Source organism: Larus michahellis, chromosome 1, assembly GCF_964199755.1.
Source record: "Larus michahellis chromosome 1, bLarMic1.1, whole genome shotgun sequence".
Taxonomy (NCBI): domain Eukaryota; kingdom Metazoa; phylum Chordata; class Aves; order Charadriiformes; family Laridae; genus Larus; species Larus michahellis.
In genome coordinates this window covers 132696759-133850191 of record NC_133896.1, presented here as the reverse complement: position 1 = coordinate 133850191, position 1153433 = coordinate 132696759, and the positions used below count along the sequence as shown (strand labels likewise).

The 1153433-nt window shown below is 37.1% G+C and overlaps 1 protein-coding gene across 1 annotated transcript; it reads left to right on the top strand.

The window, feature by feature from the left end:
* The first annotated feature begins 319860 nt into the window (after positions 1 to 319860).
* IL1RAPL1 (interleukin 1 receptor accessory protein like 1) lies at positions 319861 to 1089195 on the top strand. Its single transcript, XM_074604365.1, has 11 exons — positions 319861 to 321113; positions 410518 to 410623; positions 732675 to 732954; positions 796806 to 796992; positions 798605 to 798758; positions 911593 to 911667; positions 1050572 to 1050704; positions 1052036 to 1052181; positions 1063050 to 1063193; positions 1076421 to 1076591; positions 1077886 to 1089195. Exons 2-11 carry the CDS (start codon positions 410542 to 410544, stop codon positions 1078602 to 1078604), a joined length of 2091 nt encoding a protein of 696 aa, XP_074460466.1. The 5' UTR covers positions 319861 to 321113; positions 410518 to 410541; the 3' UTR covers positions 1078605 to 1089195.
* The last annotated feature ends 64238 nt before the right edge of the window (positions 1089196 to 1153433 follow it).

Sequence of the window (1153433 nt, the reverse complement as noted above, 5' to 3'; positions counted from 1 at the left end):
TTCTCTTTAAGTAGGCTAGTAGTACGACTAGCTAAGAAGCTAGTAGTTACTGCAACATATTTCATATGACTGAAAATAAACTGAAGGACATTTTAAGGGTGTCTAGCAACACTGGCCAATTGACAGCTGACAAATTACCTTGAAGTCCCCCGTGCCAGGCTGTATTTGGTTGCACTTACTAGCAAGTTTCAAGTTTCAGCATACAATGAGAAGAAAACGTTTTTTAAACAGCTCCACTATCAATTATTTCTTTATGAAAAAAAAAAAAAAACAAACCCAAGTCAAAGGTTTGTTTTTTGTTTATTTTTGTTTTTCAGTACACAGGTCAGCTGTTAGGTCTTAAAAGCTATTGCTGTTATCAGGACCATAGTTCAAGTTATTTAATTTTCAGTATGCATGTAAAAATAAGTACCTGTGTACTTGCAAAGTGAGGTCATAAGTCAAGGAGCTAAGGCCTAGGAGTGATCTAAGTAATGCTGTTTCAAAATCCTGATTAACTAAGGAGAGAGCACTGCATTTCTTTTTACTGGTTCATTGGGAGAGTGATGGATTTTGTTTGCTCTAATAACTCATGGGGCGATTTCTAATCAGACTCCTGTGGTGTCTTTATGCAGTGTGAGGTAACCTAGTAACACGGGATGTTGAACTGGAGTGTATGGTACAAACCATTTCTGGTAAAGAATTATGTAGAGGAATACAACACCTCTAAGATTTTAAATAATTATCAGAACTCCAATGGTGATCTCTCATGCACAAAAACCATGGCCATTTATGGTTGGTTACCCAATAGAATAGAGATTAAAATTAAAATAGATTTCAAAATGTGAATACAGTATATCACCACTATAAATTTGTTATTTTCTCTTTCTTTTTCTCTTCCCTGTACTTGTGAGTCAACAGATGTGTGTCTGAAGGGAAATAAGAGCATGACTACCTAATAACTGTTCTGAAACACAAATGGGACCTGAAGATTTTTATTTTTACCAAGACAAAGAAAGAAAATATATCAAGTATACTGCACATGCAATCTCCACTGAAATGTACTTATAATGGTTCCTAACTATAAACTCTGAGTATGTCTAATAGAGGCAATAGTTTGAATCTTAAATAATAAAACAGGAGTTCTTCACTTCTCTTTAATCCCCTCTGGGAAACCCATTTAATTAAAGCTGTTTATTACAACTTGATCAAAAAGCCTAAATTCTGTGTGTCCTACATCTAGCTACTACAATATTCTCTGTCATTGAACCCTCACGAGGCCCTGAAGACTTTGACTTGGTAATGCAGCCATCAAAGCGATAGACTAACTCACTCTTTAGTCAAAGCTGTTTGTTTCAAGGTGCAGCGCAAAACATGCTCTAGGCTTTCCAAGGCTGCAGTCTATTTCCTCCTTAACTTTAATCCAAAAACCTCCTTGCCATACTTAATTTAGCATTTGAATCAAATTAATTATTTTGTAACAAGACTGGTGTGGAGGATGTAAATTTCTTATTTAGCATGGAACATTAATTGGTGCAGTGGAATGCTCTCTTTGAGCACCTGTTGTTATCATTTATATGTTCCAAATAGGTAAATAAATGTAGTTCACACAGCCACACACATACGCACACATACACTCATAAAACACCAAGACGAAGAAGTGAATGGAGGAGAACTCACAAGTCAAATAGAAAAGGAAAAAATAGTATTTACAGCTGCATTTCTGTCTTTATTATGAGGAGAAAAAAATTGCACTAAGACAGCTTCACTATCTCTACCTTATTCAAAGAGAAGTGTGATTGCTGATGAATGTTTTCTTACCTGTACTTGCTAAGTATTAACCTAAAGCACAACCATTAGGATCTTAAGCTAAAAAAAAAAAAAAAAATCTCATTTGCCTAGATTTTCTTTGGCTCAGCTGACAGCTCACACTGGAAACAGTACTGATACAAATCTAAGGATACAAAAGAAAATAAAGTCACTAATCTGTGAGCAATTTAGAAACTTTTTTCTACAAGTTCTCTACACTGTAAGAAAATCCCCTATTGAATAACAAACTGGGACAGAGAGCACCCAGAAATGATAATCCAGAGAAGAAGAATTAATCTTACCCTGTGTTCAACTCCCTTTTATCTCACAAAACACAATAAAAAAATATAAAATATCTAACCCCTGAGCAACTCCTCTCTTGCAATTCAAGCCAAGAGAATACGTGCATTTCTTATACCAGACCCTTTTTAGTTTTGGACAGCTGAAAGAAATGTTTTCATTCAACATAAGATCCTTGTAGCTTCTGCCTGTTTCATACAGGGTATTGTACCAGACAGTTTTAAATGTCAATTGCTGCCATTTTACATTAAAGATAAAGCTTGCAAATGAAGTCTTATTGCCTTTTTTGTTGACAGCCACTGAAAAAAACCAGATGATTTAAACTACATGAATATACCTCCCATAGTAACTTCCCTTTGCAAAAGGTAAGTGGATTTAATTTCCCCATTTTCACAAAAGCCTAAACAGCCCTTGTGACACAGAAAGTCCTGTATACATGTTGAAGGCTCTGTCACTTTTTTTTTTTTTTTAATGAAATTCCTCCAAAAGACAAACAAGTAACTGCTCCTGGAAATATGGTATAAGTGCATGGAAACACGTGCAAACATCCTGAATTTAAAAATAAAAATAACCCCTGAATTCAAGAAGGACAGACACTGGAATAGTTGTTTCATGCTCCTACACAAGAGGTCTGCTTTCTCCCTAACGACAACGTGACCCAAGACCTCCACCAAAAAGCTTAATGTGCTGTAGGTGCGCAGTAAAAGCCATCAGCCCTGATTCACACCTTACTGTAAGCTTTCTGCCACCTGACCAGAAGTGTGTCAACACCAGGGACACAGTCCTGCTTGTCCTCATTCTCTCACTGTACTGTTTTGAAACTTCCACTGTACAATTTGACAAGCAATGCGTATCCATCTGCATTTGTCACTCGGAGAGCACTATGCAAAGGGCTCAATAATATGCCAGGAGTTCCCAAAAGAATCCCCTACGCTTCTGCTTCACTAGAATTAATGTTACGCCTCTGAGGCTTTTTATGTCATCCTGGTCATGTCCTCGCTTTGCCCGCTTCACCCAAGAACACCTGAGGCTCCCTCCGTGCAGCTGTTGTGCTTCCTTTGGAAATAAGGTGGCGTTCAATTTTCTCCACAATTTGATATTATCACTTTGTAACTGCTCATGGCAGGCTGAGGAGAATAGGAGTCATTCACTTCCTCCCTGGAGCTCAGCCTCTTGTTTCAACAGACAAGGAAACTGGTATTCGTGGACCAAAACCAACAGATCCGCATTTTAGGGCAAGCAGATAGAAAGGATGGGTTTATATTCTCTTTTTTCTTTAATTTCACTTTTCAGGTGTGTTTTTCACATTAGCAACAGATTTTTCTTGGCATATATTTGTAATATGACCTTTTAAGGCAAATCTCATAACTTTGCTATGGTTGCAGTGAGTTTTTCTATGTTTAAAGTTATTTTTTTGCCCCCTCATTTTAGCCATATTTAAATACACAGTGGTAGACTATTTAGTGAATTCATATAATCCCTAGGAGATCTTAAATGTCTTGTTCTGTCCCTGGAGGACATCCAGTAGATATACTGATTTGCTAATATGTCCCCTGACAGCAGGACATTTTAGTTTCAGAGCTGTCTTTGTAACCGAATACTACTTTTTCAATTTCATTCCCTTGACATTGTGTACATGCTTCAGTTAAACAACAGAGCTTTAATTTGTATCAAAATACTTTATCACAGGAAAAAAAGCATGAACGTCAGAGAACCTACACATTAAATTACAGTGAACACAGTGAAGAATGTTACAATGCATGATTCTACCTTTATTAAAATACACATCGGGCTAGGTCAATCAGCAAATATTTTCAGAATTGCCATCCCAACATATGACATTCATGCCAGAATGACAGAGGATAGATAAGAAAGTGAGGATCATCCCCAAAGCCAGAAAGAAATAAATCCTTTTCAGTAGTTAGTCTTGAAAAGCTGTGGATGTGGATGATCCATGAATCCATTTTCGCACTGATCTAGAAAAAAGCATTGTAATTTGTGCTGCATGCAGAGGGTAGAAATTTGTCTTTTTAATTCAAAGTAATGAATTATTCATAATTCAAGGAAATTAGTTATTCCTTCTCAATGAAGATTGTTATTTTGTTTTTGGTAAAAGTTGGAGCAGCAGAACATAAAGTGAAAAAACTTTGATGTTAGAATGAAATTGGACTTCAGGAAAAGAAAGTACTCAGAATGGCACTTCTGGTTTTCTGTTTTTGAGTTCAAGTATGCTTTCTCAGAATTCTTAATGTAACCAAAGGTAAGGGATAAAATTCCATCTGCAGTTGTCAATGACTGGAACACTTCAGAAAAACTTATCAAAATAGATTATCTCTGATCCCCTCTCTTCTTTTCTCTCCCTACTCTTCCCTTTTCCTTTGCCCCACCTGTGTCTTTGTTTTACCTTTCTCCACCATCTGTTGTTTGCAGATAGGAGCTTATGATAAATGTAGCTAATTCTTTTCTGCTCTATGACAGGGTAAGAAAAGAACACTCTAATCTCTTCTAAAACAGACACAACGTAGTAATCTGTTCGGACAATTATTTGTCTCCAGTTCTGTAAAACTTTGCCATAGAACCTAATAGCTACAGTAATAGCAATAGTGCTGTTATTTCGTATTTATCCTACAAAAACTGTATTAGGCATAGTGCAGATATTTGCCAAAACCTCAGGAGTTGAAGGGATAACTTACAATTCCAATATGAAGGGAAAGGCAACAATTGGTTATAGCAAATGAATAAAATGATGGCAAAGTAGAGTAAATGAAATTGTCAGAGAAGGGTCTTATGATATACTCTGTGATTGTAAGCATCGAACAGTCTATATACCATAGCAAGAGAGAGAATTGAGAGACAATATAAGAGAAGTCCATGAAGTCATTCTCCAAGTATTTACAAGGAAAATATCACTTGTAGGGAGACACAAAGAAGACACTAATATACTTGTCTGAACATCTGAAAAGAAAGAAACAAAGGCTGGGCACTGATTGACTGGCTAGTAATTGGTATATTGGTCTAGATACAATTAAATTTTTTCAGGCCACAGCAGAGAGAGTAGAAATTGAAATGTGAGATAACAAAGGTCTGAAAACGCAAGAGAGATGGCAAAGAAAAGACACATGTTATTAATGATATGCAGAAAAATGGCAGTCTCTATAAATCGAAGAAATCATGCATAACATCTAAGCAGCAAGCTTGGATTGACAAGATGTTGTTGATGTTCATAGTATCTCCGAAATGAGGGAGAAGAGGTGTCTTAGAATGAAGTTTAGGAATTTTGACTTGACCGTGCATAGAAATTTTATCTCAGACACAGGGAGTCAGACGCAGAGAAAGACAGGAACTGGATGAATTTGTACAAGTGAAAATGAAGATGGAGAGGAATCTTGGCGATCTACTGAGAAATTTTTGGGGTATCTGGAATAAAATTTGAAGAGGTACTTGAAATGGTAGCAGAATTAGGATATGACTGAAAAATGGAAGTTAAGAGAAAGACAAAATTAACAATAAAATATTAGCTTGTGGGCTCAAGGTCGTCTAATAGACTAAGAAAAGCAAGGATAGAATATTGATTCTGAACTTTGCCCAAGAGAAAGTTAAGAAAGACATTGAAAACAGACAAAGGTTTTGTAATAGGATAGGTTAGTCTATGAGATTTTTTTCCCTGACATGAGAGAAAAAAATCAGAGCTTAAGAGCTTTCAAATTTACCCACAGGCAGCCAGAAAGTATGATTTAAGTCAAAGAAAGAAGGAAACAAGATGAGAAAAAAATAATGCCATTATATATAATTTAATTCCACTGGAATAAAATTTCTACCTGTTGTCCCTCCTGTTCCTAACCTTATCTTGCTATAAATGTCATTCCACAGACACACTCTATGCTCTATCGTTTGCTGAACATTTTCATGTCTTATGCAGGAGATTCTTCTTATAAAACAACTAGACCAGTTTATAAATTCTGAATCTCAAAAAATTTAGATTTTGGAGTAAAAGGCATTTTATTTCAATGAGACTGAAATCTAACATTAAGATTTTGTGTCCAAAAACACTCTTGGAAGCTGAACTTTTATTCATCTTCAAAGAGGAAGCTGTGAGCTTTTGTTTGTAAAACAGGATGGAAAATCTGGATGACTTCATCTTCCAGGTTATTCAGTATCTTAAAATCTAGGTGGGAGGAAATAGTTTTATTGGTGCTTCTGAGTGACTTGCTTGCCGAGATCCTACCATGACTGTCACTGATGAATACCTGGTCATTTAATATTTCTGTTCTTGTGCAAAATGTTTCTATTCCCTGACTATTTTTGTTTAATTATCAAGGTGTAAATGACCTGCAAGTGCTCCAGCCCTGTCAACCCTTGTGGACTCCACAGAAATCACTCTGGTTTATCAATGCCTTTCTTGTACTGGGGGACCTAAACCAGATGCAGTACCCAAATGTGGTGTCAAGAGTGCTGAGTAGTGGGGCACTATCAGTTTGATCTGCTGGCTGCACTGCTGTTATTGCAGTTGGTCATCTTAGCTTCCAGGGCCCTGCTGGTCCAGGGCCTTTTCTTCAGATTGGGTTCCCAGCACCTTAGTGCACAAACATGCAGCACTGTCAGGCAGTGTCTGCATTTATGCTTATTGAATTGCATAATGTTCCCTTTGGACCATTCCCTTGTCCTGTTTAGGTATGTCGTAATGGCAGCTCTGCCTTCCAAGTATATCAATTGGTCCTTCCAGTTTGGTGTTGTCTGCAAAACTGATGAACAAGGATTCATTGCCTCCAAGTCCTTGTTAAAATAGTTTGAAACACAACAGGCCTCAGGATAGAGCATGTGGTACTCCACATGCTACTCACCTCCAGAGAGAGTTCAGGTCATTAACCTCTGTACTCTAAGTCGGATTATTCAAAGAGTTTCCACCACTGAGGAGCATTTATGCCTTTTTTCTGATTTAAAGGCAATGGTTCAAGAGCATTTGTGTCATCTGCATTACACCTGTTGGCACTTCTTTTGTCCTCACCTGTGTTTTTCTCCAGTTCCTTTTCCTTAGAGATGCACCGATGAACCTAGCTATTTTCTTTCTTTGCAATCTTTTGTCTTCCCTTCTATTTCCACAGCATGTCTTTTTCACTCTCGGAACACTACATGTTTCTGTGTCCATTTCTGTGTCCTTTGAACAACTTCCCAAATATGCAGTGCTAGGTACAAGCTTTCAAGTATCTGTGGCCATTAAAAAAACCTGGGTCTTATAGGAGCATGACTACCTCACTCTTTCCCTACTCTTGAACCATATTTGATGCTAAGCCTTTTCTGTTTCAGTTCCAGCCAAACTCTATGAATGTCTTTAAGCTTGTAGAAGTTTCCAGAAATTTTTTATTGAACAGGGAGAATTCACAGTGATGTGAAAGTAACTCTACACACAGTTTCCACACCTAGTACAAAATGGCCATAAGCAATGCTTGAACACTGCTCTCCTGTCTGCTCTGCTCCAGCACAGTCCTAACAGCACTGACATTTGACTCTTGCCTGGCTCCAGCTCCCAGCTCAAGTGACACCTTACTGGGCCTGCTGGTACCAATCTGGTCTGGATTCCAGACCATATCTTAGGCATAAGTCTGGTACCCAATCTTTTTTTAAGTACACCACTAACACACTGACATTTCCCTAAAGTTATCAGCCTTCCCTCTTTGATGTCCAGATTCAGGATTTCCTTACACAGCAATTCTAATTCTGTATTGTAAGCAAGGAGTATTAAAAATGCTCTCATGCTCCATGCCATTGAGTTAAAAAGGCAGTCCTTTATCAACCTGATTATTATCTACTTCCCTGTACTCTGAAGTATAATACAAGCAATGAAAAGGGGCAGGGAAAAGGAGAGAGAGAAGTGGGGAGAGGAGGGAGTGAAGGAGACAAAAAATTTGATATTTTTACAGCATGCTATGAAAATACACCCTGGCAATTTTAACTAAATGAAAATCAGAAACACCAAGACCCACTTTGGTTGAGGTTTGCATCTTCACAGTGTTGTAAATGGAGTCTATTCCAGCTAAAAGATTGTTCTTTTGTAAATCCCACTATTCGCAAAATTTTAAACATTTCATATTCAGAGACACATTTTCTATAAAGGGAAATCAATGTATTTTTAAGCAACTGTACTTTGAAGACTGAGAGTGTTTTGCAGGGCATATGAGGAAGAGAAATTGCAGCACTAGCAGCAGCTCATGAGAATCACAACAGGCAGTAATACGAGGATTGTTAGAGCTCTGTCTTGTTGCTAGGTAAAGACTGACCATCTTTGTGAAATTATAAGGAACACTGCTTTTAGTTTATGTTATTCTGGACTGCATTTTCCTACAGGCAATTATATTTTAAGAGGAGAAAATGTCCTAAAAGTAGTTTGCTACAAAATTGCTGTAGTAAATCATTTACATAACATTCAATGTTATATCCAACAGAGAAAGGATGGTAAACATAAAAAAACACTGATATATCATCTACTCCAAATATTTAGTTAGACATCATAGTTTCATTTAAAGTGTGCATGGCACACAGGATATGCGTTTGTAGTTTTAAAAATATTATTTCTATCAGCCTCATATACAGGGTAAATGAGGACTGGAAAGCTAACCAATTTTAAGACAGCAACATGAAAGTCTTAAAACATTATTCATTGCATAGAAACAATGTACGACCAGTCTGTAGTATATTTACCTCTTTTTATTTCAGGTCTTTGTGATTGAAAAGCTAATCAAACCAATCAATGCATTTTCCTTTATAAACTGGTCAGAGCTCAGTATAATTTGAGCAGTGCTATGTTTGCATGGAAAACAAGGAACATGCATAGGAGAAGACACTGCCTGTTTTGATTAGATTGCCTTTTGTGTAATTATTTTTACGTAAGAAAATAACTTTTCTGACAGAAATGCATACATGTGGCTGTAGGTGGCATAGCAGTATAATTCGCTGCTTTACCTCATGTTACATATTTTGACATATATCGTCTTTTCTTTAGAGACAATAGGTGCAACATTTCAAAATGCAAGAGAAATAGGTCCTAGTCACAGCTAGGAAAGAACTGGGGGTTTTGTACCTAAGGCAGTAGTGGCAGCACATTATACAGTGTGATCATTCCCATTACATAAGGTGAATCTCTACATATTTACTTGCAAAAATTGCACTCAATGAAAGGAGCAACAATTTAATAAGCTGCCTGGAAGGAACAATTTTAATCTATATCTACAATTTTAATATATATCTACATATAAAGCAATATCTTTTTTATATATATATATATAATATTTATATAATATCACCAACCATGCTGCTTTTTGTGAGGGCATTTGAATTTAAAAAAACAGAAACTCCATTCAGAGAGGAAAATAGATAAACAATACTTTTAATTGAAGAATAAATAGAATAATTTTTAAAATTATATTGATACGCAGATAAAAGTCAATAGTAACAAGATCATTGTGCCTCTCCTTCTTCATGGCATGAGCCTAGGGGAAAAAATGGCGTTTGGAGTGTGTATTTGGTATAGATGTCAAGGTGTTGGCAACATGGAGCTGCAGGGGTGAGAAAAGTGTGTGAGAAAAGGCCATGGGCTGCCCTTTGCTGGACACAGATGGTTCCACCTGGCTTCAAAATGGACCCATCACAGGACACAGCTGAGTCCATCAGCCAAGCTGGTGCTGTCTCTGTGAAAGCATATTTAAGGACAGAAATTACTACAGGGAGAGAAGGGAACACAAAAGAGTGAAAAACAGCAGAGGGAACACAAAGGTCAGAGGGGGAGGAAGAGGAGGAGGTGCTCCATGGTGAAGCAGGTATTCCTTGCAGTTTGTGGAGGTCTTGCGCCAGAGCAGATGGATATTCCTGGAAGAACTGCTACCTAAGGAAGGCCCTTGCCAGAGCAAAGGAAAAGTGTGAAGAGTGGAAGAGAGAGACCGCTATGTACCTCCTGTCCTGTCCTGTCCTGTCCTGTCCTGTCCTGTTCCTTGCCTCACCGAAAGGACTGAGTATAACCTGCCATGATAACAAGGGGAAAGAAGAGTCTGGAGTGAAGAAGTGAAGTTGAACTTGGGAAGGGGGGAGGAAAAGTGTTTTCCCTATATTTTAATGTTTGTATCTTTTTTCCCCCCATACACAAACAAGTAATTAATTTTTTATATTAATTATCAATAAATTTGATTAATTTAAAAAAAATAGGTAATTGATCTCCTGTTTTTTATCTTCACACCTGAGCTTCTTGCTCTCACTCTTTCTGTTTTCTCCCCCAAACCTTCTGAGAGCAACCAGTGAGCAAGTGGCTGGATGGGAGTTTGGCAGCCAGTTGGGGCCAACCCACCACAGAGGAGAAGGCAGGCTGGTGCAAAGCCTGAGCTATGGCAACTCCAGAGACATCAACAAGTGCATAGGAAACTGATAGCTTCTTGCAGTTGATGCTAAGGGATTTCATAGCTATCATATTTTTTGGCATGCTGCACTGTGTCAGCGATGGTAAACTTTCATTATAGACATCCTTTTTCCTTAGAAAGGATATAGCCCTTAGCACTTATATCTCTTCTGTAATTAACTATTGATGACCTAGCAGCCTATTGTGGCTTGGAGAACTTTTGTTCCAGTTGTCAATTTTAACTCAGCCTTTTAGGTACACTTTGGACTCCCAGACTGTGATTTTCAGCACCTGGACAGAGGCATATCAAAAATCACACTTTGGAAGTATAAATTTTTGTAGCAGTAAGTATGAAACCGAGTAAAATACATACAGAGGCCTTGCCAATAGTCTTTGTTGTATCAGATGGACCTGATACTCTGCATGCATGGACTACTAATAATAGTATCTGACAACACTACTAGTAGTGGAAACTGACTAACAACTGTCAGGTACATGGAGGGAAACCACATCCTTTATGAAAAACTGGAATTCATTGTCAGTTTATCAAAATTATTTTGATCGAGTATTTAGTAGTTAAGGACATTTTAAACTAGAAGTAATATTCATTTATATTTATTTTTAAATAATTTTCTAAACTATGGTTATACAGAGACAGGAAAAATAAACCCAAACTAAAATACAAAACCAAAAAATACCGCCACCTACAAGTAAATACAAGCCAAATTATTTTAGTGAGCAGATTTGTTAATTCAAGAAGAAATTTCGAGGAAACAAAAGATGTTACCAGAAAAGCAACTGAGAGCAATCAGCATGAATATTCTTGCAGAAAACAGTAATATAGTCATAGGTAAGACAGGGAATGGAAACCAGCTGTCTGATGCAGTTATTCTAGAACATCTACAGAAAATCCCTTATTTGAACATGTTATAGCAAAATATATAGAGTGAGATCTGAAAATGTGTTCTTCAAATGATATAAACTCTCAGCAACCCATAACCATTTGTATCTGTCATAACAGCTGAAAGTAGAATCAGCCAGAAAGGCAAGACAAGACCCAGATGCCACTGCTAGAAAAAAATTAAAGCATATCATCTGTGTCTTGTGCCTGCCAAGCTCAACTCTTTAGTGGTGACCAGCTCAGTCTTGGAATACAAAGAGGACTATAGAGATTAGAGAGCCTTATAATGTTCTTTCTTATAGGTAACTACATAAAGAGATGGCCCAAAGCATTTAATATTGTTTGCTGATATTGAAAAAGGGCAGTGCATCTAGAAAATTCCTTCCTTTTTACTTTTACTCGCACTGTGTGCGTGCATGTCAGGTAGGATTCGGGTACAGATTTAGAGTTTCATATGTGATATATGATCATGGTCACCGAAAAATGTTCGGTGCTGTTACTTTCTCTAACCCAAGAAGTTTTCTATTGCAAAATATGAACAAAACTAAAGAGAAATGCAGATGCATATTTTGCAATCTGTTCTCATTTATGAGGAGCAAGTTAATTTTTTTCTGACTCATGAATTCCATGTGATTCCCTATGCAAGGTCAGCAGCAACATCTGTAGTTAAGGTTGCATACATGTTCTCATTCCAATAATCATTCTTCAGCGGCTTCTAATCTTATGCAATTTTTACCTTTTCTTTTAAAATATACCAAGCTTCTGCTCTGTTTGAAAGGAAATTGCCTCATGGGTGTTGGAGAAGTAGTTCAGCCATTTTTTAGAATGAAGGATCATTTTCATGTTAAAATAAGAGGTTTTTAAAAAAATTTCTGCAGATATTTGAGTTTTGAGAAAAATGTTTACATTTAATAATATACCTCCGTAAGGTTGCATTATGTTGAAGAATATAGTGAAAAAATGAATGTTCATTGACTGAATTTTTATGACACTATGAAAATAACATTTGCTAGATAAAAAACGAATTGTAATAAACAAAGTTTATAAGTTCTGTTATTGTGTCTATCTCAGCTGTATTGTGGAAAATATACTGAAGATATATATACTGAAGAACGGGTGGAGGTAAAAGTCATATTTTTAAACCTATGCATTTTTCAGCTTTCAGCTCTCAAAAGATGCAGCTCTCAAAAGATGTAGTAACTTACTCATATTCAACCACAGCTATCATCCATATGAGGGATTCTGCAGCTAGGGAGACATAATACTATTCCCTAGTTTCTGTAACAACAAAGGTACACACACTCACGAAGAGATCTAGGCCGAGGAAGACAGAAAGAGCTGTAAGGCAAAAAAAAATCCAACTTTCAAAGGGACTTAGAAACCTTATTTAAGTGTGCCATTACTTTTGCTAGAAAGACACTCAATTGACAGTGATAGTAGTCTTTGCCGCTCAGCCAGTGTGAGAAAACACACAATATTCAGAAGACCACTTAAGAAGATAAATGCCAGTTATAGACAATTTTGCTCTTTAATTACCATTTTTATCTACACATGGTGTAGGAGCTCTCTACTTCATAAAAAAATGCACATTTAGAGATTTCTGTTCAGCAAAGTCAACTGCAGTAAATCTAAGTACAGGAATGCATTTGTCCAACCCAAAGTCAACTGAAAACACGTGTGCAGAAAAAGAAAGGGTGGAACCACTGAGGTTCACCTGATCTGAGGTGGAGACACAGTACCAGCTGTGATGGGAACGGGCCTGCCAGATCATAAAGCCCCTTTGTGCCTAGCACATAAGCAGTCACCCTTCCACTGGCTACTAAAACCACACACCATTTGTTTTTGTCACTTCAAGAATTGAGATCAAATGCTTCTGTTTAAGAAAATAAAAAACCCTCCCTGCCCAAACCAAACAACCTCTCTTGGCTTTTTCAGAAATTATTTTTTCTAGATTTTGGACAGCATACCTATCACAAAATATAAATACAAAGAGGGTTTTCATACGCACAGAACCAGGAGTACAAGAAATAGATTACTGATAATGAAGACCATAGTATTCAGAGGATTTTTCAAACACCATTTGATTATATTAGCGCTATTTAAAATAATGTTCAGGTTCTTTAAATAGACTTGAAGCCTTACTCAAAATATGTCTGTATCAATATATCTCTACCACATTCATTTCCTAAACTGCTTTGCTATATGCCTGTACATTCTTAAAAGAGGATTTTCTCCCAGAAATTTAATATTGATACCACTATTTAGTTAACCCTATGATATATTTCTATATATGATATACACTTGTCAGAAGACAAATAGAGCCAAAGTATTTCAGTAACTTGTCGAAGGCCTAAGAAAGATTCCATGCCTGCCATGATGACAGAAGCATCATCTTTGTTTTTTGTCTAGATTGTGCATAAACAAATAGCATGCGAAGAAAATAAACTCCAGGACACCAGTATTTTAGAGATGCATATATACTTCTTCCAACAACTGGGGGGTTGGGATCGGGCTACTTTTTAAATACTCAATAGCCACAGCTCTACTTGTTTGCTGGTGTAAAATGTGTTCTGAATGAATCAGGGCTCAGGAAAGACAAAGAACAGCAAGCAGCATATCCGTTTTCATGCTATATATTCAGAACAGTGATCCACAGACACTGTCTTGACACAGTGTCTTGACACGTTGTCTTGACACAGACAATGACTTTCTCTCCTGGTGGTCTGTTTGTCCTTGAACTCCAGAAGTGCAGTTTGCAGAACTCTAAAGATTCTCAGACTCTGTTTTGAAGATACACAAATCAACAGTATATATGAAATTTACTACCACTTTTCACAGTCAACTTGGACCCTAATTCTTCACTTTCTTCTCGGACTGTAAAAAAAACAAGTTCAGCATCCAAATTTTTGTGGTGGTGTCATCAAATTATTAATTTTTAAGCGGTGCCTTTTAAATTATTTCAGTGGAAAATCAAGAATGCAGACAGTGCAATCCCTTGTGTGTTATTTATTTAGCAGTGAAGTTTAACTTCTTTTTCGCTGTTCACATATTTTCAACTCTTTCAGCGAAATGTTTTCACAGTGGAAGTTAGCCTGATGTTTTCCCAGTGAATAGTATATTCATTAAAAAATGTCTCATAGCAAAAGTATTGTGAATTTGAAACACTAATGTATGAAGGACTGTGGCATTTTATTTTTAGCCTTTCTCAGTAGAGGCAGCCCTAGTCTGGAGGTTACATACAAAGTTCACTCTGTCTCTTTGTCCTGAGGGACTTGCATAAGAGCTGGTGTTATAGCACAAGAGTCATTTTGGAGCAAGGTGTTTCCATTTGGCCTGTGCACTACTGTGGAATAATTACTAAATTGGCCAAGAATACAAAAATACTGCATTGTTCACACATTAAGGAAAGTCATAAAATCAAGAGGCTTCTGAGGCAGAATACAGCCGCAGCTAGCACACGAAGAATGCGACATCTGTGATTCCCTGTACAAGGTTGTTTGCGAAACTACACGAGGGATGGAACGGAACGCGCTTGTTCTGTGACCTTCCCTTGTGACAAATAGCAGATATGGGGACGAGATGGTACTACGGAACTGATAAGCGGCCTACACGCTACCCAAGCCAACATTTCATCAAATGTTGATGAAATGCTGTCCTTTGTGCGAACTTTGCTCACCACAATGTACCAAAACACACCTCCATCCCGGAGGCTATCCGCCCCCGAGGTGTGAACACTCCTCCTTGAGTACACCAATCATAATAAAAGTATTTATGACTAAAGTCACTCAAACTCCACTTTGAAGATAAAAAAATACTATAAAAATAGCCCAAGAGAGAGGGGATGTCAGGGAAGACACCATCGCAAAGAATTCCACCGCTGATTTCCGGGATCAGTTGACGGGCTGAGCCTTTCTTCCCCCCCATAGGGACGCCTTTGGGTAAGACTTCGATTACACCAAGCGCTTTCTCGGGGACTTAGAAATTTCTCTAGAGAATCTCTACCCTACATTTATAGCCAGGCTGTATGTATCGTTTATAATTTTGTTGCGCGTTTGTATACTTAACAATATCCTTATTTGCACGTGCTTTGCCGACAGTGTATTTATCACCGGCAATCCTAAAGAACCTGTATATCTGTTGTTTAAATAAACTGCACTGTTTAAGTAGCTAGTCATTTCTCTTTCTCACTGAACACGACCAAAACTTGAGAGAGGCCGTGCTAGTTCAGGAGCACGACTAGACTGAAGGTGCAGCCCACTATTAGTGTATCCAAATCGTAATAGTTTAATACATATTAAACGCGATTGGACTGATAGTGCTGAATTGGGCATCACTCAGAATTTAAACCTAGCTGCACCTAGCCTCCCACCTTGGTGAGGAGTGTTAGAACGCAAGGGGGTTTATCTTCTGACAAAACCGCTTGGCTCCGTTTCATGCAACAACTACAGACCATGCAGCATGATTCTGAGGACCTTGAGATGTTGCTTAGTCATGGCTGATCTGTTATCAGAAGCAATATAACCATGTCAGCTGTGCCAGACTTTTTTAAATGTTTCAGAAAATGCTGCAAGTGTTCATTTAATTTCCTTTCACACAACACCTTAAAAACAGTGTCTAATTGCAAAGCAAGCATATAGCTGCCTGTATAAACAAATAACAGTGAGAATAAATGAATACAGAATAGGAATAAGAAAAATTTACTAATTATTTGCAACAAAAGTGTTGCACGCTTGCTTTGTGGAACATGCCTGAACATCAGGCATCTTGCAACCTGAGTCACTTGTTACTTCTAAAACCCCTAGCCTGTATTTCTGTGTTGTAACGAAGAGATCTGCTTTTTTGTTTGGTTTGGGGTGGTTTTTTTTTTTCCAGATGGACAAGTAGATTTATCAATGTAAATTGTAACTGTAGCTAGACTTGACTGCTATCAATAAAGCCAAGGGAGGTGTAAGCTTCCAGCATTTATCTTAGTGGCCTGGTAAGTTTGTAGTTTAAGAACCATGACCTTTTTCCTCACAAACGCAATGCATGTCCCAGTAGTACTCCAGTGTTTTTCTGAAATGATGTCTAAATTCACGTTAGGCCCTGCAGGAACTAAAATAAAATTAAGTTAATAATAAAAAATACCAGAGTTCTTGGTGCTTCTTTATTGATTTGTCTCTCCATTCTTCACATTCTCTGTCCCCAGTGCTGATGTATCCTGACCCCATTTATTTATTAGATATGCCTGATTGTCATAACTGAAATAATACCTGCCTGAATTTACCCACCGCTCCCTGAAGTACTGACATTCATGCTCTACTTCCTCTACATGAATTCCTTAAATGGGAGATAAAGATTCCATTTTAAGCATCAGTATCTATTACCGTTCTGCCCTTGGCACTGTAAGTCACTAAGTCTTACTTAGGTTTTGTGAAAAATTATATGAATTTCTGCACACAGTGCTTCTGTGTATATAAAACTGCATTGTAGGTGAATGGGTAACCTAGCTTTCACTGAATTTGCCAAGTTAACATCTCCTAAACCCCTGACTGAAGGAGGTCTATCCACTGACTTGGTTTCAAGCAAGGACCTGATGCCAATTTTCCTCCAACTTGAAGGGGAGTCAAGTAACAGTGGTGACATGGTTGAACCTGGAGTCCTAGGGGATGCAGCTCTTAGAGCAGAAAGGAAAAGATATAACTTCACCCTTTCAGTATGCCCAGTTGCCTAGCATTAATATCAAATAAACCATTCAGACAAGTATGACAGAAATAGCTCATTTTCTCATTAATTTTCTTAGCCTCTTTAATTTCCTGTCTCACTTCATGTTTACCATTCACAGTCTTAATATATTTTTAAGGTAGTGCTTAGGTAATATTGAAGAAGTGGCTAATTCATCCATTTTTAATTTTTTTGACTTTTACAATAATTTTTATATAGAAGACTGTGAAGGACTGAAAATCTTTGCAAAGCTTTTCAAGAGCTGAACGTGACAGCCTTTTGCCTTTTCACACAGAGAAATGGGAAAACCATGCCTTTCACTTTGCCTTCTAATTACAGCACTATTTGAAGGAAATATGTAGGTTCATGGATCTCCTACCAGCTTTAGAGACAGGATTTTAACACTATTTTCTGCCTTTAGTAGCCTGCTTCTACTGGATTGTAAAGGGTTTTTTTCTCAGACCCTCCAGTGGGAATTGTTTAATTTAGATATGGGACTGTCGTGGTTTAGCCTCAGATGGCAACAAAGAACCACGTGCCGCTCGCACGTGCCTTCCTAATACAGGAAGGATCGTAAGAAAAGGCAAGACTCTTGGGTTGGGACAAAGGCAGTTTAACAGGACAGCAAAGGGAACAGGCAAACAACAACAACACGGACAGGGGAATATACAAACGCGATTACAGAACCGCCGCTCCCCGCCGCTCGCCGACCGGCCGGACCCGGGCCGCCCCAGCCCGCTTTTAAGCAGCAACTTCCTGCCCCCTCCCCCGGCAGCTCAGGGTGGGCGTGGCTCACATGGCATGGAATACCAGGAAAAGTTAACCCTATCCCCACCGGAACCAGGACAGGGACTAATATCTATTAAGACAGAAGAAATAAAAAAAAAAGGGTGTGTTTGAGGGGGGAAAGGAATTCTACTCTCTGGTGTAGGGCAATTTTCTTGTAATATAGTAGAGAGAGTTTCCAGTGCTTACTGTGATGATATATGATTACTTTGTGTTAGATATAAATTGCTCGAACAGGAAAGATGGAGGTTACAGTTTCATCGTTAACTCTATCATGAAACTGAAAGGGACCCACAATTCAGAAGAACAATAATTTAGTGGTTAAAATATTCTCTTGGTCACCGGTAATTAAACCCTGCTCTAAACAACATAGAGGATGATCTCTGACTTTTCATTTCTATTTCTGACTGTGGGGTTTTGTCCTAACCAGACAGATGTTTTCTACTGAGCTATGTAGAAAAACATCTAATTTACAAACCTGCCTGAGAATAATTATAAGACAGCTGCTAAAGGATTGGATGCAATATATACACCTTATATAAGTTTGTTGTGTTTTTCTTAGTTACACTCCTTCACTGAAGTCAGCTACATATAATTTAAATTAGATGAGTGAAACAAATTAATACAATGTCAAGTATTTCTGTACTAACAGGAAATATTTATAAAGATGAGATGTTATTATGATATGTCACCTTTAACATTAAATAATTCACTAACCATGTATGAAACAATCACTAAAGGGAGTAAACTCTTTGCCACTTCTGCTGTCGGTATGACACAAAATACTGGTTGTAACTACCCCAGAAGGTTGTAAAGCTAAAATAACATTTCAAAGACCCTGTAATGGCAGAGAAATTAAATGGTTCAGCTAGTAGGGACCATTCAGGCAAAATTTTAACCACACAATAAACATTACACTTCTTGAAAACAGAAATAATACATTTATAAATAATTCTGTATCTATTAATCTGCTTTGTTTATATATCCCAAACAAACATCCTTATTATTCAAGTCATTATAACTATTTCACAGGGAATGCAGAGAAAAAATATTCTTCAGGAGAGAAAAGAACAAAACATTACAGTATACAAATCTTCTTGTTTACCTGAGTTGTCTAAATAAGGTGAAGTACGAAGGCATGCGTAGATTTTCTCATCTCCTAGCCATTAAGGGAGTTATCACCAAAACCACTGAAGCTAAGTCTGAAGCAGTGAAAAAGACAGCTGGGACTGATCATCATATATGTTCCATCTATAATATTTAGGTATAGGTCTAGGGCCTAGGTTTAGTACAAAGAGTTGTTAAGATACAGTATGCTCTTGTCCTATGCTGATGTAGTCCTGAAATTGCTGCAGCACTTCCTCATCTGAGTAAGGATGTCTGAAAGTAACACTGTTTGTTAGTTTTAGATCCTTTTTGTCCAGCGGTGACAAATCAGAGTTGCTGGGATAGCAAAGCCCTAGAACAATAAGCCCCAGGGAGATGTCTGTTACCTGTGATTGGAAGATACTCCAATACGAGAGCGAAGAGGATGACTCTTCAAGGACTTCCATGATTAGAAATAATTGAGTAAGCTGTGATACTATCTTACTTTCCACAATTCTACGTGTTTCACACTGATGTTGCACAGATTTATAATCCAGCTGGCCCATGGTCCTTCATGACTGCTCCAGCACATGCATCATTCATTGCTATTGATTATCTGAATTAAACGTAAAACACCTCCTAAATACCCCTTAACTATCTAGAAAAGGTGTGACCTTTACTGCATCTTCAGGAAGATTTTTTTATTGGTTTATTACATAGGTCTTATTTATGTACAATGACCGGGACAGTATCCAGGAATGTCCAGATTCTCCACCCAGGCTGATAATCAATGCATTTAAGCATACAAACTGGCCCATGAACAGCAGGAAGCTGCCTTGGGTGATTCTTTAGAGCTCTTCAAAATTCCCGGCTGCATGGCTTCTTGAAACAATCAGTCAAATACCTCGTTTTGTATGTGGCTTGGAGTTCAGTCACCCAGTTCCAGATGTCTGCTATTTCAAACCAGTCCATTGTCACATCTGTGTGTAGGCTTATTGGGACATTCCTGGACCACCCAGGTGTCGACGCGGAAGGCTCGGACAATAGCACAATGACCAATATGATCAGGTTAATGTCAGTTTATTGCACAGATAGCTCAGTTATTATAGACGTTCTGATTCCGCATCACGCGCTGACAATTTGCTGATTGGTTGCATGAGCAGTGCATGCGGTAAGCAACATATTATAATTGGCTTAAAGCATCTGTCCACGCGGACAATCACCCGTCCTATATCCTAGGTGAAGTTCTGCATTTCGCACGCTGAGTTCAGCACACTTTCTCATATCTTATTTGTCTCAGCATTTCTAACATCGCTACAATGTTTTCACATAACCTTCAAACTAACAAAGCCTACATAGTTGTTAGCAATTCTTCGGTGCTTGGAGTGTTCGCAGGATGACCCCTTTGTACTAAAAATCCTCCAACACCCAGGGAATTAATGACTTGACACATTGAGTGTGCATATAGGCACAGCCCTGATATTAAGCTACAGTACAGTTCTAACTATAGAACAAACTTGATTTTCATACTTAAATTTCTTATAAAACAAGTCCCATAGCTTTTGCTACACTGAACTTGCTGGCTTTTGAAATGGAGCAATAATCCTCTGTCATGGAGTTGATTTAAGGCAAAAAGGCAGCCAGTTACATTCCCAAACATAATATTTCATCACTTGTCCTTCAAAACACCTCTCAGAGGCATTTGACTCTGTATTGCTTATAAATACAATCAGCACTAGCTGTGGTTTTAGTTACCTTTAAACTGGCTACTGAAAATGTCACTGACAGTTTTTTATATCTTTGGCAGGACTCAATGACATCCTTTTTATAGTAGTTCTGTCAACAAATAGCTTCCTTTTTATCACCATGATGTGTTCTTTTAGGTGTTAATCACCGATAGTTCTGCACTCATCTGCTTGGACACTTTTGAATGGAATAATCGTGTGCACCTTTTTCTCAGTAATGTGTACTTCTTCAGAGATGCAGTTTATTTCCTTTCACAGTTCTTTGCTCTACCAGGGATGATAGGACCTCAAAAAGGATGTCTGTCTTGTTTCTCTTGTTCTTGTTTTGTTCTTGTTTTGTTCTTGTTCAGTGAAATGAACAAATAATATGATTATCCTAAGGCATTGAGAAATATGCAGTATTCAGACTGCAGAATAAAATCAGTTCGAGAACACCACAATTCAACTAATAATGCTGCTGAAATAGAGTTACATGCTGTATCTAAAGAATTCAGTAGATAGTATTTAAAAGTCTTAATCTCCTCCAATGCATATATCCATCAATAGTTTATGCAGCTGGCTTCCTTTGTAAGGCAGTCTGAATACTGCTTCTGAAATCTCAATTGAGTAGCCCTCACTAAGTGAAACCTGGATTTTTATTTTCTCACATATTGGAAAGTATCATATCCATCCCTCCCCCCACCCCAAAAAAACACCAGACAAAACACCTTGATTTCAGATTTTTAATAGCTTTGTTAACAGACTTCTTTTTTTGCTATATCACTCTTTATATAGATTTTCTTCTTATATAAACCAATACAAAACAGTACTCGGCTGTTTTGATATTCTTCTCCTTCTTCTTCCTTCCTTTATCTGATTTCTTCTTGCTTTTTATTATATATTCTGGTCTTCTTTCTATTTCTTTCTCCTTTTAGTACCACCATGTCCATCCCTCTTCACTTTTCCTTCCTATCTTCTAGTTTGTCAATATCTGCAGTTATTTCATTTAAACTACCACAGCCACATATGCAACAATGCTAATTCTATTTGAGATATTCTAGCCTGACCTATACTTACAGAAACTTTTTAAAAAAATATCTATGGTTCAACACTGTCATGATTGCTTTTCTAATCTGTTTACAGCAAGAACTTTACTGACTCTGTCCCCCAAATGTGTATTTAACATCTTAAGAAAACTCAACTGAAAGACACTTCTTAGAATCCAAAGCCTCTTAGCACAGATAACTTATGTACTGTCTTTCTCATATAGCCATTTTCAGTTTGTTGATATTCAGTTTCATTGGTTGTTTCTTCATTACTTCCTATTAGGAAAAGAAAAAGAACCCACAGGTAGTACCTGTTCTTTATTTTCATTAAGTTTCTTCGTACAGCAAGAAGTCCCAAAGCCTTTGGGATTTTAGGGTGTAAAAAACCCACAGAAAATTACCACCTGCTTTTGAGTATATTTTCACCTTTAAATATTTTTGTTTGCCTGTTTAATGGATATATCCAGCAGAAATTTTAATTTCTACAAGGTACACATCTATTAGGTTTTGCCTAGTGCTAATTTTATGAGAACATTATAGTCCACCTATTGTTGTTGACTTTCACTATACAAATACTGATTTTAACTCTTTATTTTCTTTTGCTTCCCATCTTAATTTCATTCTGATGATCCCTATTAACACAGCAATTTCCACTGATAAGACATTCCCCAATATATACTAGACAAGTGTGTAAAACATGAAATTATTGTAGTTATTAAGTTTTTTGCCACATTGGGCATTGTATTCCAATGAAAATTACTTCACTACCTCAGTCACCTTTTTGAACCCATTCTTAATTTTCTTAAAGTTTGTATTAGTGATTTTTTTATCATATTATTTTCCCATGTTTATTGCTTATACATTTTACTTTGAAACAGCTTTAAGTAAGCCTCTTCATTTCACTCTTTAATTAGTGGAATGATATATAACAGTTTATTGCTAAAAATAGTCTCATTTGCAACACACTCAAGGGTTTTTTTTCTTCGCAAAGCCTAAGGGGATTTTCTTTTAAGCATTTGGTTCAAAATGTTTCTGAGGCCATAGAAATTTAATAACTAGTTCATTATGGAAAAGATATATCCATCTACTATCTCTCTGAGTCATGTCTTTTTTTGCAGACTGAGAATTAAAACCAAGTAGATCGGTGGAGTTAGAGAACCAGATTTCTTGGAGGCGATACAAATGAACAGTTGGACTGCAAAGTTGTATTTTCAAATACATAATTCACTTAACTAAGATGAAAGGGCATTTTGGCGTTTAAGAATTGGAATTACAAGGAGTTCTGTTACTTATTGAGAGACAGCAGTCAATTTTTAGTGATGTGTTTGAAAATATGGTAAAATATTCACACTACATCAAATAATGCATACTGGAAAATGTACTACTGTAAAAGACAGAAAAGAAAATATGTTTCATGAATATGTTGTTTACAAGTTGGTTTATGGGCTTATTTAGGGAGTAAGTTGGAAACTTAACTGAAATTTCAGAAATTACATGAAAAGATCTTTGTACCTAAATCTACCTGGTTGCTTCCTTTTGTTCAAGGTTACAAAGCTTAAAAATCACTTTGAAGAGCCTTTTTTGTCTTTTATACTTTGCTGCTGTAGCAGTTAAAAAAACTGAGTTCCCTATTTAGTTACAACATAAACTTACATAATGCCTTGGATTTTATTGTATATTGTTGTCTTTGAAGCTCAACTTTTCATTGCTGTTCTCAAGAAAAGGGGTGTTTTCTTCAAGAAAGAAGGGAAACAGAGGGTAAAATCAGAACTGGAAAAGAGATGGAAAGTTAGCTAACTTCCCCTATAAATCCACTATTTAAATGACTTAAGGAAGCCAGGTTGAAAGCTGTAAGAGGCAGAAGAGTGGTGTAAGCAGAAGTATCCTGTAGAAGAGGAGCCTGGAGGACTATAAAAACTAGAAATAGGGAAGATGCTGGAAAAGTGAATAAGAATGTCAGATCAAGTTTGTATTATTCTTCCTGAAGAGTAGTTATATGATGTGAACCAAATTAATGACAGTTTAACTCTGCAGCATGAAATACAGATTTCTGATGGCAATGAAGGAAAAGAGTACAATGCTATTATTTCTTGAGTTGTCGCACAGAAATGTGAGACACTGTAAGACAGATTTAAAACTTCAGAGACTAATTAGATCTTCAGTAGAACATCTGATGTTGTGCTTATTTTTGCTGTATCAGTGTTTTACATCTAAGGAATAAAGCAGCACTATCTCTTTTTTGTTTGAGCTAGGTACATGTATAGCTTTAAACCATGTGGGAAGCAGAAGCACTTGCAGCTAAGGTTTCATTGATTCTGTGTTTAACCCATCTTAACTGTTTTCTAGTTTTACTACCAGTAAGAACATTAAGATTGCAAAGTCAAGCACTCAAATTTAGGAAATGCCAGAACTAAGACTGCCCATGCAAAGTTCATTTGTTAACCCTTGTGAGCATACATTATGATACAATCTTTCATTTTTATGATACCATCTTCAGTTTTTCCACAGGCCACCTGCCTCACTCAGAGCACATGAAGTGAATACTTATACCTTAGTCAGTTTTTCAGTACTTCTGTTTTCTCTTATCATTCAATATGTGGCCTTAGAGTTTATTTACCACAAGCTATCTGAACTCTGCACTGAAAACATGATTATTTACATCTTTCTTGAATTTTTATGGGTTTCATTACCAAAATAGCTGGTACTTATCAAACGTTAGTCAATTTGTCTTCACAACAGTCTTTTTATAGACTTTCCAGGGTGCATCCACCTCATTTTTGTCCCTTACCTTCTTGTCCTCCCCAACCATCTCTGCCCTGCCTTTTCTCTTTTCCCAGCCTTTTTTCTCTGATTGTCCGCCAAACTTTCTGCTCTGGCTTTCTCCTCTCCCTCCTTGCCCATGGGACACTCTCTTCTAGGTGTCCTCCAGTCCTTACTCCCTGAGTGATGACTTTTTTCTTCTTCCTTTCTAGGCTGCATAGCTCTCCTTGGTTCATCACTCTCTTCTTCCACATTCCACAGATACAGTGATCAATGACAACACGGTAGATCTCCTGATTGTCTTTACAAATGTTAAATTCTATCATGGTATGTGAAAGCCAGATTCCTATTTGGAAGCAAAGTCTTTGGCCAAATTCTGCAATGTAAAGCAGACACCATTTTCAGAGAATTTCATTGGCAAACTTTAACAGACATCTACAGTTATTTGAAACATGCATAAAGCAATTTTAGGAAGTGAGAAACTCAGGAAAAATTGAGGACAGCAAAAGACAATCTGCTGGATGATGACAAGTATACCCCAGTTAGCATTAGTACAAACATACTCTGCATAGCCCCATGTCTCAAGATGGAATTGTAGCTAGACACCTTACGCAGCCCTTACTCCTTCCAGTCTTGGACTGCTTCCAGATATGGCTCCAGTCTCTGCCAAATTTAAAGCCATTGCCACAAGGCAGGAAAACTAGAATTTGTCAGCTAAGCAGCAAAACTTTGAAAACAATTTATCAAATCTTCAATCTCTTTTCTGATGGATGCATTTCCAACAACTAAATATAGAACATTTCAGGCAATGTGGGTAAATTTTGGTGAGTTTATGGCAAATATAAAATAAAGTTTAACAAGGAAAGTGTTGTATAACATTAAACATAGATGTTATTTCCAAGTCAGCATCTCATGCAAGTTAGAATATGATTTCATGTGTAGAGTTATATTAGTTATGTAAACCCTTTATAATATATTCTTGTCAACCATGAATTCTAAGTGGTTTATGTGGTGGTTTTCTATAGTAAGAACTGTGACAGAAATTGAATATAATTGAGATACCAGGATTAGAGAGAAAGTAGGGGAGAAAAAAGAGAAAGAGCGAAAGGAAAAGAAGTATTTAGAAATACAACTGAAATGTACTGGTTTGTTAGAATATCTGATCTTCCTCTGTTCTTATGCTGTTCCCTAAGCATCTGTGTTTGACCGCTGACAGGGACAGTGTACAGAACAAGATCAATTTCAAGTCTGACCCAGTCTCAGATCTTTTGGTCTTATGCTGAGAGGGGAACAGCATATCACTATTCAGATTCACCAGGGAGTGTTTTCTTGAATAAAAGTCTAGAAGTAGCTAGAATTAAGCTTTGCAAACAGCCTAGAATAAATTAAACAGGGACCACGCCAGGAGCAGGAGTTTTCTCTTTTGTCAGAATCCTCCTTAGCCCTTGCCAGTCTTAACTACAGCTGGACAGATGTTTTCTACAAGACTAAACTACTTCCTGTCTCAACTTGCTTATATGGAAGCAGATTGCCATCTGACACCTTGCAATGGCAATATCAAAGCTTTAGACTGCAGTTCAATCCACGTACCGGCTGATGAATATCTAAGACATGTTGGAGACACGACACTGAAGTGTACGGCCAACTGCTTTTAAAAGCTTGGGTCCCTAAGGCAGAGCTCACATTTTCACACTCACCATTCCCACGGTTTCCATTTCAGTCTTCTGCAAAAGCAGCCATAAAGTCACAAATTTTGTCATTAACATTCCTGTAAGTCCTCTTAAGTCAACAGAATTTACAAAGAAAATTGAGCTCTAAATGGGCAAGACCAACTTTAAATAATACAATTAAATGGATCTGTTCTCTTTCAATTGAATGCATAGAGTTAATCAATGCTCCACTTAATGAAGCCCTTAATTTGAAAACCTGACAGAGAATTAGTCCTACAATACACTAGGGATGTTCAGTTTAAGGAGTGTCTACTGTGTTTGCCAGCCCTTCCAGATAATTATAATACCCTTTAAGTCAACAGGGTTTGAAAAGAGAATTTGGCCCCAAAAGGTGAAGAGCAATAAATCAGTACCGTGTTTCAGATCATCAGACACTCTCTACTGTATTTTAAAGCTAAGAACTCAGTAAAAAATTTAGAAAGTGGGAGAGAATAAGAAGCTGGGTTTTCTTCTCTTTTAACAAGACCTTGTGAAGCATACTTTTCTGCAGTAAAATTGCTAACTCCTGGATCCATGCTTAAGATGTTTAAACAGTAAGAAAGTTTCTGAAATTTTCAATTTAAATGAAAGATTCTCTTATATGAATTTTGTAACTTTACTACACAACATATTAAGGATTAAGAGTTAAAAATTTATTACAAGACCACTTCAGATCACATTTAAATAATACACTGAAACAAATCTTCTCTTTATCAGTTGAACATACAGTTAATCAATGTTCTACTTAATGAAACCTTTTATTTTGAAAACCTAATGAAGAAATAGATTTACTGTACACTAATACTGTGCAATTTAGGAGGTCTCCACTGTATTTGCTAACCCTTCAGCGTAACTCTAATAAAAACTTCTATGCATTGCCCTGTTCCAATCTTCTGGTAATTAACTCTGAACAGAGCAACTGACACAGAGATCAGAAGAGAATATTAAACTACAAAGTAATCAACTCTTATAACTTTGTAGTGCCTTATGTAACATGAATGCCATTTCAACCAAGTCAGACCTATCAAAGTCAACTTGCACAGGCTGAGCAGCAGAAATAAAATATGAACTTCCAACCTTTAAAGAAAAAGTATCATTGTAAAATAACATCCTCCAAGTAAGTTTTAATATTCATATACTTTCTGATACAGGTGGAATATTTTTAAGGCCGCCTTTAAAAATACAGAGGAATATGCATAGATACTTCTCAAAGTCTTTAAACTTCCCTACCTTTGCCAATTGCTTCTTCATAAAATCCGACTTAGATTCCTCCCACAGTCTTATGCTAGAACAAAGTCATGTTAGCCAGGGGCAAAACGCTTTTCTTGGTCCAAAGTTAGACTGACCCAGAAGGCTCTTAAATCCTAAATCCACAAGTTTGGGGAAATAAATTTTTATTTTCTTTGCTAAATCTCAACAGCCAATTTAACTATGTAACATTTCTAGAAATATTGGCATTGTTCTCCTCTTATTTGTTATGAAGTTTACTGTGGTGTTCATTAAGTTAGACCAGTGAAATAAAACCAGATGGCAATGTAATAAGTAACATTCTTTATTGCCAAATGGGCATTAAACATCTCTGTACTTCACTCCTGTGATTTAGATATTCCTTATCTTGCTGCCCTTTCTCATGACAGCTATAAGACTTGTTGTCAAGAATGTTTCAGTAATTCCCAATGAATGATTCTTTTTCTTTCTTTTCCCTCTGTCTTTTGAATGCTTGAACTGCTACAACATTCTCATAGAAGGCAGTATAAAAAGAGCAACTTTTTCACCACCAGAACTAATCATAATAAATAAGCTCAGTTTATGAATATAAAATGCAGATTTTCTTTTTTTCGTTCGTCTTTTATTTTTTCCCCAATTATCAGTCTTATAAACCCTAGAGTCAAATAGACAATTTCCTTTCCTCAGTCCTTCATTCTATGTTTTTATCACTATTAAAAAAGAGTTTCTGGAAGCTAAGTTAGACCATAAATTGCACGTCTATTTTGGAAGACAACCAAAAATGGATATTGCTTTCAATAAGACATAATGTTGGCTTTATTTTGGTTTTAGGATACAAACAAATAGGGTATAAGTTCCCATTTTTAAAGTAGAATGCATTTGAGGATTTTAGGATTACATTTTAACACATTGTAGTACATTAAAATTATTTGTCCAACTTTGTTAGATAAACTTACTGCATGAACCCAATAAAATCTCCTTTCAGTAATTTGTTCATCAAGAATTATCAATTTTAGCAGAAAGTTTGAAACATCTATATAAATATTTTACTCCGATTATGTGTTTCTTTAACCTCTTCTTGTTTTAAAACTAGTATTAATTTTTTAATTGCTTTGCTATTAGTATTCTAATCTCATGGTATACGGTGTTTAAACTCTAAGGTGCTTTCATTCCTGTGAAAGAGTCTGTTCATCAAGTCTATTGTATAATTACGATGCAGAGTAGGTGTGCTTGTGAAACAATCTGGGGTAGACATATTCCATCTTTGGACAACTGGAGGGAAAAGAGGTTGCCCACAGTATACACATTGAAAACATGATATATGAAAGGTATTTCACCAGCGCAGCATGACTCTATTCAACATAAGAACCTTGCCTTTTATTTTCTTTTCTTTAATGTATCAGTATCAATATAATGTACCTGAAGAACATGCATCACTCTTTTTTCCCTGTTATGATCAATATGGTATCACATACTAGTTGCTGTTGACATAAACAGTGTGTCAAGCACAATACAAGCACAGAAAGAAAAGGCAGACCTTTCCACAAAAGTTTACGCTCATGGTATAAAACAGGAGACAACCTGTGGAATACTGCTACAAAATACTTTATCTAGAATTGGAAAATACTTTTTTCTCTCCCACTAAATAATGAAATAAATTGTTAATAATTGAGCCTCTTTTATTACTGTTATTGTTATTATCATCATTATGATTGATTACTACCACTACTACTACTACTACTATTTAAGCCTATAAACAGCTCACTAAAATATTGAAATTTACAGGCAAGCAAGCAAGCCAATATTGCACATTTATTGCAATACATTAGCAATAGTTTGTGTCCACCCAATCTACAAAAGAAAATGGATTTCTTATCTTTGTCTATTCTGCTGTTGATAAGAGAAGCCAGGAGTCTACGTTCTTCAGAAGTAGCAGTATGTCATGTATTGATCAGTATGTCATGTATTGACCAAGGTTTAAATGTTTTGAAGGCTTAAGTTCACATTCCTGCTTCTAGTGGACAGTTTTGGTAGGCTTAACAAGGTGGTTGCATATTTGTACTTATAACAGATAGATTGGCATTTATGGAGATATCTCAAACTAAAACTGCAACATACAGTTGCATACACATAGCAATAACTACTGTGGCCAGTTACATTTTAAGTGTACTCTACTCCCTCTGGGTCAGACAGATTAATTATTCGGCTGCTAACTTTTCTAACAGATGCAAACAGACTTAAAAGTCCATTGTTAGTCAATCCAGTGGTGTCTCTCCAGATACACAGCGACATTTTTTTCTCTTTTCTTGTTCTATTCTTACAGACTTGGGGTTGTGAACTGAACGTCACCAAAATGATTCCCAGAAACAGAAAGACTTGTCCTTATGCCATTATCTAACAAAAGCATTAATTTAACCTACACAGTATTCCTGCTTTCAGCTAGTTTAAATTAGCAAGATTACCTGATTGCGTTATGTGATTTGTTCATTCTTTTTGTCTGATCTTCACTAGAGTAAGCTACAGGGAACATTAATTCCTGCTTAAACAAAATACAGCTTTTGCTTTCACCCATCTTTCAAACTTGGCATCTTCTGGAAGCTCCAGAGAGTTTGTGCAGCTCTGTTTATTGAATTCAACTGCTGATGACAGAAACAGAGCTATTCCTCAATTTGTTGTAAAAATTACCTAGATGCTTGTGTGCCTACTGAGGAAATCCTAAGGAACGCTGCTTAAAGAAGTAAATAGAGACCTTGGAGCTGCTGCTGTTTTTTCTGGACTGATCCTTTGCAAGCTTTCCACCTCCTGAAGGAACAGGTTGGAGAAAAAGATTAGGATCTCGAAGGGGACACTGTTGCAGTCAGAGGAAAGATTATGGATTAATCTTTTCTCTTACAGAAAAACATCTAAACTTCTCACAAAGATATTTCAAAGGATAAACAGGAACACAGGGAGCAGTAATGTTTAAAACAGTAACTTTGAAAATGGTGGTGAAAGTGCTGTAAGCTTCTTCCAGATCACACCAAAGGGCAAAAAGTGAAGTAGAAGCAGATCTTTCAAGATCTACATCTAGCACAATGAGGGCAGCCTCGCCATCAGGAACAGGGAATGATTAAAAGGTAGGCAAACCCACATGATCTAATCAGATCTTTAGTTCTAGTACATATATTCCTCTTCAGTCTTCCAGGATCAACCTCATGGCAGACAGCCAGGAAGGAACTAGGAGGGCAGGAGGAGCAGATGTGATTTCAGGGCAGGCAAGAGTTTAATGACTTCACAGGTTTGGGCATGACAGAAATGCGTGGTGGCCCCCATAGTGATGGGACGATCTTTGAGAAAGAAATGTAGGGTGAAACATGAAAAGAAAAGAGTGAATGATAGATAAAAGCCTGAGTAAGCACACTAATTTCTGCACAAGAGATGTTGATTTGAACAATAACCACAGTTGCCAGCTTTGTGACTATCTGAATAATACTTTCAGAAATTAATTCCTGTGTTAGATATAAAAATGACTGCTTGTATTAGGGAGGGCAGTATTACCATGACAAACAAAGTACTTGATTTGGGGCTGGAAGTGTTTTGGGGGAAGAAAACAGCAACAGAACACAAAGAGGACAAAAATGTCTGAAAACAATCTGAAACAGAAAAAGTATTAGGACTTCCAACAGCAATATGCAAATAACCAAAAGGTTAATTTACTTCATTCATAAATCTTGGAAGATGATGAACTTGTTTAGAATGTCTCAGTAATTTCTGTGGGACCAGTTCTGACTTCCTTATTTGAAGTGAACAATGCTTTACTCTTTGAAGAGTCCTGGTAAGGCCAGGTCCTTCACAGTTCTGTTTTATCATAATTTTATTTTATTCTAGATGAAGTAATGTATCTGTACCTCAGAAAGTTTGCATACAATATTGCTTTGAACGTGGTTTTAAAATTAATTGAAATTCACATACACCAAAGTAGTCTTGCATAGATTGAAAAGTGAAGGAAAGACTGCTATTAATAAAAAGAAGAAAAAATACTAAACCAACATAGATACGTGGTACAATATGCCAGAGAAAAAGATTGATCACAGATTATATTAATGATGCGTAAGACGATATTCAGTAACACCAGCTACTCCCTGAAGTCTCCACCAATATAACTAGGATTGAGAAGAAATTGCAATCTGAAGGGAAACACAAGTGTTTTTTTCTATTCCTGTTGAACACCGGTGTTAAGTCATATCATGAACATGGACATGGACAATGGCGTTGAGTGCACCCTCAGCAAGTTCGCCAACAACACCAAGCTGTGTGGCACAGTCAACATGCTGGAGGGAAGGGATGCCATCCATAAGGACCTTGAGAGGTGGGCCCATGCCAGCTTCATGATGTTCAACCAGGCCAAGTGCAATATCTGGCGTGTGGGTCAGGGGAATGCCAAGCACAAATACAGGATGGGCAGAGAATGGATTGAGAACAGCCCTGAAGAAACGACTTGAGGGTGTTTGTTGATGAGAAGCTCAACATGGGCCAGCAATGTACATTTGAAGCCCAGAAAGCCAACCACATCCTGGGCTGCATCAAAAGAAGTGTGGGCAGCAGGTAGAGCGAGGTGACTCTCCCCATCTATTCCTCTCTAGTGAGACCCCACCTGGAGTACTGCGTCCAGCTCAGGAGTCCTCAGCACAAGAAAGACAGGGACCTGTTGGAGCGGGTCCAGTGGAGGGCCATGAAGATGATCAGAGGACTGGAACACCTATGTTCTGAGGACAGGCTGAGAGAGTTGGGGTTGTTCAGCCTGGAGAAGAGAAGAACTCCGGGGAGACCTTATAGCAACCTTCCAGTACCTAAAGGGGGCCTAGAGGAAAGACGGAGAGGGACTTCTTACAAGGACATGTAGTGATAGGATGAGGGGTAGTGGCTTCAAACTGAAAGAGGGTAGATTCAGATTAGATATCAGGAAGAAATTTTTCACTCTGAGAGTGGTGAGGCACTGGAACAGGTTGCCCAGCGAAGTTGTGGATGCCCCTTCCCTGGAAGTGTTCAAGGCCAGGCTGGATGGGGCTTTGAGCAGCCTGGTCAAGTGGGAGGTGTTCCTGCCCATGGCAAGGGGGTTGGAACTTGAAGATCTTTAATGTCCCTTTCAACCTAAACCATTCTATGATTCTTTGAAGAATAAAATCCTCCAAAAACCAGGAATAGCAGAAACTTTAGAATACAGTAAAACCTTAAAATAATTTAAATCAAGTGAAATAATTCACACTGGTAGGCTGAAGAAAGCGAGATAGAACACAAAGTGTATAATTGAAATCCACAACCTTACTTCCTTAAAATGCAAAGGTTTGGCTGGTAGTGCTGCTGTGATAAGTACTTCTTCTATGCTGACTCTGGAGCTGGTTTTCTGTGGAGTCTTGGGCACAAAAGGGGCAGGGAGGTCAAGGGGAGCAATCAGGCCATGAATGAAGGCTGCAGAGTTTGAGCCTTTTTTTCTTCCCCCTTGAGGCATCTATTTTTATTTCTCATTTACTTGTCTAGTGCCTCAGAGAAAGTGCAGACAGCTTGTTTAGTATATCAAAGCACGATCTGTCTGTGTTTTAATAATTACACTGTCTCTTGCAAAATAACTTTACAGACAATTCTCTGACACAACTGGTACGAAAATCTGCCTTCAGACGTGCCTGTTGCAACTTTGGTGAGCTCCTCCACGCAGAGCCTGCACAGGGAGGTGTGAATGGCTCCATACTGCAGGGAACCTCAGAGGTCAAACCTGTAATACTTTCTCAGTCTGCATTACATGTGAAATCCTAAATAAGTCATCGATCCTGACTTCAAAGAGGGTTTTGCAGACTGAAGGCCAAATCTCACCTACTCTTCTGGAAGTACTGTGTTCCCTGACAGCATCAGATCTCACAAGACATGATGTACAGTGACCGGGGGCAAGGGATCTTCGCAGTCAAACATAAAGGGCTGGTGCTCCTGTGTGCTGGCACAATGCCTTTTTAGGAACAAATTCCACAGATCTGAATTTACAATGAGAATTTGACTGTCATTAGGACATTATTTCATTGCTTTGAATGTGTAAGCTTGTCTACACTATCATTTTGCTACCTAGGTAAGGAAAATCAAGGAACTTAGTCATCTAATTATGTCAGCAAAGATCGGCTCCCAGAGCACTACTCCATAAATGCCAAACAAATTCATTCTGCAATAGAAGAAAAAAAAATATCTTTTGTTTTAAAGTATTATCTTTGATGTTGCAGTATTTCAGGAATATAGTTGCAGGGAAAGATTTTCATACTGCATTTTTTGTCAATTTGCAATCAAAGTATTTAGGGAAAAGCAGGATTTATGCATCATGTGCTTGTAAATGTGAAAATTCTAATGCATTTACATTCTTCGAACTACAAAAAAAAATTGTAGGTAACATTTCTGCAGGGCTAGATCATTTCATTGACATATGCAGTGCAAGAAGCAGTTTATATTACTCACAGAACTGAACAGCACTGCAAGCACTGTACAGATTTAAGCAACACCAGAAACATCAATCAGTATAATTTCTTTTAAATCTGTTCATAAGAAAAAATGAACTAAAATATGTTGCTTTAGTACTAACAGCAGATGTTATGAGGCAACGAGGCACATTAAAAACACTTAAAAAAAAAAAAGAAAGCAGATAAAAAACCACCAACCAACCCCTAACCAAACCCACAAAACCATTAAGTGTTTCTCCACCGATTACAGAATGAAAAGACATTTTTACAATGGAAAGATCAGAACACTATCTTTATACACTTAATCAGGATAAAACTTGGCCTTCTTAGAAGCATATAAAGCCATTTTCTTCTTTCTTGTATACTTTTGATTGGGACAATATCAATTGTATTACTGCAATCAGAAAGAAGGTAGTTGCATGTGGAACTACCGTTAAAGGTACAGCATGTTGCATTTTCCCACACAAAATACTCCCCTGTCACTTGTACCTCATAGAGGAATGATGCTTTTCCTTGTCTTCTCTTTAGTGTCACCATAAAATGATGACAAAGTAGCAATAATAACTAATAGTAGTGTTTTGAACTGACATCTGTCACACTTGCCACAGTTTTCTGTAAGGACTGGATTTGACCAAGCTTTTTATTTTCTTTAAAATATTCTTAAGATTACTTAGATTCCTATATTTGAATTTATATTTTATAGATGCAGGGAAAATGTAAGTATGAATACTAAATGGAAAAAGAGATTTATTAGGATAGGGACAGTGGGTATAACATCACTAAAAACACAGATCCTCAAAAATATCTGTTCTGTTAAGAAGACAGCAGCACAGGAGTCTTGCTGTTCATTCGGTATTTATAGCATGTTATTCACAAAGTATCTTACCAGGACCCCTTAGCTTGTCTTTTTCAAAACTCAGCCACTCAGCCACTTTCCTGGCAAGCACTAGACAGGCCTGTGAGTCTTCAGTTTCCGAACTATATGACAGCCAGTGCACACACCCAGCAAGGTTTTAGGCAGCTACACATAATACTGGCCAATATATCTAAAAATATGATTTCTGTATCAGTGAAAGATACTAGTTCTTGAACTGATCCTGAAATATTTTGTTGTCCCTTTAAATTTAATTGTCTTACCCTTATTTTGGGGGGGGTGGTGGTGGTGGTGTAGAGGTCTACTCTGGACAAAATTGCTGTTAACTTACACAGGCACGTTGCTGTCTTTTTGTATTTGAGAAAAATCAGCAGAAACATCGTTGTCAGTCAGCTGCTTGCTTTCTCTGTTTTCAGTTTTTCTTCTGTTACAGCTCAGGTAATTTATCAGGAAAAGAGAATTTCTTTCAATTTTAAAAATTGGATTATAATTTTAATTCATTTCAGTGAAAGTAACTATATAGACACTTTTCCTTATGTCAAAAAACATTATTAAAAATTTTGTATATGAGAAAAAACTTAGAAAAACCAAAGCCAACAATAAAGGGAAGCAAAATCCAGCCTTTACTTTAGGCTTGCAGAAAAACTGTTGAGTGTTCCATCCCAGAGAAAAATAGAGGCACATAAAAAATAAAATAAAAACATGTCCATTTTCCCTAATAATGCTGCAGGCGTGCAGCTTGCCTTAAACAAGACTTTAGCAGATTTCATTTGTCTAAATCTGACATTGCTGTTCAAAAACAATACTAAATACAAAAGACATCTAAATTCTTCCGGCACGGTCCAGAAAACATTGGGCCACAGACTGTGTTCTGAACCCCTAACTCTAGTGCCCTTACCAAAGCATCTAAATTAAGAGGTTATTATCTCTAGGCTCCATTACAGCCTAGAGAGACAGGGATAGACTTTTCTGGGACAAACTACACTGTAGGCAGATGATAGTTTTCTACAGTAGACTGTCTGTATCAGTGAATTTTGGAGGAGTTTCAGATGTACCACCTGTTAGATCTTACTAGGCAGGTGGATGCGGATGCTACTGTTGCTTGCTGCTTCTTATTCAGGTCTCCAACACAACTGCTTATCAATGCTATTGGAGGGGTCTACCCTACAGAGGAGGCAGCAACTTGCATAAATATAGGATTAAGTACTAAGGCTTCCTAGTGGCTAGCTTCAGTGATATTTTTCTTTCACCTTTCTGAGGCCCCTAATATTTCTTACAATCTGAAGAGCCCATGAGCTTATCTTTAATATCCCCTGGAGGCCAGGCCCAGGAGTGGGATATTGCAGCACCTCATTTCTTGGTGTCCTTATTTGCAATCAACATCAGTGCTCATATGTCAGGATGCATGATAAAGAAAGTCTAACCACCAGAATTATTTTTATTTATTTCTGTTGAGATTAACATATTTTAGTGAGAGAATGGAAAACAAGTGTGATTATTTATGGGAATAGTTTGGTATTCAGTATGGTAACACGCCAGTCAGTCAGTCTTCTCTTGCTGGAAGTGAATGTCCTTGGACGTTTTTGGTTTGAATTGCTTGTTACTTTGTTTGGGTTTTTTAAATATAATTTTACATAAATGTTTTCTAGCATTTCACATGAACAGGCATTTCACCAGTAGTAACAATACAATCTTGTTAGCCAAATACACATATTTCCTGAGGAGAGGGGAACAGAGAGATAAAGCAAAGCAAGGGCCTTCTATTTCAGTGTTTGAGCTACATGACTCTTCCTCATGTTCTGTTACATGTCCATGTCTCTGTACAGCAAGCTGGGTAGAAACTGAGCGTCTTTAAAATGCAATATCACAGCATTCCTTTCTAAGCATTATACCTCCACTTCCAGAAATTAAGTATCAATGCTTATATACTCAACTCTCATAACTTTGAAGTGTTTTTTGTGTTGGATGCAATTTTCTTGGAGAAGAAACATCCATCACATATAGCATATATCCATCACATATAACATAGCAGACAGCTGGGGTGACCGATTTGCCAGGTTAAAAGTTCCCTCCTGAAGGATCTGCTCACAATGAAAAGAAATATGAGTAGAAATTTGCAAAAAGTCATGGGTATAGTGGATGGTTGGACCTGATTATGTGTGGTTTGCTGTTGTGTTTTTTTTTTAAATGAATTACTGTATTTAACGCTATTAAGAATCTGTCATGTAAGTAGAAATTCTGAATTCCTCCTGGTGAAGTACTCCAGAGAACCTGAAATGACATTATTTCTAATACATCTAAACTAATGGGTATCAAGATATTTCCTGATTCATCTGTATTCAGGGGGATGCAATACGCTCCTCCCCTCCTCTGTCTGTATTCCATTTATAAGTGCTGTTATTAACTCCTCCATTTTTTTCTGTTTCCCAAAAAGAAAAAGGATAGGGGAGTTTCCTTCCTTCCTTCCTTCCTTCCTTCCTTCCTTCCTTCCTTCCTTCCTTCCTTCCTTCCTTCCTTCCTTCCTTCCTTCCTTCCTTCCTTCCTTCCTCTCTTTCTCTCTTTCTCTTTCTTTCTTTCTTTTTCTTTCTTTCTTTCTTTCTTTCTTTCTTTCTTTCTTTCTTTCTTTCTTTCTTTCTTTCTTTCTTTCTTTCTTTCTTTCTTTCTTTCTTTCTTTCTTTCTTTCTTTCTTTCTTTCTTTCTTTTCCTTCCTTCCTTCTCTTTCTCTTTCTCTTTCTCTTTCTCTTTCTCTTTCTCTTTCTCTTTCTCTTTCTCTTTCTCTTTCTCTTTCTCTCTCTTTCTCTTTCTCTTTCTCTTTCTCTCCTTTCTTTCTTTCCTTGTCTCTTTCTTTCCTTTTTTCCTTCTTTCTTTCTTTCCTTTTTTCCTTCTTTCTATCTTTCTTTCTTTCATCAATAAATTATGAATTAACTAGTCTCCTCTTAAAGGTTCTGATGCAGTCAGGTAGATTTCTCATATGAAAACACAATGTTGTCTCAAAGTCTTGACACAGAGTCTGCAAAACCCTGAGCGAGGAGAGCTGGCCTCATTACCCAGAACTTAAACAGATTAAAAGAAAGTCATAGAGGTTTCAAACCCTGGGTGTCAACATAACGTTAAATGTGAGCAAACCTTCAGGCATTATCCCACTGTAAATCCCAGGCCAGCAGCTAAGCATGAACACTGACTAAACATCTGCATATGTTGCTCCTCTACAGCCAGCTGAGGAAGGCCATCGTTAGGACAACTGATATTGATGAGTCACATTTCTGTCAAACAAGATGATATACTTCATGTCCTGCTTTCTTGCAGCTGTCAGTGTGTTTGACACAGTTTGAGAAGTAAACTAAAATTATTAAGTTAAACCAATATATTCCAAAACAAGATATAACACGCCAGAATTACCAGGTATCAAATTTCAACAGTCTTGACCATGTTATAAATAATTTGTTAATTATAATTATATCATTAGCTATACTTACCTGACACTGCTATTGACTTTTAAAAATCTACAACCTTCCTGTCAATGATTATGTATTTATCATTAGTTTCTCCCTTCTTAATAGATATTGTTTATGAATCAACAATACAACCTACAATATTACCCTGAAAACATCTCATTTTTTAAGTTATACAATTCCTGATTGGTAAGCATTAAAGGACAATATTATTCCTTATAATTAAAATAGGAAAAAAAAAGACATCGATCCTAGTTCAGATAATGTAATTCTCACCTGATTTTAGTGGGTTTATTTTAATGCATAAATAAAATTGAATTTGTTCCCAATTGTTTATAAAAATGTATCTGTGTTTTATTCAGGAGGGCAGCAATGATCAAACAAAAGAGGGAGAAAATAGCAACTTATCAAATACTTCACTGAATAGGTGGTCCTTTAATATGTTGCCTAATAATAAGTTGAGAAACAAAAATAATATGACATACTAACCTGTAAATCAATCAATTTTATGGGGAAAAAAATGAACAAGAGGTATTGTTTTTAGAAACCTGATTGAAATCAACCTTTTCGTGTGTTGTGAGAAGAATTATTAAACAACTTTCTCTCTTCCATAATGGAATTCATCTATATGCAAGTTATCAAGAACTGATTGGCTTCAATTATTCCTTCGGATATCTAAGAAAGACAAACCATAGACATAAAAAGCTCCTGATATTTTCCATATTCATAATACCTCAGTGAATCACCAGGAATGATAATACTGCTATCTGAATGCTAATATAGAGCCAACAGATGAGTTGAAGGGTAAAGTAACGTAGAAATAAGCCAGATTTTCTCACTTGAATTCACCACTTGTTTGGGAACACTTTTTGTATTTTTCTTTTCCGACTGTTACCACTTCCTCTCTTATTGTATTTCATTAAAAAAAAAAAAAAAAAAAAAAAGTCTTAATCTTCAACAGACACGTATGATAACACGTACCTAATTTTCTGGGTTTTTTACATCAAGGTCAGTACAATAGATATGATTTTTTTAAGAGAAAAACAAGGATATTCAATGAGTAGAGGCTGATGCTTATGTCTTAAGGATTAGTAGGTATGCAGAATAACATAATGCAACATCCCTTTTTACCCAGTGTAGCAAAGAATGCATGTTCACAGCAGGATCTCTACTTATCAGAGTAGCAGGTATCTTTTTTTCCAAAATATTACCTTTAAAAGACATATATCTAAAATATTTCTCAGAATCAATTTCTACTCTGCTATAAAATTAATTGGCCTTTTAGTTTTGCTGAATATATCTCATCATTTAATATGATTAATGCGAAAAATACATTTAAAACTACTATAGATCAACAAGTTTACACACAGCTGAAAAAAAACCCAACCAACCCAAAAACCCAGCTCTTTAAAAAGTTTGATATTCTCTTTTATTTATGTTTGACTACAGCTGTCATTTCAGTGATGTTAGTGAGGAATGCACATGTAACTTCAGGTTCATACTGTTTGCAATTCATTCCCTCAGATAGCTTTGCAAATTATTAAGGCATGTTTGGAAGATTTCTTTCGAAAGGTACTGAGTATCTCAGAAGAACATATGTGATGAGTGATGTCATTGTTATGCTGGGCAGTAATTGGGCCATTACAATACAAGAATTAGCTGTCTCAGCTCCTATCTAGACATGACAACCCCAGTCATCACCTTTTTTGCATAGAAAACATATTTAATACATAACTCAGGATAGAAAGCTGTTAGCTGAAAAAGCTTGTGTTGATGAGCAGCTGCTAAGAGCTTTGTAGTTTAATGGAGAAGAGCTTCAATGTCAGTTAGATGAGTTGACAGTGAGGTGGACTGAGAACTGACTGAATGGCAGAGCTCAGAGGGTTATGACCAAAGGCGCAGAGTCTAGTTGGAAGCCTGTAACTAGTGGTGTTCCCCAGGGGTCAGTACTGGGTGCAGGCTTATTCAACATATCCACCAATGACCGGGATGAGGGGACAGAGTGTACCATCAGCAAGTCTGCTGATGATACAAAACTGAGAGGAGTGGCTGACACACCAGAAGGCTGTGCCACCACACAGAGAGACCTGGACAGGCTGGAGAGTTGGGTAGAGAAGAACCTAATGAAGTTCAACAAGGGCAAGTGTAGGGTCCTGCACCTGGGGAGGAATAACCTCATGCACCGGTACAGGTTAGGGGTTGACCTGCTGGAGAGCAGCTCTGCAGAGAGGGACCTGGGAGTCCTGGTGGACAACAAGTTGAGCATGAGCCAGCAATGTGCCTTTGTGGCCAAGAAGGCCATTGGTATCCTGGAGGTTATCCTCCCCCTCTACTCTGTCCTATTGAGGCCCCATCTGGAATACTGTGTCCCTTTCTGGGCTCCCCAGTTCAAGAAAGACAGAGAACTATTGGAGAGAGTCCAGCAGAGGCTACAAAGATCATCAGCGGACTGCAGTATCTCTCTTATGAGGAAAGGTTGAGAAACCTGGGTCTGTTTAGCCTGGAGAAGAGAAGACTGGGAGGGGATCTCATCAATGCTTATAAATATCTAAAGGGTGGATGTCAAGAGGATGGGGTCAGATTTTGTCCAGTGGTGCCTGATGACAAGACAAGGGGCAACGGGCACAAACTGGAACACAGGAAGTTCCATCTCAACATGAGGAAAAAATTCTTTACTTTGAGGGTGGTGGACCACTGGAACAGGCTGCGCAGAGAGGTTGTTGGGTCTCCTTCTCTGGAGACATTCAAAACCCCCCTGGACACAATCCTGTGCAACCTGCTCTAGGTGAACCTGCTTTGGCAGGGGGGTTGGAGTAGATGATCTCCAGAGGTCCCATGCAACCCCTACCATTCTGTGATTCTGTGATGAGTGTGTAAGGTTTCATCTGCCAGCTGTGGAGCAGAAGACTCTTCAAAACACACCAAAAAGTCCAATGGGTTTGATGATGAAGCCCTTGCAAGTCCAGATCCCCGCATTCTCCTTCCCCCAGTGGCATTATAAAAATTAATAACCCGCACTCGTATCACACCAAATTGTGGAATGGTCTATCCAGACGAGTTACTGAAGTGATTAACATGATTCTTTGAGGTGTTCAGAGTTTCCTTAGAAATTTCATCAGTACTGCTGTCAGACAGAACTGAATGAATTTGTTCTGGTGTTTTGTGTCCTGAGGCTCAGTCATCTTAAGCTGCTCCTTAGAGTAGCTCATCTTACAGCTACTCAGAAATGGACTGGTCTTCACCTTGAATTATGCTTCTTTCTTGGACTTAGAGGAAATTTTTTTCATCCTTTCTTCATATCTGCCCATCAGGAGTGAAACGATCAGAGCAGTTTGTAAGAGTAATGTAAGTACAGTATGTCTGTAAGAAGATAAGAAATGCCCCACCAGGCTGGACCAGCTGAATTCTCGAAGCCTCTGGCAATGGCAGAAGAAGATGGGAAAGAAGAGCGCATGTTCCTGTCTGTGTCTGCAGTCCATTTCTCATTGCATTACCCAGCGTCTAGAGAAGTTTTAGGGTTTTTAGAGGATAGATCCCTGCCTAGTCCCTTTAACTTCTGTTTATTGCCCTGTTTTCCAATTAATTTATCTAATCCCTTTTGAAACTGGTGATAGTGTTTGCCTTTGCAAGAGCCTACAGCACTAAATAACAGAGGTCCACTACATACTATGACTTTTGCATGTAATAACCTGAATTTCCACCAGTTTCAGTGAGTGCCTTCAGTTCAAGTACTGTGAGATTTGATGAACGAATAGTCCAGCACAAGCTTATAAACCTCCATCACGTTGCTCCTCGGTTTTCTCCTGCACAAGCTGAACTCTCCCATCCCTACTGGCTCACTTTTTAAGGCAGCTGCTCCATACATGTGGCATTTTAGTTGCCATTTTCTGTACTTGATTTAGTTTGGATTTGATTGGTACTTCACTGCAAGCAGTAGTTCTATCACAGTATCATTGTTTGTAAACTAAGGCAGTGCTTGGGAATCCCCAATCATGCTTTCAGTTTTGTTTAGCTTTATCTATTTGCAAATTCCAAAGTAGCTTTACGGTTTCTACTACTTAAAGAATACTTGTTTCAGCTTCCTGTTGGACAAAACGTCAGCTTGGAACAAATCAAACTTTGTCTGTGACTGTGCATTACAACTGTGCCAGCTATGAAAGGGAACTCACTCCCCAGCTTTTTTCGTATGCTGGGAAGGTACAAACCATTCTGTGTGGGATTCACTGCAGCTAACTTTAGACATCTATAGTTTAGTCGTCTAGATCTGAATTAGTCACTTTGGATTCCCTTTATAGTCACCAGAGAGAAAAGGCCCTTTTAGAGCATGATTCATCTGACCTATTTAGATATCTACTTAAGAATAAGATGAATCATGTCCTATAACTTTTTTCCTCTCCCTTGACTACCAAAAGAACTAAAATATTGACTTCTGCAAGTAGATTTCATTGCACAGATTCCTCTCTTGGTTATTTTGACACCATTTTCCAGCAAAAAGTTAGACTGGGTATCACTGGATGACTCACTTGTCATAGCAAACTTTTCATCTGAATTCCTGATAAACTGCAAGCCACTGCTAAAGTTACTGTGGCAGGTATGATATGCCTAGTGAAAAAAAACCTGATAGGCATCACTAAATGTGTAGCTGTTGGTAGTCGAAGTCCAACTAGAATATATTTTTCCAACCAGTGTTAATAGCTATCCTTTGCTCCGAAAGAACCCAAATTGTTTATGCTGTCAATGAGAGTTCTGTCACAATTACTTGTCTCCACAGTCACTGGCCTCAGCAGATTTGACAGAGAAGCTGATCTTCAGAAGTACATATAAAGTATTGCTTGTCTTTGTCTTAGATTTTTCACTCCCTCATGGGAAGTCATGGCGTATCTTTGAAAATACTAGCAAAACTCTTATTATTCTTCCAAGTTGTTCACTCATTCATCTATTTACTTCACATAGGTTCTTAGTGAAGGTAATTCACCACAGTAAACTTATGATTATATGCAAATATTGTTTCCTAATTCTCCTTTCAGCATGAGTATCTTTGTCTGTAGCATTACATTGGTCTACATAGCTTTGTCCATCTTAAAATTAAGTTCTAAGTTGTGTGGACTACATTGCAGGACATAAACAACCCAGTAGGTGCCTGGAGTGCATTGATGACAACTTCTTCCTTCAAGTGATAGAGAAGCTGATGAAGAGATGCGTTCTGCTCGTCCTCATACTCACCAAGAACAAGGGGTTCATTGGGAATATGAAGGTCAGAGGCAGCTTTGGTTGCAGTGACCATGAGATGGTGGACTTCAGGATCTTGATGGCAGGGAGGAGGGGAAAAAGCAAGATCACAACCCTGAACTTCAGGAGAGCAAACTTTAGTGTCTTCAAATATCTGCTCAGAAGACTGCTGTGGGATAGGACCCTAGAGGGAAGAGGGTTCCAAAAAATCTGGTAAATATTCAAGGGTCACCTCTTCCAAGCTCAAGAAAAACTTAGGGGGGAGGGGGAACCTCATTCCATCCCACTCTTACCAGTATAATACCAGTACCAGTAATAGATGCCCAGAGCCTGCATAAGGGTTGCAGGTCAACAGGAGACCACCTGGAGTGCAGCAAAAAGGAATACTAGCCACTCCAGCCAGTAAGTCAGCTTCATCTGGGGCCCAACTTAAATGCCTCTATGCAAACGCACTTTGCATGGGGAATAAATAAGAGGAGTTAGAGACGTGTGCACACCTGTAGGGCTATGATCATATTGGCGTCACAGAGTCGTGGTGGGATGGCTCCTATGACTGGAGTGTTGGAATGGAAGGATACAGGCTCTTCAGGAAGGACAGGCAGGGCAGATGAGAAGGGGTGTTGCCCTCTATGTCAAGGACCAGCTGGAGTGCATGGAGCTCTGGCTGGGGATGGATGAGGAGTCAACAAAGAGCTTATGGGTCAGGATTAAAGGGAGGGCAGGGACAGGTGACTTTACAGTGGGGAGTCTGCTATGGGCCACCTGACAAGGAAGACTGAGTGGATGAGGCCCTCTATAGAAAGACAGAAGCAATCTCATGTTCAAAAGTCCTGGTCCTCATGGGGGACTTCAATCACCACAATATCTGTTGGAGGGACAAAACAGCAGGGCACAAGCAAACCAGGACGTTCCTGGAATGTGTCAATGATAACTTCCTTCTCCAAGTGATAGAAGAGACAAAGAGGAGAGGTGCTATGCTGGACCTTGTTCTCACCAGCAAGGAAGGACTAGTGAGGAACATGAAGCTCAAGGGCAGCCTTGGCTGCAGTGACCATGAGATGGTGGACTTGGAGATCCTTAGGGCAGCGAGGACAGCACACAGCAAGCTCACTACCCTGGACTTCAGGAGAGCAGACTTTGGCCTCTTCAGGGATCTGCTTGGTAGAATACTATAGGATAAAGGCCTGGAGGGAAGAGGTGTCCAAGAAAGCTGGTTAATATTCAATTACCACCTCCTCCAAGCTCAGGAGCTTACTAAGAGTAAGTCAGGCAAAAACACCAGGAGGCCTGCATGGATGAACAAGGAGATCCTGGACAAACTCAAACAGAAAAAGGAAGCCTACAGAGGGTGGAAACAAGGACAGGTAGCCTGGGAAGAATACAGAAAAATTATCCAAGCAGCCAGGAATCAGGTTAGGAAAGCTAAAGCCCTGGTAGAATTAAATCCAGCCAGGGACATCAAGGGCAACAAGAAAAGCTTCCATAGGTACGTAGGTGATAAAGGGAAGACTAGGGAAAATGTGGTCCCTCTCCAGAAGGAAATGTGAGGCCTGGTCACCCAGGATAAGGAGAAGGCTGAGGTACTCAATTACTTTTTTGCCTTAGTCTTCACCAACAAGTGCTTTAGCCACACCCCCAAGTGGCAGAAGGCAAAAGCAGGGGCTAGGAGAATGAGGAACTGCTGACTAAAGGAGAAGATCAGGTTTGAGATCATCTAAGGAACCTGAAGGTGCACAAGTCCATGGGACCAGATGAGGTACATCCACAGGTCTTGAGGGAACCAGTGGATGAAGTTACCAAGCCACTATTCATTATATTTGAGAAGTTGTGGTAGCCTGGTGAAGTTCCCACTGACTGGAAAAGGGGAAACATAACCTCCGTTTTTAAAAAGGGAAAAAAGGAATACCCAGGGAACTAGGGCTGGACAATCTCATGTCTGTGCTCAGCAGGATCATGGAGCAGATCCTCCTGGAAACTGTGCTAAGGCACATGGAAAATAAGGAGGTGATCAATGACAGCCAACATGGCTTCACTAAGGGCAAATCGTGACTGACAAATCTGATGGCCTTCTACGATGACATTACAGCATTGGTGAATAACAGAGTAGCAACTAATATCATCTACCTGGACTTCTGCAAAGCATTTGACACCGTGCCCCACGACACCCTTGTCTCTAAATTAGAGAGGCATGGTTTTGACAGATGGACCACTTGGTGGATAAGGAACTGTCTGGATGGTCACATTAAGAGAGTTGCAGTCAACAGCTTGGTGTCCAGGCAGTGACTAGTGATGAGTAGCCTTCCTCAGGGGTTAGTACTAGGACAAGTGCTGTTTAATATCTTTGTTGGAAACATGGAGAGTGGGGTTGAATGCACTCTCAGCAAGTCTGCTGACAACACCAAACTGAACACCAAGCTGCGCGGAGCGGTTGACACGCTGGAGGGAAGGGATGCCATCCATAAGGACCTTGACAGGCTTGAGAGGTGGGCCCTTGTGAACATCATCAAGTTCAACAAGGCCAAGTGCAAAGTCCTGCACCTGGGTCATGGCAAACCCAAGCACAAATACAGGATGGGCAGAGAATGGATTGAGAACAGCCCTGAAGAAACGACTTGAGGGTGTTTGTTGATGAGAAGCTCAACATGAGCTGGCAATGTATATTCGCAGCCCAGAAAGACAACCACATCCTGGGCTGCATCAAAAGAAGTGTGGGCAGCAGGTCGAGGGAGGTGACTCTCCCCATCTACTCCTCTCTAGTGAGACCCCACCTGGAGTACTGCGTCCAGCTCAGGAGTCCTCAGCACAAGACAGACATGGACCTGTTGGAGCGGGTCCAGTGGAGGGCCATGAAGATGATCAGAGGAGGACAGGCTGAGAGAGTTGGGGTTGTTCAGCCTGGAGAAGAGAAGGCTCTGAGGAGACCTTATAGCGGCCTTTCAGTACCTAAAGGGGACCTACAGGAAAGATGGGGATGGGCTTTTTATCAGGGAGTGCAGTGATAGGACAAGGGCTAATGGTTTTAAATTGAAAGAGGGTAGATTTAGATTAGGTATTAGGAAGAAATTCTTTATTGTGAGAGTGGTGAGACACTGGAACAGGTTGCCCAGGGAAGTTGTGGATGCACTACCCCTGGAAGTGTTCAAGGCCAGGCTGGATGAGGCTTTGAGTAACCTGGTCTAGTGGGAGGTGTTCCTGCCCATGGCAGGGGGATTAGACCTAGAAGATCTTTAAGGTCCCTTCCAGCTCTAAGCATTCTACAATTCTATGATAAGTCAGGTAAAAATGCCAGAAGGTCTTCATGGATGAACAAAGAGTTCCTGGACAAATTAATACATAGAAAGAAAGTATACAGAGGGGGGAAGCAAGGGTGTGTAACCTGCAAGGAATATAGAGATATTGTTCAAGCATCCAGGATGAAGTTAGGAAAGCTAAACCAAAATGGAATTAAGTCTGGTCTGCAGTGTAAAAGACAAGAAGGAGGGCTTCTATAAGTACATAGGCGACAAAAGGTAGGCTATGAAAAATGTGGACTCTTTGCTCAACAAGACTGGTTTCACAGGACATGGCTGTTGTACTGAATTCCTTCTTCACCACAGTCTTCAGAATAGAATAGAATAGAACAGAACAGAACAGAACAGAACAGAGCAGAACGGAAGAGTGGAGTTGGAATGCTCTACAATGATCATCTAGTCCAACTGCCTGACCATTTCAAGCATGTTATTAAGGGCATTATCCAAATGCCTCTGACAGGCTTGGGGCACTGACCATGTTATTAGGAAGCCTGTTCCAGTTGTTTGAACACCCACTCTGTAAAGAAATGCTTCCTAATGTCCAGTATAAACCTCCCCTGACTGATGCAGGGAAGGGGAAGTGTGAAGTCCTGCACCTGGAGAAGAACAACCCCGCACCAGTATATGCTAGGGGCTATCCAAATGGAAAGCTGCTTGATGCAAAAGGACCTGGTGGAAAGCAAGTTGAACATGAGTCAGAAATGTGCCCTTGAGGCAAAGAAGGCTAATGGTATCCTGGGCTGCATTAGGCAAATGTTTATCACCATGTCAAGGAAGGTGATATTTGCTCTCTACTCAGCACTGATGAGTCCACACCCAGAGTATCGCATCCAGTGTTGGGGCCGTCAGAACAAGAGAGACATGGACAGTCCAACGAAGGGCCACAAAGATGACAAAGGGACTGGAGCATCTATCCTATGAGAGAGCTGTGAGTGTTCAGCTTGGAGAAGACTCAGAGGGGTATCTCTTCAGTGTTTAGAAATGTCTGTAAGAAGGGTGCAAAGAGGACAGAGTCAGGCTCTTTTCGGTGGAGCCCAGTGACAGGACAAGAAGCAATGGGCTCAAAATGAAACACTGTAGGTTCCTTCTGAACATCAGGAAACACTTTTTTAGTGTGAGGGTGAATGAGCACTGGAACAGGTTGCCTAGGGATGTTATGGAGTCTTCATCAGTGGAAGTATTGAAAAGCCTTTTGGACATGGTCCTGAAAAACTGTCTCTAGACGGCCCTGCTTGAGCAGGCAGGGTTAGATCAGATGACCTTCAGAGTTCCCTTCCAACCTCAACCATTCTGTAATTCTGTGAATCTGTGAAGTAGAAACAGAAATAAAAGTGTTTTTTTTTCCTTCAGACTGAGAATCAGTTAATATCCAACTGTGATGAGTTTCAACAAGTTTTATGAAGAATCTTCAGAGCCAGTGGTGATATTGTAATCTGTTATTACTGATGTCTACAAAGTGATTTGGTGCAGTATAATTCTTGCATTTTTTTTCCAAACACCAGATTTTCTCTTCACTCTTGTTACTCGGTGTAACACGTGCAATAGTGCATTGTGTTGTTTTTGTGTACTACAGGACAGGTCCTGACATAACTTTCTATTCAAGGCATCTTTTTTTAATGCATTTTAGACTCGTCACCCTGGCAAGACAATCTAAGCACTGCCCATCCTTATCACACTCCAATGTGCTGTGTCTTTGCTTGTCAAATTCTGTTGTTTGTTAAATGTTAAATCTCAATTTCTTCATAATTTGTGGGACCAATTTTAATCATTATCTCACTCACAATCGATCTCTTATGTCCAAAACTTGAAGGACTTAGATCAATCATAAGCCTTTCTGGTTCTTTCACTTTCTGTAAGATGTATTTTTTAAACATATGCTTCATATTTTCACATTGGTGCTGTACTTCACATTTCTGTAAAGGGAGTTTCATGGCTAGACTCCTCTGCCTGACTTAACTGAAAGCTGTTTAAAAAACATCAAGGGCTTCAGAGCTAGCTATTGTCAGGATTAAAGCTTACTTCTGACTACTTTATCCTTTACTTTCATGCATTACTTGCAGTTACTGAATGAAGAACTGTTTGAATCTTCTGTACTTGTCTTCACATTTCCAGAATTATAGAGCTGGTGAGAATTCCATTCTTCTTTTCAGAAGAAGTTTCTTAGCAGTTTGCTTTATTCCTCATTATTATTGTTAAGAAATTCAATCATACTTAGAATTTTCATTCCCATAATTTCTGCCCAAAGGCTCCCCCTTTTAGGATAGCCTTTGTTTCTGTACTGTGACCCATAGACTCCCTGGTAGCCTATTACCTGTTTATCTTTGTGTTACCTTTAACAATCAGTTATATCCTCTCTTCTTTCTCTGCTAGTTCATGCTTTTTCTATTTCTCTCTTCTTCAGGAATAAAGGCTGCAGAATCTGGCCCTAAATCTCTACTGGGGATTCCTCTCCCTTTCTCTCTCATTGAAACCAGTAATCTGAACAGAGTCTCTATTTATTAAGTAGTCTCATAATATACTTTTTCCCTTATTTTCTCTTGTTTAAGATTTTCTCCTTTCATTCCTTCCTATTATATCTTTAAAAGTTATTTTGTATTACTTTAATGCTTAATTACTTCTTATTTTGTAATGAACTAAAGACCTTCCACTCTTCTCTCAGCTTTCCCATAAAGGGACATCTTTTAAATTTATATGTATAGCACCTAGCACAGTGATTTCCTGCTCCATGCCAAAATGTCTTAAATGCAAAAGAAATAACAATGTAACAATTCTTTTATATTTGAAAACTATTAATATTGCAAATTTCCATATTACCTTAGTATTACATTACTAGTAATTAACAGCAATATTAATGTGTTATTACAGATGTTACAGTCTTTTCTGTAATATATTGTTCCTTAAAAATTGTTTTGATAATCAGCTTGGAAATGACTATGACAGACTAGCTACTAATGTACAGCCAGATTTATGGCATATGAAACTAAACAGACTTTTTTCCCTACCTTCACAGGACCTGGGTCAGTTATTAAGTAGAAATAATTAATACTAAATGGTTCACATCATTGCTTATGGAATCACTGTACAAATTAAGTGTAAACAAAGATACAAACTGCCCCTTATCAGAGATATTAAATGTATCTAATGTGTCAGCATACTCATATACAAGTATATGAGAGTTCCCAATCATGAAATACTGTTCCTCAGTAAGTGATATTGTATTTCACTGAACTGTCATTAGCAGGCATATTCAAATCACTGCTAACATTTCTCCTTTATCTTTTATCATGGTTTAATGAAATATGACACTCATCTCTCTGTGCCTTCTTCAGAAATTTTTGCAGGTTTATTCTCATGCCAATATTCTGACTTTCACATTCTAGGATGGATGAATTCAAGGTAATGCAATGAAACACAATGGGGTCAGGCAGAAATTACGGTTTCAGTGAAGTGTTTCTTAGTGCATAGTAAGATTTAACTTGGATTAGACTGAAGTGTCATCTCTTTACAGCCAAAAGTGGCCTCCTTCAATTCTTTGACCAAGCTTTGAAAGACTAAACACTGTTTTACTCGGCTTCCGCGTCTTTGCCAGTCAGCCAGGGCACTCAGTTATAAATAAATAGAATAAATTCTGGTGGGGAACACCTGTCCCCAGCAATTGGAAGTTATCAGGAAAGTATAAACTGAATAGCAGCTCTGCTTACTTCACCAGTTTGTCTAGCATTTCAGCAGCTTTTAGAGTTTGAAATCTGCTAACAGTCAGGGGAATCTCGGCAAAGACACCAGGTCTAACAATAGCCCTGCTGTCAGTGCTCCTTTCTTCCTGTAATCTTATTGGAAACCTGTCTTACTAAAACTAGTTTAAGTTGGGCTGTTTTAATTTATAGAAAGACCACATCACTAGTAACCTCACTTAAAAGACAACATTATAATATGCTAGGAGTTTGGCTAGGTGTTTGAGAGGCTACTTTGATGTCTTATCGCTCTGCCAGTTCCAAATGTGCTTGCAATATTACTACAGAGAAATTCAACTGAGTAACAGTATCCGTGTAATCCTATGTGTTACTCCTGTGTGCGATGGTACTTTCTGATGTTCGCATTGACAAGATTTTCAGGTTTTATCGGACCTCTAGCTGAAAAGAGCCCTTTTTGGTTTCTAGTCATTAACAGTGTGAAAGTACTGTCATGATTCTCTTAAAAAGTAGATGAAGTTCCAGGGCTTTATCTTCAGAATGGATTTTTTTTTTCTTTCCACTGTAACCATGATAAAACACTTAATCCCCAAAAGAAAGCATGGGTTATAGGGCAAGAACAACAAGAAAACATGAGTTGACACCAGCTTGCACAAACTTGCTAAACTCTAGCTCAGGTGCTGGGTGTAGACACTTTCTCTGACTCTGGGCTTCTGGGAACATATTAAGGAGGCAAAGCCTTTTGCTAGAAGCCTTAGATAGGACCCCCACATCCCATATCCTAGTCCTAACTTGATTGTCTATTTTTCCAAGTGTTTTCTAATTTATTTATTTTTTTTCATACTCCCATATTAAAAATCTGGACCCTTCCTCTTCCTTCATCTTTCCTTCCCTCTTGTCTTCTCATAACAGTGGAGCTAAAACAGCCACTTTCTAAAAGAGATGACTTTCAGGACTATCACTTTATTAACAGGTAGAAAACAAAGTTGATCAGTATGTCCCTGGGAATAAAAATCTCTCAGGATTTTATCAGGCCTTTCAGAACTCTTCTGATTCCCTTGCAGCCATGCTGGTAATGCCACATGCACTTTCCTATGTTAATTCCATATGAGAGGGCTTACTTTGCAAATTTCTGGTTCCTAAAGTTCCCTCCACCAACCCACTTAGAGGTGAATTTTCATACTGACTTCAGGCTCTTTAAGAAGTCTCACTGCTTACATATAAGTCCTTCTGTGAGAAAGGTCTGTTGGGATTTTTAGCTCCTAGCTAGTTGTGACAGCATACTTCTGTTTGAATTAGACATCCTCCAGGCTAATAAATTTTGATTGGTCTGCATTGTTAGACATCTGCTCCCATCCCTTGGGTTCCCAGTCCAAGATGGAGGTTAAAAGACAACAAACTGAAACCCCCAACAGGTATAGTGCTGTATAGTTTGTACTCAAAATACGTAGAGAAGCAGCTGGTGCATAGTATTTGACTAAGACATTCATGGACATGCACTTGGTTTTCCACATGGTCTGCTGACATGTTGAGTGACAGGGTAGCTATAATTAAAGTTTTCTAGCACTTCTTATTATAATACACTGTTTACAGTTGTTTATGTATTTACTAAAGTTTAACCAGTGGAAAAAAAGCAAGGAATGGATCTTAAAAATGCGAAGAGGGAGACATAGGGTAACCTGAACCATAAAAGCAAAAGTCTTTAGGACTCACATATCTATATATACATATTCACATACACACACATATATATATATGGCCACCAATCTTAATGATCTATATTCCACTGCTGTCAACAAATAAATTGGTCTGAGGGGCAAAATAAATACATTTCTCTCTAAAACTTAAGTAGAATCATCCACATATACTGCTGTTAGTCATCCTTTTAATTGAAATAATAAAGACTGTCATGTGATGAAGCTACCAATCTGAACTTTATTAATGACTTAAGTAGGTAACATATAATTTGTTGGTGTCTTTTTTTTTTTCCTTGATAAATTCACACATTCAAAATTTTCTGAGCAGTCAACATAAGACATGCTGGATGAGATTTGTAAAATTTACTGTTTCAGTGAAAGTCAGATAGAACTCCGTTTTCAGAATGACTTAGTGCTGAAAAGAGGTAAAAGAGGAGACTAATATCTATTTTTTAAACTCAGTGTATTTTTAAATGGTAAGTGATAAATAAGACCTTAGGCTATTACACTGGTAAAAGCAAATAATTAAAAACTGTTTATTTGCCAAATGAGATATAGCTCTTTGGAAAACTTAGGATGTTTCATGCTGTACACAGAAAAGAATGTATTAAATCTACAGAGGCAACCAAGAACTTGGCCTTCCTTAAAATCTCGGTAATTGATTTTGTAACCTCAACATTCACATGATAGAGAACTGTGTATGTAATGTACTACAAGCTTGCCATAAACATCTGTTTTAATGTGATAGTTTGGCAACATAATTCTGTAGTGCTATTTTCTAGATAAAGCAATTTGTTTCTTTTATATCATTTGGTAAGAATCTATAAACTCTTATAGGAGCTCTTTTTTCCTTGAATTGGAGGGATATTCAGCCTCAGAGTTGGCTGAACTTGCTCCTTATAGGTTGATTTCTTCATCCCCATGTAATGCCTTCGGGAATACCTGTTGCGTGCCTTCTTGAGGTTCCTAGTTTGACAGTTATTCATAAAATTAATGTCTCATATTTAGGTAGGACTACCCCCAGTAAATTTTTCCAGACTCCCATATGGAACTGGAATCACTCAATTCTACACGGAGCAGGTCTGTTAGTTGAACTGGTCAAAAATGTTTTATCAAGAAAATAAATGAGCTAACAATTTGATGACAAAATTAATGTTTTGATGAAAAAGAAACTCTCAAAAATTATGTTTCTATTTTACGATAAGCACTAAAAATAACAAAATAAATATAAATTTTATAGAAAAACATTTTCTGGTACTGTCCCTCCACTCCCTCAAAATATGGTGGAATAAAAGTGAAAAATACAGCCAGGTGAAGAAAAACCTAACACATAATATTTAAGCAAAAAGCTTTTTCTTTGTTTTTCAGAAGATGCTCCTTAGCAACTGTATTTTCTTGAATTTACTTTCCTTTCCAATGACTTTTCTTTATGGATGTTTGTTTACATTCATCAATCAGACCAGGAATTAGTTTATCTTACCTGCTATATATTTGCTCATAAATGAGACGTACAAACTTTGGGAGAATTTTTTCATGAGTGTCAAAAAATCCCCAGAAGCCACCATCTTTTATAAGGAGTACTTTTGTTATGGTTTTAGAGTACTCTCTTATGTAAAGGAAGAAAGATGTATTTCAAAGAAATTAAAAAACCATTATATGGGTTTTATTGCTTAATTATCTAATGTATGCCTTACCTATTTTTCTCAGATTATCCTGGATAAAATGAAAAAGGTTGAATAACAGAAGACCATGTTTCCATTTGAAGCAGCACTGTATTTTACTAGTGTGTGTGTGCGTAACAACAGAGTACAAGGGTCTGATATCAGATAATACACTACTAGCTAAATAAACACCAAAAAATAAAAGCAGCAATGATCTATCATCTTTTTATCATCTTCATGTTCAAGAACATACAGTTTCTGACAGGGTCTATCACTAGTGCCTGTCCTGCCATCAGCACAAAAGCCTATTCCATATAGCAGTGTAGTAGGAGTCAGCATTTCAGAAATATCTGGAATTTGGGAAGACTGTCTGTATGATAATTATTTGATGACCTAGGTCAAGGACTAGTATATATAGAATAAGTTAAAAAAAAAATCCTTAGTAATAAAGACAGAATTTTCCACAGGTTTCACATCAATAGAAAAATCAGCATTTAAAACCTGCTTTGTTTTTTTGAGGCAACAGTAGCAATTTTAAGAAGAATTCAGATATGAGTTTTAACAAGCAAAGGATTGCAGCCAAGGACTTAATAGCAAGCCAAAAAAAAAAAGTTATTTAGATTAATTGATCAAATAGAAAGAAACAATTTACTTCACAATCAGATCAAAATCTGTATTTGGACATTTTGCTGGGCTATCACATGTGACAGAAGTGTGCAAGAAGAGAGAGCTCTCACAAATACTACTTCTCTCCCATGTTGTGTTTTTACAAAAAAACTGCAAACAAAACAAGAAGAAGAGTATCGTGTAATATTTTTCATATGGTATGGAAAAGTTGAGGAAGCTTATAAATTGTTCCTGTGTGCTTTTGTCAAGAGAAAACCATTCCTTTACCCAAAAAGTCAACTTGATGAGGATCATTCACTGTACAGAGCAAAGAGGTGACACAATGCCAGCATTAATGTGTGGTTGACTATATTTTCTGAGACTTCCTACATGTTTGCACCCCATAGTTTCTGATATTTGACACAACATTTTTAAATTATGAACCAGTGAAAAATTAAATCTTTAGAGGAGAGACTAAAATTTTCCAAATTCACATGTAGGAAGTTCCAAATTTGTATTGTCTTACAGTGGAAAACAGATTCTTGGTTTCTTTTTGTGTTTTGAATCACTTCTACTGTAAAGGAAAGAAAGCAAAAAAATAAGAGAAAACTAGTGAAAGGCTAGTTAAATAGTTGCTAGAGATAGTATATGTCTGGTTCACGTTTGATTTACACTGGTGAAGTGAGCTAATCCAAAATGTAGGCAACATCCCTGTTTAAAACAAAACAGATTTAATTACATTACATCACAGCAGATTTTACTCAGCTTCTATGTGTATACCCAAAGAATGGGAAAGGAGATGACCTTTCCCTAGGACTCACATTGAACTTTGATCTATGACCCTAATTGAAAGTGTTAACTAACACTCCTGAAATGCTTTTTACTTGCCTCAAACATCCAGAAGATCTCTAGCACACCTTAACTGTGGCATGGTAGATAAAAGGAGTGACGTTTCTTCTGTGGTCAAAATTTGGTACGGCTGTGAGACAAAACAGGGTCAAAAAATGGTAGGTATTAAAAAAGAAAGGAAAAGGAGGAAGAGAAGAGGAAACTCTGAACTTGTAGCCCACTCTGTAAATGAGGAATTTCATGTCCCATCCAACTATTCATCTCAAAAGTGTTGAAATAATAATTAAATATCAACCTCAAATAATTAAAAAAAAAAAAAAGTAAAGCCATTTACGAAATTTGAATATCCTTATAGAGGATACTTAGCACACTGAGCATTACAGTAGGCTCCTATCCCAGCCACAAAGTGATTTTGAATAAAGTGTTACACTGTGGACATAAACATGCAAATGCACTACGAAAAGCTAATGTGAGTTTTTCTACATCTGCAGGCAAATTATCCCACAGAGTCTGAAAAAGGCTGTGTTAGAAAGCTTCAGGTGCAGGAGTGAGACTGAGCTATACTTCGAACTGTGGACTTCTGCTGAATTAAAAAACAAAGACTAAATTTCATTTGAAACAAGGAAAACATGTCCTCATGCATGGCCCAAATATACGTGAGCTTTCTTTATATTGTACTGCTGAAGAGGATGTGCTGGTCCCAGAACAGATGGTTACACTGATCACATCCTGTGAAGAGATCAGCGCCCTCATGTCCATTTAAAAAGCCGTTTAGGCGATCAGACCTCTGCTGGAGACAGACCCCTGGGTTACAAATGACTGTTTCCACTCACTGTTTCAGATAAAATAATGGGACGGGGTCATGAGCATATTCCCTTCTGGCACTGACCTGTGGAACTGAAATGACAGACAATGGGCTTTCAGAAAGAAGAAATGGCATCCTCTTTTTTCTCCCTCTTCTCAGGAAGTGCCATAAAAAGAAACAGACCCAGAGACTTCATAAGGTCTCCAAGGAAAATTTGTTGTTGCCATTTACTTTCTCATGAAAATCTTCATATATATTGGTTGTAGATGACAGCAGAACAGCTCAGGACAGAATGACTGATAGATAGCTGCTCTAAAACCTCTGACTGAGTCAGCAAGACTACTTCACTGACATTTGGAGATGTGAAATTTTTCCACATGACATTTTTGTGGATGCTACCCAAAAAATAGTCTCATTTTAAAGAATTTGGGAATCTCTCATTATATATTTTATCCTGTGTTTCAAAAGATGACAGAGATACTGGCTGCACTGTAAGGAAAAGAACATAGTATTTTTGGTATGGTCTTTTTCTAACACTAATGTTTTTATCACATATATTATTGATTCTATATATTCCTAAAATGGTTCCTTAGTTTAAGAAACATGTTATGCTTTCATTTACTATTCATCTCCTGTGTCACTTTACATGATTTTCTGCTTATTCTGCCTTGATAACATATGTACTGTCAAACCTAGTTAGACTGCTCTTTGCTCCCCTGATGTCTGGATAACCTATATTATAAATACTTGTAAGTTCTATGCCATTTGCATTTTAGTTTGATATTTTTTGTGAGTTGAGAAAATGACTTTTACTGAACTGAAGGTTATTGATGTTTAAAGTTTCAGAGAATTAGACAACTGAAATGGTTCCATAATATCCACAGATTTATCATAAAACTTTTCAGTGAAGAGGTCCACCATCTTTTTATATTAACTGTCTGTATTCAGAAATGTTGTGTCAAAGTGAGATCTACTGATATAAGTCAATCTACTCAGATGTGATGGTTTTGAATAACAGTAAATGGAAGTTCAGGAGTTGTTTGTGCATTGGCCAAACAATTCATACAGGATAAGTAAAATGGGTAATATCTGTATAATTATCACAGTTATCTTTCAAAATCAAGAGTCCAAGTAAAGCAAAATGGCAGTCAAAGTATCCAGGTATAGATGAACACAGTTTTCCAAACAAGTTGGAAGAATGCTCTTAGGATCATAATGAACAGACACTAGCTGGACGTAAATGTTTGGGTTCCATCACACCTTGTCCAAAACAGCAGACACAAATTCAGATAGAGAATTTGAAAAGCTTGGAAAAAAATCTTGAAAAACATGATGTCATAGAATCATAGAATGGTTTGGGTTGGAAGGGACCTTTAAAGATCAATTAGTCCAACCCTGCTGCTGTGGGCAGGGACATCTTTCACTAGATCAGGTTGCTCAAAGCTTTTCCCAACTTGACTTTGAACACTTCCAATGATGGGGCATCCACAGGTTCTCTGGGAAACCTATTCCAGTGTCTCACCACCCTCATTGTGAAAAATTTCTTCCTTATACCCAATACAAATCTACCCTCTGTTACTTTAAAGCCATTGTCACTTGGCCTGTCACTACAGGCCTTGGTGAAAACTTTCTTTGTCTTTCTCATAAACCTCCTTTAAGTAGGTTTATAAGACCTCAACTCTCAACGTGTCCTCATAGGAGAGGTGTTCCAGCCCTCTGATCATTTTCATGACCATCCTCTGGACTCACCCTAACAAAAGCCTGGTTTTCCTGTGCTGAGGGCTCCAGAGCTGGATAAAATAGTCAAGGTGGGGGTCTCACCAAAGGAGAGGAGAGGGGCAGAATCACCTCCCTCAATCTGCTGGCCATGCCTCTTTTGATGCAGCCCAGGATGTGGTTGGCCGTCTGGTCTGTGAGTGCTTATTGCTGGCTCGTGTCCTGTTCTTCATCCACCTGTATCCCCACATCCTTCTCTGCAGGGCTGCTCTCAATCAATTCATAACACAGTCTGTATTGATACAGGATCTTGCAAATGTTTTTCTTGATATGATATAGTGCATCTGTATAAATTAGAAAAGGTTTTATGGTTTAGTGACTCTTTAACATGATCATACTGACTTCTGTCCATGCTGACAAAAGTAAAAGTGCATGTACAACAAAGATATTTCACACCTGGAACTAAACATGGGTGGAGTTGAGTTATTTTTTAATAGAACTTCAGTTATATTACCCACATCGGTAGGCTTTTGGAAGGCCACCACACTTTGGGTCAGGAAAAAGTCTTTAGCATATTCCAACAAAATACATAAAATATACTGAGTATTTCCACATTATTTAAATATAAATTCTCTCATATTTTTTAAGTCACATTCACAGACAGGTTCAGAGGTCTAAACCATTTTTTTTCTGGAGTTAGTGTTTACTGACAATGAGCTCAGCTTCCATATTTCTTGATTACAGTGCTTTTTCAGTTATAAAAGAAGAAATCCTGCAATTACATGTTGTTAGATTTTACTTTCTTTCTATTTAGGTTTTTAAACAGCTCTAGTGCCAAAACAATTAGAAACAGAAAGTTGAAGTTTGACCTTCATTGAGAAATAACTTTGCTCCTCTGGCGGAGTTAAGAGATTCTGCAAATTGCACTTCTGAACAGTGAACAGTCCTTTGTGTACAACTTTAATACTTTTTGTCTGACATTTATTATTAAAGAAATTCGTGGCAATTATGACACGAGGCTATATAAGCTAAAAGAGCGAATGCATTTTCTTGTAGCCTTCTCTTTTTCAATCTGTGGTGTCTTTGACAGTTTTCTTCTTACGATTCTACTTTCAGATAGTCACTTCTGGTCCTTTATAGCAGCAATATAAAATAGCAGTTCCTCTCACCTTTGATGCACAGATTTCTAGTCATACAAGAAAGGTAGAATTTTAGATCTGAAATCCACCACACAAAGTTTCAGAGAGGTTTTGGGTTTCAAAGAGATTTTCAAAGAGGTGCAAAGCTATTCATATATAACTATCCCTTACATAGGAGTTCAGTGGTATTATGTACAAAATAAAAATATTATTTTACTTAAATTACATAATTAAAAAAAATTATTGTATCTTCTAACCAATTCAACTCCTTATCTCTCACAAGTATAACAACACAGACACCTCTGTGGATAAGGAAAAAAAAAAGCCTTCTGGTCTTCTTTTCTTTCATACGTGCATAATTCCTGGAATAACTGGTATGTTAATGACTGCAAAAGTGAATATAGCCCTCTCTGTGTCTAAACTGATGTTTGAATTTTTATTGGTAAATATTATATTGATATAGAGAAGGTGTTTATAGGAAACAAATACTGTATTTTCATGAGGAAAAATAAAACATGGACAGCAGAAATACAAAATTCTATACTCTGTCCTCCCACCTTGACTGTCACTAGGAGCCGGACTAGTGAAATAGCCTGAGTATTAGAAAGACCGATGTGTCTTTTATGTTACTTAAAGAAGTAAAAAAAGAGACAACTAGATGAACAGTATATTTCAAGTAAGTTTAATAAGTCCAGACTTCCCCTTTGTGCTGAGACTCTCCTTATTCAAAGATCAGTTTTGATTTCGTGAATAACTATCTATTTCAATTTCCTAGAAGCACATCAGCTTCAAGATCCTAAGCACTAAGCATGGTCAGTTTTGATCAGCAGTGATTTGGACTAGATTTAAATAGATAATCTAGAAGCGGAAGTATTCCTGCCATTCAGCTGTCTCAGACACGTCATTCAAGATGAACATAGAGTAAAAGCTTGATAATTCCAGTATGTGTAAGCTGTACTTATACTTCTGTTTTCCATATTTTTATATTTCAGTGTTCTTAGCTAATCTGCACGTATTTTCTAAAAGCAACTTCCTGAATATCTGAATTGAAGTTTTGTTTAGGCAAGCGATATTCGATTTTAATCAGCACATGAACAAAGTAGCCCCCAAAAGAGGCTGATTCATTTTTAACAAGATATCAAGTAAAAGAAAAATTCAGTAATAATACTTGCATATGACTAATACTTGTCTAAGAGATATTACTGCAGGCTGTTATTCTAAAATACCTTGAATAACACCACTGACAACACTACTCAGCACTGAGAGCTCAATCAACTGATAATGAAATAGTGGAATTCCTTTCATCTGATTAACACTTAGAGATATGTCTTCCCACTTATGTTTACACGTAACTCCCTTCTTTCTCACTGGCATGGAAATAAGCCATTAAAAAGTCAAACAGCTGGACGAAGAACATACAGGGAACCAGTGGTAGAATCCGAAACAGGATAATGAAGTGGCTCCACTTTGGATGCTCAGGCCATAGTAATTAATTGTGCCCTGTGTGGCACTTTTTTTTTTTTTTATAAAAAGCCTTTAATGCCTGTGCTGAAATTATGCATAGTTTAATATTACACAAACTTCCTAGAGCCACTTACTGCACCTGTAGAGAAGAATTCTTCACGTCTTATGCAGCTACCCCACTGAGACAACATAAGAAACAATGAATTGACTTGCCATGTTGGAAAACAAAATTTTGAAGCCTTCTTCAAGCCTGGAACAAAACAAAACAAGAAAAAAAGAAAAAAAAAAGGAAAAAAAAATAAGTGGTTTGCTTGTTGTGATGGAATGATTTAACATATTGTGAAACTAAAATGTTCTGAAAAGACCAGTTAAATTAATTTAAAACTTAATCAATTAGATGTCACAGGTACATCAGCATAAATGTATAAGTATGTGCTAGCTAATACCATTCCAGGAAGAAAAAAAAAACAACATCATAAGAATTTATGGAAACTATTAACTAAGAAAGTTTAGAAAGTTTAAAAAGTTTAAAAGTTAAAAGATGAAGACCAATGCAACAAAAATCACAGAAGAAATCTGAAACCACCATACAAGACAGAAATAGTATTTACTTTACATGAAATTATCACAAAACAACATTAGTTTTATCAAAGAAAATGCAAGTTATTATCCAGGTTTTATCCAAAAAGTGGTTTGATATTGTTGGTAGGAATTAAAAACTCAGATAACAGAGCACAAACCATAAACTGATAAAACTAATAAATATGATTTGGGAAACCAAGATTGTAATCACAAAAAGCAAAATTCTATAAAAGTACTGGATAAGAAATTAACAGATATTCTTCAGCTTCTTCCTTCTATAAATTTTAAGAACTCCTTTAAGCTTAGTAATGGAAGACACAATTTCTTAACTAAACCTGGCATAAAGCTGTGATTGTTCTCAAGTTTCTGAATCTGTCCTTCCCCTAAATGTTCTGCAAGGTGTGTATCCTTTCTCAGCAGATGACACACAGCAGCAGGAAATGAGCAATAAGGAGGGAACAATAATTTAGTATCCATGTTAATTTAGTTGCTCCATTACATCCCCAAAACATGTAATAATAAATGTGGTAGTACCCTCAAGGAACAGCTGACATCAAAACACATTTAGATATCCTCGGAATCTGACATAATTTTAATGTTTCACAAACCTATTGACAATAATCCTAAATCACTTTCCAAGTTCCACTTATAAAAAGAAAACCTTATTAAGAGCAATTTGCATTAAGTATCACAGAATTTAAAAAGATTTATTTAAGACAAACAGTTCTAAAAAGTAGTGGAGACATTCCCAAAAGCAAAAAAGATTTCTTCCATATTAAAGTCATGGTGTCCTGTTATCTTCGAATGTGGAAATAGTGTTTCCTTAGGATAGAAGCCATGTTCATTAGAAAACAGGAATCAGAATGTGAGTGAAAAAGAAAGAATACTATTTGTTGAGTTTCTGCTACAACCTTTCACAGAATTAGGGCTTCAGCGGCTACAAATCTTTGTAGCAACTTCGTTTAGACAAGTAAGGCCATTACTGAAGGCTTAAATTAGAAACAAAGAAATAAATTAAAAAAAACCCAACAAAACCAACAAAAAAACCCAACCACCCAACCCCACCCAAAAAAACGAACTACCAAAAATAGGTAAACCTAGGAAGTGTGGGTTAGGTGATTGGACAGTGAGGTGGACTGAGAACTGACTGAATGGCAGAGCTCAGAGGGTTGTGACCAAAGGCGCAGAGTCTAGTTGGAAGCCTGTAACTAGTGGTGTTCCCCAGGGGTCAGTACTGGGTGCAGGCTTATTCAACATATCCACCAATGACCGGGATGAGGGGACAGAGTGTACCATCAGCAAGTCTGCTGATGATACAAAACTGAGAGGAGTGGCTGACACACCAGAAGGCTGTGCCACCACACAGAGAGACCTGGACAGGCTGGAGAGTTGGGTAGAGAAGAACCTAATGAAGTTCAACAAGGGCAAGTGTAGGGTCCTGCACCTGGGGAGGAATAACCTCATGCACCGGTACAGGTTAGGGGTTGACCTGCTGGAGAGCAGCTCTGCAGAGAGGGACCTGGGAGTCCTGGTGGACAACAAGTTGAGCATGAGCCAGCAATGTGCCTTTGTGGCCAAGAAGGCCATTGGTATCCTGGGATGCATTAAAAAATGCATGGCCAGCCAGTCAAGGGAGGTTATCCTCCCCCTCTACTCTGTCCTATTGAGGCCCCATCTGGAATACTGTGTCCCTTTCTGGGCTCCCCAGTTCAAGAAAGACAGAGAACTATTGGAGAGAGTCCAGCAGAGGCTACAAAGATCATCAGCGGACTGCAGTATCTCTCTTATGAGGAAAGGTTGAGAAACCTGGGTCTGTTTAGCCTGGAGAAGAGAAGACTGGGAGGGGATCTCATCAATGCTTATAAATATCTAAAGGGTGGATGTCAAGAGGATGGGGTCAGATTTTGTCCAGTGGTGCCTGATGACAAGACAAGGGGCAACGGGCACAAACTGGAACACAGGAAGTTCCATCTCAACATGAGGAAAAAATTCTTTACTTTGAGGGTGGTGGACCACTGGAACTGGCTGCGCAGAGAGATTGTTGGGTCTCCTTCTCTGGAGACATTCAAAACCCCCCTGGACACAATCCTGTGCAACCTGCTCTAGGTGAACCTGCTTTGGCAGGGGGGTTGGAGTAGATGATCTCCAGAGGTCCCATCCAACCCCTGCCATTCTGTGATTATGTAATACCCAATAACAAAACAGCAGGGTAGTTATTTCATTTTTTTAAGCCTTACACAGATTTCTTCCTGTAGTATGTTAAGGCATTTATGTATCTCGAAATCAATTTGCAAACACTAGAGCAGCTCCAATGAGATTTTCCTGAGACTCATCCTTCTGATTTGTTGGAATTCAGCAAACTTTTAATTGGGAAGCTTCCACTTGGAGGCATCTCCCAGTACAAGCTGCTTGCTCTAGCAACCCTTCAGATTTCTGTATGAATAATGTAAATTCACATTGCAAATTAGTTCTAGATTCATAGAATCATAGAATGGTTCAGGTTGGAAGGGACCTTAAAGATCATCTAGTTCCAACCCCCCTGCCATGGGCAGGGACACCTCCCACTTGACCAGGTTGCTCAAAGCCCCATCCAGCCTGATCTTGAACAATTCCAGGGATGGGGCATCCACAGCTTCTCTGGGCAGCCTGTTCCAGTGCCTCACCACCCTCACAGTAAAGAATTCCTTCCTGATATCTAATCTAAATCTCCCCTCTTTCAGTTTAAAACTGTTACCCCTCAGAACAGATGCACCCTGGGCAGCTGCTTAACAGCAGCACAGAGTTGTGACTCAGAACTAATTTCAGGAAATCCATATGAGCATCCCTGCACTGATAGCTTGTGTTCCATCATTGCTCTTTCACCTTTCTCATTCTTTCAGATCTGTGTATCCCAGTCAAAAATATTGGATCCGGTCATATGCTGCACTTCCCTTCTTGAGATTTATTTTGTTTTCTATAAAATGGATGACTAAAAAGCATAATCTGTGCTTTTAGTCTCTTATAATGCAATACTTGTCTATCCTAATATAAATTTCATTGTGATGAGTTACACCAATGTAATGGACAGTAGCAGTTTGTCCAAGACATACTTCTTTTCACAAAATTGTTTTGAGTGTTTCTGTTCTTTAAAGCTATGCCTGTATTTTCTCCCTATTTCTCCCTCCCTCCCTTCTTCTCTCCTTCCCTCCCTCTCTCTCTTATTTTAGAAAAGCATCCACATTTTTAATGACCTTTCTGCAGACTTAATTACCTCTCCCCCCAGGAAATAATTCCTATTCTTATGCTCTAATGATTTATTTTAGTGTTTCTGTGGAATAATCTTGTAGACATTCATTCACGTACAGTGAAGTCAGTCATGTGTTTTTAACTGCTCTGTCCACCCCCATATCAGTGCATAATATTATTAACACCTGTATTTCTAGTTACGTACATATTTCCTCCACATCAGTTCCACTGCATTGCTCCCTTAGGATCAGTCTAATAAGGGTAGTGTAGTGTTTACAAATTCTAAGAAGCTTTTCTCATATGAGTTTCCTAGTGATAATCTAAATAATAAATGAACGCAACCTTTATACATTTGATTCCTGTCCTCCTTATTGTGTCCTGATTCCCCATGTCCCTCCACTCTGAGCTCCAGCAAGCAAAGCAAAGCCATACAATTACAAGTACAGATACTGCCTTTCTTACTGGTGCCAGGCCAATGAAGATTAGTGAGGTTGGTCCCTTAAACTATGGATTTGAATGAGCCTTTTACACTACAGTTTGAAGCTGTGATGAACAGCTTGCTAGAATAATTTTTTTTTTCCCTTGGAAGAAATTTGGAGGAAAATGAGAAGGGAGACTTGAAATTTCTATATTGAAATTTGTCACTCTAAAGAATTAATAAAAAATAAACTACAAACCATTGGCTCAGTTCTGATCTTTGCTACAAGACCAGCTCGCAGTCCCTTATTCCCCATGAAGTTTCATACATGTGTGGTGAATTAATATACGTAGTCTGACCATGCATACAGTTTTATATCTAGCTTGCTAAAAACTATAAACCATTTATAACCCACATCTATATATAAATATGGTTTTTACTTATATGATTTCTGTCTACCATATGTTTCATCTTGGCAGTCTTGTTATTTAATTTTAGAGCATGTAGTTTCATAGTTACTGACAAGAAATGATGCATATAACTCTATTTGACTATTTGTTTTCCAAACACCCGTATATATAGTAGAAGAACAAGAAAAACCATAATAATTTACATTACCTATATATAATTTCTGACAGATAAAAATTTGGGTAACTGTAGTTCAGTCATAGTATATATATATAGTACTATCACATTAGTAGAAGTCAGCATTTTGTGAGGAGTGGTGTACCTCTCAGCGAAGTGACAGATTGCAGGCTGGCTTTTTGATTTGACATGCTACACCTTAGAAGGCACATCTCAGATGAAATAAAATATTGTGCAATGCCTTCAACTTCCATCAGTAATGGGTCACAGACCAAAAATGCCTCTGCCCATAACTATATTTCACTGAAGTCAAAATCCTTTAATCTGCAACAGCCTGACACTTATTAAAATGCTACAAAATTAAACAATAATCCTTAAAATAAAATATGTTGATGAAACTAGGAAATAATAGCGGTGGCTAAAGAAAATATGAGAAAAATACAAGCGAAATTTTTGTTTGAAGACTTTTTTCCTCTTTTATATGGTATGATACAGAGCTGAAAGGGATTAGCAATAAATGAATACATAAATAAATAACTTCTCCATTATTTCATATTTTCATCCATGTTCTCCAGCTAACTCAGTTTTACGCCCTTTTATCACAAAAAACGTGGTTCTTAAAACACCCAAATCTCTAAGTTCAGGAAGATTGTCTTTACCATTAAACTTGACTCAGAAAATAAGGTGCAAAGGAGATGTCCTTAATCTCTTCAGATTTTAATTGAGTAATATTTTATAGAAAAATAGTTTCCGAAGCACTCCAGAGGCAATATTCAGAGAAATTATCTCAACTGATTCTTTCCAGGGAAGTATTCAAAATCTGACCAATCGATAGACTGAAAAATTTATGATTTTCACTGGAACTTGTTTGTTCTTAGATACACATTATGTTTTGGGGAAAAGAGAACATTTTACTTCATCTAAAAATTGAATTAATAGAATTTAACAATTAATTCACTAATTTTAATAAATCCTTAAAAGAATTGTTATTATGAAAAATAATTGTTTAGTGCAGGCACTTTTGAAACGCATACAAGGCAGAAACAAAATGTTATCACCAATCAGTGAATGGTTTAAGAGATTTGTAATGGCATAAAGATCTTTTATTTTCTTTGGATCAGATCTTTGTCCAGTATAAATCAAGGTAGGTCTACTGAGGGCAGTAGGTATATATGGATTTATAGCTGCTGCAAATCGATGCTTTTTGAGAACAGAAAAGGTCATGCATTAAAAAAGATCTGAACAGTACAAGCCATAGAACATCACTTAGTAATTATCACAGTAACCTCAACAATTTACTTGTGGGCCCTCTTTTAAGGCATCATCAGATTCTATTCTAGTCTAGTCTGGTCTAGTCTAATCTAGTCTGTTCTGTTATTTTAAGACTGCAAATGCTGAAAATACCACATCTCTGAGTAAGGGCTTTTTAACTGGAATGGTTCTGCACTACATTCCTGTTCAGTCCTGAACTGGATCAATATCATTTTCTAGTGACTACCTATTTGTAAATATTAACCTCACTGATGAGTTTTCAGTCCCATTCTTCCTGTGAAAGCACAGAAATCACAGAAACTAAAAACATCTTTGACACTCCAGGAGGTTGTTTCAATTTAAAGCTAGTGCTTTCACTGGAAATCAGACCATGGAAAAAAACAACTAACCAAACCTGTTTTCTCATTCATACTGCTATACAGCAAAAGCCTGTGTAATGCGGTCAAACCAGCAAAAAAACACTCTTGTCAGAGCTTAGGGTCTGTTGCTTAAAACAGTTAATGTAGTTATATCATATTGATCCCTTTTATCAACATGCACATCAGAACACATTCTGCTACCCTAGTGTGGCAAAAGATCTCTCTTGTAGCAAGTTTTACAAGCACTTGAATAAAGAGGAAAGCTCTTTTCACTCTAACGTATGTTGGCATAGAGGTTATGTTCTGAGAGCAATATAGAATTCATTCCCATGCCGGAAAAAAGATGTGAGTTGTAACTACAGAATAATTCTCACGGAAATAAAAACTGAATTCACAGACACATTGCTACTAGAAACCTGATTTTCAAAATGGTTATGATGTAAAAATAAAGTTAAAACAATACCAAGCAATTTTGTGCATCATTTTAGCATTTATCAATTATTCAACAACAGTAAACTATTTACAATTAATACACACAAAGTCCTCATAGAATTTTCTGGAAAATAATAGCACATTATTCAATAATACCAAATTGTTGAATATATTAGTAAAAGAGATTGCAGATCACAAGAAAGGTTTGCAGATTACAAATGCATATACAAACACATGAAATACTAGATTTTGTCTTCTATTATGAAAAAAATTACATTATATCTTTCCATCTAAGAATGAGAAAATATATTCTTTGTGATATGCCATAGGCCAGTCAATTCAAATTATATATGATCCAATTCTTGAAGAATAAAATCAGCTGTCTGTTTATGTTCATATAAACCACGTCCATTAAACGCCAACAAATATTAATTGCGGTTTTGTTTTTCCCTTAATCAATAAATGACTGGACATCTATTTAAAATTCTAGGGCACAGAATAAATATTTTAGGCCTTTAAAAATGCCAGCAATTGTTAACAGAATGACATCTTTTGAAGAAGCCTATTATTGAAAATGAAAGCCTGAATAACTGCTAAGTTTTGGTGTCTGCATTTTCTTCCTCACTTTGTTTTTTAAATCCCTCCTAAGCCAGCTATAATTAGAATAATGGGTTCTACCATCATGACATCCCAACACCTTCCTCCTGCTGCCCTATGGAGAAATCCAGATTAGGTAGGGATCACAAGAATTTCAGCAGCACATATGAAAGTTTGAGGTGTTTTCTCAGAAAGAATGTTCACACCTAATGACTACTTCTCCTTTCACCCATCTTACACATTATTGTCAATAACAACTTCAGAGCAGAGAGTGCAACACGTAACTGGTAAATTATAAAGTTAATGACCAGCCAGCAGAGGCATGTAAGTGATACATTTTAAAAAAATTATCTGCGTACAAGGGCATAATAAAATAACAGAGACATTAGGAAATGATCTAAAGAAAAGCAGAGACATTATTCAGGATGATGTTTTATCTTTAGGATGCTTCCTTCCATCACAGCTCAGCAGTGTATCATGTTATTTACGTTGAGGACCATTGGGCAAATGCCTCTATTGTATATAACAGATTAGTTCCCCATTAAGCAACCTGAGGTTGGAGGCCTGTTTTCACATCCTACAAATGTGCTCTTGAACTTGCGTTTAATTATTATTTTTGTGTCCAAAAACACAGTACAAACAACAGACATTAAATTGAAATAAGTAGATTAAGAAAAACAGCATTATCTCAAAAGCATTTATCCAAACTACTCAGTGAGCATCTATGAATAATTAACATGATTTTGAAATCAAGTCTAATTTACAGACAGTCTGCTAACCAAAACCAAAACAAAGCAGAGCAAACCAGATTGCAGTTCAAGAACATTTGGGGTGTAATCCTTCGTGACTCTGATCTGTTCCAGAGTGCTTTAAACTCTGTTACCTTCATTCCTTCCTGCTGAAGATTGATCTGATCTCTGACACCAACAGCTGCTCAAAACTTTTTGAGCTCATTATTTACCAGTTTAATCAGTAACAGCCGTGCACCGCTGAACCCTGTGCAGTCCCACATCCCATGATCTTTTCTTTGCCCCACCACAAGCCTCTCTAAATGATGCCTTCATCTGCTTTGCATAATTTTACCACAGGGCTCAACAGGTACAGAGGTCCTCACATTGGCCTCCACACCATAGACAAATGTTGTCTGGAGGATTAAAGTATTTTTCATAGCAGACAGTTAAGCATTGTCATTCTTTAACCTTCAGTCTCTTTTCATGCTTACTCTTCAACTTTTTAGAGCAGTAGGTCATAAAAAATCTTTAAGCTGAAATACTGCCTTAAACTGTTTAATTGTGGTTTTTAGTGGGACTTTGTGGTTTTAAATTTGCCATGTACAAAGACTAAAAAAGAAGAAGGTAAAAAAAAATTCTTTAAAAGAAGCTTACTTTTTCAGATGTGGATACTGTTGAAAGATCCAGCTAGGAGCAGGGTAAAGGAAGTGGCTGAGGAGAAGTGACAGACAGAAATAGTTCAACTGGCACAAAGGGCACCTCTGTGATAGAGAACACAAGTGGCTCACTCTGGGATCCTTTCCCAGGTGAAGAAGAGAGGTTGCTGCTGTCCTAAGAAAAAGAGGATCTTATTATAGTCCTATCAAGAAGTCAAGTTGCTTAAATTCTGCTAACTTGCTACTAGTCATCTTGAATAAAATACTCTCTAAAGCAAAGAAAGGTGTCCCTTGATGCTATTGCATACCTTGAGGTGTTTTTTTTTTTTTCTTATATTTCAAAGGAAGGCTTGTGAGTCACTTGCATGAAAACCACATCTTTCCAGCTTATTAAGGCTTCATATAAAGAAATTCTACTTCAGAACAATAACTCAAAATCATTATTCCAACTTGAGTTACATGATAAAAGATAGATTTATTTGCCTTTAAGTAATGAGTTCTTCTTCAAGGCTTTACACATTCATCCTAAGAAACAATATTGTTTTCATTTGCATATTTCTGGTAAAAAAAAAATCCATTTAACCAGAACATCACAATTTATTTTTTCAGCTCTAAACTATTAAATATATTTTAAAATATATTTCTGTGCATATTAATTGTTTTAATATCCTCCTCCATTCCCATTGAGGTACTTGTGTAATGACATTGCAGCAAGGAAATGATAGGAAAGAAAGAGTGAGGGTTTGTTTTTTTTTTCAGATTAATTTATCACCTGCTCCAAAGAGCAGGTGTTTGGCACGTAGCCTTGATTTCTGCAGAGCATCACTGATTTCCACATTTTTCTGTGCATACAGAAAAATATTTCATTATTCCAAACAGTTAAAAACAATCTTGTTCCCAGAAAGAGGAAGGTTTTCTTTTCAAAACCAAAAAACATTAACAGCTTTTAATCATAATAAGCTGTATTTTCATGTTCTCCATCAGTAACAATTTATCTGCATTCATCACTGTTATATTTTCTCATTCTTTAATAAAATTTGACACGAATTGCAGCAAAAAAACTTACGTTATGCTATGCGGTGGTATATCAAATTGAGGGTGGGTATAGCTCCAAGGGAGAAACTGCATTATAATCAGGAATAAAAATTTGCCTTTTTGGCATTCACAGCTGGATGGATCTTGAAAAACTTTGCACAGCTGACTGAATTTAAGGGCATCCTAACATATGCACACACACAAACACATCACTTTTTCAAAAAAAGACATTTAGTAACTAATCTTGTAGGTTTAATTACAGACAAAAACATCACATGTGTGTCAGATCTCCCTCTGCTGGACAGTCACTATGTCTGTTTGGACACTACATAATAACCCTGGTCCTCTTTTGCCTTTATTGAATGAAATAAGCTGCAGTTTTCACGAGTAGTCTCTTCTCTCTCTCTCTCTCTTCTCTCCCCCTTCTCTTCCTCTTTTCCACCTTCTCTGTCTCTCCCTTTTGTTCTCATCTGACCAAGCTTATGATGAATGTGGGTCCCACTGTACAATCTATGTTTTGTTGAACTTCTCTTGCTGATATTGTTGACCTTCTCTTGCTAATATTAAACCCCTTTGTCCTGTGGGGATTTCCTTGTCTCCAAATCTCTTCATGAAGTCAAAAGTGGTCGAATTATTTTACAGAAAAATATTGCCCGTGTGCTGTCAGAGATTGCATACTAAATGTAAAATAGATGTTCCTTTCTTTTATATGTTGATTTAAAAAACTATTGATAGGCAAACGTCCAATTAAATCAGATGTTTTCTCCAAAAGAGAGAAATAAGCAAATGTCAGCAATTTCTGTATAACCATGCTCCTAGTCCTAGATTCTACATGTATAGTACTCTCCACAAATTTCCTCTGAGCAAACACAAATATAAGCAGGTCTCCATACAAAAAAGGACAAGTCTAGGTGCCAGAAGGACAACACAGAAAATCTTGACATGCCTTCCTCTTAATACATCATCTACTCAGGAGACAGGGAAAAAAGTTTCCAATTCTTGTAAAGAGACAGAATTTTGGAAGTGATGGATGGAGATCAGTGTCTAAGGAGCTTAAAGGAACTGGCTTGTATAAAAGTAACTGTGTATAACAGATCTGCTCATGAATTTAAAAGCTTGAGGGCCCACACGTGTTCCACAAATAAGAAAAAGCAGTAGAAATGCTTCAGGACGTTACCATAACAGCAATTGCTTTGGTAAGAACTTGTGCTTTAGTATACTGAACCTAAAACAAAAGTTAAAAATTGTATGATAAACAATATGTTTCTCTCTTGCAGTTTCTTCTTGCAAACTTCCTACTTTCCACAACAAAGTCTCAGACTGTCACTTCTGATCAGGTTTGTTTTCAATACACTCAACTCACCTTGTTCTCCTGCACTCAGACTTGCCCATCTGAATGTTCACTGGCTTTATCTTGTGCCTTTTTTTTTTTTTGTTTAATTCATTCCCTGACATGTTCAACTCTCATTAAAGTGTTACCCACCAGGTCAATCCAGTTGTTCATTATAGGTCAGAACTACAAACTTGTGGATGCAAAGTTGCACTGGTGTTTTAATACTAGCAGCCACAAGTCCATTAAGAAGACCTCAACAGTTAATAATTAGGGTAAGCAAGAAAATACAAGTGTCTGAAGTAGGTATGTTGATTTTAGCAGCAGTTGATTCAGAAAAATAAACAGAAATATTTCATCCATTTTATCTTTTAAAAAATTCGTTATTCCTGTGTAAAGGGAGATCCAGCCTCCAAATGGGAATAATAGTTCATTCATCAATGTTTCTGTCATACCTGCAAGGAATTAGCCAGGTAATAATGGCTTGGTACAGAAACTGTAAGAAAATGTCCAATAGCAATATGTATATATAAAAAAAAAAAAACCCACATAAAAAAGAACATAAATAGCTCACTGATTTTATCTTCTTTTCTTGAGGCAGTGCGAAAGGAGGTTGGGATCAGGAACTGCCTTCCTTGTTGTGTGTGGACAGAGCGGACATGGCAAGAATATAAGTGTTAATAAACAATGGAAGATTCTAGCCATAGAAAGCCGCAGGGAGTGGGTGCCTGGTAGAAGGAAAGCTGTGATGATAGCTATCATACCACCATTTCCGCTTTTCCTCCTGTTCACTAGAGGAACTAAAAAAGGACCTTGAGGCAACTTTGGTCAGTCTGGTGTTTGACCAGCCTTGCCTCAGACAAGAATTGTCCTAAGAAGTTTGCTGCTGAACCTTTATAGCACTGGAGTTCAGTAGTCCTTACCATGAAACTGAGATAACTTATATCACAACAAAATACTTGTAGTGCAAAGGGGCTTTGAAAAGAATGTCATGTTAGAAATAGCGAGAATCTTAAAAAAAAATAACAACCAAACAACATCCCCTCAACTCTTAGAGCTTTCTGTATTAGCATATTTTTTGACTAATCATCCCTTTCAGCAATGAGATAAGCGCTGCAAGATCAGAATGATATTTACATAAATTCTAACTCTCTTTTCCCCCTCTAAAACATTTGTGTGTCATGGACAAATTGATCTGCTTAGTTAAAAAATATTTCACTATTACATGTAAGTTAAATATAATCATGCTTTCTGTCATTAGTGTTTACGGTGAGTGGGGATATAGTTAGAAATAAAGAAACATATATTTACATTAATATTTTCTTCACTAAATGTGGATTTATGGATATGTAGAATCCAGTTCCAGGCTTTCAGTGTATCTCTACTTTAGCAAATTATATGAAAAATGTTAGCAATTTTTATTGCCTAAATGACTACATTCTGGTAAAAGCCACTGGGAAAATGTCAGTTCATACCCATTCCAAATTGTGACATTGTTTAATTTTCTGCTAGGAAGAACAGAAAAAAAGGCTTCTGTTTGCTCTACTAGTAATCACAAAATAAATTCAATGGGGAACTTTTCTACTGATGCTGCAAGCATACTACAAACTCCTTGTCCAACAGAAAGAAAGGTAATAAAAATGAATTTTATTAGGTCAACACCTTTAGCACAAAACAGGTAAACACATTCAGTTTCTGTCTACCAGAGAGCAGTTTCTAACGGATCTTTAAAACACTGACATGTAACACATTCACATCCTTAAAACTGTTAAACACTTGGCAGCATGTTATTAGCTCTCTACATACCAAAAATATGCTTTGTTCTTTCCTTTCTGCTTTCATGCTCAGACATTCCAAACAACCTAAGCATATGTAATAATGATGCAAATGGTAAGAGTTTAACACATCGTGTTGTTGTTAGCATTCTAGCTTTTGTATATTCCTTTTACCATTTTGCATCATAAATGCTGCAAGACATGGATGTGTATTTTGAAAGAACAATGTAAAAATGATAAAGTTAAAATGAAGTTATGTTTTGCATTTGTCTTTGATGACATTTTTCTACATAAGAACCTAAAACGTCATACGACATTGTGCATGTGCCTTTATTTTTTGTTATTTTTCTCTATGTTTGTTTTCATGGATTTAAATACTGTATTTCCCCCAAACTTGGCAATACAGTTTTTAGTTAAATTTTACTTACTGATCATTAATTTTGCTCTTCTGTGATTAAGACCATGGGGAGTCACTGCTGTAGACTACCATACAAAAAAGTCACTGGAGTATCTTTGTGGGGCAATGGATTATGGGACACCTTAATGATAAAAGGACAGTAGACGTGCAGTGCTTTTCTCTAGATTCTAGATCTTCTTTACAAAGGCTCTCTTGAGATAGGAAAATCTTCTGCTAGATTATTTATTCTGCCACCTTGCAAGGTATGCTTGCAATTGTCTAATGTTTTTTCAACATTGAAAGGAAAGGCTCAAGAAACCAAGAATACTTTTTATCCACTGCATCAACTGAGATATTGTTTGATTATGCACAAATAATTATTTGGCAAGGTAGCAACTAGTAAATTTGCTTTTGTAATATGGATATTGGCAGCAAAGCACCACTGCACCTTTTATGTTTACTTTTTACTTTTATTTCATTTCTATTGCCTCTAATTATGGCAAACTGGTAACAGAGAGAAAAATTAATAATCAGTTGTAAAAACAATGCAGTAGAAAATGGATTTTAAAAGACAATCTAAATGCAGTGTTAGAAGCAGTTAACATTTGAATGCTGAATTCTCATTGCTACTGTGAGAAAAGCGTATTAGCTCATACTGTCCTCCATATTATTAGACTAACAGTTTATTAAAACATTGAACAAACAGAGCACTATTAAGGCTCTCCCATATTCTTTAAGCCATTGCACTTTAAGTGTAATTGGTCACTTGGTGATTCTTTCAGTGCTGAAGAGTTTCCTGATAGTACTGTTATTCTTTTCCATATACCTTTGTCTAAAGGGCTAAGTGTGGCTATGCTTAGGACAGAGCAGGACATCTTCATTCTTCAATATCTGATAATCACAGTTGTCAAATTCATTTTGGTATTGAACTGCTTTGCAGACCTCCTTATAGTCTCCATAGTCTCCACATGGAGTCAGTTAGTTCCACACTGCAAGTCTTCTTCTAGATATTTCACAAACAGAATTGTTAAGAAATTGTTGTAGGGAACACAGCTTTCTCATTTCACTTTTAGATGGTTTTGCCAAAAAAGTATTGGAAGTACTTGAGGACTGTGGATAAACCATCAACATTTAACAAATCAAGTCTAATATTGACTCAATATTAAGCAAGGAGTCAATATTAGAGAGAATTATCTCTACATTTATGTAAGGACCAAGTATTCTAAGATTTTAAGCAATCTATTTTTATAACTAGGAACAAGTGTACACTAATTCTCAGAAATCATAGACTTCAGTTTTAGGAAAAGGACATTCTCAGATAGCATTACCACCTCTTGGTTTGAGCTCCCCATTGACTTGCTGAAGCTTGAAATGCTTTTACCCTTAGTCAATGAGATGATGTCTGTCTAGCATCTTAAACAACTTTTGAGATTTGACTAGGAGCTATTTGGGAACAGGGATCCATGGTAATGCTGGACTTGGACAAGTTGTTGGTTTTTTTATTTTTTTTTTGGTAAAATTACCTGCTAATAAAAAAGCAAATTAATCCATCATTAATATCAAGCACAACTGTTAATTATTGGGCCGGGACAGGTTACACAAATACATTAGCAATACAAATACCCAAACTCAGGACACGTTTCTAAAATTAGATAGATGCCCAAAATAGGAAATAACTTGCATACCATACAGACAGTTTAGATGAATAGGAAGTTATCTAGAGTAGAATCTAGATATACATTCTACTATATAGAAGTATATATATTATATATATAGATAACTAGTAGAATCTATACAATGTCAAATTTAGTAATATATCTTCATAAAATAATCTCTTCTTGTGATAAGAAGCATCTTTTAGAATAACCTGCTGCATTTTATAAACAGGGGAGGTGACAAATGATCAAAGAGAGAAAAGGGTTCGATGGTGTGGTGGGTTTACCTTGGTTAGACGCCAGGTGCCCAGCAAGTTGTTATATCACTCCTCAGAAGGACAGGGAAAGGAGAAAATAAGATGGAAAAAAAACCCCTCATGGGTCAAGATAATGACAGTTTAATAAAGCAAATGCAAAGGCCATGTGTGGAAGCAAAGGAAAACAAAAGATTTATTCTCTACTCCCCATCAGCAGCCAATATCCAGCCACTTCTGTGGGACGAGGGCTTCAGGACACATAGCGGTTGCTCCAGAAGACAAACATCGTAATAACAAATGCGGTCCCCCTTCTTTTCTCTTAGCTTTTATTGCTGAGCAGTCATCATATACTATGGAATATCCCTTTCGTCAGTTTGAGTCAGCTATCCTGGCTATGTCCCCTACCAAGACCTTGCCCACCCCCAGTCTACTGGTGGAGGGGGGAAATGTTGGAGAGACAGACTTGATGGTTTGCTGCTCAGCAGTAGCCAAAACACCGGTGTGTTAACCACACTTTTCTAGCTACCAGTACAAAGCACAGCACTATGAGGGCTACTATGGGGGAAATTAAGTTGATCTCAGCTACACTCAATAGACATGGGCAATTTGCTATCTTATTTTTAGCAATTATATGTATATACATAATTAAAATATTTTGTTAAGAGAATGAAGACTCAAAGCAATGAAGTAAAATTTTGAGGTGTGATCACCTCCCAGTTTACAGCTGTGGAACATCCTAGCATGACAGTGCCCCATAACAATGTTTTCAGAACAAAGTAGAGAATTTTTAGAGAAGTAATTGAGAGAAATTGCCTCTGAATGCTTCCTCCTAAGCAGGTGTTACTTCTTCACCCTATAGAGACAGACGGAAAACAAACAAACAAGCAAAAAATAAATTAAATCCAAATACAATAGTGATTACTTAGTAGCTGTTGTTTACTCACCCTGCAGATGCTTCCATATCCAAAGTCAAAGTTATTCAGACCTCATGAGAGGACAATAATTAACATTCGTATAAGAGATTGGAAATTAAATTTAAAAATGGAACAGTAAAGTGGAAAAAAAAAAAAAAAAAGAAAAGCTGAAATGGCCAAATGGAAAAAGGGTGGTGAGGCACTGCAACAGGTTGCCCAGAGAAGTTGTGGATGCCCCATCCATGGAAGTGTTCAAGGCCAGGCTGGATGGGGCTTTGAGCAGCCTGGTCTGGTCTAGTGGGAGGTGTCCCGGCCCATGGCAGGGGGGTTGGAGCCAGATGATCTTTAAGGTCCCTTCTAATCCAAACCATTCTATGATGCTATGACAAAGCAAGCCCGAACACAAGTACAGGAGGATTAAATCCTTTGGAACTGCCCATTGCCACTGTCTATTGTTGTTGGAGTCATGAAACAAAAGACCATGACTGTTTACTTACTTTCTAATGTGACTCAAGGATTTCCCATAATAAGTGCCTTTTCCTACCATCTTATTTTCAAATTGGAGGTCGGAATATGCTTAAACTTCATGTTGGAAAAGCAGTGAAAGCACGTGAATAAAGTTTTAGTCTCTGTAAGTTACAAAACTTTCAGAAATACTCATTTTATTTTGTCTTTACTAAATAAACTAATACACAACCTAGAATGTATGTTTTACTTTTTTTTTTTACTATACACAAATGATTCAGAAATAGAGTACAATTTCTTATGTCTCTTTTTGTTATTTTTCCTTTTTCTCATTATTATTCCCTTTATAAAGCTGAGAATAATTTGTGATTAATAATAAGAATCTATTGTTCATGTTGTTTTCCTTTCATCTAACCATTTATGCATTTTTGTTCTATGCGTGAATGATAAGAAATAATGGACAAAGATTTGCAAAGATGTGCAAATACTTGAAACACTGTACTGTCAGCAGGCTCAAATACAAAAGGAATATTTCCAAAGTGTAACTGAATATATTCAATTTACAATTTTGTATCTGCATAAAACTCCACACTTTTTCTTAACAAGAGAAAAAAGGAATATTTTCTTAAAAAGATAGGTGAGGGATGAACACAAAAAATAGTATAGAGAGGGTGGACTTAATCCTTTAGGTACTCTGCATACTCAGTTGCTGATGAAATCTATATGGGTATGAAGGATGTTCAGGATTTGAAAGATCAGATGTAAAGTCAGCATGTTTAATTTTGAAGGAAATGTTTATGCTCGGGGTTTTTTTCTACTGTTTACCTTACTCTACTGAGATAAGCAAGACTATGTAGATGAAAGTGGTGCAAAGTTAATTTCATTTAAGGACACAGAAAAGAGGATGATAAAGTGTGACTATTTATCTCTTTATCAACAGCACTTACTTCTCATCTGTGATAGAAATTATAATAGAACTCTAAGGAATGAAAACAGATAATGGAAACAGATATTTCACTGACTCACTCTTGAATGTAAATGCATAAGGAAAATGAGTTTACTTATGTATTTAGAGGGCAGGAAAAATATCCCAAAGATCTGATTTATATTCCAAAATATTTTTATGGGAGCGAAATTAATGGTCATTTAATGCAAAAGAGAACGTGAACCATTCATTTTGTGTCCCTACAGACAGATTTATTCTAGAACAATTCAGCTTTAAAATGTTCTGACCCCCTATTTTTTCCCATTTGATTGGGAAATAAAAAACACAGATTTTTTCGTAGATTTGTGGATAGGTATTTCTTATCGGATTTTCAAGGAAACCGCATTTTTAATTTGTGCACACAACTGGATATGCAGAGTTAGAAGTGTCATTTCTATGTGTGCAAAAATATATTCTGACTACTCAGAACACCCCATGCAAATGGAAGACTTACATTCAGTCTTTGCATGAGGTATGTTGAATGACCTTCAAATAAGGGACAATTTAAATAAAAATACCACAGTTCCTTTTTTAAGTATCTCACCATTACCATCCTTGAGATCATGCCTCTGTACTAGGCACTGGTGAGGGCTCACCTCAAGTACTGTGTTCAGTTCTGGGCCCCTCTGGACAAGAGGGACATTGAAGTGCTGGAGCGTGTCCAGAGGAGAGCCGCCAGGCTGGTGAGGGGTCTGGAGACCAGGTCATATGAGGAGATGCTGAGGGAGCTGCGCATGTTTAGCTTGGAGAAGAGGAGGCTGAGGGGAGACCTCATTGCCCTCTACAACTACCTGAAAGGAGGTTGGAGAGACGTGGGTGTTGGCCTCTTCTCCCAGGTGTATAATGACAGGACCAGAGGAGATGGTCTGAAGTTGCAGCAGGGGAGGTTTAGATTAGATATTAGGAAGAATTACTTTCCTGAAAGAGTGGTCAGGCACTGGAACAGGCTGCCCAGGGAGGTGGTTGAGTCACCATCCCTAGAGGTATTTAAGAAACATCTAGATTTGGTACTTCAGGGCATGCTATAGTGGCAGAGATTGTAGGTTGTTTGTGGTGGTTTGTGGTTTTGGTTTGGTTTTTTTTTTGGTGTGTGTATGGTTGGACTCGATGACCTCAAAGGTCCTTTCCAACCATGAAGATTCTGTGATTCTATGATTCTATGATTATAAGATATTTCTCAGGTTACAGAATTTGTACATAGTTCTTTGTGGAAGTATCTGAGTCAGAATAGGAAAAGATATTTTATACGTGTGTACTGGTGTTGGTGGTGATGAAGTTAATTTTCTTCACAGTAGCTGGTAAGGTGTTATGTTTTACATTTATGACCAAAAAGGTGTTGATAAGACAGGGATTTTTTACCTGTTGCTGAGCAGTGCTTGCACAGCATTAAGGCATTCTCTGTTTCTCAGTAGGAACAGTAGAGTAGGTGGGGTGTGCACAAAGTTGTGAGGGGACACAGCCAGGAAAGCTCATCCCAGCTGACCAAAGGGATATCCCGCACTATATTATGTCATGCTCAGCAATAAAAGCTGGAAGAATGAGGAGGAAGAAGTGACCTTTGAAGCGATGGTGTTTGTCTTGCCAAGTAACCGTTACATGGGATGGAGCCCTGCTTTCCTGCAGATGGCAGAAAACCTGCCAGTCGATGGGAAGTAGTGAAAGAATCCCTTGTTTTGCTTTGCTTGTGTGCGCAGCTTTTGCTTTACCTATTAAACTGTCTTTATCTCAACCCACAGTTTTTCTCACTTTTACCCTTCTGGTTCTCTCCCCCATCCCACGGCAGGGGAAGTGAGCAAGCGGCTGTGTGGGCTTGAGCTACACACCGGGGTTAAACCACGACAGCGTGAAGGTGAAAATGGTCATTTTCCAGGGAAGGCCAGAAGAAAATTAGGTGTATTGTTAAATTTTAAGTAAAACTTGAAAATTACTTACTGGTATCTTTTTTTTTTACTTAGTTCTGACAGAAGGTGCAGATATCATAGAAAATGTTTTGGTCTCACCTGGTTTTTAATCTACTGTTCTTTGTTCTAAAGGAGAAGATAAATCTATCAAGCTGTTCCTTTATGCCTGATCTCTTCTGAATGTTTCTAGCTATTCACTAACATTGATTGTCCTGATTAATATTCTAGCATATTCCTTGTCAGGGTCATCAGTGCTGTGTTTTTTTGTACTGTCACCCCTTGCAGCTTTGGCTGTTTATTCTGGGCAGGTCTTCACTGGTGTGGGACTCTGAGGAGGTCCAGAAGCTGCTGAGGTGAATGTGGCCTTATCCATGAGTCAGACTTCACTTGGGAAGTGTTAGACACCACACTGACTTATAAAACAGGTGTTCAGTCACACAGGCACATCTACTGAGATGGGAGATGGAATTAATAATATGTGTCTGTCTACTTATATGGCGTTTCCAGTGTGAGAAGTTGGTCTATTTTTGTCGATATACTGGCTGTATAAGAACATGATGAAACCAAGAGCACTGAGATACACTCTTACTGTAAACCTTTACGATTATTTTAGTCAGAGCTTGCCCTGATATCACACTATTAAATTTGTAAGTACACCAAATGCACAGATGACTGAACCAGAACGAAAGAGACAAGAACAAATAGATGGGTTAATAGAAGGAAACAGAACAAGCCACAAAGCAAGCAAAAGCTAAGAGTGTTTGCTACAGGTATTAAGTTTTTTCCTGTTTTGATATATGACAGGAAGGAAGACATTTAGGAGAGACAGAGAACTTCAGGGTGAAGCAGGCAGAGGACAGCTGGGGAAAGACACATGTGTAGAGTTTTGTAGGAAGATTGATGTCTGCGGGAACAACGACCATCTGACCTTGTCTCATATTTGTCACTGAAGGCAAATGGGAAAATCAATGGCTCAGGAGGGTATACCCTTGTGTGGGGTTCTTGCCCTCCTCACACTGTGTGACTCACACAGGATCTGCGCCTCACAGGATCACAACCTTCTTGTACAGACTCACTCAGGATGACAGTTTGGCTGTGTGCAATCTACTGTACATGACATATAAAGGGAGATGCAGTGATCATGGACATGACTACCAGACTTTTTGCTGCCACTGTATTAGTATCTATAAGCAGATTCCAAGGCCAAAGTTGTGACATGAAGCTCAGAATAAATTAATCTGTTATGTCTATGTGACATGCTTATCAGTAATCTTTGAAGATTGTGTAAAATTCACAGAGATAATGGCACCAACATATTTCTCACACATGCACACTGACCTTACAGACCTTAAGGAGAACTGTATTAGTCAATTTATTTCTCAGAAGTCTTAATTTCTTTCTGTTCAGTTTACAATATCCCCTCAGAGGCTGGTCACAGTAAGGTTTATAGTCATATAATATTCCATGGAGAGAGATTACATGGGGGAGTCTCATTCCACTCTGTTCCCTTGGGAAGAAGCAGATGGAGTTTTTACTGCAACAGCAGCACCAGTTCAGGCTCCTCTGAATTTTCCAGTACAGGTCAGCTGAGAAGGATGCTATTTATTCTTATTTCCTCCATGCAATTTGTCAGCTAAACCAAATGGTACTGTTGGTACTTTCCAACTGTAACACAGAAAACTCACTGCTTCTCAGGAAGGAAGTGGCAAAATGGTCCAGCATGGGGGAAAACCACCTTCAGAAATCTGGGGGAATTTTCCTGTCCTAATTTGAGAATGATGGAAGAGTGTACTGTGAGTAACCATGTAACAAGCTCAGGTTAGAAGTCACCACCGGTCCTTCCTCAAGGAAACTAGTCAGATCTCCTTGATTTTGAATTCACTCAAAAATTTCAGCTAAATGAAAGACAGGCTCAAGCATTTAGAGTTATAGAAAGTGGAAGGAGCTAATGGCACATCAGAGGAAAGTGAAGAATAATTTTATCAGAACATTTGGATCTTGATGCCACAGTAATTTAAGTAAAATTCTTATGCCAAACATGTTTATTTATTTAAGGAAAAAAAGATGACATAACAAGATAATAGTGATAAATATATAGTAAAACAAGTTAAGAGGCAAGCAAAGATTTTTAAGTAAGTTACTGTAATGCTATCTTCAGTTAATCAGTAATAATTCAAATATGGAACTTTTTTTTTTATGATGGAAAGGGGGAAAGCTGATGTGAAATTAAAATAAATTTGCATATTTTAATTACCTGGTAAATATAGCCTAGACTAAAGTATTGCAAGAATAGTATCAGTACACAAGAACCCCAATCACATGACAATATTTTTTGTTCAAATATTCTACTTATTTCAAGAAACCAAATTCTATTTTCAGATATAACATTGTGATTTCAGTAGCTTACCCAAAATAAGAGGTTTTTTTAAAAATAAATTTCACTTCCTTCTTTATTATTATTCCTTAGATATGGCATATTAGTCACCGCATGTTGATAACTTATTTTAATTTAGTCAAATATGATTTATCAGTATTTTTATACTTTTTACCTGGGGCTCTGTATGTTCTCCTCAGTTAGAGGTTAATCTCTGCTCCCTCATCTTTATTTATATTAACTATCTGTCTTGAATTTCTCAGGCCATATAGCCGTGGTAGCTAGAATTTAATCAGATTCATGCAGAAATAAATTACTTCGTCACCATGGTCATGTTATAATGTAGATTACAAATGGCATATGATTCAAAAGTGTTGTGATGGTCTGACGTTGGCTAGCAGCCGAGATTCTACACAGCCTCTTGCCTTCTCCCTACCCCTCAGTGGGATGGAGGGAGAAAGCAGGAAGAACAAAAGTGAGAAAATGTATGGTTTGAGATAAAGAAAGATTAATATGTGAACGAAAGCGGGGGGAAAAAAAAAACAAACAAAAATACAAGTGGAACAAAGGAAATGACTCACCACCCTCTACACACAGAGCAATGCCTACCCATTTTCCAAACAATGGCCACCTTGAAAGTCAAAACAACCCACTTTTTCTTCCTTTAGCTCAGTTTGTGTTGGTGAGCATGACGTCATATGGTATGAAATATCCCTCTGGCCAACTTGGGTCAGCTGTCCCAGCTATGTCCCCTCCCAGCCTCTTACACACTCTTAGCTGACTTGATGAGCAGGGGATAGAGTGGGAAAAAAAGAAAAAGCCTTGACACTCTGTAAGCACTGTTCAGCAAGCACCGAAACGTTGGTGTGTCACCAACACTGTTTTAGCCGCAAATCCAAAACATATCATCATACAGGCTGCTGTGAGAAACTTGACTCCAGCCCAGCCAGACCCAGATCAAGTGTTTCAGATCCAAAAAATCTAATTCAAAATAAAGAATCGTCTCCATGATTTTTTTCAGCTTTAGTGCTCATTTGGCTTTGCATTTTATATATTGACTCATTTCTTTTTATGCATATACCAAATCTCTTTCTAAATAGGGCCTATGCAAAGTCATCAAACCATATGCTTTGAAGACTGCTTTTAAATAAAAGTAGTCCCACGCTAAAAAAGATATTATGCAAGATTTTGGTTTTATCACCAGTTGTTAGAAGGTACCAAGTACAATAAATTAATATCGAGCTTGCCTCTCAGTTATCTAATGGCTGTACAGGCAGAGTGTTTAATAGGTAGAATGACACCAAATAATTGCATAAAAATAACTGTGTGGGCTTAGACAAAATATTATATCAGAAACAATACTGAAAGGAATTGAAAGGAAATAGTATTCTATTCTTGCCATACATCCTGCTGTATGAGGGACAAAGAAGAGTTATTAAAAGAGTGTGGAAATAATTTTAAGGCATTATTAGCTTTTTAGTTGTGTGAGCATAGTCTTACCAACATACCCTTCTCAACCAGCAAAAGGCAAAAGACTTATGATGTTTTGTAGGTTAATGTGTAGAGAAATCATGGTAATCAACATAAGGTTGTGTTTGTTAACCATTGCTCCTGTCAGGATAATTCCTACTTTTTTTCCCTCAGAAAGCAAATTATTATCATTAATCATTTCCCACTGGAACAGACACGGTAATATGTAAGCCACACGGCTGACACAATGTCTACTCTAAGAATCTTTTTAAAATTACCTTTTCTGTAATCAAATGTAATAGCTGTGGGATTCTCTTTTGTCATGTATCACATAAATGCAAAACCCCAGAAAATGACCACATTGCAAAACCCTTTATAGGTTCAGAATAGTGCATGGCTTGATACGCAATCCTTACTTAATTTCATTTCATCTTATTCATCAGGAAGCACTGCAGGTGCATTGTATACATCCTCCTGTACTTGTGTTGTAGCATCCACAACTTCCCTGGGCAACCTGTTCCAGTGCCTCACCACCCTCACAGGAAAGAATTTCTTCCTAATATCCAATCTAAATCTACCCTCTTTCCGTTTAAAACTGTTACCCCTCGTCCTATCGTTACCCTCCCTCACAAAGAGTCCCTCCCCATCTTTCCTGTAGGCCCCCTTCAGACACTGGAAGGCTGCTATAAGGTCTCCCCAGAGCCTTCTCTTCTCCAGGATGAAGAACCCAAACTGCCTCAGTTGTCCTCATAACATAGGTGTTCCAGCCCTTCATAGCCCTCCGCTGGACCCATTCCAACAGGTCAATGTCCTTCTTGTGATGAGGACTCCAGAGCTGGACGCAGTACTCCAGGTGGGCTCTCACCAGATCAGAGCAGAGGGGTAAAATCACCTCCCTCGACCTGCTGGCCATACCTCTTTTGATGCAGCCCAGAATGTGATTGGCTTTCTGGGCTGCAAGCACGCACTGCTGGCTCATGTTGAGTTTCTTGTCCACCAGCACCCCCAAGTCCTTCTCCTCAGGGCTGCTTAAAGTGGATATAAAGTGAATGTTATTGGTAAAGAAACTCCCAACTTTGAAATAAACTATATTCTGAAAGAAAAAAAGAAAAACAAAAACAAAACAAAATAAAAAGAGGAAGGGAGGAATAGATAGCTGGAATGCAACAATTGTAACCACTTCAGTCTCAGTCTAGATTCTGCTGCTGAGTAGTACCATACAACTAAATTTTATTTTAAGCAAGGGAAGAAGAACATGATTCTATGATTCTTTAGCTAGCTACGTATAGCAGTGTGGATAGCCGCTACCACAAAAAACATCAAGGCAGACGAGAAGTTTGTTACTGTCTTACCGAGGTACTAGCTTATCTACTCTTCAAAGCTGTAACAAGCTAAATTGTCACCTTCACTGTTGATGTATGCTGATACTTCTGCTTCTACGTACAAGTGTTTCATTTAATAGGTCCCACATGAAATAGCCTTTCACCTTTCTCCAGATTTTCAAAAAACAGATTTTTAATCTCCTCTGATTTAGTGTTCAAAGGCAAACTTATCTTCCACAATATCCAAACAAACTTTCGTCATGTACAAATTGGTCAATTTTTCTTTTCTAGAGGAGATAACATCTGTTCCTAATATCCTGCAAAAACACCTGCAGAGGGTGTTTCCTGTTATTTATAAAACAAATCTCTGTCATTTAGTGAAGAAGGAAGAAGAGACAGTAGTGCTCTTTAGTGCTATTTTAGTAGTATTCTTGGCTTTTTAAATTTGGAAAGCAGCAGGATACTGCAGTGAGTACACTATTAGCAAATGGTGCCTAAAAGTAGACAGGCAAAGATGATTAGGCAATTCAGGGATGACAACTCTGATTTATATATTACTGTAAAAGCTAGAGGAGACTGGATATCTCTTTTGAAATTAGAAAAAGGAAATACTAAAAGTAGATGACATTTCAAGTCGTTATCTAAAGAAGCAATATTGTATTTCCTCTTCATTTCCTATAGTGATTATTTTTCCAAATCAGAGAGTGCAGTACAGCCTTCCTCCTGTCCCATCCTTAAAGTAGTCAGCATAAGATACTTCAAAAAGAAGGAGAACATAAATGGGAAAACTTACTTACAGATGAAGCTTCTCCTTAGCTGGAGAAAATTATTGATAAATTCTTCTGATCATAAGATTTAATGATTCTCAGATATTTTCTCCATCTAAATAGTTATAAATGTTTTAATCACACACATTCATATCCCGTTTGAATTTCTTGTAAGTTATTGGCTTCGGTACCAAACTGAGTTAAAAAACATGTAAAGTTGCATTTATTTTCATAACTTTTTTTTTTCTTATTGCTTAGATACCTGCTTATTTCAGAACAGCAGAATGAAAAAAGAGACAAAATAAAAAGTGGTTTTATAAACGATTTCACTAATATAAACATGTATTTTGAATGTTATAAATCAGTTTCGGGGTCCTCTGATACCTCCCATATTTCTAACACTTTTGATCTCATCCCCTGCAATATTAATGGATTCTTATAATTATATTCATCATTAGAATGCTGTGATTGTTAATTTCATTTTTTTCTTGTACAGTCTAACACAGGTTCTTCCTTAACCATTGATGGTCACTGCTTTACACTAATGACAGTACGGTCTTGATATTTTTCCCTAGTTGAATCAGCTAATTTAACATGGTCAATGTGTACAATTGTTTGACATCATCTCTCGTTATGTATGCTGCTGCGCTTTTGCCTCCAGTGAGTTTTGACTACTATCCCACTCATATTTGCTTACCATTAAATCCTCCAGAATACTTTGTAGCTTTCTATGACTAATATATAATTTTTTGTTATGTCATTTTGTCAAGTTTTTTTTTCCTAGATCATTAATTACATCTTCAACACCAATCCTAGCAAAATGATTATAGAGAATCCTATATAAGTCTTCTCCTAAGGTAGGCATTACTGTCTGAAGTTTGGGGCTTCCGCTTAAAGGCAGAAGAAGTATTCTCACTGTTGCTAATTCCAAGTTTCCAGGCTACATGCAAACATCCGGAGGTCCTTAAAAATCTGCTAACTCATTTGCTACTGGTCCACAACTCTGTATGAAATATTACATATTCACTAATGTCAGTAGTTCAGTGACAATATCATTCTTTACCTTTCCATTCACATGACCAGAAGTATGTCGTTCAGCATATTATATACACACATATATACAGTGCATGTGGTGCATAAATGCATGGATTATAAGACTGGCCATGGCACCTTAGTCACAACATCTTAGAAACCAACTTCATATTTTCTCTTGATGAATGCACTGAACAAGAACTTGCTCTTCTTGGGGGGGGTGGGGGGGTGGGAAAGGATTTTAATCTTGCCCAAAATTTTTACTCACAAAACCTATCAGTGTTAGTTGACAACAATCATAACTATACTTGAAGTCAGAACTGAACTGAAATGTGAGGAGGGCAAAGGGTTCCTAAAGTCTGACTATGGTTCTTGCATTTAATGAACAGTATTTGAAGAGCTACAATAAGAACCTCAATCAGTAAAAGCAAATTAATATTTTTGACTGAATATACTGTCATTTAACAGTAGTCTATTGATTTCAGGGTTACCTAAAAGGAATCATGAATGTGTTGGTGTGTGCCTGTTCAACACCCTTATCAATGTAAATGTGAATTAAGGAAAACTATGCAATTCTCATGAAAATTTGTTACTTTTTTTACACTCTCCCAAATCCATATTATCTTTATATTTCCTTCCAGATTCCTTGCTTTTGATATAATTCACTGATATATTTATTACTTGAATGCCTCTGGACAGTTATTTGTTATTAAGATACTCACTTCACTGTTTCAGGTCTCCTTCACTTTTTTTTTTTTCCTTCTCTTTTCTTCCCTGCCATCAGGATTTCTTTGGATCTATTGGTTTAAACCAGAAAACATTTCTGCTTATTTAAAATATATCAATTTAGATCAAAATCCTCTAGCTATTTTTCTTTCCCCTTGCTTCCTATCTTGTTTTTGTTTAAGGGTATGGAATTCTGTTGCAACTTAATTTTCTCTATATACATCTTTAATTAGCTGGTGTTCTAAGTCCAAGAAGTTAAATTACCTTATGTTGCACTAAGAAACTTTAATTTGTATTATTATTTTCTATTTATTATCTCCTGCTGTTTTAAATTCCCCTTTGGAAGTTTTATCTCACAAAGTTAAATTTTGGTATGCCTTGTCTCCATACAGCACTGAACTCAATACTCAAAAACAGTCTTTGACTAGATACACCAAAAACCTACATGACTTTAATGCAAAGACAATCTTTTTTTCTTTCAATTATAATAGTTCAAGAGACAGCAATATAAGGTCCTGAGAAACTTGGTCCATGAGCCCCAGTATTCTGTGTATGCCTAAAAATGCGAAGAATACTTGGGCAAAGTTAATTGGTTCTGTACATAAATTCAGTGAAAAGTATAAAAATAAAAATAAATTAGGGAAATTTTGAAAAGGAATATGAGCAATCAGAATATATATCTTCTACCCAATTGAGGAAAAACTTTTCTATCTTCACATTATTCTTATCCTTTTGTCATTGTTAATGTATATGAAATATATCAGTCACACACTGTAGGAATGTGTCTGAGAGAAAATGGTCATGTGATCCAGCCTCCCTACTATGAGAGATTAGATTAAGAGCAAAACAGGTGGTAGAAGATGGAATTAGTACATGGGAAAAACGGGGACTGAGAAGGTAGAAAACATGTTGTGCTAATGACTAAGTAATTTACTATGTGAATTCTTGTAACCAATCTGATCTGTGAATGAACTGCATGGACAGTGCGTGAACAGAGACTGTAAGCCAATCATATAGCTGCCACTAGCGCGTGCTCTTATTGCCTGTCTATATCTACTCTGTGTAAACTGGAATAAAGGGAGAACGATCATACTCATATTGAGACTCCATCGTTACTCCGGGTCCGTCTCCCACTCCAACATCTGGTAGCAGAGGATGGTTCAGCGCGACTGAGTTCTCCGAGACTGCGGTAAGCAGCTAGAGGAGGGGAGTGGGAAACTTCGGCTGGGAGACGCGCTGCTTGGGCGCATCAGCGGGAGCAGACAACGGCGTGAGGTCGCTCCTCACCTCCCAGGCGCAGCTATGGAAACAGAAGCTGCGGCCACGCTACTCGCTGGGATCCTCTCTAAGAGAGGGATTGAAACACCAGCGAAACTGTTGCTCAAACTGATTAAGCCGGGGCAGGAGATGGGGCAACAAGTAACAAAAGAAGAAGGGGCTATATTAAGACTTCTCCTGCATATCCTCTCTAAGAGAGGGGTGAAATACGATGAGCGTATGCTCCGAAGGTTGTTAACCTGGTGCAGAGAGAACGGATTTGCACCAGAGCCCCAGACAGCTTTTAAACCAGAAATATGGGAGGCTGTTGGGAATAAACTGTGGGAAGTGATAAGTAAAGGAGACAAAGAGGCATCACCGTTAGCGACGACATGGTGGTTGGTGTTATCGACCTTACAAGATATGAAGGCGGAGCGAGCCACGGCAGCCGGGGCTTTTGCAGCATTACAACCCACGGGAGGAGGATCGAACAGGCCAGGTCCGAAGGTCTGGGACGATCCCCTGCTGATCCCCTCTGCTCCACCTGAGGCCGATGGAGGAGGCAGAATGTCAGCAGAGAAGGACAGAGCCGGAGCTGTTTGCTCCTGACATTGCCTGCCCGCCTCGCCCCCTCCTCTCCCCTGTCGTCCCCCTGAGATAAAAGTGCTGTTTTTGTATGTCTGCTGTGTAAGTGTGTGTGGGCGCCAGCTTATACCTGCTGATCAGCATGTGTGCTACTGTTTGCTTTTGTTGTGTGCAGTGTCTTTAGGTGACTCCACTTGAGCAGGTGTTCTGCCCAGTGTGGTGCTGTTCTCGTATGCAACTAGGGCTGACACTCCGTCAAGTGAAGAAGTTTGTGTATACACAATGTTTAGCCGTAAGGCGAGCGCGCCCCAGGTAGATATACCAGGATGGGCTGTAGAACCGATGGAAATGCTGAAATATTGGGGGAGTTTTCATGAGCCGATATGTTTACACTCTCGGGAACGGCTCGCCCGTGCAGGGCGTATCGCTGGTTGTTTGTTGTTTGTCTATAAGGTCATGGTTGATTGGGAAAAGGAGTTGAGCCAAAATCTATACGATGCTCTGTAGGAAAATGAGAAACTTAAGGAAAAATGAGAAACTGAGCTCTTGTTGCAAAGGCAGACTTTTATGTCAGTCGTAAGTGATGAAAAAAAAAAAAAGAAAAAAAAGAAAAAAAGAGAAAAGAAAAAAAGAGAAATAATAAAAAAAAAGAGAAAAAAAAGAAAAATAATAAAAAAAAAAGAGAAAAAAAAAAAAAGAAACCAAACAGGAACAATTAGATGGGAAATGTGCCACGTTAGCACAAAAGTATGCCATAAGCATTACGAGAAAGCATCAGAAAAAGAGAAATAGGACACCTGATTCAAAGTAGTACCATAGAGATATGTTTTTGTTTTTTTCCTATATGTGTCTATGTTATTGCATGCCTTAGTAGATTGCTCTGTGTTATACCCTGCAAGACTAAAATGAACCCAGCAGAAGCGGTCTCTTGAGCAAGGGGGTGGAATATGGGAAAGCAGCGGAAAATCAGTGAGGAGGACTGTAAATACACGCAAGGGACTCGCATCTGGGTGCTGGAAAACACAGATATCACACCAATTGTTATTCAGTCTCGGGTGCTTGCAAGAAAAACATTTGGATGACATAAGCCTGTAATGGACTCACAGACACCTTATCTAGCTGCTTGAGAATCTTGGCCTGTTGTGGAAGAAGATCAAAGCACAGTACCAGCAAGAACAGGGAGTCCGCATGCTCTCTAGCTAACAAGGACTCTTTTGCTGCCAAGGATTCGTGATAACAAGGACTCTCTTGCTGCCAAGGATAAGTTTAACAATGCTACTAGTACCGCTATTTCTGAGTTATTGCTAGATGTAGATAGTATTCGATATGCGATGTTGCAAAACAGAACTGCTACTGGTTTTTTGCTTTCAGCTCACAGACATGGTTGTCAAGATTTTAAAGGACTGTATTGTATGAATCTAAGTGACCACTCCAAATCCATCCACGCCCAGCTGCAGGAACTGCACCGACTGAACCAGCAACTTGTGGAGACCACTGGGTGAAATGTCTTTGCTGGATGGACTTGGGGGTGGGGTTGGTTGAAGCAAATTATACTCATCGCCTGTGTGGAAGGAATTTGTCTGTTACGTTTAGTATGCTGTTTGCCGTGTTTAATAAGCATTATATGATCAGCTGTAAATGCCGCTTTGCATCGTACCCTTGTACGAGTTGTAGAATATGTTGCTCTAAAAACTATGTGTGTATCCATGAGAACCTGACCTTCACAGAAGAAGATAACAAGAAGGGATTACAACAATGTGGTCATGTATCAGACAGCCGCTGTTAGCAGAGCTGGATCATGAGTTTGGTGAGACTCGCTGCATACACTGGCCACGCATGCAGCAACTCTAGCCTGTACTTTTCTACTCAGTCCAGTGCAGGAGAGTCTGGTGGGACTCGCTGCATGCACTGGCCATGCATGCAGCGACTCTAGCCTGTACTTCTCCACTCAATCCAGTGCAGGATATAAGGAGGCTGTCTCGGGTCAGAGAGGGGGAGAGAGACATGAGCACACTTTGAAGACACAGGGGATGCCCGGAAGTACTGTGTCTGCCCCCACCCCCCCCCCCCATAAATTCTATGTTCATTAACCCCAACAGCTCAGAAGGCATCACAGCATGTTGAAAGATAAGATATAGTCTACTACTGCTGCAAGACGCATTGAACACCTTCCTACAAGAATTTCAACTTTATGCCCTGATAGGACAGTGGGATGATGCACTCGCAAAGAGCCTGACTGCATTAGAGTGGGTATTTTTGCCACATACCCTTTCAAAACCAGTAACTATGATGACTGAAATGTTACCACGATTGTTTTTCCAGGGTCGCTTGTGCTGTCAGCAACCGCAATGTATTTGAAATTTTACAAAAGGATTTCTCGTGGGTAAATCCAAAGAAATTGGCTTTCTGGGCTAAATTTAGGAATCTGGGTATTTATTGCCTTAGCAGGGTTCTTTTTGATTCTGTTTTTAATTGTGTTTAGTATATAACCGGCTAAGAGCGTCACAACGAGTAGAAGCACAAGCCGTGGCGACCTTGTTAATAAACGGTCTGGTGTTAAACAAAAAAGGGGGAGATGTGGCAGATCTACGAGCAGAGGCCTGCATACGGCCAAAGACACAGTGAGCAGAGCACACAGTAACCACAGAGCCAAGAGAACAGTTCATACCTTCACTCCATCCTGTGACGACCATATAACATTTTCGAATCTCGGACAAAGAATAGGGCTAAGTATTCTTCCTTCGCTAGGAACAGCAATGGCATTAAATACATTGAATAAGATAGGGTGTTGGGCAAGTAAACAGATAAACTTTACAACTGAAATCATATCTAGCTTGCTTACTGATGCTGATAGCATTCGGCATGCTATGTTGCAAAATCGAGCGGCTATTGAATTTTTGCTGTTAGCTCAGGGTCATGGATGTGAAGATTTTGAAGGTATGTGTTGTATGAACCTTTCTGACCACTAATCATCCATTCATAAGCAGTTACAGGATCTGAAGGATAACATGTCCAAATTAAAAGCTGTTAAAAACGGTTTCGATGATTGGTTAAGCTCATGGGGTATAACGGGATGGTTATCAGACTTACTAAAACAAGGGCTCATGCTATTGTTGGTTATATTATTATTGATTATGGTAGCCTCATGTGTTCTCCGCAAAGTGACTGACATGATAGAAAATGCCATGCATAAGGTCTGGCTGGCTCAAGAAGAAAAAGGGGTATTGTAGGAATGTGTCTGAGAGAAAATGGTCACGTGAGCCAGCCTCCCTACTATGAGAGATTAGATTAAGAGCAAAACAGGTGGTAGAAGATGGAATTAGTACATGGGAAAAACGGGGACTGAGAAGGTAGAAAACATGTTGTGCTAATGACTAAGTAATTTACTATGTGAATTCTTGTAACCAATCTGATCTGTGAATGAACTGCATGGACAGTGCGTGAACAGAGACTGTAAGCCAATCATATAGCTGCCGCTAGCGCGTGCTCTTATTCCCTGTCTATATCTACTCTGTGTAAACTGGAATAAAGGGAGAACGATCATACTCATAATGAGACTCCATCGTTACTCCGGGTCCGTCTCCCACTCCAACAACACACCCTTCTATGAAAAAGTTTGTCATTTCCTTATTACCTATTTTTATAACGTGAACATAATTCCTAACTACAAGATGACATTTTTTTGTTCAAGGTCCAAAGCAAAAGAATATGACTTACACACTTTCATCCCATCTACTGTAACATGAAAATAACTCACATTTTTTGTAAACTCTCTGACCTTAATAATACCTTATGAAAGTAACTAAGTTGATTATGAACTAAGTAAATCTTTCACTTTATTCAAATTATTCAAATAAAGCACTATTTGATTGCATTTGGTTTCTTTTTCTAATACTGAATGTCTATCACTGGACTTCTCTATGCTTTTCCATTTTGAAAAATACTTTCTCTTTACTTCCTTTAAGCAAATATATGCCAATAAATAATTAGTACCTATTGTAACATTATTATAGGTTTAGAGTTCCTGTCACTTGCATGAATGCTTAGAAATTGAGATTAAATCTTGTTTCACAAATAATGCATAGACTTCCATAGATTTCTGACAGAACCTGATCTGAAATCCTTTAAATTGGGATTGAAAAAGTTCAGTTACACAAATTCAAATTTTTGCCATAAAAATCCTGAGGCACTAGAAAAATATTAAAATGCACCCATTGTTTTCCCTGTGTTTTAATCTGGACTAAAAATGACCACCTTCTTCCAAAATTAAGCTATAATGTATAACCACAGAAATATTTCTGTTCATATTGAATGCATTCTGAATTTCTATGATCAGTGCCCGTTCATGTCAGGTCTTTTGCTTTTGCTTTGGTATATCTTAACTTGAGACAGAAATAAGAATACTTTAGGCAACATTAAATGAAACTTGCCCTAGCTATTAAGACTTTTTTATGACTGTTAAGCATCTATATTTCTCCTTTCAAATCCTGTTCAGAAGTTCTACCAAGATAAAAAAAAAAACTAAGCAAAAACATTATGAAGTAGCAGCACCATAAACTTACCTTCACAGTTTTGTTTTTGACCTTTTATAAATATCTCAGCATTATGTGAGCAAATGATGCTCTTATATTGTTTTTGGTTTGAAATTTTTGTTTGTTAATTTTTTTACTTTTTTAACAAATCTAAGCAAAGATCCATATTAAACAAGGCTGCAAATCCTGTTTGTTCTATTCCTCCTCACAAAGGTTGTCAACAATAGATACCATCAGCAGCTAAAATTAAAAGCATTAGCACTGATACAAACATCTCTCTATATAATATCAATATAGCAAACAGGGAATCAAAAGACAATTTTGAATAGCTACATAAGTGAACTCCCTCTTTAGCAGTAAATTTAAAGCCTAGAGTGTGTTTCTGTGTTTCGGAAGATAAACGCCAAAGGACTTCATGTTGCATTAGTAATTTTCCTGCATCCATTGGTATAAATATAAGCAGGGTAGGATTCATTAAGAGAAATGCTACATTTTTTCAATGGTTACATCTACTTTTCCTTCAGTATATACTCTTATATTGTTTTAGCAACAGTAGTTAATAAATTGCCTGTATGAACACCTGCATGGAACCCTTGAAAGAATTCTGAATGTTCAAAAGAAATGTTTAAACAGGAAATGTTTCAATATTTGATAAGAAATATGAAACATTTTTTCCCAGTATAAAAAGCTGCTATTAAACAGGTAAATTGGCCACTGGTTTTTGTTTCAGAACAACTTTATTAGCTGCCAAAATGAATCAATGACCACAGAATACCTTTATATGTGTTTTATTGATATTCTAGAATCTAAGCAGAAGTTAATAAATGAACCAGACTGTATCCAGCAACTGAATTTTATTTTATTTTATGAAGTGATAAAAGTATTATCCTTTATTATACCTCTTCTACAATCTGATGCATTTTATTCATTGAAATGGAAAAAAAAAATCAATATTGAGAAAATTTATTACTAAGTAATTTATTAATAGATTTATTCAGATTTTGCATAGCGTGATATTCTCCTCGTAGGTAGCCAATATTCCATTGAAAAAATATATCTAAAATTAAGAAGAGCTAAGCACTACTTAAGTCAGTAGATTGCCAAGGGATGCTGTGGCGTCTCAATCACTGGAGGTTTTTAAGAACATCTTCGACAAACCTGTCAGGAATGGTTTAAGTAGAATTTATCTTGCCTTAGGGCAGAAGGTAGGATGAGATGATCCCTTGAGGTTCCCTTCAGTCTTATTTTCAGTGATTCATAGCACTTTCAGCAACACTGTTTCTTACAACAGTAAGTGTATTCAAGGAAGTGGAATGACCTATACCAACCATTTCCAAGATCCCTTCCAAAGTCTTTATGAACTACTAAGATTTTATTTTCTTGGAACTCCAGAAAAAAAATTCAAAGAAGACATTATTTATATATGCACACATGCATATGTACTTATCGGCAGTTGTTGTCACTGAATATATTATTCTCTCTACATTTAATCCTCCCTTTGTCTTTCAAGTAGGGGCAGGATCCACTACAAAAGAAAACTAACTTTGCTGTAGCTTTTCTACTCTGTGGTAGCAATGGTGCTTAGACTTACACTGAAGGTAAGATGTGGCAAGATGGACTCATAAATCACAAATGGAGGAGGCAAGTGCGCATTGAGCCAATGGCCGCCCTCCTTCCCAGGATGTGCTGAGCCGCTCCTCATAAAACTTGTTCCCTAGGCTCTTCACCAGTTTTGTTGCTCTTCTTTGTACGCAATAATAGACAACAGGACATAAATTTGTTTTATTAATCAGTGATCCATAAAATGGTTGGAAAAGACCATTGCCAGGCTTCTAAAGAGATGTCCTCCAGTGTTTAAAAACCTGGCATTTGTTAATCAGGGCCAAAATGAAGCTGGATTAACAATGAGATACTCAGTGTTCTTACAGTTCTTTGAGCGAAACCACTCATTCTTCTGTCAATTACCAATCTTTGCTTCATATAACTATACTGAAGCATAGTTCCTGCAGGAAAGCATTAGGCAATACAATACGGTGTAAAATAAAAAGGACTTACAGAGAAACATCAAAAAATGTTCATGACTTCAAGATTCAAAAAGATATCTTGCAAAGAAAGAAATACATCTACTACTCAAAGCATTTCTGTTAAAAAAAAAAATCAAATTCAAACAAAACAAAACAAACGCAAAACCACCACAAAAAAACCTACCACGAAAAGCCCTACAAAAACCCCCCTCATACAATGCTGGAAGAGTGTTTATTAGGTAATTATTTGTTGCACTAAAAAAATATAAGAAACTAATAGCACTCTAAGGAGTATTAATATTTATTTAGTAGCTCTGGTTATAGAGCTTATATTAGCTATTAAATATAGAATCTCTCTACTGCTTGTTTCTTGTTCAATGAGAACAAAGGGGTGTTTCTGAAGTTAAGACAGTGGTGGCAAAAATCAAATACCAAAGAACGACAGTAATTTGGAAGGGTAATGATCAAGACAGCCCAAACCAAAAAGTGCTACAATTTTCCTGACCCTAAATTTTCAATGAAATATTTGGCAAACTTCAAATTATCAGGCATAAACTTGTTAAATTGAAATTGCAAAAGTTACGGGTTTTCTGTAATGGAAAGGGAGTTTTAAAAACTCTCTAATTCTGTTTTTATCACAGTCAAAACAGTGGAAAACAGTTCAAAATCCAATAAATATTAAAAAAACCCAACAACGTACCTCACATCTGTTATTTGTTTGTGACTGATTTTACTAGGTGTTTATTAATTCTATTCTTCCTTTAATTTCCAACTAATCTTACACAATAATGATGACTCTTTATTAAGGATTCATTTTTATTTCAATGAAAATAATATATAGCTTGCCCTATAAAAAAATTTGTGATGCCTAAGGTCAGAACTTCCTTAACAACATCGTTTCCATTGCTAATTTCTCCAGTGCCTACAGACCTCCTGCTTTGAAACATGTCTGCTCCCTGGAGCACAGTATCCTGATCTTGTTTTATGGTACCAGCAATATAAGCACTAAGACTTGTTCTTTTTGAAATTAAGTAGATGAAAAAATCCACTGATAGAGCTGCCTTCTTGCAGTGAACATATTTGTCGAAACATCTCTTTTCCCGTTGATGCTAGAGTGAATAACTACATATGTAAAAAACAATCAAACCCTAAACTCTATAATATGTAAATTGAATGGTAAATCTTAAGTATTTAAGTGTTTCTTGGAATTGTTACACTTTTTTTACATTACATTAATTACATTAAATTACATTAATTGAAGTTTAAAATTTTGCCATGGTTTATTTAATTCCTCTGCTGCCATTAGCAGCTGCTGTGATTTAACATTGGTAGGTAGCTCAGTCCCACACAGGCACTCGTTCACTCCTCTGCATTGAGACTGGGGAGAGAATCATAGAATCATAGAATGGTTTGAATTGAAAGGGATCTTAAAGATCATCTAGTTCCAACCCCCCTGCCATAGGCAAGGACTCTTCCAACTGGACCAGGTTTCTCAAAGCCCTATCCACCCTGGCCTGAACACTTCCAAGGAAGGGGCATCCACAACCTCCCTGGGCAACATCCCACATCTCTCCACCCTCACAGTAAAGAATTTCTTCCTAATATCCAATCTAAATCTACCCTCTTTCCATTTAAAACTGTTACCCCTCGTCCTATCACTCCACTCCCTGATAAAGATCCCTTCCCCATCTTTCCTGTAGGCTCCCTTTAGATACTGGAAGGCTGCTATAAGGTCTCCCCAGAGCCTTCTCTTCTCCAGGCTGAACAACCCCAATTCTCTCAGCCTATCCTCATAGGAAAACTGCTTTGGCCTTCTGATCATCTTTGTGGCCCTCTGATGGGCCTGTTCCAACAGGTCAATGTCCTTCTTGTGATGAGGACTCCAGAGCTGGACGCAGTACTCCAGGTGGGCTCTCACCAGAGCGGAGTAGACGGGCAGAATCACCTCCCTTGACCTGCTGGCCATACTTCTTTTGATGCAACCCAGGATGAGGTTGGCTTTCTGGGCTGCAAGCGTGCATTGCTGGCTCATGTTGAGCTTCTTGTCCACCAGCACCCCCAAGTTCTTCTCCTCAGGGTTGCTCTCAATCCATTCCCTGACCAACCTGTATTTTTACCTGGGATTGCCATGACCCAGTTGCAGGACCTTGCACTTGGCCTGGTTGAACTTCATGATGTTCACAAGGGCCCACCCCTCAAGCCTGTCCAGGTCCCCCAGCATGGCATCCCTTCACTCCAGCATGTCAATTGCGCCACACAGCCTGGTGTTGGCAAACTTGCTGTGGGTGCACTCAGTCCCACTGTCCATGTCACCAACAAAGATGTTGAACAGCACTGGTCCCAGTACTGCCCCCTGAGGAATATCGCTTGTCACTGGTTTCCACTTGAGCATTGAGTCATTGACCACAACCTTTTGAGTGCGGCCATCTAGCCAGTTCCTTATCCACCAAGTGGATCCACCAAGATCCACCATCCATGAAATCCATGCCTTTCCAACTTAAAGACCAGGATGTCATGAGAGACAGTGTCAAACACTTTGCATAAGTCCAGGTAGATGACGTCAGTTGCTCTCCCCTTATCTACCAGCGCTGTGGCAACATTGTAGAAAGCCACTAAATTTGTCAGGCATAACTTGCCTTTGGTGAAGCCATGTTGGCTGTCACCAATCATCACTTTATTTTCCATGTGCCTTAGCAGAGATTCCAGAATCAAAAGGGCAAAATTGAGAAAACCTGTGGGTTGAGATAAAGACAGTTTAACAGATAAAGCAAAAGCCTCATGTGCAAGCAAAATAAAACAAGGAATTAATTCACTACTTCCTATTGGCAGGTAGATTTTCAGCCATCTTCAGGAAAGCAGGGCTCCATCACTCATAACGGTTACCTGGGGAGACAAAACTCCATAACTCCGAACGTCCTCCCCTTCCTTCTTCTTCCTCCAGCTTTTATTGCTAAGCATCATGTATAGTATGGGATATCCCTTTGGTCATTTGGGGTCAGCTGTCCCAACTTCTTGTGCACCCCCAGTTCTTCTCGCTGGCTGGGCAGTGTCAGAAGCAGAAAAGGCCTACAGTTTCAAATTTCTTCTTAGGGGCCCCCTTCCCTTTTGCATCCATCTGTACTGTCTTTATTTTCTATTGCACATGCTAATCCCCAGTCCTCTGTTTTCAATTGAATGGGAGCAAAAGGCCCCCCACTTATCTTCTGCTAAAGATGGAAGTCAGTGGAGCTCTGGCAACTTGTAAAGCTTTCTATTCCGGTTTACAACTCATCTGATTAAGAAACAGAGAATCTGTAAAGAAATAGCTATTGCCATTATCATCTACAATGCCTTGCATGATACATATTTCAAATGGTGGCTGTGGATATTCCTGTTTCCCCTCCTAATTAGTGATCTAGGTATGACTGAAATGTCTAATTTCTCCATTAGCACAATATGCAGTGGTTATTATAAATAAAAATAGCATCTGACATATTTTATATAGCGTACATTTTTACTTTTCTTCGGGGTTACTGGCAATTTTTTTTTTATTGCATGCAGTTCTAATTTGTATGGTGAGATTAACAAAAATAATCTTACCTAACATCAGAAAAGAACAGAAAAAAATACAAAAACACTTCTACTGGATTTAATTCTGGATTGTTGTTTTTTTTTTTCTGCTGGTTCCCACATCCTAATTCTTCATTACAGAACATTTTGTCTAAAATAGGGCACTAGAACACAGGAAAAGTATACCCTGAGGTGGAATTTTTAACGTGCATACTTTTAAGAAAGCCAAGGTTGCTGCTGACAACTTCATCATGCTTTCTATATTGGTGAAACCTGCTTGTACTAGGAGTGTGAAATTATTTTTCATTTCATATAGCAATGTGCCAAAGCAACACAGATGTTCTGTTCAGGAGACTGAGCTTGAATTTTCTTTTCAACAAGTTCAGTGTTGTTTTCATCTTATACGATGAAGAAGAAACATCTGTCATACAAGACATTTGTTTAAAGTATATTCTGTATTTTTTAATGTATTACCTAGGCAACTTGAACTCCAAGGTTTAAAAGAATATACATAAATAAGTTATCAGGGAAGAGTAAAAATATTAATTTCTTAAAGGTGAATCTATGACTATAACTCCTTCCAAGACTTTAGATGGTTATGGAAAGTACCAATTTATTCTGTTGCTTTTTAATACATACTTATGTATTTTACTTCTTTACATATCACTACTTTAAACATATTGCTACTGTTCTAATACTGTCATATTTGAAATTTCATTCCCCACACTCAATACTAGTTCCTGATCTGATTATTAATCTATTTGTAAATGCTGAATTGCCTCTACTTGTTGAAGGCACTAGAATTACCTGTTAGTGCTGTTTTTGGAGGAGACACCTTATTGGTCGACGCTACTCAGGTGGCCTGTTATCTCTGGGTCTTAATCCCCTTTTTTTGGTAAAAGGGACTGAGTAAGTAATGGGACCATTAATGTAAAGCATCATTAGGAAGAAGTGGTGCTTGTAAAGTGCTGAGGAAGGCTGCTATTTGGAGACATGCTAGTGCATCTTAGAAAGGAAACAAATAACTTGACCTGAATGTTCTGACCAATTTACTGCCTGACAGGCCTACATCTGGGAAAGGTTTCTATTTCTGAGTAGGTCTGCTAACAAAACACTAAGAAGACAATCTCTCTGTTGGAATTATTCCAGTCTCCTTGACTTTTGTCTGTCTAGGTTGACCCAAAAAATCTTCACTGGTTATGATTTTCCTCAAAATAAACATCCAACATAAGTTAGGAGGTAATTTGATTTATCAAGCAACTTTGATGTCAATGACTGGCCCTCGGGTTCCTGTCTTTTTGGGAAGACCAGTGGCCATGTGTAGGCACATGAATTTTCCTGCACTGGAGTACTTATTGGGTAGCAAATTTAACTGTGTAAAGATTTAGATGCCCTGACAGTGGGGTCATTAGTCCATAGCAAGTTAATATTTAGTGATTTAGACTTGGTCTTTAGACCTTTTCTGCAAAAGGCAATGCAGTGTATTATTTACCTAGACAAATCCACTCTGGCACTGGTGTACCGAAACTTTGCTTCCTTTATCTGAATTATTACAATTTCAAAAAGCTCACAAGGTAGCAGTCCACTTTTTAAGAAATGTTGGTGCTTTTGGTTCCTTGATGCTGCCTCAAATATATGGAAACTCTTTTTACTCCAATTGACATATAGACAGGTCCCATCCGGTACTCTGGCATACATTTTCCTCCAGTTTGTTCAACCTTTTGTGCTAATAAAAGCAGATGGAAGTAGACATGATAAAGTGGTTTTGTGGAAAACCCATTTATCAGGAGCACGTTTTTTCCACCCCCCAAGCTCAAAACAGCTCATCCTTTCGTCAAAAGTTTTATTATGTACAAAACCATCCCTCTACAGTTCAAAATTTGAGAAACAGTAGAACAACAAAATGAAAAAAACAGTTCAGCAACTTATAAAAAAAAGTGGAAAAAAAAAAAAAAGAAGAAAATCTTCTATCAATCAAACACATTTCAGAGAATTTAATTAGTTAATCTGGCACCTTTCAGCTTTTACATACTTCCCTATATTTATTATGACTTTTAAATGCTTATTTTCTGCCAAATGATTCATAATAGTTTGAGAGAACAAGTGCTGTCATTATTTTTTATGTAAATTGTTTGGAGGGAAAGGACTGAAGAAATAGTAAGGGAATATAAAAGTATCTGCTTGCTTGGAGATTTATTTTTTAACTAATTAAAGAATCATCTTATAAATTGGCAGGTGAGCAAAGCATAAAAATATTGCAGATCCTCACTGTTCCCAGCAATTTATATTTCCAAGGTGAAAAGTTTACATTTGCTTTACTTCTTGCCCTACATTTGAATCCCACACAGCCATATTAGTAGTGACCTCAGGAGACTCTAGTCATGCTGCAGGCCAGAAGATTCTTGCTAATACCACATAATGGTTCAGCACTGTCTGTCAACTGGGACAAGCAATATCCTCCTCCCAAATGGGCAACCTTTACAAAGGGTGACACCCTTACCCAGTTTACTGAAATCTGTGAGTTCACTTCTAATTAGAGCTGACAAAAGCTTGACATAATCAACAGCAGTGGGAACTGAAATGCAGTTTCTTCAGCATAACGAAGCCTTCGGTTCCTTCCTTTTAACATCATTAAGAGCCCTGAGGATAAAAACAGAATGTGAGGGAAAGATATGATCAAAAAAGATGGAATTCTCTACCGTCTTTGTCTGTGGCATGAACCAGGTTTTAACAAAAGTAAATTTCAGGAGCTGATACAGTAACAGTAGAAATGAGTACACTTTCATAGAACAGGAAATACTAGACAGAATGTTGCAAATGCAACCTTTTATTTAAATAAGACTCATTTGCTAAATATTTTAGAAGAATAATGGAAAGGAATTAATACAAATCTGTAGTTTGGATGAAGCAAATATACAGTTTCTTTAGAATTATTTGTAAAAATATACAAAACGGTCTCAGCCAGCCACGTATTTATAGTGGGTGGAAATTGTTGGTCACGTGTTCCAATACCTTGGCTTTTCACTATATATATGCAAAGTGAAATGGTTTACTCTTCTGTAGTGTTTTAACAAAAATTTCTGTGTCAAGATGGTCCTTGTCAGCCAGCTCTAGCTGACCCTGCTTCTGCAGAAGTTTGGAGTAGATGATCTCAAAAGATGTCTTCCAACCTCAACAATTCTGTGAATAAATAAATATAAGTAGTGAAGGTGGTTCAGGGAGTTAATGTACTAACCTCTAAGATCAGGATTATGCCTCTGGATTTGATCTAAAAAGAAGATGCTTTTGATGCTCACAGGGTACTTGTACAGTTGTCCATGAAGTAAACTCAACATACTCAGTTGGATGCATGATGAGCATGCAGTATTCTGCATCTCCTCACAGAAAGAGAGTAATGGCTGTTGTGAACAGTTTAAGCTATTTTGGTGAGCACTATGTGGATCAATATAAAAGCTCTGGGAGGAGGAAGGTCGTGACATGCCATGGACTCAATGCTACCAGTATCCAAATGGACAGCTTGGTTTCTACTGGTATTGTAGTACAGATAGTCAATGCTTTCAAGATACAAGCAGTTAGCTAAAAAACATCTGAGTCAAATTGCCAGTAAGAGTAAGATGATGCAGTAGGGAAGAAATGGCTTGAAGATATTACAAAGCTCTTGACCTCAAAGGAATTTACGTCTTGACAGTGGTGTTAAGATTCAGGTAACTGAACTCAGCTTTGCTTCTAAATGCATAGATAGAAGCTTGAGATAAATCTTTTTGAGAAGTGCTATGGGGTATTTTTTCTGGAATAGAACTTATCAAAATAAAAATTCATTGCTTTAGAAAAATAATGCAATGTAAAAAGGAAATGTAATGACAAATCTTAAAGAGAAGTGGTTTGCATTCATATATGGCTGTCATGACCAAATGTCAAATATGAGACACATGCTTCCAACCACATCACATACATAGTTCAATATGGGATTAGAGCAGCAAATCAGAAGAACACCTTGAATATTAAGGCCAATTGTCTGTAATCACAAGCAGCTATAAAATATACATCAAGTTCAGAAGGGTCCGTGATACTTTATCAAATGTGGGGTTTTTTTCAAATATGTCTCTTAGTCCTCTGGATTATTCATGGACAGGGAAAATTACCTTACTATTTGGATTAATGCAGTGAAAAGTAAAGTTTTTGACATTCTCAATGAAGGACTTTTACCTCTGGAATCCTTTACTGAAAGAAAATAGAAGCTATTATCTGAATCCAGTTCAAAACATTCTTTTATTCAGCAGTCAAAAATACAGCCATTTAACAGATGGATATAGTAACCATAATAGGATTTACTCCATGGAGAAAGCAGAATGTCCTGGTCTGCGAGCCAATTAGTCTATCTCCAATTATTCTGTCTCAGAGGAAGACTGTTGATTCAGGAATCCAGTTCCCACTTGAGATTATTTAACTTCAGGCCATTTTCTAAGGTCTGACAATTCCATCAAGCTCCTTTAAACCTAACTGATATTATAGGATTATATACCATTATGGGAGACTTACTATTTCTATCTGCGCACAACTGCTTTATTCCAATTGTAAATATGCTTCATGGCAGTAAAAAAAAAAAAAACAAAAAACAAAAAAACCAACACATTTTATAATGCACGAAAAGGAATATTTTGATTCTCTGACCAGAGGAAAGGAAAGAAACCTTTACATTGTTATGTTTCTGATTCTGTGAAAACAGAGGAAACAGCTTAAGAACCAAGGTGAGAACATGAGGGAGTTTATCATAATAGAATAAAGGCACCTCACAAAAGCTCTCACCCCATGATTGCAGGGTAAATGCGCACTAACATCTATAGATCTGTGTGAGGTGAATTTGAGTCAGTGTCGCTTCCCAGTGGAGAGTGCAGGAGAGAGAGAATTCAGTCTGAATCAATATTTAGAAGTACACAATACCGAACTGAAGCAAAGCAAGTGCTCATATGCACTTAAGAATACACACACACAAGCTGTTAAAAAGTGTTCCTCATTAATTTTCTTGTCCTGATCTCCCCGTTGTGCTTCACTCTCCAACTTGGCAACTTAGCACTAGCTCTTGCCAAGCTTCTCTTTTCCTTCTCCATTTTAATCCTTTGTCTAGTAGGGCTTGCCTAGGATTTAACCTTGTAAATATCTTTGATACATGCATTTAGGTTTGACAAATCTTTGCAGAACCTCTATATTGACAACTCAGATTTTCACACTGAGAGCCTTTTTTCAGGAGTAAATACAAGACTATTTTATTTTTTTTCTTCCCTGGAAATAAACTTTTAACTTCCAAATATGCATGCAGAGCTATACATATGTTAAAAAAAAACAACCAAAACCCAACAACAACAACAACAAAAACCCTGCTCTTCTGTGCTGTGTATTTATATGCCAGAAGTGCCTGGGCATGTTGGGAGAGTAATCGGCACAGGGCTGTCTAGTACTACCACTACTGTGGATGTGAGGGAAAGCCAGGGAAGTGAACTAAGCATTGAGTTCACCCCTTAATACATCATATCTGTGTGTAAAACACATAATATATGTGTGCAAAAGTGTGAAACTATGCTACTACAGAAGGAGAGCTGGAGAAGGTCTCTTCATCCCCAAAGAAGAGGAAACATATTGGATTTTGATTGAATTACAGGCTGACTTCCTGCATTTTTAGTGAGAAATTTTGTATTGCCCTCATGGTGAAAGTTTCAGCTAATTATTAATCACTGGGAGCATGTAAAACTACTTGATACCTCTAAGCATAGTCTTGTCTTTACTACGAAATTGCATGGTGCTACTCAAACGAATGCATAATATTTTTTAAATATCCTTTAATTAGAGAATGTTTGGGACTTCTTCTGTACATTAAATATTTTGTCATTCCACAAAATTAAATTCTTCATCAGAATAAGTTATTCATTTGTTTCCAACATACAAGCTGCTAAAAAATGTAGGCATTTAGAGGATAAAAGGAGAGATTAACTATTAATGCAAAGAGTCGTCAATATTTGACACCCTACTTAGCATGACCATTATCTACTACAATCTACAAAATTTATTCTTCATGCTCCCACTGTATTGCTAGAGTGCCATATGGCCGTGCTTGTTTTTCTTCAAATAGTTTTTACATAAACAGCTGGTGAGCTGTTTTCATTGTAACATGGCACATATTTTCCAAGACAGTTAGGAAGAATTGATGTAACACTAGTATCTGCAATGCTTTTCATGTCAGGGTTGTAAGGAAACTCATATGTATTATTCAAAGACTCCAAGCTCATTCTGTGTTTTAGTTGCTTTGGGGGGAGCCTTTTTTTTTAATTGACTGCTGAGCAAAAAGATTACATTTTCCCACTTTCCACTGATATAATCTTTGAGATAAGACTTGGTGTAGATGACTGTTTAATCACACAAAGGACAGTCAAATTATAAAGTCTTCTGGAAGCTCTTTAATATTCATTTGATTAAAAGTTGGAGTTCAGCTACCCTAGAACTTGACCCCTGTCACGTTATGTAAAGGTAATTCTGAGCTGACTGGCAGCAAGGGGATTATTTCACTTACGTGGTAACCATTTTATTTAATTTAATGTTTTATCTTATGCAATTCTGAGGGAGCAGTACAGTATAAACAGTAACAAAAGCTGAGTTAGAGTTGAATTTAAAATAGTTTCTATAGCTATCAAAGATGTTTTTCCAAGGCCATGCAGCAAAGCCTGTTTCAGTGAGTGATACCAGTTTACAACAAGATTTATGTGAAAGTCAATTTTCCCAACACCTTTACCTGAAAAGTTTTGCAGTGTTCCTGCCTCTCACCTGTAAATAAAGACAAAGTATATCACAATTGTTTCCAAAAACAAAAGGAAACTCAAAACTTTAAGAGGACTAAAGCATGAGGAAGTACTTTACAGATTTACTTTTAAAGTAAGGCTTTCTGTTGTTTTCACAGGTATGAGGAGTGATAAATATTCTATCTATTTTACTATTGGCTAAAGTAAGCACTTGTGAAGAAAACATACAGTATGTGGTAGTTGACAACTGTTGAAAACAGTTTATTGAAAAGTCTGGGGAATTCTGTGCTGGTGATGTCAGCGAGTCAACTGCTGTTAGAAACATAGGGTGAGTTTCCCTCCCTTATGTCAGAATGTCACAGTGATTCACATGACACCAGAGAGATTACAGGTGGAATACAGGTGTAGGACTACTCTGAAATGGTCATTCGAGGGCAACTGAGAACATTAGTTCCTGTCAGCAAGAACTTATAGTAAATTCTTCAACTTGAGGATCTGGTACTTGATTTTTATTTTCTAAGTAGGTTTTCCTGCCTGTTTTTACAGACATAATGTGCAGATTAAAGCAGTAAATTGATGTGTAAATTTACATGCTCTTGAATTCTACAGGGAATAGCAAACTCTGCTGAAAATAAATTTAAAAACCTTACCAATAGCAGGCAGTTTTTAAAAAAGGTTGTGACTTTGTGTGAAATACTTGGGAATCCCTGGAAGGCTCATCCTTGCATTTTTTGTTCTATGGGCGAGATGCTGCTACTACTGTGAGGCAATTGCTCGTTATAAAACCATTTCAGTAATTAATAGTTAATCCTGCATAAATTTAATCATTTCTTATATGTCGTCAGTGGCTGACTAAGAAAGTTTGAGACCTGCTTAGGCTGATGTGGACAGAATTTATTCAACAGGTACCGATATTGAATGAAAGACTGAAAATTCATCAACTCCAGAGAGGAAAAGTAAAAGCCCCCACTACCTGTCTTATTCACCTTGCTCCAAACCCGGCAAGCACCCTGGTAAACCCTGCTGCACCGGGATCCATATCACCTTTTGCTTGTCAAAGAAAGTATGTGATTTGCTCTAGACTGAAGCCTGAAGCAGTCTACTTTCTCTGCTGCCAGAAACCAAGCAGCTGGTAGACAAAAAGAAGCCTGTCATCTCCTGGATATCTGTTTGTTCAAACCACCTACCATACCAAAGGAAAAATTTGTTCTGCAAATGGCCTATCTCTCCAGCTGCATGGATTCCTAAGCAAGTATAGGATCACCAAAGGGAGGAACTGAACACTGGGAATGGCAGAGAATCTTACCAGCAGGATGTGACACAGGCCCAAATGGACCTTCTGCTCAATGGGTAAGTGTTTGCAAGTTCAGAGCATAAGGGGTTTGAGGATGCCAACTGCTTATTCAACACACATGTCCCAATTTTCTCTATTGTTGCAGAACATTGTCATGACTGCTTAGTGTAATTATTTTGTCCAATAAAACTGTTGGCCTATTTTCTTCTTTTCTTTCCAAATAACTTATTATGTATTTGCTATATTTTCTTATTGAAATTGTGCAGTAATACTGACTGAAAGTGGTAATGATTATGTGATAGATCTCTTTGCATTGTTAAAACTGCCTTTTATGACTCTGTAACTGTTTCAGCCTGTTACTCATACTCTGCAGTTTAACTTGTGTTTGTACAATAAAAGTATTACTTTTTCTGTTATGCCATACCAGCTATGAACGACTTAGCACCCAAGGGATCAATATGCTGGCAGTTTATTACAGCTATGATAATAAATAAACTGAAAATATTTCTTAAGTAATGGAAAACTATTGCAATAAATGCTTGTTGAGGGAATTAGTGAATACAAGCAAGATAAAGAAATCTCTAAATATTGAGTTTTACACCAGAAGTGATTTCCATCCCTATAAAGCAACATATTTTGGAAAATAAGAAATATTTAAGCTTTGAACAGCTGCTATATCTATATAAGGTGTTATATTTTAACAATTAAGAGGTATTTTGTTTCCTTCAGCCTTTTAGTGAAATCTGAATTGTTCCTGTAAAAATTAGGAAAAAAAGGGGGCAGTGAGGGGAAACTTCAGAAACTCTTTCTCCTCAGTTTCAACCAGGAAATATATATTTTAAATGATCGTTTAAATATATTTACTCTTACGAAGCTGAAAATGTGCACCTTTTAAACAAGATGCATTCACTTGAATAAGTATTTTGACACATCAATCAGACATTGATTAAATTGGTTCTCTCTAACTCATCGTCTGAATACTCTGCTGAAACAGGGCAAAAGGATTACAGCTTCTGCACAGTAAATTCTCATTTAATTCCAATACTAAAGGGAAAAAAAAGTCTGTTATTGAGCTGTAAAACCTGAAGTCAAGGTAAAGATTAAAGTACTGATCACTGAGCTCATGTTCTCTCACCTTACACTAGTAGGCATTGGAATTGCTACTATTTAACATTGTTTGAAAAGAGCTCTGATTTTGATAAGGAACAATACATGCTTGTAAATAGTAAGAAAAAAGAGAAATAAAAGTTCCCTCAATAGACTGAGACATTGACTTGTACTTTTTGTTGTGCGATATCAGGAGAAGTGCATAAGCACACAAACACACACAAAGAGGTACAGATAAGTTCCTCTTTATCTGACCAATATTAATCACATAATTAAAAAGATCTCACTATTTTGCCTCTAAGAACTTTTTGTGGCCACAATTTATAATTATCTGGATATTCATGGAGCAGATATTTGTCATGGGTCTTTGTATATGGTCAGAGGTCAGAACACGTTTACAAAGGAACATCTGAAAACATGGCTCAATTCCCATGTCCCTGAAACATCTGAGAACACCTAAGACATCTGAATCCATCTAGGATGGCTTTTTAGACCTGATCTTCATATGAGTATTCCCCTGTCCTATAGCTTTAAAAATAAATAAATTAAATAAGAAGATGTAAATTTCTGCAGTAACAAAAACTGAGGTTGAAAATACACCTCATGATCTTAAGAAGAAGCTAAAATATTTTTATGTTCTGAAAGTGAATATCAGATTTAATCATTTAAATTCAAATTTAAATCTTTCTGATGTTCAAAAAACTGACAGAGTTAACCAATTTTGCCTCAGAAATGTTTCAATCTGTGCTTGCTTTACTTACACCATATGTTTTGTTAACTGAAAGATACTGAAGATTTAATCAATGTTATAACAGAAAATGAAGCCCTATCGGCTTATTAGGCAGTAAGAAGCTGTTTTTTTAAAATCAAAGCAAAGCAAAGTTTCAAATTGGCTCACATTAACAAGGTCATATAACACTGTTCTTGTACATTAAATACAAATTCATATGTGTGATATAGTGAAAATTGTTGGATATTCTAAGCTTTGCAGTAGTGGAGATGTGACAAGGTAATTGAAGTAAATGCACAGGAAGACGCTTGGATCAGTTGTGAAAAATGTGACACTCGTTTTTACATACTTCTTGACCAGAATATTTTTTATCCACCATGCTCTAGTGTACTACAAGAGAGCGTCATTTGCTATTGTATACACTTATAGAAAATGCTCCCCTGCTAGGTCTTAATGTGGATGGATAACTTTTGAGATAATAAAAAGCCCTGAACTAACCCAGAATTCCAGTTAAATGTAATTTATTTGATTACTTGATCTGTGTGTCTTCACTGTCTTTTCCCTCCCACCACCATCAGAATTAAGATAACAATGGTTGTACAGGGTCAGACCAAACGTTTATCTAGTAAAGTGTCTTGTGCCTCACAGTATCTAGTTACATGTGCCTAGAAGGAGTGTGCCAGACCACACAAAGCAGGCATCAGCTGGCATCTTCACCATAGGTACCTCGTGAATACCTATGGCCAACATCTTAGCTTCCAGTATTCTTCGTGTGAGCTTCTTCGTGAGTTGGAGGCAATGGCTTTGAAGGCATCTATGCACACATTGCAGTGTGGATCAGGAGTAACCTTCTGAAACAAGTCTCCCAACCATCCCCACCCACTGTGTGGGCAGCAGTCTCTGAGACCACAAATTTTCAGATGAAACCACACAGGAAAGTCTCTATGGGACCCCACCTGTTGTGCCTCAGGTGCTAATGGGATAACACCAGGCTAGAGCTTGTACACAGCACAAAACCACTGCAATGTTCCTGGTGTGAAATGCCACGTCCCAGCAGCAGTTGTTTCGTCCTGCAGAGCTCTCACCAGCGGTACCACAACTCTGCATGCACCGACTGGCTCTGTAGACTATCCTCCATTTCCCAGCCAGCCTGAGGCCAGCTCCAAGATAGCAGCTCTGCAGGCTAGGGCCTGGCAGCAAGGAAAACTGCAGCATGGTGAGGAGGAGTCTGTGGAAGCCTCATCAGGTACCTCAGGCCCAGCGGTGTTGAGGGAGGAAACAGTCTTCACCTGGGGAGCGGCCCCAAGGACAGCCACATCAACCTTGAATTCTGCTGCACCTCACCCAGCTGGGCCCTGGCTCGGCCTTGGGGCCATCCTGTCCCCAGAGCTCTGCGCAGCAGTCCCGCGTGGTCACTGTCCCCATCCTGGCTCAGATCGCTGCTTCCAGGCACAGTGGGATGGGGCTGCTGGGGGAGGTTCCTTGCCCCAGCAGCCTTCCCCGCTGCCCCGCCATTGCACCCCCAGCCTTGCTGCAGCCTGGCAATGTGTCCTTGTAGCTTGCCAAAACTGACTTTTTGTTTTTCTATCCTTACAGAGTCTTCCAGGAACATGTTTTTGTTTGAACCCACGCAAAGTTCTCCCATCCGCTGTATCTTGTAACAGCAATTTCAATAGTTTAACTCTTCAGTGTGTGAAAATATCCTTAATCTTCTTTTTCATCCACATTAGTTTTGTTTAATGCAAACGGTCTGTCTCAATGGCTTTAACTGTATATTGATTCAACTAGATTCGTCTCAGGAATCAGGCATCTGCAGATTGTCAGAGAGCTGCTCGCTCTTTCCTCCCAAATTTGAACACCAAAGGAAGAAGAAAACTGACAAAAAACACCTTAAAAATGCTTAACTGTTCTTTTTTAATAACATGTTGTAGCTGACTCTTGAAAGAGGATTTATGAGCATAGAGTATCTAAATTTTCAAAATTAATATCTCTATTACTTGTAACAGTAGGCTTCTTGCAATAAACTGAGGATCCTTGAAATATATGTGAAATGGGCAAGTAACAACTTGAGAGAGGCTTGTGAAAACCAAGAAAAGAGCATCACTCACTTTTTTTTTATTCTTAGTGAGTAGTGTTCCTTCTCAATTACCTTGTGAACATGGTATGTGGAAGGGCAGGCTTGAAGGATCAGATTAGGGTACCATTATGTGGTGACTTGAGGCAGGACTGGCCCGTCTATCCTACCATGGCTTTCACAGAAATGATTTGCAATTCATTCTAATGAAAAATTTGCTAGGATTTTTGAAAACTGTTATTTTTAATTTAATTTTTTACTATAAGTGTATAAAACAACAGGTTATGTAAACAGTCTCTGAGTTTAGGGATTTTGTGTTTGCAAGGTCACTTCACTGTATTTAACAGTCAAAACAGCTGGATAAACTTTTCTTTATGAGTATTGATTCAATTGAATTAAGCAGTCAGAGAAGCTAGAAACAGCTGCAGCAGAAACCGACAGGAACTATATGATTAGTGCTTGGTATATCCTCTAGTCCATGCTATTTTAGGCAGAAATTATTCCCTTCCCACAGACCTGCAATACCTCCAGATAGTGATTTGGGAACAATTCCATAGGGCTCACTATAGAAAAAGCAATATCAAACCACGTTTGATTTCAGTTACACAGTTTTAAATCCAAAGCAGCATACGCTTTTCAGTTAATTTAAATATGTTTAAGAATCTAGAATAACATTGTGGTTTTATATTAGACAATGAGGCCTACAGGAGAGATGGGGAGGGACTCTTTATGAGGGAGTGGAGTGATAGAATGAGGGATAACAGTTTTAAACTGAAAGAAGGGAGATTTAGATTAGATATCAGGAAGAAATTCTTTACTGTGAGGGTGGTGAGACACTGGAACAGGTTGCCCAGAGAAGCTGTGGATGCCCCATCCCTGGAAGTGTTCAAGGCCAGGCTGGATGGGGCTTTGAGCAGCCTGGTCTAGTGGGAGGTGTCCCTGCCCATGGCAGGGGGGTTGGAGCCAGATGATCTTTAAGGTCCCTTCTAACCCAAACCATTCTATGAAAGGTGTTGTTTAATAAAATCATTCAGCTCAGAATCAGTCTACCAAAACAAAAAAATCACCAGAAATTAAATGAATAAACATTAAAATGCAAGATAGTGTAAATAGTGTAAGAAGAGAAAGTGAAGGCATTTTTACTTCAATTTTATGTTCTCTCAAAGAAAAGCTTGCTTGGTCTGAGTGGAATGCGGAAGCGTTTGTAGGCCGCTGTAGCTGTGTTGTTGGGTTTTTTTGTTTGATCACCAAACCTTGCTTTTTCTCTCTACCTCGTTTTAGCATGAACAAAACCCTGCAGATCCTGTTCCATTGCCTGTATATACAAAGGGAAGGATTTAGCTTTCCTAGAAGGAGAAATAGAGTTTGCACCTGAAATGTCAAATTTTTTTTATTGTTAAGATTGGCTTCTCTTTGGTGAGTAGTGGAATTGTTTATTTGTCTCCAAATAATTATATTTTTTTCTGCTAAAAGGGTTAACTGTGTAAATAGAAACTTTTTTTAATATATGCAGGAAAATAGAGAACTGAACATGTAGTTGGTCATACAGTTTAAGAAAGTTTTTGTTTTGTACAGCATCTTTCACTTGCACTTTTCTTCAGGATACTTTGTGCAATACATTAGTGCATCAATTGAAATAATATAAATCAGAATTTATATTTGGAGTGAAATTACAAGGAAGAAGAGAGAATATTTAAAAGGTTGATTTTCAAAGGTAGTGAGGTAGGTAAGAATTTTAAAAAAGTTATTCCAGATTTTATGTTCTACATTAAAAAAAAAAAAAAAAGAAAAAGGTTTCTTGATAATGAACACTGTGAGGATTGGGAATAGGCAAAAAAGGAGAGGACATCAGATGCAGGCATTTTTAGTTAGTGTCTATAGAAGTAAACTGCACAGTTCTTGAAAGAACAATGTTAAATGAAACAAAAAAAGATCATGCAGCAGTGATCCCTTTTTCCTTAACTCTAGTGCAACTCTTCAAGGATCCATTGACTTGGGATGTTTTCTTACATAGATCTATGAAATGTGGTTGTAGATTAGTCCTTCCAAGTTTACAACAGATTGAATGAACGGAAAGTGTGAGCTCAGAGTTCATTCCTAGACAATTAAGAAAAAATAACAAAAGTTAAGCACCAATAATGCCAGGCTATAACAAAGAATGATGTTAAATACAGACATATTTTTAGGGGAATCATTCATATCGGGAATACAACAGAGACAATGTATATTAATTGATTGTCATCAAGTGTTGATTAAGTAATCAGAAATTTGATTGCTTTTCCTCTGCCCAAAGGCTTATCAATATCTGCACTTCTTGTGCAGAAAGCTGTGCAGACCAATAGATGTGGATCAAGGGAAACGGTGGTGCTGAGGACTGGTCATCCAAGCTTCCCAACAACTTTTTTATTAGAGCAGCTCGGATTTCTGCTTAGTCCCATGGACTAAATGCCTGTTTGCAGCTTGAATTAGGTGTGCTTTTGGAGCACCTTTCCTAGTCTAGTTTCGTCTGAAAGGAATCCGGTTTACGTACTCCATGCCTGCACCACAGTGCAAACAAGCGCACAGCAAGTGGAGTGATCTGGAGGCTTGATTCAAAAGCTTATTCTTATCTCCACTAAAACATCAAAGCAGGTGCAGTCATATAATACCAGATGTGTAGGAACACAATTTTTATCATGTGTCTATGGGAGCTTTCTCAAGGATAGTGAGTTGAGTACATAAAACCAGTTTTTATTTGGGCTGAAAGGGAAGCTTTATCTTCTTCCTCTTTTCTCCCTTTTTAGAAATATGACAGATGGAAAGTAATTAATATAATTGTGAATGTCTACAGAGAGATGCTCAGTTTTGAGCCAGACACCTTTTCTGTCTTAGCCATCCTTTTATAGTTGATGGAGAGACACAAGTGCTTTTACAGCACAGATCATCTGGAGTACTTTAAATATCTATTTTAGATTAAAATAATCATGCCTTATGTCTTTCCACTGCTTACAAAGGGAGCCTGAGGAGTTTCGTGTAGGTCTTAGCTCCGTTATTCAAATGAGATCAATTCAATTATATGCTAAGTGTGTGCATATGTAATTATAGCTTCATGAAGAAACTTGAAAGGAAAACACCGAGTTTTTATTTCACTTGAAAAGATTCAAACTCCTTATCTGTGTTAGTTTTGACATCGAGAAACCGCTTTTATTAACCTGAACTGTCTTCAGTTATTAATGTATATAAATGCTCTTAGACATCAAAAGAAAGCTGTAAAAACACTTTTTAAAAATATTTTTGTGTCCTGAATTTTGTTTTGGAACCGTGGATGTATTTTAGTTGTGATGAGGATTGGCACCAGCCACCCTAACAAATGGAAGAATTTATAATGAAAAAAATAGGCAATTTTTAACAATTAAAATAAAGAAAGGTATGTACATGCAGGTAAGGAGAAGAAGCTGAAGGGGAGGAAGTAATATTTGTCAAAATAGTTGGCAAGGAAAAAATTCTTAGATTTTAGTTGCCAGCAAGATGGAGATCTAGAGAGTTTTTGCAATAGATAAGTAGATTCAAAGACTTAAAATAAACAAATACACCATCTGTGTTAGCAGTCACTGTTTTGCTGACAGAAAAACATGGGAGGAGATGGAAGCAGAGTTGCATTAGAAGCGCACGCGCCAATATGAAGGACTGGCCACGAGTGATAGCAATGACCAATGTTATGCTTACGCAAGGAGGAGGCAAACCTAACAAATTTTATTTTATTGTCAGTTATTGAAACAGTAGTCAAATGGAAGCCAGTTGAGTACATGCATGCAGAACCAGTCTCAGTAGTCAGAGACTGTTACTTCTTGGGACAGTAGGAAGAGATGCCCTACTATGCAGTGGGATGCCCTACTGAGATAGCAGGAAGAGAATGTGATCCCTACTGATATCGCAGATACAGGGATGGATGTATATATGGCAGACACAAGAGGAAATAGGAAAGACCCTAGCCACCCATTTCATGTTTCTCTTTTAATGCAGCACTTCATCTCTTCCTTTTTTTCCTATCACCTTTTCCTTCTTTCATTTTTTTGTTTTTCATATGCACATAAATAAGTTTAGCTCTAGGTTAAAAGTAGAGACTGCGAACCTGTTGGAGTGCCCTGTAAATAAACAGAAGGAAATTATAGTGATAAGGTAAAAGTGCCTGCTGAAATTAGGGGATCATGATTTTGGGGTACATGCTGAAATCCCTACGGAAACAAGACAAGGAAGAAAACATCTCCATTTTGACAGCAGCTGAAGGGTCCAAGGCAAAATCTACCTAACAGTTGCACTAGAGACAAAGAATAATATTCTAACTGCAGCAGCAAGTTATGCCATAGATATGCATATCCTTTTCTGCTCCCTAAAAACAGCATCTGTGCTGCTTTCTGTCAATGTTCTGTACTGCATGCGTTTATATTACCAACACTGCCCCAGGCACCGAAGATAAAAGCTTTATTTTGTATGGATATGTCAGGGCAAGCTTACCTACACATAGCTAACCTATAATGGCATAGAGTGCATACAGCAACAAATATATATTTTTTGTGTTCTGTTTAAGATTTAGAGAGTTCTTGTTTATATTGAAAATCTGACCACTTTTCTTCATAATAAGCAGTGTATATCTGAAACATATACACATATGCACACACAGAAAGATCTCATTTTATTCAAAATTTGACACGGGTTGGATTTCCTTCTACCAAAAAGGAGAGAGTTTAAAGTTACAGCCTTCCTATGAGTGTCTTCAGACACCACAGCTTCAGAATAAGGACTTTCAAAGTTCATTTACTATCAGCTGAAGCCAGTATTGTGTCATCCCATCTTCAGAAACCAAAAAGTAACATTTTAAATAAAACTGCAGATTAAAGGAGTGTGAAATAGTATGAAAACAATAATGTGAGGGGGAAAAAATAAGTGAAATTAAGGTATCTTTGCACACAATGGATACATTGTGTGTGTATGCACATGTGTGTAAGTATGTGTGTAAAATACAATTGCATAGAAACAAAATGTATGAAGTCTAATATATTAACACGGTTACATGTCTGGCTGTTTAGTGATAAAATGAGAAAATTCAGAAAATAAGGCTATTTTATGCCCAGAATATTTAAACAATCCAAGAGAGTATGAAAAAATGTATTTATTTGCTTTGTATGTCTCATCCTTCTACATAATTAAAGCATTTATTTAATCCCTTTGTCCTGCTATAAAATTATCTTATTGCTTTGTTGTTGTTTTTTTTTGCTTTTTTTACTTACAAATCACAGAAGAAACAATTTTTACACTCAGGGGCATGTACTCAAAAGATCTACTCTTCTCTCTTTTCTGTTTTCTTGTCTCATAATGTCAATTTGACAGACTTTTAATATGATATGTGTTGGACATTTAAGACTTTCCAAGACCAAAGACTATACTATGGAATATATAGTGATTTGGGAGAATGTGGAGCATGAGTTAATTGAATACGAAAGTATAAATCAGTAGGATAGCTTCATAGGTTTTGATCCACCACCCTCAGGGTGACAGAAAATACTGTAGACTTTGTGGAAGTTAGATATGATCTATATAGAACATAGATTTCACTGTGAACCATGGAGGTTTGATTGTATGATGAAGAATTAAGTTATTCACAGTTTTCCATCAAACTGGAACACTTTATCATAATTAAAATATTAAAAGGTAGGGAAAGAAGTTTGCAGCAAAGTTTGCATGTAGGGGGGAAACTGGATGAATAGAATTTAACCACATAGGGAACAAAAGCATGAAGAAAATATCAGTGTTATAATTAAAACCAAGTGAATTGTTTTCCTCTTGGGACAATAAGTGTCTTTCTGTACAGTCGTGGGCAAGAGAGACGTTTCAGAACGGTGGTTAGCAAAGAGAGATGCTCCACAAAACTCAAGGAAATCTTGACTTAGAGAAATGAGTCTCAAAGAAAGGTTTTGGTGCTTCAAGAGGACAAAATTGCCCTTAAGAGAAAAAAAAAAAACGAGGCAGGATTTTGTGTACAATTGCTTCTTTGCCAAAGGCAGGATATTATTTTTATTGCCCAAATTGCATAGTCATTTTTGTTGTTGTTGTTGTTGTTGTTGCTTTACAACATCCTCTAAAAATCCATCTCCTTGCTTCAGGTGTTAGATCTGGGTCTGCAGAAATAAACTACAAACCATGTTTGAAACTCCAGGATTTGGCTGAAGATGCTACGGAGATGTCAGTGGTGATTTTTCCAGGTCTACTGCAGTTGGCTCACAGGGTCCCTTTGCCGTTAAGGGGAATTAAGAGACAAACTGCCTAGAAACTGTGCCAGTGAAATTACAAAAGAAGGAGACAAGCTTAGACCCAGGAAGCCTTACAGAGAGGTGGAGTGTTAGGTACCACAAAGAAATTTGGTAATGCTCCAGGAGAAAGGGCTAGGCCACAACTTAAAACAGACACCTGTGGTTAGTTCCTATTGTTTGGAGGAAAGGAGGGGGTGTGTGCATAATTAGATGTCTTTCAAAGATCCCATCTGTATTCTTTTAAAACTGTGAGAAATATTTGTGCACACAGTCAGCTTCTGATGAATTTAAAATTGAAGTATTTGTTCTTGGGAAATCCACTGTGCTCCTAACTTGGCAATTTAACTGATACGGCCTCTTTGCAATTCATCCATGTAATCATAGTATAACAGGTGAGAATTAGTGGATCAAAGTGAAATATTCAGGAATGTACAAGCTATCTTTTGAGAGAAATAAAAACAAATTGCCTCCCAGCTTAGCACCAGCAGAGATAGCTCTTCTTTATATGCTGTCTGGTGAACTACACGCACTATTTAGCAAACAAAATATATTCAAAAAAGTCTCACTCTTTGAAGCATTATTTGGCTATTATTTGTTTTTAATTTCAAGAAATAAGTAGCAATAACTAGGTTGACAAATTGCCTTACCAGCATCTGCAGATGTCTTTGTCCTGCTGGCTTAAAAAAAGAAAAGCTCTCCTGGAGTGAATTTTGCATCAAATTTGTTACACAGAAATGCACTTCCAGAAAATTAATGTCTCATAGATTTTCTATTGAGAGAAGCATTTTGTTTGTGCAAAAAAAGATGATTTTCATTAAGGACATAATAGGAAAGCAATCCCTAAAGCATTCGTTTGTTGACGAATAAGGAAAAGTAAATAATTCAACATAACGTTTAGAATTTCCAGTATATGTTCCATATTCACTACCTGGTTTCTGGTTTAAACGTTCCATGCTGTATATTAAGAGTCAATAGAAAGTTATGACAACTAACATCTTGTACATATTTTCAGAGTGTATGCAAGTAAGTAAAAGAGTATATAGATATATGTAAAAATATTTTATATTCTCTATGAATTACTTTAAAATCTAAGTATGGTATTGTAACAGACGGACTGTAAATTAAGGCCCTCCAATCTTCAATGGAACGCCTCAAACACTCGCAAGGAAATAAATAATGCAGGCCTGGCCTTCAAAGAACTGATAGGGCGCCTTCTGGCCCCTGAAAGTGTGGGAGAACTGTCTTGTGAAGACAGGATAGTTTTGCCACTCATGTGGTGAGCTTGCTAGTTCTCAGTTCTCAAGGCCATTGTGTCCGATGAGTGACCTTTGCTTCATTATCCACGAAATGCATGTGAAAGCGCACACCCCACATATGCTAATGAAGATGATAGAGATCATGCTAAACACGTATGACTATGGCACTCGTCTCTCCACCCAAATCATGCTACACGTCACCTGGGAGAAGGGAGAAACCTGAGATGAGCCCGTCCTCAGCAAGGGGGGTGGACCGTGCTAATTCAGCAAACATAAAAGGGGAAAATAAGTGCCTCTAGGGAGGAAACAAAGAAGAAACAAAAGAAGAAGATTATGCCTGGGAAGATTCCCTGAAAAAGACGCTGGAACCAGGAACAGGAACGGTGATCTCTTTATCTCTGCCTTTTTCTCTGTCTTTTCCTTAATCTATCCCTCAGTTTCTTTTTTCTCTTAGAGTTGTTAAGTAAAGGTTAGAGTTCTTAAGTAACGACCTTAAGTACGACCTTAAGTGCCGCTTGCCATAAGTTGTCCTATACCTGTTGTTAAGTAACACAATGCATAACTCACCATTTGCCATAATTTGTTATATACCTAACCAATTATCGTGGACTTGTTAAGACCTATACTGACCATTTTGGTAAGATAATAAATGTTTCTATATGGACGTTGAGATTTATCTCACCTTAGTCCACGCGGTTGGGAATTTACGAATCCGAAGTCACTTACCCCCCTCCTTCCTGAGAATGGGACGTGACAGGTATATATTTGTGGGAACAGAACTTTTAAAGTTCTTTCCTTTTAGCTTCAAAATCAGTTCTTTAATGACTGTAAGTGCCTTTTACAAACATAAGCAGTAGAAATGGATAGAAAATGCATATCTGAAGATTCTCTGGTGGAAAATATCCTGCTTGCAAAACTGAAATATTTTAAAGAAAAAGTTTGCTTTCTGGAAAACTATTATCAATTCAGAATGAAAAACTTATTATAATTATAAGACTTCTTGGAAGGGATTACATTTGTGGCCTCTTAAATAATATAATAAAAGCCTGTAATCGCACAAATGAAGCACAGAAATAAGCCTTCTGCTGCTAATGCTCTCTTTCCCCAAAAGTAGACCTCCTTGTCCTCATATTTGAAATGCCAATCAGAAAAAACAGTGCAAGCAGCAAAAACTGAAAACTGTAAACACATTTTAAATAATACTAGAATTAAGTAAGTATGTTTAGATTGAAACAAAAGTAATTGAAATAAGGGGAGGGCATTTAGGTTTTGTCTTGAACTTTGTCTCTTTCCCTATGTCTCTATTTAAATATAAGTTGCTTTGTCTATTATTTTTTTAAGCCATCAACAAGGTTTTCTCCAACCCCCTGTAAAACCCACTTTTTACGTAGCTTCAATATCTAAGTGTGTCAGCTCCTGTTTAGATTCCCTGTTCCTCCTGCTTAATATCATTATTCTCCCTGACCATGCAGCCTCATTAATACAGCTTCATCAACTGCTATTTATACTCAAGATTCTTTCATAATGCTTCTTCCTATACATCTAAATCAGAAAGATGAGTAAAAAGTTCCATGCATTCAGAAGACTTCATGGCATGAAAGTCTGATGCTGGAACCATGTTTAATTCCCTACATAAGATGGGTTCAGGAATTGTTTTTTCCTTCATACCTGGCACTGGAAGTCAAATTATCTTCTAGAAAGACACTTCCTCTCTGATTCAAACACTCAGAAGGTAAGGGTTCATTCAACTACCAGCATTCAAATATCAGATTGCTAAATTTAAGGTCAAACTCAAATTTTCACTCGCATCTCATCCTATATCTGGTGTACAAATTCCTGTTATCTTTCTACTCCTTGTGTAAGACCGTGTCAGGCCATCATCATGAGAAGTGTAAGATATTGTATAGAAGAAAAGAATTTAAAGGATGAAGTTAGCCTTTAGAGCCTTTTGAGGCTTTTTACTGCTTCCAAAATATCACTGGAAAGAAGTAATCTCATACCAGTGTCATGACTAAAAAGACCATCATCTGCAAATTCTATGTACAGCAAAATAGATTCATACTTTAGTAACCCCATCCTGCATCTCACCGGTACTTTTTCTCTAAATTTCTTCTGAAATTATCTGTTATTGCAGCTCTACAGTCCCAAAAGGTTTGGGGAGGAGGGGCATATTACCTATTTCAATGGACTGTGTGTAGGATCATACGTTATTACAATGTGTACAGTAAAGTCCCATTTTGGTAGAGCCTGTAGATGCCATTATGATAGTGTAAGGGTGCCAAATGTGTAGTTTTAATCCTAACGACTCCTTTTCTTTGTAAAGAGGAAGTATTAAACATCTGTAAAGCAATATTAGAACTTTATATGAAGAAATTAAAGTAAAAAGTCTTGATATAAATTTGCATTAATATTTACTGAAGCAATAGATTATAAAAATTCAAAAAAAATTAAGATTATTCAGTTACTTACAAAATTTAAGAACTCTTCAGAATTCTGAAAAACTTGGCAGCATCTACAGCTGGGACTTAAGAAACTACAGGACATTTAAAATCAATGAACTGCTTAAATTTTTTGTACATTCATGTGGAAATCATTACAGTGCTATTTTTGTAATGCAAGACACTGGCAATTAAGGAAAAGAATTTAAATACAGAAAGAAAATTCAACTCATGCAATTAAACAAAAAAAGAGTGTTCGAGAGAACATCCCACATTAGCACAAAATCAAAGTATGTTTGCTAATTATTTGAAATATAAAGAAGGTAGGTTGCATTTATGTCCTGTTTTATATCTAAGTTTTATCTGTGCTTCTTGGCCTGCTATACTCTACACTCAGCTAGCAATTAGTACCAGGAGTCAATACATGTGCTTGAAAACCTACTCATGTAACCTAAAAATAGAAACTGCAACTTTGCTTCTTTAGTGGTATTTAGAAGTTTCTGGTAATAATGAGTCCTAGCAGCTGGGGTAGAGAATGAAAATTCATAGGGGAAAGAAATAACTTGAGAAGAAAAGATATTCTCTAGGACACTACTCATCATCAAAGAATGCTGTAGTGATGGTGATAGTGATGGTGAGCATTTCTCTGTTTTCTCTATGTACAAAATCTAGACATATCCCTCCTGAACAACTGATAAAAATCATCAGTCTCTGATGTTAATTCCAATTAATTCTCATGCCAAAACTTTCTAACTGCCTCTCTGAAGTTACAAATCTTGGCAGAGACATTTATCTTCAGTTTTGCAGAACCAGGGATTTCACAGACACCCCTACATATACTGGCAACTAACTGCATGAAAGCTGCAATGGGTCACCTAGTCAATATGAAGTAAAATTGTTTACTTTTCACTCAGAATATATATATATATATATATAAATACTAGGTATAAAAAGACTTTTGATTTTGGTTGTGTTTTCTGTCTTCTGATATAGTCTTCCTAACAGCTGGAACTTTTGATGCCTGTATTTGACAAAACAGTTCATTCACGAAACAAAACATTCTAGAAGGACTATTTCAGACTTTAGGTTTTAGATTTCACTATTCTTGGGGAAATGAGCTTCTACCTTCCTCATTCCTGAAAATTGATCAAACTAACATGCCTTTCTTCTCAGGTAATATTCCTCCTCTCCTAATGAAGCTGAACAGATATGCAAAAAATTTCAAACAGAACAAATATAGAAAAGTCTGACTCTATCCCAGCTCTTAGCATAATTACCTATGCCTAGTTCGGCATCTATGTTAATAGCTAGACAGTGACATGTATTTTAGATAAGATTTTTTCTTAAAGAAAAAAAATCCTTTTTCCTGGGTTTGAATTTAAATATAAATAGAACTAGGTGATTCTGGAAAGTGGGGAGAAATATTTCTCAGGACTGAATAGGTTTTATGAATGTAGTTCACAATTTAGGGAAAAGCAGGATGTATCAGTCCCCACCCCACCCCATCTAGATTTCAGTAAGTGATTTGAGTTTTAATTTCTTTTTTTTTTTAGTCTCATTATCTAAAAATTAATAATCAGTTTGCTAAAAAGAAGATTAATTATTTACATATTTAAGCAATTACATAGCTTAACTTATATTTGGCTGTTTCAGTTTATATATTTTTAATGTTGACAAAAGGTGACTTAAAAATGTTATTTTAAGATTTATTTTTGTAGTGATCTTTACAAATTGTTTCTGAAAGGAAATTGTATTTTAATTAGAAATGAAAAAAAATAATCTAAAATTTGATTGCTGTTTTTTCAATAAAATTTAAGCATTCTGGATACAAAACAAATGCAAAATATATTTTGATTTTTAAATAAACTGGAGTATTTAAAAGAAAATAATAATGAATTCATCTGTTTTTGACAGAGTTGGGTTATTTTCAGTTTTCTCATTACATAATTCTACAAATCTCAGGTTTCAGCATTTCTAACCTACTTTTTACTCATGGATTGGGAAAGGGAAGAAAGCTTTCATTTTGTGTGTGTTCACAAGAAACTTTAAAGCTAAAAGGAAACAAAGATCATGCCTTTATCTGAAAATGAGCTACAGCTTTTAAAAACTGTGTTGTGGAGGCAATATTCTTAATTTATTGACTTATTTCTTTGAAACTATGGTGGCTTACATGCTTTTTTTGAATAATATTTTTGTTAAGATTCTTACCAATGACTTTAGAATAAATCTATTCCAAAATACAGCTTGTCATAATTTCTTTTTTATGTTAAAGTGTTTTGGTTTGTGTTTTTTGGATTTTTTTTGTTTTTTTTTTTTTTAAAGAAATTGTGTGTTTAATTGTATTTAAAATCCAACTGAAAGGCAGAGTTTTTATATTCCAATGCATGGTGTTTATTTCAAGCTCTTCATTAGGAATGTTCACATTGATGAACATGTAATTATTTTATGTTCTGCTATCTTCACTTTTCCACTATAAAACTATTCTGTGCAACATTTTCTATTGAATGTAAATAATAGAAAAGAAATCCAGAGAGTCAAACATGAATTTAACTACTTATGAAATAAAGAAAATACGCTGAATTTACTGAAATGCATTTACAATTGTGTCACAGCAGTGAACAACCCTATTTTCTCCAAGAATATGGCATCTGGATCAAAAAAAGTGGATGTAGGTCAAAAAAACGTTCAAAACTGTAGACACCTTGTAAACCCATATTGCATCTGAGCGCCAGCCTGAGTATAAATGTGGAGATGTGTAACTCTAGAGAACTTCAGGTTTAAGCCCTGCTGTTCACTATAAAGTCTTGCCATCTGCTCTGCAAATATTGGAATGAAGTGTGTAAGACTCTTCTTAGATGTACAGAGATGCAGCCGGCTCTGTGCAGGAGAAGCACAGAGAGATGTGGCACAACTCTATGACATGATATGTGCCAAAGCAATCCTCGCACTACTGAAAATCAAATCACAGATTTGATGGTTGGAACAACTTCAGAGCAGCATACAGGTTTTATATCCTCAGTTCTACTGTTGGAGTTTTCTAAGATTTTGAGATGCTTTGGACCACTTACATATCTTCAGCTTTTAGACAGAATGTGTATTATCTTCAGTCACTTCAGAAAAGAATTTATTTCTATGTGCTGTGAAAAAGAAGAATCAGAAGAGTACATTTCTCTGTGAAGAAACTAATTCTTTTGCCTTTACTTATCTTAGTGGTAGTACAGCTTTCTTGAGGACACTGTACAGGCTGGGATCTTGCTCATCTTCTGGCTCACCATTCATTAGGGAAAACCCCACCCTCGTTGCTCATTGACAGACCCTGGCATCAGGACTCTATGATAAACAGTATGACAGACTAAGATAAGGAGAGCTTATCAACATATGACACTCAAGAGTGGTCACCCAAACCAGCTGTGCCCTTTGTGAAGAGCTTTTGACCTTACAAAACAAGAACTTCAGCAGAGAAGGCCACAGCCTTTCAAGACTTCTTCATTAGCCGTCCCACCACAATGGACAGTTGCCTGTCCTTGTTCTCAGCTAAATGATCTAGATAGAAGGACACATCAAATTGCCTTTCAAAGTGAATTTCAGTCATACCAATGGTTTAAAAGATTTCTTGAGCCCTGTAGGCCTCTGTCTACTTACTTCCTTTATGACAATCCAACGAAAGTCATGCATTCTGGGTTTCCTCAAACCTAACCAGCTAAAGCTTGCTTTGGAGAGGTCTACAGCAAGAAGACTTTCTTAAACTTATATTTCTGGTGAATCCGCATAATTCCTGAACCCTGCTGCTTCTGGATGTGAGGAGCACAGCTGACAAATTTCTTTCCCAAACCATCTCCCTGGCATAGGCAGCAAAGGTAGCTATAAAAGATAGCTATTGTATAGTTACATATTCAGAAGTGGTAGTACATTTTCCTTGCAGTTAATAGGAAAGTATGTCAGGTCAGTTAATTCAAAGCATGGTTGTAGACACAGCTGGAACTAGGGCTGAAGAGTTTTGGAATGTGATATAATAATCATTATATCTCATATTTACCAAACAGCAAATGTCTTAAATTTTTTACACATGTGCTATGGCCGATGCTGCCCTGAGCTGTGATATGAGCATTAGGTAGTCTTGGTATTTACCTGGCAATTACTAAATCAGATGCATTGTCATAGCAGGGAACTAGGGAGAGGAAGATTAGTGAGAGGAAGGGAGGGAAAAGGTAGTTTTATCTTTGAAAACAAGAAGCAGAGGGAATGAGGAACCTGGAGCTGTTTCTCATCGCAGCTTTGTGTTGAGATGGGATGGTCCTCTGACCATAGCTGTATGCAGAGTCCCTTCCATAGAAAAGTTTCACCTAGAACAATCCTTGTGGCTAGCACACCAGCACATATGGACCTTTGGTAGTTCAATGAATGACGGATGTAGGTATCTTGGCTACGGGCAGCCTTTCCAAAGCAGGAATCTTTATGAGGATAAAGTTACGGTGTAGAAAGAAAAAAATTTTAATGCTACTACTTAATGAGACATGTATTTCTAAATGTGGAACGGCCCAGGAACGGGTATTCCAGGGGCTGTGCAGATCTCATGTGAGGGGTCAGGCATATTCAAAGACGAAGACAAACCCTTGTGGAATTTGGCTTCAAAGGTACTTACAGAATGATTTAAAATGACTGAAAATTGTGAATCCTAATTAAATTTTTATTCTTTTTAATTTGTAGAAGGGTAGATTAAATTACGGTGCATTGGTTTCGGCAATCTAATTGCAGCGATGTCTTTGGCCAGAAGGAAAATAAGGCAAAAACTTATGGTTTTGGGTTTAATTTTGGTTTTTACCTTCTATAACTCTTGTAATATCTTCTGTGGGTAAAAAAATAAAGCACAGGTAAGTACTGAATAGATTAGTCTTAATGTCTTTCATGGCTGAAATAATTTTTTCTTCTGCTACTGTAATCTGTCTATTGAAATTATAATTATAATTTCACTATCATGACCATAGTTAAGCTCTGTCGGTTATTCCATTTTATAAATATGTATATATTTACACACACACCCCTATTTTTACCAGGGTGTACAATTCAGCCAATAAAATTAACTTCAGATAGAAGCTTAAAGGGCTTTTTTTTTTCTGTCTCTTTTTGTTGTTCTTGAAAATTCTTCCTACTGAGCTTGCTCTTGGACATTCTGGCCATTTTTAACATGAAGAAACCAGCCTTTAAAATTAAAATTAAATTAAAAATTCCATCTTTTTTTTCTGTTCAAGTGATTGTGTCATTCCAACTTAGTTTTAAGCTAATTAATAGCAAGCCATTTGTAATGAAAAAGTGTTTTCTCATTCTAATTAAAAACTTGGTAACAAAAAGTAAATACAGTTCAAGCACTCAGTGCATTATTTCATTTTGAAAAGTTCATCATGATTATTAGTGAATCAGATGGATGCTTGTGGGTAGCAGTGACATTACCAGAACAGAGGTGTCATTACTGTAGCATGGATTTCTCTCCTGGAGAAACTGGCTGCTCATGGCCTGGACAGGTGCACTCTTCGCTGGGTAAAAAACTGGCTGGATGGCCGTGCCCAGAGAGTGGTGGTAAATGGAGTTAAATCCAGTTGGTGTCCGGTCACAAGTGGTGTCCCCCAGGGTTCGGTGCTGGGGCCGGTTCTCTTTAATATCTTTATCAATGATCTGGATGAAGGGATTGAATGCACCCTCAGTAAGTTCGCAGATGACACTAAACTGGGCGGGCGTGTTGATCTGCTTGAGGGTAGGTTGGCTCTGCAGAGGGATCTGGACAGGCTGGACCGATGGGCTGAGACCAATGGTATGAGGTTCAACAAGGCCAAATGCCGGGTCCTGCACTTGGGACACAACAACCCCGTGCAGCGCTACAGGATTGGGGCAGAGTGGCTTGAAAGCAGCCCGGCAGAAAAGGACCTGGGGGTGTTGGTTGACAGCCGGCTGAATATGAGCCAGCAGTGTGCCCAGGTGGCTAAGAAGGCGAACAGCATCCTAGCCTGTATCAGGAATAGTGTGGTGAGCCGGACTAGGGAAGTGATCATCCCCCTGTACTCGGCACTGGTGAGGCCCCACCTCGAGTACTGCGTTCAGTTTTGGGCCCCTCGCTACAAGAGGGACATTGAGGTGTTGGAGCGTGTCCAGAGAAGGGCTACAAAGCTGGTGAGGGGCCTGGAGGACAAACCTTATGAGGAACGACTGAGGGAGCTGGGGTTGTTTAGCCTGGAGAAGAGGAGGCTGAGGGGAGACCTTATCGCACTCTACAACTACCTGAAAGGAGGTTGTAGAGAGATGGGGGCTGACCTCTTCTCCCTGGTGACAAGTGATAGGACGAGGGGAAACGGGTTCAAGTTACGTCAGGGGAGGTTTAGATTAGATATTAGGAGACATTTTTTCACTGAAAGGGTTATTAAACATTGGAATAGGTTGCCCAGGGAGGTGGTGGATTCACCATCTCTGGAGGTGTTTAAAAAAAGAGTAGATGGGGCACTGAGGGACATGGTTTAGAAGTGGCTCTTGTCAGGGTAGGCTAAAGGTTGGACTCGATGATCTTAAAGGTCCCTTCCAACCTCAACAATTCTATGATTCTATGATTCTATGGAGTATGACAAAATCCCTTATTTGGAAGAACTTCCAAAGAGATTTTGTGGTCCATGTCACCAGAAAAAAAAAAAAAAAGAAAGGGAAAAACATTAATAAATGTAATAAATGCATGCTTGGAATCACTGTTTTTCACTAGCAATGTCGGTCATCACAGTCAGTGAATGTACAAGCCTTCTCACAATTCAGTCTGACACAATATGAAACAGCCTGGGCAAAATCTGTTGCTGAATTAGAATTAAAGGTAGCGGAGTCCACAACCTGAAAAGGGAGTTCCTTCTTAAATTTAAGGTAAAAATAAAACTGATAACAAAAATATCTTTTTTAATTATTATTTGGAAGCTGCTAAAACTCTTGCGAAAATGTTATATTCAGCACTTCTCTGACATATATTATTATGAAAGGTGACAACCTCAACAGCTGTAGGTGGAATGTAATTAGGCTTTATTATCCCCATTTTACAGATGGCAATCTGAGACATATAGCAATCAAAAGCTACACAATGCAAAGAGATTATGACACAGAGTCCTATTTTCTGGGATAAAAGAACTTCCACTGACTTTAATAAGCATTATTTGTATCACACAGTGAAAAAAAAGGGCTTTCAGTTTTCTCTGCCCTCAGCCTTACACTAAATCCTCCGGTAGTTTATACTGCCATTCAGGCAAATCTTCTTTAATTTATCAGCTACAACCAAACTAGACTGCTAAAGACACTTCAGACGTGTTTTATGTGTTACAACATAAATGAGGTGATCAACATGGGTTCCCTCTGGGGTCTGGATATCCCACAGAGCTGAATTCCTAAGGAGTGAGTAATTGCAAGTTCCTTTCTCTCTGGTGGGTCTAGGTGTGAGAAAAGGCAACTAAAGTGCTTTGTGATTCAGTTAGTGTGGGCAGATGAGTTCTGTAACCTTAATGAGCTAATTAAGGAGGCCTATGAAAAGGTAGGGGAGGGGAGTGGGGGCTGTCTAGCTGCATTTTTAAGGAAAAAGGGTGCTAGAGGGAAGATAGAAAGGCTTAAGTAGAGAACATGCTGAAGTTGTACTAGATAGCTGTATACACTAGGGTTTTGTTTTGAATAGGGTTTACTTATTTTTTAAAAAAATCTTAAATCCATTTTTAGTTTTGGAAGCTGCAGCTCTGATTATTAACCCCTAACTGTGACATTTTGAAGGGGGAAAGGGGAAACAAGGATATTTAAAAACATTAGAAGATACTCTTTCTTACCATTTCACTACTTCTGAGTTGTGCGCATCCACCCATAGCTTTCCTGCTTGTCCGAAAACATTAATGTTCTTTAGGTTCTTTACAAGAAGAAGAAGAGAAAAAATATTTCCATAATCCATAAAAGCTAAATCTGGTGTATGGAAAAGACCTACTTCTGGGAAGCTGCAGAAGACACAAAATATTTGAGAAGTTGCTCATGAGTTTATTTCTACATTCTTCTGACATTTAATCTCTCCAAGTTTTGGATGTTTTTTTGTTGCTCATTTTTGGTTTTTGAGGGAAAATTTTCCCAGTGTATTATACAATATTTTGTGGACAGTTACTCTTCTTTGCTCTGTTTCACCCAGAAATATACATTTGGGCCTGAGCTGTCATCAGAAAGTGTTGCATCCATTAAAAAACACGCTTCAAGCTCTTTAGTAAACATGTGCTTGCATAGTTCCTCTTTGAAGTTACACAGTCCCTGTAAATAGTATGTCCTATATAAACAAAGCATAATCATAGGATCTCTTGATTAACTGATGAAATGTAGCCACCCTTGGATGGAAGGAAGATACTGTTCAACAGTGCACAGCAGCACAGTTACTGTCAGCTGGAATTTGAGGTAGGCTGAATGTAAATACTAGTGTTGAAATTTGGCAGACACACAGCAGACCTACTGTGCCTTTTGTTTTGTAGGAGCCATATTATGAAGAACACCTGAAGGTGATGTTAGAGCTTCTTTCTTCTTAGTTCTACAAAATAAATGGTACTAAAGTTGTCTTATTCATGCCATAAACTGCCTAATACAAGCCAAACCATGCTTCTGGCTATAGCAGGTACTCTCTGTTCTGCTTATTTTAGCAGAGGTGTGTATCAGTTCAACAGAGTGACCCTTGTAAGACTCTATCTGACTCCCACACCTTTGCAGACTAATAAGAGCTACTTTACACCCTAGCCTCTGTCTTGTCAGATGCAAATCATAGCATCATATAAACATAGAATCATTTAGTCTGGAAAGGACCTTTAAGGTCATCAAGTCAAACATTAACCTAACACTGACAAATCCACCGTTAAACCACCTCCCTAAGCATCACATCTACATGTCTTTTAAATACCTCCAGGGATGGTGACTCCACCACTTCCCTGGGCAGCCTGTTACAATGCTTGACAACTCTTTCAGTGAAGAAATTTTTTTCTGATATCCAATCTAAATTCCCCTGGTGCAACTTGAGGCCATCTCCTCTTGTCCTATCACTTGTTACTTAGGAGAAGAGACCAACCCTCACATTCCTACAACCACCTGTCAGGTAGTTGTAGAGTGCGATACGGTCTCCCCTCAGTCTCCTTTTCTCCAAACTAAACAACCCCTCTTCCCTCAGCCGCTCCTCATAAGACTTATTCTCCAGACCCCTCACCAGCTTTGTCGCCCTTCTCTGGACACGCTCCAGCATCTCAATGTCTTTCTTGTAGTGAGGGGCCCAAAATTGAACACAGCATTTGAGGCGTGGCCTCACCAGTGCTGAGTACAGGGGAACAATTACTTCCCTAGTCCTGCTGGCCACATTATTTCTAATACAAGCCAGGATGCTGTTGGCCTTCTTGGCCACCTGGGCACACTGCTGGCTCATATTCAGCCAGCTCTTGACCAGCACCCCCAGGTCTTTTTCTGCCGGGCAGCTCTCCAACCACTCTTCCCCAAGCCTGTAATGCTGAGCGCTGCACGGGGTTGTTGTGATCCAAGTGCAGGACCCAGTACTTGGCCTTCTTGAACCTCATACAATTGGCCTCAGCCCATTGATCCAGCCTGTCCAGATCCCTCTGTAGAGCCTTCCTACCCTCAAGCAGATCAACAGTCCCGCCCAACTTGGTGTTGTCTGCAAACTTCTGAGGGGGCACACGATCCTCTCGTCTGGATCCTTGATAAAGATATTAAACAGAACTGACACCAATACTGAGTCCTGGGGAACACTGCTTATGACCGGTCACCAACTGGGTTTTACTCCATTCACCACAACTCTTTGGGCCTGGCCATCCAGCCAGTTTGTTACTCAGCAAAGCATATGCCTACCCAAGCCATAAAAAGCTAGTTTTTTCAGGAGAATGCTGTGGGAAATGGTGTCAAATGTTTTACTAAAATCTAGGTAGGCAACATCCACAGCCTTTCCCTCATCCACTAAGCAGGTCACCTTGTCATAGAAGGAGATAGGGTTTGTCAGAACCTGCCTTTCACAAACCCATATTGACTGGGCCTGATCACCTGGTTGTCCTGTATGTGCTGTGTGATGGCATTCCAAGATGATCTGCTCCATAACCTTACCAGGCACCAAGGTCAGGCTGACGGGCCTGTAGTTCCACAGATCCTCCTTCTTGTAAATGGGTGTCACATTTTCTAACCTTCAGCCAACTGGGACCTCCCCGGTTAGCCAGGACTGCTGATAGATGACTGGATGTGACTTAGTGAGCACTTCTGCCAGCTCCCTCAGTACCCTTGGATGGATCTCATCCGGCCCCATAGACTTGTGTTTGTATAAGTGCTGTAGCATTTCTCCTGGGATTGTGGGTGCTTTATTCTGCTCCCCATCCCTGATTTCCAGCTCAGGGCTTACTTCTTAAGATTCAGAGATTCCTTGCCACAGCAGGTCCTTGGTAAGTGACTAATAGCATGCTAAACTTTGAAATCTTAGCTAAGTGATATAAAGGATTGATTGATCTTATATAATCCTTTAGACACAAACCGTTGACCAAATCTGGGACTAGGATTGGATCCAGCTGCACCTAGACTCCTCTCTGAGAAGGAGATTAGAAAGCAATGGGATCCTTTCTGAACCTTGACTCATTGGGAGGGTCTCCCTGACAGTTCTGTCTGACCCTGTCCTCTATGCAGTAAATAACTAAGTGTGCCTTGCCATCTCGAATCTTGTTAAAACACTGTTGCATTTACCATTAAGCTTTATTAAATCACAAACTTTGTTATATCCATACATGTATTGCCTTTTCTCTCTATGAGTGAAGTGCATCACTCCATTTACAACACCAAGATGGCCCCCAACCACCGCATCACCCCCAAGTCCTCTGTTCATAAACAACAGGTCCAGGGGGGCATCTTCCCTCGTTGGGTCCCTCACCTGCTGCCTCAAGAAGCTACCTTCCACACACTCCAAGAACCTTATAGACAGTTTCCACTCAACTGTATTGTATTTCCGGCAGACACTTGGTAAGTTGAAGTCCCCCATGAGAACAGGAGCTAGCAATTGCAAGAATTACCTCAGCTGCTTATAGAACATTTTGTCTGCCGCCTCATCCTCGTTGGGTGGTCTATAACAGACTCACACCATGATATCTGCCTTGTTGGCCTTTCCTCTGATTCTTACCCACAAACACTCAACCCTACCAAGCTCTACATCAAGTTCACTTTACATAAGACCAAAGAAGGAAATTAGGTTTACTAAGACCAAATAAACTGAATATTTTTACCAGAATAATGTCTGTTTGCTGGCACAAACTCTTCCCAGGCACTCCAGTTCATACACTCTCCCTATTAACATGGCTTATTTTCTTTGGCTTGTGATGTTTCCCAGAGAACCCTTTTCTTCCACAGAAATTCTTGTATTAACAGCACTCAGTCACAACACTTAAGGGAAGAAATACTTTGCTACCATTTAATTACGTTTGAGAAAGTTTGAGAAGCTGAGCAGTGTTTAATATTAGTTGTCTTGTATAAGGGTTACTTAATAACAGCTGGTCGCCTTGCAGTCACACTCAAATCAGTTTAGGTCAGTCAAAAAAAAAAAAAAGAAAAAGGCTTATTTAAGAAATTCAATTAAAACCAGACTCACCCACAACATTTTCTAAAGCTATAGCAGCACTAATGAAGAAAAATGTTCAATAATCTGTTTTAAGATCACATCTAAAAATTTCCTTTCCTTCTAGATTTACATGAGCCTCTACTAGGTGTTTAATCTAAATGATATTAATTCAGCTTTCCTACACCTTGACTAGTAAGACTGCATATGCGCAGAGTCAGATTTATTCAATTTCTATCACAAAGGTTTAGGAGTGCTCCTACCATTTGGGGCTCCCCAAGCAGGAGGTGTAATCTGCTAAATCCAAGGTTTTTATTCTTTTGCTCCCAAAGTTCAGTGCTCCCTTCCTTTTTCCTAATCCATCTTCTTATCTTTCCAGTGACAGGTATACCCTTATTTAACTTACCAAATCAAATCTTTGGGGCTGACATGGCCCCTGTGGTCCAGCAAACCTATATGCCAAGTTTTCCTTCAGGCTCAACTTCCCATTCAATGATGGTGTGATGAATGTCAAAACTGAACAGGCTTTGGCTATTTTGTGTTCTCTCATGAAAATTTCAAATGATGGCAAATATATGTCCTCACTCATCCACACTGACTGTCCCTTAAATTGTCATTTTTTGTCTTAAAGACCATTGCCCTGTATGCTAAAGTAAGGAAAAAAATTCTTCTAAATCTTTCTTCTTCCCTATCCAACCTATGCCTCTGTATAATTTCTTCTTCCACCACAGAACAAAACAGTTTTGCTTATATCAGTATGTTTCTTGGTTTCTTGTAGTCATCCGTATGTGAATTATCTTGTACAGTGTTAGATTAACTTAAATTTCAAGATTGTTAGTAAATTCCAACACGGAAAGATATGTAAAAACATTTTTTCTTAGGAATGCTTATAAATATACTGTTAGTTACCTCTTTCTGTGTATGAGTATTATTGTAATATCACTGACAGCATCAATTAGAATGAGAGCTGCAGAAATCTGCTGCTCCCATGGACAGAAGATGGAAATTCTTTAAGAATTAAATATTTTATGGAAAATGTAGAGAAATAAAAAAGTTTTGGAGAGATGCTGAAGATTCCAGCAGATTTTGTGATTCATAATGGAAGTTTATATCATTTTAGTTTTAATTTTGAATTTCAAACATTTATCTTTCTGGGTTTTTTGTTGGTTTGGTTTTGGTTGGTTTTCTTTTGTTGTTTTCTTTTTTTGCTGTTTTTTTATGGATTAGTTTTAAATATATTTCAATATAGGGACATACAATTTAATTAAACATTGGTAAACACTCATGAATTAATTAGGCTAGAGAAAAAATTTACCTAATTTTTCGTTAATTATAAAAAGTATTTCTCACTCTAATGTCTTACTCAAGTTCAAGTTGATCATCCTGAAGGTTTGACTATTATATTCTTAGTCTAATCGTGCAAGCGCAATTGTCACTCCTATTGTGTCATCATTTTAGATCCACTATCTACTAGTGGTAATAAACTGATTTTCATCCTTTTATATTTATGTTCAGCTTCTGTTTTTCACTTTGTCTCTGCAGTTCCCAGCTGAGGGACCTGAAATAGATCACAATTAAACAAAATAACTTCAGAAATTACCATTGTTTACTCCGTGAATGGCCCTGAAGCAATGCGGTTAATCAAACACTTGATTAAGCTTGATTCAAAGTAACTGTGTTCTGCAGTCCCTGGATGCAGAATGCAATGTCTATCTCATATGTTCTTTGCTTTAAGGATTGCCTTTAGTTCTAGTTGAAAATCTGTTGGGTTTATGCATTTATGTTGACCACAAGAGTTACTATTAAAAATAAACATAAAGAAAATAATGAATGTTACGTTCTTGTTAAGAAATGTTGAGTTTCCAGTATAGGGGCTTCATATAAGATTTTGAGAAGTATACCAGATAGTATCCCATTACTAGATTTTGGCAACAGTATCCACAGGAAAATGTTCTACCAAAATTTCTTGCTTTCATAGGTTTGATAACTCAGTAGAATTAAAAATATTAATCAATAAAATCCAATACTTTCTTCAAGGATGTTCTTTTTTTTTTTCTTCTGAGACTTGCATAAATTAAGACTGGGAGGATATATGAATACTAAAATATATCTTTTTAAGTAGGAAAAATAATTTATATAATCATTCATATAAAAAAGATGCTAAAATACATAAAAGTCCACTATAAAGGTACTGTTGAACAAATCTGGATTTTCCTTTGTTTTTCTTGGGGTCAGGAAGACCCTTTGGAAGTTTCTTCAAATATTCTTATAAAAAGAAATTGATAAATAATGTGATTTATGAGCACTGTAATTATGTCAATGATCATGTCAATGGTTAATTGTGGTGAAGTGCCTAAGTCTATAAACGGTCTGTTAAATACATGAACCAGTGGCTAAAGATGAAGAGAAAAATATATACAGCATTTTTCACTCCTTCATAATATATTTTAAATCAAGAACACTTATTTGAGGAGCTGATTTGCCTCACCTTTCATTTGGAAAGTGGGGATTTCGATGAGGAATATCTACACTGTTCAGTCATGGAGTCCTCGAAACAGTCCTCCTAGTACTATGTTACCATACTTTGCCTTGAACAGCTTCTCCACTCCCCTTTTTCCGTGATGCCTCTTCTGTTAGGATTCTCTACACAGTTCCATCTGCTTTGAAAGCAACCTATAGCCTTCTGTCAATTTATAGCCACACATTAACAAAATGTGTTCATTGAGTGTGAACCAAGCTCTATGGACACCACTCTCCAGCAATCACGTTCATACTGCTCTGAAGTCTTTACAATGGCTGCTGTGAACTGAAAAAAAAATTGCAGCTATTTTATGACATCCAAATACATATATGTGAAAGCACATGTGTATTGCCACAACAGACATATTTAGATTAATTTCCATTACATTTTGTTACATTTACCTATTGTATCATGGTGATACAATATTCAGTAAAGATTTTTTGAACTTCAAGCTAATGAAGAATTGTCAATGAAGAGGTGCTTGTATTTAATTTGAAATGAGGCAGAAATGCAAATTACCCTGTCTAATTTTCTGGTATGCTTAGGAACTGAATATAAGGTAAATGGGCACATAGGTTTCAGTTTCTTTCAAGATTCTTATTGCTTCTTAAAACATAATGTGTGATTGAGAGGCTCCACAAAGAAATTTTCAGTCAACGATACCACTATTCACTTACAAGCATGCATTATCACTGATAAATATGCACTTTTATTTCTTAGGCTTTCCAGACACAATTTTGATTCTGAGTGTTTCTGTCTTTTTTGGTCCCCTTATAAATATATTATATGCCAATAAATTCAAATTTGATTAAGTGTTCTTGTTAATATTCAGCAACATATTTGTCATGATATTTTTCTATAAAAACTGTTCAAGGCTGCTTTAAGTCTGTACTAAATAGATACAAAGTGGTCAGTTTTACAGATCAGAGCATAGAGCTCATAAAAACTTAATAAAAACACCAGGGCACAGATGTTGAATTAAACTTTGATCTCTAAGATGTCTAAATCACCAGACTATTTCTTTCAGATTCAAGAATCAACTCACAATCCATATTAAAAAAAAAAAAAATAAAGTTGAACATGTAAAAATTCCTTGATTCCTTTACATGGGATGTATAAAATAAATGAAGCTACATTTTGAAATAAGACACTAGAAAGGAGTTTGCTCTGATATTTTGCCTCTGGGCTGCTAGCTTTATTCTAACATTCACTGGGTTCATTCATTCTCTGACTTCAGGCAAGTTGCTTTACTTCTTTCAACTTTCCTCAACTTAGCTGTAGCACTGAGTAACATGACTACAATGGAAAAACAGGTGCTGTATGTCCAATAACATTTATAGATATATAAAATAACAAAGTGTGAGTTAGAATGGGTATCTATTGTTTAAATGTGAAAGAGTTAAGCTAACAACTCACTGTATTGATATATAAGTATTAAGGACTGTGTGCTCAAATTAATGTCAGATGAGCTTGATGTCCCTAAGGACCTATAGAAATTTTTAGCTCTTGCATAAAGGAAAAGAACAGGCAGGGATACATTTTCATGAGAGTTCTGGGAATCCAATGTAAGAATTTCCAAATTATGATATTTTATACTAATGGGAAAATTAATATTGAGTATTGAGAGAAGCTTTGTCTTTTCATTGGAGCAGCTAATTAGGCAATTAGAGCTGTTAAAAATTGACATAAGACTAACCCCAGAGGAACAGCATCCCAAATCTCAGAAGGAAACAGCAGAAAACATAATGTCTTTAAGAATGATTTTTAGTTACTTCTTTTGATATCAGCAGATTGGATCTGTCTTCATACTTCCTGTATTAACTAATATTTACTGAGTACATCAATGATCCAACCAACAAACAGTCTAAAATTCTGAAATCCCACTCATGTATGCTGTCAATAGAATTTAATAAAATACATGCCACCAAGAAATAACTAATTTGCTTTATCTTATAGTTGCAAAACAACACTATGAATGCCTGCATTTTCTCCTGGTTTCTTTTTTATTATGTTGATTTTTTTTTTCTACTGCAGAGAAATTTTTCATCACTGGAAGTAAATGTCTCTATGGTTATACCTGAAGTAGAAGCTTCAGCCAGGAATGACAAGCTACAAGCTACATAATACATCTTACTTAATACATTTGCCTGCTTTTGACTCTGAAACTGGGATTTGTGTATGGATGTTGATGCTCAGGATAGCGCGTAAAATCCTATTTTTTGTTGTTGTAGATGTTCAGTCAGTCATTGTCTCATTGTGAGTGTAGTGGTTATGTAATGCATATATCAAGTGTGTAATGACTACTAACAGATGAAGATTACAATCACTTTGGCTAATCCAAAAAATTGAATGGAATGGTTATTATGTGCATTTATTTTTCCTCCAAAATGTAGGCCATTACTGTAAACAGTACTTACCACCTCTTTACCATTCCATTATCAATGTAAACTACTTAATATGTACAGATTACTAAAAATGATAAATTAAATGGAGATTTAATAACTTTAAAGAATACCCAAGTCCATTGAAAGTCCATTGAAAATCAAAACGTACACCTGATTCTTATATCCCTGAAAATTTGATGTGTTTAATAAAATCCCCAATAAGGGTGGCATGTGAGAGTCTGAGAGAAGTGTTGGACAGGTGCCAGTAAGCATACAGAGATACTCTGCTAACTAACTAAAGAATAAAAGTTTATAACCACAAGTGGAAATGTAGTTTAGTCGTCATACATTTGAGGAGAAGTTGAACCCAGATACTGCTTGGAGTACAGGGCACACTGTTAAAATATTACTGTGTTCCAGCTACAGTACTTAGAAGCATGTTTATCAGTTTAAAGCAGACACTTTTGGAGAGGACTAATGCACAGAAATTTCTGTTAGCTGGATTATTAGAGTTAAAATAAAACTAGTCAGTATTTAATGAGAAAGTATTTATTTAAAATTCATATCTTCATATCTACACGTATGATCTAGTGAATCTTAATGAATCTTATCAAACGGGTAGTTAAGCCTTACTTACTACTTACCACTTACTACTACCTTTTATGCCTAAAGTAATGCTGATAATGAAATTAAATGACTTGACATTGGGCCACCCCAGAAGAATCAGTATTGGAGCTGATGAGATTACAAATAAGGTCCCTTGGCTTTGTTCATCCTTTAGCAACATATCTGTGCTTCCCTATTTTTGTCATTGTTGCTGTTTTTACCCATGTATATCTGAAAACATGACTTTCTGTATAGCTGCTGATTGGCATGTAGTGTTCTATATCCAAATACCTCCCTGGATTAAGAGACAGCTGTAATATCTCTGCATGATAGTACTGCTACGGAGATACTGCATTTTCCTTTTGTTGTAGTCTGGGACTGAGTTCTTTAAACTTGTTCTTTCATGAGAAACTAGAAATCCCAGAAAGGTTTGTTATTCCTTAGTGGCTGATAGGTGATCGTGGCCAAAGGGAAAGAGCTTGCACAACTCTTTACTAAACTCTGGAAATGTCACATTTTCAAAAGTACACAGAATCAAAATACAGTTTCCTTGGGTAAATGCTCATTTGGTTTGGAAGGAACTTCTGTCAGAATACAGTGTAGAAGCATGTTCTGAAAAAAAAGTAAAAATCCTTTCTTTGTATTGATTTGTTTCATAAAGTCTGAGAATACAGAAGGCCTCACAAATGCCTTGATGCTGTTGACTGAAATAAATAAGTTACAATTGATGTTACAAGTACTGGCGGAACTCACAAAAATAAAATAACATTGAAGAATCATAAATATGCCATCCAGCCAAGGATGGATATTTCTGGAATCATGTTAAGTGAGGATTGCCTCATCATAAAGCAAAATGGTTCCTTTTGGAACATTGCCCAGATTAACCTAACTATATTAACTCCAAGTAGATACTGCTGCATAAACGTCAGGGCAAAATGAGCAATGGTAGTTCAGACAACCCTCTGAGACATGTAAAGTGTTTACACATCACCAGCAAAGCTGACTTAAGGGAGAAACTTAGATATTAGGATACAACAAAGAAATAGCACTAAAAATGTTTTGGGGTTTTTTTTCAGAAATAAAAGTTTTGGCAAAAGCATTATCTTCTTGGATTTATATCATAAAAAGGAGTAAGATTGTTATGCCAAGAATGGACATTTCGATGAATCTTCCAAAAGCTGCAAATGCAATTTAAAATATTAGGACTGTTTTGGAATTTGAGTATCTTATTTTAAAGTAACTTATGATACGTTATTGAAAGAGAACAAGAAGAATGTAGAGTAAATCTGGTTTACAGTTGTGATTTTTTTGTGTTAAGTCTGATTGAATATATCATTCTATTGTAAAGGTACTGAGGATAGAACTCAGTGCAAAAATGATTAATCTAACACTTTTCTTCTAATAACGGAAATCTTTTCACAGGGTTTTCCTCAGATGACCTTTAATGTAATTTCAATTATCATAAGAAAAAATGGTATTCTAACTGTGCTTTATTTGTGCTCCACTCTATATCCAGGTCTGATAGAGATACATAAAGTAAATTCCTCCTGCTTCGGATGGTGCCATTGATACAAAGCTACACTTGTTGACTCAGATGCAGGAACACAAATCTAACCTTTTCAACACATTTTATTTTAGCAGCGATTTTAACATAAATTCTCCTATTTCTCACTTGACATACAGAAAAAGCATTATTCCATAAAAAGACTGAATAATAACAGTAAACAGACAACAATTTTGCTCCATTCATCTTAACTATATTTGGGTTTTTTTTCATAATTATCTCTGAAGGTCTGAACACAACCAAAACAGTGAATAAAACCAGATGTTTCTCTTTTTACCTGAACAACTTGAATACTTAATTTTTATTCTTTTTAGATATGTGTTAAACTGTATCACAATAAACGACAGAAACTTCTTTCAACCATTATAAGCTTTATTAAAGCAGTAGATCTATTTATTTTTTTTTTAATAACACATTCCACACCTATTGCAAATATGGCAAAATCTTCACTTAAATTGATTTATTGAATATCTTATTCTGAAGTTTAGGAAGGACTGGCATGGTTACTTGTATGACTGATTTATTAATCATGTCATACATTTCCATGATACATAGACTGAACTTTTAGTACCTTAATCTAAAATAGAAAGGACACATCAAAAGAAGAGAACATACTGTATAACTATTCATGTGTGTGAAGAAAAATTATTTTTGAAAGTATTTCTTCATCAGAAAGGAGGCTGTTCCAAGGATAGAAGCAAAAGGTTTATTAGAGTATAAGCAAAGGTCTGAATCTGAAAGCTGAAAACCATCAGAAAACTCATGACAATTAGGAAAACTAAAAGATGCAGTGAAAACATAATATGCAGGGGAAGTAAATGCAAAAAGAGTGGAGGGATAGTTTTATTTATGTCCTTGATGATCAACAACATTGAAATACTCAAGGTAAGAAACAAATTTAATGAAGGACGTGGGAGTGACATATAGCAAGTCCACGTACAGCAATAATGAATGACAAAACCCCTCCAAAGGGGGAAAATGAAGTATTCATGTGGAAACTGAGAGTACAGTTGTATTCTTCTCTGTCTAGTCTCAAACAAAAGATATTCTTTGGGACGATAGCTCACGAATGCTTTAGCTTAGCTATAAGCTACAGTATTTCTGGCCAACTTATTTGGTAATCAAAAATGTATGTACAAACCACAAATAAGTAAATTTCCTGCACCGTCAAATATTGTTAATACCAGCCACTACTTACACTTTTTATTTTGCCATACACTCACAAAAACTTTACATGGCTGATGATCGTCTCATCACCAGCCATGCCAACGGCCAGGACAAACCAATGAAAGGAACTTATTTCATGTGTCAAACAATACATGCCAATGTATAATAATGTGATGCAGTGAGAAGTTACGCTGCTCAGAAAATGGTTAAATCACATCTCTGCAACTTAGGAAAGTAAAATAGAAGCAGCGCAAAAAATAAGTGGCTTGTCACTACAGAACAGGTTCACTGCCCTCAAAGCTGGGCAAGGGCCAGGCATGCTTTCAAGCAAGGCATCTGGGCCAACTGACCCTGACCCATGCAAGCCACCAGGGGGAAGTGGCGCTTGATAGTAGCAGGTGACTCCCTGCTGCAAGGCACAGGGGAACCCATCTGCCAACCTGACCTTTTGTCTAAAGAAGTTTGCTGCTTATAGGTGCCTGAATCCAAGGTTGTTATGGAAAGACTGCTGAGGTGTGTCCAATCCTCTGCCTATTACCCCAAGATGTTCTTCCTTGTGGGCAACAATGAAGCAAGCTGCAGAGTATCAATAGCGACTACAGAGCTCTGGTGGCCCAGGTGGTGTTCTCAATCCTGTCTGCTGGTGAGGCTAAAGGGTGCAAAGAGGGGGCTGATACTGTATGCCAAAAATTGTTTGCAGAGCTGATGTCAGGCACAGAGTTTAGCTTCTAAGACTCCGGACCCTATTTAAGAATCAGCATCTGCTTGGGATAGATGGAATGCACCTCACTAAGCAGGGCAAAAGTATCTCTGTCAGCAGGATGGCTGACCTGGTAGGAAGAGCTTTAAACTAGGAACCAAAAGGGAGAGAGCGCGTTACCAGCAGCCCTGTGAGGAAGTGATGTGCAGGACTGACAAGCAAAGGGCCTGGGGTGATGATGTACACAAAAGAGGATACAAAATCAACAAAACAGTGCTTAAGCATGGTAACCACAAGCATTGGCATGTAAGAAAGGAACTGCCTATAAGACAACATTATGAAAAAAAACCAACAGACCCTTTATGTGAAAACAGCTTGTTGGGGTGCCTCTCTGAAGTGCCGGTACAGTAATGCACACAGCATGGGCAATAAACTTGAGGAACTAGTGATCTATGCACAGTTGCAGGTTTATGATCTTGTTGGGATCGTGGAGACCTGTTGGGATGGCTTACATTACTGAAACACTGCAAATGAGGGACTAAAGACCTTTAGGAAGGATGGGCTGGGAAGAAGAGGAGGTAGAGTTGCCGTTTATGTGAGAGAGTACCTGGGATGCATGTAGCTCTGCCTATGGATAGGTGATGAGCCAGCTGAGAGTTTATGGATGAGGATTAAAGAGCAAAACAGTATGGGCGACATTGTAATCAGTGCCTGCTATAGACTGCCTGACCAGGAAGGATAAGCACATGAGGCCTTCCAAAGACAGATGGAAGTAGCCTCACATTCACAGGCTCTGGTACATCAGACACCTCAGTATCTGCTGGAAAGCAAAGTGGGGAATAAGCTTCTTTCCAGGATGTTCCTGGAAAGCATTGATGACAGCTTTCTGACCCAAGTGATAGAGGAACCAACAGGAAGATATGCTCTGTTGGACCACTTACTCATCAACAAGGAAGGGTTCATAGGTGATGTGAAGACCAATGGCAGCTTTGGATGCAGTGACCATTAAGATGTTAAAGTTCTGGATCATGAGAGGAGGCAGTAGGGCAGAAAGACAGATCATAACCCCACTGCTGAATGGAGCAGAGACCCCTGTGACACAGGACATGGAAAAGGCTGAACTGCCGAATTCCTTCAGCACAGCCTTCAATAGTAAGACCAGCCTTCAGGATTCCCAGGCCCCAGAGAACAAGGGGAAAGGCTAGAGGAAGCAGGAGTTACTTCAGTATCAGGTTAGAGAATACTTAATCAAACTGGACATATGTAAATCTATGACCCTGATGGGATGCACCCATGAGAGCAGGGGAAGCTGGTTGATGTCATCACAAGGTCACTCTTGATCATCTTTGATCATGGTGACTGGGTGAAGTGCCTGAAGACTGGAGGAAAACGAATGTCACTCCTATCATCAAAAGCGGCAAGAAAGAGGTCCCAAAGAATTACAGGCTCACCTCAATCCCTAGGAAAAATGATAGAGAACTAATCCTGGAAACCGTTTCATGGCACATGAAACACAAGTCATCGTGGCTTCACCAAGGGGAATTCCTGCCTGACCAACCTGAGAACCTTCAATAATGAAATGCCTGGCTTGGTAGATGTGAGGAGAGCAGTGGGTGTTGTCTACCTAGACTTCAGTAAGGCTTTTGACACTGTCTCCTACAAGATCCTCATAGACAACCTGTTAATGTATGGGCTGGACAAGGAGAAGTAAGGTGGATTGGAAATTAATGACTGGGCAATGACCAATGGGGGTAGTGTTCATTGTGACAAAGTCTAGTTGGAGGCCAGTAATTAGCAGTGCAGACTAAAAGTCAGTGCTAAATCCAATTCAGTTCAACATCTTCCTTAGTGATCTGGATAATGGGACAGAGTGGAGAACTGTGGGAAAATGTGCCAGTTATTCCACAACTCAGTGTAGATCCACAGACAAACCTTCAATTATATGTTTCCACTGTCTCTGTATGCAACCTCCCACAAAAGGTATTTTACTACATCTATGATGTTATAACTACATCAGTGGACAAGGGAAGAGCTATAGATGTCAACTCTCTGGACTTCTGTAAGGCCTTTGGTACGGTCCCTCACCACATCCTTCTTTCTGAGAACATAATAGAATCCTTACACAGAGGACGAAAAGGCTTGATGAGGCTCTGAGCAATCTGACCTAGGTAAAGATGTCCCTGCTTACTGCAGGGGATTGGACTAGATGACCTTTAAAGGTCCCTTCCAACCCAACATATTCTATGATTCTATGATTCTACGATTCTGTGAAATCATGTTCCTGAGATGCTGGGCATGGCCAGCCAGTGAGACACAAAACAAAAAACCAGAAAGTAATAGAAGTAGGAAGTACAAAGGGTAAATGTTTTGGAAAATATAAGGACCAGACAATCATTTAATCGTCACCTAAGTACTAGGAAGTGGCATGGCTCTCCCATTTCTCACCTAGGCCAAAAACTGAACCTACAGTATGTGGAAGAAGGATAGGCTGAGTACAAAGATGGTTGGAGAAATATACAAAGCCAAGTATGACTTTTCTGATGAAGTGCTCTGTAAAGCAGCTCTACCCAAGATACAAGCAAATTATTCTGGGAATGTTCCAGACATTAAGTTGGGGAGGTTTCCATCAACATGATGGACAGAAAGAAAGCCCTCTATCTGCAACGAAGAAGGGAGAAATGAAGAAACGTGTTTTGAAGGGGAAAGAGGATTTGGGAGAGGAGGTTCATGCAGAACTGTGGAATGAAATGAAGACACAAGCGGGAAAAATACAAGTGGTATGGTCTTCACAGTGTGTTTGTGAATGGTGTCAGATAGAGCCATCCCTTTGTAGGAGTCCCAGTAACACTGCAAACAACTTTATTTTGGGACTGCTCAGGGATCCTTTCTTGCACAGCTTGTGAGCAGCACGGCTTTCTGTGGTGGTCTTGCTGATATCTGTGCTGGTTATATACATTTATGTTGATGACAAAGCCGTCTCCTAGGTGTTAGGTTGTGTGAGGAAAGTCTGATCCCTGTACACACAGAGGCACACGGGCAGCTGGGGGGACCCCAGTCACATATGGGGTTATGGATCCACAGCAGCCTCACCTCTATCAGGCTACCAGATTTGGCAGCTCCTAACACTGAAAATCTGCAGCTGACTTTTATATGACCAATTATTAATTCAATTGCAGCAACTGATGATGCTCATGAACTACTTGGGGGGATAGTAAGACCAAATACAGCAAGGTGATAGGACAAAGCATTATCACCACTGATGCAAATATTTAGACATCTTCTAATCCCCGATTTTGGTGTCACTTTGTATAATATTGTCCTCAAACTTAAACACTGTGCTTTTGAAACAACTGTCGATCCCAAAGACATTTCAGCCAGCACTGGAAGGAACAAATTGCCTTTACTGACTGACAAAATCCTGGGGCCGAGTAGAGTACAACCTATAAAACCATTTAAAATAAAAATAATTACAGGCTTGCTGCTGTATATAATGTATTGATGGATTTAAAGTGGATTTATTGAGGCTAAACCATTGTTTCAACAACCTGTAAATGTCTAGTGAGTCTGGATTCCAGGAAGCATTGATGACACTTTCCAAAGCTGCAGTGAGGTACCAGAAACGAGTATGCTGCTGTTCCCAAGACAGTTCTAGCTCTGACACCTGACCTCATGTGATTTTCTATATCCTGAAATTAGTTGTATGCTGTTGCTCATCTCACCTTGGTCAAAAACAAGTAGAGGCTTTGATGCACAACCTGAATTATAAAAATATTATCAGGTCTAAGCTGGGTGACAGCAGCATGGCCAGCAACTTGGCAAAGTTACTACTAAAAAGTTGAAGAACAGCAAAGTATTATTTTGTATGATGGCAATACACCTGGTAGAAGAAGACCATGATAAGCAAGGCAAAAAAAGAGTGAGAAACTGTTATTTGCCAGATTTACTTTCAACTCTGGAGTTCCCTTTTTCCTTTTTCATATCTTCTCAACCATGTAAGGTTTTTCAAGGACACTGTTGTATGGGGCCCTTTTTGAAGGGCTGCATGTCAGAGCCAAAGGCATAAATGAAGAACAAGAGGGGGGTGCAAGACGGACTCCTTAGCGCTGACACAAACTTCTGTGAAGTAAGTCTTGAGCTCAGCAATTGCACATTTTCCACACATGGCATTTTGTTGCTGTTGTTGTTTTTAACTAGGGCAGTGGGAAAGCCTCTTGTAATGTGGACATGACTGAGTTCTTCAGCACGAGGAAGCAGTTTTGTGGAGCATATGGACGAGGTCACAAGATTTCTTAATGTCGTAGTCTGTGATATTCAGCAGTGAAGTTTGCTAAAAGTTGGCAGTTTCACAAGCTATGAATAAGAAATTCCACTTGCCCACACTGCCACAATATCTGAACAGCCTGTTCTATATATTTCTTCAGTCCTTTGTACTACCAGATGCCATACATACATTATTTTTGCAAAAAGGCATTCTTTTTATAGAGGTGTTTCCCATATTCTGGCAGAGTTAATTGCAATACAACATTCATCATTTATTTAGAACTTGGTTTTCTGTATTTGTATACCTTTCATGTGTGTTTGTTGCTGATTGTTTTAAAATGTGATAAAGTCTGGAAAATTTTTCTTTCTTCATCATGTTGGTTTTAGTACTTTTATTTCCATATGTATGTAGTTAACATGAAGCTTATCATATTTTCTTGCGTAATAATTATAACAGACAATATGTGTATCAGCAAAACTAAAATGGGTTCCAGTGAAAATATCTTCTAAAATAATAATAAGACAGTAAAATTATTTAAATGTACTGGAAATAACATATTTACCAACTTTTTAATTAAATGCTCCAAAATGGAAGATCCTGTGGCTTAATAGATGATACATTTTTTAAAACCCTCTTTTGACTTGTTTAACCAAATGTTACTCTTATAAAATGGTTTAATTTTGTCCTTTCTGTGTTGAAGTAAATATACATATTCCACCATGCTGCCTAAACTGAGTCAATAGAATTTTTATAGACTGCTTTAAGTATCATGCTTTTGCCTTTCTGCAGCTTTTCGTGTAAAGGTATTTATTTCCCCATGTACATACAGCAAAATTTGAATTAATTCTTGCCTTATAGTGCAAATGGTTTGATTACTAAAGGACTCAAGTGGAAAGTTATGTAGTTGAACTTGGGAAGACCACATTTCTTATATTTTTTTTTCTCCTGCTACAAAGCTGATCTTCATCTTTACTTCTCTATAAACTGCTTTATCTCTCACACATTAATGCCATATATGTTAATTGTAACTTCTTAGTTGATACTAATTTCTTGTCAGGAATGTAATTTAGACTAGCAACATCCAGTTTCACTTAATATCTGTGTCAGTAGTACAGAAGTAACTCAACAAAAGCTGTATGGACAATGCACAAGTGTTTGTATAAAACCATTAAATTTTAGCCCTAGCAACTGGTTAGCCCTCTTTTTTTTTTTTCCCATTTAACAAACTTCAATAAAAAACACACAAAAAAAGGTAATCTCCCTTTATAGCCCAGGTATGGAAACAATTTTTGTATTCCATTGGTTCCAAAATTATTATAATTCTTCATCTTCATTCAGTCTTTCAAGCTACAGTATTTCATACCCATTCTACACCTAGTTTGGCACCTTTCTTCTTTAGACATCATAACATAATGTGGTCAAGCTAGACCTTGAAACTTGTATTCAGTGTTCCCCAAAGTTCTTTGGCATTTCCAAACAGCCTTCAAAGTTCTTTCTTACTTGCTAATGCCCCTGACTTGGACTTTTATTGCTATTAGAATAATGTGACAGAAAAGGGAGAAACAAAGGCATAGTATCAGTTCTGATTTTAATTAAACTTATTCTTAAAGCACCGGATTTACAGCTTTTTGGAAAATGTCTATATGAAATTCATTGCCTGCCCATCTATACATTATGTAACCTGATAAACTTTGCCTGTAAAAGCATACTTCTTCAGTATTTTAGGATATGGAAATGTTTCTCTCTCAGTTTTGTTTATGATTTTGGTTTTTTTATAATTTATTTAAGTACCATGTGACAAGCCTGAGCAAGACACCCATTTGTGACCCTTATTGTCAAACTCCTAGTTCAAATAGTGCAGTTTTCTGAAACACCTGTCTGTAACTCAAACATAAAGAGGAAGTGTACAGAAGGTGGAAGCAGGGACAGGTAACCTGGAGGAATACTGAGACACTGGCCAAGAATGAAGGGAATAATTTTGGAATGTCAAAGCCCACCTGCAGTTGAATGTGGCAAGAGATGTCAAAAAAAACCCCAAAACCCCAAGAAGGGCTTTTATAAGTACTTAAGTGGCAAAAGAAAGACTAGGGAAAATGTGACCGCACTGCTGTAAGGGGTAGGGGCCCCAGTGACACAGGGCATGTAAAAGGCTGAGCTACCGAATTCCTTCTTCACCACAGTCTTCAGTAGTAAGACTGGCCTTTAGGATTCCCAGGCACTTGAGACAAGGAGGAAAGCCTGAAGTAAGTGGGACTTACTGTCCCAGCAACAGGTTGAGGGACATGATCCTATTCAGTGCTGGTGAGGCCACATCCAGAGGTCTAGGTCCAGTTCTGGGCTCCCCAGTACAAGAGAGAGATGGACATACTTGAGAGAGTCCAATGGAGGATCACAAAGATGATGAAGGGATTGGAGCACCTCTCCTGTGAAAAAAGACTGAGAGAGCTGGGACTGTTCAGCCTGGTCAAGAGAAGGGACAGGGGGATCTCGTCAAAGTTTAAAAATACCCAAAGGGAGGGTGCAAAGAGCATGGAGACAGGCTCTTTTCAGTGGTGCCCAGTGACAGAATGAGAAGAAATAGGCATAAACTGAAACACAGGAGGTTCTGTCTAAACATCAGAAAACACTTTTTGACTGTAAGAGTGACGGAGCCCTGTCACAGCTTGCCCAGAGATGTTTTAGAGTCTCCATCCTTGGAGATATTTAAAAGCTATCCAGACATAGCCCTGGGCAACCTGATCTTAGGTGATCCTGCTTGAGCTGGGGGGGTTGGACAACATGATCTTAGAGGTCCCTTCCAACATCAACCATTCTGTGTTTCTCTGGGTGTGTCCATAGAAAGCTTTTTTCAAGTGAGATGGAACATTAACTTGGATTTGGAGATCAGTGCCCTCAGTCCTGTATAATGATTTTTTAATTTTTTTTCTCCGATACTGTGTCAAATGTTTTTTTTAAGAAGAGAAACTGAATAGAAGTGAGTTGTAATGGTGTTATGTCCCAGTCGGACTACATTTGGTCCGGGAGGCGTTTGTACTGATTCCGAGTGTGAGATTAAGACATGAACGAGGTCAGATGCTGCTCACTGCAGATTTATTGTTATTCCCCAGCATTAGTCACTGAGATGAGTGATAGAGTAAAGGAGGAAGTAGAGAAAAGGTGGAAAAGAGAGAAGCAGTATTATGGAGCACAGCAAGAGTATAGTCACCACCACAGGCCCACCAGCGTCTTGATGGTCCTTGGAGTTCAACAGCATCCCATTGATCCATAGTTCTCAAGTGACAGTGGTGAGAGTCCCAATTGTGGTCCCAATTGCTAATAATGCAAACATCTTGCTGTGTTATCTTGTCTTTCTCCAAAACAGTTTAATGACCTTTTTCTATATTTCAAAAGTTAAAAGAATCATATATAAAACTACCTGTTTAGAAGAAATAAATTTCATTTGATCTATTTCTTCTATCACAAGCTGTTAACAATTTTTCAGGGCAAAAGTCACATTTTGGCTTTAATTATCTTTGAACTGTAAGTTTGGAGGGATGATTTTAAGGAGAAAAATGCACTATGAATTCTGTGGAACTCAAATGCATATCTGAAAATAAAGCACATAAATATGCAAATCTGCATTTAAACAATTGCTGTGTTGGTTTCACCCATCACAACTTTTTTTACATATTCAAAAATCTTTGAAAAGGATGAAGTTTTCCTCAACCTAAAGTTAAGAGGAGAAAGAATATGATGCAGAGTCCACTATGCTCACCAGACAATAGAATTGGAGTCCTGTACAGTCTGTGGAGCATCGTTGTACACATTTAGGCAAATCTGTTATTTTACTTTTTGTCATACTAAAAACTGGGGGGGACAGTAAACTGTAGATTGGGTTTCATATCCTCGTATGAGATGAGCAAAAGGTGATGTGAATAAAATTCACCATAAACAACAGCAAGAAAAGTAGATAAACTAAATAAAAGCCTCTGTGCACAACAGAAAACAGCAGCTTTTTTGAAGGAATGGGGGAAACAGTGTTATTAAGAAAAGTCTGTTCTAATAAAAGGGGTTGACAAAAATGCACTCTCCATCAGTGGGAAGGATGGAAAATCTCTACAAGTGAGGAAACTGATCAAGGTCCACTGTTAATGGCAAATTCTTGGGGGGGGAACCAAAAAACCAAAAAAACAACAAAAAAAGAACAGAACAGTATTTTTAGGGGACGTGCTAATCTGAAATAATTACTAACTCAATAGGTTTAAGGAAAACAAGATGTCTTGGATGCACAAGTGTTTGTTCTGTAGAGTCGAGTGAAATGACAGTGACGGAAACCTCTGATAGAATTCCGTTTTGTCTACCAACTTGAATATTAGACTATACATACAACATCCATTTACTTCCTTCAAGCCTTTTTACCATATGAGATAGGCACATCATTTGACATAAGAGCCATAACAGTATTAGATCTTTCTTTTTCTGCTTATAATTACAAGAATATGTGTTGATTTGTGTTTGAATTTTATGTAAGCTTAAATAGTTAAACATGTGAGTAGAGCTAGTGGTGTTCAAAAAAACCCAGTATGTTAGAATAATTATTTTATGTGGTCTTCTATGTGATATAAAACAGAAGAGAGCACAGCACGTTATTTTGGTTTTGTAGTGCTTACGTTAAACACTTAGCTGTTATTGTTGATTGCCCCCTTAGAAATAGCCAGGAATTGTTATCCTATGACACATTTCTGCAGTTGTTCTCATGTAAAATATACCGCTATGTTTTTACAGCTTGAATAGAGAAAACCTGTTTTCTGCCTGTTCCAATATCATTCCTCCTTCAGATTGTAATAGAACCGCAATGTGTGCCAGTACTTGCTGTTGTGATGAGCTCTGGAGCACAGTTTGTGCATGCCTTCAGGAACTGGAAGATGTAGCCATGTATAGACAAGAGCCAAAAAGTCTCTTTCTCAAAGCTCTTACATGACTGAGGCTTCCGCTGCAATAAATTACCATGTACAAGAGACCGTTGAAATGATTTCCCAACCTCTCTTTTGCTACCATTGAAGCACAGTAAATCTTCACTAAATCATTGCAAAATCCTATGGCTCTGTGTATAAGAAGAGAACATTCTCATAAATGGTAAAAAAAGAAAAGCTGTACATTCATTGAAATACAGGACTTGTGGTTGTATATTCAAATAACAAGACAGATTAGAGTGACATACACAAAAAAAGCGCAATTCTGTTTATTTGAGATGAAAAAGGGAATCTGAAGAGGAGCATCCAGTCTCTGGAAACTTCTGTGTGCTAAAGCCTTTCTTCATTCTATGATAAACTTGAACTGCCCATGAGGAAAAATGTCCCCCACAAAATAATAGGACTATAAATTCTTTATATATATGGAAGCACTACTAGTGTTATTGTTACAGAATTACCAAATAATGAAATAATAGACCCCCCTCTCCATCAATTCTTGCCTGTGATGTAGTCACTGAACTGGGTTTGAATACGGAAAACCTTTGTGCTTATGTATAAAAATATATAAACCTTTTCTTTTCCCTTTTGACTATGCCTTTCCCTCTACTCTTCCTCTCTGTCCCCCATTGCTTCATGTCTCTACAGGTATCTCTGTGGCACTAACTACTGTAGCATCTGACTATCTCACATATATTAACAGAATGCAATTAAGATTGACAGAAAATCTTCCATAAAATAATGATTTTAATAAAGTGGGTTTTGAACAAAATTATTTTTTTTGTTAAAAACATTTGGTAATAATTTTTTTTTTCTTGAAAATAAAAGCTGAAAGAGATAACGCTTTCAGTTTTCAGATTCTTGACACGTATCCTAGGAAAAAAAATCAAGAAGATTTAAAATTAGTCTTAAGAAAAAAAATAATTTCCCAACCAGGTCTAAGAGGAGACCTCAGTCTAATTCTCCTTTCCCCTTTGCACATAGACACAGAAAGAGGTCTGGTATCAGTTAAAATTGATGTCCTGGATAAGCTGAATGGAGACTTTCATTTACTACTGTGTTTTCAATTGTGAATGCTGACCTCAGCAAAAATAAGACAGCTATTCTTAGTGGTATTTTCAAGCAGTACTTTCAAGAAGTGATAGCCCTACATGCTCAACCAATGACATATGGCATATCTTATTGAAAGACTTGTTTGTTTGTTTGCTTTTTTGCAACATTTTAGCACTCTTCTTCTCTGACAGTTTATGTTGTCTTTGGTCCTGCTATGCATCGTCAGGGGAAGACAAACCATTAAAAGTAAAGATGTATTTATTCCTCAGATAAGAAGAAACAGAAAGTTAGAGAAGAAAGATGAAATGCAGAAGTTGTATTTAAAAGCTAAATATTTATCAAATACAAAATCACCTATTTTTTTGTCTTCAGACGTTTCCCATCAGATAAGGTTGAAATATTTCCTTTTATTCCCTGCCTTGGGTCATTTTTCTTTGGAGTCACTGGTAGAATCATCTAATACTGCGTAATTTACTTGCTTTGAAGAAAAAAAGACAAGCAATAAAACAAAGATATTTTACTAAAAAAGAAAAACACTCCCACCCTTATATAAATTTATTACGCTTTATTGTTTTCCCAGCCTTTTAAACTCTGTTACGCTTTATGAAAACCAGCACATTGAGACCTCATCTCTACATTTCCTTGTGGGTGATTGACTCAATTAAAATCTCTCCACTCGCCTCACTTGTGAAAGCTGTAGTATTCATTGCTAGTGATCACTTTTATGGGATAAAGAACATCAATTCAAAACCAAGAACAGAAGGACAAAGTAGCAAACTAGCAAACTCAAGTGTTGATTACTAAAGAATTTAGGCTGAAAGGTTTAGAATTTCATGGTCATTTAGAACAGTTTTGGTTCTGTCATAGAACAATTACTCTGAATTTGAAACTGTTTTTCTCTTAATATGGATCACATAACAGGTTAGTTGTGGTTTATTCTCTCTTTCTATTTCAAAGTGACATTTTGCAAAAATATTTGCATATTTTGAAAACAAATGTCATGCTCTCTCTGTGTCACTTCCTCTCTTTTTCCATCATAATAAATATTTTATAATTACACAAAATATTAGTGTATTGCTGAGTGAGTCTCTCACTGCTGGAGTAATTCTCATTTGTCTTTATAAAATCTGTTTGCAAAGCCAAAACCACTGAGATAAATTATTATTTATACTGTGTTGTCTCTACCAATTTTAGAACGAAACTGAATTTAAAAATGGATTAGGAGTCAATTATCTTGCTCAGGGTAGGATGTTACATTTGCAGTGGTTGTGTTTGAGCCAATGTGCAGAAGTTCCTTTTTCCTGCCTCGGATAACCATGTGGCTGAAGCCAGAAAGCACAACACTTATTTATGCCTCTAGAGATTCCAAAACTGATAATTCATCCATATATGTAAAAAACTGGAGAGAAGAAAAATCTGTTTTCATTTTGGGTTGGCCCAAATCAAGTGACTCCTGAGAGATCAAAATGGCACCAAGTAATATGATGGCGTTACAGATCACTAGTATGAATAATCGCATTTTTAAAATGGTATTTCTAGAAGACTACTGCTTTACAAGTTATTTCCACAGGAGATCATGTTGTCACACAGTGAAATCTAAAATCCATTATGTAAGTGGAAACGTACCAGTGATTTCAGTGAGCTGTAGGTCAGCCATCACCCTTCATGATAAACTCTCTACCAAGTAATAACTTATGTACATATACTTCTTACACGTAAAAACTGATGACTTAAGTTTCTAAAAAATAGCAGGAATCCTTTTTTCTAGTTTTGTTCCATGAAAGTAAATGTCTCCTTAGTTATAGATTAAGATTTAATTTGGAATATTATGAAAGCTCAAAACCCCCTCTTTATTGAGAAAATATTATCCTTTATTTTGTTACTCACAAAACAGATAAAACAATGTGATTGTCACTGTGGCCAACTTGCCCACAGATTGTCATCTGTGTCCCTAAAATTGCTTTAGTTTGTTGAGCAGTTCAAGGATTTCCTTTTATTTAGTTTTCTCAAGTTTTATGTTTGTAATAAAAACTCAGAACACCTGGATTCCATGGCTTGTGATCTGTTACCACTCCCATTCTTGTAATAGCAACCAAGGAAAATTATAAACCAGCATGTGTATGTATGTATGTATATATAATCAATATATACAATCACCACTAGCAAGTATATCTATGATTATCTTGATCGATATCAAGCTATTACAAATTACTCTCAGCAATTGATAATATAGTATAAACCAATACTATAGCAACAATGAATAACACCAAAACCAAGAAAGTGTATACTTAACACCAAAACCAATAAGGTATATTGCAGGTTACTACAAAATCGTATTTATTGAAGCAAACTTACCAGCAATATGACAGCATATATATTTACAATGGATTACCTATATGGATATGTAGTACTGGTATCAAGTGAATTAGACAGATTTCAGAAGGGGCCAAACCATTCCAGAGGGGAGAAGGACAAACAAAACCGACCACAAAAGTGGGCCCAAAAGGCCAGCAGGCAGAGTCTCACTTCAGAAATGATCCACATCACAGAGCCTGGAGTAAGCCAGGCATGTTTGGTGGGAGTCCAAGATCTCGTTGAAAGTTCATGCAGAGAGTTTAGCCCGTGTAGGAAAGGAAAAGTCCATGCAGCTCAGGAAGTTCTCACAGAGAGTCTTCATTTGTGTAAAAATTAAATCCTTGTTATAAAGACAGAAGAGGACATCTCTACTTCAAACAGTCAATAGATGTTATTAATTTTAATTTTTTGCCTCTAATTATGCTGTTTTCTATTCTTTCAGACTGTTTCCACTTTTTCAGATGGTAAGTTGCCATTACAGTTCCTTGATTTTGCACTTATCGATGGTATCTGAGGATGTCTCTGGTTTCTAGGTACCCAGTTGTAATTCAGAGAGGCCACCTGCACTTTTCAATGTTGTTTCTGGTTCCCAGGCCTAGTCCTGGGCTCACAGACAACATCTCTGTCTTTATTTTTCAGCAGACATTTTCTTCTGTTCAGTAATCATAGAATCATAGAATCGTTGGAAGGGCTGGAAGGTTGGAAGAGACCTTTAAGATCATTGAGTCCAACCATTAATCTAACACTGCAAAAATCATCACTAAGCCATGTCACTAAGCACCACATCTACCTGTCTTTTAAATACCTCCAAGGATGGTGATTCAACCACTTCCCTGGGCAGCCTGTTCCAATGTTTGATAACCCTTTAGGCGAAGAAATTTTTCCTAATATCCATCCTAAACTTCTCCTGGCAAAACTTGAGGTCATCTCCTCTTGTCCTATCGCTTGTTACTTGGGAGACTGACCTCCACGTTTCTATAATCACCTGTCAGGTAGTTGTAGAGAGCAATATGGTCTCCCCTCAGTCTCCTTTTCTCCAGGCTGAAAAAAAACAGTTCCCTCAGACGCTCCTCATAAGATGTATGCTCTAGACCCTTCACCGGCTTCATTGCCCTTCTCCGGACACGCTCCAGCATCTCAATGTCTGTCTTGTAGTGAGGGGCCCAAAACTGAACACAGCATTTGAGGTGTGGCCTCACCAGTGCTGAGTACAGGGGGACAATCACTTCCCTAGTCCTGCTGGCCACATTATTTCTAATACAAGCCAGGATGCTGTTGGCCTTCTTGGCCACCTGGGCACACTGCTGACTCATATTCAGCCAGCTCTTGGCCAGCACCCCTGGGTTCTTTTCTGCCAGGCAGCTCTCCAACCACTCTTCCCCAAGCCTGGAGCGTTGCATGGGGTTGTTGTGACCCAAGTGCAGGACCTGGCATTTGGCCTTGTTGAATCTCATACAATTGGCCTCGGCCCATCAGTCCAGCCTTTTTTCCCCCTCCTAACAAGGGCAACTTTATGGCTGCTTACATCAACCTCATTTTACACATTTAATTATGCCTGCATATAAGTACTTCAGTGATTTGCAGTTCAGCATTTTAATTAGTGTTTTGCACATTCATAACCTAAAGTACAACCGTACATACATTGTACACAAACCTGTTATTTGAAAATGTAGGCCCAGATTTGGGTTCTAAACACTAGGATTTATGACTAATTTTTTTCATCCTGAAATATAATTTTTCAACTAAAACATTTCAAAGCATGTTCTAACAGTTTGTAATACCTCATTGTGCAAAATAGTAGTGTGATTCATTTAGCATATTCCTTCATGGTATTTGAGGGGTAGGAGGTTGATTGCTTGTTTAATGGATCTTCAATCATTCAGCATATAAAACTTGATCTGTTTGTTGCTATATTAACTTCTTCCAAATGTATCTACTGCTTGTTCTTTGCATACCTCCTCCCCATTCCCTGCAACAAAATTCTGGGCAAGCAAGAATTGAACAGTATACTAAGTACGCAGCATAACACAAGTGAAATGTCCTGTACTGGATATCAGTAAAAGCATTCCTCAGAGTAACTGAACAATAAGTATGATTATCCTCTACATCCTGTTATGGTAGCTTATAGCTTTTGTGAAACACTGTCTCAGGCCAATAGTTGTTCTCTACTCCTCTCTCACACGTGTTCTCATGATAAGAAACATGGTGTTAAGTCCCAATGGAAAATGCTACTCTCCTATACAAAATTTGATGACAGGAAAACTAGGTTGGGACTGTAGCCACAGCCAGAAAAAATATGTGCATTTGGGAGAGGGGGAAAAAGCTATCTGGATCAGCAGCAGGCTTAGGATGAGGCAAACCTACTTTGAAAGGTCTCCAACTTGCAGTAGCTGAGGTTTTGTGAGGACCGTTTTTGCCAGCGAGTGGTAGCATGTCTCCAAACAGCAGTACTTCTTGCACTGATTTTGTTATGACCTGAGGCTTCTCAAGGAATCAGGTGGCCCAAGAGAGTATCCATGCTTGAGGGTTTTGAATTATCAAGTCATGAAAGATGCTGGAATATCTACTGATGTACCCATACCTGGCTCCCCTCAAAAGACCCTGAGGTTAGGTCAATATGAAGTCAAACAAGGACAGTAGGAAGAATACATCATGATTGGTGAAGATAAATCAGTCCAGTGATTTAGAAAGAGCAAGGACTTGAATTTAACTCTCATAAGAGGGTGATTTAACCCTTTTTAAGCTATCATCTGCCTTGGTTTTCTGTTCATCCATTACTGGTTTAGCAGAAATCCTTTTCCAGTAATGAAAAGCCTATAACAAGTGTCATCTAGACATTTTTTGTGAGCAGTTTCTATTTTGACAAACCAACACTGTTAAGGAGAAATTTTTGTTTTGAAATATCTAATCAGCTTCATGCACCTTTCCCCCAACCAATAATGAGTGCACACAATTACAGGGAATGAGTGCTCAGGATGGTGGGGTGGTTTTCTTTTCCGAAGAACTTCTTCCCCTAGTGTTCATAGAAAATGATGTGAAATGTATTTTCTCAAAAGATCTATCTGATAATTATACTGCATCCATAATAGTAGCCACAAAAGGTACTATATTATTCATACACAAAGTACATTTCTTGTCTTGCAGAATACTATCATTTGTTTAAAAATACTATTATTTCAATTATGTAACTCCTGTTGTTATGCTTTGTCCTTATTAGTCCACAGAAATAAGTCCAAGGACAGCCAGTGACAGTAACAACACAGTAATTAAAGAACCAGGAGGTTCATTTTTGATTAAATAGTATCATGCCAAACCACTACATCAATGAAAAAAAGCCACATTCTCACTAATGTCCCTGTTGAACAGAAGGAATCTTGGAACTGAGATGATCCTGCTAGAATTTGACATAAACCTTTAAGAAGACTAGACGTTTCATTCAGGGGTTTAAGATTACTAACTAATCTATTCCCTGCTGAGTCTGGCCCTAATTTTGTATTCTAGGGATGAACAGGAAGCCTGTTACTCTGCATGTCCTCTCTGGACAAGTTTGCTTACACTCTGTAGTTGCATAAGAAATTAATATATTGTGCATGGTATTTGAGCCGCTTCACTCTCCCAGAGCTGATGCAGGAGTTTAACTCTTAGTCACTTGGAACAGAATCTTATCTGAGGTAATTCAGCACATTTTAATTGCAATGAAGCAACCTTATATGAGCTGTTGCTCCTGATTGCTATAACTAGGTATCATGAAAGAGTGTTCACTGCAGAATGAACCTTCTCATGCTACATATTGGTGGCCTGAGCTAAGCAGATTTTTTTTCTCCTTTCCCATAGTCTTTTTTTACTTTCTGACATTTTCACGTGTGGACTTTACACTGAGATCCTCTTCACCTAACACATCAGTGAAGAACAATTGTGCTACCTTTGATTTCTGCCCACTTTGATGAAATCAAAAGGTCATATTTAAATTTTTATCAGTCTTTTTTTTTTAAGAAACAAAAATCTTACACATTTTCTGTCTCAGTGATACAAATGTATCTTGGAAATCTGCAGAAAAACTATTTCAAAATTATTACACTTGCAAGAAGAAAAAAAAAAGAACAAAGAAAAACTGAGTCATGGAATTAGCATGAGAGACAGAAGTTTTCTTTGATCCTTTGCCTTTTAGAGTTGCCTGAGTAAGGGCTAAGCAAAACTTTGGGATTTGGTTTCTGCAGTTATTACTTGTTTAATTAGAGTGTGAATTCCATAATGTCTGGAGTTGTGAGTGAGATCATGAGATGTGTTATTATGTGATATTTCTTAGGTATAATTACAAATTTAATTCCCTTAAATGTTGAATCTACTGTGGAACAAGATTAAGAGTGGCATATTTGTTACATCTTCCATGTGAATATGACTATAACAAATTGATTTGGTGTATAGTTGATGCTTTTAAAAGCTATTTCTACCAATTTAGGTAACATTTCTGAAACTAGATTTTTTAATAGGAGCTGAAAATTTTGAAAATGTTGATATAGACACGTCTACATTAGTGTTTTATCTTGTATCAAATGTAGTATTTGAAGCAAACCGCTTGGTTTTCCCATTCATCATATTTTAGTACACACCACAGAGTAGTCTCAGAGTGCACTGTCTGGATTTCCTTTGGATGCAAGTAATTCAGGTGTTTTCCAGCAGCACGCACCTAGAGCCATTCCACTACTCATATCCATCAAAACCAGTAGCAGTAAAAACTCTCTGAAATTCTGATAACGTGGATATCAAGCCATTAGCACTAACTGTTTTGTTCTATAGATACAGTTCTATTGGTTGGCATTAATTTCCCTCCTTGCCAGGTCAGAGGTAAAAGAGGCAAATAATTTCTTAATGGACCAGCCTAACATCAAGGGAATAATAATTGTACCTTTTATATTAATATATGAAGTTACACACAGGTTTTCATTGTGGCCATCTCCCAGTAAGCCAGTGGCATAATGCTAGTCACATATTTTCATAGAATCATTGAATTGTTAGGGTTGGAAGGGACCTTAAAGATCATCTAGTTCCCGTATTTTCTTTCCCTTTATCAGAAATTTGTATCTTTGAATAATCAGAGCAACTTTGAAATCACTCCCCAGACTCACTCTAGTTCCCTAACCACCTTTCATATTGTTAAGCAACACCGTTTTCCAGAAAAAAAAAATATACGAGAAGAGTGTTGTAATTATTACTGGAAGAAATTGTACTCTAGTCTCTATTCATTATTCAGACATGTTTGTATACTTGCAAAATTCCTAAAATGTTCCATGCTGATTGTGTATATGAGCATTTCTTATGGGGTCTTTTGTTTATTTTTGGTGGGGTGTGGGGGTGTGGGGTTGGGGTTGGTTTGTTTGTTTGTTTGGTTTTGTGATGGTTTTTTTCCCTCGATTACTGTTCTAATAGCTCCATAATTATTTTTTCTGTCCCGATTTTTATGAAAATCTACCTGAAGTCACTAGTCACTGCCAAAAACTTGGCATGTCTTTATTTTTTTAAAATACTAATGGTAAGTCCACTCCACTGGTGAGCATAAGTCATTTTATCCTTTTGTATAAACCTTGCACCATTCACACCTTTTCAGACAAAGCCTGGCCAATCCTATAATATATCTTCTAGTGCTAAATCTAACCTTCTCAAATTGTAAAATAGTTTTTACATCTTTTGTGGAATGATGCCTGCAACAGTTTGTTATCTTTAAGAAAATTAACTTTTCCAAAGTACCCATTTCGTTATTACATACAAGAAGTAGAGGTCCATTTTTCAGTTATTGAACACTATTCATATAGAACTTACAGACTTTGAAGTATTTGATAGAAAGATCGTTGTAAAAGTACTTTGGCCCACTTGACAGCTTGCAGTAATCTAGGCATTTTTTGAGGCTGTATTTAATCCAGTTACAATTCTTTTTGTGTTTGTCTGAGTGGAGAGAGAAACATAGAGAAATCTTTCTCAGGGTGCCTCGTCTCTCAGAGAACAAGGTTTTCTTCTCAGTAGAAGAGAAGCAATAGAAAATTACTAGCACAGATGGAAGAATTTTTGATTAAATGCCTTTTCATCAAAATATGCTGAGGCTAAGATATTGAGCTTTCAAAACTCATGAAACTCAGCAAAGTTTCAGATAGAAAGTGTTTGAGGCCTAAAGTAAAATCCCTGTGTTGCTTATCCAAAGACAATTGAGTGAAAATACTGACCTTCTTTCAATCTGGAGGTGTGTGCTTCAAATTTTTTCCATCTTATGAAAACATTGAAATGTGGGAGATTGAAATGTTGGGGGAAAAAAGCAGCAAAGTGCTCACTTGAGGCAGTGAAAGGAAACAAAGTTTTCATTTTCTAGCCAGTTCTAATGTATAATTTATTTAGTAATGCTCTTTGATCCATGGATGATGTTTCTATATAAGGATCATTAGATCATTAGATCACCTTGGATTGCTATAATTTTTCATTCTGTTGTCTAAAGTAATGTTTTAGGAGAAAATCAGAGCCTATAGCTGTCCAAAATAACTGGTACAGCAGAGCAAAGCTGAGTAACAGACTCAAAACACAAAGGATGCCTAAATTTCCTCTCAGACCTTCAGAATTAAATAGGCATAGGAACAGAGATAATTTCACTGTGATGATCCCATCTGTGCAGTAGACCTTTAATGTTGATGTTACAACAGTAACTCAAAAGATTTAACTCTAATATTTATATGTTTATTACTTCTTTTTAAGAAGGAAAAATGGCATTTTTTGCTAATAAATGTACATAAAAATCATCAACAGTGGAAATGGTCAGAGTAAATAGAATTAAACAGTCATTATCTTTCAATAGATGTAATAGACGAGTACATAACATGCAGTTCATTGGAGAAAATTACTTTTTCTTCATTGCCAAGTCACCTGCAAAACCACAACACGCATTATAAAACAGTTACATTTTTTTCTGTGAAGATTATGATAGCTATTTCAACACCAGCTGTTTGATACATTCTTTTCTTGCAACTTGATTGAAGCTCTCATTTTATTAAAGCCTTCATTTTCCCAAATCAACATATGTAAATGCTGAACTCCCCTCCCCAAATGGCATCTATATTTACTTACTATTGTCTTTGTGGCATCCAGAGATTGACATAAAAGTGAATATTCTACTGGGTTTGTTTTTGTAGCAATACACAAGAAAATATGTCTCCTGCTTTGAAGGGCACAGCGCAACATGTTGGTAGAGCAGAAGTGAATAGAATAACAACAGCTATAAACAAGCAATTGTATTGGCTATATAATCAAGTGCATTTGTGTTGGTTAGTTAAACACACCTTGATGGTCCCCATACCACTAGGAAATCAGCAATTATATGCACACACATACATATATATACACATGTATGTATATGTACGTATTCCACTCTTTTTCCGGCTTGCAACTATAATTAGGTATCATTCATAAGTGTCAAGCATGAACAGAATAATGAGCAGAGACCTCACAGAGAACAGGGTTTCATGCAAAATTTGTTTTGGACTGAGGACACAGGCTGACAGCATCCACCAGTGCAGCAATTGTAATAGCCGGATTTAGTGAGCCATGTAGACTAGCATTAGAAAGAAAGAAGTGACAACAAGGTAATGTAAGCTAAGTTTGGATAGCCTGGAATATGAGTACCTCGGGTTAGTACACAGAACAAGAAAAAGGAAGGTAAAGACAAGATGTGAGTAAGAGTCAATTGTTCGCATGGCTGTTATTGTTTGCTCTGAGTAAGAAAATGCAAGTATGCAGAATTACTGCCTTCAAAGAATCCAAAACTTCTGGAGGCATATGTCTGAACTACCAGAACAGGAGCCAAACAGCTGGATGATCAGGGGCAATGATATTGTCAATAATCACCAAAAATAAAGAAAAAAGTGAACGGAGAAATTTTTTTATAAATACCATCCGTGGTTTCTTTTTGGCAATGTTAAATTTAACTTCCTGAATAAGTGTCCAGGAGTAGGCATAAAAAAGTTGGTGGATGGATTAGGTAGAGGAGGGGTATATAAAACAGGAGGGTTCAGAGTTGTAGAAACAACATTAAAAAGATGATAAAGGCAGTATCAGCATTCTCACAGCATGCAGCAGCATATAGAAAGACAGGAGGAGAGGATTTGCATCAGATATGCAAATGAGACACACAAATTTATTCATGAGGGCTTTCCTTTTATTTATGACATATGGTTGCATTAAGGCAGAAACTGCTTCTAATGTGAACAAGGTGAGTTTCTCTATTGTGATATCAGAAGTAAAGGCTACCTTGCATGTGTGTCCCTGGATGCATGCAGGCACATAGGTTGTGTGCCTCCTTAGTGGCACACATAAATACTTTTCAAAGTTTTTATTCTTTAAGAAATTTTTCAAACTCAAATTTAAGAGTTAGAATGCTTGCATATGAAATTAGAGCTGACTGCTTGAAAGTTACTTAGGTAACTCTAATTCTCTAATTTTATTTCATCTAATAATACTACTGACATGACCCAGGTGTAACAAAAAAGTCCGATTGCTTTTACATCTGTAGATCTCAGGTCAAAACTGAACAAAAGAAACAATTATAATTAGTAGTTTCCTATATTACTCGGCATAAAACCCCTTAGGTAGTTGCATTGGTCAAAAGATGCTTTCAGGAGATGCCATTTATTGATAGCCAAATATTCGTGGCCTTGTAAAATATTCATGAGAGTACCGATAAAGTCAACTGCACTGTAGCACTCACATACCCACTAGGTCCCTTTTGTTCAGGGATGCACAGAGAAACTCCCCAAGCAGAATATACCTAATTTAAGAATACACAAAAATATGTAGACCTAATAAGGTAGGAAGATAAAGATTAATATGCTCCCAGTGAGATAGACAGAGAATCTTTGATAGCCAGGAAGTCACCTGTGAAAGCATTTCCCCTTGAAATGTGCTGAGACTTGATGATGCTGAATTGACAACTTTAAATTCTACATTTTTTTCCACAATAAATTTCATGCCTATGTTTTTCCTCTTGATTCCTGGAGTTCCTAATTACTCTCTCAGTAACGATACTTATCTATTTTATGCAGGGTTTCAGCTTGCACACCTCACATTGTAACAATAATTTTCTACATAAAACTGAGACAAGGTCACAGAGCTAAGTCACATCAAACTAAACCTTGGATCACAGACACCTGAATTACGGGGATGAAGATTACATCAAGGTTTTCTAGACAGCCAGAAACCAGGATTTTTCCTGCAAGCAATATTTTCTTAAAAGGGAAATCTCATTTTTTGATACTTTTCATTGTTGTTCACTCTAATTCTAACAAAAAGTCAGCAATTTCCACTCCCCACCCCCTTTAAACAGTAGCTTCTCCAGCTCTTAAAAGCTCCAAATTCTCAATAGGAAAAAAGTTTGGAGAAATTTAACAGGCACAGATATAAGAAAGTCAGTGTCTTTCTGCAGCTGTAAGTTCATTCTAACTGAAATAAAACTACTCCAAGTTCCAAACTGTTTTCTCCTCCATTTTCTAATTTTGCTGCTTTATGTACCTTCCTTAAATCCATCATGTTCTGTGTTATGAACAGATTTATGATCTCTTCCAGTCTTGAATTCTGATTGGTTCAGTTCTTAAGCAGCATATGATGAAAAACATTCAGACCTGCCTGCCTATAATCAACAATTTCTAAACAGGTTCAGGGAGCTTATTGAGGACTTCCTGTTATTTCATCATTCTTCTGGACTTTTTTGGCCCCTTCAAGCAAAGTTGCTCTGCTTTGCTTCAGTTTCTTTTGCTTTCTTTCAAATGTTCTTCCCTAAAGCTTTGTGCTCTACTTTTCTTCAAAAAAACCCAAACCATCCTACATGAAAAAAAATAAAAATCACTTTTTGTATTCCATGTTGTCTACATGGAAACATTGAGTGGTGTGCACTACTGGGGAAAACAAAACAAAACAAAACAAATAAAAAACCACTTTGATAAAGTAATTTTGGGATATATGGGTGGAAAAGTGCCCAAGTAGAAAGCGTTCTCCAGAAAGAACTGAGAAAAAAGGTATAACTGGAGGAAATATTTGTCAATTCTTTGAATCAGTAGCAGCAAGCCAGAGAACAGGAACAGGGAAAAAAGTTACTGACTGGGCTTGTGAGTTGGGCTTTCCAGGAGATATGGGTAAATGATCAGAAGGAATAGTTTGTTCTCCCTTTGTGCTTCCTCCTGTGGAGAATTACACTACCTCAGTAAATGGACAGTCACACTGACTGCTCATTCACATAGTCAAGGGAAATTTTAAGGGTGACTATGTCTTCCACAATGACCAGAATGAGAAGCAGTAGAGAGGTGAATGGGACTCCTGAAAATGACAATAGATCAACCAAATCTGATTTGTGAAAGTAGGGAAGAAAAACCAAACTGCTTTCCAACGCTTTTCTAGGAAGGCAGTTCTTTAAATTACATAGAGTGTTGTGGTCAAAGTATTTGTTCTTCGCAAGCCATTTCTTTAAATCCTATATTTTTTTATCAGTCATGGGATACCATCCTAGATCCCAAAGAGTGGTTGAAAACAAATAGAAAAGCATATAAGTCAAAGAAAAAGAAGAACCTATGTCAACTGGTTTCCCATAAGAAGCTGTTCTCCCATCAATTCTCCCATCAATTTCTGCTTCAAAACTCATCTCTTAGGATGCCTTGAGCTATGCTATTAAAATAGTGTAAATTATATCTAGTATGCAGAATACATAAACTTTAGAAGTAAAAATTACATGATACAAATGGGGCTCGTGCCAATCTGAAGACTCAAAACATTTCCAGGCTGAGGCTTTGAAGGGTAATTAGGAATCCCTCTCGTATTGATAAGTGACCACAAACTGGGACAGAGTTAATTACTTTGTGCCAGTAAATCTCACAGTGCCAAATGCCCCAGTATCTTTTGGCTATCTTACAGATAGGCATGAGTATGCATGAAAACTGTTTTGCATATACCCTGCATGTCTGCTGCCTTATTTAAACTGAATTCCATTCAACTAAATTGAATTAAACATGAATTGCTTACTTTATAGCTGCTAATTTATAAATTCGCTTAAGGATGGGATGAGATGGAAGCTTCATCTGCAAATGTCGGAGAAGGACCGGGAGGAGAATAGAAACAGGAGAGAATCAGAACATTGTATAGGATTTTTGCTTTTCAAAAATTGGCTGTTCAGAACCTTGTTTTGACCATTTTCTTATATCCTACCTGCAAGAAGAAAAGAACAGAAGTTTTATTCCAAGTATTTTATATATTGCTTTCCAATTAAAATTACTGTATGATCAGTATGCTTCCCAGACTGCTGTCAGTGAGAACGTAACTAATTCATCAAAAATATCTCATGAGAGAGCATATCCCTCTCCTCTACTTCTGTTTTAAAGTTGTATTGTATTTATTTATTTATTTATTTATTTGTATATTATTCTGGCATGGTGTGTATAGTGGAGACATATTAAAAAATACACTTCTGCTCTCTCAATTTTTTTTCTTGCACAAAATGCGTAATCAGCGCTGTGTAGAACTGACTGGCTGCATCCAGCTCTGTCAGCTATGTGGAGAACACAGGTGCTCTAACCTAACTGAAGAGTTAGCGCGTCTCTTCATCTGTGTGTTGAACTGCAGGCTGAATAATGAATATGTTGCATTTTATTGCTGTTCCAAAATGGGTTTTGTTACAGAACTACAAAGGAATTTCAGAGAAACCACATAATATAGTTACAGTACTTACTAAGTTCATTGATTACTTAAGCTTGATTATGTATATGTTGCTTAAATATTAACTATATCTTTAAACAGAACAGTGATTCAGAGACATTATACATTGTCTTTGGTGCTCTGTTTGAAAATGATTTAGAGTTTGCACATCTTGAAAAAGATAGCCAATGTTTTTGAAGTCCCCTTGGCAGAGAAGAAAACAAAAAGCCTGAACTCAACTATGTTATTTTTAGACGTTAACTGAAGAAGAACGGAATTGCATCTCCCAAAAGACTCTTATAAAGTCTGTGCCCAGGTAACCCTAGCAGAGAAGATTGCATTAAGAGAGATGTAATCATTTGGATATTGTCTTAAAGGTCATTCTTGCCGTTTACACAGTCTTATGGTGCCTCTGTGTCTTCAAAGATGCAATACTCCTTTATTAATGTAATTATCCAGCAAAGGGTACATTTTACCATTTAGGCACTGAGTTTGGAGATAAGATACATTTGTTTCAGTCTGCATTGAAAGGTGAAGTAGAAGGAGCACAGGTTATCACAGAGTTACCAGCCATTTCCAGCTATCCAGCCACTCCACATCTACCCATGATGTACTGACTGCAACCCTTATTGCACACTCACATGACCTCTTCTAAGTGCAGATCTATGCATAGTTGCAGGTAGTTTAAGGAAGCAGGTGTTCATTGTGCCAAATTTCTTTCCCTGGTTTGTCAATGGATCTCAAGAAACAAGGTACACGCATATGGCACAATTAATGGATGGAAGATATCAAATTAATTTTCAATAAGAGCTAGAGAGTTTGAGTATCTCAATTTCCAGATGCTTGACAAAAATATTTTGAAAGAAAATTAAGAGTTTTGTTTTCAGTAATATGTGGCTTTAGAAAAACAAAATTGTATTACTTATTTCAAAGCAAGCTTCCAAGACCCGAGATAAATAGCACAGAAGAATTTCCCTGTCTCTTCTTCTACTTCGTCATTTACATCAACAAGTATTTCATAGTATAAATTGCTTGATTAACTTAGTCACTTTTCATATAGTGCACAAATTTGAGAAAAGTTCTTTTTATTTATCACTCAGAGCAAAATAAATCATCATTAGGTCATTGGTACGAGACTTATTAAAGATGGCAAACATATTTTGCAGGAATTTATTACTTAGAATGTTTGGGTTGTTTATAACAATTAAGTTTCTAGTGTAAATATGCACATTTATGTTCCTAAAACAGTTGTACCTGGGTATTTCCACATGCTACTTTAAATACACTCTTTCTATGAACTTGTAAGCTTTTTTGTGAAAGCAAACATAGATGATAAACACTATCTTTGTAAAACTGGTTTGGAAAATTGATCAACATTCATGAGTGGTTTCCAATATTTCAAACTTATAAAAACAAAGCTATTTGCCAAACTGATGTATCTGACTTCTTACACCTACTTTCCAAATTACTGCTGTAGTTGAATTGGTCACATTTTCTCTTCTATGGGAAAGCGTTATGGGAGGGAAAAAAAACCATCAGGATTACAGTAACAAGGGTTTGATAACAGAGGCTTTTCCCAATACTGTGAGAACTTCCACTAGCATACTTCATTAGATTAAATTTTTTTGTAGAACACAATAATAATTTCTGTAGATCTGGTTACTTAGTACACATAATGAGCTTCATTTTTTTCTGCCCAGTCTGCAGTCAGTAAAACTTGTGGACATTTGTTGTGACTTGCTACCCTTAACAGTGTAAGGGACAGTATAAAGCTATAAGGAAGTGAAGTGCCAACATTGTTTAACATAAAGCCAGTAAATGTCAAATCCCTTTTTTTTTGCTTATTCTTAAGTGCCTTATAAACCAAATAAACAGCTGGTAGACAGTTTGACTTTGTTGAAGCTAGCTCTGGCTTATTTGTCTTACTTATTTTAGTTTGATCACGGTTAAAATGACAGCATTTGAAAATTAAGGTCTAGTATACATAAATTTATAGCTGTCTTCTAATAAATGCACAACTTGCATGCAAGATTATGTGTTCTCTAAGCTACTGAGATTCATATTCACTCAGACAAGGACTGAAAAACAACTCTCTAAATATGCCACATTAAAAGCAAATGCTGCTGACAGCAATTCCTCCTGTAGCTCAGTATGTGAAATTGTGAATAGACTGACAAGCAAATTAACTTTATGGTGAAAAAAAAATAAACAAAACTAAAACTAAAACTAAACTAAAACTAAACTAAAACTAAACTAAAACAAAACAAAACAAAACAAAACAAAACAAAACAAAATAAAATAAAATAAAATAAAATAAAATAAAATAAAATAAAATAAAATAAAATAAAATAAAATAAAGTAAAATAAAATAAAATAAAATAAATAAAGAAATCCAAGGGAACATTTTTATGAAAATCCTATGAAAACAACAGATCTCTAGTCCTTCATTTCCATAAAAGGTTTATCTATTTATATCTGAGCAATTTTGCAATCACTGAAAAAAAAGTAGTTTAGCTAATAAAACAACCACCCTTTCCAGATGGGGATTTATTCATTAATTGTTATTTAATCTGCAAATAAAGCTCCTAGTCAGTTATGATGGACATACCATATTCGGTGATATTGAATTACTTCAATAGTGATTTTTATCTCCAGATCTTTACAGATATTACAGCTCTTCCCTTTAAACCTACTTCCCAATATTAAAGCCAGAGTCTTCTGTAACTGTGATGTTGCATTTTTCAAACTGAGAGAAAGCCATCTGACTATTATTTTGTTTAACTTGTTCAGCATTCTGCTTTAGATAATGATAGATTTGTTTAAAGCTGCCCCATTTCAATATGTAATTTGAAGATGAGAAAACAACAAACTCACCATGACTTGGACTGAATAAGGCAGTGAAGGGTAGTGAATTTATTTCCGGATTATCAATCTGACATTGGATCTACTTGCATTTTATTGACATAAAGAGTCATTACATGTTTGGGGGGGTGGTGGTTTGTTTGTTTGTTTGTTTGTTTGTTTCTTGTTGTGTTTTTTTATGAGCATTGCATAGTTGGGGTTGAGGGGATTGCAAGATTTTTCTTTTACTTTCCTGATCACTGTTCAGTTCTACTGAGATTCTGCACCCTGAATTTAGGTTTCTGTACAGAAGTGTCAGTGCATGCTCCCGCATAAGATCTCCTTATTCCCAGTGGAGATCTAATCATAGTTGTCAATAGATCCTAGAGAAAACACTGAGCTACCTACAGGTGGATACCTTAGTAGCTAGTCAGACAAATGCCTCTTCTGGTAAATTGAACACCTCTTCACTAATTATAACAGAGAGATAAAGGATGTACCCACTTGTAGAAATCTACATTGATGATACCTAAATTTACCTTTCCACATCTGGAGGTGAAAGACAGAGAAAAAAGAAGTCTGTACCCAGATAAACCCTTCCTCTTCAGATTACCTTAAGATACACAAAGTTTCTGCATGACTATGTCTAGTGGTGATGCTGACGAGTATGATACTTCAGTTTTCAGTGACATTTACAAGTTTGGCGGGGAATGGCTTGAGAGAAGCACTTGGGGGTGCTGGTAGACGAGAAGCTCAACATGAGCATGCAATGTGCACTTGCAGCCCAGAAAGCCAACCACGTCCTGGGCTGCATCGAAAGAAACATGGCCAGCAGGTCAAGGGAAGTGATTCTGCTCCTCTACTCTGCTCTCGTGAGACCCCACCTGGAGTACTGCATCCAGCTCTGGAGTCCTCAGCACAAGAAGGACATTGACCTGTTGAAACAGGTCCAGCAGAGGGCCACAAAGATGGTCAAAGAGCTGGAGTACCTATACTATCAGGACAGGCTGAGAGAGTTGGGGTTGTTCAGCCTGGAGGCTCCGAGGAGGCCTTATAGCAGCCTTCCAGTACCTAAAGGGAGCCTACAGGAAGGATGGGGAGGGACTCTTTATCAGGAAGTGTTATGATAGGACATGGGGTAATGGCCTTAAACTGAACGAGGGGAGATTTAGATTGGATATCAGGAAGAAATTCTTTACTGCGAGGGTGGTGAGGCACTGGAACCGGCTGCCCAGGGAAGTTGTCAATGCTCTGCAAGTGTTCAAGGCCAGGCTGGATGACACTTTGAGCATCCTGGTCTAGTGGGAGGTGTCCCTGCCCATGGCAGGGGGGTTGGAACTAGATGATCTTTAAGGTCCCTTCCAACCCGAAACATTCTGTGATTCTGTGATTTATACCATGAAACCACACAGAAGCATTTTAAAACAAAATTTTCTTTATCGCATGGATCCTGAGCACACTATTATGCACTAATTTATTACACACAATAGAAAGTAAATTATTTTAAGCCGTTCTCAGTTTAATGCTTTAATACTAATAAGTTTTTTTACTATTTCAGAGCAAGTACTAGTGAATGTTTTTATCGTGCAACTGCATCTATTACTTTGGTAGTTTCTTTTTGTCTATCAAGGTGAAGACCTACACATAAGTAAATGTTAATGTTAATTATTAAAAATAATTTAATGACTAAAAACAATTGTAAGGATTTTAATGGAAATTGACATATCTTCACCTAGCATATTTTGATTATTCCTACTGAGGAATGGAAAACCTATCAGAAAGTCTGAAACCAAACAAAATCTTTGTCACTGATTTGTTTGATACTGACATTGGATAGGTAAATCTTTATTTTACTCTATTTAAAGAAAACCTTCAATATGAAATGAAAGCCAGACTGTTATAAAATTTCCTCAGAAGCTATTTTGAAACTTGACACCTTCTGTCTAGAAAAAAATTAATTGTGTTCATGTAGATTTCGTACTTCTGTATATACAATCCTGGAATAGAAGAACACATCATACAAGTAATTTACATTAATTTGTCTCTAATTTGATGTGTATATGAGGGAAGGAAAAACTTTCATTTCAATCATTTCTGAAAGTTATTATATGTGGGGTTTTTTCTGTATTTATAAACAGTTATATGAATAACCAAGGGTTTTCTTAAAATGCAGTTTCTGTGTGGTTTTTAAAATTAGATCTCAAAATAATCTACGGATTTTATTTCTACGAATTGCATATGTGGAGTTCTCCAGAAATCTAATGAATTTAGATTTCATACAGGATAATGCAGACCTGTGTAATTATCTGAAAACCTCATTGTTTTCCTATCACCACAATCTTTATTCATGTTAATCTTTGTAGGTCTACATCAAATCAAATTCATGGTACAACCTAAGTGGAGGACTGCAATGTTAGAGTACTCCTTGTCGGGGAAAAATCTTGCTTTGAGATCTTATATATTCAACATATGCTTCTTTTAGTAGTAACACATGTCTATCTGAATAAGTTAACAAAAAAAGTGCTCTCATTATGTGTACAAGTAGATATTTATTTTTAAACACTTGAACAAACTTTATAAGTATTATCTTTTCACCATCTTCTGAAATGCTGCTCTTGATCAACCTTCCTTAATCACACAAATGTGAAAAGTTTGGTGAAAATTTTTTGTTGTTCTTGGGTTCTTGTTTGTTTGTTTTGCTTTTGGTTTGTGCATTGAGAGATTCCATTGTTCATACAAAAGTGTTCAATTCTTATTTGCCTTATGAAAGTCATTAATGTATGTTTCCACTTTTTTCTGGCATGTTCTTGGGGCAGGAGTATATGTGGCCGTGCAAATAGCTTAATCTTATTCATTAAAAGTATTAGGATAAAAATGTAAGATTTACCTGAAATTCTGAGGAGCATTTTTTTTCTTGATTATATTAACATTCTGATTAAAAATAAATGTAAGTGCTAATAGACTAAATTTTTTTTTTAAATTAATTTTCAGTCTAGTAAATGGTAGAAAGGGCCCCTGGTTATTATTTAAAAAGAAAAGGCGTTCACCTTGAGGTATCTGTTCAGTAAATACCCAGCTGCAAGCATTTCTGTTCTAGTCCAGAAAATGATAAATTATATATATATAAAAGAAGAAATATAAATTTCTTAAATTGGTCTACTTTTAAGAAACAGAATGAATGCCATTTTTTGCTGTTGACTACTTCATGTTTGTATATGGGTGTTGCACGTTAGAAATTTCTGTATTACTTATTCATATCCTAATATAGCTTCAGATACAGGGAGATTTGATACATTGGTTTGCATCACTTCTCCCTGATGACAGGGATCTTCGGGCAATAGTTCTTTCAGCCTGAAAGATCAGTTGTGGTGCCTGACTGAAGTTATTACCTCTTCTTTAGGCATCTGATACAGTACAGACTAGATTGATTATACTTGGTTGAATGTATCCACTTTTCTTTCACCATCCTGTGTGAAGGAGAGTTTAACTTCTAAACAGTTATGGTTAATTTGTCTTGTAAAGTCCCCTTCACCATAATCCAGTTCCTAGATCAAGTGTCTCCTTCCTAACCAACAGATTATTAACATAAAGTTTCTCTGCAAACTTATTCTAAACTTTTTATGTTTCTGCTGGAGATAATGTTGACTGTGATGCTGTCTGAATATTTTTTTATAACAGTAATCCTAAATTCTAAAGATATGGATATACTGGAAATATTTTTAATCTTAAATGCCACCTGTATCTTATGTTTAAATGACACCTCTTTCTCCTTTACTAGTAAATTGCTGCAGAGATTAGCAAGCACTTTGAAAATACTCCTATTGCCTTTAGTGTCGATCACGGATATGAAAGAAAAAATTTTAAAAAACCCCAACGCTCAATTATGTAATTCTGATTTCTAGACATGTTGGGCAGATTTAGGAAATTATGAAAGTTGATGCCACTTGAGATTAGTTGCTCAAATACAATATAATATTTTGAATTATAAATGACGTGAAATATAGTCTTTAAAAAAAATGAATTACACTGTATGTTTCTTTCTAATTATGTTTTCCAACAGATAAAAATAGGACTGTAAATATTAAGTCAAGTATTTGCTCTTGGGTTGTCTTGGGTAAAACTCATAGTATTTTTGTAATATCAACAGGAAATTATTCAAATAAGTTATAATTTGTGTTTCACATGTTGTGGCTCCATAACCAATGTCAACAATAACTTACTGCTATTAATTTATATATATTTATATAAAACTCCTGCTAGCTTTACAAAGCTATAAATTTGTGTATCAGACTTACATGAAAAATCTGTACTTCCATCCAATTATACTTCTAAAATAAATGCATAGGACACTGGATTCCAATGTTATTTTTTCACACAACCCTAGCTGATATTGGAGAAGTATTTTTTATAGTCCTTGTCCAATACAGAATTCATTCGAACGTTAAGCAATGCAAGGAGTGATTGAGCTGACATTGCCATAGCAGGGTGCATCTATCTCTTGCCACATCCAGGAGCTCTGAGTTTACTTGTCTCTGTTCTAAGTGTCCTATAATGATGAGAAACAAGTTCATCTCAACTCCCTGTCATCAGGTTCTCTCCAGTCCCTTTCCTCCCAAGGATCTCCTTCTGGGAATTAGTTAATATAATTGAGGCCTCTGTGACTTACTTGGAGTTAAGAGATTTGCGTGTGATTTTGTTATTGAATCTAGGTCTCACAAGGTTCACTATAAGGTTCACCTTAATGACAAATCCATCTTCCTATCCATAATAACAGACACATTTGCTTAGCTACAACTTCCTCTTGCATCTATCAACTTATGCAGTGAGCAGAAGGCGGTGGCTTACTGCACAATATTCCACTGGCAAAAGTCAACAATGTCACAGTGAAAAAAAATGTAACTGCGGAGGGAAAGACTGCTGACACTGAGGGACAGAGAATGGCAATAAAAGGAGTATTTGTGGAGCCCTATTCTATCAATAGAAAAATCTCCTTAAAATTGTGACTGTAGTAGCAACAGCTAGCCCTCACTCTTATGAGTATGGCAATTAGGGGTCTCAGAAATTAACTTACCGCTGGCAACTCACATACGACTGGCAGCTAGAGTGTCTGTCTTTTTAAGGACAGTGGCAAGCTATGTTCTGGATAGCTTGAGCCCAAGGTCCCTTGCTGGAATGTTGCTCCAAGACACCCAGAGGAGAAAGTCAACCAGACTTACAAGTGAAAATATTATTGTGATAATCACTGTTGGAGTTTTGAAAGAATAAGATATGACAAGGTACAATTATCATGGTCTCTTCCAATGTGAATATCCTCAATCGTGGCATGTCAGCATCCTTCTCCAGTCACGTTGTCCGTATAACTCCTCAAAACAGGTTTTTCCTAAGGAAAGCCTTGTACAACATAAGATTTATTGCTCTCCTTCCTAACTTTCAGTCACATTCACATACCTAGAAACTGATAACTACATGGATGATTACAGCACCTTCCTCTGGTATTGAGTTCGGATTCTGGAACACAGAAACCCTAGACTACAACTAGTCAAAACTACAGATCTTCCAAATTATAAGGAAAAATTGATCTGCATATTAGTAAAACAAAGGTAAAACATTTCAAATTAAATGGGTTCTTTCCTTTTTCTATAGTAGCCCAAGTACTTTTCTGAGATACTAAAAGAAGAACAGCATGCATAATTTTTTTTGGTTCATTGAGCAAACTGAAAAATTATTCAGTTCAGATCAACCCAAAGACAGGGAGGTACTGCATCATCAAAACAAGACAGTAAAATAAAGAAAACAAAAATCCACAACTATTTCAGATAAGAGTGCACATAGATGTTTTTATTTCATTAATAAGCCTTCTATTATTCTTTTTTCTCATTTTTGACTAAAACCTTTTTCCATTCTTCACAGACGAGATGGGAACAGAAGACATTTTAAATTCCTTAAAAAAGAAAACTTTTCTTCTGTCTGAATTCAATTAATTTCGCCCACAAAATAAATAATTTTGTTTCTTTCAAAATGCCTTTACTTGGTGAATAGTACCAGTCCTATATCTGAAAAAAAAAAAAAAAATTATTCCACTTGCATAGCAGTACTCATGACAAAAGTTGGTGTAAATGGAGGTGAGAATGAGTAATAAAGAAGAACAGAAATAGGGGGTTTTTGGTGTGCTACAGCTATTTAGCTTTAAGAATCTGAAAGATTTCACATTTGAATTTTATAAAACCTAGCCCATATATATATATGGGCCCCTATATTATATATATGTATATATATATGTGTATATATATATGTATGTATTTATGTATTACATTGTTATTCACACAACTCATCATTAACTGGCTGACTTCTTTTGGAAACCTAAACAAAAACAGGTCTAGAGGAAAGATTGTGTTGCAGTGAAGAGGGAGGTCAACAGAAAGAGGCGCGGCAGACTGCTGAACTCAAGATAACCTTGATATCACTTGTATGCCTACTTTATCAAGTATACCACATTGTAGCAGCCAAATGAAACACAATTTTTCAAAGCAATGCCAGCTGTAAAGAAGACCTTTCTAGGCAGTGTAAGTTTCCATACACATATCTTTCAAAATATTGTGGCCTCTAAGCTCTTCACATATATTACAGATTTTTTGTTCTTGGTAAAGATTCTTAAGTGCACGGTGAAGTGTTTTCATTCCTTGATTACAGATGATACAGAAAAAAAGATAAGAAAAAAGGAAAGGGAAAAGAAGGGAAAAGAATACGTTTATAATTAACACGCATATCCTCAAGGATGTTTCGGAAAGCATGCTTAGAAACTGGAGGATTTCAATATTTTTATTTATTCAGTTCAATTCAAATAATCCTGATAGGCACATCCATCATCCTACACTGCTAGTCTGCAAATGAAGTATGTGGGAACGCTGTGTGCTACAGTTCAGGGTAGATAGGCGTACATTGTTCTAGGCCTGAAATCATATGCCTGTGTTACTCTCCACTGTCCTTTAGCATTCTGGAACTGAGTTTATATTCCAGCTGTGTTATTTAGCCGCCTGATTTTTATCTGTTACTCTGTTTCTCAATTTTTTTTTCCTGTGTAATCGTCTTTGTAAACTTCTGAGCATTCCTTTCCTGCATGACTCCAATATTTTGACAAAATTTATTTCCTCTGAGGATTTCTTGATGGTTTCAATATAGCAAGGAAAAATAAGCAGCCTATATTGCCACACCAGTAGTCTTGCAATATGCACCATAAAGCTTTCATCCCCCTGCAACAAGAATTTTACATGTAGTTAGAGAACTCAAACATGTGAAGCCCTAAGTTTTTCTTCAAAATAACCAGAGGACGCAGACATTTAGAGAAAAGAATGAGTACCAGAGACTTCATTCTTGCGGGCAGCAGGCAGTAGATTCGTCAGAATTCCTAACTAGAAAAAAAAGAAAAGGTAATAAATACAGGAATCCTTTACTGAACTGAATTTCCACTCCCCATACGGCTTTATTTGCAATAATCGCCAGTTGATCATTGTAGGGTTTTCTCCAAGGTCATTAAAATACTGAGCAAAATAGCCAGCCTGTGTGAGTATAGAGATCTCTGTGCTGGTGTATCTCATTGCTCCCACCAATACCAGATGAATGCTCTTTTTTTCGTATTAAACCACATAAACTGAAAAAGAGCTTCCAACTTATTAATTCATTAATGTTGAGTAACTTATATTCATGATTTAATGGGATAATATATCTATTGACCGACCTCTACATGCTTCTTCCTGTGGAAAGAGGGTATTTCCGTCTATATGACTACTGCTGCTAATGTCTGAGACTGTTGCAGCCTTAAAAATGCACAGTTCATTCTGCAGATGGTGATAGCTCTACTAACACTTCTATTGTTAGTTTGAAAGTCAAGTGATGATATGTGTAGGTGTATGTGTGGGAGCCTTGCAAAGAATTACAAGGATTTTCTCCCACACTAACGATCCACATGGAAAAGAGGGCCTTATGAAACAATGTTCTGTTCCTCTGGTATTTTTAATCAGTCTGATATTTTGTTAGAATAGCATTTTATTGCACAGTTTGTCATTCTTCTGTCTAAGGAGTGCCTTTTTAAATAAAAAAATCTTTTATGTTTTTTCTTCACATTTTGATATGTCATCATTTAAAAAAAAAAATTAAACTGTGTCAAAGCAGAAAACATATCTGGAAAATTAATGATTTATTCTGACACTCATGTAATTTACTCTTCTAGTTTTTTTCAGCAATTATGCATTTGTTGGACCTGCTAGTAATAGGAAGTTCCTTAAAAGACAACGCCTGTCAGTTTTGTAATCTCTGTAATTTCAGTGGTGATTGCAAAACAGGAAATGTATCACCATTTGATTGTAAATACATCGTTCATGGTACAGTCAGAGGATCAGGCAGTTGACCTGGAGAACCCAGGTAAATACTTCAGCCCCACAATGGCGTTCTGTTTGGTTTCTAGAAGTCATTCACGATATTTTAGCACTCTGTTTAGATTTTCATCAGTTACCCCTCCAAATTTCCTGTTCACTCTCAGTTACAAAAACTTCTTTTTTTTTTCCCAAGTAGGGTGTGAATTCCTTCTGCACCAATCTCTGGGGGATTTTTTTGTTTGTTTGTTTTCTTTTTATACGTACATATATAAATGCATGTGTATGAATATTTACATACATGTTTGCATGTGCATAAACAAATATTTTGTGCATAGGCAAGAATATGCATGCACAGGCACATACGTATTGATTTTTCTTAGTTTTTGGCCCTTCTTCACATATTGTATAATCTTCAGTAATAGGAAAAAGTTATTCCCTTCAAGTCTTCCCTCATCATCCTCCCCTCCTTCAGTCTTCCATAACATTTGTTCCTGGTTCCAACCATTTTTTCTTAATGCTCAGAAATAAACTGCTTATCTGTGCATTTTGAATGAGGGCTCAGAGAATTAGCCTTGGGTGATCTGTACTTTTCTAATTATTTTTTTCTTTTGATGGCAACTGTGGTTATATCCACTGAGAAATTACCAACAAAAACCTATGATCTATTAGAATTAAAAGAAACAATCCAAGCACATACCCCCATGTGACTACATCTATTTTATGTTTGTCTAGTTTTTGGTTGAAAAGTTTAGTCCAAATCCATTCCAAAAGATACTGTGAAATGAAATATGTGTTTTACAGTTTCATAAGTGAAGGTCTTTCATTTCTGATTTTTTCTGGAATTAATTTTGCATTAATGTTTCTGTTAGAAAACTTACTTTAAGAAATGTATTGTTCATTTAACTGCAGACTCCAAAAATACAGACAAGTGACAAATTTTCTTTTACTTGAATTGTCAGGAACATCGACAGAGTAGAATATCTCTACTGGAGCGCACATTGTTAAGTATCACAAAGTAACTTAGTACTTAAAAAATTATGTTACACATCTGAATGATTCACTGTATATTGCAGGTCCATCTTTTTGTAGACTTGACTGAAGCAGATGTCTGCTGGCATAATGGCACTGCTTGGCATTTTGACTGTGATCTTTCATAAGGGAATTATGTCACCTATTTCTATATACTTTTAAAGTCTTTTTAAGTCACCTACTTGTCTTGCTAATTAGCAACTCAGCGTACTTACATTTTTATAATTACTTAATTACATAATAAAATATAACTACAAGGTTCTGTATCTTTCCAACTGACAGAATAAAACACAATTTCCACTCGATCTTCCCAACTCTATATACTGACTTTGCATAGTGCTTTAAGTCATAAATTTTATTTTGCATCATTATTTATTGTACTCCTGTTGGGTTGGTGCATGGATTTGGGAGAGGTTTAGGAGGAAAGGAAAGATGGTGGCTAGGAAAGAACCATGGATAGCAGGTTTATAACACGTATATAAGAATTTTGTGTAGAGGACGTGTGGAAACATGTTAAAATGTGGTCATACCTGACTATAAAATGAAAATGATATCTTGGTGTAGGTTTCTTTTTAATTTTTTTTACTATTTAATTTTAATGAAAGAAATCTAGTAGGAAAAACAGTAGAATAAAATATAAATAAAATAATGCCTATCAGTTAAATCTGTACAAAGAAAACAAGTTCCTAAAGTAGCCCATATATCAACAATATTCTTGTCAGTAGTGTGAAACGAGCCAAATCAGCATGCTGTCTCTTTTACTGCTCAATTGCTGAATTTTTACAGATAATGTCCAGAGAGTGACAAGCATTGGGTTTTACAATAACTTTTAGAGTTTTGATTGTCTTTCTCTGTTTTCTCTTTCTCGCACTCTGAAAGTAAGGGCCTCCAGGGAAGGGGGAACAAAGGAGAATGGAGTATGATTCTGAGACATGACTCAGAAAAAATGAGATAAATTTTGTCATCTCCTCTAATCTCCTAACAGTCCACAACTAAAATGATGTAAATAAAACATTTTCATAAGTTTTGAGTTATATTTCAGTGTTTTGAGGAGAAATACAAACAAGAAAAACAAAATTAAACGAGAAACAGTTTTGCAGAAATGGGAAATTGAAGTCATTTGACAAAATAAATCAATATTCGGGAACATGATTTTCTAATAGATCAGAATCCCTTGACTATTAGCATCTTGATTTCTTATCCATTATACAATGCACTTTAGAGAGCACGTTGAGAGCCTGCCTCCTGGGACTAAGAACTACATAAATGCATAGCAACATTAGATTGAGTTCTCAATCTGAAGGTGACAGTTTAGTCCTCTAAATGCACCTATTTAGAGAGGTAAGAGACGGGAAACATGATCTTTTTCCATCACTTGCCAGCTGCATCCCAGACCAAAGTGGTAGAAAATGAAACCACTTACTGACAAGGTGGGGAAAAAAAAAAAAAAGGGAACACCAGGCAAAAACGTACATACATCCAGTGAATACCCTGACACTCTGTCTGAAGACCTAATCTACATGAGGTAATTGTCTGAGACAGATAACATGCTCCCAGCTCATAGTAACAGAGAGGAATATGCCTGTTATTAGTAAAACTGTTGCTTATCCTTCTGTCTGCCCTTATGCAAAAGCTAGAACATGACCACTGAAACATAACCCAGACAAAACTGGAAAAATGTAGTTGTCTTCTCCCATTTTCCCTACATGGAAGTGAGGCTTTGTGGGTTTACTCTAGGGACTGGGGCAAAAGAAGCCTGTGACACCTCTGAAAAAGATCAGCTACAAGACACCCAATTATTATCATGTCTGAACCTTGAAGTACTTTATATCTCCTCCAGCCTCAGCTGTTCATGATTTTGCCAACATTCACAGAACCTTGTAGATCAGCAAGAAGTGTGTAAGGTTCATCAGATGATTCCTTATGCTATCTTAGTGTGTCTGAATTCTTTCCTATTAATACAATACCATTTCTGCCAAAACTTTTATTGATATTCATTGTTGCAGTTAATAAGTAGTAGGAAATGAGCCCAGAAAAAAATGACATGTGACAAGTGGCTTAGAATCACTTACAGCAAGCATCTGGGTTTTATTTTGCTTTGCCTTGGTTTGAGATTCATATGTTATGCAGGAAAAGCAGAATTTATTTTCTTTCCCATTTTTGTGTGTTATGTTTCTTTGTATTGGTTACAGCAGTTACTTGCTGTTCCTTTGTGAAATGAAAGGGAGTTCTAATACAACAACTTATAGGTGATGAAAGTTTAAAGGTTCAGAACATCAGTTACAAAATATTGTACTTCGTCACAGTTCATTGAAGCTGACTCACTGTTTAAGAAAAAAATAATAAAAGAAATTTCACTATTGAACTCCGTGACTTTTTTCATCTGAGTAAAATCAGCTTCAGTTGGTGATTCTGTTGCTTTCATTGTTGTTTGTCTCGCAAGTTAGATTTTTTTTTTCCTAAATATTCCCATCGCAAATTAGTTTGGAAAAGAAAGTCTCATTACACCCTTCTACATTATTCAATATGATAAGAAAGACAATTTTAGTGCTTACACTACCCTTTGACTCTGTGTGTAACCTTTCCAAATCCTGCCCTTGGCTGCAATGCAGACAAGTGAACTGAGGCTATTGTTTGCATAGTTTAATAATTCTGCTGCTGGCAAATGAGTCAGCGAGAAACTTGATTATGCTGTGAGAGTTGTTTTGTTTCTACAGTTCTAACAGGAGTGGGAAGACTAAGTAACTTTTATTTTTGCTGTCAGTTACATGAAAAATTGGATCTGTTGATAATCAAAAAATGTGGTGTTTACATGATTTAGCAAGGACTGCATTTTGAGAGTTGCATCTTAGAGATAAAGGTGCAGGTGTTCTTATTTTTTTATTTGATATTTATGTCAGGTTTAGGGATTACCTGAATAGCAGAGAAAACTTTAAGTAACAAACAAATTGCACCAAATTTTGCACGTTTCTTAAAATGCGAACTGGTTTAGAAGCACAACAGACAGAAGGAGGGGGTAGGTAACGAAAATTAGATTCTTCCAGGATTTGACCTCCAGATGAATTCTGTTTTCTTTTCCAAAGAAATCCAGTCCATAGCAGTGTACTTTCAGTTCTTTACAATATTTCATTAAGTTTTGCACTGCACGTCCACGTTATTCTACTTTCAGAACTGGATGTGAACTCAATAGGTAGCTACTGTGATACAGTTTGGTTTTCTCTAAACAACTCATACCTGCTCAAGATGACCACCAATCAATGCAGAGCTTCTGTAAATGGTTCCATTGGGAAAAACTGTGAAAAGACTCTAAAAATGTCAGAGTTGTAAATCAGTCACGCATGCATTTGAGTGCCTTGTGCTAAAAGATAGAAATAATTATAGTAGGTGTTAAAAGGTAACAATGATACCAAAGATAACTCCATGGTCTTTCTCTCAAATACTGTTTACATATTCTAACAAATGTCTCTATTTTTCTCCAACCCATAGAAGAAGGTAAGTTTGAGAAGTGCCCTTGAAAGGTACTGGAAAATTGTCCATCCAGTTGAATAATCTACTGGATGCCATTGTGGCTCTTACACATTTAATCTGGTTAATTCAATGCATGCTTTTAGAAAGCAAATATTTGAAAACTATACAAATGTCCTGCTTATTGCTAATATTCTTGGACATCCAAAAAGATGTAAAGTTTGGGATTTTCTCTAAATTGAAATCTATACGAAAGTTTTCCTTGTAAGTTCCATGACCATAAAAAGTATTCAGGACATTCTAGGTAATAGGTACCTAGTAGTACCCACATTTTTCCCTGTGGTATATTAAAATGCAAATCTTTTAAATTGCAAACTGTGTCCCAAATTCATCGCTAATTAACTCTCAATGATATGTCCAAATGCCAACATCAAGGAGAAATTTTGCAAGTGAGCTGAGACTTTCAAAATATGATTTTATTTTTCTTATGTTGTTGCTTATTGTATAGATGCAATCAGTGTAATTTAGCAAAAACATGTTTTATAGACAGTGGGAGGAGAAAATAGGGTCTGAAATGCTAAGTGGAGACAGGTGAACTAACTCTTTTTGGAAATTAAAACAAAAAAACTTGAACTTTTCACTCCCACATATCCTGCATCATGCATATATCCCATTTCCTGAAGTACCTACCAAAACTTTAACTGGCCAAGAAAAATTAACCGACCCTGAAATTATTTTGAAATGAAAAAATAAAATTTAGTTTTAAATGAGTTCCAATTCTGAAGAGAACAGTAGAAGCTTTGACAAGATCCAAGGCCTGATTTCTGTCTTCTTTAGTCAAGTCAAGGATAATTCTACAGTGTTAACTGGTATGCATATAGTGTGAGAGTAAAACCAAATCCCTAATCTCCTAAAAGTTCCTGTGAGTTTATATATACAATTTTCTTTAGCCTTAGCTATTTTAATGTTGTACGTCCCAAAGTTCCACATAGTTATGTGTGGAACTGAGCGTGAGGTCTGTTTACTACCCAGTCTATAATTTTAAATAATTAGCTGCCCGGGAAAAATATTCAAAAGTAAGCTCAACTGATTTTAGTCAATCAGACAGAAAAGAAATACTAACAATATCAGAAAGAATATGAGATATTAGCAGATGATATAATCAGATCATTTTCCCCAAGCTTTGGAAATGCTTTTTGAAGTTAATTTGTATTGTAGCTACGTTTTTTTCTACTAATCCTATCTCACTGAAGTGCAACAGGCTTTTTCCTTAATGGCTGATATAAACACAGTTGTTCTGTCTGACTGGTACAAGCACTGTCTGCCTTTTGCTGCATTTAATACATGAGAACCCTGAGAAGAATACTTGCTGCATGTAATGTTTTCATACAGTTTTGCTCCACACATGCCTTATCAATACTATTCTTTTTATCCATTTATGCATTTTTTAAATCTTGGTTATTAATTTAAATTGTATGGGTACACTTTAGTGTAGTGTTCACTTTCTGGTGTAGAAAACCCCTCTTTTCAAAAAAGGCAGAGAAACTTACTTATGTGTTTCATTGGTACCACTGCATTGTTCATGCCTCAGTTAAACCTAACCAAACAAGTATAGAAGGGATAAGATGCTGTTCAGAAATACATATGACAAAGCAAATGTGTTTTACCTCCTTTTAGCAAGGCATCTTATAAGGAGATTTTAATCATTCAAGTAGTGGAATAGTCTTCTAAATACAATGGTGAGAGAAATTAATTAAATATTTTTTAGAATGTAACTTGACAAACTTATGGAACTTATGGAAACTTATGGAAAACAGCGCATATAAGTTAAAAGGAGAATGCCTGAAGATGACTTACATTTGGGATATTTCCACACTGTTGTTACACTCTGAATATTTCTTGACTAATCTGTATCACATTCACAAGCCATTAAACTTGATCTTCAAATTTTTTATAGGTTGCTTTCTGGTGATAGAAGGAATCCTCCGTTCCTTGATCCACAGTGAGGTTTCTGGGGTTTTTTTCATCAGGTACTTGCTATTGACTACATCTATATATTTGCTTCTAAAGGGGTTTAATTCTTAGTAGGCCTCTTAGGTCCAGCTCACAAACTTAAATTGGAAGCTAATACCCGATTTATAGAGTCAAAGTGTATTTTGTTCCCCTTCTCATATCCTTGTCACAGGTCATGGTTTTTCACATCCTCTGGGCATAAAGGATATCCCTCTTCCTAGATTATCTAGGTGTGGAAATATTTGGGTATTTTATCTCTTCAATTGCACTGGTGCCATTTACTGTTGTAAGCTATATATTGGGTATTTTCATCTTAGCTGCTGATTCTAGAATTAAGTAGAGTATACTTTAGATATTTTTACTGTTGAGAATATTATATCAAAAACGTACTATGAGACATATAACAGAAATAAATTAAACATTTAATTTTGAGTCTGTCACCTTCCTTCCATTTTTCCTTTTTATTCCATGTTTATGAAAAAAGCTATTTCATGAAAATTAGTGATGTAGTTGTGAATGCAAAGGTTCACAGATTGCTGAGAACGTACCAAGTTAATGCTAATAGCTATTGTACAAAAGCTTTCAATTTAATTTGAAATGGGACTGCAAAGCGGCTCATATGCTGAGATATGAAAGAAAATAATTTATTTCTCAGTAATGGTATAATGCCAACATACTAATATCCACCCAGGAAATCTTCAGCAGTTAGATGTGTTTAGGTAGGTAAAAAGATGTTAATTCAGTTGTAGGATATAAGGCCCTAGTAATTCTTCTTACATTAGGCATTTACTTCCAGTGGAGGAATTATAAAGTAGTTTTTCAGACATGAAATAAAGCCAGTGAGTGAAGAGCATTAGAAAAATTTCCATTGTATTCCTCTAGCAAAATCAGTATTTCCTCCATAATTTCTTCCATGCTTTCTTTCATCAGTAATGCCTTGAACGACTCAGCTGAACAGTATGATTTCATAACATGATGAAAATTTAGAAAGGTTTTTTTTATCCCATTGTTGTTTACTAGAAACTTTGTAATCACATACATTTAGAATAGAGTATAATAGACTATTTCAGTTGGAAGGGACCTATGAGGGTCACCTAGTCCAACTGCCTGACTACTTCAGGGCTGAACAAGAGGTAAAGCATGTTATTAAGGGCATTGTCCAAATGCCTCTTAAACACTGACAAGGTTGGGGCATCAACCACCTCTTAGAAAGCCTGTTGCAGTGTTTGAACACCCACTCTGTAAAGAAATGCTTCCTAATGTCTAGTATAAATCTCCCCTGACTGATGCAGCTTTGAACGATTCCCACAATGTCCAGTCACTGGATACCAAGGAGAAGTGCTCAGCACCTCCCTCTCCACTTCTCCTCCTCAGGAAGCCACAGAGAGCAATGAGGTCTCTCCTTAGCCTCCTTTTCTCCAAACTACACAAGCTCAAAGTTCTCAGCTGCTCCTCAACAGACATGCCTTCCAGCCCTTTCACCACCTTTTCTGTCCTCCTCTGGCTGTATTCAAGAACCTTCACATCCTTCTTAAGTGGTTGGCTCAAGAACTGCACACAGTACTCAAGGTGAAGCACCAGCGCTGAATACAGTGGGATAATCCCCTCTTTTGACCAGCTGGTTATGCTGGGTTTGATGCACCCCAGGATGCGGTTTGCCCTCGTGGCGGCCAGGGCACACTGCTGGCTCCTGTGGAGCCTGCTGCCCACCAGCAGCCCCAGACCCCTTTCTGCAGGGCTGCTCTCCAGCCGCTCCTCTCACCATTCACAATTCTGCCCGCTGTTACTCCATTCCCAGGTGCAAAATCTGGCATTAGTTCTTGTTAAATTTCATGCCACTGATGATTGCCCAGGGCTCCAATCTAACACGATCCCTTTGCAAGGCCGCTCATCAGTCAAGAGAGTCAACAGCACCTCCCACTTTAGCATTATCAGCAAACTTGCTAATGGTGCATTCAACTCCAGCATCCAGATCATTGATAAATATATTGAACAGAACTGGGCCTAGAATTGAACCTAGAGGAACATGGCTGGTGCCAGGTCACCAGCCAGATGTAGCCCCATTCATTACAATCCTTCGAGCTCATCTCTTCAAACAGTTCTTTACCCAGCACACCTTTAAGCCACTCATCCCACAGGTGGACAACTTGTCCAGAAGGACGCTGTGAGGAACATTATCACAAGCCTTACTAAAATCACATCACATTACGTGCATCACATTTTTTATAGTAATGACCTTTGTTTTCTGCAAAGAGAGTTCTCTGCAAAGTTCTTTTTGTTCTCTGCAAAGAGTTCTTCCCTCCCTTTTCATAGCATTGCAACTCTAGTCCAGGTTCTACTGGTATTTTATCAGAAAACCCATTTTTTTCAGAATAGAATAGCACACAGAATCTAATTACCTGAACTTCAGTTTTCAGTCACAATTCTGTGTTGAAGGTTTCTTTCTTTTTGTTGTTCTTGCCATTTTAAATATATATATATATATATTAAACTGTACAAAACACTTTCACATGGGCTTTTGGGAAATCTGTAATGGGAATCTCTCTACTGTTATTATGTATTGTTGAGATACAAAAGGTAGAACAGCACTAACATTTAGTTTTGTTGAGATCTTACTTTAGATACTTTTAGTTTTAGAAAGTAATCCAGTGTGCCCATTTTACAGTTCTAACACACTGTGAGTGAATTTGACCTTACATGGAGCCCAAAACTTGAGATGTACCTGCGCTTACACTGCTGCTACCTGCAACCATATGGTTGTCCAAGCTTACTAAGTGCCCAGATTTACATTAAGATGTTCCTTGATCCCACAGAAGTAGTTAGATTTTTTTCTATACACCTGACAAAGCTAGGAGCAGATGTGTTGCACACAGGAATGAGGCTTTGTGAACCAAGTAGACATCTGACTAATTATTGCTTTATACTAGTCAAGGAAACAACTAAGAGGAAAGAAGTAAATGAAAGCTTATTTGGAGAGTATTCAAGCCAAAGTCAATTGTGGTGTATTTTAGGTATGCCAGGGTGTAGCCACGGATGTACCGTGAAACAACTGTCCAAACCTGAAATCACACCATTAGTTACAAGTTCCCTTAATGTCTTTGAGATCTACTCAAGGGAGATTTCTGGTAAAGATGCCACTTGCTGTTTCTTACCTCTAGCTGGGACCTGGAGAAAAGGAACCATATATTAATGATAATTTGGGAGCTTCCGGCACATTACTTGTTTGCTCTCTCTTGAACTTATACATAACTCCTCATTCTGCAAAATCTGCTTGGCTACAGTGTTTCCACAGCCCTTGACTTACTCCCTGTGAGTTTTCCTCTTGCTGTCTCTCTTTGACAAACCACGGTGCTAGGCAGGTGAATAACTCTCTGCCTGGAGTGAGTAAAGGATGAAGAAGAAACCGTGCTGGGAAGCCAAGGAAGAGAGCTGCTGCGTTTTCAGTGGAGTCTTGGATGGGCAGCATGGTCAGATTCAACAGGCTGCTGCTTTAGATGACATCATCAGTAAGCAGATCAAGCAAAATGTGGTGTGAGGTAAAATTTGTAGCCAACAAGATTAAGCTGATGCCTGAGATTTCAGCCAGTGGCTGTGAGGAGACAGGCTATATGCTCACTCAGAAGAATAAGATTTCATGGGAAGTGTAGTTTCATGTGAGGGGCTGTAACTAACAGCATTAAATATGTGAGGGTGCAAAGCTTAAGGTGAGGTCTAAGAATCACCCAGATGCCTCTTTTATTGCCCACAGAATATAAAGGGATCTCAGGTGTATTATCTGTAATGAGCAGTATTATTTACAGAAGGTAGATATCTCAATTTAAGCAGTGTTTATGTTTGGACATGTAATTTTAGTTGTATGAATACTCCCTTAAAAAGAGTTGTTTTGTTTGACCTGGCTGAAAAATACAGGCATTGCAATTGCAGGAGGAGCAGTTACCATGCTGTGATTTGTCACCGTGCCATACAGGTATTGGAGGACAAAGCTTAGAAATCATAGCAAATGGTGCAAGGAAACAATCTGTGTTTCACAATCTGTGTGCCCCAACAATTAAACAAAGTTGCCCCAACAGGTAAATGAATCTTACTTCATTCATAGAAAAATTATAGCAAACATTATTTCAAAATGCAGTCTATATATATAAGCTTCTTTGAATAAAATCGTTTGTTATCTATCTATATCTATTTTTTTTCCTCTGAAGTCCATCAAATTGCATAAGCATTAAAGTTTATATTTATGCATAGTTCATACATGTAAATATGTCATTGCATACCAAATACATATAATACTGAATTATTTCTTTTCTGCAGGGCAACTTCTCCAATCTTTCAATGGATGACTAAAATGACTGAAACAGTTGAGGATAACTAACTTGGTCCAGAAATAAAATGGGTATATGGCAAAAGTTAGGCAACAGGAAAGCATTCTACTTATTCCAATTATGCTATTGAGTCCAACATTATGCAAGATAATTCAGAGACTGATATGAATTTATGTTAATATAATAGCTTTCAGTCTAACAAAGACTGGAAATTCTGATTGGGTCCTTGGGCTATAATATAAGCAATACATTAAAATAATAAACAAATTTTGCATTATTGCATAATAATTATTCATTAGAAGGAATAGCTTAGACAAAAAATTAATCAAACAGCAAGATATACAAAATACTGGATATATTTTAATGATGATGTATGTCAACAATTGTTTTATTTATTCATGCATATTTAGAAAGCCAAAAATACTATAGAAGATTTCATAATATTCAATAGCTCAAGAGAACGTGTCTTGATTTCAGCAGAAATTGAATGTGACTCTGTCATTGTGATATAGGTACAAAGAAAGAATTCCTGGTATTTTGGCATTTCTCAGGACCAGTTCTGAGGAACTTGTCTATGTATGTACAAGTGCCTGGTATACACATGAGCTAGATTTCTTGGTTATGGTCAGAATTGTATATGTACTTCTGTTACAAAAAAACAGAAACATAAAGTGTTTAAAGCCTGTGTTCTCTTGGTTTGCACCTGCACACCTCCACTATACATATAAGTGAATTAGTACCGTAATTCACAGGTGGAAATCCCTGGACTGTGGCTGCTGTCTCAGTTTACTATGGCAACATTCTGGGACTTTCAAATGTGTTACACAGGAACCTTTTGATTTCCTCTTTGATGAGTCAATTCAGGCTAAATTGCAAATTTTACTCAACTGTTCTTCAGTGGCTTACAAGTGATGCCTCCAGAATTCCTGCAGAAAACTCTTATTTTTAAAATACAAACCATTCAAACACAAAAAATATAAAAGGTAACTTACTAGTTTAATAAAAAAAAAAATCCACATAAGATCTAGGCAGATTTTGCGGCATACTTTGCATTAAAGAATAGTTTAGCATAATCCAGATTTGAAGTGACATAGAAAGACAGGTTACACCTTGACTACAGGTTTTTAAGTTCAGTGTTTGTCCTTTTTCACTAAGGAAACCACAGTGTATAACACCACTTGCAATTACAGGCACAAAATTCAAGGGAAACTATGAAGTAGCTAGTTCTTAACCAGTTACATGACTGCCTAATACTAACTTCACTGGGAGGATCTCAACTATAGCATATGGAAATTGGAGTAAAAAGTGTTTGAAAATTGGCCCTTATGTTTTTTTAGATTTAAAACTTGTATGGTTTTGCTTCCGTTCTTATATTCAGACCTTTAGAAATGGGAAAGAATTAAAAACTAAAGCTTTTTTAGAAGCAAAATAAGGCAGAGGGGAAAGAGGAATCTTCATCACAATTCAGTACACAATCCTTTTAGAAGCATTATGATGTAATTAGTTTATATCACACAATAAAATAATTTTTAAAGATTTTACAGCAATCATCAGCTTAGTTTTATTTATACATCGAACTAAAAAATATCTTTCTGTTACACAGGTGTTAAACTTGGAGGACCAGACAACATGAACTAAATGAAAATACTTTTTTCCAAACCAGAAAAAAATGAGGTCGTTTTATCTTCTGTAATAGGTGTGTATCTTCTTAATCTCTATGTGTAACAACTAAACCAGGGAGCTAATTCCTGTTATCTGACATTACTTTTGGTTAATAATTCAATCTGTTGTCTGGATAGAAAGTTCACATGGGGTTTACATTTAAAGTTCTGTTAGCTTTCTTCCCTTCATGTCGCTTTATAATCTACAAATTCCACAGAAGTCTTACCTGGAATTATCAGGTCTTTGTGTTTAAAAAAAAAACACCAAACCCTCACTGGAATGAGGGTAGCATATTGATGGCCTTAGGGTGAGATGGCATGTATGTGCACACAGTACCGTCAGACTGTTGTCCCAAAAGACATGGTTCTTCAGGTCAGACATACCAAACTGGGGAAGCTCAAAAAGATATAGAATTAACACCAGGATATCTTTCGAAACACTATAAAGCAGTTTGAAATCAAATGGTACCTTCATCTTTTCAGATCTTTTTATCTAGAACTGCGATACTAATTTGGACTGAAAGTTCATTTAAAACTATACTGAGCAGAAGTAGAGGGTTAGGAAAAGAATATGGAAATGTCACTGTCCTTCCTGTGTACTACTGCATATTAAACTCTGGACACTTTTTCCCTGATTTTCCTGATTTTATATACAGCTCTCTTCTGTGATAATCATTTCTTTTCTCAGCTGGAGAGCTCTTGTCTTTTTTGTCTCTTCTCATTCAAAACCCGTTTCATACTTGTTTCTCTTTTGTGTACAGTGCCTAACTCCACTACATCCTTCCTGACATAGAAGAATGAGAACTTCCTGGGGAAGAACTGTGAAAGGAATGTGCTATGTGGATTTATACAGTCATACGTACCATGATGGTTTTTGTTTCTTCCTTTCCTATGAAGTTTTGAGCATCCATTTGATATTTTGCAAATCTGAGCACAACTGCTCAAATTTTTCCTGAATGCCAACAGCTAGTGTAGATCCTATGATTTCATATTACTTTGCTTTTAATTACTTTAGGCATTTCATCCCCCACTCAATCACTATTACAATATCTTTCATAAACTTTTATACTGAATTATAGTTCCTACTTCCTTGAAAAATACCATGTCAATAAACTTGTCAAAACCATCATACCTTTTCCCAGATCACTTAGGAATATGTTGAATAACACTGATTCCCATGGATCTCTCCATAATGGTAAAAACAACCATCTTTTCCAACCACTCTTTTTCTTCTTTAACCACTTATTAAGGGTTACTGGAAGATTTCTCCCTTGTCCCATGGCATCCTGTTATACAGAGGGGCTTTCTCAAAATTATTTCACAAAACCAAGTAGATATATCAATCACTATCTTTGCCTACTTTACCGCCTTCTTTATAAAGAATTATGCTACATTTGTGAGGCAACACTACAGAACCTGTGTTGACTTCCTGCTACATCATATTTACTCATTTGTTCTTACTCATAGGTTCAACAGTTTGCAGAGTGCAGATATAGACTTTCCATTTTATATTTCTCCAAAGGCCTTTTAAAAAATTTGTATCGCCTTTGCCATTTTCAACTCCTCTGGTACAAAGGACATTTTAAGTGATAAATTACACACTATAGTTAACAGTTCACCACTTTCATATTTCATTTTTCTTAGAACTCTACGTGACTACATCTGTTTCTGGAAGTTTGCTGCTATTCATTTTATTAATTTGTTCAAAAACTGTTTTTATTGACATTTCATCTGAGACGGTTCCTGAGCACTGACTTCTGTTACAAAAAGCTTTCAGGTGTGACCTTCCCAAGCTCTTGCAGAGGGAGGTAATTAGTTCATTTTGGTTTTGTCCTATGGCCTCATTTACTTAGACACCCCTTATAGCATATTAATCTTTGGCCATATAGAATTTTGGAAAGATTCTTGGTTTTGGCATTGGAATTTGTTTGAATAAAGTATAATGGGGGTTAAATATTTTCCTAGAACAAGATGTTTCTTAAAGTCTTGTTTCAGCTGTTGCAGTACAATGCAATTTACAGTTAAGTTACAGTTAAGTTTCATTATTTGTATACAATTTCTCTTTCTTAAATAAGAGTTCTCTAATTTCTAATGCTCTCTCGCAATTTGTATTTAGCCATACCATCTTTTTGGCATCATCTATAAAAGATATATATTTTTTTTTAATAAGAAGTATACTTTTAGACTAACATTATTATATAATAGTAATATTTTCAATACAAGCATTTTATCTCACAAGAGTTTCATCCTTTTGACTGTTCATTCTATTTTCTTTATCTTTACAAGGATGTTATTTTTGACATGTTAATATATTAGATTTTTTTTCCCTACTTTTTAGTTCTTTACTCCTACACATACACTGAATGCATGATGGTAATCCTTTAGGTTAGCTTTTTATTAATTATTTCTTGATCCAGGTCTTGTACACTGATCAAGACTACCTCATCTCTTTATATTTTCCAAGTATTTGTTTTAAGGTGAGATCATTTAAGAAGAAATGCCTTAAAAATATTATTTATGCATAATGTCCATTCTGACATGAATGAATCTTCATGAGAATAACTGAGGTTTTCTGAGTATTTTCTGCACTCACAGCTTTTCTGATTTTTCTTAATATGCCACAGACTGGGTCACTATTCTGTCTAGGTAGTCTAGCTATTATGTCTCATTTTGAGTCCAAATTTTCACATAGAATCATGTTCTATCAATATTCCTTCATCATTTTTATTCACTGAATACCGCAGCAGGGGCCTCCAAGAGTATAAACATAGGTTGATATCAGAGGCCTTGAAAGTACTGGGACATCGCAGACCTCAATGCTATAAATCACACAAATCACAAATGATCAACAGCTGATCAATAATGGATTTCAGCCTAGAGAATCAGGGCAGACTTATTTCGAGGCAACTGAAAAGGAAAAAAAATAGCATATGGACTCAGTAAAAAACAAACAAATTAAAAAAACATACAGAAAACATAGAACAGACAGCAAGAGGGTAGAAAAGACAATCAAACATACAAGAATGGAAAGAAAGCAAAAATAGAAAGAGAGGAACTACTCCCACACCATACTGCCAGCACACACAGGATGCCGTGTCTCATCAATACTGCTGCTTATCCACTGCAGATCCTCCCTCTGCTGTGGCTGAAAGAGAGTACTGGTTTTTGTTTTACTATTCACCACGTTTTGTTATTGCATTTGTTTGGATACTTTTCTGTAGTTGGTCTTGGTCTGGTTATCTACTTTTATGTCATGCTTGTATGGAACTTTCACTATTTTTTGCTGTTTCCTCACAGAGTTTCATTCACCTTTAACTTGCTTTTTGGAGGCAGAGGTTGCTGACTTCATTTGTACAGAGTGTATCATTTAGCTCTTTGCATTCATGCATGCTTGTTAGGTTTTATCTTGTCTTTAGCTTAAACCTGTGGAAAAAATTTTTGGGGTTTGTATTCTTTTTATATAAGGCTTCAGCAACATAATTTTATTTTTATTTAGATATAGCATGTATTTCCAGAATAGGCTGTATTTATTTCAAAATCATTGCCCTATTCACTGCTTCTTATTCTTGCCCATATTTAGATTTTCTGTCTCTGTACGCAGCCAGTAATAAGCATTATACACATAAAATCTGGAGAGAATGTGAAATAATAATTTAACTCCAACAAAATAAACTAACATAACATAAAACATAATATAGTCGTAAGGTTAAGTATTCACATACTCAGATCTGAAATATTCCTGAACTGAGGTTGAAAGTTGTGTTAGCTTCATGCCCTAGTTCCTGTTTATAAAAAAATAAGTTAAGCATAAGAAATGCAATGTATCGCAGACCTCTGTAAATATAACACCTATGGTGATGGCGTCTTATCAGGTAATGTGGCATTTTCAAAATTAAAAATATAGAATATGAGTTTCACAGGATTTCAGTATCATTTGTATTGGTTCTTTGCTATTTAAAAACTTCAGGCATGTTATAAGTCTATGCTATCAGGTGGTAGAAAAAGCATTGAATTAAACCTATTCTTTATTTCTGTATTCCTTTAACTTTTTTCTTTTTTTTTTTCCCCCCCAAGATATTCATTTATTTGATTTACATTATTTGTACCAGAGGCTAGGGTGCTAGACAAAGTGTTTAACCATGCAGTATCATCTATTTGCATTCAGAAGTATTTGGTTTACTGGCAAGCAAAAATGACAAAGTCCAAGTCACTAGTAGTTCATCTGGCCTTTCTTTATCACCCCAGTCTTTGTGACAGTCAGACAGATTTTTCTAACACTTTTATATCAAGATATTTAAAAATATCACAATTCCAATATTGTAGTACAATACTTGAACAATACTGGAACCTCTTATCTCAAATTTACAGTCTTCTGAGCTCTTTCCACTAAAGTTTCCAAGCATGCAAGTGTCAAACTTTTCACCACCAAAGATACAAGCAAGCATCTCTTTAGTGATGCTGCAGATTTCGAGTGCCTTCAGAGACTGTTTATAAATGTCTACAGAATTTACAGTACCTTTCAATACCTTACTGTCTTTCGCTCTTTATTTGGAAACATCTATATATCTAAAACTGTAATTCCAAAGCCATCAAAATCTATATGTTCCAAAATATACTCTGCCAAAAATACATTTTCAAAAGTGAACTGCTTTATACACTTCTTTCTCTAAGGTAGACTAATCCATTTTTTTTGCAAAATGTCATCCCTTGAAGTCTTACAACTGTACTTAGGGGCAAAAAAAATGCAACATTGTTTCAAAATTCATGAATTTGAAAGAGGAAGAAAGAAGCTATTTTTAGGACAAGGAAATTAGATTGCACAGTGAAAATGTACTCTTCTGCTTGCTACCTAGTAGGGTGCCTTTGTAAATGTTGATAAAATGTATTTATTCCAAACATTACTGTTAACAGCTCATTGCCTAACTGAAAATAGTTTTCCACAATAGGTGCCATTCTGCTCAAAGTAAATTCAAGCAATTCATCTGATTAATTCAAAGATAGCAGTCAAACCATGTAATGATGAATTGTTTATCAAAGTTATAAATAGTCTGAAGATGTAATGTGCAAGCTGTAAATACTTAATAAAATTATTAGAAGCAAGGAAAGCAACTATCTTGACCTCATCACATGAAAACCTATTTACTATTTTTTTAAATATATTTACATAATTACCAGCTAATTAGGACATTCTTCTTCAATCGGAGTAGACCTTGCTGTGGCCATAGACACATCACCATAATAATTCTATGGCAGCAGTATGAATCCAAAACGGTGTATATCTTTATACTGATTATATTGCTTAATGTATGAAGGACTGTGTTCTGCAACCTAATTCCCTTCAACTAAATGTATCTAAATACGAATGAAATAGATAAAACCAACCTCATAATTTTGTTGTTTTTCTATCAGTACCATTAGGTTTTAAAATTTTATTACTTTATATTTTTTTGGAAAAAGATCTTATATTGGTTTATAATGCTGCAGGCTGTTTTTTCTAACTGAGAACTTATAGTTTATGGCATACAGTGTAAGAGTTTTGTACAAGCATCTTAACTCTGGGCTGGAAGAAAGCTCATTACCAATAAGTAGCACTCTTGATTTAAAACAAACACTGTTGAAGTGCTGCTGCTGCTGCAAGAACAAGGTTTTCTTGATTATGTGTAGCCAATACTGCCCAGGTCTTCAGCCCACTAATTCAGGGTATTTTTAATTTATTTTTTTTTTAAATTGTTATTATTACTTGTTAATCATGTCACCATTTTATAAATACATAAGAAGTTGGGAAAAACTATTAGTGCTCTTAGTAAATTCCTGCGTGCCTCCATATGTCTGAGCTCTCATTAAAGTTAATGAAGAGTTACTCAGTGAATTTATAGTTGGTAGCATGGTTCAATTTACCCTAAAGTAGACAGCTGGCTTTGGTCAGATGAATATGATAAAATAATCTGTTTACTGCATCAGTAAGATCTCCACTGAACTTAACATGACCTAGATCACATGAAGGCACTCAGGTTGTAATTTAGGTGCCTAAAGAGACCCATTTAGTGACATCTGAAATACCCTTGGGAATCCAAGCCCTTGACGTGATGCTGACAGGTGTGCAGAACCTGCAGGACACCTGTGCCCTCCTCTGGCGGTGGCCAATGCTTGGAGAGATGTATAAAATGTCACCAGGCACCTGAATCCAACGCCTGAGTGGAAACACATATAGATATCTTAATATGAGATCTGTTTCTTTCCTCGGCCTCAGCACCACCTTCCAGTACCTCCCTAGATGTCTTAGATTCTCCCCTCTTGTTTCCATATGCCACTCCAGAAACATCTGAAACATCTATTGGTCTTCTAGCTGCTCTACTAGCTCCATGCAAATGGTTTGGACACTTAAGGACTTGATTTCTGCATTCAAGCTGAATCAGATCATGGATGTCCATGTCCTATATGCACATACGCAGAGTATGGGCCAATTCCGTTTCTGCATTGCAATGGCACACTATGTTCTCCTTTTCAATAACATGGTTTAAGAGCTTTTCAAGGAATAGCTTGTTGGAGAAGCTCCTTCACAACATAGCTACAAAAAAATAATGCCTTACTTATACATCCTTCCTGTTGTCTAGGTTTGTTTTTCCAAAACTCGCCAAAACCAGAATCTAGAATGATTACGTTAACATTTCCTAATGCAAATGCTTTTCTTTTTTTCCTCAGGAGAACACACCTAGTCCTGGGGGAGGGTGGGGGGGGCGGTGGTGGAAATCAGGAAACAAATATTTTCTCAAATTTTCAGAAGAAATCCATAAATACAGTGTATAAACACTCTTCAAGTACCCTGCAAGTACATTACCTATATGCTTTTTCAAGCTTTTTCTAAACAAAATAGACTATTTCTTTCCCAGGGTGTTGACTCTCTGTGTTCCTCACTGACTGATGCATGTTCCTAGTAGCACAAGTGCAACTGACAGCCGATGACCACTTACACACAGTCTGAGCTCTAGAAACAGAAACATGAACAATATTATGGACCTATCTAGGCTTCTTTGTTCGACTGAAACTTTCATCAATTTAAAGACAAAATCATTATATTAACTAATACTATTAACAATTGTAATGCATAAGAAATGCAGATATATTTGGGAGGCACCCAGGAAAGTACAAGAGAAAAAAAGTGTACAAGACCAGGCTGGATGGGGCTTTGAGCAGCCTGGTCTAGTGGGAAGTGTCCCTGCCTGTGGCAGGGGGGTTGGAACTAGATGGTCTTTAAGGTCCCTTCCAACCTAAACCATTCTATGATTCTAAGATTTATACAGAAATATTAAAAACCTTTTTGTGAAGATCTTTGGTCCTTTCCTGTAGCAAGCAGATGAGAAATCTGTTTTGAGGAAGTCTGGAGGGGAACATACAATCCAGTATGGAGAAAATTTTGTCACCAATTCCAGTTTTTCAGGATTAAGGAAAACTGAAGTCTTGGTTCTATGACTGCTGCTGAGCAGAAAGGCTCCATACTATGCTTTCAATGACAGACAGAATTCCAGTACTTTTGAATTATATTTTTCTCTTTAACTACTTAAAAATGAAACAACTAAGCACAAATCCAAATGGCAACCACAATAAAGTACTGACTTAGTTTCAACTCTCCAGCTTTGAGGAAAATGAATTTTGGTTTATCCAAATTCATGAAGCTGCACTGCAGATATTTGGACACATCCTGCATGATGTGCTGAGGAAGTGGCTCTGCACCAGTGAAAGTTCCTGGAGTCTTTCCTATTTATTCTGCCAACATTCCTCTAGGACTAATGGGTGGGACACAGCAGAGCATGGGCTGCTAAACAGACTGAGGTATACTCTCATAAAAGAAATACGTAGACTTTTCAGGCTATGTAAAGACTAGCTCTGCTTCTAAACAATGTGTAAATTCTGTAAATAATTAAAAAGTGCTCTGAAGAACGTTACACAATGCGCTACAGGAGCTACATGTGTGTATTATATTTGAAATAATAAATCTTTCTGTCTTGTGGATTTCACAGTCTAGATAAAGAAACCAAGCAAAGTTAGGCAGAGGGGACCATGAATGTGATATGTATTGGGCAGGAATTGAAGCACCGAGAATTAAAAAGACTTGCCCAAGGTCCATGAAACACATCAAAATGTAGTACAACATAGCTAAATCTCTGCCTAAAAATTTGTTTTCTCCTGACGAGGAAAAATAGTGTCCCCCATCCTTTACATCATCAGTCCTTTTGATCCTATTAGCTTTGCTAAAAGGAACCTTTTGATTTGTTACTTTAGGGATTTTTGTCTTTTGAGAGGTTTTGGGGTTTGGTGGCTTGTTGATTTTTTTCATAGTTCCTTAAGCCTGTATTCACAGTACCTTGTATTTCTAGGTAGTGTCCTGTGTATGAGCAGTAACCAAGCACCTTAGCTTTCAGAGTAAATTTTAATGGCCAAATCAAGGGAAAACTGTTCATCTAAAGAATTGTTTTTAAGCAACATTATTTTCACTCGGTTGTAAGTTCTGTGCATGTATTGTTAATGTAGGCGACTATATTAAATATAAAGAGGCTTTTCCAGAGTATAAATTGATCTTCTTTGCAACAAACACCATTCTTTTGATCACCATTGCTATCAAAAATTTCCCTTTATATAATCCTACAGGAAGAGCAAAGGAAACCCAGATGGTATTGTACAGTACAGGTATGCCAACAATTTTGCTATGCGGTAACTTCTAATGACCAGAGCTCTTTTTAAGCTTAGAAACCTATGATCAAGTTATGATTAACACTGAAATATTTTCAAAACGCCACGTGCATGAGTTTGAGTGAATAGAATCAAGACTCCTGCTTAGAAGCTTTCAATCTCAAATTATGCTCTAGTGCAAGCTATCACAGGAAAAGAATACTTTTCTATGCATTTAATGAGATAGCTAATCCTTTATTCACTGCCCTGGATCACTAATATTTCAGCTAATCCACAAGACATCTTATACTGTCTATGTGCTTTTACTAGAGGTGAGCCATGAATGTCAGTTAGGTTTAAAACAAATCTACAAAGCTGAATAATCTTCAGCAGCTCTTTATTTTTCATAATTAATACCATTTAGGCAATGTCCTCTTGCAAGGTGGTCACTACTCAAAGAATGACTACAGCCCAGGTGCAGCACTGCATTTCTAAGAAGCCTGCAGAGGATATTGTTCCTCTGCACTATACCCTTCGTAAGTCTCATGCCATACAGCGAAACTAGGCTAGAGTCTAGGTTCAGATATGAGCATGCATTTAAGTATTTTGGTACTCCTTTATTTTGAATACCATTTTTATTCATCTCTTCAGTAACACATGATACAGAAAGGAAATAAATTATAGCTTATAAATGGTTTCAAACCTAATGACTCTGGAATTTAACAGGTACAAAATACTCAGATCCAAAAGAAAATATTTATCTGAATGTTTTATTGCATTCTTTTTCATATCCCTTGAATGTATGTGTTGTTTATGTCAGCCAAGGATCTTACCTTCATCACCTTCTTCCTGAGTATTGTTTTTCATCTCAAGTCTAGAGGAACTGATCTGTTCTTTCTGCAAAAAAAAAATAAAATAAAATAACCTCTTCTTTCTAAACTCTAATCAGTTTTAAATCTTGATTCATAGGATTAGCTTTATAAAGTGTTCCAATTTTTTGCTAAATTTTCTGATGTTTATTTAGCAGCAAAAGAAGAGTTCAGCTTAGATAGTTCATTTTTCTGGTAAGGCAAACTGTCTCTTGGAACAAAGTTTCTCCAGTTAAATAGGTACTCTTAAGAGTTTTACAAATGTTCTTCTGAAAATTCCTTTGAAGGGAGATAACCCTTCCTTCCTACTCAGTGCTGACACATCTGGAGTGCTGGCTCCAGCTCTGAGCTCCCCAGCACAAGAGAGACACAGTCTTACTTTTTTGGACAAAGTAAAGAAACAAATTTTTTAAAATTTAAAAAAAATAAGTCTGTATCAATCATTTCAGCAAAGATCACACCAGAAATATGTACATAAACCCCCCTTCAAATCCCCTTAACTGTAATTTATTTTGTAAGTAGATCTGATTTCATCTCTTGAAAGAGTAATTTTAAAGACTCATTACATGCTTACTAGGGCAAGTTATTTTGTCTTAGTCTGCAGCTATTCATTGAAAGATTTTATTGCTATAAGAAGAGTCGCTGGATAGGGTAGATCAATGGAATTGAAAGATTCCTTCCTGAAAACATGAATTAAGTTATTAATTAAGCTAACTTGCTAAATTTGGAACAATAGTGTGTCTTAAAGGAGAAATAACAAAATGTCCCTCAGCATGATCAGATTTTTCTTTTAATGTTATTTTATTTTCTTCTTTAGTTATAAGACAATCATTATGTTGCAGATAATAATGAAAACCTGCAACCCAAAGTGCTCAATTATTAAGAAATACATTGTATTTTAAATTTATGTGTTTAGCTTAAGAAAAAAACTGTGGAATATAATTTTGTTTTGTTCTATTTATTTTGTGATGCTCAGATGATCCATTATTTTGTTGTTTCTCCTCCAGCAGAGTTTCTCTTAACATAAATTTACAGCTAACAAAAGGTGGATAGAGTGGTTATCATGCCACAGAAACTTCTTTTGTAGGATATGTGCTGGAAGTCAAGATGGGTGTCTCTAGTTCACCATTGCATGTATTTTCAGTTGGCAAGCTGGCCTCCTTATTTCCTCTAATAAATGAAAACTATTCTCAAACTTGATTGAGGACACACCAACTCAAGCTGCGTGCCACCGACATTATGCATATTATGCATCTGGACTGTTGTCTCAGTACATACAGCCCCTGGGAAATGTTAATTTAAAATGCAGTCCTGAAATGGTGAAAACGTTAACTGTCCTGTGGGAAATTATTTCCATTTTTGCAGATACTGGAATGTATTTCACAAGGGAGGACATGCCAGATTAAGTAAATCAAAAGGGAATTATGGTAGCATAAAATCATGAAAATGTGTAATTGCCAAAATCCATGGGGTTTATTTTGGTTTGGTTTTGGTTTCATTCTTCTGACCAAGATGGTTGGATGTTGCTTGCTTGCGTGTTTGCTTCCTACCCTCCCCTAACATTTGAGGTGCAGGTATCTGCAAAGTATAATTTTAAAACTGTGTCTTTATGGACTACTGTATATTTTGGGTATTAAAGCTGATCCTCTTAATTTATCTTATTCAAGTGCCATTTTGTATTATATTTCACTGACATCTGTAAAATTTCTTTGATAGCTTATCTTTATTCAGAATATGTCACAGAGGAAACAATCATTTAAAAATTTCCTTTGGCCTTCTCAGGGACTGACAAGATTTGGAAATGTGTGGGATTGTCTTGAAAAGTATAGAAAGGATTTACTACTAAGAAGAAAGGAGCAAAAGAGAAGTATTCGGCTAGGTGAAGGCTCCTTTACTATTACCCAGTATGCAAAGAACAAAGGAAAGTGGTTGAGATATTTCTACAGGATGTGTAGAAGTAGATATTTAGGACTGATAATTTGAGATTTGTTTCACTTCAGTTTAATGTGCATTTGAGATTGTTGTCTTGACTACCTCTATAGTTAATGAGAGAGGAATGAACATGACTAAAGTATAATAGATAATCAGTCTAAGACAGGCAAACAACATAGATGAATCAGCCTCTCAAAGTCTCTATGGAAAGTAAAATCAACCAAATTAGTAGCTTTGATGTAGATGTCCAAATCTGGATAGACGAATACTACCTATGCTGTCCTTTGACTTGCTATATGTCCACTCCTTGCCTGACTAGCTTAACTCATCTTTGTTCATGGCAGAACGCATTTTCTCAAGACTTGTCAGTCCTTGAGTAGAACCTAGTCATAAGGTCTTTCCAGTCAAGGTGAAATAGTTAACTGTTTTGAAAGTACAGATGACCCATACTAGTGTAATATATTGAAGTGCAAATTCAGTTACCCCTTTTGTATGTTTTTCATTACTAAAACCAGATAGACTAAATAAAGAAACCAGCTACTTGAAAATTTCAAGTCTTAAGCAACTGAAGTCACATACTGGTTAACATGGTCATGGGTCCGCAGTACAAGGTAAGCCAAATACTTTCTGCCATCATAAGTATTTCAATGCATTTGCTCAAGCATATTAGACACAAGTACTTCTTTTTACACTGTAGAGGAAAATAATCTAAGGCACTTTCTGAGCTAAGAAATAAATTAGACTATTCAAATGCTCCAGAATTAGAATAAGTATGGAAATATTAGTACCCGGGGTCAATTGATTCATTGTTTTATCAGAGAAAAAGAGGGGAAAGCATTTGTTAGGAAAAAAATTAAACTGTCCATACAGTTGACAAAACTGATAGTGAGATGGATTGTTATTAAAGTGAATCCTTTTAGCCCAATGACATCTTATAAGGTATTAAATAGTTTAGAACTCCTTCTGAGACCAGTGTGATATAAAATATTCAACATCCCTCCACTTCATGCCAAAAATATTCCACTAAAATTAGAGTTAGACATCTTTAAAATAATTGGCAACATCAGCTTTGCACAGGAAAGCACAAGGGCCAGGAGATTTAATAATACTTTCATTGATCTTTGCATATGAGAGTAATCCTCTTTGGAAATTAGGTTGTTAATGCAGGAATGAGGTTTCCTTTTTTCTGGGTGTGCACAGATTAACGATCAGATGCTTCTTCACAAAGTATTTCCTGTAAAAGGGAAACCGATGCACTGTATGTGACAGAGGTAAAAAGAAGCTGATATCTGATTAAACAAAAATCAGATATATCTGACTACTCAGAGGAATGTGTCTATATTCCGTATACCTTTTGATATATGTTTTTCTTTTTTTTAATGCCTCTTTTAAGGTTTTACAAGAAAGTTAGTCTCAACAAAGCTGGAGTTGAAGAAACAGCTGAAAACTTTAAATTCTGGATGAACAGACTATTCTGGAAAAACAATTGAAATTAAATAAAAACTTAATTTAAGATAAAATGCCAGCGAATCTTTGATATGCTATTTATTCATTCATTTGATAAATATCTTGGCACTTCCTACATGAATTCTTGAAGCTGCCAGAGACTGACATAGACTTTTCAAACAACTAAGCAGACTCCTGAGATTCCAAATAGCTTTGAAAAGACATCAAACTTTTAGTATTTATTCAAGCAGTATCTCCAAACCTCAGTAAAAAGCTATATAACTATTCAAAATGTTAAATGTTTGTAAAAGTAAGTGTGATTTATAAACAAACACTTAATGCATCTTGAGCTGAGAAAGGACAGCACTTTACACACTCGCACTAAGACGACTCTGTCAGAAAACCAAACAAGCTCAGAAAACACATTGGGCTAGTGAATAAGCGTTGATTGCCATTACCTTCACATTTCCAGTTGTTACTATGTAATACTACCAGTGCTTACAATGTGCCAAAAGAAAGTTTTCATGATTGGAAACAGTCATAATAAGCACTATTCCACGACAGGCTCTATTTGCCCTTCTTTATAACTCTGGCTATCGCTGGCTGTTACTAATAATACACTAAGGCAACAGGCTGTTAGCAATAATATCAGCAACATCATAATACTAGCAATAATATTAGCAGCAGGCTGTTGCTAATAATATGGCCTGTTGCTAATAGTCTAGAGCACACACATGATGATGTTTCTAGTCCAGGTGAAACAAGTTTTTACTGCATCTACATTAAAAAACTAACTTACAACCCATATTAGCCAAACAGAGCAAGGATGCAAGAGAAGGACACAGATTTTTTTGGGACCCTATGTATATATGAGTTTACATGAATGTGAATTTCCATGTATTTACTGTATGCACATTTTTTTTGACCTATTAGCAAACACAATACAACATAACAAGATATATGTATATATATATGTTTTGGAGTGGGGTCTAAACTATGTTTTAGTCTTAACTCCTGGAGACCTATAATTTACTGTCTGTAGTTCGGCCAACGGTATTTCAATAGCCTGAATAAAGGAAAAAGTGGGAATTCTGGTGAGAAACTTTTGGCTAGCAAGGTGAGAGGTTGCAGGAAATGAAAAAACCCAACCAAACAACAAAACAAAACTACGGACAGGGGTGAAAAGACAAAAAAACCCTCACTTTGAAAAAGGCAGACCTCAGAAGGACTGTAGGGTTGTTCTAAAGCTGATCAAAGAAATAAGAAACTTCGTATTGGGGAAGGCATGCAAGAGGAGAAAACGGAACATTCTACTGAAGTGAAAGTCTTATATTGGCTATGGTCATAGGCACTCGGCATTCGTAGCTCATTACAATCATTAAAATTTAGTTTTTGAACTTTAAACACAGAGTTTTAATAAAGTTTAAAGCAACTGTTGGCAAATAGGGAGACAAAACTTAAAGAAAGAAGTGAAAGCTGAAAATAATTCAGCATTGTTCAGCAGATCCCGAAACTAGTAAAAATAAGGAAAAGGTTCCTGAGAGAGAAAAGAAAAAACAAGTGAAAGAAAACCAATACCTAATAAAGACAGAGAAAATAAGAAAGCATTTTTGGAGGGAATAAAATCAAATGGAGACTTGGCCTCGTTAGAGAACTGGCAAATTGTAGATCATAAAATTAAAAGTACTAAAGCAAAAATCTCTCATTAAATTCTGCTTTGTACTTGGATGAAAATGTGAGGACACATCCATTGTGGATAGCATTATGAATTAAATAGGAAGCTCAGACAACACATGATGGAAGTGCCCTATTTTACACTTTGGAAAGTGTCAAACATCTGTCCTCCATTCAGATTAAGACATTTGCTCTTTCCCAATTGTCCCAGTATTGCTCCAATATTTATTATAATGTTTTTTAAAAGTAAAGATGTAAAGACTGAATATTGCCAATATTTAAAATATTTAAGTTGGTAGGAATTAGTGCCAATTTAAACACAGACAAAACAATAAAGTATTAAATTTTGAAATCCAGTGACAATCTGTGGGCTTTTAAAAGCCGTATTCCACGGCTTCCAAGGCCACTCTTCGTAAAGAGTCTGATTTATAATTTGGTGAGGAGGGAGGAGTTGTAACTTCCTGTTAGAAGTCTTTTACTGTACTCTGATCACGTATCTCAAGGTTCTTTTAAAACTTGCCATATGCAGACATCAGAGGCATATGTTGGACAGTAACAGACCTGGGTGCTGCCATCTCAAAAATCTCTGTAACTCCAAAATTTATCTAATACAATGATGACAGTGATATTGAGATGTATGACATAGTTTGATTGTTTATCCAACAATATTTTTTTTTTAATTGGAGATCTGCACAATTATTTATTAAACTATATGGAAATTCTATAAAACATTCAGAGAAGATTCAAAATAATGATTGAAGGGCTAGGAAAATAAATTTTGGGATGTCAAATTTAAGACTGAATCAATTCAGACTATTTGAGAGAGGGTTTGAAGATTACTTGATCTCTGTGAAAATTATGTCTAATAATAACAAAAACTTTCAGCCTTGCTGACAAATGCATAGAAATGTCTGGACATTGAACTTAGATGAATCAGTCTTGAAAAAAAAGATTTATTATCTTCTCAGTGAGGATAATTGTGTTTACAGCTGTAAATTATTGTAGTATCTGTTAGTTATGACAGTTTAAGATTGCAAGATTTTTTTTTAATGTATCTTTCCAGTATATACATATACGCTGCAGCCCAGCAGTGGGATATTTATCTTCCATTCACCATCAGTAATAGCTTTGGCCTTAGCATATCTACTTATTTTCTTTTTTTATATATTTCTCATATGTATTTGTTTTTGAGATGCTATCTGCAGACCATGAAACACGGTGAATTAATGTTCTGAGGTAGAACAGGAAATCTTCCTTCCCACCTCTTTGACATCTTACTTCTTTTTTCAATGTAAGAATAAAACTGATGTTTGGATTAGAAGAAGAGAACAGTTTTGCTGTAGGCTATGTTGGAAGGCTTTTTCTTCATGAGCAGCACAGACACAATCTGTGCTGATCACCAACTGGAATAATCCACGCACATCTCATCTCATTGCTTCCCTCTGTGCTCTGGTGCCTTAAAAGTTTGCAACACTTCAATCTCCCCGGTGCTTCAGAACATAATATTTTTGTCTTCTCAAATGCTTTGATTTACCTATGGATAGCACTGTAAGGTTATGTGATAAAAAGTTTGTCACCACACATACAAAGGAGAGCAGAGGTACATAGGGGAACCCTGCCTCAGCGTCTCCTCTCCCCTCCCTGGGATGTCACAGGAGGTGACCAGCCCCACATCATGGGGGGGACGCCCATCGCCATGTGGCCAGGGAAAGGCTTGCAGGTACCTTTGGGATTTAGAGTGGTTGGGGAAGGAAAAAGTGTGGGGAAACAGAGGGACAAGGGGATAAAAGAGGTTAGCCATGTGTATGCAGGGGCTGGTTACCATGGTTGTCTGGCTGTGCCCTGTGCCTGATCAGCGCAGTCTGTCATTTCTTTTCATTAAACTCCGTATCTGACCATTTTCCTGGGTGAGGGGCTCTCTATCTGTGTGCACAAGGATGTGGGAATCTCTGAGTGACAGCAGCCACAGTGGGACCAGAGCTTACAGGGGCTGTGTGCCTGTGGGCTGCTGCTGTGAACGTGCATGTGTCAGTGTGTGTCACCAGTGAGTATCTGGCTGGACCTGCTGGAGAGTGGGTCAAGTAGACTGTGAGGCTGCCAAGTAAAGGCGTACATGAGACAACAGGAATAGGTGACTACCAGAGGGGCCAGAGGGTCCATGCCAGCTACTGGAGAGACCACAGGAGCTGGTGGGGTGCGTCGCCTGAGAGATCCACTTGTATGTGCATGAGGTGACGGGAGACAAGCGGCTCCAAGGGCAGCTAACAGGTGGAATATGTGCTGAAGGCCAGCTGCATCAGGATCAATGTCTTGTCTGCACATGTATGTGTGTGTTTGCATGTGTGTGTATGTGCACCACCTGTGTCACTGGGTGCAGGGGATCTGCTCCAGCAGCTGGAGTGTAGCCATGGGGACTTGTGTGCTAGGTGTCAGCAGCTGGGCAAGGCAGGGGACCAGAGCCCCTGGAGACAACAGGTGTCTGAGCCCAGCTCCCAGGGGAATCCACATTGGACATGTATAAGTATATATTCCCATCGACAGACCTTCATCCTCATGAAGGAAGACCTCCATCATTACTCAGATGGAGAGGACGGTGAGATGAGGCTGCTGGTGCTGTTTGTGATTGCGTGAGTGCTGTGTGTCCTGTGTTGTGTAGATCTTTGCAGCAGCCTATGTAGACATGTACATATGTGCTCCATACTTCAGTTTGTATGTGTGTCTACCACGAAGATGTGCCTAGCCTCATCGCTGACTGGACCTGGGGTGGGGAGCTGCAGCAGAGCTACAAGATTCAGCAACCCCTGAGAAATACAAGCGTAACAGGGATGAGCTAATGTCCCACCTCACTCAGTAGAGCATTTTCATTCATCCTTTTATTTTTTAAATGAAGTCTGTAAACTGTTAAATATTTAGCACCTCTGTAACTCTCCACATTAAGAAAACAAAACCTAGATGTCTGTGATGTAGTCATAGTGTACTCATTTATTGCACTCAAGGCCAAGTGCAAAGGGAGGCTATACATACGATGGCTTGAGGGTTACGACCCAGATAGGTGAAGCAAAGTAAATCCAGTGAATGGATTTCTCTCAGTGATTTATTTATAAGATTCCAGTTCCTGTGGGGTTAAAATTTAATTCTTCGGACAAGACAAGACTAATGATTAGGTGCAATTTTTCCATTGTAAACAAAACAAGGAAAGAAAATATATGATCCGTGTCTCCTATTATACCTTCGACATGACTGGAAAATGTAGGATTTTTTGACTATACAAGTTCACATTCCCCTGTTTTATTTTTATCTCTTTTTCTTATGGTACTTAAATGTGCATCTCACTCCTGTTGTTGTGCAGAAGAAAGAACAGGATACATTATGGTCCAATAATATTTATCCAATCTTGCATTTTATAGAAATGCTTTTAGGGATAAGTGGATTATTTTGTTGACCTATGAGTAACACCTAGTATCTAAGGTGATTCCTGAACTTGGTATTTCCCTTATCTCAGGATGCTTAGAAGCGCTGGCTGAAATTTCAGCCTGTGTACTTGTTGGTGATCCTCAGATCAAAATTTTCCTTTCTGAGGTCAGTCCTAATACTCACAGTGCCCCACAAACACCAGAAGGGTGAGCCAAGTTAATGGTCTGTTACTCCAAAGAAGCGTCCTCTGTGTAGGGAGGAGAAAATATCTATCTCACGTACATTCTAACTAGTCTCATTCTTAGACAGGAACCTTCCCCCAAAAAAATTGAGAGAACCCCTCATCAGTCATTCAGTTTGATGAAGAATAGTTGAGTGTTATGTATAGATTCAGTGTTTTACTGAATTAAGGCCTACAAAAGAAATGGTCCATGTTTAAAAAAAAATGCCCTTGATGGAAATAAGAGACAAGTATTCATATTGCCTGCATAAGTTATCAAGCATAGTACAGATGGTGAGGGACTTTGCACTGCAGATGGGAATGATTCAGAAGATGATAGAAGTGCTAAATCCAAACCCTTGCTCCATCAATATCTAGGGATAGACATTGTTAAAGGAAAGTTTACATATAAAGTTTACTTTTAGCAAATATGCATACGTGGGGGAGTGAAAGTTAAATGACAAGAAAATGCAAGCTTATCCAATGGTAATAGGAATTTTTTTTTGGTACTAAAACAATAAGCTGTTTATAGAATACAGCTAATACAGCTCTTGAGATGCTGTGAAGACCATATCAGCAAACAAAACTGCTTTGGGTAACTCTGACCTCAGCAGCTAGTAGTCTAAGGGCATTAGGATGAAACTCTACTCAGCTCACTAATATGTCAAATCTCCACAATCTATAGTACGTTGGACAAATGTTAAATACACAGGTAGAATACAGGCATTTCTATAGAAAGAGTTAGACCATATATAACAATGCTCTGAATAGCTAGCAAATTAATACCAACACTTATATTTATTGTATCAACTGATTGTTAACAATGACCGTTTATATGAAGGAAAACAATCAAGCATATTTCATGCCAGGGATTTCTTCTAAAAAGGCACGCTATTGAAAATGCAATACAACTTTACAGTTTGTCTTTTCTTTTCTTTGACTGAAAACATAATAGAATCCTTACACAGAGGACGAAAAGACTTTTTTTTTCTCAGAAGCCCTCAGGGGCCCATATTGAGACCAGTACCTTGTTAAACATCTTCATCAACGACATAGACAGTGGGATCAAGTGCCCTCTCAGCAAGTTTGCAGACGACACCAAGCTGAGTGGTGTGGTTGACATGCCTGAGGCACAGGATGCCATCCAGAGGGACCTGAACAGGCTGGAAAAGTGGGCCCGTGCAAACCTTATAAGGTTCAACAAAGCCAAGTACAAGGTCCTGCACATGGGTCAGGGTAAGGCCCAGTATCAGTACAGGCTGGAGGATGAAGGGATTGAGAGCAGCCAAGAAGGACTTAGGGGTGCTGGTGGATGAAAAGCTGGACATGAGGCAACAGTGTGCACACGCAGGCCAGAAAGCCAACTGTATCCTGGGCTGCATCAAAAGAAGCGTGGCCAGCAGGTCGAGGGAGGTGAATCTACCCCTCTACTCCACTCTTCTGAGACCCTACCTGGAGTACTGTGTCCGGCTGTGGAGTCCCCAACATAAGAAGGACATTGACCTGTTGGAGCGGTTCCAGAGTAGGGCCACAAAGATGGTCAGAGGGCTGAAAAAACTCTCCTATGAGGACAGGCTGAGAGAGTTGGGGTTGTTCTGCCTGGAGAAGAGAAGGTTCCAGGGAGACCTTATTGCAGCCTTTCAGTGCTTAAAGGGGGCCTACAGGAAAGACGGGGACAAACGTTTTAGCACAGCCTGTTGCAATAGGAGGTGGCGTAACAGCTTTAAACTAAAAGGCGGTAAATTTAGACTAGCTAGAAGGAAGAAATCTTTTACCATGAGTTTGGTGAAACACTGGAACAGGTTGCCCAGGGAGGTGGTAGATGCCCCATATCTGTAAACATTCAAGGCCAGGGTGGACGGGGCTCTGAGCAACCTGATCTGGTTGAAGATGTCCCTGCTCATTGCAGCGGGGGTTGGAACTAGATGACCTTTAAAGGTCCCTTCCAACCCAAAGTATTCTATGATTCTATGATTTTCTTGGCCAAGACATACAACTGGCCTAGGAGAACTACAAATTTGTATTTACAAAAATTGTTTCTTGTATTAATTTCCTTAACTTTTTCTAGCTATCTTGTAATATTACTGAATTTTACAAAGTTAAAAAGACCATTCTGAATAGTGAAGGTGAAAAATACACCAAATATCTAGTTCAGACAACTTGGAGATTTTAAGTTTGTTTCACGGCCCTCCAAAAAATGAAGAGGTAAGTATAGCAATTTTTTCACTGTAATATACACTGCATTGGGGTAATCACAGTAGATTTTTCAGTATTTTGCTTGAAATTGGAAGCATGAGGTTTCTTAGAATTTCTATTTTATGTAAAATTTAAAATTTTTGCAGTTGTTATTTGTTAATTTGCTATGTGCATATGGTTCTACATTTGAAAAAGTAGTATTTTTCATTTTCTAGAAATAGACATGCAACTTTCTCTTCAAATTATATTCATGCCTGGAATGGGGTTTTGCCAAGTTTTTCATGAAGCAAAACGTTCAACACCACGGGACACTTCTTAGGAAACTCCTGTGTTACTACGGATTAAACAGTTTACGTACTCGAATATATTAGCAAAGCTATCAGCGCTGATAGTAGGATGTCTCCTAGTGTTTTTTGATAAGTAGTCTTTTCTCTGTCCATTTGGTTAGAACTTCTGGTGCACAGATGTCCTTTTCTTTCTGGGAACAAGGAGAAATCTCTAAAATTTATTAGTTCTGGCTCATATAATTTATTTCATTTTGAATAATTGACAAGAGAAATCTAGGTATACCAGCAGACAATTAAGAAAACAAGTAACATTCAACTACAGCATTCCAGGGACTGACATAAAATGTTTTCTTCTGAGGAGCAAATTGTATTTTATTTATGGAGATACTTAGAAATCTCTTAACATGGGAGTTTACATAATCAAAGTGTCTACTTATGCACGCCTAAATGTACTTACCACTTACTGATATTCAAAGTGCCTTGAAACACTAAGTAAAGAGCACAGAAAACAGTCCCATGTAATAAAGACACTATTTTGGTGATATTATAGAGCTGTAAAAAAGAGGTAAGTAAGAAAGGATGGTCAGTTCATGGTCATAAAGCTAACAAAGCCTTGAAAAACCTCTGTTTGGGTATCCTGCCCATGCAAGCTCTGTGCAAAGCTCTACATAATCAATATACAGAATGAAATTCAAGATTCACATAGTTCCAGACAGTGTTCAAATACTCGCTAGTTTAGTTTTCTTGGCACTTATGGATGGGTATAGGGGGAAGCTGGAGAAGATTGTGTTAGATTCTTATTCTGTTCTTGTAACCCCATGGGCATAGTAATCAATAACTACATAATGTAAAATTCAGAATGGCCATTTTTATGATCACAGTTCTTGAACTCAGGTGCCTAAAATGTTTGCCTACCTACCTATAAACATCTTATGAGAAGACATTGAGTAGCGGAACAAATTATCTTGCACAGATCTACGACAGGCAGGTCTACAGGATTGCTGCTTGTACTAAAGCTCGCTAATCAAAGCCAACTCAGATATCTCTATAGTAGGTTATTTCTGAGACTGCACAATGAAGCCATTCCCTACAGCTTTCACTAACTCTCGCTCTAAAACTTTATGTCTCCATGAATAGAATGGGGTTGCATCACTTCTCTAATCAGGAGGGACTAGAAGATGTTGAGTGTCAGACAGCTGGTGTTGCAGACATCTTACATTTCAGATTATAAAGTGTCAGAAATGTTGGATGGACAAAATAATAAAAATATTTTACATTAGTAGAAAAAAAGCATAAATAGAACAAATCAACCAATTAATCAACCAACTTTAGTCATTATAGACTTAAATCCTAGGTAATTCAATCAAATTTGTTCCAAAGAAATTAAGTAAGTGATAAAAATAAGCAAGTAGCAGACCTTAAAATTATAAAATGTATCGCTTGAGCTGTTGTGGATTCCATTACTCAGTGCAGCTTCTAGCTAAGAGCCATATTTATATTTTCCAGTTAATATTTTCCTCTACATAAGCGTTATTATGTTGCAGTCTGTGTTAAGCTATTTTAGGCATTACTGCACTAATTTCCTGTTCTATAACTAGCAGATAACTTCTCCTAGAAAGTTCCATGTTCCTTTCAGTGATGTACTTCAGAAGAGTCGGAAGGAGGATCTAGGGAACTACAGGCCTGTCAGCATGACCTCGGTACCAGGAAAGATCATGGAGAGGATCATCTTGAGTGAGCTCTCACAGCAAGTGCAGGGCAGCCAAGGGATCAGGGCCAGCCAGCATGGGTTTAGGAAAGGGAGGTCCTGCTTAACCAACCTGATCTCTTTCTATGACCATGTGACTCGCCTTCTGGATGCGGGGAAGGCTGTGGACGTTGTCTATCTGGACTTTGGTAAGGCCTTTGACACCGTCCCACCCAGCATTCTCCTGGAGAAGCTGGCGAATCATGGCATAGACAAGTGTACTCTTTGCTGGGTTAAAAACGGGATGGATGGCCGTGCCCAGAGAGTTGTGATTAATGGGGTGATATCCTCTTGGAGGCCAGTCACCAGTGGTGTCCCTCAGGGCTCAGTTTTGGGGCCAGTTTTCTTTAATATCTTTATCGATGACCTGGATGAGGGGATTGATTGCACCCTCAGTAAGTTTGCAGATGACACCAAGCTAGGTGGGAGTGTTGATCTGCTTGAGGGTAGGAAGGCTCTACAGAGGGACCTGGACAGGCTGGATCGATGGGCCAAGGCCAACTGTATGAGGTTTAATAAGGCCAAGTGCCGGGTCCTGCGTTTCAGTCACAACACCACCAAGTAACGCTACAGGCTTGGGGAAGAGTGGCTGTAAAGCTGCCCAGCGGAAGAGGACCTGGAGGTGCTGGTGGACGGCCAGCTGAACATGAGCCAGCAGTGTGCCCAGGTGGCCAAGAAGGCCAACAGCATTCTGGCTTGTATCAGGAATAGCGTGGCCAGCAGGAGCACGGAAGTGATCGTGCCTCTGTACTCGGCACTGGTGAGGCCTCACCTCGAGTCCTGTGTTCAGTTCTGGGCCCCTCTGGACAAGAGGGACATTGAAGTGCTGGAGCGTGTCCAGAGCAGAGCTACCAGGCTGGTGAGGGGTCTGGAGACCAGGTCATATGAGGAGAGGCTGAGGGAGCTGGGCATGTTTAGCTTGGAGAAGAGGAGGCTGAGGGGAGACCTCATTGCCCTCTACAACTACCTGAAAGGAGGTTGCAGAGAGGTGGGTGTTGGCCTCTTCTCCCAGGTGTATAATGACAGGACCAGAGGAGATGGTCTGAAGTTGCGGCAGGGGAGGTTTAGATTAGATATTAGGAGGAATTACTTTACTGAAAGCGTGGTCAGGCACTGGAACAGCCTGCCCAGGGAGGTGGTTGAGTCACCATCCCTAGAGGGATTTAAGAAACATCTAGATTTGGCGCTTCAGGGCATGCTCTAGTAGCAGAGATTGTAGGGTTTTTTTGTTTGTTTGTTTAGGGTTTTTTTTTGTGTATATGATTGGACTCGATGATCTCAAAGGTCCTTTCCAACCATGATGATTCTATGATGTACTTGTCATGGGCGGAGTAAATAACTGCACTTGTAAGAGAGTAGTGAAATGTTTATTAACATAAAACAGTGATTTAACAAAGTTAGTAGTGAATACGACAGTGTTTTATGAGATTCGATGCCAGGGTACACTTTATTATTTACTGCATAGAGGCCAGAGTCAGACAAGGTCTCAGGGAGACCCTCCCGTTGAGTCACGAGGTTCAGAAAGGACGCCCTTGCTTTCTAAACTCCTTCTCAGAGAGGAGTCTAGGTGTGGCTGGATCCAGTCCTAGTCCCAGACTTGGTCAATGGTTTGTCTAAAGGATTATCTATGCGCAATCAATCCTTATATCACTTAGCTAAGATTTCAAAGTTTAGCATGCTATTAGTCACTTACCAAGAATCTGTTGCAGCAAGGAATCTCTCAACCTCGAGGAGAAGAATCTTAAGCGAGCATCCCCACTCAAGGGGACGTCCTGTCGTGCAGCTCGCTGCCGTGCAGGAGAGCTCAAAGGGCTCTTGGGCTGTCCACTATTTACGGAGTAAGATAATTGACCTATAGTCGTATTCTCATGGGAACAGTACTACAGAATTTTTGAATTAAAAAAAAAAAAAGAAAAAAGGAAAGATTTGGTAAATAAGTCAAGAATCTGCAAAGTTATGATTATTTTACCTATTAACACTCAATGTATATCATATATTGCCTTCTCAGTCAAGACATCCAGGTATCTCAACCATCTATTTTGCTCTTTCATTTTCTGTGACATACTGAAAAACCAACCTACTCTATCTCCAGTAACAGTGGTTCAGCTCCAGCCATGACATCAAGATTTAGAGCCTGGTGAAATCAGGTGAAAGCATGCTCTTGAAGATCAGAGACATGATTTTAAAATTCCTTAGGGGGCAGAGAAGACCCAGAATCCATCTTCTGTTTCTAAGATAACTACTCTAGGTGCTAAACAGTATCACAAGACTGAGGTGTTGTGAATAAGCTTTACCTTGTGGGGTTTTTTTTCATTTTTAGGCATGTAACACCAATGAAAGCCATCATCACTATCTATAACATGGACATCGATACCCCTTTGCTTTATTCAAGTGTTCGATTTCTGTGGTAGCTGATTAGCTAACCCTGAAAAGCTCAGACCACACAGGTTTCTGCACAGCATCTGCCTCCCTCCATATGTCAAGCTGGGAACCTACACGCTTCCTGGATTTCACCCTGGGTCCAGACATTTTATGCCCTTTACTGTGAAGAGAAACACAGGATCATGTATATTGTAGAGGACCTCCAGAGGCTATCTAGTCCAGTCTCCTGCTCAGAGCATGTCTGGTTAGAAAAGGTTTCTCAGGGCTTTATCAATTGAGTTTTGAGTACCTCCAAGAGATCCCAGAACCCCTTTCAGCACATGTTCTGGGTTTTTACTAACCTACAATTTACCTTGTTACTGCTGTTACCTTGTACATCTGTTCCCTCTTTTCCTGTTACTGTGCACCTCTGACAGAACTCCTGCCTTCTCTATTTGCTTCCATTAGGTAGCTGAAGACAGACATAACAACTCCCCTAAGCCCTCTCTTCTTGAGACTGAGAAAACCAAGGTATCTCAGCCTCTCCTCATACATCATGTGTTCAAGGACCAAATGATGCTGGTGGCCTCCACTGGGCTTACTCCAATACATCAAAGTCTTTCTTCTACCAAGGTATCCAAAATGTCTCATAGGTGTTAGATAAAGAACCTTCTCCCTGGAACTGCTGGCTACAATTCTTCTAGTACAGCCCAGGATGTGGTTGGCTCTCTTTGGTGCCAGGTCCCACTGTTAGCTCATGACCAGCTTTGATGTTTACCCAGTCTTTTATGGCAAAGCTGTTTCCTAGTCAGTCTGCCTTGGCTTGTACTGCTGAATGGGATTATTTGTCCCAGGTATAGAGCTTTGTATTTACCCTTGTTAATCTTCACAAGCTTTTTGTCCACTTTCTTTTTTTTTTTTTCCTTCTTGTTGAGGTCACTTTAAATAGCAGTGGACCACTTCCCCCATTTTGATATCAGCTGTGAGCTGGCTGAGGATGCACACCACTCTACCATCCAGGCTGTTGATAAACGGTATTATCCATGAGGGGTCTGCCAATTGGACACTGGACCGCTGATGACAACAAGCTTTAAGCCTGACAGTTCAGTCAATTTTGCACCCAGTTATCAGTCTGTGTTTCACTAAGTTGGCTATGTGAATACTAGTGAAGGCCATGTTGAAGGCCTAGCTAAAGTAAAGGCCCTTTTTGTTTTGAGTTTTCAAGAGCAGCAGGCAGGGCCTGTGGAGCAAGAACATGTTGGGACAATCATGATCCTGTCAGTACTTTACTGGAGTTGACCTTCATAAAACTATGCATATGTATTGTGTACTGACCAGCTTCAGTATGGAAAATAAATAGAAAATGCATATAAGGATACTTGCAATGGTAAAAAGAAATATTTTCAATATCATTAAGCGAACAAGAACATCCTGTTCACAGCTATCCCAAATTACTATCTAAGGAAGAATATATTTGTGTATACAAAGCAAAAATAGAAGCCTTATCATGCCACTTTTCTCCCAGCAATGATTCAAAGCCAGAATATGATATGTTGATTATCTGCCATTAGAAATTTCATCAGTCAAAACCGTTCTCAAAGGGTTAGACAGAACAACTTTATGGCTATTCTGCATCACTATAGCAATGAAAAGCAGAGAAGAAAAGTCCATGTTGTGATATTCATTACACTATCTTTTTCTTTACATACATTTTTTTCTATAAAAAATGCTTAAGACAGAGTTAAGTGGGTAGCCCACATCTTTTCTCTTTGATCACACTATATTTTATGTCTGTTACATGAAAAACACAGTGGTAAATGTACTAAACCTCTTTATATTCCAATTAGGTAAGTGGTCTGTTTTGCAAGCGGAAATGAGCGTTCATGCTTCGCTTACTACAAAGTAGAAAATGGCAGTAGAAAATGAAAGAGGAAATGGAACAGAAAAGAAATAAATAATACAGAGAAAAGTCATAGAGCTTAATTTGATGACAATGCTCGTGCAGGTTAACACTATCTTTATTATTGACAGCTTAATAGAAGCAAATACTATTAAATATTTGATTCTATTAAGCATTAAATATTATTTCGTTGTTCAATGTGTATAACTGAGATTGTCAATGAAACTTTCCATTTTCATTTCTAAACAAATTGAGGTCCCTCTTTGGACTGCTGCAAACACTTCGTTTTCATTTATGTAGCCTGGGTACATGGAAATAGGTCAGTTTATCTCAGTTAGGAATTTGTCTCGCATAGCTTTAGTTTGTTTTGTTCCCCAAAAAAAAAGACAACATGGTTGGACCTGAATGCAGAATAAATATGAGACAAAATCGGTAAATGGGTTATTTCAAACAACGTGATTTTTCAGCTGTTACATTAATGATTAGAGAATCTACATAAATAACACAGCTCAGCTTTGCATTGGTTCTCATTGAAAAATAAATTAATACTCAACACTAAAAAATCTAGTAAGAATCTTGACATGAATCACTCAAATAGACTGGTTCAAGACAAGAGTGATTGCAACAGCACCTGAAAGGCTGGTAAAGCCTGACATTTTATCCAAAATTGTGGGTGTGGCAGCCTAAGAAACATGAACGGTTAGAAACACTAAGAAGTCCTCCACTATATCACATCAGAATGGATAAATTCAACACAGATAAATATCCCTGATAAACAGGCCTGATAAATCTGATAAAAACACCCACAACCATCAGGTTATAGTCAGACTGAAATTTGGTTATGGTATATACCAAGTAAGACTGCACAGCATAATCTGTATGTAGGAGACAATTTAACAGTTTGCATGAAATCAAGCTTAGAAAGAAATATGGGATCTTTGACTCCGAAAATCTCTTAAGGTTTTTCTTTTCTATATAGAGAGCAATAAATGAGCTAGGAAATGCAGCAGCTGAACCATTCAAATGCATTTGTTTATGTTCCAGACTGTCACTGAGAAAACAGAATTTAAAAAGCTTGCCCAGCATCCATGTGTGTGCAATTCAAGCACTATCAGAAATTCTTCAGAAGACCTTTTCAGATCATTACATGTGGTATACAGAATGGACACAAATTAGACACCTTGTAAAAGACAGCTAGCACAAAGCGTTAGACAAAAACTAACGCAAAAAGCTTTTACAAGTTCCAAGTGAACATTGGATAAAATTAGAGTTCTGAAATGCCACTTTCTCAATGGACTGGAAACCATTTGCATTGATTCTACAATAGACTGAGAGCATCTAAAAGTTTTTAGTGTTTTGATGACTGTCAGAGAGTTTATAGAAAATTGTTTTATCACAGTGTCCAATGGATAGGTCCTTCAAATTCACGATTGCAAATATCCCGAATTGGCAAAGTCAGAACAGAGTTTATAAAAACAACCAAACTAAGGAAATGCAGAGTTCCTCTGTTGGGAACACTAGTCTAAGAGTGGTAAGAATTCCTGATCTGTTGGGTTTCCTTCTGTGTCCTTAACAAATTCACTCAGACCCAGATCCCCACAAGGATATTGGTAGAACTTAATCATCAAAAGCTTAAATTCTCAAACACTCTGCTTACTTGATGGCCAAAGACAGGGGAATTTAACATTCATAAAACACATTTAAAACATTAAAATTCTTCCCTTTTACCTCTGAAGACACCCAGAAGTGTCTCAGCCTGGAGAACATTGGAACTATTTTAGGTACTTACGTCATTTTATATCCTGCTGGAATCAAAAAATACAAAGAGTGACAATACAAACCAAAACAGGGAGCTTGTGAAGTGTTAGGAATTGGTGATAATGAGGAGATATGGGAGATATATAGACTTACATTAAACAAAGATTACTTCAGATAAAGTTCATGCACATGCAATATAAAAACATTTCACTTGTGTTACCCACTCAGTAGGCAAACAACAGAAGCCAGTATGGACTATGGCATCAAACAGAGGTAAATTAATATTTCCCTAGAAAAAAGAATGAGGTACATATGCTGAAAATTCTCACCTCTGAAGGCAATTATAAGAAAGTTCAGATATGAATGGCCTGGTGTTATCGAACTTTATGCCAACATGTCACCATAAATAACATCAAAAATTAAAAACATTTCCAAAGAAACACTGTAGAGAAGCAATAAACAAGACTTAGTCATCCAGTTTGCTTCTGTTTCAGGACCTTGAGTTCCATGAGTTTATTTCACCTTAAAAAAGGAATCTGCTGCTTCTATGTACACATTGATAGTAGCAAATTCTAAGCTTACCTATTAATCAGTGTCAGTTTCCACTGAGAAAAACTATCAATGTATATCATGAATCATCATGATCAGAAATTATTCTAATAACCCTCAGCTATTAAATGAGCTTTAAATTTATATATATATATACACACACATATATATAGATATGCATGGAATGTCAAGCAGATCAATGATAACTAATTTGTACAGTCTAGGAAATTATATCTATCTTCCTCAGGCAATCAAAGATGTTTTTAATAATTGCACTGGAACCTGTTTTTTAAGCAATTAGAACTCAGTTACCAGCAAACATCTTAGATTAAAAGAAATGGCATTTTAAAATTACACGGATGAAATTTAAATGGAAATTAAGACTACCGTTGTCTAATAAGCAATCAGAAACATAGGAAGATAGGAATTCCCAAGACTATTCAAATAAATTTCATTCTGTATTTTCCAAGTCTTTTGGAGTACTATTGAAGCGATATCATGGGACTGACCTTGTATGTACCCAGTAGCAGGAGTCCCAGTGCCTTCAGTGGGAATCCTACATACCCAGTACCTGGGAAGATGAGTCTATGGGACTGTCTGGTTCCTGTCAATTCTGAGATGTGTACAAACCAGAGAACTGACACAAAACCTTTTTTATTTTGATGTTATTTGCTGCTGCAGACTTCTCATTCCCAGTAACCCATGTTGGAAATCTATATCTGCTGCAACATATTTTAAGAATCCTTCACTGAAAATTGAACTTGAATATTATTTATGGATATTAAACTTGACAGCCAATAGTATAAGCCCAAGATATTATGTTAAATACATTGTCCCATACGATACTTTGAATATTTTCTTTAATATTTAATGTGCTGTTAGTATCAATGCTGCATATAGAAAATTAATAAAAAAATCTAATGACAATTGGGTATTTTTAGATAATTCTCCAGTGGATTTATTATCTTATAAAAGTGTTGTTCTGACGCATTTTGATGAATCAAGGGATCACCAATAAAATACACTTCCTCTCATGTCTTGGTTTCCAAACGATTCCATGCTGTTAGTGCCTGAAGTTAGCATATAATGACTATTTAAGGCCCTGAAGAATTAAGCAGTGATCTTGATCCCGTTCTGGAAGAATGCATCCTCTGAAATGTGGGGACTTACTAGGAATTGAAGAGTTAGTCTGAGCTTTAGATCAACTGTTCAGATTTGAGGACAAATGTGACTGACAAAAATTATTCAGATGCCAAGGCAATTTGTTTTTCCAGGCTTTAGTTCAGCTAGATGGTAAATGCGGTGCTGCGGGATTTTCTTATGAATGGATTCAATTTTGATAATGGATGGACTGGTGTTTATTAAACTTTCATATTTCTGTAACCTTCAGTGAAGGGTTAGAATGTGTGTTAACAAAAGGCAAATAACAGTATATGTTGTAGACACACTGAAAGTTATTTCCTGCTTTTAGAGGACCTGAAGTTTTTACATCATGCCTAACTGTGAAGTCAATAGAATCAGTCATACACTTAGAAGTTAAGCTTGTAAGAAAATATTTCCATGGGTTGTAGTGAAGTAAATAAATAATATGCAAATATTAAAAGGAGAAAAAATTCAAAGGCTGTCACAGATAAATGTATTTTCATTTTTATAACAATGACCAAGTAAGACTCCATCAGTCCTAGCTAGTGGTACTGCCCTAAGAACTGTTATCAATAATGGACCTAACGTAGAATAACGGTTGCACAGCTTTTGATTATAACTGTGTAACATGATTTGAAAGAAAGTCTTCAGACTATTATAAACATGTCTCATTTTATAAACTCAAGATATCTAGTTGTGTTTTGGGAGAATAGAATAGCAAGTGAAAGAAAGAAATGCAGGAGGAAGCATTTGAAGGGATATGAACATTAATAGAAGATAAATAATTTTCTCAATGAAAGAAGTAGAATTAAATTCTTGATCAGATTAAGTCATTAGACATTATGTCAGCAATGTCAGAGTAGCCACAAGGTTTCTTATGATGAAGCTCAATGAAGTTTGGATTTGTTTACATTTCTAGGACATGTTACTTCCCAAGAATGTGTGCCAGCTCAGGGAAAGCAAGAAGTTCTTTCAAAAGTAACATGGTAAATAACACTGAGAGCCTATTCCTTGGTCAGTCATAAATTGTCAGAAAGTAAGTTTTACTTTGTCTACTGTACTAGCAGAATGACTAGTGTCCAATACTGACATCATATCACATCTGACTCAGAATACTTTTTGCTATGAATTTTAATAAATAGCACCCTGTCCACCTTTTAAAATTTCAGCTGCAGTTTATACAAATTGTCAGCAAATCCTTAATTTTCCTATCAAATAAATTTCTGACTACATTCTGCTTTCTGATAATCTGTATAAAACTCTAGCTATATTCTGTAGATATTCTGTGCCTTGTACCTTAGAAAAAGAAGCTCATCTTTCTAATGATTTAGGTTATGAATATTGGCCTGTAAAGAGTTAATTCCAAAACACGTTCCTTGCTGGAAAAAAAATGAGCTCTTTTCAAAATGTCAGTATGACTTTTCCCAAACATGTAAAACTCTTCTGAAAGTGACTGACAATCCTGATCTCAGGGAAAGACATGCAGACAGTTATTGAGGACATTAAAAAACAAAAAGAAAACAGAAAATATAACTCACATGTTTATGAATCATCTGCAGCATGCTGTTCACCTGTTTTATTTATTTTAATTGTTAACTCTCAGGAAACAAGCTTGCCTCAATAGGTGCTAAAATTTGATCTGGTAGGCTAGCATTAACACTCCTTGGAGTAATGATGGAATAGATTTATGTCATGATAAGCTTAAATACCCAATAAAATTAAAAATTCTGCTTCAGTATGAAAGGAAATAGAGCAATTGTCTGTTGTGATTATGTGGTTTGAGAGTGATGGCTGGCTTGAAATCTGCTAGTGGATTCAAAGCAAAATATAACAACTACATAGGAATTCTGAGAGCAATTTGGAGACTGAAGACAGTCATTACTATTCTCATGCAGCAACATCATAAAAGCTGGTAAACTAGTGAAATGCATTTTTTTCAAAGGGATCATTTTTGAGACCTTTCGTCACATACTTTAATATTTGGAAAATGGAATGTATTTATATTCTGCTTAGCTTGGTGAAGAGGAGAATGGGGAGTTGACAGGGGACAAGAGAGACTGTCCTGAGATGAGCATTGTGCAAATATCCCAGCATCAGATTTGATGGTGTTTTTAATTTATTTTACATATGTTAACCAAAAGAATTAAAGGGAAAAAAACCCAAAGACACTCACAAAACTGCTGCTCAGAGATGCATTGTGGAATTGCTAATGTAACACCAAAATCAGAAAGAAGTATCTTCTCAGAAATGTATGCAATATAATATTAAATATATTTACTGTGTCAACATAATACTTTCGCTGAGACTCCAATTCCAAGTTGTCACTTCAGAACAATTAAGTTTTGTCAAAAATACTGCAACAGAAATAATGAGCTAAATCAGATCTTTAAAAATAACTTTAATTAGTAAAAGTGCAATAGCAAGTGCTGAATAGTCATATTCATAATGTTCACACTTTTTTTCTCTACAACTGCCTTATGCGTTTGAAAGATATTTATAGCCATAAAAATTAAAACCATTATACAGTGAGTTTGCTCCTAATCCTAATATTCAAAATCAAATTAAGATGGAAAATCAATATGCGTTACCCAGTACACATGCAGACTTAATGTATTGGGATTTTCTTATTCAGAAAGATATTTAAATGCACAACTAACTTTGCACAATTAGTAATTATGGTTGAGAAAACAGAATGAAATCTACTCCCTGATGTTTCCCCTTAGCAAAAGTGGTGGGTTATGGTTTTACTTCTTTCTTACTTGTCTAGATAAGCCTAATATCTGGAAATATTTCATCATTATAATATTTTTTTCCTGTTATTAAAATTAAAGTGGTTTTAAACGTTATGCATGGTTGCACAGAGCTACATTTTTGCACTATACAACTGTTATAATCCTTCATCACTAGGTGCTGTGTCTTTATGTCCTCTCATTGCAACTCCAGTGTCAGATGTGTCTCTTCATATTCTGCTGACTGGGATATATACGCTCTAGTAACCTTTGACATGAACGATTTATCTTTTTTTCAGGGCAATTACACAAAAGCAGCTGTCTTAGTAGCAAGATGTTTTCAAAGTATGGGTTAAATGAGATTATCTTTTTTTAGATTGTAGGTAACATTCTCAGGCTTACCACGCATCCAACCTGACAGTACTCTCTTAGCTTCCGTAGAAAATGACAAGTGGTTACACCATTACCTTTCTAAAAAGGAAATCACTCTCTGCTTCTCTCTGAACATGATACTGCCTTACCCGATGAGAATGGAAAGGTTAAGTGAAGAAATTGGTCCTACTTTGAGGGTTTAAAGAGGGTCTGGATACATCGTTGGTAATATATCCTCATACAGACGAGGCACACTGTCAACATCTTTCTTGATAACCTTCAGGCTCTGTTCAATCCAGGCTAGACATGGAAATGTATTTTCATCTTCTTGTTTTCAAATATAGGCACAACCATACATGTTTCCATGCTATAGGCAGGCAGCCTTATGAGTCAGATTGACATAATTCTGTTCTGCATCTTCCTTATGCTCATGATTTAATCAGCTCAGCTGCTTCCAGGTACTATGTTCACCTCTTAGAGGTTTATACCTCTAATAATTTCTACCTCTTAGTATAAATTATTTAAGCTTTTTTATTATTATTAATTTAGTATAAAATACTGATTGATTACTGACAGATCTCAGACCCCCGTCATACCTGTATACTGACTATATCTCCATACCAAGCTGAGGTAATGTTTGCATTTCTAAGTAGCCATTTCTTTATATGAATTATTGACATCCTATCTTACATTGAATCATGCTTAAGGGCATCATTTTCACCCCTTACTGCTTTCTCTATTGTTCTCTTTTTTATATGTCACTCTGTCTAGTTCTCCCTTTTTTCTTCACTTCATTAAGTTTTTTGCTACATTTTTTTGTTTCTGCTATGAAGAACTTTTAAAAAACTTGTATTTGTACATTTTCTCCTTTCCTACCATTGTTTCTTTTTTCAATAATCTAGATGGTGACAGACAAACATTGACATTACATTAATGCCTGTGCTGAAGTATCCTAATCTAGTATGCTAATCTAAAATTTGTGGAGTCAGATGTCTAGATTATTTCCCTAGAAACACAGCATTTATAGCAGGTGCTGACTAGGAGGTTAGTCTTTATTCTCCCTATTGTCAATAGCATGATACAGGAATCTCAAGGCAAATCATTTTACCAGTAGCATGAACTACTATGCATTTTTTCATTGACTAGAAATGGCCTTAATTCAATTTGTGGTCCTTAAAGAATGAAATGATCCCACTAGAAGTTCAGATGGAGTGTGCTTGCTGCCTTCATGGAAACATTGCTGCTGAATGATGCAGACAATCAGCAAGATTCCTGGACTGGCTTTTGAAAATCTGATATTAGACCTTCTTTTCCCATTTTAGTGTCCCTACTGCAAACATCTAAAACACAGCCATACAGGTAATTCGTAAAAATGTCTTCGGCTTGGTTAAAAAAAAAATGTTTTCCCCATTTTTTCCCTGTTTTCTCACTTCTGTTTTTATTTATTCTCTTGTTTCTCCTCCTCTTCCGCTTCTCCAGACAAACTTCTTTTGGTTCTTTATCTTTCTCTCTTTGTCTCCCCATCAGAACTTAAACTGATTATTTTTTTTTTGCCAATCATTACACAGAATATTGAAAGAATTAGATTTTACCATGATATATCACTGTAAACACCACAAGATCCGTTTCCGTCATCTGTCAACATCTGGATATGTCCTTTTTGCTGATTACCAAATTAAACATATTTTTATTAATTTTTGCATTAAAAAAGCCTTAAATCCATCCTTCCTTCCTTCCTTCCTTCCTTCCTTCCTTCCTTCCTTCCTTCCTTCCTTCCTTCCTTCCTTCCTTCCTTCCTTCCTTCCTTCCTTCCTTCCTTCCTTCCTTCCTTCCTCCTTCCCTCCCTCCCTCCCTCCCTTTCCTACACTTTCTCTTTCTTCCCTTTTCCTTTCCTTTTCCTTTTCCTTTTCCTTTTCCTTTTCCTTTTCCTTTTCCTTTTCCTTTTCCTTTTCCTTTTCCTTTTCCTTTTCCTTTTCCTTTTCCTTTTCCTTTTCCTTTCTCTGTCCCCTTTCCCTTCTTTTTCTTTCCCTCTTTCTTTGTCTTTTTTCCCCATCTTTCTTTCCCTCCACCTCTCCTTCCCCACTTTGTTCCATATCTAGTTCATTCAAATTTTGATGTTTTTACCCTTATGCAAAGTTTACAATGTTGTTCTATGACTGGCAGAGCTAATATACTCACTTTTTATTTGGCATTTCCTTTAACACTGTGCTAACCTTCCAGTGGGCTGGTTGTGCATCTGGTCTAAAAAGTGCTCCATACTATTGATGTCTTTCCTTTGTTGTCCTCGTGCCCTGTTTGATTTCATGGTTTCATGGGGAGAGCAGCTCTGCTTGAATCTTTGCATTTTTCTGCTAGTGATATTTTGTTAAATGTTCAATGATTTTTGGCTTTGCTTTGACTTTGATGATATTCTGAGGATCTCATTTCCTTGATATTACTTCTTTTATCAGAAAAGTTCAGTTTCTTTTTCACCTACTTCTTTTTTTACTTAAACTCATCACAAGGTTCTGTTTCACTGTACACCTTTCTTCTTTTTTTTTCCTACTTATTACTGTTGTCAAACATATTACCTAAATTGTTGAGGTTTCTGCCAGTTGACCTATGGCCAGTGGGTATATTTTTTCTTCTTCATTCACTACCTTTTACTCACTTAGCAAGCTGAGAAGCTTTTGGATAAAGTCTGAGGAGAGTTTTTTTCTGCACATTGCAACTCAGAAGTGGAAGAATGAGTGAGCAAGTTCTGAGCACTTCTAAACTGCCTAAGTCCTGGGAAATATGATAATGATAGATACAAAGACAGCTGGAAATCAAGAAGTACCCCAGTCTGAGAAACTAACAATGTCACATATACATATATGTATATGTACATGTATGTGTATGTATACTTATATACACTGTTAAATAACATATATGTCTATGCAAAAAGAACAAAATACTTGGTGAGGTTTGGAAGGTAGGGGTAGGGGGTGGAAGGCAGCTGATTGGCCCTTGTGAAACCCTTTGGAAAGAAAAGAAAAAATGAAATATAATACATGAAAGTAATGTATATAAATCATAGCTGAAAAGCATATGGACAACAATAGAATACACCAAAATGCATGGTGATGCAAAACTGAAAATATTATATTTAAAGATTTGTTTCTGTTTTTTTATTATTATTTATAATTATTTCAATTTTCCTTTGAAGAGATATAATACATATTTAAGCTTCATTCTTGGTTAATTATTTTTAAGAAAGTGCAAGACAAAACATCATTTACACTTACACATTTTGATTTAGAAGTTGTCCTAGTTCAGAAGCATTCACAATTACTTCACAGGCTTTGTATAAGAACTATTTTTGTTCTTCAAAAAGGCAGTGATGAGATGAAATATATTGCAATACCTTTCAAGAAGACACTGATTTACAGCTTCTTGTTTTTTTCTATATAATAAATTATTGGGTTTTTTATGTAAGGCAATGCTCCCATAAGGAGCTGATCATCACAACACTGTACGGATACTCAGGTACCTCATGAGTGTAGCTGTAGGAAAAAATTGAATTCCATTATTATTTACATTCCATAGATTTATTCACAAGGAAGGCTAGGGAACAGATAGTACTGGTGTTTTTCAGGATAGCAGTACTAATCATAGATGACTAAACTCTGTCTGTATCAATAGGCTTTGTTATTTTTTCTGCATTTCAGTTTTAAGTTGTGTTCACCCCATACTAACTGTGATCAAAAAATCAATTTGGGGTAGGTAAGAATTCAGAGCATCTAACGTTTTTAATGACTGATATTTTAATATACCTTCCAAAAATATTCAGTAGTTTTTTAGAGATGATATATAGATATTTGAAAGGTACCTGTGAGGAATAGATGAGAAATCTCAAGAAAAATAATATTTAAATTATTTGGTATATGGATTTATCTTCCAAGTAGGAATTAAGCAGCTTTAGCATTTTACCAGCAGCCATATTCATATAAAAGGAAACAGCAAAGTCAGAGTCACTAGCAATGGCAAAAGATCTCTGAAATTACTGACAGACTCCTGAGAAGAGGTTTTGATTCACACTGAAGTTCAAAATTACCAACCATGAAGTCTTTTTTGTAATTTTTCTGGAAAAATGAATTCAAAAGTGTCAGCTGTTATCCTCTGTAAGTTGCTGTACTCTTGTAATGAGCTGTGCTTTGACTCAATGAATTGAGCGACATTTATTCTCCATTTTTTGCAGTTTCTAAAGGATTTTGACCTTGAACCAAAAAAAAGGATTTCAAATATTGTGTTTCATTAACACAGAATTAAGAAGTAATTCGTCCTACTCTGTGTAATTTCTGTTCCAACCACTGAATTAATCTTTTATGGGATACTGGGCAAATACTTGGCCTCTTCACTAGCCCACCATAAAACTACAATCCTGACGTGCATTTTATGCGCAGACCAGTTTCACTACGCAGCTCCATCCTGTTTGCTCCCCAGGAACAGTTTCCAACATGAGCTGCATAAATTCCTGGCTTGACCAGAGCCCTGTACAAAACTGACAGGGCTCTGTCCATTTGTTCAATTCCACTATATGTTTAAAAGTAGTTTCCCTTCTTTTTACTCCATTTAAAAATGTAAAATAACTCTGCAGGCACCAGTTTCTGTGGAAATAGGTTATTTTTGTAAAATTTCTACATGCCCAAAAATGTTGTCTGCTCGTTTATTGGGAGCTGCGAGGTTACACAGCAGGTTGTAAGTTTTAGGTGCCATTACACTTCACAGAACCACTACCTTTTTTCTCATGGGTTGTACCAATAACCATTACCTATTCCAGTCTTTCAATTGTAGGTCATCATCTCTAGAGCTATCCGAAAAATCCATTTTCCCCAGGTGCCAAAAACCATAACCTCTATTTTTTAAATGGAACAATCACAGCACCGGAATTTTGCAGCTTCCTTTTACTGCCTGTGTCATTACATCAACTTTCAACAGTCACTTCTGTTTCACAGCCCTGGTGAAGATCCTACCCTCTTATCCTGCCTTGTCATGCCCTTTGCAGTACAAATTATATTAATAACCCTATGTGGCAGAGTGGAACCCAAACCATTACAGACTTCACTGGTTGTTCATTTATCTCAGGACTTAGAGAAGAAAATAGGAGGACTCACAGCTGCATAAAGAGATGCTAAAAATGTCCTCAATAGCCCACGTAAGTACTTATTTTCCAAAGTCACTATGGTTTGATTTGGAAGAGGTGTGTAAAGTATTAGGTTACACACACTGTGTATCTTCATTGTATGAGCACATGAATAATACTATTTTTTTTCTCTGTTTAGCAGAACAAAAATAAAACGATCAAATAGAAATACAACAGGTTTTTATGCACCCCTTCATGATGGCATTGGCAATCATTTGCACTTAAAAGTATTCTCTGTTCATGCTGTGTTCTACAGATAAGCACGACGACACAATCATATGTGTTGGCTGGAGATCAGATGAGATGACCAGGAGTTAGGAATGAAATGAAATACTGTGGGAGCAGTATGCAACTGAATAATCTTCAACCTCAAACTACTCAGCAGTTCTCTCAAGAATTTCTCAAGGGCTTTTGTATTCAGCCCTCTGGAAGGCAAGGTAAAAATTGTTTGTGCTCTAGAATGTTGGCAGTTAACTAAGACGAGGCACTACAGCAAGGGTACAAATCTCTCAGAAGAAAAAGGCCAAGTCAACTAAATGCTGATGTTTTATGATGTATGTGAGACTAAGTCATTCTTACAGTGCAAGTAAATGAAACAATATGCTAAACCACTTAATCTGGATCTAAACTTTTATGCAGTTGGTTATGTAAAAAGGTAAGAACCATGACAAATTTTTGTTGAAAAGTGATCCATACTAACACTTAGAAAATTTACCAGAAAAGAAGTATCCATGATGCAACTCCAGATATAAGAATATAATGGCATTGTTAATAAGAAGATTCAGGTGGAAATAATACCTTTAATGATGTGATTGAAAGGTTTCTTCTTTGACTTCACCTTTTTGGCTAATTTCTTTTATTTATTTATTAGTTTTGTACTGAATAGTATTGGGCTTTTTCATTGGTCTGTAAGTGCTAACATGGGCTGCTGCTTGGAGATGCTTCAGCAGCAAGGCTGGATAAATTTTGCTTTACGGGCAGGGAGGGAATTTATGTTGGTTAGCTGAATCATACTATATGAATAATTTTTTGGTAAAGAGCTGGCATCACAAAGAGAGCATTATAACTAAACTCAGATGTATCATTCATCTTTCACTGGCAGTGTTCTCTATTTTCTTTATAAATACTACACATTTTCCTTTTGGTAGGAGAAGCATGACATTCAATCTTTCTCACTAGGTAAAACTGACATGAGTTAAAAAGTTACATAACTGCAGCTGAGATAAACTGTAGATACCATAGCATGCTGTTCTGCCTTTGCTTTCCTTTTTTTTTTCAGTTGTTTTGTTTTGTTTCAATATTTGTTGAAGCTGATGCTAAATAGGCCTTCCAAACATTAGTGTACTGAATAAATGCTGATTGCAAGTAAAGGCCCAAGCTCACAAAAGGTTTCATTTTCTTAAGAGCTATTTATTTAAAACACTACTGGGAATGTCCTCAATTTTAAAAAGAAATCATAACTTTACATATCACATTTGAGAGATGAGATTGATTTTATTATGATACAACCACCCAGTAGGCATACAGTATGCTAGCTAGCAATCCAAAAAGAAACTGAATATTTCTATATTCTTCATTAAGGAACTATCATTGCAAAACTAGATTAGTTTATATTTTTTTTTAAGGGCGAGAAGGAGTTTTAGGGAGCAATGTTTACTTAGATGTACTTAAGTACATAATGTAAAATAGCACTGTGGAATGTTACCAGGTTTTTAAGTCAATAACATTTATTAATTGACTATTCATATTTGCACAGGCTTTTAACCTGGAGTTAATTATTTAAGGTCATAGAAAAGCTCAAGCCTCAAAAACTGTTTTTCAAGTGATAGTTGTAACAAGTATAGTAATCAACCTTTTTTTTTCCTTTTATCTTCTTTTCCTTTTTCTTTTGTCTTCTCCTTTTCTTTTCCTTTCTTTTGTTGAAAATATACATTCTATAGGTAGAAATAAATTTTTGAGACAAATGACATTTTGAAACAAGAAACAATCTACACACATCTCTCATATTTAATGCTTAATCATTTCTCAATGAAAATTTGGCAGACAGTAGTTTGAGTCTTCAAAAATGTTGTTATCTTATGTGTAGCAGAGGGTTTGAATTCTTCCTTATTGTCTTGGATTTAAAAAAATCAACCTTTTTAATAGAAACCCATTTTTTTACAGTTGGTTGAAGAGACTAAGTCAATGTTGTTTCCTTTTCTTTTTTTTTTTTGCCTACTTTTTTCATTAAAAACAATGTTTCTACTCCTGTTTTTAGAAATCTCTGAAGAGTTTGCTGAAACGTGATACATTCCTGAGTCATTCCTTCCCTTCCTGCCTCTTTTCTTAACCAAGTTTCCACTGGTTAATAATATATCTATATAGTAAATATTTCATTAGCCATTATGTTCATTGGTAAATATTCAATTTTTATTATAAAATGCCCCTAAATCTGACATTATCATCTGCCATTGCTGGAGAAAGGTCATTTTTAGGGGCTATTCTCCAAGATTAATTTGCTTGAGTTTCTTTCTTAATGATTTTTGGATTTGCTGCTTGACAACTTGTTTCTAATTTTGCTGGCAATATTAGCACCTGTAGTTTTGATTGATGATCATGCTTTGGGAAGGCATTTATAATTTATGTCATGTCCCGTAAGTGAGTACCTCATTGCCAGCACAATATTGCTGTAATTTAAGATGTATCACTTTTAATAATTACATAAGTGTTAAGTACATGTAGTAAATACTTGGATTCCTCCCTAATTACACTGTTATAAATGCTTTAAACTATGTGTTAATTTGACATTTACACTGAATATGAAGAAGCACAGATCTAGATTCGCACATGACTGCAGACTATGCTAGGAGAAAGAATATTCTCTACACTTCAAGAAAGCAGTTGTGACTTTTGATAATGGCTTTGAGAGAAAGACTGTCTTTGCATCTTGGACTTGGACAAAGGACTTGACAGAGCTCTTCAGAGGTCAAGTCAGTCCGGCTTCTATGAAATGGTGGGATTTTAACTGAAACCTTCCAGAGAGAAAAAAGAAAATAAAATGCTGTGAGGCAAAATAAGTCTTTTACAGAAGTAAAATAAGCTTCTGAACCAGTAGTATTTGATACATCACTTGAGTGTGCTCAGAAAAGGTGACAATTCACTGAAGTTTTTTTTATACTTGAAGGGAGATCGAAAGACTATATGAAGGAAAGTAAAATGTAATGCAGTACAATATGAGGTACTAGATGCAATTGTAGCAGATAGAAAACAAAGAAAAAGAATCATTTTAGCTGAGAAAAATGAAACATATCTCTCAATTCTGTAGTGGTAAAATGCGTGCATATTCTTTATGTAATTTGTCAGCAGTTTGGAAAAGTAGCTGACCAGTGACAGTCAATGAAACAAAACAAAAAGACAAACTGAACGGGTAACTAAGGGACTCATCAAAATGAAATGAATGAGTACCATCATGACATGCAAAAGTGTGTGTTTAGACACGTCAGTTAGTTCGTATTGGAAAGAATACTTTATTGTAAGTTGTAAAATAACAGAAACTAAAGAGACTTGGGCATTATGGCAATGATGTCATAATAGATAAGACAGATGTAAAAGAGAATAGAAAATAATAGTAACAATGGTACAAGTTTGTCCACTGTGAGGCATCTGCATCTGAAATAGATTGCTTGGTTCTCATTCTATTTAAGGAAAAGTGGTAGGTGAAATGAAAAAGTTTTAGGATCATGTGACAACATGAATAAAGGCTTAGAGTATTTCCAGAAACTGAGATGTTTGAAATGTTTACCACAGAAAAAGGAAGAGAGATGCTTGTGCAGCCTATGTTTGTATTAGCAGTTCGTTGAAATGTTAGTCCTGATCCAACAGGAGTAGATCAAGAGGTAAAAGTTAATGATTCTGTGGTTCCTCATGTTCCTATTGTATGTGGGTCATGGAGTTTACATCAAGTGTCTCTTTACATGTATGGTTTGATGGAAACTTATCCTGCAAACCTTTGTTTCCTTGACTGCACACACTTCCTTACACCTGCTGAGGAAATCACAGTGTCTGTTCATCTGTTTTATATAGATCACTAGCACATCAGTGCATTTGTGTGTTCCCAAAAAAATCATGGTAGTTGCTGCCCAACACAACTGTCCTCTTCTAGTTTTCCAGTGTCCAAAGAAAAGAGTCAGAGTGGAGCTTTCATCCTTTGACTGCAGCAACTAATGCAGGACACCAAGTTATTTGATGCCAGCTCTGTTATACTTCCTTTAGTTTGAAAAGCAAAACAGTAGTTTCTAGATCTGCCTTTCTAGTGATATGGTGGAGGTACCAGCCCAGTTGGTGCAGAAATGTTTGTTGGTGACAGAACAGTTGAGGTCCCCTGCCATGAACTGGTCTTTGTCACCCTCCCTTCCAATTTCCAGAGCCTAAATTTCTCTTCAAGAGGGAGGTTGCTCTCCTGGTGAATTTTGCAGCCCATGGCTCTTATCATTCAGTGGCATGCCATCTTAGAGTGGGCAACAGTATCATAGTCCAAGTGATGACCAACATCTCTGAGATGACAGGGCAACTGGACAGCAGTTCCAGGCTCATAAATGAGATAAAGGCTGAAAGACAATGAAAGTAGTACTTGCCCCACAGGAATCACTTTTGGTTTTCACAGGAGCTCAAGAGCCTTGTATTGGCATGTGCACAAAGTCTGTGTCAGAGTGCCCAGTGCCTGTGTGCCTATGACCCAGTTCACAGCCTGGTGTCCCCAACTGAGCAGTAGAGAGCATTTGGATTGTTTTTTGTGGTGAGATTCCTGTTTAGCTCTTTTCACAAAGGAATAGGTGCCATAGAGCAAAGCTTCTTTGTGAGCACACTCTGCAACGCAAATGCAGGAAATGGAGATAACTGCGGGATTCTATTCAAAACCATACTATTGCCTCATTCCAAATTGTTAATGTAGACAGGTCTATAATGCTACAGAGGTTCAGAAATCATAGGTAAATCTTAATCTAGCTCTTTTAACATTTTCATTATACAATGAAAAAAATAAATTAAGTGAAAACGGAAGGTAATACGTTGAAAACTCATTGTCTCGAGATATAATTGAGGCCAAGAGCTAAGCAAGATTCAATGAAGGATTAGACACATATGTGGATAATAAGAACATTCACAGTTATTTCACATAGAATAATTTACTTTTTTTTATGAAGGGATTTAAACCTTACAAATTCTATTAACTGATAGGGATTATGAAGAAGAAACTTCACCTCTCAGCAGATTATTTCATTACTGGCCACTACAGAGTTCATTTTTGCATATTCCTTTCATGACTTTGCCACAGATCACTGTCAGAGACAGAATACTGGGCTTGACTGGCTGTGCACACAGTGTAGTACAGGAGTTGATATTCCAGTGTGCACTTTAATATATCAAGTGTTCTACTGATACTAAAAATTTTAATTACAAACTGAAACAACCTTTGTTTACAATATATAGAGACATACAGAATAAAATGGGAACCTTGCTCTCAATATTCTGAAATAGTTATTATATGATTCTTCCCTCTTCTTCCCCAGTTCTCTAAACGTCATATAAATTACTCTTCTGGACAAATGAAAAAAGGATAAAAACAGATGCAGTTTCTAATCCTGCAGAGATTACATTAGCAGTGCATAAAATTCTACCAAATGCTTTGCTGCAGCTTTAAAAATACATTTTTTTATCTGTTATCTCTTGATTTCAATTTGAAGAGTTCTCTACCTTGAGAACTCTAGATACTTTAAAGTTAGCACCCTGAAAACTATACTGCTAGTGGTTTTATTTTCACAAATTGGTTTGATCTAAGTAAAAATTTGGAAGTTAGAATTGTTGCTAAATGGTATCCCAGAACAGCAAAACAATCTAGTTAAATATATTTAAGTCAGTGATAATTTGGGACTTTTTTTTAGAAAGGTAGATCAGACATATTCTAATTCATTCAATATTATTCTACAAGTGTGCAATCTCTTGTGTATACCATTTTTAGCTCTTGGTTCCTGAATGAAAGAGCATAATAGTATTAGAATGAAGTTTCATTATGACCTATTCAGGAAGTGAGGTATAAACAAAGGGCAGAAGGCAAGAGCTTGCTACTTAGAAAAAAAAATAAAGGAGAGGTGGGGGAGAAACTCAGTCTATCTTTTCTACTTCTTTTGCGGGAATAAGAAACAATCCACAAACATCTTTTTTGGGGGGTGGAAAGGACATAAAATCATCCAGTACTGTGTTTAAGATGGTAATCTGTAGTGAGAATCTTTCTCTCATTTCTCATCATGAAAAATCTATTTTTAGGAACGTTACATTGCTGTGAGCCTCAAAAGATCAGTCAGCACTCATAATTCTGTTTAGGAATACATAAGGGTGAAGTCTTTGCTTCACGTTACAGACTGTCTTGAGAGTGGAAAACCATTTTATGAAAGTCAAGTGAAGTTTTGGAGTTTGGAGCATGGACAGTATTTCAAGGATTTATGGCCTTTTTTATATTACTATATACTTTTCAGTGAATCTTGCTTTTTGAGAACTCAGGAATAAAATAATAAACAGATATCCCCTGAGTTTTGTTATTACACCTCTACCTGGTAAGTCACTCTGCCTCCTCAAATTATATCATCACTGCAAAGAATTTTCATACATTAAAAGTGTATACTTGAATTTAGTGCAAATTAATATACATTATTGGAAAGGAGAATGCATAGCTGTTAATTTTTCATTAGCTCTGGAATATGAAAAATTGATTGGACATTTCTGCTACTGATCTACACCAAAATGTCAAAAAGCAAAGCCATAGAATCACAGAACCATAGAACAGTTTGTGTTGGAAGGGACCTTTAAAGGTCATCTAGTCCCACCCCCGCTGCAATGAGCAGGGACATCTTCAACTAAGTCAGGTTACTCAGAGCCCCGTCCACGCTGGCCTTGAATGTTTCCAGGGATGGGGCATCTACCACCTCCCTGGACAACCTGTTCCAGTGCTTCACCACACTTATTGTAAAAAATGTCTTCCTTCTAGCTAGTCTAAATTTACCCTTCTCCTCTTGCAACAGGCCCTGCTAAAAAGTTTGTCCCCGTATTTCCTGTAGGCCCCCTTTAAGTACTGACAGTCTTCAATAAAGTCTCCCCAGAGCCTTCTCTTCTCCAGGCTGAACAACCCCAACTCTCTCAGACTGTCCTCATAGGAGAGGTGTTCCAGCCCTCTAATCATTTTTGTGGCCCTCCTCTGTACCCACTCCAACAGGTCCATGTCCTTCTTATGTTGGGGGCGCAACAGCTGGATGCAGTACTCCAGGCAGGGTATTATCTCCCCCAACCTGCTGGCCATGCTGCTTTTGATACGGTTGGCCTTCTGGGCTGCAAACGCACAATGTCAGCTCATGTCCAGCTTTTCATTCACCAGCACCCCCAAGTCCTTCTTGGCAGTGCTGCTCTCAATCACTTCATCCCTCAGCCTGTGTTGATACTGAGGGTTGCCCTGACCCAGGTGGAGGACCTTGTACTTGGTCTTGGTGAACCTTATAAGGTTTGCATCTGCCCTCTTCTCCAGCCTTTCCAGGTCCCTCTGGATGGCATTCCATCTCTCAGGCCTGTCAACCACATCACTCAGGTTGGTGTTGTCTGCAAACTTGCTGAGGGTGCACTTGATCTTACTATGTCACTGATGAAGATATTGAGCAGTACTGGTCCCAATACAGAACCCTGAGGGACAACACTGGTCACTGATCTTCATCTAGATATTGAGCCTTTGACCATTACTCTCTGGATGCGACCATCCAACCAATTCCTCGTACACCAAACAGTCCCCCCATCAAATCCATACCTCTCCAATTTAGAGAGAAGGATGTTGTGGGGGACCATGTTGAAGCACTCCAGGAGTCTCCTGGATTGCCTATAACTCACTGTGCTATTTTTCCAGCGATGTCGGGGTGGTTGAAGTCCCCCAACAGGATGAGAGCCTGCCAGTGCAATGCCTGTTGTAGCTGGAGTAAGGCTTTGTCAATAGGCTCCCCTTGATCAGGTGGCCTGTACTGGACACCAGCCACAAGCTTTCCCTTGTTGTCTTGGCCTCTAATTCTTATCCATAGGCTTTCAAACTGCTCATGGGTATTCTTCAGAGACAACTCTTCGCATTTAATCCATTTCTTGATGCAGGGGGCAACACCTCTGCCACTCCATCCTCACCTGTCCATTTTGAACAGCCTGTAGCCATCGATAGCTGCTCTCCATTCATGGGATTCATTCCACCAAGTTTCAGTAATGGCAACTAAGTTGTAGCTTTCTAGCAGCTTGGTGGCTTCCAACTCCTCCTGTTTGTTGCCCATGCTGTGTGCATTGGTGTAGAGGCACTTCAGCTGGGCTGTCAGAAGAATCACCTTCTTAGAGGAACATTCTTTAATTCCTTTTGGGTATTTCACTGGCATTTCCCTGTTGGCTCCTATTACCTCAGGAGCCCCTGTCTCACCTCTGTAAGACTTCACATGTGCTGCAGTGTAGCCAGCACGTCTCAGAGCAACAGGCTGCAGGCCCTCGCTAGCACACTGTCCCTCTAACCTTGGTGTGTCAACCTTACTATGTGATTAAAAGCAAGAACACACAGAGAACCTACTTGCATTAAACATGTGGCTACAAATATATAAGCCATTGATACTAATTTCTGAGCCTAGATAGTGAATTTTAGTAGGTATCTTAATTAAAGGCAATGTCAAAGTAAGGCTGAAAGATAAAAACCCCATAATTTTGGCTTAAAAAATACGGAGAGCAATCAGGGCCGTTTTGGTTCTGGTTTTCTTTTTTAACTAAAAACATAGGAAAATATTTACAGGTTTTATTATAAAAACCTATGTAGTTACCCACAGATATGTCAAAAGTCACACCTATCTTTAAATCTTGACATCATACAAGATGGTTTTGCCTATAATATTAAGATTATAACTTCAAGGATCTCTAAGTAAGACGTTTTAGTTTTCAGGTTAGCTTAATAAATTGTGAACATTGACCCCGGAACTCATCTGTTAATTAATCCTGGAGTGGGACTCATTTAATCCAGCTTTTTAATGGTTGTGCATCTGGTCTAAGCCTTTTAATCAGTGGAAAGAAGTGTCTTCTCAAAGGCTGATTATTTCCCTCCTAAAACTGTTTAAATGAAATACCCTCTGGGTTATCTAGGCACTCTTTTAATCCTAAAGAGCTTGACTACTACCATCCAAGAAACTATTGACATAGCAAGGATTTAAACAGATTTACCAATTCTTCAGTTTTAGACTGTCCATATATTTTTTAAGGGGGCTGTTGTGGTTTTTTTTGCAAATGCTGTTAGATGTATCTCTCTCTACTTAGATACACAGAGATCATTCTAAAACTAGTCTTAACTTAGTAAGAATTTATCCCCTTCTCTTCCCTTCTCCTATTATTCTAACAGTTTTCAGTGCTTCTGTTTCTTCATACATAGAAACTAATTAAAAGTTGTTAGGCTTTGCTTGGGGTTTGTGATTTTTTGCAGGTTTTGTTTGATTTTTTTAATTATACAAATGGCACATTTTCAGATTGGTCTGGTGCAGGACTAGCTACTGTGTTAGTCTGATATGTATGAATGTTCTTAAATGGATAGACTTCGTCATTAAGAAAAAAAAAATAATTCAAACCTATGTTTCTGATATTTATCCAACTTGAACTTCTGTCCCACAAATTATCTATCTTTCACCAACAAAAAATCAAGATTTTTGTAATAAATTCCATGTAGTAAGCAAAAAGAGCTCTGAATTATGTATTAGTACTTCTTCCATGTTTAAAGATTTATCAAAAAATTGATGAGCCATATGCAAAAAAAGGGGTAATAAATGATGAGATTTCCTGAAATTCTTCAGTATCTTATTATCTGTCATTTTCATTTGTAGTTTCAGTGCACTTTTGATACAATATTTTTAAGATAAAATTTTTCCTTGAGTTAACACAGGGGGATAATTAATATTTTATTCTTATTCTATTGCTTATTTATATAAAAAACCAGCAATATATCTGATGCTTTAGAAAGGATACATGAAATCTAAATCTCTTCCTCTAAAGCTGTATAATCTACAGAAGATTTTTATGCTGTCTGCTCTGTAAAGCTACCATTGATTTTTATGATGATCATGAGGTGCCTTTGAGAGATCCAGTAACTGCAGTTTCAAGGTATTGGATATTTTTTTAACTAAAAGCAAAGTTTAGTATGTATCATGCTTGTCTCATGACTTTTATATTAACTTATTTTCATTACTCATTTCTCTGTCTGGAAAAATTCTAATGATTAAATATCATGAGTAAGACGTTGTCAACTCTTAATATTGGAGAAGAGTTTGTGATGAGTGAAATAAAATTACAGTGTGTAAGAAAATAACATAAATAATGCTAATGGACTTAATCATAAATCTTAGTGAACAGTGTTGCCTCTTCTTAATCAAGATATTAATCTGTGAGTCTCACCATTATCACTATCAAAAGGTAGTAGTGTTTATTATTATTATTCATGTATTATGGTCAGTTCGAAAACCAGAAGTAATGTAATTGTCTCTCTGATGTAATTTCTGCCCAAACTGGGTGAGAAAAGCACAGAAACTGCTAGACAAAATAGTAGTAAGTGAGTCCGTCAACAAAATTAACAGCTTTGTTAACTGGAGTTTAGTTTCGCCAAAGAAGGGCAAAAGGAAAAGAACAAAAGAAGAGTTTACTATACCCACCTATGAGTCTTTTCCAGCCTGTTCCCGTTTCATGAAAGCTTCTCAGGATCTAACTGCCACACCGGGGACTTAGACTGCAAGTGCTTTGGGAAACTGCTTTCTATCAGTCAAGGTTCCATAACACTGTTTGTGGTAGTATAATCCATATTTAATTGCAACACTAAATGTGATGTAGGTCTCTTGGAAGAAGTGCACATCACAAAGAAAAGGAATGAGGCAGAATAGAATCAGTGTAAAGAGGAAAGTGCTCAGAGATATCAGAATATTGTCATCATATGGCCTCTAACTGAGAACTTATTTAAGAGAGAAGAGAAAGGCCAAACAGTAAATATAACCAATATTTTAGTGATGATGATGATTATGGTAATGAAGAGTATGGTAATAAATATTATCTCTGAATGCATATCTGCAAGGGACATAGAACACTTGTCAATTTGGAATAGATTTTGGAAGTTCTCTTATTTTGCTAACATAAGCATTATTACCTAGTACTATCATAGAATCATAGAATCTTCGTGGTTGGAAAGGACCTTTGAGATCATCGAGTCCAACCAAACAACCTACAATCTCTGCCACTAGAGCATGCCCTGAAGTACCAAATCTAGATGTTTCTTAAATACCTCTAGGGATGGTGACTCAACCACCTCCCTGGGCAGGCTGTTCCAGTGCCTGACCACGCTTTCAGTAAAGTAATTCCTCCTAATATCTAATCTAAACCTCCCCTGCCGCAACTTCAGACCATCTCCTCTGGTCCTGTCATTATACACCTGGGAGAAGAGGCCAACACCCACCTCTCTGCAACCTCCTTTCAGGTAGTTGTAGAGGGCAATGAGGTCTCCCCTCAGCCTCCTCTTCTCCAAGCTAAACATGCCCAGCTCCCTCAGCCTCTCCTCATATGACCTGGTCTCCAGACCCCTCACCAGCCTGGTAGCTCTCCTCTGGACACGCTCCAGCACTTCAATGTCCCTCTTGTCCAGAGGGGCCCAGAACTGAACACAGGACTCGAGGTGAGGCCTCACCAGTGCCGAGTACAGAGGCACGATCACTTCCGTGCTCCTGCTGGCCACGCTATTCCTGATACAAGCCAGAATGCTGTTGGCCTTCTTGGCCACCTGGGCACACTGCTGGCTCATGTTCAGCTGGCCGTCCACCAGCACCCCCAGGTCCTCTTCCGCTGGGCAGCTTTACAGGCACTCTTCCCCAAGCCTGTAGCGTTGCTTGGGGTTGTTGTGACTGAAATGCAGGACCCGGCACTTGGCCTTATTAAACCTCATACAGTTGGCCTTGGCCCATTGATCCAGCCTGTCCAGGTCCCTCTGTAGAGCCTTCCTACCCTCAAGCAGATCAACACTGCCACCTAGTTTGGTGTCATCTGCAAACTTACTGAGGGTGCAATCAATCCCCTCATCCAGATCATTGATAAAGATATTAAACAAAATTACTATGTATATATGTAAAAATATTTTTATGCATATGTTTATGTATATATACATACACAAAAAACTCAAAGTTTTCAGTCAAAGCTGAACTTGAATTTCTACACTGCTCCATCCAGAACAGATAATCTCACTGAATTTTGTGTCGCAACATTATGCAGAATGTTTTCTGCTTGCCAAGTAGTAATAGTGTAGATTAACAGTATATAGTCAGTAGTGTTACCTCATGAAATAACCCCCCCCCCGAAAACACATTTCAGACAATCATAACCAAATTTTATTTGTGTTTCAGCCCCATTTAGAGTATTCCCTGAAGATTACATTTCATTTTACAACTTTTAACTTTCTTCACAGGCAAGGTAAAACATGTAGTTCTACACATATTTGCATAAAGCATTCTGGATATTACTATTTTTTTTTGTTTTGGTATGTAGTCAAAGCCAGGAAGCATGTTACTGAAAAAATATCCTTTAGTTATAAATAAATGCATGGTTCCTGAAAAGTTCCTATAGTGATTGCATAAACCATTATCATCACTTAATATATAACTCTTTTATGCTGAAACATGAAAACTGGATACTAGTTTTTCCTTTCTGCACTTGTCTCTGGAAAAAAAAAAAGGAAATGTTTTCAAAATGCATTTCTAAACATGGCTTCAATAGATTCATGAAGGTCTGCATCCATTTAACATACAGAACTTCTTGTTTTGCTCTTTGGTGTAATGTTGTGACTTACAGTTGCTAGGGAATAGAAAACTCAAAACCAAAACTCAAGAATGGCACAAGCTGTTTTGCAAACACATTATTCAGATCTTAGTTTCTGATTTGTCTGTCTTTAATGATTGATGAAGACTTCCTTCAGATGTGGAATGTACTAGATCTCATACATACATTCCATTCAGTATAGAAAGTATAAAAATAAAAATGCATACATGTATTTTAATTATATAGTCAATGATATTTAACACACTGATTTGGTTTTCCTCTGTTTAGTGGCCAAAGGAGAGGAATGTGTCAAATTGTTGTCATAGGGCACCATACTAAGAGTAGTCATTTTGAGGATACTCCATTATAGTGATACTGTCATAAAGTCAAGATTAGGATTAACAGTAAAATCCAAACACTACCATGTTGGAGAATATCCAAGCAAACAAACAAACACTAAGTCTAAGATTCTACAAAATAAAGACTGAATTCCAGTTGAAATAGGCACATCTGTATTCAAATATGACTTTGCCTTTCAGCATGAGTCTTTTATTTACTTGCTATATAAGGATCATGTAAACTAAAAATAGTTGCAGGGCTGGGAAACTGCTAATCATTTAATGTGGACTACTTGCTTCAGGTTGTAAAACCGATGATCTATGAGGAAAGAAACTGTGGTTGTTTAGGCTGGAAAAGAGGAGACAAAACATGGACTGACAACAGTAGGTGCAAAGATGAAAGAAAGAAACTGCTGGCCATGAACCCTTCTGAACAGGATAAGCAGTAGCAGCCAGACTTATGCCAAGGAAGATTTTGAATATAACATAACAAAATGTTTCTAAGAGTAAGAATGGTTAAACACTTTAATATACAGTCCAAAGGAGCCCATAGAATTTCTTTTTCTCAGAAACTTCTAAGAGTAAATTAGGCAAGTGCTAGCTTCATCCAGATGTCTCAACAATTCCTTGATACAGATCTATAACGCAAATTTTTACTATATAGTTAGGCTATGTATTATAAGAGTTTCCTCTTGAACTATTTGTCCATAGATGTGTGTTGATAACAAATAAGTAGTTTCAAACTTTGGTGAATACTACTTGTGACCAATTCTGGCAAAAGCAGAAATAATTGACCGTCACAAACGTAACACGGTGACATATTTTATTCTGTTCTGAATTTCTGTTTCAGTTCCTTCTATGCAGTTTTGTTACATTTACTTAGTCTCAGTAGATAATGGCTTTCTGGAATAATATTGTACAAGATTTCCACGACTAGTAAAGAACATAAGTAAACTGAGCTTTTGTCAGTAGTAGAAGAAACATTTCCTAAGCTTCACTGACATTCTGTTCAAATTAAATAGAGGTTGTTGGAACTGACCTTTGTCCCCCTACAAAACTAAATTGTTCAAATAGATTAAAAACAGACTGCTAAATCCTAAAGGTCAAAATAAATATCTGGCATGTGTCTTCAATTTATACAATATTTGAGCCAATGTGGGATTGTAGAAGAAAAAAAAAAACCACAAAACCAAATAATAAACTACAAAAAAACTCCACAAAATCTTTCTTTTCACAGGTATATTAAAGTTAATATCAGTTTCCGTGTTAAAAAATGTATAGTAAAATATGAATAATTAATGAAATTATTAAATTGCAGTGTTTAAAAACATAGTAATTATGTTTAGATATAATATGATTTGTTTAAAGAAAAAAAATATTTTACTAAGTATTCAGATATTTCTTCACACATAGCTAGTATTAAACCATACAGAGCTAGGCTATCATTTGTATTCAATATAAGGGATAACAAAAAGAACCCTTAATAAGGAGCATTTCATTAAAAATCAAGTATGATTATGTTTAGTATTGCAATAGAAATAAGAATGATGAAATATAGTTTGCTTCTGAAACTGATGAGTAATTCAAATTGTAATGGCTTTAAATATAACTCTTCTAGGATACATCAATAAAGTATGGTAAAGACAGAAACAAGCTAGGCTGTAGCACAACTCAGTGTAAAGTCATCCTGCATGAATTACTTTGGCTAAGTTCTGGATCTAGACGGAGACGAAAGCAGCCCCCAGACAACGTTTCAGCATTTTCACAAAAACTGGGCCAAAACCTTTGACACATCAGTTAATATTTTATATAAAATATTGAGGAATAACATGAGGCAGAGAAACTGCCAGGGATAGGATCTCAGGGTACTGTGGGAAACATCAGGACCGAAAGGTGCGGGTGTGTACGTTAATTGGAAACGACAATATAGACACACAAGAGGCAGATCAGGTAAGACATACCCATGCAACAATGTGGCAGTAGTACTTTTCCATGATTTCACCCTTCTCTTTCAGGGCTAATGCTATTTACAAAGGTGGAAATGAACAAAGATCCTAAAGATGAGTACGGAGGCATAGGATGACCAGAGGATACTTGACACGTACAGTCCCATCAGAGAGAGGGGGAAATGGAGCTGTGACAGACCTGTACAGGGTTTCACGACTTGCCCAGCCGTAGGAGGGGAAGAGAGCGTGCGCCTGTGGACGGCTCTTTGATCGCCCAGAGCTGCAGCCCTCAGCAGCACGAAGGGCTGGAGGAGGGGACGCGGGGCGGTGGGAGCAGCAGGGAGCCAACGTGGAGGAGGCTTTCCCCTCCCAGCGGAGCCCGGCAGAGCCCTGGCAGGCGGGTGAGCTCACACGCTGACTCCCAGGGAGTAGCGCTGCCAGCTCCCGGGACCTGCCAGTGCCGGCCTGTCCCACCCAGCTTTCCCCCCTGACAGAGGAGCAAGAGCAGGCAGGGAACCTGAGTGTCCTGGTTCCCGCAGGGATAGGGTTAATGTTGCCAAGGAGCTGGCACAGGACACAGGTATTCCATACCATGTGTTGCCATGCCCAGACTATAGCCCCGGGCTGGCTGCAGGGAGGAAGCAGAAACTCACCCCTTGGGAGCGGGCTGGGGCGTCCCGGGTCAGGTCAGTGAGCGGTGGTACAGTAATCATGTTTGTCCTTTCCTCTATCAGTATTATTGTTTTTTCCTCTTTCCTTCGCTGTTCTGTAAAACTGCCTTTGTCTCAAGCCACAAATTATGCCCTTTTCTTCAGATTCTCCCCTCCAAACCACAGCTGGGCGGGGTGAGTGAGCAGCCCACAGTTTAGCTGAGGCTAAACCACCACGCTGAGTTACAGAGAGGGTGAAAACGGTGTCTCCGAACCTGCGTCTCCACAAAACGCCCACCTGATTCATCAGCAGCTGAGCGTGGCAGCGTCCCAGAGGGGCCCACATTCCCCAACAAACACTTGCCCAGACATACAGGGACAGAGTGTTTATTCAAACAAGCAAATGTATTGGCATCTGGCAAGAAACAGCTCCTAGCTACCTTATCTATGTCTACAAGACTATACTACAGTCCTAAATATCCATGGGTACTCATGGAAGTATTCCTCAGCCAGGTCTTCATAGGCGCTGCCCGCTCCCATGGCTGGATTCAGCCCTGTCAGAAAGTTCTTCTTGGAAAGGGCTTGGCAAACACAGCAGAGGTCCCCACCATATCCAGAGACTTCTCTTGACCCAGAGTGCCAGAAGGGTCTGGTTTCTTCTCCCAGTCATCCTCCTCCCGCTCCTCCTCCTCTGCACAGCTGGAGCTTCCAAGTTGGCTGCTGCTGTCAGGATCAGCGCTCTTCTGCCTGGGCAGCCAGTAGAGGCCAAAGAACACCAGCAGGATTTCGGCAGAGGCCCAAAGCCACCAATGCTGGCAGGCGGTGAGGAGCACACCTTCCTGGGAGAGCTCACGTGGCTCCTGGCTCCGCTGCTCCACCTCCTGCAGCAGCCAAATCATCTCCTGGTTCTGAAGCTCCTCGTGCTGCCTCAGGAGGGCTTGCGTGGCCACATTTGGCTGGTCACCAGCCCTCAGTGTGTACTGCAGGATGATGCTCGGCACTGTCAGGACATGGGTGATGCCCACAGCCATGGCCTGGAGGAGGAGGGAGAGAAGGGGCTCAGTGGGGCTGGGTTGGAGGGAGATGGCAGCTGGGGCAGGGGGGGTCAGGAGACGCAAAGGCCCAGGGACAGGTGGGAGAGGGGGCGAGGGAGCTCGGAGGCAGCAAAGGGAAGGTTGTTGAGCACTGCGGGGACGGGAGCACATCCCTGCAGCCCCCCCAGTGGCACTGGCCGTGGCTGGCAGCTCCGGGCCCCTCTGTGCCCAGTCCCGAGGGCGGCCCCTGGCCTGCCCCAGGCGCTCCCCGCAGTGGCTGTGCCCTTGCTCCAGCCTTAGAAACACCCCCGGGGGCTGGCGCCTATAGAAACTGGAGTGTTACGGTCTAGGCAAGTGGTCTGTGCAGTGGGCAGGGAACTGGCTGACAGGCCGCACCCAGGGGGTGGTGGTAAATAGCCCCTTTTCAAACTGTCAACCTGTCGCAAGTGGGGTCCCTCAGGGATCAATGTTGGGCCCAACGCTCTTTAGTATCTTCATAAGTGATGTGGATGATGGGATCAAGTGTACCCTGATGAAGTTTGGTGATGATACCCAACAGCGAGGAAGTGGACACTTCAGAAGAGAGAGACGCCCTGCAGGAAGACCTGGATAGGCTGGAAAAGTGGGCTAACTCTATGAAGTTCAACAGGGCAAGTGTAAGGTCTTGCACCTGGGAAAACATAATCCAGGAGTGCAGCACAGGCTGGGATCTACTCAGCTGGGGAGCAGCTCTACAGAAAGGGACCTGGGGCTCCTGGTGGACAACAAGCTCAATATGAGTGAGCAGCGTGCTGCTGCGGCAAAGGAAGTCAACAGGATGCTGGGTTGCATCAGCAAGGGCATCACCAGAAGAGACAAAGTCATTATCCCACTCTACTCAGCGCTTTTCAGGCTGGAATACTGTGTTCCATTTTGGTGCCCTCTATACAAAAAAAATGTGAACAGGCTGGAGAGGGTCCAGAGAAAGACGACAAAGAAGACCGGAGGTCTGGGAAGCCTGCCATATGAGGAAAGGCTGAGAGAACTAGGTTTGTTCAGCCTTGAAAAAAGAAGGCTTAGGGGAAACCTTATCACCATGTTCCAGTATTTAAAGGGTGGCTACAAAGAAGATGGAGACTCCTTTTTTACCAGGAGTCACATGGAAAAGACAAGTTGTAATGGGTATAAGTTACTCCTGGGGAAATTCCGACTGGACACAATATATATTTCACAATAAGATCAATCAGCCACTGGAATAATCTGCCCAGGGAAGCAGTGGATTCCCCATCACGGGATACTTCTATGATTCAGCTGGACAGGGTGCTGGGACATCTTGTCTAGACTGTGCTTTTGCAAATAAAGTTTGGACCAGATGATCCTTGTGGTCCCTTCCAACCTGGTATGCTATGATTCTATAAATACTTGAATTTCAAAGAATGCTGCTGTTATAGATGCATTTCTTTCATTTTAGCTTAATTGCCTTTATACAGGCAATCTTGGGGTTTGAAAAGGGAAATCGAGGTGAGTTTGGGATGCCAGTGTTTGTATAAATAATCCATCAGCATTCTAAGTGAACTTTATTATGTTGACAAAACAGCATTGCCTCCTGTGGCATCCCTCTCTGTGGTGGTGACCCAGCAGGCAGAAGGCCTGCTTGGGCATCCCCCAGAGGTAGGCATCACTGACAGAGCCAAAAGGCTTGTCTGAACAGGGAAGGACACTTGAAAAAAATCATTCTGAATTAGTTATTAAGGTGACGTCGTTAATCGGGGTTGAATCCCTGATTGGACAGTCTCATAGAAAATTGTAATGACCTTAATTTGATTTGGCTTGATTTACTTTGGAAGTGATTTAAACTGATTGAATTAAACCCTGTTTAATGTTCATTATAGCTTTCACACAGTGATTTTATGTGGTTTAACTAAACCACTTGTTATTTATGCAGTGTGTTAACTTGAATTAAGTATCTTGAATTACCCTGTATAGAGGATATGTAATTAAATTCAGGAAAAAAATATTAGAATTACTTTCTTCATTGATACTGATTTCAGTTGTATGCAGACACACCACCCCCAAACGCACACACATACGTACATCCATAGACATAAATAAATATATCTGCTTGCTTTTTGACTGACAGTTTTGCAAAAGGAATTATTTAGAATTTATTTAAAAAGTCATTAAAAAACATTTCCAAATTTGGTGAAAATATTATTTTTGTCTAATTCTGATCCAAGAATTTTTTTCTCAAGCAGGTTTGTTCTTGTTTCTACATGTGTTTAATAAGAAAGTATTAGAAACCTTGATAATTATGCTGATACTCTAGATTTGTATTACTCAGCCTAAAAGAAATGCAAGTTAAACATAAATTCAATGTTTGTATGTTTTTATTGAATTTTCTTGGTGACAATCTGAAATACGAGAAGTATCACAGTCAAAGATTATTTGCTTACTCTGAAATACTATTTTAAAGTTGAATTTTCAATTTTCTTGAGTGCTAAAAGTGTTCATACACTTCATAAAATTCATGAGGTAGTTTAAAAATTAGTGAATAAATCATTTTCTTTTCTTTTCCTTCCCTGGCCCATTAGTATCCATTCATGCATCAATCTCTTATCCTTCAATTTATCCTTTTCTGGAAGTTCTCCTGTTGTTTATTCTTTTCACAGCCAAATGTAATATTTTCTACTCCTTCCTTCCTTATTTTTCAGTCCTCATTTAGTCTATTCCCATTTTTTTCCCCAAGTCTGGCTGTTGATCCTGATTAGACAAGAGCAGTGCCTGGAATCACGCGATCCAGTACTGTCTCTGAACAATTGATGGGCAATAGGAAGGGAGCTTCCTGGCTCAAGCACCTCCAGATATTAAAGGATCCGGATGGGGAGCCATGGTGGTGCATGACCAGGTTGTTGAGGCTTTGATACTTGGCTTTCCTGAAGCTTCCAGTGGTAAGTCAGGAAAAATTTTGGCTGAAAATGAGCTCTAACACAAAAGGCAGTGCTGACTTTTTAAAATTAACCCTCACAGGAATCACTGGAATCTGGTCTTAGGTCTCAGATAGCATTTGTGTGCCTGTGTATGTGTGTCTGCTTATGCATGACTAAATCTATAAAACATTGGCAGGGCAGGGTTATTACGATGTCTCCTGGAATATTCTACTTCTATATTATGGATATACACGTCCCAGAAATCATGTTTTCTGCTCGAGTCATTATTTACATTATCAGCTCATGCTTATGCAGGAACAGCTTTAAGCCCATGTACTTATTGTCATTTGGTTGGGTTTGGTTTGCTTTTTGGGGTTTGGTTTTTGTTTTTTTTTACTTCATTTAATTAAGGCTTTTGATGATGGCAAAACTATTGGTCCAGAAATCATGCATGAGAATGCCTGAAAAGACTGCACGAAATGGCTGTTGTGAGGTGCTGCTAATCAAGCTTCTAAGCAAAGCACTATTACTGTATAATTCATGGCTATCAGTTTTATGTTTCTGTAGTTATGTGAAGTTCTGAATTTGATGCAGGAGACTTTCAAATTTATAAAGCAGGAGAGGATTTAAAGACTGCTTAGTGGAAAAATGCAAGCAAGTTGCAAAAAGCACTATCCTGCCCCTCTTGTATTTTTACTCACAGGTGCACCCTTAATAATGACCATTTTTCACATCTCTGAGGGGCTGTTTACAGCAAAGTTTTAACATTAAAAAAACAACAAATAACCATATTGTAATCTGTTGTAGTTATCCGTGCTAGTTAAAACTGGACATGACAAACACACACATTTTGGGGTTACTTTCTTTTTGGCTTCCAAAGTGTTTTTGTCAGGGCCTCAAGTTTAGTCTAACAAACAACACTTCATGATGTCAAACTCTTCCAGCTGAGCATGTCGTACCTCTGCAGCCACACTAGTGAAGGGTTGATAAAGATTTTCTGTCACTGCCACTTCCACTCATGAAGAAGGAGAGGACCTGTCATGCTTGGTCATTGTAGGAAGCCTGCAACTCCCACAGAAAAGGCATCTGTTTATACAACAAGGAACACAAGAATTAGGGATACCCCTGCCAGATAATCTGTCCCAGGGGTTAGAAACATACAAAGTAATTCAGCTGCCTACAGAAAATACAGGAATGTATAAATATCTAGAACATTTACATGGGATCAGGAAGAAGATCCTTAGCAGAAAATAAGTATAATGGAGAAAAGGAATTAAAGAACATTTTGTTGCTACCATTATTTTTTTTCTATTAGGCTATGGAAGTTAACTGGGATAAAATAACTTAACCTCTGCTTGTTTCTGAAGTGTTAATTCGTCAAAACACATTTTCCCCATTATCCTGTGATTCTGTTCAGTAGAATACAGAGGAACATCATGCTCTTCCTTTCTTTTTGACTATGGTCAGCACCCTGTTTTCAATAATGAGAAATATTTTCAGTTATAAAGAAACTGATCGTATGCACGTGGAAATTCTGTTGTGTAAAATTATTGTTTAGAGACAAAAAGTACTCCAGATACATCATACACAAAAAGTAGTAAATTGAGGTTGTATGACATTTTACGGGTCAGGAATAATTCTTAGTTTCCTTGACTATTTTATATAAGATATAGTTGTTTGGGAATGGGAGATATTTTGCCTCTACGTCAATCTCTGAGCACATTATTGTTAGAGAGAGGAAAGTCCTTCTAGCCTGGGGGACCTCACAGCTGACCCTCACACACTCAGCTATTTGGGGTCTCAGGCTGTGGGATGGATTTGGAGAAGAAAGTAGTTGTTTTTTGGCAAATAATCCTTAAGTGTTTCAGACCAAACTCTCTTAATATCTCTTCTTGCATAGAAGGATGATTTCATGTTTGTCTTTTTGACTAACTCATATTACTATTTAAACCCAAATGTGATAGTTTATTATACTATACTGTATCATATTATGTAGGAAACATTAGCAATATAGTAGTTCAACTTATGGGCAAACTGAACATAACAGTGAATTATGACCTAGAATTGTATTTTGATTTTTTATGAAAAAGTGGATGAATATCGAAACATCTCATTTATCTGAAATGAAGTATACGCTAATGTACAAAAATATTCATGAGAGCATCTGTAACAGCACATCTCTGCTAGGTATATTTTCCTTGATGACTAGCAAATGAAGATCATAAAGAGTTGAGATCAAAGAGAAAAGGTATTTCTATGATATAACATCTCCTTTCATTAAACCATTCCAAATGTAATGCTTCTAATTATATTTGCATATTATGACTAAAGAGCAAGATTCATAAACGCCGTGAGCCTGAGAAAGTTCCTCAAGTGAAGAAATTATTTTGATTTACACGAGCTAAAATTGGGCCAGAGGTGCAGTCTGCAGAAATCATTGATTACTTTCGTCCTAGCTTCTTACCTATTGCATATTTTATTGTACTAATGCTTCTTACAGTAACTACAGTATTAAATTAGAGTTTTAACATTACGATCCATAAATAGCATGAAATCTTGTGTATATAAATCAGGAAACTAAACTGAAAGTTTAACAGGAAGATTTATATACTCACATACTAAATCAGTACTCCAAAGTTTAAGATTTTTAAATAAGTTTTATATGCAGCATACATAAATCAGAGTAATATACCTGATTCTGAAAGTTAATGTGCATAAATCAAAATTCTGACAGTATACATTAATGAACCAAGGAAAATAGATTATACTTAGAAAGTGTTTTTAATGTGGCAGTTTTTAATTTTATTTCACAGAAGATAACAACTTCTGAGAGGCTTGCTTTAAGCAGTTCTTTCTCTTTTACATTTTTGATACAGCAAAAATATCCACTGTGGTCATCGTTCAATCAAAGAAACTAAGAGTAAAAAAATGTAAACACCAGACATTGATCAAATCTTTAATACACTTAGATTTTCAACTAACATAAAATCAAGGATGTACAACAATTGAAGATCAAGTACCTAGTCCAGATTAATACAGTTTAAAGTGTATATAGGCACTTTTGCTACTGTTTCCTTTTAGCTGGGTAATGTAAAGGCTTAGAAACATCCAGTTAGAAAATGAATTGACTGAGGTTCAGTCAGTGTTCAGTACTGTGTTTAGTGCTATCATTATTTGTGACACTCACAACCTTTCCCGTAGCATGAGTCAGGGAGTAAAATTATGATCATTTCTCTGTCCACTGAGAATTGACTTCAGTGCCATCTTTTTGGGTGGAATAATGACCTGCACCTAAGATAGAAGACGGCTTAATATTTATTTCAGAGATAACATCCCTTAAAACAACATATTATCGCTTTTATTATAGATTTATACTAACATACCAGACAGAACAGAACCCAGTAATGATCAGCTATGCAACCTTGTCACTCAGGTAAGCTGTTTCATCATCACCCACTCCAGGGACACTTCCCTTCCATGCATTGTACTAACTTCTTTACTCTGACCTTCATACATGCATCCTTTGACTCTTTCTCAATTTCCCCATCTCAATCCAGTCAAAACTCTCAGATTAGATCACTCCACAAACCTTGTGCTTCCTTCTACCTTTTTTAAAAAATTATGATTCACAATTAGTTGTCACACGCAATTCTTAAACCCAGTTCAGGCTCTTAAAACAGGAAGTATATCTCGTTCAATGAGCCTATGTGGGAAAGATCCTGCTCATTGTCATTTTTTTTAGATCGCTGTCCTCACGTATGATGTAGTCAACTTCACAAAAAAGTTTTCCTTTCACTGCATCCTGTGAGCATGAGGTTATAGAAAGCGTAACAAAGCTTGTTGTCAAGAAAATTCAGTCCCTATGAAAACTTTGTTCACCTTAACATTATTCAAAATAAATATTAGAACCTGAGCTTTGATTTTAAAAACATTAATTTCAGAACTACTTACACCCCATGACCATCAACACATTTTAGTTCTCATGAGTCTCACTTCTTATCAGATACATTCTTTCCCCCTTTCTGTGTCTTTTCCTCTGTATTTTCTTCTTTAATGTAAAGAAATTCAAACCCTGCAATGTTTTCACAGCAACCTCAGTAGAAATCTAAAGAGTGATCAAGTATAAACTGAAGAGATTTGGGCCAGTTATTTGTAATCTCAAAAATGATTGATTATAGTGTGAGATAGATAGTTTTGCAAATCTTGTCCTTGGTCCTCAGTGGAAAGCAGATGACACACAGTACTTTTTACAGATGGATCATACAAACTGTGTGCCTGTGAATAAGTGCCACAGAGGTATTTCAGCTTCCTTTTGCCAGCTGACAAATAGAAATCATGCGCAGATGTTTCAGCGGGAAGAGGGAGAGAGAGTGAGGGAAATCAGTTCTCAAGGAATACATGGAGCCAGCCTAACCCTCTGGTGTATGGGTTAGAAAAGCAGGCATATGCGTAACTGGGGAATTTTTCCAGACTCATTTAAAAAGATATGATGAGCTCAATATTGGCTGCAGGAAGCTGAATCCTTCTGTGTATAACGTTGGAGGTTGCAGCATCAGAGGTGAATTCACAGAGCACAGTGAATATGAACAGTTTACACAAGAGATTTTTATCATACATAATTTCTCATTTTCGCCCAACCTTCAAGATAGGAGTGTATTGTTAAAAAGCAGGGAAAAAGTGCAGCATTACATGACTTGTTTTCATTTGTTATTCTTTTGTCTTTCCACTGTATGAAATCAAATTGGGAAACAGCAAAAGAAAACCAGTAAATAGAAGGATGAATTTATAAAAGAAAAGTGATTCACATGTGTTCATCACTAGAGATGAATAAGTAGCGTGTGTGTCAATATTCCCATATACATAAAATCTGAAAAAAAAACAGTAAAACACATTAAAAGAATATATTTAGCATTGAAAATCAAGAATTTTTGGTGTCTTTTTAAAGAAGAAACAATGGAAGTTGTCTTTATGTTTCTTCCTTTCTGGAAGAGAAATAGGAAGCACCTACTAGGTCATCTAGTCCTTCATCTTACGTGTGGAAGAATCATTCTTTTTCAATTACGCTTTCATATTCGGTGCAGTAATACAATTCCTTTTGAGTGAACACAAAGGAAATGAGAGAGAGGAGGAGACAGGGAGAGACGGTGATTCACAGGGATCACATGAGACTGATGAACTAGCTGACGTTTCCTAGGACACCTTGAGTGCTTCCCTATGGCATGAAAATATTTCTCTCTTACTAAGGGGAAAAGTAGTACAAACCCATGAAGGAGCAGATGAAAGCATTAAATCCATATTCATTAATTTTCATGGTATCTGTGTGGCTGGACCTACTAAATTCCCAACACTGGCACAAGACGTGCCATGACTCTAGTCTCATACCACATTTCCAAGCTTTTCTTACCAAATGCTGTGTGATGTCTATGGAAGTTTTTGGGAAACCATGTACACCCATATATTCATCTCCCATATTTATCCCTCAGACAGTAACTGTGGAAAATCTAGGCAATGTTGAAGGATAGAGACCACCTCTACGGGCCCATTCTGAGAAAAATTTGTTCTTGATTAAGTTGAAGGCATCTACTACTAAAATTAAAGAACATCTAGGGGAAAAAATAAGATAAATTCTTAGCAACTTCTTGTCATATGAACAAATCAACAGAAGTTCCCTGTAAGCCAAGTCATCATAATATAAATTACAATCTTGCAATGGAGGAGAATAGTAGATGAAAAACATGCAATGTACAGAAGAACACAAAAAAAAGATAGCTACGGTGCTGTGGGAAATATGTCCAGGGACCCTGCAAACAGCTATCTCTTGAGACACTTTTGACTGACTTTCCTCTAAAATTCTAATTACTTAATACATATTGTCACAGCAGCTATTTATTTCTTTTCTAAAAAAGTATGTAAATCACATTTTTTTATTTTCCCCATTTGTTTTCAAGATGAGACCAAGTCAAGTGCATTAACCTCTATTATCACATAATTATTTGTATTATAACTTTCTCTGGATTATTTACTTTCTTTGATAGTGCCAACAAAGTAGCTCTTACATTTTGATTAAATGAATGTGAACAGGGTAGAAGCAATGGAACAGCAGCATATGCAACACATTATTGTTTTACCACAGGGTTTTAGTGACTGGGCTATAGCCCTCCAATTTAGAGCTCTAGTCTGGCTGGGCTAGTATGATATGAAAGTTTGCTTCTCTACATAAAACAAATTGAATTGAATGGGACTGACACGGTTGAACTTTCTTTTACATGGAAAAATAGTATTCTTCAGGGGTTTTACAGTTATTACCCACATTGAAAATCAAAAAAGAACATACAAAGATATATAGAGATGATAAAATATCTTTAGAAAATATAATAACTGTAAGGTGTATCGGGTTTCATGCATATGGATGGCAAAAAATCCTATCTATGTCTGTAAAGAAGGTGAAGCATTTTGTAAATGTAAGGGTTTTTTTCTGCAAAATTTGGTAGCCTTTTACAATTCTGCTTCTTTTCTTGAACAGTTAATTAAGTGATCAAAATTTTACTGCAAGTTTTCATGCCTTGCTTTAATTTTAACCTTTTTTTTTTTTACTTGTACTCTACCCACAGGCATTTGTTGTTTAAAAAAATGCAATATTACCTCTTCTCAGTGTGCATGGTTGACTGGGATGTACAGGCAGAAATTCTAATAAAAGGTTGTATGTTTCTTCGTAACAATGGATACAATATTAATCTATTTCAAAATTTTGCTTACATAAGTTTTCACCAGATGTTTTCGTAACAGAATATATGTCTTGTGTACAAATGACATAGAGGCATTCACTTCCATAGAATTATATTCATTTATATCAGCCAAGCTTCTTGCCTATATCTTAAACAAATGTTTTAACAACTCCTAGAACAGCTGAAGGCACCTCTGGAGATCATAAGGTCCAACCCCCTTCTCAGAGCAGGGCCAGCTAGATTAGGTTATTCAGGACCATGTCCAGTTGGGTTCTGAATAACTCCAAGGATGGAGACTCCACAATCTACACCTCTTCCAGTGTTAGAACACCCTCACAGTAAAAATTTATTTTTTCTTTTGTTTAAGTGGAATTTCCTGTGTTTGTCTGTGCCCATTGGCTCTCCTTTTATCACTGGGCACCACTGAGAAGAGCCTGGTTCTGTTGCCTTTACTCCCACCTTCAAGCATATGGATAAGTCCCTCTGAGCCTTCCCTTCCCCAGGCTGGACAGACCCAACTCTCTCAACCTTTCCTCATATGACAGGTGCTCCTAGTCCCTGAGTTATCTTTATGGCCCTTTGCTGGACTCACTCCATTATGTCCATGTCTCATACTGGGAAGACAGCACTGAATACAGATCTCCAGAAGTGTCTCACCAGGGCTGAGTAGAGGAGAAGGATCACCTCCTTCTACACGCTGGTGATGCTCTGCCAGGACACTGATGGCCTTCCTGGCCATGAGGTGAGCATGACAGCTCTGTCACCGTGACCCAGCTCCCACCCCCAGCCCTTTGATTTTGCCTCCACTATCCCACTGTCCCCATTTCCCAGGTCTCCATTAAAACAGCCAGTCCAGAGGAGTTTGTGTGTTTGTTGAAGTTATAGAAATATTGTAATGAATGAAAGTCTAATACTAAACAAAGCGTGGTGGGCAACAGAGTTCACTGCGGGATCCAGCCATGTTCAAGGAAAACCTAGGAGTGTCCTGATCCCCCCTAAGAATAAAACTAGCTACTACAGATATTTCAGACAAAATGAAAAAACAGTGTTCAACAGTATGTAAGACAATTAGCAGATGCACAAACATCAGCTGGTATTTCAGCCAGTCCTCTGTAGCTTCAGATTTGGCAGCATCGGGACAAGTCTTATTTGTACATTAGTGTTTTGTTCTTTGGGGCACTAAGTTTGATATTCTTGTGATGTTTACACTGTGGAATCATTTGTCCTTTACTGTTGTGGAGAATCGTGGCTCCTACACTTAGTCAACTTTTAGTAATGCATTTATAAACATGAAAATATTATGAGATTTAGACCTCAGGAAATGAAACATGTTTGGAATCTGTCTACCGTAATGAAAATGGATGGTTCTAGAGAATAGTTATTTATTAAAAGAAAAACAAAATAAGTAGCTCTGTATCTTTCACTTTAATCAGTACATATTATCTAATGAACTCATTCCTTTCTTCTTTAGCCACTGTACATGTAAAAGCAAATTTAGATGCACAATCAAGCTCTGTTAAAGGGACACCACTGTTTATGCCCTGCCTTCTTGGTGTGTTTCCCCCATTTCAATCTCAGGCTCCATACTTCAGCCGCCATGGCGATTAATACACAGAATCAAGACTCAAACCACCTTCTTCCTATACTTCAGTCAACTCCCTTCTACCCTGGAAAATATCAGAAGTGAAAGAGAAGAGTGTCAAAAAAGGTAAAAGACTGTAACCTTCAGACTGGACCTTGACAGGCTTGAGGAGTGGGCCCGTGCAAACCTTATAAGGTTCAACAAGGCCAATGCAAGGTCCTGCTTCTGGGTCAGACAACTCCCAGTATCAATACAGGCTGGGGAATGAAGGGATTGACAGCAGTCCTGCCAAGAAGGACTTGGGGGTACTGGTGGGTGAAAAATTGGATATGAGTCAGCAGTGTGTGCTTGCAGCCCAGAAAGCCAATTGTATCCTGGGCCGTGTCAAAAGAAGTGTGGCCAGCAGGTCAGGAGGGATGATTTGCCCCTTGTGCTCTTGTGAGAGCCCATCTGGAGTAATGCATCCATCTTTGGGTCTCCCAGTACAAGAAATTCATGAACATGTTAGAAAGAATCCAGATGAGGGCCACAAAAATGATCAGAGGACTGGGACACCTCTCCTGTGAAGAAAGGCTGAGAGACCTGGGTTGTTCAGCCTGGAGAAGAGACGGCTCCAGGGACACCTTTATGTGGCCTTTCAATATATAAAGAGGGCTTATAAGAAAGGTGGAGAGAGACATTTTACAAAGGCCTGTAGTGGCAAGACAAAGTGTAATGGTTTTAACCTGAAAGAGGGTAGATATAAAGGTATAAAAGGGTGGATATAAGGAATAAATTCTTTCCTGTGAGTGTGGTGAGACACTGAAACAGGTTTCCCAGGGAAGTTGTGGATGGCCCATCCCTGGAAGTGTTCGAGGTCAGGTTGGACAGGGCTTTGAGCAACGTGATCTAGTGAAAGATGTCCCTGCTTATGGCAGGGTGGTTGGACTACATGACCTTTAAAGGTCCCTTCCAACCCAAACCATTCTATGATTCTATGATGCTCAGTCTAGCTTTCACTTTAGAGATAGACACACCCATTATTATTAACAGGGGAGTTTCTAGAATGCAACAGAGATGGCCTTGAGAAAAATAGGCTCCTTATCATATCAAATCTATGACACCATGACACATCTTAAACTGGAATAAGGTAAGCACTGGCTCACAGGTGGGCCTGATTACAGTTAAATTAGAAAGTCCTACTGGTAAATGTGTTAGTCTTCAAGTTACACCTCCTGCATCCCCAAAAATCCAAAGAGGGAAAAGGACAATCATATTTTGGGAATAAATTAGATGGAGCAAATAGAACTAGGATTTGAGGGTGAAATACAGTGGCAAACATAAGCCAAACATGGAGAAAATAATCTTCTTAACAATAAGACCTTTGAGACAGTGGAATGTTCTCTTAGGAAAGTGATGGAAAGCCTCTCACTTCAGCAATGCGCATGGAAATGAGTTTTAAATGGTGTTTGATGTGTGTTAGAAAGAAATTGGTGAGTCATTACACTGTACTTCGAAGACCTGAAGATTTTTTTTGACAAATCTATGCCTTCCAGTCAAGTGTCAAGTCTGCTTCACTGCTCAGTTTTGATATGGAGATAACCACAAGGATTTTCAGAAGGGATTTTTATGTGATGCCAGAGTTACTACTAGGATCAGAAACAAAATAATATGGACAGATGAACAGGTTTATGTGGTTATCCTACCAGCAACCTAAAGGTCCCACTGGGCAGTATAAATGACTTTATCCTCCAGCTCCTCTCTGCAGTGAAATTGCCCTGATATGTCTGTCCTGAATGCAGAAAAAGAGCAGCAAGTCAGGTATATAACTTGAATTACTCGCATTGTTTATTTAAATAACCATAATCCACTTGGACTAGAACTATTAGGGATGAAACCAAACCAGGTTTCAATCACAGCTGAGGCATTCAGGGCTCCACGGAAGTCGTTACAGCCCCTTTGGGAGTCCGAGTTGCCCCAGTGCCCCCTCCTCATGCAACTCGTATTGGCCAGGGTGCAACAAGGTGTTGCTGCTCTTCCTGCAAGCTCTTGTTCCTGCTACATGGTAAAACTGACTGGAAAGCCAGTCACAAAATGTATTTTCACCCTATTTTCTTGAAAGTAAAGAAAATAAATATTTTCCTAGGTCTTGTGCTGAAATTTTTGGTAACCTTGGTGAAGAGAAATAGGTGGAAATAAAAAAAAGATTATTTTCCTCCTGGGAAGAAGAAAAGAGATGAAAAATCTGGTTTCAAATGAAATATTTTGAACAATTCACAAATTTAGCTACCTGACTACTTAATGCCAAATGCTACAAGTGTCCATCCTGATAAACTCAGCACAGGGTGAGAAGTCGCATGCTGTTCCCATGGTGATCAGTGCCAGCACAGCCCACCTTTGGCAAGTGACCTGTTCTGGTGAGAATGTGAGTGTGAGCAGAGAAGATGTGTATGTGCACGTGTGTGCATGTGCGTGTGTACGTACTGAATAGAGAGCGTGTTCTTTGTAACACTCACTCAAAACTGATCATGCTCAAGAAGAAAATGATTGTCAGCTGGATTAAATAGTAACAGGGAAATTATAAAGAGTTTTTTGATACAAAGAAGGAGTCACTGGGTGTAGTATAAAAAAAGCATGAAAATCCATAACCAGAGGAAGAGGCTTTGCAGTGGAAAGGACAGGAGTTAAGCCTGGTTTGGCACTGCCAGAAGTTGCCCTGTGGCATCACAGCCCTTGCCCAGACCAGAGGGAGCATCCTCCCTGCCTGATGCCGTGAGGGTCCTGCCCCTGCGAGTGGTTGCTCCCCATGGGGTAGGGACAGCAAGTGACGACCCCACTGTAGGTGTGGGCAAGCAACATCGAGGGGTCCTTTCCCATCAGTGTGTGTGTGTTAGCAGATTGTAGGGGTACGCACAGAGATGGGGCTTCCACGTCTCCCACAGGAGGGCAATGCAAGCAGGGCAGCCCCCATGCCCGGGAGGGTGAGGGATTACTGTTAACCCACCTGTCCTGGGGGAAGCAAGCTGTGAACATAAATGTGTGAGTGTGTGTGCATGTGTGATAGGAACGTTTTAGGATTAGATATAGAAGAATGTTTAGGAAACTATTTATTATTATTATTATTATTATTATTATTATTATTATTATTATTATTATTATTATTATTATTGTTTGTTATTATGTATTTTGCACGTGTCTAATATGTTTGCAAAGTCTAATATATTTGCAAGTGTCTAATGTTATCTACTATATTACTGATATCAGTCCTGAATGCATTGTTCACTGATTGCCAGTTATTTACATGTTGTTAAGAAATCAATATACTGCTTGGATCCTGATTTGATTTAGATTTTGTGAAATGAACGGGTTTTTTCCCTGTGACTATCAGAAAGCATTAAAAGAATTGCTACTGGCCAAAGGAAAACCTGCAAAATTTGAAGATTTAAAAAAGATATTCTTAATGGGACAACCAAATATTCATTTACATCATATTATTCACGCTAACAGTCTCAAAAAATGATGGCTAAACCCCAACAATATATTAGGATATATAAGACAGTTTTATATTACTTTGTCTCTAAAGGTTTTTGAGACTTTTTCATGGGAGATATTGACTTGGGAATGCAAAAAGTAACAATCCATCAGATTTTGGCAAAGATACATGTTTACCCACAGACACAATATGACGCATGTGATGTTAAAAGATACCAATATTCTATTTGATGCATTCAGATAAGTTCTTCCTCAACTCAAATGACAGAAATGGAAACTGCTTTTAAGTTCTGTGGTCACAAAAAAATTAGATATTTTCTTTCAATCTTTTTGTTATAGATTTTTGCGGAGTGAAAGTGTAAATCATAAGACTTACAAGAGGATACATGAGTTTACAAGAAGTCTCAGGACACTTTTCAGTCAATCTAAATTGTCCCCTACTAAGTGAAATCTAATATCATTTCACATCATCCTGTGAAATTTTATGCTAAGACTTGATATGATAAATTGTAACAATACAAAATCATTCATCTAAAGAATTCCACTGGGAAATTCATTTTTCCATTTTCTTTAGCTTTTTACTGTATGTAGTGATTTTAGAAGAGTCTTGTTTGCAAATGACATAAAATAGGAGATATGCTTGGAAGACATTTTCATATGAAAGAAGAGAAGAAGGAGCTCATATGTCTATAGAATTCTGTGTGACATCCTTGCATAAACTGAGAGCAGTATCACATATTCAGGTAATTGTCTTAGAAGCACCACACTTCTCTTGTAAGAATGAAATAATTTGCTTGCAAATGACTCAGTAAGGGAGGTTTCCATAAAAATCATACTCTGTTAAAAAAAAATCTTGAAATATCTAAAAAAAATTGTGAGAAGTAATCATCAAGATATCATTTCAATGCCATCTGTCTAACTTTCCAATGCCTGATGTACTCTACAGTGGAATGAGCTCAAGTGAATGGTTTATCACTCAAAAATGAGAACACTTTCTTCACACTTTGTTCAATTTAATTTTTTTAATGTATTTTCCAGCTGTGAAAAATCTATGAAATCTATGAAATCATCTTAAATGTTATCAATTTCCACCCAGCAGCTGAATTTTATCATTCACACAAACAAATAAAAACCTAAACAAACAAACGAGATTAAAAGAAAAACCACCTCTCTTCACTCAAAGATTCAGTATGTTTATTTTGGAAAGCTGGGGCTTGTTCCACTTCACTGAAAATATTTAGCTCACTGGGATATACAAATACAACTGCTTGCAAAAAGATTCAGAAGTACAAGATTTCATTTGGTGTAAACGCTTGTGCTGCAGTATAAATACTCAAAGAAGCCACTTAAAGTTTTAAGAAAATATGGTCCACAGTCAGAACCTCCAGAGGCACCAAATGTAAGGGTCTGTGCCTGTTCCAGATTATTTGTGATCATCTCACTGTGCATGATTAGTCTAACTGCAAGACAAGATTTTCAGTGGTTTTAGTAAGCACTAGGAAACTAGACGTGAAGAGAAACATTTGTTTTCTCCAGCAGCTGTTTTAATTTAAAACACAATATTGTAATGGAAAATTTTGCTCCATTTTTATTAGAATATAAAGCTTTGTTTCATTTTTTAAAGTTTAAAGCAGAAACAAATTGCTATTTCCTTTGCGGGATGGGTGTATATGTGCACATAAGTTTGTTTTAAACTCACTTCTCTTTCTCCTTTTCACATTTAATGTGGTCTCTTTATTTTGCATATCATAAAATTACAGAATAATTCAGTTGGGAAGAGACCTCAGGAGGTCTCTAGTCCAGGCTCCTGTTCAAAGCATTGTTAGGTATGAGATCAGACCAGGCTGCTCAGGGCTTTTTCATGAAAGATCTCCAAGGATGGGGACTGCACAACCTCCCTGGACCACGTACTTAACTTCTTGACCACTTGGACTAGTTCGAACCTCCTGTGATTTCTGCCCACTGTCCCTCACCCTCCTGAGAAAAGCTGGGGTCCTAGGTCTCAGCAGCCTCCCCATGGGTAGGAGCAGGTGGTTGTTGGGGCCCTGCAGGAAGCCCTGCTCCCCAGGCACCTTCTCACAAGGCTACAGCTCCCACCCTGAACATCCTGGGGTTTCCCCTGGACTTGCCTTCGTTTGTCCAAGTCTCTTCTCTACTGGGAGACCCAACTGCAGGCAGCACCCCTTGTGGGGTCTAAAGAGGGATGGCCCCTTCCCTTGATCTCCAGGCCGTGCTGTTGTTAACACAGCCTGGGGTTCTGCTGGGTGACCTTGCTGCCAGGGCACGCTGCTGGCTTATGTCCCACTTGGTGCCAGCCAGGGCCCCGGAGCCTTTTCCACAGAGCAGCTCCCCAGACCCTCAGCCCCCAGCCTGTAGCTGCCCCAGGGCCTTCCTTCCCAAGGGCAGGAGTTAACGTCTGTCATTGTTGAATTGCATAAGGTCTTTGCAGACCCATCCCTCTGATTTCCTGAGTTTTCTCTGAACATCAACCCTGCCCTTGACCATATCCAGCCTTTCTCCTGGCCCTTCCAATTTGGTGTCACCTGCAAACTTGTTAAGTGTGTACTCTATGCCACCATCCAGGTTACTGAGGTACTAAGCAGGACAGATTCCCTTTTTTCGTATTGCACTTCTTTTAAAGTTTTTTCTTCAAACATTAAAGTGAGGGAAAAAACATGAGTTTCCACACTTTCAGTGCTGATGGGTTTTTTGGCTTTTTTTGTTGTTTCTTTTTTTCTCCTTTTTTTCACTTGGAATGAAAGGTGATAAGTAGAATGGATGGTAAAAGGGAAAAACAAAACAAAGCAAAACTAAAAAGAAAACCTTGACATAGAAAACCAACGCTCGTTTCCAAAAAATTTACAATGTGAAATACAAATGGTTAGGAAAAGAGCCTTGCAAAATGAAAGAGATTTTGATATGATCTTTCAAATCAAACATTTTTTTTAATTCTTATTTCTCCCAAAAAAACATATATTGCCCTTCTGAAATTACAGAGATTTAAATTACTCAGATTTAAAAATCACTAGGTTTAGGTTTACACAGAGTTGATTAAATTGAGCAAGGAACCAGCCACATCCAGAACAACTGGGGCCTCAAACTCTCATGCAATTACTCTGGATCATTGATTGGGATAAAGACAGAAAATTATAATCCAACTAATGAAACACCCTTGATATATTTTCTGTTGGATGGAAAAATGCCTTACATACTGTACAAATTGTGGATATGGTCCTGTTGTCATTGCCAAAGAATTAGTACAGAATAAAACAAATGAGCCAGGCAAGAATGTTACTGAACCTTTTGTAACCAGGGAATGTGTAAGCAATTATTTGATCTCAATGTGACAACAGAAAATTACATTTAAACTGTGCTGCCAATAAACATAGAATCATTTTTTTCCAGGACTGGTGCCTCAGGCAAGGCCTGTGTGATTCAGACTGGAAAAGTTTCTGACCATTTAAAACAATAATTAATCCTGATTATCTGATATCTCCCCTGGTTGATTAAAGGCCTAAGAGAACTCTTCAACCCTCCTCTTCCATGCTGGAGTTTTACTTTGAGCCCCGGAATCACAGAACAGCCCAGGACTGTGGGGACCCCCTGGACAACACCTGGTCTGGTTGTTTGTTGAAAGCAGGGTCTTAGATCAGGTTATCTATGGCCCTATCAAGTCAAGTACAAATATTTCCAGTGAAGGAGATCCCACCAGTTCTCTCAGTAACTTATTTAAATGCTTAATTGTTCTCACCGTGAAGAATTATTTCATGTATCTAGACAGAATTTCTCCCTGTGCCCACAGCCTCTTGTCCAGCGCATCCTTGTGAAGGAAGTTCCTCCTTCTTTGTAGCTACTTTTCAGGTATTCGAGGGCTGTGATTAGGCCCCCCTGAGTTTTCTCTTCTCTAGACTGAATGGTACTGATTTTTTCAAACTTTCCTCATATGTCTATGTCTCCAACCATCTTGGTGGCTCTCTGTCACACCCTCTCCAATTTTTCTGTCTCTCGAACTGAGGGTGGACCAAAACTGGCACTCTATTTCATGTGTGGCCTAAGTGATCATACCTCTTCATCTGCTGGATATATTCCCACTGATACACACAGCTGACCACACAGTTTGCCTTCATTGTTGCAAGGGCACACAGGTGACTCGTGTTCACCTTTTCACCAGCCCTCCAGGTCTTTTCCAGCAGATCTACATCCCGGACATTGATCCCCCAGCTGGTACTGCTGTTGGGATTATTCTAACCCTTGTGCAGGACTTTGCATTTCTCTTTGTTAGACATCATGCATTTGTATGATTTGCAGATCTTCCAGCTTGCCAATATATCCCTGTATGGTGGCTCTTCCATCTGAAATATCCAGTTCTGCTCCTGGTTTGGTATCTACTTACCCAGTCATGGAATACAAGTCAAGCCACATCACCAGTTCCATCTACCCAATGTAGTTCAGATTTGAAAATCTAAAGAAAAAAACCAACTCATAATAAATGGTTTGCAATGGGCAAAATATGAGCAAAGGGAACAAAAAACAATTATACAGTAAATTGAAGTAACAGCATGGAAGCACCTGAAAACTATTTGAAAGCATCAGGCAGAATTTTAGACCCATGCAATGCATTCTTCCATGTAAAAGATAATAGTACATTAGTGATACAGAACACCAAATGAAGACAAGAGTTTAAACATAAAACTCCTATTTATAATCAGTTATAACATTCTTATGGCAATTAGCCTACTTCACAAAAACTGCCTTTATTAAGAAGCAGATATATGCCATTGAATTAACAGAGGAGAGAACCAAAGATGAGGTGCTGTAGTTTCCTCCGGTTGGTGGAGAAATGGCTGCATAACTGCCTCTGGTCTCGGCAATGACTGAAATGCTAATGACAGTTGATTTTATTTATTATACAGGGGTATCACCCACAGGTTTGCTGGCAGAAGAGGAAGGAATTCACACAGAGGAAAAGCCACTGTTCTTCTCTTTTGTGCACTTGCAAAAAGAGACGTTAAAGTATGAGCTGGAGAAGTTCATGGTGCCTAGCTCAATTGGATGCCAAAGCACCTGCTGTCCAATGGGTGATGCAACATGTTCTGTTTGGAATCAGGAGCTTCAGCACTGGGATGCCAGCAGCCAACACTGGCTTTTTTGGTAATTATTTGCACTTATATCTTTCAATAAATTGGCTTCTACAACATTTACAGGCCAAGATCGTTGTTCAGCTGAAATACAGGAGCTAAGAATGTAGTCCAGCATACATGAATTAGAATCTAGAATTTAGGTAACCTGTTTGTACTCCAAAAATTCTTCAGCTTTGGAAGTTGCTATCTTCTTGCTCAAATGGCTTTAACATCTGTCTTTATTTTTTCCCCCTGAAAACTAGAAAACTACAAGCTCAGAATTTTTTTTCCATATAGGGATGCTCCAGATTAAAAACAAAATAATCTTAATTGCTTCTCATGAAACTCTCAGGCATAAAAGTCTTTCAAGTTGTCAGACACTTGTGTCTCTTCACTGCTGTCTTAACTAACTTTCTGCAGGTGTGTCTGGAATTTTTTTTTAACATTTGAACATTTTCTCAAACACTTCTGGTACTGTTAAAATTATGCTGAGAAATATATTAGGAATGACGAGTGTAGGCACAGCCAAGTTGTTTATACAGTTTTGCTTCTGACTTCTCTTCATCATAGATTTCCATTCACTCACTTGGCATTTAATTTCCAGTGAGAGAAAACTTTAATAAGAGTCACTCACTTAATTGCTGAGACTATTGCTGCTTCGCTTTATCTGGCCTCTCAAACTCATTAAAGATTTTAACAAGGATTTGCTGACTACAGGATATAAGTATTGGGCAATGAGTTTACCAGTAGCACCCACAATAGCCAGAGTTTACTTCTTAAAATTGCCACATTATGACATAATAGAGTTACTACTGCCAGGTTCTCTGTTTATCCAGATAACTGAATGGCAAACAACTTTCTAGATTAATGCCAATAAATAGATGTACCATTAAATGTTGTCCTTTTCCAAGCAAGTATGTCACACTTTGGGAACTGCTTCAGCTGGACATATAGGTGGTCAAACACAATTTCTAGTTTAATAACTGTACAACAAAATTTAGCATGGAAGTGTGAGACAATCAAGAGAAATAAAGAATGCTTAAAATTACTCACCTTAATATCTTTATCCTCCTTCCTTGCCACCAAGATATTAAGAAAAAGGGAAGTCTACAACCAAGAATACATTTTGGTAAATATCCTATCTAATTGCTTTCAAGACTTCATACTACGGATGCAGTTGTTGCTGCTTTTCTTTATTCACAGTAGAGAAAACAGCACGTTATGGATAATTATTTCTGGGGAAAATGTTCTTCTATATCTGATAAATAAAGAAAACTACACCACTTCAGAAAATATTTTTTTGATAGTCATTACTAAACATTGTAAGGACCTTTTTCATAACTTTAGATTTTCTCATATTGCATGAATATAATTTTATCTTTAGAGAGATATATCAGAGGGTTGTGTTAGCACAGAATGACAGCCACCCTGGGACTTAGGAGACAAAGAGTGTGCTCAGTCAGTCCAAAAATATTATTCGCATGAAAAAATTCCCAAAGCAACAAAGACAAATCCTGGTCTGGAGAGGATGTGTAGTACAGCAACAGCACACCTTGTGATGAGATTCCTGTTCGGCAGTTCTACAGTCACAAATCATCTTTAAACTGACTTAGGTGGAATGAGATGATGGAGAAATTGATAGGTTCAAAACGTTCAACGATTTTGTAAATGAGCCCTTCTGAAAGGGCTCATTCTTTCTTTAAAGAAGTGTCCACTCGCAGTTAAGTAATGATGACAATTCATCCAAAATGAGTGATGTGATGCCAAGAAGGAGGCACTCACAAGGATGTGTCCCTGAGCCCCTGAAAGGAGTCACGTGCCGGTGCTGTATGAGCTGCTGGTGTCAGAGATGGGGAGGGACACTGAACCACGCTCACGTGTTGTCCTGAGTAAGCAAAACAATGATTTCAACAAACATGAAAGAAATAGAAACACAGGAACAGGGATGGATTTAAAAGTGCAAAGTTTCAGTATATTAACTTTGCATTTTATTAGGGAAAATGGAAGAAGGGGCCCATCCTGCCAAGACTTCTGTAGCACCTTGCGGCATTCATATCTATATTAAGCACGCAGCACAACCTGCAGAGAAAAAATTGTAATGATTTTTGTAACTTGAATGCTTTGCATAACCCACCTATTAGCAGCTTATAGAGACTTGCTGATGTTATAGATAACGCTACAGCACAGAAGATCTCAGAGAGCTGTCAGTCTTTGTGTGTTACAGGTGTGTCATTTATCTGTCAGACAAAGAATAAGGCAACATTTTTCAATAGAAACACCTTGGAGTAATGAGTCAGCTTAATCTAGGAGATGCTGTTCCCCTGGTTTCTCTAGAGGGAAAGGAAATGGCACTAGAAAATGCACAAAAGCAAAGCGAGGAAACAGATGTGTACGATAGGACATAAACCCAAGGGGCTGACAGAGTAAGACAGGAAGCTTTGGGCAAGGAAGAAGTCTACACACGTTCTTGCTGATTCACTGTGACAGTGTCTGCACTTCTGGCCTTGGATGTGTTTTTCAGTTCTTGGTTATAGGGGCATACCCTGGCTGTGTCTGCTCCCAGGGCAGGGGCAGAGTCTAGCACCTTGCCTTCTCGCTTTGCACTCTGGCTTCCACGTAAGGCAACTCCACCCTTCCTCTGGGCATACAGTGGCCATAACCTACAATCGGGGGGCACTGGGCAGCCCAGGATCCCAGGGTGAGCAGTGGCACACACACGCAGAAGCCTGAGGAGCCAACTGCCATCAAAAAGGGGGCAGCACTGAGACAGGTGACAAGCTGAGTGGTTACATTTAAAACAGGAGCAAGCTGAATGCTGTGGGGCTGATCACCCCTACATCTTAATTAGTAGCACGTTCACGGAGCACGAGTGTGGTTGAAGAAAACTGGCTCTCTGCAGGACACTGCCTGCATGTGATTCACAGAAGAGTGTGCACCAGTAGGAGCAAATGAATGGGATACCAGTTCTCACTAGGCATAGTGGACAAGTGTGCACCAGCGTTGTTCCTCTTTGCTCTGTAGTGTCTTCTAATAGTATGCCAGTATCTTAGCACATCGCTGCATGCCCTCCCTTCTGTTTCAACACTCTGCTAAGCTGAAACTTTGCCCTCCCATTATCGTAGGTACTTCAGTCTGAAAACACAACTCACAAAAATTACTTATATCTTAGGGCCATGGGGCAGCACATAGGGCGCTGTCTTAGAGTTGAATGCTGTGTTCTGTGGACGTGTACCGTCTTAGGTCGCTTAGGCTCAGAAAAGAGAAAAATGCATTTATTTAGCGATACAACTCCAGCCAATGATTTGGATGTAAAGTCTGTTACAGCTCTCTGTAAAGGTAAAGCTGGGAAAGTAATTATGTTTGAGGATTCTTTTTAGGTCATGAACTTGTTCTTCAACTATGTATCCAGAATATCCTTATGGTTGGAATCACTGAAGAAAATCTACACAAATAACATTAACTACAGTGAGCCAGGGAAAGCAAGTCAGCTTGTTCCCCAAAGGCCTGAGGAGTCAGCTCTAGAGTCTCATTTTCATAAAGGGATCAAAAAAACAAAACTCATGCCTGGGAATGGAGCCAGAGGAACTGCTTACTGATCTAGGCAAACATACAAAGATTCAGCACTTGAGGACCCGATACATCAGCTTGATGAAAATCCAACAGCTTTTACCAGGATTGCGAACTTTCAGTTCAATTCCTACTCCTGAATAACTCAGGACAGGCTTTGAGGAGAGTGGGAAGAAAGCAAAAATAAATAAATACATAAAGAAAAGAAACGGAAATCTTAGACACGCTGTTTTCAGAGAATTCTGTCCTGAGTCTGGAATCTTGGAGCTGGACATCACTGTGATATACCAGAAACGTAATTCAAGGTATTTCCAAATGAAGGGCAGTAAGGCTGCTCCACAGCTTAAGAGAGCTTCATACTCAGAAGGGCAGATGTACAAGACAACTGCCTCTTCCTCCCGGCACAATTAGCAGCAGCAGGGGAAGGTGTAGAATTTCTTTTTCCTCTCATAACCCAACATTCAGATATGATTTTCTTTAGTGTTTTGTATGCAGTGGAGGCTGAGGTATAAGGAAAAGTCTGAGAGACCATTTCCTTTAATCTACACAAAATTCTGGGGTTCCTTTTTCTTACTGGCATATGCCTCTCCAGGAAAGATAGCAACTGTGTTCATTTTCATGTTAAGCCTGGGAAAATAAGCTGATTAATTTACTTGACAAGATATACTTTTTAACTGCAGAAAAAGGAAGATCCCAAAAATATTTGGTGTGTACTTGAAATAACAGTTTGAATAATTTTAAAATATTAAAAAAAACAACATTGCACAAGCTTGACATTATACCTATGTCAGTACACTCCACCTTTCAAATCCCAATACAGAAAAAAAATCAATTACCCATGCACTGCATTCAATGTTCCGAAGCTATGAGATTCTTCTCGAAGTCAGGCATTGTACCTCTTCTGTATTCAGTTCTCAGGTGTAAAGGAAAGGGCTGTGGGGACAGCAGCAATCTGTGTTATGCAGTGTTTAAATTTTGGTCTGTGTCTCCTTTGTTGTGCTGCATTAAGTGCCACCATGAGGAAAGATGAGGTCAAGGGGAAAAAAATCGTGCAGGATGCCACAAAGCTGTAGCTTCCGTTGCAGTGTAGAAGCTCAGATTGCCTCTGTGAAAAAACTTGTTACACAAATACACAAAGGGCATTTAAAAATCATTTTAATAATAAAATATATGTCAGAACCATACTGAAAACCAGATTTCAGCTCAGTGAACTGATTTTTCATGCTTTATACAATGACAATTACCATGTAAATAGCTATGAAATAAAGTAATGTATAATTTAGGACTTCTGTGTTTCACAAAGTAAGCATCAGAAAGCACTTGATGTATTAAGTTCAAAAAACATGTTATGACCTTTAACATTCACACATACAGAAAAAGCTGGGGGACAGGAGAAGAGGCGATTCAAAGTCCATTTTGAACTATGGGGCGAAGACTGTCTTCAACTCCATGATTATCTTCAACCTCAAAAAGATTTCTGGGGTCAAAAAACACCCAAACCCTTAAGAACTACAAGGACTGAAACACACTGAAGATTTGGAGACTCCAGTAAGAACAAAGGATTAGACCTCATGTTTTTAGGGAAAAATTACTTCCGTATCTGGTTAGGTGCAATAGAGATCGTATTTTTCAGGGCAAAAGTATTTATAGTCTGATTTTATGGTATGACATAAGGACTTGACTTTTCTTCTCAAAACATCTGTATCATCACAGTTCCAGTCAGGCATACCATCTAACTGACACTGTGTGCTTTAGCTTACACCAGCAACTTGTTGTGGCAGAGGAACCCACACGTGCTGGAGGGGCTGGTTCACTACCCCTTTGGGTAGCATGGACCTGACTGAAGCAGGCCTGGCACCAGCTCTTGCACCCAAGTTTTTCTAAAGACAATTTAGTAGATCCTTTACCCTTACATATGCCTCAGTGCTGAGTATTCCCACTCTGCACCACTGCCTGTGTCTCACGACAAAGCCAAAGAGGGCAGAGGACCTGTGTCCACTAAGAGGTCTGAAGATGCCAGGAAGGGATCTCCTTTCAGATACCCCTAGTGGTATGCACCTGCCTAATGCCTTCTGCTAGGAAGGAAACCAGTTTCTCCAGTTGTGGAGATTTCTTTTTCAGTTGATTGGAAGAAACAGGAACTTATGAAATGTATTTTATAAAAACAGTAAACAATGCAACCAGAACAGTGATGTGTCCATAAAAATAATATCTGGGTACATATAGATCTTCCAGTCCTTCTCCTCCTATCTCTAAAGAGACTTCTACAGCACTTTCTTTATCTCTAAGGACAAGTCTACAGTGTTTTGTGGTTTTTTATTATCCACAGAGTTTATCTAAAAGAAGGGAGGCAGAACTAAAGGACACAACTGAATAGGAGAAAACAAAAACAAAGATATAACTCTTCTCCTTTCTTTAGGCTTATGGGTCCTTTCAGTCATTAATGGAAAAATACATTCTTGTATTTTCAGATGCCTTTTGATGCAAATGATTAGTGTCAGCATTGTAGTAAGGTAAGGGAAGTGATACGGCCGGCACTCCTGACACTTGGCAAAGACCAATGTGGCACAGATCAGTCCTGAAGAATATTGCAGCTTTGGGCTGCTATTTGGGGTGCAATAGGCACACAGTGTGTTAGGAAAAGTGTACTAGAAGTTCCTGATTGCCTGTAATTCAGGCAAAATTAAATCTCAGCTGAATAGAGTGAAGCTAGACACATCTAAAGCCACCAGGGGAACTGTAGTTTCAGAGGAATGCATGCTGAGAGAGGAGAGAAATGGATGTTCAACAGGTGCCTCGTGGAGATGAGTGGCTTTTTCAAATCTTACAGAAAAAAACTTCATAAAGACAATTAAGGCCAAGAAAGTGAGTGATACCTGAAACACTTACATAAAACAGTTCTAATACTCAGAGCAAAATGCATTTGCATAAAGAACAAAGTTCATATCTTGGAAATCTTATGGCAGATGGATCAAAAAATACTTAAAGATTGCTCAGATGCATACGTCAAAGCCAAAGTTCATGTAAAACACTATCAATTACAGGCCTGGATGATAGAAAGAATGGTGTTAGAGACATCAAGAGTTTTCAGATTTCAGTTGATAAAGATGATGTCAGAAATATTTTGGCATACAAGAAATCTAAGCGTCATCAATATGATGGTAAAAGTCATAGAATGAGGTCAGTCCTAATATAGCAATAGAATAACAAGTTATGGAGGCATCATTGGAGCCCCTGGTTCACAAGCAACGAAGAAATTAAATCCAACAGATCAAGATATTCAATAATATTAGGGGACAAATACATACTGCTGGGTATAGCTCAATTTGTAGGAAGATAATATAGTCAAAATTCTGATTTTTTGTAGGTTTAAGAGGACAAAATTAAAATAGTTTACCTTGAACATTTAATCAAATTGCTAAAGTGGTGGTAAATGTGGAAATTGTCACAAACAAAATGAGGAACTGGAAGAAAAATGACCTAAGTGTTGAAGAGTAGTCGTCTGTAGTTTTATTTGCAGAGACCACATCTCTAATTTTAATTGACATTTTCACAGTAAAGAATTATATATCTTGGCCTAAGCACAACCTGGCTCCATACCTAGTGTTGACTTCCAGCATCCGTTAAAATCTACGTTGAACTATGCCATTAACTTGTGTCACAGTTCCTGTCAAATAAAATTCTTTGTTAGGTCTTCATTACTGCATTAGATCAGTACTACATACCAATGAATATTAATGTCACACATGAATAACTATGAAATTATTTAAAGATAACAGTCTCTTAAAATGCCACATATTACTATTGTAAGCAAAGGGCAAAAGATATCTCACAGGGAAGTGGGTCGGTAAGTAACAAAGCCTGTTGTTTTGCCTTCTGATAACAAGAGATAGCTGCACAGCCTGTATTTAGAGAAAGCAAATTCCTCATCTCCTTTTTTTCTGTGAAGAAAATGAAGCAAGACAAAATTTGAGCTACTTATTTCTATATTAACAGCCAAGTTGAAACCAGAGCAGCATTTTCAGAACGCCCTGGTAGTGCCTGTTTCATTTCTGTTTAGCAGCTAAGCCATACTGCGTGAAAGTCTTCACTTCAGAAATTGAATTATGCATATGTCACTCTAGAGTGTCAGAGGAAAAGATAAACTTGCCATCTTATTTTTTATTTTTTTTGTTTCAACATTAGGACATTTGTATATTTCCATTTTGTTGCTTCTCTCTAAACAGTTACACTGCATTAAATGAGAAAGGACAGGAGAATAATTACCCAACTTTGATCTGCCCTTGAAATCACGCTGCTTTTAAGCAGAATCTGGGTGTTTCCACTCTGCCCTGAGTAGCTTTAAAAGTAAGAGTGGAAGGTGACAACATAAACTGTTACAATAACTCTCAGGAGCTGCCTTGCTACAGATGGATTTTGCTATTAATTTTTTTGTCAGACTTCTAGCACTCCTATAATCCAACAGCTAAGGACTGTCTTGGGTATGTGTCCTGAGTGTTCATCGCAGCAACTGCACAAGTGAACTGTTTCTAATCTGACCAAATGGCTGTGAATAGATTTTACTGCTTTATCAAGAGATTATGCTATTAAATAATCCAGCAAGCTTGATTTTTCTATTTTTGTTTTCATTTTCTGAAACACCACATTAATGTGAATGGCAAGTATTCATCATGTCTGAAAAATCAAGGTAATTGCAAAAGGCCAAGGCCACATCATAATCACAAATTGAAAAATTCTGTTACTACAGATTAGATGCCTGGAAATCATTTGAAGTTGAATAAGAAGCAATATCTTTTCTTCCTGCCCCCTAGGACAAAATATTGAATAAAAAACATTTAATTAAGGCTAATCTCTAGGGTACTGAATTGTTTCCATTAAATGAGCACCTCTACTGACTTCTGCTCATTTTGGGAAATTAATTGAAAGCAATTATGTCTTAGAACTGTTTTGTCTTTTGGTTTTAATCAGTCAACTCCTATGCAGGTCTCCCACCTCTTAATGATGATATTTTATCTTGTAATCAGTGTATGAGATGTTCTTTATAATGATATGTATTTCAAGCTGTGTCTATTTTTTAACTTTTTGTAAAGTTACAGAGCATTCTATTTGAATAGGGACAGGATCTACACTTAAAGTATAGAAATGTAATGTAAGTATATTTCAGAAGCATAAGCAGAGACATTATTTGGCTGCGTTTAATAGTGGCCCAATCTGGTTTTTTAAAGTGACATTGTGGATGTATGTGTGGGTCTATTTCTGTATCTGTGTATATCTATGCAGGTGGAGAGGAAGAGAATGAGGCAGCTGCAGTTAACATCTGTAGTTCAGGAAAGGACAACGCTTTACAACACTTTAGATCTGGTCCCTGAAAAATGACAGAGGTTTTATTTCTAATTTCACATAGCATTGCTTATTATTTCTAAATTGCAATCTTTTTTTTTTTTTCCTCCAAAAACTGGATAACAACTTTATCAGTGTGAAATTGTAGTATCTTTATATATTAACATATCATATCTCAGAACCAAGTCTCCTGTCACTGAAAGGTCCTTGGGGAACAGGAATATTTCCTTGAGGAAGTATTTAGTGTTACATCTTTAAGCACACACGTAATCTATATGACTTCATTGGAATCTCTGACTTGCACATACAAATTCAAAACTCCAAAGTGGTACAAAAGTAAGTATTTTTATCACGCTCATATCTGAAATCCCTGTATGCTCTCCCAAATCTTACCTTTCATTATATGATAATACTTTTTTAAGTTATAAGAACTGCAAAAAATTCCGTTTAAGATGGGTGTTACAAAATGTAAATAGGATACTAAAGTGTAGTGAGACAGGACAATAGATCTGGCAGCTGAGAACTTTCTCCGATGTTTTAACTGTAAGTGCTTAAAAATCATTCAGATGCAGATCACCATTTTTTCATATAATGAGAAGATATCATTACTGGGTGAACAGTATCCCAGATTTAACACCATAAAGGATAGGTACCCCACCTGATGATGCTTTGCTGGAGCAAGTGTCCATCCATAGTACAAATATATTCATAAACTATTATAAGAATAATATTTTCTTTGTGATTCACAAAACGAGATTCTCCTTCAATACGCATCACAGTTTAACCTTTGCTTATTTTTTGCAGCATATTTAAGTACATTGCTGAATCAGTGCCTCAATCAGAATAATTACACTGATGGCATTTGAGTTATATTAGCTGGAAGCCTGAAGGCAAGGGTATAAGAAGTTAAGTGGAATATTTAATAAAACTAATGATTGAGGTTTTCTCAGTCATCTATGCTTGGAATTTTAGTCAATTTGTTTGGTTTGGGGTTTTTTTTGTAAATAGACACATTTTGAGGTCTGAACACTAAAGCTTTGGGTCTACCTAGTCATTCAAGGTGCAGTTTGACTTTGACTTTCAAAAAAGATAAATACAAAGGTACTAGGTAATGGTGTGAATCAGAAGAAGATCAGTTGGTTCCGTTTTCCCCAACATTACCCTTGAAGTAATTGCACAGGCTCGTTACTGCTAGAAGTACCCAGACCCTGTGGAGTTCAGGATGCAGGTAATTTTTCCCATCCCCGTCTGATCGTTCATTTAAGATTCTCAAAAGAGTACAGCGCAGAGAAAAAAGTTTCCTTTCAGCAGCTTTTAGTTGGGAGATACATAGCCTCTTAAGGGTGAGCTTGGCAGCTTGCATCATTTAACTGTTATGCTGAGTTACTGAAGTCTTTGAAGCTCTTTGCTTCACGTTGAATCAAGGATGCCCAACAGAGACACACGCAGCAGACTCTCTGGTCTTGAACACGCAGTATGTCCAGTAGCTGGCCCCAGAGCCGGGTGTCTCCAGCTGCTGGCCTGGGTGCCACAGCTCATGCAGCCCCATGATTCTTTCCAGAGCTGGCACTCAGCTTAACCTCCCATGCCCCCTGCTAATCTGTCTTGGTGTCCCTCAGTGCTCGTGCACACAGACCCATGACACAGAGTCCATGTGCACTGAAAACACTTGGAAATGAGATCTAGTGAGAGAATAGGATAAACTGTGCTGAAGTGCATGGATCAGTCACACAATCAGGCTGACCAGTAACCTGTTTGCAAATCACCAGCCCCTTTTAATCTCCTTTTCCTTTTATTTTCTCATATTTGTGCCTCTCTTATCTATCTTGCTCTTTCCCCCAAACAATCCCCTTAAAACACCCCATAAAAAGTTTTACACAATGCCCAAATGCTTTTCCCTCCTGCATCCCATAGGCAATAGACCAGTTTACCTGGTACTGTAAAAAGAATTTCTTTCACTGATTCATATTGGTGGGTTACACACCAGGTTTAGTGGTCCGGTCCTTCTCCTTTGATAGTTTTAGGAGCAGCTGATTCAGTGTTCTGTAATTTTCACTGATTAGATTTTCACCGATGAGGTTACTAGAGTTCCTCTACCTATCACGGTGGTGCAGGTGGTGGTTTTCCTGATCCTTTCAGGGTCTTTGTGTCTCATCTGCATAGCCTTTCATCAGATAACCTGGCAGTTACTCTCCTTCCCTTCATAGTTTCCTTTACATTTTCTTCACCTTTGGGCTTAATGTTGAAAGCACTCTTGTACCGTAGGTAAATATTTGCACTTCCTAACTTCACCCATGTGTTTTAGTTAGGACTATAATTTCTTAGTTAGGACTATAATTTGTTAGCCATCTTATAGAGTAACTTCAGAAGATACCTCCATGCTACTTAGACATGAAGATACTGCTTCACTTAGTTGATCTTCATGCTCTGACTTTTTTGGATGGGAGCATGTTTTGGTCTGTACGCGGTATATATGAGGTGTTTCAGGAGCCTATGTAAGGCCACAGAGATAGTTGTGCACATGTACTTAGTCTCAGTCTATGCTGGTAAACTACCATCATAGAAATTTTCAGTAAAAGGTATAAGAATATGAGTAAAGCAAATAGTTGTACAATATTAGCACTTTGGTAAATTAAGAGTCACTGATCTTGCATAAAATCAGGCATTTTGTCTTCTGTCTGACATCAATTACATCTCAAAAATACTCCCAATCTGGACATACACATTGTGACCACCCCTTCTGAACTTTGGGAAGGACTGAGGTCAGAGATTAATGTACTTTTGGAAGAAAAGTTATGTTAATCCTTGCAGTGTTGTCTATTGCTAATTTAAAGAAGCCAAGGAAAAGGAATAATTTTTGCTCTAAGGAAAAAAAAGCATGTAATGACAGTATCTTTTTGTCCGCCACCACCCTACTAGGATGAAGTTGCAACTATAGCAAACCAACCAAAGTGATTCTCACTGACCTAGAATGTGAAGCCAAGCGTATTCAGAAAGGATTGCTAGTTAAGACAAAGAACAATAGGAAAAAAGCAGTAAGGTGAGGTTTCGTACTATGCTTTTGCATGTGCATGCATGTATTTAGTGCTCTTCAGCAGAGGAGAGAAAACATACCTTTATTTTTAATTTTGAGATAGCAGAATCACATTGCTACCAGTAAGAGTACACTCTGTAACAGTGGGCAATAATTGAAGATGTGTGTTGTGTGACAGGAAAGCAAAAGGACTTTTTCATTATTTAAGATAAAGCAAAGGCTTTTTAAAGCCTTCATTTTTAATTCTATAGAGAATTAAAAGTGATTCTTTTACTTTTGATTTTTTTTAAGCAATGGAGAATGTGCTGTATAGACATATAAAGGAAAAGCACTGGGTCTGCACTGGTTTTCATTTCCTCGTTTACATGGCTAAGGCCTTCTCAGCGGCCTCAGAAATGGAGAGTTGTTGGAGTGTAGCAGATAGCAGATTCACAAAAGAAAACTGTGGCTTTTAAGCACTTTTTAAATACAACCTGAAAATCACAGCCTATAGCACTAATGACATTCTATATTTCTTTGGTGCCTCTTACTGAGTACTATTTTCCTCTGTAGTTTGCTAATGCAACAGGAAGTCATTTGAGAAACTAATGCAACGGAATCATTGCTAGCTTCTATAATATAGAGAGCAGCTGAAAGCCACCAAGAAAACATCAGCAATAGCACCAACAAATACCAGAGATGAGGAACAGTTGACAGTGCAGTGTCAAGCTGTGTGATAAGTATTCTGTCATGTAATATTCCTTTGAAGTTGCTAGCATTAGAGCACCAAGCTTACCCTTATAAACTTAAAGTGTTCATCCATACAATGGCTAGGTTTTCAGCTGCTTTAACCTGCACGGTTTCATGGGCAGCACTGGAAGCAACTGGCTTGTGCTTACTGAGACCTACTTTAAGTTGTGACAAACTATCCTAGAAGGAAACTCTTTTTTGCACCAGTAAATTAGCAGGAAAAAAACATATTCTGAACATTTACTGATAATTTATCCCTTTTTCAGTAGTGTGTGTGCACGTGTACAAGTTCAGCGCACCCTCCGTTTGTTTTGATTGTTAATTTAATAAATGGTACTAGCACAGTTTCTCTGTTTTTTTTATTCTTAACGTTGCATAGTTTTTAAAAATTGCATTTACCACTGAAAGTAAATATTTTTTTTTTTAAATCTAAGCTTTAAAGAAGTGAGCAATTCCCCCACCTCATAAATCTCAATCTATGTACTTTGTAACCCAACAAGAAGCAGAGTTTAGAATTTTGCTTTTAACAATAAGTACAGGATCTCTACGGATCAATTTTTCATGGTTGGAATCATCCCTGATTTGATGTGAAGTAGAAAGCTTCAAAGACTTCAGTAATTCTCAGTGTAATAGTTAAATTCAATCATTTTACATTAGATGCAAGCTGCCAAGTTCACTCTTAAGAGGCTATGTGTCTCCCAAATAAAAACTGCTAAAAGAAACCTTTTCTCTCTGCTACTGCACTGTATTGAGAATCTTAAATGAACCAACACAAATGACAAAAGGTTGTTCTGTCGGAGTCAGCACATATAGCCCAATGCACTTGAAAGGCAGTAGATTAATTCCTAGAATTCTAGTCAGAAGTCAAAAATAGTTGAAGATGACTTCAGCTTTGAAACTCGATATGTATAAGGCATGTTCTTTCAAGCAGCTGCCCATAGTGAGGAGTGTTTTCAAGCTTCAGCCACTACCTCAGCTGATGAAAGCAAAAGGAATAATAGTTGATGTGAACTGCACTCTTTTACACAGAGCCTGCAGTGGAATGGCTGCTCTGCCATTACTAGTAAACATAACTTAAAGCACCATCAGAAGTGATCAATGGCATAAATACAGAGTGATAAAACGAAGGAAAAAAAGAGTCAGTACACCACCTCATCCATTTTACATGAATCTAACATTTCTGACTCCTAGGGATCGATTCTTCATTGTCACATGCATGAAAAAGAGTACTTGGTTCCCATTAGTAAAGTGCATGGGAGCAGTGGAGATAAATTCTAGCTAGAGTGAACTCGTTGCTCTTCAAAGAAGCTATGAACATTTACAATGCATCTGGCTCTGGTATAGTGATGAGGACTTCACTGCCTGGCACGGTACTCATGTTAAGTTTTGCAAAGTTAATACAGAGCTAAGGATAAAACACCAATAACCTTTTTTTTTTCACTTGTCTGTCATGATCCTTTTTATGTAATCACTACTAAAGATGTGTTCAAGCATCACATTGGTTTGAATTATTCAAGAATTCATGGAATCATAGAATCATAGAATGGTTTGGGTTAGAAGGGAGCTTGAAGATCATCTAGTTCCAAACCCCTGTCATGGGCAGGGACACCTTCCACTAGACCAAGATGCTCAAAGCCCCATCCAGCCTGGCCTTGAACACTTCCAGGGATGGGGCATCCACAGCTTCCCTGGGCAACCTGTTCCAGTGCCTCACCACCCTCACAGTAAAGAATTTCTTCCTAATATACAATCTAAATCTACCCTCCTTCAGTTTGAAACCATTACCTCGTATCCTATCACTACACTCCCTGATAAAGAGTCCCTCCCCAGCTTTCCTGTACCCTTTCCAGTACCCTTTAGGTACTGGAAGGCTGCCATAAGGTCTCCTCGGAGCCTTCTCTTCTCCAGGCTGAACAACCCCAACTCTCTCAGCCTGTCTTCATAGCATAGGTGCTCCAACCCTCTGATCATCTTCATGGCCATCCTCTGGACTCACTCCAGCAGGTGTCCTTCTTATGTTGGGGATTCCAGAGCTGGATGCAGTACTCCAGGTGGTGTCTGATGAGAGTGGAGTAGAGGGGCAGAATCACCTCCCTTGACCTGCTGGCCACGCTTCTTTTGATGCAGCCCAGGATGCAGTTGGCTTTCTGGGCTGCGAGCGCACATTGCCGGCTCATGTTGAGCTACTCGTCCACCAGCATCCCCAAGTCCTTCTCCTCAGGGCTGCTCTCACGCCAATTATGTATATATGCATGTATTTGTATGCATAAGAACCATGTATCTATACATATATCAACTAACCGATTTCCAGCCTTCTACTATTAAAAACAGTTAGTATGTTTCCCTGGAATCTATTAGCAAATTTGGCATCTATGGGCCAAGAAGTCTCAGCTGAAAAATTATACTGGGATTAGATTTTTGAAACTGTGGGACATAAGGTACTCTCTTCCTCTTGAATTCCCAGTTTAATTACATTATACTATGTATGCTGACAACAGAAAAAGCATCTCTTCAATAAACGCTTTTAATCTGTACAAAACAGAGTAGCGATGGCGAGCTCTGTGGTGCCATAGTCTTTTACACAGTGGTTTGAGGTTACTCCTGCTCATTAGGAAAACACACATGAATAATTAAGCAAAAATGAAAAGAGAATCTAGGCTTTCTGTATCCTAGATGAACACACTAATCCTTTTTGTTGCATGTAGTAACCATTGCCTACTGCAATGGAGATTTTAGAAATCTGAGTATGTACTTTTATCATTTGTTGAGTCAGCCAGAATAGATTTTTGGTTTTAGTTTTGACAAAAAGGAGAACTTATCAGTATCTCAGGCAACTAGACTTACTCACACAGTCTTATTTAGGTTGATTTTTCATCAGAAGATCTCACTGTGCTTTGCAAAAATAAGGAAACCAATCATCAGCTGCCAAAACTAACATGGAAAAGGGAACTTCATGGGTATTTTTCTATTTAAGTAGAGGCCAGACCAGAGTATGGTAAGTGTAGCTGATAGCATCTCTTCGGTACCAGTCAGCCAGAGCTCCTCTTGGGAAGGAAAGTGGTGAATTTAAGTGGTGAATTGACTTAATCCAATCCACTGAGGAAGAGCAGAACAACTCAATTTATTACATTAAGCACACAGCAAGTGAAACATATTGCCCAAATCAGTTCCTTTTTCTTGCAAAAGGACCAAATTTGTAAGACCATGCCAGCAGAAATCCATTGTTCTCATGGTGTAGAAGCCATTGCAAAAGCATGTATCTTCAAGTTAGGCAGGGTTTACAGATACTTTGCACTTGGAGAGTAGAAACACACCACCTGTGACACCAACAGGCATCAGCATGGCACATGAAACGTAACAGTTCATATCACAAGGGAGGAAGCGACTCTGAGCAGTCATCCTGACGCATTCAACTTTTCTACAAAATTTCCAGACACTTCAATTTCTGCTTCTGCATGAGCCCGGAAACATGATTCAGTCTTCACAGATGCTGACATATTCCAGTCTAGTTCATTCTCTATTCATTTTGGGTTTGCTAAATTAGTTTTCCCTCTGCATCCCCTCCAGAGCTCAAGGATTCTTCCACCTGCTTCTCTTACAACACCAGAAAAAGCAGGAAGTGTGCGTGCTTACCTAGCAGTTTAGTTTCATTTAATCACCTCTTTAGAGCATTATTTTATAGGTAAGCATTATGATTTGCCTGAATTTTCTCAAGTGAAAGAGGAAAGTGACTCAGGATGAGCGCTTTAACCTCTGGAGAAAAAGTAGTGATGATTTCTTCTTCTGGCTGCTGTGAAATAAGTACTTACTAGATAATAAGACTACTGAAACTGAGTGAGCCCTGCATTTTTCAATATCTGTTAGAGAAAGGAAACACTTTATTTTATATATTAATACAGGCAGAACTCCTAGTGATATGAAAGAAGCAAGGAGGATGGAAACTTTTTTCTGGAGTTTTCTATTTTTCATTTTTTTCAATTTGAATAAATCTTTAAATCCTCAGTTGAAATCTTTTTGTGCTGACAGGTGGACCTGTTTTTTCCCCAGTTCACAGCAGGTTAAATCAGGTGATAAAAATTATTATATACTGAGTGACAAGAGTGCAGATTAGAGTAAAAGGAGACTTAATCACATAATTTTTGAAGAGGTATTTCCTTTGATGTAGCATCTGTGGGGGGTTTTCCTTCCCTCTTATTTTCCCTTTTTAGGTTTCTTCAGATTTTTTCCTATAGCTTTAACATTAAGCTTTTAAAATCATAAGTAATTTGAGATTTTTTTCCTCTTCATTTGAACTTCTATTTCATTAATATCTGCTCAATAACAAAACTTTGCGTGATTTATCCTCACTGAGAACTAGCTTAGATTTTCTTAAAGCAGCAAGCACTGCTTACAGGCGTGTATATTTATCTTTGTCTAAAAGGCTTTTTTCTTTTCCAAAAAGGTGTGTGGGTTACTTCCTTGACTTACAGAGATGGAGAAAAATAAGATAAATCTATCTTGCTGTTGTGCTGAAATGAAAGTCTGCTTTGATGCAGGATACTAGAATACATATGAGAGAGCACTGTTCTTGTCATAAAAGCTTGCAGCTGAGCTTTCATTACCTAATCACAAAAAATGACATCTGGACAGAGACAAAGTCAGAAGCATAGATGAAGAGGAGGTAAAAATCACTAGATCAGAAATAAAAATTGAGGTAAAACTGTGACCAAGAGGTGACAAATGCCAAACACAAGGGGAGTAAATTTCCCCGCCAAAGGACATAACGCTGAATAACGAAGAATTCAGGTGTCTATTTTCTGTATGAGACTAATCATCAATTTATCTGTGTCAAAATGGATAAGAATGTGTGCATCCAAGTCTCTGAACTCCTACAGCTACTCAATGGAGCTCTGTAGTGCCCAGAGCTAACTTTCAGGCCAACATTGCTCCAGGCTAAAATGAAATTAGCAGCACGGGCCTGATACATCTCCTGCTGAAATAAAATGGAAGCTTTCTATTCACATTTATGAGAGCTAGATTGGGCCCGATATGTACTTCTGCGATCCTGTACACTAAAAATGCTCATTATTGCCCTTTTGATACAAATCCACTTCATACCTAAGCTTTTAATTTACAAGAGACATAACTCCAAAAGCTACCATGAGACAAGGTTTTCTACCCTTGCCTCTCCATCCAACTTCATGGGTCCCAGGTATAAATTAACTTTTAAAGTATTTCAGATACTAATGTTCTGAGTTCTTTGCATTTATGTCTGTCAAATATTGGAGAAATGCATTTTACAAAGAGGAAAGGTGCATAGTAAACAACTGAACCACAGCACCCCGTAAACTGAATCATACAACATGAATAACATGGTTTGAGATAAAATACCAGGGAGGTCGGGGATTAGAGGGAATGATTTTGGATATACAAGTCAGCGTTTTAGCATTTAACTATAAGCAACAGCCCACCCAACAGTTGTATTTATTCTGGACTTTGTTATCTAGTTACAAAAACACAGTAATGTTAACACTTTATGGAGGGAATAGGCTCCCATTCTTGCCAAATACTGCATAATTTATTAATATTTGGGAGGGGAGGTATAGCCTGTGTGTATCACCTCTATTCATATTAACTAGCATTTTACATACAAAAATAGTCTCTTAATGAACCCAAATGAATACTGTAAAGGGAACAGATTGTGAATCTTGGGTTGTACTGTATTTTAAGGACTAGCAAAATATTTCTAATTTATTTTTAATACTTATTTGTATTCTCTTCACAATCAGTGAAACAGTTCATTGCTCATGTGGAATGTACTGTTCAACCTAAAAAAAAGATGTTACTGCTTTAAACAGGTTTGGCCAAGTCAGCTACCTAAATCTTAACTGTGTTCGGCAAAAGGCTGAAAGATGGTTTATTACTGCCTGTAACAGGTACACTACTAGCCCATTTCATACCTGTTGAGCTGGCATTCAAGAATTAACTACAACAATGGAAAAAGATTCTCACTTAATTTGTAGTCCAATTAATTGTTTCATGGTTTATGACTTCAGCATTTCAAAGAAGAACAACACAGCCAAACTCTTTTCAGAAATTGACTGCTTAAAAGTAGGTATTGTAAGGGCTTCAAAATTTAGTTTTCTGATCTAGTAACTAAGATGAGATTTTAATTATAATCAGGACAATTATTTTTAAAACTCCAATGGCAGCTTCTTCTGCGTTAAAATCTTAGGGTGGAAAGAAGTTGCAAAAATAATGTTTCTGAAACATTAACAGCTAAACGTAAATCTTAGAGTGAAAATATCTGCTTTCTAAAAAGAACTAGAGACCACACGACGCCTTTCTGGGGATGGGGGAGGAAGTGTTCTTAAAACAAAATTGAGCCAGTTTCACTGATTTATTCAACTATGGTTTAGAAACGCATTCAGAGACTTCAGTGATAGTTCAAACTAGCCCCAACCCTGAATATCATGTTGTAGTATCTTTGTATATTTGTACATTTGTCAGACCTGTTGCGGTAAATCACTGTTATCCAGGTTGACTCAAATGCAGTTGTCAGGTTCAAAACATGGAATATCCTCTTGAAAAGCAGCTTTTTATTTTTCTGTTATTTTTAAATACTATCCAAACAATAATCAGGGTAGACATTTCTCTTCATTCCTTGCCCAGGAATGTAAAAGCAAATGCAGTAATAAAGCTGTCAGGAGGTACCTATGTAAGTCAGTACAGAATCAACCAGTTTATCTGCTAGAGGAAGAATGTATCAGGAATAAGTTTACACATTTCTTTGAAAATGTCTGGCTAGCAAGAGGTCATAGCACAGCAATAAGGAAAATGATGTGCACTTACTTACTTACAACTGCCAATTGTAAAAGTTGCTAGTAGTCAGGGATTCATTAAGCAAAGCTGGTGGTAAAAGGAGGAGAGACAACCTATGAGTATAACTGCAGCCTTGTGATTCAGGGGACACCCCTGGGAAAGGAAACAGTACTAAGATTTTCAGACTTTCTCCAAGATCCGAGTAAATAGGACTGTAACGGGTAAAATAGAGCTCTTAGTGAGGACTACAACACAGAGCTGCATCTCATATTCCCACCAAGTGAAAGCCTTCAAAAAGGCAATAAATACAGGGTTATTAAAACAAATACTCCAGGGAGAAAAAAACCCCAAACAATAGCAACGAACAAAAAAACAACGAAAAACCCACTAAGAATTCATCCAGAACAAGAATTATTTCTTTTCATGGAACAGAATGAATGCTTTGGAGCAGGATAACTGATCTGGAGTCATAGGTACTGGTGCTCTATTGGCAAAACTTGTCTTCATCTGCAGTTTTTGGTAACTGTTTCTTAGGTAAGAATTGTCTGAACCTTAAAATACAAGCCTGTGCATTCAATGTGGAGCAATACATTTATTTGCTGCTTTTAATATGGCTGTAGAAGCTAAACATCAAAACCATATTTCAATATTGCAAAGGTGCCTAGGTTAATGACATTTAGAATGAATATAGTTAAAACTATTTCTTAGTTTAGGAAATCAAGGCACAGATGGCTCGGTTATTTGCATATAAATTACATTAAAAATTGTATACCCAAGACTTTTGGCCCCATAGAACATTAATCAAAATTAAACCTTTTTTTTTTTTTTTACCTACAGGAAGAAATCTCTGTGGTTTTGGTTATTGTATTTGTTTCTAGATGACAACTTGGTCTTCATTAGAAGTCTGAAGTTTCAACATCAGTAAGACACTTAATGCTTGGAATCATTAATTCAGGTCTCTTGTTATTCACTTTGGATGTCTGCATCTTTCCACAAGCACCCTTTGCTGATTAAGTCGCACCAAGGTGGGTGAGAGAAACTGAAATAAAGACAGACTTCCCTATGAGAGGATAAAAAACCTGAATTTGGAGATTGCCCTTACTAAATAAAATAGTTTATTCTTATTAAATAAGCTCAATTTAGGCTTTAAAGAGCAGATCATACAAAATGAAATAAATGTGGTTCTCAAACGACATTTAACCTGGAATTTAGCCAATGGCAATGGTAACCATGTACATACCTCTGTTTACTTCTAGTGAGTGTGTAACACATTTGGTTATCATAGTTGTATGCGTAGGTATATATTTCAGCAGAGACACAGCAGTCTCTGATTCTATGAACATATCCTGACACAGTTTGAGAGGATATAATTACATCAGTGTCTTATACTCGAAATTATTTGTTTCAATCAAACTATTTGCAGTTTTGGTGACTTTAATAGCATTGATACATTGTGATAATAATACATTCAAACAGACATACTCATATTAGTAATAGCATCCTGTTACAGCTGTTATGACACGGATTAAAAAAAAGCATTTATCATCTTTACCAATATGTTTTCAATCACACAAGACTGTTTTGAAAGGATTTTCCCAAGACTGTTGAGCAGACAGTACTTTCTAACCTCACACGTGAATATTTCTTTATACAGCTCACTTCCACTTGGTTTCACATCACACTCTAATCTATTCCCAGTGAACGTGCTTTCTAAATCAGGTAATAGTCTGCATTATTCTATACCAGTATGAACTAGAGATGCAGAAGAGGGCTACAGAGAACCACATAAAAATTTTTTCCCAGAGCAGTCTTACATCCTTTATCCACAATAGATTTACAAACTAGAGTGACAAACATCTCCCAGGGTACTGGAGAGGTATTGCTCAAATCTGAGTTCTTTTTAAAACTAAAGAAATTTTCTAATGACTTCAATGATTGCAGACCTGGGGAAAAAGTGATTTCTTTAAGGGATTCAATAACTTGCATTATCTTAACTGTTTACTTCTCTGTATTAATCTCTGTAGTTCCACTGCAAAGAATTTGACACAGCTCTTTGGAATGCATTTGAAACTATATTTTATGCTGACCCCTTGCTTGCATATTATGTCATAATCTAGCAAACATTGAAGAGTGTCCTCACCTTGATTAATTGTACCTAGTGCCAAGGGAATACCTTAAGCTAAATATTGAAATGTTCGTAAAGAAATAACATCTTTCATAAGTTCAGCTAAGATAACTGGAGAGAAAGGAAAAAAAAAAAACCCACCTCTTGGGCAGAAAGCCTTTTTTTTCAGGTGTGCTGAACATGTTTGCACGTCTTTTTTAGTGTTAGAATTACTTGGCATTTCTCACTCTTCTTTTGAGAGGCTACCTTTTCCTGTATGCAGTAATCAAGTCCCTTACTGACTTAAACTCTGTCTTCAATCTTATTTGCCTCTCCCATTAAAACAGGTATTTCACATTGTTTGGTATATTGTGAACTAACCAGAGAAATTTCTTGGTTTGTTCTTCATTCATATTTCCAGTGCTTTTTCTGACTTTTTTAATATATTTTTTCACTGTCCTTCCTGTCACTTTCACAATCTTTCAATATACTATTGCAAGGGTAAATGGAATAAGTGTGGTCTTAATATTTCTTTTTTAATTACTAACCCTGTACAATTTCAGTTATGCTAAATAGCCAAAACAATAGATCCCTCCAAAAACTATATCTGTCACTAAAGAGATTAATTAGATTAAAGATATTCAAGTAGAATACGTATGATTAATAATTTTATTTTTCCACTACTACTTAGGGATTTGAAAGCTCTTGATTGGGTGTTAGGATAAAAGTTCAATGTTTTTAAAAAGTGTTGCTTTTTAAAAAAAATACACAACCGCACACACATTAAAATAAGCAGAAACTGCCACTGAGGTTCAGTGAGGATGCCAACACAATTCTTATATACAAAATGCTTACAAAATGTGGTGGCAAATGTTATAGCTAATTAAACTCATCCTAGGAGAGTTCTGTTTTGCTACCCAAACACAGTCTCAAGTGTTGTAAAACACCCAAATGTATTTATGCAAGCACTGAAATTAGCTTTTATAAGTTCTATCTTAATTATTTTTTTTTCACTAATGTTTTCAACTTTTAGTTTAGGAAAAAACGTATAAACACACTGGCTAAAACTTATGCAACCTATATAGAATGTTAAATAAAAACTTGTATCAATACCTAAATAATATGAATATGCAAATAACCAACCTTTTCATCTTTAAAGAAAAAACTTCTTATTATAAGATATTGTCTTTTAGAAGAATAATATATAGTCAAGTCATTGAGCTATATAGGAAATTTCCAATATAAATATATATACTCCAGTTAGGAGTGAAGCACTTAAGCATCTTTAATTTGCAAACAGAAAATTTGTGGTGAGAAATCTTTCACAGATGTTGATTATTCCACCTGTTTGATATCTGTGAGCCACAGTGCAGTTCTTAGTACTTCTGTGTGTGAGATTGCAGCCTTTCTTCAAAACGCATAAATAATTGTATTACATCACATTAACATTCAAATTTTAGTTTTCTCATCATCTGTGATAAAAATTAATTGGTTCATGTACATTTACATAGAGTCACAACAGGTGGTTTTATGGAAGACATTTAGGTAGAAAACTACATTATTAATTCTTAATGCTAAAAAATATGACAACACTTAAGCCCCTTACTTCCTTTAGAAAAACTTCAGTCACCTCCAGATAATGTCAAGAATACTTTCAAGAAATGTTTTAAGTATTATATTCTCCTTCACTCTCAAGGACTTTTTTCCCCACAGATAGGGGATTCTATATAAAAGCAAGATTGTTTGGACTCACTGGAAATAGATTTTCAGTTCCTGCTGAAGTCTTGAGAGTAAGAAATGGTTAAGAAAGAGTTTATTTTCTTTCATTCCTTTCACTATTGGAATAGCCTGAAAAATTTCTACAAGAACAATGCTTATTAAAAATCAGCTAGAACATCATTAAGCAAACTATAGATTCATTCATGTGTTGGGGATCTCATTAGAACTAAAGATAATTTTTTTTCTTCTTCTTCTCATATCCTTCTATCACAGTTACGCATGTTCCTGAAAATATGCATGTGCTACCGAAAAAATGTTAACCCCTAAGAAGGTGTTGAGCTAACAAGAGAGTGAAAATAACTAATTTTGCAGTCACTCTAGTATGACACAGGTGTACCTTTCTTTCTCCTCCATAAAAGACAAACAGGTTGGGAAGAGGCTATGAAAACTCAGAATTCAACAAGAAGTCTCCACTCTGCTCCTACTTTATACTCTACCACATTTATCAAAGCTCGTCATATTCACTGGTCAGCAAGCAACAACAAGGAAAGTAAAAAAAGAGAGAATAAAAAAAGGTACATTTCAACATCAAGGGAAAGCAACTTCCTGATTCAGAGCATTGCTGGGACTTCAATGGTGTTGCTTAAGACGAGGCTGCGGTGCATTTCCATAGTACTGATTTTTTGTCTTGCCTATAATAACTAATTAAATACAGAAATGTTATTGTAATTTAATGGAGAAGATTTTAATGTTTCAAAAAACATATTACTTTACATCTTCTAATTCAGGAGAAGGTATATGAAGTAAATCTGAAAGAAAGTAAATTACAAGATTTTAATTTGAAATTATTTCTTTTCTTCCCCTCTTATCATCTCAAGACAACACTTTGTGTGACTTATTTTACCTAATTTATACACCCTTGATGGTGTTATACCATGGAATAAGATTACCTAAGGATTACAGTTTTTCAGGTTAATTCAAGTAGTCCAAAAGATTTTTCAGTAGTGACATGTTCAAATTCAGTATTTGAAAATTGGTTTATTTCCATATGTTATGATTTGAATTACAGCCTACTAAATCTGACAGTGAGGTAGACTTATGCTAATAGTCTCTCTGGAGACGCATACAAAGAGATTTCAGTAACTTTATTATTCTTTTTGGATTTTGTTATTTCTATTATTTTTTTTCTTGTATGTAAATTATTAAGGTAAATTTGGTTATTTTTGCATAGTGCTGTCTATGACACGTAATAACCCCATGAGATTGCAGAGATGATTGACCTTGAAAAAATTTTAATTTACTAAAGCAGTTATTGGATTGGCAGGTTCTTTCTTGTTATTCCAGCCTATGTATTTTTATTAATTGATTACATCCTCTATGTGTTTTTATTAATTTATATTCAAGTCTCAGCATTCAATTAAGAGACAACTAGTAGCCTGTCATCCTGTGAGGATGATTGAGCACTGGAACAGGTTGCTCACAGAGGTTGCATCATCTCTGTCATTGGAGATATTCGAAAGCGTCTCCAGGTGGCCCTGCAGGGGCGGCTGGGCAAGGTGACCTCCAGGAGCCCATTCTGTGCTTAGGTTTGCTCAGGAGTTATCAACTGAGGTATTTAGCCAACTTGCTTTTTCTTAACGGTTAAAAAATTTGAAGTTTGTGTATTTGACCTGTGGAAATTAGGAATGGGTTGAATGAAACAATGAAACAAATCCAAGCTAGTGGATGGATTTCTGTACTAGTGCACTTTTTGCTCCTTCATATGCAGAAATTCTCTTACGGTGAAATCTATCCACCTGTCTTTGGAGAAAAATGGGAGAAAATGGGCACTGTAGATACAGCACATGTTATAAAACTACGAAGAAAAATGATGAAGGGAAAGCAATTTACAGAAAGAATGTTCACTGCCACAAAGAAGCACAGATAGACGCTGTGTATCCACAGTAGCATTTTTGTAATCGATCTGGAATTCCTCAGACTAGGCTGACCAATGTTACAGCTATTCTAAAATGGTATTGCTAATTCTTATGTTTAGTGACTGCATGGTAGCAATTTCCCATGGAACAAAGAAATAAAACACTACACAAAAAAAGCAGAAATGAACCTCAGTTAAAGGTTCTTAGGAACATGGGAGCCACACTGAGATTTTGGAACCGAAACCAAATACAAACAGGTGTGGAAATTTTCTTATAATTAGAAAATAAAAGAGTGGAGCAAAATAGCTAACCAAAGAGTTATCTACTTTAATTTCCAAATACCAAAGCCTGAACTAATGACCTTAGGTTGCCTTTAAAGATATAGGGAAAAGACATGTCCAGTAAATCAGACAATAAAGTATCATGTATGAGTTTCTGAATTCAGAAATAAAATTTAAGTGCACTGTTTGTGAATTGATGGTCTAGAATTAAACAAATCTAACAATGAGGCTAAAAACATGGTCTTAAAACAAACCTTATTTGTCCAAAGCAGATTTTCAGTGAATTTAGCTAATCAGAAAGATACGTGAGAGTGAAAGGGTCAGAAAAAAAGCATTAATACATTCATGAGCATACATCAAAAACATGTTCATATACTAAACAGATATAACATTTTAAGTCCCTTGTGTATTTAACAACTTTTAGTCATAACATTCTTTCCTTTTTTCCAAAAAAACCCCCCATAAATCACACTGTTCCAATAAAAACACATTAAGAAAAGCAACAGAGCTGTCTCCTTGCTAGCATGTCACAATCCACTAACTGCAAGAGTGTCTGCATTTTATCTGACAGCAATATACATTCTCCTTCCTTTATTTTCAGTTTTACTAAGTCAGTAAGAGTCTTTTTAGAATAACTAACATGGGATGAGAACTATAAACAGGAGCTGATATTAGATGCGAGGCATTGTTGGATGTTTATACAATACGACTTGCAGATCGATATACAAAAATATTTTACAGCGAGGTGGAATGTAGAAGCTGTTTCATTTTTCTGTTATATCTCCTGTTATCTTTCTGTTATTTGTCCTGTTTTTCAGGAGAAATAGTTGCTAGAAACACATTGTTGATGCTTTGCACCAGAAATCTTTGCAATGGGATATATTCTCATCTGATAAAAATTCATATAAATCAATTAAAGTTGATTAAACCAGCCAATTTCTGTTTGCTATATGTGCAGCCTACAATAATCTTTCCTAATTATCTTTTTTTTTTTTAGTTTCAAAATTAACAGCAGATGTCTTAAAGTAAAGGATTTATCAGTAGTCTGTCTTCGTTTTCTCCTTCATCTGCCACAATGGTATGGAATGACAATACTAAATATTCTTCTTTTTACCTCTATTCCTCTTACTCATCTTTTCAGTCAAGGATGGCTGAATAAGGAAATATGAAAAGTTGACTATAAATTCACAATTCTTAGGGCTGCCATGCAAAGACTTACAGAATTTTCCATCTGTCCTAACAGCTGGACACTTAGTCAGATCCCTGGCAGGAACTGTAATCTTTCCTTTCTAACTTTTTTTTTTCTTTGGTGGAAGATTGAAGAGGTCCATAATTTACCATGATTGCTTTAAGAAACGATGATTGTAATAAGACATTCTGGCATTTTGTTCTTTAAGCATGGAAGGAATAGGAAATATTGAGGACTTCCCATGATCAATGAGAAGTAGTATACAAAAACAGATCTGAAAATTGCTCCAAGACATTTTTCCGAAAAACAGAATTTTCATATTCCTCTGTTACACAGTATATAAGGAATTAACTGTATTCCCCTTCTTTTGCTCTTTCATGCCTGGGCCCAAGCAAAAAGCACAGGAATAAAATTAACTCTGAGCTGGAAGTCAAACACCTCTTTTTACGCTCTTGAGTTTCTACAAACTTCAACCTCTCTTCACAGCAAATAATGTTAGTCAATAAATAATTTTATCAATTTTATGGGAATGTTTTATAATATTCAGTCACCTGAAGGTAGCCAAATCTTGCCTTTTGTGGTTTCCTTTTAGGATAAATATTTGAAAGGCTATTTTGAACGTTAGAGATGTAAATGTTTTATGGAAATATTGGGAGAAAGGGGGGGCCAAACCAATCTTGGAGGAACAATCTGATGAAAAAAGAACAAGAGAAGTACTTCTTTTAGAATTAAACCAGCATTGTTTTAAAGTCGATAAAAGCACTGGAATGTCTAAATGATATATTGCTAGTCAAGATACTTTGTGCTACAGTACTTCTACCAAATATAGTTAAATGTACTAATTAAAAAGCCAGGTCAGTCAGGGCAAGGTTTAATTACCTTTCTGCTACAGACTATTTCTCTTATATTCATAAAATAATATCCAGGGTGTTTTTCTTACTGCAAGCTTCAAAATGTTTTTTTATCATACTCAAAAATAATGTATGGCAAATACAGGAAGGATCATACTGTATCGGTTGGGAGAAAAGACAACATGGCAGGCAAGTATTACTTTTCTTTTTTGTTTTCTCTTCTTTTCTCTTTTTTCTTTTCTTTTGTTTTTTTTCTCTCCTTTTTTTTCTCTCCTTCGTTGCTTACAAAAGGAGGGGATAAGCTTGTGCATATATACAAACCAAAGACATATATATCTATCTCTTCATCTCTATATACATAAATCCATAAGAAAACCATTTATTTTCTTTAGTACTTAAGTAATAATATTTTTAGTAAAGAATGTCTCTTAGTAACTATTTCTGAAAACCTTCCATAATTTTTTTTTTTCCTTTCTAACGTGAATGGGGAAAAGCGTATGTGTTCACGCATCAGACATCACGGACGTAGTATCTCCAGACAGATTGTAGAGAATATTCAAGGTACTCTGAAACCTAATCTGATTTAGAAAATAACTTTAAGTGTTTTCATGAAAAGACTGTGCAGAAATACAGAAATATATTTTACTGAAAAAAAAAAAGAGTGAAATATTTACCACATATGAAGAAGCTTAATGGTTTGTCCCCCAAAACAGGTTTTTTCCTCAACACTGTTTGCTCCTTCTACTAGCAAAAATAAGCATTTCTTGCAGAGGGAACCCCACTAAAACTGCTGGTGTACACCGAATCACCAGGGTCTTATGGTACTGAATCCAAAAGAGGACAACAGCCATGATGTCTGATCATGAATCAGTTCCCAACATGGCATTGTACAAGCTGTGTATGTACCTGTAATGCCAAGCAGACATTTTAATCAGCCTAATTCTAACTAATTTATCTAATCAGAAAAAATATTTCCTGCTTACTCTTTTCTGTTGCTGACAGGAAGTACAACTGACATTCAAAACTACAAATCATTGAATTTATATATAACAGCTCAAGGTCTAAAAGCACAAAAAGTAAAAGGAAAAGGCATCTAGTATTTCATCATACACGTGATTCCGACTCATTCTTTTTAGACTTTATTTCAGCTTTTTAGAATAAGTCTACATCATTTCAAGAAGCATTAGAACCGATGGAGTGGTTTTGCCCTTGGATATTGGATGTACTATAACTACAAGGAACCAATGTTTGATACTATCAAAAAATAAAAAAAACAACCCACCACCAAACAAACAAAACCACAAGCAAAAAAAGATTTAAATAATAAAGAACAACTAAGTCTACATGGCTGTGTTTTGAAAAGTTTGCTTTATCATGCATACTTCTATGAATTTGGAGGAGGATGTGTTGTCAAAGAAAAGCCCACTGAGATAACGGGTACGCAATCCACTTTTCACTGTTTCACTGTTACATAAGACTTACTTATTTAGTTACAATCTAAGATTTCATAGATCCATAGAATGGTTAGAGTTAGAAAGGAACTCAAAGACTTTCAATAGAGTCCTTCTATTTCCAACCCCCCTAATCTAGTAGAAAGTGTCAGGGACACCTCCCACTAGACCAGGTTGCTCAAAGCCCCATCCAACCTGGCCTTGAACACCTTGTGGTTGGGGCACCCACAGCTTCTCTAGGCAACATGTTCCAGTGTCTCACCACCCTCACAGTAAAGAATTTCTTCCTAATATACAATCTAAATCTACCCTCCTTCAGTTTAAAACCACTACCCCTCATCCTATCACTACACTCCCTGATAAAGAGTCCCTCCCCAGCTTTCCTGTAGGCCCCCTTTAGGTACCGGAAGGCTGCCATAAGGTCTCCTCGGAACCTTCTCTTCTCCAGGCTGAACAACCCCAACTCTCTCAGCCTGTCTTCATAGAAGAGGTGCTCCAGCCCCCTGATCATCTCTGTGGCCATCCTCTGGACTCACTCCAACAGGTCCATGTCCTTCTTATGTTGGGGGTTCCAGAGCTGGATGCAGTACTGCAGGTGGGGTCTCACCAGAGAGGAGTAGAGGGGCAGAATCACCTCCCTTGACCTGCTGGCCATACTTCTTTTGATGCAGCCCAGGATGCAGTTGGCTTTCTGGGCTGCAAGCATACCTTGCCAGCTCATGTTGAGCTTCTCATCAATCAACAACTCCAAGTCCTTCCCCTCAGGCCTGCTTTCAATCCATTCTCCTCCTAGTCTTTATTTGTGCTTGGGATTACCCCAACCCAGATGCAGGACCTTACACTTGGCCTGGTTGAACTTCATGAGGTTCACATGGACCCACCTCTCAAGCCTGTCAAGGTCCTGCTGGATGGCTTCCCTCCCCTCCAGTGTGTCAACCACACCACTCAGCTTGGTGTTGTCAGCAAACTTACTGAGGGTGCACTTCACTCCCCCATCCATGTCACCAACAAAGATGTTAAACAGCACTGGTTCCAGTACTGACCCCTGAGGAACACCACTTTTCACTGCTCGCCACTTGGATGTTGAGCTGTTGACCACAGCTCTTTGAATGCAACCATCTAGCCAGTTCCTTATCCACTGAGTGGTCCATTGGTCAAATCTATGTCTCTCCAACTTAGAGACAAGGATGTTGTGTGGAACAGTGTCAAATGCTTCGCACAAATCCAGGTAGATGATGTCAGTTGCTCTTTCCTTATCTACCAATGCTGTAATGCTGTCGTAGAAGGCCACCAAATTTGTCAGACATGGTTTTCCCTCAGTGAAGCCATGTTGGCTGTCATTGACCACCTCCTTATTTTCCATGTGCCTTAGCATAGATTCCAGGAGGATCTGCTCCATGACCTTGCTGGGCACAGAGGTGAGACTGTCCAGCCTGTAGTTCCCTGGGTCTTCTTTTCTTCCCTTTTTAAAAATGGGCCTTATGTTTCCTCTTTTCTAGTCAGTGGGATCTTCACCGGACTGCCACCACTTCTCAAATACGATGGATAGTGGCTTGGTAACTTCATCCACCAGTTCCCTCAGGACCCGCGGATGAATCTCATCAGGTCCCATGGGCTTGTGCACCTTCAGGTTCCTTACATGGTCTCGGACCTGATCTACAGTTGGCGGTTCCTCATTCTCCCAGTCCCTGCCTTTGTCTTCTGCAACTTGGGCAGCGAGGCTAGAGCACTTGCTGGTGAAGACCGAGGCAAAAACTCATTGAGTACCTCAGCCTTCTCCATATCCCAAGTGACCAGGCCTCCCATTTCCTTCTGCAGAGGGCCCACTTTTTTCCCAATCTTCCATTTGTCGCTGACATACCTATAGAACCCTTTCTTGTTGCCCTCGACGTCCCTGGCCAGATTTAATTCTGTCAGGGCTTTAACTTTCTTAACTTGATCCCTAGCTACTGGGACAATTTCTCTGTATTCCTCCCAGGCTACCTGTCCTTCCTTCCACCCTCTGTGGGCTTCCCATTTGAGTTTGAGTTTCTGCAGGACCTCCTTGTTCATCCATGCAGGCCCTCTGGCATTTTTGCCCAACTTCCTCTTTGTTGGGATGCATCACTCCTGGGCTTGGAGGAAGTGATCCTTGAATATTAGTCAGCTTTCTTGGGCCCCTCTTCCCTTAAGAGCTTTATCCCACAGTATTCTATCAAGCAGATCCCTGAAGAGGCCAAAGTCTGCTCTCCTGAAGCCCAGAGTAGCAATCTTACTGTGCTCCCCGCTCACCACCCTAAGGATCTTGAACTCCACCATCTCAATCATCATCTCAAAATTTGATGAAATTTCCCCATTAAGAACAAAATAAAAACATTAATCGTTGTATGTAGTAATGAATTAGAAGCAATCAAAGCTCTTGTCTTGAAAATTCATAAGGATAAAAGCAACATATTCACAGTTTTTAACATCTACTTAATACCTTATCCATGAAGTAAAAACTTTGATTTTCAGGCAAGATAAGTTTTTCTTTCCCCATTTACAGTCAGATAAATAATAGCAAGGGATAAATAATTCAGGAGATAAATATCTTATTGAAGATAGATAGCTGATTAAAGATATTACTTCTATTTTTATACACCATGCTCTACAGGACATTATACTTCTATATCTTTGGTAGTATAAAATCCTTTGTGAGTAGTTCAGACAAAGTCAAGTAAATTAATCAAATTAGCTTTTAGGTATATAAACTTAGCTGGCTGGCTTCATGTAAATGAGGTTACAGGCTGCTCATGTGATCCTTCTACCATCACAGCTGAAGATGATAGGCATATGGATGGTGTTAAAGACTTTAACTGAAGCAGCTGTTTGCAAAATGAGCACCTGTTGATGGCAAAAGGGTAGGTTCTCACCTTCATTATTTTGAAATGCAGAGAGAAGTGGCTAAAAATTTTCAGTGTATGATGAAAGCTAGAAATCTTTAAGCTCTACATTTGGCTCAAACTTGCAAACTATACCACAGCTTTTTGACTTCATGCACATGCTGAAGCCAATAGGTGTGATTTTAAAATAAAATGTACTCACAGTGGAATAAAAAAATTCAAAAGCAGACTGAGACATTAATTTCATCACAGACTTTATGCTTCTTTATGTATTTCTATTACAGGTAATAATGTAGGATGAGGGGAACCAAGTGCAAAAATGTCACCAACACAGTATGTCCTTCAACTATTCATTCACTAACACTATAGGGCCCAATTCATTTTTGCTGTCCTATCCTGTGATTTCCCCCTGTGATGCTTAACTCACAGTTTTCTGTCTGTGTTGTAAAGAGAAGTTCCAGGAACCTGTTTCCATCAGGTGACAATTCTCAACCTATGAAGCCTCTAGTACATTTTACAGCCCACAAGGTTCAAAAGGTCAAAGTGAACCCAAAGGAAGATCAAAGTATGATGCTGTTTGCCATGCACTCTTCTAGATGCAGACTGTGTTGCACAGCAGGATAAAAAGTGATAATGGAAGACAAATCTGTTGAAAAACTTTTTTCACAGAAACATAGGACTAGAATTTACCAGAAGGCTCAAGGTCTCCTGCCTTTTGCAGTCACAGGTAATGGTGCAGGAAAAGATTTAGTCGAATTAAAACAAAACTTCCCAGATTCCACTGATAAATTTTAGACTTAAGACACAGTTGTAAATGACAGCGTTTACAGCAAAAGACAGAAAACGAACTTTCCTTCTCAGTCTTGGATAAAACAGCTCAGTAGATACCCAGGGGTTCAAACATAAACTTAAAGTCCAAGCAGTATCAAGTTCTACTTGGATAACATCTTACAGAGGGCACTGCAGGCTTCCTTGTCATAGGGAATAACAGGTAAGGAAAGGAGAGACCTGAATATATGGGCCTGCTTCAAGTCCTGGCCTTGCTACAAACTATCTGATTGACCACGGGGATAATCTATCTTATCTCCTAAGGACTAGAAGAAGATAGGCTCATGCATTCCTTTGGCTTCAAATTATGCTATACTGGGGGAAAATTATGGCTTACAGGAATTGTTTTGCTCTCTGTGTACATATGTGTGTAGACAAAAAAGTATGTACAATTGTTTTAAACTGTTCTCTGAAATATATTCAATCCTTTTTTGGTTTTGAAATGTCTTTAGGTTTTTAGAAAGAAGATCTTTTTTGTTTGGGGGGGACTCTTGCCTGGTTATAACAATATAAATTGAACATGAAACTCATAATAGGCATATGTAACAATTGGTATTTAGGTGTTAAGTTACAGCCATGCATTTTCACGTTTCATGTACTACATGTTCATCTGTTTGTTACATGATCACCTGTGCTAGCATGCACAAGAGTTGAGGCCAAAATGGTATGTCCAGGCATAGAGGAACTTTCTAATTGAACGTGGTCAAGATACTGTGCGAAACAACCTTAGAATCATAGAATCATAGAATTGTTAGGATTGGAAGGGACCTTAAAGATCATCTAGTTCCAACCCCCCTGCCATGGGCAGGGACATCTCCCACTAGATCAGGTTGCTCCGAGCCCCGTCCAGCCTGGCCTTAAAAACTTCCAGGGATGGAGCTTCCACCACCTCTCTGGGCAACCTGTTCCAGTGTCTCACCACCCTCATGGTGAAGAACTTCTTCCTAACATCCAGTCTGAATCGTCCCATCTCTAGTTTTAATCCACTCCCTCTAGTCCTACCAGTACCCAACATCCTAAAAAGTCCCTCACCAGCTTTCTTGTAGGCCCCCTTAAGATACTTATTCTTTTCAAAATAGTTGGACATCTTTAATAACTACACATTTTAATAATCTCAGTTCTGTATCTTAGTATTTTTAAAACAATGGCTGCTCCAACACCAGGCTGCATTTTCTGACCTTCTGGTTTCGGGGCTAAGACAGAGGGAAGAGTGCCACCTAATGATCTGTAGGTAAGTGTAGGTTACAGCTGTTGTCTTCTGGTTCCGAGTTTTTTGCACCCTCCACTGCCTGTAGGCTTAATAGACATTCAGAGGTGGCTAGTTGATTTCACAGTTGTTTGTATTTACAAATACAAATACAGAATTGTTTTTATTTAAAAGCTGAATGGGGAACAGTCATCATCTTTCCATTGAGCTTTCTAACTACAAACAAGCTTGAAAGCATCTCAGCCTGCCTTTGAAGGGCTGTTGAGTGCAGCAGCTGGGCAAAGGCATCAAGGGAAAAAAATGAAATTCCTGAAGTATCATAGCTTGCTTTGCTAAATTCATGTGAGTTAGGCAATAAAATGATGACAGAAGGGTAGGGCACATGAATGAGGAAAATATTATAATCTAATAGTAGCTTCATAGAGGAAAGAGCTGCTTCTCCCATCACAAACCTGAGAATTACTTGGTGGAATGAAAAGATAAATACATTCACAGTGCATTTGGAAAACTGCATGTAAATTGCAAAGTTGTATTCAATAGGAGTTGTATTTAAATGTATTGAGACATTGCAGGGGGTGTCAGTCACATTAATACATGCCTCGGGTGGTTGAATGTTCAAGCACTCCTTGTCTCCCATTGCACCAGAGGAATGTGTTAATGAGTCCGTAGAACATAATCCTGTCATATTTTAATGTTATGTTAATTTAAATGGCTGTGGAACAAATCCTGGGGCTAGGTAGGAAGATCCATAGCATGGAGCCGAATGAAGCCATGCATTTTGTCTTGATCCCCCGGTCACTTAGGCCTGGTTCTCTTGAGTGAGAAATTTCTAAAGACACCTGGAGGGAGGGAGAGCTACTATGTAGCTGCCTTACTCTCAGCTACCTTTTCCTCAGGGACAGGTGATAATAAAGCTCCTCTACTGAGAATTATTTGGGGATGGATTGAGCATGAATTTTTGGCAACCCTGCTGCTTCACAGAAAAGTTGAAGGATGTTTTATATCTTCTCTTTGTTATGTGTTCTGAGCTAACAATTCCAAGGGAAAGATGAGGAGAAAAAGGATTAAAAGGCATTTGCTTCTCAGCGGTTCAAATGCAGCCTTTTAAAAAATGCTACAAGCCCTTTTTTTAAAATGTAGCTTATTTTAAATATTACAAAAATGAGAAGACCCAATCTGGCTTCAGCCTTCCCACTGATCTAGGGCAGGCATGACTGCTTAACTGGGCCAAGAACATCCTGAGTTACAGTGTGCTTGCTGGAGAGTGATAATGATTTGGCTGAATCTTTTTCTTGTAAACAGAGATTGCCTACTCAGCATTTAGCTGACATGGGGAATACTTGGTTCTACATTGGTGCTATCAAATTCTTTCATCCTCATGTACAAATAAGGATACTGGTGTCTTCCTCTAGCCCATCACCCGTTCAGAAGCTCTCGAAAGAGTTGTAAGTAAAGGTAGTGAACCATAAGAGGTCTCTGAACAAATTTCAGCTCAATTTTAGAGAGCTGAACGTGGCAATGAAGACATTCCCAAAGACAGTAGTAGTTGCCTCAGTCTGGACCTTTCCACTTGGATCAACATCATGTGTTCGCAGAGTAGATCTGAAACACTGATGGCACAGCCCCTCTTGGTGCTATACACACTGCACAAGCCTTTGTGGCTCCACCAGGACATCGAACAAGCATTTACGCTGTACTCGACTTTAGGTCCATACCTAGTCCCATGTCTTCCCCTAAATAGAAAGTATTTGCACATCAGTGTCTTCACAGAACTTGCTGCACATCCTTTCTGTGACAAACTGTCATTTGGGAAACTGCAAAAGGACAAACAGGGACAAGAAGCTGCAAGGATGCCTATGGGTTTGGCCATAATTCTTATCAAAGGTGAAGAAGCAGCATTGTCATAGTGTCTTCTGCTCCCTTTTCTCCAGGGTGAGAGAGGTGTTCAGGGACACCAGCCTGAACGCCAACTGCAGAGCAGCCACTCCTCAACCTTGTGATGGGCCAAGTGGCTAGCAGGCACTGTTTGTCTCCCCTCTCTTCTAAGAGACACACTTCCCACTCATCCATTCAGGTGGAGAGATGCATGACCACAGGCTGTACGCTGGACTCCCTGATGAGGACTTTCTGAGACATCTCACGCTCATAGTTTAAGCAATCTTACACTTTTTCTCTTTTCTCTGGCATTGGCTTAAGTGTGGCTTATCATTTTCCCAGAGCCTGCTTAGCCCAAAGCCTGTTGAGGGTGCCATTTCCAAAACTGAAGTCCTAAATCCTCCTTCAATATGGAGAAGAGACTGGAAAACTGTTCAGTACTTTGTAATAGATTCAATACTGTAAGAAACAGATACAATACTCACCGTGATGGTGTTAGAGCGCTGCACATCCTGCCTGCACTTCAAGTTTCTGAACAGTACACAGCATTCATGACAAAATACTAGGGCAGAATATGTGCAAATTATACTATGTGTCCTTAGGGATATGAATGGGAAATTTCAGCACTCTCAGGACTCACAAAGTGTGCTGGAAATTTAGATATCAGAGAAATCAGAAGGTTCGGCAACGTGAGAAGGGAGCAGATGCAAATATGTCTGCTCTAAATACAATTAATGGGGAATAGCAAACTACAAAATTATTGTCACTCCACTTCAGTTATCAAGTCGCTTCAGCTTTGAATAACTTAGAATAACACCTTACAAACCATTTTCTGAATTAAGGCCTCGTACTTACTTTATTCTACATGTCACCAGTTTAGCTTTCTTTTTGGCCAGGTGATATAAAGCTTAAATGCTTTGATAGACATTGCCAGCAGATAACCTATACCCTCACAATACCTCTATCTCATTGTCATGTTTCACCTGTTATTTTCTATCAGATTCTCTCACAAAGCAATGTGGAATTTCTTCTTAAGAGTGTCCTTTCTACCACTTTTCACCACTAATTGGGTGAAAAATAGAATTAGTTTAATATAAGGAGAGTGTCTGTGTCTGTGTGTCTGTGTATCTGTGTGTTCAGAGTTCAAAAAGAAAGGAGGAAGGCCTGACTTATAAAAATTTCAAACGTGAAATAGGAATTTCCTTAATTTCTTTTTCTCTTTCTAGACCTCCGCTGCTGAGCTCCTGATGATAAGCATACATTCATTTTTGCAAAGTATCTTTTTTTCTGCCTTCTCCTGTTTAATAGAAGAGTGTCTCTCTACCTTAGTCTAAACTTGTTACTTTTATAGGTAAATTTTACAATTAAACAAGCTTTAAAAAATCAGTTAATGACTGAATAGTTGTAACCACAAGAAAAAAAAGAAGTGCAGTTGTGAGAGAAGAGTGATTACAATTCAAAGATATTTTAAGCTCTTTCAACCACTTCTTGACAAAACAAATGAGTTACAACCTTAGCTTTGATGTCTTTCTTCTTCATTAAATTGGAAGTTTATTGACAGACTATATCTTAGTTAAGAATTTATTTATGCTATGTCATCTTGTCCTTTTGGTGAGGAGGGAAATTTGGGGAAAGATTTTTAATTAGGGTTTGGGTTTCTTTCTTGGCTCTTACGGACAAAGGTGACATCCCCCCTAAAAAGTGAGATCCTTTTCTCTTATAATTACCTTTCAGAGTATCCGAAAATATAGATACAGGGAAAAATTACAGTGACAAGTGTCAAAATTAATAATCTCAAGTAATAAAGATTGCTATTTTTTTCATAATGAAACAACAGCCATAGATGCCATTAGATGCCAGTATTATGTCGTGTGGAAGTATAATCTCCAGCATCATACCTTGTTTCTATGTGCCGATTCCTACCAGCTCATTACATCCAATATTGCATTATATCATCAAGCAGTGATTATCTCTGAAGCTAGACAAAAGATCTGAGCGCAAATGCAAGTTCAATCTCAAAAAGAGGGAAAAGAAAAAGTGACTCAACAAATATTCTTTATTGATGAAAATTTCCAGTTTTGTTCTCTTGTCTCATTGAAGACTGCAGCACCTTGACACTTAAAAGAGAAATTAAAATTCATTAATTAATTCAAGTAAATAAAATATACCAGCCAAAGTGACATAACCCCAATAAAAAGTAATGCCTGTTGATTATTTGACTATGTCCTAAGAAGTAGGCATTAACAAGAGATGCATGAGTCTTTCTCCAGTTCTATTTTCTATCATGTCTGATGTAGTTTAGATAAGTGTTTAGAATGACTAGTAAAAGTTAAAGCAACTTAAGTTGTAAATTTGAAGGAAATGAGTTAAAATCCCTGAGGAATAATCCCATACTTCTGTGAACCCAGAAGTATGTCATAATTAATACCTACTTTCTGATGGAAACCATCCGTACAATGTGCTTTAGCATACATATAATTTAAAATAGGTATCTTAAGCTAGTTTGTCTTAACTTTCTTGCATGCTCCATGTAAACAAGCTGTTAAGGGAGTTGCCATGAATGGAATTTCAGTACAGGAGCTGAGGGCAGAATTAATGACATTCCCTGGCCATAGCTAATTAAAAGACATCAGGGAAAGTGCATCAAACAGCTTGTTCCTGAAAAGAGAGTGACTTGAGTTGTTTTCCATTTGGAGATGGAGTAAGCACTGAAATAAGTGAAAATGCTTCCCTGAGTTTCAGTGACAGAGGACAGTAGATGTTGGAGCACACTTCAACTGTGAGACTGCTTACAAAGACTTTATAATCTTTATTTTCTTCTCCTTTTTTAAAGAAATACATAGATTTCTCCTATAAGACTTTGAGCATCATGTCAGCTGTAATCAGAAGGTATAGGAAGAGATCTATTTGTGGATAAAAAAAAAAGAAGTGCTTTTAGGTTTATTTTTAGATCTGATGGCCATTAGTCACAATTCTCAATAGAGAGAGCCCTTCAGGTGTACAGAGATTTCAGGATATTAGTATTGAGTTGGGCTTTGCAAAAGCTGTTCAAAGTCTGTATAAGGGTGCCATCATAAAGCATCATAAAAAACAATAACAAAAAATATGTTTGTCTTTTTCTGTGTTTGTACGCATAAAAGAAGGTATTTCTGCAAATAAGTAGTTTTTTAGCAACCCTTTGGAATCCAATAGAAAAATGCATTGCACACAAGGGTATAAATATGTTGGGGTTTTTTTTTTAATATAATCTCCATATATTTTACTAGTATTTCTTGCTAGCACTTTGTGTTTTGTCTCTGAGGTATGTCAGATGCGTTGCATATGAGAGAAATGGAGTAAATGAGAAAAAGTGGTGGAGTCAGTGGTCATTGCCTAAACAAATTCACATCAAAACAGTTTAAGGTCATGCCCCAGAGGCTGAGCTATAACTGCATGCATAGGTGGCAGTTGGCCATATAAAGCAGAGGCTCTATTTTGATCAGATTGTGTGTGTAAGCACTGGTTCGGGCACACAGGGCTTCAATTTCTGACTCAAAAGAGTTGATACCTTTAACGTCCTGTAAAAAACCTTTTCAAACACTACCAGGTACCAAGAACTATTGGAAAATCACTTTCTAAAATTGCAAGTTCACCTCTACTTATTTTACATCCTCTTTACAAATTAATGATGGGAATAACCTCACACAGACTTAGGTATCTGTCATACCTTCAGTTTCCAAGCTTTTCATCCGTTTTCCTGTCTACTTCAGAGAGAGAAATAGGTCCTTCAAAGGTGAGATTCACTTAAGATGTATACATTAGAATGAGCTGAATCATTTTAAAATAGCTCCTATTTCTCCCCAGTGCCAACAAAGGTAGTCTGGATGATGATCTCAGTACAATGACGACACTCCAAATGCCTAAAGTTATAGAAGATTGGTTCTGCCCTAATTACCAGAGTTGGCATCAAAAATTGTGGTGGCGGAAAATTTGTTTTCATTTGTTACAATACATTGCAAAGTTTTCTTGGTATTAATTTTGACAAATCTTTTAAAACCAATTTAAGTAACTATTCAACTTGTGATCCTCTGACAAAGAAGCTTAATATTTTCACTGTCATTAATGATAGTCGTGTCTCTACTTAAAATTGAAGACTAGCTTAAGAATGTTTCACTTTTTCTCTTAAGAAACTGCCTTTTAATTTCTTCATATATATAAATATATATACACACATATATATATACACACACACACATATATTTGGATTACACTATAAGCCTTTGTGGAAACACCTGAAACTGTTTCCATCATTGTTGATATAGCACTAAAACAGATTTTGATTTGTGGAGTTGGGTTTCGGTTTGGTTTGGGCTTTTTGTACTTTTGTTTGGTAGTTTTAATGTAAGTATTTCTGTTTTAAAAATTAATAGAGATGCGGTCAAACATAAGTCATAGATTCGGAACAACCTGGCAGTAACATCTTGGCCATTTATTTCAGTGGTTTTATTTTTAATGTAGTGTCAAACCATACAAAATAAATATGTGAGAGATAAGGTGTTATGGGGAAGAACTGCAGGGAAAAGAAACAGGAGAGAGGAAACAAATGACCTGAAAACAATTCTCAATCTATAATCCTTCAATTTATCTTTAATGCTAAATCCTTCTCTATTGTATCTCTGTGGATCAGCAAGAAGAGATCCCTACTACACAATACTTAAATGTATTGTGATACAGTGTGAACATACTGACCAAAGATAGTAAAATTATTACATATATATAAAATGTTCATTGACACATTAATTCCAAACCCCCATGTTCTGGGAAAATGCACTGCTAGTTAACTGCTTTTTGTACCAAACCCTAATACTAGGTGCAGTTATAAAAAAGATATATATTTTATCTTTCTGTGATTTATGCTTTTTTCTTTTTTTTTTTTCTTTGTAAATGGGTTATTGCTGTTAAGTGTTCTCAGCCTGGCAGAAATTATAATTATCCTTATCATAACTTGATATAGAAAACACAACAACAGCCAATTTGATGACATTCTGCCTTTTAAAACTAATATTTGAATTTGTCCTTCCACCTGACGGGTATTCAGTTCAGAATTGACCATGTGAATAGGCATTAATCCAACGAAACAGAGCTTGGTTTGTGGTTGGGTTTTTTTGCTGCATTTTCCCTGTTTTCAAAACACTGTTAAAAACAAAGATTAGAATTTCTTAATTATGCTAATAAATTCAGTGTGGCATTAAAATTAACAGCTTCTTTTGTAATTCATGCCTTTTGCTCAACACAGATGTGATCAGTTTAAGGTGTGACTTGGATAAGAGGCTGCACTAATAGTACTGTAACACGTTGGTCATAGGGTCATAGAATCATTTAGGTTTGCAAAGACCTTTAAGATCGTCAAGTCCAACTGTTAACTTAGCACCGCCAAATCCATCACATCTACATGGCTTTTAAATACCTCCAGAGATGATGATTCCACCACTTCCCTGGGCAGCCTGTTCCAATGTTTGGTAACCCTTTCTGTGAAAAATTTTTTCCTAATATCCAATCTAAACCTCCCCTGGTGCAACTTGAGGCTGTTTCCTCTTGTCCTATTGCTTGTTACTTGGGACAAGAGACCAACCCCCACCTCGCTACAACCTCCTTTCAGGTAGTTGTAGACAGCGATAAGGTCTCCCCTCAGCCTCTTTTTCTCCAGACTAAACAACCCTTCTTCCCTCAGCCGCTCCTCATGAGACTTGTGCTCTAGACCCTTCGTGAGCCTCATTGCCTTTCTTTGGATGCACTCCAGCACCTCAATGTCTGTCTTGTAGTGAGGAGCCCAAAACTGAACACAGCATTTGAGGTGTGGCCTCACCAGTGCCAAGTACAGGGGGACAATCACTCCCCTAGTCCAGCTGGCCACATTATTCATGATACAAGCCAGGATGCTACTGGCCTTCTTGGCCACCTGGGCGCAGTGCTGGCTCATGTTCAGCCAACAGTCGACCAACAGCCCCAGGTCCTTTTCCACCAGGCAGGTTTCCAGCCACTCTTCCCCACTCTTGCATGGGGTTGTTGTGACCCAAGTGCAGGACTCGGCGCTTGGCCTTGTTGAATCTCATACAACTGGCCTCAGCCCATTAATCCAGCCTGTCCAGACCCCTCCGTAAAGCCTTCCAACCCTCAAGCAGACCACCACTCCCGCCCAACTTGGTGTCATCTGCAGAATTACTGAAGGTGTACTTGATCCCCTGTTCAGATCACCGATAAAGATATTAAACAGAACTGGCCCCAGTACTGAGCCCTAGGGAACACCACTTGTGACCAGTCACCAACTGGGTTTAACTCCATTCACCACCACTCTTTGGGCCTGGCCATCCAGCTCATTTTTTACCCAGCAAAGAGTATATCCGTCCAAGTCATAAGCAGCCAGTTTCTCCAGGAGAATGCTGCGGGAGACAGTGTCAAAGGTGGACAATATCCACAGCCTTCCCTTCATCTACTAAGTGGGTCACCTTATTAGCGGTTAGGTCAGGTTAGCCAAGCATGACCTGCCTTTCATAAACCGACGCTGACTGGGCCCGATCCCCTGGTTGTCCTGTACTTGCCGCATGATGGCACTAAAGATGATCTGCTCCATAACTTCCCCGGTACTGAGGTCAGACTGACAGGCCTGTAGTTCCCCAGATTCTCCTTCTGGCCCTTCTTATAGATGGGTGTCACATTTGCTAACCTCTAGTCAGCTGGAACCTCCCCGGTTAGCCAAGACTGCTGATAAATGATGGAAAGTGGCTTCGTGAGCACTTCTGCCAGCTCCCCCAGTACCCTTGGGTGGATCCCATCTGGCCCCATAGACTTGTGTGCGTTTAAATGCTGCAGCAGGTCACTAACCATTTCCCCTTGGATTATGTTGGCTTCATTCTGCTCCCCATCCCTGTCATCCATCTCAGCAGACTGAGAAGCCAGGGAACAACTGGTCTTACTATTATAGACTGAGACAAAGAAGAAATTAAATACCTCAGCCTTTTCCTCATCCTTTGTCACTATGTTTCCCCATGCATCCAATAAAGGATGGAGATTCTCCTTATCCCTCCTTTTGTTGCTTATGTATTTATAAGAAACATTTTTATCGTCTTTTACAGCAGTAGCCAGATTAAGTTCTAGTTGGGCTTTGGCCTTTCTAATTTTCTCCCTCCATAACTTCACGACCTCCTTGTAGTCCTCCTGAGTGGCCTGCCCCTTCTTCCAAAGGTCATAAACTCTCCTTTTTTCCTAAGTTCCAGCCAAAGCTCTCTGTTCAGCCAGGCCTGTCTGCTTCCTTTCTGGCTTGTCTTTCAGCATATGGGGACAGCCTGCTCCTGTGCCTTTAAGATTTCCTTCTTGAAGAATGTCCAGCCTTTCTGGACTCCTTTGCTCTTCAGGACTGCCTCCCAAGGGACTCTGTCAGCCAGTCTCCTAAACAGGCCAACGTCTGCTCTCTGGAATTCCAAGGTGACAGTTCTGCTGACCTTACCCCTCCAAGAATCGAAAACTCTATCATTTCATGATCTCTGTGCCCATCATGACATCACCGTTCTCTGTTCACAAACAACAGGTCCAGCAGGGTGCCTTCCCTAGCTGGCTTAATCACCAGCTGTGTCAGGAAAGTGTGGTCTTAAGTGTGAAAGGAGATGGAGGTGAAGTTAGGCAGTTATAATTTCTGATAGAGAAAATTTATGCTTTTCAGTGGAATGCTTAATTTTTAATTTTTTTCCCCAAAAGTTAAGGGCTCAGACTCAAAATATTTCCACACATCCACATTACCACGTGGTCACTACCAGCAGCAAACTTGGTCTTCACAAGGCTCCAACGTGTCAAAGGAGGAAGAAAGTCTACAACCATTTTATAGTACTCAGAAGTCTGATGCTCCAGGCAACTCCCTTCCAGCAGTTTGGGATATCCTAGCTATTTTGCATCCATTGCAGTATTTTTTTTTTATTTTTTAAAACTATACATAGGCAAATTTAAACTACCTTTTTTTTAAAAAAAAATAAATAACCGTTTACACGTGAATATATATCAAGGTAACAAATCTGCTAATTAAAACCAATTTAATTGCTTTGATTCAGGCATCTCAGTATATCAGACTTTAACGCATCCAAGACCTATTGAATTTCAGGGAAACCTACCGTAACTCCCTTTGAAAAATTCTAACTAAGCTGTTCTGCCTACTCCTTACTGTTAAATATGCAACAATTATCAAATGTACTTTACCTTATGAAAAGCAACACGAGTATTAACTAACTAAACCTCATGACTCCTATATATCATGCAGGTAAATGTATAATTTAACTTTTACTCTTCACTTCTTAGTCAGGCAAATTAGCCACAAAAGTGAACATGCCTATTATGAAAGAGTGCAGGGTTTGAAATAGCACTTTGGTTTCCCTGATTTTCATGATCGATTCCAATGAAATCACAGTTTCCCTGTAGCTGTACTACAGAGGGGGGAAAACAAAAAGCTTCAGATGTACTACAAAAAGCCGTTACTCAGTAAGACAATTAAGATGGTACTACGTCAGATAGCACGTAAACTTTAGAAAATTTTTTTATCTCATTGTACAATTTTGTGGCCTGTACGTTGCGTACTTCACAATACGACAACTCATTCAGGTCCATGTTATACACAGACTGATATATGTCACTATATTTGGACTTACACTGGGAAAAAATATTTACTGGGAGAATACACACTATTCTGAGCAACAGCCACGCTCATCTGGAAGACCCTGGTTCTTTGAAATGAACCGCCATCAAAGCTGATGGCTCAACAGCTGGAAGCATTTTCCCCAGTACAGCAGCCTGTGTTGAAGCAAGAACTTCACAGTTCTCGGTATATCTAGTATAAAGGTGTTTTACATTTTTTAAAGTTTGTCAACCTTTTATTTTCAAGCATGACTTGTCTGCTTGTTCGGCTTCTTTTTTTCTTTTTTTCCCAAAACAGGATTTTCTCTGAGTACTGACATCCAACAGAGAACTATGTTATATTATCAATAAACTTAAAAAACATATAGGTAAAATACCTAATGTATTTAACTATACTGTATGTTTCCCTGGAGAGTCGATGTGAATTGTCAGTACCTCATAAACCTTCCATATTTTTAATCAGCTTGAATTACACGGAGAAGGATTCTCAAATCTTGATAAAGTCCAGTTCCATGGACTGAAGGGTCTCAAAAAGGGGGGAGAATACAAGGCAGCTGCTGAGTCCTTCCCTTAGCAAGTACCTGTCACAGGGGCTGTGCCACCACCACTGATTGTGAATCCCATTTGTTCCAGTTTTGCGATATAAAAAGAGCACAAGAGTGTGTCAACAGGACAGATTTTACACACTGGAAATGAGAGGGCGAGAGCGCGACAGAGAGAGATCTTTCATCTTGTCAATGCCTCTTCATCAACATTCGGATCACATTGCCTTCATTTCAGACCCCGCCACTCTCCTCTGCCTTTATTCTTCTTTCTTGTTCTGATTCATCTATCTCTACCGCTGAAAACAAAACTTTCATCCTTTGCACTGACAGTCGTCTCTCTTCTTCCAGGAAATGCTACACCGTCGCAGCTGCTCGCATAAGGAACAGCTTGTTGCCCCCTGTAAGAAGAAAGAACGCTGGCCTTTGAAACAAACTGGCATTTTTAAGATAAGGCAAAGCAAAACTGCACATTGAAATGGAAGTTATGTTTCTTCCAGGCGCACAGAACAAAGTTATACAGGAGTGTTCTTGTAAATCTTAGTAATTGCTGATCCTCCATTTTTCATCGTCTGCAGCTTGCTTTCTGTGCTGTCACAGATCTTCTGCAACAATCACGCTAAAAGTGTAGCATTTCTTTATGCTGTTTCTTATTTCAAGAGAATATTTAACATAAGAAATAAAGACAGAAGAAAGAAAATGTTGGATCTGGGAAAACTGAATTTCAGAACATGGATAACAAGTGTTTGCCAAAATCATTTATAGATTCACATCAGGAAAAGCTACCCCCTTATTGAGCTGTGTGAAGCCTCAAATTTGTTTATGCTGTAAAGTTGTTCTGTAGCCACAACGCATTTCAGTAACATACAATACGCTCCCACCAAGGCTCTCATGTTTCTCTACAGACTTGAGGAAACATTCAGACAGCAACAGAAAACCCCCCACAGCCATGTTTTCTTTAACTCTTTTGAGGCTGATGCCACGGAGGCCCCGCCACGCTGCCATCACCCACACGTGCACTTCTAGTCATTCCAAACCTGAGGATGTATTAGGAAGGTTTCTGTCCTACAAACAGCATTTTTAACCCTCCTGAAATACTAGAAGCTCTGCTTGTAAGGTTACAGGTTGCAGGGCAGGAACAAACTGATTAAAAAAACCAAACAAACAAACACGTAAAAGTGTAACGTGTGTCATTTTGAACTGGCTAGCGTACCTAATACGGCTCAGTATCTTTATTAACAGTGCCTGACAGACAGAACTGAAATTCAGCCTGAATTTCATGCTTTTTCAGGATCTCTTGCCCTTCTTCCTATTGCATGTTTACTTACATCTGTAAAAATGAGCATTGAATCAATACAGGAATTCTCTGTAGCAGTTTTTTACTCCTTATACTCAAAAAGCTCTAAGTAAACACCAATGGAAAATGAAATTCCTGTACAATAAACCCAGGCAAGCTACATTCCTAGTAATTTTTTTACAGATTCTGTGTTGCGTTAACTCTGCATAATGTGCATTAACTCTTTCAATAACACAAAACCTTCACTAGGAATGACTAGTAGAAGATGCCCTGGCAAAGTGTGAAAGAAACAAATGAAGCAGACTGAGAGCTCTTTCTGACATATCCTTCCACTTTGGCCGTACGTAGTTTTGGCATTTTCTGACTTGGAAGTTGTGGTCAGATTATTGTTTAATACAAAAGAGGAGCCTCTCCAACAAGAATGTACTTAATCTTTTGGAACTGATTTATACTTATGCCTTCAAAACATCCTGAGGCAATGAATGAATTATACAATTTACTTATTTTTTATGCATCTGTTTTGAACATGCCACATCATAATTTCACTGGCTGTCTTCTCATTCTTGTATAATAAAAACATTTGTCCTTACACTACTTGTAACTTTACAGATCTCACGTGTATTTCCCTTTGTGTCATCTTTTGCAAACCAAACAGACCTACTCTGTTCAGGGTTCTTCCATCTCTCAGGGTAAACGTGCTGTATTTGGCTATTCCCTTGCTAATTACTAATTACTTAATTACTTGATTAATACTAATTACTAATTACAACTTTTTTGAGACAGGGTGACCTAATCATGTGTCATATTCAAGATCAAAGTTCACTATGGATTAATACAGTGGCATGTTTTTTTCCAGTTTTGTTTTCAATTCTTACCCAATCATTCCTGACGTTTTGATTGTTTGTTGAAGACTGTTAGACATTAAGCTGACATTTTCGAGAAACTTTGATACTGATACTGATAGTTCAAACTGTGGTAGCAATAATTGTTTTAACACCCTTAGGGTTGTTTATCTCTTACATACTAGAACAATAAAAATATTATCTATAAATTTGATATTTTGCAAATTGTTACAGCTCTGTTGACTGATTTTTTTCTACTAGTTCTCATCCTACTGAATCATCTGCTGTTACCGGTGATGACAAGCTTCATCTTCTAATGAGTTTGAAAATATTTTTTCTCTATGCAGTATGCTGTTAGTGGGCTGATTCTCAACAATTTTGTCAGGGCTGAGTTGCTATAGCTTTATATCTAATTTACTACATATAATTTTCAATTATTGGGCTGTGATATACATATTTCAAACAATTCTTTTTTAATTTTTAAAAGACCCTTTATTCTTTTGCTGAATCAATCTAGCCTTTTTTCAGGATCTGATGGGTTCATTCATTGAGCATATAACATCATGTCTTAGAACAGTTTCCTTTGCACCACCTAACAGTTTTACCCTTTGGGGTGTTTTTTCTAAACTTCATTTTAACTAACATCCACATTTTTAGGTATTGCCTCTCTTTACAGTAAAGCAATACTTCAATAAGAGAAGGTGAGGTTGTTTTAATATCTTTTTGGAGAGATCTGGGGAGATTTGCTCCAGGAATTTGAATACTTCACAGTGGTTATTGTACAGTGGCATTTAAATAATTGGTTCTTGAACTGGGTCCTGTGCACTGTTCAAAACTGAAGAGCTGCTTCTCTTCTTGTGAGTTTTCTGCCTAGTCGTTCCAAAGAGCAACTGATTATTATGTCCTAAACTTTAATCACCATGTCATGTTCCACCATAACTCTTACCTAGTCTCCATACAGTAACTGAGGTTTTGTATCACTGTCATCTTTTTATTTTTTTTCCTTTATAATCTCTCTAGTCTCTCTTATGGTCATTGTCACCATCTTAGGTAGGTGGTCCATGGTATAGCTGTACTAGTACATTCTTCCCGTCCAGGTATTTTAATCAAGATCTGTCATACATGTAACAAAGACCCTGATTCTCCCCTCCCTTTTTCCATTGTGTGCATTGTCCCTGTCTTGCCCTCAGGTAAGAGGGGGACATACTTCCACATGCACAGGCCATACCTGAATGTAGACATTCAGATTTCCCCATGGCATCCAAATGGCAAAAGGAAGCAACAAAACATGTTTACTGCAGATAAATCCTAGTAATTTATATTAATAACTGGGATAAATCTTTGCAGGTGCTAAATTGGGTGCATTAGTAAGCACAAAATCAAGTGCCTCTGTATGCACACATGTGTATATGCAGGAGGGAGACAGAAAATCAGCAACACTGAATAACAAACATTTCTTAGGTAAATTATTTTTGACATGTATAGCTTTATTGTAATTGATTCATGAGCTCTGTGGGGTAGGTAATGCACACAGCTTTGATTTAGTGATCTCTTATTCTGCTTCATAACTTTCCAAAGAATAAAAATACTCAGGAACATTAAACCAGCTAAATTTTAGTCTGTTCCTGTCAAAGTGGTTTACATCTACATAGGCAGCTTCTGGATTTGATTTTGTTTTTGTCAATCACTCTTTGATATATGAAAGTTCAGTACTTAATGTACTTGAGGATGGAAGTAACTGTACTTCTTTAGGAATTCGCTCATATGGAGCTGCACCTTACACCTACTCACCTTACATTACACCTTACCACCCTACTCATGACATTCCCACCATTGCGCTGACCTACAGGACTTCATGTTTTGGTTGGTCTATCTGCACCGAGGCTGCAGAAGTCATTTTTTAGCGCTGAGTGAAGCACTTCAATGCAAGACCCAGCAGTCAAGGGAAGAAAATGAGTATTATGCACCCATTAACTACATGATGAGCACCATGATGCAAACAGTACCCATATGGCATCTCAGAGTGACGGTGGGCAGGTTTTGATAGACATCCAGCACTGCATTATAAATATTTATTAAATTGTGTATAACATCCACTACCCACACCCAGGCACTTGCGCCATTGGGCCCTGAGGGCAGCTGCAGGCCTGACTGTCCCTGCCCAGCCTCCTGGGGCCTGCACTGACCTGGGGCATGACTCCAGCCCTGGCCTTTGCCTGCTGTTCAGCAGGCAGCTGGAGGGACACAACACCGTCCTTGTCCCGGCTCTGCTCGCTGCCTCCAAACATGGTGGCATGGGGCTGATGGGGGAGGTCCCCGCCCCGCAGCCCTGGCCTGCCCCGGCCTGCTCCGTTACCACCCAGCCCAGCCTGCCCTGGCTTGCTCCCCCGCTGCCCGCCCTGGCCTGCTCGCAGGCAGGCAGAAGGCCATGAAAAAAATCCCTTTACTCCTGAGCAAATCTTGCAGTGACAGAGGGTTTTCCGTGGGCCGGGCTGGAGGAGGTGTCAGGCAGTGTCCCGGGCAGGGAAGCGGCAGAGCGGGAAGGGAGCTGCGGCCCACAGGATCTGCTCTCAAGGCACATTTTCCACCTTGTGGTAATTTTCAGAATGAAAAAAAATAATAAATTACTCAGTCGAAAGACTACGAGTCATTTTTTCACAAAGCAGTTGGATGACTCAACAAGGTTTTGCCTGCTTTCTTGCTTTTTCCTTTTTTTTTTCCTTCAATTCAGATCACATTTTTCTCTTAATTTCTAACACTTTTCACATCCGTGATTGGCATTTTCTCATGAAAAAAACAGTGAAAAACCCCTGAACTGATGGTTGTCACAAGTCGGGAGGTGTATTAGGCGAGTATTTTTGCTTTTCATCAGCCCTGTCTTTGGCTACTGCCATCATTCAGTCCTGGCCACTGCTGGGCACAGATCGCTGGCAGAGGTGGATTACCCACCTAACCTGGGTCAATCATCCTTATGCAACTTTTTTCCAAATAATGCATATATTTAAAATCTCCAGTTTATGATCTTTGATTGGGTAACAGTTGTGCAAGACCTGCTGTAACTAGGACTGAAGTAGTAGGAGCCTTTCTATTGACTTTATAGGCATTGGATGAGATTGATATTGCTGAATATTCTAAAAGTAAACAGATCCTCAAGGGAAAATAATCCCTTATTATTGCCTTCTGTGAGTTCTTGGGAAAAAAAAACCAACGCAGCAACTCTGAAATGAAATACACAAATTTTTTTTAATGCATGAATGCACCCCATCTTTTTAGTTTTCTCGTCTTATGATAGAGTACTATTTAATTAAATAGATGAGGTATATATTCTAAGTAGCTTATGGATGGATATTATCTTCATTTGAGATACCCTAATGAGAGACTAGAGGAACAGCAAGTAATCATTTATTCTACAAAATTTAAAATGTGCAAGAGATGAGCATTTAATTATCTTGACATTATCCTTTGCTAAATTAGGTTAAAGCGGTAAGTTGCAGGACAACCAACCTAGTTTTTTTACATATATCTAATTCCATCTCCTTTAAACATTCAGAATCAATGAAATGCATGTTTTGCAGGAATGGCTTTCTGAATGAAAGTATCCTCCCACTCAAGTAGTAACATGATAGATACTTGAGCTTTTATGTAATGTCACTTTTCATCTATAGGTGTCGTAGTGCTTTGTTCAGGCCACCCACAACTGATGCCTACCCGACATAGGAAGGCTTGTCTCAGCTGCCTATAGAGACAGCAAGGGCCTGGCAGAGCTGTGCATCAAATAGCCCGAGCTGTCTGACGTGCTCTGCACACAGAGGCTGGATTAGTCACACAAAAATGGCACCAACAAGAAAAACATGGTAAAAGTGGAGTATCTGAGACAACGTAGCTCAGCAGTGAGTACACAATGCTTATACTTACGGAAAGGTATATGTATTTCATGCAGAGAATAATATAATATAATATAATATAATATAATATAATATAATATAATATAATATAATATAATATAATATAATATAATATAATATAATATAATATAATATAATATAATATAATATAATATAATATAATATAATATAATATAATATAATATAACATAATCAAGAATTGTTGTGATTAAATCTCTTAGTTATGAGGTGAGTATTATTCCCTGACTAGACACGTACTCTTTAGCGTCAGGCTCCCCTGTAAAGGAAATGGCTATTGAAATTTTCACATGACATGGAATTACAGATTATTCTTTTTAAAAGATCTGATCTCTTGAACATTCTTGCCTGGACCTACTAAAAATATGTAATATGTAATGTACAATACATAAAGAACACAACATAAATAAAATGTAACTATAGATAAATTAAAAATATAAAAAATACACAAGAATTCAAGGAGATTCTGAGAACTTAACCAGATAGCAGTTTTCAGGTTTTACCTTGTTCTCTCTGACGCATTCCAGACTACTTAGTCTTGCCAAAAGTAGACCAAAAGGGAAGCTGTTTTTTAATAAGACCAATGCAATTGTGTTTGCAAAAGGGGAACAGAAAAAAATGATAGACCTTTTTGCTTTATTGAAATTGTTTAGTAATTAGATTGAGACTGCAGTTTACAGGGTTCACATGTAGATTTTTACATGAGCAGGGCTTCTGTTTGGAGTTTTTAGTGGGGGAGTGAAGGTATATTTTGGAAATTTTGATCTCATTATGTTTTTCATCCTAAAAACTATTCTTGTTTTCCATGCTGTTAGACTGATACAATGTCATGGTCCTATTGTATACGCACTCTAAGCAAGAGAATGTGTGAGTGCTGATGTTTTACTTAGCCTGTTTCTGCCATTGCATTTGTTACAAAGTGGGACATAAATACACAAACAGAAACATTATTTACAAACAGAAACATTATTTAATACCATATGTATTAAATAAGGTCCACAGGTAGGTAGCGGGAAATCACGCCCCACCAGTCTTTGAACCCTCTGGACAGACTTACCAGCAAGATGAGCACGAGGCCAGAAAGTTTCAAAGGACACCATGCAGCTAAGGGATGGCATTAGCTCTTGGGTACTACCCATTTGAGCAGATTGAATTTACTAAACAAAACCATTCTGCATGTTAGCATTCTTCAGAGCCATGTACTCTGCCAGCCCTTTCATTTTAAATATGTATTACTTTTAGAAAAGGAAGTTTACTTTGACTGCACTGTTTTGCTTTCCTTTATACACATTAAATGGGATAATCCTTTTAAAGTCACTTACTGAAGTATAGACGAGGATGCAGTTTGTGCCTCTCCCTTACTTCAAGGGACATGATGCCTCAAGATGATACACACAGTGCAGGCACAAGGTACACTATTCATATTAACTCATTCAGCATGCATTGAATGCTACGGAATTAAAACAATGTTTAGAAAACAGCTAAGATTTTGCTTCTCTCTTTGGTGAAATATCTTGAAAACACTCAAGTCATCATGAGGAGAAAGGACATCCCCGTCTATATTATACACACCATACTTATTAATAGGAGGACAAAGCCAAATAGAGATTCAGTATGTAGCTGAGAAAAAAAAAAATATCTAAATTCTCTTTTACTTGCGTCCATACAGCTGCATTGTCATTCATAGCAATTCAGTAAGTGAGAAACAAACTGAATCCAGTTTCCTTAACCCGGGAATGAATTTAACCCAAGAACACAGGCGGTTTGTATTCTTTACGTGTGAACGGTCTACAGCTTTTCTGTATTAGTCTGGTTTCAGCCATTTTAGCAATTACACTGTATTTCGTTCACATCTTTTGGCTTCCACCCTTTTTCATTTTCCCTTTCTCCTGCCAGACACTTAATCAGCCTCTCTGGGAACTTATATAGCTCCCATGACCACTGTATATGAACACCTCACAAACATTAATGCCTCTTTACCTTCACCACACGCTTGTGAATAAGAACAGTGTCAACTCACGTTATACAGAGAAGGAACAAAAGCATAGAGAGATTAAATGACTTGCTTATCAGTGGAGGAGAAATCTGTAAAACATCAGGAACTGAAGGCAAATTTGCCCAGTGCCTGGCTGACATGTTAACCCCAAGTACCTCCTTCCTACTCTCTGCCCATTGCAGAGCACAAATAGTCTCGAGCACTTGTCCTTCCGTCTGGGCGCGAAGACGACTTTTGGTGTCACGTAATGGAGGAGCCTGTGCGGGCCTGGAGTCTGGTGTTGCTCCTCAGTGGTGAGAAAGCAGCTCTCCCAAAAGGATAATGGTGAGAATCAAAGTTGGGATCCCTCCTCTCTTTCCCTCTCTCTCCCTCACTCAACCAGCTGGGACGCCTGGGCTTCTAAATCAAGCACCCAAAACCAGCGCTCTAAAGTTGATAGCATGAGTCATTTAGCTAACTTAAAATGCCCTGTACTGATCCACAAAGAGAATCCCATAAAGTTTTTCATGTCTCTTTTACCTACCCACGCATAGGGATCACTCATCATAGTAGTATCGGAATGCCTGGTTTAACCAGTCACATTAATTTCTGTCTTTTAAAATTGAATTTTGACTACTGGTTGTTGCAATCATTTCTAGTTTCTTCTATTTTTTTTATCCAACGTGAAGAATGCTGTTCTGTTATCATGAAGAGAGGTGGGGTGTGAGCGAGCTCCACAAATTCTGCAACAGCTCCCACCTCTCCCGCAGCCCACTGACTCTGCACGGCACATTATCTGCCTATCGATAATCCTTTATCATGATCCATAATAAAATCACACTTTCCCACGTGCTGCTTTTCTTTTCTTTTCTTTCTCTCTCCTCCTGTAACACGTTGGGGGTTTAGAAAACGCAGCGGTTTGGATTCTTCCCTATGGCCCTACAAAGAAGCCAGGGTGGATTTCGCGGTCACTGAATGTCGCCTCGACTCTTTGCCCCCATTTCGGAGAGCACCGTTTGCACGGACATAAACAGGTACGTGACTGTAAGCATTTAGCTCACATTGCTCAGGTATTCCTCGCTCCTCCGCCTTCCCTCCCCACGCAATGGACTCTAAGGATAGGAAATCCCTCTGACCCAACGTATGAACAGGCCACCCCGAGCACCTCTTCTTGCAAGCGTGTGCCTGCAGGGCAGGGGCTATGGAAGAGGGGGTGCCCACTCCCCCGCACCTTCATGCAGGAATGTGATCGAATTTATTGGAGGGAGTGTCAGAACTATACAGAGTTACGTTCTATAGAACATTTGTTTAGTATTATAAACATCTGCAAATGACTATTTATTTCATGAAGTAATTAACATTCCTAATTAGGTGCACCTTGCAGCTGCTGTTAATCTTAATTGGCAATAACGCAGTTACATTTTGATACATATCTTCAGAAGAGTTACAGAGGAGAAGGGGAAAAAAAAAAAGAAAAAAAAATCTGAAGGGAAGGAAATAAAACTGTTCCCACACAGTTCAGAGAGTTCGCACAAAGAAGATCCCATGGCAACAGCGAGGCCCACAGTTTGCCTTATAAAAATCCAAGAATAGATAATGTATCATCTCTCCTAAAACAACACTTCACTTCGGAAACCGGAGGGGAAAGCGTGTGTGTTGGGGAAGGGGGGGGGCGGGGGGAGGGGGGGGCGCGGGCAACAAATAAAAAATAAATAAACCACAACAGGAAAAGAGAAGCAGGCTGACCCCCGCGCATCTTCAGCCTCCCGCCCCACACTCTGCCCCTGCCCCAGCCCCATCCTCATCCCCATCCCCACCTCCAGCCCCAGCGCTGCGGGCCGAGGCGGCGCGGGGAGGCGGGCAGCGCCGGGGCGGAGGGAAGGAAGGAGGGAGGAAGGAAGGAAGGAAGGAGTGAGGGAGGGAGGGAAGGAGGGATGCCCGCTTCCCAGGAGTTTCTCCAGGATCCCTTCCGAAGGGCCCTCCCCCTCTCGCTCCCTCCCCCCGCAAAACCCACCACCCCTCCTGCGAGAGCGGCGCTGGGCGAGCGCCGGGGTGTCCATGGGGTGGCAGTCACGGTCCCTCCTTGCCGGCTGGCGGCCCGGCGGAGGGCGCGTTCCGCCGAGCGAGCCCGTCTCGTAGAAACACAGGAATCATTTATGCACTGCAGTTTCCCTCGCCTCTCTTCCCTCGCTCCCTCTCGTCCTCTGCTCCTTAGGATATTTTGGGTGGATTGTGGTTATCAATCAAGACCTCCTCTTCCTTTGCTGACCACTTGTCATTTTCACCGGGGATTAGTATCGTTCGGGGCAAGCGGACAACCGATTTTTTTCCCCTTTGGAGATTTTTTTTTTCTTCCTCCCACCCCACCTCCCCATTTTTATTTTTTTTTTATTTATTTTTTTTGGCACGGCGGTGAGGGTGCTAGGACCCGGGAAGCACCCTCCCCTCTTTTCCTCCCCCCCCCTCCACAGCCGCCCAGCACCAGGAAAATCCCCACCGGACCGCCGCTCGCCGGGATACTTGTGCGCGGCAGCCCGGATCCGGCCCCGCGGCGGCGGCGGGGCGCTGGGCGCGGAGCTGTCCGCGGGGGGCCCCCCGGGCCGGCCGCCCCCCGCCTTATCCCCTCACCCCCACCCCCCCCGCCGCACCTGGATGGTACCTCCCGCCGGCGACTCGGGCACTTTCTGAACTAGGAAGGAAGGGGCGACTCTGGAGGGGTGCGGGGGGGGGGGTTGCGGTGGGGGGACGCCGAAGTCTGTATGGAATTACCTGCGCCCGCGGCGGAGCTGGCACCGCTGGATGGATGGGCGCCGCGTCCGCGGCACCGGCGGCCAGCTCAGCCCCAGGAGTAAACACGGGGCTTCTCCGGCCGAGTGCGCAGTGTGGTGACCGGCGCTCGCCCCGCTGACCGATCGCACCGGAGGGATATTTCGGGAGGCTCCTGTGGGGTAAGGTCATTTTTCTCCCGGCGAAAGCCCGGCATTGATAAACTTGGTGGCGTGTGGTTGAAATGGGGTACTTTGGGGATTGCTGCATTACCCTCATGCGGGGGGCTCCAGCCGTTATTGGCAGTTGAGTGGCATAACTGCAGTAGGTCTTCTGGTGAGTGCTTTTTTGCGATAATTTAAAAAAAAAATAATTAAAAATCTCCTCCTCCCTCTCTATTCTTGCACCCTCTGGATTTGGCAGAGTGCTGTAAAAGCAAGGAGTCTTTAATTTTACCACTTTTTCTTTTATTTTTTTTCACCCCCGGTTGTAATATTTTTGACTGAAAAGGGTTTTTGATAGTAAAGGTCTCTGTGATGGAATCTATTTAGTGTGAGAACGAATCCCATCCGCTGGTGAAAACAAATGTTTCCAACTCTGTGCAGCATTCTGCTGCATTTCATAGCTGCAATGGAGGGAGAGAAATCCTGCTTTTCAAGTTGTTAAACTTTAAGGTGGCAATCCTTATTAATGGTGGTACAGTGCTCTGGTGCTAAGGGGGTTAAATGCCACTGGTAATTTGGGATTACAACTGTGCCTGTAAATCCTGCAAGGAAATTATAAACTGAGGGACAGTAAGAGGAAAAAAAATCTCATCTTGATAGTAGAGAAATATTGTAAATGTCACTAGCCTGAAAATCTCTCATCCACCTGCTCTTATATTTTTTTCACCCAATAACTTACCTACTGAAATCTCAGACCACGTGTATGGCAGTGGAAGATTTGCAAACAGAGATGCTATCTTCGGTATTTCATACATATATGCATCTGGCTGAGGGACTGTGTGTGAATTAATTCCTCTGTTAGTTGTGGTGTGAAGCGAGACAGGGAGAAAAAGGATAGAAAAGATCGTCGTCTTAAGAACAGAAGCGAGCAAGGGAGGCACTTCAGCCTTTAAAGATTTAAAGGGATCCAAGCAATGCACATTGGTAATCTTTCTCTGCAAAATCAATTCTGATAGAGGGAATGGGGGAAGGTGGAGGGAATCGATAGTGATGACGTTGTGCAGTGCAATGCACTGCAATGCTAAAGTTATATAGTGTGTGCGAAAATATGTACCCTTATGTACTGCTGGTGGGTTCATGCATAATGGATGGAAGAAGATATGCAGATCTATCTGTAGGAAGATGGATGTATTCGTGCAAAGACAGTGATTATGTAACTTGATTACATCAGTGGCATCAGTCGCCGATAGTGAAATAATACGCTCAAATAGCGTATCAATCACTTGGGTTAACTTTGTAGCGCTCCCGGCAGCGGGAGAAGGATGGAGACCTGGGCAGAGGAGGAGAGATCCTCGCTCAGCTCCTGACAAGGGGTTTGCCTCTTGCAGGCTGCCTTTTGCATCAGCGTGCTCCTGGTGGAGTTTCCCCGGGACGGGGAGTTCACCAAGGAGGGAGGAGGCTGCCTCCTCGCTCATTCAGCCACACCCGTGGATTGGGCTCCAGAAAAGCCCCTTGCAAGGCTGCACAATGGTCCCATTGAGCAGATCCGGCTGCCTGCTCCTCGGCAAGGTCACACGGCAACCTGGGACTTCAGTGCATGGCAACAGCTGAGCGGAGGAGGAACAGAACTGAAATTAAAATTGATCTTCCTTCCCCCCCCCTCGCTGTCGCCTACCTCCAAACGCGGCGTTCTGCTGACCCTCTTCCAGTGCTCAAGGCAGAGCTAGTGCTGTTTCACCCGGAGTGTGTGCAGCGCTTAATGTAGATAGCGTTGTCCCTCCTGGTGTGTGCAGTGACTGCCTGGCAGCTTCAGCAGGATGCTGCTTCGGTATTTCAGAGTACAGCATGACTGACTTCAGAAAAAAGTATTGTCAGATATAACAGCCTAATCTACCCGGTACATTTACAGGGAACCTAAAAGGTGGTCTGTTAACACATTTCAAGCATCTTCTGTGAGTAGGTGAAGAGCAAAGGTGTGACAGGGGTCCCATTGGTTTAACTCAGACGGACTTTTTTAGCGAATCGTTCAAAAGATAGTATTATCAGGATATACTTTACTTCAATATCCATTTTAGAATCATAAATCACTGTTCCTATCTCTTTGGGAAGAGCAGGGGGGGAAGAATACTCCTTGAAGACAGATAAGCTTGCAAAGGCACTGCTGAGGCCCCATACCTCTAATGGATGCATTTTCTGAAGAATGTAAGCCTGATGAAATCTTAACTTAGCTGAAATGAGTGATCTTATCATCATTGGCCTATGTCCTTCCCCACTTCACTCTGAATTCATTCTAGCAAAATTTCACTAAAATACTTTTCAGTTAAGAAGAGGTGAGGGCAGAGTGGGTTTTATATCTCTTGATAAACATGATCTCCACATAGATTTAATGCACTATCAAACACACAGTAATTTTACCATGGAACCAGCCTGAAAAATCACTTTTTCCTCTGCTTCCCTGAAAACATCAGTATTTTAAAGTTGGTTCACCATTCGTTCATGACTATTTTCATATTTCTTGAGGATAAGTCTGGGCAAGCACTAATAAATCCTGCTAATGTAGTTTGGAGTTTGACATTCATAGAGTATACTGAGTAAATTAGAAAAAAAAAAAGGATATGAAGTTAACTCTGTTTCCATCCTTCAGGGGTCAGAATAACACTATGGCAACTCCTATGCATTGCTACAGCTCTTAACAATTTTCAGAAATGTCCATGGCATACTCTGTTCCGCCACACACGATTACAGGCAGACTCTTTCCCTTGAATTCCTTACAGGACTTCTTGTGACATACAGGCTACATACCTGTACCACCCATCTTAAAGGACAGCACGATTGTCTACAGGAAGTGTTACAAAACTGGTGCTGTAAAAAGAGCAGGCATTGACACTGTGGGAACGTATCGCATGGTACGTGTAAACTGGCATGCAGCATGCAAAGATTTGCAAATTCAGGGTAATAGAGAGAGCAGTAAGTGAGCAAGTTTTATTTATAGATTAATTTCATTGTTGTAGTTAGCAATACCCAGACGGTAAAAATAAAAGGTTTCAGCTCCAATGCAATATCCGTTCAGTTTGCACCAAATATAGCTTCTCCGAGAGAAACTTTCCTTGCTGAAGTAAAACTGTAAATCACTCGGACAAATGAAGAGAAAATGTGAAAAGAAATATTTACATAAAACATTCCCAGGCTCCACATCTCAGACCACTGAAAGCAGTGAGAGTTTTGCCACCCACTCCTCACTAGCGCTGGGAAGCCGGCTTTTAAAGAAAACAGCAGTGCATGAAGAATAATCTCAGTGCCTGCCTCTGAAAGAGCAGGCTTCTGACTGTCGTTATCACTGAAGACAGTAGACTTGTTTCACTGCTGATAGGAAAATTTGAAACATACAGGGCAGATCTTAATGAAGCTTTTTTTGCTATTCAGTGATATTCTTGTAATGTACTCAGAATACTTTCTGTGGCTATTATGTCAAACCTATGTATTGGGAAACAAAGCAAAAAATGGATAACCGACTGAGGTTTTCATTCAGTATGTTTGCACTTACAGAGGAGTGTTTGAATATACTTCTGCGTTTCATAACAGCTATGATCTTTAGCAGCTGGGAATCTTATTTTTATAGTGCACGCTGCATGATAATATACGGCAATTGAAACATCCAAGCTCTGATTAATATGATTAAAAACTAGCAACTTATCTAGTGGTGCTCAAGTTGTAAAGTTTAATTATAGCGGCACCATTTGCACAGCTATAGATAAGGTTGTGTCAGCATTTCTGTTATAAACCTCTATCTCGTTCCCATCCGTTGTGTCAGGGGTCCATGAAATAAGAAGAATTTACAGTAGAGACTGTAACGGCTGTTTTGGATTACTGTCATGGCCTGTCAGGTCAGTAATCCATGTGTTTCTTTAAGTCTTTACATGCACATGTACAGCAGCACCAAAGCAGCCATTATGCTCTGTCAGTTCAAGTTTATGCTTGTTTTATTTTAAAATGTAATTAAATATGAGATGATGGACCACAGTGACTCAGGAGGGAGCGTTTAACCTCTCATTTTTCATGCACTTTTGTATTGTTTTCTTATTCTTAAAACATAACCAGACCAAATGCAGCAGTGAATTTTACTTGTGAGAGCTTAAAATTAATGCACATTTGGAAGAAATCTCTTTGGAGGCGGGAAGAATGAAGACGAAAGGTTGTGGTTTTTTAATGCTAATAGTCAAGCTTTGCATGTTCCTCTAAGGTAGACACACAGGGAACTCCATTCTACTGCAACAGGGGAAAATCCTGTGTTATTTGCCAAAGCTATGGAAGACCAGGGCAAAGAAATCAGGTATTGCTGGTTCTCTGTTGTAACATTGGGTACTCTGTTTTTCTAGGTTTCACTGTACCTGTGTATTATAGGTACTCCTATGTCATTTCATGGTGTTATACAGCACACTATTTATGCCTCAATAAGTAGGTCTGAACAAACCAACCAAGGACATCAGTCTTACTGCCTTCTGTACTTAGAAATTTCATGTTTTTAACAACAGCACACAGGCATACAGTAATCCTTCAATGGTTGTAGCATCAACTGCAGCAATTACCCACAAAGATTTTTTTTGATAGTGGGTGAAGGAGAAAGGGAAAAAGTGAAAACATTTAGATTTTTTGCCAATGCAATAGATATTATTTCCATTTTATTTTTAGATTGGGGCATAATTTAGGAGGTCCTCAGTGTAGCTTCTGAAAAGAAACACAGAAACCTTAATTAGGTTTGAGAAGGTCGATACAATCTATACAAATCTATATGATCAGCAGGCAGACAAGGGCTAATACTATTTGGTGACTGGATGGCTAGTGGTGTCAGAAAGTTTTCTGTTCTCTGGTCCTTCACACCTGTCCTCAATGAAGAGTGCGTTTTAAAAGAGGAAGAAGATGGAGACCAGCAGAATGGGTTAAAAAAAGGGGCAGAAAAGCATATAAATATACAGACATTGGTGCTGTAGCTCCTGTCTCTTCAGAGATGGGGTGTATTCTATATTCCTTTTGTCTTTTCTTCACTAGTGAGACCCAGATGCTTAAGGTTACTGCAGTTCCCAAGTCCCACTGCTCTAATTTTTTTTTTTGGAATTCTTAAACTCTTCAGTGCAAGGGCCATCACCTTTTTGTTTACATGCATGCTTCCTCTGCATGTTATCTGTTGAGGTAACTTGAGGTGCTTCTCCATAAAACAATAAATTAATGTCAGGAACAGGAGAGAAAGAGTGTTTCCTGTTGGCTGTTTTAGAAAATACAGATATTTTACATGAATCAAATTTTCCTCTCACAAAGCACAAATTTTTGTAATTTCCAGCAAAAATCTCACAATGCACTTACAAGACTGCCTCTTACAAAGCTGGTGCAACTGCTGCGTAAAACCTTGATATCTCAGTTCCACCTGTTAAGTTCCACTTAATAATGTGTGCTTGGACTGTTAGTAGCCATGTCTGTAAACTCAGTCACAGCCAAAAGTTTCGACTATTTCAAGGAAAATGAAGTCATAGTAATGTGCATCGTTATGATGCACAGGGAAAGGCTTCTGCAGGTGAGTTTAGGAATAAGTTTAACTGGCAGTGACCTACCTGGTTCCCAGACCAGTTGCCTGAGAATGAGAATTTCTGTGCCTGAACAGTGTAAGGGACCTGCATGTACATTCATCCCTGCCTCCATCCATTTGGCAGTGCATCTCTACCAGATTTGACTCTAAGCTCAGTCGATTGTGTGCCTCAAGGATAATTCCTACACCAAGAAGATCTGTCGGTATGATGGAACCCTTGGGATGGAGCCACTGTGTCTGCAGAGGGATGTGTTTGGCCAGGATGCTTTTGTGTGGCACTGATCCCTGGCAACAGTTTTAGCCCTGTGTCTGTCAGGTTGCTGTTCAGTGCACAGAATTTCAGGATGGCAGCAGAGCACAGCTGTTACCATATAGCACCTTGGCATTCCTGCATCCTCAACTTCTCTTCAATGCTTCCTGGCTGTCTCCTCCCAGATTTAAACTTTTTTTTTTTTTTTTTTTCAGGAAATCTTACCTTTGCTCGTTTTAGAATAACACATCTGGAAATGCATGGCATTTCCATTCCGGCAAATTGTATGCATAATGGAGATGTATGTGTATGTCTATGTATCAATTTATCAATAAGATCCGCATATATATTATACGTAGAGTTTACTTTATTCAGCATCTCCTCTTATGAAGCAGAAAAGGCCTTTTGGCTTTCTACTGTATGTTTCTTTGGGGTGTCGTGTAGCTGAAGTTGGTGTGCTTACAGCACTGTTAAATCAGGTTCACTGACTGGCAATGTCTCTCTGTACGTACATATATTTAGTTATGTACACACGCACATGCACAAAAACATATGCCTACGTATGTGTACGTATACATACGCATTTACTCAGATGCCTGTGCATTTACTCACATACATGCACAGAGGAATAAAGAGAGCAGGTCATAAATAGAAAGTACTCTAGTTATTTCTGATGCTAAATGTAGGAAACATAACACGATTCAAACAGACCATGAGATGATAGCTGGTTTTGAGGGTTGATGTAGTATTAATTTATTTTTTAATGATCTGTAAATGCAGCATATTTGAAGGCAACATAAATTTATTTTGGAATGCAAAATATTAAGCATACTTTGAAAGGACTATCAAAGATCACCAGTCAGGGCTATATGGTATCATCTGCAATTTTAGAAATACACACTTTGGAAGGTGCAATCTGAATGTTTCCCATATACCTCCCCAACAGAACACGAGATACTATTGAAAATCTCTTGTCCATTATTATGGAAAAGCTTGATCAAAGTATTTGCTCAGTTCATAGCAGAAGAAACTGTATGTATTATAAAAGGAATGCAAAACGTGGTTTAGTATTTATTGTGTAATGCTCGCTTTACCAGCTGATGACTCTCATATTCTATATGAATAATGTGTCTGCCTTTGGTCACTTCTTATCCAGAAAGCTATTAAGGAAGGAAGGACCAGAGAATGAGAGCAAAAAAAAGGAAGATTTCCACATGAAAAGATTCCCATCTGAAGAAAGAGGTGATGGTTTTGTATTATTCAGAAAAAAGAGGAATAGATGATATGGGGGTATAGGGGATGCAGTGGGAAATACTGAAGGCTATTGAAAGATACTTTGGGTTCTCATACATATCGTTTTCCTGGTGACCAACAAAATTAAAATGTGACAAATCAAAGGAAAGCACTCCTTTAAAAGTTCATTCAAATTCTTTGGCTCTTATTGGCAAAGATACAGTGAAGAAAAAGGTCTAGTACAATAGAATAGTTTAAGTCCATGAATAAAAACAAAATTTTAAAATTTTACATTGTAATACATAGATAAGAAGATTATCAGCCTGTGTAACAGATAGTTAGATAAGGCGGCAATCAACTTGTGTAGCCCAAGGACCACCTGCTATCTTCCAGTTATAGTGCAATCAATGGATGTGTGTGCCTGTGATTTCTAAAGTGCTAAAGGATGCTTCTTCCAATGGATTTTCTGCTGTCTTCCCTGTGAGGTCTACTATCCAACTAGATGGACTGTAGGTGTGTTCTTGTGACTGTTGTTCTTCGCTGCCTGTTCAGTTTACAAATCTGGCAGTTGTGGTACTGCTTCATAAAGACTTTATTAGTGCTGACTGGGCAACCTAATTTGGCTGTTTAAGTCCTCGTTACTAAAGTTCTGATCCAAAAACCACTGAAGGAAATGGAAAGACGCCCACTGCACTCAGGTTTTGCATCAATCTCCAGCATTATAATCTAATTTCTGTGGTTTTGTTAGTTTCTGTGAAAAAAAACCCATGCTGCTTCTTATCTTTAATAGGTTAACATTGATTAGAAAAAGAAAATCTTATCAACTTTGATAGAATTCAATAAAGCTTCACTATGCTATTGACAGCATAGTCAGTTCCATCAATTTCCATCATTAAGAGATATGCAACCCTCATATTTTGTTTCTTCGTAGAAAGGAATGTCTAGATTCTTGAGAGGTTGTTAGGCCATCGCTGGTCTCCAGTGGTTTCAACTGCAATGATGGGAAAATCATAAAGCCCTTTAAAAATAATTACTAAAAATATATGTAGTATAGGGTGTACATCCTGAGCTAGTTCCTTCTAAAAATTCGGCAGGTTAATCAAATTACAGATATTTTTTAATCTTTAGTTAGTTTAACATATCCTCCTTCCTATTGACTCTTTAGTGCTTTATAATATATATTCTGTTAAAGGACAATCACATGCTCAATGGACAGATACTGTACATCTATTTATGACTGTTCACATACAAGGGACCTTCCTTAATTAGTGTTTTCTCTGGTTTGTGTCCATTTGTGGTAGTACTTAATGCTTAAGACTTCCATATTAGCTAACGTAACGTATGTCTTTTATGTCTTTGACATCCTAAAATTAGTTTTGCAGATTTGGAACAAAGGTAGAGATAATTAGGGTAGGTAACAAAGGAAGATGGGTTTCCACAAAGGCTTACAAAACTTGATGCCCTCTGTGTCATTACTGAAGGGAGACGTGCTTCCAGGGGCAACTGAGAGACGGATGCCAACTTTAGGATCTGTGGTATCACTATGAACTTTTCCCCTTTCTGAATGTTCCTGAGAGGATCAAAGAAACAAGTCCTTAGCAATGAATTTTGAATACTTCAACATAAGAAAAATAAAAATGAAATTACTGATGAGTGACATTTAATCCAGTTACTGCTTTACTACACTACTTTCCCAGGATGTCAGATATTTAATAAAATTAATTTGAGGGTATTGGACCTCCAAGGCCTGAAATCAGTTCCTTTCATGAGTTCCAAATATTTTTTCTCTGTAAAGCTTTACAAAATTTACCCATGCTTCAGTTTTCTGCCTCAGAACTCTGGAAGACAAAAACACCTCCTGCCTTCTTGTCTTTTTAAGTTCATCTATATGTAATATAAACTCTTTGTTTAAGATTTCTATTTTATTATACATAGAGTAGGGCTAGAGGAAGAGTTAATGTCAATTTCTTCTCACTGCCTCAGTGGAATTGAATTTTCTGACAGCCCTTGAAAATCATGGAAAGTATTTGCTTTCTTTCAGAAAAAAAAGTAGTTTCGACGTTGGTTAGAGGGTGGGTTTTTTTCATATTTTTTTATATTTAGTACTTAGATTTCTGTAGAAAATTAATCAGGGAAGATAATTTCAGAGTACTTAATGCAAGTTCTTAGCAGAACAGAACTCTCAGCTGAGGTCTTTAGACGCTAAATAATACAAATATGAAAATAGTACCATGAATCATACTACTGGGGGTGGCTGGGTCAGCTGCTTGTTTCCTAAATACTAATCAGTCTTTTTAATTTAAGGTTACCTCACTATTCATCATCTTCTTTTTCCATGTTGTCTGAATTAATTGTATGTAAAATATTGATGCGTATAAATCAAAGGTAGCTTGCGTTCTTCCTTTTTGCCAGGGTTCAGGTGTAACCCGCCTTGCTAACAGAACAAAAATATTCATAGTAATAGGTTTTTATGGTTTAGATGCTGAATTTTGACCCTGTGTTTGCTCCTGTTCATCAATTCTTAATCCAGTGCCCGGGGAGCTGCTGAAGAGGCTTGCTGTAGGTTTCAGTCTATAGTGAATTAGATTCGGGAATCTTAAAATCTTAGCAGCAAGTTTCTCTCATTTCACGCAGTGCATTTGCCTGTCGGTGCAGGACCATCACCTGTTCTACACAGACGGGTACTGCCTTTGTGAAGAGCAGTTTTTCCAAAGGGGATGCTGAAGCAGGGCAGCTCCCATTTTGCTGGGAGATAATCCCAGAGGCGAGGGGATCTCAGGTGTCATACTCGAAACCTCTGCCCTTTGTTTTGAGCCTCGTTACTAGGAATGACAAGCCGTGCTCAGTGCCATCCTTTGGGCTAATTCCAGCTGATGGCTTTCACCCACGGCCGGACCACAGAGCTCAGCGGTGATGCCGGCAGCGTTTCCCCCGGCACAGCCGGCCACAGGAATACAGCCGGCCAGTGGGCTCCGTGCCCGGCACGACCTGTTGCCTGGAGACTTGTGGTCTCCGTAGCTTTGTTTAATACACGACATTTCTGTCTGCTCCAAAGATACTCATGTTTGCTGATGGGGAATAATATTAAGTGAAGCAAGGGTAAACCCATTTCACACAGAAACTCCTGTCAGAGCTCTGTGTTACATCAAGAATAAGCTTAGAGTAACTCCAGTGAAGCCGTTTCATTTGGCTTGCCAGACTGAGTCCAATATGAACCTTCAACATAGATATTATTGCATTAATTTTAATGAATAAAGATCACAGACACATTACTTATTTAATTAACATCGCAAAACCCATTGTCAGCAAGCAAAGAAGTTATATTGTACAGCCACTCTAATGCAATCACAAGAGTATACTTTATGGCTGTGAGAATATAATTTTCTTGTTAAAAACCTTTGATGTTTCTTTAAATATATAACACACAGGAAATGTGTAAATAAGGCTTGCCAGCCATGTCAAATGCCTCATATCAAAATTAATCTTTTAGCTTTAATCTGTGTTAATTTTGATGTATTTCGAATAATGCTGCAGTATATATATATGCATATATAGAAATATAAGCAGAGGTATAGATGTATATGCATGTCTTTTGTTATAAAATCAAAGGTGTTAATATTGAAAATGCAACCATAATGTCAGTTTTCTTATGTTACCTTTACTATTATTTTTATCTTTGTATTTACGCAAAGTTAAGGGCTGTTTAACCGTGAGAGTTTCACTTTTATTGTGCTCTCCTGCCTGCTCCAACTCACTGTTTGGCAGAAAATGCTCCTTTCATTTGTTCTTATCGAATTCAAGAACGCTGCATCGGACATTGCAATACTTGACCAAGACCCACTGCGCAAAGTCTCACCTGCAGGTCTAGTTTAGACCTACACGTGTTTTTCCATCTGGGCTCCTTCATGCATCACCACGTGAGCTGGTTCGAAGTTTCTGAAAGTCGGGGAGTCAAGAGGCCACCAGTCAGCTGAATGACAGTATCTTGACATGTGCAAGATGGGCCGCCGGCTCTGCGTTAGTCCTGAATTCATAACTCAGAGGGAGTCTGTGTGTCGTACAACAGGGGAAGCTGTGGGCAGTATATCTCAGAGATTGGCAGGAGCTGCTGGCTGTGTAGATGGGTTTAGATTACAGTGGGAGTCAAGATTTTAACACATATTTTGCTGTGCTTAATCCCACACTGACACAGACTCTGAAAACTATTGCTTGGAAGCAATATATCTAGTCAGACTGCAGTTTATCTAACAATGAAACCTGAACGCAAAAACGGAAATGTAAATAAATATAATGCAGTCCAAAGTGTATCGGTCTGTATCAGTGCCACCTAAAACACGGGAGTAAGTGAATTTAGTGTTTGTTTAGCAGGAACTGTGGTTCTACAATCCTTGCTTTTATTATTATTTTTAGTGCTGGGATTTCACCCCACAGAGTGTTCTTCACCACATTATCTTGTATTTTTTCCTACCAAAGTTGGCACAGTATTCTTAGCTTTAAAAGGAAGGTTTTTTTCTTTAGTTTTTTCTCTTATTGGAAATTTATAGTCTAAAGGTTATTGCAGGATGGAGGAAAAATAGTAGAGTAAGACTATGTTTAAATAACACTATTTTTTTACACCCACAGACTTTTGATTTTTTTTTTTAAGGATTAAGACTTAACTCCTGCCCCCCCCCCCCCCCCCGCAGAAAATAAGGGAAAGGGGCACACTAGAAAAAAGGCAATTTTTTGTAATTAAATTTAGATACACATTTCTTTAAGGCTGTAACTTGCTTTAAAGTGCAAATTGTCTTTCTGCTTATCTTGGAGGGCAGACAGTCCCTCTTACTATTTAAAGCTTATTTTTAAAATAGCTTCAGTATGAAGGGGCCCAATCTTTGCTCAGTCCTTATCAAAGAATGAAATGAAACAAAACCTGCTGTCCAGCAACACTCGCTTTCCTTTACATGTTCAGAAGTAGTTAAAATACAGAAGGGAGCTCCATCACTGATTTGAGTATCACACCAGTATAGACTTCTAGGGGATGCCATAAAATTTAGTATATGGAACTCAAAAGTTTTATTATACACAGGGTTGTTTGTGTTTGACCTACAGAATCAGTGATTTCAGCAGGAATTGTTTGTTGATGTCTGGAAATCTAGCCCACTTTTACTGTTATATGATGTGCATAATGCATAGCTTTGAAGGTGACCACAGTCTGTAATACATGGATGAAACAAGAACTATTTTATCAGTTTCCATGAGCAAATAGGGACTTCACTTTCTTTGGCCGTCCACACATCTTTTTTAAGTGAACACTAACTTTTATTTGAAGACAAAGCCATAGGGGAGTCATCCTTAAATGATCCTGTATTTTATGTGTTGTGATATACAAATACTTTAATTATCTTCAGCAATGTGGAATTTATTTAACTCTACCAGTTGAGATATTCTGGCCATCACCAGTCACTGACAGTGACTGTGACTTCCTTCTGCACTCAACGCATATAGTATAGGATAATACTGTATTTATATAGGACGTTGTTCCTGAGATTTCATAACGCAGATGGAAAATTAGCTGTATAGCTGCCAGTTAAAATAACTATGAATAATAACGGTGAAATAATTAGATCATGTGGCTGGCTTTGATAAAGTTCAGCCTCTGTCTAGAGGCAAGTGCCCTGTGCCCAGGCAATGCCAGGGAGCGCATCGGGAGCCCCAGACGGGTGGGCAGAGGGTTTGCTTGGAAAGCCGCAGGTGGTGGTCGGCAGAGCATTGCCTCCCCGTCTTGTTTGGCCCTGTCGTTACCGCATGTGCTGTGTAACAGCCAACGGGCATTGGGAAGGCTGCTCTAGGGTGGATGTTAAAGAAAGGCTGTTAATAATTACGAAACTGAGAAATCCTGAGTGTTGGTCAGTGGCCTCTGGCATGACTTTGGCTCGATAACATGATCTTTTCTGTTGCATACATCATCCCTAGGGAGATATCCCTGCCTCCTAGGCTCGATAACAAGCCGTGGCTTAACATCAGCTCCCAAGTGAAGAAGGGGGCTTAGCTGGGGGGGGCTGTCCATCCAGGGGCCAGCTGGCCAGGCACCGAGAGGGGGGGAACAGCACGCTCCAGGAGGTGACACCAAGTGGTGGAGAGCAGTTCACAGCCACACGGCCCAGTGCCCGTCCTCTCAAGCAGGTTGGCCAGGACCACAGTATTTAGCACAGTATTGGGCCTTGAGTCTCTTCTCAGCCACCACCACTTAGTTATTACTATGACTGTGACTGTTACTATTACTGTTGCTGTTACTGTTGGTCTTTTCTGTAGGTTTTGGGGGTATTTTTAGTTTCAGTTGTGTGAAGTGCAGGCTCCCCCCCCCCAGCATGATGCTTTTTTCATATACGCAACTGGTAGTAGATGTTTCATCTCCTAGACCATGAGCAGGGATAAGCTTTGGGATGGGATGGGATGGGATCAGAGGATGGTTCAATACAGACTGGATCAAGCCTGTCAGCTTGGTGTTAGAGGCGGTCTTTGGAGTGAACTGTCTTCCCTCATCTGTTGACTCCAAACAGGCACCAGCAATGAACTGGCATTATGCAGTGTAGATGGTCTGGGAGCTGTGGGAGGGGGTTCACTCAAGGACTGCATTACTTGGCAGCGCAGAGGTGTTGCCTGACTTCAGTTCCCATGAGCAGAAGGGGGTGATAGCAGTCCTCACCTCGCTGGCTCACTAGGGGAATGGGTACATTAGAGACTGTGAGATGTTAAGATATGGTAAGATACGGCATTTTGCGGTCTGAGGAGAGCACAAAAGACAGACTCCTGCCTGAGGAGACGGATGGGTTTCCTTCAGTAAAGCATTAATGCACACTGTATTCCTCCTCTGAAATGCGAGCTAATAATCACAGGCTCTGCAGTTGTTTCTGGGGATTTCGTTATGCAGATGGTATTTTCTAATTATTACATTGTAAAACTCATGCACACGTGAAAGGGAAGAGTGAAATAGAGAGCGGTAATCTAACTAAATATGAAAAGCATATTTATAAACACATTTTTTTTGCCTGTGTTGTGGTTTTGGCCAAATTGGCCAATGGCTGGCAACAGACGCTCCCCCCCGCCTCTTGTGCACGGAGAGAAGGAGAGATAAAGAGATTTACGAGTTTAGAAGAAACTAAACTACTTTAATGAAATATTAATACTAAGATAAAAAGGAAAATAATGAAATAGATATAGTAGATACAAAACCGTATTAAGCTCCCAGGATGATGTCACCGGCAGGCACTGGGGAAGTCCCAGGCTGGACTCGGTGATGGGTGGGAACCAGGTTTCAGAGTTGGAGTCAGGAACACAATGATCGGGATCAAAGGCAGATGAACAGACGGTCCTCCTCAGATGTCAGCCATTGAAGGAACAGAGCTGACCCTTTGATCCCTCGGCTTTTATACTGAGCATGGGGCAGATGGGATGGAATACCCTGTTGGTCAGTATTGGGTCACCTGTCCTGTCCGCTCCTCCCTGCAGGTGTGACCCCTCTACACTTTTCCGCTTTCAACCCTCTAACGGGGCAAATAATGAAATTAGCTGACCTTGATTGTTATAGCAATAAGTATGAGCAAGAGCCTTGCTGCATACCATTCCTTGGCACAAACTGCCTTATCACTCTGAACGAACCGTTTCAGACACAACATGCTGTTAATTTCAGAGAGTTAAAAGAGGCCTAGCTAAGAAGCAAAATTACTGAACAGAAAGTTGGTTCTGTTTTAATTCAAACCAGGACAGCCTGAGATTAAATTAGCTCACTCTTAATCTTACACTTTGGAGCTCTGTCTAGCTATGTCTGTGTTTATAAGATGCCTGTTCCTCTTTTTTTATTGCCCTTTGGAAAGCCTCAGAAAGTTGACTCCCATCCTGACACGCTGTCGAGACAGGTCCGGATGGGCAGATGGGCACCTCCTGCTCTCCGATGGCAAATCCGGGAAGGCAAAGGAGTCTCCAGTGCAGGTCCCATTTGGGGTATCCCTCTGTAACACAGCTGCTCTTTGGAAGTAAGCTATGAACCTCCTTGGTCTTGTACACTCCTTTCCACAAATCGTCCTGCCAAAAAAGAGCCAATGAAACAAAGGTTTGGTGAAACAATTCCACTGAAAAACAGAATTCGCCACAGCCATATTTCCCATTTGTAGAAGAACTGAAATGCCCTTGGCACTCCAGCACATCACGTTTGTTCAGCAGATTTCAATTAAAGGTGTTATTGCTTTTAAAGGCCAAGGTGGGCTTTTCCCACAGCAATTGTTTGGGTTTCTTTTGTTCCTCTCCATACATTACTCCCTACAATGACTTCGTACAGACACAATGTGCATCTGCCCATATCCTTAGAGAGCTTTTATGATGGACTTGTGGAAAAATTTCTTTTACCTTGCCCTGTCTCAATTGGCAATAGTGTCTGCCATGAGAAAAGGCAGACAATGTAGTTAGGGTTTGGATGGGAATAGGGATTTTAATGTTGGTGGAGGAATTATTTCCTTCCATTACAAGATTGCCCATAATCACCCAGTTTCCATTTCCCTCTGTGCTGTGCACGCTCAGAACCCATTCTGTTCATCTCAGAAAAGATAGAAATTGGATAGGAGTGGCTGGGGAGCACAAGGTAATAACAAAACCATATTGGCATACGCTATTGACAGTAGCTGTCAGCTACCACTTCCTTCTCAATTTTTCGTAGACATCACAGTAGAGAAGGGATTTCAAGGAACAGAGGTTGGAGTTCACTGTCTTTTTCGTCTGCTTGAATGATTGGGGAAGGCTATAAAAAGCCACCTCAGGCTTAATTTTGTAGCAGCCAATTCTCACAAAGGGTGAGGTCTGTCTCTAGGAAGAGCACAAAGCTTCTACGATGCCAGAACACCTGCAGATGTCACCTAAGAAAAATCAGTCAACAGCCCAGTTTTCATTTGGCTATGAAAACAACTAACTTGCTCAAAATCATGTTGATTCTGTAAGGTGGTTTTACCTATGGAAGAAGAAATTTCTGCACAAATTCCTGTGAGCCTTTCGGAACTCTGCGGCATAATCTTTCCCCCATCAGTGAAATCCTGGCATTTTAAGTTTAGAAAACAGAAAACTAAACTATCAGTGAGGAGAGGTAAGCATAATTTCCTATTACACAGTATTCAGAGTATTTAAATAAAATATTTGGGCTCTTAGTTTGAATTTGGGCGTTTGACCTCTTATTAATAAGCAAGTTTTAATCTATTTGAATTTAAAGGATATTTAATTTTTAATGCAGACTTTGTGTCATTTTACTTTCTTAATAATCAGAAGGTCACATGGTATCAGTTGAAACACCTTATGACAATCTAAATTGAGTATATCATCATTATTACCTTTATCAGTCAGAAAGAATTAATTGAATTGTGAGTATTGCTCATAGATCATGATGTCTGCTTCTGAAAAATGCATTGACCTATAAATTGTCCTCCAATAGCCATCCCCAGACTAGACAGGAATTACTAGAAGAAATTTGTATAAAGATGTCTTCTGAATGATTGGTGTTTGCACAGTAAAGCTGAGTAAGAAGGTGAGCATTTCAAAGCCCCTTTTTAGAGGCTTTTTGTTAGATCCTTAAAACAAATAATAGAGTTTTCTATTTCTACTATGAATTAACATGTCACATATGAGATATAGTTAATTAATATTCTTTTTTCTTTCTAGTTATTTCCATGGAAGACAGGACACTGGTGGAATATATACTAACCACCACATGAATTTATAGATAAATGTTCCTGGTGCCACATTAAGTTTCACCCAGAATACAGTAAAATTGTTCAGCAGATGAATGATTCCTGGAACAAGTTATCTTTGTATTTATTTTTTAAGATCTATTTTACAATGAGTCATAAACTTTAATTGTGAATTGTTTTTGTAAATTCTGTCATTTGCTACTCAGGATATACTCCAGTTCTGAACGTATGTACCCATCCTTAGGAACAGAGGACAGGGCCCTATTGTTATGCAGTCCCTACTGTCTCTTAAAACAGTTTTCTTTTGGGTTTGTCCTTCTATTTGGTTTCACTTTCAAGGCCAAAATAATTGCTGGACAGCTAAGATTTAGTGCCCTTTAATTGACATGGCTTTTCTTCTGACTGATGTCATCTGTTCCCTGGTGGTAAACAGAAAGCAGTCATAACTTCTCTGACATTTATCACAATAAACAAGCTGAAATTTTCTATTCCGGTTAGACTTCCTATTCCCTTTATGTCCTTTAGCAGCCATCTATGCACTTCTTGTGATCTGAGTTCATCTTTTGGAGAATACTGGCCAGAAGTCTCCGCATTATGCCAGAATAGGTCTCACTAGTGCCGTATGCAGTAGCTCTCCCACATACCTGTCTTAAAATACAGATACTAAGTTTGCAGCTATTCAGTGATATGTCATTCTGATTTGTCATTTAGAAGATTGTACTTGTCTCATACGCTTTTTCCGACATCCGGCGTATAGCTTTCTGAGAGTCTGTGGCTGCCCCAGACAATCTGTAACGCTTTACTTTACTCTAACTTAAGTGTGTGTTTAATGCTGAGAATCTGCCTAGAATCTGAACAGTAGCCAAAAGTATTGCTCTCTCTGCTCCTGTAAGTGTTCCTAACAGTGGTCTTTCTTCTGGCAATGTGGGAAATGGCATTAATTGTTCATAGTTTAAGCCTGCTTAAAATTCATCCTGGTACCAGAAGGATTGCAGATTTTAGTGCTGTTTCCTGTATATATTATAAAGGATGTCATGGTAGCTACTAATGTCTCAGTACATAAGATGGAAGGGGTCAGTATTACTGAGTGTGAGCACATTCACCAAATCACCAGAAATAATTATATGCGTGAGGCAGAGACCTCGTAGAATACGTCTTACCTTACCATAACAAGACACTGTATTTCTCATTGGTTCCTATAGTTATCAGATACTATTTAAAAATCCCCTCCTCTCAGCTATAAAACCGTGCCAGCAAATCTGGCGTTCCAACGCAAGTCACAAATGCAGCTAAGAAAATTTTCAACTTTTTTCTTTCAGACTTACATAAACTTTACATGGCATATGTTTAGGATAGATACATCATTATTAACTAGTCAAGAAATAGAAGAATATTACAATTGGTGTAGGAAGAGTATTAGCTTCCAGAAGAAGGGATCCTAGGAAAGTTACGAGATTGTGAAGTGTAGTATCAGCATGATTTTAAGTATAAAAAACAGGTTTGGATAAGTTTAGCTAGAAGTAATGTAAATTATCTTACATGGAGTATTTGTGGCAAACACTTTCATTAGTATCTTAACTATTTCATTAGCTGCTCCTCAGCCTCATGGCCTCATCATGTACCAAATTTTTGTTAAAAAACTCTCCATCTTACATACAATTAAGCTTTACTGAGGATGTAAAATTACAGTATAGCCAATGTGAGTTAGGATCATCAGTAACAGTGACATCTGTCAGACACAAGAATAAAACTATATTAGGAACCCCCAGCCTTGATTTCATCATCTCAAATTTGCATAACCAGTGTTAAAAAATCCAGTTATGTTAGGCACTTAGTGCTTCAAGATGGCTTTGAAGTATAGGAGTAAGACTGGGAGGGAGATCAGATAATTTTGAACTGTAGGATTAAGGTGCCAGAAACCATCTGGAGAAGTGTCCGTGCCTGTGCTGCTGAATAAAACAGAGCCATGGGCCATTCCCTGGCCCTGAAGCCAAGTGCCTAGGCCAGGCTGTATTTATGCTCAGTAACTTTATGACCCAAAGGGGCAGTCCTGTGAGGAAGGCTCCTGTTCCCTGAGATATCATTATTGGGTTTTGTGAGGGTGTTTCTTTTTTGCAGTTGAAGATGTTGGACGTGATGTGAGGGCCTTGTTGCAGCCTTTTGGACTGGTGTTTCCGTAGCGTAAATGAAAGAATTGTGCTGTGTAATGGGATGACGTGCAGGGATGTTTGCATGCGGGACCTTGCAGGGTGTTGGTCAGAGAGTCTGTAGGGCAGAGGGACTCTTGCCCTGACTGGCACCCCCCTGGTGCTACCCTTGCACCCTGCCTGCACTTCATGGAACAGAATCATAGAATCTAGGTTTAGATGGTTTAGGTTGGTTTAGGTTGGAAGGGACCTTAAAGATCATCTATTCCAACCCCCTGCCATGGGCAGGGACACCTCCCACGAGACCAGGCTGCTCAAAGCCCCATCCAGCCTGGCCTTGAACACTTCCAGGGATGGGGCATCCACAGCTTCCCTGGGCAACCTGTTCCAGTGCCTCACCACTATCATAATGAAAAATTTCTTTCTGGTATCTAATCTAAGTCTACCCTCTTCCAGTTTGAAGACATTGCCCCTCATCCTGTCACTACATGTCTTTGTAAAAGTCCCTCCCCATCTTTCCTGTAGGCCCTCTTCAGATACTGGAAGGCTGCTATAACGTCTCCCCCGCACCTTCTCTTCTCCAGGCTGAACAACCCCAACTTTGGGGCAGGGAGCCTCAGGTCCCCCAACCCAAAGCCACACCGGGGAGCGTGCCAGAAGGGAAGCAGTGGGGACGGCTGCAGATCCAGCACTTGAGTTTCCTTCCTGGCTTTATTTCATTTAGCACTGGTGCAGCCAAGGAGTCTGGTTAACCGCAAAAATATAATCCACAGTTAGTTTAAAAAGGACTAGAGAGCACCAACCCCACACCACTTGCATGTCATGAGCTCCAAGGTAATAACTCTCAACATCCTATAATTAATTAGAATAAAAAAAGCCCCAGAAATTACAATGTGCCACAGAAAGAGAGCAGGAGAAATCAAGGGCATTAGGGATGTCCTAATATATATATATGGTGCAGCGGTGAGAATACTGACGTAACATTATTAAAGTAAATGAGGAAGTTTTAAAGAAGAAATTACTAAAGATATAATATAGGAACAAGTCCCATGTTGCATAAAAATGGTATCATTTTTCTTCGTTAATGTGTAAGATGGGAAAGGACAGATAGGAAAAAGCAATCCAGAAACAATATGTTCTTACCTACATCAGACAGAGGAGAGCCAAATGAGACACATCTAGACGGGAAGCACCTTCACAGGCCCTTCCGTCTCACTACTGGGCACATAGCAAAAATTGCTTTTCTTACTAATCTCAAGTATATTTAATCAGCAAAGCAAAGGTGTATTCATCCTGGCACAAGATGTAATAATTGCCTAAGGAAGCAGCGGGGGGAGGAAGGATTGCTTTAAGGCTGCTGCTGCAGAAGTGTGGAGAAGCTAGCCAGGGGTGAAATAGTATTTCCAGAAGGGAAAGGCCAGTAATTTTTCAGGCTTATGTCTTCTCCCCCTCCCCTTGGGTAAAACGATTTTGTCACTTGCAAGTAGTCATACAGCCATGCCGAATGAATCTCCCCCGACACTACCTGAAGAAAAACGACAGGAAAAAACTAGAGAGGTGTTTGTTAAATTTTATTTTCGATTGGTTTTACTTTCCACTGCAGAAATTAATATTGTGCATTTCGCCAAGTTAATAAATGCGAGGTTATCGTATTCACGGTATTTACACATCATTTTGAATATTTTCAAGGTAAACAACATCCACATTTCCATATCACTAGAGGAAATAAACTACACAGAGAATACAGGAAATGAGTATGTTTCCCCAAGTAGTAATTTCACAATATTTCTTTTCCAGTTTGCAAAGATGAGAGAGGATTTATATTGTTCAATGAAGTAAAGTTTAAACTGCTCTTGTATAGAAGGAAAAGTGAAGTGTTATGTTGTAGATGAAGTACGATGTTTTCTCTACATAGGATTCTAAAGAGAATTAACGCACTTCTCACTCAGAGATAATTTATTCAAAGTTCATAAAACCAAAGAGCGCACTGAAGAACAACTAACAAAAAAAAACCCCGACAACAAACCAACCTGCCTGTTCTTGTGCTGGGTCGGAGTGAATGTTGCTATGGGATGAATGGCAATTAAGCTGAAGGTCACAAAGAAGTTCTCAGTTACACCTGTTGCATTGGGCTCTGTCTACCTTAGCACTTTGGTTCGAAGCAGTGGCACAATCTTGCAACAAATCCCTCGGCTGTTCCCACTTCCCGCAAGTTGTTCAGTTTCCGAGGCAGCTTTTGGAGCGTGCCAAGCAGGTTGCCTTGGAGGATGGGGCACCACTGGTGGCTCCCTCCACCTCTGCACCTTGGGCACACGCAGATCGAAACCCCTCTCTCATAAATAATAAAGTCAAGTGAGCCAAATGAAGAACCACCTTTACCTTTATGGAAGAAATTAACTTTTTAGAAAATGAAAATGAGTACTAATTAGTAAGTGCTTTTATGATTCACATAATTCCGGAAAACCATCTGTCAACAAATTAAATAAAAATTTAACAAAGTACTGCCACATGGGCTAGTCTTATTAAAGAGCTCAGCCTGAGGTTTGTTTCTAGAGCTGCCATTGCTCCTGTTAAAAAAGGAGCATCAGCTATGCGCGTGCGTGTTCCAGCCTCATCCCACTGCCCTCCTAGGTTAAAAGAGGTTTCCACTTCTTCAGCTGGTTTGTAAAATTTGACAGCCAAACTTTTTTAAGCAGAAACTGGTAACTGAATTTGAGCCAGTTTTGCAAATAGTTTTAAAACAGCTGAAATCACACTTTGGCATAGGAAGAAAAGAAAAGAAAGAAAAAAATTTCAAAAATGGAAGAGGAGATTTACACATTTCTTAGCACTGTTTTGTCAGGTTTTGTAAGGAATTCATTATATAATATGGACCGTTAATCCGTAACAGGGTTAAAAATAATTATTTTCGCATTTTCTGCTTTCCTCTGAGGCTGCTTCAGTGCATATCCCATTGTTTGTGTAGTCTTCCATTATTTAGTAAAATCCTCAGCTATTGAACAGCTGTTTGCTGGTTTTGACCTGCACCATTAGAATAACAGCATTAAAAGACAAAAGATTTCGGCAGCTGTAAACTGTGTACAGCCAAACTATGATATTTGCAATTAATATGTTACTTGCAAAATTGCATCTGCTTGTTTTCATTTCTGACTGTTTTTCAAGTAGCACCACTTACTAGAACCTACAATGACCTAAGAAATTTTGGAGATGCGTATGCAGTTATGTAATAAGTTTGCATTTATTTGCATTATACGTTTCATATCCAAATTTAAATTTGGAGTCCTAAATTGGTCTGTAGTTTAGGTTCACATGAATTTAAGAATTAGCCAATAGTCACTGCTGTCTTAATAGCAAATGATGTCTTAATCGGAAAAATACAAAGCATGTATTAAATTTTAACTTTTTTTGCTTGTTCTCAAATGGCAGTTCCCCGTTATTTTAATTGCAGTAATTGCTTTACTGAATGCCATGAGCTAAGCCCAGTTGCAGTTATGTTAATTTAATGGTATCTTATGCATAAGAATTTATCAACATAACTTCTGCTTGCAACTTAACTCTAAAATGCCATTTGTCTTAATAAGGTTAGTCGACGGTCATTCCTTTACTGAAGGGAAGCTGAGGGAAGAGATGTTAGAGTAGAAACTGGAAGACGGCGACTTGAGGAGACTTCGCCAGCTGCATAGACAAACAAGGCTTACTTTATTATTGCCTTAATAAAAGCTATTGAGCCCTGAGTACATAGTAGTTTCTTGGCACCTCGTACCCTGTGTGCATGGAACATCCGATTCTCCCGTTAAGTGGTCTGTTCAGTTACACTTGATTTCTCCGGCCCATTTTTCTTTGCGTTCCAGCCATGCTGTAGTCTCACTAAAGAAATTCCGAAGCAACTACTATAAAACTCTTCCAGACAAGAAAAATATCCAGAAGGTGGGTCCTGCTTCTGCCAGTTACAGAGCAGCCTGAATTCCCGTGCAGCCCAGCAGGAAAGGGGTGTACCCAGCACATCACGGGAACAGGCAGGAGTTTTTCTGAGCAGCCCTGGGTTTATCACTGCCTGCCCTACTGCCTCTTACTGGAAATCAAATTTGCACGTGCATGGGATAGCTCCAGGAGCTAAAAAATCTGCGAGACTGATTCTCTGTGTGTTTCTTTTTGTTTGGTTTCTAAAGATGATTTTGCGTTAGCTAAACTGTATTTACATTGGCCAAAAATAAGTAACTTTACCTGGATCATAAACTCTAGAGCATTTTTGTACTGTCTTGGTATATTGTTCAGTACTCTCAGGATCTTGGGATGTCCAGTGTGACACATTTCCAACCAGGAAACTTAACCATGACAACCATTTTAATGAGTTAAAGAATGCTAATTCATGGTAAAAAAAAAAAGTATGTTTTTAAAGAATATTTTATAGAAAAGTAAGGAAAAAAAATTGAACTATGTGAAATTCGTGCAGTATAAAAGTGAAAATGTATTTAAGCATTATACAAAATGTTCAAAATAGTTCTCACGCATAGTTTTTTTGGTCTAGTTCACAAATGAAAAGTATAGAATCTGTTCTTATCTATTTAATAGCCATTCAGAGAAAGCTATGCTATACTTGATCAATATTCTTGAAGAAAGTTGGTGAGTATTCATTATGCTCAAAAATGACTATTCGAGAAAGAGGTGATGAATAGGTCACAGTCCTGAAACAAAGACAATACTGTAGCGGCCTGAACTTATCCAGCATGTCTTGGTTAATAATTCCTAGTTAATTCTTTTTGATTTTTAACTGTAACTGAGGTTGATTGTAACTATTCAGTAGAACAGGGGATTTTGTTGTTGTTGTTCTTACATGTGAAAGAGTGATTCTATAGGTTGCCAAGTGCTCTAACTTCCATGCAACAAAGCACATGCTCAACTCATTAAATGGCTTCACTCAAGCCTTCAGGCGTTCTTTGTGGTTAGAGTTAAGCAGATGAAGAAGGTTTTGCTGGGCGGAGATATGAATAAAGTTCTCAAAGAATCATAATCCTGACATATTTCTTTGTATAGTTAGTATACTAGAATAAGGTCATTTCATTTACTTTACTGCCTTAGGATGAGCCGTTTGACAGAATCCCTATAGCTTCTTTGACTTTAATTAGTCAAGGATGGGGATACGCTTGGTGGTTCCCTGTTACTATCACAAAGCAGAGCAAGTGGTTTGCAGTATCTGATCCTGGAGAACTTTTTTTTTCTTTTTTTTTTCTGTATTCACATTGGAAATACCTTGTAAAAGACTTTCTGAAGTAGTTTTTGCATTTTATATTGAAGATGAATTTTACATTGAAGATCGTCTGTGTTTGCTGTCAAAAACTAGTCTCTTGCAGAAATTCTTTCAATATATATTATTTTACACATATTATTGGTCTTTGAATAGCTAATGAAATATACGTATAATATATGAACAGATATAATGAATAGCTAATGAAAATATGTCACCCTTGATGAAACATGCAAGAATTAGTGGAGACTTATGTTCTGCAGAACATTTCCAGACCTCAAAAGGTGACAATTTTGCGGATTTAATCTGCTATGACTTTTATTTAAGTGCATTGAAATATCTGCTATAAAGTAACATAATTGAGAAAGAAAATATAATTCAACTTAAAAAGAATTAAGATTGAAAGTAAGTTTTGAAGGCCTGAACAAAAAAAATATGAAACCATTTTTTGTAATGTGAAGAGTATGAATTTCAAGACTTACTGTTGGAGAATGGATTAAATTCATGCTTTTGCGGCTGATGGGTTCACAGGCTACAAGTTCATGTATTTGTATGTCCTGATACTTTTTTTTAATCTGCATTTGATTATGATCATTTTTTAAGTATATTACAGTCTTTTACACAGTAGTGAAGAGTAATGCTGTTTAGGGACTAGCAAACCTAGTCAGTTTTACTTCATTTGAAAGTTTCACAATTGTGTATAACCCATGTTACCTTTACAGATAGAGCAGAGGACTTTATTTTGCCTCTGGCCCCTTAAGAAAGTCTACTTTGATCTATGACCTTTAAGACATGAGCAGGATACCTTTATTTAAATAGCACTATTTTTATTTACTTAATATTGTAGGAAGTTTTGTGTATCCTGTTACTAAAATCTTTAAGGATACTCGCAATTAATTCTTCATGCTGGTTTTATCGTCTATACATTCCAACACAATTTGCCATACATGTAAGTCTTGCAATTGTATCTATATTTGCTATTGCATTTTCTCTGTAGACATATCTCTTTACAGAGAGATAGTGAGGCAGTGAAACAAGGTAACGGAAGGCAAAACGGGAGGTGAAGAAGCGAGGACCGTGCCGTGTGTGCCTCCTTCACCCCACTTGATAGCGTGACGGAGGAAGGGCTATGGGCAAAGAGAGCCGTGGTCTGAGCAGGAAGAAGACCAGGCTCACTCCTTCTCCCACCCCAGCAGGAGCATCCCCAGCAACTCCTCGGAGCTCGCACTTAGTATGGCAGATGATTTTGGAAAAAGACAGAGGTGTTTTAATTAAAACAAAAGGCAGCATCTGTTTCATGTCACCTATTTACAGATTAGGTAAATACGTTCATCCTTTCATTTGATGTCTTTGAAAAACAGCAAGGATCATTACTATTAACGTGAATATCAGCTTGGCTTTCGTGTGTTGGCTCAGAGCCAGTTTTATGAGTTTTTAATGACGTTGCCAAGTTCATCAGGTTCTCTCATGTAACTGAGGTTATTCATGCAGATAAGTGGTTATAGGGCCAAGGCCTCGTATCTTTACAAACACCTAAGTCCTTCCAAAAGAGATTTAAAGGCATGACTCACAGAGTCATGCACCTCCCCAGTATTAAGTGCTTCAGCAGCTACCTCTGTAGCTGAAGATTTTTGATAATTGATGATATTTAGTAGATGAGAAATTGCCTTTTATTTTCATGCAGTAGAGATCAGCAAGAGCACAATATTCAGGTTCTGTATTCAGTGAGCTTCTGTTTAGCTTGCGTCAATGGTAAAAGGAGAAAATAAAAAGAAGAAACAGAAAGATAGCCGTTCCTTTTTCCCAAGAATTTAGCTCGGCTGCAAACAGTGCAAAGTATGGCAGAGAGTTCTAGACGTGATTTTTTGTTGTTGTAGGCTGGGTTCCCAAAACAGCTTAACTGAAATTCACTGAAAGTTAGGTTTCTTTTGTTTAGGCCTAAATTGGTAATGCTCAGAGTGAAAGGTATCTGAGGATGAGGACAAACTCTTTGTATGCAGCTTATCATGGTGGGGAAGAACCTTATGAACTAACAATGCAAATAATAATATTTGAAGAAAGGGTGTTTTTATGTATGCTTTCATACTATTGTTTTGTTATTGGTATTTTTTTAAAATAGGAAAAGTTATCCTTCCAAAAATTAAACACCTTTAATTGAAATGCTCAAACATTCAAATATGTTCATTTAAAATTTTAAACAAGGATAAAGGATAAGGGGTCTTAACAATGATCTCTCTAACAATTATATTTTTTTTCCTACAGCGTATGTTTACAGCTGAGTTATCAATGAAAATTTATAGCAAAAAAGCAGAACAGGTCAAGATAGCTATGCTATAGCAGAGTAATTATAGTATCACACACTAAAACAGTAATGAATCATGATGCTTTATTGGTTCCAACTTTATTATACTGCTGCTTAGCAGTGTTTCCTGTCCAGGAATATGCATATTTATCCTATCTTAAATACAAGTTCATATAAAATATGACCAGTATTTAGCAACTGATATAAAACATCTACAGTGTTTCGTGGACAACATGGAGCTTCAGCCTTGCCATTCTTAAAAAGGCATGCAATCGCGTCATTTTTAAAAGGTACTGTACAAACGGTGTTAAAGTATGCTATCTCATAATCTTTTCCTAAATGTTTATTGATTTTAAGAGAAATCTCTCTGTTTTTCCCATAGTTGGCTATTTATGCTGATGCTTTCAAAGCATCCAATGTGAAATGTTACAGGCTAAGAGTCTTTCATATGTTTTGCTGTAAGCATATAGAGCAAAGCAATGATACATACCAAGGCAAAGTGTCATGAAACTGATGATGCAAAGGTCTGAAAAGAGGGAGACGTGTCTTTTGTTAATGGCCTGTGCTCTGGAGCGGTACTTTAACTGGAACATATGACATACAGTTTATCAGGACTTAAGTAATCTTCTGCTGCTCTTTGACCACCGTGTGTATTTTGAATAGGTCTCTGGGGGCAAAGAGGATCTCTCACGTCTTCCCAGAAAGTGGCAAAAGAATGTAGCTAGCATTCCCAGGTACTGACAGCTATTAATTTCATAGAAAAAATGCAAATAATAGCAGGGACTTGTTCCCCACACTAATAAGATAATACTTTCCTCCAGCATTCAGGAATTTTAGAAAGGAATGTGGATTCTCCAAGCAGCTCTGCGTTACACAGATCACATCAAAAGAAAACAAAACCATGAAGTTCCTTTTCACAGTGCTAGGCACCAGCAGTTACAGCATGATTTTCAAGAGATGCTTAGATAAGGTGGGAATTAGCCTCCCCCAAATGCAAACATTTATAGACTGATTTTCCAGGGAGTAATGCAGCTTTTATTATTTGCATAGATGTTGTGCATGTACTGCTTGGTTTTTGTTGTTTGTTTCCCTCTCTTGCCACTTCTTTAATCAGCTTGCTATTTATTTTGAGCGTTCTAATTATTTCCCTTATGAAAAATATCTACCTTTTCATACCAGAACACGTCAATTGCAAATATTGGACTATCTTCCGTAAGGTAAAACTTCCGTTACAGCATTTGTTAACATTTTCCTGTCTATCATACTATGGCTAATTTTGGTTGCAACATATTAAAATCCCCTGCTTGATATTGTTTTACACAGAGTAAACGTGATTGCTCATGTAGGTACATCAGGCTTTCAGTGCAATTTCCACAGCTTGCATTAAGGAATAAGGCTTCATAAATGTATCAGACGCGACTGTTGTGTGTGGAGAAGGGGCAGCGGACCACACACTTCTGTATAGAAAGGCAGGTCTCCAAGGACAGGATCCCCATAGCTTGGTAAACATCTTAGAGCATCCTTTTCTTCCATCACAGCTGTCATCTTCACAGCCATTAGGGGTTGAACCTATAAACATGAAATATAACAATTCTAGGCAAGAACTCCACTTTGAGAATTGGTAAGGATAACGTTTTTGAACTCTTATCGGTCAAAGAGTTTCTCTAGCAGAAAGGCTTATTTTCTTGTAGTTGTCTAAAAGTTATGGCTAGGATCCAGCAAAGTGCATGCTTAACTTTCTTTGTGTTCTGAATCAACATTAGCATATATGTGAAGGAAACTGCGGGTATAGATAGATGGTAAAATTAGAAGTATATAAAAATCAATGTATACACATAGTGTTTGCAGAGACAACATTTGGGCAAAAGGTAGGATCCTGATAAACCCCGTTGTATCATAGAATCATAGAATGGTTCGGGTTGGAAGGGATCTTAAAGATCATCTAGGTCCAACCCCCCTGCCATGGGCAGGGACACCTCCCACTAGACCAGGCTGCTCTAATCCCCATCCAGCCTGGCCTTGAACACTTCCAGGGATGGGGCATCCACAGCTTCTCTGAGCAACCTGTTCCAGTGCCTCACCACCCTCATCGTAAAAAATTTCACCCTTACATCCAATCTAAACCTACCCTCTTTTAGTTTAAATCCGTTGCCCCTTTGTGTCTTTTGTTCCAGTAGCAGCATTCGCTGTCACTGTACAGATAAGTTAGAGGATCAGAAAATAAATTAATGTGGAGGTTTTTTTGTTAGTAAGCCAGGCTTGTGCTCAGGAATGTATCAAACTGATCTTTGTTGCTTATTGACTGCTCTGGCTCTGATCTCCGGCAGTAAGGAAGGACTGCTTAGATAGAAGAGGAATTTCACTGGTGTGTAGCGTTTCAAGAAATCTTTAAGCCAAATCAGTTTGGTCTTGCTCTTAAATGTTGTATCAAACTGTTTATGTTGTGCAAGCTTAAAATCTTCTATTTAGATGCATTTACTTATGATCTGTCAGTCATCTGATACTACAAATGCCATGTTGATAATGGATTCAGACAGTAGCAATGGTATCTTTTGTTCTAGTAAGATCACTTTATTTTTTTTTCTGAAAATATTTGAGCAACCATGTTTTGCTTCTCTTTGAGAAGGAGGCATTTTTCTAGAGAAATATTTTAATCTTCCTTAGATAGATGCTGTACAAAAAGGGAATCTTCTGTAACAGGCCTGTCCTTTGTGTATATGTATGTCACCTCTGCTGACTTCGCTGAGATAATTTTGACTACTTTTTACTTCTGCTGGCACTATGGATTCAATATAGTTCAGGCAAAACCACGAGGTTCTATTCTAGGCCACTGAATTTAACTTCTGGATAAGATACTAGTACAAAACCTGCAGAAGATGGTAAGTAAGGAAAGGAAAAACATAGGTTAGGGAGATGTGGAGGAGAGGAAGTGTCTAGCTTTCAGATTTAGGGATGTATACGCAAGGCTAGCAATTCAAAAAGCCATATTTCTAGTTTAAATCCAATTGGTAAGAAATAATTGGTCAGAAAATTGCAATTGTATTGCACCATTTTAATCACTTTTCAGACTAGAGATATATTTGAATTGCAAATACAAGCAGCTGTTACCTAGTTACACTAAATTAGAAGAAGGAAGAAGATGAACTACATCTAAACTGATAAGACTGTTCTTCTAATCCCTCAGCTACAACTTTCTGTATAGAGTTCCAAGGTTTGGGGTAAAGGTGACTTATTTACTTTACGTCCTTCATTCATTTAGTTTTCCATTCATTTACTTGTTTTTAAAACAGCTTCTCAGTTTTCTATCAATAGGAATAGTTGTGAGATATCAGTTATTCCAGCTTTCAAAGTCATTTAAAACCTGAATTTCTTTTATACACGCTTGCTAGCTAGGGTTCCAGTATTTTCTCATAACATTTACCTTTTACTGAAGAAAATACGCGCTTTGAGTGGACAAATTTTCACTGCATCCCCCGGTACTTCCTTTAGTCATTTCCATTGACTGGAGTGTATGTACCTGTGAGAACAGAGATGATCAACTGCACTGAGTCAACAAGACACTCATTATACTACCAGAAGCTTTTATTTTCACATAGCAAGATGAGCGTTATGGACCATTGTTTTCTTTTTCTCCCAGAAGGATTTTCCAGTGTACTTTTATAATTCCAGAAATGGATGCTCTATTACACGTTCAAAGAAATTCCTGTCAAGACCTTAGAAATATAGGCTATGCTACACAGACACATTCTTTATGAATGTACTGAACTTTCAGTTTTAAGAGGTAATTCTGTGGAAGAACACCAAGAGCAGCAACAACCAACAAAAACAACCAGCACCCACCACTTCCCCCCTTCTTCTCCCATGATAAAAATATATTACGTGTTTATTGTTGGTTTTTCTTCATGAAAGAGATGACAAAACCACTCACCGTCTTTCGTGTCTCACTGTATGGACACAAATCACAACAGCTATCTGGATATCACCCCAGGGAGGTTATTTCTGTGCTTTCTCTGCATTTGCAAACATTGTGTGAGGTTTTTTTCCCCACACATATATTATTCGTTTTCTCTAAGTGCTTGTTACAAATTGATGGTTAATTTATTAAGTACATGTAATGGATGTTGCCTGTTTGAGATATAGTTGACCCTCTGAAGGTTTTGTTTATTCATTTGTGTCTTTGGGAAGCCCATTGCCAAAGTTTGTCAAAAGCCTTTCAGACCTGCCAATTGGTGTGGGAGTATCACCAGATTACTAATGCATTCTGCTTCTCTTGGTCTAGTGAGCAGATGAGAAATGTACACACCTCTGGTATTTTGTACTTCAGGTTGAAGCTAAACCAAGAAGCAGAGAATGAGCACATTTATAAAAGTAGACTGTGTCATGGTGATTGCTAAAAAGCAAACAAACACATGGATTGAAAAGCTATTGTTTGAATCAAGAGATAAGATTTCCCTTTTTCCATTCAAAAGGACATTTTTTGCTGTGTCACACTTTTTAAAATATTTATTCATGATTCCTACTATGTTGGATTAAATTCAGTTTTCTTAGTACAAGTCTAAGAAATTCCATCACATTAAACTAAAGGAGACGGGGAGAAAGCTAGATTTCCACATCTGTTAGAGAATTTATAGAAGTCATTAGAGCTGTAATAATGTATAATTATATAGTACTGACTGCAGTCAGAATCCAGACTAGTAAATGTTGGTACACGAAGAGCATTTCCAAAAAAAAAAGAAAAAGAAAAAAAATCCTAGCCTTTTTTTAGTTTATGCTCATCAAACAGGTCATCCAGCCATGCATGGGTGTAACAGCAGAGGAATGTGTAAAAGCTCCCTTTTTTGCAGACTGGCCAGACAATGTGTCTGTGTCACTGTTCGGCTTGTAAGCAAGCAAGTGTGTTTTTCTAGTATTTGTTAGAAATGGAACCAAATTCAAAATGCAAGCATGAAAAATACCTTTCAGAATGTTTAACCAAGAAGTAGGGAGTCACTCTGACTTCACTACCTGTAAGAAGGATCTCTTGGATTTAGGTATTTACTCTCTTCCCCCAAAAGTGAAGGGCATTTTTGTCTTACACTCCTGTGTTGCTTGGAACACTGCAGAGTGAGTTTAGACTGGCTGCTTGTGAGAGATGAGAAAATAGTTGCAGTTATTTTCTTTACATATGAGTCTTGAGGGCTCTGGCTTTTTCCTGCTTAATATTGCAGATATATACATATGAAGCGGTGCCTAGCAGCAGAGCAGTGATTGCATAGCACCACACAGAGGGCAAGTATATTTCCATTTCCTTTTCATGCATCATTTAGTGCTCGATGCAGTGATTTTGCATATCCTTTAAGTAATCAAGGTGTACAGAGAGAAAGGAAGGAAGAAAGGAAAAATAAAAGGAGACAAAGAAAGAAAAAGAAGAAGGGAAAGCAAGCAAGCAAGAAAAGGAAAAAAGCTCCAGCAAGTCAAGGAACTGTTGGAACCCTGAACAGCAATGACATTGTCACTCTCCTGCACTCATATCAAGATATCATGTATCCTCAAGTTTCAGACGGAATTTGTGTGTCTTGTAATGCAAAGGGCGCAGAATACAACAGCAGGCAATTAACATTCAGTCTTTGGTAATTCCAGCTTCTGCCAGTTTACTTGTGTGGGATAGGATTTCTGAGGCAGTGAAAAGCTAAACGGAGGAAGGATCACAATCAGGTCTGCAGCAGCCTTTCATGGCCCTAGAAGTGCCATGCCCTTTCACTGCCTGGGGAATGGCCCAAAGCGATAGTGTCCCCATTCCTTACAGCAGTCTGGCTTGAAAATTCATTTTAATCCCTGTTGTAATTTTAAGGTATTTTCTAATAGAGAAATTACTGTAGTATGACATCACTAACACTGCCTGCTGTCATCAAACACAAATCTCTTCTGGACTGAGCAGATCAGAGCAGAATATAGAGAAATATAACGGGGGCATTATTACTCTGAACATTGCAATATGTTTAATTGTCATTGTGTTTTGTGTTACATCTGAGAAAGAATCCCTGAAGGTAAAACTTCCATTTCTCTTTTCTCCCTTCAGATCTTGTATATTTCCTCATACGTACTTTGGTTGTGCAGACTGAAGTCTAATAAATATTTCTGATTTCTTTGTCATTCATTTTGGGATAAATCCACTACAAACTCTATGGGTAGCAGTCACATTAAACCTTTTAATGCAACATTACATATTTCTAAGATTTTCAAGTGATTAGCCTAGTGGAAGTAACAAAAGATCTTGAAGCTCAGGTATCTGCCATTTAAGCCCAGTGTCAAAATTCCCAGAATAGACATTCCACTTCACCTAAACTGTAAAGAAGGCAAATGTAATGGTAATGAATCACAGAATCACAGAGCACGGAGATTGGAAGGGACCTCTGGAGGTCATTGGGACCAACAACCCTGCTCAAGCAGGATGAGCTGGAGCCATGTCCAAACGGCTTTTGAATATCTCCAAAGATGGAGACTCCACAACCTCCCCGGGCCGTCTGTTCAAGGCTCAGTCACCTTCACAGTAAAAATGTGTTTCTTGATGTTCAGAGAGAACCTCCCGTGTTCTGGTTTGCTCCTGTTGCATGCCCTTAAGGAGAGCATGACTCAGACGGACACAAACATTCAGGAGAGGTAGATGATGAATTTCTTCACGTTGTGCTTGAGGCACTCACATGGAGCTAACATTTCATATTCCTTCTGCATTAGGTAAAGGAGCAAGAACTGTGGATCGAGTGGCTGAACTTGATCACTGATATCCTAAATGTTTGCCTGCATAGCAGGGTATTCTGGGTAATAATTTCTTTAGCATTATGTGTTAAATGTAGTCTCCATTGAATAAAACATTTAAGTATTTCTCGCAGCGAGAACTGGAATTCAGCTCTTCCAGATGTGTACAATGACTAAAAAATACTTACTATCTGTCAGGCCCAGTGGGTCAGATATGGAATTTTTTAAACGATATGAGAGTATTTTAGGGAAAACAGTTTGGTGGTTAAACCATTAATCTGGCAGGAGAGTGATGTAAACTCAGGCAAAAGCAGAGATAGGATCTAAGCGTGGTTCCTCCTAGGTGTTAACTGCAGCTTCCATGTTTCAACTTTAATCTCTTACTTTGGTTGTGGCCCCTAAATCCATGAGCAGGCTAAGAATACTACCTTCCCCTTACATTTTTCTACATGCAAGGCTTAGGATTCAGAAAGTATCTCCCTATAGCCTGTGAGGAACGTGTTCATTTAAGTCAGGCATGCAAACTCTGCTAGGCAGGAGGTTGCCAAACGGGAAACACTGTAAGTCTTGGTTTACAGCAACTGAGTATCTTTGCTGACTGGGATTTCTGTCTGATTTGGTTCTGCCTTTCGGTATGTCACCGTCTAAAGATTACCTTCTCTCTGAGTTTACAGTGCATAAATCCTTTTCAGATCTTAACACCTTCCAGCTCTTATCAGCCACTGTCCAGATACCAGCTCTGACCTCATGAACAAAGCATTTGCTAGGCACAATATAAAGTGTGTACCTTGCTTAGTCCCGTTTAGATGTAGAGTGTGATAAGACTGGAACAATGTTCATGAGCTGGTCATGTATATGTGTATAGAGTTTACTATAGGTTTTTTTTTCCATTTTATGTAAACTTTATGGCCTTTTGTCAGAGTTGTTGGACTTGCACGATATTGATGATATGTTGTTGTACTTACGTAGAAGTATATAGGACCTATCAATTAATGGAAACACATTCTTTTATCTACAAGTCGTTTATAGTACTGCAATGCTTAATTTTGGGGGCACCTGATATTTTAGACTTTTCAAATTAAGCAACATATGTTATTATAACAGGGAATATATAAGCTAGCTCTTTTGAAAAGGTTTAACTAAGTCTAGTGGTCTTCACGGTGACTAAGAGGTTGCCAGTCAGACCCCTTCCCTTTCCCTCCCTCCTTACTGGGCTCTCCCCCCTCCAGTATAAAAACTGTTACAAGCCAGCTAAAGAAAAGACAGTATGTATGGGATTGAACTCCAGATTTAGGTAGACTGAACACCTATGCTTCCAGTGTAGTCAGAAGAGATCCAGTTGACACAGTCAGTGCCAGCTAGAGAGCAAATTGGTACTTGGATGGAAGTGTCTGCATCTGGGTGAGCTGAACGTAGACCTGCAGATGGTCTAAACCTCAAGAATTGTCCTGTAAAAGGGAGCAATGGAAGAAAGTGACTGATAAGAAGAGAAAGCTAGCTAAGCACAGAAATGATTTTCAGAATATTCAACAGAATATGGCTGATGAAGGAATCATGAAATGATTATCTACAACTTAATGCATGCTACCTGGTCAGGAATCTGGAGAAAGTGGACCTTAATAATTGTGTTAACAGAGGTACGGTAATGTGCTTCAATTCAAAATCATTGTATTCTACAATATGTGGGTCTGTGATAAGGTAGAAACTCAAAGGATGTCTTCTTATGTAGAAAAATCACTCAAACTGAAAAACTTGCAAGTCTGTTTCTGTCAGAGTACTCGGAAATTCCTTTTTTTTCATGTTTTGAAAACTCTTTGATGGACTGGGCTTCTCTGAGGGGAAGGACTAAATAAAAAGGAAAGCTAGCCCAGCCCCTAAAGAAAGAGAAGTATAGAATATAGATATAGGATATAGATAAAGAAAATAATAGGATATATTTAGGATGTATTGGTCAGATATATTGGTCCATGAGGCAAAAGAATATCCATGAAATATTATTAGATTATTAAATCACAATTTTGGTGAAGATAGATTTCTTCATTCCATGTACATCATCCCTTTACGTAATATTACTTTCAGAGATACTAAGTCTTGCTCCTGATGAACCCTGTGGAAACGCAGGAAAGGAGCACATCACAGTATCTACATGTTGATTTGAGTGCCTCTGGGTTTCATTGACTCTGAAGGTGTAGAGTCTAGGAACAAATGATTTGGAGGGAATTCTTGGATTAACCGAAACAGTTCCTAGCTATCAGATCACATCTCTCAAGTAATACATTTGTTGTTCTACTGACATTATTGACGAGCTTCTCCACAGTATCACTGAAAGGGTAATTGCAATTTAAAGCTCTTCTCCAGTAAATGTATCCAGTAAAAATGCTTCTACACCATCACTGATTCTAGAAAGAGGGTTGCCCTCTCTGGTCTTCCATCCTTATTCATGCTCACAACAACTTTCTTTGGGCATACTGTCTACCCTTTCCTTGCCACCATTTAATATTTTGAAGAGAAAGTTTTCATAATCACAAATGTGAAAATTATTTTACCAGATCTATTTATGAGATGCAATCTCCATAGAAAAAGATGACGGCTTTTATTCTATACAAACGTTGTCTCGTGTAGCCTGTATTTAAGTAAAGGAGCTATGCATTGATGATAAGCATAAGTGCAAGGTGAAAAAAAATGTAGAAGAAAAGTAATGTTAGTCGTTCCTCAGGTATGAAACCTACTCTGTGGTCTTCTTGTTAATGTCTACAGTGCAAACTAGAGAAAGGGGAGTAGCAAAAGGGCTATTTAGTTTGTTTTGACTGAAGTCAGTGCTTTAAATTATTTAATTTGATACAAGTTGTCTAGGCACTAGTAGAAACAAATGAAAGATGATAAGAAAAGCTTCATAATGTTTCTGTTCAGATTAGAGAGTAAAAGAAACATTTACTTCTTCCTTTAAATATGGATATATCAGAGTTATAAAATATAAAGAGCCTGCGTTATAGATTTGTTGTGAAAAATCCTGCCTTTTCCCTGAAAATGTTTTTATAGAATTTAATGTGAAACAGTTTCAAGTGATTTTATAGCTTTTTGGTTATATGTTAGATAATGAATAAATTATTGTAACTCATGGAGATCTGAATATTTCAGTACATCCGCCTGAGGGCTAACAGAAAGAAAAGGCTTCCCCAACTTGGGTAGGTCAAGGCACATTCATTCAACCCAGTAACAGCCCTTCTATAACTGAATCTATAATCTTGAGAAATGAGCAGTAATCTCTAGATTGGGGGTATTATGTAACACTTTACAAGCATATAATGCATTTTGTACTTTCAGTTTTAATCTCTTTTGATAAATACTATCTATGCGATGGTGAAAGCCAATCTAGTCGGTTTTTCTTCTCATAATCTTGCTGTTGTATTTATTGCTAAGAAGCTATGATGTAACAATTCCTATTGGAACTGTGGGTGTTTTTTAAGAATGTAAGGTGAAGAATATGCCAAGCCACTATTTGAAAAATGGCCTTGGCCTAATTTTGAAAACTGAATCAAGGAAAATAAATACAGATGCTAAATGGGTTATTTTGTAAGGTAGTCTTTGAAGTTACTGGAGAAGTACTATGGTTTTGGAAGGCTTTTTTAGCTTCATGTAACTAAGAGTACATATATTTAGCACATAATGTATCTACATCCTGAAGTAGTATTTTTTAATCATGAAAGAGAAACTGATTAATAACCAAGGTCACATGTCTGATATTTAATTTTGAACTCTTTATAGAAGTTTCAATAGGATAAAAATAAATTAATTATTTCTTTTTTCTTTTAGTCGTGGCATTATCCTGCCCGATGAATAAGATTAGCAAAGAACAGGTTGGACCTTCCAGTGCTTAAAGGATGGGAAATGTTCTCAGGATTTATCGAGTAATAGGGACAGAAAGTTTCAGTAGGTGGCAGTCTTTCCTTTGAATATTTTCAGCACCAAAATCTCTTCTTAAGTTGCTTCTGAAAGCTGTTGTCTTTTAAAAGGACCTTGGAATAAAGAGGTGGCCTCAAGTGGTTATTATAGATTGTATGGGATGCTTTAGATGAATAGTGCTTGCCCTAACCAATTGTTATGTCAGAAAATTGTATTCTATTGGCTTTCATTTCCTCCGTTATTTCAATTGGGTGTCTTTCCTTTTACGAAATCTTGAGAGTTTTTGTTGTCTTTGAAACAATGGCATTATCTCTCAACATAGTTATTGCAATGAATTTAAGCAAATACACGTCCTTCCAACACAGTAGTTATGAGATTATGTATTGGCTGTTTTTAGGATCATAGAACAATGAGTGGATTACAAAAACACAGTATTTTTGTTCAGATAGGTGTTGTACGAAGTTTATTCACCTTTTCTTAGCAAAAAAGGCTGTTTTCCTCGAAGTCATCAAAGTGATCTGACATTTCAAGAGTTGAGAAACAGTTCTTCTGGTAACTAACAGAAATTCAGGCCTATTTCACAGACCCAAACACTTTGCAGACAATTTGTATTCTTTTTTAACTAAATGAGATGTAAAAGACAGTATAAGTATAAACACAAAATATTTGGGACCAGCCAAACCAAACACACAAATCTTTAGTGCCATCAGTACTAGCTGATATGTGTGTTCTTAGAAGTGTATGGACATGTGCACACATGCAGCTTTGAAATATCGTCATCCATTAAGTTTTGTTATCTTTTGTCTGTTTGCTTTTCATATATTTACCAGTGGTAAAAGAAACAAGAAACATACAGTTTTCCTGCAATGATGCACACTGGGATAAGGTGTGACCCAAGGGAGTGCTCTAGGAGGAGCGCAGAAGCAGATCAGGAGATACATGAAATGTCAGTATACAGCATAATGACGTTTCCAGCATGGCTCTTGCATACCTCTCAGTATAGGTCTCCTGGAAGTTGGCAGAGCACTCAAGGACTAAATGTGACTATGGGGCATGCTTATCCATGACAAAAGCTTTTGCAGATTTGCCATACCATTCCCTTATGGGGTTCATATTGTACCTTACCTGAATTACGACTCCTCTACTAATAGTGCTAAAGGGAGAATGAGGTTCGTCATACACTCACTCCTTTTTTACTCCTGTAGGCATTGACATAATCTGTCTGTTGAAGAGCACTTTTTCTCTAAAAGGCACGTTGTAAAGATGGCTCCCTGTTACTTTGATTTTCAGTCCTATTGTTTCATTTCAAGGAAAAATACACATTTTTGTTCATGCTAATTTTCCAGAGACAATATGGTTTGAAGTGAGATATTATTCCTTCTTTTATACAATTAGCATTATATTAACTAAGTTTTCATGCTAAGTGTCCTGGTTTGAGAGACACAGGATTAATTTCTCTTTCAGTAATTTTACTTTTCAGTAAGTTCTCTTCTAATGCTAGGGATAACTGCATTTTGAGAAGACTCTAGTGACTGAATTTGTGAAAATATTTACTTTATAGCCAGCTATGATGTGCAGGTTTCAAGGTCTCAGTGTTTTCAAGCCTTGCCCGGTGCAGGGATGAGGAGGAGCGAGACCCGGGCACTTGACCCAAGCTGGCCAACAGGATTATTTCATACTATGAACATCACATTCAATATAAATTAGAAAGTTTGCTGAGGAGTTTCTCCTCTTCCATGATGGTGGCGGTCCTGACAACTCCTTGCCCCGGTGCCAAACCCCCGAAACCCTTCCCTTCCTCCCAAAGCCGTAGCGCTCACAGTGTCCAACATTTGTTGTCCACTGCTGGGAGTGCACAGCCTCCTACTGTGCTGAGTATAGAACTGGCTGAGTATAATCCTCATATATTTTATATTGGTATCAGTATCACTATTTGTTCTTTAGTATTATTAATGTTAATTATTTATTAGTATTCTATTAAGACTGTTTATATTTCAGCCCTTGCGTTTCTTTGTTTTTTCCTGATTCCCCTTCCCCAGGTGGGGAGGGGTCATCAGGAGATAGAATAATCATCTAAATGACAACAAATTGTTGTGGGTTCTTCAAACCATAACACTAAGATCTAATTTTTTCCCCTCATATGAACATTTAGGAGAAGAAAAAGATTACATTGAATTGGATAAATGTAAGAGCTGGGTTAGTCAGTTTTTACTACTAGTAGTTGTTGTTGAGCAAGAAAGGATGCCGCTTGATCTCCTGACCACAATTTGTAAGTGTAAGAACCAGATTCTTTTCAAAATAAATGTATTAATGCACATTATATGATCTGTGAGGTATTGAGGGAAAATAGCTGCTTTCGCACTGTAACAATTCAGTTGAATATACTTGTAGCGCCTTTCTTCTTTGTACAAAGTGGTTAGATAGAATCTTGGCACTGTCTGGGAAATAGAACTAGTTGAGAATACGGAAGGCCAGTTTCTAAGATCTGTTTCACATAATGCTGTGTACCTTTCACTGACTGCCAATTGGATTTTTGACAGAGGTTAAGATGCCAATCTCAACCTACAGAACCCAATATGATTTAAGGCCTGGTTTCAGGGCTACACGTGCGGTGCAGTCACAGCTGAAATTAGTACCCCTGCTTAAGAAAGGATAAGTTGGTGGCAAGCTATCTTTTTTTTTAATCATTATTATTTGATGGTAAGGAGGAAAGGCTTGCTTTCCAAGGAATTGCCCCCTGAATCTCTTGGAGCCTGTATCTCTTGATATGTAGGACTCAGCAGTACCTTATCCTTTTTTCTCCTTTTCTTTAACATTTTGAGAGAGAAGAGGAATTTTAACACATTGTTTGATAAAGATGCTGGTCTCACTGCAACGTTATAGAGTGGTGCTTTATTATCATGGGATATATTCATTTATTTTGAGGGAACACTGTCCTTTATGTTCAGCAAGGCTTGATAGACTTGATATTCATAACATTCTTCCTCCTTTCTTAAAGTTGTCCGTTCTGTCTAGGCTCTCTTTCCCACAATAGATGGACCAGATGATCTTTTGAGGTCCCCTTTAACCTGGACTGTTCTGTGGTTCTGTGCTTCTAAGTCTGACTCAGACAAGAAATCAGACAGACAGTGCCATTACCTGAAGTTCAGCTGCAGTATTTGATAGAACCTAGTAGAGAAATGAAGCTGCCTGTGGAAGAGAAGGTAAAAGGGGGCTCTTCGATGCTAATCGTCTGACCTTTTGGATTTACCAAGGGGTTTCGTTTGCTTGAATGTTAGACCTGAAGTTAATAGTATGAATACAGACTGGGCAAGATACTGGATCAGGAGATGTTTGACCACAGAGAAGAAAGGTGGGCCCAGAAGAATCTTGATTTCAATGGGACATAGTCAAAAGAGGTGGATGGCAGGAAGAGACTGACTTAGCAATATCATTCTTAGAGAATGCATGTTTATAAGGCTGATGCTCAGTTTATCTGATGATGTGAACTGACCATCATGTGGTTGTAGGGGGCTTACTCGTATCCAGACACTGCAAGTAATTTTCACTCTCAGCAGTTATTCCCAGCACTCTGTGAAGAAGCTGGAAGATGCAGAGATGTAGCTAGATATCTTATGACTTCTGCTGTTTGGGTGCCTGCCTGCCCACTCCTTTCACAAGCGTTTCCCTGTGGCAAGCAGCTCCCTGAAAGCTGGTAAAAGGCTTTGAACTGTTTTACAAAATGCAGTTGGCAGAGGAAAAGTGCTTTCCATCAAGAAAGCTGGAGCACAGTGTTTTCCCAGCTGCTCTGCGGCGCCATATGTTTGCTGCATGGCTACTAATGCTACTCCTATTTCTTCAGGAGACACTACAGACATAAGCCTCTAGTGATACTTGTATGAGGATAAGCAAACTGCAGTATTTCACTGGGGTTAATGCCAGGGTCACCCCTGTCAAAGTAGCTGACACGAGGTGCCTTGAGGAATGTGGAGATCATGACCATCAGTATTACCAGTCTCATTTGACACTCTTAAGACCTTGTGAGCAAGACTCGCAAATCTTTCTGACTTGGTCAGCACAACAACTGAGATTCAGCTGACCAGGACACTAGAAGGATGTACTTCCAATGGCATTTTAGATGTGGTCCTTGCAATTTCTGTTAGCAATAACTGTAGAATTTTGCACGGTAAAATCGCATGGTGTATAACCAACCAAATGTGCCTCCCCTATGCTCCCAAACCTTTACTGGGATGGCTATTTGTCAAGCAGGCAAACCATTCAACCTCAGGATGAGAAGGTACACTTTTCTGCCCCAACTAGTACTCCAGACAATAAAGAGGAAATCAAAACACCGAGTGAGGAATAAGGTGCCGAGCAAATGCAGGTAGGGCTCAGAGCTCTTCCCAGGGGCTGGCAGGATGACAACCACCAGGAAGGGAAAAAGTGCCATCAAAAACAGATACACAAATTTTCTCTCTATTGGCAAGCCTTGAGACAGTCTTATGCAGTGTAACATGAAGAGATCAGATATCACATTATGGCTAGAGATTTGCGGTCAGTGGAAGGGCTAAAAACAATAGAACATTGAGAAAATATGGGAAGAGGTATCTGTGGGGAGGGAAATCGGTCAAGGTTTTAAAGTTACAAGACTCTAGTTTAACGAATGACACTGCCAGGGGAGCCCACATCCATTTCTTACCTCTGCAGATCCTCAGTAAGTGATGGCATTGATTCACAACTACTTAAGGTTATTACTCATCATTCATTGACTTGGCTGCAGATACAATCAGGAATTGGGGTCCTAGTGAAGTGCAGCGCTGAGTCTCTGTTCTGCTTTCTGCAGAAGTCAGTTACAGGTCTGGCTTTTAATCTGTTTGGATGTCAGACTTCCAGTTAGCGTCCTGGGAGAAGGGCTGGGCTCGGTGCAGGCAGAGCATTTCTGGAGGAGGAGGAAGAAAAACAGGGAAAGGAGATGACAACTTTGAGGAGTCAGCACAGAAGCAAATATGCAGGAACAGGTTTGCAATGAATACTGGATAAATACCACCTCCTTCATGATGCAAATTAAACAATTAATTTTCAAGATGGAAAGCAGTTAGGAAACTCTTTGCCAGTCACAGTACTACTGGAGCATTTGCTTGGTAGTGTCACCTCACCAAGGTAGTCTGTGCAGATTACTGACTACATCTGTTGCGCAGGGATACGCTGTCATCTCAGTGTGACCAGAGCTATGAAGGATGACAAGGAACCATGGGGTTCCTCCTGAGTCAATATAATAATGTTATCATTATAATATAATATTTTGTGCAATAAAAGCAATGGTCAGATTTTGGTGGGGTTATGGAATTTCAGGTCATGCTGGTCTCAAAATTTCTAAAGAGGAATGGGGTGCTCATAAAAGTCCATCAGTAAGCAAGTGAATTAGAGATGTTTTTTCTCCATTTGATAGCAGGGATACCTTTGTAGGAAGAACTGGATTAAAAAAAAAAAGCCCTCTTTAAACATTAAATAGTGATGTGTCCATATGGCTGGTGAGATCACAGCTGTGTCTCCCTCATGGGATGAAAGGACCAACATCAGTATTTACTGCCATGAAGTCCTATAACTGACACAGATTTTCAATGGGATGAGAAAAACTTCAGAAAGCTAACTGGTATAGAATTAAGCGGGAAAGAAAAGTTTCCTGGATTGCTCAGGATGTGTTACATTAGTGCTGTGGTCAGTGATACAGTTGAGAGAGGTTGGTACTGTGCTGGATGACAGGGATTCATCATCAGTGTGACAAACACTCAATACCAGTTGGCGAACGTGGCTGAGGACAAAAATTGTGTGCAAGGAAATACACTGTGGTTGACTGGATAAATTTAGTAATGGTGGAGTTCATCCATCAGCTAAAGATTAAGCAAAAAAAAAAGAAATCTATTTAAATTGTGTAATGACCACTTGAACTTACTAAATATAAGGAAAAAAATTAAGGTTGTCCAAGCATAGTATCAATAAGGAGGTTTTCTGTGCAGTACGCAGTGCATTTCAGCTGAATGGCAAAGGGCCAACCCTAAGAAGTAGGAGATTCAGTGGTAGGCTTATGAGCCAAGATACAGACAATAGAATAAAATGTTGGGAAATTGGGTAGTGGACTTTAAATTTTGCTCAAAGTAGAGGAGAGGAGGGAAACCTCAGGAAACAAGCAGACCAGCTTTCAGCTATGTTCATTGTCTATACTCATTCCATAAGGCACATGACTGCTTGACTACACCTATATGATTATAAAGTTGCAGACTGCAATATAGTTGCACCTTAGTTTCTGTCAATGTTTGAGTGTCTAAGTCAATGTCTGAGTAGGCTTAAATCTAGTCATATAGAAATGGAGATTTTACTCAATCACCCAACCTCTTACCAAGATGAAAGTCTTACTGTGTTCTCTATAAAATCTTTATATGCAAATTATAAGTCAGTAGTCAGTTTGGGGGAAAATAGAGTAGGAGTAGGAACTGTTATAACATTACAGTATAATAAACTTGAACGAACTCCTTCAGGCAGTAGAGGGTGTGGAATGAGTTTCAGTGAAACACTTAAAATTTCGGCTGTTCCAGACCGTGCAAACTTCACCAGCATTTTAAGCATCCTAAAACCAACAAGGCTTAAGCACATGCAAACAGAAAGTGACAGGGAAGAACCTGCTCCAAATTATTTCTGTCAGAAAACTACCAACTGCAAACTGTTCATGTAGAAATTGAGGCTCTAGCTTTCTGCAAAGATCTCTGCAAACAGGACTTTGAGCTCAAAGAAAATGATCTTTACCTTGCCTATTTAGCAAGTTGTAATATCCTTAAAAACTACAGTAAATGCTCTTGCAAGCATAGTTTTTGGGGGCCTATTTCTAAAATGAATCTCTTAAGTATGTAAGAAAAAAAGGACGTAAAAAAATATCTTTTCCTCCCTAGCTCCTCTGTAATTTATGTTCATAGCTCAGGGAATGGGGTTATCATATTTTTTCCCACTTACCTGAATGCCAGCCTGATTTAAGGCTACATTTGCTATCAGAGTGATTGTGAAGAAGCTTCTCCCTGCATTTTTCTCACCTCTTGGTCTCTACGCTAGAAGAAAATTGATTGAACATAGAAGAAGGTACGCAGTAAGCCTTAAATAGATGAAGTAAGGCTACACCTGCCCGATGAGCAGAAGAGACGTGAGTTCCACTGGACTAGCATTTCAAAGGAGAAGTACTTAAGTGATGTGACGGTGAATAACAGGCAGTGCTATTTTTACTGGTTTTCTATGGTTTGGGTTTTGGCATTTTTTTAATGGTTCGCTGGGGTTTTTTTAAGGATCTGAGTATATGTTTTAGATCTTCACTTATATTTTATTTTCATTGAAACTAATTGCTCTGCGTGATGTTGATTTTATACTGCAATTATTGAAGTGTTCTTTAGTAGCACTGGTTATATGGGCATATTAACAATCTGCAGTTTCTTTTGTCAAAATACACCTTCAACTTAATTGCCCTTGGTAAATAAACTTAAATTATCACACAGGGGTGCTTTGGTAAGATCTTTCTTCTGATCTCAGGGCATTGCATTTCAGCTGTTCTTATAATTAGAGCACTGTTGTAAATGTATTTTGAGACAACTCTAACGCATTTTGGTTTCAAACCCAGAGTTTTTACGAAAATAGTTCACGTAGCCTACTACAAACACAGAGGTATTAATCCTGTAGAATTCATAAGGTCAAGAAGTGTATCAAGAAGACGACGTGTAGAACTTAGAATTTGCTTTAGAAATGTAGGAAGGGTATCTTGAAGAGTCATAGTGACATGCTAGTGAGAATGACGAATAATAGTGTGAACCTAGTGAGATTTAGAAAAGCAAACTGTCAGTGAAGAGAGGCAGCGCTGTAAAAGCCCAGTGCAACAGCTTTCAATGTGTAGGTTCACTATGCTGACTCTCAGCAGTTAGAAGTCCTGAGGCACTGTACAGAAATTAGATGGATTGTTTCAGCAGCGGTACGTGGGTGTTTTGGGCCCTGTATTATTCTTTACATTGTGGCCCTGCTGCCCCACTGTGAAAGAACATGCAGATAAGTCATGTAATACATAACCAAAGGCCTTTATAGGTTGACATAACTTGTGATAATACGTGAAAACACAGAAATATAAAAATTCAGCCAGTAGATGAATCCCAAGGAAAAAAGTATCAAACTACTATAACTCGATTATCTCAAAATTAAGAAAAAATAAGTAAAGTTCAAGGCTTTACTTGGAAAACTTTGAATTAGATTTTTGTACATCTACTGGCATGAACATGCTTTTACTGGTTGGAGTTTTAATGCATTTAGGCAAGAAGATGAGTTTCAACTTTACGATCAGATAAAATAACATGATAGGAAGAGAAATGAAAAAAAAGATTAAAAATACAAATTTTGCTGAGATTATCTTTCAGAATGAGAAACTGAATGAAATTGTTAGGAAAAAAAAAGGCAAGTTCTTTGCGATGCAGAGCGCTCAGTTTTGAAAAGCAGGAGAGTGCTCTCTCCTGTCCCTGAGTGAAGTTCAAAGGAAATCATAAAATCATTACTGTGCAAACTCTGTTTTGTTACTTCATGCTGTCAGTGTTCTATTGAAGCTTTCTTTTTTTCAGTGTAGGGCGACCACATACTGATGTTGCCTTGTGCTGCTGGAGTCTGTGTGGCTTTTCAGCTTCTATTTGATGTATATTGTCTGATGTCTCTTTTCCCTCTTCTCACTTATGTCATTTTACTACTTTTCTCTTTAAAGAGACATTTGTATCTTGATCACCCCTTTAGGCACATGTCAGAAAAAGCTAAAAAGAGAAGGCTGTGAAAAGTGACATGCTGGATATTTGCTTAATATCACTGCCATAGAAGAGCATGCTCTCAAAGTGACCTGAATTGTAGTTTAACTATCCAAAACCCGTTGCTCCAGAAAGAAGTCAGAGACATGCAAATGCACCTGCATTTGTGCGTGCATGTTTGCAAGAAAGCAATTTAGGTTGGCAGATGCACTTGACCCACTTCAAGGCTAAAAAGCCAGTTAACAGCAGAAATAATGCATTTGACTGGTAAAGTGTTAAAGCTGCAGAAAGTCTTTTAGACGCTAATCTGGAACATAGGCTAAGGGCTAATGATTGCAGGAATATTTGGAATTGGGTCAAAAAAGGGCCATTAAGCAAATAGAAATGTCGTTATGAAGTTAATTATTGGAACAAAACATAAATCGGAAAAGGAATGAACTTTTCCCTGATAAAAAGCAAAGCACCAATAGCTCTGAGTGAAAGCAGATAGGACACTAATGCTCGCAGCGCTCCACCAGTATACAACAGCCCTGACCTGCAAATGTCTTAACATTGAACCTCTGTTGAGGAGATACTGCCAGAAGAGTCAAGCTGAGTCACATTATGTTCCAGTTTTCTGAAAGTGAGTACATGGGAAGGAAGCAGAGATAAAGTGACCTAAATTAAAAGCTGAATTTGTGTTTTCTGAAGTGAAACCACTGTGCGCTAATTTCTACATTTAACTTCCAAATCAACTGAATAAGGATACTCAAAGATTACGAGAATGAATTAGAAAGAATACTAAGCACCCATTCCTATCAAGCATCACATCTGGCATAGTTTGGCACTTCTTGCACAATATATCAAGAGCCAGAATAATTCATTCTTTCATGTAGGTATGTTGAAAATTCTGAATTTAAAGCAGGTGAGATTCTGATGTTTTAAATAATATTATGTTCCTAGAATAAGCAGCTGCAAGAAAAGGAAATCAGATAGCTCCCATGTGGATTTATTATGTCTGGGTGACTTGAAGCATGAACAACAATCTGGACAGTAGAGTGTTAGCAGTATTCTGGTTCAGATTTTCAGATTCCATCTGATAATATATTTTGCAATACTATCAGTGTTATGTCAATGTTATTTTCTCTTACCTTCTTTAAAAGGAAAGGATTCTATCTCTCTGTCCTGAAGGCAGCAGTAAATTATGTTGAGGTTTTTTTCTTTAATTCAAAAAACCCCAATAACTCAGAACTCCACAAACTGTGTGTCCCCTCCGGTCTGGTGCCAGCTCTTTGAGAGGCCATCTTAGTGACTTTCGCTGCACTGCTGATCAGCTCCTCAGTGAGCCTGGAAATCTTAGTGATGACACTGAACTTTGCCTATTCCCAATGAAATGGTTCCTTCCTTCAGTATATGTTTGACTGATGTGAAGTCATATACCTTAGAGACAGACCAAGATTTTTTTCCAGCTGGTGGCCTGACATGTTAGATATTTGACACACATATGACTTCATCTCATAATCACAGAATCACGGAATTTCAGAGTTGGAAGGGACCTCTAGAGATCATCTAGTCCAACTCCCCTGCTAAAGCAGGATTGCCTAGAGCACATCACTCAGGGCTGCATCCAGGCGAGTCTTGAAAATCTCCAGAGAAGGGAACTCCACACCCTCCTTGGGCAGCCTGTTCCAGTGCTCTGTCACCCTCACTGTAAAGAAGTTTTTCCTCATATTTGATCGGAACTTCCTGTGTTCCAGCTTGTGCCTGTTACCCCTCGTCCTGTCACTGGGAACCACCGAAAAGAGTCTGGCTCCATCCTCCTTCAACCCACCCTTTAGATACTTGTAAACATTAATAAGGTCTCCCCTCAGCCTTCTCTTCTCCAGGCTAAAGAGTCCCAGCTCTCTAGGCCTTTCCTCATAAGGGAGATGCTCCAATCCCTCAATCATCTTTGTTGCCTTACGCTGGACTCTCTCCAGTAGTTCCCTGTCTGTCTTGAACTGGGGAGCCCAGAACTGGACACAGTATTCCAGTTGTGGCCTCACCAGTGCAGAGTAGCGGGGGAGAATGACCTCCCTTGTTTTCTCAGAGTTTAACTATGTGCACCCTTGAGTGCCTGTTCAGATCAGATTCAACTAAGCACTCACTTTGGACTTCAGGAATAACACCAGAAGTTAAGCTTCTATCAAATTCAACAGAAGATAACTACTTAACATTCTTGGCACTTGTGGTACTATACAGGTAGATTGTAAAATACGAAGTGTAAAATGAATGCACAGTGAATACAAGGAAAGGGAACTTGACTATAATCGGCTTCTCTGTATCTTTTGGGGTGGCTTTAAGAAGTGTGAAATGCTTCACACACTACTTCATTCCCTTGGAATTTAATTCCAAGTGTTTTACAATTTTGAACCTTTGAAAGATTTACAGAAAAATTGAGGTAATGGTTGAGATTTTTAATTGTGACAATCAGAAGGATTTAATAATAAATCAACTATTCCTCCCGACAAACCCAAGGATAAAGTTTTGAAGGCAATGTATTGAAATCTCCTTTAAGAGCAAACACAAACAATGTTCATGATGCCTGATCTTGGTCAAGTCATACTTAACGAAAATCCTGGAGAGAAGAAATATTTTTGTCATATATTAAAAAATGGTGGGGTTAAGTAAACAGGATCAGATTTGTAATGCATTGAAAATTGGTATCTAAACATTTTATATGAATGTATTTCAACTTGGGAAGTGTGATGCTATCTCAGTTATAATTCTAGACTACTATTACTTGTAGTCTGTGTAGCCTTATATAACATCCCATATTTTTTCTGCTTGTAGAATAGAAGGTTAGGAATGCCAGCAAGAGGAGTTATTTATGAGAACAGAAAACGAAGTGTCCTCTGGTGCAAAACTTCATATGGATACTCGTTTCTTACTAGACCTTTTTTGAATTCAACACTTACTCCTATAAGAGTAAATCATCTATGGGAATATTCAGTGATTAGACAGTATCATAAATAGCACGGAAGTGAAGTCAATATTTTTTTCTAAAATAATATAAATGTCCTATCTATATTTTTGCCCATCTTTATTACATTTCAAAACTAATGATAGTTGAGTGTTAATCAACATGTCAACCTGCCCATTTTAGGTACTGATAAAGCAAGGAAGATTTGTAATGTAACCAAATGAGTCATTTCCAAATTATTGGATAAACTGTCGGGTGTATCTTTTCCTTCTCTACATACCAAGATTTTAATAAATGCTTAGTATGTATTTTACACATTCCATAGCTGTAGTTTAATTATTACAAAGTGTATTTATGGAATGGGGTATATAGAATCTTTATAATATATGCTTTACAGACTTCTAGGAAACAGAAGTGTTCCTTGGATAGAAACATTTAGAGAAAACTCTTCAATGTGTTATTCGACTCAAGAATAAGTAAGAGTATTTGAAAGTAAAGCTGCCTCAGTAGAGTGTTTCAGAGAAGTAAAGGTTAACAGATGAAGCAATTAAATGATGCTCAGTCCATAGCTGAAAGCATCAGAGCTACAACATGAAGGATAGATTGTATCAGGTGGAAAGGTGGTTTTTTATGAGTACGGAAAAAAGGTTAGACAATTAGATCCATACTGCTTGTTAGAAGTCGTACAAAGATTTCTGATGCTTTGTTCAGTGGTAAATTACTCTCAGTCTACCGACTGCTGACATCAGTTCTTTGGAACAGTGGGCTGAAATTTTTCTAATACTGGATATTTCTGTATTTGTTTGATTGCTTTTGTATGTAACTTTGCATTGCCTGACTTTGAACTGCTTTGAAACTTGATGCACAGGAAACCCTCTAACTTCTGTATGTGTCTTCTAGAGATGAAATTTAGTCACAAGAAACAATTCACAAAATAATTTAGAATTCTACAGCTGTGGTGCAATGCTGTAATGCAGAACTATTTTTCCTGGGCTAGTGTACAGGAATAATGACTTATTTTTGATCTCTGTAGGAGGGCTGGATAGGTGATTGTTCAGAGAAGATATCCATCTCTGATTCATCCTCCTTTTAGGGCAGGATGGAACTGACAGAAGTGTCTACAAGATAACAATAAGCTGTTTTATTCTATGTGATAACAAATAAAAAAAAAAGAAAAATTACTCCAACCCTTGTCACTGAGAACAGAGAACTTCATTTGCCAATTTCTGAAAGATGATGAGGGATAGACTTAAAGATAATCTGAAAAATTAGAGTGAGATAGACTAATCTGGCATTATTTGCATGAATATACCATCTTCTCAAGGTAAAACTTTGTTCGTGGAGATATGAAGAAAACATCCTTTTATGTAAAGACAGAAATAGATAACTATTTAACCAGATAATTACAGATAATGAAAAAACCAATGAGTTCTGATGGTTTCATGACAGACTGATTAGTACTGACTAGTGGTGAGTCCTTCCACCCTGAAACTTGTAGTTTCTGAGGGCTCTAATGACTAGAAGGCCAAGTCTTTATAGCAGTTAAACCAGATGTATTGGATGTACCTGGCAAGGTTTTGGTAGCAGTGAGGCTACAGAGGTTGCTTCTGTGAGAAGATGTCAGAAGCTTCCCCTTGTCTGACAGAGGCATTCCACACAGCTCCAAGGCAGACCTGCCACTGGCCAAGGCTGAGCCCGTTAGTGACGGTGGTTGCACCTCTTTGATAACACATTTAAGAGAGGGTAAAAACTGCTGTGCAACAGCATCCAGGAGAATGGAGTGAGAATATGTGAGAGCAACAACTCTGCAGACGCCAAGGTCAGTGAAGAAGGAAGGAGAGGAGGTGCTCCAGGTACCAGAGTCGAGATTCTGCTGCAGCCCATGGTGAAGACCATGGTGAGGTTAACAGTGGAGCAGATATCCATCTGCAGCCTGTGGAGGACCCCATGCTGGAGCAGGGGGATGTCCAAAAGAGGCTGTGACCATATGGAGAGCCTGCAGTGGAGCAGGCTCCTGTGAGGACCTGTGGCCCCATGGAGAGAAGAGACCATGCTGGAGCAGTATTTCTGGCAGGACTTGTGACCGGATGGGGGATTCACACTGGAGCAGTCTGTTCTGGAAGGACTGCACCCTATGCTGGAGCAGTTCATGAAGAACCGCAGTGCATGGGAAGGACCCACATTGGGGCACTTCATGAAGGACTGTCTCCCATGGGTGGGACCCCACATTGGAGCAGGGGAAGAGCTTGAGGAGGAATGATCAGCGGACCCAACGAGTGATGAAGTGACCGCAACCCCCATTCTCCATCTCCCTGCACTGCTCAGGGGAAGAACATAGAGAAGTCAGGAGTGAAACTGAGCCCAGGAAGAAAGGAGGGTTTTTTTAATTTTGCTCTTGTTTCTCATTATCCTACTCTTTTATTAATTGGTAATAAATTCACTTAATTTCTCCAAGTTGATCCTGTTTTGCTCATGATAGTAACTGGTAAGTAATCTCCCTGTCCTTATGTCAAACCTCATGCTTTTTGTTGTATTTTCTCCCCCTGTTCTGTTGAGGGGGTGGAGTGATATTGCGGCTTGGTGGGTACCCCAAGGTCAACCCACCACAGAATCATAGAATCATAGAATCGTAGAATCGTAGAATGTGTTGGGTTGGAAGGGACCTTTAAAGGTCATCTAGTCCAACCCCCCTGCAGTAAGCAAGGACATCTTCAACTAGATCAGGTTGCTCAGAGCCTCATCAAGCCTGGCCTTGAATGTCTCCAGGGATGGGGCCTCCACCACTTCTCTGGGCAGCCTGTTCCAGTGTTTCACCACCCTCATTGTAAAGAACTTCATCCTAATGTCTAATCTAAACCTACCCTGCTCTCATTTAAAACCATTGCCGCTCATCCTGTCGCTACATGCCCTTGCAAACAGCCCCTCCCCAGCTTTCCTGTAGGCCCCTGTCAGGTACTGGAAGGCTGCTACAAGGTCTCCCTGGAGCCTTCTCTTCTCCAGGCTGAACAACCCCAACTCTCTCAGCCTGTCTTCATAGGAGAGATGCTCCAGCCCTTGGATCATCTTTGTGGCCCTCCTCTGGATCTGTTCCAACAGATCCATGTCCTTCTTGTGCTGAGGGCTCCAGAGCTGGACACAGCAGAGAAGAGTAGCTTCACAGGAAGTAGGCAAACATAGGGGGTTTGGACTCCTTTTGTTAGAGATTTCAAGTAATTCACCTTTCATGGTCAGTCACAGTCAAATATATATACCGTACTAAAAAGTATTAAACACCTGTACCAAACCAGGTAGACTATTACATGAATTCCCATGACTGTCATGCAAAAGATGGAAGGGCAAATATTATTTGAAACTGCAGTTCAAAGTAGTCAGTGTTCAACATACATTTAAGCAAGCATGTTAAGAAAAAGATGTTCAACTACAATAATTGAGAACTATTTGAATTCTATAGCTTATATGATTGCGATAAGTCAGTGGGATTCCTGACGGGAATAATAAGGGGGAAAAAGCTACATGATCCAAACTGCTAGAATCTCCAGGCAGTTTTTAAAGAAGGGCCTAGTCACACTGTTAATTACATTCAATCTTGCTAAATTGTCTCTTAGTTTCAATCATTTAGTGCATTTTTCTCTTTCTAACTTGACGAAGTTAATGTATTTCCTATATTCCTCAAAACACACATCATTTAGGTACCACTGATTCAGTTAAATTCCATTCAGTCACAAAAAATGAGCCTGAAATTGATGATGTGCAAAATTATGGTTAATTTCTGATATTGTACATTGTAAAACCACTACAACATTTCAATTCTGATTTTCAATTTTCAAATTTCCTCTGAAATTTAAGAATTCTGAAGATTTTACTTCAGTTGTTATACTTGTGAATTAAATGCACATGTGGATCTTGATTCAGGAAGGCACTTAAAATTAAGCACGTGAAGCTAGTATAGCAGTTCTAGATGCAGGGTAGAAAGAAGAAGAGACAAAGCAAGTGCCTTAGGCAGATAATAGTAAAAATATTACCATGTAGGAATCATGCCATAGAGGAAAGGTCATGACTGATGCAGCGATCTTGTGTTTAAGTAATTTATTTTTGCAATAAAACTTGAGTCTTTGAGAAAAAGGAGAATGGACAGCAGATGAATAATTTTCTCTGGATGTTTCCTCCACTGGGAAAAGACATCTTGCCTATTTGTAGGTTTGTTTTAAAGATTAGGTGCTTTGGGATTCTTCTCATGTAAACATGACATCTACTTATTGGAATAAAAATAGCAAGTTATTTGCTGTGGTATTTGGAAATTTTGGTGATGAGTGACATATACTAAAAGAAGTAATACCTGTCTCAAGAAAAATATGGGGAAATAATTACAGTAATCAGGTTCATGGAAGAAAAAAGGTGATCAAGAAAATGTCTAATGACTGACAAAGACAGACGAGGCATATTCAGAATGCTAAAAATATTGCAGCAACCTTTGGGAGTTATCTATCTATAACATTTCACTGTAACTAAACAGTTTGCAGGGATACAAAGACCCTTACCTGCAGTAAAATGGAAAAAATAAAGAAATATTCAGGGATCACGGTATTCCACCCCCCACGCCCCCCCCCCCCAAGGTAGGATATAATTAAGGTGAAGAGGTACAAAATGAACAGAGGGACTCATGTTTAACAACGCTTGTGTCTCTGTGTGTGTATGTGTGTGTGTGTGCATGTGAAAAGGGAGCAAGGGCACAGAAGAGCATGGACAGAATGTACATGGACTTCAAAAAGCGCTGATACAGCGCCGCACAAAAGGCTTGTGTGCCAGGCCAGTTAAGTATCATATCAAGGATGGACTGCTATCCACCTTAATGGAGAAATATTTCATTCATGGTTATGAATGAAAACTTTGTTGGATTGCAAGGTGACTGGTGAAATGTCAAAAAAATGAATATTGTGGTCATCATTCACCTTTCAGAGAAGAGGCAAGAAAAGCTGCATCGTTCAGCAAGAACATCTTTGTACTTCAGAATAGCTAAACAAGCATGGCTGGCAACTCAAATACAGGTTAGGCTTGGTTAGATTCAAATCTTAACTCAGATTTGAAGTGCTCAGCACTGGGTTTCAGGCTTCTCCCCAGTGGGATCGCAACTAACAAAAAGAAAGGAATACAGTCTTGGTGTTATTCTTACACAGGATTAGTATGTTCCGGGATTTGAGTATAATTTAAGCTTCTTAATTATGCATGTGTCTTCAGTAGATTATGAAAACCAAACTAAATTTCCATCCCCATTATAAGCTATTAACTATAGATTGCCATTCTTCTCACGTAACGATGGGTATGAGTGAAGTCATCTCTGGAACACTTTTGTCATAGATTATTCAAAAAAGTAACATATGAAGAGGGACAAGTGGGAGGGAAAGAGATAGGTATGTTACCAGGCAGCAAAGGGGTAACAGAGATGTCTGAATTTTAGATGTTCAAGAATAATTAATACAACAAATAAGTCTGCATGGGGAGAGAAAGGGAGAGAACTGTTCTGAATAACACACATTTCTACATGAAGGTGGACTGTAGCATTTCTAAGCGTAGGAGTTAGTTTCAAGTGAAAGCAACAGTTGATAGGTTGGTTTATGTTTTCTTTTTGGTTTTGGTTTTGTGGTTTGTTTTTTTTTAAATGTAAATGAAACATTAAAGAAATGTAATCAAGATTTATAGGAAGACGTAGCTGTAGAAAACCAAAAAAAAAAAATAAGCCTGAACTCATAAATCTGCTGGTGGTGGAAAATTTAGACAAGAACTTGACAGATAGGAATAAAAAGCTACATGTAGCTCAGAAGTTGTTATAAGACAAAACCAAATATGTCTACTGCTACAACTGACTTCTTGCGATTGATTCCCTTGTATTTTGGCTTCTGCTCATAGCACTCAGCATCCTGGCAAGTCCGTGTTTATGAAGTTAGATACAACATCTTTATTAAAAGATTTTGACATTCATGTACAATCATGAAACAACACATACGAATGTGCTATTTAATGCAGAAACAGAATAATAATGGGTTTGGATTTGCAATACCCTACTTGGAGAACACCTTACTTCTCAGCCATCATTTTCCCAATCCTTATGAAGCTTTCAAGAGGTCCTGTGCATTCAGTACTAACAGTAGCTCCAGTCAAAAGACAGAAGAGCTCAGTACCTGTCAGGATTTGGCCTGGTTTATGTTTCAAAATTCACGGTTGGGCAAAGGTCTCTTTTTTAATATTTTTTTTTTCTATAGCAATAGGAAATAACGATGTAGCACTTCTGAAAGTGTAAGAAATATGAATTAATCTTTTCTGCGCCTGTGAAAACGTTCTCTACATGTGTCATATACTGATAACATTACTCAAGTCATTATCGTTGCCTTGTAGCAAGTGTTTTCAAACATTTGGTACCTTTTAATAAGGAAAGCATAGTGCATTCTGTATAAAAGAGCAGGCAAGATTCAGGTGTTATGGTTACCCAGGAAGAGAACTAGGGAAACAGGAGGAATACTGGGGATTGAAAATCAAGATAAACAAAAGGAAGACATTCCATGCATAAAAGATGACTCCTCTTGCATAGCATTATTGGTTAATAAACATCATAATGTTCTCTAGGGATATTTACCTACTCAAATGTGGGATCACTGAGGGTAGAGCATTTTAATCTATTAATTTTGTAAACTGAATGCTTCTGAAATCATCAAAGTGCTAATTAGGTGTATAAGTCTTTGGCTGATACTAAAAAAAGCATAATAGGGGACTCAGATCTTTATCACATAAGAGGAAGTACTCAAATCCACTTCCTCTGAGGCAAGATTGTTTTCCTTTTTGGATGTGTCTTTCTTGGCCAACACATTTATCTCCTCCCTCTGCCTCCTTGAAAATATTCTGAAAATATTCAAATATTGAGAGAAAGATTCCATCACCAGCTTATGACAAATGTCCTACAGCTAAGTAGGCAGTAAATTTGAATTCCGTTTCAAATACATACAGTAGTTTGATCTTTTAGAATATATTATAATTTACTGCTCCCATAGGAGAAGTTTATAATATGTTTTTTTTCCAGTAAATAAAGAATACTAAACTGATTCAAAAAGAGAATAATGTAGATGTTGTTATATAATGTATATAGAGAGTAATTGGATATGTCATTGAAATTAATGAAATGCAGACAACCCAAACTTCTCTGGCTTACCTCTGACTTGGGATAATCTATGTATTTAGCTACAGATTTTGTGACTTCGTAATTTTTAATTGAAGTGTTTAAAATAGTAACTTTAAAACCACAATTGCATAAAAGTTTTTTGGGTTTTTTTCCTCATCCTTTTAATTTCAAATAGTGCATACCTGGAAAAATGGGGGAAGGAAAAAAAAACAAAAACGAACCCACCAAAAAACATAATTCTTTCCCAGTAGCTTTCTAGCTTTCCAGTATACCTGAGCTGAGCTCTGTTAAATTAGATGACCAACACTGTATGGCCAGTTGTAAATAGCCTTGAACAGGCCAGACCTGTGAAGACTGCCTAGAACAACATAATCTGATGTGTTTGACCCTGAAACGCTGTCATAAATTCTCATTTTCTTTTATGGTCTTGCTGCGTATAGGTTACTTGGGCTGCTTAAAGCACTCAGACTTAAAATAAATAATAATAATAAAAAAATCATGTGCAGCAACTCTGTTGATAAGGTAGAACAGGAATCAACTGTCTCACAGGGGTCCTGTAAAGATTCAGAACTGAATTGTAGTTATACATTGGAGGTAACTCTAAAACATATCTCACAGAACTGTATAACATAGTTCACAGAGTGGAACATATCAATAAATTAACAAAACACCCAATTTACTGAATATATGGGTAGCACCATTTTTAACTTGTTTTCTTCACAAAAGGACTGTAACTATTTAATTATTTCATTTTCACTTTTGGCGTAATTTTAGTTTAACACTCCAGCTGAAAAAATGATTAATGAACCTGCAACTAATTCATGCAGTGGTACAAAATACTAATGTATAAAATAGTGTGAAACCACCACACTGCTTTTGCCATGTTCCACAGGTGTCACGCTTTCCTGAGAAACATTTTACAGTATATTAACTGCCTGATCATTGAGATTTAATTATGAATTAATTTGTCTTCTTTTGCCTTTTCCTAAGTCAACTAAAACAGTAGCTGTGCTGTTACAGAACTGTGATTTGGAATGATATAAAGGAGTGTAGCAGACTTCCAATTGCTCTTTTGTTTCAAAACTATAAGCTGAAATAGTTGTAATTTAATTAGGAGAAAAGAATAGTTTAGCATATCTTTCCTGTTTATAATCAGGACCACAGTGAACAACATTTTACTATCATTAACAACAAATAATGAATTTTTTCATCAGAATAAGTAATTCTGCCACTTCCGTAATGAAATCACTGACTTTTCAGTCTGGGAAGGAAAATACAGTATTGTTTTCTCACTTCTTGGCAAGGTCTGAACTTAAAGGTGAATCAGAGAAGATTTTATTCTGACACTGTTGTTACCTAAATAGCAGTGAGGTGGATAGTACCACAGCAATGTATACATTCTATTAGCTTTAGCTTTACAATTTTGCTTGAGTAGGGAAATTATTGAAGGATCGCTTTCTCCTTTTTTTGTGTATAACAGCAAATTTGAAAACCAGCCTGTCTTATGTCAGCTCTGTCACGGCAAGGAAAATCCATTCCTTCAGTATTGGTCTCAGACTGAAAACTTGCTATGCGTTTCTAGTTTTAGCAAATGCTGTGCCATGTCTCCAGCTCCACAGGGATCACACCTTCTTTCCATTGCCTCTGAAAATTTCCTGTGGATCTGCTCCCTGTTGCAGGCAGTACTTTGTTTCCCTCAAAAGTCTTGCAGTTCAAATAAGCAGCAGTATGGGTAGGACAACAGCAGTACACACATGGATTTACTTTAGCTTCTGCAGCACTGTAGTACTGCCCATACCTCCAGTACAGGCCCTCTGCTTATTGCACCTCCCAAGCAGGTTTCTCCAAAGGAAGGATGCACAGACATGATGCAAAGTTGCTCTCAGGGTGGCAAATACTTCTCTTTGGCGCTGGAGCAGAGTAAAAGGAGCAAACCAACAGCCAGCCTTTGGCTGTTCTGCTATTATGTCTTTTCCACTGGAATGAAACATACAATAGAGGTACAATGAGCTGTATGGAAGCAGCTTATTAGACCAGTTGTTGTACCATCTGATCTAGATTGCATGCCCAGTTCAATTCACTGTAGATTGCTGTTTATAAATCTGATTGATGCATCATCTCTGAATTAAACGTCCCCACTGACATCTTACAAGACGTAACACTTAAAATGCCTGTGCCACTGCACAGGTATGGCTAAGCTTTTCTAAGAGTGAGCAGGTCCAGAGGCTGCCGGCACTGCCCGTTTACCAGGCTGCACCGCGAGCTGACCATATTTTCCTCATAAACGGCTTGGAGAACGTGTGGAACTTTATTTCTTATATTACTACTGTGGTGGGTATCTAAATTGTGAGAAGGTACTTCAAAAAGTAGGGGTTCAGTGGAAACTGGGGATGCATTTGTGTGCTCTGTTCTCTGTGTATGGTGTTAAATAATAAGTTTAAAGACTTACTGGGTTCCTGCTCTTCTCTCCTTCCCAAACCTCAGAAACAAAGACAGAGCTTTTCAGACAGGTGGAAGTCACCAGGAAAGATGGTAAGGGTTTAGGCAGTGACTCAGGCCTTTCGGAGGCAGAGGAAGGAATGAAATGCAGTCCCTTATCTTTGTGAATATTTGTTGGGTGAAAAAAAACTGATGGATAATAACAAGCCCACTCATTGCTTGCCTTTAGTGCTGTTGTTGGGGTGATGTGTTACCTGTTCCAAGAACTTCATTCTCTGGCATTGTGTAAGCTTAAGCTCTCCCTCTCATAACCATTTTTTATTGAATCACAGGAATGGCTCTGGTAATGAATGAAGGCTGCACCATTCCTATTACTGTCTGCTGATCCTTGCCAGAACTCATCCTTCTGCTGAACTGACACAGTTTAAGATAAAGCTCTATTATTCTAAATCACTCAAATAAAAAGAGAGCGATACAGTACAGCAGGAAAATGCAAAGGAAGAAATTGTTTTAAACAAGCCTTACCTGTAAGAATTAAGCTTGCAAATCCATCCAGGTGTGTGCAAACGTCTATGCAAGTTATTAGAGAGTGAGAGAAGGCTTATGGGAAGCCTTATGGCTGGCCTTAGCCCCTTTTGTTAATGATGGGCATGGCAGATTGTAATAACCTTCAGGCTTAGTTACAAGAAAAAAGCATTTTTTTAGTGTAAAGAAAGCATGGAAGTAATGGCAAAGATAAGGAGACAATCTGCTTGCCCTCAGGAAAAAAAGCTGGCTAAAAAGTCATCAGTGAATCATGAGCTGATGACTGAGAAAGATGATGAGTGGTGACTGACCTGGAAAAAAAGGCATTACATTTAAATCCTCAGCCTTCCTCCATCTTCATCATCCCATCCAGCTTCCACCCGCGCAACCAAGGATAAAGAACTGGAGGAAAAGGGAAAGATGGTGTAAATGTGATTTTGGAGCACACTGAATTAGCTTCAGTTACACCTGTGACTCTTGAGATGCTGTGAGGCTTTGGAAGAGGGAGAACAGTATGGAGAGAACAGACATCCCCCTCAGAAGGACAAGATTTGTAAAGCCTAAATGGAGGACAAACTATGTTTATGAAAATCTTATAATAGCTCTTAAGCTGTAAGGAAAGAAAACGAATTGAATTCATTCATTTACTTTTCAATAAACTTATCCTTAAAACAATACCAGTCTACATGCGGATGACTTCTTATGCAGAAAACAGACAACGGATTTTACATATATAAAATGCATTTTGTATATATGTGATTTCAACTACTTCTGTCTTGATCAACCACTGCAGGTTGATGGTTTCAGGTTCCAGCTTTTGTATTTTGAGTTATAACATGAAATATGTTAAAGAAAATGCTTAGAGTACACGTGCCTCTGCAGGTACCACATAAAAATTAGTTTTGCTTCCAGGAACTGAGTGAAATCATACTACTTCATATTGCTTTGATCACTCTATTGCTGCTTATTCTCCTATTAAAGGAGAGAAAACTATGTTTTATTTTATATTAAAGGACTAAGTTTAGAAACAGGGGACAATGGAAACAATTAATGAAATATTGATATAGCTTGCATGTCATCTGTGTGTATGGCTGCTTAGTTAGTGGGACTTTTATGTCCAGTTTATGCTACGGAGTCATATCTGAGAGCCTGGATACAAGTAGTTATAAAATTACTTATATTTAGACTATTTCGATAATAAAAATCCCCTTTAGTAAGGCTATGCAATACTCAAAGTTAAAAAAAAATATTAAAAGCTGCATATAATTTTAAATGTTCTAGTACCTCTGTGCTTTGGAAAAGGAACCTGAAATTTGATAAATGTAGTTTCCTTATACATAACACGTCCTGTGAAAGTGCCTGTTATGTTTTATCAGTCTGTATATGCTACAGAGCTACACAGACTTCTGTAATTCAAAGTCTCTGAAAAATCTACTGATGCTTCACGTCAGTAAAGCGTTTTTATGTTGACCTCACATGGCTTATGACTGCAGGAGTTGAACAGTTCTTCCTTGCAGGAGGTCCTGCATTACTTGAAGATCTAGGCAAGGATATTTGTGGCTACATAGAAAAAAAAAAATAATTGTCTAGTGGCAGAAGAAAGGGAGGAAATATGAATACTATGGTAGATGGAGACAGAAATGAGATCAGTAGCAAGTGCTTCTGGGAATATTGTCAGAAGTACAGAAGACTAAGAAGTGCAGATGACACAGACTAAGCAGGAGCCATGGATGTCAGAAAAGGTTAGGAGAGAAGGAAACTGAAGAAGAGATTTCTATAAATAATAAAGCACTGATACTTGCAAGCCCTGGAAAAGTGGAGTTGTGAGTAGCTCCATTAAAGAGCTGTCAAATGTACTGGCAAAACTCTTGTTGCCACTCCAGCAGATCTCCACGAAGGAAGTTAGCAACTTTGTACTGCTACCTTTTACTGCCTTTTTGACATGAAGTCCACTGACCTGATTATTCAAGGTTAGGATGTTTCTATGTTAACAAAGTCATTGCTTCATTTTGCCTAAAACAGAGAAGAAAGAATATAAATTTTATGTCCCCTGAGTCTTTTTAAACAACATTAAGATGTCATTTTAGCACGAATAACTAAAATTGTACACTATTCTAGAATATAGCCAAGTATGCAATTTCATTTGTATCTAGTATCTATATCCATCAAGAAAAAAAAAATTCCATTACAGGTTTCCAAACAATTTTTGAATAAGTTTGTTTTACATGAAAAAAAAAAATTAAAATTCCATTGCAAGTTTCCAAATAATTTTTGGATAAGTTTGTTTTACAAGCTCCATTTACACACTTTGGGAGAGTCTAGCTGTTGAAGTAAGAAGGCCACTTTTTGTATAGTGCCTCCAATCTGCCTTACTGCTTGAGAACTTTGGAGGGAGTACTTGTAGGCATGCTGTGGTGGGAGCTTGGGGGGTACTGTAGGGAGGCCAGGTAGCTGCAAGCGGTGATGCTGAAGCAGCAAGGTCAGATAAAAATGAAATAAAGTCTAGAAATCTGTTCTCTTGTCTTCTACTTTTTGTTTTCAATATTCGTTTCAGAGCTTGTGTTGATAAATCAAAAGTAACAGTCATCTTTGATACATGTTGATAAACCCATCTGTGAATGACCTGGTAAACTGTAGGGTGTTCCAGTCCTTAGGACACAGAAAACATAACTGGGCTTAACTGAATTTCTCAGAGAGCCACAGCTCAGCTCAGCTCAGCTCAGGCAAATTTAGGGAATACTAGATTTGAAGTGCATTCCACTCACCTACACGCTCACCTGCAAGACTAAGGGACATAGCGACACTGTGGGCCTTTCTGTTTCTCAGATGCTCCAAGCTGGAACAGAAGGTGCCATGGAGGTTACAAGGCACATATCGCAAGGGGATATGAGAGAGGGAGAGGTCTGGGAAAATAATGTTTCATGCAGACATGAAATGGTAAATAAAACATGAATTTAAAACTTTTGTGGTTGTCTGGAGATAAAATTTCTCATGGATTTGTAAGAATTCACTTAGGAAATATTTTTTTTATTTGCCTTTTGTGCATGTCAGGAAGAATTGCAGTAAGTACTTTTGCCCTTTGAGATGTTCCTGGTCACAGGAAGAACAGCTGTCATTAATAGGCAACAATTTGTTTCTCTTGCCTCTGTAGAAATGTGTCATGAAACATATTTAACCCCTGAGGAGAGAATGTAAATTGTTACATCATGAGTCTTAAAAAAAAAGCCACAGGCAAACTTTATTTCTCAACAGACAAAGGTTTGTGGAAAACACTGGAAAAGATGAGAGTTCTACCCCAGTGCACACTAGCATTTAGTTCTAATTCTTCTGTCTGACTGTATCGATTCTTATTTTTCACCTTTCTGTATACTCGCCTTGTATTGCTGTTTCAAGGTGAGGAATTTACTTTCTTGAATGCTATATAGCTTTTTCCCAGTGAAGGCACTGATTTGTTCCATGCTTTAGGGACACCATATCTTTAGTCTAGTTTTCATTGAAATCTTTTGCTTTGTTATCAACACAAATCTGAAAGCTGAGTAAAATCAATGTACATAGAGAATTAAATCATTTACTCAGTGCTCGGTCAATGTTGTCACTCATAAAGATTCATAACATACAAAGCAGATATATGTCTATTTCCCTCTCCTAATTGCTTTCAAAAACTTTATTCCTGTCTCCTTGATACTTTAATTTCGTGCCTACTGAATGCAGAAAGAACATATTTTGTGCTGGTTTATATCCTCTGCTATCTCACTGAAATAGGTAGAATTCTGGAGATCGTATATCAGTACTAAATTTGTCCCAGTAACTTTTGTAACCGTAAAGCATTACAGAATATTTTTAACATGCTTGGAAAAAAAAATATCTCTGTCATACAGTTTCTAATAACATGATAATTTAATGCAAAATCTTTGGCTTTAGCACACCTTCAGTGTTGCAAAATAAAAACCTACAGTATACTTCTGCATGCAAGAGATGTGTTCCCAGTTCTATTCTAGAAATGCACGCACTTCAAAGATTATGCATACTGGGACTGATTTACCAATGCTTATTCACTTGTATAATCTTTCCTTGCACAAGCAATCCTGTTGAAGTTAAAACTCCTGGATACAATGCAATTACTCCCATGCTTTAAGGTTGCATGGATCTTGACAATTGTATTCTGCCCCCCAGCTAAAGGCTTGCTTCAGTTTCACCTGATAAAACCTTCCAGCTCAGTGCTTCCCTGCTGTGAATATATATTTTGAAAGCTGACAACTATATGGTTTAAGAAGTATAGAGCTAATTATAAACTGGCAAACAATTTTTATGAAAAAGCAAATCGAGCTTGCTTTTAATACCGTAACTCTCTTTTCAGTGTTTTAGAACGTTGCTGTTTACCTCACTTTACTGCATTTGTTCTCAAGAAAGACACAGCTGATTATAGGTTTCTTGCTGATGGTAAGAGAAAGAAGAAAGAAAATGTGAACATCGTCAATACTGGCCTTAACAATGACCTTCGTTGTTGGGGCAAGAACTGAGGTCATATTTGGCACTTAGCCCCAGACTGTTCTGCAGCAGTGCTCTGTCCCAGCGTGACTTTACCAAAGAGTTCTGCTCTTAAAACTGGAGACAGCTATTTGCAAAACACTGGGGACAAAGCTGAATTTTCTACTCTCTCAAGGACAACACGTAGGCTGGATACATTCTAGGTTATATTGTGTCATGACTTCTGGGTACCTACTGTATGTATGCATACTGAGTGTATACGCATAATGTATCTTCCTTATGATATTAACAATGATTAAACTTTAAAAGTGAATGGTGCAGAATCTGTTGCATTACACTGGCTTGGCTTTGCTAGGGTAGCTGTCATAAATTGATTTTACATGTCAATAGTGGCCATTAGCTAACTATATTATCTGGATTTTTGATGTGCTTTACCTGCAGCCTTACTTTTAGACAAAGCTACCATATGAAGAAGAAACTGAGTTTCCTTTTTTGTTTCTCCTTTCAATTACTTAACTACATACCCATATCCTCATCCTCTACTGAACGTAACGAAATGATTCTTAGAAAATTATGAAGTCAAGAAGTCTTTGGAACACAGTTATGCTTGTAAGTGAATGAGCGTGTGTGTGTGTGAGAGACAGGGAGCGGCGCTGGGAGTGGGGGTGTCGTCTTTGTTATTTGAGCAAACTGAGTTTGTGAGTGGTTTCCCACAAATATCCAACTCTGCAAGCCAAACCTACGAAGCATTTCCCCTCAGAGTATTATTGTAATAAACATTGTCTTTCGGGGACTCCAATAATCCATCCTGAATTTCTCTCCGCAGTACAGTGGGATTTTTGGCAGGAGCCAGCAAGGAGCATATGGGATCTCAGTATTAGACAGAGATGTACTGCTGATGGAGGGAAGCACTGTGCCCTTACCTTGCAAGGATGTCTTATGATGCATGGGAGTTATCTAGAGGTATCTAAACACCATTCCCGATTTGGTCAATATCCAAAGGAACGATACAGAAGTACATCAGAAAAAATGTTAGGGAAACGGATTTAATTAAGTGTTTTACTATTTATTTATACTCTGTAAAGTGAGCTTATAGAGCATCTTGTCTTTGCATGGCTGTTTGAATCAAATGTGTATTACTTCACTGTAAAATGAGCACGTACCTCGGCTCGCACTCTAGCTCACAGAAATTTCTGCTGCTCCATTCAAGTCAGCAAAATAGCACAAATTTATACCAGTAACACTATGACCCAAATATTTGTTAAGCCACTACATGTCATCTCATTACATGTACACTTTCTACTGTGGATTTTTAGTATCAGCTGGCTGCAGCATGTTTGCTGCTGTTTAGCCTATGTATTGATTTAGCAGGCTATATAATTACTGCTCTATGTGTCAAGACTGTCCTAAGGTGATAATATCTTGTTCCCCTATCCCATTTCCCCTAAATAAATAAATAAATAAATAAATAAAAGGAAGTTTTACCATTTTCTTCCTCTCTTTTTGTGTCCTCCTACCCACAAAACTTAGTTTTCTTGGTGTGATAAAGCCCATCTGAATTAAGTTGCAATGTACTGTGCTCTGTAATTCAGAAGTGTTTTATTGTTTTAAACACTTTTTTTAAAAAAGTTGACATATAAATGGAAATCTTCTAACCATTTATTTACTTCACAAAGAATTTATTATAATAGTCAGAAAATTGACTGTAACATAGGAAAGAAATACTGTATAGGGACAGTTGAATGACATTGTTTGCACACATCAGGTCTCATTCACTTGGATTCATTTATTGTTTGTTCAATACGAGTCCTTTATGTGTATTACAAATCATTTGATACAGCTTTTTCTGGCCCATCTGCACTAGACAGCTTGTAAAATGTAATTTGCAGAGTTCTGTGACCAGCAGAATTGCTTAAGCAGTCTTAGCATTTTTTTATATTGAATGCCAGCCACGTAGCTTCACCTAAATAGTACTTCTCTTTTTAATGGTTTTGTTATAGTTATCTCTGTTTGCCTTTAAAACTTCAGTAAATATCATAGACCTGCAAGAATAATTTGAGAAAGATTATTTACCCTTACCCCATTCTTCTTTCTCTCTTTTTCTTTTTCAAAGAAGATAGGTGTGGCTACTAAATAGGAATATTAAACTGCATAGAATTTAAGACAGTGGATAAAAGGTCATTGTTTCAAATCTGAACATTTGTGGGGTGGACCCTATAGCCTTTGAAGTGCAAGAGAAAAAAGTTTTTAGGAGTGTTTAATACAGGATGATTCCCCCCCGTCCCCCCTGGTACTTAAGAACATTTTTAATCTGATTTTGGGGAATTGTTTTAGGGTTTGTTGTTTTTTTTTTTTTGTATAATTGAACTAAACAGGTTTTCTGAAGTGAAATATCTTTTCTTCCAATGTAAAAAAGTCACGAAATAAAGTACATTAATAGTCTTCAACCTTTTTCTTCACAGTACCTGTTGTGGGCCAAAATCAATCTCAAATTAGGGAATTTCACTTAATTTAATTAAATTTAATTTATTACCAGTTAGCATAAACTTTTGATTACCGATTCTGGCATTACTAAACAGATAAGCAATTATACATTTAGAGAAGAATACCTCAGCTTCACTCCCGGCACCTCTCTTCCCTGTTTCCTCATCTCCAGTTCCCTCACCACGCTTTATACTCTGTCCTCACGGTGAGTCGATGGGTAGCACAAGAGGTGGGGGTCAGAGTTTTGTGTTTCCTTTGCTTTTTGCTGCTCCCTGTTTGTCACTCAACTCCTGCAGCATGGGTTCCTCCACGAACCGCAGTCTCTTCGGGGGCTGTATCAGCTCAGGTGTCTCCTGCTGTATCTCCACTTGTGCATCCCCTCAATATCTTCCTTAGGTCTACAGCTTGACCAGAGGGGTTTTCTGGTCTAAACTGTGGTGCTAAGACCTGGTGCTATGTCATACCTTACACTGTATTTGATGTTGCAGTCCTCCCTCTCAATACATAAATCAGAGAATATCGGCCTGTTCAGTGAGGAGTCAGTCAATGAAAGGCATTGCAATATTATTCAGACTGGACTGCCATGTGTACAGGAGGTTAAACAACATGTGAAAAACATGCAACGTAGTACAGGTACATGTGGCACTGGGCAAAGGGCTCAAGTAGCTTAAATACTTGATTCTGAATACTTGAAATCTGATGTAGCTTTCCTTGCTTAACCAGACAGTTAAATACAGTTTCCAAGCCACCTGCATCTATGACAATTATATCCCTTCTGACATGATCTTAGTCTTTTGGTGGACTTCCATTTCAGCACTATTTCGTGACGCAGTACAATTACTTTGCACTAACACATGGGACACACACTACCAGGGATACAGTCTGGGAATTGAAAGAATTGGGGAGAACAGGAAAAATTGTATTTTATATCAACAACTTCTAAGTAAGACAGCCAGAAGTCAGGAAGACAGCTGCTAGTTCAGGAGCTGGGAAGCAGCTCTTCATTTGCAAGAATATAATAGAAACATGTACATTTTATTCCCCCAACAGAAAATTTCTTTTTTTTTTTAAAGGAAGGCAGGGAGTTCTGACTATTTCAACATGATTTTCAATTTTTTGTCTCCTTGGGACGATACAGAGAGGGAGAGGAAACCAAATCTTTGTAGTCAAATTGCTATGTAAATGAAAGAAAAGGGAATACACTCAAGCAATTCGCCGTATGGCTTTCTGTAGAGGAATACATTGAAATTGGTACCTATCCTAGAAGAATGTATTATCCAGAGGTCATCAAGGAGGTGTTGTCCGTGGAATGTCTCAACTGCTCTACTGGACCATTATCTGACTCTGCTCTCTCACACCTACTTCGGTATATGCAGGGGTGTTTCTTACTATTGTTATGCTGCTGCAGGAGTTGAGGGCATAATGGTCTTCTTTCAAAAAAGGAATGAACAAAACCAGATTGGTCTAGAAACTATTTATTGTTTGAAATGAACAGCTATTGTTAGTGCTGCCATAGAGATTATACCTTAAAAAGACTAACATTTCCTCTCTGCATTTTTTTTTTTAATACAATCCTGTGGAAAGAAGCATTTTGGAAAGCGTTATGGAATATCGCGATTCCAGCTGATTTCTCTTGTTCCTATTATTAGATTAGATTTCTACAGTCTCATCCTTCTGCTATAGCCCTTGAAAGAGTGTACAGCTGCTAGTATAAATAAGTTAGACATTTCCTATGTTAGAAGATTATTCTCTGCTTTTATGAGAAGTTGTGTATGTTTTAAACATTAGAAGTCTGCTGCCAAGTACAGTTCACAGCATGAAGATAAATAATGCCATTAAACTACAAAACCTTTTAATGATTGCTGGCTATTCAGTGGGCTTAGCAATTTAAACTAACGCTTCCTTACGAAAATCACTGAGGTTATTCAAACTTCTAAGCCCAGCAATCATGTCAAGACAATGTAGTAGCATTCTTTTATAAAGTGTGTCATTGGTGATTTTCTGAAAGCTTATCCCAGTAATTTTTGTATTCTTTTTATTGCTATGTACAAGAAGAAATACAAAGTGTGATTTGGGTTGTTAAAATGGCATAAAATTATTTCGATTTAGCAGGGACTATCTGGGAATAGGGCATCGTATGGAAGTTATTCTTAATTCCCATGAGGACAGTTCCTGTGAGTTGACAAATATATTACTTTGCCAGCCCACCATTCTGCCCTTTGTAATCATTAAGGAGCAGATTAAAAGAACTCGGCTTCTCTGTTGCACCAAGCCAATTCTGACTACAGAGCTTTTCTGTTCACTCCAGTATCTACTATTGACTATGTCTTTTATCTCTGAGTATCAACAAAGTAGAAAGAGTAGCACTTAGATCATGTGCTTTCCTTTTTACACCTATATGGTAATGGCCAAATGTATGTACTCTGTAATTGGCCAATTATGTAAAACGGCCAAAAACCAATTATATGTAAAATATATGAATATTTTACATGAATATGAATATATTTTTATATTTATATATTATATTTATATATATTTATAAAATAGATATAATATATGAAAAAAAATATGTAAAATGGCCAAAATGTATGTACTCTGTAATTGGAGAGATGTTCAGTAGATCTTAAAGAATAAGAAAACTTTGTAAGGACACAGAGAAACATTAAGGGAAATGGTCAATTCTAAAATTAATAGCTGATGGGTGCACATGTACAATTTAACGTGAAATTAAAACTAAATCCTTCTATAATTCTAAACGTGAAACTGAGTTCACCATTTATTCATTTTCATTTGAACAAGCAGGAAAAGGGAATAAAAAGTTTGAAAAGAAACTTGCTTTTTTATTTTTGTGATTCTAAATGTAGAACACCTGTCTTAAAGTCAGGTCAGAATTGGGCGTTTTAACACGAATCTAAAAATCCTCTCCCATTTATAGAAAACATTGTGTACTCAGAACTATGCTAGGTATAAAAGTTCAGAGTGCATTCTTGCAGATGCCATGGCACAGCCTGCAGGGAATGATGCACCATAATGGAGACTCCCTGCAAGGCTCAGCACGTCCCTCCCCTTATGTCCCTGGTAGATCTGATAGATGACATCCTTTTGTTGTTTAATTTCTTTTCCTTCCACACACACTTACCGAGTTTCTAAAATCTAAGCAAGAATGGGTAATTGAATTCTTTGTTTTGTATTCATCAATTTATCAAAACACTTTTACAATCTTAAAACATATTAGTGTTTAATTAAAACTTCTGAGAATTTATTCTCTCTCTTGTCCGCTTTGCTGTAGTACTCAGGATTTATTAGGCTGGTATTAAACACCAAAATCAAGTTTACTCCAGCACACCCTAAAAAACTAGATGCATTTGTAAACAAAACATTCACTCTTCATAAATAATTGATTTTGTTGAAAGGTTAGGGATCGTTCCAAACAGCATTATAGCAGAATTATTCAGGATTTTCCAAGTTCACCCTCATAGAAGTCATATACCCAAACACTGAACCATCCGACAGCTTGTAAAGGTTTTATTACTCTGATCTTTTCTAATTTAGACTCCTAAATGACTCATTGTTTTTGGCTTAAGAATAAGTGATGCTGTTTGGCAAATGTATTTTTCTATGAAAATGGGACCTCTAAGTGGGTTCTCAGAGAATTCCGTGCCTCATTGACTTTTTGCCTGAAGTGTAAAAATCTAAAGGCACAAGACAGATCATAGGAAGAGCAGAAATCTGGCATGGTGTACATCCTCTGTGAAGGTTAATTATTAAATCTCATGAACTCCTTTCAGTCTCTCACAAGGGCTGTCATTCGGAATATATTCAAATAAGCTTTGCTTTTATTTTCCAACCTTTGAATAAGTGTGAAGCTGGCAAATAGTGCTGTTCAGGGTATTTTGTTAGGATTTTTTTTTCCCTTCTTATTCTTTTTAATTTACCATTTGTTTTAGCTATCAGAGAGCATTTCCATACTCTTTTCAAGTCTGCCCTTTGTGTTCTGGATAGAGGCTACTATTTATAATAAATAAGAGGGTGTGCAACCCTTATAGAAATTAAAAATTGACTTTTAATATTAAATCATAAATATTATGGATCTAGTTCTAGTTATTGGGAGCATTATTCAGCAGCAGAACTATGAACTAGTGGCTTGAGGGTACATCTTTGGATATATATCTGAACCATAATGAATGAAGGAAATGTCTAGATATTCAGAAAGAAATTAATAGGTACCATTGATATTTTAAAACCTTTCTTCCCTTATCAGATTCCTATTTTAAATGCAGGGTAAGAAACCTGGAAAACAGATGCATTTGAGAACATATTAGTTCCTGGGACCTGGGAGTCCTGGTGGACAAGTTGACCATGAGGCAGCAATGTGCCCTTGTGGCCAAGAAGGCCAATGGTCTCCTGGGGTGCATTTAAAAGAGTGTTGCCAGCAGGTTGGGGGAGATCATCCTCTCCCTCTACTGTGCCCTGGTGAGGCCACATCTGGAGTACTGTGTCCAGTTCTGGGCACCCCCAGTTCAAGAAAGACAGGGAACTGCTGGAGTCCAGCAGAGGGCTACAAAGATGATCAAAGGACTGGAGCACCTCTCTTATGAGGAAAGGCTGAGAGATCTGGGTCTGTTTAGCCTGGAGAAGAAAGAGAAGACTGAATGGGGATCTTATCAGTACTTATAAATACCTGAAGGGCAGGTGTCAAGAGGATGGAGCCAGACTCTTTTCAGTGGTGCCCAGTGAGAGGACAAGGGGCAATGGGCACAAACTGGAACACAGGAAATTCCATCTCAACATGAGGAAGAACACTCTTTGAGGGTGTCAAAGTACTAGAACAGGCTGCCCGGAGAGGTTGTGGGGTCTCCTTCTCTGGAGATATTCAAAACCCACCTGGATGCGTTTCTGTCCAGCCTGCTGTAGGTGAACCTGCTTTGGCAGGGAGGGTTGGAGTAGGTAATCTCTGAAGGTCCCTTCCAACCCCTACCATTCTGTGATTCTGTAATTCCAAAAGGTGATCATGACATGAAAATCAATTGTGAAGAAGTCCTTGAGATTTTATATCTATGTTCTCATATGAACTAGTTGAGTATTTTCTGGTGGAGTTTATACAGATGGTTGTCTGTATAAACTTTGCAGAGACTTTGGTGAGCATGCAGATTATAGGAATAAAACAGGAGTTCTCATCTTCTTTGAAGCAATTTGCTGTTAAAAAATGGTAAGGGGAAGCAAGAAGAGAGATCTCTTAATCCTAAAACTGGTCTCTTGTATTCTAAGAAGTGAGGTCGTTAAGGTGAGATACAATATTCTGAGTAAGAATCTCAGGGGTTTTTTAGGAGTGGTGGTGAGAGGGTGATACTTTTCAGTAATCTGGCTCCTTGTCTTGCCTGTTTTGGTAATCAGTCTGTGCTGAGAGTAGGATTACAAACTGAAGCCCTTTTGTTTTAGACAGTATTACACAAGCATCATCTGTTGTTAGGGAGACAGTCATCCAGGGAACAGTCATCAAAGGATAGCATGATGTCTCTACCAAATTCAAGCCTGTAAAGACTGTTCCGTTGAAAGCAAAATGGTCCCTTCCCATTTTATTTTAAGTGACACTAGCAGCTACTGTAATACATAAGAAAGCGAAATGATTTCACAGTAGTATTAATGAATTTAAATGAGAGCTGCAGTCTGCTTTTCTCCAGCCCAAAATTTCAACTACCTCGGATGAATAGAGACTACAATTTGAGGCAAGTCATCCTTTTTATATATAAAACTCCCATAGACAATTGGACATATTCACAAAGAAAGGAGAATTAGCCTTGTTGAGAACATTATGAAACAAAATTTTAAACTAGCAACAGTCAGAGGAAGGACTTTCTTGGCTGTAATACTGATATTTTTACAGGGGGGAGACAAAATTATTGGTAAATTGATATGAAAGATAAACCAGAGAAAATAATATATATGGACGTGTTTTTTAACTCTTGTTGCCAAAAATTAGAACTAACCTTTACTGATGACAGATTTACAGCGGCAGAAAACTCTCAGGATAAACTATTCAACCCACATTTTAGATATTCTTTAACTGGCATATTTAACTGAATGTCCTTAGCATACAAGCTGCATATGCTCAGTATACTTAACATATGCAAAGCTTCCCTTTAATGTGTGGAATTTAGAGGAAGAGATGCACAAAGCATTCCAGCTAAGGTAAACGTAACACAACAAAAAACTTGTATATTTTAATTCTAATATATATGTTTAATACTTCAGTAGTAATTATTCCAGTAAAGGAATTATTCCATTAAATTATTACAGTAAAGTTTTTGTAGTTTATTGGCATTGTAAGACTGTGCAATACTCTTAACAATGCTTCTTACAACAGCAGCAACTTTAGATAGGTTACGATTTTTTTCCTCATTTAAATACATGTTTATAGTCACAAGCAATTAATTGTTCAATGTCTTACTCAAATTTTATGTCTTATTGAAAAGTAAAAATTCAACAAAGAAATCTGACTTTGAGAAGCATTCTGATTTGATTCTGATTCATACCCCTGTAAAATTTCTTTAAGCCGCATCTATTGAAAAGTACTTTGTCTCATCTACTAACAAAGTGGAAAAACTGCAGACTAGTTGAACTAAGATTATTTAGTTTAACAATGGTCTAATTAAGCATGCCCTTAAATCCATGCTAAAGGGCTTTGCTCAGTCAGTCCAAATGCAGTCTTTTCATTTCAGAAACTGCACTTCACAAACATTTGCTGGATGTTTGGAGAGAGCCCTTTTATATGTAGGTGGTCTGGGCCTCTCAGCCAGCTGACTATGTAATTCTGTTCCAGGGTGACTGTTTTGTCTGCAACTAACTTCATGTTTGTTAACTATGCTGTCTGATATCACAGGACATTCATTATTAACAAATTAACAAATGCGTTGCACACTAACCTAACTTGCTTTGCTGATACAAAGATGTACTCAGACAGCAAGATAAAAGGATGGCATCATGAACTTTATAGGTGAATTAAGCTAGGGGTTCAGTGTCAGTCTAAGCAGACCAAAGTGCTGACAGCTGCAGTTATGCTACCTATTTCCATCTCCGCTTTCCCTCCCACATCTAACATCTAACCCTTGAAGATTCCTTGTTCATAGCAGAAGTGAATAGCATGCTTGCACAGCTTAGTGAAATGTATGCTAAGTGCTGGCACAAAGCTGGATTGGGGCAAAAATGGAAGTAGAACTGCTAAGTAGATATTTTTCAACTGTAGAATCAAATGAGGAAAAAATGAAGAGGTAAAATCAACAGAAGCTTTGGGTCCCTTCAACAATGTGCTTGAAAGACAAACGTCTAATTAAGTAAGCATAGGGATGTACCTGCACTATAATCGTGATGTTGAATCTGACTTGTTTTACTCTAACAAATCAATCTTTTAATCTACCTGTGACAATTTAAGTGAAATTTCTTTTTGTGGACACCTGTCAAACTGCTGTAGTTTCATCATATTAACTGGCATCTTGCATTGGCTTCTGCCATGCCTTCTGTCACATGCAATGCTAATTAGCCACTTCATTTGAAGTGTGATCTTGCAACCTGACTTTCCTGCCTTCCACCCTCTCTTAAGACCTCTCTGCAAAGCTTCTTAATTATCTACCACACCACCACATCGATCCCTGTCATGGTGGAGACTTGCCATGTCTTTGGGGATGCACTAGAATGCTAGCAAAGAAAATATTTTCAAGTGTTTAGAACTTCTTAACAAGCACCAAATGCAATGAGGGGAACCAGAGGCAGAGGGTGATGGAGCAGGACACCTTTTTAAGACTCCTGCTGATCTGTGCAGTGTCTGCAGCGGTGCCTCGAGCCTACATCTGTGCCTTCTCCGATTCTGCCATATTCATGCCTACATTGTTGGAGTCCTTTCTCTCAGCCTGTGCAAGTCCTGTAGCTTTTTGGGAGGGAAGGATGTCTTTTTCTTCAAAAGAGCAGTTTTAAATTCTGCTTTGGGGGAGTGCTGTCCTTTGGAGCATATTTGCAGACACAGGCTGGAGAAAATAAGTTTTCTCTGGAATGTGCTTACTACTTTTAATCTTACACTCTTCAGTATAAAAGAATTATACTTATGCTGCTGTTGGGCTAGTCCTTGATAAGGTCCTCGGTACAAGTCCTGTCTCATCTTACAGAGCATGACGGAGGACAGAGTAAAAACAGTCTTAGAAATAAGACTTAGAAATAAGACTATCGGTTCACTAAATCGAACTGAAATTTGGAAACAGATTTTCCTCAGTGTGTACATCCATCTACCTTTCACACTGGATTTTTATCCAGTAGTATCCATAAACTAATGTTTTCATGTGATTTGAACATATTAACTCTTACAGAATAGCGTAGTGGATTGTAAACCTCCATAACATTTTGATGGTGTTCTAAAAAGCTTTAAATAAGAGGCTTGACACGGATGCAACTATCCTATACACGGGCCAGCACAATGATGTGTGTCCAGATGCATGGAGGAATCCAGCAATGGACTCGGGCTCGATTCCCGGGCACTGAGCGGCCCTGCGCCCCGACAGTACTCCCAGCTGCAGCCTGGGATGGCCCCTTCCTGTTGGTGGCTGTGGGGACAGGCTCCAAGACATGCTGAGGGGAGGCCGGGGCCGATCCCTGGCCTGTGGGCGCTGCTTCCAGGTGAGGCTCCATGGTGGGACCTGGCGGGGCCTGAGCTACAGCCCCTGCTGCACCTCAGCCCTGCCTGACCGTGGGCCCTGCTGAGCCGGGGCCACCCGCAGGCCCAGGGCCCGGCCTGGCCCCAGCCCCAGGAGGTGTCCAGTGCCGGGGGCTGGGGCTGCCCCCGTGCCCCTGTCCTGGTTTGAGGTAAAACAGAACCAATTTTCCTTTCAGTAATTTTACTTTTCACTTAAGCCTCTTCTGACTCTTTGCAATTAACATCAGACAGTGTCAGCTTCTCTCAGATAAGGTCTGAAGTTAATGCGAAGGAAGGATATACATAGAGGCCCTTCCTTATAATACAGCTATAACAACCATGGTCAGATAATTTCATTATTTGCCCCATTGGAGGGTTGGAAATGGAAAAGCGTAGAGGGGTAGCACCTGTGGGGAGGAGGGGACAGGATAGGTGGCCCAAAACTGACCAACAGGGGTATTCCATCCCATCTGCCCCATGCTCAGTATAAAAGCTGAAGGATCAAAGGATCAGGCCTCTTTCTTCAATGGCAGGGGTCCGAGAAGGACTCTGTCTGTTTGTCTGCATTTAATCCTGATCTGTGTGTTCCTGAATCCAAATCCTGAGTTCAGCTCCCGTCCGTCGCTGAGTCCAATCTGTGACTTTCCCAGTGCCTGACAGTGACATGATCAGCATCCTGGGAGCTCAATACCAGGTTTTGTATATATTGTATATATTTAATTATTTTCTTATTATAATCATTTCCTTTTTATTATTTTGCTATTAATATTTCATTGAAGTAGTTTAGCTTCTTTTCAACTTATAAGCCTGTCTCCTGTTTTCTCTCTCTCCTTCTCTGAAGGGAGAGAGATTAAAGAGAGCATCTGTCGTTCATCTTAGTGGCCAGCCCAGCCCAGCCCAAACCGAAACAGCTCCCTGGCTGCCCCGCTCCTGGCCGGGGCGGTGGGACAGGCCCAGGCTGCCAGGCCCTGCCCTCATGCTCCTTGCGTGGGGAGCCCTCCTGGTCCTGGCCTGTGGGGAGCTGCAGCCCTCATGGAGCCCTGAGACATGGGTGAGTCTGCTCAGTCAAAGCAGAAGATACTGTTTTGCACAATTTGCTTAATGTTTTCAAAGAAGTACAGAAATACAGTTTAGAAAACAATTTAAAGATTATTTTGATGTTCCTTACCTCTTTACTGTCATGTACATTCCTCTAGACTTTGTGTCACCGTACCATAAAACTGAGAAAGAGAAAATGAGGATTTCTGTCTTAACGCAAGCTGGGATGCTTGCTTCATCCCTGAAACTGTAGCTTTGTCCTATGTTAGCTATACTTTAAACAGGTTCTCCTGAAAAAAGGAAGTAAAAAAAGGCCCTTTCTTCAAAATAGCAAAGGATTTTTGTGCAGGAAGCAGCCTTTTTATTTGTTGCCTGACCTGCAATAATTAAACAATTAAGAACACTTGATCATTCATAGATAATTAAATTACTGTCATGCCTCTCTGTGGGCATCAGAGTTAGTAGCAGCGCTCAACATAAGCCATCAGCACTCGGTAAGTAGGAGGCATACACTCCTCATCCACCCCTGCACTCTCAGGACAAAGTAAGTAGTATTGACAAGCCCTAAAATCAGTAGCATTGAAAGGGGATGTATTCTGCGTAGGTAATATTGAGTATGCTTAGAACTATACTTGCTTAAAACTAACTTTACAACAAAGGTTTTGTTGTCAGGATAGACAGCTTCTCTCTTTCTTTGGGAACCATCCTCTGTTCACACTAGTATGTGTTTCAGCAAAGTTTTTTGACAGTCTGTTCGTTGGACAAGTTCTCAAGAAACCTAAAACTTGTACACAGTATAAAACTAAAAGAATTACTTTGCCTGTCCGAATATATATACTTCAAAGAAAAAATTATCCTCACAGAAAATTAATGTCTTTTAAATAATATAGACTTCATGAAATATCATGAAATACTGCATGTGCTGAGAAGATTCTGTGTAAAATACAAAGTTTCAGTAACTATCTGACAGAAGATGCAGAAAATAGAGTATACCAGAGAATGCTAAACCCTTATCATGTCCCCTACTTTGAAAGCAGAAGATGAACTGATTCATATGGGACCGAAAGACATTTTATTGAATATTTGTATTAAAAGTTGAAGTTCAAGTTAGTTGATAGATACAAGATGATAGCCAAAGCTTTTACAGTATCAGTGTCTACAGCATCTAACTTCTGCAGATATCTTATATGTGAGATATGTCCTATATATTAGAGCTAAAAGCTTCTCGGTGAGTATCTTATAGTTGTTCCATTAGAGCTGTGCTAATATTCTGCACTTGTAAAACCTCTGCATACTTCAGGATTTTCTTATTACACTTGTCTCCATCGACAGTTCATTTGCACATAATTACTAACTGCATGCACGTTAAACAGAAAATAGGTTTCTGTCCTGAATGGACCAAAGTCAGTAATGATGTACTCTCCTGACTTCTTTAGCTTGGCCCCATTGTGTGTAATGATTGCAGCTATTAGGCATTACATAGTAAAGTGTGAACAACTGTGAGCAGGACATATAAGACAACGGCTAGATGTAAATACCAACAAGGAGCAAGGATGTTATACTTACACGTTTTGCTTAAAGTGGATCTAATGCAGATCTGCAAGGTACCTCACCCTGTATTTCTTCCATTCTCCCTATATTCTCTCCAGCATGGCTAAGGATGGAAGTTACTGCGGGGGCGTTTCAAGCATGATGGTCTCTTCTAGATACAATAGCCACAAATAAAAGCCTCATGGTTTGTTAATCTGTAATTTAGCAGATCTTCTGATTTTTTCACTCTCCAAATTCACATTTCCTCCATGCTACTTTTTGCTTGATTCACAGTTCCAGAGCTAAACGCCTACTTCTTCACCCACCAGTTATGCCCCTTACACTCTATAATGCCTGGACTCACAGTGACACATGTTCCTGTGCTTTACCATAAAACAATGGCACTGATGTAAAGGTCTTCCTTGAACGTCTTTTCATCTCCTCTAAGCCATTCTTTTTACATATATTTTTTTTTATTTTTTTTAAATAAGAAATCCTGTGAAGGTCACCTTCCTACCACAAAATACAAGCTAATAGTGTGGAATTGCTGAAGTGTGGTGCACTAGCTAAGCTGCGTAGTTCACAGGCTTTAATTTCGCAGATAGGCCAGGCATTGAAGACTTCCTTATTTCGACGTTCTTTGATTTCAGTATAAAGTTTCTTTGTTTTCTAAACAAAGAATTACCAGGATTCACCCTTTCCCCCTCCCCCCCCATTTTTTTTTTTTCTTTTAATGTTATCACTGTCATGAGGCATGATGCCATAACAAAGGAAACACACATGTTGCTTTTAGATCCACCTCAGAATTTCTTATCCCAAAACTGTGGGCAAACATCAGCAGTGACAGTATCTATTCTAGGAATGCTTGTCTTTGAATAATGTTGAACAGATCAGACAAAACCAGTATTTCAACCTGTGTTGGCTGCATTAGCTGTTGAAGGTCTTATAGGACCTTAGTTTCTTTCTAAATGATGCATTATTTTCAGAGGAAGTTTCATCGAATCAAAAGCATGGAATAAAACTATTCCACTGCCCAATGTCAAGGTCAGCTGTACTGAGGCAATGTGTGTAAACTTTAAACGTACTTTTTTAAAGATCTTTAGATCTTTACACATAAAGATTCCACAGGCACACTACTTTGTGCACATCCTAGGATAGCAATTAACTTTTTAAGGAAATGCAGTATGACTGGTATTCAGTTTATAATCTACTATAATTTATAGATCCTTTTCTACAGAACCAATACCTAGGCAGCTGTTCTTCATCCTTTCTGTATTTAGTTGATTACATCTGCTTAATTTGATAATTTACACTTGTTTCTCTAGAGTTTTATCTATTTTTTCATATTATTTCTGTGGTCTGTCAAATTAAATTTCAATACTGACCCTGACCTCAAATGGTTCTGCAATTCATCCCACCTTGTTTAATCTGGAAATGTAATAAACAAAGTATTTTTCCCATCATGTAAATGATCAATGGATAATAGTGAGCTAACAGCAGGCTGTGTAGAAGTCCACTTGGTATCTGGCCTTCCAAACTATTGTCCTTTGGGCATCCTGATGAAACAATTGTGAGACTCTCATGCCAGAATTCGTTTTCGGAAGCCCTAGGTCAAACTCCTTCCTCAGAATAACGTCCTTTAAATAAAAGTAAAAAGAAAAGAAAGGAAAGAAAAAGAAAGGGCTGGAACTCCATAAACTGTTCTACTTCTAGCTTACTTAAAACCTGTAGTAACTCTTATTAGTATCCTGGTATTATAAGCAGTGAAGAGTTAATAAGATTTGTGTGTATGGTATCAAGTTCATTGTCCATGATATAAATGTACCTTGCATATGCATCCACTTCTAATCCCCCAGTTAACGTGTGAGCACAACAGCCTCGAACAATCGAGAGACAGGAACAGACAGATGACTGTCACTTCTTGGGGGGGTCTCCTATTACTTCTGCAGCAACCCAGAATATTTTCTGCCTTCCGAGTTCATTGTCTGAGGCTGGGATGGCTGCTATTAGAGAGTGAGAGGTCATGGTCTTTCTTAGCATGCATGGGGGGAGTATGTGCTTGAATTCAAAATCCTGTGGAAATAATAAAAGCATCATCTGTTGATGCATATATTTTTAAAGTGTACCTAAAATCTTAGATTTTAGACATTGTTTTTTCCAAGAGATAAACCTCAGTAGTATTTTCCTGAATATAGATTTTATATATGTATTTTATTGGTATAATATTAGTCAGTCAATAGCATAGATTCATGGACAAATGCATTTATGCTCAGCTTTGAATTCTGTGGAAACTAGATCCATTTCTAGTGAGCTTTTAAAACTTCCTGGGGGCTTTCACAATAGGAGCTGATAAAGTTTTATGGAATGCTCTACTTTTATGTTCAGTGAATATGATAAGAATCATTCTACCCTGTGCAACAGGATAGAAATTAACTGAATAGTTTTGAATGAGCTACCCATAAACATTTGCTGCATTTATTTTACACGATAACATTTTACTTGGCGCAAACTACTCCTTTGAAAGCACACAATGTGTATATGTGTTATGGAGTTACAGCACATGCTCAGGAAATGGGAGCATTAGTTTGTAAGTCTTCTTGATTTGAAGGCTGATTTGAACCCACATTTCCCAAATGCCTCATCTAATTATTTTGATGGCAGCGATCTCTATAATTTCTGGGGAAAACAAGGCGCCGTGCAGCTGTTCATACTAAATTCAGGGGCCTGGAAAAAGAAGGAAAAGGAGACAAATTCTGGCTTAATAGTTATAACACTTTTGTAGGAAAGGAAGAGTCCCAGGCTTCCAGTCTCTTCTTCTGTTATGCATTGCATCCATTTTAAGACAAAAAGCTTTGAATTAGGGGGATTGGAATCCCAAGTCTATCTACCACAGCTGAGACCAAAGTGGTTCTCGGTCTTCTCCTGATACATGAGTATTTGAAATCCCAGTTCTGAAGGGGTGGATGAGTACCTGTCACGGTGGAAGACAATGTTCCTAATTTCCAGAGGAAAGTTATTTTTGAGAGTTTTTTTTTATTTTTGAACATTATTCTCAAATCAAGATTTTGAAGACTGTCACTATAATAGCTCCCTGCTATAGAAATTGCCAGAAACATGCTGAATGTACTGCAATTACAGTGCAATAGTCAGCCTGTGACCTGGTTATATGTAAATCCTTACTTGATCTATATTTTCCATTGTTATAACCTGATATTAATTTTATGAGGCTTTGGAACAGCCATTGTTATCCATCAGATTGTTGTAGCTTTAAGTTTGGATATCATATTTCATGGCCACATGTTGGTATTACATCTGAAAATGTCCTCTTTCCTTTTGTGTCAAATCATAAATCTCAGCTATTAATAAGCAGTGCTATTCAGCAGCACTTAAGAGTTGTAGTTGGTTAGACCAGTGACATCTCTTTCTAACCTTGGATCTCAGTATAGTTTTAGGTCACAGCTGAAGGTAAGCAATAGAGTCATAGGTCTGCTACTTTCTACTCAAGCAATTAAAGTTTCTTTAGCACTGGGATTATTAGGTAGCTGGTTGGCGCGAGGACAGTAAAGTAGCGAGGAGAGTTTGGCTAAGAAATTAAAAGCATGAAGAGATGCTTTTCAAAAGCTAGCCAAACAAAGCAACAACTTCAACACTAAAAATGAAGCAGGATTAAGGAATGTCATTCGAAACTGAATGATGGGCTTGGGCAGTTTCAAAGTTATCTCGTTCAGTGCAGCTAAACGCTTTCCAGTTTTAATGGGAGAAGCTTTAGCACCATTTGCAATCCTTTCTTCCTTTTACCCTTCTGCTCTTTTTTTATAATAAAATATTGGGACTTAAAAAATTGTGATGTGATTGTCAGTGTTGTACACAAGCTGGATCACAGGGATGGGGTGCAGAACAGAGAAGAAAAAGCTGCTGTGATGGTGGCTACACCCACCATTGTTGTAGGAAAATAAAACAAAATTGAAGACTCCCTCTCCTTTGAAATAATTATTGTCTCCAGCCACTGTGTTGAGTAGTCCTACGTGGCATAACAAGTTGTCATGTAGACAGGACAAATTTTAGTCATACCCAGTCTTGAAGTTTTCTCCCTAGAACTTTAATAAACTGCAAAGGTATATATTATAATTATATATCATCAATGCTTGAATGCTTTACAAACCAATTTAATGATGATAATCCTTGTAGAAATTGTTCTGCTTTTAATTATTATATACAAGATGCTGTATCTGAATGGTAAAGCTGACATCCTTTGTATGCATATTTCTCTTTAGGTCCTTGTTGTTCTTGTACAAACAGTAAATTCATCATATGGATTCTTTTGTCTTTATCAGGCAGTAGGTTGCCTTTGAAATTCCACACAGAGGCTGAATTGCTGCTACCTGAATGCTTTTATATGTGATCTTCTTTCTTATAGTGGGCTGACATCTTAAAATAATTCTATCATAGATAAAAAACCCAGTAAAATTGTGAACTTCTAAAGCTTTATATTATTATTTCTGTAAACACAAAACTACTTACAATCCCTGCATTTTCAAGGGGAAGTAGTGCCTCTTGCCAGGTTATTTATAGTACTAAAATGTGAGAAATGTTCTCCCATTGGAAACAAAACAGGTTTGAGACAGACACTTGTGAGTAGTTATTCTGGATTTCAGACCCTATTGAGGAGGAAGGTGCCAGGATACAGTGTGGACTGACTGCCCTGCTGCTGTGGGAAGCCGAGCCCCATGGGCGACACTGGCATAGCCTGTGCCCTCACCCCAGGGTGCAGTTCCATGGGGCTGGTTATGGGGTTCTGTTGACAGCCTCTGTCACAGCAAGCAAGTAGAAAAGGAGTTTGAATTCCACAAACACATATAGTGAATATACTTAGCAGAGCAAGGTTGTTATTCTACCACTATTGTAAATATTTCAGGAGCTCACTTAGTTGCCTGAAAACACAGCCAGTTAGAATTTTCCAATAAAGTTATATTTGCAGTATTAAAACTTAATTTCATCAGTTTTTCCAGGGATGGAATTTCAGCTGGATACAAGAACAAGGCTACCCATCCCCAGAAAGCAAAGATACAGAGTGGTCAAGTAACCAATGCAGGAGCAAATAATTAAGGTTAGATGTCTCACAAGCCAAAACCATGCCACAATAAGTTGACTTCTGATTACGCATGCACATGGATTTGGAAGGAAGGCTTTTTTACCTTTTGGAAGGACAGTGTTTCAAAGCCAAACTGAAGATCTTTGAATTTTTCCTCTTCACATCTAACTTTACATACTTAAGACTATGGAAAGGGGGAATTATTCTGCTAGTCTATCTCCCTTCAGAAACTAAGTAACAGTACAACCATTTTCCAACTAGGTTTCTGTAAACATAGCTGTTGAGCTAATGTTCTGAGTATTGTCTGTAACTTTGCTGCCTGATTGCTATAATTTTTTTGTTTTCTTTCCAGAAAAAGAAATTATGGTTTTAGATTTTTCCATTAACCCTTTGGCCTAATTAGCATCATGAGCACACATTTCTTATGTATTCTGCTAGATATATTGTTTCCATCGAGTATTTCAGTCCAGTTTGGTTTTGCATGTTTCGTTGCAAAACCCTTTCCTCAGTTTCGGATTCTTCTTTCTTTCTCATCATAAGTTGAGAACTATTAAGGAGGAGGCATCTACTTGTACTAACAACATTAGATTGTTTTAAACCTAGGCTGATGTGTTCCTTTATCTCATGTAAAGGCTCCTAGGAATGAACGGAGACTCCTGTCCATCCATTGTTCCCTTACCCTGAGAGTGAATAACTCACTGGCATACTATCCAAGCTTTTCTGATCCTGCCCCTTTTGTACCATCAGCCTTTCTGACTGACTGAGCTAACCCTGGTTAATTATTTGGAACCAAGAAGGATGCCCCACTGATGTGGACGCCACAAGGTGCTATGAGACCATTGGAAAGACACTGTCATCTCCCTTTTTTGTGTCTCTCCTGACATTGTACTTTCTCTTCTTAGCCACAGTAGTTCCCCAAAGTATGTGTCAGATAGGTTTTAGCTATGTAACTATTTTAATCTATGGTTCAGTGGGATGAGATGTTCAACTGTTTCTTCAGTAGAGGATTCTCAAGCATATGATATGTTACACTTCAGGTACCTGCAATCTGCTGCACTTTATTTGTCTCTTAATAGAAAAACCACAATCAAGAAAACTTACCTACCACACAGAAAAGTCACTTAATGAAATAATCAGGAACACCTTAAGCAATGTAAACAGTGTGCAAAATATGTTTGCTAGTCAATCACGTTAAGTGCAAATCCTGTTGTTTACATTACTGTTTTACACAAGTCTTGGAAAATAAATATTGAGCCAGACATCAGGATTCTTCTGGTTCTGACAAAAGGTTTGTTGCTTGTAGAATAACTTTTAACTACCTTATGCATTTAAGTGATGCATTTTTCTTAACGGAAACTTTTGGGAATGGCAGATTATATTTTTTTAGAGAGATACGCAGAACGATCTTAAATTTCTCCAGGGATATTGCCATGTGTACCTTGCGTGATGGATGGAGTCTTAAGGAGATTAAAATCTTAGCAATAAAAAGTATCTTTAAAAGAAGGCAGTAATGAGTGTCAAGTTTAATGGGAAATGTGATGATGCAGTTGCTTGGAAACCTCTCCAAAGGACTCTGCTGAGTTCCTATTCACAGCCTGCTCCACTGGACATGTGGCACTTTGGCTTTTGGTTATTGCTGCTTAAAACACTGTCGCCATTCCTTCAACCTTTGCTGCTTTTTTAATTATCTCCTTTTGTTTTTTTGTCGTAACAGTCACAACTGTCTTGAATTTAGGAATGGTGCTTAGCATGGAGGACTAGACCCAATACCTCATTGCCTTCTTGGTGCTTATGACTGATTTGCCATGAGTTCTGCAAAATTTGATTGCTGAATATTTTTGTTTTCTGGGACTCTGGAAGGGACTATTTTTTACAGACTTTAGTCTTTGAAACAGGTGTATTTTTCTCTAGCTAACATTTTAAGTATTGTTAGGGCTCTCTTTCTGTTCCAGGACAGTAATGTAGCAGATCATGACAACAAATTGACACTTGTTTTTGAAATCACGCTGATTCTGATTTTACTTTATCCTTGCAATTTAAGAATTTAAACTATTTGTTTTCAAGCTGTTTGAGTTGTGTTCTGGACGTACCAATACCAGATGTACTAATACGATAGTTCTGGACATACTAATACTATATTAATATTTTATACTGTCCTTTACATTTTGTAAGATCTAATGACATGCTGTTCTGGGGTTTGTGAAGAACTGCCACATGAAAAGAGACTGTTACTGAAAAGGTATCTTTGTTCACTTGTCTGTTTCTTCTGTATTCAGGTGATGTTTTTTTGTAATTTTGTTACTTGTTCATGATTTAGCAGGGACAGGTTTGTGCCTTATTCCACAATACTGGTACCAAGAAAGAAAATTCCAGTGCTTACCTCATTGTTACTTGTCAAGAAGGGAAACTGAAAACTGTGAGATTTTTTACTATTGCTTAAAGGCTTTTCTGCCACATGAAAATACACAGGCCTAAATGAAGAGTTACTTTTGTTTTCTTTGTAGTTTTGTTGTTGTTGTTTGGTTTTTTTTCTTTGTTTTAAAGCAGACTAATCTTTCTAGCTAACACAGCACTTCCATGACATTGACACAGAACAGTCATGAAGTATTTTTCAGGGTTCTCAGGATCCTGCAATATCTTAAATTTTGTTTTTTTTCTTTGAAGGGGATATGATGGAGTAAGATAATGAAGTAGTTTTGAATATGTATAAAAGAAAAGAACGTTCTTCAAAGTTATAAAGGCAGCACAGGAAGAAAAATGATTTTCAGATAATTAGGTAATGGAAGCTAGCTAGCATTTATAGGCTAATTTAGAATCAACCCCTTAAAGTTATTGTAAGGGACTGAGCCAATGGAAAATTTCTTACTTCAATTAGGTTTAATTCAAGTTTTGGGAAAGGCCCAAAATGAACATAAGTAAAATTAGCAAATGAGAAGTTCCTTTTCCATATTCCTGCCTTATCAGGAATTGCCTTACTATTGTTAATTTAATCTCTGCTGAGCTGGTTTGGGAAGCATGTCTGTATGTGTATGCATTTTCCTCACAGTGAGTATTTATGACAATTTAAGGAAAAAAGCATTCTTGGCATTTCCCCAAAGAATGTTAGTGTTGAGATACAGCTGTATTTCTGTTTCTGTCTCAGCTGGAAAATGAGGTACTTGGTGACGAGATACAGATACTAGAGGCTTTCTATGTCATTTTCATGTCAAGCAATGACACCTTCTAGAGAAAAGACTTCTTAAAAAATTAATAATATACCCAATTAAAATTTGTGTGGAATATATTTACCCAGGAATATTGAATGTGTTTTCAGTTTTGTGGTTCATGCAAACAAATAATCCACAACTAAAAATCTAAAGTTGTGAATGCTGCTTAAAGATGAAAAATATTTCAATTCTTGCTATCATATAAAGAAAAAGTAACCAAAAATCCCTAATTCTAAAAGACTTCGTTAGTTTACTATTCACCCATGGAGTCTAGCAGTCTTATAGCCAGAGAGTATGTAAAACATGCTAACATTGATGCAACTTGAAAGGCTGTAGTTAAGTTTATAACTCCCATATATTGTCTTAGCTTTCTGGTGGAACTGAAAACCAGAACAAAAAAAAACAAAAAAACCAGTAAAAAGGACTTTTGTAGATGTGTATGTAGGCTGTTAATCTCCTATTGCTTAAAGAAACAGAAGACTAGTTTTAATTATTAAAATCAGAATTTCTTGATATTGTTTAAAAAAGTTAAATTACAGCTCGGTGACTCTTGAAACAGTTTCTTCTGTAAAAAATTCATTGCTGAAAGTAGGCTGTTTCCAATTCATGAGATATCACACTCCATTTAGTGTTAAGAATCTGGCTTCTCATAATTATGCCTTTTATTTTGTTTTTCAATTTAAAACCTAACTCAATATGTTACAGCATCTCAACTTCAGGCCTACTCATTGCAGCAGTGAAGGCATTTTCTGTGGACAACTTGTGGGATCCTCCTTGGGATGTTCCTGTTTTATTTTCTTCTGACTTGCTTATTTTGTTTTTACAACCAATTTCACTAGGGTGACATTTTCTAGAATAGTCAATTGCTGACGCATTCACCTGGAACAGGGGACATGAGATGTTAAGGATCTGTTTTGAATCCGTCATACGAATGACGTGAAGCAGATTTTCCAACCTCCCAGGCAACTTCCAAAGCCATAAGGCACCAGCTCCTCTTTACTGATCTTTAAGTGTTTCCATTTCCTTCATTTGAGCTTTTTGATTCTTAAAATTAAGAAAAGAAAAACTTCTGCAGGAAAGGGAGTGGAAACAGAAGAAAAGGCTTGGAAAACTCTGGAGAGAGCCCCTGTAAGATCTGATTTGTTACTCATATTGCTGCAAAGAGGCAGTGGCTGGTGCTGGGAGCCACCCCTCCCTTTTTTTTTTTTCCTCCTTCTGGCAGTAAGTGCTTTCTGGTATCTCAAAGACAGTAGCAGACTTTACTTTCTGGGGATTTACCACAAACAATGTAGGCAACAGCCAGTTTTGCTTATGCCTTTAAGCTAGACCTGAATCTCTGAGAATAAATGTACATGAGAATGGCTTCCACAGTGGCATCACGTGTTTAAAATGAAAACCTTGCTATACCATTGTTACAAATATGGTTCTCTTGTTGACTTGACGACTTAAATGAGTGATATACGCATGGATCAAAAGAAGAATTTAGTTGACTAAACAGTTTCTTATTGATATTCTTGTATTTATTGAGGCTTTCTTTGGTAATTTCAAGCTTTATAGCTACTATATGGCTTATCTAAAAATATGTATTAATACATATGAATACATAAATGCATATATGCAAATGTATGTATATATTAGTATTTCTTTCACTGTAATCAGCAATATCATCTTTTGATGCATGGTCAAAAAAGATGCGTTTGGATCTGCTTTCACAGTCAGAACCTATTTAGTGAATCTGTAATTGCATAGTAAGATCCTGAGGTTCTTTGGACTGTATTTATTGGGCTCACACAGAGCAAGGAGCTGACTCTCGCTAGTACCCTGCAGGCTGAAGATATCAGCTTCAGGATTTCCTGCAGCATCAGTTCGTGCAGTGGCTGAGAAATGAGATTTTGATTTCAGAAAGCTTGACTCAGGTCTGCAGTAAAATGTGGTGTAACACTTTGTGATATCTACCCACTCTGCCCCTGGAAAATTAACCTTCATTTCTAGCTTCTAAAATTCTAAGGGTCTATATTATTTATAACTGCTAGTGGTCATGGTACTTAGTTAAATTTTAAACTTAAGTAAAAATGTTAGCATTGCACTAAATTTAACTCACAGAAATTCTGTATTTCGTATTTTAATTTCTACGTTGATAAGCAATTTATTGCCTAATTTCTCACCTAATTTCTCTGAAGTTGCTTGTGAATGTAGGTAAATGATAGTCCTTTACCCGTGATGCTAAAATACTAAAGTTTGTTCACAGCTAATGAATGAGCAAACATATTAATGCTTGTGTGTTTGTCTGTGAGTATAAATATTGTTAAAAAAAATAAGGTATCACAAAATGTTGTCAAACTGTATTCTCTCACTCCCTCATCTTTAATAAAGCCATGATCATGAGTGCAGTAGGTTTGTGCTTAGTTCTCAAATGTCTTAAAATGTAAAGCTGTAAGATCGATTCTATATGTAGTCATCACTGTTTAAGTAATTCTTCACATAATGTGCTCCTTTACACCCCCACTATTTCTTATTTCTAATCTGTTCTCTTCTAAGATGAAGGTATTTTAAGATAATGCTTTCAAAAAATGTCTTGGGTACTCAGTAACCTGACTGTCAGTGAAAGTGCAAAAGATTCATGGTCTCTCTTGAAATCAAAACTTGTACTATATGGTTCCTTTGGAGAATTCTTTCAGTTGCTGTACAGTGCTGTGATTAACAGAGGTCAATATCAAAACCACATTGGTTTCGTCTGGGTCTTTACTTATAATACTAAAGAACCGTTGATCACAGCCCTTTTTTTTACCCCATTAGATAAGAATATTTTTGCATAAAATGCTATAATGAATATAGATAGAATAGATAGATTCTGCTGTCTAGCTTGACTAGGCAGAAGATTTGGCCTCCCTTTCCCCTTTTAGCACATTGTAATGTGAGATGTCAGTCCTGTCAACCATTCCAGAACAAAGCTGATAATCATCATGACTAGATGACATCCTCGTAGTTATACGGGGAATTAACAGAATGTTTAGTCCCTGCTTTCACCAGCTGCTCATGCCACTTAATCCCTGGGGACACAAGTTATAGAAATCCAGAACTTTTATTCACATCTTGGAGGTGAAGGTTGAACCACAACCTGCGATCCACCTCTCACATCCTGATAACATTCACTTCTGATTTAGTGCAGTAAATATGTTAGTTTGAACTTGCTCATGGGACTTCAGCTCATTTAAAAGGAAGTTACAGGTGTCTCTGCTGGTTCCTGCGGTATGCTCTTACGTTTCCCTTTTCGCTGTTCCTAAGATGATGACCAGATTTGTTTTTAATTAATTGTTCATTGTGAATCTTGTTCTCAATTTGTGGAATTAATAAATGGAAGCAAAACTAGTGAAGAAGGACCTTATTTTCTTTTTCCTGTTGGTGGGGAGGAGAAATAGCTTATATGATAAAAAGAAAAAACTAGATGTTATTTTGCAGGCTTAGTGAAAAGATCACACTTTTTTCATAAAATAAATTGATTAAAGTTATTTCATTCAGGAGGAACACAATGAATTTTCAATGTGCAGGCAAAATTGAAACTAACGCTCCAGGGTTAAATGTGGTGTGTGCATGTGTTTGTTTTATGATGATTTTAGTTTATGTATTTTTTTCAGGAACAATAGATTATTTTTGTGCATTAAATTGCTCACAAATACTGTATTCAGCTTTTCTACAATGTCAGTATTATGATGAGTTACTTCAAGGTTGTTTCAGCACCAATATAGAATCATAGAAGGGACCTTTCAGATCATCTAGTCCAACCATCCACCTAACTCTGACAAAAATCATCACTAAACTATATCTCTAAGCACTATGTCTACGTGTCTTTTAAATACCTCCAGGGATGGTGCCTCAACCACTTCCCTGGGCAGCCTGTTCCAATGCTTAATGAGTGTTTCTTTCTTCTTTTTGGTACTCTAGGAAGTGACCACGGAAAGACAGAAAATGAAAGCTCCTATTCCCAACTTGATACTCTTGTATGCTACTCTAACTCAGAGCTTGAAGGTTGTGACCAAAAGGGGATCAGGTAAGTAAATATTTATCTCTGTGGTTACAATGTGGTTTGGAAAGAAGTGCAAATGTATACTAAGATATTGTTATGGTGGTTTGGATCATAGTTACGAGGATTTCAAATTCCGCAGCAGAAAAAGTTAGCAGCTTCAATATATTTGTAGACTATATTGTGTCATGTGAACTTGATGAAGAAAACAAAAATGTTAAAATCAGATATGGAATGTACAATCAATGTCACAATTCATCTGCGGAAGGAAAGTTATTCCCAGAACTACCTAACTTACTTAAAAGACTTCGTTGCAGTCAGTGTTGTTAATGTGATTACTAGATTTATCTCTTTGACTATATACTTTATGGTTAAGAATCTCTTGGAAATTAAGATCATGCAGTTTTGGCTTAGGCTACTAATTTTTGTAATACAACAAATAGATCAAGCACGTTAAATTTAATAACCATGAAGGGTGAACAGCAAAATGTATTTTTAAAAGGGCTATCTGATACATGGTTGAAGAGTTTAATTCAGCAAAGAAAATACAGGCGGTTTTTCAGAAAGTAAGCAGAGGGTGACATGTTTACCAAACATCTTTCAAACTGTTACTATAGATGAATTATCTTTATATGTAAATAAAAGGAACACCAATACTGAGACAGTTGGGTGTGTTTGGGTTCATTTTTTGTCTGTCACCCTGAAATTCTAATTTTCCCCTCTTTCACTTTTCACTGGATAATGAAAAAAATTATAGGCTACTACTTCTGCAAACCATTTTGCTCTATGGCACTAAAGGACACTAAATCCTTAATGGAAGTCTTAATCCCATGTTGATGGAGTTAGTTAATTAGATTTGTTGTTACTAGTCATTTTGCTTTTGGCATTGGAGTTTTTAGGTAGTTTTTGTTGTACTGTTTCAGAAGTCTGGCTTTGATTTCTTTTTTTATGTTTTCTTTAAATCCGTTTCCAACTGGAGTTGGTTGGTAGTTGTAACTGGTGCTTAGGGAGGACACGGGTCTGTATACATTTTGGGAAACAGCTTAAAGTATATCTTGTATTTTCGATTGATTATATTTTAACATTATGAAACCGAGTATGTCTCCAATATTTTAGTGACTGGAAATGTGGATTGAGGGAAAGCAAATAAGGAGTATCACTATAAAGTAAGGTGTTCCTCAACCAAGATTTGAGATTAAAATATTTTGGGGTTATTAAAACTGGAATATATGGACTGTGTGCAGAGCAAAGGAGTTGGCGATGGGTTGGTGTGTTTGTGATATGATGATGTTGAAGCCGAGATAGATATCATAGGTATCCTTTGAATGTGTCTGAGTGAGGTTGTTCTGTTTAATTAAGATTTAATACTTGTAAGCTTTAAGTTGATGCTCCTTAATCCAAATTTAGTATAAGCATTATTGTTCATCTTACAGTAACTTTTACAATGACATCCATTTTTAAGGAACTAAAAAAATAGTCATCAGATACCTGTTGCTTGAATGTGACAGTAACAATTTGGGTTGTCTCTGCATTTTATTTCATCATTTTTTCCTGTATCCTCTTCTTCTGATTAACCAATGCAAAGAAAACTGGTAAATATTTCTGTTTGGGAAAGTAAAATAATTGGTGTCCAGCAAAAGAAAGAGCATACAGTACTTTTAAAGATGTATAGAATATGTTCTCATTGTGATGTTGTAATAAAAAGGAAAAACTGTAGTGGAAATCTTTGGATCACACCTTACTGTAACATGGGGTTCTTGATGTTTTCACATGAGATCTACTTATCCTGTATATAGTTTCAATTAGCTGTATCACCAAGACAGCTGTTTGTCATACTGTATGTGCAAAGGAAAAATCTCTGATTTACTAAAATCTCAGATCCTACTGCCTTTGGTCATGTTGTTTAGTGACTTCAGACTTGAAGAGCTTCTGGAGAAGTAGGTGGAATGTAATAACACGTGTGATGCTGCTTGGCTTACTTTTGTTGTTGATATCCTTTGGTTTGGTTTGGTTTGGTTTTGTCCTCCCTTGGGTGCTCAGGAGGCCTATTTTACAATCCTTATTTACTTTAACAGAAGTTTTAGCAAAATAAGATTCACTTATCTGTACTGTGAAAATAGAAATGGTTTCCTAAAACTAATGCAACTTATAATTGGAAGTAGGGAAAAAAAAATCAACTTGGAAAATAGAACTTTTGTTTTACGTGAACATATTAACCAGAGGCGGAGGATGGTGAGGACATGGCTTACGTCTCTTTAGTCAGTTCTACTTGTGAGGCACTTTGTCCTTGAAGTACGAGCATTAAAGTAAAATGAATAGCAAAATAAAAATGTTGGCATATTTTTATACTTATGAGGTGTTACAATTATAAATATGGAGTAGCAGTATCCACCTTTTAGAGATTTGTTGCCTTTATGTACTTTCTTCTCTGATGTGAATTAAAGGAATGCATTAAACCAGTTGTTGAATTAGTATGCTCAATAGTTGTCTTAATTGTGACTTATTCCTTCTAATTCACTTTTGTTGAGCTTATTTCTAAGTACTCAACCTGAAACCACAAATCTTGTGTTCTTTATATGTTTAACTTCATTATTTTATGTTAAAAACATCTATCCTTGAAAATGTCTTTTCTATACTGTCAGTTGGATTTTTCCCGTTAGAGTACTTCAGCACTCTTCCTTTGTAGGTTTTTTATCAGCTGTGCTAAAAAGATAGTGATTAATAAAAGTATGAGTTTCTCTGTCTGGTAGAAATACATTTCCAACCACTTCTGTGATCTATCAAGAACATGAAAACCTACCTACAGAAAATCAGTGAGGATTCACAGCGTGCCAAAAATGTGGAGTAATTTTTAGGCTCAAATTATGATTTTATTTCAAAAAATGGGTAACAATTATGACCGTCTGTTGCCTTTCAGGACTGAAATTATATCAAATAATTAGCTATATAAGTAAACATTTAGGATCAACATAATATTCTTGTCTTTGTGTCGATTTAAAAACAGGTTAAAAAAAACATTGCAAGAGAAAGCTGAGGTTGTGCTGTGTTGGATTAAAGCTCTGATCATGAGAGCTGTCATTATGAAAAGCACTTAAATGACATTACTTAAAGGCAGTCCTTGAATCTTTGTATCACTGTGTTCTATTCATCAGTTAAATATAATAATATAGGGTATAAAGGGAAGAGTATTAATCAAATATTTATTAGATTGTCAGGAAAACATACTTTAAATTAGCTTGCTCACAGCTGTGTGAAGTACCTCTTCAACACTTTATCTTGTATGTATGATTCTATCTGACAGAAGATACAGCTTTTTTTCCAGTTAATATTTTAAATCATTTTTGTAATACAATGAACAATTTCAAATTAATTTTTAACATAGAAAGGAATTATTTTACATTTAGAGCATGTAATAACTGTGTTTGTTACATAAGAAAGGCTGGATGAGCAGTTCCAGTAACAATTCCATTAATAAATACAAATGATGCAAGAACCTTCTTCCACAAATGCAAAAATCAAGTTAGACTTAAGCACACGTAAACTTTCCTTGTCAATTATAGTTGAATGCACACCACCTACAAGTTGTAATACCTTCTCAAGCAAGAAAGAAAAGATCCTTTGCCTTAAGCTTTAGCGTTCTAACCACTGACTTCAGAATAGATGTAATCATTGTTAACTGGGTTTTTTAGGCAGTCAGTGGAGTCCCCATAAACTTTTGGAGAGGCTTCAGAGCTGGCAACAGTTAACTGCAAAGATGAACTTTGATTTGGCACATAATGGATATCAGATGTGATCCGCTAGACAGGAAACTGACTCTTACACTATTCAGCTTTTTGAAGTATCACCAAAGCATCTTGCTTCATGAAACAATTCCTCTGCTTGATCACCATGTCCTGCTTGATGCAAAGGAAGAATAAATACTTAAAGCCTATATATTTTGTTTCGTTCGGCACATGATTTTACTGGAATTGGCTTAAATCTTAAAAGCACAGGAAATAATGCCCGTTTCTTAGCATGATGCCAAAATTCATATAAATTTACAATATGCTTAAAAAGTGTGTAGATCTACTTTTTGTGCAGTCCACTGGGTGTCTGTTGCTCAATGCACACCTTGATAGTATTTTGAGAACTTTATGGTAATGCATTTCTAAATGTTTTTCTTTCAGTGATTTTTCTGGAAAATATACTTTTTCATAGTTTGAACAGAATTGGGGTTTTTTTAGCCATGTGGTTTTACATCCTTAGAAACCTAGGTTTCTTGAAGTCTGTTTTTTTTGAGTTTGAGTGGTAGTTGATCAGTTACTTGTGGTGAAGAGTTTTTGCTTATGAATTATTTAATATTCATCAAAGAGGGAGTAGGTTAGGAGAGCCTCATGCTGATCCGTACAGATTTTTTCCCTATAACATGTATGTTAAATAAAATACTTGAACACTGCATTGCCATCTGGTGGTTTTTTCCAAGGATGATGAGTAGACAAAGGAAAGAAAGGGTTTTTTTCTTAAAAAACAAATCTGTTAAAAGGGACAATGGGGGAAAAATGTATCTAAAAGATATTATTACATAAAGACTTATGACTTGATCAGTATAATTAGACAATATTAGTGTAGTGGCATATTATACACTCACATTGCCTACTAGCAATCTGGTGTTGCCTTGTCTCAAAAAAGGTGAAAGTTGCTATTACTGTCTGTAGTTCTCTGTTTTTCCACAGATTATTATACATCATGAGTCTATTAATTAATATTCTGTATTCAGTTCTGCTACTGTGAATGGAAATTTTCTGTTCTAGGCTGAATTTATTCTATGATAGAATAATTTACTGGAAGGACAACCTTTCCAATGATGGGTTATTAGGATATGTATGAGAACCTTCACATCATGATGATGAAATGACAGTCTATGGATGTATTTTGTCATGTCGCATTCGCTTTTTAATGTCTAGTATTTCTGTGCCTTAGCTATTATGAATAAATATGGCTGGTTCGAGTTCTTGTACTTGTATGGAAGATCAACGTTATGAAAAAAGGAAGTAAAGAGCCATGCAATGCTGGTGGTGTTGGTACATTGCAATGGTGGTATTTCTGAATTTTAGTTAGTTTTGTAGAAGAAAAATATGAATTTTAACTAGATAAAAATAATTCAACATTATTTTTTTTGGTTCTAGAGTGAGGGGAATTCTGAGCAACAGACTGGAAATATATACTAAAAATCTCAAGTAGTTATTCTGTTTGACAAATTCCATACTCTTTAGAGCTATAAGCAGATATTTTTTCTAACTTATATCTCTCTACAAATTTTTATGAATTATTTGTCATGTAAGATTTAGTATGTTTTAGAGAATAATATCAGATGTATAAAGGATATTTCTGCACAAACAAGACAGTTTTTCCTTTTCAAAAATGTTTCTTTTAACTGGAAAAGGACCACATGATCTGTGCAATGTAGGCCTTAACATCAACAAAGCCAAAATTTTACACCTCTTGACAATTGTCACAATGAGAACTCAACAATATATTAAAATGAAAATAATAAAAAAAATAAAATCCATGGAATGAAAATTCTTCACCTGTGCTATATGTAAAGAGTATATCTACAGAAGTCAAGACAGTTTGAGCACTCTTCAGGTAGGAAGAATTTTTGAATTTATTTTACTTGTTTGTACCTAATTAATTGAATTGTCACTATTTTACAGAAAACAATTTAATAGCTATATCTAGAATCCAGCTTTGAGGAAATTACATGCAATTAAGTGCTGAGGCTTAGCAGAGGTCTGGTAACCAGTACTTGAGTATTTGTAGGTTTTAGTTATTTATTTTTTATAACCCTTCTGGATGAGACTTAGTGTTATAAGTGTGTTACTACATAAATCATCCTGTTCTTCTTAGCGTCTTTCCTTCGGTGGTGTCATTCTCTTTTTCATGCTGTCTGTGTATTAGCTAAGTTTTTGTGGAGGTTTTTTTGGATCCTTGTCAAAAGGTAATTAGTTGATGAATGTCATATTGGATCTGATATGCACTGAATAGTAATCAGATGGTTAAAAAAAATAGACATATATCTGTTATTTTTTTTTTCTTACAAAATTTATAGGCAGAACACTCACATATACAGTACTCCAAGTACACTGAGCTTGGAGTAAAGCATTTACAGCAATTAAAGGACATGCTTCTTGCAAGCCATAGGAGTTTGTGTCAATTGATATTAATGACCCCTAGCTGTTGTTTCCACCCTGCTACAGAATGTTAGTTTTCCATTATTAATTGATGAGGCTTGTGGCTTGTTGTGTGGTTACACAGAACCTGAAATAATACTTAAGAGTCTATCTATGTCTATCTGTCTGATGTACAAGATTAACTTCTATGAGCAAGTACTTTTTAAGTTGGAACAATTAAGAGTACTGTTATTACTATGAAAGCCATTTTCTATTTCTCTTTGGTGACAAGAAGCAAAAGTATAGTGAAAGACAGTCATGAGCTAAGACATATGTATCTTTCTTACTGCACTGGGGGGACGACTATATTTTTGCATCATGACCTGGTTAAGTGAACCTTATTTCATATGAGGATTCTTTCAAAAAACTCATTTTGAATTGGCATACAAATATATAGTCGTCTTTGTGATTGTAGCTGTGGGACTGAATGGGGAAAACTGTGAAACATTTTTCTTTTTGAGGTAGAAGAGAGAGAAAGATGAGGGAAAACCTTTGCAATTAAAACCACAATGGAGATAAACAGAAAATGGTATTGTTCATTCTTAGGCAATTTTCTTATATCTTGATCTATTAAGTCATTCCATATTGATTTTATTAACGCTAATATTCTTCTACTTCTTATCCTTAGAATAAAAGATATTTTAGTTTATTTTTTGCACCTTTTTTGTTCCAATTTAAAGATGGCTGTTCCTCTCCATTTTAACGTGTAGTAGAAATCAGTAAGTTTTATTTCTAATGATAAAACCTTCCCTTCATAGTTGAAGAATGAATTAACTGGATGTGTCAACTTTCTTGGATTTTGCCTCATTACTTCACAAGTTACACAGCTTGTATAGTGCGTGTCAGTGGGGGAGGATGTTATTTGCTTTCTTACTTGCACATTTCTTTTACAAGAGAAAATCTTCAACAACAATACCCTTGAATATATAGTAATGGGGTCAACTGAGATGAATGATTGCTTGTGACTGCTTGGAGGGAGGTCTAGATGATCTAGAGATGCGAAGACTGTGTAAATACTCTGCCTCCTTCAACCCTTTCACTCTCTGTCCTGAACTTTTGTCTATCTGACAGAACTGAGAGGCCTCCTGGAATTAATATAGACCACTGAAAAAAAGAAATTGCTATTTCTACATGGTACCAAGATGTCAAAAGAGCAATTAGTGTCCTTGAGCACCTTATTTAGACAGCAAAAGTATCTATATCCCCATCACGTAGACAATTCTGGCAAAACCTTTTACACCAATTTTGATATGATTCTCAGTTTCTTTCTTCATTTATGAAGGCAGAAAACCACTTGATTATTGTTAGGAGAAAAGGCATGACCTGCTTTTTGTGAATCAAGGACTGTTGGAAGAAAGTAGGAGTTAAAAATTAACCTATTTAGTAACATTTTGCATATTCCGGAAATTAGAGGGTTCCTTTAATATATGGTTTTGAACCTGTTTTTTTGCTGATGACAACTATACATGGGAAGCGTGCATTTTTCTTTAAAAGAATAATCCTTTACAATAGTGCATGTTTCCTTAGCTACAGAATGTTGTATGAGTTTTCAACATATAGTAATTTTCAACATATAGTTCTCATTTGAAAGACCCTGAAGAATAATCTTGTTGGAAAGACTAGTTTTGTTAGTAAGCTTAAACAGATGCTTGGCCACGGGAATGGTTCAGCTCCAATTGTCTGTATTTTCTTTAAGCTAAGGATACTGTTCAAAATGTCAGATGAACAGCAATGATGCAGATTGTTTACTATACAGGGTTGGGGGCTGTACTATAAAGAAAGAAACAAACACAGTTCTGTGCCGCTAGAGGATTTGGGCAATAAGGAACAATTGCATTGCAAGCATAAATCCTTTGTGACACATAACTTGCTTTGGAGACACTGTGAAAGCAGTAACTGTTACTTGTCCTGTGAGCATTTATGAACAGGATGGCTGGCATTTTAAAAATAGTTATATGACCTTTTGTTGTTGCTAGGATCCATAGTGATACTTTTCGGAGTCCTGGGAGATGTTGAATAATACCACAGTATGTGAAAAGACTGTCCGTGCAGTAGCAAAGGGTCAATGTTTTATAGTGTGCAATACATATTAAGAAATGACTAATGATAGTAGAGGAGACAAAACAAAAACTAAAGCCAAAAGGACAGTAATAGATATTCTTACATAGTTTGGTCATTGAGTTTTAGTAGCTGTTTAGAATGATTCTCTGCTTCCACAGTCCCTGTTTTCCCTGGCGAATGGTTACCAGTTGTTTCACTGATTGGCATCTGTTGGCAAATGGCCTAGAAGATGTAAAAGAACAAGTGACCTTTGATCAGAAATAGCTGTTGCAGAAGATCTATTTATTTGAATATTACACTGTCAGTTTTATGTAGAATAATGACTGCTGAGAATAAGGAGACAAAAAAACCTCAAGGACAAGTAATGGCCATTTGATAGATTTGTCTTTTTTATTTAAGTGTACTCAGTTGTGAAATATTAAAATACAGAAATAAGAGCTGTGATAATAAGTTTTGCCCATTAGAATATGTTTTGTTACTACACTTAAAGCAAATTAAAATTGATTAAATCTGTCCTCGATTAAAATACTGACTTGTTCTTTCTGAAAGATGGAGGGAGAAAGTGCTATCAGTGCTGCATACACAGATATATGGGAAGCAACTTAGCATGAAAAGAGAAGGTCGTCCTTTAGATTGCAGTACCGAAATCTTCATCCATTCTTGCTCAGACTTGTTTTTCCTGTTATGGTCTTTATTTCAAATGCAAAATTCACAACCTCCGTTATTACTTTAAGATTATCTTTTTATCTGTTTTTCAAAACAGGTTTTTGCAATTATAAGGAAAATTATCAGACTGCAATAAATTACAACAGTTATGTTAGTTGAAAGATGAGTGCTTCTGTAATTTTCTTGCCTTGCTCTGAACGCTTAACTCATTTCAGGAAACTGTCGAGTGTACAGATGCAAAGCAGACAATTGCATTGAAGCAATCTGCAAATTCATTTGGAGTAGCCCACTTCCACAAATTACTCTTTTTCATCCTTGCAAAAAGGAGCAATTTTTATTCTCTTTTAAATCTATATTAATTCCAATTAAAATAGTTCCAATTGATAATTCCAGCTTTAATTAAAGAGTCATTTAGGTTGGAAGGGACCTCTTAAGATCATCTAGTACAACCTCCCTGGTTAAAGCAATGTCAGTAACAGTAGGTTGCTCAGGACTGTGTGCAGTTGAATTAAGCAACTTCAGGACTGTTCTTCAAACAATTTTTTTAAAGGAATTTAGGCAAACCTTTTAGAGGGTATATGTACATGCTCTAGTCCCTGACCCTCGATTTTTACAGATTAGAACTTCCCTAAACATCTCTCTTGTCATGGGTTGCCTCTTTTCCCAGTGGAAATTGTGGCATGTTTAGGATGGTAGCTCTGAATTGCTCTAATGCGGAGTTGCAACACACCAAGGAAACACCTGGACCTCTGTCATGTCAGGTTCTAAAATCTGACCTACACGGAGGCTGCGTTAGTTAAAATTACTTCGTACCTGTTCAGGATGTTCAGTTTCTTTCACAGTAAAATTGTTTATTTCTTGGGAATTACAAAGATATTCAAACTTTATTGAAACGTAAGACAATTATTGAGGCATGTGTCAAGCTATGTGGAAAAATGAGTGTACGCACTGCGTGTTTTCCCATTCCCTTGCCACCTCACTTTTAACCTTAGTTAATATCCTTGATAATACAAGAAACATAGTATTTTCTTCTGGGAAAAGTAACTGGCTAATACTAGGCATGCTACCTTCATACACTTTTATATCATTCACTATGATCTTTTTTTTAATGAGTTTTGTCATAGTAGGTATAACAAAGACAGTGACTTGGGATATGAAAAATTAAAGAGCAGGCCATAAAGTTAACTTTTCTTTTCCGAGAAAAGTAGCAACATACATGGGTTGTCCAGATAAGATGAGTGCAGCCTGAAGTAAAGCTGTTGTTAATACTATTTTTTTTCAAAAAAGTACAAGGTCAGCATGTCTGAAACTCCAAATTTTCTGCTCAGTGTCATTGGCCATATAACCCAGAGTGAATCCTGAAGGCAAAACAGAGAGACGGGCAAGGAACAATGCAAAATCTCTATATATGTATGCATAGATATCAGTGCCATGACGGAAGCCTCAATTTCTTCCTAGGGATGCTGCTAAACTGTTGCATAGGTGATTGCCTGGGTGCAGCACAGAAAAGGAGGGTGGAGAACGTGGAGCAATACTGTCATACTCTGAGCATTTTCTAATCAAACAGGCTGAGCAAAGTATGACAAGGAGTTCACCTGCCTAATGCATATCTTTTGTGTTCACAAGGGGCCTCCTGGAGGCCAGCGAATGCCCTGCTTTCATTCTGCTGACTGCGCCAGACCACTTTTACAACAAAATCACTTTTTGTATCATAGGTTTATTTTTGCCAGTGGCAGTGTTTTAAATATAATTTATATTTTTATAATTTGAGAGACAAAATCAAATTTTAAGCTTTGTATTTTTCTAGGAAATTGAATAAGGGTCAGTAACAGAACATTCTAGTTGGTTAATCAATGTTTTTGAAACAATTATTCAGCAGAATTGCAAGCTGTTTTAATTTTACAAATATGCATGCATTCATTTTATGGTATACTACTTGCTGTGAAATTTTAGCAAAACGTGACTATTAATGGATGAAGTAGGAAGCTTAAAACAGAAAGTCTGGGAAGAAATAGCAAACCATATTTGTTAGAAAATGCATCTTTGTTGGGAAAAGGAGCTGTCATGTCAAGGAGAGGAGGAACAAATTGTGAAACACTTAATCCAAAACATAATGCCCATAACATAATGCCTTCAAGCACAGAATGTTTAACTTATTTAAATTTATTTCCCTGATGGCTTCGCATTGAGATTTGTGGGTTTGTTTTTTTTCTGCTATCATTTAACACCTTTATCTACTGTCTTTCCTTCTGAGTACTTCAAATTACTATATATACACTCCTCCAGCCCTTGTTGTCCAGCCAACAGGACACTTGTATAGGACCTGCATGCAAAATCCACTTACTTGTGGATCAAAATGTAGGCATCACAAAACATTTCAGGACCTTTGAAGAAAATAAAAAAAAAATGTATCTTCTGCCTAAACTCATGTGAAAACATGTACCTCATCTGCAGTCTAGAGTCTTGATGAGTCTTGATAGCAATTAAATCAATGCATGTCTTAAAAGTACTTGACTTAGACTTTTGTGGGTGTGTGTTAGATTACTTGTAATAAATAGTATTTAGTAAGTTCAAAATAGAAGTCTTGAGGGTAATAACATTGGTAGTCCATTTCTAAATTTTTGTATTAGGCCTCAAAATGCAACGTTGGGTAGAACAGTTTTCAGAGGGTGAAAAACTTAATTATTTACAAACCCAGGAAATTCAGCATTAGAGCTCAGAAGTATAATTTTAACCAAAATAAAGAGATTTCTTTTCTTCTGATTATTAGGAATGATAGGATAGGATGGCTTATATTTTTTAATGATAACAATTTTCTGTATATATTCGAAATGTATTCCATAAAAAATACTTGAAAATAATTCATATATAAGATTTGAGATAAGGAAAACACCTATTATTTCTTTTTCTCAAATTTTCAAAGAAAACAAATCCATGACAAACATAGTTTGGTCTATTAATAAATTTTATTGATTCCCTTGAAATACCTGCTAACTGTTACTATCATCTGAACTTTCTTTTTTAGAATTCCTAGTTAAATTATCAGAGGTCTGTGCAATGACATAAAAATAATGAGATGATTTAATAAAAATAGTTTGGACAAGGTGTCATTTAATAAGGTAAAAGTTTATCAGTGTAGGAGTTTACTACAACAGTACATCAAAATGGCCCTCCGCCCTTCCCACCCCCTCCCCCGCCACCGCCCCCCCAAAAAAAAAAAAAAAAAAAAAAAGACTTAATCTGCTATAAAAAGCAGAGGATAATTTTTAGGAGGTAATGCAGTAATTGAATTCCAGTGTGATTACACTTTTACAGTGCCTAGAGAAGCTGTTAGTTCTTCTTCACAATAAGATTCCACTAAAAAGCAGCTGTCCTTGCTATCATCTGACTAGTGCAATGCCATCTGTGATTCAGGGCAAACTTAAGAGGACTGAAATTTTATTCATATTTAACCAGGTGGACTGCTTTATTCATTCATGACTGTTTCACTTTGTCACTGTTAAGTAATGCATGTGTAATAAACCTGCATTTCAAAGTAGGTCATGCTATTCTCATACATGTACAAAGTCAGCGTGTTTTGTATGTGTTTGGTATTGAAAACAGTTATGTTAAAATGCTGCTCTTGATACCAAGTTTAGAGTAGGTGCTGGACTTAGGACTCACTGTAGCTCATACCTATGAATGCTGCTGTTTTCAGTGGGGACAATCCATTCATTTCAAACCACGCTTGAACGTGACCATTCAGCAGAGTTGCTTTCTCATTATCAACATATTGTGTGTTTGAAACGTAAAATTTTCCTTTCTGGTAAATCTAGCCATAAGAACTCCTGTGCTAAGTCTCCAGAATTAATAATTTTGAGGAGAGAAGAGGCTTCATTTCGTTGGTTGGTTGATTGGTTTTAGCTGTTCTCTGTGACTCAGTCTTTCACTAAAAGGTAGGCGAGGAAGAAACACACGTTCCATGGTACTTTAAGACTTTTTCCCATTTCCTTCCTTCAGTATAGATACACAAGGTGAAAGATGTAACAAGGTATGGTAGTTGCCCATCACTGAACAGCAAATTGTTAGATGTTCCTGTGCTGAGAAACTGTAGAAAGGGTTTGAAAACTGTTTTTCTGTGCCAAGATGTTTTCATCAACTTCAAGGTAATGACAATTGTGATCAACAAAGAGAGAGGCCTGTCTCCCGCACACAATTTCCTACACAGCTCTAGACAGTGTAACAACTGTCCTCCTCAAAAACATTGCTGTTGAGGATTTTATGTCCAAGTTCTGAATTTTGTCAATAACTTTATTTAAACTTAAAATCACAGGAATCTAGTTTTCTGATAGAGACAGTTGCAACTGTTAGTAACAGGAATGCTTGGAAGTGAATTTCTGTGACACTCCCTGCCATGTAATTTTAAAAGTATCTGATTCTCTAATTGTTTGCTAACATCAAAGCTGCTTTGTTATGCTCTGAAAACTTTGCAGTTTCTTTCTTTTTCTACCTGCAATTATTAAAAGGAAATTAATTGAATTTCTGTTTTATTAGGTTGATTCCATTAACGTGTTCATTGCAAATACCTCTTTATTTTCTCTCCCATTTGGCTGATCTTAATTTCTAGGCCAAATTTAGTATGAAGGCTTTAAATCTTGTATCCCTGTTATGGGAAAGGTCAGACATCAAGTTCCATCACACTCAAGAGAGCAGAATAATGTCTTATGTATGCTTTGTTCACAGTCCTTCGCTGCTGTGATGAATTCTCAATGATAAGTCACATGTGAGAGTAATTTCTGTTTACGTTTACTTCGGTCAAAGCAAAGGTGAACTTGCTTATTTCCTTCTTTCTTAAAGACCTTTTTCTTTCTTCCTGGGCTTTAATGTGTGTTTGTGGGTTATTTTTGGTTTTGGATTTCTTTTTTATTACAGTTAGCTTTGGTATAAGTAATACAGTGCTGTATATTTTGTTCACTTTGGGGGGAAATTGTAATACCTGCTGAATAAGTCTCTGATTTACAGGAGCATAAACCATATTCTAAATACGAATGATTAAAGTTGCCTGTGTGTATGAAAAATTGGTAAGATTGTATGAATGGGTAAGATAATTTCCACTTGAGTGAGGTGAAAATGGATAAAGTACTTAATCTACCACTAATTATTTAATTTTAGCTACTTGTTATATCTGAAATTAAGTTTGTAATTTTATAACATTATTGAAGTAACGGTATGACAGGTTCTCGTGTAATGTTACATTTTCTATTTTGTTCATTTTGTACTTGTGATGGTTAGTTCCACCTTAAGGTGCATCTTCCTGTCAAAATAGATAGGAAAGCACTCAGATTATACCTATTGATAAATTATGCGCACTGTGTAGTCCTGAACCTGAAGTCATGAGTAACAAAAATTCGCACAGCAAGATTTAGGACAAAAAGATAAGATGTATGCACAGCAAATATTCTGAGAAACAGAGTTCACAAAAATATAAATATTTTTTTCAGTCATTGATGACCTTTTATTGGGTTTTTTTGCAGACAGAAGAGTAGATTATCCATTACTGGTTTTTTTGCACATCTTTGTTTATTTAGCTTTTTATTTTAATGGATGCAGACTCATTTAATTATCATTAACCATATTCCTTAGGCCTTTTTTTAGTGCAGTAAGTCTGATCTCTTTATTAAGATTAGGTAACTTTTTAAGTATAACTTAACTTCAGTAGGATTGTTTATAGTTGGTTACTTAACCTGAGCAAGAGGTCCACATTCTGACCCTGAGGATTTTTTTTTCTAATACGTGTTAGGAATTTTATATTGACACATTGTTCCCTATTCAGTGCATTCCAGTTTTCAACATAATGATGTTGAAAACATCTTTCAATATTTTGAAAAACTGTGATTATATATTAGAATAGAAAAACATGAGGTTGGTTGTTGGTAGAAAGCTGTACAGCTTTTCAAAAGGAGTTATAAATCTATATCTTCTACTGCATATATGTTATATATATATGCACAGAACTTTAATTGAAAAAATATATTAGTTTTAATTAGAAACATAGAATTATAGAAGGGTTTAGGTTGGAAGAGACCTTTAAAGGTCATCTAGTCCAGCCCCCCTGCCACGGGCAGGGCCATCTTTGACTAGATCAGGTTGCTCAAAGCCCCATCCAACTTGAACACTTCCAGGGATGGGGCAGCCACAACTTCTCTGGGCAACCTGTTCCAGTGTCTCACCACCCTCGTTGTAAAAAGATTCTTCTTTATATCCAACGTAAACCTACCTTCTTCTAGATTAAAACTGTTGCCCCTTGTCCTGTCAATTCAGGCCCTGATAAAAAGTCTTTCTTGATCTTTCTTTTATGCCCCCTTTATATATTAAAGGCTGCAACAAGGTGTCCCCAGGGCCTTCTCTTTTCCAGGCTGAACAACCCCAACTTTCTCAGCCTTTTTTCATAGAAGAGGCGCTCCAGCTCTCCGACCATTTTTGTGGACCTCCTCTGGACCCGCTCTAACAGATCCATGTCTTTCTTGTGCTGGGGACTCCAGAGCTGCACGCAGTACTCCAGGTGGGGTCTCACAAGAGCAGAGTAGAGGGGCAGAATTGCCTCCCTCGGCCTGCTGGTCACGCTTCTTTTTATTCTTTTTACATATCTTCTCAAAATGAGTCACGATGGTGGTAAAGAGAAAAGCAACCTGATTCATAAGTAAACTATTGGAATACTCTTTGAGAAACTTTTCAGAAACAAGATAATGTAATGATGCTAACTTAATAGAAATATTCCCAAATATACTAATTGTAAGTATAATATATCACATTTTGAAAACATCAGCAAGAGTTGCTTATAGAAGAGTAATTTATCCTATAGTGAAAGAAGAGGTGATTTGCTGTATTACTGTTCTGCACACTGCATCTTTATATTTTTGTCATGAGGATATGGTTAAACAGCATGATTTAAAAATAGGTCTGTTTGGAAATGCGACTAAATGTGAGATACGTAACTGCTGTAGATTTCCTGTGCTACAGTTGTTATTAGAATAATGTTGGAGGGCTTTTTGGATGGCTTTTTTGATGGCTTTTTTGACCACAATAAAAGATTTTTTTTCAAATTTAGGTGACTTTGTTGGCACAAAGATTTAGGCATGAGCTGAAGATGGCTGAGTCAAGTACTTTTGATTCTTCAGATTTCTTTTTTAGGATAATTCAGGTTGGAAGAGACCTTTGGAGGTCTCAAGTTTAAAGCAGGGTCAGCTCTGAGATCAGGCCAGGTTGCTCAGGGCTTTATCCATGTGAGTCTTTTAAAACCTTCAGGGATAGAGCTTGCACAGATTCTTTGGGCGATTGACTCAGTTACTTTTGAACTCTTGCCTTCTGCTAGTGCTCTCCTATTACGAAATATTCTCTCATAGTTCAGAATGAGCTAATGCATGAATTAAAAACTATGCCTGACATAGATCTCAAAATAAAAAAAAACAAAACATAAAAAACCAAGAAAACATGCAAGATTAGTTAGTTGATAACAGGCTTGATGGATAAAATTCATCTGCAGTAAAATACCAACAAAAATTTAAAATAAATAGAAAATTTTTCTTTAAAAAAGCTCTATGATGAAATCAAAAGAGAGAATTTAATATTCGATTACTTCAACTTTCTGCATAATTTGTTTCTGTATGTATGCTTATATCTAAGCTTTTTTTCTTTCTTTTCCTTAAGGCAATTTACTGCTTCTGTTAAAGGCTGGTGGAAATTCAGTTTCTTATGTGAATAAAAACCTGATGGACCCCTCCATTTTTTATTTTTTTGACATATAAAGGTATTTAATTTCATAGGAATCCAACAATAATGTTTTCAATAAAATATCCAGTCATAATAAGGGCCTACAGCTGTATTGACAGCATTGTTTACTGTTGTTTCAGTAAAGCTTCTGTTCATAATATTTAACAGGACAGCAATACCAGCTACCATTTTGCGAAATCCATTATAACTCTTAATTAAAATATGTAAATTTTAGTAACTTGTAGTGATAGTGTTGTAGCACTGGTTGTTTAAAGATATAGACAAGGAAAGGTTTGTTAGGAATTAGATGAATGGGTGCTTCTTTCTGACTGTGAGGTCATGTGGGGAAGCAGATCACCTAGAGGAGAGTGTATGTAACTCATGGATGTACCGAAAAGTAAAATAAATTGTTAAGGGGTTAACCCAAATTCAGTGGAGACAATAATGAAGCTGGACTTTCATGAAACTTTTCCATTTCTATTGGTCTTTATAATTCAAAAGTAACCATGGTCAAGTTTACGTTCCTTAAGAGTATGTTATTACTGTAAGGAAGACTTTCATGTCCCTAAGAAACAGAATTTTCGCATTCTTCAACATGCAAAAGCTTACTTACCTTGAATATTGTATAATTTATGTTAGTTACCCGCATCTCTTGTTTAGAGAGAGTAAATATTTCTGAATGTTATTTTTCTGCACATTATGTTTTTTAATATCTTAGTTTTTCTAATGATATCTCTACCTACATGCCTAGGATCTTTTTTTCTAATATATAACTTAAAACTATGGAATTGTGCAGACTGATGGAAATTGTGGCAGCATGGAGGGACAGAGAAGTTCCAGCGTGGTTAGGGATGTTGTCTGTTTCAGATTAGATCAATGGATAATTTTTTTCATGGTAAGCACTAAAATATTTATTGATAAATCTCCTTGGCCACGATTCACTTTTCAATAGCATTTTAATCTATAATTTAAACTTCTTAAAAAGTAAAAAGAGACCTTTTTGGGTCTTCTGAATGGGATGTTCCAGATTCTAATACCTTCTTCAGGACTCTGCTGGGTATCTATAGGATATCATGTTCAAGGATGGACCTTTGAGACAGTGGTCAGATTCTGTGGGGTTTTCTTTGTTTGTTAGTTTTGCTTTCCTTCTGAGGTTGACATCCAAATGGATTAGTGTGTCAGCTCAGAAGCTAATCACAGGTAATCAATTTGATCCATATATAGCTAAACTCAGAGTCTTAAAGAAGGGCTGAATTGCTTCCACTGGAAAAAAGAGATAAAGCTCTGGCCAGAGGTAGAAGAGGAAGTGATTTAAAAACAAAAAGACAAATCAAAATGGAAAAGAGAATTCTGAATTAATTTTGTTTTATGTAACTTTCTATTTTCTTCAAGACACAGACCTATGACTGTCTTCGGAACTGAAAGACACTTTAAAATAAAATACGAACATGATAAACAAAACAGTCCTAAAGCAGAGTAGTTTACATTATAACTGTTTGAACTGTTTTTTAGAAGTGTTCATTTACTGACTTTCTCTCAGTCTTGGCTGAATGCAGCTAGCATGGGATTATGCGGAGGTGAAGCACTCTGAGATGAAGGGGGAGCTGATTTTTTAAAACAAAATCTGGATGAGCAACTTTAAACTTGGCTTGTACTGAACTGCAAGTCCCTCACAGAGCATCAGTGGCATGAGTCTGCTTCACGTGAGACAGATCTATGTAATGAACCAGCTGAAGCTTTAGAGAGAGAGAGAGATATACAAGTGCAGCATTAGTTTGACGAGATCTCCAATACAATCATTTCGAATCTTCCAATAAGTTGTGCATATCAGCCAAGCCATCCTTATTTAAAGCCAGCTGCATTCCTTTCAGATGTTGGAAGATCCGGGAAACACTATTTATCCTGAATGAATAAAAGGTCTAATTTACATGTTGACTTGAGTATAGTTGAACGTGAAAAATGTATTCTCACATGAAATATTTTATAAAGAAAATTTTAACTTACCAAATTAGGTACTTCCATGAGGAATATGTATTAAAAAGAAAAAAAAAAAAAAGATTAACAAAAAAAAGGAGACGACGTAAAAATCTCAATCTTTAGTCTACTAAGATAATTTCTCAGATTTTAATTAAATGCATGTTAATATTCTTTACTTTTTCAAGTGTGCTCTTTCCTCCTTTCTGACTATTCATTTGTTTCTATACAACAATAGCTCTATCCAACAATCCATCTCTTTTGGCAGGTTTCCCTCTTCGCGTTTGAGTTGTTATTGAGCTTCTCAACATGACAATCTCTGTGAATAGAAAGTACTTCCTCTAGTTGCTTTTCAAGATCACTGCTCTTGACAATCAAATTCCTCAAGAATCTTTAGAATAGGTTCATAGCAGATATAAATCTTCTCCGTTTCAAGAAACTCAGTAGATTTCCAGTGAATTGTATGCCACTTTGTTCTTTTACTTCAGAAGAAACAAAATGGCAAATTATTCATCAATTATAGCCCTTAGGGATCATCCATATATTTTAAAATATCCTGAACTTTTATATATTTTCTCCCAATAAATGATTCTAGCATTGTATTGCCTTTATTAAGCGTAACAAGTGCAATAGTTGAACTGCATCATTTCATGAGATGCCCTAGAGGCATCAAAATCTGGGCACGTATCTGAGTCACAGCTCCTGTGTCATTCTTGCTCTGGGCAAGGAGGGTATAATTGCTGCTGGCCTAATTTTACCATCACAAAGTTTCCAGTTTCTCCTCTACCATCTTTTCCTGTCTTTCTAGCTTTGATACACTAGCCAGGAAATGCTCCCTGATCCACATTTTTGACAGATTTAACAAAGAATGAGGGGAAATGTTGCATTATGTTAGTCTTGAGAATGTGCCTTGTTCTGTAACAGTTGAGCCCCTCGATTCTCATTTCTTTCTAGAAGGAGAGAATGAAAAATAGAGTATGAGAAATAATGAAGTGGTGATGTTAGAGTTAAATTAATTTTGCTTGCAGTTCAACTAGATTATTAATGAATGTTCAACTTTTGCACTTTTCGTGTGTTTACTTAATGCTTTAAAGACAGTTCCTAAACCTTAGTGAGGGGCTAGGTTTCCTTCCGTGTTTGCAAAACAGCATGTACAGGTTTAAATCAGTGGAGCTGTGAACTGAGTCCACTCACTGCTTTAAAAACAAAATGTTGATATAAATGTCAAATGTTGGAAATCACTATTTGACTTCTGAAATTTGCCTTTTGACCATCAAAGAGGATTTTTCTGTTTGTTTCTCTAGGCATGGTTGTATACCTTTTAATTTATTTTACTGTCTTGCGCTGCACATCCCTGGTATGTCTTTTGAGAACTTTTCTAAAGTAATAAAACATTTCCTGTAATGTTATGGTTCTAGGAGAGACTCCATTATATGGCCTCACATTTATTTCTTCTGACTCTGTTCAGTGTAGTGTATATTTGTGCCTTATAGTATGAAATATGTTAGTAGATCAAAAATAACACAATGGGATAACCTGTTCAATTTGTGCTGGAGAGGACTGGCAGTGCTGCAGTCATGCATGTTTGGCATTTCTACAAAATCATTGTATTAAATTAATAGCCACATCATTTTCAAGCCCATAAAATTTGGCTCCACTTTTAAATTTCTGTTATGATCACAGGGAGGAGTAATTTTCTTTTCTGATGTTTGACTTTTATAAATGTACCATAATTCAAAGCTGTGACCGTGCAGCATTATGTTACTAAGGAATGATGTTAAGCAAACACCCTTCAGCTGAAGGTGGTTTCTACAAAATACTTTGAGACAAAATTTAAACATTAAATGTTATATGTTACATAGCATTTTGGAGTCAGGTGCTTCTCACATTAAATAATCTCAGATAGAACATGCCTCTCAACTATTTTTGATCCTTTTCTGGCATGGAAGCTCATATGGTAGAGATCCTGTCAATTACCAACAGCTAAAGAATTGACATAGTAATTTCTAAAAATAAAGGTGGCATTCAATTTAGACTTTGTATTCAACAGAGCAGGGAAGAAAAGACTGGAATACGGATTTGGGCATAAGCTTGCAGTTTTATAAAAAAATCGCTGTATCACAGTCCACGTAAAGCAGATACGAAACTGCAATATTAAAAGCTATCCTAAAACCAACAGACATTGTTACTGCATTGAGTTAATTAATGCACGAAGGAAAAAATCTTTTTCAGCTCCACTGAATTTTTTTACATATTTCAGAGTTCTCTTACTTCTCAGTGCGTTACTGGTATGATACTGGGATATGGACTGTTTTCGGTCTAGAGATAAATTTTATCAATCCTAATTTTACAAAGTTAAGCAGGTAGCGTTGTAGCGGATTTTCACTTCCAATGTTGTACTAAAAATAATGTGACAAAATCTACTAAAGGAGGCTTCATACACTAAGAGCGATTTTTCTCTTTTTGAGAGAAGGATTAAAGATTACTCGTCTTAAAGGCAGTGATTTTATTTTTAGGTCTGGACATGATGAAATATTTTATAATGCATGTGGCTATCACATATATGAAACTGTTTTAGGAACTTCCAAAATTTTATCCTCATTTCAACAAAGTAAGTTCAGAAATGCAGAGAAAAGTGACTGAGGTCTAAGCAATGGTGGTTTTGTGGAAGCTCTTGATTTTTGCCATCAAGAGCAAAGCCCAGTTTAGACACTAGCGTTCAAATCCACAAAGGCTAAAATGCCATGCAAGAGGCACCTTGTTCAGAGCGGAACATGACAGAACACCTCTATGGATCTTTAGCCTTGGAGGCTTCCCAACATGCCATAACAAATCTAAGCTTCATTGATGCCAGTATCGTACACTTCCATGAATGGTTTGAGGTACTTCCCTCCCTCCAATATTTAGTCAGTTGATATAACCATCTGATTGTCTGCAAAGAAGAAACGTTTCTTCCATGATGTATGTGCAAAGCAGAAAACAATGCTGTTAATTCAAACTTATTTTTCATCTTTCATCAGCAGTGTGAGCCCTACTAGCATTTTCTAAAGCATGTAACATCTGTCTCATTGCACATAAGAATTTTGAGTGGTCTAATGAAAGTGATGTTTTGCTTAGTAATATGGTGCAATACTTCATCTCAGTGCTCCAAGGAAAAAATTACTTTGTTTTTTCCCTCTGACCTCCTGACTGCGTTGCACGTTGCTTTATGTTCTTTTCCCCAGGCAGGGGACTGACTATTACATGCATCTGTCTGCCTTTCAGCTTGCCTTGTTCAGCTACAGTTCTCAGAGTTCGCTTACTATAAATATATGATATTATTTTAAAATATTTTCCTGGACTGTAATTATATAATAACTACATCCATTCCTGCTTGCTTAAATGAAGTATGCATAGAGTGAATAGAAGATCAAAATCACTGAAAATATCTCAATTTAATTTTAACTATCAGTTATTCAAACCCTCAGAAGTTGACTTTAAATTTTTAAAATCCATGCTTTCTTTAAAAGGTTGAGAAATTAAGTCAATATTTTCATCTTTTTGACTACTTAATTCATCTATCTTTGAAGTAAGCATACCTACAAAACTGTCTTTAAAAGCTGCATCTTTCTATCAATATCAGTTTTTAGATTCTGAGAAATAGAAAACAAATTACCTCCACAGAAAGTATCTTTTCTTTTTTGGAAAGTTTGATGCTCGTAGTTTTCTCTCTACTTCCAAGCACAGTAAGTAGCTTCATAGGGTGCTAATGTATATAAAATTCCAATAGGTTTACAATTCAACCAGATTTCTGTCACTTGTGTGTCCTTAGCATTATGTTGCCTAATCACGTCTATTTTGGTGTATTCTGGGAATATCTGTCCAGTCCTCTCTCACTTCTTTTGGAAGAAAGAAGACAACTGTAGTTCAGTCTTATAATGATGCAGAACAATGAACATTTTTGCCTTCCCTTCCTCCTTTCTTCCCCCTACTCCCCTTAGAAAAGAAAGCATGTGTTTAACTTTATTTTCCCAACACAAGCTTTAGTGACATCTCAAGGTAATAAAATGTGATTATGATTGTGTACTTTCCCATGTATATGAATGAAAGCAACAAGAATCTTTTCAGTAAGGATGATGCATGTTTAACCTGGGAACACAGAGAACACACTTGAACACTTACAGGTGTTTTGTGCAAGAATCTTTCCAAAGAATTTGGTAGAAGCTCAATCAAAGGCAGAAAAAAACATCTGAGCACTGCTGTAAATAAAAGAGATGAATACTTGAAGTTACAGACGGATTCATCGAAGAACCACTTGGCACATTAGTTTAGTCAGAAATAACAAATTATGATTGATTTGGTTACAACATACTCTGTCGCCTTCTCCACAGAGACCTCCCATTCAGTTATTGAATGGAGGACACCACCCATTCTAATTTCCACTAATTTCTTGTGAACTTGATTAAATTCTTTAAATTTATCTTCAGCCAATTTAGCTTCATCACAAGACCAATGCTCATCTGAATCATTCCTGTGGGGATGATTTTTTACAGTTAATTAGGCATTCATTAGCTAATAGCCAGTAGAAAGCAGGAAGTTTCTTGGTTCAACTGTTACCAGTAAATTTACCCTGTTCTTCCTAATTCATATTTTAGACACTGAAAAAATTCAGGGAAAGATCCTTTCAATCTTGGAAAAATACTTATGCTGTAAACCAAATGCTAAAGAGGACATGGTACTCATTTCTCACACTGATGTCAAAATCAGTGTAAGAAAATTCACAGAATTATGATTTCTTTAGGTTTGGTTTTTCTTTCTTGACTATATTGAAATTATGGAAATTGAGTTTTACTTTATATGATATCTGATTCTACATGCTGCTGTATTTGGTTCTATGTTCCGGAATCAGTCAGTATTAGCATACTCTTTCACTTAAGTACATTCACTGCAAATAATGGAACACTTTGTTTTTCAGTTATGCAAATTACTTCTATGTCTAAATATACTCCAGTAAGTTTCAATCATTTCTGCACTTATTTCTGGCAATTTTTTATTTCCTATGTTTTCTTTTCCTTCAACGCATGGAGATTTTTCATGTTTATTATGCTATAATGGAAGCCAGATTTAGTCTTCTGATTTCTGCTTTCCCTAGAGCTTCAGAGACTTGAAAGGAAAAATAATTGAGACTTGTTTTAAAAGACCACTCTAGTGTAGGCTGATTCTCCTAATTTGTACCAATTTAACAGGGTCTTCCTGACTCTCATGGAGTTATTATCTACTGATTACTCATGAGTCAGACCTTCAGACAAAGGTCTGATATGGCAATGCTAATAGGAAACTAAATTGTTATATTATGTATTTTAATAAGTGCTAGAGACAAGTCAATGGACATTACTGCGATACCAGTGATTTGGTTAAAAAAAAAAAAAAAGTCTAACCTTAATCTTTAGGGGTTTTAAATGAATTGGAATGGCTTGCAATCAAATAATGTTCAAGCAAGTATAATTTAATCATTTCATAGTGAATTTCAAGGGTTTTTGTCTGAAATTCAGAGGAGAAAATGATACAAGAAATAGAATCCTGAAATGGAATATGCATGTCTAAGACATGGTCTTAAAAGAAAGACAATTTTTTAATGTAGACATACATTTCTTCTTGTTATTGCTACTTTTAAAATGTATTTTAATAGAGACAATCTGAGGATTACTCAACTGTTCTATTTTGTAGTTTCACTCAGGTCTGATTTTTCTCCTTCTGGATGCTCCCATAAATCCTTTTGGAAAATGTTACCATTTCATTGTTTTGATACCCCAGTGCTTGATTGCAGGTGTTTATCTACTGCATGCCCAAAAACTTATCTTAACACTGAGGACTGATCCTGTGCCCTGAGGAAACACACTAGAAGGTGTTGAAGGTAATCAAATAAGCACAGTTCTACTACATATTATCAAGCTTTCAAAGGTACTTGAAAACATCCTGTGTTTGTGTGTTGTAGTTTGCTCTAGATGGGCCAGGCTAAAGGTAGTTATTCATAACTGTGCACAATCATTAAATCCTTACACCTTTTATGGTGTAAAGCACAGTAGCTGTAGGAAGTTTTTCTGCTACAGACACGTTTAATTATGGTTACAGGATGGCATAGGTTGGAGCTCCTTTCTCTCCATCTTTCCAACTTTTCCTTGCATAGTTCTAGCCTGTGTCTTGGCAGGAAGATCTTGAATTATTAGGCTATTTCTTTTACTTTTTTTTTTTCCTCAACGTGCATGCAGAGTATCTTAAAATCTCTATTAATCAGCAGATATAACATTTCTAGGCTACCAGTACATTTCCAGTGTTCCCTTTTTTCTTTCCATCAGTGGTGATCCTTGGATTTCTTGTAAGCATCTAAATTTAGTAGTAGTAACTACATTTAGTTTCCAAGATTTCTAGAAAAACTGGAAGATCTCTTTAAAATATCCTATTTCCTTTCTTAATCTTGAGTTAGTTAAAAGCCTCTAGTTTCCGTCTTCTGTGCTCTTTATTCCTATGATTTTCATTTTAATGTGCATAAACGCACATGCCAAAACTGGAACATAGTATTTCTTGTTTTACTTGGCTACTATTTCTTAGAGTCCTAAAATAGAATGGGTAGTTCAATGTTATTATTTACTTATGCTAGAATTATGTTTTTGTTTTATTTACTGCTTTTATGCACTGTGCAAAAAATTGTGAATTTTGCTTCTATTCCCAGATCCTTTTTTCTGTCTACCAGTATCTGTCTGTACCACAAACAATGAATTCACTTCCTTCCCCCTTTTTCCCCAGTCTCCATTAATTTCTTTATGATGATTTGTATGAGCTACTTATTTTCCTGTGCTACGTAAACCATCCTGAGTTTTACTGCCTCCTCCCTTTTCTTAGTGTGACTGCTGTTTCAGTATCATCAGCATATGTTGTCATTTACAGGATGATGCCTGGCACAACTTTGACTTGTGATGCACAGTTTCAGTCATGCTTGATCCAGTTTCTATATGGGTCCTTACCTTTCTTTATGGAGCTTCTGTTTCTCATGTATACGCTCTGTAGCACATAAAATATCAGTAATTCCTGTGCTAAACAATATAAATGGATTTTATAGAGTAGTTTTCTGAATAGAACTGCATTACTTTTTCACTAAATTCATTGGAGTACTTTATTTTTTTAAATGGATTTTGATATTAGCTTCTGTGTGTTCAGAACCATTTATAAAAACTGCGTTCCAGTGTCATTTCTGTCCACACTTTCATGATAAAATTATACTCTATGTATCTGTTTTAAGTTTCTAGGAGCTGTGGGCTCTTGCTAAATCAAACTCTGAACAACTATGTGCACACTTGTGAATAATCCTTTTAACAAGGGTAAATTTAAGACAAATAACAAACAACAAATTATTCTGTGGAATTAATTTTGAAAGGTTAGGGGGGAAAAAAAGTCTGTAAAGGATATTTTAACATAAATATTTTCTGCTATACAAGCAGAGAGATCTCTGGTAATATGACATGTGTTGTTTCCAAGAGATTTAGGTAATGCAAGCTCAGTGTATGGCTCTAGAAATTAAAAAAATTCTTAGCTCTTTGATAGTTCATGTTTTAGTGAAATAAGAGATGCTACAGTAAGTATGCATCATTACTTTTTTTTACAATAGAATGACTCTTTTTTTAAAAAAGTCTTTCAAAGCTAATAGAAATTGGAAAATGAAATGCAACACCTTTACATGTTATTAATTTAAGATGAAGATTAATTCAAATTTCAAGGAAGAATAAATCACATACTTTAATTATTTATTCATTTAATTTCTTTTCCTAAGGGTATTGTATTATAAGATTATTTATTTCAAAGTTCCTCTTATAGAAATGTGCTAAGTCACACAACAATTACTATTTCAGCCATCCGCTAGTGTGAGTGGGATTTAATTTTTTTTTCTGTGATAGTCAATAGAAATATCTTAATCTTCATAACTGTAAAAACAGTATTGCAATAAATCCAGGTTGTTCTATACACGATAACAGTCTCAGAGATCTCATTAACTGAGGACTAGAATGAAAAATGTTGTATCCTTGTCTACCTGAATGAAACAGAATAGTTTGTGGAATTTTAAAGAATCTGAGGACAAATCCAGATTCTGTTATCTCTGGTTTTCTAGTGCTTTTAAAGAGGTCATTACAGTTGAGCTTGTCACTCTTCTACTTGTATGAATGTCAAATTGTTTCACAGCAGTGTTTCCTCTCAAGGATTAAATTGAAACAGGGGTTAAGGAGAAGAGAAGACTAATGCAGTTCCTGTTTTTTTTTTTCAGCATGATTGTTTTCACAGTTAATTCTGGAAAACAAATAAAATAGTGCTGTATTTGAAAAAAGGCATATTAATAATTTGGGTGTCAAAATAATAGAATTAATTAATTGTTTTAAAGAATCAGAATTTCTTTCTTCCTTGCCTATAAATATACAGTTCTGCAATAGTGGTAGGACAATTCAGGACTTGGCTGAATAGGTTTTGATAGAAGCATGGTCTTTGCTTTTGTCAGTAACTGATGTTCATATTTCAAAGCAGAATTCAACTCTTTGTCTTGGTGAAAGAAAAAGCGTATGAGAAATCGAAGGAAACTGAAAATTATCATAAATGCGGTTAAATGTGAGTCTTATGCCTGACCTGAATGTGCCATTTTTGGAATATGAAACTAGCAGGACTTGTAGTTTCAGCTTTACCTTTTTAATAAGAAAGATCCTTTGTTACTGAGTACATTTTCAAGGTACATATTTTTCTATTATTAACAAGATCTCTGTGTTTTTTGTTAGCGTTGCAATGTGAAACTATTGACTTTCTATTTTGCTGATGGATCATAAAAATTGAAATGAGTAAAGTCGTTCTAGTATTTATTCTAACTCCAGTGATTATTTCCTGAATGTCACTAAAAGCCTTCATCAAACTCTTTGAAAACAGTTTTAAAACTTTTCTCAGCTTGATTAGAGTTTTGCTTTTTCCAATTGTCCATAAGAGAAAGAGACGAGAAGAAACTTGTCAGTTTTACCTCTAGTGCAGTGGGAAATTGAGTGGCAAAAGTTGGGAAAGTGCCCCAACCTTGAATCATTTATCTGCTAATCTGCCCTCTTAGAGTAGTTAAAACTGAGATTTTTCCCAAAGAGCAGGAATCCAGCATGAATGATGAGAGTAATTGAATAACACCCAGGAAGAGCTTAATTTCCTTTCTAGAAGGCAGTGAATGTCAGGAAACTGCCAGGAAATTAGGGGCCTAAGTACGCTGGAAGGTCTGCTGTTCTCTCGGAAAATCATCCCTTAGCATTTCATAAACTAATAGAAAGGATTCTACAAAGCTATAAATATACATATTTTTTTTTGTTCTGAATACTAGTCATGTTATTCAAGAACAACATGGAAAAATGGAATAAAATATTCTGGCTATTTTTCTCACTCCAAACTTGTGCACAGGGGTAGACTAAGACTGAATTTAGGGAGGTATGTAAATTGATTCATTTTTACCATTTTGCTTGCGGTCACTAACTGAATTGGAAGTAAAAAGAAGCTGTTTGTCATTGATGACTTTTTGAAAAGGTAGGCTCTGTATTTAGGTACTTAGGCCAAGGAAACTACTTTAGGGGAAACCGTAAGAATTCAATTTAGTTTTATTTGTCCTCCATGGGATTACAAGTGAACAAAAGATATTCTAAACACTAGTAAAAGTTTAGCACTTTTAAGGACATTAAATAAAAAGAATGAAAATAAGAGATTATTGTTATTAGAAAGTATTTCTGGAGCACTACAATAACAGAATATTGGAGCAAATAATCCAGGGATCAAACAGTTCTGGCCAAATGGATGTCAGTGCCTCTCTCAATTACTATAGCTGTATAGGACAAATTTACGCTGACCTAAACCCTGTACATGCCAACAGATGACAGTAATACACAGTATACACAAAACCTACTGCAGTCTTGTTGAGTCAGCAAAGACATGTTCGAAAGTATACAGCAAATCTAATACTATTACCTGTTTCCATTCATTCCTTTTATAATTTTCGTAACTGTGGAAAGAGACTTAGAATAGAACTTTATATATTATATATTTATAATTTGTACTTGCTCTGTCAAGATGCTTGAATTCAGTCTTTCTCTTCCTGCGTGTGTTTTTATACATGTAGGGATCTCTTGCCTTCTAGATCCTATTTTTCTCTCACTGACTTCTTATATTAAGGTAATTCCACCAGAATAACCCCCCGATATGAGTGTAATTTAAAGGTTCGACACAGAAAATAGCAAATCTTCACTGTTTTAAAACATTTTCTTTCTGAGTTTTTCTATAGAATATGTCACCTCTCCTTCTTATCTTTGGGTGAATCAGTGAATGCAGTAAATAAAAGCTATAAAGCCCATTTGCTCAGCTCAGAACTGGCTAGATGACTAGTTGGTGATTTAACTTGTCATCACAGGTGAATTTTCTTTTCATGCAGTTTAAATGGAAATAACTCACTCCAGCACTTACACATGTTCTACATTCTTCTCAGCTTCTTTTTCAGTCACAGGTCTTTGTCATTTGGGTACAACAGAAGGAGGAACATGTTTTTCTGTAGTCTTTATTATAATCTCTTTTTTCTTTTTTTTTTGCTGTTTTATACAATACTAGTGACTCCTGATTTCCTTTATTCAATATCTTAAAGAAAAACAACAGAGAGTAACAATCTTTGCTTACAACCTTTTGTAGAAGGAGAATTCAAAACTCTGTGACATAATTTGAAAGTGTGCCAAGATACTATTTTTTTCTAGACTGTATTTGTACTTTGTTATTGATAGTACCTTCTTGCGAACTTCTGAAGATATTTTTTATTCTTGTAACTTTCTGAGGGAATGCAAATCAAAAGTCACTTAAAATGGCCTTTTTCCATTTTTACACCCTGATACTATAGCTCTGGGAATGGGGCAGGAGCTTTTACTGCTGACTGTGCCTGAGCACAGAACAAAACATTTTATTTTGACATAGCTATTTGCTTCTTAACTTTAAAAGAGGCAAGAGGAAATTGCTGAATAAAGGCTTGGAGGTAAAGAAAGCATTACTCCATTGACGTGCACCACAGAAAATTGACTATGGTCTTACTCATACCACTGCTCTGTAGTGAAGAGGAGAAAATGAGGAAGATAAAGCTCTTCCTAAGTCTTACAGTATTATGTTGCCAAATATGAAAGCCTAAAATACTTACTTTTTACGTTTCAAAATAGATTTACTTCACCTTTTCCTTATAGTGTACAATTCTGTTATTTGCAGCTGCTTCAAAATTAATGGACACTACCAGTGCATCTTGTAATTTTTACTATGTTTCTTTTTTCAGTAGGGACAAAGAAAAGGAAGAAAGAAAAAAAAAAAAAAAAGAAAGATAATTCGATGTATTTGAGCCTCTGAAGGGTTTCATTTAAGGTAGAGAACATTTGATGGGCAAAAAAAAAAGTGTGACACACATTCATGAATACTGAGGGTGAAACGCCCCCACCAGACTGTATGTCTTATATCAAAGTTGTTATAAAACAGTCACTAAATTAGGATACATTAGTTATCTGGCTTTCTTCTCTTCTCTTTCAGGTTGTAGAGCAAACACTTAAAGAAGCTGTTCTTTTCTTTTTCTAGGAAGGGCTTACATGAATATCATTTTACTATAAAATTAAATTAGATCATTAATATGAATCCATGAATGCAAAGTTAATTATTTGCTTCATTTACTTGATTCATTGTTTTTTTAACATTAATTTTTGGTAGATGGAGGCGTTCTCAAGCTTAGGGTAAAATCGACTATCACAAGGAAAATCTGGAATCTGAATTCTTATTCCCAAATTCCATCCATAGTTGTCATCATTAAAACAGTTTTCAAATCTTTGATTATTATAAAAGTTATAACAGCTTTACTTATAAAATTTGCAAATCGAAACAGAATGCATTCTTCATACTTCACATAATTCCCACTCTCCTGTTCTTTCGCCTTGATCAAGGACACAGTGTGGGTACAAGCTTGGTTCTCTTGGTTGCGTCATGGCTATGTACCTGCTCTTTCCAAGAAGCTGATAAGATAACACTGTGGAAAATTAAGTGGAGAATAACTTTTTCTTTTTTTCTTTTTAAACTTCCTGTAGGACTTTTCATCGTCTTACAGTAAATTGCAGTGAAAATGCAATTCTAGCAAAGACAGACATTTGTAAAAGTATCCTCAAACTCCTAATGAGCTGCTGGAGGTGCTGCAATAAAAATGTTTACAATCTGTGTTCTTATTGGAGATGCTGTATAATTCTACGTTTTTGAGTGATTCAGGTGTATCAGTTTTTAGGACTCTAGATTTCAGAGAAAGATATAAGCACCAGTAATCAGGAAATCATTTCATGGAAAGAAGGCATGGGCTTGTTGTCAGCTTTAGGATAAGTAGGACAATCATGTGAACTCTTGCTATCAGGGAATATTTATGGATCCTAGCACCTACTATGGGAGAGAAAAAGTACAGTATAAACTACTTGTGGCAATTCTGTTTGTAGTTGCTGGAGGAGGGTAAGGGGTCTCTTTTCATTAGGATGCTGGGCCACTCCCAAATCATATGCAAGATTTTAATTGACACTGGATAGTGTAATATTCTTTAGATGATACTCAGGAAACTATATTTGTTTAACTTACAATGTTTACTCTATGGATGTTATTCATAGTATTGTTGTGTCAAATTAGTTGGTATACACTTTACTGATAATGGAAATATTTCAAATGTGTCTATTTATATACAGTGGAAATTATAAAAATAGAGAGTTGGTGTTTGGTCATGTTTTAAAATATTTTATGCTTTTATGCTTAATGAATAGCATATGAGTAATTTAAAATGTTAGGTAACTTGAAGGTAGGGGAATTAAAAAAAGTAATTCTTGTCAAAATTAAAATTCTCATCCTCTTTAGCAACATCTCAAATGATATGTAGCCAGTTTGGTGTTGCTACATGGTCCTCGTAACCTCTCCTGAGATTTAAACAATATATATTTCAGGAGTATTGCACTACAGACCCTTACTACTGTAAAAAACTCTTTGTTCTGCCAGAAAACAGACAATGCATTTTAGCTCTGTTGGAAAATTAATAGCTCAGTGAGATTTGCTCTAACGTGGCCAAGGATTGTCTAAGATTGTACCTCTCGTTCCACCAATACATTTCTGCATGGTCTGGGAATTATACCTGTGTAAGGCCTGATACCCTGAGCTAGTCTATAAATAAATTAACTTGCAGCTAATACTTGTTGAAATCCAGAATTTTAAATAGATTCAGTTCGGGAGATAAACAAATTTGTCCAGAAATACTTAAGGACTGAATCAGAGTAGCTTTGCATAAAAATTATCCTAATAAAAATTGAATCTTATATACATGATAACAGAATGCAATTTTTAACACTTAATTTGTACTCTCTTTTTGCAAGAATCAGTATCAGAATCAGGTTATATATTACTGATATTATAGAGTTCAGTTGGTAAGACTGACTTTTCAGAATTTGTCAATCTAAGTATCTTAGTTTGCCTGAGATCTACGCAGCAGTAAATTAGCCTTTCCTGTCCTTTTATTTAGACTTTGCCACTACAATACAAAATTGATCACATGTGGTTTATGATTAAAGACTGTTTACTTAGATTTTAAGAGCCCTATTTCAGGACTTAACGTAAGTAAGAATAGATTCAATATAGTGTGTAGAGAGCTTGCATGACCTAATTAGGTTATTCAATCATTTGTTAAAAACAAAGGATGTGAAGATGTCTTCATCATTTTTCATCATTTCCCTGAAATCTGCAAAAAAAAATCCCATAGCTTTACATTTACTGGCAAGGTCTTTGAAAACATTTTATATTATGCTCTTGCTATACATACAGTTAATTAAACCCTCCTGTCAGCAGTATTGAAAAGATTTATTTATTGATAAGTGCAGCTACGTTAATATTTTAGCATATCTTCTCTCTTTTTTTTTTTTTTGTAGCTTAATTAAAAGTAACTCACTTAAGCAATGTTTCTGATTAGGTAATTAAAATTTCATTAAGTAGCAATATACCCAGTAACGACCGTGGAGTTTTTTTCTTTTCACATGTAGAAAAAATGTTCTTGTGGTGTCATCTTTCCTGCCTGATTCTCCCTAATTAGGCTGCTGTCATCATGCATGATGATAAAAATACATTTATTGTTGCTTTTTTTTATCTAGTAGTGCAGAAGAAATGGATTCAGACAAACTCATTTTTTGAAGACAGAATCCTCAACTGATAGTTTGCTTTTAGTAGTAAAACTCTACATGGAAAAATGAAAAAATAACCTTGTCTAGATAACTGTATGAAATCCCAGTGGCCACTATGAGACTGGGTGAAATTTTTTAGTTAAAAGATTTGTTTTAATAAAACCTCTGAAATTAAAGCCTGAAAAGGAATAGTACATTATCTGATCTTTTATGGTGCAAACTGTAAATTTCCATGTATTCACTTCTGCAGTCAATTGCATGCTTGTGTAATGGGAGTGTATTTTCCAGGATTATAGCTACTGTTTTGTCTTCCTCTGGTTCTGAATTTTCAGAGTTCAATTTTTAAGCTCTTCTCTGTAATCACACAAGTTAGTTGTTTGGGCTTTTTTGACAAAAGAAAGGGAAAATAAGACAAAAGTAGCATGTCTTAAAATTGCTGAGCTTTGAGGATAAGAGAAACAGCGAGCTGATGACTCAAGGGACAAGGAAAGTATACTCTTTTTGTTAATCTTTTAATGCCCCACTAACAAGTTAAAAAAGAAAAAAGTAAAAAATAAAGTCGCAAAATATCAAAACAAAAAAAGAGTTTAAGTTCTGTTTATTTTGATGAGAGGGCACATCTTTAGCTTTTGGTGCAGTCGTGTCTTGTATAAATAGTAGCAGAAAGTTAAAGTGCATTACATGTGGCTTTCGGGAATATATTAGTATCTTGTCAGTCATCTTTTCAAATAGTAATCTGTTGGCTTTGCACATTTGAAAAATAAATGCATTGTGTTTTAAATTGAAATATGTCTATACATAGGTCAATGTAATGTATAGCATTCGTTGTAGGGTTTTAGCAGCCTTTGGCAACTTGGGAAGTTTTTTACACTCTCTCATGCTTGTAGTGAGTGAATGCTTCACTTATATTTTTCTCCAAATGTTTAACTTTCTCAGTCAAGTTTCTACTCAGACTGTATCACAGTCAGACTTACGCTGTCACTTGAATTATTAAACACTTGTGGTCAGTAAATGTTCATTTTTGCCTTTCCATGTGCTCTTGAAGTGCCTTGGACTACATATAGGTCTATGAGAGCTGAAGTCCACTAGATACTGAATGGAAAAGCTTATAGGCTCAAGACTGATTAAAAATCCAGGAATGTTAAGGCATAAGTATCATTTCCTTAAGCTGTAGACATATTCGAGTGCTTTGGCCATGCTGAATCATTTAATGAATGTAAATGTTTCCATAGAGCTTATGAAGTTCTATTATTTTCTCTTGGCTTTAGGAAGAAGTGTATGATGCTAACTTACTTTGAAATACTAAAATCAGTACATTTAAACTGATTTGACCTAGCTGAGGAGCTTAAATTCATTGTTTTTTCATCCCAAAAATTCGCAGGTGATTCATAAACCTTTACCTTAGGCTGTAACAAAAAGAAGGGTTTCATTTTCCTTCTTTGCAATTACTTGAGGCAGTTCCAGAAACACTATAATACACCTGTTTTGAATGTACTTTCAGAGTATGACTCTGTCAGGGTATGACTTCTTGGAGCAAAATCACATGTATACCACCAACGTAAAAGGAGTTGCTTGTAGCATTCCCAAATGTACTGAGCTTTTTGCACCAGTCACCTTTGCATCAGTTCTCATGCTCTTCAGCAAGACTAAATGATTTATTACTTTTCTTTCACTCCAGCAGAGACCATTGTTTTAGTATGTTTCATGTTGAATTCTGTATTGTTCTTTTCTCCCAGACTCATACCAAGCATATTTTGAGAGAACTGCTGAGAATAGATTGAGTATCGTTTAACGGGTCTTTTTCTACAGTGCGATTACACTTTTGGCAGTGCTTTGGAGCTGTGGGATGTCCTCCATGCTCCACTTTTGAGGCTCTTAAAACTTCTTGAATCTGCCATATGGTGATATTTTGATTTGAGTTAAATTAGATAATGTAACTGAACTTGTTTAATTTATGTCCTCTTTTTCATGAAACATGCATTTCATCACTCACAAAGATCGTAATGAATTATTTTTATTATAGCTTCTTGAAGTAAGAAGCTATCAGTATAGCTGAAGGGACCGTGAAAGGGCAAATTAAATAAACAGAGCTTTTTGTGAAATAGTACAGACTGAATTTTGTTCAGAGCTAACTTGTACAAAGAATTGTTTTGCTTGAGAATTGATGTTTGTTCTGTCCTCAGTATGTGCTGTGATAGCGGTCTCAGGTAATAATTGCTTTTTTATTGTAAAACAAACCATACCAGATTATGACATTCTTTTAATCAACCGAGAAAGCATAAGATATGCTGCCTAATTGATCTGTTTTTTTTTTTTTTTTAAAGCAAAGGAAGGCAAAATTATAAACTTCATGTTCAGCAAAAGTGGTTTTGCTCAAAAGTTGTACAAGATGAAAGGATGAAAGTTTTTGCGTTAAGAAATTATACTGAAGATGCTGTAATTCAATTTATGCATATCGTGCCTAAAAGATTTCATTGCTACATTTACTATACTCACAAAGGTGTTTCAAGGTTGCCTGGGGCAAATTAGGGTTTTATCCTTCAGAAACTTTTGGGTTTTTGTGAATGTTTTGCAGCATGTTTTGTAAAAAAATTCTATCTAGAAGGTTGCCATAAAAGAGGAATAAAATTCAAGTGTTTCAAGAAAGAGTGGGAATTTGAGAGTCTAACCCAACACCAAATGCATAAACATTGATGTTATTTGTGGAAATATAGTTATCAGTCTTTTTTTAGTTGAATTTTTCTTATGCTTAGACTCCTTGAAACTAAACTTGATTTGATACTTTTTTCTGCCTTGGAGATTATGTCAGTTAGGGCAACAAGAGATAGCTTTTTTTGAACTCAACTCAAAGACTGGAAGTATTAAAAGTATTCACAATCAGTTTGAGGATGTTTTAAGTAATCTATGTAAAATTGTAGAGCTGAAGTAATATGTGCCTCCAACAGATTTTCCTGAGCCAAAGAGAGTTGTTTATCACATGTTGTACAAAGTTTATTGCTAAGCCAAGAATATTCTTTTTGACCAAGGAAGGGTGTTTTCTCAAATTTCTTGAAAGCATAAAGCAAAGATTTATTGCTGCATTTTTATTTATGGTGGATCTCAGTTAATAAAATTACACATTTACAAAGACGGTATGATTAAGATAATCAAATGACCTGGTAAAAATTTCTTGCTTTTGAATGAGTCCTAGTAATAAACTCAATGCTTAGTTCACATACCAACTTCTTGCCTCCCTTGTATTAAATGAAGTGTCTGTATTTGAAGTACTGCTGTTTAATTTAAACAGTGGTGTAATTCAATTTTCCTTCATACTGAAAGAGCTTTAATACGGAAAGATTTTCATAAGTAAAAGTGTGTTGTGTACCAGCATAATTCCTGTTCTCACATGTGTCCATAAAGCACCATTTAATAAAAAATGAATCCTCCCTAGAAAGTGTAACTATACTGGCAAACACAAAGCAGTGCTACATTTTAGTGTACAAAGCCATAGGAGAGATGGACACACAACTATTTTTCTTCTTTCTCCTTGTGCTGATGGCATGAATTAAATGCTTTGCCAAAATACTATGCTGACTGATTTCCAGTCTCTTCTTTGCTCTCTAATTCACACTGTTAAATGGCGGTGCTAAAGCAGGCTGCACCTCCCTCGCAGGATGAGGCACTAAGATGATAGCTATAGAGTCCCCCAGGCAGGAGCCAGCAGTATTCAGGCTGGAGCTGGAGAGCTAAATAGAAGAATAGGGAGGCTGTCATCTCAGAGACAGTGAAAGACTAATGCTTCTTCTGAAACAAGCAAACAAAAAACAAATAGACAGTCATCGACTAATAAAATTAAAGGTAGTAATCCTGTAAAAACTTTGCTGGCTGAAGCAGATCAGCTACTACTGGGAATTCCAACCAAGAATCCTATACATAGTACCATCTGCTTTTCTATATATGATGACTTTTTTTTTCCCTAACATGTAACTATTTCATCTTGATTCACGAAGGTGAAATTTCTTGCTGTAGGTCGACATATTTAAAATTCTATAATTAAAATAAGCTTTTGAGCATTCTGAAGAAACATATTAAGTCCCTTGCAAGAATTTCAGGCTGAGTTTTTTGATCAGTCTAAGCAGACAGCATATACATTTAGAGATTATTTTCAGTAAAATGGGGAGCAGGAACAATCATCATTTTAAACAAAACCCGTGAATATGCTCAGCCCTGAAGCTACATCTCTTTGAAAAATAATAAATTATAGGCAGGTATTTTATAATAAATATTATCTTCACTCTTTCTTCAAAATGCATTTGTAACTTAATGTTTGCATTGCAGTTTAACAAAAAGAATGTGCAGGTCACTAAAGTGGATGTTTTAGAAATGTTGTCTTCTCTCTTCCATCAATAGTTATATACAATATAATACTTTGATACTTTAATACAAAAGCTTGTTTGTCTCTAAGTAGATTCTATCCTATGTAGACTTTTCTGCTTTTCACGATATTGTTCCTTAATAGCCCATTCCTCTTTTCATGTGTTGAGCTCTTTAGTGTCGTAAAATAATCCTGTGGGATTGGAGCTGGTTCAGGAGAACAGTGACCAATGGTGCTATGACTATGAAAAGCTTCTAGGTAAAATACAAGAGTTTCATGCCATCCAGTTTACTAACTCTTTTGTTAAACATTAGGCATTTTCTTGACCTTTCACAACCTAATGTAGAATATTATATGATAATATAACAAGATAAAAATTGGTTTGATACTCTTATAAGTGGAATACTTTAGGATAAATAAGTTTTTAAGAAAACCCTAAACTAAATAGCTTTCTTCTAGAAATGCTCGTATGAAGGTAACAACTATAAGCACATAGGTATTTGAGTTTCAGGGGCCTTTCTTCTTTTTTTTAAAAAAAAAAAAAAAAAAAAAGCATTTAGGTGTCTTGAAACTAAGAATCAGTAGGGTGCTTAAAACAGCTGCTTTCAGGTTGATTAGATAGAATCCAGGAAGCTGAACAGGAGTGTGGTGAAGGCAATTCAGAATAAGGATAGTCATTACTAGAGACTGCCAGGAAGTATGCCAAAAGGGTGAAATGTTGTAAAACTTTCTTCTGCTTTCCTAGTTTATAGCCTCTTCTCTTTTAGTGGATATGCTGTATCACCTCTTGATGTTTTCTTTTATTCAATATTCCTATTAATATGTGTGTACATTCGTAATTAGTATTAGTTGGCGTTTAAGTACATCAACTGAATGCACTACTGTAAACACTGCGTATATGGATGCATATTTGCATTTACTAATAGGGAAAATGAATAATTAAACAGTTACAATTTGGAAAAAAAGTATTTTACAAACTTCTGAAGCTGTATGTGTAACCAAAGAAATACTGAAGTAGGGAGAAAGATAAACTGAAATGCACTTAGTGAGTCATAGAAGTGTCATGGCTCCTAACCATTTTTTAACCTCCAGATTTTAAAATTGAAAAGAGTATTCTCCTTAGAAAATCCTCTTCTAAAGTAAACAACTTCATTGTCAGCCACCTACCAAAACAGAAGTTGTTAGGGATAGGTTTCCATTTCCTGATGTTCCTGGCATCACCCTTTGCTTGTTGCTAAATCATTGGCACAGCCACTGAGAATCAGCACGGGTGAGTAAGAGTGCCAATTTATTGGCATTAAATATTGTAGTGGAATGGCAACCAGCCTGGGATTTGGGGAGACTTGGAGCTGATTGCCTCCTTCTCTTAGGCTGCTTGTGTGAATTGTGGCATATCTCACTTTTTCTTTTTTTTTTCTGCAGAAAATATGGCTTGTAGATTGATTGCTTGTTTTGTTTTATAGCCAAGATGTTATAATGACCATTGTTCATACTGTGCTGAGTTAGATTCTACAAACGCCCTAGAGAATTCAATGTTTATTCTGCCTTATTCCTTTATCCCTGATGACACAGCTAAGGTTGGGGTATTTTTGTTGATCTAAGGCTACTATTGGAGGAGAAGGTTCTGCCTCACCTGCCACCTCAAGTATCAGCACTGGCAATTCATATGTTCATGCAGAGGGTCACACAGGTTGACTAATCTGACAGGAGGGGAGAACCCAAAAGATACCATGAAGGATGGGATTGGGAACAGGGAGAAGAAATAGGTAGATAATATCAAACCATTTGTAAAACTTTGTCTCATAATGTATGGGAACAAAAAAGTATCTTCTTAGGACCTTTCGTAATTCAGTAAGATGGTATTTTTACATGTTACTTCATAGATTAATATCACTGTACTTTTCCATTGTCTGAATACCAGCACATTTGGTTAAGTGATTGGAGATACAAGACTAGAGTAAGACAATCTCTTCCTGAGTGAAATAGAAATGGATCTACATATAGATAGAATATTTGGAACTCAGAGTGTATTTCCAGTAGGATTAGCTAGTAGTTTTATAGCGGAAAAGCTAATACTTTAAGGTGTAAAATTCTGACATTTTCCATTTAATAAAAAATCTTGATGCAACTAATAAAAAAGAAAAAAAAAATTTGCCTTGTCATCTTTATATTCAAGATCGAGTTTCATTATATTCATTTAAGCAACCTCTAAGTCAGACCCTAAGACTGAGACATTTTGTGGCTCCTGTGATTGTATAATACTCTTAAATCAGAACAGATTTACCAATTAACTAATTTAGTAATAATTTAAGTGTATTTCTCTAACATAATTTCCAGTAAATGTCTATGGTCTTGTCATTCACTCTAGTACTCAATTTTAGCCTTTCCAACCTTAGATATACCCCCAAAATCAAGACATCATTCAGATAGATAACATTATTCTAATCCAGTTTGTGTGTACTTTTGGTTCCCTTAGATAACTTCTCTTATATGTGAAACACAAGAAGGAAGACAATCTTTTCACCTAAGAATCATAGAATCATGTAGGTTGGGAGGACATTTGAGATCATCAAGTCCAACCATCAACATAACACTGCCAAAATCACCATTAAACCATGTCCCCAAGCATCATGTCTACCCATCTTTTAAATATCTCCAGGGATGGCAGCCACCACTTCCCTGGGCAGCCTGCTCCAATGTTTGATAACCCTTTCGGTGAAGAAATTTTTTCCTAATATCCAATCTAAACCTCCCCTGGCACAACCTGAGGCCATTTCCTCTTGTCCTATTGCTTGTTACTTGTGAGAAGAGACCGACCCCCACCGCTCTACAGCCTCCTTTCAGGTAATTGTCCAGGCTAACATCCTCCTCTTCTCCAGGCTAAACAGTCCCAGCTCCCTTAGCTGCTCCTTATAAGACGTGTGCTCTAGAACCCTCACTAGCTTCATTGCCCTTCTCTGGAGAGCTATGGTTTCTGAAGTAAAGTAATAAGGAAAGTATTACTTTTCTCTATGGATTTAAAAGTTCAAATTCAGCACTTTGGATTTAAAACAGAAATGTACAACATACAGACATTCTTAAAAGCAATGTTGTAGGAAGAATTAAAGATTTAAAGGTCTTTGAAAATATTAAGTGCTACATAAATGTACTATTGTGGAGGAGAGCAGGAAGAGGTGATAGAATAGAGAATAATCCATCACCCTCTTCTACTAGTCTCATTTCCTCCAGTTTATTAATGCTTGAACTTAGATCCTTATAAATGGATTATGTAAGTAAATTTATGCACAAGACTAGATCTATTTAACTTAGTGGAAAGAAAAATAATATTAGGTACATGAACTTCTGCAGTCTCTGGTCCCTTTCTTGCAACTTCCATTGCAAAAAGGAATCATCGGTTTTGTATGTATTAACTATGAATTTAAAACACAATTGTTACCAAAAGTTTATGTCTCCCTGTTTAAAAATTGGTAAATAGGTGATGTAGTCACATATAATTGAGCATGAATATGAAAAAATCTTCTCAGGAACAGGAATTATTTATGGGGGAAAAAAAGCTTTAAAAAACCACTTTACTGTTTAATTACAATAAAAAACTAATCCCCACTGGGTATCTTTTATGTTAGAAAGAGGCCAGTAAAAGAAAAAATTCAAGTATTAAAATACCACAAACCTTCAGCACCCTAAATATGATGCATATTTGTATAGCTTATATACTTTTATTTGGTTGGGGGAGGTTGTTCTGAGATTTTTGGTTTCCTTTTTATTTTGACTGGAAATACTAATATATACATTCAAAATTTTGATTGGAAATGTTTTCAGAGTTGAAATAGAATATTAGTTCAAAAGAAAGAAATATGGCACAGAATAGCCAATACCTTTTTTTCTGTTTAGGACGCTTATTCAGGATGCAGGAAATTTTTAATTGGCTAATTTAGAACAGGTACATGAATCTGAGTCTCCTATGTTTTATGTAAATAGTTGAGGTAGTAGGCAGTAGCCCTTTTAAAGAATGATAAATTCAAAGCAAAGCAAACCCCATAAATCTGTTTCGTGTTTTCTCTTACTAGGAATTTATAAAAAAGTCTAAAACATTGATATTTCTTATGTAACAGAATATTGATTTTCTGATCAGTACTACATCCAGGCTTTTTTTTTTTTTTAATTCATGTGTTTCTAAGTAAAGCTTGTGAGATCTAAGTTTCTGCTGAACTGTGTATCTGTACATATAAATATATACACATTTGTGTTTAAATTTTCCTCTACTAGAATATAACAGTCAAAACTTGAAAAGAATTCCTTGTGGGTGTTTAGTAGTTTATAAGATCTGTACTTCCATATTCATCATGTACGTAGTCCGTGTCTTCTACTCTGAACCAAACCATCTTCTTTGCTCAAAATGGAAAACTGTACATCTCCAGGGTTCATGAAGGGATACGACATAGATTACCTTGGAAGCATGCTATAGAAAACAGAACAGAAGAGTGGAACAGCAAATATAGAGTTGCCTGAAACTCTACAGCAATGTATAAAATTAGAAATACTAAGGGGAAAAAAAAAATAGCGTGGACATTTCTGTGTAAACTAGATACTTGTGATTAAAACAAATAATTAGAAAACTAGTGGGGAAGGGATTGGCCAATTTTTTTATTCAGAAATCTGTTTGGAAATCCCTATTCAGAGTATTTGTGACTTCCCAAGGTCAAAGAAGAAGTAGCCAGAGGACTCTGGCTGGATAGGACGCACATTATCCAAAGTAACTGCACCATATTTCTTTCACTGTGAAACAAATCCACTCTGTAACAAATGGATAAAATTGCAGTTGTAATAGAAAATAAGCACAACAGCATTTAAAAATAGAAGGCATAAATGGAATTTGTTGTTCTTCATTCCAATTAAAAAAGATGAAAATCATTCCACTATGGCAAAGCAGCCCTTCATAAATGATGTATTCATGGCCGCCACTTACCCGGCAGAGATACTGCCATTATTAAAAGGAATATTGATGAGTCAGATAAAACTCTGAATATATATGCAAACAAATGTGATTCTTTTCCTTTTTCTTTTTTGTTTTTTAATTATACATGTTATTAATGCAATTTGTGTCAGAGGCTTGTGTATTTCAAACATATTGTCTTGTTGCATATGCTGTCATATTCTTGTATTAAATTATTTTCTGTTTCCATTGGCTTTCTTATGTTGCATGCAACATGCTAGAAAATTATCAGAGAGATTTAGAGGAAGCACAACTTCTCAATAAGATGGAAAAGAGTGTTTGGAGTTGTAGTCAAAATGCGGGTATTTGAGTATTTTTGATGCTTCAAGCTTCTACGGAGAAGGACCTGTATTTTTTCCTTCCCCCCCTGACCCCTCCAAAAAATGTCTTTTTTTCAGTATCTATTGTATCGAAGTCTACTGCGATGCTTAATATTCCAGTAGGCTGCAGAGCAGACACATTTACAGTTACTCAATTCACCCTTGAGCATTTTATGAAGTTGGAGACTGTGAAGGCTTTGTAACTACTATTGTACTGTAGGATTTAAACACTAAGCGTATTTTACCTTGAGAACAAAGCTCACTGCAATTCCTGATGCAATAAAAATACTGGTTTTATACTTTACTACTGCAATAGTGAGGCTTGCTTTGCTACTGTGGTGATCTGAATTTTTTCTAGTTTGGTATAATTATTACACCAAAATTTGTGGAAAAACAATTGATAGAGGAGCAGGTGTTCTGATCTCACTTTTTAATTACAAATATCTGTGATCTAAGCTAAAAGAACACTATTTTACAGGTGACCTTTATAATATTTTCTAGGTACACTCTCACACTACAGCCTCATCTGTAAGAGCCTATGATTAGTATCTTCTTAAAACAGAAAAGAAAGGTCAGGGTACCATTGTTTTGGAAAGGCACGAGTTTCATTGTCTCAGCTGTAAGAAAATGCCGACTTTCTAATCTTGTGACTTAACTTGTACTTAGTGGTAGAAATCCACCGGGTGCTTAGTTGTCTTTCCTCTGTGACACAATTTCCTTCTGGTAATAGTGATTGCACAATAATAGCATCATCCTTGCTAAGATACGTTCCAGCTGATAGTTGAGCCCCCTCTGGCCTAGGACTGGATTTTTCTGCTGTTTCACTTGGGGCATGCAGACACTCCTCCTCCCACTGAAGGGCAGTGGGATTCACCAACATCAGGGATCTTGATGACTTTGTAATATAGTAGTTGCATGTCAGGGATTTGTGTCTTTGTCTCAAAGCACGTTAAGATATTCCAGTCCTGCTGAAGTTAATGTCTGGTTTGCAGGAGTGCCTTTAGACTGGTAAGAAATAACGTTGTGACATTTGTGTTTGACTACAGATGATGGAAACTGGTATTGAAATCCACCTGGAATACAATTCTGATTTTCATGGCCAATTATCAGAGACTTGGCTATTAGCTTTTTCCTACAACAAATATTTTTCCTGTTGCACATTGGGTGTCCATGTTACTTCTGGGAAGAAAAAAGACAGTCAGGGTCCTCAGAGCAAAATTCCTTTCTCCTGGATAAGCTTACTTACTCAAAATTTGCAGTGAATATGTCAGAGGCAAGGATGCTACTACTTTCCTCCATGGATCAGTTAGTATGGCTATGAGGTGCAGAGTGAACCCTACATCCACACTGTGATTTACCTCTGAAGGATGTGTGTAGTTAAAATCAGGATCTAGCTTCATTTCTGGGTGTGAACCGGCCGTGATGTAGCATGTAATGCTTCCCTTAGCCCAGTGCAATCATCTGCGGATCTATCTGCTGGTTTTTGTGCTGACAAATACCGGGTTTTTTGGTGGCAGTTCTTTTCACTAAAGGTCTAAGGAAGTACAGGTATTTGTTAAATATATGTTTTTCACAGAGAAGCCTCTGTAAAACCTAGTTAGCTTTCTTAGAAGGAAAATTGAAAAAGTCACAGTTGGCCTGTAACCACCATGTTTAATGGGAGCTTGAGGAAATAATGAAAAATGTAATGCAAGCATGAATCACCCCAGAGAATACCAATCTACAGTCAGTAATTTTACTGTCAAAACCTAGAGATTTCACCAAGAGGTATGCAGACACTAAAATTAGAAAAAAATATTGTGCACTTTGAAATGACATTTCAGTCCCATAGGTTACTGATGGCTGTATTATACAATATTTACTTGCAGTTTACCTCAGGGTAATAGAACTGCTGACTCGATATTGGGGTAGTGATTTATTCTTACTCAGACGTCCTTAATGTTGACTAAATATTATTTTAGTGCATGAATTCTTTTATAAATCCAACAACTAAAATAATTTATAATGATTGAAATTCAAAATTCAGTAAATTATCACTGCTGTACATATAGATAAGCTGCAGTACCCATGGATACTGACATGAAAAATGCAAGGAATAAAATTACGAGGTCTTGAAAATCTTCCTCTCAGAGTCAGGAACAGTTTGAATCGCTTTTCCTTGGTGATACACTACTCATGCTGCTCAAAGCTGTTAATTTTTCTGGATTTACAGCCTAAAAAAAAATAAAAAGAAAATAAAAATTAAAAAATAAAATACGCTTTCAACTTCTGTCATTTTTACATTCATTTTAGTTGTTGCCTTTTGATGATTTAACTGGACTTAATTTGGAATATAATAAATATTTTACTAAATTAGTGATACACATTGAAAATATTATGACATCTATTCTCTCTGGGTATTCTGTATGACATATTAATATTGCAACCTCTGCATGACTTAACCCACTTTATGCCTAAAAGCAAGCTGGGTTTTTAAAGAAAAAGTCCATCCATCAAAGCCATTGCACTATCCCCTGTGGTATCTCTGTGTTGGTTTAGGTCGGCAGGAATTAATATAAATGAAACAACAGACAGTCATGTGTTGACTACCAGGTGATAAAGATTACCTTAAGTAATGGTTATTTATGTGTACTTTTTATTCTAGCAAAGCCAGCAATTATTGAAATAAACATTATGGGAAAACTTCCTATATTACAAAATACTCGTAACTGAATAAGTTATTTGATTTGGATTAACTTATTAACCAGTAGTGATACAAACCACTAGACGAAGATTCAGTGGTATTAATAGGAGACCTGTTTGAAATGATGGTTGAAGGACTGAGACTCTAAATTTTGTAATTGGAGTGCTGTGAAAAAAACCTAAGTTTGCCTGTGTTTTTCACCTGCTAATACGCAAATAGTTTTAACAAAACTTTTTTCTTTTTTTTTTTTTTTTAAATGTATGATTTTTGAGACAGACAGCATGTTCTTAATATTAGGAGTGTGGCAATTAGAATTGATTCATTAAAAATATATATATATTTAAACTTACCTCCTTAATCTTGGTAGCTCTTACTGATCTAGATAACTTCCAGCAAATATTATGGACAATTATGGACAAATATCCTACAAATTTTCACATCCCGCACTGCTTTCATTTACAAATAACTCTAAGGACCGTGAAAAGCTAGGTATATGCCGGATTGTAGCCCTGGTGATTTTTTTGTTTTATTTTTTCCCTATTACCCATTCTTGAATCAGAGGAAACAAGGAGTAAAAGGGAGGAGTAAAAAAAACAGATTTCTTCTGAAGTGAGTAATGAGAGAGAGCTTGGAACTGGATAATTTGTGAACTAGATAGTTTTCTCTCTTTTGCTAACTTCTAATTTGCATAAAATATTTAAATCATAGACATAGTATTCAAATAAAGGAAAATTTAAAAAATGTTGGAAATAAGAGCAAGAGAGGAATTACTGTACTCTGAGTGTTTCTGAGTGGTTTTCCTATTGCTATGGAAACTAGGTAATGATTTATTTGTCTCACTTTGATTCTAAGAGGAAAGCAAATGCTGTGTGGTTTTAGAGAAAGAAGGGGGTGAAATAAAGAGCTAATGTTTGTCACAGAAATTGTAATATTTAGCTGTGTGACACAAGAATGCAGTCTTAGCTGATTTTGGTGGCATCTGTGAGTTACAAATTCTTTTTGGTTTGTCTTGGTGGAAGGGAATTCTAGATTAACATTTCCATGTAAAAACAGGAAAAGGAAGGATGCTGATGTTAAACAAACTCTGAGAATATGTTGGTTTTATTTTTTTTGCAATGGATTAATATCTGTGCACATAAAAACTCCATGATTCTTTTGAGCATGGCAGAGGGAATCATTCAAAACTATTTGGTATGCTCTTGCACCTTTTTCCATTCCTTTAGGTCACAAGAAAGCCTTCGTTATTAGGCTTGAGCTATTGTTCAGAAAATCAGGTCAAGTGGACACCTGTTTAACTTCAGCTGGGTTATCTTTTCTTAAAGGCAATAAGCTTTACGGCTGAGGACTTTGTTACATGCATTGCTAAGTTCCAACTGGGAATCTGAATAGTTTGCATACATTTTCTTTCTTACTGTTTAACTACACTAGTACTCTACCTAGTAAATATAGCTGGCAAGATCTACTAAGAAATTGCAAAGAGCTTCCACCCTTTAGTATAAGAATACAAAACCTACTTTCTGACGCTGTCTTCTGAATTAGCTTGAGCACATTTTCAAAGCTGTGTCAGTGACAAGTAGTGAAATATCCTTTTGACAATTCTGTGCTTTGGAAAGATATTATTATTATTATCATTACTATTATCCTCTAGCATTTTATAGCGGTGATTTTCTCTTGGGCACTTCAGTAGGCAGTGGCCCAAGAGGTTAAGATCCTAAAAATAGTGTACAAAAATAATTCTCACTTCAATTAAACCCTTCTACTAATTACTTGAAGTCATTATAAAGTTGTTTAATCTTCCATTGAATAGATGAATAAAACTTTCCTTTTGACTATAATGTACATTACATAAGCTACAATTTGGATGTGAAGATTTTTGTTACATTTCTAACAGAAGTCTTCTATGGCAAAAATGTAGCAAAAGCAATTTCCCTTGAGAGGAGAGTATACTAAAGTAGTGGCCATAAGGTGCCTTTTGTTTCCTCAGAGCAGTTGCAGTTCTACTTTCAGTTTTACAACTATCTTCACATCATTCTTGATTACTCTTTTTACCTTTGCTGTCATCATATTGGGAATAAAGAATCCAAGGCCATGTTCACAATGTTGAAAGAGAGAAGAGAGTATAGGCTTTTCTGTATAAAAACTTTGAAAGCATTGTCAAATATATGACTTGAGTCATAGCTTTGAAGATAGGAAAAATAAATAAAAATTCTTCGAGCCAAAATCTTAAGTAAGCATACCCTCAGATAACTGTTGCTGGCATACAGTTTTCTTTATCAAGTTTCAATAACTTATTAACTTTTGGGAGCCTTCCCCCCAACCCCCCTTCTCCCCGAGTAGAAGTTGTAAAGTTGTAAAGATGAAATGAGAAGGGTGGTAAGGTAAATTGAGCTCATTCAAAATAGAGTTTATTTGTCTCCAAATATGAGAAAGTTCTGAAGTGTCTGAAGATCTAGGTTGAGAGTGAAGCAATATTATTATATTTCTAGTTCTAATGGCAGACTGAAATATTTACTCTTATCATTTTAAAATATTTCTCTGAAAGAAATCCATTTTCCTGTATTAATAAAAACCTTTTCAAAAGAGAGGCAATTTGCTTTAAAAGCCTATTGTGTAATTAATGGTATGTGCATTTTCTTTATTTTAGTTTAGGAAAGATAATAGATGTAATGGAATTTAGCAGCATTTGTATTTGGCCAGTTGGGCTGGTCTATAGGAATACAGAAAGTACAAAGGATGCCAAAATAATATAGAAGTAGAATCCTTCCCAGAGATAAATACTAAGAATTTTAACTCAGAGAAGTGCCTAAAAAACATTTAATTTGCATTTACTAGCACTTAATAGAAATAGATATTTTAGAATTCACCTGTCATTCATTGAAAATAAGTTTGTACGTACTCAGTTCCAATGAATAGCATCTTTGTATTTAAAAAACTACATTGTTAATAGGACACTCAATAAATTGGCAACAGAGTGGTTTTTATGCTGATGACAGAATTGCTGAGCATTCTGTAAGTTCTCAGGGTAATTTCCCTGAAGAACTCTGTAATATGTGAGTAAGTTCTCCAGAAAAGAACATAAGGAGGATAATATAATTATTTGGAACAGAGCCAGTAGGTAAGAGTTAATATTCCCACTCCTGAAAAAGTTGGTGGAAATGCCATCAGTGATTATTCACAAAGCAAATAAAACTGAATAAGTTTGGGGCTGTTAATGAAATCTTCCAAAAGCAGATGTTTTCTGCTGAAGTCACTCAGAAGTTCAAACAGTATACCTGATAAAGTGTTTTGTCAACTTTCATATTTTAGAAGGTCTGAAAATTAACGTAGTTTATTCTACAAGCGTGGAAGGTAGTTATATTTGGTGTGAACATCTAATTATATTTAAGAAGAAAAGAAGCCTAGCTATCTTAACACCAACCTCTAATCAAATACCAAACTAAAGATTAGGGCAATGTTCTGTGCTTATGCACATCTGGTGTGCATATCTGAAACATTGCAAGTGTTGGACAGTCTTTCTTGTCCTGTTAAGATGAAATTTATAACGAATTTCATTCACTTTTAATGTTTTGTCCTTTAAATTCTTTATGAGAGAAGGACCATTTGGAAGTCTTGTAGCTTTGTTGGTTCTGTGTTGTCCGTCCAGTGCTGTTGTTGGCATTGGTCCTAAGTATTTCATTTAAATTTTGGTTTTAAATAGAAAATTATTTTCTAAATTTTTTTGTTTATTTTTTCTTCCTCTTGATGAAAACTGAGACCTTGAAATAATGTGGGGGAGGAACTGGGACCATGTAATTGTTACTTAAATAAAAAAATAAGCAAAACCTAACCTAAAAAAAAAAAAAAAAAGGATTTTTCAGTTAGGGTAAAATGCTGTATTATGGTGTTTGGATTACTGAAACAACATGAATATCTGGGGGAAAAAAAAAACAACCTCTAAAAAAAGTCTGAAATAGCTAAGCATTCTGTCAAGATAGTATTGCAGTTTTGCATCATATTGAAATTCTCAAATTTCTAAAGTATTGTAGTAAAAAGTGTTCTGGCAAATTTCCATTCCTTCGGGTCCTTTCAAGTAAACTGTTTTTACATTACTTCAGTTCCTCTTCTGGCTTGTATATCAAATGGTCAGGCTCTGCTGGAAACCTTACTGAAATAATCACCTGCTTTTATACACTCTGCACTGTTTTAACTTATTCATCGATATCGCTCACTTGTTTGTTTTGTACTGTTTCTTCAATTCTATTTAAATGTTGAGATTTTTCTGCCTTGCCTCTATTTCCACTTCTTGCCATTATTTTCCCTCTCATTACTTTGATTTTTGCCTCTCATTTTTCTTCTCTCTCCTTTCTTCAGTATACTGCTCGGTATTGATCCACTGGAAAATACTCCCCTTCCTTTCTTATAATACTACATAATATCTGAATATTCATGGTTCTTCACCTGAGCAAGTATTTGTAAGTACCTCTGTTACATGTAACTCCATGTAACTGGGATCCTTGCTGGAAACATTACTAGAGATTATTAAGTAATTACTTTTGCAGTCAATATGAAAAGCTCATGTGTTATAATTTCACTGCATATTCTTAGAACAAATGAAATGAATATGTCACATCATTATGAAATGGTTGAGGATCATGCAATAAAATGCAGTTCTGCTACTAATGTTATATTTCCTGAAAGAAACTAACATACTGTTAGATGTAGAATGCACTTGCTAACTCAGCCGTCAAGTAGAAGTTTATTTTGAGTAACTAGGGAAGAACTGGGAAATGTGGGAAAGGGGCAATCTCTGCATGACCCTGTCCTAAAATCCCAATCAAAGCAGTTACAAAATCACTCATTCCCGGTAAATTGAGTCTGCTGCGTTCTGTTTTTCTAGATAATCTTTCTGTAGGCAGAGTTGAGCTCTTCAGACTTCATGCATTGAGGATAAAATACTTCAATAAAAATTCTATTAAAGCTAAAGAAAGTTATCTCTAATATTCTGACACATTTGGGTGGATGAGTGAATACATGTAATCCGGTAATCCCAGCTCTAATTGCCAACAGTAGAGTTTTAGGAACCTTTGTTTTAGCCCAGATTAGTTGAATGATGTGAATTACATTTAACAGAGCACTATCATTCTTCACAGCTGTAAATAGTTGTTATCTTACATTGATTTCTGTTACTATATAAGTCTTTTCCTCAGAGCTGGTGGAAAGTTTTCTGGTGGTGTTTTACCTTTATCCCTGTTGTGGAGGTATTTTCGTGTTGATTAAAATAGTTTTATTATTTTATTATCATAGGATGATCGCTCCCTTATGATCACTTCCATATGTTCTTTCTCTCATTATATCCAACAAATTCAACAGAGTGCTCCCCCACAAAGCAGGATTACATTTAGTGCATTACTGTCTCCCTTCCTCTTTTCCCTTCCTTTTTTTTGAGAAAGGGAACAGCAGTACCCAGCCCTGTGGTCAGCTCATAAATAACCCACTAAGTTCTCCCCTTTGACCTGAAATTCTGGCACCAAAACAAGAAGAAATAAATCAATATAATAAGGTAGGCACAGCAGAATGATAACATTCATGGTAATGGTAGTGCTGACGTTTTCTTTCTGATGGATGTCATACTTCACCTTACTATAGATTATGGTAGCAATATTTTGTAAATGGAAGAAATAAAAAATACAACAATAAAAATATCAAGAAGTAAATGCAAGATTTATTTGCTGAAACAAGTACCTGAATTCTGGTGGTGCATTTTGCTGTAGCAGCATCCTGGCAGATGATTGAATACTTAACTTTTTTTAGGATGCTGCTTGTTTGAAGCAAGTAAAGCAATGATTTTTATTTTTTTTTAAGGGTAAATTACAATTACGAACTATTGCTATGTAGATTCTATGGCACAAACTGGTCAGATTGGATTTTTTTGCCCATGATGCTGTTTTACCAGATCTGAGTACATTTTAAGAAAGTTAAGAGACTGAGTAATGAAAACAAGGATGTCATATCCTTGTTTTCTGTAAAGCTGAATGAAAAGAAAAGATAGGGAAATAAATCTTGTTAATTGTGTTTAGCCAACAAAAGAATTGGAGAGGAAAACCTTAGATGACTGCAGGATACAGTTAAGAAGTATAATCCCAACTTCTTTATCATTCATAGTAATTAATTGGTGACTACTGTTCAGTTTTTGACCAATCTCAGATTGTTAGCTTTTTTTCTGAAGTTTTTTTAATGTATAGAAATTTATTTACAACTTTTAATTTATTTTTTATTAATTGCTTGCACCCTATGTGTATACATGCTTTATAGATTAGTCACAACATAGTGATCACAAGAAGTTAACACTTCATAGGAAAACACTGAGGGTTGCCACGCTGTCTGGCACTCCTGGAGTGAATGTGCTTGCAGCCAAGGTTCCCATGAAGCCAGGAAGTGAGGGATTTCTTTTACATTGATCAGTAAGGAGGCTGCTGTAATTTCCATCCTCCAATGAAAGAAATAGTGGGTGTGGGTAGCGGTAAGGAAAATAGCATTCCAAATGAATTATATCTAAGAGCATATTACATATATATAATGAGCTATCTAATGTCAGTACTGTTATGTTTAAAAGCATAATATAATAATTGAATAATCTAATGGAATATTTTATTTAAAAAAGAATTTAATAATTTAATATATATTAATAGATATATTGAAATATAAGTTTAATACATTTCCTGTACAAGCCTAATCATTAAGATTTTCCAGTTGTGTAATTACTTAGTAAGTACCTCTGTGCCTGTGTACTTTAATTCCTGAAGCAAACATGTATCATCTACATGCCGTGTGTTCAGTCTTTTACTTGTGAAAGTCAACATGACAGTATCACATTTATGTTTTGAAGAAAAATTGCTACACTTTCGCAAGAGTAGAATAAAAATGAGATTAAGGATATTCTTTGGCAAATAAGGGAGTTAAAAATGCAAACTCTATCATTTTCTGTTTCACAAATACATAGCTCTGTCATATCAAAGTACTCGAGGCATGACTGATGAACTGTTTAATTTCTATTCCTGCTTACTCCTTGGGTAGTTTGCTGAAGCTGCCAAAAAAAAGTTTCAGTTATAATCAATTTCTGGCTCTAACTTCTGTGATAGAGGCCCTTCCTTGCTCATAAATGAACAGAGATCATCTCCATGTTCTGGAGCTAAACAAGCCATTTCCTTTTAAAACTCCCTGTAAAATTCTAATCCTTAAAGGAAAAATATGACACGCTGCTTCTAGGTTTCTCTATCATTGTGTAAATATAACATTCTTCGTACCCTAAGTTTTCAAGAGGAATCCTGTATCCCCTTTGCCGGTTATAAAAGAGGTAGTCTTACCTTTGACATTATAAACAGAAATTTCAAAAGGCAAAAAATCCTCCCTCTAATATTTATATGGAACTGTGGCCTAAAGTTTTTGACTTTTGCATGAAACTGTGTAGAGAGTGGCAAACAAAGAAGACAAAGTTGCAGTACTACCCTGAGGTTCTGCAGTAGATGGGAAGATCTTAAACAGCAATGGTGCAGGAAGTTCCGTATAATCTAAGTAGCACATCTGCAGGTCTGAAAATAGAATTTTGGGTTCATTAAAATGCCAGAAATGACATTTGACTAGCATAGTTTCGTATCAAATGTGTCATCATCATACACGCCCTGGTACCTCCTGTACCTTTCAACGACAGTGCTGAACATGGAACTTTTTTATCTAGGGTAGTGTATAGTGTCAGTTTAAAGTGTTCAGAGACCCTTTCTATAACCTGATTATTTTTATCTTTTTTTTCTGCTGTTATCAGTATTTACACTCTCCAACAGTGGTATTGGAGACTGAATTCTGCTGGCTTCAGTTTCCTGATTATTTTGGTTTTTTCTTCAAAGAACTTTTCAATGCTTTCAGTGTTGGTCCAGTCTCTATATTCTCTGTATTAATCAGTTGCCACTTACACAGTTACTGTTAACCAACAGGAGTTCCCATGGAGAGGCTCGTTCTGTATCAGTTCAGTTCTTTCTATCCAAGTTAAAATGTGGGTGCCGCTAGACCGTATAGCTTTAATGGCTGCAATTTTTATTTGCTATCCAATGTAAGTGTGACTGCTACCTGTCACTAGAAGAGGGTTTTTTGTTAGATTTTATCAAATTGTATGCACTGCATGATGATTACAGCATTTCCTGATATTTCCACGTCTTGAATTTTTTAAGTCAAACGTTAAAATCAGTCCACTATAAATATTTGTTTCGGTATTCTCTGAGGTCAATAAAAAGGTATCCACAGACTTTGCTGAGTTACCTATGAAACTTAATTCCATGATAAAATGCCATTTTTTAAAGTAATGATGACAATCTTAATTTTGGACAGAATTCAGTTGAGGTTTTTAGTAAATCAAATTTGATACTAAAATAAATCTTCAACTCAAAAGTTTGTTTCATCTTAGAAGTGCTCTTTGCACATTTCTGAAAATTATGTACTTTACTAAGGTTCCTAAATACGGGTTAATATCTAACTTTAAAATGCTTGTTTCTGGGTAAAAGAAAAAAAAAAAAAAGGAGGGGTTGGGAATGAACACAAAGTTTTAAGTACTTTTATATATTTTCACATTTGTGTCTATAGGTCATTACATTCTTTCTAGTTTCAAGCACTGTTTATACAATTTCCATAGAGTTCCATACAGTTCCATACAGAAACCATACAGTTAGCACTTGCTGCTTGTTCAACATGGGCAGCAGACATCACAGTTGCTTCCTTATTGCATTTGGTCAACACAGTAATGTTAGTGCTACCCTGCATGTTGAAATGTGCAGCATAGAGGCTCTAAGAGAACTTATTAAAAGAAAAATATGTAGTTCTCCAGACCTTAAATTTTCTATTCTAAGACAAAAGCGGATCAATTAGCTTTTAAGATAATTATAGCTGTTTGAAAGTTATTGTTGAACTGTAATAGCTGTCATTTTTATCTCCATCTTTGTTGCTAAATTAATTATTTATAAGTCTTTAAGTTTTTGTTTCTATAAAGGAATATGTTGGAAATTCTGTCTCCATATAAGGTGCAAACAAACTGAGATCTTACACAGGTTCCAGTAAATTTGTATCATCTGTCTTATTATTTACTGCTTTTAAAATTTTTGAGGGGAATTTATGCTAACTCAGATAGATAAAAGAGTTCAGTTTGTCAAATTTATTCTTAAACTGGTGTTCTCTGATACCGAACATATACTTCTGTGAAGGGATTGAATGGCTATCGAGTAGGTTGAAAGCTTTGAGCTGAGAAAGGAAAGGTAATGAAAAAACAGTTTGAGAATTAAAAAACAATCAAACATGGTTGTAAGTGTGAAGGTCAGTGTAACAACGCACTCATTTTCTGAGTAAAAGTTGCCAGTTTTCTAGAGGCTAAACTCAAGTCTGTTAAAAATGAATGTAGTACACTTCAGTGGATGCTTGGTCAGGCCCTTCAAAGTCAAATATAGCATCTCAAGGTAAATATGGGAAGCAGTTTTCCCAGTGAAAAGATCTCAATGAAAATAAATTATCTATCTTTATTCTTCTTTACCGATATCTGTGAAAGAAATAACATTTTTTATTGATTTCAGTCATTGAAAATATCACCATCTAACCCATGCTAGAAAAAGGTATTATAGACCAATAAGGAAAAAAAAAATATAGCAGGCTCTGATGAGTCTGCCAGTAGTAAAAAGAGCCATCCATGTGTCTTTTTTTTTCCTTTGCAAGTTGTTTTCGGCATCCAGCTTTGATGTCGATATGGATACTAATATTGACATTGACTTAAACAAAAATAATATGTTTAAAGTGACTATTCAGTGGTAATTCAAGGTTCAGGATTACCTGCTAAATGAAGTCCTGTGGAGTGTATTCATTAAACAAGTAGGGATTTCTCTTCCTGCAGATTTTGCTTTGGGGTTTTTTTTGAAAAAAACAAGTACTTAAATTAAGCTATTTTTTCTTTGTTTTTGTCAGCTGGATATTGGCAGTTGGCAGTCACTCTGCCAAAAAGCCTTTAGGAATATGGATCCAAAAAATACTAGAGGCCTATTGGAAGATTTCTAGTGTTTAAAGAGCCTTCGAGATTTTTTTAATACTTCTGAGGCTATATTTAGGGATGACTGTCAAAATGTTTACCAGTGTCTTTACCAACGTGGATGAAAATACAGTATTTAACAAAATTAACAAAAGAACCTGATATTGCCTGGAATTTCACCACCAGGTGGTATCCATTTACATACTTTAAGATATCCCTGGTATGTGGAGCTCCTTACTTTGTTGTGTTGATGAGTGAATACAAGATTTTTGTACATCTTTATTAAGATATAATGCAACTTTGCAGCCTGGATTTGGCAAGTATATTTGCTTGTACCAAAATGATTTTTAAGAGGAAACATGTGATGTGCTTTATATTACTTTACTATATTGGGCAGATTGTGCGGAAGGGCAATGAGGTGTGTGAGAAGGTTGGAGAAAGAAAAATAGCAATACTCCTGTTTACTAAAGGGAACTCTCTTGGCAACATTAGTGAATAAATATCTTCTTGTGTTAGTCTCCGTGCTCGAACTCTGAAATGCAGTTTGTTTCATTTTATCTCTGACAGACCATTCATTTAATATCAAGAAAAATTTTAAGTATGGTTTGAGCTGTTGTTTATCACAGGTAAGTAGCTGAGAGGACACATGTAAATGATATACTGATTTTTCATACTCTGGACACGAAAAAAATACACAACATGCTGACATCAAATGTGTATGTGGCTGAAGAAAGAAACTAGAGCAAACTATTCAGTTTTTCAGTAATACACAGCACTATTTAGGTTGCTTATGTATATGATCCTAAATGTTTAAGGGACTTTTTACTCATTTTGTACTAGGAAAGATGCAATGACATCTTATGGGTAAGAATCAGGGGCAGGGCTAACAAGGCAGATATCATAGTAGAAGTCTGTTATAGACCGCCCAATCAGGATGAGGAGGCAGATGAAATATTCTATAAACGGCTGGGAGAAGTCTCAAGATCGCGAGCTCTTGTCCTCGTGGGGGACTTCAATTTGCCGGACATCTGCTGGGAATACAATACAGCAGGGAGGGAACAGTCTAGAAGGTTCCTGGAATGTGCTGGGGATAACTTCCTGACACAGCTAGTGAGAGAGCCAACTAGGGAAGGTGCCCTGCTGGATCTGTTGTTTGTAAACAGGGAAGGTCTTGTGGGGGATGTGAAGGTTGGAGGCTGTCTTGGGAACAGTGACCATGAAATATTAGCAATAAGAAGAGGACTAAGGATTATCTCTGTCCCCTAGTAGATAGGGCCGGCAACATAGTGACCAAGGATGAGGAAAAGGCTGAGGTACTTAATGAAGTCTTTGCCTCAGTCTTCAGCAGTAGGACCAGTTGTTCCCTGAGCACCCAGACCCCTGAACTAGAAGACAGGGATGGGGAGCAGAATGAAGCCCCCATAATCCAAAGGGAGACGGTGAGGGACCTGCTTCAGCACCTGGAGGTGCACAAATCTATGGGGCCGGATGGCATCCACCCAAGGGTAGTGAAAGAGCTGGCGGAGGTGCTCGCCAGGCCACTTGGTATCATTTATGAGCAGTCCTGGACAACCGGGGAGGTCCCAGCTGACTGGAGGTTAGCAAATGTGACACCCATCCACAAGAAGGGCCGGAAGGAGGATCCGGGGAACTACAGGCCAGTCAGTCTGACCTCGGTGCCTGGGAAGGTCATGGAACAGATCCTCCTCAGTGCCATTACACGGCACATGCAGGAGAACAGGGTGATCAGGCCCAGTCAGCATGGGTTTGTGAAGGGCAGGTCATGCCTTTCAAACCTAATATCCTTCTATGATAAGGTGACCCACTTAGTGGATGAGGGAAAAGCTGTGGATGTTATCTACTTGGATTTTTGCAAAGCTTTTGACACTGTTTCCCACAGCATTCTCCTGGAGAAACTGGCTGCTCATGGCCTGGACAGGTGTACTCTTTGCTGGGTAAAAAACTGGCTGGATGGCCGTGCCCAGAGAGTGGTGGTAAATGGATTTAAATCCAGTTGGTGTCCGGTCACAAGTGGTGTCCCCCAGGGCTCGGTGCTGGGGCCGGTTCTCTTTAATATCTTTATCAATGATCTGGATGAAGGGATCAAATGCACCCTCAGTAAGTTCGCAGATGACACTAAACTGGGCGGGCGTGTTGATCTGCTTGAGGGTAGGTTGGCTCTGCAGAGGGATCTGGACAGGCTGGACCGATGGGCTGAGACCAATGGTATGAGGTTCAACAAGGCCAAGTGCCGGGTCCTGCACTTGGGTCACAACAACCCCATGCAGCGCTACAGGATTGGGGCAGAGTGGCTCGAAAGCAGCCAGGCAGAAAAGGACCTGGGGGTGTTGGTTGATAGCCGGCTGAATATGAGCCAGCAGTGTGCCCAGGTGGCCAAGAAGGCCAACAGCATCCTGGCCTGTATCAGGAATAGTGTGGTGAGCCGGACTAGGGAAGTGATCATCCCCCTGTACTCGGCACTGGTGAGGCCCCACCTCGAGTACTGCGTTCAGTTTTGGGCCCCTCGCTACAAGAGGGACATTGAGGTGTTGGAGCGTGTCCAGAGAAGGGCTACAAAGCTGGTGAGGGGTCTGGAGGACAAACCTTATGAAGAACGACTGAGGGAGCTGGGGTTGTTTAGCCTGAAGAAGAGGAGGCTGAGGGGGGACCTTATCACCCTCTACAACTACCTGAAAGGAGGTTGTAGAGAGATGGGGGCTGACCTCTTCTCCCTGGTGACAAGTGATAGGACGAGGGGAAACGGGTTCAAGTTATGTCAGGAGAGGTTTAGATTAGATATTAGGAAACATTTCTTCACTGAAAGGGTTATTAAACATTGGAATAGGCTGCCCAGGGAGGTGGTGGATTCACCATCCCTGGAGGTGTTTAAAAAAAGGGTAGATGGGGCACTTAGGGACATGGTTTAGAAGTGGCTCTTGTCAGGGTAGGCTAAAGGTTGGACTCGATGATCTTAAAGGTCCCTTCTAACCTCAACAATTCTATGATTCTATGATTCTATGATTCTACATTGTATGGATATTGGAAAGATAATGAGATAATAGTGCTTGGGGTGTTTTCTTGGCCCTCGTTACATGCTGCATTTTTTGGGTATCTTATATTTTCTTCTTGATTCGTCTATGACTCACTTCTCAAACAATCCTACTGTGGCAGTAATTTACATATATTTTTTCTCACTGTCTTGGCACAAAGAAGATGTGGGAAATAGCCATGTATATTTACTTCCAAATAGCTTTGACTGTATCAGTGAAATGCATGGTATAATGCTCCTTTCAGGTTGTCTGAAAAATAATATTTAACAGTATTGTTCGTTAACTTAAATGTTATAGGTTACATATTTCACAGAAAAGTTGACCCTCAAATGTGGCTGACTTATTGATGCCTCAGAACTGACAACTGTTTACTGGCATGTATAAAATGAGTAGAGCCCACTTCCCAGCAAACAGGCATCCTAAAAACAGCCTCTGAAGGGAGTCAGGAATCTTGATCAAATGCACTGATGCACACATTCCTCCCAGATACGGCTGATAAGAATGACCTGAGGTTGTTTTGCAGACATCCTGGAAAGGCCTGAATTGAAAATAAACATTTAAAGAAAGTATTCAAATTAGAGAGGGGTCTTCTGTAGAAATATGTATATGAAATTGTGTACATTTATTTGAAACTATACCTAAATCAGCATGTCTCATGGATGTCTTGATCAGCCCATGGAAACAGATGTTTCTGAGTGGTGATACAGATCTTCCCTAATTTTGGTTTAAGCAAGTCATCCCAGCTTCCTGTTTGAAGGCTGGAGAGAGAAGATTATATCCAGAGGTGAAGACTACCCTACTTTTAGGATGAAGGGAATCATTCCTTAGTGCCTGTCTCTTTCCTTATGCTGCTTGCAGGCCAAGTTTGGTACAGATGAATACTTGGAAAATGGAGACTTTGCCAGGAAAAAAAGGAGTGCTAACAAAAGTGGAAAGAGACAGATCCTGTTAATAATTGCTAGTAGGAGATCATTCCTTATAAGATTTGCATGCATATTACTATGCCAATACAACAAACTGCAAGGAAGATTCAGCCTGAGGCTTATCAGTCTTTGCTTGGATGCCAGGTTGAAGAATATAACTGGTGGTGACAGTGGCAAACTATATTTCTGCTCATGTTGTTCATTTCATGATCGTCCAGTCCAGATCACAGCAGTCACTAATAACATTATGTATCAACGAAAACATCAATATCCAAGAAGACCTTAGGTTTGCAAAGGTTTGATCAAGAGCTTATCTATGGTTTCTGTTGTAGCACATTGCAGCATATTGCTTCATCATAGATGTGAAAACTTTTATTATGTAAACCACTTGTATGAAAAACTTTATACAGTTGTTTTATGATATTTTTTGTGAGAGTTTTGGAGCCCATTTGAAGAAATCTGTTCCATAGATCAATCTATTGCTGTTCTTGTACAGAAAGTCAGTGTGTTAGATTTCCCAGTACGAAGGGGCCATACTGACTTGCTGTTCCTCACTGTTGGATGACAAGAGAGTGTCTGGCCATCTCATAACTCTCATGGACAAACAGATCTGATGCAATGAAAAAGTATCTACCTCACGAGTGTGATTTCTTTGCATGGCCTTCTCCATACAGGAGAAGATTAGGATGAGGTCAACATTCCATACTTAGATATGAGGAAAGTCTTTTTTATTCAGCAGTGTGTCAGGTTGGTTGTTTCCATTTTGAGATAAGACTTCTTTTAAAAAAGTTACAGAGATGTTTAGTATAAAAGGCTACATAAGTATTGTCATCTAAGGATGAAGCACATCACAAACAGAGCCTTTACCAACTGCAGTATTCGTAGAGGTTATTGCTTTCCCAAACTTTTGTCTCAGCCAATTTTCTACTTTCCTTCTGTGAATTCCCAGCTTTCACACTGATTATCCCTCGACTTTGCAGCCTCTGATTTTGTCACATTTTCCATATTGTCCTCAGCTTGGCATCAAGCCTCATTGCAACTGCTTCATTACAAAGCAGTGACCTTCTTGTGTCATGGGTGAAGTTTAAAGGCATAAACTGGTATTTTTTTTCTTGGAAAAAAAATTAAGACTTACTTTTGTTTAGCTAAAAAATAAAAATTAAGGATAATATAGGGAAAATTTCTGTTTTCAGAAGAATAGATGCTTCCACTTAATTTCTCACAGCCCTTTTGTGGAAAGGCTTCTTATACCAGTGTGGGCACCTGTTAACCGTTACCAAATCTTCCAGTTCATTAAGAATGTTCTTATCCTACTAAAATTGATGTGTGATGGGAACATGAATCACCAGACTCTGAGGGAGAAGAGCCCCATCCTTTCCCTTAAGTATGAAAGCCAATAACACTGTGAAAGAGGCTAATCACCAGAAGTACATCTTCATTAGAATTCAACCTCAAAAGGCAATTTTGTCAATAGACAAATCCTAGATCTTCTGGATCTGGCAGTTTAATGCAAATGTTTGAAAAGAACCCTTCCCAATCCACTGTGTCCTTTCAGGATGGGTCCTTCTCATTCCAGTGGTTTTCAGTGGCTCATTGGTTTACAAAAATTTTGTAGCCTCCTCTGGATCCCTAGGAAAATTTCATGATCTTCATTACTTTTGAAACCTCTGGGACTGATGGCCTTCACAGGACACTTCTCACCTGTGTTGGCTCATTGATCCCATGTTTATGGTCTTTTATTCTGTGCTGTGCTTTTTTACTCAGAAGTTATTTCCCAGCTCGCTCAGTTACTCTCAAGAAGAGAACTATGCCCTTTTCTCCCAGAAGTGTCCCATTTGAGCCACAGGGCAGCAGCCAGCATAAAGCAGCTTGCCTTTCTGGTGTTTAGCCTCACCCTTAAAAAGAAAAAACAAAGTCAGTACTTACAGAATGAATGGTGAACAAACAAATAAAGCAGGTCAGTGTTCCAACTCAGTGACGTGTCAGTGAGATAAACTTCCACTCAAGTGGTGTTTCACCATTACTAAATGTGTGGGCAGTTCATCCATAACATGAAGGTTTTGCATTTTGTGTTTGAGAGTTTGATCTGTATAACTTTGTTGACTTTCTCAAAAATCAAAAACATCGATCCCTGCTGTGGGTTTGGCTTTATTTAATTTAATGAACCGAAACAATCTTACTGTGGCTTCTCTATCTTCCATTCCTTTCCTTTGCTGTTGATCAGACAGACAAGATGACTTTTATACATTTTTTATTCTCGCTATTTTATGCAAAAATTCTGTGAAGATTTCTCAATCACTGGAGTTCTGAAGCTAAAAAAGGCCTCCTAGCATTTCAGTCTAGATACTACCTAGGAAAGAAAGGGTGATTTCTTGATTATTGTGCTGTTCCTATCTTAATCAATATGTGCAAATGGGTTATAAAATACATTGCATTGTAAAATCAGAGGGCAAAACTGGGTCTTTAACCTTTGACTCATTTAATATTCAGATTTAGAACTTAAGGTTACTAACTTTTGTATTTACATTTACATTTTTACATTTTTTGGTTTACCACTACTATCTATAATTGTGTAGTTTTGGAGGTTTTTTTCAAATGCCTCAATATTAACAGTAAGAAAGAAAAAGGAATGACAGGTCTCTGATGGGTTAGTTAGTGAAAGATGTTTGGGTGAAAAAAAGGCTATCACCATCACAGATATTTTTTTTTAATGTATCAGTGTCTTCTTGATGTGTTCTCTAAAATGCCACTAAGTACAATTAGTTCCTGGTGCAATATGCATACATTCTATACAAATGGACAAAATCTTTTTTATATTTAAAAGAAAGAGAACTTACAATTTTCTCTAAAAGCTGTTTGCTCTCTGTGTACTTTTGTAAATAAGAACCTGAATGAAACAGGTTCTAAAAAACACCAAGAGATAATTTTGTTGTATAATCAGTGATGTAGATCTTGGACAAGTATGAGAAAGCCAACAAAAGTACCTATTAATCTGAGAAATCTGTACTTTTCTTTGTAGTATGAAAGTGCATCATGCATAGTAAGGAAGACAAATAACAATTCCTGTGTCTGTTCTTTGGGAAAGTTAGTAAATCAACAAAGCATAAGAAATCTGAAGAATTTTATTTGAACTAGTAGGGATAAAAGTATGTAAGAATGATGTTAGAAAAAGAGATGGGGGAAAAAGCAATACCTTCCATTTCATTTGGTTCTGGACAAGCGGAGGAATCAAAGCCAAATCTTTTCTACTGCCAAGAAAATTCAGAGTCTTGCTAATAGTCTTTCTAAGTGTTTAGTGAATTCATCTTGGTGGCAATACTTATTAACTAAGGCCCAGTTCAGCATGAGCTGAAATAGAAGAATGGGTAATTCATTGCAAATATGACTAGTTTTATGTCCATTTTTCATTGCTTCTTGACTGATGTTCAGTATTAATACTGTAAAGTAATTGGCTCTCTTCCTGTCTTCTGACTGTGGGACTTGCGGGATTTTTTTGGGGGAGTGAGGTGTGTGCGCGCTGTATTTAAAGTGTGCTCTTTGAGCTTTGTGGGAAATTACTCTTTGTCACAGCAAAAAATCCACAAAGGATCTGAATTCAAAATAAAGCAGTCAAGTTTCGAATTCAGAATATTGCGCATAGAACTTTATCAGAGATAATAGCTTGTATGGTGAAAAGTGGAGACAATAGAATGTGTGTTTAATGTGGAAAGTGTCTCACAACACCAGATGAAATAATAGAACACAGAACAGGAAAATGTAGAAGATTAACAATATGATACTGTGGTGGGTTAACCGTGGCTGGGTGCCAAGTGCCCACCAAGCTGCTCTATCACTCCCCTCCTCAACTGGACAGGAGCAGGAAATACAATAAAAAGCTCATGGGTCAAGATAAGGGCACGGAGATCACTCAGCAATTACAGTCACGGGCAAAACAGACACGACTTTAAATAATGTATTGAATTAATTGCTAATTAATAAGAGAGTAGGATAATAAGAAATAAAAATAAATCTAAAAAACACCCTACTCCCGTCCTTCCCTTCTTCCCAGAATTAATTTCACTCCTGCCTCCTCCCCTCAAAGAGCGCAGGGCAACGGGGAATGGGGAATGCGGTCAGTTCATAACATGCTGTCTCTGCTGGTCCTTCTTCCTCATACTCTTCGCCTGCTCCATGGTGGGGTCCCAGCCATAGAATCATAGAATCATTTAAGCTGGAAAAGACTCTTGGGATCATCGAGTCCAACCATCAACCCCACTCTACAAAGTTCTCCTCTACACCATATCCCCTAATACCACATCTAAACGACTCCTAAACACATCCAGGGATGGTAACTCAACCACCTCCCTGGGCAGCCTATTCCAGTGTCTGACCACTCTTTCTGTGAAGAATTTTTTCCTAATATGCAGTCTAAACCTACCCTGCTGCAGCTTAAAGCCATTCCCTCTTGTTCTATCGCTAATTACCTGTGAGAAGAGACCAGCACCAACCTCTCTACAATGTCCTTTCAAGTAGTTGTAGAGAGCGATGAGGTCTCCCCTCAGCCTCCTCTTCCTCAAACTAAACAGTCCCAGCTCCTTCAATCGCTCCTCATAAGATTTATTCTCCAGGCCCTTCCCCAGCTTCGTTGCCCTCCTCTGCACTCGCTCCAGCACCTCGATATCTCTCTCGTATTGAGGTGCCCAGAACTGGACACAATACTCAAGGTGTGGCCTCACCAGTGCTGAGTACAGGGGGACAATCACCTCCCTACTTCTGCTGGTCACACTATTTCTAACACAAGCCAGTATGCCATTGGCCCTCTTGGCCACCTGGGCACACTGCTGGCTCATGTTCAGCCGCGTGTCAATTAGAACCCCCAGGTCCTTTTCTGCCAGGCAGCTCTCCAGCCACACTTCCCCAGGCCTGTAGCGATGCATGGGGTTGTTGTGGCCCAAGTGCAGGACCCGGCACTTGGCCTTGTTGAAGCTCATTCCATTAGCATTGGCCCATCAATCCAATCTATCCAAGTCTCTCTGTAGAGCCTCCCTATTCTCACGTAGATCAACACTTCTGCTTAACTTGGTGTCATCTGTGAACTTACTGATGATACACTCTATGTCCTTATCAAGGTCATCAATAAAGACGTTAAACAGAAATGGTCCCAACACTGAGCCCTGAGGAACACCACTTGTGACTGGCCGCCAGCTGGATTTAACTCCATTGACCACCACTCTTTGGGATTGTCCAGTGAGCCAGTGCTTGATCCAGCAGATCGTATGCTCATCCAGGCCATGAGCAGCCAGTTTTTCCATGAAAATAGTATGGGGAACAGTGTCAAATGCTTTTTGAAAGTCTAGGTAGACAATATCCACAGCCTTTCCCTTGTCCAATAATCGGGTCATCTTGTCATAGAAGGAGATCAGGTTCGTGAGGCAGGACCTGCCTTTCATAAACCCATGCTGACTAGGCCTGATCCCCTGGTACCGAGGTCAGACTGACAGGTCTATCTATAGTTTCCCAGATCCTCCTTTCTGCCTTTCTTGTAGATGGGTGCTACATTTGCTACCCTCCAGTCCATTGGGACCTCCCCAGTTAGCCATGACTTCAGGTAAATAATGGAAAGTCTTGGCGAGCACATCTGCCAACTCTTTCAGCACTCTTGGATGTAACCCATCCAGTCCCATAGACTTATGCGCATCCAAGCGGTGTAGCAGGTCACTGATCACTTCCTCTTTAATTGTGATGACCTCGTTGAGCTTCCCCTCCCTGTCTTCTAGCTCATGAGGCTGGGTGCCCAGGGAACAGCTAGTTCCACTGCTAAAGACTGAGGCAAAGTAGGCGTTGAGCACCTCAGCCTTTTCCTCATCCTTTGTGACTATGTTTCCCTCTGCATCCAATAAGGGAGGGAGATTTTCCCTAATCCTCCTTTTGTTGTTAATGAATTTATAGAAACATTTTTTGTTATCCTTAACAGCTGTAGCTAGATTGAGCTCTAGATGTGCTTTGGCTCTCCTAATTGTCTCCCTGCATAGCTTCACTACATCTTTATAGTCTTCCTGAGAGACCTGCCCCCTCTTCCAAAGGTCATAGACTCTCCTTTTGTTCTGGAGGTCCAGCCAAAGGTCCTTATTTAGCCAGGCCGGTCTCCTTCCCCGCCTACTTGTTTTTCGGCACACGGGGACAGCCTCCTACTGTGCCTTTAAGACTTCTCTCCTGAAGTATGTCCGGCCTTCCTGGGCTCCTATATCCCTCAGGGCAGCCTCCCAAGGGATTTTGTCAAGCGGTCTTCTGAACAGGTCAAAGTTTGCCCTCCAGAAGTCTAAGGTGGCAGTTTTACTAACCCCTCTCCTTGTTTCTCCAAGAATCAAAAACTCCGTCATCTCATGATCACTGTGCCCTAGACGGCCACCAGCCTTTACTTCCCCCACAAGTTCTTCCCTGTTCACAAGAAGCAGGTCCAGGAGGGCACCTTCCCTGGTCGGTTCACTTACCAGCTGTGTGAGGAAGTTATCCTCCACACATTCCAGGAGCCTCCTGGATTGTTCCCTCTCTGCTGTGTTGTATTCCCAGCAGATACCCGGGAGGTTAAAGTCCCCCACAAGAACAACAGCAAGTGACTGCGAGATTTCCCCCAGCTGCTTATAGAAAGCTTCATCTGCCTTACTGCTTTGGTTGGGAGGTCTATAGCACACTCCCACAGCAATATCAGCTTTATTGGCCCTTAACCTAATCCAAACACTCTCAACCCCATCATCACTATACTTGATTTCCGAGCTCTCATAGCATTCTCTAACACCCAGGGCCACTCCACCGCCTCTCCTTTCCTGTCTGTCCCTGCTGAAGAGCTTGTAGCCATCAGTTGTGGCACTCCAGTCATGTGAGGCATCCCACCACGTTTCTGTGATAGCCACTATGTCATAGTTTTCCTGGCACATCGTGGCTTCAAGCTCCCCCTGTTTGTTGCTCATACTGCGTGCATTGGTATAGATGCACTTCAGATGAGCTAATGATTCCAACACCTTTTTGTGAGTGTGGGCCCCATTTCCTACCAGAACCTTCTCAGGTGCTTCCATGATTTCTAAGCGTCTGTCCCTTCTCTCAAATGAAATGGCAGAGCGAGAGTCCTCACTAGTCCACCATCCTTCAAGCCCTGGCATGCCTTCCTTGGGTTTATTCATGACAGGTCCAGTTATCTCCCCTTCCCCCCTCATATCTAGTTTAAAGCCCTGTCAGTGGGCCCTGCTAACTCCTGCCCCAAAATTCTTTTCCCCTTCTGGGACAGGTGCATCCCACCTGCCACCAGCAGGTCAGGTGTCTCACATAGCAGCCTATGATCAAAAAACCCATGGGAAGCAGTTCTTCATGAACTGCCCCAACGTGGATCCTCCCAAGGGCTGCAGTTCTTCACAAACTGCTCCAGCATGGATCCCCTGTCAGGTCACAAGTCCTGCCAGAAAATCTGCTCCTGTGTGGGCATCTCTCCACAGGGCCACGAGCCTGCTCCAGCATGGGATCTTCACAAGGTCACAGCTTCCTTCAGGGCACATCCACCTGCTTCAGCATGGGGCTCACCTCCATGGGCTGCAGGTGGATAGCTGATCCACTGTTAACCTGTATGGCCTGCAGGAGGACAGTCTGTCTCGCCATGGGCTACAGCAGAATCTCTGCTCCGGCACTCAGAGCACCTCCTCCCCCTCCTTCTTCACTGACCTTGACGTCTGTGTAGTTGTTTCTCTCACATATTCTCACTCCTCTCCCAGCTGCTGTTGTGCAGCAGTTTTTACCCTTATTAAATATGTTATCACAGAGGTGCTACCAATGTCATTGATGGGCTCAGCCTTGGCTAGTGGCAGGTCTGTCTTGGAGCCAGCTGGCATTGGCCCTGTCGGACATGGGGGAAGCTGCTGTCATCTTCTCACATAACCCACCCCGGTAGCCTCCCTGCTACCAAAACTTTGCCAGGTACACCCAATACATATACACTGAAAGAAAAACCTTCAGAGACAGCCCTCAGCCAAGGATACATGTTGCCCCTTTCCAGCCTGCTGTGTGAATAAAGCTGTCACCAAAGCAAAGTATGCTTTCTATATGGTGAAGCAGAGTCCTTCTAGAGGTAAAATTTTGTATTTCCTGCATTTTTTCTCTCACTCTGAAGAATGGGAGGAGGTCAGAGAAGGAGAAAGAGCTTCTAAGGTCAAACTGCTGGGTTAAGTATGAACGTGATCAGGATTCTTGGGGTTTAGGGCTTCTCTATGGTAAGATTTAAAGAAAACATTTATGAAATTAATAATACTTACAATGTACTGCTGTTATGTCATTGCAACCTAGTCTAGAAACCTTATTCTTAATGCAGCAAAAAGTTTCCCATCATTTAAACATTTAACTACGTATTTTCTATTTATTAATACTATACATTTTTCATACGAGTCGTATTTTCTCCTTTGTAAAGCAATTTATCAGAGCACATGCTTTGCAAAAACTTACGCAAGAAGTTCTATTTCCTAGGTGGTAATAGAGGATGTCTTTATGAAATGAATGCATTCAAGTGGATTCTTTTCCTTCACTTTGCAGAATGTGAAAATAGGCTTGCAGAGCACACTTAAGATACTAGCTTATTTACAAAGTATTCTTGAAGTAAGGAGAGAATAGGAAACAGAAGAAACTGGTGAAAATATGTTCCTTTGAATGTGGCTGTTTAAAAGAAAAGTTTTTACTAAAAAGTTAAATTCCTAAAATGGTACCTGTCTTTTACTACCTTATGGTTCAGCTGAAAAAGTGTATAAATATCCATCGCTATTTCTATTTTTTGTTTTCTTGTTAATTTTCGCTGTTGTTTTTTCACAGAGGAATCTGGTATATTTTCAAAGCTTTAAAACAAAGTTTACAACTAGATTATCTTAATTCCTTTATACATTACATTATAAATCAACATTTAAATAAGGTAGAATGCATCTTCAGTTGGTATAGATCTACTGTCCTTATAGGCCGCAATAAATATTGTCAATTTATATTACTAAGGGCTGGGACATCAAGCTTTTCTTCAGTTGTAAGTATAAGAAATATATAGACTGTAAATCCAATCAACACTTCCCTTTACTTGTTCAGAAAGAAATATAATCATGTATTTAAGAGTACATGGTATAACTTACACTTGAAGAACTTAATGTCCAATGTGTTGTCATAGAAGGCTCAATAATTACAGTTTATTCACTGAAGTAATTGTGAACATATAATTATTCCTTTCATTGCTAATAATTACCAACTCATTTTACTTAGACATAAAAACCAAGACAAAAAATTAAATTAAGGCAGCCTGAGAAGGAGGAAAAATTTATACTCTTTAGTTGTGAACTCTACAATAAAATATACAGACCCAATGGGCCAAAAAATTGCTTTTACTAAACAGTGACATAACCCTTGTTTCTTATTTTTACTTTCTGTAGAACACCAGTCAAATGGAAATCTGTATCTTTAGCCTTTTCCCTGGCATTCACTGTCTTGCCTAGCATTTCATTATGTTTTGCAACATAATGCGTATCTGTATAGAGTGCTGGTTTTGTCTCAATGATTTTCTTCTATGAATATTGATACCATTACCTGTGCACAGAACTGCTACTGTGAAGACGGCAATTCTAAAGGTATCTGTATTGCTGAGAGAGCAAGTCCTACCAAAAACCTTGGGCTCTGGACAGAATTATTATCAGCTTACAACTAATGCCATTACAGGGAAATGTAAAATAGTGCCATAAAAATCACTGATTAGAGTGTAGATTCTTTGGTAAAGGGACTCTCTTTTTTACTAGAAAATTGGGAAGAAAGTTAGGATTCACAGCCTGTAATTTAACTAGGTCAGAATATCATTAACTTCTCTCACCTAGGACCCATTTGAGAATAATTCACATACAACTAGAGATACATCATCACTTTTTTTCTGCCTGCATAGTGTTTGCTTTTAGACTTGATGTTACAGACTGGGTGCCTAGGTGCTCTCAGAAATAACAGAGAAAATAATTGAACACCCCAAAAGAAAATGTATGAGACTCAGTCCCTGCATATTTCTGCACACATTTCTTTCTCTTTATATTAAGGTTAAGGGTTGAGGAAGAGAGAAGTGTGTATGCTAGATTAAAATTTTTATCATCTTGTGACTCTCTTTGCTTTCTGACAAAGTTGACTTCCAAATCCTTGTTATGACAGGACTGGCAAATCCTCTGGATATATTTACTGGATCATGCCACAGGGTTGGTTACCTCAGTATAAACAGTAGCAGAACAGAGTTCCCCTCTGATCTCCCACCCCCTCTACCCAGTCCCATGACAGTGGGCCATTGAACATTATTATTTGTTTTTCATGCAGGCATACAAAATAAAAAAATATTTCATCATCTTTCCTAAAGCTTTATTTTCAGAATAACATGAGCTGAAGACAAAGTTAAATGCATGTTAGTCAGATTTTTGGATAACCTAGATCCAATCAGTAACTGCTTCAAGTTTGTTGGTGCAATGACAATTTGCAGTAAAATATTTATACCAAAAAATAGGACAAATCATAGAAAAGATTTATTTCCTCTGAAATGCATTAAAACCTATTAAGTACTAAACTGATTGTATAAACATGATAGCAGTATAGCTCTTTGGAGTAAATTAAAAACGATTATGGGAACATTTTCAAAAAGTTTACGGCAACTTTTCAGAGTCATTGCTGACTTGATAATCCATGAGTATTTATCAGTATAACTCATGCTAAACACCATGGGACAAATCAGTTGTGAGCAAGTAGGAGGACTAGTTATTGAGATATTGTCAGATTGCTCATAATCACATATTTTGCTCTCTGGATTTGTACTGCAGTTCACGTTCTTGAAGTCCATTCACAATTTAACTTAATTAAGCCTTCTCTGTTTCTATTTGGTAGGTCAATTTGATTATACTAACTATCCAGATTTTAAAATAATGTAATCCAGCACAGTCTGATAAACCTAGAACATATTCAGATCTGTTTCTGACATTCATTCTTCTCATTCTTCAAATTTCCTTAAGGCAACCTGTGAATTATTCCCATGACCCACATTTCTCTTGTTTATTCATTCTTGCCTGTGAGAGTCAAGATCCCACAGCTTCCCTGGTTCTTTGAGTAGTAACAACTGGCCCAGTGCTGTAGGTCATTTCTCTCTCTTTTTCTAGATTTCTTATCCCAAAGTTAAGGAGCAAATCCTAAATGGAACCACAGCTTTCTCCCTCCAACACACTCCTAACTTCTCGTTTGTTTTTTTTCCCCATGCCTGAGGTGCTGAAGAGGCATTTTACAAAAAACACCAGATCAGACATAGAGCACATTCAGCAATGCTAAAAATACAGGGGAAAAACAGTAAAAAAATATTTCCAGGCATCTCATCTTGCAACACATACCTTTATTATAACACATTTCTCAATCAGAAACCACTCAGACAGCATTTCTGTGGTTTATTGTTTCACTAGAGATAGCTGTTTATCAAATGTTAACTTCCGTTGGAGGAAAAGCAGAATGCAATGAGAAAATGTCCTCAGATTCCAATTTTTTATCTTTTCCTTCATGTTTTCCAGATCACTACAAGGTCTGTCAATTATGAAGCCAAATCATGCACTCTCTCTGACAAATGCACCGAGGCTTGACACCTCTTCTGGTCAGGTTTCATTTTTATGTGATGAAATTTCTTCACTTATTCAGACAAACTGAAAGCATCACTATTGATTAGTGATTTTTAAGCAGAAGGCTTTCATATTGCAGCAGTGTGTTTGTGAATTTAAGTGAGGTTTGTGTCAACTGTAACAAAATCCATGAAAGATACTCTGGCTTATATAAATTGAATGCCATGGAAATTATTTTTTACCAGATGGGAAACATAGTAATAGGAGAAATAAAATCCACATAGGTTTGTGGTTAATGATACTGTATTCAAATAATTATTTGTTATTGTATCTGTGATTAGTTCTCCCTTCATAAGTTGTCTCATGTCTCTCTTTCCTCAAACAGTACTTAATTCCTAAAGAAAACTAGGCAAACATCTTTTTATCCCATACCTCCATTTTACTTTAACATTAGAATTACCTGCAAACAGAGAGAGTGAAATCTAAATTTGTTTTTTTGGCTTAATTTTCCTTGGGGGAGAATTTTCTATGGAATTTGGTATATTCCTTTTTTGCAGAGATGACAAGAGACAGTGACCCTAATAAACAATTGCTACAATATATATTCTGGCTTCTTTGTTCCTTGTCTGTCATGATTCAATAGATTCAACAGAAATTATGCAGTTTAGAGATCTACTGGGAATCTGAAATGTATGCACAAGTCAAATAGATCCCCTTCTCATAAAAATACATTGCAACACGACAGCACTTACCTTCATTAAAGGTAATACAATTTGTATTCTGTATTTACCTTTCTAACAACATACAGAGTCCTGATAGATCTAGAATAAGAATGCCTTTAATTTGTTTATAATTTCTTATTGCTTTATGTCTTGCCTATTTGTACGATTAATGTGCTCTTGTTTCAACATTGTGCACTAACCCCATAGTATTTTAATTTGCTAATATTTTTCATTGTGCAGAAATTATCTTTGGGGTTTTTTTGGCATCTGTCCTGTCCAAATCCAGTAAGTTCCCCATTTTAGCAGCTTGGTTTAGATTGGTGTATCACAAAGGAGAAACTTTCCCTATGTACTGCTATGTGCTTGTTAAAAAAATAAACACCACAAACAAACCAACCAAAAAAACCCCACCCAAACCCCAAAGCCCCTAACTTTTAATCTGATTCACTCTAAAGAAAGGTAATCAACTGTGACTCAAAATCCCGAGCTCTTGCAATAAGCACATAGTAATCTTTAAACAGGAGTTCCTGTTGGATTGGCGATACTCTGCTATGATCTGGGACATAGGGTATGTTAATATTCAAAACATCTTATTTTATTGTTTCTCGTGCTTTGGCAGAGAATAGAGTGCCATTTGTGGGAAGCCTGATGTTTTTGTCATTAACAGAAACCCTAAATCATCAATATTTCTAAGACAACCAAAATTACTTGGTCTGACCATTCAATTCTGTATTTCATCCTTTGAACAGCTAATGGGTTGTTTATGAAACCTCTGAATAGCAATGAACAATAGCTAAGATTCTGAAATAGTGGAAATTTAATGTTAAACTTATGCAACTCAGATTTTAGAGATTTATGAAGTTCATTGGTTATTAACCACTTCAGGCGCATAGGCTGCATTAAATCTAAATTCGGTGATTATACATGGTGTTCCTAAGTACTGAAAGAGCTAAATAGTTCCTCCTGAGACACAGTCAAGTTGTTTGCTTATAAAAATCTTCCGTTAACTCCACATACTTCCATAAATGCCTGTAATTCAACAAAGAATAAAACTGTCCATTGAAAGATGTAGATGTGCAGTCAATCAAAAACATCCACAGCGGACTGTAGTAATAGAAAGGTTCTTGGAGGCTGTTGGATAAGGCTCTACTTATAGCCTGTTGTAGTAGCTTTCCTGCTCAGCGGAGATGTCCTCATCTTTGGAAATCATGACAGCAGATCCACAACCTCACTATTGTAAAAATTCGCTTCTTCGCTGTTTTGAATGTGAGAATTTTTTTGTTGTTGTTCTATTCCTTCCTCTACCGCCAATATCTAATGTCAATAAGCCTTCAGGTCACTGGAGTACATTATGGTTTGTTCTGCTGTACTGCTTGTTCTATTGACGTGCAGAACTGATTGATCCTTTTGTGGAATTATTGCCACTTCTTGTCAGTCTTTATCGTGCATAAGATTTGTATATTTTTGTATCCTAATGATTTCTGGGGTAAAAAGATAACTGATCCTTCTAAATGTTGTCACTCAGGGTGTACTCTGACTCTTCAGAGAAACTAGTTAACCTGAGCAATCTGGCATGAAATCCTGGTTTGTTCTTGTTTTAAAAACCTTTAATCAGTGAATCACTGAAACAGCTGGTAGAGGGCAGGTTTTTCCTCATTTATTTTACAACCTGATTTCTACTTCACTGACTGTGTGATGGTGAAAGATTTAGTTAAAACAAGCATGACATTGACATTTAAATCATTGTGAAGGGATGGTAATTACATATTAAAAAAAACCAAACCAAAACAAAAAACAACACAACCAAAACCTTCTATTCCACTAGCATTTAATCATTCATTTATTTTTTTTTAAAGTGACAAAGTTTGAAAAAGTATGTTGAAGTAATGAGAGAAATTTCAAGGCTGAAAATTCTCCAAAAATTAATCTCAGAGATCTGTCATCACTTTTCTATGGTTTTTAAAATAAGACTTTTAATAATCCTTATTCCTTCATTTCCATTAACAAATTGCATTTTTGCTTGTCTGCTTGTTTTGTTGTGTGTGGTTTTGGGTTTTTTTGGGGTTTTTTTTAAGTGTTTGTATGGCAGAACAGTACTTTCTTCATTAAAGTGGATGTGATCTTTGGAGTTCATTACAGCCTCAGAGGAAAGGGCAGGTGTATTGCATTTTAGTATTTCAAAGCTGACAGGCTGATAATTCTATACGTATATTTTGCAGACTTGCAAAGAAATCAGAGATTTGTTAGGCAGAAACTGAACAGTCAGGGATGGATTTTTGAGTGCTGCAGGGTGTTTATTTCTTACAGGACATTATTCCAGAATTTAATCAGTTAAACCTTCCTGATGGTAAATTTTGAGATGGCCTACACAACCTCTGTGCTATCATTTTTAACTAATAATCAGTCAATGATTTGCTTACATTACACATCTACATCATAAATCTTTATTGAAGTGTCTGCTGGCACCTAATTTTAATATTATAATAATGCTAGATTGGAACAAAGTTTTTTTTAAAACAGATATGACATCCACATTACTACAAAACAAATTTCTTCTGACTACTGTTATTGCAGTGAATACCAAATGAATTTATGAAAATTAATGCTTAAAAGCATCATTCTTTCTAATATGCCCTGACATTTATGAATACAAATACCCGTGATGTAGCAGTAAAAATCATGAATACTGAAAGTTCCAACATGGCTGAAGGTTGAAGCTGGAAAATCAGATTAGATATCAGGCAGACATTTTCATAGTATGAGTGTTTAACCTTTGGAAGAACGATTGTGGTGGATTCTCTTTTTTAATGAAGATGTCTGTGTGGGTGTCTGGCAGCGAAGTTCAACCCACTACAAGGAATTTTTTCCTCCTAAAAATATTTTCCAGTTCAAGTAGGAATTATTTCAAAAGTGTCCTATAGCTAGTTTTGTGTATATGTTGACATATTAATGGCCCTTTTCTGTTTCAGGATTTATGAATTGTTGCTAAACACAGCACAACAGCACACTTTGACAGTTTTAGGTTGTTCTCAAAGCTGAAGATGGTACTCCTCAGTATTACAAAACTACCTTTATACATTTCTTCCAGTATAATGTAGTCCCTAATACAGTTTTTAATAATATGTTAGTTTTTTAAAAGGTAGAATGAATATAGCATTGATTTGTCCACTCTGCTCAACATGCATAAAGGGTGTCAAAAGATCTAATAAAATAGTTTCTGGATTCCTGTATTTTCAGTGGAAATACTTCTAATTGTCAAAGAACATTTTTCCTTTCCCAATTCAGTCTGTTAATCTGTTGAAAAAGTATATTTATATTTAAGATGTATAATAAATACTACACTGGTGGACTCTCAGTATTTTTTTAAAGCTCTATGGTTATCTTACATACCTCTGGAAATTAAAGTTTTTATTAGAAATATCAAGATTAAAATAAATCTGCCTTTTTCTATTTATTCTATTGGATTTTTGGCTGGTTTCATTTAATCGCTCTCTCCTTTTTTCATCTTCATCCCTACATTCTCCCATATTTCCAAATGCAAGCAACTAAATGCATTGTTAGACTTGAACTATAGGCTCCTCCTCTTCCCTGCCACCCCCTTCTCCCTCTCCAACTCAGACATATTAGAGGTCTGTCATCTTTTTTCTTCCTATTCTTCTCAGGCAATTTCACTTCAAGAACTCAAGGACTGACATTCAGATAAAACCCTAGGGATTGAAGTTTGTGATATTTTCCCTTTTTGGCTTTGTTATAGTGTTGCAAAGAACAGTGGAAAGAGGTTTCAGTGCCAAATACAGGACAAGCAATCGATTTGTGTAAAACTAATAGATATTTGTGGGGAACAGTGTGAGTAACTGTGGCTGAAATTTAGCCCCAGATTTGGGTAACATCTGCAAGAATGAAGCAAAGCCTTCCTTCTCTTCCACTTTTATTTATGACTGTTGGCTTGGTAAGTGTGACAATGGATTTGTAATCACAAAGCATGTACCTTTTCTCTGAGTAAGAGGATTTAAGTGTCTGAGGAATAGGAACTTACATATATTGTATATAAACAGCCATTTGTCTATTAAGCTAAAAGAATTTTACAAAGTGCTAATCCCAAAGGTGTCTTTCATGCCTTCAAGCAACTGCTAGTGTCTTTTATTTGATGGTTGTAAATGGAAGTGTACCCATCCAGTGCTCCTGATTATTTCTTTGTCTTTGGGCAAGGACAACAAAAAAATTGCACTCCCATCTTTCCTGTATGATGAGAAAAATGAATGACTAAAAATATTAAAGTTTCTATTCAAACTTTTTCCTATGTTATAATTGACATACATTTTAAATATATATTTAAAATTCTTGTATGGGAGTAAAACCTGTTTCTGTTGACCATATTTTGCACATGAAATCCTGAAGTAATTTTGAACAGTAAGATAGTTCCTTCATTACAAGATAATAATGGCATGCCAGCAGTGTATGCTAATTGGGAGTCTTTCTATCTCAGTCACCTTTTAGCATGTGAACTTGATGGACTTTTTTTTTTTTATTGTATGAGCTCAATCTGTGTGCGTTGTTTATACACACCTTTCACAGTTTCTTTTAGTTCTCTGAGATTCGAAGTTTACTAACAACTGGGTTAACATTTCTAAAGATGCAGTGGCACTTCCTCAGATACCGAAGCAAATATAGGCCTATATTACTGTGTGTTCCCATGTAAAATTTAAAACTCAGAAGGAGAAAACCAATAAGTAATGTCTTCGGTTGCACAGCACTCTACATAATGTCAGTTTATTTTTCATTGTAAATGGCAATATGGCTTGTGAAGAACAGCTTGAGCATGCAAGAGGAGTGTGACCATCTTTGTCTCCTGTGCCAACAGTCTGCTGCATCTCGCAGAAAAAAACACCAGACTGATGGTATCTGTTACTATTTGTAGGATTAACACACGTGTAAATTCCAGCTGTTGTTCATGTGGTTGGTCTTCCTGGTAGGCAAATGAGTGCTTCCTGTGCCCAGCTAGGGTAACTGCGCGTCAGCTTGGCATTTAAAAGCTCAATTTGAATTATTCAGAGAGGTATTCTCTCTCCGAGTGCATCAGAAGTCTCTTTCCGAGGTATTTAGAAGAGCAGAATAGTATGAATAGCTTATACATAGTGGTTTGTAGGTAGATCACGTGTTGCTTACCGTGATTTCATTTTTCGCGTTAAAAGTGGTTGTTTTTCTGCTTTTCATTTGCTCATGCAGGCCAGAGTGTGTACAGTGAGACGTAAGGAGGATGCTAGCGAAAACACATTTCATTCTTTCCATTTTGCATCAGTCTGAAGGACTGATCTCATCTGGATGGCAAAGAGTCATGGTATCATCAGCACTGCTGAGCCTTTCTGAGCGCCAGAGGCAGTCTGAGTGACTCATAGCTGAGACAGTAGGGCTTTTGAGAGCTGCCTCTGGGATAGAGACACATGGAGTCTCACAATCCCTGTGCTATCAAAAGAAACAATAAAGCTTCACAATACCCGTGTGTGAAAAATCTCTGAGCGGGTTACATTCTCATACTGATAAGGGCTGTGAATGGTGCAACAGTTCAAACTCACATCTTTGGATTTATTTCCTTCATCACTGAAATCATAATAACAGATTGCAAATCTCTAATTTCACTCCCAAACCTGGCTGTTTCAGTGATTCCTTCTAGATCTCCCTGTCTTTATCACAGTTGCCTCCAGCAATAGAGGCACACCTGCCAACATGAGTCAGAAAAAGTTAGCGGGCCAATGCTAATAAGAAGCACTCTATTAATCACCATCTTGGTGACAAGCTTGTGTGTGATGTATGCGTGTGGGTTGGTAGCAAATTAGTATCTTGTATAAGTACATACATAACACACAAGCCTGGGATTTCATTAATATCTATAAAATTTCTGTTATGGTAAGGAGTCTCTTCAATACAGCTTATTATACTGGACACAGATGTCCTAAACAAAAAACAAGCTAACAAACAAAAAAAGCTCTGTTCGTCCTCATATTCTTTCAGTGTCGGGAGATTCTATGTTTTATACAAACTCTTTTTTGTTTGTATTTGAAAGCCTTTTTGCAGAACTATTGTTAGTCCTCTAAATAGATAATTCAACATTTCATGTGTTGTTTAGGCTTGTTTGTTAATGGAAATGTTTAATTCTATATATTCTGCAGAGTCTTTGCGGGTAGGGAATACCTTTTCCTTATTCTCCTCTGCCATGTTACAATGGGAGTCTATATTCACTTGAATAATGCAAAAATTAAATGTGAAAATTTTGGAGCTTCTCTTCCACGTGTTTAGTTTTCCTGAGTGATCTGATATGTCCTTAGGTCCTGCAGTTCTGTTTCTCTTTATTCTGCCTTTCCTTTCTTAGACCTTTTGGTTTTATCTCTTCTCTAATGACAGTAATTTTTTATTTCTCTGGCTAGCATTCTTTCCCAAAATTAAACTCTTACTCATTTTGTAGATGGGAAAATACCAAAAAGAAAATTCCAGAGACGTAGGGCTATGCTCAATAGCTGCTGAAATTAATTGAGTGCAGAAATCCAACCTCGGTGCATCACAACCAGAACAAACAAATCGCCTTAATCTGGAAAACAAAAGATGAACATTCCAAACCTGGAATAGCGCAGTGCAGTATTCTGCTGTATGACAAAGTATCCCAGCATGAAGAGAAAGGTCATCATTGTTCATGCAAGTTTCTCTGTGACAAGATTGTGTTTGTCTGATGGTCTTAAATATTATTTTAATTCTCTACTTATGACTCAGTTTTTACTTCAGCTTCTTTCAGTTCCTGTATTTAGCATGTAATGTATTTTTTTTTTGTAAGTGAAATACCAGGATTCTTCTAATGTAGGTGAGGAAAACAATGAGGCAGATTCAGCTGCAATAGTGACGTTTTGAAAAGGACAGTCCAGCTTTTGCTTGTCATAGCATTCAAATCTTGAAAACTGGAAATGCAACAGATGAGTAATTATGATAGTCTCTGCTTCTTAGATGTGCTTGGTGTAAGCCTAATCTATCGCTGTCCCAGTATAGATTTGTCATAGCCAAACAAAACCATTTTTTTTTCCTGCCCATATTTAATAATGATCTTTTTCAGTTTTATCATGTTGAGGGTCAAAAACACAACCAGAAAATTCACTTGGTTTTAAGATATTTTGTTTTGTGTAATTTTGGACTACAAAAGAGAACCATCTTCATACCTGTATACAAGCATCTACTGTTGCTGATAAGCACCCTAGAATAATAGAGAAAAATATTAATAGTATTTTCCTTCAGTTATTAAATATTACTGTAAATATATTCTGACTTAGAGGAAGTAATGTAGGGGAAAATAGTGTGATATTCAAACAGATAGGAAAGGTTTTTTAGGAACAAATAAAAACCTTAAATTGTAATGGATTGTACAATTTTGCTTTGATTTTGCTGCTCTCTCATGGGATAAGAAATTGGAGAAATCCTTCCTTAGTGTTATTGTGGTGCTGTCATAGTCAAGTGTAACAACTTCATTGTGCAAGGCTCTACGTATATAAAGAGAAACAAAATTATCCTATTTCTGTGTATGTGCAACTATGCTAAGAGAAATTATCTGCAGGGAAATAAATTCTATTTCAGGTCGATATTGGGAAAAAAATGGCTATGGAGGGCTACATTATGAAGAGAATGGGAATGTACAGTAGTCCCTTGATGTAGGGTTCTGTTCTCTGAAGTCAGCTAAGCCTATACAGAACAACTGATGATTTGACTCGTGATACAAGAATCAGAGCTCTAGGGATCCATCACTGCTGTTGATATTTCACCCAAAGTGACTTATATTCAGGCAGTTATGGACTCAGATATACTGGCAAAGGAATATCTAATGTAAACTATATTCTAGGGAGCATGCCTATCAAACACTAATTATCTCTTACACTGTGCTAATTCATAGTGAAAGAATGTTTCATTATAGCTGTCTTTGCTGTTTTGCACCAGGTTAGATAGTTTGACTACATCATGGTTTATTCATTAATAATGTTAGGAAAAAACAAATAATTTGAGAGCATGTTTAGAATTCTATATCCCTCCATGTTATTTATTTATAATTTTCTTCCCTTTTAAGTTGTCTGTTGTTATCAGCTGGTAAAGCAAGCAAACAAAATGTATCTCTCTTCAGTGAAGAATAAACTTAAGTTGCCGCTTGTCATTTTGCTGCTATTCATTTTGCTTCATTCACACTCAACAGAAGCCTTTCCAGAAATGTTAGTGATGAGTTACCGTCATGGTAACTGAAACATCAAAAAAGAAGAAGAATACACCAGCTTTTTTCACCATGTCATTTTTCTTTCCTCATAGATTTCTGTGTAAGCAACATAAGGCTTATCACTTTCTACGCTGTTCTTGATAAGTGTCAGCTCAGCTTCTCCAAGGACATTGACCATTTTAATCCTGATGTGTAGGTTGGTGTGGACGTCTGCTATCATAAAAGAATGTATTTGCTTGTCTTCATAATTCCCTTGACTGTATTTTCTTTGAAGAGGGGTGTAGTTCTGCTTAATATTCACTCTGCTGCTCCTTAGTCAAGAATTCTTAAAGCTACTGTTCTAACACATAGATAAAATATTGTAACTTCTTTGTTACTTACTAGAGTTGATCTCCCACATCTAGGTATTTGTGACAGAATGATGGGTATATTGAGGTAAAGTATTATAAACAGTTTTTAAATAACAACAAGCAAAAGAGGCAGAAAGTTTTATAAGTTGTTTTATAATGTTTTATAAGTTATAGTGTGTAGTAGATTACACACATGTTGACATATGAAGGGCTTGTAACTTAAATCTAGTGTTATGCTAATGGTGGTTCTAGCATTGAAGGCTGGTACGAGTCCAGGCAACCTTGGAGCACACACCAGGTACAGCTGGGACTTGGCTGTACAGAGCCATTGAGGCACTCCTCTGGCTGTGCTCTGAGGAGGGCTCTTCTTCAGAAGGTAAAGTTCCTCCCTTCTTCCTGGCCACCTTTTCTGTTGGTGTGATTTTCCTTTTTACCTTGTAGGCTCCCTTTCAAAAGCATGCATCCCACAGTTTCTTCCTAGCTTCTGTGGAAACAATTCAGTGAAGGAAGATGCCTGAAAGAAAGAAGAATTTCATACAGTCTTGAATGCTCAAGGCCGTTAAGTAAATCTACTACATAACTAGCAGTACAAAGCCATCTAGTTCTTTTAGGGATGCCTTTGAAAACTACCTCTGGCCTTTACTTTCTGTCATATAACTGCATCTTTCCTAGAGCAGATGAAATCCTTTAACAACCTGAACAGTGCTAAAGGTCTCCCTACCTGTTACGTGAAGAGTGCTAACTAGTGTAGCAAAGATGTTACTTATCTTGCTTTAACTGAAATTGTGTGTCAGAACACAGTTGTTAAGAAAAAGAAAACAAAATGCTTTTCTTTCTGATTTTAAATGTTAAAAAATTCCATTAATTAAATCAAAATGCTGAAAGTTATATGTATTTTTTTTTAAAACGCTATCTGCCTATCTTCGTGTTAATCTAATACATAAGACTATGTGTGGTAAACATTTTTATTGCATCTTCATATATATCATTAAAATTGCTTATGATACTTGAAGAAAACTTGTTCTGGTGGAATGCATTTGGAACTGAACCACAGATAAGTGTTCACAATAAAAGGCATGTTTTGACAATGCCTTATTTTTGCTGAAGAGCAATTTATTTGACTCATCTGTACACGAAACTGCTGGGATTCAAGTTCTCTTAAACTACAAACTCTATTCTACGTGTCAAGGTGTATTGGGACGTGTGGTTTCATTGCTTCTCTTGAGAATTTTTGAGTATCAGAAGTTCTGTAAACCGTTTCTGTCATTATACAATTTAAAACTTTAGATAGCTCAGAGATTTTTCTTTTATAGGCCTATGAGTGGCTGTTTAACCTCCAAACCGGAAAGCATGAGTAACACTGCAGTTAGCTATTATACCATTTAGAAGGTATAGAAAGTAATTGATCTAGCAGATCTGTTTCTGTTACAAATTGCCATGAAATAGAAACTACTGTGAATTTAAGAGTCCGGTATAGCTTTTAGAAGCAAATTTACCAGCCTGGCTAGCACCTTTTAGATGACTGATTTTTTAATTTTATTTTTTTTTTTTAATTTCCCTCTTATAGAAGGTATGTAATAAATTGTACTTCATAACTCAGAATGACTGAAAGGCTAATTTTATCTCTGAAGGGTTTTCACATCTAAATTGATCAATAAATTAGACAGATTAATTAAGTTCTGCTGCCAGGGCCAAGGAGTATCAGTGTATCATTGCTGATGTATCATTTATTAGTATCTCAAAGAACAATAACTTTTTAAAAGTGTTTGTATATCCTTTCCATTTTTAAGGCCCTGAAAAGGGCTGCCTATTTCAAAGAATAAAATTTCATCCTATTAGGGAAATGCCAAAGTCCCATCAGTAATAGAGACCAGCACTCACCTGCAAAAGATGAACAAATTCAGGAAGAATTTTATTTATTTATGACAGCTGCATAAAATAGAAAGAAGTTTCCTCGCAGAGAAGCATGATTACATTTTGTCCGTACAGCCAAAGTTTTCCCTGATCAGAATGAAATAATGGGGGTTAAAATAGTAGAATTATTGACACATGAATTCATAGCCACTGAATGAGAAGTCGTCTGTGTTCAGTGCAGCCCCTTGCAGATATTTAGCATAAAAAAGGCTTCATTCTCCTGTACAGAATTTCCATAAGGCACAATTAATTCTGAACTAAAAAATGCCAGGGAAGACCTGGGCTCTTTCCACACAGGACTAATCCTGGAATACACTAAACCACGAGAACTCTTACGAATCATATTCAGAAATGTGTATAGGTCCTAACACTCTATGATACAATATGTTTTGTCTCTCAATAATAATTGTCATCCAGATGATAAATCCATAACAAAAATGGATAAGGAACCTTTTTCGTGATGACTGAGCACAAAAGGTGGTGTCCACATTGCAATGGTATACAGGTTGATAAGTTTAGGGAAGCTATGAAATGCATAATGTGTATATTTTCATGAAAATAGATTTTATTTTCTTTAATATTTTTCAGAGCACACTGTAGTCCAAATCTTAATGTGGAACCGGTATTGTAGTTTACAGTTTAGAACAGCAGTTATATTGACCACATTTTCTCATGTAGTCATACAATCAATGCACAGCTGACACACTGGGCTTTTAACAATAATTAATATAAAAATTAAAAAATAAAAAAAAGAGAGAGGAAGAAAAACTAATAGATTACTTGAATATAGATAAAATAACACTGACTTTTTAATTATCAAGATGCTTGCTATGTTCATTCCTATAAAAAATAAATATATCTTCTAAAATGTCATGCTCTAATAACAATCACAAAGAGGGAGATGAAAGCATAGACAACTTGGGGGGAAAAAAAAAAGAAAAGCAAAACTGAAACACTTTTACTCCACAAACCATCCAGTTTCATCTCTGTAATTCCTCATCTTTAGTTGTGTCCCTTTTTAATTAGCCTGCATTTGAAACATCACCAATGTATAAAATCTAGATAGGTATTGAAATGTATCCACTTTTTTTTTTTTTTTCTGTAAAGCAGGCTTCCTAGGTATAGCTATATTAAAATAAGTAAATGAAAAAAAAATATGGCAAACCATATGAAAAATTACACAACATATATGCATTCCAGACTATAGTTTGAGGAATAAAATGAACACCGAAGCAGGAAGCCGAAACTTCTAGAACAGCAAAGGATAATTAAAGTACTCCAAACCCACTGATGACCACTGTTATAAGGAATTTTATAAAGCATACCTTTTAGACAGAAAATGTTTATATTGCAAATAGTGCTGAATAACTCGTAGCCCATTACATACTTAGAATAAATTCTAAACTAATGCATAATTTTATAATCTCACTGGCTGCCTAAGTTTATAATTTCTAATTATTTTGAAGTTATTGAACAATGTTGTGCAGTTGACCATCCTGAGACAAATTGCATTATCCATTTTTTTTTAAATACGAAAACAAAAACACTCATTTAATTGTAATGCCCGAGGCATGTTTTATATATAATGTACCATTTTACAATGGTCTTTTATGTCATCTTTTGAATCATTATATTTGCTGCTTCTTCATTTTTCCCCTAATGGTTCCATCATTTACTCCTGAATCAGTAAACAATATTTTTACAAAATGACTTTGATTTGGGCTTCTTACTGAAAATAGTTCAGGTCCTTCCTCTGCATCTTCAGTATTTCTTTCTATTAATCAAACCTATTTTAATAGGGTTAAGAAGCCTTTGTTCTACTGATCTGTAAAACCCTTTGAGTAGGTTGATTTATGATTAGTGGTCAGTCTGATAAAAGCTCTAGTTCGCATGTTTGTTTATCCGTTTTCACAGCTGATAAGGGGCATATATGTCTAGCAGGACAGTGTGGTATAATGAAACTTGACTGGTTCTTACATCCCCAGTCTTCCTCTCCTCATAAATATGGCATTACAAATATGCGTAATCTTTATTTCTTTCAATTTCCACTTATAAAAGCACCAACAGGAAATTGCTATAGGATTTATGAGGATCTGATTATCTTATGATTTCTGTAAAGCGTAACTGGCTTCAGTAAAGGTATGTGGATTTCTTTAGGGGTGTGTCTTGAACAGATGATCAAAAGTGCACATGCAGAAGCAAAAACAAATGAGCTAGTCTTTAGTAAAATGTAATGCTTACCAATTTCCTTCTTTCATTCTTTCCACTTTCATCCTACCCTCACTTCTTATGCTTTTTGATTATTAATGAATTTTTGCTCTTGAATCTCTGGTGGAGAAAGCATTTGCTCAATATGCTGAGGATTTGCAAAGCACTTCAGCTTTATTCTTAGTTTTAAGACTGGAAGAAGTAGAAAATATATGCATGATGACAAATGTTCATTTGGCCAAATCTGAGTGGTGGGTTGTGAAGTTTTCTGAATTCATGAATACCAATAGACTCCAGTGCACTCAATTCACAGAATCACACAGAATCATAGAATGGTTCGGGTTGGAAGGGACCTTAAAGATCATCTAGTTCCAACCCCCTGCCATGGGCAGGGACACCTCCCACTAGACCAGGATGCTCAAAGCCCCATCCAGCCTGGCCTTGAACACTTCCAGGGATGGGGCATCCACAGCTTCCCTGGGCAACCTGTTCCAGTGCCTCACCACCCTCACAGTAAAGAATTCCTTCCTGATATCCAATCTAAATCTACCCTCTTTCAGTTTGAGGCTGTTACCCCGTGTCCTATCATTACACTCCCTGATAAAGAGTCCCTCCCCATCCTTCCTGTAGGCCCCCTTTAGGTACTGGAAGGCTGCAATAAGGTCTCCTTGGAGCTTTCTCTTCTCCAGGCTGAACAACCCCAACTTTCTCAAAATTCAAACCAAAACCTTGCTACCTGAGATTTTTTTCACAATATTTTGTGTTTCATTTGTCCTTTTTGTCATGACAATATGATGTCAAGATCATTAATTTCAATGCAAAGTATCTATTTACATCTCAGAGCAACGTTTTCCACTTACAAGTAGTTATGGACTGTTTCTTTTCCTTTATATCAATGTTTCTTTTAATTTATATCAATTACTTCAACTTGTAGAAGGTTTATATTTGGTTTAGAACCTCACACTCAGGTAATACCTTGTCAGGGTTCAGGTTTATGTTGCCACTGCAAGATGTTAGATTTCTCCTTACTTCAAACAAAAACAAGAAAAAAGGCATAAGTAACGTGTCAGTGTCTATACTTGACACTGTGCATTTCTTCTAATACAGTGCTGCTGTCTGGTATGCTGTGGAAACGACTAGTGTAACAAAATCAAAATCTTAGGCACTTACAAATTACCAGAGGCTCACTGAATCATAGATTTGCAGGAGGTTTTAGACACCTGAAGGTTCACTTGAAAATGGGTAAAATACCATAGTCTATTAGGAAACAATTTCCTTCAGGCACTTACATGTAGGAATCTGACTTTCATACTTTCAAAAACCTAGCAATGGCTGAACTGCATCATTAAGTGCCTAAGTGTCTTTGACGATCTTGTCCTTGTTCCTCCAGGATCTATCTAATGAAAGAAATAGTTGCAGTGAAATGACTCAAGAAGGAAGTCTATGTTAATGTGTACAGAAATTACATAAAGTTACATGCATTCATTGCAGAAGTGTATGATTATTCTATCAGTTTAAGAACACAAACATGATGACATGTAAGCTGAAGTTTCCAAAGCTGCTTAGACACTCATGAGCTTATCTCTCAGATGACCTTCAGTAGTACGTTTAATGAATACATAACTAACTTCAAAAAATATTACACCGTGAAAAATCTAGTTTTCATGTTATGGTAAGTTAATTTCTCTTTTAACTTACAAAATTAAGGTGAACACTGCACAAAAGATTACAGTGACACAATAAAAACATTAATTTAGTCTTAATTATTTAAAATGTGTTTTATAATCTTTTGACTCAAAGGTGAGAATAGCTGTGAAAGTAAATATCATAGCAAGATAAACAAAGTATTGTATATTCTTGTATTTTTGAGCCTGAGTGTACTCTATAAACATAGTCCTAAACCATGCCTCCAAAATGTGTACACAAAAATCTGTTGCTGACTTCTTTGTTCTTGCACAGAAAAAGGGAGGGAGAACACAGACATTTGTTGATGACATTATTTTTTTCTATCTTTGTCTGCTGGTAGCCACACAGTAGACTGAATTTAGTCCAGGAAACAAAGATGAAGTCCAAATTCTTTCTACAGGTAACTGCTTTCCCAAGAAGTTATCTATAGATTTCTGCAGTATTTGAAGTATAGGTCATGTAGCTCAGCCCTATCAAACCCCATGAATTATGAACTCTTCCTGTCTTATTGCATCCTTGCAGTGGTTAGAATACATATCTTCCCAGTATTGCATAGTGGCATCTCACTGCTTCTGGATGCAAATGTTCTGTTTGTGTCTTCTTTTTCTTTCATGGCCATAGGAAGGAAGGAGGATCTTTCTGTAGCGTGGACCTGCTGATATTAATAGATTTATGCTTATTTGAAGTGCATGAGGATCTGGCCACGCTATCTTTGGTTCAAATTAAATTGGAAAAGAAATAGATAAAATGCAAGAAAACAGAAATGCCTTTGCTTTCTTTTTCTTCTTTCCTTGCTACATTATTGATATGCTTTCATTTTTAAAATTTTAAGTTCTAAGAACTCGCTGCAAAAATGCCCATAAATCTGATTAGTAAAATGGATTTACCAAAATGCAACCCATGCTTTTGAAAATACTAGTAACAGCAATATTGCTTCACTGGTTACCCTAGGATTATTTTGTATTATTTGCTATAAACTGAAATGTTCTATCTTTATTTAAGGTTCTAAACCAGAGTCTTGATCCCCAAGAAGCCTTGAAGTTGTTAGGTCATTAAGAGCTGCTGTATACCCAACATACACATTTCTGCCTAACCAGTGTTTTTTTGTGTTTGAAAATGTTTTTGCTTTCAAAGTAGATGAGAGCTTTTGATAAAGTTGTGAAATTAACTAAGCCACAACTGCTTTGCCAAATAAGTTTCAAGAAATTGAATTTGGTTCTGCTTTTCAAAACATTTCAACAAAATACAGTTGCAACAGTATAAATTTTATTCTCCAGTTTCAGCTGTGATGATAACCAAGTTCTTTATATGGAGGACCTCTTCATGCTTGATTTGTTGATAAGTTTGCAGTACTACTGTTCACCATTCTTTAGCTTACTGAAGCACACTTCATGGCTTCAAGCTGTTAGGTAGAAAATAATTAGATGTTCAAGTTTCATTATGAAAGAAAAACTGCAGCCCACAGGTCCTGAACTCTGAAAATGTGAAAAAAACTTCTCTCATTGATCCATGGAGACAAGTACCCTCTCTGCCAGCACCCAGCCTGACCATTTTGTTTTGGGATGAGAACTACGCCATAGCAGGCTTACTTAGTCTTTGCTGTTGAATTATATTATCTGAAAATGTTCAGTGATAATTGAAGGAGTATGAAAAAATTATTGTTACAAAGTAAAATATTTTATTTAATATTAAGTGCTGAAGTATTTGTAATTGTTAAGCAGCTTGTAAAAAATTATTTTCTTAAAAGGGAAACGCTACATCCTTAGTTACATGCAATCACTAAAGATAGATGCTTTCTTTCATTTAAAAAGTTACAAGCACAATTTTACAAAAGATTTCAGTATGAAACATTGATGCTTAAACTGTATTCTGACAAATACAATTTCCCCTTTATTGTTGACCACTTAGGTAAGAATGTTTGAATTACAGTTGCTATTCTCTCTTTTCATAGGGAACTCTTGTGCCTATTTAACATTGAAAAAAAATGTTGTGGATTTGGTTTGGTTTTTTTGTAAATCCATTTCCTTTAGTTTTTATAAGAAATTTCTGCTTTTCGGCATCAGTAGCATAACTAAAGTCCTTAGACAGTCTTGGATCAAAACATTGCTTATGAAATTACTCTTTTTTTAGTGCAGATAGATTTTGCTTAATGAGAGATTTTGATCTGCAGCTGTCATAAGTTTGAATTTTTTTTCAGTTTTCCATAAATGTAGTAAGTTCTATTTTTTCCTAATATTATCTGAAAGATTGTCACAAAACCGAATCCTCATAGATCAAGAGGGATTCTGAAAGCACTAAACCATCTTTGGGATGATTACTAAATAATAATTAATTATACTGTTGAGTCCTGCTTATTGTTTATATGCATAGTTTTATTAAGCATGCATATTTTACTGAATTTATGGGACATGGTGAGATTTCATTATACATGTGGCTCTTTCATTATGAAACTCTTTGTATTACAGAGGTCACCTTGACAGATCTCATTAATCATGTATATTCAATATAGATATGAAATGTTACTTTTTGTGTAGAAACTCTTTTTATATAGATTCCTCATGGGTGAATTCCCAGTAATTAGATTTAACAGTTAATGTTACATATGAAGGTTGTTATACTTAGACAAAGTAGAGATATTGATTTATCTTTCATTAGATCATCTGAGGTGATATTTCAATGCCCATTTTTGCAGTAAGTGAAGTAGTGAATTGCAAATTGGAATTTTGAGAATTAGTGTTTGGAGCAGGTATGTACACAGCCAGACTCATTGATTTCGTAAAGTGTTGTACAGACCTAAAGAGCTCTGCAGATCTATAATGTCATGGCATTATAAATAGCAAAAAATTAGATAGTAAATGCAGGGGAAGAGTTTGGGTCATTTCATTTAGGCAAAGTTGATTTATGCATTAAGTTTGAGAGAGAGTTTTGATTTAGAAATTAGGAAGATAATTGGAGGAGCAATGCATTGCTCCTCAGAAGAGTACAGAATCAGATCCTAAACAAATAAATACAAATTTTTAGGGCATGTCAACAAGTTTCCTGGAATAATCAATGACAACAACAACATTGAATGTCTTAAGTGCTATCTACATTGCATTGTGTTTTCTGTATTTACTATATATTTGTTCTTCTAAGAGGTGGAGAGTTGCTTGAAATACTCCTTTACAAATAACAGATTATAGAATTGATGTATCAGAGAGAGAGCAGTTCTGTTCCCTACTATATGGAAATGCTTAAAGCAATACATTATCCCAGAACTCTTTATCTCCAGTGCTTTCAGTACTACTTGCTCTGTGATTTCTTGAATTATTCATTAATTAAAGAGGTACAATGCAAGTTATTGAATTTCAGACTAAGACCAAAATAAATAAATGTGTCTTTAAAAGGGGAAGAGATACTATTATTAACACATTCCTGACTTCTTAGTTTATTTTAATTATTTGCCTAGCTGTAATTAAGCTATAGTGCACTTCATTACTGCATTAAAATTATGTAGAATAAAATTATAACTTTTTTAATAACATCAAATTAACTGTCATTAATAAGAATTTAATTACCATGTTTCATATTAGATATAATTAGCTAATGATCTATAAATCTGTATGAAACACAACTTAGCAATATAACACTCTACATAATAAAATAACTAATTTAAGCCCAAGAAGTAATTAAGAAGATGTCATATGTTCCATATGTCATTGTCCATGAGGGAAAACGATTAAAGCTCTGGTAAAATATACAAGACTAAATTTGAGTTGGCCTGCCCAAAGCCCTCTCCACCATTATGTATGCTTTTATTTTGTATTTTCTGTTTAAAAGGTATAAATAGTCTTGTATTTATAGAATCATAGAATCGTTATTACAATTGGTGGAAGGTGAGGAAATAGCATATATTGAAGGTTACTCTTTTAAACTATTGAGTAGACTTTGCTGTAAATATTGGCGTTAGTTTTCTTGTTTTGTTCTTTATATTAAGAATTTTCACCAGAGAATTTATTTTATCAAAATGAAAATTTCCTCAGAGAGAATTTCGAGATTTCCATGATGAAGCTTCTCAGATTCTCTGAGCAGAATTTCTGCGCAAAGCCAGTGAGAAAAGCAAGGTCCATTAAGTTCATTTCAAGAGTGATAGCTTAGGGTTTCAACTTCAATGTCAGTATGAGCTAAAGTACCCTGCAAGTCTGCTGGAGACCTGTCATACTTACTCTCTGTCTTTATGGTCATTTGAGAAAACAAAGACGTGCGGAGCCTAAGAAACAAAATCCCCACACTTCTTTACTCTTCCCCTTTGGAAAAATAAATACTGCTGGAAAAAAATAATATTGCTGGAATGTAATTTTTAACTTGCTCCTTCATGTTCTTGTCTTAGGTTAATGGACTTTGTGGTATTTATTACTCAGAGGAGAAGTGGGAAACGTAAAATTATCTATTCTGTGTGTTGTATTCAATATGTGAATTGACTACTTAAGTGTGCGGTGGAGTTCAGAGCCATGCACACATCTGAGTCTGAAATGTCTTACAAAATATTTGATTATAGAAAATATTTATAATAAAGCTCCCATCGTTTATTTCTTGAAGCCAACTTTGAATTTCAGTGAGAATATAGAATTTTTTCCTAATTTAAATATATATATACACATATCATAGAATCATAGAATCATAGGGTTGGAAGGGACCTCTGGAGATCATCTAGTCCAACCTCCCTGCCAGAGCAGGGTCACCTAGAGCAGGTTGCACAGGAAGGCATCCAGGCGGGTTTTGAATGTCTCCAGAGTGGGAGACTCCACCACCTCTCTGGGCAGCCTGTTCCAGTGCTCTGCCACCCTCAAAGGAAAGAATTTCCTCCTCATGCTTAGGTGGAAGTTCCTAAGCTCAAGTTTGTGCCCATTATCTCTTGTCCTGTCCCCAGGCACCACTGAAAAGAGCCTGGCCCCATCCTCCTGACACCCACCCTTTAAGTATTTATAAGTGTTGATAAGGTCCCCCCTCAGTTGTCTTTTTTCCAGACTGAAGAGACCCAAATCCCTCAGTCTTTCTTCATAAGAGAGGTGTTCAAGTCCCCTAATCATCTTGGTAGCTCTCTGCTGTGCCCTCTCCAGCAGTTCCCTGTCCTTCTGGGGCCAGGGAGCCCAGAACTGGACACAGTACTCCAGGTGCAGCCTCACCAAGGCAGAGTAGAGGGGGAGGATGACCTCCCTCGACCTGCTGGCCACACTCTTCTTGATGCAGCCCAGGATGCCATTGGCCTTCTTGGCCACAAGGGCACGTTGCTGGTTCATGGTCATGCTGTTGTCCACCAGGACTCCCAGGTCTCTTTCCACAGAGCTGCTCTCCAGCAGGTCAGCCCCCAACCTGTACCGGTGCATGGGGTTGTTCCTTCCCAGGTGCAGCACCCTACACTTGCCCTTATTGAATTTCATAAGGTTCCTCTCTGCCCAGTTCTCCAGCCTGTCTAGGTCTCTCTGTATGGCGGCACAGCCTTCTGGTGTGTCAGCCACTCCTCACCAGCTTTGTGTCATCAGCAAACTTGCTGAGGGTGCACTCTATCCCCTCACCCAGGTCATTGATGAATATATTGAAGAGGACTGGAACCAGTACTGACCCCTGGGGAACACCACTCATCACTGACCTCCAACTAGACTCTGTGCCCCTAATCACGACCCTCTGAGCTCTGTCTTTCAACCAGTTTTCTATCCACCTTACTGTCCATTCATCTAACCCACTCTTCCTAAGCTTCCCTATCGAACTATCCCTATCCCTATCCCTGTCGAACGCCTTGCTTAAGTCAAGGTAGACCACATCTACCACCCTCCCCTCATCTATCCATCCAGTCATGCCATCATAGAAGGCTATCAGATTAGTCAGACATGATTGCCCCTTGGTGAATCCATGCTGAGTACTTCTGATAGCTTTCTTTTCCTCCACATGCCTTGACATGACGCCCAGAATGAGCTGTTCCATCATCTTTCCAGGGATGGAGGTGAGGCTGACCAGCCTGTAGTTCCCCGGCTCCTCCTTCTTGCCTTTTTTGAAGACTGGAGTGACGTTGGCTTTCCTCCAGTCCTCAGGCACCTCACCTGTTCTCCAGGACCTTTCAAAGATGATGGTGAGCGGCCCAGCAATGACTTCCGCCACCTCCCTCAGCACTCTCTATATATGCTATAAATATGTGTTATATACACTATATGTGTATATAAATGATCTTAGTCATATATATATATATATATGTCATAAAAACAGGTTCCTGATCAGGGACTTTTAAATCCTTGGAATGCTGGTAGTCACATCATTCTTAACTTTGAAAATTGTCAAACACGCAGTGTTTAACATATGTTCACTGTCTGCTGTATATCCAGAAATTGTGCCAGCCATTAGTACTTTAGGTTACCTTAAATTTTAAAATTCCAGTTTCCTGTAATGTGTTTGCTAAAATCCAGTATTTGTTGTCTTGAGAAATGATATAGAGATGCTGTTGTTTAAAAAGTAGAAAGACAACTTTTCACTTTGAATTATACCTGTCTGCATCTGTAGTATTTGTACTGACTTCAGCGCAGTTATTTCTGATTAAGGAGTGTATGCATGCATGTAATAATAATGATGCAGTATAAATTTGTTGAAGAAAATATGTTCAAGACTGTAAGTAATTTTTAAATTAAGATCTTGGCACTTTAAATTTGAACTAGACCCTGTTAGAGCCAAAAGGAGTGCAGGCTATTGTGATTTGCCATGTGCTTTGGTGTTACTTTCAGATTTAACAACTGATCCTTGTGGGCAGGTTACCAAACCAAGTATCTTGTCTAATTTATGATAACTAAAGAAGCATACCTTGTATGCAAACTTAGGAATTCAATGTTATTCTAATCAAAGAATTACTGTTAGTACAAATTGCTCCAAGCAGTGCTAATTTCAATAAACTAGTTTCTTAGGGCGTGAGGATTCTCTTTACTTCAGGAACAAGGGAGATGTTGCCATTTGCAATTCATGATTTTTCTGATGTTTCGATCTTGTTTGCCTACACTCCAAAATCCCTAGATCCTTCTGGGCTGTGTGGGCAGGCAGAGCCTCAACACAGTGTGAGCTCTGCAAGTTGTTGTGTAGACAAGGTTTTATATCAATCCGGACTTGACCTGGCTGGGGTTTCTTCCTCATGTATTTGCTTCTTTGCTTTTTTCGTAAGTGGTCACCATCTTCTCGTTACTCCTTGATACATAATCTAATTTCATGTGTTCTTCTGCTGGTCGTTAACACCAAACGGGAAAACAGATTTGAATTGTTGCACACAGGAAACATGCTTGCTGCGTGCAGTTCTGCTTCAGGTCAGTGTCCTCATGCCACAGGCCTTAGGAGAAGGCAGGTGGAGGTCAAATTGCTCTAGAGCAACAAATTGCAATGAAACTAACAAATTCCAGATTGTCTTAACTAATAATGTTGTTAATTCTGAACAGTGGTACAGTGATAAACTTTCTCATATTCATTCTTTCTCTGTTGCTACGCTTACCCTTCTTTGGATCCTCTGCATCTCAAATTCAATAGCAACAGCCTTCTCCACAGAGAAGCAGAATTGCAAAGGGGCAGAGTTTCAGCAAGTAGTCTGTGTCCCCAGTCCTTGACCAGTAGAAGCGTGCTGTGGCTGTGGGGTGCTGCAGATTTGCCTGGGATCATGTTTATGCTTTTGATAACGCAGCCTGGTTGCTTGGTCTTTCTTTAGCAGTTATCCCTAAAACCATCTTTACCAAGTCTCTCAAGGTCCTTTATTAACCAGTAATTGACCATTTATGATTTGTGTCTATAGCCCTGGGGCCTCTGATCTCATTTTTTGTTTGCAGATTCAAAGCCTTTACCTGTGTCTTATGTTCATACTTTTAGGGACTACAAAAATAATGATCCATTAGAAGACACATAGAAATATATAGGTACAATAAGTTCAACAAGGAGACGTGCAAAGTCCTGCACCTGGAGAGGAATAACCCCAGGCAACAAGATATGCTGGGGGACACCCAGATGAAAAGCATCTTGGCAGAAGAGGACCTGGGGGTCCTGGTGAACACCAGCCCCCTGGTGAACATCAGCCAGCAATGTGCCCTTGCAGCAAAGAAGGGCGATGGCATCCTGGGCTGCATTAGGCAAAGTAATGCCGCACATCGATGTAAGTGATCCTTCCCCTCTACTCAGCACTGGTGAGGCCACACCTGGAGTACAGTGTCCAGTTCTGAGCTCCTGAGTACAAGAGAGTCATGGGCGTACTGGGGAGACCTCACACATGAGGAAGGGCTGAGAGAGCTGGGACCGTTCAGCCTGGAGAAGGGAAAGCTCAGGGGGGATCTCGTCAATGTAAATACCTGAAGGGAGGGTGCAAAGATTATCAAGCCAGGCTCTTTCCACTGATGCCCAGTGACAGGACAAGAGGCAACAGGTACAAATTGAAACACTGGAGGTGCTGTCTGAACATCAGTGTGACCAAGACCTGGCACAGATTGCCCAGGAAGGTTGTGCAGTCTCCGTCCTTGGACGTATTTAAAAGCCATCTGAACACCGTCCTGGGCAGTCGGCTCTTGGTGGCCCTGCTTGAGCAGGGGGTTAGATCAGATGGCCTCCAGAGATCCCTTCCAACCTAAGTCATTCTGTGATTCTGTGATTTCTTTGGTACCATCTTGTTATTAACATCTAGCAGTTACAGCCGTACCACTGGTGCACTAGCAGAATTACAGCATGGTACAAGCATGTTCTGTCAATTATCTCAGATTAGCTGCTGTGGAGTAAAGTGTTACAACAGAGAATCTTGTTTACTTTTAATAAGAAGCACCTGTCCTTGAAGCAATCCCATCAAAATATAGTAGAGTCATTTAGTAAGCATATTGAAATTCAGAGCAGAGTTTGCACTGATACTTCATTTTTCTCCTCACCTCTACCTTCTTTTATACATTGACATATCTGTCTTTGGAGGCAGAGATTGAAATTGAATCTTTCCTTTGCACATGCTTTACTATGTTTTCAACTTATATGCAGCTTACATACTTAATAAAGATTTAAAGAAGTAAAATTCATTCATTGATTCAGACAGATTAGACAGTTTTCAAAATGTGTATTGTTGTATCATATCACTCATGTCAAGCCTTGCTTAGGAAGTCTTAGTAATCAAAATCGTCAAGTCAGTTTTAAAGGAGTGCAATGATTTGCTGTTAATATGTGTGTCAGCTAAAAATCACTATGGTGTTTCTTCATTGTTGCATTGAAAGTAAAGTATCTTCAAATTCATGTAATACTTTCCCACATCATAAATATTTTCTATGTAACTCCCACATCATAGAATGTGTAGCTATATGAAACTGAAATAGTACTACTAAAATTTCACCACTTAATTGAACTGGATGCCAAAGTTATCTTTGGGTTTTCATTCATTTCACTCTGCTTTCCCACACTAAAATAATAAGTTTTTATGCTTTTATAAAGGTTGTGCTTAGATTCTTGATCACAAAATATTATATTCTTTGATTTCTGTAAGACCCTCGTCATCATCCTCAGAGATCTTTTATCACAGAGTAAAGGTACAGGAAGCAATTCATTACAGAGCATCATTAAAGTTTGCCTGGGTGCAAAAAGATTAGCACATGAGAGAGTAGTCCATTAAAAAAACCCAGACAATATAACCACTGGCTTGAGAAGTCTTTGGGCCACCGGTGGCTGGAAGCTGACAGGTTAACTGGAGATCAGCTGGAATATGACTGTTCTCGTAGTTTTTGCTGGGCACAAGCCACTAGCCAGCGATGGAGACAGGGTGCTCGGCCAGCTGAGTCCTCGCTGTCATGGCCTTACCCCCAGGGGAGAGAAGCCCAGCGCTCAGCCACCTCCTGATTGAGCCCCCTGATTGTTGGGGCTCTGTTGATTTGTATCAGCCGAGTATCTTCATTCTATATTTCTGTATTAAACTGTGAACTCAGGGATAAAGCATCTGGACTCAAAACATAGGTGTAATCAGCAATCACTTAGTGGAGTATGATGATAACCATTTACTCTCATCATGGATTTTTTCTGGATTTGCAAGGAGAGGTCAGACTTTTTTCCCCTCAAGGCATTTGAAAGATGCAATTGTATGCATTGATTAGGGTAAAGCTAGCTGATGTACTATCGAATATTTGAGAAAAACTTTGAAAATAAACATTTCTCTCATCCAGAATATTATTTTCACCTTCCAAAAATGAAAAGGGGAGAAATTACAGACACCATCATCTATTACAAATTTAATTCTATTTTTTATTGAACTAGGAACACGGATTTTATATAGCTCTTTATGAACATTTTCAGAAAATAAAATGAGATATAATTAATTTCTGGTAAAGTTTAACAGGAGTAAAAGGGAGATGTACATTTATAATTATAAGTGTGTGGAGAGCAGGGATAAGATGATGGCTGGGTGCAAAACTTTGGTCCTTTCATTTCACTGTTTATTTGAGTGGATATACTTTTTCCCTTACGTATCCCTGCCTGGGGCCTGAACTTTTAATTCATCATGGGAGTGGGAGGATGTAACGTGAGGCATGGGGATGGATTTTTCCAAACCAGAGGAGGGCCTGGAGGTTTTGCTGTGAGGTGTTGGGTTTCCAACAGGAAGAACCAGATGAGAGGAAAGGTGTGAGAATACACTTTAGTATGTGTGGGAGGACATTAGGCACTGCTGTCTGAGAAGTCAGAGACTACAGGGATATTTGGCAATATCATATTACTGTTGAGATTTTCTGCATAGCAATGTGCATACATTTGTTGGGTATTCCATAGAAGTTAAGCTACAAGATTCCAGGACATCCAGACTTATCACTTATATTCTCTACAGTTCAATTTTCCACATACTTCAAAAATGTCTGTGATTTGCTCATTTTTAGGTGCCCAATTAAAGCTACCGTGAAGCGCTCCAAACCAGCTACAGGGCTGAGCATGGGATTTCACTTCTTTACCAAATAACTTCAAACACATGCTAAAAGTTAAATCATGGCCAAATGTTTAAAAATATATACTTTAGACTAATTCTAACAGGTATTTTGGTTGCAGATATTATAAAGTCCCAGCTGCTATTGGATGAGGCATATATCTTGACATGGTGGTACGGAGGCTATCATTTCCATCTCTAGCAACTGGTAGCATCTGGTAAACACCCTTCCTTTGAAATTGGAATCATTCAAGTTATACTAGCTTGATTCTTGTCATTTCAGCAAAATCATCTTCAATTCTGTCTAAGCCAAGACTGTCCGAACAAAATACACCTTTTTCTTTTACTCATTTCCTCATTCTGGAAGGTTCAACAGAGATTAGTCAGAACTATAAATCACAGACAGGCAGTCATAAGAAAATAATTGTACTGTCTAGCCAAAACAGCCTCTCAAAGAGGCAGTGTACCGGAGATGGGTGGAGAAGGAAACTTGTCTTTTTAGTGTTCACAGTATGTGAATATTTAGTCTGGGTTTTCTTCATCATGTTTCTGAGAGTCAGAGCCCCACAAGTTAATGTATAGCCAGGTGTCTCCGCCATCCTGGGGGTTAATTTTAATATTTACCATATTTTAACAGAAATAAGTTTAAGACCGTATAAGTTAAAGGTTAACATGTCAGTCCTAATTAAAAAAAAAATAATCTCACACTGTTTTTGCTGAAGATCATAGAGTTTAGGTATTTTCTGGTCAATTTGTTTAAGTCCTGCAATGCGTTTGTTTTTGGTAACATTTTTCTGACAGGTAGTAAATCATTATACACTTTTAACTGTAATTTTGACCTCTTCTACCTTTTTTCCCTTGACATACCAGTTCTTAACCATATTTGTTTATTGCAAATTATCAAGTTTGAGTCCTGCAGTGTTCATCAGTAGATTAGGATCTGTTTGGGATAAAGACTGTCATTTTAGAGTTTTTATATTAGCTACTCTAAGGGAGCAGTTTCTGATGTGGGAAATTAAGTACTGCTATAGGACACATTTTAAGTAATCATCAGACCCATTCAGAACTGGATCTGGGGAATGTTTCCGAATCATAAAATGCAGATGCATGACTTGCATTGAAGGTTTCAGCTTAACTACTGCTTGTCTTTTTCGAAGCCTCACCTTATATTTAACAACGTTTAAATCCCTCCTCCTATCTCATGCATTTTATAAACACATTTCAAAAAGAAATCATACTTTTAGTGAAACAAAGAATTAGACATAATTTTCTCTCAGTAATATGTTCTTATTAGGTATGTTTGCAATTTGTGCAATTCCCTAATTGACACCTCTATACATGTTTAACCCTGTTACCTTTCACTGTGTCTTTTTTTCTTGGTATTAATAGCACAATACAGTAGTGATATATACACTTACACTATACAGCACCTGTAACCTGTTCCATAGTGGGATCTGTGTGGCTGGTTTACCGTATCCTCACCTTTCCTGAAGCCCTGTCTGTTCTTTCTGAGGAGAGGTCTTTAACCCAGAAACACTGTTGTCATACTCTTTACCAGTGATACACAGAATTTGCTGAAGCTTGCAATCCCTTGCAAAGCAGTTTAATCACATGCAGCCCTAGCGTGCTTTTCCAAATGCAAGAATATTTGTTTGTGTGGCTTGCCACATCAATGGCATATCCATGAGCTATGCTTTTGTGGAATACAACTGAAAACTTTATATACTTTAATTACAGAGTGTTCTTGCTGAGTTTTGAATCCTAACAAATTTACAAAGGTGTCAGAGCACAAAATGCCCTACATGAACTTTGTTCTGGAAGTGGTGACAATTTTCTCAGAAAAATCGTATATAAAACTTTATATGATTACTTACAGTTCATCCATTAATTTTTTGAGATTATTTTGTCCAAATTCAGCTATGATGCTGATCCTTCTTCAAAAAGAGTGTTGAAAACTGAAAAAAAGTCTCTATAACTTGTAAATGTTGCAGAATATTCCACATGCTACTTCTTTTTGTAAATTATGTTTCAGAATCTTTTGTTTAATTTTTATGTACAGTTGTTAAATTTTGCAGTATAATTCCAGTATCAATTTATTCAGATAGTTATTGGCAGAAACACATATATTTTATGAATATCTTTCTTCTTCTTCCCTTTCTGGATTGGTCTTTCTAGGATCTCTTTAAAGTGGACTTTTTTTTTTACAGGACTGGGCAGATGGGAAAAATACTTCTTTCCATAAATTTTGCTGTTCCATGTGCACAGTTTATCCGTGGTACATGAATGTATTAATTTTTTAAGGCAGATTTTTTTTTTTCCAGACTTCATATCCTTGATGTAATTTACATTTCAATTAATTTAGGATAAACTAGAAATAAAAGCAGAAGAAAGACCCTGAAGGAAAGCAAATTAACAAGTTAGGCATGAGGTCAAACAGAAAGTAAATGTATAGCCTATAGGCCCTTCAGAGCCATCCTAGAGAAACAAATATAAGCACGCATGGGTACTCCCGTATATTACATAGTGACAAAAATAACAAAAAGAACTCAACCTTAAGCCAGCAAGGTTAAACTTAAATGAAAGAGAGGGAACCAAGGGGGAAAATATAATAGAGTATGTTGTGCTTTTCTTAAGTTGTTAGTGTATTTGTTCATCACTAGGCAAAAAGAAATATTTGAAAAAAAAAAGCTTTTTGTAAACAAATGTACCTTTCAGGCTTTTGTTTCACTTTCAGAGCCTCTAAGAAAACCTTATTTTTTCTTTTCCTTTATAAGTATGTTCAGTGCCCATTATATATGCAGTAGATGTTAAAATTACATTAAAAAGCACTCAGTTGTGTTACCTCTAGTCAGTACATAATGGGTTTAAATAACAAATGATGTTTAATCTAGATACGTGAGGTTTTTCTAATGTTGTAAAGTTTGTCATGAAGTTTAACCTTTTGGAAACTTCATTTTAAGAAGGAAGCCTGAGTATGGCTCATTAAAAACAAAACCAAAAACAAACAAAAACCCACAAAAGACCAAAACCAACCAACCAAAACAAAACACAAAAAAACCACCAAAACACCACAGAAACAACAAAAAAAGGGCTTTAAATAGGAAATTGAGGATTAGAGTTACATGTAAGAGTCCTTTGGTATTACATACGCATTACAGTAGGGAACTTACTGAAAATTAGTACCTGATAACATCTGAGTTACTTTATAATTTGTGATTTAGCTTATATCCCCAATACTTGATCCATTGTACATTTTGAAACAAAATGAAATGAAAAATATTCTTATTTAAGCGTACTAATTTCCTGTGGAACTGTGAAGCAGGCATATTCCTCTTTCGTCTAGGGATTTACCTGTACTTTATCTGCTAGTTTTGTATAGATCTCCACTGCCCTGGTGAAACAAAGCAGCAGCAGCAACGTTTAAGAACTTATCTGCCAAGTACACTGGTAGAACTTGGTTTGGCAACCTCTGCTCATATACTGCTCATTTATTTTATGAGTGATTTTTTTATAGCATGCAAATGTCTTGGTGTTAGTAAGTAATAATCAAATGCATAAGTATAATAAAAACCTCCCTCTGAAATCAGTAATAGAACATATAGTAAGTGCAGCTATTTGAAATCCAAAAAGAATTGTAATCCACAGAGAATGAAAAAAGAATATGAATTTAAAATCATGTTAATGTTTTTTCATTCAGTTAAAATCACATTTTTTCCGTGTATAAGATTTAGAAAGCAAAGCCAAGTTCAGAAAGGCTAGCAATGTGATCTTCCATTCGCACTGATTTTGCCCTATTTCTGTTATTTTCTGTTGAATTTTTGACTGTGATTGCAATGTAGCTGGCTAAGGACACTGTTTTTGGAGGGGCCAGAGACATGTTCCTGGAACACTTATGAATGACAGTGACTCATTTGTTTCCACATTGATCTAGCCTGAAAAATGGAAGTACCAGTAAACATAACTGTAGTGAATCTCATTTTGTTGCTAAAATCACATACCATAGTGTTTAAATTTGTATAATCTCTGGCTTAGTTAAAAAGAAGGAAAAAAAACAAACCCAACATATATTTGAAAGGTCTAGAAAGACAGAACTTTACTAAAACTACAATTAGAGCTGCTTATGTATTAGAGCATCAGGTGCACTGTGAAATAAGAGAGCTATAGAAAGTAGTTACAGAAATGGACTTCTCATGATTAAAATAGAAAATTCTAAAGAAAAATCAAAACTATGTTCCCATGGTTGCTTGTAATTCAGTTTATGTATGGGGAATTCCAAGGCAGACAGGTTTTATTCGGCCAAGGCAACTGAGAGTAGCTATTGAAAGTTCCCTAAAAACTTATTCTTTTAGACTATGTCTCCTCTGGGACATAGAATAATGTATTTTTACAACAATATACAGCTTAAAAGAACTTTTAACATATGTCTGTGAATTGAACCAGAATAAGCCAAAGTCTGGTTTTGAAAAATTCAGCATGTAAATAGAAAATGGTATATCTTTGCTTCCCAGAAGGTGAGTTGCCATAATGAGATTATGACCAAATGTACGCTTTTAAAACCTTTTTTCCTTAGCTATGCATCATTTTGGGGAAAGACACTGTTTGGTTTAATAAAAGTGTTCAAATACTATGGTGATAAGCATTTCAGAAGATACTGCGTAGAAAATAATTTCACTGTAGGAACTAAATTCAGAAAGCTTGAATAGTTGAAATAATGAAATTATGGTACATAGAGTAGATTCCTGTAATTATGGAAATGGAGTAAGATCCAGGGTAAGATTTAAAAGGAATACAAACCTTAGGGCAAATCCCTGGCAATGTTTTGTTACCTAGTGTTGAATAGTGAAACGAGTTCCTCTTTCTTCCTGCTGCTGGTGGCTGGCTACTGGGCAAATTTTAAAGAAGGAGCAATATATGAAAGGAAGTGTTTTACACAGCTAAATGAGCTGCAGTATAAGCATTCCAGAATTAGTATATCTATACTTGATGCAATATGTACATCCTGCTTTATAATAAACCCTCACAGATTAAAATATTGATATTTAATAAATGCATCAAAATGTCAGCAAAGAATATAGAAAAACATATTTTATGTTAAAATTTACGTTAAACAAAACATCAACTGGCATACTTTTTGTGCCATATTTGTTGCTAACATACTGTGCTTCTTACAAAATAAATAGAATGTTCCTATATTTGAGTCCAATCTTGCTTGCAAATACTTTAAAAAAGATTTTATTCCAATTTACCATGTAGATCTCAATATAGAAATTTCAGACATTTCAGCTACTCGTATTGGAGCTAGCATTAGAGTTCTTTTATGGTCCCTACCCCAAAAAGAAAATTCAAATGGGAATAATCCATAATACCAATATAATTAACCAGCTACCAAGCACAATCTCTCCCTTCTTTCGTTCAGATGTATACTTCAAAGACTTTGTCCTGACACTGTTTAGATATTAATAATTGAAAGGCAGGTACTGAAGATTGTGGAGAGCTATGATCCAATCATGGGCTAGTCTTTAATTTGGTATGCATTTTCCTCCAGGAAATAAAAGGGCAGAATCACTGATAAGTTGTTCCTTTATTTTTAATCTTTTTCCACAGTTCCTAATCTTCATTTCTCACATCCTGTTCTTTCAGTAGAGTTGGTGAAAACTCATGCAACCCTCTACAGTTGTTATCATAACTAAACACATGGAAATTATAAATTATATATAAATCATTAAGCTGTAAACTGTTTGAGAGAGCTGTTTGAGAACTATGTATTTATTTTGCATTTATTTAAACCTTACTAAATGGTTATGATATGTTATTTGAGGTTTGAAGCAAGATTGTGAAGTAAGAATTAAGCAAGGAATTAATCAAGGAATTCTGAACTTACATTTTATCAAAGAATTTGTTTTATATAGATGTGTTTCTTTATATGATAGGATAATTTCTTGGGTCCAAGATGTAATTTTGTAACATATATGTTAAAAAGGATGTGGAGGGAGACTAAGGAATTGATTGAGAGTCACAATACCCCATAATCCTTCAGTATGGTGATTAGCAAGGTGTACTCAGGAGATGGATCACTGGTCCCTTTTTTCCCCTATTACTGTTGTTGGAATGCTAACATATTTCAAAACCTCATAATATTCATAAAATTGAGCAGTATTACACTAACCAATCAGTCACTAGTAGTAAGTAAAATATCAGGGTGTTTTTTGAGATGATACTGACTGTGGGGACAGTCCTTGTACTTTCAACAGAAAATATGGTGAGAACATCTACGCTGAGCTCTCTTTATGCCATCTCTTGAAATAGCCAGCTGAATGTTTATATTGTCAGAGGAATTCTTAAGCCAAAACAGAACTCTCTCTCCCATTGCTAGTCTATTAAATACCCCATTTTATCAAAATAGTTGGCACAGGGAGAAGTTTTTATGTTCTGTGTTATTTTCAAAATAAATTGCAAATATAAAATAATAGAAAGTTATATTAGTTTAATCTCAAGCAAATAGATTTTCTGTTTTTTTTTCAATATAGTTGGCACATATAGTAACTGCACGTTGAACAAGTAATACTAAACAATTTATTCCAAAAACTGGGAAGGAAATATCTTTCCTGAAAAACAAGATTTTTGTGACATACAGTTTTCCCCTCATAAAATGTATGCATGCTTTTTTATAAATGTATTTCTATTGATACTGGTTTAAATTGTGTGTCATGATAGTTCTTCAGATCCAGTCTTCCAAGTTTGCTGTATCTTATTTGTCTTATTCATCACCTATGAGATTAAGTATTAACAAGAAATAAGTATTTTAGCACTCTCTTATGGGGAGAATGAACGTAAACATACCTTACTGTTTGGTCTTATTAAGACCAAAATTCAGTGAAATCAGCTGAATCACCTTCATGGGTAAAGTCAATAAGCCTAGTTAAAATTATTTTAAACACTCAAGATGTGAAGTGAATCTACATAAATTTAAGCATATTAAAACATATGCAGACTATCTCATTCAGAATTAAAGTGACTTTAGAGGGCTCTAGTTTATTATTCAACAGAGCGAACAGCAGCTGGGCAGTTACTTTACATAATAAATATCTCATATTTATCAGTAGAGGTAGTGGTGCTGGTGTGGATGCACAGGGAGCTGAAGAAAGCACAACAGAGCTCTCAATCTGCTTCACGCTTCTTTCTCCAGTGTCCTGCCTGCACAGTTTAGCTGCGTGTTCCCATTCACTAAGGCCGATTGTAGTGGGACTATAACCTACTCTTTTCTGCTTCCTGGCAGATAACTATCAACCAGCTGTAAATTAACCCAAGGGTAATTTTTTAACGTTCACAAGTCTCCTTTAATACTGATTTTTTGTGCCTTAGTTGTAAGTACCCCTTTAAGATGTTCTGAAAGATTATCCAGGTGAGATGTCTTGATAGAATAAGATTGCAGAAATATTGTAAGAGGTACAACTTAAATTAAAACTTTATTTCTTGTAATCTTGAGGTATTGTGGATCTTTGCTGTTTGCCATATTATTTAAAGGTCCGAAAAGCTCAATATCTTCTCCATGGGAAAATAAGAAAATTCAATATAAAGTTGAAGATAAAATAAAAGCAGATAAATCTGCACCGTCAGGGGATTTTAGAATCATGGTTTTTTAGAACTGAGCTGCCTTTGAGGTATCATTTTGGGAAAGTTTAGGTCCAGAAAAGACAGACATGTAAAAATTGGGTTGTGTGGGTTCCCCGTAGCGCTCAAAATATAAATACTGACATCATGATAAACTAGCGTGCAGTCCATAATAGCACATTTTTTGTATGACTTTTGTTGAAACATTAGTATTATAAACAGCTAACGACGAAATAAGAGGGATTCAGGGGCCTATTTAAGTATTTAGTCTTTAAAGAGTCTTTAGAAAACTTATTCTTCTGTATTTTTTAAATAATAAAATTGAGACCAGTTTTTCTCTAGTCTACAAAATATGCCACAGTTTAATTTCATCAAAGCGCTTTCAGGTGATTTTCTGAAAAGAGTCAAGAACTGTCATTACATTTTGATAATGCATATTTTATTTTGATTTTAGTTTCTTTTTCCTTTTTCTATCTGAGTTGATTCAAGTAACAAGCAAGTATTTCTGACTTGGCTGTGGTGCCCAATTCATAAGAGATGCTGTTGTTCCCAGTGGGAGCTGTCATGGTTTGAAGGTTATTGTGCCCATAGAGGATTTACCTATTGACTTTAGAACATAAGAGAGAAGGTCTCTTGTCTGTGGTCCTGGCTGCTGAAGGAAAATAACGTCAGTTAAGTGACTACATCCATACCGTGTGTAAATACTTTTGTATGGCGCTTTTCATCTGCTTTCATTATGATATTCTTTTTTATTTTAATTTACCACAGTCCACTTTTTCTTCTGTGTGTGGTTGCTCTTTATTTCACTGTTTCAGAAATGGGGTAATTTATTTCCTTCATTTGTATTGTTACGTTGAAGATATGATCCATCGGCTGGAGTTTTCAGGTGTTGTAGACCACACTCTGTTCCTTCATCTCTTAGTTCTTCTAACACATTTTATCCTCTTTATCCTTTTTGGTTGGTATTATTTGTATTTTATCTAACTCTTCTGTAGTTGTTCTAAACTGTGCAACCAGGCATCACAAAGATTTAAACTTCATAAAATTCAGGGGAAAAAAGCCACAAACCCCAAATCTCTGCACTCAAGCTTAAAGATACTCAGCCTCACTGGGAATACAAGTCCTCAATACAAATTGATGTGTAACATGGCATTTTCAACCTTTGGTTTTTAAGCAAACTTAATCAAAATGCAATGGAAGACTTCTGAAGCAAAGTGCAATGTTTTTTCAAGTGCCTGTGCTACTCTGAGACAGAATTTTAACCAAAAATTTATGTGAGAAGAGTAGAGCAGCACTGACTATACTATGAGGTGATACCTGGGAGGTGCCTTCCCGAAGAGAAGTTATGTGCATCACCACTGGATCTGCATGTAAACTGTTGTGATAAGGGGAACACACTTTGTCATTTTTTAGGGTTTTTTCCTATTTTAATGTTGGGGATGTTAAATCACAATCCAGTAAAAAAGAAGAAAAAAAAAAGCCAATATTTACAGAGTATGCAAATACAGGCTAAACATCTCTCTTGCATGAATATATTTGGTTAGTGTTTCAGTGAGATACATTGTGTAGGGGCAACCCCCAGTATCAGTACAGGCTGGGGGATGAATGGATTGAGAGCAGCCCTGCCAATAAGTACTTGAGGGTACCAGTGGATGCAAAGCTGGACATGAGCAGACAATGTGCGCTTGCAGCCCAGAAAGCCAACTGTATCCTGGGCTGCATCAAAAGAAGCATAGCCGATGGAGGTGATTCTGCCCCTCTACTCAGCTCTCATGAGACCCCACCTGGGGTACTGCATCCAGTTCTGGGGCCCCCAACATAAGAATCACAGAATGGTTTACATTGGAAGGGACCATTGGATGACCTTTAAAGATCATCTAGTTGCAACCCCCCTGCGATGGGAGGGCATGGGCCTGTTGGAGCGAGTCCAGAGGAGGCCACAAAAATGATCAGATGGATGTAAAACGTCTTTTATGAAGACAGGTTGAGAGAGCTGGGGTTGTTCAGCCTGGAGAAGAGAAGGCTCCGGGGTGACTTTATAGCAGCCTTTCAATACTTAAAGAGGGCTTATAAGAACGATGGGGACAAAGTTTGTAGTAGGGCCTGTTGTGACAGGACAAGGGGTAATGGTTTTAAACTAAAAGACCGTAGATTTAGACTAATATAAAAAATTCTTTACAATGAGGGTGGTAAAACATTGGAGCAGGTTTCCCAGAGAGGTGGTAGATGCCCCATCCCTGGAAATATTCAAGGTCAGGTTGGACGAGGCTCTGAGCAACCTGATCTTGTTGAAGATGTCCCTTGCTTATTGCAGGGGAGTTGGACTAGATGACCTTTAAAGGTCCCTTTTTCCAACCCAAACTATTCTATGATTCTGTGATTTACAATGAAATAATGATATAGTTTAAAACCCTCGTTGGCATCACAGAATCACAGAATGATAGGGGTTGGAAGGGACCTCTGGAGACCATCTAGTCCCACCCCCTCTGCCAGAGCAGGGTCACCCAGAGCAGGTTGCACAGGAACGCGTCCAGGCGGGTTTTGAATGTTTCCAGAGACGGAGACTCCGCCACCTCTCTGGGCAGCCTGTTCCAGTGCTCTGCCACCCTCAAAGTAAAGAAGTTCCTTCTCATGTTGAGCTGGAACTTCCTATGTTCAAGTTTGTGCCTGTTACCTCTTGTCCTGTCACTGGGCACCACTGAAAAAAAACTGGCCCCATCCTCCTGATGCCCACCCTTTAAGTATTTATAAGTTATATAAGTATTTATTTATTGGGTTTATTCAAGCTTAGATATTTATTCTTATATAGGAAAATAATGCAGTCAGTTATTTAAATTAGGGGTTTTTTTTATCCACACTGTGAAATATAGAATAAACAAACATGGTTGCTATTAGGCTATAAACCATCATAAATACAAACCTCCCTGTTCTATGAAGAAAACCAATGACTGTTTAAACATGACAATGCAACTTTTTCTTACTAAGCAAAGTGTTATGTTTACATCAGGTCTTATTTTTAACAATTGGTTTGATGTAAATACCAAAAGAACATACTATTTTGATGTCATAATATGGTATTTTCTTCTATTTGTTGAAAAAGCCATGAAAGTTTCTATGAGAAAAAGAATAAAAAGCCTTTGTCTAAGGTGATTGCTTACCTCCTCAGCATTTCAAAATGTGTGCCTTCATATAAAATCTCAACACTTCTTCTAACAGCTATTTATTACAATAGGAGGTTAGGAACAGTTAATGAATATTCAGGACAGTTCACAGGTACTTGGAATTCTGTTAGTTGATTTTTGACTACATACTTATCTTGGGACTTTGTTATCTTTTTATGCTGCCTTAGGATTTAATGGAAATATGAAAACTTTATGAAAACATTTTGAGAACCAGCATAATATATCACTGGGTATGAATGAAGTACCAACAAATTCCACAAAACGTTGGTGCACTTCCTGAACTTTAGGCTATATTGTTTACAAAGTATGTTGTTCTTGTAATAATTATTAAAAGACTCTATTATAATCATGAAATATTTTCATGTGTGTTTTAGATATGCTGGAAGAAAAAAATACTACCTTTCATAGGCAGAGCACTGACTGACATAAGTTGGAAATACTCTGCTGACTTCACTGGAGATCCTAATGTTTGTGTGAGATTAAAAAGGGACATGAATTTTTAAACTTCTACCAATTTTTATCTTTATTGACAACTTTTCTTTCTTAGTATTTATAGATGAAAATATATAAAAAGATGTACATTTTGCTTGTAAATAATTTTGTCGTAAGTATTTGATAAACTAATGTGAAACACTTTTGGGGTTTAACAGTTTTGCAGCATTGTTCTCAGATTTAAATTGTACCAACTTTCCTGAAATAATGCTCAAATACTGAAATAAAACTTTTTTCCTTTATTCTACTTAACAAAACAACAAATGCCTGAGCCAGGCAAACAGTAGAGTAAAAATTAGCATAATGCAGAAGAATAAATTCACAAAATCAACAAGACTTCATCCAATAAGCTGAAACACACACATGCAGAGAGTGGAAACCCTGTCTTTTTGCTCATTGTATGTATTGAAATATAACTAGCAGCTTATGAAGACAGTCATTTAAAAAAAAAAAAAATTGGATTCATATTGAAAATTTGATATTTGACTCACAGAAAAGCCATACTGAAAATATATTTTATTGAACATATTTGGTTGTTTTTATTACATGTTTGTGTGTTTTGAATTTTGAGCTTCCATTTTTAAGTTTCATAATTCCCTTTTTCTTTTTGACCAGTCTCAACAGATTTAGATCACGCATATCAAAACTGGTAGTGGAAATAACATTAAAGACTTGTGAATTGAGAAAACAGACTGACAATGCCAAATTATATGGAGGTCCCCAAGTGCCTTTCTTATTCTGAATGATGGGGAAGATAACAAAAAAGTTAGGGATTCTGAAATTAGAATTTTGATTATTCACATTTCAGCCAGGGAGTTATAAATCGTAGAATCGCAATGATATAAATATGTAGCCACCCTTGTATTCCTCCTGAGCCCAAAACAAAGTGAGAATAAAGAGTACTGCCTTTCCTTCCACTTCATAATCTGAGATGTAGTCAAATGAGAATACAGTGCTATATAATTGGAATTGTCAGTGGAATTTGCAGAATATTAATTACTGCTTTTTGAGTTGTTAACTGTGAGTCATAGGACATGTCTACTTTAAATTATTCAATCTGCAAATACTAAATTAAAAAATATAGACTATTATCTTAAAATAATAGTGGGGCTAGAGAGAAATCTGATTATTTTTCTAAGACAACTTAGAATTTACTGACAATAATGGAAATATCTGCAAATTTCATGAGCATGTAGGGAAAGGAAAATGTCTATAGCAGGGTGATTACGAGAGGCTAAGTTAAGTTTTGTGACTGAGGAACATGTACCAAAACTATTGATATAAATCAGTGCAATGATTAAGAGAAAATATTCTTCAGAAAATAGCATGCACTCAGTAGCTGAAAAAAGGGAATGCTGTCGGAAGAATTAAAAATACTAATGCTGTGGGGACCAACACCAGTCTGCTAGACTTGCAGAGAATGTGCTTTATATTTCATTATTTTTATTTTAGCAAAGGAAGTAAAATCCATGGCATTTCTCTTATTCTGCTGAGTAATTCAAATATCCTTATAAAGAAGAAAAAAACCCCTAAGTGCAGGCCTGTGCACTCCCTAATCCTGAAACTGAGGGATCTAAGTGAAAACACAGAAACAAAACATTGTGTGTCTATGTAACACTGATGTAAAGCAAACCTCTTGAGACTCTTTAGATTACTGGTTATTGATCCAGTATGCAGCCACTACTGTTGAAATGGATTTTATAGGTGTACAGGTGTTCCGCATGGAGTAAATATCTAAGGAAAATGAAACTGACTGCGGTAAAACGGAGGATGTTCTTTCCTTGCCTTCTTACTTACTTTCCAGACTCTGTGGCACAGGGATTAGCGCTCAACTGCTAATCTGCCTCAAGGCAGTTTTGACTCATTGTGGTCCAAACTGGTGAGCAGATTTCAAGACAAAAAGCAGGGAAAAAAAGATACAGCTTTACTCGCTGAAGAATAATAGTCCTGGCAATTGTTTGTTGGAAAGGTCCAGCACACGTTACAGAGACACTTGAACCTTGTCAGGGACTTTGTAGACTGCGGCACTCTTGGCCTTCCCCAGGACTTTGCAGCCCAGATGACGAAGGCATGAGCTTTGCACAGGGTGCAGACAGTGCTGGTGCAGTTGGAACCCTGGATTGCCTGGAGTGTGGCCCACTGGGGCAGAGGGAGGCTTCCCTTGGGTCATGCATTCATATCCTCACTCTCAGTGTAGAGAATACTTATGATAATCTAGTGTATTAGATACTGACAAGATTAATAATGAAATATTATTGATTGCAGTCCTTGTGCTCTCTTGCTGTACCTGCCCAGGCCCAATCTCAGCAATTCTGTATTTTTGCTGCATGGCCTCCTTGTTTTCCAAAGCAACCCACCCCATCTCTGTAGGGTTACTCTGGAGCTATGTGAACAGGGAAAGGCTGTAGGAGAGCCTTGTCTCCTTCCCTCTCTCACAGCCACTGATATTTCTCTCTGAAGCGTGATTGGGAGAGGAGGTCTGTGAGTCTCAAGGGAGAGGCTGTGAGGAACAGCCCATCTTGAGGCACCCTAAGGTGGTGTGAGGAAATGGACAATGCTTAAAGGGATTGAAAAACTCAGGGAGCAATCTTGACCCTTTTCATGGGAGGTGGGTTGGAGCAGGGAGACATGGGAGACTTCCTTGAAATCATCCTAGAAGTCTGAGAGAGAAACTTGAGCAAGAGAAGGGAAGGAGCTTTTCGGTAGGGTGGGTCTGATGGGAAGATCCAGATGGACAAATGGACCAAAGTGACTGAGACTGATGTTAGCGAATGGGCACAGGTAATGCCTGGAAGGGCAGATGTGAGCAGGAGAGCAACTGTTGGAGGCAGTTTTGGGAAAGCAGATGCAAGAATAGGCCTGGGATCTGGGCAAATGAACATGGATCAAGGAATTTGGGACAAAAATGGGGGAATAACCATATAAAAAAATGGGAGAAACTAGGAAACAGTATGATACCTAGAAAAGTTGTGTTTGGATGAAGCATGTAAGGAAAAATGCCTGAGTCTGAGGCAAGGACTTTAGACTTGAGTGAAAGGTTGGAGAAAATGGGGTAGAAGAATCTATGTTTATTTGAAGACACTTCTATGTCCATGCTTCACTATTGCTCTGTTGTTAGAAGATAGACATATATAAAGCACAGTTCCTCACTATGTCGTTTGTAGACAGTAAGTTGCTACTGTTGCCAGTTGCTGTTTCAGAAATCTGTGAATACTTTGTATTTTTAGCCATGATTAATTTGATGTATTTTCTCTAACTTACTGATACTAAAATCATAGAAATTAAGTGTATAAAATGTACTAAAACAATAGATTTAATGCTGTTTAAATTAATATTGTAGAAATATCGGAAGTCATTAGGAAGTTCACAGCTTCAGTTCTACTGCAGTTGCATATTTATTATGAATCTTTCATAAAAACACTAACTCTGTACTGATCTGAGTGGTCAGTATGGTCCAATTCAAGCCGATCCTGCATGCAAGAGCAAGAAGAAAAATATTTGGAGGAGGCATTTTTTAAGCACATGACTTTGTTGAAGTAGGAGCATGTCAGTAAGCAATTCCTAAAATAAAAAGTCCACATTCATCTAAAAAAATATGGAGATAGCTACTGGTCTATGGGTTTGTATTGGTCATTATTACTGAAAAAGTAGTACAAGAAAAAAAAAAAAGAGGAGATGGTTAAGGAAATCAACCATTGCCCTGGAGAGCTAGATTTTTTCCATCTCTGCCAGACAGTACCTATGTGACTAGTTTCTTAGAACTGCTTTTTTTGCTGTTTATTAAGTAATGATTCCTTATTTTCAAGTTTTGAACTTCAGATCTTGAAGTCTGATTAGTAACCAGTGGCAACATATCACTGAAAATATCAAGTGCTTGTTGTAAATTTAGACACCGGAAATTAGCAGATACTTCTAATTTTCTTTCTGTGCTTCTGTTTCTCTTCTGTAGAATGGGATTGTAATGCAGTCTTGTCTTAGTGGTGCAGAAATTAATTTATTGATACCAGTGAAGAGTCAAAAACGTTGATGAGATGTTGCAGTTTGTTTTCAGGAAATGGTTTGAAGGGTCTCACAATGAGGAGGAAAGAGAGTGTTGAGTAATTTGTCATTAAACAACCACCGCCCATTATATGATGGAATGCAGTAGGAATTCCATGGAAAAAAATACTGTATTACCATGTCAATAAAACGTGCATATGCAGAGGGGTTTGAATATTCAGGCCTGAGTTAGCTTTGCAGTACTGTAAGTGTTCTTTGAGAAGAGTTGGTTTATATCTAATAGATATATCTTAGAATCACAGAATCATTTAGGTTGGAAAAGACCCTTGGGATCATCGAGTCCAACCATCAACCCCACTCTACAAAGTTCTCCCTTACACCATATCCCTTAACACTACATCTAAACGAGTCTTAAACACATCCAGGGATGGTGACTCCACCACCTCCCTGGGCAGCCTGTTCCAGTGTCTGACCACTCTTTCTGTGAAGAATTTTTTCCTAATGTCCAGTCTAAACCTACCCTGTTGCAGCTTGAACCCATTCCCTCTTGTTCTATCGCTAATTACCTGTGAGAAGAGACCAGCACCAACCTCTCTACAATGTCCTTTCAAGTAGTTGTAGAGAGTGATGAGGTCTCCCCTCAGCCTCCTCTTCCTCAAACTAAACAGTCCCAGCTCCTTCAATTGCTCCTCATAAGATTTATTCTCCAGGCCCTTCCCCAGCTTCGTTGCCCTCCTCTGCACTCACTCCAGCACCTCGATATCTCTCTCGTATTGAGGTGCCCAGAACTGGACACAATACTCAAGGTGTGGCCTCACCAGTGCTGAGTACAGGGGGACAATCACCTCCCTACTTCTGCTGGTCACACTATTCTAACACAAGCCAGGATGGCATTGGCCCTCTTGGCCACCTGGGCACACTGCTGGCTCATGTTCAGCCGCGTGTCAATTAGAACCCCCAGGTCCTTTTCTGCCAGGCAGCTCTCCAGCCACACTTCCCCAGGCCTGTAGCAATGCGTGGGGTTGTTGTGGCCCAAGTGCAGGACCCGGCACTTGGCCTTGTTGAAGCACATTCCATTAGCATTGGCCCATCAATCCAATCTATCCAAGTCTCTCTGTAGAGCCTCCCTATCCTCATGCAGATCAACACTCCCGCTTAGCTTTGTGTTATCTGCAAACTTGCTGATGATACACTCTAAATTTGCTGATGATACACTCTATCTTCACTCATAGATTGTGTTTAGAGGAAGAAAAATTAATTTCTCCTTTACACAGGCACAACTAAACAGATATATGTATCTCATATCAGAAGGGAACTGCTAATACCTCACTTAATCCAGGTTCCATTAACATCCATGTGGAACTTGAAACAAGTCACTAGTAACAGGATTTCACTCCAAGAGATTCTTTTTCTTAACTGCTTTTAGAATGTGAAAACAGAGACAGGAATTACACATTTTATATTTTAAATAAATGAGACTGCATCTTGGGGGCTATTCACATTAAAAGAACATATCTTTTTTATGTTGTTGTTTCAATTGTTAATAATTTCTAATTCCAGTAAAAAACATAGATATCTTTATAATAGAGACAGGGGGAGTTATTTTTTCCTGGATAACTTACATTATAAAACATGCAGGAAGTTAAAATCACTGGGACATATTGTGAATATTCAGCAATTTGACCTGTATGTGCATTAAAAAAAAAATAAAAATTGCATAATATACATTTCAGGCTTGATTCTGGAAGTTCTAGTATGTTCCTTTTTTTTTTTTATATATGAGTCATATACGAGCTGAGTTAAAATTTAGTATTTTCATCCTAGTATATTGTCAATAAATAAATAAAAGCTTACAGATTGACTATTTTTTTTTCCTACTTAAAGGACATTTTTGTGTGTGTGAGATTCTCATATCCACTTTCCGCAGAGTAAAATATTCCAGCAAATGTATTCTCTTGCTTAATTCTTGATTTTTCACATCTGCAATCTTATTTTTTCTAAACCAAAATCAATCTAATTCCCTCATCCCAGGGACCTGGAGACTTAATGAAATCTATCTCCACCATGTCTCCAAAGGTTAAAGACTTTTTCCACTTCTAGTAAGACTTGTGATCCTGAGAAAAAAGTATGCAGGGTGGAGATCTCAAGGCTGAGAAAACAGCCAAGAAAGAGAAACCCCTCTAATATTTTTTTTCCCCAATACAAAATTCTGTTTGCAAAATATGTAACTGGTCTGAATGTTCTTTTTCTCATCCTCACCTCATCCATTCATTTCCTTTCACTTAGAAACCAAAGGCCTGAACTAAACCCTTCCTTCCATTTACATGGTCTGACAGCTTTCAACGATGAGATGACAGGCTTGGTGAATGAGGGGAGAGCACTGGATATTATTTATCTCAACTTTAGCAAGTCTTTTGAGACTGTCTCTGAGCAGGCTGATGAAGTATGGCTTAAATGAGCGGACAGCGAGGTGGACTAAAAATTGGCTGAAGATCTGGGCCCAGAGGGTTGTGAAGGGCGGTACAAAGCTCAACAAAGTAAGTGCCAAGTTCTGCCCGTGGGGAGGAATAACCCCAGCCACCATTACAGACTGGGGTAGCTAGAAAGCAGCTCTGCAGAGAAAGACTGTGGGGCCCTACCAGACGCCAAGTTGGACATGATATTGCAATGTGCCTTTGCAGCAAATGAGGCCAACAGCCTCCTGGTTTGCATGAGCCCGACTGTTGCCAACATGTCAAGGGAGGTGATCCTTCCAGTTTACTGAGCCCTGGGTGACGCCACATCTGAAGTGCTGGGTCCAGCGCTGGGCTCCCCAGTACGAGAGAGACATTGACGTAGCCAAGTGAGTCCAGTGAAGGGCCACAAAGATGAATAAGGGAGTGGAACATCTGACATACAAGGAGAGGCTGAGAAAGCTGGGACAGCCTGGAGAAGAGAAAGCGCAGGGGGATCTTACCAGCATGTGTAAATACTTGATGGGAGGGAATACAGGGGGAACCAGACTCTTCTTGGTGGTGCCCACTAACAGGCAAGGTGCCAATGGGCACAAAACAAAACTCATCAGATTCCTTGTGAACACAAAAGACACTTTTGCGCTGTAAGGGCAAACACTGGCACAGGTTTCCTAGAGAGGCTGTGGAGTCTCCATCCCTGGAGACACTCAAAACCTGTGTGGACACAGCTCTGAGCAACCCGCTCTCACTGACACTGCTCTGAGCAGAGGATTAGACTAGGTAATCTCTGGAGGTGCCATCCTGCTTCATCCTGTCTGTGAGTCTGTGGACATGGACTTCAGACAAGGCTTATAGTACATCTCTCTGAAAGACTGATCAGAACTGAGGCAGATTCTTGTCCCTGTTAAAAATTTCTTTCTCTTCTTATCCACACTGCTTCCTTTTCAATACATTGGTCCCATCTTAAATACCTGTGTGCCTTTTGGTTGCTTGTTTTTCTTGTCATGTTCTTCTTACTACTTACAGTCAGAGATAAAATGGTCACAGATTTTCAAATGATTATAGAGGACCAAATCAAACGATCATGTTTGGATGCTGCACGTTACTTCATTACCAGTTAGTTCATCACGAAATTGTCCCCTATGTGGTGAAAACAATGGATTTAGTTTTTGTTTGCCTTTGATTTGATATATGCAGTGTGTAAGTAAAGCTTTTTGGAAAGGGGAGTAAGATAAGCTATTAATTTTCTTTATTTTTATTATGATGTCGGAAGCTCCAGGCACAGAAAAAAAATACTGTAGGGAGGAAGAAAAAGCAATCCCTACTCTGTGCATTCACAGCCATGCATTGAGTATGCATTTATGCAAGCAGTAGGACAGAAATTGAGTGTACTACGGGCAAGTATGACACTGCGTATTACTTCATTTTTAAGTAGTTTTCGTGAGATGTTTCCTACGGGTGTTTTGTATTTAAAGATGGAACAGTTAAGAGGTTTTCAGACCAGGTACTGAACAGTTAATGGAATACATTAATTAAGTCTTATTTCTAGAAAAACAAATTCAGGGAAAGTTTTGTCTCATTATCTGTCATTTACAAGTTGTCAAGCAATCATTATCCTAACCAGCAGTGAAAAAAAAAAAAGTTTAATCTTACTTTGTATTCTTCTTAAAAGGATATGAGAATATTCTAGCTTTAGATTTTTTGAAAGCATTGTATTGTGTGAATTTCAATTTTTTTTTTTTCCATTTTAACTTCTTTTCCTTACAAAGCACAGTAAATAGGAAAGGCATTACATTTACTCCTAAATCATAGGAATGTCATTTATATCTAGGCTGCAGAAGTAATAGCTCATCTATTCTGGCCTTAGTCTCACCTGTTTTTGTAGCTGCTATTAAAAAGTCAACATTTGCTATCAATTACCCCAGCATCATATTTGCAGTATTTCTAAATAGCTAAACTAAGAAATAGCAGTAGTATTTCAGATAATATAGTACTGAAATTGTTTGAAAAAGTGTACCATAGCTGATACCTACAGAATTCTGGGAAATTATAGGAGTTAGGGAGCAGTAATCATAAAAGAAAGATCAGATGAATCATTTAAAAAAGTCTCTAGCAATGTTTTCCTGAAACTTAACCTTTATCCCAAGGATGTAAAGGGAAGACAAGAGGGAAAAAAACATCCATATCTATTTGAGGTCAATCAACATTATTCCTACAATTTACTCATGACCATAATTTCTTTATTTTATGTTTAAACTGTTATATAAAGCAGAAGCAAATCTGAGCAAAACTCTGTTGTGATACACTAATATCCTAAGATACACCAGCATCTTTTTTCTTTGAGGAACTGGTGCTGTTCATATTAACGTCAGGTGAAATATTGTAAACTGACTGCAGTGGAAATAGCATGGAGGTCTGATTTTGAAAGGCCTCAAACACCTATTTTTTTTTTTTTTTTTTACTCTTTCTATAACCTGGCAGTAATTACGATAGCTCAGAGCTAAAAAAAAAAAAAAAAAAAAAAAGTGTTTCTATATTGGCATTTAATATTACAGTAGATCTTGTTTGCTTTTTTGAAAATTGTAACAAGTATCAGAGTGTTCACTACAGACTTTCCATTATGGTAGAATTGTTTTGTACCCTCCCTTGGAGGTATGTGTAGCTCTGCAAAGATAACATGAACAAACCTTTGCTGTATATTGTTTAAGCTTTATCTAGAGACTGACATAGGTTTCTGTCATTCAGTATAGAAATGCGTTCTCTATGTTCTTCAAGTAATGAGTTTGTCTTGTCCATGGCACTTCCCTAAGAAAGCCAAACACGCTGTAATTGTTCTGCATGGAAAATTGAGGGATGCATGTTTTGTAAATAATTGTCTTACTCCTTTGAGTAGTACCTTCTTCACATATGTTTGTCAGAGCCCAATACTGCCTGACCAGGTTCTTACAGGTATTCCATATGTGGAGGGATATCAAATTTACTTATACAGAGACAGTTGAGTTGATGTTACATGGAATTTCTGATTTAGCAGAATACAAATTGTATAACACAATACAAATGTAAGTTACACTTAGCAAAATATAGCAATATACACTGTTCAATCACAACAGTAATGCAATTCCCCTTGCCTGCCTCTATAACACACTCACTGTTATGATGCTAGGCAGCCCCACTCTCCAGGAAGGCATACCTGGTTGAAACCAGCTCAAGTCTATTGCTCTCTTCAAAATTCTTTTATTAGTATTTCAGTTTTTATACTCTACCTTAGGCTGAGCCACGTATTCACTCCCATTCCATGTTGGTCTGGCTAATTTAGGGAGCCATTCACACTCTTTTAATGAACTCAGGGAGAAACATTTACATCACCTGTGTAAATCAACTCAGCTGTTGATAGCTGTTCACCTAAAACAAAGGCCACTCTCTAGTCCCCCTGGTGTTGAGATAAGTCTGCTTTTTTACAACCGCTGTGGCCAGTCACACTTTGTATTATTTCCTGAGGTTCATGGGCTCATCCTCTTGCCCTTCTCTTCTGAGCCTTCTTCCATTGTAGGGGTTTGTTGGTCAGTCACAATGTTTTTAGAAAAGGGTCTTGTTAGGAAGTCTGGATGACAAGGTAGTCACATAACATTTTGCAGTTGACTTGAATGAGGACAGGATTTCAATTCAGGAACATCTACTTCTGTTTATAAAGTCCAAAACCAGACAGCCACGTTAAACAAGATTGGATTCCTCTGCTTCTTCCTATAGTACTGATGTATTTGCCAGATCAACAAGACATTTCGAGATAAGATCTAAAGTAAAAGGACTTTGATATAAGTAACCAAAAGGAAATTCTTTTGACTAAAACTCCTGCGTATGTTTGAAAATAAAGCTATAATGCTTTGTCATGTACTCTTTTGAAATGTCAGTGCTCTTCCCTGACATTTCCAAAAAAAGACTACTCATGCTCAGAAAAGTAGACTAGCTTCTGTTTATGTCAGACTTGGGGACTTATTTGCAGATCCAGATGCAGTTCTTACATGGCTGTTGCAATGTAAGTCATGATTTCCCACATCTCCTCAGAACAAGCTTCTGCAGCAGCATTCTTTCTCTTTTTCTTTCTGTCCTGGTTCCGGTGGGGATAGGGTTAACTTTTCCTGGTATTCCATGCCATGTGAGCCACGCCCACCCTGAGCTGCCGGGGGAGGGGGCAGGAAGTTGCTGCTTAAAAGCGGGCTGGGGCGTCCCGGGTCCGGCCGGTCGGCGAGCGGCGGTTCCGTCATCGCGTTTGTATATTCCCCTGTCCGTGTTGTTGTTGTTGTTTGCCTGTTCCCTTTGCTGTTCTGTTAAACTGCCTTTGTCCCAACCCAAGAGTCTTGCCTTTTCTTACGATCCTTCCTGTGTTAGGAAGGCACGTGCGAGCGGCACGTGGTTCTTTGTTGCCATCTGAGGCTAAACCACGACACTTTCTTTGTGAACAAAGACGCGCACACCCATGCAAGTACATGTATAAAAATAGATAACCCAAAATATGTCTACTGTAATTTCTACTTCAGCTTCCCTTGTGTTGTTATATGTACTTCAGCTTGACTTATGCATATTATTTCATAAGTAAAAAGATGTTTTGTAGTAGGTAAAAAAGCTTAGAAATATTTGTGAAAATTATTTAACTTTCCACGTGACTTTATAAGAAGAGTGACCTCAAGAAAAATTGGTTTCATAGCTTTAAGGCTTCCCTCTTCAGAACAATTGGCAATAGATAATGTACACTCTATGGAGATGTGCCTTTAATACTTGTGAAACAAATACTCTGTTAATACAGTTTCTTACTGCAGATAATCAGCGTGTGCATCTGTATGTGCATGTGTATGTGAGCCTTTCCCTCTTTGAGGTATTTTGCTATCCGGAAATAGTGCAAATTCTCTTTGCTTTTTTGCCAAGCAGGCTGATAGTATTGAGATATATCAGAATGTCAGTGACTGCTTCTCTTCTCATGAATATAATTGGAGCTAGGCTACATCAGATACTCTGAAGACAAAGTAGACATGCTGAAAAATACACATTCTATTTCCAGAACTTGTCTCTAATGGTGGTAATTTATAATATTTCCAAATTACAAGATGAAACACTTAGCTTATTTCCCCTCTCTCTCTCTCAGTTTTTTCCCTTCCCTTCCCTTCCCTTCCCTTCCCTTCCCTTCCCTTCCCTATCTAGCATGGTTCCCCAGACCTTCAGAAATGAGCAGAGAAAAGACAAGAATGAAACAATCAACCTTCATTCCTACTGTTGTCTTTCTCTTCCTAGTATTTTGCTGTAGGGTAACTGGAAGTTTTAAGATTAATTCGGTAACCAGGTAACTCAGGACACAGTCTTTGACAAATGATGCCACAATCAAACAATTAGCCTTTGCCAACAAATCAGAAACTTAACATAGGGAAGTTCCAAGTCAAAGTGTCAGCTTTTAGAGTTGCTTAGTTGAACCCAAGACATGATAATTCCTACGAAAATAGAGTTCTGCAATATGTATTCATCAACAGATTCTGACTTATAAATGCAAAAGAAACGATGACCAGAAAATGTGTCATGCATGCATAAGCCGTATGCTTTTTATTATCAGAACAATAAAAGCACATTTTCTGTGGTGTCATATCTTAAATCTCTTGTTATGTACTAGTACGATTAGTATTTTTGAATAAAATACTATGTTATTTTATTCTCTGTTAAACATTGGGAAGCAGAACATCCCATCACACTTGTGAATTATTCATGCTTGCGGTAACAGGAATTTTTATGTTCGTTTCCCTAACTTTGTAATTCTCAAGTAGTCCCAACAAATGTATGAGTTGTGAAACTACATTTATTCACATTATCAAAGCCAATCTCCAAGCCTCTGGCTGTAAAGGAGGGACCCTGAAGCCCTAAGCCTCCAGCTGAGTCTGTCAGTCACAGTCCTTGACCATGAGACCCCAGGTTTTACAACATTTGAATTAATTTTTTTTTTTAGGGTTCAGGGAAAATTTTGACGCCTTCTTTTGTTGGGGCTTCCCGATACTCTTGCCCCAAAGGACAGTCTGAATGTCTTGGCTTGACAGAGAGGTCCTGGAAACTCCAGGATCGGATAATTGTTTATGGATAAAGTGTAGAACCTGAGGTGTTTCCATGCAGCATTTTTTGTCAACTTAATTGACTGAGAAAAAATTGTTATTAAATTGCTGAACAGTCTTAGAGGTCATAGGTCAAGTGGACCTCAAGGTACCATTTCTATGAAACTGTAACAGATGGAAGGTATCTGTCTTGGAAGCCTGCCAAAATTATAATGATGGTGATGGGCAGGCACCTACTGTGAACAAATAGCTTGATAGCTGACTAGATTTCAAAAAATTTACAATAAACAATGCTGCTTTAGGAAAAAAGAAGATTCAGTATTTTGATGTTCAAAGAGAACCTACTGAGTTAATTCACAACATCTCTTGAAAAAAAATGTTTATTTGTACTTGTGGAAAAACAAAACAGAAAGCATTACTGTTGGCAAAGGTATCTATAACTGTATCAAACTAATTTCTACATGAATGATTCCTAAACATGTTGGATAACGCCATCATTCTTCTAGACATACACCAAAAATGCTAGCATTTTTCAGATCATTTTGGGGAAAAAAACCCATAAGGTTGAACAATTATTATCTATTTGAGGCCTCTTGAGAAGGTAATGTTACTTCTACTTTCTTTATGTATTGTGTGACCTTGATCTGACTAATGAAAAATGTAATATTTATCTTAATCGTGTAGATTTTTTAATTAAAAAATACATAATATCTCTGTGGCAATAAGGTATAAGGTGAAAAATTGAAATAATGAGCTGAATTAAGCTCAATAAAGCTTATATATCTTGATAAAATAACAGTAATGGCGAGTTTTGCTTTATAAATTCAGATTGATATCAGTGAAGCTAGGCAGTGACACAGGAATGAATTTGCATATCATTGATAAAGCTCTCAAAGGGAAATTCCTGTAAACAACATAGTAAAGTCAGAGTTTGGAATATGCTTATTATTTTCTACACTCCACCAGTCCTTTGAACAATAAACACTTCACCCCAATTAGGACACTACCCTGGGGATATGGCTGACCCTTGTAAGCGTGACAACGTGAAGATGCCATGGGTAGCAGCAGTGAACACAGTGATGACAGTACATGTAAATGTTCTTTTCCTTTTATGTGGCAATAGAATTGCAGAAAATAAGATTAATACTCCTAGCCCAAGCAAAATTTTCTGTTAGCTAATGTTTCGAGAAATTTTCTGTATAATACACATGATCCTAGCTTCTGCATAAGTCACATGATATAGTTAATCTCTATCAGTACATTAAGTAATCAGTAAAAGGGCTTTGTGTTGTTGCGTTTGGTTTTTCTTTTGTTTGTTTTCTGATGTTGTTTTTGTCCAATTCTGGTATGCTTATTAAAAGCAAATCCTTTGCTTAGACATACTAACATTCCAATTAATAAGATAATAGTAAGGACAACATAGGTTTGTGTCTTCTTAACTTGATTAATAAGAGAGAAGATTAATTACAAGAGGTTGGGGAAAGGTGTGTGATGAACAATATTTTTGAAAGACATATTACTCTCTTTTCTTGGCATTTGTCTGTAGACCGAGACAAAGCCCTGTAATGGAATCTTTTTTCCAAGTGCTTCTGTATTTTTTGGCACCCTCAGTGTAGAATTCGCACACCAAAACTTATGAAAATTGCTACTAAGCAGTGAAATCAAATACTAGCACCTTCTATTCCACCCTTTACTTTTGTGAGCATAGGCAAACTGTTAGTTGTATTGAAGGATGTTAAACCATGAATTTACTGTCCTTCTTTTAACTGTACATATTCCCCCTTTCAACTCTACATCTCCATTACTGTTTTTCTTACCTTTTCCAGTTAGAAGGAAGACAGCTCTTAGATGTTGGTAATTCAGTCTTTAAGTGTTGTAGGTTGTGGTAATCTATTTACCACTCCTGCTTCTGCTGTGAGCCACTATTGTTTTCTCTGGGATTTTTTATCACTGAAGTTCAGCCACTGGATAAGGAATCTTTAATTTTATAGTTAATTTTTTTTTTAATTATAGCCTGTTACCAAGCCCCTCAAAGTGAATGCATATTCTCTCTATTAATTTTGGTGTACAATTCATATCCTTTCATGACAAAAATACTGAAGTTAAATTCAAAACATATCAATGGTCATGCTTGCTATACAAAAGGTTAGGGTACTTCAGCACCCTACTAATGTTTCACACCTGAGTTAGGACCCAGAACATCTTGCTGTGAGTGCTGTCACACATCATCCTTCTACATATTCTTTGCCTTTTTTATCTAGTATTCATAGAATCATAGAATGGTTAGAGTTGGAAGGGATCTTAAAGATCATCGAGTTCCAACCCCCCTGCCCCGGGCAGGGACACCTCCCATTAGACCAGGCTGCTCAAAGCCCCATCCAGCCTGGCCTTGAGCGCTTCCAGGGATGGGGCATCCACAGCTTCCCTGGGCAACCTGTTCCAGTGCCTCACCACCCTCACAGGAAAGAATTTCTTCCTAACATCTAGTCTAAATCTACCCTTTTTCAGTTTCAAACCATTAGCCCTTGTCCTATCATTACACTGCCTGATAAAGAGTCCCTCCCCATCTTTCCTGTAGGCCCCCTTTAGGTACTAGAAGGTACTAGAAGGCCGCTATAAGGTCTCTCCAGAGCCTTCTCTTCTCCAGACTGAACAGCCCCAACTCTCTCAACCTGTATTCATAAGAGAGGTGCTCCATCCCTCTGATCATCTTCACACCCAACCTCTGGGCTTGCTCCAACAGGCCTTCTTATGTTGGGTGCCCCAGAGCTGGACATAGTACTCCAGGTGTGGTCTCCTGAGAGAGGAGTAGAGGGGCAGAATCACTTCCCTCTACCTGCTGGCCACGCTTCTTTTGATGCAGCCCAAGATATGGTTGGCTTTCTGGGCTGCAAACGCACATTGCCAGCTTATGTTGGGCTTCTCATCCATCAACATCCCAAAGTCGTTCTCCTTAGGGCTGCTCTCAATCCATTCTTCACCCAGCCTGTATTTGTGCTTTATTCCTTTCTTACAATGTTTTATGGGGAACTGGTTGGTTGTCTGGACAGCAATCGTACATTTGTTTCTAATACATCACAACCTTTTTTTTCACACTAAACTTAGTGTGGAAATTGGTAGGAGAAAAAAGCAAAACCAACATTCCTAAGTAGTGTCCTAAGGACATTGCTACTATATCAAAACCCACCTGACTGTTAAACTTCTAAAGAAGTGAAGTTGTCACTTTCACAGAGGAAAGAGATAAAGAAGAATATTTGTTTTTGCAATTCATAGTCATGCTTCACAGGAATGATTGAAGATACGGATATACATATAGCGGATATTCTAACTGCATAAGATGCAGGTAGGTCCTAGTATTACTTCCATGAAAAGGTAAAAAGTCAGAAGTCATCTGTGAGAAGTCATACACTTGCATGCATATTTAACGATACTCTGCAGAGACCATGGAAACTCCTCTTCACTGGACTGTGATATTATGGGGAATTCTTTAGTGAAACAAAATGCTTATCTTTTAGAATTACCCTTCACAAATATGAATACTGAATTACTCTTTAGTAATTCATAATTCGTAATTCCAAGAAATCTTTTGTAGCCATGTTAAATTCAAAAAAGCTAAGGTTCTCAGTGAAAAGAGGTGATGACAGCCTGTATTTTTCACGTTTAACTATTTTACAAAAATTATTAATTGCCTATGTCAGTTATTAAAACAAGTAAGCAAGATGCCCTCTGCACGTCTATCAGGATGACTGGCCTAATCAGGCTCAGCAAATTTGATGAGTATTTTGCTAAGCTTAATTAAAATTCAGCCCTGCATTTGAGCAAGCCGCAGTGCTTTGGCAGACCTTCAAAGAGCTATACTGCAGCACAACAATAAAAGTGATAAAGGCACACAATAACAATAAATATAATGCAAATATTCCCATTATTCACAAATCAGGTAGGAAGTTGCTCCTTGAAGTATTTTCTGCTTTCTGTGGTGATAAAATTTAAATCTGTGGATTTTTCATTTTCAATCTCTGCATATGTTATTCTTATCAACATACCATTTTATGGTTCCAATTAATTGAAATGAAATAATTCCAACACTTAAGAACAATGTTGTATGTACTTTATTTCCAAAACTGGGAGAATTGAACATCATTTCATTTGTTACTCATGGATTAAAAATTGCAAAATGGGACTTGTGCTTTGCAGTGGCAATGTTGTCAGACCCTTAGTGGGTAATACATCAGCTTGACCAGTTACTCCTTCAGGTATCCTCTTTATCTGCTGTTCTTTACTGTACAACCCCAGCTCTAGGTTTCTCCTAGCATTATGTAAATTACAGTTCTTCAACATTAGACGTGAAATGGAGCTTTCCCTGCAGGTTTTGATTTATAAACTAGAATTGTATATCTTTATAAATGCTTGTTTTCTTTTGTTACAAAATCCCCACTGTTCCCCACGTATCTTAAATATCTTTGGAATGCTTATTCATCACCCCTCATGAAAAATGTTATTTTGACCATATTATTTCGTCAGAATTAAAATTTATTATTGATGAATAATTTGGTATGGTCACTTTGAATGGCCAGGCATCTGTATCAGAAGTCATTTACAGCATACTCCTGTGTCTTGTACTTCATGATAGTCCCATTATCCTTGTACCATTAACTTTGTAACATGGTATGTGCTACTGGTATTTTAATAGTTTACTTTCTTAGCAAACAATCCACTGACAGTCAGTCTTGGATAAAGATTTATTATTTTTCTTTCCTTCAAAAAGGAAACTGTTGGAACAGTTATGCTATTCCTTATCTTCTGCAACAAAGTAAACCGACAGCTATAGTAACAGATTTTTCTAATACTATTGAGAGAGCAAACTTTGGCAACGAAAGCCATTTTTCAATGACTAGAGAAAGCAAAAGAGGAGAAAACAGCAAAAACTGAAGCAAATAGCCATCACCGTTGATCAGTATTTCTAGAATCAGATTTTTGTCATAGGCAATAAACCTTGGGATGACTTAGAACGAAAAATAGTGATTTAGAGATAAAGAGTGATAGAAATATCACAGGGGAAAGACATATTCCTAGTTTATGACATATTGTTCACTTTGATGTTTAGTATTTGCTAAAATTCATTATCTCTATAGTGCCTTGTACAATCAGAATCATAAATATTTTGCAAGATAAATCAAAATCCACATAAATATATAAGAAAGTATACCTGACAAAAAAACCAGTGTAAAAATAATTTTTCATAGGAAGATTAAAAATTCTCATGTAAATTTAAATTCTTTGACTGTATGAGATTAAAAAGGTTGTTCAGTAAAATAACTTAACGTGCTCCTAAAAATACCACTTTCACGAATAAACAGAGAATAAAGTGGAGTCCTTATTCACATGAACTCCATAAGCCTTGAACAAGTAAGCATGAAACTTCTTCGCATTCCACAGGAGTGGATGACCTATCTACCATTTTTTCATTTCTGTTTTCTGCAAATCTGATCTGGACTTTGTTAAATGAAAACCTTTGCTTTTCTTAAACAGATTTGCAGAGCGCAGATCTTTCACTAGGTAACTGTTCAACTATCAGTCACTGGCCCTTTTACCTCCCCCGCTCAGCCTTACTGTTGTACAGTCTTAGGAATGCTTCCAAAACCAGCTTGCAAGGGACGTTTAGGATATTTCCAGGTAACGGTAAGAGGAATAAAAGGGGATTGCAGAGCTTGTGTTGGTTTGTTTGTTTGGGGTTTTTTTTATTATCATTTTGTTTTGAAGTGTAGGAAAGGATCTTGTTAAATGAGAAAAATTACTAAGCCTCCAAACTGCTGAAAGATTATGAGAACTGCCTACAAATTGTAACTAAACATTTAATTTGGATTAAAAGCTATCCGTTGTCATTCAGTATTTTTTCCACAAGTCGTGACTAACGATGCAAAGTCTTGTAAATCTTTATAAACAAAGATTCTTTCTAGCTATTTTTTCCTAAATTGCCTTCTGATAGCATGTACAATTAATCACTATCAGTAAAAGGATCACTTTATTGCAAAATTTTGCTTCATAAAAGTGAAGACTCAAAGGAAGGCTTACCTCACTTCTTTCTGCCTTGACAAAGACATGAAATAAACTGTGACTTACATATTAAATATTAAAAATTGTCCATAGTAAATTAAAATATTTTCACAGTTTCTTATACCTATTTTTACACATTTATTTCAGAAAGTTTATTATAGAATTAATATAGGTCTGAAATAACCTGTAATTTCCTATGTATTTGAGCATTTAAATAATATGGGGTTAGATGCTCTGCTTGCGCAGTAACAAAATCACTTTCTATAAACTTACATTAAATGAGTTATGATAAAATTTTAAAATAATGCAGTTCAAAGAAGTTGAAAAAGATTGTTCAAATAGCTTAGCTGCGAGTTGATTTTGGCATTTCTCAGGAGTGTGGAATGTAACATTCCAGGCTAAAAATTCCTCATTCATACAAGTGACTGTCTTTCTAAGCATGAAATTCTTGAGTCTGTCTTGAAATAGGATTTTTCTTAAGTAATTACAGCATCAGGACCCTGCCTTTTAACAGCCAACAAGGAGACATTAGTGGAAGTGAGGAATGGAGTTAGATCTAGCCTTTAATACAGATGTAGTCAAACAGTCAGGTATTTACATATCTGTAACATTTAAGCTGAGAGGCAGTTGCATTTAATCAAACTTTCCTTACACAAGAATGTAGCAGCATACAAAGAACAATGCCACTGATGGAGTTTCTTGAAGATCATTCTATATCGAGCCTTTCCCTCTAGTCGAGCTACAATTTATCTTAAATTAAATGTGGTTATTGTATATTTGCATTTAATTTTAAACAACAGAGGATTGCCTGCCTGTAACAAACTGAATGTATCTAGTATTCAAACTTAATCAGTCCCTCATCTGCTGGTGGGAAGCTACATGGAAATCACAGATACAGAAACCAGAACGTTTTTCATTTTTTGCCTTTTTCTTCCTTCTTCTTCCTTCCCAACTCTTCTCTTTCCATATCTCTACTGAAAAGAAAAAATGAAAAATACTCCTGCTACTTTTTACCAATATGCGCACAGTTCTTTTTTGAAAGACTTGCGGTCCTTGAATTTTGTATTTCAACCACCTTAGTGATACTGTTCTTATAGACTTATGTGCGTACTTGTGAGATGCTAACATCGAGTTGTAACTGTGATTCAAGCAGAGATGAGTGTTTCATAGAATTATTTAGGTCTTTGCTTACAGCCACATAGTCTTGTAGAATTGTTACATATAAGTGTAAAATTGAAGAAGTGATAGAGGCACAAAATGTTACAATGAGTGAAATCTAACGTAGGAAATTGCACATTGTTTTGATCTGCCTCTGCTAAACTACTGAATGCTGTGGGGTCCAACCACTGAGTTGGTCTGATGCCTCCCTTTTGTAATTATCCTTTAATCTTGATCCTTTCTAATCTGGTTTTATGAATAACTGCAATGTAATAGGTACTGAATCAGTAATTAACATTTTGCATCTGAAGGATATGTTGCAACTTAGGCCTGCTTACGCCAGAATGTGTATAAGAATAAAACGTTCTCAATAAGTAAGATCAATGAACAGTAGAACTAATAAATAACTATACCATATATACATATATTTTTCTTGAACGTTTTTTTTTCTTGAACAACAAAAACAAGAAGCAAAAAAGGCTTTTGATGTGCTGGTAGCATTTACCAAAATGCCATCCTAACCACAGAAAACACTATTTTGATTTCCATTTCAGTGCTCACAATTGCTTTGTTCTTTCTCCTTCTATGATTGGAGCAGCTGTCATCTTGTAAAAGTTTTGGGTTTTTTACCAATCAGATGTCCAGCGTTTCCACAGTAATTACATATAACGATATATTCCAAAGCATTTTACCAGTTTGTGAAGGTTTTTCATTCTATTTGGCTGCTTTCATAAAAACATTAGAACAATTTCATAACTAGTGATGCTCTCTAACTCCTTGGGGTACATTTTTGTCTGTGATTAACACATATAACTTCTTGCTAATTATGAAGTAAAAACAGCATAGGTTTTACAGCTGAGTTTTGTTTCATTCTTAGATATCATTTTAACTTTAATTTGTCCAAAAAGACCTTATTAGAAAAACTGAATTGGAAACTAAAGAAGGAATGGAAAAGAAATGAAGATTATTTGGTACCATGTCAGGTCTCTAATGTGACTCAGTGGGCTGGTGTGCAAGTGCCCATGCCAGCACAAGGGAAGAAGTCAGATTTTACCTTTCGGTCAATGCTGTAGGTGTAGATCACCCTAAAACAATAAGGCAGCCAGCATCAGTAAGCTCTCAGAGATAACGGGCTGCAAGCAAATCATTACTCACAGCTAGGAATAGTATCACGAGTATAACATAGCCAAACCGTGAAATTTTGAATGACAGTTATTATAATTCTTGGCACCTTTAATTTCCAGTGTATTTCACAACAGCTAAGAGATAAACATTCCAGTCTCCATCACAGTGCTGGGAAATGATTAATAGAAAACTGTTGATATAGTAGTTTAATAATAGTTAATAATAGTGTAAGGTTTAAAGAAAAAGTGACAGTTGATGCACAGAAGCTGAAAGTTTTTCCTAGTTGTTCCACTAGTATTAATTTTCAGGAGTATTAATATTACTATACAGTGCAAATCTTGCATGTTTAGCTCCTCAGGCATTATGGCATCACACATCTTTAGCTGGGATCAGTCATGTATGAATGCACGTTGTACGCATAAACAGTGAAGAAAGAGGCGATCTGTAACTTTGTGGATCTCACTGTTATAGGCCACCAATTAACTCTTATGTATGAGTGTGATGAGCTGATCCTCACAGTGAGTGTTGATCTTGTTCTAAATATGCTTCTTGGTTGGGAGATGCTAAAGTACATCTTGTTAATCTAGAGAAACTGACTGTTAGTGATTTGCACGAGGCTACACGGTAAACAAGACAAAGCTAGACCTCCCGAATCTCAGTTTCTTGCTAGACTTAAAATTATAAACAATTATGAAATAATAATGCATTTTATTACATTATTAATATTGTTAAGTATAATTCTGTTTATATATTTACAAAACAGCTTCTTAAATTTTAAGTTATACCAGTCCTTCAGTTAGAGCCTCCAGATGTAACTAGCTTGCATGGAATAAAAAAAGTAGCAGGCATATAAATGTTGGATGCTTAACTATATCAAATTAACAACCTTCAGAAAGTGATTACCAGAAATTTATTTAATATTATATCTTTGCTGCAGATTAAAAAATCACATAAGCAAAAATAAATTTATATGTTGAACTTCAGTTTTTGCTAAGGGAAGTTTTAGGAAAAGCTCTTTTGTCTCTGTTTGCCTTCAAATCTTCACTTAGTATTCTGTTCATATTCAATTTTAATTGCCACTTTATAGTTTGCAAAGATGGTATGCAGCTGTAAAATACTACACTTTATTGCAGCAAGAGGAATATTTATCTGAACAGATACATTACTGTTACTGTAAAGAATGGGCCTATTTTACTTTATCAGCAACTAAGGGGAAGGTTAATGGCTATGATGTATCTTTTACGTTGTGTGTGAAACATGGAGTGCTCTGCACTGTTAAGATTTACAGTGTGGAAGACAAAGCGTGTGCTATTCCAAGCGCTCTCTTTAACAGCAGACTGTAAACTTGAGAATTAACTTCAAAACCCCTAAATATGTTAAAACAACATTAAGACTGGAAAAGAAAATAATTTCTTCTCATGAATTCATACTTCTAAGCTTATGTGCATGGGAATTTTCTGGGTATCCTAAACAAGTAAAGAATGCAAGTAATCAGGATGTTTTCAATATCTATTGTATTTCTATCTATAATGCGGCAGGAATCAGGAACGTAGTCATACAAAAATAATGTTCTTTTTTTTGAATAAGAATCAGTGCCTTCAGAAAGGATGTCATCATCCTTTAGCGTACTATTGGGAATCTGTTCAGCAAGAAGGGCCAGATCCCACCTTAGGGCTACATGAATACAGTGATGAATACCAGGCATAACGGAGATATTCAGCTGTTAAGTTTTACATCCTTTCTGTCCTGTAGCTGAAAGGTAATAGAATGGGTGACATACCATCCCACTGGGCTGAGGTATCCTGATGACTATTAACTGGGCTGCTGAGGGACCGCTGCAGTTCTGGTAGGACAGAGTGTGATGCTGTTCGATACAGGAATAATTCCAGTTAAGTCCATTAAAGATCCAGTATTCTGTATTCCTGAAAGGTAGTGATAGTATTATATATAGAGTCTAATCACTAGAAAGAAATTCAGAGTTCTTTTTTAGAGAACTGTGCCATACATTGCATGGGAATGGTTGAGCATGTTACAGTAGGATCATAAATCACCAAAAATGCTGAGAACCATCCAAAATGAGTGTGTTTATTAGAACTATCCAGTAAGACACAAATGTGTTATGTGTTTCTGTAATTCCTTTTTTCCACAGTTCAGGTAGCTCCTTGAAAGCTCCTTGGAAGCTTGAGCTTTCATCCAGGAGGCTCAGATTATATGTGATGCATTTGGGAGGGATTTCGTCCCACAACTGTGCAAAAGGTCTGCAGCTCCTTTGTGCAGCTCTCCTGTGCTGGAGAAGAAGGGAAGTTTCATTAGGCTAGGAAGAGAATATAAATGACAGTCATTTTCCCAGTAGTGTAATGGTTGGATCACTCAGATGATTAGGAGAGTTATCAGCTCTATGCCTTGCTTTCAGGGACATTGATAAATTTATACAAATTTAGTAGTTTAATTTGAAAGTAGTCCAAGAGGCTAGGAAACAGATCCCATGTGTCCCTTCTCCCAGATAAAGATATTTACCAGTAAGCAACGAAGTCACATTCCTGTTTCTCCACTATTTGTAACCCTGATCCTTGTGTTCCTTTCAGCAAGGTGACCCACCCTTAATTTCAGACAGAGGAGTGATATGTATTTCCTCTACAGGACAATACTAATTAGTAGTTATAAACGTTTCTTACAGCTTTGCTTTAAAATACAACTGTATCTGATACTACAAATTGTCATAATACCATACCACATTCCCTCAGGATTAAAAATTTAGGTTCCTGGATCCTGATCTAATTTTATTCCCAAATACCAAGGTATTTTTGAACAAGTTCAAACATAGAAGGAGCATCAGAACAAGAAGCTGCCATGAAGCTTCTCAGGTAACAGTAATGATACTAATAACTAAGTACAGTATTTCAGGGTTAGACAGAAGATAAGCTGAATATCTCAGAATCACACCTTTTGTTTTAAGATGTATCTTAAAAAAGGCACTCCAGATTATTCTCACAATATGGTTATCAGAGCACGGCTTTCTTTTTGCCAGATAATTAGCTTCCATAAAGTGGACAACCTTTGTTACCTGCAGGGGAGAATCTGGCCGTGAACTTTCAGCTACATTAGCAGTACAGCTCTTGTGTACTGTGGGCAGAGGATAGAGTTGTAAGCATCAATATCTCAGCGAATAATTTGATAGATTTTCATGTTTTTAAAGGTAAAGGTTTTTTTCTGATAATTGAAAGGAATGGTGCCACCACGTTGCTATTGATACTTATAAAAGTTTGAACATTGAACTCCGCAACTTTCTGTTTCACAGCTAAAAGAATAATTCAGATTCACATAATTCAGTCTATTATATTTTATTTATCCATCTGTAATTTACACTAAAAGGCTTGAGTACAAAACTAGGCATTTCTTGATTATATCTTCCAGTTATGATTCATTTTATTTTCTGAAAGACCCCATTTTTTTATTTTCTTTTAAGCATGAAATATCCTGTCCATTTTGGTTAGGTTACTAACATCCTTTTCATATGTCATAGTTCTCAAAATGCAAGCAAACGTTACACCTTAAGAGCTTCAGATTGAATATTTTTGTGATGGAGTATAGTTCTAGGGAATAAATAAGTGTTTATCAAGTAAATATTTTATAATTTCCTTTTTCTTTTTTGTTTGATGTTAGTACTACATCAATCAGGGAAAATTATATTATATTTCTATATATTAAAATAATTTTTCCACTAAATGATAAAGATAACTTTCTGCTTAGTAATGAAGCTTACTCGTTCCTTAGCGAAGATATCATTATTTACCTGTTTACCTTTCTTGTCATTTTATTATTTTAGATAACCTTCACAGACTTTGCAGACTTTTCAGATGGGAAAGGTGAAGGCGAAGTTCCCATCAATCAATCAATAAATCTATCAATCCATGCTTAATTTTTAAATTTTTCAAGAAAAAAATTAAGTTTAATAAGACTTCCTGGAAAAATGGCTCTTACAATGTTATCTTCATATAAAAAGTGATGACAGGTGTTAAGACCTGAGACAGGTGTAATGCCTTAACCAGGTGCCATACACAGACCCTTCACTCATCCAGCTCCAGCTGCTTGTGCTATACGTTTTTTTTCCAGTATCCATTTGGCTCGGTGGCTCTTCCCATGGTATTTTTTATTTTCTGGTAGCTAGAGATCATCCTTTTCTTCTATCTAGAAGAAAATAGAGTATTTAAAGGTTCAGTTGTTCCTCTTCGTTGCTTCTGGTGACACAAAGACTTCCTTTTCCTCTGCATATTCTAAGATATATTCTACCTCCTCTTTTTCAGGGATCATGTTGGCATGATATTTGCTTGAGAACAAAGTCACTTCCTAGAAACTGTTTGGGGTTTTGTTTGTTTGTTTCTTATTATATGCTTCTTTTATTGCTAAATTCATTCTCTGTTTGTTGAAATAGTCTCTGATTTTGCTAGATGTAATATCCATATAACTCAAACTGATGGCAGGATTTCCAAAAAGTATAACATTTAAGCACTTATTTGTGGAAACTATGTTCTTCCAACATATTCCAAGGAGTTCAGTGTCTATACATTTCTCCAGTTGCTGCAGCCAAACTGAGAACATATCCTTCCAAGATGAGTGATGATACAAGTAAATCATTTGTGACCCCTGCAGCAATGCCAATGCTGCAAAAAATCCTCTTAAGGCCATCAACAGCCATAACATCCTGGATTCATAAATCATCTGGTTCTTTTTCTAGCTGTTTTTTTTACTCCAGCCCCTAAGGAAAGAAGCTGCCACAAAGCAGAACCGTAGAAGGTTTAGGTGTGAATGCCCTAAATTCATCGCACTGCTCCCTGTTCCTGTATCTGTTCCGCCTTGTAAGGCTTTCTGCAAGCCTGCAGGTGAGAAAACGAGATGATGCAAGTGAAAAGACACATTTGTGTACTGCCAGCATAATGAAAAGATGTGATTTTTCTAAAATTTTGGAAGTAGAATTTGAAATGTAATGGTACGTATTGTATTGACTTCAGAGATTTCGGCTTAAATAATGACTCCTACAAGAAATTAAAGAACAGGATTTAAATAATGAAATCTCCCACTAGAATAGCTACAGATTTAGATAGTACAGCTGGTTTCTGGGTGCTACATAATTTTCTTCAAACTAAAGCTATCATAAGCACGTAGAACTGGAGTAAAATATTAATAGAGACCACTTTTGGCAACCCAGAACAACTCACTCTTCAGAAATTTGGATCCCAAGAATTAGTTTTGCAATCAAATTAAAAGAATCATCCTGTCATTAAAGTCAGATCCAAGCTTTGCCTCACAGTTCAGTGGTATTGAAATTTGGGAGGAGAAATACATGTCTAACATTATTTTTTTTATGTCTTGCTGCCTTTTAAAAGGCCTCATTGTATTTAGCTTTTATTTTCATCTTTTCTTTTTACAAAACCTCTCTCAGTCCAATGCTATCAGTGGGAAGAAATTCATACCATAAATATGGGATAAATAATGAAACTTGAAATTTGCAGGTCATGTTCATTTTTTATTTTTTCTTGTGAACACACATTCCACAGAAGTCATATCCACTAACCTCTGGCTACTGTATGTAAATGGAATATACCAGTGGTTATTACTGGTTAGAGCTACACGTGCTACTTAGGTTTTTGGTTCGTTGATTGCTTGGTTGGGGTTTTTTTGTTGGGAGGGTGTGGGTGTGTGGGGGGGTCAGTGTGTGTGTGTCAGTTGGGCTTGAGAAAAGGAGTTTGGATTCATGCTGTTGTTTCTTGTATTTCAGTCTCAAGTGTACGTTGAGCATTATCATAACCTGCAGCATGGGTGCTGATGGCCAAGAAGAAGACAGAAAATTCATAGCAAATAAAATTTTTCTAGGCGAGTTTACCCTTCCTGTTTGCTAGAACAAATAGTCATGAGATATTTTAATTGAAACTTTTAAAACTAATATAGTAAATATTAGTGTAAAAGAAAGAGATTATGAGCTCTGCCCTAAGACAGTGTCTAGTGTCTTAGATGCCCTAGGTTATCCCATCAGGATTCTGGTTTCTTTTCCAGAGCAGTGCCAGTCTCTCACAGATTCTTATCTGCCAAACACAGATGCCTTGCAAATTCTAGGACACAGAAAACAGCACTTAATGCCACCTTCTATTGAATTAATCCTGTAAAAGGCCTCAGAATCCATCAATACCACAGAATTTCTGCAGAATTCATGCCTGATGCTGGTTAACAGAGTACCCTTTTCACAATTTACTTTAAGTCTAATAAGTGATTTCTGGATTGAGTTGATTTCTGTCCCCACTGTGATAGTTTGGGAATGCAACCTGAACATTTCAACTCTCTCAGAATCCTATAGTCTCTCAACTCAGCAGGTTTTTATTAATCTACTTATTGTAAACATAATGTAAAGAGATGAAATTGCATGCCCAAGGCTATACAGAAGTCAAAACTAAGAACAGAAGCCTGTGGTCTTGATTCTTATTATCTTGCACAAATACACTTTCCGTGTTGCTGCTATGAGTGCCACATAACGTCTGGTGCACTTACCCTTGAAGATCTAAATAAATTACTTCCAGAAACTCAGATATGAAACTAAGTAGGTATTTCCATCTGTCACTGTTTGAACTGTTTGAGGTCAAGACCTCTTTGTCTTGCAGAAGAAACAAAGAAGAGGAAAGCTTTACATGAGCCTGTACATATTATTTGTGCCTTCAAAGGCAAGAAGCTTTGATCAATATTTTTAAGGAGCTACACATTATCTTTTGGTAAATATATTACTGTGCGCTTTAGAAAAATAGGCTTTCATATAAGAGAAATTTTATTTAATTAACTCTGCCACAACAATAATAAGCATTTTATTAATCATTTTTTTTTTTCCTAGCACTAGCTTCTGAAAGATCAGAAGTATTTACTGCCACCTCTAAGTTATGAATGCTGACTAATTAATAGTGAAGTAACAGAGCTTTCTTTTGTACAAGTGCAAACTCTGTTTCAGTCATCACAGTATTTGCCAATCCAAGTATCATGGCTTGGATACTTACATATTTTGAACTGGACCAAAACTACTGCCATATTTCACAAAAATACTGAGGCACAAATCAGCAGATTTTGACCTGTATACTTTTATACACATACTTTTACTAATAGCTTTGTGGTTACTGAACTGTTAAGAGATTGAATGAATTGTGCCTGACATAAACCAGCATTGTGGAAAGTTTTGGTTATCATTTATTGATCATTAATTTGATTGTTTGTAGATCAACTGTTGGTCATCCCTAGCTGTACCCAGGTACAGCTGGGCAACAAGTTGTTATGGAATAGAAAACTTTCTCTCTAAACCAAAATATAATTAAGAAGAAGGGTAATCTATTTGTAAAATATAATGTACTTACTTCAGTATTTCTTACACATTTGTGAACCAAAAAATGTATTTCACAGAGCAGGTATGGTAGATCTGATAGATCCTCAGATCATGATGTGTTGGCTGATGATGTTGGAATAAATATTCCTAAATTTTTTGCATTCCAAAGTGTACTGACCAAAACCATAAGATTGTCTTTTCTCTAGTGTTAAACTTTTATAATGTCACCAGTCTCATTATTTGACCTGAAATTATAATCTATGGAAATTTAGATTTGTAACTCAGTTTTTCAGATTAATCTAATTCATGTAAATAAGATAAAAGTAACATCTCTCCTGAATAAAAAAGTAGCTTTTTGTCCTTTGTCTGCTATCATAGATGTATGTGGCATTTTTTAAGTTTTCTGTTTCAGCTATGGATTTAAATAATCTAATATTAAAAAGAAATAACGGACATACAGCATGGAAACATTCCCCAATGCACAATACAGATGGTTATATTGGTATCCACGACAAGAGAAAAACAAAGACATAATATATTGGTAGGCAGACCCTATTAAAAACATGTAATTGAGGTCAAGTTATTTTGAAAGACAGATTACTGAGATAAGGGGACATTTTCCATGTGTTAAGCTTTGCTTCTTCCATTCTACCTTCTTCCCTCCCCTCTTCCTAATTTGTATTTGCAAGATAAGAAGAACCAAATAAGATTATCACCATCACCATCGCTATCACTGTCACTATTACTTCAGCTTTTCTTTATTGTCAAGTCTGAGGACCTAGAATGTAATGTAAAAGTACCATACATGGACATTTTTGTTTGTTTTTAAAAGTAATTTGTAATATTATTCAATTCTGTTTTACTACAATCCCACAGTAGTATCCATCCTCTCTTGTCAAATACTGTTGTGAACTTGTTCTTTGAGACATTTTCATTCTAGAAGTTATTCCTTATGTAATCCACAAGCATTGCCAAAATTCAACCTTCCTAACTATGGGAAGGGTGAAGTAGTCTTCCTACATCACTTACATTCAAAATTTATCTGCTTAAAAGCAGAAGAACTTATCTCACTCTAAAGGCCCACATCGATAGTGCTTCTCTTCAAAAATATGTTGGGAGACCATTTAAAACTCAATCTCTATACTTAAGTCAGACATATCAATTTTGTATACTGGAGGCATGGAGAAGCTGTTTCAGTAATAAGTTAATAGAAATGTGTACAGTATGTTCCCCGCAAAAGACAAATTAAGAAAAGAAATGACAAAGATGACTCAACATTCATCTTTTTTCATGTTTGGTTTGTTTTCAGGCTCTGGGGGAGGAGGGGGGAGGGGTGGGTTGGGGGTGTGTGTGCATGTGTGTGTAGAGTTGCTCTTTCCTCCTTTAACCATAAGGTGCTACCTCTTCTTTCCCTACAGTTGCATAGCTGTTGTACAGACTAGAAAACCACACAACAAAATTTAATTAGGTTCTGCTTAGGGAATTGTAAGATTTTAAGGATTTACTTTTCCAACACGCTCAATGTGTCTCTTGATGTCACCCTAAACCTCTAGTGGTTTTTATTATATGGAGATGGAGAAATATATGGGGAGAAAAAGTCTGAAGTTGGTATGAATCTCCTTCCAAAGGAGTCATCAAGTTCAGTTTGCTACAGCTGTATGTATTTTCTCCTAAACTTATCAAACTCCATTGAAAATCAAATTAGATTTTTTTATGCCACTACTAGAATATGCATAGTAGACTACCATGTGTCATGCAATTTTCCTGGGTTTAAATAATTGTGATTATGTAAGAGCAATGATCTAGTGATAATACATCTATTAAATATTGTATTTTTAATCAAACATTGTCTGATTGTTACAGATTTCAAAAATATAAAGCTAAGAGGAGAAAAAAATTAATTGGTTGTAGTGTTCATAGATTGGTTAGTGTGGATAGTCTCCAAAATTAGAGAATTACTTTGATGTTTTAGTTACCAGAGATGATAATTCAACTTAATTATTACAGAAACAAGGTCTATTGAAAGGATTGGAAAAGTGATACTAAATATTTGCATTCCCAGTCAAGCATCCCTTCTATAGGTTTATGAAAACCGATCATGTTTTTAGTATGTAGTTTAGATACAGAAATGTGGAAAATAGCAGGAAAGCACGCCTGAGAACATTTTATTTTATAAGGCTGAAGTTCTGTAGTGCAGAAAGGTGGGGTTTGGTTTTTTGTTGTAGCATTTTTTAAACAAAGATAAATACCCCTTAGGTGAGTCTCTTGTTGAGGAAGGAGGCTTGCTTAACTTACTCATATACCTAGAAATCAATGGTTACCTTTTAGACCGGCAATCATACATAATATGAGGATAAATGAAAGGATGTATTTCAAGTCTATGTTCTCTAAGAAAAAAATCAGCATTTTCTCTTCTAGCTGAAGTAGTTAATTTTTTTTTTTCTTTCTTTTAGTATTGTTTTTATAGGATCTATTCAGATAAAGGTATTTAACCTTTTCTTCTCCCCGCATGTGGAATCTAGAATTGAATTTCTCAAGATTTATTGCATGAATTTAAACTGTATTTTCTGATTCATATAAGCAAATAATCAGAACTGTAAATGCATCATTGATGTTCAAATGAATAAACAGAGACTGTTCTCATACTGGGACAAATATTCTTCTGATCTACGTTTTTGTTAGTTATAAGAGATCTGCACCGTATCAGATCTGCTGCCCCCATCAGATCTTAGAAGTCTGGGTTTTTTATGGAGGAAGATTCCAAAACTGTTTAGCGTGCTTGGGCATAAAGAAGGAATTGTAATTTTAGCTAGGGCTTGAGTCCAGGATGCTCATAGCAACTTACTATATGAAAAGGGGATTTGCAGGAATGTGAGTTCTTAATTGTACAGTCTGAAATACATAGGCAGGAGTCAGAAAACTTTGAAGTTCAAGCCAATTCCGTACTTAACGTTTGCTGAGCTTTTTATCTCCATGCAACAGAGATCTAAGGATGTTTGTACTAATATCGGCTTTTGATCCAACCAGTGACATTATTTTGAAATGTCGTTGCTGCTTGATGTGCTTATTTAGACATGCGTTCTGGCAAGGTGAACATTCCAGTATGCAAAAATTTTCTAAAATGCAAAAGTTTTTCAGAGGTGTTCAGTACTTACCGATTAAAACCATTTCACTGGAAACATTATTCATATTCCAAGGCTGGAAGAAAAATTTTGGTTTTCAGATTAACCAGTGGCATCCAACATCTAGATAGTTTAATCAATTCACGAAGGTAATTTTCCAGAGTTGCAATGTAGCACTATGTAAGGAATTTCCATGGATTATAGATGATGTAAGCTTGCAGTTTACTTTATCTGAGAATAAGAGACAACTGACAGTATACTATCTGGCTCTGTAATGATTTTGTCAAAATTAATTCCGTCCTTGTTAATATAAAAAGGTAAACATTGACATCAATCTGCTATGAAATGAACAATTCTGTGTCCAAGTGCTCAGCTACTAAATGAAAAGACGCATTATAACTTCTTTATTTTATTTCTTATGATACTTTTATTATGCAAATAATAAAATTATGCATTGTATTTCTATAAAGTATACTAACATTTAAAGGGAGGATTTTCCTTTTCTTCCTTTGCGGTTACAAAATCTGTTAGGGTGCGTTTACTAGTAGGCACTCTGTAAAAGCATCATGTTCCGCTGAGCCAGCAGAGATTAGACTAAATGAGAACACACTAGCTATAAATTTAGCAGGGTTCATTTTCTAAAGTGACTGCTTTATGCATCTGCAAATGGAAAGAAATAGAGCATCAAGCTCTTAATTTTTTCTACACAAATAAAAACTGAAGTACCGAATGTCTTCATATAACATCTTCAAAGCAATATTATTTTTATTAGGTACTAGACCAGAGTACAATGCACAAAAAAAGGGTAGATGATGTAGGATTTTTGTATTATGCACCTTCAGTAAAAAAGAACTGTTTGTTTCTTTGATGCTCCATGACATTTTTCTACATATTTTAGCACAAATCACTGGATTGTAATGTTCTGTAAACTTCTGTATTAGTGACTGTGTGGGTGTAGGACGTTATATAAGTTTCAATGGTGCGTGTAAAATCTGTTTCTACAGCATGTTTATTCGCGATTCAATCCTTTTTCCAGTTCAAGTCACTAATAACAATTCTACCAACTGGAATGTAACAGGATCACTAGATTGCACATCAGTTGCTGTTAGCACATAAGGTGACTGAATTTAAAGGCAGGAATAGACTTTCTAGCAATTACCTGTTTCAAAACTGTCCCAAATAGGCAGTTACTTTAAAGACAAGTACCGTCTCGCAAAAAAAAGAACAAATTCTCTTCCCATGTAATTCCTGTTTATGAGTTAGCTTCTGGGGATATTTAACAGAGTAATGCAAAATGTAGTGTGTGGTCATTAATACTTATTGTACACTTAATTTTTCACAGTTCATTGTGTTAAAAAATATTTGCCATGAGTTTGGGGCTTTTAAGTTGTATCATACAAATTCAAAGAAACTGCAGTTATCATGTAATAACATGTAGAAGAAAATATAACAAAAGTCAGGCTACTCTAAAAAAAAGTTGCATGTCGATATAGGTCTCGTAAGAAAGTGAAAAGAATGAAACAGCAGGAGACTAAAGAGGCTATTTAATGCATCCAAAGTTACACAAGATAGCTACCTTGCACAAGGAGGGTAAGCACTCAAATGAAAGAGAGTTGTCTGAGAGTAATAATACTTCAAATAGCAATAAAATAATATCTAATTATGAGAACTGCTATTACTGCATTGTCAGGCCAGATAAAACACTTTTTTCTTTCCTTTTTTTCCTGGTAATAGAAATTAAATACTTGGATAGTTAAACTTGAGATGGCACTAGATTATTTTTTATATATTTCTCAGAAACTTTCTGAATGGTATGTTACATTTAAAATAAAAATTTTAAACAGAAAATCAGAAAAGATTGTCACAATGGTATCTTCATAAAATCTTCCAAATCTATGCATGCCTTTCATGGTAAAATTCCATATGTCTTTTCTCTGTATTCAAATCACAGTCTAATATAGAGGTAGAATACGTAATGTAGACTGTCTAATATAGAATATAGGTAATAGCCAGAACAAATAATGATTCAGCACTGTATGAAAATAAAATTTCAGTTTGGTAGTTTTTTACATTTTATTGTGACATTAATATATGATAATTTCCCCCTAGTTATAATCTGTCTATCAAATAGAGTTATATTTAGGACTTTTTACTCATTAACAATGAGTCAAATATAGAAGTCTTCTGTCAGGAAGATTGGTTGAATAAATAGAAACCAATATTATTGTAAGATGTATGTGTGTGTGTGAATTGCATATTTATATTCTGGAAGAAATTGTTGTTGCAGATTTATATTACTAGGAACTGGAACATGTAACTTTCAATGAAAATGTAGCTACTAGTTCTTTATGGATGTTTTACTGTGTGCACTACCTTTATACTGTTTATGTATTTATTACATTTTATATGGATTGAATAATACTATTAGTACTTCCACCTGGAAAACAGAAAAGAACAAACTAGATGCTTTCGTATGGCAGTCCTAATATATTGTACTCCAAAGTTGAAGGCAGCAAGATTTACACGATCTGTACTATTTTATAAGAAAGAAAAAAAAAAAAAGGGGTATTTTAGTTAATTGTGCACAAGTAGTGTCATGCTACCTTTTTTACTTTGCTTCAATATTCTGACTGAGCATCCTCTTTCTGAAAGGGGAAATTGGTTATGAAAATAGCCAATTGTACTTTTTTGCCACAGCCAAAGTGGAATCACCGCAGGGTATCAGCTGTATTGTAAGTCTAAAATGCCAAAAGAACCTTTATGGCAAGGCTTCCCAAGGTCTGGAGGCACTAGAAATGCTTTCAAGGCTTTTAATATTTTGGCTTGAGTGTCATAGATTCTTGGGCTGGGGGGAAGGGGGGAAGACCTTCCCAGCTCATAGCATGGAGTTTGGAAGTCCACTATGGCTGCACTTCAGGGTGTGTCAAAATATTCACATTCCGGAGGCTTGGCTGAGCACATGGCTCCCTTGCAGACGTCCTAAAAATCCTATATCAGGCTTCCTAAATCACTGAAGCCTCTGTAGCTCCCAGGCTCTGGGTTTAGTGAAATCTATTTGCATTTAAAAGTCTCCTATCAGTCCACATTTTCACGGCATAATGAAAATTACTCTAGTCAATAACTTTTTTCCTATATCAGTTACCCCAAATGGTATCCTGACCTGTAAACAATTGAAATGTTTCACAGTCAGATAAAGATAACTGATCTCAGTTCTCCATCCCTCCAACTGACATCTAATTGCATGCCATTCAAAGTTTCCTGCACATGGAGAAGAATCAGGACCCTACTACTACCTGTGAAAAAAGGCTTGTGTCTCTCAATGCTACCAACAGGTATTGTCTGTTCAGCAGAGTGTTATCAAGTAGGAAAGAACTTCTGGTTTTCTCCCCTTACCCAAACAAACTCACACATATTTGATTATATGATTTTGTGCTAAAACGGCTTAAATGATCATATTCAGTCTTAGATATGACTTGGGATGCAGATAATGATGACTCATTTCACTAAATGGTTGGACATTAATTTGCTTCTGTCCTGCTGAACTGGACATTTGTATGATTTTATTTGGCCTTAGTAGACCTTTTGCTTAGTACAAGAATATTGCGAGGTTGGATCTTTTTTGGCACTGGAATAAAAAAAAGGAACATCAAATTACTCTTTCCAATTGTAAGGGTGTATGGGCATCATTAGGGGTCCACATGGCTTAACTGACAGCAAGGGTGCCCCTTGGGAGGATGGTGGATCATGGGAATATGCTCTAGGCCTTGGGTCATATGCTTGACTAGGAGACTATTCCAGAAAATTTAGTGATATTTTCAGAAGATGAGCATTTCAACTTTTTATACATAGATTTGAAAATAGATAATTGGTTTCAGCAATTGGTCTAAGAAATTTAAAACTTCCTTTTCTTAACCTGTGAATGAAAACTTAGTCTTTTCATATACTGTCTTCATTTAGAGTCACGTTTAACTGATTGGTGCTTAAAGGCAGAATTACAAATAAAATGCAGCATATTTTTTTCAAAATAGTTCGCAATTTTTTCTGTACAAATTGGCAAGTCTTCAGACACTCCAGATTTACAGCGTATGGATCTTATTTATTCTTAAAGTAGATGATGTTTACTCAGGTATTGTGACTTTTAGCCTTTGCTCTGATAATTTAAGTGTCACGGTCAAAGCGGTGTAAATAGACAAGAGCTGTTTAATCAAATGCTGTAAACTGTAATTGGTTAGAATAATTCCCCTTTCATTAAAAGCAAACCAAAAATAATAACTTAGTGAGGACATTTCATTTTACAGTAGTACTAAAGCAGCAATAAATATAGGAGTTGTTACGTTAATTAGTCTGTGTCTACCTTAGTGTTTTAGTCCAAGGTAGGAGGGATCTTTTTAAGTGAATGTCCTTATTTTCCCTACTCACTGTACTTTGATACATATCTTTGGACAGCCTTGAAATGAACAGTTGGGCTTCTTTTTGCGTAAAACTAAACCAAAATCTTCAGTCATGATTGTGTGTTCAGCCTGTGGAGCTAGACTAGAACCAGTCTAAACTGAAACGTGCAAAAAAGCTTGTATTATAGACATCACGTGCGCAACACATAATATGCTATTGTCCGCAAATTTCTATTTGACATGTACATGCATACTAAATGCTGTGTTTATTTGTTGTAGCATTAGGAAACCAGGGGTTTGTGATTTCAAGAGTGTTTGGCCTACATTTTGTTTTATTTTTTTCTTTAATGAATGAAACTAGTAATTTGCTAAAAGCTGTATATTTTTGCTTTTACAATTAAATCTGTTCCTGCACACACAAACAGTAAAGAAATAAATGCAATTATTGCATTATGTAGATATTATTAAGGAAACTCTCTGATGTATTATTGACAGTCTACAAGGTCTTTGGAATCATTCGTCAACAATCCTGGTCAACAGGGCTGGTGCCAGATGACTGGAGGGTGGCTAATGTGACGCCCATCTACAAGAAGGGTCGGAAGGAGGATCTAGGGAACTACAGGCCTGTCAGCCTGACCTTGGTACCAGGAAAGATCATGGAGAGGATAATCTTGAGTGAGCTCTCACAGTAAGTGCAGGGTAGCCAGGGGATCAGGGCCAGCCAGCATAGGTTTAGGAAAGGGAGGTCCTGCTTAACCAACCTGATCTCTATCTGTGACCATGTGACCCGCCTTCTGGATGCAGGGAAGGCTGTGGACATTGTCTGTCTGGACTTTGGTAAGGCCTTTGATACTGTCCCCCACAGCATTCTCCTGGAGAAGCTGGCGAATCATGGCATAGACAAGTGTACTCTTCTCTGGGTTAAAAACGGGATGGATGGCCGTGCCCAGAGAGTTGTGATTAATGGGGTGAAATCCTCTTGGCGGCTGGTCACCAGTGGTGTCCCTCAGGGCTCAGTTTTGGGGCCAGTTTTCTTTAATATCTTTATCGATGACCTGGATGAGGGGATTGAGTGTACCCTCAGTAAGTTTGCAGATGACACCAAGCTAGGTGGCAGTGTTGATCTGCTTGAGGGTAGGAAGGCTCTACAGAGGGACCTGGACAGGCTGGATCAATGGGCCAAGGCCAACTGTATGAGGTTTAATAAGGCCAAATGCCGGGTCCTGCATTTTGGTAACAACAACCCCAAGCAATGCTACAGGCTTGGGGAAGAGTGGCTGGAAAGCTGCCCAGCACAAAAGGACCTGGGGGTGTTGGTAAACGAGCAGCTTAACATGATCCAGCAGTGTGCCCAGGTGGCCAAGAAGGCCAACAGCATTCTGGCTTGTATCAGGAATAGCGTGGCCAGCAGGAGCAGGGAAGTAATCGTGCCTCTGTACTCGGCACTGGTGAGGCCTCACCTCGAGTCCTGTGTTCAGTTCTGGGCCCCTCTGGACAAGAGGGACATTGAAGTGCTGGAGCGTGTCCAGAGGAGAGCTACCAGGCTGGTGAGGGGTCTGGAGACCAGGTCATATGAGGAGAGGCTGAGGGAGCTGGGCACGTTTAGCTTGGAGAAGAGGAGGCTGAGGGGAGACCTCATTGCCCTCTACAACTACCTGAAAGGAGGTTGGAGAGAGGTGGGTGTTGACCTCTTCTCCCAGGTGAATAATGACAGGACCAGAGGAAATGGTCTGAAGTTGTGGCAGGGGAGGGTTAGATTAGATATTAGGAGGAATTACTTTACTGAAAGCGTGGTCAGGCACTGGAACAGCCTGCCCAGGGAGGTGGTTGAGTCACCATCCCTAGAGGGATTTAAGAAACATCTAGATTTGGCACTTCAGGGCATGCTCTAGTAGCAGAGATTGTAGGGGTTTTTTTGTGTGTGTGTATGGTTGGACTCAATGATCTCAAAGGTCCTTTCCAACCATGAAGATTCTATGATTCTATGGAACTTATGAATTCTTAAATTAGTTTTAGTTATTAGACGAGGTGATGAAGCAAGCATTCCATAATATATGTATAGTCTTTGGAGAGCTTAGGTTGGAAACACTGAAGTAACTGTTTCATCAGATAACTTTTTGGGGTATGCCTGAACATAAGTATCACATAGATTTTTATATTTCTGTAGTCATGCCTTCTTTTATATATATATATGTATATATTAATCTTATATACATAAAAGTAAATTTACAGTTCAGAGTCATACCTTCCATTTTAGAGTACTGTAGACACTAAATCTCTCCTTCCTATTTTTTTCATGGCTATTGTCTTCTGTAAACATGTATATGTACAATTAGGCATGATTATTGAGTGCCCAGAAACATTAATGCATTTGTTGTGGTTTAACCCAGCAGGCAGATAAACACCACACAGCTGTTCACTCACTCCCCCTTAGTGGGACGGAGGAGAGAATCAGAAAAATGGTAGAAATCGTGGGTTGACGTAAAGACAGTTTAATAGGACAGAAAAGGAAGGGAAAATAATAATAATAAATTATATAAAGAATAAAAGAATATACAAAACAAGTTATGGACAATGTAATTGCTCACCACCCGCTGACAGTTGCCCAGCCAGTCCCCGAGCAGCAGCTGCCACCTCCCAGCTGTCTCCCCACGGTTTTATTTTTCAGCATAACATCACATGGTATGGAATATCCCTTTGGCCAGTGGGGTCAGCTGTCCCTGCTGTGTCTCCTCCCAGCTTCTTGTGCACCCCCAGCCCACTCACTGGTGGGGTGGTGTGAGGAGCAGAAAAGGCCTTGACGCTGTGTAAGAACTGCTCAGCAGTAACTAGAACATCAGCGTATTATCAACTTTATTCTCATCCTAAATCCAAAACACATTACTATACCGGCTACTAGGAAGAATAATAATGGTATCCCAGCCAAAACCAGGATAGGGATGCAAGATGCGCAGAACTTTACATGGCCTATTTGGCATCATCATGGTTGTTTAAGCAGGTTTCAGTGTGTCACATATTCACACTCTTGGTAATGGAATTATGAGTCTAATGTCATTTCAGTCTTTCTATAGACAATGGAAAAATAAAATCACTTCCATGATGGAGGTGATGGAAGTGGATGATTTAGTTTAGCTTCTTAATTCAGACACCTAGTTTAGTGTGATAATAAGCTGTCGTTCCTCCCCCTTCCTCCCGCTCGCCATGCTACAAATGTGAAACATTCATCTAGCACCTGGAAGAAAAAGTATCAAGATTGCCGAAGTTGCACAGAGAGACAGGAGCTGTTAGAGAGCTAATAAAGGCGATATTTTCATTTTCAATTCCACTTACTGTTGCTGTTCACAAATAATTTCCATTTCAAATTTTTAAACAACTCTGTTGCTGAGAAAGTAGAGGTGCATATCAAGGTAAATTCTTGCCACTAATGGTTTTCACTCTGAACAGACAATGGTTTCAGAGTGAAACACAAATGGTTTTCACTCTGAAGAGACAAGGGCATGTAAAAGCAGCAGCTGATTTTTCTATGCAAAATACAGGTTCCAGTGTCTCTAACGGCTTGATCTCATTTTTGTAACAGCAGCAGCTTTAACAAAAAAGAGAAAAAAATGTAGGACTATGAGGAGAATCAATAGTCCAGGATTTTATGATCTGACAAAACTTTGAATATAGTGTAACTGAAAACATTTTTGAGTAGTGGTAAGCATTTCAGAAAATGGCTTAACTCTCTGAATGGCAATAGACCAGTACTTGAAAATACCAGTTTCATAGCTGAAAATACAGTGTAGGATTAGGTTTGCATCCTAGTATTCACTGGAATACCAGGAGGAGGATCAACGGCCTAACCATATGCCACAGTTTCCAGTGATTTGATTTAAGTCCATTCTAAACTATATCAGCAAGAGTACTGTATTACGTTAAAAGTTCACCTGAATGAACACACAGCGCCTGGAAAGCCACAAGGGTCTTCACAGTTAGCACTCCACCAGCACCAGGGTTCTCCTCCCTTCAGTGCTGTGGCTCCTCCCCCAGGATTTTTACAGATAAATGAAAACCTGCAGACACAACACTGCTCCGACATACAAACTCAAGAAACAGCTTTTGTCCTTTCCCTTTACAAGAGGCAATGTTGTTCTTGTCATCTGTTAGTGCTCAATTCCAGTTTGGTGTTAAAGGAGGCCAACAATTGCTTTGTGACAGTGAATAGTTAAGTGGCTTCATATACTCAGCCTAGACATTTCTTCTTTTCTCATGAAATCTGAACCAAAGGTTTCCTTGCAGAAGAGCAGAACTGGAGGCTCGAAGAGTGCTGGCACATACCATTCTCCGGTGCCTTTTTTCTTATTTAGGTATCTGCTATTGGGAAGGAGTATCACTGTGGGAAGGAGACTGGGCTTGACGGGCTTTTGATCTGACTCAACACAGCCATTTCTGTGTTCTTCTGTGCCTTCGGAAAATGTGTTAAGTACAGTAAGAACAGATCTTTCATGAGTGTCTTTCGTGAGGCAAAAGAAAATCCTGAAATATATAATGAAGTTCTGCAACAAAAATATAATTAATTTCTCCTCACTTTCTGCTTCTTCATGAATCTTTTGCCTATTCAAAATGCAAAATACTTTACCATTCTGGAGCTCAACAACACGTGCAGCACAGTGGCTGTTAGTGGCAATATTTGTAAGTTGTATTTCTCCTATAGATTAATGTTTAAAACATCTAAAATGATCTGGAGTTATCTGTGTTTCAAGGGCCCATTTGACTAGTATTACTGAAAATAGGAAAAAGTTAAATGTCTATAAACTGTACTATAATGTTAATTGTAAATTTAACTAAAAAAATACATAGTTTAGCATCTTGAAATTATACTTGTTACTTCTTCATTGTTTGAGAATCACTGCAAATCTTCATGTATTTTCACTGCAGAGATATTAAATGATATAAAATTGATTTTACCAACACAAAGATATATTTTTAAGTATAAATTTTAATCGCTGTAAGTCCATAGATTTGTGGCCCATCTAAATGCTAGAAAATTTTAATCATTAAAGCAACATACATTTCATAATACTTATCTCCTAAGAGAAAATCCTGTAGTTGCTGTGAGGCAAGTATTTTTCTCGATTTGTTGGGCTTTACAAATCCTACACAGTGTCCAATAGAAGCCAAGCAATGCCAAGTTGGCAGTGGCTGCAGTATTAGCTACAAGAAGGCTTAAGAAAGAGACTGTCAACATTTCCTCCTACAGACCCTAAATAGCTATGGGACATGAACAGAGCTTTGTATAAAAATGTGCTCTTGTCCAGCAAGTGAAGAAAATAAATTCTGAATTCATGCTATGGTGTATCATGACAGTGCCTCTACTCCTCTTCACTAGGTTTTTCCTCTGTGGAGTTGCAGCAGAATATAGTCTCAGTCTGCCTTTTTTAATGTTCATAATTTCAGTTGACTAAAATGGTTTCAAAGGCAAAGATCAACTTTTTAAAGAATATCTTCTCTCCTCTCCTCTCTCTGTCCCATCTCAAAAATAGAGAGACAGATATACTAGAGCAATTCCGGAGAAAAGGCAGGTATTTTGGGACAATGAGGTACTTCAGGCTTTGAGAGTACTGGATCATGATTCCACTTCATCATTTCATTTTAGGAATAACTCAAATTCGAAGTCTGTGACTTGAGCAAAACCAATGATGCTTCTGGACCAGTGCACATAAATCCATGTATCAGTGGTGCTTTTCCTTTGTCTCTTTAAGCAATCAGATCTCTTTGTGATGAATGCCTTTGTTTTCCTCCACCTGTCCAGTAGATGGGCTGTTATATATTGCCATGGAACATCATCTCATTTTAAATGGAATTCAAGATATTCATCTTTGAAAATAAGCCAGTATAATGTCACTGTGCAAGATCACACATTCAATCTTTTTCTATGACAACTCCCAGTCAAATATTAAAAATTACACACAGTGACAAAACTTATGCAGAAAGTGGAGTACTCCACAGCCCACAGGCAATACTTGTCATAACAAATGTGTTTTTGCTTCTTATGCACTGAATGACATTTAACAGGTCATAAGGAAATTAGAGATTATGCACGATGTGGTAAAATAGAGATTCACAAGGCATTATTTAGTTAATGTTTTATATTCTGTAAAATAGAACAGCTATCTGAGAGACAACAGAGATTTTACGAGATGAAACTTCAAATATTATTGTGGTAGTTACTGAACTATAATACAAATCATAGAGGACAGGTAAATTGGGGCAGATTTTTTTTTCTAGCTGTGTGTAAGTATACATTTTTGATCAATACAAAGCTCTTTCTGCTGAGGTATTTCAACTGCTGGGTAAGTACAAATATTTAATTTCTAGTAGAAAACATTTCATAACATTTTTATTTTTCTTAGCACTACAGAGGGAGAGCTCTTATAAGTTTTATCTCAATATGGAGATGCTTGTTTTAGGTGGTGGTATGTTCTCACCAAATGATATGTTTTGGGTCAAAAACCTGAAGAAGTTTAGCTGGGAATCCACCATTTGGATTTTATCAAATAACCTTTATGCATAGTTTATGTGCTTCTACTCCTTAGAAGAAAGAATTTTTCCTTCTTTTGAAGACAGTTATTTTGAGAAGTGTTAGTGATATATTGCAGCAAGAAGACTTTTCTGAAATTAAGCTTCTCTAATGAACTTCTGATGTGATATTTCAAAATTACTTTGTCTTTTAGACTTAAAATGGTAAATACAACTTTTGTCTTCTTCATGAGGAAGAAAAAGGCACTGGGAATCTACTTTGACCTTTCAAACTCTAAATACTTACACTTTGTATGACTTCTGAAGATAAATAGAAGAAAATAACACTTCTTTTTCTGCTTCTCAAAAGAGTAATTTTCCCCAGCTCCTTCACAATTCAACATTTCATAATTGCATTGATAATTTTCAACAGATTTTTCTTCCATAGCCTGGAAACCATTCATTCTTGGAGTTTTTTATTTTCTGTTCATTTCACTTAGACTTTCATACTCATCCTTGGTGCTATTAGAGATTACAATTTATATAATTTCACTTTTCTTTTTGACATCTCTTTGCAAACATTTCATTAATCTTCACTGTATTTAAGATTCATTGGCTGGTATGGGTCTTTATTTTGGGGCTTCTAGGTAGGCTACTGAGACACTGGATGTCTGAGGCAGGAATACAATTCAAGAATAAGATACCTGTCTTCAGGTGTCTACATGAGTAGCTACAGCTCTGCCATGTGTTCAAAATTTCATTATCACAAATGGAGACCTGGTACATGAAATCATTGTCTTTAAAGAGTAATTCCTCACCTTCTGAAGTGGTCACATGGAGTAGTAAAGTGAATCTCTGCCTCAGTCCACTGCCTGTATTGGTTAGGGGTAGAATTTGCATGTAGACATCTATTGCCATTCGAGGTGTGCTGGGATATCTGAGGCACCCTGGTACTGGTGTGTCTGACACAGCCTGCGGAGACTTGCTCCTCTCTGGAAGCAACAGGTGATGTCAGGGAGGGATACCTCTCATCTCGCAGTAGATGCATATACTTATGTGGTTGAATCAGATTACTGTTTAGGGGTTCCTTACTACCAATGCAATGCTTGATCCACTGGTTAATATTGCTACCTAATACTATCTGTTTAAAGGTATATGGCTGTTTTGTGGTAGAAGCTTCTGTCATTCCAGTTAGGCAAGATTATTCATCTCCAAGTGAAAGCGGGTTGTGACTTTAGAATGAGTTGTGTGTTCTTATTAGAAGCACGTACTGCAGCGTCTGTAAATGTTGATTTCTTGTGTTTGCATGATTTTATATTCCTGACTTCATGTTAAAACTGACGGACTGACTTTACAACCTACCTGGGTTTCCTTTCCGTACAGCTGCTGAGTTAATTGACTAGATTCAGAATATTTTTACTTTGATTTTGCTTTCTGTTTCAAAAAGGTAAGATGAGAATTGCTAATGAAGCCAAGTAAAAAAAAACCAAACAGATGGAAACTTTTCTAATGGATAGAGAAAGAAACGTCTGATATTATTACAGTCAGCATTCAGTCAGGCTATATTGCTGGGGCTTATGTACTGATAATAAGAACTCTTGTAAATGTTGCTTCAAAAGAAGTTTAGGATTTACAATGTTATCAGCTAAAGTCACTTGTTCCTAGCATGTGCATCATCTTGAATTGCTGGATTAGCAATTTATCTATTGCGTTGCCAGAAATTGCTAAAATATTATTTTATGAGCAGAGATTGTTTGTTTCAGATGCATTCGCTTTCAGTTAATAAGGCCATATTATGTGTGGGTTTGTGTCTGTGTGGGTTTGTCCCTGCATGAGATTGTAAATGAAGAATGACAGAGGAAAAAAGCCCTTTAGTTATATCATTTGAAACCAAAATAAAGCTGTTTGATGAATGACAATAAGATATCACACAACTGCTAGTGTTACTAATTAATAGGCTTTACAGGTTTTGATATATTCAGCAGTACGACTTGTGTTTGTGGCTAAAAATGAATGCTAATGATCTGTGTGGTGTTACAATACAGATAGCACATTGTCAAAAACTGTTATAAATGTAAAGCCTCATTTGTGCAAAATCTGCAAGGACAAATAAATACAGCTGTAATTCTCAAATAAGTGATTATCCTCTCACTTATGTGTGCAGAAACCTAGTTCCAAATCAAAGTGTGGCTATTTTCATGTTACTTTTCATGAGTTTCTTGATGAGGTTTAGAGGATTTTGTATGTTGATTTTGCTTTCTGTTTCAAAAGAGGGTGAATTCCTAATGAAGCCAAGTAAATAAAACAGATGGAAACAATTGGACATTTAACTTCAGTGTTCTTTGAGAATCCTCTATATGATCTTGTATTTACTAGTTTATCAGACTTAGATCCATCTCTACTCCTACCGAAATTAATATCAGTTTCCTCATTTATTTTGCTGGTTATGAATTTCACATTCCTTTCTTCTGTTAATGATAACTCTCTTGAAAATTAATCAATAACTTCTGTTTTCTACAGAAGCATAGGGAAGACATAATTACAATATTTTTTTTTAAACACTGAACTCAGACATCTTTTTAACTGCACATAATAATAATACATAAAGTACATATATAAAACTGTGTATCATAACAGTACATTCTTTCCTTAGACAGAGATAATGCAGTTCAGTTTGTGGTGTAATTTGTCAGCTTTCCAATTTTCTGAAACCTGAGTGAGTCATGGATGACAAGCATATGTTAACTCAAAGGTGCAATCATATATCTGACATTTAACCATTCACAAATAAAAACTCTACTTAACAGGAAAATATAAGGGTTTAGGAGAAAGACTGATTAGGAAGCTTTGAAATAGAAGTAGAGAGGAAAAAGAGGCTCTAACACAAGTTTAGACTTCCCTGAGAATTTACATATTTACATAGGCAACAAATAAAGGAGAATCAATGATTCAGAAATGTTAGCCATATTCAATTGTCCTTCAAACAGTCAATATCCTAGCACATTTTAAATATATCCACTGGGATTTTTAGCATCAAAATATTCTCAAGTTTTGAGATATTGATACATATCTGAGAATTATATTCATCATATGTTAGGACGTAAAAAAGAATAATATTTAATTGAAAGCACTATTGTAAACTTCTGTAAGTAGAGATTTGTTTATCTTTAAACTTCATAAAACCTTGGAGGAGAATGATCCAAAGCCTAGTCATTATGGAAAGAGGAAGAGTTGACAAGAACTTACGTTTTGTCTGTGTTGATTTGGGAAAGTAAATTATATTTGAGAGACAGGGATGGATAAAGTCTGAAGGAACTGAAAGTCTGCCTGAAGACAGGAACCTTGCTAAGGAACTTTTTTAACATTTAGAGGGCAACGAGGACAGGTCAAGATAGCAAACCTACAGGAATTTTGGAAAAAAAGCTGTATTGCAAAACTGGAAATCTTGGACATAGGAAATCAATCCAATGCAAGCTATAGGAGCTTGTATAAGCAGCTGAAAATTAAGAGGAGGTAAAAAGGAACTGTCTTAGGAAGGGATTAGACTTTAGATAGGGTCACAGATGTAATTTCTACCTGTCAATGAATTTGATTCAGGTTCCTAAAAACTCATTGGTTTATGACAACCTATTACAGACATATTACTCTAAAAGCAATAAGGACTTTTAAAATTAAATTTAGATATCTGAGAGTTAGACTGTCTATCTTTCCTTCTGTTTGCAGAATTCTGCAATGGGGCTTTTTTTTTTAAAAAAAAACATTACTTCAAAAATTACATACAATTTACTAGTTGACATTTAAATTCGTTTTAGTGAAAGGACACGACAAGGGTCCCATGGTCATGAGACAGTTCCAGCAGTTGCTGTTAGGATGTGAAGCATTTCTTTTTGCTCTCTGCTCAGGTGAAGATAGCATATGAGTGTGTGCGCAGTGAGGGCACAACTAGCAATTGCATATCTCTGAATAAATCAGTCTCTTTAAAGGAATGAGGTGGAGAAAAATTATAACATAAACCTTTTTGTAGTCTCATCCATAAATATATGGTTGGCCAAATACAGGATTATTGCAACTGTCATGGATATTTTTCATCAGATTTTAAAGGTTCAAAAGACAGGCAAGCTATTGACTTCCCTTTCAGAAGGTAATAAGTGTTAAATTATATATAATTGCTTGAAGCATACAGTAAAAGTATTGCAAGGAAAAATTGAAGCCTTTGCTTGTTGCCCAAAAAGCCTTTGCTGCTTTTGATTGCAAAGATGTCTTGGTGTCAGTCGGATTGCTATGCGGTTAAAATATTTATGAAATAAAATTCATTTTGGATATGGTAAAGCCTGCTTATACAAGAAAGGACTTAACTGAAATAATTTTATGGAGTCCTATAGTTACCAGTCCTGACAGTACTGATCCTGAGAATTGTTGAGTTTCGATTACTTCAGTGGGAGGTAAATACATTCAGAATTTTAAAAGCAGTACGTTTGCCAAATATAAATATATAAAAGAGATCTGCTGTATCTGGAAGCACTAGTTTTTATTGACAATCGTTTTACCAGGTGGACTATTTCGACAGAAAATGTGTTCATCCATACAGGAAACTCCCTGAAGACAGCAGAAAATTCTGATATAGTGACTGGGAAATATCTTCCCTGAATTGAGCTATTTAGAAGTTAGTTGTCTGTTCTAAGTTAGCTGTGTAGGTATCTTTTAAAATCAAGGAGAGAGACTAGAACTTCCAAAAGGAAAATTTATATCTCTCATTTTAGCTATCTCAACTCTGTTTTCTGTGCCTTCTTGGTCCTTATTAAACAGCTGGAATACTTCAAAAAACAATTTAGACTAAATGCTTAACAAAATAGTTAGAGTTAGGTGAAGTGAACTAAGCTAAGTTAGCAGCCTGAATGTTATCATAGAATCACACAATCACAGAATGGTAGGGGTTGGAAGGGACCTCTGGAGACCGTCTAGTCCAACCCCCCTGCCAGGGCAGGGTCACCTGGAGCAGGTTGCACAGGAATGCGTCCAGGCGGGTTTGGAATGTCTCCAGAGTTGGAGACTCCTCCACCTCTCTGGGCAGCCCGTTCCAGTGCTCTGCCATCCTCAGGTAAAGAAGTTCCTCCTCATGTTTAGGTGGAACTTCCTATGCTCAAATTTGTGCCCATTACCTCTTGTCCTGTCGCTGAAGTAATTGACTATTTTAATTTGAAACTTAATGAGCAGTATACTAGAATGATCTAATAGGAGTTAAGACTCATTTGACTGGCAGATTTCTTATAAGTTTTCTGAAATTTGCACACATGTTTTTCTGTCTGTTATAGATTATATTTACTGTTGGGAATTCACTTTAATTATTTACACTGAAACATCCATTACTCTGCATTTTTATTGAGAAGACATTCTTTGAAAATTCCATAATTACCAGTACATATTTGTAGTTATGTGCTTGTCATATTTTATGGCTCAGTGCATATGCATGATCTAATGCATATGAATAAAGTCTGGGTATTATTATTTTTTTTATTTTTGAGAAGCTTGTTTCCATATCATATTGCAAAATCAAGGATCAGAACTTAGATAAAGGCAACAGAGAAACAGAACGTTTTTTGCGTGTCACAGTAGGGAGTCTTGTCATGAAATCCTAATAATGCTTGATTAACTTCTACAGGTATCCATGTTATTTTTTTCCTGCCTGGAATATAACAGATAGTTTTCACCTTAACTAAATATAGTACTTTTAATTTTCAGATTTTTTGGCATCCTAGCGTTCATACAGACACATTCCTTGCAATGCTTTTCCAGTTTCATAGTAGTTTCTAAATGTCTTTTCTTCACCTATAGCCTGCTATTGCTAGCAGAGCAGCAGGTGTATCATCAAGGTGGCACTTTCTGAGGGTCTGAGGATGCACAGAACATTGTCTGCTTGGATCCAGACCCACCTGTTGGCCTCAGACCTGAAGACACAGGAGAATACTTCTTATACTTGATACTTGAGATTTTATTTAGTCATTTACTTGAACTAATACAATTTGCTTTATAGTTAGATTAAGGTCTTGCAGTTTATAACTATGTTAAATAATACTTGAAACTAAAAAATAGTGTTTTCTGAATATGACTTTTCCAAATACTGTTTTAAATATAATCCTATCCAGTCAGATGAACACCTAATAAGAAAAAATTATCATTTCCTTACATAGGATAATAAATACAAGACGTGGCGATAACAAAAAAGGCAGCATGAAAGGCAGTCAGAACTGTTTTAGAAGACATGACATTTTCACACAAAAATAATGTTTTCAGTTTACGTATGTGTGGAACAGAGGGCTCCTGAGTTCACCAAATCTTAATGAAAATAATATGTCAGTAATACATTTCTCAGCTCTTCTCTTAGTCTCTAATGAACTTCTGAAACTGCAACTGCTATCGCTCATCCTACTGTCTATTTAACAAAGACAAAAAGTAGCATGACTGATCATACCTATGTACAGTTGATTCATTAAGAGGAAATCTTGCCTTCTGTCTTCAGAATCCTGCTTTAATTACTCAAAAAGAAAAGGAGGGTTCCCTCAACAGCAATGGCAAAGTTCCAATGGCTTTAATATAGTTACTCTTTGATGGTATTATTCAGTGCAAGCAAGTTTACCAGAATCTGGCCTTTAACACAAGATTCAATGACTACATCCTACTTTTGTATCCTTTTAAAAATAAATTACTATATCACACCTTTTTCCAACATGTAAGTAACGTAACAGTTCTGACTACCACAAAAGGATAAAATAATAGTGTAAAAAATCAGATATGCACGGCAGGAAGATGGAATTACTGTAATCCAGATGTTGTGGTTAGTACTGGATCAGCGATTCATTTTTACTTTATATCTTCTATATTTTGTATTAGGGAAAATGATTCATTGCTAATATAATGTTAAGTGATTTCAACATCTACCCTAGAGGTATTACAGGTGTTTCAGCCTGTCCCGTTTATTAGAGCATTTTGTATTTATCTCTCGAGTGTCTTCCTACAAAAGGGATATCTGCTGCATTTCTGCATCATATCCAGCATCAATCACTTTGATTAGGGTCTCACTCCACAAACCAAACAGCTTTTCTTCCACGGCAGCTCCATATGTTTGCTGCAGCTGTTACAGTTTCCAGGGAGAATGTGACTGTAGTCTGTTCAGAGTTTGCGTCCCTCTCAAAGAGGCAGGAAATTATGCCTCTGTGCTTTGATTTGCCTTGAAATGAAGTGGCTTGAAATCTGTCCTATGGTTAGACTATAGCTGCCTACAAAAACATACATGAAATTGCATCTATATTATATTTTCATAATTCCAACTCTGGAAAGTGCACACTACCAAGGTTCATTCCCACAGCACTGTTTGAATACCACTTCAAAGGAGTTTTATTGCTAGAAAGGTTACTCCAGGGAGATTTTTAATATGGACCTAATGATAGAAGTCTTCTGTCAGTTGCAGACTAGTTTCTTAATAGCTACGTGCATGAAATATACGGAGTTTTATTTTTTTATTTTTATTTTTATTATTTTTATTTTATTTATACTGAGTATATTCTGGCTTGGGACAGTATATCTGGTTTGTTGATTAATGTTTTGTTATCTTGCACTAAGGCAGTATGTAGAACTACATAGTATGGTACATTGTACTACAGTACAGTAGTACAACGACTGCAGTACACTGAACGCAGTGCAAAGAATGTACCAGCTAGGAGATTCATCTCTATGTGCAGAAATACTAAATATTTCCATGAAGAACATCTTAAAAATCACCAACTCACTACGTTCTTGTTACATCTAAGAAATACAGAAAACTCAAGTTAATAAAACATATATGTATGCGAATAAAGCTCCACACCAGTAAGGAGAGCTGAATTTTTTTATTTCTGATCACTAGCTAAGTCTGACTGTAGTCAGTATTGTAAGAAGTTTATCAATCTTAAAAACACGTGTTTGTTCACCAACGAGGCATTGCTGTGTCGCTTTTCATTGCATTTGATTAGCTGGCTGCTTAGATAAATATGCAATGGACCATTAAATTTTGGTGACCAAGAACTGTATTTGGCATGTCTTAAATATGCTTTTAATGAAATTTGTAACAGTGCACGTGTTCACGTGACAAATATTTTTAAAAGCCATGTAAGCCCTGAAACGCAGGTTGACAATTAAGGTCTGCCACAGATGAATGAATGTAATGTTTTCACTATACTAGAGGTGTGAAAAATTACTTCAATATCAGAATATCTTACTGTTTGCTGATCTTCTGCCTCTGTGATTCCACATTACGACTCTGGTTTTAGCAACCGAGTTGCTGGAGAGGCAAGTCACTGCCAAATACACTGTTTCTCTGTGTGCGACTTCAGGATGACTGTAAGTAGTTGAGCTGTCACAGCACAGAAGCTTCCTCTTTCCCACCAAGAAAGAAAAGCAGAAAGCACGTGCAGACTCTCAAACACATGCACCATGGTAGCAATACAATGACTCTTACAGGAGCTAAGACTGTTGACATAATAAAACTAGCTCAATGAAAAATTCTTCTCAAAGCCGCTATCTACAATTTCTAATTGATTGCAGTAGGTCTTTGTCAGATAATTTCTTCCCTCCTTCCCATGAAATGTAAATTTTGGCTGAAAATAAAAAAAAAAAAAAAATCTTTAAAACATTTTCCTTTGTTCTAAGGTACAGAAAACAGGCACCTCAAAGGAGAAGAAAACAGTATTTGGGGTTTGGTTTTCAGTTAGCCTTTTCACTGAAGGCAGAAATTTTCTATCCTATTTCTAAGTCAAAATAGCTTTTGTTGTTGCAGTAAAAAGGCTTTCTAAAAAAATTTTCTTAGTTCTTCCAAAAAGAAAGTTCCTGAGCTGCTGGATGGGAATAGGAAAAATAAATTTATTATCTGTATGAAGACCCTTGTCCAACAAAGCACTTAGCTATAAAGTGTGAATAACACCACAAATTTCAGAGTGACATCTTGAATGTTTAAGTGCTTTTCTGAACAAGGTTGTAGAGGGAACATTTTTTAATAACTAAATTATCAGATGGACATATTTGGCTTTATTAGAGATATAAAAATTATAATTTGTGCTCTCTACTCCTCACCTGCCCCTTTCCCTAGTCATTAAGTGTTAAAGTGAGGGTTCTCATTGTTTAGGTGTGGACTAGAAGCACCGAGGAGTGGGCAAAAACCTGCCTGGGGAATGGCAAAGCACTGGTGCCCAGTATCGCCCGTGGGTTTCAAGGGGCTCCGGTCCTGTGCTGAGTCTTTCAGCAGTAACTGCGGTCTGGCAGTGTTGGACACAATCTGAAAAGCTAATATAATTTCTGGTCCCTCAGGAAGATTAAATGCTTTCAGTTTCGTGCCGACTATAAGCCAGCTCATGTTCCAAATTCAAGCATTTGAATTCCAGCTAAAATTATATTCCCTCTGCAACTGTGGCACAAATTATATTAGGAAATCATATTTTGTAAGTCAGTTGTGGTTATTAGCTTGGACTTCAAATGCTAACACCTTACGGAGCAGACCCCTTCCCTAATTCAGACTGAAGACACTGAAGATTTTTGAAGCAGTAAACACTGTGTATCGCTTGTTAGTGGAGAATCCCAGTAACTGTATGATAAACGTTCTCAGGAGGTAATTAATGCTTATTTTGGCTAGAAATCAACGGTGAGAAACATATTGCAGTGTGTATAAATAATTCTAGACATCACTGTAGAAACTTAATACCTACTGTTGCCAAGTCATTTTTGCCAATTAAAAACCAAATTACCTGTATTCTACTCTAGGTACTGTTAGTTAGGTGTGTTTTAATTGCAATGAGTCAAAATCTAGTCATAGAGATGCGCAAAAAGGGAAAGGATTTTCTGACAGATTTTCTCAAATATGGATAGTCTATGGGTGTATAACGAATTCTTGCAGTTGCGTTTTCTTAAATACAAAACTAAACTTAATGTAAAAGTAACCTTATGATCATCTGTGCACAATCAGCCACTCATACTTTATCCAACAAAGTGCGTTATTTGTACTCATTTTAAGAGGTAGGGATGTCATTTTGTATTAGTTAAGGGTCTTTTAAAGCTTCCCAGACCAGAAACGGAGCATGGTACTCCACCTCACACAACAGCTGTGTAAGGGTTTCATCATTAGGATCTAATACATAATATTCTGATCTCTTGGCTTTATTGTACAGATAAAGCTTGGCTGTACTTTGTAACATAATATTTGAATGAAACAAACAAAAATCTAATTTAAGACAGACAGGAGCAATGAGGCATACTGCTTCCAGATTAGACATCATTCGTCCTAGATTCAGGGTTGGTGGTTACCATGAGAACTCCATAGGTCTTGAGAACTTGGATCCTGTATTTCTTGATACAGTGTCTTGGCAGTTTTTTATTTCAGATGTTTAAATAAATTCTCAATAGCTGTAATGAATCCTTTCCTTTCTGGCAGGGAATAATATGATTCCCTAATATTGATTCAGTTCCCTTGAATATTCAATGCAAAATCGCTGGAGATTTGTTAATAGAAGAATTAACATGTACCAAAAAAGAAGTGCATCAGGGAGATTATATTTGCTAATAGATTTTTTTTTTCCCTGCTATGCTAAATGATGTTCTTTCTCTATAAATCTTTGTTAACACTGCCAATTCAGCATCTTTAACCTGATTGTTTCATTTGCATGCTTTGCCTTTGTGATTGGATTACGGTTTGTTTTACTTCAGTCTTTATGATTAGCTCTCTGGATATGTAATTATGCCTTATTACTTAACATTCAATTTACTCTAATCAGTATTTGAGTATAAGGTCTTACACAAAGGCAAGAATATACAAAAATATTTTTCTGCTTCTGCAAGACCTTCTGCAACCCTTCAGCTCAGCCTCTGTAACTTCGGAAAAATTTAACTTGCAAATGACATATTACTGATGAAATAATTACAGTCAGCTAAAGAACTGGAAAATAAGTTTCAATTTATATCTGAATTGGTCATATCATCTCATGTTCAATTGGTCACATCATTTATGAGCTAGTTAGACCCTCAGATGGAGCTTTTCTATCCCCTATTTTGCGCTTCCCCCCAAAAATGTTAATGAAATTGTTCTCAAAATCATGATTATTAATCTGATTTTCTATAATTTTAAAAGAAAACAAAGAGTCAAATTGGCCATTTTTCATAAAGTGTTACCAAAACAAGTCTACTTATGAAGAAAAGTTAATTTGTAAAATGCTATCAATTTTGAGAAATTTTGAAAAACTGGAAGTTATAGCTGATGTAAACAAAGAGAAGAGATATAAAGGAGATAAAGAACTGGCTAAGCAAGAGTGTGCAGAGTTTATATTAAAAGAATTCTTCAGATAGGGATTAGTAATGAAATTTTTCATCGATAAATTTTCAGATTCATCCTCATTAGTGTGTTGATAAATGACATTACAGAAAGAACAAGAAATATGCCAGTGGGGACTTTGGTAATATTGAAGAGAACTGGGGCAGTTCATAGCTAATAATCAGGAAAAACAATACAAACCAAAAGCACATCATTTAGAGGCAGCAGTTCAGGAAATAGTTCTGGTTGAATCAATCTCTTATGGATGACCGAACTGCAAATATAAAATACCTCTCAAAAAATCTGATAAGGCCTCATTTATGGAATTGTGTATATTCTGGTCTCTGAAGCTAAAAAAGAGATGAAAAAAAATAATTATTATAACGAATTTGAAAATAAAAAAGAGTAAATTAAAATAATCAGATATTCAAGGCTTTGATGTCACTTACACTGTTCAGTGTAGATGCATTTGGTCCAAAATTATTGGAAAATAAATTAAATATAGTGTGTTGGATCAGTGCAGTGAGGAGCAAAACCAAAATATTTAAAGAGTGGCTACAAAGAGGGTGGAGGGTCTCTCTTCACAAGAAGCCACCTGGAGAAGACAAGGGCCAATGGGTACAAGTTGCACCGGGACAGGTGAAGGCTGATGCTGACTAGGCAAAGCCATTTTGCAGAACAATAACCAAAATAATTTAATCTGAGGCAGCTAACCTTTAAGATCGCTTCTGTTCTGAAATTTTAAAATTTAGTGCAGAATGACATCTTGCACTCTCAAAATGTTAAGGAGGAGTTCGCCCTAAACTTTTTCTAGTACAGAGCAATAAACTGCCTGACAAAGGAAATTAGATAAACTGCCTCCGTTTTTGCAGCAAATCACTAACGAACATGGATTTGTACAATCACTGATTGGAAAAGCCATCCCTGCTATCTGTAACTTTGTTACATTCACTATTGATAAAACTCCTTGTGACAGAATAGTAAGTGTCTTGCCCGAGGCTATTGTGAAAGAGAAAACCTTTTTCCTAGTATTTCAATTTGGTGCATATTCTGTTACTTTCCTTGCTTCTTAAAGCTACTCTGCGTCCTGTCGAGGACTGCAGCATTGCTGTAGGTGATCATCCTCAATTCATTTGTTTAGTGTTGCTTCAGTGGTGATTTAGGAATCTTCATCACAGCAGCAACAAGAAAAAAAACCCAACCCTAACATCTTGTATATGCCTATGTCAAAACCAGTAAGTACTGTTTGGTTATAGTTTGTACCTGTTATTTTGAGCTTGTGAGCACTGAAGTGAATGCGCCTTTCTGTAACAAAACTTACCTTTTGGGGGGGCGTGTGTGTGTGTGTGAAGATTCAGTAAAATCTATGTCCTAAACTAAAAAAATAGTTTAAAAGCTTAAAAATGAAAAAAAACCCCAAACCTCTACTTTTCAGCAATATTAGATTACAGGAGTATTTAAGGGAAAATATTATTGATGATAATAATTCTTTAGTTAGGATAATTGCCTTTAACCATGTTGAACTAAGATTCCTTCATTCTTTTCTTTCTCTGCTTCTCTCTTTCTTTCTCTCTTTCTCTCTTTCTTTTTCTCTTTCTTTCTTTCTTTCTTTCTTTCTTTCTTTCTTTCTTTTTCTTTCTTTCTTTTTTCTTCCTCTCTTTCTTTCTTTCTCTCTTTCTCTCTTTCTCTTTCTCTGTTTCTTTCTTTCTTTCTTTCTCTTTCTTTCTTTCTTTCTTTCTTTCTTTCTTTCTTTCTTTCTTTCTTTCTTTCTTTCTTTCTTTCTTTCTTTCTTTCTTTCTTTCTTTCTTTCTCTCTTTCTCTCTTTCTCTCTTTCTCTCTTTCTTTTTCTTTCTCTCTTTCTCTCTTTCTCTCTTTCTCTTTCTCTTTCTCTTTCTCTTTCTCTTTCTCTTTCTCTTTCTCTCTTTCTTTCTCTCTCTCTTTCTCTCTTTCTCTCTCTTTCTTTCTTTCTTTCTTTCTTTCTTTCTTTCTTTCTTTCTTTCTTTCTTTCTTTCTTTCTTTCTTTCTTTCTTTCTTTCTTTCTTTCTTTCTTTCTTTCTTTCTTTCTTTCTTTCTTTCTTTTCTTTCTTTCTTTCTTTTCTTTCTTTTCTTCCCCCCCCACCCCTTAAGCATGTCTTTAAAAATAAGTGTGAATACCATACAAATTTCAACAGGGGATATATGTATCTCTGTGTATGTGCACCCACACAAATGCACGCATACCCCTATATACTTTTAAAGGACCAGACGCTTTTCCTTCCATGCTACTATTGCTAAGCAACCAGTTTCTCCTGCCTGATGCTCTAATGAAAAGTGTACTTATTACAGCTGCATGTAATTGTATTTCTCCTGAGAAGTCCTTGTGGTCAATCAAGGAAGGCTTCAGTCATAGACTTTGTAAGAATAATTCATGGCACTGTGTTATAATTAGAACTTTAAGAATGTTGTTGTGATATCCCAAACAATGGTTCAACAAGCTCACTTCACCCTGCCTCTTGGTACTTTTAATGAATGGAAAAAATAATCCTGAGTGGCTTTAAGCTTTTTCATCAGTGATCTATGCTGTATCAAGACTGTAAATGGGTTGATTGACTTTATTGTATATAGGATATATGTGAGTTCGCAATACAATCTCAATGTACTATCTACAGAGTCACTACAAAGATATGATCATTACATAAATGTTTCCCTATTTCCATTGCACTTTAAGGCATTTCCACTTTACAAACAGTTCCAGCTGTTCATGGAAATTCTCCAAAGAGGACCAAGCCAACCAAAAATAAGCATACAGATTACTTTCAGCGGGCAACCAGTTATTTTCACTTCCTGGAATTTAGGACTTAGAATTTCCCATTGTTCCTTATTTAAAATTGATTTTGCATATGAGTGTTTAGAAGATCTGTTCTACACTGAATAACAGCTGCTAAAATAGGTGGACACAAGGACAAATATAAGCTTTCCTGACAATATAAATCAGAATATCACACCAAGGAACTCTTGATTTTCTTTCTCTCTTTCTCTTTGTTTTAAATAGATTTGGTCATCTTATAACCAATAGCTCAGCAGGAAAAAATGAATTTCTATTTGTGAAAATCAAAATAATAGAAAAAATATTATTATACAGTGCCTTTTTCTGTTAAAGTTTTTTCAGGTCTGTTAAGTCCTTGCCTCCCACATATGCACATGCATCGCAGAAATACAATACATTTTAAGAAATATGTAAATATGTAGTTTGCTAAAGCAAGTTTAAACATTAAATTTGGAAGTTTAAATAAATAAATAAATACATACATAAATGCCAATATGTTTACTTATTATATATTTACTTAGCTTTTACTTGCAGGAGTTATGGTTGCTTAGGTACAGAATTAATACAGAAGTATCCAAAGTTTCTGTGAAGTGCTGATATCTCATTCTTGATTATCACACGAAGAGGAAAAAATACTCCCTGTTCCCAGGGTCTTACAGAGCAAAAGCCACGTTAGCACTACTTGATATGATCAAGGTCCTATGCAGTTGCATTAAAAATAAGTGACATTTCATCTAAATCAAAAAATATCTATAAAATAAATCCTCAAGGGTCTGTATGCTCAGGTTTTATAGTAGAAAAGTCATTATCCAGAAAAATCCCACCTACTATGCCTACGAAGTTCTGTTCACTGCCTAGTAGAGTTACAGCTGTACTTAATGGGAGCTTGTCTTCTTCTGAACATTCGGATCAGATGACTAACCAAGCACCACACAATGCCTAGAGATACAGCAGAGCTCAGAAGCTTTAGACTGACTTAAAAGAAAAATTTTTAAAAGAACCTCCTTGTAAATCCTTCAAATGCTACAGGAAATGATAAATAAGTGGTAGAGTGACAAAAGTAGGCAAAAGGTCCCCCTGTCATTTTTAAAAATACAAGACCAATATCATCCATCTGGGGAACTTAGATTCAAAATATCAGGTCTTAAACATTGTTATGTCTCACTGACTTCTTCAGCGAGACCTGCGTATAAGCCTTAGATCTGAAGCAATATTGTAGATTCATAATAGTTCACAGTGCTCCAGTTACAAATCCTCAGTTATCTCTGCACTATGTTCACGGACCTCTCCTGGTCGCTCACAAGGGACCTATTTAGTTGTTCTGCACAGGATTTGTCACGTCCCTAGCAGAGCTGACCTGCTCAAGTGCTACCATTAATAACCTTTCTGAGATTTTGCTGATAGAGCAGTTTCCATGCAACAAGTTTTTAACTCAAAAATGCTTGCATCCTGAACTTTTTAAACTGGAATTTTGTTCCCAGCAGCATCGCTATGTGACAGGTAGATGATAACAACTTCTGTAGGAAAATGAAGATTCTTGTTGTACGGAATACTGTCCTGTTCTATAACCTCCACTGAGCTATTCTGTGATGGAGAATAAGCCATTTAGTTTGACTGTGGATTAAATGTTTTATCTCCATGCAGCAGTTACTCTGTATTTAAAAAGAAAATACAGATTATTCACCCGTTGTTGTATAGTATATTCAGATCTCTGGACTAAAGAGCACTGTAAAAGTAGAAGAATTACATTCACCATCCCTGCATATATAATGAAAAGACATTCGTAGCAGAAATTTCAAAGGTAGGTAGTGCCTTTATTAGGCTTTTAAGAGATCAAGGTTTCCATTTGCCTACTACCTAACCAATTTTCTGAACGTTAACATACTGTGATGTCCATGTCATTGCATAATACATTAAAAAAAAAAAAAAGTGCTATACTACACATTATTAATAATGTTAGCTGCAATTCAAAAAATGCCTGACTGTTTCTTGGATGAAAATCAGCTATTCTAGTGTCAGTAAGTTAAATACTTAGGAGGAGAGAAAAGAGAAAAATCATCAAACAGATGATTTTTTTGGGGGGGGACTTTGACTTCAGCGTCCTTGCTGCTTTTAGCTGTCTCCATGTGAAGAAAACAATAACCTATTTTTATAGGCAACATGGAAGAGTTTTTGAAAGTTTGAAGTCCAATATGCCTTTGTTTCTAAAAAAAAAAGCATTTCGAATGCCATGCTCTGTGTTTGTGTGTGTGTGTATAGGGGGGTGTCATCCTGGGGCTCTCAGGATGTGAATAGTAATTCACTTTTTAAATAACTTTATCTGTAAATACAGTTAATTTTTTTAGTATATTTTTCCAGTCATTTAGCCATTATGCTTAGCCATATAACATTATATTCCTTTTATCAATTTAAGTGATTAAATGCAAGAACCAAAATCCCTTTTGACTTTGAAACAATAACACCTGCTGCTTAGATGTAACAGGTATAGTGTTAGCTAACGCTTCAGCCTAAGAAAACATCAAAATGTGGTGTAAAAGTGACAGACAGAAGGCAAAATACAGGTGTGAAAGAAAAAATGTTTATTTTCAGTAGTTGGAGAAGAACTCAGTTGTTTTTCGGCTGGTGGAATTTAAAAATGCTGCTTAAACCTTTGAAGTTTCCTGAAGTTTGTATTTACCGAATTTAAGCATTGATACTTACGTAATTGAAATGTTAATTAAAACATTAATTAAATTTCCAATTAATTAATCTAATTTTAATAGTGATTTCCTTAATGCCTATTTAGGCTTCTTTTCATATCTAGATAAGTATTTGATATACCGTAAAGCACAGAATCCCTATCAAATCTCCCCCTTACTGAAATGGCAATATGCCGTGCTCTTCAGTTCAGGGAATGTAACAAATGAAAAAGGAAAAAAATATGTGGATAAAGAAATATATCTTCCCAAAGATTCTGAGGCTACTATCCATATTTCAGCTGGTTATACAGGTCGATCCATCCGCCACTGAAACACAAAGTGGCAGCTGCTCAAGAGCGCGTGGCAGCATTTCCTCTCTTACCCTGCTAAGCAGAGAATACTGCATTCAATTGAGATTGCAAGGGGAGTTAGGAAGACAGAAGGTAATTACTCAGGGTATCTTGGGAATAACACTCTTAATCCTGTGAAAAGTGTTATGGGATACTTAGTGACCCACATGGTTAAAGTGTCCATCACACCTATCTTGCAGATGGAAACATTTACCTCAATACAGTCTGTTTCAACCGTTTTTTTGGTGGACTCAAGAGAAATGGTGTGCCTTCTGTGAATTTCGATTGCATCTTGGCCTTTCTAGCTGCACGATCGCATGAAATCCATCCACTAACCCATGAAATTTATTTTGACTTTGGATGTACAGTGAGAATAAGTTAAATTGGTTATAGGGTAATCCTGCTTTAGGTTTGAAATTGCATTAGGACTTGTCTACATAAAGGCAATCAGGAAAGTTAACCCAAATTGACTAAAGTTGTGAATTCAGAGAACCATAATTAAAGGAGATTAGTGAATTCACATCCTGAATAAATTAAATTAAACCAAAATCAAGCCTTTTTAATTCTGAATGAGAGTGTCCAGGCTGAAGTTTAATATAGTTTAACTAATCCATTTTACAAGGTAATTCTGATTGATCTTGATGGGTGTCCATGAAAACAAGACATGAAAAGGTGTATGTCTGTACGTGTCTGTATGCATACAAATCTCAAACAAATATAATAAAATTAATAAAATATAAATTTGTTCATTTACATTTTCCCTTTCACATAGTATACTGATTAAATGTTCAAGAACATAGAAGTGGTCAAGATAAAAAGAGTTCCATGTTTCCAGAGTTACTAAGTCTCTAAGAATAATGAACTTTTGAGGTCAAACTATGTAGGAAAACGTTATTCACTTTTGTGTGTGGATCAATCTCATTAAGCTTCCTCCTCCCTTTAATAGGTACGTTAGTCTACAGAGGCAACGTAAGTAATGGTCTATGCAGAAAACCTTAAATGAGGTAGGACTGTACACAATAAATAAAATAAATTAAACTTGTACAATAAGTCATACACATACCGTTCCTTACCTAAGGCGTAATTTGTCCTCTGTGCTGCAGCTATGTCTTCAAATGGAGAAATGAGATGGGGAAACTCAGAGTGGGTAAGGAGTTGAGGTATAAGGACAAAACAGATTGCAAGAATGTTTATAACCTCCTTTTTATTTTTAATTTCCTGTTTCATTTGCAATATGTATTCCTTTTCCAGCTTTTACTGCTGAAAACTTTACTTCATTGTGCAAATTGCAAGTCATGTTTTCAGAATAGTTGGAAGTGTATTACACTTGCATTTCCTTGCTATAAATGGTCCTTCATACTTATGTAGTGACTTACAGAAAATTTGTTATTGCAGTTTCTACTTTCTGAATAATATTAATTATTATTCATAGTAAGAATTTCCTATTTGTGCAGAACATTTTTTCATCTGAAAAACAATTATCTGAGGAAGCAAACTTTGTATGCTGCATAGCAAAATTAGTCATAACATAAGGAGTTTAGAGGGAAATGAATGATTTATTATTTTATAATATTTTCTACTAATCTCAAATTCATTATTCTTTTCTGGTGCAACAACTTGCAGCAATGAAATAATGCACACAAGAAATTTATTCTGAATGATTGCAAATTTGAGCCAAAAATAGGGGGCATTTAACGTAAAAAGGGAATATTGTCATATGCAAATTGATAAACTACTAAAAATAGAGTGGGTGAAAGAAAGAACATTTTGATTCCTGGGCAGAATGTTAATATGTTGTACAGCTGTATGACCTAATCATTAAAAATAACAGTAATGTGTAATGTGGGAAGTTTAACACTCAATAGTGTGAACAACAGGAAAGGTCAGATACCTAATTACTGAACTTGTCATTGCCTGGAAGGATTTGTAGGAACAGTATTGGTAAACTCTGTTTTCATATTGATTTTATGACTGGTCCCAGTTTTTCTTTCTGTATTTGCTAAGTTCCTTATTGTGTATTAGATCACACTTAGATCTCTTAAGAAAGCTGTGCTCTCAACATTTGGGGCTAAAATGTCAGTTAGATAAGAGTGAGAAACTTATTAATACTTTCCCTTTTAACAGAACTCGATAGAATACAAACCAATTCTAGCTTTTAGTCTGTGCAGTACATTTGCTTTAGAATTATATTACATAAACTGCATAAGAGAAATGCCCAGCTAAACTGAAGTTCTGAAGTTTCACCTGGTATTTCTCGTTGCTAAAATTTTAGACCTATTAGCCTGTTAATAAAGCTGTATTTCTATATTTTTAAAAAAAAAATCCGATGCTCTAAGATGGTTTCAACTGTGTATATTGGAACAGCTTCCAACTTCTATCTCTTAAAACAATGTCTGGGTTGCATCCGGTCCCCATGCAGGCAAGACTGGGTGGCGTGGTTTCTATTGTAAGGACACAGAGATGCGTGGGCCCAAAGTGGTGCACAGCTTGTGGGAAAATTCAAAACCGTGGGACAACAGACCTGCACTTGCTGTACAGATTCAATGAACCCTTCCTGCCTTCAGAAGGGGACTTTTGGGAATGTTTGGTCTGACTGTTTCTGGAGCACTGAGACTGGGATAGGCATCTATGAACAGGGTCGGCTAATTAGGCCCTTTCTTCTACAAGGTCTGGAGAGTGTGATTTCAGGAAGAATGTCGTAACAGCTTGTATGCTAATTTCTCAGTCAATAAGAAATGTCAGACACAGAGGTATGTCTTAATGCTTTATCATCTTTGAGGGTCTTTGGTATAGACTTTGTGAGTGTAGAAATACCCTGTGCTGTTGGGTAATATTCTCAATTTAGGAGTGTAAGTCACTTCTTTAAAAAACAGAACAGAAATTGCATGTCTCTTTTAAACCATGATGGGAATTTAGTACTGTTTTTCTTTAGTCCTCTGTCCCTCTGCTACCATCTGAAAGCTTCATGGTGCGTTACATTAACCCACGCTGTGGGAGACCTGGACTCTGCCCTCTTCAGTACAAGGGGTTGAAGCCCATACCTGCCCCCTCTCTGCTCTGAGGTGGGAGCATGTATTCACCCGTGATGGGTGATTTTTTTTAAAGGCAAAAATGCAAAATACCAAGTGCCGAAGAGAAGAGGAACAAAGAAACATGTGACAATCTAGGACAAATTTTAGACTTATCACATTAGAAGTGAGTTTCGATCCCTGATTTTGAGACTGCAAAGGGATCTTATCCAACAGGTTTAATACACACAATCCAGGCTTAAAATAAACACATACATTGGATGCTTTTGCTAAGTATATGTTGAATTTTTTCACAAATGCTTCCTTTTAAGTAATAATAAATAGTTTTAAAATATCTGCAATAGCTTCAGAATCATTTAATCTGATGTAATCTCATATAAAATCTGGTTTTCTGTACAGCATGCTATCTAATTGAAGAACAGTTAAAACAAGGGCAGCAGCTATTTAGTTTTTGATGCTTTAAGCATATTAGGAAAGGTTAAGCACTTAAAATTGTATTGTTCAGTATGACACAGAAGAAGTAGTTTTCTCCCTTGCCCTATTTCCATTTCACAAGCAGAAATGAAATGGAAGTTTAAAAGAGAAATAATGTCGAATAGGCCAAAATTATATGAAACCTTGATGGCATGTGGAGCCAGAAATTTTCCTAAATAGGGAAACTAAGAATTCCTTAGAGGCTGAAATGAAGGCATTGCAGCGAATGTCCTATATGCTTTGGTAGGTGAGGGCAATGTAACAGCCCCTGTGAGACAATTACTAGGCAAAATAATTTGGAGCAGTTTTGTGGTTGCACTGTCTTACAAAACAAATTATACTGCAGCTGCCCAAGGGATATAGACAATACAAAGGTAGTCACATTTTTCCCTATTTTCTCTTTCAGTTCTGACCAAAAAGTCTGCAGTTGTACTCAGAAATCTGTCCAGTAGTAATTAGATTAGCATGGTAATTTGTCTGTAACTCCATGTATTCATGCAAATGAAGACTCATTCATTTTTTTAACCATTTTTGGTTATTTTAGCAAATAGAACAGCTTATTCGATATCACATTTACTTTACTTTTCTCCAGGTGTCAGGCTTTTCTATAGGTGAGAAAATTCATTGAGGCTTAAAGGTTATATCATTGTATATGAACATGGACATTTTTTAAAAAAGTTTAATCATGTGATAAATCACTATTTTCTAATCTTTGCTGAAAGGTATACTATATCTCAATATGACGGTAGCACTATATACTTAAATGTATAAAAATTATCATTTTGGGATACCGTATGAGGCGATACCCTTTTTCCATGGAATTTCTTCATTTCAGTTATTACCTGCTCATCCTTCATATGTTAACTTACAGCTCACAGCCAACATAAGCCTCATTCATTGTTTTTTTCAATTCTATTTTGGTTGTTTTTTACTTAATCTAAATAAAACATATTGCTTGCTGCGTTTCCTTAGTTAATAGAATGTACTCAGTATAACTTAAAAACTCCTGTACCTTTTGACTGAAAAGTGATCTGGTAAGTTTTAAAATAGAAGCAAATCATTTCCAGGAAACTTGATTTGCTAAGATGAAATGACAATTCTTCAATTCCTTCATAGTATGTGTTTGTTAGTATCTATCTTTTATTTATTTGCCTTTACATAATTTATAAATAATTATATGCACATAATATGCAGGAATAGATATTCTTTAACATACAAGATGAGCTGTTAATGCGTGAGCAAACATGCACACATCACCTGCTGAATATTTGAAATTTTTTCTTTCTCCTTCTGTGAGGTAAGACTTGCAATAAGAGGCCTGATGTGGTGGTATTGCACCAATGCTGGTGTTCCTTATGAATCCCGGTAAAAAAGGTACTCCATTGGATTAAAATACTATTTATTTGAGCTATCATGAGAAAGAGAAAAAGGGTAGTAACTTATGTCCCTTCAGATGCTGGGAACTCTGATCTGTGCAGCTTTGGATGGACCTAGACTCAGGGCATAGCATGCTGCACAGATCCTGTCCAAGAAGGGGTTCAAAATACTGCGGTCTTTAGACTTTTTGTAGTATTTTCTTAGATGAACACAAACATGAGATAAAGACAGGTTATGATGTTGGTGTCACTGCCAGGTGCCAAGTGGGAGCATGTACACTCATGTCCGTCATGATTAGTCAAATAAGTTTATCCTGTGTCCAATGCCTGCTCAGGTCAACTGCTTTGTGGGTCACTAATTACACAAAGTACAATCGTCCTCCAGGTAGGATCACCACCTATGACTCCCCTCTAAGTGTATTTTAGCCTTTAACCATTCCATAAGAGATTCAGCGCTAATAGTTCTTGTTAAATTTTTTGAAGGGCTTTTTTTTTTCCCCTACAGTGTCATAACATATTTAATGCTGGGAACAAGAAATATATAAAAAATCAGATAAGCAAGCCCAAATATGAGGGTTAGTTTCCTTGAATATCATTTGGAATGGCTGGAGGGGGAGACTTTTTCCTTTTTGCATTTATGACTCTGTATCAAGTGAGAAAAAGTAAAAAAATAGAGAGGGTGATCACCTATTTAATTATTAATCCTCAAGATTAGATGTGCCTTTTACTGTATTTTAATATTATGCATTTGGCCTAGCCCTGCAGTTCATGGTTTTCTGATCTGACTTCCTCCTCAATGTTCACAGAATCACTGAATGGTTCGGGTTGGAAGGGACCTTAAAGACCATCTAGTTCCAACCCCCCTGCCCTGGGCAGGGACACCTCCCACTATGTTGTTAGTATCTAATTAGCTGCAATCTTCTATGAAGATAAATATTGGGTTTTATTTCCTCAGCTGACATACATATTTATACAGATGCACACATGTGCGCGCATGCACACACACACGTATTTCGATACCAGTTGAATGAAAAAGACTTTCAAACTATGGATTGTCACCTTCAACACATGAAGGACAGAAAAGAGCCCACCTGACAAAAACTCTTGGATCTGTGAACATTTTAGGGGAAGGAAGATTGAAGGGAAGGTGTCTCATAGTATAGCATATGTTATTGCTTTTTCACTGAAGTTCGTATTTTAATATAGGCTGTGAAATACACATGCCTTCAAACTGCAAATACAGAGTTCTTGCAGATGCAATACAAACAAATACTTAAAGTGGTAAAAATAGCATAAGTGACAGGAAGAACTGCAGGGTAGAGTTTAGTTGACAAAGTTGAAGAGGTTCTCGTGTTCTGGAAGAACAACATTTGTACAAAGCAAGTTCAGTGTGAGGGTAAAAAAAGTCTGACAGCCACATCACCTTAACAGTTTGGTTGCTTAGCTGGGAGAACAGTGTTAAAGTTTGCAAGTTACTTACTTCTAGCTCTGCTGAAACAGAGGAGGACATGTTTTCTGAGATCTGTGGCATAAACAAAGCTATAGCCTTGCCCTTTTGAAAAGGTCAGGTACAACATTTCCTAAGCTGCTGGGCAAACTTGCACAGCAAGAAAGGGTGAAAGAAGGGACCGTGGGATGCAGAGACAGAAACAGTATGTCAGCATGGCTGTATGACCAGGTTAAAGTAGGGCAAAGAGGCATAAACGCAATAATCTGATGATAAGCGCTTTTGGCACTGCAGGTGTCAAGCAGTGGAAGATGGATAAACTCTGTTGTCCAAATTAAAAGAACTTGAATTCTTCTCAGAATTAAAACTTAATAATCCCTCTGTCTTGGTAGTAGAGGTTACCTGGCAAAGGATAAGAGGATAGATACACACACTCTCTCTCTCATCAGTTCCCTGGTTGTAGGAAGCTCTTGAAATACAAATAGGATGTGTCATTTTGCTATTTGTCAGGGACTTTTGTAATTTTTTTTAAATGCAGCAATGACTAGACTGAAGCCAGGTTAAGGTTTTCCCAGCACACACACACTCCCATGTATGTTCACGCATCTTGGACATACTTTAACTGGTACTAGCTGCGTGGGAACTGTGAGTTTTGGCAATCATTTAACTACTTTTCCTGTGAGCAGTAAATGAGCCAGCAGCAAGGGAAATAGCTCTTCTGCATTCCTTAAACAGGTAAACGCACTTTTATGTAGTTTACCAAGCAGGGAGAAATTTAAATCCAGGCTTATGGCTTTGTTGGACTGAGGTGAATACATATGTGTATATACGTGTTTTATCACCAGTGAAAACTTTTCATCTCTCTTGAAATTTAATCACATTCCTTTCAGTTCTAGTAAGAGCTGGTGAAAACACACAAGCTGTGCAATTACATTATATTTTTTTCCTCAGTGTAAGGAACTGAATATAAAGTGTGAATTTCTACTGTGTGTTTTGGTTTTTGCCTAATTTAATCACTGGTGAATCCGGTTCTCTGTTTAATTTGATTAAATTTGAGGGAACCAAATGATTTATATTAATAATAACATAACTTCCACATTTTAACGCTGATCAGTCTTTGCTAATTAGGGTAGGTACTAGGATAATTCAATCACTGATTATAGAAAGGCACTGGGGGAGTCGGCATGCTAAGTAAGAGAGAGGAATGCTTGGGAAGAGTCAGAAGGTGACCAGGTGACAGTTTTGTTTCTCAGATGTTGTTGCTGGTGCCACACCGCTGTGGCTATCTTGTGCTGCACGAGCTGCGGCAAGATGTGCACTCTGCTAGCCACAGGGCGGGAATGATCAAGAGCTTATTTTATTCAAAGTGATTGAAAAATAAAAGATGAGCTTAGAGAATCTGCTTTACGCCATCTCACTGTCTGCTGAGGACACCGATTGCCCAAAGCCATGCTCCGTTGGGTCAGCTGGGCCTTTTTGGTGGTGCCACACTCCCGAAAAAACTGTCAGCGGTGTCTAGCTACAAGATTTCTATAACCATTATACTAAACTGTACAGTTTTACCTTCCCCCCCCACCCCCCACTGGGGAGAAAAGAGAACAAGGATGCTGGGACTACTTCACTCTACCCTGACCTCTGGAAGCCTTTAAAATAAAAATATCTTTCTAAAAGCTTGTGCCTATTGCTACAATAGAAAAATCCAATGAAAACACATAAAATTCAAGGGTTTTTTTTGTTTTTTGCTTTTATTCATTATCTTGCAATTCAACCTTTCTCTTTTTTTCTGTTTTGGAAATGTCTAAGATTTAAACAACTTTTTATTTCTCAGTAATTTCTGAAAGGATAGCTGTCAACAGTAGTTATTTTGAAAATTATTTTGAAAATTTTTCGGAAATTCATTACCAAATATTAGGTCCAGGCCTACACATAACCTTGGGACTTAACTTCGCGACCATCCCACATCTCTTAGGACTATTAATAAACAAAAAGCCAATGACTGCTGCCCATCAGAGTAGAAAAAATAACGGATCCAAAGATACATTAGAGCAAGGAAGAAGTTAAAGTACAACAAAGCAAAAACCCTTTTGATAAACTTAATGCATAGAGGAAGAAAAAGTGTCAAATGGAAAAGAAATTACAATATTAAAATTCTCACACACTGAAATTCCTTTCAGTGCAAACTGTGTTACTGCATAAGTTCATCATTATTTCAATACTGCATTCAAAAGGAAATATAAGTAACATGGTATTAATTTGCTTTTTAGGATGGCTTTTTTTTTCTGTCAGGTACTCTAGATTTAGGAATTTGCTATTCTACTGTGACAGAACTCAGATTTGATTACTTCGAGGTATAATATAACATTGTTCATTTTTCCCATGGTGGGTTAGAATGAGGTATTAAGAAAAATATGAAAGAAAAAAAACAGTTAGTCTCTGTAAGAAGTAGCTTTATGTGAAACATAGTGGGGGAACATGCAGTTAAAGGTGATTGGTAAGTTTGTATATTATGATTTTGTTATTCTGTGTTTCATAAAAGCATCTACAACTTGGAATGAAGACTTTAAAAGTAAATCCAAGTAAATACAAGTGAGTGCTGGCCTTTCATGTCTGCTAAATCCCTGCTATTTTTAATGTACATTATTTTCTCCTGGGTTGTATTTTATGCCAAAATCTTCTCAAACAGTAGGTTGCCTAAGGAACAAGCTGAGAGTAAAAATTGGTGCAAACCTGTACCAAGAAGAAAAAAACTGATAAGAAACTAGATGTTTTGGAGTTCAAAAGTGGTCTCTAGGGCTTTGGTTGGATTTTGAAAAATAGCTTACCTGCAAAAGGGAGGTTTTGGAACACTAACAGTGAAGATATGAGGCTTTCAGTATGAACTCTGGAACAAAGCGTATTGCATTAGTGGGAATCCATGGGCTGAAAATAAGCTAGAAACCTGTGTTTAGAGCAGAATTCTCATGAATAGTGAACAACTGATTTTTTCTGGTCCTTTTAAATAAAATCCAGTAAATTTTCAATGGCAAATACATTCTTCTTCCAAAAGACCTATAGTACTTCTGAAATACCTCTTAGAAAATACCTCTTGCTGAGATTGATCTTGTGTAGGCCATATGTAAAGCAAAGCTTCAAGGAAAAAGAAAAGAAAGAGAGAGAAGAGAGAAAGAAAACAAAAAAAACCATCTAGTGTTGTGAACTTTCTCATAAAGTTTGTTTTTTGTTTTTCTTATAATAGTTTCAAATGCCAATTCATATAAAGCTACTGGAAATTTCCAGGCAGGTGTCAGTCCGAGACTAGTATCTCCTGTCTATTCCCAAAACAAGCTCATCTGTAACAGTCAAGGAGAGAGCTTACCCTACTGATGCTCCTTGCATGGTCCAAAGGGAGTTCCCTCTTGGGATTATTATAAATAATCCTTTTTTCATTCCATTCTCAGGCTCACTGTAGAGGCTACAAACAGGGACCTGCCTCCTGAACAAGGGCCTCTCTAGCCCAGTGTCCTAGCCATCCCCTATCGGCCTCATCAGAGGGAGAATCGTATCTCCTCAATATAGCCTTTTTCATAGCCACGAGATAGCTTTTTTAAGGGAAATTCTCCTTGTCAGTTCTCCGTTTTCAAAAAAAGCAAAATGTTCTTTTTTTAAAAAAAAATCCTCTTTGTTTTTATTACTGTACTTCTAGACATTTCTGTTACTTCTGTGGTATGTGCCAGTGCCAATGTTGCACTTTTCCTGTCATCCTGCCACTAATCTTGCTATTTCTACCTGTCTGCTACTCTACCATTGCAGAGCAGAACCTCCACTTTCTAGACGCTCTTTCCTGCTCTTTCTACACTTCTGTAAAGAACTGATGTAAAATCTACCATTCATGGGTACAGTTATTCTTGTATTCATTCCTTGAGTCTTCTGTATATTTCCTGTTGGAATTAGTGGCTTTATATTTCTTTTATATTGCTTTTTATTTCTGCTTTCCATTTATGTAAAATTAAAATGTGATATTTAATGTGATATTTAAGTGAAAGATAGATATAGAGCCTGGAAGTACCATCAGAGCTGAAGTCAGGTCTAGGAATTCACTGTGAAAAGTTGCATGTTCCCTCTTTGAACCATGCATTCTTCTTCCAGCATTCTGAGTATTGTCCTGCCATTTATCTTCCTCATTAGTTTGGAAACCATAGGAATTTAGTTCTACTGAGGAAAACATTGTTAGAAATTAACAAGTCAAAGAAAAGAAGTGAACACTGGGTAACAAGGATGGGTAGGAATTTTTATGGTACATTTTTCATTGGAAAAGAGATACCATTCATTCAAAAAGCCATTTTTCCTTCAACTTGTAACTCAAGCCACTGTTTTTAAGTCTTGAAGTAATGAAAATGCAAACTTTTACTTTTCAAAATCAAAGGTTAATTATATTCCAGGTGAAATTTACCTTGGTAGTAGGGTTACTTCATGCCTAAAAAAAGAAGTAAAAGGGTAAATATCTGTGTGAAACATTTCTGAATTGTAGTAACAGAAAATTGTAAACTACCGAATTCATTTTATTTGTTCATTTTTTGTTACAGTTTGGGATAGCTGATCTCAAACTCTTTTAGGATAGGCAACTTCCTCAGCCTTTTTGGTTAGGACATTATGAATGTCTGAGGGACAAAAGAAAAGCTAAGATGATAAAATAATAGATCAGTTTTTGATGAGCAATCTCTGTGATCAGAGCATTATAAAATAAGTAACATCATGAAATATTTGTTCTTTGTGTAAAAAGTTTCTTAAACTTGCTTAGAGTTTACAAGCAAATATTTGAAAAATTACATTTGTCAGAAAACTTTGGTTTAAATGCTGTATCTTAAGTTTTTTTCTGATGTTAGTATAAGAAAAATGTTGTGTTTAAGCAAGTTTGTAACAATGAATCACGTTAAAATAGGGTTCGTGTTTTCTGAGAATGTTGTTCCTTGCATATTGTGCCCTGGCAAGCTAAAGAAATGCAAGGTTTTACCTCATCAGGCAGCCTTTGACCTCTCATTGAATGCTCACAATATATTTGTTAGGAAAAAAAATGGCGGGAAAAAATGTAAGACACATAGAGTCAACTCACATTTGAGCAAAATACATTCCCTACCTTGTATATTTGCTTTTGGCGTGTTCTTTTTCTACTTTGCCTACTGTATCTGAAATACCTGTTGACCCTCCTGCTAGACTGCAAAGCAGTGGTCTCAGAGAGGTGACTCCATTTCAGTGTTTCTTTGATAAGGTCACAAAAGGGTTCAAAAGTGCTTGCAGGTATTTGGAAAAGTTGTTTGTTTTTTTTTTTAAGAAGAAAAATATATAACTTTTATCTATGGCTATCGTGTACAACTAAAATATATATCAATCCCTCAAGTAAGCCAATTTTTTTCTCTATTAATCATTTGACAGTGACATTCTATGAATTTGAGACATTAGGACATTACAAAAAGATGGCAGTTTAAAAAGGGGAATAGCACTTTCAGAAAGCTTGAGCTGAACTGTTCAAAATCATACCAAAAAGGGAAAATACTAATGTTCAAAAATCTCCTAGAAACAGAAGTGCATAATTATTAGACATGATACATTAATTTCCTTCTCCACTCCCTATTAATTCCCTTCTAGCTGCTATTCTGCAGCGTGGCTGGTTCTTCATCCAGCTCTACAGGTGTTTGCCAGCGTCTAGAATCATGTCCATCCCCATATATGTGACAAGATCACTTTTTACCTCCAGGACATACACAGTGTCGGGTTCCTAACATCATGTTAGCAAGGAACTGGGAGCCTTGTTTGCCCTTTGCCTGGGTGATGGGTATTTTTAGCTGCTGTTATTTCTTTTTTCCCACTTATTCTCATTCTGCAAATCACAACTGCAGAATTGCAGATTTTCTCAGATCCATCTAGGGACTCTGTTTAGTGGTTTACTTGGTTACACGAGAGTCTTATAACAATTTAATGTTGATCATGTAATCAACTGCTCTTCAGCACTCTCCAAAAATAGATATTTTTTGCCATATGAAGGAATGGTAATACTAACCTCATGATGTTCCTTTTTAATCACTTCTACAAGCGCGTTGTGGATTAAAATCCAAATAAAAGCCTGTCATTTCGATCGTTACTTTAAAATGTTGTTGATACAGAAAAAAATTGCTCAGTCATGTCTTGCACACTTAGAGGGCAAGAGATTATTAAATTTAAACTTCTAAAAAGCATAAAATGAAATATTAAGGCAAACACAGATGTATTATGTAAGAGTTTATATCTGGACTGACATCTTTCCCCACCATTAGCATTGCTCGATTACTTATGCTCTTTCTTACGCACTGCGGGAATATCTTCATGGCCACACAGCTTCACTATTCTCTTCTTTCCTGGTCACTATTTGCACCTCGGTTCAGGCAACACAAATACAGAGCTCCAAGAATACAAAGTTAGGGAAAACACTGCTCCTTCCCCTGTGTCCTCTGGAACTGGTACTGGGAACAAGAAGAGGTTCAAAGGCTAAAAAGCTGCCAGTTGATGACGGGTTCTTCGTCTCTTGTAGCCTTCATATCAGGAAGATAGGCTGTCAGAAAGTGGTAAGTTTAACACATACAACCAGTAATAATTCAACAGCCTCTGCTGAGTGATAGAATGAACTAGTTGTGCTTTCCAGCTAGAAAAACTTGTGAAGCAATGTGAAAAATATAGAAGGAAATACAAAGGAAAGGCAGTCTTTAAACTGATAGTAATATATATTATAGATGCGTGACTCTGAGGTGTAACCATACTGAATGATGGACACACTAGAGACAGAAGAACTTTTGCTGCAGTTGGCGCAAACACGTATTAAAGAAAGTTATGTGGCCTATTTTGGTGCTGGCTACTATAATATAAGGATCTTACCATGAAGATTGACATTATCCAGGATTTAGTGAGCACTGCATAGAATGTACATATGTGTGTACATATATATATATATAAAAAAGATTAACACCCAGCAGCAACTCTGAGTACAGTAGTGAAAGAGTATGAACATTTGCATTTGAGTGGTTTATGTGGAGGTTGTATAGGCCAAATGTAGTCAGGAGTAACACTGAATTTTTGGACTTTGTCCTAAAAAGCTCATGCATTCGGTACTGGACTTACTCAGCAGCGCATGTTAGATTAGTGTTCAGATTTAGGGAACTTGGGGCCTTGCCCATAGAGTACTACTAAAGAAATATTAGGCAAATTAAACTGAGAAATTTCAGCTTTCCTTGCTATAACTTTTCATTTCAGAAATGGATTGTACATAAGGAATTAGAATCTTAACTTCATGACAGTTTTTAGGCAATTGAGTTAGAGTATAATAAAAACATTATTATTATATTGCTATTATTATTACATCATTATACAGTTTTAAAAGGAGGTACAGTGCAATTTGGTCGTTACTGATACATTTCAATCTCTACTATTTTAGCATTAACTCCGAAAATCTTCACCAAACATAAATGGATTAGGAACATATAGAGTGTGGAAAGCAAAATATTTGAAAGGATTAGCCAGTGCGCGCTAAATTTTAAAATAATTATTCAACATCTTTTTTGGACTGTGGGCCAAATATAGGTACTGACATTTCTGCAGCATTAAACTATGTTTGCTTTTCATTTGCATATATGAGCTGCCACAGAACTTCATTGCTTATCTGCCAATTTTGGCAAAAGGGATGCAGAGTCATCTTTATCCAAGAGCATCTTGAGGTAGAAAATTTCTCATTTATCAAAATACCTCTTCTCTCAGTTCCACTCTATCTGACAACTTGCAGCTGTAAACTTGTAGTGAGGATTTGAGATCCTCTCTACAGTTCTGTGGACTTTCCCTCTCCTTCTGTCTGTCTTATGAGTAAAGTACAAAAACTATTTTGGTGTAGACTGTTTTCTGCTTGTCACAACACAAATTAGAGTAAGATCTTTTAGAATGATGCTGATTTTTATAAACACAGTTTACAAAATTCTCCCTCATCTTTGTGACTAAAATCAGGGACAGTGGCACTTCTTCACTATTCTTAGCAAATCTGAAAAAAAAAATCCCAGCTGTTACACAGAGCACTGTAATTTTAAAGAAGAAAAAACACCAGTACTTCAACTATAAGTGAACTAAGGTGGAAGAAGAGACCAAGGATCTTTTATCTCAGGGATCTAAAATTAAAATTACCAGTTGGCAATAATCACTTTTACAGGGTCGTGTGTGTGAGTGTTTGTGTTTGTGCGTTCGTATAAAAATTTCTCCACAAAGTTATCTGGAGACAAGAAGAAGGGAAACAATGTGGATACCATGCTTTTAAAGAGGAGAATTTAGCTTACCAACTATAGTTTTAGTGTTGTGTTCTCTTTTTTGAATGAACTGTTTGCCAAGTGTCTCTCCATGTTTATAGAGTGATAGTTTTTGCTCCTGCGCTAATAGACTGAATTTCTTCTGTAATACATTTGCAGGCTTTCCCTTTCATGTTTTGTTTTGATGAGCAGCGCACTGGAGCAGTCTTTTATCCCATCTAAGAAATGATAAGCTATTTTTCTGTCAGAAAAGCATCTCTAGATACGGTCAGGAAGAGGAAGTACAGGCATAGAGATGCTCTAGGATGGGAAAAAGGAAAAAAAAGTGATAAATATGTTATAGTTACAAAGAGAAATCCTTAAACGGAAAGCACTTCTTGAAATTTTTTATTTCTTTAATAGCTGCATTATACTGTAATCTTTAATTGCTTAATCATGTACTTTCCCAATCCATGAAAGTGAAAAATACTACTTCATCAAATCTCAATGGGTTTACATGAAACCAAGAAATAATGTTTCTTAGATATTTGATACAAACCTTACAGAATGATGAAGTCAGCTGTCAGCTAAGGAATTCCCCAAACAGGGATTTTTTTTTTTTTTTTTTTTTTTTAAGAGTGGAAATGTCTAGGCACATGACACTTCCATCACTATCTACTATCTACACCATCACTTTCCTACTTCATAGGAAATACAAGGTTTACAAGTAGAATTCTGACATCAAAGAGAGTATCCCAGATATTCATTATCCCATAAGCTTTACAGAAAGGCTTGCATGATATAAAACTACTTGATTTTCATGTAGTAACAAAATTTATACAAATAATTGCAACTAATTTCAGATATATTTCAGATATAGTAATGTTATGTAGCAATGCGTAGTAAAATAAAGACAAACATTCTTTTTCCATTTATTGGTTAATGTGTTTGCCCATTTAAGAAAGCCCTTCAAAATTTTCTGCAGTTGATGGTTTTCTTCTATATATAGACATTTATCTTGTTTGAAATTAGGCATATGTAAATTGCATCTGAGTCACCCCAGTGAATGAAAAGCTCTTACTGTTACACTCCCTGTGGTTTCATCCTTACCTGGGATGAAATGCTGGTGCAAATGGTTCTTACCATTTTTGATGGTGGGGAGAAGGACATTCAGTGCAGTAAAGTACTGTTTTTATTTGATATCGCAGGAGATTCTGGGACTTCCTTTAAAAAATTAAAGACACTGCCTTAGACCAAACTTCGTAGAACCAACCTTCTGAAGAGAATGAGATATAAGCAAAAGTGATGACATGCATTACAGTAGATGTATTTTTAATTAATAATTTTTCTATTAATGCAAGTGAAGGAAATATATTTCTTTGTTTTTATTTAGAAGAGGGATGTTTACTTCTGATAAGATTCATTTCATTCTGTTAAATACCAAATTATCTGACTATTTCTTGGTGCTAAAACAAGAAAAAACAGATCAAGATAATTTATCCTTTATAAAATGTTACTCCTACCATAACCCTCACAAAGCTAATAAAATGTCGCATCATCTGATGTGTATTACCTTTAAATTGGTAATTTGTTAGGGTTATTCTTACTTGCATTCCCAAGAGCTTCTGGCTGTAGTTTATGAACACGCATGTACTGTGGAGGACTCGCTCATCTCTTCGTCTTTTAGAAGGTATGGGAATCTCATTGCTATTCTTTCCCCTATTGGAGTTCAGTGGTCATTTTACCTCCAATGTTTTATCTTTTTCTTAATTGTTATATTTATTTTCTTTACTATCTTTTAAGCAGTTGAGTTGACCTCTCTTTTCTAACTCGTGGAAAAGACCAAACACCTCGTGGATTTTTAATTCTGTAGGTGCACAGGATTCGTTCCCAATGACTGTGTGTTGCTTTTTGTATTCACACCAATAAAGGTGCAGAGTAGGCTTTTTGCATGCTTTAACCCATGAAAATGCTGACACTTCTCAAGGGACAAGACATTCGTCATGGTTTGGGCTGGGCTGGCCACTAAACTTACTGAAATTACTGAAATTTCACTAAAATTACTGAAAAGAAAATTGGTTCTGTTCTACCTCAAACTAGGACACCATTGCAGATGGTAGAACAGAAAGAAGCAATAGGAGCAGCTGCTGTCATTGGTGTTTCCAAACGCTCTTTTGATCATCTGCTCTCATTTCCCTCCCATGTGTTTAGCTCTGTCCCACTGGCCTACATCACTTGGTTTGTCTCCCTTCTATTTACCTCCATCTCCTCTCCTGACTTTCCCATCACTGTGGCAGAAAATGCATGCCCTGTAAGAAACTCCTCCATTCTGACTCTCACATGTATCTCAGCAAGTATTATTCGCAGGCTGGTGTACTTCATGATGTGATCTGCCCAGTTTGTGCCCCCATCTTCCCTTACTCTCCAGACCTCCCCCATACCCTTAACAGGCATACACAAAGAACCTAAAAATCCTCTGCTAACCCCTGGTTTTGCATCTTTTGCAGGAACTGTGTTTTCATTAGTCTGTTGTCTTTCCTTTTCTCTCTGAGTTAATTAAAGTTAATTGATTAATTGGTACTCTGCTATAGCAACTACCCAGCTGGAAAAGTATCACTGTGCAGAGTGATTCTATGTGTAGAGCATATCTAATTTGTTATCTTATGTAAAAGGGCCAAAACTCCTTTTAAGTTAGCTTTAGCAAGGTGTATTTTCCAGAAGAAACAGTTAAGATAGAGTGCAACATAACATGTCACAGGTTCTAGCCAGCTTTCTGTGGGGGACGGCATTTGAACTTTGGTGTATGGATGTAGCTCTGGTTCCATTGGAACAACTTCAGGAATCAGTCATCTTCTGTTAATATGGTTTCTCTGTACTCTTGCACTTGGCATTGTCACCAATGCACCTTGCAGACTCTTTGGTGCGTGAGCAATTTTCACATTTTTGGCGGGGAGGGTGTGTGAGAAATCCCATAGTAACATTTTGGCTATTGTTTTCCCAGTGAGGCAACAGGGACTGCGTACTTCCAGAAGTGAATGGTGGCAATTGAAATTATGTCTTTAGAGCTCTCCTTTGCATGCTGCCAACCAAACCAAATCCTTTTTATTATCTGTTTTGTAAAAATTGTGGCTTTTTTTTCAGTTATGGGGGTTTGCAAGTATATGTAGAATCCACTGCTCCAGTGACTCTTATTATGGAACGCACACATTAGCCATCATCCTTATGTACTGTATAAGAAAATGTTAAGTCAATCCAAATACATCTTAAAAAAATGCTGAATTTATCAAAAACATTGACTTGATTTGAAATATTTCTTTTTCATTTTAATTTGTGATCAACTCCAAAATTGTTCATTCTTCTCCTGATTCAAAAATTTGAAAATACAAATTCCAAATGATATTTCACCTGGGACAAAAAGTAATTTTCTTGTTAGTTTTTTAAGATCTATTTGAGGCATCAAGTGAAAAAAAATAAAACCACAAAATATTTTCTGGTTATTGAAGTTTCTGTAGAAAGGAGGATTTGTTGTTGTTCAGAATATGGTAGGAGGATACACATGTTGTCACTTCTGTAAAGTTCTTCCAGTATCTGCCAGAGACAGCACCTGAGTTTTCTTTGAGTATGCGCACTAATGCATTTGGTTACTGTTCGAATAGTTCCTGTTTGTGGACAGGGTGAGACAGAAAATTAATTTCTAAATGCATGTTTTCCTTGTTTTCTCAGAAAACGTGTTACATTATATGGTATGTCTCTCTAACTTTCAGGAGCAACCAGATAGATGAAAAAGAAATGACGAAAATTGTGGAAAATTCTCAATCTATTAATTGTTTATTTTAATAAGCTATAGATTCACTTACAATTCCTTTCTGAAACCAAAGATTTGTGCCTAAATATGTTTCCTCTGTATTTAAAGGTGTAGCATCATACCTAACTTTATCCAATAAGTATATCATATCTATTGTATTAGCTAGGTTGAGTTATGAAAAAATTAGTTATGTATGACATACAGAAATTTCACTTCACCTTATGCTAGTGTAATTATTTTGTGGTTAAAATTGTTTATTAAAACATTTTTCCTCATTTTATTTTAGGATTTTTTATAAAGCTTAAATAAAATATTCATATTCAAAGGCATGAGTTGGCATTTAAGAAAGTAATGATTGGTACTTTTTTCAGATAAGCTGATCACCAAAAGAATTTGACGTCATTCTTTTGAGCAGTGAAAATTAGCATTTAGGGGTTTCTATTTTTCAAGGCCAGTTTCTTTTTAGGAGTACTTGGGAACTTGTAAAAAGTTACAAGGAAATGCAATTTTTTCCGGCACAGAAAACTAAGGGCCAGACGTCAATGTTACCATAAATAAAGCTTCTGTCATCTAAGCAAATGATAGGACAGATTTGCATACAGATGAAACGTTAAATGAATGCGGTTTATTTATTTAAAGGAAAGTAAAATCAACTAAAATACAACACAAAAGGGCATCACTGAAAAAAAAAACCAATATTCCTCCTATTTACAGAATCTAATGTGAAAATCACCATTTAGAAGAAAAGGCATATTACTTTCATAGAAAAAAAATCTCCATCACTTACAAGCACCATCACCACCAAAACCAGGGAGATCATATAATTTTATTTCCTTAAAGAGTAATTTTAAAAATTCTAAATCTGGATAGAAATGCTTAAGCATTTGCTTAAGCAATGTCTTCTTGGGGTTGTTGGGGTTTTATCGTTTTATATTTGGAAGGGCATAGTTACACTTCCATTTATTAAGCCCATATCATTTCATTGAGCTATACCTTCACTGCAGACAGCAGAAATCTACTTGCCCCGAGACAACTTTATTTATTATTTGTTGGTGGTTCATGGAACAATAAACACAAAAGGGACTTAAAAAATTTGCATTATTGTCAGAAGTGTTTTGCTAGGTTTTATAGACAACAGTGGTATGGTGGAATAATAAATTAAGATTTGATAGATTTGTTGGAAATAAGAGTCTCACGATTGATTGATTGATTTGGGGAGATAACTCTTAGTTGAAAGGCACAGATAATAATTTCACCAGACATTGTTGATTTCATATTCTGAAATGAATTAATCATTGTCTATGTGCCTGAATATCAGAGAAACATACACACACATATCTCAATGATGAGTGTGTGAAGAGTATGCGCCCTGCATGCAACTGGCGAGAATTGTTGGTTTTTTTTTTCCCTCACCATCAGTGCTCCTCATTTGTTGAAAGAATGGAAAGTAAGTAATCTGCAGTATAGTCCAGTGGTGTCACCACAGCAAACAATTCAAAGTAGGGACACAAAAAAAAAAAAACCAAACAAAAAAGACATATTCAAATCTAGATTTGTTTACCACCAAGTTTTACTATGCTTGATATTTTATTTCTGCCTCAATGTAATGTTTACTGTAAGAAGCCATTTTTGTGATGCCTTCCTGGTGGTATGGAAGGTATGGGTAGGGTTCATTTGGCCAAATTTAATAATCTGGAAACAAAATGTAGCCACCTGATGCTCACTGTATAGTCCACGGAAAAGAAGGCATCTCTAGAAGGCGGCTCATGCCACCCACAGACAGAAAGGTCAGCAGGGCCACTGGCTGGTTTTCTCCACATGTTTAGTTAAAAAGAAAGCTCAGACCTGGATGGCTTACTTGAAGGGGAGATGAACCTCACTCAGTGCTTGTGCATACATTGGAAGAAAGATGTAACATTTCATTTTATGTGATGTTCTGTCATGTGGGATGGAACCACGTAAATATATTACCTAACAAACTCATAACAGGGATGCAAAGAAGTTACAATATTATGTTCTTTGATGATACATGTTGAAAAAATGCGCGATGTGTCTCCAGATGCTACTACAGAACAAATTCTCCATTGCTATGCATACACTATGAGCCCATGAAGCATGGAAGGAATTATTAATGAAAGAGCACTTTGCTGCATCTTCCACCACAGAAAAGATGGATCCTGATGTATTATCCATTGGATGAACCCAGAGTGGTTGCATTTGCTGATTAAGATTTTGTGGGCAAAATGTTGACAAAAGCACAAAATCTGTGCTAAAACTGACACAATTAAATATGGTTGTTTTACTGGAGCAATTGGGGACTGTTATGTAATTCTGTGTAACTACAGGAACTTTGGAATAAATGTGGTCACCTACAAAACCAATGGAGTTACAAAAGATGGCCTGTAAGGGAGACTAGTAGGTGAATACCTTCTTTCTAGAGTCTCATTATTTTATTTTTTTCAAGGAGATGATATAAACAAGAAATATTTATTAAGGTATATTACTTCTTTTGTAGTGAACGCACATAGATGATATCAAGGGTCAGGTCTTTTTTTCTGTAATGAAAGTAAAATAGTTGCTAAGTCACAAACAAAGTCTGTCAACTAACATTCCACTGTTTAGCACTATATTTAATGAGTTAATCTTGCATAAGGGCTATTAGTGAGCAATTCATTTGCCTTAACGTAAGCATTTAGCATTGTATTAGACACTCCACAGTGCCTTTTCTCGTCTCCAGTTGCCTGCCCAGAAGGTGAGGTACTACTACAGTCCATGTCTACCAGATACCTCAGCAATTCTGAACAACATCAGACATGCCTAATCTGTGCATTAGCATCTGAACCCCACTCTTCAGATTAATTAAACCATAGAATCATAGAACTGTTAGAGTTGGAAGGGACCTTAAAGATCATCTAGTTCCAACCCCCTGCCATGGGCAGGGACACCTCCCACTAGACCAGGCTGCTCAAAGCCCCATCCAGCCTGGCCTTGAACACTTCCAGGGATGGGGCATCCACAGCTTCCCTGGGCAACCTGTTCCAGTGCCTCACCACCCTCGCAGTAAAGAATTTCTTCCTAATACCTAGTCTAAATCTACCCTTTTTCAGTTTAAAATCATTACCCCTCATCCCATCACTACACTCCCTGATAAAGAGTCCCTCCCCATCTTTCCTGTAGGCCCCCTTTAGGTACTGGAAGGCTGCTATAAGGTCTCTCCAGAGCTTTCTCTTCTCCAGGCTGAACAACCCCAATGCTCTCAGCCTGTCCTTATAGGGGAGGTGCTCCATCCCTCTGATCATCTTTGTGGCCCTCCCCTGGACCCACTCCAACAGGTCCATGTTCTTCTTATGTTGGGTGCCCCAGAGCTGGACACAGTACTCCAGGTGTGGTCTTACCAGAGAGGAGTAGAGGGGCAGAATCACCTCCCTCGACCTGCTGGCCATGCTTCTTTTCACGCCGCCCAGGATGCAGTTGGCCTTCTGGGCTGCAAGCACACATTGCCAGCTCATGTTGTTCATCCTTGTGTCCAAGGGTCATCCTTGTGTCTTGTGATAACAAGATGTACATGATGATTGTGTAACAAACTTTGTTGCTTGAGAAAAATCTATGGGCTACCAAGTGTAAGACAATGAAATGCAGCTAAGTAATGGCCTTTCTTCACTTTTGTTTCAGGGAGACCTAAAATTATAGGCCAAGGTAATTTTTAATTTTTTTTTCAAATTTAAGTAGTACTTTCAATTGCTTGTATTAAACAGTCAATGCAAGACAGAAGAAAGGCTTAATTTTATAGCAGTAGATTTTAAAAAAATAGATCTTTTAAAAAGGATTATAGAATTAGTAATGAAAAATTTAAGCCTTTAATTCAAACACTAGTTACTTTAAGGCTAATTTGAAATGTATATACATTCATTAAAGTGAAGGTAAGTGGATAGCTGTATTTTTCACAAGAGCTCAAATAAGGTCAGCAAATAGGTCCCATTGAATCTTAGCAATTAGGCACTTTGGAAAACAGCCCAGTATCTAACTGTGTTGCAGTCATCTATTTCTCAGCAAAAATATGACCTTCAGATCTCAGGAATTTTCCCAATTTATTTTAAATCGTCACAGAAAGAATCATACTAGATGAGTACTTAATGTATTTCTATTTTCATTTTATTTTGAAGTGATTTTTTTTTATTTTGTTTTGCTTTGCTGTTTTGTTGTTTGTTTTTTTTTTAAAAAGCTTTAAAAACATGGGTATCACTCTTATTAGTTAGAAAGTCATGTGCACATAAACAGATAATCATCTGGTCCAGGGAGTATACATCCTTAAAATCATACTGAATTTAGTGGTGGAGGCGGGTCTGGAATCAAAGCACTAGGAAAATGGAACAAGAATTTACAAGTGCAGATGATGGAAACGTGGAATTTCCAGTAAAAGCTTTTTTTCTTTCTTGCAGTTTAAACTTACAGCAGCTCATACCTGATGCCATGCTGAAGTACTGCCTGACTGCCATATAGTGATATGAATAATCATAGAATCATAGAATCATAGAATCATAGAATCATAGGGTTGGAAGGGACCTCTGGAGATCATCTAGTCCAACCCCCCTGCCAGAGCAGAGTCACCTAGAGCAGGTTACACAGGAACATGTCCAGGCGGGTTTTGAATGTCTCCAGAGTTGGAGACTCCACCACCTCTCTGGGCAGCCTGTTCCAGTGCTCTGTCACCCTCAGGGTAAAGAAGTTCCTCCTCATGTTTAGGTGGAACTTCCTATGTTCAAGTTTGTGCCCATTGCCTCTTGTCCTGTCCCCGGGCACCACTGAAAAGAGCCTGGCCCCATCCTCCTGACACCCACCCTTTAAGTATTTATAAGCGTTGATAAGGTCACCCCTCAGCCGTCTTTTTTCCAGACTGAAGAGACCCAAATCCCTCAGCCTTTCCTCATAAGAGAGGTGTTCCAGTCCCCCAATCATCTTTGTAGCCCTCTGCCGCACCCTTTCCAGCAGTTCCCTGTCCCTCTTGAACCGGGGAGCCCAGAACTGGACACAGTACTCCAGGTGCGGCCTCACCAAGGCAGAGTAGAGGGGGAGGATGACCTCCCTCGACCTGCTGGCCACGCTCTTCTTGATGCATCCCAGGATGCCATTGGCCTTCTTGGCCACAAGGGCACATTGCTGACTCATGGTCATCCTGTTGTCCACCAGGACTCCCAGGTCTCTTTCAGCTGAGCTGCTCTCCAGCAGGTCTGCCCCCAACCTGTACTGGTGCATGGGGTTGTTCCTTCCCAGGTGCAGCACCCTACACTTGCCCTTGTTGAACTTCATAAGGTTCCTCTCTGCCCAACTCTCCAACCTGTCCAGGTCTCTCTGTATGGCGGCACAGCCTTCCGGTGTGTCAGCCACCCCACCCAGCTTGGTGTCACCAGCAAACTTGCTGAGGGTGCACTCTATCCCCTCATCCAGGTCATTGATGAATATGTTGAAGAGGACTGGACCCAGTACTGACCCCTGGGGAACACCACTCGTCACTGGTCTCCAACTAGACTCTGTGCCCCTAATCACAACCCTCTGAGCTCTATCTTTCAACCAGTTTTCTATCCACCCCACTGTCCATTCATCTAACCCACACTTCCTAAGCTTCCCTATGAGGATGCTGTGGGAGACCGTGTCAAACGCCTTGCTTAAGTCAAGGTAGACCACATCTACCGCCCTCCCCTCATCTATCCATCTAGTCATGCCATCGTAGAAGGCTATCAGATTAGTCAGACATGATTTCCTCTTGGTGAATCCATGCTGAGTACTTCTGATAGCTTTCCTTTCCTCCACGTGCCTTGAGATGACACCCAGAACGAGCTGTTCCATCATCTTTCCAGGGATGGAGGTGAGGCTGACCGGCCTGTAGTTCCCCGGCTCCTCCTTCTTGCCTTTCTTGAAGACTGGAGTGACATTGGCTTCCCTCCAGTCCCCAGGCACCTCGCCTGTTCTCCAGGACTTTTCAAAGATGATGGAGAGCGGCCCAGCAATGACTTCTGCCAGCTCCCTCAGCACTCTCGGGTGCATCCCATCAGGGCCCATGGACTTGTGAATATCTAGATGATCTAATTGGTCCCTCACTCGCTCCTCCTCAACCCAAGGGAAGTCGTCTTCTTTCCCTGTTACTTTATTCAATGCCTGGGACTCCTGAGGGCTGGGCCGAGCAGAAAAGACCGAAGCAAAGAAGGCATTCAGTAACTCTGCCTTCTCCACATCCTCCGTCACCATGACTCCTGCCTCATTCAGCAGTGGGCCTACAACTTCTCTGGTCTTCCTTTTGCTTCCAATATACTTGTAGAAGCTCTTTTTGTTGTGCTTGATGTCCCTAGCCAGGTCTAATTCCAAGGTGGCCTTGGCTTTCCTTGTTTCATCCCTGCACGCTCTGGTGGCATTCTTGTAATCCTCCCAAGGGGTCAGTCCCTTCTTCCACTTATTATAAACTTCCTTCTTCCACTTGAGCTTTTTCTGAAGCTCCCTGCTCAACCATGCAGGTCTCCTGCGTCCCTTGGCCGATTTCTTTCTCTTAGGGATGCACCGATCCTGAGCTTGGAGGAAGTGGTCTTTGAATATCAACCAGCTTTCTTGAGCCCCTTTGCCTTCCAGAGCCCTAGCCCACGGGATCTCTCCAAGCAGTTTCTTGAAGAGGTCAAAGTTAGCCCTCCTGAAATCCAAGGTTGTAATTTTACTTCTTGTTGTTGTTTTGTGGATAGTACCCATGATCCTGAACTCAATCATTTCATGATCACTACAACCTAGGGTGCCCCCAACCTTAATGTCCTCCACCAATCCCTCTGTGTTTGTCAGTACCAGGTCTAGAAGTGCTCCTCTCCTTGTTGGCTCCTGTACCACCTGTGTCAAAAAGTTGTCATCAATGCACTGGAGGAGCCTCCTGGACTGTGCATGCCTGGCTGTGTGGTCTTCCCAGCAGATATCGGGGTGATTGAAGTCCCCCATGAGAACCAGGGCCTGCGCTTGCGAGGCTACCTTCAGCTGTCTGTAGAAAGCCTCATCAGCTTCCCCATCCTGATCAGGTGGCCTGTAATAAACACCCACAACAGTGTCCCTCATATTTGCCTGTCCCTTAATCCTCACCCATAAGCTCTCAACCCGCTCTTCATCCACCCCTAGTGAGAGCTCGATGCATTCCAAATGCTCTCTCACATAGAGTGCAATTCCACCACCACGCCTTGCTGGTCTGTCTTTCTTAATGGTGTAAACACCTTTCTTCATTGACAAATCATAGGGTCACTCAGGGGAGAAGAGACCACAGAAGTCTCTAGCCCGGCGTTTTCTCAATCAGGAGCTGAAAGCAATGACAACACTGAATTCAGACCAGCCACTCAGGGCTTTGTCGTATCAGGTCTTGGAGACCTCCAGGGATGTATACTCCACAACCTCTCTGCACAACCCAATCCTGTGCTTCATTATCCTCACAAGGACATTTTGTAACTTAAATCCAGGTAAAATCTCCCCTGTTTCAGTTTATCCCATTGAGGCATGGCGTAATAAAAAAAAAAAAAAAAAAGACTTAATTTCCGTGGTTGCTTTTAAAAAGTAAATAGCATTTGAAAAATTAGGATTTTTTTCTTTTTTTTTCTCCCCCACTCTCTCTGCATTATCCCTTATGTGCACGGTATATGCTCTCTCACCTTAGAATCACAGTAAAATGAGGATTAACAGGAATGAATGTAGTTAATTGATCATTTTCAGCAATGGACTTTCTCAACACCTACTCCCTGGAAAAAAAAAAAAAAAATCAACGCAAAACTGTGATAGAAACAAGTTTTCCTGAGATATCAGGGTATGTGAAAAATTGGTGTGGTTTTGTGATATATTATATTATGCCTTTTCCATCAGAAGGACATTTTAATCAATGTATTGTTAAATCTACTGACTTTCCATCTACTCTTCGGAAGGGTAGGCTGGTATGATTTATTCTCCAATGTACTTGGATGACATTTTGTCTACTAAAGCATAGGATTCACTGGCAAGGACATTATAATTCAAGTAAAAAACTACTGAAACCCACATGATTACAATTTTGATAGAGGAATGTCATCTAGATCTGGTTTTATTTGAAAAATCTCTATTGTGCGTAAGTAAGAAAAATAGCATTGATCCTATCTCGCTTAGGAAAGTTGCTGGATTGTACCTCTGTGAAGTACAATGGTTTTCTTTCCTCTGCAAAACAAAGAAAAAAAAAGCATACAGAAGAAAATTAGTCTAGAAATCATATGTAATATAACAGGGTGTGATAACAGAGGAAGGTATGGTTTGTGTGAAGGCATGACTCAAGTTCAGAAAGAGACCTTCCTGGGTGCAGTGTGAGTAGAGAATAATGTAATTTCATTTGTAGATCTGTTTCTTTCCATGCTCAGGAGGAGACACTACCTATATTGTTTAGCTTGATCCTGATGATATGTATTGATGTGAAGTATAATGTAGAGGAAACTCTGTGGTAGAGTTGTTAAGCATTCCAGAATTACAATTCCTGGTGTGCAACGTAGAGAGGATAATGAGTTCACATTTTATTCTATAGTATTTGTGACAGCTACTAAAATAATAATAATAATAATAATAATAAAAAAAAGAGCCTAGGCTGCATACCTTATGTAAGGATGCAATTATGATTTCCCTAATATGTAGGGAAAGATGCAAAAATCACAGTCCTCAAAATCTCACAAAACTCCGTAGTCCATTATGTTCTAAAAGAGGCCGACAGATAGACATGGAAATATGTAACTAAACAACTACTTGGCTAAGCACCAAGAGAGTCTTGTTCAAAGACACAGAAGCATCACTGAGATAATCCCTGATTTATTCTTTGACAAGTTGGCATCTCAGTATTCTCCACTCTATGAGCCGTTATATGCTGACTTCAGCATGGGAAAGGTAAAATTGGGGCATGACTACACATTTCATTACAATCTCAGCTTTTTCAAACTCTTATGAGAAAAGTTAGTGTTCTATTTGGGTTTTTTTTATTATTTTTAGATATACATATAAATATGTATATATACATATATGTATAACCTACATCTAATAAAACAGCTGATGCAGAAAAGTCATGCCTTAAATAATCATGTCGTCAGACTAGACCAAAAAGAGAGTGGAGAATATTTTACAGGGAATGGGTCTGGAAACATTCAACTCCCCTGTACTAACAGTATAATTTGATTCAAAACAGCAATAAAATTATTTTCTCAACCAGTCACCCGTTCTTCATGTACTAACACAGAACAGGTTGCAAAAAAACCTTTTAACCATCAGGCACAGAGTGAAATAGCGAATAGCTTGTGTTAGAATTTTTGTCTGATGCTTGTAATCTGACGCTAAAAAGTAAGGGCAAAAGTTTCACCACTCAAGTTCTTAGAAGAAGCTAGCACTTTCTGAATTTAATAATACACGAAAGAAGGCAATACATAATTCAGAGTAATATTTTGAGTAAGCTTAAACCATAAGGAGATAAACAGCAAACACAAATTTAACCTTTAAATTATAATGATAATCAGATTTGGAAACACTGAACATAAATAAACCAGTGGGGCCTAGAGCATGTGGGGTGACATGAAGTTGAAAAGAGCACTATCAGGTTGAAATCACATTTAGAGCTGAACAAAGAATAAAATTATTTTGCTACAAATTGCTCTTAATATTAACTTCGTATTTAACTGTGGTTAAGGAAAATGCCTTCTTTGCATCTTTCTGGTTGTTTCAAGATTTTTCTGTGCATTTGATAACAAAAATGTCTTGCCCATCCTTGCCAGTGCTCGATTGGGTGGCGTTCATCGCTCCTCCTGTCTCTGTTGCCTGATAATTCAGCAGTGTCAGGGGAGCTGACATGCCGGAAGGAGCTGGTCTTAAAGAAGGCCTTAAGGTTAACTGCAAACCAAGGATGAAGAGACATAGGAAAAGAAGATAAAGAGACAAATACAGGGGACAGAAAATGATGGAGGAATACAAAAATCAGGAAGTGGAAAATTCAAGGAGCATAGAAAATACATGGGGAGACAGAAAGAATATGTGAATAAGTGTTGAAATGTAGCAAAGATGGCAGATGAAAGAACACCTGTTTTTTGGTTTATTTTGCTGGTCGGTCCTTTTTCTTCCTCCTTGTCCACCTCTAAAAATGCTGAGCTCTCATGTCAATAAAGGTGTTAACAGCAATAGCCCTTCTGAAAATGATGGTTTTTTTACTCTTTGGCGGTATGTTGGTTAAAAGACAACAAGTTATGCTGGAGTATTGGCGTAAAACTTTCAAAGATGGGATTCTGAGATAAAATATAATGTATTTTAGGTGTATACGATATTATACAAAATGCAAGAACTCTGAAGTACAAATATGACTGTTGTATACACAGTGCTAATCTTGGAGGATTATGCTGGGCAGAGATTCTGTGTCTTGGGAGTCAGGGAGCCCTAAGGAGAATCCTGTGTAAAGAAGGAACTTATGTAGTTGGTCCAAAACGCTGAAAGAGCAAGAAAGCAATAGGGGAATCTTTTCTCCTCTCTTGCTTCCTCAAAGTATGGCTACAGCTGCAGGCTGAAGTTCCCCAGGAGGCTGTGGGAGTTTGCCTCTACATTGTGACCATATTGGCAGTAAGCAGTGAAGCTGAGGGAAGAGGAAACTCCTGGTACTGTCCTCAGAGATGTGTTAAAATGGAAGTTAATCAACATAAGTAGATGTCACAATGCTTACCTCCCTCAGTTAAGATGAAAACATCGGATTTGGAATAAAGGTATTTTCAGATATGGCTCTTTTATTTTGGAGATAATTTAACTATTTTTTCTGAATACTTGTAAAGAAGTTGTTTATCTTCCTCTTAGGATAGTCTATAAAATTCTGCAGATTTATTAATGTACATAAATAAATCATCCTTTCTTATAATAAATCATCAGCCTGAAACTTGCTTCTTATTCCACAGGGCCCTTTTAATAACATTATTCAAAATCCTGTAGATGCTTCCAGAAGGTCAAGTAATCCACTTTTCTAATTAGTTATCATCTGATTATCATTAGCTTCTAATTAACTGTCACTATCATATATACTGTCCCTGTGACTGGGGAGGAGAGTAGAGTCCACTCTGTCTTCTGTACCCCAGTAGCAACAGTGCCTGTTCCCAACAGACTGATAGAGGTGGGTGAACTGAAGGATAAACTATCGCTGTCAGGTCTCAATTATTTTTTTTTGGAGTGGGTATAGCTACGACGAGGAAATAGCAGTTTGTGGTTTTTTTTATGTGTGTATTTCTGTTTGTTGAAGGTAGATTTTTAAACTAAGTAACACCCCAAAGACCAGAATGCAAAGAATAGCGTCCACCTTTGAATGTGGAAATCCTGTCCTTTGAGTGCGTTTGTTTCAAATGGGGAAATTTGCAGATTGAATTATGAAAATAAGGATTATAAATCTTTGATGTGAGTTGCTCATACTCGTTTCCCAGAAGTCATTTACCATAAGTGCATAGTTAAGTGATTATCTCGTTTGTTATATTTTTGGAGAGTTTTTGAATAAGTAAGCTTCCCAGCTGTTCTGCAAATATGCCATGACCTGCAGTTTCTTCCCTGTTAGTGACAAGCTACCTACCTCTGTGCACATATTCCTTCAGCTACCACTAATAATAATAATAACATCAACAACAAAAAAAATAGTTTAGTGCCTATTGAGGCTTAAAATGCTGAATTACAACGTGGCAGGCTACCAGTTACTTTCAAATAGACAGTAGATACAAATGCATTCACCACGGCTTTCATTCTGAGCCATAGGCTGAACTTTAGAAAGGAAAATTGTAACCTAAATGCTGAAATTATGTTGGAAGTGAGGAATCAAAGAAATGGTGTTTAATCTTTTCCTTCAGGCCACTCTAATCAGTGACTTTTATTAGACACTTAGCAGCAGATACTTACAAGTATTAAATATCAAAAACTCTTGTGCTTGAAATGGCTACACTGACCAAACTGAGAGGGTTGAAACCTAACCTTCATATTCGTATTTCATCAGTACGTTTCTCTGCTTAATAGTTCTCTTTATCCTGCTGTTAGCTTTGTGATGTTAAAAAACATATTTTGTTTTTGTGTGAGTCCAAGAAATAGGACTTGCAATCATAAAATCTTTTGCTACTCTGCCTAAGTGCCATGCAAGCAATCAGACAAAAAAAATCGTTCTGCCAAGCAATAGCAACAGCCATCGTGGCAGCTGATTTTGTGTTGACCAAGGCTTCTCGAGTGAAAGCTTGTTTTGCACTGGGAATGCTGATGTCCTCAACTGAAAAACAAAATGATTAAAGCCACATGTAAGGTAAATTTTTTTATGTGGTGACATTTAAAATCATGGGGGGTAGAGAATATCACAATTAATATGAAAGTATATATACTACATCCAGCATGGGTAACAGAAGGGGAAGGCATTACAATTTCTTAACCCTTTACTTTCTCACTTTACCATTAATAAATCCATTAGATTGGAATTCTATACATGACTTCTTGAACTCAAAGAAAAAAATAATCACTCACTATCATAGTGTATTTTCAGTTGTTTTTTGGGGTTATCTTGTGATAATTGACAGCAATTCTCTGGCGTTGGAAATACTGTTAAGCATAAATTACTTCAGAATAAAAACCTGCTTTATTAACAGCATCGAATATAAGCTATTTACCTCTATGTGGGAAGTCAGGCTTTCAAGTGGAGAAAAAGTTACAAAATTCTGTTAGGGAAGTTAAATTTTGGCATTATCAAACCGACCACCACTGACATGTTTACATTTTCCCCTATATGGCATTGGAATGTAAGCCCACTGAATTGGCAAAACAACAAACAACAATCTTAAAAAACATATTTAGAGCTGGAAAACATGCATCAGCTCTGTCTCATTGCTCTACTATGCTGCTTTAAGCACTTTCACCCAGCCAGCATAAGCTAACTCAAAAAAAGAAGTAGCTGACCATAATATGTAATCTAGGATGGCCTTTGTGAGACCATGTCCACTATAATGGACAAAAAGCTAGGATGGATATTTCTCACAGAAAAAGAGCTTGATGGATTTGAAAGGAGTTTTTGCAGAGCCATTTATGACGTGCAGCTTGAGCACAGCTCAGTGCTAAGTTGGAGCTGGTAAAGAGAATTGCAAAGCTACAAGCCAAATGGCAAATAAACAGTGGTCACTTCTGATGCTGCAGCAGGCACTTAGATGTCATGTTGGGTTGTCAGGGTTGAGGAAAGAACATCAGTCAATCCCTACTGAGTATAAAATGACATATGAATTTCCTTGGAAAATGATATTTAGCGAAATCAAAGCCAGGAAGAGACCATCCAGGTAACTAGACAGATGGATTTCTTAAATTTATTTTTTGAAAGTAAACAAACCAAAACAAAACAGCAATATAGAGGCAGTTCTATAAATATAAACATTTTGAAAACCAAACCTTTTTAGGAGGGATCTGGAATGTTGTTTTTTCTTGCTATTTGTTTTGCGGTTTTGTTTTTTTGTTTATTTTTGGCAATACTGTGTGTATGAATCTAAAGGGAAAAACAGTCCTCCTGTATGCTCTTCATATGTTCATGCGTATTCTCAATAACAAAAGGGGAAGTTAGTTTTTATAACCTTACCCAAATTTATGCTTTCAATTTTCTTAAGATTAAAAGGAAAAAAAAAAAAGGAAGAAAATGAAAAGAAAACATTTGTGCTGTGCCACTGAAAAGCGGTTGCAAGGCAGGGGTGCATTCAAAGGCAAAAGCGAGGGAAGGAGTGGCAAGCCGAATGCATGGGGAGTTTCACAGGAGCCCATCTTTCGGGGGCTCTCACCCACTCACAGGTGGCAGCCACCTGAGGCGGTTCAGTGGCCGGCGGGGCTGCTTGGAGGGAGCATGGTCTCCATCTGCCAGCTCCCGACCGGGCAGCGCTGCGCCATTGAATTAACTTTAAGAATTTCTGAAAGGCTTTTGATGGGAACTAATTGGTATACTCTGAGAATGTAAGTGGAAGAGGTGGAAAGGGGAGAATAAGGGAAGAATTCTTTCACTGAAGTTTAGACCTGGCTTGGATAGGTTTTTTTGTAAGCTGGCTGAGTTTGTTCCTGGTGTAGGTTGTTCCTGATAAGGATGGTAGCTGCCTAAGCATGTAATAAACCTCTCACCTGATTGCATTATTGGACCAAAATTTTGCTTTGTTCCATGTAGAAATTCTAGGTTTATTTAAAATATGAATTCTGCAAAACATGCTTATGTTACCCATGTCTCATTATGTTCCAGTGTGAACAAAATAGAATTAAAGTAGTAGTCTTACTTCGTTTTGCTCATGATAGTTTTCCACATTTGAGTTCGTGTCGTAATTAGTCTTAACTAAAAACATTCTTTTATGTATAGCTTGTCACCTATGAATATGTATGTGCTTTGCTCACCTAATCTAGCTTGTACTTTAGTATATTTAAAAATGGTGTCTTCTTGAGAATGCTAAGTGCTTTGTTTCCATAAAACTTTAAGTGATTTGAGATTGTCAGGTATCATTATTGTTTAACAATGATTATGACACGTAATACTTGTGTGTTTATGTGAATGAAACAAGCAGTATTACCCTGTATATGTATAATAAACATCGTAACAGGGAAGGCTTTCAGAAAACATAAGATTCTCTACAGATCATAATTTCACTGCCTATAATGAAACAATTGCACTGATGGCTTTTTTTAATAAGTATGTATCACTGCTTCTTCAAATTGTTAAAACAGTGAACAGTGGTATGTCTTGGATTACTACAAATAGCATAAAGACTACATTGAAGTCATACCTTCAAACACAATCTCCAGAGCAATGCATCAGGCAACTTCTATAAGTACCACAGTCATTTTAAAATATAAACCAGAGAAACAAGAAGGAAAATTAGATGTTTGCATCACCTGATTTAAGCTGTATGTTGTTTCTAATTAAAAAATGGGCTCTTATTCCAAAAGAACAATAGACAAAGCTGGGAACTCCTACCTGAAAGGGGAAGTTTCACATTAAACTTTTTGGCTTATTTTATCAGTCTAGAGGCAATGGAATAAGTAAATTTTCTTTCATTCTACCTACAGATTATATATTAATTTTTTTTTTGAGCCAGAAAAATGCATATGTATCTTTAAAAATATTGGACTAGAGTATCAATAGTAGATATGACTATGTCATAAACCAGGAAAGTCATAAACCAACTCTGCTGCATGTCTTGTCAGAATTTAGGACAAATTCTTTTACAGGAAGCTGTGAGAATCTCCTTGACATTCATGGTTGTTATTTTGGAGCAGTAATATTTTGCCAGAAGGGAAAATGCTTTTCTTCAAATCAGTGTCAAGTTTTGCAACTGAAACCAAAATCTTATGACTGGAAGACTTTGTTTTTCTCAGTTATTTTTCTGACACTTGGAATTTCAGTAGTTGATATAACAAGGATATGAATTCCTCTGTAAAGTTCAGAACTGAATTCTATAACCATACCTGTTATCGTCAAACTACCTAATGTGGTTCCTAGGAAAACGTCCCTCAAAGAAAGCAGAAAATTCCTAAGAATAATTATATTTGTATAAAGTTGAATCACACTCTAGTGTTTATATATATTATATACATATATGTTTGAGATATATATTTGCCTTCAAATATATGTATAAAACATATATAATCAATAAATTTATGGTAACATTTGAAAATGAGACAGCCCTAAATATTGAATTAAATACAGTATCTTAATAAGAAGGAAATAAAGCAAGGATGATGATATGTTCATAGAGGGCAAGATACAGGAAGCAGTCCAGGAAACAGAGATTGGGAAAAGGCATTGCAATCACTTAAACTTACTATAATATTGTACGACATTAGCCATACCAGGTCAGAAAAAAATTACATCTAGTTCAGTACCTTAATATTGACATCACACTGTAGCAGACAGGGAAGAGGCAATGGGCAACCATATTAATATATTTTTCAAGTATACTCATACTCTCCATTAGACAGCTGTTCTTGTCTTGAATCATTCTTTATGATTTTTTTCTCTCAGGAATTAGGAGAAGTGTTTTGAGCCTGTGCAAACTAAGGCAATCATTTACCTGCATGCAGAGTTTAACTACGAGCAAAGTGATAGCATATCTCCTGTTTTGAACTTTAGTCGGATTGTTTCAGTCCTGTAATTCCATTTTTGTTTCATAACAAACAATAAACACTCATTCCTTATTCAGCTTCTTCTTGGTATCCATGATTTTACAGGCCTCTTGTACATGCCTGAAGTTTAAATGTCAGTTCTCATATGGAAGTGTTTGTATGTCTTTGGGAATCCTTGCTGCCCTTCTTTGTTTCTTTTCAAGTATTATTATCCTTTTGGGGATATGAAGACAAGAATTATTTTGTTATTTCTTCCTTTCCTTATCATCCTTAAACATTTTCTTTTTATTTTTCAGTCTTTATTTTTTTTTACTCTTTAGTTAGTATTTTCATAGAACTCTTCATTATAATTGCAAGATGTTTGTCGAAAGTAGTAAGGTTAAAAATTGTTAGTTATTAACTATCAGCAGTAACTCCTCTTAAGTGTTTACATGTAAAAAATCAGGATTGTTTTTTCCAATGTTTGTTATTTTATTATTTTCAGTATTTAACTGTTGTACTATCGACTTTTATCACATTACTCTTCTGCACCTTTTGACACTTTTTTCCAGCATTCTGACTATTAATTTAATAAAAAAAAAAATAAAAAATTCTTGTTTATTTCAGGTTTGAGTATGGGCTTCAGAATTTAAAAATAAACAGAGGCATTTTGGTTCAGTGTTTTAACTCTGCCATTAGCAATTTTTTCGTGCAGTCAGTAAAGAAACATGGCATATCATATTCCAGTTCCTAGAAGATAATTGTCTACAAACCAAAATCGTATAGTAAAATACCTGAAGGATAGGAAGTAATTATCCATATTTTAAAGGAAATACAAACCAGACAAGACCAGTCCATCTCACCTAGTATTTTCGCTCTGTTACTGATGAAAGCAATTGTGTTTCAGAGAATACTGTAGCAGGCGTATTCGCTACAACCCATTTGGAGAGTATATTTCTTTTTATATTTGTCACACTTTAGAGCTTGAAACAAGAAGCTTCAATCATTCATCCTTCAAGTCATTACCATCGCTCTTCAGGGCACAAGGTAATCTTTAACTGTGAAGAGCACAAAGATATATTTTAAAATGGCAGATTACACCATCATTTTCCACCATGGATATGTTGCATCTTTCTCTGATGTATGTGGCCCTGGCCAGTGTTAAAGACAGAGTGCCGAACTAATCACAGGTCTGCTCCAGCATAGCAGTTCCTATAAGATGGCAGATGACCCACTGTATGCACAGTATTTCCTGTCTATAGTACACGAGAATTTAATTCCAGCTGAAAATACATGGTAATGCATATCAAAAAGCCAGTTGACTGTACTTGAAAGTCATTTTATGCCTTATACAGTTATATAATACTGGATTTCATACCCTTAATGCTAGCTTTGCAAGTATTCATTAATATTTTTTTTGCTGGAAGTTAAGTTTGTTGTTTCTTCTATTTTCACACAAATGCCTTATGAGAAAAAGCTTTACAACTCATAGAATCATAGGGTTGGAAGGGACCTCTGGAGATCATCTAGTCCAACCCCCCTGCCAGAGCAGGGTGATCTTAGAGCAGGTTGCACAGGAAGGCGTCCAGGCGGGTTTTGAATGCCTCCAGAGACGGAGACTCCACCACCTCTCTGGGCAGCCTGTTCCAGTGCTCTGCCACCCTCAAAGTAAAGAATTTCCTCCTCATGCTTAGGTGGAAGTTCCTATGCTCAAGTTTGTGCCCATTATCTCTTGTCCTGTCTCCGGGCGCCACTGAAATTATTATTTTTATAACTATTTTCCTTGACTGTGCAGAATGGACAACACAACTGCATACTGGAATTGCAGATTGCTGTCACTATTTCTTTAATTTAAAAGTGCCAGTCTAATAACTGAAAATATTTTCAACAAACAAATAAAAATTGGGAGAGTTCCGTTTCCTGCTCCATCTTGAGGAAATCTATGTCCTGTGTTCAGTAAATCATTTAGCACCTTCTTGCCAACTGAAAATGTGGACAATGCTACCTTTCTAACTAGCAGAGGTGGTGTGATAGATACACTAAAGCCACTAACCGCACTGCTGATCCTCTGATTAAAGAACTGAGACCAGTGATCATCCTAATCCAGCATGGTTTTCTCAGTCAAAATCTTCAACTGTCCTTTATTTAAATTGCTTCAGAAGAGATATTGATCCACCAGAAAAGTCAAATATATTGATAGCTCACATGTATTTGGGGCTGTAGTATGAATCAGATTCAAAATGTTTGAAATGATTTTGACTCCTCTGTTGACTTTTTAAATGGTTTTATAGTATTCATAGTCTTACAGAGTTAAGTCCAGAAAAGACCATTAGGCCACTTCATCTAACTGCCTATAAACGATACATCAAGATACTCCTTCAGGAAATCCTTTAAATTTTGTCCGACTACAGAAGGACTCATGGCTTGGCTGGCACACATTTTCCAAAAAGACTGTAGTTTGCATTTTAAGCTACCAGGAGAGAATTTACCATTTTCCATGGAATGGATGTGAATTACAGGAGCTCGGGAGAGGAAATTTAAATATGGGGTGTTTTCTTTTCTACACAGCGTGACAACATTTCAAACAGGTGCACTGCAATTTTTGTGGAAGGAAAAGGGCATTGACATGGGTATTGTTATATTAAAATGTCCAGTGTGACCAATGAATAGGAGGGAGTACCATGCAAGATACAGTCTCAGCTTTAAATGGCAACATGTCTAAATTCAAAACAACATGAGACACTTAGAATTATATTTGTAAGGAATACAGATTTTGAAAAAAAAATAAACTAAGTCCATCGGCTGTTTCTCTTGCTCTAGAAATACATATATAAAACTTACATAACTTCCAAACCTGAATTCCTTCCTTCTGTCTGAATTGGAAAATTCAGGCGTGTACCTCAACAAGATACTCCTATTGCATTTGACTATTTCGCTGTTTATTTTCTCATATATATATATATTCAAAACATGTTCCAGAGCTCTGCAAGTATCTTCATACCTCTTGTAGATTAATCTGCAGTTAATTAAATTTCATGTCCTTATAATAAAGAAAGTTGAAAATAACTTATGCGAGAGTTTAGGGCAGGGCGGTGCAGTGCAATTCTGGGTTGAACTTCTGCGACTATTGACGCCTTTTAAACCTGTGTGGATTCATGGAAATGATCAGCTTATTTCTACATAGATTTTCACCTAATTGCCACATCACAGATTTTTAATTATGCAAATTATCCTGAATATTATATAATATGGGAATTTGAACAAATTCCATTTCCAGGTATCATTGCTATACAGAATTAGGTACGCTTGTGAAAGACAATACTAGTCTTCTGTAAATAAGTCACTTCTTTCTTGACCATTTGTATGGTGTTGATTAGAATATTAGTGCTCATATAATTCTAAACTGTGATTTTTTTTCTGCCAGAAGCTACCTTATGCTCAGAGGTGGCTGTCTTCATTTTTGATTACACACTGTTAATTATTATTTTAAGAGTGTATTCTTAAGTAACATACTTTTACTAACCTTATCTCTATGTTCTCTAGTTTTCAAAGTTGCTTGTGATTCCACCGAAGACATAAATGTCTGGACTTAGTTCTTCTTTGCAGAGTGCAGAGAGAAAAAACACATATCTAACTTGAATAAGTGTTCACAATTTTGCACCAAAAGGTAGCCTAACTGTCAAAGACTGATTCAAAGTCTTGTTACCCAACATAGTGTGCACAGAATACAAAAAATTGTATACATTCCCTTGTTGGTGAAGAAATACATCCGAATTTTGCTCTCCCCTGTATGTGTTCAAGGACAGAACGGGTCTGTCTGTATGAAATTTCTGTAAAAAAGGGGTCTCCGCTGTGATGGTCTTCAATGCGTAGAGCAGAATAAGCAGCACAGCTCAAGTAAGAAACATCGGATGAAGGAATGGTGTATAATAAAATAAAAATATTTTTTTTTCTTGCTGCTTCAGTCCTAACCTCTTTTAGAAGTGCTTAGCGGAATGCTGGTGGCTCTTAGCAGCTCGTGCATTAGAGCCCACCGTCAGAACCGCGTGGATGCTTTTTTTGACAATACACCGTTAAGGACACAGGCTGTAATCCATTGTTTTCTAAAATCTCTGACTTTCTAGCAAGTATAATTCTCCAGATTCATCCTTAGTGAGACATTTTCAGCATTAGTGGGTCAAATCGTTATTTAGTGTAAAGTTGATGCTCCTGTGACATAGATTTATTTGTCATCATCATCTAAAGTCCAACGAATTCAGCCCATGGACCTGTGTAGTCAAATATTGAAATACTTTCTGTCTTCTAATTGCCATTGGTTTAAGGAATGACTAAATGTTAAACAGTTTAGTGTCCTTTTATGCTCAGGAGTCATTTCTTTCAATATCTTCCACAGAATGATTTGTAAGTTTGTTAGTTTTGCATTTGTGTGGTGGTTCTGGGGAGCTATATGGAATGCACTCGTCCTGAATCTTCCGTCCTTTATCAGGGCATACCAAGGTTTTCCAACACCGATGTTATTTTTTACTTATGTTTATTACTGGAACTCCTCATGCACTTGGAGACTCTGCAAAGCTCCACATATTTGTATTCATCTATTTTGAAAATTCTTGTATTTTCATGTATGCTTTAGTTCTTTTTCAAGGATTTTCTGGGAACGATGAACTCTTTTTGATAATTCTTCATGACCATTCATTGTGCTTTCCGGCTTGGCCTCTTGAATGAATATATACTGTGACTACATAAGTTTGTGTGTCAAATACAAATGTGTATATGTGTATGCACACGTATATGAGTGTATGCATATGTATGGATATGTATACACACTCACATATATTCATAACATATTTAGAATATGCATTTATGGATATTCATAATAGCATATTTAGGCATAGAAGGAGGCACGCAGACCCTATCTGCCAGGGTGACTAGCTCTGTAAAGCTATCATGGAGCATAAATTTATTTCTGTGTTCTTTTCAAGGACTCCAGCTCTTCATGACACTTTCTGAAGTCAAGTGCATAGTAGTATCTGTTCATCACTGTGACAAAGCATTTTTTGTCTTCTGCAAATTGAAATTCATTACATTAGTGCTGATGTTCTCTCAGCAGGTGGTCGATGTCAATTATTTTTTGCTTCTGTGTAATGAAAGCTGCTACATATTCATTTCAATTCTGTTACAGAGCTCTGAAGTTCTGACAAGCTGTGAGCAGTTCTTCAATCAGGTAAACTTATGAACAGCTTCATACTAGTTGGAATCATCATGTCCTGACTAACCTGGATTTCTCACAACTTGTCTCTATGTTTGCCTCATACAACAGTGGCTAGGTTGTCCTTTTCCTTTCTCAATTTTTAGAGCTTGTTGAAGAAGACAGACATCCAAACATCACTTTTTCACTTGCAACAGCTGTTTCCAAACATCGGACGAGCTCATTTTGTTTTAACAGATACATGCACAAGATAATTCAGATTGATCTCAGACTTGGACCATGTCCATCTGAGCAACCTACCTTGCCAGCATGAAGTCTCTAGTCAGACCAAGCTAAGTTCTGCTCCTCTGGGAATAATAGCCCTGCTCTCAAGACTAGTGTCCCGGCTTCCCAGATCAGTCAGATGGACAAAAAACAACGTGGCTTAAATCTTGACTAAAGTGCTTCTTAGTCTTACTGTATTGGGATGAAAAAAACCCAGAATGTGGTGTTACATTAAAAATCTCTTTCAACTCTTCCACCTGCTGTGGTGCTCAAATTCCCAGTTTCACTTCCAGGAGTTTGCCATAACTTTGGTATTTTTTACACACATATGTACTTATATATGTATATTTATATATCTTATCTCTAGCTCTGAATCAAGTGAAACTATTTTTAATTGTTTAGGTATTAAAAAAAATTTCTAAAAAGATAAAGGTTTTCTTCTTCCGAAGTCTTTTTTTTATGTTACAACTCATTAGAGGGACTCATTGTGTCCTCATATTACACTGGCAACTAAATCTGTTGAGAAAGATCAGAGTCATGCCCATGTAAGTCTCCCTTAGTGCCTACCTGAGCATTCCCTCTCCTATGTGCAGATACATTGCCAGTGACCACTGTGGATATAGCATCAAAATATTGAAACACAAGGCATAAAGAAAAGAGGGCTGAAAAGATTCATTTCATGTTCTTCTAGATAATAAATCATCAGAATTCATTTTGATGATGGAAAGCAGGAAGGTGTAGTGGCTTTGGAGCTGCCACTGTTTATCAGAATTGGTTTTTCGGACTTACGCAATACTGTCTGCATTAGGTGGGTAGAAATTTGCTGTCAGCAGTATAAAAACATCTGTCATACTGACAAGTTTGATGAGAGAGAAACATAGAAGAAGGGATTGCAATTTAGAGATACAATTAGTCCTCCGGAAAAGAAGTTGGAGAGTTGTACAGCTTGTTTATTAAAACACAGAATCACAGACTCACAGATCGGCTGAGACAGGAAGGGACCTCTGGAGATCATCTTGTCCAACCAACCCTCTGCTCAGAGCAGGGTCAGGGAGAGCAGGTTGCTCAGGGCCATGCCCAGTTGAGGTTTGAATATGTCCAAGGATGGAGACTCCACAGCCTCTCTGGACAACCTTCTCCAGTGTTGGACCGCCCTGATAGTAAAAAAGTATTTTCATATGTTTAAATGGAATTTCCTATGTTTCAGTTTTTGGCCATTCCTCTTGTCCTGTCAGTGGGCACTCCTCACTGAGAGGAGTCTGGCTGCATTCTCTTTACTCCTCCCATCACATAATTATGTTCCCCTGAGCTTTCTCTTCTCCAGGCTGAGCAGTCTCAGCTCTCTCAGCAGCTTCTTGTATGTGAGATGCTCCAGTCCCTATATCCCTTCGCTGGACTCACTCCAGTATATCGAGGTCTCTCTTGTACTGGGGAGCCCAGCACTGGACCCAGCACTCCAGATATGTCTTGGAGTGCTGAGTACAGAAGGATCACCTCCACCAACCTGCCTAATGCAGCCTTCTTTGCTGCAGGGGCACACTGCGGGCTAATGTCCAATTTGGTGTCCACTGGGACACCCAGGGACTTCCCTGCCAAGCTGCTTTCCAGATGGGGCATATACTGGGACCTGAGATTCCTCCCCATGGTCAGGACTTGGCATTTCCCTTTGTTGAGCTTCATGAAGCACTTGTTGGCCCATTTCTCTGGCCTGTTGAGATCCCCCTGAATAGCAGCACACCAACTAGGTTCATCAGCCACTCTTCCACTTTTTGTATCTTCTGTGAACTCACTGAGGGTATGCTGTGTCCCATCAACCAGATCATTAATGAGAATGCCGAACAGTATAGGCACAAGTATATTTTCCTGAGAGAAGACCTGTGTGTCGTTGTAGAACCAACATTCATTGCCTACAAAAAGATAATACTCAGACCATTTTATTATAAAAAGTCTGCCTGTCATCTTGTTTATCAGTTTCAAATGCTTCCATGAGTTTTTTTGAGTTGTCTTTTCCATTTCTGCCATTTTTGAGAAAGTTCTTCTTCCACATGGATAAAAAATAATACTGTCCAAAAATCACAAACCAGTAATTTTTGGAACTAATTAGCATAATATTGATCTTAATCTATGAAAAAATGAAATCATATTGTTAATGCTCTTTGTGTTGGACTTTGTTTTGAGCTTCTAGGATTTATGTTTTCTGTATTTCTAGCTTTTACCCAAAGCTATAAAAATGAGAAATTTAGCCTTGAAAATAAAAGCTCAGATTCTCATAATTTCTATTTCTACGTATGTTTGGGGTTTTTTTAAGAAAAAAATGGAAAAAAAAGAGAGCTCTTATAAAATGATAATTATTGACATCACTAGAACAAATAAAAACAAATACTTTTGTTCGCTGTTGATTTCATGTAGGATTCCTTTTTTTTTCCCTGGTTCTAGACTGCACTAATTGATTTTAGGATTTATTTTCTTCTTCTTTTCTTCCTTCCTCTTTAACTCAGTAATATACAACAGTCAATAAGTTGTCACTAGATGGTCATCTAAAAGGTACATTTTTGTCAAATGATAAAGAGATAAGTTATTATAGTTTATGTTAGTCTTTTTAGAGTTCAGTGGTCACCGTATTTTTAGTTCAGAATGCTTTTATATTTACTTTATTCAGTTCTGCAAAGTACTGTAGGCATTTTGATGAAGCGATGAGTTCCCTGAGGACCCAGGAGGAGGGAGCATTTAGCATTTATTGAATTGGCTGTCTTTTTCCACCATTTATAAATGTGCATTAGTGCTATTCTCCTATATCTTTCCAAGTGCAATGAGCCAATTTGACTTTTCGTCTATTGTGTTGGGTGACTGTATATTTGTGAGGCTTTTTTGCACTAAGACACTTTTTCTCACAACCCTCTTTCTTATTTCATCATCAGCTGTGCTGTCATTTACAAAGCGAATATAGATACCCAGAGGCCAAAGTTCAATGATGTTTCAGTAGTGAAATTTCCTTATGCTACCTGCTAGAGCTCTTGCAGTAGACTAAAATTCAGCTGCTATCTTCTTGAATGGCTCTTCCTGCTCTTGTTCATATTGCGCACTTGGAAATCAAACATGAGCAAAGATTTCTTTGTCTGTCAAAGATGACAATGTGCTAGATGATAAGGTAATAATGAGGGAAGGGACAACAGAAATAAAAGGAAATACTATGTGTATCTGTAAATACTGCTAATTCAGCATCGGAAAAAGGTTTTAGTACCAAGCTTCAAGTAAGCCCTGCTCCTTGTGATGCCCACGAGTCTTTCTTTACAAACACTGTTGTTTCGTCTGCATGTATTGTCCAAGTACACAATGTTTTACTGCTGTACTGTATTTATGACTTATGGCTGAAGTAGGGTTTGATATTATTAAAGCTGTAAACTATTGAAGTAGGTGTTTAATACATTAGAACTGTAAATTAGAGTAGGAGTTTAATTTAGGAGACTGGGTGCCTTAAGGTTGTACAAAGAGCAAATGCAGCAGTTGTAGTACTAAATGTCAGAACTTATCTCCTATTTTTTAAGAAAGCAAGCTTTAGGACAACATAACCTTGTAGTAGAAGCTTATTTCTCAAAACAAGGGGCCCAGGATTACTGAGGAATGCAGAGACTAGTCAAAGCTAACACTTTTGATGCGCCAGCAAGAATAAAGAAATAGAGTAGAGGCCTGCAGTTCACCCAGAAGGTCACAACGATGAAGAGGAGTGGAGGAAGTAAATGACCACCAGACGTCTCTGAAGACCACCGAGAGACTCTAGTGCGCATGTGGGAGTGGGCAGTAACCTGTAATAATGAGTGAAGGAATAGGTAATAATTTCTTGGAAAACTAGTGTATATGCATACATAGTATGTATTTAAACTGTACATCTAAATCAGTGAGAGTGCACATTAGGTGGAGCAATCCCCTGTGCATCCGGCACTGCAATAAAGAATACCTGCTTAATAGTCACCATGGCTATTGAGTCTTCGGCATTTCATGGCATCATGGCCAGGCAGGATCCAACTGCTTAAGGTAGCAAATCATCTTAGGAAATTGCCACTGTAATGCTTCACATATACTGTACATCTGCAAGTATACTTAAATCAGCATATAGGCAATCAGTATTTAGGCTTTTTATTGGCATCTAAAAGAAGAGACACTTGGATGACCTTTCTTCTTCAGGACAAGAGGACATTCAGGGTAATCAAGTACAGTTCTTTTGAACTCTGGAGTATCACACCTTTTCCAGTTGGTAAAGTTCCACCTTAGTTTTATCATCTACCTGCCTATTAGAAGACTCGTCCAAAGTCACTGTCCTGTCTTCTTGGCTATTTGCACCCATTTATTTTTGTGCCACTTTAGTCCTTTAATGTAAACAGCAGCTTTCGCTTCCTGTTCGTTGCTCTTCTCTTTCCTCTCACCCTTTCTCCTTCCCACTCCCTGCCAGAAGGAAATGTCACAAGACATCTTTCCTTGTTGGTTTTGTAGCTGAAGATAGCCTTCTAGCCACATTATTAGCCTTCTTTCGTTTAATAGTGTTTTCTCTTTCTTTAATCACCCTACACGTCCTCCTCTGTACTGTGTCAGTGGCTCTACGCATGGGTAACATGCAAACAGAGAAGTACAGACACTGTAATATCATTGCTAATATCAATTTTTATATATTCAAGTTCTCAAGAGACTTGTAGGCTAACAGTTACATTCCCGATCTAAGAAGATGGACAGCATAGAGAAAAAATGGGAGAGGAAGAGGCTCACATTTGTAGACTTCAGGAGTGTCTTTGCTCAAAATATCTGCAATTATTAAAAACTTGTAAACAAATGAAGTACCACTTAAACCCAGCACAGCCCACTGTAGCTGTTCAGCTCTGTTTGTTTTCATAGACTTAGTATTTCTTTTTTTTCCTGGAAATTAAGTGGTGGTCACTCAGCATTTGTCTGTAAAGTTTGAAGGAAATTTTCAAAAGATGCCAAGGAAAATATACGTCCCCATTTCCATGTAAATCCCAACTTTATCCCTGCTTGCATCTAATCCATAGTTCAGCTTTCTTTCCTCCCCTTCTACCTAAAAACTGTCACGGGACACTGCTTTCTGTCATTGTGCAATGAGAAAGGCCTGCAGGGCTTGCATAAGAATTGTGTTTCCAAGTAGTTTGGTAGGATTAGGTTTTGGATTTAAACCTCGGGAATACCAGTCAGCAATGACAACTGAAAGGTCTATTATTATGAAGGATATATTTAAATAGTGCAGTGTACTGGCTTCACAGAGGAAAAAAATTGAGATACTTTCATCAAACTGAGTAAAGCAATGCTTATTGGGTTGTGATTTCCAGATCAATGGTGGTCCGTAAGCTTTCAGGAGGAGTGCAGCAAAATGCCATTTTTTTTGCAAGTACGTAATATACGTTTATGAAGATGGATAAATGAAGCAGAGTGATATGGAAGAAATACAGGAACACTGAAAATGTAACCTATATTCAGCGCAGCAGGAATCAAAATTTTTTAGGCATTATTTCATATTATGGATGGATGTTTGTGTATATGTGTGTTTGCACGTGTGCGTCTCTGCATGCATGCACTATATATCTATGTGCTTGCATGTTTCTATACTTAAACTAGATAGCCCTTGAATTTGAAAAGACTGAAAATCAACTAGATGTTCCTAATTATTTCTTCCAGCTCTATCAGAGCATGCAAGTGCTGTAATGAGGAAACTTGAGATCTGTGCATGCCACCAGCAAATCAATGCTGAGGAATTTATACAGCTTGTCTGAGTCCTCATCACTTCTTTTCATCAGGTCAAAAACTGGTTCAAGAGAACCGATTCTCTTAAATGGTGGTAGATGTGAGAGAATGCACGGTGCTCTTTCTTTCTTTTTCCTTTTAGAAAGTTAGAACCAAAGATATTCCTGCATTCCCAAATGACAACTTTTCAGGACAGTTTTGAAACACAATGACCAATGATTTCTCCCCGTTTCTAGGTCACAAATAATTAATAAACTTTAGCTACAAAGCTATTTTTTCCAACTTTAAGAAGGGAGCCTATGTAAGTGACTTTCATTTTTACTAAAAGACATTTGTTGTGTTTTTTTTTCTCTGTTTGGATCATAAGTTTGTAGAAATAAACATTTCAGAACTGTATCTGTTTATGAGACTCCATTAAGCCCATAAGACATTAAAAAGTATTCTAGCTTTCTTCTTCCTTTCACTCCACCTGCTAACTCAAATGACTAAAATACATTCTCTTGTACGTTCTCTTTGCTCTACTCTTTTACGACTTGAGTATATTTCTCTAAGTATTAAAGTTATATGAAGAAAATTCATGCAAATTCTTAGGGGCAAAGGCCACACAATAGTGATAACAATCACTTTTAATTGCTAATATATCCTTTTATACTTTGATTTGTAATATCTGTCCATCCAATCTCTATTGCAGTGTTGGTGCAATAGAGTTATGTGCAGAATTATACTGAGAGTTTTGGTTTTGGGTTTTTTTTGTTTGTTTGTTTTTTTAAATTAAATTTCTCTGAAGTGGATTGAATAAATGGAGTTAAGAAAGCTTAGGAGAATTCACACATTAAATATATTCAGATGCATTAAAAATTATAATTGAAAGTCGCTACTATCTGTTTGCAATCCTGCCATAATTTGAAATCCAATATTGTCCTGATCCATGCTACAAAAATCATCATCACAGATGTTTCTATTCAGTGCCCTAGTGGTCTTCTCAGAAGCGGACCACAAGGGGTTTAGATGAACCGTCTTTTGTGCCTTATGTGTGGAAGCCGGAGATAGAATTGAATCTTTGATATGTGGTTTGCAGAATAACTGTATGCTACAGTCCTGTTACTGTTGTGAAAGATCTTCTGTTGATAAATATAAAAACTTCCTTCCAGGTTCCATCAATCCAGCACATTTCATGAGCGGTAATTTCATTTGGAATAAAGGCACAGATTTTTACCAGACCTGATGCTTTATATCATGTCTGCAGAACTCGCGATATTCATCTTGCATTTAAAAGTTTTATAAATAATACTATGTAAAGTGACATAGAAATAAAAGGTGAAGTAAAAATGTCTATTTTATTTTTTTTTAAAGACATCTTCTGAGGACAGCAGTCATTCTTGATAAAGACATCAGTAAACTATTAGTCTCTTACCATATCTGATCCATATATACTAGTTTCCTCAACATTGTATTGGCGATACAGATGGAAGGAAGAAAATACATTTCTTGAAAAAATAACAGAAGTTTGACTTGATCATTCTCTACCTGCAAATATATAGCTTTTATCAGTATCAGCCCTTTTCAGTCCAAATAAAAGCATATGAAATTGCTTATGTGAATACAAAATTTATAAGAATATGGTTAGTAATAAACCAGAACATATATTCATCACTTAAAGGAACTAGATGCCCTTATATGTTAAAGCTTTTATAGACTAAATTCTCTTTATACCTCCATGTAGTGTAGATTAAAACAAGCGCCCATAACTCTGGCCTTCAGAAAGGGCAGGGCATGAGTTTTTATGTATAAAGCTGATATTGTTGTTTCAACGAGAAAACTCTGGAATAGAAAGACAGGAATAGGCTTGAGGGACTGAGGAGTATGTAGAAAAGTTTAAGTACAGTTCTTGGAACACAGCCCATAATTTGAAATCTGTGAAAGTTTAGTGATTATTGTCTGTGTTCAAACTGTCACCTAAGCAGTGATGAAGCAGAAGCATTTCCACTAGTCGTGGCATAAGAGGACTATTTGGCTAATGCAGGGCATTGCTAATGCAGTAACATATTCAGTTTTCCCTCCATTGTCCCAGAAACTTGTGAAATCTTCATTCTTGGACTTACTTGGGTCTCAACTGGACAAGCAGAAAGTAATCTGTTCTACCTTGAAATTAGCTCTGCCTTGAGGAAAGGTTGTACCAGATGATCTTCTGATGTCCAGTTGATCTTCTCACATGGAAATTATTCTATGTATCAAAATGATCTCTAATACCTTCACTGCTAAGGACGTATAAGGAAAATAAGATTGAGTGAAAAACTGGAACAGGAGTCAGTGTCTTCCCTTTTGAAGAAAGGGAAAACCTCGTAGTGGATAATTCTGCATCATGTGCCCATAGGAGAAAAGTCCTCTTAAACCTATTCATTAGGACAATATTTTCAATAGCATATAAGTGATTTATTAGACTACCTCCCATTATAAACAGGATTTTAGTATTTGGCTGCCATTTTCTAACTGGAATTTAGACTCTTAAGAATGAGCTTAGTAAGATTATTTAAGTTCTTAATGATGAGCACAGAGAATTCAAAAAAATTTAAAACATATAAGGGATTAAGCTAGTTTGAAAAATTCTTCACATTTGTCAACGTGAGAATATTCTTGCCTGTTTCTCTGGCCTGTAACCAAACATAATAACCAAAAGTGCCCAGTCTTCCTAAGCCTAACTAAAATAAATACAAATCCTTTTGAAACACTTCTCAAATTAAAATTAAATTATATCCCACAGTTCTGTTTTTTAAACAGGCAACCAGTGGAAAAGAATCACCCAAGAAATGATTGAAAAAGGGAGATGTTAAATGAAGTCTTAGATCTTCATTTTGTGAAAAGATTTTTTTTCTAAATAGGTTTTCAGCTTGGTAATTGTAATCCTTCGCAATAACTTTGAAGAGATAAAAGGATAAGCACTGATGGTGTGCTTCCTAAGTTTCTTCTCACTAAGATATTTCATTGCATTAGTACAATAAATATTTACTTTTGCCTTTAACACAGAATTTCTGTCTTAAAATATGCAAAACAGAATATGTGAAAAGTTTACTATCAAAAATTAAAGCTAAGACAGATCATGGCAAGCATCATCTCTTTCTCAAACAGGGAAGAAGAGTGGAAAGAAGAAACCTTCATGCTTCTGAGATGTCTTTTAGAACAGTTCAGCCAAGTCAAAATATGTCTCACACAAAGCTGTCAAGATCAATAAGACTAACTATACAGTGATTTGCTGAAGTTACTTTGGATAAATTATTCACCAAGCACTTCAGTTTTTATGACATTTTAAGACAATGATTTAACAAATCTCAAAGGCATGGCAATTCAGACTATTGATCCAAAGCTTGGAGATTTCACTAATTATACCCAAATGTCACAGGTCGATGAAGTTTTCAAAACTAACCTAAAAAGTTAGGAGGATTAATTCATGTGATCTATAGTATTCCCTCCTTGGGGTCAAGTTTGAAACACTGCAGAAATGCGTTTTACAGCAACGGCAGCACTTTTGCCTCCTGCTAAGAGTGGAACGTGTATAAAGCCTGAAGAGAAAAAATATGTATATTAGGAGAATTAAGCAAATTTCCTGGAACTTCAGTCCCCTCTCATGTGTTCAGAAATTTATTTTATTATCATATTACCCTCCAGATATCATTTAATTTGAAATAATTCTGCTGTAATTTCAACCTTTTTACTTCTTTAACTCTTTCTTCTTTGGGAGTATATCCTTTTGTGAGTTTCAAATACCAAGCATGTATATCTGCATTTAGAAAAATCTACATAGACAGGATATATTTAATGAAAGAAACACATAATTTTGCTTTTCAATTTCACATGTAAAAATAAAACCTAGTTTTGGCACAGTTAGGGGCAGGAAACCGTAGCACAGAGCGTTTAGAAAATGCTGCAAATAAACCCAAAACTACTTTACAAGCTTTTTTTTTTTTTTTATCATCTCTGAGCAAATAGCTTCATTCAGCTTTATTAGTATTTTCAAGAGTCCTATATCTTTTAAAAATATGTTCTTAGCTGTCAAAGGCATCATCTTTTGCATTGTGCTGTACAGCTATAATGAACATACCTTTGTTAAAAAGTCTTTAATAAATGCTACTTTGAAATTGAGCCTGAACAATGACAAAGCATAAAGCTACTTTTTTTTTTTCTAAAGTGAGAATTGGTCAGCCGTTCTGTCATTCTCTACTCTTGCTTGACACCCATATTGCTGAAATTTGTGAAAAATGAATGAAGAATGAAATAATTTGTAGATAAAGTTTTCTTTTTGGTTAAAGAAAAGAAAGAAGGAGGAGGGAGGAGAATAAACATGTTTATGTTTCTGTTTTATTCCATATGCACCAATTACAGAAAAATTTAGCTGCTGGTGGCCAGAAACCCTAAGGATCTTGTGATGTGTGTTCCTGTTTGTCTCTAATCCTATATTCAACATTGTACTGAGGTCTGTTAAACATTGATAAGCTTTTTTTTGCACTGTAGGTCCTCTGAGACCATTGTGCCTAAAAGCTGTAAAGACCTGGATTAGGTTTATGCATTGTTAAAGTGGTTTAGATACATTTTAGCACTTGGTCTATTCTTTCCAAGGGAGAAAGTCAGCCTGACTGTTTATTAATATTGGCATCATTGTAATGATTAGCTGGCTAGAACCTTAAAAAATTAAGTAATGCAGTGTAATTTTCTGGTGCTCTTTCTTCACTATATCAAAGGAATTTTGTCAGCCTTTTAATATGGCAAATTTACAAAAACTCACAGAACGCATATTCCTCATTTTTTGTATACCGACCTTTGTAAAAAAAGCTTTACTTCTTTTCGATACATGTAATACACTGGTTCTGAAAGATTGTTTCTCTATTTTCATTGTGGTTTATCGGAACAAGAACCTTCTTTTTTGTCTAACCTTTTCCCCATTGCCATATATTTCTGATTTTTGTATACGGAACAGAACTTACTATATAGCCCTTTTGAGATTTATTTTTTTTTTAAATTATTTTCTAAGAGATGCTTTTAAGGACAGAAAAAAACCAGCAACATTGACACACTGCACACACACTTAATTTTTCAGTGCCATTTTTTGAGGTATCATGTTTTGCTTGAGATTGGTACATACAGCCTTTATATAGAGAGAAATGGTACCTGCTTATCTGCCTGTTGATACAAATCATCAGAGGATAGAGATACATATACCATTTTCTGGGTGCAAAAAGATCATGTGGGATTTGCTTAGCATGATAAACATTGAACGCTTAGCTTTCATTTTGTATCTTGAAAATAGATTCTACTTATCTCATTTGAACTTTTATGCCGTACTAGTTTACTTAAAGTGTATAAAGGTGTAAAGAACTTCTGTAAACTACCTAGAGAAAAAATAATCTTATCCAATAGAAATAATATGTTTTTAAGTTTCTTGGACTTAGGAATGGTAAGCTACCTGTTAAAGTTTGGAATAAGATAATGACTGTTTTCAATAGCAACTGGCAATTCTGGGAGCCTGAAATATGGAAAGACTATAAAACATTGCATTTAGAACTGATTTTTCTTTTAATAAAAATAAAATAAAATAATAAAATAAAATAAAAACAAAACATAAAATAACATAAAACAACATAAAAAACACTTCCAAAGTTCGTAATTTGACTTGCAAAATTTTACAAAAGAATTTTCTGACTTTACTGATTCTTCAAGAAACCCTGAAAACCTTGACATTCTAAACTCGAGCATAATAAAACCTGAAAAGATATTCCAGTAGATTAGATTAAATACTTTGTTCTGAATTGTCTCAATAAAATGATGATGATTGGTCTTATTTTTAGAATTATTTTTTTTTTGTGATTCTATAATTTCCCAAATAGAATTGTTTGAATGGCTCCTGTCATTCTCTGGAGGATTGGTGTTTTCTTAGTGTGACTACTAAATAGGCCAGACTACTGGAACAGAACAAACCAAAACAAAATGCAGTTTATCATCTGGCTGTGGCAAAAACATATGGACTGATCACAGAGGATTAAAGGAGAAAAACTTTGGGCTGTTACTAAAGCAAACCTGTAATAGTGCTCTTTTTTACCCCCTCCCCCGCCTTGTCTTTCTCTTTGTCCTTTTCTACTACTTTTACTTTGTCATTGTTTTCCAACATGTAACATAGGTATAGCTTACCTTTGTTCCATCAGGAGAACATATACATTTAGAAAGCTGGCCTAATTTATAATTTTTATTAGAATTCCTCAGGTAAACACTCTCAAAATGCTTTGCCAATTGTGTTTACTTGTGTTGAATCATTGAGTGATTTGAGCTGTGCTTAACTGTATGTAGTTTTATGTTGCTTCTCCAGAAGCAGGGACTTCTCCTGGATGTGCAGGCTTTTTTTCCCAACTCGAATGCACAGAGTTTCCATCTCCAAAACCAGCAGCTGTTATTTATCTTTATCCTTCAGTATCTGAATTTTAAAGCTATACTACTAAATACTCAAAAAGCTTGTCCAATATGTCTTTAGTTGCTCTTCACTTAGATGTGCTTGTGTGTAGATGACATTGGAAGTGATCAACATGGATTTACCAAGGGTAAATCATGCTTGACCAATCTCATAACCTTCTGTGATGTTATAACTAGTTGGCTGGATGAGGGCAGAGCAGCAGATGTCATCTACCTTGACTTCAGCAAGGATTTTGACACCGTCTCTCATAACATCTTCCTTAGGAAACTGAGGAAGCGTCGACTAGACGAGAGGACAGTGAGGTGGATAGAGAGCTGGCTGTGTCACAGGACTCAGAGGGTTGTGATTAATGGACAGGATCAAGTTGGAGGCCTGTAACCAGTGGTGTCCCCCAGGCGTCAATACTCGGACCAGTATTGTTTAACATATTCCTCAACGACCTGGACGAGGGGACAGAGTGTACGCTCAGCAAGTTCGCTGATGATACCAAACTGGGTGGGGTAGCTGACACCCCAGAGGGCCGTGCTGCCATCCAGTGTGACCTAGACAGACTGGAGAGCTGGGCAGAGAAAAACCTAATGAGGTTCAACAAGGACAAATGTAGGGTCCTGCACCTGGGGAGGAAGAATGTCAGACACCAGTATAGGTTAGGGGCGGATGTGCTGGAAAGCAGTTCTGAAGAAAAGGATCTGGGGGTCCTGGTAGACAGTAAATTATCCATGAGCAAGCAATGTGCCCTTGTCACCAAGAAGGCCAAGGGAATTCTGGGCTGCATAGGGAAGAGTGTGGCCAGCAGGTCAAGGGAGGTCATTCTCCCCCTCTACTCTGCACTGATGAGGCCACAACTGGAATACTGTGTCCAGTTCTGGGCTCCCCAGTTTGAGAGACAGGGAACTACTGGAGAGAGTCCAGTGTAGGGCAACATAGATGACTGAGGGATTGGAGCGTCTCCCTTATGAGGAAAGGCCGAGAGAGCTGGGACTCTTTAGCCTGGAGAAGGGAAGGCTGAGGGGAGACCTTATTAATGTTTACAAGTGTCTAAAGGGTGGGTTGAAGAAGGATGGAGCCAGACTCTTTTCGGTGGTTCCCAGTAACAGGACGAGGGGTAACAGGCACAAGTTAGAACATAGGAAGTTCCGATCAAATATGAGGAAAAACTTCTTTACAGTGAGGGTGACAGAGCACTGGAACAGGCTGCCCAGGGAGGGTGTGGAGTCCCCTTCTCTGGAGACTTTCAAGACCCGCCTGGATGCAGCCCTGAGTGATGTGCTCTAGGCAATCCTGCTTTAGCAGGGGAGTTGGACTAGATGATCTCTAGAGGTCCCTTCCAACTCTGAAAAATCTGTGATTCCGTGATTCCTGGATCTCTAAAAGCAGATTAGTCCAGAGAGATTGTTCTCCGTATCTCAGGATCACAGTTGTTCAAGGCAATTTCCCTAACGAGATAAATATATTTGTTGACATCTCTAAGTGGCTTACTACCAAGTGGGATGTTAACCTGATTATCCTCTACTGTTGAACAGAATGACGTCAGCTCTCTTCAGAGCATAAGTTTTCCTGAAAATTTTCTGTTTGCATCCTTAACTCTTAATAGCATACAAAAAACCCCCTGTAACCAGCTGCTATGAATATTTTCTAATACCTATTTTTGCCTTTTTGGGTAGTCGTATCCTCTCAGGATCAGAGAAATAAGTACCTTTTGCCGCAGGACACTCAACTGGATTTATCTGTGTAATTTTTCCAAACAATAGAATATAATGTGGTAATTTTTGAGCTTTAGATTGTCTTAGAAATACATATGGGAATCTTTTTTTGTGTATGTGAGGTTACAGTAATAATAGCTTGTTTTATAACATCTAAATTTATTCTGTTGGGAATTTATTAGGGTCAGTGCTTCAAAGCATCAGAAGCAGATAAAGGACCGTACTTTGGCTTTGAAATTATTTGCTTGAAAAGATACAGGAAGTTATGGCAGGCTAAAAAAACCAAACAAAAACAAAATTACAAAACCCCTTGACTACGGAGCTTTGCTTTTCATACTTCTTAGCTATCAACAGCAGACTAAGGTGACAAATTAATATTGAGGGAATTTCAGAAGCAGCCCGCTGACTTTCTTCTGGGCGGTAAACTTCCCTTCCGTTTTTCAATATCCTGTTTCTGTGTTCAATTAAAATAAGAAGTTTTCTCTATCATTATGTATTTTTAAAGTCCTCTACATATTTCAGTAAAACATTCCCAGCAGCCCGATGAAGTAAGTCATGGAGGAGTAATATCCTTTTTTTTTTTTTTGGCACGGTATAGTGAAGCCCAGAACAAATTAATTGCTTGGAAAGTGAAATGCCAGAAGAGAGCTGTGCAGCTCCCAGATTCTGAGGTTACATACACATTCACGTGCTTTAAACACTGGTGCTGGTAGCTAAGCTAGAAAGTTAGCAAGTGCCTAATGTCTGCGGTTTTTGTTTTTGTTTTTTTTTTTTTTTTCTCTGGGTAGCTGGATACATCTGGCCTCACTTTTTTTTTCCCTTTTCTTTTTTTTTTCTTCTTCAAAATGAGATATATCATACTTAAATCTAGGTGGCTAAAACAGAAAATAGAAATCTAACAACCAAATACCCAAACTCCTGCTGTTACTTTATAGATGTAATGCTTTGAAAGACTATACCAGCTTTGGCTGATACGAACTTCAGCTGAGGGACTCGATAAAATATGAGGGTTTATTTTTGGGATTGTCAGTTGGCAAGTTCCAAAATATTTAAGTTGTGCCTGTGTGGAAGCATGTCTAGAAAGCACAGAGGAAACAAAGGTAAACCGAACCATTACTGGGTGTGTAATGAACTGCCCTGTCCTTGGCTATGCACTGTCTCTGAAGTTTAGTGCTGCAGATCTATTCAGCGAGGTATTACCATAGAAATGATACTTCATTAATAACATAGCAAACTTGCTTAGCCTGCTCTTTTTAGCTTCCCCCTTTCCACCCTTTCACAGTGACATTCTTTCAAACACTTCCTTTTTTTTTTTTTTTTTTTTAAGTAGTCTTCAGTCTGAATCTCTGTCTAATGCTGGTGTGCACACCAAGCCTATTACTCCTCCATGGTCAGCACGTGCTGAAGATCATAGGACAGATTTTCACTGTAAGTACGGACAAATCAGGCATTGGACCTAAAGTCATGTCTCCTTCCCTTTGTTAATTGATTCAAGAGTTAAGAATGCAGACAAGGGTGGATGGTAACACGAGTGACTGCATGCCCCTGACACTCAACGATCTCAGCGCCTTAAACATTTGAGGCCCAATGAGACATAAAAGCTGTATCTCTGGAATGAGCTGTGTCAGTCAGCTTGACAAATACTCTTTGTTTTTATTATTTCCATCACATTTCATGTCGACTGAGGTGCATTGCTGACTTGAGACTTTAGCTCCGCAAACGACTGAGCTGTTGCAACAGCTCACCACCACTAACAATGGAGTCTTACTGCTCCTCCCGTCTTCACTGGTATCGGTCCCAAAGTGCTGCTTCGCTTCTACTAGTTTGACACTACCACTGAATTAAATTCCCACTCATAAAGACAGGAGGTAACAGTAACTTGGGATTGCAACGAAGGGCCAGGCAAAGGCCAGAAAACTGTTCTACACTCGCTTCAGCCATAGCCCAAGGAAACTGAAGGGAGAGGGCAGGAGCCTGCCCCTTTTCCTGAGACAATGCTATGGTTTTCTACACTGAGAACACAGAAAGGTCTTTCTCATCCTCATGACCAGCGTAAAAACAAACTAAAAATAAATCCTTATTGTTTTACTATGAGTACAGCAAATTATTACACCTATATCCTTATTTCAGTATACCTAGGAGAAGCATAAGAAGACACTGCAATGGTGCAAACTGGTTGAGCATCGCTGAACCTTACTCTTTACCTCTCCACAGTTACCCTCTCAATTTTACAGAAAAACTACTAGTAAATTCAGGGGCCCATGCTTCCAGTGCAAAAGCACACATGAAAGAAGAGTAGGTATATTTCAGAAAGGTAAGAAAGCACAAATTATACCTGAGAACCTTTGAATTACGAAGTACTTCTGGGGGCAACTTCCTGCTCAGTGATTGAAATACATGATTGTTTTGCATAAGGGTGGTACACTCAGCAATATAGCAACTGTATTTCCCAAAATGCTTGGATTTAAAGGATTTTGGTGATGTTTATATATGAAGAAGGAAAACTGAATATCTGATTTGTTTGTATTAAAATGCTTTTAATACATTGCATTGCAAATAGGCATTCTTATATTGCTGACATTGTAAGCTGAGTTATGAGAAAATAGAGATACAGGCTACACGTTAGAATGTGACTGTTTTTACCAAATTGCATTAGGATCAAATTGCAGACTTTTGGCAAATATTAAGGAGGAACATAACAGATCTTAAAAGAAAGGTAGGGAAGTTGTGGTTTTCTCTTCCTAGCAGCTAGCAGAAAGCTTCACAGGAGAGGAAAAATGTTAACACTTGTTTTCTGTATATATATATGTGTGTATATATATAAGTATATTTATATAACATATATGTTTATGTTATGACTTGAAATTACTGTTATGTGAATTAGGTGTACTTTCCATAGTTGCTTGTTTACATTGTTGCTTGTATAAAACTGAGTATTTTGGTGCATTATTTCTATCACAGAAATGGAAGTAAGAACATAGAATCATAGAATGGCATGATTATGTGTTTTTAATTGAAAGTTCTTTTTCATTATTTGTGCTATTGTTTTCTTGGTCACCTGAGTTTCTAATGCCTAATTTGTCAATATACAACTCAGATATGTACTGGTAATTTTACATAATGTGAGTCGCAAAGTGGCTTTGTATCAAATTTGGAATGCTTTAAATTCATGGGAGTGCTATCTGAATCTAAAATGATTGAATCTGCATTTAAATCATTTATAAAAAGAGTTTCAGAAATGAATTCTTCTAAAGTGTTCTGCTTTTTCTGTATAATAATACATCTTAAACTTTGCGAAACATTTATAGCTACTAAGATCAAGTTCTTTTTTCTTTCTGTTATTCATGTTGCATACTTGTTATATAGGATGTAATTCTACTGAACCAGAAAGATTATTTTTCAGATAGGAAGATAGGTACTACTCCACAAAGGTGATAGAATCTGTTCCAATTGATTTTTAGCCCTTCTAAGCAATTCCTTTTGTTGCATATGAAATATCTGAGGTTCCAGAATGCTATTATTTCTTGAAGGCAAATAATAATACAATTTCCATCCCTATTCAGAAACAGATCCTTCCCTCAGATACACACAACCGTAACTACAATTGACATCAGTAGCAGCTGTGCACCTGTAACTAAGGGCAAAGCTTGGCCTTTAATCAAAATCATTTTCTGGTGCAAAAATTGCCAGTTATAATTATTCAGTTTATACTGTAGATGAGCCATTCAGTTATCTTTTTTTCTTCAGTAGCATATCATAAATTGTGAACCTTCAGTAATTATTTGTTGTGCATCATTCCATTGCATTGCCAAGTCAATTAATATGTATTTATATTAACCTACAAAAATCAGTCATATGTTCTGGGCAAATCTTGCTATTCTGAATGTATATGAGACAATCCAAAAATGAAGCCTGTAGCCTAATAAATACAGTATTGACCTTGCTAATAACAGGTTTTGGGCTTCATAGTGGCTCTGCAAAGCCTCAGGACTTTTCAGGCTTTGTTAGGACTTCTCTTGGACTGCCCAGAGCTGTTTCACATTGTTTAGCTATACAAGCAATATTCTAATGACCAGATGGCTATTTCCTAATTTGTTTTACTTTTGCTGAGCTTTGTGTAACTGTGTAGTACAACCATAATTTTATATAGCTATTACTACCGAGTAACTATTCTGTGTAGAATGAACTATTTATGACCCTAGCATAATGATGTAGTGTAATGGAATAAAAGCATGGGAATGAAGCAGAGCCCTTAAAAGTGGGGAAACAGCATGCAGTGTAGAGAGACTATGGGGATCGGATGGTAATAGAGGTGGCACATGGTGATGCTAGAAGTTCTAGGGCTATAAACAACTCATCAGTGGTCAATTGCCTATTGATAAAGAAATGCAGCCTTCAGAGCTGAGTAAAACCGTTTTTTAGAAGTAACATGGAGAACAAGGAACGAGGATACAAGATATAAAAGATGTTTGATGTATAGCAAATTCAGATATAGTAGGACCCCTCCAGACAAAACCAAAAAAATACCACCCAAAACCAAAACGCAAACAAGCTGCAAAAAACTGTGTTAGAAATGTGTACAATTGACCCTGAAATGAGGAGTAAGAAGCTATCAACATCAACATGACATTCCTTAAGGAAGGACCTGGGATGCTGATGACATCTTACAGTCCCCTACTCCCAGACTAATGCTGCAGACTGTAGGACTTATAGAAGCAGTGGAAGGGTGAGAATAAACCCACAAAAAGGAGTACAAACTAAGAAGTGTCTGCATAATAATTATAACTGTATTATTAATGAGTCTTTTCCCTGAAATTGTATTCTTTCTTTTCCACCCCTCTCTCTCTTTTTTCTTTTTTTTTCTTCCTTTGTGTAATTTCAATTACACAACCAATAAATTCTTGACATTGGATAAAAGGTGGAGGTGTTTTTTTTTTCCTTTTGCCAATAGAAAAATCTTGAGCATAACAAGTACACTTTAAGTTTCTGCAGAGAATGCAGCCCCTATGTTGAAGTGTAGATCATGCCATCTGCTCCTCCGCTTGAGGAGTCTCTGTGTCTCAGAGAGACTCCCCATGCAGAACAATTTTTCAACCTATTCAAGTGTGCATTCTCAACAAGTCAGTTTAACTAGCAAATTATGGCATTTCATTTTTCAGTGTCTTGAATAGGTACTTTTTTCTAAGAGAGAGGGAGAACATCCATGCTCTAAGTGCCTGCTCCCAAAGAGCAAATGGTAGACAACTGTAGAGTTCAGTGTCTTTCTCTACTTTTTTTTATGTCTTGCTATAAAATAATAACAGTGGCTATTAAGATCTCAAGATCATTCTTACACTCGATTACCTTGTTCTGGGCAGGCTAAGGCTCATATATTCAAAAAATATTTAACATCTACAACTTCTTGAAATACTCATCTTTTATCTATCTCTAGGCAAAAGCAAAATTTCCAGCAGCACTGTTACTGAAGAAAAATAAGGTCTTCATAAAAGAGTCTTATTCATCTAGATGCTTACAGAGGAGCAGAATTAGTCTAAAAATGTGACTCCTCGTTATTTGATTCTCAAATTTTATTCATGTTTTTGAAGCCTGAATACTAATAAAACACTGTTTAATATTCAGTGTAACCTGTGATAAAGTCTTCAGCAACTGTAACAAGAAAAACAAGATAGTCTTGTGAAAGATCAGTTTACATATTCTTAAAATTTAGGTATTTGGAAGATCATGGGATTTTTTTCCCTGTCAACGTAGGAAATAGGTTTTGTTTTTCTGATTTGAGTAGAAACTCCCTAGAACAGTTAAATTTTACCAATGGAACAGAACAGCGAGATGGCTAGTTAAAAACATTTTGCTAGCTTTTTGCTCAAAGAAGCAATACCTAAAAGACCGTTAGCCTTTATCTGCCCTCACCAACGAATTTGTCTTCACTATAATGTCTTTAAATCCAATTAGTTCCTTGTTATCTATCATAACTCGGAAAGGTGGTATGTGTAACTCTCCAGTCATACTGAAAACATCAAATGATGGCGTTTAATAGGACACTTACCTACAACAAAAAGCAACATACCAAGCGCATATTTTAACCCTAGTTCTCATTCTTAGAGAAAGATGCCAGTCACATGCTTTAGCGCAACAGCAAGGGTGGAGTAAAGTGGGGACAAGAGAAGCGAAGAGCCTGGAAGTGCCTCCAGCACCTCCACCAAGGAGCACTACAAGCTCCTACACGGAGCAGTGGATGGAGGAGGGTACAGATGCAAGCTTGTAGGAAACTCTCTTCCCACTTGGGGGAAGAGGTTTCAGAAGGAGGGGGCATGTCTTCAGGGCAGCATTCGAAGGGCAAATTAAAGCCTACTGTGTCTTTTATCTAATGTCTTTACACATTAGCAGTGAGCAAAAAGCATAGTAATAATGCTTGTCAATCACTTTCTGTGATTTTTTTTCCGAGATCTGTATTCATCTTCATTTTTAGAGTTGTATTTTTGTGGTTGCCAGTTATTTACTCATTTATAAATGACAGCATAACATTTATGCTGGAGGTAACATTTTGCATCTCCAGTAGTCTGCATATGCGAAGATTATACGTGCATTTCTACCTTTACCAGGCCACAAGCTAAGAAGCTTAATCCTACCATTATTTTCTGCTCTACTTTTTGAAGAAATAGGTACTTGAGATTGAGCTTTTACAAAACAAAAGTTGGTGTGAAAGACATTTGCCGCTTCTATGTTTCCATGGAAGTATCTAGCTTATTAAGAATTTGGTTCTTGCTGCCATAGTATCTTGAAAGCAAACCACTCTCCAGTGTCATGAAAATAAGTGCTCTGCCTCTTCATGATATTTCAACCATTATGAATTAAGGAACTTTACTAACCCTCATTAGAATGGTAAATAAAAATATTCAGGCCAAATAGGGCAACTGTCTTCCATATTTTTATATATATTAATAGATCATAGGGTCTGATCTAAAACCTTACTGTAATTGGTAGAAAATGTTGGACCAAGTCCAAGACAGTGAAGATAAATAAGTAGAAATGGAAATGAAACACGTAGAAATGGAATTGAAACTCATAGAAAACACTAAATATTATCATAATCTATAATCATATTCATAAATATCATATAATAATCATAAATAACAGGAAATCATACGTTCTAATTGCATTTCTGTCCATCCTCCCTCAGTGTTTTAAGATGTTTTGTAATGAAAGAAAACAATGCGTTTAAATGTCAAGAGCTGAACAAGAACTGAAATTCATTTTTAGGATGAGGAAAGTGACATGAAGTTGAAGGGAACGTCTCCATCAACATTATTCATAAGGACCATTTGTTGATTAAACTATCTGTTGTTCTCTCAGCATGTCATATCACATCAATCACATATGAATTTAAATTAAAAGCCATATTCCAAAAAAATAATAACAGCTGAGATGCCACATGTACCATCTGAGTGCTAAATTTAAACTTTTTCAGTACTTCAGCAGCTGCGTGAACCTATGAATAGTTAATTAAGTGTATGAAATAGTAGATTAGAATTAACCAACTAGTTGTATATTTTAGCTGATGTTTAGAATGGAAGAAAGGTAACTAGCCAATTCACCAGATACTTCCTAATCAAAAGCAATTACTTTATGCCACTTTTTTGGAAGATCTACTTAATCCTTAATGTATACATTAGGCAAGCAGAGAGGAATTGAGCTAAAATTCAGATTGTGAAGAAGACAAAGAATTAAAAAAAAGAAAGAAAGGGGGAAAAAGGGCATCTACTAGATAATGTACAAGTGGCTTGTAACATAGCTCCAGGCATCTCTTGTTCTTGACTTTCTTAACAGGCAACAGGTGATTTTATAAACTTGCTTAGCTTGATCATTTTCATGTCCTATTTTCAGATTGAAGGAATAATCATATGTTTTCTATGTGCATCAGGAATGTATTGTGTTTCTCCTAACTAACTAGCATGACATTCTGTATTCCCCATTTTTAAATTGCCAGAGAGAGATTGGTCCTGGGTTTGCATGCATTTTGTGGTTGGTAAGCAACAGCAAAAATCTGGTAGAAGGAAACTGAAAATTTTCTTTGCAGACATTACATATTCTTGTTCTCAAATGAACTGCCAACATATAAGCAGCTCATTTTATATCTACAGGCCAAAAAGTAATGTTTTTTTAAAGCCAGAAAAAGGGATGTCTTCTCTCACCTGAGGTGTGACTGAAATCACAGGATCTTGGCACTGATCTTGGAGCCTAACTTAACGAAGTACGTGTACTTGGACCAAAGCATATTTTCTATCAAGACACTCAGTTTCAAACTAGGAGAGACTAAGAGCCTAGACAGAGGGATGACTGAAGTCCACTTTGGGTATTTTGATCATGGTCCCAATTAAAATTGTTAAACAGTAGCGTCTAGCAAAAGTCACACTGTCTGGGGAAGGGGTTTCCTCTTTCAGGAGGCTGCTGGGTTAAGAAGTCCATTATGCTGACCTCGAGTCTCTGAGTGTTTCCCCTAAGACTGGGAGCTAAGATTGTGGAGCTTATGGACATATGTGATTGTAACTGGACTTTTTTGGCAGTTTTCAGGATGGGGTTCCCTTTAGTCTGTGAGAACAGGTACTGTAACACATTATGCAAACCTGTGACTGATACTGCAGCATGACTCCTAAAGGGGAAACAGAAATTAATAGCAATGTATCCCACGGTGGAAAAGAGAAGACCCATCACTGACTAAAGATATGAAGCCTCATTCTTAGAGAGCTCTCTGCCTGCTTGCTTTGATAGTCATACTCTCACAAGTATAGCAGGATGGGAAGGTGTTTGTGGTACTGTCTGTAACTTGTGTTGGACTTAATGGGTTTTAACTTCATTCTTTTTCATGAACACGAGTGTTTATTCATTCTGAGTAAAATGTAATTTTAAACTAATTATTCTTTTTGAATGTTTTATAGAAACCATATTCCAGGCCTTCCCTTCTGTATTTTTCTGCTTCCTGCAACTAGTAGACAGGCACTCATCCCACCTGCTCTGAAGGAGTCAGCTCATGCCAATTAGAACTAAATTGTGTAATTTAGGGTATGGCACAGGAATGCATTTCCCTGCTTTAGAATGACTGTCCAGAATAATAATAAAGAAGTATTTAGTTTTAAAGGGTGGCGGGTAGGGGTGGAGGAAACCTGAGTAAGGTCCCTGTGCATTATCTAGCAATTAGTATCCTTATGAAGATTTTTAAAGTCCCCATTTGTGTGAAGGAAAACCATTTCTCTATTTGCTTACCCATCAAAAGCAGTGCAGTAGCTAATGCCCTGGTTTGATGGGTATTTTGGGCTGCTTCATGTCTGTAAGACTGTACAAAAAACCAATTTTTTTTTCTTCTTCATAACAAAACTACGAGGTTTTAGACTTAGTCTACATGTCTCTGATTTCCCAGTCTCAACATCAGAATGAATTTCTGAGGTGCTTATTCTTCTTTTAGTATTCGTTTTCTTTCTGGACTCCCATAATTCCTAAAGAAGCTATGAAGGGAAGGAGGGAAGGAGGAAGGGAGGAAGAGAGGGAAAGTGGGAGGGAGGGGGAGGAGAGGAAAAGCAGGAGAGATATGTGGAGAATGCTACTAGTATATTAGAAGCAAGATAGTAACAAAACAAAGTGGTATTACTTCTACTTAGAGTAATATATCAGTCCTTTGGTATAAAATAATTAAGCTGATGCAATACCTTAATAAAGAGAACTATTTTGAAGAGATTAAGGTACTCTGGTATTGCCTTTATTTGCACTGCAACTGCTTACACGTAATATAACAGGGTTTTGCAGCTGTCAGTGCTTTAAAGATACCTAAATGAGAGAGCACCCGGTCCAGGCAAAACACTCAGAAGAAATAAATAAAGGTGAAGAGGCAAAATGAAGTAACAGTGCAGTGAGTAGTTTAATTAAAAGCAATGGATGAAGGTGACGGCTGGTCTGATTAAATGGCAAAAGTTAATTCATTGAAGTTAACAGGAACAACTTTCTACATAGTCATAAATACCCTACTTTATTGGCCCTTTGTTTTACTTCAGCTCTTCCCCACTCTGTTGAGAAGATCATCGAATAAAACGTACTTCAGCCCAGTAAATGAATTTAAATGGATTACTGTTTCTGATTTCATTTTTTGTTGTGATTTGTTTTTATGGTATTACTAGGCATGTACATAGAGAAACGTATTTGTTCCATCACCTAAGCCTGGTTTTATAGTAATTAAAAAAATCTTCCAGTATAATATACTTCTCAGGATCTCAAATAATTAGGACAATTGGTCCAATGGAGAATTCCTGATTCCACCAGGTTATATGGCAATTAAGAAAATTCTGCTGTAGTAAGGTAATTTCATAGTGACAAAAAGATAATATTACCATGTATAATTATGCTGTAATTATAATAATGTTTAGCACTTACAATATACCTTCTAACTTAGGATCTCAAAAAGTTCTTCAGAATAATTTGTGGTACAGATAGGGAAAATAAGTTAGGGAAAGTTAAGGTATGTGCAAAAGCCTATGCATTAAGCCATTGAAAAAGGCTGATAGAAAGAATTAGAACCAAAATTTTGTCTTCTACTATCATGCACTAATTTCTGATGCATTCAAAGAGCTAGATTACAACTTCATCTGTTTGTCTCAGGCATGTGTCCTCAGAAATCTTCTCTAAGGTATACACACAGGGTCTGTTTGGCTTTAACCCACCTTACAGGAGCTTCAAACAGCTGAGTCCAAATTTGCACACCATAATTTAAAGCTGCAAAATGAAAGAATAATGACCTACAGGCTGGTCTAAGAGGGGCAGCAGCTCTCAGAACTGCTCTATCCATAAGGCACAGATACCCAGATGTAAGGACTTCGAGTTACGAAATCGTTGGCAATGCTGAGTGAAAAACTTCACTCTTGATAGATGAAAAGTGAATAGGAACAAAGAATTTACACAACTCTTGTTATAATTTAATGATGATGATTTATGTTTTCAATTTTTAAAAAGCAGCAACAATCACACTGAAAAATATACTTCAGCCATTTCAGTTAAATAATTTCTTTCCTTCTCTTCTACTTATCTCAGTATTATCAACATCAACGTCTATTTAGCCTCAAATCCCTAGAGTGTCTTTCAGATGTGTTTTTGTGCAAATCTACTCATTCCTTCCTGTAATGCCATATCAGTTTCCTCTTAATAAACAGATACTTCAAAAGTTTATTTTCCATGTTAAATAGTAATTTTGGAAAATGAAGAATCTGTGAATCAAACACAGAAAATTCTCCCCATCATCTAGAGTCTGTTTGACTAGTTGCTAGAAAAAGAACTTTCATCAGGCTGAAAGAAATTTAATTAATGTTACATTCATCCACAAAATATGCTATGTGGGTGACATACAGAACAATCGGGATGGGGGAGGAATAAGCAATAAATCAGTGGTCCGCATAGTCCACACGTCAAATATTTTGTAGTTATTAAATCTTTCACTTTAAAAAGGTATAGAAGAAATAGAGAAATAAGAATAAAATTATTAGAAAGAAAGGAACAAAGGAAATAAAACTGGCAAGATGATATTATTATACATCAGAAAGAAGCAAGGTATTTGGAAAGGTAAAGAATATTATTATTTCCCATAACAATAACAGAAAAAAATTGTAATTAAAAGAAGGGTTTTTTTAAAGCATTTTTCCCACGAAATGTGCAATTTGTGGCCACTATGTCTTATCAGGCATTTAGAAAAGGCTTCATCGTTGATATGGAATGCAAAACGATATGGTGTTTAAAAAATATATACTGATGATGTGGAAATGTGTAAAACAAGCTATAGGGCATAAATCAGACTTTCTCTGGTTTCTCAAATTTAAGAGGAAACTTTCTTACAGCTACTCTATGATTGTCTAATACAGAGAACCTTCCTCTGATGTGACTGGATCAGCGACGAGATGTTTACTGAGATAAGGGAAAACAATTGCTCTTGGTATTCTGTGCATTTTCCATTGAAAATATTAAGGAATGACATTTCTATACAACAAAATTGAACTTCTAGAGTAGACATTAATATTGTGTGTGAGAATACTTAATGATTTTCAGGATTATATTGAAAAAATCGGTCACCCCACTACCACAGAGGTAATAAAACATTCTCTTTTGACTTAATGTGACTGTGAACTAACATTGTCTATAAACGAAACATATTCATTATTGAAATATTCTTCAATACCCTGTACAGATAATGTAGGTGAGAATCCAAGTCAATCTTCAGCAATGACAAACAAAAGGCCTGGTCAACTCAAGAAATCACTTTATCAGAGAGCATATTTATGATTAACAAGATTTTGTTTCCCCCACAGGTCAGGGAAAGCGTTTAACATCAAAACATATCTTCTAGTATTATCCACTATTGGCTGCAGGGCAGAAGCATATGAGAGTGTTGATCATCAGGATAGTAAAATAACTTTTAAACACATGCAGTAGCATTCTGCTTTTAGGGGATGGAAAGTCATGTTTTTAGTGAGTGAAGTTCACTAAAGTTTACAAGAGTAAAGATTTCAATCACGCTTTAAGGGAGGTGCTGAAAACCGTGAATGCAGTGAAATTTATTCCACTTTGTTCACCTAGGTTTCCTCTCTCCCATCTCTCCTGGATTTATCTCGACGTATGTCTATCTAGGTAGACCTAGACCTAGGTACACCCTCCATTGGTCCCTTACATTGGAAATACGTGTCAGGAGAATGATGCTAAATTGCAGCTACTTGCACACTTTCAAGGGGGTAAAAAGCCCTGGAAACTCAAAGAAATTAGGCTGTTCTAAAAACCTGAATGATAATAAATTTGGGGTTTTTGGAAAAAAAAAATGAAAATAGAAGGAAAAGACTGATTAATCAAAGATTACTAGAGTTAGATTAAGGTTTATTAAACTTTCACTTCTCTGTTAGAAAGATCTCAAAACTGTAACGTGTCAGAATTCTGCCAAACTGCCTGCTTGGAGGTGGGATGAGAAACAGTATGTTGTATAGAGCCACTGTCAAGCATTGCATCCTTTCTCCTACGTATCTGTAGGATCTGGGGGGAAAAAAAATCCTGGCTTTGCTATGCTTTTTTACCATATGGGGTCAAAGTAAAGCATTTAGGTCATGTTTTGCCTCATGCAAGGATTCAGGGTGTAGTTATTGGCCACTCTGAAATAGCCTTTGTCCATAAAGTAGACATTTTTGCAAGGTACTTACACTTAAGTATGGTGCAGAAAAATACTGCTCAGGCTTCTTCTTTTACTGTCATCATTTCAAACCTGAGTCCCTTAGTTCAAGTCTCTTGTTTCTTTCCAGCTGAACTGGAGAAACATGCCAATTCTGTGATGTGAACAAACAAGGACAAGGAAAACCTGTCTAACGTAATTTTACTTGACACCTAAACTGTAGTCATGTTTGGACTCAGGAAATAAAGAATGCAGCAGAAATCAAATGGGCCATTTTTCCTTTAGTGCCATTGCATCTTCTATTGTCATTTTCTGTACACCAAAAATAGAAAGGTTTTGTTCTTTACCCACTGAACTAATCAGAACTACCTAAAAGTTTAGTTCAAAATATTTTTCTCTGGACATACTTTAAACTTACAACTACCTTCTTTGGTTGGAAAACAGTCAGTTTGAGCCTGTTAGCTTTAGTGTTATCATTAATAATGTTACATTATCAGTGAACCTGCTGTCATTTATTTTTGGATGTTGGTTTTGCTTTGTATAAATACCCTCCAACACAAAAACAAATTAATACCTTTTAATTATATGTTCACTTTAAAAAATTCAGATTTTCTTTAAATCCAATGCAAAATTGGATTTAAGATTTTATGAAACTTTGACACTTTACCCACTTTTGAAAATAAATACAATTTTGCATAATTTTCCCAAATTGTAATAATCATTGATCTATCAAAACGCATGTCTTCATTTTGATACATAGTTATATATCTAACCTGGTGTAGAATACAGGCATACATGTGACATGGAAAATGCCTAAGGAAGCACTGCCTTGCTTTCAGAACTATTGCACATGGCAAATGGGTGCAATTTCTGGAGATATTAATTTTTTCTTCTGTACCAAGGAGCGCTCACTTTGTCCGCTTGACCGTTTAGGCTAAGGTTGACTGCTGTTGGCACACAGACAGATTAGGGGTGTTAGTTCTTGCTACTTGTATGACTGAAAAGTAAGGCATTGCTCCAAGAACCTTAAAGGACAGAAACATCTGCCTCTCTGTCTTTGGAGAGCATCATCTCTTTGGGTTTGTCTAACAAAATCCGACTCTTGCTTTTCTGATATTGCTCCAAACTCTCCCTGTTTCATCAGTTTTTCCTGCCTGAAAACTGCTGACAAAAGGCCCTCATTCTGGATGATTGGGAAATAAACAAAAAGATGTCACGTCAGCTTTTCTTTCCAATATTATTATTAAAGTTTGAGGGATTGTGAAGAATACGAAATTTTGAGATCATTAGCTAAGCCTGCAGCTTTAATTAATCACAGCCTTAATCCATCATAATGCTTATGCATACATCAAGCTTTTAAGCATGTGGAAGTGAGTTCACATCAGTGTTTTTTTTAGAAAGGGAAACTAAGTAAAGTTTAAGGTGAGTTTTTACAATTTCCCTGTACTTGTATAAAGTAGTACAAAGTTGAAACCCATACAAAATATAGTACAATGAAAACTGAAACTTGTACAAAATATAGAAAAATGTTTATTTTATTCTGATTTTTAGTAGTTGGAAGCTATTATGAAGTTATATTTTTTTTTAAACAAATCTAAATTACTCTGTTTCAAAGAACTAGAAATAGAAAAGGAAACTGGGAAATACTGCTCTGATGATATTTCATTGTCTTACAGTGCATCCACAAAGGGGCCTTGATTTAGTGTCTGATACTTATTCTTCAGACATATTATAGACTTTTTTATCAAGGCTAGGGTGATATCACCAGGTTGATCAGAGATATGATGAAATTCTTATTTACAAGAAAAATGGTTGTACCTTGTCTACCAAGAAAAAAAAAATGCCTTGACTGATACATCATTGTCAACCTTTTCTGCCATTGTTTATTCTTCTCTGTTTTCTGTGTAAGTTCTTCAGACTCTCTCAGTCCATAAATCATTGGTTATTCTACTGCTTGAAGATACTAGGGCAACAGAGCACATTTGAAATCTTTTTATGCAAGGCCTATAACATATTTGCTTAGAAAACACAGAGATGCTCATGTTAATGAATATTTCTTTGTTACTGGAAGAATGTGTGCAAAATACGTTATGTACATTGAAACCTATTTCAGAGAGGTTTTTTTTCTGTTTTGTTTTGTTCAGTTTAATAAAGTACAAGCCATGTATGTCTTTGGATGCAGAATTTTTGATAATCTGATTTTTAGTGTTTTTTCATAATATGCAGATAAGTGATTGAAAAGTTTCATTATGTTTTGTAAAGCTGTAAAATTTACCAGTTAATCTAGAGAAGGAAGAAGCATTTTTCAGGAAAAGGAGTTAAAGGGAGAAAAAGTGATCCACAGGGCCTGGCTAGTTGACACTGACTCAACAGGATGAACTAGGTGACCCATTTAGATCCTCTTAAGCCATTAGATCCTATGAAAGAAGAAAAAGGCAGACAAAGAAAAGAAGCTTGTGTAGTAAATAAAAATCATGGAAAAGGGAAAGGTGATACAGGCGGCACAATATGTAACAATGAATTATTGATCCTACAACTCAAAGAATAAAGGTGTCCTGTTTTCAGATTGTTGGAGTCTCTTAATCTTTTGTAAGCAGCCTTTTTGAAGAAAGCTTTGTAGGCAGCTGGCAAAGCCCATCCTCTGTGTCGGAGGTATAAAGGTTTACACCATCTCAGAGCAATTTTGTAGCTAGCGATGAAATACATAAAAGTTATCTGGTTTTGGTTTTTTGTCTGGTAGGGTAGAACAGATATTACAAGATATTTAGCCATCCAAAGGTTGAATAGATGCCTGTTATGTTATTCAAGGAAACCTTTCTGCTCCTAACTCACTTCAAAATCACGTGTAGTTGTGGATGTGCATTCTCATCCTCAGAGCCTTGAACTGTGATGCATCCCTGCATCTGTTGACAGTGCCAGCAGAGATCACTTTCCTTGCCCTTTTCTGAGGGCAATCCAGTAACGCAGAACAAGAACTCTTGACGCTTGTGACAATGTTCTAATACTTCTGAAATATGTAGACCCTAAAAGCCCTTAAAAACATCTCCTTTGATTTTTCTTCTGTGAGCGTTCTCTGCATCAGGATGTCCTGCATTACTTAATAGCTATGAGGTACTACATACTTTTTAAAAAAAGAAGTGCACGTTCCTTGAGCACCCCGTGCGGTACTCTCATGTTGCAGCATGGGCAGTGTTCCATGCAGGCAGTTTTGGCTCTTTCCCAGCATAAAAGTCTTTCTGTACAAGTGGCCTTACCTATCAAGACTGTATAAATGTTCTGGATCCTACACTGTGGTCTGTTTATTCCCCTCATCAACAGTTTGTCTTGTCACAACAAGATAGAGATCTGTCTTATGTTTTCTTGCCTTGCCCTTATCTACCCCAAATATATCCACTCTTTCTATACCCACAGTAACTTTAATAGCAATTCATTGAAAGATTTTTCTGTTTCAAAACTTGATCAGCAAGGATAGTCATTCAAAAGCGCTAGGCACTGAAAGGAGGTGCTTGGGTTTCATGGCCATATCTAGTTTGTGCAATGTTTACTATGTTACTGTGGGGAAATTTCTTATATGCATAAAGCAGAGCACACCATGCTTACTTTCACATATGTAGTAAGTGGGAGCCAAACTCCCACTGCAATAATAGAAATCAAGCTGTTCAAATAAAGTTTCTTTAACAAGACTCGGACATTCTTTCCCTGGTGTGGATTGGCTTACAGAGAGCACGGGGTAGCAGTGGCTTTCAGAGCGAAAACCTGTTCTGTGGGAATTTTTCACCTCATTTTCTCTTTATGAATTAGATAAACCTGTTACTTTCACTGAAATAGAGTGCTCATGCTGCATTCTGGAAGCCCCTTGGTTGTTGGGGTGCCAGACCGTGCCTGGTTGGGGATGGATCAAGTCAGGGTGATGCAGATCTCTCTTTGCCTTGTGAGGCCACCAGGAGCCACTGCCTTTTGGAAGCACAGGGCATCTCCCTGAGCTGCTCAGTGTAGGCAAGGAGCATCACTTGTCTTTTAGCGTGGTGCAGGGTGCCCTGCTGTCGTGTCTGGCACCTCTGCTAGCGAAGGGAGAGGAGGGGACGGCAGAGCGAGACGCTGACCTTCCTTCTCCACCCTCCCCATTCTCAGCTTGAAAAGAGGGAGCAGTGCAGACACTTCTCGGGGAAGAAACGTAATTGTCTCTATATCCAGTGCCACTCTGCTTTCTCCTGCCTTACCTGTTGTAATCCGAGTTTGGTTCGCTTTGCCTGGAGAACCATCACGCCCTGTGAGTGCGTGGCCAGCTGTCCCAGGGGGATTCAATTTTGAAAACCCAGCGCTGACAGAGAGGCCCTGGTGCTGTGTCCTTCTGTGGCCCCTTCATGTGAAAGGCTCAAGTTTTCTAGCCCCTTTTTGTGGTTTCACAACTCAGTGAATGTAGTATAAGCTTACTTTTAGTGCTACAGAATTGGATTTTCATACTGAAACACAGGTGCTTTCTGGGGTTTCTTCGGTTTCTGCCAAGTGAATAAACTTGTTCATATTAATGTATTACTGGTCATGTAATACCCTGAATAGATTTCCATACAGCATTTATAATATTTACACAAAACGTACTTTGAAATTACTGAAGTGGCTTGCTGAAATTTTAAGGTAAGGTGTCAGAGCTATCTGAGAAAACTTGAAGTACGTGTTTGCATTTCTATTTGCAGACTGTTATATTTTTAATGATATATTTATGGCTTTAAGTGAGTAATGTTTTATATACAGGAGAAACAGTTAATTTGCTTAGATGACTCATGCATTAAACCTAACTTCATTGACTTTTTCTCCTGCCTCCGTTTCCTGGGAAATGCAACTCTCTCGTTAAAAAAATTCTGATACTGAAATGACATCTTACTGATGTCTGCAACACAATTCACACTTCGTTACTTCTTTCATCACTGTTACCAGAAGCACGTGGAAAATATTTAGATACAGTGGTGCAAACACTTTACATCGACCTCTTTAAAGAAACAAAATCAGTTTAACACTGGAAAAGATGGGTACCAAAATGTATTTCTAGTGAGTTATTTATGACTGCCCTGTAAGAGTTAGACCAGATTGTGACTCCATTTGCCCAGCTATATAAAGAAAATATTGTACACACTATTTTTCAAGTAAAGAAGGCAAAATTCCTTGATCCTACCGTGTCCTATCTTTGTATTTCATATTGATTTTCCCATAGAACTACTTCACATGAGAAACTAAGGAAACTGAAACGGATAAAGCCCAGGGCCAGACTGAGAGTAATTGTGTGAGAACCCTTTTTTAAAGAGAATTTCTGAGAGCAGTCACTGGGAGTGTGGCTGTGTGCAAGCCACGATACTCACAGGCTGCAGTAGGGGATCACTGGAGATATGTCCGACAGAAACAATTTTGCTGGGCAACATCTAAGTCATCTGTTTTTGATGACTTATTATTTAAAGGTTCTGTCAGAATATGGAGCAATTTCTGGGAGCATTTGGGAATGGCCCTGTTGATCAGACTTACAGCTGAACCAGGCTGACAGGGGAAAAACATTTCTGAGGACATCTGCTTCCAGCTGGACCATGTTATTTGGTCCATTCATGTCAACTGACTAATGTGCATAATATTTGAGAAAGACTGGAAAGTCTGAAGTAATCTAAAACTGTTAAATACAAGCTGCTAATATTACACAGGATTTTATTTTCAGTAAGCATCTTCCAGAGAAGAGGTACTTCATCAGAATATTAATTGGACAGAATGTTTTGTTTGACCTACTGAAACTATAGACTCTTGAACTCCGTTTCTGTAGCTCAGGCACATGTTGCAATAATTCAAAAGTGAAGTCTGAATCCTGTATTCCTGTCACTTATTATTCTCAATACGAATGCATAGTATCCATTTCTATATTCTTCAATTTGGTAAACAGATTGTAATGTATTAGAGTATGTCTATATTGCAGGCAGTAAAATCTTTAGCAGTTTTTCTGTTACATGACACTTGTCCCCATCCTTTTCTTAATTATTTGGTATGTTCCATAATAACAGCTTATATTTTAAAAGCCTCTCTGTTTTCTAGTCTAAAACTTATGCCCTTGTATACATAGTTTTTGGAGACACTGTCCAAAAGCATTACACAAAGATGTATTATTTAATAGACCAAAGGTCAAAATGTTCATGATTTAATATGCCATAGGTCACTACATTTCGAAATGACTGCATATTTCCTAAATGATGCCTAGTTCTGAAATATATTTTAGGAACTGACAACACTTCAGCTAGTTTGGGAAAACGCAAAGACTTCAGAAATGCTTTGAATCATGAGTTATGGAGCTTAGGCAGTGTATATTTCTTTTGCTATGTCCTTGGTGGGAAACTGGATTTTCAGATTCTCTATCACTGTTTAGCATTGTTTTTACATTTAGTATGGTCCACGGGGAGTTCTTCTGCAACACTTGTGAGCCATATTTTTTATTTATATTGCAGTTCTTAATGACATTTTGATAGGTCCATAATGAGTCAGAATTTTTCGTTATGTACTATGTCTTTTCTTCTTTCAAAGGGATAAATATAGTTGTCTGGCCGCTCTGATGTGATATATTTTAGAAATCATCAGTCATAATATCGGTGTGAGTTATAGTCCCTTCTCTCCCTTTGCCAATACAGAATATCATGAGATGGGTTTTTTTGTTGTTGTGTTGGTTTATTAGTTTGTTTTCAGTATGGGCTACTGGTTTTGGGTTGGGTTTTTTTGCTAAGGACTATATTTTTTAAGAGTCTGCATGGACTGTGGCAGGGTCCTGAAGCACACAGAAAGGAAAAATTTAATGTAAGATTTTTTTTCTACACCCACAAAAAAATTATGCCTTTTTCAAGATGCACCAAAAAATATTCCATCTTTCAGTCAGTGTAAATTCTGTGATTAATAGCCATTTGATATTAATTTTCACCTGCCTTGTGTATCTTGAAGGATTAACATGAGATACATTAAAAAAATTGTTAAGTAGTTAATGTAAGGATATTTCTTGAAAAATATACTTACAAAAAAATGCCTAAACTTTACTGGTTTATACTTTTAGGAATATTATCAATACAGTGCCATTACATTTAGTTCTGTACAAAACCAGCATGTTTTCTGTTTCAGCACGTAGCGATAGATTGGTATTTCCCATTAGAAATTGATTATACAGATACGAACAGTATTAGTTTTCATGATGTCCAGGTGAAGATTGCTAAAGCCAGGTGATCCTATACTTCTTTGGCTTCTTGGGACTAACGATGAATTTTCAGTTGTTCACCAACAGTTGTTCACATGCTAAAGCACAATGCTGTGTGTCTAAAAGTTATTTTCACTGTAGTCTGTTACCAATCCCACAGGGGAGTCTCATTAATGGACTGGGTGATCACTGCTGCTTTTCTCCAGTGCCTATGCAAGAGGTTGGTTTACATAGCTGCTCTGCCGACCTTTAGCTAGGAGCAATCTGAGCTGGTAAATCCACCCAGCCCAGCATCTTGCAGAGGGCGCAGTATGTTTCTGGAAGCAGTCTAATTTTGTGGGCTTCTGTTCAGCATTGCATGGACACACCTGGTCTGCTTCCAGGTTTGGGGCTGTCCAAGGAGAGCTAGCTGAAGGGATCTGCATCTCATTTCCAGCTTTCAGCACTAGGTCACACAGAGCTAGCTTGGGTCTTTATACGCTTGGTGCAGGTTCCCTTCATTCACTAAGATCTTACAGCAGACCCCACTTCCAGAGCTCAGACTCTTCTCAGAAGACACTGTTTTACAGGATCTTTTGGAGTTTTGCATTTCACAGATGGTGGTCTACAGCTCAACTGGGGGAAGAGTAAAAAGCACATTGGAGCAACAGCCATGACAAAAATCATACGTAATTTCTGACTGTGTTCATGTTATTTCTTAATGTCAAAATATTAGATATGACTATTACAGAATTTCTTTTATTTAAATACTAATCAATACTTTAGATATTTCCTATGTCTTTGCAGATTAGTCTTTCCTACGGTTGCCAAACATATACAAGGGAAAGTTCTCATTATTAGTGATCATAACATCTTTCTGTGCACAATAATTGTGAACATGTCCTTATTGGGAAAATTTCTTTTTCAACATTCTTCAAAAATGCATTTTTACTGTTGTTTTTTTTTTTTAAAACAGTCATTTAAGAGTCAAATAGTTTTATTAGACAAATATCAGAATTATATTTTGATATAAAAAGTATCTAGATGATATGATGTGCTTCTTTTTAAGTTTAAAAAAAGTAACTCTGAAACACTGTACGGTAATAAACGCTGTGACATAGCTTTCCAATGAGCATTCTATGCCACTCAGGGGCATTAATGCTTTTGTTGTTGCAAACATTCAGACTAATTAACCAACTCAGTAGTATTCTCCTGCAACATGAACAAAGTAAACTGGTGAAGAAAATCTAATTAACATGTTAAATATGCGATATATTTTTTAGTCTAATAAATAGTATTAAGACCATGAATTTTATCCTTTGCTACAGGTAAGGTTATGTTCCTGAGTTTCATAGGTTAGTCACATTTTTCTCCTTTTTATACCAAACTCATAGTAGTTGTGACATTTTCCTGGACAGAGATTGTGTGAAATTTCATCCCACATATGACAAAAAAGCATTTTAAGTACATAAAGTTGTTTGCAGTATTAGAAGTTTGGTAGGTGACATTTATACAAATTTATATGTTTATAAATACAAGTAGTATAAGTGTACTTATATACTTACATACTTACATACACAAATATACATACATACATTTATAAACATACATATGTATATTTATGTATATAAATATACATAAGCAGCTGTGTTATGTGATGTATAATAACACTCTTATTACACCTTATTTACCCGTCTGTAAGAGGAAGAAAAATCTGCAAGAGCACTGAAAGTTGCAATAAGATTTTTCTTGAAATTACTGTGAAGAAAGCTTGATAATTTTCATTATAGCAGTTTTATCAGTCAATGTCATCAAACAACAGTGTGAAAGTTTTTCCTGTCCGTCATGCTTAAGGCTGATGTTCTTTAATCTTGTCACGCTTAGGTAATGTAGGTAGACAAGACACTGTATGATGAAGATTCCACATAAAAATCACTGACAGAGCAAAAGAGTACACCTAGACTATGTCTGTAGATCACAGTGTCAAAGACTCTGTGTCCTCTTCTATGGTGAGGCGAACCCAGCTTATAGCTACAGAAAGATTGCTGTGGATAAGGCTTCTAGCAGAGTGTCAGAGATGATTAATGAGAGAGATAAGAGAACATCCTCCTTTTGACATTAAGGGGCAGACAGAGGAGACTGAAAGAGTGCGGGAAAGCAAAGCATTTATATCTGAAAAAGTAATGAGGGTCAGCAAAGCTCCGGTCTCAAATTAGAGTTGTGTGTCCGTCCATTTGTTGTTGGAATTTGACCCCTTCTATCTACTAAACACTTTTAAGGAAAGATGGCAAAAAAATGTCCCCTATAGAGAAACAAAAAGGATGAAAAGTTTCGGTGGAAAGAACCATGGCAAGGAAAAAACATAATGTGAGAAAAAACCCCAGAGCTAGGTGTTTCTCAGAATAATATAAGCTATTCTTCAACTCTGAGGTGGGCTTTGTGGAGACAGGGGCAGATTAAGCCAACTATCTTCACCAAAGCTTATTGAGAAAATTAGATGAAAGACTAGTAACAAATAAGTATTGGTGAAGATGATAGTTTTATAATATATACATAGCTTGTTCTGACAGCACAGGGAAGTTCATGACTCACCCCCTTGGAGGGGGTAGATCAAAAGAACGCAGTCAATTTAAATGTCAAAAGTCATGAAGAAGCTTCCTGTTAATACAAATATGCCATTCATGCTGGAGAAGAAAAAGATCATTCCTCATTCACTGAAGTTATTCAAAAGAGTACTTTTGTTGTAAGAAGGCAATTTGTAGGTAGAAAATTATTTTCTTAGATGCATGAATTTGTTGGAACCAGAGAGTTATTTGCCACCTGGGTAAAATGTATCAGACCTCTCGAGAAACTTGAATGGCAGATTAAATTAGCTGAACTCTCTTGGTTTGGGAGTGTGTGGCAATAAAGTTATCTATTAAACAATAAAATTAATCCTTGGGATCCTGGAATATTTGTACTACAATGGCGGGGGGAACTTATATTTTAAAAATTTTAGAAGGACATACTTCTCTAAAATGTTTTTACTTTGTGAAGTGGGGAGGAGCATGCATAGTGTTACCTGCATGTGTATGAACCTCAGATCATGCTGGATGCTCCTACTTTATTAAATTTTAATAATTTACTACTAATAATAACTTATTATTATATAATTATTACTTATAATTTAATAAAGATTGATAAATATTATTTTAATATTTTGGTAATAAGTTAGTAGTATTTAATACTTACATCATATATAAAGTCATCTGTGATAAGGAAAGTGGGCTATTCCTTTACAAAAATGTTTATTGTCCTGCTTTGAATTTTTTCTGAAAGTAAGGTGATATTAATGTTATGTGTATTAAAGGCTCCAAGAAAAAAATAAAATGACTCTAAGAAAATATGTTTTTATTTATGAGAAGAAGCAAAAATAATTAGAGCCAGAAATTATTTATTGGAAAACACTTACTGCATGAGCTGGTTAAAACCTGCGTTTGCCTGTATTGTAGTTCAGCTGAGAACTTAAGCTGAGAACGTGCAATACTGCCAAAATATCTTAAAATGAAGATTCTTCCAGGAAAGTTTCTTTTTAGCATATTACCTATAGCTAGTGATAGTGTAATCAAATCATATTTGTTTAGCAAGCTGGTTTTCTGAGCATTTTTTTGAGCATAAGTACTTTTCTATTCATCAAACAGGAATGTTATATAAGTTTGCTGCAGCAGCTAAGTAGCTCATATGGAATACAAGCAAAAGGTTAGTACATTTTAAAATAACATGTTGATCTCCAAACCAGAGATGTCATTTCCAAATGATAAACTACTGATGTACTGTTTTCACAGTTACAATGATACAGCCTAAATAGTTTTCTTCCCTCCCCCTGCCTTTTTTTTAAATCTCAGTCATCTACTTATTTATTTATGTGTTGGATCAGTGCAAACTAGTTTATATCAATGTAGTTGATAAATATCTTTCATTTTTGTTTGGTATATTTATCAAACACGTCAGTATGAAAATAATATTTTTTATAGCCACAGATAATAGAAAATTAGTTATATGGTCCAGGAGAAAAGAAAACGAACAGTGCTGCTGCTACTCGCACCTACTTGCTCCAATCTATCACAAGAAAAGGATGATTAAAATAAGGATTTCTTCAGCCTGTCACCCTCCCCCCCCAAAAAAAAACCAAGGAAGAAATAGATACTTCTGCCTGATACGTAGAAGACATTAAAATAGACATATTTTGTGTTTTATCTTATCCATGTTTGGAAAATAAAGGTATGCAGGAGTTCAAATAGATCTATACTTTAGCTGAAGGATTTTGTGGATAAAAAGTAAATGTCATTTACATGTTTTATCGCACATTGAAATCTGTAATATTCTGGTCAAGTTGTCTGAAGTTGCCTAAAGGTCTTTAATCAACATGCGGCATTAGATAGAATTATTTGAATATGAAGAAAGAGAACACAATACAGAATGAAGACTAGTTTTCATTACATTAATTTAGAATTTTGTTTTAGAAATTGGATCACTAATACATAGATTACAAAATTAATATTGCAAGTCCTTCCCTGTGTCACAAGGAGAAACTACACCTGGTTTTAATCACATTTTTCAAGAGATTGCTGTATTCTCTTCCTCTTTATAATAGAATCATTCCCCAACTCTTAAAGCCATGGAAATGTCATCAGTTTTACCTTTTATTTTTAGAAACTGCCCAGTTTCTTAATTTTCCCAAAGTTCTTTTTGCCATCAAGGAAAGATAATTTCTTGAAACTTCTATTCTAAGATTCCAATTCAATGAAACACAAATTCACTAGACTCAAAAGATAATTTTAAGGAAGGTAAAGGAGGAATTGAACCTTTATTTTGCAAGAGCGAGAGTAAAGCAAGTTACGACTTGTTGAAAACTGGATGAGAGTAGGCTTCTTGAGGGGTCAGTACAAGAGGCCGTATCACAAAATATAGTTTATCTCTTACTTTTACAATAGCCTGGGTATAACGAAACAACTTCATGCAACATCAAAGTTGTTTGCATTTTTTTCTTTTCATCATTTCCAGTTTGTTGGTTTTATAATGTACAGCATAATTAACTAATAACAAAAAATGTAAAAAGGGACAAAAATTTGATGGATAGGGATTTCTTTTCTGATTCACACAGTGGTCCATTACTCATAGATCTTCTTCACAGCTGCATGTAACACGTTGTCTTTAATGCATGGGAATAACAGTGTTGTATAAAAACTCTATAGGTGGAAAATTTCTCATTAGCCAGCAGTTTGACAAGAGATGTTAACATCTAGATCAGCATTTCTTCTACAACATAGTTGGAAATTTAGCCCCTGCCTTTAATCTTCTTTTGCTTCACTGATTTAACTGTTTGGTGATGCTTGATTTGAAGTCAATAAGCATACATGAATGCTTCCTATCATGTTAATAGTGTATTTCATTCTGAAGCTCTGCTTTTAACATGGATTAGCCAGGGCATAATATTTTGGTTTCAGAAAGACACTCATCCATTGAGAAAACCTGGGCTGGAGGGCAGATAGGCAGACAGTAGAACTCAAATTCTGCATATTTGGATCTTACTTTCTATAATGAATTCAAGCGTATTCCCTTTATTTCCACCAGTCCATTAAGCAATACAAAAAGGGCTCATTGGTCGTGGCTTCTTATGGGGAGAGGTGAAAACCGAGAAGCATCTGGAGGCAGTTCATGGAAGAGTGGAGCGACAGACATGAAATGCCAGGCATTTAGCTACTGGAACTGGGTGTGAAATTGTTCTGACATCTTGACACTTTCCACAGTGTAGCAGAAGAATCACTAAATATACTAATTAGGAGAACAGATGTTGTCAATATACCTGTGTTAACCTGGATTATTTTCCTCACTGTTGAAAACTACTTCTCCACTTCCTAGTCCCCTCAGCACATTTTTATTTTCTTGAAATATAAAAGTGACATAATATTTAATCACTTAAAAATTATAGATAATTTGAAATAGAAAATAAGGGGAGAGTCATACCAGCAGGAAGCTACTTTATTTTTTTTAAATAAAATAATATTTTGACTATTATATTGTGTCATATTATACAACCCTGACATGATATCCTTTTGCAATATACATTATTGTATCCTGGAATAACATAAAAACAACAATAATAAGTATCATATCTAAATATATTGGTGAAAAAAGCTTGAAAATAACATTTTCAATTTCAGGTTGAAAATAAACTTTGAACCAAAAGAAAACTTTGCAATCCATGCTCTGTTCTCTGTCTCTGCAGAGCACAAGTATGGCTAATATTTCCACATTTATGACCATCAGATCGCTTTAAGGATTTAGAAAACTAGAGGATAAACAAACCCACATAAGAGGTCAACAAATCCAGTGAAAATGCCATTGAGAAAGGGCACTATCTACTCAGCTTTTCCTTTTTTTTAAAAAAGAAATGAATGAAGTAGTGACTATATTTCATCGTATAAATAGCCTTTTATGGAGAAAAGTAATATAGAGGAAATATACAGGAGAAAGATATAGAAAGAGTCAGTACCTACAAGCTGGTGCCAAATTCAAACAGTAAGTAAGGCCTATTTTTTTTTAACACTGAGTGTATTTACCTACTTAGAGAAAACTTACCAGTTATTAAACTTAAGAGATAGATAAATAAATTGTTGAAATGTAATGTCCTGTAATATATGAGATTTTTCAGATATGCAAAGTTCTTTCTTGACGTAATTTCCATTAATGTGTGATGCTATTCTATAGGGGGTGAAAGATTGGCACACTTTGTAATCTCAACTAGATGCATTTAAAATGAAATCTATATTGACAGTTTTTATTTTGGTAACTCACAGCAGAGAACAAAGAAAGTCTAATTGTGCTCTCACACATTTTTAGTTCTGGAGAAATTCCACTTACTTGCTTCAAGTTCTTCTTCATGCATACGGAAGAATGTACTTTGAACTTGGGTTACATGTGACCAGCTTCCTTTTCCAGTACTTCCAGACACTTATGGTGTGCTATTTAGCATCTTTAGCTGCATCTGCATGTACCCTCTGAGATTTTTTTCCAAGGTACACATTTGCACTTCCTTTCCATAGAAACCATGGTTCAGCTGAGAGGTGGAGGAACTTGTGCAGTCATGGGTTACTCTGCTATGAAAACAGAATGTGGCTGAAAACTCACACACCTTGTAACTCAGATGTAGTCTCTATAACTTTTACAGTCTTCATAAAACAGGAAAATCATCTCATGCTTTCATTGCAAGGATAAATAGGTCAAAGGTTGTGGACACAATTGTGTTACAAAAATAGTAGAAGCAAGATGCATTCACTAAACTTTCTTTTCCTTGTAATTATCAAATTTTTGAAATTATTTTTTTGGGGTAAATTAACATTAAAAAAAGCTCTCTTGTTCTATTAGGATAATGATGTCAGTTTCCCATACTGAGTATAAGGATACCATAGGGAAAAAAGACTAACCTCCGTTTTAGTTCATGTTAATGGTTTGTTACTGGAGTGAGGTATTTCAGAAAAGAAGGAGAAACAGGATACAATCTTCCCTTCCTTTGTTGTCTTCATATGTTAGAGGAGAGGGCTGATGCGGGCAGACCATTTATGGCCTCAAGTAATATGTGTGCATATTGCTTATATTATACTGACTCAGCTCTCTGAATCTTCTGCAGGCATGCTGGAGAGATTTTAATTGAAGTTAGGCACACATTTCATTTACGTCTATAGGTTTCAAGCTGAAAACTGTGAAATCTTGGTTAGGATAATTGTGACAGGAAGCCATGCATTCAAATATATTCAGGGTCATTCTCTTTAAAATTGTGTAAAAGGAAATTGCAACAAAACCATATGAAACACAGTAAGCAAACGTGAACTTCAAAATTTAACTGACTATTTGTGCCTTCTTTCTCACATTTCAGAAAATATGCCTGTGATCATCCTTATGCTGTCTTTTTTTTTATTGCTGTGTATAGCAAAAGTATTTTAAAGCTTTGAAATAAAGACATGGTATCCGGAATTCTGTGACACTATGTGGTACTCAGTTTTTCACTTAAATAAAAACCTATATATTCTTAGGCTTGTGGATGCATATCATTGAATCATTGATTAAATGCCAATATGTTCTTGGATGCCTTCAATTAAATTTTGTGCATGAAAATAGTTTTTTTCTGGCCGATACTTAGATTTGCTCTTAATGTAGTGTCAGAAATCTTCTTATATGTGTCTGTATAAGTCAGGAGCGACTGCAATAGTCTTAATGGCCATATACTGCAGAAACATCATGATGAAACTGGAATCAGGAGTTAAAACTTTTTCATGACTTTTTCATTAATCAATAATGAATTTGTATTAGTTTTGGAAATGTTAAAGTCAGGAAATGAAAGCAGACTTTCATTATTCATTTTTATTTTAGAAGATGCATGTGGGTTAGTCACAGGGTCCAGAAACCCAAGTAATGTACATCTGGGAGCTCTGCTACCAAATGAGCTCATCTAAGCGTGGGATGCAAATAGAGCAAACCTGGCGAATAACTTGTCAGCGTGCAGGCTGCAGCCCTGGAGCCTTTCCTTCACACGGGGCCCAAACACTTTTCTTCAGCTCGAATTTTTATAAAAGCAGTTTCTGTATGCGATAAGCATAGTTTGACTGGGCGCTGATTCAAAACCTATTTGATAAAGGCCAGGAGCCATTCCATTTCAGCCTCTTGAAAATTACTCAACATTTTGTTCATAGGGATTGGATCTAATGATCTTGATAGGTACTGACACATCAGTCTTTTCAGAATCCTTTCTGTCTGTATAATTAAATTGAAGGTTGGCACCAGGGAATCTGGTGCTCTGTCAGGTAGTATATGTTTTTCCCAGCCTAGAACAGAAAGACTGTAAAGGCGGGGAGGTGTTATTCTGCTTCGCTGGGTCGGCAGGAAAAGAAGGAGAGAGCGATAGCAGGCTATTTGTACTCAGGTCGATTCAATTTTCCATTCATTAGGCTTTTGTTATTAAGGGTTTCTGTCTGAGGACTGGTTTCTGTAAAGTACTCTATTTACATATGCTTGTTTTAAACCACACACTAGGTTTCTATGTAAATTCAGTTCAAAGAAGAAAGTATGCCGTTTTCTTGTGTCGTGAAATCCCCTCCATTTTCCTCTCTTTGTAGCTGTTGGCAGGTCTAATTTGTCAGCTGTGTGACCATACACCTTTTACAGTCCAGCTGCAGTCTAGATGTGTAACAGGGCTCGCACGTTTGAAGACACAGGGACTTTTGCTCCTAGAATACTATTTCTCCAACTTAATTTGTCAGTTTTCTTTAATCATTATTTCTCCATTTCCATGCATACACATATATAGAGATATGGTCAGGAAATTATTGTTTAAAAATGTAATGACTGCACAGATAGATGTTAATAATAAAATACTTCCAAATATCTCCAAATTAGAGACAAACAAAGAAAACTGAGTGAAAATAATGCAGCTCCTTTTTTAATTTTTATTTTTTTGTGCAAAGTTTCACTGAAAGGGAAGAATTTTGTTAACTGTGATAGAACAGAATAATTTTTTTTCTGATTTATACGAAGTCTGAGTGAAAGTACTTTGCAAAGAGATAGACTAATAGAGCTGGTAGAGAATAAAAGGACCACATTTTTAAGCATTCTTTGCTGTCAAAAAGTTGAAGAGATTGAACAGAGAAGAACTGATCTATATTTTGGGAAACCAAACTTCATGGCCTCCTTCCAGATTTATAGTCAGGTCATTTTGGGATGGCTATTGATGCATGTAAATCAAGTCACTAAATATGTATATGATGTTAACAAACAATAATTACAAAAAAAAACATCGGTAGATATTTGTGAGAAAAAATTTTACATCCATAAAACTCAATTTGTAAGTGGCTTTGGAGAATTTACCATACAATAATTTTCTCTTTTGTATTTAAGAAAAAGATGTATATAGGACATCCTAACAGGTCATGTTGGAGAGCAGCAAAACCTTTCTATACTGTAAAGCAGAACAGAATTTCTAAAACAATCTCTGTTATGATGCACATGTATGCCATCAGCAAATGCCTGTCTGCTTACAAATTCAACTTCTTTTTAATCCCACAGTGTATTGGCATGGATTTTGACCGTATTAAAGACCTTGACCCTCAACAATATCTCTGCCTATACTAATAATGGTGGAGGCAGAGGATTCATTCTGTTCCCTCCCAGAGAAAGAGTTAGTGTGACATGATAAAGAAGGTTATGATTTAACTCCTCTTTGGAAAATTGCTCCCTCTACTCATCCATTTGTGAGGTGGTAGCCAACTGAAGAATGACTGGAATTTACTCTCTTTCTCTGCCACAGCTGTGCTCAGTCTTATGTCAGAAAGGCTCTGGTGGGAGACTTGGTAGATCTTGAGGGTGACACCACACACAGTGGTGGTCCAGAAGTGAGGCACTCAGTAATATACACACACACTCACTGTGTAGCTCTCTTGCAAAGATACTGTAGAGAATGACATACCCTGGCTAAAAATGCACACCTACCCGAGCATTTCTGAGTAAGTATTCCTGGAGAAAAATGCTAGAAATTAAAGTATGTAGTATTTTATGGAGGAAAATGTAAAAACTCTTCTCTACAAGAATGAGTTAAGTGAGATGCGTTGGAAATTGTGCCTCCTAGAACTGATAAAACATTTTGATTGCTCTTACTGATACTTCCCTGTCTGATACAGTCTGAAGACTTTGTTTTTAAAGTAAAAAAAAGATTACTAGAGTAGCCTTTTTGTAGCATGATGTACTGTAAAACAAAAAAAGTTCAAAGCAGGCAGTTCACAGTATCTGCTCAAGACAAACACAGTTAAAACATTATAGATCTCAAGAGATATGCAAAACAACTGTCTGCTTTAAATTGCTGTGGTAGTATGCAATTTTGTTTAAAAGGAATTCATGATTTGAGTGCTACTATTATATTATACGTAATTGTTTTAATAATAGGAGAAGGCTAAAATGTACTCAATATTCAGCTGGTTTTATTAGCTTCTTTGCCCTTTTCAATGAATTCCTAGTGAAAACAGCTTCACTTTTAAACTCTTTGCGTTGCATATGCAGGCACTTCTATTTTGTCAGACCCAAGTTCTGCTTATCATTTATGAATATTTAGATGTTCTATTGTCAGGTTATCCCATTACAAATATCCCATATCCTATTATTCTTTCCATGATGAAGTGAAGGATAAATGAAAGAATGAAGAATAAATAAAACTTCTAATCAGCTTGTGAAAGCCTTTTGGTGGCTGAATAAGCAGGAAAATTAGCTGGTGCAGTTACTAATAATGAACAAGAGAACTGTCCAGAAGAGGAAGAGACTCCTGTTCCTATCTGATTTGTTCTAATAAGAACTTTGGAGACCTGGAGACACTGGACAATCTCTGACGAAGTGAAGGAGACCATGTATTCCCCTTTCCTCAAGTTGCAACAATTCCTCACATTTTTGTCAACAGTAGAGAGAGAGTAGCTGAAAGGAGTACTAACTTCTTACTAATCGAAATCTTTGTTCGGGTCCCTTGGAGGTTCTCACCCTCCTCAAATCATTGCCCTCCTCCCTAGCACAGAAATTTTTGATATGTGTCCGGCTGACCATCTATAAGGCAGTTCAAATGTTTTATTCCTGATGGGCCCAATTTAATGTTATTGTGTTTTTGTGATCCGAGATTCAATGCATTGGCTTGTCATTGATCTAACAAATTGATGTGAACAAACAGAAACAAGGCAAAAAGAGAATACATGCTGCCTACTTACTAAGCAGAGGTAGAAATGTAAACATTGATGTTATAAATCTAAAAATGTATATTTAGCCTTTAATAGACTTACTAGTAATTTTTCCCATAGATTACCTGCAATCTTACTGTGTGTGTATGTGTGTCTGTGCATACATATATATGTATATGCATAAATATTTATCTACCTACTTGCAGCAGTCTAATGATGCCTGTGTTCTTCAAAGTTACTCTTGACTGGTTGTAATCAGGGACACTGCTGCATTTACTGGGCATGGCTGTGATTGTAATTAGCACAGCCCTTTCTCATAAAAGGCTTTAATTTTACAACATCTCTGTCCTTGATTCTGGATCATTTTCCAGGTAAAGAACAGCTCAGGAGCTATAGCAGAGTTGCCAGAACAGATAAAATACTTTAATTGCTTGGAGAGTGGGGTGTTTTGTTTTGTTATAGCTTTTTAAAAGCAAGTGATGTTTTTTTTGTTTGTTTTGGATGACCGTGTTGGAAGTGAGAAAGTTAGGTTATGGAACTAGTGGAACAGCAGTAACATAAAATTTACCCTGCAAGGTAAGGTGCCTCTTATGTGGGTCTTAGCATTTCTTCTTTCCGGAGACAGTGGGATTTTGAAGGAAAAATGAATTTTTAATTGGTACCTGGGTGCTTTGAAAAGACAACCTTCTATAATTGTTCATGAGCCTTGAGGTCTTTTTCACAAATAAAAACTGTGAGAGAAAACTGTGTCTCCTATGTTCTGGAAGGCCATCTGTCCTTTATTTTGAGATGTGTTAGTTAAGATTGGTGGTGTATCTTACTGAGCTTATTCATCTTCATTCCTCTTTGTAACACATGATCTAGTGAAATATCTGAAGATAAGAAAAGCTGTACTGAGGAGGAAGCAGGAATAATTTTGTGTTGATTAAGGTCAAGAAGTTAATGAATTATTTCAATTATTTGTGTGCCAAGTAGAACCTTTCTGTTTTAAAAGATTTAAAAACAAAGGTAATCTTCCAAGACTGAAATAGCAAACACATCTTAAATGCAGACAAGCCGTGCATAAATTGTGTGAAAGCTGAATCTGGTAGAGGTGAAGCTGCTGCAGCTCCAAGCCCCAGGTCCAGATGCTACCAAGGGTAAGCACATACATGAATGCGTGTGTGCGCCCAGTAACTGGCCTATAGATGTAGGGTCAGACTTAGTCTGCCCAGTAGTGGGCCCTGGTTCTTCTCAACCCAAGTTGCCTCACATGTGTGCATGCGCGTGTACACACGCATGTGCGTGTACACACACACTTCTCTCTCATGTGTCTCTACTAGCTGGCACAGAGCCCCTGGCCCCTCCAGTAGCTACCTCTCAGACTCTTCCACCTCTACGCTCAGGCTTATGGCCTCTTTGATCCTTGGATCCCGGGCCACTTACCCAAGTCACCAGCCAGTCCACCCTGATGTTTGCTGGTGACACACATATCCTCCCATGCTCCAACGGTGGCCCACAGGCCCCAGTAAGCCCTGATCCCACTCCAATTGCTGCCACTCAGACACCCCCACACCCATGTGCACACAGATAGAGAGCCCCTCAGACAGAAAAATAGCGAGAAATGGAGTTTAATAAGAAGACAGGACAGACTAGGCAAAGGGCATGGCCAGACAAGCACAGTGACCAGCCCCTGATTACATGTTACCAGATCTCTTTACCCCCTTATCCCTCTATTTTCCCACACTTGTTCCTCCCCAGACCAGCCTCAGTCCCAAAGGTGCCATGGGGTTGGTCATCTCCTGTGACATCCTGGGTAGAGGCCAGGGCAGGGTCCTCCCCTTGCCCAGGTCCCTCTGTCCTCCTTCATATTATCACATAACGCAATGAAAGGATTTGATCTTCTAATCAGACAGAAATTGATTCTTTTCCTTTGCTTAACCATGTTGAATGGGGATTGCCATCGTTGAATATGTGCATTCCCCATATCAAATACAAATAGAAACTCTGAATAAATAAGCGTTAAGGTTTGTGTTGAGTTTATAAGTTGTAACTTTGTGTTGAGTGTTGAGTTTATAATGTGTAACCAAGGTGGAACTGGAAGAATACGAGCTGGTTGGAGCTTTCTGGAGGAAGAGCATGAGGAATAAGGATGCCTGTAGTGGCACTCAAAGGAGCTTAAAGTGCCTACTTGTCCTATCTGCAGTAGTGATAAAATTTTTTTGTTGATGTTGAAAACTCTCCTGAATAGGTATTGTGATGTCCCTATATAAGGAGAAAAGCAAAGGTGATCTTTCCTCAGGCCTCATAATGCTGGTGAGGACAGAACAGAGAACAAATTCTCTTTCCTCTCTTCCAAATCATACAGTCCACAAACAAGGTGTAAGGAAGTAATGTATAGAAAATTCTATAATTTTCAAAGCATGAAGAAATTTTACAATGAATTAAGTGGGAACTGTATTGGAACCATGGTTTATAAAAGGGTGATCATACGCTTCCTGGCTTAAAATGCAAAGTTCCACCTTTTGTCCCTTCAGCGAGCACAAACACAAGGTCATCTCATTAAATTATGGGCACCATGTACCATCATTTTAGAATTTACTATGCAATGAATGCATATATAAATATTAATTTATAAATAAACATCTTCCTGACAGTGTGTCTAAAATAAAACTTCATATTTATCACCCATAAAATCATAGGGTAATGATTTAATGGACTGGAAAAAACTCTGGATGTTTCTTGATTAGCTAGTTTTCTGAAGGCATTGGTGAACTGGAAATAGAAAATTACACTGCTAATATCAAGAAATACCTAACCTGTGGGGGTTTTTTTGCATGTCTTTTGTATGCAGAGGAAGACGATGTTGCTTTGGAATTTGGGCACGGTTAATATAGCTTAAAGCTCAGGCCTGAACTAGGTGAAAAATGTTTGAAACCAGATTAGCTGCAGATATTTAGTAACTATTTTGTCTATAAAACAAAAAAATGTACAAAACCATAGATGCCCTTTTCAAGTTTTTATAAAATTTAGTTTTAATTTCCAATATTAGAACTTTTCTACACCTGACTTTTAGATAATACAATTACATTTTCCTTAGTAGGCGGCATTGGTCCATTTCCCCATTTTTTGTTTGCCTCATTGCCACATAAACAGAGGAGGAATAGACAATTCAATTAAGGGTTAATTCATTCAACATGTAGGATTTTTAAAATGCAACTTGGAAAAAAAAAATTGCTTTATTGTTTTTCTGCAGTGTCCAGTGATTTCTCAGACTAGAAATAACACACTGTACAGGATTGCTCTGTTTTTTATAAAGATATTTTTTTCTCTGGTGTTTGTGGTGGTTTGGGAATCCATGAGAATTTCGTGCATGTTGGCCGTAACAGCTGCCTGTGAATATGGTGGGGGAAAGGAAATACAGAAACACGGCCCTTTCCAAACAGAAAATGAACATGGTTTCTAGAGACTCATCCCGGTGAGCTCCAGCAGAAGCTCAGGCAGGTGAATGGGAGTAATAGCAGTAAGAGGATGCTCTGTACTGACTGGGGTCTGGTGGGATCTTATTAGCAAACAAAAGTGTCTGGTGGGAAAAGAAACCTTCTCGGTTTCCACTGGAGCAGGTGGTGGGCTGGAGCACCAAGAGGTCGGTGGTGGCTGCAGTTCCCTCCTCCTTCACCGGCCTCCTGGTGGTGGTGCCCAAATCTTCGCCACCTTTTACAGTCCCTTATTGCACACCTGTGTGTTCAAAGAATACTGTAACTGTTGGCATTGCACTTGCTGGTTTACTTAAAAAGAAAACCAAAAGCATTCAACCCTTTTAAAAGTAATTGCTGGGAACATTTTACAGATTCTAAAAAAAAATATGTCCTACATTTGCAGTTTGTCTTCTCTCTCTTCTGCATTTTAGCTGAGCATGAACACAGTTTAAGATGCCAGGTAAAACTTTTCTGTTTTGCGGAAAGGCTCACAAATGACTGGAAGGGGAAGAGGTGAGAAAGAAGGTGAAGGTGAATAGTTGAGTAGAGAGAAACAGCTGAGTTTTAGAAAATGGCTATTTTATTGTTCTTACGCTTAATAATGCACCATGCTGCTTCAGTTCCTTTTAAATATGAGTGATTACTTGGAAAGGGAATGAAAATCTGCATGAAAAAAAAAGGCGTTCAGAATTAGGGTCATTATTATATTTACAGGAAGCATCTCACATTCCTTTTAATGTGCCAGGATGTTTTTTTCCCCGATACTTATGACCTAAAAGACAGACCAAGAAAATTCTGTCAATGTGTTTCTGCGATACGTTTAAATGAAAATTGAAAATATAGACAATGTTGGATAAGACTCACCAAAGGTGGGAGGAGGAAAGCTATTCAAGGTTTCCAAAAGTGAAAAAAGTCATGCATATGCCAAAAGGCACTTAGGAAAATGTAAAGTAAAATATGTACTGGGTGTGGTCTGGATGGAAATCTTCAAACTTATTTTTGTCTCACAGGAACTCGTCCTGTTCACAGACTTAAGGGAAAAATAGAATACCGTGAGTTGTACTTACCTTTGTAAATGTTTGCCTTTCAGACACCTAAAACCAATTTGTCTTGTTGTAGGTTTCCTTTGTCACTTTAATAAGTTGCTTATGCATAGCACTGTAACAATTATTGCTAGAACACAGTAACTGAAAAAGTGTTTAGGACATAGATTATAAAAGAAAGAAAGAGTAATATAGAAAATATGAAGTGCATTTTACCAAGCCACATCATGAAATCCTACGGATTTTTCAGGGAAACTAAGTAGAAATTCATACTGCAAGAGGCTTTCAGAATTATTCACATGAGCCTGGGCACCAGAAACTGTCAAAAAAAAAAAAAGAAACATGACAAGCTTCATTTGGTTAACCTGCTTGTTTTCCCTGTGTGATCACAGGAGATAGCATCCACTGGCAGAGGCAGAAAGCTATCTACTGCAGCAATTTAGTTATGAGTTTGTAGAGCCTCTGTTGCCAAAGCATCCAAATGCCTGAAAAATCTCAATTGCTTCATCCTCATGACAACTAAAGTGAAGGCTATATTGTGTCTTGGTTCTCGTCTGTAAAAAGGGCTCTTAAACCTCCTTTAATCTCCCTGAAGATGTTTTAACCCTCACGGAGTACGGGATAAGACTTGAAAACAAGACCCTTCATTGGAGCATTATTTCTCTGAGTTACTTAAAAAAAAGAAAAGAAAAAAAAAAAAAAAGCTTAGGAGAGGAAGCATACCATGATAAGAGAGTGAAACCCTAACATTTAGCGTGACTGTAGGTCTTTATCCTCAGTAGTTTAGTCATTTTACTATTAGGTTTACTATACTTACACAGGTTAAATACTTAGTGCAAATGTGTGAATCAGTCTTCTTCTTTGACACTTTTATCATGTAAAGTTGGTAGTTAAAACGCTATGTAACAGTCTTAGTCTATACAACTACTAAGAGTGACATTGGGTTTTTGTAGACTTTACAAATAGCATGATTTACTTTCCCAACTCTCATTTTTCAAGGAACACAATTTGCATATGATAAAATTATATTTCTGGATGGAACTTCTTATTTGGTTAATAAGACATGGGGGTTTTTTGCATATTAGGGGTTTGTCAACAGGAGTGTTAATCACTAAAAAATAAAATAAACTGAAGAAACATGCTGGATGTTAGTAAAGTCCTGAGGATATTTTCTTCTCTCCCATATCCAAATAACAAACCAGATTTATTTTTATTGGACTCCTCTAATGCAATCTTTTATCTTCTCTTCTATTTCTGCTTCTGGAAAAATGTTGCTCTAAAATTGTTAATTTCCCTCAGAGAATGTGGTATTCAGCTATTTAGCATATCCAGTAAGAATTTGTTCAAAATTGGGGAATTCTTATAAATTTGGAATTTGCTGTAGGTGGTTAAGTTTTCTAAGACACTGGGTACACTCAGTGTCGTGTTCTAACTCAAAATTACATGACAAATTTATTTAAAGCTCAAGAACTTGTCTAAATTCTGTGACTTAAAAGCCTCAACACTGTAAGTCTTTATTAAAACATGCTGATACTTCACTGGCTCATGCTGTGAACCCTCAGCCCAAGTCTGATTTGTCTTAGCCGCAGTTCAGAAAATTAGTAAAGCCCCCTAGCCGTTGCCTAAAGTGTGACCACGAATGGTTAAGAAACCTTCCTGCTATTTCCTACAGAGCTCTGTTGAGCATGATGGATGTGGGAAGGCCTTGCGGCTCTTCATGAGACTGACAAATGTGGCAGGTTGTAGATGTGACTGGTCCTTCTCAGTACTACAGTTTCAGTCAAACAGTATTGTTAGAGACTTGACTGCTGTATTTCTCCAGCTACGAATGGAGTTGATGCAAGCTGTGGCTTTCACTGAAATTTCTAATGGGATTAGAAGAACGGTGTGCATCCCTGCACCTAGCCCCCCAGTCCTCTCTCTCCACAGTTGGGTGTGGGGTTCTCAGTAGGCTCAGAAAAGAGCAGGAAAGGAGGACAGAGAGAAACAGTACAAATTGTTTTTTAATGGGTATAAGCTTCACAGTTTTCTCCAGGTATTGACATGTGAGTGATATACAAGGTACACTTGAGGTTTATAAGTGTAAAAATTAGGTAGAAAAAAATAAATCAGAGAATTCTGAGTTTCTAAGGGGGAAAAAAATGCAGACTCAAAAAATTCTGTCTGGTCTTTTTATTCATGGGTATTTTGAATTATATCTCTCAGTCTTGTGGTCCCAACTTTTATTAGGTCCTCAGAAGAAGCTAATGATTTTGAATACAAGCTGTACTTTTTTTTTTTTAGATACTAAAACAGCATTTCCTGCTCACAAGTGGCTCTCATCTGAAAGTGTTTCCTAATTCGGCATTTTTGGGATTGCATATTTGCTGCATGTCATTGACTTTCAGCTCAAAGCTGTTGGAATTTGCACTTGATATTATGAAGTTTTTTAACTGTTTTCCCTGCAGAGAAACCAAGAAAAATCCTGCTGTGTTCTGACTTGTTTTGCAATGCGTTTCATGGTATAAACCTAAAACTGCTGGTATCGTGTTTTATGACTATCTATAGATGCAGACAACCATTTTTTGTTCAAAGCAGTTTGTGTTCTCCTCCAAGAGCTTCACTTTTCTGCTGGGTTTGTTGTTTTTTTTTTTTGGGGGGTGGGGATAATTCAAAATAAATTGTGGGATTGCTCCTTTTGCATGGAAAACTACAAAATGTTGGGAGACAAGTAGATAACCAAGCCAAATTATCTAAACTGTTGCAAGTGCAGAATGCTTGTCTTTAAATTATGTTCTTACTTTTCTTGTTGGTATCAGTAATCCTGCATAGTTTAAACTGAGGTCAGAGTTTTGCCTTACCACTCATAAAACATAAGAGGTTCCAGCTGTCTTTCCCATCAGCAAATTAGCTATGCAGGGCCATCAGAAATAAACAGGAAAAAAAGTAAAACTAGCTTAGTCAGTTAAATGAGTAGATAAATGATGATTCTGTATTTGTAAGACCTATTTAAAATAAAAATGCCAAATGTCAATAGGCACATTTTAGGAGTTGAATCACTACCTTACAACTCATTAAACTTTTAAAGCAGATTGTACACCATTTTAAGGACTTAAACTGGTTCAAGGACTTGGCTGAGTTAAAATAGCTTAATTGAGTTTCACCATGTTAAATTAAGCCGATATGCAGTCGGGGACCTAATTAAGAAAGTCCTACACAAGCAGTATCAGATCTGCTCCTTGTGTATTATCTATCAATCACATCTAATTTCTTCGAGAAAGAAATAAAATGTTACTATTAGTTGTCACTTAATCAACTCTATAGATCTAGCTCAGCTCAGGGATGGTACTAAGAATTTTCTTTTAGCTTATGAATCATCAAATTCCTGTTGGCATTTTTAACAAGGTTGTGTATTTGCAGGTTGTCCCTGCGCGGTGCTGCTGAGAGGTTTTTCTGTGGTTCCACAGGTGTAGAGAGCATTGTCCGGCATCAACAGGCTTTGCATTTGTGGGTGAAGATCAGGTTAATCATGGAGAGGGAGGCAGGGCAATTTTTATTTTTTTTTCTTTTGTTTAACATTGGTAGAACTTGAGGTGTAAATCATTTGAACTATATATTGAGCCTTTTCTGCAATTTATAATAACTGCTATTAAAAGAGACTCAAGTTTAGAATTCCCAAAAGCTGAAAAATAACAGATAAACTACTTTGGATACTCAAGAACTCATTTAATTTAAATTAAAACAGATTCCTTAAAGCCTTAAACTGAAACAATGTTAGCTAAAGGGCTTTCATAAAAGGATTAATTCCATGAGAATTAAGTAACTTGTGCCTAGGTATTAAGCTCCTAAAACATCCTGAACCGTTAGGGTGGGCTTAAATACCTGAATTCATCAGTAATGCCTTAGTTAAATACCAGCCCAGTACTAAAGTACCTTAAAGACACTTCAAAAAGTGAAGTATTTTCCCTTCAATTTTTGTCATAATTAGGGCAACTTAATTAAGAGAACATTGAGTTCTCTGAGAAATCACAAATTTGAGGGATTTTCATAAGCTGTCAAATTGAAAGTTGTATCTTTTGAAATGTTGGTTTAAGAAAAACTTGGGAGGCATAAAACGCAGGAAATGTGGTAAGAAAGGAAAGAAATAGAGACTCTGCTAGATACAATTTTTGAGGACACTGCTCTGTGTAAGATGAGAAAGTCAAATACTCAAGACTATATTTGTAAGATACCTTTCAGTGGCTTTCTATGGTTATGGAGACTGGAAAGAGAAAGATCTTTTAAGCAAAAGGTTGGCACTGCAAATACATCTAATCAGAACTTACGAAATACTGCAAAGTTAGTATAGATAATGAAAAGAGAAGGAAAAACAAGAATAGAATCTGTTAGAAGTAAGACAAGTATTGCTAAGAGAAAAAGAGGAACACAGAACTTGTAAAAATATACTGTATTAGGTTGCAGAGAAAATGCTAAGTCAAAACAACAACAATAAAATCTAAAATTTGTCTGAAATTATATATGAATAAAATTAATTTGCCCGAGAAACTTAGTTTTAACCATTTTAAAGAAAAGTCCTACTGAAATTCCATCCTAAGTAGCAATAGGCTGTCCCTGAAACAACTGAAAACAATTGCCTCATGTCATGCACTGGCTTTAGCAGTTGCCATTATATTTGCTGCAATGCCAAGAGCTGGTACTGTAGCGAAATCCAAATATCTAATATGAATTCTGAAGTATTTATGAAAAGTTAATCTTCATCAGTCTAAAATTATTAATGTAATTGAATTAAATATTGCTGTACTCTTCTTACTTAAACCATTTGCATAAATTCACTGAAATACTCAAAACAGAGCTAAGTTCACTACTGTCTATACGCTTCTTTTAAAGTCTCGTCTTAACCTAGATGCTCAACAGATCATTATCAAGCTGGTTTATGCCATCAGGTTTCTAGAAGAAAGGCTCCATAAATCATCAGTAGAAGGGTGAAATGTGTTTGTATACACACACAGCATTCTCTTTGCATTCTCTTGCATTCTCTTTAGTAAGTCCTGTATTTCTTCTGTTTGAATGTGTGTGCATATATTTAGCAAGGACGGTACATGTTTGACAGTGGAATTATGAACTGCTGGTTCTGTGTTGTACAATATGAGTTGTGATCTTACAATCCTGAGTAAAATTAATAGGCCAATGATAGAACCATTTGGGGAGGGAGAGAGAGAGGGAACAATGTGCAGGGCTTTTTTTTGTTCTCTGTGATAGTAGTTATTGCAAGAAAGGATGTCAATTGACCAACTCCCAGTCATGATTATCAAACTTGACTGCACCTTTAGTTATGCAAACAAGTGAAATCATAGGATCACCAGAGACCATTTATTAATAGCTCTCACAAAGGAGAGGATATTCTGGGAAGTCAGAAAATTCAATGCAGAAAAGCAAGGTAACTTATTTATATCAAGCCATGCTACTAAACCATCTGTGTTTTCTGACACTTATGGAAACTATTGCTGTAGTCAAGCTTGGTGAAAAAAAATAAAAAATAATTATCCCTGACTTCTTAGTCAGGGATTCTTCTCCCTTACTTCCATAGCAACTTTGGCTTTACCATAAGCCCACTGGTTCACGTTTGATATTATATGTATAGAATGAGGTGAAAGGAATTTGGTGAAACTCAGGTCTTAGGTGCGAGTAGCTTTCAAGTTAAACCAGGAACACAAAAAATAAAAAACAATAAAATTGTATTCTAACTTAACTGCTCATGAAAATCATTTAGTACCAACTTGTTGAAAAGTTCATCTTAAGGTTGCTATAACAACAAGCGTTTAAACTAGCTGTTGCTTAAAAGTATGACTAGAGAACTCTAGCAGAATACTGTCTCATCTTCATCTGTAAGATACTAAATATTTGGGTATTATTGTTTGACAACTTAAACATATTTAATTTATAAAAACTAACTTAATTTCATTAGAATTTAACATTCATCATTACCACTGTAATTTGATACAAAATTATTACATGCATGAAAATTAAATTGGATTTTGTACGTTTATCCTGTTAACTTCAATTTATTCTGCAGATGCTAATCACTAGAAGAGGTAATAAGAAAAAAATTGTTTTAAGCTTAGGGACTCTAATCCAGTACATTACATGTTTTCTGTCACTGTTTATATTTCCAAAGTAACAAAGTGCCTTTATTTGTATTTTTTAGCTAATGAAATATTATATTTGAAACCTCCAGAGAAATTTTACAGTAACTTGCATGGAGAATGCATTCTAATGTCTTTTGACACATTCTTCATTATTAATGTTGCGTGTCATTAAGGACAATAAAGTAATATTATTAACATTATTCCTTAAGTCTAAACTCTAAGTTAAATCTTGCCTCATTAAATAGTATCCCTGATTGTTATAATAAAGTGTTCCTTGGCTATTTTGATAGGAAAAAAAGATCTGGGTAACTTCACGCTGGATCTTATCATTAGAAAGTTTTAAGCACTATAGTATTAAGCAAGGGATCAGATTAAATCCAGTGGATCTGTTTCTACGCGGAAGCCTTTCTCATTCTTAGTTTCACACTGGGAAAAATAATATAATCTTACACAATTAGAAATATGTACTTGATTTAGCAAATAGTCATTTAGAGATAGATTTATCAAGTCTCTCAGCAGCTAAATGCTCCTATTTTGGCACATAAATTAGCAGTCTCATTTTCTGGAATGTGGGCAGCTGCCAATTTTCAATAGAAATCATTGCACAATTTAAAATAAAATTGAATATTTCCTTTATTGTTGATATCCCCAAACTGAAACCATGACCAATCCTTTAATACCTGTTTTTAAAACCCACTCCAAACTGAAATCAGTTAGAAAATTTCCACTGAATTCTCTTGTATGTGAACTGGTCTTTAACAATTGCTTGGTTATTACTTTTTAATGATTGTATAGTCATCTTTCTCATACATCTCCGCTTTACACCTGTAGTATATGATTTTTGGATCTGCTTTTCACAGTCTAACTGTTCTGAGTAGCTAAGATGTATGACAGGTCACACTGTCATGTTCCACTTAATGGCAGGATGAATCTCAACTGGTGAGAATGTAGTAGGTCAGTAGAAGGACAGTCAATAAGTGTAATTTTTGTACATCATCAAGCCATTTTTTTATCCATGTCAATGAATTGAAATAAAAGTAAATTAACAAGCAAACACATCATTATGTTCATCATTTTAAAAATAAGTGTACCACCTTTATCATGTAGGAAATCTGGTCTCTGCATCTACAGAAATTTGTCATGACCATCTTCATCTCCTTTTCGTAACTCTTTGTCATCACCAGCAGCTCCCAGAGCTCACTTTTACTCTTTGCGGGTCAGTCCAGTTGGGCAGTTAAAGGTGAAAGTGCCAGGAATACCACTGTTTGTGTTTAATCTAATTACTTTACATAATAAAAGCAATGGGGGGAAAAAAAAAAAAAGAAATAGTGGTATGGCCTCATGGCCTCTATCCTGGAAACTGAAGCTGTCAAAAAGATTCTAGGGACAATTGAACAGCCAGAATTGAAATTCTAACTGCAAAATCTTTTTTTGAGAAACATACCTATGCAGTAATTACATGCATGTGAAAATGTACAGGAGGAGGTTCCTGTGCTTTTTCAGCTCACCTCCCAGTTGCACTTTCTTGTCAAAAATACCAGTATGCTTTCTCTTGCATGTAAGAGTAAATATTTCATTTCATCACATATTTTAATGATTTCTTGTGCTAGTTCTGAAGAGGACTGTGTTATGAAAAAGTTTTATTTTTAATGGTTTTTAGAAGGATATAATTGAATAATCTTTGAGGAGAGTTGATCTTGGCATTTGTGTACCAGACTAGAGTTAAGAAGATACTGATTTTCTCACAGGCAGCTGAAGTGATAAAGCGACAGCTTTTTTTTTTCCTTAGTGTATAAAGAGAATCTTTCACATCTTTTAACAGAATTCAGCAGGAGCTACCTGATTTTTGAAGTGATACCTAATAATGGATATTGGTCACTTTATGTCACATTTAGATAAGACCTGCTCATGCTTGTCCTGTCTCACAAAAATGGAATTCAGAATTTAATATTTCAAAGCTAGCTATCAAATTAGAGAAATGTTTCTTATCTCACTTTTAGATTTATGAAGTTTTAGTCTATAGGGTTTGTTTGACGCTTTAAAAACCTAGTTTGTATTCTTTCCGTATATGAAATGATTAAGGCTATGAAAACAGGTGAAACAGTGGGTAATAGGGAGCTTCATGGCAAGCCTCCTGCCAAGGTAGAGCTTTGCTACACATTTTTCAGAAGCACAGGTACAAACACAAATATTTATTCAACTATTTGTTTATGTGGACCATTTATGTTTGTGTAGCCTTGTTAATAAAGGTCCTGAGCATGTAGTACCTTTGAAGTGCCCTGAGGTGCAAAGCAGAGATAGTCCTGTTTCTACAGGTGATGAGTATTCTGTTTGATAAAGATCTAATTAAGAAAGAAAAGAAAAGGAAAGAAAAGAAAAGGAAAGAAAAGGAAAGAAAAGCAAAGAAAAGGAAAGAAAAGAAAAGGAAAAAAGAGAAAAGAAAAGAAAAGAAGAAAAAACAAACCCAAAAAACCCCTTAAAACCCACAAAACAAATGCATAACGCAAGACAAAAACAATACAAAACAAAACAAAACAAAACACCCACAAGAAGGTTTTAAATTTCAGTAATAAATGTCTTTTGTTACAGTTGAGGGAGGATAATTTTTTAATTGTTCAGTTTAGTCCCTTGATATTTATATAATAAATACTAATATGTTAATACCTTAGGATGACAGTAAATCATCTCATTCAAAACCAAACAGAAAGTTTAGTTTCTTTTCATGTGCCACACCTCAAAAAGATGTCAACTGTTGTTTTACCCAATTAAAAATAATAATAAATGAAGCTCTCTGGACAACTACAAAGACAGTGCATGATGATTGCTTATGGCATATAAACATTACTAAACATTTTTGGAAGAGATTGCTTATAACTTTGCCAAATTATTTTCTAATTAATTGCAATTAACTAACAATTTAAGTCATTGTATTATAACACTTTTGTAGCATAAAATGTATGAACTGTGTCCACATTTGGGTTTCAGAGTTTGACAGAAGCTGAAGTAAATACAACTGACTCTCAGCATGATTTATCCTGGTGTATTTATTCTCATTAGATATTTATCACAAACCTCAGGTGTCCACAGATCAATCTGTGTTCTGTGGGAGGCATTTAGGAGGCAGAATTGGAAACAACTACTTTTAAGCTAAGAAGTTTCAACGAAAACATTTTAATTCACAGTGCCTACTATTCTAAGAGAGGCCGAGTACTTGGGGTTTTTTATATCTGTTTTTTTTTTGAAAGTATTTTTTTATTTTTATCTTAAAGTATTGTTATAAACCACTTATTCACACAAGAAAAGGGAAAGCTATACATGTGCATAATATGTCATGGATGTTGTTAAAGAAAGATTTTACGGATTTCTTGGACATCTTGTTCCAATATTTGGTGAATGATATATTGAATAAAGTATCTGTATTACATTAATAAGAGAGCTGTGACAGGACAAATTTAACCTAGTAATTTTGAAAAGAGTCCAAAGGGCTTTTGAATATAACATAAAAGAAATAATACTGCATGATGGATCATAAGTTCAGATATTTGAAACATTTTCTCTACCTTCTTCTAGAGCTGGTGTTAGGAACGTGTCTCTGAATAGTGGCTTTCAGATGATACTGAGAATATAATTTCTGTTCTGTTCTAGAGTCTTTATGAATTTAGGTGCTGTCTCTTACTCTGGGAGATCTCTTACTCTGGAAAACTGATAATATCTGTTATCAGATACAGCTACAATGTCATACTTGGAGATGTTTATAAAATAAAAAATTAAAAACTCTCCTAAGACTGTAAAGCTTTTATAAGGTTAGATCCAATATTACTACTAGCTGACATATCAATAAAAATATATATTTAATGAGATAAACAGACCTAATAGAAAAATTTTTATTACAAGATCATGTTTATGCTTAAAGATTGTATAAATGTTGAATTCTTTCAGTAATTTGTGTTAGCATTTTTTAGTTCTTTTAATTCAATCTTTAGTGGCTTTTTGCTGCTTTGAAAATATAAACAAGATTTGCAATTTATTTTTTCATTTATTTTTTTCACCTTCCCTTTTTACATTCCTTAGCTTTCAGATTATACTTTTTATCATATCTAGTCACAAAACAGAAAATAAATTTCTCTGGTGCTTTATAACTCCCAAACAAACAAAAAACCCAAACCAAAACAAAAAGTGCTTGGACACGTTTATCTTTTAATCTGATCTTATTCAGTCATTTGCACTGTATTGCATTATGGAGTACTGCATTAAAGAATAGCTTAACCAAATCTTTGGTTAAGCCTACCACAATTCTGTAACAAATTCTTGCAGTTCTTTGAAAAGATTAATTAAATTCCTCTTACTCAGAGATAGTGGAGAAATTTTTGTGTTAGTTCCGTATCACAATTGTATGGTGTTATTAATTTGTAAATTTAATGGACTCATACTGATTCTACTTCACTTAATGAAAGTATTTGTTTCAGAAGCTGTTTCTTTGATTTATTCTTCCTGTATCAGAATAAATAAGAGAAATCACACTTACAAAATTTTGTTCATACAAATACATGAAAAGGTAATACTTTTTTGTTTGGATTCGGGTTTTTTTCCCCGCTACAGAGGTACTTGGTCCTTGTAAAAGTAGCCCTATTTATTTTTTTTTTTTTTTTTTTTTTGTCTAGGAAATGTTTCTCATAATATGGGTATGACTGGGAAAAAAAAGTACAGGGGAGTGAGAAGAGAGAGTTTCATCTATGCATATGTCCTAGTAGAGATCTGGAAATGTAATGTAGAACACTGGTCAATAATGTGTATCTAGTTTTTTCTTTCGCAAAATTTTACTTGGATGGAAACTTGAAACGATTTTGCAACTCTCAGTTTTAAATTTTAGTATGGAAATTTTGGCATTGATATCCCCATGCAATTTTTACTTTTTGAGATATGTATTTAGAAGCAGTTGGAAATATGTTAAACAAGATATCAAGATATGTGAAAGCTTCAGGTAATGGATCTGAACCTTTATCAGCAACACAGAACCAAAAAAAACCAAATCTGAAATGGAAAAATATTTTTTAAAAAATATAAAAAAGTTTTAGATCTGTCAGTGTTGGAGATAAAATTCTTAACCTACAGAAATATTTTTTAGTTTTGTAGATTTCAGTTTTATAATTATTTTCATGGCACGATTACATTTTCAAGGTCATAATAGAGATATTTCTGTGAGCAGAAAGTTAAAAAGTGCTTATATATTGCATATCTCTAACCTGCTACATTAAAAATAAATTTTACTTTCCCTCACTTTTTCTAGTCCTTCCTGTTAAGTTTATGTTTTCTTAAATCAAGCTAAAAAAGGCTTGGTTGCTAAAAACACATTGTAAGCCTTAAATATCCATTTGGAAAGAGATCAGGTTTTAAACATAATGGTAAGGAAATACAAGGAAATTAAAGACTTTCTACACTTGTTTCATGACTGTACATGATGTTAAATATGACTAATAGATTATTTAATTTGCATTGTGTGTTCTGCTATGGTCTGCCTATGAAAATGTCCTTTGTTTCAAAACAAAATAAATTGTTAGTTTAGACAGGCATTCCCCATATCTTATATTTGTAAATACCTACTATGTCACAAATAAGTAACCAAACATTATTAGGTCTATTTTTAATATCTGGAGAGAAGTGGCTAACCTGCAGTACTAGGTTAGATCTCTTAATTTCATATCCTTGTGATACAAAAAAATACTGCTTTTGAACATGAATGATGCATAATTATAACATGGAATGCATTATGTTAAGATTTTAAATTGCAGCCAAATACTTCTTTGACAGTTAAAACCAGAAAGAAATAATTTATTTTCATAACATCTCCTGCAGCTTCTGAGTTAAGATGAAAATAAAATTACAAGACATAACTTTGCATGTTCAGGGAAGATGCCATCCACTGAGAAACCTGCACTTCCTTACACTGCTTTTTTAGATTTCTTTGTGATTTTCTTTGAAGATACTAAATAAGTTAAAATGCATGAATCTCCTCTCTAGTGTAGACGTTGCTATATTTTGCCATAATAGAAAGAAGGTTACTGTGTAAATTTAGGTAGAATAAGTTTAAATTTAGCAAGGTCTTATCTGGAATCTTATGTACAATTACAGGTTTTCAGAATCAAAAATATTAACTTAAACTGAATAGGTTAAGGGGACTGATCAGGGCTCTTCGTATGAGAAGAGATAGTCAAGTCATTAGCCTTCTTAAAGGTTAAGTGTTTATATGATTTGCTGTCCAAAAGGTAAACATCAAGAAAGAAATAAATAATTTAAAAACGCAATGCTGCTACATGATCAAGTGGCTATAAATTGATCATAAATGTGTTAGAACTGACAAATTTTCCTAGCATTAAAAGTGTTGGAACGGTGTTATGAGAAGAATTATAGGGCAAACATAGTGAATTTAAAAGCAAACTGGAAGAATGTATGTAATTCCCCTATGTTTTTAAAAAAAGTTTCTACTGAATTTTCATCTTTTGTTTCATCCATCACTGAGAATCACAACAGTCACACAGCTAGCTCAAAACAAGGGTTTTCAGATGTAAAACAATGTAAATGCAACAAAGGTTATAAGTATGCTTTAAAAATAGGCTGACGTTGCCATTTGAAGACTCCTTTTGTGTTTTCCCGTCAGTCAAACACATAAAATATTTTGGCTTGTTCTCACTGCTTTAGACTTACTTTTTTATTGTGTTATCCCACACTGAACTTCAGGTTTACTTCTGAAACACATTGTGTTAAACCTACATTTATATTTGTCCTCTAGATAAATGTCATCTCAGTATATTTTGTCAGTGGCAGAAAGTAATTGAAAAGGATTTGGAATGTAACATTAAATTTATCCTCCTAGGCCTTAACATTTCCTCAGTTATAATGGTGGGGAGGGGATGAAATCTGTATTATCTCTTGCGGAAGGCTTGGTGGCAGTAGATTCCCTTAAACAGTCTTGAATTCAGTAAGCTAATTTTATCATACCCTTCTCTTAAACATTTAAGAAACCTAGTTGATTTATTATTTCCAGAATTCTCTCTATACATATTGCAAAATCCCAATTTTAGTGGTATTGAATACACAATGACAAGATATTTCTTCAGTTTTTAAAATTTCTACACACTTGGTAAAGTTTTCATTATGTGTGGTCTGTAGATCAATCACATATGTATTAGCTTACATAAATGATACCATGATTGCACTGATTTCTGTGCATGCCAACCTAACAGGCTTCCCAATTTGCCTGAAAACTCACTCTGAGAAATATGGCGAATTAGGCTGTAATCAAATCCAAATTGCTGTTTCTGGTTGCTTCCTTACCTGACAGCTTCGCACATTGTACACTTTAGAGACATTTGATAAAAGGGTTAAAGTCAATTAATAGCATCTACTTTTCAGATTAGAATAACATCCAAAATTTTCTTTTTCTTCATTGTTGGGAAATTTAAAGTCAATCTTGAGTGCTTTTCCAACCAGGTGTTATGTCATCTTAGTTATTTCTAGAAAGTTTATAGCTAGTTGAAAACTTGGCTCCAAGTAATAAGGAGTTGTGTGCTAAAATTAGATAAGAAACAGAATGTTCTTCTCTTCTGTTGTGTAGGGATATGCTGGTCTTGCAACACCAGAACTATTCTGACATCTTTAGTGATGAGGTGTGTGAGGGTCTCAAGTTTATTTTCCATTTCAAAGACAGCAGATGAAAGCAGAATGGTGAAGTTGTTAGGTATTTAATATTGGAGATCCTATTGTGACTTCAATAGAATTAAACTTTTAATCAGCATCTTCAACCTGTTCAAAAGCAGCAGACTACAATGTGTCTCTCCTAACGTTAGGAGGACATAAGTGACTGGTTTCATGACCTCCTGCAAGCTTTTTCTTCAGCTATCTCCCATAAAATTCATGGATTTGGACAATGTCTAAAGAATTGACATTTGGCTTACAAAGGCGGCATTTCGGAGGATGATTAATTGTGGGAGTTCTCTTATCTGTATTTGGCATATGCAAACGTTGCCTCATGAAAATAACTCACCAACAAGCACCCAGTACTATTAAGCAGAATATAAGATTGACACTAAACAGCAACTCTTCTTACAAAAATGCGGTTTTGGTTCTTCTCTGGAGATATTAAAACCTGCCTGGATGTGTTCCTGTCCAGCCGGCTCTAGGTGACCCTGCTTTGGCAGGGGGTTGGACTAGATGATCTCTAAAGGTCTATTCCAACCCCTACCATTCTGTGATTCTGGGTTAGGAGGGGGGTTGGGTGGTTTGAGGGTTTTTTTGGCTGTTTTTTGTTTTGGTAATAAAGACATGGTAGAGAAGAAAACGTAAAGAGAAAAAAGGAAACATGAGAAATATGAAAAGAAATCATGAAAGACATTGCTTGGATAGTCATGCTGTTTTAAAATATTCATAAATGAGGAACTTGTCTGTTTCATTTGCCATGCCTTATGTTTCATAGTGATTTTCATTCCTGTGTGATGCAAATTGTTTCCTTTAGATGACACAGAGCATCTGACTGGAAAAAAAAAAAAAAAGAAGAAAAAATAGATTTTAGGCTGTAATAGAAGTGAACGTGGATTATCTACTTCTCTCAGATAACTGCCAGCTGATACTGTTTGTAATTGCACAGAGGTCTATATCCTGGATCATTAGTTAGAGTATTACAAGAAGCAAGATCTTGTGCGGAAAGGGGAAGAGTATAACGTAGCCAATTTAATAACTTTGTTCCATTTTTGTTCTAAAAACATACATATGACTTTTTTTTTCTTCCCAATGAGAATAGTATTAGCATTACTAGAATATATTCATTTGCAGCATTGTAAATATAGCTAACCTTTTAGATATTCTTGTTTAATGAAATTGTAATATTGCTTTTAGGGATTTGTTACATAATTATATTCCTAATACTAAACTTTTTTAATTACCAATTTTCATATACTCTTTACTAACATATTTCTATTAAGGGATTTTTATGTGTACACACACACATATACATACACACACACATTTAGCTTAAAAAACTCTCTACTTTTAGTCAATGAAGAGTGCTTGGGAAATAAATAATGTATATGCACATTGCATGCAACTATTTGCTAAGAGTACGATTTTAATTCTTTATCAGGCAGACATATCATCATTCAATTTTCATTAAAATATTTTAATGTACTGACATGGACTGTAGTTAGATTCTATTGTAGATTATGTTTCCATAATGTTTCTGTTATTAAACATAACAATTTAGATTTTGGGTTGTGTTTTTCGTTCTTGGCTTAGGGAACATTTAGCTCTGCATTGCTGTGGTTTTGCATTTTACGTTTTACATATCTAAAATCTAGATTGACTCCCCATGTTTCAAACATTATTTGAAAATTAACATTTCTGTCAGTTTCTACAGAAATTTTAGCATGCAGAAAAATATTTACTAAAGAGTGTGTGCCAAACAGAATACTTTCTGTATGATAAATGTAATGCTTTCAATAGATAAAATGATTTACTATTAAACTGAGGCCTTGGCTATCAAGTACTAAGAAATGGAACCCAACTGTCTTTTGAACTTCCCGTCCTTATGGGATAAACTTGCATATGTGTGCAGGCAGGGGTTGCGCCTTTGCTGTTCTCGCCGGTTTTCTTAAAAGTCATTGTGGCACTAAGGTCTTCTAGTCTTCTCTTTCCTCCGTTGCTGGAGGGTTTTATTTGTGTGTGTGTGTTGATCAACTGCATGTCCTTTTTAGAGGAAAATTGCAAGAAAGTTGAAAATCAGGGAAGTCTAATTTTTTGTTATATTGGCGATGATGAAATGAACAACTTATTTGAATCTCCTATTCCTCAGTCAAGAGATCTTTTTTCTCTCATGTCAGTAGCATTCATCTTTATATCATCTTTCTGGTGTCCTGTGGATAACAGTTCTGAGCCCTTGAAAAGTCATAAACTTGTAGCTAATGAGTTGCTGGTAAGCAGAGAGATTTCATTTAGCCAGCAATGGCTAAAAGAGAAAAACTATGTTCTGGTTTTGTGCTTTTTTTCATCTCATAGACTCCTAATACCATTTTGGAAACTATGATCATAGGAAAACTCTAGCTTTGTTACTGAAACAAGTGTTGTAGTGTTTATTGCTGTTGGTGCTTATATAAGACCCAATAGCACATTTGAGAGGGAGGCTCGGAAATTAGAAAGCTGGAAAGACAGTCATAAGCAATTACCTTATTATTTGACTTTTATTGAAAAATAAAAGAGGGGCTACAATTTTTTTATTCACCGAAGTTAACCTTCAAGGATAGCTTTTCTTTCTTTCGAAAGATTAAAAATTCTCTTAATTTAACATTAACACATTTGGTACTCTTCTTCATAATATATTCTAAGACAGCATTCTGTAATTTCTGTAACAGCAGCTATATTCAAGGTGTAGTTCTAGCTTTAAAATTAGAACTATAGCAACACAGTCTTGTACTTTCATTTGTTTGAAATTCCTTCTAGAGATGAAATGCAATATGTGCTTTCATTTTGCATTTGGATTTTTCTTTGCCACAGAATTTGTGAGTGAATCTAAAGGAAGTTTAATTTTTCTTATTGCAAACAAACATATTTATCAGGGAAAATGGTGAATCTCATCTACTTCGTAATATAGCATTGCAAAGTATTGAAAACTTATGCTAAAAAAAACCGCACAAAACCAAAACCTTTTTTTGGAGAGGTGGAAGAAGTACACCTTTTTTCCCCATTTATAGCGACTACTATTATTTTCTGAATTTAAGATTGAGCCACTTCATTCATACTAAAAACATGGTAGGATAGTGTGATCATATCACAGCTCCAGTCTTAGTCGCTGCAACTTTTTTTTTTTGTATAACCTTTTTTTTTTTTGTATAACCTAAGTGTATATCATGAGGTACTCATATGTTGCTTAATGGGGGCTATACAGTCATACCTAGAGAAGATCTTGGAATGTTAAAAACCAGTACAGAGCCAGTGGTGTCTGTACTAGGCATTTACTCTACAAAGAAGTAATCAGAATAACTGGAGAAAGAAACGATCACTCACACAGAAAACAGTCACTACAGTCAGGAAGTCCTCCTGCCCCACGTCATCTCCATCCAGGGTTTCTGTAGCAACCATGAAGTCTGATTCCAGCCTTATCCACTTGCTCTTGGGCAGGAAAACACACCCCCCAAGCCAAGCGCCTCCCTACAACTTATTTTGACAAGAAATACTGAGTCGCACCCAGGAAGCCTTCCTCTGTTCCCAGCATCACAGAAGGTGTCCCCAGGTGCACACAGCTGCAATCTCATCAAGCTTCAAAGCAACTCAGGCACCTGGGTTGTTGAGCAGACGTTCCCTGGAAGGATGTCTTTTCTGCTGGCTGACCCCAAAACTGACTGGCTCCATCGTGCTGCATGTCTGCAGGGCTCGCCAAGTTCTCTGGTCTACTCACCTCGGGAACAGGCAATGAGATATCTATTTTGTAGGGTGTTTTGGTATGAAGAAAAAAAAAAAGTAAAGTTATATTTAGATTTTAACCACATTTTTCCAGTAAAACCTGCAAAAAGCTGCTAACAAAAAATGTGTTTGGTGAGGTGGCTTCTTTTAACGAAAAACACTTCATTTCTGCCTGTTAAGAAGATTCACACCTATTTATGAAACCCTTCTTTAAGAAATTCTTTTCAGGATTTCTTCACTCCATTATAATTTAAGAAAAATGAAACGGACTTTCTTTAATATGAGGCTTATCTCCACTATTATTTCGTTAGTGTTTGGTTTTGACTGCGTAATCAATCTACGCTCATCCTGGAGAAAATGTAGAAGGAAATTCAACTCATAATGTAGAAGAAAAATGTTTTTAGTGTTTACTAAAATTTGGCAAGAGCTTTTTAAATAGCAATCTTCTGCAAGGTCTTAAACACAAAACTATTCAACATAAAGTTTCTGGAGCAGCAATGCTGCTGGTGTGTTTTCCTATGGGGATTTTTGGATCCATAATGTTTTTTGACTACAAAATGTTGATAAGCTATTTTTCATGTCCTCTGTTTTGTTTGAAGAGCAGTGTTTGTACTTTTCGCAAAATAGTAGCTATCACTGGACTGTATGCAGATGTTCTGCATTGTAAGGGAAAATCCTATCATCGTTCACTATAGCACAAGCATCAACTGTATTTAAGAGCTTGCACGTCGTTGGCTGTCATTTTTGTAATATTGCCTAAGTTGCTCATTTATTCTACAGTTTTAAATACGAGTTAGACACAGATATGTTGAATATCCATCACTGAAGTTTTGTGTCCTTTTCCTCAATTTCTGTTCCAGAATTATCCTGAAAGGAACTTTTATATGTACAGCAATCAGAGAAGTTATTTGTATCCACTTGTGGTGTATAATAAATTTTCTTCTTTGCCTATACCTTTAAGTGAAACAATTAAAGCAGGAAGACCTTTACTGACGCTTTCATTTCTGTTCCTTTTCATGTAACAACAGGGTTTCCAGATTGCTTGTTTTGCTCTGTGGAATTGTTGCATAATCCTTTTTAAAACTAGAACATGTGCCACTTGTTCTGTGTTCAAAACAAAATCAAAGCAAAATAATTGAAACCTTAAAACCATAACATAAGTATTCTCCCATTTCTGAAATTTGAATCAAATTGGGGTTAAAAAAATCCACTTCTTTAAAAGCCAAATTTGATCTCACTATGATTTTTCTAATAAAAACTGAACGCTTAGGAATGTTAAAAAGTCTGTGGTTGAGAACTGAGGAATCAAAATGGGAATCAAGAATTCTTCTTTCACAAAAGACATTTTTAAACCTTTCCTAACCTGTTTTTGTCATTGTCATATTCTCAATGCCCTTTTTCTTCAAACTTGGTGTTTGATCATTTATGGTTTTTCATTTTGCATTTTAATAAATGCTTTTCTTTCTATGCTGAACACCAACACTATGATCATTCCTGACACCACAAACCCCAATATTACCTTTTCTCCCAGGAAAAGACAAAAGTGTAATTAAAATAACTTCATCCTAAGAACTCTTATGCTGTCATTAATGACCACAGGAAAGACTAAAGGATCGTGTCAAGTTTGAAACTCGTTTTTTCAGAAAAAGGAATTGCATTCATTTTTCAACACCAGCATTTAAAATACTGTGGCACAGTAATTTTAGTATGCCTATTTGATTTCTTTTCTCTCCTATACTTTTCAAACAAGAGTGATCTCAGAACATTAGAAGAAAGGTTGAGACTTCAAAGGACCTTGTGCTAACACTATATTTTAGTATCAGAAAGTAAAAGCATTTAACTTCAGCTCATGCAACTCTTTTGGACTAGCATGTTACAAACACAGAATGATGCTCTTTAACCTACTAACTGCCACATTTTGGGTGAAATGCTGTTTCAAGCAAAATTGGTGGGATTTCTGCCAGTATTTTTAAAAAGGCAAGGATTCTTGTATCTTGACATCTTTGAAGAATTGTTCTGGCAAAGGCTCTGGACTTGTAGTTAACAGAGCATGTATAAGATGTGGTATCCATGCTGAGCACTTCTGAGTCAAGGGAGCTCTAAGCAAGCGCGGGACAGACCTGCACCTATAAACAGTTGCTGAATTAGGGTGGGTGTTAATGACTGTTACTTCTTACAATGACATGCATGAGAGAAGTTTCTCATTTTAAAACCCATCCACAGAATTCAGGAGAACAGACAGAAGCTGAAGATTCTGTATGTTTCAATTAATTCATGTATGCTTCAATTAATTGCCAAATATATTGCTTTAAGTTCTGAGAGGCTTTTTTTCCTTTTGTTTTTAACATGTTCTACAAAAATCTCCCTACTGGGGATACTGCAAGTGAGCAGAGATATAGAGTCATGAGTAAATACACAGTATTTTAGAAATTGAAATTTATGTATTCAAGTCAGGGAAAGATGCCTGGATGTGTGCTATAACATTGGAGATTTAAAGACAAGTTGTGTAGGACTTTGTCAAACTTAACATATTTGATGGAGGTCACAAAGTTGGTACATTGATGCAAGTGTCCTGGGCATCATGTCATTCTGTGGGATGTTTTTTCTTTGCCTGTCTGTTTCTTTTCAACTCTGTATGAGCATGCTTTAATGCTTTTCAAATAAAACCTTGGGTTGCAAAGAAACTTGGGGTGAAAAAAAATTACAATTAGGAAAAGATATTTTCACAACAAGAAAATATGGTGGAGGAAATCTTTCTAGCTGCAGAGGCTTAGACTGGAATGAGCTTCTATAAAGGAATACGATAAGGAAAGTGTACAAACTAAATTAGAGGGAAAAGAATGGGATTTTGAGTGCCAGTGCAGTTGTCGTAGAAATAAATATATCGTGGATAAAAAACATATAAGCAATTAAGCTCCCTAAGTTTGTCATGTGTTAGAGGAAGATGAGAGAGAGCCAGGAAAGGAGTGCTTCTGCTGAGGAAACTGAGTACTTCTGATTTCAGAGTATTTTTTTCTGCTGAGTTAGAACAGAGAACAGAGAACCACGTGCAACTCCATTAGATAATTTCTGGCTGTCTACATTAGTAGAAGGGTGCTATTAATATTCCTTGCCCATTTAAAAAATTCTCCTAAAAGCAATGTACCAACTTTAATTGAAGCATCTATGTACACATAGTACATACCGCAAACTTTCTAGCTCTTGAAGAGCTATTTTTTAATTTTTTTCACAAAAGGTTAGGATTTTGATTTCTTTGCACTGTAGATATCATGCAGACAACATTTTGAAGCACCAGTTATTTGACAGCAGAAAGAGTTTGGTTTATCATTTTGGCATAAAAGCACTTTCTGAGCTGGTGAATGCATTGTGGGGGAAGCATTTTGTGTTAGACTATGTGCAATGAAATGCAATGAATGATTGAAGTATAGCAATGAAAACTAATAAAAAATATCTTGAGATTTAACCATGCAAGGAGGCTTGACTTGCAAGACTTTTAAGAATTTTGGATTTTTATGACAATGATCAGTGTAGTAAATCATAGATCACCTACTAAGTGAAATGCTAAGAGATCACTGGAATACCTTGTGATGTGTCCAGTTTGGGAGTTCTATACTAGACTGAGCGATGTGAATTAATGGGTTTATTTTAAAAAATAATTATTATAGTATTTTCTACAGTCTACTTCCTACATCTATTAGATGTCTCATTTTAACAAGTCTAATTCAAAAACAGGTGTTATGTTTCCAGAGAAGGTATTGTAATACCAGTATGTAATTATGTATATGTAGCCTTAGTGATTTATGATCAGGTCTTAATACTACCTGGCTTCACTGAAGAAATTGTGTGTGCTTTCTGTATCCCACATATTAAGTGTAACTCAGGGAAGAATTTGGTCACTTACCTAACGCTATGTATTTATTAATGAAATCATTATGGTCCTTTGAATCAGTGTTCATATGCATCCCCTTCATGTTATATATGCTGGAGAAATTAGATTTTTAGCCAGTTTTATCTGTCTAAAAAGGTGACAGCATCTAGGTCCAGGTGAGATTCTGGAGTAATTTCTAAACTGGTTTCAGATGTAACTTAAATCGTCTTGTGTTCTCTTTTTCTATTAGCCACTTCTAGGGAGCAGAAGAAAGGAGAATCATAAAATCATAGAATTATAGAATGGTTTGTGTTGGAAGGGACCTTAAGGATCATCTAGTTCCAAACCCCCTGCCATGGGCAGGGACACCTCCCACTAAACCAGGCTGCTCAAAGCCCCATCCAGCCTGGCCTTGAACACTTACAGGGATGGGGCATCCACAGCTTCTCTGGGCAACCTGTTCCAGTGCCTCACCACCCTCACAGTAAAGAATTTCTTCCTAATATCTAATCTAAATCTCCCTTCTTTCAGTTTAAAATCATTACCCTTCATTCTATCACTACACTCCCTGATAAAAAGTCCCTCCCCATCTTTCCTGTAGGCCCCCTTCAGGTACTGAAAGGCCACTATAAGGTCTCCCTGGAGCCTTCTCTTCTCCAGGCTGAACAACCGCAACTGTCTCAGCCTGTCCTCATAGAGGAGGTGCTCCAGCCCCCTCTGGACCTGTTCCAAGAGTTCCATGTCTTTCTTATGTTGGGGGCCCCAGAGCTGAACACAGTACTCCTGGTGGGGTCTCACAAGAGCAGAGTAGAGGGGTAGAATCACCTCCCTCGACCTGCTGTCCATGCTTCTTTTGATGAAGGCCAGGATGCGGTTGGCTTTCTGGGCTGTGAGTGCACATTGCTGGCTCATACTCAGTTTTTTATCCACCAATACTTCCAAGTCCTTCTCTGCAGCACTGCTCTCAATCCACTCATCACCCAGCCTGTATACATATTTGGGATTGTCTTAATGCAGATGCAGGATCTTCCACTTGGCCTTGTTGAACTTGATAAGATTCACATGGGCCCACGTCTCTAGCCTGTCAAGGTCCCTCTGGATGGCTTCCCTTCCCTCTAAAGTATCAACCACACCACTCAGCTTGATGTCATCTGCAAACTTACTGAGAGTGCACTCAATCCCAGTGTCCACGTCACTAACAAAGATGTTATTATTATTATTAACAAATAATACTGATCCCAGTATGGACACCTGAGGGACACCACTTGTCACTGGTCTTCATCTGGATATTGAGCTGTTGACCACAACTCTGTGGCTATGACCATCCAGCCAATTCCTTGTCCACCGAGTGGTCCACCCATCAAATCCATTTCTCTCCAGTTTAGAGACAAGGATGTTATGTGGGACAAAATCAAATGCTTTACACAAGTCCTTTTGCTCCTCCCTTATGCAGCAATGCTGTAAACCCGTCATAGAAGGACATCAGATTTGTCAGGCACGATTTCCCCTAGTGAAGCCAAGTTGGCTTATTTTCCATGTGCCTCACTATAGTTTTTGCTCCATGATCTTGCTGGGCACAGAGGTGAGACTGTCCAGCCTGTAGCTCCATGGGTCTTCCTTATATCTCTTTTTAAAAATGGGGGTTATATTTCCCCTTTTCCAGTCAGTGGGAACTTTACCACTGTGCCACAACTTTTCAAATATGATGGATAGATGCTTAGCAACTTCATCTGCCAGTTCCCTCAGGACGCTCAGATTTTCTTAAGTAGCTTATTTTGTGTTTTTCATTTTTTAAGACAAGTGTCATGACGGCAGTCTGTGAAGGGAACACTCTTTTCCAATCTGGATATAATTCTTCATTTCAGAGGAAGAAAAACAAAACCAAGAAAGCTTTAGTTCTGTTTATCATTCTGAAATTACATCAAAACTCAAGTTTTAAATCTAAATTAAAAAAAATAGAAGCATTGCAAGAAGTAAAGGTTTGTCTGAAACTCCTTAAATATGTGATGATGGCAGGCACTGTGTGTACTGAATGTAATAGAAAAAGAGGAACTGATGAGCTGGTAACTGATGCAGAGTAATACTATTTGAAACTAAGCCCCTGGGACCTCAGCAATTTAAAAACTGGGGAACTATTATTGGTGGTTAAGGAATATCAATAAGAAATGGTCAGAAATAATGAAATAAAGATTAAAAGTTGTGTAGGAAACCACACTGGCTTTGGCAGTCTAACTGCAGAGTGTAGAGGTGTCACTTAATATCTAATCCAGCAAAACTGATGCCAGTGGGAGTTTGCTGTGAAGTTCAATGAATATAAAATAAAGTTCTAACTAAATCAGTTTAAAAAGATGACTTCATTTTCCTTTTTCTGCCTTTCTCTTCTTTAAAGATTTTGTGTTTTGAAAAGTGAACTGCGACTCCTTAAGCAGAAGCATCATACTGTCCCCCTGTATTTCAAGAGATCATCTTTGTATTTCATTAGTTTTTAAAAATTATGTGTGAAACATTGAATTTAAGTTATATGGATACTCTAAAAAACATGAAGCTTTCTACAAAGAGCCATGCATTCAGCAGGTTTTCATAGTTTAAGAAAACCCATTGGTCATTTTCAAATTAGACAAAAGATACTAAAAGATGCTGCTTGGAACTGGCTTAAAAATGTATACCAATTAAAACCCATCTGGCAGCTAGCATTATTTCATAATATTAAGCTTTACCAGAATATACCCCACTCTAACTCATGTGATTAAATGACAGCTTATTCCCACCTCATGTTAGCAAAAGAGAAGGGGTTTAAGATGTAAGTGTTTATTGCTGCTTTGCAGTTGCAGCTGTAGCATGCAGTCCAAATTACATATGAATCGTTCTTTTAAAGCATTCTTTCTTGGCAAAAGTGGTAGTACCCTCCATATTTATGTTTTATCCATAACAAGAAAATAGTAATCCTTTTTGTGTATGGGAAGGCTTATAATTGAGCATCCTTAGGAATCCAAACCAGTGATGTTTAGGAATTAGCTCTTAAGGTTCACTTCATTATGAAAGCCGTGAAGAGCAAAGACCAACTGTTATTCCAAATACATGGTAATACAAAACAGATGTTACAGTACCAGAGAGGGCTATGCTTCAAATTCTTTTTAATTACTCTTGAGTGCACCTTCTAATGACAAATCTTGTTTTCTTCTCCTCATTCTAAGTAGAAGACACACCACCTAGCTGCTTTTGAATGCATCATTAGGCTGAAATCTTGCTGGTTTTAAAACCCGTTAGCCTGAGGTCAAATCAATTTTGCCCCGTGTGCCTTCCAAAAATAAATGTGTGATGAAACAGCTTTTCAACAGCCAACCAACCACAAGATTTTCCCACATAAAGTGTGGTTTATTCATTCATCCCAAGTTACATAACCTACAGAACAAAGAAATTAAACCCAAAAAGCACAGAATACTTACAAGTTTTACCTAAAATGAGATCCTTGCCTGGTTTTGACAGTTCATTTTAGCGCAATTAACCCCATCTCTTCCTTGGATAGACTGACTTTCTCTTGCAATGGGTTGGTTGCAACTCAGCCCTGGTGCACCTCTCTTTTCTTCCGTTGCTTTTCAGACCAGCGTCTTTATGGCTGGAGTGTTTCTTTGCATTTGAGTAGAATTTAGCACCAGAGGAGGTATCAGGCTGAGGTTTATTTATTTCGTGTCCCTCATGAAACAGTGTGGAGAATGTAATCTTTGACATTGCTTTGCCTTTTTCTTACCTTCCTCATTTGATTCAGCTTTCTGTATTCAAACAGGGTGGCAGCATATAAGTAAATATATGCATGTAATATTCATATCATCATATACTTGATGTTGTCAATCCCTACAGAAACATTTCAGCCTTTTCCTAGATATTTGAGTTTTTCAGGATAAAAATAAAAGGAAACTAGGTCAAGAACATCTGGATTTAAATAACTGAAATTATATATCCAGACAATAATGAAAACTGATTGTTGGCATCAATGGAACTGCCATTACTTCTATTGTTAGGGGTTTCTCTTTCTCTGTCAAGATTAAGATTACTGTTTCATAGGAGAAAACTTTTAAAATACAATAACTTTTCCTAAAAGCTGTAAATATATTGATTGAAGCAGGAATAAATGGAATTTATTTTTTACAAACCAAAAGTGATATGATATGTTGGAGTTTTTTACACCAGTCACTTAATTCTCATATGCATAATAATTAAACAATTAAATCATTATGATATTTAGAAGTGCATGGAAACATAAAAAGTCTTAGCAAAATATGAAATGTTTGAAGTAGAGCTGATATTTTATTTTCTTAATGTTGCAGTAATATTTGACAAAGAACTAGATTCAGAGATTTGTTGGTTTTTTTTTTAAAGGAAAATATGAGCATAAACAAAAAGGAAACTAGAATCATCAGAACAAATCCTCCAAGTTTCATAAAATCAAATGCAAATTTTGCTGATTGGGGAGAACAATGTTTATATATATGTAAGAAAAGGTAATGTATGTATTCATGCCCATCTTCATGTTACCTTACACAACTATCTCAGTTTTATTCTAGCGTTGGAATCCGGTGTCTCTCCCGTAACTCATTGTAAATCAAGAGATGTTTGTCCATCTGGGAAACAGCCATTCACAGCTGTGTGGCTGCTTTCTGAACTGCAACTCCTACAAGCCATAGAAATAACATCACAAACCCAATGTTTCAGCTTTTCCATTTATTCACAGAAAGGAAGATATTTTCTGTGGAGTAGATGGAAGATGTGGAACCATCCTTTGACGAGCACTAATGACTAATTTAATCATGTTTTAAAGAAAACAGATAGGGCTTCCAGTCATGAAAGCAGCATTGTGCTTAGCAACTCTGACTTTCTCAGATATGAATCAATTTCTAGAGAAGCCATGCTGAATGCATTTGCTGCACAGGACTGAAAAATGAGTCAGCAAGTATTACTTCAAGGAATACAATATTGGAACACATGTTCTAACAGCTAATATGTCAATAGCATATTGCAAGCTCGCATTTGTCTTGGGTGGGATGACGGCAGTCATTTTTGCTGTTTCTAGGTCACAGATTGTTCCCATTTATGTAAGTTAGAACAGCGTCCTAGGAGACACTTTGGCAGACTGGCTTGTCAAGGTGCCCCATGGCATGGCCTGTCAAAATCAGCACAGTCCCTGTAAGGTATGAAGTGGGGGAAGCCAAGGATTACCACTGGGTTCACTGGGCTGCTCAGAGCTGTTCCGTGTCCTGTGTTAGAATTAACTACTCTTGTAATCTGTAATCCCAGCCTCTGCAAAGTACAGCACTTGATTCCCAATACCTCTTACCTGAATTTCTACATTCTCACACTTAGGAGCTTCCCTAAGGATGACTTTAAAAAGTGTTTTGTCACTGCAGGGGGGACCAAGGGACCCAAAATGTGAGAGGGAAAATGTGGAATGAAAAGACACCCTTGTTCTCCCTCCCGCCTTCAACTTCCTGAGGGGAGGGACAGAAATGTGTGTGAATTAACCTTTTTTCAACTTAAATATACCTTTTTGCCACTTGGTAAGAGAAGTATTTCATTGAGAATTGATAATTAATGAGGAAGTCTATGCATAAATCATAAAAATTCAATATTTCTTTAATAAAAATCGTTAGGAAATATGCTAATTTACCCAAGTACGAAGTCAGGATTGTCCTGGCACTATATGTAATGATTAAATGCTTGCATTTGACATAAAAATAGCACTGATTTTTAACCCTTTCTAGTTTTAATGGCTGATGATCTCATATATACCCTCCAGCAAGGAGGACTGTGTGAGGTTTCCACCTAAGGGAGTACATTAGTTACTTGTTTCAGGTCCAGTGAGGAAGAGGACCATGATGTCCCTAGAGAAGACCTGGCATGACTGGAACAAGGCTGTATTTCCAGAACTGAGCCACACACTCTAATTCCCATGGCACCAGCCTTCCTGTGCCCAGGCCCAGGCGGTGAATGTGCAGCTGATGAATACCGGCAGATGGAGTCTGCTTTCATCAGCGTAGCCAGAGCCTGTATGTCAGTGAAAAGAAATTATATTAGAACGGAGGCTTAGAATGAGAGGAGATACATAATTAAAAAGTTGAGACTCCTTATCATCATGTCATTTTAACCTTGTTCCATTAGCAAAAATAAAATAAGTCACTCAAGAGCAACTGTATTTGAAAGAGTCTATTTTAAACTCATGTTCCAAATTGCCTGTGAGTTTATAATAAGCTGTACTGGGTTTTACTGACATTAACTTTTTGTCACTATGCTTTCTGTACTGATATATTTGATAATTCCTTGTATATTGAGTTAAAGAACTACACTTTACATTCCTTGAAATTTATGTTAATGTAAATATATTCAACAAGTTAATGAATATCCTGTTTCCATTTTGGCTTTTCCTCTTATATTTCAAATCATTGCAGGCATTTAAACAAATTACTTACTGCCCTGCAGACACACTAGAGGCGATTAAAACTATTGAATAACTTCTTGGAACAGTATGAAAGTCTTCCCTGCTTTCACACATGTCTCTCAGTAGGAGGAGATGTTATAGCTCATCATGAGCAAAGAGACAGAACTAGTGCTTCTTGCAGTCGGGACCAGGGAGCTCATTGCAGTTCTATGAAACTGTAAATGTCAGATCTTGGTTTAGCTGTGGCTATTAGATGTCTGTACAAATATTTTCAGGGTGGAAATTCTAGTGGTTTGTGTTTGTAGGCTATGCTAAAAGGTCCTGAGTTATGTAATAAATGAGGGGGGAAAAGGGTGCTATATCTCATGATGTGAACATTCTCCAACAGCTCTGCTCCTCTGATGGAAACAACTGTAGGTTAGTTTTCAGAAACAGGCTAGGTATACATAGGACTCTTCTCTTAGTGTTGACGTGGTCCTCAGTGATGATAAATACTATAATGAACTTTGTTCTTTGAGGTGCTCCTACAGTACCTATATAATTAAAAAAAAAAAAAGGCCTAAAGGATTTGAAATGTAAAGGTCAGTAGGAAAGTTATGCTCTGAACCTAGACAGAGAGGGCAGAGTATTTTGATTTTCAAGATCACACAAGCGGGTAAGCTTGAGGAACTGTATGATCAACATTTTTATTCCACTTCTTCATAAGTCACTTCCTTCTTGAAAGATCTACTGATGCTAAATAAATCTAGTCTTCCCGACAGGGAATTTCACACAACCCAATGAAGGTACCACAAAAAAAAAAAAAAAAAAAGACAGGAGGAAAAGAGTAGACCAAATGTTCATTCTGGATCTTAAGATGACAGGGCATCAGAAGATCTAATGCTCTGTCATTGGGTTAAAACAGACTGTTGGATTTCTTTCAAACCACTTTCTAATTTCATTAAAGTAAATTGCATGCTTTTTATTTCTGGTAGATCCAGCCATTGTTACAGTAGCATAATATAAATTCTTTAAGCCATTGATGACATTTTTCTGGTGTCACCTTAAAAACAGTTTTACTTAATCACCTTCTACTTCTCTAAGCCAAGTGTGGAAGGTGGAGTGTATTTGGGAGAATGAAGGAAGTGAAAGTGACTGAGTAACTTCAGTGAAAGTTACCCGTTTCCATTGTTTCGATGAAAGTTCTCTGAAGCCTTCTGGAGCCTGCTGTAAATACAGGAATCTTCCATGTTTTATTTTAAAAGAAACTTGTCTCTTGTTTTTCCTAAATTGAAATTCTAAAACTTTGCAAGAAAAGAATTTTCTTCAGATAAGGTCTGACTTATGGAACTTCTAAATATAGTTTAGGTAATGCAAAATCAGAAGAAACATAACAAATAAGCAAACAAAAAATACCTGATTGTCACGCAGAAGGATAACTAGTTCTTCCTTATTGCTTGAAATAGTTACAAAGCCGACTTCAGAGGCTTGGAGTGAATTGAATTTTTTAGCAACTTCTCTATCTTAAAAGATATTAAACAATCCTCTTGTGTAATTCAAACAATGACTTTACCTTTAAACTATTCCACCTGCTTCATTTTGTCAAAAACCTTGTGGATAATAACAGTTACTGAAAAAAAAATCTTCAGATTAACTACTGAAGTTATTTGTCTTTGAAGAGGAAAAAGGTTTGCTTGTCAACTATTTTGGTCAAAGAACAAAAAAGCATGAAGAAGATCATACTCTGCTTCTTGACTATAGAGAAACATTCAAAACTGCTTAAAAATATTAGGGACTAACCAGTAGCCGGATATAACGTTGTGGAGTACAGGTATGGTGTAACAATGATCTCAACACTTCGATGCACTGGCACCAGGTTTTCCGCGTTATTTCAGTCAAGAAAAGCAGTTTCAGATATTTATGGTGCCATCATGTGGAGACTTCTGAGCATTGAAGAGGTTGAATTAGAAGAGCTTGATTAGAAGAAAAGTAAAGTTGGACCTCAAACTAGTGCTGGAAAGCTTGAGCTGTGAACAGGTGCTTGAATTTAAGAAATTATAGCTCATTTCTGAGTTTCCTTAGCTTCTCATCAGTCATACAATCCACCAGGACTTAAGTATTTAAATTTAAAGAAAAGGTCTGTGAGGTTTTTTTTCCTCAACTGAGCAAGAATGTAATTCTGTTGTAGCCTAACATAGCTGAAGAAAAATAATGAAAGCTAATTTTCAGTCCGTGACATATTTAAATAAATGTAAACATAAATGTAAATACGAATACGAAAACATTTTCTTCAAAGCCTTAGTGCACTCCTCTGGCCAAAGCAGTCTTGGGTTAAGGTTATGCAGCAACATGCAGGCTGGAAGGTTTTCTGCAAGTATTTTAAAACGACTAGGTCAAATTTGCAGGTATCCAGGCTTATATGGGTGGAGGGAGACAGCTATGCTTTTTTGTACATGATCTTAAAAATCAGAAAAGCATTTCTCTAATACTCATTTTAATGTCTTTATTTTTTTCCATTTTTTCAAGGAAAAGACAATCTAATCCACCTAGGGAGAGACTGAAGTAGGTCACTTCCTTTTCTTCCATAGATTGAAGATGGGATATTATAATAGTTCCAGAACCACCTTTTAATTCTACATATGTTGGCCTGCACAGATGGCTGTGATTCATCGTGAGAGCCTATTTATGCTCTTTTATTTAGCTGCGTAGGACAAGTTGTTCTTTAACAGTTCTTTTATGAGCATCCCATTGGATACCTCTATGCATGCAGAATGGCACATCGTTTCCTAGATCTTTTTTTTTCTTTCCTCGGGGAAAACAAAAAATTGAGCACCCTAAATCTGCAGTAGATGTTTTCTCACTTTTCTGGTAAGAGCATTTCATTGTCCCAGTCTTTCTTTATGGAACATAATACCCAATCTTCTGCTATTTACAATGAAGAAACCTCTCAGTTGCTACAACTGAAGTCTCAACAGCTGGTTATCAGCTTTTTAGATCTGTGTGTGAGATAATTAGTTGTTGAAGATAACAAGTTGTCCTTCCATTTGCAGGCTAGCTTTGAGAGTAAAAACTTTTTGTTTAAAGTGTGCCCACAAGAAGCGGAATTATAAGGAATGTAAATGTGGGGGTTTTCTTCCCTATAGCACACTTCCACTACGGTTAAAAGCTAACATCTTACGCAGGATAATCTGGATAATTTCTAGGCACGTCTCTTATGATTCCACATTATTGTGGAAAACAAAGCCCTGTTTTTATCACTAACAATTTAGTCTACCCGTATTGATTTTAAAAGTGTGGTTAGTTATTTAGTTTATGGATATAGTATGGAAAATTCAGTTATTTAGATTTACCCTGTGTGCACAATTTTGGTAACTTTAAACAGATAAGCAGGGGATGAAGATTTATGTAAGAGGATGACAGGTGAGAATTTTGTCTCTCTGAATTTTTTATAGAATTTTGACGGAGCGATAGATAGGCCTATACAGCATAGGATTATACAGGTCTTCTGTATGTGCATATCTCTTACTGCAAATATATGTTTTGCATCACCAATCTCTTTTTCTCCTGGGTGTTAATTTTGAAAGTTATAGGCAGAATGCTGAGATAAGATGTGGTATGGTATGTCATATTACAAAATTGTTAGTGCCTTGTGAAGGGAGCCTAGGGAAGGGAGGAATTGTATACAGGCAAGAATAAATTCAGTAGATAAATTGCAAAGTAAATTAACTAAGAAAGTACAAATGAATTGAATAAACCCAAGGAGTTTATTTATTTGGGAAGGATCCTTCACAAGTAGGTAATAATTTATAATTTGGCAACATTTTAAAATCCTAAACCTGCCAAGTTTTTTCCATAGTACACATTATTCTTACATAAAAAGAGAAATGATCATTGAGTCCAGTGGGCCTCTTAGAAGTTACATAGATAATTTATTGTAACATTACCTCTTAGCCTTGGGTAACAAGAAGAACTGGGAATCTGGGGAATTGTAGTACATCACTGTATCGTAGTACAGATATTTACTGAGCTGTGTGACTTTACGGTTTGCAGGGTTAGCATTCTGGTAAAAATACAGAATTTGTAACGGAAGACTTTGTAGTCAGCTGAAGCGGAGAATGCACTATAAACATTGTGCTTTCTGACATTCTGAGACTTAAGGAGGGGTGGAAGTTTCCTTCTAACCTTAATTTTTGCGCTGATAAAATTAACTTTGGGCAGAAAAATGCTTTGCCTTTCAAATCAGATTTGTGTACTCAGATTTGCATCAGCAACCCAGTTACAAGTGCAATGATGGGACACCTCCAAACCTTTCTGAAAATATGGAGTCAAATTTCAGTTCAAGTCAATGTCTCTTTCAAACTATAGAAGAAAGTTTTAGTAGCTTTTGTGGGTGTTGTCTTGAAGATGATAGAGCTCTTGAAGAAATACAGGAGAAGGAAGGAAGATTCATTTTTTCACGAAACTATGATTAATTTCCTAGAAGGTTGCTGATGCTAAATTATGAACATTTTTTCAGTGCTTTTGATTATACTTGTGAACAACTGCTGGTGGTAAAGCTTATAATCTAAATGCTTACAAACCATCCGCTTTACTGAATGTGGATAGACAAATAGGATCAAAATTGCGAGACAAACATGTTAAGAGGTGTTTAAACATTACTCTTACACTTTGATATTTATATTGTGTTAGTACATTCAGAGTTATAGATAGCTGTGGGGTGAATGTATACACAGAGAGGTGGTCCTGGTGACAGGGTTGAAATTCCAAAATATGAGAGCAGCATGTTATTTAAAAAAAACAATAGGAGGAGAGCCAAGAAAAAGTTAAACAAGTCTGGTTGGTATGATAGATTACAATGAAGGCAAATTGATAGTCTTACATATGTCAACAATGTTTGCAGACTTCACTGCTTAAAAAAAAAAAAAAAAAGAAACAAGAAGGAAATATTCCAGAATATCTATTTCAGACTTTCGCTTTTTCTGAGGGGAAGGAAAAAGAAAAATAAACCAAAACCAACTTATTGAGTACATAAGCTAAACAAATACCTACTTAAAAAAAGATTTATAGTTCAAATGAAAATTGCAACTGCGCAGCCTGCCAGGAGCTGACAGGAAGGTATATTACAATCATACCTGGTGAAAGAAAGTACAGAATTGCTGCTGAAGGATATGGGACTATTCTGGGCTCAGAGCACAAGAGAGGTCGGAGATTATAGAAATATGTACTGTGATAAACTGAATTTTTTACAACACTGATGCTCTTGATAAGGGATATATAACAGTAAAATCTACTTGTGAAGTAAGATGTTGCTGAACCTGAGTGTCTTAAGTCAAATGATCACAGTAAGAGCCAATAACTGATGTGGTTTTTTTCCCCTTCCTTCAAGGCAAATCAAGGGAGAAGTTCAAATATTAGTGAGTGGAGGTGTCTTGCATTATTGGTAGTGTAACTACTCTTGTTTACTTATGTTACACAGTGTGAGTGCATGAGCGTTCTTTCTGACACAGCACAGGTGATGTACAGCTTGACTTGCAGAAACAGATCATCTCTGTGGGTAAGAAGAGAGCAAGAAGGCGGCTTTTATCCAACATTGTTTTTCAGTTGGAAACCAGTTCTAGGTCAAATTTACCAACGCTGCTGAGCGCTGAAGCTGTAGACTGATTTTGTACGTTACTGGAAATTAAGGAGTGAGACAATAAAATTTATTTAAAAAAAGAATCCATGTTACACAACATTTCTTTCAGTACCATTCTTTTTATCTGAGCTTTCTTTTCACAGAAATACCATTTTATAGGCATTCTATCCTTATTGGAGTAACAGTTCTCATCTGTATACCCTAAAAAAAATAAATAAATAAAAAAAAATTCTTGGGTTTGACAGAGGGGGATTTAAAAGGAGTGTTCTATTCCTCATAATTCTCTACTTGTGTTCTTATCATAAAACACCATTTCATTTTGTCTTTTGGGGTTTTAGGGGTTTTTTTTGTGTCTCAAGAAGTTGTTACCAAGTTACAAGTGTCTTACCATATTTGTCATAATAAAAAAAAAATAGGGTATCGAAAGCAATGATAAATTTAAGTCATTTTGTAACACTGTTCATGGATGAAAGAAGTATGCTAAGTGATAATCACAGCATTGTGTCGTGTACAGTGTACATGTGTCGTGTACACATGCAGTGTCTGGTACAGCTCAGAATCTGACAGTGATCAGCACTGTACACATACTCATAAAGGCACTGCCCCGGCCCCAAATACCTTGTAAGTCACATGGAACAAAATGAAACAAAGCTGTGAGAGACGGATTTTCAATATGAAGAACGATGAAGGGCAGAATTTGCTGAAGGTTGCAATGTAACCTTGCCGTAGTCAGACTCTACTGAATGCCAGCAGTGACATCCTTCTGAAGGTAATAAGACCAGAAGTACCTTTGCTATTCATTTTACTTACCATCAAACATAAAATTTGAAATTTTTTGTCTCAACCTTGAGGTGCTTGATGTTAGATGATTTAATTTTATATTGCCTCACAGCAAGGGACTAATGGTGAACTTCCTTATGTGAATGTAGTTTTAGTAATCAGATAATTCATTCTACAAATGTATTCTCCAATAATCTGGAAAGGATTTGTTTCACTTCTGAGTTTCTTTCTTTTTGTGCCAGTAACATTATATAATTGAAAGCAGCAAACTAGTGTACCTAGTGTGAAGTAACTCCTCTGCTTTGTGTTTACATCCTGTAGTGAATCCTATTGTAAAGCTGCCAGTTACTCCCTTCCTGTGGCATAAAGAAACATTTTCTGACTCAGCAGGATCAAGAGATCCTCTGTTTTTTTTCAGGCTTAGGGCTGAGTGGTGCCTGTCCTAGATCTCACAACAATGTGAATCGGTGGGAGGAAAAAAATCAAAATTTGGAAGAGAAAAAGCAAAATAGTTTGGTAATAGGATACTTTCTAAAAGATGCAGACAGATTGGTATTGTTACAATAATTTGGGACACACACACATATATTAATTATTATAATGCAGATGAGACGTTCAAAGGTACATAAGAAATACTATTTATCCAGAAGGTGTTTGCAGCTGATCTGTGGGTTTCATGCATGACGATTCTAGCAATAGAGCTAGATCTTCACTGCCTGATATTTCAGTCTTAATATTGAAAGGGTTCTTTTGAGTGAAGAGGAGAAAAACAACTGCAAAGATGTTAAGAGACTGTTCTTATATGTACACATATATAAAAAGCACTGTCCTGTATAAAATGATTTGTGGTTTTCTCATATGTGTGTAGAAAATGGAAGGTAAATTAATTTTTTATCCGTTATTACAATGTTTTGTTTTCCTCTTTATTTTGTATGGCTGCGAAGATGCATGTTTGCCTAAAAATAAATGTTTACATAAGACCTTTCATAGACAGGAATTTTTCTATTAAAAGTGTATCAATGAACTAATATCAAATTCTGTTACAGAAGCTGGCCTTTAATTTACATTGCATTTTCAAGGAGTCACTTAAGGCAAAGCATTGCCAGCTGGAAGTAGTTTGTCATGCAACTTACTATTCACTCTTACAGTCATTCTTTTTATTCCAGATTGCACCTCATAATGTTATACCAATAATATTATTGAAAAATCTAGTTGAAACAATTAGCACCAGAAATGCTCTTTTATGTATGCTAATGCATAACAAGTACTTGTATTTGTACAGATTGTTTAATACTTTCTGAAAGGATAGTACGAACATTTTTAATGCTGCTCAGAGGTGTATTTTGGCAAAAGCTCTAAGAGCTTTGTCAGTGCTTTGGAAAAAAATCCTTTTGAGTAATCTATCCTTCCTATTGTCTTACAGGATGTGTAAAACTTCTTATCCTTATTTCCATCTTCTGCTTTACTCTGCTGAAAACATAAAGCTTGTGTTTCCTCTTCATTCTTCAGGAAGTTATTTGCATCTGGAGGCTGACAAGTTAAGCAAGTCAGATAAGGCTAAAATCAGATCAACAGGTAGAGATAAAGGAACTATAAAGCTTGGCTAATTGCCCCTAGCCTAAGCTAGCATTTCTGATTTTAAATACTCATCACAAGAAACATCAGAGTCATCTGATTATGTCATTACTGTAAATTTTAATCCTAGTCACAAGAGTCATCCATAGATAAATCATACCTGGTAAGGGTTCAGTCACCTGTCTTCTTATCATGAGTTAATTCTTCCTCTGTTTTCAACTTTACCAAAAGACTTGACCAATAATCAGAAGTTGTGGAACGTTGTTATTACTGAAAGTAATAAATGAGGAACAATTGCTTCGAGCTTGACTCATCTGGCTGTAACCTCTGTGCTTCCGCTTAGAATGAGTGCAAAGCACTTTGTGTAAGCATAACAGTTATCCTGTCCAGCAAATTGAAAACAAAGATTTGAGCAATTAGTGCTGAGAAGAACAGGTCTAGAAAACAAGAAACTGGCCTTCACAACTCCTTGTAAACTTAGCCTTTTGCAGTGAACTTTGTTTCCCAGCAAGAGCATCTTGATGAAGATCTGCATGTTCTATTGATATCAATATAGAATAGGTTAGAGAGAAGCTTAATGCATAATTTAAATTACTCTCTTAGAGAAAATGTAACTAAACTGATGGATTCAGAGAAAAATATCTATACATGGTGGCAAAGAAATATCTACTGTAGCTACTTACCTGAAATATCTTTTCCCAGTGTTCCAATTAACTTTATAGTGTGACACTAAGACTCATTTTTTTCCCCCATCAGAAAACAAGCTTTTGTGCTCTGAATTGTACAGTGACCTTGTTTATGTCATAAACTCCAAAATAAGGTGACAATTCTGTCATGTATTTCATGTAAAACATTTCAAAGAAGAAACTTATGCTACAAAATAAAGCAGAGGCTTTTAGGTAATATATATTGCATATTTGGTGTTTTTGAAAAAGTGACTAATAATGTGTTACTTTTCTTGAACTCACATATTTTGAGGGAAAATACTTCAGTGAAGAGGCTATAAAATGCAAATGTGAAATTAATTTGTCTTGCAGATATCTATTTTTGGAAAGCAGAGCAGCCTCTGCAATTAGTTCTCCCTAAATACAATTTAAAAAGCCTGCCATCTCTATGGAACCTTATATGATTTCCAGCGGAATCATTTGTTTTTTGGCAGCATGAATGCCTGAGTGCAGCAAAATAAACCAAAAAAACCTTTTTTTGTGATGGCTAAGTACTTTATTAATCGTGTAAGGCCAATTCATGTTAGTTTTTTTGCTGTACTCAAAATCAGTGGCATTTGAATAGGCTGGGAGGCAGACTGGGATACTGGAAAGTTTCACAAATACTCATCAGCGAGCTGTCTGGCATCACTGTTGGGGAACAGCTATAGCAAATACACTTTGGGGTCCTCTGGGGTACTGGTCGAGTCAAGTACATTGTTGTTTGTCTTTATGTTAGGTTGCTTAAAACTCTTGTAAAGCTTAAGGACCTAGAGCAGGGAGACCTAGAGCAGGGAAACCCTTGGAAAGAATGTCATGGCAGCATTTCCAACTAATTTATTCTCAGGGAACTTTATCTCAGAGAAAAAGTTGATCCAACTACCTCTACAGGTCACAAATAAGCTATAAATTAAATAAAGTCAATAAAATTAAATGTCTTTCAGCTTATGTAATTTTCTTTCAGATGGTCTTGAACCAGAACCATTTGTCTAGGGGAAGCCATGTATGAGAGCACTGTGAGAAGCCCAAAGCTTAATTTGCAACTGTTCATGCAAAACGCAAAGCTGGATCTGACAACAGTCAGGTGCTTACCAGTTAGCTTTTGCAATCTTGTTGATGGGTTTGCCTCAGTGTGAAGTCAGATATTGACTGTTAAGTAATTGGAGTTCTTATACAGCACCTAAGATTCCCAACCTGCAATGGTTCTTTCAAACCATTCAGTAGGAACCACCATCTTTCTTTTTAAAATGCTGCATACCTCTGGTCTTGCAAATATTTAGGTTGGGCTTTTATACACGCTACTGGTAATTTCCACCCTGGTGCTTACACTGTAAGAGTGTCTAAACTGAATAAAATTTATTTTATGACAGAATAACCGTATCAAAGTCACTTTTTTTTTCATGGCTTTAATGTTTGCGTACCAGACATTGTATATTGGAAAAAAATTATTGCACTCTGTGCTAACAATCCATCTGTTAAACAGTAAGATGGTACTGTGAAGACACTATTATGTGATCTTGAACAACGCCCAGAGAGAGACTTGTTGAGGTTTCAACAAATAATATAGGCAGGGTGAGTTTGTAAAAGAAGCTAAAGGAGATTAAAATGACAGTTTGCACAGCATAACTCCACTTAGGATTTATGCTCAAGGAACCACTGGTAACTCTGCTAGACAAGGTCCTATAAATTTTGCAGGAATATATTACTTTGGTATTAATTTTTAATCATTTTGGCAAACACCATGGGGCTTCAACTTAAAGGACAGTACAAATTCAATAGCACACCTGTGTCATTTGAATTATGTTGGTATCTGTGGACGGAAAATATAATCACATTAAAATGTGCTTCACAGTAGTTTTGTAAAACTAGTAAGGTCTTTCTGTAGGAAAAAGCCCTTCTGCTATGGGATGCAAGAAGATTTTTAAAAATACCTTGATTTATTTGTAATTATTTTATCAACAAAGTGGATTTGCTGAAGTTATTCGCAATAATCTGTTCAATACCTCTAATTAATTTTAACATTGTAATTTTAAAGCTTTGCTTTTATCCAGTATTCTTTGCTTCTTTACTTGAACACAACACAAAAGATACCATCACTCTGAAACAGAAAAACCCTGTAACTAGTTAAAAGATATGAATATTATTATGAAATACTGAATGTCTTTTAAAATATGTTAGAACTGGTTTTGAAGATATCTGGATCACGGGAAATATATGACCTTGTGGCTGAGGTGAATTGCAATTGGTTTGTTCTGGCTGCCTGCAGATCCCACCGGGCTATTGCAGCCCATGTAGTTACCTCAGAACACCCCTCAGCTGAGAGAGAAAGAGGTACTTGAGGAAGGCAACGGAAAATGCACAACTATTATTATTTTTAATTGAAGGATGCCTGTCATGATACTTTTTTCCTTGGCTTAAGGAATTGCAAGAATTTTCTGGGTTTTCCAGTAAAACAAGTTGGGAACATCTAAGGACTTCGTAGTACTGACACAATTTTATTCTTTTCATAATCAATCTGGAGGAAGACTATAGTAATAGCTACAGTCAGGGCTACGGAGGTGACCAGGCTTTAGTACAAATAAAGCACAGAGGTATTTACGTGGCCTAGGCAGAGATGAATGATTCAGCACATGATCTTGTTTGATTTTTACGTGAAAAAAGAGACATAAAGTCAATAATAATGTTTAAACGCCTACCTAAAAAGCATTTTGAATCTGAAAGTTTCTAAGACTAGGGTATATTTGTGAAAAATCGTTGCATTTGTGGTATTAAGGTGATGCCAGCGCAGCGTATTAAGGCTCTTGGGGAAAATGTTTAATAGGGAATTATTTTCAAATGTTCATCTGTAAATTGCCTGGTACATACTTATCTTTTGAAGAGTTTCTACATCATTTGGAGTCTAATTTTAATCACCGAAGGATGAAATGGGAAAATTTAATTCCTACTTTAAGTGTGCAACTCGATACAGCATTAACTGTGGTGTTGCTACTGATACCTCTGCTCTATATCTGACAAAAGCTACTGGAACAGTTGGATGAATGAAGCATTTCAAATGAGCTTTTTTTTTTTTTTTTGACCATGTTTGCTTAGACTATGAGAATCTTGTGGATTTTTTATAACTGTGATTAAAACTAATAGTACAAAATGAGGCACAGTTTAAATATAATAGGAGGAGGAAAAATAAAGGAAGGAAAAAATGTAGTTATGTTATGTATTTACCTAATCATAATCCGAGTTATAAACCCAATGTATGTGTGTAAAACAGCACCAAGAAAGGAAAAGCTTATATATGAGTAGATGTTTTCCATTTGATGGACTTAGGAAGGGGGTTAATTTCTGAATCTTAGACCTGGTGATTGGGTTTTTTGGTGTATGTGTGTGTTTGGGTTTTTTTCTGAGTTTTCTTTGTTCCTTTATGAACACAGGGGAGAGGAGGCCTTCTTTGAAATTAGGAAGCAAATAGAAGGAAATAGAAAAAAATCTGCTAGCTTTAATGTTCATTGTTACCAGATTAGGAGCATTCTTAACACTCTTTAAGCTATGTAATACATATACTTACACTTACACTTATATAGACACAATGAATACATATGCCAGAGAAAAATGATACAAAATTCTAAGATCCACCTGCAAATTTAACGTGTTTGAAGCCTTAAAATGAATTATTTTCTTCACACAGCCCCTTTTTTTTCCTAATGAGGTCTGTAAGACATATGATAGGTAAACCTGAAGTCTGCTACACTGAATTTTTCTGAATATGTAATTACATGAAGCTTACAGGGGAAAAAAAAGAGCTCAATTATGAAAGTATGGACAACTCATGCTGATATAAGGGGATTTATTGCCGCAACAATAAATGCTTCTTAGGTAGGGATTAATTCCTCTGTGTGCTTCCTGACTAAATAATTACTGATGTTTCAGGCATTGAAAGGTTTTGAGAGCCTCTGTGCTGCACGATGCTGGCTCATTCGTGCCTATTCTGGCAAAAGCTTCAGAAAATGGGACTCCTCACCAACGGCGTACTGAATTACGGTGTGGGTTTCAGTAAGCCAAAGATACAAGAGAGGAAGACCACATTCTGCCTGTCAAATATAAATTGTAGATATCATTCACTAACACGCTGTTTGTGTTCACGTGCTTTACTACAACAAATCTACTTCCCAGCTTCTTACCTGCTTGAAATGGTAGAATGGAGGGTGGAAAAGCCGGAAAGAAAAAGAAGCAGAGGAGAGTCTGCTTGGTCTCAGTTTTGCAGATGTTTGACATCTGAATAACCCTCAGCATGTGGGAGGTCTTATTAACTTCAGCCATGGAATTTCTTAAAAATAAGCCTTTGTGTAAGTATTTCAGGAACAAATTTTCAGTATCTAGAGAAGACCTGCCAAGTCTATGGCAAAGTGGCACTCGCTGACAGCTATGCATCCGTCTCTTCCTCCTCTTCCTTGTCAGGTTCTGATCTCACTGGGAGAGGCCTCAGCAAGCCCTTAAAGTGACAAAGCCAGACAAAAAATGTTAATAAAACTTCATACAACTAAGAACAGAACTCAATGAGCAGAAATACACTTTCTAGGGAAGTGAAAGAAATTTGGAAAGCAAAATAGAAATGAACACCAAGTATTCTGTAAGCTTCCTGAATTACAAGCATAGTACAGCTGAAGTGGGAATAAACTGTTTTTTCCCCTACATGAGTATCAGCATTGCACAGTGTCTCGTCTGTTAACAAAAATGTCTATTTAGGAAGTTAGGGAAAGAAGCAAGATCAGAATTATTTCAAGAAATAGATGATTCACTAATTTGTTTTACTGGATTTATAAATCAATACTTAATGTTTTTAAACATTACTTCACCTGTTCTCTATCAATACTCTTTTAATAACCTCTGAGAATTCTGTCATATATGTGCAGTACTTGATCAGATGCCTGGGAGAAGAAAAATGGCACTTTTATGTAAACTCCTATACATCATAAGCAGCTTTGTCATGAAGTACTGCATGCTTTCTTTTTTCCTTTTTTTTTTTTTTTTTTTTAAAAGGGACACTAAATATTCTGGTTAGTGATTTTGTAGAATTTAATAGGAGAGAGGTAGTGCTTTTTCAAGATTAATCAGGAGGGGGGAAAGCATGTTTTTGACAGCTTGTCATCTGAAATTATGAAAATTGAGCTAATCGTTCCTGTGTAAAAGGGGAACTGAATACAGATAAAAGCTTGTTTACATGCATTGTGAATTTTTTTGTTGTTTAAAAAACAGGTAAGTAGCGCAACTTTTAAGTTGTCGTTTATCTTTAAGTAATAAGATATGGAATCTGAAGGGTTAGAAATGTTCAGTTTTGGGATTTCTGAACCCTCAGAAGATAAATGGAATTAGGAAGTGTAGATAGCAAGGAAAAGCTATGAGGTTTTGATTCCTTAGTTAGTAACCCTAAAATACCATACCCGTGAAGTTCAACCTCTCTGTCAAAGAAGAGAAAGTATGTTTTGGTATTACTGCTCCTTTGTGATACTTCATGTGCAATATGTTTAATATATGGCAGTTATTCATTTGTAATCATTGATATTTTTAATTAATATTGCAATATTCACATACATTGGAGCAACGCTGTTTTGTAAAGGCTATCTATTATACCTTTTTTTTCCTGGTTAAGTATATCTTTTATTGTCACTGGACTGGGTACCTGGAGGTGACCAACAGGAAGAATTGATTTTCTACCAAAACTAAAATATGTACAGATATGGTTATTTCTTTTTGTTCATTCCCAGACCCAGACTCTTCTTAGTGGTGCCCAGTGACAGAGCAAGAGTCAGAGTTCAGACAGAACTGAAACACAGGAAATTCCACTTTAACATAAGAAAAAACTTCTTTACTGTGAGGGTGGTCATGCACTGGAATGTGTTGCTCATCAAAGTTGTGGAGTCTCCATCTTTGGAGATATTCAAAACTCAACTGCACGGGACTCTGGGCAGCCTGCTCTCTCTGACCCTGCTCTGATCAGGGACTTGGACTAGATGATCTCCAGAGGTGCCCCCCAGCCTCAGCTCATCTGTGACTTTGTAATTTACTGAGCTGCATAGCTACACCATTAACTTGAGGGTTTTTGTTTTAAGAAAAATATTTCCTTTTAAAGCTTTCTTGTCTGAAAATCGAGGTTGTCTCTTCTGTTACCTTAAGACATTCTATTCTACAATGAACAGCGATGTAAGAATAATTTATTCCATTTGTAGCCTGTGAACACTAAGATCCATGCATGATCTTATTTTTCCTTTTAAATCCCATTATAAAGGACTTGTTATGAATTCCTAATAGCTGGAAATGTCATGGAATGGATTTATATTCAGTAGAAAATTAAGATCATCAAAATACTTCTTTCCTGAAAATTTTAAGTTTTCACAGAGAAATTTTAAGATACTAAGGAACAAAGACCCATGTGCTACTTCTTATTCTGCCGTTATTATATTATTCCAATGAAGGTCAAAAAGCATAGATGAAGGTTAAGAAAATACTTCAGTAGTAACAGAAACTTAATTTTAAATTATTCTTAATCCTTCTCTCCAAGTATAAAAAGGAAAATACTAATCACAGTATATATTTTTTTTAAAAAAAGTAAAACTTCGCATTGCCAATACAGAATAAAAGTTGGCACTTAAAAGTACTGTTGGTTATTATAAAAGTTTGGAGATGTTTTTGCCAGCCTTGTGCAACAATGCATTTTTTTTACAATTTTTTGATTTATCTATATTTGCATATTTTGGAACAGGTTTTCAAACCCTCCTAATTAATAATTCTCACTCATTTTCATTAAATACCATTTTATACTTTGGGTACAGATGAGATTGATGGAATGGTAAATAAAGCTTCCATCTTAAAAAATGTATGTAGCAGCTGTACTCTTTGAGAAAGCGAGTACCACACATTTGAAGTACTCCTTTTCATCATTACCAGAGCTGCATCACATTTAGAAAAAGCACGTAAAAAGTGCTGAACAGATCTAGCCATCAAAGTGAAGGTCCAGTTGAATATTGTAAAGGCCTTTTAGAAAGCTTGAAATGATCCTAGTGCTGAAATCCCATTTTTGATTTTCACAATGGGTAACAGGAAGCTGCCTGTAACACTTTACTCACAGGTATCTTTAGATTTTGAATTCATGTGAGCTAATGACCCTTCTAAAATAGCCAGTGAGATGCAGTGAGGTAGCTCGTATGTCTGTGAAAGTGTGATTTTTTGCCTTCACTATCCTATAGTTTGTTTTCTAATTTATATTACTGTTTTTATTGTTGTTATTATTTATGGATACTAGAATTAGTAGGTAATATCCTGAGTCTTTAACTAATTGTATTACATTGATCTACAGGGGGGTGAAAGATAAACCTTTCCTGCAGCTGAAAGGGGCAAAGTACTGGGACCGTCTTCAGAAACTTACAGAGTTTACAGAAATCATGTTTGTTGTGTTGCAGTTTTGATGCCATTAAGAGTTTTGGTTTGTGAGGGGTTTTTTTAGTTCAACTTTTTCATTAATTCTTTCCCAAACAAAAAGACAAAATCCATTATTTTTGCAGGCTTCATGACTGTATCATCTGCATGGTTTGGTGAACTGAAAAACCAGACACGATTTTAGAGCAGCATCTCTTGTCTTTTTTTTGAGATGCATCTGTTTAGGTAACTCTTGTCTAGTAGTGATAGCTTGGCTGTGGTCCAGCAGTTTAATTAGCACTTGCTTACCTAATCTCTTAGAGCAGATAATATTATTACTGAATTCAGGGACTCTGAAAATCCCATATCTGACAAAGCAGGCTTAATGAAAATCGCTATGTTTTTACATTGTATTTGTCTTGGCAAGAACACCTACTAGAACACATATATTTTTCACTAGCTAGAAAACATGCAGTTCAGAGTTGCAATCCCTCAGTTGTTCACTCTTCAGAAAAACAGAACTGCGCAGGAATTAAAATTGAATGAAAACTGGAGGGGGAGTTGCAGAGAAGGACAAAGTGTACAACAGAGCATCATTTTCTAGACAGATGTTAATTTGTTTCTCACCGGGTGAAACCGATCTGCTGTAATGTGTTTGTGTGTGGATTTTGAAATGTTTTTGAGCAGAATATCTGTGGAGCACTGAGGGATGACTTCAACCCCTGGGTTGGTTCAGTTGCCTGATTTCTTCACACAGCCTAGCTAGCTTGACTCTTGCTTGACAGCTGCTGAGAGCCGATTTTGGGAGACTCATACTCACAGCGGGGAGTCATCTTGTGTTCTGCTGAAAGGAGAGGAAACATGCTCAACCAGTGGTTCTCAGAAGCAATGCCACCTTGGTTTTCTCTCTTCCCTTCCAACCCTCCTCTTGGCAAGGGTGTGGGGAAAGGGATGAGGAAGTATATCGTTAGTGAGTATGTATGGACCACAAAACAAAAAAGATAAGAGATTATTTTCTTTCACCGGGAAACTGGGGGTTACGGTGTTCTTTTGGCAAGAAGGAAAAGTCTGTTCACAAACATGGGTACCTGCTCTGCTCTACAAGTGCTGACCCTCTGTCTTAGAAATTGCAGTGGTTATTATCTGTGGCTACGCAGCATAACCATCTTCTGTGGTTTCCTATCCTCGTTGCAGGACTTATCACAGTTCATAATCTAGTATCATTGGATAAACTGGCAACGACCTTGGCCTTAATTCATCTGTTGTGCTGTATTTCTTCTTTGTTCGTTCGCTTCTATGCAGGCAGATAATCTGTCCTTGCAGCAGAGGTGCACAGGACAGCAGGGGCAGATGCTGCCATTGCCACCCCAACGTGAGGTCTCTCCTCACAGGATTCAGTGCTCAGGGTCTCCATCTGCATACACAGGCAATATAGTCACCACCTAATTTTAAGTGCTTAATTTTCACATTCCAGGTTGCCCCCTCACAGATCTTTCTCTATTGAGTAGACAGGAAACCAAGTTTCTGTTAGGCACTCAACTTAGATACCTAAAGTAGACAGTCTGAGTAGTCCCCAATGTGATAATTTTCCATATGTTTTGCAATATCTGAATTGGATCGGGCTTAAGAATTACGTCTTGGTAAAATAAAGGAAATATAGTGCTTATGGTGTTGTTTTCTCTCTGTACTGGAATCCACTGCTTCTCTGTGTGTACTTTTGCAATAGATCTAAAATGTCAATAATATATCATAATTACCAAACAGAGAATGAAAATTGTGTGTAATTGTTCTCTTGGAGGGATCTCAAATTCTTCCAGGCATCATATCATGTTTTCAGTTATGAAACTGTATTTGTGAATCTGTTTAGCTAGGGACACAAGGGAAAAAATAAGCAAAGGAGACATGACAACATTTTTCTATGGACTCTACAGACTGTAGTATAAACTCAAATTGTTTTAATCAAAATGGAGAAACCCTTAAAGGAAATAACTGAATATAGTCTAATGTGACCATATTGAGGATTGATAAAGATATTGTTAAGAATTTCTTTAAGGATTTATTAAAATTAGTAAGGTTGTGGTTTTGTTCTGTCAAATCTGGACCCATCTGATAGAGGCCAACTTGTAGCATCAGTAGCTGAAGAAATTATTTTCAGTGCAGCTGTTTTGTAATTTTGTCTTTAAAGTACACATTTTCCAAGATTTTTAATGTGCCTTCAAAAGATAAAACATTGTTTTGTTAATAGAATTTTATGCTACAAATATGCTTCTTGGTACTACTAGTAATATCCCACCTGTTCAAAGGGGAGTGTCCTCGTACTACAGTAATCAAGATAGATGTTGATGAATGAAAATATTTTTTCTCCCCTCTGCATTTCAGATAAGCATAAGAGATGACCGTAAGGCGGTTGTAGGAATTTTCCAAATTGCTGGACACAAATCAGAGAAAATAAATGAGGTACACTTGCACAAAGTGCAAATCTAAATTGACTACGGAAAAATGGAAGGTATACAGTTTGGGCTATGAGTTACAAGATAGTTTCTAAACACTAGAGGAAGGACATTATGAAGCAATTTCAAGTAGGAGTTTAAGAAAATGTATATAAATAGTCTTGAGATAAGAATTTATATAAATTAAGATGATAGACAACTAGGACCATTGACCCAGAAGACCTGGCCCAGACCTGTCATTAAGAACAGTAGGCTGTTTTATTAAAGGAGAGAAAAAGTGTTGTTTTTTTTTTTTATTATTTCTTTCAAAGTCTGTACCTAGTAGGCACACTTTACAATAGTGTCTAGGAGTAGTTTTACTCTCTGATACATCTGGATGGATTTCATTTTTATTTGTGTATACTTCATTTTATTTAGTATTCAAGTAGATATTGCATGTTTTCATGTGAAAAGTTGTTTTCATTAACCTCCAGTATCTCTACATGTTAATTTTGGTGAAATGGATCTTATGATATCAAGAATTGTCTAATAAAAGACAGAAAAATGCGTTTCTATGCAGATTAAATTAAAAGCTAAACAGCTGTTGGCAACTCAAGGAAAAGGCTGAAATATTAATTTATGAAATCTTCATTTTCTTATTTATTTTTGGATGATTTTGCATCACCATGTGTTTACTATGTAACCTTTTTAATTCTAACATTTTAGAGTTTAATTTCAATGTCTTTTATCTGCAGTGGTTAATACTTCTACTACTACATTATGTAGTGACTTTTTCAATAGGTCCTAATTCACAAAGGAATTAATAATTCTACATTTGAATAATTCTACAGTTTGAATGCCTTGATGGGACTAGATATTCAAATGGGTCTTTTAAACATGGTTTCCACAATAGATCTTCAGGATATTTCAGTCTGGAAACAAAATATCTGGCACATAACACTGTTGGTTAGTTCTAAAAACTTTTTTCTATTTCCTTGTCAAGGTATTTATTTGTATCATAATAGGAATTATTTGATATTCTACTGAATTTTTTTCATTGCAGGCAATATTTTGTAACTTTTTAGTGCTATGTTGGATATCTGGTGGAAAAGAAAAAAACAAGCATAGGAATCCCTTAAAAAGAAAGTGGAGAAGTGAAAGATGAAGTGAAAACATTATACATCAATTAATTGTCTTGTCAAGCTGAAAATTTCCAATATGCCTGGAAAACAAAGAGCAACAGAAAAACATTCTATTTCTAAAACCTTTTTGCCAAAGTGAAACCCCAGTCTCTCATGAGCGTGTCTGTCACTTATTAATTTGCCCTTTTCTGACAGTTTTACTATACCTGGCTGCAGTGGGCTCCTCTCTTTTTTTAGACAAGTACATTTTTTAATACATTTGCCAGCTAGCTGGGCTGTAATTTATCTGTTGTGATGATCCCCTTCAGCAACATCAGAATAGGCAAAATGTAAGACAACAGAGGAGAGATGTATGCCTGGCATACCTGTATACCTGTAATAGTTGCAAAATCTGAATGTCCTCTTTCCCACTAATTAGAAACCACACTCCAATACAGACAGGACAGTCCTGTCAAAAGCAGGGTGCTGAGAGGGAAGGAAAAAGAAAGTTCTTCAGTGGCCGACTGGTTTCTTGTGCAGTCCATATGGAGGTAGTCGTGTGACTCCTGACTGAGTGTCGAGTCAGGGAACTTCTTCATAGATAAAGAACTTTCCAATGAAAGGAATGCAGGAATTTTTACTGGATAAGGTGAGTCCAGAAGCTGGTAATACAATTTTGTGAAGGAGGGTTCATTTTAAAATCTGAATTTGTTATGAATAACAATGTTTGACCATTTTGTCACAAAAAAAGAAAAAAATTTCATTTCTAGTAAATGTTTTATTTCAAGCGCTGATATTTTACATTAAATTCTGTTGTGCAGTATTATAAATACAAAATATAATTATTTCAAAGGAAAAGTGAAAATATTTTTGAGTTTAATGTTTAATATTGTCCGCTTGGGTTTTTTCCCAACTTTCTTTCAAAAAAGAATTTTTATTAAGATTGACCCCCTTTTACAGGCACCCTGATTTCAGTGAAACGAACAGATAATTCTGCTGAAGCTCCTGCAATTATCTCTTCTTCAAAAAGCTGAAGATGCAAGTGTGTCATAGAGAGAGGGTCATAGAGATAGGGTCAGATGCTGAATAGAGAAGTCAAGCTCTTAAATCACTAATTCTGCGTTTATGTGGGGGTTATAATGCATAAATGGAATAAAATGTGGTTTGAAATGTGACCTGTCTAAAATGTGGCTATATACATGCATATATGATGTAAATTTGAACTGCGTTATTATTGTAATTTTGAGAAGAGAAATGGCAGGCATCTAGAAGGTGATAGAGAAATCCTGAACTGACCTGTTTAGTATTATAGTATTTTCTCTGAGACAGAGTATTTTCCAGGAAAAAAAAATCAGTTCTGCTCTGAAGATGTTGTGTTAAGTCTGGAAAAGAGCGTCAATCAATGAAGTGTGAAATGGAAGGATTAAAATCCTGCTCTCAGCGCAAATCTCAATGTGGCCTTAACTATGGACTTAGTAATAACATTTTTATAATAATAAAAAGTAATATAATCTAGAGTTCATATATAATGATGTAAAGTATTCCAAGTTAATAATTTTTTAATTTTCATCATTCAATTCCTGCCATTAAAAATAGCCTTTCCTTCTTTCTTCTGTAACCATTTACAAAATCTCTTCTGAGGAAACAAAAAACAAGACTCCTGAGGCTGTGAGAATCTTGGGATTAATACTTATGTGCCTCATCCTATTTATTTGCTCTATTACATGTGTGAAATAATACACGATATGCCACACAGTGAGGTGTAATTGCATCAAATTTCACACGTGCTACACAGGAAACACGTTTTAGTTTTGGTTTTGTTTCCTTCACTACCCTTCTTGGTTAGTGACACATTAAAGAACCGATTTGCCATTGCCATTTCAGGAGGCATATAATCTTACCTTAGATTTTCTTTATTCTGTCTTGCTGTTTGTAGCTCTGGGTATCTTAATGTGAAATTTTCTAAATAAAATAATCCTTTAGAAAAACGGTGGCATTAATTTCAGAAGTTAGCTGAAAAAAAATGAGATTCTTACCAAAATCTTCCACAACAGGGTCATTCATATTAATCAGACCTTTTCTATAAAATTGTAATCTTTATATTTATGCTGGTAGAAGACTTTGTTTGCTATGGCTAAGCCATGAACAGAATTAAACCTTTTCCTTAGGTATGTTTATTGCTATTAAAGATCAAGCCTTAGAGAAAGGTGGTAATTAAACTGCTGATGACCCATGTAAGAGCTAAGTTTACTTACAGACTGCAACACAGCAGTGTAGAAAACATTGCTCAGCTGGAGACAATTTTATTCTCAAAGACAAGTTTCCCTTGACATTAAGAAGACTTTATTGAGGAGAAGCTTGATAAATATTATTTCTTAGTCTGTTTACAAACCCAAGTGTAAAATGAGACTCAAGTGTCAAATGGGAGACACGTATGACTTCTCCTACTGTTTGGCTAATGTGCCGAAAAATACCATGTGAACAGCCATCCTGAGCTACTGGAGTGGCACTAATTTATTACTATAAAATGGAACAATGAGTGACACCAGTCACAGAACCCTGGGGGAGGTGTGTGAAAAAATGAATGAGGGATTGATGTTACTTCTCTGACTGCTTTCAGAGACCGAGCTGGTGTTCGAAAGGGAAGTAGAAATTATGCATTACTTGGAGATGCTTAGACTGACAGTTGTGAGCTTTGCAGCTCTCCAGACTGGAAGCTGTGCAGTCTCATTAGCACAGAGTTGCTCCCAACCTGTAGTACAAAACTTAACAGCTTGTGCACTCTTCTGTGCTAATATGGGGCTGCTTCATGTCCAGTCAACTCAGACCAGGCTAAAGTGAACCAACCTCACCCTGCCTTATAAATATGTCTATGCTGTTTTTTTCACTCGGAATAGGTATGAATAGTTATACAGGGAGCGGGAGGGCAACAACAATTAAAAAAAAGAAAACACTTATATCTCTATCTTTACATAAGCTGGACGTTTTTTCCTGGCTCCTTAGGGAGGCCTGGTAGTCTGTCGCTCTATTGCTGTATCCTCATTTCAGGCAGTTAAACTATTGTGTAGGCACCCGTTGAAGCAACTAGAATGTCACAGTTATTTTCATTCAAAGGCATAGGAACCGCAGGAAGTCCAAGCAAAATGAATACCTGGATTATCAAGAAGGATCTTGTATTCAGGTGAAATTTCCTCCTTGTATTTGAATTGCCATAAATTCAGAAGTGAATGTTGCAATTTTAGGCTCTTCTATATCTTCTAATATATTTCTACCAGAAATTGCAGTCCTCTCCAGAAAGAAAATGAGAGAGACCTTAAGTTTAACACATCATAAAGCAGTCAAACTGTTCATGCATAAACTTAGTGTTGGAACATTTTTAAATTGATATATATTATTTACCCCAGAAAAGGAAATTTGGGGAGGAAATATGAACTATTCCGAGAACTTCACTTGCTTGTTGGTGAATGTATATGAAAAAGACTTGGATGCTGAGGAGAAACAAAATAAAACAAAACAATAAGGAGCAGTATAAGCACTGGTGTTCATAAACAAACATGAAATTTTATTAACTGTGTTGTTTTTTCAAATGTCATCTTCTCTGCCTTTCAGGATTATCCAGTCTTGATTCTCTCTGATACTTTTAATATACCCTTTTTTCTACTTAATTCCCCTTGGTTGTATTCCTTTTAGAGAGAAAAAGAGGGAATCAGTTTCCTTTTTCTGACAGAAAAAGTCCCTAGTCCTTTTTCTTCTCAGTCTGGACATACAGACAGAAATTAATCTTTGGCTGTACAGGTCATGGGATCTATGTCTATTTGTCTACTTAATCTCCTCTCTTCTGGCATAAATCTGAGCCTATGTTTGTACATTTCACATGTTGCCTTCCTACAGTATTAGCAGCAGGCTATGACACCAGTGACCCTCAAATTACACAGCTCCAGTTCTCACTCAGATTTCAGTCTCATTGGTATTCTTTATACTGTGCGGCAAAATTCACCATTAATAATTAAATTGTGCATTTAAGTGTGCTTATATGTGCAGAGGAGGACAGTGAGGATAGATAGAAGGTGAATTAGTCACTAAATTGAACAATCCCTGAAGAAATTTTAAATAATCACAGATCAAAATCTGTTTCAGCTCTGTGACCTTATCTTGAAAAATATACTAGCGTTTTCTTTACCTCGGTGCATTTGAGGTAGCAAAAAGGCTGCACAGAGATCAAACAGAGTGAAGCATCACTCAATAAAAGTTACTCTCAGTGGAATATTTGGGTTATAAGGTGCTCTTACAACCATTTCTAATTTCATTGAATTCCTCTATAAAAATGTTCATTCCTTCAGTGACTGGAAAGGTGTAATATGAGTTTCTAGGCCAGTTTCTCTAGTTTAAAACATAGACATTTCTATTTAATCTTTTACACTAGTAGGTTTTTGAACATATTCAGAAAAGTTGTTCACTTATTAAAAGTAGCTGAGTTTTTCATGTAACTCAAGTATGAGCATATGCTGTACAATTAACTAAAAACATAGAGAGGGAGAAATTTCTTATGAAGTTTATCCAGTGCAGTCACGCATAGTGCCTACTCTGTAGTAAAGAAATATCTTCAGCCTTAGTCTGAAATGTAAGTCTTGATGCCAATTTTATCTATGAATTTAATCTCAATTTTGGCACACGAATTTGTATCTGGGGAACTTTACTCTCTCTAGAGGTATCTGTGTTTCTTGTCCTGTGTTCTTTTGGTCTATGGCTAGTTACCACTGCTTTCCTGGCAAATGCTGTCCCTTCTCCCAGACAAATTGTTACACCAAGAAAGAAAAACCTTCTCTTTGGAATCCTGATGATTAACAACAAATATAGGAATGTAACGAATACCACATAAATGTCATACAAATTTTGATTGCAGAGGTTAAACACCCAGGAAAATGTTTGAAGTTGGAGAACACCACTGGGCTGAATTCTTTACTTCTTGCGTTGAGAAATGTCAATAAGCATTCGGTATGCACTTGCTTATCTGGCATGCAAACTTATAACTGTGGAGACAGTGCAAGGTTATTTTTTTTCCTTTAATATAGATTTCTTTTATGTTCAGTGGAATTTATAAAGTTGAAGTTTTCAATGAGTGTCTGCTACATTACATAACTCTTGATTGAAGAGCGTTTGAAATACATCTTTTGAAGTTGTTTTGAACCAATCCCTCGAATTTCATTTTGATGTGAATTGAAACAATTCTTCAAGTAAATCAGCACAAAATTGTATTATTTGTTTACCTTGGAAGTTTTGATTTGGATGCCCAAAGTCCAAATCCCTTCTCTTGTGCAACTTTCATGCTATGTCTTTCTATGTCTAGTTGTGTAATTCAGTTTTCATCAGTCATCATGAGGTTTGTGGCTGCAAGGATTTTGCATGAGATAACCACTAAGAAGCACGGCTGCTAGGGCAAATCTAAGCCATCTGACCTGATCATGAGTCCCAGTGGAGCTGTAGGAAAAAGCAGTCCCATGATCAGATAAATATTCTATGTCTATTCATTAAATGGGAATGAAAAATTTATTTTATAATGTATCAAAAATTTCTCTTGCAATTGAAGATGACAGATTTTCCTGATCGAAAATGTTCTCAGTATTTCATTCCAAAAACTTTTAATTCCAAAAATATTTCTACTCTATTCATTGAGTCAGGATGCAAAAATGTATTTGAATACTAGAATTTATTTTGTTTGCTTTATCTAGCAACTCTTATTTTTGTTTTGGATATGTTCTGGTATATAGCATAAGAAGGGAAAGGGAAATGATTTGATGTTTCGATTTTGCCTTTGAAATTCAATGCAGCTAGGCACATATATAAAGGTACCTGAGGAAGCTTTTTATCTGAGTCTTGTGGGATTTGGATTCTTAACTCAATTAAATCCATTCTATTTCTTTAGATTTGCTTCAACCAAAACATTCATGCTAAGCTTTAAAGTAAGCTTTGGTGAAAGCAGCAAAGTTTTCTTCTTAAACTCAAATAATAATGATTTTCATTTCCTTTGCCTAATGAGATTAAAGCACTGAACTACTGTATTACTCTGGTGACCTCTTTCTCTTTGGTAAGCTGTCTCAAGTGTGGCAAACATGGCATATGGGAACAGAGGAAATGTCAAACTGGGGAGCAAAGATTTACAAAATTTAATATCTTTCATAAGCTTCAGCTTCTAGACTTAATATGGACAAAAAAAAAAAAAAAAGAAGGAAAATGCCAGATGCTATAATAATATGGGTTCTTCTAAAATGGAAAAAAAAAGTGTACAAACAGATTTATAATGACTTTTTGTAATCCATGGAGTGCAGATTTACTGTAGTTAATATTTTCTCTTTAAAGTTCAGTTAATATTGTTGCTCCTTGCTAAGTCTTTCATGAGGTTCCTATTAGCTTTAAACTACCATGTTTTGTACTTGGTAGCATCTGCAGGAAAAGAGCATATGTCATAAAAACTTCTACAATTAAAAATTAATTTCTATTTCACAAGTAAATGTGTTCTTTCTTTAGCAGTTGGATGATAAATTTCCCCAGTGTTGCACATATATGGAAGATTTTCTTCTAGTTTTGTGGAACAAGCATACTTTTTTTTTTCTCTCCCCTTTCAGTTGTATTCCACTTTTGGTAGTCATTAAATAACAGTGTTTTAATATAAAAGGGAATCTATTTAAATTAACACATTCCAAAGTGGTAATGGAGAAGTTTCTTATTTTGGCTAGTATGTGTTTTCTAATTGTTGTGGTACTGGGTGCTGTATTGTGTCCTAGTAGTAACTTTCAGAGCAATATCAAGAATTTATTTTTCCACTGAGCCATTCACACAGAAAATTTTAAAGGGCTCTTGGGATTAAAAAGAAATGCAAAAGAGAAAGGAAATATGTCCCTTTCTGAACCTTGGATGCTTGTATACCTATACACATATACACAAAGTAGTCCGCCAAAAATTTAGCAATATCTGTTAGCAGTGTATTTTTTTTACAATTTGTTAAGATATGTAATTACACAACATAGAATAGAGCTATTTCTGTTGAAAAGGACAGCTATGTTTTAAAGCAAATGTGTCATCTGCTGAAGAGACAGCTATGTGGAGGGTGCAGTTTGTTTTTGTTTTTTTTTTTTTCTGTCTTTAATCTTTATTTCCTCCTGTCTGAAGGTAGGGCAGCACAGATCCTGGTCTGACCTATCCTGTGGAAAAACCCTTTTGTGTCCCAATGCAATAGTGCTTATTGCCAGGCCACACGTTGGTGCCATGGCAGCCGTAACCAGGCCATAAAGCGGCTGCCCTTCCAGAGTTCTGTGCCCCCGTACCTCCCTCCCGCCTCCCAGGCTCAGACTTTGGGTCTAACTCTGCTCCACTTACTGGCCCAAGAATGTCTAGGGGGGAAGATATTTTTTCCTCAAGTGTTTAAAATGTTTCTGGAGTGTCTCAAAACCACTGTTGGCTGCCAAAGCCTTGCTTAATGGATTTCTGATGGCACTATGTTTTTGTATTAACTTATTGATGTAAATATTGACATCATGTCCCTGTTCAAGAACACCATAATTACTCAGTCAGGTCTTTTGTGTGCAAATGCACACACAGCTAATTGAATTGAAGCAGTGATGCGCTCTGAAGATTATTTAAAAATCCTTGTCAACCTTGGGAGAAATAAATAACTTTGTCATATTGAGTAAAGAAAAAGAAAACCCTTCCTAGATGTGCATTATGCTCTTAAATGTTATACTGTATTTTAACTTCTATTTAATTGCAGGTATAGATACAAATGTCTGTCTGACACATTTATGGCTTTAAATAAATCTGTGTCTACAGTTTGAGTCATCAAAATCACTAGGAGTTGTATGCAGTTAACATATGCTTTGACAAAGAATATTGATATTGTCAATCCAAGATCACAGTTTCAATATGTTAACTCTCTCCCAGTATTTTAAGAGTGAAAGTAATGTGGAACAGATTAATAAACAGAAATATGTAAAAAAAAAATTTAATATGTACTATTGCTGGCAACCTCATGGCCTCTATATGCTTAATAATTATATGGTTAGATCTTTCAATCTTTGAAACCTCAAAGTAAAAAATGATCCTTTGATTCAAAGTCTGTTTGAAAGAAATAGTGTTTCTTTGGGTCTCAGCTCTTCTGAAACACTCACTGCAATTCTTTTCCTTTCTGCATGGTCCTAGTCACGTAGTCATGATAATGCAGTTTAAGAAATGTCTAGCAGCTAAGTTACAGCAACAAGGTGTTTGCACTCTCCGATGCACATGTCGTAATTTGATTAATTTTAATCCTCTTGTATTAGGAACTAATCTGCTGAATTTTCTCATATTTACTCCAAGTGGATGTCTACACGTATTTAGCTATCACAGTTCAGCTGATATTCAGCAACTTGTTTGTGATATTCAGCAGTTGCTGTTCAAATGCTGCTGAAATTCCACCATGAAGAAATCCTTGATCTTCCTCTTAATCTACAGAATGAAGCTACTGGAGAACAAATGTATTTTCAGAAGCAGTTTAAATAATAAGAGATTATGGAAGAGATTAAACAATTTGCCATCTGCTATGAAACATGATACACCAGTATGGTCCAGAGATTCTCTTTTCTTGGAAATCTTCTTTCTAAAAGCCATCCTTATGTGTGCATGTTCAATTTTTAGGAATTAGTGTAACCACTTCACATGGTAGCTTGTCTTCAGGTTGGGTTAGTATTTTGTTTTAGTCATTTGCAGTTCCAGAGGGAAATAAAAGACCAATATGTACCAGACTTAATTTCTTCACATAGTAATGTTGAGATTCCATATCTAAATCACATAGCGAACATTAGAAATGTTATGACAGTGGCACTGAGCAAAAGTTACCTTTCAAAATAAATCATAGCATGTTTGGGGAGCAGGGAGGAAAGAGACTTGTATTCTTAAGGCCCAAAAAGAACTGCAGACACTCTAGCATAGCCACATAAGAAACAGAGGATGTAGAACTGTCCTCAAATAAGGATGTATAGCAGATATAACAAACAAGAAACAATTCATTTCAGAGGGGCACTGATCATTAATGCAGTTTAATATCAGGCTTTGGAAATTAATCTAGTAAACAAACTCTTGTGGTTTTTGGCTGTTGATGACATTATGCTGCCATCTCTATGCTGTAACTGTGAATGTACAGATGGTCTCTGAGCTGAAAATGAATAACTGAAAGAAGGTAGCACATAGAAGCACACAAGAGATTAGGGACCTGTGTACTGGGTCTAGCTGGGATGGAGTTATTTTTATTCATATCAGCCTGTATGGTGCCACGTTTTGGATTTGTGACTAGAACAGTGTTGATAACACACCTGTGTTTTGACTATTGCTGATGCAGTGCTTGCACCACATCAAGGGTTCTCCTTTTCCCATTCTGCTCCCCAAAAGAAGTAGGCTTGGAGGTTGTCAGCAAGAGATTGTGAGGGGACACAGCTGGGACAGCTAACCTGAATTGGCCAAAGGGATATTCCACACCAAATAATGTCATGATCAGCAATAAATACAAGGAGGTTCGGGCTTTCAAGGTAGCCCTTGCTCAGAGACTAGCTGGCATTAGTCTTTGTGTAGGTGGTGAGTGTCTTTGCATCACTTGGTTTGTTTTTTTCTCTTTCCTTCACTTCTTAAACCATCTTTATCTTGACCAATGAGTTTTCTCGCTTTTGCTGTTCCTGTTCTCTTCCCTGTCCTGTTGCATGTGGGGCTTAGTGATTGAGAAGCTGTATGGGTGCTTGGCTGCTGGCTGGAGTCAACCCGTCATAACCTGGTAGGTCAGTATGGGCTAGGCTACCTTTAACTATGTGTTTACTAAGACTCTACCTAATATAGTGAACCAGAAAAGAAGGGACTGAAAGAAGAAAGAGGGACTGAATAGGCATCAAGGAAAAATTCTTGGTTTACAGTAGGAACTTAGGAAGTTCCACAGGCATTTGCTTTTCCTTTGCTTCTGTCTTGCATAGTATGTTTATGCTACTTTTTTCTTAAAAATAACTTTCATGGTTTAACTTTTTCTACAACATGATAGCGATAATTAAAGAATTAGTATTAATTCAGAAGAAAAATACTATTTATTTTTAGGTAAAAGAGAGAATGACATAAAAACTTCCCACCAGGCAGACATAAAGGTATTCTCACCCTTATTCTTCCTCTAAGTAGTCCAATACCTGGACATATGTAATCTGTTTTATGTTGGTGCAGTATTCTGAAACCATGACATACAGCATTTTTACTTAATTTATGGCAAATCATAGCTTTATTTTTTCATTACTCCTCTTCCTGTGGGATAGTTCATTTGACAAGGTTCCTCAACTACTAAATCTAACACTTTTAAAACTTGTCTCAGGTGGGGCTGAGACAATTTCAATTTTTAGGAGCTAACTTCTTTAACAGACAATGGTATCCAAAATAATTTTTCTGTCTCCCTCAGATGTCTGTAAACATTTTCTTTTTCGCTTACTGTCAGCCCTCCATACCAGCCACTACACACTTCTAGACTGAGAAGGAAATGTGTAAGTTTTTAGCCTACAACATAATTTTTGCAAGAGTTTTTGAGATAACGAAAAATGGGTTTTCAAAATGAAAGTGCTATCTCAAACGGAAGTGCAGCATAGTAATATGCAAAGCTATAATAGCCGTCATAGTGCAAAAGGAAATTTAATCATGTATAAAATATACTTGATGTGGTCATTTGAAAACATTAGTACTAATGATAAATCCATATTTTTTCATGTTTCCAATTTTATACTGTTTTTTGAAGTACATTTTTTGAAAGTACAAAATCTAAGTGGTCTAAGAATGGAACTGACTGCATTCTCTTTCTCATCTGCATAGTGTGTTGCGTTTCTTACCTCTGCTTCTTCATTCCTGTTGGAGTTCATTTTTATAGCAAATAAAAAGGTACACAAACCAAAAATAGACAACCTTTGCATTTCTTCATAATGAGAGCACACACTAAAATACCATGTGCTACGCTGCATAGAGCTAATTGGCCCAGACAGTGTAATGACTGTCGTATGAAGTATAAAATCTTGATTTTTTTTTTTTTTTGGTTTAATGCTAGCTAGTCTAAGCAAAAAGCAAAAAGAAACAGCCAAGGTGAAAAGAGATAATCCAGGGCAGACTGATAGTTTTAAGTTTGTGGTTTTGATAGTAAAATACTGTGAAAATTGTTTTAAGGAAATTATCCTTAATCTTATGAATCACTTGATAAACTTTTGAAAAGTTTTATTTTTTATGAACAGCCAGTAAAGGAGAGGCTGTTTTCTTTACAGATTATGCCCCATATTTCTCCGCCCTACCCCAAAATCTTAGCCGCACTGCTACAATATCCTTTGTTCACTTTCTCTACCTATTATATTTACTGTCCCTACGTACTACTATCTTATTTCTGCATCTGCTAATGCCCTTCACAAGTTCTTGGCTCTAGGAACAAGAACTAGTGCTTTCTCCCTTAGGTATCCATTTTTCAAAATTTATGAGATCACTTTTTTGTCAGATTTCATTGCCAATTGCTAATGTCTTCAAAAATCCTGAAGTGGCTGACAAATAAATAGAAATCACAGTGACTTTGCATAAACCTCTCCAAAAGAAATTACATTAAGAACAGAACTACAAACACAGATAAGCAGGAAAAAATGGATGTGTTAATTTTTATTTTTTTAAATAGCATTAAATGCAATAAATTTAGGAGAATTTACTGTTACTGTTTTAAATGTTTTAGGAGAATTGTTTTCAACTGTCAGACCTAGATCGTTTAGATTTCCAGAATTCAGATTTCTACCAATATATTGGAAACTTGAAGACCTCTACTAATTCTGAAACCTATCAATTGAAATTAAGCTTTTGTATGAATCCAGGCTGTAGCGGTGGACCCAGGAGTCATTAGCTTTATTTTTTTCTCATTTTCATCCTTGAAAACGATACATATGATCCTGAAACATTAAGGGGAAGACTTTCTCATTGATGTTAAAATTTTAGTGTGATGGGTGGTATCAGCAGGTACAGCCCGCAAGAAGCTTGTTTATCCAGCAGAACAATCTCATTATTAGGACAGTGATGTAGTGTGGTTTAGCTCATACCCTGAAATCACTCAAGAAAATAACTGAGTGAATGACATTCTGGACCCTGTATTGTGCTATTATGTGTAGCAATAACCGGTAGCATATTAAAATAGAGATCAGGGACTACAACCATTCATTTGAAGGCAGTTCTGAAATTTCAAAGCTATTGAATTATTCAAGTATCTTCCAGTTTATAAAATAAAATAAAAGGTGATTGACTGCTTGATGATGTGATGATAGAAATAAAAAAAAAATATTGATAAATCTTGAGTGATTTTTTTTTTCCACAGTTGTTTTTGTGACGGCATAAATTTAGGTGTTAATTATGTGTCTGTGGCAGCCATAACTAGGAAAGGAGACACCAGATATTTTCTTTAGTTAATACCCTACTTATACACAAAGAAAAGAAAGAAAATCTAGTCAAAATAGAAATGGATCACTGTTGGAATACAAAACTGCATATAAATCCCTCAATCTATTTAATATTAACAAGTCGTGATGAACATGAATCCTTTGATTTAAAAAATCCATTTATGAATGCAGTAACACAGGTGTTCAACATGCAAATATGTAACATTTTTAAGGTGCAAATGTCAATAGAAAAATCTAAAGCTTTCTATGAATGCAAAAGGCATCATGAGTACAATTAGTCTTTGGTTCTTTGAAAATGTATCTTCAAGGAAGTTGGAAATCAGGATTTTAATTGGGTTTCTGGTACATCCAAACATTCCTAGAATGAAAAATGCACAGGTACTCTATACACCACATGCAGACTGTATGTAGGAAGCGTCAGTTACAGTGCATGCATGCTATCATCTGTGTGTGTTCACAGTAACCTCATTTTTAAGGACATGATGGTCTATTTTTCTTCCAATCATTTGGTTTTAAGCCTCTGTTTATACTCCTCAGTTACAGTGGAATACGAGCATTTCAAGCACAGATAGACAGTTATCTCCTGGAATATCACTGTTACCACAAAATATCACAGAAGGGTGTCTGTGTCTTATGATGAGAATGATGAATGTGTATTATATCTGTCAAAATTGCATTAGCACCTTCTCATAGATGAAGGCACATTAGCTGAGGAGTCATGTGAGTTATTTCCTGGAAGATTTTGAAGGTATTAAAGCTTCCAGCTCTAATAAGGTTAATACAGATCTAAGTAGACTTGAATGTCAGTGTTGGCAGAGTTTAACTGGTATATTTCTATAAGTAGGAAGAGAAACGCTGTTATGTTCACTGTTATGAAAGACCACATTGAGAAGAGGACAAATGTTTTCTTAAGACTGTCACTGAATGTAGCTGAAATAAATCACAGAATCACAAAACTGTTGAGGTTGGAAGGGACCTCTGGAGGTCATCTGGTCCAAACCTCTGCTCAAGCAATGCCATCTAGAGCTGCTTGTGCAGGAACATATCTAGCTGGCTTTTGATTATGTCCAAGGATGGAGACTCCACAATCTCCCTGAGCAACCTATGGCAGGGCTTCATCACCCTTACAGTGAAAAGTGTTTCCTGGTGTTCAGACAGAACTTCCCATGTTTCAGTTTGTGCCCATTGCCTCTTGTCCTGTTTCCACGCACCACTGAAAATAACCTGGCTCTGTCCTCTTTGCACCCTTTTTTGATGTATTTATATATGTTGGTAAGATCCTCCCTGAGCCTTCACTTCTCCAGACTGAACAGTTCCAGCTTTTAGCCTGTATTCATAGGAGAAATGCGCCAGTCTCTTAACAATCTTCATGGCCCTTTGTTGGACTATCTCCAGTGTCCATGTCTCTCTTGTATTGAGGAGCTCAGAACTGGACACTGTACTCCTGGTGTGATCTCAGCAGTGCTGAGCAGAGGGAAAGGATCACCTCCATCTGTCTGCTGGCAATATGTTCTCTTAAGCTATGTTGTGAGAAACACTGATGTAGTTAGTGCTAACAAATGACCAAATAGTTTGGCAGATAGTTACCTTAAAAAGTAATGTTGGTTGTACTTTGTGATATGAAGTCTTAATGTGAAACTTTAGACAATTCTATGCATTGAAGAGGTTTTGATTTCTATGCTCTTTCCATAGAAATCATAGAAATGATAGAAATTATTATTTCACAGAGCATTAATGTAAATACAATACCTACATATTCAAACTATTGTTAACATTCTCCTTAAAACTCAGGAACTGAACTCTGATAATGTTAATTTTCAAAAGTTGGGTAATGTTCTCCCTGGTTTTGCAAGTGATTGTAGAATACCTGCTAGCATGTTTGCTTAAGCTTATTAAACTGGACTGCAGGTGATCCGTAGCACGTTTTAATGAGGAATAGCATGCTGAAATAGTTAATCCTTCATTCAATACAAAGGCTCGAAACAGAGTTGGTGTTCTTCTGCAATATGTTCTCATGGATTCACCAAGCTCAAGGAGCTGGGAACCATTAGAACTGAATATCCTGAGAATGAAAACATGACTAGCAGACTAATATTATAAACTAAAGTGTACTGACTTAATTAGGCAGTGAAAGGCAAGACTACAATTTGATAATAAAGTATGATGAAGAAGCTATTACCTAGTAACTTATATAATGGAATTAATGCTGCTTTGAGGTGCATGTTAATTCATTTTTGGCATGGGGATTTAGAACCAGAGAGAAATAGAATCAGATCAGAGAGAGAATGCTCTTTCAGAAAGGTAAAAAATGAAATGATCAAAGATGTAAATGAATTCTGAAATAAATGGAAGTTAGTTTTTTAAGTCCTATGGGGATGCTAATAGCATAGCCTTGTCTTGGTTCACTTCAATTTCTGCAAGAGTACATCTATGTCTTATTAGGGCCTTGTAATGATTACTGATTTTTAGGGACTATTGGGTAGGAAAATTGGAACAGGGACATATTGCTGTCCCTTCCTGGTCTTAAAGTAAACACAGGAGGAGACACTCCAAAGACATATCAAATATTTCTTTGTGTGAATTCTGTTCACAATGCAAATTGATTCTAAAGTTTTGGTGTTTTACTTCCTCCATCTTTCGGGATGTGTGCAGATGTTTGTGTCTTTCTTATTTTACTACATATAATAAGTGCTGTGGTATTATCCAAATGTCACTAACTGGCATGCTATTCTCCCAATTAAGAGATTAAAACATTCTCTGTCTTTAAAGTGGTAATAGTGCTTTATCATGCACAGTAGCTTGAATTCTCCATTAAAGTCAGTATTCAACCAACTCCAGGGTGAGAGGCATTTGACTTTAGCTGTGTGAAAGTTGGTTTTCTAAACTAGCTAGCTGCCCAAGCTCTTTTGAAGTTAACAAAGAGAAGTGGCAAATTCAAAGACCAAATATTTATATGAGTCATAGACATGCATTTTAAGATGACATAAGTTGTTCTTTGGCGTTACTGATTGCTTTCTACTGACTGGAATGGGGGCCTCATTACCTAGCTGAGGTTGGGCATCAAGTTTTTAAGTGAATTAATTTAACAGTGAATTTCCATGGTTGAAATTCCTTAGCAGAAAAACGTAAGCTTTTTTTAAGGAAACCATTGTATCTCTATACCTTTTGTTGTTTTGGTGTTCTTAACTAAAAATAATGGGGCTACAACTAAAAATAATGGATAATTTTTTTTGGTTGGGGTTTGGTTTTTTTTGAAAGTCAAACAAATCTAATATTGCCTTCTAATGAACAGTTATTGTGGGATGGTATTGGTACTGGCTGATGTTATTCAAAAGTGGAGAATATGAAAATTATTCTAGAATTATTGCTAATCAGGACAGGAAAAAACAAAAACATTATTAATTTAAAGTAATTTGTAATGTACTTCTAGAAAGTCAGGAATTCCAAGTAAGATCATCTGAACTTGGTCTTGAATAATCCATTAAAAACACTGACAATAATTTTCCTGGCACTGTCTTTTTGCACGTTTGCTCTTATTGCTCTTATTGCTTTTATTGTTAAGACAGTCTCTTTTCCTCCTTCAAATCTAACTTGGAACTTTCACACTTTCTGGTTCAGGCCAGAGCTCTTTGTCCTAATGTTTTCTGAGACTAAAATCTTCTTTCATTTATATGGTTACCCTGAAGGTATTTGTTTAATGCAATTCACAGATTGTGACACTTTGCATACCACATGGCACATGTGTTGCACTAATTTCACTCCAGTATTTTTTAACTGGTCACGCTGGAGTTCCACAAAAGAAAAAAGGGCAGTTACTCAGTTATTTCAGAAATTATGAGCATTTAACACAAAAATCTCGTAATAACTCTCTTCTGCATAGACAAGTACATTACGTTAACGGTGTGAAAATGCAGGTAATTTTTCAGAGATCAAAAGTGTACTGCTCGCTAAGCAGAACTTTTCTCAAAGGCAGTGCTTTCCCACAATAAAGGTTGCTGTTTGAATAGGTGTCTCTGAAGCCTTTGATAATCTCTTGTCATTTTCTCTTTTCTTTTAGCTGATGGATGCACTGACTGGTCTGTGGATTACAAGAAATATCAAGTTCTAGTGGGAGAACCCGTTCGTATAAAATGTGCGCTCTTTTACGGATATATTAGGGCTAATTACTCCCTAGCCCAAAGTGCTGGACTTAGTTTGATGTGGTACAAAAGCTCTGGACCTGGAGATTTTGAGGAACCTATAGCTTTTGACGGAACGAGAATGAGCAAAGAAGAAGACTCCATTTGGTTCCGACCAACAGTGGTACAAGACAGCGGGCTCTATGCATGTGTTATAAGGTACTGTATTTCAATATACTATATTTTAATTAACCAGATATGAAACACGGCTCATAATAGTGTCAAAGGAACGTGTTTTCTGAGCGTGTTCCTTTTTCTTCTCCTCCTGGTATTCCCTTCCCAGAAGTGTTCCATGCCTAAGTAGAAATTACGGTTTAATTTCTTGAACATTTTCAAATTTTTTTTGGTAAAAATTTAGGTCATTTATAGCAAAATCCAAAATTTATGACATAGGTGGAAGTGGATACATATGTCATGTGTTCCTGCTTCTGATTCTAATTTAACACTTACAATCACTATCCTAGAGTAAAAAGTTTCTTTTTCACATTCAGATTTAATTTTATGTGGATTTTATGTAATGGTTTCATTTAATTCACTTTTTTTTCTGTAAAAAATTGTTATTTGATGTAAAGTAAATGCATCAAGGAAAATGGAAGGTGAAATTTCAGCATTTTTGCAGACATATATCCTCTATAGTCACATCTGGCTTAACCTGATAATAGAAGCTGGGTGCCAGATATTTTCCAAAGGTATTTAACCTTCTGATGCGTCAAGCTCCATCACCATAACATGGACTAGATTCTTCCTCCGGTTTCCTAAAAGAGGTGTTCAGATTCTTTCTGCATCTTTAAAATGGTTTGCACTGAGATATTTTTTCCAGCCCTTTGCAGTTAAAAAAGATCATCATATTGTCTCAAAGCCTTAGACTAGATTTTCACTAGATATGAAATTATGCAAGTTAGAATTTGGATATAAAAAGTACAGAGAAGAGTTGCTACTAATTATTCAAATTGTTAAAACAATTGATTATTGCAGCTGAACAGATGAAGCAGTGTTTCTCTCCGTCTGCATATCTATAAAAATGATGTTGCTACTCATACACAGTAGAGAGAGTCAAAAAGAAAGAGTAAGGCAACTGAGTGGCTAGACGAGGAGCACACAATGAAGCTATTTCGATGTTGCAAGGAAAATAAGAAAATTATTTTACCAGCACCTGGAGGTGTTTAATGTCTGCTGCTTTCTTTTCTTTTTCTTTTCTTTTCTTTTCTTTTCTTTTCTTTTCTTTTCTTTTCTTTTCTTTTCTTTTCTTTTCTTTTCTTTTCTTTTCTTTTCTTTTCTTTTCTTTTCTTTTCTTTTCTTTTCTTTTCTTTTCTTTTCTTTTCTTTTCTTTTCTTTTCTTTTCTTTTCTTTTCTTTTTTCTTTTCTTTTCTTTTCTTTTCCTTTCTTTCGTTTTTTTTCTTTTTTTTTTTCTTGCGGGGTCAGGGGGAATGCTGCTTGGGTTGTGTACGGCGAAGGAGATTTTTACTAGATGATGTGTTTTTAAAAACATTTGTTCTTTGAGCTCTTTGCATAACCTGTGAGACATTTTGTATCACATCATTTGTTCAATAGCACTTTCAACATGGTTCTTCTTCTGATGATGGTTTTCTTTAAAAGACAAAAACCTGCACGTTATGCTACTTGAGAATATTTAATTATGTTTAGATTAATATTTTTTCAGGTAAGTGTATAACAGTAGCCATGAAAATGGCAACTTTTTTTAATTACTCCAGTGTTATTTAAAATACAATAATTAATCCCCTCTGTTTAGATAAATAAATAAAAGAAAAAAATAAATATAGCACTTTCTAGCAATTATAGATAAATGCTGAATTTAGATAATTAGTCATAATTTAAAATGTGTTTATCATGTCAACCTGTATTCATGCTTTTTCTAAATGGATTTCTTTTTACTTTGGAGTTAGGTAAGGGCATGTTCTAATCTCCTTTAAACTACATCCTGGTTTCTTAGCACATGCTTAATTTCCACCTGTCAGTGCTTATACATTGCAGATTGACAATAGATTTTAAAAAATACATTCCTAATTACCTTGTGATCCTGAAGATGAACAGTTACAAAGCCTTTCACCTTGAGGAGACCCACTAGAATAAGCAAGTATTGGTTAAAGGATCTAAGAAGGGACTAAGAAGTCCGTGCTTGTTATATCAGTGTTTCAGATTTAGATTTGTTGGATGGAACCTTTCAAACATATGATCAAGAAGGTTACTGGTAGCAGACACAATCCTCAGTTCAGTATCAAAGAAATATATTTTTATGCATGTTTTGTACATACAGTCAAAGGTTACATTCAAATAATTTTGAATGCCCATTTAGAATCAAATTCAAAACAATACGTTGTTTTCCAGAGATAAATATGTATTTGATATTTTAATCTGAAGTAAATAAAATTAATTACTCAACAATATAATGGTTCCCTTTTTTCCCTCAGTCCTTCAGATTCTTACACTATAAAGTGATTACCTGACAAAAAAAAAAAAGCGAGGCTGAACTGATGCCATCTGGCAAAATTATGTACTCTATCTGTACTTCCAAAGTTATTGCTACAGAAATATCTAAAAAACCCTCTCACATCAAATAGTTGCCTACTGCTCTTTCCTGTTCTTTAGTCTCATCACTGAAATGAGAATACTCAGCCCCGCTGTCACTTTATTCTTGGATACTGGTAGAATATACCAAAGAATCTGGAGAAGGATTCATGAACAAGAGCTGTAATTTCTTTCAAGGAACAAAGTGAAAATTGCAGGGATGGGATTTAGGAACAGATTTGAAGTTTTTTGTTTATTTTAATGACAAGGGCTTTAAACGCCTTCAGAATGATGTTATAAGCTATTGTAGTTTTGAAGTTCAGTTGAGAGGCTTAAAATTATCCAGTAGCAAACTTATGTGCCGTGTGATGCTTGCAATAACTTGAGTAGGAGAGCAGGGAGAAGAGATGTACCTCCGAGGTAATGAAGAAAGGCAGTAAAGGGCAAATGGGCAAAAGCAGAACTGCACTTTGAATAAATGGTTCTGCCTAGTTTTTTATTTCAAACTTATTTGAAGGAGTGGAACGGTCCAGTGCTTGCTATTTTCTTTGCTCAGAAGCTCCCTTCACAGTTCTATGCCTTTGCTACCTGTGCCAACAGTAAAGAAGAGAAATGTATCCATTGCACAGGACGTGTAGGGAACAACACGCTGGAACAGTCTGTCTGGGATCAAATGAACAATATTAAAAGGGTAGTTAGTGGACCAAATTAATTTCTACAGTGACTACATTACAGTAGAAACATGGTGTTTCATTGAGCGGGGGTTTCATTGAGCAGAAATGTTTACATTTCAGTGAAATTAACGGATAGTAGTGAAGATTGGCTCTTTTTCATTCAGAAGCAAAGAGACAACCTCATTCACTAGTGTTCGCAATACTCTCACCTTTAATTTCTCATCCCTGCTTTTCTTCCTTTGGGAAGCTGGCTGCCATAAACGAATTGAGAAAATCAAGACTCAGCCTTATTATCAAGGCACTGCAGCACACCCATAGCTGAAGAAGAGGAGATAGACAGCTAGAAATAGCTTTCAGCTTACTACAGTCAATGAGATGATTGGTACAAAATATATGGGCTTATACTCTGCTTTCAAGGACGAAAATAATGTAGTTTGTTTCGGGTACAGCGCTCTATCATTCTGCTGCAAAGTCTGTGTGCTGCAATGTTAAGGAAGTAAAAGATAAATTAAATCTTTCAGTGGACATCACATCACATGGTTGCTTGTTGTTTATCATATATGGTCAGTAAATATAACTAGATAAGCTGCACAAAGAGTTAATGTATATATTCAACTCAAGCTCCCAGAAATTATGTATCTATATATATCTTTATAACTATGTATGTTCTAAGTAGTTTCTGTCAAATTTTCTGCCTGCTTTAATGTTACAAAAAAGATGAAATATTGTTCCTGTCAAATAGATATTTCCATTGTGTTTTCATTTTTCCTTCCCTGCCCGGAAACTTCTATTACAGTATCTCCAATAATGGCCCAACCTAAAATCAGCTGAGGTCATTAGGGCCCGAGAAGAAGGCTGGACTGGGGTTTATGCTAAATAATAGAATGTGTTCTATTGCAAAAGAGAAAATAGGTTTTTATGGTAGATTCATCTAGAGTTTTGCATTGGTATGTCAGTTAGTGTTTAGAAATCATCTTTACCACCACATACAATGTATGTGGCAATTACAGCATCTTTCTGAATCTGAGTATGTTCTTACCAACTAATGACTTTGTTCTCACATTAGAGCTAGAGGTGATGTATTTTCCCTTGTAGAAACCAGTTTGGACTTAAAACATGTAACATCTTCCTTTGTCCTCCATTTATTCTTCATAATGGTAGTAGTAGTGGCCCGTTTACTTTTCTGTAGTTGAGCCTTTGTGCAGACTTAATGTGTTTGGATGTTTACAAACATTAATTGCTTTGGTAAGCTGTAATATTTAGTGGAGAAAAATGCATACAAGCAATGAAGTCTTGTTCAGAAACATGAGAGTGGCTACAAAGTAAGCATAAGATCGAGACAAAAATAAGTAAAAATAGAAGTTTAAATAATGCCAAGTGCAAGGTCCTGCACCTGGGTCAGGGCAATCCCAAGCACAAATACAGGCTGGGAGGAGAACTGAATGAGAGCAGCCCTGAGGAGAAGGACTTGAGAGTGTTGGTTGATGAGAAGCTCAACATGAGCAGGCAATGTGTGCTTGCAGTCCAGAAGGCCAACTGCATCCTGGGCTGCATGAAAAGAAGCGTGGCCAGCAGGTCGAGGGAGGTGATTCTACCCCTCTACTCTGCTCTGCTGAAACTCCACCTGGAGTACTGCGTCCAGCTCTGGGGCCCCCAACACTAGAAGGACATGGACCTGTTGGAGAGAGTCCAAAGGTGGGCCACAATGATGATCAGAGGGCTGCAGCACCTCTCCTAGGAAGAAAGGCTGAGAGCATTGGGATTGTTCAGCCTGGAGAAGAGAAGGCTCCAGGGAGACCTTAGAGCAGCCTTCCAGTACCTAAAGGGGGCCTACAGGAAAGATGGGGAGGGACTCTTTATCAGGGAGTGTAGTGATAGGATGAGGGGTAATGATTTTAAACTGAAAAAGGGCAGATTTAGACTAGATATTAGGAAGAAGGTCTTTACTGCGAGGGTGGTGAGGCACTGGAACAGGTTGCCCAGAGAAGCGGTGGATGCCCCATCCCTGGAAGTGTTCAAGGCCAGGCTGGATGGGGCTTTGAGCAGCCTGGTTTAGTGGGAGGTGTCCCTGCCCATGGCAGGGGGGGTCAGAACTAGATGGTCTTTAAGGTCCCTTCCAACCCAAGCCGTTCCATGATTTTTTGATTCTATGATTATAAATTATATTACAGATGAAAACCTTCTCCAGCTTTAACACATTTAAATAAATTAATTATGTACTTATCAGCCAAAAAAATATCGTTCATTCAACGATATTCAGCTTTAAAATTTCAAATTCAGATGATTGCCAGAATCAAACAGGGAATAACAGCAACTATAGAGATGGTCCAAATCTATTTGCAGCCTCAGTCAGTAACAAACCTGAGCATCTGCTTGAGAGTCTACCACTATTTCTATTAGTCACACACAATCTAGCATTTTAGACAGCGTAAAGACTGAAATACAGTGAAGCATTTAAGAGTTTTCTGCGTTTAGTGCATGAAGAATGAAAGAAATAGAGAAAGAGAGAAAGAAAGAGAGAGAGAAAGAAAGGGAGAGAGAGAGAAAGCAGTAAAGAAAGAAAGAGAAAGAGAGTGAGAGAAGGAAGGAAGGAGTCATATTATTTTCCAGTCTTGTATTTACCTTTATTATCCTTGCTATGGCCTTGTGCATCTGAAGGTTGAGGCTTCAGATATAACAGTGTTTCTCACTAATTTTTTAAGGTGAGCTTTAATCTTTGTGATTTAGCTGTATTTTAAATATCTATACTCAACTTTGCAGCAGGTTTGGTCTTTTTTTTAAAGTTACATATAAATATACACATATAGATAAAAGAACTTTAATTTTCTCTATAAAATTTTAACTAACTGCTTCAAATTATCTTTGAAAAGCATCACAGTGTAGGGCAATATATAATACTTTTTTTTTCCTAGGAATGATTGGAATCCAGAGATAGCTGTGAATTTATGAAAAATAGTCCTTTATCTTCATCATATGAAAATTAATTGTAATTTAAGATAAAATAAATTTCTTCTGTTAGGTAGGATGTGTTCCTGTGCTGATCATCTTCAAATTAAAAAATATTGTTTTTCTGTAGTTTAACAGACCTAGTTTTGACAGATTGTGTCAATTATAGCTTAACAAATGTAACTGTTTAACTGTTTGTTTATGTATGGCTAGATAAAATAATTGCAGTTATATGAACAATGCACTATTATCAGCACATAGTTATTTTGTGAAATAAACATGGTAATAAACATGAAGTTTAAAATAATAATGTATGCAACTTATTTTTAGAGAAAATTCCCTTAGTCTTTTGTTTGGTTTTTTTTTTTTAAAAGGCTATAGAGCCTAACCATCCTCTACATTAAGTTGTTGAATTAACAGTGGGTTTTTTCCAGATATTATGAAGTCTTTTCCTATTCATTTTAAGAAGAATATCCATTTCTATATATTTTTGTTGGTTCCTAAAAAACATACATTGCATTGTATGCACAGAATTGTTTAATGCATTATCAGAAATCCTGAATACAGAATATGTAAGGAAATCTTTGCTTTACAGAAGGAAATGACGAGCAAAGAAGAAGGCAAATTAATTTTTCATAAACCTTGTGCAAGCACAATTTCTTTGTCATCTTGAATAATATAAAGCATGTTTACAAATGAGAATTACCATTTCATTGTACCAAGCATTTTTAAAGTCTGTCTTACTGTAGGAAAGGCTTTTACCCTGGACATATATGCTTATAAATATTTTCATTTCTTTATACAGTTTTTACCAATTATTATCTTAAGAAAAGAGTAAGTGTTCAGATACCAACTAGAAGTTAAATATGAATGAAAATCAAAAACAATGAAAAAGAGAAAATATCTGAAAATTAAGCCTTTCAGCAGTTTATCTCATAAGTTCAAAAACATGGTGTTCCCTAGATCTGCATGGGATCCCTGGTTACATTTAATTGTGTTAGTGAAAAAGAAATCCAACAATGGATGAGAGAAATAAACATTCTTAAAGGAAGACCAAATGTGCTAGCGATACGCAGAAATAACTCCCAGAAGAGCCTGCTATTCTATTAATTTCTTTAAGTAAGTATCATCACAGAGGTAATTAACAGAAAAAGAGCACTAGAAACAGATTTAAAATTGCTCCAAAGTAGTTTGGAATGCAGATTTGCAAGTTTTCATGATTTGCATTTATTGGGATGCTTGTGAGTGAAGCCCAGAGGTCCTGGTTTAGAGCATTGGCCCACACAAAGAAAGTAGTTCTGTAAGCTTTTAGCAAATAGGCATTCATAGCCATATGGCTGAGGGGATGGAAAAGGAAAACAGAAAAAAAATAAGGATGGAGATGTCTGCACCATTTGAGTTATTTAAATGTTTGATCCACCATCACAGGTCTTTGTACAGAAGTCAACAACTCTGATAGCCTCTTGAAGTGGTGTGCAAGTAGAGGAGAACATCTATCGCCCAGAGGAGATGGACTTTCCTTGGCCCCCTCCTTTTTGTTGATTTGGTTTGTAGGCAGTAGGGGAGGCAATTGGCTGTGCCTTCAGTATTCCTACACTCCATTTGTAAGCTTGTCTGAGCTTTTTCCAAGGTCTTTTTCTTCTGTGAAAATGTTTTGTAACCATGACAAGGAATGTCTCTTATGGTAATCAAGGTTTGATCCATCTCCTTTTCATATGGAAAAAGACATCCATGAAATTTTTCACTGTAACTTAGGGATGCCTTGGTGAGTAGAAAAAGCCTTCATTCTAACATTAGGAAATTACACAGGTTGGGTTGCTGGAGCTTACATTAAGTGTCCTGTACAGATGGGAAAAAGCAGTTGCTAATTCCTAGCAATAAATGACATCTGGAATTTTCTTGAAGTTAATGCTTGTTGGAAGTCAGGTGATTGAAATCTATTCATTCTCCATTCCCCCCATCCCCACACCCCCCTTCTGACCCTGCAGGAGGTCAGCTGTCTGACATTAGCATCTTTAATGTATGTGATAAATACCTTTCCTGTCAGTTAGGACAAAATGAATACTGAAGAAATAAAGAGGTGAGTGCGGGGTAACGCTTCTTGTTGTTAAGGTGATATAAGCTGTGCATAGTGCTAAATTCCAATGTGTATTTGCTTGGCTCAGTGAGAACTTGACACTGAAAAACAATCAAAGCAAAGCATGGTGGTGAGTAGATAAAGGAGCCATATGATCTTTACAGTGGGTAGAGTTATGATTCTAAGGGAAGAGCCTCGGTAGACTGATGTAAGCAAATTTTAGAATTAAAAGTGTTAGTCTGGAGAATTGTTTCGGGTAAGGCTTCACAGATGCGTGTGACTTTTTTTTTTCCTTCTTTAATTCCCATTCTTCTAAGGCCAGAGAGCAGTTTAGCTGGTGTTAAAATATAGCCAAGACTTGATTACGTTACAAAGAGATAGGTCTCTAATACTATTTTAGAGGCACTAAGGGCATTTCCAAGACATTTGCAAGGAAATGACATATATGGCACTGGATCTGGAAGAGAGTGAATGTGGGATACATTTGGGCAAGACACATGCCACTACACACCCACTTTTAGGCAAATAAAATGAGCTTTTTTGGATTTTCAGCTAAATCATTTGCTAGGCTCCATCAGCCAGACTGACAGCTACAGTAGGACTTTATTATATACAGGTATATTAATGTAAGGGTATAACAGAACTGAAATGTCTTAAAATGAATCCCAAACTAAATTATCTTTGTTTGTGTATTCATATCACATACATTGAAATGCACTGGCTGATGTGAAAGTTAAGGGATATATCTCTGTACTCATTGCTATGTCACAAAACTGACATTTTAGAATATTAAACTTATTTGAAGAGTCTATAATGTAAGAATGTAATGTCATTGATTTAATTTATAATCTAAACTCTTCTGAAATGCAAATCTAAAATAGTGGTTGAGGCTCCCAAAATTCATCGAACTGACTTAAAAGCCATCAGTTCAACAAACAAGACTTTTTCTTAGTAATTAGATTAACATTTCCAAGGTTTCTGCACAAATAAATATTACAAATGCTCCTTTAGAAAAGGGAAAGAAAAGCAGCAGCTGCGATTCTTTAGTCAGACTCCAAGAAGCATCAAATATTGGATGATCTGTGGTGAAATCTTGCATGATATTTTCAGAAGGCTTGAATCTGAAAAGAATGTGTGTGCTATTACCCAGAAAGGTTACAAATACAGTCATGAGACTGAAGAGAACCTGCGTACTGGCTACTTTCTGCTGCTGCTATGGTAGGAATGAGTAAAGATGGGAAGAAGGTGCTATGTTTTCAGGATGTTTATGGAACGATTCCGTCAACTCTTGCTTTCCACAGCAATTAGACTATTTCCCCCAAACCAAGACTGATCTAAAGCAATCGTATCAGTGTTCAGAAGTTCTGTCATAAGTCCTTGTTCTGATTCTCTCTCCTCTTCTCTTTCTTCATAAATCAGAGAAAGACACCCAATATTACCAAAAAATGAAGAAAAGGTTGTGTGGTCCTTAGTGCAGAGAAGATTGGAAAGGTAGAGGCCTTTGTCCCTCTTTCTGTTCTCTTCAAGGTTCTCCCCTCTTTTGATCAAATCGCAAAAAACCCTATGACTTTCTCTTTATCTGATATAGGAAGAAAGGAGAAACATCCTTGTTGCAAGTCATTAGGCTGAGGTTTTATTTATGAACACCTCAAGGAGGTGTTCATTCATGCTGTGGAATACTCAGTAAATATAAGAGGATGGCATAGTGAAAAAAATTAAAAAAGAGAAAAATGTTCGGGGTTTTTTATTACCTTTGAGAAATATTTCAAGAAAATTTAGATTCAAATCAGGTGGACATTTAGAAACTTGTTATAGTCAAAACAAAGTCATTGAGGGGGAAAACAGCGGTAAAAGTATCAAGCAAAAATAAGTAGACTGTAGTGAAATAATATAATTTTTATCTAAGTTTTCCTGTACATCTAACAGACTTTTTTTTTGTTTTGGTAGTCCAGTAAATAATTTTACTGAAATTCTGGCTCCTAGGTAAAAGCACTAGTAAGAGACTTTGAGGTGTGGGTTTCTTTTTTTTGTTCTTAATTTATTGATTTGTTTAAAAACAACTTTTAATGGTAATAATATGGTTCCAGAGAAAATCTTGAAAGCAGTGAATCATAAAAAAAATAAAAATGCAAGAACTGGAGAAAGCTTATAAGATATCTCTCAGCTCATACACATGGCTCCAGATTTCTCTGTGTGGTTTTGTTTTGGGGTTTTTTTTGGGAGAAAAGTACCTGCTACTCATTGCTAATGAGAAGACGTTGTAAAAAAGTTAATGTGAAAATTGATCAGCTATGCTACATGACCAAAATGCAAAGTTTTTAATATAAGAAGACCAAATAAATAATAATAATAAACGGAGTAATTGGGACCTTGAAAAACTGTTTTGATTATTTTGAGGACTTATCTCACTGGTTTTGAACATCCAAAAATGTTGTGCCTATCCTTTCGGAAGAAAAATAGTATCTCTCTTCAAAAAGATGGAACAACATGAGCTGCAGGGAGGGGAGGGGGATAAACAAGTGATGAAGAAACTAAAGAATAAATGTGTTAGCCTATAGAATTTGAAGGCAAGCTATCAATATTCTCTTATTGGAAAGCCTTGTTCTGACTTAATTTTGTTTTGCTTGTCTTTTCAGTCTCTAAAGTCTCAAAGAGATAAAGAAATCCCTCTGTTTCTCTAATCATGTCTCTAAACAATTTTCGAATAGATTATATTGATGAAGCCTGTGAATTTTATCTATTTTCACTGTGGCAAGGGGTTTTACATAGAATTGTTTTAAACAGCGATGGCTATTAAGATTCATTATGCCGTATTTAAGGCTATCTTCCAATAGTCACAGATGGGTTCATCAAAATTTACTTATCTGAAAGTCTACTAATAGAAACTTGAGAATAGGTGTTAAAGCAAGTCTGTGTTATATACACATTTTTAAGTAACAATATATATAAATATATATCATGATGATAATATATTATATATAATTATAAACTGCTGCTACTGGAAACACTATACATCATTGGTCTGCTAAAAATAACATTTAACACTTAAGTGTAATTTTTTTTCTTATTGAAAAAAAAAAAGATGCTGCACATCTCACGGAGATGGTATAGTTATTTATTAATACTCTTGCTGAAGAAAAATGAACATCCAGTCGCTCAAAATAACAAATATCTTGAAAAACAGTTAATGGGTATTATTACATTTGTGTATTTCCTAGGACTGAGAAAGAGGGGGATTTGAATTAAATATATTTTAAAAATATTTTGGTTAATAATAACTTGTTTTAGTAGCATCCATTTGCAAATGCTCATTTCCATTAAAGTACATATGGATAAAATGTTTGACCCAAATGGTTCACGATCTCATTATGAGATAGCTGGTAACTAGAGGAAAAAAAGCAGATACTCATTTACGCAGCTTGTATGTTAATGAAATATTGCCTTGGAAATGTAGGGCATGAGAAGTGAGTTACTAAGTCTGCCATTGTCAAATGGCAGGTTTTCCGTAGAAGTGCTGATGCACATGAATCAATAGTCTAGCATGAAGAGGGTAGTGTACTTGCACAAGTCATGCGAGACCTCAAAGTGACTTCAGGTTTGATGTGCTAGAAGTAATAAAATGAGATGTTGTAATACCGAAATTGTTTGGATTCGAATAATGTTTCTCTTTCATGTTCTATTACGATAAAGTCAGAGTTCACATGTAAGCATAAGACAAATAAAGATCCATGTTTGCAATGAACATATTTCATAATGAATTTTTTCATCAGTTCCAGTGGTGATGTAAAATCACTACAGTGTAACTCTTTTCTAGTAAATATGTTCAGACTTGATGGTAGTCTGAAATCAGTGACTCTGCAATTTATTTTCTTAATGTCTTCCAGACATAAATCTTACAAGCAGACTTAGCAAGTAAAAATTACTTGTAACTGAAAATAATATTGTGCATATATTCCCACTATAGAGGAAAACTAATGACACTTGCATATTTAGTCCTTCCTTAGTGCTACCGTCCGTCAAAGTAATTTAGCCTGGTGCTGCTAATTTCAAAGGTGCCAAGACGGACCCAACAAATCTTGAGGTATTTAATTGCAGAGGCTGAGAAGATGATCAAAGGTCAAGATTGTCTCTATAATCTTAATGCACCCTTTTAATGCAGGAAGCATTATGATATAGCCTTTGAGTGCTAAGCTTGGACTTCATTTAGAAAATTAATCAAGATTGGACAGTGAGGAGGACCAATATACGCACATATCCATAGTTGCATGCCAGCATATGCATACATATATATGTGCATAGTGAAACAAGAAAGAATTAAAGACAAGAGGGGATGGTCTGAATACAGTTGATGAGGGCATGCTTGAAAGCTGGATTTAATTTTTATCTGTCACAGGCTTCTTATGTGAATATGGCCAAGTCATTGGAACAAGTTTGGCCTTTCTCTTTTTGAGGTTGCACTGTGGATTCTGGCCACTCTTTTTCAGGCTGCACCCCTGTAAGGCATTATTTCAATACTTTCTTTGATATAATAGTAACAACTATGCAGATTAAACTTATCAATCAGCAGGAAATCTTTATACTATGACCTTTCCATGATTTTGGCATTTATTTTTTCAGCCTTGCATGCTAAATCTTGACAGAAACTGTTTAAAATACATGGCAACGTGTAAGGAGATAAGGTGGCTTTTCTGGTTTAGCTGTTTCATCTGGTTTCTTTTTCATGCATATCCCTGTTTGACAGTGAAAAAGATCCCAAAGTTTTATATTTAATGCAATTAGGTAATGAAATTTAATTGGATGGTTGTGTGTAAAAATAAATAAACTTTAAAAAGTAGTCTAAAAAGGAAAGTTAAAAAGGTTGCTTTTTGTCTGATATGTTAAGTTGCTTTATGATAGCCTTGAAGAACAGAAATTGATTTTTATATAAACTCTTTTCAGTTATTTACAATATGTGGTGAAAAGAACAAATAATGGACAGTTATGATTTTTTTTCCCCCCCCTTTCAAACAAATCTTTCCACTTTCAAGCACAAGGTGAATTGGATAGGTTTAGCAGCAAGGAATGATCAACTGCACAATCAGCTTCCTTTCTGTGTTGTTCTTGATTTTTTTTAAGACCAAGTTGGCTGTATTCTAAGGGCAGAGCATACAGATTAAAGTTCATCACCTTCAACTGTGGGTTACTAAAGTGACAGAGAGATTGCTCAAACAAGCACAAGTACTAATGTCTTCTCAGTGACATCTTCATGACATGTTTCTGTTATGTTTTCCTGTGTTTTTTTTTTTCCCTGAAATGTCTGTCCACCTTTTCTGGACATTACAATTAACCCCATTCCACATAAACAGCTCGGTTTAGTGTTTGGTCCCAGGTGTAGTTCTGCCTCAATATCTACTGTGTTTTTATGAAGTTTTATGACAATTGAAAGGAATTCTTCTTTCTAATGTGTGGCGCCAAGGCCAGGCAGGCTGGGGATTTTTGCATGGTACTAGTCAGCGTTTGGATTATGCATTCAAGGCCCAAATAATATGAATATAACAACCCCATAGGGGGAGGGGAGGAGGAGGAAGTCCAACATGCAAGACATCAGCACTGTATCTCTTTGTCTTGCTGTGTGTTGTAGCACCAAAACATGTCCTGAATAACTGATGGGACAATATTTCAATAAAAGCTGGCGGAGAGCAGCAGGGAAAAGTGTTGGCAGTGATAAGATATTAGGAAAGATACAAGTGATTTTTCTTCTATAGGCAGGTCAGCCTTATCCAGGACCTGGAGAAGAAGACAGAGGGATGATTCAGGGAGGGAAAGTGTTTCATTGGTATCAATGGTTGTAAAGAAAAGGAGAGTGAAGATTTCTTTGGCACTTCAAGAGAAATCTTTTCAATGACAAGGGGCAAAATTCAAGAAACTACAGGTTTTCACCTGTGCGTAGCAGCTGCCATTGACCCCATTTCGAGTTCTTCTTACTTCATCTGTTGTTCTGCATTCTTGTATTTAACATTGTGCTCTCCCATTGAGAAAGTGGGCTTCAGTTACTGTTGCTTTTCTTGATCCAGCAAGAACTATTTCTCTTCCCCCACAATGCGTCTGCATTTTTTCTTCCTTAATAACTGGAACTCTCCTCCTTCATGCATTGATTTGAATATGCGTATTATTTGAAGATAAATACATTTACATATGATACACATGCATGCATATGTATATGCAGGCAATAATAAGATTAATGACTTTGAGGCTCAGGTTCACAGCTACTCTCAATCTAGATTTCATGAACATTATTCTTACAAGTAGGAGTATGTGACCTCCAGCTGTGGTGTGTTATTAAATGCAGAGCACATAGTCAAATACACCTGCACAGTTTTTTCTTTACAGGTAATAGGTAAATGGCAGTCACAGGCAGTTTCTCTAGATGTAACATTATATCTACTAAAATAACTGTGGCTCATTGTATCTTCGGTATTGTTTAAAGTACGACTATTAATATGGTATTTTACTGCCAAAGACTGAATCAAATGCATTCGAAGTTGTGTTCGTGATTAGTGTTACATACTAAAAATAGCTTTGCTAGTAACATCTTTGCTTTTGGCTACAGTTTTCTTATATTGTTTTTCTGCTTGTGGATTTTTGGCAAAAGAGAAATTTTGGCAAAAAATAAATTTATTTCAGCATAATATTTAAACTTAAGGCAAATGAAAAATAAAACCAAAAACCTCGCCTTTTAGTGGAAATGTGGTTCCAGAATCCCTTTTCACTCAGTGAAGGGGGAAAGATAAGGAGGCCTAGACCTCCTGGCTTTATATCTGTTCAGCAGATCCTCCTGAACCGAGCACATCCTCAGTCTCATCAAACCCCAGGTCTTTCTATAAGAACACAGACAAGAAACATGGTATGCAGCGTCCTGCAGTATGTTACTGCCCTAACACTAATAATAAGTGTAAAAATCAAAAGAGGAGGCTTCTAAACAAACATCTTCACTCTATTCACTACAGGAGCACTGGATAGGCAATATTCCAGGACTAACAGGCATTAGTTTTTGCCACTACTCCCAGCTGAGCTGGAAAAGAGTATCTTGAGAATGTGCACTTAAACTAATGTGGCAGCAAAATAAAGGCTTTAACTGTAGCCACTGTTCTGGCTTCAAGGCACCTGAATCTCATTTACTTTAGGAACAATTCTTTCCCCAATAAGCAAGGGGTTATGCTATTACCAAAGTGCAGAATATATGAGTACTCCTCAATAGAAAAATGTTCCCTCCCAAAGTGTGTGAGTTTTGCCTAAGATTCTGACTTCTTAGTCACTGGAAATTGGCTGATAACTCCAGTGGAACCTGGATTTTCAGTTATCAGCTTGTATTAAAACCTGCAGAGCTGTTAATAAAATACAAACACATTCCTTCTCATTTGAAGTGTAATTCAAGTGTTGCTGGTAATGTCCTTGTTAACCACGTAGGGTCTTAACTTGAATGTAAGGGTACTCATTTAAGCAGCTGGAACTCAGGAACTGAGTCTACATAAGTTACACATGGAATAAGCTAAGATTTTTAAGCTGCTCATGCAGTCATTCCAAGTACATGTCATTTAATGCTCACTTTCACTCAGTCAAGGTTTATTTGAGAGAATTTAATCTAAGAATAGAAAATTTCAGTTAACTCTCCAGTGAAAACAAGTAGTTTTATATGAGTTTTTTGGCTCTCATTTTCAGGATGGGGCAGAAAAAAGAAAAATTACTTCCTTGAGAGTTTGCAGTCAAATATTCTAGTTTGAAAGTTGAAAGGTTAATGAAAAACTTTGATAGTACAGTGATAAAACTATATACAAGTTTATAAGGAAATTAAATCCTTTGTATTCAGTTCAGGATATGCAGTAAGTAAAATCGGGACCTGCATACTGAGTGGCAAGATAGAAAGAAAGATGAGATCAGAGCACATTTACTGGGGATTGTACATCCATTGTACTTCCAGAGTACCAAATATGAAGAGGAAGTGGCTGAGTGGAGGAAAGACGGGAAAAAGAAATGTGCTCATGCTATTTAAAGATAACATTGTAATACAGGCACACAGGGCAGCAGGATTAAGGAAACTTTAATTACTGCATTCCTTTACATCTAACTTCTTTACTTCACATTTTTTGTTCGTGCATTTTAAATCTACAGATTGCATGGCAGTAAAATTGTATGGTTTTAATTTTAATGGGGTGCGTATACCTTGTTAAAATTAATATGTCATCTCCAATTCTTCTGTCCTATGAATTTTTACTGCAGTCTCTACAGCACTAAAGGTAGAAAACTTATTAAAATATTGTATAGAATTAATGTTATACAAAATCATAATGAGTCCTTGTCCTTCTTAAAAAACTTCTCTAAGATGGTGATGAGATTTAATAGCAACACACGCAGCTTTCCCATTTCTAGGCTGTGTTGTTCTCTTAGGCCTCTGCATAGGAATGAGCAGGGCAAGTGTCCCCAGGCAGGCACATGTGATGCCAGTGGTGGCACTGAGGGTGCGTCCGATCTCCCCACTGCAGAGCACTGGCTGCTACATGCCAAAATACCCTCTCCCCACAAGATTTCCTTCACAGTAGCATCGCTTTTTCTGCTGAGAGCAGTGCCGTATTGATCCATTCATCAGTTGAAATGAGAAGAATGGCCTCAGATAAATGCAAGATAGATGGGACTGTTACAATACACTGACAGTAAATAATCCATTCATACTTATACAAATTTCCATTTGGGTCTCGAGCACTGAAGCCAAAACAGCGTGCAGATTCCTTTATGGGCCCCAGGAACACTCAACTTCAAGTCTGTTCATTATTCAAGGGGTGTTATATTAGAACAGTTGTCTGGCCTGAAATGTTGCCCCTTGCTTTTGAAAAACTGGTCAGTTTTTCCACTATGGATAGTTTTCCTTATCAGAGCAGATTTTTGTTTGTTTATTTTTTGCAGGAAAGTTTATTTTGGAAATCATCCTAAAACTGTACAGGTCCCAACATTAGACTTCTTGGTCACAGGGAGTCTCCAACAGGGAATGAATGAAAACAGGGACTCTGTTAACCTCTCATATTGTTCACAAGAGAGAAAATACATAGTTGGTAATTAGAGCAATAAACCAGCAGTGTATGTAATAATCTACGATTTCTTTAGAGTGGTACTTTTAAACTGTACTTTCCTATTTATGCAAAAAATCCTCCCACATGTCTTCAAATCTTGTGGGTGTTCAGTGCATGAGGAAAATTGGAAAAGGATAAATGAAATGAAATCAGCTAAACCAGAAGAGTTTGGATGATTTTTTTTCTCCCTTTTTCTAATATGTGGTTATATTCAAAATAGTAAGACCAATGAGATTAATCAGTATATGCTGTTTCTGTGGATTTGGTAGGGTCTGAAAATGTAACTTGCACCTGCTTTCAAGACTGTTAAATTCTGTGAGTGAAAAAAGTAAGATGCAATTGCATGGACAAAATAATATGAGAAAAATATGTTATGATCTTGATTTTTCTGAGGCATTCTTCAAGCACTGAAAATCAGAATCTCCCAGTCCCACCAGGGCAGAGCGGGCATGGCTGGTTGCTGGATGAGTTAAGCTGTGCCTGCTGCATCTCACATATAAGACTTCACATAAAGTGATTTACATGGGACAGCAAGTGTTGTTTTATGTGGGGTACGGGGGGTGTCCAAGCATGTATGTCTTCCCTCTAAAATGCTGGGAGGGATGAATAAAACTGTGGATGAGTCTCTATAGCAGACTAGAGTGTAACATTCTTGCATGAAACAGAACAGCAAAGACTGCATGAAAACCTTAACTTTGGGAAACTACAGCAAATGCTGGTGTTGGTCTCTCTTCTCGAAGTCTCATTTAAACAGTGACTTTAACTAAGCCATCTGCTTGTGTTTCAGTTCTTCGCTGACACTAAGATCATCGATGTGCAGTACTTACTTTGACCACCATGTTTTACTCTTTCGTGTTTAGACAATGCATCAAAGAAATTTAATTTGAGTGACAGAATAACTATTATAGACTCTCTTCTTTAAACAGTGTGAAGACTGCTAAAGAGGGAGTAATGTTTTTGAGTGGACAGCTATACGAGTGATAAATTCTTGAGCATTTTATATGCACTAACATCTAACCCTTTCTGATTCTTCAATAGCTCTGTCTGGAAGAGATGTGAGAGCCAAACTTATGTTGGTTGAAGCACTGTATATCAAATTTGCAAATTTTTCAAGTTACAATATAGAAACAATATATCTTTGTATTTGTGTAAATTTGAATTGCATCATGGGTGCTATTTCTTTTAAAAGTATAAATAATCACTGTGAGTAGGATGATGATTTTGATTTTCTGTCACCAAATAAAGGATAAAATATTTACTGTAAGGGGACCATTATCTGGTACTCAATAACTGTTATGCAACAATTGATAGAAACTGGTAAGGAAGTAATTTTCATTTGTTTAGAGTGATTTTCATGTTGCAATATAGTTAGCAATCACAAGCAAATGGGGGTGATTTACTCATCCTGTACTACAGTTAGAATTGTTGCAGTTCATTTTTCTATTCTCAGTTTAAATGCTTAAGGGGATCTATTTTTCCAGTCATTTCGGCTTCATTAATTAGGAAATTATCACTTCAGTTAAAAGAAATTTGAGGGGTTTGACATGCAGAGTATTTCAAAAAAAGTCTTTCCATATTTACAGTATTTGTGATCCTGGCTAGGTCATGAACTTTATATGAATTAATGCATTTAGATAAGTGATGGAAGTGGAAATTATGCAAAAAATAATCTACGTCTTGTTCAAAATGAGCCAAAGCTCCAAAGATCACAAAAAATAAGGATATCCTAATTAATGTTATTTATATTTATTGAGAATTCCTATGTTTACCACTGTATCTCTATATGATTTAGTTTTAGGTAGTCCTGTGAGGAGCAGGGAGTTGGACACAATCCTTATGGATACGTTTCAATTTGAGTTATTCTATGATCTCTGTGGAATTTTCTTCCTATAGCCTAGAAGAGATAAATTTTCTCCTCAGAGACAATGAAAATGATTCCTCCTTTTTTAATCTTTCATGATTCAGAGATCAGGCAATATGCACAGTCCTGATTATCTTCTGTAAATATGACAGGTTATCTAGCTGCAAATAGTAACACAAAAAGTTTCCAGTTCTCTGGGCTATGTATGGGTAAGGAGGGAGAGGAGAATATACATGTTTAGAACTCTCTAGAATGTCTATGTTGTTAACACACACTGAATAGGGACAGTTGCAGGTATTCTCTTCTAGTGCATAGCCCGTTAGTTATTCTAGTATGTAGTACTCTCATAGAAGATGATTTAAGCGGTGATTTAGGCAGTTTAGAGACGATGGTCTTATTTAATTTTAATGCTTTTGAATGAGCTTTAGGGACCCTAAAAACATATTATAAGTGTATCTTAATCATGTCTCAAAACAATTTTAATTTCAGTAAAGAAAACAAAACAAAAATATCTGGCTAAACATCTAGTAATATATTGTGGAAAACAGTCTGGTCACTTATACACTGCTGTTTTGAGTCCAAGTGAAATCAAGAGTGTGATATATTAAGTTCAAAGTAATATAATATGAAAATAGTTATTTTACATAACCATACTGTGGTCCACGTTTTTTGGCTTTCCTTTATTGTGCAAACACTACTACAGCTGCCACTATTGCAAACTTGAAAAAGTAGCAGACAAGGATCTTGGAATTAACTTGAAAATTTTGTTTTCCAAAAATTTTAAGTGTGTAGTCAAGACTGTACATATGTAGTTACTTAATTATTATTATATATTTTTTATTTAATGAGGAAATATTAGGAGTTCAGTTGAAATCAAGTATGTGTTGAAGTGCACCAGTTATATAATGGCCAGCAGAGGTAATTAATAAACTGATTTATGTTGGGGAAAGTATGGGGATAAGGTTGAGAACCTTGATAGACAGATGTATGTATCATAACATGTAAATGTCCAGTCATACAAGATGAAAAAAGAAATTATAAACAGGAAAAAGAAAAGGATCCAAAGAATTCCAGGACATAGAACATATTTCCTACATCATTTGAAGAAATTCAGGAGTTCTAAGGCAGATCCTTGCAAATATTTGACAGATCCTGAATTTATATGCATTTGTCTCATGTTGTGTGTTATTTGTGATCTGTACATAATTCATATTACAGATGAAAAGACAAAACTGCATTGGTGATTTTAACAAGATGCTTTACTTAAATTAATGGACGGGCAGCCAAGATAGACTATGGATTTTTGAAATTAAACAAATAAAGTAGATAGATTGATTCATTGTGATTTTACCTGAAAATATACTTTCTTTTTTTCTTACACATTTGAGAGTATATGTGAGGGACAAAAATAATGTGAAATCAATGAAAAAATCTTACGTATGCGGATAGATTCATCTTTTGAGATTGGATTGTGGAGTACATTGTGGATTACGAATTGTGTCACTATCACATCACATTTAAAGCTTTGAAAATAACAAAGGGAGCTTGTAAAGAGAGGGAGCTTATAAGACCATGTTATCCATAAGTATTTTATTTTTGTCAGAGTAGCAGTAAAATTCATGATGATGGAATGTACAGGCAACAAAGGGCTTTATGCATTGATTAAATGTCTTGGCTTTGGTCTAATATTTAATCAACTGCCAGAACAATTTATTGCCTAGCATACCCAAGCAACATGATTATTATCCTTTAATCTTACTAGTACAGAGAAAACAAATGCTAAAGTTTCTGGAGTTAGCAAGCTAAAAAAATCAAGTGCTTGAGTATATACGTTCTGTCTGTGTATACATACATTTGCCCGTACATAAAAGTCAAGATAAGATTGTGCTGTCATGATGCATTAATAAAGAAAATTACTCTCCATCAGAACAGTTCTACTACTGTTACCATATTTCTCATTAGCAGAGATCAAAGTTTTCAGCTGAAAAGTTAAATTCAAATATTAATAATACAACTTTAAAAAATCATGGTATGCACTATGTAGCACTGGACTTGAGGATCCCTTTGAACATTATTTTTATGATTCACTTACAAGGTCAGAATGATAAGCTTTCCACCCCGTTTCCTATTACATTTTTAAAAATTGTGATCAATTGCATCTTCTGGTTGAAACTGGTTCTTCTGACACAGAAATTTACGAATTAATTTCGATGACAAAAGAAGAGGCACCCATCCAAGTCTTGAGGCATCAGCAACACGAGTTAGAAGGGCAAACATTAAATAAAATAGCAGCTTATCCTCTCTCATCCAGAATAACCGAGCTTCTTCAATGTATCAAACTACCCCAAAAAAGATATAAAGCGTGTATCACGAAAATTAGTGTGTGTGATGTGCTAAGAACAAGCAATTAATGTTAGGCTTTATTTCTCTTGCAGTTACACTTATAAACTACTGACATGAAGCTGTTTGCAAGCAAAAGATCCTAATCTGCTATAACTAAACCCTGTGGCAGCTGACATGTTATGCCAAATGGGGACCTGACTCATAATGACAGCCTTGATTTCAAGAGCATGGGACATAAAAACTGAGATAGATAAAGGTTAGCATTAAGAGGAAAAGTACACTGATTTCCCTGTGATCAGAGAGCAGGTGGAGGAGGCTTAATAGAAGCCATGTTTCCTGAGTCCTGATGCAGCTTGATATCCTACATATAATGCTGTAATTGCATCAGAAAAGAAAAGAGAGCGTTCTTGTTCTATTAAGCCAGGATAGATGTTCTGGAGACTCCTAAGAGCATGTCTAGCAATGCAGGCTTTAATGTGAGCGAGAATGTTTTTCCTACGTGTGATTAGATATCAGTTTAGATTAGATCACAGAATAACAGAATCACAGAATGGCTGAGGTTGGAGGAACCTCTGGAGTCATCTGGTCCAAACCCCCTGCTCAAGCAGAGTAGCCTAGGGCTGGTTGCCCAGGACCATGTCCAGCTTATGAATATCTCCAAGGATGGAGACTCCACAACCTCCCTGGACAGCCTGTGCCAGGACTCAGTAACCCTCACGGTCAAAGAGTTTCCTGATGTTCAGACAGAACTTCCTGTGCTTCAGTTTGTGTCCACCATCTCTTCTTCTGTGACTGGGCATCACTGAAACGAGCCTGGCTCTATCCTCTTTGCACCCTCCCTTCAGGTATTTATATACATCATGGAGATCCCACTGAGCCTTCTCTTCTCTAAGCTAAACAGTTCCAGCTCTGTCAGCCTTTCCTCACATGTGAGGTGCTCCAGTCCCTTAGTCGTCTTAGTGGACCTTCACTGGACTCTCTCCAGTGTGTTCATGACTGTCTTCTACTGGACAACCCAGAACTGGACACCATACTCCAGCTGTGGCCTCACCAGTGCTGAGTGGAAAGGGAAGGATCACCTCCCTTGATCTGCTGGCAATATTTCATCTAATGCAGTTGAGGATACCATTGGCCTATTTTGCTGCAAGGGCACATTGCTGGTTCGTGTTCAACTTGGTGTTCCCAGCGACCCTCAGGTCCTTTTCTACTACGCTAATTTCCAGCTGGGTGTCCCTCAGCACATCTGTATTGGGTCTGGCTGAGGTGAAGTTAATTTTCTCCATAGCAGGCCTCATAGTGCTGTGCTTTGTATTGGTAGCTAGAAAGGTGTTGATAACACACCAGTGTTTCAGCTACTGCTGAGCAGCGCTCGCACAGCATCAAGGCTGTATCTCCAACATTCCCAAGAGTTCTTGGGAGGGGACATAGCCAGGACAGCTGACCCAAACTGACCAAAGGAATGTTCTGTATCATATAATGTCTGTTTAGCAATAAAAGCTAAGAGAAAGGATAAGGAAGCAGGGGCATTCATTATTTACAATGTTTGTCTTCTGGAGAACAGCTACGTGTACTGAAGCCCTGCGTCCTGGGAAGTGGCTGGCCATCGGCTGCTGATGGGAAGTAGAGAATAAATCTTTTGTTTTCCTTTGCTTCTGTGCACAGCCTTTGCTTTCACTTTGTTAAACTGTCTTTATCTTGACCCATGAGGTTTTTTTCATCTTATTTTCTTCCCACCCTGTCATGCTGAGGAGGACATCCAGCCAAGGTCATTCCACCACGACATCTTGGTGCCCAGGCTTGTTCCTCCTCAGCTGCAGGACTTTTCATTTCTCCTTGTTGGACTAAATAATATAGACCTGATATGAATAAGGTTATTGTTTTAATAAGTTTTTGTTTGTTGTGGGTCTTTCTGTTTTGGTTTGGGTTTTTTTTTGCTGTGGTGTTGTTTTTTTTTTTAAAGAAAATGTTGTTAAATTACTGTGGCTAAGTGTTCTTGAAATAAAACAGTTTTGTGGTTGCCTCTCTTCCCTCTTCTACCAAATGAAGAGTTAAAATGGAAACTACTTTTTGCTGTCATATTCTAGAGCAATACCATAGTTAAGGATATGGTTCCCACCTTAGAAAGGGAAGAGGTGTCACAGGGTGCATGGAAGGAATGATAGAATCTCCACTCAAAGCAGTACAAGTTTTAACTAGAAGAAAAGGGTCTTTCTTTGATTTGTAATTGACTGAAGGTATTCCTGCAGATTGCCCATTTGTTAAACAAAATAACTGATAGCTTATCATCCTTCTCTGAACCTGTCTGCTATTTTAGCCTGCAGTTTCCCAATATTTTCTTAAGGGACTCTGCTTCACTCAGTTGCTAAACAAAGTGGCTCCATTCTTTCTATTCCTCTTCTTTCCCGCTGTCATGAAAGCTTAACTCTGTGCCAAAGAATGAAGTAAACAGCACCCTATCAACCGACAAGGCCTTCTTGTGCAAGTACTTTTATTTTTTTCCTACATTTCTCTAACAGCAAAGTTTCAAACTCTCCTCTGTCAGTAACTAAAATCACTAAAGAAACATAGAGGATTTTGAAAAATGAAATGGCCATATCATTTTTAAAAGCTTGATTATCTGTTTTGCTATCGTAAAGTTACGGTGAAATAATGATCATGCACTAATAATTCTGCTTGTGCATCATCAGTCTCTGATCTCAAGTCTGTAATAGCTTCTCTGATCTGCTTGCCTCTCTAATCTTTGGTCATCATTTCCCAATAAGGACTTTCATTACCTTACCATAAAGCTTTTTGGAAGGTGTTTCAAAAATAGAAAACCTGAAAAAGAGAAATTTTTTGTTCAGAGGAACACCAAGAAATTTCAGGATTAGTTTAGACAATACTTGAGTGATTCAAGAAAACTAATCACTAAACTACTAACACTAACCAAAGTGAGTGCAAGTGGGGAGGAGAAAGGGGGTTTGAAAGTTTTTCTCCCCAGTATATACAGTCATGTTACTATCAGTCTAGGTGATATTTACTCATTGTATGATATTACAGCATCTGTTTCTGTGATAGAAGCATTTTAGAGTTTTAGTAGTTCAGATTTCTAAAATTCTAGAAACTTTAATAGTGTAAATTAGTTAAAAGCATATTTCAACAACAGATTGTTAATGATTCTTTGCACACAAGGGCGTTTTTGAGGATTTGGAAATAGTTGAACTTCTTTCTGTCAGTTGCCAGTTCTCAAGTGCACCAATTTCACCCCCAAAAATTATTATAATAACTCTTAAAGTATCTTCTAAAATAAAGTAGCAAAGACAGGAAAATACAATGATTTCTCATTTGTTTGTCTTTATTATTCATGCTTACAAGTAAATGTTAAAATCTGTGATTAAGAATATTTCAACTGATGAAACATTCTATACCAGGAAATGAAACAGAAACCACATTTATTTAATTAATGACTTTTTTTTTTGTCTGATTAATGAATTTTAAGCGTTATATTCCCTCATTGACTTCAATGAGACCAGAACGCATCACTTTCTTTTCTATGTGTCATCTATCTGTCATCTTCCTATCCTTTTGTCTTGCCAAATATCTAAATGGCAAACAGCGGATTGTTTTAAATAGAGATTTCCACCAGAACTACAAGGTGATGCTTATCAAATTTCCACATAATCATTAAATACAAACATAAAATGTCACTTATTTGGAAATAAGAGAATGTTCAGATTTTTCCTTGATGTCTCTGGTTCAAAATAACTCCAGAGAAATAATTTGGTGAACCAGCTGAAATACTGCAGGGAGAAGACCGTCTTTAAAATGAGAGAGGACAGCTCCTAAAATATGTTCTTCTCATGACAATATGACCAAAATCTAAACTAATGGTTCCAACAGCTATAATATTAGACTTGAAATGGAACAAAAAAGTTTGTATATTTTAAGACTGCAAAGTTCCAGTTCCAGTGTAAAAAAGTCACGTACAAGAACTGGTTTGGTCCTTACCTGGTTCTGTATAGTGTTAAGTTTTAATTCCATGCATCACTTTTGAGTTAGTGTTGTCAAAGGATTATAAAAGCAGAGGTATGCTCTAAACTGTAAAAAATGCTTTTTGAGTGGGCCAACTTTCAGTAATTGTCAACAATTGATAATTAAAAACAGAGGGAAATTTAATACTGGTTTGTTAGCATTTTTCCTGAAAGTATGAGTTCAAATTAAAGGATTCTTCCACAGACAAAAGTTTCAAGTGATGAGATTCAAGATGACAGAGTGAATGAAGAATGCTTCATCTGAAATAAGTACTGCTTTCAGTTTCTTAGCCCAAAAGGAAACACATTGGCATATTCTATATTTTTACCCTTAAGAAAAATGTTTCCTATGGGAAAAAACATTTTATTGAAATGAAATACCAACAATATCTTTTATATATGTATGCATGTATATATATGTGCATGTGTGTTTTTATATATGTATTCTAATATGTGTATACATAAGTGTGTGTGAAAACATAAACTAGGTAGTGGCAGATTTTGATTTCTGCTTCTTTATTAGTTATATCCTTGCCTCTTGTGCATAGCTTTGTATTCATCAGTGTATTAACTATTGATTTGCAACAAGTAAAAAGTAAGTGTTATTATGTCAAAATATAATTGCTATGGTAACTTTTTAATGTTTCAGTGTTACAGGTAGGTCTCTAAGGAATAGCATTACTTAATGATTCAGCACTATTTCCAAGAATTGCTGCAATAAAAGTATTCCAAAAGAATGTTGATGTGTATTTGCTTTATTATGGAAGGCTCTTAATAGATTTTTGAAATAAACCTTACTTGTATAATTTTTAGTCATTAATTACAGAAGCATGCAAGTTGAAGTGTCTTTGGGGTGATTAAATAATTGTTCAAACAAAGTTGGATTTTTATTTTTCTTAAGAAAGAAATAAACCCCATAGCTTTCAATAAGTGTTGAGGAATGTACATATAGGTGTATGGTAGACTGGTAATACACATATAACATGAACGTTACTCGTGAAAAATTCGACTGCCAGAGTAGGCTACGATGGGCTAATAGGCTTCTGTTGCACTCAGAAATAAATGAGATGGTCAAATTCTTGCAAATTTGTCTGTTATTAAATTTCACTGTAAATAGTGGTTTGGATTTGATGGCCTCTGAAGGTCATCCTAAATTATGATTACATTAAGTATGGTTAATATCGTTCCTTTTCTAATTTTTAAAAAGACGAGGGTCATCCCAAGTTGCAAAGAATTTTGCCTTGCTTTTCTCTAGTTTTCTCAAAATGAAACTATTTCAGGTTCTACCTATTCCTAAGTGCTCTTAAAGGATTGTGGCTGACTGCAAACAATTCAGGGCTGTAGGGTCTGATGTAGAACAAAGCAACTCGTGCTGTGGATCTGACATTTACATTACATGTATTTCTGGTGTTTTATTTTAACCTAGATGCAGTCCAGCACCTTGAATTGAACTTCTGGTGGTGGTGGTCAGAGAACATTAAGGGTGATCTTGGACCAATCTTTCAGTTTTGGGTTGTTTGGTTTTTTTTTTCTGAAAAAGCCTGGTTTGTACACCCTGAGACAGCAATTGGCATGATCAAGAAGTTATCTTTGAAAGTGCACTCTTGATCCAAATTAATATGATAATGTAGGTGTGCAGCTCTTCCCCTTCCCTCATCTCTGTGACTCCTTTTCCTCATTTTGATGTTAACTGTGTCACCTATCTTAAGGCATTTTGAAATACCACTGCTGCTAGTTTATTGTCTTGATGACACTACCAACCTACTTACCTTTTCTTCCTCTAAAAAATATACCACTTCTCCTTCTCGGACCTTGGACTTTTTAGCCATGTTCTTTCCATCACATTTGCTATTAATTGAGCCATCAGTTCTGTCCTGGAGTATCTGCTTACCTGTACTTGTGCATGGGAACACACTCATTCGAAATTTCCCCCCCTCACTCCAAAACCCTATCAAAACTCGTGTCGCTAGAAATGCATACTGTAACTTCCAGCTTAATGATAGATAGATAGATAAATTCCAGACTAGGATTACTTGACAGTTTAAAATATGGTTTTGTGAGAGCAATATGATACTCAGAGTGAAAATATGCTATTTTTAATTATTTATGTGTGCCACTGTAAAACTTACAATTTTTAATTATTTATTGCTGCAGCTGAGATTGCAGCTGCACATAGGACCATTTTCCTTGACACCTTTTCACAGAATAGTTTCAGCTGAACTGAATTCAGCAATGAATTTGAGAAGCTCAAGTTTTTCTTTGAGCATGTGTTTTTTCACATTGCCTACAATGTTTGATGCTGCTTTCAGACAGAGGAGCAGTCAATTTATGTAATGAGTTCAGTAAGAAATTGTTTTGTCCTGTGGCAAAAGGAGGAGATTTTATTTAAGCTCTGCTGGTTGGGTTATTACTCAAGTTTAACTTGTTGGCATGTTTTAAAATACGTCAGTTTGTTAAGATGAGATAAATTCTAAAGTATTTAGCTCTTTTTTTATTCTTATTTTCATGTTAATGTATTTTCTTCCATTTTACTTAATGGTTATTCCTTAGTAATACAAGTAACCCAAGTAATCTTCTGCTGTGGCAGCTGACATAGTTTTCTACTGACAGAGTTTCATTGATTATTTTATTTCAGTTTGCATTTTTGCCCTATTAGAGGAAACAGAAGTTTATAGCTGTGGTAGTCCTGAGCTGTAATTCTCACTGAGCCTACATCTGGGTGATTGCAGACAAGCCACTTGACCTCAATATGACTCAATTAACCCAGCAGCAAAATTGGGTAAACATCAAAATCTCATTGAAAAGCAGCTGCTGCATCTAAATTGAATTGTCTAAAATTGCATTGTGACGGCATTGCCATTGGGTCTCTGAAGACCTGAATTTTAATTGTTTTTCAGTCATAATGCTACATGAAAATGGTTCTAAAAAGCATGCAAATAATGATGTCTCTGTAGTTTTGCAATGACATTGCCTGTACAGTCAGTGGAGGCTTTTAGAGCAAATCTATAAAGTGACTATGATAAATTCTTCTTACATTTTTCAAATTTTGTCATAACCATTTACATGTATATTTACTTGCACGGGGGGTGTGTTTTTATAATTTTGGATCAGATAGCAGCAATTTCATCTTTAATTCATCATACAACCTTAAGAAATTGATTGATCTTGAGGGCAACCTAGAAAACATGAAGATTAAAAAAAGTTTTATGAGATTTTGAAAAATGAATGGCTTAATCTTGAGAAATATTCCATGACAGTTATTGCTTTTTCCCATGATTTGAACATGCTTCTTTTCCAGTTTGCAATATCTGCTCCTTGAAGTATTTTTTTAGGCAAGGTGAGATGTTCTTCTCTTGAGCTGTGCCATGAAACCTAAAATAAAAAGCTGTAGCTGGGGTATGAGTGTGCCATTTTTCTAGTAATGGTGGAGCCCACACTTCTGAAGTCACAGATGGCCTGGGTGTTGTCTCTCCTGGCACAAGCAGTAATGATGTATTGACAGGACCTAAACTAACATCTTAATGAAAATTTTTTCATCATAATGAATTTTAAATTCTGAAATCTTTTTCTTTTTTTTAATATGTATTCAGGCTTATCTTTCTCATGCAGTCCTTTTATAGGATTGTAATTTAGGATTTTGGCTGGTACTTCTCTCAGCATACTGAAGATCCTGCGCTACTCTGGGATCTTTCAGGATCAGCTACTTGGAAAATAATTACTGTCAATACCGATCGCTCCAGTATTCTGTTCTGACACTAAAAAAATATCCTAAGCTTACCTGGTAAACCTTAAAGACAGGTTTAAATCTGGACTTGTCACACAGGGCACCTTATTCAGACACAATGGCTAGTAGCAAACGTACATACTATCTTCTTTTCTCAGGATGAAATTGGTAGTGATCAGTGAAGTCTAAACTATCCAACAGCCGGGATTCAAACCTGGAATCCTCCTTTTTTCTATTATTTGCATACTCTTCCTTAGGCATTGCATCATGATTTTTACCTCCTAGTTATCTTTTATTGTGAATCACTCATTATAATGAATGCACTCGTTATTTTTTATCCATATGCAATACACGCGCTCAACTGCCAATCAGTACAGTAGCAGCTGTATAGGCAATACAAATTTAATACCATACGTGGCTGTTTCTCAGTCTGCATATTGTCTTTGAATTATGACCAGGCCCCTTGTGAAACGGATGCTTTTGTAAGTCACTTGATAACCTAAAGAAAATTTTATTTCATACAGTCAAAAATGTGTACTTTGTCTTTTCACCATAGTGCACTGAGCTTCTGAGGTTATCAGTCAATTATTACCACTCAATATATTTTGTAAAAGCAATTACATGAGGGAAATCCAATGTTTCTTTCAGCATGGAACCAGCTTTATACTGTGGAACTGCCTGTGTGAAAAACAATTTTATCATTGTTTACTATCAATGATCTGCTTACCTATATAGCAGCAGAGAGATCACATACCTTTTTATGTTCTAAAAGTTAAATAAAATTTCTATTTATGAAAATCAAAGCTACAGCATACACCTGTCTGTGTGCAATTCAATTATTCAATGCTATATTCTGTTCCGCTATATTTACTAATCACTGCACACAGGTATTGAGTATCCTGCTTTATATTTCCTTACTGTTTTCTCTAGGACCTCTTGTTGAGTTGCTGGCTGTGCTTTCCTCCTCCCTTTTTTTTTAGTTTTTTATTTCCCTTTGAAAGCCCATCATCTCTTGTATTTCCTCCTTGCCTTAAAAAGCTGGGTCTCAATAGGACAAAAGGGAAGAAGCTTGAGGATTGGGGCAGGGAGCAGGAGTGGGGAGATCCCACAGTCTCACTTCTGCTCTTTTCCTATGTCAGATCCTTGGGCATACCTAACACTTCACTTTTCACCCTCATCCTTCTTCCTTTTTCCACGTTTTACCTCCAACAATAATTTGATTTCCCTGAGTTGCTTTCCCTTTCCCTATTTGAGGAATGAGGGGAGATAATGCAGTACTTCTGTGTCCAGCCTGATTCCTGTCCCTAACTGGGAAAATCAATAGGAGCTGCGGTCATAAGTGTATGCTCAGGGAAGAATAATGACAGAAGAAACAGTTTTCATGGAGCAAAATACACCAGCACACAGTTTGATATATATAGTGAGCATAGGCTTCTGCCGAAGTAGACAGCAGCCCAGTCAGCAAAGCTTTTTCTGCTGCTGATGACATTCTGTTGCTTTGCAGGGTATCTTTCAGGGTTTTAGTTGATTCTAACTGTTACTTTCTCCTGTCCTAATGGAAAGGACCAGCATGGAGTTCTCAAGTTTTCGTAATTATTATATAAGAAAAAGAAACAAAAAGAAAGAAACAGACAGAAGTGTGTACTGGACAAAAATTATTCATATGCTAGTGATTTTGTTGCTTAGTTTTCTAGGCAGTCTGACACAATATATTACCAAAGTTTGCTTGTTTGTTTGTTTTTTTTTTTAAAAAGAACATATTCTCTCCATCTAAGCCATCTTTGAAGGCTTTTAGTTCAAAAAATCAAAGTGAAGAGAGTGCTCAGAACTGCCCACATTTTGTATTTAGCAGTTGAAGAATCCTAAATTGCTAATGGTTTAAACACGATAGCCAAACTTTCTCAAGAATTTTGTTTGTTAGTGCAGTGAATAAACACTGTCAGCAAAAATTATTGTCAGTAATAGTAATTTGTATTATACGGTGCCTTGCAGATAAGGATCTGCAAGCCTTTCACTGACAAACTTCACTTGTCCATGAAGTAGATAAGCTGCGTTAAACAGAGGCATATGATAATGTCTCCTTATTTTCCTAGAGAAAATATACTGAAAAGTGAGACCAGATGCTAAATCTCAATTTTTAAATATCATGAAGCATCAAAATATAATGTACAAAGTAGTCTGATGTGATTTGAGCTGAAGAATTAGCGGAAATTCGTTAACATATGTCTTTTTCTGAGCTTTTTATGATTCTTCCTGATAGCTTAAAACCAAACAGACAAGCAAACACAATTGAGATATTTTTCCTGTCAACATTATAGATTCTCATGAACATAGTTTATTAGAATTGTACTCTCCAATAATTTTTTAAAATTAAGTATTTGTGTTTGCAAAAGATGGAAATTGCAAGTAATAATATTGAAAAATAAAAAAGAAAGAAAATAGTGAGATGTATTATTCCATTTTTTAAAATATTTAAATTATTTGTTCTGATGACTGCAACATTCGTGTATCCTTTAAATTGCAAGTAATAGTATTGAAAAATAAAAAAGAAAGAAAATAGTGAGATGTATTATTCCATTTTTTAAAATATTTAAATTATTTGTTCTGATGACTGCAACATTCGTGTATCCTTTAAATTGCAAAGAAATAGTACTCTCATTCACTATATTCTCCATTGAGGTCTATGTTTTGTGAATGAGCTTCACTTTATGAAAGTTCACTGAATCTGATATCCAGCCTGATGAACTTGGTGGCTTCTCTCTGATCAGGTCTTCCTGTCTTTTTAAGTCCGTTTACAGTTTTTATCTATAAATTTAAAGAGTTTCTTTAACTACGTGTGATTGTCCCCTTTGCACTCAGCACTGGTGAAGCCGCACCTCGAATACTGTGTTCTGTTTTGGGCTCCTCACTACAAGAAAGACATTGAGGTGCTGGAGCGGATCCAGAGAAGGGCAACGAAGCTGGTGAGGGGTCTAGAGGACACATCTTATGAGGAGCGGCTGAGGGAGCTGGGGTTGTTGAGCCTGGAGAAAAGGAGGCTGGGGGGAGACCTTATCGCTCTCTACAACTGCCTGAAAGGAGGTTGTAGCAAGGTGGAGGTCGGTCTCTTTTCCCAAGTAACAGGTGAGAGGACAAGAGGAAATGGCCTCAAGTTGTGCCAGAGGAGGTTTAGAATGGGTATTAGGAAAAATTTCTTCACCGAAAGGGTTATCAAGCATTGGAACAGGCTGCCCAGGGAATTGGTTGAGGCACCATCCCTGGAGGTATTTAAAAGCCGTGTAGATGTGGTGCTGAGGGACATGGTTTATTGGTGGTTTTGTCAGTGTTAGGTTAATGGTTGAACTTGATGATCTTAAGAGTCTCAATCACTTTACTGTATTTTGACTGACTGTATTCGTTATGCTTGTAAACATTAGAAACAATGTATCTGAGTTCCTTTGGCAACTTTTTTCTGCAACACAGTATTTAGATATTTATTTTTTTCCCCTAGTGGTTTGAAAAACCTTATTTTCTGAAATACCATTCAAAATACATTCTGACACAAGACTGTTGATTTTAAGTACTTTTAATGTAGTGTGTGCTCTTGTACATTATCTGAACAGCTTTTGATCTTTCACGTTTGCAACAAGCATTTGAGGCAGAGAGAGTGAAGAGGGACCTGAACCACAGAGAGGGCAGTTTGCAATTAGATACTTAGGGTCCTAAATTCTGTTGCTTTGTATGAACCTCAAGTGTTTAAACATTTAAAAGTATCTAACTGAACTAGCTCAAAATTGCACAGAAAATTTATGGTGGCAGAGGAAGTTGAAACTGCCTCTACTAAATCCCTAGACCAGCACCTTGATTAACTGTGTAGTTTTCCTCCCTCTCAAAAAATATTGCTGAAAAGCTTAACTTTTAAGACAAGACTGTGAAACATACAGAGATGTAATTTTTCCTACTAAAATCCAGATCTTCAAGAGACCTTTACGTATCTAATAATCCGGTTAATTGTATTTTGCACAAATAGGCCTCTGTTTTCCAAAGAAGATTTCACTGAGGAGATAGAAATTACCTGTGAGTGGGTCATGTTTAGTAAGACACCTTCTGTTACATGCAGACTCTGCATACGGTATATGCACAAGTTAAGAGTGCAGAGAAGTTCAGCAGTTATTTATTGACCAAGGCATACAGTAGACAACTGGCAGTAATATGCTAACCTTTAATGTAGCTACACCGTGAATGAGACCCCTGATACATGTGAGATACTGACAGTGAGACAGCCATGGGTTAGGGAAAAGTTGGCCTCTGTTGCTCCTTGAGGTGGGCTGATCTTCAGGCATGCTGAGTTGCTCTGTTACTGGGTTTTTGGTTGGTTGGTTGGTTGGGGTATTTTTGGTTTTGGTTTTTTTTTTTCAAAATATCACAACTTTCATGGTAGTTTGTTTCCTCTGGAATTTTGATGAGAAGCAGAATGTAGGCTATTATTTTCTCAACAATTATAGTTATTTTTCCAATCTTGTATGGCTTTAGATTACATATACTCTCACATCTTAAAACAATTCTCTCAGTAGAACTAAGCCAAAGGCTCAACGCTGCACTGCACACATTTGGCTATGGATTAGGCAGTTGAATCCCTGGTCTGAGGATGGCAGGGAGCTCCAAACAAAATGTAAAATTCAGACTATGCTAGTGAAGTATTGTGTAACATTATCCATATATCCAATTTCCCCTGGAAGGGATTCAGATGCCAATGGGGAAATAGGGAATATTCATAGTGAGGAAAATACTGTGTTTCAACTGCCTTTGAGGATTCCCAGTATACCATTCCTTCTGAAAAACTGAGTTACTTTATTCAGATAGCTTTTCTTAAACTCTTCAACCATAAGACCAAGTAATTTGAATCAAGCAATACTAAAATCCAAACTTGACAAATACCAAAGCTGTGATTTCTGTTTTGAACAAACTGACAATATTTTAATATTTTTGTTCCGGAGGAGAATGGAGGAATATTTTTTCAGAAATTTCCTCTGAAATGGAAAAAAAAAAAAATTTGCAATAAGAAGCTGTGTCTGAAATTTCTCCATCTAATAATAACAACACTCAAAAAGCTACTAAAGGGAGTTTCAGTTCCACAATACAGACTTTAAAAGACTGAGCATTTTGCTTTATAGGCACTCTTTTGCTTTGGTTTCTTTCTGGGAAGGGAATAAGGATCTCATAGTTCAAAAGGGTATTTAATTCATAGTTCAGCTGTTGTAGTTTTGACGTTCTAAAACGCATATGCACAGAAATGTTCAGGAAAGGCCAAACAAGCCTTATTGTTAACTCAGCTTTGCTCAACTTATCCAAGTGCCTCACCTCTCAAATGCTCGCTTATTCTCCTGAGTTTAACATATTCTATATATATTAACTATGGACGTTAATTTCATTTTTTTGCTTATAAAATGTCAGTTTCCTTCTCTATGCAAAAAATCAAATTAAATTTTGAAAGGCTTCAGAGTGAGTTTTTGATATTGCCTTGACAAGAATGTCAGTCTTACCTCTTTAATGATTTTTTAATAGTCTCCAAGCTGTGGCATTTATCCTTGCTATTCTCTGACCAGTTAATAATTGCACATTGTCATATAAAAGCATGATGACTTCTAAAGCTAGAATGAGCAGATAACATTCTATCTACAGGTAGAAATTTCTGGTTATAAAGTTAAAGAGCCAGAAACTTGATGTAGAAAACTACAGATCTAGTATCTGAGGAACCTTAAAGATTAATTTAGGCTTTGGAAAGCTGTATTTATCCGAAAAATGGACATTATTAATGAGAGTAACACGAAGGTCGTGGACTGTTGAACAACAGTCTTCTCAGACAAGGCACTATGAAGCATTTCTTCCTAGATTGTCAGCTGAACAGGTAAAAAGTGAAAGGATTGTTTGGAACTTACATAAGTACAAGCTAGATCTATGTCTAAGTGTCTTTTCAGTCCTTTAAAACTCCCTTTTGATAGTATTTTCTGAATATATTTCTATTTTTATATCTTATAAAGAAATATTATTTGTTTTTAGCTTAACCTGGCTTGAAGGAAGCATGATTTCAGAATCAGTGATACAATCTTCAAGTGCTACATCCCCAAGGGCATGATGATCCTTAAGTATTGAAATACTCTGAGTGTCATTTACCACCTGCAATTTAACAATTTCTGAAATGTTTATCAAGATTCAAAATGTCACTAAAACATATTGATTTCTACGATGGGGGTGGGGTGGTGGATATTTAGATGTTAATACAATTCTCTTACACTTAGGTAGTATTTAAAAGAATTCCAGAAATATAGTTCTTTAGTCATACGTGTGGGTATTATTTAATAACAAGATAATTTGATCTCCTTTATTGTTCAGGTAGATGCTTATACAAATGGCAGCCTCCTGTTTATTCAAGAACTTGTCAATCTGAGGTGCACGGTTATGGTTTAGAAAGGGTAGTGTTCTTCAGAACAATTACTGATTTTTTTTTTTTAGAAAAAAGCACGTAAACAATTGAAAATGTTTTATCATCTATTCCATAAACTACAATGATGCTATGCATCATGTAAATTATATGTCCATACCCCTTTTTAAAGTCTATGTTGTATTGTCTTGTCCATTATGGTTCATTACATCAGATTAGTCCTATGTCATACATGCATCATGATGCTATTCCACTGTACTATTAGACATCTGTTGAAAAAATTGGTGTGCTAGTCACTTTGAGAATGAACAAAGTTGCTATTACACTGAAAGGTATTAAACTTCACATTTATTATTAAACTGTGCAAGGTGCGACGGACATTGCTAATAAATGATGGTGCAAGACTCCTAGTACTCTCAGATTAAGTGACAATAACTGTAATGAGTCCTTTCCACTTCAAAGTGAAAGGCAGTTGAGGCAATGAGAAAACATAACAATACAAAACGAGGAAATTTGTACTGGCAGATGAGATGTCTTTCCCCAACTATGGCTCAGCAGCAGTGGCCGTGCTCATATCATTGTAGTGGAGTGTGTTTTTCAGTGTTTCTACTCATGGAAATGTGTTTTAAAGAAATACACACTGCTTCTCTGTGGAAAATTTTGGAGATTATGAAGTCTGGTTATGAAAGGAATAAGACGCACCGGCAAACCAGTATTTTCTGTTTTATACATTACAGCCAAAAAAAAGAAAGAATCTAATAATTTCCTTTCAAGCATTTATTTGAAAGAAAAATAAATAAAATGTTATTTACAATTAGTATTTCATATCAGTAGCAATACTCTGAGTTTACAGTCTGAAAAATATACAACATAGTTAAAATCTTAAATTAAATTTTTCAATAAACTCAAGGCATGTATTATAATTTAACCTATGGAAATTGACTATAAATACTCAATTTTTTACATTTCTGTCTCTAACATATTCTAGAACTATATTTAATTGCTATAATTACCAAAGAGGTCTATGAGAACGTATGAGACTATAACTTGGTATCTTTGAAAACCACCTATTAAGTGGCTTTAAGAAACATTAGTCACAGAGATTCACAAAGTACTTAGATTGTATGTATTTGAATACTAGTAATGCATTTCTATCTGATGATATAATATCGCATTCCCAATACCCTAGATTTTTAACACCATAGGTCTGTCAAAGAAAATAGACTTCTAATAACTAGTGATCTTTTTTCTTTGTAGTTTTCATCATTTATGACTACTGTACTCAAGACTCAGCAAAGCCTAGGTATCCTATTTCATTTTAAAACCAGAAATATTTAAGTTTTGCAAAACAAGTTTTGTCACCAAAGAAAATGCTTTGCTGCATTTTTTTAAACTATCATTATATTCTTAGCTGATCAAATAATTACTAAAGCTAAGAAGTTTCCTTTTCCTTCTGCATTTGGCAAGGTTGTAAGTTGTTTTTCTTTCAGTATAAACTGAAGAAGATTAAGACTGAACAGTCACAACTATTGCATAGTTCTTTTTATTATCTTAAATATGTAAGCATTAATATTAATCATATATTCATAAGAAAATTGAAAAGCAGATTACCATAGAACAGACCAGCAAAAGTAGTGGAGGAAAAAATGCATAAAACTCCCAGGTCTCGTGAGCCTGTACTTTATCACCTAGAGCCATCGTGCTTCCTTCACCATTTGTCTGCTTGGTTGTACTTTGAATTTTTGTTCCATAGTCTGTATTGATTTCTGAGTAGTTCCATAGCTAAGCTTCACGATCCTCGTTAATGCTTTAATCCCAGGTTACTGAAATTATTCACCTTCCCTTAGAGAGTACCTTCTGCTGCAAATCATGGGAATGGTCTTCACACAGATAACTCTAAAGCATACTCGAATGGACTACTGGCAAAGCAGTCTGGGTTGGTTTTTTTTATATTCTTGGAAATAGTTTTCATCAGAGTAATTGCAGATAATTTTTTTCTTATGAAAAAATAGTATTCTTTTTAATCCTTGATTTTTCCATGGAAGAGTGTCTGCCTGCAGTCATTCAAGACATGTTTTTCCTAGTATGTCCTGTATGATTTTGTGTCTGTGTACACAACTGCTATTTTGGGGGGCGGGGTTGTATATTGGCATAAGGGTCTTTACTCTGTTCACTTTAAATTCTGCTCAGCTTTGGTATATGTGCTCTTCTAAACAGAATTCAAGAAACAAATATCTCTCAGACTGTCAAAATTACACAATGATGCAAAGTACTATAATATGTCTGAAGAAGCATATTTTTTCTTGGCACCATATGTAAGAAATGTGAATAACAGCTGCTGACACAGGCAATAATTCTCAAAGTGAGTTTTTTCTCTCTGCTTTCAAAGCTGTTTGCTTCATTTCTCTGAGAACAAGAAATTGTACAGTCACAGCATTTTTACTAACATGATACAGAAAGGTATTTAAAATTTTATTCCACATAACAAGCTATTTTAGGATATCTTTGCCATCTTTGTATTCTCTTTCCCATATTATAAGTATCCTATCTGGAAGTGTAAATCTCTCTTTAACTTGTGTCTCATGAGATGCTGACTTAATTATAACTTATACACCAGACAAACACATATTTTCCTCCTTGTTTCTGGAACACATTGTCTGCTCCATGTTGCAGCTGATCATGTTCCTATCTACTTAAAATATGTAAGTGGTATATTGGTCTTCACGTTCTGTAACAACTTTTCATGGAGTTATTTTATAAACCAATTTAATATTATTTTAAGGGTTTTCATTTTTTCTGTCCTCAGCTCTTCCAGCAAAAATGCTGTTGGAAATGAGGATATTATGCACCAGCTTCTCCTGACTCCTTGGGTTAGAGAAATATTTTTCTTAAGAATCCGATTCCCTACCACTGTACCAGTTGTAACAAGACTTATTTCACTTTGGGATATTGAAAGCCTCAGAAAGGCAACCTGAGAAACAGCCTCAAAGACGCCTAGGTCTTGTTTACATGAGGCAGTGCCGTCTCCTCTGCACGGTGCATGCCAGTGGGAGCCTGGTCTCAGAGCAGCCCCAGTGCACCGACGTTATGGCATCTGCAGGACGAGATGCACAGAGATGAATTGGGAGACTTTATACTCCTGTTTTGGATGTCGGCTCTTGCAGAGTGAGCTGAGGACACCTGAAGCCTAATTAAGCCCTTGTGAAGGCACATGGTTGTGAGCTGACTGACTTCTTAAAGAATTTATTCCACCTTTTCTTCCTCCTCAGACAGGAAAGAAACTTACCGAAAACCAGCGCTGCTCCAAGTCTGTTGAACTAAGTGGAAAAGTTCCTGTTCACTGCAAACCGACTTTAGATCAGGAACGAAGTGACCTTAATCCTTTCCTGTGTTGCTTAAGAGATCACTCATCTCCGTGCCGGGCTTCCTCCAGGCCTCCCTTCCTGACAGCCTTTCTGCCTGGCCTGCCTACATTCTGCTTCTCCTCAAAATACAAACAGTTTCAAACACTTTAAAAGTTCATTTTTTTTCTCAGTGATCTACCTGTCAGCAGTTATAATCTGCACAGTCGTCCTTATTTATTTTTCAGTTTTAGGAAAAAAGAAGTAAAGTTTCAGAAACAAGAAGTAAAAAAACATGTAACTTTGTATCTTAAACACTCTTCCTCCTCTTTTTGAAAGGTCAGTTCTTTTCTAATGTAAAATTTTCAGTCATGGGCTTTCTTCTTGAGTGTTTATACACAACACCTAAAACAGGGAGGCATTCATTTTGACCAGAACATTTTGACACTACTAGAATACAAATAATATGTTACAATTCTAAGACTTGAACTACAGGAAAAACATGGGATTTAAGTTTATTTTCAGTATAAAGGCATTTGTAAGTGTGGGTTTAAAATTGATGTGTACAGAAAGGTATAGATTTGTAAAATCTATGTTCCGTTGTAAACATTTATATGCCTCTACCATTGAGTATCTAACTGTGACCTATTAAAGAGATCATAAAGGCCAGCCTGCTTAGTAAATAGCAGCTGCATTCAAGTTGCTTCAATTGGCGAGACAATGAAAGCATCCAAACCCTTGGTTCAACCTTTCAGAAATACTGAACGATACATTCCATTCAGTCGTCTTCTTTCGGGATTGTTTGCATGCAGTGTAACACTGCTACCTCTCGGGACCTAAAGCAGTAACCGTTCTGTGCTAGTTCTGCTGTAGAGTAATCCCGCTTGGCTTCCTTTTCAGTTATTCTTGTGTGTTACTCAGAATATAAGAAGAAATAGAAGTTTCACGGACAGATGCAATGTGTTTGAACGATAACATTGAAGTATGGCTAAGGAGGATTGCTCCATTTTTTGGAAGTGGTTTATTTTGGACGAGGCGTTGATTAGAATTATTTTCATGCCTTTTAGTTGTTTATTGTTATTATTATATTATGTACTAATTACAGAAGTGAAGGTTGAAATCTATTATGAGAAACACCAAATCTCCTATCAAAACCCCAGGTTTTTTCACTACATCTGTTAATGAGCTATTATAGTTGGTTGCATACTGGAGACATGGCTTTGTACCTCCAGCTGCTCCACTACCTCAAGGCACAGAGTCTTTGAGGTTGTGCGACCACTGCTTTTGAAAGCATTTGAGAAGTACTATTGAAAACTTGTGGGACTCTGCATTTATTTTTCTGTTCATTGCATTATATGACAGATTAGGATTTACATTCAAAATGTTTTTGCTGTTGATGACGTGTAAATTTTAAAAAAGGAAAAGAAAAAAAGTGAGAGCAAAGCAGAGAAGACTAGCTTTTTGTGAAGACAAAATGTCGCATCAGAGTCAAGATGAAGAGAAAGTAGCAAACACATTTAAAACTTAATAGACAAAATAAATTACTTTGAATTTAGAAAAGATGAACTCTGGTTTGGTTTGTCTGTAGGTAATGTATTTTATAGTCCTTTCTCAGTTCATAGTTGCCCCCACATTTTATTCAAACTATTTCTTTTGCAATGCAGTGTTATTCTGATCTTTTTAAAGACAGCTTTTCAGTCATGCTACATTTTATGGTCTTTTTCTGCCTTTTAGTATTCAAAATTATAATATAATACTTGGTATGGTACATCAAAGTGATGTTCTTGTCTAGTCTCCGAAAGTGATGCTTAAACAAGTGTTACTCCTGCCTACCATGTCATCTTTGTGTTGGTTCTGTCTTCTTTTTCTATAACTCTGCAGAAAATCATACAACTCATGTCTAATGAATATACTTTTTGAAGATTACAGTATATAATAGCCTATCTAAAACAAAGCCATTTTTTAATGTATGAGGATATTGCTGAGGCGGATAGTGAGATTAATAAAATATCATTAGAGAATAAGTGGCAGTAAAAATTAAAACCAATTTTTTTTTCTCATACCTTTGGGAATCAAGACTACTTTGAGTGCCAGTAGGGACTTAATGATTTGCCTCTGTGGAAGGTTAACCTTGGCTGGCTGTCAGATACCCAGCTTCTCTCTCCCCCTTCTCAAGACGATGGGGGGAAAAAATAAGATTAAAAAGCTTGGGGGTCAAGATAAAGACAGGGAGATCACTTACCAATTACCTTCATGGGCAAAACAGACTTGGCTTGGGCAAAATTAATTTAATTTATTGTCAATTAAAAAAAAAAAAGAGTGGGATTGTAAGAAACAAAGGCAAAACTAAGAACAACTTCCCCCAGTCTCCTCCTTCATCCCAGGCTCAACTTCATTCCTCCATTCTCATCTCTACCTCCTCCCCCCCAACCTGGTGTGACACAGGGGAACGGGGAATGAGGGTTGCAGTCAATTCGTAGAAGTTCATCTCTGACGTTCCTTCCTCCTTGCACTTTTGTCCTTCTCCAGTGTGGGGTCCCTCCCAAGGGATACAGTCCTTCACGAGCTACTCCAATTTCGCTCCTTCCCATGGGCTGCAGTTCTTCAAGATTTGCTCCAGCATGGGTCCTTTCCACAGGGTATTGTCCTTCAGAAACAGACTGCTATAGCATGAGATGCAGCCCTTTCCAGAAAACCTGCTGCTCCTGTGCAGAATCTCCACAGGCTGCAACTTCCTTCGTGGCATGGCCACCTTCTGCGACATGGGGTCCTCCACAGGCTGCAGTGTGGATATCTGCTCCAGCATGATAATCGATGGTCTACAGGGAGCCAACCTGCATCACCATGGTTTTCTCCATGCAGGGGAATCTCTGCTCCAACACCTGGAGCACCTTTTCCCCCTCCTTCTTCACCAAGCTTAGTGTCTGCAGGGCTCTTTCGCACAGATTTTTTTTTGTCAGTCCTCTTTCTCATAGCTGCTGCACAGTGATTTTCTTAAATGCGTTCCTAAATATGCTTTCCCAGGTGCATGGCCAGCTTGGCTGCTGGGCTCAGCTATGTCCTGAGGTAGGTCTATTGGAGCCAGCTGGAACAGTGTCTGTCTGGCATGGTGCAGCCCCTGGCTTCTTCTTACACAGGCCACCTCCGCAGCCCTCTGCTGCCAACACCTTGCCATGTAAACCCAATACGGCTCTTCGTTTTGCCTGGTTCTTCTAATCTACCCTGATGTGTTGCTGTTTGACACAGGCTCAGTCACTGCTATTTAGGCCACTTGCATCTTGATTTCACCTCTGCCATTTTCCTGATGTTACCACCCTGCTGTTATGCATGCCTGTGAATAGTTTGTGTAAAGGCTGAACAAGTGGAGGAAAAAATGACGGAGTCACAAGGAAGGGTTGTATTTATATGCTACAAATAAAATAGGAATGTAGCTTTTTCTTTTATATGTTCTTTCTGGCTCCTGCCCCTTCATCCTGTAACATGCTAATTCAGAAAGGGAGTTGATTACAGACAGTAAGTGTTCAGAATTGGATTTAAATTTTTTTTGTGATACTTAGTCATATTACTGTTTGGGATGAGTGGGGATGTAGTCTTTCCATGTCAGTTCCTCCTCTGCAAAATAACACTTTTAAACTTCACGGATGATGAGGCAAATGTATTTCAGTGTGAAACACTTGGCTGCCTTTAGTTGAGGTCACAGGCAAATACTTGAGCTGGAGGTGGGTGGATCGGCAAAGCACACTCCTCATACTTTGGGTGAGGTCTTTTCTACTGCTGGTAGTGACCAACTGTCATCCCTGTGACAGCATGTAGTTCATTATTCAAGATAGATGATCAATGAATTATTTTGTGTGCTATACTCTCTCGATTGGAATTCTAAATTCGTTTCATAGAAAAACAGAGAAAAATAAATATGAATTCACTTGTTTGCTCTATGATGAGGCTTCCCTTTAAAGAGGGAAGAGGGTTGTAGGAAAACACATCTGAATTAAAGTAGCTACCAGATATTTGTGTGAAAGCAATCTCACTTTACTGGATGTTTGCATATAGTAAATAAAAAGGGGGTAATTTTTTTAATGGTCAAATAGAACAGCTGTTTTGAAATCCAAACTGAATATTCATAAACTCTCTTCCTGCCTTATTTAACTGATTTGTGCTTTCAAAGTCTAATGCTTCCTCGGAAGTTGTGCTGGAATTGTAACTAATAATCTTCCCATGTTTATACAACATGCAAACACACATATGGTACATACACAGGCATTATCTTTATATTAGCTGGATCTTGTTGACAAAAAGACAACAGATCATTTAACAAATATTTCATTTACTTGACTTTATTGCAGTTTTATAAGAGGCACAGTTATAAAAATGGGTATGACATTTGCATTTCTGTTTAATTGCTGTGGAGTGAACATAAAAAGATAAGAGAGCCAAGAGAGCTTATTAAAACTGAAATGAGGGCAAGTGATAAAAGAATGATATTTTAGTGGTGCTGCAGTCAGATCTGTCACTCTCTCCACAAAAACAATCTTATTCTTGGATTTTTTGGTGGGGAAAGAGGATGTAAGGTTTATATAACCACTCTCTTCTCTTTTGAGCTACACTTGATATATAGGGTCTCTCCATGTCTGTATTTTAACTTGAGGGCCTCAGTAGCCCAGGGGACCTTCTGGAGAATAATGTGACTTTTTCTCTGCTCTGAAGTAGCTTCCTGTTCCCTTTTCCCTTTCGCTTTTCCGTTTTCGCTTTTCCCTTTTCCTTTTTCTTTTCCCCCGCAGAATAAACTAAGCTATATGCAGGGGCTCCTGAGCTTCACCATGGCATGTCTGATAGCCACATCTCTGAATTCCAACATGCCCAATGTGATTTAATAATTGAGAATTATGTTTTTAGAGAAAGTATTGAAAGGAATGTTTCATAGTTGGTAATGTTAAGCATTAGAAAGTTAGGAAATGTTAGTCTACACTGGGCATGTAAATGAGCTAAGTTCACAGTGAAAAATAATGTATAATCGTATAACTAATAACTGATTCATACTGTAAGTATGCAGAAAGGAAGAGCTAAAAGCATATAGAATCATAGAATCACAGAATGGTTCGGGTTGGAAGGGACCTTAAAGATCATCTAGTTCCAACCCCCTGCCATGGGCAGGGACACCTCCCACTAGACCAGGCTGCTCAAAGCCCCATCCAGCCTGGCCTTGAACACTTCCAGGGATGAGGCATCCACAGCCTCCCTGGGCAACCTGTTCCAGTGTCTCACCACCCTCACAGGAAAGAATTTCTTCCTATATAGTATCATTTAAGTCAGGGCCTTCCTATTTTTTGCATTGATGACATCATAATGAAGGCAATGCTTTTACAAATCATGTTGTAAAAATTCTCCTACCTTTAAAACATTAAATATCTGTATATATAAATATGCCTATGCTGCATGACAGTGTAGGGACTTTCCTCTGCTTCTGAATATCACATACCATGTTGCTGTTTGAAATCACCACCGATGATATTTTTATTTAAGCCACAAGTCTAACTGTCCAGGGAAACTACAGCAGGAAGCTGTCTTAGAGGAACCTGTGTGTGGGAAGAGGTGGCCTACCCTTCCTCTGGTTAGGCATTTCAGCAGATTGCAGCAAAATTCTGCTTTGTCAACAGAATAAGCCCAGTTCTGCAGAGTGCTCAGTGCAGCCTTCAGTCACGAAGTAATGATGAGCTGTCACTGAACTGATACGGGAAACAGAACTCTGTTACACTGCTTTTCCCATGAAAAAAAGTATTCAATTCTGTTCTCTGCAGGGAAATTCATAACTCCTGATATGAAGCTGTATTAGCTTTCACCAAAATGGAGAAGATCTGCTCAAATAAGGAAAATCTACCCAAAAAAGACTTACTTCTTTCTGCTCAGTCTTGCTTCTCTGGAACTGATAGCTTACACTTAATTTAAGGATGAGGGACAGTTGCCTGAAATTCAAGAGCTTTCTGGGACTAGGTTATAAATACTGACAGCTGAGACAGCCTCAACTATTTCTAACCAAAGTATAACCACGGGATATGGCTTTTCCTTCGAACATACATCTTGTTTGAATAATTGTGTATAATGATGCTCTGTAGGAACACCTTCCGAAAATCACAATTTGTGGAATTAAGTCATCCTAGTAGTTTGGTTTAGCTGGGTAGTCTGCAAAGAGAAGCTGCAGGAGTACAGATTAATCAAATATTCTATTTCTACTGAACCTCCATCTTGCTGTAACAAATAATACTCGTGTGCTAATAGTACTTATAGGTACAGGTTTTTTCGGTTTATTATGTTTTTTGCAGTTTCCCATGTTTATTGTGAAAGAGTAATACCATTAACACTCATTAAAAAATAGCTGTAGAAACTAAAAACACATATGAAACCACAAAAGCTATTCTCATACATTTTTCCTATGAGTGCTTTTTGTTGTGTGAAAACAACTTTGGTTTTATAAGTATTTTCCTTTCATAATACGAGACTGGGTTGCTGTCATGCTAAAGGGCTCTTGGGGTAATAACGATGTTTATCAGAGCTACCATATGTTAAAATTGATGCTTCTTTTTATGCTGCAATATATTTGAACATATTTTTGAGTTCTGGCCTTCTTACATAAAGCTGCCATGTTTCAGATGTTCTAACTGTGTTATGAGGAATGAGCTTATTCATTCCTTGGCTCAAACATACATAAAATGTAGAAAACTTCCAATTAGTGTTCCACTTTTGATAACAAATCCTTCATTTCTGAGATAATCTATATTTCAATATACATATATTTATGCATTTGATTAATAGCTGTACTACAGTCATTGGTATTTTGTAATGACTGAGATTCAAAAATTAGCTATTTCAAAAATGATTTCATATAATAACAGAAAAAGTCTGTAATTTTATGTGGCTCCTTGAAGAAGCTACAAATAAATTCTTAAGGGCCAAATATTCTGTTGTCAACACATTTTAGAATAATATATGATATTCTTGTCACTAACACCAATGCATACACGTAAAAAGGAAAAATCTCCTTCTGTAGACTGAAGACTGTAGGACTTCTACTATTGATCTCAATAGCAGCAAGAGTCTCGCAGAAATTTCAACCAGCAGAAGAAGGAAGCAGGGTATAATGTGAGGGCTTCAAAATCATGTTCCTCAAAACATTTGTGTTGCATCAGTGCCTTGCACAGTTCCACAAAACCCTTTCCTTGCGTATTTTGTTTGGTGTACTACAATTTGTGCTGTTATTCAAGATCTCAGCATTTCAGTGTTGCTCTTTATCTTTCAGTAATTGGAAACTGAAATATTTATGAGTTATTTTTCTCCTCTAAAAAAAGGGAAAGAGAAAAGGAAAATTATACAGAAAACTTCACTATTATGGAGTACCAGTTGCTGATCCATAATTGCAATGGAAGGTTTCCCATAAAAAGCTCTGTTAAAAAACAAACAACCCCTAAATTGCTCAGAAAGAAACAGATTTTTCTGAATTTTTTTAATATGTTCTCTCTCTCTCTCCTCACAGTACAATTTTTTTTGGTGACATTTTTAATTATGCTATCCTGAAATGTTATCTGGCGTTTTTGCTTCTATTTTGTATTTGTTTTTTGTAGTAGCTCCAAAACTGAAATGAAATTCCAAAACTGGTTATCTTAGAAGATAAATATTTCTGTTATTTTCTTGGCCACTAAGAAATAAATGTTTTGAGAATATTTAGGACTTCAGGAAGTTATAATGATACATTATCTATATATTTATAATGAGAGACATAAACAAATCTATTTTTAATTAGATTAGAGTGGGGGTAAAAATGGTAGGTAAAAAGAAAATCATAACTTTCAGAGAAGAATCAGGTAGAAGAAATACTACTGTGAAACTGAACATTAAGAGAACAGAAGTTGTATTTCGCGTTTTCTAGGAAGCGCAAAAACTGATTAGGCTTCTACTTTAGATTTTGGAAAGTTTCAGAAAATCATTAGACAACAGGATTACCAGAATATGATGCATTCAAAAGTAGTTATGATCACACGCACACATTGTGACTACTTTAATCACAAGATACCATGATTTGAAAGTCTTTAGATTGAATGGCACAGAAGGGACAGTGAAAAATTTATAGAAAAAATAGTCTGAGAGAGAAACCTGAGGGAAGTTTTTGTCCAGGAGAGTGACCAAGTGAGCAGAAGAGACCAGTTAGAAAGAGAGGCAGGGATAAACCCAGCTGGGAAAACAAAGGAGACCTGGAAGATACCTACGGCCTGTCAAGAATGTCACCCTGTCTCGTCTCTGAGAACTGGTTGGTGGCCTTCAGTTTTAACATAAGTCTACTGATACCTTGTCTGCTATCATACATGTAGCATCAAGTTAGTCAGACTGTTTAGTGCCTGAAGATGATTGCAGAAAACACAAAGGCTCAAATAGGATCAGAGGAGCAGTGATGGGTAAGAAACCGCTGTGACCTGTGAGTGGAAACCACCCAGAGAAATCACTTGGAGAGGCTCCTTCCTGGAAAGATCTTCAGGCTGAAAGGCACATGGGACTTACTATAGGATGCAGGGAGGAAAAGCATTTTCTGTTTATGTAAAAAATATTGCTGAATGATGTTTTGAAGGGATTCTGGGGACACATGGAACTTATTTTGGGATGTTTAGGGGAAGGACCATAGGTAGGAAAGAGACTAAGGTATATTGAGAACAAGTGTCGGAAATAGATGGAATAGAGGATAAAAGGCAAAGGGATAGGGGGAAAAGGAAATATAAGGCTGTGCAGTGTAAATAGGCTGACGGTGAGTACTCTCGTGTGAGCCCTGTAGCCTGTTCCATCTTATTACAGGGCATTTCTATTTTCCACGTGGCTGTGTTGCCTATGCTAAGCAGGTGTTGGTGCATGCTACTGAACTTCAGGCTGGCCTGGCTGGTGCACAGGGTAAGATGTCTGAGCTCCAGCAGCTGGTGGGGGCTGCAAGCCTCATGTGCCAGTGCCAGCAATTGGGGAGAGTGGCGGACCTGGGGCCTGCTCGTGGGCTGCGTGCCCAAGGCCAGCTGCTGGAGGCACCCATGTTGTTGTGTGCATGTATATGTACGTATTCCACTAGCTGACTTCAAGTTGACCAAGTGGAGGGGAGCAACTGGGTTGGGCCAGCTCTGCAACTCATGTTTCTACGAGCACTGGGCATCTGTGGAGGTGTCTGTGTGACCAGCCGTGTGTGTGTTTGTGTGTGTACACTGGTGCGCGGAGCTGCAGCATCTTCTCATCTACCTGGTTACTGGGTTGAGCTACCTCTAAGAAAGACATCAAGAGTGCATGCAGAAGTCATGCTTTAGAGCAAAGGGCAAGAAAATAGCTGTCTAAACCAAATTGTTCTGGATATTAAAATACTTGCAAATAGATACGAATTCATCCATGAAAAATGTGACAAAATATTTAATCAGTACAGGAATTTACAGTTTCTCTTTGTTCTTTCCCATCCTGAAGAAAGAAATTGTGACTGAAATAGATTACAGAAACAAAAATGTGGAACAGAAAATATGGTACATAAATGACAATATGGGTTAAATTTTCTATTCAGGAGGAGTTTATATATTCAGACAATTCTCTACCGATTATACAAATTGATGGCAGGGTTTTGAGCCGTAGTGTATTTATAAACTGAACTAAATTGTGTTATACAGCTATTCCTATATTTAGATAGTGGAGAATTTGGGGGTGAAGCTAGGTTACAAGAGACAGCAGATGATTAAGTTGGCAGCACCAGCCCAGCTGGAAGCTGTGTCCTGTACAGGAGGAAGCGGCCAGACAAGCCAAAATAGAGATTCTGCATTTCTGACAAATGAAGTGGACTTTTCTATGAGACCACCACCAAGAAACAATATGTGAGAGGTCTTTGCTACTGTCCCTCACATATCTGTGCTGAAAGGCACTGTACAAAGATACTGACACAAAAAGGTTGGATCAGGGTCCAAGCGACAAAGAAGAGACAGTGACTTTCAGTTTTCTGAAATGTTTTTAGGCTTGTTCAGTTTACCTTTTAAATTTGAGATGTGAATTAAAATGTTTAAAGCAAAACTAATTTTCGTCAAACTAAAATAGCTTACACAGGCACGCTTGAATTTGGTAAAATCATTCAAAGCTGTCTGTGCAGAAATGCTTTCATACTTTCATATTGCCACTGTTCACATGAGTTTGGATTTTCATGTCTGGATGATTCATGCTTCTGAGGATGAGAGCTAGCAGCAAGCTTGAAAACTAAAACAAGAAATGAAAATATATAGTTATTGTGTCTGGCACCTGTCTTTACCTTATCCCATACCTCTGTGTTTGTTGGGGCAGCTGAAACCTCTGTAACGTTCTCATTTTTCACCTCAGAGTTATGTGCCTTGGTGGCTGATAATAATATGAGACAGAGAATAGCATGGTTTCATATATTTGAAACTTGAGGCTCTGCTAAATTGTCAAAAGCGTCACACTCTCCTTGGGGCTGGCCACTGGAGATGGAAACCAGGCACTGAGAGGGGTGAAGGTGCACAGCTGTTGGTTTTTTACATTTTGTCAAGAAGATCAGGAAAACAAGAACAAATTTATTTGGGGATGCCACAAAGGAAGGGAATTACTCATTCTTTAACATGGAGTCTTAAGTCACTTGTGCTTTGAGAGCCTTGCAACAAAAAGTGTGCCCCTCTGGCTGTCCTAGCCACTTCAAGAAATTAGTTCCAAGGGATCCCTGAATAATGTTTACCTACAATGTCTCACTGAGCTCTGTTTTCTTCTCTGTGGTGTTGTATATTTTTCTGCTTACAGTCTTGGAGACCATGGACAATGTGCAGGTATACGTATCACATTTTTAGGAGGTGCTCCATAGGGCAACAGTTCCTCTTGGTGTGAGAAGAAATAATGACGCTCTGTCTCTTTGGCAAAAGAGATTTTATGGCTTTGACTATGGAGAGAGTGCTTGCTAAAGCTTGCATTTCTGCACTGTCTTTTGAACTTGTGGGCATAAAGATAGCTTTTAGTACATTTAAGGGCAGACAGGCAGACTGGAAAGAAACACTGGAGGCTGGAGTGAGAACTAATACTTTCAACATCGGAAGGGGTAGGTAGCTGGGGTGGGTGGAAGTGCTTGCTTGCCTATGTTTGGCTTCAGGGATGCTGTTGATATGAACATAGTATGAATGCAATTTGAGTTTGGGTTTCTGTTTCGTGAGCTTCCATGACTCTGATCTTCAGCAATAGCCTGAAGTGGATCAGGATCACATTTTAGGGCTGAAAATTGGAGTGAACTAAAAATATTTATTATGTTGATACAGGTCACACTGAGGCAATTTTGGAAACTATTTTGTGGTAAAGCTGTTCATATGAATACAGCCAAAAATAGTTAATAGATACATTTCCCGTGTACTTTATGGTCCTTGGATAACAGACACATATAAATTGTATTATATTCCCTTTTTTATTAACCTGTTTCTTCAAATCCTGCTCTCTTTTTAGCATGTAAATTTCTCATTTGAGAATTCAGGACTTTCTCTGAGGCATTCAGTTGTATAAATTTCATCAAGTTCTTGCACCTTTCATTGGTAGAAGAATTAAGTGTTGCCAAAAACTGACTTTTCTGCAGAAACGCGGTACTTTCTTTTGAGTTCTAGTTCCATCTGCACAGAACAATGCTCTTACATTCATCTGTGGGATGTCATACTACTTAAGAGACTTTCTTCTCTCTAATTCTGCTTCTGGTAGACAAGATTGACTGTTTTCTGAATTGTTGTTTCTTCACAGGAAAGTAAGTGTAAAACAAGAATAACTAAAACTGTTTCTTAACAAATGTAGCAGTCATGAGTATTGTAATTATTTACTTTTTGTATTGAGAGTTGCAATACAATTTCATTTGAGAATTTCCAGGAGTCTGGAGAGGTGACATGAGTATACTAGGAAACAGTCAGCCTTGAAGCAGTAACCTAATAAATGTGATGATTTTTTTCTCTTGTTTAGTGTCTGCTTTCAAAGCATGTCATACTTATTCCCATTTTTACTGGGTAGATATCGGAAACAGTTATGGAGAGAATTTCAAAGCAATCTTATTGATGTGCAAATGTCATTCTTCTGGTATATATAATAAATATTACAATTGTTAGATATCTCTGCCCATATCTACCTTTAATGAGTAACACTGATAATGGAACATGAGAAATCTCTATTCAGAAAAGAACACATGCAGAGTTATCAAGAGATAAATATCTAATTGTTCAGAAACAAGACAGAAACCTTGAAGGGATATTCTTTATGCAGCTGCTTTACAGCTGAACAGAAGAATCTAACTTAGCATTTGAGACTGAATGATAGGATCTGTCCTCCTCTAGCTTGAGGTGAGAACATAGGTTGCACTTGAGCTAATTCATCAAGCAAAGAGAGGGAACAAGGGAGAAGACATTCAGCATCTTTGTTTCCAAAAATGCTTTCAGTTTTAGTACTACAAAAGAAGGCGGATTGCATTTGCAAAAGTGATGATTTTGTGGTGAAGATGTTCCAATATTTTATGTCCTTCTGAGTCATCAGGATGTAGTAATACTCAGTTGTTCCTGAAAGCAGAACCCCGTGTAGGCACAGCTGCTTGGGCATGCACTGTTGCACCAAATGGTAGACATCATTTGAAGGGCCTCTCTCTTCAATAAGTAAGCATTTTTTTCCATTCATTCTCATACCGTTATTTTTTTCTGTTCCTTTTATATAAATATTTGGAAAAAGTATTTTCGTTTAACAGTTCCCCTCCACTCCCTGCCAGTAAAAAAAAAAACTAGAAAACACATGTTCCATGAATAGCAATCTATGCAGCTTTGCAAAAGAGGACCTGGGGGTCCTGGTGGAAACCAAGCTGAACATGAGCAAGCAATGTGCCCTTGCAGCAAAGAAGGCTAACGACAGCCTGAGCTGCATGAGACAAGCATTGCCAGCAGATGAAGGGAGGTGATCCTTCCCCTCTACTCAATGCTGGTTGAGGCCACACCTGGAGTACAGTGTCTTGTTCTGGGGTCCTCAATACAAGAGAGATATGGACACACTGGAGACAGTACCATGAAGACACATGAAGATGATTAAGGAACTGGAGCATCTCTTCTATGAGCATAGGCTGAGAGAGCTGGGACTGTTTAGCCTAGAGAAGAGAAGGCTCAGGAGGGATCTCATCAATGTATACACATATCTGAAGGGAGGGTGCAAAGAAGATGGAGCCAGGCTCTTTTCAGTGTTGTGCTGGTGACAGGACCAGAGGCAATGGGCACAAATACAGAAGGTTCCTTCTGAACATCAGGAAACACTTTTTCCTGTGAGGGTTACCGAGCCCTGGCACATATTGTGGAGTCTTCCTCTTTAGTGATATTTAAAAGCCATCTGGACATGTTCCTGGGCAAGCAGCTCTAGGTGGCCTTGCTTGAGCTGGGGGTTTGGATCGGATGACCTCCAGAGGTCCCTTCCAACCTCAACCATTTTGTGATTCTGTGATTCTATAAATGAAAGAAATGGGAGGAATAATAAATCTGTTAACTTGTTGTTTTCCAAAGAAGCCATAGTACTGCATTTCTGCTATCCTGGCGTATGGTAAGGTATAAAATTTACTCTTGATGATCATTGGTTCTCAAGAAAAAGCAAGTGCTATCATCTCCTGAATTATGAGGAGACAGTCTACCTAGAGGCGTTTCATGCTAAGGTATTGTCTTGCTACTGCAGTTTGTAGAAAACTAAAGGGATTTTCATCTATAAGGTACGCTCGCACAGCTCCTCGTAATTCTCTCTCTTTTGGGAATATACATTGATCTGCTGCAGAGAAAACATTCAGTATCATTCTGACACATCTCCATTTTAGCCCTTTATGACTCACTGGCCCACAATTTCTTCACTAACAAACCTCAGAAGCCTCACTGAAAGGGGTAGCTAATTTAGAAATAAATTTTTAACCAGAATTAAAATATTTAATGTACTATTAAATTCAGACTAGTGGTAATTCATATAGTACCCACCCTATATACTTTGTGAAGTACAATGTTTTTTTGATTATTTCCATCCTTTTTAACCACCTGTAACATTTTTGCCTGCAATCCATATGTAAGCGCTATTCTCTGAAGGAGTTCACGTACCAAACATTTTAATAGAAAGCTGTTTTAAAAATTGGGCTTTACTCACAATAAATAACATACAGGTATAGTATTAATATGCTTTACAAACCTTTATATGATAACTTTCTTAAATCGCATACTCTCTCTGAGTTAGTTTTATAATTTCTGGAGTCCCTAATATACCCATATGACTGATTTATACATATATATGTATATAGACATAGACTATAGGAGTATATGTTTTAAGAATATGAGAGTTTTCTTTTAAACTTACCTGAAAGAAAGCTTTAACTTCAAATAAAATGTATTTAGATATATATTCCTATACTGTAGGAGTAGAGTTACACTGTAGGAACATTTAGATATTCCTGTTCTGTAAGAGTATGGAATTTTGGGTTTTTTTAAATTTATCTGAAAGGAAGCTTTAATTTTAAGGAAAATGTTTTAGGGGGAAATTAGTTAATTTTATGCAATTTTGCCCTCCATTTAATTGTCAGTACAAGTTCTTAATTAAGATTATTGTCATAAGTGTGTTCAAGCATTTCGTACTAAGAAAGTGAGGTTTTATTAAAACATTGAAATCAATTTCGGATTGATTCCAGCTCTCACAAAGGGATGGGTTTTACTTGTACTTTAAAAAAGGCAGAGACTATACAGAAAAGTCAATAACATAAAAGTGTACACATATATATTTTTTCTAGCTTACTCACAAAAGAAGCTTTAAGGTATTATACGGATGAGAAAATTCAATTCCCTTTCTAAAGGCTAATTTGTATTTCATTTTTATTGTCCAGAACATCAATAAAAGGCCTTTCACATCAGTCAGTAGCTCTCTCTAACACAAGGAAAGCCTTATTCTAACGCAGTTAGACTTTGTACTTTGACATTCTCTTTTGGCATGGTTCGGAAGAGAAGGGAAAACTTGGGATGTCAGCATATAACACTTGTGTCAGAAGATAAAAAGGATGGGAGCGGGCACTAAAACCAAACAATATTTTTTGTTGTGACTAATTCTAACATAGTAATACAAGTATCTTGCAAAGCATTGATATTCAAATAGTCCTGGAGGCGCATGTGCAGTGGGTTATTTCATAGTATCATGCACATAATTAGGTGACCCTTGAGGGAAGAAATCAGCGCTTATGTAATTCAATTGAGGTCAAAAGCAGTTTTCAAATTGGGTTAGCCCCCCAGGGTAAGGAAGAAGGAGATAATTTCTAAAGCACAGAGGAAAATTCCACCTGGCTTCTGTCTGTCTCCCTCCACTTTTCTTCACTCTTCCCCGATTCCTGAAGCACTCCCCAGCACTTGCAGCTCTGTTAGCTCTGGAAGCTTTGTCGAAAAGGTAATCTGTGACTTCAGCTTGCAGAGGCAGGAAGTGTGGGAGCCATCCATTCCAGAGTTTAGGGTGTGGGGGTCTAAAAACCAACAAAACAACAAAAGGAAACCTTTCATAAAGAAGTTTGAAAACTGCTTTCCTGAAGAAGTTGTCCAGAAGCCATAGACTGCTGAGGGCATCAGACCCTGCCACCAAGGGGACCTCAGTGCACAGCAGCAATTCTGTCTGCAGTAGGGTACACTGGCCTTCCTCCCTCGTCCTGTGGTCCAAAGCTTCAGGCATGTCCTCAAACAACCCCACTGCTATCTAAAGGCTTTAAAAATTTTTGTGCGAAAGTTTTAAAGCTCACAAAGAGCCTTTGGAGCCACTGGCCAACAGCGCAAGTAGCTTATCAATAACATGTTTTTGTTTTTCTCCTGAATGAATCCTTTTCTGTCCAGCTTTCAGGCATCCGAATAACTCTAACAGAAATTATTTGGACTGAAAAAGGACCGAATTGTGTCTGCAAAACCATGAAAAATCAAATTAATGAAGTCAACAAAAATTTTACCCTGAAATGGGATGGACCATTTTTAGAAAGTGGATATTGACATCAGTGACCAAGTATTAAAATTTAAAATACTGTGAAGAAAAGACGTTTCTCAGAATTTCTTTTTTAGTGTTCAGTTCAGGAGGAGTTGGAAATAAAGTTATTTTCCCACTCATACTGTATGATGAGGGGAAATATAAAAGAGATTTTTTTGCTTCCTGTTTGCTCTCCACTTCATTTAACCTGGTATGTAAGCATACTATAGCATAACTCAGTACAAACAACTGACCTCTATTAATGCAAAGCTTGCAATGTTTCCAGCGATACTTAAAAGGTAAAAAATGAATTTGCTGTCCTGATGTACTCTGAAAGAACATGTCTGCTCTGCTGCCAGTTAACTTCTTGATTAGTCATCATGTTTACTACACCCTGCAAAAATCATGATAGGCCGTGTACTACAAGTATTACATCCCTTTAAAATGAAGGAGAAATAAAGGGTATACAGAGGAATGCAAAGACTTAAGACTGCTGTCTTAAATGAAAACCATTGTTAGAGGGTTCAGCTGCATTTGCAGGTATCATTATTGTACTGTTGTTGCATTACACTTTATTTGGAACTTCATAAAGATGTTGCTGTGCCTGATGATCAATGCCAGGACCAACAGAGGTCTATTTGCCCTGTTCATCCCTCCTTCAAATGCTGCCGTTGTGTACTTGATGAAGGTAGTCTTATCCTGAACACCTTTGATGAGAGGAACTGCTTCTTTACACAGAAAGAAGCAAGCTGGCTGCACTCTACAACAAAACAAAACAAAACAAAACAAAACAAAACAAAACAAAACAAAACAAAACAAAACAAAACAGGGGTTGCGTTAAAATTCCCTCTTCAGGAGAGTGGTGAGGACTTTTCAAAGAGCACTTCTTTCTAGTCCCAAAGACAGTGTGTCTTCAGTATAAGCTGTACGCCATCCCCCCCTGACTTATCTGCATGGCAAAGCACGGGAGTGGACAAGTCCCAGTTTCCCGCCTTCTCTCATGAATAGGGATGATGAGGGATGCTGGCTGAGGAGTACTGAGCTGTATAAAACCACCAACAAGTTCTCTCTGGTGAGGCTGAAAAGGAGATTGACTATTACAAGATCTTATTTAATGCAGGAAAAAAGCAGTTTCATAAGAGTAACCCATCTGGCCCGTTTTAGATCTATTTTATAAAGAAATTATGCTTTAAGTGCCTATTTCTCTAAGCAATTCCTTTAAATGCAGATGTCAATATTGTAAGTGCTACAGTTTAGAGAAAGTGTTCTTGCTCTTTGTGTGTTCTCTTGTCTGGTTTCCCCTTGTTTCCTCTTCCTCCTCCTCCTGTTCTTTTCTCTCTGACAAGTTACCTGCTGATTTAATTTCTTTTGCAGATAGATTTGATTTAAATGGATTTGTTGTCTTAAATAAAAATCCCCAAGCAGCTTCTTGCATCCTGTTTTTGTATTTTGTATGATTTAGATCTCATTTTTTTTAGTGCTGGAAAATCTATTGAATAAAATAGATAAATGAAAAGCTTCACTTATATGGAAGAAAAAGTTCTAGGTAATTTTACACTTCTGAACATTTGTGACTGGACAGATTAGGAAACAATCAACTGACTAGCTTGTCAAGTCTTTTTATCACACTGTTCAGGGAAAAAAAAAAAAAAGGCAAGCAAACAAACAAAAGAAACCTCCTAAAAGTATCCTGTGGTAAGTGAGTTAAAGCACAGTTAGTTTAGCCAATACAGGTTACCCAGTGCCATTTTTCCACGGCAACCACATCATGGCAGATAGACTGATTGGAAACAGACAAAATCCAAGATTAGACATTGTGGGGGAAAAAAAAATTAAATATTAAGTTTCTTAGTTTCTGACTTTCCCTGCCCCACAGGCTCTTTACTATTACAACCCAAATAATCGTATTACAACCCAAATGATCGCAGATCAGTCGATGAGTTAGGATACATTTGTGTATGTATGGAAAACTTATTAATAATTTTGTAGCATTTGAATGTAACTGAATTCAGATGAAATGGATCTATTACTGCTTTAAACATAACTACATTTGGTAACATGGTACAGGTATCACTAAGCAGTAGTAATTGATGGAAAAAATTATTAGTAATAGATTATTAGCATTTACTAGTGTTCTGTGATGATTGTCTTCATTATCTATCTGTATCAAAAATGAAATAAATTTAATTCAGATTGATAGTTCTTTCTTCTGTTCCTAGACACAGAAGTTAGCAACTTGGTTGAGTCTTTAGTGCATTAGCAACTGTTAAACATTGAACATTATGCTGACCATGAGACTTGTAATAATTTTGTCACCTCCCCTTTTCGTTAGTTTGTTTTTATATAGACTTTACAATGGCTTTTAATTTTTTATATGCTACATATTATAACACTATTATACACAAAATTGAATTTTGTAGGAAATTAAAAATGTGGGGTTTTTTTCTTTCCTAATGTTCCTTCATTCATTGTATTTTCATGTTGTACAGATGTATTGACACTTTTATATTGGATTAACTGATACCACATTGGCCTATGTACAATAGTATTAAAAGAAAAGTCCGAAGTAACATGTTGTATCAAAGCCACCAAGGTTTTTGATGTTACTGCCTATGAATTTCTCATCTGTGCCTATGTGCATTTTTTATTTGCTTTTAATTTTGCTTACGATAATGACAGGGAAAGTAGAAACAGTTTTTTGCATGGTGGCAGGCCTATGAAGGTATTAACTTCAAAATGGTGTTGGCACTACTGCAACCGTCAGTGCTGACCAGTGTTTATTTTCAAGATATGTAAGTGTATGAAAATGTAATTGCAACATCTTATATGAAGGTCAAAAAGGTCTTGGAGATATTTGACATGGTAGAATTTAGAAATACTGGAATAATTTCATGCCCAGGTTTTTCTTGTGATGATGCATAAGTTGCTGGCCCCAGATGGTTTCCATAAGAGGGCAAAAAATACATTTGTACATTCCACATCCAATGTTGTGGGATTCTGTATCTTCCAGTGCCATGTAAAACTCAGCAGCCTGGCAAAAAATAAAGTATGAAGGTGACATGCAGAATGTTCCTGATTACATAGAGTTCAGTGGACTCACAAGCAACGTAAAAAGACAAGGCAAAGCCAAATGAAAAAAACATACCTAACTTTTATATACCACTCTCTTTTTAATTTTATTTTTTTTTTATCCTGGAAGTATTATGTTAATATTGTTTATTGCCTACATGACAAAGAATTTAATACAGTGACTTAATACGTAATTTGTAAGAGATTTGTTTCTACTATTTTGTTGGCTATCTGCCTATCGATTTTTTATTAAAAAAAATAGTTGATAATGTTTTTTGATGGCTCACAAGTTAATTTGTGGGGGTTTGTGTGTGTTTTTTCCTCCCTACTACAATTAAATGACAATTTGCTCGGTCAAATGCTGTTTTTCAGAGATACTTTTTTTTTCTCTGCGGAGTGATAAATCCATCCCTTTTTGTTCTCTCTTCTGCTTGCTGTTTCACCAAGTTTACAGGAGATGCTTTCCATGTGATCAATTCTTGTGTACAGGTGAAATACAGGATGGAGTGAAAAATGCAGGGGAAAAGATACACGAAGCCTCCTGAGAACTACAAAAAGGATAAAAAGAGTGTATATAAGCTATAAGAGATTTTTATATACTTACCTTTAAAAAGAGAAGTGAGGTATATATTAATGCTGTAAATATGAAGACAAGTTTCCTGTTTTTCTAGAAAAACATGGTTAATCCATATTCCTTGTATTCTTTCCCATGGGGAAGAAGGAGGCAAAGGTAATTTTCAGCTGTGTGTGAACTTTGCCCTCACAGGCTGTTCTGAAGAGTTTTCCAATGTCCTGTCTTATTTATTCATCAAGTTATTTTTCAATTCTTGCTTTTAAGAGTGAATTAATGTTATGTGTTACGTTGTTTAGTATTAGAGGAAAAAGATAGATAATCTGATTTTATCAAGTAGAAAGACGTTTTTTTCATGTCTTTGTAAATGCAAAGCTTTTGGAAAACCCCAAAGAAATTAAAACAACCATCAAAGATAATCTAATCTTACTAAAGCAAACTCATTCTCAAGCTTTCTATTCCTGAAGTTCTACCTTCGTTAAGCTTCTCAAAGCTATTCTTTGTATAGACTTTTGTCTGGAGTTTGACAAGTTGATCTATGTCCATTCATGGATATTTTGGATTACAGTACAGACTTCTGCCTTTTTGCTTTAAAAAAAAAAACGAAAAAAAATCCATTGTAAATAAGATTTTCACATGTATGCTCTTATCATTTGTACGCTTTTATCATTTGTGCTCAACAAGGAACCACTTCACTAGTATTTGAATAGACAAGATCTCAGCCTTATATTAATCAGTGGAAGTTTGTATTTGCAGGTCCATTCACCATCCATGATTCTTGTCAACAATGTCTCTTCTGCTACTTGACTGACTAATAGTGATCAAATGTATCCTCTGCGATGTTCTCATAATCACAATGCTATTTCAAAAGAAAAATACGTACGTGTGAAATGTGTACATCTTTCCCTTTCCAGATATGAAAAAATGTTCAAAAGCTAAGACTTCAAAAATATTTACAGAATTTTACGTGTGCATTCTGGTAGTCTCTAGATCTTGGGACACTGTTGATTTCATAGGTATTTTGTTATAAACTTCTAAAAACTTCTATAAACTCTATAAAGAGTCTTTGTTTTGCTAGACATGAATAGCAATGGAGACAGATACTTTAGCAGAAGAGTCCCACAGTTTTCCACACAGTCTTTCCTTTAGGTGTTTTTTACTTTGTGTAGAAATCCACATCAATAAGGTTGGCCATGGTTCTAGACTAGGTTCCTAAAAGACAAGATGCATTCCTTTCTTTTTTTATACTTTGACCATCTTCTCTACAATTAAGAAAAAAACATGAAATGCATGTGTGTATTTTCCAGCCTACATCTCAAAGAAACAGCATCCTGAAGTGGATGTCAACTTAAGCAGAGAAAAAGAACAGAGGAAGGAAAAGAATAAATTTCTTCAAAATGTCAGGAGGTTCTCAATAATGTTATTGTTGGTAATTATACTGATATGAAACATGGCTTATGTAGGTAGATGAGAAGCTTTACTCCACTGGCTCACTTTGATTTCTAATCGCATAATATGATGAAGTTTTTAAATAGCAAGAAGTACTGCAATTCCTTGAGCTGATGAATGTGTGATAGCTGTAAAACGGTTTCAGAGGCTAATAGTCATTTCAAATTTTAAGTTTGTTTTGTAGAAATAGTTAATTGTAATCTTAAGGTTTTTGAAAAGCCGTCTACCTAATGACTTTGTAAGAGTAATGGCTGTAAGAGTAAAGCACTGCAGATGCCCGTCTATTACAAATTACTATAACTCCATTTAATTCAAGGCAGATATAACTGTATATTCTAATGAGAATTTCAGAAGAATGTAAATAAACATTGAACTTATTTTAGAAATTACTAACTTGGGTCACGAATTAAGCAGAGTCTTCAGGGTGTTGCTATGACTTCTGGGTCACTGTCTGGAGAAGGAAGAGATTTTGTAATGTGGCAGTATTTGTGGCTGTTTAACCTACATTTTCCTGCTTTTCATCACGATCTTCTCTTTACTCAACTGTACTTTTGTTTTCTTTACAAGACTTTTCCATACTTCATGGTCTTCTGTAAAACTTAACCACGTTCTTTTCATTCTCTATGAAGACCTTTTCAACTGTACAACCAATATCCGATAAGAAAAGGTGAACCATTGATTCAAGGGAACTGTGGGAAGCTGGGCATTAGAGTGACTGCTCCTGGGATATAGAAGTCATTGAGAATTTAAGCCATTTATATATACACTTTTCTGTCCTATCATTATCACAGGATCCAATCACACATCCATTGCTATGGAGACCTAAAATTTTAAGGATGACTACAAAAGTAAAAGCCCAATGATGGAATCAATGTATTTAGTAGATATGATTGCTATATTGTTTTTACTTTAATGCTTATAGACCAGTAGTTTATAGATGACATGTTAGGGGGAAGATGACCACATGGGTCCATGTCAAATACTGGGGCGCCTCTGTCATACCATGTGAAATAATTTTTGTTCATCAGTGTTAGGAATTTTCTTAGTTCTAACACATGAGCATTTTTTACCCTCTGCAGTATATGCATGCTTGCTGGAGGGCTCTGCTGCCTGCTACTTTTTCTGCTACCTGAGGGGCTCCACATCTACTGTATCCATCACGCTCCAGCTGTAACCAGCAAACTCATCTCCCCTTTCTTCTTCTTCATTTGTACTTGGGGACTGTTTAATTTTCTTTCTGTTTTTCTGTTCTGTGAGCTTATTAGCATGTTTTCCTTTGTTCATACTGTGTGTTGCTCTGCCTTTTTATATCATTCTTTTTGCGTTTTCTTTCATCTCAACAGCCTTGGTTTCTGACAGAGTATGAGATGAGTCAGATTGACAGTGCAGTTAGTGTTTAGGGTCGCAATAAGGAAGCCTGTGTCACTGGGGGGCATCTGGAGCTTTAGGTTCTTTAGATGATACTTTGGGTTGTTGAGAGAAAATTCTGTTAGGGAACGCAGCTGACAAAGTATCCACCCAAAATGTTTCAGTACCTTGTATCTGACAGTTTGGAACATAATTGCCTTAAAGCCCACTCAATTTGTGTTTCTGTCTGCAGGAGGCTTATATCCATATGACTCAAATCAGACACACAAAACTTTGAGTCATTAAATGCCAATATCCTCTTCAAACAATGGGTTTAAACATTCTGAGATATTTCCACAATACCTCTCTTCTTATGGAGCAGGAAGCCTAAGCTGCATCTGGTAAAGGATCTGCTATTGCGATGGAAACTTGGATGTGCCTCAGAAGGAATTCTAGCTCTGGCAATTCACATTGCCACTGTTGCAGAACAGAGCTCTTGGCAGACCAAAACAGAAATCAGAATTTTTGTCCAATTTTTTTCTGAATACTGAAGAAGGGCAAAAAACCATATATAACAATTTTACTTAGCTTGCTTCTTCAGAGACAGAAATGACAGTTAAGTGGGTTTTTATGTGTATTTTTCCCCTCCCAACTCTTTCTACAAGTTTTTAAATTGTGAGATTCTGTAATGTGAACCCAACATAATGCTCAAACACTTGGAAAGGAATAAAAGAGAATATCTAAATGTGCAAATTAATAGCCAGTACCTCCCTATTTATTGCTCCCTGTCATTCTATAACAGAATTAGTTACACTGGTTAGTGTACCCTTGACCCTCAGAGCTAGATGGATTGTTACACTTTCTCCCTATTTCCAAGGTATAGGTCTTTCAAGAACAGAAAAAGAGAATTTTACAAATTTGGAAAAACTGTCTTAGAAGACTTTTTATGATGTTTTAAAGCCACATAATAAATAAGTATTCCAAGTAGCTCCTTAACTGAGGAATAATGTATAGTAATGAAAATATGTTCTATAAAAAAATGAATGATTTTAAATTGCATGTACAGGTAAGAATGGTGATTGGCTCTTAAACAGCTTAAAAGCAGCAAGAGTGACCCATATTCAGTAGATGCACTCTTTGCTTTGCATAAAGTTCAAACAACTTTATTTGCTTTATACAGCCAGATTCTTGAATGGGGTAATAAAGTATACTTACAGTTTCCTTATAAGGGAGTAATTTTGTGTTTGTTTTAAATCCATGAAATCGCTGGATAGCTAAGGGTCATTTTGTTCCAGAATTTACATTTCTAAGAATATTCTCTAATTTGATGGGTACTTATGTAGCTTCCTTTTCAGGTTTACATTTTGTCTAGAAAATTGGACAATAGAGTTCTTTGAATGAAGCTCCTCTTCTTTGTCCTTAAGCATTTCTGTCCCCTCTTCTTGAATAGGAAAATGAAACAGATATGAAGAAATCTAAAGACAATGAGAAAATGTAGCCATCTTTCAGAATCTGCCATGTCCGATACACATAAGACTGTTGCAAATCAGCAATCAGCTCATAGAGTCTGAGAAAGGAGATAAGAAAATGAATGTTTCCTCAGTGCTCTCTGCAGGATCCTCTTTCAGCAGATCAGGGGTCAAATGCATTTACAAAACAGTAGGAGAGAAATCTTGCATTGTCACAGTGTGTTCCTGGGGAGTACTCAACTTTACACATTCATTTGCTGCCCACCTGGAAACTCAAATGAAAAAAAAAAATAATCATTTCAAGTAATTTTGTCTTTGAGCCTAATTAAACTGCATAGTGAAATGTGGGAAGGAAGACAATGTTCCCTAGTCTCTGGCTGCCTGGCACATCAGCATCCAGCAGCAGAGGAAGTAACAAGTTTCAGGAGAGAGCCGAAACTAATAAAGGCTGTAGGTAATGCAGAAGCAATGTTTTGGCCTAGGAGTATGGGGATTGAAGGCTAGGGTAAACGAGTTAGCGGTCCGTTAGGATAAAACATCCTTTATACTATAATTGGAAGGGTCACAAGACTCATTTTAATTAAAGGCTGCAAAAAATCTACCACTTCCACTTTAAAGCATGCTCAGATCTGATGAATAGGTGGCTCTTCACATGGTTCCAATTTGGCATTTGCCCGCGGTACTGCAACGTGATCTGTTCCCCCCTGAGAGCTGTCACAGTGGTATCTGTCAGCAAGTTGGTTGTCTAGTGTCACTGTTGAATACATGGAGCTTTTATTGTGCATTTACTTTTGGTGAAATTTTTCTCAAATACAGTGGTGTTAGGAGGAGTTTGACAAAAGGGAGAGATGAGCCTTTAGTCATAGAGTAAGGCCAACAAACATTCTAAATATTGTAATTAGTGGCTGAGAAAGAAGAAAAATTGTCATGAATAGCTATAAAACATACACAAAATACAATGTCTGATTTTATATCTTTTGCCTGAAATGAAAATAATGACTTAAAAACAATGTCATGTACATTGGCATTTATTTTTTTTTTCATATTAGACTTTTATTTCTATTTTTATTGCATTGCAGAAACTCAACTTACTGTATGAAAGTGTCCATTTCGCTGACGGTGGGTGAAAATGACACTGGACTCTGCTACAATTCAAAGATGAAATATTTTGAAAAAGCTGAACTTAGCAAAAGCAAGGAAATCTCATGCCCTGAAATTGAGGATTTTTTATTTCCATTTAGGGAGCCTGAAATTCTGTGGTATAAGGTAAGGAATGCAAAAGATTTTCACCTTCAACAAGATATTATGCAATGTTCTTATGATTTTCATGATCTAAATATGGTATGAAGCTTAGGTTGTTTTAAAATTTGTTAAGAACAAGCAACAGAATAAAAGACAGCAAAGAATGAACTAAGTGTAAGAGAAATGCAAATGCTTCCTCTGGTAAACTTCAGTGCTGGTATTTTCTTAATATCCATTTATGGATGTCACAAAAAATTGGCAGCTTTCTGCTAACAAGAGGGCTAAAAAGGAAAAGTGCTAGCAGTCTGGGCCAGTTTGATATGCTAAGGTAAAGCCATGTGAGCTGCTTGTGCAGCAACTGCTTGTGCTATACCAGGCTAAAGAATCTATTTCTAAAAACTCAGGCGTAAAATCTATTTGGAAAAATATAATTAGATACCTATGCATAGGATAGCTATGCGTGCTACTATCTAAATTAATGGCTTAATTTTGCAGCATAAAATTCAGCATAGACTTCCAAAACTTTGGTCTTTACATATGAGCTTTTCTTGCAAATATCATTTCATTGTTTTTATCAGTAACTTTATTTCAATATTGTGTAGCGATTTCTAGATCATTACTTAAGGGACAAGTTCTTGCAAAAGGTGATGCCTGTGGGCAGTGCTCTAGAGCTCCCATGAACAGCAGCTTGAGTTCTGGGTTTCTTACCGTCTGCAGGAAATACTCAGTACTTCAGTACAGTAATGCACACAATTTTAAGTCCCCAAACAGTTCAGGAAATGTAAAATTTAGATTCTGTGTATTTTGTCTCCAAAATCTGTAGATGTCTGTGTATATAGAAGTCCTAGTTTAAGTATGTGCTGGTATGCATTCTAATTATTTTTTAAAAGTCTGATAATTTACCTGATAACATAAATGCTTTTAAATATTGTACACAAGACCGTGCTATCTAATAAGTAAAAACATGTAAGTAAAAAACCATTTTACTAATAAGTAAAAACAAGTTAATCATTTTAGGGACCTAAGAAACATGCATGGAAAAATGTATATTTTCTATTGTAGCATAAAATGTAATGTTTTGGTAGTAATAACTGAAATATTATTTTGTAGATACCTTTCACTAAGAATTCAGAGAACTTCTATTCTAAGATGTTTTTACAAAGAGATATATAACTTATCCTTATTTCTCCTCATTCTCATATTTTTCCATTTCTCTACATTTTTAATTATGATTTTTTTTTAAATTAGATTAGATTTTAAAAAAATCTCCCCTGCAACCTGTAGCTTCTGGTAATATAACAGTCATGGATCACAGACATAAGAGTAATGGCAAATAACTAAAATAAATAGGAGCCCCTTAGCAAACTAATGTCAAAAGAAAACCATCAAAGGAATCAGCTCCTCTTCTTTTTCTTGTCAGAGGGCAAGTATTAAGCCAGCTGATAAAGTTCTATAGTCTTTTTTTCTTTTTAATCAGCGCTTAAGGGAACTGGATTTTTAGGTATTTAGTGTATGCAAAGTTCGTAACTAGCCTGGGCTCTTGCCTAGCTGCTTTGGCTTTGAGTAGCATTGTCAACAGTGGTCTAATTTAAGTGCAAGAACAGAGTCACTGAAGTGTTATATTATCTTTAAACAGGAATGCAAGTCAAAGACGTGGAGATCAAGTATTGTGTTTAAAAAGGACACTCTTGTCATTCGGGAAGTTAGAGAGGATGACATTGGAAATTACACTTGTGAGTTAAAATATGGATTCTTTGTTGTCAGAAGAACTACGGAATTAACAGTTACAGGTAATTACAGGCTCTTGCTATCTCTTATATTTAGAAAAAAACCTTGAATATTGTGATTTGAGTTGTGCATATTTGAGTCGTACTTACATAAACCACTTTTGTGCAAAAGTGTGCTGTGTGCCTAGGTGTCAATGGCTGAGAAATTAAAACTGTCCTGAATACTTCACAGTAGTATGTGTAACATTTCGAACAAGTCTGAGTTTTGGTCTATTGCAAAAGCTTGTGTGTAGGTCTTGTTTTTGAATGGAAAATGTGGTCAAGTAACAGGTAACTTCAGCAAGCGCGACCTCTAACAGATAATAAGATCATTAAGTCTATCATATTTCTTCATGTGGCTAAATGCTTTGGGACATAAAAATAGCTGCAGCTATAGCTCAATAGCAGTAGCTCTAATTGCTTTTGAACATGAGAATAGCTATAGCTAGAACCAATAGCAGTAGCTGTCGCCCTGTGAGACAAGTAGGTGACAAGTATGCAAGGGTTAGTGTTTGAGCAGCGCATGACTGTAGGATGGTAGCATTCTTCCTCTGCTATTCTCTCCCAGCATTCTGTAGTTTATAGTTCAAGAACTTCCTGATCTCAATTGTCATGTGCCGTGGTTACAAATTAACATATTTTCCATTAGTCTGATTATTTTTTTAATCCATTTATTCTTGGCTTCAAAAACCTTTGGAAGTATCAAATTCCACAGAGTAATTGTGTCACATAAAGTCTGTAATTTAGCAAACAGCAGTTGAAGAAGATGCATTTAACATAATCTGCGTTTAAAACTGCCATGTCAATATGTAAAATCCATCATAGATGAAAACAAAATGCATACTGTAATAGTGATGTCCGCAGTGGCAGAACAGTATGAAGATTGGTGCATTAAATTTTCAATTCCTCACCAGACCTCAAACCTCTGTTTTACAAGCATGTAAAGCATACAGCTGAATATATACCTAAAGCAGAAAATTAGCCTCTAGAATTATGATCTATGTAATGCAGTGTAGTTCCACAGTACATTCCCTGAAAGAAGACAGAAACAGTATTTTCCTGGCAAGCTGGAGGTGAACTAGATCCATATGTTTGGCAAAGAGTCTTGCATGTATAAGTTCTCGCACCTTCAAAATACTTAATAAACCAAGAAACAAATCTTAGAGAAGGAGTTTTGTGGGCTTTTCATGTTCCTTTTTAGTATCCAATATATAAATATATTGCACATCGACAATTAGTAACAGCACTTTTGTTGTGCATTAGGCTGAATTGCAACAGTTTCCTTTTATGGTGAAAAGTTTGCTTTCTATTTTGATGTACCCCATTTGCCCTCCACATTAACAGAAATTACAGTGAATTATGGTTTGTAATTTTCTTCCAGTAGATTAGTCTGGAAATCGTATTGTTTATGTTGTTTTGAGACAATTCAAGTAATCAATCATATTTGTTTAAGCTCAATATCCACGATCACTTAATAATTTTTTTTTGGTAGGGAATTGATTTATTTGGTCTCTACAGACAGGCAATTACTGTCTAGTGATTAACCTCACAGTAAACATCCATATACTCTGTTTGATTGACTCTTATATGAAGAAAGTAGAGACAGAGTCTTCAGAAATTTGATTTATACCAGAAGGATGTTGTCAAATATCTTTTGCAATATATGATGTATGAATTCGAAGAGTGCATATTCCCTCAATCCTCAGGTGATCCCTTCTGCCCCTATGGTTGGTGCTCCACTGCGCAGCAGTATTTCAAACAGACTCGGATTGACAGAAAGGAGAAAGAAAAAGGCATTGGAACCAAATGCATGTTACTATTTGTAGTAATAGTTCAAAAAATGTAATTCATCACTTGGGGTGTAGGTAGGAGTTCAGTAGTTAATGTTTAACTAGACGGAGACAGAAAGACACTTGGCTGATTTTGATGTGCTAAAAATGAATGAATACATACAGAGGGAATTATTCATTTTCCACCTCTGCAAAACCCAGCAGATGTAAGGACAACCTCCATATTAGTAAACTGCTTGGGTAGTACTCTAGGTCTTCATATCATCTTTATAGTATTATGTGGCTAAGCAGAACAAACAGAATTACTCATAGTACTACTAATTTTATACTACATCTGTATTGATGTCTTGATAAGACCTATAGGAAGAGATTCACATTTTTGGTACCTGTCTTATGCTTTCTTTGTGAGCTGGAAAAGAGTTTGAGCTGCCCTGGACATACATTCAGGAATTTATAGAATAAATAGGGGATGAAAGGGTCTGTTTTTTTTTGTTTTGAAAAAGGAATTAAACTTTAATTCAGGAACTGAAAAATAAATGTTGCAAATGGAAAATTAAAAGTAGAAAATTAAATTGATATTTGATTGCTTTACTGTATTAATGAAAACAATTAATTGAAACAAAAGAATTATGTGTCTTTCTGACATAGTCTCCAATGTGTTTCCAGGCAGTATCAATAAATGATGACATTTGTGTGAACCATTGCTAAGGACAAATTCCATCAATAAATCCCAGCTCCACAAGGAGCGAAAAAATTATTTCTGACACATTTGAAATTTCTCTGCCAAACGTACTTTTTAGTTAGAATAAAAGAAATTAAAAAATATGAGTAAGAACTACCAATTTGCCTCAGACTTCTCAGAACATATGGAAAGTTGTAGTGTCTTTATCAACTTGTAATGTGCTTATCAAAATGGAATTTGTGAAAAATAGCTCTCTGTATTTGTTAGCATGATCTTGTATGGTAATGGTGGGTGTGCCACCATCATACACCCATCACTAGAAAACACAGTCACTTATTTTTTTCTATTTTCTGTGTGCTATGTATGTGTTTAAGATTGGAATTTGGACTTTCTACATTTCTCCCCTGGAATATACTACCTTTCCTCTAGGAACAGAAAAAAACCCACCTCTGCTGCAAGAAATTAATTACTGTTGACTAGTAAGAAATGAAATGGTTAATTATTTTGCTAAGAAATCATAAGTATCTGGTTGTTGACATACCAGGGTTCAGTGTGTTAAGCAGAGCATAGAAATGGATTAAAGCAGCATTCTCGTCCTTCCTTCTACCTAGCAGAGGCAAGGAGAAACAGGCAGAATATCCACAGAGTTACACAATTATAGGGGTACTCTTCCTCTTCCTTTGGGTCTGGAAAACTCAGATTGGAAAAAACATAAAAATGATGATTTTGGAAAGTAGCATTATTTCAGTGGATAGCCTATTTCTGAACAATTTTTACTGAAGACTTTCCTTCCAATTGGAAACTAAGTTTGGGCCCAGGCGGTCATTTTATTCAAATGTCTCAAAGATGTTGTAAACAGTCTTTTTTGCAAGTGATAATTTAGGTGTTCTACAAATGAAATAAAAAGCTATTGAGACCTCCTGAGAATGGTGCTTTGCTGAATTTGTGGGGTAGGAGAGATGCTAAAACTTTCTCTCACAGACTACTTGTGCTACTCTATGCAGATAATACACCTGTTCTTTGTTTCAAATACGCACAAGTTTGAATCTCCAATTCTAAAGTCATGGGCACCATGGATCTACCTAAATTAGAATGGCAGACCTAATACTGAGGTGCTATGCACACATAACTACATACGAGGAAAGTATCTTGTAAGTATGTTGAAAGTACACTGACGTTCAGAGTAACCTGAAGTTCCTTGTGATTGGTAAGACAGGAGTGGTTTGCCGCCTTAATAAAAAAGGAAGAATAACATAAATCTTACTGAAGAAGAAAAGATAGGATGTCTTCAGACAATATAAGAAAGGATAGAAATGTTTTTCTTGACCTTATAAACAGTCATAAAAAGCTCTCTCTCTAGTATTACGCATAGGAATTAGAGCAGAAGGTAGAACATCTTCGCAAGAGTTTGTTGGAAGAACAGGGCCATATGTATAAGCAACTGCAATACTGTAAATTAAGTAGGAGCTCCTGTGTTACTTCAGGCAGGCAGGGTGAGCCAGCTACGGCATTGGTGGGACGAGGCAGCAGCCTGCCTTCCTCGCTTCTCCTCTCCTTCTCTCCGGACAACTGTGGAAGATCGCTAACTTCAGGATCCCCTTTATTTTTCCACACAATGCACTTTGGCAGCCCTGCTGCCTCTTATAGGGAAACCATTTTTGCTATTGCAGACCATTAAACTATGGATATAATTACATACACACATTATTTTCAATATTGATCTTATGTATGCCTGTTATGATAACCTCAGTGCTTTACACCTTACATACCTATGCGCCTCATAGTGAAATATTGAATGGTTCATGTTCTGATTTAGAATTAAACTTGAAAAAAAAAAAGAAAAAAGAGAAGGAAATTCACACATTTTGAAAAAGGCCAAACTCACTTTATAGATGGTATCCATCTCATGTAAGTACAGCTGTTGAAAATCCCTAAGCCATGGAAAAAGATCATTTTCCCTCCTTTTAAAGAATGAGAAAACAAATTGCCCTTTCTTAGTTTAAATTATAAGCACTGAATGCCACCTTAGGTACACCTTTAAAGTGACAACCATATTTACTGCTCACATTTTCAGTTTTATGAAAAATGTCTTGTTAATGGCAGCAACATTGTACTAACATTTGTAAATAATACACAAAATCTTCAAATGTTATGTACCTATTCCTTACCAAGAATAAGTATGTACTTCTTTTCCAGAGTATGATTTCTTCTTATAATATGGATGTATCTTTCAGGTTTTTATTAGGGTAATTCTTCTTGCTTTGATTCTAATGTTGTTTGGAATATCTGTATCTCACACTGAAAATATTTTATCACCAAAGTGATTTGAATAAATTTCCTTATTGTTCTGAGATCTGACTTAGAATTTTTCTGCTTTGCAAAATGCAAACTATGCACTGATTATTCTAGCTTGTAACTAATGAAAATATTCACATAAACAGCATAATTGATAGTTGTTTGTTTGTGGTTATGTAATTATATGTTATAAAAAGTCCTGCAATTTACAAAGGCATTTGTAGACATTTATGCCTTCACATTGGTCAGATTAGCAGGGGTCTTTTTATATGTAGGATTTTAATTAAGGCATACCTGCTCTCCGTGACATAGTTAATTAAGTGTATGTTCAGACTTGAGAAATAATCATATTTTAACAGCATAGTATTAATTTAGTCATAGTGCACAACATGGGTCAAAAATATTTTCCAGCAGTGATTTCTTTTAATTAAATGTTAGGTTTAATAATCTTTTTGTTACTTACAGTACCAAGACATTTGCAAGCACAAAGTCTTTCCACTTTTGCAGAATGTCATTCAGGTCAATTGACATCCAGCTTGGCTCTGAGAGAGAGTATATGTGTCCCCACTGCAATACCAAATAGTTTTCCATGATGAACATCATAAAGCAAACAGAATCCATCAGTCTTGCAGTCGGAGCATTGCTTATTCAATTCCTCCATGAGTTTTTTAGTTTTAAATATTAAAATCTTTATTCCATTCTGTTAAAAGTCAGAAGCCCTTGTACCTCGCAGATGGAATCAGAGCTAATCAGTAGGTTCTTACTCCTGAAGCCTTTCCTCAGAGATACCCCTTATTGTCTTTATTCATTGATTAGTTTCCTTAAAAACAACTCCTGCTGGAATTAGCACGGGTTTAGATTTAGGGATTTGAGCGTGTTCAAAATCAAGCCACAGCAATATGAAATTTAATGTAAATTGATACAAGTCTTTTTATTATTTCAATTTAGCCTACTTGGTTAAATTATTTATGCAATAATCTTGAAAGTGACAGTTTATTCTTTTCTGTCTGCTACCCAAGACTTTTTTCATCTTTAGATTTTTAGGCAAAAAAAGGAATGCAATTTGTCTGTTTCACAGTTATACAGTTGTTGACTCTGTTAGTGTTGCTTAAAGGTTGGAATTTGTTGAATAAACTTTGTCTCTTTTGATTTCTGATGGAATTAATCTTCATTATCATAGTAGGAAATCTTAAATGACTATATGTACGTATGTATTTTTAGTGCTGAAAAGTCGACTGTGAAAAGAAATAGTGTGAAGAAATAATTATAATTAGATTATATACCTAGCCTCACAGCTCACTACTTTCGGAACTCGTATTCATGGCCAGTCACCATATTTTTTGAAGAACATTAAAAGGGGGGTGGACAACTTTGAAGGTTTTAGCCGGCTTTAAGTAGTCTGTATTCTGACCGTGTTAATTAAAACGTGCACCTTTTTTTTTCCCCAAAAATGTTGGCTTTAAATCTTTCCAGTTCTGCTGCTCTTTCTCACTCAGTACATTGGAATGCAGAAAGGTGCTGCAATAAGCATGTACCTCTTTATTTTTAGCAGGTGCTAAGCGAGAAAAGTGTTAAAGAACAAAGGGAGTTGTTTTCCAAGCATTTAGAGGTTGAGAACAGATTCCGCTTGGTTTCTGCAGTTAATGACAGGGATGAACCATTTTGAATGCACCCAGCCCCTCCTTGCTTCAGCTGATCCTAATAATTATCAGAGCTGATGCTCATTCCTTTTGTTCATCATGAATTTAATTCAACTCCAGAACATATTCAGATCGAAATTCTATTTACCATTATTCTGTGCAAAGACTAATAAAATATAAAGCAAACAATAGACTCATTATGAAAGCAGAATGTTCAAAATACCAACCTAGCATTTTTATAACACATAAAATCCTGTAGGTTTAACAAATTCATGGCTGAAGAGTGTGTTGGAAGGTTTTTTTTTAATTAGAAATGAGTGATCTTCTTTTACAGTGCAATCATTTTTGTGTGGCTGAAAACAAGGGTCTAAATTAATCTCCCGTGTGCATTTGAGTAATAATAATCAGAATGTTATGTAGAGATTTGATTAAAACATTCTCTATAAATGGTCATTTAACATATTTATTGTAAATGGGTTTAGTGGGTTATTCAAAATCAGCCTTATGTGAAGACAGCAATGAGCAAAGCTTTATGTGTTTTAATTCAAAGTTAGTGCAAATCATGTCATGTACTTTATGTGATAGGTTGAAGTTATGAATTAGAAAGCCAACTTCAGCAACTTAACGAAAGAATGGATGCAAAAGTTAAAGGGAGAAAGCCTCCCAGCTCTATTTTGAACCTTGCTGCTGGTGACCTTCTGACATTTCTACCTTTGTGATATGCTAAATCGGGGTGCTCACAAAGGCCAGCTTCAATAATTGGAGATCATTCCCATCCATGGTCACTGGAGAGAGAGAAGCTCCTCTAGACAGTAATTCAGAGATGTAGTCAGAGTTGGGTGGTCAGAACTTATTTTAGAAGTCAGTCTCTGTGGGCTGTAGGAGGAGTAGAGTTTCCTCTGCTTAAAATTAGATCTGATGAATAACTTGTTCCTTTTGGGTGATACATTTACATGCTTGTCAGTCTGGACGAAGTCCTAATTCATGCACAGTATACCTTCTATAACATTCTTTCCTTCTTACTTGCTATCTTTTTCTGCTATTTATCAAAAAATCCCTTAGGACATGGCCGCTATTGCTGACTTTTCTTATTTTACTAATGCTTTTTATACAAGTACACCTTATTTTGCACTTCCTTTGCTATAATTTAGATCTTCCTCTCTACTTGATAATGTATGTTCAGAAGAGGAGAAGTGATCAGTCTCTTGTGGCTTTTTATGTGGATAATGTAAAAATAGAATATTAGTTATAAAATCCTAAGATATATTAGAAAGTTTTAGGTTTAGTATGTTACAGTAAATTTCAGTATTTAAAAACTTATTTTAATCATCCTTTTGCACTGTGTGTCATGCCCATTGATGCCTCTGCTTATATTATGTTAACAAATAGAAGAAAACATGTCTAACTTGTGATAGTTACTTGGGCAGATGCTACAAAACACTGTAATTGGTGGTGCAGTCATGACTTCTTTTGGAGTCCTGTACTCCCTCTTGAAATATGGTGTCGGTAAAAGTTAAGGGGTTATTTTAACATCTGGTAATCAGGAGAAGAAATCTTATTCTCTGACGAAAATGAAAAATTCCACTTAAATTAGATATTATGTAACAAGTTCAGTGTGTTGCTGTGTATACTGTTGTTTAAATTATGACATTTTTGCTTATTTCTATTTGCAGCATTGTTATTATAAACCTGATGACTTTTTAAATTTATGTTATACTTTTTTTTCAATTGTGGCTATGTGTGTAAGGTTAAAAACTTCCTTAAAAACCCAAACACCTCAAAACAAATGTGATTTTTACATCAGTTGAGAAAAATTTAGGGAAATGCCATTTCCTGGTGAGATGGGAGGTTGTTTGTGTGAGTCAGTTTCCCTTTCTTCATGAGTCATATCAGAATATTGAAATATAAACATTTTGAGTGGATGTTGTTACCATGGTGCTGCTTCCCATTGTTTCAGTTCAGTGTGGTGGAGTTAAGATGAGCTCCATTCTGCAAGGAGAAAGAAACTGTAGGCAAAAATGTTCATCACAAAACTGTTTTAGTGACTACTAAAGACATAAAAGACTTATAAACCCTTAGTTCAATAAGATCTTACAAAAATTAAATAAATCTGTTCTTAAGGCACCCAAGGTGCTTGTTAAGCAACCTTTTAAAATGTAGTTAAATGACATTCAATGTTAATGTTTCTTATTATTGCTATGGAATCAGAAGACTTCATTTTACTTTTACGTTCCCCTAGTGTATGTTAAATCCAACAATATTGTCCTAACCAAGCATTTATCATTTCCCTAGCTTTTCTTTGAAAGCTTTAAATAATTTATGTGTACAGTGGATCTTCCAGGGTGGTATTTTAATAAACTAGAGTATAAAATGTGTAAGTACAATAGCATATAGACCTTGTGTTGCCTCCAGCCTTAAAAAAAAGTGTACATATCCTTAAAAACAATATGTACACAATTACACTAGCTGAATATTTAGCTTTAAATTCGAGGGCAATTTTCCATTGCTTTCAGTATCTTTTAATTAGGTAAGTCAAATTCTTAACTCAGAGCTACTAAGTGAAACAATATTGGTAGTACATATGTTCATCAAGAAATTCCAGATAATACGTGTATCTGAAACCATTGCAATTGTTATTACAGGCAGAACATCTTTGTTTAAAGAAGAAGAAAGACATCTCACTTTTACTGCAGCATTACCTGCTTGGGTACAGCATTAAGAGAATAGTAGCCTCAAAATCATGTAGAAAGTATCTGAGATGTATCCCACTGTATCAAAAGTACACTTATCTTACAGTATTCATGTCTTGAGATAACCTTGGAAATATTGCCCTCTCCTCTTCACCACACCCAAGAGAAATAAGTGCTCAGGCTTTTTTTCATGTTGTTGCCTCACAGTATTGATTAACCATCTAAAACATCACAGTATATAAATGATGCAAAACAGTGCATCTCAAATGCAAGTCTTACTTACAAGTGTGAATCAAGAGTGAAATCTTGGTTTCTTTGAGGTCAGTGGTAATTTGCCCACTGACTTAACAGAGCCAATATTTAATCTTTTGACTTTTTTATTAAGAAAGATCAGAACTCCAGCTCATTTAGAAAAGTGAAATCAGATTTTAAAAAAATCCAACTCTGCAAATCACCTTGATGTTTTACTGGTTATTCTCTTATGCAATTTCTTTTAGTTAATTAATCAATTACTTTTAAAAACAAAATTTAAGAATACCTTCATTATGTTTTATTAACAAGAAAAAAGGCACAATAGCTGCATAGTGACCATCCAAACCAGAAAGAACAGTAGATGAAATATTTTTTACCACAGTAAAAGGGGGAAACCTGCCCATCTATTTCTACATGACTCTGAAATACAGGTTTTAATTTTGGATCTGGCTGAAACTATAGTTCTTCTTAATTTACTCACTTGGTGAATAGTTTAATCCTATTCTTACGGGAATCAGTATGGATAAAATACCTACTGGCTTACTGGAAAAAGTACAGGGATAAAATAAATCAGCCAAGAGAACAAATTTTCCATTCTAGGGTACTTTATCTGACAAAGTTTAAAACTGAAAGATATGTGAAAAGGAACAGGAATGAGTAAATCAAAATTATATCATAATTTAACTTCTGATGTTTTACTTATCTGTGTGAGAGCTTAATATAGGAAAACAATTTCACCAGCTTTTTTTTTTTTTCTGTGGGAAGTTGATAACACACGGTAATTGTTTGGATATGAGAAAGAAATTGGAACTAGCAATGACATTTTTAATTTCTTTAATACAGTTTTTCCTTTCACTTTGGAGTATTATATTCACATCCAGAACTGCATTAATTTAAAAATATGAGATATAACTTTATAGAAACAAGATTGAGGAGTGATATAAATCAGTGGATTTCCTCCATATTCTTTAAGTAAATTGGAGAGGGAGGAACCAGAATAGAAAGATGCCTGTGAGTTTTCTCCCTTTTTTAAATCATTCTGTCTCTCCTCACTGCATCCTTCCTATGTTAAACAAGACAATCATATTTCTCCAGACACAGTCCTTAATAAGACCTTTATGGAGTTAACGGTCCCACAGCATAATTCTACTCAAGCTGTGGGAGGTTTATTTATGGTGAGTGTCTGATCTGTTGTGTGTTTTTTCTCCAGAGGTAAGATTCCTCTCACCTAACTTTAATACTTCCACCCATCTGCATCTACCAAGAGCTAGTTGCTCTTCGTAGCAATTCCGTGGAATGACTTGTCTCCTCCTAATGCCAATGCACAAAATACCAGGTGAGTTGTGTTACACAAAGTCCCACTTCCATCTCTTGACTCTCAAAGGAACTTTAGGTGAGAAACTCAAAGGTGGATTTATAATATAGGTATCTAAATTACATAAATCCTACTTTAAGGTTTCACAGTTGGTATGTTTATAATCTTTGGAAATGGTAAGCGGGCTCTACATAATATTTTTGTTGTTATAAAACAAGCCTAAAAATTAATGACAGCTTTTTGAAGCAGACAAGAACAAATCTGTAGTAGAAATGTTATTTTTTTTTTCGACATAGATGTACAGCTGAAAAATATAAGTAAGCTTTCGGGTGCACAGGGCTGTCTTCAGATCTCATGGGCTTAATACACCAGCTGGTCTAATAAAATATATTGCTTCTACCTTGTTTTTTCTAAGCCATCCTGTCTACAACAACATTACTATTATTGTTTTTCATGGTATTTAAGTTTTCTTAGGATGGAATCACAGCATGTATTTCTTTAAGCTAGCTGCATTGTGCAAAATAAGTATAGGGGGTTTTATTAGAATATTATTGTTTTGATTCCTTTTGGCAGCTAGAATAAACTGTGCTTCGCATGCAACCCTTCTCCATTCTGTGCTTTCTTTGAAAGTGATGATTGTGGTTACAAAACAACTGAAAGCTTTCCTTTTATGTTTCACTATTCTGAATACAACTCAAACCAAACATAAAGAAAATTGAGCCCTCTCTGAAAGCAAAGGTTTTGATTTCAGAGCAGCAGTGAACAGAATAAGTGTTTTATTAGTAAGTAGGTGGGTTACGATGTTTCAGAGCAGACATGGTAAATTTATTTTAAACTACTACTTCCGTTCACTACTTACGTGTGTCTTCTAACAGGGCATTTTTAATGTCGTTGTCAATTGGCATTAATGCCTAGGTGTGTGAAGAACCTGGAGAGAGGTGTGATTTTCATTCTGCTGTCATATATCTCTGCCAGGAAACCTTGTCTCTTCCACACTCAGCATGGGAGGAAAGCATCACTTGCCATGAACTTCCTCCTACTTCCTCCACGGCTTTGTGCCTGGCGCTAGAGCCCAAGCATCAGCTGCCTTATAGCATCCCGTGCTGGACTTGTCCTAATATGACAGCCCCTCTGAATCTGACACAGTTTGTGATTTCAGTGACCAAAATGGGCATCTCTCACATTGCCAAGCCTGCCCTTTGAAAGCACTTTGGGTCTTGGTGTTGCTTCCGAGACGTGTTTCAGTAGCAGCACCAGTGGGGACCTCCGCAGGGGCCACCTTGCCTCACTACAAACACTGCTATGGTTGTTTCTGCCCTCCTGCAAACCACTCCTCTGGGAATCTGCCCCTGTGTGAAACTCAAACAGCGACAGTGGACAAGCCAAGGGTTAGTAGGAAGGCAGCGCAAAAATAATCCACTCCAGATGGAGACCTCAGGGACCACTGCTTCTGCCGGGCTGAAGTGAACACCCACGCACCCCTATCTGAGAAACAGAGGAGCCACAGTCTCTGGCTGAGCAGTCACCCCTCCATGCAGTGGTAGAGCATTGCTGAAATCGTATTTTGATTTTTCAGGTGTTTTGTTCCTTCAAAACAATTCCATTAGTTTTTTTGAATTTTTGAGCTAGCATTCAGAATTCAAGAAGTCACTCATGAATAACTTGGCAAAGGGCAAAAAATGCATTGTGATAAGCTAATTTAAATAGAAATAGGTTCATTCCTTTGTGTGGGTTGCATGTGCTTTAAAAAAAAAAATCTAGATTTTTATGAGCAAATTCAGTTTTCTGAGGAGCTACTCCGACACCTTCAGGAAAAAAGGAAAATAAGGCTAGGTGAACCGTTTGTCATTTTTGTACAGCTAGCGCTATCTAGACTTTTTGGTCACGTTTGAGGAATGACAGTTTCTTAGGATGAATGAGAGGACAGGAACAGAGATTAAGGAAGAAAAGACACTTGAAAAATATGGATAATGTGACATTTACTGGAAATTATGTGATCATAACAGGAAAAGCATTTATTTTTCTCTACTCTTGTGCACAAATAAGCTGTACACTTAATAAGAAGTAATCTTATACAGCTATTGTTCTGACAAAGGCAGGCTCAAAAGATTGAAGAAGAAAAATATTTGAAAGAGCTGTTCTGGCTTCTGAAAAGTCAAGGACATTTCAAAATATTTTTGCATGTCCTCTGTAATGCCTTATTTTAATGTATTATAAATGCTAGTTGACAGATTACATCTCATATTTTCAAAAGGTAATTTCTGTACTGTTCTGCTCTACGTGTCTTCTTGTCTATGTGGTTCATGAACATCCTCATGATCTGTCATAATAGATTTGATATGCACATAAAGCTGAGGGTACAGCAATTTATAAACTCCACTCAGGAAGCTAAACAGGTATATATGCCTGCTATGAGGTGGACTGAAAACATAAAGCACTGAAAATGTCTCACTTTATGCTGTAGTTTATCTAAGTTGGAAGAAAATATTATCTTTAAATACAAGTTCAGGGTCCTGTTATTACTTAATAATTCCATAAGAAACTTGATAATTTCTTTTAGTCATCAGTGTTACTTGTTTTCTTTATGACATATCTTTTTAAAACAACAATTCTGAAAAATGTTACTTAATTCAGCAATGATAATATAAACCCAGACAATATAAATGATGCTCTGAGGTCTTCCAGGCCAAATTAGACGACTTTCATGACTTGAAAATTTTATTTCCGTTTTTGAATGTATGGCAAAGTAACTCTTCTAAAAAAACATGCCAGCTGACCTAGTTTCCTTATTAAACTGAGTGCTTCGTAGTATCAAAGGACAGAAAACTTGCATTAACTTGATTAAAAATACTATACTGAGTCAATAGGAAAATGATGAATCTACTCTTGGGATTTTTAAAAGGATTTTGTGAGCAGAAAGGAGACTTTTTTAATAAGTAAATTGTTACAGAATGAATAGCTACCTGTGTAGAAAGTCCTTATAGTTCCTATTCATGTACATTATGGAAGAGCAAATGAAATGAGTAGAGTGCAAACTGCAATTCTGACTCAAGAAGTGCATTGGAGGAGGTCTTAGTTCTTGTTTATGTCAGTTGATAGCATCAAGTTAAATTAACTGAAATACTGTTAAATTTTTGGATTGTTTCTTCACCATGCATAGCAAAAGGGTATTTATTTTGTTAGAGGCCTTTTAGCATTATCAGCATGTTAGGATAGAAAAAAGTTGTTTTCTGAAATTTCAGGCATTAAAAGAGAAGCTAGGCCAGTGCTGGAATAGGTCTGTCATAGAATAAAAATACTAAGGTGGGTGAGCACTGACACTATATGCATTTTCTTGCTTTATTGTATTCTGTAGTCTTGTAGTCTATTTCAAAATCTTGTAGGATTTTGAAATAAAAAATAAAGTCATTCGCACTGCAGGGGGGGGCTGTTGTGTTAAAAGGTTTGAAAGAGGTTGAAAAGTGCATTCTTCTACAACTAAGAGACATTTGATGATTTTTTACTTATTCAAATATAAAGCATAGTCACATGACTTTCAAAATCACATGACTTTCAGAATTAGTTTTACCAGTTGTAATTTTAATTAAAAATATTTAAGTGTTCAGAATTAAACACATGCACATACCCATTGACTCAATCTGGATGGAGTTTATTGATTACCAGTCAACAGAAAACATTCCCGGTTCAAACAAGTCCTCTTTTCTTTCTCCAAAATCTTTGTAAACTTTTTTTACCTGGGAGAAGAGGAGAGGAGAGGAGAGGAGAGGAGAGGAGAGGAGAGGAGAGGACAGGACAGGACAGGACAGGACAGGACAGGACAGGACAGGACAATAAGTTGCTTGTGTGTGTTTGTTTATATTTTTAACAGTATTTAGCTGTATTTAACCTTTACCAAATTTTGAGTAAAATGTCTTTGAAGAAATATATGGGACTTTCTGTCCTGGAAGGAAAAGACACTTTTAACAGGAGAAAGATCCTTTAAAAATCTTGCTTAAAATATATTATTAGAAAGCTCTTCTATGAGATAAGAACCATATTTTCATGCCTACAGTGATGCACAAACTCCTTTTCCTGAATAAGACGACAGTTTTGCTGTTGGCAGGGGAAAGTGTTGCTGTGAATTCAAAGCAAGACAGTAATACAAGAATGGATAAACAGAGTATTTGTTTGAGACAAACATATCTTTCGTTCTACCATGGAAAAGGAGCTCGGGAGAGTTTAACAATACATCATGAAAGGTTTAGTGGTTATGGGAGAAAATGAATATGCAAAGATGGAAGGAGTAAGAAGCTTCCACTGGTAGGGATGAGAAAAATACACATAGAGAAGACTTTTTTTCCGAAGGAGGCCTACTGTAAATGTGTTTATGATTTTCCCTACTGTGGAAATCTTTACCATTTTTCACAAGACAGTATTGACACCGAAGACCGTGGTGAACTAGCCAGAAGTTGGGAATACATTTAAGTGAATACAGTTGTATCTGCCATCGTGAATGGCTGCTGTAATCACAGCTTCTAAAACCCATTGTAGTTTTCAACAGTCCATGGTACAATGGAACTCTCCAGAAGTACAATAGTCGTCCACATTCCATTAAAGAAAACAATACAAGTGGAATGCATATGCTTAGATTTCTTTTAACTCTGTACAACTGATTTATAAAAGAAAGAGCAGAGAGAAAAACAAGAGGGCAAACTGCTGTGAAAAGTAATTAAAGATATGAATACTTGGGAAGAGTAAATTACTGCTACAGCTACAGTGAAGACTATTTGGCATTCTTTAAACTATTAAATGGATTTTGGTTTTGAAGGTTGTATATTGAGATACTGTTGTGATTATCAGAGATATCACACTGAGTTTTGATTCCAATTTCTGTTTAAAAAAAAAAAAAAAAGGTTATGTTAGGCTTTTAATTTCTTGTTTTAGTACCAACAGGCTCTATGACAAGTATTTTACAAGATTTTATCAGTTGAATTATGGCTATTTATATTCTGGGAGCAGTTCAAAGGGGATGGATATTTAGTCAAGTTTCTTTGTTATGTATTTCTGCATTCAGCTGGTGAAGAATGTACTCTACCTGAATCTCACTGAAATGATGCTTCCATGTAATTTTACTGCCCAAGGTTTGTATAGATTGATCCAGTGAAAGCATCAGCTAAAAGCAGGGCTAGGATCATTTACTTATTTAATAAATAATGATTTTTCCCTCCCAAAGGGTAGTTTTCACAATCATTTTAGAATTTATGTGAAATCCATTGGAGTTTTGCCTTTACCTGTCAGCTTTGCCTTTACCTGTCATCATGAAATATTTCAACTGCATTATGCAGCATTTTCCTGTTTGAAAAGCTTTATAATTGTTGTCCTCAATCAAAGTAACATAAGAAGTAAGAAGCTCCAAATGGCCTTTGAAACTGTTACTATGTAACGTACTGCATGATTTTGGTTTACTTGCTTAGTTGCTTTTAATCTAGAAATGGCATTATGGCAAAACATACACCACTGTCAAATATATGAACCTATTTTTCTCCCTCCCTAAGGTTTTGTTGGCTACCTATACAGACATTTGAGAAATACCAGTGCATCTTACACACAAATGTTGAATAAAATAGAAATGTAAATACATAAAGAATATCAGAGCAGGTTTTTAAAAGATGAAATTAATGTTTAATGTGGCTTTATTATACAAATAACCTGTCACAGCCTGTAAGCCATCCTCCATCCTCCCCCTGCTACACTGAAAAAAGAGCCCAACACTTTAGCTAGGCAAAATGAGAAATATTTTTTACTTTGTCTGATAAAAGTAAGGTGGTATTTTTGCGTCCACATATCACATTGTTTTAAAATAACCTTGCCTGGCCTTTGGAATTTCAGTCCACATGTCTGGTACTCCACTCAGGCATTGTTATAGGGGTTAGATTGCAAGATGCAAAAATTGTAAATGTGAGTCCGAAGCAGCTCGACGACTAACAAGCACTTAGAATTCTTCTAATCTTTTTTTCACGTTTCATCTGTAAGAAAGTGAATGCTTACATTATAAATCAGGCTTTTAAACATCCCTTGCTAATACCTTGTTTTCTTTCTAGGAGATTTATTTCTGCCTAACACAGCAGGAAAAATTAGGTAAAATTATTTAATGTCATTTTTTTCAGAATCATGAGTCAAGTCTTAATGGTCAATAAAACATGAATGCAGAAGTAAATGGAAAAAATTATAATCAAGATCTTAAACTGTGTGGAAGTGAGGAAATTTGGGAGGAGGTCATATGTTAAAGAAGGCAGATACTGCAGCAAATGAGGCTCAAAAAATTTTAGTAATACTACTGGTGATTAATTATTAGGATGTGCTGCTTGAAAGATCACACTGTTCACAAAGTCTTTGTTCTGAGTGACAGAATTCTGTTACTTGTACAGTGGTTCCATCAAATGATGACTTTTGTGACACTGCTAAAGTCGGTGAAGTGTCACCCCTGTCTGGCAATTATTGTTGAAAAACAGTGGTTTTTTACCAACGAAACAAATAAATAACATGTTCTAAGCAGCTGGTATAATACTGCATTACAAGAGCAGTAATAGGCAGGAGCTTTCTGGATGTGTCTAGACAGTTCCAGGTTTGGAGATCTTTCAAAAAATTTTCTTTAAGTTCACTGCTGATGAATCCAGACTCAAAACTCAAAATCTCTCTTAATGTCTCAGTCATCTGTAGCAGATTCATAAGGAGAGAGAGCAAAGGATGCTACATTTCTGTTTATAAATAAACAGGCTTGTCTCATTGTGATTCTTGTATGACTAATGTCTACATCACAGAAAACACCATTACAGTCAGCAATAATTGGCACCCTCATTGGTAATCTCAGCAGAGAAGATGAAACTTGAATAGATTTGGGGGCTATGCTACCAGCCTCTCTACGAGGCAGACTCCCAAATGTACATTAGCCATGGAGGAATGGAGAAACCTTCTCTTATGCTCTGGTTTGTAGATAAATAAAATAATTTGGTTGGCAATATCGTGATCATTCACTACATAGGACGAATAACTTCATTTACAATTAAATGGGCTGTGTCCTGTTTCTAAACTTTTTCAATAGTTTGCCTGTGGCTGTTACAGAAATTGAAAAAATAACTCTCAAATGTCAAATCGAGATGTTTATTAAAGTGTTGCCTAGGTTCAAATTATCTTTTTTCACAGAGAAAGGAAGAAAATAGTTGTGGTATTCCCTTATGTCACTAGGCGATCCTTCAGCCCAGCTGTACTTTGCAGCCACATAGTTCAGCAGCTGACCGTAGGAATTAGTTTGTGCACTGACTCTTGACAATGACCTGAAGAGCTGATCGGTCTTTGCTATTTGCATTTGAAACTCATCATTGCTGTAATCAGAATTCTGAAGTTCACTTGGTATACTCTGGAGGCTCTGTGAGGTGTTGTTTCACAAAATAATTTTGCAGGTTTAAAATTAAGTTGGAGACAGTTATGAGATCAGTGTGGGTATATATATATTTTTCATGGTATTAAACGGGTTTAATTGTTAGTCCTTTTACACAGTTTTTAGATAATTGTTTTCAAATAGCAATTTATAGGGTGAAACTCAGTATTAGTATTCAGAAAGGCAACATTACTTCAAAACAAACAAAGAAGCCAAGAAAACCCCACCAACTAACAGAATAACTGTTATTGATAGCCAGTCCTGCCTATCCCAAAATGTGAAGGGAAGGTAGAACATTTGTACTCTGCTGTCAGTGTTCTGCCCAAATTTAAAGTCTTTGCCTTAAAGTTCACGGCTGCATTACACTTCTACTGCTCCTATCTCATCAACACTACTGCAAGATGAAACACTGAACTTTGCTGTGAGAGCTGAGACAGGCATCGAAATTTTCCAGAAAGGTCAGCTGAAATATTCCCGTGCCGCTGCAGTCTCTCTCCCTGCTGGATCTCAGGCTGCCCACAGCCCCGCTCCTCTGAGGCGAGCTCTGCAAATTGCTTCCCGGCAGCACCTACTTGGTAATTGTTTCTCTGTCTAAAGATGCCAGTGCTTCTAGACAAGCAACATGTCAAACTGTACAATACACAGTTGCCTGCAGCTGTCAAACCTTTTGCAGTTGATGCAACAGGTAAACCTCAAGGAGTGGTGTTGGCAGGAAAGAGACACTCATTTCTAGCTAATCTAGATTTTTCTAGCCAGCTGCAGGCTTTCATGGACTCAGGTTGGATGCGACAGTGCTAGGACTGACCACTAGCTTTGTACTCAGTAAAATGCAGAAAATTTTCTCTGAAGCATCTTTCAATTGCTTTATTACAAATAGAGACATGCAACGCTTCTTTGTGTGCTTGTCTTTCCAGTCACAAATTCTTCTGATCGGATTCTGAGGGAAAGAAAATTCTCCAGATACTTACTTCAGATTCTGTAAGTCCAGCTAGGTTCATAACTTTATTATGTTCCAAACAGGATGTGGGCATCAAAGTAATGTAGCATTCACCCTGAATGATTTATAGAAAGACCTTTTATTTTTAAAAGTTGAACCAACTAGTTAAAAAAATAAAGGATCTTTAATTAATACTACTCTTAGTTTCAGAACTGCGGGCATAGAAAAGGAGAGATAAGAAATATGAAGAGCTACAGGACAGTTAGTTACAAATTTATTTACTCAGCAGGCATTGCCTGGATGCTACAGTTCCTTTCTGGCTCATCATCCTTCATGGAAAACCCTTAGCCCCTCGCTGACCCTCAGACCATTTCTAGGACTACACTCCCTTCCTCTCACACAGCAATGAAAAGGCTGGCCAAATGCAACTGTCATTGTGCTTCCCCAGGAGGTCAAGGCTTAGCATTAAAAAAAATACCTCTCTCCCTGCCGCTAGTGCTGCTTTGGGGCAAGCAAAAGATGACCCTTGGATCAGGAACAAGATGTCTGTAAACTCTGACTTTTCTTCAGGTAATACTTTCCTCTCTGACTCTTGCTTATCAACGAACTAGATACCTTATAAAGTGAAAAACAGGCACAAGATTCATAGATCCACGTATGCATTCAAAGACACGCACTCGTATACAAGACAGCAAGAATAAATAATACAGTTGTTTGAATCTGTACTTCCTATGAACCCAATTTTTTCCCCTAGTTTTGACCCAAACTGAAAAGACTACATCTTTCCTGGTCATCTCTGGTGCTAGTCATGTTAATTTGGGCTCTTAGCAAACATTTTTTAATTGTCAATCATTCTCACATTTAATATAATAACTCTAAATACCCAGTTGGTTCTAGTCCTTCCCTTCACTACGGCACTGCTGGTTTGTTTAGAATAACCTACCAGCAAAATAAAAATTTAAAAAAAATAAAATTGGTTCACTGTATTCTCTTATGATTTTGTTTAAATAAATTTTCATGGAATTGGTTTAGAACTGTCTTCACATAAAAGAGCAGAACATAATCAAAGGGGAGTAGCATTATCCATTACATTGAAAAAGGGATTGATCTTTTAAAATTTGCTTTACAATAAATAACTAAATAAATAAGCTTTATAAACATAGAAGGAAGTTATTTAAAAAAATAAACCTTGGAAAGCGGTGATGCAGCAAAGTAGAATGTCAGTCCTATCTTTTCAAAACAGTGCATCTTTTTTCTGTCTGCAATATTTTCCAGTTCCTCACAAAAACCAACCAACTAACCAACCAAAAAAAAATCCAAAAATAGAGTGAAATGGGAAAAATGGCATGATGTTAGGCTAAATACATTTTCTTCACCATTTTCTTCTATTCCTTAAAGAAAGTACATTTTTCTTTCTGGTCTCTACACAAAAATTGTAGTAAAATGTAATTAACTGAAAATATGAAGCAGAACTCCTTGAACTTCTTGAAAGTAGAAGGGCTATTTCCTCTGTATTTGGTATTTAAAACAAGTCTCAGATTGGCAAAATACTTTTCTAATATGATAGGCTGCAGCTAACTAGAGATACTAAACTGCTGCTAAAATTGTTATTTCTAAAAATAACCATCACAACTGAAATTCCAAGGAAGTTTGTTGGTTTGTGATTCTTTTTTCATTTGTTGTTCTTTTGTTTTGGGTTTTGTGTTTTTTTTAATATATAAATCATTTTGAATTTGGACTATTATTTTTGTTAGGAGACTATACAGTAAGTTTTCCAAGCAGTTTCTTTCTCATTGCTTTGTTTGAGGTATAGATGTTAAAGTAGTAATGATAGTGGTCTACAGAGAGGGGGGAAAAAAGGAGCATGAGTTTGTGTATTATCTTACCTGTATTCTCAAAGAAGAGAAATTTATGCTGCCAAAAATAGGGTGGCATTAAAGGTCCCTTTGACAACAGCTTTCTCCCTGTTACTGTTTCGCAGTGTCTGAGAAATGATAGTTCTTTCCTCATAGTGAGAGATGGAAGCCAGTAGGGCATTTCCTCTCTGAAAAGTTACTGCTCCTCAGATGAGTATATGTTAGTATCAACAGCATATTTTATGGAGGAATTTATGGAGTCAATTTTAGACAGTAGGGCCATGGTTTGACAAGCCAAATCTCACTGGCATAACTGATTGGTGGCTGCTTCCTTATAAGCACTGAACTTACTACCTTGTATGTATCATAATTATGTTTCAAACTGTAAGATCTCTAGCTGGGCCCTAATTGTGATTTTTTATAAGGTTTAGCTATAAGAAGGGAAAAAAACCACCTCATAATTGCCTGTTTATACTGATATCCGTGCTACAATTACCAGCATCCTTCATGAGGTGTTTAAGTTCATCAGAAACTCTGTACTCTGTTAAACTTCCATTAGAAAAAAAATATTTTTGTGCAAAAGAACCTTTAAAGGTTTGTATTGATGTGATACTGTTTTATTTGTTAGTTGGCCCTGGAATTGACTGATATTTGCATCTATCAGTTACTTCCAGCATAGTTTGATCCTCACTGGGGAGATAAATCTATGATCCAACTGAGTAGAAGCCCCTGTTATCACAAAGTCTGCTGCCAATAGCTGGCATGAATTTGAGCTGTTACTGATTTTTAGTTTTTTAGTTCAACCAGAAGATGTGTAACACATAGAGATATATTAGTAATTTTAGTACAGATCATAAAGTATGAAAGGGCTCTTAGATAACTTTGTTAAGGAAGAAAAAGCATTAACGATCTTTATGTGAGCTTTTGTAAAACTGCAACCACTTGTTTGAATAGATGTGCAGTATAACTTTTAATGGTGCATAATATTTGTATTTACTATATGCATTGTATATTCATCTTTTTTACTTTCCTTATTTTCCCTGTTGCCATCCACTTTATTCTTTCAGTTAAATCAGAACCAAAGTGTAAATTTAGACTTATTGTAATAACAATATGGATGTGTTCTGCTTGTGAATTGGTAGTAGTGTATAAAGTAGTGAAAAAGAGAAATACAAGGAAGCTAGCCTGCCTTTTACTTTTAAATAAATAATTTATAGGGAAAAAATTGATATATTTTAATACTGACCATCTGTATTAAATTAGTAGCTTCTGGACCAGCAGGTATGACATGACTTAGAGAGACAATATATTCTAATACAAAAGCAAATATATATTTAATGCTAAGATACTAATTCATAGCAATGCCAGAAACTTATTTATTCAAGTTTTGGTTTTATTTTTATAAAGTCTTCCTGGTTTATTTATCGCTCTAACATAATAGTGTTTCAAGGGATGTAACTGATTTTTTAAATTTTCATGTGCACCTCTTTCACTTTCTAATTAGACAGAAGTCCTGATCGGTGTATTTTTAGCATGGTTAAGAATCTTTGAATAACTCTGAACATTTTGATTACAAAAAAAAAAAAAAAGGATATCTTGTATTTCAGTGGTAACTAAATAATATGTGATTTCATATTAAAACTGGCAGTATTGACCAGAGATACTGCCCATAGAGCTATAGATAAATAGTATGTATGAGTGGTATTGGATTAAATGTATGTAAAATGAGATGAATAATCGTCTTTCCTTCGTGTTCTCACTTAACCTTCTCCCTGAATACCAAAATATATTCAATATGCAGAGTTGCAACATTCTAAGTTCCCAATAGATAACAAACTTAGTGAACAAAACATAGATTTGTAGTCTAAGGCATGAATTTTTCATTGAAGTAATAAGAAAACAGTTACAGTGTGTGTTTAAGCTTTGTCTAAGACAAATGAAGTAGCTACTGAATTCTGCATTGAAGGCAAATGCTGAGAAATTTAAATAGGGCACATATTCCTAAAGAATTTGTTTATGCTTGGTTGCATATATCATTTAATATTTAAAACTCCTTTTATCATGTACTGTAGCTCATGGAAGTAGGCTTTCTTCTCATTTTTAGTCTTGGGAAAAGGTTTTTCTGTTAGAGGATTCTGGGATTTAATTACAGAACTCTTCAGAAGCTTTTCTTAAAGATATTAATTCTGCTCTGAATCAACCCATATCTTCACATGTGGAGTATAGTAGTTGTATAAGGAGAAATGAAAGAACAGAGTAAGTATGACCAGGATATTCCCTGAGAATATCTTCCAGTTTCCTCTTACTTGAAGTTCAGGGAATTCTTTCACTGCTCACTGTACCTAATAGTCTTTCCAATCTGTTTCACTTAGTTGTCCAGTCCTATGTACCCTTTAAGCCTCCACAATATCTTGCAGGAAGGAATCCCACTATTTTAATGAAGCATCTTGTGAAAAATGATATTTTTGTTTGTTTTGAAACTTTGTTCTGTTAGTTTTGGTTGATGCTCTTCAGTTCTTCTATAAGAAAACCTAGTGAATGTTCTTTCCCAGCTGTTCTGGCCATTCATGATTTTATTGTAGCCCTCTCTAATATCTGCCTTCAGCCATCTCTTCTCTGAGTGAAAAATCTCAGATTATTTACTCATTCCTCATATGAACATTGCTTCTTATGTTGAAGAGAATGTTAGAATATAAGAATATATGTTTGTAAAACAATATTCAGGTATAAAAATTTGAAAATGAATATTTGAGGAAGGTATTATACAAGATCAAACATGTTACTTGAGATTTGCCATTTCTTCCATTACCTGTGCCTTCTTTTTCTTTTTAATTTTCTATATTACCTTAATCTTTCAGTGATCAAATTAATACTTTAAGTTATTTCTGAACTGTTTCTTAATATATTTTTTCACGTTTTGTGTAGCTGAGGATTTTTTGATGGTGAAAATAATTCATGTGGAAAAACCTAAAACTTTTTTCTTCTCATCATGAGAGATTCCAATATCATCTTTAGGATAGAATAAGATAATAATATAGTATGTATATATGGTCCTAAGTGCCTATTCTGTCTAGCTGAATATCTTGACAGGTCAGTTTTAGTTCTTAAAGTTTAAGACACTTGTTGAAGGCATGCTAGTTGTAAAACTGATATTTATGATCAGTACAAGCCATTCTGAGGAAATTTGTCAATAGTTATCGACAGCGAATGATTGTATTCTAATTTACATTGCTGAAAATCAAGAACAAAGTTGATTTTGTAGTTGTAACAGAGGCTTCAAAGAGATGCATCTGACGTTATAGAATATTCTGGTTCTCAGATCTAAAAGTGTGTGATTTCAAATGTCTTCAACTAAATGTTAGTGCACAGCATGCTGAAACCAATTAAAATACTTTATAATTCTGTGAGTTATAAACTATCTCTCAAGAAGTCTGTACCCTGGGTTTTTGAATGTGCTCAAGAAGGAAGTGAAGGCAGTATTTGTTTGTCAGGCTTGGATTTTTTTAATCTGTCAGCATTTATGCCCAGGTTTACTTAAAATTTTCATTATTTTTAGAGCCAAGAAGTTAAAGCATACAGATAAGATAGTGATCAATTTAAAATACCAGTAATATGTCAGTCACCTAGATATGCTCCCAAAGGCTGAAGTTATCTTGAAGACTTTCAGGAGAAATAAACTCCACAAAAGTACAGACAAACACACATAATGTGTATGGTGGTAGTCAACGTGTAGTTTTGTCTCACCTTTTTCTAGCCACTAGGCTAGAAAAACACTAGGTACTTAGTCTGAGGCAGTCATCTAGCTTCTTGCCATAGACAGTGGAGAGCAACAAAGGATCATGGGGAATATCTTGTGATTGATTCCCACTTAGAGGCATCCATTTCTCTCTTACCTCAGATAGGGGAGACTGTATACACTTTACATGGCTGCAGTTAGTGCAATTATATCCATTCGGGGTAAGCAGAAATCATCAGTCATTTAGAACTGATGGCAACTCAATTCTTGTTTATAAGATGAAGAGCATACTCATGGCTGAAGTACCCAGGTGCTCTCGGCTTTCTGCTACTGTTTTTCATTCTGACATTTACCTTTCTTATACCTCTGTTTCTCTTTGAAAAAAGGACACAATTGTAGTTTCATTCTCCTGCTTGTCAGACAGTATATCTCTCTACTTTTTTATTGTGTTTGAGGTTTCTTGCAAGTTCTGCAACATAAGTACTAAGTGACAGTCTTCCCTATCAGACATGATGGATTGAAGATACATCACCTTCCAGAAATCATCAATATTTCATCTAACCCTCTTCCTTGTTGCTCCCAACCCAGAAACTAAATATCAAGTTGCTCACAGCGAATTATTCAGATATCTGAATGTCCAAATCCACAAAATAATCTGAGTTTTCGATGCTGCTTTTGTGAAAGGATTTCACAGGAGTTAGCATCAAATGAAGAAAAATGAAGCACCTTTTTTTTTATTCATTAAAAGTGACCAATGTACAACTGTCACTAAGCAAGACAAAAGAGGTCCAGCATATGGTAAAACTGGAACAAGCTTTTCTATTTTAGCAGTTTCCTCCTTTTCCTGCTCTACTCTTACTCTCATTCATATACCTAGACCAGCATAAAATAAATGTAGTAGCACCCTGGAGAGATGTAGGCCGTGTACTTCCCATGTAGGGATGCCATGGGATATAGGAATTAAAGGTTTTTTGAGATCTTGTCCCGTAAGATGACTACTCAAAGAGAATATATTAGCCCAGGATTTGAAACTGATCAACAATTTACAGTGTTGCTGTTGTATGACACAGTTATTATGAGGAGAACACTAATAAGAAATACTCCCATCTGGTAATATGTATCTTAACCTCATTAAACACTCAATGAATGGAGCTCAGGCTTATGTCTGAAAATTAAATACTGATGCCTACAAAAGATGCTACTTGGTGCAACTAATATTGGAGAATTTCTGTAATGGAAACCTTAAATCTGTTCCAAATAAAAGCAGAGACAATAATAAGAATTTCAAGGATTACAACTGTGACATATTTTAATTCTTGACATTCCTAATAAATTTATCGTATTAGTTTGGCTGATTAGTTCATATGGCATAAAGGATAAAAAATGCAGTTGGGACCAAAGAATGTATATTTTCCTACCAGCTCTCACTGATCATCCTTTCAGACTATAACGCTATTCCTCTCAGTGTTTTCCAGATACAAAATTGTAAACTATACTGAAGCATGCAGACTTCTTGGAAATGCAGTAGCTTTCAAAAATCAAAGGTGGTGTTAACAACAGTGCTCAAATCCATCTCTCTCTTCACCATTTTCCTTTGCTGTGGTTATTTGCAGGGGATGGAATTTTTCATTCATAAAGCAGTTGATGGAGAAGTGGCTTTGAAGATTTGCTAGGAGTAGAAAATCAAGTATCTATGAAGATTTCAAAGTATCTTTATTGTGAACCCTGCTGTTTACCTTTGTCACTCTTAAAGGTGTTTAGATAGAGTTTACCAATATGCACTATTTTTTATTCAAATGCAATTTATCATCTTTTATAATAACTGCATGATATACAAAAACTTTGATTTTATTTTTTTTTTAGTAGAATAAAATTCAGTACAATAAAGACAGTTCACAAACAAGCTGAATTTTAGTCATTACTCCTTAATAGTCATCTGGTGACAATCGTATGAGCACAAAAGTTTTAATTTTATCTAGTTATGTTTAGTTTCTGTGGTTAACCACTGAATGCCTATGTCATATTTTCAACTGTTGCCTCCTGTATATCTATCTCCTGGAACACTAAACAGTGTATATCTCTTAGTGGGATCAATCAAATTGCAAAAACTGAGTTCAGGTGCTGGCATGAATGTTTAAGAGTGTCATGCATATAAGAAAAAGACTGTCTTACAGGTTTAGAGCAACTGTTAGTCATTTGATGAATTCTTTTGAACTCTTATGTGTTGAAATCAGTTAAATAGTAGACGCAGGTTCATTTTTCCCAACAAAGTACAAAACATTGTCAGGAAAAAAAAATGTTTTGAGGTCTCTTATTTGGTTTCTCCATTGTAATATTTGAAAACAAAGTGGATATTATCAACTGGGCTCCACGGGATGAAATAATTAGCTTAGGCACTCCTAACTTGCAATACAATAACAGACCAATGGCAGAATTCCACATGACTCCTCTGCTTCCCACACAAGATCCCTGGTAAATTTCTGTGCAGCATCTTTTTAAACTCACTGTGCCGATTAACATGCAGCAGTCTAGAGGTGCTTGCAATCCAACGTCCAGATTTCCAAACTGTCATCTCTGCATGTATAGTTTCTGATGTGAGATGAGTAAGATTTCTTAAGGATTTAGCTGCATGTTAAAGGAAATAGAAAATATATTCTATACATTCCCAGTGCTTTTTACTGTTTAAGTGGGTAGGAGGAGCATCTTCTGACTGAACTGCAAAGTACTGAGCAACAAGTACATTTTCAGAATGAAGAGCCTGTGAAGGGTTTGAATGCTGTCAAGATGGTCCTCTTTCTCCAATAACTTTACAGAAAGACAAGAAAATGGGATTGGAGAGATACTATTATTTTTTTCAAAGTACAATATATTTCATATTGTTAAAGTCCTAATCTACAACTTCCCTACTCTCATTAATTACTCAAATGAAATTATGAAATAATTTTAAGTAAAAGTGCATGAATTACAAAGTATTTCCATTATACTAGTGCTATCTTGAAGATAGTACAAATATTTTTCCTAACGGCTGATTTATCATTAGGATTACAATTTATGTCCTTGTTAACCTTTATGAGAAAGTTGAATTACCGGGCAACTGAAAATATGATCAAATTAGCAAAACCAAATGGAGTTGTACGTGATTTTCAGAGAAGGTAACAGTGAATTCAATAGGTTATGTAGTAACAACATTTTATTTGTATGGATCCATTGTAATACGTGTTTAAGAACATGAGTTTTATTGGCATTTTTAGATGGAAGTTGTGACCTGTTTTTGGTGATACTCTAGAATCACCCACAGAAAATGGGTTCTTGTTTGTACAGAGCAACGTAGCTCTGTTCCTGCTCTCACAGAGGGCATATAGTCTCCAGTAGGGGTCTGTAGTTGGTATGATGACTTCATAAATACTAGCAACACCTCCCAGGTAGTCACAAAACACAGTAGGGTGAAATCTACAAGCTCTCTAACATATTTTTAAAATGTTTCCATGCCATCCTGAAACGTTACATAAAGTCCTGCTTGAATTTGCCATATGAAATAATTTTAACTGCAGCAATGAAATTTCCGATAAATGTTACAGATGTGTTTAGCAGTAAAATTCCTAATACTAGTTTTCAAACTCTTCCTTTATTTTTCCCTTGTGTGCTTTTTTCCTTCCCCCCACACCATTTTTTCTTCATCTTTCTCACTTAACTCCCTTTCACGGAGGAATTCCAGTCTGCAGCATCTCTCCCCGAGGCTGATGACTGAAAGTGTCTGAAATCCTTCGGTGGAAATGTCTTTCCTTATGCTTTGTCACACCAATGATGACATTCAGAAGGGCATGAAAGGGACACTGTTGCTCCAGTTCTGCAACACTGCATCTTCTCATAAATATATTCCCATATGTATGTCAAAGGGGTTCACATAGGGCAGTACATACCCTTATACCTATTGCATTTTCCAAAATACTCTGCTAGATCCGTCCTGGAATGGAAAGAAAAGCTTCCCATAGTTGACTCAATTAACGACCTAATTTCTTATCGGCACTTATGGTACTTCTTACCAGCACTTATAGGTCTTATGGTAATTAATTCTGGCAATGCTTTTTGAATAAACATGATAAAAAAGAGACATGGCTATAATTATACTGTTCTTACATACTTTAGAATACATCAATATGGTTACTTTATAACAAGCATTTTTATCCCTTTACCTTTCTTATTCCTCCTCAAATCACTTTCTTTCTCTGGAAACATTGAAACTTCCAGGCAAAAGGCAAACAAAACACCGGGGCTTACATGAGAAAATTATGTAGATACTTCTATGATTTTTTTTAGTAAATCCAAACTTGAAACATATTAATAAACCTTCAGGTATCATATAATCAATATATTTTTACAGTGCCAAGCCCATTCATTGTTCATTACAAATACTCTTTTACCTCAACAATAAACTGGAGGAAAACTCATAAAGCTGTCACAGTTTAACATACCTTGAGACTGAATACCCTTTAAGCCTTTTCTTTTGTAAAGTTTTTTTTCTATGAAAATAAAATTAATCAGGGAGGTTTGAATAACTTATTACATACGTAGTGGCATATACAAAATCGGCAGTACCAAAAGTACCTGTCCCATTAAGGAGCAAACCAGAAGAAAGTTACAAAATTAAGAGAGATTCACAATAAAATGAGTAACTGTGGATAACAAAAACAGAAACTTTGTTAAAAAACTTAGTTACATACAAAATATGTTCATACATTTATTTAGAAAAATCCTTAGTAAAATATTATGGTGTTTTTACTTACAGTATGAAGGAATTTCAGCACCAGTATTTTAGGTTTGTTGTTGCAGTTTTCAGACCATAACATTAAGTTGTAGCTACTTCTCAGATGGCTATGACAGAGCAGCTTTACTTCTTTCCTTAGAAAATAAAGCTAGTGCTGGGCTCGCCAGTACAAGGGAGACATGGACTTACTGGAGCAAGCCCAGTGAAGGGCCACAATGATTAAGCATCTGGAACATCTGACATATGAAGAGAGGCTGAGAGAGCTGGGACTGCTCAGCCTGGAGGAGAGAGGGCTCAGGGGGATTTATCCGTGGGCATAAATACCTGTTTGAGAGGTAAAGACAATAGAGCCAGACTCTTCTCAGTGGTGGACACAAACTGAAACACAGGAAATCCCACTTAAACATAGAAAGCTTCTTCACTGCACAGGTGGTCACCCACAGGTACAGGTTACCTAGAGATACTGTGGAGTCTCTGTCTTTGGAGGTATTCAAAACTCAACTGGACATGGCCTTAAGCAACCTGCTGTCATGGTCCCTGCTCTGAGCAGAGGCTTGGACCAGGCAATCTCCAGAGGTGCCTCCCGGGCTCATCTGGTCTGTGAATCTTTGAAAATCTATTAATGAGCCAAAAATGGCAAAATGAATAGATGTGGATCACAAGTTTCAATCCAAAAATCCTGACTTTGTTGAGCATTGCCCTGTGCCTTGCTTCTTGCCTCATCCTTTTCATTTATTTAATGAGAGGCTGCTGAGGTCAGGGCCAAGCAAATACAAAAGCAGGTAGAAAAGCACAAAAAGTTCTGACTTTAGGTTATGTCTGAACTTTTTATGTTCCTTTTCTCTTGGTAAGTTCTTTACAGACATTAGGTAGCCATACACAGAGCAAATAAGATGTAAATGTTATAACAAAAAATAAATGTCTGACAGCTGCACTTAAAAAATATTAGGTTAAACTTGGTTGTAAATATAATAGCTTCCAGAATTTGGTGATATCAGTTGGAAAAAGAGGAAGTTATATCAGTGGCAGCTTTTTGTAACTTGACTGAAATTATCAAACAGATGCGATGTCTATTAACTGAAGCAATTTTTAATTGTGACAGTTATCATTTAGTTAGCTGCTGCACGGAAAGGGTGTGCCTGAAAAAAATAAAAAGACGAGGTTTTATCATTGCCTTATAGAAGCTGATGGTCTCTTTTTGCTGCACCGTTCTGGTCACAGGCTTTACTGGCCAGGCTTTATGGGGCTGTCTCTGAGCTCAGGAGTCAGTAGCTGCCTGCCTGAAGGTTGGTGTTGAGCACAGTCACCCTGGGCACTTCCTCTTTGCTGCCAGATTTCAGGCCAACTGAGCTGCTGGGTTGGACCCTGTGCTCTGGACAGGTTCCGGTAGGGGTAATTACAGTCTGCCGAGTGTAATTATCCCCTGCACTTTTAATTTGGTGTGTTATTTACTTCTGGTCTTACACAGTTTTGCGAACGGTTGTTAATTGTTTCGTTTCATTCCAGAGAAATCTGTATTTTCTACTGAAGTAGAAAACGAAATGATTCTTCCCTCCCTTCCTCCCTTTGCCCTCTCCTCTCCCTCTGGATGTACATGTGTGTATATTTATTAACATAATTGGCTACTCTTATTACAAGCTATTGGTAAATAAAAAATGTTATATAGCTTATCAGTTATTTAGGATACATAGTTTGATAATTTTCAGATTCACTGCTTTGCCGAGTATATCAAAGAGAATTAGAGAGCAGGCAGTGGAATAGGCAATATCTCAGCTCTCCAGCAGCGGAAAGCATGGCATGTTTTAGTTATATTCAATGATACGAGTGGTATGCCTTAGCTGTGTCACAATTATAGCAGCGTTGTTGAAAAATGCAAGTAATGTTTTGCATCATCTGTGTATCTCACTGGCCACTTCAAAGTCTTTTCATTCTGTGCTGATGAAACTGATATTTAGAGGACACAACCTTAGCCATACTGCAGTAAACTACAATACCTCTATACCTATATAGAACACTTTTAGACAAAGTACATTTTTAATAGAAGATAAAATTAAATCTAAATAGCAGAGAGGACATAGATATCAACCACTGATTTGCAGGGGTAAATGTAGGGGAGGTTGGTGTGGAAAAGTAATTTATCTTTTTAAACAAGACCAAAACTATATACTTCCAACACAGATGAGTATAGAGAAAGTTTATTACGTATATTGAGCCTGTTCTGAAATTTGTCTGTGTGCTTCCTCCCAAAGATATAAATCACTCAGGAACCGCATGTTTTGGCTTAAGCTTGTGCTTAAGTGCTCACAATAGAGTCCCTAAAGTAAGAATGCTGATTTTGGTGGAAAAAATAACAGTATTTATCACAATCCACAGTGTTTGGTTTTTTTTAATTCCTCTGAAATAGCTATCTCTGATTGATGTTGTGAACCTCATTTAATTTGCTTTGTTATTGTTTACCATGACTCAAATCCCCAAAGATACCAAAATGCCTAACTTCCACTGCGATCTATATTTACTGTGAGTTAGTTGCTTAAACCGAGTTTAATATTAGATGCCTATTGCATTTGAGGATCTGACCCTAAATGATTATATAAGAAATAAAACTTATAAGCTGTTATTTTTTTTTTTAAAGAAATGGCATATTTTTCAATTATTTTATATGCATTTGACAATAACAAAAAACTTTACAAATGTAGGAACAACTTATTTCCCTGCCTCTTGGTAACCTAATCCCATTTATGATTTTGGTCATAGACATACAGCTAAGGACATCAGGACTCCTTAATCCTTCTTTGAACTCACCCAGACATTTGCAGATCCTCTGTATTTTGTAAGCATCTTTAGTCTGAGTGCAAATCTAGAAATAGATGTATCGATTTTCACTTTTCTAAGGTTAAATTTAAACTTTTTAGCATCACTTTATTTCAGCATGTTATAAGCATTCCTCACTTTCATATGCAGCATAAGTATGCAAGAGAGCTGAATACTGTCTCATTTATGGTGCTAAAAAGAAAATGCCTGGAGCAGATTTTGCAATATCAACTAGGCTGAAGGGATTACTTCATTTGAAGAGAGATGCAAAACTTTGTAATGTCCTAGTCATGTCAATGAGAAATAACTATTAGACCTGAGTTTCAAATGTGATAAAAAATATGTGTGTTGCCATGCAATATTAGATATCACTAAATACCATTCAAGATAACCATGAAGAAAATGCTAACAAACTCTTAACTTGAAGTTGCGGAGGTTTTTTATGTAAAAAATTGTGTCTTCAATTTTAACTTCTGAATGTGAAGTACAATTATCATTCTCTTTTCTACTATTGAACACTCACTTGCAACTCTCCTTCTCCTGATATTTTATTGTTCTCTGTCACTTCAGAGAAAACATTTTTTAAAAAAACATACCCTTCTTGTGGCATATAATGCAAGCGATAGCATCCTATGTTGCACTAGTGCTTAGTACAACATTAACAAGCTAATGACCTTTATGCATGTTGCTGGTGACATTTGGTGTCAGATTGTTTCCACTTACCTTGGTTAATGGGTAATTTGGATACGTCATAGAGGAAAATGTCATGCTTTGAATGTAATTTGAAGGTTCGCTGTCTGAATGAGTCTATTCCTCTCAGTCACTGGGATTTATCAAATTTCTTAGTACATGACTTCTCATGACAAGTATTCAGAAAGCTCATTAACACTCAAATACAGTTGATACATATTTTAGAAACTCCTTGTTCTACAGTTCAGCATCTGTATGTGAATTAGCATATGGAGATATGAGTAATTGTTTTAATGAAAATTTCACCTCTGAACCACTTTCCTCTGAGTTCATTGTGAATATAATTAGGTCTGCCATGGTCCTCTCCCTGTGAGACTGCAGATAAGGCACAGAAAAAAAATATTTCTTTGCTATAATCCTTCTGCTTAAAGATGATAGGAGGACACTGACGAGTTTAGTACCATTCATGTTCTCTGTACTAGAACCCTTTAAATAATAAAATATCATGTAATGTCTTTTTTAAGAAACACTTGTTTTTTAAACAAAGATGGAATAAATCAACAAATGCATTATAGGGCACCCACTATAACAAATGGAGAAACACATCCCATACTCTTCAGTACTGCACAAACAAGAACTTGGACATGCACTTCATTTGACCTTTCATTAGTAATGACTAAAGGAACATGTTTTCTCTCTCTGTATGCCAGCGCGGCTCCTTTGTTGGTAGTTTGTAAATGCATTAATGTGACAGTAACAATTAAGTAAATCTTTGTCTTTATGGGAGCAGTTGCTGAAAGATTTTAACTTCGGAATTAATTCAGTGATATATTCTGTATATATGAGGGATATATTCATGGATATATTCCATACATATATGAGACTTTGCTTCATGAAAAATCTCCCAAGACTTGGAAGGTGAAGCAGTTACTAATTTTTAGCGCAGTTTAGTTCACAAATGTTAATATTGTTGAGCTTTGTCTGAACTCTGTAAATGTTTATCAATTTATCACGTAAAGATACTTTATTTAAGAAAGAGGTTTTCTCAGTATTTGCATCTCTATATCCTAAGGATGTAAATAACATTGATTTAAATGGAAATTCACTTACAGGAATTTTGGAGACATCTTCCAAGCTGCAAGAAATTCTGGCAGAGAAATATTGTGCTACTATAGAGGGCCTGGTTTAATGGAGGGGTTATTAAACTTTTGTGAAACTTTCCAAATACTGGAAACGCAGACTAGAAAAAGAAGTGCCAACCGTGTGGCCGTTTCTAACTTTTGTCTTTTACAGTGGTTTTACTGTGCACTGAACGAGTGTTTGGTGCTTGTAAAGCACAGGCAGAGCAGAGGATACCTAGAGGTACCTTGGGTGACTTTCAGAGCTTTGGTAAAGCCACAGTATATATTGAGTGATAATGTGCTTTGAAAGCTGGCTGAAAAGCCCACTGATTTTCATTTGAGGATATGAATAGGGAATGATGATTTCGTGGGAGAGAGTTTACTGGTTGGTCAAATGAAATGGTTGCTGAAAGGCCTACCCAAATATCTCTTTCTCATTTAAGTTGTATCAGAAGCAGTCAATGAAAACTTTGGATCATCCTAGGGTGGGATTTCACCTATAGTGACCAACAAAAAAACCCACTTGCTATTTTACTGTTTTGTAAATTGGAAGAGTGATAATTCATTACCAACACCATTTATGAGAGCAAATGAAAAGAATGGGTTACAGGAAAATTCTGGAAGGCATCAAGATTTGTCGTCTTATGCATAATTCTGCGTCACAGGAAGAGAAAGAGGTCCAGCTCTCTTGGATAAGATTTGATCAGGGTTTTTAACAATCAACAAAATCAGTCATTGTCTGTCAAATAAACTGAAACAAGAAACCAAGCAACTAGAAATGAAATGAGATTAAAATAAAGACCTGAGTTTTTTCAACTGAAGTTTCTATTAAAAATCTGTAGTAGGACAACCTGTATACTTGAAGGATAGAAGAACAGTTTGGTATCCATGCTTTTTAAGTGCTGCTGGTGACCTTGAAACGTGTAGAAAAGGATGTTTTACTTGTTTATCAATGAACAATAGTAATACAGACACAAATAAATAAATGAGAACAAGCAGACTAGCTGAGAAAATCTGGAGAGGCTAAGTAGTCATTTTCTAACATATGCAAAGGAATTAGTAAAATTTTTCTAAAGACAAATTGAGAGATATAACTTCTTATGTCTTAAATGTTTACCATGTGCATGTTTTCATTTCAGATTTATCTCATACTCTTATTTGTTGTACATGCAAATCTTCCTGAAGAGAGATTGTTTGTTTGTTTGTTTGTTTGTTTAAATATGGGCTACCTGATCAGAGATGACTGGTCAGCTGGTACCATCAATTTTTCAGTAAGAAAGCAGACTAAGTCATTTGGAGTGCTGAATGTTCTCTGGAGGCTGAAAAGGTCAATTTCTGTCCATTTTTGCCAATTAAAGAAATTGCATATAGGAATAGAATAACTGGAATAGCAGAATGGTTGTTCATGCTGAAGTAGACTAATTCAATATAATCAGACCAAGATAATGATCACCTCAGGTACCCTTCAATAAAACACATTAAAAAAGTTTTGGCAAGCTTGTCAGCCATAACACGAGAGGTCAAGCACTGAAATTTGGTAAAGAAAGAGCTTTGTACAAGAAGAGAAAATTATCAGCTTTAATCTTGGAAGGAAGATAGCAACACGGCGTTCTGAAATACTCGTTTGCACTGGTGGAAATTTCTGTACTATGCAACAGCCAAGGAGTCTGAAATATAGAGTTAGTTACTTTTATAAAACTGCTTCTGTGAAGCTCATTTGGATGTGTAGCATAGTGAGATATAGTTATAAGAAGGGGCCTGGTAAATGAAAAAGGGTGATGAGAAAGATGAGGAAAGACCTAGATTTTTGGTTATATATATAAACTTACTAGTTATATTTTAGTGGCCTTTTTTAAACACAAATCTAGAGAACACTCATCAGGCAAAATTACATAAAATGGGTTATGTTGTTTTTCTTTACTCACTAAAACTGTAGAGGACCCAAAACTCTTTTGTAATGCATCGATCTTGTTTGTGCTTTCAAGTTGGACAAGTTACCTAATGCCATTATGGAGTTATACTTTAAATGAATCTTGATTTTGAAACCTGCCTTGCAAGAGGGATATTACACTGGTGTGACCTGCATTGAGTGTCTGGCATGGCAATGGCTTGGCCCTGCAAGACCCATCAGAGTGTTTCATCATGTTGGCTGTGCCCACCTGGCCACCTGCCCTCCCAGGGGCCCCTCAGATGTGAATCCTGGCAAGCAACCACCCTCTAACTCTCTGTTCTGTGCCCTGTTTTTGCAGGGCCTCCCATTAGTGGTGTGGCAGATAACAGGCACGAATCAGTCCCACAAAAAGTATTCTCATAACTACATGTAACCAGAGGATCTGTAATGAAGATGATCAGAGGGCTGGAGCCCATCCCCTATGAAAGCAGGCTGAGAGAGTTGGAGTTGTTCAGCCTGGAGAAGAGAAGGCTCCGTGGAGACTTTATGGCAGCCTTCCAGTACCTAAAGGGGGCCTACAGGAAAGCTAGGGAGGGACTCTTTATCAGGCAGTGTAGTGATAGGAGAAGGGGTAATCGTTTTTAAACTGAAAGAGGGTAAATCTAGATTAGATATTAGGAAGAAATTATTTACTGTGAGGGCAGTGAGGCACTGGAACATGTTGCCCAGTTGTGGATGCCCTGTGCCTGGAAGTGTTCAAGGTTGGATGGGGCTTTGAACAGCTGGATCTAGTGGAAGGTGACCCTGACCACGGCAGGAAGCTTGGAACAAGATGATCTTCAAGGTCCCTTACAACCCAAATCATTCTAAGATTCTGTGATTTTGGCAACACTCGTCAAGGTATTGCTATACCTTACAAGGGAGCAGCAGTGACCTGAATATCTTGACAGCCTTTGTAAGACACTGCCTAGGCGCTGGAATCACTCTATTAATATAATTACTTTTACTTATTAAAATAGCTATATAACATATTCATTAGTACTTCTATGTAGATTTTTATAGAAGTAGATAGAATGAATGGATGGTAGTTGGAGGTTTTGTTGGGGATTTTTTGTCTCCATTTGCCACTTTTTCTACATCATATTAAAGACATTTGGGAAAAATATCTTTATTTGTCCAATAAGGTAACAAATGCCACTCCTATAATTCCGTTCAAACAGAAATACCAATTTGCTTATTTTCTTATAATCTGTACAATTTTTTTGAGTAGAATAAAAACAGAATGATATAGCTGTAACACGGGTGGACCAGGTGCCTCCACAGACTTGCAGCCCGGAAAATCCAGGAAATAATGGTAACAAAAAGGTAAAAAGAGAGATAAAAAAAAAAAAAAAAAAAAAAAAAGGGAGAAAACCCTCTTCCAAGGATCTTTTTTTTTCTTTGAATTTTTAAAGTATTTCTAAGTAGCTGTATAAAACAAATAATTGGAATTTATCTGATGGCTTTATGAATGCTTCTCAACTTGTGTCCTCATAATTTACATGACCAAACATCTAATAGTTCTGTTATACAATTGCCGCTTCTCAATTTGTTAATCTTTTATCTTTATCAAAAACAGTTGCTGAAAATCAACCTTTTAGCATTTATTGTGTGATCCCTGTTTATGCCACGCAAAGTTTATTATGCTTTTATCTATTTCAAAAAAGTAATCCCCAAAGTCAAATTGCTGCCTTCAAGAACTCATAGTGGGATATATGGTCTGTCACCTTCAGGTCACAAGTTTAAATTTGCCCAGGTCAATTGCATCTGAAGATCATTATTATCTGATAGCTCACTAAGATAGGAAACTTGTACTACAGTGGTTTTGGTCAATAAATAAAGTTTCCATTACTGTTATTCCACACTTTTCATCTACTCTGAAGTTACTGCATCCATGTCCAAAACCTAAGACTATTTTAATTTTGTATTTCTTCGTGCAATCTATCTTCCTGACCCTTGAGTTCCAGACATCTCTGAATAATGTATGGTTTTACTTTCTAGACCTCCAACTGAGTTAAATGCCCCTCCAGTGCTTTTGGTTGATTAGGGGCTAGCATGTCCAATGTCACGATGTAAAGCACAGCCCCTTCATGATTAATGAGTTTCAGCTCCCATACTGCCTTTGGAGGAGCAAAGCAGAAATGCTGTAGGCATAGCTATACTTAAGAAAAAAAACAAACCAAAACAAAAAAACTAAACAAAAAACCTGGAAAATAATGATGGAAGAATATACACTTAAAAACCAAATAATTTTTTTCTCTACATGGTATCATTTTTGAAGTTGATCAGATGTTGACTCTCAAAGAATGGGCAATTTTTCTTCAATTCCTAGTTTCTGGTTCAAACAAAGAGCAATTTAAGAACTGCATCATGAAAATTAAAACTTTTTTTTTAGCTGGTAGAAGAGAAAAATTATCCATTAAAATAACTAAGGAAAATATTAACAACTTCTGGATCTCTCTTCATCATCTGAAAGAAGTTGACAAGTTACATACGTAATGTATTTCATATAGGGTAAAGTAACATGATGCATTTGTATTATTGCTCTACTTTGGTAATTGCTGATGAAAAGGAAGAACTAACAAATTGAAACAAAGAACATAAATAAAGTTCATGTGTCTTATCAAAAGTGATTATTACAATAAGTCATTAAAGTAATAATGCATTATCTTGTAAGTATGTATTGGTATATTCTGTATAATTAAAAGTGATATTTGATAAGTCTGTGAATCAAATAATCTCACAACCATTGTTCTTATTTTATTTCTCAGGAGTATTTTTGCCACTAACAGAGAATTTTTATAATTAAAGCTATTTTTTATTTTGAAATCTGAAATTTTAAAGTTCTTTGCCTTGCAATACCACAACAGGCTTTTACAGAATGGCTATTATTAGAGTTTAATTGTTTATAAATATTGATAGCTGGGCTCTGATAAAAAGAAAAAAAATTATCAAAATCTGTTGTGCATCTTTCTTTGTTTAATGAACTTTTTGTATAAATATTGTTGAGAGTATTTCATCATCTCTCGATAGTCTACTCATTAATCCATCTTGTGAAAGACACAGTTTATATAAATGAAGTACTTAAGAAGAAAACCTTTCATTTATATGTTGTCTTAAGAATAGACTATTACAGTTAGTAGAAAAGATTGCAAAATTACTTTTGTGTGAAAATCCACACGTTCATGGAAGGGGGTATGACTGCACAGGTTTTTCTTGCTGGTCTCTTAGTACTCAAAAAAATTGCACAGAAAGCTTTTAATGAACAATTAAAATACTCTTTTATATACTATCCAATCCTAGTTTTCAAAAGTTGGTTTCTGACAGGGGCTAGAGAAGGGGATTGAATATTAAATAAAAAACCTGATGTGTGTATTCTGTTCAGGAGCCAAATTGAGGATTAGAAGTCAAGAGACCAGCTGTGAAAACAAACTGTGATGGGGATAAAAGTTAATTTATATGTATATGTGAAAAACATTCTAAAGAAAGTAATAATTTTCTTAATTTCAACCTTAGGTTGATAACAGGCATAAGTTTTAAGGAATGTACTCATAGTTTTAATATACTGAGATGTTTCAACCTGCAAGTTGCAAGAAAATATCTGTAATCAATCATCAGTTTTATTTTTCAGTTTTTCTGAAAACTCAGAAACTTGTATATTAAAGTTGATATACCTCCTGTCCCTACCTCCTATCCCCAGAGCCAGCTTTTGTACATTATACGACCTACTCAGGAAATTGTAGGGGGAAATATCAATTGATTCATTACTGATATCTCCCACAGAACGTTAAGTATAGAGATTGATCTGATTTGCACAGGTGCCCTCTTCTTCAGCTCTTAGCAGATTTTTTTTTTAACCAGGATTCAGAAATTAGAAGCAGCCATCAAGATTGCCGTTCAAGAATGGTTCCTGAGCTCTTAGTTAAAACTTATTTTCCTGCTCTGTCGCCGCAAAATGTGGCTATGCTTCACGTACATGTTCCTTATGTGCCTCATGCAACTATATGACACTAGTCATATATGAACGGTTCCTCCATCATAGTGATGGCCAGGCTGGCAATCTTGTGGTTATTTCTTCGTAAACTGTATTAACTGCCTTGAAACTAAATCCAGTTGTGAATTTTTTAATTTAAAGGTAGTTACCAGAAATAAAGTTCCACTCAGAATGTCAATAATTGACCTGCATATGACAGCTCTTTGATGTCAGCCGTCAAGGGAGTGAATTTGGCAAGAGGTGATCTAAGTGTACAGTGACTTGCCCTTTCTGTGTTTTTGCACGCAAATCCATGTATTGCATCATACCAAGGTAGAGTTATTCCCCAAACAAATGTTTCATATAATCTCCCTATGCAATAGTTTCAGACCTTCCCATGATTTCAGCCTATTGATCCCACACTCTTTTACTGTACCCTTCCAATGATAGGAAAGAAACACAGATTATAACAAGTTTGTTCACTCTGAGGTAGCATTTTTTCCCTTCTGGACTGTTTTCTCTAATTTCATTAAATTAATCAAACAATTAAGTGTTTTCCACTTATTTTACCCTTTACTTTAGTATTCAAAATTACATCACAATTATTGGAAAAAGAAACCAAAAAGAACTTGTATTTCATTTCACTCTCAGAATACTGGAATGATTTAATTTCCTGCAAATGAGAAGAACCCTAGAAAGTTAAAATGCTGCATTCATGTTAGAAGATTATTAATTCATTTTCAATACTATATTAATATGTAATATCTATATGGAAGTAATTGCCATAATATAGTAGTAAAACTCACAGAATACCTGTGGATTGTATTTTGTAAGTGTTACTAAAACTAAAGTAATTTTCCAATAGCAACTGAGAATTTAAATATAGGGCTGGGCAATATCAATTGAGTGAAGCTAATCCACTTAGCCGTGGGCCATGGAACATCCATTGAGGCATCATAGAATCATAGAATCTTCATGGTTGGAAAGGACCTTTGAGATCATTGAGTCCAACCATACACACACAAAAAACCCCAAACCCCTACAATCTCTGCTACTAGAGCATGCCCTGAAGTGCCACATCTAGACGTTTCTTAAATACTTCTAGGGATGGTGACTCAACCACCTCCCTGGGCAGCCTGTTCCAGTGCCTGACCACGCTTTCAGTAAAGTAATTCTTCCTCATATCTGAGCTAAACCTCCCCTGCAGCAGCTTCAGACCATTTCCTCTGGTTCTGTCATTATTCACTTGGGAGAAGAGGCCAACACCCACCTCTCTCCAACCTCCTTTCAGGTAGTTGTAGAGGGCAATGAGGTCTCCCCTCAGCCTCCTCCAAGCTAAACATGCCCAGCTCCCTCAGCCTCTCCTCGTATGACCTGGTCTCCAGACCCCTCACCAGCCTGGTAGCTCTCCTCTGGGCATGCTGGAAGAGAGCTAATGGCTCCCCTTGTCTTGGAATGACCTTTTGGTACGAATCTTTCCTGTTATACAAAGTATGCACCCAAAAATTAGGCATCAAAATGGGATATATTTTAATTATATAATTATATAATTTTGTACTTCTCACATTAGAAGAAGGTTTTGTCCAGGTCTACTTAACAGGTGTTTGTAGAATGAAGAAAAGCTCTTCTTTCCCTAAGTATCCTGCCACATAAGGGTGAAAAAACATCCATAATAGTATTATGTTTAATACATAATAGGTCAGAAGGAAACAATAAGATATTGTTAACTATAAATGGTTAACTGCCCTTGGGGAGACAGAGCAGGAAGTACTTTGTAAATAAGTGGGAAGTGCAAGGTGAATCCTTGATAGTGAAGGAGAAATGATAAGACTGTCAATATACTGTGAATCCTTTTTTCTCCACTTTCATTTATGATATGATAGAGAGGGGAATTCTACAGAGAAATAAAAAGAGGGAATTCGTATTGTCAAAGTTATAAGAGTGAATTATGAATTTGGCACAAGCATCTTGAATATCTTTGCATTTGAGAAGGAAAAGACAGTTTTATGCTAAGAAAGATTACAATGATAAAAATTCAAAATTGTCTTGGTTGTAAAAATAAAACTTGTCAAGACATAGATAGACTCAATGTGATGAGTCAGGGAAGGAATATGATTTGAAGATGATATCCAAGTTAAAAGCCTGGATTGATGGAGATGGGGGGAGATTTTTGGTGATGAGAACAAGGTAGCAAGGAGGAACAGTGGGAAAGTTTGTTTTAGGCAACTGAACTTAAGCTTACAGCCGGGCATCCAGCAAAACAAGTATCAAAAAGTCAAACAGAGTTCTTAGCTTTGATAATCTGAGTGGGGCTATCTGACATTAATATCTGAGCTAACCACCCAAACTCTTTTATAGCTGAGAGTAATAAAAAACTAGGAAACCATTCCTTCCAAAACAGTCAATTAAAACAGATCAGTGCCTAAAAACGTGGTTTTTCTGAAATGACTGTAAGGAGAGATGTGGTTTACTAATACAAGTATAAGATATGTAAACTGCAGATACCTGAAATTACGCGTCGTAAATTTTCAGCAAGAATACAGCGCTGGGATGTGTTGCCATGTAACAATAGAAGGTAAATTTGTTTACTCTGGAGAGATTTCATGAAAGAAATAATGTAAAGAGAAAATGTACAAGGCCAAGAGGACTCTGGTAACCATGGAGAAAATTGCCACAGGATTTGAGCTCATATTTTTGTGTTTAGGATAGACTGAAATAGTGATTCAGGTGAGGTAAAAAGAAAATTTTAAAAGGATAGAAAAGCAAAAGAAACACAAAACCAGGAGAATAATGTTGGCTTAAGGAAGCCAGTAAATGAAAGAAGGAAAAAGCACCAATTGTCAATATTAGAATATACAGACAATCATAAGGACTTTGTTTTAATAGTTTCTGGAGAACATGTGGAAACTCAGTTAGGGGTAGACATTGTAATATTCTGTGGCTGTAAAAATTGAAAAGAAAGTACACAAAAATAGTTGCCGGAGAGGAAAGTTGAATGCCTTTTTCTTTAGAAAGTGGAGGGGACTTGAGCATGTTTGTGCTGTGATGTGAAAGGGGACAAAGGGATAATCTCTGTGGGAGAATGGTTTGTAGAAAGTGGCAAGGCTCTGAAAAACATCTCCTGTTTCTGCTGCCGAGCTAGAAGCAACCAGGCTGCTGAGCTAGATGCAACATTGTTCTGACACAGTTGGACATCTCTTATACTCTTAGAGTAAGACACAATTAAGGAGAGTGAAAATTAAAGGAGAGGAGGGAAGGAATTTAGATTTGGCATAAGTGGCAATAGGAAATTTAAATCTACTTTGATGTCGGGAAAGGCCTCTGACCCATACTTAGGGAAATGGCAGCTGCTGAAGTGAGGAGGGTCTGCAAAAAAATTGTCAACTCAGCACAAAGTGAGAATGATCATGACAAGACAGAAGCTAACCATTGCTTGCTAAATTACTGCACGAACATAACTGCCACTTTATTGGGCCACAATATATGCAAATGGCATGTAAAGGAGTCATGCTCTTTAAAGAGAGTATGATGTGAGAGCAGGAGAAAGGAGAGACAAAGCTGACACTTGGGAAAGTATATCTTGCCATGGAAAGGTTGTGGCAGTAGAGATTTTTTTCAAGACTGAGGCTATAGAAGCTATAGAAAGATTAAAGGTTAAGATCCAGTTTCATTAAGGTTCTTGAGGCAGGTAGGCTAACTGAAACACATTCTGAGGACAAAGAAACATGCAGTAAAGGTGAATTGGAGATTACAATGAAAAGTGGAAACAGGCAAGAAACAAGTTTGCCGGATTGAACTAGCAGAAAAATAGGAGAGATTCTGATTGACATGAGTGGCAGTCATAACGACAGTTGATGTAAACATATATGCAGTATATATATGCAGCTTGTCTCAACTGCCTTCTGTCTTCATATTAAAAAAAATAATTGAAAAATATAACAATAATGATTCACCTAAGAAATATTCTTATCTAATCTATAATCAAAATTGGAAGAATTAGCATTAGTAGCTTACTGCTGACCATCATCTTTCTGAAATGTAATTTGATACACTTGATGGGCCCAGAAATTCTGGCTGGCTTGGTCTGGCTTTAGTGCCACCTGGTCTAAACCGCTAAGTTTCTGCATAGACATATTTTTGAAAAGTTTTAAGTGGAAAGAACGTATTTGAATAATTTATTGGAGGTACGTTTAAGTGTACAAAACATGTAACTCTCTTCACATTACAGATGTGTTGAGATTACAGTGTACATTTCCCTTATTTTCCAGTCACCTTTCTAGAAGACACGAGACTCTGACTAAGCAGCCACGTTTAGTCAAACTTGCTTTATTTCCTGTTCCTCCACTGTAGTTCACCGATCTTCTAGCATATTCTTGTTTCAACAGAGTACATTTATTCTGGAAAGCACCTCAGAGAACATACAATTACCGAAATGTTTTTTTCCTGATATGAAAGTTAGACAAAAAGACCAATGAATCAGCATGGTACTGTTTACAAGGAGTGATGGCAAAATGCATTTTGTATAATAAGTCATCATCATAAACAGTTTGTAATCTCAGCATTTTACCAAGGCTGCAGTTATGTTTATTATAGGCTTTACACCTCCAAAAGATAAAGATGGTATGTACAAATTTGTTTAAACCCAGCTATTTTAGAACCTTTTCTGTGGCCATTTTTTATTGATTCTGCTGTTAGCAAATGTTAAAAAAAAAAAATAATAAGGTTGCAACATTTTCCTTTGTCAGAGCAGAAGCAATATGTGTTAGAGTGAAAGAGATTGAGTGCTTAATCCCCACACTGGGAAAGGAAAGGTTAATGCGAGCCAGAAAAGCTTTCTCAGGAGCACAAGAATATGGACAGGTAATGAAAGTATTACTGTCTGCTGCCTTTGCGTTCTTTTAAAAGTAGACAGGGAAGAAAAAAGAACAGACTAAGTCCAGGAGCCGGTCTATGCTTCAAGACAGATGGGAAAGTTAGAAACATATCATGAAAGGATTAGAAAATTAAACCTGGAGAGGCTGAAAATATTTTATTTCTGTTTAGTACAACCTGGAAAGTAACTGTGCTAGTGGAACCCAGGAGCAGGACAAGTTTCCTGAAAAAAATTGTTTGACTAAAAGACACGTTAGAAATTCATATCAAAGAGCTGAACTTAAACTTCCTACACTAAGCACAAGAGATTTGCTGTTCTGGAATGGATGTCTCTCATTCCTTCTTAAATGGTAATATATATATATTTAAAAAGTAGGGTAGTTACTTGATATAGTATCTTCTTTAGTGAGGTATCTTAGCCAGCAAATTATAGGTCTCTCTTTTTCTTGCCCAGCAAACATACTAATATGAATAGTTCTTAAAAACTTTGACCAAAAAAACCCCCAAAAACTCTCATTAAAAAAATCCCTCAAAAATCCATCAATGAGCTGTGTGGGGAACAGCACGAACTTGTGCTCTGGCAGACCCAGATTGAGTCATGTAAGGTGTGCCAGGCACAGTGGGATTTAATGTCTTCCGTGTTTTATCCACAGTTGGTTGTTGGAGAAAAGAAAACCAAGAAAACCAAACCCAAACCCACTTATTTTGTTTTCCAAGGTTGTTTGTAATTCTCTCCCTTTCTTGCTTTCACCAGAAAAGTAGAAATGGAAAGATGAATTCTTCCTGGAAAGCCTATTAGAATTTGACACGCTGTGGCATAGGGTTTCAATGTGAGCCTTTGCTGGGATCTCCCCACTTCCCTCCTGGACACACACCCACACAGGGCAGTCCAAAACGCCCTGCAGCTCAAGCTTCATCCAGGCTATATAAGTTGCGGTCTTTTAGAGTATCATGTTATCAGATAATTCATTATTCAGTGGTGCCATACAGTGGATGTTTTTTGTCTTCCAAGATTCTGTTAGTTATTTCCAAGTAGCCTTTAAAAATGCATCTCCTAAATAGGGCATGAACCCATATGAATATCATTTGATTTCCAGTTTTCAGATGCACTAAAGCACTGTGTATTCTCTCACTCTCTCTAGCAGTTGTGTTTGGAGTATAAGCATCCTGTCAAATAGATAACACCTGCTGGTGGATGAATTATTGTAACCCTGAATGGAGGCTCTGTTACCCTTAAAGTTAAATTTCAAATGCTCATACTTAAGGCGAGGATGCTGATGTTTTTTTTTCTAGAACAATTTCTGTGCAATGCTTTGGTAAGCTACTATCTCGAGAATAAAATTTGCAATATATGCAGATTTTGTGTGATTTTTTTTAATGAGGACTGTTGTATTTCTCTGGACACAGTTTCCTAAATGTACAAATAAAAAACACATCTTCATGGAGTCACACTGAAACTGTGATGTTATTACTTAGAAATTTTTCTGTCTTATAGAATACTTAGTTTCTTCCACCCTTGGGGTTTGCATCTATTGTACAGCCTAATGTCTGAATAACTTATTATAACTTATTTGTTAAATAATTAGCCTTGGAAATTCTGAAGGAGTCATGAGTACTGCAGTCAATGAAAGACTTTATTCTTTAGACTATGAACAAGAAAACCAACTAAATAATGTTACTTCTCAGCTCTCCTGCCCCCACTGCCATGGCAGCATTACACATCTGCTCTTGGCTAAGTGCTTTATTTGATTCAGTCAGGAAACTGCAAAAAAGCTCATCCAGGTTCATAAAGTTTGAAGGATAGTTTCTGCTATACTTCAAGTCTTAAAATGTACACTTGAATTTTCATTCAATTTTTGTAAAACTAAGTATATAGTTTTTCTTAACTAATGACGAGCACATTTATAGTGAAATAGATGAAGTTAACATTAAGTATAAACATTTAATAATTTTCAAAAATATTTTTGGGTTTGTAAAGTATGATTATCATTGCTTTTGTCATTTTCCTAGGTACTGATGTGCAGTACTAAAAGTTGTAGCTGGTTGCGATAACCTTCAGAAATTGCAGCAAGAATAATTTTGGACTGTGCTGCTAACATATTGTGATTCTTGAGATGTCAGATTTGATCACTTTCTGAATAGATCCAATTTGGAAGAGGTTGTAAGCAGTCATTTCTGTGACAATACAGCTTGTAATGAGATAAGATCGAGTCACATTTTCATTTTGGCATAAATTATTTATTATATGTAGTCAGGATTAGAAAATAAAATCCAGTCCACACTATTCCCCAAATGACAAACTAATATGATTTAATTTATTCTAATTAAGTTATCTGAAATAATGATATTTCAGTGATATTTAGTGACAATAGTAGTCACATCTAGTCATAACAGGGATATTCAGTGATATAGTCAATGTAAATAATTAAATTTTAAAACTTGAATATTAAAAAAAAATTGTAAGAGGAAACTGCATCTCAAATATCTTCTTTCAGTAGCTTTTGGAGAAGTTTCACTGTTTTGAAATAGTGCTTCAAAATATTTTGTTCCTATTTATTGTGTTCATTTCTATTAAGATTTTAAATCAAGTGCCAGAATGCATGGACCCTGTCCATTCATTGTCCTGCACAAGTATTACAATGAATTTAGAGCAAAATAATTTAGAATGCGAAAATCACTGAGCAAAATCTTTTCTTCTGATGGTGCGATAGAGATCTCACAGGAGCAGTGGGCAGTCACTGCCACTCTGAGTAAAAATGTGATGAAAGCCAGAGATGTGGCTGCTGGAGAAGTGGATTGGAGGGAAGGGGGGAAATTCTGTTTGTCAGCAGAATATTGTATTCGATGATCTTTCAGATGTTTTCTCTCATAAGTCAGAGTTTTTGACCTTTTTTCCTCATATGTGGCTTTTCTTAAACTTGTCTACATCAGTCCAGTAGTTTTATTTATGTATTCAGAAAACTATTTGGTTTCGTGGAACTGATGTTATGTATGTGTTATAACATTTATGCTTCTAGTGCAGCTCTCACTAGGTAAGCAATCAGTGCCATTTCAAAATATCACATTTGATAAATCTCTCTTTTTCTTCCTTTTCAACAAAACAGACTGCTAGTGCCCCGTAAATCCAGAGCAGAACATACTATCAGCTTCAACATAACTGTCTGCTGGATTAACCTAAGGGTTTTAGATGAGATGGAGGGAAGATTTAGACACTGCATTAAAATAGTCTCTTTGGAAAGAAGGGAGGGAAAGTGGTTTAAAGTATTGTGTTCTGGCTTTTAGATCAGTATTACTTGTTATTTGGCTGTGTGCCTATATTATCCAATATGCACAAAAAATATAGAATATAGACATAGAATAGTTACATAGATATAGTGCAAAATAATGTTTCCATTTATTTCTTTATTTAAAAAAAATGTTAGTTTTACATTTAGTGGAAACTAATTAATACTCACTACAGTTCAAATATATTACAATTAAAACAGTGGGTTTAGGGGTAATTTTCTCCATAAGTATGTTTCACATGTTATAGAGTGGTATTTCTTATACATTTTTTAACTATTGTCTGCAGCTTACATTTAAATAGTTGTTAGTTTTTTATAAAAAACTGGGGGTTTTTTTATTTATTCTGTTACTTTGTTCTGTAACAATTTGTTTAGAGTATTCTTCACTTTTTAATTTTAAATTAACTCTTAAGTTTGGTAATTTCTTTGGATTCAAACCTACATTACTGCAGTACTATTATGCAATAATCATAGTAAACTAAAATTATCTCTTTTATTCTTGTGAAATGTAAAAATATCAAAAGTAGAAATTCACATGTTGATAATTCACTAAATATGCACTGGACTAAAAGTGTCATGTAACTACAAATGCCATAGCAGATTTCCATATTTAGACTACAGTACCCTAAAAATTGTTAATAACTCTTTATCATCTGTATAACTCTGAAGAAGCAGTGACACTGTGCTCACCATGTTTCACAATACATATTGCCATGACTGTTTTTATGCTGGGGTTGTTAAACAGTTGTTAAACAGTGACTGATCAAGCAGTAACCTTGAAGTCTGGGACATCATACAGATTTATGACAAAAATGTCCAAAACATCTTAGTCCAAACAAGCCAAAAAAGAATTCTGACATTATCTACCTAGTTTAAATGCTACACCCAGGAGAAAAAGATTACAAAAAATACCTGAGAAACTTTAAGTCTTCTTTCAACCAATGAACATTAATTCTCGCATTGCATCGCACATGTTAATGCACTGCAGCTGCTAAAGCTATTAATGGTAATTCAATCTATGGGATCAGAATACGGCTAATCTGAGGGGGTTTGTTTGTTTTTTAAAAAAGGCAGTCATCCACACACACAAAACAGAACCCTGAAATGCGGGTGTGTGTGCGCAAGTCAGGTCTTCAGCACCAGCTGTTTTATTTGACAGCTCTTCTCTCATCTGTTTGTAAAATTTGTTGTAGTATGGATGTAATGACTGCTTCTGTTAATTTTGATCAACATACATAAATTACACATTGATTTTTTACATGATAATGTAAATATATTGGGGAAAATATCTGTAGTCTCTAAGATCTTGATTCATGTTATTAATCAAGTTAAAGTTAAGACCTGAAAAGTCTAAAAAGTTAGACCAAACTACGCAGACTGAAAATTATTATGGAGTATTTGGTTATATCTCAGATATTTACTACCAAATTGAGAATTTATATCCAGATAAATCCAGATTTTTCCATTAGGAAAAAAAAAAAAGAGGGATTAAACAAGGCTATGATCTACACAAACGCCTCCATTTACCATTTAAACAGAAAGTAATCTATTATAAACAAATCCACTCTAACTTCAGTTGTCTGCCACACATAATAGTCATATCTAACACTTCATTTTATCTTTTTTTAAAGATATTTTAATTGGAAACAATTGGAAAAAAGCACTTAGCTTATGTCTCACAGTATCATTTATCCCCTTTTCTGAATTCTAGGCACAGCATCAGTCTGGAAATACGAAACGCTTTCTTCCAAGTCATCCCCTGCATACAGAATGTTTTTCCTAAGCTAATTTACACGAGCATGCTTCTATTTAATACCCACTTTTTTGAGGCTGCATTAATGACAATAAACGCATCTTTACATATAACAATGATTTTAGTCTTTGGTGAATATCTCTGTGGTTTTATCTATTACCCTGCAAAGTTTTCCCCAAGCCCATATTACACTTATTGCTCTGCATAAATTCCTACTAGGAGTGATCTGTCTTATATTTCTACATCTTAGTATGCATGCCAAATTCTTATTTCTGTAGGAGAGAATGAATTATATGAATTAAATGAAGAGTGAATTATAAAAGCACAAGGAGTTTTTAATGTAACCTCCAGGAAATGTTGAAAGGACTCTCAAATAATTGTATATAATACTCAATGGGGAGTTGGATATTTAACACTAAAACTGTTTTAGGAATGTATCCCTCTGAATACCTAATAACATTTTTTTCCCCCATTTTTATTTAAAATGTATATACAATTAAATAAACAAACTACTGAGTTCTGGTATTCATATATTAACATCAGTATCTGCAATGCCAAATGTTGGTAAAATTTTTGAGAAAAGAAATAATCACTACTATTAATACAACAGATTTATTTGTGCATTTTGTTGACTTTGCTCTTGCCTTTTTTCTTCTAAAATTCTGTATGGAAATCAAAAGTATTAGAAGTTCTACTACTTATCTTGAATGAAACAAGAATGACAGTTCATTGCAAAAGATAATTGCACTGCCACCATCCAGGCTTTGCATTAACCTAAGCAGTTTTTATTTATAATCTTTATTACATCAAAATGCTGATACTTATATCATGCAGATTAATTGTCTAAAGAATTAAATAAAAATATTCTCAGGTTGGCACAATATTTCTGCATTTGCTTTAAAATTGTTTCCTTACAAGTTAAAATGTGATTACATTTTAGTACAGTGTGTATTGCAAATGGTCCAACAATCAGATGTACAGCATCCTATGTTGACATGGAGAAGTGACTATGCAGTGCATAGAAAAAGATTTAACAGTCATCATAAAGACAAAAACAATTTTTAATGAGAAGTTAACATTTATAGTGAGTTTTCTGTTGTTGTTGTTATTAACAAATCTGTATCTCTTTTAAATAATTTCCTCTTGACATTCTATTGTGTTCGCACTGTTGGCTGATTTAATGAGTCATGAAGCTCCTCAAAACGAAAACAGGAATAATATAATAAAAAACAGCTTCAGTAAATCATTAATAGCATGGCCCATTTTTATTCATGGTTAATGTCTTCGTAGGACAAGAAATCAGTACCAATACAGATACTAAGGTTGTAAGACTTCTTCACTTGAGTAAATGTTTCCATACTTTTAGATCCTCACAGTGAAAATCTAGAAACAGTTTTATTTTGTCGTCTATTTATGTTTATCCTAATATACTTAGATTGAGCTACACCGTATATTTGTGTTCTGAAAAAAATCCGCAGAAAAATAAATAAGATGAAAGATTGGCTTTAATTCTGAGTAGCACGGTATTTCAAAAACGACAAGCTAAAAGACTGGTGTGGAATATAAGATCAGACTTTTATTTATCATTAAAATGACGGTGGATGGGTGTGTATTTTCACTTCTGTCTGAAAAGTCTGGGGAGCTTCTGGTGGGTTTGCTGAGGTCCCTGCTGCAGACGGCAGAGGAAGCGGCCAAACCATGCCCAGGGCAGCCACCAGCACAGCCCAGGGCTGCGGAGAGCAGGACATCCATCCCCAGGTGTCAAGAGAAGTTTCCTTTGACTAAGACAGGGAAATCGGGGCTTTCTAGCATGCAGAAAGGCACAGAAGGACGAAAACCGCTTGCTGCAGCTCTGTCTTCTCTAATGACTTTAAGTTTCTATTTGAAAATAACTAAACCTTCTAGCTTTAATCTAATAAAGCAAAGCACTTCTGAGTTGAAAAACAAGGGGCGTTGGATGGAGGACCGGAGCGGGGGCAGGTGTCTGTTTTTTTGAGATCTTAATGTATTTGGGTCCAGTCATTTACTATAATCTATTTATTTATTATTTAGAAGTTTTGGTTAGGACAGACATAGTCCTCACCTTCCTGTTTTTAAGTTAAAATGTTTTCAGATTTGCTGCATCATTCCATTTGAACAGACACATCTAATTAACAATTATGTTCTTTGTCTGGTAAATAAGTAAACTTATTTTGCAACTAGCTTAATATTGTTTCCATGTGGTTTCTGAACCTCCAGTTCAGGAGGGGTGTAGATTAGAAGTCTAGCATATACAAAATTGATTTTACAAAGTAGTCATTTTTTAATACTTCTCTTAATTGGCAGATAATATTTTACGTAAGAGCAGTGCAATGGAGAATAAAGTGAATCTATCAGAGTATTGAATTCCTGTAATATGTATGAATTTTTGACTGGAAAGAGTAGTGATTAGAGCTTTTTAATTTTTTTTTAATACCATTTAAATGAGGATTTGATTTTTTAATATGTGCAGAAGATAATTTTTATTTCAAGTGGAAGGAAATACAATGAAGTCTCCTGGCCTGTATTGTGCGAGAGGTCAGATTATATTATACAAAGTTCTGCTGCCTGGATTTATAATAGAAATTTCTCTAGCCTATAAAATTAGCTTTATTAGTTCACTGTTTGATCTTTTATGTCAGGCACGATGAGGCTTGTTTGGTTTTTTTTCTATGTAAAGATTTTGAAAGGACAGTTGAATTTTGGAAATATTGAATTTTTGGTTCTGGGAGTTGTGCGACTTTGCGTCCTCTTTGCATCTTAGCAACAGAAATGTCATACGCCGCTCCATCTGAAATACAAAGGTTGCCCCTTGCGCTCACGGGGCTTTTGTGTGGGTCAACAGCTTGATTATTATGGGAGAATGCAGCAGGTTACAAGGGGAGAGCTGATAGCTGCCATGGGGAGGCAACTACTACAGATGGCTTTAGATATCGGAACAGATAGTTTGAGTTGATCTCTCAATTCATCTGGGAGAAAGTGTACAGAAGGAGGGATAATGTGTTCTCATGGTTGCTATGGCAGATGGCCTTTTGCATTTGTGCTAATTATGGCTTTTCTTCTAGATGGGTGCTTTTGTACCTGGGTGTGCTGAGCTGCAGTAATCAAGACTTGTGGCACAAAATACGTGGTCTGCTCAGGACTTTGATACGAGAAGGGTGAAGTCTTGTCCAGGCCTGGGCTGTTGCTTTGCTGTCTTTGATGCCTGAGTAGCCTTTAGCAGTGCAGAACTGAGACGCAAAACTTTCAACTTATCCTGAAGATGTCACAGGGCAGGTGTAGCCATAACCATCTTCGAAAGTTAGGCCATTGCCATTGTCTTAGAAGATGTTTCCTAATCTTTCCATAAACACCAATACGATCACAGCTTGTCTAGGTTTGAACAAATGTTCTTCTGCTAGTTAATTTCCTAGAGTCATCTTAGAATCTGAGAGGAAGATAAAGGTACAATTTTGTATAAGATGGTAAGTAGATACAAATCTCTATGGGATCTGTATAGTGTAAAAATGTGTTCGCTTGTTTGTGTAATCACCTTGCTGAATATTGGTTTGAGATAGCAAGTTTTTTTTTCCTCAGTCAGTAGACACTTATTTAAAGGAATGCAAGATCAAAATCATCTATAGAGAGGGTTATTTTGGTTGTAGTTTTTAGTGTTGTGCCCTCTGCAGTTGTTAAATATTGCAGGCAGTGAAACTTCTTTCATTTTTCCTACAGGGATTTTATTTTTTTTTCACCACATTTTTTCCCCATCAGCTTCAATATTCCCAGTGGAAGAGCAAGCGAAAAGTGAAAATTTTCTTGTTAAGTACGTAAAATCTGTACCTACATGAACAGAATGTCTTCCCTCATCATAAGAGCAGTTGTCAAATTAATTCACAGAAAGACATCCTCTGGAGATATACATCAGTTGGCTGTTTTAGTTATTTTATTGGGAAGAGTTTTGCTTTTTTAAAATTTATTTCAGATATGTAATGAATACTCTGTGCTTTCAGTAATTTGTTTGGGCTTAATCAAAAAAGTGGCATATTCTTTTGAACAAGACATTTTGGTAACAATGGTCTGATCCCCTGAAAAAAATCCTAAAAAAATTTATATTAAAAAAATAAGTGAATGGTTAATATCTATTGTTTTAAGTTTCGATCAATTTTAAATCTGCAGAATTTTAACTTTATTTGTAAAGCCACTGTAGCAAGAGATTAAAAGGGCTTCTGAATCATCTTTTGGCACCATAAATAATAAATCTGGAGCAAATTAAAATTATAGCAGCCATTATAGCATCCCAAAATTATAGCATCCCAAATCAGAGGGAAAAGAAAATAGTCCCATCACTGTGTTTAGTGTTGGTCCTCTTGTACACTTTTTAACCTTTATAAGCAACTTTGTACCAATTTATACTTTTTTCTTTCTGTAAATGGGTCTAAGTTAGAGAAGTGAAAGTTCTGTTTTAATGTTGTAACTTTAATATTTATTAGTTTATTTGGAAAGTAATAGTTCCTTTCATTCTCTCAACACACAAAGTAGAGGGAGGCTGTAAGTGTAACTGGGCTTGTCAACTTTGCTGTCACAACTATTAATTGTATTGCAGCAAAACGTTTTCCTGAATTTTCTGCCAAGTCAGCAAAACTTTAGACTGCTGTTGCTGTGGGATCTCTTCTTGTGAGGAAGCAGGAACTCTGATGAAATCTTTAAATATAATTCTTATGTCTCTATCAAAACTTAGATTAGTCTTTAGCCATTTCCCCCACACACACACTTTATCAATGAGCACGTGAATCAATGAAAGAGAGTGTGGTGAACTTAGGTATACAACAATCTTTGTTTGTATGCATGGTATATAGATGATACATAGATGACTCTCTAAATAGCATAATCTGTAAAAAATTGGATGCTAATTCTTGTTAAATATTATTTTAAACTAATCTTAAGTATTTGAGTCTTCTTTGAGCTTTCCTAGAGTACTTGATTTCTTCCTAGCTCATCAGAACCTAGGTAAGATACTTGATTTGCTGATTTCTTGAAAAACCATTTGTAGCCCAGCTTCTTATGATCTGCTTCCCCCAGACATTGCTAGCAGCTCAGCTCAGCTGATGTGTCAGGACAAAGCTCAGCAAGTGAGGCTTAGGCTCCTGTTTGGGTTCCTCTGAGTTCTCCCTGTCCAGAGGAACCCATCTCCATCCTGGAGGCTTCTGGGTCTCTGACACTGGGATAACTTGCCTTCATTTGGGTTTCCCACTAGGGTTCTGTAGCTACGTCTTCTATTGTTAGTAGGGATTTGCAGTACTTCAGAACTTTCACTTAGTGGCATATCAAATTTGGCAGCTTTTTTAAAATTCAAACTCAAAGATGGACCAGTATATTAAACATAAAAAAATCTGCAGAAGAACAGAGGGTCAACCTTGGTTGTGGTTGTCCCTTGCCTTCCTTGTCTGACTTTAACAACATACACCTTTGAATCACTATAACATCAAGCAGTGAAGAAAGGAGACAGAGGACTGTCCATGCTAACAGCATTACACGGTCAGGGTTGTGCTGCTTATTTAAATATGTGGAGATGTCTCCATTGATTACCAACCTCTATTGAGATTACCGTTGAAAATACTTTCACTGTCAAGCAAGTGCATAATGTGCCTAACTGTAATCCAGTTAGGCAAGAAGCTAACAAAAATACCAGAAGCTAACAGAAGTGGCCACAGCAGCTCAGAGGTATTATGGATTTCTGATATATAACTTTAGGATCACACTTCGTTTCACCAGATAGGCAAGCAAACAAGCAATTGATGACCATGTGGTACCTTTTGTGATTGTTAGATAAAAACAGTTATAGACCTCTTTTTGTATTAGGTTAGGAAGGTTTAGAGTTCAAAATTCATGCCTGATCAGCATGAATGTAGCAAGATACTCAGTATGTGTAAATTGGTCTATCCCAGTTAACCTAGCATTATTCCACTGAAGTTGTGCGGATAGAGATGTTCAGTCTATAAAAATGAAATCTCTGCCATGCTGATGTAGTTCAAAGACAGGGATATGAAAATTTTGTGAAATGTTGTTGTAGGTGTCGGTGTCTTTTCCCAGGTAACAAGTGATATGATGAGAGGAAATGGCCTCAAGTTGCGCCAGGGGAGGTTTAGATTGGGTATTAGGAAAAAATTATTGAATGAAAGGGCTGTCAAGCATTGGAACAGGCTGCCCAGGGAAGTGGTTGAGTCACCATCCCTGGAGGTATTTAAAAGCCGTGTAGATGTGGTGCTGAGGGACATGGTTTAGTGGTGGCTTTGGCAGTGTTAGGTTTATGGTTGGAGTTGATGACCTTGAAAGTCTTTTCCAACCTAAGCGATTCTATGATTCTATGAAATCATTCCTTTTTCTTGATATATTGGTTTCTTTTGTCTGGTTTAAAAAGAAGTTATATGACAGCATTTGAAAAATTCTACATTTTAGTCTAATTGTAGTATCATTTTCACACAGATTTTCCGTAAGTTGCACTGAATTTTAGATTCATTAGTATTTTGTTGTTTTTTTTTTCTCAGGATCAACATACTCAGAAAAATATGTTTGATTCTAAAACTCAACATCTAAATAGCTTTCTGTGTTGTGTACTTCTCTATTTTTTATATCAAACATCCACTATATCACTATATCCAATTCTGATTGCCACATTTCAGGCGTGTAAAAAAAAGGGAGTTTAGCAGCAAAATGGTATAACATCTGAATAAAGGAAAAAAAAAACAACACTTTTGGGGATGGTTAAAGGAACTAATTCCCTTTAGGGATGATATGCCTAAAAGATTCTTAAAAAATGGGTGAGTGATCAGTCATTCTAATTTTCCAATGAATACATTGAAGAAGTAATATGGTTGAGCTGCAGATCAAATGTTAGATATAATATTAAGAATGTCTTCATAACAATAAGAACACTTTGGCAATAGATCATGTTACCAAGGAAGGTTGCATTGGTAAAATTATCATTGGCAGAATACGATGGAAATGAATCCTGAGAGCAGCTTACTGGGGAGAAGCCCCTTCCTACACAAATATTTCTGTCATTAGTGCTGCAAGGAGCTCTGTAATCCTGATAAGGCTTCAGCGAGAACTGAACTCCTCACAAGTACTTAGTGTACATTTTGTTCTTCATTTAAAGTGCGTGAAATGGATGGTACAATTTTAAAGTCCAGTATGGAAAATCCTCCAGTAAGCATATAATTTGTTTGTAGGTCTAGCTTTGGTTCACCGGAAAGCAAAATACTTTCTGAAGCTGAATGCAGTGCACTCACCAACTCCCAGAAAAGCCTGTTTACTGTGAAAGATCTGGTTGGTCTGGAGCTATATGGGCTACATGCAAGTTTCCTTCCTGAGCTTCTCCATCACCTGAGGCAGCAGAGACTTTTCAAGATGGTCAAATATTGCAGTGTATTCCTGAATTATTGCTGTACTTTATGTACTTTGAAATTTCCTGCGGAAGCTGCTGAGTCACAACTGTGACTTTTTCAGATGTTTGCTAATCTCTTCAGGTTTCCTTATGATGGGACAAACTTTCTGAGCCTCTTTAGAGACAGCATAATTTAGCAGTTTTAATTGTTTTTCAACAATGGTTTCATACTCAGAAACGATCTTTAGATTGGGAACAGTAAGGCTTTCCATAGAATCTGTAAGCTACGCAAATTTTATTTATTAGTGTATTATAGTCTGATATGTAGTAAAATATGTTTGAAAGTCTAATAGTCTAATACGTTTGAAAGTCTAATAGTCTAATATGTTTGAGGAGTCTTAAGGACTATGTTTTTGTGATGGGAGTTGAACACATCTGGTGTATAAGTCCTGCGATATTCACAAGACGCAGACAGGCATCTCTACAAGGCCTTAATAATATCTAACTGCTACACCTGTAGTAGGTTGTTAGGATGTTAAGATGCTAGGAACTCCAGTAGAAAACCTTCTGATTACATTAATTTAGTTGGTTACCTTTTATATCCCTGAAGCTGAAGGGCACAAAAAATGCATTAATTTTAGGGTTTTTTGCTACAGCTTTAGAGTTCTGTGTCAATGTAGCATTTCATGAGGTTGTAAACACTATTTAATTTCACATGGAAAGAATGTTTTTCTTATTTGCATGTGTTGACGACAGCATTACCTAGCCTTATATATGTTTAAAAAAAAAATCCAAATCTAATTTGGATTGTCCCTATTGCTGGAAATTATATCTGGATCACATACAATGAATATACACCAAAAAAATGGGGTTTTTGTTTGTAAATACAGACTTGATAGCATATATATGAAATTGCACATAAATAGGAAAGATTAAGGAACCCTGCCCCATTGACACAGTTCTATCTGCTGTAACTTTGGTGGTGAGATGTGTTATGGGAAGGATGACATCAAAAGCCTGACTGGTTTTGTTTGCTTGTTTGTTTTTTTGTTGTGGTTCTTTTTTTCCTTATTTCAAAACTGAAAATAAATTTTCTAAAATCTTAGAATGATTTTGAATGCCCGTGATAACTTTTCACCTTAAAAGTCTTCTACCAGCCATTTTCAGAATCAGCCTGGATTCACCACTGTAATACTGTTAGCTCTTACAGGAGAAAATGCTGTCCTCACACGGTTCTACAGACCCGTGGAGCATTGTTAAAACAAGCAAATGTTAAGTGTTAATCTTTATTGGTCTCTGAACTTAATCATGCATAACCAGGAAGAGTTCATTTTTTTAATTAAATCTCCCCCCGTTCATTACTTATGTTATCCTCAAAGGAATATCAGTGAAAAGGGTCAAAGTCTGCTGGACCTCTTGCTGTTCATTTAAATTAACACATCTTCTGATCATAGGTGTACACGTTGTGCTAAATGTGAAGATTTCTACATATTAGAAAAATGGGAGTTCTTTCTGAATGACAGAATGAGATCAGGATTTCTGGAAAAACTGTTTGTCTGCAGCCTGTATTTGTGAGTAACATGACCATTATTTTATAGTAGCTGGCATCTATGAAAATTCTGGAACAATAAAATGTCTGATGCAAATTGCTTTAAAAAAATTATACAGGCTACTTTAATATTATCTAAAGAAAAATATATCTTCTTTTATTAGATTGCCTATGACAGAACCAAATCACTGTTTGAAAACAGTCCTGAAGAGGGAAATAGAAGGGAGGGCTTTATCTCATTACTCATATGCCTATTATATTAATAAGAACCACTATTTCAGATGCTACAAATTTTTCTTCATTCACATAGCATTTACTTATCCCAGGGGCTAGCTGAACTACATATCGGAACAAGGGTTATTCACTTGCATATGTTCTTTCAAGAAAGTATTATTGGATTTCATGTTGCCTGTTTTCATTTTGAAAGGCTTTTTTCAGTGCCTTGTAACTTCCTGATATGTGCAGGCCACAGTTTTTAGTTTCAGGTGATGTATTATTTCTTCTTTGCTGAAGTTGAGAAAAGAATACCACAATCACTACCAGTTTGTGGGTTTGGTACGGTAAAGCAGATTACCATAAAGGAAATCTCATCAGTGGACGGTTTGTTTTCAGAGAATAGAGGCGAGGATACACAAGGATTTTGACCTGCAGATCTGCAAAAGAATTTATTGCCATGTCACATGATTTCATAGTGCATGCTATCAACTTGCTCAGCGACTGCAGAATGTTAAAAATTTTGCTAAAATCACTGCAACTTCTCAGTGACCAGCCTAAAAATTATGAATTTATATACCTGCTTCTTTCGCATCTTTAAATATGCTTTAGAGCAAGGAATATAACGTCTGCAGTCTCAGCTGTCTTCAGTCTTACCGTAACTATTTTAAACGCTCATAATGAAAACAAGGAGACATCTACATTATCCAAAATTTCTATGCAACCATGGTTTTGCACTGATTATCTAGAGTGTTTGATACTTGGTTAGCATTGTGAAGTTTCCTTCCTATTGCTGTTTTTCATTACTTCGAATCTGGCTGTATAAAGTCAGAGGGCTGAGACGCCCAGGTGAAATGGCTAGGTGTATTGCAGTGGCATCCCAAGGAAGTCATCATGGAATCAACCTAGACTCCATGGGCCTTTTTTGCTGCAGGGCCCTGGGCGATGATACGCCCTGCATCGCAGGACAGCCAGCAGGCCCAGCCAAGCTTGTTCTATTCACAGCCAGGTGCAGGCTGGGATCTGTATCAAACTGAATTCCCTTTGTGGCTGTGTTTGCCTTTCTACTGGTGAAATAGTGTTTACTGAGTGCTGCAGAAGAGTTAGCTGAAGCCTGATTGATCAAGCTAGTTCTGCCCCTCTTAATTATTTCAAAATTACAATACTTTCCCCTCCTGAATAATTTATAATTCCCTTTTCTGAGGATGCTGTGTCCTGCAAAATGTGTCTCTACTTCCAGCCCTATTCTGTCTAGCAAGGACTATGTTTCCACTGTGCATCACCTGGCCATATAGAGAAACCTGTACCTGTCCCATATCTAAATCATAACCAGTTAATACATAGCTAGAGTTGACATCTGCACTGTTCCATTGAACTAATTGGGATTATATAACATTTTCATGCAAAGAAGTATCCAAAATAGAATTTGCTGCTTGCTATATATTTGTAAATCCTCATCAATGCTGTATAAAGGGTTATCATCTTCCTTATAAGTGATGGAAGTCAACTTTGTCCAGCCAAAGATCACACTAGGATTTTTGATCATGCTAGTACATAGACATGCACTGACGAAAACCCAGACAAATTTCTTCAAAACTTCCTTCCTGTTAATTCTGGGTTTTGGCAGTCTCAATTATGCCTATAGCCTGAGGCAGTCAAGAGATAAAAACTAACAACCATAGAGCAGCTTCCAGTTAATAAATTACAGACTATCACAGGGGACAAGTTAGTAATCCTTTCTGACCTTACTGAAAACAAAACCCATAATTTAAAGGATTTGTCACTGACCTCATTTAAAAAGCCCTCCTGTCAGGTACACAATATGGAAACATCTGTTACTTGCCCCAGCAGTTCATTTATACTCCTTTTCTTAAAAGTTGTAATCTTGCCAAATATTTACTTTTGTGTTTTACTTGCTAATTAACTGTCATTGCTGTGAATAGTGTATTTAGTATAAAGAGAATTACATATTCTGATCCTTATTAGTGTGCTTTAAAGCCACACCAAAAATATACTGATACTTGGATGCTGCTTTGTAGTCTTTCAGAAGTATAAGTTTGCAGTTTGATTGATTAGTTTCCACCACCAAAAAGAAGCAGCTGCAGCTCTGAATAAAATTGTGCTAATGAAGCTTTCAAAGTGGTGATCAAAAGCAGACTTTGCTCTTTCAATTGTACACTTTTCTGAAGATAACTAATTGTGCTGTTTCAGCAAAAAGTGCATATCAAAGCAGCTGAATCATACATTTCAGTGGGAACTTTAGAGCATGTTTAACACATTATGATGGGGTAATCTTTGCCACATTTGGTCTGTCAGTTGCAGAAGAGTAGAAAGTGATTAACTGTATTTTTAGCACTGATTCATGTAGTCAATCAAGAGTCTGAATATGAGGAATATTCTATATTTGCTCATAGACAACTATATTTATATGGCTGTGAAGACACACACGTCTAGATCACTAAGTGTTACCTTATGCAATAGTTTTGATAAAATGTACAAAGCCTTCTTAACCCATAGAAACCCGTAACTTCAAGAAGAATTTCCAGCAGATGGACAAACAAGACAATTGTATGAAGGGTTGGGGCACAATGCCATTGTCTGCTGTAAGCTTTCTGTCAGATGTCCTGCAATAGTCTGCTAGAATTGAATTGTTAACATGTTTTGGCATCTGAAGACAAAGCCATGTACCTTCATGAATTTCCCTTTGTATGCTCAGGCAAAGACAAATTGTTCCCAGCTCAGTTAAACCTCCTTATATCACTGCACTAATTTCAGAAGGAAAATTCTGCTGCCCATAGTGAGTTCCGCACAGCCGTTTTTAGACTGCCCTACCACTGAAGCCACCTACATCATACTAGTTCCACCACTTTCTGAAACACACTTCAGTCCCTTCCGCACTGTAGGAAAACCCACACACAGCAGGGGCATGCTTTGTCATGCTAAAAACTATCAACAAAATAAAAAATAAAACAAAATCAAAACTACAAACATGATAAAATCGAGTAACTGAAATACTGAAATATATTAAATAAAACCCAACAACCCATACATGGGCTGAACAGTTGAACTGAATTAAAGGTAATGATATTTTATATAATTTTTAAACTTCTTTTTAAAGTTTAAATGGTACCAATGCACTTTTAGGACACGCAGCAAAGAATTTATGGCAGAGCCACCCAGCTCTCCTGTCAAAAGATTTTTGTCTTGTCTGTTAAGCAGTTCTTAGTTGCTTTGTAGTTATGGATTTTGTCCATTTAAGACAAACTATCTCCAGAATGAGTCCAAGGACTTTGTTATGGATTTCAGGTTTAAATTGCTGTGGTAGATATAGCAACCTTATCAACCAGCTTTCCAAACGGTGTATCTACGTAATAGAGTCATGGGACTACTTTGAGTGATATTGAATTAGGTATCTCCTCTGGGTGACAAGGTTTTTCTTTTAACTCAATCCACTAGGTGTCGTTACACTGTCTACCTACTGTGTCTTTACTTGTGTCATTCAAATTTTAATAATAATTACACATCTATTGTGTATCCTTTGTTGTATCCTTTCTTGGCCACTTTTACACTCAACTTTGAAAGTACTAGGCTCAGTGAAGGTATCGTTGGATGCCTCAGACAAGGTATGTTATTCTAAATGGTTCAAAATGGTTGCAAATGTTAACTCTTGAGAAAACAACATGCCAAATAACATTTTCATGTTTTGTATCAGTAGAGGATAACTTAGATGGTATATAGAAATATTCTGAACTTTCTAAATGCTTATCAGGTGATTAATAGGAATTATTATTGCAGCAAAACAGTATTTTTTGCATTTATGATAATATTGTACATCACCTCCACAGAAAAGATTAATTTTCTCTTTCATTCTGCCTTCTTTCTGTTTCTCTATGCTATATATATTTTTTAACCAACTTAGTTCCAATTCAGTGAAATTACATGATTAAATCCTTGTTACACAAAAGTAATCCTCTTCCTGAACTTGTGTGAATTATTTGATTCACAAAGATAATACCATGAAGGCAGTCAAGAGAAAGGTCAAACTAAGACAAAACTTCAAAATTTTTTAGTATCTGTTAAATTTGCTTCATCTGTAGTATATTCAAAGGCACCATCTTTATTTCCATTCCTTATCAAACCAGAAATTAAGTGGAAAACCTTCCTTCCATTAGCGTTGTAATAATTATCCAACTTGCTTTCCATTGTCTGTTCTTCAGTATCAAACAGTGCTTCCTAATAATTTATACTTTTTCATGAATTTTCAACAGCCATATAAAAATATATTTTAGATTAAGTATGTATTTTCAGAATATCCTGATTATTTTTAGTCAATAAAGTTAGAAGATGCAGCCTAAATGTAACCCTATTGTCCAGACTTCTGAAATCAATGATTACTGTCCAAACACTCCACAATTTGAAAAGTGAAGATAGGGGATAGAATAAATAAGTGCAAATTAAAAAATAAAATAATAATGAAAACTGTTCCATTTCATCTACACCTTGTGCACATGCCCAATTACAACTCTGTCATTCTCTGATTTTTTAATTGGAATCACATTATTTCCAGTAGTTTTTAAAAATCTTAATATTGCGACGTTTAATTCTTTTGAGGATGTACGTATACAAACATAAACTAAAGCAATGTACACCTAAGATGAAATGCATTCAATTTAGTTTGAGGTATACGCTTAATATGTCTGATTCTACTAATATAAGATGATTTGTGGTGAGAGTAAAATCAGAGAAAAAGAGGTCAAGGTGACTGGATGTCAGAATTGAGCTCATAGTTACGTATCTATGTAGTTACGTGTACATATAGTTATGTATCTGTTGTGAATCAGTTACACATAAATGTACACCTAAGTATTTGCTCCTACTTTATATTTTGTTTTGCAGCTGTGAATTGAAATGGTGCACTGGTCCAAAACATAACTTGTCCTTTAGAGCGATAGTCATTCATTAGAGGTATTTCAGAGGTATTCCTGTCTTGTAATCCTTACAAGGTTTTTTCTATATTATCTTATTATTTCACTGGCTTTTTGCACTCCCTCCACTACTGACACAAACTTTTTTAAACAAGGTTACAAAAAATGGACAAATTAGATGTCCTGTTTTAAGAGCTATTTAAACAGAAACTCTGTAAAAGTGCAGGTTTGCTAAAAACTATACTTGCAATCAAAATGCCCACACACCAATTAGTTTGGGGAACCTTTGCAGAGATGCATTAGCCACGCGTGGAATCAGGTGAATGGTTTCCCCAGGGTTCCCAGTGGGCAAGCCGCCACATGGTTTACTGCTTCCAGTTACAGTTTTTACCTCATATTCTGTCCTGTTGCACTAGGGGTTTTTTTCTGAGCATATATATATTATATTTACAGAGGACACTTCCACAAAAAGTCTGAGACTCCTGAGTGTAATGGGGGAATTCTTTGTGCTGCTGTCCAAAATCAAAGCTGTGCAAAAGTTACGAGCCCAATGGGTTATTTTCTCAAATACTCATTGGGAATTGTGTATTTAAGCTAATTTTACTCTTTAAAAAATTACTTCCAATTACTGTTTACAAGTTTTTCGGATGACTGCTTAGCCTTGTTAGAGCGAGCTGGGTCTTGTGAAATATATGTGAATCGAGGCAATATTCAAAATTCAAATGAGAAGGAATAATGTTAGATGACCAAGTATGATGTTCATTTGATTTATAAGCATTCCCTAGACATTAGAAAGTAAAAGAGCAAAAAGTGCATTCAGTGAGGTGCCTGTTTTCCATCCTTTCTATCTCTGCAAGTAAGGGTTTTCCCAAAAATCTCTCCGCTAAAAACACCTTTAGAATCTTACTGTTGACTGAAGGGTACTTTTTGATTCTACCTCTTTGTTAAGGAAAAAGTAGAAAAGGGAAGCTGTTTATGTAATTGTTTTAGAATCCCCTTATTTTCTTTTATTTTTGTCTGAAAAGACATGTTTAAAAATGGTTTGCATAAGAATCTTGGTGAGAAAATGTTAAATTCCTGCTATCGTTCATAGGAAAAGATAATAGGCAGATGAAGAAACTCCAAAAGTCCAGTGAGAATTACATTTTATATGTCATGAATGCAATAATATGTTTGCCTTATTTCTTACAGAGGGATCCAAAAATGTCATTAAAGAGTCTTTTATAGCAAATAATTCAATTCAGAAATGAAAAGGTGTTTTAAAATATATGGTGTATAACAGTTCTGGGAAGACAGCTGTTGAAATTCCCAGAAAAGAAATAGAAAAATTACATTGTGCATCAGAAAGGTTGTTATCTTCACAGTCTCCAACCCAAGGTCTTATTAGAATTTCTCCGTTCTTCCTGACAATGAGCCACAGGTGCCTCTTCCCTGCTCTCAACCTAATCTTGAAATGATTCCTTAATGAGTCATCACACCTCAGAGAATTAAGGAGAGGTTTCAGTAGCGCCCTCTTCTCACATTTACACCATGTTCAGAATTACCTTTTGGGTCCATGCTTTTGTGTCCATCTTCCTGTAGAGCTGAGACCCTTAGTTCAAATGACCTATACAGGAAAACGGGAAAAAAAAATCGTGAGGCAGAAAATATGAACTAGATAGACTTGCCATGTAAAACCTTTTGCTCGTTCCATAGTCAGAGTGAGAATGGGAGCTGGAGAGTGTTTTACACACCAGTAGCAAGACACTTAGCAAGCTTGTTTTCCTCTCAGAAAAAGTGCATGCGTCATTAGTTAATTCCAGGGTCCAGAAGGACTTCCATGGTTATTTGTAGTTTCAGATTTCAGACTTTGTAGAGAATTCTTTAATTTCCATACCTTGTGACTGCAGTCAGAGAAAAACACCCCATTATGCTCGTTATTCCTGAGCTGACAAAGCCGTAGGAATACTAACAATCAAAACCAGAAATCTCACCACATGTCACATAGTACTAATTGCGTTCTTACTACCTAAATTTGTTATTTCTTTTATCTTCAGATATTTGATATTACTAAGATGGTTTTGATCCATTTTCCAGGTTTGTTTTATTTTTTGTTTTTGAACTTTTTTTAATTACTTTGTTAATGTGAATCTTGAACATCCTATATTAAACACGTGCCAAAAAGGAATAACACACAGGCCACTGGAAATAAGATAAGCTTGCTAGAAACTTAGTACCGCTAAAGAGACTGGAGTTATTTCTAAACGGAATGATTATTTGTGTCCATAACTACTGAAGTGAACACGAAAGTGTAGCTGTAGCTAAGCAAAAGACAGATGGAGAAGTCAGGCTTTCCAGCGCAACTTTGGTTTAGTTCACTCTCATCTCACTTGCTCCTTCCCTCCTTAGCCTAGAAAGACGCACTCTGCCAGCCACTTCCTGAAAGCTGGCTTCAGTCACCCAGCTGTGCCTAATTTCAGAAGTCTCAGGTGCAGCGATACCCTGCCTGCAAAAGCTGTTCGTACGGACACTCCCCTGGGGAAAGCAGAGCAAAAAATTACTTTTTTTTTTTTTCTTTCCCTTTTCAAACTCTAATGAGGTGGGATGGCTGGGAGAGTCCAATAGTAAAATTTTCCTCAGTTGAAATAAAAAGGAAATAGAGAGGGATTTTTTTCAAGTTCTTCAGGTTTTTCTGACAAGTGATTTAAAAATACTTCAATCTTCTGCTAGTTATTTTTTTCCAACCCAGTTCTCTTTCCCTGATACAGAGCAAGGCGCAATAACTAAACACAGACTCTCCCTTTCCACTTCTGTATCCAGGGTCCATGCCAAGAGGGTACAACTCCATATGCCACAGTTTAATCCTGATTCAATGTGACAGTAAGATCCTTTTCCTTCTGTCATTTTATTCTGCCTGCTGATGTCGCCTCGTATCCCCAGTCCACCTTTCCTCACAGCAGTTCCATGAGCTGCATAGGTACGTAGCACTGTGTTGCATACAACCTTGCAGCTGGAGAAAGAAGCGTAAACTTTTGTGGTCCAGGTCTTATCTGCCCATGTCTGTGACAAGAGAACATGAGAATGAATTCTGGAGACCATCCTCACTGAATTTTACAATTAGTTTGTAATGTTGGGTTTGTTTGGTTTTGTTTTTGTTTTTTTTTTTTTTAATATTCCTCTTCTGATAAAATCTACTGGCAGTTCAAACAGCATCTCTGATACCTTTGATTAGTGACAAATTTGTGCTTGTTTCTGGCTGCAGAACTTATTACCAGGCATTTGATAGGACAAGTGTTTTCCACCAAGGGCTTCATTATAAAATGTCTTGTCAGAAAATTCCTACTCACTGATTTTTTTCTGACATATAAACAATAAGGTCAACTTAAGTGCAAGCCAATTCCATGAGAGTATAACTTTTTTTTTTTCCTTTTCTTCCTTCAAATTATACTTGACAAATTTCCATTTAAGATTTGTGTGCTTTGCATTACATTATGACCTAAATGAAGAAAGTAAAATACATGTCTCCACAGCATGGAGGAAAAGCCACAAATAGATTAGAGAGTGCTTGACTGAGTTTACACCATGTCTGTCCTGAATGCTTGGTGTGTAGTTAGGACACTAGCCTAGGAGTGTGACATATCTTGTATCTTGCTTTCCGGCATTACCAAAGACTTCCTGTAGCACCTTAGGTACATGAGTTAAAGTCTCTGAAACTCAGTCAGAGAATTTCCTACCTCATGTCTGAAATAAACAAATATTGCGTTGTGAAGTTCCCTGGACATAGAATGACATTAGTATCTGATTCTGTTTTAAATATGAACTGTTCATCCATTTTCTGAGTCTGATGGGCTAAAAGCATTGTAGTGGTAGCTCTGCACTGAAATCCAATCTGGAGAGAATACTGGCGAGTACCTGGTGCTGTCATTTAGTCGTCTATAGCTGGGGGTTGTACAAACCGTACAGGCAGCGCTAAACCTGTTTACATACCAGAACTGTCATTTTTAGAAGAACTCTCTGCCTCCTTCTTTTCCATTTCTTAGGTTGCACATTCTCTCCCCTTTATCCTTATGTCCCCCGTGCATTTCTCTTTCACAGTGTCTCACAGTGTTTCTGACCACCTGAGGGTGTCCCAACCTCCGCCGCTGCTGTCCCAGTCCCACCTGTCCCCAGCTGTCCGTGATGGATGCGCAGCCCCACAAACAGGGGGGATATATTCCCTGCCCTTCAGCCTTGCAGACATACGTGATGATTTGCTGCTGCCCTCCTGCCAACTCCTTATGCTTTCACAGGTGCCTCCTGCCTTTCTTTTGTTCCTCTTTAATGCCAGGGTACATGAATAAATGTGACCTTCTCCTTGCTCTGCGCTTGGAGAGTGGACCATGGGAGACTTTCCTGCCTGCATGCAGCACCGTAACAGAGATACTTATGGTTTTTATGACTTGGGACTGATAGGAAAGTTTGTTTTCCACTCTATTCACCTCTTGTTATTCTCATGTTGTCGGTTATCTAGGAAAGGTCATTCCACTAGGTTCAACTTAAGTATACAAATCTTTGCTAGACAAAGGGAAGCAGCACTGTTCTTTGGATGGCTGGGCAAATTCCAAATTCTTTCAGTCTACTGTAAATGTGTAAATGTACACATAATTTTGAGATTTGCTATGTTTTCTTGAATCAGTTGTTATTTTATACTTAGAAGAGGATTGGTCCCCCTGTAGATCCTTCTTTTCATGGGATACTTCTGTGTTGTTTGATTGTGATAGTTTTTTATTAAGAAAAAAACGTGAACAGGACTCAGCATAGCCCTTTGAGTGGAATTATCAGAAGTGTTTGGGTTTTGTCAAAACAGTAATTGCTGTTTGTCCTTAGTAAGTCTTTGATAACCTCTCCTCTCCTTTAAATGGATGATGTGTAAGAGAGGGACACTCAGGCAGGAAATAATGTGCCAGTACTACCACAGCTCTGCCCACACTGTCCTTCCCTCTTTTCTCATTCCTTTCCCATTTCCTTCCAAATGTGTACAGGGATGGGAATATGTTCCAGTGACTTCTTTTGTCTATGTCAGTGGGAAATCATGAAAATCTAGCTGGTCAGTGCTTCAGATCATGATCAGCTGTGTTCTGTAGTAATAGGCAAAAAAAGAGGTAATCCTTTCCTTCTTTGCCAGTATCTCTTGTATTGTAGGATGCAGAAAGTGATGTTGATCAAAGCAAACTTTGGAAGGATCTGACAGGAGTTTTGGTATTGGAAAATTAGTAATTAGATGCAATCTATGTATTTGAGACTGGGGAATAAGTGGAAGAGTGCATCACCCATCGAGAACCCTGGAGGTCTGAAGTGAAGCCTTCTAACCAAAGGGAGTTTTGCTGGTCTACCATGAGAATACTATTGTTTTGTGAGATTTGCTTGATCTCATCTCTCCACTGTGTGCTTTGCACATTTGACTCAGGGATTGCAGCCAGGCAAGGTGCTTTTATAACTTCTCTCAGATTTGGAATAGCTGAAGTTCATTACTTGTATTTGAAATCTTTCTTGGAGCAGCTTTGCTTCACACTGGTTCCCTGGTTATTGGTAGACACAGCCATGATGCTGAGTTGTATTATCATGTCTGCTTTGTCATGTTTGTATTAGCAGGCTTTGGTAAAAAGCCTTCAACATAAGCAAATTTTTCAAGCAATTTCAAAACTGATAAAAGAGATAGATGTCCACAGATGCCAAAAGGCGCACACCAAAATCTAAAACTACATTTGATGTGTTCAAAAGGAGGATGGTCCTTTTGAAAAAAATGGCCAAAACAACTTTCCTCTATGTTTTCATCACAGTTCACTGGTTTATCATTCAGTTCAGAATCCATCCCAGTTCAACTCTTAAGAAGGCCCACCCAAATTTAGCCAACACACAGGGGCATTAGAAAAATAACGGCCTCATACAGGAAATAAACAGAAAGGTGATGCAATCTCTACAGCTCCCAAACTTCAGGAGATATCATTGCTTCTGAGCAAGTGATCATTGTTATCCTCCAAGATCTTATTGGAGAAAAGAATGGAGAAATACCGTCTAACTGTGGAAGACTCATCATATTGATGCTATTTTATTAAAAATTTATGGAAGTCTCTGACAGATGTGAAATCATCATAGTTGTCTAACATTTTATTCATCATAGAAGGGTAATAAACTACTGAGAACAGTTTCACTTCCATAATTTCCATTGAAAAAGACTCAGGAAAATTTAAGGACTAAACATAACAGCAAATTTATTTTACCACAACTCCCTACATACCTCAATAGTAAAAGGAAGTTATGAATTCAGAGCACTGAAATGCCTTCTTGAGCTTAATAACATAAGGGTAAGATCTTGTTGCCTTGACTAGTGCTTTTCAATATTTTAGTATTAGTATTATGGCTACTATTTCATTTATTAACGTAAAATACTTTTTAAAAGTACTTTAAAGTATAAAAATACTTCTATACTATAAAATACTACTATACTGTAAAATAGTTTTATTGAAAAAACTTTTAAAATAAATATATATTTTTTTAAATTATTCTAACTTGTAGACCTGAATATGGCATTATTTTGAACCTTTCTTGAACTGATGGTTACTCTGACCATAAAATGTTATTTATTATGGCACAGATGAACTATATGTTTTCCTACGAAAACAAAATATTTGCTCAATAGAAAAATACTTTGATGTTTGCATAAATTTAATTAAGATACTCCCATTTTTAAATGAATTTGAGTGACATTTATGTAGCTGAAATTATCCCTGTAAGGGTGTTGCGTGAAAAGGGGCAAAGCGGTTTTAGCAGAAGATAAACCCCCTTGCGTTCTAACACTCCTCACCGAGGTGGGAGGCTAGGTGCGGCTAGGTTTAAATTCTGAGTGATGCCCAATTCAGCACTATCAGTCCAATCGCGTTTAATATGTATTAAACTATTACGATTTGGATACACTAATAGTGGACTGCACCTTCAGTCTAGTCGTGCTCATGAACTAGCACGGCCACTCTCGAGTCTTTGGTCACGTTCAGTGAGAAACCAAAACGACTAGCTACTTAAAAAAGTGCAGTTTATTTAAACAACAGATATATAGGTTCTTAGGATTGCCGGTGATAAATACACTGTCTGCAAAGCACGTGCAAATGAAAGTATTGTTACATATAAACGATACAGCCTGGCTTTAAATGTAGAAAAAGAGAGTCTCTAGAGAAATTTCTAAGTTTCCCGAGGAAGCACTCGGTATAATCTAAGTCTTACCCAAAGGCGTCCCTATGGGGGGGAAGAGAGGCTCAGCCCGTCGACTGATCCCAGAAGTCAGTGATGTAATTCTTTATGATGGTGTCTTCCCTGGGTATCCCCCCTCTCTTGGGCTATTTTTATACTATTTGTTATCTTCAAGGTGGAGTTTGAGTGACTTTAGTCATACATACTTTTATCATGATTGGTGTAAATTTCTCTCGCTTCACAATTAAAGGTATAGTTTACGAGAAGTTCAGGGCGCAGACTCAAGAAGGAGTGGTCGCACCTTGGAGGCGGGTAGCCTTCGGGAGGGAGGTGTGTTTTGGTATTATAATGACATTATAATGAGCAAAGTTCGCACAAAGGACAGCATTTCATCAAAATTTGACAAAATGTTGGCTCTGAGCATCTAGCGGGCAGCTAATTGGCAGCTTATCTGTTTCATGGTATCATCCCATTCCTGTATCCGCTATACATCATAAGGTAAAGCCACGGAATAATTGCATCCCGTCCCGTACCTCATGTAGCTTATCAGGGAACCACAGATGTTGTGTCCTTCATGCCAGCTGCGGCTATTTTCTACCTCAGAAGCCTCTTGATTTTATACTTTTCCTTAATGTGTGAACAATGCTGTACTTTTGTATTTTTTAGCCAATTTAGTATTTATTCCACAAAGGGTGACTATCTTTAAATACCTGTATGGTTAAGTTTACAGTGTGGAAATTATTTTTGTTCGTCTTGTACAACTTGTACAGTCCAAGATTTGTTTGGGGTTTTTGTTCTGTTTTGCTTTTTTTTTTTTAAAAAAAAAGAAAGTAAATTTCCTTAAGGCAAGCCGAAAAAATATTTTTAAATGTCCATTGTATATAAAAATGACCTGGGAAAGTACTTGTTGAACTAATAAACTCATTGTAGCAAATATGTAAATCTTGTACCGTATTTTCATGTTTTACTATAAAAACAGTAATAGTGAAATGACTTGAACAAACCAGCATCTATTCTATTAGTGTCTTTCTACCACATAAAATGTTGATTGTGTCCTTGTAAAATAGTCTTTAACTGCTACTGTGTCACAACCATTCATGTTTAATGCTAATGAATCAATAAGAAATGTGAAGGATAGATGAGCCATTCATTCCTCTATGTTTGCTACAAAGAAGCTGGCATATTGAGGGGGAAAAACACTGACAATCTTTTAAAGTTAATTTCTGAAAGCTCTGCACCGTAAACATATCATTCTGCATTTTCTTCTGTTTTGTGTTTTATCTTCACTTCCTACAAGATAATTTGCAATTATCTTTTAACACCTTAAACAATTAGTTTTTTGACATTTTTATCTATGGAATGCATATGCAAATCATGTTCTAATTTGAATATTAACGTTTTCCTAATTAGCTTATTCCTATAAAACATCAAGCTAGTGGGTTAAGAGTAAAATTTTCATTCCTGAAGACAGTTTTCTAATTCTGAACCTGTTAGCTAGATAAACATGTTCATTGTTACCATGGTTATATATGGGCATGTAACTAACTTTTCAGCAAGATCCATCAAATTTAACTGTTTGAAGGCATTATGATGTTCTACCAAGAGCATAGCAACGTCACTATCTTGTAGGAGAATTTAATGGTTGTTATTTACCAGAACAATGTATAATTATCACAAGATAAATTAGACTAGAACTTGAAAAATTACAGTTCATGTCAAAAAACCTGTGAGATTTATGTCTTGGAATATTTCCACTTATTCATAGTGCAAAAATCCTTCAGTGACATTTCTGTTCTCTTTAATTATCCAGAAATCTTGGTTCGGAACATTTTGTGTATACTCTCTTAAATCCTACTTCCCTTTCATATGTTTCCAAACAAATCATTATTTAAGAGAGAGTCATCCTGCAGGTGCACTGAAAAAAGATTCGTTTTAGAATTTGTGGACAGCAGATGTTCAATAAGTGAAAAACTTGAATTGGAGAAATTAAATCCACATAAGTTACTATACGCTGTTCTTCCTGTATTATGTCCTGTGTTTCATTTATGTCTTTTCTTCACAATTCTGAGCAGACAAATACTACAGTTTGGTTTTCCATGACTTTTGTATTATGTACAAACAATTTTATTTTCAAAGACTAAAGCATGAAAATGGCAAAAATATTCTGTTGCTATTTATTTTGTTCTGATTAGTTAGGGGTGAGCACCTTTAGATTTTGTGTCCTGGGATCACAGTTCTGAGGAAGCGAAGCAGACAAGTTACAGATACTATTGAGCCACAATCCTATTTTCATGCCACTTTAGCCGTGTCTCTCCTGAGACAAGATACTTCAAAACATATAGTACTGAACCGTGTTTAAATGTAGTGACTTAGGGTTCTGCTCACGAGAAACTGGGATGAGAGAAGTCTCAGGAGAATTCTTATGTCCAGGCCGTGTCTTATTTGAACTGAATTACTCCATCTGCAAAAAATGAGATAGATTTGAAAAGTATAAATGTATAAAGGTAACTCCAAGATATGAGTCCAAAATCCAGCTATTGAACTGGAGAATTCAATGTAATTGTAAATAAGGTGTGAGACTGTTTATCAATATTTATCAAGTTAAAGGAGGGAAAAAAACAAACTAATAAAAAAACACCTAAAACATTTCTTAAAGGACAGTTATTTAGACAATATGACTTTATGAGTGCTCTGATTATTCCACTTAAAATATGATGTTTGTTCTTCACTTTTAATTTATACTTCTAATATGTATTTTGTTGTCAGATTTCTTTTGTAATACAACTTCCCAAACTGCACAGCTGCAAAGGAGAAAAGACTATAAGTTCTAAACAAATGCAAAATTTCTTCCTCTACATGAATCAGCAGGAGAGATCAAATGGTTGAGTACTGTAGCACACACTGATCTCACCACTCTGCCAAGATAGAAATTTGGTCTTGCTGGACACACCCTGAGGTGGCGTGGGCACCTCACACTATTCATGTGAGATTTTTTTTTTGTGTGTTATAACTATATTAATGAGAGTATCACAGAATGATCCAAGATTATGTACAGGCTTTATAATTAGTTGTATCTGATGGTATCCATATCATACTAATCCCAGTACCAGTCTAAGGGAATCATGAATCATGTTTCTAATAAATCATCAAGATGTGTGTGTTAAAAACATTTTTAAGTGAGAAATCTAAAAAAAATGCACTGCACTATTATTCCTTTAGCTCCAGGGAGAATACTTGATTAAGATAATGAAATAAAAATACTGCATCCAAACACAATGAACAAAGTATTTCTATTTTTGTAAAAATCTAATTACCTAATTACTTAAATCTCAGAATTCTCATATTGCTTGTTTCTTTTAGAAATTATGATATCGCATTTAAATGGTATTTGATGCTATAAAACTACTGCCTACTAAAATCTGGGTCTACGTGTGAAGAAAATAATCAGGATCTTGATCTTAATCTTCATTTTCCTATTATTTTTTAGAAAACTTTCTTACACAATTTGAACTCTAGACAAAATAATTTTATTTGATCCTAGCATTTGTTCTTGGAATTATATTTCAACCTGAGAAGGTAGAGGAAGGATTGTTTTCAGAGTTTTAATTTTATTATAGTTTCACATGACTGGGTCTTTCAATTATTCTTTACCTCTTTAGATTGTCTTACTGTCTTTTTCATGCAGGAATGTGTGTATTGCCATCCCCTTTTCATTTTCTTGCAGGCTGGCACAGTAACAATGTGCAAAGGCAACCTCCACCTTTTCTGGTAACTCTTAGATTTTTCATGCTGGACATCTTATAAAAAGAAAGTGTGCTATTAAAATATAGGAATGTTTAGTAATACTGAGTTCTGGTAGTAATGAATGTAGAAGAAAGGCTGAAAGAAGGCTACTGTGTTTCAACATAAACATTTTTTTTGTTGCAAAATATGTTTTTCCAGATTATGCAATTGTGATAGAAAATCCACGTATTGTATACAAGATAGGACAAAGAACAATACTGTCTGATGAATACTCACGTCTGGTAAACACTGAGTGAAACATGCTGAAAATGATAGGTTCGAAATCATCCAAGTGGGTACCTTCTTGTTGCTAGTTATTTTGGTGTGTTGCAGTGTAGGACAATGCAACAGAGGAATATTTGATTGTACAGAACAAATCTGAAATATATGCAAATGAGGTCTCTATCATGTTACTTATTGTAGCGTTGTGACAGTGTAATGTGTGCAGGGAGTATGTGTGTATATGTATAATAGTATAATCTTTATTTAAAGGTGCAGTTGAATCTATCCTATCAGACTGTGGCTTTTCATTTAAGAAAATTATTGTGTTCACATGCTTCTAAGCACCTCCATCATGACTAGGAGTGAAACAAAAAAACACTTGCCGTGTGAGTGTGTAATGAATCAGTTAGGGTTTTGGCAGTAAAACCTGTATTAGGATTAAATTCTTATTTTATTAAATGGAAAAATCAATTTACTTGTACACCTATTTTATCTTTTCCTTTTAGCTTGATTTTGTGTAGCTTTCTCTTTTTGTCTGTTCTACTACCTTTATTTTGGTCAGGTCCAAAAAAGGGGTCCATGATTAAAGCAGACAATCTCGAATTGGTTTAATTGATTGGGACAGAATTTTCATAAAGAATTAAGTGTTTTCTGTTCTTTCTAATTTGGTTCTTTCTAGTCTGTATCAAGACATTTGTTCACACACAAATTAAAAAGTTGAAAGGACCTAATAACTGAAGACGTGTAACATGCCAGGTTCATTCATCGACTTTCTTGTTACATTGGCCCACCAGTCTTTGCATTCAACTTTTCTAAGTCCTGTTAAATGAACTACAGCATTTTGTGGAATTTAGACAATATGTTATAAACTAATTCCACCAAAGTATGAATTATCTTAGCTTATGTCTGTTAGCCATAATCGTCTTCAAAATCTTCTGGTTTTTATTTTTTGTTCCTTAAGCCTTTAATTGATATCTTATTTCCTTGCCTCAGAGAAACTGAGTGGCAAGTGTTCATCCCAATTGCTATAGGGATTGATTTGCTATGAATACTACAGGAACAGAGGAATTTGTCAGTGTCTTGTAAAAATTGGACATCTATCCTCTAGAGACTAACGCGCATGGTAATCTCAGCCTTTGGAAGGTGGTAAAAAACAGCAGCGTTTTTCAGCAATTAGCCTAAAAGGGAACTTTCTCATTTAATTATATAGGTACAAAGATTTTACAGTTTATGTCTGGCTCTGAACATGCAATCATTTTTATTTTCCTGTTTCCAGGCCTTCTTGACAAATGTAAAGGTGTATTGTCAAACAGAAGATGTTAATATCACTGCCTTGATCAGAATTTCCATTAGTTCACCCAAGCAAATGTAAATCAATGTTCTTATTTTCTGCAGCTGGGTGTATACCATACCCACAACTCAAACTGAAAGAGAAATTTCCTTTTTATCCTGCTTTAGCTATCAATCCATTACTCTCAGTCAAGGTATTACGATTTTCATATCGTTCTTAATATTGATTAAGTCTCCTGAAAGGATTTGCTGTTTTTAAAAGACCAAAATGAAGCTTTTATTTCAATTTTCACACTTCTGTTCATCCTGAGATGCATGTCCAGATATGTCTGTTTCAATTAATGTATAAAAAGTAGAAAACAGATGAAGTACTGCTATAGAAAACCTGAAGCCTTGAAGCTGATTATGAACAGAGTAAAGCAACTGATGTCTCTCATCACTTTCATATTGCATTAGTTCGTTATTCTTGCATACGACAGTTTACTTCCTATTCAGCGGGAAATTTGTTACGTTATTGAATAAGGAAGTGTAACTCTACATTTAGACAGAAGTTACAAATTCATCAATTCTGACAGCTAGAAATAGGTCTTTAAAATAAAGTGATTAGGAATTTTGAACATACATTTAAGTAATTTTAAAATAATTGACTAATGTCCAAAGAGTTCATAAAAATCTATTTATTCACTTGAGTGCATGTCTTCTGAGGGAAGGTTTAGCGTTTGTTTCCACTTTATATCGATTGCAAATATATTCAGTAGTCTTACAGTATATTTAAAGAAAAAAATGCTATTAAGACAAAGTTTGATTTGAAATCATGTATCAGTAGTTTCAATTCTACTTAAATCAAGCATTTAAAAGTGATATGTGTGTGAACAAACAATTCTTCGAAAATACTGACTAGTAGAAACTTTACTTAATTACTTATTCATGTTTAAGTACTGGTTACTGAAAAAAAAAAATTATATAACTGTCATGACTGCACTCCTCCTAATAGTTTTCAGGCTATTAAATGTCATCTAGGGATTCCTAAAATATTAAAAATAATTTTCATATTAATTAAATTATTTAATTAATTGAAATAATAAAAAAAATAAATCTAGTTATCAATCTAGATCTACAATACACATTAAAGTAGTTGTCAATAGCAATTTCCCCAATACTGTGGGTCAAAACTTTCTTCAGTTTAAACTAACTGTCACTGATGCAGACTTGCTGTTAGCAGTGTCCGGTTATTAACATGAACAGGGTTTGGGATCCTGACATCCTCCAGCCCACGCCAGATGTTCCAGTCACAGTGCCTGGAATCCTTCTCATCCTGACACTGTCTTTATGACTGCTATGCATATTGGGCTACACAACATCTCCATCTCCTTTGTTTTACGGATGGAACTGCTCGTGAATGAAAAGGGAAACCCATAAAGTAGTTATTAGTAGAACTCTACTTGTAAGTTGAGGAAAATCCATTGCTTAGATTAAGTGGAAACAAAATCTAAAGTATGTGAAGGAATAGAGACGTATTTAAATTCTGCCCTGCAGTGAGGAAAACTCCTCTCAGTGCCCATCAGAGAGGAAAATGAAGAAATTTGCCATTAACAATCAATTTAATGAATCTGGGGCCTTTGTTTATGCACTAATCATAATTGTGTATTTATTTCATGTTGCCATTACAAAGAGGAAGTAATGCAGCTGTCAAGCTCATCTGCTACATTTTATGATACGCTGTGTGCTTGTATAACATATATGCTTATTTGTGTCATCAGAGTGTTTCAAATGTACATTGTGTGAGTTGTTGTCAAAGTGGAAACAAAGAGTCATCACTTTTGTCCGTAAGTTCATGTGTTATCCAAATATACTTGAGTAATTTTGTTGAGGACCAAATTTGTTTATTTGCTGAAGGTCTTGCAAAATGCAGAATTCAGGGCATCTCAGGTTCTTTTAATTTTATTTTTTTAAAATCATATAAACCCATATTTTGTGTTCTTTGATTCCTCTGTGAGGAAAAAACGTCATAGCATTTTGGTTCCTTTTTCATTTCACTGAAGATTATATAAATCTTGATACTATGCTTGATTATTTTAATTTTCTCAGATAGCTTGTACCAGTATAATTTATTTCTCATCTAAAACTGAATTAATAGCTTATTGTCATTACAAAGAGAACCTACAGCACTGTGTCTGGATCCATCTTTCTTCACTGATGATTAGCACACAAGCTAGCGTGTGGACAGTCATTGATCCTGCTATGGAGGTTGCATACTCATTATCTCATTATGTTTCCATCAATACCTTAATGAAGCATCCTTACTGGACATACCAGACTGCTGTTTTCGGCATACAATCTCTGATTTTTCTAGTTCCATACTGCAACACAGACCGTAATCAAAGCGCCACTTTGTCCCTAGGTGTCAATGCACGATGTTAGATAACTCACCTTTCTATTTTGCCTACTTTTAGGAGATACCTGGTGCAGAACCCTCTATCTGGTGCTGACAAACCCGTAGTGTGTGATTACATTCTGAAAATATATGTAATTTAAGCTTGATTTTTTGGAAATGTACAGATGGAGATTTTCTTCAACTCCCCAGTTCAAGAGGGACAGGGAACTACTGGAGCGAGTCCAGTGAAGGGCAACCAAGATGATTATGGGACTGGAGCACCTCCCTTATGAGGAAAGGCTGAAAGAGCTGGGACTCTTTAGCCTGGAGAAGAGAAGGCTGAGGGGAGACCTGATTAATGTTTACAAGTACCTAAAGGGTGGGTTTAAGGAGGACGGAGCCAGGCTCTTTTCAATGGTTCCCAGTGACAGGACAAGGGGCAATGGGCACAAGTTAGAACATAGGAAGTTCCGTCCAAATACACGGAAAAACTTCTTTACGGTGAGGGTGACAGAGCACTGGAACAGGCTGCCCAGGGAGGGTGTGGAGTCCCCTTCTCTAGAGATTTTCAAGACCCGCCTGGATGCAGCCCTGAGTGATGTGCTCTAGGCAATCCTGCTTTAGCAGGGGAGTTGGACTAGATGATCTCTAGAGGTCCCTTCCAACTCTGAAGATTCCGTGATTCCGTGATTCCATGATTCCAGGATCTGTGAAAACAGAGAACATGAGTTCTTGTGATTTCAGTCAGCCCATCGCAACAGAAAGTGTCCACTGTGTTTTCTTTCTCCAGAGATTAACAAACTGGTGAGGTGCAGATCCACAGGATGAATGCCTTAGTCTGGCAGCAGCAGGTGGATTTTGCCTTGTAAAATAATTTTGTTTAAGAAGAAACCTTTTTTTTACATTTTCGTATACACCCTGTGTCCCCGTGACTTCACACGCATTATTCCTCTATAAGGGTCAATACTGGCTAAATAAATATTATACTGGTTAGAAATGAAATACATCCTCTTTAATGTGTAGGACAGCTTCTCTGTCTCTCCTCACCTGGCAATTTTCCTTTTATGTTCCCAACTGTACTTCAGTAGGGCTTAGCAGGTTCTACAGACTCAGAAGGAGACCTCTCAGTCTTCGATTTCCTCTCTTCACAGTTCTTTTCAGCCTCCCCTGCTCCTCTCTGTACTGCAGTAAGCCCTCTCAATTCTGAGAAAGTAATTTTGAAACACCCCAGAAACCGATAACCAAAAAAATACCTGGTGTGTGTGTGTAATGTGACGCTTCTTGATAACAGCTTCATTGGCTCTAACAGAGAAACACTATTAAGTTGCATATTTTTTCCACGGATTTCCACCCCGGTCACATTCAGGTCTTGCAACTACTTTAATCTAAATGGAAAGCTTTGATGAACTGTGAGCGGCACTTAAGTATCCTGGTGGTGTAAATGACTTCAGAGATGAAACAAAGAAAGCAGGCATAATACCATTGTTTAATAGCAGCACATCACAGCAAAGTTGATTACAGCACAACATGGCTGTGAGATTTTACTAATAATGTGGTAATACAACTTGAAAAGGATGTATTTGGTATGCATACTCCAGAACAGATTATCCAAAGATTCTGTCCTGCAACGCTTGGTGAAGGTTGTTTTATGGTACAGGAGCTGGGGAGCCTTACAGCATAGTTTTATCTAGACAAACTAAAATAAAAAAAAAATACTATCAAAATAAACTTATTATGTGGTAAAATTTTGCCATACTAGCACCATCAGTTATTAGCATAAAATTTTATCGTTTAGCTGTAACAGGAGCAGAGAGCTGTGAGTGTGATGTCCTTTGTTTATCGCTTACGGTTTTGAAATTAGTCACTCTATTCCCCTCAATTCCCCAGCAAGCCTTCATCTGGAGAGGGTTGTAGGAACAGGCTACAGATGGAAAATAGGATAGATAGAACTGATAGCATTTTAAAAATTCTATTACATAGTTTCTGTAATAACACACTGCAGTGAATTCACACATGAAAATTAAAGTAAAATTATAGGTTGTTTTTTTTTTTTATAGAAAGCAAAATAAGTCTGAAGTCCATGGGGCAAAGTACCATATGCATAAATGTATACAGACTTGTGCACACAGAGTGATTACTTTCTGCTTTAGTCCCAATGTACCATAATACCTGAGGGATTTTTCTGTTGCTATTATAACAGTTGTTCTAGGCAGTCTCATTCCTTTTGTTGTTGGCACAGACATGAGAAAAAAAAAGAAGTAAAATGGTACAAAATTCCATGGGATCATCATGGACAAATTTCTGCAAAATGTGTCACATCAACTGAATAAAATTGTGACCTGCGTCTTCCCTGATTTCTCTCCGATACATCAGCTATGCTGTCTGTCTGAATACAGATTGTAACAAAGTCCAGGTATGATAGGGTCACATATAAATTAAAATTGGGTGCCTAAACTCAGCCCACATTTGTAATGTGTATTTGAATCTTTAAAATTATGGCATAAATGAGCATCCCTTACACGAGTCTCAGTGAGAGCATTCAATTTTAGGAGTTCTCCAGAAGCAAAGTAACCTAAATATATTCTTTAAGGAAGAGTCTCAAGCAGACTTTCTCATTTATGTTTGTGGGGTTATATTACCTCCCTCAACAAAAATTGTGGGCGCTATTTTCCTTTGCATTTTCTGCATGGCAAATGTACCCAAAAGTCAGTGCAGGCAAAGGGGCAAGATTTGGCTCTCAGAAAGCTTTTAAAATATGTCTCCTCTGTGATGATCATCCTGTGAAAATCAACCTACTTGAAGAAAACCGAGAAGAGCACAGAAACATTCCCAATCTGGAATGTCAGATACTTATTTTTACAATGATTTTTCATTCTCTGAAAACATCATAACATGTTTTTTTTTTTACTGTTTCATGAAAGAAGGAGCACGTAGACCTGGTTTACTCATATTGCATACTGCTCAGTGAAATGCATGGGTCAGAAAGAAAAGTCTGAGGTTGTTTAGAAGCTCACCTAGGAATGTAAGTAGAAAACACAGGCAATGCTCAGATTTTGTTCTTCTATTTCCAGCTAGCCTTTTTAAGCAACTTGTTACTGTACACATTTTTCTGCCATATCACTGTGTTTGGCTGTTTGCTTATTGTTCATCTTTAATCTTTTTACCACTCATTTTAGAGTGCTGCAGCTTACGCAGCATTAGATTTTGTGATGATGGGGACAGTCTCTTGTGTTTCTGATTTATTGTTTCCCTTCTTTTAACTGATTCACAGTGAGTAAAAATGGTTAGATTGCCAACATAATCTCTTCCAGCACAGTATTGGTGAGATTTTTATTCATAAATTTGTCATAAAGTCGAGGGTTTTTTAATATTTGTCTTCAGTTACTCAAAGGCTGGAATTCACTGTTTTTGCTTAATGTATGTAATCAAAAAAACCAAGCAGTGTTCAGCAAGTTCTTGAATAAAAAAATGAGTTCAGACACAAATGGCAGATAAAAGTAATGTTGCCATTATATCTGTCATGCTGGCAGACATTATTCCTTTCCTCAGAAAAACTGCTGTGAAGAATTTCTTCTGCAACTTTCCTACTGGTCTTGCAGGGTTACGTTTACTTAAGAATAGCCGCCATTGATGAACAACCAACAGGACACTGGTACAGTTGAAATACCTGCCTTGTGATGAACTTTACAAGTAGCTATCCTGTGTCTCCTGGAACTATTAATACACAGTTGGCAACAATAGGTCTAATCCAAGTAAATAGGAAAAGCTGTACAAAATCAATTTAGAGCTCCTTTGCATCAGAGAGCTAGAAAAACAATTCAGAAATTACTATTTATTTTCTGCAGAACTTCCACAGGATGAATACTACACTCTGAAAATACTTCATCAGATTTATTGAGTATTTGACATGGGAGACAGTTGCATCTAGGAGACAACAACAGACAAGTTATATAGACTTTTAGCAAGCAGAATATGTGGTTCATGACACAAGCCCCTGTCACTATAAGCTGTAAGAAACAAAATATGAATATTTCATAGGAGGTTTGAGATATATCCTAGCTGTATATCCTATTTTCAGTATTGTTTCTGCACAAAGAATATCCAGCAATGCTGCTGTATAAAAGGTTTTACCTTTGACCTCCAAATTATTACTTTCAGCTCATATCTCATTGTGCCAAATCATTCACAATGATATCTAAATGAAATGTCAAATAATTTTTGAGCAACTAAGGAAATACTATTCTGTTAGTGCAAAAAAAAAATTGTTTTAATAAACGAAAGTATTTAATTAGATGTATTTCTAATGCACTTTTCTTCAATGTAAACCACATCTGTAAAATGATGGTAGTTATATTATACAATTTTTACTGGCCACTGGCAACTTAAAAAAATCCCCCCAAATGGGTTATTTGTTCCATTTAATGTAAGCACATACTGTGCTTTAAAACAGCTGTTGCACGGAGCATCACTTCTACTTAATTGTGGAGAAACCACCCGTGAAAGAGTATCATTTTAGTCTTTCTCCCAAACTTCCAGAAAAGACTTTTATTAAGTAGGATTGATTTGGCCATGTGAGTAGGAAACAGGAAATGGCATATGAGTTCTCTAATGAAACATCTTCACCTATAACATTTGTCTGAGTAGCAAATATTATTGTTAGATGCCCTTCTTCAGCACAAATCCTTTATTAAAGCTTTATTTAAATATAATACATATTTCATTTAGATGTTGAAAGCCAACATGGGAACATTTCTTTTCACAGTTTTTGTAAATGTCCATGTTTTTTGCTTCTGGACAGAGCTTACGTATGCCTTCAAACTGTAAAATAGTGTAGAGAAGTGGTTGGTGTGGTATTTACAGTTTTACTTTTGTCTGGGAGGAGAATAATGAACTGTTCATATAGCGAGTGACCCTTTTTAAGGAATATTTTATATATTTATCTTTCCAAACTCAGAGAGGATTGCTGAGCAGTTGGTTGTGTTTCAAAGTACACAGCTGAATCTTTTAGAGCAAGTTCTTTCACAGTAGGAAAGGAACAATTCTGGGCATCGGGACGGGAAGACCAGAAATTGTGAAAGAACCGGGAAGGAAGTGGAAGCAACGTTGCTGCTTATGCTGAGAGATGATGAGAGATGATCCTGATGGCTGCCCTTAATGTACCAGTGATCCTCCAGCATGAAAAAGCTAGCTTTGTTCTTTTTTCATTGTGGATTTCACGAACAATTTAAGGGATTAAGATCAAACTGGCTCAAACAGGAGAAAAATCCTGTTCTTTTCCTGCTGTTTGAGCCAGTTTGATTTTACACATATGCTGGAAAGTCTAGGAGAAAGAAGTAAAAGTCCCAGCTTGATCACCTCAGCAGATGATACATAGAAAATCTGCTGCAAGGTATTCAGAACAAGGTAGGTGATATGCTAACAGCACTGTGTGATCACCAATTACAGTGGTGCAAGAAGAGTTCCTTAAATAATTAATTGGAAAAAAAAAAAGTACAGATTGCCATGATTATGACTGTCATCATGTTTTCAATTTTTTATGTTTTTCAAAAGCAGAATGTTTCTTCCAAGCAGCATTAAAAGTGGATTGATAACTTAGTGAAAATCTAAAACATAAGATTGATGTTTCTACGATTAATGATGTTCAATTGAACTCTGACAGGCAATGCTCATGAGTAGAACTAGTTTGAAAAAAGGATGCAAATTGAAAAGCCATAGAGCAAAAATAAGTTCTGTCATTTACTCTGCCTAGAACTAAAATTAGAATAAATAAAAAATAAAAATAATATGCTATCTGATTTCATACTGATAGTAACTTTCGGTGTAATGTGGTTGGAGAAAAATCTGGGGAATTTATCTATTCTGGTCTCTAACATGGAGAGTTAGTCTCGTGGTGGCAGGGATTTTATTGATTACAACTGTTTGGTATCACAAAAATTCCTGTTTTCTTTGGGTTAGACACCATACTGATACATCTTTGGACATTGTCCATAGCCACATACAGTCCCGTACCCTGATCTAGTTTCAGCAACTCTGACATTAGCATTCCAATAAGTGTAAAACATCTGATTTTTCAAATACTTCAGTACAAGTAACTTCTCTCATTTCAGATACGTTAAATCACGTGGTCAAAGACAGTTTCACACTTTTAAGAGCCTAATAGCAATGATATTTTGATAAGACCAAAGATACCAGTGTGTAGAAGTCGATTATTTTGGGAATTATAGTGAAGAGTAATTAATAACCCACGTTCCGTGATGACTGGAGGTATAAGGGAGAAATCTGCTTCTAGCAGGATAGAGTTTAGAACTAGAATGCCCTCTTTTTAACTGTTGTCTACCATCCTTTATTATACATGGTATTAGTTATTAAATACATTACTCTTCAAATAGGTCTAACTATGTATCTTTGCTGTTAGTATAAGCATTATTATCATGTAAAATTTCAAATATAGTAGTGATTTCAGCCTTGTACAGGACATAGTAGAAAAGGATATCATTCTCCTTCAAATATATCTATTCCAACAAACTGGCTAAACAAATATAATGGGAAAAGCATCATTAGGTTTGTTGTCAGAACAGAACTGGGTTCACTAGTTTTCAGAGGGAATTCAACTTCCTGTCGTTCTCCTGTTGCAAATCAGAACCAGAAAATTAACCCACTAGAAAATTTTAAACAAAGAAAACCATGTATAGATGTGTATTTTAAGTGATCCATAATATAATAATATAACCATACGGGTAATTGGCTCTTTCATAACACTTAAAAATAATTCAGAATCATTAGCTAATTAACAGAGTACTTACAAAGACCAAACTACACAAATGTAGTGAGTGTGTTGAGCCGCTCAGGGATGTTTTGCTTTTTGGCACAAGATAAACATATATTGACTTAAGAACATATACTCTGGTAATAGGTCCACTTTTAACATACAGCTTTTAATACTCTATTTGGTCCAGCCATTTCTGGAAAAAAAATAAAATTATCTTTTGCTTGTTTGCTTGATGTTTGATTGCGTATTTGTAACATCTCCCCAAACTAAAGAAAACTGGATTTCTATTTGCTTTTGTTTTCTCTCGTCTTTCCTTTGACTGCCTTTCTGAGTTAGCCTGTTTGTGGACCTGTCGCGTGCATGACCTGAGAAAGAACGAATCTTAAGGACTGTGTTTCATTTCTGTTAGAAGAAGGCACCTTACTGACTTTGGATTTTGCACAGACAGTTCTGTCAGACAGTAGCTGATTTGAGCAGCTAACTCAGGTCTTCCTACACCCAAAAATAGGCCCTAAGCACTGACATCTGTATTGAGTGTCCATGTTAAGCACTGAGGCTTCTTGCAGTCAGATGCACGCAAGATGAATGGAGGGGGCAAGTTTGGAAAAAAATACTCCCTATGTCTTGTCTGATGTGAAGACAGCCCCCCGGTAAACTTTATTCTGAGGTGGACCAAGGTTTCATTGGCAATCATGATTTGGTAGCTGAGAGATTTTTACAGGGGGGAGTCACGAGGCCAAGAACCAGTTAATCCTCCATGTCTACTTTGGAGGGAAATCTCTGTGGGTTTCTGATAGAAAATGATAGATGGTCATATTTTTTAAATTCTTTTCATTTCCACTTGCATATATGATAGTTAATGAACATGCAAGGAGCTCATTTATATTAGACTCCTAATGTTACGCAGCAATAGTTTTTTATAAGCAAAATACAGGAAATCTCTAGATATGGTTGCCATGCATGATGGTATGATTTCAGCTTATTGCTCTTTAAATGAGTCATAATTTTGTAATACTTCAGCATTTCATTATGTTTTTTACCATATCATTTTAGACCATGAGTGTTCAACTGTTTGTCTAAAATGTCATCAAAACCACGTCATTGAAATAGCTCTTATTTTTAACCTGTATGAAGAGCTTGAAGTACAGGAATCGAGTAGTTAAATGATTTTTGCCTGTATCAACTCTTTTAACACTGTTGAGTGACAGTGTTGACTTCAGAAAAAAAGAAAGTAAAGTTTCTGTATTCATCTGCATCATGTAAGTTATTGCATATCTAGAAATTATTGTTAGTCTGCTTTTCACAGAGTTAGATATCTTTCTGATTCAATGCACATCTAAAATATAGAATGTTTATTGGATGTTACTCTAAACCACTGCTTTTGCAGCATGAATGTGAAAATCCTTCAAGAACAATTTTCCCTTCACTTCTCATTAAACTGGAACAAGGAGAAGTGGAACAAGGAAGAATTGAAAATATGAAAGGAATTATTTTTTAAAATTCGATTCAAGCATTTTGAACATTGGTTGGTCATTCAAGGTGAATTCCATATTTTATTCTACTCAATTTCTTTACCCATGCATAATAACATTGCATTTTATGGGCATTTGATAAAATAATCTAGAACCACTGTACAACACTGAATTTTTTATTGTATTCATTTGAACTTTAATATAAATTATTATGCCTTGATGCTTACAATTTTGAAACAGAATATATCAAATTTAGGAATGTATAGTTGTATGTATAGGGAATGTTGTGTGGGATATAAATATAATGCATACAATGTATTATACATGCTTTACAGGAGGCGTATTATTAAAGCTGTGAACATGATAGATAAAAAATGCAAGGTTGGTTTTAGCTACAATACTCGACTTTATATATAATGTATAGATGTTTATTGTTGCTGATTTTTTAAAAAGGAGATTAACCTTGTGAAGTCTAGAATATATGTTACAATGACTCATGGAGGAGAAAAAAAATGTTGAAAATATATCTATGGCTTACGTATTTTCTGAAGTTAAATAGAAGCTGGAACCAGTCTATTCCTTTATTATAATAGCTGAGAGTCTGAAAATGCGCCAATAGGAAATGTTAAATAATGAATTTCATGATTTATAGAGGTAGTTAACTTTACATCAAATTATTAAACTTTTCTTCTTCCCAACTGGGGTCACATTAAACAGAAAAGTGATGGGAAGCTAAGTGTTTGCAGCAAAGACATACACCTTCATCCCATTTGGTTTTGTACTGCATGCCTAAATAATTTTTGATAACCTAAAAAATCCCCAGTCTGCTGATGTAATTGATGACAAACAGTACAACCACTTAAGTCAAATATCATTGCATAATATTTATATTATTAACTGCCTGCGACAAATGGTGGAAGATTAGCTTTGAGCTAATTATAAGTACCTTCCTATTGGACTAAATGAGACAATACATCTTTTTAACTTCGTTGCAAATAAGAATTTACATAACTACCTACTTTACCAATAAATAAATGAACAGAATTAATTTGGCAAGACACTTTCATATTTTAATATATTTATAAATATATATACTTATATAAAACAACCATTTGCTTAGAGCTGATTGTCTTTGGGGAAAAAAAAAACAAACGAAGTATAAAGTTGTTATTATGAAAGTCTTGTATGAAAACTCTTAAAGCTCGCTGAAGCTTTTTGGTTACCATGGCAACGGTTATCAGTTGGACTTTAATATAGGACATAGTAGTGTTACAACTGTAGAAATTCAGTCTCCATGGTAAACTTGATAAAAACATCATGGTCTTTTAGATCCAAAGAGCTCTATTAAAGACAGCTTTCACTAACAAATATATTTTTAATAATTTGTAATCTGTAGCAAAGATCAAAGGTTGCTGGCATCTAATTAGCTGATTAAATGAATGTGATCTGTGTGTAGTATATGGCAGCAGATTTGAAAGCAATCAAGGAAATTGTATTCAAGACGTTTCCTATTGTCTCCATCCCAACCTGTTGATGAGTGAATGACAGTATAATGCTCCCTGGCTTTTTGATGAGGGTGTAATGATCTGAGAATGTCTCATCAAGTTAAAACTACTCAAGCTCATCTATTGAACCTTTTAAAAGTTTAATACAGTGCGACTGTGATTAGAAATCAGTCATCTGTCTAAGACAGTAACAGACAACTCAACCTGATCAACAGGACACTTCAGGTCCGTGTGGCCAGTGTCTTCAGGCAGACCTGCTCAAAGCTGGAAAGGCGCCTGACCTTTCCACATGCCCGTGTGCAGCCTGCAGTCCCTGGGCAGAGAGGGCAGGGGGAGTCCTGCCGCCAGACATCTATTGCACCGCGTATGGTTTCGAATATCATAATCCTATAAAACTTGGAACAAGCTTCCTTAGCCCAGAGCATATTTAATTTCTGTTTATACAGGGTGACCCGTGGTCAGTTTGTGGGGAGTGAGCCATGCCAGAGATTGCTGCTCTAGAGGCTCACCCTCCTGGCCCTGAAGGGAGGAAGGTGCACCTCAGCCTATGCGTTTCTAGTTCTCAGTTACAAATAACTCCCCAGATTTAAATGCATAAATTGTTCCTGTCAGGCATATTAACCACTGGCAGTCTCATAACGTTTAGCTGTAGTTTAGGCAGTAGTGAAGAAAACTAAGTTTCATTGGCTTAGCATTAGTTAAGCTGCAACTGGGAGTATAGGCGGCATTTGTCGGCTGAGATACCATTTTAGGATTATTGAATAGAGGCACGGCGTGCTTTGAGTTGAGGCTGTCTGTCTTCAGTGAAATAGTAGCGTGTTTAATATTTGAATGACCTTTTTCAAATTCCTGGTGAAATTCATTGCGATGAATCAGAGCACATACTTTCAGCATTTATGATTTCAGGCTGTTAGAGGCGTGACTGCTTTTGTTGCTCTGTTTACTTCTGATTCATATTGTATGTTATTTCAGAATTGCAAGAGAGAGAATGCTCTTTTTCTTCTTCTAAAAGAAATCTTACACTTTAGGAGCTTGTTTATTTCAAGGGATGGTGATGCATGGAGGAAAATTTGTAGAGAGATATGTATTGAAAAAGCCTTGTGCCAGGTATCCCAACCTTAGTTCTATAATCTTCTTTGGAAAGAAAAGCCATATTTTAAAAATGAGCTTTGTGCCTCTCACATGGTCAGAAATTTGGAGTATACCTTGTTTGGGACTTAATCCAGAGTAGTTCCAGTGCTCAGAAATCTCTCTGATCTTCAGTTGTTCAAAAAATGGGTTATCTGAGTTGCAGTGAACTTCCTGTGCAAATGTGCTTTTGAACCTGTATACATATATATACATATATATCTATACATATACATATATATATACATACCTGAGTGTTTATATATATTGTGCAGTGGAACAAATCTTCATAGATTCCTGCTCACCCTTGTGACGGACAGTTCCTGTCTGTAGTGATTGCATTTCAAAATCTGTGGCCGATGATAGAAAGCAACATTAGTTCTAGAACTTGTCTTTAACCATCTTTCGGAACCTGCCAGCAACCTGCTTCTCACATCCCGCCCTTAAAATGTCTGATTTAGGAGCAGGTGTGTGTGTGCCTACATATTTCCTTACAACAATTCCTGGTCTTTGCTTCCCCACCACTCCATGGAAAAGATGCTCCCAGTGTTGGTACTTAAAGTATTGGGTTTGTTTTGTTTTTTCTAACGTCATGGTCTCCTCTCAATTAGAGTCTCTTTAAAGAAAAACAGGGCTTACATTCAGGCAACAGAGCTCCTGAAATCTACATAGTATATTTTGGTTTTGAAATATATATTTGTCTGGTTTTTAATTATCTAGCAGTAAAATAAAATTATGCTAAAAATATAACTCCCCAAAAAGGCTCGCTGCACATCAGGTAAGGGTAGTTGTCTACGATAAGGATTCACGAGTCCTTTCCATTTTATAATCACGTGGTTGTTACTAATCATCTATGGCTTTTTTACCAAATTTTTCATCTGCCCCAAGAACACGTGTTTGTGCATGTGCTGATGATATTTTTCAGCACTGTCATTGATATAGATTTCAACACTAATATGGAACTTGGATATTGTGTGGAACAGGAAGTATATTAGGATTTTTGTCCTCCATTGTTTGCTGTTTTGTTGCTTACTTTGTTTGACTTACTTTTACATTTACATTTGACATTCCTATCTGTTATACCTATGAAAATAAATTCAAAGTTTTAATACTGATAAGCAGCACTCTGATAAGCTTTGACATTTCAGTGTTAGAAAAAACATTATTTGTCAGGAGATTTTTGTTTTGGTTTGGTTTTTTTCCCAAGAAGAAAAGAAAAAACTCTTGAATGGCAGCTTTGTCTTTCTTCTCTGAGTGACAGAATAAAGGCAACCTTATGTTCAAGATTGTAACCTGGCTATTTAGAAGACAGGTCAATCTGATAATATTTGTTGTATCTAAAATTTGTTTGGAAAGGATTCATTTGTGCTCAGATTAATTACCTGGTAAAGATGGGAGAATCACATCTTCAACGATTGCTTAACTTGAATTAGTGAACAAATGTGTAGGCTTAAGGCGCAATCTTGTGAATATTGAGCTCAGAAAAGTAAATATGACTAAGGAAAGGTTTCAAATATATAGACGAACTACAACTGCTTTTAATTCAAATAAAATTTTGAACAGCTCCAGTTCCAGCAATTCCAGATGAGACCAGGTGTTTGGATATCACATAAAGAAGTTGGTAAAATAATTTACTTGGTGTAGCTTTGCTCTGATGTTCCTGTATTCCTCATGAATTTGCTCTCACTTACATACCCCAGTAATACTTGTCATTCATGTTTATGAATAGGAAGTGCATTAACACTAATCACTGTTTGTCCCGGGTGTCTAAGCAAGATAAATGATTTCAAAATACAAAAACAGTTTTATAAATCATGCATGAATTAAGCCTATTTTTTAGTGAAAACAGAGATTATAGATTCTTATGCAGAAGAACATATCCTTTCGAAAAAGATGGGTTTTTTTTGTTTTTGTTGAGGTAGTAAAGCATTCAGATGTCATTGCCAATTGTTTTTATAGAAAGATTAAATACTTTTCCTGATGTTATTTTTACTTACAGGAAAGTACAGAGGGAAGTAGAAGGCTATTATTAGTTACAGTGTGTCTGTATGTGAATCAATAAATAGTTCGATCACAGAGAAAATTAGCCAGACATTTATATTAGTTTAATGGCAAATAGTCTACATTTTGGTTGTATTTCAGAAAAAGTAGATGTAAACAAAATCCCCCGATTGGTTTTGTTGCTTCTTCCTTTGTGTGAAAAATCCCATTGAAAAAGGGGACATATGTGGGCAATATCTGGAAAAATTTAAAATATGAGGGTTTATATATTTTGCTGCTTGTTCTGATACACAGGTTAAAGCATTTTGTGTATTAAATGTTGGATATATTTAGGTTTTAAGACTACAGAGGTGTTTAAGATAGTGACGAATCGTTCTTCCAAAGGAAAATGAAGTGTATGGGTTTTCATCAAAACAGAACTTTGAAAGGATCCAGGATTTCATAGGAAGGCAGGTGACGTCAAATATACTCGTTACATGGAAAGAAAAATGAAAGAGGAGGTGAAACAGATGAAACAATGTCCTTAAAATAATGACACGGGTCACCACCTGTGATATGTTATTCAAGGTAATAAACTTTTAATTCAGTAAGTTGTAGATTCCCTTCTTTTGCCCAATATGTAAATTCTGTAATTGTATTCTCTTTCTTCTCTTCTGCTTATTTGTGCAGTTAGGATACATTGTCACCCCAAATATCTGTACTGTGCCTTAGTAGACTACGCCTTGTTTAAACACAGCACTGCCTGTTGTATTTCACCTGTATGCGTAGTCAGCAAGCGGTAAAGCATATTTTTGCAGTATGCACTTATATTGCAGCACTTTTTGCTAGCAGCTTGTAATGACGTCTTTAAATTATGCATATTATTTGGCTTTTTATTCATAAATCAAAAGGGAAAAAGCGCAAGCAATGAAACCATCTCCTAAGGAGTTTGTAGTTTACTACAGATTTGGCAAAATCAACTACAAATAACCAGCATTTGCTGTAGTAAGGATGCTTCATCAATTTAGTATCATTTTATCATAAACACCTCCCCCCCCCCCCATTAGACTTTACATATTGAATGTGTTTGTTGGGTTTATTGTGGTTAATTCATTATGTGAAACAGGAACTTTATGGATTGTCATTTTATGCATGATTTTCAAACAGGAGGCAGCTTAGTTTCCATTTTCATTCCATTTCTTTCTTGAGGCACATGATGCTTAAAAAATAATTATCTTCATAATAATCTACATTAAGATTTCTCTCAATTTCTATACTATTCCTCTTCCTCTCTCCCCAAATGCTGTTTGACAACTTGCTGGCAGCAAATGTTAAAGTGACTAATTACGTTACATCCTCTGCAGCTGTAGTGTGTTACAGCGCAGGCTAGAAAACTGGTTTCTGGCAGAGTCCTGGCTTCAAGAACCAGGTCACTAATACACAGTGGCTGGGTGGAGGAAGAGCACTGGTACTTGATTGATGTGATGTGAACTGTACGGAAAACAGCCTCCCCAGCCTTTCCACTGAAGGCAAAGGCTCTATGCAAGCAGCCTCCAGCAAAATGCAAGTGAATTAATCAGGAGATGGTGGGGAGAAACTTGAAGATGAATGTGTTTTTGAAAGGGGCGTTAAAAAAGTTCTTTGCAATTCACATAGCGTTAAGGAATTATTGTCATAGCGTTGCTGTTTCATAAAACTGGCATACTTTATTCTGCAATATGCCTATAGGTAAAGGTATAAACTGCTTGAGTACAAAAATAAAAAACAGTTTAAAAGTTTAATCCATCATTTCTTTCAAGATAATATATTGCAAATTTTCACTGTTAAAATATTCAGAAGCACGTGGAATTAGTTCTAAAGTTAAATTATTAAATCGTGGTTCTTAAAATTATGCTTTCATTGTTAGAGCTTGAGCAGTGACAAGACTATTTCAGGCAAATGCAAGACATCCCATTGTGACCTTTTACCAAACAAGCACTTCTCGTAATTGCCTTGGGCTAGTGAATGCTACTATTACACTCATTTTCACAATAATGGTACACGTATTTGGAAAGATGTGTCATACATCTTTGGTGCCCAACTTACAATAGTTTGGTATGATTACAGTTAATTAAATCAAATGGGAAAACTGTACTTAATCATGTTAATTGCTTGAATAAAAAGATCCAGAAATTTGTAGAAAAGACCTATAAAGTATTTCCCATATTCTCACTGTGAGTCCAAACTGGGAACTTTTTTTTTTCTTTTTTTTTTTAAGCTTTGAGCCCCGTATTGTTCCCAGTTTTTGGAAATGTGGATCTCTTGATGATTCTTCATCAGTCCAAATTCCAATTTAGGATTTGGTTTTCATTTGTTATGTATGTTTTTTTCAAAATGCCTAAGCCAGTGATGCCTACCAGAAAAAAAAAAATGGGGCTAACTTCTGGCAATCACTTCTGATTTCACTGAGGTGGTTTTAAGACTTTTCTCCACCTCAATCCATCCCCTCACAGAATCAGAGAATTGTAGGGGTTGGAAGGGACCTTCGGAGATCACCTAGTCCAAACCCCCTGCCAGAGCAGGGTCACCTAGAGCAGGTTGCACAGGAATGCATCCAGGTGGGTTTTGAATATCTCCAGAGAAGGAGACCCCACAACCTCTCTGGGCAGCCTGTTCCAGTGCTCTGCCACACTCAAAGTAGAGAAGTTTTTCCTCATGTTGAGATTGGATTTCCTGTGTTCCAGCTTGTGCCCATTGCCCCTTGTCCTGTCGCTGGGCACCACTGAGAAGACCCTGACCCCATCGTCTTCACACCTGCCCTTTAGATATTTACAAGCATTGACAAGATCCCCTCTCAGTCTTTTCTCCTCCAGGCTAAACAGACACAGGTCTCTCAGCCTTTCCTCATAAGAGAGGTACTCCAGTCCCTTGATCATCTTCACAGCCCTCCACTGGACTCTCCAGTAGTTCCTTGTCTGTCTTGAATGGGGGAGTCCCAAACTGGACACAGTACTCCAGATGAGGCCTCACCAGGGCACAGTAGCGGGGGAGGATGACCTCCCTCGACACGCTGGCAACGCTCTTTTAAATGCACCCCAGGAGACTGTTGGCCTTCTTGGCCACAAGGACGCATTGCTGCCTCATGGTCATCCTGTTGTCCACCAGGACTCCCAGGTCTCTTTCCACAGAGCTGCTCTCCAGCAGGTCAGCCCCCAACCTGTACTGGTGCATGGGGTTATTCCTCCCTAGGTACAGTACACTTGCCCTTGTTGAATTTCATTAGGTTCCTCTCTGCCCTCAACTTTTGCCCCTGCAGTATGGTTAGGAAAATAAGTTTTGAGTGTGCATCTCTATCTCTTAACATTGTATTTACCTTTTTATTTTGTTCTGGGACCTTGGACTTCCATTCCTAGTGAAACAACCAACTTAAGAAGAGCTCCATGCTGAAGAGTTAGTTTGCTCAGTGGACCTGTTACCCGCAGATGATACAGAGGAAGACCAGACCACTGGGTTTGCAACAGCTAACACATTGTGAGAGTGGTCTCAGCCTGGACCAACTGGCCCAGAGGCAGGACTTGTTCTCTGTGCATCAGTAGGGAAGTTGTAAGCACTGCTCGTGATTTTAGTACAAAGTTCTCTAGGTCTAAAGAGCCACGGGTAGGGCTGTGGGTCCTGCATATGGCTCCACTGTAAAAATCTGTGTAAATTATTTCTGCTGAGGAGTTCAGTATGGACTGCTATGAATATTTATAGTGTTGAATATAAAATACAGACAAAAGTGCTGAGCAGCAGGAAAATCTTTAAGAAAAATGAATGTATTTAAGTAGTTACATTATGACAGAGTAGTTTCATAGTTCTATAAGCAAATAATTCTCAGCAGATAGAAGGATGATGGATATTTTGCACATTTTAAATTTCACTTCTCATAAACAACTGTTCTTTCTGCTAATAGAAAGAAGCAATTAGAAAATCTATTTTATTTCCTTGAGTCGCTTACTTTCATTAGAGGTTGGTAGGATTTGTCTACTAATTCTTCCAACTGTTAGCCTTCCTGGTATTACAGAAATGTGGCATTGTAGTTGCTAACCTCATCTGACCGTCTTTTATTTATTTTAACAGCTTAATATTTATTTTAGAATCAGCACATAGACATCTGTCTATCTTTTCTATGTTCAACTCCTGTCTTTTTCCATTTGTGTATTTCCAAAACACCATAAAAATGCATATTATAGCTACCTAAATATCTGGTAATGGAGAAGCAAAAACATATCCGCAGACTGTGAAGAAAGCGGTTTATACAGAAGAGTATAAAAGTGCAAATGCCTATTAATGAGGTAAATCCATTTTAGTAAGTGCATTTTAAGGTGCATTTACAATAATAAAAATGCTAAGATGCATGCAAATGATTGTCTGAATGAATATCTGATTGTTCTTAACTTCAAAGTACCTTTTTCTGGTGTTGATTCATAAAATTAAGAAAGTCTGTTGTGTGAAGTATTTTTTGAGTTTAAAAATGTATTTTAGATGTTCCTAAGTCCCACTGCCAATAGCTCAGCTATTAGTAACTTGGCTATCACTTACAAGCAGCTTTTAGTATGTCTGTTTTTTCAAAAAATGACAATACTTGGCAGGGAAATTGGCTCCTATTTTGTTTGCAAAAAGTTTAGCAGTCAAAAACCTGTTTTAGAAAAGTTTGAAAGAGTCTCATTCTGGTGTGAGTTCTTGTGTCAGAACTCCAATGCGAGGGTGTTCTGGCATGGGCAAAGCAGAGGTGAACGGGAACAAAACGGCCTCCCTTCTTCACCCAAAACATCTGTATTATAGAAAATACAGCAAGGCGATTAGGAAGATAACAAATTTTTAATACAACAAAGATTATTTCTTTAAGGTCCCTTGAAAGTGAGCTGGTTATTTTACCCTGCTTTCAGCAGGGGTTTTGGACTAGATGACCACCAGGTTAAGCTCCTTTCCAACCTCAGCCATTCTGTGATTCTGATATTTCACATAATGAACACACTCTTAGAAACCCTCTTTGAAATATCCACATGTTGATGAGGCATTCTGATTAATATATAAATAAGGTACCATATACTTGCAAAAATTGCAAATCTTTCAGTAACACTTTCTGTTCAAAAAGACTTATTGCAGCCTGCTTTTAATATCTTTACAATATTTGTTTGTGAAATGTGTTTTTTTTAAATCTGTCCAATGTTGCACACGATAATTTCCTAGCAAGATTTGCTATATACTCATCCTTGCTTTGCCTTCAACTGCATTTTTTGTTTTCTGGTGTATACGGTTTGGTTTGCTTTGAAGTATGTACTAAGTCTAATTCTCCTCCTTTCTCACCTTTCCCTTTAAAAAAGAAGGAGATGGAGGAGAGCAGGAAAGCTGTGCGTACATCAAGGGACACACATTCACTGTGACTTCTTTTGCCTTCCACATTGCTTCCTAGCATAAGGTTTTCCCCAAGAAAATGACTATGGCACGGCTCCAGGGTTCTTCCACACCACAAATTTTTCCAATTTCTTGCTTATTGATTTCTGATAGCTTGAATCCACCTTGTACTTCTTCAAAACTAGCTGTACTTCCAGAACTGAAACACGGAATAATATATCTGGCTTCATACCATTTTTATTATCTGTTTCTTTACTTGCTTTTCTGTTGCTGGCATACATGAAATGTATTCATTTCAAATTTATCAGAAGTGAGTCTGGCTGAACAATGCTTAACTTATAGCATATTGATGAATTTTTTTTAAGTACATGTGAAGGATAAATATATACATACGGAATTGGTTTGGGACGCCACAAACACTTGATAAATTTGGTTGTATCAAAATAAGTGGCAAAGTAATGATAGGGGAGAAAGCTTCAAGTGATGCAAGAATTTGAAGCTTTGCATTTATACACGAAGCAGCTAATTTCAGCAGAAGTGTGTGATGTTATCATGCTTTCTTCCACTCTTCCTTATGCAAAGTGAATTTGGGAGTGATTTGCTTTCCATTCTCATTCTCTTACTCTCTGTCACTGAGTATGCTTGAAAAAGATACATATTTGTAACACACAAAGTATACTCGTGTTTTTTTACTATCTTTTGAGACTCCATTGTGGCAGTCTCTACATTTTCGATTTGTGATTAGTCCACCCAGTGACTAATTTAAGTTAGTGCACTACAGCCCATTAAGCTTGCCACCATCCTAGCTGAGGTATCATTCCTTGTTACATCACCTTTTATTGTGTGTTCCCCAGTGATCAGCATTAAACAGCTATAATGAGGCTTTAACAGAGTTAAAAAAGGAAGCTGAGCAGAGGGGAAGGAAGCAGAGATGAACACTGTAAGCATGGCACTTCTCAAACGGCTAAAAAAATAAAGTAACAGTAATTACCTTTTTTAGTTGTTTTGAAAAATAGTGTCTTTATTTACTTTTGGCACTGATTTGATACTTTCAGTGTTTCTTCCCAGGGTTATATGTTATGAATCAGTCATGAGAAGGGCCTGTGATAGCTTTTGAAGTTGAAGTGAAACCCACTTGTAATAGTAAAAACTATCCCATCTGATCTGGATGGTAGTATGACACAAACACAGGAGAAAACATCCATATGTGCCACCAACAAGTGTTACAGGTAAATTAAACTTCTGACGGAGGCAATAATTTCTGGATCCTCTGTGGGAGAAGTTACATGGAAGAAAACAACAGATATTGTGACTATACATAACTGAGATATAACTGAGTCAGAAAGGAAATGTTAGAACAGTCTTTATGCTTTTGACGCATATTCTGACCATTTGTACATGATACAGAGTGCCTAGTTTTCCTAAACACCCAGTACCTGTGGGCTACAGTGGGAATGTGATATCCAGAGACTTTGAGAATCCACCTAGGTGTCTGTATGCATACTTTAGTAATTGAAACATACACCTTTAAAATGCTTCTTTCTTTTCCCTCACCCTTGTCAGTACATGAAGTTGCTAATATAATTACTATGAATATAAAACATCCATAAAGTCATGCTTAGAGTATACCTCTTTTTATTTAAAGTATAAGAAAAAGTGGGCAGGCTAGTCTTCTGGTTTTGTTGGCTGCATTACTTCTTTCTGAATTCATTTTCCTTTGTCTTGGAATGTAATGTAGGAGCAGAAGATATCATCTGTTGTTCATTTGACTCAGAAGATCCTCTTCTCTTCCTCCGATGTAGTAGCTTGCTGTCCTGTCTGGGGAAGTGTTGTGTCCTAATGTTTACTGCCTAAATATTAATAGTAACATAGAATCTCTTTGATTTCTGAGACGCCAGTCTTCTGGTCAGACTGCTCCTAGCCAGTGCACTGCATAGCAAAGGTATGGCTATTACAGCTGGATAGTAAATGTTATTTGCTGCCTTTCTCTGCCTACAGGAGCTGGAGCCATGTAATGTAATATCTACTTCTCACAGCTGTTTGTGGGATGAAAATTTCCTTGCTATCAAAACTGAACACAGAAGCCACAAGAATGAAATATTTCCAAGGAACAATCTTCTGATCAATATAAGAATGAGGATTTTTTTCATGATAAAAAACTTTTCCTATTCTCTCTACAATTTTGTTTGGCATCTGTAAAATGTACAATATTTCTGGTTCAATCTTTTTCTTTCTCTGTTTCCAGTAAAAACAATTTCAATTGTTAAGAGGTTGCTACAGCTCTACGTTTTTAGGTTATAAATAGGTTTGGTTTGATTATCTTGTGGATGAAGTGACAACTATTTTTCTCATTTCTCCAGCATGGCAGGTTATGCACTTATTTGAACATGCAAAGGAAGTCAGCCATATAAACCAAAAGCAAAGAATATTTGTGTGCAAAATGAGTTATGCTGATACTTTCTACACAGACTCTGTATTACAGATTTTTAATTCATTGGGAAAGAGTCTAGTTTGCTGGGTTTTCAGCCAAAGAAAGCTTTTCAGCCAATTCACTTGCTTTCCAGCTATTTAGGTTCCTGCTTCTAGATATATACAGGGATTATGGTACCAAGTGTGATTTATAAAAGCACAGGAATTATACAAACAGGATCCGTATCAAGTCAAGAGTTTTTGAGAACTGTCATGACACTTAGGCTCCTAATTACCTATACAATTTTGAAAACTGAATTAAGACTCGTAAATCACTAATGATACGTTACAGTGAAGTATTGTACACCTGCAATTAGCTCGCACGCTAGAAGCAGCATAGTTTTGTTAGCAGGGCACTCTTCCCTTGCACACCAGCACAGATTATTGAATTTCTGAAATAGAGTATTTTAGTCCAGACACAATGGTGTCCTAATATGTTTTTTCTAATGGTGCATATACATCTCTCTATGACACTGAATAGTGCCTTGTTGAAAAACTCCAAGATAGATTAGGAAATTCTAACATAGGTAGGTAGTCCCTCAGTTTAAATTTGTGTTTATAGTATTTCTGGTCTTTTAGCTTTGGCCTTGATTCAAACCAAAATACTATGAAATATGAAAGGCTTGTACCACAAGAACCAAGAAGCAGAAGCCTTGGCAGATGAAGAGCAGTATCAAGGAGAGTTTACTCTAAATGTTGTATGCAAAATGAACACTTCTATTTTAACCCCAGAGACCCCAAAATAATGTGTAATGAGATTTATTATTTTTTTTAGATATTTCTGTCAAGAAAAGTAGACATGTCTACTGAAAATTTCAGAATTAGAAAATTTCTGAATAACCCTTCCTTTTCTGTGTAAACAATCTGTACATTTCATTACAAAGTCCTCCTGATGTTCAGAAGAAATAACAGGTTTGGGGAAAACTAAGGGGAAGCTTTCCATTCCCACTTCCTCTGGCCTAAGATGTTTGATTCTGAAGAGTGAGTAATGGCAATCAAAAGACTTATTGAGAATGCATGATGCTAGTGATTCTGCAAAGAAATAGGACAGCAAAGAAAACATATAAGTTTCTGGCCAAAGAAAACTGACATGCAGATCCTTTAATAAGCATTAATTGCCTTAATTCATAAAATGAACTTTGTCCGAACACTGCTTTCTGTTTCCAAAGGAAAGTAAGAGAAGATTTCTTTAAAAAAAAAAAAAAGTCAACTAAAGAGATAGAAGTCTGTCATCATTTCCCAATTGCAGTATCTGAAAAACAAGCAATCCAATGTGATATACATTGTTTGCCAGCAATGGTGCTTTTTATCAACTTGTTTGTAATTAAAAGGGGGGGGGGGGATTGTACTGTGTTTATTTAAAAAAAAATATTTTACAGATATTTTAGTTTATGAGTATATATAGATATTTACAACTAGGGTTCGGGTATTTTTATGCACCAAACATTAAATTATGGTTGTGTAACCACCAGCTCTGGTAACATTTCTGCAGACCAAATGTTTATGATGTCTAATCTCTGTTTGTTGCCAAGTAACCATGTGATATGTGCTAATATAACATCTGCCATACTGGGTTTGTTTAGCCAGCCTTATTTAAAGCTTAGTACATCAAATGGACAATAAGTGCCAGATATTATTGTTCTCAGGCATGTTTCCCTCCCTCTCCTTACAGGAACTGTGCAAATTTTTTGGTTTCAATGTCCTATGGTAGACCTTGATTTCTTAATGTGTTACAAAACAGAAAAGCTATGGAAACTATAACTTCAGGGCTTAGACTCCAGACAAGATTTGTATAAAAATAATGCAAACCTGAAGTCCCCTGTGCCAGGATGTCTGCCGTTACAATGGGAGAGTCTGTACACACAGTACAGAACCAGGCAGAACATCAAGTTTGCTGATGATGCAAAACTGAGGAGTGGCTGACACAGCAGAAGGCTGTGCCGCCATACAGAGAGACCTGGACAGGCTGGAGAACTGGGCAGAGAGAAACCTGAAATTCAGCAAGGGCAAGTGTAGGGTGCTGCACCTGGGGAGGAACAACCCCATGCACCAGTACAGGTTGGGGGCTGACCTGCTGGAGAGCAGCTCAGCTGAAAGAGACCTGGGAGTCCTGGTGGACAACAGGATGACCATGAACCAGCAATGTGCCCCTGTGGCCAAGAAGGCCAATGGCATCCTGGGGTGCATCAAGAAGAGTGTTGCCAGCATGTCGAGGGAGGTCATCCTCCCCCTCTACTGTGCCCTGGTGAGGCCTCATCTAGAGTACTGTGTTCAGTTCTGGGCTCCCTGGTTCAAGAAGGACAGGGAACTGCTGGAGAGGGTGCAGCAAAGGGCTACCAAGATGATTAGGGGACTCGAACACCTCTCTTATGAAGAAAGACTGAGGGATTTGGGTCTCTTCAGTCTGGAAAAAAGACAGCTGAGGGGGGACCTTATCAACACTTACAAATACTTAAAGGGTGGGTGTCAGGAGGATGGGGCCAGGCTCTTTTCAGTGGTGCCCGGGGACAGGACAAGAGGTAATGGGCACAAACTTGAGCATAGGAACTTCCACCTAAACATGAGGAGGAACTTCTTTCCTTTGAGTGTGGCAGAGCACTGGAACAGGCTGCCCAGAGAGGTGGTGGAGTCTCCGTCTCTGGAGACATTCAAAACCCACCTGGATGCGTTCCTGTGCAGCTTGCTCTAGGTGAACCTGCTCTGGCAGAGGGGTTGGACTAGATGGTCTCCAGAGGTCCCTTCCAACCCCTATCATTCTGTGATTCTGTGATCTGTATGATAAACTGTAGAGTTGTGCAGTGCAATTTGCACAGCGTGTCCCCCAACTCCATCCCCATCCTGTCTACTGCATAGTCACTAACCACCCAGGACACCCTGGTAATTCTCCAGACTTTCTAAACCTGATTGTAAGTGCAAATACTTGCTAAAATTGAAAAAGCAAGTGGAGACCTGCTGGAGATTATTTGATCCAATCCCCTGCTCAGAGCAAGGTCAGTGAGGGCAGGTTGCTGAGAGTCGTGTGCAATTGGCTTTTGAATATCTCCAAGGATGGAGAATCTACAATGTCTCTGGGCAACTTGTTCCTGTGTGTGACCAAGAAACAAGAAGTTTTTTCTTACATTTATGTGGAATTTCCAGTATTTCAGGTTGTGCCCATTGCCTCCTGTTCTGTCACTGGGCAGCACTGATGAGAGTCTGGCTCTGTTGTCTTTACTTCCCCCATCAATATTTTTTACACATGGATTAGATCCCCCTGAGCCATAGAATCATAGAATGGTTTAGGTTAGAAGGGACGTTAAAGATCATCTAGTTCCAACACCCCTGCCATGGGAAGGGACACCTCCCACTAGACTACCTCTTCTCCAAGATTAGCAGTCCCAGGTCTCTCAGCCTCTTCTTGTATGAAATGCTCCAATCCCTTAATCATCATGGTGGTCCTTCACTGTCCTTATCACAGTATGTCTACATCTCTCTTGTATAGAAGAGTCCAGCGCAGGACCCAGCACTCCAGATGTGTTTCATCACATCTGAGTGAAGGCAAAGGATCACCTCCTTCAACCTGCTGGCCATTCTCTGCTTAATGCAGCCCAGGGTGCTGTTGGTCTTCCTTGATGATTCATAAGACTAAAACACTGAAATTACTTGGAGAAAGAGGTGTGCAGGTTGATGACAGAACCAGAACAGAGAGAATGAGAACAGGTTGCCTTTTATATCGGAGGATTTTGAAACAAAGCAACAGAATTAAAAGGTTGACTGCAAATCCAGAAAGAGAAAACTCTATGCAATGTTTAAAAACTTTAATTGCAAAGCCTTTAAATGTCAGCTCTTTGGAAGGGTTGAAGTGGTCAGGGTGCATAGGGTCCTATTTCCTTTAAAAGGCCTCCTCAGAGGCTGAGAAATCTTATTCTGAAATGTCAGCATTATCAGCAGAAAAATTTAGTTATGAAAAAAAAGCACAGAATATCTAGAATTTGTGTTCAAAGGTCATGAGCTACAGTATTTCCAAGAACTATCTGCCCTAACTCTCAAAAAAAAGAGAATAATAAAAGCAAGGCAGGAAGAGATTCACACGTGTTACTATTCGCTTCCTTAAATCAGTGTCTTACAATAGATGACTTTAAATGAGGGAAAGTACACTCCAGTTAGTTGGGTTTAAAACCTAAATCTGAGGCAGGGTATACAAAGTAATAGGCCAAAAGTGGAAACTAATGATAAAATGCAGGGGAAAATTTTAATGATTGTGAAAAGATTGAAGAAAAGAAATAACAGTGAATAGTAAAATTCAACTGGCAAACATGAAAGTGAAGCTGAACAAGAAAATCTAGGTATACGTAATTAATCGGACAATATAAATGAGATTTTCTGGGAGTCATCCAGTAAGAATAATAGAGTAATTCTTTAGAAAATGTGTGTTTGGGCTAGTCACAGAGAATATAACCCTGTGATACTCCCCCTGCCCCCTCTATATTTCCTATATTTTAACCTATAGAGAAAAGGAAAGAGAATAGAGGAAGGCGAATGATGTGAAAAGGGAATCTATAATGATATGCAGAGAAATTTTAATAGTGCGTATTGCAGAACGCTTGCTTGCTGTGAAATGTGTGAGTCTGGCTTTTCTTACATGTTTGCCCGAACCTCATGATTTATATAACTCTCTGTTTTGCTTCATGAATATGTAATCTATTCAGGTAGCCCAGTTGTTAAGAACACTGCGTATGTTTCTATTTATTTTACAAGCCTTATACAAGATTCATACAACACACCACTTCACCGAAGACTCTTCTAAACAAAGGCATAACCTAACATGTAGGTATAGGAGCAAAAAAATACTCTTATGGGTTTTAACTGCAAATAAATATGTCTACAAGTAGTTACAGTAAAGGTCATGGTTCATGTAGATCCCCCCAAAAATCATTAGCATGGGCTTCCAGACTTAATAAGTACTAGGAAACAACCTCCCCAAATTTTTCATTTGTCTTGGAATAGAGCAGCAGCAGAAACTGCAGCATATACAGTTTAACTGAGGTGAACTGGATTAGCTTAATCCTGTTCTCGCACAGTGGTAAAGACAAGGATGTTTTAGGCAAAGGTCCATGTAGATAAAATTGTACAATAAGTTGAACCTGAACCAAGAGCACAGTGCACAAGAACTAAAATGTGCCAATTGTAGTGGTCTTCTCTGTCCTTGTCCTATTTTGTTCTATGAGGTGTTGCCACTACAAGGGGAGAAGGTAGAGTCTGAGACCACACAAAATGTCAGACTCCATTGACACGTTTTATAAGAGTGCCCTGTTACATGTGACAAGCAACAGGTGTGGGTGCCCTCCTCAATGAGTATAAAAATGGTCACACAAAGCATCCACTTATGGCACTCTGGCAGGAAGACACGTGGCTATTTTAGCCTAGAGGACTCACATGAGCCATTAATATAAACATGACAAAACAGAAAAAAAAATCCCGCTGAATGAAATGGTGGTGAGCTTCACTATTAAGCTGAAACATCAGAGCATCTCCTGGTGGAAGTGCCCCTGGATGCATAGTTTCATTCTTTTGCTAACAAGAGTATTTATTTTAATTAAATGCACAGATAATATATCACATGCTTGTTTATAGCAAAACAGCAGCAACCATCTTTTTCACCATTTTTCAGTTTTTTTTTCAGATGATCTGATGTGTCTTAGATGGAAGTGAAGGAACAAATTTAACAGAGCAAGCAGGCAGACCAAGTTTCAGCATGACATGCTTTTCAGAGACCTACCCAGGAAATCTGATTTCCATTGTCTTGCTTCAGGGATTAGTTTTGTACAGAAACAATGGTGTAATGCAGAGGAACTTTATGCAAGAGATAAAAAAAAAAAAATTTTGGATATTTTTGATCCTTTAATATTTTTATTTGTCTTTTTGTATTTTGTGTCTCCTCTTTTTTGTGGGGGAGAAGGAGTCCTGTCCCTATAATAAAAAGTCTTCTAGGATCAAAGCCTTGCTTTATTCCTTCCTTTCCTCTTTGTAGGATCGAAATATAAATTCTAAATCTGCCGCACAAAGAGACTGATACTGTCAAGATGTTCGACTGATATTTCACACAATAGTTTTAACTGCATATACTGGTTTGTTGGTTGTTGGTTTTTTTTGCATTTCAAGACTGCATTAGCATCTGTGATGACAGCATTTTGCTTATTTGTACTTTTTTCCTTGGAGACCACTGGGAACTGCCACTGTGTGTTCAACAAAACTAACAGGAAAAAAGCAAAAGAGCAATATATACATCTTCTCTGAAGTCCTAGGTGTAGCACAAATGTCGCGTCAGATTCAATTAGAGATGAGCAGATAATGAAAACCCCAGCATCTGGTTGTATTTGCTCTTCTCCTCCAGTACACAACCTGGTTTTAATCACAGGGGACTCAAAGCTTAAAACTTTTTAAAAGGCTTCTTGGAAATATTATTCCCATCTTCTAAGATTTCTAAGATTTCATTTTAGCAATGCCTCTTCTTTTGTCAATATGCACCACTGAAGCTTTTACATAACAATGGCCTCTTTATTAGTTAACATTTTAACTGCTTCTGCACCTTCTCCTAGGAAGTGATAATATTCTATTTACTGCATTACATACTTATTTTAGGAAAATTTTCTTAGGTAAAAAGAATTGAGGATTATAACTTCAGTTTGTGAAAAACATTAGAAGAAAGGATTAGGTATGAGAAATAAAGACCTTTTTCATTTGTATGCCCAGAGCTGTAGGATTGGTGTTGTTTTTTTTTTAATATGTATCACAGAATCATAGAATGGTTCGGGTTAGAAGGGACCTCAAAGATCATCTAGTTCCAACCCCCTGCCATGGGCAGGGACATCAATGTGGTAAGGAGAAGACAATAAGAAAGACATAAACTGAAAGAAGAGGGCAGATTTTTTGTCTCTCAGTGCAAGATTTATGGGAACATTTCAGAAGATAAAAGCTGATCTTCAATCAGTCATAGTGATAACTAAGTCACATTAAGCAGCTCATTTACAGTCATATGCCTATGGCTTCACACACGTATCTTTAGTATCCTTATATGTGTCTGCCCTCAGTTTGAACTGCTTGATTCAGGGTATAACCAGGCTTGTTCACACTGTGAGGCAGAATATTCTTACCGGGCTGATGTGTGATTCATGGCATATGTGATTTTAAATTATGCCCTTGTGGATGAAAACTAATCTGATTGTAACTGAGAAATAAGATTTAACGTTGTTAGAAGTCTCAAGCAGGTACAAAGAATTTCCTTTTTATGAAAGACTTTGCCATAGATTTATTTTTTAAAAGGCAACGATTTCTCTAGTGATATATCTGAATATGTAGGGCTATACCTGTGTTAGGAGAAATAAAGAAAAACTCAACATCCTTGCATTGCATAACTTCAGTTTCGCTCTGCTCACAATTGCTCTGAGAAACCTCAGAGATCTCAATATTAATATTCATCTGGATAGTGACTGTGTATATTAATGTTTCAAGACTGCAGGTTCAGGCTGCGCATAATTAATTTTATTGCAACCTAGTATAGACTACCACTACTGCATTATTTCTTTTACAGACATCACTATTAAAGAAAAAAAAAAAAGAAATCAAACCCAAAAACATACACCAGTGGTTTCCAAGGTACTGCAGTTATCAGCTGAAAAGCTATATTTTTTCCTCCTATTCTCTAAATTTACCTGTGATTGCTAAATATTGCCATCTACGGCAGCTTTTCATAAATGATGGCTTTCCAATGACAGTGCTTTATTTCAAGAGCCCTCGCATGGAGCGGACATTTTAACATACCAAAAAATAAAATCTGTTGCCTTAAACTCCTTTCAAATCCTCTCCACTGCCCTTGGTATGAGTTCATCATGCTTGACAATGCTTGGTTAAATGTTGAGATGCAGTGGTTAGAGGGGTGAGCACACCACATATGCTTCATAGCCAGGCACTGGCCAACTCTGAGGGCACGAGGGGCAGGCAGCAGTGCCAGGCACTATGCTGAGAAGTGCCTGAAGGTTCAGCTTTTTAGTCAATCAGACCTAATAACCCTCCTCTGACAGAGCTGCCTTGTCCCCTGAGGTCATTTGCCTGTGCCAAAAATAGCAGAATAAGAAAGGACAAAAGGAAACCCCGGCTCAGAAAATCAGCAGGAAATTAAATTGTAATGAGGAATTCTCTCAGTTTCTAGAGGCAAGCTAAGAGATGGGGGATCTTTCTGAACTGTGGGGTGAATTCAAACAAACAGTGTGGACTTCAAGAAAAGAACTCCATCTCTCTGGTTTCCCTTGATTTCAAAATGTAGGAATATTTTACCTTATCATAGCAATTAATTCTTTCCCCTATTTAACCTGTGCTATAGTTGCAGTGTCTTCCAGGGAGATGCCATTCATTTGTTCTAAAAATGGCCTAAGTTCATAAACATAAGAAGTTTAATCTCATTGTATCATCTCAAGTCTCAGAGAGATCAGAAGGATTTTCATCCTCAGAAAGTAAGTTTTACTTCAATAAAAAGTTGAAGAAGAAATGTTCTAAAAATATAAATAATGCAGACTGGCCAGGTAAGGGAGCCATTTCTGTGAATTTTTGTCCTTGCAGGAAGTGTCCAGCCAATAAACTGCCTTTCTGAGTTGCAGACAATTCCACTCAGCCCTGTCTACCTCTAAGAAACTTAGACTATTTGTAATCATTACAATTTGCAAAGAAGAATCTGAGAGCACTTTGTAGAAGAGACATAAACATAGATCTTTGGAATTATTATTTTTCTATTATAAAGCTTGTGGGTTTTGAGGCAGTTCCATTTTTTGATGTCCAGGTTAGTGATATTTTGAGGTACAGTTTGGATTAAGCTTTTCTTCATTAGCTGTGTTAAATTCTAACAGGTGGCTGGTCTCTTCAAATAACAGAATTTTGCATAGAGCAAATGTATGGAAGTAGGTGGCTGATGTAAAAATACTGCCTTCTGGCTAGTTTCCAGTGGGTGACTGATTGTGGTGGCTCTCAATTTCATCACCGCAAGACAAATTGTTGAATGTGTTTTAAGTGTACATCCAATCTGATAGACATGGAATGTGAATTTAGGCACTTTCTCTTTGAGCAAGATCAATATTTCTGCAGCTGAACGGTATCTCTGAAGTTAAATATTAATTGTTAATATGGCCTCAGAATTGGTTACTTCACTTATGCTTGTTGTTTTTTTTTACTGTAGTTTGTTTCTAATGAAAAACAAGTTTGACACATATTTGTTCTCAAACCATTCATCAGTGAAGGTTCAGTAATCAAACATAAGATGGGCTGCAAACTTGATTTATGATCCAACAGCTTTTCTTTGAAAGAATCTGACCTGTCAAACCCCATTTTTTTGAAAGGAATATACCAGTTTTTGTTAGCTTTTTCTTGGATAAGGTTCTTGACTCTTAAGCGGGAAAGGGAAAAAAAAATAGGGAAAGAGAGAAAGAGAAAGGAAAAGGGGAGGGGGCATGCGAAGAGAAGGAGGGAGAAGTGCACGCATGCATCAGTAGATAATAGCATCCAGAAACTAAGATTGTTGCCAAGACACTTGAGAATTCCCTTATGCAAGAATAGGAACCTGAACACGCTGTTCCTCCTGTATGACAACCATGTTGATAACTACTACCTGGTGGGAAGAGGACCCTCTCTTTATTTTTTTCAATACATTCAAAAGAGTTCTGGTTCTTTGCATACAGTACAGAACAGGAAGTGCTTTTATATCATGGATATTTTTGTAGGATGTGAAAATTATAGCCTTCCTACACCTATTCATAAAAAAGAAAAAAAGGCATTTAACTTGTTTAAGAGACCATCTGTAACTGTTTAAGAGACCAGTTGTGAGTTTTGTAATTTTTGTTGGATTCTTGCTATTTCATAGAAGTTTAGGAAGAAAGGATTAAAAGCTGTTTTTGCTGTTCAGTTTAGTAGATAACTGTGCCTCTATACACCCATCGGAAAATTATATTAATTTTGAATAGCCTGTTGCATTGGTTGACCAAGTCAAGAAGTCACACCCCATGGTTTGAAGGATATGAAACAGCTTGTAGGAGACACATAAGTCTGCTTCAGAGTTTCTAAACAACATGAGGATTACAGAAACTCTGTGCTGTCCATTAATGTTGCTATCTGTGGAGAGTGTAAACTTAAAAGGGAGCTGGCAAAATTCCCACCTCTGCCTCAGTCCATATACATACATTTGCAGGCTAATAAAAAAATAAAATAACAGACACTAAAGGTGTTGATTGACTGAGGACACATTTCCTTTGAAAATCTGATATTTTAAAAGTACCGAGTTATTAAAATTATTTTCCTTGCCTATATTACTCCCATTCACTGTATTCCTCTACAGCCTAAAACTCTGGAATGCAGAATACCCAGGGATGCTTTTGCTTTTCCAGATGGGTGAAGGAGTTGGCTCTGGGGGATATGATTGCTTGTAGTATAGATATACCCACAACGCTGTTAGGTTGGTAGGCATCAATAGGGAATGCAACACTGAAATACTGATATTTGCCCCAATTTAGAGAGCTTAGAGATGCACTGCTGTATTAAGCATTATTCTTCCTGGCCACAAATATTGGTAACTATCACTATAAAATAAGTATACAACAGAGTTAATCTCTGGTGTATCTTGGTTTAATGTTGATTAGAATTTTCACGTACTCATGGATGATGGGACAGAGTGCAGTCTCAGCAAAATGGGAGGAATGGGTGACAAAGTGAAGGGTAGGGCTGCTGTTTAGGGAGAGTTTGACAAACTGCAGAAAGTCATGGAGTCCAACAAAGCCTAATGACACGTCTTGCTCTAGAATTGGAATAAACCTGCGCACAGTGTAGAACCAGGGAGTGACTGAATAGGAAAAAGCTTTGCAGGAAAGGTCCTGGCAGCCAGGTGGACAGTAAGTTGAACATGAGTTGGCAAAGGCCAACTGCACAGCTCTTGGCAAGAATTTAGCAGGTCCAGGAGGATGATCCTTCACATGTATTTAGCATCTGTGAGGGCACATCTGGAATGCTGTGTCAAATTTTGGGCTCCCTGCTGTACAAAAAGACATGGACTTAGTGGATGGAGTCTAGTTCAGGGCCACAAGGTGGTTGGGGGCTGGAATGCCTGAAGTGGAGAAATATCCATTCACAGAGATGTTCAAAATATGACTGGATGAGGTCCTCACAACCTGCTCTATTGGACCTGCTTTGAGGGGAAGGTTGGACCACTTGGCCTCCAGAGGGTCTTTCTGACCTACATGCTCCTGTGATTCTGATACATCAGTTATGCGTGTAATTTATTATTTTCAGTAACATTTTCTCTGTTATATTATCTATTGAATCTCACAAGTTATGGGAAAATTAAATTGGGCACAAATTTTATAATAACTTCATAATACATACATTAATATCCTGTGCCTATTTGTTTAAAAGTAGGAAGCCTCTTAGAGACCTGAAGTACAGGACCACAAAAATAATGTCGATCTTTGCTTAAATTGAGGAAAATACTGTTTTATAATCTACTTATTTGTTACACTTGGATTACTATAGTTACTATAATATCATCAGTTACTATATCTTTACTTACAATGAGAGAACTTTGTTTGCTCGAAGAGTTTCAAAACAGATTTAGAACAACAGTGACTCAGAAGACATTATCTGATGAATGGTAATTGAGTTGAGAATGACAGAACTGCAAAACTAAATTTAAATTCATAGTGGATGGTGTTTAAAATATGGCAATGTGCTGATAAATTATGAGCCTTTACAGAGAAGTTAAGAAATGGGAATGACTAATTTTGCAGTTTAAGAAAAAGTATATTTTGAATCCTTTTCCCTTCCACCCACTTTAGCCTCCAAGAAAAAGAAACATTAAAAAAAAGAGACAAAGAAAGCTAAAAAGCATTCAAATTGTTGTAAAGAGAAGTAACAGCCCAGAGATGTTGCCGAAAAGTCTTTCACAGCTGTGCCTCTCTCCAAAGTGTGTAGTGCAGAATGATTTCCTGTAGAGAGTAGAAGCTGTTGTTGGAAAAATGAACTGAAAGAGGGTCTGTGGATCAAATCCAGTCCTTTTCCCATGCTTGAAGAGATATGTTGATTCAGTCCTAGATCTGATGGATCAACATCCCAGACACCAATTGGGTGGGTTTATGCTCTGGTCAGAAAAAGGAGAACTTCTGTATAGCAGAAACATATGAGTTGATAATGGATCCATTCTGTAATTGCTGCAGAGTTGAAATTAATACTGTAGATTTTGAAGGGCACTGATAATTCAATCAAAGAGCATAGGAAACATAGTAAAGAGAACTAAACCTCTTCTGCAATTCAATTGACAGGAGACGAGAGTGTTTAGTAGATTAAACCCATACACACGTGGATGTGTGTGTGTGAGTAAGAAAGGAAACAGTGATTTTGACAAGTTGGAGGGAACAAATATTATAGAGTTATATCAAAATGTCAAATGTACTTTAAATCTCTGACAGCCCATAATCTGTGTTAAAGATTGAAGTACAAATTAATGTTGAAAAGCAAAATATCAAAATGTTCCAGGTGACTACAAAAGTTGGAGCTTTCCCGTGAACAATTTACTATCAATTTTAAAGAAAAAATAAATGAATGTCCTTTTTTCATATAGTATACACTCATCTGTCAGAGATCAGTAAAGAGTATGCTTGCTGACAACAACAAAAGTAGTAATAATCAATGTCACTTCTATGAATTAAGTATACAGATGATGAATCTAGTAGAATAGTTGCACTATTTAGCTGTATGGTTTGAACATGCTTCAATCAAATCTTCAGAAGATTTTTGACCACTACAAAACTCCTATTTTCCAATTTGCTTAAGTCTACTAATATCATTTCAGGGTAGATCAAAAGGGAGGAAGGAAGTCATCTTATTAGGAATCTTGACATTATTTCACTATATCCATCCTTTGGATTTTGAGAACTGAGCTTTTTTGTAGTACTCCACTTTCAAAAGTTTCAGTGACTAATATCTTTTTAAATAAAAATTTTATCAAATATTCAGGTTTTTTGACAGCAATTTAGTTTATATTATTTCTCAATTAATTACTATATTTGATAAAAAAGTAATTAAATAACAAACTAGGAAATGCTGGATAATATTTATGAAAAGACAAAATTATAACATGTCCATGCATGGTTTTTGTGAAGGTTTAAAGAGATTACTTTTTTTAACAAAAATGCCTTCAATACCTTAGCATGTGAAAGACACTAAATTTTGGTGCTATATTTACTCTCTAAGCAAAAACATTTACAGCTACTGAAGGCATGAACATTATTGAAAAAAAAGAAAAACTGAAGCATTCCTGAAACATTAGGTATAAAATCAAGTCTTATTCTACCCAATAATAATCAGAAAACTATATATGTGAATTTCTTTCTTTTCTAGCACCACTAACAGATAAACCACCAAAGCTTTTACACCCCTTGGAGACTAAGCTAACAATTCAGGAGACCCAGTTAGGTAAGTAGCAAACACATCATTTCTATTCAAATTGTATGAAGGTATTTGATACGTTAATGTATGATGGTAATGTGATGGTATGTTGGCATTAATAATTTAATTGAAAAGGCATTAAACATACTTTATTTCCATGCAGACAGGTATCATATAATATCTAGATGATTGTTGTTCACAAAAAAATGGTAGTAATTAACACTGAATACTAAGCTTTTTAATATTACTGATACTGGTTTTTACCTTTGCTGAAAATCTATAGTTATAAGTGTACCTGAACTTTTCTTTGTAAACTTCCCCTTTTCTGTACATTTTTATATATATATATATATTTACTGTGGGATTTTGTGGTTTAAATTTTACTTTGGCGATTACTTACGGAATTGCAAAGATGTTCTGTAATTATGAACGTTATGCTGGTCTAAAACCATCCAGCAAACATTCAGAAGTTAACATAATAGCATCTGATTATTCTGAATGTACAAATATATATGCAAAGATGAGTGGAGAGAAACTGATGCACGAAGAACATTTTGTTTCACTTTTTCTAGCCTAGTTGATGGTGGTTATGTTTTGTCACTTTGGTCTCCTGCTGCTGTACAGGTAATTAAGGCTCCAAAGCTAAGTGCATGAGTTTGCAGGGTATAACAATCCATCTCCTTTGTGGATTGACACAGAGGGCAACTTGTAAGAAACAAACAATCCTCGGTAGGTTGCACTGGAATTAGGCTTTGGTGTCAGAACAGTAACCTGTTGATAGATCTTCTAGCATGTTAGCTACAGAAACAAATGGAAGAAAATCTGGTGGTTGTCTAAATCTCATAGGAAAAAAAAAAAAAAGAAATAAAGCAAGCAAAACTCAGTACGTTGTGCAGCACACCACCAGAAAAAGCAGAAGGCTTGCAAATTAATTCTGACAGTCATTGGCAGAACATTTTATGCTGCTTGCCAGCCTATGGCCAATAGTGGCCAGAGAATAATACATCATTATTTTTTTTTTATTTTCATAAAATATTACTTAAAATGATTCATTCTGTTGAAGCAATATTCTGAGATCCTGTTATACATGTTTTCAGAAACAATTATATAAAAGGAGAGATGTAACATATTTCCTTCTGGAGCTAATTTCTGACGTTCTTCTGAAGTATTTTTTCTGAAATACCAACTCAGAAAACTTTTCCTGTATGACAATCCTAGATGATTTTACCTTTTCATTTGCACACAAGCCTGGGGAACAGAAAGCGAAGTGACTCCACACATTTTATTCTGAACTACTGTTGCTTACTGAGATATTTTTGATGAAGAAAACAAAAGGCAGAACCTTTTTAGGGTTTGATGTTGTCTTGCTAAATATACTGTATGCATGAGAATATTTCAATAAGAGTGCAAGTATTAATGGCTAACTAGAGGCTTTTTATTCATGATTTTTAGAATCAAGCATATATTTGATTTCTCATAGTTCTAAGAAACAGATTAAATAATTTGAGAAGTGCATGGTTTGTAACAGACACATTTCAGAAAACTAAATAGCTATTGAAGAATATGAAAGAGTTAATTTGCAAACATGACTTTCAGATACAGATGGTAAGGTCTGACCGTAAATGAATGTGAAGCTATAATATTTAGCTTTATATCAAGAAGCTACAAGAATATATTAATTTGTTGATTAAAAGCCTGTAAAAAAGCCTGTGAGAACTGAAGCAAGTGCAAAAAAGTGATAGTTCCCTGACAAGAAAATCATGTTTTTCCGCTCTTAGACTTAATGTCTTGGTTCTGCTGGATAACATTTGAAAGGTCTACGTTTCATTTTCACTGAAGAAAACTAGTGTTCATTTCCAGGGGCCAGTTCATACCCTGCAAAAAATGCAAAATATTTTAATGTTGGAAAGATATCAAGATTCACTTAGCCAAACCTTAGACAGTAACCTAAGCCAGCAGCCTCCTACTCAATAGAGGCTAGGGGTGACCACATGTTGCAGACTGGTCTAGACACTGCCAAAAAACATGCTGGTCCCCCAGAATGCATTTGGGATTATGTGTTTGTCTTTATTTGGATAATAAACGTGTTGGTGGAAAGGGGAAAAGTGGAATGGGTGGCACAGAAAAGGGAGGGCAAGGAACCAAGCTTGAGGTAGTTTGGGGTTTCATTAGCAGGTCACCAGTCAGTGCGGTGGGGAGCTGGGGCAATCCCTGTTCACCCCCACATTTCTCTGCTTCTCACCTCACAGTCCTCCACCTTGAGTTGGAAATGAAGCAGGTTGCAAGTGTCAGGGCATGCCCTTGGGGGTGGATACATGATTTACAGGGATGTGCTTCCGCAGGTGTACATGGTGTGCTGAAACGTCAATAGTGATGGTTCACCTCAAAATTTTCCCCTGCTGGCAGGCCTCTGGGGAATGGTGCTGGGCACACTTTTGAGGAAATCCTCAGTAATTCCGGTGTGTTTGCTGCTGAAGGAGCTACTGGAGTTCAGTTCTTAAACAGGGTACTTCCATGCGGTGTCTAAGGCAAGGTGGGAAGGTTCCAGGCATATCTCATTCATTTGGCTCCAGCACTGCTGAGCGACAGAAATATCTGATATTTATTGTTGAGGTACATTAGTCTCTTCTATAGACCAGCAATTAAAACTAATGTCATGGGACCAAGTACTTGTTGTATTATTGTGTTGCATGGCTTCCATAGAACAGCATCAGAGGAAGGAATGTTTTTCTCTAAGCGGTGACTGATAAGAGTGCTATGGCACAAGCAAATGCAGTTTGACTTGCTAAGACAAAAGGAAAGAAACTAAAGCCATAGAATCTGCACTCCTCAGTCTCATGAACCTACAGGCTCCCATCAGACTGCTGCTATCTGCAGTCAGTCCTGGGAAAGGCGTCCTGCTGTTCACCTGATGTTTGGGAGAGTGTTAAGAATGGCTGCACTGCAACAAGCAACCTTAGAGAGTCACAGAAATCTTGAGAGCTCATCTGAAATATCTTTTTATCACATTGAATAGTAACCAGAAAAGCAGAAGGTGGAAGCACAGGGTAGAAACTGAAGGAGAAATTCATTTCTCAAAGGCTTTTCTTAAAAGACAGCATGACACAGCCAAGACACAAAGCAGAAAAATCCTAGATGAGGAACGAAAGATTTGTTCCCCACTTATCCTGTTCTGCATTTAATGTTTTTTGTGTGTAACTTCATTTCCAGTTTTTTAATCAATAACTTAATCCCGTTGTAAGGGTTAAAGTACTGTTTTCTTTTTAAGCTATTCTCCTGTTAAAAGGGTTCTTACGTAGCTGTGGTGACCTCAATATAAACTGCTTCCCTGGAAATAATGACCCCAGATAAAATATTATGTCAAATACCGTATTCAGAAGTATGCGGGCTACAAGAAGCTTGGAGCTATAAAGAGATGAGGAGTGTTTCCCACTCAGCTCTGAGACGCTCTGTGGGCTGGCAGCAGCGTATGCTGGGGAGGGGAGAAAAGCAGGCAAGGAACAAGAGGCAAGGGGAAGCAAGGCACAGGTAAAGAACCACATAATGACCAAAGGAACTGCATCCCACAATATTCTTCCTCTTACCCTCAACACTCTAAAAAACTCAAATGAACAGGTCCCTTCTAATATAAAACCCCCTCATAATAAAAATACAAAAATTTCAGTTCAGACCTGTTCAGAAAGGAATCAACTAATATTGTTTCTTACATATGAAAAATCCTAAAACTTCAGATAAGTTTATTTTTAATTGTAGACTAGTGTAGATGTTACATATTTATGATATAAATATATCATATCCATGATATGTATATTTATATAAAAATTATGTTCTGTTTTTCTATATTGGTAAATTCTGAGTCTTTTCAGGTTCACCTGTTTTTCAGGCAACATTGTTTTTCCCATCAGCACTGTGAAATATCTGTCCTCCTCAAGGAAACAGGAAGAACACTTTTAGTCTGACTCAAGAAAATTTGATTTTAGTACCCAGTTGGTCCATCTTCATGTTCCTAAAGAAGACAGGTGTGTCTCCACAACAGACAGTAATGGATCTGAATTAAAAAAAAAAAACAAAACACAACAGAAAGACAATCAAGCAAACTCAATAATTATTTTAAACACCTAACAAGTTTATCAGCCTTTGTCCTCCCCGTTTTTCAATGTGTTTCCTGGTTGTGCACAAGGCTGTAATGTGAAATGCCAAAATTCACCTAGAATAATAAAGCAATTGTTGAATTATTTTTAGCTAGGCTTGATGTTAGAGAAAACTAAAAAGAAGTAAAGGATTTCCAACACTATATGAATGGACATAAAAGATAAGTTTGGACAGGCACCTAAACACTTATTCTGTCATCTGAATGAGATGAATTTTCCTGAATTTCATCCAACGTGAGAAAAATTATTCTTGTGACCAAATATGCAGTGGATGCTTTTTCCTATGTGATTTTAGTGCATTATTTCAATAAAATTAAATTGACTGTTACTTAGTGAATTGGAGCTTCCTTCTTTCTTCCCCTTCCCCACACATATTCAAGAAAAAAATATCACTAAAATAGCTTTTAATGTATTATTTCAAAAGTAAGAATACAAAGATGTTCCAGAGGTAAATCATCAGGGAGAATAGAATGCTACTTCATTTATAGCACTATGTTGTCAAAAAAATCTTCCTTACAAATTGGCCTTGTTAATGATAAAAGCCCTTCTTACCTAGCATAATCAGTAGCTGTATAAGTAAATTAACTAAAGTGATATGAAAGAACTAGCAATCTCTGCCTCAATTCAGGATAAGAATTAAAATTAAATAATATCTAAAATTATTAATTTTTGTCTCTACATATTTCATCTAAACACTGTATTCACTCCGTAACAGGAATAGAATTTTTTTCATTATGATATAGGGATTTTTAAGTTTATCTATTTGATTACACACATTCTTTAAACCAAATTGATCTTGTTTTCAATCATGTGATTCAGTTGGATGCTTTAGTTCTTTGATATATTCTATGATTAGATTAACATAATATGGACAACAGTTTCACGTGGGAATAATCAAAACTGTAAATTCAAAATTTACTTCAAACATATCAAATATTTTTTTGTTTTATTGGGGTTTTCCTTTCCCTCATCCACAAAGTGGGTCACCTTGTCATAGAAGAAGATCAGGTTAGTCAAGCAGGACCTGCGCTTCATAAACCCATGCTGACTGGGCCTGATGGGCTGTTTGTCCTGTGTGTGCCACGTGATGGCACTAAAGATGATCTGCTCCATAACCTTCCTCAGCACCGAGGTCAGACTGATGGGGCCTGTAAGTTCGCTGGATCCTCCTTCTGGCCCTTCTTGTGGTTGGGGGTCACATCTGCTATCTTCCAGTCAGCTGGGACCTCCCTGGTTAGCCAGGACTGCTGATGGAAAATGGCGTGGTGAGCACTTCTTCCAGGTCCCTACTGTTTTACACAATCTACTGGAAAGACAGAATATAATTTTCAAATTTTTTCTTGGCATTTTCAGCTGAGCTTTCCAATTGGAGAAGCATAGCATAGAAGTATGTTCCCAAAGTAAAAATGGACCGAGGACTTCCAAAGTTTTTGGCTCAGGGGGAAAGAAAAGAAAAAAATCTAGTGTGGAAGAAAATAATAAGGGAGAATTTAATCACTGATTATTATTAAAAAAAAAGAAATATGTTTCCTGGGAACCCTACAGACCCTTCTTTAGACTTTCAACCTTCAGATTGTGTTAATCCAACTATTCTGTAGGTGAGGCTGTCCATGAATGGCCAAACATAGTTTACAAAAAACCAGAGAATAAGCGAGTCAGAGACATTAAAATGCACTAAATGAAAAGTTTGCAGTTACAGCTCAGTGACAACTTGTCAACAGTTTTTCCTTCCACTCTTTTTCCTAATTTAATCAAACCCTAAAAGATCGTAGTTAAGATAATTAGAAATAGCATATCTGTGTATTTAAAATGTTTATTTTTCTCTCTTTCTCCATCTCTATGTACATCTGAGAATAAATACATATACATCTATACCTAATCTCTCCATATATATGTAACATATATATATTCCCATATAGATAAAACTTGACAGTGCATTTGTACAAATTCTATCTCACTTTATTAATGCTTTTTTTAGAAAACTTTTATCTGAATTAATGATGGAATAATAAAACTTCTTTATTCATGTTAGATTATAATCCATTGAGAATTGTCAGCTCTACAGGGCACTATACACCATACTTATATGAGGTACTTTCTGTGTTAAGCATCTAAATAAGATTTAATGCAATAAAAAGTGTCTGTTCAGTCTCTCTGCGACTATGTATGTTTCATTCTTTATGTACAGATTAGATATATGAGAATTTTCTATTTCAGACTGTTTGTGCAATTTTTCACATTTCCCTTTAAAGTGGTAAACATCCAGTTATTTTTATAATGTGAGAGAAAACTGTGCAACCTCAAAAGATTTTCCATATCAGTTGGATAATCATCCAAAAGTTTGGATGATTGGAAAAGACTTTCTTAAACAGTCAAAAATCCTATGTCTCTTACTAGCAGAATAAAACATAGTCAGGTACAGCAAAACTTTTACAATAACTCTCTGTGGGAGACAGCAGGATACAACTTCTTGAAACCAAAATCATAATAAATACAAAATAGTATATACCAAGAAATGCAGTTTAGAAGTAGGTGCATACTGTATATGATTTACGCCATGTGAAACTATAGTCCTAAAAAGACTGTAATTGCATAAATTTGAAACATCAGGAGTCACACTATTCTGCGATCATTTTTGCCAGAGTTTTGGCTTCAAGCTACACTTTGTGTTTCTAAATTATATGTAGGCGCTTCATCATATCTAATGTTGAAAGACACCCAAGTGTTTCCTTGCAGACAAAACAAACAACGCTTAATGGTACTGTGGAAAAACATTAAAATGTTAATTAGTGAATATCAAAATCAAAATTTAATACTCTGTCCTAAGTACTTATCATTGATATCTATTTTAAGTTAATGATTGATAACAATTTTAAACTAATGAAGTCCTTCAGAATATTCTGCTTTAGAGATACAGATCTCTTGTGAGCCGCAATGGTCTTCGCATATAAAGCTGATCTCAGTAAAGGTGTCTTTGGGCTAGTGGTGTAACAACAAATGCTAGTACAGATTTTTTTCCCCAAGAATTAATCTGCTTTCCAGTTCTAGAGTAAGTGCTTTCCAGCATTATTGGTGAAGTAAGCATGTGCTCATGCATTCCAAATTAGGAGTGGTTTTACAAGAAGCTGCTCTGAACATTGTTTTTGTCTTAGATGTACCATAGCTTTGTAGATTGTATTAAGGTTTAGTGCTGTACACAGGTTTCATTCTGAAAAATCCATCTATATCTGCATGCATTCTTAACGGTAATAATCATTGGGGATTTGAGAGTATGCCATGTCAATACAAAATGGAAAGTTATTTGGAGGAACACTGAGGGACTTAAATACTTGTGATAAATTCTTACAGTTTAGAACATCATAGTAGTATGAATATTCTGAAACAATCAATTAAACAGGATCCTTTTTATATTTACTAACAGATGTGTAACACTTAAAGTTCATATTGTTCATATCTAGGTGTTATTCTTGTCTGTTTACGTAGCATATTATGGATGAATACACAGGATATAGTACCCCCAGACATACTCAATCGGTGGCCGTATAGTGGCCAATTCACTAGCTATTTAATTTTATATTATATTTAATATCTGAAGAACTTGTAAATAATGAAAAAAAGACTCATGCTACATAGCATAATTGATTAAAAAAAAAAAGAATTTCAGCAATAGTTTATTTATGGTATGTATTGTAAACCTTCATGTAACACTTTGCTAATGACGAATGCATGACTAAGAACTATAGGTCAGTGAACTCCTTTGCTTTGGGTTAGGCTTGAGAATAACAGGATACATATGTTCATTCGCCCAAATTTCATATTTGGCAAAAAATTAACAGCAATGTGTTAACACTTACATCCAATCATAACTTGTGCCCTAGATCCTTCTCAGAATGCACTGGACAGCTATAAGAAAAAGATTACACAACAGTATTTTCCACAATCTGTCCTCTTCTAATTTCTTATACTTTTGCCTAAGGTATAATTCTGACAATGGACTACTTAGTTACTTTTTCTTTTTTCCACACAAGAAAGTAAAATATCACTGGAAACAAGAGATTTATTATAAACATGAATACCTCCCATCATGGGAGTACACAAATCAGTGAGTTTATTCTTAATTGTAAAAACAAACAAATAAACAAACAAAAAGGGCAAAGTCCAAAACTGAAACTATTTGGAATTACTGTTGAGGAATGAAAAATCTTTAGTTGGCCTAGAGTGTCCAGAATAATTTAGTTACTATAGTAGACATATATGCAAATGCATTGCCAACAATTACAGTTCAACCTAGTTTAAGTCAAAAATTAAAATAAGGATTAAAATGCTGTTGTATTATATACTGGATTGGCACATACAAAGAATAACTCAGTATATTTGAAAGACTTTTCTATAAGCATTGGTACCCTGACTGCTGTTTTAGTTATATGGATACTGCATCCTTTTTCAGAGTTATTTTATTCTGGGAGTTCCTTATATCAGTCTCTCCTTGAGGTTTGGAGAACAGGGTAATCAGAAAATGGTGTTTGGCTTCCAGGGCAGCCTGACCCAACACACCAACAGTTCAACAGAAAAGGGACTGTACAAACTTCTATTTTTACAGAAGAGAGAAGTCTGGGAAAGAGGCGCATTTTGGTACTGTTTCCTGGAATCTCTGGATGTGAAAACTCCTTTTTTTGGTGTTTTTTTTTGTTGTTTTTTTGTTCTTTTTTTTTCCTGTTTAAAATGCTTCTGACACAGTCACCATGAAAGATGAAGTTATCAAAAACATAAACAACCATTTAGAGTCAGATGCACAAAAAAAATATTTAGATGCCTAACTTCCATTGCAGTCAATACCTTTGTGTTCCTGCTATTTATATGTTATGAAGACTGTTCACTTTGTCCAGCCTGAGACTTCTGGCTCGAAAGGTTCTTGAATTGGTCAGTGGAACCTCTCGAGGGCACACAACTTTACCTGGCAGCTAGGTTAGCCAGTAATGGTGTGATGTTTCACCATTGCTTTAATGGGGTGTAAATCTGTGCTGCCCTGAGTCCTGCCCCCTGTCACTCTCCTCTTCTTTCAGCCAGCTTCAGCACTCATCCTCACAGGGATTATGAGAAGGCTGAAAAGTAATCCCAAAGGAAAAAAACAAAACAAAACAAAACAATTTTTGCTACGTGGCTCGCTATGCTGATGGTGACAGGGGTGCAACAAACCTTAGTGACAAGACATGGTGAGAGAGGGAGCGCACAGCCAGGAGAAAAGTGGGGAGAAGATAATGTAAAGGTAGTTTGGCCCAAACGGATTATGAAACATCACTCAATAGTTGGTCACGATAGGTTCCCCACAGGGTCGGTATAAATCAAGAGGCACCTGTGTGGCATAAATCGTGTCACATCAGAGTGGAACTGCTCTGCAGCTACCTGTCTTCCCATCAAGGTGGCTTTTGTCTGGACTCTGGCACACTGAGAACTCACTCCATTCACTGCATAGGATTTTAGACTCTGTTTAAACATCTGGGATGACATACCTGAAGTTGCAGTTTGTGAATATCTTCCTTCATGATACCTATACATTGCAGGTGAATGCTAGGCTTTCAAAAATATTTTAAACAGAGGTTTGAACACCATGAATTTTGTAACTGGAAATGTCATAGGTAAGGTATATCGTAGAAATTTATAGCCCAGGTCTTTTAGCATGTTTGTATTTTTGACTGATAAATTCATTGAAATGTAACTCCATAAACAGAGATATGTTAATGATTTACCATGACCAAACACAAGAGATAATTCCATTATTATTTTGATGTAATTTAAAGCTATACATGAATCACAGTGTTGCTTAATTGGCTATCTGGTATCCAGTTACAGAAACTTGAGAGCAACGAGCACATTTTACTGTGATAAAAGAAAAAAGTATATTAGTCATATAAACTCTTTAATTAGATATTCAGTTAATTTTGTTTATCAGTTGTTCTTGCTTCGTCTTCTTTGTACTTTGTACTTTGTATATAAGTAAAAAGCATACTAGTTGATGGTTTTTGTTTTTCAGCAGAAATATACATGATAAATTAGTGATACTGTGAACAACATAGCAAATACTTTTTAAGAGTTGATTTTAGTCATATATAGCTCATCAAACTTCAAAGACAATTTTAATTTTAGCAGATGATATTTTCACTGGTAAACTTTCGGTCTTTTAATATTGTCATGTCAGAAGATTTATTTTTCAGACTTTTTTTTAGTTGCTCCTCTTAGTGGCATGAAAAAAATAATCTCAAGATTGTTCCTGTCTTTAAAATATTCCTTTGTTATGAGAAAAAAATATACTGACTTTAATACAACATGCACAAATAAGGTTATTGGCTCTACTTTATCTGTACAATACACTGAAAAGTTATCGTATGACTAATCTGAGGATTGTGGGTTATCTTATTTTTACTTTGTCTGACTTTATGTTATAGGCAATCATCAGTGAAAAGGGTTCCAAATTAATCATTTTAAAAGCAAGTCACTTTGCTTTTGAAATTCTTCCCTTTTTTTCTTTATACTGGAAACCAGAGTGTTCTGTAAGAATAGTGAGCTGCTGTGGTCTGCATCGTACGTGCCAAACTATCAAACCCCCACCCTCACTGCCTTCAGTGAGTGTTTGCACACATGCTTTTTCTCAACTCCATTTTGCTTAAGCTTTTTGTGTAATTAGAAGTAGAGTTCCAGCCTGAAGTAGATCAAAAGAGAAGACTGTACGAAGAGAAGTCAGTATCTCTCAGAGCTTGAACATCTCCTCCTTTGAACTTTGCTTGTCATTTAGAACCGTTAGCCTTATTATGGCAAGATGGTGCCACTGACCAATCTATCACTTAGTATTCTGCAATATCCCTGCCCCTATCTCCTTTTTTGCTTTGTGGCAATCTGTTAACAAGTGTGGGTGTGGACCAACTCCTCTGAGCTGTCATAATATCCCAAGGCATGAAATGTAATTCATGAGGTTTTGTGTCCTAAATTCAGTATGCTTCGTTCAGAATTAGCCTAATGGATGAGGGGATCTGTGTGGGCCGTCACCCCACTGGGCGGATATTTCACTGCTGAGGCTGTGCCTGGAGGCAGCTCTCAACTGCCACAGTGGAGGAGGCTCCACTGGAGCATGGTTTATAAAAAGGCCATATTAATCTGGGGGCTGGATTACCCTCCAGATGGCAGACCATGCTTTAGGGTTGAAATGAGCATAACTTCTTGGAAAGAAGAGAATTTAAAGCAGGTTTCTAGGTCTGTATTCAGCATGTTTGAGCTTTTCAAGGAGTTGTCCAAATCCTCAGGACAGTAGAGGTTTCAGGCAGATGGAGAAGAGAGTAGAAAGACAAAGCTGAGAGAGACAGCAGACCAATCTAATGCGCCATAAGAAAAGCCTTAATTACCAGACTGCTGACAGTGGTGGTTAGCGATTGTAAGATTCCTTGGTAATCTTCATCCCAGGTAGATGTAGGTAAGGAATAAACCAAAGAGATTTGGGAGTGGAGCTGATTCTACTTCAGTACAAGTGCCTGGTGTGTTAGGTGTTACTTCTACAACTCCTCAACCCACACACACAGAGAAAAGCGTTGGACTGCCAGTAGCAGTTTACAAGCAAATCACGGATGAAAAGTAGGACTTCATTAGTTAGACATGGCTGAAGATGGAAACTGTGGCATATGTATAATTGCTGGTTATTTCCAAGTCACTTAATCAGGGTCTCAAAAGTGACTGAGTTGTTGTAGATCAACTGAGCCTCAGTAACTGACCCCAAGCAGCATTTCCTGAAATATGTATTTAGTACATTGTAAATACAAGCTAAAGCATTGATGAAGTTTAAGACAGCAGGATTTTTTATGCTTTTCAAACGGGTAACAGTACACATTATCACTTACGGTGGCACAGAAGATGTTATGCAATGCCTTAAACTGTGATAACACATTTATGAGTTAAAGAATAATACTGAATCCTTACTGAATTATTTTTCTTAATATCTATTTTGTCTATTCAGAATGTAACAAGATACAGCTCCTTCACAATCAGTAAAGATAAATAGTTGAAATGACTGGGCCATTTTTACTTCTGTTGGAAAGCACTGAATTTTAAGTGCACACATGCTGCTGTGTACATCAAAAGTACATCAGATGTTATATTCTACTTTGAAACCTCAAAATCTTTTTCATATTCATTTCTGTTATCTGCTAGCAGTACAGCAATTTATCATACATGAATGAGATTTCTAGGAAGTTCCTTTTTTTTTCTTAGCTGTTCTTAAAGCAGAGTCATACCATTAAGTCTTTCTATCTTAAAAATGCATTCAATAGAGGAGGCTATTTATATGTATTTTTTATGACTTTTGCATACACAATGATAACTTATATGTCAGATTTGAAAGGTGTATTTCCATACCGTAAACATTTGTAATTTACCTACCCCCAAATGCATTATATATCATACGGGTAAATAATGTGCACATAAATTTACTTTGTTTATTAAAATATAACATGATATTGTATTTGAATTAAACTTTTGGCTTTATTTTCAAGTTAATTAGAAAAAAACCCAACCAAACACAATAATCATAGAATCATAGAATCATAGGGTTGGAAGGGACCTCTGGAGACCATCTAGTCCAAGCCCCTGCTAGAGCAGGTTCACCTAGAGCAGGTTGCACAGGAACGCATGGAGGCGGGTTTTGAATGTCTCCAGAGTTGGAGACTCCACCACCTGCCTGGGCAGCCTGTTCCAGTGCTCTGCCACACTCAAAGGAAAGAAGTTCCTTCTCATGTTTAGGTGGAAGTTCCTATGCTCAAGTTTGTGCCCATTACCTCTTGTCCTGTCCCCGGGCACCACTGAAAAGAGCCTGGCCCCATCCTCCTGACACCCACCCTTTAAGTATTTGTAAGGGTTGATAAGGTCCCCCCTCAGCTGTCTTTTTTCCAGACTGAAGAGACCCAAATCCCTCAGTCTTTCTTCATAAGAGAGGTGTTCAAGTCCCCTAATCATCTTGGTAGCTCTCTGCTGTGCCCTCTCCAGCAGTTCCCTGTCCTTCTTGATCTGGGGAGCCCAGAGCTGGACACAGTACTCCAGGTGCGGCCTCACCAAGGCAGAGTAGAGGGGGAGGATGACCTCCCTCAACCTGCTGGCCACACCCTTCTTGATGCACCCCAGGATGCCATTGGCCTTCTTGGCCACAGGGGCACATTGCTGGTTCATGGTCATCCCGTTGTCCACCAGGACTCCCAGGTCTCTTTCCACAGAGCTGCTCTCCAGCAGGTCAGCCCCCAACCTGTACTGGTGCATGGGGTTATTCCTCCCCAGGTGCAGCACCCTACACTTGCCCTTATTGAATTTCATAAGGTTCCTCTCTGCCCAGTTCTCCAGCCTGTCCAGGTCTCTCTGTATGGCGGCACAGCCTTCTGGTGTGTCAGCCACTCCCCCCAAGCTTTGTGTCATCAGCAAACTTGCTGAGGGTGCACTCTATCCCCTCACCCAGGTCATTGATGAATATATTGAAGAGGACTGGACCCAGTACTGACCCCTGGGGAACACCACTCGTCACTGACCTCCAACTAGACTCTGTGCCCCTAACCACGACCCTCTGAGCTCTGTCTTTCAACCAGTTATCTATCCACCTTACTGTCCATTCATCAAGCCCGCTCTTCCTAAGCTTCCCTATGAGGATGCTGTGGGAGACCGTGTCGAACGCCTTGCTTATGTCAAGGTAGACCACATCTATCGCCTTCCCCTCATCTGTCCATCCAGTCAAGCCATTATAGAAGGCTATCAGATTACTCAGACATGACTTCCCCTTGGTGAATCCATGTTGAGTACTTCTGATAGCTTTCTTTTCCTCCACATGCCTTGAGATGATGCGCAGAAGGAGCTGTTCCATCATCTTTCCAGGGATGGAGGTGAGGCTGACCAGCCTGTAGTTCCCAAGCTCCTCCTTCTTGCCTTTTTTGAAGACTAGAGTGACATTGGCTTTCCTCCAGTCCTCAGGCACCTCACCTGTTCTCCAGGACCTTTCAAAGATGATGGAGAGCGGCCCAGCAATGACTTCCGCCAGCTCCCTCAGCACTCTCAGGTGCATCCCATCAGGGCAGTTTTGTAGGTCATATTTTGCAGCACTGAAATATATTCTACTAGATCAGAAGATAAAAGTAACAAAATCTGAATAAAAGTAAAACTGGTATTTTGTTATAATTTTACAGTTCAAACTAGAGGAAATGTAAAACTATACAGTCTAAATAATGAAAAGCCAACATGATATGTAAGTGTCATCAGTTTTATTCCCTAGTAAATTCTATACATAAGAATATTTTTTATTCTTTTTATGAAGGATATAGAAGGATATATTGTTTTAAAGCCAGCAGTCTACCTTTAAATGTAGCTTTTTAAAGGTAAAATGTTGAATTCTGGCATCCACATGTTGCCAGTGTAGATTCAAGGCACAAGTAGGAGCAGATTACAGTAATTCTAGATTTTACGGGCTGTGTGGAATAGCAAGAAATCCATAAAATACATGTTATCTTACACACAGATGAGAAATCACATCCTGCATCATTGTCCTTATGGTAGTAAGCAACAAAAATGTTTTAAGAGACAAGAAGAAGTTGGATTTTATCAATTGGCTGTTTTCTAATAAGTAAGAAAAAAGATAAATACATTACTGTTAAATATGGAGTTTAATATGGGAACTTAAACTGGGGAAAGACAATAAAAGGAAATTTTTTACAATAGGTTTCATTCTTCCTTATGCACCTGTGCTACTGAGTTCTGCCTACTTAAAACATTGATTGAAAGAATGTTTATTTTGCTCTAAGTAAAGATTGGAGAAGGTAAAAAAAAGAAAGAAAGAAAAAGAATCAAGAATCAGTTAATCATTAGTAAAGGTCAAGATGTAAAGATCTGTGTTGTCTCTCTAAATCAAAGACGATAACAGAAATAAACTGAAAGTAGGTGGCTTGAGGGACAATCTCTTACATGCAGTTAAAGGAAATAATTTTTTTGCATTAATGTTAGGGTTTTTTTCTAATAGTGACTAATGCTGGGAGAAAGTGTCTCTGGCAGAATCTTTGCAAGAATTTTGATTAAAGTAGATGATAATATTTTTAAGGATGTTTAAATTATATATGTTTCTTGTAAAACTTCACTTTTTAAAAACATACTGGTTGCAGTAATAAGTTTGAAAATAAAAAAGTGAGGTGGAAGTCTAGCATACGTAAGTAATGATAAAACTAATTTCAGAAGTACTGCACTGAAAGGAATTCTAAGAATTTCTCCAGTCCCTAACTTTTCTGATTCTCTTTAGCCAATCAACTTCAGGTATCTTTTCAATTTAAAGCCTTTCCAATTACATAAGATACATAGAGATTTAAGATTTTGCATCTCTCTACGGATGTAAATGATTCAGAAGCCTGAGGACAAATGAATCAATTCTGTACTGGAAAAACAATATAATTGTTTCTTTAAAAAGACTTAAAAATCACTGTCAATATTTTATTCGATCTATATGTAAAGTATGGCTTCTCTCCTTGCCAGGCTTCACCCTCTAGGGCATTGTACTCTTTTCTCTTTGGTAATCTTCCCTGCATGCTGGAAATAGAGACTTTTACATACAATACTGCTGACATATGCATCCTTGACATAAAGGCCAAAGCCACCAAATTTTGTCAGTTCTGTTTCTTACATTTCTCTTTGCAAATAGTTGGCTTTCTCTATTACGACAGTGCCTACCTCCTCCTTATCACAGAAACTATAATTTATTTTCAATCAATTTTATTATCATAATTTTTTTTCTCCTGTGCTGAATAATGATGATTTTCTAGTCTGGGCTCTTCCTTCTCTTACTTATTACTCTTATTTCCCGAGAGTTATTCTAGTGTAACTGCAAAGGATTATCTGGGATTCAAGCACTGTGCCTTTTGCACTCCTAGCATACCTGCCAGTGATGGACTGCTCTCCACTTGTCTATCTGAGAGACATTTAAAAGACAACTATTCAGTTTCCAATTAGTCTTTCACTATACCACTAGCAGAGCTGGGACAGGCAGCAGTAAAGCAAGAAAGATTTGCGTGAAAGAACATTTTTTGGAACAGCAAAAGCTTCATAAATGGTAGTTCCTGTAATGAAAGGGGCTTCCTCTCCTGCTGACGTTTCACCCAAATACCCTGAGAGTAGAAGAGACTTTCTCCTTCTCCAGGATCCTCCATAAAAGTGACAGATAAATCATTGAACGAGAGGAAGTCATTTTCTCAGAAGCCTCTTCATCTTTGCACATCCTTATCTGAACTCACCAGAGGAGCATCAAAAATCCTCCAACACTCAGACACCTGTTCATTTCATACATGGCAAAAAAAAAAGCTAATGCAAGTCTTATCCTCTTTCAGACTACTCGTTGCTGAAATACATTTACCAGTGACGGCCAGGAAGAGCAAACTATAACTGAAATAATTAAAACTTTCTGGGTTCACAGTCTCCACATATTTTTACATATGTTTGGTTTGTCACAAACAAAAACTGTGAGCTTTTGGAGGAAAGATTTCTATTCTACTGTGTATGGACTGTCTACAGCAATGCCCAACTAGTGACACCTGGTCATAGTAGCTGTTATCACAATAGCAATAATTGTTTTGCTCTTTCCTGGCAAAGAGATTTAGATTACAGTTATTGCTCCTCAGTCTCTTCTCCACTGTGCTCACCTTTCCATGAACCCTATAAAGGTCTCAACACTGTAAAGGACGCTGTCTTCTCCTTCTTCCTTCACTACTATCTTCCCAGTCAAGAACAGAAAGGCAAAGAAGAAAAGGGCAAAATTTATTCCATACAGTACAAATATTTCTGGAAATGATACTAGATAAATAAAAAAATCTACATGATCTATTCAATAACCTTCTTATTAGAAGGCATGTTGCAGTGCCAGTCACCCCACAGGACTCCATGAAAAGAGAAGCCACCAGTGATCCTTTGCAGTGTTCATTTGACATTTCTGGCTACTGAAAACTCTGTCAGGTCATAGCGTAAGTCTTTGCACTAAGATACAAAACTAAGGAGTCTTTGCACTAAGATACAAAACTAAGGAGTCCTTGCACTAAGATACAAAAATATGCTGTTTAGCATAGCTTGCATTTATTATTTCAACAGCTTTGCAAGGAATCAGACCATGTGTTTGGGTGCATCCATCATCTATCCAAACTACCATTTTTCATGGGAAATAAAATGTAAAGAAAATCTTTTTCATGCATACATGTAGTGATTACAGATTTCAAGGCAGTATTTATTAGTACTCTTCTCCACACTGATCCCAAATGATCATTATGTGCAGGCAGAGCCTATTCATATTTCGCCAACACAGAGAATGTCTTCCCATCTCTGGCACTACCTCACTTCTGGAATGGACTAAACTGATAAGAAATGCTAAAATGCATACTATTGAATTCAGCGCACCTGCTTGCCTTTTGTTAGACCACGTTGTATCAGCAATATAGTTTCTGTGACTTAATGAGCTATGCATGCATGAACTTGTGAGACATCACACACAAACTTCCTCATTAGCAGTTTACGTAGTTATGGAAAGATACATTGTGTAGAAATGCTTAATGAAACATGTGAGCGCTTTTTATATGCTCACAGCATCTTTTGCTGTGTTCCATATTCATGGCAGATTTTTCCCCTGAGTACTTCGTGTATTCCTTATCTCTGTTATCAGACATTGATTTCTAATTATAGCTATGATATTTAGAATTGAAATCTTGCAATATATTATGTCTGGAGTTCTGTCCAAATTTCAGTAAACAGCCTGAACTTTAGAAATAACTTCAAAGATAATCAAGGTATCCTTCAAAGACCTCTAACCAAACAGTTGGCTCTGAGAAAGCAAAAAAGATGTGTCTGGTAATTAGTGTAGGAAATAAGTAGATTGGGAGACTAGGTATAACGGGCATAAACAGAGAGCCTCCAGGAGAATGAAAAATCAAAGCTATTCAAAACCAAAAGTTCAGGCATCAGGCAGTGAGAATGCAAGAACACAAACCCTCTGCTAACAAGGAAAATGGTCCTCACAGGGGTTGAGGAAAAACAAGCAAAGACTGTGAAAGAGCAGAACAAGAGGAGGGAATTGTGATGTAAAACATAGCCACAGCCCTTTACGGATAATATCATTAGGACAACACATGGTCCCCATTGTGTGACAGAGGAAAGGAAAATCCCCAGACTGCCTCATTGAGGTGGTGTAGGGTGCCACAAGAAGCAGCAAAATGCAGAAGGGAAGGAGGATATGTATTGGGGGACTGCATGATGCCTGTAATGGAAGGGCATAAGGTCATATCAGAATAAAATCTCTCTTGCTCATGCTGCCAGGATTACAATAGATATCATGTAAGAGATTCCTTAATAATCTTCTAATTGGGTTAATGCCAGCCTGCAAGGCTAATACTGATTCCTTCTGTTTGTTAAATGAAAACTGAAAGAAATGTAAACAAATTCTGCTGGATGAAGTATACTCATTTTCTAATTATATTAGACCATGCTGGGTTATAATTATCCAGTTGTGTTTCTGATGAATATTTATACATAAAAGCATATTTCAGTAAGTATAAGTATCAGAAAATATGATGCATGTGTCAGAAAGTATGATTCTTCTATTTCCTGGCCAGGGAAAAAAAAAGGAAAAAAAAAAAAAAAGAGAGATGAAAAAGAGGAAAAAAGATGGAAAAGACAGTCAGCAAGTGCTCTGTCTTTTGAGAATGATTGATAGGGCGCTCTTCATTTGGCCTTTGAAGCACTAGCATTTCCATATACTTTTATCTTAACTATGCATTTTCAGTTTTAAGCTTATTACTGTCATGTAAGATTTGTAAGAATGGCTGCTCACGAGTAAAATCAACTATGCAGGATGATGTAGACCCTGCCCAGGAGAACTCCGCACTAGCCTTTACAAAAGGGTATGCTTGCCTTCTAGTGACTGTGTACCTCTTTGGATTACATCGACCATAGGAAATTGCATTTGATATTGTATGGAACTGTGATAGTCTTTACTCGATAATCTATGTTACTCACACTTTTTCTGTATTTGCTAGCAAAATCTGTGCAAACGTCAAATCCATGCAGGCCAGGAATGTCTTTAGAGGGCAATAGGGAGTCCGTTACTAACATTTCAGTATCCATCCCTGCCCCTTTGTATGTATGTATTCACCCACTGACACACACAAACAATTCTTAAATAAAGAGGAATTGTGTCAGCAGATTTGTCATGTTAATCCTCACTTAAGCAAAGCTTTGATAACCTGAGTCCTGGAATTTCCAGGAGCTAATTCTTCATTAAAGTTTCGGTCCATCTGACTGGAACAGTTGAGAAATACATGACGTACTTTTACTGGGAGTCATTTGTATGAATCCAACTCAGTAAATCAACAGGCAATAACTGAAGGCTTTTACATGGGGTCTAACTGTGAGCCATCAGCATTCATTTTGCGGTCCTCACAGAAAGGCAAAGACTTAGGTTAGTTAGAGAAAATTAATTACTGTCACCTACCAAGATGGGCTAGGGTCAGGAGCTGCAGACACTTCCGCAGCAAGGCTGGTGGTGGACTGCAAGCGACTTTCCCTTTCCTACCACAGTCCCACTTCCATTGTACAAATACAGGGCTATCCCCTTCTTAGAAAAGAGGATAGAGCAGAAAAGACCCGCTGCAGAGCTTCTGGTGACTAATTCCTTGCATAGTGCTGCTCTTTAAGGTTAGCGGTGTCATTCTTCAGTTTCCCCCTAATAATCTATTTTGAAAAATCCTGATGAAAAAGTGCCCTGTAGCACTAGGTTTGGTTGCGGTGATACCTTTGTGAGACACAATGGAAGAGATATGTCAGAAAGAGAAACACTGATGCTTGTGTCTAAGTGGTTAAATAGGATAAATATAGTTTTAATGGACAATCATACTTTTAAAATAAAAACACATATTTTAAAAGAGGAGGAAAGAAAAAAAATACTAGAAAATCATGTTTAAGTAGTTGTTTCCTCTTATACCTGCAGGGTTTGATAGCTGGGAAATTTTTGTCCATTAAAAGCTATAGGAGATAGTGTTGGCCATATTATATTTACTGGCAACACTCTATCCTCCTGATTTAAACATAATTTAATAAATATTCACAGTATATAAAACTACTGTTTTTTTTTCCCATTTTTAATTGCTAAAATGTTTAGAAAATGATTTTATAAATGCAACATTTCAAAGGGTTTTGTAATCTGTGTGGCTTTTACAGATCTCTGTCAGGAGAATGTAAGACATAAAAGCTACATATTTAACAACTCACCTCTTTTCCATTACAGGGATAAAGGGCTAACATCAGAGAAGTACAGTGCAGAAGCACAATGGGAAGCCTCAGTTATATTAGTGTGGCTACTTATTGTAGGATGTCCTCAGACAGTAAAAAGTTCTTTTAAAAATGCAATTAGAAAATAAACTTCAATTAAATATTTACAAATTCTTTTCATTTTTAACACAAGGCTTTTATGGGTTTCTGTGCCTGTCTGTAGGTGGAATAACTATCAACTAGTTTGTCCATATGCTATATTTTCTGTGATCTTTCATGATTTTCAGAGGATGAAGAATGAATTCTTAAAACGTGATCTAAGGTCAAAAAAGACTCAAATGGGGGCAATAGCATTCTCTCTGTTGATTTACAGTATGTGAAAGATGTGTCCTTCTTTACACAGAGTAAAAATCTGAGTTAAAAGGAGATAGAAAGCTCACTTGTCATGCTGGTGCTGGGAAAACTTGGGACATGAAGTTCTATTGTGCACACAGCATGGAAAGACATTAGAGAAGCTATGGGCATGCTGCCTCCCCATGGAAAAATAGACCACTATTCACTTTTGTCCTCAGCATTTGAAACAATGCTTCCCCAGATGCATTGACAAAATTCCTTCCTTTATAGCAGAAAAGTTTAGGGATTTTCCAATTCCTATGTCCTGAATTATGGGGATATAAATTACTTTTTGCACATACTAGTGTAGCAAAGATAAATCTTTTATATTAGGTCCTTGTTTTTAAAGTTAAATAAAACCTTAAAGTCTTCCAACTTTTAGCCAAATTTTCCCTACAGAATCTAAATCAAGCAGTTTCATTTGAAGAATCGGTTGCATGTATTGTGTGCACCTGGATTTTCTTAAACCCCATAGATATTTCTAGACTTTACAATCAAAATATTTTCTTGAAATCTATGCCTAATTCCAGATGAAGGAGTGAAAGAAAGTAGCTGGAAAACATGGGGAAAAAAAATGCCTTGTAGATCTAACCTTAATCTGATTCTTCCTATTGCTTAGCTCAGGTTGCCACCTGCATTGGTAAACACGGCTCACACTCCTTAGTTTCGGTCACCACATGCGGCATGCTAATACCTACATTTCTGCATTTTGGAGTAGCAGATGTATTTTTTTGAACCACGCCAGCTCTACCTATGCAAGCCCACATGCTGATGCTCTCATTGAACCTGATGTCAGTGTTTCTCTTATACTAGCAAATAACTTCCATCTGCTCCATCGTATCCAAGGTCCAAAGGATTTGTCTGCAGTTTCATGTGTCAGAGTGGCCTGCGGAAGAGAAGTCCAATGTGGCCATTCATGGATAACAGCTACAGGAACTGCCTGTCACTCTAAAAGGGTCAACAAATCATAATTCAGTAGTTCACACTATAACAATGTCTTTCTATTTTTATAGAGGAGATAAGCATTCAAAGTATTCAATAATTTCATATTGTAAATTAATAGAATCAACACTTGTGTTGCAGTCGTTTTTTTCTTCACAACTATTTAATACTTCTGCCTGCTCCATTTGCATCTCTGAGTGTTTGTGTCAGCTGAATAGTTACTGGCTTCCTCTAATAGAATGCTGTAGCCACGTACTCTATTTATACAAGCTGCTTAGTAACAGTGAGGTGGTGGATGCTTCCACTATATTCATACCATATTTTGTCACCATCCTGGAGAGATTTCTTTTCTTTTCCTATTTGCTCTCCTATTACTTTCTTTGGCTTTATGGCTGCTTCTTAAGCTGTTCTTTTATTATTTGTTTTATGGTTTGTCTCAAAGAGCTGTTAAACTAGTGACAAGCAATCTACCGACAAGGTGATTTTAAATTTGAATTAGCTGAAAGACACCCAATTTGCTCTTTGATAAAGAAAGTTTGTGTCCCACTCAGCTTTTGTCCCATGCTCTGCCACATAGGCTAGCCTTGTCCTGTGCCTATTCTCTTTACCCAGATCTAGAGCAATAACCCTCTCACTCCCACCCCATACCAGGAGTTGGGGATGCAGAAGCTACATTTGCTGTTTCCCCTTTGCTGCAATAATGCTCCTCCTCAGCAAAATCCTGGAGCTGCTGCACAAACAGGGGAGATTCTGGGTCCTGAGGATGGTTTGTGTAGAGTGCAATAACTTGAACAAAGGGTGGGAAAGGAGGGACCCCCAGTGCCATCATAGGCTATGGGAGAAATTTACCCCTGGAGCATGTTCTACTCTTAAGGACATTAGGGATGAGACTGACATGGCCTTGGCCACAGTGCACCATCATTCCCTGACCTAGCTTAGTACTTTGTGCAAGAAGTTCAACAAGAAATAATGTTGATAGCATCAGTGGTTGTAGTCATGGGTGTTTGTTTGGGAGGATATGAAAGTCAAGAAACATCTCAGTGGTAACATCCTATCACTACCCTGAGCACATTTAAATGATAGACTTGTGCTTATACCCTAGTGACTATGTGTGTGTACCCTCGGACTGTCCATCAGCAAGCAAAAAGGGACTTAAAAATGACCAAGAGGCTGCTGAGGCTTTTTGTGGTCGTTCAGGTTCCACGCTGTACTGGCCAGCCTGTACTAAGGCTGAGGTTTGGAGGCTCTTGCACGAGGCATTGAACAGCCCTGTCAGGAAGCTGGAGCTTTGTGATTTACAACCAACTCACTGAAATCCCGAAAAGCAGATCTCACATTTCTAAGTGTATATGATGTTGGCTTTCTTTGCAGAGTCCTGGTTTTCAGCTCAGGAAAAGCTGCTTTTAAGGTGTCCATCTTGGGAAGTCTCTCTAAAAGCCATGCATTTTTCAGGGCCAGGAGGCAAGAACAAGTCTCCTCTGCTAGCCCAATGGAGAGGCATGGTGCTCAGCCTTATCTTGTGGTATAAGATGTGCAAATGTGCTTCTGAGGACTGTATCTTCACTAATCCATAGTCTTTGGTCACTGTAAAGACACGGTGTTTAGTGGCCTGTGCAATCATGGGGTGAGCAGGAAACAGAAGATGCTAGATGATACCACTGTGATGCTGTTAAAGGCCATATGGGCTGAGGGTCAGCACCAAGCACAGGTAGGAACGTCTCTGTCTACCTGCCAGTGGTGGCTGTGATGAGCTTTCCCTGTTCTGGATAACTCAAAGAAAAAAGCAAAAACTAAATCAGGTTGACAAAAGAGAGAACTGTGGTTGTTTTGTACATACTAATGCACAAATTTAAAAAATATAAGTACACACTTGAAAGTTCATTCCCGTAATGGGACAGTAATGTTTCTCACTGGGCTATTGATCGTTTGGGCTCTTTTTCCTATGCGTTCTGTTACGATGATGTAAAATATCACACCACCCCAAAAAATATTTAACCATTTTCAAGTACTGTGTCCTTTCACTTTAAAATCAAAATCCATTTGAATTTAAAACTGGGGGGAAAAATGAAGAATGGATGAGGATATAACAACAGATTTTACTTCAAATCAGAAGTGTCATGAAAATTAAACACATTGTCTCAGTGGATAACAAGAAAATGCAGATTATTCTGGGTAACTGCTTGTTTCCTTTGTTCTGTGCCATGAAGAGTCTTTAACAACATCAGAGAAGGCTCCTACCTGTATATAGTCCATATGTATTTGCTAGCAGCACCAATGTAACTAAAAGACAGGAAAGAAAAGAAGAGGGACTTGCGTTATTCAGAGGTTGAGATAATTTTTCAAGGGAAAGAACAGAGCAACAGATTAAGTAAACAACAACAAAGCTATTAAAAATGGACTCATACCTAAAGTTGACAGAAAGCCACCATTGGCTAAACAGGTTAAATTTTCTAATTTCTCTGTATAATTGCAATGACAGATTAATTAGACTTTAATTGCTGCCTAAGCAGATGTAATAACACGTATCACAAGCATGAATTGAAAAAATTGAATGTAGCTCTCGGATACATCCTTTAAGTATGTTAGGTTTATTGTCCTAAGGGGTCTTCTTTTTTGTAAGCTCTTCCCGTGCTCTCAATGCATGAAGATAATTGAAAAATTAATTTAAAATCTGTTAAGTTAGAATGCAATATTAATGAATCTTTCCCTGCTTAAGACAGTAGATTTGAAAACTAAGTCAGCAATACCTAATTCTTTTTGCGGAGTAATTGAAAGCGGTTTCTTTGCATTCTTTGAAAGATATTTCTTTGATTTATTGTTAGTTAGACATGCAACCATGAGATAGGCACGGTTATATTATCTGACTAGCATTAATAGATTAAGGACAAGTTTCGGTTTTCCTAGGTTTAGACGTAGGCAAAATACGTAACCACTTTTGTGTAACTACTTTTTGTGGCCAATTGCCTTCATAGGCACTCTTTTGTGCCTTGTTTTTGAGACTGAAGTACTATCTATTGGCTAATAGAAATGGAATTTTCAAAGTTCAGGTGTGCCCTTGTTGAGCAAACTGTTATACAGTTATTTCAGTATTAATATAATACATTTATAAATGAAACTTACAGACAATGAGTTATTCTAATGTAGACACAAATGCAAAAAACTGAGCAGATTATGTGATCCATCAATTGAATTTAAGTCATTCAGCGCAAACTGTAAGAGACAGAGTATTCTTTGAATCACACAAGTATTTTGTAAACATGTTCACATTGTAGCTATAGTCTCCATAGTATTAGTGACTGTACCTCCACTGGTAAAAGCAAGCCTTTCGCCATGTACGAACATCACAGGGGCCTTTACATATTCCACCTCAGTATTAGCACTGTAGGCCATAGGAGTCACTCAGATGAAGATGATCTCCTTAACCAACAAACCTTAAATGAGGACGACTTATAGGCCAATTCCACTGTTCTTCACACAACGCTGTTGATTTCAATGCATAGATTCTGGCCTTACATGAATAGCGTATTGCAGAAGTTACAGAGCTGGAAGATGCAAATGAAAGTGTATGTTCAAATCCCTCTGGAATTTATTCTGACCCAGAGTTATCAGAGCTGGATAGTAATGAAACAAGATCAATGTCTGCTTGAATCTTTGTACTGCGCTGCTGCTGCATTTCAGAGAACATGAGATCAGTGAATAGGTCTACCTGAACATTTTGGAATGCTAAAGATTTTTTTTCCCTTGACAGAACAAAAAGGGCAGTAGAAATGTTTCGATCACCCTTTCTCTGTTTCCTGCAGAGGGGTTGGAAAGAGTTGACAAACCTGCAGCCTTCAAGTCTGAAAAGAAGGCCAGCAAAACTAAAATAGATTTTACGAGAGCATATTTGATATACTATCAAGAAATGACACTGTTACCTTTCAGGGAGGAAGAATAAGAATGCCTTGTACTCTGGAAACCAACAATGAAACTAGAAGAGACATACAGACTGGAGGTTACAACAAAACAGTTTCTTGCTTTGTGGTTGTTCTTTCCTCAGCTCTAGGCTACATGATGCATTGCCCTGCAACACAACACAGAATGACAAAAGAAAAATCCCTGCTTGCTACTGTGATAACATAACCAAGATAGGTTTCAGATTTCATTTTATCTGTTAACTAGGGCTTGGAATTTGCTTTCATGGGATTTTGCTTTATAAATTTCAGTCATCAATAATAATTCTTAACTTAGGTCAATTAGAGAATAATATCGTTTTACCACTGAGAACATGCAGTATTTTGACAACTGATAAACACTGTACTTTAAAGTGATTTTTTAACTTTGAGGTCAAATTCCATTGTTTTTTAGCAGTTAAATGATTTTTCATGCTCAATGTTCAAGAACATAAACTTTCTATACTGAGTTTTATGGGACATGCTGACACTGCAGGGGGCATTACTTCTTTCACAGTTCAGAAAAAAGCCAGCAACATCAGCACAGCAGTCAAAACAGCCCACAAGCCCTGGCTGCCTACCTACCTTCTTTTCATAATGTATGGATTCATGTCACACATTAGTGTCTGGTCCTTAGGGAAGGTGACAGAGCATGGTTCTTTCTCGGTCAGTAATGAACTGCATTATTATAAGGAAAGCCCAAAGCTCTTTTACCCAGTACTTTATATATGACCTTTTCACCCCTCTCTCTCACCCATGGATATGCTATGGGCTGTTTCTTCACAGTTCAGAAGGATTTTGGATATTTGTTCTTCGCTCCTCTGTGCAGCTCTTTAGGTGCCTCGTCTCCCTTGAGAGCAAAAAACTTTCAAAAAGTAGCACAGAGCATTTTGAGTAGCTTCTTACTCTCCATCGCTCTCTGGAAATACCTCTCCAGTACTTATTCAGGTCGTCTAGATTAGGCCCATAAACTGCACAGCTATTTGTCTTTCTTATGGTAATAATCTGTAGATTTACTCCTTTCCATGTTAGCTGTCCACCCTCTACACGCCACATGGTGACCTGTGTGATGAAGGAATGTAACCCGTTAGAGGGAATTTATCACTGTCTGGGTGAGGCTCACAGATAGAGGCTAGATCCATGAGAAAGGCTGTGCAGACACCATGCCTCCTTCTTCAGCCGGCCTTGTGAAGTAAAGGTTAAGCAAGGCGGCAATGGGAAAGTAAACCTTATACTAGGAAACTGTGGACTGGAATTTGGCCCTGGATGGCAGAGGCTGGAAGTATGCCTGTGAACAGAGCAATGTTGCAGGCAGTGTGAAAAGATTAGCACATTCTCACAGTGGAGTGTAGCTGCCCATAGATAAGCCCTACAGTAAGGTTAACATCCCTTTATACTAGAAGGGACTAACTCAAGGTAAAATCCAGTTCTTTCAGAAGACACAGTCTCATACTGTGAAAGGGAGATAAGGAGCACAGGGTAGAAAAGGGTGGAAAATGAGGCACATGTAAGGATCCAGTAGAGCATCTTTTATCAAGAAGGGTTGATGTCAGCTTTGAAATGCTAGAAAAGGAGATGGAAGAAGTCCAGTGTGTAGGAATACAGAATAATGCTGATAGGAGATAAGCTTAAATCAAGCCACTTTTCTTAGTAGGAGTCTGTGGGAGTGGATGACAAACTCTCGCTTTAGTATCAAGAGCAAGCTGTTCACATAAATTGCACCTTTGAACTCCTATGATTTCTTCAGCTTCACCTGCAAGCTTCAATTATACATTTCATATATTTCTCCTATCAGTATTGATGCAAGATGGTATACGTAATTTGCTTCATCGCTCCACAAGTAAGAAGAATCTGTTCTCACCTTGATACATGCACTTCACATTTACAGGACCTTCACTTGCACAGCAAGGCAGTAATAGACTCCTTCCAGCGCCAAATAATCAAGTTTGCCATTTTAAAGAAGAATTCAGGGGGTCCAGGTTTATTATTCAAAGGAACAAACACAGTAACAAAGCATTTATTTTTCCTTTCAGAACCTAAATTTTCATAACTCAAATTGTAAAATCTTCAATTCCGTTAAAGTTTTCTGACTAAAAGTTTCAGTAAAGAAAAAACAAGGAAGCATTCCTTAACATCCATGACCCTCTGGAGTACAATAATAATTCCATCTTTTTAAGATACAAGTGGAACTAGATGGAAAAAAGCACAGACATTTTTTGTGTTCACTGAATTATTCAGAGTACCATAGTGTGAGTTAATGGATTATGCTTCTGTTTTCCCTAACATCTAATAGAATTTCCAGGAAAAGCAAGAAAAATTGGAAGTTAGTCAAGCATTTGGGCTGGTGAGGCCTTTTAAATATTAGCAGTATCATGAATGTTTAGTATTAGCCATATATATCCTTTGCTTTGCTTTATATTAGAATTAATTTCATTTGAATGATAATGCAAGTGCCAATGTAAATAAGGATCTCAGTGGCAGTGATAATGATTAATTAAACATTTTTTTAAACTTTGCTTCATGTTTTCTGCTGTAAGTCAATTCTACCAATATTTCTACCAAATATGTACTTTGTAATTACAATTAAATCATATACTCAGTATTTGAAAAAGTATATTCATAAACTTTGCACTGATGAACTAAGTGAAAAAGGGTGAAAGAGGGAAATAAGTACAAAGTGTATTTATTAGTGCTGTGAAAATGAAAAGTAAATGCTTTTTCAGCTATCAAGTAGGACATACAGTATATTCTATGGAAACGACTAGTTACCTTTTGGCAGATGGCTCCTCTCCTGTGTTCAGATGAAACTGTTAAGCCCATAGGGAGTCAAAGAAGTACCTTGCCACCTACTAAGGAGAAGTAGCGGTGATTCACCTGCAGTGATCCATCACCCTAGGTCAAGTCAAACCCTGCACCTTTCTGCCAAGTGCTGACAGTTACATTGAAGAAAAAAAAATTTTTTTGTTTGTGTGCTAGTGTTAGGTGCTATTCAACTGTTTTGTGAGGGAAATCAAATACCAAACACAAAGAATGTAGTCTGGACATTAGACAATCAGGACTTTTATAACACATCTATAAGGTCTTTTCACAAGAAACATAATGCCATGTCCTCCATCCTCTAAATGGAGGCCAACATTACTTGCCTGAATGTCAGCTTAGCCAGAAATGCAGCTGCACTTGGCACAGTGAGTAAGTTAATGTATCTTGCCTTTCAATTCAGTGTAGGTTTTCATCTGGCTGGTGAAGACCATGGGTAATGCCCTGACTTCAGACCTTTTCTTCTTCCCTCAGCTGAATGCTTCACTTCCCTGGTGCAAATTATCAAGAACATATTTTCTGCCTTTTTTTTTTTTTGGTGTCGCTGCTGCTAAGGAGGTTTTCCACAGAGCTACGTTATCATTCTCTTTCAAATTCCTCCTTAAAACTCTTCTTTACTATGATGCTAGGATGAAATCTGGAAAATAGATTACTAGTCTGTGAAAACTGCTGTTTTTAATGCCATCGCCTCATTTTCCCTTGCATTTTTCCATCTGCCTATTTCAATCTGTTGCTTCTCATCTTAAATGTAGATTATAGATTTAAGATCACCAAGCTTAAAACCATCTATGAGTGTTGTAGAGTGTCTGCCATGATAGTGCTCTGCTACATGGCTGGAATTCTTAGACATTATGGTAATGCCAATTATCATCATTTGTCAAAGTCCAGAGATTTTTTTTCCGGGACTTTTTTTTCCCCTGCATTTACAGCTGAAAGCTGGAATATATAAAATGAGAATTCTGTTTCATAAAATGTTTTAAGGTTTCATCACTGGGGAGGAAAGCTGTTTATAACCTTGTGGAAAAGACAGCAATGAGGAAGGATCATGCCTCATCACAGTTGCCTCATTCTGAAAAGTCTTGTGTGATGTGGGGGGTGGATTCTAGTTTAAAAAAAAAAGAAAGGAAAAAAAGGTATTTTTATTCACACACAGCAAAATATCTTTAAAAGAGACATGAGGAGAAAGACAGATTCAAACAGAAGCATGAAGCTATATCTATCTATGCTATTTCTATATGCAGACCTATAGAATACCAGAAGTTTATTTGGCCAGAATTCCATCCTTCCCAGTCAAGAAAAAAAACAGACGATAAAAAGATTTAAAAAAGTTAAAATTAACAATTTAAATAAAAAGCTTCTGTTCTGATATAGAAATCTTTCATCACAAATTTATACAATGGTTCCGTCATCTAATAAAACGTATCTGTTTTTTTTAATGTGTTTGCTTTGTGACAAAATGAGGAAAATAATTTGCTGTCATCTCTGTTGCAGTGTTGTGAGAAAGAATCATTGTCTGAAAAGCACTTAAAGAGCCTCAGGCAGAATATACCAAAATCACATGCACTCAACCTTTTAAAAAGACATATACTTAATATTAAAATATTTTAATAACTGCAAAATAACAGGGGTTTTATTATTTTATTATGGTTTTCATGGCTATATAAATTAAGTATAAGAATATATAATATATTCCAAAATCAATAAATTTTGCAACCCAGCAGTCTGGAAATGTTTCACTGTGTTTTGAAAGGTTCTCAGTTTAAAAAGAGCTACAGAAAACCCTCCAGCAACATGCTTTTACACAGTGTACAGAGATGTAAGGGATGTATACAAAATTACACAGAGGAATTGGTTTTGTTTCTGTTTATATTTCTGCAAGGTTTTCTAAAGCTTGCCAGCAGAGTTCAATGAATATTGAGGGGGGAAAAAAGGCATGAACACATGTTCAGTTAAAAACTTATGTTTGTATTTTTCTTCTTATCTGCAAACTTTCCTATGTACGATTTGTTGGTTTTCTTTCAAATAATTATTGCAGAATAGATACTCTAATTTTCATGCACAGATAACTAATGTGAATGTTCAGTTTAAATTGCTTGAAAAATCTTTTTAATTTTCTATATTTTACTATCAGGTCATGTTTATAGAAGGTCTGTAATCAAATCAGAAATTTTGGCTTTTAACTGTAAATTGTTAACCTAGACATAAGAAGCTCCTAAAAGATAGTATCTACAAGTTGACATGACAATTTAGGAAGCAAGTCCTGACAGTGCTGGTGACTGCTTTCCCTGTGCTTGGGAGGTGCTTGCCCCTTCAAGGAGGAAAGGCTGGCATCTACCTGTGTCCTGAAGAGCAGGAAGGAATTTGCTCTCTCCAACCTCAGGGTCCCTCTTTACATTCACACTCATTGTCCACACAGGGTGCTTGACACATTTCCCACAGCAAAGAAGCCTCCTCTTTTAGGTAAATATAATGATCAGTTTTATTTATTCCTTAAACACTTGCCTTTTGAGGAGCTAATAGTTGAAAAACGATGTATCAATTAGCAGCTCTGATCAGGAAGAGGAATATAAACATATTGATTCAAGTAAAAGACAAGATCCAAAGACAGCGAATTAAACACTAGAGGAAAATCAAACATTTGAGACAGCTCACAAACTGAAATCCAGTTTAATCAAAACATGCAGGTTAGAATGATGTAGATCTGTAAAAATTAATGCTGTGTAACTGAAAAGCAATGGGAAATTATTATGAAATAAAATATCCAGAGTTGCTGTAGTTAAATGGTAATTTGAATTTTGAAGAAGCTGAATTTTAGAAAAGAAGATGTTAATCTTATGCTTCAGGTATCAAACCACTCATTCACAAAAAGATATGAAACATGTCTATTGTATAGCAGATGATCTCTCAAATAACTAACATATTTAATAGTCTTTCCCTGAAGCATTTGGAGCAGACTAGTGTTTAATAGTCAATAAGGAAATTTGTATATTTTTGTTTCAGAAAAACAACTGCATTTCTGAAACATGTCAAAAAGTTTAAATGAAACACCTCCAACATTTTTTTCTTTTTGAAAGATAGGTCATTCTCGTAATAACCATAGTATCCCTGTTTGCATTCCTGTTATAACCATCATCCAGAACAAGAGGCTTCCTTATATTGCTGCTGCATAAGAAAAAGTATTAGGGATACTTCACAACACTACAACGTGCTCTGAACAAAAAGAGGTAGTCTCAGGATTAGGCAAGAAAACAGGTATCTTCTCTGAGTTACAAATCCCTCTAATTTCCTCACTCTTGCCTTCCAGAGGAATGAGAAAGTTTCCTTTCACCTTTGCCATGGAGCATCCTCTGAGATACTCCTGATTCTATAGGATTCAGGAAGTATTTCTTAGTGTTCATGATTGTTCCCAAAGCCAAATTCATAACCTTAAGGAAGGTAATTCTGAAGCCTATAAAACCTCCACCTCAGCATCCCTAGGCCAAGTGCTCGGCTCTATAATGTGGATATAAGATGCTTCCTAGGGTACAATAAGGAATATTTGTATATGGTTTTAACCTCAAGCACCTAATCTCTCCAGAACTGATTGTTATTGTGTGTGAAGGAAAATTTTATTTATTTACTTCAGTTCAGTACTCTTGTCAAATAAAAATAAGCAACTCTGAAAAGAAGTAGAGAACTACTTGTTGCAACACTTTCTCCCTCAATTTATGAACTCTGTGCTTCTGCGGAGAACAAATTTGTTCCTTTAAAACTAAGAACCATTACTTAAAGTTTGTCAGAATGGACAAAAATAGTTTATCAATAATGTAAGAACAAGAGATTTGCCAGACACAAAAGCACCTCTGAGGTAACTTTCTTTGCAGTGACCAACATCCTCCTTCCACTTCCCCTCAGTACGCAATCCCTGATGTGATATTACAGATTGTAGCACTATATAGTGTAACGTAATGGTTTGTCTGTGCAAGCCTCATGAAGTTCAACCAGGCCAAATGCAAGGTCCTGCATCTGGGCCATGGCAATCCCAGGCACAAATACAGGATGGGCAGAGAATGGCTTGAGAGCAGCCCTGAGGAGAAGGACTTGGGGGTGTTGGTGGATGAGAAGCTCAACATGAGCCAGCAATGTATGCTTGCAGCCCTGAAAGCCAACCGCATCCTGGGCTGCATCCAAAGAAGCGTGGCCAGCAGGTCGAGGGAGGTGATTCTGCCCCTCTACTCCACTCTCATCAGACCCCACCTGGAGTACGGTGTCCAGCTCTGGAGGAGTTCTCAGCACAAGAAGGACATGGACCTGTTGGAGCGGGTCCAGAGGATGGCCACAAAGATGATCAGAGGGCTGGAGCGCCTGTACTATGAAAACAGGCTGAGAGAGTTGGGGTTGTTCAGCCTGGAGAAGAGAAGGCTCCAGGGAGACCTTAGAGCAGCCTTCCAGTACCTGAAGGGGGCCTACAGGAAAGATGTGGAGGGACTCTTTATCAGGGAGTGTAATGATAGGATGAGGGGTAATGGTTTTAAACTGGAAGAGGGGAGATTTATTTAGGAAGAAACTCTTTCCTGTGAGGGTGGTGAGGCACTGGAACAGGTTGCCCAGGGAGGTTGTGGATGCCCCATCCCTGGAAGTGTTCAAGACCAGGCTGGATGGGGCTTTGAGCAGCCTGGTCTAGTGGGAGGTGTCCCTGCCCATGGCAGGGGGGTTGGAACTAGATGATCTTTAAGGTCCCTTCCAACCCAGACCATTCTATGATTCTATGATTCCATGATAGCGACGTCAAGGATTTTCTGTTCAGAATATGACTGTTATCTGCCATCTTTTCCATCTTACTCACTACTGACAGAGCTGGTTCTCAGTTCCCCCAGAGATTTGGTGGAAGCCAGGATTAGCTCTTTACTGAGGTGTCCTGTTTTTCAAGACGGCAAGTGGGACTCCTTTAGCAGCCATTGCCCACAAAGGAAATTCAATTTGTTAGGAGGAAGAGAAACCACTGAAATGGTTTCTGGCCAGTTTTATGTTCTTACTAGAGTTTATGAAGTTGTGGAAAAAGAGATACCTTTTGGAATTCAGTTTAAGGAAATTATGTTTGAAGATGCATCCTTTGTTTTGCTTTTTTTTTTTTTTCCCCACTGTGCTATAGTTTCCATCTCCTTGGACATAAAAGCCAATTTATAAAGAAACAGAATGAGGTATCTAGTATATTCTTATTCTTCAAGTAAAATTTTAAATAAAGAATTATATAATATTTTCATTCAGGTTTTTATTATTATTATTATTATTATTATTATTATGGCTTTTTATCTTTTCATATAATATTTAATTAATAGTGAAGAAAGTACTTATTAAATTCCCAGATAAGTACATATGTATAAATTATAATAGAGTCAGAACATTTACTCAAACCAGTGTTTATTAACATAAATTCATTTTCAGTTAATAATGTTTTTATTTCTGTAAGAAAAATGATTGTCATAAATCACATTAAAAGACAAAATGTAAGATTAGTCATTTATGTAAGATTTAAAGTCTCTCTGATGGGAAATTTCATAGATACTATGTATTTTTCTACCAGAGTTTATATTGCATGTCAGTATTATGGTTATGTTGGAAGTAACTATTTTATGGTATTATTCATTTAGAAATCAAAATGGAAGAAAATGAAATATTTTAGTGTTAGTAATAAGTTTCTTCCATAAAATTCAGCAGATTCTTTTAGTTTCTAATATTGACACATTTCTGAGAAATACTATACACTTACACTTAAATACAGTGAACACACAAAATAAGAAAGGCTTGTAAAAGCCCCAGGAAGCTGTGATCTGTCATGTCGCAGATGCATGTAATACTGACTCTCTTATCATGCGTAGTGTATAATTTAGGCTGCCACAGGAATTATGTGTCTGCTTTTACACATTTCCTCGTATTAAGGACTTTGAGGGTCCTGAGATCTGTCTACATATATATGGTTAAACATATAGTTGCTTTTCTAGCTATATAAATATAAGTGCATATACATAGACATACACATGCATACATATGTATACATATATGTATGTATATATATGGTATGTATATTTGCATATATGTTTGTATGTGTAAACAAATACAAACATTTACAAATATACTATGAATTCTATGATTCTATGATTTACAAATATACATCAGTGGTGCTACAACTATTATCATTAATAATACATTACTAATAATAATGCTATATGGTGTATCAGCCAATATAGGCCATTCTACAAATATCCCATTGGGAAAAATATGCATGATGTTTCCCCCATTCAAAAGTCTTTAAAAAATCCTATTAAAAAACTTCAGTTTGGGAGCAGATTTAGGGAAGGTTTTTCTTTGTAAAACACAGATTCAAGCCTAAAAGGCACATATTGAAAGCTGTAATATTAGCAGCCTAATAAAAGCTGGTAGATATTTCTAGCTGGTATAAATCTGTGCGACTGCAGTGATTTCAGTGCTGCAGCCTGTTTTCTAGTGTAGAGCAAAAAAGTTTGGCTCCATTGTACAAAACTGATTATTGATAACCTGGTTATATTTTACTGTGTCCCTATTGGCATTAGGTTTGCAGTAGAAAAATCCAAACCTTCTCTATAGAATTACCTCTCTTTCTGCTATGTTCATTCCAAAGCTTGTGCGTGAGGGATGAACAAAAGCAAATTCTTTCAACGTGTTCTGTTTTTCACAAGGAATAATATACTCTGTCTTTGTTTAATGTAGGTAAATCCAAACAACTTAGAAAAGCTGTTTCAGCTGTTGAAATGCCCATCATTTTTATTTATTTCTAATTAAGATCTTATGTAGAATGAAATCTGGGATTACCCCTGAGAACAGAGTTCTTGTAGTTCTTATTCTTTCAATCTGCCAGCACAGAATATTAACTGCAATGTAACCTGTGTACTAAAGATTGAATAGAAAGCAAGCTAGTCTTATTACTAAGGACAAAAAACAGTACAAAAGAAAACCCTTAAACAGCATTATTGGCTGTCAATCTTTTTCCCTGTGTCTAAGTTTGGGATGAATACTTCATCTGTTGGCGACACCGGGAGAAGGTCAATTAGGTAATTGTCTCAAACTAATGTGATGTCTTAGTTGAAATCAGGATGCAGTTCTTAAAATTCGAGTGCACACTTTGCACTTTTGCCAATTAGAGCACAAAACCACCAAAACCTTCAGCTCTTCTTTATCATCTTTTGGGCAAGAAATATACTATATTCTGTCCATTAGCTTACTTTTTAGCAACTATATATATTTCAAGCTGCGATGTTCTTATACTTAATGGCCCAAAGATCACTGCTGAAAGTACCACAGGACTATAAAATCGGTGTAAAGGAGACAAGAACTAAGCTCTTGAAATCAGTGTTAGAATATTTATTCTTAGACACATTCTGCTTCAGACTAAAACTCTTCTTTCCTTTCTTCTGCTAGGAACAGGCTTCACTGGGAAAAAGGGTGATCAGGAAACTTGGGAAACAGAGAGATTTTGACATTTTGAGGTTATACTGAAAAGACAAATCCTGGCAGGGAGCACATTTAATGTTTGACAGTGTTGCATAAGTACTGACAGTTGTCGCCTTTTCCTGTCCTTACAGACTCAGAGTGAGTAAAGGTGCTATCATCCACACTGAAGGAACTGTGGTCTGTATTCTGTAATTCAGCCAGGTTCAGAATTGTTTACTATTCATGAATCCATCAAGAATATAAAACCCTTTCATACCTAATTTTCCAGTTCTTTTTTACGGCCCAGTATAAGAACAGTAGAAATTAACTGTCCTTCTCATCCTCTTTCTGGGGTAAATATATGCTTTTAGAAAATGTAATCTGTTTTTGTTGCTTTAGTAGTTGTTAAAACATTCTTATTTCTTACATCAAGAATATGATAACGAGCATGATTCATTCTACATTATTATAGGCATTTATCACTCATTTATCATACCAAATAAATGGTACATTGCCTTATAAAATATGTACCGCATTTTGAATGATAATGGAAGTGCCATACCAATTCTCTTCCTACTGTTTGTCATTCAAATAAACAGAAGAAAAAAAAAAGGTGAAATACTAGAAGTATAGCACAGTTTAAATGGATTAATTATGAAGTGTTTTTTTTAACTTTAGCCATGAAAATCTCTGGCCGGGTCGCCATCTTTCATTTAAAAACACCTGGGGGTCATACAAGTTCTTATATTTTGATACCTAATCTCCTGATTTTCCATTAAAGCATCACTAGCAAAATTTAGTGCCAAATTCACTGGGGCAGCAATGGAAGTGCAGCCCATATGGTTTTCTAAATGCAATTTTGACAACCATCATAAAGTAATAGTGCTATACTTTGTATCTCATTATGTATAATTATATTTCATCACATTCAGAAGTTGCTGAAAAAAAAGAAAACTAGATAAAAGCACGGAGGAACACAGAGGATTTGGTAAATGTGGATGTTAAATGTGGATATTAAAATGGTGATATTTTTTAGGGAGAAGCTAAGTAACTGGTACCATATAATATGTTTTTCCCCTAACCACGACCTATGAAGTCCACTCTGTGGCAGACTTTGGCTTCAGGAGATCCACCGAAATCAGTTTACAGGGCAAAGGTGGCAGAGGAAAAAACTTTTGCACATGTGCAGTGTGTCTGTTCCCAGTGGTCCCTCCTATAATACCTTTACATAAGCAAAATCAGGAAAGAACTTGAGTTAATTTGGCTAATTTGAGTTAATTTGGCTATGCTGTGGTGAGAAATTTTGAACTGTACTTAAAGCAAAATAGGGCGTAACAGTGAAAAACAAGAGTACTGAATACAAATCATCTTACTGCTAACTTCAGCCAGGCAAAAAACAGAAGTAGAAGCACAGAACATTCTGTACTTGTCATGATCCGCGATTTGTAAATGTCTTGTAGCAGAGTCCTGACAGATGCTTTGTGTAAGAGTGATCGACTTCAGTGAAGTTGTTAGTCATCCCAGCCCAGCCCTCCCTACTGATCAGAAACTGCTGCTCCGTTGCTGCAGGCTCAGTTCAAGCTCTTGCAATAAATCATGCTGATGTCTATCCCTGAGATATACAGGTTGGACAATGGGGTGTCTCTTCACCTTCTGTTGCAGTTCACTGAAACTGTTAAAATACTCTAAAGAGTAGCTCATTTGTCACATTATTCTGGTTAGGATAAATGCTTTACACTGCTGTCTTACTACTTACTCAAGAATCCTAATGTTTTCTAAGTACTGAAGACTCCCAGGACTCACATGAAGTAAAGAAGGATTAATACGCATATTACTCAGATACATTTTTGTGTCCTAATCTATGACTTCTGGTGTCTGAAATATATAATATTGGTTTCTTACAAACTGCGTGAACATCCTTAATTGTTGGTGAATGCTGGGACTTTATATCAATCAGTATATTTGACAAAGGAGGAAATACAGCTGAGACATATGTTAAACCCAGAAAATTATGTGATGAAACCTATTTTTATAAATGCATATAAACTGAATATATAATGAAAAGCATAAAGAAAAGTAAACATATACAAGCAGAGAAATATTAGTGAAAAATTCTGAAGTTTGCAAAATGACTCTAGGAACTACAGAATTTGTAAAATAACAGCTTGAGTCTGAACAAGAATCTCAACATGTTCAATATGTTGTTCAGAAGTCAAAATATGAAAAAATTACTGTATTCCCTAACTGTTTACATTTCTGTTGAGTTTGAGACATGTCTCGCTACAAATGTTCTTTCTTGATTTTCTTCTATAAGGAAATGACTTTGCCTATGGAAGATTCTGAACTTTGTATCCCTCTAGTTCCTGTAACAGCATATTGCGTGAAAGGGGCCAAGCAGTTTTGGCAGAAAATAAACCTCCTTGCTTTCTAACACTCCCCACCGAGGTGGCAGGCTAGGTACGGCTAGGTTTAAATTCTGAGTGATGCCCCATTGACCACTATCAGTCCAGTCACATTTAATATATATTATGATTGGTGTAAAATTCTCTCGCTTCACATTTAAAGGTATAGTTTACAAAAAATTCAGGGCGCAGACTCAAGGAGGAGTGGTCGCACCTTGGAGGTGGATAGCCTTCAGGATGGAGGTGTGTTTTGGTATTATAATGACATTATAATGAGCAAAGTTCGCACAAAGGACAGCATTTCGTCAAAATTTGACAAAATGTTGTCTCAGGGTAGCAAATAGGCAGCTTATTGGTTCCATAGTACCAGCTCATTCCCATATCTGCTATACGTCACAGGGCAAGGCCACAGAAGGTCACATTCCGTTCCATCCCCCATGTAGCTTTGCAAGCAATATTGTACGGGGAATCGCAGATGCTGAATTCTTTGCATGACAGCTGCGGCTGTATTCTACCTTAGAAGCCTTTTGATTTTATACCTTTCCTTAGTGTGTGAACAATGCTGTATTTTTGGCTATTTTAGTAATTATTCCACGCTGCACCAAATAGAAAGTGACCTTAGAAATGAAGGTCATTCATTTGGCCAAATATGGACTGCTGCAAAGCAGAGTTTTGACTTGTGTGGACTCTGTATGACCAACGGAAAGAAATACATGTTTCATCCTAATATCGATGACTAAAAGAAGTCAGATGACTGATAGTCTAAATGTGATTATTTTGATTCACTGTAGAGACAAAATAGGGTTATCAGCTCAGCTGTAAATGTCTGTAGTGTGCCCATCTAAAGTTAGATAACATTAACCTCAGCTTTTGTTTCCTGAACAGAACTCCTCTGTTTTACCTTGAGCCAATGTTTTGTTCCAACTTGGTAAGTGGATAACAGTCAGGACTGGTGACTATCTGGATCTCCCTGACATGTAGACATATGTCTTTCTCCCAGAGACTCTACTATGGTTCCTGGACCCTTTCTTCTTTCTCCAAGTTTCAGGACTGCAGAGCTTACCTAGAGCCATTGCAGGAGCCCAGGCCACTGATATTTGCAGATGCAGGACTCCACCACTCATTCCCTGCTGTGGAATCCTGAATTTAGTTTAAAAACATACTATTTTGCTTTTCTTATCTCATAAGCACTTCACTATCCTGTCAGCCAGGATGATGCCAATATTACCGGCTTACAGCTCCGATTCCCTTTCCTTTGCAAAGTTCTCAATGTTTTGATACATTCAGGAACGTGCTGAGGTTTGGAAATCCTATTTGTAAGGGATGAACATTTAGAATCATGTTCCTAGAAAACCTTCAGCTCCTCAGTCTTGTGAATGTGGCATGACAGGAACTGCAAAAGCTGTGAGAGTCTGGAACAATAAGCTAAGAGGTCAATGTGAGATACTAAGGAAATTTTGAGTTTTGGAAAACTAAGGTGTCTGTGGTGTTTACATTATATGTAAATTTAAGACAAATCTTGCCAAGAAACTTGTTGTTGCAGTTTTATGTGTTTTTTTGAGTTCAAGGGTGAGAATAACAACTTCATTTTGGAAGGTATCTAATACCTTTACTGAAATAATAAAGCTCTTCTAGATGAAAACAACAGATAAGACTTTACTGGTCTTATCAAAAGCAGTATCTTAACGATCCACTGTTTTTCTCTTTTAATACCTAGGAAATGTATAAAACCAGTGCAGTGATCTCATGATGCCTGCGTCAATTAGTTTCATTTGTCCTGTTTTGCTTTAATGAGAAAGATGAAGAGAACATAGGGCTCTGCATGCACCCCCACCAGAATGTCCTGCATGTGTCTTTTTTGCAGAGCAGTACCAAATATATTCTGATAGCCTAAATACTAATAGGGTGTAAAACAAGGTAATGTTCATTAATTGTACTGAAATAATTGGACCCGAATTCACAAATTCGATGAGCTGTGTTATTCCATGTAAAAGCCCAACAGACATCCAAAAGATTTTTAATAGTAGTTTAAACTTTTTTGATGATCCTGTCACATTCATTTAAAAATTACAGCCTTTTTGTAGTTCTGTATGCTCTCTATAGGATGATTCAGAAATTCTATGCAGAGGATATCAATCCTAGGTGAACTGGTAGTGGTTTGTTAATTTCCCGTAGAATCTTCTTGGTTTCTTTCTGACTGGCTAGGAATAAATTTGCTTGTTCATGTGCCATCCACTTCATATTTTGTCTAGACTGACTGGGGTTGAGCTGTATCCTTCATTGGAAGAGAATGAATAGTCACTGAAATACTAATTACTGTTCTTTTTCGGAATGTAAATCTGATCTTGTCCTGTAAATCTCAAAAGGTGAGGAAAGAGACCAGCAATTTAAAGATGGCCTTAGTTTAGGCCTGGATTTGTTTTATCTACAAATTTTATGAAAAGGAAGAACATCCATAACATCTTTCAGAAACCTGCCCTTGAAAATAAAGTAAATTTAATTAGCAAATCTTATCTCTTGTCACACATAACTACCAAACAGTCTAAATTAAAATCCTAAATTCTGTCTGGGTTCTCCAGGTAGCGAAAAGTGAAGAACACAGGAAAGATTGGAGCTCACGTGGGGTGGCTGCCTGGTTTAGGAGTTGCAGTATAGCCTATTCTCAAACAAGTGCCAACATTGCATGGAAATACATTGACCCTTGAGGATGGTATCTTCAAAGACAGCAGAAGCAGCAGGCCATAAATTTCAAGATGGAGAGGATTGATTTTCATTTTAGTAGTTGCTGAACAGCTTCTCTGGGAGTATGATGAGCCTTGTGTAGTTTCTCAGTCACATCATTTTTAAGTGTTTTATTATCTTCTACTCTCATTATAATAACATCATTTGCATATTTGCATAGAAGAGAACCATTAATTTTAGGTATAGTACTAACCACTTTATGGAAAACAGTTCTCATAAAGGCTGCATCATGGAAAAAGCTTTGAGTTTTTATTCAATTTACCCAAAGCAAAAAAAGGGAGACAGGTGATAATGTCACATTTCCAAAAAAAACTGCAATGGAATTATTGCCTTGTAAAGCTTATATTTCAGCCCACGCATTTGACAATTGATAGTCTGTGAAATGAAAGGTTTGGGATTTACTAGACCATTTACGCTTTGTCTGCAACTTTTGCAGGTTCTCACAGACCATGTAACACTTCTGAAAGAACTGTGGAAAATATTACAGAAACAGTATAGATTATATTTTGTCTATTTTCCTCATTGTCTCTTTTGTGACTACAGACTGTTTTTCCAGAGTTACGTATTTACAGCAGTACATATTAATGAAACCGTGACTTGTTCTTTCCTTCATTGTACCTTTTACTGAATATTTTTCCCCCCAAAATAATGCCAAGAATGAAAATAAAAATAAAACTGATGAGGTTATAATTGAAAACAATACTATGAAAAATCTTTCACTTAAGAAAAAAACTATCTTATTTCTATGCTGTGATTTATTTTTATGTTTTACAAGCAGTAAAGCATCTATGTTGTCATTGTCATCTGAAAAATTTTCAGCTCTAATTTGTAAAAATGTTGTTATCCCTTTTTAATGCTATTTTATTAGCTATAATTGTGACTATTAATTATTCATTTTCTTCAAAACCAAGAAATTACCAGAAAAACAATCCAGGTTAATTGTGAATAAGGATTTTAATATTATTGATATAAAAAACACAACTGGTAGAAGAAACCTTGCCCATACCTGTAATTTCTATCGTCAGTCCCAGTTCAGGTTAGCAAGATATAAACTAAATGGAAGAGCAGCGCAGGCCAGAAGGCAAATCTGCATGGCTCCGGCATCACAGCTTGCAGATAGGTGCTCTCCCCTGTTGTACAGGCTGACTGCAAAAGTTTATGCTTCCATTTAGCCTTGGTGCATCCCCTCACTGTATATTCCTGTGAGCATTTCCGTGCTATCTCGAATTAAGAAAGGAGACTGGAGCCAGGTTAAAGTTGCCCATGGTTTTAAGGAGTGGTCACTGAGGTAATATTCATAAACTTTTAGGCGTTATTCCCTATCCTCTTTCAGTCCCAGCCCTATGCTACATCCTTTAGAATAATTCAAATTATTTTTACAATCATGTGATACTGTTAATTCCAAACAGAACAGGGGTTTAACGTAGTGAAAACAAAAAATCTTCTAAGCCTGAGGAAAGAACAGTCTGTCTCAGTTATGTGCTTGGACAGCTGTCTTCACCAGGCCCGTGTGAGTATGCATTACTTAAGTGGATGAAAATTTCATAACTTTGTTTGCCAGCTCACCTTTAATGATTATAGCATTGTCATAGCCAGTGATTTTATTTACCAGACTTGCTTGTATTTTGTGTAAGTTAGTTGCTATTCTGACAGTATTGCAGCATACTAATTAGTGGCAATAAATGCACTGAGGTGTTTGGAATAAAGGAATCTGATAAGAACCATCGAAATACTTTTTGTCATCTATTTCTTTATGCAAAATGAGTTAATTCATTTTTAGAAATGTTAACTCAATTTTTGAAATGTTATGTCTTGGGTAATAAGCCTAAAAGTATTCTTTTTCACCTGGTTTTGATAACAGTTCATTTTGTACAATTTCTCAATTCAGTTTGTTGGAAGTAAATTCACAATATACAAAGGACTGGTCTACATTTTGCTAGTGTTGCAAAACCACATTCAAGTGACAGAAAATGGTGGCCAAAATTTACTTTATAGTTGGAAAAGTTCAACTGCCTTCTGGTTTTGCATTTATATATATCTTTCTTGATCATGGATTTGACCTGGTTTTGTTGGCTGATTGTTGATTTGTTGTTGTTCTTTGGGTTTTATTTCCCCTTTGGAGAAATAAATAAAATAAAGCATTAAGGTCAGCCAGCAAAAGCAAATAAACCCTAATCAATCATAAACTGTGATTACGTTGAGCAGATTTGCTAAATGTTATATTTTGGAGCTGTACCTTTTTTCAAGATAGTTCTTCAATTAGTGATATTCACAGTTTCTCTTTCTGATACTGCTTTTTGGCACTTAACCTCAATACCTGGAGAGCAATAAGTACCTAAAGTGGGTGATTCATCCCATCCTAAGACAGCTCTGTGAAGTAATTGGCTGAATTCCCTAAGGAAATACATTATACCCTTCAATGACTACAGAGGGGTCCTTGATATGCTAGCTTGAAGATGGCACTTAAAGTCAGGTGACGTTAGCACTGCATTTCCCATTGAAAGAGTCTAGTGTAATTCACTCAAATTCAAGAAAGCCCAGAACCAGACTCTGTATCAAGTCAGATATTTATGTAGCAGGATGTGAGCGAGCGAGGTCTGGTCAACTAATGCTGTAGTCATCCAAGCACCTGCCACATGGGGAAGTACTTCCTTCAAACAACCCCCTCCTTTGCAGGTGATCGGGCCTTCAGGACTTGTCCAAGAACCTCCTGGGACTTGTCCAGGGCCTAGGAAGATCTTGCTTTGGCCCTCTTTGCTTACAAACCCTGTTGCATTGATAGACATATATAACAGTCCCCTTTTGCTAATTGCTAATCTTTTTGTTCATTTTGCAATATAAGTGATTAAGTGTCATCTGCAGCAAGTTGTACTTGCTCTGGCTGGGATGGAGTTAACTTTCTTCATAGCAACTGGTATGGTGCTATGTTTTGGATTTGTGACTAAAGCAGTATTCGTAACAAATGTTTTGTCTCTCACTGAACTGTGCTTGCACAACATCAAGGCCTTCTCTTTCTCCCGCTCTGACCCCTTCCCCCTGAGGCTAGTAGGCAAGCTGGGGGTGGGTGAGAAGTTGGGAAGGGGCACAGCCTGAACCACTGTTCCAGACTGGTCAAAGGGATATTCAATGCCATATAACATCATGCTCAGCAACAAAAATTGAGGTAGAGGAAAATGGATTTTTGGTTTGGCTTCCAAGGTGGCCTTTGCTCAGAACTGGTTGGGTATCAGACTGCTTATGGGAGATGGTGAGCAATTTTCTTTGCATTGCTTATGTTTTTTTCTCTTTCCTTTGCTTGATAAACTGTCTTGTCTTGACCCACAATTTTTTTTTTCCTGTTTTTTCTTCATTTTCTCTACCCTGTTCTGATGGAGTGTGGAGTGAATGAATAGTTGTGTGGGTTCTTCGCTGCTGGTTAGGGTCAACCCACCACAATTCTTTTTGGTGCCCTAAGTGCTGCTCAAGGGGTTCAAGAAAATGACCGACCTGATCAAAGTGTGCTAGACTGAATGTATAGCTGTTATATCTGTTTAGCTGTGACTTGGCATGCTGCTACTTTCTGTTGCTGGTCCCGATGTTGACCTATCTGCTCCTTTACCTCATCCGTTGCTCACTCCCTTTCTTACTGTACATTCTATTCCAGGGATTGTTAGCGGCTGCTTTCAGCTTTTGCAGTTTGCAATGCTAATGTTTTTCTCTTTCCTTGGCTCATCAAACTGTCTTTATCTCGACTCACAACTTTTCTTGCTTTTTGTGTCCCTATTCTCTCTCCATCTACCATGGGGGAGGAATGAGTGAGCACTTATGTGAGTGATTAGCTGCTGGCTGGGATCAACACACCACGTGAGCCAATCCTTTAAACTCGACTGATACCAAAAAAGATTGTCATTGTATTTTTTGTTTCACACTATATAGATAACAGTGAAACCAATGTCACTTCCCAGATTTATATCGGCATGATTTTTATTTGAGGTTTTCCAATACTGGTTTCAATGGGTGAGACACAAACATGTATACCAGTGAGATCATGAATTTGACTTACATCCCTTACATCAAGCTGATAGTATGGTACTGCAAAAGGTCAGCCTGCAACCTCCTTTCCAGAATAAATTTTCAGCAGACTTCAGAAGAAAAACATATTTTTTTCTAGTAGTCTTGCTGGTTTATATTTTCTCTGCTTTCACTGCACATTACATTACAGTATCATAAGCAGTTTAAGCCCATAATACAAAGGAAAGTTGTTCATAAAAGGACCCCACTTTCCTTACTGGGTATGTTTCTGGAAAGCTAAGGTTATACATTTACTGATGCTTTTACAGATGTTTTGAAATATATGCAAATGTATTTATCTGAGTATTTATATTTAGCCCAGAGACCTGTTATTTTTTTCTGTAATTTTGTGTCATGTTCATTTAAAGCAAGCAAATTTTACCTCCTAATTTTCCATAAATATTTAAAATAATCGAATTATTTTAAGTTCCCATCCCTTATTACTGAGACAGAAATTGATCATTTAAACCAAAAAAAAATAATTGTTGAAAGAGTTTTGTATGTTTTTCTTTTCCCGGGTTAATCAAAATCGGGATGTAGTTTAAATTGCTTTGGAACCATGCTACAGCCATTGATTATATACTACATTAAGAAAAAGTAAAAGTAACATGCAAGGTCAGCATGTGCTATCAGAAACATTTGATGTTTATGCCAAATTTCAGCAGAGGATGACATCATCTGGCTTTTCTATGAAGGTCTTTGAAGTAAGAGCAAGTGACAGTTTAACTACAGAAAAGGTACACAAACATAAAATGTACGTAGACTGAGGTTACTCTTCTTTATATTAGATACACATGTGGATACACACACAAATGTGGATGTCCTGACCTAGAGACACTCTTGATTTGACACATGTGTTCCAAAATACAAAGAGATTCAAAAATTTGTAAAGGGAAGTTGGAAAAAAAACCCAAAACTGATTCCTTTTTTAAGTTAGCATATGGCTGTGTTTAGTTTCTTTTTAAGCAGAAGTATCTTTTTCTCAAAGTGTATTCTGAAATAATACAAAATTGCAAATACTAGCTTTTTTATTTTTATTTTACCAAATAAGCCTTAGGTTATACCAATAGTAAAAGAAACTACCACCATCAAGCTCCATGGCATCTGATTTTAATTACCAATGGGAATAACTATAGGAACAGATTGTCCTGGATCTAAGTGTCTCTGGCAGGGCAGCAGTTAATAGGTTTATGGCTTGAACTGTCTAAGAATGCTATTGACATCTGTATCCTTGGTTTAGCAGCTAGAAGAAAGTGCCAGAGTAAATGGGGGTCCCCGTTTCCTCTGCTTCATTCCCTTCACATTCCTTCCAATGCATTTCAACCATCCCACATCTGCTTCACTTCAGCACGCTCACATCTCCAAATTATTAAAGTCAAATCTATCCAGGCTTTTCCACTACAGGCAGGCGGTTGAAATTATTTTCCACAGCTGTGACACTGTATTTCCTATATTGCAGGGACAAAAAAACGAGTGAAAGAATGCACAGCCTTGTTCTTGTGACATATGCTAGGAAAAGAGCACTATCAGGAACCAAGGAATCAATGAAATTCTAACTGCCTAATGCTTAACTGAACAAGAAAACACATACAAATATGAATGAATTCTCTTCCCTGGAAGGAAACACCTTCCCTGTTTTAAATAGCTATTAAACATTTTTAGAAGGCATCTGGACATTATAAACAGGTTAAAAAAAAATAAAATAAGACATCAGAGTCATCAGCAAAACTCCCATGGAATTGGCTTAGACCAGGATTTTCTGCATGATTCTTGTCCTAAACAATTTTTAAGAACTTAGTCTACTAGACAGTCCAGAAAAGATGCTGAACTCTTGAGGACAGAGCTAGGGAGGAGGGCACCACCTTGACATGTGTGGAAGAGTGAAAGGTGAACCTCTGGCATGACAAATGCCATGCTTGACATTGTATGACCATTAATAGATCAGTTTATCTTCCTTTGCCTCGTTTTTCCTATCAACTAAATGGCAATAACGGTGAGCTCTTTTTTGAAGTACTTTCATGTGTAAAGATTAAAAATTAAATAAAAAATGAAATAAAATATGGGTGGTATTCTGAAAAGCCTGATGAGCACAATGATAAACAGAGGACAACATCAAAGGTACCAAAAAGGTGCTTTATTCTTAGGTTCTTGTCCTTGTAATTCCAGGGATTTGTGTATATGCACACATGTGCATACACTAAAGAGACAATTTACAAGCAATTTGCAAAGTAAGATTTCATAACAATAAGAACAACAAAACCACCAACAAAAATAACAATAACAGAACACTATAGAGATGTAATTTGCGCAACTATGTATATACATCATGAAACTTTAACAATTTTTCCATGGTGGTTTGTATTGTATAAATAATAGTTTTGTATATTAAGCATGCATTGGAACATATATATTGATAGAATACGAATAGAGTATGGAAGTAGTATGAATTAGTACTTTGCTAAAGTCAGCTATTTTTACAGGACATGGTTTCCTGACAGCTCTACCTTGTCACCACGTTTTCAGTAAGGCAGGCAATGAAGAAGCTGGTTCTAGTAAAATCAGCAAGTGCTCTTACATGATAAAAAGTGGCAGTCGCTCACTCTGATCCTTTGAAAAAAGAAACATACTGAAAGGATACTGTCAAAATTGCTAGGCTTGAAGTGTGACCTACCTTGATAGTAGTTCCCTATGGCAAATCTTACTGTAAAGACTGTAAACACTTTTGGCAATGTGATTTGAGAGAAGTAATACAGGGTTGCAATTCAGGAAATTTTGATTTCTGGTCATTGTGCTCCTATCAGTATATGCGTTGACATGAGGAAAGTCACTTGGGGTAAGTCATACATCTATGACATCTCTCTATTTTGGTAGACATCCACATTAGTCAGGGTATGAGCATATGCCAGATTTCCATAGCTCAGAGTCCTATGGCGGCAAGGCAGGTACCACTTCCAGGAAATGGTGTCTTTTTCAGCTCTGTGAGCCACCAAAGACATACAAGCAGTTCTTATCCAGACTTCACGAGAAGTTATGCTTTTTTTTCCCCCTTTCTCATGGGCCTGGGTTGTATAAATACTGAGTAGATTTTATGCTTTGATCCTCCTTTCCAAGTCTTAAACTCTGCAAAATGTGTGCAGTAAAAGAGGGCATGCATTAATGTTAAAACTGATGTAATGTTGTTTACGCAGTGCAAAATATATTTACACTTTTCAATTTCCAATTTCTCTGAAAAACTTGGTTTCTTATAGGTGTAATATAGCTTTTAACTAGAGAAAAATCTCTTTTACTACTCCTTAAACCTGATATTCCTGAGATTAAATAATTCAAGGTCAAGAAGATCCTACTGTCCTCAGTCTGTGTAAATTACAGGTAAGTGTTGAATACATAAAGGATATTATCCCTACTTAGGTCAAAGTTACTAACTAAACTTTTGAGAGTGTTTGAATAAAATATGGTAACTCTGGGAGCAAAAGTAGTTGTAATTTTAGCTGCTGAGATAGAGATATACTTTTACCCAACTCAAAACATCTTTCCTAGGATATTATGTCTACAACATTACAATAAAGACAAATAAGAAATATGAGCCATGACACAAGATTTTCTCACCAGTTATCATCATAATTTTACATAAAAACGTCACAGCAGTTATTAGGGAGTTGCAGATTTCAGCTTCCCTTGCTGAAGTCTTCCTGCTTTAACATTTCTGAATCATTTCAATGATTTAATATTACTATAAGATTACAGACTTCTTATGGGAGGAGTGTAGCCCAGAGAACTGATAATCTCACCCCAGAAACAGTTAATCATGGATAATTTGTGCACATACTGTTATTATTTACGTTTATTGCAGTGATGATGCATGGAAACAAATAAGAATAGCGCCTGATTGTACCAGATAAAAAAACCCCAAAAAACCAAATATCAAGAAGGATATGGGCTTTGTATCCAGCAGATTTCAGTCTGGATGAAACACACACATGGGAAATGAATGTTGTGTAAGCAGAGCTGGAAGCAAATGTGATGTTAATTCCATAGTTTTAAGTGTGGGAAGGAGGAAGAGATGAGGGAGAAGGGAAGAGCAGGGTAGGCAGGAGAGGAGTCAGAGGGGTGGGAGTGAAGCTGGGGCTTTGGGGAGCTCCCTGCTGCCCCATCGGCACTGCCAGGCAGCTCCTCTCTCCCCAGGTCCCCGCTGGCATGTGAGAGCAATCAAGGCGCTTCTTGGGTGCCAGGCAAAGCTGCCCCAGAGAAGCTGCCCTCAAAATCCACGAGGCTTCCAGCGCTACACTCATCTTGCTTTTTTGCGGGAGACGGACACAGAATAGGAAAGGATGTGAAAATAAATTATTGTGGGTAGCTTGCTCCGTAATCACCTGAACAAATGTGGATTTCTCGAACTGATCCTCAGCTTAGTCATTGCATGCTGTTCTGCTCCCTCGCCCCACTCATGGGAATCACGTCAAATGAATCCATTTCTTCGGTTGTATTTACTGTTTCCTGGCAACCACCCACCTTGGAAATATAAAATCCTGTGCAATGAGAAAGAGTGGAGGCCCTCTCCCTCCCTCCCTCTCTCCCTCCACCCCTCTTCTCCTCCGGCGAGGCTTCCTATGCTTAATTCCATGTACAGTCGGGCAGTCTGTATCTCAGTTACTTTCCTGAGATAACAGTTATGCAAATTGATTAGGGGCATGTCAAATCAGCTTGTTATTTAAACTCAACAAAGCTTAATCGTATGAATAATTCTGATTTATAAAATTAAATATGTGAAGTTTTCCTTTCATTTTCTCAGCGTGTTTGTGCAGATGGTCTGTTTCAGCTAGGAAAATGAAATGAATTTTAAAAAGATGACTTCATACAAATATTTTTCTCACATAACCGTATGGCAGAAAATTAATTGAAAGATAACATTAGTGATGACAGAATATTAAACAATGAGCAGCTTTTCTGAGTTACTTAAATCCAAATAATTATTATTTTTATTATATTTTAACAAAGTGGCTCGGGAAAATATATACAGTCACTCATCCAGGAATTTGTCCTGGAGATTTCATGTGAGGTTTACTTGTAAGGGGAAACCAAGATTTTCAGTGCAGTTTGTGCGTGTTTGTGCTCATGTGTGTGAAGGAAGGGATTGCTTAATATGTTATTTCTATTGCTTTTACTGATACTTGAATGATGCACATTTGTTGTCTATTATTATATAGTTTACTTATTCTTAGGAGGGAGCTAATATGCACATCTGATGAAAGCTTCAAGAAGGAATTGAACTACAAAAACAAAAGACCCTTAAGATCATTGAGTACAACTGTAAATACCATGATACACCATGAAGTCTGGCAACAGGACAGGAGGAGATGGCCTCAAGTTGCACCAGGGGAGGTTTAGACTGGATATTAGGAAAAATTTTTACACTGAAAGTGTTGTTAAGCATTGGAACAGGCTGCCCAGGGAAGTGATTGAGGCACTGTCCTTGGAGGTATTTCAAAGATGGGTAGACATAGCGCTTAAGCATATGGTTTAGTGATGGTTTCTGTCAGAGTTAGGTGGATGGTTGGACCAGATGATCTGAAAGGTCCTTTCCAACCTGGGCAATCCTATGCTTCTATTGTAACAGCACGTACTGTTTGGATACGCATGGGTCTCCTGCAGGTCCTCAGTCCTGTATAGCGTGGCACAGAGACCTGAGCATGCAGGTGAGAGTTCAAAGAGGCCCTCTCTTCAAGACAAAAAAGAAAGCTTACAGAAAAGGAAGGGACAGATCCTTCTTCACAGTTAGCGAGGAGGAAATAAGGTTCAGGTGAAGGGACTGACTATATGCCATCCTGGAAAGAATAGACTGAAAGGGCAAGCAGGGACCTTTTAAGCTGTTTAGAGAAATTGGCAAATAAAAGAAGTAGAGTTTGAAATATGTTTTCCGTCTTCAAGTTGCATCTGTGATTTGGACCTCAGTCTCCTGAATTCCAGTACCCCATCTCCTGTTTTTCTAAAAATCCTAAATTTTCTTTCCTTTCAAAAGAGACAGGCTAATAGCAAGAAGGCAGTTGAAATTAACATGCTAGTGGTGAAATTAAGTTCATTAGTCCATGACAATAGATGCTAGACTATATTCACCTTGCAAGGAGAGGAATATCTGAGGCAGCAGTTTCATTAATCCCTAGTCTCAGTGATTTGCAATGGGATTTACACTTATAAGTCAGTCCGTTAAATAACCGTCACAAAAAATGACTTTTTGTTATGAAGTTATAGATGAAAATTATTACTAGCACAATTTTCCAAAATAACCGCCCTTGAACAAACAACAGTCAGAAACATCGTTCAACTAGTAGGATGGCCTCTTCTAAAATACAGCAAGTCTTGATAGCAAAACATGTTTGATTTTAGTTAATTTCACAAAGAAATAGAATTGAAAAGTTCAGAAAAGTACTGCAAAAATATGTCTGGAGGCAGGAACAGCAGAAGCTTTTATTTTATGAGATTATGTAGACTAATCCTATTTACTGTGGTAAGAAAAGCAAAACTTTACATGATGTGATATATAAAATCATGAATGATATAGACTAAATTCTATTAACCCTTTTCAGTACCAGAAGAAGAGGCTGTTCAAAATTAAAATGCAACATGTTTAAAATGAGATGTTCTACCTTATACAACATGTAAATAGTCTGTGTAACTCAGCACTATATGAATAGTGTTCAAGCAAATAAAATTGTAGGATTTAAGGTAGTATGTATGCAAAGACTATTAACATTCTGCAAGATTAAAATGAAATAGACTATTAAACATACTATTTCAGTGTAATGAGTGAGAATACATTTTTTTCCCCAACTTATGTTTTCTTCTTTCCAGTGCTAAGGTAAATATTTGAGGTTTCCATTTAAAGTTTACTTAAAATCTTTTGATCTCCTAATTACCTGTTGATTTATTTTTTTGTGTGCACCAACAGCCCCCTCCCCCCGAAGTAACACTGAATTCTCATTTCATTAGTACAACAGAAGAAAGATGTGTGTTATGCTAAAATGGAGAATCCTATGGAGGGAGGAATCTTACAGATGAAGATGATATTTCCCAGCAATTAAAGAAATCCATGATTAAGTAGTAAGAGGGGACTTGACATACTCAGGCAGCTACCAGATGGAGAATGCAGCAAAGCACAAAGTGTCTGACAGTGCTTGAAATTGTTGGGTTTTTATTGCAGAAGGGAGGGACAGGAAGACCTTTTCAGTTTGATCACTGAAATGAATTAGTTGACTACTGACCACGGACTCAAGAGGCTTCATGATTCTCAAAGAAAAAAGGAGAAAGGACACCACAGCAGAGACAACAAGCTTAAAGAAAGCAAATTTAAAACTCCAAGGACTGGTATGTTAGATTATAAGAGGCAAATCTAAATCTTGAAAAAAAGGAGGCTCAGGAGAGTTCAGAATTCCTCAATGACATTATATTGAGGACACATTAATATTTTTCAATGCAGAAAGTTGGATCAGAAGTTTAACATGCAACCACCATGGCGGATTCACAAGCTCTTCAACTGTGTGAAACTCAAGCATGGAGTAGGAACAGGTTTAGTTTATTAGAGATGAGTACAGAGGGGTGCTTGCATATGTAGGCACAAAACCAGAAAAACACAAAGCTTTCCACAGATACCAATGGACATAAATCACATTAAGGAAACATTATTTAATTCTAAGAGGAAAAAAGCTCTGTTTCTGGTACAAATGTGTTTTATTGTTGCAATAGGCTACTTTCTGTTGCCTGCAAAGTGATACTGCGAACAACAGCTTTTTTCCCTTAAGCTTTGGATCTTGGATTTCCTTCTTTGGGACAGGCTAGGACTAAAACTGATGCATTTTTCTGTCAAAAAAAAATTTAAGTTACGCTTCTACTAATTTGCTTTATTGTAACCTGAATGGCAAAGTATTCCCCTCGCTTTTCATTTTTACTCCAGGTAATACATGGTGGGAATAATCTGAAAAGCTTGAAATCTCTGTTTTATGTTGCATAGAAAAATGTATTCCTGTAGAACAAAGATATCAAGGCCTGGATTAAGGAGCTCAGATTTTAATGTAGTCAAAATGAATTCTTTTTCCCACACACAGCAGTAGTGTAATTGACAGATGATTATATATCAGCCTTTGCCAAGAATATTGCTAAGCACTTTAAGCCTGGCAAACTGTGTGTTACATTGTGATTGGTGGAAAAATCTATAATTTTCTCTTGGGGAAAGGCCAATCTTGTATCAACTCAAATGTTACACCATACTTTTTCCATCACAAAATTCCAGCTGCACACACTGGACATGCTCCAAAAAAAAGATGGATTTTATTTATTTTTAATAGAATTGAAAAATTATTTAAGGAAATAACAATAGCGTACCAAACTTGGCTTTCCAGTCTTTGGGGTTAGAAGATGCCCTTAGCTTCACCTCTGGATTTCAACTCACAAGTGAGTTATAAAATCAATGGTAGCAATTCATTTTCAAGGGTTGTACCAAGCCATATCCCGAGCCCATGGAGCCCTTTCCATCACTGCCTCTGAGTTTGATGTAAGCTTCAGGTTGTGCAGCCCAGGTATATGTACTCAGAAAAGCTTTTGGTTAAACAATGTTGTGATTGTTTTGTTTCATCTAACAGGATACTTAGGATTATGAAAACTTTTTAAGAAGTGTGAACTGTTGTAGATAGTTATTGCTTAAACAGTATAGCACACTGCCAAATTATGTTTTTAATGTAAGATTATATATACACCCATATACAAAAAAGAAATTGCTGAGATTTATTTTGTGAGAAGCTAGTATTTTTAAATAGTCAGTTTTACAATGTTATTCGCAAAAAGGGTCAGCAGCTCTTCCTTCCAGAAGAAGTTATTATTTAATGCAAATGTTAATAAATACTTTTCGATTGCCCCTCATAGGTTTTTGTCAGTGACCTTTTCACATTTCTGTCTTGTTATCTGAGGAATGGTTTGAGGGTTTTCTAAGAGGTAAACATTGTTCACCATACAAGCAGGCTGATGAAGCTTTTGATATTTTGAATTCAAATTATAGAAAGGCATCATTTAAGTGAAGTTCTAATTGTGGACCTTGACCAATTTGACACTGCATGCCTAGTGGGAGTTGCATCCAATTTGCTATTGAATAGCTGGGTGCCATCTCGTTGTCTGACATCTGAGCTGAAAATGCACCGCGGTTAGAGGGACCGATTTCTTCTACTTGAATGATAAACTATATAACTGATGCTAAATAAAAGGATATTTTTGGGCTCTAGTAGCAAAATTGGAGAACCATAGGAGGGTACAGTTAATTGCGAAATCAAATTAACTGACCATTTCTGGCCTACATTTCTTGTAGACCCGATTAGTTATTTTTCACTGATCAAAATAATTAGATAGCAGTTATGCATATATTCAAATACAAGTCATTTGCTCTCTCACTAAAAAAAGAGAGCATCCAAGATCCCATGGTACTTTGAATGCTAATCCTTTTCTTTAAAGTAAATGAAACAGTCTCTTTACTGTCAGTTGCAGTCCTTTAGGACAAATATTCTATGTACTTTGTGTAGAAAAGTAATCAAAAATGCCTGCATGATGAAATGTGCTTCTTTGAAAGATTACTTCTGGAATACTAGTGCGAAAACTCTTCTGAGACAAAATTGGCAAAGCAATTCCTTTTTAACCAAAGGATATCTTTTCCCAAAGTGCATCCACATTCTGATTATGATCAGAAGGTGTATCTGACTGTGTAGAGTCCAGACTCATAAGTTATTAAAAGAACCAGCATAAATAGTAACCCCTTTTTTTTTTTTTAGAAATACTGCAAGTGCTTAATTAGGATTGAATTATCTCTGGTGTGGCAGTACCTTTCTATATATCCTAAATGACATTTATTACCAGAACCTGATGCATTCGAATGTGAGAAAAACTGGGGAGCAACCTAAGCTGTGAGTGCTGCAAAGGAAGCTCAGTAATGAAGCCTGACAATGAGGCTGTAATCATTACTTTCATGGCAATTATGCAGTGTATTGAGCAGGACTTCAACTCCTAGAGAAAGATGGACAATGAATACCAAATTTTGACCTGCCTTTTAAGACTTTCTAAACTAGAATAATTTAATTGGGATCACATAATTACTCAAAAGGCAATCTCAAGTGCATTATCATCCTCCTGTGTTAGCCCTGCATACCTTGTTATCCTGTTAGAGTTTGTCACAAAATTGTCACAGGAGACTGAATCTTACAGAGGATAATAACCCTACTGCTGCTTCTTCAAGCCTCAAACCTGAGTTCTGAAGTAATGAGAGGACTCTGCTGCTGGGAAGAACCTTTTTCATTCGTTTGGGATATTTTTTTAAGCTAGACCACCCAGTCATATCTGTCATAGCAGGGGTAGGTATTTTAAAAAAAAAAAATATTTCGAACAGTGGAGTCTTCATGGGTTTTGTTCACTGATTTATTATGTGCTATTTGCAGAGGTGTATAACAGTCCCTTGCTTGCTGGGTTATATATATTCCTAATGATCCCTTTCCATCTCTGTAGAAAAGAAAGAACATGGAAATAATACTTTTTAGGATGACATCTCATCTGCTTTTTGCAGAAAGTTTACAAGTAGAATATATACTGATTTTCTTTTCCATTTCATTTGAATCCAAAATTAAGTTGGATAGTATAGTGCTGCAATATATGTCTTGGTGTTACTGTTTGTACCATTTGTTAGCAAAATTGTTACCAAATTACTTATTTACTTTGTTATTCATGCCCACTCCCAAAGATTTTGAATTCCACCAAAATAAAGGAATATGAAGGAACACCTAAGATAAATAATTTTCCAACAAAGTCTTCCAAAAAACTTGGGTTTTATATGTCAAAAAGTAAGATAAGGCTAATAAAAGTCTGCTGCCACTGCCATTGATACTTGGATTGGGAGCTTAATTATCCACAAGGATATTGGCATTGTCACTCTGTCCTCAAAATCAGATATTCGACTATCTTTCCTGCATTTCTTTTTACTTGGTCATCATTAATTACTCCAGGGACTACTGTAGCCCTACCTGAACTACTCCCATATTTCCAGGGGACACAGGCAACCCTGTTTTGTCTCTACAGATACTGTAAATTCTAATGCTGCTCCCCAGCTAGAAACCATTGTGCGCTCAAATTTTACCTGCAAGTTCATTGCTTTGCATTCATTTTCCAGATCACATAAAGCTCTGTATCGTGCATGGTGTGGGATATAGAAGAGAGAAGTATCACCTTTCATGTTACCTAATTTTCTGTGCAATGCTTTTGAAATCAGCCAAAAAAGAGACAAGCTATTGCTGACAGCAGGCTTGGTTTGCACAGAAGAGATCAATCTCTACCCATCAGTCACTGCTGCAAGTGCTCCCAGCGGCTCCCATATCTTTCTACTTGAAGTGCTTCCATTTGGAATTGCTACAGATTTTCTTCCTCTACGCTTCTATTAGTAATGGCAATTTGATATCAGATTTTTAAGGACAACTAAATAAATGTAGGGCAATTTGAAAAAGAGTGAATTACTGTATTTCTAAATATATTTCAGATAGAACACCTTAAGCATTCAGGAATAGTTACAGATCAGGTTTAATGTGGTGATTGGGCATAGCTTCATGTCCCATAATTGAGTGTGGACCCATACCAACTAGACTAGTTCAGCATACCATATGCTAAGAGATGAGTGAAATGCAGTAGTGGTACAGAGTGTTCCATCCTTCACAATGTCATGCATCCCATATGACACCCTGGTCTCTAAATTAGAGAGTCATGTGTTTGTTAGATGGACCACCCAGTGGACAAGAAATTGGCTAGATGGCCGCACTAAAAGACTTGCGGTCAACGGCTCAATGTCCAAGTGTAGACCAATGATGAGTGGCATTTCACAGGGGTCAGTACTGGGACTGGTGTTCGACATCTGTGTTGACACAGTGGACAGTGGAATTGAGTGCACCCTCAGCAAGTTTGCTGAAGACACCAAGCTGTGTGGCATGGTCGACATGCTGGAGGGATGGTATGCCATCCAGAGGGACCCTGACAGGCTTGAGAAGTGGCACCGTGTGAACCTCACGAAATTCAACAAGGCCAAGTGCAGGGTCCTGCACACAGGTCAGGGCAATCCCAAGCAGAAATGCAGGCCGGGCAGAGAATGGCTTGTGAGCAGCCCTGAGGAGAAGGACCTGGGAGTGTTGGTGGATGAGAAGCTCAACATGAGCTGGCAATGTGTGCTCACAACCCAGAGAGAACACCACATCCTGGGCTGCATCAAAAGAAGCATGGCCCCCAGGCCAAGGGAGGTGATTCTGACCCTCTACTGTGCTCTCGTGAGACCCCACCTGGAGTACTGTGTCCGGCTCTGGACCCTGGGGAGCGGGTCCAGAGGAGGACCACGAAGATGACCAGAGGGCTGGAGCACCTCTCCTATGAGACAGGCTGAGCACATTGGGGTTGTTCAGTCTGGAGAAGAGAAGGCTCCAGGGAGACCTTATAGCAAGCAGTCTTTCAGCACTTAAAGGGGGCCTACAGAAAAGGTGGAGAGGGACTTTTTATCAAGGAGTGTAGCGATAGGAGGAGGGGTAATGGTTTTAAACAGAAAGAGGGTAGATTTAGATTAGATATTAAGAAGAAATTTTTTACTGTGGGAGTGGTGAGGCACTGGAACAGGTTGCCCAGAGAAGCTGTGGTTGCCCCATCCCTGGAAGTGTTCAAGGCCAGGTTGGATGGGGCTTTGACCAACCTGGTCTAGTGGAACTTGGTCTATGGCAGGGGTATTGGAACTGGATGATCTTTAAGGTCCCTTCCAACCCAAATCATTCTATGATTCTATAGTTCTATGTACAACATAGCTGAATGTATCCTTGCTACACATCAAGAGAAACATCTCAGTGTGTTTTTGTGACTTGATGTGATGAAGAAAATTTGGCAGAAGTTCAGGGCAGAACTGTTGGAGTATAAATAACATGTGAGTCATGATAGCATTGTTGGTATGGTAAGAAGCAATTAGGATGTCCTAGATGCAGATGGGCTTAGCGTGCTTGGCAAAGAACTGTGGCTTCATCCTATTCTGATTTTTTGGAGGAGGGAGGGTTGGGGAAAATCAGTAGATAGCATGTGTCTCTCATTAATGGATTAACAAAATATTTCTTGGTTACGGAAATTTGGTCCGTATCTATTCACAAGCTTCTACAATTACCAAATCAAATATGTCAACAGAAAAGCAAAACCTAAATAAAAGGCAGTTGCCTCTCATCCACATTTTGTATCAGACATAGACTTATTAAAATCTGTATTACAGTAAGTTAGACTTCATTCTATGCAGTCATCAGGAAAATGAAAATATTTTTCTTTGTTCCTTATTGCTTTGTCTTCCATACCGGTTTGTATTGTGCATTCATTAAACATATAATAATCAACTGGATTAAAACAAGCATGTGAAAAGAATCTTTTGGGTTTTGTCTTCAAAGGACCTTTCTATTTTAACAGGTATAACTCAGTCCTCAATTGTTTTCAAGGTGTGATGTTAATAGCAGTAATTACATACTCCTTTATCAACATTTTCTTAATTGTCACCCACAGTTATTTACATGTGAATACAGAAACGGCATTTAACTTACTGCTAGGCAGCTGAGCAGTGTCACTCGCATAATTTATAATATGACTAATTAAAGTGAATGAGACTGCTATAATGTTCTTTGCAGTGTTTACTTCATGAAAGTTATTAAAATATTCAATGCAACAACAATCAATTCCTTATTCAAAGTAACTGTAAGCATGTATGTTTAATTTAATGTTACCCTGCTTTCTGCAAAACTGAAAGTAGATTGAAAACTCTTTAATGGCAGCATGATGTTTTTGTATATCTTCTTAACATTTTTAAATAGTTATCTGGATGTAGCCTACATCTGGAGGAATGTCTTGAATATACCAACCCAAATTCACCCTCCCGGTAATGGTGTCCTTCCCTAGAACCAAAGGTTTAGAAGGACCTTTTCTGTAATCCAATTTACTGTGTTTCTTCTTTATTTCTTAGTTGCTAGGGAAAAACAAGGATATTATTGATATGAATTTGAACAGCCTGTAGCTGTCATTGTTTTCTATGTTTGTTTGCTTAATGTAATTTTTACAAAGTGCTAGGGGTTATTTTCTCCTAACTGCATAAATGGCTCTTGTCACCACTTTGCATCAGTCACTACAGAGAATGCATTGCCCTCCTTTATCATAGTCGGGAAAGGGCAATGACAGTGTTCAGTGTTCAACAAAGTTCCCAAGTCTTCCATCATAACCAAACATAGAAGATTATACTTAAGTAAATTCCTTGTTAAAATACTCTAAATATATGCTCGTAGTGTGTGATCATTCTGCTAGCAGAAAGCATCAAACTAATTAGCAATAGCACTCATGTAAATGATGTTGTTCCTGTTAAAGAATTTTGCATAATGTCCCTATGATTGGTACAGCAATTACAATAGTAGTTGTGTGTCATTATTAATAATTTTGATAACTTCAGTACACTAGAGTACTGAAGTAGTTCATTTTTAAAGTTCTAAATCAAAATATTCCTTTGCATTATATTCATCAAGACTTCATATTGTTTCTTGTTTTCTCTTTTTAATTTGTATATTTTTGTTGAATAAATCCAGACACACAATTAAATAAAAGTACTCCATTATTTCCCACACTTTAAAACAAACATTTATAGGAATACAACCTCAGTATGAAAAAGTTGCTAAAAACAGGTATATCTTTATGATTAATTTATTCTAGCTGTGGAGAACATATTACATTTGGAATTTCTATCCAGTATCTTTTTATGAGGGACAGAAATAGAGACAGTCCTGAGCTTTAACAAGAAGCAATGAAAATGCTTTGCACATGCCCATTCTCTCATGTAGTCACAGTTTCATGCACAAATAGCAGTACAATGAATTCAAACCATTGTTCACTGCTCACTGATCCCAAGGATAAAAGTTTGGATCTATGGAGGCAAGTACCCCCCAGTACCTGTAAGGCCATGTTTTGCAGAACAAAATGCATTTTCCCAGAGCTGTGTGGAAAGATGTTGGGTGAAAGGTACCATCAGACAGCCCTTCATCTAACTATTTGCAGAATCCATTCTGTGCTCTGTGTATTAAAGAGGCTGTACGCATAACAAACTGGTAACTTTAGCTTGGGGCTGGTATAATGCTGCCTCCTGCTTTTTCTCATATCCTACTTTCATGGGACCTATGGACCTTTCTTAAGGTGAGAAGGAAAAGCTGAAGGTGCTACACTGAAAGACGGTTTATATGGGCAAAGCGTGAATCCTTTTATGGTTTGATTTGGAAAGGCAGAATTATTTTTAAGTTTAACAGCTAATAAAGAAACACCTTTTATCTGCAGTGTTTACTACAGCACAAGCACATAGCCATCAATGTCAGGCCCTGGTCTGGAAAACACATTGTTGTCAGGCTTGAAGTCTTGTTACCTCCATCTCTCTTTTGGGGAGCAGTTGATCTGCTGGAGGGCAGGGCTGGGAGGTGGCACTTGAGAGGCTGGGGAAATAAGCAGGAGAAAATCTTGGGAATTTCAACAAAGCAAAATGCAAAACATTGCAGCTGGAATGGAATAACATCATGGTGCAGCGCAAGGTGTGGGCTGACTGCTTGGAAACTGCTCTGAAGGAAAGGTCCAGAGAGCCCAGGTGTTAATCAAGTGTAACATGAGCCAGCAGTGACCCCCACAGCAAAGGCAGCCTCAGCACTCTGAGCTGTATTGGCAGTGGTGGAGCCAGCATGTTCATGGAAGTGATCCTCCCCCTCCATTGGGCATCTGTGAGTCTGCATCTGGAGTAGCATCTGTCTCCTACAGAAAAGAGGAGAATGGGTCTGCTTTGGAGTTCCAGTTAGGGCCTTCCAAAGTGGCTTGTGTTCTGTATGCCATGGAAAGAGCGTGTCCCTCTTTGTTTCATTTTGCCATCACTGTGATGACCAATTCACATTGGTACAGCTCATCTGTTATGAAGACAGACTCTTTTTGCGATCTCTTTGTAGCTGTCTTAGTTGCCACTGCACCAAGCCTCTCTCAGGGTGTACCTGTAAAGGGTTTCTACAACCGTTGCTATTCATTCTCTTAATTTCTGTCAAGAAGGGAGGCAAGCCAGCTTTACACAATATAGCACAAAACCAAAATAATGCTGAAAGAGTATTTATCTCTGTTTTAACTGAACATTAGGAGCTACCTTGAATTCTCACTGGAAAAACAGTGTATATCCATGACTATGCATAGGTATAGGGCAGCCCAGATTCTACCCTGGTCTCTGAGTTGTGTACATATTCTTTATCCTTTCTTCCTACTGGGAAGTTCCTTTCTTTGCCTTCCAAATCAACATGGCTGACTTCTTTTCCCAAAAGCTTCTGCAAAATGTTGTATTTCTGAGAGATTAGTGCACCATATTGCTCTCCTTTATCCAATGTCTTTAAAGCCAATTGATTTCCATTAAAAAATGTCACTATACATCTCAGAGCAGTGAAGAAATGAGCAGTGGAAATGTTCAGCTCCAAGATACTTCTTCCTTTGCTGAGTGAGTTGTAAATTCACATCACTTACCATAGCTCCTAACACATCTTTACATTGAATCAATATGGATATTTTGGATACTGAAGCACTTTGCAGTGCTTCGATCTTCTTGTTTTCCTTGCCCCAAAGATGACAACTTATAAAGAGTATGATATATATGTAGCTCCTTTCCAGCTTGTTCTTTAGCTCAGATAACATAATATACTTTTGATAAGGAGCAATGCTGAAGAAACAGGGGAAAGAACCAGAAAAGAAAGCAGCTACATGTCAATATGTTCAAATGCAATATTATTTCATCCTACTCCTTTACATGATTTTTCAAATTATCACAATCTTAAATTAATTTTCACTTACAGGGAGGTAATACTTGGATATTTTCCCCTGTATTTGTAAGAAAATAATATAATTAAGATTCCTCTCTTAATTATGAGAGAAATCTTTAAAGTTTTAAAGGTTGTAGTAATTGAGCTTAAAAATTTCTGTTTGAATACTGCTGCAGGTAAATTACTACAGGATTTTTTGCAAGATGCCAAAAAAATTCTTGTTTTTTCTTTTCAGTTGTCTCACCTTAAGAAGAGTTGTTCAAAATTGAGCAGTCTCAATTCTATTTTGTATCAAATTTTAAGGTGTTGGGGGTTTTTGGTTTTGTTTTTTTCTTTCTTTTGAAATTGCTTGTTGGAAGGTAAACAAATTCCCTGAACACTTTCAAAGGACAGAATTATACTGTCTGAGCATTTTGGGTGAGAATGTGGGTACATTTATGCCTGTACCTTGAATCGTTTCTGTCTCTCTGTCTCTATTCACACGCTTCTTATTAAAAAATTTCATCTTTGTCTAAACTGACACATCTCTGGGCAGCTTTACAGCTTTGTAAAAAACAACATTTTGATGGAATTTCACTTGCCAAAAATTTTTTACTAGCTCTGCTTTAAAGCAACTTATTCTGCTTTTGCCAATGATGTACTCTGTGTAAGCCTCGCCAGGGTCCATAACCTGTGACAGATTAAAGCCTACAGAAGTGTGAAAGGTGCTTGGGGTGTGGTGGAGAGGAAGAAGAAGGTAAGGGGTGGGAGGACATGGTGACGGTGGGGTGCCTTCTCCTGCCTGTGGAGGCAGCTTGGCCCAGCCTCTCTCTGCTGCCAATGTTTCGTGGTGACACGTGAGCTCTGCTTGCTGCGGAGCTACGCTTGAGCACAACACTGCCTGACTCGAAGCATGAGATGAAAGTAGTCATGTGTAGCATGACTTCCTTTCACAGGAAGGTCTGTCAGACTAACATTTGTTTACTATGAAAAAGTTTTAGATTTTTACTTCTACTGATTGATCCGAACGCTTTCACTGGGGACTCCACGCCTAAGGACTTTCTGAGTTCAGACCAAACGTTTCTGTTTCATCGAAAAACCTTTCAGTTTTTCCATCCCTATTCTGCTTTCCATCACATTTTCCGCTTTCTAAATTGCTTAGAGAGGAAAAAAGGAGCTTTTACAGTGTCAATTATTTCCAAAGTCAAAGGTCTTGGTGTAGCAATAAGAACTGGACATTTACAGCAATTTCTCACATTTTTCAATAAGGAGAGAAGAGGCACACTGCCATTTCTAGAAATTTCCTACCAACTTAGTTTTTCTTCGCTCCCGTCTCTCACCAGCTGAGCTTCATAACTAAAGCTAAACCCTTCAGATTACCTATTCTTTTTCACTGTCTCAGACTTTACGTGCAGAAAACTGCTGCAAAACATTTACCCTTCACAGAGATGTCATTACTCCCAGATTGGTTCCTATTGCAAAATCAACAAAAACGCAAGAAGTGCTACAATTCAAGCTTTTCAGATGGTGGTAAAATACCATGGAAAAATGAAAGCGTAAAACATGTCATCCATCTGTTGTTTAAACCAACCAAAATATATTTATTGTAATTCTTTCATAAGAACTGTGCCTTTAGAAGCAAACACATGTACATTTGTTGGCAGCAGAAGGCCTTCTTTAATTGTAATAGGATGAGGAAACATTTCTCTTTCCTTTCCCTGATGATACAGTATTTGGAAAAATAATGATTTTTATCAACAAAACCAGAAACACTCTAAATGAAGAATCCAGCTAACAAACACATTATGTATACTTTCTTCCATAGCTGACAAGATGTTCTAATATTATAAATCAGTCAGATGTTGGGTTATAAACAGAACTCTGCAACACATTCTTTCTTACTGATTCACTCACTTTCATCAAACATGATGTTGTCAGAAATTAGAGGAGAAAGATGACAGAAAAATGAGAATCAAATGTGAAAAAGACCTGAAAGAGAGGTGAAGAAATGCAGTTATTTTTATTGAATTTCAGGCCTTCAAAGACCTTTGTGTGCATGTCAGTTCCAGTTTGGAAAAAAAAATATTAAAATAATCTGGTATTAGGTGATTTATTTATTAAGGTATTAGCAACACTTCCAAAGCAATTTCATCACCAAAATGATAGGAATATTTTTCAAGCATGGATTTGACTGATGTCAACATTTGGTAACATTAAAACATATAAAAGTATGTTTTCCAAAAAAGAATTCAAGTAGGGCTTCCAAAAGCTGTTGTTCTTTGGAAAGTACATCACAAGGATTTTATGACACTTCCAAAGTGAGGAAATTCAGGAGTTCTAATCATAGTGAAAATGAATCCAATGTATTAAAATATGGAAAACCAGGACATACAGAAATATGTCATAGATAAAACCATAGCATTCTTCTGAAATAGCATTACAAGAAAAACATCAGATTGATCAGTGTGGTATAGCATTTGTGGTACACAATTATTCTAAATTTATTCTTTAAATAATTGTTTTTCCCCTTTTTATGGTATCACCATAGAAAATTGAGAATTTTTTTGTCTTTCATTGTCCTTTTTTTTTCTGGACAACTATATGCTTTACTTATGTGAAAGTGTGAAGAATTGTGCATCATTATGTTATTAAAAGAATTTGGAAACAAGACAAATTCTGCCTCTGGAAGCTGCATTTCTTACAGTAATAATTTTAAAATTAATTTGAGCTTGTATTATGAAATTCTGGCTCCAATGAAGGGAGACAAATATTGCTATTGATGTAAATTGAACCAGGATGTCATCCATAAAGTAATTTCCTTCTTAATAGAAAAGCTGATTTAAATACAGACCTTTTCACAAGCCCATTTGACAACTAGAACCAAGAGCTGTGGTAAAGAAAAAGAAATCTGAGTTAGTATGTTTTTATCACCATGAAGGGAGGGAAGGGAGATAGGATGCTCTCCAAAGTCATAACAATAAAAGTGGTACACCACACCACAGTAATGTGTGCACTGTATATGCTGTCAAAATATTTTTGAAAACTTTGATTACAATCTTAGTACATACAAGTCCCTTGTAATTAGAAAAGTTAGGTGTTGCCATCACTGTAATTCACTTTACGTGTCTGAAAGAGATCTTCAAACTGGTGATTAGTTGAAATACAGAATAGGCTGTAGTCAGAATCTTTCTGAGTGTGGGAGCAAGTTGGACCAACCAAGACCTTCTGTTTCTTCTTGCCATAAAGCTGCCATTACAATTACAACTCATGGCCTCTGTGTGTGGGGGCACCATTTTTGATCCATAACGTGGTCTTTCCTTTAGAGCATTTTATTACTGTGATCTTTTGTGGAAGGAGCAGTGAAGCAGTGCAGCAGCAGCATCCTGGTGCTTCTCTGTCAGTAGTGGGGAGATGAACTCCCTCCTCTTGCAAGTAAGGGAGTAAAGATAAAACTGAGAAAAATCAGAAGCTACTTAAGATGCTAGAATGAGTCTCAGGAAAGCAGGATGATGGATAGCATATGTGTGAGACAGCAAACTGTTGCTGACTGTCCTTCATGATACAGATCCCCAGGGGTTACTGCCATGGTAATGCCCATGAGCAGTAACAACAGTGAAAGCAGTAAATACAAGTAATACATCTGAATCTGTGCTGAATATCAGGGACACTCCTGTGCCTGCCTGGACATATGAATTGCAGTAAGTTGACAGTAATGTCTTTTTCATATTTGAATTCCCTTAAATTGAGATAATTTCCCAAATAATTCATATATTTAAAATTAGTTGCATCTAAGGACCGTGTAAAATACTGCAATTACTTTCATACATTTAAATTGTGCTCTTAACATTTTTTTTTAATGTTTCATAGACGTCACCAAGTACATCTTCCCTTTAATCTGCCGCTTGGTTTATCTTTAGTGACATGACTGGGTGCATCAATTGTATATGTAAACCCATACTTTCACCTGTACCATAACACAAATAGTTAAAGCATGTACTTTTTTTCCCCCCTAAGCATTAATCCTGGAGTTTATGCTTTGCAGAAGCCTAGTACACAAAGTGCATACGATGTAAATATCCTGAAACACAAAGAAACAGAATGGCATTCTCCTTGTTTTCCATGAACTGGATACTCTTGTTCAGGCCCAAGGAGGAGATGTACTAATTACATGGGCCATATCAGTGACAGGGTGTAATGCTACGTGAGGAACAACACTGGATTCCTCAACAATTGGTAACTCATTTACATAGCATTAGCACCACGTGTTTTAGGTTACCTCACACATCAGTATTTTTCCAAGCCTTTTATTTGGACACACCTGCCCCTGTCCCAAAATAAAAATCCATGCCACATCCTTTGCCTATCTTGAGCTTAGAAAAATATGAACAAAGGCACAATGTAAAATTTTAGAAGTTTTTAAAATACATAATCTAAATTATGAATCAACTTAAATTGTTCAGTGCAAAAAAAGCAAATGTATTTGAGGTGTCAGGAAGTATGAAATTTTAAGCCCTCCTCCCACACTTAAGAAAACCTTTTGTATACTGATGTTAAGATGTTTTTTTTACACATAACTTCCCTTTCAAGTTAATGCCATATTCCAGGGCTTGAGCTAACATTTACAATAGGTAGCAGCTGCTCATGATCAATGTTAATTTTTTGGAAGAGTTCCAGTCTTCTTCGTTCTTTGTGGGGTCACTTTTTCCAAGAGCTATATGAGGGTTTTGAATTAAAAAAACCAGACCATTGATTATTGTGGAAGTGAACCCACAATCTTTTGTTATATTTAAGTAAAATATCCATGCATTGTTCAGACAATGTTCAGTTGGTGAAAAAAGTTAATCCAAAAATCAAATTACTATCATATTGCTGCTACATTTTACATAGTTGGTTGAAATTAAGATCATAGTTGTTACCAGAATATTAAAAAATTGTGAAGTTATTAGATGGCAAATTCCTTCCTAAAGTATTGGTGAAAACATTATATCACAAAATATTTCCATTAGACAAAAAGATTTAGGTATTCTTTATGGCCTTATTTCACTAACGTGATGTTTGAAATCTTTCAAGAATCAAACCAGAAATGATGCAATCTAACTTCTTCATGAATCCTGCATGATAGGCAATGATAGTCCTAAAATTCTGACAGAGAAATTAATGTATGCAAAAAATCCAAATCAAAAATCCCTAATTTCCTTACTAGGTAACAATTTCTGCAGTTTACAGGAAAGACTCCTGTGTACGAATCTCACTAGTATCCTTCACAGTTTTAGAAGTACTACTGTTCAAAATTCTATCATTCAATAAGTCTCCTGTCAAACAATCAACAGAGGCCAGAGGGATCAGAGACAAATAGTTGTACTAGTGACAGTGACAGAACTACTCGATAAACTTTTCTTTGGTTACTTCCACACACATTATTACTGCACACAAGTTATGTACACAAATAATATGATATCACATAATATATTACTATAGTATAAAAATATAGTACAAAAATATAGTACAAGCAAAGAATATAAACTGAGAAAGGAAGAATTATTTGAAAACTGGACTACAAAGCAATCTTTATATTATATATGCAATTTTTATTTGTATGTGTTTATACACTTTGTATATTGTCTTTTGTCTGAAAACCATGTGAAAAGCTAAAACTGATTTTTTTAGTTTAAAAGTGTGTAGATAGGTAGGTATGACAAAGAAAGCAATTTTTTATAGTGTTGCTATAAATTTCTCACACAGTTAAGGAGTTAATTTTCTCAGTCAATTTGTTACACAGTTAAAGAGTTAATTTCATGAGCATCTGCAATAAGGCTTGACAATGATCAGATTAGTATTCATTATCAAGCAAAAACATATTCTGGAACAAAAGTATTGTGTGGAATCTTTCCACCACATATCACTGTCTTTATGATGTTTGTATTATTAGCAAAAAGAAGCTAAAATGGACGAAGCATTTTGATTAAGTTCTTCCATTCATAAAAATATTCTTCAGATTCAGCATAGCTTGAGAAGCTTCCAACTTCTTATCTGTGACACAGTTAATCCATGCAGCTTAATAAGGTCTGCATAAATGCTTTTTTTTCATGATAGTGAAATCATCTTCATAAATTGAAAAACAAGATCTTTTTTTCATTGTAACAAAGAACATCTGGCAAAGAGGAGCAACATTTTCTGTTCTACAACCTACTTTGGGATTTGTTCTTTTAGACACATAAAACTTCCTACATTGCACATTGCTCGTGTTTATAGGTTAGCAGAATTTAAACCTTCCTATCTTCTATCTTTCCACTTACTATCATCAAATAAGGTACTCCTGAATGTGAAATCCATCACACTATATTATATTAATATTTGAAAGAAAATGCTATTAGAAGCAGGCCTATGGTTCAATACACTGTCAAATGAACGAAAGTGTGATCACACAAGCTCTGCTGCTTATTTGATTCTGCTTTGTTTCCATAGTAACTATAAATAGCTGATTGTGGTACTCTCACAAATGATTTTTTCCTTTTCCTTTCCTGACAGCAGATGCTGGTTGTTTTATGGAGTGCAAGATTCTGTGCAGGAAATGCCAACAAATTGCTTTACGTTATTCAGAAGACAGCTAAGCTAATTGTTAGGATAAATAGCATTTTGTTGACTGGAGGTGTCTAGTGGCTTTCCACAGGAATAGATTTTATTATCCATCTTGATTAATAACTTAATTTTTGCTGTGGAAGTTGGAATGATTCTCACATGAACGGTCTTTACTGATGATATATAAAACAAGAGAGAGAATTAATATCCGTGGTAACATTACTACGAAGAAATAATAAAATTTATATTGAGATCTAGTATATGTATGGAGATTAGAAATTTAGCCTAAAAATATGAACTTGAAAAAAAAATTGAACAAATACACTTCCAGCAAAATAACACATTATCAGTTAAGGACAGGAATCAGACTAGCAATATTCCAAAATTTATTCCAGAGACCTTAATGATGGACAGCGGGTGAAATCAATCTACCATGTAATACAAGTGCTCAGAAGGCAAACAAAGCTTTATTCTGAGCCTGACAGGCATTATATATATATATATATATATATATATCAGCATGGAGCAGTGCATGAGCATCCTTTGGTGTTTTGATAAGTAATCCTTAGAAATAGCAGAAAATATTTATACTCAGAATTCATTGAGTGGTTTTGAATGTTTCTTAACAGAAATGCTTTGTTTTCTATTACTAAAACCAGGACCCAAGATCAAGATATCTTTCTAACTACGGCATTGCTTATAATTATTTTTTATTTAATCGATTGCAATTGATATTTGCAAAATAGGCCCCACAGGGAGTACCTTAAAACTCTACAGGGTTGCAAATCTCATATTTGTCTATGAAAAGGGTTACCTGTTGGCACCATGCAGAACTTTTTATGACTAGTGTAATTTCACAAAGTTACAGGGGAGCTGGAGGGCTGTCCAGACCCTGGGAATTCATCCATATTTGGCTCTGCTCTGCAAAGCCTGTGAGCCGTGTACTAAGATGCTGTTTGCAATTCTGCGAGGAGTTCAGGGCTTTACATAGTTATATATGCAAAGACAACTGAAATTTGTCAATTCTGTTTGAGGTTTAGGATCTGTTATAATCTGGCTTTCACGGAAGATCTCAACGTGCACAAGCAGAACATGAATGAAAAAGTAAAAAATAAAAAAAAACCCAAACCCTGAATACACTCTTCCAGCAAGTGAGGAATTCAGTTTCACACAGCTCTACAAAATGCTGAGAAAGCAGCTAATATTTTTTCTAAATATTTGACAGAAGTCATGGGGAAGGGAAGGAAAATATCCCCAGTTTTGTGGCATTGAAGCAATTTCTATTAATTTCTTTAGAAACAGAACAGAAAAAAACACAGCTCATTTACCAAATGTCGCTAGTCCCTAGACAGGCAGCAGTTTCTCTCACCTCTGTGAAAATAAGAGGATATCTCAGAATATCAAAATGTCAGTAATTACATTGAAGAAATACAAGCTGCTGAACAACCATAGTATTGCTTTCTAAGGACCAGACCAGACATGTGGAGGATGGGGCAGCACAAGCCTGGCTTTTCTAACCTGTAGGTTCTCCTAGGATGTCTACAATAAGAGGGAAAGTAGGAATAGGAAAGTAATAACGTTCCTTCCTGGTGGCTCTTGTACTGAACTTTGTGTGGGTGTGCATCCATAAGGAATCTGAAAAAAAAAACATAAGGGAGATGACTCTCTTTCCAAGTTCTGGACAAACTTAGTTGAGGGAGAATTTGTAGGCTAAAAATCAGTAGCAGGAACTAACTACTGCCCTTTGCCCATGCCTCCAAGACACAGTGCAGCAGAGTGAGAAGGAATTTGGGAGACGTATGATACAGAGGAAAATATGTTCCCTAGATTCTCATTCACAAGAAGTAAACACCAAAATGTTGCTGAGGAGAGGATCAGTCTGGCCCTCAGGAAAATGGACAATCATTGTAGTAGAAGCCAAGACCAATTTTTCATTATCTCTAGAAATAACGACTGCAAAATCACGTTTAAAGTTGTTTGCATTGGAACAAAACTGATTCGGCCACTGATTCAAACTTTAATTCATATTTAAGAAGTTGTCTTGTAGCATAAATCATAAAAATTCTGTGAAGACAGAAACTCTGCTCTAAATAGCCCTGCTGTAAGTAACCACTATAACTAGCAACTCTCTGCTGCTTAGGGACCAAAGCATGGGTGGTATAAATGTAAAAGAGAAAATTGAAAATACCTGCTTTCCTTTTGGCTTGTTTATCACTTGGAGGAGGAGTAATGTTTTCCTTTCAGTTTGAGTGTAAGTGGAAAATTTCTAGATACAGAGAAGATATTTAAAAACATAAATTGACTTCTTGGACTGGCGTTTGTAGTTTAAAACCTCTGTTCATCAGAACTATTCAAGATACATAAAGTTCTTTATCCATTTAATGGATAAGAACTTCAGCTAAATGCCCTGGTTTTAGCTTTAACGTTATGCAAGTGGAAACTGTTTATAGTAAACAATGATTTATAACCAGTTGATTTTTTTTCTGATTAATTAAGTAAATTTTTATAATTAATAAATATATTAATTATATCTAGCACTGTATTTTTGTCTATTCAGCTAATGAATGGTTTTATTCCTGGGATAATACATGCTTAAGAGCAGATGGCTTTTTCCATGTCTGCCAGTTATATATATATATATAAGCATTTCTTAATATGGTTCTATTTGAAAGTTATTTAGAAGTGTAGCTTAACAGGATCTCTATCTAAAATGAAAGAATTTCAAAAGGACCATTAGCCGTTCCAATAGAGCAGTTGGAGGCCACAGGGCACAAGCATCTGAACCTGAGGTCATAAGTGATTTTGTGGCTCTGAAGCCAAACACAGACTTTGTTTTTATAAAGGTGAGAGTAACAAGTAGGCGTAAGGTGGCTAGCGCCATCAACGATATTAATGAGAGCTTATTGAAATTCTTTGCACAGTTCTCATTTCAAGAGTGTAAAAGGGATGTCAGCAGTTGGGAAATTATTTAGAAAAGAACTCAAAGAATAATGTAAGGTTGAAAAACCTGTCTCAACTGTAAAAGACTAAAAAAAGTTAATGTATTTAACTAAACAAAAAGAAGGTTAAGAGGTGAATTGTTTGTAGTCTGCAGCTGCCCACATGAGGAAAGCTTTCTGGTAGTAGAAGGCTCTTTAATCTTACAGATGAAGGGAGAATGAGACCCAGTGGCTGGAATTAGAAGTTTAATAAATTCAGAGTTGAAATGAGGTAGACTTCTTCAGCAGTAAAACGTAATTAAACTGTGTAACAATTTGCTGAGGGTTGTGGTGTACTTTCCATCATTTAAAGTCTTTAAATTAAGATTACCTGTCTTTTTAAAAGGTATGCCCAAACTCCACCAGAATTGTGGGCTCAGTGAAGGAATTAGTGGTTGAAGCTTTTAGGTCTGTTTTGCTGGGAATCAAATTTGGACGATCATAATGGTTCCCTCTGGATAAAAACCTGGTAAACTTCTGAGGTTTATTTCTGTTGTCCTTTCGCATACTGAACATTATCTTCCTTTGCAATTAATCTCTTTTGAAGCCATTGGCACTGCATGTCCAATGTGTGTAACAGATTCTGACTCTCAGGAATACTGCTTTGCAAACTCATTCTGTTTTAGCACTAGTAAGGAAGATAGATAACATTAAAATTTGTAAAACACATAGTCCTCACGTGTATTATGATTGTGACTGAAATCGTTGCACTGTCCCTAGTGTTAGTTCATTATTTGCCTGCATACATTGCACACCTTTGGGCAAGGTAATCTTTGACCACTGCTCACTGAGAAGAAAGCCCTTGGAGATTTTTTTAGCCCTGATTACCCAGGATTACTTAAGCCACCGAGCCATCTTGAGTACCACCCAATGAAGCCACTGGAATGTTCCTTTTACAGGGAAATCTTTCCTTCACTCTGGACTTCAGTGCTACAAGAGCTGCATAGTGGCACCTTCTGTGGTTCACTTACATTGGACCCAAATATGACTGTCCAGAGTAGTGATTCAGCTTAGAATCATAGAATCATAGAATATTCATGGTTGGAAAGGAACTTTGAGATCATCGAGTCCAACCAAACACCCTACAATCTCTGCCACTAGAGCATGCCCTGAAGTGCCACATCTAGACGTTTCTTAAATACTGCTAGGGATGGTGACTCAACCACCTCCCTGGGCAGGCTGTTCCGGTGCCTGACCACTCTTTCAGTAAAGTAATTCTTCCTAATATCTAATCTAAACCTCCCCTGCCACAACTTCAGACCATTTCCTCTGGTCCTGTCATTATTCACCTGGGAGAAGAGGCCAACACCCACCTCTCTCCAACCTCCTTTCAGGTAGTTGTAGAGGGCAATGAGGTCTCCCCTCAGCCTCCTCTTCTCCAAGCTAAACCTGCCCAGCTCCCTCAGCCTCTCCTCATATGACCTGGTCTCCAGATCCCTCACCAGCCTGGTAGCTCTCCTCTGGACATGCTCCCCCAGAACTGTATAGAGGGGCCCAGAACTTCTCCAGATAGGATTAACATATTTCTGCCTTGAGCTTCTATACTTGAATATAGTAGCGGATATATAATGAGCTTGTACGCTGGGACAAAAAAGACCTAGTTCTTATGTGCAACACAAGTACAAAATAAAGAGGGCTCTATAGTGAAGAGGGCTTTGATATATCGGGGGGGATTTGTAGCTGTTCATTCTCAAAGAAAGTGATCTTAGCATGCTCATTAAATTTGCCTGGGCAAATATATTGGATTAACTGCATACGAATAATTATAATTGTCATTCAGTGTCATACAAGGACAGTAGGTCCAACATACCTTAGTAACATCTTAGACAAGTAAGTATTCAAATGTGCAGTAACTGGAGAAATGGCCAGATCCCTGCTTCTCCCCCTCTAGGAAAACTCGATGAAAGACAAGGCTATGTGTTGGATCTGAGGATACTATTTATCCTTTCTGGGAGCCTATTTTATTATACTCTGGAATGTTCTCCTTGTAACTGGTTAAAATAAGTCCAGTAGGCAGAGTTGATACTACAGTGTACAAAAATTCTCATGCAGCGCATAGCTTCACATTTGCAATAATGATAATTCTACGGACGGGTCACTTTCATCAATTGAACGGGAGTGTATTCTGTAGTATAATATTTGGAATAGAATCCTAACAAAGGTTAAATTGAATCCACAAACTTCACTTAACTGATTAAAATTTTCCATTGAGCAAATGTGGTGCTCCCTGTTTGTGATAAACAAGATGGTATTCCAAATGCTTACCTTTCACTAAAATAAGAAAATTACATTATAATTTAGAGGGCAGCTTGCACTCATTTTATGGGACTATTTCCAGAAGCAATAACTAGCAAACCGCCAACATGTTTTTGAAATAGCTCATACACTTTTTTCTAAAAGAATATACTGCACAAATGTTATTAACTTGTCTCCCTGTTTTATGCTTGCATTATAATGCTGCTCTATCTAAAGCATGTAATGTTTAGCCCAATTCATATGTATACAATATATTAATATGTGCAGATGATATCTCTTTTATTCTTAACTTAAATCATTATTTTAATTTAAGTTTACTTAATTATTCCTTATTTTATTTTCTAAATATGAAGAGTCAAATTATTACATAAAGATTTGATCTTATTAAACGTTTGTTGTGCAATTCAATAATAATACCCTCAGATTTGGATATTATTACATAATTATATAAAATTATATCAACTTGTGTCTGAATGTTCTGCAAACAAGTGACTACAAAAATCTATCCATCAAAAGCTTGGCTAGATTCACGCTAGATATTGCACTCCATAAAGCATGTTTGGATGTAAAACTTCTGCCTCTGTAAAGACGGTAATGAGACAACATACAGTTAAACCCTGGTAGGCAGATAAGCACGGCACAGCTGCTCCCTCACTCCCCCTGCAGTGGGACAGAAGGATAAAAGTGAGAAAGCCCGTGGTTTGAGATAAAGCTAGGTAAAGCAAAAGCCACACACACAAGCAAAGCAAAACAAGGAATTCATTCACTGCTTCCCATTGGCAGGCAGGTGTTCAGCAATTTCCAAGAAACCAGGGGTCCATCGTACGTAACAGTGACTTGGGAAGACAAATTCCATAACTCCACATCCCCCCTTCCTCCTTCTTTCCCACGATTTTATTGCTAAGCACGACGTCATACAGTGTGGGATATCCCTTTGGCCAGTTGGGGTCAGCTGCCCCGGCTGTGTCCCCTCTCAGCTTTTTGTGCACCCCCAGCCCACTCACTGGTGGGGCAGTGTGAGAGACAGAGGAGGCCTTGACACTGTGTAAGCACTGCTCAGCAATAACTAAAACATCCCTATGTTATCAACACTGTTTTCATCACAAATCCAAAACACAGCAATTTATGGGCCCCTGAGAAGAAAATTAACTCTATCCCAACCAAAACAAGGAGAAAACATGGTTTTGTCTAACTTTACAATCATGAAATAATCCAGATCAGTAATGCAGTTTCTGCAAATACAGTGTGAAATTAAACTTTTATAAACACTGGCCCCTTGGTGAGAAAAAAGTTTGGGTTTTTTTTTAAAAGTTATTATGCTATCAGGCTATGAAAGCTATATCCTTCAAGCCCACCAATGAAGACCAAAATGTCTAGCATTCAGTACTCTCTTCAGCTACATTGAAAGTGGTTTAGAAGTGATTTCACATCTGTCAGAAAGTCAGGTTGATCTACTTAACATATAAATAAATTTCCAGTCCATATCCCAGTATGGCAGTCAGACTCCTGGCATGCTATCTCACAGTGGTCCAGGACATCAGGAAGGCACAGTGTGCAGAAAGGCTTGGATTTACTCAGAAACTTCATCTGCATTATTGAAATACACTCCGTCTTCCATTTTGCCACTTCATAGGACAAAATGCGTGGAACAGAAATGGATTTTGAAAGTTATTTTTACTTTCAGTCAATAGACTGTGAAGTAAAGTGGCTTCCAGGTTTTTCAGGAATGCAGAACTTCTTCACTTCTTCATGACGTCAAAATACTAATGTTTCTCAGTATGTTTGGGGGTACTATTTATTTCATGTGCCATATGTGCTATTAGCTGGAATTAATATTAATATTCACTAGTTGAGTATCAGATACTAGATGAAAAGAATATAAAGATGTTTCCTTTTCTCTTCCATCCCTTCTTCTGCTTTCCTGGTCCCTGCCCCCAAACCTGACAGGGCTCAGTTTCCTAGCTTTGACTATCTGAAAGTTAAGCATCTAGAATTGCTAATATATAGCAATTAAGGGCAAGGGAGGAACATCTCCCAAAGGAGGATTACCACACCTTAAACATGAACCTGGAAAGGCTAAGTTCCCCCCAAGGAGCAAGTGTTTACTTATGATAACAGAAGAAACCTAGATTTTTTTAAACTGGACACCCTATCTTTAAATGGCTAACGTTAGACACTATACGTAGCATACTTGGAAAATCCTATACTTCTGTGCTCTGTGCTTGTCCCTAGTGCCCCCTGATGCCATAAACAGAAAAGGAAGGTCACCACCTCTGCAATACTGGAGTATTCCTCTCAACTAAGTAGAACTCTCATTGGAGTTGGCAGTATTTCTCACTTACCCCAGCTATTTCAGACTAAGTCCTGCTAATGTGTTTATCCACATGATCTTTTCATTGCCTTTTGCTGGCATGTTGTATTGTTTGTTGTCACACCTCAAAGTGTACCCCATGTCTTACCTCCAGCTTTTTTTTCACTGAGCTCTTGTACACTTGACAGGAGGAAATGGCCTAAAGTTGCACCAGGGAAGGTTTAGATTAGATATTAGGAAAAATTTCTTCCCCAGAAACATTATCAAGCATTGTAACAGGCTGCCCAGGGAAGTGGTTGAGTCACCATCCCTGGAGGTATTTACAAGCCATGGAGATGTCGTGCTGAGGGACATGGTTTAGTGGTGGAATTGGCAGTGTTAGGTTGATGGTTGGACTCGATGATCTTGAAGGTCTTTTCCGACCCAAGCAATTCTATGATTCATGTTCACTTTTGTCTCCCAAGAGTAGCAAGACTCTGTTTGCTGTTACTCAGATGCCGGTGTGGGTACCAATGTGTTGCAAGAATCTGGAACAAAATAATATAATAAAATTTGAAGAGAAAATATTTCAATCTGAATTTGGGGTAAGGAAGGCTCTTCTGTTTTATAAAACTGTATATTAAACTAAGATTGAAATGATTGGAGGTAGTCCTTTTTCAGCTTAGAGGCTTTCTCATTATCTTCAATTTTAAGTGTGATAGCGGGATTTCCAGCAGAGAGAAGCAATTGAGAAAAACATTTTGCTACAGTTAGTTAATTCTTCCCTACATGTGCTGTATTCAATGTATCCATTTTAAAACCAAATGAGGCAGTTCTGTCTTATTTGGAACCTACAGCAAACCCTAGCTGTGCCAATTTTAGAGTGTGCTCATCTCTGTGGGAATATGGTTTTCTAACCTTTATTACATATTAAAATTAAAATAATAAAAAATGGAGTTTTGCCCAATAACAGGAAATAGACAGGTTGCTGAAGGATTGTTATATTTCTTCTTCATCTTGGCTCTTAAAGCTAAACAATATAGTTTTTAGAAGTAGTTGAAATAACAAAAACCATGCTTGTATAACAGCCTCAGGAGTTAATTTGGGATGGAGAAAGGGTCAAATCATTAACCTCTGAGTATTTCACCTTCCATGTATCGACACATTGCCAAACTTGATTGTCTCCAGTAGTGTCCATTTCTGACACTGAGGTTGAGAACAAGGTGTAATAAACAAAAAAGCATCCTAAACCCTATTTCTGCCTCCTAAAAAAGACACTCAGATACAAGAATTTAGGCACTAAAAGGTGTAGGGAATCTTCAGGCCTTCTATGTTGACGATTGTAATCTTTGAAATAGCAATTCATTGCTACCTCAAGTGTGCATGTCTCAGCTTTATTTGTGAGCAGTTATTTGTTTTGGTTACCAGTCACATCTGTAACTCCACACGTGCTCAGAACCATCTCTGCCATACAGTGAAGTAAAGTTCTTCAGGGTCCAAAGAAAGGGTGAAAGTCATCTAAACAAATGACGGAATCTGCAGTGTAGATATTTTCTTCTGATATATTAATCTGGATGTTCTTTGGAGTAAACAGAAACACACAAGTGGTGTCCAAAATAGGTCAGATGAATTGCATCTTACAAGGGCTTATTGAATTCCATTGACAAAGGGTCAGCTTGCTTCAAGGTAGACTGGAAATATAGATTTGGAAATGTTAAAAAAGTAAGATCCTGTATCAATTATTCCTTTACTATAAAAGGAATTGAAATGCCCTGGCTTTTTACAGTGTTTTTCATGAAGGGGTCACAAGCAAGATTAACTTAAACTCAGGAGTTTTCTCTCCCCTCTCGCCCACCTGCAAAATTTTCAAGTAAACATCCAAGGAATTTTATTTTTTTCCTGTACCTGGCGTTTTTTTCAAGACAGCAAAGTGGTAGTGGTTTAGCCTACATATCAAGGAGACAAAAAGAAAGACAAAAGATGTGATTTGGAATTGAGTGGTTTGAGCTATGGTCTCATCTAATTTCTAAATATTTTATAGTGTCCTTGTTTTTAAAGACAAGAAATTAGGGGTGGGGAGGAAGGGGTGTTGCTGTGTTTGTTTTTAAGTTGCTTTTTTAAAAAAAAAAAAAGCAAACATAACCAATTTTTGGGTACTGTGAGGGAAAAAATCACAGCACATAGTTAATATCTGGATGCTGGTGGATACTATAACGTACTTCTGTCCCCACTACTTCCTTTTGACCAGCTCTAAACAGCTGTAAGATTAGTGCGTTGGAATGTGACTCAGAGCAAAAATACAAATGATTTCAAAAAAGGAGAAGGAAATTCATGGAAGGGCTCCTCAACAGATGCAAGAACTATTTCAGGAAGTTTCTAAACTGTTGAGATTTAGAAACTGGAATTACAGGTGGATAGTAATGCTTTACACATTACTTATTCTTACTCAAGGTTGGTTCTGATCCAGAGAAGTAGTTGTCTTACAAAACACAGTTTCAGGTGTTTTTTTGAAGATCCTTTGAGTCTTTTGGATCAAGAAGTAATGGTGACTGGGCTCCACTGCAGGCCTTGGCTCAAATCTCAGCTGTGGGGATGCGAAGGGGAGATTTGCCCACATCTTTTACACAGCGCTACAAAAGAGCAAGACATGACTGAGGCTCAAGAAATTGTGAGCTCAGTACTGGTACATGAGATTAGGTAAGATTTATGTATATACAGAAGGTTCATGTTAAAATTTAAAAGTTGGAGATCTCTGAAATAGAAATTCTTACTAGATAATGTTTATTTTGATGTGGCATCATCCAACATTTGGACACCAGCCTGGAAGACCTCCTGTCAGTAGCATTTTTGCAGGCCATTTACTACTGTCACTTTTCCAAATTCATCTGCTTTAGAGCCTGATGCTGCTGGGAAATCTGCGCTAATAATAATGATTATTTCTGTTGTCTGAGACATTGGTTCTTACATACAGTGCCTTTTGCTCTAGGACTTCTACCTGTCTTTCTTCTTGTCCTTGTATTTTCTTGTTCTTTTGTGGTGTCTCCTCCTAGTGGTAGTTTTAACTGAGACTGAGAGCAATCTGAAGCAATGAGAAGCCGCTGTTAATTTAATAATTTTTTTTTTTGTAACTTATTTTTTTATCTCTTTATGACATGAAATTTTGCATATGTTCTTCCCTGTTTACTCTGATTAGAAGTGACCTATTATTTTTCCATTGTCTTCACCCTTAGGAGACTGGGAGCTTTGGGGGGAAAAATAAAAAGAAAGAAAAGGACATTTGACTTCATAGCATTAATTTGGTGAGTTTAGAGCCATCCTCCCTACTCACTCCTATGCTTCAGAATCCATATAGATTATGGCCTGGAGCACTTAAGTGCTCTTTGTCTACACTAAGGTGCTTCTAAGGTAACTTAAGGGAAGGGTAGAACAGCTTACACAAAATCTTGACAAGGTGCCCTTTAGAAAAACTGATAGCAAGTTAGATACGCAAACGTGTAGGCATTCAAACTATCTAATGCTTTTAAACATCAATTTTTTTACGATAATAGATCTGCCTCATCCCATATACATTCAGTACTTCCCTTTGTATCAAACAGCAGAAGCCTAAAAATATCTAGGGACACAATGCACAGGGTTTCCTAACTAAAAGTGTCTTAATTCTTAGTCATATTCTGAGCGTGATTGTTATAAACCCACTCTCATCCCATGCATTAGACAGTCATAGACAAATCAGCAATACAGCCTAATTTAAATCTTCTGAATGCCAAACTGTTCTTTGCCCATATTTAGCTCATACTAAATATAAAAGAAAGTGAGATAGCTGTAGTGATAACGAGGATGTATAAAGCAGTTAACTCTCAGTTATCTGTGGGTGGATGATCTACATTGCGGTTTAGCTGTGTTGCATGTACAAGGCAGCCCAGCTGGCTCCACCTTGACCAGTTCCTCTGCAGAGAAAAATCACACTGTGTCTCCAAAGCAGTCACTCATACAACCTCCCATAACTTTGCAGTCAGTACAGACAGTAATATCACTGCTCTTTCTTATTCTTTCTCTTATGCACTTGTTCTATCTTTCGATAGCCTAATGTAAATATTTGCTTACTTAGCAGGGCAATTGCACTGCTCTGTTTCCTTATAAGATGAAAAATAATAATAATAATAAAAATACAAAAGTGAAGAATTCATTCATCTATGTACACTTAACTTTGATACATCTAATGTAAGCTACAAACATTCCCCTCCAAAATTATTTTTAATTATTATTTTGTTCCTATTAAAAAAAAAAATCAGTGTTTCTTCTATGTTATTAATTCTTTCTGAAATATCTTACACTCATGTACCTGACATGTCTTTGTAGACATACAACTTTTGCCTCTAATATTTTTTTCCCCAGAACTATTGGTTTTACCATGTCATCTTTAACAACACTGCAATCCAAAAGAAAGCATTACAAAACCTTTGCAGAAGAAAACATTAGTATCAGTATGGAAGATTCATTATTTTATACAGCTGAAAAGTAGCTGTTATTCCTCTCTAGCAATACGTAATTTCAGAAGTATAAAATGACATCTTTGTCCTCTGATTTAGCTGGAGAAATCCAGCAAGTTTGAAAAATCCAATCTTGATGAGACTCCTTCATCTTAGTTTTTATTTTGCATACTTGTATTATAAACTCCATTAGTCCTATCAAGAGTTAAGTGTACTCCTTAAATGTAACTTCCTTCAGAACAGAGAAATTTCTTAGCTGAGAATAGTTGCCAGTTCATGTTTCATCCATTTAGACATTGCACTACTGACTCTCAAACTCATCTATGCAGAAGTATGCTGTGGATTCTCTGCAGAAATTTGGTGTCCCATAGGAATGTCTTAGAAGTATACAATATCCTACAGGTATGTTACCCATGTATCTTGAAAGCATTCTAAATAAAAGCCATGCCATTAGGAAAACAAATTAATTTACAAAAGCAAAAAAATGATCAGCAAAGGATATAAAGACAGAAGTGTCAGAAAATAAAGTATTTGGATTATTTCAGAATCAAATATCTGTAACGCTAGGTGAAGTCCTCCCTAGGACTAGTGCTAAACTGTAGACAAGTACTTACCCTGCATGGTCAGGAACATTTTCCTGCCATACGTCTTCAGACCACATTCATACCAAAGGTCTTTTGGACAGAAGAGAATGCTAACTTGCATACTTACGCCATTGCTTATGTTTTTATTTAACTGAAGAATCTCTTCTTGTCTTTGAAAATATTGACAGACAATTTACCAGGAAGAAGTTTCCTTCCTGGACTACCAGTTGCTCTTATTTCTCTTTAAATGCTAATATCCTTTAGACAGGGTTGGTTCAGGCATCTTCTCTCTCTTCCTTAAACAGTTAGCAAGTCCTATTAGTAAAATGTTCTTTCTTACCTAGTACAGCAATATGGATATTTCAATTGGAAATTATTTCCATTTGTCAAAAGTCATATTTTACGGAAAGGTATAAAACAACAGATATGATTTTTTTCAAACTTCATTTATACAAATAAAGGAGATTGATACTTCACTTCATTACGGGCTCACAGCTGAGACCAGATGTGATTGCAGATTAGTGTCTCTGAGGTGATGGTCACATTTATGTAACAGAATCCAGCTTTTGTCTTTAAGAGACCTTATAACACTCTCTTTTTTCCAAGTACAGAATAGGAAGTGGTCTAAACCAGAAAGTAAAAGGAAAGGGAGAGAAATAAAGAAAGAGTTCTTCTGAGAAAAAAAGTATGAAAAATCTTTTCAAGCTTTAAGATGTTCAGGTTAGAGATAAACCATTATCTCACTGGCTATATTACACAGTAAATCTTAAATTGCAAATTCTTAACATGACAATGAATTGCTTCTGAACATTTTCTGCAAAGTACAAACAAAATAAACAAGCAAACAGCTTTGCATTGATACCATTTAATTCAATCTGAATGGTGCCAAGAAAAGTGCTGTTCATTTTTTTCAGTTTTACTAACTTTCCCTGTTTCTCCATTACTGATGAAATCTGAGACTGAGGACTGCAATAGCCTGGTTTTTTAATCCTTTGTGCTGCTACTTAAGATTCAAAAGCCATTGTATAACTGCCACTCTTTGGTGACCTTTTGCTCTGTCACTTTTATATCGATTTTTTTTCCTCCTGGCATGTGAAGTTCCTCTTGCAATGTCTCTTGCTCTATTGCCCTGTGAAGTAGCACCAGACAAAACGGTGGGAATGCAAGCCTCTTCATGCTATCAGAGAGTGTCCACAGGATATTGATATTCTATTCTAAACTGGATATAATTGTTCACAATTGCAGCTCCTCCAGCATTTATATGGATTTCTTTCACAAGATACCATATGTCTTTTTCTGAAATAAATTACTTTGGGTTTAAGAAAGCTTAATTAATTTTATAAAGGAAAATGCATTATAGCTATTACTGGAATACACCGTGCCACTCAGCAAGCTGGTAATCGATGTTTCCATAACTTCCCAATCCTAATATAATTATAGGAACTGGAGAATTAAAAAAGAATAAATAGTTCCTGTGAACCACCATTCTTGCAAATGTTTTTTTCCTACAGAGGAAAATTGTCTTCTCCAATGATCTGACTACATTTTCTATCTTTTCCCCATAGAAGAGTATTACATATTCTTTTTCCTCTCAAAACTTCATAGACCAGTTCACATGTAGGCTTTTAAACTGCTGGCTTTCTCAAGTGCCCTTGTGTCTCCTATGTATCAATTTTATCTTGATCCAGTTTCCATTAAAGATATTATATCTGTAGCTAATGTTCTGTTCCAGTACAACTTTGATAGCCTCCATACAATTATACTGTGTTTTGTGCTCAAATGAAAGCTGAAAAATGGAGAGTGAATTCAGTAATCTGAAAGGTGTTTGGGAAGGACTTCAAATCATAAATCATCTTTTGGGTTTTTATTAGCATACAACTTGCCATCAAGGGTCACTTTTATCTGCTTTGTTTTCTTATCTCAAATATAAAGCCGTATTTGTGCCCCTGAATGGTTTAATAATACTGACAGCTGAAAGATAGATACAATATATGCAATCCTCTTTCAGTGTGGGGAATTCTGAGATTTAAGAAGCTGAAAATCCCTTTCATACTGGAACTTATAAAGTGAAATCAGAAGCTTGGAGGCAGTGAGCATCCCTACCTTGATAAACAATTTGGGGTAATATCAGCAGTCCTATAGACTGACCTGGTGTGTGTTGGGGCCTGAATTTTGGCAGTGCTTGCATTTTGGAGTTTTACTTCAGAATAGATTTAGACCACTCCCTGTGACTGCATGTCTCCTCCATGTATGTGGCTCAAAGCTGCCAAAAGGGAGCAGTTTTGGGACACATGTGGGATTTTCTTTAAAAGGAGTTTAGTCCACATCAAGACTCCTCTGAAAACTTTGTCTATACATGCTAAATATAGCAGAGCAGAGGATTACCCGCAGAACTGCACTGCAGCTCTGAACAGCTTCATGAAATCTGTAAGAAGAATCTTTCTAATGGGGTATAGATTAATGGTTTATTAATATGGCCCTCCTTGTATTAATTCACCATACAGAAAATAGCAGAGGAAGAGCTAAAACAGAATAACTCAGATTTAAATGCTAAGGGAAGAGGAGACTTTCACAAGCTTAAATAGAGAGCAGGGTCAAGCAAGAATCTACATGCCCTGACATGCGCTGTGAGATCTTCTTAATCTCAGAACAAGCATAGTTTCTGCTGTAGCTTTGACCTCTGTACTTCCTATTTACCCCCAGTGGGGCCTCAGCACTGGGGTAGAGGGAACTTCGATCTGATCTAGTATGAGGAGTCTCAGCCCTAGTCAATCATGGTGACCTTTAAACCAGACATTTTGAAAATGATTGTGTGTGGAGAATCACAGGTATCACTGAAAGACTCACTAGTATCGTGTTTTGCAAATTTGGAACTTCATCAGAAGCGCCAAAGCTTGCCAGACTATAGGATGTGCATAATTTGTGTCCTGAGCTCATTACTGACTATGTAATCCTTTACAGTGAAGGCAGTGGTACTGTTTTCATAGTCCTTACATTGTGACTAAAGTTCCAGAAATGACTGATGTCTTTTTCAGCATACTCTAGTTCGTGTATCTCAGAAACAAAACAAATGAAACATTAAAAACAAAACCAAACAAAACAAAACAAAACCCCACAAAACCAAAACCACTGCTCTAGTTTATTGTGGAGAACGTTTTCCTTGAAGAGAAAGGTGGTGGTGAGTTTTAAAATCTCCATTAAAAAAAGGTTTAAACAACAGTCCATTTTTTAAACTAACAAAGTATTACTGCAATATAAACAGAAGAACCAACTTAAAATTCTAACTTTTGGCTAAGGGGAAATTGTGGGTGGTGAATGGTCCTATAAGGTAGGTAGGGAAGGATTCAATCAACTTTTTAGACAGACTAGGTTATCCCATCCATTCTGCAGCTACAAGGACACAGATCTCCCAAACCTCTTGCATCAAACACACACATTCCACAAAGTGTCTCGTGGAAGTGCAGCTGAAATGGCACTCCATGCACAAGCATTAACACCCAAACTGAATCATAGGCAGTATCTCTTGCCATGATGGAATGATCAAACACTGAAAAGAGCAAAGCACTAATTGTTGTGTACAGATACTTCTCATCAACGTGTGATTGCCAGATCCTCCTCTATTCAATTAACATTACTCTGCAGTCAGACAGCAAATGCGCTAAGGTCAAGTGATGATCATGAATTAGAAATGTGAGTAAAACATGAATGTGAAAAAGAGCAAACTTTCACTTAAGTCACAGAAGTGGTTTAGCTAGTGACTCAAGAAGGATCACTTCATTTAAGCACGCACAAGGTTATGTATTTGCAGACAACACCAAACTAGGTGGGAGAGTTGATCTGGTTGAGGGTAGGAAGGCTCTACAGAGGGACCTGGACAGGCTGGATCGATGGGCCAAGGCCAACTGTATGAGGTTTAATAAGGCCAAGTGCCGGGTCCTGCATTTCGGTCACAACAACCCCAAGCAACGCTACAGGCTTGGGGAAGAGTGGCTGGAAAGCTGCCCAGCAGAAAAGGACCTGGGGGTGCTGGTGGACTGCCAGCTTAACATGATCCAGCAGTGTGCCCAGGTGGCCAAGAAGGCCAACAGCATTCTGGCTTGTATCAGGGACAGCATGGCCAGCAGGAGCAGGGAAGTGATCGTGCCTCTGTACTTGGCACTGGTGAGGCCTCACCTCGAGTCCTGTGTTCAGTTCTGGGCCCCTCTGAACAAGAGGGACATTGAAGTGCTGGAGCGTGTCCAGAGGAGAGCTACCAGGCTGGTGAGGGGTCTGGAGACCAGGTCATATGAGGAGAGGCTGAGGGAGCTGGGCATGTTTAGCTTGGAGAAGAGGAGGCTGAGGGGAGACCTCATTGCCCTCTACAACTACCTGAAAGGAGGTTGCAGAGAGGTGGGTGTTGGCCTCTTCTCCCAGGTGAATAATGACAGGACCAGAGGAAACGGTCTGAAGTTGTGGCAGGGGAGGTTTAGATTAGATATTAGGAAGAATTACTTTACTGAAAGAGTGGTCAGGCACTGGAACAGCCTGCCCAGGGAGGTGGTTGAGTCACCATCCCTAGCAGTATTTAAGAAACGTCTAGATGTGGCACTTCAGGGCATGCTCTAGTGGCAGATATTGTAGGTTGTTTGGTTGGACTCGATGATCTTAAGGGTCCTTTCCAACCATGAAGATTCTGTGATTCTGTGATTCTGTATAGGGCTCCCAATGCTTTCTCAGTCTGAACCAGGTGAACACAACAGTAAAAAGACTGTTTCAATCACCACTTATGTTAGGATTTATTTTAGTCTAAATATTTTTTTCTTAAATATTTTACATGGAATAGTTACAGTAAATGAAATGCACCAAAAAAGTACTAAATATTTCTGTTTGGGAAACTTTATTTGTATTCACTTACTTAAAGTCATCTTCACTTGGCTAGAGTTGTTCTGTGGTAGAATGGTGCCATTCAGTAAAACATCCTGCTTAAACTTGTTTAATTGGAGTGTGTAACTGTGTCAAAAAAATGTGCCTTCTTTTGTCAGACAAGCTTCATAAGGATGTCACGATTATAAAAGCTTTGGAGTGATCCATGCACAAAAAAAGGGGAAAGGCAGAATGAGAACATGACTCTCTTGTGTCATGCATGGTTAAACATAGTCACCTGCAGAAAGAATTAGATGTCTCCAATGTCCACACGGCTGTAAGAAGGGTGTAGGAAATATAGGATTTAGAAGAAATTTGGTGCTCAAACCCCTGTTCTGCAGAACACATTTTTATCTCAGGTCAACATCACTCCAGCCATATAGAACTGATATGGAGAACTGAGTTCTTAAAATCTCAAGTGGAAAACAAAAGACACTTTGGCCGAGGTCCATAGTACTTCACTCTAATTCCTCTTAATTTACCCCAATTAGAAATAGGATTTGCATTTTAGGATTTGGTTGCATAGAAACCTTTATGACTGGTCTTTGGTTGGAACAACAGACCCAAGGGTCTGAAATCTGAAATGCAGGCAATAAAATGGATCATCTGAAGACTTAGTAAGATTGGGGAAGAGGAATCTGAAGCAAAGAGAAAGACTGAATTAAATCCATAAGAAACAGTGTCACTTGTGTTGCTGGGATACACTGGTAAAGCTGCCCTTGGAGCAGTAGGAGATAGAGCAGAAGAAAAAGCTCGAAAAAATGCTACAAAATGCGTCCTCTATCTAGACTGTCACAATGAGATCTGAGTAAGAGAAGACAAAAAGGCAAGGCCCATGGGACAGCTGTGATTACAATGATTTCAGGTGTAATTGAAGGAGTTCAAATAACAACAACTTTGAGAAAAATTGTTAATTGCAGTTAACATAATATTCAACTTTCCTGCATTTTTTCCAGTTAATGAAAAAGGCAGGTGGGAAGAGGATGTCGGAAGGGGGAGGGGGGGGTGTGGTGGTGAAAAAGTAGAAGGAAAAAAGAAAGGAAAGGAAAGAAAATAATATTTAAAAAAAACTTTGGGGTTTTTTTGATGCCATCTTGCTTTTAAAACATGTCTTGAAACTACATCTTTTAATAATCTGCGAGTTTCCAGGTATCTTCATAAGCAAAATGTCCAAATGCTTCCTCTGAGAAGCAGGTTTGGGGATAGTTTTACAAGGGCACAGGATATGTGCGTTTATTAGATTGAACATGAATTAACTATTACTATTATTTTTTTCTGTCACTAATTAATTTTTTATAAACATGCAGTGCTTCTAAATAAGTTGTTTGAAATGCTATAGGTTGTGATTTCTTCCATACGTTTCTTGGGACTATCCTGGGCATGAACTCAGTTTGTCTTTCCTGCGAAAAATAAACAATTTATTCCACATTGAGTTTTTTTAGTTAAAAGCTGGAAGACTATGAGGATGCACGTGCATTTTATTTCCCTACTTTTTGTGACAAAATACCTGAGATATAAAAGGTTCAGAAATGAATATTCTGCTTAAGTTCTGATGCTATGCCCACTACCTCGTTCTCTGAGTACTTACACAGCTTAATAATTTTTGCTCAGCATCTCCTCATAAATCGTAAAATCACTCATAATAATTCTTCAGACATTGCAATTTCATTATTGATATTGAATTGACAGAGTAAGATAACTACCTGTGAGCGCCTAGATGTGAGCCAAGCTCCTACATTCCTGTTGTAGTCAATACAAGTATAGTCAACACAGTGGACTCCAGAGAATTATTCATCTCATTCTTAATTAGACACCAGTAAAAACTAGTTATATCTTTTGCCTTTTTCCTGACTCAGAGAAACAGTTGTACGTGATCAGTTCATTTGTCTATGAAAGGTAAACATGTCATGGGCTCATTAGAAGCTTACCCATACTGACACATTTCAAGCTAAGCTTCTGTAGCCATTTTTCTTTCAATACAACATTCTGAGACACCCAGTGAGACCTTTTGTGCTTATGGCCAGGTGCAAAGAAGACTAAATAACCATGTTTCGTGGCTGAAGTGTTCAAGAAAATCTTAAAAAGGTAGTTAGATATGGGGTAATTCCTAGTAGGTATGCTAACAAGTCTAAAATTCATAAGAGGATATATATGTACATACAATGTTGCCTTTCAGAGAGATCCATGACACCCAAAATACACATAGATGCTTACGACACTGACCGTCTGAGGGAGGATGACCACTCTGTCGGTATAGCTTCTTTACATTCCAAAACATGAAGTTTATCCACTTAAAAGCATCTTTGGAAAAAACACAGAAACGTAAAGATTGAAGTACCTCAAGTCATTCCCTGTTAGAAGCAAAATTGTACCCAGGAAGGAGAGGTTGTGTACTATCTCCACTTTCTCGAGGACCAATGAAGTTACAGCTTTCCTGCTCTTCTATGAATCGATCTTTATGAAAGAAAGCATAGCTTTAAGAGATACATTCTGATTACCTTAGCATGTTCATGTTCAGGCTTTTCCTCATTTCAGGCTTACTTCAGAGAAAGATTAACAAGGAAAAGATCTATCTGAGCATTACTGTGACAGTCTATTAGTGAAAGAAGCTGTATTTCATTAGCGCTTATCATGACATTAATAATGATCTGAGTTAATGAAATGCAAAAATCAACCAGTTACCAGGAATTTAATCCACAGAAAAGTAATTTAACAGTACTGACTGATAAAGTATGCCTAAGATGAAACATAAAAGATGACATTTTCTTTGCTTTTTGATTGGTGGAATTGTCTCTGTAACTCATGCGGAGACTTCAGCAATTGTGTTTCTTGGAGAAAACTAGTTTGAATGGTTGAAGAACATTATTTAATAAGGTTATTTACTTATTAATTAAAAAGCAAAATAATAAAAACCAGGTTTAACATTCTATGTCTCTGGAACAACATATTTGAGAGAATTACTGTAAATTACTAGATTCTCCTTTCTATTGCGTTATACCATTTTTTGTGGATTTAAATTTGGGGGCATGGGTCCCTTTTTCATCACTAGCACTTCACAAGTTGTTCATTTTTAACAGTGATATTTTTGTTTTCTGTCTGATAATGATAAACACCTTATTATTTTGAAATGTGTTTTTTTGTGCTTACATTGAGATGTCAAAATATATGTCTGTATTAACTTAGAACTCAGCTTCACAGAGCAGTGGGCTATTGATTCAGTATCTGCAGCTAGCTCTCCTCCACAGGTAGTGTCATCTAAAAGTGTGAGGTGCAACATCTCATTTATCTCTAATACATAGTTCTTTGTTATGGAAATAAATCGAAGGTATTCCCAGATTATACTTGTGATAATATCTTTGGCTCATCTGACCCTCCGTTTATGGCAAAATTTTATCATCTATGAAAAAAAATAATGAATTAAAATCTTTCATTGAACTATTTTGTCTTTGAAGTAAGCAAGCTCATATTTTTTTACATACTTATATAAAGGGATTTGACAGAGTTTTGAGTACTGTTCTATATACTTCCTTCTGTATGAACTTGAACTTGGCTACAAATGTATTTTTAATTAGGTACCCCAGTGACAAACATTAGATTTAAATCAACTGTGCATGGAAGACATACTTTTGTGTCCCTGTATACACAATTCCATCCACACCAAAAATGAGGCAATGCATAAGTGTAACCATTTTTGCAGACCAAGTTATTTTCACAGAATCATAGAATAGTTTGGGTTGGAAGGGACCGTTAACGTTAAAGGTCATCTAGACCAACCTCCCCTGCAGTGAGCAGGGACATCTTCAACTCGATCATGTTGATCAGAGTCCCATCCAACCTGACCTTGAACGTTTTCAGGGATGGGGCATTTACTGGGCAACTTGTGCCAGTGCTTCAACACCTTCATCACAAAAATTTTCTTCCTTGTATCTTGGGAACTTGTTCTCTGCTGTCCTAATAACTGATGTGATCCAAGTATTGATTTTCTCTCTGTGGAGAAAAGCTCAGATGTTACAGGATCACCACAGCAATTCCTTTACAATACATTCAGCTACTGACACAGAAGCATAAGCAGAACAACGTATTTTATTTTTCTGCACTTTTCTGAACAGATATTTTTTGGTCTGTTCAATTTAGCAAACTGGGGGAGGAGGGGGCAGAGGCATAACAGTCCTGAACTTCGACCAAGTGCATTATAACACCTCCTCAGATGTGATTTGATTATAATGAAAGGTATAGAAATTTGCACATAATGGGGAAAAAAAATAACCTAAATGGACCCTTTTCACGTTCACATACTCTCATTTAAATTAAAATAGATTTAACAGAAGTAAAAGCACATATGAAATCAATGTAAATGAGAGCAGAAACAGCCTCAGTTTTCTACTGTTAAGTGTCAGCAGTTCATCGTAATACACTGCAATATTTATGGAGTATTTGAGATATACAAGGTCAAATTTAAATGCCCCCAGATATATGTCTACTTTTTCAGGAGGAGAACTTCTTTCCTGGTTGAACTAGTACTTCAGTAAAATAGAAATAAGAAATAATAGCAAAATTTTTAACATTAAAATATCCATTAGGTTAAATAAAATTTTTAGTTTCTTCTCTCTCTTTTTTTTTTTTTTTAACAAATTAGATATTACCCATGCTCATTGTTTAGAACCCCTCATTTGTCAAGACAAGAAAATGCCTGTTTCTTATGAGAAGTCACAAAATTCTTTGGAGTCCTAACACTAGATGGAGGTACTCAAAATGGTTTTTATCTTTGAACACTAAGAAAATGAAGAACTAAAATGAAGGTTCATTATGAAAAATGTCTAAGGGAACAATTAAATTATATTTGAACACTCATTTTAAAAAGAAGTTATGTGTTCCAGGGTCTGATACAGCTTAGTTATCATCTAGTTCTTTGGATGTTCTGCCTCATTATTGTTCATTGTAGAGGTATGCTCAGTGGTTTCATTACTGGGGCAATTAATAGTGCTGACTACAAATTACTCGACAAACACAGATAAAATGGAAAAATTTTGAGTCAGTGTGCACTGCAAGTAATATTCAGAGCTAAAAAACAGTAACAGGACTTGAAATGCCCTTCTTCGTATTCTGTTCTGTCATCTTCATTATGTTGTGGTGACAAAAAACCACACTTTGAGAATAATTTAAGTTATTTTATATGCAGGCTGAAGTGAAATTTTCAGTGCTCTTAGAACACTTTCATTGCATAATACATTGAAATGAGAAAAAAGAAAAGCTAACGAATTGACTGAATTCAATTTTTCCCAAACATCTTTCTCTTATGCTTAAAAAAAAGGCCCATGGATTCATCTCATGTTGCATTACAAGCACGTCGGAAATACTGTTTTTAACTGCTCAGTCTTACGCAGAATGTGACAAGGTTAAAGTCTAACTTTTGACATGTTCATCATTAACATTTTGACATTCTCTTAGCCTGTCTGTACGGATAAAGATGAATTCATTAGAGATAGGTAAATAAAAAAAAAAAGTTATTTTCTCTCTAAATTAATATAACGACACACTTTCATGATGAATTTTCTAAATCATTTTCAGCTTATACTTTCCTCTATATGGGTTCAATTATCTTTGTCATAAAAAAGAGCTTTTTCACAGACAACCTTTAGCCATTTTTCATGGCCTAATTTAACTATAAAGCTGTTAACATCACGTTTTAAAGATGATGATAGATTGCCTTTTAACCTTTTCGAAATTTTCAGATTAGATATTATAATATTCATAGATATAACCTTACCAATTACGAAGAAAAACTCTGAAACCACAAATATGGCTTTAACCTTGAAACCTGACTGGGGTTCAGATACAGCAGAAGCTGTCATGTCGTACCAATGCTTTGTCACAGCAAGTTCTGTGATTTCTTGAATTGACTGGTACAACACCTGAAGGCCAGATTCTTCTGAGACTTTGGTTTTATGCTTTTGTACCTGATTTTACTGCCAGTTACCTCAGATACTTCAGATACTTACCCCCCCCCCCATTTACTTTTACACTAAAATGACTCCTCCCATTTCTTTTTAAAAAAGGGTGGGATTTGATTGCTTTATTACTTTGTTATGCTTTGCTAATTTTGCCCTCAAAAATTAGTCAGTCTGTTTCAACAAAATAAATAATAACATACTTACATAGTTTACTGACTTTATTTTGAGTACTGGAACAATCAATAATATTCACTGTAGGGATAACAGAGACATTTCTGAGGTGGAAAAGATTCTCTGAATTTAAACCATATTGCTAAGTTACATGTAATACTTTCACAGAAAAGTCGTCTATAGACAGCAGCAGAGCTAAAAGAGACAATTCACCTGAGCCAAATGGTTTCAGTTAGGTAAGGTTTCCCAAACATAAACTGTCAGCTGGAACATAACTATCCACACCACCAATAGGAAGGACTGTACACCGCTATTAACAGCCAAGTCTTTTACCAGGTGATGTGAATAAATGGCAGTCGTCCTTTCACCTGTGGCCCATAGCCTCAGAGCACAGGAGAGAACATTTTAAAAATTAATAAAAAGGGAAAGGAACAACTTTATTATCTATATTTAGGAAGGTCTACATTGAGCTAAGGCTTTTGTTAGTTAAAATTATATTTTATTATGTACAAAGGAAAGCAGGGTAATTTTACCCACCTGACATGATCACTGTGTCAAAGTCCATCCTACTTGCCTCATTACATTGACTTTCATTATGGCACTGTTTAGGGACAGAAGTCTTCTCTGCCTAATTAACCTCTTTCCCCTGATGCCTTTTCCCGTTGTGGAAAATCCCACCATAGTAGTGATACAAGCCTGCAGGTATCTGGGGCGTGAAGGCGGATGGCAGTTACCCGGGACTCACTCACTCAGAAAACAGGAGCAGCAGCAGCAGCAGCAGCATCACCTCCTGCAGATAAGAGCTACAACTCTCCCAGAGCTTCCCTAACCCAGTCTTAAAGAATTTGCAAATAGAAAAATGAAGTTCCAGGCCACCAAACAGAGTGTAGCTTCCTTGTTATCATCTTTGCTGAACAGAAGGACTTGTGAGCGGGGCTGTGTCCCCCTGACCCCATGCCATGGCACCAGCTGAAACAGCCTGCTGTGGCCAATGGTACTGTTAGCAGGCTGATGACCATATATCTTCTTTCTATGACTGAGGAATATCATTACAGCAATGCACAGTTTTATATGCAATTAAGGGTCTAAGTTAAATCCATTAAGGTAATGAGGGCTAGAGTTCAAGATGACAGACTGCAGTATGTCCCTGATTCAAAGTTCTTGGAAGAAATTTAATGTTACAATGTAAACGTGTCTTCCAGTGAAGTATGGACCCACTGGTGGTATGTTTTCAATGTGTTTTTAAAACCCAAACATACTCAGACACTTAGAATATGTGATTTCTTCCCCTCTAACATCTCTGGGAGCCGCTGGTTCCACTATATTGCTTTGCTGAAATCCATGTATCTATGAGCTGAGCATGGTTGGATTTGATAACCCAAAGTTATCCACTCCCACTGCCTGCCACTCTCATTTTTATGTGGAATCTTCTTTTCCTCTCTTGCTCTGTCACCCTCCTTTCTGAATCCATTTATTGACTGTTTTTCTCCTTTGTATCATGGTAAAGCTATTAATTCTTGATGACAAAACCCTTTGCTAATACCTCTATTTCTAGTTTCTTTTCATCTGCACATTCCCTACTCCTTCTTATCCCTTGGTTTCTTTTTCTTCTTCTCTTGGCTTAACTTCCTATCATCCTCTCGTCCCCTGGCTAACTCAGTCCTCTGCTTCCAGCTATTCTTTCCCAGTATTCAGAGATGACCCCCAAGCTTCCTTCAGTCGGTCATTCCTTGTTATCACGAATAACCGTCCCATCTAGTATTGCCCAGTATTTGGAGTTGACTATCACTGCAAGCTCTTTAAGAAAATGCTTTGCAATATATTTGTAAAATGTTGTGTAAACACCAAGCACACTATGTAGGTATTACAGCTTACCCAGAAAATTGCCTGTAAACAGCTAGGTCCACTGTGAATATCAGCAGGCTCAAGGCCCACCAGGTAAACAAGAGAAACAAATTGCAGTCATTCTCCATTATCCTTCTATTGCATGTTTTCATCTTGATTACACTCACGGAATTCACATCTGAAAATTTTTAACAGGGCTTTTTAGCTGACCACACCGACACCTTGAAAAGCTGGGAAAGCCAGATTGTAGCCTACAAATCCCCATAGAACAACTTTAGTAAGAAGGGAGGAATGTCTTTAGTTAAGCACCTATGCATGTAGCCTAAATACCAAAAGCACTCATATATATGGGCATCTAAAGCTGGACACCCAGAAATCACTAGGCAGTTATCTTGCCCTGACCAAGCTATGACTTTAAAGGGAACTGCAGAGTGCTCAGCACTTTAGAAAATCAATGCTCTAAGCAGTTCATAGTTAGGATTTAAGAACCATTTTTAAGGTACCGTTTTTATGTTCTTAATGACTAGGCTTAAAGCAGACCTTTAATGGAAAGTTGCACCTATTTTTCTCAGCACAACAGTCTGAAAGCTGTCAAGGTGAGACATGCTTGTATCCCTGAACAAATTGCAATGTGTTTATTTTTGGGGAGCTTTAGTTGCAACTTGTCAATTTAATGCTCTCCTGAAGAGTGGTGTCATTTGTGAGGAGTGCCACATGAGGATGAAAAGTAAGGATTTTTGTGGCTTGCTTAAATTTGGATTTAAGAAACAGAAAAAGATTTTTAAAAATCCCAAATCTTTAAAAATGGTCTTCTATACTCATTTCAGCAATTACTGAAATGGAATTGAAGTGTGTTTACAGATTCCTACATTGAACTCTCACACTACACTGTCACAAATCACATACATTTTCAACAATGGGTCATTTATAGCACTCAAGAATGGGAGATTGTTTGAAATGAAATATTGCTGTGAATTCACAATGATGTATTTTTTGCCTTTTATATACTTTTAGGTGGCATTTTCCCCTTTTGTCATTGTACTGTGTCTTGTTTATTTTGCTTTGTAGTATTACCGGAAAACAGAGCTTTTTCCAAAGGTTTGTTTTAAAAGTACAGATAGTCTGCACTAAAAATTCAGCTGACATGCAGGGTTTTTGGAGTACGTATGCATTATACATTTGGAATCTGCAGAATTTATTTTTTTTTTAAATACGTAAAATGTGTGATACTGTCATTACAGTTTCAAGTGGAGACTTACAAAGGTGGAGGAAAAGGAGAGGTAAATAGTTCTGCTTTTGACATAGCAGAACAGTCTTTGTCCCCAGATTCAGTCAGCTGAGGGTAGTGCCTACCTGATTTGACTGACATGTACTTAAATAACAATATATTGCTAAAAGGAATGAGAATTTATCCTAAAAATGTGGGTGTTCTTCTGTTTTGGTCATAGTAGCTATGAGTTCATGGTCCTGCTTTTCAAATAAAATCAAATAATTTAATCTGGCTAAGAATTCTCTCATTTACTCTCTCTTACAATATCAGTCCAGCTGCTGTCTTTTCATATCACTGAAACAAAGATCCCTGTCCCAGCTAAACTTTACAAACATGCAATGCTTTCTGCTTCTTCCTGCTGACAAATTTTAATCCTGGCTGCTATTTTCTTTTTAAATTGTAATGTCGGTTTATACCTCATGGGATGTGAAAGAAAGGCCTCAAGCATGATGAAGGTAATATCAGAAATCTTCGCTGTATCATTCTGATGGTTCCTATTAAGTTAGTTCAGAAAAAGAAAGTCTCAACTACAGAATTCACATAAAAATATATGTGTTTGTTGCCCATGCTGCAAACTGAAGGCAACCTAAGAAGAAAGAAGGTTACAGATGAAGTATGAAAAGTTCTTGACTGATCAAGGAGTGATGGCTACAATGAACCAGTATTTCTCAATGTTACTGGCTTACTAAAAACAAAATAAACAGGACTGAAAAGTGAGAACAACTGTTAAGGAAGTTCTTCGATTCCTTCTCCGAAAGCAAAGGACAGTTGAAACACCTACTTGGAGAATGTGAGCCATACTTTCCAGAGACCCAACCCCAAATCCTAATTTTCTCAGAATTTAGACTTTTTCGGCTTCAGGTTCTCTATTCCCAGTTGTTTCTATTTTGAAGCTGAAGGGATACTGCAGGGACAGAAGATTTTTCATGGGACATTTGCTCATAGGGAAATATTATGCACCCTGTACATTGTAGGGTTATTCACAGTCCATGTGATCACAAATAAAATAATGCAAACTTTTAATTACAGACTTATGCTCACAGAAATAATGCTTGTGTATTTACTTTAACATCACTCTGCTGCAAAATGTTAAAAGTAAATGGAAAATTAATTTATCGTCTTCAGCTTTGTACAGAGAAAAACATAAATGAACTGTAATTCATCTAAAAATTTGTTAAGTTTATTATCTGCTTGTTAGCCCTCCATCTTTATTCTTATTTTTAGAGTGTATGGTCCTAATCACTAAACCAATTAGAGCTTTATAGGTGTTTCTTTTGGTGAATTATTTGTATTAATCAGTCTGTCTACAGTGGTATGTATTTTGATTTGGAAAATAAAGTGCAGCTCAACTGAATGAAGAGATTTTCCAAACCACTGTGGCACCAATCAGTGAAAACATTAAGATTGTAGTAAGAAGATTAAAGAATGTAAAGAACACACAAAAATAATTCAAAAAGTGTATTAAACACTGCAGAGATAAACATTACCACGTCCAATTTTGTAGTTACTAGAATCCAAAGTGGAAAACACGGTCCCATAAACTGCCCATCTGAGGAAAAAGAGACATTTGTAATAAGCTTCATAGCAGCAGAGAGCCACTTCAAGTACCTAATATGAATACTGAAGAGCAGGATTTAACTTAAATGTCACTCTTCTCAGAGGCTTTGGTGCTTAACTCAGGTCTGCAGAGAAGCATTCCTGGCAGATTGGGATTCGTGCACCTAAACTCTTTCACAGAGTTTGAAACTGAAGCCGTTCTCTTAAAAAAATGGAGTGGAGGACCAGTCTTTTCTTTTGAAACATGCAGGTGGGACCATTTCTGCTGTTACCTCTCCTGTTGCATGCTGGAAGGAGTAGGGGCGGACTCCAGGCGTCCAAATTTGCCTTTATCTCCAAAAGATTGCTGGATTTTAGCTGCAAGTTCCTAGGAACTATATGCCCTTGTCAAGAAATAATGCACTATTTAATGCACCAGAAAGAGGGCAAATGAAAGAGTATGATTCTCTGGCCTGCGATGAGGGCACTGACCTCAAAGGGAGAAATCCTGATGAGCAGCTCTGGCTCCCAAGACTACTGATTGTATTTCACGTACTGTCCATTTATTGCAGTTGTGGGAAGGTGGCGAGAGATGGGGGAGATGCTAGATTCCCAAGGACAATAGAAAGTAGGAAAAATTATCTATGGAACAGGGGGACCATGGGACAGCTAATAACAGACAGATGTTACAGGGCACAGACTAAAGCTGACACAGCGAGTCACAGCTCAGAAACGGGAAGCAGTAGTGGGAAATATCCATTAGAAAGAATTTAAAAATATCCAAAGTCAAAGAAGGACAAGAAAAAAAGGGAAAAAAAAAAATCAGTCAAAACATTGAGAAATGTTGCTTATGCTACTACCACTTACCACTCAGGCAAATAGTCCTGGCTGGAAGGAAAGGCATTTCTCTGAGCAGACCTGCACCATGTGCTGCAGCATCTGCATGAACAGACCTGGACTAGCCCAAAAACTGGTGGTAGCGTTAGCAACTGCATTCAGGGTAGAAGGCTTCATACACAAACTGCCAGCACGCCTATAACACTTTTAGTACAAGAGCTGCCATCCCTGCACAGCTGCGTGGTACAGATAGGTCCTCTTGCTTGGAAGTAACGATATATTCCTGTATGGGATGGTGCAGGTGAACCTGTTGCTTTGGGTCAGGGGAAGACTTTCCTACTCAGTTCATGTAACAGAATGGTCTAAAATACATTACTCTTGGCTTCTAATAAGGATCTTTTATTAGGTCTCACTGGTAAATGTTTTGAGAAATGGAAATATATTCAGTTTCCATGACAGATCAAAACCAGTAACGAAGGGATAGATAAACATTTTGCAGAAAAAAATATCTTCCAAGCGAGGGAACTCTCAGATAGACAAAGAAGAAAGAGTATTTCATACAAGGGTGGCCTCAACACAACCATATGTTTATCAGGGAACAAGTTGAAAGAGACCAACTATCTCAGAGGGGGAAAGCAGCTTTCTTTGAAGCATAAACGGGATTTCTGACCCTCTATAAGTTAATTAAAGTCTAAGGAGAATGAGCCATAAATAAAATAAATTACTTTTTTTTATTCTTAAATGGTAGGCATATCTGCTTACACAAATCGTGTGATGAGACTGGAACAATTTTGTCAGGGCTTTCGATCTCTGATGCAGGGCGAGCATTCTGCCTTCAAAAGGACATCGTGCCCTAGCTTGAGTGCCGTTTGCAGCACCGGGTCTGTGGTGGGGAGAGGCTTATGGTCATCTCATGAAAGCAAATTTCCATTTCTCTAAGTAAATTTTTAACAGAATCTGGGAGCAAGTATTTCATAAATAAGAATCTGTGAAGTAATTCACTTATTCACTTATCTGTCTGCTTCCCTTCTAAAATATTTATCGCCTGAATGAGGTGTCAGTGAGAGCTGCATATCAAAGTTATGGGGCATTACGGGTCTCGTGACATCTTGCTGCCTTTGATGGCTCACTAGCTGCCTCTGCAGGGCAAGATCTGAGCTGAAAAGAATAACACAGAAAAGTCACTGACTCACTCCACCTCAATTAATTATTAATGACAATGGTATATTATCGTGCCAACAAGCACATTCAAATGAGGTAGGTTGGGATGAGGAAAATGCAGCCCTCTGTGAGCCATGCAGGAACCGCGTTAGGTCAGAAATACATGGCAGCAGGTGGGAGTTTGCCTTCCTGAAAACAGGAGGCAAAGGAAAGCTTTGTTAGGTCTAAGTTTGCCAAAGAATCCCTTACCTAAGATTTGAAATTCCCATGATTTCAAAATGGGAAGCTGCTGTATCTGATTACCACTTAATGGCACGTGACGTTAGACATTGTAGGGTAGGGAATATGTCTGTCTCTGGTGTCTCTGGGCTTATGCACTGCCAACAGAAATGTGGCAGTCGTCCTGCCACAGTAAAAATAATAATGCTGCCACAGTAAAAATAATAATGATAAAATTGCTGTTACCCTGTTTTCCATTATTATGGCAGGATAAAAAGAAAAAACACACTTTTTTAATATAAACAGCTGCATTACTGTCTGGCACATTTTACAACTAATAAAAAAAATCAAACAGATTTAGGGTTCTGAGCAAACACTGGAAAATGCCTGAGGCAGGTCAAAATTCCTCACAGTTAGGTATTCCTCATTTGGTGAATGTGAAATATCCAATTCTAGCTCGGCCTAACAAGTGACATTGTTGCATCTTCGTACAAAAATGGTTGACAAGATTTTCCAGCTTGCTGTGTCTGCAATGACTGGAAATGTTTTTTAAAATTTTTTAAACTATCCGTAAGGTTAGTACTCAACCACTGCAGGTGTAATGGAAGTGGGAAAGGGGGAGAAGTTGCTTTGGAAATTAGGCTTTCTAAAGCGTAATTTCTTGCTTTCTGAAGGAGTGATATTCCATTTTGCAAGGGTTATTAATGATCTATTGAGACAAAACCATTTTCTTATCATAACTGGAAGCAGATAGCAATCACATTTCCAGTTCTTTCCTTTCTGCCTCTTAGTTAAATGCTGTGAATTCTTGAGTCTCCACTGTTTAGTGAAGTTTTTAATCTAAACCTGAAGGTATAGATGCTGGAACTGTGGAAACTGTGCTGAATTTTGGCTATTGGCTTTATTTGCCAACAAGATGAGAGAATTAAATTTGGTGACCTAAGACGTTTCTTCTGTTGTTCTGTTCACAAATTACTCCTGATCGAAATCTTAAGTGGAGTTTTCTCTTGAGCACTTTGACTCCTACTTAAGTCCTCGCTGATCTATCTGGAGTCTATAAAGAACTTGAATAATAGATATATAACCCATTCTTTGTGCAAAATATTCTAAAAGATAGATCATATGCTATGACCTTATGTTTCAGAGGGTTCTATTTAATTTAACACATTCACATGTAATGTGCTGCTTCTTGTCATCCTAATTTGGATCCTTGAATATTTAGGATTTTAGTATCCTTCCTGGTGGCTAAGATAATGTTATCTCTCCTGTCTTCTGAAAGTAAAACAATATAAAAGCTAGTGAAAAAGTTACTTTTGCCTTCAAAAATATTCATAGTCAAGTCAAATAAAAAAAAATCAGAAATCTGAAAGCATAGTATAATGAAAACTAAAGGGGAGACCAGGGAGGCTGGAGAGGTTGACAAACAAAACTACCCAGAACATCCCTTACTCACCATAAGAAATTCTTTGTTCTGAGCATTTGCTCACTTGAAACTCTTGTACACTCTTTCAAATCTAGCAAATCAAATAAACAGCTTTATATGTGAAAAACTTTAAGAAATATCGTGTGTGTGAGACACACAAAAAAACCCTACCACAAAACCAAAGAAAAACCAAAAAATCCCAACTGAAAAAAATCCTGGTAAATTTACACCATCAAAATAAAAGGAATAAACACCCTAGAACCAAGGAGAGATGGGGCAGAGAATGTGTGTGTGAGTTACTTTTTTCCTCTGGGTGGTCTCTACAGCTGACTTCAGCATTTTGTCATCTTTTGGGGGGGTTGTTGGTTTGGGGTTTTTTTCCTATTAGCCCAAAACCAACAAAAGCAAAACTCAAGAGGTTACCTGAGACAGGCCTATGACCATGTACATTAGCTAGAAGTAGTGCATAATAAGAAATGTGCAGCAATGGACAGTACGTTGGAGAGACATCTGTGTCCTTTGTGGATTTGGGCAGAGTTTTTCTCAGTGGAGGAGAGAGAATTCTGGAGGAATAAAAGCACATATAATTTTCTTGTTGGAGACAGATGTAAAGTGATATGTAGTCAGTGGTACATAAGCAAACAACTGAGCATCATAGGTTTTTCTTATTTGTAGAAGGATTACAATAATTTGAAATGACTGTTTTTTGGAAGCCAGTTAGATGAACAGTAATGCTATTGGAGATATTCAGTTCTGATTTATGAGTGCATCTGTTAGAGCTCGGTAAACTGCGCATTATCCAATGGTTTGTAAACATCCGAAGGATTGACCTTACACTTACATGGTCTTATGTCTTTCTCTTAGATGTTGCTCTCCCTAGGCAACACATAACACAAATGAAAAGACAACATGGTTTCAAATCATAATATTTGTCTCATTAATTCACATCTGCAATTAATAAGAATAAATTTTATCCATGCCTGAAAAAGAAAATGTTTATCATCTTAAAGGTATGCAATTAGCTGTATGATAACTCCATCCTATTAGCAGCTTGCTTAGCTCCAGTAATTCTAATTCATAACTAAACATGTAAAATAAAATAAAATAGCTGTCTAAGACTCCTGAAGTATGTTTAGATACATACCAGAATTAATCATAAGGTATAGTTCATAGCAATACACATTTTCTTACTTGGAGTAGACGAAATGTTGCATTTTAAACTGGGCTTCTGGTGTGCTCCATTCCTGAATTTAACAGTTTCATCCGCACTGAATTCCTCTCTCCCATCTCCTAGGAGAAGGAATAATGCTGCAAAGGTCATACCAGAGAATATCAGGCTGTCAACATGAGAAGATGGAAGTCAAAAGACTGCAGAACTATTAGTTCAGCTAATTAATCAGCTGCAACTCCATTTAATCATCTGGCATAAGCAATGTAAAGAATAACATGTCTGTAAATACCTGAGCAAGCTAGCAAGGAAGAAGAAAGCTATTCTTCTTTAGGAAGAAAATTAGATCTTATAAAACCAGGGGTGAATAAAATATTACTCCTTGACATATTTAGTCTTTTTGCAGCTAACAGTGTTGATACATGTTTTGTTATAAATGACCCTACCTTGAAGATGTTCACACTGCAGAGCAAGGTCAGGTCCTGAGGGCACACTCTCTCCACTGGGAATCTGGCTTCAAGTGCTACATTCAGTGGTCACTGAAGTATATCACTGAAATTAATAACGCAATTTATATCCATTGTCTCATTTGCATTAGATCTTGTAAACTAAAATTTGAAAAGACCTTAAAGTTTTAATGTCAATATGTCATTTCAGGTAATTTACTTTTTCATTTCCTTTCTTCATTTCTGCACCAGTCTTGGGAAAATTTGTAAGCATCTGTGAGAGATTAAACTGTGCTATGCTTAGTAGCTCTAAAGCCACACTTAAGTCATCTTACAATCATCTTATATTCATTTTGCCTTGAAAGCGGTAGTAAGACATTGTTAACAGTGCGAAAGGCAGCAGATATAGCTGCATATTATATCATAAGAAGAGACAATTATAAAAAGGGTATGAGATGAAGTACCTGCTTAGAAAGCTGTAATTTTAACTGGTAATTAAACTCAAGTGTTTCATTTTCCCAGTCAGCTCATCAGTGACTCCAGAAAATAAATGATCTGAAAGTGAAATCCTTTGGGGGAAACAATAGTAATTAATTACATTTCTCAAGGGACAATATATTCCCAAAGCTTGTATTTAGGTAACCTCTTGAGCAACAGACATTACAATGTACAGGTGGCAAAGTAGGGAGGATAAGAAAAAAAGATAATTTAATTCAAATATTCATGAAGTCTTCAGCCTGGCTTACAGTCTACCATCATTTTATTAAAAATCACAGAATCAGTACATGTTTCCCATAGTATGTCACAGTTAATATCTATCACGTTTGCCCATATGAAAATTAGGAGAAAGTATTCTACAGAACTTGCTGCAGTATTCTCTCTGGCATTCTTCCAAAAGTTAATTACATATACAGACAAATTAGCGATAAAAAGGACCTAGTAGTTCAGAAAGTAATATCTCCTTGCAATGCAGGAATTCTCCCAAGAGAACATCCTATTATGTTTTTCCTCTATATCAGACTTAAGACTTGAAGTGTTGGGAATTCCCCTTTTGTTCTGGGAAATTAATCGATTCTACTTTTCCTAATTTTTTTCTGACTAATTTTTCTTCTGATTAATTTCCTTCAGTTGCCTCCAGTTATTGTGTTTACTCCCTGCATGACTATCAATCCCTTCTTAGTTTTTGTTTAGCTACTCTACACATATTAAAATTTTAATCTATTCTTGTACGTCAATCCCTTCAGACCTCTTACACATTTCAGTATTTTTCTCCATAATCCTTCTGTTTTGCATACTCATTCTAGTTATCAATCATCCACAGTGAGAGCTGAATTTAAAACCTGTATTACCAAAACCAGTGATTTTATGGAGCAAGGTAAAGACGTCTTCCAAAAGAGAACTCGCAGTTCCGAAATTGTTGGGGTAAAATACCAATCTGTTCTTTCCTCCCCCCTGTAGAAAGGGTGTAAAACTGTATCTTTAATGACTATCTCAGGTTGGTTGTTACTATAATGGCCTTAAAAGATGAACTCAAGATGAAGATTTTAATGATGTGACAGATGAAAAGCAGGCAAGAGGTGTTTCACAGTTGATATGGAAGATAAACAAGCATGCTGTCACTGCACCGCCCGGGACAGGCAGCAGAAGTAGCCATGCTGGGAATTAGAGATTTTTAGCTTGGGCAAAGCTCTATAATAATTTGGAATAATTAGCTCTGGGGCATGGATATGTTTGTTACTTGTGGCAGTGTGTAGCTCTACCTGCCTGCAGCAAGTGGGGTACCACAGCTCCCCAGTGGTCCAGGAACAGCCAGGCAGAAGTTTGCTGCTTAGGCAAGAATATCATCCTTCTTCACAAGCCCACCGCTCTGGCCCCAAAGTAGCATTTTTGCTGTTTTCAGTCAAGCATTACCAGCATGCAGAGTCCTTCAGGATACGGGACCCCGTGTGACAGCGTTCACAGTGCACTGATCGAGCGCTAAACGAGATCAGGGGTAAGAAGCAATATCTCTTATTAGAAATAGCAGTGACACACAAAAAAAATGGTAAAATTTACAGACTTTTAGGAATTATTCACTGAACAACAGCATTTTCTATCTTATTAACATCATTTTTTCCTACCCTTGCTATCAGAGGTATTATAAATGAGAATATGTCAGGAGGACATATTTCCAGTTGCTCAATCTTGTCATATCTTCACCGTGTGATTCCTCCTGTAAAGATCAGACAGCTTGCATCACTTAGGATCCATCAATAGCTTTATGTAGGAGATTAATAAATATTTATTAAAAAAGAAAAAATCTTCATTGCCAGTCTATAGCTCCCTAAAAACATCTTGGCTTATTACAGACAAAAGTTTATCCAACGCTCCCACATCCAAAATAGCATGGTTTCAAATGTTCAGGTCCCTGAAACTAAAAAATTTAACACCATAATGAAAGGAACCAAGATGATTTTAAGTCTCTTCCTAAGCATCTGAGATATATCCTTTTACCTTAAGTTACCTCCAAAAAGTTCAATCAATCAGAGACAAGAAAAGTTTCATAGGTCTTTTAATTAGGTTACTTTTATAGTTGAAAAATACTGCTAGAACATCATTCATGCTTAAAGTAGCCAAAGTAGTTATGAAATAGCTTGTAAGGAAGAGTCCCTAGTGTTTCATGCAGATAAGTGTCATATAATGACAAAGATGAAAAATAGTAGAGTTTGTCTGAAACATGTTTGAAATCGGTGGCCTGTGGATAGAATCCAGCTGTTCTGAGACAGATTTTCAGCACAGGGGTCCTAAAGATTTGGTGAGTCCAATGCACCAAGATGACAGAGTTTATGTGGCACTCAGTGACTGGAAATAATCACACTGACACATGGAGTTAGAGAAGAAGTGTTCTCATCCTGGTGATCTGTTTGAAAAGAAAAGACAGCATGACATTAGCACAAGAGTCAAAACTAAGAATAAAAAATGATGTATATGTATAATTCAATGCACAGGAATATTTCTCTGAATTTTTGAAGCAAAACTTCAGCAACAGATTATTAGTCCCAGTTGTCTACAAGATTTAAAAAAAACGGGGCATATCAAAAAGGTCTGAGCAGACTTGCAACATTGTATTTGTTTTTTATTTGCGTATTTCTTTGCATTGTGTTAGTGCCCTGGGGCAATTGTACTAGTCAACAGACAAGTATATTACAGAGATATTACCATTCCCCAGGAAAGCTTAGAGTGTAAAATAAGACAACAAGCAGATACAGGGAGCTTAGTCACTGAGCAGATCTCAGAATACGTCACAGATGTATGAGTAAAAACAGAAAAAGAAGGCACAAAAGAAGTACAGGAAGTACAGGGATGTGTGACCGTAACGATATGTGACATGCTTAGATGAAGCAAAGCACTTAAGCTTATACCTAGCCTTAAACATACGAGTGATTTCACTGGCATGGCAGTAACATTGTTTTGTGGAACTGGATACAAAAACTTCAAGAACATAAAAATGTAAAGTGAAAAATGAAGAAAATCCCCTAAAGCAGTTATTAATCTAGTAAACTCATCAAACTTGTAGTTTAGCCAACTATTGCCTAATCTGTATTTACATTAAATTATTACTTAAAATGTTATTGTAAGGATCTCAAATGTCACTATGCAAATTCAGTGTTTAACTCCTTCATTTTTGTAAGTTAGAAATTGTTTAAAAGGCATAATATTTGCCAATATTCTTTAGTTATCCCTTTATGTTTATACCATGTTACTATAGGCACAGGAATTTCAGATGCCATCTAGCAGAACACCTCAATATGTGTTTAGCAGCACGTTTTTAAGCATGCACATGACCTATGGTGTTCTCCTTTCACATCTCACACAATACAAAATGATGTATACCTCAGGAACAAGGGTCTTCTTGTTCACAGAAACGTCCCTTGACAAATAAGGTTTCCGCGTGAAGAAATTAATTGCATTAGGTGTATAACTATTTTGAAACTTCACGGAATAATACCACTCAAACAACAGAAAATGAACCAAGACTGGTAATATAAAGGTCATCCTTGACTTACTTATTAAAACAACTTAGAGGGAAGCAGTTTTGAATGCATAAACTGTTCTGCAAACACACAGGTCCAAATCTTGTTAGAGCCAGGGAAGGGGGACGCCAATACTCTGCAGATTTCACAGGGTGACTTTTCATGGACCTGGGGGTTCATCATGGCACCCTGATTTCAGTGGTGCCAGGCAGAGCCTCTGATATCCAGGGAATGATTTTCTCCTGTTTCCAAGCCTTGCAGAGGAATCAAAGCACTCGTGTGAGCTTCAGAAGGTGGTGGTTTTAGAATCTGTATTTTATTCCAAATGCTGGTCTCTTGGGAAAACCTGAAGAAAAGATGTAAAGCATTACCTTCAGGTCAGAGGTTGAGACACCAAGATGATAATGAGCAGATAGAAATGATTAAGTGGCAACTGTTTCTCAAAAGCTTTCAATTTTTGCTTTTCATTTATTTCTTTCTAATGTCTGAGAGAGAGTAGTAATTGTATAGCAGTCCATACTTGAATTCTTTTAAAAAATCTCATGTAACAATGATGGACTCTGACTTTGTCAATGCTTTCATTATATATACCTTTAAGTTAAAAAGAATTTTTAAAAACCTTCATAACCTGATTCATTAGAAAAGACAAATCTCTAATGGCTTTTCTAAGAAAAGAAAAGGAAATTTTTATTTTAACATTTCTGTGAAAGATTCATTAAAATATCATCATTTTATTTTTATAGTCAGTTGTGGGACTCCAGGATATAGCCATAATTAGCCTAGTAAAAGAAGGTCACAACTATGTATCAATATTTCCTCTTAATCAAACATTAATAATTTGGACATGAAAATTGACAGCTTCACTCACAATCTGGATTTAATCTCATGTATAAACTTGTAATGGGAAGTAAACTGGTAAAATAAGAGAAATTCCTGTTTTAAAATTGCCATATAACCAAAATCCAGACCCATAGAAAACTGCCATAAGTACATATTACTGGTGAATCCCAATTATTTACTATGTTCATTTGAATATTTTTTAACCATATGTTATTTATAGCCTTCGTTAGCCTCCAATGAAATATAAAAGACAGATCTTCACCTGACTGATGTTTTTGCGAATAATTTATTTTCCACTCTTAGTCTCTTCACTCTTTATTTAATTTAGTTAATTAGTAATATCAGATTCAAAAATCAAATGGATTGGAGGACATTCTTTGCCAAATGTAGTTTAGGGAGTTCAAGTTAAGATGAGAGGGAAAGAGATAATTTTTCTTTTTCTGCCTGATGAAGAGAAAATACTTAGGTTCTCCTGTGATTTCTTTTCAGGCATCTAGGCAGTGCCAGTAGAACAAATTCACTTAGAATCTGGCACACGATTAAAGCTTTAAGTACGGGAAACGGAAGTATAGTATTTTTTTGTTTGGATTTTCTGAGCCTAACTGGTATCACTGAACATAAAAAGAAATGGAAACTGAAATTTAGCTCCTATTCTGACAGGGTTTTTTTAAAAGGATTGTCTTTGTGTTTGTTGAAGAGGAAAAATACTGAGAGTAGCACCCTAGCTGCACAAATGGGGTGAAAGGAAGGGATGTGCTCATATCCCTGTTGCTTAAAGGCTGCTCACAGAGCAGTATGGGAATAAAATACTGCCAAGATGAAACAGTCTCATTATGTTCATTTTATACAGACTTAAATGGCCACAAGCAATGAAGAATGAAGGCCAGAGTAAGATCACATGTACATAACCAATTTTGTTTGCTAAAGTAGCTCTTTGCTCATGTATGTAACAGCCCTTGTCAGAGAAGAGAATAAAAATACCATTTCCGATATATATGTCTAAAGAGGCAGATTGGAATTTATCTGACCAGATAAAACCATCCAAAACTTGCTGCAATTCATTTTGAGCTGCCTGGCCAGTTCCAAAGTCAATAGCACCAAACAAAAACAGCGGTTCACTTTGAATACTGGTTTAACATAAATCAACATGCAAAATCTGCAAGTTGTTTGTGTGTTGGAAGAATTGTAAGACTGGGTGACATAATGAAAAACTACAAACCACAAAAGCAAATGGCAGCTTCGCTCCTTCAAACCAGAGCATTTTTTTGGAAGGGAAGTTCATTGATTAAAATATTTCTGAGAAGCTTCTGTTGCCCAGATAAAATTGAACAGAAAGTCTTGTGGAGTTCATCTTAGAACTCACTATGACTTCTTGCGCTATTAATTTTGTCATTATTTTTACTGTTAGAATATTGTTAATTCTGTCATAATTAATATTTGGTTTTCTTTCCAATATTTTTTTCATACTTTTTAGGTTTGGTTATAAAATTAGCTTTCTGAAGTTTTCTGTGTTGGGCAAGTATTTTCCAATCCACTATAAATTTTTATTTATAGGTAACGGGCACAAACTTTACCATAGGAAGTTCCACCTAAACATGAGGAGGAACTTCTTTACTTTGAGGGTGGCAGAGCACTGGAACAGGCTGCCCAGAGAGGTGGTGGAGTCTCCGTCTCTGGAGACATTCAAAACCCACCTGGACGCATTCCTGTGCAACCTGCTCTAGGTGACCCTGCTCTGGCAGAGGGGTAGAACTAGACGGTTTCCAGAGGTTCCTTCCAACCCCTACCATTCTGTGATTCTGTGATTTAAATAAATTTATAAAAATCTATATAAATTTATTTATAATATATTTATATTATATAAATTAATGGATGTATGTTTCCTAAATGTTACACCCTGTGATCTATTCTCTCTTCAACAGTTTGGTGGCCTGTGTTGTAGTGGTTTAGTCACATCCTCCAGATCTTGCAGTTTCTTTTGGAATGTTCTTAAGTTTTGTGTGTTCCCAGCCCAAGGACTGCTTAGGAGTCTGAGCATTGTTTGTCATTTATTGTGATTGTCTGTCTTCAGGAAGCACTCACAACCAGCTCCACATTCTGTAGAACGGAAAAGAAGACAGAGCTCTTACCCTAAAAACTTACAGATAAAGTAGCTAGGCAATGACTGGACGTACGCGTTACACACAGAAATGCTGATAAGTCTTCTTTCCTAGTGCTCTTAGAAAGGTTCATATCCAGAGGACTATGCTAGCCTACTATTTTTATAATTCATGTCAGTTCCTTAGTAATACCATTAAAACATCTGGCTAGAATTTATGGATGATGTCTAAGAAGGGTTGTTGAGGAGGAATTTGAAAGGAGAGGGGAGAGACCGGGCACACATTGCATTAGCAAGTGTGTGAAAAAGTGGACTGAAAGAGAAAGTTGGACAGGAAAAGTTGAAAGATGAAATTTAAGCTGTACTTGGAAAAAGGGCAAACATACAATGTACCCTAAATGGAATATTAGGGTATCACAAGGAATGGTGGCTTTGTCTCCTTCCTACAGTACAGTTTTGCAAAACTTTCTGGGTGGTATATAGAAGAGGCCAGAGAAAATCAGCCACTTTGGGGATTTCATTCTTTGGTGGACAGGAAAGGGAGTCTTGATTTAGCACCTAAATAATGCAGCTAATGGCAGAGTAGGAGGAGGATAACAATCTGACCTTTGCAGTTGCTATGACTTTTCAGCCCAGGAAGGACAGGGAAGGGACTGTAATTCGGTCACAATTACTGCTCCTCCTAGGCTGTAGACTCAGTCAAAAGGCTTAAACTAGCTATTAAGATTAAATAGGCAGGAAAATACATGAAAACAGTAATGATGTATTGCTGGGTTTTGTCTCTGTTTTGAACATTACATATATTGAAAATTCTAATAAACCATTAAAGGCAGCGGTGTTTGCGAACAGCATACTAACAGAAACTGGTTGTTTTTAATGACTTTCTCACTTGCTGTACAACAAACAAGATTAAAAAAGCTAGTCCTGTAGTTTTTTCTCAATTTTTTACAATATCACAACACAGTAAATAAGATACTTGGTTCTGACTCTTTTTTATGTTATTTATTGATTTATAGCATATGCTTCACACACACAAAAACACTTTTTTAAAACAACATCAGGAAAACAGCACATAAAATCTAACGCGACATAAAACGTAATTGATAAATTGCAAAAATAAAATTACTGCAATAAGACATCACTGTGGGTTGAACCTGTGAGGGACTGAGACATCTGACAAATGTTAGGTTCTGCTCTCCAAAGAATCTTTACAGACTGCTTTCTAAGTTTATAATGTTTAACATAGATATTCTAATAGTCCAGCCTATGTACTGAAGGCATCATGTGAAATCAATAGAACTTAGCCTCAGTAGCAGCTGTAAGATTTGGCCTCTGCTTAGTGTAGAAGAACAAGAAAAAATTATTCAGGAAGGGCATATATTTTATGAGTAGAAACAGCAATGCTAATTGAATTCTACAAAGAGACTATCATTGAAATGTGAAGAGCCTTTGAGCAAATTTATGGTCACATTATGCCTTCTTTTTTCATCCCATTGTGCTCATCTGGCTCATAATTTGGCTCCAAGAGCCAAATCCTCAGCTGCTATAAATTGGTGTCATTCCACTGAAGACAGAGAAGCTGCGCTGATTTATACCAGCTGTGGACCAGGCTTGTTTATTCCTTCTATTTTTTTTTCCAATATTTGGATGAACGTATAGCCAGAAAAGCTACTACGGTCTAAAAAGCAGTTGAATAAACATAGTTTGAAACAGATCCAGCATGGCTATAGCATTTATATTACTTGAAGAAAAAGATAAGACCCAAACTACAACTGAAAGTCAGTTAATCGGAGATTCAGAGATCTCCCTCATGCTACGTGTCATTAACCATCTGCCATATAAGCAGGTACATGCAAATCAGGATCATTTAAACCTTAATTTTATTTGTAGAAAACCAATTGGAAATTTGAATTTTTTTCTGAGCAAATTTCATTCTTGTGTGTTTAGTTCTGTGCGGGTTTTTTTTTTGTTTTGGTTTGGGTTTTATTCATCCCTAAATCAATGGGTCGTTATATACCAGCCTGCATTCCTGTGTTGGTTTTTGAAATGTAAATTTTTTTCAGTATCAATAAATTGTATTATTACATTTATGAACCTAGTCTAACCTTGGGTACCTTGGGTAATACATGTTGGTTTCTGAAATCAGAGTTCCAAGTTCTATTACATCCATTTTCCTTTTGTTTGCATCCTGGTTTATATGAATTTAGTGAGCAGAAGCAGCTTGAACTAAAGAATGGAAATGAATGTCAATATTATTTTTCCTTAACAAAACCTCAATATTATTATTCCTTAGTAAAGTCTTCTTGATCAAGACTCGTGTATTTTTGTAGGCATTGTACAGCCTGAATGCTCAGCGTGACTCCCACAAATTTAAGATTTTTCTATCATGCCCGGAGAAAATGAGATAGTATTTCCTGATAGACTCTCTGCACACTGGGATATACATGCAAAGCTATATAAATACTTGGAAGAAACAGATACGCTAGTCTTCACTTCTCCACAAACTAATCTGCAAGGTCTGTTAAGCATCAGATTGCCTCTGTCTGGATAGCACATTGAAAGGGGCATTCTGGGTGGCATATCCCATTAGCACCACTGTAGATATTACTTTGACAGTCGGAATTAAGAAAGCTAAAAGTGTATGTCAGAACACTAAAAAACAAAGAATTCTGAAGGGCTTTGATTGAAGATGTCTTGGAATTTCCTAAAGTGACACTTGGTTATTTGGAGTATGCCAAAAGCTATATTGAAATACTGAAGTACTGACTCAGTGACTGTGTTTGGTTTTTTTACTTTTTTTTTTTTTTTTTACTTTTTAACGTTTTTTTCAATGCATCACTGTCTATTGGAGTGTGTTAATTCACCAGGACAAATTAAGGATATAGGGCTTTTTGTGATAGGCTGGTACTGACCCAAACACAGACTGTGCACCCAAAAGGATCAGAGGACGTATCGTTGGGAGCAGGGGTACCCCCTTTAAAAGTATGATGAAGAAAATAAATGTGAAAGAAGTTTTGAAAAATGTGAAGAACATCCCTTTGTGAAGGAAGAGTTTATTGCTTTTAAGTAGTTAATAATAATTTATTATAAACTATTAGTTGGTTAATACTGATCAATTAATGAATAATTAATACTTAGGTGAATGTGATTAATTGCTAAAAATGATTGGTTATTACTGATTAGTAACTGAGTAATGATTAATAGCAGTTATTAATTATTATTGATGATAATTATAAATTCCACTTATAGTGTATCTGCAGTAAAACTATTTATCCCTTACCAGTAAGTATCTATACCTGTAGCATCTAAAGGACAGATTAATCAAATTACAGGGAAGTAAACCCCTTATTCTCTTTAAGAATGTGTCTAAATGACTTTACAATTGTTGGGTAAATGGATGGAATCTTTGGTTTGACTGCAATATCCATTTGGATATCAAGTCTCTGTAATTCCTGTTGGAATTTTTTACCAACTGTAAGCAAACAGGATGTGATTCTGCTGTTCAGGCAAAGTACTTGCAATAATCTAAAATAATATTTTAAAATAGAAGTGTGGAAATGTCCATTAAGTTATGCATTTAATTTCCCATTCATGAAAAAAGGTCAGTTCAACACAGTATGAAAAGGCAGCTTTTAAAGCCTGTGATAGATGAGACTTTACAATGATGTTTGTAGCAAAATTTTCTGAAAAATTCAACAGCCTGTTTTGTCCATCAAAAAATTCAGAGTTGGAGTAATAAGGTGTAACCTCAGAGTTTTGAACTCAACTGCTGTTATGCAAGGATGGTGTGCAATTTGAGGAGGAAAAAAATAATTCTAGGAACTCGGATCAGACCTTTTTGCAATAAGCCCATAAACTGGATGTGGTTGAGTTAATACGCCAGCATCCCAAGAAAATACATATATGGCAAGAGAGCCTTCAACAGCAAGTGATGAAGCTAAATTAGATCTACGAGCACTACATAGTGGCATCAACTTTGGACCTGGTAAAACACTGGTTCTACTGAAACTTTTGAATTTTTGCTATCTACCAATTTATTAGGCCTCAGAAAACCATAGCCTCTGAACCTCTCCTGTTGGGAGACTTAAATGCTAACGACAGACATTTTCCTGCCTCCAGCTACAAGAAACTTTACAACCAGTGAGAGACTTTGGCCTGCCAAGGGAATCTGAAGTTTAAACCAGGCAAAATCTTGGCCTATCATGCAAACCAGGTCCAAGTGTGTTTGCTTGGTATTCCATGGTCATTGGCATCTCTGGCACCACTGGGTGAAGTTTCGTCTTATTTCCTGTGTGGGGCCACTGAGGCCGAGAAGTGTTCATGTACAGTTAAGCAACGTGATGCCAGCAAGCACGAGAGGTGTGAACTTCAACCTGTGGGGAAGGGTCTGTGCTGGAGAGTCAGGCGCTGGATCTCTATCCCTGCAGGTGACCACAAACGCCCGCGGCTGCTGATGGCTCAAACTCCAGGGTTTTTTTTTTGCCCCGTACTATTAAACACACTGCATCGAACTGCACGTGCAGTACTCTTCAGTGTATATCGAGTGTGTTCACCTATTCCCATTCTGAAGATGTGCCAGTTCCTTGGTGTATGAAATGGAAAGCTACAGTAGGTTATAAAAATATGATGGATGATTTAGGTGGCTGTATTCAGCTGTAAGCAATAAACGCTGAGCTCTGCAGAAACTACTAAAGGCAAAACTGCAAGTGATTTACTAGCAATTTAAAGCACATGAGATTTGTAATGCATGAGGCCCTCAGGCCCATCACTTCTCTTCAGTAATGGGAAACAATATTTTGGTGAAAAATGGCACGTTTAATTTCAACCTTGTGCTGTAAAATATAAAGGCAACCTAGTTTTCTTCATTTCTCAGGGTGTAGCTATTTGCATCTTATTCAAACTGCAAGTGGATGTTAAAAAAATTGACAATATTAATATCCCTTGAGTGAGTTTTGTTATGAAGGAAAAAAAAATATTTCAGGATAACTAAAACCGTACAGTTTTAAAACTACTGGTCTAAATAATTCCAATTTTATCTTGCATATGATAAACTTGTGTAAGATTAACTCCATAGTGTGCCAATACAGCTATCCTTTGAGGGAAAAAATGAAAATATCATCTATTTCTACTCAGGTACCAATATAGCTAAGCAGTTCAAATATGAATTTTAATTTAAGGGGCCATGGTGGGTGAAGGGATGCTGGCATGAAGCTGAATACTGAGACATCAAATATTTGGTGTGACAGAGATAAATACTATCCAGCTGGGGACTTACGCTGAAGTTTTCCTGATATGTCAAATTTTCAGTTCATGAAACTACCTTTAAAACACTGTTCCACTTTGAAGAGTAAGCATGTGAAAGCGGTGTAGTGGATCCCACTGTGAGTTTGGAGCACTGGAAATTTGGGTAAAAAACATTTATTTTCAAAGTGCCCTGCTTGACCTAGAGACTGGAAGGCACAATGAGCCTGCAACATTACACCACCACAGTCTGACAAAAATGGCAGTTCTACTTGATACTACAAATCCTTAGACCAGCAACATGAGGCAGGAGGGAGGGAATTAAAGCTATGAACTAGATATTTATACTTTTATCCTGAATCTATTGAAACCATGGTAATACACCAATCATTTCTGTTCTGCCAGTGTAACCCCTCTTAACTTGGTTAATGGAAAGGATTAAGACGAAAACGAAGTAGTAAAAGCGCTTTCTGTCAAGTGGAAGTGTACATATCCACTTAAAATCAAGTATCTATACAAGGAGCCATAACTGGCTAAGAGGCAGTTTTCTTGTCCTACAATGATTTTTTCCCTCAAAAATTATTCAACTGGAATAAAAAAAAATCAAAATCAAAAAAGCTTTTAAGAACTGAAACCTCAAGATATGTCAGACAGTCAAAGCTTTTCAAGATAGTTTTGATTTCATCCTTTTAAAATTTTGTTTTCATTTTTAAACAAAACATCTATTTCTTTTTCCAGCAAAAGGTTTACCTTATTAAAAGATTTTGCTGGACTTTATTATTTGGGGCAATTTAGGAGTGGCAAACTGTTTAGATAATAAAATAAATGCTAAGATTAAATAAGGAGAAAATGGAAGTGCTTTTGAATGGCCCTGCAGGTGGGGACATGAAGGATTTTGATAGTCAACGCTGCTTTCAAAGAAGCTATTTTTAGTAGTCGGGTTTTTATGGCAATGGGTGAGAACGTTTTACAGGACTGCTAGAGAGAAAGCTGTTGTAAAAATTAGACGAGATGTTGTGGATCTTCAGAGGTTAGGGATGTTAGGAAAGGGCAGATATCACAAATGCCATGGAAGAAAATAACAAGATTTAGACTCATTCTACGTTCACGGCATGAGAAAGCAAGAGCTGGATCTGTTCACAATTGCTTTCCTTCTGTCACACACAAGCAACTGCCATCAGTCAAGGGACATATTATGCTTTCTTTTCCCTTAGGTGGGCGCAGAAAGCAAATGGTATTTCCACCCAGTTCTTTCACTTTTGACTTCCCAATTTTTAGAAATGTCTAAACATTCAAATCTTTAAAGGTGTTAAGCTATTTCCCTTTGACTTCTTTAATGTAATTTCTCCTTTTACTCTCCCCGTCATCTACCCTCTGTGGAGTCTTCTTTTTCTTCATTTTTATGAGCAGTGTGTTTACAGCATTCTAATTCAAAGAGATCAGGTCCCAGGGTACTAGAGATCACTGTTCTTCCTAAATCATACTTCAAAGGAAGTCTAGGACTAGCAAAGGATTTGCAATTTATGTTCAATAATAGGAACAGAGCAGATCTCTTCATTTAGTGACAAATGATGAGACAGTGATGTCCAATGGCTCTTGTAACGTAAATTGATTTCAAATTGTTATGGAGTCTCTCTTTAGTTGACCATGATTGCGTAGACATCTATGGAAAAGAGCTGCTTTGCTCTTAAGCCCATGTTTTTTAAGTCCATGTGAGGTGCTTTATTTTTAAGTAGCATGGTTTTTAATGAAGACTGTTGAAGCTGTGGCCATGTAGAATTTACTTTGAATAAAATTCTCCTCCGTACTAGTAGATTTCTTTTTTATTTCTTTCCATGAGCTATACAGTATCTGACCACTGTAGGTAGGTAGTTATTTTCTTGCCTGTTTTTCTGGGCTGCTGCCTGTAGTCTTTCTTCCCTGGGAAACTCTTTTATGAAGTTACTCAGAAAAAACAGATAAGGAGTCAAAAGGAACCAGTGAGTGCATGCCTGCTTAAACGGTACCGAGTGTTCAGATGAAATTATGGCATGCATTAGCAACAGAACCATTTCTGCAAGTGTTTGGTGCCAGGAAGATTGTGGTAGTATCATCTACCACAGTATGTCAATCTATTTCAAACTTCCTGTTATAACAATATAAAACCAATGTCATACACAGATTGTGGTTATGAAGAAATCAACTATTTATTTTTTTCTAACAGAGCAACAACAAAGCTAATAACTTCCAAGCAATGGAAAATTTTCAGATGTATTTGCCTGAAATCCCCTTTTTATAGGGTACATATCACCTTCTGCTCAGAATTTTATTAATGACAGTACCCCTCAAGCCTAATGCTGTCTATTTTCAGAGATGGTGTCATATGTGAATAGTATCTGAATAGACTCATACCTTTCAGGATGTGATGGAAAGATAGAGGAGGATTAAATGGCTTTTTATAACACTTTTTTCAGTCATTTGAAATGATTCACATTTTAATAAAGGACACATTAAATACAGACATACTAATAACCCGAAGATTTAGCCTTTAGTCACTGAAAGCCAGAACTATACAAATTAAAAATTTCAGAGTAACTTGCATGTGAGCAGACTCTGTCTTTCTCTCTTCACCTACAACTTCCATTTGAAACCAAGGGGTAGGCATGTAAGCACAGCTGAGCCTACTATTTTTAAGTTCCTGTCTTTGGGATCTCTAAAATAGAAGTCTTACTGTGCTATATGAGGTATGTTTTTGTTGTTAATTATTCTCCATTCAAGAAAAAAAGAACATTATTAGACTACAGATTTGGAGGGAACTCATGATTAGCAAGGACAGTCTCCTGTTATTATGAAAATCTTTATTAAATAAGCCAATGCTTAGAACATAAAACTGTATTTCTCTGTATTTCCTTGACATGAACGACCTAAATATCCTTAATGAAAGAACAGTGGAGTCTACCCTACATTACATACTTAATCCTATGTATTTTGATTATCTGAAACACTTTTAGTTAACCTGAGCATCATTAAAATGGTAACTTTTACCAAATATTTGACATTCATTCTTTTTGAAAGATTGTGCTACTTTGCTATACTCAGATATATGGTATGTCTAATACAGTAAACTATGCTTAAAATTTGTTTTCCACGGCTATGTTCTCACTATATGAATTCAAGTCACAGTGAAAAGTGTTGAAATGGTCATGAATGAAAATTTTCAGTTTGATTTAAAAACAGTGTTTTCTTCTCATGATGCTAGAAATAGCCTATAATTATTTTTACCAAGTATAATTTTCTATTGGATTAACTTTTCTTGTCTTAATGTATAAAGTTCATTTGTTCTTAATTAGGCAATGGTAATGGTCATGAGCGGGACTGAGACCACTGTTGGAAGATTTTAAAAATGGATGAAAGGATTTTTCCAGAAGTTAAGAACAACTGAATTTGAAAAGCCCAGTGTAGCTTTAATTATAGAGAGTCTCTACTGGGAGAATTCAAAACTGTGAGATAGCTGACCAACAAAATAAAACATTGTTCAATCTAAAGAATCTGAATAATTCAGTAGGGGCAGCCGGGTACTTAAATTTAAGCAAACACATACATCTGTGTACATCTTTTAATATGTTTCTATAATTTACTTCTAACCTTTTGATGAACGAGTTTAACATCTTTAATAAGGACTGTTACAAGCAACAACAAAAATGTGAAATGTATTTTTAATAATTCTGTAGTGTTGTTACAATGTTTATTACACCAACAGTGAGATGTGGATGGAAATGACCTTTTCCCCTTAGATAAAGATAGTTTGCTAACAGTTCAATTTAACTCCTAATTATATACTTTCTTTTATAAACTGTGATTTTTGCCTAATTTATTTCATATGTGTGAGTACAGAAGGGATGGGAGGGAGATGTTTAAAGAAAAGCATGTTCCTTACATCTTTGGATCAAAACCTTGATCAGCTGTAAAACAAGAATTCATCTCCAGAGTATTTAGACTTGATCAGTGTGAAAGGTAGTGTCCTACATCTGTGATTAATTATGGCTGTTTGCCAGTTTCACCACATCACTGGGTTATCCTTACAGCACCTTGGAATCAGGAAAAAATCAGCTGCATGTTTTAGTAATTATCTCTTTGTTTATGTGATTATGTGAGAATTTTGATAAGCCCTTCGTTAGTTCGACAGTTACACAGAAAACTTCTTAGTAACCTCATTTTGTGGTGGAGACTTTTCTGATGAGTGACAGGGCAGAAATCCCAGCATCGCACTCCAAGTGCCTAGGACAATTCTTCAACCCATCTTCTGTAATATGAATCCAAAGTAGTCTGAACATTAAAAAAAAAATCTCCAACAAAACTTTATTAAAAATATCATTCTATCATCTAGCTCATATAGTGTAGGTACATAGGGCACAAACAGATAGAATGATCCACATGGTGAGCATTAGTCATTCATGCCAGTTAATACTCTGATTGACATGGTTAAATCTGAATGACAGAGGTGCATGGAATAGGTCAGAAAACAATTTTTTATTTGAAATGCAAGTCAAACTCCATATACAAACCATTGTCTCAATGGCTCAGGAAATTTTAGCACCTTTGGTCTATTCTTACGGTATTTACAAGTAATTCTCCTGGCTTTTTATTAGAATAGAAGTGCTAAAACAAAGGTCAAAATGACCTCTGCTTGAGTGTTGAAAGCACAGTAAGCTGTATAGAAAATGTTCTGTGAGGGCACGCTTTGCTCCAAGCCTAAGGATTCATAGTCCAATTCGCTTTTGATACATCACCAAAATGCTTTTTTCTCATGTGTTTTTTTTTGTGTTATAGATAGCAACAGACAATATTCTCTTGCTTAAAATAATGTAAAGTTTTTGTTGTTCTGGTGATACATTGCCCAGACAAAAACAGGACCTACAGAAAATCTTTCCATATTGTCTTTCCAAGTCCTTTGGTTCAGTCTCTTGTTTTAGAATACTGAGCAGTCAAGTAAAATCCATGCAGGCTCCTCTATGATTTCTTAGGCTCTGTGTAATTTAATGTCCACATGCTGCTCTTCATCCCAGCAGTACGAAAATGTCCATACAAACATGTTATCTGTTCTGAATCACTTGCATGGCATATTTTAAAGCCAATTTGAACTCCGAGATGATGGTTTTGCCAGACAAACCTTGCTCTGCAGATTTCTCGACTGTCAGATTGGGGTCTTTCCAGTAAGTGTATTCTGAGCAAGATTAAGATATATACCACTTCCATTCTGTCACATCTGGAGATATGAAGGCTGGCAGAAAAAAATCCCATACAGTTTTTTAGTAAAGTTCTTCATGTTTCTGTACAAGTCTAAGGCACTTGAAAGCACGTGGAGTGTTATGTTTTGCTTACATATTTCATCTCTTGACAGAACTCAAACATCTAGAGACACAATACCTCTCCCTTCCCTCTTGCTCTCCCAAATACCATTTGCCTGAAAGTCTAGGAGATGGTGAAAGGACAAATTAGATACAGGAGCTTAACACCTTAGTGAGCACAGTTCAGCCCTCTTGATATCAATCTGTCAAGGTTCAATACATGGATAAGAAATAAAAGTGCAGTTTTTAGGGTTGAAATTAAATAATCTTTTCAGGAATATTTGGTGCGACAACAATGTCATGCAGAATTACATTTTGGAATAGCCAACTCTTTCATTCAACACAAAACAATAAGTTGCATTTCCTTTACAGTTTTTAATCCCCTTTGAAAAATCTTTAATTTGTTAGGCTAGGTAATTTGTCAAAATAAAATAAATTATAATAAGAAATATTGACTAAGTTTATTTGAAAACGTCAAAAGAACGCTATTGATATTTTCTACCTTTCTCTAGTCTATCAGCTAAAATCCATCTGAGTTTACAAAGAATTTTGCATCTTTCTTCCTTTGTTTTCTAAAACTGGATATTCACTGAAAACACATTGCCTTGGTCAAGGCAAAGTGAATTGGATAAAACCTTTGTGTACATCCAAGGAAGGAGGCCTAGTCATGGTCTATATGGTCTTTTACTGGGAATTTTGTTCTTTGCGGTCTCCTGAGTAACCGGAACTGTCAAAATTCTGAATGAGAGCTAATGTACCCTGCTTAGCATTTGGACAAACCTTGCCTCTCTCTGTTTCTGAATGAGCTTTAGTCTTACCTTTCATGACTAGTAGGTATTTCTTCCTTCTACCAACTCTGGTCTCTCCCATCTGTAAAGAAGTTCCCCTCTCTACCAACAGAATTACAAATTTCATCTTATTTTTATCATCATCCTTGAATGGTTCCAGGCAATCTATATACATGAACCTTCTAACCCACTTAAGATGTTTTTCTTAGGAGGATACTAAATAGGTCAATTCTCATGATGTTATAGTCTCTAGATAGTCCTCCTTTTTATGCATTAAAAAACAAAGGATTTTATTACCTCATCTTTAATGTGTAGAAACCTTATGTTCTCTCTGAATTCAGAAGAAGACACAGAAAGAATTAATATTTAAACTGAATTATTATCCGTACCCCTCCAAGAAGATACAGCTTGAATCCAAGAAAACCATGGAGATTAGTGGAAAAGCTGGCAAACGAACCAATCCACAACTGTGTTATCAGGCAGCTGAGAATAGACTAAGTATTTACTTCATGAGGGCAAATATTCCCTCCAGTATTCTCCCAAAGGGGATATATTTCAATCTACCAATAAAGGAGATACAGTCCAGAGAATTTTAAAGCGTTATAGTGAATAAAAACTAATTATATAGTATTTAATCCAAAAGCACTTGACTTGGCTTTTGTCCAAATCTCTCACATAATTATGCAACTTTCTTGATGGTCTTTTGGCTAAGCTCCAGTGAAACATCAGTTTAATATCTACTAAGTAGGTTAGAAGTATGAATCCTGCAGTAAGGATGTGGGCTCAGTGGCCTGAGAGGTCTCTGCTGCAACCACTGTGTTTCCATGACTACTTTCGGATTAACAGTAAGTGTTCACCCCTTAACACCAGAAATAAAATACTTTCTTGAAAGGTATGGGTTGATTTTGTTCTTTTTTCCTCACAATTAGTCACTTTCTCCAGCTGACTAAGATTTAGTCTGTTCTCAATAGTGCTACTCTTCCCAGTTGACCACGCTCTTTTTTTGTGCGGTCATCAAAAATGCATTTAGGGGTAGAAGACAGGTAGCATTTGACAGGGCTCTCCTTGATAACACGAGAAAAAAATAAAAGAAGCACATCACTAACTGTTGCGAGCAGTGAAAATTGTTCAGTGACCCATGCATGAAAGATTGACTAAACCCCTTCTTTTTAGTTCACATAAACACTCAAATTCCATTTGCCTGCTGCTCACCCATAATAAAAGACTACAAGATGATACACTTTTGCATGGAAGGAGTAATATGGACTGTCCTCATGCATTTATCTCACAGCAATAGGAGCCTTAAATGGTTTTATATTTCATTACACTACTACAGCTGTTGAGCTGGGCAGTGGTAATGATGAGGGTTATTTTGCCAGCCATCAACAGATGGCATATTACTGTGCAAAATGCTGCGGTGCTGTGAAGACAGTAGGTGAAATCCCAGACTAGGATGGGAGTTTTGCTGTCAGCCTGGGCAGTACTTCAGCAATTGGTTTCTCATCATGCTAGCAATCATAAAAGTGTATTAATTATGTTCTACTGGGCAGAAAACAGAAAGCCAGCCATTTGTATCAGAGAACTTGTTGTGCTGTTTAAGAGCACTGTAGCATACCTTGGATGGTCCGTACAAAGGCAGTGTAGAAATACAAAATGCTATCCATAAAAGCAGAGATTAAATGAATTTTTTTGTGAAAAGAAACAGGTCAAAGTTCATGTAATTTGGGTGTCCCAGATTTTCCAGATGGATTGCAGAAACAGGAAAAAAGGAAAAACAGGAAAAAATAGGAAACCCCCCTGCTCATTGCAGGGGGATTGGATGAGATGAACTTGGGAGGTCCCTTCCAACACAAACTACTCTATGATTCTATGAATTAATATATGGAGCACACAAATATCTGTTCTAACTTTGTGATGAATGTTCCAATTTCTTCACATCTGCATCTTTTAGCAAATACTGTCTCTAACCAGTAAAACTCCATCAGATTATATCATTAGGGTCCAAATTCATCCCTATTGTAATACCACTCACAGCAGTAATTATGCTTCCAGGCTGTATTTTAAAAGACTTACACAAGTATTGACTGAAGAAACTTGGAATCATAGTACCTGGACCATTGAATAGCACGTGAACACCCATGTAAGAATGTATGCCTATTTCTATATCACATGCAACTAGATTTTTCATCTTGATTGTAGGTTAATAACATAGAGTATCACTATAAGATTAACAGACTAGTTACCAGCACACTTTTTTTTTTATTCCACATATAATTCCTTCTCTAGCACGTTGAATTAAATGACAAAATGTTTTCACTGATTTTTATCTTTACTACTTTGCCTTTTTTCTTTTTACCCAAGCCTTTCTTTCTAGTCCAAAAGCATCCAGAAAGCACTATGTTTGCTACAAGTAAATACTGAAAAGGAAAGGACATAAAAAGGTATCTGGGATGTTAGATATTGCAAAGATATTCCCACTAGAAGCAGGAAGATTTCTAGAAAAGGAATGAAGTTTTAGGTGTGTGATGAGCATGAGAGAAATTATTCTCTTCCCCCATGAAGCTTATGATCCAACGCCCCCAGCCTATAAACAGTTATGTAAATGCTTAATTTGAAGCATATGAGTCATCTCCTAGCATACAGAGTGTTAAGCAGTTTCCTCAGTGCAGAAGTGTAGCCTAGACCACAGTGATAACAAGGGTGCTTTTTGGTAAGGTTTCACTAGCAATTTGTTTAGAGCTCTTTCCAGTGCCTAGCCATTCAAGCTTTATTTCTTCTTTTCCTAATAAATTGCAAGTAATATTGCCCTGCAGATTATACTGAATTAAACTTGACACACTTTATATAAATGCATTAATAAATCTTCCCCTTTCTTCACACTTCTTTACATAGCCTGCCAAAACAAGTAACCTCTTTGAGGAACAGATGAAGAAATAGTGGATGAGGAAATGAACAATCACAGATGTAACTAGCCATACTTGTTATCACAGTGACATTTACTGACCTCCGCCAGAAGGAGGACCCATTGCCATTTTAATCTGGTTCCTACAGAATAAAGAGTAATGATAGATCCACAGTATAGAATCACAGAATCATAGAATCATTTATGTTGGAAAAGATCTTTAAGATCATCAAGTCCAACTGTTAACTGCCAAGTCCACCACTAAACCATGTCCCTCAGCACCACATCTACACGGCTTTTAAAAACCTGCAGGGATGGTGACTCCACCACTTCCCTGGGCAGCCTGTTCCAATGCTTGATAACCCTTTCAGGGAAGAAATTTTTCCTAATATCCAATCTAAACCTCCCCTGATGCAACTTGAGGCTGTTTTCTCTTGTCCTATCACCTGTTACTTGGGAGAAGAGACTGACCTTCACCTCGCTACACCCTCCTGTCAGGTAGTTGTAGACAGCGATAAGATCTGCCCTCAGCCTCCTTTTCTCCATGCCAAACATCCCCAATATGCAATGCATCCTACAGTTATAATACTGATGTGGTTTGGAATGAGTGATATCTGGTACAGAAGCAGTATGGACGATCTAATACAGCTTTTTACAGCTATATTTCTTTCAGGACTTCAGCTGTTATATCTGCATATTGTTTCACTATGTAATTTAACGAGGCCTACTCATTCATTCAGCTGATGCTGGGGAGTCTCGATTGTGGAATCTCATTGACTTGCTGCCCTTGCAGTTTAATTAAACAAAAAACAAAAGAGAGGATGGGAGGACAAATTTCTATGAGCCCTGGTGGCAGGTAAATTAGAATAGAAAGTGTCAGTAACTATCCCAAAGTCATACAGAACACATGTAGCAGCACTGGAATTGCATCTAAATGTCAAGGTGAGAAATTTTTTGGTAAAAAATAGTCTTATCAAGAACAAATGGGCTTCACAGCATTTTGGCAAATCAAACATCTTAGATTTATGTCAAGTCAGTGGAGATCCCCAAGCTTACAATGCCCCAGTCTTTAATATCGACAGTCACGTGGGACCTTTCACACCAGATCAGTAAGGCTGGAAGTCTGAATTTCCTGTGGGCTATGACTGTCATCTCAGAAGAAGACTTACTGTGCAACATGACTGGTATGCCACTGATCTTGCTGCATCCCTGGTCTTGAGATGATCAACAAGGAGGCAGCCTAGAAGCTACAGCTTCAAGAAGCTCGAGCTGGACTTCCAAGGTCCATGTTCCCAGGAAGAAAGACATAGAATTTTCAAGAACATTGAAGTGAACCATGATAACAGTAAAGCCTTTGGATCCCCAGCCCCAACTAAGTTACTCTCCTTAACAGAGAGTTTAAAAATTTTTGGAACATAGATGAGCCAAGGTCCAACAGGGTTTCCCAGCCTCCTCCTGCAGCATTTGAATTCAGAACCTTCAAGTCCTGGGAGAGATCCCAGCATCTTGGCTTAAGAGGCCAGCCTTGCTCTTGGGACTATCCTGGGCTAGCAGTTCTGAAGTGCTAGTCTATTCAAATTAAATAAACAGACAGAAAAAAAATCCAAGAAAACAGAATGGCAAGTGTTTTTTATGAGAAATCCTGTCTCCTGGAAACCTGTGCTTTTCCATCCCACTGTCTAAACTACAGAAACTTAATCCTATTTAACCCAGTGTGTCCAGTATATGAATCATTCATTCATTCATTTATGGTCATTTCATAAATAAAACTGTAAAAATTACATGGGACATATGGTTTTGTTCCTGTCTAACCAGTCTAACAATTTGCCTTGGTAATTTTAAATCATCTATCGTAGCTTTTTATGTTCCCACTTAGTGAAAGAGTGAGCTAATAGCTCTGCATTTTTTTTCTTAGTGAAAACCTGGGGGTTTGCAGCTCTTTACACAAACAACAGCTCATCTGCAATATCTCCCATGTCACCAAGATAAGTTTTTATTCATAAAAGTGACATTTGAGTAACTAATAGCTTTTTAATAGAAATATCTCTAAAATGAACATAAAAAGTAGATTTTATTTTCCTTCAAAGTCTTCATTTATGATGAAGAAAATGTCATGTCAACCTTTTTCTTCTACCTTTTCAACAAATGCTCTTTTCAAGCTTACATTTCAGTTTCTTTCTAATATGTAACATGTGCTAATCATATTAGGAATGATTCATTTTGTTCAGGATGGCAAACTGCTTCTCTTAGCTAGTTCTTGTTCGTAATGCCACTCTTAAACCTACAGCAGAAGAATCTTTCTCATGGATGAAGGAAAGTAGCTGCCGTCAGCCAGTTCTCCCACATCTCTTTTGCAATGTTCTGCTTTATTTTGTTGGGTGTTTTTTTTTCCTTCCTGATCAATCCTCAGACAAAGTAATTTCGTAATATTTGATGATCTTTTATGTTAGGGGCCTAGCAGATTCCAGCCGTCATAACTTTATGTGTGAAGACAGAGGTGTAAGATGTATCTCGATGTTAACAGTGTTCAGGCTGCCTCTCGCCTGATCTAGGTCTTGGAGTTGTCTCCAGGCAGGAAGGTGCTGGCGATTGCAGGAGATGTCTTAGGATGAGGAGGAGGAGATGGAATGAGAAAGGGTGACTGTGTAAACACAGGGCAACAGGAGTGTTGTGGGCTTTTGTTTTGAGGAGGAAAAACTATATCCACCTGTTTCATCTCAGCCTTTTACTGCAGCCTGCTTTTCAGCTATGGCAGTGTCACTGGATAGGTGCCAGCCACCCATTTCTAAGAGGATATCTTCTCATTACCATATTCTGGCTTCCCATATACACACCCTCAAAGAGGTCATGGCCTAGTCTCAACAGCAACAGTTTTTTTCTGCTTCCCAGCTACTCCTTTCACGCAATACTGACTTAAACATTAAAGATGGAAATAGATTTTACAAGAATCCCTTATTGTAGTATAAGGGGATACAACTCATGAGGACATTTAGAAGTTACGAGGGTTCCCATTGAGTTAGCTTTTCTCTCACACTCATCAGGACAGGTATTCATTTTGGACACTAACTCAGAGAAAATAGAAAAGTTACAGGACCAGCCACTCCATGTCATCCCATTACCTGCTTTGGACACCAAGCAAACACTACCTGCCGTCAAAGTCCTGAAAAAAATCCTCACTTCATCTTCAAATGACCACCTAGAGTAGAAACAACTTTGCTTTTTTCCCTTTGCCTTTTATTATTTTCTCCTGTTTTTTCACACCTCTTGAATTCTCTCTTATTTAACACCTGAACTTTATCATCTCACACTACAAAGTGGTTTAGGAGAATAATTTATGTAAAATAAAGTTTAATATACTTGTTAGCCAAAATCTAATGAAATAAAAACCAAACCAAACCGAAACCAACCAAAACAAGACAAACAAGCTTTAGTCATAACTATCTCTGATTATCCTGAAACCTGGAGAAAATAAAAGATAGCAAGTTGGGGGCAAAGCATTCAACTGGATAAGTTCACCTAGCTGCTTTTTATCATACCAATACATTTCCATCTTTTAACTTGTCACATAAATGCACATGCTTTTGTTGGAAAACACATTGTTGAACTTCTATCAGTTCTTGTCTCCTAATGAAGCTGATTACTAGTCCTGTTTTATATGTGCATCCTGTTAGAACAGATTAATTGCCTACAGAAGACAGCCATATGATTTTGCTTTTTATTATTGGCATTGCTGTAGCTTAAAGTCTGACAACGTTTTCATCATAAAAATTAAGGCTGCTTTCAGGGACTATGATTCTTGTATCTAGACATTTGCCCTCCTGCTATTGAATACTGTCAGGTACAGGATGCTGGGAAAGTGGGGCTTTCTCTGATTCAGTATGGATGGCTGTTTTACTCTTTCCCACTTTTTGTGTTTGAATATTAATGATCCCCAATTAACATTTAAAAATAATTTTTGTAACGGAGGATTTTAAAGTGGTTTTCCCCCCCCCCCACTGTTCTCACTTTAGATAATCCATATGACTTCATTTAAAATAAGTATGGATTTAAACTCTATTGTGAGTGTACACTATACATTTAGGAAACTGGCTGGATATGTAATCATGCAATAATTAATGCCTAAGGGCATTCATTTTGTACTGTTTTATAAACAATATTCATTTTCATATGTCTGCAATTATAACACATTTTTAAAGAGATGCCATTTAGATGCCAAAGGACTGAAAGTAAACACTGTGCTAAGCACTTTCTGAAAATCCATCATTGTTTTATTACACAGTAATTTTTAACAGCATTTACAAATTATTGCATCAATAAAAATCAAAGCCTGTAGCTGCAATGGTATTCTTTAGATCTGATGATGATGGGCTACGTAGTGTAAGGGTTAACACACCCTCCTCATCTTCCCCAGACCTGGATTAAAAATTCTAGCTCCAAGACATAAGGGAAAAGGGGTCCACATTAAAAAGCCATTGTGCACCTTGGGGTGACTGGCAGCCTCAACTGTGGAGGGGCAGAGGACTGTGTGAGCAGTGGGGCTGCTGCTGGGGGTGGCACCCCACACCTCTGCAGAGAACTGGGCTGTCAGAAACACCAGCCTGTCACCTCTCTCCTTGCACAGTTTGTATCATAAATATTGCATAACGAATATTTGTCTCTGTTCCCGTAACCAGCAGCTGTCGTACCTTGTATTTCTATTGTCACTCAAACTCTGCTTTTAGTCCTTGCTTTGAGACCTGCAAAAACTGTTAAAAAACACAAACAACATTGTAGACAACGTTCTGCATTGCTGGGGCTTGAATGAAGACAGGTGAAATTTCCCTTCACTTTCTTACGCTTTTAAGAAATGTCACAACTCCCGTGCCTCTCAGAACACTTAGAAAATTAAAACAAAGATTACAGTATTGGTGGGCGTGCAGTAGGGGGAGGGTAGGTCATGTAAATTGATCAGGAAATTCATGATTATGCTAGTAACGAGGGTTGATATTCTCCTTGCTGACCTCAGGTATTTGGCTTCAGATACAGGAGCCCTAAATCTCTCAGGAGTTTTGCTGGTAGGAACCTGTACAGTGCAACTATGGAAATTACAACTAGAGAAGGATGAAGGTGGACCACAGAAATGAGGCCCACATGGCTGCTGCAAGATGATAAATCATTTAAGCCTTGCTGTAGTCCAGACTCCTGAGTACTCAAGAACATCTCCTTTTGACAAATATGTGCAAGAAACCAAAGAACCAAGAAACCAAAGCAATTCGATGATTAATTCCTACGAGGACAAGGACTGCAAGAACAACGCTCCCACTCTTAGCCATGTGGTACAAGAACAGCTACTATATGTAGAGGGTGATGGAGATCACAGGTCTTCACCCACCCCAAAATCAGAGCGAGAGATGGCAGGATTCTGGGGCTGGGAGCAGCGGGCAGGCCCTGCCATGGAGCAGAAGCTCATGCAGAGCAAGGACCTGGAGGGAGAAGGTGCTATGTGGCCAGGAGAGCATGGCAGTAATCTTGCTTTTGGACAGATCCATCTCTTTTCCTGTGGGAATTCTGGCTATAACACAGGTCCTCGACTCCACTTGTGAGCCTGAAGGTCAGAAAGCAGGGTCCAACATCAAGAAATCAAGCTTGCTGCCATTTCTATACTTTTTCACTTTAAAGTCAAGTAGCCCATGTGCAGTGCTAGCTGGATTCTTTTTATTCCATTGGTGGCATTTTTGTAGCTGCTCTCAGTAAGTGCTATCTATGAATATGCAATTACATAGAGGTATATACTGAAAAAGGCTGTCGGCTTTCATGTGGAAAGGAAGCTGATCAATAGCAGTAGATTCCAGCACGTGTATAGTCCAAGAGTATAGCGTATTTCTCACAGACAAGCAATTGAATTTCTCCATTTGCATCTTTGTGAATGAGAGGGTTTTGTTTTCATGGATTTTGTTTCAAGGGTTCTCTGGAAAACAGCGGACTAACTCACACATGCAAGAGAAATAGCAAGACTACATGGTGTAATAACTGCGATATAAAAATGGAAAACCTAGTGCTGTTCGAAACAGCATGCATTCGCGTGTTTATGCAATAGAAATATTTGATGTGTTAGGACTTTTAAATTATATAAGCAGATATTAGTTCATGTGATACTTAATTAAATAGCAAGCACAAGCTATTTCTGAGGATATGCTAAGAGCATTTTCTCTGTCCTTTGCAGTATCTTTCTGACATAAGGTGGGAACACCACGATTTAAAGCAGAAGCACATCTAAACTACACTTACATCATTCTTTTGTTTACATAGAAAAACCCAATATGAATAAGCATGAACTGCCTTCCTACCCTCAGAGGCTTTCTTGCAGTAAAAGGGAAAGTTGGCCTTGATTTTATTCACCTGTTTTATCAATAATCAACAGGTTCAGTTCATCAGGGCTCCAATTTTCAGTGGTGCTTAATGGCTTTCCTAGTGAAAATATAAACAGAAAAGTGGTTTCACATAATTTTGAACCAAATTGAAATATTTTGATTCATGTAAAAGATGCATTTTATTTCAATTGTGTTTATCCTATTGTGTCATATTGCTTCATGAGAGTGGCAGTTTTCCCATCCATGTGCTTGACAAACTAGTCTGGGTCCTTTCCAAATGACATTTTCCATCATATGGTAGGAGCTGATAAAACTGGTTAGTTCATGAAAATCATGAAACTGATAATGTTTCCAGTGTGTGATCAAGAGCAAAGATCACCAGAGGAAGATATAGTGTTTAACTATTTGTTGTTCGTTATTTGGAGTCTCAATTTCCTTAACACCTACCTAGCAGGTGTAGGTGACGTTGTGTGTGCTACTTTCCAAAAGCTCTACTTTAATAAAAACTCTTCCATATGCATCCCATCTCTACAGTATTTTTCAGAATACTTCCTTGCCTGAATAATTCCCAGCAACCTAGTCAATCCATGGTAGGCTTGTTTATGAAGAAAGAGAAAAAGGGGGAAAGGATTAGTCAGGCCGGCCAATGGAAAATAAAACCAGAACTTATTATTTAATATATATGCGTGACTCCAAAGCTGAGAATTTGCTATATGTACTCGAATTATCTAATGATTGCACAAACACTACAATCCCTCTTCCCAAAGCAGTTAAAGAGCAGGTATTACGAGACATTCTTGTAAAACACAGTTTCTAACACTGCTTATTAAGTGCTATGTCTGAAGAAATAAACTGGCTGAACAGTTAGGGGCTGAAATAACCACAAGAGGTTGAATAGCCGTTAATTTGTATGTAAACCGAATTGCCAAATCTGTTCTTTATGATTATTGAATTTTTCGTTTAAATGTGATCTGACACAGTAAGTTGTTTGCTAAAGCTCCCCAGAGTTAACCTCTTTGGGAAAAAAAAAAAGTGTGTTATTTGTCATTATCTGGAATCGAGGACATAGTCTGCATTTCCCTTGTACAGAAAGTGTTGTGTGGTGCACCTGAGGGGGAGGCTGGGAAAAGGTACTGGGACTCCAGCTGGTTGCCATGATTTGTGTGCAGGGTTTTTTGACGCGCACTAGCACCCACAAGAGACCCACTTGTAAACCCACTATATTCTGTTCAGAAAGAACGGGAAAACAGGATTTATAACAAAACCTCTGTGGCAAGAGATTTGAATGTTTTCATCCGTTGGGCCAACACTCTTCAGGTTAAAAAAATAAAATAAAAGGCCAGTTATTTCTATAGCTTGCACAGGTAAAAGACAGCAAAATGAAAAGGGAGCTGTGCTATTGCAAGTATACTGTATTAGAAAATTATTGTCATTGTAGGCATGGGTGGACTGGATTTATCATTACATTTAGCAAAACAAGTTTAGCAACAGCTGCATTATAACTCAGAGGAGATGCCTAAATCCCACTTTCAGTCTGCTGCTGCTTTGCCTCTGGATTTTGTATGGGAAGGAGGAAAATGTTGAGAACTGCAATGGCTTGAAACTGTCTTCCTTAACTAATAAAGATATTACTCCAGCTTTGCTTGGGGCCCAGGGTCATCTGCAGAACTTCAGGAGTTTACCGTTCTTAATATATTTATTATTAACAAATATTCTTTACCACAGACACACACATTGAATTAGTTTAATTTTTTTCCTAATCTAACCTTCCTGAAGTGTAAAAAGATAAACAGGAAACCCCCTCCTGCTTTTCTAGGAGTTTCCCAAAACGTGACCCAGAGCAGAACTTCACAAAGCTAAAGCCACGAGAGGCAGTTCTGGGGCTCAGAGTCTGCTGAGGGGCAGTGGCATCCCTGGGTGCGTGACCTACCTGCCTCGCTTTTGAGGCATAGAGAGAGACCATAAGGAGCATGGTCTCCCATATGGGACTCCTTACTGGACTCCTTTTGGCAAAGGGAACTTCAGGCTGCTAGCTAAGCTTGTTTTTTTACCGTGTAGCATCATTAAAATGCAAAAGCCTCAGCACCATAGTCAAAGGCAGTGTGGTTGAAAAAAGAATCCCGAAACAAAACACTGAACATTATTAAGCTGGGCACTGTGTGGACAAATTTAAAGCTCCCAAGTCATAAGTCTAAAAGAGCCAAAAACCATGTGAAGTTTGACATTTAGATCCACCTCTTTTTTTTTTTTTCTTTTTTTTTTTTTTTCCATTGGAGTTATTTTGTTACCTAGGATATTTTCTTGTGACTTATATCTAAAAGCAGCTAGACTTTTAAAACAGATATTAGGTTTTGATCTGACAGAGAGGGCACAGGAAAAAAGTGTTTGAGAAATGCATTTGTCTAAGAAAACCCATGAGAAAATATGAGCTTCTAGAGTAAAAGTTAAGTCAAGCTTGTAAAACAATTGCAGTGACTTTCCTTTCTTTAGCAACTCTTGCTTTATGCTTTGTGCTAGTTGTCATCTCCCACTCCAGCCTCTACTTCTGAAGAGGAAAGAATGAAAAATACTTGCTGAACAACTAATTTATCAGCCTGACATTACCATCTATCAAGAAGAGAGGCCCGCTGTTAGGAAAATCAAGATTATTGGTTCAGGGGTTTTGTTACCTCTTGTGAAATGAAGGTTAGTTTAACAATATCCATACCTGAGAGATGTCCTGGGCATTTTGAGCCCAAAGTCCCATACATCACTTCTTTTTCTGCAGTCTGCTGTAGTGGTTGCTGTCTTCATTGACTCTCTCCGACAGCCCTGCTGCTAAAGAGCCCATTCAAAGCAGAAAGGATTTGGGTTTCTTTTCCTTCACAAGCTATGAAGCAGTCTACCAAAAAATTTTAATATTCTTGGGTTAATCTTAGATCTTATGATGTATGTTTCAGTATAGCACCTTAGTAAGTGTTGCAGACTCAAATATCTCAGGGCTGATAGCAGGGAACATGTAAGCAGCAACATACAGACACCTCCATTAAGTGTCCCGCTGTTGAACTGCAATTCAGCAGCTGGAAGCCTTGCAGGATAAAGGGCTCTTCATATGCCATACGGCAGTGAATGGCTATGAGTGGGCAAGGGAGTTTAGCCCTGTGGTGAAGGAGGGTTATTTTCTAAGTAAAAATACAACAAAAAAAAACCCTAACAAAGCAGAATTAGGCTTTTTTTCCCAACTAAAAATATAAATCAGAAATTCAAGAAAGTAAATTTTTAACCTCTCCAATAAATAGAGATATTTACAAACTCAGTGAAAGTTCAAAAGCTACAATATCTCCCTGATCTTGTTACAAACCTTCTGCTGATGTCTGGTTTTCTTTTTTTTTTTTTTTTTGGTGGAGGAATGGTTGTGTATACTCTAAATTTATACGTTTATGGCCTGAAGAACTGATTCGATATGTGATTCAGAGTCCTGTGCAATCAACATTCAGCTCTGCAGCACAGCAAAATATGGACAGGTCTATTAATGAAGAAATATAGCTGTGTAATCGCATTGAACCACTTTGTATGATGCTTGCATAATAATATTTAGCGGAATGATAATACCCAGCCCTTTCAAACCTACACCCACTGAATTCAAAGTAGAGGGAATTTCCACATTGTGTCTTCACAATAGTATGGATGCAAGACCTGATGCCTCGCCACAGACTTCACAACTTGCTGCTCAGTAATGAGACTAGAATTTAGCCTTTCCCAGCTTGCAGTTATATTTCTGAAAACAGCATTTATTTATTGTAATTTGGCCTTACCTGCTATATGAAACATGCAGCAAGACAGTTGCAATCTGGTAAGAGCGTACAAGATATCAAGATGTGAAAATATGTATGTAAACTGGAAGGTAGCATAGCAGTAGGTTATGCTTTGCGTAGGCAAGGAAGGAATCAAGAGGAATCTCTGTGGTTCATCCTTCTCTAAGGGAAGATTTACAGATTCCGAGTATATGATCATATGACCAAGAGTCATGGCTAAAACTACATGGTACCTTATTTTCCTTTTTTTTTTTTTTTTACAAGAAGGTTTTCAAGAACTGTTAAACTGTTTTAGAAAAACATGAGCAGCATCTACCTATCTGCCCACTGGACTCGGCAGATGACATTGGCAAAGCAAGTGGGTCATTGACTTTATGAGGAATTACGACCTATCCGTCACATCTAGGAAGCTAACAGCTTTTACACCCCTCCACTTGGAAGACTGACATTTTTTCAGTGCTTTTTCTCTAATGTGAATGGAAAAAATGGTATTTAATTTGTGTGTGAGAGGTTTTGACTGTGTTTGCCTCAGACTTTTATAATTTCATTTTGAGGTGTTGACATTACAAATAAATGGCATACTCATAAGTGTGTAGGTATTGTCTGTGCATAATATGGTTTACACTGTGCAGTAAAAGAAAGTCCCATATTTCAGTACGCAGCCTTTCCCCTCTCTTGGCCCTCAATATTACCAGATGCTGAGCGTGGGTCTCAAGCGCTTCACTTCCATAATATCTCTTGGAGGATTCTTCTAAAAAGCAGTTGCAGAAGACGTCTGATACTTATCATTGCTTCCAACAAAAATGGTTGTCCTTCACTGAAGAATCTGTCAAACCAAAGGCTAGAACAGGTGCCATCATGGTGTGTGCTAACTTGTATGACTAACAGTGCAAGTGTAATTTAGACTGCCCGTACAAGATGACATTTCACTAACCACAAAACATTCACTATTTCCTAATTACAACTAGCAGGTTCTTAGCAGGCTGATGTTTTTAATTAGAGCTTATGCACTAGGAGTTTACTTGAGGTGTTTGTTTGGTTTTTGTTTTGTCTTTTTTTTAAAAATGTTTGGAAGTTAGACAGTGCCCTCTCCTGGACGTAGGCTCCCATAGCAGTAGTTTGCAAAGTGCCCCAAATGTGGCCAATTAGAGAAAATGGACACAGAAACGCTGTGTTGCTCTGCTGAAGGGATTTGCTGATTTCGAGGAAGTACACTTTGTTGTGGTCCCTCCTTGCATTCTGCTCTACTTGAAAGCGCACTGTGTAACAAAAATTGTTGTCAGTTTAGATGGCAAAGAGCTTTTTATTAATTTAACTTGAACCCAGTTGGGAAGAGTTGACAGTGCGACTTTATCACAGCGAGCAGCAGGAATATGTATATTCCAATTTTTACAAAAATCGGCTCAATGCAATGATAGCATATTCAACTTCAGAAATGAGGGGGATGGAGAAATATGCATTTCAGTGTTCTTCTATGTGTCTATTGCATTATTTCACAGTAAAATATGATAATTATTAAGAAAAGTCAAAAGCGTCATTTTTATTTTTATCCGTTCTTGAGTGTGTTTTGGGGTGGGTTTTTTTTCTGGGGGTAGGTGTTAATAAAAACACCAACACTATGAGTTTCACTTAATTAGATTAGAATTATCTCGTGCCTTTGGACTTTTCCAGGGTCCATAAAAAATCAGTTTACCCAGGACATAACTTGAGATAGAACATTCTCAAGAATTTACGACACCTCACAGCAAAGGGGACAGAGAGAGAGAGAGATGTATTTCGCTAGTAATTTAATTTAAAACATGTAGTTAATCTAAAATGTGTATTTAAAGTCCTTCAAAGACAGACTATAAAACTGTAATAATCCAGCATTTACAGGAAAATTTAAATTAATGGCATAGAAAGCATTACATATCCATTCATCAAACTTTTACGGTTTTCATATCACTTTGGTAGTTTTTCTCAGCACAGAAAACACATGGAGGGATGTAGTTGTGTAGGGTTAATTGTGAGTGATTTCTACTAATTGGCTGACACGTTGTTTTACACATCAGCTTAAACATGAAGCAAAGCAGCTGTTGTATTTATTTACTTAAATTTTGCATGCTTTCTAAAAATCTGCAGACTTCTTAAAAACAGACAGCCCATGCAGAGCAGCCGCTCTGTGCCAAACTGGGCATCCTCTCTGCTCGATTCAAAGGTGCACTTCTAGGGAAAAATACAGCCCACCCTACAGAGTACGCTCACTCATATGAGGGCAGCTCTGGAGCAGAGATCAAGTTGCGCTCCCAAACTACTCTGTCCACTCATAATATTGCCCTTCAGTCAGCCTTTGCCCATTACTTACATGTGCCTGCAGCTGTGAGCATCTCTCCTTCACCAAAGGAGCTCCGCTGCCCTCCGCAAAGAGCTGTGAGCTCTGGAGTAACAGACCTCCTCATTAATGGTCACAGTTGGTCATTAGCTGGTCACTGAATCTTTCTTGATGACCCGCTAATGAACTTCCCATTGGCTTATTGTGAAGATTGGTCAAGGTAGACACTATAGGTAATTTATAGCTGAACACCCAGCGTGCTAATGGCCTTTGCTCAGCGACCGCAATCGACACAGTACTACTAAGAGGCATTACATCCTTCCTAATTTATTTCTCAGGTGTAAATATTTCATGTTGAATGGAAAATTTGGATTCTGTGTTTAAAAATATGATTACATATTTTATTGAGCGGGAAACTTAAGAATTTAATGAGGAAAAAAACCTTAATCTTACAAACTCTGTTTTTTCTGGCATTTTTTGCCCTCAACAAAAGATGTTTATTTTTAAATAAAAAAACATGTGCACATTAATATTCAGCTGTAAAAGGCTCAGAGGCCTGCACAGTGCAAAAATCAGCTCTCAGTGGATGCCTGTTAGCTGCAGGAGCCGGGAGAGCTTTGATGGTTCAGCACCTGTGGTGCCTAATCTCTGTGATTCTTGGATAAGTTGGCCAGAAGCTACAGTCCCTCTACCTGTGATCTTGCCAGCTCTTAAAAGCTAAAAAGTTTCAACTGGGCCTTGACTTGGTGGGAAAGCTCCAGAAAAAGCCTAAGAAGTGACAGTGATGTATTAGGTAGCACTCTTTTCTCTGAGATTGGTAGATAATGGCATAGGGGTTATCCAATTCTCACAGGAGCCTGCTTTTGCGTTAGATACCTTCTCCTGTTTCAAGAGTGATCAGAGTCCATCAATTCTGCAGTTACTAGGCATTTCACAGCCCTGAATACATGCTAGATTGGATGACTGTGGTTGAGATATTCATAATCCTATAACGTTTTGTATTTTCATTTTCACTTGCTCATCTATCATAATTATGATGCAAAACCAAAAAAAAAAAAAAGAAAAAAAAATTATTTCATTTTTATCTGCTATGCACCTGCTGTCAGAAAATGGGGTTGCATCTGTTAAGATGTCCTGGGCACAACCAGTAAGTTTACCATATTCCATTACAGGTTTTCATGCACTTGACCCACATTAAGCGGTGTCCCAATGCTCATGTTATTCCTTGCAAATGGCTTCAAGATCGCAAAAATTTTTCTCTCCAGTGCTTCTAAATGGCACTTCTTCAGCTGTGTAGAGCTTGAGGAGGCGGTTTCCAGAGAGGTGTCCTGGCCATTTCTCCCCAGGGTGTGGAAACAGGAGCTGTGCTTGTCTTTAGAAAGAGAGTTTTTGCCCTCTCACCGAGAATTTTCAGCTTCCATTTGGTGACTTTGGCCTAAATGAGATGAGGTTATCAAAATGTCTCATTAGTCAGAGATTCAATTTCATACCTTTTAATTACAAATAAGACTGTCCTCTCCATCCTAGTTTCAAATTCTGGGCTACTCCTGTCTCTCTAGCGGGCGCTGCTGGCAGAGTGTGGCACCAACCAAAAGTTCATGAAATGACGAAAAGCAACTCAGTTCCTAAACAGCTTGTGAAAGCAACATAGGTGGTACTTGCCTTGATGTTGCACATTTTGATTACAGAATATTTGGTTCTGCACACTTCATGGCATGGATGTGAGAGTTCAAGCCAGATAGAGGAGTCAGATGCTTTTACAGAAACCCAAAAAGCATTTCAGATAAATAAGACATTTATTTAATAATTCTCAACTTCTTTTTATACAGCATCCTGCATTTATTTCTGTATTAAAAAGTAAATAGAATTTGCAAATATTAATGTCATATGTTTGAGAAGGACCAGGTCCTGACCCAAAGCGGTGTATTTTTGAGGAAATTCATTGAACTCACGTGGACTTGTCATGTCATCTCAGTACAGAATGAAGTAGTGTCACCAACGCTTTTTTTCTGCCTTTTTTTTTTTTTTTCCCCAGGAGCTGTGGTCAGTAAGCTTTAAAATCCTAAGATCAAAAAAATTGAAAGTGTAAATAAGATATGAGTTTGGTCTCAGCAGTAATATAAACTCCATGAAAATACACTCCTCAGGGGGGAAAAAATACACTCCTTAAATCACAACACTTCCTTAAATCACTGCGTAATTATCCACTAAAGAAACACACATAGCAGTGTAGAAGAGTTAGTGCATGTTGAGAAAAACATCTTTACAGCAGTGAGTGGGAGATCTTTAACTATGAGGCTGTCCTCTAGTTAGTTTTATCTGATCTAACCAACACACAAAACATGTGCAAAGTAACGTTTCGATCCCTGTATGTGCTGAAACCCCAAAGCCAAGTGGTACTAACACAATATAAGACTACGCAATGAAAATAAACCAGAGTGAAGGCGTATTGCATTTTTAATTTTCACTATAACAATTAAATAAGTAATGCTGCACATATACAGAATTTCTGCTCCTTGCTGCATGTACCTAATGGTTATTCCCATTCGCACAGCGAGACACACACACGTCCCACAACGTACAGAATGAGTTTGCGTGTGTTCTTTTTTCAGGTTTCAGTGTTTAATACTTTCCTGCAAAGGTAATGTAGCCATGAGCGCACATCCTTCTACTGGCTGTCCCATGGCAATGTTACTCCACAGGAATCTACTGACCACTTTGCAGAAACCATTGCGAATTTGAACTATCACAGATGTGATTGCATGTCTATTTTACCTAACCTTTATCTGTTTTCAGAGAAAACATGGAAATCTTTGGTTAAGTTAGCTTTTTTTTTGAAAAAACATAGTCTTTAATTTCCTTACCAAGCATAGAAACTTGGTGAAACCATACAAAGTTGAATCCTTATGCAACATTTAATTTCATTTTTATTGTATTTATTTTCAGAAAATATATTTAACACTAGTGGCAATACAATAGATACTTTTGGATGTTTCCAACAGGAGCTGGAAATTGAGGGTCTCTACAGATATAATTTTTTTTTTAAATCAACAAAAGCAACTGATTCAAAACTGAAACTTTTGTTATAAATTTTAATATAACATCTTTTCTTACATTCTTTGTAACAGGCGGTTCTGCTAATCTAACCTGCCGAGCTTTCTTTGGATATAGTGGAGATGTCAGTCCTTTAATCTACTGGATGAAAGGGGAGAAGTTTATTGAAGATTTGGATGACAGTCGAGTCTGGGAAAGTGACATCAGGTAAAAGAAAAAATATTCTGGTTTTTTCAGTCAATATCTTTTTTTCATAGTTAATGTAATACTTGATGTCACGGACTAACTCAGGAACACTTTGGGTCTGATCCCTGGTTTTGCAAAATACATTATTTACCTTTTCAACTCCACCAGCAGAGAACAGAAAAATGCACGCCTCAGCCACACCTGATGTTAGAGAGCTGCAAAAGCAGAATAGCTGCTCGACAAGTACCGTAGTGTAACCGACTGGAATTTGCATAGTGACTTTTTCCAGCTGTGGCAATCTACAATAAGAACCATTAAGACAGCTACTGAGATGAAACAAAGAAAAATAAATACATCAAGGGAAACAGCTCAAAAGAAGCCTTTTAAAACATGGAGCCCTAAATAAACGCTGAAGTCTGGCTTCTTTTTTGAAATGTTTTGATTTCTTTTCTTCAAGGAAAAAACTGAGTTCCCTGGGATGTTATGTGGCCTGTGAGAGCCAAGCATCCTGTTACGTGGGCTGCTTATATCTGCTGAAATTCTTGTTTTGGAGAGGATCTGGCAATTCACACCATGTACTTTTACTGTTCCTGAAAGTGCTGCCTCATTTACAAATTAAGAAAGAAGTGGTTTTGTATTGGGAATTACATGCTTGACATAGTGCACCAACTCCTTTCCAATATGAAGTATCTACTTGGATCTGAAGAGATTCCTTTTTCATTTATAATTCTGCATGTGTGTGTATCACTGTGCCTATATATCATGGATAAACCCAGAAATGAAGGCAAATCTAAGTGTGAGTTACAAAGGAAGCTAAATAATCACAGATGTGTTATCTGCAGGGATTCTGCAGTTCTTCCTATGATTTATAATGCACAGTCAAATTTTATAATACATTCAAAATAATTTTTCAGACCCTGGCATGAACACACTGTTTCTGAGTGACATGTTGAAAAGCCTCAGAAAGTGCACAAATAGTGCACCAAATAGTTTGGCCCAGATGCCTAGTGTCACCCAAAATAACTGTTTGCACTTTTTTCTTTTCTAACATTTCAAGACTTCACACACTACTGATGAAGGTCTCCATCAGAGTGTGCAATAATATATTATCAGTGTGCACACCATCTTGCTTAAAGACAATTAACTGAAGCTCTCATTAACATTTACAAAGCCAAATCTCCTCATTAGAAGTGAGGAAGAAAAGGGCATGATATAATTTAATTAAGATTTCATCAAACCATAGCCAAATTTGAAGACAGAGAGTTGTGAATTGTAAGTAGCATTATTATGTCATGATTATCTAATGCTCTGCTATGATACAAGCAGAATAGCTTTGGTTGCTTTATTCTCAGGGTTCTCAAGGAACATCTTGGGGAACAGGAGGTTTCCATCTCATTGATCCTTGACTCTGTGGAAGAGGCAGACCTGGGGAATTACTCATGCTACGTTGAGAATGGGAATGGACGCCGACATGCCAGTATTCTTCTACATAAAAGGGGTAAATATTCAGCTTTTCTCCATGAAACGGTACATTATAGGGGTGGTCAGTTTGTAGAGCTTCCTTCTGATACAAGCAGGCAATTTGACTTCCTGAGATATTAATATGTAATGATTATTTTCCCCCAAGCATTTGTACAACTTCCAAAATAAAACAGAAAGGTTGTTGTTAACTATGGCTGTCAATGGGAAAAATAGAGTAATACCTTTTAATTATATTTATATAAAAGATGCATTTAATAATTCATGAACTTTAAAGCTCATAAAGGCTCAATAGAGAAAAAAAAATAGGAAGCCACAGGTAATAAAACTGTAAAAATTTTCTGTAAGAAATAAAATCAAATATTAGAAAAACCAACCAAAATGCACTCCTATCAGAAATGCCACCTAAACCCCATGCCAGGGGAGCTCCTGCATAGTCTGACTAGGGGCATTTTCCTTCTAACACATTTGTTTAACACCAACGTTTCTGAAGTGAAGTATCACAACAGAAACTTCTAAGGACCTTCCTGTTTCTACTCACCACTCACATCCTGTGATTCCAGCCTGCCTAACGGCCACAGCCATCTCCCACGGAGATAATTATGGAGAGGTGGAGAATCTCTTGCAAAGCAAGGTTCCCGGATCCACTTTGTTCACTTTACCTCCCAGAGGGTGCTCCACATGCCGCGGCTTGATGCTCCCCACCCTCACGCAGCATCCTGCTGGCTTAAGAGAGCAAAGAATAATCAGGAGTAGGGTCTGTACTTCACTGTCATTACTGTGCTTTTTTTAGACTGTTTGCAAAGGTGAGCAAACCAGGTTCTTACTGTGGTGCTGAACTACTTGTGGCATATCAATTTACATCAAAGCAGTTATATCTTCCCTAGTTTTAGTCTTGTAGCATGCGAAGCTGGGCTAAGTTTAAAAGGAAGCTGTAAATCAAGGTAGTGTGACTCATTTATTTAAATGTATTTTGTCTACCTCCAATTAATTTAAGAGAACTAATTTTTAGACATTTTTCTGAACTCTTATCGTTGCTTCTTAAGACATGCAGATGTAAATAACCAGATGTTCTGCTTAGCCTGGCATTTGCCATATTTTCCAGAATTTACTGAGATGGGAAATTGACTTACTAAGTAATTGAACCTCAACAATTTACCAGCTAGTAGTCATATACGCCTAATTCAGAGATGTTTGAACCCAGAGCTTAAATGCACAAACACTGAAATCTAATGTCTTGTTTTTTAATAATGAAATTAGTGCATGGACCACTGAGAATAAAGATTTTTTTTTAAGGCTTAAAATACTTTAAACCCAATACTTAATTAACCGGCATGTACTAAGTCACATGCTGATGGTGAGTCCTTATTTTCCCTTCCATAGAAACAGTAGCTCCAAGACTGCCAGCACGTAAGTCTTTTCTGTTCTGTGACCAACAGCTTTTTAATCTAACAGCGTGCATGCATAAATTTTGCAAGGGTCTACGTTCCTTGCTTCCTTTCTTAGAGAAATCAGTATGTCAAACACACCACAGTATGTGGCCTCATGATGACATGCTTAAGAGGAAGTAATCTCAATATTTAATTGCCCTTACAAATGGTAAAAAGCTAAAAATAGCAAACACCCCACCCCCCCAAATATTTTTTCTTCCTCTTTAAATAAGGCTGAATCTGAAATTGTGATTTGGAAACAAAATCTGTTGTGCCCTCAAAAAACAAAATGTACTTGTTACAGGCCTTCTACATACTTTGCACGTTGACTACTGTTTCAGTGAAATGATAAATTAACCATGACAGAGAAAAATTTGAGCTAGTCTCTCAGGTCTCCTAGGAAGAGGAGCTTTGCACCACTTGCTTAGTCTCCTGTATATCACCATGACAACATTTCATTTTAGGTTTCCTTGTTTAGATCCACATTTAGTCTCTGCTAGGAATGAGCTAGCTGTTTATTAATTTCTGATTATTGGCTCACTTAGAACAATTGGGACCTAACAGTTAGGTAAATTTTCTTCCTGAACACTGAGGCATTTGCAGACGTATTAGTTTTGGCTGGTTTTCTAGGTGGTGATCTTTTTTTCCAGCAGTATAAGCCAACAAAAATGCTGAATCTCAAATGTTCACTGGATACCTGAAAAAGAAATTATAATCCTTCTTAAACTTCACATGTGGTCCGTGATCACCAGGATCTCAGAAGGGACAAGAAAGCAGAAAGCTCTGTTACTGAACAAAGAGCATTCCTGGGAAAAGAGGTATTTGGGGCTAAACGCTGCAGTGGGGATTCAGGTACACAATTTAATCCTTTCAAACACCCTTGCAGTTGCTGCTTCGCCCGGGTCAATATGTTCTCTGTAAACTTAAACTTCCAGGGGGAGCTTTTGGATATGCCTGCAATGACGTAGGCCTTGAAAGGGCAAGAAGTTCAGAGTCTAAATCATCAGCAAAAACCTGGATGTGTCTTCCTCACTCTTCCCGCCGGTCAGCCCAACAGGGACACACACTCACCTCACAGAAAACACAAGCAGGGTCCATCCGATGGTTGTCCCCACCACAAACCAGTGCCTGGTGCACTCTGCCAGGGAGAGGGGGCTTCTGCGCCTTCCCTGACATGGCACATGAATGGCAACCCAGAGCCTGCCCTTTCCTGAGAGGAACTTTGGGAGGGGAGCAGAACACTGCTCCCTCAGACTCCAACGCTACTCTTGCACGAATAGTGAACCCAGTTTGGGCATCCAGCACCAGGAGAAAGCTGGAGCCACTGGCACCTCCTTCTAGCCCAGAAGCTAACACTCTGCATCTCGGGAAGCTGAGCCCCCATTTTCTTCTGAGCTTCTTCTACTTTCTGACTGCCAGCGGAGAAAACCTATGATCTATGTTTTTGTGCAGCCAGCGAACCATTTTTAGGCTGCTAACTTTCCTAAGTCGCTGTGCGTAGGGAGCATTTAACTCAGAGCTAAAGGCAGTAGAGCATTTTAAGCATGACAATGCCAATGCTGTTTCCTTTTCTGGTCCATTCCTACAAAATTTATCCATAAATAATCAGAAAAAGAGAGGGATCAGAACCCAGGAGATTTAACTTTCATTCTCTTCTCCCATCTGTTGGCCCAATCTCTTTCTATCACCTTTACAATAATCAAGTTATTTTCTCTTTTGTGTGAGGAAAGAGAAATCTACTTGTTATAATCCAAGGCTGATTTTGTTACTTATTGGTGATAGCTATCATTGATCATCTGTTGCAGTTACAGGTTAATCTCCAGCCAGGTAGAGGCATCTTCTAGAAATTAATTTTGAGAGTGGTACTGGCAGCAGCTAAGCACAAATTTATTAACGACAGACCACAAATTGCAGATGATATAAGGGGTGGATCACACACTATAATCCCATTTTTTTCACAGGTTTTTAATGCAAGAAGACAAGCCCATGGTCTATCAATGTAGCAGACAAAAATGTAATGCATAAGGAGAAAGAATGCTCAAATTTTATCTTGGCATTATTTTTTTAATGTTAGTGATATGATTTTAAAAGCTTAATAATATACCTGTATTTTTAATGGGACAGACACCAGAACTAAGAGCAGGTAACATACTTTATGCGTTTTTCAAAGTATCTCCTTCCCTTTCTTCCCATTTTCTCAGTGCTGTCTAATTTCCTGTCCTGGGCCTCTTTTATGTTTGGAGTTTGTTTTCCTCTGTCATAGGTGTTCTTAATGGACGTATATGGGTCTTGTTGACTATAAGCTAATGAGAGATGGTTAAAACAACTTTTTTTTCTGTTGCTACAAAAAAAGACTTTCACTGAAATAAGTTGTTTAGAGGAAGAGATTTATTCTGTTTGAAATTGCCCATGAGAATATATGTTTGAAAAAGAAAAAAGTTAATATTTCCTATAGCAAGTGCATCTTGAGGAAACATACAACTGAGTAGGCATACTTTAAACTCATAATTTATTAACGCAAAAACATCATATTTTTATTTCCTGTACAATTTAATAGCAAATTCTGAATAGCAAGTAATTCTGAATTTTCTTCATACAGTTATTAACAATAACGGAATTGCTGACAAGCACCTTAAATTACAGTGAAATTCACATAATAGTGTAAATCTGTTTTATTACTTAAGGACTTGATTAAGTTAAGTTTTTGATCTCATGAGCATTTTCAGTCATTAGGACACGATTTCCATCAGTGGTATACCGACGAGTGACAACTGAGACTTAAAAGAGAAAAGACACTAGTTCTTTTCTAACCTCTGCAAAGAAACTGCAGGTGTTATAGCTCCCTTTGCCACAAAGCTTCACGATGCTTCTGAAGTTTCTGAATGGGAGCTCGTCATGTGAGAAATGAGATCAATGAGCTTTATATTTCAACTTCTGTTAATTGGTCCTAATTACCTGAACATTCCCAGCAAATCTCTGGGTCTCAGTGGAAACAAACCTGTTGTAAAACTCTGACCCACTTGGTCAGTTAAGACCTTACACATGTATATCTTCCAGTGTATAAAGCATTCAGTTTTTATTCTGCACTGCAGAAAAAGCTTTTCTGAGTTCCTAACCAGGTTTTAGAATTGAAATTGAAATTTTATTTGATTTGATGGAAATCGATTTTTCATCCCCTGTGGCCATTGAAGAAGCCTTGAGGTTGTCACTGGGCTGGGCAGTGCAAAGGTTCAGTCACCCAAGAGGTTTATGACATTGGGACAAAAGTCTTATATCACCTCCCTTCCTGAACCAAACCTAACCAAAAGAGACTGTTCTTTTTACACTCAATCTCATCTAAAAATCAGTAAATTTGTAGAATACTAAAGACTATTGCCTGACAGAAACTCTTGATAAGGCCATTTTCCTCATCAATGAAGTTTTTCTCATCTTTTAGAAAAATGGACAAAGACATCTCCAGTACAAAGGTTAGTCAGATTGCTTAGCAGGTGCCTAAATCTAACATTCCTCTGACAAAGTGTCAAACAAGTTGGTTTGTTTAACAGATTCCTTTTTAAAACAGGTTTTGTACCACTTTTATCATAGTTTTTCTCTTTATATAATGTCTAAGTGCAATTCTAACCTTGATTGGCAGGGATGAAAATATTTTAAAATAAAATGTCACAAATTGTTCCCATAATCCATGCAGAGCTAAATTATTCATTAATGCTATCCTCAGAAAAAATGTAAACAGTATGTTTGATGATCTTACATCCTTGGAACTTGGTACTCCATTTTTTCCAACATTTTAGCACCTCCCAGTTCTTCTTACATTCATTTCTTTCAGAAGATCTAAAAGAAGTAATTGTGTGGGCTGTCTGATTTCTGTAGTGCAATAAGCAAATAGAAGTTCTCCTAATCAGTAAGGTTTTAAGTCACACACAATTCATTTATTTAGGGAAGCTAACCAGAGATTAATGCAATTCTGCACCATGATGACTTTTTTCCTTCAACCTGAAATATAAACTGCCTTAAAAATGCAGTGTTCTGTATTTAAGTGTGGTAAACTACAGTAACATTGCAGCGTCTATATTTTTTTCAACCTTATCCTCTTTTGAGCTAACATACTGTTGGGGATGGTGTAATTATTCACCTGCTGGAAACAGGTATCCCACACTTCTCAGAAGAAATAAAAATGTCATTCGTAAGAATACACTTCTATTACAATAATTTACTATCTCTATTCTAATAACACTGAGAAATCCAACAGCACCAAGGCTCAGATATACTGCCTGACATACTAATGAACAGATTAACAAGTTCCCTTTCTAGTATTTGCACAACTATGTACACAGAATCCTGAAGCCGACTAGTTGTTTTTCAAAGATGAATTGGGAATATATATTACATATTGATCTAAAAAATAAAATGAGATAACTAAGTCTCAATAGTTCTTATAAATAAAATGAAACTACAGCATTAAAAACCATATTAAAAACTGTAACTAAATTTAGCCACTTTAAGTCAATTCTGCAGACATCTACAGGCATGCGTGGCCTATGCTGGCAGGAAGCATATACTTTGTGCTAAGAAATGGCTTCATAATCAAGCTAATGAACATCCCAGATTTGTTTCTACTGGTATCAGAAGTATTATTGTCCTGCAATATCAATCGGTAATTGTCTGCAACAGCATCCATAAAGACACCTTAAATACAAACAGATTTTGTTTGGCACATTGAAACAAACAAATACAAATCCTAAAAAATAGAGAATAGATTTCATATATATCTATATACGCATATTAGATATGCATATGCTGTATAAAGCTGTGGTTCCATATGCTATACTTTGGAAAGACAAATTGTTTTACAGCCATGCCATAATGAATACTGTATTAAGGGGGTGCGGGGGGCGGGTGGGGGGAGAGAAAAAAAGCACATACTCCTCCATTTTTAAACTGTGCGTATAGATTTCTTTCTTCCTAACCTCAACTCTGGCTACGGTTTACTGCTGATGTCTGAAATGAGACTCAGATGAGGAATGCTGTGTTAGACAGACTCCTTCTTTCTTTAGAAGAAACACACCCTTTTATAACCAAAGCTGCATGTTATGACGTGTTGGCTGTCAGTATCTGCCTTCTTTACCTTCTCTCAGGTGTTGTCACGAGAGCTTTAGTGTTGTCTTCAACTGCCCTCCTTCCAAATTATATTCATTACCTTTATGTTTCATTTAATGTTTTAAGTCTATGAAAGTATACCTAGACAAACTGAGAACTGTCTCTAACCAAACCTTGTAGCCTTGTGAGTTAAATCGTCCAAGACAAGCAGAGAATGGGAAAGATTGTAGACCACAAAGTTGCAAAGATTTATGTATGCACTAACCTGAAGCTCTGTGAATAGTCCTGTTGACTTCAGAGGGATTACTTATAGTCTGCGAAGTTAAGCAATCTGCGTAAGTGATTGCAAAATTGAAACCTTAGATAGACTGTAATTGGATTTTGAAAAAGGCTCAGACATTGAATACACAGATATAAATCACACATCCTCGAAGAGTTATAAATCACAAAAAATGAATGTTTGAAACATAATTTTTTTTCTTAGTAGCTCAGCTGTGTGTGGACTAATGAATAGAATAAGATTAATTTTAAATTATCACAGATCATTAAATGTAAAGTCCCTGAAGCATGTCTTATAAGTCAAAAGATATGAATCTTTGAAGGCACCCTTTTGTTTACTTTCCTGTTACAACTCCAGCTACAACAAGTGAATTACCTGCATGACGCTGAGAAAGGAAGTTTATCAAATATTGAAGCCAGGTGAAGATCAAAGACATATCCTACAAATATGCCCAATAATTAGGATAGAATCAGTATAAAAGGAGTGCGCTTATTACCAGCCATATCGTGCCGGATATTTGGAGAGGACGCGTACTTTGTTTTGATTAGCTGTCTCTTTCACTGGGTTGCTTGGACAAAGCCTCCCGATAAGGAAAAAAAAATAAAAATTGTAGCCATTGGTCAAAATGCTTGTAACAAATCTTGTTTTAAGTTGAAGCTATTTATTCAGAAACCAATCTACTACTGCAGCAGTAATCAATGTGTTTTTCCTTGGAGTAGAACTGTTCCTGTGCTACTGGAGAACTATTGTTAATTGCCTGTAACTAAATGATTGCTGTGCTTCTGGATGTAACTCCCTGGCACTCGCTCATTTGTTGTGTTTAACAGAATGCCTGTCCCCCTAAGGGTTAGACGAGTAATTTTCCTCTACTATTTTCTACATTCAGCTTCAGCTCCTTAAGGAGGGCCAGGTCTGTAATTTGAGCAACGCTCACACAAGGTCTAAATAGATTTTAAAAGGTTTGCACTTTTCGTCTCTCCCCTCTGATGTGGAATTGTGCTGAAATTGAATCTTTTTAGTGTAGAGCCACCACAGGAAACTTGAATTTCAGCAGGAAAAACATATCACACTTCAAAGGGAGTGTAATCCCCGCCGCAGCAACAGTGCTCAAATCCCAGTGCAAAAGGCAGAATAAAGCAGCAGGAAAAACTGTTTTTGTGAACGTAACCTTACACTCCAACCTTGCTGTTACACTTCAGCTTAGCTTTAGCAGTCACTACGTCATTGTTGACGTACACGTCACCAATGCCCTCAGCATTCGCAGAGCACCTTCAGGAGTAACCTCTCCTACCAAGGAGTCAGAAGCACCTTCCCCTCTTCCCATTGGGAAAATGGAGGCACAGAAATGTGAATGGCTTCGGTCACCCCAGGGGCCGACAGCGGCAGCAGGACCCAGCCTTCCGCTCCTCGCACCTCCGGTTTGGCCCAACACAGGGCAAGGCTGTTCACCAAATCCCCGCCGGCGGCTCGAAACCAGCCCCTGCCCGCTCTTCAGCATCCTGCAGGAACACTGACGCTGGGCCTGAAAGCAACGGGCTTGGCGGGGCGCCGTGCCCAGGCCAACCTCTCCCGCCTTCTGCCGCGCTGCACGGATGTGGCCGTCCCCCTGCCAGCACTCCGGGGGTTACCTCGGGCGTCTGCGGGGCCCGGGGTAAGGACGCAGCAGTCTGCCGGGCTCCTCACTGCTCCCCTCTGCCTCTGAACCCTGGCTAATAGCACCCCAGACGGAGAGCGGACATGTGCTGGTAGACGTTGCTCAGCACAGAGGAAAATACAGGCTTGCTGTGCTAGGTGGATAGGGCGTGAAACTTACTGTGCAAACAGATCTGCTGTAAGAAAGAACCATCTTATCCTTGTGCTCATAGGTGATCATGGTGGGCTCAGCAGCAGCACGTGAAAAGGTAATTTCTAGTAGGTTTCAGGGTGACTTAGAGAATTTAGTTGTTTCCTTTGGTTGACTAATTCAGGACAGTTTTATGTGTGTTCAGACTGACGTTACTGAAGTAAAAAATATAAGCATAATTTTGAACTATTTTAAGGGGAAAAAGATAACTAAGAGGGACTCTGACGGTAAAGCGATGCAGTGCATTAGTCTGATTTCATGCACAGTGACAGAGAACAGATGACTACCTGCAGTTATTTTTTCCTTTTAATCTCAAAATCATTAATTTAGGAAAAACTTTCGTTTTCCAGCTGTAAAGTTTTTCCTTGCCTTTAATGAGTCATAACATCAGGCACATAAATAGAGTATTTTGTGCCCAGCAACCCGAAATATTAAAGCCTTTCTTCTAGTAACCATTGAACAGCTGCATCACCTGCAGTACAAAATGATAAACAGGGTATAGTAAGCCAGTGCAGAGTAATTTCCATTTCCACTTATATTCTAAAATACTGTATTACTTGTCTATGCAAACAAATTTTTGTTGGGTGTTTTTAATAACATTCCCCTCTCTGAACCAGAAAAGTATGGAAAGTCTGAAATAACCATGTCGGTCTTAAAAATATCTAACACAAAGGAGTTTCCAGCACAGTTTTGGAGAGAATGACATGGAATATAAATGCCGCCTTATTTTATTTTATTACACTTTTAGTGTCTTCCAGAGAGCAATGAAATCTTCTTACAGTTGCCTCAAAATAATAAAAAAAGTATGCGATTCTCAGTAGACACAGTCAAAATAAATGGAATTGTCACTTTTTCCTCTAACCTTTTATTCCTCTAATTGAATTCTATTGTGCTGGAGTATCATATCTGCATAACCACACACACAAAAAAAAGGTTACTTCAGGGCTACCCTGCTGCACTCCGACAGAAGCTGCCCACTGTAAGAGGGTATTGTGAAAATAACATGGAACTGAGCTTTCTCCAGTACAGATTTTTTACAGAAACAAACTGTATGTCTTAGATTTCGAAGACTTGATTTCTTGGCGTTCCTCAAAATGGAGCGATAATGGAAATGTATGGGTGGTCTTAAGATTTGCCATCTATTATTCATTTCAAATCACAAAATTGTTAGTAACGCTCTTCCTCCTCCCACCCTCCTTTTTTTAACGTTGCCTGTTTTCAGTCAATAAGCAAATGAAAAGTAACAACAAAATGGATGCCACATACCTGTGTGAGCTTCCTTGAGCTGGGGGAGGTGAAAGCTCATGACGGCATATTACTTATGCACTGGTAAGTGGCCCCACAGAAGACACTGCTGGTGGTAGACACAGTTGTGGCCACACTTGTGGTGTGTTGTGGCCACATTTGACTGGAGTCCTCATCCTCAGGAACGGAGCTACATGGCGACGATCTCAATCCATCATGTGAGTCTCTAGTGTCAGAGTGGAGCAGAGACACCAGGGGGTCATGGTCTGAAGGGGAATGTCAGAATGGGCAAATCAGAGTGGTTTGCTGTGACTTCACATAAGCCGAGCCCAATGGGCAAAAGGGGAGAATAAAGACGAATTGCAGATCATTGGGAAACTGTATGAAAGGTATTAACACATAACGGAGATGTGAGACTGTGGGGTTCCTTGGATAATTTGTCTTCATATCTCTTCAGTTTTTGGGTTTTGTTTTAAATATTTTTATTTTGGAAAAAATAAAACCCCTTAGTGTAAACTTATCCAGTAGACTGAAACTCATCTTATGTGTGTGTGGAATAAGGGAGGAGTTTTGTTTGCATTATAGTCCCCAAAAAAGAAACATTCACCTCTGCTTTTATTGTAAGTAGAATGTCAACTTTTATCTGTTTAAAGCAAACTATGATCTATCTACAGAGAGGAAAAACAGAGTTATCAAATATCTCTTAGATATATGCACATACTCATACACATACACAGCCCCACACCCCTCCCCAGTGATTGTTATTTTTTAAATGAGCAATTCAGATGGCGTACTAGAGGAAACACTAGTTTATTAATGAAAAAAAAAATCTATTAATTAGATATTTCCTCAAGGGCCCAATAACTAAATAAATACATAAACAACCTATCATTCATTATTTTATTTTAATGTTTAACGTAAGCGCGAGGTCGGCTGCTAATCTTTCACTGGTTTGGAATGTGGTTGTTATTGCGTTTTGTAATTCTTTGCAGAGCTGATGTACACAGTTGAGCTTGCTGGTGGGCTTGGTGCTATTCTGCTGCTGCTTGTTTGTTTAGTGACTATCTACAAGTGTTACAAGATAGAGATTATGCTCTTCTACAGGAATCATTTTGGAGCTGAAGAACTAGACGGAGGTAAGGCAGCTTCTTGGTATGTTTCCTGCTTTCAAAGGTATGCCTGTCTTTTATTTCTCTCCACTAAGGGCCAAATTTCATTTCAGTTCAAGATGTGTTAACAACTGCAATTTTTATTTCTCACTGCGTTAGGCACTGACTTGAATACGCGATCCTCACGCAGCACATTAGCAGCAGCGATTGCTGAGCTGATGTGAATGCTGCTCTCTGGAGCTCCAGAAGACACACGTGTCTTTTAGATTTTTATTCCTGACACTGAATGTAAATTACCAATATTGATGCATTAAAGGTTTTTGCTTTCTGTCAGTACTGAGAGCCAGCTTCACTTCTCCGTAAGCTAGGGAGTGTCTTCCCTAATTGTATTCGCCAAGTAGGTAGAGGTTGAAGTGAATCTCAATTTACTGCTTGTTTAAACTTATCAGTTTCAATAAACTGTACCGAGTGTTTGGGAATGTACCCAGCAGTTCATGTTCTTGAGTTCATTTACTTAATCACTGAGAAAGCGGCTAATGGCCATTACAGTTGTTCTGTGATTCAAGGCCAGCAAGCCTAAACAAAAGTAATCCTTACAGTATGCACCAGCTTGTTTCAAAGGTATACGTGCATTTTCTTTTCTTCTCTTTTTTAAGCACTGAAGGAAAAAGTCTTCTTTGCCTCTAACCCTACTAATCAAAACTGCTGTTGAACAGCGAACTGGGTTGAGCTGCAGGCGCTGATTAATTAGGTTTGGTTTCTTGGGTCAGAGTTCCTGATGTTCTGTGCTACCACTACGTCTTTGGTGACAGGACCTTCTTTTTTACTGAAATACTAATAAAAGTTATTTTACAGTTCAAGGTAATAGCCTATGGGCAGAAGCCACTGTGACATTAAAATAAATGCGGACTGATAAACAAGCGCTGGCCAAATCTGTCACCGATAAGGGAGAACAGCGGCAGCAGAATTAGAGGTCCTTATATAAGGGAAAGACTTCCATAATAAGATCACTCGGGAATGACCCACTTCTGCCTCCCATCTAAAAATGCACAAGGATTCAAAATAGAAAATGCTCAGAACAACAAGCCCCAGAACATTTTGTATCCTTCTATTGGGTTTACAAAAAGGATGCATTAATATAGCAGCTCAGTGGGGGAAAAAATCAGATTATTCTACTTATTTTACAGAGGAAGAAACTGAGGCCCAGAGGGACTGTGACTCATGGAAGATTTTGGCATACACCTTTTTTTTTAGGAGCTGAGATCCTCACTTCTCCACAAAGCTGTGCCCGGTTTAAAGCTCATGCTTACCTGCATAAATTGTGTGAATTTAATAATAGTCGTATTACATTACACAGAAAAAGTCAGTTTCATTAATAGTTGTTTAAATAGACGCAATTCAATGCACTCTCAGGGATCAGTAATTCTTACTTTTGCGGCCGTCATTTATTGCATTTATTGTTATCTCAAATAATTTCAATTCATTTGCAAACTTACTCTACCAGGTGTTACACGTTTGCCTCTCCTCCTCCCATCCCAAACACTGGTCACCTGGGAACAACCGTACTTCAATCACGCATTTTAAACAACAAAAGTGACCTCTAAAGGATACTGTTGTGGGATTCAAAAGGAGGAAAACCAATATCCATTTAGTTTATCCTTCATCCTCCAATGATCATTGTTAAAGAAGATAAAGAATGGATTCTCCTTTAGATGACCAATGCAAACACTGATAGCTTGAGTACTTATCTGCAGTAATATATGAAGAAAAATACTACTTGCAGATTCCTAATGGAACCCTGTAGCATCTACTGTATTCAGTATACTAGCAACATGGATAAAACCCATTGTGCCAATGAAGTTACTGCAGCTGGACTTTTTACGCTGTCTCTTTCACTTACACACTTGCAAAAGCAAGAAAACAGAGAGAAAAGGCCCCACAGAAGACCAAGCCAAGGCTTGTGCAGAAATAAATTGCGGACATACATCCAGATTCTTTCCTTTGGCTTAGTTTGTTATTGACAGACACAAAATGCTGAACTCTAAAATCTTCTCCTAACCGCATCTCCTGCAGTGCAACAGCAGAGCGCCCACACGCTATTCATAATTTACACCGTGTTCTGTCATACTTCGGGACAGCATGTAGATAAGCAAACATCAAAATATCACAGGCTTTTTTTGTGTGCACTGTATTGTACCCAGAGAGGATTTGAAACACTTTAAAAGTGAGGTCCAATTAAAATTTTCAGTTGAAAATCTCTTTTAAAATGCAACGCTTCATTTCTTCCCTGATCAGAGAACAAGCCCTTCAGGATGTCAAATCTCATCACAATTCCTCTTTCCTTTCCAAGCCCTAAACACATCAGTTTTTCTCAGGCTAACATAAGCATTTCTTTGGGAGGCATGGGTAAATTGTGAGAAATATTTGAAAACAAAGCATTTAACCCTTACAGCTAATGCAACTTAATTTATTACTTTCTTTATGGGTACTGCAGATTAAGCAAGTGATCACAGCTGCTGATTCCTCATTTCTCTAACTTGCAGCTTTGAATTTCCCCATCTTTACTCTCATCCTGGGGACTAGACTATCCTTCTGTTTTTTCTTCTTCTTTCTCCTGCAAGCACTTTAGCTCAGTGTTGCCTTTATTGTTTCCTGGGAATGGGCATTGAAGCCCCCTTTTTCATTTTCATGGTTAATTCCCTTCCTACTAAATGGGAATATAATCAAACCCAGCTCACATTTTACCACTTTTCCTCCCTCTCAGTGGCCCTGCTTTCCAGCCGCCTGGGAGCTGACTCCATCCCAGGGGACTGCGTGATGGACACCATGTTGTGTCCTTCAGTGTGGAGCAACACAACGTGCTGGTGTTCAGTCAGGGGACCTCGCTGTGAAAGTCTGACAGATTCCCCTGTGAGCTGGAGCACAGGGACAAGAAAAGAAGGTGTTTGGCCAGACCTTGCATCTCAGAGATATAACTTGCCCCTACCAGTTTTGTGGGCAGAAAATCCCAAGTATGTTTAACTGGAGCATTGCAGTTCAATCTCTCTCCACATACACAATGAAGATGGTACCTTGAAGTGGTATGCAAACAAAGAAATGTCCAGTATTATTCTGAAAACATCAAAGTTGACAAACAAAAAGAAATTCTGAGAGCTGATCATTGTTAAATGTCTGTCAACCTTTTTAGGTTTGCAACTTTAAACTTAAAAGCTTATTTTAAAAAGCCTTGTCCATAAAGTGCACTTTATGAACTAACACATTATTAGTGAAGGCCACTTTTAGAAGTGATGATATCTTCTATTTTGTTCCAATACAAGATATTTTATATCACCTTCACCCTCTGAGGAGTGTTTTAGCAGTTACTGTTTATGAATTTTTATTTTCCAAGGATCTCCTCTTGCTGCCTTTCCCAGTTTTTAGATGACTTGGTGAACAAACCAGGTATCCTACTTTAACTAACAAGAGTAAAAATGCAAGTAGACATTTACAAGTACCCGTGATCAACACATGCCCCAACTTTTTTCTACCTTGCACCTTAAAAGGCTGTTTGTATCAGAGGAGATAGTACTACTATATAGAAATCTGCTCTTTGCCTACATACAAGCTGACTTCCAGGCCCCCTAAAATCTAAGGAAATTTTCCCAGGATTTCACCTGGGCCAACTTTCTCCTTTGTGAGACTACTGCTCCTCCTCACCAGCAGACACAGGGAGGGTGGAGAGGGGAGTCAGAGCACTTCTCTAAGCAGCACCATTTATGATGCTGCCTTAAAGTGGCCAGGAGGCTCAAAGTCACCAAAACAGCTATTTTCCACTTTTTCTTGACATTTCAAGACCTGAGAGTGGATGTGCAGGTGTCTGTATTTCAGCTTTAAGGTATACTAAGGATAAACCCAGAAGTCTGTGGATAAAAGGCTGAAAATCATTGGACATAATCAGATGGGCAAAATTACTCAAAATCATGAACTTATATACGCGTTTACATTCCAAATCCCAGTTTCAGAGAAAAGACCACATGGTATAGTTAGCAGTAGAAACACTCTGCAGGCACCAGCCCCTACCATTACCTGGGTACATTAGTAACCCTTTAAACTGATTGAAGCTTTTGTATGGAGGAATTAATAAGCAAGGGGTGAACACTATCATAAAAAAGAAGAAAGGTAGAATTAAAAGGCTGGCATTAAAATTGATAAGAAAAAAAATCTAATTTATCAATTAAAGAGAAAGTCTGAACAAATATGCTGTAAATAGAGTTCTAATGAAATTTACATAAATACCCTTTCTCACAGCTAGGCTGACGAGAAGGTAAGCTCTAGGCTCAAGAACAAAAAAGCCCCATAGGCAGCTGATAACTAGAAAGTGAGAGCTTTGCTGAGTAGCTGATATGATGACCTTCACAATGACCCTTGATGCCTGTAGGTCCCATCAGCTGTTTCTGCAATGTGGGACAGGAGCTCTGCGTGGTGTCCTCAATCTTATTCGCAGCTTTCCTTGCCAAGGAAACCTTGGTGAATTGAGGGAAGACACAGCCTCTGTGCAGCTGCGGGGCAGGCAGGGAAGGCACCTGAAATAAAACAAAGTGCTCCTAACTTGATTAAAATGTGTCACTGCTGGGCTCTCTAAATTCAGGAAATCTTGTTTGGATTTGGTACATGATGTCTATAGTGGCAGTTTCTTGGCTGTGTTTGTTGCACTTTCTTAAGAGATGAGTTTCTACTGTTTGCTGAGGGGAAGCAAATCAATGCTCAGATTAGGAGATTGATGAAACAGTTTCTGCCTTGAAGTCTCTGTTGCACCTGGGAGCCCTGAGGTAATACTGATTTTTGTCCTTACTATTAGTTAGCTGCAAAACACTAGCAGGGTTCATGGACAGACCTATGGGATTGCCCACATAATATCTTATTAACTCTACAAGAGCAGGTAATACAAACCTCTTAGTGGTTTCCTGAGTTTCGTCCCAGTAAACCTCTTACACAGCAAGGAAAGGCAACACTTTGAGATTCTTTATGTTTCAGTGTGACTTAGTTGATAATTTCAAATATAACTTTTACCAATGGTTTAGGCACTGCCAAAGCACTTGTGTTAATGATTATGCTATGCAGGTATAGCTAGACTGAAATTACTGCTGAAGTTAGTGACTTCGCAATTACAGATTCTTCCCTGGGGACCCATAGAATAAGTTTGCAATAGCAGCCTCACCACTGCATATGTATTCTTATTGGCAAATCATGGCAATAAGAAATCCTGCTCTATGAATACAAATTTCAAATTCTATTAAAACTACCTTTAGAAAAATGCAGCATTGATCTTTTTAAATATTACTGGTTACAAAAGGGATTTTCCTCTTACTTAATTACAGTTTTATTGTTGGAGAACTGCTTCTCTTAACTCTTCTTGTTTATGCTATTTATTTACATTTGAATTGCAATTAAACAATAAAATCTCAATTTATGTCTCCACTGAATATGGGATTTTCTAGATCCTGTCCTTGAAACTTATTAATTCAAAGAAAAAATCCTGTTGGGTTTTTTTCTCTCTTCCTATTTTATAGCATCTAGAGTACATGTGTAATATATATATATTAAAAAATAAAATATCACCAAGAACATCTTTAGATTCCAAACTAAAAGATTGTTATGGGTTAGAAAGTCCAGATGTAAAGTAGAAAAAAAAGAGACTACCATATACAAAACAATGAAGACTGAGGTATCTCCTGTTCCTCAACCAGCAGCTCTGTCAAATCATTTTAAGCTTTGAAGTTTTTTTTATCAAAGCCCAAGGCACATTGCAGGTTTCTGAGGTAGGTGAGATGAACACAGCTTATTTGCATCTGATGTCAAGACTCTTAGATTGAAAGTCAGTTTCCAAACCATTTCTCCCTTGAGTTTTGCTTGTATTTATAATGATTTACTTAACTTTTCACTGCTTTTGTCTAGATCAAGGCCGTCTTAACTCCAGTTTTCCAAATATTTAACCTAATGATAAGATATAGGTACCATCAGAGTTCAACAGAACTAAGTAATATACAAAAAATAAACATGTATTTTATACAGGTAACTACTTGCTTTGTTGAATTAGGACCATAATGATACCATCACTTCTTGACACTTTTTATTTAAGAAATTTCTTTAGTACAGAAAAGAATTATACTCTTCCATTTTCAGGGTTTACAAGACACTCTTTATTAGTGCCTCTTTATACTTTCTTCTTTTTTAAATAGTAGCTAGTTTCTTCCAGTCTTTCATAGATAACTACTATGCTACGCTATGTTTTCAGCTAGGTAGTCACCATTCAGTCTTTCAATGTCTACTAATAATACATTTTTTCTTCGTTTGGTGTTTGACCTGCAAATAACTCATAGCAACCAAGAGAATAATTTCTATCACTATTTTTTAAATTTCATAATTTTTTAATATGCTGAAACTCTTATAAGGACTTCTGACATTTCATATCTGTCAAGAGCAACTTCTAAGATTAATGCTTCATCAGTTTTTTATATTGAAAGTAGAATGGCTTCAATAGTAGTAATAAATTTAAACCTCCATGTTGATGAGAACGACTGAGAAACATTTGAAGTGCACTCTTCATTTAGTTGGGAATACAAAATCAAACTAAATATAAGACAAAAAATTAACTTTAATAATAGGTTATTCAGTTTAAATAAGTAATATTCTATCTTATGTATCTATCAATGACAAATTTTACCTGTAATTATAGAAAACCAGGGAAAATATAGCTTACAGAGAGAATTTATTTTACACTTGAAATCATGCCATTGAATTATATTTTGGATGAATTTTTATCTGCCAGGAACCACTCTCAAATTTCATGAAATGTCAAATGCAGCATTGATATCTTGGGGTTTTCATAAATACTCTTTTAAAATAATATTCTTTTTAAATCAACTTTTAAATTGGTATTTCTTTTATTTTTTCATGGTCTTTAGGCTTCCAAAATTTAATATGGTTTATTGGGGGGCGGAGGGTGGGCGGAGAGAAGGAAAAAAGGGGGGAAAAGGGGGGGGGGGGGGAGAAACACGTCCATTGCTTTTTTTTTTTTAATAAATATGCCTACTACGAGCAAAGGACCTTTTTTTTTTTCCGGTCTACACTGTGCTGAGAATACTCCAGAATCTATTTGGGATTGATTACGTTTCTTTAACCTCTTCCCCAGTGTTGCATTTACAAAACCTCCCTTCAATTCACCATTACCCACTCTGCACAAGGATATGAACTATCATTAGGAATGCTACACTTAACAAATACCTCGCCGTAGAAGAAGCTAGGGCTGTTAGTTCTTAATTTTTATTAACAGTAAAAGGGCTTGACATTTAAAAGTAAAAGAAAATGTTAAGGTGAGCTTCATAAGCAACAGTAAATAGTGTGAGAAAAAGTATAAGCATTTTGAAAGTCTTAGGATTTGGGCATTTTACTTAACTAAGGATTTAAATTACATTTTTCATTACATTAGGGATGATGAATGCTATTGCAATGTGTACATTAAATGTCGCCCCACAAGTAATGAAACAAATACAGATTATGAAATGCCATAGTCATTGTAATTTTGAAGCAATGACAGTCTGGGAAATTTTGAAAGCCCAGTACTTTGCAAACTGTCCTGAACACAGCACGTTTTTTAAAGAGGAAGGCCTCCTGCGTCAGCTTGACTCCAGCTCCCTGCAGCACTGGGAGGATCCAGTCAGCCTGTCAGTTCTAAGAACCCACTTGAAATCCTGAAACTCCAAGTTAAATCAGCTCATTGCTCCTGGACTCCAGTAATGAGTATCTGAGTTTTTACTAGGCTGGCGTGTGCTCTGGCAAAGGAGGGGAATCAGCTGTCCAGTTCCCCATAGGGGGAAGATCTGCCCTCAAACCAGGACATCTAGAAATGGAAGATAAAGCCAGATCAAGCCAGATGTGTTGCTGGCTACGCCTAGCTGCAGAGCAGCCTGCGTATGGTCAGCTGCCTTCAGTGCACTGAGTGTTTCTGAAGGCACTGCTTATTACTCTGGAGGATTTCAGGATGCACAGAGGCATGGGTTGGCCCTAGTGTCTAGGTCTTACAGCTTCATTAAAGTAAGATTCACTATGAAATACGACATTGTGGGATTTCTCTTTGTTTTGATCTAGTAATCTGTCTTGCGGTAAAACGTATCGTGCCAGCTGAAAATCAGAGTTTTCCATCTAGTTGAACATGGCTGATAAGAAAAAAACAACTCTATGAAGTTTTTCTTTAATTTTTAATTTTTCATCCATATATATTTTTTCTGTCCCCCGTTAGCATAAATATCTGCAATGTTTAAGGCTTAATAAACCCTCAAAGGCCCAAACTGCTGGCTTCTCAAAGGACAACATGGAAATCATTAGGAAACATGTACATCTATAATACAAATTCAAAGTTGAATCGGTTTGCTGGTCCCCGCAGAAGAGGAAGTTTTATCTATGTTTCTGTAGGCACCAGCTTACCATTTCTTCATGTGTAGCTGTTAAAAGAGCATGCATACAGATGAGTTCTTAGATGTCTGATAGCAATTTACTTACCCAAAGATCCCATTTGCATGTGACAAAGTAGATGCGTATAGAGTCTGGATTTCATTTTATGGTTATATCGAGCCTTTAAGTGGCTGCTGCTAAGCGCATCCTTGGAATAACAAGCAGCATTTGCAACTTCATCCCCTAAAAGTTTATATCCCTTCTGCTGGATTAACACTGTAGAAAGTTAGAGGAAGTACGATACCATATTCCACATTTAGATGAGTACCGAAAGGAATGGACAGCATTAAAGAATTCATGATGCAATGATGCAACAGGTGTTTTGGCTAAAATCCTGGGCTACTAAGTGAAGTAATGTTTCCATGTATTATTAATGAAGCTGGGATTTCACCCTCAATTTTTACCCCTAAGAGGGATCCAAACAATTTTGTCAGACCTATGGCAGAGCGCAGCTCCATGACCAATACTCAGTGTCCTTGCTTTCAATGGTTTCAATGGTACAGAATGGTCAAAATCATATGGCAAAGTTTGTACCTCACAGTCTGTTTTGACCAAAGCCTTGCAGTATGAGTAATTTTAGGCTGACTGAAAAGTTTGTGGACTGGATGCATCATACCTTGAGCACAGGCTGTATTTGACCCCATTGTGATGAACTATTCCAGCTCTCATGGTTGTCTACAGTACAATAACAAAGACATTTTTTTGCACCAAGTCTGGTTGAATTTGGCCATGCAAGGTCTGGTTTAGGTTTTGTTGCAATATTTTCAATTAATGTATGCAATAAAACTTCACAGAACTGGAGGCCGTTGAGTTGAAGAGCTCCATCCTAGCTGCACACTACCTGTAGTCAGCAGAAAGCAACTACAAGCCACATAACTGAAAAGGATTACTTGTCTATCCACAAAGAATGGGAAGAGGAAACTTATTACACTAAAATGTTTCAAAATGCTGCTGTTGCATGATATTGTATGTCACACTCGGCTATGTTCGCTAAATTAAAGGACAGCCATTACATAATACAGCTCTGCAACGTACCTGGAGGCAATGTGAGATGAACTTATTCTGGTATGTTTCTAAAAAAAGAATCCTGAAATGGTTAAGGGAATAAGAGTGCTTTCAGGTACCAAAGTATATGTAGATAATTGCTTTCAATCTTCATGGGAAAGAAAAAAGTTTCAGATTAAATGATCAACATCCCTGCCTTTGGTTATTGGCAGGTATTTTTCTTCCTAAGTGTGGGAGGAAACAGGTAGTGAGTAACTATATTCCGGTTTATTGCTAATGCACAGGAGCCTGACAAAAACAAATCTTTGAAATGGCATAATCTATATCTGAAGCCAAAGTGCAAACAACAGTCAATCACATTTTCATTCCGAGGATTCTCAGATAGAAGACTTAATTGTTTGCTGATGAAGGGAAATAGGGAAATATTCATTTTAAAGAAAAGCTTAGTTTGTTACCAGCTTTATTAGTTTTCAATTTGGATTTTTGTCCTTTTTTTCTGACACTGAGTATTAGATCCAGCCAGTATCTGAACTTATTGCATAGTCAAATATGTAATTATCATACTACATAATAATATAAGTAGTAATATCAAGTCCCTTATGAATTGATTTGTGATTAGGAGCAGATTAGACAGTTTTTCTGGCAGAGTGGCTTTTTTCTTGGAGAAGACAGTTGCGCTGACACCAAATATTTTCATGGGTAAAATATCAGCTCCACTGAATGATCAAGAAAACACAGATCTGTGGTGGACTTCCTGCATGTTTGCTGTAAGTCTGGGGACTCCTGGATGCGTTGCTCGAAGGAAGGCTTATGTGGAAAACAGCCTGAGAGCAAAGAGCTTGAGAGCAAAGCTGAGAGCCTCCTGCTTCCATGTGACATGGCCAAAAGACTGGCAAGACACGAACCCCAGCTCCCAGCCGTAAGATATGGATGTCTGCAGGTTCCCATCTCTCCCTCTCAGTCCACTGGGACAGCACATCAAAAAACATGAATTAAGATCAGAAGTGTTCTTTAGAATGTAGGCATCAGTCCCACCCATTACAAGCAGGAGTAGGTGGGACCATTTAACTGAGAAGAAACACAGGCAGAGACGCTAATCTACTGTGTATTTAAATATTTTCCCCGAGATGGGAGATTTCAAAAACCTTATGGGTTTTCCCATTTTTCATTACAGCTGAAGCTCTATATTATTTGACTACCCACACAATTAGAGAAAACAGTAAATAATGCCATAGCCCTTTGATCACATCACAGAAAAGATAGCTGCATAGCTATCTGCCTGTTGTAGTTCTTAAAATGTTTCACAGAGTTGACAATGCAACCCAAATAGATTTAATTAACTAAAAGCAGACTAATACATAAATATCATAGAACTAAAACAAAGGCATATGTGATCATCCCCTGTGTATCTCAAGCATTTTAAATTTTGCAACTTGTCCACTCATGTCAGTATGTGAGACCATCGGATAACAAAATTACCACATAAGGTAATTCTGCTGAAAACTGAACTTTTTACTTTTCATCAAACAAAATGAAAAAAAAAAAACAAACAACAACGGACAGATGGGGAGTATAATAGCTCAGGGAAACCACAATGCTAATGCATCTAACAGTTTCCCAAACTGGACTACACATCTTGCTGGATTGGAGTTTCAGTAAATTCATGAATGCCTGAACCCATCTGTGTAGACATACCCTAGATCCTGGACATTCTTTGCCCTTCAAATGCTATTAAAACTAGGGAACTAGGGTGGAAATAAGTGTTCCCTACAATACAGGATAATGGAGTTGTAGTCAGTGGAAATGCTGGAGCCTCCATGTTATGAAAAATGTGTATTTCAAATAAATGCATTAGTGCAATATTTACATATGCAAGAACACAGTGCATAGCATGAATAATTTTCCCTCTAAGTAAGAATGTGCAAACCATCTTAACAGACAATACCCTGAGCCTTTAAAACAGTTTGAATACTGCATTATTTCTTATTATTTATCCCTTTGAGAAATGATACATTCTCATCTTTACTCAAAGTCTTTCAACAGAGCAATAGTGCTCTCAAGCATGTACTATGGTTATGACCATTACTAAGGTGAAAGAGAAAATGGCATTAGCACATCATTATTTTGTCGGTTGTCATTATTTCCCCATATATTTCTTGACCTCTCTGTGTGTTAACTCAGTTGCTGGGTTAACAGTGTCCTACTGTAGAAGCAAAATTATGCTATTTAATCTCCCTCTATCTCATACTTGATCCATTCAGTGTTATTTCAAGGCATTGTCAAAGGCATTAGGTCCTTGTCTGTTGTTAAAGATCATGATTCCACAAAAACTCCAAAGAAAAGTAATGGAAAGTGAACCAACCATAGAAAGCATTTCTGCTCTTTTTCTTATTTTTCTTTGTTGTTGTAGTTTTTGTTTGTTTGTTTTGTTTTCTGTAGATATAACAATTCAATAGCTAATATCGCACAAAAAGCATGCAGGGGAGAGAATGAGCACACAGTGATTTCACGGGTTTGGAAAGTTTGAAAGTAGTAACAGTATAACCAATTTTAATTTTGTCATCTGCAAATGTTAATGAGCATAGTATGTATGGTTCCTCGGAAGGAAGAGTGGACTGTTCAAGGTTAACACTGTTTCATTAATTTCATACATATTTTTTGCACCCACCCTACTTTTGGCAGGCCTTTCTAAATAATGCTACCAGAGTACAAGAAGGTGTAAAATGAGGAAAGGAGTGGGTCAGTAAATAAGTGAAGTCAGCATTGACTGAATAGAACATTACATATGACACACAGTCGAGTATTCAATCAGGTCTCTTTTACAAGCAATTGATATTCTCCGTAGCCTGTGCATAATGTTGTCGAGAGAGTTAGAAGAATGTTAACATTTCATTACTCTTGCCATTGATTTTTTTCTGCTTTCTTCACAACAAAAGTCAAAACGTGACCTCTTATTCCACTGAATTAGTTCCAGAGCACTTGGCATTATTGACCTCCTAATGAAAATTAATGATGGCTCTTTTGATTCAGTCTTTCAAATAGGCACACCAAGTACATTTAAGAAACAGGCACATTTATTTCTCATATTGAAATGAAATAACACACTGTTAAGTAACGAAATGTACATTAATGCAACATTAAATTTGCAAATTTAAGTGCACATAATTCAAGAGATTTAAACTGCATTATCAGGAGCTGATGCTGCAAAGATTTAAGCTTGGCAATAATTTCAGACCTGGAAAGACAATAAGTTTTACAAGTAAAGCTACGCATACGCTTAGAACACTTCAGCCCCAGGCCCTAAATTTATAGTAAAAATCTGGCAAGACTGAAATGTTTTTGCTGTGCAACAGAGATAATTGCACATTAGCTTAGATATTTCCATGCTTTTATTTTCCCTTTTAAAGCTAGAGAAGAATTCAAATTCTTTTCGGTGACTTTTTTCTTTTGTGCTCACAAGCTGTCACCCCATAGTTGAGTGGATTTCCTCTTACACAAATGTTTATACACAAACTGACTTCAGTTTATGGATAGGGGATCCCTTCTCCGTTGCATATGTGTAAATAAGGATTACCTCTACCAGGTGAAAGAGGAAAGGTGAATGGATTCATATCTGGAGATTGGGTGAAAGCTTGCCATTTTATCTAAACAATTTCCTATTCCTGGGGAATTCTCCCAGAAATAATTCCTGAAGAATTATCTAGGAAATCTGCAAGAATAATGAATAAATGAACTTACTTTCTTCCTCTCTTTCCTTAGACAACAAAGACTACGATGCATATCTATCTTATACCAAAGTGGATCCTGACCAGTGGAATCAAGAAACCGGAGAAGAAGAAAGATTTGCTCTTGAGATCCTACCAGATATGCTTGAAAAGCATTATGGATACAAGTTGTTCATACCAGACAGAGATTTGATTCCCACAGGAAGTGAGTCATGTCTTTATTCTTGTGTGTTTTCTAAACAGCAAATGCAATGATTGCAGTGATTGTTTTAGTATCATTTCTATACCTGCTCCTTCAGAATTTCATCTTTCCTCCATTATGGTGAAGATAAGCCACCAAACACACTTAATATGCATTTCTCAGATAAGAGGATTATTTTTTAGTAATTGTATTATATTGATCGAAAGTGAGACAGTGCAGAAAGGACATGCATAAGGAAAGGAAATGAATGAGACCAGCATTTTTACACAGATTTTTTTGAGAGCTTGCATATCTAGGAAAGAATACAGAGATCTTTCTTTTCTATTCCATAGAGTTTTCCCAGAAAGATATCCATGATTCTAAGTATGTATTACAGAAATTCAGACAGGAAGGAAAAAGTTGTGTTTGGACTAAGGCAAAGGTTGAGTAATAATATTTACAGCAGAGCTGTTAGTGTCCGCTGCAGATAAATGTGTAATGGAGGTACTGGATCATTCTCAGAGGCTGAAAACAAGAATTGATTCCAGCTGGTACAAGTAGATCTTTTTCTTATTTCTTTCACATATTCCAACCTACGTACAATAATTTTTTGTAAGTTGCTGCAGTATTCTTCATAACTTCGGTGTAACCATATATACAGCCGCTAAGATCAATATCTTTGACTAATGATAAGAAAGGATGCTTGGTGTAGGCAAAGCACAAGATCAAACAATCACATGGATATTTTTAAAATCTACAGCAAACTAAACACTAATTTGCAGGAGCCAACACTGTTTTTGTGAACATGTGTGGTGGGGACATGAAAGGAAAAGAAGAATCCAAGCCTATAGTATACCTTAGAGTATCATTTGGGTTTCAGACTGAGCCCCTGAAGCGCATAGTTGCTTCTCTGTTGCCTACCTGGGTTACTTCGCCTTTTTAAAGGAAAAAATGATGATGGACACACTTGTTCCAATAAAGATATAGATATTGATACAAAACCACAGCTCATGAACAAACACTCACAATCCATAGTGCATGCAGGAATAGCTGTTTTGCAGGATCCCAGGGTGGTTGAGATTGGAAGGGACCTCTGGAGGTCACCTTGTCCAGTCCCCCTGCTCAAGCAGTGCCACCTAGAGCAATTTGCCCAGGACCGCATCCTGGCTAACCAACCTGGTACATTTGCACGTGATGTTTTTGCGTATTTCAGTGAGCTCTTCTGGGAGCAGGGATTTGCCTCTGTTGTTTCTCCCCAGTCTATGGGAAGCAGAGTGTTTTCTTAGATTGGATTTTGAGCAATTGTCTTATTTTGTAGCCTACATTGAAGACGTGGCGAGATGTGTAGACCAAAGCAAGCGACTGATCATCGTCATGACTCCAAATTATGTGGTGAGAAGAGGATGGAGCATCTTTGAACTGGAAACAAGGCTTCGAAACATGTTAGTCACGGGCGAAATCAAAGTGATACTGATTGAATGCAGTGAACTACGGGGAGTTATGAACTACCAGGAGGTGGAGGCCCTAAAACATACCATCAAGCTCCTCACTGTCATTAAATGGCACGGACCAAAATGCAACAAGTTGAATTCCAAGTTCTGGAAACGTTTACAGTACGAAATGCCTTTTAAGAGGATTGAACCCATCACACACGAGCAGGTTTTAGATGTCAGTGAGCAGGGGCCCTTTGGGGAACTGCAGACAGTCTCCGCAATTTCCATGGCTGCTGCCACCTCCACTGCTCTTGCCACTGCCCATCCAGACCTGCGCTCCACCTTTCATAACACATATCATTCACAGATGCGCCAGAAACACTATTATCGAAGCTATGAATACGATGTACCTCCTACTGGCACCCTGCCGCTTACCTCAATAGGTAACCAGCATACCTACTGCAACATCCCTATGACACTTATAAACGGGCAGCGGCCACAGACAAAAACTAACAGGGAGCAGAATCCGGAAGAGGCTCACACAAACAGTGCGATACTGCCCCTCTTGCCACGGGAGACCAGTATATCAAGTGTCATTTGGTGACCGAAATGCAAGGGGCCATCAACCCCCTTGAGTAGGAGCTGAGTCTGCAGTCCGGTGCCTGGAACTACATCCTCGACTGCTGCTGTTAAACATGCATTACAATCGATAACATACGAGGAAAAACAGGGTCTTGTACATATGTTTTTTGCAATTTCTTTGTAGCATCAGTCTTCCTGTTTTACCCATATTTCTTCCCATTCACATTTTCGACTTTGTTTTATATGTCATTGGAGTTTGTATATTTACATTTTTTTAAATGAAGAGACTGCTGTATAGATAGGAAACATTTTTGCTTCATTAGTATAGTTTTAGACTTTTTGTTTGTTTGTTTTTAACCTCTCTTGGGAATGCTTGGACAAAGCTATGTTGATATCAGAAGCACCATCCATTTTGTTGGCCTGCCTAGCCTGATTCCTGAAGGCCATGCCTGCTGCAGTTCACCTCTTTTGAAGAATATTTGTTCTTAGAAGGACCCCATCCCTCACTGAGAGCTCCAGTTTCATTTCTACTCCCGTAATGTGCACTGCTCCTTCCCTGCCCTTACAATGACCCCCATTTGGGGTAACACTACAGTCTGATCATCTAACATGTAACGTGGTAGATACCTGTCGAACAACAGAATATACCCAATCTGTATCGGTTGCTTCACAGTAGTCACTACAGAGTGTGTAGAAACTAGAGATGGTTTGGTTTTTGCTTTCTTGGGTTTGTTTGGGTTTTTTTGTTTTGGTTTTTTTTTAATTATTATTTTAGGAATGAGTTGATTGTATCCCTTTTATAAATATAAAAGCAAACCCTATTTTTAACACTTCCTGGAAAAGTATTAATGTGGTTGTGGATTTTATTTTTAAGCATTTTTCTTCTTTTTCTTCTCCCCCTTTCAAAATCCTGCAAATAAGATCATTTGCAATCATCAGGCAAGTAAGACAAGTGAGGCAATAGGCACTGAAGTGCAGAGAGTCCTGCTGATATTTACAGTGATGACTTCCAAACCAAAGGGGAATAAAAAGACAATATTGTAGATGGTTTGTCACTTTGTATTATAGAAAGTGTTATTTTCTAAAAAGGAATAGCAAAACATTATTTTGCTGTGGATTACAGAGTCCCCTTGTATTTTAATGTTCCAAAACCTGTATTTGCTTTAAAATGCTATATTCAGGATTAAGAAGTCGTCTTTCATTTGGTTTTAGCTTGTAACAATAAGTAAAACTTTATTAATTTCAACATGATTTCAGTAAGAACTCAGGCAGAAAAAAATGACATGATTGCCAACAAATATAATTGTTTTCAGAATAAACTTTATTTATACAAAATTAATATTTAAATCAGACCTGGAAGTATTACAAACAATTTATTCACTTTAATGAATAAATAAATTAGTTTTATTTTTTATGTATGATTCTATCTTTGAGAAGTTGCAAATAATGTGTGTACCATGGCTGCCAGGGAAGAAAAAAAACAACCCATTATGTTTACATCTGGACATCTTTAAGACAAATGAAATAAGCATCTTACTCTTATGTTTTAAATAATGGAGAAATCCCTTTTGGTTTTAGAAAGAGACAGGACTGGTGTTGTAGCTCTACAACATATTCAGGCCAAGCTCTCTGCTAGTCTCTGCTAGCAGAAGCAGAGGAGCTGGGGTAGAGTTACTGGTTGCAGCACACTGTCATATAGTCATGGGTTTGATTTACCCTGGCAGAAATGTAACTGGTATCCTGGCAAACAGCCTTTATAGTCTATTTATGTAATTAATTAACTTTAGGTATTTTTATGGTAGCTGAATGATATTGGCCAATATAATGGATGTGTGGGGTTTGTTCATCCTGATTGTCACAATGAAGTACAGCTTATAAAATTTTGGTATTCTAAATGAGAAGTGATGGGTAGAGAGTGCGTAAACAGCAGTTTGGGGGATGTTTGTGGGAGTAATCCAGAACCGACAGTGTGGGAGGAAATGACTATGCTCCTGTTGTGAAAGTAAAGAAATCTCAGTATCTGCAAAACAAGCTAATAGAGCTTTGGGATGTGCACTGATTTTTATTTGCTTAAAAATGTTTATTCCTCTGACAATTTGCTCAAGTCCTTTTCTACAATCTCTTCTTTATTATGGTGTCTCCCTCTGGACATGTGCCAAAAACATCCACAAAATGGAAATGAAGCTGCCAGGCCAGATGATAAACATTTAAGAGGGCTTTGCACATTTGGTTATCTTCATAGTGTAAGAACGGTCTTATTTATTTGCTCCTACAGACACCTGTCAGGCACTGATGGCATTTAACTTCATTCGACTGGATGCACTGATGGCATTCAACTTCATTCAACTGGATGCCAAATACCCCAGTACCCTCTGAAAGCAATGCATTCTTTTTTCCCCTTTCCCTCCCCTTTACATGCCCTGGAGTAAAGACTGGGATGTGGAATAAATGTAGAATGCAACTGTCTGACCGCAGTCACATTTAGACGATTGGTAGGTGTTTCCTTAGCCACATGGGGAGTACTTTTCTGTTGTTCTATTTTTAGTGTAGATTTAAGCACTTTGAATAGCATGATTCAGGGATTGATGGATACTATTTGATATTCACACTACTTAAAAAAAAGTTTTTCTTATAATGTTTTGTCACAATATTAAAAAAAAAAGAAAAACAAACAAAAAAAAAGAGAAACAAACCACAAAACAAAACTTGAAATAAATGGAGAAGCTGTCTAAGGCTTTAGAAACATTCCTCCTTACTCTTCCTCCTCTATGAACAGCTGTGTGGGAAACAGTGAAGGAAACTGTTGTGTGTTCACGTGCTCTATGTTTGACAAAAGTTCTGTTGGAACGCAAAATAAAATTTAAAAAAAAAAAAACAAACCACAACTAAACCTGTCATTGCCCTAGTGCTTAGGCTCCATCCTTTTCTGGTGAAGGTGTTCCAGTTTTTTGACAACGCAGCCTGAAGTGTGCATGCAATAGCCACATATAAGGTTTAGCCATAAGCAGATAGCACTTTATTTTAAAAACTGCACAGCGTGATGATCGGAAAAACTTACCCTGCCTGGTCAATAACTTCGGGTCTGTGTGTGGATTCTATGCACATGAATTATCCAAGTGTGGTGCTTAGTCTTTATAAGGCTCTCTCCAATCAGGGTAGTCCTTGATATAAAACTGAAGGACTCTGTTGCACAACCTGTGGAAATTCAGTATATAGGTTCTCCGGACAGCACATATAGCTGGACAGAAATAGGGGACTGTATAGTATGCAGCTAATTATTTTGAAGGCAAAGTGCATTGCTGGGTCTGATTCTGTTCTCAGTTGCAGCAGTATGATTTGAGAGTAAATCTAATAAAGGTGAATGCGTGCAGGATTGATTTCTGTGGGAGAAGAAAATTGGAAAAGAGAAAAGGAATTCATATTTGCAGTCTGTGACAAGCTGAAATCTTGGCTGCAAGGAAAGCAGCAGCAAAATATCTTCTGCATTTTAGTACGGACCCAGTTCTCACCTGGCAGCCAACATCAAACACTTTCAATATGATCTGGTTCAGAGCTAAATACTGTGAGGCTTAGATGCAAAGTAAGATTTTTCTATTACTGCACAGCTGTGAAAACCATGTGTATGTTACATAATGGGTGATAATCAGCTTCAAAATAATTGGGAAGCTTGTTATACCCGCCTGATTAAAATTCAAAAAATTTTACTCAGATATTGTGCATTAATGACACATGTAAATTATAGATAAAGCAGTGAGATTTGGGGAAAACTGGCCTGGTAACAGGCTTCCTCCATTCTTAAATTGAAAAAAAAAAAAAAAAAAAAAAAGAAGAAAATGTCAAGCTAGCAAGCCTAAGGAGAGGTTAATTAAAATCCAAAGAAGAAAAAAAATCACAGCAGTTAAGTAAGCTCAAAAATAGGATAAAGGCCAATGGAGAAGAAAGGTCAAAATAATCACCTGGTTTTTGACTGTATTGTGGCTTTTTTTGTCATGCAAAGCTCTGTACTCTGGCTGACCTACATGGAGCAACTGGGATTTTTGGGGGCCATCCAGACAGATCAGCAACACAAATATGTCCCTGTATGTCTAATACACTGCCGAATGGTTTTGTACTTGGTAGTCGAGCACAGGGAACTTTTGATGTGTCTTCTATTGTGATACAGAGGATGGCAGAAATCTGTCAGCACTAAAAAAAATTCTCCATAACAGGTTTAGTTTATTATCCAGAGTAACTATATTCCTTCACACCCACCCCTTGTCTGGTTTGCTGTTATTAGAACACTTTTTTTAATCCATTTCTCAGCTGAGCAAGAGACTAATGTGACTGGCATCAGAAAAAATGCAAGCAATTTCATAGCAGTGAGTCTCTTCGTGTAATAAATGCTGCAAGTTCCCTTGCGTTTTTCTGTATAATCACAACTCTTCACGTCCTAAATAGTCCATTGATTGTAGGTTGGAGAACACCATTATGTCTTTCATTTTGAGATTCACTGAATTTAGTATGGATACTGAGTTTTCATTTGTGATGTAATTTTGCTGGGCGATTTCCCATCGACTCCGGCTATATCCTCCAAGAAGACTGTTGGCAGCATCGCACTTCTCCAGCTGGCCTGGGGTTGAAGATCCAGAACTTGGAATTCTTGCCCTGGGGAGTGAAACTAATAGGAATGTTTCAACTAATAAGAGTTTTCCTATGCTTTTTTGTTTGTTTAAATTCTATTTAAGACAAAGTTTGAGCTTTGCTCTGGACTAATAAGCTCTGCGGGTGGGAGGTTAAGAGTCCACAGAGTCATGAAGTAGTTAGAGCAGAAATTACAAAAGCAGGCCTGATGCCTTATTTGGAAAATGTATAAATTCTGAAGATGCTCAGATTACTAAAAGATGAGTAAATTGAGATTGAGGGTTGCTGAAGGAAAGTATTCTGTTTGTTATTAAAACCAGTCACATTCCAAAAGCTTATCAGCATTCTTACATTAAATAGCCAATATCCTAGATAATGTAATTTCAGAAACATTTATTAGTCAATTAAAAGATTTTTATTTTGATGGATTAAGAGTAACATGATTCTCTAGGATTGAAATGTTAAATAAAATAGATAATCTTTACCTAGAACTGAACTTACAGAAAGTACAAACATCTCTTTGCTGGGTCAAAAGTATTAGGAAAAGAATTTGAAGCAAAATTTGAGAGCTAAGAATTTGATGGAGGTATTCCTGATCTTTTTATAAAGATACCTTTCTTAACCGTCAAGGCATGACAGAAGGAACACACAAATTACTCCAAAAATGAAATGGATGTGCTTTTTAACTTTCTCTATCTCTGTTTACCCGAATATTAGCTCTCTCTCTATCCCCCTCAAATTAAAAAATCATCCAGGAAAAAAGAATACCTACCAAGCCCATACTCTCAAACACGTTTGGTGGCAGATAAAGAAGTGCAAGCCAAAGGAAGGTGCTGCACTACATGGCTACGACTGAGAAGCTCTACAGTGGGCAGACCACCTGCACCCGTGCAGGGGGAGCACAGGGCCCTTTGGCCTTCGTGTTTAGTTACTCCTGTGTCAGGTGGGTGCAAAAGGAACTATAGGCTCAATACACCATCACTCTTCTACCTGCTGTAGGCAACACGCAGAGAAGGTGGGCAGTGAGCCTTGATGTTAGTGGCAGTAAACGTGAGTGCCATCAGCTGGCTGAGCACAGATACCCTATTGCAAAGCAGACAGAAAAGTAGAAACAGCTGACAATGTTTCCCATTTGTTTGGTATGCAAAGCAAAAGCCAGCACTGGGCATAGAAAGAGGTTAGCTTAGCTTAGCTGGGCTAGTGTGCAATCCACTAAATGACATTTACAGAAAATGGCCATCTTGATCAACTAGCACTCCACCTGAGCTCCCTCACAGCAGCTTCCAGCCCATCCCATCCCATCCCACCCCATCCCATCCTATCCCGTCCCGTCCCATCCCGTCCCATCCTCTCCTCTCCATTTACCTTGCAGGCTGTATTAAAAGTACAAGCGCGCAAAGCTTCCTCTGAGCCCTCAGGTTGGGGTACATGTGAAAACTCTTTGCAGAGGTGTTTAGGGTGAGTAGATGTCTCCTCTCCTGAGAAGAGACTTACAGGAGCAAAGCTTTAGTTGGTAAAACTATTTTATTTTTATTCTCAGTTCACACACCGTTTTCACATCCCTGTAGAATGCTCGTGTAAGGCAACATCCCGATACTGTCCTCTACCTTCTCTGAAGCAAAAAGAAAGTCTTAAAAAGATCAGTCATGAGCTCAAAGTACCTTCACTTGTGCATCTGCCATTAAACTGCAGGGCCTGCACATACACTTGAAAAGCAAAAATAAACAAAGAAAGGCAAAATAGCAATGCAATTACTAAAACCTATTTAAAACATCTTTTTTTTCAGGGAAGGTTATTTTCTCCTGCTGTTTTGTAGGAAATTACTTGAGACGCTGTTTTAGAATTTCTTTTCATTCTTTGCATGACAGGTAAATCACAGGGAGATTTTATTTATGTTTTTTTAGAAAGTCCCATTCTTCATTGCAAGTTTAAAACACAAATGGCAATGACTTTACAGACTTAGAAGAAATTGTTTGCCAGAGTTTATATTCTCTGGTGAACAGCTCACTGCAGCCCTAATTAAGTTCTTAGGGACATTTCTGTAGAAAATTTAAACAATTAGTATTAGACAGGTACCTTCAGCATCACATTAGAAGGTTGTACATTTGTCTTCTTAAAACCCAGGCAGCGTCAAATGGAACAATTATGTAAATACAAAGCAGAGAGGAAAACAGTGACACAACTGTCTCTCCATCTATTTTAGCAAAACGGTTCAGTGGCATCAGGCTCCTTCTTTGAGATCACTCACCTATGCCTTCCCCAGCAAAACACACGAATCTTTGCAAAATGTGCAGGTATCTGGGGAAAAACTGTTGCAATAAGCACTCTCAAATTTTAGTTTCATTACAAAAAGCACTTTATATATTTTTAATACCTATATATAGATACTTCAACTTGTAATCATTTAATCGTAGAACATTACAACAAAATAAAATAATTAGCAGTCTCACAAAGTTCAAGGAAGTCCCAAAAACCTGGGTTAGTTCGCAGGACCATATTTTCCATCTGCTGCAAGAAGACAAACTTGCAAGCAGGCCATTGCTAGGTGGCACTGTGACACAGGTAGGTAGCTAGGGGTGACATGGAGTGGAAGCATGGATAAAATGTTTCCTGGTCACGTCACAACCAGGTAGGTGTTACATGACTAGCACTCTGCTAGTCCTGCTGCCACAGGAGATTAGAGACATCCTTTGCCTGTAGGACACTAGGTAGCCGAATTTACCGGGTACTTCCTTCACCTGCTGGGTGCTATCTGAAGCCATTTGTATAACCTTGTTAGAGGTAGGAAATGTTTTTTCTAGATGACAGGATCTACCTGAATCATAGGAATATCTGCCAGAGTTCCTATCATTGTAAATAACAATTAGTGTCAGTACAGTTCATCTGTTTTCTCTGCTTACCTTTTCACTCTCCTAAACAAAAGAGATTGTGAAAAGCTTTCAGTGCCATGTAGCAAACAGCATTCGTACACTTTTCTTTTTTACTGCTAGATATTTGAAGAGTGAGAAACAGCGGCAAAGACACTACCTGTCAAGTTGTTCTTTATGGAATTTTGCAGAAAATTTCCCTGTTCAGCACCGCACCTGCCATGCTTCTTTCAAGACCCTGGTAAAAGGCAATCTAGAGTATAAAGGGTTGGAGACAGACTGAACTGCATGTGCATATTATTTTCAAGGATGTTTTTGTTTCTTGTAGCTCCTCATACTGCTTTGGTTTGGTTTTTTGTTTGGTTGGTTTTTTTGTTTGTTTGTTTTCATAAAGAAAGAGACACGAGGAATAAATCTCCTACCTGTCCCTATTGCACCTGTTCAAAGAGCTACTGGATTTTCTTAGCTCCCACTTCAGTCAGTTCTCCACTTCATAGACCCTCCAACAAAGAGCTTTGGAAAGGGAAAATGGTGCTTTCAGGTGCCATAATACATGGAGTCTCAGACACAGTGAGTCTGATGCCACATGCTCACTGAGAGACCAGGTTTCTGTGAGAGGTTCTGAGGTTTCCTTCTCATTTTGGCCTTCTGATTGACATCTGTTGGCTTGCTAACATTCTCCTAAGACTCAAAAAATAAAATAAAATCGGCTATTTCAAAGCCAAGGTAAATCAATGGATTGTTTCAATCACTGATTGTTTCAATCATTGATTGTTTCAAGTAGCTGACTAGAACACACAAATCTGCCCCTTTTTCCTCTTTTTCCTCCTGTCCTTCTGCCCTAGTCAGTCACCAGCTATGACTTACTCTAAATGTTCTGTAAAGATAGAATCTAGGTTTTCTATTATTATGTTAGTCAGCAAACTCAGAAATAGTTTAATATAACATCTTGGCTTCATCATAAAAGTTTGCAGACTTGTTAATCACTTTTATTTTATCCCTGTTCAGCAGCAAATAAAATTAAAGTAGGCAGCTGCCCAGTGCTGGGCAGTGGTGAAAGAGCCAACACATTTAGTGAGTTAAGGAACCTAAAAGACAAAATATTCTTCGTAGCTTTTACAGTAAAATGGAATTAAATTATCTTCCCAGCATTACATCTAAAATCCACTGCTGTGATTCAGCAATTTTGTGTCACATTTGAATTTTGCAAGAAAAGCACACTATTAAGTCTGTGCAGTTGCTAGTGTCCTGTGACTATTTGTAATATATAGACTTAAACTTATGCACCATTTCATAGATAAATATTTTTATTAACTGTACATAACTGCACTTTATTCAGAAGATAAGAAAACAAAATGACCAAAAAGACTTTTACAAGAAAGGACATGTGCCTACTTGCAATAGTAGAAGAAAAATTTCACTGCCTTCACTTTTACAAAAACGCTGCAAAGGTAATACAAAGAAAGAAATAAGCACCTGTAAAGAAATGTTTGATTTACTGTCAACTGCAGCCTCTTCTTACCAGCCACAATTTGTCTAGGGGATTTAGTTGCTTTAACGTTATTCAGTTCCTTTACTCAGCTGAGGAGGAGCTGGCTGTCCTTGGGCAGAGTGCACAGCACAACTCAAGTAGCAGTATTCCCTTCTTGGGAGCCTGCTTTTCAAAGTTAATAGCTGGATAAGAATCTCGATAAAGCGCTTTGTTACGAAAACTCTCATCTGTTATTCTGGGAACAACCCTATCTGCAACGCTCTGTAGCTCCTATCGACTACGTGCACACACACAGAGGATATAAATGTATACTTACCAAGTTTAAAACATTTTGCATTGATGGAATGAAGCAAACAAGTGCCATGCTAGCTAGGCTTTGGGATCATTCTTCTTAGTTTGCTTAATGGTTGATAAAATTCAAAAATAATTCAACTCAAGTCAGCATCATTAATGCTGTGCATAACTGGTGCAAAAAAGAGCAGAATCAGGCCCAGAATTTGTGAATATGGATTTCTGGTTATTCTATAATTGAAGATCCAGCATCATTACCTTTTCCAAATGTTCATTACTATTGGCGTATAATCCACAGATTAACATATGCATTCTTATCAAGGCTTTCTTTAAGGTTACAGATATGACTGAAAACTGGAAAATATGCCTCTTCATTTATACACTTTGTGCAAAATCACTGAAGTTAAAATATAAGCACTGGAATTAAGTAGAGATGCATCAGCCTATATTTATGCCTACTATATATTAAATATTTTACCTAAAGAGATTAACTTATATTTATTTTTTAAAAAAAATTAGATGGGTCATAGCTAAAAGCAACTGCATTTTTGTAGTAATACTATACACATTGCTGAGAAACAAGAGAGTCGTGATCAAAATGTTACCTAGTTTCAGTGTATGTTACTTTAAAAAGAATATGTTTTATGTTATCCTAACCTTTGAAAAAATCACCAAGCCTGGTATATAAAACTGAACAGCTTATTGTAACGACTATAACATATTAAACATTTTTGTATTTTCATCAATTTTTATTCTTACAGGAGAAAAGACATCGCTCACTAAATACGAATGCTGCACATGTTAGCAATAGAAATATTGATTTTTGTAACTTTGATTGCACTTGCCTTAACTTTTCCACACATATATACAAACACAAATGACACACAGAGGGGAAAAAAAGAAGATTAAGGGAAATAAAATCCACAAAATAGGCAAGTTTTGCGTTATTTAATGAATAATGACACATGAGCATATTCACAATACTTGTAAAGAGCACATGATGCTGTAGGTTTGTTAAAGCACAAGGTGTACTTTGTCTAGATTAAAAAACCACAAAAACAACAACAAAAAAACCTTTTGGTGTGACTTTGCTTTAGGTTTAAAAAAGTTGGATGTTTAAAAAAAATCTTTATTACTTGCATATGGATATTTTTGTATAATAATATCTGAAGAAAGTTTTAAAACAAAACAAAAAACCCTACTTGCTTTATGGTGTGCAAATTTTAGAGAGTAATAAACAGGGTATGTGTCCAGTTTGTAAAAAAATGTTCTCCTTTCAAATTACTCTTTCACTGGCTAAATGCAAGGTTATGACAACTTGAAATACTTTTTTTGTGAACTGACAAAGAAAAAATAAAGCAATGTGAATAATTTGCGTATGCAAACTTTTTTTAAGAGAAATTGTTGCTAATAGCAATAAAAATTTAATAGCATGGTAGAGAAGGCTTTGAAGATTCCAGTTCAGTGATTTGACCTTCAGGACCTACTGGGCCAGAGCATACGCATTGGATAAACTGGCACAGCTCCACTGGTGGCAATGGAGCTGCTCCAGCTTACACCAGCTGAGAACCTGACCTTCTCCTTAAGAATACTTTTAACAGTAAATATCCCTCTATTAATATTGTCTTTCTTGTTGTTCCTCTTATTCTGCTGTCTAGTGTCTTAAGAATATTTCTTTAGGACATATGTATTCTATTCATATTATTTTTCTTTTAAAAATATGAAGTGTTTTGGATTTACTCATAGGAAAGCAAGTAGTGCAGTCTCGTAACTCTCTGAGGGAAAGATTTTGTGTGCGTGTGCGGGTGCACGCGTGTGTGTTTGATTTACTATTGCATTGCTCCAGTTTTATGACTGTTTAGCTCCACTGGAACCACAGGGTGACAGGGGAATAGAGTAACATGGTAATGAGTAATTTTTTTTAGCAACATGTGTGTGTGCTGTGTGTGAGCAGAGTGGAAGACACTGACTGGTACAGGAACTGTAGTGGAACAGAAGTAGCTCAAATCACAGTAATGTTATCACTGTACACATGAAAGCTAACAAGAAAATGTGCAGAAAGGCATTATTGAAAACCTGTATGAATGCTTTTCTTTTCTAAGTTTGTTGAATATGACATCATGCCTGGGTCAGGACAAATTCCATCCTTGGTTTTCTGAATGGAGTGTAAGCTCTGTGGTTCTCAACTGCAGCGTCATAAATCAGGAGTGTCATTATCCAAGGCAATGGGTTTATACACGTGTTGTACCAGTCACATGAATTGCAATCACCTTCTTTTTCGCTTTTCTATCAAGACCCTCATCGCCTCAACTCCTTGAAAGAAGCGAGAAACACTTAACGTGTTTCCACTCTTTCATTATTTTTTTTTAATTGTGTATCCCCTCAGATTCCAGGGAAATTGCTCCAAATTTGAACCTCTGTGACACAAGAATTTGGGACATTGCAATAAGAAACAGGCACCAGGGCACAGCAGCTGTTACAAAGGCTGATCACATGCCATAGCTAGAGGTTAAGTTGGCAAAAGAGGTAGTGATCTTCTTCCCTGGAGGCTCAGGCCATAGACCACCCTGTGTCTTGTAGCTCATGAGCATCACAAGACTTTTAAGACATGACAAATGGATCAGTTTACCTGCAGTGACTCATATTTAAATAGATTTTTAATACAACCACTGTATTTTGTACCTGGAGTCTGGAGCCTGGAGTCAAGATGACCTATATTACAAAATATTGTTTCTACAGACAGCCACTTTTTTGAACTTTGAAGCTGTGTGCTGCCCTGTTTCTCATGAGATTTTTATCATTGTGATACGAAATACCAGTAAGATCATCTGATTAAATGACCATGGTTTCGCCAATATCGACACGATTCATTGGCCTGGTATGGTGGCAGAAAATGCATTTGGCATTCTGTTAGACATCATAAGAGTTATGATTACTCAACTACCAGCATGTCAAGTGCACAGAAATCTAGTATCTACTTAAAAACTACTTATGAATATTTAGTTGTGTTTTTTAAATATTGCTATTGAATACACATTAATAAAAAAAAAATCAAGAAGACAAAGGGCTCTATTCTTTACTGCATTATTCTGCATTCCTTGCATTTCTTAGACTCGTGACTGAGACAAGTATGAATGCAAAAATTTTATTAGTTGCTGGTATTCCTTCCCAAAATTATGCATATGTAAACATACTGGGAAGCCACATAGGGCTGCATGCTTGAAGAGACACAACCACAGGAAAAAGTAAGTAAACAAGAAGATTGCTTGGAAAAGGACTCGAGAGTCCTGGTTCCAAAAGATAAATAAATAAAGAGAGAAAAAGGCAGAGAAAGAGGCAAACAAACAGAAAGAGAAAAAGCACCAACAAGCTGCAGTACTGATCAAAATACTTCGAGTACATCTGGAAAACTTTCTTGGAAACTCCTGAGCTGCACCACGTAGAGTGGTTACCTGGAACTCTACATTTCATGTTAGCTTTTTCCTGACAAAAACATAGAGTCATTCTTATTTTCTTTTCTTCTGCTATGAGCTCTCGTCCTCTCACAGTCTTCCTCTTCAGCATGCTGTAACTCAAATACTGGAAACAAAGTTCTGGAGCATAGGAAACTACCTCTGCTTTCAAGGGTCTTTTGGATCACCAAATTATTATTATAATCAATTTCATTCATTGATAGGATTATAGATTTTCCTTCTACTTTACGAGTACTTATTTCCCCACTGTATTTTTCCCGAAATGCTTTTTTTTCATATTTACTTTATTTTGCATAGATACTTGAATTTGGTAATAAATGAAAAAATATGCATCTTTTAAGTACTAGGTTTGCCTTCTTAAGAATTCAGTGCGTTATCTGCAATTGAAACGGGTTCTTGAACAGAGATCTGAAATGCAACTATTCACACGCTTGCGAGCCTGTGTTAATTACTGCATCAGGGACCTCAGAATGTCATTCGAAGTAATACGTACATAACTGAAAATTGAATCCTCAGGTATTTAACATATCCACTGAAGTGCAAATAAAGCTGCTGTTTGTAAGTAAAGAGCTGTTTTATTTCAACCGGAGGACTATATACAAGGTCTTCTGTTAAACAACCTGCTAAGAATCATAAAAGACAGCCTGATAGTCATATACTACCAAAGGTGATGCTGAGAATAAGAAAAAGAAACGTTACAATGCAAACTGATCTGTAATTGCAGTTTAGGTTTTCAAAATCTCTCCAAAATATCTGCGAAACACATCCTCACCTGAAATAGGCTCATGGATTACACACAGGTTAGTTTTAAATCTCAGTGAAAGCCAATGTCAGAAGTAAAATGAACAGTAAGCATATTTTCCAACAGAACAGGAGCTACGGTACTGAGAATAATGCTAGCAGAGGAGATAAAACAGTAACATAGGAGTGATGTCTAAATGCATTGTCTAGAGATTGAAAAATAGGCTCCAGAAAATGTCAGAGGTGTTTAAAGTGATTTACTTCCAGTTACATCCAGTTCGTTCCTTTAAATCAATATGCATGCCACAAAATCAAATAACTGTTCTTCTAGGCTATGAACGCTGATGAAACTTAACCAATTTAGTATGCTCTTCCTACTTATATTGCAGAGGAATATGGACTGAGCAAGGTGAATCTAGGACAAAACCTGTGCCCTTTATGATTACTTTATATGGCACTCTCATTTCTGTCTTGAGAAATTAGGTGTTGACTATCATCAGATTTAGTATTGGCTATGGTGGAGACAGCTGTCAAAAGCAACATAGCCCAGATATTTGATGTGGGAATACACTGTGGCTTCTCTGTCAGCAGCACTGGGTACGCTGCCAACAACAACCACAGGCTTTTTGTACTCCAGCTAGTGTCGTCCTGCACCCTACAGTAGCACCACATGTACTGGATTGAATACCAAAGCACGAAAGGAGGAATATACCACAGAAGGGGATGCAAGAAAAAGAGCTATTCCTCCTATGCTTGTTGACATCTCATCCCACGTGATAAATTCCTCATTGCCTCTACCTGGCCTTGCTTGGTCCAGGTTTCTGGCCCCAGAGAGATGAGAGACAGAGACAATGCCAAGCCACACCATTTGAACTCCTCCACACAGTGCTAGCTCAGCCACCCCTACACTCCCTACCACAAGAGGTGACCTCCTCCAAGTTAACTTCCAAAACTCATCTGAATGTACCTCCTAACGATATACTCCACTTGGCCGCAGCATTTCGTGTACTAAAAATATACTGCATTACTTTGCTTTCTTCTGGGAGGATGGTTTTTGCTTTTGATATCCTGCTTGTTTTAATACATCTACAAGGACATTCTCATCATGGAAAACTGGTTGTAAAGTTAAGGACTGTACATTTGTTTGAGTATACAAAAGTGAGGGTGTGGTGGTACGAAAGCAGAGGCTAGTTTGCAATATAAGTAACAGTGAAGAGCAGCATTTCCTCTGATGATTGAAATCGCAGAACATACACTTATAAGCAAATAGTTAATTAGCAATTAACGTAAACAATAGATGCCTGGAAAAAAAATCTCCTTAGATTATAGCTACACAATAAAAAGATAGCAACCTAAATATGCATTTGCCAAAAAGATTTTAACATCTTGTAAAGGAACAGTTTCAAGCTATTAAGTACATGATACATTCAAAAAACCCTCAAAAACTCTTTTCAGCCATAGTAACTTTGTAGAAGTTGCCTCGGTCTCTCTGGTAAATAATTAGCATTTTTAAACTGATTAAATAAATATTTATATAATAGATTAGAAGGGGTTTCAAGGACTTATTACAGGCTCTCTTTGTTGTAAATAGGATGGAATGGCTCTGATCTAATCTCCTGAGTAAATAATGCATTTTATAATTTTAAATTAAAAATGGAAGTGGAAATTCTTTTAAATAAGTACTTAAATATCATCAAGAATTTTATTCAAAAGTGACAAAAGCCATCAGACTTAAAAAACAGAAGGGTATTCCATCCTTGATTTCTGTTTTCTTGCTAAAATAAAATGCCGTTTGCTGGAGGTTCCCTTCAGAGTTTGTCCTGTGGGGCTGAGAAATGAGGTCTGGCCTTCAAACTTACAGGAAAAACTTTACAAAAACTATTGTGGTCTGAAGCTGAATTAACTTTAAGTTGATACTTTTTAAGCTTTTCCATCTAATATGCTTTGTACATCAGCAGAATCTGGAGCACAAGTGATAGTGTTATGGAGTTTTTATTCCAATGTGGAAAGAGAGAGCTCTGTTCCTGGAGAGATTATGTTCACACATCAGGAACTTATGCAACTGTTCATCCTTATATTAGTCTTCATTAAAAAAAAATCCACTCAGAAACAGCAGAAAAGAATTTGGTTTTCCTCTTGACTCCTACTTTTAGGTGACTTAACTGTAGGAGGGGAAGAACTTCACCCTCTTTCCAGAACTACGAATGAATTTACAGTGGGGTTTGGGGTTACGGGTTGGTTTTGGGCATTGTTTTTTTGGAGGGAGTTGTTATAAACCCTCATCAATTTCCAGCTTTTAGTTAAGTCTTCTGTTGCTTATGCAGGTTATTGTTAGACTTATTTATTGAAAATGCATCCCAAAGTTGTGAATCAGAGCTTTTCCTTAGCGCAGCTAAGAGCAAAGCCACTGTTGATGACTGTCCACAAAACTGATCTAAAAGCTCCATTACCAGCCTCTCCTGACAGAAAGATTTGCTTTTCAACATAATCTAACATAATCTCATTTATCCATTCTTTTATCAGTTTATCTTTATTGACCAATAATTTCCCACACAGCATCATGCTAACTGTTTTACTGAAATCTGGATTGATGAGATTTATTTTCTTTCCATTTTCTAGAAAAAACTGAGGCCTTACCTGGACAGTGTTGCACAATGCATAGATGATAGACCCACATTATTCAACTTCCTTTTTATTTGCCTCCATAACTTTCAGTAGTCTTTTCTAAAATATTTCAAAATCCTGCCTACTGCTGAAGTCAGATAAAGGAGTCTGTATGCGTTTGTCACTTTTTCTCCATTTTTTAAATGTAGGTAGTACAATTCCAATTCTTTAGCCAAGAGGTACAGTTCTCGACTGTATTAACAACTCTTACTATTTGACCTTGATTTAATGCGCAGGTTTTTTAGACCTCTGGGATGGAGATCTTCTAATTGAGTTTTACTTCAGTCTTGGATTTAGCAATTCCATTTGCCTACTGTCTTTCCTATTATCTTTTGGGATAGTTGGCTAGTCACCTTCATCAATCATACCAGAAAAAAGGAAAAGCTTTGATTTGCATTTGAATTCTTGCCAACACTGCCTTTAATCTTTACTCCATCCTTACTGTGTAGCAGAGGTAGGGGTGGGATGTCTCATTCTTGTTTATTTATATTACTATTTTTATTGTATAAGTTCATCTGCAAGTTCTAACTCAGCTTGACTCTTGACAGTGTTGATTTTATCTGGCCGTAGAGACCTCTAAGTTTACTTTGCAAGTATGTAGGTCTTTTTTCCATTCCTTAGTGAGGTTTTTGTTTATTCTTTTTGAGGAAGGGGTTTTCCCAATGAGCCTACTGCTCTTCCCTATGCTTTTTCCACATATGTTTTCACAAGTCTTCCTCATGTTGGTCACCTTGAAACTAGTAAATTGAAGAGTGACTGGGCCCATTCTTTGGCCCTGGGGCCAATGGGTGCATCAATACTCAAACTCTCTTGGCATGCAAAAGAGGTGCCTTATCCAAATTGTCTACTAGGAATGGTCACGCAGACTTGCTCAGGCACTGACTAGGAGAGGCCCTTGGTGGCCCAGAGCAAAATCATGCCAGAGAACCTTTTAACAATGTGAGAGTGAGATAATAGAGCACCACAGGCAATGTTTAATTAAGTCGTGCAGATGAGTCATTGTGTTCCCCAGGTCTTCCTTCATGTTCACTGCAAACGAGGGCAGAAAGTTGTTAATTCTCACAATCTTATAATGAGCTTCACACATTTTGGAGTATATCTTAAAGCTTAAACACTCAGGAAGAAATATTTTGGGATAATTTTACTATCCTTTTTAGAAAAAAATGCCCAATCTTCATGATTTCAAAAATTATCTGGAAAACACTAAGTAGCAACATACTGAAGGTTTAGAGACTGAAATATTTCCCAATATAATAGTAAATGTCTTGTGAATTTGATGAGAGGGGACTAATTTACAACTTTGAATACTTGAGACTGTAAACCACTTGAGACTACAGACTTCATAAAACCTCAACATTGCTAAGCATCATCCATCTTGCAACCAAGCAGATTTCAGATGAGTTCTTCGACAGTCAACCTTCTTTTGTATGTAGGGGTCAAGTACGAAGGCCGTAGTATCTTCTGTCCCCAAATAGGTAGCAAGGAATTTGGAACAGCCTAGAGAACCCTTGGCACTCTCCTTGTTTATAAGAGCTGAAATCGTATTGCAATAAAATTTCAACATATTTCGATTTGATGGAAAGAATTAATGTTATGTTATATTCAAAAGTATACAGAAAGTAGCTGCCTCCAGCTCAATGGTATGATATCATTGATAGGCTGGTTATTTTTTAAATTTACCAGTGGAGAAAAAGAATTATCACTTACTACATACACACAAAACTTTCCATGAATGGTATTCTGAACTCTGCTTGTTATTTTCTCCTAATTTCTATACCAGTGGACTGAATCAAGACCAAAGAAACAAGAAAAGTGTTTTCAGTAGTTTCTTCTGCATTTTCAGTGCAACTACTGACCTAATTTAACTATAATCTTCAGCTTTTTACAGAGAAAACTGAACTGGGACATGAACCAGCACATATACTTCTCAAAGCCTGCAGCATCTTCTGATGTGAAATATCAGACTGTGACAGGTTATGGATTAACTGAAAGCACAAAGCAACAACGCAAGTAATATTGTGAAATATGTTTTTCTTGGGTTTCAAAGAACAGCCAACTACAACCAAAAAAAACTGGAAAGCCAAACAAGGGATTTATTTTATCTAAAATTCAGACTCTGCTAATTCACAGATTGAAACAAAGATATATTATTAGTAGTATAATATGAGAAAAAGAGATAAAAAGCTGTCACATGTTAGTAAATCTTGCACTTTGTATTTGAAAAAACAGTCAGCAGGGTTTTGGGGTTGGTTTTTCCTTTGTTCTATCCAACAAGCTTTTCCAAGACATGAGTGGCCTCTCTGCTTCCCATTACATAAAAATACCATTTGATTATGTTGAAAAGAATTTTGAGCTTCTTAAGAAGGTTCAGAAACAGACTGCTCCAGCATGGGTCCCCCATTGGATCACAGGTCCTGTCAGAATACCTGCTCCAGTGTGGGCTTCTCTCTCCGCAGGTTCACAGGTCCTGCCAGGAGCCTGCTCCAACACAGGCACTCCACAGGGTCACTGCTTCCTTCAGGGCACATCCACTCACTCGGCCCTGAGGTCCTCCATGGGCTGCAGGGGCACAGCCCACCTTACTACAGTCTTCACCATGGGGCTGCAGGGGAACCTCTGCTCCAGCACCTGGAGCACCTCTTCACTGACGTTGGTGCCTGCAGGGCTGTTTCTCTCACATATTCTCACTTGTCTCTCACAGCTGCTCTTGCACAGCAGTTTTTACCCTTCTGAAATATGTTATCACGGAGCCACTACCACCATCACTGATGGGCTCAGCTTTGGCCAGCGGTGGGTCCGTCTTAGAGCCTGCTGGAACTGTCTCTGTCTGACATAGGGGCAGGTTCTGCATCTTCTCACAGAAGCCACCCCTCCCGCAGCCCCCCTGCTACCAAGACCTTGCCAGGTACACCCAATACATTCCATTAGTGTGATCTGCAACGAGACCATCTGATCATTTGTTTGGAAGCTTTCCTTTTTCTTTTCTAAACTGTCATTGTGTATTTATCAAGGAAAACAGTGCCAATTTACAGAGGTTCAGTTGTTATATAGTCAGAATCCTGTTGAAAGATGATTGCTGTTCACTAGAAAGCAGAAAATGTGCCTACTCTGGTTATCTAGGTTTTATATTGACCAAATAATCACAGGCAAAGAAATATCAGTTAAAGTACTTTTAAGTGAATTTTAACTCTTCAATACTTCTCTTGCAAAATCTGTGCACAGGTCATACAACTTTATCTTGTTTTGCTTCACCTGCGTAAAGCAACTTTCAACTACCTAATTTCCTACTTATCTTAACACCATACCCACAGTTTAGAATTGATTTATTTGCTCTGTGTGGCGATGTTTATTGTCTTTCCACACAGGAGGAAGTATGTTTCTTGTTATGAAGTGTACCAATGACATGCAAATGACCGCAGCGGTCTAACAGAATCAGGAAATCTAAAGTGAAGGCACCTAACATGTCCTTGCCACCTGCCACTGTATTAAACTAAATTAAAAGAGGGCAAGAAGATGGCATCACAGTGAGGATTATGGATGAAGTGTCAGGCATTATTTTAAATCTTCTTATCTTCTGTCAGCTTAAATCAAATTCTTGAAATGTACTGGGGCGGAGAACAGGGAGGTGGCTCTGCAAAGTGCCTAAATTAAAAATGTTTCTTTTTCCCTATGAAGCAGGATCATTTCTGATGCTTATTCAGAATAATACCTGTTAAATGTGGTAACAAATGTAGTAGTTATTGCTTCTGCTGTTAACAGTCCTGCAGAGCCAGCTATAGCTGGGTACAAGTGGAGGCTTCTCCACAGAAATAACCAAAGTATCACTGGCTGGAGTCTAAGACAATCTGAGGCAATGATCCAATTTACTGATGTCCTCGGGTCGCCTAGGTGCCACAGCTGACATAAAATGAAGGTAATGTGACTACACAGCTGTCACCAAGGGAATGGGGAAATCAGCGGGGTTGCAAAAATATACACAGGGGTATGATGTGACCTGCAGAACACTTACTACAAAGAATGAAGAAAGAGGTTGGAAAAGATTGATTTTGATACCTCAAGTTGGAAGGAGAAGGAAAAACAGAAGTATAATTTTGTTAGCATGCTCTGCCCATCACTGGATCTTTCAGTGCCAGGGTCACTGCCACCTGTCAAAACACAGGTGTACATCGTGTCCTTATGGAGGAATTTGAGACTGCTCAAGAGAAGTTAGTCTCAGAGTGCAGACTGACAATACTCTGCCCATCTTTACAGTACACAGTTACCTACTGACATTCACAGCCCTTCCTGAGGGTTTATGTTCTTTGCACCGTACAGGAAGAAAACCTTGTGTTTAAGAAGGCGAATCAGAGAAAATAGAACATGGAGTAATGAACATCTACGCCAGAGGATACGAAACAATCAGAACAAACACAAGTAATATAGTGTACTTTTCTCTCAGAGTTAGACATTTCCCTTCAGGCCAGCACAGGTTGTCTGACCTCAACAGAAATTCAGCCCCTGAGCAGAGCGTCTGTGAAAACTTCTCAAACTCAGACTGGAACAAGGGTTGTGAAGGCTTCGTTCTCTTCCTCCTCCGTTCCTGCCTAGGGTGATGGGACTCATTTAAGCATTATCAGGTAAGGATTTTTGAGGCAGGGTAAATCCCTTCCATTGAAGCTGTTCTACTTCACATACAGTAATTAAATATACACTAGTCCAAAGAAAGCATAAGAAAAATGGGGTTGTAGCCTATGGGTAAGGAGCTTGTTTTTGTCTAAATTCATATACCTTCTCCCTTCATTCCATTCCCACTTTGCTTAAAGTCTGCAGGTTCACCCTCCCTAGCAAATTAACTATTAGTTTTTTCTCAAGCAACATGGGACAGCCAAAGGCATTGTATCCCAGTATATACTGGGGTTTTTTTCAGTGAATTTAGCCTTCATTTTGTTTTGTAAATGGATTTTTTTGCAATGTTCTTTGTTCCGTCCACTTATTGTTTCATAGGAAAACATGTACTTTTCCTAAACAATTAAGTAAATTAGTAACATTAAATTTTAGCTCTGTAAGACAAGATGATAAATACTGCTGGGTTAGTGGTTTTTTTCCCTAATTTGTTTCTGTCTGGAGTTTAAGACACCTAGACACAATTACTTTAATGATTTGACACCAGATTACTGCTGAGTTACCAAAAGTTCCTCATAACTTCATTGTAAATCCATGCAATATATACCTGAACGGGACAACCTACGAGATTAATAGCTGAGAAGAGATACTTAAGCATGCAAAGATTTCAGAGGGAGGTAAGGATACAGAAAATCCCACAGGTGGGACTTTTTACCTCTTCAGAAGCATGTCTGAGAATCTGTCTCAAACAGAAGGGATTTCTTACAGCCTTGATTAAAGGTTACAAACTCCCAAGAGTCCTTCTTCTCTGCTCATACTACTTTATTGTGCTTTCTTCCATTTGATTTATTTGTTGTTATGAAAAGGTAGAGGGTTTTCATAAAAACCTAGCAAATTTACTTATTCATTAATTTAGTGTCCTTAGAGTTGAGAAAAATTCTGTAGTTCAGGCATTAAAAAAAAATATATATATACTGAGACTACCTACCTTAAAGAACGTTTCACATTTATTGACATACCTGCCTTTTGCCTCTAATGCCTCTGAATCTCTTGCTAGCTGTTTTCTCTGAATAGAAGTGACTTAGTTTTAATGTTGGATTTTTTTCCCTTCCTGAATTTCCTGAAAGATTAAACAGCAAAAAGTATGTTCAACAGGAACAAAGAATTTATAACTATGTGACAGGAATAATAATGCAAACAAACACAAGAACTGATATATTAAACTGGAGGAAGATGACTACATAATAATTTGTAATTTGCTGTGAGTCAGATAAATATTTTAATGAGCTTTTCATTGTTATTAGGTTCAGATACGTGGAGAAATAACTTATTAAGGCTTACTGTGACACAGAGGCAAAAGCACTAAAGAAGACAATGGTATGGACTGTAAGAATAGGACAAAAAGTCTTGCTTCTGACTTCATATTTGTCTTCAGAAAACCCCTAATTTTTACCACGCTTAGCTTCTTGTTTTCTTGGGTAATACTGTACTGACACTAATGGTGACCACAGTACTGGTCCTACAAATAGAGAACTGAAAATCAAATAAAGTCTGCATTCAGACTTATGTTTCTTATGTTAGGTTTTGCATATCTTTTGTACACAGCCTTGTAAACACACTCTGCCCAAGCTCTGTGCTATCAAGCAAGCTCAGATCTGACAGCTATCTGGCATGAGTAAGGCACAGTGATTTCAGCAGTGTTTACACCAAGAGCAGCATCCTTCAGCTGGAGCTCTCTGGCATCTATTGGGTGCAGAATACATGGCATACCTTGTAAAGGAGTAGCTTATTGTAGCACAAATATGAAAGGTTCACAGAAAGAATGACAAAATCCAAGGGAATAAAAGAACAGACCCTGATTTGAGCAAATGCAGCATCAACCTAAAGCGCTGTAAGCATGAAACGGTCATTTGGTAAGTGTCCAAATATCAAAAAGAACTCTACAAAGTAGCTCTAAGTAGCATTATGTATGGACACATAATTTCTTGTTAGATAAAGTCAGCAACAAAACTAAATCTGAAAATGCATGTGTACGTGTATTTAAATGATTTTGTTTTTCTAGTCCTCATGGTTCACATTCAGCCTCAGCGTCCACATTCCCTCTTCTTTCTGACAGTTCTTGCTGCAGCTGTAATGAATATGAACGCACCTCCCAGGAGCACGCTTGGCGTTGGAGTCTGCCAATTAGGACGGTCAGAGTGAAATTTCACAAGAGATTATGTACTTTGAAGGTAATTCAGAGGAGACTATTGTTGAGAACAGTGTTCATTCCTTTTTCAGATGGATGATTTTTTATATAACACTGATCTGTCCCTTGTTGCCCCCTCACTATTCCATATTTGCCAATGTCATCTGCTTGCAGGTAGGAAAAACTCCATTTTGGTAACAGAGGGAGAGTGATTCTCAGGCCAACAGAAAGCATAACCTAACTCATCACCCTCATAAGCAATATAAACAAAGCCATAAGTTCTTTCGGTGATCATTCTTGTGTTCACATGAATGGCCAGTACATTGTGTTTCTGAAGCATCTTTAATACAATGTCTCAAACTAATTTTGCAGTAATTACTAAATTATAACGCATACGTGACCTAAGCAATTTTCAGTAGTCCCACTTAACTAACTGAAGAGCAAACTTCATGGTTTTAGAGTTTATTTAGAAGATTATCTTTTACAATATAACATTTTAGTCCATTTAATAAATTAATAAAACTTAATTGCTCTCACAATTTTAAACTTCAGCACTGGTAGAAGTTCAAATGTAAAAGTATATAACTTTAAGAAGAATTGAAGTCGTTATAGTTATTTAAAACCTGAACCCTCTAAAATTCCAAAATGTTAAATTACCCTAGACAAATAGCTTAATCACTTTCTGTCAGAGTTTGTATCTGTTTTCAATAAAAATAAAGAATCCAAATTTCAGTTCAGCAGTGCTGAAAATGGAACTAAAGCCAGACTGAATTTAAATGTTACTGACATAGAATATTTCTAAAAATTATTACCTTTAAGTAGCCAGGGGTATTAGATGTTATCTATTTACGTGCATGTAATCCTTTAAAAAACAGCAACAAAACTAAACTATACTTTGCGGTTGTCATTTCATTTGTATTCAGAGAGAGGCAACAGAACAGGCATTCCCATCCCTTTTAGTCACTGTAATACCCTAGACATGATCCTTACTAGGAAATGTGATATACATTCGCTAGACCCTAATGGCATAACTTTGATGAGAGCCTAAATTCAGAAAAGCAATGAACATCATGATAGACTATTACCATAAACCATGTCACCATCTAGATTAAAACACTGTGGTCTCGGTCTGGGAGAAATAAAGGGAGGGCTGTGAGCAGCCTGGTTATGGGCCATTCCAGAAGCACTCAAAGGATCCGGAATGGGATGCCATCTTCAGCACGAGGCTGTACCCACCGCCAAGTCTCTGAAACTTCTGCTTTTTAGTGGCTTAATTCCACACAATTTTTAAAAGAGCTGTATGGAACGTGCTGACAGGTTTAACAGAGTAGCTCTTTCCCTGCTTGTCAAGCATCAGATGCACCTGTTGTGCTATATAAAACAATAACAAAAATTGTACTATGTATAAAACACAGTGGGTCTGATTATAAACTGCCTTACTTCTTATGCAGCCATTCAGGGTCCAACCTAACACGCAGGTGAACTGTCGGGGAGTATAGTTCAGGTGAAATATGCACATAATTCCATAGACTAATTTTTTATCATGTCTTGCCTATGGTTTCCATATGCCAGTGCATTAGGTGAAATGGAATAACGTGGGCTCTAAAACAAGCAGTCTCTAGTGTGTGGAGGGGGTTGGCTGTTATTATTATTATTATTATTATACTTTGGAAATGCTGTGACTTGCCTTCCAGGCAGGCTAGCTACCAGGTTTGTTCACAAGTGCTCTTGAGCTGCATTCTGGAGTAACCCCTGCTAGTAACTCCTTGGGAAAACCTCCACTGTATTCTGTCCCCCTCAGGATGTTTTCCAGCACACGCTTACCAAATGGATTTTCCTGACCCTTCATGAAACCTCCAAATGCCCTTGCAGTGATGCATCCAACACAGAAGACTGTTATATCCTTTCCTAGAAACCCCCTGATATCAGCTGCAGCAACATTGGGCCAGTCAGCAGCTGGAACTCAGCTGAACTCAGGCTGCATGCCATGGACCGATGATCTAATGTGACAGGTCTTTTGGGGAACAATACCAACAACAGTGGGCATACATCAGTACTTTCTTTAATCTGTTTGAAAATGAGCCTGTATATAAAGCTGGTTAATTTATGTATCCTAGTATATCATGGATATAATTGGATTAAATATGTTACTTTTTTTAAAATAGAAGATAATTAAGCTTCAGTGGCAGTGCCTTTCCATTATATGCTATGGAGAGCTCAGAGAGAGAATTATCCCTCAAGAACACCTAATGGTAAGTATGCAGCTGAGGCAAAGGTATTATTTCTGGTTTTGCTAGGAGTAACAGGAACATCTAGATAAGTAATGGAAAAACCAACTAAAAATAAGATGAGGCACAAATACATGTTGCAGAGGATGGAAGCTCCAGTTCCATGCCAATCTTCATTTTTTTTTGCCCCTTTCAGTCTGCCTCCTCTGTTTTCTTTTTTTGTCACCAGGACTAGCTTCTCTTTAATCTTTGGTAAAAAATAACTTTCCAAATTTTTGGAGGAACTTAGACTATGAATAAAGGATAAATATTTGTAATTTCAAATCCTTGGCTAAGGATTTGCTTCCACTTCAGAGCAGTTACAAGAAGGATGCTTTTAACCCATTGCCTTCATCCTTATGAATTAGAGCAGAAGCATCCGAATATGAAAGCACAGAAGCCTGCATAGATTGCCTTGGTGTCCCTGAAGGTCTTGAAGTCTGATTGCTCTCTCTGCATGCCAAGGCAGTACATATCCGCGCGAGGGTAATGGAGAGGCACGAGACACGTTTCTGCCACTGGTGGGATGTGGGAAGCTGCTGGGAAGAGCAGTGGGGACAGTGCTGCTCTCCCCTCCCTTCTCTCCTCTTGTCCATGGTCGTTTTCAGCTTAGATTTGTGTTCACTGTGGATACAACTAGTCTCTAAAAGCACGAATAAGCTGGTTATCGTGAAAGCCATCATGCAGTCATGTGATTGCTACTCATTTTCACAACTTCCTTCTTCCTCCTGAAGACAGAACTGTGATGGCAATAGTTATATAGCTTTTACATGAAAGCACGTAGCGTTTACATGTAAGGTTTCGGGAAAAAAAAAAATGTTTCCCCTTACTAGATTTTGTATAGTTAGTTCTTTAAGGTAGATATGGGAAGATGGAAAGCTACCTGCTTTAATTTCCTAGAACACAGGGAATTTCAGAGGTATTTATTTTCAGTCCTTGGGTATTTTGTCAAAGCTGAGGACTCTGAAGAACGCTCCGTGTGCATCTCGGCAAATTGGCAGGCACGGCCGGGCTGCCCACAGCCACCCGTCCTCCTCTGCAGCCTACCCAACCTGGGAGGCAACCTACAGTGGAATTTGACATTTATGACCATCCACATTACAAAGGACATGCACAGCATCTAGATGAAACAAGTGACACTGAGAACATACCCCAGTACCATGTCACCGATTGTGTTTTTTCCTGACAGGAAGCTGACTTGACAAGTTCCAATGGTGCGCTTGTTGTAAAGAGATGTTAACGTCTTTATTAAAGAGAAAGTTAATCAGAATCATGCTCATTTTGGTGTTTGTTTATGGTCCCTTAGATTTTATTCTTCCAAAGTTTAAACCTAAAATAGCAAAAAGGTTCAGATCTACTAGTTCCCGAAAAGCACAGGCACAGAGTGTATCAGTAGTCACTAACCACAATGGCACCCTACATTTTTCTTCTGCATTAGAGAGAAAAAGTTGTTGTTTTGCCTATATTTCTGGACATGCTGTAGCATATGAAGTTGGCTTTTATTGACTTATCCCTTTAAAATTAAAAATAGTGCACATCTAACTGATATTTACAATGACAATCTAGTGCCAATAAGTTACCACATTTGATTTATTTTGATAGCTAACCAAGTTCATAGCAAATCACAAGTGAATGCAGTAGATTGTGGGAAAGAAAATGGAAGTTGACGCGGGAGGAATAGCAAGTATGATTTAGTAACTATAAAAACAATACTATTGTTTGCTTCTTCATTTGAGGTTATGGTCTGTTCAGCATATCTTCCCAAAGCAGAAAAAAGAAACAAACAAACCCGCCTACAAAAAAATAAGGGAGCTGATGATAAACCCCCTGATTCTGTCTCAAATCAGGTAAAGATGCTTATACTTCAGATTTCATGATGGACTATGTCTGGCTGCGTGACTTGCAAGTCACATGAAGTCCTTTAAAACAAATGTCCTTGACAGCTGTAAATTTCATTAAGCAAAACTGTACATTTTAAACAACCTTCCAGTGGCTTCTATGAGACTTAGTTACACTTTGTTAAAAACCTGATTTGTGCTCTGGCTAACATAAATATTCTTTTCATCATTCTTTGCTGCTTATTGCAGTACTTAAAGGCCTCTAATTTGAAATTATGTATGTGTAGTGATTGAAGTGGCATTTTCTTGTCTTTCACTCTCTGAAGTTTGTAGTTTTATGAAACTGGAACTTGCTTTACTCACAAATTAGATTTCTGCTTTTACTCTTCATTTTATCCAAGTCATTAGTTCTCAGAATTAAACATCATTAGCTATCACAAACAGTAAACAATTGCTTCTGTGTATTGATTACACCATAATATGTTACTATTAACTAAATGAGAGCATTTAAACTCATATCCCCAGTGTAATTACGGGCTAGTCTGCTGAATGTGAGCATTTCAAAATCTATCTGAGTGTTCAGGCCAAAGTGATTGATTACAGATGTCTTTCTTACCTATTAAGAAAATGCAATGGCACTATATTAAAAACAAGTTTCTTGCTAAATACACCTGCAGTTTTCATGCTGAGAAAATGTTTCCTTTTTCTTTTCATATATAACCATCTTTTGCGACAAAATGATAACATGCTTGTCATCAATCAGTTCTAGGGCATCCAGGAAATTGTGAATACACAACAGAGCTTCCTCAGCATTTGGCTGGAGAGGAACATTTTGAAATTCAATTAAATTTTTAATCAGAAAAAGACTTTTCCATATAGATATCTTCCATGGTTTCTATTTATTCTGCTTAACATATTTTTAATTCATTTTTTCATATTTTATTTTGTCCTCAGGTCAGATGTTATATACCCAACTCAAATGACATTTTCCTTCTTATAACACACATTTCTTCAGTTACTACCAGTTTGATGATTTCACCAAAGACTTGTGAGAACAGATAGAATAGGAAGCATTAGCATTTCAATAGTTCACAATGGAAAAACCTTGCCTTGAGTACCTGAGTACCAGAGTGCCTAGCTCTTCTCATGATGATAAACAAAGAAGAGGATAACCTGACTCTCTGCATCAGCAATTTTCTCGATAAGAAAGTGACTATTTCTACAGCTGTCTACCTAATAAGGACTGTTTTTCCACATCTGGATATGTTTTGGTATTATGCCTGCAATTAGAAGTGTTAGTCTGAGCCTCAAAATCTCCTATGATAATCCCAGGGAGCGGAATTTAAGAAGAAGATTAAGATAATTCGATGTTTATAGGCAAACAGGCAAGGAATCTGTCTGCTTCATCTCACTTGCCAGCTAGTGACGGTGAGAGGTAAATTGACTCTTATGTCTCCAAAATTGAAAGTGGGTGAAAACAATGTTTGTTTTATTCTCATTAGTACTTTCCTGAGGCCTGTTCTCATTGAGGGTCTCCATTAGCATTTAACTTGGGTCAGGAGCACTCTTTCAAAGTGTTCCTCCAACATTCCCTGTTTATTATGCTTTGATGCTCATCACAGAGGTGTCTCAGAGCACTTGATCTGAATTCCCTTTGGATATAACTTAACATCAGTGAACTCTCCAGGAGTTCACATGAAGCGCCCCACATGCGAGTGGGAGGTCAGTCCATGGAACCAGAGAAGACTTGGCCTGAAACCTGCCCCTCCCCCTGCCTGAACTATGTATACCGTGGCCATGGGGAGCTCAGCACCAGCTGGTTTGCTCTCCAAGTCTGCTTGCATTGATACACCTGATTGGGAAACAAAGACATAACCGCTCCTTTTCCTTCTTTGTACTTAAAAAATAAAGTTGTTACGAAATGGAAATGAAATTGCCTGCAAACATGAACTCTGGAAAAAGCCGGTGCCAACCGTTCTACACTAACATAAGTGCAATAAAATACAGTTCATGCATATGAAATGTATGTTCATAAAATTAGTGCGACTGGGTACTGTTTAATATCTGCTGGACTGGTATTTTTGAAACATCAGGATTATAGCCGATATATGTACCTGTTACTTTTCACGTAAGTGAACAAGATGACACAAATTCTTTTGGAGAACAGCCGCCATTACCATGCCCTGCACTACCTCAGTTAAGATTGTTTTACAATTGACTTTTTTTAGAAAATCATTTCATGTTTGGAAAGATGAGTAGGTTTACCATACAGCCACAGGAACATACTGACCTCACCTAAATGGGTACAGTGTAATGGGAGAGCTTTTGATGCAGGTTTTATAAAAATGTCAGACAAAACGGTTTTATAGAGGCAGCAGACCCCATCAACCCTCATATGTTATTTTCAAAAGTACTTGCATGCACTTGTAAGATGATGAATGCACTAATAATGCAAGAAAGGAAGCATGCTGCAGAAGATCTAGCTACACTAAAGATCAAAACAATATATCCTGTTCCTCAGATTATTTTTTTTTTTTTAATTTGGAAACTATCCAAATGTCTGAGACAGGATTATGACCTCTTTGAACTTGTTACGATGCTAATATTGGAGTGCTTGAAACTGCAACATTATGGTTCAATTCCAGCAATCAAACAGGCATTCCAAGTAAAAACATACACACTGTCTTCCCTATTCCATTATTACTTTAAACAAATTTGGGAGGCTAAGGTGTCTCCAGAGAGTAATCTGTCCAAATGTAATGCAATAGCTAAAACATGAAGAATTAATCCCCTTCTGAGGATGCCTATCTCTCTCTTCTAGTTGAAAAGGGAGCATAACTTGTAATATATGCTGAATAGATAGGCAACCATAGTTCAGTAAGACAATTCGCATTCTCAGCATCTACTTAAATTTTTTGTGGCAGATGAAAAAATTTCCTTAAAAATCTTACTATCAGTGCTAACTTCTGTTTTCCAGTCCAAATTCTTTCCTCTTTTTCACTTATAAGGGACGCAAGTATATGATATCACTCCATTGACTTGAACAGGCATTTGGCCAGATTTCTGTGCTCAGGTCAATGCCGTTCACCATTAACCATTGGCTTTCTTTCCTTCCCAGCCTCGTCCCTGTAATTTACAGCTAGAACGAGCCCAAACCTCATTAACTAAACATGATTATCAATGCTGTTTCATAATCTGACTGAGCTGCTTGGAAATGCTCACGTCAGCTGCTCTCTGATGCTCAGATGAGACCAGAGTCAGTGAAGAACCAGGGTATTCTGGGCTACTAGTGGACCATCAGGTGGCAGTGTCTTTTACGGTGTTATAATCCTCAGATCATTGCATGACGTTCATTGCTCTACTAATTCCCTTGCAACACCATAGGTACCAATGCTAAAGGGAAAAGATAAAACCAGCGTAATAACTGCTGCCTTGGACATCATACTGAACCTCATTGCCCCACCTGGAATGTTAAACATGAGATCATCCAGTATTTTTATCATTTCACCATGGAGGGGAATGAGGGTTTTCTGTGCTGCTTTGGTACAAATGTACATTGTCACTTGTCACAGAATCAAAGGCGAAGAATCCCTACTGGTTAACCATCTGAATTTTTCTGGTTTGGAAGTGTGGCTTCAGCTACTGAGCGTATGTAAAAGGCAGCAAAACCTTCCCAAAATTACATCACCTTATTTCTTAATGTAGAGCAATTGTTTTTGTTTCAGTGGAGAGAAATAGCAAGTAGTTCATCTTAATTGTTTGCCTCTCTTTAAAACAAGTGTTTAAAAATATTTTGCAAAGTATTTGGGACCTTTTTTTCCCCCTCTGATTTCACAGTTTAATTCAGATCCTTTCAACTGCTATATGGCTACAAATTGCGTATTAATGATGAAGCAAAATTAAAAGTTTCTAGGCTTTTAGCAATATCTATTTTATTTTTTTAAAGTGCAAGTTCATTTTGAAACAAAACCAGGGAGTAATATTTTATTAGTGTTTCCAGTAATGGAATTATGAATATCATTTATTCTTCTTGTTTATTATTTTACCTTCACAAAAACCATTAGGAAAGAAATCCTCTTTCAAATCCATATGTGTAGAAGGCAACTCTGAGTACTGCACAGGTGTAGTATTTTAGTTAGAACAGTTACACTATGGTTGCAAAGTAACCTATTCTTAAATTACTTGAAAAATTGTTCTCAACTTCTGTATCATGGGGTTTTTTTGTGGTTTGGGTGGTGGTGGGGTTTTTTTGGGGGCAAGGAGGGAGGCGGGACAGGCTGGGTGGTTTGTGTTGTTTTGTTTTTCCCCAAGATATGCTCCAGAACTCACCAGAACTTTAGGCTTTAGAACAGAAAAGTATTTCAGGGCAATCTCAGCTACATCTGAAATAACAAGTCCTGATGTGCCTCAGGTGCAGAACGAGCCTGTGCCCAGCCAGAGCTGTCCACTGCTCTGAATTTCAGAAGGCTTATTAGCTAGAATTCAGAGCTGTACCTGAGCAGGATAAATGTGGTTTTGCTACACTATACTTGAGCTAGGCAACATTTCCAGCTCTGAAGTGAAAGCGATTCAGGGTAGTCTGAGCTTTATAAATTGTAATAGACTAGAAGTAAGGTTATGCAATCAGTTTCGGGGCATGGGTATTATCAGAATTTTTCCATCACCTGGACTATCCCACCCCACCTATTTTTTTATTTTTTTTTTAATGGAGACTTATCCACATAGTTATCCTATCAGGTATCCCACAGCCCAGGGATAATTACGTCCAGAACAAACAACAAACCTATCTTCTCAGTTTGATTCCTCTCCAGCCTGCTGGCCTCAGCTCTTTAGTCCTTGACACAGTAAATTCTAATTACAAACTTAACATTCAACTTAACAAGCAAACAGCAATTCTTGTTAGTCCCTGCACTAAGTATGACCTACCCTAGCCCTGGTCATCTTACGAATTCGATCAATAAACCTAGCTCTGCTGTTTCAAATGCCTGTCCTAACACAACCATTAACACACAAGTGCAGTGACCTTCCTGAGCCCCAGCATCAATCAAAAGCCAAATGCCACGGCTGACACTGGCCTTCATCTTAGCTCTGTGGGCTTTGTAGGATCTGTTAGTGAACCACAATGGTCAGACTTGATGCTAATCCTAAAGCAAACTCTGACATTAGTATAAGAACATAATACTTTAATGACCTTGATTAAGCCAAAGAGTAATCACAAACACACAGCTCCCCTTTATTCCGTACTTTCCAGTCATACTCTTCTTCCAGTGGCAGTCATCTGGATCTTAAGATCAAACGTGTTTTTCACTAGATGCTAGCTTATTCCCATACAGTCAAGCAATTAATCTAACCCCTAGTTAAATTCAGCCTGTTTTCCTAAAGACTGACATTAAGTCTGACTCTAATGTGACCCTGCCTTCAACAAAGTTGACCAGCGACCCTCCCCTTGGCAGAAATCACAGTGCGTTTACCTCCGTAGGCATTCACTGCTACTTAGCCCAATACAATACAATAATTTTTGTTCCCTCTGATTCTAAAGCCTAATACCAAACCTACATTTAATATAGTAGTCTATTAGCTCCATTTTACCCAGACCTTACCACGAAATATTTCTAAAATTACCAGCTCTGTGTGCTAGGCAGGATTCATACTTAACATTAATTCTCTTACTTCAGCTGCCCCAAACCCCAACTACAGGCCTAAACATAGCCTTAACGCAATGAAGCACTTACCCCTTACAGTCTCAGATTCAATTATAAACTCAATCTGGCAGCAATAATCCAGGAATTAATCTAGTTCTTCAGCCTCTGCTATCCTTAGTTTTAACCCTGGGTTAAAAAAATCTCTCCATGTGTCCTGCAGGATTAAGGCCAGCCTTCCTTCCCCTTCCAGGGATGATCTGGAAGTCCTCAAACACCCCAGGATTAACTTCCCTGCTACAGGATTGCTCATCGTAGTTAGACGTGCAGCATTTGGAGGCAGAAGCATGGGATTGTTCCACACCTAACCCCAGCCATAATGAAAACCACTCTAATTCATCCTCCTGCGTAAGGTATTTGCCCATGTCAGCAACAAACTTTATTGATCTTAGCAGCACCAAAATATACAGCCGGCTCTGCTGTTCTAAATCTTATTGCAGCTCTAACAGCAGTAGCAGATATCTCCTGCCAGGTCCTGGCCTGACAAAAAGTATTCGGGCTTTTTCACAGAAGTCAGTCATGGCACTAACATGGGTGGCTTCATGTTAATTCTTGAGCTAGTGACAGTTTCTGCTGTATACTGTCACAGATAGATTAAGACAGAATTAGGGGACAGGAGAGCAAGAAGGCACTGGGAGATTTATTGCTCACTCCTGTGAGGTTGGGGTAGGAGTTTTTCACAAGTGAATGTTTTAAGACACTGTCAGGAACTGATGGGTGGTGGCACTGTAATTTCATTAGGGTTAAGACTAGAAGTAACAGGATTTAAAGAACCAAGTGTTTCTATATCATGCCAGACACACAGAGTCAGGATATAATTTTTATATGCTTATAGCACCAGTCCCTTCCCATAGCTCTTACAGACCCCAAGGGGAAAACCAGCTTTTGCTCTCATGAGGGGCAGCAGTCATGAGCACCCCCGTCTTAATAATGAACTCTAACAGAAATTCTGCCCGATGAAATCCTAGCATTACTGTTAATATCTCCAGATCTCTATCAATCCTCAGACTTCTTGTTTGCCACAGCCCTCAGCTAGCCCAGAGGCAGTCATACCGGCTTTATAGAATTAAACAGGTTACCAGAATCAGAAACATGTGCTTTCAGTTTCACAGTTTCAGGGAAGACCCAGCTAGCATTCATAAAAGCAGGAGCCAAGCATATTTATTAGAGGTAGTAGTCAAGTAACCGTCACTGGGTAAGATAGGCTCTGATGTTGGTTAGCTTGAAGGTTAGGGCCAAAGCAGGAAGGAAGAGCGTTCATAGAAGTGAAAGAAAATTACTGGTTTAAGACGTGCAATTGTTTCTGGGTGAGGATTACCCTAGGTTTATATTTTAGGAGAGTTTTGGTCACTGGGCTACATTAAATATTGCAGTTAGATTTGTGTCTTGAATACAATCCAAAGAAAGAAGAATAGTGAATAAACAGGGTCATGCTAGGCTGGTGAGAAGGCTCTGGTTGAGAGGAATAGCTGTCATATTGTTGTCTGGACCAGGAAAGGTCCCCTTGTCAGCAAAGCATATCAGAGTGAAACTTTGAGGCAGTAGTGTCTAAAGAAATAGTTTTACTGCTTAAATCATATTATTGTGGTTAAGATGATGAAAATGTACAGAAAAAATTAATGCATCACTAATGATTTCTGGATGAGGAAGATGTGGCTCAGCTTCAGTTTAGGGTTCAGGTCAGGAAAGAATGAATAGCTAGGATTATTGCTGTGGTCAAACAAAGGCTTACATTTAGTAACAAGGAATATGATAATCTTAGGTGTAAAGGCAGAGGTTAGATGAAAAAGTGTTTTCTTCTTGATAGAAGCAAGGTAGAAGGCTTGCAGGGTTGGGCCGAGCTGCAGTGATGTAGTTGCATCTTGAAGGGTAGTCCTGAACAAGAAAGGGTTGCTGGATTATGAATAAGCAAAGGATGGTACTCGGCATTCAGACATAGGTTACAGTTTAGGAGTTAGGTTCTTTTCTGTATCTTTCTAAATTTATAGAGTTGAGAATCTGGGTGTCAGCAGGGGCTGAGATTATGATTTATGGTTCTAGCTTGCATTGGTGCAACTAGACTGTGATTTTGGAGTGTCATGGGTCAGATCTCAGGCTGAAAGCAGCAGCTGGTCAGGCACATTAATTTCTAGATCCTCTCAAGCTGATAATACGAGGATCAGGGACATCAGCAGGACCAAATAATTTCAAATCTGTTCCGATTCCAAGGGGTATGGTAGTAACTATGGAAAGTTATAGACTGATTATATTTAAAGTTACATTACGGATGAGGCTCGAGTTTAAGGCAAGAGACATCATTCTCCTTTTGGGAAGTGCAAGGACTTGAGGGCTCACGTGAAGCCCATCATTGGAAAGTGAAAAAAGTTGTGGCATAGTTCTGACAGCAGGTAGGATTTACTGCATCTCTGGAAAAATCGAGTTTCATACTGATCTTGGTATTAGACTCGAGGGTTAGGACTCAGCAGAACCTGAAATGCTTGATTTCTTACCCAAGTACCACAGGACAAGAGTAAGGGTTTGTAAAGATGTATTACCATTAACTAAGGGGATAACGAGGTCCTCTACTATAATGGTAATTTTACTGTAGTGTGTACTATAGTCAAGCTTGGAGCCAGAATTGCCTACATGGATAATACTCTAAATTCTAATACTAGAATGAGGATTAGTGACAACAGGAATATTTAAGGGAGGGACATGTGGGTGGCAAGGCTATGGCAGTAAATTCAGCACTAAGGATTCATTTTGGAGGACCAGGGACTGATGAGTTAGGCTCATTGCTGCTCCTGACTGGATGAGGGCAACTGTCAGTAAGTTGAATACTTTGTTGTCATTCCCAGGGTAATAGTGGTCACTGTGCTGCATGAGTGTGTTTCCATGTGTGTGCATATGTAAAGACATACGTATGTGTAAAATAAATGTCTATATACACATGTATGTATGCATTCACACAGTTAAATCTTGACTTAGGACTGAATATAAGTTAAGTTTCAGGAACAGTTCCAAACTGAAGGAGATGAATAAGTGAGTATCATATCTGTAATTCCTTAAATTCTTGAAGGGAGGAGTGGTTTTGAGGTGGGCTGTGTTATTAAGTGCGGAAGTAGGACTCAAGCTGGCAGCCTTCACAGAACATGGACTTGTTGCTGGATTCTGAAAGTCCTACCATGTCTCTGAGACAGAAACAGGTTACATACACTTCGGAAGCCAAAGAGGGATCCCCTGGTTCTGACATTGACTTGTACAGCACTCAGCTAGAGACATGTATCTGCAGCTGTACATTCAGTAAAATTCAGCACCACCTTTAGCCATAGCTGGAGACTTGTGTTCACTGCAGAAGAGAACTGCAACGTTCAACAAACCAGTGAACACAAGCGCCAACTTCGATCCTGCCCTGCGCATCGCATCCTCCTGAAACAGGTTACTTCCCTTAACCTACATCTAATGAAAATCCTGACTTTAAACTCAGCTTAAATCAATGATGGCCTATAAAATTGCAGCCATTCCAGCTCAGGGGGATACTTCTTTTGAGCAGTATTGTGTGGATGCCCACATGGGTGTCTAAGCACTGTCTGCAGAGTACTGCTCTTCTCAGACCAGCTCATAGGAGGAGGAAGGGAGCAGAATGCAAACACCTCTAGGTGCCTTGCTGGTGAGGCCCAGCTGCAACCCTATCTAAAACTGTGTTAGAAAAGGCATCAAATTGCACTTCCTTTCAGCCTAGGATAAGTCATCCAAGAGGGAAAGAATAGAAAGATTTCAATTCCTACAGTAGTCCATTCATTGAATTGTTTGTTGTTTCCTCTCTTCAACACACGTTACAAGAATATATGCAGAAAAGAGGAGCATTTAGGTTACCTATTTCACTGAACACATCAATTTTTGTTCTCCTCCAGGATATAAAAAGTAAGGCAGGGTAAAAGAAGAATTTTAAAATAATTAGTTCAGGGGTTTAATTTTTTTCTGACAAAAATGGGGATCAGATAAAAACAAGTTATTACTTCATTGGTTACATTGTTCTTTCTTGTTAATGTATAGAAACAACTATGAAAAATGAAGATATTTTAGTATAATTGCTACATTGATTCGATTTTTCTTGTTCTTTGTATTTAAAAAGAGCATGACAGATAAGTTGCTACTATAATCAGTTTTATGTGAGTTCTGTAATGGTAAATGAGGTCAGGCTAATGGTCTTCATAATTGAAGTTTTCTGAAGCAGTGCTAGTTGGAAAATTGGACCTATTACTTCCTCTACAGAAAGTTTTGATTTTTTTTTTTGAGTGTAAATTGAAATTCTTCATTTAGTAACAACTATTGAGCAATGTCACCACAATTCGCTATAAGACTGAGAATTTAAATGCCATTTTACTATATTCTACTATGAGCTGGGTCTAGTGCTCTAGCTATATATTTAACCATATACACTACGGATTTTCTCACATGATTATTAAACAAAATGTTGCTCCGTTTAATCTGTGGTATTTAGTAAGGAAGAGTGTCTCCAAATAGGGCATATAATACATGTAATTTCTCAGACTCAAAGCTGGAGTTAAAAATATATTAGTGTAAGTGAAATGGAAACCAAAATATTCATAGGATCACAGAAGCTGAATGGAAAAAAGCTTTTGAAGTGAATTAGTATTATTGCCTTTGACACTTCCTATGGGAAACTATATTCCAATCTAATAAATGTCCTTGTGAAGAAAGTTCCCTAGTTCTGACTGAAAACCCATTTCCATTAAAGTCAGTGCATAAACTCCCATAGGCTACGAAGGGGCTGAGACTTCGACTATTCTTAAATGACTTAGTCAGGCACGTGCACACAGGCAGGCAAGGCGTCCCTGTTTGAGTAAACAGCACCATGGCGGTGTGGGTTCCTAAATTTGTCATTCTTCTGCCTGTCTCCACTTCTGCTCTCTCTACCTCAAAAGATACGCAGCTCTCCATATACTACAGGACAAGGGCAACACAAGCTCATAAGCTCAAACCAGATTTAAGAGCAAGAACCACAGTCAGAATGAGATGCCTGCTTTTCAAAATCTCTTAATAGCTGTCTTGGGCGGCTCTGCTTGTTCCTTTACCCTTTGTGGCAAGGGGGCCTCAGGATGTGGACATCTGAGGCAGAACTGTGGTTCCTAGAAGAACGGAAACCTACATCTCTCATGGGAACTTTCTTCTTTTTCCTTTTTTTAATTTTTTTTTCTGGTTACGTTTTGTTCAAATGCCCATTATCAACTGAACTTAAGAAATTATTGCTTTTAGTATTTTAGACAAAGTGTTTCATTCTTTTAGGAGAAGGGGAAAGATTTACAGCACTGTAAATCTTATCTTTTATAATAATTTTGGTCAGCTGGGTTTGTAGCTGGGAAGCATTAATCAGAAAGGCAGTGCAACTTTAGATGCCCTTTTGTCACATGTAAGCACTTTAATTATTAAAAGCGGACTCTAATTCTATTTAAGTAAAAGACATTTTGGCAGCAGTTTCCATGCATATCTTGAAAAGAGTCCATCCTCCCCTATACTACTTTATGGCATAAGGAAGCATTTAACAAATAAATTGATCTGCTGAAATTCACTGTTCTATAGTGGAAAAGAACAGGGTTATAACAAAATATTACCAGACCCACAGCTAGTTTCTGTTTTTATATTTCTCAATAGTAAAGCAGTTTTCATCTAAGAATAAAGAGGTCTTTTGTGGATACATGATGTCACCTGAGTACACAGATACAATTGAACAAAAGCCAGCAAGAAATGGACATAAATTACCTTTAGTTAGACAAAAATGGCCACAGTCCCATTCCAAATCCTTTTAGGCATTTGCTATGTGGAAAAGCCTACCCGAAAGCACCACTCAGGAAAGTGTGCCCTGGACTACATCTACTTAGGTCTTACTGACCAGACAGGAAAGACATGGGCCTGTTGGAGCAGGTCCAGAGGAGGACCACAAAAATGATCAGAGAGCTGGAGCACCTCTCCTATGAGGACAGGCTGAGAGAGTTGGGGTTGTTCAGCCTGGAGAAAAGAAGGCTCTGGGGAGGCCTCATAGCAGCCTTCCAGTACCTAAAGGGGGCCTACAGGAAAGATGGGGACAAACTTTTTAGCAGAGCCTGTTGCGATAGGACAAGGAGTGATGGCTTTAAACTAAAGAGGGTGGATTTAGACTAGATATAAGGAAACAATTTTTTACAATGAGGGTGGTGAAACACTGGCACAGGTTTCCCAGAGAGGTGGTAGGTGCCCCATTCCTGGGGACATTCAAGGTCAGGTTGGATGGGGCTCCGAGAAACGTCATCACATTAAAGATGTCCCTTCTCATTGCAGGGAGGTTGGACTAGATGACCTTTAAAGGTCCCTTCCACCCCAAACTATTTTATGATTCTACGAAAACAAAGAAGCAAGGGATGAATTCTGTGTGTAATTGTCCCTAACTTCACACTTCGGTAATGCTCTTGGGGAGGGAGACCAGAAGGCATGAAATGTCGTTAACAGACCCTAATTGGCCTTAGACATAGAGAAAGTCAAAGACATTGCCCTGGGAGTCCTTCCTGAGCAAGGTTATTTGCAGCCTGTGAGGACAATCTGATTCAGAGGTAATAAAGAGTTAAAGCAGTGGTCCCTGGAGAATGCACCCTCAGTGGCTGAGCTCTCCCTGGCATCCAGTCCCCACGGGCCAGTCTAGATCTCTGACAGTAAGGTGGTTACACAGTTTCAAAATAGTAATACAAGGCTTTACTGCTTATATAGTGCTTTTATTTCTTTAAAAATCCTTATTCTCTTAATTTTCAAGGTCATTTTCTGAATCACTTAAAAGAAGTAAGGGCATAAACAATTACAAAATAACAAAGAAAAGAAAGAAGGAGCTAAGCAGCTCAACCTAAAGCTTTTTTTAAATTCTAGACAAAAAGAGATATCAATTACACTTGCCTGAATGTTAAATGATTTCTCAAGTCGTCTATTTTTCCAGTGCTGAGGAAAAATTACAGAAAAATGTCATAAACATCAAGAAAGAGGAAAAAAAAGTCAAAGTTATTACAGCCTAATGCGTTAACAACTTGTAGATGGAGAAAATAAAAGCCCTGGGTCCCTTCTAGAGTTCATGCAAGCATTTGTACACGTGGATTCTTCACAAAGTTTTCAGAAGTGTTGGTTCATGAAACTAATTCTGCTTCCATTAGTGTCAACGGGAACTTCACAGTGTATCCTGAAGAGTTACACAATGGCTTTTGAAACTATGGCATCAAAGTAGATACTTCTATCTAATGCTTTTGGGGTGGGGGAGGAGGGGGGCGGGGAAGCAGCCCATCTTTCTTAAGTAGTTCTTGAGTTCATGTAATCCATATGTGTATATGTGTATATGTGTATACATACACTTATTTCAGTTAAAGCTATGTAAGACCATGGCAACGTGCAAATGGGGAGCCTGTGAAGTTAGCGTTATTAATAATAAATATGCTGGTTCTTTTTAGAAAGATTTGAAATATGAGAATATAAAACTACAATATGGAAATCATTTTGTCTAATACATATTTCTTGGGATTTGAATGAATAAAAGTAAATTGAAATGTCTTTGTTAAAAAGGAAAAAAAAATGAGAAGAAAAAATTATCACCCATACATACATTGTTTCCCATTGAGGCAAACTTTATTCTCTGTTTCTCAAGTCTTAACTCAAATTTTCTGCAAACCTGAAGAAAGAAAGAAGAAAAATAGAGATGATCTTAGATGAATATGCTTAGATTTTATCTGTTATTGTTGCTTTCCTAGTACCGGTAGTATTTTCAGTTCTACCATCCTGCCTTAAGCCATAGCACAGAAAAAGAAGTAATTAAGAGAAAATAAATAAAAATAATTTTTAAAAATTAATTATTTGTGAGGATTTCAAGGGCCAAGCCTGTTTAGTGTGCTTATGCGACAAAGGCTATATGATAGAGATACATACAAGGCATATACATTGATAGAGACACATAAAATAGCAGATGCCATTGCAAATTTACACGTTCCATAAAACAGAGAAAGTGGTGACAAAAAAATGGAAAGATAATAAGTAAAAATTGGATACAGTGTTCAGAGTTTCTTTACTTCTAGAGAAGAATGCAATCATTGGGACTCAAAGCTCAAAACTTTGGCATAGAAGAAACTTTGAGCTTTATGTGGATAATAATAGCATCCATACTGTGTCAGCCAGGAAAAAGCGTCGAGTGTTAAACTTTCATCCTTCATGTCATAAGCTAAAGAGGAAAATCATCCATAGTAATTTCTGTTGCTAAGGAGAATTTAGCCAGCTGAATCCCAGAACACAAAGTAGTCGAGGTCTGCACTGATGAATGCTGCCTCACGAGAGAAGAGGCTCTGTAGGGTGAGCCAGCTGGTGCTAAGGGCACCCATCTGGGAAGCGGGGAGGGAGGAAAATCCTAGCTACTTTTCCCTGGAGTATAGGAAAACACTTAAGAGTGGAAATTTCCTTCCTGTCACTCTTCTTGCTTGCCTGAATGATCTGAACTTATGCCTGAAAACTACAGATTGCATCCCATGCTGGGGCGCAGTGTGTGCATGGTGAGATTCTGCTATGAAGTTCAGACAAAGAGAGGACTCGCTGTCAGGGCCAGAACTGCCAGTAAGTGCCAGTTGCTTTAGTTCAGCAGGCAAGAGCAAGTCAAGCAGCATATTCTGCCATTTATGACCCTCACCAAAATTGCTATCGACTACACTGATACATGAGCTATCTTAAAAAGAAGCATTCGGGTTTCCCACTATGGATAAAGCACCCGCTCTGATGCTTTTAGAGGAATTAATGAAAGCCCTAAATCTCAGAGCAGTTTCCTGATAGACTTAATGAATAGCTGTCAGCACAACTGGCACTAATTGGCATGCTTTTGGGTACCCTGGAGGGGAAACCTCCAACTGGATAGTAATCTCGCACTTCTTTGATTTATAAATGTTCAGAGTCAGACCGACACTCCATTTCTGGGGCAGTACATTGATATTTGTACTTTTGTTTCTGTGCTGTTTCTTGTTCTGTGCAGATGCAGAGACCATAATGTCTCCAAAATGTCAATTTGGCGTTTATCCAGAACACCCTATGGAAGGGTTTTAACAAAAATTATGGTGTGGGCAGGAAGGAAAAGGAAAAGCCTTCAAGTTATTAAAAAAATACCTAACTTGCATATGATGCTTACAACCTTGATTTCATCAATCTTCTAACTATTCTGCTACTTTAAATAAATCTTGACATCGTTAATTCTGCCCAGAGAAATTCTCATGAGGTCTTTGGCTTTTAAAGCTTTGCCACAGCCAGAAGTGCCTGATATTGAGATTTAAGTGAAGGTTGTATGTTTGACATGTTTCGTGGGAGGTTATTTATGTAAAGGATTCTCCCCAAATTTCTTGTGTGTGCATGTGCCTTTTCAAGACTAGCATCATTCTTCTACCCAAACATGTAACTACGGTGCGAAGACATCAGCTGAAGATGAGAGACATTATTCTCAGTAACTTTATTGTTTTGCTTAGGTTAAAATGTTAATGATAATGTTCTTGTATTTAACAGAAAGTTACCCAAATGATTATTTAGACCTATTCTGTTCCCAGAACCTACACCGAAGGTTGCCATAACTTCAGACAGTCTCTTGGCCAGCTCAATATCAGTTGCCACATAGCAGAAAGTGACTCATTTTTAACATTTTATTGGGCACTTCATTTACTCTCATGGATTTTGGCCAAAGTCTGGAAGTAAAAAATTACAGAAAAAAATATATTAATATCAGTAACAGCAGGTTCTATATACAGCTATATGTTTTCTGTTGATTATCTAATTACTGAGATCAAATATAATCTTTAAAAACATTCAAAATTGCAAAGAAATAAAACTTTCTTATCGTAATGTAACACTAAAATGGAAAATTAATATGCAAGTGTAATATACTAATATAATTGAATCAAAAGAAAATGAAATGTAATTATCTTCTTGGAACAAGGGTTTTGTAATTATAATGGTGACTGTATTAGTCAGATGTCATATTAATACCTGTAATAAAATGCCTTATGGAGCTTTCTCAGCTAACAGAAAAGTTACAGAAGACTGGTGAAACCAAATGTTAAAAGAATAAAATTATCTTTCTCATGGTTGAAGTCTGGCCAGATTAAAAAGGATTAGAAATAGTCAAGTGAATTAGGGGGTGTGATTTATGTTGTTGTGGGTTTTTTTTAAATTCCTGGAAGTCCAGCTAAGTAAAAAATGGAGAAAAATGTATATTTTAAAAGTTGTTAAAAACAAAGGGTATCCCTAGACTCTTAAAGGGGATGTAAGAGTTGGTCACTCATATCCAGCACTGTTAATCTGCGAAGACGTCCTGTCAGTGGCACTGCATGAATGGCGTGCCCAAGGAGGCATCAACTACCCACCACTGGAAATTCTATACATCGGTTTAGATGCAGTAATACTTGAAGGTTATCTGGGTAACAAGAGAGAAAACCACTATGCTATGTTCCTTCGTGTATGGAAAAACAGACATATTTCAGACATGTCTCTCCGTTTATTGCCACAGAGACATGGGTTTGCTCTGTCTGAAACCCCCGAGTGGTGCCTCTTCAGCGTGCTCCCCAGAGGACGGGGCACTGGTGGCCTTCTCTGCCGACGGGAAGCCCAGCCAGCTCCTGGGTACCGCCCTGGCTCAGCCCATACCTCTCTCACCAGCCACAGAAAGTACACCCTTTTTCAAAGACAGGGCACTTTCAGGAGATTTAAGTTGGTGAAATTCAGGGCTATTCTGCAGTCATATTTTCATTGGGTCGTGTTTCATTTTCACTCCTGCATAATGCATGAAATAGCACATAAGAAGGCAAGATATAATGAAAGCAACAGCTATAAATAAACATGAAAACTTATCCATGTATTTTCTTAAAGGAAATCAGATAATGGAATCAGCCTCTCTTATGGAAAATGGATTCTTGTCTTTTCAAGCACTAGTCTTATGAATATTTTCATGACAATACTTTGAATGTTTTAGTACCTACGGCTACCATGTTTGGAGTACTAAAGAGATATTCTTACCCAGAGATATTTTCAGAAGAAATCATATGCTCTTAATGCTACCACTACCTGCAGCATCACCTGCTGAAAGACAAAGAGCTTAAAGATTTCAATTCACTTTAATTGTCAATTCAATGTAATTCAGATCCACTGGATCAGGGCCTATAATTTCATAAGACTGTTTCTTGCATTCTGCTTGAACAAAGCAATGAACTCGAAAGTGCTTTTAGTCATAATGAACACTGAATTAGGTTCCTTATTCAGTTTTTGCATATGGCAACAGACAATGATATCTGGATTTAAAATATTTCTGAAGATGTTCTTGACTGATCCACTAAATTTTATATGTGTGTATATATATAAAAATCTAACAAAAAATATTCTGCTCCATGGATTTAGAAAAGTTTGGCCTGAGAATGTCTCTTTAATTGCAGCAGCTGTAAAATTCTAAGATGTTTCAGTTTATTTTAGTTGAGCGGATCCTGTGCTATGCAGAATAATGGTTCTTTAAAGAAAAGGCTTCTAGGAGAGAAGTTGTCTAAAGCATAATGATTTAGATTAGCTTTTCAAAGGAATTTGGAATAGTCAGAGTCACCTTTGATCTTGTTTAGTACACCAAAATGAGGATTCTGTATATCAAGTCTGCAAGCTAAATCCATGGCAAAGGAAATTGAATAAAATGGATTATTTCCTGTGTGAGGTCATTTGATAGATTTAGTTCTAAATACTGTCTCTCAGGAATTGCATGAGGTCCTAAAAGCTGGAGAACGGACAAGCAGGAAGATGTGAATAAGGCTGGCTGGTTAAATACATCAACAGCTGACAGAGTCCAAGACAAAATCAGGTGGATTTTTCATAGGAGAGGAACGATAAGGCAAGCAAGGAAGCAGCTAATATTTTAAAGAGGCTGCAGTCACCCTTGATAACCCAAATCCCTGCGGTGCTCTCCCCAGGTTATTGGAGACTCAAAGAAAGGATGCATGTTTTTAACAGTTCTCTTTCATGTTGTCGAAAGCCAGATTAATCCATGAAGTTTTTGACCAGTTAGGGATATGGATATGTGATCTCAGGTTGCTCTTCTCTTCTAGCTCCCTGGGTTTTTTTCTCAGTCACATTCTCACCTACACTGGAAGGGATTTTATCTTTCCTCTAAAAGACATTTTTCCTTCTACCAAATTATTTTGTATCTATATTTGATTTGTCTGAATTCTCTGCCAAAATCACATTCTTTCGTTATGCCTCAAATCTGGTCATTGAACATATCTGAAAAGTTGAAACTTAGGTGGTGATTTACCGTGCTGCAGCCAAATGATTTAAAAGTCCAAATACATACAATCTCTAATATGCACTAACTCCTTGGGCAGAACCGGGGGGAGAAATGTTACACAAATATTCTGTTAACAACATGTCTGCTTACAGACATTTACAGGATGAACTATATTGAAAATTTTAGCAGATTCAAGAATTGATCTTAAACTTTACACCACTACTACGATCTCGAGAAATCCCAAATGTGTAAATTCAGACTCGATATATTTGATGACCTTCGAAAAGGCAATATAATTATGGCAATTGCTGAAAGGTTTTTAAAATAGGACTTCAATAGAATAATATAAACTACTTTCATGTAAAATTTAAGATTTTTTTTCTTTAAAACCAAAACAATTCAGGATAAATATACTTGGAAGTAAAAAATATACATTCCTATCTAGCAATAAAAATGAGGTTTATGTTTTTTATTTTAAACTTAACATAGCTTTTGCACACAAAAGGAAGTCATATATATCTAACCAGCACAAAATAAACTGTTTCCTGACCCTCAGAGCAGCCCATGTCTTGTGCCTGTTTTTTGGATTCAACTATACATTTCCGTAGTTCTGTGTTTACTCACATCAATGTTACTGATCATTTGTTTGCTAGTTATTTCAAGAGACCTCCACATTTTCATTCCAATATCCTTCTTCTCATCACCATGCGAACCACTGTCTTTTTATCCTTCAAGAAGATTATGTTTTAGAAAAGCTCTCATCCTTGTAATGGAAATTTGCAGGTGAGAACAGCTTTATTCTGTATTCTTAACTTATGGAGAATTTTACTACTTGTGGTGATTTGTCCTCTCTCTCAGTTATGTCTACACTGTAGTCAAAGGTACCATTGCACCTCCTAGAAGTGTAGTCACAGCGGCCAAGTGAATACTGATTACGGTTTTAGCACTGGGCAAGGGTGAGTCTGCAGCAGCAGCAGCGGATTCTGCAGGGGTTATAAAAGCTGCTCAGTAAGACTCAGCAGCTGAAGCAGCTGTTATTACCATCCAAACTTGCAAATTTTAGAGCTACTTTGGGTATGCCTATGTAATCTGCAGCTACTGTAGGGTCTCTACTGCAGACGTTATTTTGGCAGCCATATCTGTATTTTTCTCATTTAGTAGTTTGCATTGATAAATACTCGGGAAACCAGGGGAAAAAAATCTTCAAGGAGAGCTGGAGCATTAAAAGATCTCATTACAGAATTAACATTAAAAAGAAAAAGGAACAGTGAAAGGGAGATGAATACCATTTTCAAGGCTTAAAAGAAATTTTAAATTGCCCTGAGGTATAAATAGAAGAAAGACGAGTGTATTCCCAGAACAAATTCTTCTGGGTTGGGTTTCCCGCTCCTTCCCACACGCTGGCTGTAGGACCCCAGGGCTGACAATGTCTCAGAGGCCATCACAGTAAGGAAACAACAGTGGATTTGGGTACATATAGCTTAATATTTGATTGATCCCTTGAGGGACACCTAGGCTTTCAAGCCCATGAACTACAACTTTCAGATTACGTAGTGATATCATCTTAAGGTAAAATACGCTTGCTTCCTCATGGATTTGTTAAATGTTTGGTTTTTTAGCAAAAGGTCATAGTTTCTCTGACCTGTGAAAGAAGAGGATGAAGGAAGGACATAACTGTTTCCTAATCAGTCTGATTTGTCACTCTAGTTTCTGGTGACCCTCAGCTTCCTGATGAACCCGGTGGTGTACATAGCTCCCATTTCCTGGCTCCCATTTCTGTGCCAGGTTTGGCTCCAAACCTCAGGTGGCTGACCCATTCCTCGAGACACCTGTTTTCTATGTGCAGGCACAGAGCAAAATACACACTTGGCTTCTAAATGGACCCTCCCAAGCACTGCAATAACATGAATAACTGCCCTTAGCAGTAATCATATTTCCCATTGTGTTTCTACAAATCCCCTCCTGTCAAAGGCTTTCAGTCACTAATATCTGTGGACCTGAGCTTTAGATAGTATGAGGACTGTGTTTCATCTCCCTTCTTCAATTTCCCATGCTGTTTCCATGCCCTTCCCAGCATCACCCATCAGACACACAGACCTAGGTCTGCCACGTTAAAACCAGAGACACGACTTAGACAGTTAGGTGGAATATTTTTCAATTGGTTTTTAAAGAGATCAACAATTTGGTGCATTAGCGCCCATGACAAAATAAAATCCTCAGACTCCATTTCATGTTTCAGAGCCTATGTCTTTTCTGCAGTGGGCAGAGTATTTCCTTAAGGAAGCAGCCTAGTCAGTTTTGGATTTACTGGCACAATTCAAAATTACTTTCATCTACTGATTCCCTTTTTGTTTCCTGGCCCCTGCACGTTCAGAGAGCAGTTTGAATCTGTGATTCATCAGATATTATTCATAAGCTTCTGAAAAAGTACATTACAAGAAGCTATTAAGGAACTTAACTTGTCATGATATGAAAGATAAAGTACTGTCAGGGATTAGGAAAAGCTAAAGACAGAAAACAAAGCAGAAAAAATAGTCACCCCCAAGCTGCTTGGCTAGATCTCGTAGAGAGTATGGAGGCAGCTGTAGTTCCATATCGGTAAATGCAAGACAATAATTGGACATACCCCAGTAGATTTGGTGAAGTCTAAGTTAACAAACCTCTAAAATAAATGTAAAGGACCATTTCACATTCAAAATAAACCTCAGTCCAGTTGTGGCTGTGGCAGTAAAATCACATGCATGCACCTGGAAATCTGCAAGAAGCATAAATAGTGGTATAGAAATAAACCTGAAGCCATAAAGTCTTCAGATAAAATTGTACAACCACACACTGAATGCTGTATTTGGCTCTGGTTATCCAAATTAAATATAACATAGTAGAAATTGAGACTGTTCAGTGACAAACAATAAGAATTATATAAGCATAAAAAAGTCACAAACAGATTAATTAAGAAGATAAGGACTGTTTACTGTGGAAATGAACCGAACAAGATAAAAATGTATGTATTTAGTAAATAAAATGAATCATTTTGTAACTCTTTAGTCCAACTTATGCAACTGCAAAGCTTCAGATTCTAAACTGGTGAAAGGAAATGTTTATTTTAGACAATTTACAGCTAATCTGTAGAATTCATGTTGTCGTACAAACTAAGTGGTATAGACTATAGTTTATAGCTTTTCCACCAATGCTTTCTTTGCTGGAAAATAACTTTTCAAACATGCTGAAAATTTCACTATTTGTAGTGATTGTCCCTTTACAGTAGAAAGATTTAATGTCAGTTTTGTAAGAGAAATGAAGCAAACTAAAAAATAATGCTTCGATGCTTTTTAATTCAAACTTTTCCAACTCGTTATTTCCTGATTGTTATTGTCTTTATTTACTTATTTTCCCATGTCTTTATTTTATTTATTTTAATTTAATTTCAAAAGGTGAAGAATTGAAAGAATTGGAGTACAAAGATTTAAGGCAGAGGAGAAAGTAGGGGGTTTTGGCTGTTTTGATCCAGATATTCCACCATGTTTTTTAGAAAAGCAAGCTTCTTTCAAGAAAATTTTACTTTTATTTTGAAAGGTATTACTAGAAAATACTTAACATCCTTTCAGTGACTCAGGGGAATCCCAAAGGAAAAGGGTGACATTACGTGAGGATATAATCCCTACCCTTAGAGTGGAATTTATATGATAATTCCTTTGGATTATGAGGAAAAATATCCTGGGACTAGGTCGCGTGGTTTTTTCAAGCCTGGTACAAAGCAGCTGTGCCAATTCATCAGGAAGCAGGCACAAACTTACTGCAAGGTGTGGAGGTGCTCACAGAGCTGTAATTTATCGTTCCCTCTCCAGTGGACTGTGTCACACATTATACGGTGATTGACTGTATCTGATGCTTCACAGTTCCCCTCCTCTCCCTTCCCTCTGTCTAACTGCATTGGACTCTCAGACCAAAGTCTGAAAATGCAGATTAATATTCTTCATGACTGAAAGTTTTCAAAAGCATAACAGAATGTTAAAAGCCACGACACTGAGCATACTAAAACAGAGTCTGGTCTGCAGCCTTGTAGCATCAGTGAGAGCAGAGCCAGCACACATCCCATGTTACTTGGACCACTTCCTTTTCCCAGCCTCCAGTTCACCCCGTCAGTCTCTGTGTCTCTGCGTGTGTGTTGTTATAAAACAGGGAAGACCACACACCCATGACGTTATGTGTTGCACTGAGGTCTGACACCGGCCAACAGTTACAGAGGGGGCTCTCCAGATGGTGGCACTGGCACAGAAAGTGTGAGAGATTTTGGGAAGAGGGCAGGACAGTATGTGATAGGTCCCCTGGCACCGTGAGGGTATGACCAAGCTCAGGTCATGCAGGCAGTTTCTAGGGGGAAGGGGTGCTGGTCTAGGGTGTTTTGGAAAGGATTATGGGCTTTTTAGGTGGTAGCAGGAGGAGGGCTGGATGTAGGAGCAGGGGTTGCTCTGGGGCAAAAGGAGCATTCCCGCTCCCACCTGGGCATGTTAACAAAGAGGTTATTTTCATGGCAGAAACACAGCCTGACACTCTTTCCCTTACCTCCACTACCAGGCTTATATTGCTATCCCCTACCCTATTCCTGAGACCTCTTATCCTTCCTCTTGGACATGTGGTTCTTCCAGTTGTGATTCTGCTGGTCAGGTTGGTGGCTGTTACATTAGTCACACCTTCATAACACTGTAGTACCAGCAGTCATCACGAACATTTCTGTATCTGGGTAATTATTTTTCATGTGCATAGTCTTAATTTCATCGAGTACTTGTATGTAAACTTCACCCCTCTCATTCCTTCACCAAGCAATGAGCAAAGTGGGAAAAAAACCCTCATCTTCATAGAAATCAAGTGATATGATATGCAACCTGAAGCATAAAAGATTGAAAATTTAACATATAGCTTTTGGAATGACTAAACATTATGGAATAAAACTATTCCTTTAGACTACAATAGTCATTAGATGCAACCCAAGGCACATATCTCAAATCAAAGATAGAATCTGAAATTCTTATTCTTTTCCCCAAAACATGCTTCTCAAAGATACTTCTTGTCCAATGGAAGACTTTAATTTGTTACACTGAATTTTCATCCATAGGCCAAGAAGGTAAAGAGTATTTAAGGACTCCATTGTTACATTTTTCTTCATTAAAACTTCTTTAAAATTATATCTTGGTACCAATTCCATCATGATTTCTCCAGCAGATTTTTGATGGTACCTCATCAAAGAAGAGTTGCAAAAGACTATTCAGTCCGCCAGTCTATTCCCTGGCCTGTGCAGACTTCCTCCCTACACTACAACCTTTTCAAGTGTTTTGCTGACCACGTCTGATGTGGGTCGACCACTGGGGATTCCACCAGTTCTCCTGGGAGATGCAGGTCTTCACATTTAAGGAGCTTGTTTGCAATATCTACTCAATCTGCAGGACAGGAGGATTTCTTTGGGGTTTATCATTCAAATTCCTGTGCCACTATAAAAAATACCTGCTGGCATGTACCAGGGTCTTATATTTGCTGATTCTATTAACAAATCTGGCAGCTTTATGGAGGATGAATTGAGCTGCAGTCTTTTTCATGAAACAAAACACAAATCACACCTCAGATCAAGTAGCATATATTTTCATAAATGTTTAATTCACAAGCACAAATAAAAGGATAAAAGGAAGCTTTTATTTCATAATATATGGCGATGCACACATGCACAGTTGGTGCTTATTCCAGTTCAAGTTTCCCTTAGGCAAGTAAAGGTCAGGGAAACCTCAAACATTACTAAGCAACTTTCCCAGAACAAAACACTCAACTTCTTAGACTCAATTTTAAAAACTGATTTTGTGGACTGTAGAAAAGCTTTCCCTTTGTAAAGTGGTCTCTTTTCACAATTATGGGAGTTGTTGTTTGAACTGAAATTACTGTTCTTTGTAGAAGATCCTGATCACCAACAAACCCTCCTTGAATCAATCCTGTAAATGCTTTTAAATACCATCTCTGAAAAGATTCCCCCCCCCTGCAACTTCTATACCATTATTTAGATGAACTCTGACACTTCCAAGTACAAATCAATGAGAGACTTAACTGCATTATAGAAGAGATGGTGGAACAAAATACCTATCTAATATACTAAGTGCAGCAAGATGCTCTCCTCGAATTGGCAAATTTACCTTTATTCCTTGTTCCACTCGATCAGGCAAATGCCTCTGTTCATGTAATATATGGTTAATCTGTGTCACTGATCATAAAGTTGGTTTGCTTGTGTCAGCACAACTGATAGGGAGGATGCGAGTACATGTGTGTAGGAATGTGTACATATGTACGTACATATAAGTGTACATATAGATCCGCATGAATTTATCCATATACTATATATATATATTTATTTGCAGTGATCACAATTATGATCACTAACAGCATTTGCATACCAACACAGATTGCTTTGGAAATTCCCTGTAAGGGCAGTCTTGTTGGTGCTCAAGCAGAAATATTAGTCAGAGAAGCAGCATAACCATGAGACAAAAAGCCCTGCCCCGGTGTGCAGGGCTCGTCAGCGCAGTACTATTTTGACAAAACCACTGCATTTCCACTCCCAAAGCTAATTTGCTTTTGGAGCACATGTGGTGCGTGGACTCTGGACCCGTGATGAGAGCAGACCCAGGACTTTGGGCAGCCCCACAGCAGGATGTGTTTCCTCCCCCATCCTCGGGCTCTTTGTGTAATTCAGGCACCAAATACAGTCCAGAGCAAAAACAAATGGAGGAAAGGAGAGGAGAGAAAAGAGACAGAACATTTTTCTGCAGGTTTATGTGAAATAATTGGCTGGAGAGAGAGAAAGAAGGCATGCGAAGGCTGCTCTACCCACTTTTTCCTTCAGGCAGGGGAGTAGCAAGGGGGAATGTTTCAGCCTAAGAAATTTTTCCTGATGCAGAGCAATGGCACGTCTCCCTGTATTCAAACGAGCCTTTAGATTGATTATGTGCTGAGAATAATAAATTATATTGCAAAGGGAGAAAAAATGTCTATTTCAATGCCCAAAGTCATTTCTGTCTCCCCAAACACTGTGAGAAGTATCAGATGACATCAGAATGACTTTTCAGTATGATTTGTCTTGGACTGAACCCGTCTGTGATTGCAGGCAGCCCTCCAAACCAGCACACGCTGCACACAGCTTCACATTATGTGCAGATCTTTTCAGGGCTTTTTTAATCACTTAATTAAATAAAGTCATTTACAATTGTTTTGGGAAGTTAAAAGCTTCTGCACCTGAGCAAAACAGTACTGAATGCAATTATAATCATTATTATCAGCCTTCATTTGTCACCGATTACATCAGCATCTGTATGCTCATAGAGTCAGAGTGTCCCCAAACGGACTTCCCTGGAAATGATGCATCGAGGCCATCAGTCTTGCCACCCTCCTTCCCCATTCCTTGACTGGCTTCCACAGGTTCGGCTGAGGGCCATCTCCATGCTGCTCTTCTTCCAGGAGTAGATCCCCTGTTTACTGAACTTTTCCCCCATAAAAGACAGGGATGTTGGGACCAAATGTGCTGTAAGGAGGGAGGGAGTGCACTTGTCACCATGCCCATCTGATTATGCCAGTAGTGCAGAGCAGGGGCCAACAAGAGAGGACTTCAGTAGTTTCCTCACCCCCATCCATCTCATGAAATAGGTGTGTCATTCTGGGACACCACATAAATGTTATCAGGACTTCATTAGGGAGAAAAAGCCAACAGGAGGTAAAAAGCTTTCACAGTTAAAATTCTTACGGCCCTGAAGAGGCCCATGTGCTGAGAAAATTGCTTTCCAAGCCCTGGATGAAAACTGCTATCAAGGTAGCTTCCAGCTAGTATTAGGGACAGACAGAAGATAAGTAGGAACGGAAATACTGACTCGCTCACCTGGAGATATTGAAACTGAAGAAATAACGCTGTCTTGGATGTAGAACTAAAACAGATTATCACAGCTCAAGTGGCAAAATGGGGCCTGACAACAAGGCTTCAGCAGAAACAAAGGCCGAGGACAGATGGCTGACTGGGAGACAGAACGAGCTGTAATGTCAGCTTTTGGTTTTCTGACTTCTCTGAAACACATCTATACATCTGTGACTAAATTTATTGAGGTTAGGTACAATCTCAGTCACAAACATGTTTTTATATTTTTTTTGCCCTTCGCTCTGTTACCTAAGAAACATATCTGTTTTTCATATGCAGCTGCAGACATTACTTTTTTATTTTTTTTTGTTAAGGCAGAGTCTGTCATGGTCCCTGTGCTCTGCAAGGAGCTGCACGTACCAACATAGCCATATTCTACTACATGTACCAGCACTGTTTGAGTGGTCAGCAAGATTTCTCCAGACATAGTTAACATAAATTTTTATTCAGCATAGGTAAGACTTGGATAAACCAGCTCATCAAAAGCACAAGAGATGACCTTTTTTGAGGTATTCACCATGGATTTTCTTCAGCTATTGCCAGTAAGGCTAAATGGATAGGATTGCTGACCTGTTGCAGTCAGGGCTTTCAGCTACAGCAGTCTCATTGAAGAAGATGCGAGTAAGATGCAACTCATTATGGAGTCTTTGTGTCTGCAGTTTTGGCGGCAGGTGGTTGAGATTCTTCAGTCCTTATTTGCTTTTTTTTTTTCCCAGACAAAATCACTAGTGAAGTCAGAAATCAGAAAAGAGCACTGCAAAGTTATTCTAAATAATTACTGTTAATTGTTTAATTTTGCAATGTGTGTCTACCCCTGTCCTTAGTGATTTTGCAGCTGCCGTAAAATCTGTTCTTTGTGAAAGAATCCTTTTCTTTGTTCTTGATTACTGCAGAATTTATCTTTAGAAAGAACATCCTTTCAAATACCTTATGAAAGTTACCTGTTTGGTGTCTAAAATAAATATCATGTACTGGTAGGAAATGCCCTGTTTGTCTCAGTTTTGAATGGTAATCGCATACATTTATTTTTTAGAACAGTAATTAACACTGATGATCACTATAAAAATCTCCTAATATGAATATCCCATAAGTCCCAAATGTTTAGCTTTGGAAGAAATTAGAAAACATTGAATAAATCTTTAATCAGAAAATGCTGATGTGTCAAAAACAATCTAGCTGTTTTCAAAGTACATGAAAAATAGTCACAATTTGGATCTTGAACTCCTGGAATTCCACCCCACCAAACCACCCACCAGTAGACACCTCCATAGTAGTCAGTAGGTTAGTGATAAGAGAGGAAACCAACGGTTTGACATTGCAAATCAATTCTGTCATTCAAACCAGGGTCTTGAACCTCAGTGTCCTCCATCCGTGTTTTTTTAACCTAACTAAATCCGGGAGCAGCCTTCAGTTCTCAAGTGCCCCATGATAAAGTGCCCCATGTCCCCAAAGCCTTTAGGGGCAAGACCCAATTTTGCTAGTGAGAAATCCCATTCACTTTTTCAGGAGACAAAAATCAAAGACTTTCTTGGCTGGAACTCTTTGTACATCAGCCATATACCTTCAGTGGAAAGAAAGGATGTGAGGAAACAACAGGATGAATAGGAGGTTATCTGCCCCCTCTACTCTGCCGTGGTGAGGCCGTACCTGGAGTACTGTGTCCAGTTCTGGGCTCCCCAGCTCAAGAAGGACAGGGAACTGCTGGAGAGGGTACAGCAGAGGGCTACAAAGATGATTAGGGGACTGGAACACCTCTCTTTCTTATGAAGAAAAGCTGAGGGATTTGGGTCTTTTCAGTCTTGAAAAAAGACGATTGAGGGGGGATCTTGTCAACACTTATAAATACTTAAAGGGTGGGTGTCAGGAGGATGGGACCAGGCTCTTTTCAGTGGTGCCCAGGGAGAGGACAAGGGGTAACAGGCACAAACTTGAACATAGGAAGTTCCACCTAAACATGAGCAGGAACTTCTTCACTGTGAGGGTGGCAGAGCACTGGAACAGGCTGCCCAGAGAGGTGGTGGAGTCTCCAACTCTGGAGACATGCAAAACCCTCCTGGATGCGTTCCTGTGCAGCTTGCTCTAGGTGAACCTGCTCTGGCAGGGGCTTGGACTAGACGGTCTCCAGAGGTCCCTTCCAACCCCTATCATTCTGTGATTCTGTGAACCATTACCTGCAGTTAACCTTGCATCACAAGAAAGAGTCCGCTTCAGTGTACTCTGCGTCATGCAAAAGAAATCGCTAACCCAAAAGAAGCCCTCAGTATATCAATTTATAAGAAAGGTGGGAAGTCCTAATATGGCATAGAACTTACATGTGCTTGTATGTCAGCTGAAAATCCTAAGCAGTAGGATCTTTACTTTGTCTCTCTCTTTCTGGTTGTCTGGGAGAAAATCTTCAAAAGATTTTTTTGAGATAAGAACAGAAACAGTCATGATGTTAAAAATCCTCATTGAATAGAAAAAGTACCCTAATCTGCCTGTTTTTAACATCATTCTTCTTCACAAAACCCATCAATATCTGGGTACCACCAACAAAAATTGTAATTCTGTTTTAACAACCAACTATTTTTGTGGTCTTGACAATTTCTTTTAAAAAATCTTCAGAATACTGAGATGTTCCCTTCGTTTCTTGTGCTGCCTTTTAATCCTTAAAAATAACAGAATCACAGGATGGTTGAGGTTGGAAGGGACCTCGTCTGGTCCCTTCTGGGAGGGTCATCTGGTCCAACCCACCTGCTCAAGCAGGGCTGCCTAGAGCTGGTTGCCTAGGACCATGTCTAGATGACTTTTTGAATGGATTACGAAACAGAGAGACTTGAATAGCTAACACATTATTGATTTTATTCTTAGTCCAGCAAAAAATATTCATTTTTAATCTACATGAACCTGTTGTAAAATCTATTCTGTATCGTAAAAGTCTTTTTGCATACTGGAAGTTCAACCTGAAGATAAATGCTATTCAAATTAATCTGTGGGATTGAGGCCAAATTTGCATATTTAAAACTAAGAAAGTAAACAGCTTTTGGACCCAAAAAAGAATTATCATTTTATACTGAATTTACTGTTCAAAGCTAGCAGTGAACATTGAATGTTTATGAGAGAGAAAATATCAAATCCAAGCAGAAAGCCAGTCCATGATACTTGGCATCCTGCTTTAGGAAAGGCAAAATGAGCGCTTTGGCATGGCCCAGAAAAAAATGGAGCTGCAATGGAGCATGGATTGAAGGCAAGGGGCTGAAACGTGAAACTGTTATTGGCATTTGTGATATTATTGTTGCAAATATTTCAGATATTCTTAACACATGCAGTCCATGTGAGGCATTGTCTCACGCCAGTTAGCTTCCATTAGGATGCAACAGAATTTACAATGGTAAGACAATTGAGGGCTTTTTTTATATATATATTTGCTCCTGGTAAATTTATTTTTAAACCTTCAGAGATGCAGAAGAGGAAGAAGCACCTTTGCATGCCAGAGTTACGGTGAGTATGAAACAGCTGTAGAGTCATCAAAGACTGTAACCACTCCAAGCCATTTGAGAGACTTTGGAGAAGTAATTCTACTTAACCACTGCATCATTTTCATGCTAAAGAGAACATGTTGTTGGGCAGCGACAAGGGAAATGAGTGTTTATTCATATAGAAAGCACTACACTTCTTAAAAAACGTGCAGAGCAAAAGATTTTGCCCTCCACAGAAAGGGAGAAGGAAGAAGTGAAACGAAGATGAAACAGAAGTATGTGAGTATGGAAAGTAATCTCAGCTGTCCTTGTTCCTCCACTGGACTGTACCTCTGCTGCTGACCTGGAGATGACTGGTGGGACCGAAGACAGTATTCTCCTTTGCTGAAACTGATGCCAGTTAGCACAATCTGTACAAAGCAGAAATAAAGCTTTTAATTAAACTAGAGAGACCAGCTACAGGGCAGGCTGTTTCCCTTGCTGTTTTAGTTAGAAAAGATGTCAGAAATGCGAGGTGAGGGAGAGTGCAGAACCGAAAAAGTGACAAAGTACACCCATTCCTCTAAGAGCTTTGAACCATTCATGGCCTCTGACCCACTTGATCCCCCTGTGGGAAGATTAAGAGAAGCTGAACGCCTTCTGGTCTGATTGCCCAAGGTCCTAAGTACCTGCCACTGCCATTGACTTTTTGCTCTTACGTGCACCTGACTTTTTTTGAGTATCAGGCTACACTGGATGTACTAGAACATCTCTGACTTCTCCAGAAGTGCAGTCCCTTCTCAGCTAATCTCTGGGATGGTTGGAAATCAGCTTCCCCAGGGCAGGAAAGTGAGAACTCTCTGCAGATATTCAGCGTGGGTGTAAATGCTCATTCCCCTGCCCTATGGGATCTGTACTAGGGGCAGCACTCCAAGGCACTTTGCAGTACCCTTGATATATCTTTATGTAAATATTTGTAGCTAGTAATGACAGCAGCATCTCCTCTTTGTGGTATAAGTAGGCGTTAGGCAAATAGAAAAGTACTGCTTTTTCTAACATTTTGCAGCTCTCCGCATTTTTACTTGGTGCCAGAAAAAGTTATAATCCTGCATTTGAGAATGTAGTGCTAGACTGACAAAACACCAGGGCTGAAATTAGGACTGTGTATACCATTAAATTGCTGGTACTTGGTGCATGTAAAGTAAAACTGTTTGTTTGCATTTCAAATAAGCTGAGGGGAACTGGTTCGTTAGTGACTCTTCAAATAATGAAGAAAATATTTATTTGGTCTTTGTTTGCTTTTCAATGAGGAAAAATGACCTGCTCATTAGTTGTTTCTTCATTTACTGTCATACATTGTGGATCAATTTTTTTGAAATTAAACTGTATTTCAATCTACAAAAAAAAATTTGGCATGTGAAAAATACAAGCAGTCAGTTTTATGAAGGTGACAAGGTGCAAATGAACTTTGATCCATCTTAGTTCTGGTCATCATTACTTCACTCAAAAGCCAAATGCTGGGAGGGGGTTTGCTTAGAGAGGTGATCTGTGTGCTTATTATTTCATCATTTTAAGCAGAGGAGGGGCAGTTTTCTATTGTACATTAGCATATATATTAGTGCCGATCTATGGACAAGTTTCGCATTAGTCTGCATTGATTGCAACATGAAAAGGGCTAGTAATACTGTGCTACAATTCCAGTGAAAATGCAGTTATACCAGTGTACCTGTGCTTCCTACTGTCATGACTTGCCCACTTTCTCGTACAAACTTTCCCGATATAAGCAACTTTTTGTGTTGCTAAGAGAGATGAAGATGTGGAGGTTCATTCGTAGTCAGGCTTTAGCATGTGAAATTATGAACAATCTATCACAAAGCAAGCTAGAGAGTGAATTCACAAAGTCGGGTCGTTTGCACAATTATTCAGTGCTAATTGCAAATTCATGTTAAGTTGCTGGCCTTTGAGTGAATATATTTGCCACCCCAAAATACATTTTGGGAGAGGAGTCTGCCCAGGGCAGTTACTATAGATTAATTACTTGTCTGTAAATTCATACACTGTAGCATGTTTTGCACATGCCCATGCCTCTGCATCGCAGTTTCTTTCTTATGTTAATTTAATAAAATTAAAAGGGAGAAGGCAATCATTACCTAGCTGATATAGGTGGGCTTACCAGTGTCTGAATTAACCTGTTAGCATATCAAGCCCATACTTCATGGTACACTGGAAAAATTATTATGAAGTTTTTGATCTAGAGTCTGATTCCAAAATAAAACATCTTTCAGAAGCAGGGTTAGTGGACATTCAACAGTGACAGAAAAGTAAATAAATGGGGTTGGCATAAAGACTCATGGGAGATATTCTCTACTCTTGCTAATTTTTCTCTTTAAAAAGCGGAATGAGACATATTTTTTTTTTGCTAAGGAAGTCAGCACTTTGTTTATATTCCCATAAACTTTCACCAGCTTTCCTGATACAGCTTTTTATGTGAAAGAATCTGTTACCCCACCACAGTCATAACTAGGGAGTAATTAGCACCGTGTTTTTTCTATTCCTGTGTTGATCTGGTTGGACCTGGGATAACAGATATAACGAGAGCAATCATGGGGCTGTATTTCAGTCTTGAGAGATCTGCTGACAGCAGAAACTGCCAGGATGGCAGCAGTGCCGAGCTGCCGTGAAACCGCTCCAAGCCCAGGGCATAAACAGGGTCTGGGCAATTCCTCCTCTGGGGCCCAGTGCTGCTCCCAGAGGTTCACTTCAAGCCAGGCTCCTTCCACCAGCTGCAGGGAGAAAGAAAGTGTAACTGCGGCTTCTCTTTTTACTGCTCTTTAACTTCCCTGAGGAACAGTAGAGAAAGAATATTTCCTGGAAACCAGGACGACCAATAATGTAAATGTCATAGCTTGGAAACCAGATCACTTACTAACTCAGAAATTGATATACGATAGTAGCAAAAAAATTGTAATGCTATGTGATCTAGAGAAAACAAACAAACAAGAAAATAGTTGTTAGTCCAAAACATGGTTTTCCTTTACAAGACTTAACATTTCCCTGCTTTCTCATTTTGTCCTGTCCTTGAGCCAGAGTAGACAGTTTCACAAATGTTTATTTCAGGTCACAACAAGTAATGTAATAGAGCATAATAATAATATGATACCTCCATTTATACATGTTAGACTTCTATCAGAAGTGCTCATTGGACTTAAATTTAATGTCATTACATTTTTGGGTTAGATCTGTGTCCTAATTTTTCTTTCTTTCTACAACTGTACTTGTCTATAGGGAAAAACCCCTCCATTGAGATATAGAGTTTTGAAGGTTTCCACAGAAACTTGGTGCCCTGATTGACCATCTCCAGGCATTTCCATTTTCATTTTTTTGTCAGCATTATATAAAGTCTGACTACTTACAGAACAGGGCCTTCCCATCCTTCTCCGGAATAACACTGCTCAGAATGCAACTGGGACTATAGAAAACATTTTGAAAAAGTATACAGTCGAAAACATGGATAGATACTTTTTTTTTTCTTCTTTTACACTGTTACGATGATAATGACTTCAGCGAGTCAAGATTTTTAAGAAAGATGATAACTGTATCTGAACTACCACATAGCTAAATTTGAAGGGGAAAAAAAAAAGCAGAGGAAAAGAATAGGTATTTTTTAGGTCTGGAATAGAAGTAGCAATTTCAAAGCAATTCTAGAGTGGAAATAACTGGTTTGAGTTTAATTTAATTATGCTACTCAATTAGACAATCTGAGAGAAAAACGTAGAGGGCACCAGTGAGGAAAAAGGGTCTGTTAGGAAAGGAAGAGATTATAAGGTCATCGGCTCCTGTGGGATGAAAAGAGAAATCAGTAATTATCACCTATGGAATACCGAGGTATGAGGAAACGGCTTGGGAAAAACTGCAGTGTGCCACAAAACCAATATCTCAATTGAATCTATGGCTTTTAGTATCATTAGAGGTCATTAGACTTTGAAAAATATATTTTGTGAATTCCTGCTACAATAGTGACATCAACAGTACTACACAAAGTTTTATACAAAGATCCAGTCAAGGAGGTTAAATTTAGATTACTTGAGCTTATATCTAGTATCCATTGAAACCAATGGGAAGCTTTTTGGTCACCAAAAGCTTCATTATTATGATAATGATTATTATTATTGTCACTATTATTCTTATCACTACTATGGCTATTGCTACAGCTATTGCTATCACTATTACTATTACTATTTTTATTGTTCATGTTTTAGGCTACCAATGAGAGGAGAAGGGTCTTTCTCTAAGATGGGAGCATATATTTGGTTTGAAGCCTTCACTAAGGTACTTGAAAACAGTGAAGGTGATACAAATGCTCTCAGTGTGAATTTATTAAACAAAAGATACCTTACAATTATGATTTCAAGCCTATGGTTGCAATTGTTCACAAGTGCCCTCCCCGTAGCTAAATAACACTGTTTAAAAATTATAAAGGAAAATGGTTTGCAAACTTCAAGTAGGTCACCTCCCACAGTATCTCTAAAGTGCCAGTAAATTAGCTTTCTTTTTTTTTCAAATGGTAAACTGAGGCAGAAGGAGTCATTAAAACTTCTGATTCCACCGAGCTGCTATTTCTTTCTAGCTGCTCTAGGGGGATCTTACCCAGGAAGGATTATAATATTTTAGACTGTTTTCACACCTCTCCAGCACTGCATACTACAAAAGGGACCAGAGCCCAGAGCACTGGTCACATCTGAGGTCGTTTCGTTATGTGAGACTCTAGTTACCCAAACTGAACACAAAGTCCCTCTCACAAATGCTTCTTGAAGTAAGGCGAATGCCATGTTGAGACTTTCCCATATCGCTGCTTTTCCCTCCTATCACGAGACAGCAGTTCATATAGGAATAATGGCAGCTGAAAGACAAAAAGGAGCACTTGAAACACAGCAAAACTGAGTCAGTAAGGAGAAGTTAGGCTAAAAAGTACTGAAAACAGTGGGAGTTATTTTAAAATGATTGCTTTCACTACGAGACTGAACTTTCTCAAGTTCAGCCTTCTGTGATGTTGTTTTCCTTTCATCAATTCACTTGGCACCCAGGAAGTCACACAGATAAAACCAAAATTAGTCAAGTTACAGATTTGTTTGTTAATCAGGGAATAATGCAAAACCCAGGAATGTAGGTGTCTAAAACGTTTTGAAGCTAAGGACCTCAGAAGTTAATTACCACAACGTCTAGATGATCCTCGGCAAGATAAATCATCCAATAGATACCTCCTTTCCCAGATTTTGCTGATACTTCACAGTTTGCTGGAGGTTAACTTACATATTTTTCACATAAATCCTCAGCTTTGTTTGTCACCGCTGGCAACTCTCTCATCTCCTGTAGTCATCAGTGTCACAAAGTTGGTGCTTTTTTTTTTTAACTTCTCTCTTCATTTCTTTTCCCCTCAGTATTGCCATTAAATCCTGCTGCTATTTCTTATACATCTGAGAAATCCAGTCATTCCTCTCTGTCCCTACCAGCAAAACATGTGTTCCCACAACATTTTGCTTCTTTGCTGCAGCAGAAACACTTCACTTAATAGTGTTGTCATTAAACCCAGCTCATAGTCATTCCTCTCAGCAAAGGGATTTGATCCAAACTCCTCTTTGTCTTCTCTGTCTCGTTCTGCAACTCAGACCCTGCCGCATTTCATGCTTCTGCCTTTTCAGCTAATGTCCATTGCTTTCCTCCCCTCTCAAGGCAATCCTGCAGGGCTTCTCAGGTTGTTGTGTTTTCCCCAGTGTGGTCAGATAGCTATATCCCCCGTTACTTCTGGGGGTCTGTCACCCGTTATGATGGAAATAAAGTAGTTACAAAAGATGAAAAAAGAGAAAACCCTGATTATGGAGAGGCAAAGTCAATGGGAAGGGCAGGACAGAAGTTTCATATGCATATAAGAACATACACATACAAATATATAAAATACAAAAATATAAATAAACGTACATATACAAATACATCCATGAGTCAGTGGAAGGATTGTGCTTGGGTGTGTTTTGAACTCCACGACTGAATTGGATGTATCCCTTTATTTCTTCTCTCTCCTATTCTTACACTGTCCCTTATGTTTGGATCACTGACACTTGGAGCGCCTGTACAGTAACAGCAACAAAACACCTTTCCCTCATCACGTTCACATGCCTCACTGTTTTATAGGAGGGTAATCATAAAAACAGTATTTTCAGCTCAGGAGGCGTGTCAGGGACTGGTCTTTTCTCCAGGTTTGCTACAGGGAAGCAGCTTTAACTGGCAAGTTTTTCTCCTGTGCCCTCTGAGTATACTTTAAGAGCATAAAAAGGACACATACCCTGTTGATCAACGTACCAGGTGAATTCCATAGAGTGATACCCATTTTCCGTCGATCTTAATCAGGGAGAGGGAGAGGAAAGAAGACGCAAAAGGCAAAAACTTTACAAGAGGTAGAACTGTAATCTGCAATCCTTTCACTTCAGCTCTTCTTGAGAGACCTTTTTCTATGACAGAAAGAGAAACCACTGTAAGTTGTTAAAATAGAGTGATAAACTCTGTTTCCCAAGTTTTGTGTTTTACAATTCCCAATAAAAATATATATCAGGTTTAGAGTACTTTTCATCTTCAAAATGTTGAATTAATTCTTATTATTTTTGTCTAGGAGCATTTTCTTCTTGTCTTTCCTTCATCTTCAAGAAAACTTTCTATTTCTCTACTTTTCATTAAGAGTCTTATCTCATTCTCATCAAAGTAAGTGGAAAAATAGTGCTTGTGTCACAAATGAACGAACAGGCACTTGGATTTCTGCTTCTCCTCTGGGATTTTTTTTACTTAATTCTTTCATTTTTCTTTTCTGTTTCTGTCACCTCTGTTCCCGTATCAGATTTTTAACTCCTTTGCTTAGCTTGTTTCAGTACATCATTTGTTCTACTCACTATTCTGTTCATCCCGTTCCCCTACATTTTCTTTAGGTATTTTATTAGTGTTACTTGTCTGAATCTGTCCTGTCTCACTTCTCCTTTCACTCATTCCTTTTTCCTCCCTCCCTTTATATTTCTTCCATTACAAGAGATATTATGGATTCTTGGCCACATGTAGGAAAAACGTAATTTTCTGGAGTTTTTTTGGAGAATAGAGTCAGACACAGACGGAAGCTCCAGGCATAAGGATAAATCTGTTTTGCACCCAAACTGTGCTTATGAGTTATTTTAAAACTATTTTTCTGAAAATACAGACCTTTGTGAAGCTCAGTGGTGCCAGGAATGATCATCATGTTAAAAAAAAAAAAAAAAAAAAAAAGCCTAACCAACATCTCTGAAAAATGCTGGGGAGAAAATAAGTACAATGCCAGTGGTTTTGAGAGATACTGTGTTGTGTGGGCAGTGTTCATTTGGCTGGTTGGATTTGTTTTCTTTACAAAGCCTGTTCTTACATTTTTGCTGTGGTGGCATTACTGCTCTGTGTTGGCAGTGTAAATTAAAACTGAATATCACATTTCTCACATAACAAAATAAGGTAAAATCACTTGCAGCAATTCCCGAATAAAATGCCATCACCTTTTGTGCCGAGATATGCACAGCCAAAGGAGTTTTTCCAGTTTTGCCTCCCACATTTTGAGGGCATATACAGTCAGAAGCTGACTTTGAACAACTGGAAATGATGCTCAGCTGCTATTCCAACGGGCAGGATCAAGCCCTTGATATTTATCTCACATTTTCCATATTGCTGTTGTGAATGTCACATGTAGTTAAATAGTATATCTGTGTGCCGTGGTTTCGAAAGACACTACAAATTCCTAGCATTTCCCCAGGATACGCACATTTTAAAGAAGAGCTCTTTTAGAAGTTGACATATCAAAGCATGTTTTTTTCTTTTTTTCCTGGATGTCTAAAAGTATCTGGGCTTTTTTCTTGTTCTGAAGTAGTTATGCCTCTTTCTCTCTTTCTTTCTTTCTTTTTTTTTTTTTTTTTTGTAACATTCATGAGATATTGACTTATAGCCTGGGACAGGTGAGAAGTGAGCAAGGTACCCTCCTACGGGCTACTCCGACCTTGAGGTCTGTGATGCTGTTTGACGGGAGGAAGAACAAGCCACAAATATTGGTAAGAGCCACTGAAGCGTAACAAGCTTCTTCCCTAAAGGCATGTGTAGACAGTTTCACGCTAGCATTAATAAGGCTCCAAACGAAGAGGATGCAAGTTAGCACCTATAAGATGTGTAGGTATGGGGCTGTGCCCCCACTCATTCAGTGGGGTGTGGAAACGGGGCTCTCTCACTGCCCACTGGCAGTGGGCTGCAGCAAAGCTGAGTCTTCACTGTTGGCACCGAACCGTGCGAATAAATACATGTATGTTTTTCAAGTCCTATAGCTGCAATAATTGGGGGCAATGATTTATAGTGTTCTATATAAGAAGAGCTGGTGGTTTTGACTGCACTAAGATGAATGGGGGGAACTGAGGGGTGACGGGCCAATCTAGTAATTAGATGTGAAACCACCAGTAGTGAAACTCTCAGCCATGGCTGGACACAGGTTAAACACTAGTTCCCAGTGACAGAAGAAACTGGAAGTCCCTTTCGTCTCCATTTTCTGACAGATAGAAGAGTGGAGAAAAAGAAGGGAGCAAAAAGTCATGTTCATAGGCAGCTGCACAGATTATGTTTTCCTGTTTGAAGAGTTTCTTCTCTCTTGAGAGTCATGAAGTATGTGTAACCAGTTTAGTTAAAAGCTAAATTAAATTGCTTATGCGAGGAATGAATAAAAAGTTCCAGATTTATCCAGGCAGCATCAGAAAAATTTATCCAAATAAAGAAAGACAGGAACTTTAAGATATAATAGCTTTCAAATTCAGTATTCAAAATACAGTGATCTAAAATTTTAGTAAATTAGTGTAAATCAAATGGATCCTGTTTCAATTCTGAAATATAATACCCATGCTTTTTTTAATCACAACACTTTGAATTCGTAACTGGAATTGGTTTTAAAATACTTTGCTGCACACACAATTTAAATAACTGCTTTATGTGCAGTGTGAAATTTGTCTGGTTTTTATGTTAGGGTGAATTTGCCTCTTTTGGGTCTTCTTACGGTTGGTTAAACTGTCTAATGAGACCAGGGAGTGTGGAAAGAGAGTCACCAAAATAGAGATGAAGCTAAGAGGTAAGCGGTGCTTTGCCTATCTTAATTCTTTAGATACACAATGTGTAGAGAGTAGCAAGGGACTCACGAGTCCTGACTGTGGACTGTGAGATCCTGTTCTCATCTGCACTGCATCCTTTCACTTATTTATGTATGGGTAACATCGAGTGCACCGTTTCTCAGCAACTGCCTATTCACTATCCAGCTCCTTCCAGTCAGTGCAGAGCAAGTGTGAAGGGTTAGCCTGTAGGGTACTTAGAGATCTACGTGAAGTGTTAGGCTGTTGCATACTTTCAGATCTATGTGCATACCAAGTCCCTGCGCTACTGATATGGATACCGTACGTTCATCAGATACCACTTGGCTCACACGTAGCTTAATCTCTCAATAACTAACCAGAAATTGCCCCTTAGCAAGATGGGATGCATCACAGGGACAGGGTCACAGATGCTGAAACGTAGGAGATGGCCCTCACAAGTCACTCTCTGAGGTACTAATGTCCTCAGCATTTATTTATTTTAAAGCGCACACCCAAAATGAGTGGAAAGCTCTATGTTTCCTTCCAGTAGGATGTCAGCATTGTAATTTAGCTAGTAAAGGGTACAACAGGGACAGATTAGCATTGTGTCATCCATCTTGATCTGGTGCACCCAGGGCTATGCTGCCAGCTGAGAACTGTAATTTTTCCCCTGCTTTCCCTTGCCTTAGACTAAGAGTTTACATCTTCCCCTTTTTAGGAAATTTTTTTCAGTATTGTTTGTAATTTGCTAATGAAGACAGCAGGGAGTACTACATAGTAGAAGTATTGTAAGAAGTCCTATACGTACTCATGAGTAGGACATTCCTGCCTGGAAGAAGGAACTCCTGCATTTCTCCCCTGTGCAGGAGCTCAGCAGGCCAAAGGAGTAAAACAGTACAAACCCTGGAGTCCCTTATGTAGCCACGAAAGGATCAAAGCAGTAAATACCTACCATCTCGGATCCAAGTTAAGCCAACTACTATCTATCATAGCTCATATCGAGAGGCACAGAGGAGGTTACTACACCACCCTCCCACTCCATCTGCATTGAGTAGAGACGAGTAAGTTCAAAGGCAGCTCTTTGCATTTCTTATACTATTATGTGATTGCTTGTTTTTGCAAAAGCTGCTGAACTTGTTTAAATGCATTATTACATGCTCTCTAAAGCCTATTTGCCTTATTGCTGTGTTTTGGCAACTCAAAGTAATATAAAGTAGCACGAAGCATGCATGTGCCAAAATATCTAGCAGGTCATTTCTGTGAGAGTAGAGCTGAAAAGTATAACTTATGCTGATTGTGTGCTGCAGCCAGAACGCTTACAGTACATGAAGTGCTCATCTCCTTTCATTTGCTACAGAATTGCAGATCATACAACAGCAGAGGCTAGGTAGATACAGCATGAAATTAGTGTCATTTATCTTTAAATGTCAGGATAATGTTACATTCTTGATGTCTACATTCTGACGCATCGTGCTACACCACATTATTTTTTAACATTTCTTTAACCTGTGGTATTACGGCATTTGGAAAGCTGAAAGCGAATATGGGTATGGAAAGAGAAGTCCTCTTCAGGGATACAGACATGCATGCGAAATTATGGTGGCAGTAATATAATCTCCCCATTCACTTCCTATGGACACTTCCAGTACATCAGATTATGTCCAAACTGTTTTATTCCATTTCATCCTTCTTCTTCCTTACCCTTTACAGATCGCTTCTTTTTCCCTTCTGCTTAAAAGATCACAGTAACACTACAACTTGTTTCATGAACAACTTCTTTCCTCCCTGCTTTTTAAATACCATTTGATTTAATAATTCCATACTGTGTTCCTTTATCTGCTTTACACCCTTCTATAATGAGCTAATTAAAGACATATGAGGTCTCTTTATTATGGCATATGGAGGCTGTTCTTTTTGCATTACTTTTTTGTTTCTGCTGTGAGTCAGACCTTTCCTTCCTCCCACAGTCTCCTCTTACTGGATTGTGGGATAGGTTTTTTTGAGATAGAGGGCAGAGAAAGTTATTCTGAAGCTAGTTCCCGCTTGTCTTCTGGCACTGTACTACAAGGTTCCCTAGAGGTTTTTTGCCTTGTCAAACAAAGTACACCAACAGCACTTCATCGCTTGGTTCCTGCTTACCAAAAAAGAGAAACTCTCTTCTGCTCTGCTGAGCAGGAGTCTGCTGGAGGATTTCTGGAGGAGCAGAAATGGTATTTCAGCATCCTTTGCAGCAAAAAAAAAAACAGTGCTGGCCATTTGTTCCTCCTGTGAAGGAGTACCATGAGTTCTATAGCTTTCTGCCTGTGCTATCTCTCCTTCATCTAACAAATCTCAATGGTCAACTCTGTAGGTAGGGAGCAGCAAATATTTGTGATCAGACTCTTAACTTGAAAGCACCAGGGGTTTGTATTATACTGTGGTATGAACTCAGGTTTTCCTCCTGACTAGTATATTCTCCTAAGGTGAACTGAATATCTTGGGAATCCAGGTTTTTTGGAGCAGCGCAGCTTCCTGGTGGGATGCAAGGAAAGTTCAAATCTTTTCTGGGATACAAACAGTATGCTGGTGGGTGTCCTTCTTATCAAGTTTCAGGCCGAAGAAAAGATCCGAAATTTGTGAAGATCCACATTTCAAAGCACAGCCATCTCGAGACCAAGCCATGATCTCCATCTGGGCCTTTAATTTTTCTGGGTTCTTTCTGGCTCTGGAGATATTAGAATAAATCATGCAGCTCACTTATGCTAGGGTAGTTTATTTCAATTATGTTAATCTCTGCCTAAGCAATATGATTTTCCCTGATGAGTTTCTAAAATGATGAAGTTGACAAAAGATGATATTAAATTAGTGTTTCCTATCTCCATTTTCCCTTTCTGTTTTCCTCAGCTATGTGTGCTTCAAACTTCTGAGAAAGCTAAGGTTGCAGGAGGGAGGAGGAGCTGAGGAAATTAGGTGGCAGGAGGAGAAATGGAAATGCTAGCAAGGGAGAACTAGGCGTTTAAATCACCCAGACAATGGGTGAGTGAGGGAAGGAGGAATATCAAATTGAACAAACATCCCCAACTGACACTGAATTTAAGAAAGGTTCATACTTGGGCTAGTGGCAGAGCCCTGGGAATCGTAGAGAAGAAAGCCCTCAAACCCACCATGTTACCATGCAGTTCACACTCCGTCATTGTATGTTCAGTTTACCTCTTCCATTAATTGTTTCAAATTGTGTTTGTACAGCTTTTGGTATGATAGATCTCAGGTCAAAGCTACTACTGGAATGCACGTGTTTAATTATAAATTAAGTCTCAGTGGTGCTTCACTCTAAGATATTGACAGGCCTGTAGGGATTCTTCAGAGATCAAATCCACACAGGAATCATGGCCATAGACAGGCTATATTAATCTTTTCCTACTGCCTTGAGAAGTAGCACGTACTCTTTGTCACTAGGAAATTACCTGTAGGAAGAGCCACACTTTAGTAGGCCTGGATAATTCAATGAAATTCTATATAATTCTTGCACACCTACTCAAGAAGACTCAAATTTGCAACAAACTATACTTGGAAAAAATGTAACTCAATGCCACAGATATCAGATACACTTAGAAAATTATATTTACTTCTAGAAAATTTCATTTTCTTTCCTTCTTTATTATATTTAACTTAATTTTGTGTTAAGTTTTGGAGCCAATATTGGTCAACTGCTTATTAATGTGCCATCTAATATCCCACACTTCAGTTCAAACTGAAGACTGAATAGGCAGTTTGAAACAGTAATTTCACTAAAAATATCTGTTTGCAAAAGCAATTGCTTAGTCTGCTGTTGAGATTGAGCTGTAAATTGTCAATGCCTGGTTGTACAGTAATTATTATGTAAGTAGAAGTACAGATATAGTAGTCAGCTCTACAGCTATGGAGATGCAGTGGCTTCCAGAGACTTCTCACAGTGGGACACGTAACGTTCCTTCTGCATACACACTGTCACTAAGAGGGGACACTAAGTCAGGAAATTGGTAGCTATCTATTCTCCTCTTGAACAACTCATTCTGTGGGGAGTGGGAGAACAGTCGATTTGTCAGCTTCCCTTCCCTCCACCTGCCCTTGAAAGCAAGAGGTCCCCCAATCAAACTTCCAAGTTGTTTCTTTGACCACGGCAACTTGGTGGAGCTATTTAGAAAAGAGCAGCTGTATTTGAATCAATGTTCTGGTCGGCTCTTAACTTGCATACCACAGAGTCTTGTCTTTGTATCAACAGGAAGGTGTTTTCATCCACACACAAGGTTAGTGTGCGATGATCAACCCAATCAGCCTATACTCAGTCTCTTGTAGTATAGCTATGTAAAATCATTTTCTGTTCCCTGCTTTCAGCATTTTAGTTGTAGCTGGAACTGTCATTGATTGCAGCTATCCTAAAAACACCTTCCTTATTCATTCCTGAGACAGCTGTATAGATGTGTGTGTTCTGAATCCCCTGTGCATTTCATATCTTCTCTGCACACCTGGAGAAGGAACCTTTCTGCCCCAACAGCCTGAGTATTATAACACATTTATATTTGTTGGTTCAATAGCAAGAATTGTATTACATACTATATCAATGGTTCTGAGATGAGATGAAACAAGAAATGGGAAAAGATGAAAAACAGTAGACCTTTACATCTGCTAATACAGGTTTTCCAGGTTACCTTAATCACATGTTATTACATATGGACAGCCAGAATGGCAGCCAGAGGAGAATTGCCTGAAACCTGTAATTTCATTGGGGAAATAAAGTTTGTTTTTAAAACAGTTCTTCTGTCACAGATCAAAACCAGGGCATCTTTAAAGCTCAGTAATAGAAAAGTGGCAGTAAAAATGGCATTGCAGGATATTACATTTATTCTCCCACCATGATTTCTGCACTGCATTTTCTTATTTCACCAGTCAAAACAATGAGACAGTGTTTACTTGTATAAGGCAGTACATGAAAGTCTATGAAGATTTCATAACCATGTTTGCTATATTTGAGTAGTAAATGAGTTTAAGAGGACATATAAAATGGATAGAGGTTTTAAACTAGTCTAACTTGATTAAATCTGGCATTTTGTGTACGGATTATGCTGAGAGGTAATGTAGTAAGAAACTCAATTTATGATCAGGTGACTCGTACATTCCTATTGTTGAGTTTTTTGTTGTTACTTAATTTAATCATCATTTAGTTCTCAGACTGCAACAAGCTACAGTACTCTTCTAGTTATGGTTGTACACATTATTATGTCTCTGACATTATGTACGAACCATGTACAGGATTACCATTACCTACCTGTTAAAATTTTCCTGAAAAAAATGAGGCTCAATTAGTATACATAGACAAGAAAGCTCCTTCAAGGATGCTGTTGCGGTGTTGTGGTGATTGGGATGGAGTGCCAATTAGGTTTCCTTTTTCTTGGCTTAATGCATTAAACCAAGTGTATCAAAGGATGGAACCTGTCCACGCCTCACCCTCACCTAGAGACAACTGAGATAGTTATAAACACACCAGTATGAGTCATAAAAATAGTGCCTCTTCATCAACACAAACCTTGAGGAAACCCCAAAGTGTGATCGGTATCTTACAAAGAGATTGTTTCTGGTACCTGAGCTAAACTAATATAAAGCTGACTACACTGAAACATAGAAGTGGCCTCTTAGTGCTTGTTGTTGCAATCATGTTTTCTGAGTTTCACAGGTGGCTTCTGAATGTTCTTGTGTTATGCTGGAGATTATTTAACAGCCTTTCTTTCTGGTCGTAAAATCAATGAAACATTAGAATTGCTGTTTGGGTAAAATAACCAGCTCCAAGAAGCTGATTCTATTCTCACTTATACTATTGTATCCCTGTTGATATATTGATATAGGCACATATATATAAATGTTGATGTATTTGATTGTTGATATATGTTGATATGTCTCTCTTCATACATTTATATATATATATTATATGTATCTAAATAAAGATTAGACATATATATAAAAGGCAGACAGATACACATCAGTGTGACTTCAGGTTAGGTCTATTGGAGACAATGCATCCTTTTCCTGACCCTAATTTCTAGAATACAGTATGCCCAATTTACTTACTGAAATGTTTGCTTCTTACATAGAGTGATAACATAGTTGTTCTGCAAAATGATGGTTTAGAAGTCTGGTCTGAAATGAAGAAAATAATATAGCTCCAGATAACTACTTCCTTGCTGACTCTAAGGAGTCATTTCAATGAGTGACAGCTCTTTCAATTCTCCCCCCATCTCAAAAATTCCCTTGAGAACTGGCTGTAACTAAGAACACCATATAATAACTCCAGCAAGCAAAAAATATGGAGGAATGTCCTGAAGCGCTCCTCTTTTAAAGAACTAGTCTTCTATAAGATTTAGAACAGTAAACAGGGACTAAGGTTTCCATGTTTCTGTTCCCTAACAATGATAATTTAGGGAAGAGAGAGGCACCTCCCTAGATTGGTGTTTTCAAACATCTGTTCTCAAAAATTTTATTTTAGGCATATAGAACATGTGTTCTTACTTGGGAAAAAAAAATTGCATGGATGGTTGTCCATCCATGCATTGATATAATTACTAATGATGGTGAGGGAAACTTTTTTTTTCTTGTCTTATTTGTGAAGACTTTGCATAATTACCTGTGTTATGACCTTTGTAAACTCCTCCAGGATAGAAGGGCTTATCTAGTCAAGTGACATGTAATGTGGGTGAGCCACTGAATTGGGCCAGGAGACGACCAGAAAACCCTGTGAGTGGAGAGGGGTGGTAGAAGCAGTGGTGGGATAAGCAGAATGACAGAAATGAATAGTTATCTGGTCTCTGGGTGCAAAGGGCTTCAGAGAGGATGCTCGGAGAGCCCAACAGAGAAGGTACTCTGGGCAGAGGGATAAATGGGGCTGTAAGGAGGGAGGGAGTGCTGGGTGAGGGATCAAGAGCATTTGTGGTAGCATCTGTCCATCTTTGCCTATTCCTGGTGAGTAAGTCTGTCAAACAGGGACTCTAATATCATAGAATCATAGAATGTGTTGGGTTGGAAGGGACCTTTAAAGGTCATCTAGTCCAACCCCCCTGCAGTAAGCAGGGACATCTTTAACTAGATCAGATTGCTCAGAGCCTCATCAAGCCTGGCCTTGAATGTGTCCAGGGATGGGGCCTCCACCACCTCTCTGGGCAACCTGTTCCGGTGTTTCACCACCCTCATTGTAAAGAACTTCACCCTAATGTCTAAACTAAACCTACCCTGCTCTAGTTTAAAACCACTGCCCCTCATCCTATCAGAGGGTGAGCACGTTTACCTACCCACAAATTGCTAGTGGGTACTAGATAGTCCTTCTTTCTCCTTCCCCTAGTCCCCCAAAACCTTGACTGCTTTGCTTTTGTGATCAGCTGTGGGAAACAAGGCAGCTCTGCAGGACCCAGCCTGGAGCCAGGACCCTTGGCTCTGGGTCCCCGCGCTGGCACGGCACTGCCCTGTCTTCCAGGCATTATCATCCCCGAAAAAGGCTGCAGCTCAACTGCTAGGCTGCAGCAGCCCAAGGGTGGACTCAGGTCCTTGGTTATTTCCCTTCAGAGGTGACGTTTGGTCCAGTTAAGCCATAGGCAGTATGTGAGGGTAACTGTGGTTGTGATCCCTGCTTTATGCGTGCGTCACTCATTTGCTGTGGGGATGAGTCCCAGCATTGTGCAGTCTCTGATCGGACTTTGAGGTGACACCATGTGGTGGTTTTCAGGCAGGCCAGATATCTCTCAGCCCTTGCGAAAAAGAGCCCAATGTCACTGGCTGCAAAGGGCAGAATTTGCAGGGTAGCCCAACCAAACCTGAGCTTTGCTGACCAGCTAGCTCAGTTACAAAATATACATGACCAATATGCACATAACCTAAAAGTAATTCCCAGTAAATCCCCCATTTTACCTTTAAAAAAAAAAAAAAAAAGAGGATTTTTAAATTGTTTTCCTGAGGCAGAAACATTGAAATAACCCATCAACTAGAAACCCTGTTTCACCTTAAAGGGTCTTTGTGAAACCCAGCTTTTTTCCCCAAAGCTATAAAGAAAGACATCAAGTTTGATTCATCTTCCCATTAAGTTATGCTAGTATAATTGCATTTCTTCCAGCGGATTTACATAAATGCAAATTAAGCCCAGTCTATCTTGCATGCAAGTAATGAGATTTTTCAAGTTCTGTAAGGCATCATCTCTACCCCTTTAATGAGTTAATTCTCTTCTCTTACTAATTTAGTTATAAGTAGTAGGAATAAAGCAAGGTGAAATGTGATAAATTATGATTTAAAGTCTCATGTTTCATTTTTCCACCTATGTTTATAACTCCTGAGGTTCATCTGAAGGATCAGAGAGTACAAAATAAAGCTCAGGCAAGTTTTACTGTCTTTCATATCAGAACGGCAGACTAGCATTTTTTCAGTGCTTTTGCTATAAATATCAATTCCTCTTTTCTCAACAAAGACGCATTTTCACTCAAAAGGTTTTTGTGAATCTCAACAAAACCACTGTAATGATTTCATTTGCAATGAAACCTAAGAAACACGCATATTTCACATCATTTGGAGTATTACTGGGAACATTTTGTTCAGCTCTGCTGCAAGCCAAGCAAGTAATTAACAACAGGACTTGACCGCAGCATGCATGAGACGGTGTTAGGCCCAGAACCCTTTTGGAGATGAGTTTTGCTGGATCCTTCCTTTTTGTTTTGTTTCCCCATTGTTAGTAATGTGGTGACTGAAGCAGCCCTTTAATAAAACCCACTAATTTGACTTCCACAGGTAAAAACTCAAGTATACTAGGAAGATTAGAGGTAAGTCTGGAGAACGTCATCCTATGTACTATCCACAAGTTCAGAAATCCTGCTTTGTTGAGTCGACATTCCTCTTTTTCCCTGGGAGTTAGGTCCCTGAGCCTAGGGCTCGCTTCAGCTGCTGCCATGTGTTGGCAGTAATATCACCTTCTTTGATGTTGTGTCCTGAAATGAAAATACAAAAGTCTCTTATTCAGTTTCTCTTGCAATCAAGTAAGCCATGCTATACATTTAATAACAAGTGTGTGTATTTAAAGTGAATATAACTTATGATTTTCAGATAGGCTTTCCACAATCCACTGCTAGAGGAGCTCAAGCCTTCATATGCTACAGCTGAGTTTAAAAAGAAGCGGATAATCTTATGAGCAATGTTTGCAGCTGCATGTGGTAAGCTGAATAGTCAAACTCTATGTGACAGAGGATAAAGTAAACCACATTGGGTTCAAGTAAGAATTTATAAGCCATGGACAGTACCGCAAAAC

Bases quoted from the DNA above. Each gene is read 5' to 3' on its own strand.
- IL1RAPL1 (XM_074604365.1), top strand. From the start codon at position 410,542: ATGAAAGCTCCTATTCCCAACTTGATACTCTTGTATGCTACTCTAACT. The intron at 410,624-732,674 runs GTAAGTAAATAT...CTTTTCTTTTAG, and splicing joins TGTGACCAAAAGGGGATCAG to CTGATGGATGCACTGACTGG. The intron at 796,993-798,604 runs GTAAGGAATGCA...ATCTTTAAACAG, and splicing joins CTGAAATTCTGTGGTATAAG to GAATGCAAGTCAAAGACGTG.